The sequence below is a fragment of the Sarcophilus harrisii genome, chromosome 6 (genome assembly GCF_902635505.1).
Source record: "Sarcophilus harrisii chromosome 6, mSarHar1.11, whole genome shotgun sequence".
Classification (NCBI taxonomy): Eukaryota; Metazoa; Chordata; class Mammalia; order Dasyuromorphia; family Dasyuridae; genus Sarcophilus; species Sarcophilus harrisii.
Window position 1 is genome coordinate 211,247,821 of NC_045431.1, and position 1,153,433 is coordinate 212,401,253.

Sequence of the window (1,153,433 nt, forward strand, 5' to 3'; positions counted from 1 at the left end):
AAAATAACTCCAATTCCATTTATCCTTATTCTAGAGCTTCCCAGAATGCCCAAGATTCCCTGCCTGCTCACTCTCATTATCATTCTTCTCTCCTTTTTTTTTTCCAATTGCTCTTCATTAGGGACTGTGCACTGAATCACAGTTACAATCATGCTAAATAATCCTTCACGCATTGACTCCCAAACAATCTCTTTATTAATTCAAAATTACTGTAATCTCAGTGCTAACTCTGGCCTTGTTCTGCCTTCTGCTTTCAATAAACAGCTTTGACACAGAGAAGCTAAACATGTTCAATCACCCAATATCAAAAGAAGGTATTGATACTACCTAAATAACCAGGGAATTTTCCTACAAAACTCACAGCTATGAGCATCTGCCGACCCATGCTGCCTTCCTCAAACAATTGTCTATTTTTCATCCTGGATGTCCCTGGTGTATATCATTGTGTCAGTAGAGACACATAGCACATATGGCTTTGAAGAGACTGCAGGTTTCAAAAAGTTTGGAAGATAGGGCAGGGAGTTAAGACTAAAGTGTGGATAAGATCAAATCAAGCTCAAAAAAAAGTTAATAAGGAAGAAAAAAACAAAGAAGGGAGGGAAGGAAAAAGAAGAAAAAGGCAGAAAGAAAAGAGAAGTAAAGATGAGAGGGAATTATTGTTATTAATATTTTGATTTTGGTCCTAGAAGAAAAGATTTATTTACTGCAGTGGTTGATATATAATTTTGCTGTTTGATTACAACTTCTGGACAACTATCAAAAAAAAAATCTTCCAAGAAAGATTTGGAAAGTTTGTTATTGTTTCTATTGCTGCTTCTGTTTTCTCTTCCTCTTAGGGTTTTTTTTTTTTTTTTTATTTCATTCTTTGTTTGTTTTTGCTGTACTAACTAGAAAAAAAGAAGAGAACAAGGAGATTGGAAGAAGAGCAGAAGGATGGGAGCTAACAAAGGTTGTGTGTACACATGAGCTAAGGATTCTCCAGGGTAGCAAAGAGAATACTTCACTGATCATTAGAGAACTTGCTTTGGTTTCCCTGCACTAATTCAATGAACTCCAGAAAGTTCACCTCTCCAAGTCTCTATTTCTTCCCCTGGAAAATAAAAGGATTCTATTATTTACTTTTTTGGGGAAGTTTTACAATTGTTTTGAACCTATGTCCATATAATTAAATTAACTAAATTGTAATATGAAAAAAAATATAAAGAGGGCCAATATTATATAGACAGTAGGGTACAGATTTGGGGGCACAATAATCCTCTTTAAGCTTCCTAGATTAATTTCAACTTTGTTTTCATTACAAAGGCTCTAAGGGTATGTTGTCCACTGAATCAGCAGCCTGCTGGTTCATGTTTCTACTAGACTGGCAAAAAACACTTCTTGTTTTTTTTTTTTTTTTTTTAACCTTTTCACAACATTCCTTAGGGATTAAAACCATTTTATAATTGAGGAATCAAACTAGTTGGAGAGAAATGAAGAGAATTGCCTAAAATCAGGTAAAGGAGTGAAGTTTCCAATTCTTTCTCTGGATTCTAATCTCTAATTCTAAACTCTCTCTACAACACACAATTTGCAAGAGCATCACATAGCAAAGGACCACTTTTGGGTACTTGGTCCACATTTTGAAAATAAAAAATATTGCTTTGCTTTTTGGATCTAAGAGCTCTTACAAATTAGTGGAGATAGCTTAAAGGCATTTTCCCCCACTTTTAAGAAGTTTTATCTGAGTTCTTGTCCACTTCTATTGTTTTGGCTTGCAAATTTATTTTTTAAACATCTTTTAGAGTTTTTACCATGGTAGAAAGATTCATTTGTGAATGCTAAATACAAATTTATCAAGGATATTGAATAGGAAATCCATTACTATCTTCTGGAAGGAAGGGAAGAAAAAAAAGAAAGGATGGAAGGAGGGAGGAGGGAATGCAGGAAGGAAGGAAGGAAGGAAGGAAGGAAGGAAGGAAGGAATGCAGGAAGGAAGGAAGGAAGGAAGGAAAGAAAGAAAGAAAGAAAGAAAGAAAGAAAGAAAGAAAGAAAGAAAGAAAGAAAGAAAGAAGAAAAGAAAGAAAGAGAAAGAAAGAAAGAAAGAAAGAAAGAAAGAAAGAAAGAAAGAAAGAAAGAAAGAAAGAAAGAAAGAAAAGAAAGAAAGAAAAAAGGAACAAGAGAGGAAAAGGGAGGAGGGAAGGAAGGGAGGGAGGGAAGAAGGAAGAAAGGAAAGAGGGGAGGAAGGAATAATTTCAATCAGAAGGCCAAACTATGAATGTCAACCCCCAAGGTTATTTTTCTCCTATAAATGAACCTGCCTATACCCTGCTTCTTCAGCAACTCCTTTTAGGAACAACCTGCTTACCTTGTGACAGCATGTTCTCTAGGAACTTTGCTGATCTTATGGCATTTTTCCCCTTGTTAACCTCTCCTTTTTGGAACTTAGCCTGCTGCCAATAATAAAATCTTTGCCTCTTGATTTGAAGATGGTCTAATGCTACAAATTCTTTTGAAACACTTCATAACACTGGCCCTGAACTTCAATATATTTTGTGAGTTCAACTCCTACACCCCACCAATAATAATAATCCAATATCCTCAAAGTCTGAAAGATCTAATGCTACCTAATAGTTTTCATTTAACCTTATAATCCCTTGCTCCCTGGTAATATTAACTATTAGTTCAATCAAAAAGCATTTATTAAGATGTTCCTATGTGCCAGACTCTGGGTAAAATGCTTGGAGGATAAAGACAGAAAAAAAAACCCGACAAAAAACAAAAGCTGCCATTAAGGAGCTTAAATTCCCTTGTTATTCCTAAACTTCATGACAAAATGAGAATACTAATTTTGATTAATTTCATAAGGACTTAAATACAATGTATTTTTAGGTTTCTTATTTTCCATAAGATCAATAACAGAAGGGCAAATATTACTAAAGTTTTAGCTGTTTACAATAATGACTCATCTACATACAGTGTTTGAAGGCTGAGAAAACGCTTTCTTTACTTTTCATTTGAGTTTGACCAGCACTTTTGTGAGGTTGATATTCCTGTTATTTCCATATTAAAGATAAGGAAGTAGCATTTTAGACAAATTAAATGACTTGCCCAAGAGCACACAGCTAGTTAAGAGTCTGAGGTAGAATTTCAATACAAGTCTTCTTGAATCCTAGCCCAAAGCTTATCTTCTAGATGCTATTGCTACTTGAAATAAACACAAATCTTTCTATATAAGAAATAGTAACCATGTACCTTTAAAATGAAAATCTAAGTCTAGAGTTATTTAGATCTGGAAACCTTAGAGAGATAAAAATAAAATTAGATCAATTGAAGTTTTTAATTAATATAGCCTTTATGAGCAGAGTAATCAAATGTGTTGCATTAATCTACATTTTGGCTTAGAAAAATGATTAGGATTAGACAAATTAAATATTGTTATCTCCTAGACTGACATTTTAAAAAACACCATTAAGAATTGAAGTAGACTATCACAGCTAAATCTATGCATACAGGTATACAATATTAATATTGATTTAACTTTGTCTTAAATCAAAAGGTCCAAAACCCATGAAAAAAATACAGGATTGTAAATTCAAAGAAAATATGCATAATATCTGTTAGAAAATAGACCATTATTCCACTTAATCAAATGAATAAAGATTGTTCTTTCCCCAATCAAGGCAATTGAGTTGGGAGAAAGGACAAGAAGGCAGAATCATCAGTTGGCAATATCTTTACTGATCAACCCATCAACCAATCAGCAAACTATTATTGAGTACCCACTTACTATATACCAGGTACTATGCCAGGGGTCCTCAAACTTTTTAAATAGGAGGCCAGTTCATTGTCCCTCAGACTGCTGGAGGGCCGGACTATAGTAAAAACAAAAACTTTGTTTTGTGGGCCTTTAAATAAAGAAACTTCATAGCCCTGGGTGAGAGGGATAAACCTCCTCAGCTGCCGCATCTGGCCCACGTGCCATAGTTTTAGGACCCCTGTACTATTCTAAGGACTGTATAATAATGACAAAATAAACAGACAGTGCCTGCCTTCTAGGAGCTTACAATGTAATGCAAATACATATGTACAAATCAAACTTTATACAACTTAAATAGGAAAAATTAAAAGAAGGGAACTTTCTCTACATAGGGCTGCATTGTTGTGTTCTACAAGAATTTTGTAATGATGACATGAGCATAGGAAATGTTAAAGGGATAGATGACCTTAATTATAAACTTGACATCACCTTTTCAAAAAAGTCAGGAGACCATATGAGATGAATGAAGTAAAGTTTGAATATGATAAATTAAAGACAATAAAAATTCACTAGTTGTAAGAAGAAACAGGTTAATTGGAATCAGTAAAGTATGTAAATAATGAAATTTGAGGAGGAAGTTTTTGGCGTAATTTTAACAATACTTAAAATATAAGCCATTAACTATTCTCTTGAAGAGTAATAAAATTTTAAAAATATACTTCTGAGAAATAAAATCATTTATTACAAGAGAGAAACATTGAAAAAATAATTATCTTAGCAAATTTAAATTAGTTAAAATGAAAGGAAAAATTAGTTTTTGAAACTGTGCCCATTTTTGTTTAAAGAATAATCACATAAAAAGATATGAGTTAATTTTAGTATTTACTAATATTCCAATTTTCTCAAAACTACTTAACTCATATAAGAGTCTTTGTGGAAAAGAAAGAAGTAGAGAGTCAAACAACCATAAGCATTGGTAAAATCAACATGGATTTCTCTCTTCCCTTGACCATACACTTCATACCAAGTTGGCTTACTTTACAATACATTAATATCTAAGAGGATGAGCATAATGAATACAAGAAACGCTATTTGATATTTCCTGAAAATAGATAAATCAAATCTTATGATGTTTCTTTCAATCTGTATTTCTTCTAGAACTCTTGGATTCTCCATGAATGTGATGAGGGTCTAGTTAGAGTGAAGAGGGGAAAGAATTTACCTGAAGAATAAAGTCTTGTGTGCATGAGAGAATAATTGTTCTGTGCTCTCTAGTCTTTTACTGCAATAGATTTATATGATCAAAAGAGTTTCTGACCTAAAAAAGGGACCTTCAATGGCCCATTTTCACCTCTCTATTTTATGAACTGGAGTTAACAGGCCAAGAAAAAGTGTAAATAAATACAATAAAATAAACAAAATAAAAGCATCACTTGACTCTCAATTTAGTTCTGTATAGCTGCAGCAATACTAGATTTTAAACAATAACAAAATAATACTTCAACTTTAACTAGAGTTTTTAAGAATAAATTTTGATTTTTTCCTTCACTAAAATTTCTCTCTCTCTCTCTCTCTCTCTCTCTCTCTCTCTCTCTCTCTCTATATATATATATATATATATATATCCCTTGCACATTCATCCTCCCAAAGAACCATCCATTGGCACAAAGGGGGAGATACAAAGGTTTAACAAAATTAATGAGAATGGAAAACATGCCATTATTTTATTTCATAACTTGTTTCATACCTCTAACAGAAACAAAGGCAATGCCTTCTACTCTCATTCCTTTGTGGCCAAGTCTGATCATTATAATTTCACAACATTCACTTTTATTGCTTTCTTGTTTTTTCCATTTATATTATTGTAGGCATAAGATAAATTGTTTTTCTTCTTCAACTTCCTTTATTTGCAATAAATCATACATCTTCCCAAGTTTATCTATAGTCATAATTTCTTACAACCCAGTGATATTCCATTAGATTTAAATACTACAACTTGTTCAGCCAGTCACAAATCAATAGACATGTAAATTAGTTTCTTTAAAAACCTAAATGATTTTATAAATATTATCCTGGCATCATCACTTTATTTGCATTACTTTGGCAATACAAAAAGGAAATTCCTTTTAAAAAAAAATTGAAGAACAAAGGATAGTTTACCTCTCAGATCTGTGGAAAAGGAAGGACTTTGTGGACAAAGAAGAACTTGAGTACACAATTGAATGCAAAATGGACAATTTTGATTATATTAAGTTAAAAAGAGTTTTTTTAAACAGAAAAACATGCAGACAAAATTAGAAGGAAAGCAATAAATGGAAAAAAATTTACATTCAAGGGTTTTGATAAAGGCCTCATTTCTAAACTATATAGAGAACTGACTCAAATTTATAAGAAATCAAATCATTCTCCAATTGATAAGTGGTCAAAGAATATGAACAGGCAGTTTTCAGAGTAAGAAATTAAAACTACTTCTAGTCATAGAAAGGTTGCCCTAAAACATTATTGATCAGAGAAATATAAATTAAGACAACTCTTAGGTATACTTTATACCTCTCATATTGACTAAGATGACAGGAAAAGATAATGATAAATGTTGGAGGGGATGTGAGAAAATTGGGACACTAATACATTGTTGGTGGAATTGTAAACGGATCCAGCCATTCTGGAGAGCTATTTGGAACTATGCTCAAAAAGTTTTCAAACTGTCCATACCTTTGACTCAGCAATGTTTCTACTGGGATTATATCCTAAAGAGATCTCAAAGGAGGATAAGGGACCCACATGTGAAAAAAAAGTTTGTAGCAGCCCTTTTTGTAGTGGCAAGAAACAGGAAACTGAGTGGATGTCCATCAGTTGGAGAATGGCTGAATAAGTTATGGTATATAAATGTTATGGATATTATTGTTCTATAAGAACTGATTAGCCGGATGATTTCAGAGAGACCTGGAGAGAATTTCATGAACTGATGTGAAGTGAAATGAGTAGAACCAGGAGATCATTAAAGATGGCAACAGCAAGATTATACGATGATCAATTCTGATGGACATGGCTCTCATCGAAATGAGTTGATTGAGACCAGTTCCAATGGTCTTGTGATGAAGAAAGACCCAGAGAGAGGACAGTGGAACTGAATATGGACCACAACATACAATTTTAATTCATTTTGTTTTATTTCTCATTTTTTTCTTTCTTTTTTGATATGATTTTTTTTTTTTGTGTGTAGCTTGATAATTGTGGAAATATGTATAGAGGAATTGCTCATTTAACTTGCTGACTGGGGGAGGGGACCAGGGAAGGGAGGGAAAAATTAGAACAGGGTTTTAAAGGGGTGAATATCAAAAACTATCCACATACATATTTTGAAAATAAAAAGCTTTAATGAAAAATAAATAAATAAGTTTAAAAATTACAAAACATATATTATTACTTGTAATGATGTTATCTCCATTTTACAGACATGAAAATTGAAGCACAATGATTTCTCTAGAATTACATGGTTAGTTACTAGAAAATCCTAGACTAGAACTTGGTGTTCTGAGTGACTGATAAACAATTTTTCTATTCTACTACCAAATCTCATAGTCATTCAGATTCTACATTCTCCCTTAATAGTAGAATCATTTTGTGAACTCTTGCGATGTATGTCTTAGTCACATAAATGAACATGGTACAACCACAATTTGATAGACTTTGTGGTTAGGACATACCCACCAAACAATTGGTTATTGTTTTTCTCTTTAAAACTAATTGCCTACATTCTTTTTTTTTTTAAATTAAAACTTTTTATTTTTAAAAATTTAAAAAATGTTTCAATTAAAAAAATTAAATATATGCATGCATAATTTTCAACATCTATCCCTACAAAGTCCCATCTTCTAATTTTTTCCCTCCCTTTCTCCACCCCTTCCCCAAGTTGGCAAGTGATCCAATATGTGTTAAATGTGCAATTCCTCTATACATATTTCCACAAATATCATGCTATACAAGAAAAATCAGATCAAAAAAGGGAAAAATCTAGAAAGAAAACCAAATGCTTATATTCTTGGTGAAAAACTGTTGCATTGCCAATGCTTCCTTGTTTTGACAATGGACTATAGGATACTTGTTTTATTAAATGATCATGGTAAATGGACACGTTTGTTCTTAAGAGGTATTTAATAGGGATTAGTAAGAAAATGGAATCTAAAGAAAATTCTAGTTGATTATAAACGTTCTAGTCTGTCTAACTCACATCTATTGATTGAAAATATAACTGTTACTACATAACCCTAAAGATGTGAGACTTAAATATCTAAATAAGTACACAGGGGGTTGTTTTCACATTTGGGGCCTAGCTTAATAGTAAGTCCTTCAGGCTTCTGAGACTTAAATGGAAGAGAGCAAGATGTTTTGTTGTTTGACAAATATTTAGGTTCTGAAAAAAATGCAATACAGTACTCCTGCAGCCCTCCCCATTGTAACTACCAGAGAGAAACCTCTTAACCCAATGGCAAGGATAATGACATCCTATCTTTTAAGTGAAAAGTTTTGTGCTTTTCTACATGTACATATGTACAAAGCTACAAAGTGAAAAAAAAGCTGAAGATAGAGTGCGTCTAGAAGATATACATGTCTGATAGTCATGACATTGTGTTCTAATTAGACTATTTTAAGTTCATGGTCAAATTTATCTTTGCTATGAGGAAGTTCTCCTCTCTACCTCCAAATATACACTTACAGATTGGAAATAATTGCACACTTTTTGCATTCTATGCTCTGTGCTCTGTGATGTATGTAATGGTTGGTGCTAGTTCCTTTTCAAGATAAAAATGTTGTTTTGAATTACAGAGGATCTGCCATGTTCAGAAGAGAAAACTATTTATAATATTATGAATCGTAGGTCTACTTTCCTCTCATAAACTATAAACTTTTTTTGTGCTTTTGTTTCTTTATCTGAAATACAGAGACTTTTAAATGTTCTGCCTTGAATCAAGCTGGGGAAGAACACATTTTTGCGTATTACTCCTGTTCTGGGATTTCAACAATTGAATGTTTTATAATTATCATATGGTTAAATATGCAGATTCCTAACAGCATGGCAAATTTATCTGTAGAAACTCTGAAATGCCTTGTTTCTCCTACTATTTAAATTAGTAATCCATTTCTGCCTGGAAATGAGAAAGGAATGCTACTAAGTATAGCAAAGAGAAAATCTCTCAAAATCTCTCTCTCTCTCCTCTCTCTCTCTCTCTTGTTCTTTTTCTCTTTTCCAATCCTTCCTGTCCCCTTCTTCCTCCTTTTCCTCCCCCCTCCTTTTCTCTCTTTTTTCTCTTCCTTTGTTCATCCCTTCTCATAATATATTGGCAATCACAATTCCTACCCGGGCCCCAGTGCCAAATCCCTCTTCTGGCAGATATACCTAATCCATACTTGCAGGTGCATTTTAGGCTGTTTCTTCCTTTCCTTTCCCTCAAGATAGGAAGGTAAATTTGGGAAACTCCATGCAGCTGCATTGGTCTGTGTGAAGGTTATCTCCCAGAAAGTCAAGGAGAGGAACTTTGAAGTATTTTAATTCTGATCAGCAGGTGTTCATCTCCAGCATTCATATCTTCTTGCAAACCTAAGTTACCACTACAACTAGAAAAGGAAAGCAAGATTATATGACAGAGTTTGAAAGTAAGCTGAAACTCAAGCTTAAACTCTATTATCTAATATGGTTATTCAATAGAATATTCTGCTTAATCACAAATAACCCCAAACTTAAGAGAGGCCTGTGTTCTAAAAGTTCTGTTATTATTTGTTTTAAACTAAAAATAGTAACTATTTTTTTCTAGATAGATTGAATTAAATCCCCATTACATTTTCTGTTCAGTCCACAAAAGATTTATTTTTTTTTCTTTTTTTTAACTTTTAAAATTATTTTTAAAGCTTTTTATTTATAAAACATATGCATAGGTAATTTTTCAACAATGGCCTCATATTAAAAAATTTTCCCTCCTTCCACCCACCCCCTCTCCTAGATGACATGTAATCTGATACATGTTAAATATGTAATTTTTCAACATTGATCCTTGCAAAAACTTCTATTTCAACTTTTCCCCTCCTTCCCTCCACCCTTTCCCTAGATAAGAGGTAGTCCCATATATGTTAAATATGTTAATGTATATGTTAAATACAATATATGTATATAGATTTATACAGTTATCTTGTTGCACAAGAACGATCGGATTTAGAAAGAAGGTACAAATAACCTGAGAAGAAAAAACAAAAATGCAAGCAAACAATAACAGAAAAAGTGGAAGTGTTATGGTGTGGTCCGTATTCATTTCCCAGTGTTCTTTCTCTGGGTATAGCTGGATATCAGCATTTTTAACAAATTACTTTGTCTTTCCTGTAAACTGTTCTTATATTATATATAAGAAATGTACTTCTGTGGGGAGGGTGGGAAATTGGGAAACTGTGTATACAAGGGAGGATGGACAAGAGTCACTTACGATGAGAAAGTATGGATGGGTCACAGTATACATCACTGGAGAAAACTCTCGAATCAATGAGAGCACAGATTCATTCAAGTATGTGAAGATATATCACCTTCATTATTGTTTTAGTCTAAAGGTCCAATATGATATGATTCTGACTCTGGGTTCTTGAAGCAAGTATTAGTGGAATGTAAGGACTGGTAGGTCCTACCCAGTTGGAAAGGGTGTCATTATAAATCAAGAAACAGGAAACAGGATGTGTTCTTAAATAAAAAATGTCACCAGGTGATGAATTTTTATGGAAAATAATTTACTTAGGTTATATTGAAGTCTACAAGTTATAGGTCATGTATTTAGAACACATTATTTAGTGTGGTATTAATTTCTTCAGAAAAGGATTCAAATTCTCTCCCATGCTAGAGCCCTCCCCTCTAAACTACCTTAGATTTTTCCACTTTGGATATATTTATATTTATATTCTTTATATTTATTCTGCTTATATACATTTAGACCCTTTGGGAATATGAATCATTTCATGGTTAGTTTTTGTATCCCTAGCTCCCAGAATAGTACCTGGCATGCAGAGAGTGTTTAATAAATTTTTGTTGAGTAATTTTGTTCATTTGTTTTAACCTAGTTTTTAGGGAAATGGAAAGGAACATCAGGTGTTACATGGTATTGAAAAGACAAGCAGTTATCCTACTTTTATCTAAAGATCTCTGATCTTGAGAAATTTCCTACCACGCTTGATGCTGTAGTGTTCTTTGTGAAGAAAGGACAAACAACAGCCACCTGAGAAAGCCCATTTCACTCTGAGCCCGTTCACATCATTAGGATGTTCCTGCCTAAATGGCTGCAAAGGCACACTGATCAGCAAGAGTCCAATAAAACCTGGCATTTAGAAAACGTGGGTTGGTGTACAGAGGAAACTGGAAACATCTCAGGATCATTAACCTTTAAAAGGAGGTAAACACTTTTATGACTTGCCATAATGGGAGGTGTGTGAGTAAACAGCCTAGGGAGGAGTGTGTGTTCATTAGCATGACACAACTGACATTTTTTTCCCAGCTCAGGATTAAAAGAAACCAGAAGTTTTCAAGGTTGGGTCTTTCCAAAGATTCAGCCATCATTTACATCCACCTCCCCTGCCCCTAACCTCCTCCTTCACCTCCCCACTTCTCTCATCCTAGTGTTCCTTTGTGCATTTCCTATCATTATGATCCCTTAATGATTTTCCTAACATCTCATGATTAATTTGCATCTTTCAGAAGCAGGTAAAAATAGATGCTATCTCTAAGTATAAACTCAATCTTTCATGCACCTCAAGTTTGTCACTAGTCTTCTTTTCTTGGGCAATAATTATGGCTTCTATTTTAAGTGAAGATTCTAGATTTCTATGTTAGTTCAAGAAAGATGGAGGAGTTAAAAGAGAGAATGATAGAGGAGTGATAATGAATATATTTAGGATGAATGTAGGATGGAACAAACCTATTTTTATTGAAAAGGGGTGTTTTTTAAAGTTTCTGAGCTTTTTCAGTTTTTAAAAATATATATATTTTTAAAAATTGTGACAGAATTACCGGGAACTTTGCTTCCATTAGTTCCTGAAATCAAAAACATCAAGACTTTAGTTGATACCTAATTTAAAGATTTGCCTAACTATTCCTGAGACCTTGGAGACTGACTAAAATAGAATAAAATTCTAAGTAGAAAAAAATCTTCTATATCCACATATCTTCTTTTTATAGTGCTACAAGTCACATGAAAATATAAGCCAATATATATTGGGACTTTGCCCATGATTCTTTCAATTTCTTTACACACACACACAAAAAAAATCACAGGACTAATGAGTTAGTACCAATATGCACACATTTGCAAAGTGCTTTAAATGTATCAATAAAACAAAGAATGTTCCATTATGCATCTATCCAGTTTCATCTACAAAATATGCTCATTTTGATTTGTTCCCTTTTCTCACTGAATATCTCTCTCATTATATTGGTCATTTGTGCATTATCCTTTAGTACTTGGTAATAATCTTATTACTAGCATGACACAGTCAGTAGAGTATTAAAGCTGAAATCTGGAAAATATGGATTTAAATCCAGCCTGTTTCTATTTGCCAAATGTGTGATTCTGGGCAAGTCATTTCATCTTTCTTGACCGCAGATCCACAATTGTAAAATATGAATATTGGACCCAAATGTCATTAGAGTCCTTGGAGCTCTAAATCTATATGAATCTATTCAATGATTCTTTCTTCCGGCAATATCATTTAACTTCATCTATCAATACATGGACTTCGAAACTTACCCAAGAATCACTTAAAAGAATACAGTCAACTTCAAGCGTGCCTTTTCCTTTCATTCCATTCATAAGTCCATCCATCACATGGACTTATTTTCCCCCCACTCTACATTTCAGTTAAATTAGGGTCCCCCAGTGCTTCTAATATACTTACTACTAAACAGTGTTTGTGTCCCATTCACCTTTGGAAATTCTTTGGTCTTGTAATTGTTCTTCAGTAGAATTGCCAAGTAGTTCATTGTTGTCATGGTTCAATTGTTTTAGTTGTATGTGAATCTTTGTTATCCCATTTGGGTTTTTCTTGGCAAAGATACAGGAATGGTTTGCCATTTCCTTCTCCAGTTCATTTTACAGATGAGAAAACTAGGGCAAATAAGGTTAAGTGATTTGCTTAGAGTCATGCAGCTAGTAAGTGTATGATGTTAGATAAAAACTTAGTAAGATGAGTCTTTCTGACTCCAAACCTGGCACTCTATCCACTGGGTCACATAGCTGCCCTAAGGAGTAGATATAATCCTTACTTTTTAACCTGTAAAATGAGTTAGAGAGAGGAGTGACAAACTATTCCAGTATCTTTGCCAAGAAAATCCCACATGGGATCATAGAGAGTTGGACACAATTGGAAAATGGCTCATTATAACAATAACAGTAGAAATGGTAAAATAATCCAAGAGTAGATACTAGAGTGAGCCATTAGTGAAGGGGTCCTAACTAGTGAGTCTTTGAATCTGGCAGTTTTTTTTTATTAACCTCCAAATGAAATTTGGCATTTAAATCCAATTATAAATGTAGGAATCAATCTTTATTTAGAGAAGAGGCCTATAGGTCTCAACTGACTGCCAAAGATTTCCATTACACACACATTACACATACTACTCACAGTTTAAGAATTTCTGTTTTAAGGAATAATGGGGAAAACATAGGTTTAGAACCTCCTGGAACAGAGAGAAACCCAGTTTGTGACACTATATTCATGAAGTGGAAGATTGCGATTTAAGGTTACAAACATAGGTGAGAATAGGATTGTGGCATGCATTTAAAGCTGGGCTAAGTAGTTTTTATTTTATTCACTAGTTAATGGGGATCCAGTAGAGCTGACATAAGGATTGGTGAAGTAGGAATCCTCTTAGGGGGTAACCTAGAAGTAGATTGGGATAAGCATAATAAGGTACATACTTTATCATCTTATAAATAAACCAAATAACATATATATATATATATATATATACACACATATATATGTGGGGGACATATATATATAAATGACAATATAATATTAAAATATTATATATGTATAATATTTTAATATTATATTGTCATTCATGCTGAGTCTTTGTGATACCATTTGGGATTTTCTTGGTAAAAATATTGAAATGATGGCACAGTGGATAGAGCACTGGTCCTAGAGTCAGGAGGAGCTGGGCTCAAATACAATCTCAGCCACAACTCCTCTATACATACATATAGATAGATATAGTTATATAGACATACATATACATAAATACATAAACATATATTAATTCTAGAGAGTACTATTATCTATGACAAAAATAGATTTAGTTTATTATGTCATGGATGTTAGGGTTTGAATCATTTTAGGTATTTGTAAATCTGGGCAAGTATTTAATTTCTCTGTATTTTATCTGTAACACAATAATATTCGATTTGATGCTTTCTAGGGTACCTTTCCAAGGTACCTTCTAATTGCAGATCTATGATCTTAGGAGTTTTGGTGATGATCTCATGCCTCCATGGGGCAGTAATACATGGGAGGTTATAGAATTATCCTACCAGGTTACCCAGAGGCAACTAGGTGATATGGTATATAAAGTACTAGACATGGAATCAGGAATACTTAAACTCAAATCCAGTACCACATATTTAATAGCTGTGTGATCCTGTGCAAGTCACTTAGCTCCTGTTTGCCTCAGTTTCTTCATATGTAAAATAGGGATATTAGCAGCATTTACCTTCGAACATTGCTATGAGAATAAAATTAGATAATATTTAAATTTTTATTGTCATTTTTTATTCATGTCTGAGTTTTTGTGATACCACATGGGTTTCTTGGGAAAATTCTGTAATGGGGGCAGCTAGATAGCACAGTGGATAGAGCATTGGTCCTGGATTCAGGAGGACCCGAGTACAAATCCAGCCTCAGACAACACTTACTAGCTGTGTGACCTTGGGCAAGTCACTTAACCCCAATTGTCTAACAAAAATTAAAATATGCTGGAATGGGTTGCCATTCTTCTCCAACTCATTTTACAGGTGAGTAACTAAGTTATACAAGGTTAAGTGATTTCCTCAGGATTATACAATTAATAAGTATCTGAGATCAAATCTGAACTAAGGAACATGAGTCTCCTCAACTACAGACCAGCCCTTAATTCATTGTACCTCTTAGCTGTCCAACACTTTAAAGTGTCATGCAAACTGCACAATGCTACAGAAATGCTATCAATAAAGATGATGATGTTACTGCTTTTGGGTTCTATTGAAGATTTTTAAGCTGGGAAATAGCATGCTTTTAAAAAGATTAGTCTACTGTGTACCCCAGGGTCTTTATTTCATTGTTTGCCATCTCTATGGGAGATCCATACATCTCTTAAAGCTTTCCAGATATATTGGGAAGGAAATGCAGGAGACATGGCCATTAATTAATCCAGAATAGATTGTAATGAGACAAAAAGGTGGAGTGTGTGGAGAGCTGATATTCTACAGACAGAATCCCTGGGATTTGATAAATGACAAGGTATTGGGAATAAGATAGAGGGAGGGAATCCAGTTGATGGAAGCTTCCAGTCTTGGAGACAGAAAAGTGTGACCAGTCAGGGGAAGGAGACCCATGCTTGGTCTTTGTTGAAAGCTTTTCAGATAAATAAAGAGACAGGAGAAGAGACAGGAGTTCAACAGGGCTACGTCTGGCTTTCCTTTCACTGTCTGCCTAGAGTGCTCCAGGGTAGTTTCACATCAAAACGAGACTTTTACAGTGTTTACAGAAAGCATAATAAATATTCAAAGTTGCATAGTTTAGCACATATTATGCATTATCCTGCTGTCACTGAATTCGTAATATTTATTTAATATGTATAAGTAATTCAGACTATGCCAAAGTATATCGTTTTGTCAAAAGACAAGAAATCCTCAAATCCCTCTTGCCTGGCTGTTTGGTATTCTAGTGATGGATAGCTTTCCCCTGCTTGAAATGCAGGAATTCTTACATATTAAACATTGACAACTAGAGCTCAAAGAATTCATGAAGAGCATGCAAACATAACCTAATTGTGGTTGGTATTTTAACCAGTGGACCCCAAGTTACACATGCAAGAAAAGATTTCTCCCCATCTAACCATATAACCGTTCTACTAAGGGGAGAGTATCTACTCACTTCAGTGATGTTGTCAAGGTTGAGATCATGGAAAATAAAGAACCATTTAAGTAATAATTGATATTTAATTGGGAGATGAGAACATACAGTGGGAATCTGACAGTTAGGAATATTGGTGAATGAAGCTCTCGTGCTTTGGCCACTTTCTCAGTAGATTTCTTCAAAGAGTGTGGTCTTCTTGTCTCCAAAGACAATAATAATGACTTAGTCGTCTGTGGCTCATACAAGATGGATTGTATGACTTCTGAGGACCCTTCCAATTCCAAGATTATGCTTTTGTGAAAATGTTTGGATATTTATTTAGAAATGGATACAGAATCAAATACCAATCATGCAAGAAAGCCTTTCTCATTACTTTATAGTTACACACCCTTCATTTCAGATTCAAATGAATATTTTCTGTCTTAATTATGAAGCTTTTCCCTAGATATGACTCAAAATTAGTTTTTGTTGTCTATAAAATTCTAATTCACCTTGGAAAGGACAGCCTTTAACACCACTGAAGAGATTCAAAAATATGTGCCATAATTGCTAAGATCCAGTTCAATGCCTTTGCTGTTGGAATTACTGCTTCAGTGTGTATAAGCCAGAGTCCTAGAAAAAAGTTAATTAACAATTCATATAAAGAAAAGAGAGAGTATGTTTTTCAACTGTGTGTTCACTCCTGTATAACAGGGATACAGGACAGAAAGCTTTTGCGTGTTGGGAAGTTAGTTTCATTCCCTAAAAATGAGGATCTCATTCTTATCAAGACTAAGCCACTTTTAGGTCTAAGCTACCATATTAATTCACTCTCATTAATTACAACTTGCCTACTTACAAGTACTTAAAACAAGCAATAACAACTAAACAAGTAGCCTCATCTTTAGGAATTAATCCTAGTGTAGGCTGATCCCAGAACTTTTTTTTCCGTCCCCATTCTGCTGGCCCCAATTTCTGCCTGTTAATTGAGGTTCAGTACCGCCTCATCGTTTGATTCCCTTTACTCTGATTTATGATAGAGCCTCTAGCCTGGCTACCAACTGTGTCAGTAAGCAAAAAATGAAAAACAATTTACAGTGACCAAAAGAAATCAAAGGAAAAGAACATTAAAAGACAGAAGAACTCTGATCACGGTAGCCACTAATTTCAACTTCATAGGATAGAATGGGAAACATCTTCCTTCTCTGCAAAGAGAGGAAGTGGACTCAAAAGCAAAATAGCATGTGCATCCTGAGATATAAACAATAATAGTTTTGTTCTGTTTTGTTTTTGCTTAGTTCTATCTCTTTGCAGTAAGGGAAATTTTAATTACTGGCAAGAAAGTTTTATTGTGAAAGGAAAACAATATTTTGTTTTTTAAAAAAATCAGCAAAACATTTATTTAAAAAACAAGCAGATATAAATGTACCTTATACACCAATCCTAATGAGAATTGGAGTTAGTTGATTGGAATTAGTTTTATCTTTACTTACACAAGTAATTTTTATTTGTTCTAACTGGCCACACAAATAAATCTCACCTAAATTCTTATGAGAACCCTACTTTTACCTCAGATTTCATCCCCTCTCTTTTACCTATATGACAATATCATTGCTGGACCATTTGATGTAAGGCAAAGGATTAAATCGCTCATTCCAAAATGAAATAATGTAATCAGAATTTCAAAATTAAACAGGAACCCATAGCTTACCCTGCCCAAGCTATACCTGAAAATTGTCAAATGGTCCATTGGAAACACTCCAGTGACCAGAGGAAACTGAGTATTCCACTTTTACACAGTGTGAATTATCAGGAGACTTTCTAATGAGTGTGTTCAAATCTGTCTCCATTTCTGACTGTTCACTTCTAATTTTGTCTTTTGGTCCATAAAAAAAAAAAAAAAAAAAAAAAAATTGTACTTCATTAACATGACACATCTTTCTATTCTAGTCGTCCACTGGAATCATCCTTTCTTTCTTCAGAATGAGTATCACTTTTGCTTTTAGTCAAACTTCACAAAGCGTTCCACAGTGAGATATGTCCTTTAGCTCTTCAGTGTAAGATTTGGAATTAAGCATCGTTCCAGAAAAAAAAAAAGGTAGAAAGAATTGAAGTTGCAGAGAATATAACCAGAGGACTATTGTCATTTTCTAAATTCTGTGTCTGTATCCAAGGTATATATAAAGTAAGACTAATGGTGAAACATCAGTTTCCAAACAGCCAAGGGTGACATATGAGTCCTTAGCACAGTGTCTGGCAACTAGTTGTTGTTTTTCAGGTATGTCCTATACTTCGTGACCCCATGGACCCCAGCATGTCAGTGAAAGAAATGATTACTTCTCCCACATTAATTAATAGCCTATTATTGAGATTAAAAGTTTTCTTTCTATTTCCTCATTCAGAAATAAACCCCTGTCGGTTATATAGGCAGTCTTTGATGGACATTACTGATCTTGCTCAAAAATGTACCCCACCTAGACCATTTTATCTTGTTATTCCATCCAACATGAAAACCTTACAAAGAGAATCTAATCTAAGTGACTTCAGACTCATTGTGTTAACTCAGTGACTTCAGGTTTATTGTACTTTACTCTGATAGATCTAGGGGGTGAGATGGAATTATATCCTTTTATCTAGATTCCTGAGTCTGAGGGTAGTCTGAGAGTAAGAGTGACAAAATCTTGGCCCCCAACCCCTGGTTAAAACAGATAAACCTTTAATTAAAATACTCATTCACATATTGTTAACTAGAACTGATTGCTATCTATTGGTAACACCCACTCTTCCAATGATATTTATGCACTGAGAGGCCTCCAGGATTCATCTTTGGTTTACCACAAAAAAGCCAAATGGCAATCCTTTTTCTACTTATTTGCTAGCTATAATTAATAAAAATTATTAATTACTCAGAAATGATGAATTTTGAACTTTCAAGGCAAAGAACTATCCATGGTATTTTCTTGGCAAAGATACAAGAGGAATTTATTTACTTCTCCAGTAGATTAAGGCAAATTTAAGTGGTTATACAGCTAGTAAGTATCTGAGTCTGGATTTGAACTCAAGTCTTCTGACTCCAGGCCCATCCCTTTGTTTACTGACCCACCATGTGTCAGCATAATAAGCATTTAATAAATGTTCATTCACTGACTAGTCTGGTGACTTTAAAAGCCTTCATTACTAGAAGCTACACCTTCACCTCTGAAAATCCTGGACTTATATTAATCTTGATGTCTTTGTTCAAAAACAGATCATACCTGGAGGGTTTTTGTTTGATTGTTCCATTTTTTGGTTTTGGGACTGGGTCTCTCTAAGAGATATAATCTGGAAATCCAATATGAATATTTATAAATCCCATCCCATTCCAGGGAAGTTTTGACCTACTCAATTTCTGATCTGGGTCAACTTGCTCCTACTTATAACAGCCTGGAGTCCCTGTCTCCTGGAAACTTGTAGTTCCGTTCTAGCCCTTGTAGGACAGCTCATTTAGTGTTAGCCTTCTCCTGATAAGATATCTTGAGGTCAAGGGATCATCAGCCTCAATCAATCCTAGTGGCAGAGATCACTAGCATAAGCCATCATTATTAGGCTACAGACAATTAATTAAAGAGCTAACTTTGGGTGATGGATAAAGTATAAATGCATAAAGATGAATATAGTATTCTAAAAAAAATCAAATTAACATTTTTTTGAGAATAAATACCTGCCTCAAATTCCTAGCCCACTGAAAGTCTGACCCTTTTGAATAAATATAATGTAAGAAAGGAGAGAGTAATGTGGAGATTGGGGAATCTTTAAAAAAATTTAGTATCTGAGTTAAGTTTTTAAGAAAAACAAGGCTCCTAAATGACTCCCATGATGGGAGATTATCTTCTGTGAAAGTCAGTGCAATTAGTAGAGGTCAGAGATGGAATTTAAACTAAAGTATATGTGGGGGGGAAAAGAGGGGGGATATGTGAACCACATAATAGTTATCCATTTCTAGCTAGTAGAGGCTTTAGATTGCTAGCCCCCCCAAAACCTCAAACCAACCAATAAAAAAACAAACAACAAAAAAGGTCTCTCTCTTTTTTTTTTTTTTTTTTACTGTGGCAATTGGGGTTAAGTGACTTATCCAGGATCACACAGCTAGGAAGTGTGAAGTGTCTAAAGTCAGATTTGAACTCAGGTCCTCCTGACTTCAGGGCTGGAGCTCTATCCACTGTGCCACAAAAAGGTATCTTTTTAAAGAATCTTTGTAATGCTCTATCTTCTCTCCCCACTTAGAATCACCAATATCACTTTAGCACATTTGTGATGGTATGCAAATATAGAGCTTCTGTGGCTTAGCTTGAGGTACTACAGATCATCTTTGACATAGTGGATTAAAGTAATAAACATTACTATTGTGTATTCGACATAGTGGATTAAAATCACAAGCATCAATTGTGTATTTAATTGATCTAGATTGTCTTCTTGTACACACAGATAGGTACTAGCCACCATCCTTCTCAGCCCAAGTCCTCTGCATCTTTCTTGACCAGAGGAACCAACCCCCCTTTTCCCATTTCCATCATGCAAATTGATTTGTCTTAGTTTGTCTTAGTAATTTAAAAATTAAGTAGCAACAGAATCTACCTGCTAAAATTCAACACATTTTGTTGAATAATATAATATTTTACAATGGTGTTCTCTGGTAAGGCACTCCTACCTTGGGGACAAGAAAAAGATTTCAATAATAAGCCACTTTTCCCCCCTCCCATTGGAGGACTGAGTTTTAGATGTAAGGACATTCTTCCCAGAATAGTCACCACTGTCCCAATCAGCAAATGTTATCACGCACATTCTTTGCCAACTACTCAATCCTCAACCTTTTCATATTGTGAGTGTCCATGTTCCTCTGATATTTCACTTCTGTTTTCAATATGGAACAAAGCTACACCTTTATCATGTTGCATTTTCTTGTAGAACACATCATTTGTCAATAAACATAGCTGAAGGAATAAAAAAAAAACATGTAAAGAAATGTTGAAAAAAAATTGACAGCTGCTAACATTCCAGTTATGAATTTTTTAAAAATAGCTTCCCAACTTAGACTACATCTGGAGTTCTATGCTCAATATCAGAAGTTAAATTTTATGAAGAACATTTATAAGATTATGTATCTAAATCAGGAATGAACCATCTAATCCAACTCCATCATTTTATACTTAAGAACAATGAGGATCATCCAGTTTGAAAGTTTTTCTACAGTCACTAGGACTGTAAGATTGGACTGAGGTGGGTGTGGTTGGTAATAGGGCAGTGATAAAGGAGGGATTTGGACATTAGGCTTCTGATTCTAGAATCAGTGTCCTTTATCATTCCCCTGCCCCTAGTGTTTCTATGGTAAAAATATATATTTTTATCATTGGATAAAATGGAATCACTTACATTTGGATTCTTATGCATTGGTCCCAGGTGTACTATTAGAAGTAGAAATGATATGTAAGAAGATCAAGTCACTAATTGTAGAATAAGGCATTTCTTCTCAGACATGGTTAGTGTATTCATTTTGGTTATCTATCCTTGTTATTTTTTTTTTTAATTTGGTTGTTATAAATTTAAACCATGCAGTACATTGACAAACCAGAAATATACAGGGAAAAATGAATAGAATAACTAGAGATCTGGAGACTACAGAATGGAATGTAGGGTATGGTTTTCAAATATTTAATCATCTAGATTTTTTTATTTTTTCATTTAATAGTATTTTATTTTTTTCAACTTACATGTAAAGGTAGCATTCAACATTCATTTTTGTAAGATTTTGAGTTCCAAATTTTTGTCTCTCTCTTTTCCTTCCCCCCTCCCCAAGACAGTAAGCAATCTGATATGTGTTTACATGTAAAGTCATTTTATACTTATTTCCATATTAGTGATGCTAAAAAGACAAATCAGAATAAAAGAGGAAAATCATGAGAAAGAAAAAAAATGAAAATTGTATCCTTCAATCTGCATTCAGTTTCCATAGTTATTTTTCTGAGTATGAATGGCATTTTCCATCATAAATTTAGTAGAATTGTCTCGGATCATTGTAGTGCTGAAAAAAAATTAAATCTAACATAGTTTACTCAAAACTTCTTAAACTATGGGTCTAAACATGGGGATTGTGAAATTATCATTTATTATCAGTGAATGTTTCACTTGCACACTTATTTTATTTAATACTTTCTCCAGTTGCATTTAAAACATCTTTTACATTTGTTTTTAAATTTTTTGAGTTCTTTCCTTTATCCCATCCTTAGCCCTGATTAAGGAATAACACATGAAATTATGTAAAACATTTCCGTGAAATTCATATTTTAAAAGAAAACATAAATCCCCCCCAATTAAAAAAAATCCTCAGGAAAAATAAAATATGTGTGTATGTGTGTGTGTGTGTATGTGAGAGAGAGAGAGAGGGAGAGAAAGAGAGAGAGAGAGAGAGAGAGAGAAAGAGAAAGGGAGGAAAATGGGGGGAGAGAGAGAGAATGATTCAATCTTAATTCAGACCCAATCTTTTTCTTCTCTGGATAGGGATAGGATTTTTCATACATTCAAAATACATACCACAATTTATTCAGCCATTCCCCAATTGATAGACATCCCCTCAATTTCCAATTTTTGCCCTGAGAGCTGCTATATATATATATATATATATATATATATATATATATACACACACACATACATATATATATTTATACATGTGGATCATTTTCCTTTTATAAAATTTTCTTTTGGTATTCATGATGAGTAGTGGTATTGTTAATTTCAAAGAATATGCATGAATTTATAGGCTTTAGGTCATAGATCATATCTTTTGATCACTTATAATTTGGATCATGGTTCTTATTTTTCATACATTTAGCTTCCTCTGTATTTAAGAAATGAGGCCTTATCAGAGAAACTTGCTTCAAAATTCTTTTTACAATTACCATTCTAACTCTATTTACCCTTATTAATTTTCTCTCCTTTCACACTGTCCATCCTCAAAAGTATTTTGCTACTGACTACTCCCTCCCCTGATATTCTCTCTCATTTATCACCCTCCCTTCTTCAGGCTTCTCATTCATCCTCCTATTTCCCTATAGGGAAATAGATTTCTATATCCATATTGAATGTGTATGTTGTTTTCTCTTTGAGCCAATTTTGATGAGAACAAAGTTCATTCTCCTCAATTCTCCCTTTTCTCCTCCACTATAAAAGGTTTTTCTTGACTTTTTTATGGCAGATAATTCACACCAATCTATTTCTCCCTTTTCCTTTTTCCAAGTACATTCCTCTCTCACCTCTTATTTTAATTTTAAAGGAATTATTCCTTCATATTCAAGTCACAATTGTACTCTCTGTTATGTCTTTTGATACACGGATGAGAAAATTCTAATGAGTTACAAGTCATTCTACCATGCAGCAATGTAAATAGATAACCTTATTAAATTCCTTATAATATCTCTTTACTAACTACCTCTTTATGCTTCTCCTGAGTTCTGTTTTTGAAAATCATATTTTCCATTCAGCTCTGATCTTTTATCATGAATGCTTGAAAATTCCCTATTTCATTGAATGTCCATGTTTTCCCTTGAAGGATTATGCTCTTGCTGCTAGATGATTTTGGTTGTAATCCCAGCTCTATTGCTCTCCAGAATATTATATTCCCAGCTCTGTGGTCCTTTAACATAAAAGCTGCTAAATCTTCTGTTATTCTAACTTTGGCTACATTAGACTTGAAATGTTTGTTTCTGGATGCTTGAAATATTTTGTCCTTTACTGGGAGTTCCAAGATTTATCTATAATATTCCTGGGAATTTTCATCTTAGGATCAGTTTTCATCTTAGGATCTCTTTCCAGAAATGATCAGGGGATTCTTTCCATTTCTGTTTTACCTTCTGCTTCTAGAATATCAGGACAATTTTCCTTCATAATCTGTTGAAATATAATGTCCAAGCTCTTTTTTTAAAATCATGACTTTTAAGTAGACCAATAATTTTAAAATTGTCTCTCCAGTATCTTTTTTTGAGGTCAGTTGTTTTTCCCATGAGTTTTTCTTTTTTTTCCAATTTTTTCTTTTTTTTCTTTTGCTTTATTGTATATTGATTTCACATAAAGTCATTAGCTTCCATTTTCTCAATTCTAACTTTTAAGGAATTGTTTTCCTTAGTGTGCTTTTGTAGATTTTTCCCATTTGGCCAATTTTGCTTTTTAAGGTATTTGCACCACTCTCAATTCTTTTCCTACTTTTCCCTCTTTCTCTGTTACATGATTTTCATCATCCACATTTCAATTCTTATATGGCCTAAGGTAAATTCTTATTTTTTTCTGAAAGCTTTGGATGTAGGAGCTTTGACTTTGTTATCATCTTCTGAGTGTGTGTTTTGATCTTCTTTGTCACCATAGTTAACTTTCTTGTCAGAAACTTTTTTATATTTTCTTCTCATTTTCCTACCCTTTTACTAAGTTTTTAACTCTTTATTAAAGCAGTGTTCTGTTTCTAGGATGGGAGATTTACTGTCCCAAGATTTGGGGACAGAGATCCTTTTCAGAGATCTGAGCACAAATCCTATTTTTTTGCCACCGAACTTTTAGGAGTGTTCCCTTACTTTGCTGGCATGGGTCCAGGGCTGGTATTGGGGCTGCACTGGCTTGGCTAGCCCTGGGATTTCATGCTGGACTCCCACTCTGTTGCTACAGATCATTTCTGCTGAACTTCTAAGCTCTCTGTGATGCCTCTGAGCTGAGAGGTCTAGAAACCTGCAGTATTGATGCTGATTCAAGGGTTCTCAGACACCTTCTGCTTTACTGGAATGGGTTAGGGCTGCGGCCAGGCCTGTTCCCAGGGCTTCTCTGGTATGGCCTGTATTGGGACTGCATGCTGAGCTCCAAAAGGGTGAAGTCACCCTTTCCTGCTGACCTTCTAAGTTGTCTTCAGCTGGAAAATGTTCTACTCTGTCTTTGGGGTATTCTGACTCTCTAAAATTTATTTAGAGTCATTATTTAAAAGAATTTGGGGGAGAAGTTGAGTGAATTCTACTTTGTTATCTTGGCTCTGCCTCTTCATATACCTATTTTATATACCTATATATCCAGGGTCACATAAAAATAATCCTCTGTTGAAAAGGGATTTTCAGTGAAAAAATTAAGAACTTAGAACATACTAATTCCCAGATATTATGAGTTTTATCATATATAACAGGTATACCAATGAATTAAATGGGGCACTTTTATTAAAAATCATTGTGAGCCTGTGTTCCATCTTTTTGTTGGTTGGTTTTAAATACTAAAGAAACACACAATTTGACACTTTTTATCTACAGTGAGCCTCAGGTCTTTTTGTAGAATAAGTGCAAGCTGTGAGATAGCAGAATCGATAACGAAGTACTGACCCTATGCTAGAAGTTTTATTTCAGTATTAAAGTATGGATGTGATTCCTCTGTCAATTAAGTGGATGTATTTAGGGGAATTGCAGGCAGGGAACATTTGTGAAGCATGTGATTTGAGGGGATTCCTACTAGGCTGGGCATCTTTATAACACTTTATTTTTGAAAAAGAAGGATTCTCTAGAGAAACAATTTCCCAATGGTGAAACCCCAGGCAGAATTTCTGAAGGTAGTGAATTTTCCTTAGATTTTTTTCTTTTGTTACTGTGACTTCTAATATTTCTCTAGCAATGGAAAGCCCTGTTGATTCACTGGGGACACAAGATGCAGATTTTGCTCCTTTATCTTTCCTATCCCAATTTGTATGCTAAAGATAAAAAATTCACAATTACAGTGAAAGAAACATCATTTCATAGACATCATAAGTTACATAGACATCAAAACATTTATGTAAAAAGGTTAAGTTCATCTTAGCAAAGAGTATAAGCATAGTCTAATTAAATTTAAGTATATATGGACGATGATAATAATATTAAATATTATTGTAATGATGATGATATATATTTCTCTCTCTTTAAGGTGTTAAAAAGCACTTTATATATGATATCATATATGGTTTTCTCAAAACCACTATTGTTATTACCAATTTATAAATGAAGAGACTGATATCTGTCTGACATAGCTGGTAAATATCACAGATGGTATACAAATTCAATCTTTTTCCTGACTCTAAATTTAACAATATCCATTACATTACCTAGCAAATTGTCTTGGGAATAATCTAATCTAGTTTACATATTCTGCATTAATCAATAAGAGCTATGATCACTTTTATTTTTTGGAAAGCCATAATCTAGCTACATCCTGATTATCTAAGTGACCTTCCTCTACACTAGTCTTCCAAAATGCTAGTCTAGATATGTTTAGTCTCCTTACTATACCTTTCATATGTCATTTTTGTTCATCACACTAAGCTTTTGTTGAGTTCTTTTTCCTCTTCCCACCCCTTCCAAATATCCAGGATGACCTTTTTCTTTCCCTTTTATCCAAACCATTTAAGTACTAAGCTTCCCCTCTTTGTTTCCAAATTGGAATAGGTTTTCCTGGATTCATTTACCTTAGAATTAACACCACCATGAATCTCTGTGAATTAATCAAGTTATCTACTGTTCTTTTTCACACCATTTTATCCTATAATTAACACCACATTTTACCAGCTTCATTTAACATAATACTTCTAATAGCTAATCTGCTCATGTAAGAGAGCCAATTTCTGGGCTCATTCTAAAAAAAAATTCTTTTTCAACACACTTTATACAAATTGTGATTTGACTTAGTGACAGAATTGGCCTAGAACTTTTATTCTAGAATAATTAGACCCAATGCCTTATGGATTTGCCAACTATTTCATCTCAGTATGTGTGTGTGTGTGTGTGTGTGTGTGTGTGTGTATTTGTGTGTATATGAGAGAAAGAGAAACATACAGAGACAAGAGAAAGGCATATAGACAGAGACAGACAAAAAGACAGACAGACATAGAAAGAGAGAGAGAGAGGAATAGAGAGAAAGATGAAGAGAGATATAGAGACAGAAAAGAGAGAAAGAAGCAGAAACCAAAGTCATATCAGATAAGCTGGAGTATACCTATTGGTGTGTTGTTTATAGATATTTTTGTGGTCACTGATAATAAATCAATCATTTTAATATGGCATGCAAGAGGAAAAATGTGATAAAACATATTTTCTTTCTAGACTGTGTCATGAAATTGGATAGTCAACCCAGTAAAAGAATAAAATTCTGTGTTGTCCATTGACACAATTATTGCCTCACACATCTCAGTGGGGATGTGAAAATCTTCCTTATTATTTCAATATATTTTTACAACAGCACGTCTAGATTTACAAGGATGAAACATCACTACCACATGATTACTTTCAAATCCCACAGAATCCTAAGCCTAACGCTATACTGTGATAGCGTAAACTTCTTCACCATTCTAGCTCTTAAAAGAATCCCGACTTATATATTCTTATTTATGCAACTATCCATTAATAATGATGATGTTTATAGATTACAGATTTATTCATCTACTTAGCAATAAGGCAAAAAGAAATAATAATATTGCAGGTACTCATAAATTAAAGTAAGTAATAAAATACCTCACAATCTACATATAAATTTTATGCTACCTTATTCCACAGATATAGTCAATTTCTGTGGGGAAAAGAATTCCTACACTTATAAGAAACTGCCAAATAGGGAAACACATCAGCAAAATTCATGTGTTAATTCTACTTTGCAGTTCTAAAATTGTAAATTTCTATTTACTTTTTCTATCTCAGAAAGTGAGTGAAGAAAGATATTTCCATATTGAATATTTTCTTCCATTGTTAAGCTGAGTTAATCCACACTGGACTCGACCAGAACCTCAAAAGGCATGAATTGTCAGCCAATTATTTGATCCACTGAGTGACTTAATTAATTTTCTGCCTCCAAAATGTCAACCTATTTAGATATATTTATTCTTCAATAGCAACTGTAGACTCCATCACTTCTATCTGAAATCTTAGCTGAAACAGTTCTGATAGCTAAACTTTTACTTCTCTATTTTCCTATCATTCTGGGTTCAAGCTCTAAATCATCTTTAGGAATGACCCTGCCTTATTTTTGGATTAGTAATCAGATTCTTACCTTCCCCCTATAATTAAGTAAAATATAGTTATCCAACAAGCATGCAGCATTTCTGGAGTCCATATCTTCCTAGTTTAGGACAAGTTAAAAAATAGCATTAAAATTTAGCAACAACTTGTCTCTATTTTATGAATTTTAGCCCTCTATAAATTTCATTCAGAGTAATTTTAACTATTGGAACTTGGAGCAAGGCTTAGCTTGGGAACATACTTTTAAGGGAAAGTGAATTACTTGTCTTATAGCTCAAATGGACACTGTAACTTGATAGAAATTGGGTTCAGAATTAAATAGGAAGAAAAAAGCATCCTAAATTATATGTGGAAAATTCCATAGTTTTTATTTAGGGTTGGAAGCTTGCTAGTGCTTTTAACTTATATTCTATTTTCTTAAAAGATTTGTTATTCCCCAAGTGTTGGATAGTTGTGAATCTTCTAACACCATAGTTTCAGATGATTTAAAGTTTTATGCATTCTGAATGACAATGGAGTAAGGTACAGTGGCTCAAATAGACTGTATCATATTTCCACAGATAAGTTCAAAAAGAAATAATGCAGTTTTTATAACCAAGGAAATTTGTGATTTAAAAAAGAAGGTACATCAATCATGGGACAAGACATCTGAGGAACAAAGGGTTAATCTTAATGCTGCACAGTTATAAGAATACCTGGGGGCTGGCAGGGAAGCCTCTCCCAATAAATTGGGTGGATTTTCAATGGAGGATCTATGGGAGGTTAGAATATTATTGTAAGAGAAATTTGAGTGAATTGAAATCTTCAGTGATGGAAGCAATATCTACTTATATTAGCTCAAGATCCATTAGTCTTGAAAGAGAGTGTTCTATAATGCACTTGGGATCTGGGAGATATGGATTGAATCAAACCTCATATGTGAATTTGACAAGTCACTAAAATTTTTTTCAGTCTCAGTTTCCGCATTTTCAAAAAGTGAATAGTGATGCTTCTAGGACTTTGTCACAGGATTTTGTTAAATTTGAAATCAAACAAATTGCAGAAAACATTCTGTAAAATTTAAGTCCTATGATAATGTAAGTTATAATTATCAAATTATTCTACTTTGAAGAATGTAATTCTGTTATCAAGCTAATCAAGTAATCTTGCTCTATCCTGTTTCTACTATCACCTTCTATTTGTTATGAGTTCTACAGATTGTTGGCCTATAGTGACCCATTCTATAGACTAGTACTTAACACTGAACACTGTTATTTCATTTCACTAAGAAGTTTTAAAGACTCAGGCAATCTTGATGGGACTGGTTGAAAGTCACATGAAATTCAGTTCTGAAATCTATTTTACTCTCCTTCCACCCTAAAATGAAAAGCTCATTTTTATTACTGTTATACATGTTTATTACTGGGTGTTTGGCTAATAAAGCTACTTTCCTATGGATTTATTAAAATAAAACTATATTTATAATTAAACAAAATAAGTTTTCCAGAAACTTATTATTGGGGTTACACTTTCCATTGATAAAGGTCTGACAATTCTATGCTTTGATTGCTAGTTTCAAGAGATGCTGAAGACAAGAAAATTCACCAGTAGCCTTTAGTTTTCAGCCTCTTCACAAATAACTTTCTAAATGGGCTTTATATATGTCCATACACATTCTCAAAGTCCTTCAAACTTAGACAAACTAGCCAGAATTTGTACTCTGTTGGTATAAATTTGGACACCCAACAGTAACTTATTACAGTAATAAAATATTATGAAAAAATAAGTGGAAAAATAACAAAATTAGGATATTCTGCCTGTATATTAGGATTGATAGCTTTTTGGTATTTTTCTTTTGTTTTTTTCTTATTTGATTCTCACATCCATATTATAATATTGACATTTTTTAGAATAGGTAAGAAAATTAAAGTCCAAAGAGATTAAGTGATTCATTAATAGTTATTGGTTAATTAATGGCAAAGGAAAGTCAAGAATCACAAATCATTATGTCATAGAATCTGAAAATTGTAAGCAATATTTCAGGTCATCTAGTGCAACTCCTATCTGATTCAGAAATTCTATTTATAAAATTCTACTAAGTATTCATGCCCCTCCACTCAAAGCACTCCAAGAATAGAAAACTTTTCAAGTCTTCAAATCTATTACTCTCATTCTGACCATGGCTGACATAGGACAATAAAATAAACTCCCTAGCAATTCATTTGAAAATTAGCATTGTCTTTTAGAGGCTGCATAATACAGTGGGAAAAAGAATATAATTTGCTATCAGACTCCTGAGTTTGAATATAACAATCCACCTCAGTAACTTTGGAGAATTCACTTAACCCTATTCCTAATCTGTAACATGAAATTTAATTAAATGCCCCCTTCCAGTTTTAAATATATAATGTACAACTAGATGTAAAAGAGAATCAATCCACCAATCATATGGATTAATCACATTATTTGATGCCTACTATGTTCCAGGAACTACATTTGGAAGTAGAGATTCAAAAAAAAAAGATGAAAGTTCTTGCTTTTCAAGATATTATAATCTGTATTATTTGATCATTTTCTAATTGTGTCTGATTCTTTGTGATGCCATTTGGGGTTCTCTTGGGAAAGAAATTGGAGGGGGTTGCCATTTCTTTCTCTGACTGGTTTTACAGATGAGGAAACTGAGGAAAACAAGGTTGTTACTTTCCATGAGTCACACATCTTATAAGTTTATGGGACCAGATTTGAACTCAGATTTTCCTGACTCTATATTTCTAGCTAGAAAATAATGACTTCAAATTTTTCATCCTATTTTAAATGGTTCTTTTTTTTTGTAAAATAGCTTTAAAATGTACTCCATACACATTTAGAAATACATTTTCCTCATTTTTTATATGTCTGTCAATTTCAGTCATTTTAAAGGGGCAGTTGCTTTTTCAGGAGGATCCCAAACATTTAATTTTGAAAAGACATTTATCATAGTTACAACCCCTGTCCTTGGTACTTCATGGAGCTGACTGTAAGCCTGAAATAAGTAGACTATTTCTTTTTTTAAAGGGAATTGAGAATATGAAAAGAAAGGTAGTCAAAGCTCTGCCCAGAATGGAGTAAGGAGTTCTGACAAAATTAGAAAAGGCAAGTTAAAGGATTCAAAAGAAGTGGGGAATTCTGGGAAAGCAAGAGATGAAAGGGAGATTGCTGCAAAAGTGATGGTAAGCAGTAAGCAACAAAAGGTCAGCAAGGGAGGCCACCTTCAGGTATTGACTTGTACTTAATTGACATCAGTAGCAGACAGAGGAAAGAAATCAAATAACGTTTTTTTTTTCCTCTATTGCTATAAACAGGTGGAGGTGAGATACTAAAAGAACTGAAGATATGTTCCAGGTTTAAATGAAAGTAACAAATAAAATAAAGATCATTCCAGCCCAGATGATCAAAAGCTTGCTTTCCTGAGGACAACCATGGTCCAGAGCAAGAAGCAGGCCCTAGTTTGTGATGCTCATAGAATCACAGACTCTGAACTTTAACCATATTTTCTTACAGGAGAGAGAGTGGAAGCAATTTAATAGTAATAGCTAATATTCTTATACTAGGTTTGCAAATAAGATATATACAGAATTTATGTATACATATATTCTTGTGTGTATATATATATACAATTTATGTATACATATACATATTATTTTTGTATATATGTATGCATCACAAAGTTCTGTGAAGTAACAGGTATTATTTTCAGTTTTCTATTCGGGACAGATAAAGAGTATAGATGACTTATCCAGAGTCACACAGCTAGTATGTGTTTGAGGCAGGATTTAGGCCATTTTTTCAGAACTAGAAGTAGGGGATAAGTAAGGGGAGGAAATAAATAAAGTGTCTAAGTGCCAGATGCCCTGCTAAATGTTGGAACCTAAGATCCAGACTGAAAGGCCAGTGAGACCTTTCCATTGTAACACATTTAATTGCATAAGAATCTAACTTGAAACTGATTTTTAAAACTTTAGCACTTATTCTCTTACTCCTCTTTTTATTCCTTTCTCCTCTCCCCTTTTCCCTCTTTTCCCATGTCTCTCTTCTACACACACACACACACACACACACACACACACATTACAAGAATGAACCAGATCCATTTAAAATAAAATGAGCAAGTATACTTAAGAAATCAGCCAGCCCTACAAAACAGATTGATGCATTGAAGAAAGACACAGGCAGGAAGATAGACTGAGACACTGTCACCCTGTTAGAATGTAATCTACTAGAAGTTAGGGGGAATGGCTTTTTCCCCCTATTTATTTACATTTCCCCTGGTTGTCAGTGCCTGATATGTGATTTAATGCTTCAAAAATGCCTCTTAATTCATGCTCCCTATTATTACACACTTCAACTATACTGATTGCTGATGGAAAATTTTGAAAATGTTTTGTATCTCAGTGTCATCCCCCATGATGCTCATCCCAGTGAATGAGCTGCACATAAGTGACAGCTAAGCAAAGTCACTTGTTTGCCCAAGCACAGATGCAAGCTTGTAATAATGCATAGGGAATTGATATTATTTTGACACTTTTCAGAGAACTATTTAAGAGAAAGCCTTCATCATTTTCCTTCCAATACTGTCTAGTAATAGAGAAATAAGTAAATTTAATCATTGAAATGCAATGGAAATAAACTAAGGAATGTTTGTGGGAAATTTGGGATTTTCAACTCTACATAATATGTAGTGACTGAAAGCCCTAGGATTAAAGTCAGAGAAATGGAGTTTTGACCTCCTGCTTTGTCACTTTCTACCTATGTCACCTTGGGCAAGGCATTTTCTTCTTCCTGGTCTTTAGTTTAATCTTATAAAAAGTGAGGGTTTGGACTACATCACCTCTATGTTCTCTTCCTAGATCTAATAATATTGGATCATAGATTTAGAACTGGCAGGAAACTGGTGCCGAGCTAATCTTGTCACATTATCGTCATTCTCTTGGATGAAATTATTGCTTATTTCATTGATTCGTTGTTTGATATACTCATTTTAGAATTAGATTATTTAATTTATAATTGGTTTGTAGTCTATCCTTCCCTGGCTTTTTATTGAATTGTGATACGAAAAGGAAGCATTTACTATTTCCTTCTTTATACATTTGATTGTGAATTTTTTTAGGGCCTAATACACTGTCAGTTTTTGTGTAGGTGGCATGTACTGCTGAGAAAAAAAAAAAAAAAAAAAAGCAAGATATATTCTTTTTTGTCCTTATTCAATTTTCTCCAGAGGTCTATCATATCTAAGTTTTCTAGGATCCTATTAATCTCCTTACTTTCTTTGTTGCTTAGTTTCTGGTTAGATTTATATTATTCTGAAGCTTGAAGTCTCCCATTAGTTTGCTGTCTATTTCTCCCTGTAACTGGTTTAACTTCTAAGAATTTGAAGGGTGTACCACTTGGAGCATAGATATTTAGTATAGTTACTACATCATTTAGCGTATCTTTTAAAAAGATATAGTTTCTTTCCTTATCTTTTTAAATTTAATTTAATAATTACTTCCTTATCTCAGTCTTCACAATACAATCATTTTTTACCCCTTATTGTCTTTTTCTTTGATATCATCACATCAGAGTCCATTCATGTCCATATCCTCCATCTGCGTATGTTGCCTCTAACTGAGTCAATAACAGATACAGTTCTCAAGAGTTACAAGTATCATTTTCCCATCTGGGGACATAAATAGTCTAACCTTAAAAGAATTTAGGCATATACATTTTTCCCTCAGTTACCTTTCTATACATGTATCCCTTGGGTATGTTTGAAGATTAAATTTTCTGTTTAGTTCTATTTTTTTTTTCAATAGAAATGAGTGAAAACTTCTTCACTGAATATCCATCTCCTCCTCTGAAAGGTGATTCTCAGTCTCTCTTGATATTTAATTCTTAGTTGTAATCCTAGATCCTTTTCTTTCTGTCATATGATATTTCAGGCCCTCTGACTCTTAAGCTAACAGATCTTGAGTAATCCTGGATGTTGTTCCTAGATATTTGAATTATTTTTGTATAGCAATTTGCAATATGTTTTCCCTTGAGATTATAAATCTCAAATTTTGTAACAATGTTTTCCTTCTGGGCTCTCTTTTAGTAGTGATCAATGGATCCTTTCAATGACTCTTTCCTCTTCTGGCTGTAGTATATTAGAGCAGTTTTCCTTGATGATCTTTTGGGGAATGTTATTCAGGTCTTTTTTTGTTTGTTTGTTTTTGGTCATGGCCTTCAGGTAGATGTATAATTCTTAAATTATCTCTCCTAGAGCTATTTTCCAGATTGACTGTTTTTCCAAAGAGGTATTATTCATTTTCTACCATTTTTCTTTTTCTTTTTTTTTTTTTTTTGTTCTCTGACTGATTCTTGATATCTCATAGAGTCAGTTTCCATTTACCTGATTCTAATTTTTAATGTGTTATTTCTTCACTTGGCTTTTGTAATTCCTTTTCCTTTTGATTTATTCTACTTTTCAAAGTGTTATTTTCATCAGTGGGTTTTTTTTTTGGATTTGGCCAATAATATTTTTTAAAGGAATTATTTTCTTCAGTCAATTTTGGCCTTCCTTTTTCAAGCTGTTGACTTTCTTACATACCTTTAATTTCTTTCTCAAATTTTTCTTCTACCTCCATATTTGCCTTTAAAAGTCTTTTATGAGAACTTCCAAAAAGTCTCTTTGGACTTGAGATCATTTCATATCACTTTTTGGGAATTCACCTGTGAACAATGTGTCCTGATCTGAATTGGTGTTGTGATTATCTTTGTCACCATAGTAGCTTTCTATGATTAAGATTATTTTCTATTTCTTGCTTTTTTTCTTATTTTATGAATTTTATGGTTGAACTCTACTTCCGAGGTACAAAGAATGCTGTACCAAGATTCTTGTGCTTCTCTGAGACTTGGATTTGAGTTCAGGGGTCCCTTGTATTTGGTGTCTTGCTCACAGCAGAGAGCAAGACCCATAGCACAGGGTCACCCTAACTGCTCTTTCCAAACAACAGCTTGGTTGCTCTCACTGGCAATTTGCTTTCTATGCTGGAAGTGGAGGTTTCCTCGCTGATCTTTTCTGCTACTGAGCTAAGACCAAAGATCTCAGTTGCTAATCTATTATGATTAAGACTTTTTTACTGGCTTTCCCAGATACCATCTGAACTAGAATGAGCACCCCTTTCACTCCAGTGAGAATGACCTTCCTTGAAGTTCTTTCAGTCCATCTTGAACTAGAGCATGGTTTCATTCCATCAGACTCTGTTCAGAGACTTAGTTTCCCTTGAAAACCACATGAAACAGAGAGCTCAAGCCACTTCCTGGCTTTACTCCACCAACTTAGCTCTATCCCTGCAACTCTCTGAACTGAACTAATCTAATCTAAACTGCACATTTTACAAAGTGAGAAAACTGTGTTTTGGTGATATTGTGCTTGTCCATGGTCACCTAGATAGTAAGACATAGGGACAGACTTCAAGCCTGAATCCAAAATCAGAGCCCTTTTTGCATAAGACACTGCATGGTGTCTGAGCTTCCTTTCTTCTCTAAATCTCAGAAGCTTTGAATATCATCTGTCAACTAAAGGGACCTAAAAGATGGCTTCCAGATTGAAATAAACAATCCTAAATTTTATTCCTCCATATTTACTGAAAGTGCTATATCTTTAAGAATCAAATCCATGAAAGTCTAAGGTAATGCCTTCTATAACCGTGGGATCTTTCCTACAATAAGTACAGGCTTCTGCATATCATTTAATAAATAGATGTTGAAGTTGAGATTGAAATACACCAGAACATTTCCCATGCTTTAAAATATCTTTTTTTTTTTTTTTTAAGCATCGACATTAACACTGTATTCCTAAGACTATTTAACTCCCAAGGTTTGAGAGTTGTTAGAACTTTGTCTGTAACTTCCTTTGATTTTCATTAATTTATTTTTGTTTGACTTTATATTTTGTTCTTCTAATGAACAATCAAAAATTAAAACCTAGTCTTTTTTCAAAACCCTGTAAGACCTTTTCAAAGGGAAGCTTTTCCATAAAGCAAATTTTCTTTTCGCTCTCATTTTAAAGGAGATATTGCTGTTTTATACTATGGAACTTTTTTCATTTTACCTAGTATTATGTTTATTTTATATCTGCATTATCTTTCCTAAAGATTATAATGGCTTTGAGCACAAGTACTATGTCTTATTCGTTTAGCCAACTCAGAATGTAGCATGGTAGCTTTCATAAATAGAAACTTAGTAAAAATGAATGGTTAGTGTTAACTTAAAAGGAGGTCCCTGTCCCAGGAATTTATGCTTTATCTTATGATATTTGACACTTTTTTTTTTACCATTGATTTGGATCTGAGCATAGACAGGATACATATCCAATTTGGAAATGACACAGTGCTTGGAAGGGAGATACAGGTGACATACCAGATGATGAAATCAGCATTCAGAAAATCTTGGCAAGAGGGGAGGAGGCAAGATGGTGGAGTAGGAATTTAGAGTTAGGGTTAGGAGATTTAGGGTTAGGGTTTAGTAGGAGGTTTAGTAGGTAGGAATTTACCCAACCTCTTCCTCAACTTGCTTTAATTTCTTTTAAATAATGAATCTCTACAAATTTTAAAGCTTCAAAACACCCCAAAAGTTGGAGTAGAACATTTTTCTAAATGTTCAAAAGCTACTTAGAAGCTTAGCACAAAAGGACTGTTACATATAGGAGTGCCACTTCAGGCCCAGATCCAGCCTGGCCTGGGACCCAACTTCTGAATCATCAGCAGTGCTACAGGCTTCTGGAGCTCTCAACCTAGAGACACCAAAAAGGAGCAAGGAAGATCAGAAAAAAAAAAGTCTGTGGAGCCAGAATGGGGCCCCAATCTATAATCCCAGCTCAGGTTGATCCCGCTCCCAGGTCCAGTCCTGATCCCAGCATAGGAACCTCTGAATCAGCAGCAGTGCTGGAGGCTTCTGGACCTCTCATCCCAGGGACACCAGGGAGGACTCAAAAAGTCAATGAAGAGGGTCTGTGGCAATGAGGCAGGAGTCTAGAGTGCAGTCTCAGTGCAACTCCATCTAGCACACTAGTTTTTACAGCTACATTCCTAACATGTAGAAACATTCCTCACAGCTCCAGGGCAAAAAACAATGTTTGTGGTTAGATTCCTAGAAGGATTCCTAAAAACAGCTGCACAAAACCCCTGACATTTGAGACAATGCACCCTATATCCTGAAAACAGAGCCTGCATTAACAAAGAGTTAAAAGCTGAGAACTGGCTAGGAAACAAGAAGAAAACAAACAAAAAAAAGGTTCAGATCAGTGAAAGTTATTATGACAAGGAGGATCAAAACAGACATTCGAGGAGGATCAAAACACACATTCAGAAGATAACAAAGTCAAAGTTCCTACATCCAAAACCTCCAAGAAAAATAAGAATTGAGCTCAGGCCATGGAAGAGCTCAAAAGGGACTTTAAAAATCAAGTAAGAGAGAAAGAGAAAAAAATAGGGAAAGAATTGAGATGCAAAAGGAAAATAAAAAAGGTAATGAGAAGAAGGATGTCTAAAAAAGCAAAATTGGTCAATTAGAAAAGGAGGTATAAAAGCTGAGAAAAATAATTCCTTAAAAAAAATAATTGAGCAAACCGAAACTAATGACTTTAAGATGCAATAAAGTAAAACTACAAAAGAGAGAAAAATAGAAAAAAAATGAAATATCTCATTGGCAAAACAATTGATCTGGAAAATAGATCCAGGAGAGATAATTTTAAAATTATTGGTCTACCTGAAAGTCATGATAAAAAAAAAGAGCCTAAATATCATCTTTCAAAAAATTATCAAGGAAACTGTCCTGCTGTTCTAGAACCAGAGAGTAGAATAGAAATAGAAAGAATCTATTGATCACCTCCTGAAAGAGATCTCCAAATAAAACTCCCAGGAATATTATAGCCAAATTTTGGAAGTCCAAGGTCAAAGAGAAAATATTGTAAGCATTCAGATAAAAGCAATTCAAATATAGTGGAGCCACAGTCAGGATAACACAAGATTTAGCAGCTTCTACATGAAAGTACTGGAGGGCTTAGAATATGATATTTCAGAGAGCAATGGAGCTAAGATTGCAATCAAGAATCATCTACCCAGCAAAATTGAGTATAATCTTTCAGAGGAAAAGATGGTCATTCAATGAAACAGAGGATTTTCACATGTTCATGATGAAAAGACTAGAGCTGATTAGAAAATTTGATTTTCAAATACAGGACTCTGAAGAAGCATAAGGAGTTAATCAGATAAGTGATATAAGGGACTTAAGGTTTATATGTTTACATTTCTACGTGGGAAAATGATACTTATAACTCATTAGAAAGTTCTCATTATTATGGTATTTAGAAGGAGTATATATAAACAGAGAGCATGGATATGAGCTGAATATGAAGAGATAATATCTTTTTTAAAACAATAATGAAATTAAAGAATGAGAGAGTAATGTACTGGGAGAAAGAGAAAGGAAAAAGAGGACTGTTGCTAATTATCTACCATTAAATAGAGGCAAGAAAAAGATTTTACAGTAGAGGGGAAGAGGGGAAAGGAGAGTATAAGTGAGTGAACATTATTCTTATCAGAATTGATTCAAACAGGAAATAACATACAGACTCAATGGGGGTATAGAAATCTATCTTACCCTGCAGGAAAATAAGAGGGGAATAGTATATGGGAGAGGAAGAAGGGTGGTAAAAGAAAGCATATATAGAGGGAGGGAGTTGTCAGTAGCAAAACACTTTTGAAGAAGGATAGATAAAAGAAGAGAGAGAATAAATGTGGGGAAATAAAATTAGCAATAATAATTATAAAAAAGAAATTTATTGAAGCAGGTTTATTTGATAAGTTCTCATTTCTCAAGGAGCGGGAACTGAGTCAAATTTATAAATAATAAGACCCATATCTCAATGGAGAAAGGGAAGGCAGAAGTAGAATGGTGCTAATTAATTGCCATAATAAAAGAGGCAAGAAAAAGTTTTTATAATGGAGGGGAAGAGAAGCAGGTAAGGGTGAATGAGTGAGTGGATCTTTCTCTCAAAAGAATTGACTCAAATAGGAAATAGCATACATACTCAATAGAGATATAGACATCGATCTTATCCTGTGGGAAATTAGAAAGGGAATGGAATATGGCTAAGTGCAGAGGGTGATAAAAGAGAGGTTATATTGGGAGAGGGAGAGCTCAGTAGTAAAACAGTTTTGAGTAGGGACAGAAGAAAAGGAGAGAGAGAATAAATAGGATGGGAAAATATAATTAGCAATTGTAATTGTAAAAACATTTTCCAAGCAAGTTTCCCTGAGAAGGTCCCATTTTTCAAATACAGAGGAAATTGAGTCAAATTTATAAAAAATAAAGAGCCATGGCCCAATTGATAAATGATCAAAAAATATTATCTGTGCCCAAAAGGCTGCAAATTCATGCTTATCCTTTAATCTAACAACAACTTTACTTGGCCAATTTCAGGAAAAAAAACTGATGAAAAGGAAAATGACTTATGTGTACAAAAATATTCATAGCATCTCTTTTCACAGGAAAAAAATAATAATCAAGGGGATGCCCATCAATTGGGGAAAGGCTCAATAAACTGTGGTATGTGTTTGTGATGGATTATTATTGCTCTTTGGGAAATGATGAGCAGGACACTCTCAGGTAAAAACAAAACAAAACAAAACAAAAAAACCTGGAAAGTCCTTCATGGACAAAATGAAATATACTGTTTACAAAGTAATAGCAATGTTCTGGGATGACCAAATGTAAATGGCTTTGTTCTTCTCAGTAGTACAATCATTTATGACTACTCTGAACAATTTATGATGAAAATCTTATCCATACCCAGAGAAGGAACTGAAAGTATTGGAATACAGTCTGAACCATTTTCTATTTCCCTCTCTTTCCATCTTTCTCTTTCTTTGTAAATTACTTTTTCTTGAGGCTTTTTATTGTCATTAGGGTGGTAGATCTATGATTTCTTTCACAACTTGACTTTTATGGAAATGTTTTGCATAACTTCACATGTCGTTTCTTAATTGTGTGTTGGGATAAGGGAGAGAACTTAAAACTCAAAAATCTTAAAAACAAATGTAAATAAAATTGTTTTGAATGTAACTTGGGGAAAATATTAAATAAATTAATTTTAACAAGTATTGGCAAATTAAAATATTGTGTCAAATTAGCAAGAATGAAATCTAATAGTTGTAATAAATGTAATAACTACTTATTAAGGAAGAGGACAAAGGATCTGTGGATTTTAGTGAACTGTCAGTTTTATTAGAGACAGCATTCTGAAATTGCTCCTAGAAATCTAATGTGGCCTTAGCTTTCTATTTGAAGGCATATTGCTTGTCAGTAATGTTGTGAAAGCCTCATTGTACTATTTTCCTTGAAAGAACCTATCTGAAGTATTACATTCAAATATGGTAACTACATTATAAGAAGATCTGTGGTAATATAGAAAGATTACTAGCACTGACATCAGATATATCAAATTCTGCTTCATAAATTAACTATCTTTGTGACCCTGGGCATATTGTATAATATGCCCAAAACTCATTTTCCTTATTTGTTCATTTATTTATTTAATATTTCCTTCAGTTTCATTTAAAAAAGTTTTTTTACATTTGTTTTCAAAACCATTAAGTTCCCAATTCTCTCCATATCTCCACCTCCTATCTCATTAAGAACACCCATGTGAAGGTATACAAAACATTTCTGTAAAAGTTATGTTGTAAAAAATATACATATCTATACCTACTTCTCTCTCTCTCTCTCTTTCTCTGTGTGTGTGTCTCTCTTTCTCTCCTTCCTCCTCCCTCTCTCCCTCCCTAATTTTCCACCCTAAAAAAACAAACCAAAACAAAAAACTCAAGCAAAATAAAATATTTTTTTAAAAAGAGAAAGATAATGCTTCAATCTGTATTCAAACACAATCAGTTCCTTCTCTGACTATAGATAGGATTTTTCATCATAAGTCCTTCAGAGTAGTCATGGATCATTGTACTCCTGAGAATAGCAAAGTCATTTACAGATGATCATCCCAGAACATTGCTATTACTTGTATAGAGTGCATTTCACTTTACTTGAATATATGGAGGACTTTCCAGTTTGCTTTTTTTTTTTGAGAGCATCCTGTGCATCATTCCCCCCCCAAAAAAAATATTAAATCACAAACACATACCAAAATTTATCCAGCTATTCTCTAATTGATGAGCATCCCCTCAATTTCTATTTTTTCCCCTGAGAAGAAAACTGTTACAAATATTTCTGTACATATTGGTTCTTTTTCCTATTTAAAAAAAAAATCTCATTTGGAATTTGGTCAGAAAATAACCAAGAATTTATAACCCTTTGTGCATAAATAATATCTTTTTGTCACTTATCAATTGGGTCATCACCTTTTTAAATAAATTTGACTCAGTTCCCTCTATGTTTGAGAAATGAAGGCTTATTAGAGAAACTTGCATCGAAATTATTTTTACAATTACATAGCAACTGTATATCCTCCCATTTATTCCATTCTTTCTTTTCTTTTACCCTGTCCATTCTCAAAAGTATTTTGCTACTGACCACTCTCTACTTTGATATACCCTCTCTTCTATCACCTTCCCCTCCCCCTTCCCATTTCCCATTCTCTTCCTACTTTCCTGCATGGTAAGATAAATTTCTATACCCATATTGAGTGTGTATGTTTTGTCCTCTTTGAGACAGTTTTGAAGAAAATAAGGTTCACTCACTCACCTTCTCTTCCCTTTCTTCCCTTCTGCTGCAAAAGTTTTTTCATGCCTCTTTTTATGGAAGATAATTCATACTACTCCACTTTTCCCTTTCCCTTTCCCTAGTACATTAGTCTCTCACTTTTAATTTCAGTTTTTTAAAAATATTTTCCCTTCAAATTCAAATCACATTTGTGCCTTCTGTCTGTATATGTGCTCTTTCTAACTGATCTAATAATGCAAAAGTTCTGAGTTATAAGTACCATACTCCCATGTAGGAATGTAAACTCATAAACCTCATTAAGTGCATTATAATATTCCTTTCCTGATTATCTCCTTATGTTTCCCCAGAATCCTGTATTTGAAAATGAAAATTTTCATTCTATCCTGATCTTTTCACCATGAATACATAAAAATCCTCTATTTCATTGAGTTTCACCTTTCCTCTGCATGATTATACTCATTTTTCTGGATAGGTGATTCTTGGTTGTAATCCTAGCTCCATTGCTCTCCATATTGTTGAAACTGCCAAATCTTATGCTATCCTGACTTTGACTCTACTATGATTGAATTGTTTCTTTCTGGATGCTTGCAATATTTTCTCCTTCACATTGGAATTCTAGAATTTGCATATAATATTCCTGGGAATTTTCATCTTGGGATCTCTTTTAGGAGTAATCAATGGGTTCTTTCAATTTATATTTTACCCTTTTATTCTAGAATATCAGGACATTTTTCCAATTCCCTTGGTAATTTCTTGAAAGATGATGTCCAGGTTCTTTTAATTTATCATGACTTTCAGGCAGATCAATAATTGTAATATTATCTCTCCTATATTATTCTAGGTCAGTTGTTTTTCCAGTGAGATATTTCATATGTTTTTCCATTTTTTGTTTTGCTTTACTGTATCTTGATTTCTCATAAAATCATTAGCTTCCCTTAACTAATTTTTAAGGACTTATTTTCCTCAGTGAGCTTTTCTCTCTCTTTTTTTATTTGACCAATTTTGCTTTTTTAAAGGATTCTTCTCATTAGCTTTGTGTATTTTCTTTTACACCACTCTTAATTCTTTTCTGAATTTTTCCTTTATCTCTTTCTTCATTTTCAAATTTCCTTTTGATCTCTTCCACAGCCTGGGACCAATTCTACTTTTTCATGGAAACTTTGGATATAGGAGCTTTGACTTTGTTATCTTCTGAGTGTGTTTTAATCTTCCTTGTCATCATAGTAAATTTCTATTATTGAAATCTTTTTCTGTTGTGTGCACACTTTTCTAGCCTAATACTTAGCTTTTAACTCTGTTAAAGTTGGGCTCTGTTTTCAAGGTGGAGGGTGCTCTTTCCCAAACTTTAGCAGTTTTGTGTAGCTGTTTTTAGAGATCCTTCTAGGGACTTGAGCAGAAGCCTTCTGTTCTTTCCTGGAACAGTTAGGAGTTTCCCCATCCCACTGTAGCTGTAATATTTATTGTGCTAAAGTGACACAGTTCTGCTTTGCTGACCCTGGGGCTGCTTGGGTTGGAACCAAGCTTGTGCTGATGTGACCTGCAGCAGAGCTATACATTGAACTCCCACCCTGGTGCCACAGACCTTTCCTGTTGACCTTCTAAGTTAGCTTCAGCTGAAAAATGTTCTACTCTGTCTTTTGGCTGTGATGCTCTAAAATTTGTATAAAGACATTATTTAAAGGAATTTGGAGACTTTGGGGGAGAGGTTGGAGGAGTTCCTGCTTTACTCTGCCATGTTGACTCCGCCTTGTTTTGTACATATTTTATATACTTATAAATCCAGGATCACATAAAATATTTTTTTCTGACAAAAAAAGGTCATAAGTAATTTTAATTAGGAGTGCTTAAAAGAAAATGGTTTTTCATTCATTGATGGACATCAAGAACAACCTGACTTACTGTTGCATATTTGAGACAATGATTTCTTTTCCAATTTAGTCTAGACTAAATCGTATATTGGGATTCTGTGAAATGTCTATCCAATAATCTGAATGAATGAATATTGAAAGGATATTCTGAATTTGTTCCAGGTTCCTACAAATTACTCAGTCTTAGAAATTAGGTAACCAAACATCCTGTTTTGTTAACATTGGCAAAAGAATCTATTGTAAACTATTAAAAAGATGCAACTCCTCATAGGTTGGAAGTTCAAACTTTATTAATATAAAACCACTTGTCACTAGAACAGTGAAATAGATGCTTAAAAAGCAACACTTTTATTTTTTTTTCTTTAAATAATATACAAGACCTATGCAGCATTTAGAAATAAGAAACTATTTAATTCAAGCAGAAAAATAAAGAATACCTAAATCATCTTTTCATAGTCACACAACCATTTCCCAGGTACACACAGCACTGAACTGAGACAAGCTAAATGAGCTGTAGTTCTGCTTGTAATCATAGATACAGAGCTGAAAGGAATAACAGAGAATTTGCTCCAACTTCCTCATTTCATATGTTTTAGATACTAAAGTTTTGTCTCCAAACTTATAATGGAGCTTAAATGACTTGTCCATGGTTGGACATATAATAGTCAACAGAAATGGGAATTAAGCTTATATCCTCTGAATCCAGATTAAAAATCTATTATATATAATTTACTAGACCTGGAGGAACAAACATTAAATAACACTTGATTGAGGACATCATAGAATTCATAATCAGTTAAGGAATTTGTCACAAATTAAAATACTGTACAAAGTTAACTGCATGAAAACTGTAGGAAAAGCCAAATGTTATATGATATTTGGGAAGGGCAGGATCATCATTGACCTAGAAATATTAGGAAAAATCCTGTTGAAAAGGTTGAGTTTTAACCCAAAACTTAAATAATCAAAAATATTTGAACAGACTAAATGAATTAGGGAAGAGAAAGAGGCTTCTATTTTCTATAACACGAGAACCCTTTGACAAAGAAATACCCTAGTTCTTTATCCCAAAGAGATAAAAAAGAACAAAGAATTATGTGTACAAAAATATGTATAGTAGCTCTTTTAGAGGTGGCAAAGAATTGGACATTGAAGGGATATGCATTAATTGAGGAATGACTGAAAAAGTTGCTGTATATGATTGTGGTGGAATACTATTATGCTTTAAGAAATGATGATCCTGATGCTCTCAGAAGAAACATGGAAAATCTTAGGTAAACTAATGGAAAATGAAATGAACAGAACCAGGAGGTCATTGTATACAGTAATAGCAATGCTATATGATGCTCAATTGTGATGAGCTTAATTATTCTTAGTAAGACACTGATCCAAGACAATTTTGTGGACTTGTGATGAAATGCTCTGTTATCTCCAATGAAGAGCTGGTAGAGCCTGAATGGCGATCAAAAATGCTTTTCCTTTATTTTTCTTTTTTTTTCCTTTTTTCTTTTATTTTTTAATTTCTTTTTTATTCTTTAAAAATAATTATAACTTTTTATTGACAGCACATATATATGGGTAATTTTTTACAACATTATCCCTTGCAGTCACTTCTGTTCCGATTTTTCCCTTCCCTCCCTCTACCCCCTCTCCTAGATGGCAAGTAGTCTTATACATGATAAATATGGTACAGTATATCCTAGATACAATATATGTGTGCAGAACTGAACAGTTCTCTTGTTGCATAGGAAGAACTGGATTCAGAAGGTAAAAATAACCTGGGAAGAAAAATAAAAATGCAAACAGTTCAAACTCATTTCACAGTGTTCCTTCTCTGGAACTAGCTGATTCTGTCCATCATTGATCAATTGGAACTGAATTAGATCTTCTCTTTGTCGAAGATATCCATTTCCATCAGAATACATCCTCATACAGTATTGTTGTTGAAGTGTATAATGATCTCCTGGTTCTGCTCATTTCACTTAGCATCAGTTCATGTAAGTCTCTGCAAGCCTCTCTGTATTCATCCTGCTGGTCATTTCTTTTCTTTTTTTAATTATAATAACTTTTTATTAATAGAACCCATGCCAGGGTAATTTTTTTACATTATCCCTTGCACTCACTTCTGTTCCGATTTTTCCCCTCTCTCCCTCCACCTCCTCCCCTAGATGGAAGGCGCAGTCCTATATATGTTAAATATGTTGCAGTATATCCTAGATACAATATATGTGTGCAGAACCAAACAGTTCTTTTGTTGCATAGGGAGAATTGGATTCAGAAGGTAGAAATAACCCAGGAAGAAAAACAAAAATGCAAACAGTTGACATTCATTTCCCAGTGTTCTTTCTTTTGGTGTAGCTGCTTCTGTCCATCATTGATCAACTGAAACTGAGTTAGGTCTCTTTGTCAAAGAAATCCATTTCCATCAGAATATATCTTCATACAATATCGTTATTGAAGTACATAATGATCTCCTGGTTCTGCTCATTTCACTTAGCATCAGTTCATGTAAGTCTCTTCAAGCCTCTCTGTATTCATCCTGCTGGTCATTTGTTACAGAACAATAATATTCTATAACATTCATATACCAAAATTTACCCAACCATTCTCCAATTGATGGGTAAACATTCATTTTCCAGTTTCTAGCCACTACAAAAAGGATTGCCACAAACATTTTGGCACATACAAGTCCCTTTCCCTTTTTTAATATCTCTTTGGGATATAAGCCCAATAGTAGTACTGCTGGATTAAAGAGTATGCACAATATGATAACTTTTTGGACGTAATTCCAGATTACTCTCCAGAATGGTTGGATTCGTTCGCAACTCCATCAACAATGCATCAGTGTTCCAGTTTTCCCACATCCTCTCCAACATTCATCATTATTTTTCCCTGTCATCTTAGCCAATATGTCAGGTGTGTAGTGGTATCTCAGAATTGTCTTAATTTGCCTTTCTCTGATCAAAAGTGATTTGGAAAACTCTTTCATATAAGTGGAAATAGTTTCAATTTCATCATCTGAAAATTGTCTATTCATATCCTTTGACCATTTATCAATTGGAGAATGGCTTGGTTTCTTATAAATTAGAGTCAATTCTCTATATATTTTGGAAATGAGGCCTTTATCAGAACCTTTAGTGTAAAAATGTTTTCCCAATTTGTTGTTTCCCTTCTAATTTTGTTTGCATTAGTTTTGTTTGTACAAAGGCTTTTTCATTTAATGTAATCAAAATTTTCTAATTTGTGATCAATAATGATCTCCAGTTCTTCTTTGGTCACAAATTCCTTCCTCCTCCACAAGTCTGAGAGGTAAACTATCCTATGTTCCTCTAATTTATTTATGATCTTGTTCTTTATGCCTAAATCATGAACACATTTTGATCTTATCTTGGTATATGGTGTTAAGTGTGGGTCCATGCCTAATTTCTGCCATACTAATTTCCAGTTTTCCCAGCAGTTTTTGTCAAATAATTAATTCTTATCCCAAAAGTTGGTATCTTTGAGTTTGTCAAACAGTAGATTGCTATAGTTATTGACTGTTTTGTCTTGTGAACCTAACCTATTCCACTGATCAACTAATCTATTTCTTAGCCAATGCCAGATGGTTTTGATGACTGCTGCTTTATAATAAGTTTTAGATCAGGTACAACTAGGCCACCTTCATTTGATATTTTTTCATTAATTACCTTGAAATTCTCAACCTTTTGTTCTTCCATATGAATTTTGTTGTTATTTTTTCTAGGTCATTAAAATAGTTTCTTGTGAGTCTGATTTGTATAGCACTAAATAAATAGATTAGTTTAGGGAGTATTGCCATCTTTATTATATTCGCTCAGCCTATCCAAGAGCACTTAATATTTTTCCAACTATTTAAATCTGACTTTATTTGTGTGGAAAGTGTTTTGTAATTTTGCTAATTTAATTCCTGACTTTCCTTTGGTAGATAGATTCCCAAATATTTTATGCTATCGACAGTTATTTTGAATGGAATTTCTCTTTGTATCTCTTGCTGTTGGATTTTGTTAATGTATAAAAATGCTGAGGATTCATGTGGATTTATTTTGTATCCTGCAACTTTACTAAAGTAGTGAATTATTTCTAATAGCTTTTTAGTAGAATCTCTGGGGTTCTCTAAGTATACCATCATATCATCTGCAGAGGGATAATTTGGTTTCCTCATTACCTACTCTAATTCCTTTAATTTCTTTCTCGACTCATTGCCAAGTTGAATATTAATGGTGATAGTGGGCAACCTTGTGTTACTCCTGATCTTACTGAGAAAGGTTCCAGTTTTTCCCCAATACATATGATGCTTACTGATGGCTTTAAATATATGCACTTGGCTATTTTAAGGAAAAGTCCATTTATTCCTATCCTCTCAAGTGTTTTTATTAGGAATGGATGTTGGATTTTATCAAATGCTTTTTCTGCATCTATTGAGATGATCATATGGTTTTTGTTAATTTGGTTATTGATATAGTCAATTATGCTAATAGTTTTCCTAATATTGAACCAGCCCTGCATTCCTGATATAAAGCCTACTTGGTCAAAGTGTATTATCCTAGGGGTGATTTTCTGTAATCTTTTTGCTAAAATCTTATTTAAGATTTTAGCATCAATATTCATTAGGGAGATTGATCTATAATTTTCTTATTCTGTTTTCAACCTACCTGGTTTAGGTATCAGTACCATGTCTGTGTCATAAAAGGAATTTGGTACGACTCCTTCAATCCCTATTTTTTCAAATAATTTACATAGCATTGGAGTTAATTGTTCTTTAAATGTTTGGAAGAATTCACATATAAATCCACCTAGTCCTGGGGATTTTTTCTTAGGGAGTTGGTTAGTAGCTTGTTCTATTTCTTTTTCTAAGATGGAACTGTTTAACCAATTTACTTCTTCCTCTGTTAATCTGGGCAAGCTATATTTTTGAAGATATTCTTCCATTTCATTTAAGATATCTAATTTATTGGCATAAAGTTGGACAAAGTAACTCCTAATTATTGCTCTAATTTCCTCTTCATTAATAGGGAGTTCTCCCTTTTCATTTTTAAGACTAACAATTTGATTTTCCTCTTTTCTTTTTTAATCAGATTTTCTAAGGGTTTGTCTATTTTGTTGTTTTTTTCATAGAGCTAGCTCTTAGTTTTATTAATTCAATGTTTTTTTTTAATTTTCAATTTTATTGATCTCTCCTATTTTTAAAATTTCAAGTTTAGTGTTTGACTGGGGATTTTTAATTCGTTTCTTTTTTAGCATTTTTAGTTGCAAACCCAATTCATTGACCTTCTCTTTCTCTATTTTATGCAAGTAGGCCTCTAGATATATGAAATTTCTCCTTATTACCACTTTGGCTTCATCCCACACATTTTTGTATGACATCTCATTATTGTAATTTTCTTGGGTGAAGTTATTAATTGTGTCTATGATTTACTGTTTCACCCAATCATTCTTTAGGATGAGATTATATAGTTTCCAATTATTTTTTGGTCTATTTTCCCCTGGCTTTTTGTTGAATGTAATTTTCATTGCATCATGGTCTGAAAAGGATGCATTTACTATTCCTGCCTTACTTCATTTGAGTTTGAGGTTTTTATGTCCTAATATATAGTCAATTTTTGTATAGGTTCCATGAACTGCTGAGAAGAAAGTGTACTCCTTTCTGTCTCCATTTAGTTTTCTCCAAAGATCAATCATATCTAACTTTTCTAGTATTCTATTTACCTCTTTGACTTTTTATTTATTTTGTAGTTTGATTTATCTACTTCTGAGAGTGCAAGATTGAGCTCTCCCACTATTATAGATTTGTTGTCTATTTCTTCTTGCAGATCTCTTAATTTCTCTTTTAAGAATTTAGATGCTACACCACTTGGTACATATATGTTTAATATTGATATTGCTTCATTATCTATGCTAACTTTTATCAAGATATAGTGCCCTTCCTTATATCTTTTAATTAGATCAATTTTTGCTTTTGCTTGATCTGAGATGAAGATGGCTACCTCTGCTTTTTTTTTAATTTCATCTGAAGCATAATAGATTCTGCTCCAACCTTTTACCTTTACACTGTATGTATTGCCCTGCTTCAGGTGTGTTTCCCCTTTTCCTCACAATTTCTGTATTCCCTTCCATTTAGCTTACTCTTTCCCTTTTCACTTTTCCCCTTCCACTTTTCAATGAGTTGGAAGAAGTTTCACAATAAATCGAAAATGTATCTATGTTCATCTCCCTCTGTTCTTTCTCTCAGATATAATAGGTTTCCTTTGCCTCTTCGTGAGATGTAGTATCCCCACTTTACCCTTTTTCTGGTACAATTTCCTTTCCACATCTAGTTTCTAGAGCAAATTATACATGTATTCTTTATATATCTTTATAGCAGAAATATAGTTCCCAAGATTTCTTTTTAGCTTTTTTAGGTATCTCTTGAGTATCTATTTGGAGATCAAACTTTTTGTTAGCTCAGGTTTTTTCATTAGAAATAGATGAAAGTCACTTATTTCATTGAATGTCCATCTTCTTCCCTGGAAAAAATGTTCATTTTGTCTGGCTAAGTCATTTTTGGTTGCATACTAATTTCTTTAGCTTTTCGGAATATCAGATTCCAGGCCCTTCGATCCTTTAATATGGACACTGTTAGATCCTGGGTAATACTTATTGTGGCTCCTCTATATTTGAATTGATTTTTTCTAGCAGCTTGTAATATTTTTTCTTTGGTTTGATAGTTCTGGAATTTAGCCACTATATTTCTTGGAGTTTTGATTTTAGGGTCCCTTTCAGTAGGTGATTGATGAATTCTTTCAATTTCTATATTACCCTCTGTTTCTATAACTTCTGGGCAGTTCTATTTGATAATTTCCTGGAAAATAGTGTCCAAGCTCTTTTTTTTTTTCATCATATTTTTCAGGGAGTCCAATAATTCTCAGATTGTCTCTCCTAGATCTATTTTCTAGGTCTGTTGTTTTCCCAAGACAATATTTGATATTTTTTCCATTGTTTCATTTTTTTTGGTTTTGCTTGACTAATTCTTGGTGTCTCCTCAAGTTATTCAATTCCATTTGTTTGATTCTGATTTTCAATGAATTATTTTCTTCACTCACTTTTTTTATATCCTTTTGTAATTGTCCAATTGAGTTTTTAAGTGAGTTGTTTGGTTCTTTGAATTTTTTTTTTCCATTTTGCCAATTTTATTTTTTAGAGAGCTATTTTCTTTTTCCAATTCACTAATTCTGTTTTTCAAGGATTTGATTTCTTTATCCACTCTATCTTTAAATGAGTGGGATGACTTATCCAGACTCTCTTGCCAAACTTCCCTTTCCTTTTCCCATTTTTCTTCTAGCTCTCTTGTGATAGCATTTTTAATTTATTCTATGAGAGTCTTGTGTGTTAAGGACCAGATCACGTCCCCCTTTGGGGATTCATCTAGAGTTTTTAGTCTCCTCAGGCTTTAAAGTCTGCTCTCTATCCATATAGAAGCTATCAATAGTTAGAGTCTGTTTGAATTTTTTGCTCATTTTGTGAGAGAAGAATCAAAGAAAACAAACTAGCAAAAAAATCAACTTCAGTCTGCTTTTTTTGAGGGGAGGGGCTGGATGGTATTACCGAGCTTCCTCTACAGACTGTGGGGGGGGAGCAGTGAGGTACTAGCAGGACAGCAATGGTTGTGCTGCATCTGTGCTCTGAGACTTTGAGACTCTGAGAGCATGCTGAGACACTCCAGTTGGGTGTGGCTAGGTCCTGAGAGACCTTAGCTTTTCGGGGTTATAGTCTTTACCCCCCTGTATTTATAGCTTCTCTGCTCATCTACTGGCTTGCTGCCAAGGCAAAATAGCCACATTGTGGTAAAGTTCTTTCCACAGAAATGGCTGAGATCACACCCCACCCCACTCTAGTCTGCTCAATGTGAGCTGTCTGCTGTGCTCTTGTTGCCGCTGCCTGCTCAGTCTAACCATCCCAGCATTCTAGCAAAAACAGACCTTTTCTTGTGAATTTCATGAATGTCTTCTGTTAGTAATTATTTGTGTGTTTTTTTTTCCAATCAAGCTCTAATTCCAAGGCTTTTCATGAAATAAATTGTGAGAGCAAAGACGGAGATTAAGTAGATGTGTGTGTCATCTCCACTATCTTGGCTGGAAGTTCTCTCCTTTATTTTTCTTAGTTTTCTTTTGCCTATATTTTCTTTCACAGAATGACTTACATGAAAATGTGTTTTGCATCGTTGCACATGTATAACTTATGTCAAGTTGCTTGTCTTCTCAATTAGAAGGAATGAGGATGAAGGGAAAAAATTTGGAACTCAAAATTTAAAAAAATAGTTAAATTGTTTTTACAGGTAGTTGGGAAAAATAAAATATTAAATGTTTTGTAAAAAAAAGAAAATAATATGAGAAAAAAGCACAGAGATTGGAATGTATATAATATGTTTCAGGGTCAAGCTAATTACTATATCTATTATCTTAGACACGCCCCTTAATCTTCTCAGCATATAATTTCTTCAAAATTAGTGTGCTACACTCAGATATTTCTTACAATATTTACAATTCTAATCTCTGTTTTATATCCTAAGATTCTGTAACTGTTTAGAATGTTATAATTCTAAATTTTACATTAATAATAAGAGAAAAAAGTTGGGAAGAATTCTTTACAGATCTCTAATACAGCAGGATGAGACTATGAAGGATCTTATGGATCCTAAAGATTGGTAGAGAAGATGCTTATGTTACAAGTGGCATTTGGACATGATCACATCTACCAAAGCCAAGATAGCTAATATTGGCAACCATGTTTTTTTGTTGTTGTTGTTTTAAACAATATGAAACAAATACCACTGTCACACAATCAAATACATAATCAATTGGACAGTTGATCAATGGGATTGGAAGGCCACAGCTGTTATTAATAACCACCCCCCCAAAAAGGTTTGCAGCCTTTCTTCCAATCTGTGTTGCTCATAGATAGCTGATTTAATAACAGAAGGAGAACCCAAACCTTTAGGCTTGTACTTGAGCCAGGTTATTATAATAGGAATAGAGCTGTGTCTTTTAGGAGTGGAGAGAGCAAGAGAGCCAGTTAAGAGTTTTTCCCAGTCATTCAAGTAGTATTCATTAAACAGTTCTATATGCCAGGAATTATGCTGAAAGCTTGGGATACAAAGGAAGACCAAAAAAAAAAAAAAAAAAAAAAACTGCTCTTCAGCAGCTCACAGAAATAAAGAAAAAAATGATGGAATTTTGGGGATTTTTTTTAAAGCTTTAGTTTGTATATATTTTTCTCTTTCTTTATTCTATTCCTTTCTTTATTCCTTGAGAAAGAATTGTACTTTGCACTAAACTGATCATGCTTTGGCTCTGCATACACCCAAGAACTGGGCTGAAATGTCTCTGGTTCAGGAGATTAGAGGCAGGTGTTTCCATATGAACACCAAAACCTTCTTTTCTATTCTCCAAAGTATGTATGTCAGAGGCCTGGGGACCCTGACACCCAGGGCCTCAGAACCTATAAGAGAATTTTTAAATTGAATGAAGGGAGGTGTGTAAAACTTCTGTCTTCCCATTAATCTTTATTCTCAATCAGGTAATACTTAGGGGAAGATGAATCTCTGCTTCCCAGCAAGCACCAAGTTGAAGTTATAGAACCCCAGCTGACAAATATTCTTCTCTCCACTACTCAATTGGCCAATCACCAGTACATACTAATCTCTGTCAAACAGCCCATTCATTTTGTAGGCAGGGAATGGTTCAGAGCCCATCATCTGCCAGAGCTACTGACAACAGTGGGGAATTTCTATCTGGTCCAAGAACCTATCATCAGAAATAGTAGCTTCTCAGGTAGACAAAGAGTACATGGGGAAGGATCTAAGCATTGTTACCTAACTACTAGAATAGGAGATTCTTGATTAAATGAAGTTGACAGGTGATGTTAACAAAAATTTCTCTGGCAGTTGGAGATATTGGAGATTACTTGGAGGTAAGAGAAAGAGCGAAATTGTCATTAAATGACTTTAGGCAAGTCATTCACCCTGACTCTCTTCATTAATAAAACGAGGAGGTTGGACATGGTAATTGCTTAGGTCCCTTCAAGCTCTAAAGTTTTGTGAGTCTAGGGTTATGCATTAACACTCATTTGTATAAGACAATGATTGTATTATAAAGGACTCCAAATTTATTTCCAGAGAATGGAACAAATAAATCAAATAAATGTTAAAGTCCCTTTATTCCTTTATTTTTCTAGTTTCCTAAACAGTTATGAATTTGTTTTTCTCTGAATATCATTTCAATATATTATATCAATTTTTAATATAAAATATCATAATTACTATATCATTAATATCATATTATAATTAATATGTAATATAGAATCATATAAAATATTATTTTATTGTTATAATATGATTAATTATATTAAATCAAAGCAAGAATAACAAAGAGAATAAAATGGAATTTTCAAAAATATCAAAAAGTTCAATTTACCCCACTGAATTATGAGTCATGGAAATATTATAAGAAGAAGAAAAGATAAGCTTGTTTAGAAATGCTTTTTCCCTTTTCCATTAGTGAACATTGCAGTAATTAGCAGGCTCTCTCAAAAGGCTTGCCAGGTGGGATGGCAGGTGTAGGATAGAGAGCAGAATGAAGCAGGAAATGAAAAAAAATGATAGAAACATGAGTCAACAACGCATATGTTTCTAGAGATAGAATGGTCATTAGTTATCTTTTAAAATAGGTATGAAAAAGTCAGTGATAATTGAGTTCGTTTCCTTGTCCTAATATTTAAGAAAAACAAGAGCATGTTAATAATCCATAAACAATGCTAAGTGATAAAGCATGGTTCAACAGTGTCCTTGTGACACGTGGCAGGAAGAGGTAATCAGAACTGACTTGCTAGAGAGATGCATGAAGAATGAAGGGGAAAAAAGGAGACTTTTTAAAAGGTATAAACCAAATGTGATATCCTGTGCAGGCTGTACATAGCATGCTGAATGATTGTTGATGAATGATTGTTGATTGCAAGAATATAATTATCAGCTAAACAGAAGCAAAAGACAAGAGTGTAGCATGTGACTGGAATGGTACTTTTGGCAAAATGGAAGAGATAAGCTGTAGCCTAGTGATGGAGAAACATTGGGATGGAAATGAGGGTACCTGAATTCTAGTCCTGATTGTTGTAAAACAGCTATGCGAGTGTGCACAAATCAATTCTACCTTTAAAATACTCCAACTGTTGGGAAGTCTTTCTCTAATGCTAAGCCTAAATTTGCCTCTGTGCAGCTTCCAAGCTTTGTCTCCAGTTCTTCTCTCTGGATCCAAGAAGAATATACCCACTCTTCCTTAAGCCTTCCATAAGCCTTAAAATACTTGTGACATCATTTCCTTTGACCCCCAAAGTTCTTTCTTGTCTAGTCTAGCTATTTCCATTTTTTTAAAGTTGTGTATCAAGTCCTTCCAAGATTCCCATTGTCCTCTTTTGCACACTCTAGCTTATTAATATTTCCTTCTAAATATTGTTGCCAGAATAATATTCTATCATTAAGCATTAAATGTTAATTTCATGCAATGGTCTGGACGCTATGCTAGGAATTGAGTATAAATGGAAAACAATGAAATATTAATGGACCTCAAGAGATTCACCTTTTAACAGGGGAGATAATATATACATACATAGATGTGTGTGTGTATATGTGTGTGTGTGTGTGTGTGTGTGTGTATAAACACACAACTATCGGGGAGGACACGTTAGCATCTGGAGCGTTCAGAAGACCTTATTTAGAAAGTGGCACTTAACCTGGAAAGACTCGCATGAACTTATGGTGAGATATGTGAGAAAACCCAGAAGAACATTGTACACAATAATAAGATTATATGATGATCAACTCTGATGGTTTTAGCTATTCTTAGGAATGCAGTGATCTAAGACAATTCCATCAGACTTGAGATGGAAAATGCCATCTGCATTCCGAGAGAGAACTTTGGAAACTGAATATGGATTAAAGCATAGAATTTTCACCTTTTTCTTTTTGTTCATTTTTTTTCCTTTTTGGTCTGACTTTTCTTGCACAACATGACAAATATGGAAATATGTTTAAAAGGTTTGTGTCAGAACCAGGAATGCATTGTACATAATAACAACAAGAATGTGCAATGATAAACTATGAAAGACTTGTTTTTTTTCAATAGTTAGTGATCCAAAACAATTCCAATAAACTTTGGACAGAAAATAGCATCTGCATGCAGAAAAAGAACTAAGGAGACTGAAGTTAAATATCTCTCTCATAGTTTTTTCCCTTTTGTTCTGATTTTTCTCTCCTAATATGATTCATAAAGTTATATATATATATATACATATATATATATGTATACATATATATATATGTATATATATATAAACTTGCTACAATACAAACAAAAGTAAAAGGATTGTGGATATTTAACTTATATCAGATTACCTGCTGTCTTAGGGAGCAGCCAGGTAAGGAAGGTTGGGGAAAAGTCTTAGAAAAATGAATATTGAAAATGATATTTACATGTATTTGGGAAAAAATAAAATAATATTGAGGGAAAAAAAGAAAGTGGTACTTAAGATAAGATTTGAAGGAAACTAGGTATGCTAAGAAGCAGAAATGAGGAGAGAGAGAGTTCCAAGCAAGAGAGCAGCTTGTTTAAAGGCAGAGAAATGGAATAACTTTGATCTCACAATATAATCAAAATGATAGTGCTTGCTTTCTCACGGTGGGGAGAAGAGTAGGAGGAAAAGATAAAATTTGGAACTAAAAATAAAAAAAGAGATTGTTACAATTATTTATATGTAACTGGGATATATGAAACAAATAAAATAGATTTTAAAAATAAAGAAATAGAATCCCATCTATAAGGAGTAGTCAGAAGCCCAATTTGTCTACACCACAAAGGGGGAGTAATCCATAACAATGCTGGAAATGGTTGTAGGAAGACTTCAAAGGGTTTTATCTGATCCTAGAAACAAAAGAGAAATACTGGGACTTATCAAGAGGGCATGGAATGAAGACTAATAGGATTAGATCTAGACTTTAAGAAAATTATTTTGGTAGCTAAATGAATGATGAATAGGAATTGGAAGATATCAGAGATTGGAGAGCCAATCGTGAGCCTGTGGTAATAGAACTAAAAGGGAGATGACCTACTGTTATGCCTGAACTAGTGGAGAGAATGGCATTTATACAAGAATTGTTATGGACATTTAAACACACTTTGTGGATTGAGAGAGCTATTGAGAATAAGAAAGTGAGGCATCAAAGATAGAAGTTGAGAACATGGGTGACCAGAAGAGTGCTGTTTCTTTAAACAAAAATTGGAAAGTTCAAAAGAGGTAAGTTTGGGGGAAGTTATTAAGTTTTGTTTTAGACAAATTGGTAGGATGTTTATGGGGCATTCTTATTTTTCCAAAGTAAATTTATTTTTATATCTTTTAAAATGATATACAAATTGCAGAGTATCTTTGTCAATATTTTGGTTATGATTATGCTACATTCTCCCTACCCCTTCTTTATCACAGAGAATTATTTTTAAAATTAGTTGAGGGAGCTAAACCAAAATATTACCAAAAGTTTGGCAATATATAATATGTGTGTTTATATGTGTGTGTGTGTCTGTGTGTGTGTGTTTGTATGTGAAAACAACATATGTGTTTCACATATATGGGAGTCACCTTAGCAAAGAAGGGAAAGGCATCCCTTTTTATATCTCTTTAAAAATTTCACAACCTTCAGTTTTGATTTTTTGTAATTGTTGATGTACTTTACATTTGCACTACTTTAGTCATTGTGCATATTGTTTACCTGATTCTACTTATTTACTTTTCCTTTAGTTAGAGCCTCCAATAGGAAGTGACCAATAGGGAGTTTATTATTCAAGACTATAATATGATCAGACCAGAGAATATAAAATGAGATAATATCTCCTTAGACTCCACACTATGCTTCCTTTAAAGTAACAATATTATAGTTAGCTTTTTTTTGGAAACTATATTATACGTTGATTAATTTAAGCTTAAAATCCACTCCAATTACCATATTTTTTTTTCGGGTGAACTACTATCTAGGTCCCTGATCTTATACAAACTGAATATGTTTGTTTTTAAACAAAAGGGTAAGACTTTAAATTCATGCCTCTTAAGTTTCATTATATTTTATTTTTCTCAACATCTTAGCTTTTCAAAATCCTTTTTGGATCATGAATATAAAGAAAAATATTAGCTATTTTTCCTAGAATGCTGTCATTTGCAAATCTGGTAGGCATGTATACCTCCCAAGCTGCCTATTCCCACTGCTTATATCCCCTGTGCCAGCCTAGTCCATCTAATTGTTGTTGCTTTCCAGAATTCTGCAGCTGTGCCCCCTCATTGGAAGTCTGGCTTCAGTGTGTCCTTATGTTATAGCCAATTGGTGGGAAGTCATACCACTTACATGTGCCACATTGCACCTGCTTTAGGGTCTGTTCTGAGAGTCAGTTCAGCTTAGCCTCTCTTACATCTACCAAACCTTATTTCTCTGTTAGTGACTGGCTATGTCCCAGAATCTAGTTGATAGTTAGCCTGCCTTGGCCAGCTTACATTTCCATTTTAATTGTTTGTTTGTTTGTTTTGAATTTTATTGATGCATTTGGTTTTTACTTCTTGGCCATTTTCCTTATAACAAAGAAAAAAGAGTTAAATCAAGTAACATATCCAACATCTCTGACAGTTTCTTAATCTGTAAAATGTGGGGATTGAGTAAAATTGTCTCTAAAGTCCTTTCCAACTAAAAATCTCTATTAGATCTGAGTACATAGATTCTATCATAGCTAAAAGGGATTGTAAGATCATAGACCTTGAGGAAGAAGGGACCAAAGAGGTAATTTATTCCAACTTATTCATTGTACTGATAAAGATAGAGGCTCAAGGTGATAAGTGGGTATTTAGCTTGCTCTGGGATTTGATGTGGGTACAGTTTATATGTGATTCTCTTTCCCCTCCTATTTTTCTCAGGCACTGAGAGATTTCCACAAAGAAATAGACAGGTTAGTAATATATAATGCATTACTACCTTCTACTTACATCTAGATTATATAACAAGAATTTTCTTTATACATCACCTTGGAAAAGGTATGGGAGAAAGAAAGAGGAAGAAAAAGAAAGGGAGAGGGGGAGAGGGGGGAGACGAGGGAGGGAGGCAGGGAGGGGCAGGGGAAGGAGGAGAGAAAGAAGGAGAGGGAAAGGGGGAAGGAGGGGGAAGAAGAGAGAGACAGATAGAGATAGACAGAGACAAACAGAGAGACAGAGAGAGATACATACAGAGATTGAAACCGAGATACAGAAAGAAAGAGGAAATCAGAGAAAGACATACAGAGAGAGATGGAGATAGAGAGTCAGAGACAGACAGAGAGAAAGGGAGAGGGAGAAAGATAGATGGAAGCAGAGAGTCAGAAACAGAAAGAGATAGAGAGAGAGAGACAGAAAGACACAGAAACAGATACAACGAAACAGATACACAGAGAGAGATAAACAGAGACACAGAAAGAGAGAAAAATAGAGAGAAACAGAGAAGCAAAGACAGATGTAAAAGGAGAAACAGAGACAGAAATGGAGCCAGAGCCAGAGAGATGGAGGTAAGAGGAGAAATTTAGAACAAAGAGGGCTACAAATTAGTCACCAGAGGATACCTTTATGATAACCTAATGCTTTAGACTCCATTCTACCTGCAGCAAAATTATAAAGATAAAAGTCAGAAATATTTCATTGGCGAGGCTGACCTCAAATTAAGCACAAGCAGGATCTATTTGGTATAATCCAGATTTTCTACTTCTTTCCTTGTAGTATAGCAGCCCCGGATCCTTTGTCTTCTCCAAAATAGATCCCTCAGTGGGCATTGTCTTTTATGTGACAGAAAACTAAAGCCTATCTCTTGTACAATATGCCATCAATCGGCATGAGAAATATGTGGAGTGTGGGGAGGGAAGTGGACACCAAGCCAGAGAACAATAAACGTTAGACTCCCATTTCTGTCTTGCCCAACAGGGAATAATTCCTCATAGATTAACATAAATTATGGAAGGTAATAATTGAAAAAAATTCTACTCTCAAGCATCTATAGAAAGTCAATAAAGTAAGGAGGGACATGGTTGGGTATAAGGTTAGATGGAAGAAGAGTCTAATAATTAGGCAATCTTCTCAATTGATGTAATTCTTCAAACTCTTGTCTCTTGCTCAGACTTGATTTAGCTAATGCCTTCTTACCCTTCTATTTGTGCCTGTATAAATATTATCCATCATTCAACTTCCGTATCTAATACTTACTTCTTTGTGATGATTTCTTTTGTTCTCCTGCTCTCCAAAGTAGATGTGAATTTTCTCTCCATAGCACTACTATAGAAATTGACATGTCTTATAAACTGAAATATGACTTAAGGTAGCATTACATATTTATATTTTTACTATTTGACAATATACTTCTCAATGACAGTTATTATTTTTTCTCATTTATTTCTGAATTTCTTCTAGCTTGAAGCACAATGGGCATAGTGAAAGAATAATGTCTTTTTATTTAAAGATTCAAACCCTTTGGTTAGAATAAGAATATAATTTTATTCTTTTTCATCATATCTATTCTAGGAAAAATTTCTTCAGATGATGAAAGATCTTCAACTCATGTTTTTCATATAAGGAGAAGTTAAAGAAATGAGGAGTGCTTAGCTTGGGAAAAGAATTAGCAGGGTTTTTGTAACTATTATTAAATACTTGAAGGGAGCATACATTCTAGTAGAATTAATCATATTCTATTTAGCCTCAAAGGACAGGAGTATGAGCAATGGGTGGTCTTTTCAGAGACAAATTTATGCTTGATTTAATCAATATAGTTATGTCAAATGTACCACTTTGGGAATTTGTGTCACATTCAGCAAAGGCTAAATGATGTTTACCAGATATACTATGAAAAAAAAAATTAACATATGAGTTGGTCTAGATTAGGGGTTCTTACCATGGAGTTCTTAGATCCTTTTGTAGTCTGTGGGTAAATTTTAAATAGATTAGAAAACCTTAGATGAACTTAGATGTGAAAAAAAAAGATCTTTATTTGCATTTCCCTCCAACTGAAATTTGCTATTTCCTTCAGTTATTTGTAATCATTATTTTGAGATGTACATAAACTTGACCAGACTGTCAAAGAGGCCCATGATATACACACAAATAGGTAAAAACTATTATACTAGATAGTGCCTGAGGACCCCCTCTAATTTTGTGATACTGCAATCCCAGGATTCTTTGATCTGCCAGACCTATTATCAGTTTGACATAGTCTTTCTTAGTTCAGAGTTATCACAATGAGCTGTCAGAAGAGGACTTTAATGGAATGGCTTCTTTAAATTTCTGTGTGCATATATATTTGAATATGTTATAGCTGAACTATACCTTAGGTTGAGTAGCAAAAGGAAGAGATTGATTTAAGTTGCACTGGAAAATTGTATAAAATTTTCAGTAATCAGAATCTTCTTGCAGTTGTAAAAAAGACTTGATATAGTTGATATTATTATTCTGATAAGCTTCTAATTTTATGACATTGAAGTATATTCTCCCACTGATGACCTGTAACTATGGTCTGTGACGCCACCATGATTTCAGAAAAAGTAAAATGATAAGTTGCCCAAAGGACAATAGAAAGAACACAATGGTAAATGTAATCAGGCACAACTTTGTTATCATGCATCAATGAAAATTCTGTGTAAGAAGTTATATGAATCAGGATCTTTACAATAAGGAAAGAGGAGAGCTAGTAATGAGAAAGTGGAAGGCAATAGATTGATGAACTATCTGAGCATCACCCTGGTAAGCCCTATATGTTATTAGAACCAGTAGTCTTCCAATCCACTGGGTAAATGGTTGATGAAACATTTAATTAAAAATGTGGAAAACTGAGACTCAGAGGAAAAAAGTATTTTCAAGTCATTAAACAAAAATAATCAGCATGTCAGTACATATGAAAGACAGTATAGCACAGTAAATAGAAGATTTAGAGGAATAATAATGACTAGGGAAATTCCACAAAGCCTGTCATAGGAGTTCACACAAAAGCTTAGAAAGAGCTAGGAGTGGAGTGAGAAAGGAGAATATTGCAGGCTTGTGGAGAAGATTTTGCAAAGGCAAGAAGACACCATCATGGTGTGGTGGGAAGACTGTTGGATACAGAGGCAGAGAATATATATTTGAAACACAATCTTGTGATTAATTTTCTCTGTGACCCTCAGTAGGAATTAAATTCTGTGGGCCTTAGATTCTCCATGTGTAACATTAGTGGATTAGAATATATGACCTCTCAATTCCTTTCCAGTTCTAAAAGTAGGATCTTGTAATAAATTCAATTTAAAAAGAAAGGAAAATTGGAACTTACAGAGAGAAAGTACTTTTTTCTAGTCATTAAGCAAAAATAATTGCATGGACCTATGATTTTATTGGTGTAAGGAGCTAAGAACATCTTTTTTGAATTTTAGAATATCAAATTTAGGATATCAAAGAATCTGTATGACCTAGAAGTTAAACTTGAAGCCAAACCTTAGAGAGTTGAATCAGATCTCTCTCTCTCTCATTGCTATGATATAATGCCTTTTTTTTTTCTGGTAGGCTACTACCTTAGCATCTGTAATATTTTTGCTATTTTTATTGTTTTATTTTTTCTGGTTATGCACATAGATTAACTTTCTAAAAACACGTTTCTTTATAAATCATGTTGGGAGAAAAAAATCAGAGCCAAAGGAAAAAACTGTGAGAAAAAAATAGAAAAAAATTAACATAGTATATGTTGATTTACATTCAATCTTCATATTTTCTTTCTGGATGCAGATGGTATTTTCTATCCAAAATCTATTGGGATTGCCTTGGATCACTGAACTGCTGAGAAGAATCAAATTTTTCATAGTTGATCATCCCATCTTCTTGTTATTGTGTACAATATATTCCTGGTTCTGCTTGTTTCACTCAGCTTCAATTCAAGCAAATCTTTCCAAGGCTTTCTAAAATTAGATTTTTCATCATTTTTAGAACAATAATATTTCATTACTTTCATATACCACAACTTCATTCATTTTCCAATTTTTTGCTACCACAATGAGTACTGCAAACAATTTTTCAATGTGTGTCTTTTTCCCTCCTTTATGGTTTTCTTGGCATATAAACCCAGTAATGACAGTGCTGGGTCAAAGGATATACACAGTTTTATAGCCTTTTGGGAATAGTTCCAGATTGCTCTCTAAAATGGTCAGATCATTTCACAACTCCACCAAAAGTACAGTAGTGACCCAGTTTTCCCACATCCCCTCCAATATTTATCATTATCTTTTCCTGTCATCTATCTGAAAATTTTTAAAAAGACATTGAATACCTTCATTTCAATATAGCTGGTTTATTTTATAACCCTAGATATATTGTATTATGCATTCTAAAACATTATTCTGAGGCATCCATAAGTTTTACAGGATGCTCAGAGGTCCCATGGGTAAAAAAGTAAAGAATCCCTGATCTCTGGCCGTATAACTGGTAATTGATGGGCACTAGAATTCAATGATATCCCCTCTACCCCATTCTCTTTAGTCACAATCTTTCATCAATATATGAAGAATAAAGATCTTGTTTACCTTGCTTCCTTAGTTCTCTAGCGTTCACAAGGAACTTGTGGCCTGTGCCATTATATTCAAGCTCTTGTCATAAATGTAACTGTCCCACAAATCAGACATCATTGGGAAGTTTCATTTCCTTATTTCTTCTCTGCCTGTTCTCCTTCCTGTCATCCAACAGAATCTGCTTTTGGCAGTCTGGCAACATCCTTTCTCATCAAGTGGTGATGAGCAGAGGCTCAGTACCTCAGAGTGACACAGCTCCTGGATCCCATTATTGCCGACTTTGCCCTAAAGTTTTATGTAAAGAGCAGTTGTCATCGTGTGATCCCGCTGTTTGACAGCTGATGGGATGCTTCGCTCCAGGGATGCATTTTGCCAGTGGGTGGGTAAGCGACATTTTGCATTGCGATGAAATGTGCAAGCTATTTTAGAAACACAAGACATACTATTGATTATTCATGTTACATAAAGGAAAGCCTTGGGAGAGATCTCCTGCTAGAGACCTTTAGGTATCTCCTAACTGGCTCATAAATGCAAAACTGGAGGAGTCCTTAAGGTCATTTAGTACCGCCTTCATTTTTAAAGCTGAGGAAGCAGGGTCAGAGGGGTTAAATGACCAATCTGATATCAGACAGCAGCAGAGCTGGGAGAGTATTGGTGGGATAGGTTTTATTGAAATATAGGAATTTGAGAAATCTATTCAATTATTTTCAGTTCTTAAATTTCATACTTTGTGACATAGGTATGGAAAATATCCAATTTTTATAAGTGGAAAATCAGCTCCCAGCAACAGCAGTGGTGATTTTAACCTAGCCTGCCCTTAGCTGCTACAAAATTGTGGGGCCCAGCATGTTTTTGGCCCAGCAGGATTCTTGGAGGGATTCTCACCAGGAGGGAAATAGGATAGTTCAGGGCATTTTAATTAGCAAAAGAAAAAAAAAAAATGGAACCAGCCTCTTTTGGACAGAAGAAAGCTTTTAATGGATGAGCAGATTGAGCCACCAACTTATTTGAAGAGAAAGGAGACAAAACCAGAGACAATGAAGCAGACAAGAGATTATTCTGGATAAACAGTTAGCAAAGGTGACATAAAATAAGGGGCCAAAATCAAAGACCCGTAACCTTCAAGGAAAAAGCTGAAGTCACAGTGAACTTAATGCAAAAAGTAAATCTTGAGGAAACTGCCATTAGTGATGCTGTATGAAGTGGGAGGAAATATGGAGGCAACCCCGTTTCATCTTTCCATCACTAAAAAGGTGCTTTTGGTTCTAACATTAATGAAATTACATTTTTGGGAAACATTAAAAAGCAACCTTTTCAAAGAAAATAATGATAACTGACATTTATTCAGTGTTAGCATTTGAACTTCATAATAACCCTGCAAGTTAGGTATAGTTAGTGCTTCTTTGATAGATTTGGAAGCTGAAATTCATTTTGTAGATGAGGAAAGAAAAGTGGAAAGGTTATGACTTTTCCAAAATCTCATAACTACTAATTTTCTGAAGCATATTTCACTCAAGATCTTTTAAGCACAGTGCTCTAATCACTACATAATATGGCCTGATACATTTTTTTCTCTGCTGATTTATCTTAATAATAAACATTCTTTAAGATCACCCTCAGGCAAAATCTTCCCTGATATTACCATGAATTTATTGGAAATGGTCATTCCATTCTTCAAATTTCCATAGTACATATGATCAAGATTAGGGGATTTACTTTCTATGCCCGCTTCCTCCTTTCACAGATGATAGAGACAATTATAAAACAAAAGATAGTTGGTCTCTTTGACCCATCCTACTTGAAGTTGTTTTCTTTGTATCAAGATTCATTATTTCTCAAGTTAAATGAAAAAGTAACAACAGCATGATTGTAAAGCCTTATGCATGTTTATTCTCAATAACAGTTGTTATTTATTTTTAAGAATACATATCAAATAATTACAAATTGTCAGAAAGAACTAGGAGATAGATCACTGGCCCTAGATTTAGGAAGAACAAAGTTAAAATTTGGCTTTACATACTAGTTGTAAGACACTGGGAAAGGCATTTAACTTTCTTTCCTTTAAAAATGGAGGTAATAATAGCTCTTAAAACCTAGAATTGTTGTGGAGATAAAATGAAGTCCTATTTATGAGGATTTAGCACTGAGTCCAGCATGTAGCAGTAGACAGTTGATAAATTCTGTTTTCTTTCATCTTTACTTCCTTATTGATCTTATTTTTTTCCTCAGAAAGACCATATTAACAAAAACAAATATTTTACTGTGATAACAGAAGAATATGCTCTCAATTCATTTTTTTGGTTACAATTGGTCTGACCAATGTAGGACCAGCATGATGAAGGAGAAAGACTACTGGTACTGGAGCTGGAGGAATATAGGTTCAAATCTCACTTCTGGCTTTTACAGTCTATATAATCCTTGGCAAGTCAATTAATTGTCCTAGCTTTCATTTCCCTCATTTGTAAAATTAAAGAATTGGTTTCAATAACTTGTAAAATTCCTTCCAGCTTTAAATCTGTGCTGCTTAGAGGAGCAGGATCATAAACTTTTGGAAAAGAAGCTGAGCTCATTTCGTCTGCTTCAGTCATTTTACAGATAAGCATCAGAGAAGTAAAATACTAGAGTCAAAATGATGATGATAATGATGACAATGACACATATAATATTTTAATAGTTACTGTAATTTATATAAAACTTTATAATTTATCACATTTTCATGAATTAGTTGCTATTATATGTCCATTTTACAGATAAAGAAACAGAGGCTGAGAGGTTAATAGACTCAAATAATAAGTGTTTAGGTCAATTTCAAACTCAGGGCTTTCTGATATTAGGTCTAGCACTCTTATGCATATAGTGCTATGGTATGAGTCTCTCTCTCTCTTTCTCTCTCTCTCTCTCTCTCTCTCTCTCTCTCTCTCTCTCTCTCTCTCTTTTCCTCTCTCTCTCTCCCCCCCTCTTTGTGTGTGTGTATATTTATGAAATGGATTTATAGATTTATCTATCTCTATATTGAAAGAGAGAGGTATATATCCATAAAACTTTAGGAGAGAGGCTTAAAGAAATCTCTCCTTGACATCCACAATATCAATATGCATGTTAGAAAATAGATTGCATATTCCAAATCAGAAAATAATATTTTCTCTCCCTTCTATACACAGAGACCTCAATAATAGTTCCCTGTTCTGCAGGTTCATTTACTATAAAGAGAAACTCTCAACAATGGTACATAGGCAAGAATTAAAGGCAGTCAACTTTGTATATGAATTTTTCATTTAATGACCATATTCACTTATGCCCATAAATGATTTTAAAGAAGCCCTTCTATTAGGACATTTGCATTTTAATGATGTGGTCTGAAGAGCTGCCTTGCCTTAGAGTCCTATGAAGTAGAGCCCTGATGGAGACCAATCTGACCCAATATCACCTCTTAGCTGGGATATTGTGCCAGGCCAGAAAATGTTTCTGATCATTTCTGGGACTTTGTTCATGCTTTATCATGTATATATTTTGGCAAGGGAGGGAACTGAAAACAGATGATGGTTTTGTTGTTATTTTGTTTATTTCAAGTTATTTCCAACTCTTTGTAACCCACTTTGGAGTTTTGTCAAAGATAAAGGAATGATTTCCCATTTCCTTCTCCAGTTCATTTTATAGATGAGGAAATTGAAGCAAACAAGGTTAAGTGAGTTATCCAGGGTCACACAGCTAGTAAGCATCTGAGGCCAGATTTGAATTCATGAGGATGAATCTTCCTGGCGCCAAGCATGGCACTCTATCCATTTTGCCACTTAGCTTCCCTGTAGATGATGTAAACATATATTAATAAACAATCATATTTTAATAATTAGTACTTTGTATGTTGATGATGATGAATAAGAGTGGCATTTTACTGGTAGTAAAATAGAAAAAGGAATTTATATACTCTAATCAAAATTTACTTTTAGCTACATCTGAAAATGAAGCTCACAAGAAACACAGGCACATCCCCCCCCACCCCCCACACACACACACACACTTCACAGACTTATTTGCAGTTCTAAGTCTTTGAAACTGTAATATATTATGTAAGATCTGACTTACTACCAAATAAAAGTCAGGTGTGAAGATTTATACTTTTGGGATTTCATTAAAATATGCCTTTATAAATGTGTAAAATAACCCTACCTAGTTAATGACAACCTTCTCTTGATGATACAACATGGTTGTGACTCACTGACTACCATGATCTTAGGAAAATGAAAATTATAAATAAATCTAAGGGCAATATAAAACTTTGGTAAATAGTCAATAGTATATAATTTAAAAAGATTTGCATTCAAGAGGTTCTAGAGAAGATACCAAAATAGGACCCTAACAAGGTGGTGGAATTAAACACCAGTGCTTGAGTCAGAGGGTTTTTATTGAAATTCTGGCTTTCTTTTTCTATTACTTTGCAAAAGTCAGTGCCTTTCTCTGTCTTTTCTTCATGTCTTAAATGAGCAGATTGGAAAAATAGTCTTGAAGGTCTCTTTCTAACTATAAAGGGTTGATTGTTATTAAGGGTCATTTGGGAAAAAAATATGATCCAGAAAGGAGGTGAGAATAAGAAATTATTATTTCATAATATTAACATCGTACTATTATATGATGGACAGAGTTCAGGGTTTTGAGTCATAGGATTTGGTTTCCAAACCTAGCTCTTCTACTTCCTACCTCTATGAGCATGATTAAGCCACTTAAAGTCTCTGGACTACAATGTCCTCATACATAAAAGGAAGGATTAGATTAAATGACCTTTGTGATCTTTCCAACTCTAAATTTATTCTCTTCCTCCTGTAATTTTGTAGTATTGGTACTTTCAGAGTAATTGAAAAAAAAAAGTAGAGGAAAGTCCTTGAGGAGGGAATTATGATGGTAATAATAGACAAAACAATAAATGGATTTGGTGTCAGGAAAATTTGAATTTTTATTCTGCCTCAGATTTTTTTTTGTTTCTGTGACTAGAAACAATTTATTTAAATTATTAAGCAATTACTATGTGCCAGACACTGTGCTAATTGCTCACAATAAAATACAAGCCAAACATAATAGAATAACCCTTACCCTCAAGGAACTTATATTCTAATTGGTAAGTAAGACAGCATATTAAAAGGACTTCAAGAGTCTGAAGGGGAGGGTTTAAAGAGAGCAAAGAGTAAGGTGGAAAAATCTGGATAGTTAGTGGTAAGGATGGATAGTCTGGACTCTAGATAAAATAGTGTCCCCCAGAGAAACTCATTAGAGATGGAAATGTAGATGGAAATATAGATAACAAAGGCAGAAGAAAATGGGGATTCAAAAACAGAAGCAAGGCAAAAGTGAAAGCAATAATAACATCTGTCTCAGAGGGTTGAATGAACTAGTATATAGTATATTAAATATTAAACACATATTAACTTTTGTTATTATTTCATATTTATTTGTTGTGCTCCATGGAACTTTCTTACCTCTGACATGCCCTCCAAATGCTTTGAAAGAAACTCTCTTGTAGTCACAAAGCATTAGGAACACAAAAGAAAAGTGGACTAGATCAGGGGAAGGTCCAACTGAGGATTAGCAAAATAATTGAGGGATGGGAGAATTTTTAAGGGAGGTTTTTGGATGTGGGTGGATGTCTACTTTCAAGAGTGAGTTATGTAATTAAGTCAAAGGAATAGTCAATAGGCAATGGGGGGAAGGATACACAAAATAAAAAGCTTACATTTCCTTACACCCTGGGATATTGCAAGAATGAGTCACAAGGCCCAAGTTGTTTATGTAGGGACTCTGAATTAGGGGCCTCTTGTAGAGGTTTTTGGGTCCATCATTTCTAATTCTGTTCCTTGACTAATTATTTTTCATCAAGGATACAAAGATTGTGTTGAACAACCTTCTTTTCCCTATGCTAATCAAGTTAGAAAGTAAGTAATGGAGCATTTCAGAGATGGTAGGATCCTTAGAGAGCTAGTTCAAATGTTTCATTTCACAGATGAGCAAACTGAGTCACTGGGAGAAGTGACTTATTCAGAAGCACCCAGCTAGGGAGTAGTCTAATACAGACTAAATCCCTGATTTCCTGATTCCCAATCCAGTGTTCCTACTGTAGTTTGCTTATTGACTGTGCCCTTTGTCAGAAGCGATCAAGTCTTCCAAAAGGGACCATGAATCTAAGAGACAATTTTTATTTTTATTTTTAAATGCACTCATTTAATCATTGCAAGACTTTGTTCAGATGCTGCCAAGGAGTTAAAAGTAAAATCTTTATCTAGCACCCTTGTCTCAACTGGGTTAATTGTAGAATGTCTCTGGGCTTTGCAGCTCACTATTTGATTAATAAACCTATGATTGGGGGGGAGGGGGGTTTCTTTCATCAGAAAACTGCATCAGCCTCTGGAGCTGTCTTAATTAGCTAACCCAAACACCTTCCTATCAACACAGAGTCAGATTCAGAAATTCAGATGAGAACATGCTAATCAGACCTGAATGGGGATAAAGGGAAAGGAGAGAGAGAATAAGTCTGCTGGGACATAGATCCACTAAACCTATTTCATTTGTTAATGGATTGTGTTAAAAGATATCTTTAAAGGTAGGAAGTATCAATATTTTACCCAGAATTTGAATGTGTTGATGGATATAGGAAAAAAATAATCTTCCATTTTGTGCCTCAAAAACTAATGGTATAGTTTCTCATACTCTTATCTATTCTACCATCTGACAAAATAATGATTTATTTCTTAACCATTCCTTATCCACTTTTTATTTTATATATTCTCATCTTATCTGAAAAGTTTCCTCTTTCATCATCCTTCCAACAACTCAAATTATCAATCTTTATATGTTCTCTGATTCTTTTCCAACTGTCCATAATTATACTCAGGTGTGCCCATTATTTGAAAAAGCAATAAACAACAACAGCAAAACTACACACACACACACACACATACACACACACACACACACACACACACACACACACACATGCTTATCTCTATACAATTTACATTTGTTTCTTCACTTCCCACTCATTCATTTCTCTATGCTTTGCGTTCAGGCTTCTGATACTACCGATACAGGGAAACTGCTCTCTCACAGATTGCCCATGACTTTGTAATTGCTTATTCAGTACTTAAAACCTTTTGAGTAATTGAGGATTTTATTTCAGAGACCCCTTCCCCTATGTTCTCAAGCCTAATTCAATGAATACAATACCATCTCCCAACAAGACCATCTGGAGAATCTCACTTATTCCATCCAACCATTCACCATATTGTAATTTTTGAATCACTGGAGACCATCCCTTGAAAGAATTGTATTTTTCAGCCTTGGAAGTCTGGTCCTGGGATTAAGCTGTTCTAATTGGTGAGTAAATGAGTAGCAAACTCATATGCTCATTCTAGTCCTTTTCAGATAAAACAATTTAAACCATGCTTTACCTTCCATCCGTTCTGTTAACCCAACCACCTTATTGTCACATTCTTTGCTATATCATGAGAACATTCATCCTCCTATCCATGGCCTTTCCCCTTTGTATCCCACATACTTCTTGCTCTAACAGCTAAATCAAATTAATGCTACATTGCACTACTATATGGCTCCCCTAACTGTTTTTATGTCTTCCTAGGTCAAAACAGTTTTCTATTACCAGAAGTCCGCCCTTCCAATCTATGTTGCTTCTTCTTGTGGGACACAAATTTCCTGAAGGAAGAACCATCTCAAATGTGTATTAGCATTCCCAGTCATTAGCACAGTGCCTGGCATGTAAGTGTTCAATAAACACTATTTTTTTTGCCATTTGTTCCTTTGACCCTCATGCTCGAATTTTTTGATGACCATGGGGAATACCACCATGAGCATAAATTTCACCTTTAAATATGTATTGGACTATTTGCCATCTAGGGCAGTGGAGGGGAGGGAAAATTTGGAAGAGAAGGTTTTGCAAGGGTCTATGTTGAAAAGTTACCCATTCACATGTTTTGTAAATGAAAAGCTTTAATAAAAAATCACCTTTGAAAAGCCTCTCTTGATATTATAACCAGTCATCAAATAATGGTGTCTATTTTTAGATCTTTCAAGGAATCTCATAATTTTATCATATATGTAGGAGATAGGAAGGTGGGGAAATCATTTTCAGATTGACATTTTACTTTAATCAGGTGAATGGGTATCTGAAGGGGGGGAACATACATGCACGCAGATTTTCTAATAGTCAAAACACAATAATTACAGTGAGATTTTGTATTCTCTGTACCTTTCACTCAATGTGACTGTGATGAATTGTGCTATAGGATTTGATTTCTAGAGAAGCCTCACTTATTGCATTGCCTTCTGCCTTTCTTAAATATGCATTCAGAAGCGTATATGTTTTTCATAAAAAATAAAGATGAGAAAAAAGCATATGGGCCAGTAAAGACTGTTATTTTCTGAATCATCTTCTGTGGGAAGAAATAATGGCAGGGTATTCTGCCCTCTCTCAGTTCTCTTAAAAATGTATTACATAATACTCTTAAATTGTGTTGTTACAGATAGAGACCTCCTTTGAATTTATTTCTCTCATCTAGTCACTTGTCCCATATTATGTTTTCCACTTCCTCATGAAGCACATTGGAGCAGCAATCTGAAAAAATAAATTGATAGCCCTATTCTTCCTAATGACAAAAAGAGTTTGCTATATAGATTTTGACAACTTCTTTTTCTTTTTCTCTTTCCATTATTTTATCTGGGTATTTTGTCTGTGTATCCTTAATAATTGATTTTGGGATGAATTATCTTAATTTGGACTTTTACTGAATCTTCTGAAAATTAGCCTTTCCCTCCATTATTTCTCATGATTTTGTGAAATTATATAGGCTCAATCTTCCATTTTTGTCTCTAAGAAATTACAGGGTGGAAAGGCATTTATATCCTAAGACAATGTGTCCATTTCTTTATCTTTTCCCTTAAGAAGGAGACTATATATTTATTGGCTAAAGGGTTTTTATTTAACTTATTTTAATAATTGGTATAGTAATTGATTTATTTTGGTTCAATCTGCAGTTATTTCATGTGTTTATATGAATATGTTTATATGTATGCATATATATATATAAGTAAATATGTATATGTGCTATGTACATAAATTATCAGAGAGAGGGAAAGAGATAATTGTCCTCCATAGATTTCTGGATTTAGAGTCAGGAAAGTGTATGTTTAAATCCTGTTTTAATACTAGTTGAGTGAATCTGATAGATGAATTAACTTCTTAGTACTTCATTCTATCCCTATCTACTGTCATAAATTGGCTATGACCTGCGTTCATAAAAGAATTATCCATATGGACTGTGAAATTTCAGATTCTCCCTGCACATTTATGAGTGGATATGACCAGCTAGAGTGACTTCTGGTGTCGTAATGTCGTCCATAAAGCTTAAAGAGAAAAAGGATCATCCCTTCTCACTGTGGAGAATCTCTCAGTGCTTCTATTTGTAGTTGACTTTTTACCAATAGTACTAAGTCCTTAAACACTAAAAAGACTCTCCAACAAAATCCATAATTATTCAAAAAACAAAGTCTTAACAACGCTTATTAAAAACAAAAGAGATACAAAAGGTCAATTTCCTAAATTATGACATATGCTTGAATAAGATTGATCTCTCGTATCTCATCTTTCCACCTTTTCTTTCTATGTACATAGGTACACATACAAACATATATATACACATATGTGCATGTAGTATATATATACATTTGTATGTGTATATAAAACAATACAATGCACATGTAAAATGCATTTACATATCTCTCTATATTCATCTATGTATACATACGTGTATATACTCACACACACATATATATATATATATACATATAGAGACAAGCATTTGCTCATCTGAGATAAATTTTTATTTAATATTAATTACCCATTATTAACTAGGATCCACGTTTTTATTTCCTCATTAATGGACCAACTCCTGTAGTTTCCTAAATCAGTCTGTGAAAAGGATGGCTGATAGTTGAGATTAGCAAATTCTATGGAAATAGTCTCCTAGATCTTTAGAAGGGCATGAAGGTAAGTTGTGAAGGAAAAAAGGGATTCTGAGTGAAAATGGTAAGGAAGGAGATGCATGGCTAAGCATAAAACTTAAATGTGGCAAGGTACTTAGATAGGAAATGGAACATCAAAGGTTAAAAACTATAAGAATAAGAGTTTGGTTAAACTTATAGATTAAAGGAAAAGAAGTAAAATAAAATTTTGGAAAAATGGATTAGGAAAAGTGTTAAGGGACAGGTTAATTCCCAGGGAGCCTCCACAGCTATGGATCATAACATCTTGAAGGAGTTGCAGGGCAGCCTTTGCTGACACAGGTGTTGTGGATTGGGGATGAGATAAATTGGAGGTAGAGGGAAGAGGAGAGAGGTCAGACAATGCAACGGCCTCTCAGTCAGAGAACAATAACTGCCTCTCAGTCTCCTTGTATCATCCTCTCACAAGAGGAGATCCATTCTGGGTTGGACCTCCAGCAACTGTCGGATGGCTCCCGTGTATTTCAGCAGCTCTTCTGTGTATTCCAACAGAAAAGTTCTAAATATTTAAAAAGGAATTGAAAAGTATGTTGTATGTTATAAAAATGACTTAGATTCAAGTTCTCCCTTTTTAATTACTCTCTGTGTGATCACAGATATCACCTCTCAGCACCCCTATTTCCTCCTCTATAAAAATGTGAGAACTATACATGCATTAATGTCTCTTTCTGTTCTAAATCTATGATTTTCGGGAGAGTACAAAATAGGAACTTAACAAAGTCAGACACATTTTCAAATTTTACCTTAGCATCATGTGAAATTTTGTTGAGCAGGTAGATTTGAGATAAAAGAATAATTAGAAAGCATGCAATAGGCCAGGTGATAGGTGATAAGGACCTGAATCATGAGGGTGATTATGAATAGAAAGAAGGCGATGAGTATGAGAGACATGATGATATGCAGAATTGCTTAAATGATGACAAAAATTGACTGGAGGCATAAAATTGGTAATAATAGATGACCTTAATAATACAGATGGGTGCTAGAATTTTTTTTTTCTGAATGAGCCTCTAGAAATATATTGACTTGTTTCAATGATAATTTCATCTTTCCAAAGGTCTTCTGTCTGGATATATCTTCTTTTTTCTCTGAATTCTCCCACATTTTTGAGTGATATAATTTTCTAATATATGTATTTACATATGCATGTCTAAGTAGATTTAAGATATGAATAAGTCTATATAGGTTTGCATATATATTCACTCACATGTATATACATATATATGTGTGAGTATATGAAGAGAGTGATAAGAAAATAACAAAGCAGAGTTTGAGAAAAGTAGGGGCAGCTTGAGGAGATTATAAGATATTTTAAGTACAGGGAAAGATTGGACATGTTTTAAAAGCATTATGGAAGATAAAGAATGAATTAAAATTAGAGAAAAGGATGAAGGCTAAGATTGTAAGTGGCGAGAAAAGACAGCAAGGGATGAAGAACAAATATAATATCTGGCTTTGGCAAAGAGAAGAGATAATTCATTGCCCCAGACCTTGTGACAATGAAAAAGGGAAAGGATGGTTTGGCTAGGGTGATGTCAAGGGATTTTGCAATGAAGATAATGGGATAAGAGGCAGCTCAAGTGAAAAGTCTGCCTTCAATATTTTTAGTAAAATAAAAGTCCAAATCCTTAGCTGGGTAAAAGGAACACAGAAGAAGGGCATGCAGAAATGAAAGGATTAGAAAAGTTTTAGTGCATAATAAAGAATCTATTAGGGAGAAATAAAAGAATTGCCTTGCCACAGTGAGAGACCACTAGAAATTAGATAATTTAAGTTAATATTACTCAGTTAACAAGGTTATTTGATTTCCTCCATTTCCATTTAGCAGCAAGGGATTAGCAACAGAAAAAGCAAAATGGAGAAAGTAATTCAGGTTGAAGGTTTGACAGAAGATGAGCATAGAGAAGAAAGAAAGAGAAAGGGAATAAGACAATATAGAATGGAATTGGCTGAATATAGAATAAAGGTTCTGAGCTCCTTGAAAGTTTTATTTATGTCTTAACTATCTCTGTATTCCCCATGTAAACTATCAGATTGCTGTGATTATTAGAATATAATCTTGAGGATAGGGGCCATTTCATTTTTGGTCTTTGTATACCTAGTGCCTAGCATATGATAGGTGCTTAATAAACACTTTTTGATTGTCTGATTCTTCATATCTTGATAAATTTATATTTTAGGATATTTTTGTCTTCTCAGTTCCTTCTCATATCCCTCTCAGTTCGCATATGGAGAAACCGAGGCCCAGGAAGACTGAGTGACTTGCCCAACTTTGGAAAAGTAATCACAGGCCTACAGACTTACCCACAGAGCCTCTGACTCCAAGTGTAGTTTGCTTTCCATCTTGTCCTGTTCTCTATTCAATAAATGTCTGTTGACAGAATGAATAAATATGCCCATGGTAACATCTTCTATGCTCCTGGTGACAGCCAGAGCCTCAAATCCCTCTCCTCCTCATAATGCATTCAAATTCCACATGAGAAAATGGCTGGGTACTTATCAGCATCTACCTTAATCACTTTTATTCATTTGCATTCTCTTGTGATCTAGTCTCCAGGCATTCTGTAGGACAGTATAATGCCACTGGGCTCTTGTTCTTCATAAATAATCTTTCATCTCTTAGGACAGGCATTTTATAAAGGGATAGTCACTACAGCCCAGTGAGTCATTCTAATCAAGTTGTCCTCTGCAATTCCTAAGGTGCCAGGGATGCTGAAGCATACACTATGTGGCTGTTCATTGAGTCCCTTTATGCCTCTGCCAATTTCCTACCAAGGCTTTTCTTCAGTGTATTATGTGAGTTTGCCAATGTATCTAAGCAGCACTGCCTGCAAATATTAGATACTATCTCTGGCAATCGCTGCTAATAATTAATAACAATAATGATAATGGCTCACATTTCCCAAGGGCTTTAAGAATGCCTGCTCATAATTCATATTTTTGACAAAAAATAGCTTTTTTATTTTCAAAATACATGCAAAGATAGTTTGCAACATTCACCCTTGCAAAACCTTGTGTTCCATTTTTTTCTCCCTCCTTCCCTTCCTCCCTCCTCTAGAAAGCAAGCAATCCAATATGTTAAGCATGGGCAATTTTTCTGTACATATTTCCATATTTATCATGCTGCACAAGAAAAATCAGATCAAAAGAAATAAAATGAGAAAAAATAAATCAAGTAAACAATAAAAAAAGTGAAAATACAATGTTGTGATCCACATTCAGTTCCCATGATCCTCTTTCTGTCTCCCTCAAAAGTCTATTGGAAGTGGCCTGAATCACCTTATTGTTGAAAAGAGTCACATCCATCAATGTTGATAATCATACAACCTTGTATAATGTTCTGGTTATACTGACTTTACTTAGCATCAGTTCATGTAAATCTTTCCAGGCCTCTCTGAAATCATCCTGATGATTATTTCTTATAAAACAATAATATTTCATAACATTTATATACCATAACTTATTCAGAATCCCCCAACTGATGGGCATCCACTCAGTTTCCAATTCCTTGCTACTATAAAAAGGGCTGCTATAAACATTTTTGAACATATGCAACCCTTATCCCTTTTTTATGGTCTCTTTAGGTTACAGACACAGTAGAGATACTGTTGAATCAAAGAGTATGTACAATTTAATAGTCCTCTGGGCATAGTTCCAAATTGCTTATAGAATGTTTGGATCAGTTCACACCAACAACCAGTTTTCACATACCCCATCCAATATTTATCATCCTGTCATTTTAGCCAATTTGAAAGGTGTGTATTAACTCCTCAAAGTTGTCTTAATTTACATTTCTGTAATCAATAGAATAATTCATATTCCTATAGAATCTTGAAGTTTTCAAAGTGATTTCCCCCCTCCCCCAAGATCCCTAGGAATTAGTTAGTCTAGATATTTCCATCCCTGTTTTACAAATGAGAACACTGAGGCACTATGGTCAAAAGTCTCAGTAAGAGAACTATTAAGTCTGTGAGATGAGAATCCCATATGAATATCTTGATTCCAAATACAACTCTCTTTCCATGCTGCCTTTGTAAGAAGACAGATAAAACTCATACTGACTGGTGTTTATATAGGATCCTAAAATTTGCAAAACACCCTAGAATTTCTTCCTTTAGTATCACTTCAATTTTAGAGAAGATAAGTATAATTTATTCCCTTTAAATATGATTACCTAAGTATGATTACCCTCAGAAAAGGTCAGAGAAATTAAATCATTTGGCAAGGTTTATATACATTAAAAATGTTAGAAGCATTTGAAACCATCTCTTACTGATTCTCTAAAATATCACTCTATTCATTACATCCTATTGTTTCTCATAAGTGTCCAAGGACTTGATATGTAAAATGTTCTCATTTTTATACCAAATGGTGGACCAATTTTCCCCTTCTCCATCCTAAGAGATAGAAGGGTGGATAGACTGATGATAGATAGGTATAGAGATAAATAAAGAACTATAGATAGAGGAGAGATGGATAGAGACTGATGGATGGATAGAGGGAAGGAAGAAAAGAGAGAGAGAAGCAGAGACAGAGAGACAGAGACAGAGAGACAGATTAGAGACAGCTGGTGATACAGTGTGTCAGGGCTTACAGTCAGGAAGATATGAGCTCAATTTTGGATTTAAAGGCTTAATTCACTGAATTTTCTCATCCTAGAATATCTCTCTAATCTCTCTCATAATGGAATATCTTTCCTTCATGCTGACCTTCTTTTTTTCTTTGGGTCTACATTTTGAGAAAGAGCCCAGGCTAGACAGCCTTTATTCCCTTCCCAGGTATGGTTCTAATTTTCTGCACTTTGACCCCATGCACTCTTATCAATACCATCATCTCCCCTCCACCTCTCCCTACCTTTTCTTTCTCCCTTTTGTATATTTTCCTTTAGTAGAACTAAGGTCCTTGAGGATAAGGATTGTCTCTCTTTTAACTTATATTTGCAACCTCATTGTTCTCACTGTAACTGGCACTTAGTAAATATATATTAAATGTTTGTTGACATGATTTCTTAAATGAGATTTTTTTTCTCTGTCCCTTAAACTACTTGTACCTTCCTCTCCAAATTTCCTTATATTTATTTCATGCATATATGTATAAATTCTTTTTTTGTTTCATTTCTTTCATAAATGTTCATTGAAGTTGTGTCCATTTGTTTGTGTATTTTTCCAGTCTTTTCCCTAACACTAGAGTTTCTATTAGGGACACTTTCTGCAAACTTCTATGGGGATTGTATGGGTACATCATAGTGCTGTTTTCTTGGAGATTTGAGAATTGTGTTTTTCTAGGATTTCATGGACAGCCTGGGTACTTCAAGCTTTCAATGCTCCTAATACATCATAAAGTCTTATTTTTCTCTCCTTATTAGCATTTTGTGAGTTTCTGAATTGTGAGCCCATAAGCCCCTGCCTATAGACTTGTCCTTTAAAAAAATAGAATAAATAAACAGAAAATAAATACAAAAAAAAAAAAAGAAAAGAAAAGAGAATATTGTCACATGCCAAGTAGAACATCAGGGAGGATTCAAAATATATTAAAATGAATTACCAGTTCATGAAATTATATTCATGAGTGTCCATTTTCTCTTTACTTTCTGGTAAATTGTTCTTTTGTTCTTTGCTGAGGCCCTTTTTTTACTTTATTCTTTTTTTTCCTCTTTCACTCTCTCCCATTTACCCCAAGCAGGCTATAGTTAAGAAAGGATATAGTTTGTATACATAGGTAGATATATACATACATATGCATACATATACCCTGCCCCTCCATCTTTCCTATCCCTGCTGACTCTTTGCTTTAATTATTCCCCAACTCTTAATTTTCACCAATCTATGTTTTCCCTGAGGAGTAAATTGTTTTTTATCTGGAGAAAATCTGAAAAGCTTGAAATTTGCCAACCTCCTCTACCATCTTTCCAGAATCCTTCCCAATTCTTTTTTTTTCCTACTAATAAAATATAAACTTTCTGAGGGCAGAGACTATTGCATTTTTGTCTTTGTATACTCAGCACCCAAAACAGCACCTGACATATATAGGCATTTTATAAATGCTTGTTGATTAATATAGTGATTGGAAAGACCTAATAAATCCTTGGAACGGTGTTCTGTTTTCCTCTTATAATCAGTGACATGTTGCTTATCAATTAGCTCTGCAGGAAAAAAATAATGTATGCCCCACACATTAATTTTAAAATGCACTATTCAATTTTTCTTCATCAATTTCTTCAGAATAGAAATCAGCAAAACAATAAATCAAGCATTGATTAGTGTCATTTGTGGATTTCTAAGGTCAATTGCTCAGTGGAAACTGGAACAATTAACTCTCATAAATCAGTAAATGCTGGTTCTAGAAAACCCCTATTTATATCACAGTCTTCGTTTGAAAGTTTAATAAATACATATTGGGTCAAGAAGATCAAAGAGTTTTTTACAGTCTGATATTAACAGAGCTGACTTTGGATATCTTATTTTTATTTATTTGTTTGTTTATTTTGTATTTTTCCCTTAGTTGTATTCAAAACAATTTTTTTATATTTGTTTTTAAAATTTTTGAGTTCTACATTCTTTCCTTTATCCCCACCCACAATTAAGAAATCACATGTGAGGTTATGCAAAATATTGCCATCAAAGTCAAGTTATGAAAGAAAACATAGATCTCCCACTAATAAAAATAAAAATCTTATAGAAAAATTAAATTAAAAAGAGAGAAAGAGAGAGAGAGAGAATGCTTCAGTCTGTATTCAAACATAATCAGTTCCTTCTCTGTGTATATATAGGATTTTCTTTACCATAAGTTCTTCAGAGTAGGTGTGGATGATTATACAATAATAGAATAGCAAAGTCATTTACAGTTGCTCATCCCTGAACATTGCTGTTACTTTGTATACAGTATATTTAACTTTATTCATGGAGGACTTTCCAGGTATTTTTTTTTCCTGAGAGCATTCTGCTCATCAATTTCCAGAGAATGATAAAAATTGCATTACACCATTATTTTTATGTCCGATTGATGGGCATTCCATCAATTTTCTTTTTTTTTTGTCCTGAGAACTGATGTGATTTTTTTTTGTGTGCTTATAGGTCATGTTTCTTTCTTTCTTTCTTTCTTTTTTGTTTTCTTTTGCTTTGTTTTTTTTTCTTTTTTTCTGAATGTCTTTTGGTATTCATGCCTAGTAGTGGAGTTATTAGGTAGAAGGCTATGCATGGATTTAACCTTTTGAACAGAGATCATAACTTTTGATCATTTATCATTTGGGGTATGGCTCTTATATTTTATAAATCTGACTCAGTTCTGTTTGAGAAATGAGGCCTTATCAAATTTGCTTTATTTTTTATAATTATTAGTTCTAATTTTATCCCCCCTGCATTTATTCTTTTTCTTTTTACCCTGTTCCTTCTCAAAAGTGTTTTTCTGTTGAGCACTCCGTCCCTCAATATGCTTTCTCTTGTATCACCTTCCCCCTTTTTCATATGCTATTCCCCTCTATACCCTTATTGAGTATATATGTTACTTCCTATTTGAGCCAATTCTAATGAGAGTAATGTTCTTTTGCTTCTTCTCTCCTCTTCCCCTCCACTGTAAAAGCTTTTTCTTTCCTCTTTTTTTATGGCAAGATAATTTGCATCATTCCACTTCACCTTTTCCCTTTGTCTCAATACATTCCTCTCTCATTCCTTAATTTTATTATTTTAAAAAATATATATATTACCCCTTCAACTTCAACTTACACCTGTGCCCTCTATTAATATATATTCCTTCTAACTCCCATGATATTGAGAACTTTCTAATGAATTACAAGTATCATCCACCCATGTAGGAATGTAAGTCCCTTATGATATCACTTTCCTGATTAGCTCCTTATGCTTCTCCAGAGTCCTGTCCTGGAAAAACAAATTTTCCATTCAGCTCTGGTCTTTTCATGATGAACGTTTAAAAACCCTTTGTTTCTTCTTAAGGATTATATTCAGTTTTGCTGAGTAGGTGATTCTTGGTTGCAATACTAGCTCCATTTCTCTCTGCAATGTCATATTCCAAGGTTTCCAGTTGTTTAACATAGAAGCTGTTAAATCTTGTGTTATCCTGACTGAGGCTCCACTATATTTGAATTATTTCTTTCTGGATACTTGCAACATTTTCTTATTGACCCGAGAGTTCTGGAATTTGGCTATAATATACTTGGAATTTTTATTTTGGGATCTCTTTCAGGAGGTGATTGGTAGATTCTTTCAATTTCTATTTTACCCTCTTCTTTCAGAAGATCAAGACAGGTTTTTTTGATAATTTCTTGAAAGATGATGTTCAGGTTCTTTTATTGATCATGACTTTCAGGTAGACAAATAATTTTTAAATGATTTCTTCTGGAACTATTTTCCATTTCACTTGTTTTCCTAACGAGATATTTCACATTTTTTTTACAATTTTTTTTACAATATTTTTGGATTTGCTTTATATTTTAATTTCTCAGAAAGTCATTAGCTTGTATTTACTCAATTCTATTTTTAAGGAATCATTTTCTCAATGAGCTTTTCTAACTTCTTTCCTAGTTGTCCAATTTTGCCTTTTAAAGCATTTTTCTCATTTGCTTTTTGTATTTGATTTTGCATCTTTCTCAATTTTTCCCCTATTTTTTTCATCTATCTCTCTTACTTGATCTTCAAAGTTCCTTTTGAATTCTTCCATGCCCTGAGCCCAATTCTTATTTTTCTTGGAGGCTTTGAATGTAGGAGTTTTGACTTTATCATCATCTGAGTGTGTGTTTTGATCTTCCTTGTCACCATAGTAAGTTTCAATGGTCAGAAACTTTTTGTTGTTTTCTGCTCATTTTCCTAGCCTATTACTCTATTTTTAATTCTTTATTAAAAGTAGGGCTCTGTTTCCAGGGTGGAGGTGTATTGTCTTAAGCTTCAGGTATTTTGTGCAGCTCTGACCATAAGCACTCTTTTCTGTCCTGGAGTTGCCAGGTATGTCCCTGCCCTTCTGTAGCTATAAGATTTAGTGTGCTGGTCCAGACTGAGGCTCTGCTGATCAAGGGTACACTGGAACTGCACAGACTCCTACTTCATTGTCAGAGACCCTCTCCACTGACTTTCTGAGTCTTCCCTGGTGTCCCCAACTGAGAAGTTCAGAAGCCTCCAGCACTGCTGCTGATTCAGAGATCTTGCTTTACTGAAGCTTTACTGAAGGGCCATAGCTGGGGCCTGGTTGGCCTTATATTGGGATAGCGACTGACTTCCCATTCTGGATCCACAGACTTTTTCTGCTGACCTTCCAGCTTCTCTTTGGTGTCCCTTCCTGCCTCCACTTCTTTTATATTGCTAAATTTGTAAGTATTCAGCAGCTATAAATCTCACACATTAAGGTGGGAGAGTAAAACAATGAAAAAAAAACTCCACCTAAAATTAGAAGGATTTATGTTCAAACCTCACCTTTTGTATTTACTATCTGGGTAACTTTAAGTGGTCACTCAGTTCCCTTAAACCTCACTTCTTATATCTCTTAAATAGGGATATTGTCTATGAGTCTATGTGATGAGCTATGTGCTTGGAAAACTACAAGTCACTATGGAAATTCAAGGTGTTATTTCAAGCCAGACAGAGTATATATTGTTTGAGAAATGGCAGAATAGACTTAGATCATAATAAACCTAGCTATAAGCAAGTACATTATTTATTTTCAAGGAGCACCAACCAACAGTGAATCTTCTATATAATTAATTTTCAAAGCAATCTGTCCATAACTGATGATAAATCTTGAAACTCTTTGGGAGGTAGATATGGAGATGGAATCCATGGAGATGTATTTTCTTTAAAACTGTCTTCTATTCACTGAGGACAGAGAAAATACAGTATTCATAGAAATCTGTTATCAGAAATTATGCCCACTAATCTCTCTCCAGCTCTATGAACTAATTACTTTTCATTTAACATGAAGTCTGTCCTGAATATGCTCAGATTCTGGCAGTCCATGGGCTATGAACTATAAAGCCAAAAACATTTTCTTCCTTCCATGTATCTGTCAGGATGTTGGAAAAGGAAATAAATTGTCCTGTGACAATAAAAAATAGTCTTTCCCTTGGTCATTGTTGATAAAATGCTTACCAGAGTTCTCCTTAATAGGTTGATCCTTTACCTGGAAGTTGATTGAGAACAGTTGATATAGTGTTTGCTCCCCAATAACTCCAAGAGAAATACAAGGAGCAGAACAGAGGTCTATATACATTTATTGATCTGACCAAGGCCTTTGATATTCTCAGTCATGAGGGCTTATGGAAGGTCATGGCAAATCTAGCTGCACAAATAATTTAATAGATATTCTACTTCACTTCCATGATGGTGTGTTTACATTGATTTTGGATATTAAATGATTTTTTCATACTTTCCCATTCACCAATGGCTCAAAGCAGGGATATGAACTTATTCCTATGTTTTTTTAACATGAAGTTTTCAACCATGTTGTCAGATGTCTTCAACAAGAACAAAAATTAAATCAACACCCTAATAGCAAATTATTTGGCTTCAAAAGACTGTAAGACAACAATAAAGTGGAGGGAAAATTTGTATCTGAATTTTTGTTCAGAGATGATTTTGCACTTAGTGTGCAAATAACATAAAGAAAAGAAAAAGATGCTTTCTACTACATAACACTGTACCACCAGTATGTATAATCATTGGTTATAGCAAATGGAGAAATATTGAATGCTGTGAATAAGTATACTTATTTTGGTAGCATACTTTGCAGGATGTACACAAAGAACATGAGGTTGATGCCTTCATTGCCAGGACCAACTCAGCATTTGGGAAGCTCAGAAGGAAAGTACTGTAGGGATGACTGCCTGCCAAACTAAGGATCTATAGATCATTTTGTTGTGCTGACTTTATTGGTATATACCCTGTAAAACCTAGACAGCTTATCAGTTCCATGTCACTGAAACTGAAGGACATAATTTTGAATTATTTTGGGAAGATTCTGAAGATTATCTGACAAGTTTTCAAACTCTAGAGCAAAGAGCATAACTCCTATGGGTTGATTACATTATTTGAAAGCCTAATATACATTTGCCTAAAAGACTATTTTACAGAGAATGTATATGAAGCAAGCTCTCACATGAAGGTCAAAAGGAACAACACAATGATACTTTCAAGGATTCACTGAAGAACTGTGGAATCAGTTGTGAAACATCAGAGATTCTAGCACAGAACCACAGAACTGCCCAGGTTAACATGTCCACATCAAAGAAAGTATTTATGCTCTAAGTGCAAAGCAGAATGCCAGTAATTCAAAAACACAGGAAATATACAAATTTAGAAACATTTCCACTCCAAATATTCATATGTGGTAGAACCTTTGAGTTTGAACTGGTCTGATTAGTCATAATTGGATGTACTGTCCCTTGACCCCAACATAGTGAGTCATTTTGATCCTCACTGAGCGAAGGGCAGCAGCCAATCTGTCAGGCATGGAGGCTTAGTGGATAGAGTACTGTACTTGTAGTCAGGAGGAACTGATTTTGAATCCCATGTCAGATACAGTTATGCAAATTGGTTGTCAGTTAATTTCTGTGCTTCAAAAATGATTTTTTTCTCATTTATTAAAAGAGGGGATCAACTCAATCAACTCTAGGGTCTTCAGATTTAAATCTGCTCTTATGAGCTTTTCCTTTAGCCTTCCATTGATACCTGCAGTTCTGTTCTTGCTAACCCTTTACAGGAGACATCTGGGGGCTTGGATTTGATGGCCAATAAGGTCCTTTCCAGATTTAAATATATGATCTGATGAGTTAATATTTCAGCTGAGCTTATTTGAAGGAAATAAAGGATTTTAAGAGAGAGTTAGACAGGAGTTCTTTCTAGTCTTGGGAAAATTGTGCAAAGCAAGATGATGAGAGTGAGCAACAGCTATAAAATTTCCAAGAAAAGGCCCAATGATAGATTGCATTTCTGTCAGTAAATTCATAGAGGCTGATCATTTGAAAATTGGCCATGAGATGATGAATTTTTTGGCCATTGATGAAACTGTCCCCTAAGGTGAGGGGATTTTGAGAAACCAATTTGTTTACATGGTGTTTATTTGCATGTATGTGTGTATATGTTTGACAGAGACAGAAACAGAGAGACAGACAGAGAGAGCTATACACAGAGAGAAAAAGAGAAAAAGAGAAAGACAGAAAGAGGCAGAGGGTAGAGAGAAAAAGAGAAAGATAGAGAAGAGACAGACACACATACACAGAGAGACAAAGAGAGACAGAGAGATAGACTGTGGTTGGTATAACCCTGCAGATAAAAACATGTATTCTTGAAATACTGAAGATAGTAAAACATAAGTTAGCCGGGAAAGAGTAAACTCATAGTTAAGAAAATATAAGAGGGAGGAATTCTTGTTTATGTAATGAAAGATTCTATCAGCACCATCTATCAACTTTCAAGAGGTAGGTGAAAATGAGTTAACAGATAGGTAAAGGTGAATATGGAAGGAAAAAGAGGAAATATTAAAATTGGAAACCATAAGAGTGATAGATCTTTCAAGAAAGTTAAAAGAGGACTTCCAAGATAACAGAACAGAAAGGGGCATTGGCTAAAGATTTCTTTTTCATAAATTTGTTTATTTTTAACAAAAATCAAATTGACTTATTCCAGAAGCCTGAAGTAAAAATTAGGGAAAAGTTTATTACCTAAGAATATAGGAATCTTATCAATTTTCTTCCAAAAAGAAACTTGTGTGGCTAAATCTTTGGACATCTGAGGTCCCTTTGTATGACCCATATAAGAATTTCAGGAAATCATTCTCCTTATCAGAGGTTTAATTTTCTTATCTCCAAAATAACAGGATTGGATTAGACAATCTGATGTTCCTGTGGGTGTGGAAGGATAGCTTGTTGTGAATGGGAAAGCCTCTGAAAACTATGAATCACTATATATGTATAAGGGACATTTATATTAATTCAGTGGAATGCTAGCTTTCTTTTTATGAAAATGAAAAAAAATCAATGATGGATATTTCTCTTAGTAGCCATGGAAATCATTTATTTATTTGCTTTCCTTTCCTTTTCATTGTAAGAAGTACAGGATCCTTTTTTTTTTCTGGCCCTTATGGAAGTCTGTTCCATAAGGCATTTTTATATATATTCTTTGTAGGATTTGTCTTACTGAAGTAGATATAGTACAACAGAGTAGTGACTCTCTGCAAACCTTCTGACTTAATTCTGAGACAATTTTCAAAATGAGAAAGTCAGCCCTCCAACACCATTACATGATTTATTAGTAAATTTTGGGTCAGAAAGTCTTTTTGGTCTAAAATGATAGATAATTACTTCAATTTCCCAATTCACATTTTGTGTGTTGACACAGACCACTTGAAAAATTGTCATTTCCCCCAAAATGCTGGTTGAAGTTAATTCCAGGGAGCTGAACTTGAGATCTGACATTTGAGGAACCAAAATTAGAAATAAGTGAAGGTGACATTGGGGTCAAAAGGTATGTGACTCTCTATTGCAGTCATGTGTTCCACAGCATTCATCTATCTACTTATTTATTTTAATTCATATCCATATATTATGTGAAAGAAACTAGAAATAAATTGACAAGGTCCTGTCTTCAATGAGTTGTTTTTTTTTTTTTTTTTTTTTTTTTTGGGGGGGGGAAGTATCAACATATAATGAGATTAGTAAACATAAAAAATACAAAATATAAATTATCTTTCTTTCTCTTTGCACACACACACAGAGGTTTCCTGTAGGAAGCATCATTAGAATTAATTCTCAAAGGAAGGTGGGGATTTAAAGAAAAAAAGATGAGGCAGGTGTCAATTATAACTGTGAGAAATGCTATATAAACTATTAAGCTGGGAAATAGTATTTTGTATCTAAAGAGAAAAGTACAGAAGTTAGTTTTGCTTAAGGTAGAGTATTAAAAGAAGAGTAATGTTCTGAATCCTGTTCGTGAAGTGTATCCAAATTGATCTATTCTATATGTACATATTGGTAAGCAATACTATATCCATGCTGTTTCACCTATTAAAATTTAAGATCTTGTGGACAGGGACTTCATATCTGCTACATGTAGCACAGCACCTAGAATAAAGTAACCACTTAATGGATTCTTGTTGATACACTGCAAAGATAAAGTGAATCCCAAATGGAAAGGAATTGAAATGGGTAACAGAAGTTTGTTTTTTAATCATAGAAACAAAGGGAACATGGCTAAAGCTCCTTGAGCAGGGGAGGGCCTTGATGAGACCTATATAGTTTTTCAATATCATGTTTGTGAACATGTGTAAGATGGATTGAAAAGATATTTGAAGGAGGGGAATCAAATAAAAGTTTATTTTAATAATTTAGGTGAGAGAGAATGAACCTGACCTCAACTGGTCGCTGTGTGAAATGAGGGGAAAAAAAACGATAAATGTGAAAAGCAAATGTGACTATAATTGGCAAAACTTAGCAACTTCAGTTAGGGAAGGAGTGATACAGAAAATAGAGTAGAAAGGGTCTCATCGATTGTTCATTTAAATAGAAGAATAATTGTGCCTGTAGCAGAATCAAAGACATTAGGGAATGGAGGTATTGTGGAGAATGGATAGAGCTGCTTAGACATGTTGAGTTGGACATACAGTTTGAAATATCCAGTAAGCAGTGAAATAGAACAGGCAAATCACACAGCAAGGTATATAGAATTGAATATTTATATTTGGGAATCTTCTACATAGGGATGATAATCATTCCCATGGGAACTGAGAGATTATAAGAGCAACAGAATTCTGGTATCAACATGTATGAGTTTATTTTTTGGTTTTGACCAACTCACTTAACCTCTGACCAAATAGTTGCTTTTAATTCTTCTACATGTATTTGCATTATCTTCCAGTGATCTCAAACAGTTCCAAGAAATACACATCACAATATTTTATTATCAAAATATATTCATATATTATATATTTGTATAAAAGTTCTATATTATATATCTGTGTATCTCTATATAGATATAGATATAAATGTATACACACAGATATGTGTGTTTTTATAACTATATATACATTTTGTTGTTGGAAAGGCTAGATAGAATCTAGGTGGTACTGAGAGTAAAGCACTGGATCTAGAGCCACAGTGACCCTGAACTAAAAACTTAACTCTTATCAGTCCTAATTTCCTCAACTGTAAAATGGAGATAATAGCAGCACTTACCTCCCAACATGTATGAGTATGAAATGAGATAAGATCTGTAAATCAACCTTAAGGAGCTATATTAATGCTAGCTATTATAATTTATTTAATTATTACAAGTAATTACAATCATATATTGTTTTAGAAGAATTTGTGATTTGTGAAATTTTCTTTGTAGTTATTAATTTGAATATTATAACATTATTTAAAAGCTGTATTACAGGTATTAGACCATTTTATAGATGAGAGTGTTGAGATTTGGAGAGATTAAGTGAAATATAGAAAGTGAAAATAGAAAGAATGCCTTGTCTCTAGGAATACATAAAGAGGAACCGGATGAACCTTGAAGTCTCTTAAAATGCTAGAATTGAAAAGGACCTTAAAAGTTATCTGTTTCAGGGCCTACTTGAAGCAGCAAAATCTTTTACAACATCCACAGCAAGTATTCATTCAAATTGTGCTTTAAGATCTCAAGTTGTGGGGGCTTCAATGCCTTCTGAATCTGCTCCTTCCATCTGTGCAGCGTTGTAATTGTTTAAAAGGTCATTATATTGAGCTGACATTTGTCTCCCTGCTGCTTACTCCCACTGGCCATATTTCTCTCACCTAGGGCTGAGTAGACTAACTCTAATTCCTTTTCCATATAACATAATTTAACATATTTAAAGATGGCTAAAGTTCATGCTCCCAAAGGCTTTTTTTCTTGTTTTAATCTTTGCATCTTTGTGTCATTTGATACATCCTCAATGTCCCTGGTTTCAAGTTCCTTCTGCATTGTATTCTCCTAGTCTCTTGCTTTTCCAAAAATTCCAGTCCAAGAATTGATTACCACATTCTAGACTTTGGTTTACAGTGAAATTTAACAAGAATCTCCCTCTACAATATGCCCACCTCAGTCCTAGATACTATAATTTTATTAATGTAGCTCAAATTAAAGGGATAGCTGGATGGCATAGCGAATAGAGTGCCAGACCTGAAGTCAGGAAGTCTCCACTCTAAGTTCAAATCTGTCCTCAGATACTTATAAACTATGTGATGCTAAGAAAGTTACTTTACCCTGTTTGCCTCAATTTTCTCATCTATAAAGTGATTTGGAGAAGGAAATGGAAAACCGCTCCACTATCTTTGCCAGGAAAACCCCAAAGGGTGTCATGAACCAAAAAAAAAAAAAAAAAAAAAAAAAAAAAAAAAAAAAAAAAAAAGACTAAACAACAACAACAAAAAGCTCCATTTGAAATAACCTTTACTTAGCTATTTTTTCTATAAAATCATCTTGAGCTTGCAATGTAGAAAATATTTGACTTTTTCTTATATAAATTATTTTTAATGATGTAATTATTTATCTATTCATAGCTTTACTAACTTTTGACAGCATTTTTTAAAACCCAAGTGTAGTGATTTACATCCACTCCTATTAAATATCATTTTTATGAGAGGAAGAGTAGTATACTATAGAGAGAGCTGATCAACAAGTCATAAAGACTTGCATTCACGTATCACCTGATACCCATTACGAGAAAATAATGCTCTAGTGTCCCTTCTCCATCTCTAAAACCTTCATTTGTTGAGAAATGTTATTTCCATTGATAAAACCAGTATCTTAATACAAATTAAATCACAAGGTCAGTTCCTTTAAGCCCCAAAAAGCATTTAACTGTTTTTCTCCCTAATGCTACTTTGTCAATAATTTGAAGTTCCTTCTTCTACTATCCTATATATTAATTAACTGTTCTCTCCTAATATAAACTTATATGTGATAATCATCTATGCTATTCTTATTCAGTTTATTGAGAGATAATATAAGTGTAATGTGGTAAACCTGGTTAATGATGGCTCTCATGGGCACCTATGTGTGACAAACCTTTTATTTACAGGATTTATGTCTCAACTCCCATTCCTCCTACCCTATTATACACAAGTATTATTATCCCTGCTTTATAAAGGTTTAAAAAACCCATAGGCTTTGAAAAGTTGAATAACTTATTGTTTAGCCATTACCAACACTTTATTACTCCATTTGGGGTTTTCTTGGCAAATATACTAGAGTGGTTTGATATTTTCTTCTTCAACATTATTGTATTCCAAGAATTATTTGTCTTTTTTGGGAAATATAAATCTCAGAAACATAACTAAATAACTACCATAAGAGATGCATTAAAGATGTAGCTATGATATTAAAGCTCATCCTGTGATTCTTTGATATGAAATGGATTGGGTTATAATTTAAAAATGGAAACTCATGATTGGTGAGACTTACATGAATTGATGTTAAGTGAAATGAGGAGAACCAGGAGATCATTATATACTTCAACAACGATACTGTATGAGGATGTATTCTGATGGAAGTGGATTTCTTCAACAAAGAGAAGATCTAACTCAGTTTCAATTGATCAATGATGGACAGAAGCAGCTACACCCAAAGAAAGAACATTGGGAAATGAATGTAAACTGTTTGCATTTTTGTTTTTCTTCCCAGATTATTTTTACCTTCTGAATCCAATTTTCCCTGTGCAACAAAAGAACTGTTTGGTTCTGCACACATATATTGTATCTAGGATATACTGTAACCTATTTAACATGTATAGGACTGTTTGCCATCTGGAGGAGAGGGTGGAGGGAGGAAGGGGAAAAATCAGAATAGAAGTGAGTGTATGGGTTAATGTTGTGAAAAAATTACCCTGGCATGGGTTCTGTCAATAAAAAGTTATTTAAAAAAAAAGAAAGAAAAGAAAAAATCTCCAGAGTCAGATGGATTTACATGTGAATTCTACCAAACATTTAAAGAACAATTAATTCCAGTATTATACAAAGGGAGGGGAAAATTTGGAACACAAGGTTTTGCAAGGGAGAATATTGAAAATTATCTATGCATATGTTTAGAAAATAAAAAGCTTTAATTAAAAAATCTCAACAGAAAAAATTATAAAATAAAAAATAATTTTATTATGAAAAAAAGGAAACTCATCATTATTTTCTATCATGAATTTCTTGAAATGAGTGGATTTTCTAGAAATAGACAATATATATGATCTCTTCCAATTCTAAGTCTCTAGGAAGCTAGTCAAGAATATTGCCTTCTTTCTAATGATATAATTGCTCTTACCCATTCAATCTTATGTCCAACCACTCACTCACTGGGCTCATAATTCATTAAAGATACCAGGTACATATCCATTTCCTAACATAGATAACATTTGTAACTTACAGATATTCTGGACCTCAGATGAGCCAAGCCAATGATTTAGGTTCCAGTGTTAAAATAAAACAAAACAATAATGATATTTAAAGTTGAAATTTAAAACTGCTTTATTAATTAGGAATTAATACATTTTAAAGGACTGAAAATGAAGTCACCAAGTCCTCTAACTGATATGCAGACAGTTAAAACTCAGGAATATCCTCAATTCAATACCAAGATAAATCGATAAATCTCTTTAATTTAATGGACTGCAAAAATCATGTTCAAGGCCAGCCTACTTCAAAGGATGAGCAAAGTAAAGTTGAGTGGAAAAAAGAAGGAAGAAATAATTTTTCACATAACTATAATTGCCTCATTTGGTGGGGTTTTCTTAGGAAAATCTACCAGAGTCCCAATTATTGCTAGAACCAGCAAAGTTCTTGTCACAATTGGAAACCTTTCTATAAAGACTGAGAATATAATCACAGAAACTAATACTGGGGTAAAGAAGAAAAAAAAACCTGTTCATCATTTAACAGAATTAAAAATGAAAAAATATGTGAAGTGAGGCAAACCCCACCAAATGTACCTGAGATACGCAGTTTGGAAAGTGCCATTATTTTTTAGAAGGGTGCAAAAGAAAGTGAGATCCATATGGATAAGGAGGAAAAGACAATTTATAAAACCACTAACGAGGGCTTCCTGGTATGCTATCTGGAGATTTCTCATTTTAGCTACTATGTTTTGCTAAGTAGGTACCATAGTTACTATGCTGCTAAAGTATTTCAAATGCTATCAACATCCTCTAAATTCGAACTGACTCTAATTTATAAGAAACCAAGCAATTCTCCAATTGACAAATGGCCAAAGGATATGAACAGACAATTTTCAGATGATGAAATTGAAATTATTACCACTCATATGAAAGTGTTCCAAATCATTATTAATCAGAGAAATGCAAATAGATACCACTACACACCTGTCAGATTGGCTAAGATGCCAGGAAAAAATAATGATGATTGTTGGATGCAGGAAAACTGGGACACTGATACATTGTTGGTGGAGTTGTGAACGAATCCAACCATTCTAGACAGCAATCTGGAATTATGCCCAAAAAGTTATCAAACTGTGCATACTCTTTGACCCAGCAGTGCTACTACTGGGCTTATATCCCAAAGAGATACTAAAGAAGGGAAAGGGACCTGTATGTGCCAAAATGTTTGTGACAGCCCTGTTTGTAATGGCTAGAAACTGGAAAATGAATGGATGCTCATCAATTGGAGAATAGTTGGGTAAATTGTGGTATATGAATGTTATGTAAGAAATGACCAGCAGGATGATTTCAGAAAGGCCTGGAGAGACTTACATGAAGTGATGCTAAGTGAAATGAGCAGAACCAAGAGATCATTATATACGTCAACAACGATACTGTATGAAGATGTATTCTGATGGAAGTGGATTTCTTTGACAAAGAGACCTAACTCAGTTTCAGTTGATCAATGATGGACAGAAGCAGCTACACCCAAAGAAAAAACACACTGGGAAATGAATCTAAAAAAATCCTCTAAATTCAATGATTATTAGAGGCTGATAGAAAAGAATATTAGAGAAAATGTGATGTGCCAGGAAAATAATAATTCATCACTGAAATGAATCATTCTTTGGGTACTATCTTGATAATCCAATTATATGGAATATATAGGACCATAGAGTACAGGATTACTCTACTGTATATAATTATTCACAAATGGTGAGGATAAATTATAAAAGGATAACAGATTCAGAGAACTCTACAATGGAAATAGAACAGAGGAGGAAACTAGGCTATTTTATAACCAAAATGAATATACACAATAGCATATGTTAAATTTTAATCCAAATTTCTTGAAGACATCTAAGAAGGGGGGAACTACCTTTCTTACACAGTCTATTCCATTTTCAGTCAGTCCTTATTATTAAAATCTTTCCCCTTGATAATAAATTGAAATTTGCCTCTTTGAAATTCATTCCCTTTGCTGCTTACCTTTCATTTTTGGATCAAACAGAGCAAGTCTAATTTGTCTTTCACGTGCCAAACATTCACATATTTCAAGAGAGTTAACATTTTCCTGGTCTCACCCCTGTATCTTTTCTTCTCCAGGCTAAAGAGCCATGTTTCCTTCTGTTGAACCCCTATGTCAGGAACTCATAGTAATTCATGATGCTCTTCTCTAAAGGTTCTCTAGTTTATCAATGTATTACTATAAAAATATTTTATTAATGTTTTTGTATTGTATATCACTAGACCCCTCTACATCTATCTTTCCAGAGAGCCATCACATAGAATAAATAACATTTTAAAGATGGACAAGAAAAAGGAGAGGAAAAAAATCCCAGCAAAATGAAAAATACATGGAAAAAGTCTGAAAATATATGCAATGAACCATACCCACAGAAAACTTTGCCTTCTAGGAAGAAGGAGAAATTGGATTGTTTTCTCACAGCTCTTCTTTAGAGCAATTCGTGTTCTTAATAATTTTGTGATAATAATTTTTAATTGTTTATATTTGTTCTTTCCATTAACATTTTTGTACTCATTAAATAATATCACATTTTTAGCTTTAAATATTTCACTGCAATAGGTTATGTAAATCCTTTCCTGCTTCTCTATAACCAACATATTTGCCATTTCTTTTCCTATAATAATGGAGGTAATTTGAGTCCAAATCCAGCCTCAGATTACTTACTAGCTATGTAATCCTGATCAAGTCAATTAACCTCTGTTTGCTTTAATTCACTGGAAAAGGAAATGGTAAACCAGTCTACTTCCTTTGCCAAGACAACTGAATGGAAAGCATGGGCATGTTATGATCCATAGGGTCACAAAGAAACCACTGAACAACAAAATGGTATAGAAATATCCCATTTTATTCACATAAATTTATTGGACTGTTCTCCAGCTGACTGCCACCTATTTTCCTTATTATTTCATCTCACAAAAAGCGTAACTACAAATATTTTGGTGTATACAGGAATTTTCTTCTTATCAATGACTTCCTTGGAGTATAAGCTTTGTAATGGAATGTCTAGTGGAAATCTAAATATTGGGGTATTGAGTTTCTTTTTTTTCTGATTCTCTGTTCAGTATTCTTTTATGCTGAACACTATTTTATTGCCTTTTTTTTTTTAACAAATATCAAATGGTTTGATGACTACTTTATTATAAAACAGATTGACAATTAAAAGTGTTATTCCTCTTTCATTTCCATTGACATCCTAAAATTTTTTTGTTTGCTGCTACTAATTTTATTGTTTGTCTGGTATGATAAATATCATTTTGATAGTTTTAACTTCTAATAATTTGCAAATTAACTTTAGTAATGTTATCATTTTTACAATATTGGAATTGCTCAGTCATAAGTTTCTCCACAATTTTTAAAATATTATGTGTTCTATGTGATGGTTCTCTTGAAAAGTAGAGTTAGAGGAGTAATATCAAAAATTCTGGTAATATACAATACAAAAGCATCAACTTTTTTTCTGAGAGCTAAATTGATAAGCTGTCATCAGCAACAGGAATAATACCATTTTCTCTTTAATTATCTTTATACTTCTATTCTTTTTTCTTGTCAAGTGCTATTGGGAATAGTGGGTGCATTTTATTTAACCCTGTATTTATTGATCAAAAATCTAATGTACTTCTAGTGCATATTATGCTTATTTTAGTTTTAAATGTGTTTTATAAATATATAAAGATCAAAAAGTATTTTTGTTTATATTTCATAGACATTTTTATATATTAAAATAATCATAGGATTTTGGATTTTTATTATTCTGAATATGATTATTATTTTGCTAACATTAAACCATCTTTGTATATATGGTTATCATCCAACTAATGCTGAATGATTCTTGGAAGAACTGTGGTTGTCTCTTTGTTAAGATTTTATTTAAAATATTTGGACATATACTCTGTAGTTCTCTTATTGTTTCTTCCTGGCTTTAGTTATTAGGACTGTTTAGTTATTAGGACTTCAGCAAAAAGAGTATAGTGGGATAATTTCTTCCTCTCAGCTCTTGAGAAGAATTTATATATAACTGGAAAGATTTTGACATTAAAAGTCTGATAAAAATTCATCAGTGGATCTTAAATGGAGAAAGACCCAAGATGTGGAATCTCCAAAATGAGGACTCACCTGAGCTATTCCCCTAAATGCCCTCCAAATACCTTTAAATAATGACTCTAAAAAATTCTAGATGGCAAAACCCATGCAAAAATAAAATGAAACTTTTTTAGAGCAAGACAACTTAGAAAATCTGCAGGCAAAGTTTGCCCAAGTGAAGAATAGTCCAAAACAGACTGTGCCAACTGCCCTGCCCCAGCAAACTAGGAGAAACCCTTGGAAGTCACTAAGTGAGCAGCAGTTGCTTCCAGATCTCTCAGTCCACAGATGGTGAGGGGATAAACAATTGATCACTCTTTATTAACGGGAGGCAGGACTCTGTTGCTTTGCCCATATGCATATCTGGGTCACAGTCCCAGGTGACAGTGCCAAATCAAAGAGGAATACTAGTATACAAGAACTTGTAGCTACAGTGGAATTGGGACCCTTCTCATAGTTCTAGAGCAGAAAAAGAGTGTTTGTGATCACCAACAGACCAGAAAACAGGCCACGAGAAGAGTAAACATTTCTCCTTAGACTATATGTCGCCTTGGAGGAAATGAAAATTTACAGGTTCTTGGAAATGTCTCTGCAAACAGATGCACACAAGCCCTGAAGGTTGGGACAAAGCACTCTCCACTCTGGAAGTAGAGCCCAACTTTATTGGAGTTAAAAGTCAAGTAATAGATTAAGAAAAGAAGCAAATAACCAGAAACAATTCTATCATAGAAAGCTACTATAGTGACAAGAAAGATCAAAACACATATGCAGAAAATTACAAAGTCAAAGCTACAACCAAAGCCTTCAAGAAATGTATGAATTGATCTAAGCTAAATATGTTTGATGTTCTCTCTTTGAGCCAAATCATATGTCAGTAAGGTTCAAACAATGCTTATCCCTCTCCCTTCTTTCCCTCAATTGTAATAGGTCTTTATGGGATGGAATTTACCTCATTTTACCTCCATTTTCTCCTTTCAGTATAATACCCTTTCCACCTCTAGTTTCTTCTAGTTCTGTTTTCTAGTTTCTTATTTCTTGATAAAATCAAATTATACCTACCTCTAAGTACACTCATAACAGAAATATAGCTCTTAAGAGTTAAATATGTGTTCCTATACAGGGATGTAAACTTTTTAACTTTTAAAAAGAAAGAGATAATTTTCTTTCCTTTTTACCTTTTTATGCTTGAGTTCTGTATTTTTAGATAAAATTTTCTTTCTGGCTCTTGTTTTGTCATCAGAAATAAACAAAATTCACCTGTTTCATTGAATGTCCATATTTTCCCCTAAAAAATAATGCTTAATTTTGTGGATAGTTGATACTTCGTTGCAATCCAAGTTCCTTTGCTCTTCACAGTATCATAATCCAGGCCTTTCAATCCTTTAAAGTGGAAACTTCCAGGTCCTGGATAATCCTGATTGTGGCTCCTCGATATTTAAATTGTTTTTTTTTTCCTGGCTGCTTGAAAAATTTTCTCCTTGATTAGATAATTCTGAAGTTTAGCTACAATAGTCCTTGTTGTTTTCATTTTGGATCATGTATACCTTGGAAGGTGATTGGGGAATCCTTTCAATGCCTGTTTCATCTCTCTTTTTAGGACATCAAGGAAATTTTCCTTGATGATTTCCTGAAACAAGTTGTCTAGCCTCTTTTTTCATCATGGTTTTCAGGTAGTCCAATAATTCTTAGATTATCTCTCCTGGATCTATTTTACACGTTTTCCAATGTGGTATTTTATAGCCTCTGAACCAAGGCTGCTATATTTTGATTCCCCCAGTGCAAAAGTCACATCTCCCTAAGTCCCTGTTCATCTGCCTCCCCCACATTCTGACTCCTGTATTTGATCAAAATAGACTTTTTCTGAAGTTCTTCCAAAATATCTTCTGCTGGAAATTTGTTACAATATTTGTGTGTTCTATTACTGCTAATCAAGGTGAGAGGCTTGATCTTGTGTTGATCTGAGGGAAGCCAGAAAGAGCTCAAAGACCTGTCTATTCTCTACCCTCTTGGCTATGTCCCCTCTACTATCCTTTTAAAATCAGCAATAACAACAAAAACTAAGACTTTATTATTGTTTCATCAGTAAAGAAAATATTTTGTTCTTTCAATTATTTTTATAAAAGAAATGTTAATTCTTAGTGATCACCTCTTCTTTTTCAATATTCAATAACTGTCTCTTTAATTTGTATGAAAAATTAAATAACATTTTGAAAATGCAATCATGAAATGAATATATTGTTCAAAATCAACCATTAGGGAATGTCCTTTTCAAAAATATAAAGAAATTCTACATAGATAAGCACATGAACCTATTCAAAGTAAAATGACATCCAAATACTAAATCTAAGAAATACAGATCTGTACCATTTTGTGATTCATAATGTTTGAGGCTATGCTCAAACCAAAAGCAAATACAGATATTGCTACTGAATTTTGTATTATGTGTATGTTTCTTCTCTGATATGTACATGTATTTCTCTGACTAGTCAAGATGCATTATATACTAATTTCTTTTTTTCTTCGACAAAGGGTCATCAGTGAATATTTATAAATAAAAGAGAGATAAATGATCTTGGAATTGTGGATGCCAATACATTGATTTGCTACTTTAAATTCTCACTGACAACATAGTATGATATTGTTGAAAGTACACATTCTCCAACCATTCTGGAGAGTAGTTTGGAACTATGCTCAAAAAGTTATCAAACTGTACATACCCTTTGGTCCAGCAGTGTTACTACTGGGCATATATCCCAAGATACTAAAGAAGGGAAAGGGACCTGTGTGTGCACGAATGTTTGTGGCAGCCCTCTTTGTAGTGGCCAGAAACTGGAAACTGAGTGGATGCCCATCAGTTGGAGAATGGCTGAATAAATTGTGGTATATGAATATTATGGAATATTATTGTTCGGTAAGAAATGACCAACAGGATGATTTCAGAAAGGCCTGGAGAGACTTACAAGAACTGATGCTGAGTGAAATGAGCTGGACCAGGAGATCATTATATACTTCAACAACAATACTAGATGATGACCAGTTCTGATGGACCTGGCCATCCTCAGCAATGAGATCAACCAAATCATTTCCAATGGAGCAGTAATGAACTGAACCAGCTACGCCCAGAGAAAGAACTCTGGGAGATGACTAAAAACCATTACATTGAATTCCCAATCCCTATATTTATGCCCACCTGCATTTTTGATTTCCTTCACAAGCTAATTGTACAGTATTTCAGAGTCTGATTCTTTTTGTACAGCAAAATAACAGTTTGGTCATGTATACTTATTGTGTATCTAATTTATATTTTAATATATTTAACATCTACTGGTCATCCTGCCATCTGGGGGAGGGGGTGGGGGGTAAGAGGTGAAAAATTGGAACAAGAGGTTTGGCAATTGTTAATGCTGTAAAGTTACCCATACATATAACCTGTAAATAAAAGGCTATTAAATTAAAAAAAAAAAAAAGAAAGAAAGAAAGTACACATTCAACAAAGATCATAAAGTTCTGGGTTTTAGGCAGAGGGATGGTACAATGGATAAAATTCCAGTTCTTGAGTCAGGACATCTTCCTAAATTCAAATCCAGCCTCAGCTAGCTATTATTTACTATATAAATCCTGGGCAAGTTGCATAACCCTGTTTGCCTCAGTTTCTTTACCTGTCGAATAAGTTGAGAAGGACATGGAAGACCATTCCAATATCATTGCCAAGAAAACCTCCAAATATGGTCATAAAGTGTGAGACAAGTCTGAATAATAATAACAACAAAGTGGTATAATGGTATGTGGATTAGTTTGAGAATAACACATTTATACTTTTGCTTCTTTTCTACCTTTATAAAAATAAATTACTACCTAAATATGAAAAAAGAGAACTTGACTTGGATTATGGAAGAATTAGGTTCTGAAAATTCCTTAGATTCTTATCAACTCCATAATGATGGACAAGTTACTCAATAAGTCACAGATTGTTTTGTCATCCATAAATGGGAATAATAATGCCTGCAGCTCTTGACTACCAAGATATTTGTAAGGAACAAAGAAAATGATAAATGTAAAAATCATTTGTAAAGCTTAAATGGTTATATAAATTCCAATTTTTATTAATTCAATTAATGAATGAGTCAACATGATATCGTGCATAGATATAAACCTCAGAGTGAAGAAATTTTTGGTTTTTGCCACACAATATTTGTTGAATCCCTGGAAAGTCGGTTTAAGTCACAAAGCCTCTTGGCAAGTATTTAAGAGTAAAAATTCCTGAGAAGTTACAGATCTTTTTTGGAAGAGGGCATTTCCTCACCAGGAAGTTATCTATGCCAATCATCTGATTGATTCAGCCAAAAAAATCCTTAATTGATTTGAATCCATCAAACTTTCAACTGCCTGCTTTGTATAACTCAGTGTTCTGGTTCCTGAATGTACAAAAACAAAAACCCACCAGTCCTTTCCCTTAAAGAGCTTTCCTTTCATTACCTATTAAGCAAAAAGCAAATGGTTTATATGATCAGTAAGGTCCCATCAAATTCTGGAAAAATTCCATAATATTTTGAGGCATGCAAATACATCATAAAGAAGGGAAAGGGCCCCACATGTGCAAAAATGTTTGCAGCAGCCCTTTTTGTAGTGGCAAGGAATTGGAAACTGAGTGGATGCCCATCAGTTGGGGAATGGCTGAATGTTATGATATGTGAATGTTAATGGAATATTATTGTTAAATAAGAAAAGATTAGCAGGATGATTTCAGAAAGACCTGGAGAGACTTACACAAATTGATGGTAAATGAAATGAGCAGAACTAGGAGGTCATTATACACGCAACAGCAAGATTAAACAATGGTCAGTTTTGATGTACATAACTTCTTTTCAACAATGAGATGAACTATTCACGTCCAATGGTCTTTATGATGGAGACAGTCATCTACACCCAGAGAGAAGAAAGTGGGAACTGAATATGGATCACAACATAGTATTTTTACTATTTTTGTTGTTTGCTTGTATGTTGTTTTCTTTCTCATTTTTTTCTTTTGATCTTAATTTTTTGTGCAGTGTGATATTTGTGGAAATATGTATAGAAGAATTGTACATGTTTAAAATATAATGAATCGTTTGCCACGTAGGGCATGGGGTTGGGGGAAAGAAGGGAAAAAAATTTAGAGTACAAAATTTTTTAGAGTGAATGTTGAAAATCATCAATTTATATATTTTGAAAATAAAAAGCTTTAATTAAAAAGCTCCTCCTCCCAAAAACAAAATAAAAAAAAAATTTTGGAGGGATGCAGCTGATAGTTATTTACATAGTTGGGTTCAGCCCCTTTAGTTTCTTTATATAAATGATGGGTATACTATTTTTAATAAAGCAATTCTAGACACTTGTATTACAAATGAGACTTTGGATAGGTATATTTCCAAGTGTCTAGACACTATGTCATAAAATGATAAGTAATATGGTATATCTTTCCATTTGACACACATTGAAACTCACTAGGATATAAAAGCTCATTTTAATGACAGACTTCAATCTGCCTACATGGAAACTAATGCATCAAAATATATGTTTAAATAAGTTTGGAGAGGATATTATTCTCTCCAAATATTGAATACGCTCAAAATTTAAAAAAAATCAATCACATTTATAATTGTTACTTTAAAAAGGTAGAAATGGATAAATCTAGAGAAACTGGAATTAATTAAAATATGTCTACAGAGTCTTTTTATAGTCAATAATATAAATATTATATATAAAGTAAAAATGAAAAGAAAAAATAATTATTACCTTTAATCTTGAAATCTCAGAGCTGAAATAGAAATTCAAATTAATTTAATTGAACTCATGTCTGAAACAGGAATCCTTTCTTCAGTATTCCTTCTGCAACATGAATGCAAAGTATAATGTACATTTTTCTGATCCCCAGAAGTACTCAGTATTCTGGGCATGTCAGTAAATAGGCATATGGTTTGGAGATAAACTCTCATGTATGAGGAAAACCCCAGATACCACTGTAGCTAGATTGGAGAGTAGGTGGTGGGGATTATACAAAAATAGGAAAAGTAGGAAGATTCCAGGTTGTGAAGGGTTTTTAAACCAAATATAGTATTTCATATCTGATTTTGGGGAATTGGAATTTATTGAGTAGGGAGTGATATATCTAGGGATGAATTTTAAGGAAGATCATTCTGGCAGCTGAGTGAAGGATGGAATGGAATGGAGACAAACGAGGTAGGGAGACCAATCATTGGGCAATTGCAATAGTCCAAGCATGAGGTAAAGAGTTCCTTTATGCTAAAGCTGTGACATTGTCATTAAGGAAGAAGACATACCAAAGAGATATTGTAAAGGTAGAATCAACTGGATTTTGATAAGATATGGAGGAATGGAGGGAGAGAGAGAAAGATAGACAGACAGAGAGAGACAGAGACAAAGAAACAGAGACAAAGACAGAAATAGAGACAGATATAGAGAAAGAGGGACAGACAGAGACCCAGAGAAAGAGAGGATAAGGAATTGACTTTAACCCCTTGAGTGTAATCCTAATGGCTTGGGGGATGATGGTATTGTGAATAATGGTAAGGAAAAATAAGAAGATTGTACATCAGTATGTTGGGAAGGGGGGAGAAGGATGAATTTTTCAATATATTGCATTTATAATGCTTATGGAACTTCAATTTTGGTATGTCCAATAGGCAGCGAGAGATGCAATGGTAGAGGTCTGGAAGGACATTAGAGATGGATAAATAAGTCTGAGAATTATTATCATAGAGATAATAATTGGGTCTATTGAAAATAATGAGATCAACAAATGTAACAACATAGAGGCAAAAGAGAAGAGCTTGGATCCAGCTAAATCATTCTTAATATTTAGATTATTCTTTGACTAACCCTGCCTCGAAATATTTTTTTTAACCTCAGCTATCTATAACTGGCTATAGTTTGTGATATACTACTGTGAGTTTTAAGAATCTGATAATTTTTTTCTGGGCAAAAGGGGAATCAAAAGAATGGTTTGGTATATAAATGAGGTCAGAAGAGCAAGACTTTCTCTCTGGGCTACTATCCAGTAAGTACCCAACTCTGTAATTACTGTCAGGACTACATTTTTAGTGACTTTCTGTACATGGTATCTGAACTTTTTGATTAACAAGTCCCCACCAAACATTTACCATGTTGTCCTTAGGACTAAAAGTCTGTAGAAAGTGAAAGCCACATGTGGCTGCAGGGGATTGATTAGGGATTCAAAATCATGGAGTTCACCAGAGACCAATGAAATCTATCTAAATCATGCAGGTTATTGGCCAAGACTGCCAGAGCTAGCCAGTCTTCTGAGGCTGATTGCATCTTACATTATTGGTCTGGGGCATCACAAAAGTATTGCATAGAACTCCAAAAAAACACCAGGAAAATCCATAGTTTTCTTATTCATAGACTGAAGCTTTGATAAGATAAATTTCCCTGCATATTGAGATTGGAAAGAAGAAATGGGGGACATGCTCTTTTGGAGAATGGTTAATATTACATTTCTAATATTACTTTGCTTCATTTTGTTATTCAAATTAAATACATTTTTTTTTTTTTGTAATTCTATGTTGTTGCTTTCTTAAGTTTCTGTTAGCATAACAATAATGAATTAACTTCAGTCACCTCTGACACTTTCATTATAAAACTGAACTGTGGGCTAAAGCCACATAGGACATATTTAGAAGAAAATAGCATAACTCTGATCCAGCCCCTAGTGATCCCATGTTAATAAGGAGATGGTCTGGACTGTCCCATTAGTATATACATATATATAAATACATATACATGTAATACATACATATACTTATATGCACATAAATAATATATACCTGTATATATGTGTGTATATATATATATATATATATACTTATGCAGACATATTTTTATGTAGACATTTATACACAAAATATATGTATGTATAATATTTGCTTTGCCTTGTCCTTTAAATATTATCTGTTCTTACTTTTTTTAGGACTTTGTGCTGTGTTGCATTTTTCTAACCGTTGGGAAAGTTAAATAAAATTATTGCCCATAACTCATGATATCTGAAAACAGCAATTTATTAGGCAGCTGCCCTATAAGAAATCTGAACGAATCAATTTTCCCTTAAGGAAAAAATCTTCTACACTTAATATACCATTTTGATAGCTAAGCCCCCTCCATCTTTCATAATTATATATGGAACTTTGGTTTCATGAAAACTTTGACTATTAATGAATTTGTGAATTAGCCAGAATAAGCCCACTCAGTTCTGCAGTCAATTAATAGGTCTGATGAACTAGAGACCTTGGAAAATATTGTTGCTTTTGCCATAGCTATCTACAATTGCCAAGGTATACATAGGAAGTGTGCTTAAATATCAGAGGATTCTTGGTGGGTTGAAGCAGACTTTTTTTTTTTTTAATTTCAGGAAACAATAATGCATTGAAACAGCAGCAAGTTGGCAAATCATCTCTGTGTCTGCTATCTATGGAGCAAATGTTCTACTGTCAGAATTTGAAAGTTCTTAAATGGTACAAGAGAAATGAGGCCATAATAGCTAGAATTCTCATTCACTTTCAGGCCTACTAGATTTTCTGTCAGCCACAGGAGAGTAGGTTAAAGAAAAGCAGAACTGACTGTTTAAAGGAAGTTCCAAAAATAGTGGGAGAATATCACTTTCTGTCCACTGAGGCCATTTGGTGAGAGATATGAAACAGGGTAAAACCTGGCTTTTCTCCTAAACATTGTTCACATCTATCCCAGTATATTTTAGAACTTTTGGTTACTTCATTGGGTTTCATAACAGAGTTAGACTGGCTAATCATATTCAAAACAAGAAAAATATTTCAGATGGGTGACCTCAAAAGGGGAAGCTTTAAGGCTTATGGAGATCTGTAATTGTGAGATCTACAAAGGGAAAAATCAGGGATGGGTACAAAAAGGTCTAGACTTTTAGCACAGTGGTCTTTAAATTGTGGTGTAAGGAAAGAATGTAATGATAGTGCTACAGAAAGGTGATCCATTAGTCTTGACATACCTAGCAGCAATATACTTAATACTAGGACTAAAAATAATTATATTATTGAAATAAATTATAAATCTCAAAACCACTAATCACATCTCTTCTGCTATTTTGGCATTATTGGGACTGGGAGATAATACTTTTAAAACTAGGATTAAAAGCTTCTGAAGCTTCCATTTAGGAACCAGAAGAAGACATATCTCTTAATAAGGTTACATGAGGAGAGTTCCTAAAGAAGTCAGGAGTGAACATCTGCAAACTCTAAGGCAAACTAATCCACAGAACACATATACTACATCCAGACATTGAATCAGCCCAGGACAGCCTACTTTTAGAGGCAGCTATAAAATAGCTGTGTATATTGGTTTTATAAGGAAGGGGAAGCTCCCACTCAGACCTAAAAGATTTCTTATCTTTAATGTACTAGACACAGTAAAGTCCATGATTGTCCATGGCCTAAGAGTAGGAGGTTTTGGTTTGAGGATTTCTGAGCATACAAGACTCCATAATAGGGTAATTATTGTCAGGAGAATAAGCCCACAACAGGGACATACATATAAGTCTTTTGGAACTCAAAGGGTTGGGTGGAGCCTAAAGTTATTAGGACTCCCACACCATTCACTATTTGGATCCTGGAAGAAAGAAGCTTTTCAAAAGCATAAATGAATAGTTAAAAATATGTGTAAGCCTGGATCATTTTTATACAGAAGTTGTCTTAATTTGCATTTCTCTGATCAATAGTGATTTAGAGCATCTTTGCATATGATTAGAAATGGTTTTAATTTTGGAACTATTCTCAAAGAGTTATCAAACTGTGCATATCCTTTGATCCAGCAGTGTTACTACTGGGCTTATATCCCAAAGAGAACTTAAAGAAGGGAAAGGGACCTGTATGTGCAAAAAATGTCTGCAGCAGCCCTTTTTGTAGTGGCTAGAAACTGGAAATTGAATGTATGCCCATCAATTAGAGAATGACTGAATAAAATGTGGTATATGAATGCTATGGAATATTATTGTTCTGTAAGAAATGACTGACAGGATGATTTCAGAAAGGCTTGGAGAGACTTACATGAATTGATGCTGAGTGAAATGAGCAGAATCAGGAGATCATTATACAAAGCAACAACAAGATTATACAATGTTCAACTCTTATGGATGTGGCCCTATTCAACAATGAGATGATTTAAACCAGTTCCAATTGTTTAGTAATGAAGAGAATCAGCTACATCCAGAGAGAGAACTATGGGAAATGAGTGTGGACCACAACATAGCATTTCCACTCTTTCTGTTATGGTTTGCTTGCATTTTTGTTTTCCTTCTCAGGTTTTTTTCTTTCTTTCTAGGTCTGATTTTTCTTGTGCAGCAAGATAACTATATAAATATGTATACATATATTGGATTTAATTTACAGTTTAACATATTTAACATGTATTGGACTACCTGCCATCTAGGGGAGGAGGTGGGGGGGAAGAAGGGGAAAAGTTGGAACAGAAGGTTTTGCAAGGGTTGATGTTGAAAAATTACCCATGCATATGTTTTTTTTTTAAATAAAAAGCTATAATAATAACAAGAAACTAAAAAGCTATTGATAAAAAAATAAAAAAATGTTTTGGTAATTTGGTATGGCACTGAACAAGTAGACCAATTTAGGCAAAATTGTCATTTTTATTATATTAGCTCAACCAAGTCATGAACAATTGATATTTTCCCAATTGTTTAGATCTGACTTTATTTGTGTGAGAAGTACTTTGTGATTGTGTTCATTAAAAAGTTCTTGGGTTTCTTTAAATTTTTCTAAAGCTCCTTTCTCTCCTCTATCTTTCTGTCTCTGTCTTTGTCTTTATCTTTCTAATTCTCTGTATGTTTTTCTGTGTGTGTGTGTGTCTGTATCTTGGACTCTATTTCTCTCTCTCTCTGTCTCCCTTTGTTTTTTCTATCTCTATATCTGTCTCTTTCTGTTTCTGACTCTATGTCTCTCTCTCCCTTTCTTTCAGCATTTAAGAACAGTAGGGTGCATTATTTATTATTCTCAGAAGCACAGATGCCATGGGCAATACTCCTATAATGATAGTTTTAGATTTGCTAATATCTTCACAACCATTCGATTAAATGTACCTTTAGACTATTTTTAGTAGGCTTAAAAGGGTGAACTGTGATTTATAGAGAAACTTGGGTAGGTGTTAAATGGACTCAGTAATAAATTTATCAGATCTATCTGATATAAAATGAAAATATATGCTTCCTTTTCTGTATTTATGAATATGATTTTTTCAGAACTGAGTTTGTTGTTTTTAAATGATTTTTTTGTTTTTAGTTTGTTGTACCTGTTCTGTTTGTTTTGATTTAAATGAGCTTAAGAGAGGGGGGGAAAGCAGTAAAACAATATAGTTCCTAGAAGAAAAGGACTAGGTACTAAATGGCATTGCTCAATTTGAAGAAAATTATGAAGCATAGAAGTTATGTCACAAGATGGGATCTTGATTTTAATCATTATATTAGATTGCCATCAGCATTCTAGAATCAATTTTTAAAAACCAGAATTATAAAAGAAATTGCTGATTAATATTAGTCAGCATGGGTTCATTAAGATGAAATTATTCTAGACAAACCTTTTTGTCCTTTTGGTAACAGAATTACTAGATTTTAAATCATAGAATTTCTTAGACCAGAGATCCATAACCTGTGTGTCTTGGACCTCAGAATATCCTTGAACTGTCAAAAACAGTCTTTAAATTCAAATATGAACTAACAAATAGTCAAATATAACTCCTGTTATCTGAAACAATATGTTTTCAATATATATGCATTACTACTTTCATATATGAATGCTATAACCATTAACAAATACATGTATTTAAAAGCATGGCTGGATTCGTAATGGGAGTTTTTGGAGACAGTTTCTTCCATTTCAATTTATCTATTTTAAACATAAATGAAATCATATGGGCAGCAGTTACTGTCATTTTTGTAACAGAAAAGAGCCCGCATACTTACAAAGTTAAGAACACTGTTATAACACTGATCTTATCAGATTTTAGGGAGACATCTGACAAAATCTTTTGCAACATCTTTCTAGGGAAGATGAGGGTATTTTGACTAACTGATAGAACAAGCAGGTAGATTTGGTACTATTACAATTATGAGGCCCAGTGAGATCTGAATAAGAAACTGATGTTACCCTAGAAGAAAAAAAAATTTTTTTACACATACACACACCATTGAATTTACTAAAAAAAAACCAAAAACAAACAAACAAACAAACAAACAAAAAACACTGCTTTGTGGACTTTATTTCATCAATGTCTCTTCCATCCATGTATCAAAGTGGGGAACAGACATTGGGATGAGAAGGGAAAGATTGCAATGGATGTTAACGTCCTCCAGATTCCTTTTTTTTTTTTTTAAATAGATTTCCATTTACAAGTCACATGCATGGATAATTTTACAGCATTGACAATTGCCAAACCTTTTATTCCAAATTCTCCCCTCCCTCCTCTTACCTCCCCCCCAGATGGCAGGTTGAGCAATACATGTTAAACATGTTAAAGTATAAGTCAAATACAAAATAAGTTTACATGTCCAAACAGTTATTTTAATGTACAAAAACAATCGGAATCTGAAATAGTGTATTAGGCTGTGAAGGAAATCAAAAGTGCAGGTGGACAAAAATAGAGGGATTGGGAATTCTATGTAATGGTTCATAGTCATCTCCCAGAGTTTTTTCACTGGGCATAGCTGGTTCAGTTCATTACTGCTCTATTCGAACTGATTTGGTTCATCTCATTGATGAAGAGAGTCATGTCCATCAGAATTGATCATTATATAGTATTGTTGTTGAAGTATATAATGATCTCCTGGTTCTGCTCATTTCACTCAGCATCAGTTCATGTAAGTCTCTCCAGGCCTTTCTGAAATCATCCTGTTGGTCATTTCTTACAGAACAATAATATCTGGAAGAAAATTTTAATAGAATGACCAGAGTCCCATTTATCAAAGAGTAAGATGAAAACACAGAAGATATGTTTATCAAATTGATAGGCCATATAAAGCTTGGGAGGCTAGTCAAAAATCTTAAATAGCAGAAACCTGGGTCCTTGTCACATAAATCATACTCAGATTTAAAAAGGTTCTCAGAGTTCATCTAGTCGAATCTATGCTTAAACAAGTCTCCTCTACATCCTCTTCTTGACCTTTACTAATTTCTAACATCATAAAGCAGTCATTTCCACTTATAGACAATTAATTATTAAAAATGCCTCTTTAATACTGAGAAGAATTTTTCTACTTATGGATTTATCTTTGATGTGTTTTCTAGATTAAGTCAGCACTATTGATTAAGAAAAAACACACATGTTTACATGTATACACACATACACATATATGTATTATTATACAAACATATTTATGTCATTGTATACACACACACACACACACACTCTCTCCAAAAGAGCTTTGTATATGTGAATAAGCCAAAACATGCTATGAAATAAAATAATCTGGTTATTATTATCCACATTATGGATATTAAGAATGCTAAACTCCAAAAAGCCAAATGACTTATACACAATCATATAACTAACTAGTAAATGGCAGAGGCAAATTCACACCCCATTTCCTCCTAACTTCTGCCCAATGCTCTCTCCATTATAACAAATGCTATTTTTATGAGACTATCACATAGTGTAGTCCACAAGTCAAAAGGAATTTGTGCACTTCTTACCTAAGTAATAAACACTGTATTAGAGGCCTGGGATACAAAGAAAGATTTAAAAAAAGAAACTTTTCTTTTGAAGTGCTTAGAGTATTTGTACCAAATAAAATGCTGGAAATATATAGGACAAGAGGACCTGAATTCAAATATGCCTTTTACTTACTAGCTGTGTAATCCTGAGCAAGTCAGTCTCAAATTTACTTTCCACATTTATAAAATGGGGATTAAAAAGTAGCTTCTAATTCACATGAATATTGTGAGGATCAGATGAAATAATATATTTAAATTACTTGGCATACCTTATAGAGACAGACCAATGTTAACTATCACTGTTGTTATTATTAGTCATATTTTCCCCATTATAGAATTATGCGGTTAAATTTATTTTTAAAAATTTTAATAGCCTTTTATTTACTGGTTATATGTATGGGTAACTTTACAGCATTGACAATTGCCAAACCTCTTCTTCCAATTTTTCCCTTCCTTACCCCCACCCTCTCCCCCAGATGGCAGGATGACCAGTAGATGTTAAATATATTAAAATATAAAATAGATACACAATAAGTATACATGACCAAATCGTTAACAGTTAATTTTAAAAACCCAAATGTAAGACTTAAATTTATCTTGATTACATTTCCTTTTGAACTTGTCATCATTGCATAAAGCACCAAATATAGAAGACATTATAACTATTAAAATCATATGAAAAGTAACTAAAAGATTTTGGGGACAAGTATAATGATTCAACATTGTATCTCTTTCCCTTTCCCCCCCTCCCAACAAATGGTACCATAGTCTTACAATGGTTTGCATTATATTTAAAACAAGAGTGGTTACAACTCCTCAAATTTTCTGCCTGATATTACAGGAAATAATTTCCCTTTATTACTTAAGGAACTCTTAAGGATGAGGAAAACCCCTTTAACAATGGAAATTAGCACATTCTTTTAAAAAGTCTTAGTGAAGGATCTAAGCACTCAGATGTTCACCCATTGATCAAACCTGCTTAATTCAAAGGTAGAAATCCAAAGACCACTTTCTAGCCATCATATTATAATGACTTAGGAAATCACATCATAGACAGATAATGATAATAATCAGAATCACTTGTAGAGAAATCCTACCAGGATGGTGAGGGGATAAAGTCATGTTACTCTGGTTGAAAGACAAGTAAAACTTTGAAAGAATTTATGAATTGAAAGAATTATGGATTAATAGTTTAAATATTTGAGCTCTTTTCCCTTGAAAGAAATATGCTTTATATCTCTTAGAGCATAGTTACAATAAATATGTAAAAAATAGGAGATGAATTGTATGATAAAGAACTTAGAAATTAAAGACATACTATGAGATTTCAGTACAATATACAGAAGGAAGGAATTTCTAGTAATTAGAGCTATATCAAAATACCCTATAAGTGCTATCTGCTTTATATGGCAGTAAACTGTCCATTATTTGAGATCATCAATGGGACACTGACTGTCTATATTTCAGAAATGTCACTTTGGGGATACTTATTTAGGTGTTTGTTAGATTAACGGGCTACTGAAATTCCTATAAATTATAAATTTCCCAATGCTTGTATTTATATTAGTATTTATATGATTTCTTAAAGTTCATTATTTAATTGATTACTCAAAAGAACCATGTGAGATCACCTGATTCCTCTTTAGGTCTCACAGACTATGAGGCTTGTAGAGGATATTATTTTCATTAAATCTATTTTCTTTATTTTACAGATGGTGAAGAATGATAATGAAAATGCGAAGTATTTCTCCAAGGCCACACATTATCCTAGTCCGTTACAGATAAGGACTAATAAACAAGCTTTATTGTTTGCTACTGTATTTGTCTATTCCATTGTCATTACTGAAGCTTCTTATAAAACTGTAAGCCCAGAGAGTTGGATGCATTTCTAGTGATACACAGGGTAGAAAGATTCTCTCTATGTTCTGATCGTTCCATCATGAATATGGAAAGAAATCTTAATGCAGCAAAGCTTGAGAAAGAGTGAGCGAGAATGAATCAGATATAATTAAGCTCCAGATCTGCTCACACTGAATATTCACTGAACACATTCCATAGTATGTCACTATTTCAAGGAGAAGTTAATAGATACAAATTCATATTTAATGTGAAGTGTCATAATTTATTTTATTTTGATGCTCAAATTATTTTTCCTGGCATGTGAGAAGGCAGTAAAACATAAAAAGCAAACACTATAGCTCTCTTGGAATTTCAATAGGCTGGAGCTGTAGTTAGTAAGTTAATAATGCAATGAGAAAATCCAATGAGGGTATAGAACATTAATGAATACATTTTCAAAGCAGGGATATAATTTCAGTGAATTTCACATTCACTTAACCTATGTAAGGTGACTTGTAAGGGTCAAAGTTCAAAAAGAACTTTAGCCAAGTACTACATGGGGAGCATGGTGTGTTTTGTTTTTGCCGTATGGATATTCAGTGATTTCAAGTTTCTGGGATCCATTGGGTCACAATTAATCCCAAACTTGATCTATTGGACCAATAATTGGTTAACTGGAATTAAAATTATATTGGCATATAGCGTGAAAGTATCATTATTTGAACATATGAATAATTTCCCCATGTGGCTCCTGCAGCAGAACTGAATTTCTTATTATCTTATCAAGTGAAAATTTGGGTCACACCTTTTTCCCTTCTCCATTCCAACTGAAAACACTTCTTTTCCAAAGACATGTCAGAAAGAACTACACTGAATTTTGGCAGTAGCCCCACAGGATAGCTTTATGGGGTTTTTTTCACAGCAGAATTGGCAAGACAAAAACAAGCGAGAAATCCTGGAAATATCCAGAATCACAAACCCTCAAGAGTATTTGTGGCAACCCCATTTTCTTTGGTGAAAAAGATGGCTTTTTTGGTACCAAACTTCTTTGAGGGCTTCTTCCCCACACTTGATTACATAAAAAACAGTGGAACTCCCCATCTTTCTTCCTATACTTGAAACAGAATACATTTGTAATGTTGTAAATTAAAGAGATAAGAGATGTATCTGCTGACTCTTTGTCCTTTGGATTTTTGTCAGAGGACCCTGCTAAGTTATCAAAAGCAGCATAATATTAGTGACAAAAACATTTGCCTTGGAGTTAGGTGGACCAGGGTTCAAATCCTATCATTAATGTTTACAATCTCTGTTACCAATCATATCAACTCTTTGAGTCTTAAATTCCTCATCTAGAAAGTAATTATGGCAGCTTCCTCACAGAGCTGATGTGAAGATTCAATGAGATGATGTATTGTAGAATTGTTATATGTATTATAGAACTTTACAAACTTTAAAGTCCTCTATACATTTTAACTTTAAGTGTTCATCCAAGTTATTATTTAAGTGTTCATCCAAGTTGTTATTTGCTCAAGAAGTAAATCATTCAGTCTTTTATTCCATAACTGACAACCATCACCTCTCCATTCTCTTTCTCCTTCTCGCCCTGGCTGTTTCCCCAAATTTTCTCATTTCTTTATATTTCTCTTCTAATCACTAGCTTCCTTTAGGACTCAGTTGAAGCATTACCTTCTGCAGAATACAGATTCTATCAGCTGATAATGCTTCCTCTCAGGTTCCCTTTCATCTATTCTGCAAATATCTGTCATGCAAATTTTATATACATATCATCTCCCTCATTAGATTCTAAGCCCTTTAAGGGCAGGAATTAATATTGTTTATTTTTTCTTTCTATCCCTCATTCTTTTTTTTTTTTTTTTTTTTTTTTTTTTTTTTTTTTTTATTTTTTTTTAATTTTTTTTTATCCCTCATTCTTAATAAAGTATCTGCCATAGAATACGTGCTTAAATAATGTTTGTTAATTAATGGACTGATTAAAGATTTCTATGAGATCAGTATGATCTAATAAAAATAGTTGAATTTAAATTCTGGGGTTTGTGAATCTGTTTTCCTTTTCAATATTATGATAATTGTATTTGAATGTAATTCATTTTCTTTCTAATAAATAATTTATTTTATACATCTAGAATTATAATTCAGATAAAAAGTCCACAGCTTTCACCAAATGGAATGAAAGGTCCATGACACAAATAAGCTTAATTATCTCCCATCTGGCATCAAAATATGGGATTTTAAATGATGGTTTTACCAGTAATTAACTTGATGAACTTGAAAAATGCTTACTGGATTAGGAGACAGGATATGAATTCAGTTCTGATTCTTTTACCTAGTATAGATGGTCTGGTAGGAAGGGTCTTGGGCCATTTTATGTTATATAAATTCTAACTTTGAGTTAAACTATTTAGCCTGAATTCCCTGGTAATGTGTTCATACTGCATTGTAAGCAGAACATGAATTCTCTCTGTCCCAAAGGCATGGATAGAATTAGTCCTGAGGCAGCAGAGTTTAGTGGGAGGCATTGGCAACTCTGAGACTTACTTGGATTTATAATTTGTCTTTGACACTTGATAGCTGTGTGATGTTAACAGAAATACCAGAATTCCTTGAGCCTCACTTTGCTTAACTATAAAATGGGGCTGGTAAGTATAATGACTACTTCACTGGGGGGCCATGAAATTCAAATGACAGAATTAATATAAAGTTCTTTGCACATTTTAAAGCATCATAAATGTATTGGCTAGCCGCAGCAGCAGCATTCAACTTCAACATTTCTTGAAATTACTATGTTCAAACCAAATGGAAAACCCACAAATAATATAATCAAAGGGAAAACCAACAAATAATATAAAATAAAGTAATAAAAATCAAAAGGAAAGCAACAAAACAATAAGCTAGGAGTGGGAGGGCACCACAGTGGAATGTCTAAATAATGTATTGCTGTTGCCCTTGTTGAGTTTATGGTCCAGTAGATCTAATAGGAGACAGACTAGATAAACAGTGGCATTTGAGTCAAGCAACATATCTGGGAAGTAATAAGTAGTTGAGTTTGGATGGTAGTCCTTTTGTGTATTGGGAAGTAGGACATGCTAGCCTTAGACAGCAGAGAGAATCTGGCAGATGTCACATTATGGTGATGAAACACCAACTGAATAATGTCTACATCATTTGGACTCTTCTAATTGATTTGCATAGTGAAAGCTCTGGGTATGTCACCCGTCTGCCCCCACTGATGCTATAAACCATTTCATTAGTCTTTTTGAGCAGTGAAAATGAGTTTCTAAGATACGATAGTTAGACATATGTCATGATTTTAAATGATGAAATCCATTTTTTAAAGAAAATTTAGCTTTGCTATGAGAAGTAGAACTAATGAGACCGATCAGGGATTAGTTCAGCCCTATCCCACTCTTCCCCCTGCATGCACATGCACACACACACACACACACACACACACACACACACACATACACACAAGCACAATCACCCCTTCTACATACCTATCTTATTCTTAAAAAGTTAATCAGGAGGACTATGTAGCAATTATATAATTCAGCTCTTTCCTCCAAAATATTTAATATTTGAATCCTTAAAAAAAGAGAAGACCCACTCTTGAATCTTAACATTTGGCAAATATTGGGGGGAGGGGGGAGGCGCTGTTCTTTATAGCAGAAGAATAAGAATAGACTGAGGTCATTAGAAAGAAAATTGGGAGCGATTAGTGAACTGGGCATCTTTTCCCAGCACTGGACATACACAAATGTGGCACTGATTCTTAGTTCTTCCAAAAATTAAAAAGAAATAATGATTCCTTGTTATATTTCCCACACAGGCTAGACTTGTTGTGATGATACAAAGATATAATGTACATTAAATGACTGAGAAGCAAAGTCTCTCTCTCCATCTTTGCTTTATTCCTTCTCTTCCCCCTCCGCTTTTCCCCAATGTTATTTTCTTCCATCCTCATCCTTCTCCTTTACCTTTCTCCTTCTTCTATTTCTCCTCTTTTACCTCCTCCTTTTCCTCTCTTCTTTTCTCTTCCTCTTCTTCCTGTTCTTTCTGCGTATCTACCTCCTCTGTTTCTCCTCTCCTTTTCTCTCATTCCCCTCCCTCTATCTTCTGTCCTTATCTCTTTTTCTATGTACACATGGCAAAACACTTTTTATAGCATTTTTCAAAGCACTCTATTAAATGAAGTAGTGAATGCATTGTTTATATAATAAAATTTATATATAATAACATATAGTTATATTAAAGATAAGATTGTGCAAAGAAATATATATTCTAAGAGAAAGACTAAAGTTTTTCACTTCTAATGATATAGTTCTTGAGCCCCCACTAGTGTGTTTCATATTAACAATCAGCCTATAAGTTTAATTAGCTTTAACAAAGATTTTTACTAAGATGGTATAATATAAACAGTTTAAAGTATTCTTTCCTGAAGTTTGGGGTGCACAGTCCCATAGACAGAGTTTCCAGATGGTGGAGTGACTCAAAATAGAAGTGCAATCAAGTAAAACATACATGAAAAAGGTGTGGCAAACATTAATTCATAATCCCCGGTATTGGTTGATCTGCAACTTCTTTCTCTCATATAATCTTCATGTGTCTCTCTTTAGTTGTAGTATTTCTTTTAGGGGTAATACACATCCATGCTTCCAGTGTGTATTCTTTTTCCATGATTCCAGACCTTGCACTTATATCTATTTCAGAGGAGTTCCATTCCTTGAAGCTGTTTCCTCCATAATGTGGCCATCTTTTTGTATCAATATATGTCTACAAATAGGTGTCTAGATTCCCAAAGAAGTAATTGTCCCTTATTAATACATTAGTTCTGATGGGTAACATTACCCCATCACAATAGGAGTATCTCCCACAAAACACTCCTATATCTGATCTGGCCCATTCAGTTGAAATCCTAATTTCTAAAACAAATAAAGAAAGAAAGAAAGATCAGTCTATCTAAGCCTTTACAGGCATGGTTTGTTTATTTAATCTGTCAATTGAACTCTTTATTTCTTGATCTCACCCCATTATATAAAAGCATTAATGAGTAGGTGCATCAATTTTATATATTAAGATCTTACTATGTTTGACTGTATCATAAAACTATATCTGCTCTCAGCATAAGAACACTCCCTTGCTCTAACATTTGAATTACAGACAACTTTCTTGGATTATAATGTATGCCACCATCAGATGTACATGGCCAGGAATTTGGATGTTATCTTGTATTTTCTGACGCTACTAAACAACTAATTAATGCAATTAATATAAAATGCACTTATATTACGTTGACTAGAAAATTCTGTCAGACTGTTGTTTCTTCTTTTAGAAAAGATAATAGCATGGCAAGCACAAAATAGAAGTCATGTTTTAAAGTATTAGAAAGGCCCATAAAAATAGTCTGAGATTTAATGGATTTCAGTGGTAAAGTTTGAAAGTGTTTCTAATATGATTAATAATACATTTCAGGGGTACTATGTAATTTATTAACATTTCCTAAGTAAATGGTCACCAGTGATGGGCCTATTTGATGAAGCATGAAAAAACATGGCTGGAAATGACACTCTAGTTTGAAAAAAAATCTAAAAATGTAACTTGCACAGGACATGGGGGGAAACATCTAACATGAAGTGCACTGGAAAGCTTTAAAGCCTAGCTTAATTCTTCAACCATTTCATAGCTGTATGCACATGATAAATTCTTAATATCTTTGCTTCCTCTAATCTTTTATTAGGAACTGTGAAGAACTATTTTTCTCTGATTATATTAAGAAAAGCCCTTTGTCAAAAAACCTGGAGATTAAAATGGGAGAAGCCATAGTGATAGAGTATTTAAACAACATTGTGGTGACAAGTAGAACATTTAAATCTCCCCCAGAAAGACTTACATTTTCAATGTCCAACACAGAAAATCAGGGATATGCTTTTATTTAAATTATGTCAGCATGAATGATGATGTATAAAGAAGTAGTGCTATTTTCAGTAACATGAACTTTTACTATTTGTGCTTCATTTTTATGAAGGTGGGGGATGAGGATGAGCTATTTTGAATAAAAGTGATATACGGAGGAGAAGATGAAAGTAGAACTGGAACCATTTGGCAGGGGTTGAGGTCAAGTGTATTGATGGTTAACTGCCCAACTCTTTTAAGGAAGATTTTATGCTTATGCTTATTCTACTTATGCTATTCCTTCTTCCTGAGTTTTGCTAAAGCAAAGTTGCAGGGCTTTGCTGAATTTATTAGTTAAAAATTCATTTTTAATAAATGTTATAAATTCTATATAATAACAATGGACCCTACAAGACACTCAATAATTCTTTTATTTGTATTACTTTTATATTGTATTACTCCTTTCTCACCAAGCTTCCAAACCCTCAGTTTCTATGTACAATTTATATGTCTAATTGTTGGATAGGGAAAAAGATACTCAGGAGTAGTCTAAATTTTCTCTTTTAATTTTATAGGAAACAGATAAAAATAATTTAAGTGAAGTGTTAGGAAAAAATAATATATATTCTATTCACGTTTTTTGATTCCATACTCACTGCTTTTTCTGCTCTACCACATTGCCCTTCTCTTCATATATAACTTTCAGCAAATAACTTTAGTTCAATATCACTACATCCACACATCTTTTTTTTTTTCCAGAATCTTTCCCACCTGTCTTGGTGGAACAAGTAACTCTCCTTCAGAATCAGTACTTTTATCTCTCTTCTCCATCTTCTTCTTAGATCTCATCCTATTATTTTCTCAATCATCATACAGCTGCCAACCCTGTCTTAATTCCTTAAATCCCAATTATTAATAATAGTTGAGTTAGCTTCCTATTTTTCCAAGAAAATCAATATGATTTTTAATGTTTGAAAAGTTCAAGAGACATAATTTCTGGGTAATTTAATTATTACCAGAATTTTTAATAACAGGCCAGTGGCATTCTTGAAGTGCAAAGACAATCACTTGGCAAGGAGACTCACTGCTCATATGCCCTTTGGAAGAGGTATTTTCCCAAGAGTGGCAACTAACTTTGTCTGGTTAAGCAATTAATGAGAGAATGAATATTACAATGAGGGATTGAGAGTGATGCATGTCATAGACAGACTACCCCTATGCCCTGACTACCCATAGACTTGGACAAGGAATTCAAAGGATGTATTCCTTTTCAAATCTGAGTAGCGTACAATGGCTTTCTCCTCTGGGTAATGTCTAAAAAGATTACTAAGAAAGTCAATCTAATCTCATTATCAGTAATGGCCTTAAAGAGACTGAAGTTTTGAAATCATTACTTTAGAAAAAGATGGAAACTCTGGATCTCCCCAATCATTGGTTATTGATAATTATTTTTCTCAAATTAGAGTGGACATCCTTTGTTTCCCTTCCTAAAACTTATCAAAAATATCACTCTTCTTTCCTTCCCTTCCATGTCTACTCTTGCCAAATCTAATCTGTTTGTGTTCTGGTTACGATCCTTCTTCTTTCTACAATATATCACTCCAAAAATCATTTTCTCATTCTAAAGGATTTTTGATTTTCAGTGACTGCTTTACTTCTGCCTATGATTATTGTTAGAGTGTCACAATCTTTGGAATAACTTTCATTGAATATTCTACCAAGCTACACTACTGGTGAAATCTCTTCCTATTCCTGGAATAACAAACATCTTCAGTATGTTTCCAAATATTTCCAATTTGTCTACTTCTTTATCATCCATTGCCTTCTCAACTCTTGACGATGTGATTTCTATATCCTCTTGTCTACTGAAAGCATTCTGAGTCATCAATTATATCTTCATTGTCAAATTCAGTAACCAATTATCATTCTTCTCCTTCCTTCATCATTTTGCATCATTTGCAATCCAGCAAATCACTGGTTGCCTAGATTCCTTAACCTTTAGTCAAGGTATCCCCAAGAGAATAAGAAGAGATGTTAATAAGGTTACAGCTGTAACATAGTCATCATTGTCCTACTTTTAAGTTTATAGTGTGCCTAGGGCTTCAATAATTTTGAAACAGAAAGGTGTACAAAAGAACTTCTCCTGGGTGGTAGTGGGGAATTTCACAAAAGGAGAAAGACAATTAATATTCAGGGAGAAATCACCTTGGTAACCATACTTCCCAGAATTCAACAAAGAGACCTATTCATCTCCTTCCAAAAAAAAAAAAAAAAAGTACAAAGAGAAATTGCCATAATGTGTTGAGCCTAAATAACTCCAGAATTCTGATCCCTCTCTGGTTTTCCATGCTATATATTTCCATATTATCTTTAGGAAGCCCCTGATTAGAATAAACATTTGGGCCTTCTTCACTGCTAATAGGTATGAGAGTTCTTTTAAACTTTGCAAATATACTAATGGTAGAAATTTTCTTCTGTCATAGTCACATAAATTATTTTCTCATGGTTTTTCAAAAACTGATAACTGTCTAGTTCATTCTCTCTCTGTATCTCTTTGTCTGTCTCTCTGTCTCTCTCCCCCATTTCCTTCTTTTCTTTTCTCTCCCTCTGTCTTCCCTCATTCTCCCTTCCCACCAAAAACTGTTATTTACTGTGTGACTGACTTCCATTAGAAGTTCTTAATTTATGATTTCCAAATCTGTTTCCTATTTGATCTTTACCCAAACGTGAGACTTATTTTTTCTAACCTTCTAAAAACCATTTCCAAATTGCATGTTCCACCAAATATCACAATTCAATCTTTTTGTAACACTTTTGACTTATAACTTATTTCTTCTAATGACTTTCTTATATTTGTCAGTAGTATTATCATTTATCTAGTGTCTAGTATTAAAAACCTTCTGACTTTCCTCCTTGTGCATTCAGTTAGTTGTCAAATCTTATTTATTTTTATTTTGTTTATAGAATTTCTCCAACATCTCACTATCCCATATTGTTACTGAAATCATCTTATCCAAGTCCTTTATTACCCATTAAATTGCTGCATCCTCCTAGGCTTGTTCCCATCTCTGATTGTATCAGTGGTATTAGGTGATTTTATGATCAGTTCATCATAAGGTCAAACTCATAATGGGAGAAAGAAATTTATAGGCTTTTAAGTGGGATAGGGCTAATAATAATTTCTTCTTTCCAGGGTTACTATGTAGGTCAAATGAGAAAATAACTGTAAAGTGTTTAACACAGTGCTTTGAATATAGTACATGTAAAGGCTAGCTACTAAATTGTTTTGAGGAAAGAGCTTTTTTAACCTGTGCATGCCCTTTGATCCAGTAGTGTCTCTACTGGTCTTTACCCCAAAGAGATCATAAAAAAAGGGGGAAAGGATCCATATATGCAAAAATTTGTAGCAGCACTTTTTGTAGTGGCAAGGAACTGGAAACTGAGTGGATGCTCATCAGTTGGGGAATGGCTGAATAAGTTATGGTTTGTGAATATAATGGAATATTACTCTTCTATCAAAAATAATCAACAGAATGATTTCAGAAAATCCTGGAGAGACTTATATGAACTGATGCTAAGTGAAGTGAGTAGAACCAAGAGAACATTGTACACAGCAACAACAAAATTTTATGGTCATGCACCATAACGTACTTTGACTCTTTTAAACAATGAGTTGATTTGGGCCAATTTCAAAAGACTTGTGATGGAGAATGCTATCTGCATCCAGAAGGAGAACTATGGGGACTGAAAGTGGATCATAATAGAGTATTGTCACCTTTGTTGTTGTTGTTTGGGGCTTGCTTGGTTTTTTTTTTTTTTTTCTTTCTCATTTTTTTTCCCTTTTGGATCTGTTTTTTCTCGTGTAGCATGATAAGTTTAGAAATAAGTTTAGAAGAATTTCACATGGTTAACCTATATTTTACTACTTGCTATTTAGGAGAGGAGGGAATAGGAAGGGAGGGAGAAAAAGTCAGAATACAAAGTTTTGTAACTGTGAAGTATATATATATATATATATATATATATATATATGAGACAATTGGGGTTAAGTGACTTGCCCAGAGTCACACACCTAGGAAGTGTTAAATTTCTGAAGCCAGATTTGAACTCAGGTCATCCTGACTTCGGGGCTGGTGTTCTATCCACTGCACCACCTAGCTATTTCATGTAAGAGTGAATGATCACAACAATCTGCATGTATTGTGAAAAGTAAAAAACAAAAACAAAAACAAAAAACTAAGAAGGAGCAATTTATGACCAAAGAAGAATTAAAGAACATTATGAAAAGCAAAATGGACAACTTTGGACAGAAAATGTCATCTGCATCCAGAAAAAGAATCGTGGAGACTGAATGTAAATCAACACATGCTATATGTTAACTTCTTTTTTTTTTTTTTATCTCACCAATGATTTTTCCCTTTTGCTCTGATTTTTGTCTCTCAACATGATTCATAAAGCCATGTATATGAAATACAAATAAATTTACTAGAAAAAAATCAGAATCTGAATCACTGAAAGCATGTAATCAATTTATTTTAGGGTAAACTGGTTTGACATTTCTTCTCTATCATTCAGAATTCCTTGGATAAGCAAGATAGTAGTAATTGGATATTCAATAAATCCTTATGTGAAATGACAAATTTATCCCCTTTGCCCACACACATGCATATGATACAACTAGACTTTGTTCTCTTGAATAAATTTTCTTACATTCTGATTTCATTATACTATCCTTCTGCTTAAGAATTTAAGATTTTTAAAAAGTAGCAAGAGAAAACCAACCTTTCCCACAGCTGACCATTGAATTTTTTAGATAGTTCTGATTATGAGGAAAATCCCCCTCTATGTAGTATAGGTATTTGTCTCTTTTCAATTTTTTAATTTTGACCCATAGTTTATAATTTTTCATAGTAACCATTAAAATACATAGATAATGATAATTTTTTCTCCTCCACTTGTAAACACCATTAGGGAAGGACAAAATGTTTTGTTTTTTGGTGATTTTTTTTCTTCTTGTGGGCTAAATATTACTAAAATCTTTATAGTGTTTGCAAGGTGGTGTCTTTTAAAGTATTTGAAAAGTCTTCTCTTATAAATTCTGATATCAATAATGGAGTTAGGGGACTCCACATTTTCAGAAAGCCTCTGGGATTTGAAGAGGGACTCCCCAAAACATTGGATTTACTCTGAATTCTTGATATATTTCTCTATTTCTTTTTCATTAGGAAAATGTCTTTATAATTTTATTTCTATAGGAATAAATAAAGTTTGTTTTACCTCCCAAAAAAGGAGGGCATGAATTCTATCATGGTTTAGAATTGATTTATTGGTTGGACCCAACAAGGAATCATTAATAATTTGATGTACAACTTGGAAAGTGTTTGGTAAAGTAGCTCAGGAGTTTGCATATAGCTTTATCCTGTTTAATAATTATTCTATAACTTTATATAATTGTGTACATGGTACAAATTTATAGGTGTTGTGTTATTAAAAGGGAAAATCAGCAGGTGGGATGAATTATTCAAAAATATATTTTCACAGTTGAAAATTTGATTGTAAAAATAGAATTAAATAAGGATTAAAATGCTAAAAAATTAAAAGCTATATTATTTTTTTAAAATGTTTTGAGGTAGCTAAATGACACAGAGAATGGAATGCTTAGCCAGGACTCAGGAAGACCTGAGTTCATATTTAGCCACTTATTTGTGTGACTATTTGTCACACTAATTGTGTGACACTGAATAAGTCACTTAACCTCTGTTTGGTTCAATTTCTTTAAACTGTAAAAAATAATAACATATTTATTATTATTATAATTATTATTATTACCCCTACATTGTGGGGTTCTTGTATGGAGCAAATGAAGTAATATTAGTAAAGTGCTTACCCTGGTACTCGGCATAAAGTAGACGCTATATAAATGCTTATTCCTTTCCCTTACTATATGTTCCCACCCTTTCTACAAATAAGGAAACAGAGTCAGAGGTTAAGGTATTTACTCCGGATCACTCAGAGATTTAGGATTTATGACAGCAGGAACTCAAGTCTTCCTGATTCTAAGACTGGTTCCTATGTACTTTATGACACTGCTTTGTTTCACTAGAGAAATGGAATGTGTTTTCCCCAGATGTAATGTAGTTAATAATCATCATAATGATGATATAGCATTGAAGCAATGAAGATTGTCAGAATATTTAATTATATTATCTCATTTGAGCCTCATACATGTTAGAGATTATAGGCCACTAAGGGGCATTATGGTAGACAGAATATGGAGCTTGTGTAAAATCCAAGCTATATGACGCTGTTCTAGTAACCTAACCTTTGTTTCCCTCAATTTTCTCACATATAAAATGTGAGATAAAATCACCTACATAACTGGATTATTGTGAAGGTCAGAAGAGATAAACTTTTAACATGTAGCATCGTGGCAATAAGGACTATATAAATGTTTATTCCTTTCCATCGAAATTGATTTGAAAGTCCTCATCTCTCGAAGATCTTACACTGATTTCTGAGATTTAAGGGGATTTCTGAGGAGCTGATCTTTCTTCCCATTGCCTTTTCTGGATTTACTTGGATACATTAACTCCTTCAATAAATCTTTATAAATATTTCAGAACATTTTTGAGTATGTCATAGATCCTTTGTCCTGTGTGCCCCTTTTCAGAAGAAGCTTTGCTTCTTTGTTCATAATAAAAGGAAATGATAAATTTCAGGTACAGGCAAGCTAAAACAAAAATGTGATTATTTTTCCTTTTCAAGCTCATTAATGCTTTGGAATTTATCATCCAAGTTTACAAACTTTAAATTAATATACCATTCAAGTCTGCTCCTCGTGATCAAGACAATTTTCTAATATCTACCTAATAGATGCAAATCTCAGGAATCTCTCAACTGCCTTGAATTTTCAGGTCTGTTAGCTCATCCAAACTGGCCCATCCAGAGTGTCCTGATTCCCCAACTTTCCTATTACAACATCAGCCTTCTAAAATGTATTTTAATCTTTTATAGGTCAAACTCTGCCTTTTCAGAAACACATCTCCCATTTTGAACATTTTCAGTATGAAAAGTTGCTCCAAACACTGTTTGACTTAAAATCATATTTTAATGGACCACTTAATGACATTTGATGAAATACATACTGCATGACTCTTACCAAAGTCATACCTAGCAACTGTGAGGGGTCAGCCTGAGATATACATTCAAATGAACATTTTAATACTAATTCATCTGAGCAGAAGAGGGTGAGACTCCTAGATACAAGAGTATAGGGTATTGTCTAAGTGATACATTAAGATTCTATCCCTTTGTCAGAAATGTGAGGACCATACAAAGTCCCATTAGGAAACCTGCTTTGGAGGATAATGTGCTGGGACTAGGTCAAGAAGCTCACCTGGAGTACAGAAAATGGGGAGAGTAAGTATGGCCTCTGGTACCATCTTATGATAAATTCTTTAGCTATTTGATTGTAGAATTTGGTTGTTTCTATGTGATTGAGTGAATGCAACTGCTATCAGAGCCTTCTCTATTCTGTTGCTCTGGGGAAAGTTCTAATTGTGCCACCTTAGTTATAGTTCTTTCTTGTAGCTGTTGAATACCTTCTGTGTCCCCAAAACCTTCCAGGGAAATTGGATGGCACAATGGATAGAGTGATAGGCCTGAAGTCAGGAAAATTCATCTTCCTGAGTTCAAATAGAGACTCAGATATTTATTAGCTGTTTAACACTGGGCAAGTCATTCGATCCTGAGTCATCATCTCAGTTTCCTCATCTGTAAAATGAGCTAGAGAAGGAAATGGCAAAACCACTCCAGTATTTCTGCTAGGAAAATTCCAAATGGGGTCAAAAAGAGTTTGCCAAGACTGAAATAACTTAACAATAAACCCAACATCTTCTTAGTTATTTTAAGAGAAACAACACAAGTTATGTTCTATTCTCTCTGGGTCTCTGTGTCCAGAGAAGACAATATCAAATCTGTTCTTCTATATTTGAAAGGATATTATTGAATTTGGGTCTCCCTTATTTATCTCACATTTAGGTAAAATAGTAGGTATATTTCCCTAGCAGTTGGGGTAGAGAAGCAATAATTAATCTCCTGAAAAATTCTTGTGAAAAACAAAGTTTGTATATGTGTGTTTTAAGCATTTAGCCCTACAATGCAGGACTTTGCTTCCAAGAGTAGTGAGTGAAAAACAAAGATGACATTTTCCTAAATGTGAAAATGCACTGGTCAAAATTGCTTTCCACCCCACAGGGGAAATCTCTCATTTATTTTTTTATTTATTCATTTTTCCCCAGAGGTGGTTTACCAGGCCTGCTTGACCCTTGCATTTTTAATAACAGTAATCCTGAATATAATGACAGACCCACACAGGCACTCTCTTACTGCCTAAACAACCTTTTAGAATTGTAATTTCCAGAAAATACATTGAGTAGTAGCCCTTATCTAGGATAGGTCTATGCTGGGACTTTACTTCAGCATGTTGTAATGCTTGGCTTTAATATCAACTATTGGAATAGATACTTTGTGTGTGCACAGGGATCCATACACACATATTTTTGTGCATATATGTATGTTGAAGTGCACATGTGCAATTTGTATATATACAGTGTTCAAATTCAATGTGCATAAGTGTGCATATCTTCCCATCTCATACTGTTAGTATATTATATTACATACACTATTTGGAAGTTGGATGAGATAACATAGTCTGATGGAAAGGGCAGTGGTGTCAAACTGATTCATTATGACCAGGAAATCATTATACCCAAGGACTAACACAGTATAAATAGAAACAACAACCTATTGAAATGAAATGCTGTGAAATTACTATGGACAAGTGGAGTACAACGAAGGGTATGTATTTCACATCTTTTCTTTTAAGGTGAGGGATTTTGAACATGTATCCCTACATAAACTGTTGGAGTTAATTGATGTCTTTCTCTGAGCTGTGTTTTCTTGTTTTTAGATAAAAAAAAAATTCTTAGTTTTAAGGGATCGCTCTGCAGAAAACGAATGGGACAGGATATCCCCATTGGGGGACAGGGGAATGGGGTAGGATGTACCCCAAAGTATAAATTATATAAAAACAAAGGAGATTTAAGAAAATATATGAGAAAGTAAAGATTATTATATTTATAGTCAAGACATACTAGGTTCAAATCTCTTTTTGCCTCAGCTTTTAACTAGTTGTGTGACCCAAAATATATCATTTTTATATCACTTCCCACACTGGCAACAGAGTGGTGATAATTGCACTTCTCACAGATTTGTTTTTCAGCTCAAATGAAATACTGTATGTAAGATATTTTGCAAACTTGAATTTCTATATGAATATCAGCTATAATTATGGTTAGGTTAAAACTAATCCTCTCAAATGGAAATGGAAATAGTTTTTATAAGATGACATTAATATTATTTTTAACTTTTTTTATAATTGTAATAGCATTTTATTTTTCCAAATGCAAGAAAATATAGTTCTCAACATTCACCTTTGCAAAATTTTATGTTCCAAATTTTCTTCCCTTCTTCACTCCCTGCCACCTCCCCAAGACAGCAAGCAATCTGACATAGTTAAACATGTGCAATTCTTTCAAACATATTTCCATCTTTGGCATGCTGCACAAGAAAAATCTGATCAAATGGGGAAAAAAACATGAGAGAGAAACAATAAAACAATTAAACAAACAACAAAAATATTAAAATACTATGTTTCTATCCCTACTCAATCTCCATAGTTCTCTCTGTGGATGCAGATGGCATTTTCCATTTCAAGTTTATTTGAATTGCTTTGAATCACCTTATTATTGAAAAGAGCTTAATCTATACAGTTAATTTTTTTTTTTTTGTTATTTGTTGTTACTGTGTATAATGTTCCTTTGTTTCTGCTAACTTCACTTAACATCAGTTCATAGAAATCTTTCCAGGCTGTTGGAATACATGAGAGCCACCTGACAGTGGCTGCTGGAGATCCAACCCAGAATGGATCTCCTCTTGTGAGAGGATGATACAAGGAGACTGAGAGGCAGTTGCTGTTCTCTGACCTCTTTGACTGAGAGGCTGTTGAATTATCTGATCTCTCTCCTCTTCCCTCTCCCTCCAATTTATCTCACTCCTAGTCCACAACACTTATGTCAGGAAAAGCTGCCCTACAAATCCTTCAGATGTTATGATCCATAGCTGTGGGGGCTCTCGGAAAATTGACCTACTCCTTAACACCAGGCTTTTCTGAAATCAGCCTGCTCATCATTTCTTACCAAACAATAATATATGGAAATAATTTTATAAAAACTAATTTTCTCCTCTGCTTTCTTTTTATACTTTGTAGTATAAACAGAACATCCACTTCAAGAATTCTTAACCTGAAGTCTATGAACTTCCCTTTTCCACATCTCATTATGTATTATTTATCCCACTCTTAGAGGACATGGATAGTCTTTATTTCATTGGTATCCCCAGCTATTAGTGTAATGCCTAACATATAGTAAATGTTTTATCATTCATTCATTAATTCTATAGTCAAAAAGCCAAGGCCAATCTGAGCAGAGATTTCCCATCAGAGAGAAAAGACTAAAGCTTGGATCATATTTACAAGTATTTCTCTCCTAACTAGAGAAATGGGGAAAATAGTTCTTAATATATTCCCTTTAATGAGAAAAAAAATAAAAAAATAAAACTTGTTACCTTGTTCCCATCCATTAAGAAATGAAAATCAAAAGAAAAACAAAACAAAGCAAAGCAAAACAAAGTAAAGTGAAAGGGACATTTAAAAGGCACATCTGGGGAGATCCAAGCACATTTACTCTATGAGAGTTAAAGGAAAAGGGGATAGATAGATAGATGACTATATAAGTAGGTAGATAGACAAGTAGTGATAGATGATAGATTTTAGATGTGTATGTATATAATATTTTTTGTCATTGAAAATTTGAGCTCTAATCTTTAAAATATAACCTTTCTACTAGTCCAAGGGGACCTTGGGTCCATGTGGTTTAGAGGAAATAGCATTGGCCTGGAAGCCTGGATTTTGTTCTCTTAATACAAATTCTATGACCTCGAAAATCACATCTCCTTTAGAGAAATCATTTTCCATATCCCTATCCATGAGAACCTTGGTTAAGAAAATAGTCAAAGTTACTTCCAAACTCTATATGTTTATGGAATATATGTCATTTAGCTCCACAGCCAGAGGAGTAAGGGTCAAACTCTTTCTCTGACTATTTTAAATTCATTGGGCCTCAGTTTCCTCATCTGCAAAATGATGGGAAGGGTCATAATCAATGATCTTACTGATTTTTTCCAGATGTAGAGCTATGATTCCATATTTTTTTATTACCATTGCCTACAGGTTTGTTTATATTTTCCCCACCCATCCTCACTTGGAATGTTTTTCTCCATTAATCTAAAACCTATCCAGACTTCCAGGCCCACTATTTCTGACAAGCCTTTGTTTACTATTGCATCTAATATGATATTTTTTTTTTGGAGCTCCTGTCACACTTGATATAATATGAGTCACAATTCAGTGCCTTATACATAAAATGTGTTTAATAATCATAGACTAAATGTGATTTACCCAGACTCTGACTTTTATTGTTTTCCAGTTCCCTGATTTTTAAGTCTCTCTCTTCCTTGAGGACAGGACTTCTGTCTGAGTCTTCTCCATATTATAAATGGCATCAAACATTAGCTTCAAAATATCTGATTATTATTTTAGTCAGCTATGTGATATAGTGAATACATTGCCAGATTCGAAGTCTGAAAGATTCATCTTCTTAAGTTCAAATCTGGCCTTAGGCACTTAGTAGCTTTGTGACCCTGAGAAAGTTACTCAACCCTGTTTACCTCAGTTTCCTATCTATAAAATGATCTAAAGAATAAAATGGCCAACCACCCCTGTATTTTTCCCAAAATCACCCCAGATGTGGTCACAAAGATTCCGACACGATGGAAAAGAATTTAATAACAATATTATCATATTACTCTTCAAACTATAGTTGTGAATGTAAGCTTTGACTTCAGCACACATTTGCTGACAAAAAGTTGACTAGTCAAAACAAACATTTAAGGTCTTGAGCTACTCTGTTGTTGAGGTCTGTACTTTCCAGGTTCAAAGAAAAATCAGCTCAAAGCGTAGAGAGAGATGGATTTGGAATCAACAGCCAAGCTTCAAATTTTAATTCAGTCACTTATTGAGTACTATTGTGGTAAGAAACTAAATCCGGCCTTCAATTTCTTCAATTACAAAATGAGAGATGTTGGACCAGAAGCTCTTGAAGGTCTTTTTTAGATGACTTTTAAGAAATTTACTTTATAGTTGAAGAAAAAGAATTAAGCACATGAAAAGATATTTCATAAAAGTGTATTACTATACTTCTGATACCTTTTGGGAGCAACTTCCTCTCTAAATACATATCAGCCCTCTCTGTGAGACTTGCTTTCTGCTCAAATGAGAAATCATTGCTCATTATGAAGCATGGACAAAGAGGTGCAACAGAGATGGAGCGAGAGAAATCTTTCTGATTTAAATCAGGAAGGACTTCACTTAGGTAAATATTTATGGTAGACCGTGAAGAATATGTTTGTTTGAGTGGGTAGAACAAAGTATAGAAGTCATTTTATACATGGTGAATGATATAACATGGAAAGTGAATGTGAAAAATGAATTAAGGACACATTATCCCAAATTTTGAAGCCAAGAGTTTTTTGAGGAACATTGGAGAATATAATTTAAAGGGAAAACTAAATCCTGAGATATCTTGAATGTTAGTTTTAAGAGATTGAGTTTTATTGGAGGTGAATAATTTAGGATTTTTTCAAACTATAAGAGATGACTGTGGAATCTAGAATTAAAAAGGGTTGCAAAGGTAATTTTTAATCAAACCATCTATACAACAAATGACTTCTGTCCCTAATATCTCTAATAAGATTTTAATTTGCTTTTACCTGAAAATGTCTTTTGAAAAACAATTTAACATAGCATGAAGCAGTAAATTTCATTTGGGGACGGCTTGAATTGTTAGGGAATTCTTAAATGGATGATGGGGGAATTTCTTCATATTCCTCCATGTCTTTTCTACCTATTGTTTGATGGGGTCCTAGACCTAGATGTCAAAACGTTGTCCAAGAACACCCAGTCCAATCCACTTATTTTACATATGGGAAAACTGAGTCCTAGGGGCATTTTTTTTTTTTTTTTATCCAAGGTCAAATAAGTAGAAAGCAGCAGACTTGGCATTGAGGTTCCTCTGCCAACATTGCCTTTAGTTTTTTGAATGAACTGTTCCTTCCTCCAAAGTACAGCTTGCATCTAATCATGCTACCCCTTGGCAACTCTCAAAAGATATGATGATACTGATCATGATACACCTAAGTCTTTTTGTTTCCATGTTCTGATGAATGTGGTGTTTTAAAATGATTAACCTGGGCAAAACCTGTATTGATAAGTAGAAGAGAGAAGGCACTAGAAATGGAAAGACCAATTAGGGAGTAATAGAGAGAATTCTAATACAAGATGTTGAGTCTAAACCAGGCTTTTGGTGGTAGTAAAGAAGAGGGGAGAAACTTTACAAAGAAGGAACTGAAAAGTTAATATATAGTGGCTTATTATAATGCAGGCTTGAAACAAGCTGTCTTCAAGATGTCAGTTTTACAAACCTATGATTTTAGGTTGTTTTAAGAGGGAAAAGGGAACATCAGAAGAAATGTGAATCCTTTTTATATCAGTAATAAATGGACACTCATTGGACCTGATTTAAGATGTAAGTAGAAATCAAACTGCTCATCCTTCAGAGATGCATTAAGTTGCTAGGGTATCATTTAGCCCCTGGAAGCAGTAATTTACAAACTGGAAGTCTTATTCTGGAGAAAAAATAAAGCTTAAACATTTCCACAGTTAAGTTAGGGTAAAGTACAGCTCAAAGACAAAACAGAAATAAATGCCTTAACCTAGTTGAAAGATTTGCCTGAAAATAGAAAAAATGTTACCTTCCTCTACAGAGATTCATTAACCCTAGCCTACTATATTTCAAATAACAAAAGCATAGAATCTAGGTTGGAAGAGACCTTAAAGGTTATCTATTCCAACTCTAATCTCAGGGGAAGAAATTACTCTAAATACTATCAATAATTTATTTTCTTACTTTTCCTGAAGTTCTCTATTGAGACAGGACCTGATGCCTCCTGAACTTGCCTGTTCCACTTCCAAATGGCTCCAATCATTTAGAGAGCTTTTCCTTCAAACAAACTAAAATCTCCTTCCTCTGCAACTTCCATTCTATTATATTTGGTGACCATTTATTATTCTCCAACTGTATGCAATGAAATACAAAGACAAAAACATGGCTAAAGGAGTTCATATTTTGTTCTAAAGACAGCATGAAATTATTTTTTTATAAAGGACATAATAAGCTCAAATCCATATTTTTTGGAAGATTCATATGGCAGCTTTGAGAATGGTAGATCAGAATGAGAAGAAATTGAAGGTAAGAAATCCAAGATAATAGATCTTAAAAGTCAAAGTGTAAAGGCTACATGAATAGAGAGAAGATAGCTGGGAGAGATGTTGTAAAGGTAGAATCTATGATTTCTAGCAATCGCTTTGTTATATTGGTTGAAGAAGAATGAATGAAGCATTACAGTAAGATTGTGAACTCATTTATCCTTCTTTATAATTCCAAACAGAACAAAAAGTCTAATCTCCTTCACATGACAGCTCTTTAGGTACTTAAAACAAGTGACCATCTCATCTTCTTGGTTTTCTTCTCTGGCCTAAGCAGTCTCAGTTCAATTAACAAAACAATAAGCATTTATTAGCCACCTACTATAGGACTATCATTGTGCTAAGTCTATGCAGATCAACAGGGTGGACCTCTCTAGTTAATCTTGACTCTGGGCTGTCTGGGCAGACTCATGGGTCTTGCCCAAAGTAATATTTTAATTCATCCATTCAACAACTTTTACCAAACTCCTATTATGTAGAAGGCACTTGTGCAAGCTTTCTCTTTACCCATCATGCATCATCTCTAGGTGGAATTCTGTTCACTTTTCCAAGACAGGACATATGCTTTAGCTTTATGGTTCATTTGGTGAAATGTATTCTAGAGACATTTAGGGATTTTTTTTTAATGTTTCAAAGGTATTCCCAGAGATTCAAGGGAAATATCTAATTTTAAGACCTTCCAATCACATGTAAAGACTGAAAAATGCACTTAATTAAATTAAATCCAACAATCATTTATCAAGTGCCAATTATCATAGATAATTTGGGAAGCATAAGGAATACAGAGGATCATTCTAGTTTTGAACAATAAGTGGCAGGGTAAAGGAAAGCATGATTGTAACTCTGAACACTGAAGGACAGGTCCGGTGTTGTGACTGTATACAAGGAACATGGAGGAGAGATGGGAATAACAATCAAAATAGTTCTATTGGTAGATCCCATGTAATCTATTAATTTGTTTAAAATTGGACAGTTCAGAGAAAAAATCCATGCAATAATAGGCTGGAAAGATGCAGAGCTGGATCAGGGGTCAGAGAACTGCTATTCAAATCCTTCCTTTGTCATTTGACTACCCAAGTGAGTATTCTGAGCTTTAACTCCTTTTACCTGTTAAATTCAAGAGTTGAACTAGATTTAAATTTAAAGTTCAAATTTAGCTCTCAGACTTTGATTATAAAAAGCAAACTGAATTCATAGCAAAAAAAGACCTGAATTCTAGTCCAGGCTTTGTCTTTGACTGAATGGCCTTGACATTCAGTGTGAACAATGATTCACTCATCAAAAAAAAAATAATAATTTTATGCAAAATCTGATTATTTAAACAATTTTGTTTCCCTTTTCATTTAACTACAAAATGAGAAAACGTTCCTATCTGACTTACTGTGCATACGATTTAAAAATCAGAAGTGTTTTTACAAATGTCTATTCTGTCTAGCTGCACATATATTTGCATATAGACTAAGTATAATATGTATTATAGATATAAAATATTTGTATTTATAATAGTATTTAATATGCTTGAATACTAGGTATACATTACAATAGCATATTGTATAAATAGTATATATATATATATGCATATATATAGAGACAGTATAAAGAGTATATAGTATATAGAAAAGTATATAGAGATTTTTACAAAGCCCTAAAAGAATGTATTAATCATATATCTACATATATGTGTGTATATATAGATAGATAACATATAGTGTCTACATACAATACTATACCAGCATATGGTATACAAACACATATTAGTATACTATGTATGGAAAACTAGAAGACATAATGGATAGAGCACTGGGGTTAGATTCAGAAAGATTCATCTTCCTGATTTCAAATCTGGCTATAGAAACTCACTGGCTATGTGACCCTAGACAAGTCACATAACAGTTTCCCTTAATTACTCATTTACAAAATAAACTAGTGAAGGAAAAGACAAACCACTTCATTTATCTTTCCTAAGAAAATCTCAGATGGAATCATTAAGAGTCAGAAACAAATAAAAACAATTGGACAACAAATTAAACTCTAATCTGTAGCTAAGTATACTAACTATATCTATCTATCTATCTATCTATCTATCTATCTATCTATCATCTATTTATCCTTATAGATCGAATGAGTTATCTATATCTACATGTGTGTATAAATTTATTTATACATGAAATTTGTGTATTTAAAATGTATCTACATATATACATAGACCTATATATGTATGTTGAGATATGGTTAATACACTTATTAGGCCTTTGAAAAGACTGCTGTAAAACTTATCTATTCTACTTCTTTGCTGTCCTCTTATTAACAACCTAAATAAAAAGATGGGTGTTATATATACAGCTTTTCTTTCTTTCTTTTTCTTTTTTCCTTAGCTGAGTGTGTGTGTGTGTGTGTGTGTGTGTTGAAAAAGAGAAATAAAACTGAAAACCTAATCCCTGTATCTTTTTTCTTCCTCAAATCTTTGCATTCTGGAGTGATTTCTTCCTTCCTCCTGTGCTGTGACATAAGGGGGCCCTCTTTCTTTGATTTCTGGCATAGCCCTTACTGCCAGCAGGCTGACTCCAGGAACCGGCTCTCTAAGACACCAAATAAAAGGGAGCATTAGTAAACCTCTTCATTTGCATTGCTGACAGCTACCCATGGCTTCCCAATTCATTACTACAGTGTTTTAGGACTGAGCTGTCCATGGCGGCCCAGTCCCATCACAGGGAGCAGGAGATTGGACTACAAATCTCCTTGGAAGATCCGGGGTGACTGGAATCTATGCTGACCTAGAGCCCAAAACATCAGGGGTGATGGGATTAGAGAAAAATACTGTAGGAACTCACTCTGTTACTTTGTGTCCTATATTAAGAGATAACACAAAGCAATCACATCTTCCCTGAGTTGCTACAAAGTAGAATAGTGAATCTCAAAATATTGAGAAGACAGAAAGTATGCTTTCTCATTTTATTTATCCAGACGTTTATATAGGCAGCTCTTTAATATACTATACGTAGAGGTGTTGCTCATCCCAAGACCATCTCATTTAGAGCTGAAAAGGCCTTAGAAGCCATGCAATTTAACCTTCTCATTTCATAGATGAGAAAATTGAGACCCAGAGAGGAAAAATGACTTTTACAGAGTGAAAGTGCTGGTAAGTGTCTGTGGTAGAATTTTAATCTGGTCCCCGGGACTCCAAATTCAATGCCTTATCTCTCTACTATGGATTCTCAACCCATCATTTTACAGATGAGCTAAGAATATAGACTCTCCCATTATCACAAGGTAGTAAATGACAGAGCCAGATCTTCCAACTGCGTAGTCAATATGGTTTTCCAAATACTTCTTCTTTCTTATAACTACCTGAGATATATAATACCTGGAATTATATCATGCTTCCTTGTAACTCCATGACACCTCTCACGGGATTTTACTACATATTACATAGTCAGTAAAGCTATGTTGACCAATCCATTGATCTGAAACTAGCATCCTAGATTTACTTTTGTGTAATTGTATATCTGGACAATGTGCAATATAACTTCCCAAATATCTACTACTTTGATTTGTTTATAATCTCAATCCATAGCATTATAGATATTTACCTTCTATCATTTCCTACAAGACTTAAAAAAATTAGAGTTGGAAGAGACGTGAGAGTACACTGACAAAAGCTTTCCACATTAGAATCATCAAATTCATAACCATCATTATTAAATAAAATTGTAAGTTTTTAATAAATATTCAGTAAGTTTCTACTAAATAAAACATTCTAGAAGCATACGGTAACAATAAGACTGTACTGTAATATATTATTATCTTTATCAATACAATCATTCTCATCAGAGATTTATTAGTATGTACATAGCTTCTTGTGTAAAAAGCTCATTAAAGATGTAGTATATTATTGTTCTTCTGAAACTTGCATTTAAAGACTGTAAGAAGCCTATACCACTCAAGGCATTAGAGGAGAAAAGAGTTCTCCTCTCAGTATTTCTTCAGGAAAGCAGGTGTTTGCATTTCTATGGGGTACTTAGGAGCATCAGGAAATAGATGTATGTTGATTGCTAGTTTGGAAGACCACCTGGGAGTGCTGAGTGATGCAGCATGGTAAAAGAGTCAGCAGCTGTGCTGAGAATACATCCCTATGAGATTAGAAAGTGTAAGAGAACATGAAAGGTGTATGTGTGTGTTTGTGGGTTTTTTTTGTGTGTGTGATTGTGTTTATGTGTGTGTGTGTGGGTGTGTGTGTGTGTGTGTGTGTGTGTTTAGCTTGGGAGCTGAGGAAGGGGATCTGGGACTAGGAAAAAGAGCAAACTTGTGAATTAGAATGAGTTTCCTTAGAAAGCTGAAAAGCTATGGTGAGGTTCAGGAGTGTTTGAGGAGATGTTCCATAAATACTGAGGGAGATTCCTTATGACCTGGTATCTGCTGTTCTTTTCCAATTAGCACATGTCAGAATGGAATAAACAATAATGGAGAGGGACAATTTCTATCTAGTATGACATATTTAAATCATGAGCGTTTGAAATAGTCTAGAATATGTTTGGAGGACATATGTCTGAGTGTCATTGAATGACATGAAATGGACATTTTCTGACACTAGGAATGGCAAAATAACTCATCAAAAGCAAACATACAAGGAAATTCTCATTTTGCATAAAATTTGTTTTTTTAAAGCATACCTCCCATATTTTTCTTTTAAAATAGTTTTTATCAGTGTGTTTGTAGTTGTTCTTTCTCTTGCTATTAAGGTTAAATATCATGTGGCTACAGATATGATCATTTCTATGAAAGATTTTTTATTGGTTGTTTCTCCTATTAGTATAAGTTCACTGAGACCAGAGCCTGTTGCATTATTCTCTCTGAATCAGCAGTGCTCCCAGAAAGACCTTGCACATTGTAGACTCTTGAGAAAATGGTTGTTGACTTGAGTTTTCCTTTCCTATGTGTTTTTATATTAGTATGTTTTTTTTTTCAAATTCAATATTGCTAAAAACAAGCTAGTACATCAAAATTTTAAACACCTTGTATTGTCACATAGAATGGTGATAGGAAAGCTTAAGATCAAACTTGGGTCTTCTAAGTTTTAGTTTATTTTTTTCCTTGGATTTGGAAATTCAATTGTGATCAGCTGCTGGAGTTGGGGGATAAACCAAAAATAGGTGTTGTGTCTCATTACTATTTATGCCTTTTTCTTTCAAATGTGACTATGAGCTCAACTTCCTATGCTACCAGCTAATATAGAGATAGATCAAACTGAAATATAAGGAAATCGGGTAATTATGGAACTGTAAGTTTCCCTGAATATATATCCAGAGCATGATAGTCAAGAGAAGTAGCTGTCCAAAATGAAATCGTTATTATTGATGATGATGATTTAGCACTTTAAGGTTTTTAAAGTACTCTCCCTATTGTCTCAGTTATCCCTCATACTGCTGTGAATTATGTTATACCCATTTTACAGATCTGGATACTGAAACTGAGAAAAGTTTGACTTTTCACACTACTGGGAAGTATCTTTGGTTAAAGGAAAGAAAAGACAATAAGCCTTTATATATGAACTTATGCAAAAAACATCTTTTAAAAAATCTTTCCTCAGGCTCACAGCAACTCTATGAGGTTGATGGTATTATTATCAACATTTTGCAGTTGAGGAAATTGAGTGAGACAAAGAACATATAGATTATTTGGCCAGGGTCACACAGTGAATAAGTGTCTGAGGTAAGATTTGATTTCAGATCTTTCTGACATTAGACATAATACTTCATCCACGGGACTATCATGTGTTTCTTTGTCAGGAATTAGACTCAACTCTGAATCTATTTACTGTTCTATGTATTATTTCATCTGTTTTTTAAAATTCTTTACCACCACAAAATTACCCTCCCTGTAGAACTTAGCTATTTATTTTATAATGGAGTCAGTCACATGTATTACAGTGAGGAGTTGGGTATAATAGTATTATGAGCTACATTTAAGCCATATTGGATTCTCTAAGCTAGGCTGACTATATCTTCCCTTCATGGTTCTAAAGGTATCACAGAAGGACCCGGGATAATTAATTCTCTAATTCCATCCACCAGTGTGGAGCAGTATCCTATTCCTATGTTGTGTGTCAATCATCCTTAAGTAGATTTTAAAAGGGGATCTTTTGCCAAGGTGAAACATTATGAACAATTAATAATAAGTATCCTTAGAGAAGTTTATTGCCATATTCTTTTTTCAGGACCTAAAAAATCCAGGGGGAAATAGGCTCAAACTTAAGAAAGCATAGGATTAATTCATAGATTCTGGTTGCTAGAAATTCTTATCTCCTATTTGTGGGGTGCTCAAGACATTCTCCTTAGGAATCATGTAGTCTCGTTGCTGGGGTCCCAGAAGATCTATGAGTTCAGTCTGTCCTTGGCTCCAAATCAAATAGATACTGCTGCTAGCTAACCAAAAGATACCTTTTAAGTATAACAATGGGGAGATGAGAGCTATTGAACCAGTGGTAAGATGTTAGGATCCTGAAGAGAAATGAGAAAGCCAACATTCCCTGTATCTTTAGAAAATAGAAGGCCCTCCTCTGATCAAACGAGAAAAAGGGGAAAAAACCTGGACTGGGTTGAAGCTTAACCAGAGGCCTCTCTTTCCCTCTATCTTCCAGCAAGTTCATTTTTAAGAATATGCTAGAAAATCATTTTCTTGATAAGTTAAAGATAATTCCCAAAGTAATGATTAAATTTCCAAATCTATTGAGTCAGCCTTTCCATCTGATGCCTTTTCATTCTGCCCAGTGATTAAAAAAATACTTAGTCTAAGGTCTATATTGTAACTGATTCATGAAATAAATGCCTAGTAAAGGTATCAGAGCTAAAGCATCATGAAATAGTTTTAATCTCACCCTTTTAGGAAGAAAATATTCAAATGAAGGAAAGAAGAGACATTTTATAACCTTATCCAGGGCACATAGATGTCTTTTTACAGTTTGTGATTTCTTCACATCATAGAACCAATATTAAATATTTGTTGTAAAAAAAAAAACTAACAGAATGCAACCCATCCGGCATTAACTTAGCATTTACTATATACATGGTATTGTGCTTGTTGCTTATGAATTTAAAGGCAAACCAAATCAAAACAAAGCATTTCCTGCCCTCAAAATGCTGCTGGGAGAGGGTATTATTAAGCTGGAAGGATAGTTACTCCCCCCCCCCAAAAAAAAAAAAAAACCTAGGAAATGATTTTTTGGTACTCTAGTTCTGTAAAAAATATGTGATGTTATATTACCCAGAATATAATCACTCAAAGACATTTCTAATTTCTTATTTAATATAGCCCAAGGATTAGAAGACCTTTTTGAAAGTAGATTTCAATTGAAATGAAAAAAAAAAAAAAATCCCACAGTAACCATTTTCTATAAATTCCAATATAACTATGCCTATACCAAAGAAAATTAGTCTGCTAAGTGTAAAAACTAATGATATCACCTGTTACAAGGTTATTGGGAAATTCCTAACAAGAGTTAATGAGGGCCTGTACCTACTGGGTGTCTTAAGACTGGGACTAGAGAGTAAAAGTGAAATAAAGAATTAGCAAATTGATAGATGAAGGAAACCTAAACTGGCTCTGTCTCAGGTATGTACCTTAAAGTCACTGGGGTCAGGACAGATACTCCTTCAAAATATAATATGTTGAACAGAGAAGATCCTGTTTAAATCTGTATAACCTCTTCAACTTTGCCCAATTGTTCCAAGCTTTGCTGATGTGTCCATTCTTCTCTTCCTCTCTTTCAGTCTACTCATCCTGCTAGGCAGCTGGTGAAAAGCACACTTGTTCTGAAATCAAGGTCCTACTCAGAGCCTTTGGGTGTCAGGAAATTAAAATTATGGGGGAAATATACACATATAAATACACATACATATATGTATTTATGTATGTATATGATATCTTCTTTTTATAACATTTGCTTAGTCTTTTACTTAAATCATCTCCTTTGAGTCTCAAAGGAACCTTGGAAACTGATACTCAGAAAATGCAAGTGGCTTGTCTAAAATAAACTATTAAGGGTCAGAGGGAGAATTTGAATTGAGTTCTTCCTGCATCCAATACATAGATCCTTTCTACTGTGTGATGAGGACTTCTAGAAATTGTGAGGGAGGGACAAACATAGATGATCACTAAATGGAAAATGTTGATGATAACAATATAACTGTAGAATTGGAAAGATATTATTTTACAGAAAATGTTTCTTGATGAAAATTTTGTCTAAAGGCATACAGGTAGCTTGTAACAAGCATGCAGACTCAGGTATCCAATTTCAAATCAAAGGTATAATGTTTTCTAATCTGAAGAAATATTTAAAGTCTAGTTAATTGACTTAATTGGGCTTGATCTCCTAATTGTGACTTGAGCGCTTATTTGTTTTAAGGAGCATTTATTTATTTAGTATTACATATGGTAGCGTTTGATGAATATGGTGGTTTTCAAAGAACTACATTGTTATTATAGAGATTGCGATTGTAATAGATGTCTTGCTGGAAATTTTACAGTACTTGATGGGGGCACAAAAGCAAAGCTCCACTACCACCTGGTGGCAGCAATATGTACTTCGCTCAGGGGCTATTAGACTTAGAAACTATTCAATGTCTTTGCCTTGCATTCAACCCTTTTCATTGATGACATGTATTGAATTATAGAATATTAAACTTCTAAAGGACCTAGAAGACCATGTAGTCCAGCACTTTCACTTTATCATCCATACTCCAGGCCATTTAAGCTCCTTCTATCTCCAGCCCTGGAATTGTGTCTCCATCTATGGAATCCTAGGTTTTTATTGTTGAGTTTTCACTTTATCTAGGCTGAAATTAGTCCTAACCCACCACTTCTAAGACATCACCATTTTATACCATTGCATGTTTATATTCTAGACTGCTGAGACATCTCGGCATTATACTATTGTTTGCATTTTATAATTCAGATTCCCTTTTAAAACTCTAGTTATGAGAACAATAATTAAATCAATAGTTTAATCCTAGAAAGAACATGACAATCAATTACCTTCTGCCTATAATTATATTGCCATTTGACTTTTCTGACCAAAAATAAACAAAAAATGAATGAATGAATAAGTAATAAGCAAAAAGTAAATAGATGCATCAGTGAATGGATGAATATCAAACATTTTCCTATAATTAATCATTTGTATTTGTTGTCTTTTCTTGAACTCTCTTACTATATTTTGTATCCCTATTGCAAGCATGATGGCTGGATCTTTGCTTAGCCATTCAGGTATTCATGAATGAATTCATTATCTTGTTGCTAAACTCAAAGCATATTCCCCAATATGGAGGAAATTATATCTGTAGGAATAGAAGTCTAAGAAAATTTTGTTATAATTTATTTTAGACCCATACAATTAGGTCTCAAGTAATATGTATAATAAATCCCTCAAAGTGGTCACATATGTTTGAATTAATAACTATGCAAAAGTTATAGTTATGTAAAATGTAGTAATTGGGTCTAGCCTAATATGCAGTGAAAATTTAAATAATGTAACCACTCCATGGGAGTCATTATTCACACTTTTGGGGGCTTATATTGGAACTACACCTGTATCATGAACAAAAGATTAATGTTACATTCTATTTGGTTATAGCTTTATACAAAAGCAGAATTAGTTGTTTCCTACACAATTTGATGGAGGAACTCTAGGAAGCTTACTTATAATATGCTGCCATGTTTTCTAAAATTCCAGCCTTAGAGAATCATTCCTTTGAATGAGACATTTTTCTCCCTAGAAGCATAGAACTACTGTAAAACTACTGCTGGTCAAAAATTCTGACAAGATAGTGGACATTAACAAAAAGTGTATTGTAATGAAGACAGAAAATATTGCTACAATGATTTAGTGTGTTGTCTCAGGATCAGAGGTAAGTGCCTTGATTCCAATTGTAAAAACTAGTGTGGATCAGGTCAAGTCTTCATGAGTTTAAGTCCACCATTCTGGGGAGCATCCAAATGAAGGTGGATTAAAGAGCTAAGGGTCATGGGTCCATGTGATATAATTTTCAAATGAATAAGTTATATTCATCTTGGAGAAAGGCAGGTGAGGACAGAGAAGACTGGATTTTTATGTACTTGAAGAGTTACCATATAGATGAAGTATTAGTATTATTCTCTTTAATTGCAGAGAATAGAACCAGAAGCAATAGGTAGAAGTTGAAAAGAGTTTATGAAGTAATCAACTTTGATAGAATTACTTCTCAGCAAAGCAATGATTCAAAACAGCTCCAAAAGGATCATGATGGAAAATGCTATCCACATCCAGAGAAAGAACTATGAAATCTGAATGCAGATTGAAGCATACTATTTTTATCTTTTTTGTTTTTTTTTTTCTCATGTTTTTTTTTTCCTTTTGTTCTGATTCTTTCACAACATATTTAATATGGAAATTTGTTTAATGTGATTGTATATTTATAGCCTATGTCAGATTTCTTGCTGTCTTGGGGGAGAAGTGGAGGGAGGAAGAAAAATAGAAATCATAATGTTGTAAAAGCGTATGTTGGATTGTATTTAGATGTAATGGGAAAAATAAAATGCTACTAAGTGGGGAAGGGGAAGAAAAGATTAAGATATGCTTGTTATCAAGGAAAATCTAATGATTGTGGATATCCACAGAAAGTAGATTTTGAAAAGTATAAGCTTTGAAAATTTGTGGGTTTCCTTTGAGTGGAACTCTTAAAGCACGACTGGATAACTAGTTGTTTGTAATTTATAATTTGTATTTCAATGGCTGATAATTTCTCATTTTATGATTCTATGGTTTTGTTTCTATGCCTAAAAAGTTTATTTGAAATTGATTACTGTCCTAAGAACTCTATCTTGGGAATTTTGACCTGGGGCAAGTACTACTCAATAAACCAAGGTCAAGCATCATAGCTAAGAAATAGAATAGAATGGCAAGGAATGAAGCCAACCCAGTGATAGCCATCTGATAGCATAATTTTAAAATAAATATTCTTTCTAACTATACATTAAAACTCTGTTTTTAATAGATTAGATATATTTCTAATATTTTCTATACTTCTAATTTCTAATATTTCTAATAATATATTTCTAATAGGTCTTGCTGTAAAATTAGAAGTCCTAATAGTTTTTAAGTTTGGCAATAAACAATTAATGAATGAGGCTATTTTTGTATAGAAATATAAATTTTATGCACGAGGCAATTAGTGAAAGTGTTGCCATTACATTAATTGTTTCTGAGACATTTCAATCTGGACAGAGATTTAACAAGACAAATGAGCCTGTAACTGAGAGGAAGGGCTTGGTGTGTTTGGTTAACTAATTATATTTCCTACACACAGAAGACTTGCTAACCTCTCTTTAGCCAAAAAAAGTCTTGATATATAGAAAATTAAGAGGTTTTCTCCTCAATTGGTCTCTTGAGTTCTTTTTAGCTATAACCTTTCATGATGCAATGAAATAGAGATTGATCACAAATATGATCCAAAATAGAAATACTAATGTTCCCATATACTTTTCATGCATTCACATTTAGAGTACCAAACTTTATTGGAAGATTTAAAAAGTAACCAAGACACTAACACATTAATGTAAATGGAATTTTCAGTTCTAATTGTTGCCTTAACCCAAGCAAAGAAAGATAGTATGTAATGGTGAGGAGACAATCTACTTCACCATCAAGAAGACTTAGGTTCAAGCTTCTGATACATATTAGCTGTGTGATGCTATCCAAGTTAGAACCAGTGTCTCTCTGTTTAAAGACTACTAACTCCCATTGTTAGTTGGAGAACAATTACTTTGGGTAGGGGGAGATTCCTTGCTGGGTATACCCTGTTTCAGGGCTCAGTAAATTATGGCCTCTGTACAGTCCATGTGCTAAGAATTTTAAAAAATATTTTTATTGTATTGTGATTTTAAAATGTAAAAAAAAAAAAAAAAAACCTCAATTATAAAAACATATGGCTTCATTTGACATGCTGCCTTTATTTTTCTGACTTCTACCCTACACCAATGAAATAATAAATCTGCACACAACATGGACAAACTCTAGGCTCAAGTGAATATATTAAGATGGTATTGATTCATTTTGTATGTGATATTCCATCCCAGTGGGGAGATGGTAAGAAGCACAGAAACTAGAACTGCATTTGTACTTAAGAAATTTAAAATTGAACATACCTTTGTTAGAGGATGTGTGTCTTTGAGTGAATTATATCACTATATTCAGTTTCTCATGTGTAATGTTGAAACTTGAAAGGAACTTGAGAGAACTTGTGTGCAATTACTCCTAAACCAGTTAAACAAGATGCAGAACAGATGTACAAAATATAACATTGGCAGAGGTTTCAGCAGTTGCCAAATATGCCCTCCTTCCAAATATGCAGATATGAATGCACAAGGAGTTATAAAATAATATAGGGCCAAGAACACTATTTTCACTTTGACCCAAAGGAGTAATATCAGTATTAAATAGAATGTGTTATTTTAATACATTTATTTAATATTTTATTTTCCCACAATTACATGCAAAAACAATCTTAACTTTCTTTTTTAAAAATTTTGAGTTTGAAATTCTCTTCCTACCTTTCTTCCCTATTCTTTCATTGAGAAGCTAAGTTCTACATATGCAGTCATGAAAAACATATTTCTATATTAGTCATGTCATAAAAGAATATATAGACTAAAATAAAATAAATAAAGTGTTCTTTGATCTGCATTCACATTCCATCGTTTTTTTTCCCCCACTCTGGAGATGATAGCATTATTCATCTTAAGTTCTTCAAAATTTCTTGAATCCTTGATTCCTGAGAATATCTAAAGCATTCCCAGCTGATCATTGAACAATATTGTTGTTACTGTACACAATGTTCTCCTGATTTTGCTCCATTCATTTTGCATCTGGTCACATAGGTCTTTCCAGTTTTTCTGAAAACATTATGCTTATCATTTCTTATAGTGTAGGAGTATTCTTTCATAATCATAGATCACAATTTCTTAAACCATTTCTCAATTAATGGGCATACCTTCTGTTTTCAATTCTTTGCTACCGCTAAAAGCTTCTAGCTTTTATATAGTTACATTATTTTTTAAAAAATATTTTTAGGATACAAACTTAGTAGTGGTATTGTTGTATAAAGTAGGGGCTAACTCCCTGGAGGGCCTCAGCGTCAGCCAGAGTCAAGATAAATAAAAGTCCTTGATCTTTAGGGGGAAAAGTGAAAAGGAGGCAGGCAAGCTGCCACAAAGATTGCCAAAGATATATCCTGGATTCTGGAGTCCTGAGTCTCCAGCCTCTCTCCTCATCCTGCAGCCAAGTGACTCGGACTTCTCTCCCTCTACCCTCCAATCCTTGCCTACGATTATCTTACTACCAAACATTCAGCAAGCACCAATGGTGAGGAGAGCCATCATCCAAATATATGCTAATAGAGCCATTGTCTCACATCGAATAGGTAGCCTTAAGTGTCTGATTCAGAGTTTCAGCCCTTTACATAATTGGGCATAGTTATAATTTGCTTTCAAATGGTTAAATCCATCGACAAATCATTAATGTCTCTCTTTTCCCAAATTCCAGTTATTGTTATTTTCTTTTTTTGTCTTAATATGAATTTGACAAGTATGAGATAGTACCTCAGAGTTACTTTGATAGAGCATTTCTTTTCAAATGACTCTAGGCAGTTTTAATTACTTCATCAGAAAAAATGCCTATTCATATTCTTTGACCATTTAACAATTTGGGAATGGCTCTTATTTTTATACATTATAAAACTCTCCATATAATTGAGAAATGAGGAAGACAAACCTATTAGGCAAACTTACTAATTTTTTTATAGATATGATTATTTAATGTGCTTTTATCTTCATTCTATCCCCCCTATACTACTTTTGTTCTCTTTTATTGTTCTTTATTTTCCAATCTATTTCTTTACTTTTGGCTCTAAATTAAAATGGGGCTCTGATCCCAGGATGGAGGGCTTCTGTCCCAAGCTTGCAGCTTTCAGAACTAGTTTTGGGAGTATGTAAGTTTTCAAGTCTTCCAAGGTGATATGATCTAAGAAAAGAAGTGGTCATTTTTCTTCTGGCCTATTGTCTGGTCTTTAAGTGACCACAAATGTTTTTCCCAACCTGTGACTAAGATTATGGCCACACTTCCCCTGGACTGCAAATTTTGGTGGACTAATGTTCCACCTGGATAATGCAACAGAGTTCTGTAACCAATGCCAGAACAAGGACTCCTATAATCTGCTTTTGACCAGTTTTCTGACTCCTTGCCATCTGTGACTGAGAGCTCTGGAATTCTACAATGTTGCCAGTGCTGATTCAGTTCCTCTCAAGCCCTGATGCTCTCTTGCCAGAACATTGCCCGAGCTGGACTGTGTTCCCTCTTTACTCCCATGTTTCAGACATTTCCTACCAACTTTCTAAGTTGTCATGGGCTGAAATTTTTTTGTGCTGTCCTTTTGGAGGTTCTGTTACTTCAGAATTCATTTTGAAGCATGCTTGGAGGGAAATTTGGGACAGCTCAAGCAAGTTCCTGACCTTTTATGCCATCTTGATTCCACAATGTATAAGGAGATAGTAAGTTCCATAATTTGAAAAACAGTCATTTTCAAGAGAGACTAAAGTTAATTTGCTTGGCTACAGAGGCAAGCAGTGGGAGCAAAGGAACAATGGGTTCAAGTTACAAACAGGCAAATTGAAGTTTAGGAGGAGAATGTGAGGAAATGATGCAAGGAAAAGCCTCCGAATCATTTATTATACAATACTAGATTGAGCTGCCTCAGGAAGTAATGGGTTCTACTATTACTGTAGATCTTCAAGCAAAGGAAAATGAACACCTGTCATATGTGTTATAGTGGACATTCTTTTTCTAGTGTGGATTGGCTTAGATGGCTGCAGAATTACCTTCTAACTCTGAAGTTCTATGATTCTCTCATCAATCCTCCATTGAGGTTCTGTCCAATGTGCTGAAGATCTTCCTTTAAATCTTTTTAGTCTTTGGCAACCCAATAAAACTATAAACACTACATAAATCTTATCTGTTCTTACTATTACTCTCTCCTGTACTATGATATCTACTGACTTTGATGTATTTCAGTGAGAGTGAGTTACTTATTATTTCCCTAATGAATAAGTTTTTAAAACAGACAGCAGTTCCTAAGTATACTTTACAGAATAGCCCAAACAGAATATAAAATAGTAGTATTAGCAAGAGGTATATGTGTGTGTGTGTGTGTGTGTGTGTGTGTGTGTTAGATGTCTTTAGGTTAAAACTAGTATATTGGTTGGCGGGTCCTACCCAACCATAATAGAAGTAGTTAATATCCCTTACCCACTAAACCCTATTCTTTTGAATAATCCCTTTGAATATTTTTCCCAACCCCATCCTTTTAAAGGCACTCTCTGCCTCAGAGAATGGCAATAACAGGAATCCTTCTACTATTCTTATTCTTACAATCTGAGATCTGCTTCTGGATGTAGTTACCTATCCCAAGTCTTTTGAATCCTCTTTAAAGAGGGCAGCAGAGCCAAAAGCTTATACCCAGCTGAGTAACTTCTTAGTAGAAAGATGGTTAGTCTGTTTTTCTGCTAATCACAAATTAGCTAATTTTCTTCATCTCTAGACCCAAGCCCCCTAGTTTGAGCATAAAAAACATTTACCCATCTCTACTATCTTTTTTTCACATATGCATACTTACCTCTTTCACATGGCATCCTCACAAACTGATTTCTCTCCTTCTTTTCCTCATTTTCTCCTCTCCATCCCATCCTCTTAATACTTATTAAGAATCCTGTTGTATGTATGCATGCATATATGTGTATATGTATTTGAGTAAGTTTATGTTTCAGGGGAGAAATTTTAACAGTTGATCAGTTGTTGACAGATGTATAACATTGCATTTTGTAAATACAAATCTTCTCCCTGGGAATTTCAGCATTAATATATAGTACAGAGTAATAAGACTAAGGTAGGCAAGAGGCCATGGAAATAATATTATTCAATCTCTTCATTTTTTCAGTTTTCATATGAGAAAAGAGAGCTTCAAATTGACCCAATGTTCTTGCTACTATCTGACTACGTAAGGTCAAAAAGAAAAACAAAACTTCAACTATTTTACTTAACTTCACCTATTTTGTAATTATTCTCAGGGGAAAAATGCTTCTTCCTTACTCTTTTGCTACAACCAAAGGCTTAGAAGAAATAATGGAAATCATGGCATAATTTTCTACTAACATATTATTCTCTCTTAAGTATCAAAGAATTGAGTAAATTTGATCTAATAAAATAAAGTAATAACTTTAAGTTATTGGAAGAAATATTATATAAAAAAGGAATCGATTATGATCTTAATTTCTCTGTTTTATATGATGCATTCTAACGTTAATATCATGTTAACATAACATTAAGTGGTTTGGCAAAAATTACACTAATGATAAAGAATTGGAATATTAATTCACCATGATGTCTTTCTTTAAAAATGTATTTTCATCTGATGAGGGAATAGAGTAATGTCTCCTACATCAATGAAATATGAAAAGCTAAGAAAACATGGGTTTTAATCCTAGTTCAATATCCAACTGGTATATGAAGATAAACAAGTCACCTAACCTTGATATGTTTTATTTTCTTTAAACTTGGGACAATAAGAGAATATTTATGACAGGAGGCTGTGGTGAGCTTTGTAAACTCTAAAGCTGTAATATAAAATATAAGCCACTGCAAAAGCTAAGACTCCTGATGTGAGGAAGCCCCTCAGAAGTCATTAAATATGGCCATGTCAGATGAAGAATTTCCTTTGAAATATCCCTGAATAGAAGTCTTTCCCTTTCTTCTTGAAGACTTCCAGTGATGGTGATATACATTGTCAAATCTGCCATCATTACTTTCTTGAGTATATTCAATGTGTGGTCACTCATACCTCATCTTCCTAATCTATAAAATAAAAGAGTTGAACAAGAAGGTATTAAAGCTCTCTACTAGTACTAAATGATTAAGTCCTGTGATCCTATTTTCAATCGAAGTAAATAGGTCATTTTATTGTAATTATTAGAGGAATTTCCCACTTCTTACATTGAGTCAAAATCTATTTCCCTGCAAATTTTTCTCATTACTCTAGGGCAAAGCAGAATATAATTAATGCTTCATACATATTGCAAACCTTCAAACGGCTTACACAATTTCCAGGCCCAACTATGTCTTTTCTTCTTCAGACTCAGTATTTCTTCTAATGTGTCCTCCTAGTACCCTTTCAGTATACTCATCTTCTCGGTCATACTTTAATAAACCTAGTCTTTGTTAATTAATACGTTTACAAAATATGGAATCCAGAACTAAACTTGTGGATGATCAAGCACAGTATGATTTAAGCAAGTTATATTAAGGAACTATCATATTCCTTATTTTTGACATTGTATTTCTGAACTTCAGTCTATAATTTCATTAGCTATTTTGGCTTCCACATAATCCCATATCTTCTTATCAAGCTTGCAGACTGTTAAAACCTTAATTTTTTTTTAAACAATTGCTTTCTAGTCATAGTTTCTTTATCCTATGCTAACTCATCTTTCTCTCTGTGTCTGTCTCTGTGTCTCTGTCTGTCTCTCTGCCTCTCTGTCTCTGTCCCTGTCCCTATCTCTGTCTCTCTGTTTCTCTCTGTGTGTTTCTGTCTCTCACTGTCTCTCTCTAGCTCTCTCTTCATTACTCTTTTTCTAACATTTCCATCTCTCCCTCCCCCATCTCTCTATCTCTCCCTAGTAGAAAGTTTTATATTTATTTTATTTTAAATTTTACCAATAGTTTTACATTTTAACTGTTTTTTTTTGGGGGGGGGGGCGAGTTTCTGATTTTATAAACCAAAATATCATTGATCCCATCATTTTTTGTTTCTGGAATGGTACTGGTTTTATGTTATAATTTCCTTTGCAGATATGGAGTTACCTTTTTTAATGATGACACTGTCATATGCTTTTCACAGGGATGAAACAAACTCCAATGATAACATACTTTAGGAATGGAACTATGGAACATAGAATTGGGAACTGATCCAAAATTCTCATCTTTTACATAGTTAGCTATAAGAAGTCTCCATGTGTTCATTTTCCCCTACAGATTAACTTTGAGAGAATGTCTTTTGTTCATTTGGCATCTTTTATCCAAGAACCTCAGAGGACATTACAAACATTATCTCATTAACTAACTCATCATCTCTTTATCACACAATCTGTCTCTTAAGTAGGTACAAATAATTGAGGCTGGAATGTGTTAAGCAACTTACCCAAGGTCATAGTCCCAAACAGTATCAAGGAGATGGAGCACAATATGATCTTCATTTATTTCCAGTCTTTTGTTAAAATAAGTATATATTTAGGCAGGCTTTTCATTTTCATAAGGAGACAGTGCAATAAGTGGAATGATCCTTGGACTTGGAATTACAAGACTAGTTCACTCCTAGACCTACCATTTCCAAATGAAGTTAATAATACATACATTCCCCTCACCCACAGGATTGTTTATATGACAAAGTGAGATGTTGGATAGAAATAATTTAACCATGGAAACATATATATATGCAATATTATATATATATATATATATATAATTTAATAATACATAATATATATATAAATTAACATGGAATATATATCTATATTTCCATTCCCATATATAATGTATATATATTTTTTCACTTCCATATATGATGTTACACATACATACACACATATACACATACATACACACAAATATGAGAATTATTGCTACTGTTATTTTTGTTATTATTTTGGTAAAAACAAAATGAGAACCTTGAAACTCAGTTCTACTATCATGGGCTAGCCTCTCTTTTTATGGCAACCTTATGAAATAGTCCCAAACTCTGTATCTGCCCATGAAAGTGAAACAGAAATTTCTCAAACCCAATGAAACCATACAATATGTGTTGTCCTGAGTTACCATGATGAACCAATTCTCCATGATGCCTGGATCTGCCAAATATCCCCTGGCACCCAAGCAAGGTTTCATGAAGGGGATAAAAGGCTGTGAGGCAGTTTTCTCCCCTCCCTGGAGCACAGTATTCAAAGACTCTATGGCTGTCTTGGCAGAAACTTTGGACTAGATTCCCTTGGCACTCATTTTCCTCTCTGAATCCAAAGCTCCATTGTCCCATTGAGAGATGAGATCCCAATAGCATAAACAGAGATGCTCAAAACTGCTTACAAAGAGGAATGTAGACATTTCTTAAATAAGAAAAGACAGTGTACTAGATTTATAACAGCAAATGAGACCTAATGAAAATGATGAGCTTTTACATAAATTGTCAGATTGTGCTTTTCCTTATACATGTGCATGAATGTGCTTACATGTGTGTGCAAGATTAGCGCTAAATGAAATATGGCAACAAAAAAGTAAAAGTAGAGTATAAAGCTGGACCTAGACTTAAAAATTAGATTCTGGAATTAGCTTCACCATTTTTAATTGTGTGGAGACTCAGCATCCTGATCTATACGCAAATATATGAAGGATTTGTGATTTCTCGGAGAGTTTTCTAAAGAAGGGAAGGAGAGATCAAAACCCAGCTATAATTTAGCATAAAATCTTAGAAAGTTTTTGAGAGCCATAACTTTTAAGTGCTCTGCTAACTAAAGAGCTAGTGAGCAACAGAACAGAAATTGACTTTGGGTTCCTAATTCAAATCTCAACACTCAAAACCATGATGTTTCTTTTTGTGTACATGTACACCCATACACACACACACACACACACACACACACACCCCAATCACCAACAACCAAACCAAACCAGGAGATATCATTATTTTCACTTCTTGCTGCAAATCCTGCTTTTATCACTTACTGTCTATGATTTTGGGCAAGACAACAACATTATTGGGTTTCATTTTCTTGATTGATAAAATCAAGGGGCTGGACTAAATGATCTTATAATGTATGTGGAAATGCTTTGTAATTTAAAAATATCTGTAGGAGATTATTAAAAGAGATATCTCCATCTGTTTTCCTGAAATACAAGTGCTAATGACACAAGGAAATTCAGGATAGCTGGGGATTGAAAGTTAATGGGAAAGGACATGAATCTAATTGTGAATATTATAACAGAAGAGACATTGCTGATCTACAAATTATGAAGTTTCAAAGAATAAGTGTCCTATCATAATAAAGCTGAAATTTAAATAGAATAAGTTAGGTATAAAATAAATAAATGTCTAGAATAGAAGCCAAATGGAGAATAATGAAAGGGTGAGACAAAATAAACAGGGAAAACTATGTGAGATTGTTTTTAATCACTAAATTTTGCATATTCTTTGAATAAGTGATAATAGTTATATGTCTTATGGAAGTCAAAGACAATGTGGTAAGTCCCATAAGTACAAAAAATAGTTATAGATGCACAGGAAAAAATAACTGAAAGCAAAATTGGTGCTCAACTATTGAAGATCAAAGGACTATAAATCTTGGGGACTTGAGTGATCATCTAGTCCAATTACTTCATTTTAAAGTTAAGGAAAATGAAGCCCAATAAAGTTGTAATAAACTTAAGTTTACAAAGATGGGACCCATTTGATGGTGGATTTAAACCCAGATGCTCTCCTGGACTTGGCTGGAGAAAAAAAAAAAATTAACATATGGATGAAAAAGGAATAAATTTACTGTGTAGGAAGTTACAAATATGAAAAATTCAGAAAGAAAATACTTGGTAAGGATTAACACAACAATAAAGAATGAAGTAAACAAAACCAGGAAAACGATTTAAACAATGACCACAATAACAACACACACACACACACACACACACACACACACACACACAACATTTAAAAAGTCAGTACCCTGATCAATTTGGTGACCAATCATGATTTCAGACAACTCATGGCAAGGTTGACCTCCTGACTTTCAGAAATAGCATCATTGAGTAGACATTCCCATTTTCAGCCTTTATTGATAAATTGATTTTTTTCTCTTGACTGTGCTCAGTTCTCTTATAAGGATGAGCAGGGAAGTCAGTAGAAAAGTCTCTTTTTAAAAAAAAAAAGCATAAAATATATATTTGTAAAATGGATAAAGGTAGTCAAAGAACCAAAACCAGCGAAGAAAGCATATTAAAGAAGAGTATATTAAAAAATGAAATATGGATACCAGTCACACAATTTTGACTCCTATTTCAAGAGAAGTATTGCCAAAATATATTACCCCATTGAGATTCTTTCTGGTAAGTAAATGAATAATTTTGTATTCCTTATTATAATCTGAGCTTTCTGTTTCAAATCCTATGTGACCTTGGAAAAGTCATTTTACTTCCTTACAATTCATTTCTTTATCTATTAAACAGCACATGCTTTTATTTCTGGCATCCTTTGAGAGCTCCTGAGTGCTGTAAAGACCAAGTTTTATTATCCAATTACATTTTTATGCAATTGTAACCAAAACTTGTGCAATAGTTCCCTTTCATAGAGGTACATTCCCTATTTGAAGCTGATTGATTTTGCAGTGAATGGCTTTAGGTCTCTGCATAAATCTATGCGGGGAGCTTAGTGGGCGGCATACCTAGCCTTCATTTCCATAGTCCTGCTTTGGAATTCAGTTTAGTTCATTTCAAGTAAAGATAGATCATCAAATAAAAAAGAGGGCTCAAACCAGATACAGACTTAAATGTTTCTTGAATTTTATAGTCACTTTCTCAGTGAGGAGTTGGAGTGCTATAATACAATAAAGGGAAACGTTTTTGTGATATTTCCAATGAGCCAAGACGTATAAATAATAGAAATCTCAATTCTTTCAGGACTAAATTGAAGGGAAAAAATAATCAAAGTTGTGTAGAAACAGTCAGCTGAGTTTTTTCAATGTTTGGAGTAATGCAAAATGAAAAAAAAAAAAAATGAAGGTATATGAAACTGGTAAGTAGAAAATCTCCCTCCCCACCAATGTACCTAAGGGATTTTTCAAGATAATGGAGATGAGACTATTCCTTCCTAAATCTCTCTTTTTATAAGACCTAGAATTTTCATTAAGCTTCCTTAACTCCCACATCTTTTCTTCATTGGCATGAGATCATATAATAGTCATAGAAACAGAGTATTGGAGCAGAAAATAAAGCCCTAAAGTCAAAGCCCTCATTACACAGATTAAGCCCAAAGAAGTAAATTGATTTGGAGTAAAGTTAAGTTTAAAATCAAGTAGTATGATTCCTCAAAATCTCCTGACTTCTGGTCAATGACACTCAGGGCTTATTATTAACAACAGTGTGTCAAGAGAGCATGGCATTTACTTTACATTTCTGTATCATAGTATAAGCTGACTATTGACTTAAAATAGTCAACTAAAATTAAAATAATGAACTATATCCATTAGACTATTACTATACTGTAAGAAATAATGAATATGGTGAATTAAGAAAATCATAGGAAGATGTATATGAATTGATGCAAAGTGGCATAAGCAGAACCAATCAAATGATATATAAAATGAATGGGCATAGGACAGATGAAAAGTACAACATAATTGAAATGTTAAATTGTGAAATTATAATGACTTAGCCCCTGAGTCCGCCCACCCACCTAATTTCTTTTGCAAGGTGGGGTATTTTAGGCTTGAAATACTGAGTAAAATATCAGAAATTTCTATTATGTTGATTAGTTTGGCTGGTTTGCTCCTCTTCCCCTTTTAAAAATTCTTCATTATAGGAGAATATATTATAGGAGAATTATAGGAGAATATGGAAGAGAGTGCCTCCTGGGAGGGGGATCAAAAGCTATGCAATGAAAAATGTAGGTGGTATAAAAGTAGGAGCTATAAATATATCTATTTGTAAAGTATATTATCATTATTCTAAAGTAAATGACAAAAATGACCTTGTACTCTTTGACCCAGATCTCCAGCTGCTAGTCATATCATGAAAGAAATCAAACACACACACAAAAGAAAAATCCCATATACAACCAAAATATTGAGAGCGGTACTTTGAGTTATAGAAATGAACTGGAATAAAAGAAAATACTCATTATGGTAAATGAATGTACTGAAATAAAATCACTTCTGGGACCATAGAAAAAATTATATGATCTGATTGATACAGAATCAAGTAAGGAGAAGCAGGACAAATACATAATGACTGTGGTGTCCAGTTGTTTTTAAGTGGTGTGTGACTTTTCATTGTTAAGCCTTGAAATTAAAAAAAAAATCATAGCTACCACCTCCTTCCTTGCCATTAGGATTGGAGTTTTTAAAAAAGAGCTCAGGGAAAACCTTGAAGCTCTGATCACCTTTACATACTATAGTGTTATAAACTCCAGATGTTTTATCTCAATCCTTGCTAGGATAAATCTCCCTCCTTTTGAGTATTGCCCCTTGCCTCCCTGTCTCCTGTCTGTGACCTTCTTATCTTGACCCCTATCCTGTCAGGATTAAGTTACCAACCTTTCCTGGAATTATGGCTTGTCCATCCTCCCAGTGACTTTGCTCCCCTTATCTGCTTTTGTTTCCCCTATTAAACCTTAGTTATCTAAAACCCTATATAAGTTTCCTGCCTTGGTTTATCTGTATTGGATGCTTTGGACAAGAATCCCATCAGTCAGCTAGCTTAAACTCCCTGTTAAAAATCAAAGATTAAAAACCAATCTCTTACTTGCCTCAGTTTTTCTGGTATTAGATCATGACCCCATTTGGGGTTTTCTGGAGAAAGATACTGGAATGGTTTGTTATTTTCTTCTCTAGGTCATTGTACAGGTAAAGATATTGAGATAAACAGAGTAAAATGACCAGTCCTGGGGCACACAACTAGAAAGTGTTCTAATTCAGATTTGAATTTAAGATGAATCTTTCTGACTCCAGGTCCAGTGCCCTAACCCATGATATAAGGGAGGTGATGTCATGGTATGGAAGTGAGTTAAATTTTAGTGAGAGAGGAATGTGCAAAGTCACCCACTTCTCTTTTCCTCCAGAGCCATCTGGATGGAGTGGCAAGATATAAACAAGGATGACCAGAGATGACCCTGGTTTTAGTGGAAGACTTATTTTTTAATTTAAAGTCTTTAACAGGTATCTCAGCTTGACTGAGGCAACACCCATTTAGTAATTAAGGCTAGGTAAGAAACAGGCAGAGACAGACTTCTTTTACCTAATAACTTCAATCCAGGAAGGAAAGACCCTGGGGGTTTCTGGTTAAAACAGAAACAATTGCTATTTACATTAACTCTGAGCCAATCAGGCATCAATGACCAAGTATGGTTTAATCTGGGCCCTACTGATAGCTAGAATGATTTGGGTTTATGGAATGGTACTTTAGAATTAAATCTAGCCTTCAAACTCCAAGACATTTTGTTAACTTTTAGGGAACAAAATTTACATTCCTTTGGGCAGGGCACCCACAGGTAAGAGTTTTATACCTTATGGTGACAGAGTGAAGGGAAGAAAAAAAAAAAAGAAAGAAAAAGAAAAAAGATATAAAAAAAGAAAAGAAAGAAAACAAAAGAGCTGTATTTACCAATTGGTCATTTACAATTTGGTATCCAGTGGGTCAGAACTAATTCCTTACAGTATAAATTCAATGAATTTTACACACACACACACACACACACACTCCAGTTATACTAAATATTCAATATTATTATGGCCAAAAATGCATAGGAGAAGAGTTAAGGAAAAAAAAATATTTCCATTCTTGCTTTGTAGAAGTGATGAATATGCTACAGAGTTTTTTATGTGTCGATTTGGTTTGCTCAACTTATTTTTTTCTCTTTCATTTTTAGTGACTCGGTGGATGAGAGGAATATAGGTTTATGTTTAGAAATGCAAGAAAAGTAAATCCTCCCCCCAAAATCAATGAATTAATATTTAATTTAAAAAGGAAATGAAATAAAATAATTTGCTTTTCAAATCTGTCTTTTCCTTCTTTTTTCTTGAAACTTCCACTTAGCTTAGTCCATCTCTGTATCATTTGTTCACTAATAATTCATCCCCACACTTCTAATAAACTCCTCTTCTAATTCAGACTACTCTAATGTACCTTAATTTTCCTAAGAATCATTGTTCATGCATTGCCTAATTGTTCACAAACCCCCATTAGCTATCCATTTTCTATAGAATTAATCCTCAAATCTTTGGTTTGGTGTTGAAGACATTTCAAGGTGTGGTCATTTGATATCTTTATCTTCCACTTAAAATCTATGGTAATCCATTGAACTGTTGTTTCTAATGTGGGAATAAGGATTCCAGAGAGTCCAGGAATTATGACAGAAGGTCCAGACATTACCTTTTTTAGTGTCACTAAATTATTTGACATTATAGTATAATAAATAAGCAAAAAGGCTTTCTGCACTCTGAATGCTGTATAGATATTAGATAGATGATAGATAAATGGAGGGATGGGGTAGATAGATAGATATATAGATAGACACATAATAGCTTATCTCTTTGTGTTGATATTCTATTTAAAAAGTCTATTAGAGATGTCAGGAAAAGAAAAATACAATTTAATATGAAAAACATCAACAAATTAATATTTTATATTGTGTATTTTTTCATATAGATAGTGCTGGGCAGGAAGAATTTAAATCCTGTTTTTCACATGTGAGACTTTGATAAAATTGCCTAATTTCTCTGAGCTTCCGACAATTTCCTGGACTTATCTCTTAAGTCCAAAGTAGCTTATAATATGCATTAGCATAAGAATTAGACTCTTGAAGTTTCAAATGTTGATAAGATCTCAGATACAAATTTAGGCATGATTTACTTAATTGATGGCTACTAGCAGCAGCATAGATGTTGTCTTGGGAGGCAGGGGGAATGGCAGAAATGATTACTTATATTGATAAAATGTACTCCAGTATCCAAATAGATTTATTTACTAGATTTACACACAGGAATTATACCTCCTAACTTGATGGCTCCGTGGATAGCAGATGAAGGGTTAGGCTTTCAAAAGTCAGAAAGAACTGTATTCAAATCCAGTCTCAGATACTTATTGGTTCTATGACCTGGGAAAATCACTTAAATTCTCTTTATTTCAGTTTTCTCATCTCTAAAATGAGAATAATAATACCACTTAATTTTCAAGACTTTTGAAAGAATATGGTACTTACCAAAGTACCTAGCACATGGTAGGCACTATAGAAATACTTATCCCCTTCCCTTCCCTTTCTTTTTGTCTTGTTCAGTTTTCTCAGCAATGTCTAACTCTCTACTCCATTTGGGGATTTCTAGGCTAAGATACTGAAGTGATTTGACATTTTTTTCCAGCTAATTTTATAAATGAGGAAACAGAGACAAACAAGGTTAAGTGACTTGTCCATAATCACACAAATTGGAAGTTTCTGAAGTCAAATTTGAATTCAAGAAGATGAGTCTTTCTACCTCCAGAACTTTATGTACTATGTCACTTAGTTGCCCACTCTTTCCTTTTACAGAAAATATGAAGTCCAGAGAAAAAGGAAGTAGTAGCTGGTGGTAGTAGTAATGGTGGTAGTAGTAGTAGGAGGAGGAGTTATAGTAGTATAGTAGTAGTAGTAGTAGTAGTAGTAGTAGTAGTAGTAGTAGTAGTAGTAGTAGTAGTAATAGTAGTAGTAGTATGGTGGTAGTGGTAGTGATAGCAGCAGGAGCAGCAGCAGCAGTGATGATGAAGGAGATAATCTAGACTTGTGATTTCATTGGTACAAAGAATTCTCAGGGAGAAATTACTATCTATCACTATATATTGTTATCTTTCCTCCAAATAAGTTATAATGTCAGAGTTGCCTAGAGCATTGAGAGGTTAAGTTATTTGCCCAGGATCAATATAGCTAGTAAGAGGCCAAGGTAAGATTAGATCCTGACTACAAGTTCAGAAGTCTATCCACTACAAAAAGCTGTCTGGAGTAATTTACTCAAGATCATATAGCTGGTTTAAAAAAAAAAGTCAAAAATATCCTCTTAGTCCTAAACTGATGTTCTTTTTACCGTGCCCCAAGCTATTTCTACCAAAGTTTTATTTATCTCTATATCTAAGATTTTGTAAGCATAGATGTTTTGGTTATGTGGAATTTTCTCCTTTTCTAATCTTCTTTTCACTTCCTAAATTGACATCATCATCTAAAGCCCAGTTTAAATGCCACTTACTCTATGAGAATTGCCCAATTCCAATCCATAGCTGATGTTTATCACTTATTGTCTATTCCTTTCCAATTGTGCCTCCAGTTTTTACCCTCCTTCCTCCTCTCCCACCACTCTCCCCTTCTCCTCATTCCCCTCCTCTTCCTTTCCTCCCTTCCTCCTCCTCCCTCTTTCTCTTCCTTCTTCCCCCTCCTTTTCCTCTTTTTCCTCCCCCCCTCTCTCTCTTCACCCTCTAACTACTACTATTACTTTCTCCTCCTGCTCCTCCTCTTCCTCCTCCTCCTCCTCCTTCTTCTGTTCTTCCTTCTCCTCCTTCTTTCTTCCTTCTCCTTCTTCCTCCTTTTTCCTTCTCCTTCTCCTTCTTCCTCCTTCTTCTTCCTTCTTCTCTCTGTCTCTCCCTGTGTGTCTTTCTGTCTCCCCTTTCTCTCCCCAACACTTCCCTTCTCTCCTCTCCTTTTTTCTCTCTTTCTCTCTCTCTCTCTATTGTGAAATTCTTGAGGGCTGCGATCAGCTGCTAGGCATTTTCCTTAAGAACTTATTTAGGAACATTAATGTATTAGAGGTGCTAAAATTACTCACAATCACACGCAATATCAATTTCATTCTTAATATTACTCAATGAGGGAGGCAAAGTAGGCACTATTATTCTAATTTTACAGTTGATTCAACTAATGTAAAATGTTTGAGTCATTTTTGCAAAATTCTTGAGACTAGACTTCAGTTTTCTAATTTTGGATCTGATGCTCACTTGCCAGAGATGGAAACAGAAGAAACATTCTCAATATCTATTTTTCTTCCCCCATTAATCAAGGCATCAACTTAGGAAGAAGTATCCCAGGAATCAGAAATGCTTCGTATTTCTCTTCAAAGATGGTAGTCCCTTGATGTTGAATGGATAATCTCGAGGCTGTAACTCTTGTAATTTTAACCTCTGGAAGGAAAAGGTAACCCCATGGTGAGCAATCAGGACAGTAAATTGAGACAATTGCTTCATTCTCTACTCGTTCTATTTTGCAGGAGAGGAAAAAGACACAAGGCTATTATGCTGCAGAACAAAGAACTGGGTAGTCTAATGATGTGAGGATAATTTTCTTTTATTTTGTTTTTTTTTTTGGGGGGGAAAGGTGGTAGAGGAGTCTTGTCAGAAACGCAAATTAATGTTTAAAATTTTAGTTTCCTTATTACTACTCACTGCTGAAGGAATCTCAGGAAGAAGCAGTAGCAGCATTTGGCAATTCATTACAAAAGATTTATAAGCCAGTATCATGACTTAGGAAGGTGTGAATTGGCCCACATCTTAAATGTGAAAAATATGTGACAATGTGACTTTAAGAGGCTTTAAAAATTTTACTGGTAGTGAGGGATGGAGTAGGAGATATGAAGAAGAGTCTTTAAAAATTTAGTGGTAATTCTATAGGCAAAGCAGAGAGCATCTCTCATCAGAGACAGGCAGTCTATAGGTCTCTATCAATTGAAAGGCTGAGGAAACAAAGCCAGACCCTTCTGACCTCTGACAAAAACATGTAGACAAGGAGACTACTTAAAAGGATCCCTACTGTCTTAAGGATTTGAAACATCAAACCATGTCTTCTGGGTTAGAATTCAAGCAGGGCAACCATGGAAGAAAAAAAAAAAAATTCTCGCTTTTAATTGTTTCTCATTTATCCCGCATATAACTTTGTTTGTTTTTGTTTTGTTTTGTTGTTCCTCCATTAGATTGTAAACCCCTTGAGTATAGGGATTGAAATTTGATTGTTGGGTTGTTTATATTGGGGTTTTGGGGGTCTATTTTTGTACCCCCAGTGCTTAGCACATTGCCTGGCATAGAATAGGTACCTAGCTTAATAAACTTTTATTGAATTGAACTGAATACTTACAAGAAAGTAAATAAGGACTATCTGTAAACAGTAGAACAATGTTTTATAGAATGCAGGAAACAAAAAAGGCCTTTATATAAATTATGTAATTTGATCTTTACAGATATGTTCTTAGGTAGGTAGGACAAGTGTTACTAACTCTCATTTTAAAGATGAGTACCAGAATACCAGAAATGTTAAGTGAATTGTTCAGGATCATTCAGTGAGTGGCCCAGGTACTATTTTAAATTGTTTCTGACTGTAAATCCAAGCAATGCTCCTGTACACCATTGTTCTGTTCTACATTTGAAGTTACATCATCGACTTTAAAAATATTCAATGCAGAAAATCAAATCAGCCTACCCTAAAGAGGAACATTACAGCTCTATCAATTTGGCCACTACCTCAGAGTTAACTGGTCTGTTCCTTTTTAGTTAAAGCTTTGAGAAACAGTGATGGGCATGATTTTATTTCTGGGTTTGGTGAAAGGAACAGAAAAGCCTGAGGCAAGTATACCCTTCTCTCTATCTCCAAAGAAAGGAAAGAGCATGTATCAATGCCTTCTTTAGTGCTATTCCCACACCCAGATTGGTTTGGTTTATTTTTGTTTATTTCATTTAGTTGGTTTTTGTTCCCCCAGAGACTGTGTTCGAATAAACCCAGAAAAGGAATTTAAATAAAAATGAGAAATTGGCAGATTTAACCATTGCAAATGACAAAAAAATCTTGTTTGAACATTTTTCATCGGAAAAATTCAAATTTGGAAGGGCTTGAATGAGTTAGAGAATGTCTTGACTATAAAGGTAGTTGTTTATCAGAAGTATTATAATGTTAATACTTGGCACTTAGAAGACTTTGGTAACATTAATCTAATTAGAAATTGTCAAGAAATAGGTTTACACCTGAAAATGTTTACTTGCTTTATAATGGCTGCATACTTAATCAGTGTTGCAGAAAAGGGGAGAAGAAAAATGTTGGCTTTTACAATAAGTCATATAGTCCAAAAAATTATTTGACACAGCATCAGAAAAAAATATAATCAAATCCTGGCTGTGCTTCTTAGTGCACAAGTAACCTTGGGGTATTATTGAATTTTTTGAAACTCAGCATCCCCATCTTTAAAGTATTGGGGTTAGACTCAATGACCACTTATGTGTATATAGCTATTCACCTTATTAAATGTGTTTTATACTCAAAGACAAATAGCTCCTAAAGTGGATCAATAACAGCTCTCATCAAACATGGCTTAGAAGAAGCAGAAGATCATGAAATGATGGATTTAGTCAGTTAATCTAATGGCATTTATTAATCATATGCCACTTACCAGAAAACATGCTAAGTCCTGGAGATACAAAGGGGATCAAGAAAAAAATAGTTCCTTCCCTGAAGGAGCTCACATTCTAACAAGAGAGTCACAATGTAAATAAAAAATGCATGTATGCAAATCCACATACATGTATTCAGAATTTTTATGTATATATGTTCATGTTTTATATATAAATGCATGTATGTATATAAATGTATATGTGTGATCTCAGAGGAAAACATTAGAGAGAGTGAGGAGGTAAGAAATGAACATGGCTTTCTAAAAAAGGATGGAATTTAAGATTAGTCTTGAAGCAGGTAAGAGAATCCAGAGAGGTAGAGATGAAAGAGCACTTCAGGCATTAGGAGACAGTATTGTGAATGAAAAAGAGCAATGAGAAGAGCAATCTAATGTGTGAGGATAATAGAGTAAGAAATATCAGGAAGTATATATAAGAAAATTAGGAATATTGGAAGGGAGTAGGTAGTGAAGGGTTTCAAATGCCAATCGACCACAGTGTGAGACATTATAACTTGACTCTAACATAGAAATGTCACATTGATCCTCTTCAGGAACAAAGTATAACAACCACCCAAAGCCAAACAGAGAGAATATTTTACTTTTAATACTGGAGTTTGAATAGGGAGCCACAGCAATGTGTTTAGTAAAAAGGTAACATAGTTTGATCTGTGCTTTAGGTAGGTCAGCTCAGGTAGCTGAGCAAAAAGTCAATTACAATGGAGTGATTCTTGGGGAATGACTTTAGAAAACTATTCTAACAGTCCAAAAGAGAGATGTTAAAGGCCATACTACTGTGGTAGCTTTGTGAGTGGAAGAAAGGGAATCAAAATGTTCTAAAAATGGATACAATAAGATCTGACAAGAGACTAGACATATAAGACCAGTGAGAGTGAGGAGTTAAGAATGAAAGACGATTTTGTTCCTGTGTGACTTGAAGAATCCTGGTGTCCTCAATAGTAATAGCGAAGTTCAGAAGAGGGGAAAGTTTGTGTGTAAAAGAATGATTTTTGTTTGGGACAAGTTGAGTTTGAGATGCTGACAATGCATCAACCAGTTAGACAAGGGATGAAGGATGATTATATATAAAATAATCAAATTCCAAGGACCTAAAGCTAGTATTGGAGCAAAAAAATGAAGGCTCAGGAGGATCTCTTGGGAAACAACTATAATTACTGTGGGTGACCTTAATGAAGATTTAACAAAAAAGCATCAGAAAAAGTGATGAGAAAGGTACTGAGCCAAGAAAACAATGTTCTGAAAATCTAGGGAAAAGAGAATATTCAGGAGGAGAATGTGATTTAAAGTGTCAAGGCTACAGAAAAGTCAGAAAGGGGAGAATTGAGAAAAAGCTATTACATGTTAACTTTAGTTTCCATTGAATGATATAGACAGAAGCCAGATTTCAGAGGTTTTAGAAGGAAATAAGAAGAGAGTAAATGGTGATACCTACTAGAGGTGACTTGCTGAAGTGAGCCTTTAGAAGACATCTTTTTCAATAGCTTATTTGTTTTTTTTTTCCCACGAGGAAAGGTAAGCATGAAGAAATGGAATAGTTTTCCCAAGGTCTAACTTGTTAAGAATTTATAAGGGATATAACTGAGTTTTCTGACTCCAAGGCCAGTTTTCTTTCCTTGACTTCCACTGTTGGAATTGACAATGTTTTCCCATGGTCCTTTATATGTGGGCAGCAATAGCAGGGCTTTACCTTAAGACTGATTATCTTTTCAACAACTGCCTTGCCAGTCTCCCTAAGGACTCTCCCTTTCCAGTTTAGGAACCATATTGAAATAACTATGGGAAAGAGGATTTCATCTACTTCCCTTTTTGTCTTCCTACCATCACTTTGACTATTCAAAACTGTTATTTCCCTCATTAGAATGTAAGCTCATTTAGTACAGAGACTTTCTACTTTATTTTTTTATATTTGCATCCATAATGCTTAGAACAATGATCGATACTTAGTGACACTTAGCAGCTTTTTTATTTATCTATCAATCCATCCATTCTTTTGTCTGTCCATTCATTTAGTATGTTATGTTGCTCCTCAAAAAAATCACGAAGCTTACATGTAGTTATAAAATGAATATTATTTTATTACAATAGAATTTAGAATGAAATAAAATGGGTTATATTTCACATAGAATCACAGAGCTAGAGATTGTTTCTGTTGTCATTTCAGTCCCGTACAATTCTTCATGATCCAGTTTGGGGGTTTTCTTGGCAATGAGTGGTTTAGCATTTCCTTCTTCAGCTCATTTTTCAGACGAGAAAACTGAGGGAAACAGAGATAAGTGACTTGGCAAAGGTCAAATAGCCAGTAAATCTCTGAAATCAAATATGAACTCATGAAATGAGTCTTCCAAGCCCATTGCTCCATCTATTATGCCACCCAGCTGCCCAGATCTAGAACTACACATGAACAAATTAGGCTTATTTTGTAGGTGTTGAATCTGAGGACTGAAGAATTTAATTGACTTGCCCAAAGACACATAAATAGAAAATATAAAAGGAAAAATCTATAGGCAGTTCTTCTGAATTCAGACCCAATGCTCTTTTTTATAAACAACACCAGCTCCTAAGAGCTTCCTTCATCTTAATTCAATATAAATGATATTTTAAAGAAATGCTACTTTTTCTTTTGTTTCTTTCTTTATTTGTTTGTTTCTTCCTTCCTTCCTTCTTTTCTTTCTTTCTTCCTTTTTTTTTCTTTCTTTCTTCCTTTCTTTTTCTTTTTCTTTTTCTCTTTTTTTGCTGAGGCAATTGGGGTTAAGTGACTTGCCCAGGGTCACGCAGCTTGGAAGTGTTAAGTGTCTGAGATCAGATTTGAACTCAGCTCCTCCTGACTTCAGTGCTCTGTCTACTACACTAATTAGTTGCCCCTTTCTTCTTCTTTTTTTTTATAACAATGGATATCTATCAAAAACAAAAGTTAATTTAAGAATTTAAATCTTGTGTTAAGGATAATGGTAGCAAAAACAACATGATCAGGGTTTAGGATGAATGAAGATATCATTTGTTCTTTGGTTTTCTCTGTAACCCACAATTTAATTAGGGTCAGTGACATCATGCATGATAATCTCATTTGGAAAGGATGTTCAAAATGTATGAGAAAATTCTGTATTGCCCTTCCCTAGAGAGGGGTTAACCTCAGGGGATGCTTTTATCTGTAGTCTTAGAAGGTACATTTAGAATACTGTTTGGAAATGATCTATTAAGGTAAACCAAAATATTGAATATATTTAAACAGCCAAACAAAAAACATGCATACACACAATATACACTCTCAATACATTAAAGGTCATCTCAATGTAATTTTTCATTTAACCAAAAGATTCTCTAGAAAACACTAATAACTCTTCCAGCTGTACTTTAAGTATTAATTTTGTATGGTCACCAATGTTACAATGTCCTTTGCTTCTTAACCATGTAGAAAAAAAGAGGGTCAGGAATGAGTATGGAGCTTCTGGGAACTTTTAGGAGATTTGTACTTCAGAGTGTATGTATTTCCTTGTGTGTTGGGGGTTTGACAAACTTTGGTGTTGAAAACAAATGTTTGACAATATTTTTAACGTAATTCTCTTGCTAGTACTAGTCATTAAGGAGAATCATGAAATATTATTTCCCTATTACTCAGGGTCCAACTTTGAAAATCAGACTCCCCTAGCTACTGTCTTTCCCCTTTTATCCTTCTCTTGCTAAAGGAACCTATGCTAACAAAACAAAACCAACTTCCTTTCAATCTTAAGAAAACTCCTGCCTGTGCCCTACTATCCAAAGTGACTGATCTCTTCACAAAACTTTGGGGTCTGCAGTACAAACTCATGTTTTCTTTCATAAGGGAGATGTTAACCTTTCTAACTATGGTATGTACAAAGTTTTTATTTTGTTTATATGGGTAAGCTGTGACTTATGAAAAGGTCTTTGTTTAGCTTGCACCATCATGTGTTTCTATCTAATTTTCTGCTACTGCATAGGAAGCTGTCTGTTACTTTTCTCATTATAAAAATGTTGCTTGGTTGTAACTGAATTGTAGTAAGTAGAAAAGGTAAAGGAAATGAGACTTGTTCTAAATTTTAGAATTTTTTTTAAAAAAGTGATTAAAATGGGTCAGCTTTTCCAAAGTAAATAAATATTAAATTTGAACAAAATAGTATGCATACAATAACTGCAGAATATGTCTCATATACAAAGGCAAAGCTGCTAATATTATCATGGATTATTCGAGATCTATTTTATATTATTATTATTGTTATTATTATTAATCAATAAGTCACATAAGTGGTAAGGGTCAATCATAAGGGTACCTAGGGGTTGTTTCCAGAATAGCGTCAATGATATATTACCTCTTTTTCTCTCCTAGAAAATTTACATTTATGGTCTTTAACATAAAACCTTGAGTTATAATACAACAAATGTCTTCATCTAAGAAGCAGTTAAATGGGACACTCAATGGCAAAAGACCTAATAATATAGTAGATTTTTGAAGATGAAAATTGACTTTATAAGAGATCATTGGAGCTCATTAGCAAAATTATCTCACTTTAAAACAGCAATAATAACATACACATATTTGGCTATATCAGATGGCTTGAAATAAGTGGTCAAATGATGGAAAAGGCCATTGAATGTGCCATAGTAAGGACTGTGTAGGGAAAAAAAATCCCATAGGCAGCATAAGGGGTTTGGAAAAAATTCCCCCCAATTCCTTCTCACTCTTCCCTAGTACAAATGGGACATATGGATAGATAGGAATTCTAATGAGAAAAAAATGGATGTTTTGAGTAAACTATGATCTCAAAATGAATTAACAATGAAGTGAGACAGCCAAATAAAGGGGAAAGAAAGGAGGAAAGGGGAAAAGAAGAGGAAAGGAAAGGAGAGAAAATGAGAGGAGAGGGGAAGACAGGAGAGAGGAGGAGAAAGGATGATATGTTAATTGTCTTCAAGTATTTGAAAGGCTGTCAAGAAAAACAGAAAAACACTTATTATGCTTGACCCTCTACAGCTGCTACTTGAAGAAGTAACATCTATGATATATAATTACCTTATGATCAACAAACTTTTACCTGAACACCCAGATCTATGATATCATAATTACCATATAATCAACAAACTTCTACCTGAACACAAGATTTCCTAAGCCACATTATTCATCTTCTCTGTGGGTCCAATGTTAGAATTTTTCTTGTACATTAAGATAAAAATCACTTTTGTACAATTTCTTCCCATTATACCAACTTCTTTCTCTGGACAAACAGAGCAATTCTTATCTCTTATCTATATGACAGACTTCGAACATTTGAATATACTTACCATGACTTTCACTAGTCTTTTCTGAAATGAACATGAACAATTCCTTTACCTGTTCCATTTATGCCATGGTCTGTACCACCTTGATTGTTTTTCTCTGGATACTGGCAATGCTTTTCATAAAATTCAATGCACATAATTACTAATCATATAACCCTATAAATCAGTGGTTCTCAAAAGTCTGGTCCAGAGCCTCCTGGGAATCTGTGAAATCCTTTCAGAGAGTCTACAAATTCATAATTAGTTTTTATTTTTAATGTGATCAATATCTATAACTATAAACCACATAAGCAAAACCTCTTTGGACAGATCCTCAATCATTTTTAATAGGATAAAGATACTGAGAACAAAAGTTTGAGGACCACTGCTATAAATGATCTGAACAGAATACAGTGCAACTAGTACATCCCTAAACCTTTCTATTATGCCTCTCCTAAGGCAGGCAAAAATTTCATTGGTTTCTTGCTTGTTTTGTTTTCTTTTGTCTGACATATTTCTCTATGTTTGCAGTTTTATAGGAAAAGAAATCTCATGGTTTTTAACATATTCTGATTGAATCATAAACTTTAAAATACCAAATATATTTAGGAAAAGCCTGATAAGACAGTTTATTTGTCACATGGTTACAAATTATATCCATACAACTCAAATACTGTTCATGAGTTTTATTACCATTGTAACAGCACCTGTTTTCCAGGTATTTTTCCAGGGTGGCATTATATTTTCCTGGGTTAGGAACTATGGTAAGGCAGCAGGGGTTTGAAATAATGCATATGGTGACTACTATCTCCTAAATGTGCACACTAAGTACATGGAGAAAAAAGAGTTTTAAAATTCCAGTATCTATATTCTAAAACTATCAAATTAATTCTAGATTTGAATTTCCCTGTGACAGTGCAGACAGAATGTCATGGGCAATGAAGACTAATGATCATATAATTTCCTGAGAAATAGAGAATTCTCCTTAGAGGCAGAATTGCATCAGAATTCATCATGTAATTCTTTTATTCTCTCAAATTGAAAGTGTTTCCAAACTCTCACTTTTAGCATGTATCCTATGAATAACCATCTTGACACAATAATGCTTTTTGAAATAAGCCTAGAAAAAAACACAATGGACTGATCAAGTTTGGAGATTATTATATTGATATGATTACAGGATGCATGAAATATTGGTGGAGGCAGGGAGTGAGGAGATTTCATTGAGAAATATCAGTTAATTAATAAATGGCATTCATGTAACATGAATACACACACAGTATCTGTAGGGAAGGAGGAAGGGAGAGAGACAGAGAGAAAGGGAGACAATGAGCTTGCAAAACAAATGTTTCTAGTGAGTTCTACTAAGTAGATAATTTTGATATTAGGTCAAAAAGTTTTTGTACACACAAAGCTAATGCAGACAAGGTTAGAAGGAAAGCAATAAATTGGGAGAACATTTTTACATTTAAGGGTTCTGATAAAGGCCTCATTTCTAAAATATATAGAAAATGGACTCAAATTTGTAAGAATCCAAATCATTCTCCAGTTGATAAATGGTCAAAGGATATGATCAGAGAAATGCAAATTAAGACAACTCTGAGACACTACTACACATTTCTGAGACTGGCTAAGATGATAGGAAAAGATAATGATGAATGTTGGAGGGGATGTGGGAAAACTGGGACACATACATTGTGGGTGGAATGGATCCAGCCATTCTGGAGAATTGTTTGGAACTATGATCAAAAACTTATCAAGCTGTGCATACCCTTTGATCCAGGATTGTTTCTATTGGGCTTGTATCCCAAAGAGATCTTAAAGGAGGGAAAAGGACCTACATGTGCAAAAATGTTTGTGGCAGGTCTCTTTATAGTGGCTAGGAACTGGAGACTGAGTGGATATCCATCAGTTGGAGAATGGATGAATGAGTTACAGCATATGAATGCTATGGAATATTATTGTTTTATAAGAAACGATCAGGAGGATGATTTTGGAGAGGCCTGGAGAAAATTATATGAACTGATGTAAAGTGAAATGAGGAGAACCAGGAGATCATTGTACATAGCAACACAATATTATATGATGATAAATTCTGATGAACGTGACTCTTGGTTGTTGCCAGTTCCTATGATCTTGTGATGAAGAGACCCATCTACATCCAGAGAGAGGACTGTGGGAACTAAATGTGAATCACAACATAACATTCTCACTTTTTTGATGTTGTTCATTTGTATTTTGTTTTCTTACTCATTTTCTTTCCCTTTTGATCTTATTTTTCTTGTGCAAAAAGAGAATTGTATAAATATGTTCACACATATTGGATTTGACATATATTTTAACATGTATAATATATATTGGATTGCTTGCCATCTAGGGGAGGGGATGGGGGGAAAGAGGGGAAAATCTGAAACACAAGGCTATGCAAGGGTCGATGCTGAAAAATTATCCATGCATATGTTTTGAAAATTAAAAGCTTTTAAAATATGTATGGTCTTTGATTAATCACAGATGGTATGATAGTGATCACATGATAGTTTTATTATTATCATGGCAATCATTTTTCAGATGAGTAAATGGATTGAGAGACATTACGCAAATTTTTCAGGACCATACACCTATTAAGTGTCTGAAACAAGTTTCAAATCATTATATTCCTCATATTGTAGCCTTAAGCCCTAACTGGGACAGCGGCCTGACTTATTTTGCTTTATATTATTATGCACCACATAGTGCTTATAATTAAAAGCTGTCAGTGATAGCTAATGAAACTCCAAGGATGACTTTCCAAACTGATCCAGAAAGAATGTTAGAAAACATCAGTGAGATGTGAATTGTGATTTATTTTAGATTCAGAACTCTATTTTTGAGATTTTGTGGTTATTTTTCTTCCCAAATGACATGTAGTTCATATCCAAGCACATGTGTATGTGTCTACTCATGTTTTCTATAAATCTAATTGTTGTCCAGGGAGCTGTTCAGTTTGAACAAGATCCTATTCACTGCTATCAGTGTTGTAGGCTGGAGTTCTCCTCCAGCCCCGCTCCATTCTATTTTGTACAAATGTCCGGTGCTTCAATTCTTCCACCTGTGGACTTTGTACAGGATGATTGTCTCTTAAATATCAGACTTGGAATGCATGCCTCACTAATTTTTATTAATAAGTTTGCTAAAAGTTCATGTGTCATCATGAAGTCTTTTCTGATTAGACTATTTTTGTTTTTTTTTTCCTTTCTTTCTCAGATCTAAGTATTTATTGCAAAATATTGCCACCATTCCCTACCTCTTACCAAGTTTTTGTTTGTTCTTTTATTTATCGGTTTGCTTATTTTTTAATCCATCAACACTTATCACTGTATCTTGAATATAACAAATATTTAATGCTTATAGAATCTATATATTTATCTTGAATATAACATATTTAATAAGTTCTTATAGAATTTATATATTTATACTTAGTATAAAACCTATAACTTGTCATTAAAAACAGAAAAACTGGGTCCTAAAAGATTAAATGCACACCTTCATTATCATACTATTTTCTACAATAATTTATGCTTCTGAAGTTCATTGTGAATTAAAGACCTGAGTTTTTTCTTGGCTCTGCAAATTCCTATTCCCATGATATTAGATAACTAATTTAACCTTCCTGAAAATCAGATAAAATCATGGAGGTCTCATTAGATGATCTGTGGTGTTTCTCTCCTTTCTAAATTTTGTACTTTTTATGCTATGGGCATTTGTCTGCAGGCCATTCCGCCTATCAAATTAATAGCTGAAACAATGGATGAGCCACTTCTCTATAAATCTCAGTGTGTTAATCTAGAAGATGGGGATAACATCTATAACACCAACCTGTTGATATAAAGTACTTTGTGAACCTTAAGCAGTATAGAAATGTTCATTGTAATTATTGTAAGGTCCTAGAAGAAGAGGAGTGGGCTACATCATTCTCATCTCTATATCTTCTTTGGTATTTGGCATGTAATAGAACTTTGATTAATGTCTGCTGGATTGAATTGAATCCCATGGAGGGGAAGGTGGTCTGTTACTTCTTTAAATGAAGAATAAAGTGAATTCACTCTTATTGATCTTATTCCAGGAAACCTTCACTGCTTTGCAAGAGAAGCTATTATCAACAAGAATTCTGTCTTGCCAAGGTTCTCTCCTTCTGGAGGAGCCAAAAATCTCTTGGACTGCCGGTTAATGCCCCCTTTCCTCGGCATTTCTGTATTCGGGGGATTATTTTGGAGAAGGGCTCCACTCATTGATGTTTACCTGAAGAGTTTCACCAGATGACAAAGCAGGTGACTAAGCTTGGGCTACCCAACTGCCAGCTGGTGGTTTACAGCTACAAACCCCCAGTGGTGGAGGTGGATAGCTTTAGTGGAGTCTAAGCAAGAATCAGAAAGCTGGGGGACAAAAAAGAACAAGTCTTAAGAGCCTTAAATCTTCTTTCCGGTTTCTTTTCACAAGTGAAAGGCTTTGATATGGCATGATGGGTTATGATGCATCTTTAACAGCGGATATTTTCCCCCAAGTCTTATCTCTTTGATTTCTCCCGAGAATAGCGCTGGAAATCCTAACTCCAAAGCCCCAGCCCATGTCCATGCGGTTTCAATGGGCTGCTTGCAATCCGCCTGTTACTTTAACCAATGCCTACTCCTTCCTCCTTCTCCTCCTCCTCCGTGGGGCTCAGCTCACCTTCTGCCAAGTGATGCTGATTTAATTAGCTGGAGCAATGCTCTGAGCAGAGTTGCAGGCTCGGGACCTCCGTGCCAGGTGCTGCCCATGGTCCTTGCGCTCCATCTCCCTGGTCGCCGCTTAAACTGCTAGTAATAACAAATCCTTCAGGACATCAATAGAGTCGCCGCTTTGCTGGAGGCTGGCAGACTATTCGACAGGAGGCTTGCAGAGGCAGCCTCGTTGCCTGTGACATCACTCCTTGGAGCTCAGCCCCCCATTCGAAGCTCGCTTCCTTAGGCAGTCTGTAGGTCCGTCTGCCTGCCTGCTTTTGAGATCTGAAATCCTTCGTGGAAGGGAATTGCCTCCTTTCGGGAGCCAGGCTTTGCAAATCAGAGAATCAGGAAAAGAGAAAGGGAGGGAGAGAGCGAGAGCGCCTGAGAGAGCAGAGAAGCGGCAAGAAGAAGGGAGAGGGAGAAAGAGAAAGAAGGAAGAACGTAAGACTACAGGATGAAATTCATCACCGCATTCTACTTGTTCCCTCTCTTCCCAGCGCTGGTCTTCAGCACCAGGTGAGTAAAAAGAGATTTGATTCCCTCTCGCACTGCCTGGAATACTGTTTGTCCTGCTAGGAAGGAGGCTGGATATGAGGGTCAAAAGAAAAAGAAAGAAAAAAAGAAAGAATTCCTTCCATGTCCACATCTCTCCCCACCTCCTAAGTTGGGAGAGTCATTTTGTCCATTACAGTTTCCCCAACACTTTAGGGAGACCGTAGCCCTTAACCAGTTATATCAGCCCAAGGGAGAAAGTGTCAAAAGTGCAGAGACAGCGCTTAGAGGACAAAAGAAAATATCTCTAGTCATAAGAGTACTGAGTAGCTAACTGGCAGTTAATCATACACAGGGGGACCCAACTAAAAGGTTAGCATCAAACACTCTAGAGACACACAGAGCATATGGTGTCCTGATAGTATTATTGTGTTAACAGAATCAGCTCTTCCCTATGACAAGAAGTCCATTTTAAGGTGTGTTGTGCCAGATGTGGCTGGTGAACATCTGCCAAAACACTGTGGAAAGATAAGAAAGTTCCTCGAATCCTGGAATCATCCATGCTCTTTTTTAAACCTGGGGCTAGAAGACATGGGGAGGACATCTATGTAGTTTCCTAAAATCTAAGTAAAATCGGAGCTAATTAAATGACACACGAGGTGATTAAAAGTTAGAAGCAGCTCAGCTCTGAACACTCTCACTGGCCCTACTGTTGCAACATGCAGTCAGATACAATTAGACGACACTGCATTCTCATTGGTTATAGACAAGGCATTAAACCTGAGCACAGAGTAGCTATTTTTAGTGGAAGTTTGAAATATTGTTCCTAGAGATGAATGTTGTGATTTCCCACTGTTAGGTTCTCAAACATATTGATTGGCTCTTTGTTTTCTCAAATGGTGAATCAGGAAGATACAAAACTAAATCTCCACCCTTTGGTTCTGGCTTCTGAACCTTTTTAAATATACATATACACTCACATATACATACATATATGTGTGTATGTGTATATATATTATATATAGTATATACATACTATATGTATATATGAAATTCTTTTTTCAAAACTATTCATTTAATATCCCATTTAAAAAAGTAGGTTGGGATTTTCTTGCACAGGAGTCTGAGTTCCCTTTTTTGATGATACATTGGAAGCTTCAGTAGCAGAAGAAAACCATGGTTAAGAAAGAGAAGAGAAATCCCAAGTATTAAACTTGTTGGCTCCCTCTTCTAATTAGACTCTTTTAATATTATGATTCAGCTTTAGACAGTACTGTAGCAATTGTGAATCTCTGGATTCTTCTTTGATGCCTCCTGCCATTCATTCTGAACCTTGGTATTGTCATTTCATTATTACAGAAAGAGCCCTCTAGAGAAAAGTAGAGCTTAAACTGGGTATTTCTTCAAGTTTCTGCCATTGAATATCTTTAATCTGATATGGTCATTTAAACTCATGTGCACAGCCTTGCAATGATATCAGACAGTTATTAAAAAAAAACACAAAAAAAACTCTTCCTCCCTCTGTTTCTATACAGAAGTTTTCTCTTTCAAAAAAAAAAAAAAAACTAATTTAACCATGTCAGAAATCATTAATTTCCATTTTAACTATTGGTTCATATGATACATAAAATTAGTACCACTGGCTATTCTTTTCTTTTTTGAAAAATGATAATGGATTTTTATAAGGATAAAGTATTTAATATTAGAAATGAATATCATTCTCTTCATTAGGAGAGAAATTAGAGCATAAAATCCTTCTTGGATCACTTTGGAAATGAAACTTCTCCTGTATATGTTTGATCCCAAGAGTTTGACTTTTGTTCTCCATCAAGTCTCTGAAAAACCTTCTTCCCAGGATCCCAAATTAGACATATTTGAGATAGTGAGTCTGGGGGTTACAGGAGAAATATCTGGAAGCTGTGACAAATCTGAGTAGGGTGCTATTACATTGGAGTCACTGATCTTATTGACTAATTGAAGTACCTCATAATTTTGCACATGTTGCCTTTTGGAAAATGAAAATCATGCTTTAAATGTCATTGTACAGTAGGAAACAATCATGTTTTAATCACCTCAAATAGAAGACTATCCTTTCAGAGATATTTAAGCATTCTTGGAAATGTATGGTTTCTGTGTATGCTATTGTCTTTAAAGGCATGTGTTTTAGGAAATGAGAGTTCCTCTTTTACATTCAACACAAAGCACACAAATTCTGTCTCTCACACAAGTGAATGGGAAAAAGTTTTCTACCTCAAGGTGTCCTTGGAAGAATACATCTACCATGAACTATTTGAACAGAACTGATCTGATTAGTAAGACAGTACTTTTTCTTCCTTGCGTAGTAGCTAATGTGGTCTTCCTTTGGTCAACTTCTTTAAATGTTGGGAGTGTAGAGAGGAGAATCCTAGTTAGAAATTTATTTTCATCACTACTTACTATGTACACAAGCTGTCAAAACTTAACAACTGTCAATTCTAATAGTTATAAAGTTCTAAAATACACATGTGCATTTTAAAAGGAAATTGTATACTTGCTGAAAAATTAGGTACTGATTTTTAAAAAAAAAAGATTAGTTGTCATTATTATTGTTATAGTTTTCATAAAAAGTCAAAGATTTCTTTTTATCTGCCCCCATTCCTACCCCTCTACCTTTTTCAGTTTCTCTCTTGGTTCTGGAAAACAAATAACACAGGGAGTATTTCTCACTTTTATTCTAAGAAATCGTTTCATTTTCTCTCTTGAAAGTTTTCTTTCTAGTTGTCCTACAGGGAAGTTTTTTTTTTTTTCTTTTCTAGTCTATACTGTCAAGAGTTTGCTCTTTTAATAGAAAGCCCCATGGCAATGAAGAACATGGCTTAATTTGTTGGCAACCAGCTTGTCAGCTCTGGTGCTGGGCTATAAAATTAACAAAATGCAGCTGAATCACATAAATAATGGGGCTAATACAACATCTCATTAGTCTAGGATCCAATAACAGGATAGTAAAAACATCTAAACTTCTCTTTGGGAATTTAATAGCTAAGGCATGGAGGGTGACTGAGTGCACTAATGACATTATTGTAGAGAAATATTCCATAACTATTGCAGAGCAATTGGTATCTAACTCCATATATAAGGTACTGAAGCTCATAGCTGGATCACATATTCTTTAGCTGTCATTGGTGGGAAAAGTTCCCAGCGCTACAGGAGAAGGCTTATTCCATTGTTTTGTAAACTTTCTTTCTCTGACTGACTCTCTGGCTCTAGCTATTTTTCTGTGCCACGTCTCTGCCTGTCTACTCTTCTATTTCTTTGTCTCTACCGCTCTATCCATCTGCTCTTCTGTTTCTTTCTTTATGTATTTTTTTTTTCTGTTTTGGTCTCTCTGTACCTACCCCTTGTTCTCACCATGTCATCTCTCTGTCTCTGTCTCTCTTTGTCTCTCTGTCTATCTGTCTGTCTGTCTCTGTCTCTGTCTCTCCCCCTTCCTCTCTCTGTCTCTTTGTCTTGCTGTTTGTCTCTGTCTCTCTCCATGTGTGTCTCTTTCTCTCTCTCCATTTCTGTCTCTTTCTGTATCTCTCTCTCTCTCTCTCTCTCTCTCTCTCTCTGTCTCTGTCTCTGTCTCTGTCTCTGTCTCTGTCTCCGTCTCTCTCTCTCTGTCTCTGTCTCTCTCCCTCTCCATCTCCCTCTCCACCTCCCTCTCTCTGTCTCTTTGTCTTGCTCTCTCTCTCTCCATGTCTCTCTCTCTCTCTCTCTCTCTCTCTCTCTCTCTCTCTCTCTCTCTCTCTCTCTCTCTCTCTCTCTCTCTCTCTCTCTCTCTCTCTCTCTCTCTCTCTCTCTCTCTCTGTCTTTGTGTATGTTCTGCTCCCCTCTTCCCACCTCTTTCTCTTTGTGGGTGTTTGTCTGTCTCCTGTCTCTGCCTTTTCTGAATCTCTTTTTCTGCTCTCTCTATCTCTCTTTCTTTCAGTCTCTCTTTTTCTTTCTCCCTTTTCCTTTCTCTGTCTCTGCCTCTGTCTGTCTGTTGCTTTCTTTCTCTGTGTCTATGTCTCTCAGTACCTCTGTCCATCCATCCATTGCTCTTTCTTTCTCTCCTCCCTAGCTTTACCTTAGTTTTGATTTTTGGCTGTGGTTCAGCTCCTGCTATCTTTAAGTTCCCCTTTTAATGACTTGCTAGGGAGAATACATTCTACTTTGTTGGGGGAGTGGGGAAGAGTGAAGGTTGACTAACTTTAAATTATTCTGCATCAAGAAAGGCCCCGAGGCAGATGGCCTCTGATAGATCTCCTACTAAGTGTCACCTTGGAGGTCTCACTAGGGTCTGTGAATCTTTAGCAAACACACCACTTGTTTCTTTTGGCATCTATTTTTAGGATGTGCTGTGCTTTACATATACAATACCCTTGGTTACTATTTACTTGGTTCTTCTGTCTGCAGTTTCAAGTTAATATGTATGTTTGGAAGGTCAAATAGTACAGGATCACTTACAGTAGTCATTACGGAATGGGAAGAGTCCTAGACTTGGACAAAGTAAGCCTAGATTCCTATCTCAGCTCTAGCACTTAATGCAACATTGGGCAAGTACCATGCTTTATCTGACCTTTGATTTTCTCTTCTAGAAAATGAAAATAATATTTGATCTATTAGCTTCTTTAAAGGCTTGGTGAATCTCAAAGTGGTGAAGAAATATTCTTTTGTCATCTAGGTGCCATTTTGTAAAAACAAAATGAGTACACCATACATAAAGATAGATAGAACTGATGTTGTCTAAATAGTTTCAGTGGCTCAAAATTTTATAACTATATTTTAATATTATATATTAATTATATTACTAATTAACATTAATATAATAAAGTACTTTGCTTTCTTTGTGCCTCAATTTTTTTCTTCTCAAAAATGAAAACGTAAATTATCTTTGTCCTACTTGCTTCTCAAAGTTCTAAAGACTTTGTGAATCTCACAGTAGTCTAGAAATGACCTTTTGTCATCTAGAGGTTATTTTTTAAAAAATAAAATAAGTACACCACATAGAGATAAATGTAATCTATTTGGTCTGTCACAGTTTTTGTAGTCCAAAAATGTATAACTATATTTTCATTTCAATATGTTAATTATATTTTATATTTCTAATTAATATCAATATATTATTATCATTAACATTTTTAAAATAAGCATTTTTTTCCTAAAGAAAAATTTTGAGCTTGGTTACCATGAAGTTGGTACAAATAATTCACTTAGTTATATCCCATCAAAATGACAATTAATATTTAGTTAGAATCTATTAAAGGGATCCTTCCAGTATCTCCACAATATTTAAACTCTCCCAATGTCCTTCTACCCTGATGTCCCTAAACATGGCTAGATATTTTCTAGCCTTAAAAAAATCAGGCAAAAATTCCATCCCTTTAAATACTATCATATCTTCAAACTATTTTTCTACATTTTTTTTCTTTTCACAGCCAAACTCCAAGAAAATGCTGTTAAACTCCAATTTATCACCTCCTTGGTTCTAATTCCTTCCCAATTTGACTTTCCTACCTCTTGACTGAACTGCAGCCTCCTTCAAGGTGACTGATTTCCTCTTTATTTAAAAGCCTTTTTCCAAGTGTCATTGTTCTTGGCTTCTTTCTAATTGTTGACCATCTTCTCCTTCTGGATATTCTCCCCCTAGGTGTTTATGACACAGATCTCTCCTGGCTTTTTTTTCCAGTATGTCTTAATATTCTCAGTCATCCATGGATTTCCAATGTGTTGGTTTATCTCAGCAATCTGAGCCAAAACTACTATTATTCTTCTCCTTTGCCTCTATTCTTACTTGGTAAGCTAATCAGTTTCTGTGTGTTTAATGATCACCACTATGCTTATCACTCCCAAATTTAGATATCTATTTACTGGAATCATTAACTGCCTGCTGAGTCTCCATCTCTGATTGGTTAATTCATCCATGATTCTCCACTTAAGAAAGTACACACATCCAATCATGCTTATACCTAACCCCATGACTCCCTAAATACCTACTGATTGTTTCCTTCATATGGGTAATCCCTATTCCCATCTCTAACTTTTTATCTTTCTTCTGTGTGTTTTCTACCCTCATTAGGATGTAAGCTTCTTGAGATCAGGAGTCATTTTATTAGATTTGCATTTCTTAGCACTTAGCACAGTGCCAGGCAAATAATGCTTAATAAATGTTCAGTCTATTCTTCTAATCAGTCTGTCATTTGAGCCATCAGTATATTGATCTGCTGGATGAAGCCATCTGGGTGTCCCTTAAGCGTCTGCAAATCAACTTTTCTAAGACAGAGCTCACTATTTGTTACCCTAAATCTTTCTTGTAACTGTTCAAGTATTCACTTCTTTGCAGTCACCCACAGTTAGTGTACCAGAAGTCACTGCTGACTGTTAACTCTCACTTAACCATTGGTTGCTCTTCAATGCATTTAATTTTCTAGTATCTAATATCATCTTCTTTTCCTTCTCCTCCTCCTCCTCTTCTTCCTCCTCTTCCTTCTCCTTTTCTAACCCTTTCTCTTTGTCATCCTCTTCTTCCTTTTTCTTCATCTTCTTCTTCCTCAGCTTCTCCTCCTCCTCCTCCTCTTCCTCCTCTAGATGCCTCCTGCATCTTTGTCTTTGTCTTCCTCTCCATCTCCGTCTCCTCTTCCGTCTTTTCTTTGCAACATCTCTTATATTCATCTCTCTCCTCACACCAGAATCTCTCTAGTCTGAGCCCATATCACTTCTCAATTAAATTATTGAAAAATCTACTTAATTTAACTTCCTGTCTCCAGCCTTTCTCCCCCTCAAGCTGTCAAAGTGATATGCCTAAAGCTCATTTCTGAATATGTTACTTCTCTACTCAAGAAGCTTCACTAGCTCACTATTGCTGTGAGGATAAAATAAAAATAAATTAATATAAATTAAACATTAAACATTAAACATGTTTTCTATAATAATGGGTTTCCAGTCTATTTTTTAAAACTAATTACACATTTTTTCTCTTCTTTCTATCATCTGTTTTAAATTTCCTTTTGTGTGTTGTCTTTACCCATTACCCTACCCTTTGTGGCAGGGATTTTTGCTTATAGTTGTCTTTTCAGCATTTTGCTCTGGGTTTAACTTGTAATCAGTGCTTAATAAAGGCCTGCTGAATTGACCTGTTGATTCCCCTTCCTACCCTGTAAGCTTGAGACAATCTGCTTTACTTCCTGTTTGTTATGCAAAATATTTCATCTCCTGCCAACTTGTCTTTGGACAGAATGTCACATAAACCTGGAATGCTTTTCTTCTTCTTTTCTGCCTTTTAGAATGCATATCTCTTCACATATTTCATAAACCCTAAAAAATACCAGATCTCCTTCCCCTTCAGCAGTCAAATGAAATGACTGATAGCAGAGAATGTCATCCTTTTGAATTGGTAATCTATTTTGCTTAGCGTAGTCCTATTCACATAATAAATATTTATTGTTTGATAATTGATTGAAATGGTTATTTGAAAAGATTATGGGTCCACTTCAAATAGGAATATTACTAATCTGACATAATCAAGGAAATAGTGCGAAAAAAAATACTAATCTTGAAATGTAGAGACCTGAGTCCAAGCTTAGCAATGTGATGATTAATTTGCTTTTTGTCACATTGCTGTTTTCTTCTTTTTTGATCCTCTGTACTCTATCACTAAAATTAATGGGATGACTTATGTGGATTCTAAGAATGTTCCAGGTTTATGATCCTCAAGAACTTAAGAGACTTTTCAGCTTTGCAATGAATTGGCGGTTGAAAATTTTGACATTTTGAAATTTTAATTCCAGACTTCAGATGGTTCCCATTAATAATTTTCAAATGCAATATTTGGGGATTATCTGTGAGTATTAAATTCACCCTGTGGTTGATTCCAGATAAATCTCTAATGGAGTAAGATTTGACTTGTACATCTGAAATTAAAGTTTATATAGTAGAGATGAACCCCTGCAACAACCAAAAAAACTGAGAAAAATGAAGGTTTCTTCTACCTTAAAATGTAATTGTGTATATGTTTTCCTATTGCTAGTTTTAAAGAGGTGTCATAATTCCTTTAAAAGGGAAAAAGATGCCAGGTAGTATTTGAGATATCATAGCATAGTAGCTAAAGAACTGGATTAGAAGTTAGGAGTATTTGGATTGTACCCTTTTTACCACCATGTCAGTAATATCTAAGTGCCTTAGGCTACTGCCAAGATTTATCTTCTACATCAGAGGTATCAAATAGATAGTCCACAAACTCCCCAGTTCTGACTGAACCAGATTAATGGGACATATTTAACACAATAAATCAAAATACAATAAAACACTGCTAAAATTACGTTTGAAAACTTAGTGATAGTCCTGCCATTTCTGTTTCTTAAGGAAATTTTCTATGCTGACAAAATAGACCAGGCATATAAAAAAATGATAAAATATCAATATACGCTAAAGTTTGAAAAGTTCTTGATATTTTCTCATTATGTGCTTATAACCTCCCTGGGAGTTGACTCTACTATTATCCCTGATTTTATGATGAAGAAAGTGGTGTTGAAAATGGTCAAGGGACTTGCTGTATATCATAGAGATAGTCAATTTCTGAGGCAGGATTTGAACTTGGTTCTCCTTGACTCCAAATCTAGAAGTCTACATACTATTTCACCCATCTATCCATGTTTCATGATAACATGCCGGAAAGTACAATGTTTTGGAAATCAAGATGTGAGTTCTATTCCCAACCCTGTCACTCATGATCAGTTTAACTTGACTCATCCAGATGCCATTGGCAACAGTCAAATGCCTAGTGTATTAGATAAATTGTAAAATCCTTTTCAAGTCCCTAAATTCTGTGGATCCATAAGTTAAATATTCAAAATACTGTCTTCTGTGAATTTAGAATGTTTATTGAATTTAAGAGTCTAATTAATACATTGTTGGTGGAGTTGTGAGCAGATGCAACCATTCTGGAGAGAAATTTGGAATTGTGCCCAAAGGGCTATCAAACTGTGCATACCCTTTGATCTTGTTGTTTCTACTGGGTTTATATCCCAAAGAAATTTTAAAGAAGGGAAAGAGATCCAAATGTGCCTTTTTATAGTGGCTAGAAACCGAAAACTGAGTGGATGCCCATCAGTTGGAGAATGGCTGAATAAGTTATGGTATGTGAACGTTATGGAATATTATTGGTCTATAAGAAATAATCAGCAGAATGATTTCAGAGAGACCTGGAGAGACTGATGCTGAGTGAAATGAGCAGAACCAGATCATTGTACACAGCAACAAGATTATGTGATGATCAATCCTGATGAACATGGCTCTTCTTAACAATGAAATGATTCAGTCCAGTCCGATGATTTTGTGATGAGGAGAACCATCTATACCCAGAGAGAAGTCTGTGGGAACTGAGTGTGGATCACAACATAGCATTTTCACTCTTTTGTTGTTGTTTGCTTGCATTTTATTTTCTTTCTCATATTTTTCCTTTTTTATTTGATTTTTCTTGTGCTGCAAGATTATTGTATAAATATGTATGCATATTTTTGATTTCATATCTATTTTTATCCTGTTTAACAAACACATATTGGATCACTTGCCATCTAGGGGAGGGGAGAAAGGGAGTGAAATTGGAACACAAGGTTGTGCAAGGGTTAATGTTGGGAAATTATCCATGTATATGTTTGAAAATAAAAAGCTTTAATAAAAAATTTTAAGAGTCCAGAGTTATGTTTTATGCTTGAAAAGGACATGTCCTAGAACTTGAGACTGTCTCCTTTCTATTCACCAAAGCCAATAATGGAGAATATATGATGTAATTGCTTCCACTAGATGTAAATACCCCCAAAAAATAAATCATCATTTGAATGAAATCTTCAAATGGTCTTGTCCAGGAGCTGGCAGGGAGAGGCAAATTTTTGGATATAGTTCAGCTGGCTGACCCTGAAAGTAGTGAATAAAGGTCTGACAAAGACAGGAAAACTGAAAAGAGGGAAAGGGAATAAATATACATGATCAGGATCAACCTTATGCTTTGACAGATGATTTCCTCTTGTTGTTTACATTTCCCTTTCCTAAGAATCTCCTTCTAATATTGATTGATTGAAATTTTACCACTAGAGATTCATTTCTCTAAAAGTTTGATAGATATCCTTTGTGGCAGTCAATCTTCAATGAAAAGGAAAATATGCCTAGGAAAGTGAAAAGTCAGTCTTTATCACCTAATTCCTTTTTTTGGGAGGAGATAGAGGGGAGTGGAAACACTTTAAAATAATCCTTTTTTTATGAATAGCATCTGGAGAGAGGAAGGAAATGTTGGGCAGCGATAGCTTGGCAAAAAATAGAAGCAAAGAAATGTCCACAACACATGTAAACTACTTAAAAATTTGCTTCTATGTGATTAACAAGGAATAAATCTTGATTAGTGAACTAAAAGGTTTTTAGAGTAAATGAACAGTTTTTGTAAGTCTTAGAATCTTGATATAAATCTCTTATGTCAAACATTCTGAATACTAAGAGGCCAGTTGAGACCTTTCAATCACAGTCTTCTTGTAACTGATCCTTATGTTAAGTAACAATAGGACTGCTGCATGGGAAAATTTATTTAGTTCTCCCCTAAAGACTTGTGTTGATTTTCATTGCTGTGAGCACTGGGACACCTTTCAGTGGAGAGATAGATTTCCTCATATTATTTGTAGAAAAATAAGCAGTTAGATGGCACAGTAGATAGAGTGATAGACCTGAAGTCAGGAATACTCATCTTCCTGAGGTCAAATTAGATACTTTCTAGCTGTGTGACCCTTGACAAATCACTTAATCCCATTTTCCTCAATTTTCTCATTTACAAAATAAGCTGGAGAAGGAAATGGGAAACTGCTCTGGTATCTTTGGCTAGAAAACCCCAAATGGAGTGTCATAGAATTGGATATGACCAAATACAGATTTGTAGAGATTACAGTGGTGGGATTGGAATTAGGGTGACCAAAATATCAAATTCTCTTCAGAAGTTTTTGGTTGCATGACTCTGGCAAATTTAATGTCTGTGAGTCTCAATTTACTTAATATAAAAATGGGGTTAATGAAAGAATCAGGCACCTAGCATTGCTGTGAGGATCAAAGAATTTCATGTATGTTATATGCTTGGAAAAACTTAAAGTACTTTGGAAACTCTGCTGTTATTGATACTATTATTAAATTTAATTTAATGTGCTTTTCTTTAACCACCATCAACAGATAAGGTACTTGATCACATAGGCATTTGTACTATCATAACATTGTATAATTTCTCATGTAGAGGAATGATTAATCTTGGGTCACTTGGGCCTTTAGGGCAGAACCAATAACTATGGGTGGTTGTGATAAAGAAGCAAATGTAGGTTTGATGTAGGAGTGGGGTGATAGAAAGAAAAAAATTCTGAAAATGAGAGCTGTACAAGAGCATGTGCCTTGAGAGGTAGTGATGGACTTATCCATTATTAAAGGTTCTAAAAACAAAACCAAATAAACTTAAAAAATAAGTGCCAGATATTTTAATATTGGTGTTAAATGTTTTATTCAAGGGTCACACAGAGAGTAAATAACAGAAGTAGTATTTGGACCCACCGTTTGAGCTATTTTTCTTTACATTATGTGTCAGTTTCCAAATTGACCTTTCCGTTAGACTTGAAGTTAATATTCTGTGTACATTTTAGACATTAGTGGAAATTTTCTCTGGAAAAGTGGTGGGTAGATTATGCAATGCTTTGTATATGTTGACCTATAAAAATGATTCTGAGTTGTCATGGTGTGGTATCTCCACAACAGGGAATTTGCCAGTTGTCAAGGAATAGGGCTATAAATAATCTCTGGGTTTTATGTGTAGCAATGGATTAAAATTAATTTGGAGTTAATATTTCTTCTGGTTTATTAATTGATTATGTTCAGTATTTATTGTGAAAACCATGTGAAAGTAGCTGTGCTGATCGTAGACTGATCTTGCCAGATGCATTTATATGTAGAAAGCAAAATTGTTCTTTAGAATTGTCCAATGTATGACTGAGTGTACACATTTGCAGTCAAAGAAGATTTTGAGTTTTTATAATACATCTTATTCTGGTGCTACAGGCCTGTATTATGTTCCACTTGGGACACTTCAGCTGCTTCACACTCCCACTGAGAACCATTTGTAGTAAAACATACATGCAAGAAAGAAAATGGGAAAAAAATGAAAAAAAAATCAATAACTAACGCCCAAGTTGAAATTCTGGACTTAACCAAAATACTCATGTAAATATTACTGAAAGCATTTCACTCACTATAATCATTAAGAAGCACAAAGTGAAAGAATTATTCTCAATAATTTTACAGGTGAGGAAACAGAGCTCAAAGAGCCTCAGTGATTTGAGCGTAAGTAAACACCGAGTAAGTCTGAGTCTCTTGACTCCAAGTTGAGTGTTCTTTTCACTGCCCATGTTGCCAATATGTGTTGGTATATGCCCTTGTGGGATGCTGCTAGGTATTGTAGATGGAGTATAAAAGTTAATAATCAATTCTTAAGAGGCAGGAAATAGCCTATATGCTTTTATTTATTGATAGAGTTATGTTTTAGGGAAAAAATATCTTTTGAACTTCAATTATTTTTCTACCTTGAGATTATTATGTCTTACTGTGTTTGATGTAGGATATTTGTGGTAATTGGAGGTGCTCACCAAGAACCCAATATGATATTCCTTTCATCTAGACATGAAACAGTACCTCTCTCTCTCTCTCTCCTTTTTAATAAAGTAGACCCTGGGCTTTGCCAAAATATGTTTTAAAAGACTTCTGAGTAGGAAAATCTCATGAAAACTTTCTTATGGACGAGGAGCCAGATCTGGTGTGCAGGCTTGCTGTACCCTTTTCAGGGCTGCTCATCCACTTTCCATGCCCACCTTTCACCCAACTTAAACCTCTAGCTCCAAAAAGCTATAACATGAACATACCCCAGTAAAACTGTCTTGAAAGAAAGACTAAACTAGGTTGAGAGTTAACTAACAGGCTTCATACCCATCAGTCAATGAGGGGGTATCTACACCAAGTATATGAAAACTTCTCCTATTTAAATAAATGGATGAGAACAATTTGTTCCAAGAACCATGAAGGCAGATGAAGTTGGTTTTGTGAAATGCTTAGAATTTAGTCATGCAAAAAAGATGCCAAGGTCATCAACTGCATTCTAGTCCATCATCAGTCATCTTCACTCCTTTCCTGCCACTGTGAGAGAATAAGGCTGATGGCTTTGTACAACTCTTCTGTTCTTAAATCTAATTCATGCTTGGGTCAACACCCCCCTTGTATTGTTCCTCTTCAAAACTGAAGGACAAGCAATAACAACAACCAAAATGATGATGCTGAAGGAGAAAAAAATGTTAGGAAATAATACACTTTATCTATGTTTACTTCCCTCCCCCTTTCTTTCCCAAGAGCCAAGAATCTAAAGTTGAATTTGTGTATATTGAAGTCTGTTGTCTTACAAATTAGCTCTCTAAATTCAGTCATTGACATATTAGATATAGCTAGATTCTTGAACAAAATTACAAATGGACCAAAATTGTTGTCTCCTGATCTTTCTAAGGTTCTTTGGGAATCACTTCTTCATTCCTACCAACACGTTTGCTCTGAAGTAGTACTGGGTTTGGATTGAGTCACAACCTTGTTTTCTGATACTTCCTTTTTGACACTGTTTAGCTTTCTAATCATAGATGAGTGAATTGACCTGGGTAAACCTATTTCCTCATTGGTAAAATGAGAATAATGCTGGCTACATTTCTTATTTCACAATGTTGTTTTGAAAAACAAATTAAAAAACCATTTAATTTATTTTGAATTCTTCAGAGACAACATGAGTGTCTCTCAGAGGTTGTTGATACCCACTGTTGTCAACTTTTCCTGCTCTCTCTCCCAAAGAATTATTCCATCTTCAAAGCATTTCCTTTCCTGGATCAAAATATTTAGTTTGTAAATGTGCAGTATATTTTGTTGGAGTTGAAAGATAAAAGACTGGTCAAATTCATAAAAGTATAATGATATATAATATAATAACATAATATAATAATATATGATATATCAAAAGTTCATGAAGTGTGAGTTGTGACTCTATATGGCATCTTACTGAATGTGCGAGTCACAAATTTGTAATTTATTATTGGTAAATGTTTGACTTATATATCTATTTTATGTGTCTGTATAACTGGGATTGTGTAAAAATTCCTCAGGCAAAATGGGATGGTGAGTGGAAAACATTTGAGAAGACCTGATTTATATAATAACTTCTATAAGTTAACATACATTTAACACATGGTTCAATCTTTTTGCATAAGGCTTTCTTTAATCATGGAGAATAATTTCTCAGTACTTGGTGCCTGCACAATGGCCAGTCAGTGAGGATTTGAGAGATAGGAAGAAGCTTAGTTTTCTGGTTTCCAGCACTGAGTTACCAGTCTCTACCAAGAAAGACTCTTATGCAAATACATTGATCCTCTAGTTGCATTTGCTAAATATAGCCAATTGAAAGGTAGGGAGCATAGTAGGTAGGGTGCTATAATTCTTTCAACAAAGTTAAGTCTTGCCATTGTCACATATTCTTGTAACCTTAGACTAGTCACTTAATCTTTTAATTTCTCATGCAGCTCTTAAATTGCAGAGTAGGTTATCTTGCTTGATTAAGGGATTGATTGAGGGAATTTCTTCGCAGAATAAATACAATCATAAACCTGTCCTAGTGCTTTTCTTCTTCACCTGTCCTCTGAGAAATTAATAAATGTAAATAAGATATATGAAATGAATTAACCTTAGAAACTTTTCACTCTGATCCTTCCATTACCTTTTCAATTGAAATATAGTGGCCACAGAAGAAAAAGAAAGAAAGTAAAGGAAGAAAGGGAGAAAAAAGAAATAATTTTAATCCTGCTTGGATTGACCAAGCCAAGAATCACAGGGAAATTTGCATTTTCTGGATTTGGAAGTGAGGGGAATCATTTGTAGATTCAATTGTTGTTTGATACATTTCAAGTTTAAGTACTCTTGGGTCTCAGTTTTTTTTAGTTTCCCAGTAGCCGTTTTTTGACATTAACTTTAATACATGGAGATCATAAAGTGTCCTCATCAGTTGAGGACTGTCCCATGTGGAGCTTAGAAAGTATTTCCCTGAATATGTCTTTTGGCATAATATTTGAGCAGAATACGATATGTGGGCAATTAATTTGTGTCTAAATTTAAGGGGCAGCTAGGAAAGGACAGAAACATATAACGTTAGGTAGTTTTCATTTTCTCATTAGGGAAAACAACCAAATTCAACTGTACAAAATATTCTCATGGCATTTAGGCCTAGAATGGATATTAGAACTCATTAACCATTTGTCTTTCCTTTAAATGAATCCTATTAGGTTTCAGCTTTAAAGTTCTCTATCTTTTAAACTTTAAACCTCTTCCACACCTCATCAGTGATAGAAATATTTTTCTATAGAAAACACACATACAAACCAAAACCAAAAACAAATTTGAATTCAAAAGAAACCCTAAATGAAAGAGAGGAAATAAATTTCTTAAGTTTATACAGTGAGTTTGAGGAGAAGATGGGGCTAAAATCATAGGATAACCTTTCAAAGTTTATACAGTACTTTTATCTTACTTGAATTCCACCTCAAGCCAGAATTTACCATAGGTATTATGTCCACTTTATTGATAAGGAAACATCATCAGAATAAGTAACTTCAAACAAGTAACATAAAACTACTAAAGTTGTCCCAAATTCTTATTCTTATTCCCTTTTATATCATACCATCTCTCCTCAACAATAAGAAGTAAACCGAATCCTAAAATGAAACAACAAATGCCTTTAACATTTTGGATGTAATTTAGTTAGGCTATTTTATGCCAGTAATGATAGAAGCAAAAGGATATACATAAGGGCAGCTCATTTTAATGAACAGTGCAGATAACAATGGACATTAGCCTACCTTTTCAATCTTTCACTGTCCTGAGGAAGCTATACAATTCTCCTCCCATCAGCATGTTTTCTTTTAATTCTAAACTGAAAAAAATTAAGGATATATCCCTTGCTTGCTTTACCCCAAAATACTTACTTTCCAATGAGTAAGGGTAAGAAGTATATATCCCAGTCCTCATCTTTTTTTTTTTTTTTTTAAATGAATTTTTTCTCTTCTCACATTTGTGGGAATTTACCTATGATCTTGGCAGCCAATTAGCCTGTAGCAACGTGCAGCCAGAAGAGAGATAAAGCTTCAATGAAATATATAAAAAACAAGGAAATGTGGGGAAAATTTTGAGATAACTCAACTGTAAAAAGCAGATGTGCATGAAGTAGCTTAAGATGGGATGTCAAGAACCAGTAAGTTGTTCCTACTGACTCAGCAAAATAAAACACATTTCATAAGCTTGGAGACAAGAAGGAAAAAGATATTTCTTCCAAATGGCCCTTTTAGTAATGGGATGCACACACACACACACACACACACACACACACGCATACAAGAGGTAAAGGGCTGGTTTTAGAGTAATGAGTACTGGTTTCCAATATATTTATGACAGACTGGTTGTGTGATAAAGGATAATAATCCAACGTCTCAATGTTGTATGTGATTCTCTAAGAATATGCAGCCCATGTTATTTAGTATCAATGGAAGAGTTTTGCATTGAAGTCACCTGTGTCCTTGTATCTCTGCAAAAAAAAAAAAAAATCCATCATTACCACCACCACTACCACCAAAAATTCTCTACATATTATTAGCATATTACTTGGATGTATCATTCATATGTATTGTTTATTCTTCACTATTGAAGGAAAATGTGGACACAAAGAAAAGTGAATTTGGGATTAAGAAAACTGGCTTCAAATCCTATATTAGCTGCTCATCACATGGATAAGAAGCACTGATCTTGTCAATGCCCTCAGTCAACTGCTAAGATTTATGTTTATATACATATAGAGAGATAGCAGCCTCAAATATTCTGATTTGCTGAAGAAAAAAATAGAAAAGGCAGTCATAATATACTTCTCTCATAGTAGAATAATAAATACTTTATTTCTAACTTCTTTTATTATTGTCACTATGAATTATAAATTCCAAGGCCAAAGGTCCTTAGAAGCCTTCTACTATAATATCTTTATTATATAAATGCTAAGTGACTTCACATAATACACCCTTGGCCAACAATGTATGTCTAAATCGAGACTTAAGAATATGTTTTTCTGAGTCACAGGCCAGCTCTCAATTTTATCTTCCAGAATTCTCTATTACTAGCAGGACAATATGATGGTAGAGAAAGAGCAGTAGAATTCTGTGTCTTTGTACAAAAATATGTACTCTCTCTGGGATCCAATTTAAATGGAGCAAATAAGTGTTTACAAAGCTTAAAGTCAGTCCTGGAGATGGCAGATTCAGGGTTTACCTCTAATAAATAGTGACTGTGTTAGCTGAGGCAAATCACTTACTATCTTGGTGTTCCAAAGGATCTTCTAAAACTACAGATATCAGGGAAGTTCAGATGTACACTAGTAAGGGGTTTTTGATCTTCAAAGATTTCCTTAAAACAAAGAAACCCAGATCTAGACTAACCCCATCCCCTAAAGAAAAGCCACACTTTTACTTCTTAGCTCCCAAATTGAGAGGATTCAAGGGATCATGCTAATTTAAACTTAGATAGTGTTGTAAAGTTTGCAAAGTATTTTACCCCTTAATAGCTCTGTGATATGTTATATAAAGATAATTAGGCATCTTTTAGGAGAGAAAACTTGATGCTTAGAGGCATTCACTCGTTTGTCAATGTTCAGAGAACTAATTCCAGTTGAAACCCAGTTATGAATTCAAGGAAACTGACTAAGAAATCAGTGCTATATTTATTGAACTATATTTTCTCTAGAAATCAGTGCTATATTTATTGAACTAGAAGGTTCCCAGTTTTTTAGTTTCTGGATCTCTTCATATTTTCTCCCTCCTTCCCTTCCCTTTCTCTTTCACCCTCCTTCTCTCCCTTACACACACACACACACACACATACACTCTCACACTCTCTCTCTCTCTCTCTCTCTCTCTCTGTCTTCCTCCCTCCCTTCCTCCCTCTCTCCTCCTCCTTCCCTCTCTTTCTCCTCCCTCTCTCTCTCTCTGCCTCTCTGTCTCTCTCCCTTCCTTCTTCCCTCACTCCTTTCTCTCTCTCTCTCTCTCTCTCTTTCTCTCTCTCTCTCTCTGTCTGTCTCACCCTGTCTCTCTCTCTCTGTCTCTGTATCCCTATTTGTCTCTCTCTTTATTTCTCTTTTTATTCATTCATTCTTGTATTACTATGGGCTCTATATACTAGTCCTTAGTCCTTGGGTCAGCTTGAAAAAGGCCAAGGTAGAGAAATAGCTAAATCTAAAAAAATAACAGAAGGTAGGAGCATGACATTGGAACTCTCTCTTCCAGAAGAAAATCTATGTGTAGAAAACTTGTAGAATAAAGGAGACTTAGAGGAGAAATTCATATATTTTTATATGATGCTTTAAAATGTGCAAAACACTTTATTTTTATTTATTTATTTATTTATTTATTTTTAAAAATTTTAATAGCCTTTTATTTATAGGTTATATGTATGGGTAACTTTACAGTATTGACATTTGCCAAACCTCTTGTTCCAATTTTTCCCCTCCTTCCCCCCACCTCCTCCCCCAGATGGCAGGATGACCAGTAGATGTTAAATATATTAAAATATAAATTAGATACACAATAAGTATACATGACCAAAACATTATTTTGCTGTACAAAAAGAATCAGACTCTGAAATATTGTACAATTAGCCTGTGAAGGAAATCCAAAATGCAGGTGGGCAAAAATAGAGGGATTGGGAATTCAATGTAATGGTTTTTAGTAATCTCCCAGAATTCTTTCTCTGGGCGTAGCTGGTTCAGTTCATTACTGCTCCATTGGAACTGATTTGGTTGATCTCATTGCTGAGGATGGCCAGGTCCATCAGAATTGATCAACATTTAGTACTGTTGTTGAAGTGTATGATGATCTCCTGGCCCTGCTCGTTTCACTCAGCATCAGTTCATGTAAGTCTCTCCAGGCCTTTCTGAAATGATCCTATTGGTAATTTCTTACTGAACAATAATATTCCATAATATTCATATACCACAATTTATTCAGCCATTCTCCAACTGATGGACATCCATTCAGTTTCCAGTTTCTAGCCACTACAAAAAGGACTGCCACAAACATTCGTGCACATACAGGTCCCTTTCCCTTCTTTATGATCTCTTTGGGATATAAGCCCAGTAGTAACACTGCTGGATCAAAGGGTATGCACAGTTTGATAACTTTTTGAACATAGTTCCAAACTGCTCTCCAAAATGACTGGATGTATTCACGATTCCACCAACAATGTATCAGTGTCCCTGTTTTCCCACATCCCCTCCACCATTCCGCATTTTCCTGTCCTGTCATTCTAGCCAATCTGACAGGTGTGTAGTGGTATCTCAGAGTTGTCTTAATTGTGCAAAATACTTTAAACATATTCGCAGATTTGAGCCATCAAATTAACTGTGGGAAGTAGGGACTCCCAAGCCTATCTATCTTAGTGTCTGCTTAGCCACCAATCACATTTCTATAGCTAGATGTATCCATATATCTAGATGAAGAAGATGGGAAAACAAAGTTATGATTTATCAGTCTTACCATTCTTTCCTTCCCTCTCTCTTCTCCCTGAATCATCATCCCCTCTCTTTCTATAAATAAAAAAAAAGCACAGAGAGCTTAAATGACTTATTCTTGGCCATGTAGCGAGTAATTGTTGGGTATGGCTAACTAGATAGATAGAGTGGCAGGACTAGAGTCAGGAAGACTCATATTCCTGAGTTTAAATCTGCCCTCAGATACTAGCTGTGTAACCTTGGGAAAGTTACTTGAATCAACTTTTCCTCAGTTTCCTCATTATTAAAAAATGTTCTGGAGGAGAAAATGGCACACCACCCTTGTATCTTTGCCAGAACACCTCAAATGGGGTCACAAAGAGTTGGAATGGATTGAAACTACTGAACAAAAATTACTTAGGTTATAGGATTAGAAGTCAGCTTTTCCTGACCCTGAGCTCAGTACTATATGTTCTATTCTGTGCAAATTCTCCAGGTTTTATTTACAATTAAAATATAAGAAAGTTATGTTTGCCCCATTTTCTCATTATTTCACCAAACTCTCTTGAGAAACTCCAAACCTAAAATAATAATAATTACAATTATGGTAAGGATACAAATTAAGCTCAATAGTCCCTTGGCTGAAGACCTGTCTTCAGTTCCTTGGAGTAAGCCTTTTGGGATATTGACCAAAAAGTGTGTTTTTTGCAATGCATTTAAAAACCAAAGTGCCTAAGCAGCAGGCAAAAGGATAGTTGAAACATTTTTCATCTTCTAATTGGAGCTTGGACTCTGAATTTGCCGACTGTGTGGATTGTCAGAGTCAGCCTCGTAAAAATGAGGTCTACAATGATTTTCTGCTGCTGCCACAGTTGGATGAGTAAAAACAAATTCTCATTTCTAGAGCAGACATGCGGCCCAACAGTCCCAGCTGTCTTAGCTGTCTTGGTATGTTGCTTCTATTGTTTTTCTTCTTATTCTTGATATATTTTCTTTGGAGCAGAAATTACAAAGGGAAGGAATAGAACATGATAAATTTCAAAATCTTGGAGAATTAACTAGTTTTTAAATAAGATTTTCCTCCTTCTGAGACTCCTGTCCCAATTTGTAGTATATGAGAGACAACATTCAATCGACCACCAATGGGTGGTTAGAAGCTCAGAAGGGAAAACTGGATTTATTTTCATCCATTTTCCCTTTTGTCTAAGGAGAAAACCAGAAATAACACCCTTTTTAAGAAGTTTTTCTCTGTAAAATTCAGTTAATCATTTATCACAAGACTTTCCCTGCAAACTCTCTTCTTCCCTTCCCTCCATCCTTTTTCAAAAGATTCTTTTTCCTAGACACCTTTTCTAAAGTCAGATTTGCTTATCATCAGGGGGCAAAATACTTCTCATTGCACTTAAGAACATGTTGGTGTATAGTCCAGCAGAAAGAATTCTGGATTTGTAGGCAGAAGACCCAAGTTTTTTTTTTTTTTTCCACCTACCATTTGTTCCTTTCATAATTTGGCCAAGGGGTTTCACTTCTTTGGGCCCCTTGAGGATCTGGGGAGCAAACCTTTGCAGCTCTCAGTCATACAACTAGATATGTAATCCTTTATTTCAAAGAACTAGGACTTGAGCAGTGGAAGATGGAAATGTGCCTTGAGTGCAGTTCAAGGGATACTTTTTAATATGCCTTTTTTGAAATACATATTTTAATATATATATATGTACAAAATAATATACAAAAATATTTTAATAATCATAGAACAGGATGGTATATAGTTCATCCCATTGTCGAACATAAATTGCTGTTTAAATACAAATGAGAGGTAGCTTGCATTTATAGAGAGCTCTTCTCAATGTTTAAATCCCATCTCTGACACATGGTGACTCTGGCAAAGTCACTTAATCTGTCAATGTTCTCCAGAAACTTAAAGGTAAATAAACTTCTGAGAGCTGTAGGTTACAGACAAGATGAAGATTTGTATTGTTTAAGCTTTTAATTGTTTAATTTTCAATTATTTCAATAAAATTACAGATAGAGTCATCCTTAATAAATAAAAACCAGCCTACATATCATAGAAAAGGCTCAAATGGTTTAGTCACTTATAATTTACAGGGTGTTTAGAGGTTGGGTAGTGATGGTGGCCATGGGAATGGAGGAATCTAATTTCAAATTTGGTCTTGTTCCAAACCTTATGCTCGCAACCCTGTCAGTGTCTGGAGTCAGGAACCTTCTCAAGGAAAGCAACAGTGCAATGTGGAGCTCATAGTTTGGCATAGCAGTACCCATGGATAGCCAGCAGGTGGCATCTAGAAGTGTACATTAATGTTCTACCTCAGAGTGGATCATTTTTCTAACTCTTGCTATGTTTTATCCTATCCCAAACCTGCCCCAAACATATATCTTTCTGTGCCTGTAACCTATATAATACATATGCCTAATAAAAAAGTAAACATTTTCCTCGCATGAAAATTCTTGTTTAGGTGATTTGATAATAGAATTAATTTCAAATTAGAGATTGAAAAGAGAAATTCATTATGTTAAATGTTAGAATTCCATGTAGGGTTGGACACCTATTGTGTGATAATGGCTGGGGAGATGATGCTGAGGGGGTCCGGAATTAATATTTTATTCAGACAAAATCTCATCAGGATTAAGGGCTAATAGGGTACCTCCAACAAAAAGCATAGATAGAATGATGATTTTGTATGATCTAAGGGGTACAGCAACTAATATTACTTCTTAGCTTCTATTCTTTTTCTGGTACTTATTTGATATTGGCCTGGAGGGTTGCTGGCCAACCAATTGTGCCTTTCTAGTTCAGTGTAAAGACAATTGGATTTGGAATGACAAGCCCTGGGTTCAAATTCTGGCCGTGCCATTTTTATCTATATGAACTTGACCAATTCAGTTCACTTTTCTGAACCTCAGTTTCTCCGTTTAGAAAATGAGTAGGTCAAACTTCTCTGGTCTTTTTGAGGTCTTAACCTATAATGGTCTGATTTATAGCAGTGCTGCTCACTGATGATGCCATAAGAGGGGGGTCCCGACCTTAGCAGGGAAATGTGATTCATCTTCCCAACAAAAATTCCTAGTAAGAAATTAGGGTAACACTAAGGGTCATCTACACATTGCAGATGGACGTATGAAGAAGGAGGCCAAAACACACAAACTCAAAGGCATAAAAATAGAAAAGCTAAATTATTTTTTGTGATAGAACCATATTCTTTTTTCTCCAACTAAAATTTTGGAATTTCTTTAACTATAATTTTAAATTATTGATATTTGGAAAAAATTAATTTTACCCTTGCCTCAGAAATAAAGAAATAAATCTAATACATCTCTCTCTTTTTATGTCTGTCTACATATTATATATAACACATATATGTATATATTTGTTTTAACATATATATGTATGTATAAACAGATACAGTTACACACATATAGCACTTTCAATGGAGCACATTGGACTTTGGAATATATGGACAGATTTTACTCCCTAGTGTTGGTTCAGGAGAGTCTGAGGGATTTGGGAATAATTTAAAGAAGACATTCTTTTCAAAGAAATAGGAATTCAGTATATTTCTACACAGAAACAAACTCAACTGTCACTTGGCTTAATTATATTTGATATATAAGTGTACATTTAATAGATAACAGCACTAACTTCAAAAATACTCTTATCAACTCTTTACTTGCTCATAATACTGGGATTTTCACAGAACAGTTTGACACTGAAACAAGAACATCATGGGATTTTATTGACCATAGTAGAATTTACACATCTAATTGGGGTTTTCCCCCTTTAGAGTAGTTAGTTTTGGATCCCAATTTTTCCTAGAAATATGTCCAAATCCTTCTTTAGGAATGACCTTCTGAATAATTCTGATACCATAGAGTAGTAAAGATAGCTTATTTTTTGTAGTTCATTTGACTAACAAAACACTTGCATCAAGACAACCTGTCAGGTTCTTACTAGAAATGTTTTCATTATCATTTTTTTACAAAAGATTCTGGGGTTCTGAGAGGTTGTGAGTTGACCATGACTGTATAGCTAGTAAGTGTACAAGGGTTTCAAACAAAACTTCTAGGGTATAATGACTTTTCAAGGGAATTGTGTTCATTTCAATAATATTTATTTTATGTACCACAATTAATGAGTACGTATATTAAGTTCCTACTCTGTGCCAGGCACTGTTTTTTCGCCCCAAGGATATAAAACAATGAATTGAAACCTGCCAAGGCTTACATATGTACTACATGTGTACATATATCATAGATGGAATAAATGCAAACATGTATCAGGTTAAATAGAAGATAAGCTACAAGTGAGAATATTGGCAGGTGAGGTTAGGAAAAGCTTCTCTCCTTGAACTGGTTACTGTATTTACTGTGATTCAGAGGTAAAGAGGGAGTGCTTTATAGACACAAGGGATGGAGAATCAGAGGCATTGAGGCTGGAGGTGAAATGTTAGGTATGAGGGACAGGGACCATTGTCAGCATTCCTTGAAGTAGGAAATATAATTTGGTATAATTTCTGGGAATCCTAGAGATTTTCATTAATCCTCCTCTTCCTCCTCTTCTTTATTCTCCTCTTCCTCCTCCTGTTCCTTCTTTTTTCTTTTTCTTCTTTTTTCTTTTCTTCTCTTCTCTTTCTGCCTCTCTCTCCCCTCTGTGTGTCTCTGTTTCTCCTTGTCTCTCCATCTCTCTGTCTCTCTATCTCTGTCTCTTTCTTTCTATGTATCTCTGTCTCGTTATCTGTGCCTCCTTCCCTCCTTCCTTCCATCTCTGCCCCCCTCTCTCTCACACACACAAACACGTAAACACACAGAATTATTATACTTAAAGAAATAAAATAATATAGAAAGCAAGGGAAACATATATTAGGGAATAAATTCCATAATCCTACAGGAAGCTGTGGTCCCCTTTATCTGTTGCATTCTTTCTGCTCTGACATTTGGTAGTTTGGGCCTAATGATTATGTGCAATTACAAGATTTAATGAACAGCCTTCCCTTTAAAAGCAGAAGTGGAATAAACAACTTCAAAATCGGCTCAATTTAATAGTATATGAACTACATATTGGCAGTTATATCTATTTCAAAGGTATAAAGGTTTTGTGTTACCTGATATAGAGCCCAGATCAGAAACTGAAGCACAAACAAGAATGACCTATCCAAGGTCAAACAAGTAATAAAAGTTTTGAGATATGATTTTAAGCTAGATCTTCTTTTTTTTTTTTTTTTTTTTTTTTTTTTTTTTTATTTTTTTTTATTTAATAGCCTTTAATTTACAGGATATATATACATGGGTAACTTTACAGCATTAACAATTGCCAAACCTCTTGTTCCAATTTTTCACCTCTTACCCCACCCCTCCACCCCCCCTAAATGGCAGGATGACCAGTAGATGTTAAATATATTAAAATATAACTTAGATACACAATAAATATACATGACCACAACATTATTTTGCTGTACAAAAAGAATCAGACTCTGAATTATTGTACAATTAGCTTGTGAAGGAAATCAAAGATGCAGGTGTGCATAAATATAGGGACTGGGAATTCAATGTAGTGGTTTTTAGTCATCTCCCAGAGTTCTTTTTCTGGGTATAGCTAGTTCAGTTCATTACTGCTCCATTAGAAATGATTTGGTTGATCTCATTGCTGAGGATGGCCTGATCCATCAGGACTGGTCATCATCTAGTATTGTTGTTGAAGTATATAATGATCTCCTGGTCCTGCTCATTTCACTTAGCATCAGTTCAGTGTAAGTCTCTCCAGGCCTTTCTGAAATCATCCTGTTGGTCATTTCTTACAGAACAGTAATATTCCATAATTTTCATATACCACAATTTATTCAGCCATTCTCCAACTGATGGACATCCATTCAGTTTCCAGTTTCTAGCCACTACAAAAGGGCTGCCACAAACATTCGTGCACATACAGGTCCCTTTCCCTTCTTTATAATCTCTTTGGGATATAATCCCAGTAGTAACACTGCTGGATCAAAGGGTATGCACAGTTTGATAACTTTTTGAGCATAGTTCCAAACTACTCCAAAATGGTTGGATTCGTTCACAACTCCACCAACAATGAATCAATGTCCCAGTTTTCCCATCCCCTCCAACAATCATCATTATTTTTCCTGTCATCTTAGCCAATCTGACAGGTGTGTAGTGGTATCTTAGAGTTGTCTTAATTTGCATTTCTCTGATTAATAATGACTTGGAGCATCTTTTCATATGACTAGAAATATTTTCAATTTCTTCATCTGAGAATTGTCTGTTCATATCCTTTGACCATTTTCAATTGGAGAATGGCTTGATTTTTATAAATTAGAGTTAATTCTCTATATATTTGGAAATGAGGCCTTTATCAGAACCTTTGACTGTAAAAATATTTTCCCAGTTTATTGCTTCCTTCTAATCTTGTCTGCATTAGTTTTGTTTGTACAAAAACTTTTCAGTTTAGTATAATCGAAATTTTCTATTTTGTGATCAGTAATGATCTCTAGTTCTGCTTTGGTCATAAAACCTTCCCCTTCCACAGGTTTGAGGGTAAACTATCCTATGTTCCTCTAATTTATTAATAATTTCATTCTTTATGCCTAGGTCATGAACCCATTTTGACCTTATCTTGGTGTCTAGCTTAAGTATGGATCAATGCCTAGTTTCTGCCATATTAGTTTCCAATTTTCCCAGCAATTTTATCAAACAGTAAGTTCTTATCCCAAAAGCTGGGATCTTTGGGTTTTCAAAGACTAGGTTGCTATATTTGTTGACTGTTTTATCCCTTGAACCTAATCTATTCCACTGATCAACTAATCTATTCCTTAGCCAATACCAAATAGTTTTGGTAACTGCTGCTCTATAGTATAGTTTTAGATCTGGTACAGCTAAGCCACCATCATTTGATTTTTTTCATTAATTCCCTTGAAATTCTTGACCTTTTGTTTTCCATATGAACTTTGTTGTTATTTTTCTAGGTCATTAAAATAGTTTTTTGGGAGTCTGATTGGTATAGCGCTAAATAAATAGATTAGTTTAGGTAATATTGTCATCTTTATTATATTTGCTCGCCCTATCCAAGAGCATTTAATATTTTCAATTGGTTAGATCAGACTTAATTTGTGTTAAAAGTGGTCTGTAATTTTGCTCATAAAGTTTCTGATTTTCCCTTGGCAGATAGATTCCTAAATATTTTATATTATCAGTAGTTACTTTAAATGGAATTTCTCTTTGTAACTCTGACTGTTGGATTTTGTTAGTGATATATAAGAATGCTGATGACTTATGTGGGTTTATTTTATAACCACAACTTTGCTAAAGTTGTGGATTATTTCTAATAACTTTTAGCAGAATCTCTGGGGTTCTCTAAGTATACCATCATGTCATCGGCAAAGTGATAATTTGGCTTCCTCATTGCCTATTCTTATTCCTTTAATCTCTTTCTCAGCTCTTATTGCATATAGCTAGCGTTTCTAATACAATATTAAATAGTAGCGTGATAGTGGGCAACCTTGTTTCACTCCAGATCTTATTGGAATGGTTGCAGTTTGTCTCCATTACATATGATGCTTACTGATGGTTTTAAATAGATGCTGCTGATTATTTTAAGGAAAAGTCCATTTATTCCTATACTCTCAAGTGTTTTTAATAGGAATGGATGTTGGATTTTATCAAATGCTTTTCTGCATCTATTGAGATGATCATATGGTTTTGTTAATTTGGTTATTAACATGGCCAATTATATTGATAGTTTTCCTAATATTGAACCAGCCCTGCATTCCTGGTATAAATCCTACTTGATCATAGTGTATTATCTTGGAGATGATTTTCTGTAGTCTTTTGCTAATATCTTATTTAAGATTTTAGCATCAATATTCATAGGAGATTGGTCTATAATTTTCTTTCTCTGTTTTCAGCCTACCTGGTTTAGGTATCAGTACCATGTCTGTGTCATAGAAGGAATTTGGTAGGACTCCTTCATTCCCTATTTTATCAAATAATTTATATAGCATGGGGCCAATTGTTCTTTAAATGTTTGGTAAAATTCACATGTAAATCCATCTGGTCCTGGGGATTTTTTCTTAGGGAGTTGTTTAATTGCCTGTTCTATTTCTTTTTCTGAAATGGGACTATTCAAAGCAATTTACTTCCTCCTCTGTTAATCTGAGGAAGTCTATATTTTTGGAGGTAGTCATCCATTTCACTTAGGTTATCAAATTTATTGGCATAAAGTTGAGCAAAATAACTCCTTATTATTTCTCTAATTTCCTCTTCCTTGGTGGAAATTTCTCCCTTTCATTTTTAAGACTACTAATTTCATTTTCCTCCCTCCTTTTTCTAATCAGATTTACCAAAGGCTTATCTATTTTATTGGCTTTTTCATAGAACCAACTCTTAGTTTTATTAATTAGTTCAATAGATTTTTTACTTTCAATATTTTTAATTTCTCCTTTTAATTTTAGAATTTCCAATTTAGTATTTGATTGGGGGTTTTAATTTGGTCTTTTTAGTTTTTTAGTTGCAAGCCCAATTCATTAATCTTTTCTTTCTCTGTTTTATTCAAGTAAGCCTCTAAGGATATAAAATTCCCTCTTATTACGCTTTGGCTGCATCCACAAATTTTGGTATGATGTCTCATCATTGTCATTATCTTGAGTGAAATTATTAATTGTATCTATAATTTGCTGCTTCACCCAATCATTCTTTAAGATGAGATTGTTTAGTTTCCAATTACTTTTGGTCTATTTCCCCTAATTTTTTGTTGAATGTAGTTTTATTGCATCATGATCTGAAAAGAAAGCATTTACTATTTCTGCTTTCTTGCATTTAATTTTGAGGTCTTTATGTCCTAATATATGGTCAATTTTGAATAGGTTCCATGAACTGCTGAGAAGAAAGTATATTCCTTCTATCTCCATTCAATTTTCTCCAAAGATCCAACATACCTAATTTTTCTAATATTCTGTTTACTTCTTTAATTTCTTTCTTATTTGTTTTGTGGTTTGGATTTGTCTAATTCTGAGAGTGCAAGGTTGAGATCTCCTACTATTACAGTTTTGTTGTCTATTTCTTCTTGCAACTCTCTTAACTTCTCCTTTAGGAAGCTGAGTGCCATACCACTTGGTGCATATATGTTTAATATTGATATTGCTTCGTTGTTTATGCTACCCTTTAGCAGGATGTAGTTTCCTTCCTTATCTCTTTTAATTAGATCAATTTTTACTTTTGCTTGATCTGAGATAAGGATGGCTACCCCTGCTTTTTTGACTTCACCTGAAGCATAATAGATTTTGCTCCAGCCTTTTACCTTTACTCTATATGTATCCCTGCTTTAAATGTGTTTCTTGTAAACAACATATTGTAGGGTTCTGACTTTTGATCCAGTCTGCTATCTGCCTCCTCTTTATGGGGGAGTTCATCCCATTCACATTTACGGTTAGAATTACTAAATCTGTATTTCCTGCCATCCTAATAACCCCAGATTGTGCTTTACTTATTCTTGCCTCCCCCAACCCTCTTTCCCCTTTAAACTTATGTACCCTCTTGTATCACGATACTTATCCTCTTTATAATCCCCCTCCCCCTTTGAGTCTTTCCCCTTCCTTCCCTTATTACTCTTTTCTTTTCCTTTTCCTCTCCCCGTTTTTAATGAGGCGAGAGAATTTTCTCTAAAACAAATGTCAATTATTTTTCCTTTGAGCCAACTCTGATGAGAGTAAGATTCACACAATGTTCCTCCCCTCTCTAAATTCCCTCAGATATGATAAGTTTCCTTAGCCTCTTTGTGGATGTGGTTTCCTCTTTTATCCCTCCTTCCCACCTTATTCTGCCATCATCCTTTTCCATATCTACTTCCCTTTTTATGTTATATCAGTACTATCAAATTTTACATGTATTTTTTGTATATCCACAACAGAAATACAATTCTCAAGAGTTATTTTTACCTTTTCTGCATCTCTTGAGTTCTATTCTTGGAGATCAAATTTTTTGTTTAGTTCTGGTTTTCTTCAGAAACAAATGGAATTCATTTGTTTCATTAAATGCCATCTTCTTCCTGGAAGAAAATGCTCAGCTTAGCTGGGTAGTTTATTCTTGGCTGCATCCCAAGTTCTTGTGCCTTTCGAATATCATATTCCAGGCCCTTCTTTCCTTTAATGTAGAGGCATGCCAGATCTTGGGTGATCCTTATTGTGGCACCTTGGTATTTAAATGGTTTTGGCTGCTTGTAAAATTTTTCCTTACTCTGATAGTTCTGAAATTTTGCCACAATATTCCTTGGGGTTTTTATTTTAGGGTTTCTTTCAGAAGGTGTTCGATGAATTCTTTCAATGCCTATTTTACCTTCTGATTCTATTACATCTGGGCAGTTCTCTTTGATGATTTCTTGTAAAATAGTATCTAGGCTCTTTTTTTCATCATAGTTTTGGAAGTCCAATAATCCTCAGATTATCTCTCCTAGATCTATTTTCCAAGTCTGTCGTTTTAGCAAGTAGATAATTCATGGTTTTTCCAGTTTGTCATTTTTTTGGTTTTGTTGACTGATTCTTGCTGTCTCAATGCATCATTAGTTTCAATTTGTTCAGTTCTAATTTTTAAAGAATTATTTTCTTCATTAGCTTTTTTACTTCTTTCTGTATATGTCAATTGAGTTTTTGAATGTATTGTTTTGGTCTGTGGAATTTTTTTCCATTTCACTAATTTTTTTTTAGTGAATTATTTTCTTTTTCCAATTCACAGATCCTACTTTCTTGCGAGTTCTTTGTCTTTTCCAATTCACAAATCCTACTTTCTAGTGAATTCTTTATTTTTTTCAATTCACAATTCTTACTTTCCTGAGATTTTTTTATTTTTTCCAATTCACCAATTTTGTTTCCTGCACTTCCTGGGAATTTTTAACTTTTCAATTCAGTATTTCAGGAAGTTGTTGCTCTCTTGTAAGGCTTCTCTTTCCTTTCCCCATTTATCTTCTAACTCTCTTTTGAGACTTTTAATGGTCTCTTCTTGAGAGCATTATGTAAAGAGGACAGTCTGATGCATTTTTGCTGTTTGAGGTCTCTTCAGGTTTGCTGACCTGCTCTTTTCTGCATAGAAGCTGTCGAGTCGTTCTTTTCATCTTTTTATTCATGTTTTAAAGCCTTTAGGGTGAGGTCTCTAGGCAAGGGGTTACCAGCTTCCTCTGCAGAGCAGGAGAGATGTAAACCGATTTCCGGCTCAAGGTATGGGAGTGCTCAGGTGAGAGTTTTCCCTTCCCCAACAGGAAGTGGATTCAGCACTGGCCGAGCTATCAAACTGCTTAGTAGGGCTGAGTGGATTATCGATTGCCCTAGGCTAGAGACTAAGTGGTGAAAGTGTCACTGCCCCAGGCGGAGCCTCTTGTGGGACTGTGAGTTTAGCAGCTGAGGCGCGAGACTGCAGACCGCCCGAGACTCTGCCCCAGTGTCTCTGCCCAATGCAATCGGCCCTGGAAAGCTCTTATGGCCTAAGCCGAGGCTCCCCACTCGCAGATTGGAGGCTAACCGGACTGCGTCCTCCTGCTGTGCAGGATCACAACTGCCCCAAGGAAAAGCCCTTACTGCGGGTTGGGGCTGCGGCGCTATGCTGAGATCTGTGCTTTCTCCCTCGGTTTGAGACTCTCCTCGAACCTAATTCTTCTCCCTGTCTGAGCCGATCTCCCCTGGCCCCGGAACCAACCTTTTTTGGTAGACTGCAGATTTTCTTGCGGTGAGTTGTTCTATTTCTTATCTTTCAATTGTAGCAGTCAAGACTATTTTTGAGGCTCGATATAATATTGATAAGAGGGTAAGAGAAGAGCTTAGAAAGTCGCGTGTGTCTTCTCCGCCATCTTGGCTCCGCCCCTAAGCTAGATCTTCTTAACTCAGGTCTACTTCTCCACACATCCTACCATACTACCTCTCACTTGCTTCATATATGAGCATCTTATTTTACTAATATGTTTCAGAGTTCTTTGGACTTTTGTGTTATAGCCCAAAGGCCTCTTGAGTAATCTACTTATGATACATTATGCTTGTTAATTTAGCTGATTGAAATGAATATTTTCCTTCTCCCTGGCCTTTAGTTTTTCTTTATGGCTTTCTATCTCTCATGTTTTTTTTTTTTTTTTACAAATACTTTATTTAAAGGAAAATATGAGAGATTTTTGTTTCTGTTATTTTTTTTTTTTTGCCATAAAGAAGATTCAAAATAATTTTCCTTCAAGGCAATGACTCATCTTCTCTTGAAGATAAAAGAATTAGAATAGGGTTTTATGACCTAATCATGAGTAACCAAAATGGAGGAAGTCTTACTTGTCCTTGAATTTTAGGAAGAATCTGACCTTGTAAGTATCAGATATATCTTAAAATGAAAGAAAAGCATCACACAGGTAGACATAAAAGAACTGTAAAGCCATAGAATGATAAATTAGGATCCATGTTCTTGGCAGGTGGATATCTCTTTTTTATTTTAATTTCCTCTATAGATGAATGAATAAGAAGGTGGACATTTCTTTTGAATAACTCATTGTGACCAAAAGAAGTTTTAGAAGAGTGAGGATTCACTCTATTTCTTGGTGAATGCTGATATTTGATTCCATATTTGCCAGTGGTTTTTCCTCATAGAATGAAAAAAAATAATTTCTCAAAAATATAGAGCTCAGATTTTTATAGTACTCTATCATTATGTAGCTAATTGAATTCAGGAAGACCTGGATTTATATTCTACTTATGTTGCTTAATAGTTTTGTGCCGTTAAAAAATCATCCAAATTCTGTTTTCTTATTTTCCAATTGAAGGGATTCCAACTAAACAGTCTCTGAATCCTTCACAATATTAAATTGATGCTTCTATGATCCTACTTCTGAGGTTTTTTCCCCTTGCCCTCTCTTTAGTTGAAAGTTTCCCAGCTTGCCCATCTTAAGGGGGCAAGGATTGGCAATTAAAATAGATTTGACTGCTTTAGGTAATTTGAATAATCCAGCCTATATGAGGGATTATTAGGGGAAAATAGGATGATTTCTTTAATCCTTAACATTTTGAGAGTTTCCTTAGAAAACCCCATCTTCAATATATAAGAAGAAAACTCTTGAAAAGATTTGTCATAAATATAATTTGAAGAGGTTCTTCCAAAATCATCTTGGTTCATTATTTCATTTATTCCTTACTATATCTGTTATGGGAAAGGCTACTTTCTTTGGATTATTATCTGCAACCTGTCTGCAAATCTGGATGGATTTTTAGGCTCTGTTTTGGGTCTTCTTTGTTGTTTTTTTCCCTCTCTGAATTTTCAGTGACTTCATGAACTCCCATGGGTTCAATGCTTATTTATATGCAAATAACTCTCAAATGTGATCTGTATATCCTTTTCCAATCTCTTTCCTGAATCTTCATCAGACTCTAGGAATCAGCTCACTTAAAAAATAATAACAAAGTGACTCAGTCTATAGTTTATATTTTAATTGAGGCTGGTTCTCATAATGTAGTGGGTTCTAGCTGAGCCTTGTCTTAGGAACTCATTAGTATTCTGTGCTGCAATTTTTCCAAATTGATTCAGGACAGAATAAGCTAACCCAAGAAAACAATATGTACAATAAGAACAGTAATGTAAATTGCCACAACAAGAAAACAGCCCTAAATTATACAATGATAATGACCAAGCAAGCTGCAAAAAAGCTGAAGAACTAATTCCCTCTCTTCCTTCCCACCCCAGGTTGTAGAGCAGAGATTGAGAATGTTGCATATGTCGTCAGACTGTGCTGCTAAGTTGTTTGGTTTTGCTGAATTGCTTCTTTTCTTTATTTTTTTCTTTCTTGTTACCAGGAATGACAAAGCTTTATTCTTTTGCTTGTGTTGTGAGGCAGGGTGGAACATGTTAGGAAAGAAACAATATCAAAATTCAAACTGTTTAAAAAATGATAGAATCCTTATATGAATTTTTAGCTGATTCAGAAGTTAATAAGCAAATGTTCTCCAAATGACAAAATTTCTATTAAGATGGTGTGTCATTTGGGAATGAAGAATTTTTAAAATGTGAATTCTCATTCTTTGTCTTGTTTATCATATTATTAGAGTGACTTCTGATTTTCAAAAGTTGGGGCAGCGGAGCCTAAGGATATGGCTGGTCTTCTTTATCCCAAAAGACTCATGGGAATAGAGTAGTAGATAGAATCTTTATCATCTGGAGACTAACTTTCTCAAGTTCAGAGAGGCTCATTTCTAGGGTCCAGCCATCTGTTTATGAACTATTTTGGCCACTGCAAAATATGAAACCCATCCATAAAGTCATTGGTTAGAAGGGTTAGGAATATATCCTGGTTCCTTTGATGCCACTGATCTTTCAAAAAGATCAACTGATATTTGGTTCTTTATGGCGTCAATAGTTGTGACTGAAGCAAACACTAAATTGCTTCTTGAATTGGACATTAAGTGTCAAAGGGGTTGGAGGAGACGCATCCCAGGTATTAAGGCTGACAGTGACTTTGGATTAGGGAATCCAGCTCCTTCATTTTATATATAAATCACTGACTCCCAGAAGTAAATTGATTTATTCAAGGTCACAAAAGAAGTTAATAGTAGTGAATCTTAACTCAAATCTTTTGATATTCAGTCTAGCTTTTTTGCCTCAAATATACCATAATGTTTCATCACGGTGAATAATTAGAAGAGATTTTTGCTTTTGGTCCTAGAATCTTCCAACTGTCAGGTGATCTTGGAATCACACATTAGAAAATCCTTTGGAGATTGATTAAACTGCCAAATTAAGGTAATGGCATAAAAGCCATTCCTTTCATCTGTCTGCCTGGGCAGTAATTGCCTCCCTATGACAGTTCATTCAGGAGGTTTAATAATTAGAAAACTAAAAATTGTTTATCAGTATTTGATATAGGAGAATAAATAGGATTTTTATCTGATTATGAAAACAGAAGTGAGTGTAGAGTGAGCATAATTTTATGAACTTGATTTTTGATTTAGAATTAATTGGACAAAGAAAATTTAGGTCTGGCTTTGGAATTGAGAAAATCTGGTTTCACATCCAATCACCTACACATGTACTCTGTGTCATCCTGACCAAATTGTTGGCTAAGATTTCTTTATTTAGTCATCATCATTTTGTCATTTGGGTCAAGTGAGGGAGATTCATATGCAGGAATACTATTTCCTATATCTTCTATTTAAAACTGAGAAACAGAAATTTGGATTTAAAAAATGAGTGAAGCAGCAAAACCAAATGAATGCAGAATAAGGTAGCAATCTGGCATAGGAGTGTAATCTTAGTCTGAGGAAACCAGATGAGTTCTAGTGTTAGCATCATGGTTAACTCACAGAGTCACTTGAGCTACTCACTTCCTTTTCAGAGTCTAAGGTTAAATATCTAAAATAGGAGAGTTGAGGCAGTAGATGGTGCAGTGAATAGTTCATTGTCCCTGAAGTCAGGAGAACCTGAGTTCAAATTTGACCTCAAATACTTATCACTTACTAACTGTGTGACCCTGGACAAGTAACTTAACCCAATTGCCTTGCCAAAAAAATAAAAATAAAACAAGAGAGTTGAATTTAGTTTTCTCTAAGGTCAATTCTAGTTCAAAATCTCATGGATTAATTTATAGAGCAATTTTCTGGAAATAACAGACAATATACAATTTACTATATATGCAGCGATTCAGGGAAAGATTGCTCAAGATCATGGACTAGTACATTTGAATGTAATGGTTGTTTCATTTATTCACTGGAGGAAAAAAAGGAAGAGTTAACTGGAAAACAAAACTGACAAGTCAATACTTATGCTATCATCTTATACCTACCCCTTTTCACTTCTGTTCTCACACAGAACTATTGATTTACATTTTCATGTTAACAGTTGGTAGTATTATGGGATCAGATTTAAAAATTAGATCTTTTTTTCTAACTATTTTCAATGATATAGTATTATTTTTGTTGTCATTTTCAATTGTGCCTGACTCTGTGATTACATTTTTGGGTTTTCCTGAGAAAGATGCTGGAGTATTTGCCATTTTCTTCTCCATTTCATTTTACAGATGAGGAGATTGAAGCAAACAAGATTAAATGACTTGCCCAGAGCCACACAGCTAGTATCTTGAGTGTTAGATTTGAACCAGGAAGATGAGTCTTCTTGATTCCAGGCCCAGCACTCTATTTTAATGGATATATGTTTGTGTATGCATGAGTATGTACAATATTCATATGTATGTATATGAATATATACTTAGAATATTACTCAGCTGTTTCTGTATATATATATATATATATATGTTTTCAGAGAAATTCTTCCTATAAGAATGAAACTGGCTATAGTCCTTATCCCTCCTCATTTTTTTCTGTCTTGAACAATATCAAAAGCATATTTTACATCCCTATAAGCATTCTATTACTAAGGCCAATTTAATATCATCTCATGCCTATTTTTTTTCTTTTTCCTCCAATAGATCTTTTATATAGCTAATAAAAGTATATTCCTTGAGGATATATTTTATCATCTCACTACAGCTCAAAACCCAGTGATAGCTCCCCATCGTCTCTTCAGTAAAGTTCAAACTCTTTTAGGCTGGTAATCGAGGCCCTCTGTAACCTTTTAATGTCTTTGTTTTATTAACTATGTTTCCTACTATGTTGTTCTTCATTGGGCTTCACTGGGCTTCAATCAAATCTGATTCCACTAATCTCTTGTAGAGAATCTCACTATGTTCTCTCTTCCATCTTTTTGTCACAATGTTCCTCATAACTAAAAGGTGAAAGTGTTCACCAATTTTTCCCCATCTCAAATGATTTTCCCATATGTGGCTTTACATTTCATGTTTGTCCCTTTTCAACAATTAGGGTCTACACTTTATTTCAGTTATTTCAGTGTCTGTCATATTCCCCTTTTAGATACAATGTGGGTACTAAAAGTGGGTTTTGTCTCGTTATATCAAAACATTAGAATCTCTTAACATGAACCATAGAGTTCTTTTATAAACAACAGAAATAAGAGGAAAATGTGTAAAGCAGGTATACCCCAAAATACAGAATAAACCTGGAACAGGGTGAGGTACTTGAAGAGCAAGACAGGAGATCTGGATTTTAGTGTTGGCTCTAGCATTATGCTACAGTACCACTTTGGATCAAGTTACTTCCTTCCCAGAAATGAGTTTCATCATAAAAAATGGAAGAAAGCTAGCTGGTACAGAGAATGGAATGCCAGTGCTGGAGTTAAGAAGATTCATCATCCTTGATTCAAATCTGATTGCACACATTAGTAATTAAGTGACCCTGAGCAAGTCACTAACCTTGTTTCCCTCAGTGTCCTCATCTGAACATTAAAGTGGAGAAAGGAGATGACAAACTCCTTCAATATCTTTGGCAAGAAAATCCTAAATGGGATCATGAAGAGTTGGAAATTAATTAACAACAATAAAAAGGAAGGATCACAAATCAAAACATGCACCTGTAATGATACTTTTTTTATATTGGAAACAAAGGATGGAATCACTGAAAAATTCCTATAGAAACATTTAATCTTTCTTTTATCTTAAAATAATTCAAGATATCACTCTGAAAAAGAAGGGATAGTAATTCTGAAAATAATCCCCATTCTAATGACAATGTTATATACTAGGAAATTATAGCTATTAATGTAATCTCTTGTACCAATTTCTATAATTCACCTTCAAATGACCATTTCCTTGTAATGATCATGGCATTTAAAGTTGTTAAAATTTGAATTTTGACTTATTTCAAGATGGCATGTTGATATTATATAGGGAAAAAGATCTTGGGCAGGAAGTTTATATGGGAGATTAAAAAAAAAGTTGTTCAAGTGAAAAAATCTTTTGGGTTCTAACTCACAAAAATATTTTAAATAAAAGTGTCTCTTTTAGCCTCTTGAAATATTTTTAAAAAATGTGAGAGAAAAAATTTGAACCCTATGTAATGGTTGAGAAATAAATATCTGAGTTACAGTGGATTTTAGAGACAATTTAGTCTAGGGCTTCTTAAACTTTTGCCATTCACCATACCTTTGCTCTCTAAAAATTTTTATGTGAACCTGGTTAAACAGATATGTAAAATGGGTATACAAATAAAACATTAACTGATAATAAATCATAATTTTATGATCCCCATATTCAGTCATTCAATTCTAGGTGGGAATGTGTTCAGGAAGTTTCTCCTATGTAGGAGATTCTCAATTCTAAATGTGCAGCCCCAAATTTACCCTCTCAGCTTCACTTCTGCCTTTTCAACCAGATATTCTGCAATCAATTCCAACCCAGTATGGCAACATCATGGTGGAAAAGCCAGAATATTGGATTTATATACAGAGTAACCAATATATAACCTGACTTTTTCTTCTTCTGTGACTTTGGGAAAGCTATTTTGCCTCTTATACTCATCTTTACCTGAAGTGTTGGATTGAGATGATGAGGAAGATCCTTTACATACATTTCATAATCTATTTCCCAAATGGGTCTTGTGCTTCCCCTTGAAGCACACTTTGTTTCTCAAAGAATGTAATTTAAAGGTTGAAATTTAGATGACCTTATCTAGCTTACTTTTTTGGAATATTTCCTGAAAAATTTCTTTATCTATTGTAATAAATACACTTTTGAAAATACACTTTAGACTAAGTATACCTAGGTGCTTAATAAATGCTTTTTGACTGAGTTAAGTAATGAGAAAAGATGTTAGATTATAACAGTCTGAGGAATGAGGAAGTAATCAGCCTGGCTGGCCTGGAAATGTCATCATAGTAACTTGATGGCAATGTGCTCCTGAATAAGTTACTTAATCTGTCTTGACCTCCAATTTCTTCATTTATAAAATAAAAAACTAGAAGCAAGGCAGTAACTTCTAATGTCCCTTTTATCTCTAAACTTTTGTTCTCTGGTAAAAAAAAAAATATGGATCCTTTTCTTTAAGGGGGAAAACTGAGAACATCTGAAAGCAGAAGCAGAAAAGTGATTGAAAATGGCGGTAAATGGATGGCATGATTGTGCATGTTAATACAATTTTATTCAAATTTGTCTTAAAATCATTGTACCAACAGACCCAGTAAAAACAATTTCTTCCCAGAAATTTGGTTTTTATTTAAACATGATTGTAGGAATCCAACCAGTTTTTGGTGAATTAAATTAAATTTAAATTAAATTAAACTAAATTAAATTAAATTCAAAACATTCTTTACTTATTTATAGTTATTAATTTTACTATTCCAAAACCATAGTTCCATTGATATATATATATCACACACTGATTAATGCACATAACCATTCATTGTTTCTCACCTTGTGTGATTCCTGTTCATGTTTTCCCAACAATATTCTTAGGATCATTAGTTTTAGGGCAAAATGTGACATTTGATATCTAACTTCTCATTTTACAAAGGAGATAGTAAAGCTCAGAGAAAAGTTTCAATTTGTCAAGTATCACACATGTAGTAATTGAGCTAATATATATTTGAAGACCATTCTCATAACTCCAGGTTATGGGAAACTAAATACCATGTTCTATTCAGAATATCGATCCAAGTACTCGAACCTTATCTTAAATGATTGTAGTGATCTTTAATGATTAGGTGTCTTTATCTCTATGCCTACATGTAAGTCAAGACCACTCTGCTTTAATCATAAACATATTTAAATGAACTGTTTTTAAGAGGTCTTTTAGTTATTTCATTTGCAATGCTTAATCCCCTTTGTACCACTGTCACCATGGAAGTACAAGATGAAGTGTGAATGTGTTTTAATGGAAAGAGCACATTAGCCTTCTAGTCAAAATATCTGGGGTGACATTCTGCATTTGTCATTTATTATCCATGTAAACTTGGGCAAATCACTATTCCTCTCTAAGCTTCAAATTTCTTCATCTTTAAAGTTGGAAATATGGAGCTAAAGTGAAATGATCAGAACCAGGAGATCATTGTTCCCGGCAATAACAAGATTGTAGGATGATCAATTCTGATGGATATAGTTCTTTCTAAAAATGAGACATTTCAGATCAGTTCCAATAATCTTGTGATGAAGAGTCATCTACACCCAGAGAGAGGAATGTAGGAACTGAGCGTGTACCACAACATAGCATTTTCACTCTTTCTGTTGTTGTTTGCTTGCATTTTCTTTTCTTTTTCAGTTTTTTTTCCTCCTTCATCTGATTTTTCAGTAAGATAACTATGTAAATATGTACAGATATACTGGATTTAACATGTATTTTAACGTATTTAACATGCATTAGATTACCTGTCATCTGGGGGATGGTGTGAGGGAAAAGGAGCAGAAAATTTGGAACACAAGATTTTGCAAGGATCAGTATTGAAAAATTACCCATGCCTATATTTAATAAATAAAAAGCTTAATATATATATATATATATATATATATATATATATATATATATATTTTAAAAGGAAATATGGAGCTAGAGGACCTCAATATTCCCTTCTAGCTATTAATCTATGAATCTTTGAGTCATTATTTTTTCCATTTCATGGATTCATGTAATTCGAAAAAAAGGAACAATAAAATATTCATTTCTAGGGACTATATCTTGGTGATGAGGCTCTCAACATCTGATCTTCTGTTGTCTGACCACAGGTATACTATCTATACCCGGACTGTACTTTAGGTTCTTCTAGCTCAGTGTGAGACTTTCCAGAGCTTGTACTCAACTGGCACAACTTCTGAGAATGCAAGTGACCTCCACACCACAAAAAGTCATCAGAGTAGAATTTTAGTGAAGCCAAAGGGTCTGCTTTTAAGTTCAAACTTCAAAAATCCTCCATGAGTTTCCCTTACCGTTTTATCTTCTGCCCTTTTCCCACTGTTATTAAATTTTACAAGTTTCCAGCCATCTCTGTTTTTGGTATGAAATAAAAAGGACACTTACCCAGAGTTAAAATGAAGCTTGAACTCTCTCTGGACTGCTGAAGGATGGACAGTAAAAGACTCAGTAAATCTGTGGTTTTCCCCAAATTATTTGGTGAATTAGTTTTTCAATACCCATTAAGAAACAAAATATGAGGGAAGTATTATAATAACTGACATTATACAAGGCTTTGAGGTTTACAAAGAACTTTGCATGTATTCATTATTCTTTCATTTGCTCTACAGAAAAACCTAATAAGTAGGAAGTATATGGATTCTTTTTACCATTTTCTATATATGGCAAATCAGTTGCTGAGACAGTAAAGTGTTTCTTTATGGCAAAACAGCTACAGAACTAGAAGCATTATTGTGCTTTAAGAACTAATAAAGGAGATGGTTTCAAAAAATTAGGAAAGCATATGGTATGATATAGAATGATATGAGCAAAACTGGGAAATAATGTATATAATAACATTATTGAAAAGTGAAAAAAAATCTTTGAAATATTAGGAACAAAATGCCCAACCATGATTCCAGAGGTCCCATGATGACTCATGCTATGTACCTCCATATATTGATGTACTCAAAGTGCCTGTTGTAATGTGTGTGTGTGTGTGTGTGTGTGTGTGTGTGTATGTTTGTATAAATATCTTTTTTTTATTATTTTAATAGCCTTTTATTTACAGGTTATATGTATGGGTAACTTTACAGCATTGACAATTGCCAAACCTCTTGTTCCAATTTTTCCCCTCCTTCCCCCCACCCCCTCCCCCAGATGGCAGGATGACCAGTAGATGTTAAATATATTAAAATATAAATTAGATACACAATAAGTATATATGACCAAACTGTTATTTTGCGTACAAAAAGAATCAGACTCTGAAATATTGTACAATTAGCCTGTGAAGGAAATCCAAAATGCAGGTGGGCAAAAATAGAGGGATTGGGAATTCAATGTAATGGTTTTTAGTCATCTCCCAGAGTTCTTTCCCTGGGCGTAGCTGGTTCAGTTCATTACTGCTCCATTGGAACTGATTTGGTTGATCTCATTGCTGAGGATGGCCAGGTCCATCAGAATTGGTCATCATCTAGTATTGTTGTTGAAGTATATAATGATCTCCTGGTCCTGCTCATTTCACTCAGCATCAGTTCGTGTAAGTCTCTCCAGGTCTTTCTGAAATCATCCTGCTGGTCATTTCTTACCGAGCAATAATATTACATAATATTCATTTGTATAAATATCGAATGGAGGATTTTTTTTTTTACTTGATTACACAAATCATCGGCCGATTTTATTTGTCTTCATTTCTCAGTGAGAAGATAGAACTGAGGGGAAAGAATTAAGAAACTGATAATAACATCAATTTTTTAAAAGATAATGGTACTAATATCAAAGGCAGTATTCTCACCCCCCTATGCTTCTTTCTCCAAACACTCTTTCAACTTATACCATCATGTTTCATCTTTTCAAGGGCAGCATGAATAGAGATAGGCTCTGTGGGTAGTCTGAGGTTATATTTTTTCCCTTCTGCTTTTTTATGGGGGCAGAGGGTCATAAATAGAGGCTGGAACCCAGGAAGACCTGGTTTCAAGTCCTAGTTCTGAAATAGAGACTAACTCAGAGAAATCAAGTGTCTTACAAGTCAAGCAGAAGTGTTTGAGATAAAAATTGAATGCTGGGCTTCTACCTCCAAAACCAGTTCTACCCAAAATATATACAACTATTATTGTATTATGTATGTAACTATGTATTGTATTATCATTGGGTAACTCTACCTTTCTTTTTTCAGATACCTCTGTGAGACTGTAAGTTGTAGAACTGCCAATACATGTAAATTGAATGAATTTCTATTTTGGTGATTTCTAATACTCATAAAATTGCAGCTCTTAAGTAAAAATTTAATAAAACTATGTGTCTGGAAATGTTCTCTGACTCCTCTCAGGTAATGTATGGTGTTTGCCATCCTTAATTAATCAAAAGCATTTTTAAGTGATATCTATATGCCATGAACTGTGCTAAAAACTGAGGATTAAAAATATTCAAAACTATTCCTTCCCTTAAGAATCTTATTTTGGATTAGGAGAGAAAACATCTGGATGAATAGGTATATATCAGAAAGAGAGAGAAAGAGAGAAAGAGAGAAAGAGAGAAAGAGAGAGAGAGAGAGAGAGAGAGAGAGAGAGAGAGAGAGAGAGAGAAAGAGAGAGAGAGAGGGGGGGGAGGGGGGGAAGGAGAAAGGGAAAGAGGGAGACAATAGAAGATAATCTTAGAAAAGATGGCACAAACATCTGTGTGATAAGGAAAAGGTTCCTGAATAAAGTTTCAATTAGACTTAATTCTTAAGAAAGTCTGGAATTCTGGTGGAAATGCTGGTTAGAAGAGAAAGCATTCTAGGATCAGGGTGCTGAATGAGGCACTGTAGGCAGCCACAGCAAAAGACATAGATGCAGGAGATGAAGCATGGTGAAGAGCACTAAACAAGTCAATATGGCTAGATGGTAGAGTGCAATGAGGAAAGGATTTAGTTGGAAGATTGGAATGGCAGCAAATGTTTAGGTAATGAAGATTTTTAAATACCAAATTGAAGAGTTTATTTCGAAGCTTAGTGGGAATGAGAAATTCCTGTAAATTGTAGAGCAGGGAGTTAATTTCTTGGCTTCCTGCCTCAAGAATTTTTACTCCAGTTCATCCCACACACTGCTACCCAAATTATTTTGATTAAGTGCAAATGGAAACATGTGACTCTCCTACTCAACCGACTCCAGTGGCTTAGTATTCTTTATATGACAAAAATATAAATCCATGTTGAGCTTTTAAAATTGTTCCTGACCTATCCTTCCAGTGTCTTTGGATATTATTTCTTCTTCCATATTATCTGATCCAGTCTAACTGACTTTTTCCTCTATTCCTCCTGAATGGCCACATATATCTATGACTCATCAGTCATCATCTTGCAATTCTAGAATGCTATACCTCAAGCATCAGCCTTAGAGTTTTTCTCTTCTTAAAAGATACATCTCTAGCACCATCTTCTGCTTGAAGCCTTTTCCAATCCTTCAACCTTAATGCCTCTCTTTCAAACTACCCTCGATTTATTAGCACATAAATATTTGTGAACTTTATATTTTGAACTATGAACATATATGTATATATTTACAAATATATGTATGTATATGTATATTTCTTGCTTTCCTATTAGAATGAGGAGGGATTGCTTTGTTCCTTTTTTTTAAATCTAGTACACAGTATGAGCTTAACAAATATTTAAGATAAATTTACCTTTTTTTGTACAGAAATAAATGTATATGAGCTTACTGTGTTGTGAAGGGCATTACATTTGGATTCTAAAGATCCAATTTTTGCATCTGCCACGAGAGAGTTTTGTGGCCTTAGAGAAGTCAATTTATTGTTTTCAGCATCAGCTTACTCGGTTGTAAAATGAGAGGTTATTAGTAGTTAGATCTTCAAGTTTTAATATGCTCTGATTCTATGGAACGAAGAAGTTAACCCTAGTGAATATTGTACATTGTCCATGGAGAGGCACGGTAGAAAATAATAGCTTTTATCTTCTAGTTGGTTATTTTCTCAAAGTTAATTATTAGGGAAGGAAGAGAAAATAGAGGCATTGAGAGATGTAATGATTCGTTAAACTGCTGAATATTTTTAAATAGATTGAATAGAAGAGAATTGTGAGGTTTTTGGTTATGAATTAAACAAACAAAAAAAAAAAGATTTACAGATTTAGCTCTGGGCAAAATCATAAGATTTTTTCTCCCTTTCCCCTGCCTATTGCATAGACATTTAGGATCTTTCTGCTTTCATTGGATGTCAGCACCACCACCCCCTCCACCTTCCCAAACACATATTTTTGACATATTTCCTTGCTTGGTTAACAATCCATGCTTATCTTCCAGGAATAATTTTATTGGTTTTGCCCTTTACCTTGAAGTTTTTTGCTATATTCCTGGCTAGCTACCCTGAAGGACAGGCATTCATTAATCAATACACATCATGTTCCCACTAGGTTTAGAACAGTGTTAAGTTTTCTGTCCAAGTTGCCATCAAGAATCTGGGAGGAATGACTGACTTACTATAAGTATGCTGGTTTTTGTCTGTTTGAAAGCACTAAACCCAACTTTTTGTTTGTTTGTTTGCCTCTTGAAATCAAGTAGAGAGAGGTAACATGTCAGAGTGGATAGAATTTTCTTCAAAATCTGGAATGCCTAGGTTTAAGTCCCATCTTCACACATCTGGCTGGTTATGTAATCCAAAGGAAGCTATTCAAATTCTCTCTATTTTTTTTAATGTTTTTATTTATTTTTAGTTCACATTGCTTTATGAATCATGTTGAGAGAGAAAAATCAAAACAAAAGAGAAAAACCATGGGAGAGAAAACAAACAGAAAAAAAAAATAAGTGAACATAGCAGCTACTCAAATTTTCAATGTTTTAGATCAAAGCTTTGTAAACTATGGGTTGTGGCCCCATGGGGGTCACATAACTGATTGTAGGTAGTTGTGAAGTTATGATTTATTATCAGTAAACATTTGATTTATATATTTGTTTTTTATATCTACACACCTGAAGTTGCATAAAGATTTATCAGATGAAAAAGGCTCACAAGTGGAAAAAGTTTAAGAAACCATGCACCTGGGTTATTCTTTATGATGATAACTTGCAGGAAAAGTGCCAGCCTATATTGTTGAAGGGAATTTCCTTACTTGACAGTTGTCTGTTCCAAAAACAACTTTGTAGATCCAGTCCCTATCTATCCTACCCTGAAATAAAGAAGAAAAGTGAAAGGAAAATAACCAAAATAACTTTGTAAATACTTTTTAATGTCTAGAACAGGAGTATCATATCAAAATATTATTTATTGTCATAATAAAATGACTAGTATTTTTATTTCTAGCATTTTAGATTAGTATTTCTATATATCTATAATATTTTCAAATAAATTTACATATATTAACTAACTCATTGAATCCTCTTAGTAATCCTGGGAGGGTACTAATTTTACCCCCATTTGCATAAAAGGAAATTGCCTAGGATTATAAATATAATAAATTTGAGGCAGTATATGAACTTAAGGCTACCTGATGGCATAGAGCACTCTTTAATTTGTTGTGCCACCTAGCTACTTATTATGTCTAATCTTTACCATCATCACCCTAATTGCTGCTATCATCTTCCTCAGGGATCACTTGGTGGCCATGCATTAGTGACTAGAGTACAGACATACAATCTCCCCTTCAGTCAGGTTTGTCATTGCAGTTAGGTAGGAACATCCAGAGCTTTGTTTCTGTCTACATAGTTTTTGAAAAGCCAAAGAAATGTGTATATACTGAGACATCAAAGTAGGGTATTAGTCAAAGGAAATGGGAAGATGTTTGTTTAATCCCTAGAGGGTTTCTCTGAACATTTAAAGATTCATATATGTGCACAGTGCCATTTTCTGTAATCTTTCATTAAAACTGCTTGTTCTACAAAAAATATAATTAAACACAACAAGAAAGAGAGAGAGACAGACAGACAGTCAGACACAGAGAGAGAAAGAAGGAAGGAGGGAAGGAGGGAGGGAGAGAGAGAGGGAGGGAACGGGAGAGAGAGAAGTAGCTGAGAAATTTCTAGGGTCATTTTCCTCTATTGAGATTTACATACCTTAAAAAAAATAAAGATAGGAAGGTTAAAGAATAACTTGTTCATTTTATCAATCTATAATTCCTACTATATTTCCTGGCTTTGTGAGCAGGTAACCTATGCTGTCAGAGTTGTGACTTAGCTTTATTATATATATTTTTGGAAATACATAAGCTAAATTCTATTTAATTAAAAAGAAATATATTATGAATATAAGGTTTAATAATCTGGTTCTGGTGGAGCAGAACATAATGGAATGCCATACTGTTTTGCATTTCCAGATAGATGGGTACTTTTTAGTTCTATTCTGATTTCCCTCTTGTAAAGGACATATTTCTAGAATACCAGTGGCAGACAGGACTCTGATACTTCTAGCTCCCAGCTTCAAATGAGCAAATGTTAAAAGTGTTTTGTAATGTATTTGTATTTTTCCCTTTCCATTTCTTCTTTCTTTTTTTTTTTTTTTTGCAGTCACAAAGATGTCATACACACACATACACACACACACACACACACACACACACACACACACAAACACACACACACCGCCAATGGAAAAATGGGCTAAAAAACCCAAAAGCTAAGTGAATATTGCCAAAGAATCTGTTTTGAAAAGCCAAGTCTTAAATAATTATCTTATCCTTTGGTTGTTTTTTTTTAAATAAAAAATGAATAGTAGGAGTTATAAAATTAAGTATTTAGGATGATGAAATTTAGATTAGGAAAGGTCATATTCAAAAATGGTCTCCATGTTACAGATGAGGAAACAGAGTTTTTTAGAAGGGAAGTGAATGGCTTGAGGCTATATAGGTAAGACTATCTGAGTGAGATAGTTCAAATATTCACTGAGTGAGATAGAATTCAAATATTCACTGTTCTTTTCAATTTTTTTTATAAAGAATATACACAATCAATTTTTCTTGTCTAATGTCTTGACGATATCAAATTTAAATCATTATTTAGGGTTGGCAAAGTACTATGAACATATTACCTCATTTAATATCTTCATAGATGATAAATACTTTGCAAGATGCATGCCTTGAAGCTTATCCCTAAAGGGATGCATTATGAAATAGAAAATCATACATTTCTGGGAGCTTGTTGTCAAAAAATCAAACAAAGAAAAATGTCTTTCTTGTTGAATGTTGCTGAGCTTTTGAGTATTTTGTTGAAAGCAAGATAATTGAAAACATGAACCAAATTCTGCATAACACAAAGGAATTGTTATTGCCGTGGAGCATCTTAAATTACTTTGCATGGTCTTATCAAGGTTAGTTTAGCTGTAATCTCTTTAGCTTGTGAGCTTCTTTAAAGTAGAGATTGAACCTCTAAACATGTTTTGCTCCCCACTGGCCCATTCCTGAGTTCCCCTGACCCAGCAGGGTCTCAATTATTCTTAATGATTAACAGGATTTAGAATGCCTCACTAAAGAGGTTCTAGTTATACCCAAGGATAACTTTTTGTTGTTGTTTTAAAACATATTTTCATTGATGTTTTTCTATTTCTTACATTATTGTAGTTATTCCAAGGGCCTTACCCCTTCCAAAGGGACATCTCATATAGCAAATAGTATTTTTATAGATGCAGAGAAAAAGAAAATTGATTCAATTAAATTGAAAAAAAAAAGCCTGAAAACATATGCAATATGTATTACCAGTGGTTCTCTTACCTTCAAGGAGGCGTGAGTTGGGAGCATTTTCTCATATAATCTTTCTTCAAATCCCCTTAGATTTTTAAAAATTTTATTCTATTCATCTTTGGGAGTATTCATCTATTCATTATTCTTTTCATTTACATTGTAGATCCTATGTGTATTGTTTTCTTGACTGCTTACTTTATATCACATAGACCTGTCCACACTTTTCTGTAATCATCCTACATATCATTTCTTATAGCATAAGAACATTCCATTCCATATTGTCCATGTGCTTAGTTTGTTTAATCACTTCCCAATCTATGGGGATAACTCAATATTCATCATTATGAATCAGTGTTATGACATGAACTGGGAATCAGATATCCTAACCTTAAATCCTGGCTTTTTGTTTACTACTTGTGGGACTTTCAATAACTCACTCATTTTCTCTCAGTCCTCAGTTTCTTTATTCATAAAAATGTGGTGATTAGACTTTAATACTTTCAGGCTTTGTTTTAAAATCTAAATGGATAATCTTAAGCCTCATTTCCCTATATGACCAAAATTGTCATTATTCCCCCTGTAGTGATAGTCCTGTTGCTTTTTGGCTTTTCTTTTGAGATTCACCAGGCCAGGGCTTTAAACTGTTCTTTATAAGAGGTTCACTGTGCTTTATAAGAGGTCTTAGTTTCCTTTTCATTTAGGATTGTGCAAGGGAGAGGGAGAGTTGGTGAGGAATAGCAATGGGTTTATCTCACTTAGTTTGGAAATTATGTAGCTACTCACAGATCAATTTTACCACTGATAGACATGTACCTTTGACATCCTCTAATTCTGAAGCAATGCACCAGACTCAGCGTCCCTTGCAACAAAGATTACAGCCATTTGCCATGGTGCCTACGGAGAATTGCTTTTTCATATGATGTCATACAAGGCTGTGTATGACATGGTGGATAAAGTGTTGGGTCAAGTCAGGAAGAAATGGGCTCAAGCCCTACCTGTTATCTCTACTGGATCTGTGATATATGAGAAGACACAAAACCTTCCATTACTCTTGTCAACTTTCTAAGAAATGTGCTGCCTTTGGCTTTTTGATATAGCTTTCATTGTGCTTCTCTGTGACCATTTTCACAGTTTTATTGAGTCCCTGTGTATGTGTTTGAATGTGTCATTTTCCCAGATTTAATAAAAAAAATAGAATTCATATTTTATTTTAATTTTTGCAATGAATATTCAGAAAAAGTTCTTAATTATCTTCATATAAAACTTCATGATAGTATATTTGCATGATTTATGAAAGCTACAAGAAGATTTTAATAAAATGTTTCACAAAGGCAAGGGACTGACTTTTTCTTGTTTTTTTTTGTTTTTGTTTTTTTTTGTTGTTGTTGTTGTTTGTTTTCCAGTGCTTGGTACATAATGAGCACTTAATAAATATGTATTGGTGTGCTGATTAAACATAAGGATTAGCCCTTTCTCCTGGTTTGGGGGTTCAGAAAGAAGGCAACTCCATCAAGTATTTTCCCTCTCCAAAGGGAATTTGTGAATTATCTTTTCTTTTAGTTGTATCTTCTTTGTCATCTTTTTATTTTTTTAAATAATGCATTCGTTCGACAAGGATTTATTAACATCTATGTGCAAGACATTAAATGTGCTTTAGTTACAAAGATGGAAATCTAATTGTCTTTGCTGTCAAGGAATCTACATTCTTCTGATGATTTCATATCTGCTTTCTATCATACTTGGAATGCTGTGCCTCTTTACCTTCATTATTTAGTATTCCTTATTTCCTTCCACATTCCCCTCACATCCTATCTTCTTCAGGAATCCTTTCCAGGTTCCCTCCCACTGCTGATGTTTCTCTCTTTCTGATTACTACCCATTTACTTTGAATGTATTTTTTTTAAGAACTTCATTATTTATATATTGTCTCTCTCCCTTTAGGATGTTTTTCTATTTGTTACTATTGTAGTTATTCCAAGGGCCTTACCCCTTCCAAAAAGACATCTCATATAGCAAGGGTAAGGACTATTTTCCTCCATTTTAGTATCATAAGGGTAGATAGCAAAGTTCCTGATATGATATAGCATAAGCATTTAATAAATACTTGTTAACTGACTGTATACAAATTATATTAAATAATTTTCCAGAGATGGGTACTAACAACTGGGAAGATCAGGAGATGGCTTTTATGTATAAGAAGTGAGTCTAAGAAATGCAGGATTCTAAACCAAGGTAATGGAGCTGAATGAATGAGGTTGATAAAGTCCTGATGTTTAACTATTCCGATTCTTAAGGGTCATTGAACTGAGAGGTAATGAGATGTAACAGAATAAGCTGACTTTTAATTTGATGAGACAAGAAATAAGACTCCTGTGAAAGAACACTGGCTCTGTCATGAATGGATCTGTGGTCAAATTCTACCACTTATCTATTACTTTAATGATCCCTTGAAACACAATGTTTCCTCATTGACTGCATATGGCCTCTGAGGTCCCTGCTAAATCTAGATATACAATGTATGGTTCTGATATTTTTTTAGTTGTGAGCATAGGGCAATTCAGTTGATCCATCTCAATATTTTCCCATTTACTTTCTTCCTTTCACTATTGTTTTTTTTTCTTTTTTTTTTTTTCCTTTTTTGTTGAGGCAATTTGGCTTAAGTGACATTGCAAAGATCACACAGCTTGCAAGTGTTAACCGTCTGAGGCCAGATTTGAACTCAGGTGCTCCTTACTTCAGGGCCAATATTCTATCCACTGTACCATCTAGTTGCCCTAGAGTCTCTATTTCTTAAAATGGATCTTGTGAAGATTCAGTGATGCAAAAAAAAAAAAAAAGAGTAAAGTTGTTTGAAAACCCCATCCCTATAAATGTGACCTATTATTTTAATTGTAAGAGGTCTTCATTTTTTATAGAACGGTGCTTTCAAATACAAAGAATCTTAGTTGAAAAACCATGGTATGTGTGGGGAAGTCCACTGAGGCTGGATCTCTAATTCAAATTCTGGCATTCACTATTTATGTTAGATTATTGGTTTTCATTACATCAATTTATTTATCTACAAAATGATGATGTTAGACTTGATGATCTTCTAGAGTGACTCTAGGGGTCCTTAAACTTTTTAAATAGGGGGCCAGTTCAAGTCCCTCAGACAACTGTTGGAGGGCCGGACTATAGTAAAAACAAAAACTTTGTTTTGTGGGCCTTTAAATAAAGAAACTTCATAGCCCTGGGTGAAGGGGATAAACGTCCTCAGCTGTGGGCTGTAGTTTGAGAACCCCTGCTAGACCCTTTTGACTCTAAATCCCTAAGTGCTTTTAGACGGATATCTCTCTATGGCTAATGGTACATATACCTGGATGAAGTATTAATGTTACTCTTTGCACATGTCTGAGGGTTGGGTTGACTAATGCACTTTAATTAAGGTAGAAGAAGGAAGCAATTTATTGTTTATAATTCATTTCCCTCTTTCTTGAATAATTTCTCTATTTCCATTTTATATATTCCTGAACCTGTAAACTTAACCTTTTTTTTTTTTTTTTGACATGTTGTGTATTTATTGGGTTGTATATTTGATAACAAAGAGATGAAAATGGCCCATTTCCAAGTGTGGCTCAAACCAACTTAAAATGTAATTGGAAATATTTATCACAATAAATAAAAACACAATAAAACACAGATAATATTCCATTTTAAAACTGCGTTCCTCAAGGATCCTTAGGTATGATGGAGTAGTTACTATTTCTATTTGACTTAGAGACCTAGATTTACAAGGCAAATGCATATATTGCTTCTTATATGACCCTTGCCACAATCCCTGTGACAATAAGAAGGGAAATACTATCTGCAATTTTATAGGTGAGGCAAACAAGAAGGTTTAGCGCTTTACTCAAGGTCACTTAACTAGCAGTGACATAAATTGGATCAGAACCCAGGTGATCTGCTTCCCAATTCTTTTGTGGCTGCTCATCATAAGTAATGCTTTATAGAGACATATTCGCTCCTACAGAATTCTTCCTTTTTCTCCAAATCGGGTCATTCTGCAGCTAGCTTCTGGGTCATTTCATTTTCTTTGCAAATTCTTTGCTGTGCTCTAAAAGCCTTAAAAAGTTTCCCAAGAAGAATCTTAAAAATCTTTCAAATGCAAAACTCAGCAAAGGAGTCTATCTGAATAGCTTAAACTTCCCTATTTCACAAGTAAAACCACACAGCACTTAGTTTTGTGACCACATAGATCAGCAGCCAGAAATTGCAAATGTGAGGGTCGCACTTATTTTCCAGATTGAAATTCTTTGTATCTTTATCTAGTGGCTGGCAGATGTTAATCTTTGCATACCATATAGCCAAGCAATCTATGTGGACTGATGTGCTCAATAAATAGTCGGTTCAAATGATGAATAGAAAATGGCATCATGGAAATTTTGCGGCTAATAAACTGAAGGAAATGGGAGGAAATGCTATTTACCTCTCCTGGCTATGAATAACTGAAAGTGAATACTTTGACAATGGCTCTGATCTCAAAACATTTCCCTGGAAAGGTGACATCTTAGAAACTTAAGTTCAAATCTCTTAATAATGCCTTCCATGAGAGGGGCTTGAATTCTCCTAATAGCTTGGGTTGGCAGGGCCGGGAATGAACAGGACTCTTTTTGATTTTTACTTTACCATCCCTTTCTCATGTAGATGTAAATGAGTTATATTGACTTTCTGTTCTTCAAGTTTCTCCAGTATAAAATGAGGGAATTAGATCAGATGAGCTCTAACATCCCTTCTAGCTCTGAAATTATGGTGCTAATTTTATTTTTAATTATGACTACCACATTGAATATTTTTTAGCAACATCTGTTGTCAAACAATGTTGTCCTGATATTAATTAAAACCATTCTCTGTTGTTGCTGTTGTTGTTAATCACTTGTTTCAGATGCTTTGCAGATATACAATAATGGTTTATCACTTCCTGCTTCGGTTCATTTTGCAGATAAGGAAACTGAGGCAACCAGAATTAAATCACTTACTGGGGTTCAGATTTGAACTCAAGAAGATAAATCTTTTTGGCTCCTGGCCATTGCTATACCTAGCTGGGCAAACCATATTCTTGAAAGTAAAAATAAATAAATGAACGAATGAATTACTAAAAATCACAAAAAAGAGGGAGTCTATTATTGAAAAGTAGCATTTTCTAGTTAAGCATGATGATTCAAGTCCCAGAATTTCTGGAGCAGTAAAGTTAAAAAAGTCTAGGGAAAATAGTAAAGAATTGTAGGTTAAGGATATATTTCATTTAAAATAAACTCATTGAGTCTTTTGAAGAAGAAAATTGCCTACTTGCAGACATTAACAAAAGAGATTTTTGTTTTTGTAATGGGTGAATGCCCTTTTCTAGGTACCTATAGTATAAGAAGGGTAGCCAGGTGTGCCAGGTAGAGCACTAGGCTTGAAAGCAGGTAGACTCATGTGAATTCAAATATAGCCTCAAATACTCACTAGCTGTTTGATCCTGAGCAAGTCACTTAATCTTATTTGCATCCGTTTCCTCATCTAAAAAAAGAACTGGAAAAGGAAATGGCAAATCATTCCACTATCTTTGCCAAGAGAACCTGAAATGGGGTCATAGAGAGTTGGACATGGCTGAAATGACTCAGTAACAATATTATGAGAAAAGCTGCTTACTGAAAGCACAAGCTGATTAGTATTCTTGAAATCTTATTGAGGAGATGAGATCATACCTAGGAAAAGTATTAGAAAAAAAGGAGTTTAGATTGCTCAAGCTAAGCCTCTTATTTTGTAGTAGAGTAACCTGTGGTCTGGAAAGAATAAAAGAACATCCTAAGGAAATATATCTAGTTGATATTACTAGGAGAAATTACTTGACCCCTGATCTCTTAACTCATAGTACTATATTCTTACTAGTGCACCACAAAACTTCCATCTTAATTTACTTAAAAAGAAAAGAAATTATACTTTTGAACCTTTTCTTTCCATATCAAATATTCTTTCATGGTGTCTGTGAAATTTAAAAAAATGATAACTATATTTCAGGATAATTACATTCCTTTATAATCCTATATTCTATTTTGCATATTTAAAAACCTTCTGGATGTCCATAGGCTTCACCAACTTACCCAAAGTGATTGTAGCAGAAAAAAAAGTCAAGGATTTCTTTTCTACATTCAACCATGAACCCCCATGAACCCACACCTTAATCATTGCTTTCTCTATCAACTATTAAAACCATTTGATGATGGCCATAAATAAGGATACATTAAGTAATGAATGTGAAGTTTTGGGTACTAATGCTTCACCATAGCAACTTCCCCTGGAGTACTTTATTCTTTACTATGATCTCAGCCTTTGAACACAGTGGAAAGAAAGAAGGAAAAATACTATCTTGCATAGCTGAAGTTAAAGTAATTATAGTTCTGCATTGCAGTCGGGAGCCCCACTATCTTTTAAGCCTTTTTGAAGTCTGACTGAGAGATTATCAATTTCTCTATGTATTAAAAATTTCTAGAATGAATATTTAATTGTGAATGTATAAAATGATTAGTTTGGAAGAGTGTTGATAAATGACTTTGTAGCGTCATATATCTAACGTTTTCTGAGTCTGGTTCATCTGAAATATTTTATTTCAGAAAAAAAAAAAGCTTGTTAGCCTTACAATACTGGGTTTTTTTTGGGGGGGGGTCTGCATTTGAGTAGGTTAATTTTTAAATTTTCACCATCTTGGTCAAGATTCTGGACAGAGTATAAAGAAAAAGTCATACATATATGGGAAAATGAACTTAAATAGCATACTCTGCTAGAATTAACTTGTTTTGGAAAAAAATGTAATTGCAACCTGCTAATGATTTCATTTTCTGCTATATGAAAACAAAACAAAACAAACAAACAAACAAAAAACCCTATCCTCAAAAACACAGAAACATATTAAATATGTAAAGTAGAAATTCAGTAAAAAGTTAAATATTGATTCACAAAAAACAAAAAACAAAACAAAAAAAAAACAATGGACCCACCTTTTTATACAATTATCTGTATTTTATTCACTTGTTTTTCAGCCATGTCCAACTCTTTATGACTGGATTTGGGTTTTTTTTTTGACAAAAATGTTAGAGTGCATTACCATTTACTTCTCCGGCTCATTTTATAGATGAGGAAGCTAAGTGACTTGAACAGAGTCACAGGGCCAGTGACTCTCCAAGGTCAAATCTGAACTCAGGAAGATGAGTCTTCAGGTTCAAGACCCAGAATTCTATTTACTGTACTACTTAGTTGTCCCATTCATGTCATTTTCATTGAGCAGATGTCCAGTGATAATGATAGACATTCTATCTCTAGGTGGACCAGGTAGATATGGGCCAGGCCTTTGTTTTCATGGAACAGAGAAGCTCCCTCTGCCAATAGATGTCAGTGGCTTCTATGAAACTTATATCTTTCCTTAGTTGCTGAGGAACTCTAAGGGATCAAATGGCAAAGCTAACGTCAAAAAACGAGTATGAGTCAGAAGCTTGGTTCCTGGCTCCAAGGCTAAAACAACTGCACCACCACAAAGGGTTCAAATAAGACGATATTTGTAAAGTTTTGTAGCACAAGACCCTTAACACATTTTAGACACTGCAAAGTCATTTATCATTTATCCAAACTAATCATTTTATATATTCACAATTAAATATTCATTCTAGAAATTTTTAACACAGAGAAATTGATAATCTCTCAGTCAGACTTCAAAAAGGTTTAAAAGATAGTGGGGCTCCCACTAAACTAAATAATTTATTTATTTCCTTTCCTTTTTTATGAATTATAAGTTTAGTATATGACCATGTAATATTGCTGACTGTTATGAGCTATCCTGTAAAGATGGATTATGAAGGGAATAAGGTATGGATCAACGAAATTATATCTCCATTCCCAAAATAACTAGTAATTAAATCAACAGCATGTCTTTTTTAGCTCAGATTCTTTTTAATTCAACATATATAACTTAAATGTTATTCTTTTAATAATTCAAAAGATCTCTAACTTCATTAGTATGAATATATCTTAGACTAAAAACAATCATGACACTTCAATTTCTTAAGTTTATGATCGTTCCTGACTTTGTATAGGGCACGCTCATTTATACACCAAAAACAGAATAAAAGAAACCATAAGAAAACCAAATTTCCTCCCCCTTCTGGCCGACATTGTTCTAATGAAACTCTTTGCATGACGACTGCCATTAGAGGGCTAACATATCTGCCCTTGGTTCTGTAGACTAACTTCATCCAGCTTAGTATAATACCTCTTTAGACTTGTTTTCTTCTGACATATATCATGTCCTATGGTCTCCTTCTTGCTACAAAGAGGCATCGGATTACCATATCTGTGGAAGATTTTGCTTATTAGGAATATACAATTTACCAAATGATTGTTTAATCCAATTTAACCTAAAATAGATCCTCGATATTCCCAGAGGAAGATTCAGTAGATATAGTACATCTAACTGCTTTGTACTAAGTTTTCATTAGAAAGCTCTTTTGTGGAATAAGGTTGCAGATGAGTTAAAATTGTCTTTGCCTTAAGGTATTGTTTACCTACAATTATCAATCTTCCTTTTTTTTTTTTCTTATGTACTCTTATGCACTGTGGATTATTCAATATAAATGGCCAGTATTTCTAAAGTTAGTCTCCTCGTCTTCATCAAAGTTAAAATTTGAAGATTGCTTTAGAAAAGCCTTGTAACTCAAATAAAGACAGATTCCTACAGCCTGAATTTTGACTTAAAAAAGCAGAAATTAACTTTACATAAGTTGTACTGTATTTTTATGTTTTTGTTTATGGGCAACATCTGCCAGTTACATTTTAATTTGGTTTAAGCCTACTTGGTTTATAATGTAGATTTATTTGCTTTTATCAGATTCTCCCCATCAATGCTTCTGTGAATTATATTTTTGTAATTTCTTGTTGACACATACTGCAGGAAAGTTCAGGGGCAATAGACATAGATTTTCATTTAGAGGGACTCTAATTTCGCTTTTGCTGCTTACTATCTTTGTGATCTTGGGCAGTCCAGTATTTTCTCTCATAATTTCTTTTGCAGCATCCCAAATGCAAACGTAGCTCTGGCAATGTGTGCATATGTATATGTGAATCCATGTATACGTGCATATATACATATGTTATATATACATATATACCAATCTATATATACACTCATTTTATAGATAAATATATAGTAAGATATAATATACACAATACTGTACATATAATTACATACATGTGTGTATCAATATGGCTGTTAATTTTGGGTCCAGCCCTCTATGCATTGTGTTACCTATCTTCTTGAGTTCAAATCTGGTATTTACTGGCTGTCTGATCCTGGGCAAGTCACTTCACCCTCTTTGCCTCAGTTTCCCCATATGTAAAATGAGCTGGAGAAGGAAATAGCAAACTGTTTCAGTATCTCTGCTAAGAAAACAGTGAATGAGGTCATGAAGAGTCAAATATGGCTAAAAAAACAACTGAACAATAACTTGAATAAAATATATGTTCAATATATTCTTTGTATACAAATTGTATCTGTTTTTATAACACATACACACACACATACACTTTAAATACAAATACATCTAGGGCTATTTTTTGTCCTGATCTGTATCTGGCTACTGTATCCAGATGGCTTTGGAAGAGAAAGTGAGTCAGAAGACCTTCACAGCCCTCCTTCATTCAAATCCAATTCATTTGTTTGTCATGGCAGTAACTCCCTAATGCCCTGGTCCTCTTAGAGAACAAAGAACAAAACAACAACACACAAATATACATGTATATCTATCTATGTAGACTTATTTTAAATGTGTATACTTATAATTTAATGTAACACACATCACACAGTCATTTTATATATGTATATATACTTGTAGACACATATTCAGCACATGTGAATATATATGTAATGTGTGTTTATAAACACTTGTATATGTATATAATATTTACATGCATATATATACTCATTTGCTATATTTATATATAATGCACATATCAATATACTATGTATATGTGTTCTACATGTATATTGCACATATAAAATTAGGATATATGTGTATATACACATATGTGTATATAAGTATGTATATTGTGCATGGGACAAGGCACAGTCAGAGAGATCTGCCTCTTAGTTTTAATACCAGTATTTTTATAACTCTAATAGAGGAAAGATTTCTTTTTGCTTTTTTATCTAAAACATCTAAGTGTTCCACAAGCAAAGTACCCCATTCTGAGTTTGCTAAAGGAATGGTTTGTTTTCTATCTTCATTGCTTTCTGCAACCAGAGTAAGCAAAATGTTATTCTCCTGTCTCTTCTATATGGAAATATGACTATTTTGAGAGCATGCCTTTAATAAACACAGCCAATGTTCACCTTTAAAAATGAAAATTTGTACCTCAAGAAAGTGTCACTTGGGATAAATATAGACAGTTCATACAAATTTATATGTTTGTAAAAGTTGCATATTAAAATTGCATTCTTTTTAAAAGTCCTATACCAAACTAAGAAGAAATGTCATCAGGATAATGGCATTCTAAATCTAGATGTTAAGCAAATACAATTCTAAAATTCCATTTTCAAAGTCAAGGAGATAACATTGCCACATAAGGATATTTATTCTTCATTTCCAAGTACAATTTACAGCTCAGAGGATATTGATGTAAATTTCACGCCTTGAAGGAGCTCAAGGATTAGATCACTTTTTAGTTTTGGTTTCCTATGGATCAGAGGAGAAAGACACAAAACCCAAATCTGGATACTAAAGCTACAAAGCAATAAGCCTAAAGGGAGAAATCTGTTTTTTTAAAAGACCATCATCAGGCCAACTGTCCTTGAAATCCATCAAATCCCAAACGAAAACAAAATCCAGCTCTATTAGTCATGATTTTAATTTCCTATGAAGAGTATGAACATATGGGTTTTTCCACATGCTATTTAAAACCTTCTTGATAGTGTAGGATCACAGAGGTTATAGAGTAATGAATTTCAATTTAGAAGATTAGAGGATATCTAATATCCTAATTTTACAAAGAAGGCAGCTGAGACACAGATGTTGACTGACTTATCCAAGGTGACACAATTCAGTACTGTTTCCATTGTAGTCCACATTCTGAATGACCAAATATATGAAGAACATAACTCAAATAACTCTTAATTGAAAAATAGAGATCTCTAAAGGATAACTTTTTTTTTAAATCATTGATTACTTCCATGTTACTCTTCATTGAAGAATAGTGACATTACTTAATGAAAATTCTCTCATCAGAAATTTCTATTTGGCGTCCCCGTCTGCCATTTTTTGAGCCTATTGAGTTCCACAGACAATGGCTGTGTTCTCTCCCAGTGTTTATTTTATCCTTGAAAAAAATGCTTTTGAAATTATATTTCCCTTGCACATGTTTAACCTTTATTGCAATACTTGCTGTGTAAGGGAGAGGGCAGGTGGGAGGAAGAGAGAAAAATTTGGAACACAAGGTTTTGCAAAGGTGAATGTTGAAAGCTATCTTTGAAAAATAAAAGGCTTTTATTATGAAAAAAAATGAAATAAACATTACAAGAAAAAAAAAAGAAATTATATTTCCCAATTATTTTGTGCCAAAAGTCTGACATTTGTGAAAGTCAGAGTTTTGAGTCTTTAGAAATATAAGTGTACTTGAAGATCTTCAGGTCTAATACATGTATTTATTTATTTTGCAGATGGGGAGACTAAAGTTCATAAAGGTAGTATTACTTGCCTTAGGATGATGTAGTTGAGCCATTTGCTTCACTTTGGAAACTTAATATGAATTCTACCTTTAATTATGTGAGAGCAACTATTAAGCTAATTAACTTCTAGGACATTAATTTTGAGATATCTAGGAAAATATTGACCAAAGACTGAAAAGAGAAATTCATCCCCAAGGATATACAATGGATTTCCTTTTTCTTCCAAGGGATGAATGGATGAGAGTTTGAAATTTCCCCTAACACTCTGGAATCTTGTTCATTCTAAGCATTAATTCCTTGTGCAAGATTTTAAAAGCCTTGATGTGTTTTAAATCTTTCTTTATATTAACCCCTATTTCCTTTAAGGAGTTTTAAGAAATGAAGTTATTAATACCATCTGAAGTTCAATGGCCCTCAAAACACTAACATGGGTAATAGATTTCACTTTTTCTGATATAATGCCAAGATTATCTAGATTTGGATTTCTCTGTTACTTGCTATCATGTTTCTGGAAATAGGCATTATTTTTGTCTGGATTTTTCTTTTTTTTCCACCTTTGGCAATGAACTTAAACAAATCCACGAAATAGCATGTATCTATGCTCCTTATGTAAGGAGCTTCAATCTTATGGAAGATTGAGTTCATTTAATTAATATTGAATACTGAAAATGGTCAGTCAAAATAAATTGACCCAAGAGTTTATTTTCCTTTATTTAACTAATGAGTTCAGGATTTCTCACATGGCCTTTCAGATAATTTGTGTATTTATTTTTGTTTTTCTTGCTTGGGGAAAGGAAGTTCAATGTGTCATGTCATAGAGATTTATACTTTTCATCACTAAAGGGAACCCTCATGTAAATTTCCTTACATAGCACTTGTTCTCTCAGAATAACTGTATTATTTTAGATCTTGGCTTCACCACTTACCATCTGAATAACCTTGAACTAGTTCTTTAGCACCTCTAGCCTAGATCCGAATTGCCTCATTTGTGAAATAGAAAGACTTTAGACTAATCTAGTCAGTAGTGTCAAACTCAAATAGAATCTCAAGTCACTTCCACTTGCATGTTGACTTAATAAAGTGCACATTGATATTATCTATGTTCTGTTGCAATTTTATTTTCCTCATTACATGTTTCCCAAATACATTTTATTCTCACTTGGGCAGTAATCTGGAGTGTTTTGGGCCATATTTGATAGCTCTGGACTAAATGATCCTGCCTGAGGGTTCTTTCTACTATAAATTATGATCCTATAATACTTTTAACATATTATATTATCAAGTTATAGCTAGTAACAAAAACCCCATGTAGAATCCTATTAACCACTATATATATGTGTAACTATACATATATGCATATAAAACATTTATATGCATATATACATATTTATGTACAGATGTACATGTGTATATGTATATATACATATATATGTATGTATATACACATATTTGCACATAGAATGCTTTTTTACTTTTAAGCGGTCCTATAAGCATAAGAAGTCTTGAAATGTAGACAAAATTTTTGCATGTGATTTTTCCATTGATATAGGTGGAAGCTTTAATTTATTATCTATTTCTTGTTCTGAAAATGAGGACTGAAACCAAAAAGAACCCTTTCATCCCCTTACTCTTTTTGGTTGCTGTAGCTCAGTCTTTCTCTTACTTAAAGATCCTGAGGGACATTTAATAATTTGAATTATTTCAAGAATAACTTGAATTTTGATATGTTCACTTAATTTTAAAAAAAATTCTTCCCCCAAAAAAATGCTTACCTATTTCATTGATTCATAGATCTAGAGCTGAAAAAAGTGTCAGAAGACCCTTAATCCAACCTGATTTTACAAGTGAGGATAGGTAAGGAAACTGAAGTCTATGCTAGTTAAATGCTTTTCCTAAAGTTATATAGTTAATAATCAGTATAGTTAAGTTTTGAATGTAAGTGCTTCTATTCCAAAGCCATTACCCTTTTGACTCTACCACATATTTGTATTAGAACAGGAATAATGATGACAAAATCTAAAACAAAACCCTTTTTTCTTGCCTTTGTTTCTGTCATCTTTTGCTTATGTATATTCTGTGTCTTCTTAGAATCGGGAGAAATGTTTTAGTGTTATTTTAGTATAGATCTTCATTTTTCTATCCCCTGGGACCTCTTCCTCAATTGAGTTCCAACTCAATACTTTTCTGGGGAACTAGACTTGTTAGCCCAGTTCACCTCTAACTAGACTTTGCCTCTCTCTTAAAGGGGATGTTTTCCCACATTCTTCCCCTACTTTTCCTTACTCACTTTTCATCTGTCTCTCCCTCGTTTTTGTGTGTGCTCATCTAAATTAGAATGCAAACTCCTTAAATGCAGGTAAGTATCTTTCTTGTTGTTTGAATCAATATTCCTAATGTTTTGGACATTTAATTACACTATTAGGCATTCGTTAGTGTAGATCCTGGGACACTATAAACTTCATTTATCCATAATTCAGATTTTTAAAAGTTGGTTTATATAAGACAGAAGTTAGTTTTCCATTTAAACATAGATATTTATGAAATATCTTAAGACACATAGAAGTACCCAGTCTAATAAATATTTATTAAATACCTTCTGTTTACAAAACACTGAAGAAAGACAAAAGTAAAATAGTTATCTGCTTCTACGTATATTGACCTTAGCTGTGTCTGCCCTTTTCAACATGTTGTCCCTGTTATTTGGTTAGACCCCAGTCCTCATCCCCTTGAACTCAATAACCCCTTAACAAATTTAGTGATAGATTATAGGTATTATAAAATTAGATGGCTGGCCTAGATAGTGTCCATAATTCTATCCCCAAGAATTTATCACATTTTTTCAGAGGATTTAAGAGTTTGGGGATCAGGCTGATCTTTTGGCCTTTCTTGGGATTAAAATAACTTAACGTACTGAATTTCCAAAAAAAAAATGCTTTCCAAGATTTTCTTTCACAAATTCCATAAAGATTGACCCTTTTTCTTTTAATTGGTCAGTATGTGCTCTTCAGAAAACAGGCTGATAATATTAACTTGCATAATGCTAACAATTTAGATACAATCATATTGATAAATATATAATAGTATAGTGAAATGCAGAAAAATGACAATGAGAAATGGGATTCTGCCTCTACCCTGATATAATTTTAGTAGTTATAATTTCTGAAAATGATCATTTTTATAAATATAAGTAGTCCTCTCATGATTCATTAATTCAGATATTGAAAGTTCATTTTCTAGATTGTGTTTCCAAAATCATCCTTTAATTTTATAATTCAATTCACTAGATATCTATTTTAATATTTAAATTAAATCTATATATACCTTTAAATTATAGATTCATTCATTTTTAATGAATATCGAATGAGCACTATTAAGTAAGAGAAAATTATTATTGCAGTACCAGTTCATTGATAAGGAAAAAAAAGAGCAATATATACTTATATTTTGTCAAAGTAAATATTTTATAAAAATAAGTTTGAAAATAAAATGGAAATAGGCCATTTGTAGTGTTCAGTTTTGGGTCACAAACTGGGCTACATTCATAGAAGATGGTTAAAACATTGGAAGGACTGGCTAATATACCCTGAAAAGATTGGATGAAGCAAGATAGGACATTTAGATAGGCAAATGATAGAGTTAGTAGGAGGAGACTAGGGACATCAAGGGAGAACAGTATGTTGCCTGTATTCAATGATTTGCAGAACTTTCATGCGGAAGAGAAATTAGAAGGCAAAAATAGGACTTTCAATAAAAAGTTACAAAGACAAAAAAACTCCCAAAGAAAAGTATTCCTACTGTCCAAAACCAAAATAGACTGTATCATGTGCTTCCTTTTGCTAAAGGTTTTCATCTGAGGCTGGATGACCTTTTTTCAAGTACACTAAAGATCAATTTTCAGCTAACTTATGCTTCAGATTCTATGATTTCTAAGGTTCTTTCCAACACTGAGATTCTGAAATTTTCGACTCCTTAAAAATTGACTAATACTCATTTAATGAAATAGTGTCAAGAAATTTGATGTCAATAAAAAGCATAAATTATGAAACATATTTGCTATGTAAATAAAGCTGAATACATGATTTAACTTTCATGCTATATATTTTTATTACATTGAGTTAGTATATTTAGTACATTAAACCAATTTACCTACAAGAAATGGAATACTGAACTTCCTGAACAATTTTTAGTAAGCTGGTAATATTTAGAGAACGCCCTAAGGAGAATGATAAGGAATATTGGAAAGAGCATGACATTAGATCAGAGGATCTGGGTCCAAATCCTATCTTTGATAACTTATACCCAAATCATTTTTTTTGGAAATTCAGAAAAGCGATTGGTTGATCTATGGTATGTACATATGCACACTTATATTTCATAAGCAGCCATAGCCTAAGGACCAGAGCAGTGTCCTAAAAGTTAGGAAGATCAGAATTCAAATTCTACTTCGAAAATTTATTGACTTTGACACCCTGGATGAGTAATTTAAGACTCCTCATCCTCCAACTATAAAATAAGTATACAATTAATAGCTGCCTCACATGACAGATATAGGAATCAAATTAGTTGATGTCTCTTGTAACGTTGTTTGCAAACATTAAAACATTATGTAAAATGTTAGCTGCTGTTGCTATTTCAAAGCCATATATACCTGATTGAGGAGAGGACAAAGCTTGTATTTTATTCATAAAAGTCGTTAGTCCTATTTTTTTTTTTTTTAGCATTTTATACCTTATTCCAAAGGCAACCTGGAATACATTCCAGTCACAACTCACTCCTTTCAGACCTATATTTCTTTCTTCTCAGATCAGAAACATCTCAAAATCAAAGGATACATCAATTTAGTTTTAGAAGGACAGCATGCTCTTATTCCAGTGATTGGGGAAATTGAGAGGAGCCAGAGTTTTCAGTTATTTCCTTACAAATTTGGCATGATATATGTTTATTGAAAAATGTGCCTGCATTTGATTTCAATCTCTTCACCAGCAGATATTATCAAATTTGAGGGAAGAGATCTGTGGTCTCACATCCATTGTGCTTGACTAAGCATTATACTATTCCTCTCTTTTTGGCACTGGAAAGGAAGGTGGGAAGTATGCAGGGTCAAGCAACTTATGTAAGGTCATGATAATAGTTTACTCTCAGAAGCTAGATGAAAACTATGTATATCTTTTCTAAAGTTCAAAGCAGTGAAAACCAATTGATAAAGTAATGCCCCAAAGTATATATAATTGACAAATGAATCAATGATATTGATTCTTGCTGTAGAAACAGGCTATTGGATCTTAGAAATCAATTGGGTTTAATGGCACGTTTCCACTACAAATTGGCACTCTATTATTTATTTTTAAATTTTTAGGAGCTTATAATTCATGACAGCTACACATGTCCTTCTGCTTCCCATTGCCCCAGTTCCAATAGAAATATTTAATACTCTAGACAATGTCATTTATCCACACTCACCCTCCTGCTCACCTACATACTACTACCACCACTAGACATATCAGATGAGACTTAAGTGTTTTTTAATGAAATGTTTTGAAGAGCACAATGAACTTATAAATCAGTTTTTGATATTGTAGCATACATTGAAGAGATACCAGATAGGAATTTGGAATAAGATTTCATGTTTTTTAAAACTCCATTTCAGTGAAAAGTCATACATGGACAAATGTAAAATTAAAGAAGCAGAATCAGGGAAATATATATTTTAACAATGACATTACAATATAGTGAAAAGAATAATAAAATAATCTAACCTCAATGTTCTTGAAAGCACATTTACCAAAATCTACTCCAGAGACAACATATGAGAAGATTTCTACCTCAAATTCTTGAGAGTAGTGGTAGTAATAAAAAATTCACATGTGGGTTAGTTTTGCTGATTTTTACTCTCATCCACCTATACTTGATTGACTCCCTGGAAGAGAGAAAGAATAAGCATACATTGGAATCCATAGGTGATCTAAAAAATGAAAGTTACCAATAAATGTAATTTTCAAATTTTAAAATTAAATAAATGATATAAAAACACCTTTCACTTAGGAACAACTTGATATATATATATATATATATATATATATTTTTTTTTTCCTATTATCAATTCACAACTATTTATTAATAGCCAGTACATTAGGTATCGGTGTCATCAGTACAAAAGAGAAAATACTCAGTTAACTAAATATCAAGGAGCTTACAATCTACTTGAGAGAGATGCATATGAGTACATATATATCATGTATATATATATATATATGTATATATATATATACATATATATAGGTATATATAACTAGGCATAGATTGATTTCATAATGAAAACATCTGCAATTGAAAGCATGAAGAAAAAGTGTTAAATAGACATTTTTACTTGAAAGACAGTATGGGATCTGAGAATGGAAGCAAGTAGAGCATATATCTAATAATAGAGGACAACTAGTACTAATATGTAGATGTAATAAATGGGATGACATGTCAGAAAACCATTAAGAAGACCAGTTTGACTAGACATCTCAGTGTATATGTGTGTGTGGGGGGGAAGGGGTGTGTGTATAGAGGGGTAACATACAATAATACAGGAAAGATACATTGGAAGCAAATAGAAAAGCATTTTGAATATCCCAAGGTGGAAATTATATTCGATACTGGACCTAATGGGGAGTCATCAGAGTTCAATTTATAAACCTACAAATATCCATAAAAAGAAAAATCAGAATTAAGAAATCAGAATCTGATTTCATTTATCTTATAGAAGAATTTCACAAGAGTTTAGTATTTTGAAGCTGGAGATGAGAAAGGTACAAGTATTGCATTGAAGATTTGACTGTTTTCAGCTAAATCAAACCTCTAAGCCAACCATGTTCAATCAGTGATAATTATCTTAAAGTACTGCAGCCACACCCATGACATGACAGAAGCATCTAAGATTGCCTTCAAATAAATATTCTACACTCTAAAGGTGCCAATGTAAGAAAATCCAACTAAGGGCTGGGTAAATTACCTCAAGATTGAATTTTAAGTCCAAAGAGCAATTTTTTTCTAATCACTGTCTACTCAATAAAGAACATGATAATTATAGTGCATCCAAATCACAAATTTTGAGTTAGCTTGAAATAATTAAACCATTACCTGACACTATTCTTCTCTAATAAGTCAGTTATTATCAGAGGGGAAGAACTAACTATATCCTATAGAAGGTCAAGCCAAATAAATGTGTGATGTTGTGTGTGTGTATATATCTATCTACTTATACGCACATATGTGTGCGTATGTATATATATATATATATATATATATACACATATACATATGTGCACATACATACATACACACACATATATAATATATATATTATATATATGTATATATATATATATATAATCACAAGCTCATGCCTACCTGTTCATATGTATCCTTTTCTGCTGTCTTTTGTACCTTTGAGGAGTAAGGATCAAAGTGAGTTGGAAATTTCGTTTATTAATTAATATTCATAGAGACAAAGGCAAGGAAGTTGCTCTTTCTTTCCACCATACACATGCTTAGTGAATCTCATGAGAAACTAATTTCTTCTATTGAATTAAAGTAATATTCAAAATAATTGAATTTAATTACTTCAAATAAATAATCATTTCATAAATGCCTACCAATTACAAAATGCTGAGCTAATATTCCATTACTGATATGACACAACAAGCTCACAGACAATAAAATATAAGAAAGATAAGATATCTAGAGGATAAAAATCATGTATATCAAAAAAGATTTCCTGTTGGAGGTGGTGTGGGAGCTGACTCTAATATAGTGGGTTGAGAGCTGGAATTAAAATCGAGAATTAGATTCAAATGTGGACTCAGATTTCAAATGATACTAGGGAAATCATTCATCCTTTCTAAAACTCAGTTTCTTCATGGAAAATAGAGGTAACATTAGCACCTAATTCTTACCAAAAGCATTTTTCAGATATGCATAATGTATACAAAAGTAGGAGCTGTAGTGATAATCAGGTATGTGGGTGGGGGGGTCTGATTGTGTAGAAGAAGATATAAGTTGAGTTAAAGGCATGAGAGTGACTAAGTACAGTTTCAGAACCATTATTTTGTTCCATATATGGGGGATAAATTATAGTAGTGAGAAAAGAGAAACACAGAGATTAGTCTACTGCAATAGTCTAAGAAGTGTGAAAACATGAACTCTCCATAGGAGTCGAGAGAAAAGGATAGGTGTAATATGTGAATTAGCATCAGAAGCCATAAGAATTGATAACTTTAAATATGGAAGATTGAGAGAGAAGAAAGCTACCAGGATAATTGTATCATAGTGGTAAATATTTGGTGACTGGAAGAACAGTAATGTTCTTTTTTCTTTTTGTTTTTTGTTTGTGTGTTTGTGTGTTTGTTTCCCTGAGGAAATTGGGGTTGAGTGACTTGCTCAGGGTCACACAGCTAGGAAATGTTATGTATCTGAGGCCATATTTGAACTTGGGTCAACCTGATTTCAGGGCCTGTGCTCTATCCACTGTGCCATCTAGCTGGCCCAGAACAGTGATATTCATGACAAAAATAGGGAGATAAAAGGAAGGTAAAGGGTTTAGGAAAATACAGGTTACATTTTGTAAATGTGGGCTCTGAGAGGCCTACAAAATAAATAGATGATGGATTCCAGGAAGCAATGACAAAATGAGATTGGAATTTGGGAAAGATCATTGGTATATCTGTTTTAATTTGATTGTGTTGAAATGACAATCATCTTCTCAATGAGGTGGAAGGGGAAAGAAAAAGGAGAAGAATTTGGATCTCTAATTTTAAAAGTTATTGCTAAAATTTTTATAGATAATTGAAAAAAATAATATATTTGAAATGATAACAAGTTTCTAAGAAGTCAAACGAACACCAGGACAGAATATATCAAGAGAAAAGAATAGGGTCCAGGGAAGAAATTTGGTGGACACCCATGCTTATGAGGCAGAAGATACAGGATATTCAGCAAAGGGGAATGAAAATAATTAATCATTTATGTAGAGAATCAAACAGAACAGTGTCATGGTAACTCAAGGAGAAGAAAATATTGAAGAAGATAGAATAGTCTTTAATCAAAAGCAGTCAAAAGATGCGTCAAGATCAAGTAAAATGACAAAGAAAAGGACATTAGGTATTACAAGATTGTTGGTAATTTTGTAAAAAGTAATCAAAGTAGAGATAGTTAGAAACCACAGGCCAAGGAATTGAAAAGTGAGAAGAAAATAGAGAACAATGTGTTGAGCCCTTGATTTAGAATTTAGCTCTCAAAGAGAAGGAATATAAAGGACAAGAATGGGATGGAATTGCAAAGTTAAGGGAAAATGTCTTTTTTTTTTAACCAATGGGGAAGAGCTGAACTTGTTTCTAGGCACTAGTGAAGTAGCCAGTAAAGGGAGAAGGAAAATGTATCCAGAAATAAAGGGAAAGTGTACAGAAAATGATCAAGGCAGGAACTGCCATGAAAAGATGAAGAATACATGCAGACACGTTAGTCTTTCTCTTTGAGAGCTAAATTCTTTGAGAGAGAGAGAAAGAGAGAGAGACAGACAGACAGAGAGAGAGACAGAGACAGAGAGAGAGAGAGAGACAGAGAGACAGAGACAGAGAGACAGAGGGGGCTAAAACAAGTCTTTTATATTTTTTTATTTTGCTTCTACTTATCTTATTTCCATTTATTATTCAATTTATTTTTTATTTTATTTTCTTTCACGTCTGGATTTCCTTACCATCTAGATTCTAACCATACTTTTTTCCTGAAATTGATCTCTCCACTTATACCAACAATCTCTAAACCACTACGGGGAAAGCTACCTATCCCTCAAGAACTGGAAAGGAGAAGAAAATAGGAGAAACTGTATGATGTTTGTGAGGAACAGAATGGGGAAGTTGGAGCTCATCACAACTGATATCAATTTCCTCCCATAATGAGGAGCAATGGATATTTCAGAGAGCTTGAGAATGGGGAATGTGATTAAAATAAATCAGGGGGAAATAAAATGATTAAAATAATGAAGGTTAAATTAAGATGAGAGAACATCATTAGTGTGGAATGTTCTCTTGGATGTAATTTTTCGTTTTCTTTGCCAGAATTGGTTGGGGAGAGGAATTAAAGAGCAGATCATAACAATAGTAAGTCACATTTAAATATGGATCTAAGCTTTATAAAGTGCTTTATGGTTATTTTCATTTAATCCTCACCAAAACTCTTGGAGATAGGTGTTTTAAACTCCATTTCACAGGTAAAGGAATCAAGGCAGATAAATGTTCAATAAATTGGCCAGGGTCACACAATAAGCAAATTTCAGAGATAGGATTTTAACTCAGATCTTCCTGACCCCAAGTCCATATCTCATCCATTATATCACTTAGTATATTTTCCTGTCCTGGATCTGACTGACCCCAGAGGTAGAGAAGAGTGGAAATGGTGACCCATATTGTAATTTAGTCCACATTGAGATAAAGCTTCTAATATTTGAGCAGTTAGACCCAGATGACACATTCAAATTTATGGAAGTTACAAAAAGAATGTTTGTTCCAGTTGAGTAAAAATGTCAGCAATGTGTCTGTCACAACTGTATTTAGCAAGCATGATCTGGTAAATGGTATATTGCCCTTTTAATATAATTAAGAATTTGACATGATAAAATCATTTATTGATCTTGTACTAATTTTCAAAAATGGGATTTCAGGGATTAATGTGTGACCCTGGAGTTGCAGATAAGAAAATTTAGGTCTACATAGGTAAAGTAACTTGCCTACAGTCATACAGGTAACAAATATTTGTGCCAGAATTTGGGGCTTAATACTTTCTTTTTACAAAGTCCCTGTATCCTCCATTGCATGCTTTCACCACCCAGATATTTTATATCCTGTCTACTTCCCACATCCTTGAGCTCTGGCTCTGGAACCAATCTGATCGCTGATTACCAAGCATTTGCCTTATTTTCCTGAGACTCAGGCCTTCAGTGCACTTACCATACATTTCAAGTTTGTAGAATTGACCTGATAATGAATGTTCTATAACTCTAGGTGTCAAGCTTGCTTTAAAAGGTCATTCAGGTAAAGTGACCTCCCCCCAGTTTCATGACCCTTAACTAGCTTCCTGTGACATATAATACTTTCATAGTAAATGCTTTATAAAACTTCAAGTTGAGACTTAAACCGAAAAAGATTTGGAATTAATAGAAATCTACTCAAAAGTGCATAAATAATTAAAGAAGGTTTAATTACTTTTGTGAATTCCTGACAACTTTTAGAAATAAAATCTGGCAGTTGCTGGGTCTCTATGAAGGAAAATATTGTGGCCCAGATATTTTGTTCAAGGAAAAGGAGTAAACAAATAAATGAATGACTAAATAAATAAACAAGCATAAATATATGTATATATACATATATATGTATAGATATACATTGTTATTGTTCATCTGTGTCCAATTTTGTGATCCCATATGGAGTTTTCTTGACAAAGATACTAGAATAGTCTGGTATTTCCTCCTCCAGTGGATTATAAGGCAAACACAGGTTAAATGACTTGCTCAGGGTCACAAAGCTAGTAAATATTATAGGTGCATTAGAACTCACATCTTCCGGATTTTAGGCCCAGCATTCTATCCATGAAGTCATCTGAAGGCTTCCATAATTATTCATACACATGCAGTATTTAGAATGTTTTAATTCCCCTAAAGGCTCATCATATGCTTCTCAACAAGATTCAATGTTATTTGGGTATAGGATCATTAGATGAAATATAGTAAGAGTTGATCTTTGTGCAGATAAATAAATTTAGAGCTGGAAGGACAATTCAGATCATTTAGTCTTACCCTCTCATTTGACGAAATAGGAAACTGAAGCTCCAACATAAATTGATTTGCTATAGCTCACATAAGTTTTATAGATGTGAACATAGATTTGAATTTAGGCATTCTTACTTTGAATTTAGTGCCCTTTCAACAGAAACAAACCAAATTTCCCAAATACCAAGCATTTATGATTTTGCATACAAATTTGTGAAAGTTGTAGCATATCTCTTTTTCCTTCCCTCCCTCTCTCTCTTTCTGTCTCTCCTCCCCTCCCTCCCGCTTTCTTTTTTTCATTTGTTTCTTTTTTCATGTTCCTCCTAGTATTCCCTGGAGAGTGCCAAAGATGTGGGTTTACTCAAAATTTATTTTTGTCTTACTGGATTTATCTGAATCATGTGATCCTTTTGGAAAGTATGGTTTTTGTGACTAAAATAATCAGAAGCTTTTGTTCGTATTGTGGTTTGCGTTTATAGAAAAATTACAAGACCTTTTTGATACATATAATAGCCCTAAGATAAAAAGTGGCAGATCTATTTTACAGAAAAAGAAACTGAGGATTGGGGTAAATGACAACAGAATATTAGATGCTTCAAAAAGAGGTTGTGCTCAACTTAAATCTTCTGACACTATAGCCAATTTTATTTGCACTCAGTCACCTTGACTGTCTTTTTACATGTTATAGAGGAGACTTAAAATGAGACCAATTTTGCTCTCCTAAATACTAGCAATTCTGAACTAAAACCCATTCAATGTTCCCTTGGTGGCTAATGACAGTTCTGTGGGTACTTGATGGAAAATTCAGTGTGCCATAAAGGGACAAAATTGCAGCTGTACAGAATAGAGGGATTCAGAGGGGCCATCAAATGCCTGTTTGAAAAAGCCCAAAGGGTAAATACTGCTTGTAAGGGAGAAAACTCACCCTCAATGGATCTCCCAAGAGTATAGCTGTGTCCTATGAAACTGATTTTAAGAATGTCACATTGAACGGTCAGGATCAAAACTTACAGTAGAATTTAGAGAACTCTTTTAGGGACTTTTCTTTCTTCCCTTGCAAGATAAAATAAGAAGCATCACAGCATAGTCAATTAAATGCTATACTTGGAGTTAGAAAAACAAAAGTCCAAAATGTAACTATGCAATTTACTAGAAGTTTGACAGAAAAAGTCCTTTAACTCCTTTTAACTTCAGTTTGCTCATCTGTAAAAGGAGCATAATAAAGCTATATGTTCTTTGCCTTTTTGTTATATGGATGCACTGAGATATGTAAATGGATTGCTTTATTTATTATTAGCAATACAATATTTCTTATGTATGTTTTCTGATAGTAATGCTGTTGCTGGTGATAGGAAACAAACAAACAAAAAAACAAGTAGCTATACCTTTGCTAATCTCTCTAAAATCCCTCCATTTAAACAATGAAGACTATTATTCCAATTATATATACATTAATAAATAGAATCCTAAGTGTTAGGATTCTTACAAGGTGCTAAGTCAGTTATCTAATTTAGCATGGTACTTAACAGTTCTCTAGTTCACTAATGTACTCAGTACTTATTAAAGTTCTACAAGATTCACACCTTTAAGAGAGCATATATAAGCTAGGAACCTCAACCAGGATTCAGTCCAGAACATTCAGGAGTCAGGAAGGACACGCCCACTAGAACACAAGCCCACTCTCGGAGGTGGAGACAAATTCATTCCATTTCCCACCCCTATGCTGGCTGGAGACATTCGGAGGGAGCTAGAGACAGAAGCTGGAAGAGACAAAGGACTAGCGTCAAGAGCTCTCAGAACCAAGGAGAGAGATAGACCTCTAAGAAAGCTAAGCAGGCTATTTTGAAGAAGACAATAAAAGATTTTGACTTTAATCCCTGGCTGCATTTGGGGTGATTACACTGAACTGGAACGAAGGCTGACTCCAGAAGCCCCTCAAGAAATCTGCTCCCAGAGAAGATTATATTTTAGAGAAGAACATTATACCTAAGTATAGATGAGAAGGTCATAATTCCCAATTTCTCATAAATTGGCACCATTTTGTACAGGTATAAAAAGAAGATGAATTCTCTAGATTCAGTGATATGAACCACTATTTAAGGTTAGCATCTTGGCAGAAGCCTCGAAGATCATTTTGTCCAGTTGTTTGCCCAATACGGGAATACTCTTCTGAACATACTTTCATTCATTTGACAGGTTCTACTACATGTAGAACCTGGGGTATATCCTTCCTGAACTAAAAAGATAAATGAAAAAGTCACCTATGTTCTCCAGGGGAACATAAAAGATGTCCCTTGTAGACAAGGATTCAAACTTATTTATTGAATCAATCAATAAGTATTTTATTAAACACCTCAAATGTGACATGTAGTATTCTAAATGAAGAGAAAAAGAAAATTAAAAAAGAGTTTCCTCTGTCAAGGAATATATGTCTCTAATGTCAAAAATCTCTAATGAAGAGACGATATAAGCGACTACATGCAAATAAGATAGGTAAATAATGGAGATAATATAGTGAAGATATTAGTAATAAATGAAATGAAGAAAGAATTCTTAGACATTAGTTGAATGTTCAGAGGGATAATTCCAGAAAAGGGATTGTCAATTAAAATATTTACAGATTGGAGAAGGAGTGTCATGTGTGAGAGGAAATAAGAAAGTTAGCATCTATGAATCTATCTAAGAGTATAGTTTTCATTTATTCTTTTTTTTAACAAAAAAGATTGGAAAGATAAAAAGGGGCCAGTTTATTAGAGCTGGGAATATCAAAGCGAATAAGTTAGGTTTGGTACTGAAAGTCATAAGGAACCATGGGAATTTATTGAATAGGGAAGGGGCAAAATCTGGCCTCTACTTTTGGAAGATCAATTCAATAGTTCACAAAAGAATATGAGATGAAGAAGTATGAGTCAGGATAACCCACTTGAAGGATATTGCAATAGTACAAGTATGAAATGAAGAAGATCCATCCTATTGTGCTGTTAGTATAGGGGAACAGAAAAGAAATGTGTATTATAGATGTGTTGAGGGTAGAATTTCAAGACTTCACAACAAGTTGGATATGAATAGTGAGTAATTGGAAATGATACTGAAGTGGTAAACCTGAATAACTGGATGTATGATGATGATTTCAGCAGAATAAGGAATGTAGGAAGTTGGAAGCCTTGGTATAAGAAGAATAATGAGGTCTATTTTGAAAGTGTTAAGTTTAGTATTTTTAGAGGATATCCAGTTTGAGATGTCCCACAGACAGCAGAATTTACAGCACAGGCATTGAGGAGAGACATTAGGACTAGATAAGTGGATCTGGGAATCATCAGCATAGAGATCATAATTGAATCCTTGAAAGTTGATGAAGTTGAAATGTTATAAAGGTAGAAAAGCCATGATTCTAAGAGAGAGCCTTGAGGAACTTAGATAAACATTTCAACTTAGCGGTTTTTGAGCATTCATTCTGTGCTAGTCACTGTGCTAAAGAATAAACAAAAAATGAAAGTTCTGATTTCAAGGGACTCCCAGTCTAATGGGACGACAACATGTTCTCTATTTCAAAGACAATCCATTCTATTACAGAAATACTTTTAACCATTTAGATTTTCTTTTAATATTTAACTTAGGCTTTCCCATATCTCAAACTACCCATCCTATTGCTGTTTTCTGGAGTTTTTCAATCTGATCCCTCCTCTCCTGGAGGATAGTTTTTGAAAACAGCTTTCAAAAGTAAAACTAAAATAATGTGTGTTTTAGGATCAGGAATGGCTAACTTAACAGGTTACCCCTCTTATTAAAGACTATTATTCCCATGGCCTCTTAGAAAAGTCATTTTTCTGCTCTGTGACTTACTTTTTTCACTTGGAAAACAGTCACTAAGTGATCTTTGAAATCCCTACCAAATCTAAATTCTACCATCTCATTTATATTGTGGAACAATACAATAAAACATAATCATGTCTCCTCTTTAAGAATGAATCAAAATAATGTTCACAATATACCATAATGATTTGAATGTAAGATCTGTGGCTAAAATCAAAGCCCTTTAAAAGCAAAACATTATGTTAGCATAAGCTGAAGTTGCACAAATTAAAGACTTAACTCAAATATAAATCAAGTTATATTGTTGGATTTGGAGGTGGGGGAGAGAAGAGGGCAAAATATAGACTCCACACACCATAATAGTCCTTTATGCTATATGGATTTATAAAGTTTATTTCAGGCTTAAGCCAGGTTCCATCTCCTGCATGGAATTTTTTCTTATTTTCTCAACATTAAAATTTTCAATTTCCTTTCCTTCTGGAAATTATTTTCTATAAATTGCATTTATTGTTTACATATATGTTTTATCTCCTGTTAAGATAATGCTCCTGGTGAATGGGGACAGTTCCCTACTGCCTCATACATTCTTAGTATTTAATTCTTTCTTGAGCTGAATTATAATGGGAGAATTCAAATGTGCAGTTAAATGAATAGAAAAAAGCTACCAACATTAAGATGAACTTTCTTTCTTATCATTCCATCTGTTTTGGTATTCTAGGGGCAAACTTTTCTGAAGCTGTAAGAGTAATCTTTGCTATTTTTTAGCAATAGCCTTGGCTGCCCATAATTGTATCCTATGAGATTCAAGGATCTTGTTTTTTCATTTTTTTCTCCCCACAAAACATTACTCTCTTAAAATGGGACTCCAGTCATATCTTCAGTGCACAGATCTGCCTAGTTGTCAAGCTGTCCCTTCATTAAGTACAAGCCTGAGTGTCTTCACAAAGAATATTTCTTCCACCCTCTTTCCCCATATTTCCTGGATGCTACCCAGCCCACAGCCAGTGACAGTAGTTTACCTAAATAAGAGGTTGTGTCTGAACTTTTTCCTGAGCTGAATCAAGGGCAGATGATGTAAGGAATGATTCTGCCAATTGGCGCTATACCAGCCGGTCACTGGGAAGCTTTCTGGACCTAAAGAAGTACACGCCCCTTGGAACCAGTGAATTCTTTGTGTCATTACAGTAATGAAACTGAATGGAGTTCTAAAAAACAAAGGTGGATACTGTAGCAGATACCCCAAGAAGGAAAACAAAATATCCTGGAGAGAAATTCCCTTTCTTGCTAATGCGTCCTTATCCAGCCTCATTCAGGACTTACTGGAGCTTTTTTATACGCAGAGGAAAATTTGTAATCATCCTCTGCCTCCTCTGATTTGGGACATAATGAACTTGCCGAGTATATCCAAACACTGCCTGTTTGGACTTGGACATCTTAGTGGGCTTTTCTTTCTAGGAAAAGTGTTCTATTTAAAATTAAAACATTGCTAGGAAAATATATATATGATTTTCATAGGTGTATCTCTCCCACAATCTGTGCATACGACCAGATATTAGGGTAGCAGAAACACATTAACATCAAGTTCGCTTGGCCAACCAAAATGATATAAATTTGCAGAAAAGACAATGTCCGCACAACGTTGTATATAAGTACCTATGTAGTATGAGGGAGGAAAAAAATACCAAAAGCTCAGTGAACTAATTAGCCGCTTTAATTATGTGGCTATTGAGATCATTAATAAAGCAAAAAAAAAAAAAAAAATAATCCTTTCATAGAACAGGAATATAATTTCAAGGATGTATTTCTGGTCTTCTAGATGTCATTCTACCTCAGGCACAATGAATAGAAAAGGTCAAGTAAAGAAATTGAATTAGATGACCACTTTCCAAAGATCTCCAGAAACTCTGAGTCACTTAAAACACAGCAAGGTCAGGGGAGGAAATGAGACATCTCCCTATTGCCAGATTTCAAGTTTTAAGTTGCTCATTTATTTCAAAATGTTTTCTCTTGATGTCTTTTTCATTGCCCTAGTTGGCACTAGACTCATTCTTATGTTCTGAGGAAATTGTAAGGAATATAAGTTAAATCCCATGCTAATCAATTTCAAGGTCACTGTTGTTGTTGTTTGTGCTGCTTTCTGGAGGAGGGCTAGGACATCAGGGAGGTAATACCATGACATGCAAGTAAGTTGGACTTCAGTGAGGGAGGGTTGTACAAAATCACCAGCCTGACTTTCTCTTCCAGAGCCATCTGGGTTCAGTGACAAGAGAGAGATCAAGAAGCTTAGAGATAACTCTGGATGATGTGGGAGAACTCGGACTTTTTTAAGTTAAAGTCTTTAATAGGTCTCAATTGGACAGAGACAACACCCAAGTTGTGATTAAGGTTTGTTAAGGGCCTTTTTTACCTAATCAAAGAATAAATAAATAGATAGATAGCAGTCTAGGAAGAGAAGACCCTCAGGGTTTCTGGCCAAAACAGAAAGAAGAGCTACTTACATTCACTCTGAGATAATCAGATCCCAAATAATGACCAAGTGGGTCTTGATCTATGACATATTGCTGGACAAAGAGAAACAGATTTGTTTTTGAGGCATTGTCCTTAAGAAAGTAAAATAGCCTGTAAATCCCAAGATATTTGGTGAGGTTTCAGGGATCAAAATTTACATTTTTCTGGCAGAGCACCTGCAGATAAGGTGCCTTTTTTGGACCAAAGGAAAAGAAAGGAAAGAAGAGAAAAAGTAAGGGAAAGGGAAAACAAAAAGATAAGAAAGAGCTGTGTTGCCTAATTGTATAATTCTAATTAGTAGGGGTGGCTTCCATTACTACTCACTGAGGTTGCTCAAGAACATTAGCAGTTTCTTTCTTCTTTTCTTTTCTTTTCTTTTTTTTTTCTTTTCTGATACATGATTACATTCATAGTCTTGAGGGACTGGGGAAGAAATAGAACTCTTTCTTAAACCTTTCTATTTATAATTTTCTTAGTTATTTTTTTTAAGTGTAACAGCTTAAAACAATACAGAAAAGAGCACATCCTATTCATACTCTTTCCATCCCTATTCCCCAAACATCTTTTTATAAGTCTTCTATTCCCATTGTTTCTGTATTAGCAACAGGAAGGGGCCAAACACTAAATGCTTACTATGTTAGCCAATAAAAATTTAATGTCTACTATTTCTCCATATATCATGCTAAACCTTGGAGATGTTTAAAAATAATAATCCATGTGTTCAAAGAATACATAGTCTATTGTGGGAAGAAAATACAGAAGAGGGAGCTGAAAAGAGAAGGGTGTGTGGAAAGGAGAGGTATTCAAGGTGGAGTATGGTAGTGAATAAGCACTGTCAGTAATAGAATGAAACATGGTGGTCGTGGGCCCATTCCCAAAGTAGAGCATCCCAGAAAGAGCTCACTCAGGGGATAAGAGGGCCAGGATAGTGGAGGGGTATTTCAGATCCCAAGTGATATGGGCCAGTTCAGAATGCAAAGGCTTTAGGTAATACCAAGTAGATAGATTGGGATTTAAGGGAAATCCAGAGACATAATTAAACTTACATGATCTGAATTTGGCCCTAACATGCTGACATCTGAAGGAGTGTATTTTTTCTTCACAGTAATATGGAGATTAAGCCCTGGCCCACTACTCCCATGGTTCTGTAATTGTGGCATCCCTTTGCCTTCTCCAAGGACCTAGAAAGTCAGTAGTTATCAGATATGCAATTGAGGCATAGGATTGACTCTATGAGACACTGGGTTTCCCTTCTCCTACATCAGAGATATGGTTAGTCCTCAAATTTTGCCCACTCTGTTTACCACTCAACTGAATTTATGCAATAATTTCTCTTTCTGTTTTTGAGATTACGTGCATCTGGACTTTCCTTTTACCTTTTAGGGATGTTAGGATTGGGTAAATGGAATTAAATATTAAATTAGTTTGACAACAAAAGGATTATGTAGAATTTAGTTGTATTCTTTTCAGCTTAAGTTATAAGTAGTATTTCAGAGGAATTATTGTGCACATGGGCATTTACACAGAAACACTGTATGTGTTCCTAGTTTAATGAATGGTTTCTCAGTGGAAAATTTATGGAGAGGCATGAAGCTGCACAGGATGGAGAAGTATTGTGTGGGACAGGTGCTAGACCCCTTTCCCAAATTAACTAATCAGAGACATCTTCAGGTACAAAGAGAAAGCATTTATTTAGTCCCTGAAGGAAGAGGTCCAGACACACACCAGGGAGCCATCCCAACTCCCGCCATGTACTCATGGAATCTGACCAGCCTCCTGATTCTCAGGGTTTAAAAAGCAAAAGATGCACGCCTTTTCTTTGGATAGACGAAAAGGACATGGACCATCCTTGACTAATGATCACCAATGTTATCTGCTTCCTGTGGGTCATGTCATTTCCTGTAACTTCATTGTCTGACCTTCTGGTTCTGGGACTAGGGATCATGTGACTTGGGCCTAATCTCACAAACTGAGAAAATTTCATCCAATCAGTCCCATTCAGCATGGAAAGATTTTGCTCAATGTCTTTGAAGGGGTCTTTACATTGTCAAGATCACAGATTCATTGAAGTAAATAAGTAGGATTAACAATTTTGAAAATAGTTCACTATTTTTGCTTGCTAATTTTGAATGGACCACATTAAAGGTATAAATTAAAACAAAGTTTGATGTGAGCATTCTTTGTGAATATCTGGTCAGAACATATACTTCAAACAGAAAAAAAAGAAGAACTCTTGTCTATAAGATCCTGTGTACAGATGATAGAGATGAATACTTATTCCAACTTAACCAAAATTTCCTCAGGGATCTGGAAATTATCTGCCTGGTTTGATTCCAACATTTACACATAGAAAATGATTAAAAAAAAAAATACAAACTTCTGTCTTTGTTGTTAACTTGTTAAGTCTGATCTTAGTTGCCAACAAATAAAAAAACCCAAACTTTTATTTATATGAGAAAAACAGATGATTTTACATGAAACTTTAAAATAAAATAGATTTTATTTTTCTTTTTTAATGGAAAATAAAATTAGTATGTAACTCTCAAAACTATCCTTAAGTGTGATGGTTTCTGACTTTCTTTCTCTTCCCTGACTCAGGTGGATAGAGGCAACATCTAATCTGTAATTAAGATTAGTTAAAGGCCTCCTTTATTTAATCAAAGAGTACACAAATAAATAAATGGATGATGAATGGATGAATGAATGAATAAGTAAGTAAGAAAATAACTAGCAATCTACAAAGATAAGACCCTCAGAGTTTCTGGCAAAAACAAAAAGGATAGTTACTTACATTCACTCTTTCTGTCTCTGTCTCTGTCTCTGTCTCTGTCTGTGTCTCTCTGTTTCTCTCTCTCTCTCTCTCACACACACACACACACTCTCTCTCTCTCTTTCTGTAATTGAATACTGTGATTCTGTCATTAGTCTTACTTTTGTAATCCCATAAAATATCTCTTGTTAATGTTCCTTAGAGCAATGTATCCTAAAATATTAAAGTGTATTAAGTTAAATATGGTCATTGGTCATGTCTTTAGTATTAGGTTAAGATTATTCTGGCTTTTTTTCATGTACCAATTATACTTGATTATCTATTAAGAGTGCTAAGCATTATTTTTCATTGGGCAGCTTTTCTCACTGATCAAGTGATTGGCTTTTATCAAGAAATCTTTATTTTTCCTTTCATTTTTGGATTCACTTAAACTCTGAAGATCAGTTCAAAAACTCCCAAAATTTGAGAGTAAGAAAGAACTTAGTGATCATCTATTCCAATTTTTATATAAAGGAAATTTTGATTCTAGCATAACCTGCCAGCCTCTGCCTGAAAACCTTAAAGAGGGGGAGTCTACAACCTCTGCAAGTAGTACTATCTACTTCAATCACCTCCATTTGTTCAGACTTTTTTTTACCTCAAAGTCTAACTGTGGCCTCTCACCATTTCTACCTTTCACTCATTGTTCTATACTCTAGTGCTAAAATGAATGAATTTAATCCCTGCTTCACAGAGAACCCTTTAAATATTTGAAGAAAATTATTATGACCATGCTGAATCTTCCCTTTTCTATGCTAAGCATACTTAGTTCTTTTAACCAATCCTTATGTGACATAGAATCAAGGTCTTTACTATTTTCATTGCCCTTCTTTATATACTTTCCAGCATATCAATGTCTTTTTAAAACTAGGAGCTGACAAATTATGACCTTTTTCTATAGGCTGGGAGTTGAGAATGGTTTTACATTTTTAATATATAAAAATATAATAAAAAATTAATGTAACAAATAAGTATATTTAAAATGTAAAAACCATTCTATTCTTATTGCATATAAAAACAGATAGATTTCTGATAGGATTTGAGTCATGGTTTTCCAATAACTGCTCTAAATTATGGGAACTAAAACTAAATGCATAGGCTTCAGGTGAATTCTGATAATGCAAAGTACAGTAGGATTCTCACTTTCAAATTGGTTGCATGTTTTCATCAAATGAAATCATGTAATCAAAATATTTTGCAAACCTTAAAGTGCCATGTAAATGTCAACTATTATTAGCATTGCTATTTTACAGAATGGAGGAGAAAGACTAATGATGTTTGACATAAATGTAACACATTTAAGTTTTTCCAAGTACTTTTACATACATTAACTCTCTTGAATCTCACACATCCCTCCACTCCACTGAGGTAGAAACTTTTATTTATTCCTTTTTATAGATGAAGAAACTAAGAATTAGAAAGGTTAAATACCCAGAGTGTCATTGTAAAATTTTGACATCAGTTTATGTTTATTTTAATCATAGTTCTAGCACTCTATCCACCCTGGAATCCTGCCAAAAGGAAGAGGATTTCTTTCTTAAGATAATATAAGAAGGTAATAGTGTCAAATGAAGAATCAGAAAATTTGGATTCAAATCCCACTTCTTTTTATTTTACAATTTCATTTTTAATTTATGGAATAAAAATAGTATTTCCATAACATAGTACAAACCAAAAATATATATAATTATATTAAAATACTACCTCTCATACTTTTGATCTTTGTCACTTTTGTGTGACAGATCATTTCATCATCTTGGGCCTGCTTTCTTATCTGTCAAATAAGGAGAAGTCTGAAAACTTTTATAAGCCAAAATCTATAATCTTGGATCAGTTCCCACTGTATGTTTAAACCATTTTTCTTTAACTTGTGTGGATAAAGCCTTGTATTTGTTTTTTTTTTTTTTTTTTTTTTTTTTTTTTATCTGAGAAAAAAATGTACTCTATCTCCTGGCAACTTTTCTCCAAACTAGGAGGGGTGAAAAGAGAATAAAAATATTCTGTGTGTGAAGAACCTTGTGTTCTTTCAAGGGTAGAAAGACCTTGGAAATGTCTTGACTATTTAGAGGAAAGAAAACACCAGCAAGGATAATGGTAAAAGGATGTTCTTCCTTCCAGCACCTTTCTGGAGGAGTGCACAGAAGATTGGGAGTTTGATATTTGTTTTTATTTCTAACTCTGAATTGAATATGCTCATGGCTAAGCTTTAACTCCCACATCAAGCCTAAACTGTGTTTCAGGAAGAAAATGAAAAGCCTAATTTTAAAACTCTACTGCAACTTGCAATAAGATAGGTATGACAGGCTTTTGATTTTCTCTTAAGCAATATTTTTTCTTGCATATTTCTAAAGATGCATAAATGCTATGGTATATATTCCTACACAGTTCAGTTGTTCTGGAATGAAACAATTTGAAACTACTTTTTTTTTTTTTTTTCCCATTGGGAGCTGTAGAACAATTATGGTGTCAGAAAGCAAACTCATTTATAAACATATTCATTCATTGTTATGGTTCAATTAATGTTCTAAAATATTTTAAAAGCAATTTCAAAACTATTTTAAAACTCTGATTGACTTTTTGATGATGTAGTTAATTGTACAGTTGCCTGGTACAGAATAGTTCCTTATTGGGTATAAAAATAATGGCTTGTTGTTGCTGTTGTTGTTGTTGTTTATTTTTATTTATGAACTGTAACTGTGTGATTTCATTGTCCTAATGAACTTAATGTGTGGAAACTACATCCGTTGATATGATCAACATTTTTTCTACTATTTGAAGGATATGAAATGTATCTAGGAAACAGAGCTTAAGTAGGTTTTTTCTATAGTCACAAAGATAATATGGAACTCAAAACAGGATTTGAAGTTAGGTTATTCTGACTTTGGAACTGGACTTTTGTCTGCAATATCATGCTATCATCATTATTTTAAATAACATTCCTGTTTTGCACTACATTTTTCCTCTCTCCATTGATATCACATTTATAATCTATCATGCTATGAAGACGATCCTTTTCAAGTGCTATTGTACTGAGTTCTAAGCTAAACAATATTCAACTGAGCTATGAGACATTAATCTTATCTTTAGTGACATATTATCTATTTGTAGAACTGTAGAATTAATCTAGATTTGAAATTTGCATTCAACAGGCACAGACTTCAAAAGGTGAAATACAGAAGTTTATTACTGCTCAGAATCTTGACTTAAATAAGATGTTAAAAAAAAAACAGGAAACAGCATAAAAGTAATGTGTAATTAATAATTAATAAAAATAATAATAATGTGTACATAATAATAAATGATAAAGTAGTGATCACTAAGACAATGAAAGAAACAGACAACAGACAACATACAATAACATACATCATCACCATTATGAGGAAACACCAACATCTGAATTACAACAGCTGGGAGAGCCGAGGTCATAGCTCTCCAGTGGGAGTCTCCAGTGGAAAGCTTTGTTAGGCAAATGGTACTGTACTTACTGAGTTCTCCAAGTCCATTTCCATTAAGGGGTTTTTAATAGACTGAGAACAAAGAAGGCACTACAATAAGTATTCTTATTTGATACATTATCCTTGAGACAGAACAGCCCCACTTAGTACAGAGATGTTCTATCACAAGAGGCCCATCAAAGAGAACATTTGTTTATTCCCTTAGGAGGATTATGTTTATTCCAGGAACTGGCCAGGTTTCTGGGGTAAACACAGGCCTACCATAAAGAATGTTCATTAATTAAGATACCAGGAAGATGGCCAATCTTCCTAATGCTTCCTGAGATTCTAGTAGATAACTGGGAGCACATTTTCCAAGGTTCTCAGCAAACTAATTTAATACAAAGGCATGCCTGAAACTTACTGGGATTTCTCACTAGGATTCCCCATAAGAACCAAGGCCAATAATAAATATTTATTGATGTTAGTCCTTTCCAAGTACTATATTACTGTTGGTTTATCATTTCTACAATTCCATATTTTGTTTCCAGTATATCTATTTTTCTATTTTTCCTGATGTTATCTTTTATGCTTATTTTGTGTTTGTGTTTCTAATACCTATTGATTTCATTAATCTATTTCTTTGTCTAATGAATGGTGTATGTGTTTGTGTGTGTGTGTGTGTGTGTGTGTGTGCACATGCCCATGTGTATATGTGTATTTTTCCTACAAGGACTGTTTTAAGTGCTTCCTAGAAATCATATCATATTGTCTCATCATTGGGATTATTCATTGCATGATTATTAAAGATCTTTGTTATCCTTTAACTCTGTCATTATCTAGGATTACATTAAGACATTTTCACTTTGGTCTTTGTCTTTTGCATTACCTAAAATATTAGCTTATTATTATTTTGGAATCTTTAAATTATACATTTAGGACTTTTGCTTTTAACATTTGTTCCAAATTTCTATGTGCCCATGTAATTTAGCTTTTGTAAAAATGACATGAAGTACATGTGCAATAAACACATATATACATACATATATATATATATATATATATATATATATATGTAATGCATATGAATGCAAACACATATATGAATATATATATTTATATATGAAATATGAACAAATAATTAACTATATATAGAAATATATGTATAACCTTAATTATATATAAATAGATAGATAATAAATAATAAAATATAGTTAATATAAGATATAGTTAATGCTCTTATTAATATATGTAATTTGTATATGTAATTATATGTATATGTATATACATATGTATATATATATACATATGTATATACATATGTATACACAATAAGTATATGTAATCAATATATGTAAATTAATAAGAACATTAACTATATATAATTATAAGATATGATCTTAATAAAAGCATATATATCTTATTATATATCATCTTAATAAAAACATAAACTATTTAAGTAAGTATATTAATTTATATATTTCAAATATTATATTTAACTATATATGCATGTTTTATGCTCATAATATATAATTTATATATATGTTATAATTTTTCTCATATCCATTCTATTCTGAATATCTTTCTCTTCCTGCTTGAATTATTAGTCATCTGAAAAGATCAAGTTATAAGTTACCTCTTTCAAACCTTCCCCAATACCTCCTGTGCCTACCAAGTGAATCAGCACCTAGCCTCCCTTGTACCTTCATAAGGCGATTTCCTTTTCTTTTAGGGTGGCTTCAATTCTATATGATAAAATTTTATTTTTCTCTCTTTGCTTTTGTCTACCCTAGAGATCTGAGTATGTAGCCCTTAGCTATTGTTGTTGTTAAATTGAATTGAATCACTGAAATGAAAGGGTGTTAATGAGCAAAATACACGTACCATTCTGAGTAGGAAAGACATACATATATTTAAATGTATATTTACAGGACCATATACAAGACACACACCACACATTTAAACATAGGTACACAAACACATGCATATATGATACATATAAACATACTACACACAAGAAATACATATTTTATAACACATATGTTCATGTATATATTGTATCTATATGTGTATGTGTATATGCATGTATAAAATTCATCTATCTGTGATTTGTACTCAAGTTGGAAAAGGGATTAGAGCTGTGATTTCTAGGTGCATCTTTATACTAATTAATGAACATAACAAACTGATTACAGCCAGAATAATTATAAGTAAGTATTTAAACCCTGAATAAGGATTTTAACCTATTTTGTTTTTATTTTCTTCTTGATTACAAAAGACAAGAACTACTACTTAAAACTTCATAGATTTTTAGAATATGTGTCAGGAGAAATATGTAAGAAAATGATTCTATGGTCAGTTCCATATTGATAGCATAGACAAAGTCTGCTGAAATATTCTCACAAAGTTTAAGGTATTATTTAATTGCAAATACTCCTGGAAAACAGAAATGTGACTTGTCTGCTTTGATAATTTAATAATTCGGAGAAAGGTGAAACATGCCTATTATTCTAGGATGTTTCAAAATCATTCATTTGAAAACAGCAGGAAAACAGTAATATGGTGAAGGAAATGATTTGGCTGGCATAACTCTCTCATGAAAAGATCTGGGTGTTGTAATTATATATTCTGAAACAGTAGTATTATGGTAAAAACCCAGTATGATAGTGTCATATTACATGGACTTGTTATAATTGTGATATATAATGACATATTGACAGAACATTTGGGGGGAATGATTGTATCTCTTCATTATACAACTATATAACCCAGCAAACATATATGATATTTCTATTATGTGAAATACATTGTGTTAACCACTGAGTTTTACAAAGATCATCCAAAAAGCTATTTCTGCACTCAAGAAACTTGGATTCCTTTTTGTTTCTCCCTTCCCCTTTATTTATTCATTCATTCAATCACACACACACACACACACACTTACTAGGGATGGGGGATATAAACAATAAAATCACACACACATACACATACACACGTATATTAGGAGGTATACTGGTAAATGCTCTAGGAATAAAAGTATTTTAAGCTTAATCCACATCATTAACAGCTTCTTAAATCCAAACAATCACCAAAACAATGAACTGAGATCTGATTTGTTGTTATTGTTGATTTGTGAGGTGAGAATGTTCATACTGAAAATTAACATTCCATATATCCTTGAGTATATATTTAATAATTGAATAAAGGTAAGAACTTTAAAAAGTGAGGTAAATAGATTTTAATAGGCTAGCATAAAGAGTAAAAATAATATATTAGTTGATACAATAGATTACAGACTACAAAGTTTGGAGATGGAATGGCAAATTCTGAAGCAAGATATCAACTAGTTTCTCTGGTTTACAGAATATGAAAAGGAGAATAATTTGGGACACTAATGTATTGCTGGTGGAGTTGTGAACTGATGCAATCATTCTGGAGAACAATTTGTAACTATGCCTAATGAATACTCAAACTATTCATACCTTTTGATCCAGAAATGCCAGTCTGTGGTGTCCTGCTTTCTAGAGCTCCCAAATTGGGGTGATTAGAATATACTTTCCTAGTGAAGAAGTGATGAGGCAGGATGGTGGGGAAAATGGAGTCCGTTTATTTCAAGGACTATCCCCTTTATATAATGTAACAAAAATAACACTATTCACATGGGACCACATAAACAATTTGTTAATGTACATAGTTTGCCACCTGATATCACTCTTCCAACTGCTATCACTCTGCTTCAATCTCAACACAGGTTGTCACTGCTGTCTGGCTTCTCAGGAAGGCCGAGGGTCATAGGGAGCTGAACTAGACATTGTCAGCAGGTTCCTCTGGGCTGAAGGGTCTTATACCTCACCCAGAGTTTCCCCACTGACTGTGACCCTCTACACCAGTCTGTATCCTAACAATATCATAAAAAGTAGAAAAGATCTACATGTACAAAATGATTTATAGCAGTGCTTTTTTGTGACAGCAATTCATTGGAAATCAAGGGAATGTCCATCAGAACAAAATGTGGTATATGAATGTACTAGAATAATATTTTGTCGTCAGGAATATAAGGTGTGATAGAGAGGAAACTTATTCTCCTAGTAAGACAACTCATTCAGAATTAAAACTGCAATCAAAATCTCCTGAGTCATAGTTTATCAGAAATGTTTCATCCATTAGAAGTTTGTAGCTTGAAGCTATTCCTATATAGCATCTTCTTTCTCAAAGAATTATTTAAGTAAAAGAGTGCATTGTATTCAAGTTACACATTCTTCCAAGACTGTATTCAGGCTTTGTTATACAAATGGCTCACTTCTGAAAATTTGCCTTAACTCTCCTTCAAAAAACTGAAACCAGCACTGAAGGAATATAGGCCTTCCTAAACACTCTGGTTTTTTAGTCTGTTGGCACAATATGCATCTATGAACAAAGACGAGTTTATTCTCCTTGCTACTGAAATTAGGTCTCAGATCTGAAAAATAAGACTTCCATTGATTACCAGGAGAAAGAAAGGACCATAGTGTTTGTGTCCGGGAGAAGCAGGTCTTTTGGGGAAATTGTAATACTTTTTTTTAAGAGGTATTCCTGGGCACTTTTTGATATCAACATTTTTACCACAATATTAGATAAATACTTATACAGAGTAGCAAAATGACATGCCTTAAGCCTGAGATCTGAGTACAGTGAAGAGACTTATACTTTGCCTATGAGTCACATTTATCTAGTAACTGCAGCTGGTCCAGTAGCTGGAGAGTAGCCAGGGGCATGGAATTTAGCCCCAAATAGATCAATAATGTCTTTTATGCCTAGTAGAAAGAAAATTTCTGTTAACTTTTGAAATTCTTTTGATCTTCTTTGCCATTTTAAGAACTGTAGTCTTTATTGGTTTTCCAATTTACTTTAGGCTAGACTTAAGATATTTTTTGTTTTTAAATTGTTCTATTTTTGCTAATACCTATGCTCATTATGGAGCAGCTGGGTGTAAATAGAATACTGAGCCTAGAATCTATCAGCACTCCTATTCCTAGGATATCCAGAGTGAGCCTTGGGAGCCACTGAATCATCAATAGCAGTGGGATTTTTGGAGCTGTCAACCTAAAGATGATAAGAAGTTGAACAATTAATTGGTCAGAAGGAGATTACAGGGTTCTCTTTGGTAGCACTAAGGCAAAACTTTGTTGTTGTTGTTTTTAATACTCAGATCCAAATCACAGTCCTCGGTAAACAATCTCAGGTCAAGGAGGAGCACTAATACACTGGGTCTGCGGCCACAGTGCAATGGGGGACCCTTTTCACAGCATCAGGATAGAAAAGTATTTGTATTCACTGGCAGATCAAGGCACAGGCCAGTAAAGAAGCAAACCCACCTGTCCTTAGGTCATATCCTCTTACAAAAATTGAAAACATACAGATCCATAGAAATATCTCTAAAAACAGCTACACAAAACCCCTAAATCATGGAAGAATGGACTCTTCACTCTGAAAGTAGAGCCCTACTTTAACATAGAGTTCAAAATCAAGTAAGAAGCTAGGGAAATGAGCAAAAACAATAATATTCTCACCTTAAAAAGTTACTATGGTGAAAAGGAAGATCAAAATATATACTTAGAAGATAACAAAGTGAAAGTTTCTATATTGAAAGGCTCCAAAAAACCATGATTTGGCATCAGGCCATGGAAGAGCTCAAGAAGGATTTTGAAAATCAGCTAGGAGAGGTAGAGGGGAAAATTGGAAAGAGAGGTGAGAGTGATGCAAAAGAATAATGAAAAACAACTCAATAGTTTGGTAAAGGAGATACCAAAAATAATGAAAAAATAACACCTTAAAAAACAGACTTAGCCAAATGGTAAAGGAAGTACAAAAAAAGTGAGAAGAATGCTATAAAAAGCAGAAATGACCCAATGGAAAACAAATCCACTTTGAAAGTATAATTGGAAGAAAACTTTAAAAATATTGGATAAATGGGAAAGGAGATATAAAAACTCACTGAAGAAAATCATTCCTAAAAAAAAATTAGAATTGAGCAAATGGAAAGTGATTATTAGAAATCAAGAAACAAAGAAACAAAACCAAACGAATAAAAAAATTGAAGACAATGTGAAATATCTCATTGGAAAAACAACTGACTTTAAAAATAGATCTAGGCAGTTTGATGACATGGCACTGAACAAGTAGAGAAATGTAGGCAAAATTGTCATTTTTATTATATTAATTTAGCCTAGCCATGAACAATTGATATTTTTCCAATTGTTTATATCTGATTTTATTTTCATGAGAAGTGTTTTGTAATTGTATTCATATAGTTCTTGGGTTTGTCTTGGAAAATAAATCTGGGAGAGAGAATTTAAAAATTCTTGGACTGCCTTGGACTTACCCATGTTTGAAAAATATATAGCATAGACATCATCTCTCAAAAAAATTGTTAAGGAACACTGTCCTGCTATTTTAGAACCAAAGAGTAAAATATAAATTAAAAGAATCCGCTGACCACATCCAGAAAGATGCCAAAATGCAAACTTCTAGGTATATTATAACCAAATTCCAGCGCTCCTAGGTTAAGGAGAAAAATATTGCTAGGAGTATTGTGGAGCCACAGTCAAGATAACACAAGATTTAGCAGGTTCTACAATACTTCTACAAAGTATCATGGGGCTTGGAATATAATATCCCAGAGAGTGAAGAAGGAAGCCAGGATTATAACCAAAAAAAATGAATATAGTCCTGAGTATATTTAAGTGAAATTGAGTATAATTGTTTGGGAGGAAAATGAATATTCAGTGAAATAGAGGCTATTCAAGTATTCTTGATGAAAAGACCAGAACTGAATAAAAATTTTGACTTTCAAATACAATATTCTAGAAAAGCATAAAAAAGTAAATTGAAATGGAAATCATAAGGAACTTAATAAAGTTAAACTGTTTATGTTGGATGGTGATGCTTATAACTCATAAGAGCTTTTTATTATTAGAACAGTTAGAAGAAGTGTATTTAGACAGAGGACACAGTTATTAGTTGAATGTGAATGTATAACATCTAAAAAATAATAAAACTAAGATGTGAAAGAAGGATGTACTGAGAAATGGAAAGGGAGAGGTAGAATAGGGTAAATTATCATACATAAAAGAAAAAAGATAAAGGTTTTACAATGGAGGATATAAGGGAAGGGAATCAACCTGACTCTCATCAGAACTGGCTCAAAGAGGAAATAATATACATACTCAATTGGGTATAGAAATCAATTTTGCTCTAAAGGATAATAGTAGAAGGGGTAAGGGTTGAGGATGGTAATAGAATGGAGAGCAGATTGGAGGAGGGGCATGTTGAAAGGAGAGAGAGAATAGAATAAACAGAGAAATATAGTTAGCAAGTATTTTTGTAGGAGAAAAATGAAGCATGTTTCTCTGGTAAAAGCCTCATTTCTCAAACATATAAAAGACTGAATCAAATTTATAAAATATAAGATCCATTCTCCAATTGATAAAGATCAAAAGATGTGAACAGTTTTCAGATGAAGTAATTATAACTATGTATAGACATGTAAAAAAGCATTCCTCTGACTCATTATTGATTGGAGGAGTTAAAAATTAAAATAATTATGAAGTACTACTATATATCTATTATATTGGATAATGGGACAGAAAAGCCAAGTGACAAATGTTGGAGGGGATGTGGGGAAAATGAGATATCGATGCACTGTTGGTAGAATTGTGAACTGATTCAACTATTCTGTAAAGCAGTTTGGCACTATGCCTCCAAAAGCTACAAAACCATACATATTCTTTGATCTAATAAAACTACTCCTAAGCAATCCAAATCAGATTTAAAAAAGGAAAAGGACTTATATGTACAAAAATATGTATAACAGCTTTTACCTTGGAGTAGAGAATAAGAAATAAGAGATATCTATCAATTGGGGAATGGCTGAATAAATTGTGGTATTTAATTATGATGGAATAGTATTGTGTTATAAGAAATAAGGAGCAGGATGGTCTCAGAAAAACCTGGAAAGATTTTCATGAATTGATGCAAAGTAAAATATATGAAGTAATGGCAATATTGTAAGATAATCAGCTATGAATGACATAACTGTTCTCAACAATGCAATGATCAAAGTTGACTCTGAAGACATTAAGATGAACTATTCTATCCATAAACTTACCCAAGTGCATATACCATATACCGAATCTAGACCCAAAAAAAGAACTGATAGTGTCTAATGCAGTTTAAGGCACACTTTTTGGCCTTTTTTTTCTGTTTTCTTTCACAGCATGATTATTATCAAAATGTTTTGTATGACTACACGTGCATAATCTATATTGAATTGCTTGCATTCTCAATAAGGTAATGTGAGGAGGGAGGAAGGGAAAGAAACTGTAACTCAAAAGTTTAAAAAATGATAAAAATTGCTTATACATATAACTGGGGAAAAAATAAAATACTAAAATAAATAAATAAACTTTCTATAACCGATCATCTCCACTAGCTATTTTATGTTTGTTCTCCATTTCTCAACTAAGATTCTTGGGTGGGGAGGGGATGGGAGGGGATTCATATAGATTCATTGCTTATTCTTTTCCTGTTTTCAAAACTCTTTAAAATATGACTTCCAAATTCATCATTCAATAAAAATTTTTCTCTCCAAAGTTATTGGTGGTCTCTTAATTGCCAAATATAGTCTTTTCTTTATTGTCACCCATCTGGACCTCTCAATACCATCTGACATAGCTGGCTTCCCTTTCTTCCTGAATACTTGTCCTAAGAGTTTTCATGCTACTATTCTCTGTATTGTTTCTCCTGCCTGATCATTCCTTCTCAGTCTTCCTTTCTGGATATTCATTTATGACATACTGCTTGTGGGTATAAATGAAGGTTTTGTACCACATCATTTTCTTTTCTTCTCTCTGTGCTTTAGAGATGGTTATCTCATCAACCCCATGTGTTCATTATCTCTCTGTAGACTATTTCTATACTTCTATGCCTTTTCTTTCTTAGGAGCTACCATCCAGCATTATCAAATGCCATTGATTAATTAACAATGCATATTCTATAGATATTTTAATGTCAACTATTACAAAAACAGTCTCCAGCTTCCACATTGGCCTTTCATTATCATCTTCAATTCTTTAAACCTATTTGCTTTTCAGAACTTCCTATTAACTCTAATGTTAATAATTATAATAATAATGTTATTGTTATCTTCTCTGCCATGGATGACTCACAGCTTGAGTGTCCTCTGAGATTTCTGATTCTTACCATATATATCAAATCATTTTCCAAATAATAAAATTTCTTTTTCTACAATGTCTCTCACACACATTCTCCTTCTAAGTATTAGCAAAACTACCTACTTAGTTCAGACCAACATTATCTCTTACCAGAACTATTACAGAAATCACCTAATTTATCTTCCTGCATCAAGTCATTCCCCTTTCTAAGTATCCTTCACACTGCTGCCAAGATGATTTTCATAAAGCCTGAGTGTGTTGATATTAGTACCTATTTAATAAAATAGTATGGTTCCATATTGCTTCTAGGATCAAATATAAATTCCTTTGGCCTTTAAATCACTTTAGAGGCTGTTTACTGAATTTTTTCCAGACCTTAACATGCTCTCTTTACACATTCTGTTTTCTCACCATACTCATCTATTTGGCCTTCCTCATACTTGATTCTCCACTTTCCATCTCAAGGTCTTTTCAGAGGATATCTTCCCCTTAACGCGAATATTCTCCAGCTTTTAGAATTTTTGATTTCCTTTCTGACTAAGGTCAAACACTGATTTTTCAGAAGACTTTTTTTCTGTCCTACCAACTGATGGCATCGGCTTCATTAAGCTGCTTTCCAACTATTCTGCATGTATATGTATATATGTGTATCTGTGTGTATAGATAGATGGATGGATGGATAAATATTTACACCAAGTAACATTTACTTTTTCTTTATACTTAAATTATGTAACATGATGAACAGCATAAAATAAATTTTTTTTTAAAATGCTTGTTGGTATATTACTTGATTCTTATATTTTAGCTTTATATAGGACACAAAGCAACTTCAAAAACTCCTAACAGGTGAAAACTCCATGTAGACTATTCTTGTTGAGCAAAAGCAGATGAGAGAAGACATGTCAAAACTTTGCTTACTTTTGGATGTAATGCGATATTATTGTTCTCTAACAAATGAGGAGTGGGCTGATTTCAGAAAAGCCTAGAAAAACTAAGTGAATTGTTGTTAAGTGAAGTGAGTAGAACCAAGAGAATATTGTACACAGCAACAACAAGATTATATGATGATCAACTATAATGTACATTTCAACAATGAGGTGATTCAAGGCAATTCTAGTAGATCTGTGATGGAGTGAGCTTTCATTATCCAGAGTGAGAACTATGGAGAATGTGGATCAAAGTATATTTTACTTTTTTTGTTGTTTGTTTTCTTTCTCTTTCTGGTGTTTTATTTTTTTCCTTTTACATGATTTGTATTGCATAACATGAAGAATATTAAACTATGTTTAAAAGAATTGCACATATTTAACATATCAGATTGTTTGCTGGTTTTGAGTGAAAAAAACTTGGAAATAAGGCTTTGCAAAGGTGAATGTCGAAAACTTTTTTACATCTATTTGGAAAAAATAAAAAGCTAATATAAAAATAAAAATTTAAAAAGATTTCTTACCAAGATAAACCTTCGGAACTTTTCTTCCCATAATAATTGAATTATATAGTTCTTTAAATTTTTCAAAATGTAATCTTCCCACCAACACTTTGATGTGGGGATGTTTTTAGTCTAACAGGAATCTCTGTTTTGTTGAGTTCGATTATTGATCTTTACATTATAACAATTAGGAGATTGGGTATCAGACATATTAAATGACTCCCCAGTGGTCAATCAAAAATCAAAAGTTTCAAACCTAGAAAGGTATTTCTTCAAACCTCCCCCTTATAAACACTGAGTGGTTATGATTCAAAGAAAAGAAATGACTTCCTGAAGATTATGAATTAAGAAGTGACAGATCCAGGACTCAAAATCCAGTTTCATTCTCCTTGCCTCCTTCAATGCCTCTTCATATTTTACTTCCCCATGAAAATAGAACACTCCCTTACAAGAATAAAGTACTAAGTGTAATTGATGAAAAACACTTTTCTTCTTAAATCTAAAAAACTTCTTTGAAATCTGGACTTGAGAGGACAACTAAATATAAATGATAGAAAATTAGTCTGCTAATAAGTTTTATTGTTTTCCTTCATTTAATTTCCTATTCTTCCATCAATAGTCAAATTGAACACATACATGAACACACACATAGGTACATACAAACCTACACACAGAGGCACATAAACTCTTAAAAAAAACCCAAAAGAATCACATGTTGATCATGATTGATATTCAGGTTTAATACTCATTAGAACTAATAAATGAATTAAGAACATTTACTTCATGAGTTCCTTGTTTTACATTTTTAAGTAAAATTCAGCAGCAAGAGTCTGATCTCATCTCCAAACCAGGTAAATAACTTGACATTTTTTTCCTATTCCTGTTTCAAAATAAGCTCTTACAATTTACATATTGGCAGAGTCTTAGAGCATATTTAAATTAAAATTGTCATTCTAATAAGAATGACTATATCTAAATCCATCACATTGCTACATAATGAACTTAGATTCAGAGATTTGCATTCATACTTTTCCTTTTTATGTATGGAGGAAATGTTGAGCATTGAAAGTGGTAGGTGGATAGGGGAAAATCTCATTCCATCATTCCCTGCATATGATAGGGAATAAAAAGCAAAGATGGGGCAGTTCTAGTTTATTTTTGTGTGGTTATTTGAAAGTGAAAATCAATTTTTAATCAATAATAATTTCATATGTGCCCATTATATGCCAGGCACTGTACTAAGTATTTGGAATTTTCTTAAAAGGTAAAAAAAAAAAAAAATGAAACAGTCCTTCCTTCAGGGAAGACAGGAATATTCTGGTCTATATGACTTTTTCAGCACTTAACAGCTATAAAGGATGCTTTGTGCCTTTTATATAAAGCCAGAATGAATCAATCCACAAGCATTTATTAAAACCTACTATTAGACATGTTTATCCTGCCTTCAAAGATCTAGCTTTTTATTGTGAAAGAATACATAAACAGGAATTAATGTGGAGGAGGGGCTGTTGGCATCTAAGGAATGTGCTGAAAGAAGTCCACTCACAAGTATGGAGTCTGAAGAGCTATATAAGCATAGTTGATAGAATTAAATACTCTGCTTAAACTGGAAGATTGGGAAGAAACAACAAGAGGAAGGGGCTTCAGGAGCTAAAGATACTTCCAATATGATAAGGTCAGAGTGAATTTCTTCTGTACGTGTGGAGGGGTGTGTGTGTGTGTATACTCATAAACATAATGTAATATGCAAGACAATTACAAAATAGACAAAAATCAGCAGAAGGAAAGGGACCAGAAGATGGGCTTTGTGGTGATAGGAATGATTTCCTGAAGGAGGTGGTACCTGAGCTGCTTCAAGAAAGTCTTCTGCCCATAGCATCAATATAAACCCCCAAAACCCTAATAATTTTAAAACATTATCTGTGCTCCTGATAACTATTCCATTGTAGGGAACAAATATTTTTAAGTTACATATCCAGAGGATAAACTCTCTTACCACAAAATGCCAGTTTCACAGTTTATATATAGTAAGAAATATACAGATTTATCTAAAATAAAGATAAAGGTCCATTAACCTGATAGTTGTAGCCCCATAGCATTTTGTGATCTTTTCCAACTTCTCAGTGGCCAGAAAAGGACTATCAACCAGAAAATAAACTAATATATCATTCAGATTACATCAATTTTTTTTATGTAGTATGGATATAGGTATGTATATCTAAGTGAGTTTGAACTATGGGCACAAGTTGTTTTTTTAAGCTATTTTATTTATTATTTTTAATTAAATACTATTTTAGTTTTTTATCCACTTACAAGTAAATTAAATTTTTAGTATTCATTTTATAAGATTTTGAGTTCTAATTATTTCTTCCTCTTTCCCTTCCTCTTTACCCCTCTTCTGAAGGTGGTAGGTAATTTGATAAAATCTATACATGTGCTCTTATATAAAATACATCTCCATATTAGTAAAAATTGTGAAAGAAGAAACAGAAAAAAAATGAGAAAAATAAGTTAAAAAACAATGTTTCAACATGTATCCAGAGTTCATCAGTTCTTTCACTGGTTATGGATGACATTTTCCTTCATGAGCCCTTTGTACTTGTTACTGTACTGCTTAACTTTAAGAATTTGGATGCTATACCACTTGGTGTGGATATGCTTAATATAGCTATTGTTTAATTGTCTGTAGTGCCTTTTAGCAAGATATAGTTTTATTACTAATCTCATTTAATTAGATCTATTTTTGCTTTCTTTTGTCCAAGATCAAAATTGCTACCTCTGCTTTTTTTTTTTTTTTTTTACTTCAGCTAAAGCATAAAAGACTATGTTCCAGCCCTTCTTACCTTTTCTTTATGTATGTCTTTCTGCATATAGTGTGCTTTTTGTAAATAACATATTATAGGATTTTGATATTTGGTCACCTCTGCTATTCTCTTCCTTAGTTTATGGGAATTCATTCCATTTATATTTAACCTAATGATTAATAGCTGTATATTTGCTCCCATTCTATTTTTCCTCCCATTTGTCCTCTTTCCTTTCCATCCTAACCAATGTTTTACTCCTGTCTATCACCTCCTCTGATTTGTCCTCTGTTGGAATCTTTACAAACTGTTACGTCATTAGAGTTGATAGAGACAATAATTATCAAATTTAGCATGGTTCAGTATGATTAATCTGATCCTATGAGGAGATATTATGGGCCAGAACTTGAAATAAAGTACAAAGTACAACTGATAGACAATCCTAGTGTCAACTGTCCCCACTTTTATAAGCCCACACTCCACACCTTTACTTAATCTCCTCTCCTTGTACTTCACTGTAACTTCCCTATATAAGACAGATTTTTATATTTGACTAATTGTGAATATCATTCCTTCTTTGAGCCAGTATTGATGAATGGAATGTTCAAATGATGCTTATTGCCCACTTTCCCATCTTCCCTTGAAGATAATTCATCTTTCATGCTTTTTTATGTGAAATAATTTACCATTTCAACCCTTCCTTACTTAAGCACTAAGTAAACTCCTCTTTCTCATCCTTTGGTTTTTTAATGTCGTTCCCTTGAATTCATCTTATACTTGTACCCACTGTCTGTGTATATTCCTTCCACCTGTATTATTAATGATTCATTTTTAAAAGAATTACAAATATTATTTTCCTATATAGAAATGTAAACAGCTTAGTGATGTTGAATCCTTTATGTTTTGTTTTGTTTTGCTTTGCTTTGTATCTGTTTATGGTTTTCTTGGGTCTTGATATAGGAGGGCAAATTTTTTATAGTTCTGGTCATCCTTTTAAAAGCTTGAAATGCTTCTATTTTGTTGAATAACCATTTTTTCCCTTGAAGTCTTGTGCTTAATTTTTTCAGGTACATGATCCTTGGTTATACTATTAGCTCCTTTGACTTCTGGAATACCATGTTCCATGACCTCTGATCCCTTAGTGTTGTAGCTGTCAAGTCCTGTGTAATTCCTATTGGGAATTCTCTAAATTTCCTGGGTAAAAGATTATTTCACTCTGTCTCTTTACTGGTTCTACTGTTTCAGCAGCTCTCTTGGGGTGCTATTTTATGACTGCCCAGAGATGAACATGGGGAGTCATGGGGATCCACTGTTTATTCCACCATCTTGGCTCGCAGAAGTCTTGGCACATGTTCTTAATTACATTTTGCTTGAGGATGATATAAATGTTTAGCTGATGATTCTTTAAAGTCTATCCACATGTCTGACTCTTCTTCCAAGAATAGCAAATGCTGATCCTTTGATGACTTATAAGAGATTTAAGTGTGAAGGCAAGCCAGAAAACCCCTGGGGCTGTGTCATAAAAGCACCAAAATAGCAGGGTGCAAAGTGAGAATAACAAGAACAATACAGGATAAAAAGAATATAAAACCATATCCATGATAAAAATCCTCAGTAAAGAACATAATTTGGATATAATAATAATAACAATAACTTATGCCACCATAATAGCTGGAATTTATATAATGCATTATTGTTTGCAAAGTGCTTTATGAATATAATTATATGTAATCTTTTCAACAATCCCATGAGATAGGTGCTATATTATTAGCAGTAATAATAATAATTATAATAGCTACCATTTATATAAACTTATTCTGTGTCAGGCACTGTACTAAACACCTGATAAGGAATATCTCATTTGATTCACACAACCTTGTTGAGATAGGTGCTTTTATTATCCCCATTTTACGATGAAGAAATTGTAGACAGATTAAGTGATTAAGCAAGCATTACCCAGCTAGCAAGTGTGTGAAGACAGATTTAGACTCAGATTTTTTCTTATCCTAGGTGTAGTACTTTATTTGTTGTACTACATAATCAATGAATTAATGTATTCCTTTTATTTTAGCAGTAACATATCATGGGAGATATGATTAGGAGAGTATTAAAGTGAGGAACCATAGAAAAGAAAAACAAAACAGGTATTGTCATCAGACCACCTGGTCAGAGGGAAGCAATACATTAAGAATTAGAAAATAAATTATAAGCCTGGCCTTGGTATTACATTTTTTTTGAAGTTTTTTAACTACCTGTATACTTAATGTCACTTTCTATATGCAAAATGCAGCAACTGATAAATTCTCTTAATGATTTAATATTTTAAAAGATTTTAGGAACACAAGGGCATGAATAGCTTTTTTGGATCCTATTTTGATCTCAGTAAAAAAGAAATGGTCAATTTTATATATATGTGTGTGTGTGTGTATGTGTGTATGAAAACATATATGTTATACATATATATGTATATACGGCAGAAAGGAGTTGAAAGGTTAGTTTAATCTAAAACTTTGTGAGATAATTTTTCAAAAAGATATAGAGAAAGGATCAGTAGTATCTGATCATCTAATATTCTATATGTCTATTTGAAAATGCTGAGAATCTGTTCAGAATAAAATTGTGAAGATAGGCTTATATCAACAATCAGTAAACACATATCATCCAATGTACATTTTTAAAATGAAAACAATGGAAGACATATAAAATGATATTTAATATTTCTCATGTATTTGGAGATTAATACTTAATTCATTGTTTCTATACATAACTCTAAGAAAAAAAATTGTTTTTCTGTTTGTTTGTATGTTTTGTTTTGTTTTATTGGTACCAAGTCAAGAGGAGTATTATAGAAGGTAAGAGTGAGGCAGGATGGAAGAATAAAAAAATTATTTGATTTACTTTTTTTTTTGTAATTTGTAATTGTTTGTATTTTACCTCTATACTTGTGTGACCTTGGACAAATTATTTAAACTCTCTGTTCTTAAATTTCTTTTTAAAATGACTGATTAGATTAGATGACCATTAAAACTTTTCCAGTACTTGATACCATGATATGCTGGTAAATGTTAAAACACTGACTCTCAAAAAATTTTGTAAGTACCACAATTATAAGTTTGATCTGCATCAAGCATTTTTTCTATTACTTTCTTAAGTCTAGTCAATCAAGAAAACAATAAATAAATTCCTGCTTTGTAACATTTGTCAAATTCTAAAGTATAAATGTTCATATTGAAATTTTCAAAATTGCTTTCATAAGCCAGTTTCAGCTGGTTTTATCACACCCCTGTCTACAACATCTTTGGACAGAAATGCTTTTTCAGATGAATGAAATTATAACACATTATAAAAAGTAGGCTATACCATTTAACTGTTGCCTTGCTAAAAATAAAATCATAGAATAAAACTAAAGATAAATGAGATGAACATATTTAGTTAGCCTATAAAATTTCAGCTCAGTAGGCTAGCCCAGATTCTTAAACTGTGGTTTACAACTCAATATGTGGTCTTGTAACTCAATATGAGGGGTCATTGAATTTATGATTTTTATCAGTTAATGTTTGATTTGTAGATATATATAACATACTTATATACTCAGAATCATGTAAAAACTTTTTGGGTGAAGAGGAGTTGAGAGTGGAAAAAAATTAAGAAGCCCTGGGTTAAAGAAGCTATATTATAGGTTTTTGAAAGTATTTGCAATTATGAGCTAAGTACCTGTCAGTGACCCTTGAACTATTCCATGAGACTGGAGGAGCATAAATATCTACCTTTTCTCAAAATTCTAGAAAAAAATTAAAAAGATTAAGAAAATTTAGAAAGAGAACCTGATCATCATTACAGGTCACATAGCTATATTGGGATGAAGACATAAAACTAAACTCATTGGCTTTTTGACAGTATATCATACTACTGATAGACTGAGGGAAATATGTAGTTATAATATTTTTTCAGAAAATATAGCAAAAAGATTTCAGCAAAATTCATGATAGAGTCTGTAATGCAAAAGATAAATTCTTGTCAACTGGGTGATAACAATGTCATATAAATTAAAAATAGAATGGATCCAAAGATCCATAAGAGTCAACAGTGACTTCATTTTCCCTGGGATAAATATCACTAGTAGAGTATCACAGGCATTTCTTTTTGCCACCATCCTGTCCAATATTTTGATCAGTGACTTTTATAAAGCCTATGACACAAAGTTGGGAGGTATAGTTAACAGACTGGGTGACAGTCTGGATCCGCAAAAAAAAAACCCCAAAAAAAACAAAAAAAAAACATTTTGACAAGACATATTGATATGCCAAGTCTAATACAATTAAATTTGGTTTGTGATAAATGTCATAGAGACTTGAATAAAGAGTGTCCTTGATCCAGTCAAGGTTTCCTAAAGCTCAATTTTCTCATTTATTCAATAAGCCAAGGATACTTGTAAGGACTAACATATGTGTTTGTTGCCAAGGTTAAATGAGATGATCTTTGTAGCTGTAAACTTCCAATTAAATCTAAATTTCTGTTTCATCAGTAGTTGGATTTCAATTTAACCCACCTTTTCAAGGCAATCATTATCCCTGATCATAGTAGTATTGATAGTCACAGTCCTGGGTCTGTACAATAAAAAGGGTTAGGACCTCTTCCAGTCCCACGTTTGTGCAAATACTTAGGGACAGTGCAAGCAGGTGAACAAAAATGTTAGCAAGAGAGCAACCTCTTAATTAATCTTAGACATTAATCCTTCTTTTTGGAAGACTTCTAAAGCCCTCTACCTCTCAGTTTGTGTTTCCTGAGGAAGTTAATCCTTGTAGTAGGTAGCAATGATTATAAATTTACCCATTCAGAATTAAGGATCAAGCCCCTATATATGACAAACCAGGCCTCTCCCAGAACTGACTGTATATTTCATTGAACACTATGCCTAATATCTAGCCACAATGCAATTACTTCCCTGCAAGAAATAGAGCATTTCTAACATAGATAATAGTATTTTAATCATCTTCAAAACAACAAAAGTCATGAAAAAATTATGCAGATAAAAAATGTGATAATAAGTAATGATGAATCTTCCAATAGATACCTTCCTACCCTTACTCTTTCTTTGGTAAAAGGATAACATAGGCTGGGAAGCCAAATAGGAAAAACAAAACTAAAACAAATAAACAAAAATCCCAGAGAATCACTGATATATCATCGGGGAAATTTGATTAGAAACTATTCTTATCTAAATTTTGGGCTTAGCTTCTGGTGTCCCATTGTCTTCAGGACTGAGAAGAACAAAGTTCAAGATCCATTAGACAATTTCTCTCTCTCAGATTCTTATTTTTGAAATGCTATTTTTTTCTCGACCTTCATTTTCCCTTTCTCACTTTGGAAACATGGAAACTTTGGGCATTTTTTTCCCCTAAAATCTCACTGATCTTGGTCACCTTTTATTCCCCTTCCTTCATACCTTCTTTGCCACATATATACCAAGGAATACAACCTCAGGAATAATTCAAGGTTTTTTCTTATCTTCTGACAGGGAAGAACAAGTTCTTTTCTGAAGGTTCTTTTCAGAATTCTAGACTGTTATTACAGAGAGCAGGATTTGGGGCCAAACAGAATTGCTCTGCTCAGCATGGAGTGAGAGGAGGGGGGGGCGGTATTCTGCTTCAAGACTCTGACAATGTGCAAAGCAGAGAGAGCCATTTTTTTTTCTCTTCACAGTTCATCATCACAGATGAAATCCTACTCTGAGTGTGAAGATGATGCCATGGGATTGCCAAACACAAAATTAAAACATGCAGCATTGATACTGTGCAGCAGCTTGAAATTTCTTCCCCTTCATTGATCTCAAATGAGACTATCCTATTTGCCTGACAGTTAATAATTTTTCCTTTATGACTTTTAGTGGGGTCGAATGAATCTTTTAGATTAACTCTCAACAGAAAAAAAACAAAATTTATTTATTATATTACCTGTTATTATAAAAATTATAATGTTATATATATATATATATATATATATATATATATATATATAAATTTTTGGAATTGTTTTTGCTTTTTAGAATAAAAAAGAAAATGCATGTTTGTCTTCCCTAGGAAACTAATGTCTATGTACATTTTAGATATTGATCCATAATACTCTGGCAAGTATATAAATTCACAAGAGCTCACATTTAGAACTGGAAGAGATATTATATACCAAGTCTAGCACCATCATTTTACACTTGAGGAAACTGAGACATAGGACCATAGATCTATAACTGGAATGGATTTCTGATGTCATCTAATCTAGTCCCATTTATAGACTAGAAATCTCAATTAAAGTTATTTCTCAAGATCATACAGACAGTAAGATAAAGGACTAAACTTGGTCAGATCCTCTGTATACAAATTTAGGGCTTTTTCCATTGTGTCACAGCATTTTAAAAAACATTGCACTAAAAATTAATTTAAAATTATTAAATAGTACCAGTCCTGAAGTCAGAAGGACCTGAGATCAAGGCTTGTCTCAGACACTTAACACTTCTAGTTGTGTGATCTTGGGCAAGTCACTTAACCCCAATTGCCTCAGGAAAACAATTTAAACATTAATATTTGCACTAAAACATTGCATTAAAAACAAACAAACAAAAAACCCCCCACAGGGATCTATTAAGCAGCATAGTAAAGCTGTACTAGATAAGAGTACTAGAAATGGAGTCATTACTTTACACTCAAGTTCCACAGCTTGTTCAACTATTCCCTGAGCAGTATTAAATGACTATGTTTCTAGTTCTTTGCTATTATAAAAAATATGAAAAATATTTTGATTCCTATAGGGCTTAGATTTTATTCTTGATTGATTTGAAACATGTGTTTGTTAGTGAATTCTCTGGCTTGTAAGGGGTTTCTTTACATAATTCCAAATTGCTTTCAAGAATTACTCAGTCAATTTAAAACTCTTCCAAGAGAGTGTTAACGTGTCTCTTTTCACAAAATATCTAATGTTGAATATTAATATAATTGGTCATCTTTTATGGAATTAAAATCAAACCTAAGAACTTTTGACGTCCAATTCCCTTATTACTAGTGATAAGTAACACACTTTAATATTATTGCTTATGGTTTGCAGTTCTTTGCTTTTTTTTTTTAGTTAGTGATCTTTTATTTTTACCATTTATAATACCTTTTTTTATTTTTCCAAATGCATGCAGAGATAGTTTTCAACATTCACTTTTGTAAAACCTTGTGTTCCAAATTTTTTTCCTCCCTTCCTTCCTCCCCATCCCCTAGACAGCAAGCAATGCAATATAGGTTAAATATGTGCAATTCTTCTAAATATATTTCCATATTCATCATGCTGCACCAAAAATAAATCAGATAAAAAGGGTAAAAGGAAACATGAAAAAGAAAAAAATAACAAACAACAATAAAATTGAAAATACTATTTCACATTCAGTCTCCATATTCCTCTCTCTAGATGCAGGTGGCTCTTTCCATCAGAATTCCCTGGAATTGCCTTGACTCACTACATCGTTAAAAAGAGCCATATCCATCATATTTGATCATCACATAATCTTTGTTGCTGTGCCAATGTTCTTTTTCTACTCACTTCACTTACAATCCATTCATATGTCTTTCCAGGCTTTCCAGGCCTGATTCTCATTTCTTAGAGAATAATAATCTTCCATTTACACTCATATACCAGAACTCATTCAACCATTCCACAACTGATGGGCATCCACTCACTTTCCAGTTATTTGCCACTACGAAAAGAGCATCTAAAAATGTTTTTGCACATGTAGATCTTCTCCCCTTTTTGTGATCTCTTTGGTATACAAACCTGGTAGGGACATTGCTGGATGAAAGGGCATGCACAGTCTGATGGGCCTTTGGACATAGCTCCAAATTGCTCTCCAGAATTGTTGGATCAGTTCACAATTCTACCAAGAAAGTATTTGTGTCCCAGTTTTCCTACATCTCCTCCAATATTTATCATTATCTCTTATCATCTTAGCCAACCTGAGAAGTGTGAAGTGGTACCTCAGAACTGTCTTTATTAGCATTTCTCTAATCAGAAGTAATTTAGAGCATTTTTCCTATGACTAAAATGATTTTAATTTCTTCATATGAAAAATTTCTATTCATATCCTTTGGCCCTTTATCAATTGAATAATGTCTTGTATGCTTATAAATTTGAGTCTATTCTCCATATATTTTAGAAATAAGGCCTTTATCAGAAACACTTGATATAATCCCCCAACAATTTTCTGTTTCCCTTCTAATCTTGGCTGTATTGTTTTGTTTGTGCAAACTCTTTTTAACTTAATATAACCAAAATTATCCACTTTGCATTTTATGTTGTTCTCTAGTTCTTTGGTTATAAATTTCTCCCATCTCCATAGATCTGAGAGGTAGATTATTCATTATTCTCCTCATTTGCTTATGGTATCACCCTTTATGTCTAAATTATGAGCCCATTCCAAATTTATCTTGATATAAGGTGTTAGGTGTTTGCAGTTCTTTTCTAAGGACAAAGAATTGGAAATTATTGGGGAATGGCTTAATAAGTTGTTCTCTGTGATTGTGATGGAATATTGTTGCTCTGTAGGAAATAATGGGTGGGATGTTTTCAGAAAAAGAAAAAAAAACTCATGTAGAACTTTCCAGTTTTTTTTAAATTTATATTTTGCTGATGGTTTTAGATAGATGCTACTTATCATTTTAAGGAAAACTCCATTTATTCCTATGATCTCTAGTGTTTTAATAGCAATGAATGTTGAATTTTTTCAAATGCTTTGCCTGCATCTATCAATATAATCATATGATTTCTATTAGTATGCATTATTAGTGTAGTCAATTATGCTGATAGTTTTCCTGATATTGAGTCAGCCCAAGGTTTGCAGTTTTTTTGAAAACTATTTTTTCATATATCCCTTGATCTCTTATTTTATTGTTGAATGACTTTTGTTCTTGAATATTTGTCTTAATTTCTCTTCTCTCTTGACTATCAAACTCTTATTAAAGAAATTTAATATAAATTTTTCCCTAGTACACTACTTCTCCTCTTAGTATGTTTGTCCTAATTGTAATCATTGAAAAGAATTTTAGTGTCATGTAACTGAAATAATCAATATTGTATTTTTGTTCGCTTCTATCCTTTGCTTTTTTAGAAATCATCTTCTAGTTATAATTGTGAAAATTACCTGAAATAATTATTTTTATTGATATGAACTTTAAAAATAAGATCATATAATATTTTAAACATTTTATGATAAAATGGTCATATCAATGTAATTTTTGCCAAATTTCTTTCTATATTTTCAAGCAATTTTTATCAAATAGAAAATTTTAAAATCGTAATTTATGTGTTTTGGTTTATTAGTCAGGGAATAATTGAATTCAGTTATTTCAAAAGATCCCTTAGCTCATCCTACTTTTCTATTAGCAGCATCTATTCATTTTCTGTTAGTAGCATCAACTGCTTTACAGTACAAGTTCAATTCTGCAAATCCTATCCCCCTTTTATTCTTAATTCCCTTTAGAATGAAGGGATTAGATGAGATGATTTTAATGTGCCTTTTTTCTGATGCTATGTTTCTTTTTGAACCCATTGCTAATCCTCCAGGTCACAATATAATTTCTGAAATCCTACCAAATATAATAGCTATCCTACTCATTTATAATTTATTTGACCCTTTAAGATGTTTAATTTTCCCATGTCTTCTCAATCAAACTAGATTTTAAATTATTTGAAGAAATGGATTATGATAGATCTGGGGTCATAGAATCATTGCCTTAGAAATGGAAAGAAACCCAGAAATCATCCAGCCCATTTCTCTTATTTTATAGATGAATAAACTAGGACTCAATAGGTACTACATGGTTTGAAAAGCAGTCCTTTGATATTGAATCTAATACCAGCTTTCTTTGTACCATTTTGCATAATGTCTACCATGTTATACATATATATGACACAAATATTTGGCTTCTTCTCTTTCAGAAGATCTTGCTTCTCTGTTCTCTCTATACATTAAATTATGCCCACTGCAACCAAAAGTTTTGCCACATCTTCACAACATTTTAGGAAAGACTAATGTGCCAAATAATCCATCCCCTTCTCCCTTCATTGATTCCCTGTCAGCTTTGGTAATTTGGGAGTTTTCTCCTTCCTGTGGTGTTTTGTAAGTTTGATGAATGATATGGGTAAATAAAAGTAAAAATTCTTCTTTCTGTACCATCATAAATGAGTACTAGTACTTGAAGTGAAGATGGGAGTTTGGGAGAAGGGAAATAAACAAGTTTTTCCACGCAGAGAATAAGTGTTTCAGCCGGAAAGTAGTTCTCTACTCAAATAGTGATTTGGGCACTATGTGTTCAAACAAATAACATCTGATAGCCGATTGTAAAAATTGCTTTTAGAAAGTAATTGACAATGTAAAAACCTGAAATACAAAAATTATACATGGCAATTTATTGACTTAAATAAGCACAGAATAATTTTCTTTTTCAATGAATCATAAAGAATTAACTTTCTGAGGTTGTCGGGAAGAAAACAAATTATTCAGTTGAAAGAGGAAAATAAAATGGTAACTATAGTTAATCAAATAGATAACTTTTTAAATTTGTATAGAGGGATTATGTGAAGTGTTAAATAGGGGCAACTGAATGGAATTTAGGTTTAGATCGATCTTGATTTATAAGAATTATAGTTAAATCGCTTTTGTTTATAGGAATATTTTAATTTGTACTAAATCATAAGAAATTGATAGCTCCAGGAATTTTTTTCTCTGAATAACAATGGATAAATAATACAAACAAGATATTAATAAGGCAGACTTGAAGCTTATTTGTCTGATTTGAACAATTTCACTAGATACATGACCATCAAAGCTTTGGTAAACATACTATGTTAATTATTTTGTCATTGTTTATTTGAAACTATTCAGCTCCTTTGGAGGCTAATTGCAGCACTTTTGGGTTCTTTATAATATGGTTGGAAAGGAAACATTTTCACATTCATTCATAAGGTTTGGAAACTCATGTTGCTCTTATCATAAAGCTTTCCATCATTACATTGTAACAAAATCTTGAATACATCCTTTTTTTAAAAAGCAAATATTCTTTTCTGCATTTCCCTTGGCCTGATAATACAGTCAAATGACATTTCAAACTTTAGAGAAGGTGATGTAAATGTGGGTATGTAATCTTCCCCTTTAATTATGCATCTGATAGGTTATGCTATAAATTAATCAAGCAAGCAGCAGACATGTTAATACATGTTAATACACTCTGTTCCAGGCAATCAGAAGAAAGAAAATAAGAAATACTGCTAAACGGTTTCTATTTAATAGGGAAGACAAGAAATGCACATAAAAGCATATACAGCACAATTATAAAGTGAATAAACTCAAATATATACAAAGTAAATAAATGCAATCTAGTTTAGGAAAGAGGCCACCAACTGTTGGGAGTTTTAGGAAAGATTGTAGACCATGAGTTCTTCAACTATCATGAAGAAAAAGAAGGATTGTGTGAGACAAAGATAAGGTGGGAATGAAGCAAGTGAGGTCTATATATTTCTTAGTGGGTCTTTGATGTCCAATTCTTTAAAGAGGCTTTATGAAAGAATCTTTGTCAAGCAGTAGCAAAGATCATTAAATTTCTATTTATTCATTATGGATTTTATATTCATTTAAGATTGATGCTTCAAATTCCTTCCATTCTAGTTTTAAAACTTATAGGTCATTTTTGTAGTCAAATCCATTTTGCAGCTGAAATTGAAAATATAAAGCCAAAGTCTGTGACCCAAAGAAATTAAAATTTGCCTAAAGACATGGAAAGGCAGAGCCATAGTCTGAACTTAAATCTTTTGAATCCTAAGCCAATGTTCTTTTCTATGTATCATGTTGAAGTTCAAAAAAAAAAAAATCTTCACAACAGAAAATAAACTCCTTTGGGGGAAGGAGAGTTTTATTGTTGTTGTTATTGCTGCTTTCTCTCTGTATTCTCAGAATTTATCATAGTGTCTGAAATGATACAAGTAGTTAATTGGTGCTGACATATTTATTTAATTGATTGAACCGAACTGGCTTTAAAATCCTGGATGTGTCAATAACCAGCTGGATAGCCTTGAAAATCATGGAGAATTTCAGAATCAGAAAAGGGCAGAACTGGAAGAGTCAATAGTGATTAGCTTTAGTCTGATGTAATTGTAACAAATATGAAAATCAGGCCCAGTAATTTGAGGTGACATTGGCCAGAGGCAAAGGATGGATTTAATGATAGTCAGTTCTGGATTCTAGGGCCTTTGAATTCTGATTCTACACTCTATACCATGCTTCTCACAGGAACACAATTTTTTCCTTTGGTAAAATTTAATAGAGAGAGGGGAAGGGAGGAGAGAGAGAGAGGGAGAGAGAGAGGGAGAGACAGAGAAAGACAAAGACAGGAAGACACACAAAGAGAGACAGAGAGACAGACAGACAGTGATTAGACAGAAACAGAGAGACAGAAAGAGACAGAAACCGAGACAGAGATGGAAAGATGAAGAGATACACATAGAGAGGCAGAGACAGCAAGAATGAGAGACAGAGAAAATGAGACATGGAAATAGAAGCAGAGACAAAGACAGAAAGATAAGAAGAAGGGGGAGGAGGAAAGCAGAGAGAGAAAAAGGAAGGGAGAGAAAAAGAAACCAGAGAGATATTTATTTCTATGCAAGAATTAACTGGGGTCAAGTCTTGCTTCTGACATATATTCTAGGTATCACTCCAAAAATATCCATTTATCAGCATCTCGACTCAAATTAAATAAGATTACAGGTCTGAACTGAGAATGTGAAGATAGAAATTAAATGATATTTGAAAACCCTTCCCTTTCTCAGAGCCAGTCATGGTCTTTTAAAGTTTTATGTCACTCTCAAAGTTAGAGTTTTAGAATCCATGTAATAAAAGGTAAGACAGACAGATAGATATATACCACAGCCTCTAGTAAAGAATTTGTCCAGAAAAGCATATACGATAAATAACATGAAATGTTTTTATCTCTTGAGATTTATAATCTTAGTATATACCTAGAACAATTAGGACCAAGTCTAAGAATAAAGTGAACTATACAAGAAGCTTTCAGACAAGTGCACAAGGAGTCTAAAATCATTGTCTGAGGTAATTATGGTCTTAAGCAATAAAGTGGTTATTTAATGTTTTCACTTATTCCTCCTTTCTCCCCACTCCTATGGAATCCTGATTTAATGGACTGAACCTTGCTCGACCTGAATTTTCAAAGGTAGCCCCAAAATGCTGAGCATCATAGAAATGCACCTCATAGGCATAAGAAGCAACATTACAAAATTCTTGTTTGAAAAGCCTTTACCAAAGGCCTCATTTCCAAAATCTGTAGAGAAATGACTCAAATTTATAAGAATTCAAGCCATTTTCCAATTGATAAATGGCCAAAAGATATGAACAATATTCAAATGAAGAAATTAAAACTATTTCTAATCACATGAAAAGGTGCTCTAAATCACTACTGATCAAAGAAATGCAAATTAAGACAACTCTGAAGGACCACTACATACCTTTCAGATTGGCTAAGATGACAGGAAAAGATAATGATGAATGCTGGAGTGAATGTGGGAAAACTGGGAAACATACATTGTTGGTAGAGCTGTGAAGTGATACAACCATTCTAGCTAGAGAGCAATCTGGAACTATGCCCAAAGAGCTATCAAACTGTGTATACCCTTTAATCCAGCATTGTCTTTACTGGGCTTGTATCCCAAAGAGATCTTTAAAAAGGGAAAGGGACCCACATGTGCAAAAACGTTTGTGGCAGCCCTTTTTGTACTGGCAAGAAACTAAAAACTGAATGGATGCCCATCAGTTGGAGAATGGCTGAATAAGTTATGGTATATAAATGTTATGGAATATTATTGTTTTATAAGAAACAACCACCAGAATGATTTTAGAGAGTCCTGGAAAGACTTACATGAACTGATGCTAAGTGAAATGAGCAAAACTAGGAAATCATCATACATGGCAACAAGAAGATTATACAATGATCAATTTTGATAGATGTGGCTTTTTTCCACAATGAGATGATACAGGTCAGTTCCAATGATCTCATGATAAAGAAAGCTATTTACACCCAGAAAGAACTGTGAGAATTGAGTGTGAATTACAGAATAGCATTTTCACCCTTTTTGTATTTGTTTGCTTGTATTTTATTTTCTTTCCTATTTTTTTTTCCTTTTTGGATTTGCTTTTTCTTGGGCAGCAAGAAAATGTACAAATATATATATATTGGATTTAACATATATATATTTTACAATGTTTAATATATTTTGGATTATTTGCCATCCACCTGGGGGGAAATTAGAACACAAGCTTTTGCAAGGGTTAATGTTGAAAAATTATTCTTGCATATTTTGATAATTAAAAAAAGCTTTAATAAAAAATAAAAAAGAGAATAAAATTGTAGAGGGGGGAAAAACAAACAAACAAACAAAAACAAAGGACTGGGTCATGATCAACTAGTACCCTGAATTACATTTAAAAATAAACTCAGAATAAAAAAAAAGAAGAAAGAAAATACTTTACTAGAATCAATCTGACCTAATCTGTTTATTCAGCACTGTCCCAATTAAATTACTAAAAACTTGTTTTACTGAACAAGAAAAATAAAAGTAATAATGAAGTTCATTTGGAAGAACAAAAGGTCAGGAACTTCAAAAAAACAGGAAAAAAAAACAATTGTAAAGTAATTACAGTCAGTAGGAGATTATAATGGAGAGCATTGTTGAAGATAAAAAGGATGATTTTGGTTATTTAAAATTAATTTTTTCTTGTATGAATAAAACCTATGGCTACAAGAATAGAAAAAAATGTAGAAAATTTGGGGGGAAAACTTTCCTAGATAAGCTCTCAGAAAAGATATGTTTATGATTGGAATATTGCTATGGTATAGAAAAGATAAGCTAGCTGATTTAAAAAAAAATGGAAAGACTTGGCAGATACTATCTATCTCCAGAGAAATAGAAAACAAAGGGAAAAACCATAGCATCATCTCTTACATAAGTGTCTCTCCCTCTCTCCCTTCCTCAGTCCCTCTGTTCACAGATGCTTTTAAAAACATTTTTTTTCTCTTTTATATCTCTGAACCCTCCCAAGATATCTTGGGGTGTATTGGCTAGCTTTCTTTCTTAAGAACTAGGCCTTTAACTAAAATGAATCTGATTCTCATTGTCATCAGTAGATCTTAGGCCCAACTCCAATTGGTCATTTTTTGAGTTATGATTGATATTGAATTTAAATAGCAATTATTACTTCTTTGGGAAACCTGAGGATTTCCCTCAAGATTCATTTATTCATTCATTCTAGATCTTTTTTGGACTACTTGAGGAAATTCTTCCTTCTATTACTACCTAGCATTAATCACTGAATGGCTGTTGCCTCACTTAAGCTGAGACCTGTGGAAGACCTTTGCTTAAAAAGGCCAAAGTTTTCCATTTCCTTCAGAGCCTTCTCCAGTTATCTTGATTTATATCTTGCCACTGGACCCAGATGGATCTGGAAAAGAAAGTGAGGGCCACCTGCCCAGCCCTCCCTGACTTAAATCCAATTAACTTGCCACTCATGGCATCAGCTCCCTGATATCATGGTCCTCTTCCAGAAAGAAGAACCACCATGAGTGTATGGGTTTATATGTGTATACATGTGAATGTTCATTAATATTTATGCATATGTATGTGTATGTGTGTGTCTATGTGAATATTTATAAATAAGTGTATAAATACATATGTATGCATGTATACACACATAGGTCTGTATATATTTAATTTTAGCCTTCTTTGTGGTAGAGGAAGGGAAAAATAAAGTAAAAAGGGCACAGCAAAGAACAAAAGAAAACTAACAAGAAAACAAAGTTGGAAAATTCTGAAAATAATGTGTAGTATTTATTATATACATTTTCTTGAAATGGAAATAGATTGTTTTATATAGAATCCTTTCTTATATTCTGCTTACATGCCTCTGTTTTCTCCTTCTTTATTTTCTCACTTTATATTTGTTTAAATTTTTAAAATATTAAGATGCGTAATTCTCTTATTTTTTGATGTTCATAAAAGCCCAGGCCTGTAGAATTGTACTAAGGAAAAGCATTGTTAAAAACAAACAAACAAAAAAATTCAAATTGCTCCTACTTTTAGCTTTATGACTCTTTTTCCTGATAGCTAGTTCCAGGCACCAGATCTTGGTTGGCTTTTGTAGCATGGAGTAAAGCTTCATGGAGAGGCCATTTGGAGGATTCTCCCTGCAGCTGCATTTTAAAAGACATAGTTAGATAGGTAGGTGATGTACAGTATTGATTCAGCACAATGGGTAGCAACATAGCACTCCGGCTAATTCTTCAGCCCTGAAATAAAACAGATAAAGCAGACTTTTCATATGTGTGTGGAGAAGAGAAACACAAGTCATTGGATTATTATTAGAGAATGGCAGGATTGAAGAGAAAGAATCTTAGAGGTAATCTAGCCTACAGATGAGGAAATTGACACCTAAGAAATAGCTTAATATCGAACTCTTCCTTGAACCATTTGATTCAGAAAATGCTTTAGAGAGCAGTTATCAAAACCTCCATTAAGGTACTATTTGGAGGAGGGCAATTAGGAAAGGAGGAATGGAGAAAGCGGAGGGGTGGGGGGGATGAAAGGGGAGAAGGAGACAAAGAAAGAGACAAATTACACAGAGAGACAGAGATAGACACAGAGAGAATTGGTTGAATATAAATATTTGGTTAAATTGACTAATCAAACTCTTCCACTTAGTATCTCTATGATCTTGGGCAATGAATTCATTTCTCTCTGAGCCACAGTTTAAAGTAAGAGAGAGCTGGGCTATCTCATGTTTCAGTTGCTTCCCACTCTAGATCACATAATTAGTGATCCTAATTATGAGTTCTATTAAAAGTTTTGGTTATTCATCATAAAAGCAGCTTACATTCATTGATCATTTAATATTTGGCAAAGTGCGCATCTCACAACAACTGAGGCAACAAAGTTCTCATTTTACAAATAATAATAATAATAATAATAATAATAATAATAATATGCTTTTGTGTAGCACTTCAAGATATGCAAAGTGATATGCAAAGATTTGATTTTATCCTCACAAGTTGAGAGATGTGCTATTATTTTAAAACGGGGGAAGTGAAACAAACAGAAATTATTTGGCTTCTCTGGGATCTGAGACCAATTATGAACTCAGGTCTTAATGACAGTGAACTATCCACTATGTCACCTACCTGTATTAAACAAAACAAAACAAAACAAATAGTATTATTCCAATGCATCTTTGATGTCATTATTTTGGTATTCTTTCCTTTAAATAAGATTCAGTTCTTCCCTGCCTGTTCTATGAATCTCTCATTTATGTCTTCTCCAAAGTTCCCATAGGGGTCTACCCAACATACAGGAAAGTCCTATGTCTATGATCTGTCAGTCACTGATGATTGTTATTTTATGATCTCCCCATTTGGGGATCATTTGGATGGGGATTTTTCAAAGTGGAATCCTTTAATTAACTTCTGTTTAAGTGATAACAGTATATTTCAACTTGTTCAAATATACCATATATCTCTCCTTTTAATATTAGTTGACCAAGTTAATGTCCCAAACCAGATAGTCTGACCTCATCATCCTTACCTCTGCACAGACCACTCTGAATTTTAAGCAACTATAAAATAGTAATAGGCCATTGAACTAAACTAATAGATAATACCAGACCCTATTTATCTTTCATTAGAAAGTATGGAATCTTGTAAGTTGGTTTGCATCTGAATATAATCTATATGTTTTTTACATTTAGAGCCAGCAAATAGACTGTCTATTCCGAAAGAAGCTATAGTTACTTATAAACCATTTGCTTCAGGTTTTATTGTATCCTGGTTGAGGTTAAGAACAGCATTGTTTAAATCCCCTCTAATTGTTGAGAAACATGTTGAGGAGGTGATTAGAAGTAAAAACAGCTGTGTATCTACTGCATATAATCCTGGAAAGATTCATTTTCTCTCCTCCCTGCCTGTCATAGCGAATAAATAGGCTGTTAGTTTATCTGTGATAAATGCACTCTGTTCAATGCAATGGGACAGTCCCTTAATTTGAGCACTTAGCAGAGTGTCAGGCTAAATCTCCTTCAGCTGATTTAATTAGCAACAGCTCCATGTTAATCAATTTGCAATTAAACTTTTGGAGGCTCCACAATTTGGAGGGGGGGAAAAAGTATATATAATCCTTTCACCAAACAAAAAATTAGAATTAGCTCAGCAATAAAAGTAATTTGCATGTTTTTTTAGTAAATGTGTTAAACAGCTGATGAATTATTCAACACTCAATGTCTGTGGCAGATCTGCAGATTTTAATGAGCTTTCCTAATTTGACTTCCCTACCAAATTATGCTGTTTTCGTGTATGTTTATTAATTGAAAAGTGTTCATTAGTAAAATGTATTCCTCCGTACACCATATCTTACTATTAAGGAGAACTATGTATTCCAGATGCCAGGAGTTCTGGAACCAGAGTTTTAAGAACATTCCTCCCAGGGACAGAAATAGATTTATACCTGCTATTCACTTTGTTGCCACATCCTGTGATGAGGAGTAAAAGATCGGTAGAAATCTCCTTTTGTCTTCTCTCCCTCCATTTATGTCACAAATACCTCCATGTGGAAAGCAATTATAGGGAAGCCAATTAGAAAAACCTTTCTCAAAGCTCTGAGGCTATTTTCATTTGCCTCACCCTTGAGCTGTCTGTCTCAAAGTTATAGCATTAAGTAATGTTGTTGTTGCACAGAACCCTTCTCTTTATTTCCCTGGAAGAACACAAACCAATTATTGTTTCTCAGGTATACAGCCTCATGGTGTTATTGACAGATTGTTCTCTGTTTGGCTACAAGTACAGGGAATGAAAGAATAGTCTCCTTGATGCAGGGAGTAACTCCTTCTACCACTTAAAAGCAGCATCTTCATGGTAACTTATAGTATTAGAAAGTTGCCTACAGTATGTTCAAGCTAAGTGACTTTCATGTCACTTATGTGTCAGGATTAAGTATTGAATTCAAGTCCCACTATCTCTAAGATCAGTTTTCTATCCATAAGATACCATTTCTCTATTTAGCCCGAGTATATCTAATTTTATCTGGTTAATATTGAACCATGTCATTCTTCAAAATCCAAGGTATGTTACGAACTACTGATACTTAAAAAAATTTTTTTTAATCACATTTTGGAATTATTCCCTCTGTAAAATTTGACTACCCATTGACCTTGGATCCATCTCTCCTCTGAGTCCAGTTCTGATACTAGGCAGGGATACAAAGGGTCTCTACTACACAAGATCTTTTAGATCGGTAACCAGTTTGATTTTTCCTTTAGATGCCTATTTATGTTTCTCAGTTCCTCTTGATGATATTTTAATCCTTATTAAGTAAATATTTGAATTATGATTTCTAACCTCATGTTGCTTGATAGTGACTATTACTATCAACACACATTTACATAGGTAAATATAATGTATGTATGTGTTCGTGGCTTGGGGGTAGGCAGATCAGTTGTGTGGTGGATAGAGTGCTGACCTAGAGTCAGGAAGACAAGATCAAATGTGGCCTTAGACACTTAGTAGTTGTATGACTTGTCTGCTTCAGTTACCTCAAGTATAGACTGGGACTAATAGGAGTTCTTACCTTGCACGATTGTTTTGAGGATCAGTGAGATAATTATAAATTACTTAGCAAACATAGTACCTGAAACATAGTAAGTACTATATCAATGATGGGTATTATTGCTAGCTATTATATATGTGTATATAAATATATATATATATATATGTTTGTGTATATATATATATATATAATTTATATATGTATGGATGTGTGTTTGTATGTATATATGTTATATATATGTTTATAGTATACACACATACACACACTTTTTTATGTTTATACAATATTTTCAAATTTCTATAATGATTTCCTAATAGAACTCCTTGAGGTTGGTAGTACAGTTATTATTTCCATTTTATAGATGAGTAAACTCAGGCTTCTTGTGGATAATTGACTTGACTGTGGTTGCCTAGGTAATAAATAGCTAAGATTGGTTTTGAATGCAAGTCTACTAATTTCATGTCTAACTGTTTTTTCCAATTATGACACATCACCTAAACTCAGTGTTTAGAACTTGACCCATTGTTTCTTCTACATTCCTGATTCCTACGAAGTGATCTCTCAGACATCTGGATTATAGACTTTAACTGCTTTAGTTAATTTGAGTTTTCAACTCCTTGCTTTGCTTGACATCTCCAGGCTGACCTCTGTCATCCTGACATGACTTTCAAGGAAATCTCATCTTTTTTTTTTTTTAAACTGTGATAATTTGTTTATTTTTAATACACATTGCTTTATCAATCATGTTGGGAGAGAAAAATCAAAGCAAAAGGGGAAAACTATGGGAGAGATTAAAAAACAGAAAAAATAAGTGAACATAGCATATGTTAATTTACATTCAGTCTCCTTAGATCTTTTTCTGGATGCAGATGGCATTTTCTGTCCAAAGTCTATTGGGATTGCTTTGAATCACTGAACTGTTAAGAAGAACCAAGCCTTTCATAGTTGATCATCACATTCTTGCTATTATTGTATACAATATATTTCTGGTTCTGCTTAAAAGAAACCTTTTCTTGCCCCCAAGTATATGAGAACATGCACTAATGTATCAACACAAACATCCCTTTCTTAAATGAGTACCCCTATCTTTTTTGTTACAGAAGATCTGGTGTGACTTCCACTATTGATAGATCATTTCAGACTTTCAAACAGAAAGTAGCCTTTATAGCCAGCTGTTAAACCTTCTCCTGATTTCTGAACACATTTACTGTAGGTCCAACTTCAGTTAATATGGAAAATAGTTGGTCAGAATCCTCTATGTAATCATGTAACTTACTGCTTGCTATCAACACAGCAGTGATGGATATGTGGCTTAACTTCTCCTTGTAAACAAATGACCTATCGATTATGTTTGGTCAGTGCAGTAACATTTTATCTTCAAGTTTTTTCCCTTCATTTTAAAAATACCTTTGATGATGAAAAGTATTGTATAAAATATATGCCCTTTTCTAATAATTAAATTTTGTTTTTTTTTATTTTAATAAAAAACTCAATAGGAAGATTAGAGAAATGACAAAAATGATTAAAAGGCAGTAACAGTGAACACAACATAAATATCATTAGAGGATATAAATTACAGATTAAAAAACAGGAGATTTCTGGGAGTCAAGATGGCAGAGTAAATAGTAAATAGCTATATCCCTCTGAACAACTATAAAATAGTGCTCCCAAATGAATCCTGGAACAGCAGAACAATCAAAAAAATGAAGCAAAACAGTGTTTTAGGGAAGAATTTTGGAAGACTGGCAAAAAAGATCTGCCTCACTTGGGTAAAGGGAGAATGCACATAAAGCATCCCAATAAGTCAGCAGTAAGCTCCACCTTAGCAAAGAAGGGGTGAAGTCCTCAGCCCCACTGTGGTAGAGCAGACATATGGGAATACCAGGATTCCCTATATGTCTGGATACAGTTAGGGCAATGGGGATATTTTAGAGAACTGCCAAGTGTTTCAGCATAGCCCTGGGCAAACAGACAAACTCCAATGGCTAGGCTGCCACTTGTTTCAGCATAGCCCCTAGAAAATGCAAAAAATAACCCAACAAAACACCCTTAGTCCCCACTGTTCTCTCTCCACGTGCAGAAGGCTCTCTCTATTACAAGTCTATTGGAACTGGCCTGAACTACCTCATCATTTAAAAGATCCACATCTATCAGAATTGATCATCACATAATCTCATTGTTGCTTTTTATAATGTTCTCTTGGTTCTACTCATTTTACTTAGCATCAGTTCATGTAAGTCTCTTCAGGTCTTTCTGAAATCATCCTACTGATCACTTCTTATAGAACAATAATATTTTATAACATTCATATACCATAACTTCTTTAGCCATTTTCCAACTGATGGGCATCCACTCAGTTCCTTGCCACTACAAAAAGGGTGTTGCAAGCATTTTTAGACATGCGGGTCCTTTTTCATTTTTATGATCTCTTTGGGATACAGGCCTAGTAGAGAAACTACTGGATCAAAAGAATATGCACAGTTTTATAGCCCTTTGGGCATAGTTCCATATTGTTGTGCAGAATGTTTGGATAAGTTCACAATTCCATCAACAATATATTAGTATCCCAGTTTTCCCACACCACCTCCAACATTTGTTAAATTCTTTCTCTGCCTCTATTGAGATATTTATAATATTTCAATTAGTTTGGTTATTGATATAGTCAATTATGCTAATAGTATCCCTAACATTGATCCTTCCCTGCATTTTTGGTATAAATTGGTATATAAATTTGGTATAAATTCTAATTGGTCATGGTGTATTTTTATCATGGTGATAACTTGCTGTAATCTCTGCTAATATTTTATTTAAGATTTTTGCATCAATATTCATTAGGGAAATTGGTCTATAATTTTCTTTTTCTGTTTTAATCCTACCTGATTTAGGTATCAGCACCATATCTGGTCATAAAACGAACTTGATAGGACTCCTTCTTTCCCTATTTTAAAAAAATAGTTTGCAAAGTATTGAAATTTTTTAAATTAATTAATTTATTTTTATTTAATAGCCTTTTATTTACAGGTTATATGTATGGGTAACTTTACAGCATTAACAATTGCCAAACCTTTTGTTCCAATTTTTCACCTCTTACCCCCTCCCTCAGATGGCAGGATGACCAATAGATGTTAAATATATTAAAATACAAATTAGATACACAATAAGTATACATGACCAAACTGTTATTTTGCTGTACAAAAAGAATCGGACTCTGAAATATTGTACAATTAGCCTGTGAAGGAAATCAAAAATGCAGGTGGGCAAAAATAGAGGGATTGGGAATTCAATGTAATGGTTCTTAGTCATCACCCAGAGTTGTTTCTCTGAGCGTAGCTGGTTCAGTTCATTACTGCTCCATTGGAAATGATTTGGTTGATCTCATTGCTGAGGATGGCCAGGTCCATCAGAACTGGTCATCATATATTATTCTTGTTGAAGTATATAATGATCTCCTGGTCCTGCTCATTTCACTCAGCATCAGTTCGTGTAAGTCTCTCCAGACCTTTCTGAAATCATCCTGTTGGTCATTTCTTACAGAACAATAATATTTCATAATATTCATATACCACAATTTATTCAGCCATTCTCCAACTGATGGGCATCCACTCAGTTTCCAGTTTCTAGCCACTACAAAGAGGGCTGCCACAAACATTCGTGCACATACAGGTCCCTTTCCCTTCTTTAGTATCTCTTTGGGATATAAGCCCAGTAGTAACACTGCTGGATCAAAGAGTATGCACAGTTTGATAACTTTTTGAGCATAGTTCCAAACTACTCTCCAGAATGGTTGAATTTGTTTACAACTCCACCAACAATGCATCAATGTCCCAGTTTTCCCGCATCCCCTCCAACAATCATCATTATTTTTTTCCTGTCATCTTAGCCAATCTGACAGGTGTGAAGTGGTATCTTAGAGTTGTCTTAATTTGCATTTCTCTGATTAATAATGCAAAGTATTGAAATTAATTGATCTTTAAATGTTTGTGTGTTCACATGTATATCCATCTGGGCCTGGAGATTTTTTTGAGAGAGCTGATTAATTGTTTGTTCAATTGGTTTTTCTAAAATGGTAAACTTTAAGTTTTTTTTAATTTCCTCCTCTGTTAATCTGGTCAATCCATATTTTGTCAGTATTCATCCATTTCATTTGGATTATCATATTTATTGGCATACAATTGAGCAAAATAGCTCCTAATTATTGTTCTAATGTCCTTTTCATTGGTGAAAAGTTACTCCATTTCATTTCTGATATTAGCAGTTTGATTTTTTCTTTCCTTTTCCTAATCAAATTAACTAAGGAAGTTTATGTATTTAGTTAGTTTTATCATAAAACCAATTCTTAGTTTTGTTTATTAGTTTAACAGTTTTCTTACTTTCAATTTTATTAATCTCTCTTTTATTTTCAGAATTTTAATTTTGATATTTAATTGGGGACTTTTTTTTCTTTTTCTAACTTTTAAAATTGCATGCCTAATTTGTTGATCTTATCTTTCTCTATTTTATGCAAATATACATATAGAGATGTAAAATTTCCTCTAAAAATTGCTTTGGCTACATCCCATAAATTTTGGTATATTTGGTATATTGTATCAGTATTATGATTCTCTTGGATGAAATTATCAATTGTGTCTTTGAGTTTGTGTTTCATCTACTTATTCTTTAGAATTAGGTTATTTAGTTTCCATTTCATTTATCTTTCCCTAGTCCTTTATTTCTTGTAATTTTTGTTGCATCATCATCTGAAAAAGAGACATTTCATGTATACTTATTCTGTATCTAATTTATATTTTAATATATTTAACATCTACTGGTCATCCTGCCATCTGGAGGAGGGGGTGGGGGGTAAGAAGTGAAAAATTGGAACAAGAGGTTTGGCAATTGTTAATGCTGTAAAGTTACCCATGCATATAACCTGTAAATAAAAGGCTATTAAATAAAAAAAAAAAAAAAAAGAAAAAGAGACATTTACTATTTCTGCCTTTCAGTATTTGATTTTGAGTTTTTTATGCCCTAATGCATGATAAATTTTTGAGTCAGTACAAGAATAAAAGTACACTCCTTCCTATCCCCATTCAATTTTCTCCAACAGTATATCATACCTAACTTTTTAAAAATTGTATTTACTTCTTTAATTTCTTTCTTATTTATTTTGTGATTCAATTTATCTAATCCTGCTAGAGAAAGGTTAACATCTCCTACTACTATAGTTTTGATATCTATTTCTTCTTTCAGCTCTTTTAACTTCTCTATGCCTATATGTTTAGTACTAATGTTACTTCATTATCTATGGTACCCTTTAGCAAAATGTATTTCCCTTCCTTATCTCTTTTAACTAAATATATTTTTGTTTTTGCTTGATCTGAGATCAACTACTCCTGCTTTTTTCTTTTAGTTCAGCTGAAGCATAACAATTTCTTCTCCAGGCTTTTACCTCCATTCTGTATCACTCTGCTTTAAATGCGTTTCTAGTAAACAAAATATTGTAGGATTCTAGCTCTTTATTCCATCTGCTATTTTCTGTTTTATGGGAGAACTTATACTGTTCACATTCACAATTAAAATTGCCAACTCTGTATTTCCTGCCATCTTCCCCTCCCCCAAGGTATACGTTTCTCTTAACTTTCACCTTTTCCCTACTCCCCCGTATTTTGTTTCTGACTACCACCTCCCTCAATTAGCCTTCTTTATTTATAGCCCTTCCCCTTTTCTTCTTCTATTTCTGTTCTCCTTTCTATTAACCTCCCCTTTTCTTTTCCCTTTCCCCTTCCTATTTCCCTATAGCCTGAGACAGGTTTATCTGTGAAACTAAATATATCTGATATTCACTCATAGAATCAAATCTGATGCAATTAAGATTCACATAATGCTCACTCACTCCCTTCTTTCCCTCAATTGTAATAAGTTTTTTTTTTTTTTTTGGCCTCTTCATGTGATGTAATTTACCCCATTTTACTTATTCTTTCCTCTTCTTCCAGCACAATCCCTTTCTCTCCCAATTATACCTATACCCTCTAAATAATCTTAATATACAATTCTCAAGAGTGAAACATATCATCTTCCCATATAGGGATGTACACTTTTTAACCTTTAAAAAAAGTTTTCTTTTATCCTTTGTTACATTTTATGCTTCTCTTGAGTTCTGTATTTGAAGATCACCTTTTCTGTTCTGTTCTGGTCTTTTCATCAAAAATAAATGAAGTCTTCCCATTTCACTGAATGTCCATCTTTTTTCCCTGAAAGATAATGCTTGATTTTGCTGGATAATTCATTCTTGGCTGTAATCCAAGATCCTTTGCCCTCCAGAATATCATATTTCATACCTTTTGATCCTTTAAAGTGGAAGCTATTAGGTCCTGGGTAATCCCATTGTGGCTCCTCTATATTTGACTTGTTCTTTCTAGTTGCTGGCAGTATTTTCTTCTTATTTTGGTAATTCTGAAATTTAGTTATGGTATTTCTTAGAGTTTTTATTTTGGGGTATTTTTCATGACATGATTACTGGATTTTTTCAATAGCAGATAATTTCTGTTTCCTTTTCCAAACTCTCCTGCAAAGCTATTATTTCCTTTCTCCTTTTTGTTTCAAACTCTTTTAAGATCCTTTTTGTATTCTTCCAGGAGCATCTTTAGAGTTGGGAACCAACTTATTCTTTGAGGCTTCCACATTTTACCTTCAGTGTCCTCAGCTTTTGAGATATGTTCTTCCTTGTCTCCATAATGGCTAACTATGGTCAGATCTCTTTTTGCTTTCTTTGCTCATTTTAAAAAGCTAAAATCTGCTCTTAGAATAAAGGGGAGATTGCCCCAAGCTTCCTCTATAGGCAACAGTGGCTTTATGCTGCCCTGAGGCCAGTGCTGCTGTCTTTCTGTGCTGGGTGGGTGTGGCCAAGTTTAGCATTATGCTGTTGTTCATTAGTTCACTATTTGCTTTCTCTAATTGTGTTGGAGATCTCATAGCTAATCTCCTGATCCACTGGATTCTGAACCAAGACAGTAGCCAGTGCTGTTGGATTTTGAATAAAAGCCTCCCAATTGATGGTCCCTGTTTGTGGAGTCCTCTCTGTTCTTGGTCACTGTACTATGCTTGTGATGGCCCACCTCCCCTACTGCCCTCTTGAAACAGACATTTCCTGAAGTTCTTCCAAAATATCTTCAGCTGGAAATTTGTAACACTCCAAATATTTGTGGGTTCTATCACTCCAAAACCCATTTAAAGCTTTGTTCTGGTGTTAATCTGAGAGAAGCCAAGGAAGAGCTTAGACAAAGACCTATTCTCCATCACTTTGCTTCACCTCCAATTCAAGGAATTATCAAGGAAAATTGCCTTGATGTCAAGGAGCCTAAAAATAGCCACTGAAAGAATCTACAAAAGACCTTAGTAAATTGATCCCAAAATAAAAACTCCAATAACATTATATCCAAATAACAGGACTATCAGGTAAAGGTAAATGTATTGCAAGTGGCCAGAAAGAAACAATTCAAACATCTAGAATCCACAATCAGGATTAGATAGGACTTAGGAGTCACAACCTTAAAGAATCAGATGTCATGGAATATGATATTCTAGAAGGCAAAAAAAGTAGAACTACAACTAAGAATTACCTACCAATGAAATTAGGCATAATATTTTATTATTATATTGACTTGTATATTGAAAAATTAATAAAAAGGAAAAAAATCAAATTTTCATAATGAGAAAACCAGAATTGAACTAATTTTTTTTGATCTCCAAGAATATCAAGGGAATTAATTAAAAAAAAATATAAAGAATGGTGGCTTAGTAGTATGAAACCTAAAACTATATTATAAAGCAGCAATCATCAAAATCATTTGATACTGGTTAAGAAATGGAGTGGTAGATAAGTGGAATAGTTTAAATATCTGTGTCAAAATAATCAAGGCCTATAGCAATCTAGTATTTGATAACCCCCCCAAACATCAGTTTCTTGAATAAGAACTCACTATTTGACAAAAATTGCTCGGAAAACTGGAAAATAATATGTCAGAAACTTAGCATATACCTACAGTTCACAACCCATAGCAAAATTAGCTCAAAATAGATACATGATTTGGTCATAAATGGTCATATCATAAACAAATTAGGAGAATAAGGGATAATTTATCTATCAGATGTTTGGAAAAGGGAGGAATTTATGAACAAAGAAGAACTAGAAAACATTATGAAAGATAAAATGGAGAACTTTGATGACATTAAATTAAAAAAGGTTTTGAACAAACAAAACTTTGATGTCTAATATCAAGATTCAAGAGAAGTATAAAAAGGGGAAAATGAAGGCAAATGACATCCACATCTAGTCAAGGAACTGATAGACTGACAAATCATTCTGTTCTTCAGAGAATCCATTTTCTCAATTCACCAGCTATATGGCTAGATAGTAGAGCTACAAAGACAACAACAAATCTCCCCTTCTTATCACTGAATCTGCAATATGTAGTGGGAAGATAGCAAACATACAGACATGTCAGTATGAAGAAATATAAGCGAATTTCAAATAAGGAAATGATAATAAGTGAAAGAATTAGGAAAGGCTTTCTTTTGGGTAAGTAATCTGCACTATGTTTTTAAGGAAGCTTTAGGTTCTTAAGACTCAGAAATGTGCAGAGATTATATTCCAGACATTGAATGTGGGCGAAAGTCCTAAGGTGTGATATGAATCTCATGGCCTCCTGAAATATCCTGCATAAGTGTGTGGCATTGGACGACAGTTGAAGAGGAATCTTAATCCTTTACTCAACCTCAATATTTCCCACATGAGAAGACTGGGAATTTTGAGAATTGTATTGCATGAAGTCACATAGAGCATGAATTCCTATTCAATATTTCATTAAAATTTGGCTGAAAAAATAATGGATAAACTCATCTTATCTGTTAATGACAATCTTATGCCTGAAAATGGGATGATCAAGCCCTATAGGACCTACCTATAGGACTGTTGTAATGATCATTTGAGAGAACTTTGTAAAATGTTTCATTAATTAACAAGTAGTATATTAATGTCAGTCTTCTTATTCATTAGCCCTTATCTATCTATCCTCCCTTCCTAAATTCATTCTTCATCATCTTGGCCCCAATACCCACAATGACTATGCTATAGGATGGTTATACTTCATATTTAGTGTTTTGATATACAATGCATATATGGCTAGAAGTTAAAAGGCTCATCCAAGGTAACAACCCCTGTATGTGACAGAAACAGAACTCAATCACATGTTTTCTGACTCCAAGTCCTGGTATTCTTAGATAAATAGATGGGATAGAAAGGGAGAAGAAGAAAGAGAGGGAGAAGAAGGAGGGAAGAGGGGGGAGGGAGGGAGGGAGACAGACAGAAATATGCTAGTATTGATTTTACTTGGTTAAAAATGGGGATAGTCAAAAGGATTTGGGACAAAGTGGTACTCATTCCAAGGTATAAACTAATTAGTTTGGATCCTGGTCCCTTTGATTTTGAAAAAAAAAACAACCAAAAAACTAGATGTGACTTTTTGATGATTTTAAAGCCATCTTTTGGTAAAGGAAAAGAAAAAAAAAGAATCTTTCCCAAACAAGTGGGTCTCTCAGGGACTCAACTAGAATTCTATTATCACTATACTGCCCTACTCTTAGAATTTCTTATTTCAGATATCTTCCTGCTTGTGTTTGTTTTTTATCAAAGAGTCATAGCACATGATCAATTTTTCATTCATTAAAATACTTCTCATATCATCTAAATCCAAAAAAATCATTTTATCCCTTTCAAACTGATTAAAAACTGTTTTCCTAATTAGTTTAATGACTTCAAATGAATGAGTCAGAAGAGATATTCTCACCTGATATAAGTAGCAATCCTAGAACATCTTGTTAGTTATTTTTGTTGGGATGGGGATATTGAATCATTAACCCCCCACAGCAACATTCATTTCTATTGTGAAAAAATAGCAATAAATTTATAAGTATATTTAGAATAAATACAAATATATGAATAGTAGTTAAAAATTGAAAAGAAGTATATGAGCATTTGGGGAAATAAACAATGGATTCGGGGATAAGACAATACATGAGCTCTTTCTCAAAGGAAGAAAAATATTTTATGAAGCCAAAATCATGGGAAAGTGGATTTTAAGAATGGGTAATAGACCAGTGTAAACATATAAAGAGAAAAAGTCAGTAGAGTATCTGTGAGGAACAGAGAAAAATCTGAGTTCACATCACAGAATGCCAGGTGGTGGGTAATATTCAATAATACTGGAAAGATATATTTAAGTCACAATTACAAATGACTTAAATAGCTAAATAGAAAGATTTCTATTTTTAACTTAATAAAAGTTAGCTTATTTAACTTTGGAAGAGGGAGCCAGTGAATATGCTTGTCTGGGGAGAGTGAGGGTTATGATCAGATCTCAATTGCTGTGGGAATTTGTGGGAACTTATTTTGGTAGCAGTGTATATGAGGTACTAGAACATGAAGTAAATTGAAGTAGGTGGGAGGTGATAAGGACATGAGCTAAGGTAGAAGTGAGAGTTGAGAGACAAGAATAGAGGCTGAGAGACATTGTAGATGTCAAAACAACAAGATATGAAAAAAGATTGGATGTGGGGGATGACAGGAAAAGAGGAATTAAGGATAATGATGAGATTAGAAATCTGGGAGACTGGGAAGATGGTGGGACCTTCTGACTTATGTAGAAGGGAAGGAGGGAAAAAGTTTTCAGGAAAAGATAATGAGTCTTCAAGTATTTGAAGGCTGCTATCTGGCAGAAGAAATAAACTTATTATATTGATGGAGACAGCATGGTGCAGTGAGAAGAATACTAAGCTTGGCATTTGGAAAATGTGAATGAAATCCTATCTTAAATATTTAATTGTGATCTCATATCTTTATTATTAGTGTTGCTATCATCACCCAGTCAAAGCCATCACATTGTTACTATTTATTTTAGCTCTTTAATGTTAAAATACATATGTATATGCATATATATACATATATGTATATAATAGATATGTATAGATATCTCCCTATCTATACATATTGATATATAATTTATTATTTATATGCTTATTTATTCATTCATTTATATTTTTGATCCCTACAAAAACCCTGGGGAGTTATTACCTCAATTTCACAAGAAAAAAAATGATTATGTCATCATAATCCTTAGTCATTTAATGCCTCAGTAATTTAGCCTTTCTGGGCCTCAGTATTCAGAACAATAAAATAAAAAAAATTGGGTTCAATGAATTCTATGTTTTAGTTCTAAATCTCTGATTCTTTAAACCTTTATTAAATTGGAAGAATGAATTGAAATTTAAAGAGATAAATTATTAAAGAATAATTAATGCTTATTCTATATAAACATTTTGAAACAATAGGTAAATAAGTTCTGCCGAATTCCTTCTATGGCACAAATATGATTTTGATAAATAACCAGGGAGAACAAACTGAAAGGAAACTAAAGACCAATTTCTTTAATGAATATTGATGCAACAATTTAAAATAGAACATTAGCAAGGAGATTACAGTATTATCCTAGAATGATGATATATCATGACAAAATAGGATTTATGCCAGGAATGCTTAAGTAGTTCAATATTTTGATAGTTTTTTTTTATTTTCAAAATATATGCAAAGAAAGTTTTCAACTTGTAAAACCTTGTGTTCCAAAGTTTTCTCATTCCCTTTCTCTACCCCTGCCCTAGACACATATAACTTCTATATATTAAATATGCATAATTCTTCTATATATATATTTCGACATTTATCGTGTTGCACAAGAAAAATCAGATCAAAAAGAAAAAAAATTAGAAAACAAAAAGCAGGCAAACAACAAAAAAAATGAAAAAACTATGTTGTCATCCACATTCAATCCCAACAGTCCTCTCTCTGGATGCAGATGACTCTCTCCATCATGAGTCTATTGGAATTTGCCTGAATCATCTCATTGTTGAAAAGAGCCATGTCCATCAGCGTTGATCAGCACATAATCTTCCTATTCCTCTGTACAATGTTCTCCTGGTTCTTTTCACTTCATTCAGCATCAGTTCATGTAAGTTTCTCCAGGCCTTTCTGAAATCATCCTGCTGGTAGTTTCTTATAGAACAATAATATTCCATAATATTCATATGCCATAACTTATTCAGCCATTCCCCAATTAATGGACATTCACTCAATTTCCACTTCCTTACCACTACAAAAAGGGCTGCTATAAACATTTCTGCACATGTGGGTCCTTTTCTCTTTTTTATGATCTCCTAGTAGAGACACTGTTGGATTGATAGGTATACAAGTTTGACAGACCTTTGGGAATAGTTCCAAATTGCTCTCTAGAATGGTTGGATCATTTCACAACTCCACCAACAATGTATTATAGTTGTTTACCCACATTTCCTCCAACATTTAGTATTATCTTTTCCTATCATTTTAGCCAATCTGAAAGTGGTGAGGTAGTATATGAGAGTTGTTTTAATTTGCATTTCTCTAATCAATAGTGATTTAGAGTATTTTTTTTCATATGACTCTAGATGCCTTTAATTTCAACATCTGCAAATTGTCTGTTAATATCCTTTGAACATTTATCAATTGGGGAGTTACTTGTATTCTTATAAATTTGACATGATTCTTTATATATTTTAGAAATGAGACCTTTATCAGAAGTACTGGCTGTTAAGATTGTTTTCCAAGCTTTATTTGCTTCTATTAGTTTTGTTTGTGCAAAGGTGTAGAAGGCCAGTATTGAATAAGTCTATGTACAGGAAGAATCTGATCAAGATATTACTTGAGACCTGCTCTCTGTAAGGACACGTAGTTCAAACTGAAATGCCAAAATATGGTCTATACATTGACCCTGGAATGTACATAGTGCCATATGAAGATAGGTGATGTTAATACAGCATTAGCTTAATTCTGGTTTTAATGTAACACTAGTTTATAGAGTATATAAACTTTGGCTCTAAAATTAGTAAATGGGACTGTTTGGAAAAATCCTACCTGGCTTGTGCATATTAAATTCATAACCATATTCACAATATTCATTGGGGCTGGACTCCAACACAAAACCTTTTTAATTTAATGTAATCAAAGCTGTCCATTTTGCCTTTCATAATGTTCTCTAGTTCTTCTTTGGTCATAACTTCCTCCCTTTTCCAAAGATCTGAGAGATAAATTATTATTTGCTCTCCTAATTTAAAGTTATTCTTAAAATGATAACTAGTATCTATCTAAAACCAAGAGCAATCATTATCTGTGATTATAATAAAATAGAAACCTTTCCAGTAAGATCGAATGTGAAACAAAGATGTTCATTATCATCTCTATTATTTAACAGTGTACTAGAAATAAAAAGAAACAAGAAAAAGAAATTAAGGAATAAAAATAGGCAATGAAGAAACACAACTTTCACTCTCTGTAAACAATATGATATACATAGAAAGCCCTGAGAATCAACTACAAATAAGGTGAAATAATTAACATCTTTAGCAAGGTTGCAACATGTAAAATAAAGATGAAAATCATCAGCATTTCTACACACTACCAACAAAACTCACCAAGAAGAGATAGGAAAGAAATTCCATTAAAAATTAACTTGAGAGTTATATACTCTCATAATAAAATACTTGAGAGGATATATACCAAGACAAATCTACAGACTAAATGAAAATAATTACAAATCCCTTTTCAGACAAATCAAGGCAGATTCAAATCCCTGGGGAAATAATACCAAAGAGCTGGCTCAGGCAATATAATAATGATGACAATTCTACCTACATTTTTTTTTTTTACTCATTCAGTGTCATAGTAATGAAACTGCTGAAAAATTATTTCATAAAATTAAAACTAAGTTAAAAAATAACAAAGAAATCAGTTTTTAAAATCATAAACAAAAACAAATTATTTCAATTAGTATCACCAAGTAGTAATCACCAGAAAGTATTGGGTAAGAAATAAAGTGGAGATTAGTGAAGTGGTTTAGGTACATTATATATTTTTTAAATAAATGATCATAGTGACCTAGTATTTAATAAACCCAAACATTTTAACTTTTAGAGATTAAAAACTCATTAATTGACAGAAATTGCTGAGAAAAGTAGAAAGAATTATTCAGAAATCAGGCATAGGCCAACATTTCATACCACCTAACAAGATAAAGCCAAAATGAGCATATTATTTATACATAAATGGCTATATCAGTAAGAGAGCCCAAAATGTTACTTTTCTGATCTATGGATAAGGGAATAGTTTATGACCAAGTAAGAGAGATACAGTATTATAGAAGAAAAGTGGATAATTTTGAATACATGAAATTAAGAAGTTTTTTTTTTCACAGATGAAACCCATATTGTCAAAATTAGAGGAAAAAGAAGAAAAGCAAGAAAAAAAGTATGACTTTTTTCTGCTTTTTCTCCTTTCTCAAGTATTTAGGAAATGGAGTCAAATTGAGAAGAATACAAGTCATTCCTCAGTTGATAGATGTCAAGGGATATGAACAGGCATTTTTTTTTTCAGAAGAAATGAAAATCATCAATAGTCAAATAAAATGTTCTAAATAATTATTGATTGGCAAATGTCAGAAGAAATTGTGGTATATGGATGTAATGGAATACTATCTATTATAAGAAATGACAACCAGGGTACTCTTAGAAAATCCTGCAGCGATGAATATGAAGTAGTACAAAGTGAAATGAACAGCACCAGAAGAACAATGAATTCAGTAACAGCAATAGAGTACAATGATTAAATGTAGATGACTTAGGCTTTTGATGAAAAATGCTATTTATCGGAGTAAATAGTTGGTGTAGTGGGTAGAACACTAGCCCTGAAGTCTGGAGGATCTGAGTTCAAATGTGACCTCAGACACTTAACACTTCCTTAATACTTCTATCACCAGAGAATGAACTGGAGTTTGAATGTGGAAAGAAGCAAACTTTATTATTTTTTTTAGATTTTTTGTCATACTTTAAAATTATTATTATGGAACTTTGTTTTGCATGACTGCACATGATATAACCTATATCAAATTGCTTTCCTTCTCAATGAGAAGGGAGAGTCAGAAGGGAGAGAATTTGGACCTCAAAATTCTAATTGGGGAAAATAAACAATTAAAATTTAAAAAAATGAATCTCCCCAAAGAGGCACTAAACAAAGAGTAACTCTCAGTTCTAAAGTCATGGAAACTACAGTTCTCTCCTTAAGTAAGTCTGATTTTTAATACAATAAGGAAAAGATTCTCTCAGTGCTGTTTAATGTCTTACCTTCTGGTTCTGTATCCCTAGGCAATCAGCATAGCAGAGAAGTCATTTTAAGGTCACTATTTTCTGCAGAGTTGCTATCAGCTCCTCCAACTCAAGGCTCAGCAAATCTAGGAATTCATGCTGAGTGCTTTAAGAGTCCCCATTTGAGAGAGCAAATTATTCAAAGAATAGATTTTGGCTGAAGTCAAAAATAAAAAATGGATAAACGATGCCTAATAGAACAAAATATTTTTTAAATAAGAAAACAGCATATCCTTTCATATTTAATGTTCAATGTATGGTTTTTTTCAGCCTACTTAAAATGATATGAAGTTGGATTTTTTTTTTGCTCTTGTCCATTTAAACAGTATTAAAAAATAATCTCTGTTAGCCAAAGAACTGGTAGCATCTTACACCAAGTATAGAGGCAAGAGGACAACCTCAACACTAGTCTGTTATCACCTGTTGGTACAAAATAGTCCTTTGAGCATGTTGTTTAGTCATGTTTAAATCTCCCTGCCTGTGGACCACAGTGTGCTGATACTAGCCACCGGGTATCTTGGCAAAGATATTTTAGTGGTTTATCTCTTCCTTTCTTCTTAATCCATTGGCTTAAGACAAACTGAAAATTAAATGATTAGACGCAGCTAGTACATGTTAAGATCAGATTTGAACTCAGATTTTCCTGAATCAAGTCCCAGTGCTTTATGTACTGAGCTACCTAATTCCATACTTAGAGACTTACATAGAAACAATGTGAAGTTGGATCAAGTGAGTGTTTTAACATGAGGAAAGCTTGAATTTGCATTTTATCTCTGACACTAGCCAAATGGTTCTGAACAAATTATTTGACTTCATTTGTTCCTTGCAAGGGATGCAAGGGATCATAAAAATAAAAGGGAATGCATATTCTGTCTAGCCCATCCTTCTCATTTAGCATTTGAGGAAAATGATGGCTGTTGAAACTAAGTGATTTGCTTGAGTCTATGTCAATCATGACAGGCCTTGGAGCCAAATGTCACAATTACTGCCCTTTTCTTTGAACCATACTGCCTCCCCAAGTATGTGTTCCCATTGTGTTCCATATTGATAAAAGCAGGGAATCTATAAGGTTTGTCTTTCTTCATTGCTACCTCTGACATACATGTATAAGGGTGAAGGAAAAATCTGAGAGAAATAGGGAAATTGATTAATATATTTAAAAAAACAGTATTAATGTTAAGACAATGAGGGCAAGGTTGATTTTGGCAATGAATCCTGAAAAGATCCTACTACTTTGGATTCTTATTTCCCTCTCTCCCAGCAGGGCTGCAATGGGCAGAAAATCTTACCAAGCTACTGTAGAATACAGAAAAATTGAGGGCTTACTGATGAGTATGTGCTTCAAACATCTTCAGAGACAAGATAGCATTCCCAATGTACTACCAGGTAAACTTCCACAAGAGTATAATTTCAGGGAACGTGTAGCTCTGCATTTCCTCATTTACACATTCTCTGATATAATCTGCCCAACTGAAATTGCTCTTTTCCTCTGTGACTTCTCACAATTGACATGCTGATATCCTCAGTTACCACTTGCTTGGGGTAGCCTGATAAGGAAAGATATTTGAGGCCAAATGCAGGAGAAGGCCAGTCCTTGACATAACATACTTAGTATAGCAATTGAGCTATAAAATAAATGATGGATGATCAGGGATTACACAAGCTGCTTGAGTATAAAATATTTGCCTTTAATTTATTTCCGTGGCATGCATATGGTTTTCACTTAAGAATCTATCAAAATATCATCTACTACTTAAAATTTAAATATCTTTTCATATCTGGGGAGATAAAAATCATTTAAGGTTTAACAATCTTTAAAATTTAAAAGATTTAATATTCTTTTCATATATGGGAACATAAAATATTATTTGTCTTGTATTAAGTCCTACTAATTTGCTTTATATTTTCCATTGATATGGACAGAAATAATAATTATCATGATTAAAAATAATAATCCCTATCCTACCAAGATGTTCACACATTTAGTGCTAGTAACAAACAGATACTGGCTTAAAAGAAAATACATATATTTCAGTTATGTCTACTGAGAATAAAATGTGAATTACCTATTGGCTTCATAAAATCTCTCTGATCTGACCCTCTTGTCCAGCCAACAGAGAAATATTTTATGCAATGAGGACTAATTGTTCTACTGGAGTTTCCCCCTCATACACACATACATTTCAATATTAAATATATTATATATGGATCTATTGTGTGGTTTATTCTTGAGGCTTTGGGGACGAGTCACTGAGTAACAAGAGCCACAATAAAAACCACTTATCCTTTATTAACCATAAAAACAAATCAAGTCTTATTTCATGAAAATTTATAAATTTTTATAGTTATTGCTTCTTTGATATTCAGGTCATTGAAACTAAGATAATAAGCTCACTAGGGCTCTAAATCCATCTAAAAATGAGTCCTCTTTTGTCCCAGAAGAAGATCTGATTTTTTAGTGTTTATTAAGGAAAATGAAAACTCTTCAGTTAGATTTCTTTGGAGAAATAAACATCCTGATTGAGTTTCAGAAATAAAGCCCTTTCTAAATGACAACAATGGCAGAATAGTTCTACCAAGTGAAGATATGGCAGAACAAGATCTGGGCTAGTTGATCTCCCTATTCATTGAGGGATTTTGAAACATTCATCTCTGAAATCACTTTTGTTCCCAGATATATGAAATATAACCCCAGATTCTGAGTTGGAAGGGATATTAAAGAAAATCATATCCAACCAGTATATTAAAGCAATACTCATGATAATTTAGCCAACAAAGTGTTCTTTAGTCTCTGCTTGCAGACCTTTAGTCTCTTCCTTGAAGACAAGGAAGGAAAACCCAGAACTTCTTGAGGAAACTGAGTTGCATTTTGCAAAGCTCAAGTCATTAAAATGTTTAGGGTTTCATGGGGTTTTTGTTGTTGTTTGTTTTTTTGTTTTGTGCTGTTTTCTGATATCAAGACTAAATTTACTTCTTATCATTGCTTTTGGTTCAACCTCACAAGGCCAAACAATGTAGTCTGATCTCTCCTCGACATGATAGTACTTCAGATACATATGTCCCATAACCAACATTTACTCTTTTCCAGAACAAATATGTCAAGTTTTATCCTTCAATTGAATGTGAACTCTAAAAACAGGAAATTGTTTTGTCTTTCTTTGTACCTTAGCTACTAGCAAATGTCTATCAAATAGTAGGTTCTTAATCAATGCTTGATGATTTTGATATCATTGAGATAATGGATATGCATTGAGTTCAAATTATAACTTCTTATTCCTATAAGCAAATATTCACGACTATTTTCTTTTTTGTTCATTATTTTCAAAGCATATGGAAAGATTTCAACATTCATCCTTTCAAACTTTGTGTTCCAAAATTTTCTCCCTCCCTTGCCCAACCTCTATCCCTAGATAATAAGTAACCCAATACATGCTAAACATGTCCAATTCTTCTATATGTATTTCCACATTTATCATGCTACACAAGAAAAATCTGACAAAAAAGGAAAAAATCAGAAAGACAAAAACCAAGCAAACAACAACAAAAAAGTTAAAAAAAAAAAAAAGAACTATATTGTAATCCACATTCAGTCCCAATAGTGCCTTTTTCTTGATGCAGATGTCTCTCTCCACCACAAGCCTATTGGAATTGGTCCGAATCACCTCAATATTGAAAATAGCCAGGTCCATCAGAATTGATCATCACATAATATTGTTGTTACTGTGAACAATGTTCTCTTGGTTCTACTCACTTCACTTAACATCAGTTAATATGAGCCTCCTTAAGCCTTTCTGAAATCATTTTGCTGATCATTTCTTATAGATTAATAATAATATAGAATAAAAATAAATTCACATACCATAATTTATGCAGCCATTCCCCAACTGATGGATATCTACTCAGTTTCCAGTTCCTTGCCACTACAAAAAGTGTTTCTACAAACATTTCTGCACATGTAGGTCCTTTTTCCTTTTTTATAATCTCTTTGGGATACAGCCCCAGTAGAGACACTGTTGGATTCAAGGGTATGCATAGTTTTGTAGCCTTTGGGCAAAGTTTCAAATTGCTCTCCAGGATGGTTGGATCAGTTCATAATTCCACAAACAATGTATTACTGTTCCAATTTTCCCACATACCCTCCAATATTTATCATTATCTTTTCCTGCCATTTTAGCCAATCTGAGAAGTTTGAAGTAGTGCCTCAGAGTTTTCTTAATTTGCATTTTTCTGATCAATAGTAATTTAGAGTATTTTTTCATATGACTAAAAATGTTTTAGTGTATTAGTCTAAAAACTGCCTATTCATATCCTTTGACCATTATCAATGTGGGAATGGCTTGTATTTTTATAAAATTGAGTCAATCTCTATATATTTTAAAAATGAGATCTTCACCAGAACCATTGAGTGTAAGGATTTTTTCACATTTTCTGCTTCCCTTCTAATTTTGTCCACATTGGTTTTGTTTGTATAAAACCTTTGTAATTTAATATAACCAAAAATATCCATTTTGTATTTTATAATGTACTCTAGTTCTTTAGTCACAAATTTCTTCCTTCTCAACAGGTCTGGGAGGTAGAGTATCCTATATTCCTCTAATTTGCTTATAGTATCACTATATCTTCATCATGAACTTTTTTGACATTACCTTATTATAGGGTGTTAGATGTTGGTTAATGCCTCATTTCTGCCATACTATCTTTCAATTTTCCCGGCAATTTTTGTCAAATAGTGAATTTTTAACCCACAAGCTAGGAACTTTGGTTTTGTCAAATATTAGATTACTATAGTCATTGATTATTATGTCATGACTATTTTCTATCAAAGATGATTCAGAAATGTTACTTTGTAAAAATAGGAGTTTTACATAATCAATTTCCTATAAAATACTAATACTGAACCTTTCATTTATAGGGGATGATGGATGTCCTTGTGGGTTCTTTTGGTCTATCCTTTCTACTTCTTACTCCTTTGAGAACAAGTTGTCCTCAAATCACAGAAGTCAAAGATATTCTTATCAATACTTACAGTATTATTTATTTTATTTATAGAGACACATTGAAGCTTTTTAAAATTTTCAGTCATTTTTCATATATAATCTCTCTGGTGGATCTTTGTCGTTTGAAGTCTAGAAACAATTCCTTCAAAGAAAAGGATGGGGAATTTTAGCCAGATTTGCTATGAGGAGAGATAGATGGGTAATAGTATTATCAATAGTGGAAAAGCATTAAAAAAAGATTCATTAATTATCTTGTTGTTAATTTGAGGACTTTACTTTTTTTTTCTCCTTATCCTTAATACACTGGTGCAGCTAATTAACATTTTAAAATTTTATATGTGTGATCAAATAATGATTTTGCCTCGAGAAACAAACATGAATTAAGATTTTCTTTCGGGTCATTTGTAACAAGTGTCTTTCTTCTTGGAAGGACTATTCTATTTAAGAAATAACATATTCCAAGCTCCTTTGTGAATATTGTTAGAATCTTGTCATGGTCTGAATTAATTTTTTAAGATATACCAATCAAATCTAAAATAAGATAATTTAATATTTTATTTTAATTGTTTTGAAGGAGGAGTCTAAAATCTTAAGGTGATTCCCCAAAATGCCGTTGACAGAGACAGCATTGCAGTAAACATTCCCTTTCATAGGTTGAAAAGAAGAGCATTAATGCCAGTTTAAAATGAAAGAGCATAGCAAGGAAGTTGGCATATATTCTGTAAGACTGACATGAGACATGAAGCCCTAAGCTAGAAACAAAATGAATTTTAAATCCCTTATCTGTTGATTAAGGGATTTAGTAAAAAAAAATATGATGATATAAGAAACTAATAAAATAAAAATAAATGTGAATCCATCATTGGTTACCAAAACTAAGAACTTCATTCTACATGCTGAAAAAATGATAGCAGGGTAAATATAATTAACTAGAGATCTTTGATTATTTTGATTATTTCCAATCCTAATAAGTGAAACTAACACATTTCCATGTAACTGTATTATATGTTGAAAAGATTCTGGGACTCAGTTAATGAATGTATATATTCAAATTCAGTATTCTAGCGATATCTTTCAATTAGACTTGATTTTCTTATTTATAAAATAAGGATAAATTAAATATATTTAGTATTATTATTGTACAGTATTATACAATTTTTATGAAGATATTGGAATTCCAGGATCATTAACTTAAAATTGGAATGATCTTTAGTTGAAATAAACCCAATTCACTTGTGATACACAGGAGAAAATAGATAACTAGAGAGATAAAATTGATCTATGCAGAGTCACATATTTAGTAAGTTCCAGAAGCAGGATTCAAACCCAGAATGCCAAAATACATGTTCAATACTTAATCAATTATGCCACATATCCTCTTAAATTATTAGAATTGCAAGGTTTTATAAGCTTTAATATACTGGGAAAATATTAGTTGCTATAATCATCATAATCAGGATCTAGTTCATCATAAACCCAGAGAATGAATGAATCAGAATAAAAGAAGTATATTTTCCACCTATGTTGTACTTATTTCTAATTGAATCTTGACAAATCCACGCTCTCTATATGATATTTAAGGATTTACTATAAACAATGCAATTTTCTAAGAGAAAATATTCCTAGTACATAAGAGCATGACTTGCTATCCATTTAGCTATCTAACCAAAAATGTAAAGTTTGTTCTAGTTCCTTGAAAAGCCACTGGGTTCATTAAGTTGTGTGTGTGTGTGTGGGGGGGGGTAACAGATGTTGGTGGTAGTCATAGAGGAAAGATGCAAAAAAAAAAATAGTTATCAATTGTAATGGGCTGAGGCTTGAGTTGATGCACTGAGGTCCCAAGCACGTGAGGCTAAATAGTAATAGGACCATACTCTATTAATATACATGCTTGGAGAAAAAATGGCCCCTGCCCACTCTCTGTGCAAGTCCTGATGTGTTGTATAGAAAATGACGATTTTGGTGGGTGGAGGCAGAGACAGGAAGAGAGGTGGAGAGAGACTGCTGGAGGGGTTCTGGTCTGGCTGGCTTCTGGACTCTTGGCTTCTGGTTTAGCTGGCTTCTTGACTCAGCTGCTAATCTCCCTTTACCTCCAATCCCCCTTTACCTCCAATCCTTCTTCACCTCTACTGAGAATAAAGATTGAAAATTTTCCCTTAACCTGAATTCCTGACTCAGGCTGATTTTAAAATACACGGTCATCACAATCAATCACTTGTGTGACAGACACCATGCTAATATTTGTGGATATAAAGAAAGTTTTGGGGAGCTAGTAGCATAGTTGATAGAACCCTAGGCCTGAGGTCAGGAACACCTGAATTTAAATTTGGCCTCAGACGTTAGTAGTTTTGTGACCCTAGGCAAGTCACTTAACTCTGTCTCAGTTACCGTTTCTCTCTTATGGACAAGGAGAATGCAGCTCGTTGGCACCCAAAATGAAGAAAAAAACAAAATCACAGATTATACTGAATAAATTGGTCCTATTAAAAAGTTGAGAAAATCCCACATACTGCCATTCTTTGGATAAGTGTTTCATTTTTGTATACTGTCAGAAAAGATTGATATGTTGATTGGTTTCCTTAAACTGCCCCTTCAGAAAACCCGCTAATCTGATTTGATTTTCTATTTTCTTTATGTTTTCATCTCCCTTCCTGAGATGTCAGGGAGGGCATGACCACCTTCTTTTTATGGTGTTTTCACTTCTTTTTTGAGCAGTCAGGGAAGGCGTGATCACCTTCTTTTTGGGGTTCTCACCGCCTTGAGAAGTCAGGGAGATCATGACCACCTTATGTTCTAAATCAAAAGAAAGTGGGAGATGTTGGAATCCTTACAAAGTGCTAACTCATTAGAGTTGATAGAGACAATAATTTTCTAATTTAGCATGGTTCAATATGATTGATTTGATCTTACAAGGACATGTTGTTATGGGCCAGAAGAAACAAGGTATTAAGTAGAACTGATAGACAATAATGCTTGTGTTCACACCTTTAGAGAGCTCATATAAGCATGAAGTATTTAAGTACTCATTGGCGTTCACAAGTATGGGAGATTCCACTCAGCATAAATAGAGCTTCAGGAGCCACTCGAGCCAGAGACTTCGGAACATTCCCAGGGGTCTGAGAGGAGCACTCTGGGAGGAAGCCCAGAAGCCTTCTCTCAGAGGCAAGAGAGATTCATTCCATCAGATTTGCTGGCTGGAGGCTGAAGAAAGCAGAAAGCTGAAAGAGCTCTTAGAACCAAGGAGAGAGAGAGGCCTCTAAGAAAAATAACCTGGCTATATTGAAGGACACAATAAAAGATCTGAACTTTTAGCACCTGGCTGCATTTGGGTGATTATTACTTTTAACTGAAACTAAGACTGCCTCAGAAAACCTCCCCAAGAAACCTGCTCCCAAAGAGAACCATTATTATTTTAAAGAAGAAAAACACCACAATTATACTTAACATAGTTTATGGTTTTGTTTACTTCACTCATAATTAAAGCAGATATCTTCTAATACTTCTTTGAATTCTTCATCTTTCCCATTTCTTATGGTAACATGACATTCTGTTATAGTCATGTAACAAAGTTCATTTAATCATTGTCTAAAATGTATCTTTTTTACTTATGCTTTTGTTTAACTTCCTTTGAGAATGATAGGAACATTTCTTTTCTTGATCTAAAAGGAACGTTAAAAATTAGTTATTTTGCAGGGATACCTTAAGTACTGGCATAATAGAAACAAGCAGTAACACAAGAGGGAGACATATTTTTATCTCTGTCCCTGATTTTCTATATGTTCTTGGGGCAAGTCATTAATTCTTTTAGAGAAATGTTTCTTCCTCACTCTTAATTTAGCATTCAGTACTTGCTTAATCATTTCAATTATGTCTAATCCTTTTGTGACTGCATTTGGGGTTTTCTTGGCAAAGGTACTGGAATCATTTCCATTTCCTTTTCAAACTCATTTTTCTGATGAGGAAACTTAGAAGAATATTAAGTGACTTGCCTAGAGTCACACAATTAGTAAATATCTCAGTTTGAACTCAAATCTTCCTGACACCAGGCCCAAAGTTCTATTCAATAAGTCACCTGGCAGTCCATTTTATTACCTAGATAGCTCTAAATCATAGAACCTTAGCTTGTAACAAACTCTGGGTGCCTTACAGTACAATTCTTATTGGAATCATGAAGGTCTTTTGGATGCAGCTCCAAGCAAGTGAAAATCATTCCTAAGATTCATCTTTCACAGATAGCAAATTGATATTCCGAAAGCATGGTTCACACTGTATTACTCCTTTGCTAAAGAAGCTCAAGTGCTACATATTGCTTCTAGAATCAAATATAAAATCCTCTCTTTAGTATTTAAAGCCTTTCACAACCTGGTTTCAGCAAACTTTATCAGTCTTCCTATTGCCCCTAGAAGCAAATACAAAATTTGATGGCTTTCAAAATCCTTCATAATCTAACCCCTTACTACCTTTCCAGTCTTCATATGCCATATTCCCCTTTTTTTGAATTTTTTTTTGCTTCAATGACATAAGTTTCCTGGCTATTCTATGAATAACAAAATCCATTTCTGGACTCTGGAAATTCTTTCTGGCTGCCCTCCATTTAAGGAATACTCTTACTTTTCCAATTGGACTATTGACCTTTCTGACTTCTTTTAGGTTCTAATTGAATTCCTATTTTCTACAGGAAGGCTCCTTCTGCTCCCCTTAAATCCAATAAGTTCCCTCTATTAATTGTTTACTATAAATACTGCATGTAGCTTGTTTTATATATAGGTTTACCTGTTTCTCCTCCAATCGATTGTAAGCCCTTTGAGGTTATGGACTGTCTTTTGCCTCATTTTATATTTCTAGTACTTAGCTCAGTGTCTGGCACATAGTAGGCACTTAAATAAATACTGATTAATTGAGGTTTTTGTGCCAAATGCTAAAAGAAATGACAAGAGTGAGATTGAAGCTGAAGTATGATGTAAAATCCCGGAAAGTCCAAAGGAAAGCTGGGAGGAGAATGAAGTTTGGCTGGCCTGACACTTTCCAGAATGTAGGCACTTAGGAGCCATCCATGGCTTGTGTTGCCATAATTCTGTCTTCCCATAGAAGTAAAACTGGGACACTAATGCCTGTCCTGTGGTCCATAAGATTATTTTGGCCTGTTGTCTGGAGATTTGCTTTAAAAATTCTAAAGCATATTTTTATGACTAATATTAGGGGGCTGAAATAGATGTTTCCATAATTTCCCTTGATTTACAATTTTAATATACTCATATAACTATACTCTGAAGAATTCCTATTTTGTTGCTGACTTTCAACTATGTTTGTATCTTTTTTTGAGAGTAATGGGTTAGGAAGAGGAAAAGGAATAATTTAGTAATAACAGAAAGTTTCCTGAATACTGTTATACATTATTCCCAGGGAAAATTAAGTCCTCTTTAAACTAGCACAATTTTACAAAGTTAATGCTTTGAGGAAATAACGTTTAGAAGTCTCCCTGTTCTCTTCAAACTACATTAAGCAGATGAACAGTTATATTGTCTGAAAAAGTCTAATTGCCAAAGTGGATGGACTGCTGGACCTGGCCAGGAAGATCTGCTTTCACATCCTGCTTCAGAAACTCACAAGTTTTATGACCTTAAGCAAATTAGTTTACCCCTCTCTGCCTTAGTTTCTGCAACTGTAAACTGGAGATAATAATAACACCTTCCATGGTGGTTGTGAGGATTAAATGAGGCAATAAATGTAAAGTGCATACAATGCTAGAAATATATGTTGTACTTAATATCTGTTTATTTCCTTCCTTCTTTCTTAAAGCAAGAATATTTATTAGTCATTTTGTTTGGAAAAAAGCATGGACTGTTTCATGGAGGACTTCGGTTCTAAATTTCACATTTTCCAGTAATTAGACATCATTAGATTTGACCTATATGGATGAACATCTCTTTACAGATCTAAGTTTTCTCATCTGGACAATGAGGGAATTAGACTAGATGCTTTCTCCCAATTCTTTAATTCTGATATTCAAACTAATATTAGGAATCATAGGAGTTTCTGCTTCCCCTTCTCTCTCATCCGAGACTTAATCTGCTGGAATCAAAGGATTTCAGAATTGGAAGGAATCTAAAGTGGCATCTTGCATAGTCATATCTGATTTAAATTTCCTCTGTATATTGCCACAAAAATAGTTATTCAGTCTTTGTTTGGAGCACTTTATTGAAAAGAAATCAGTTACCTTAATAAATTATTGAATTAAATTGATAGAGACTTATTTTAGCCCCAAAGTCCACAAAATAATAAATGAATATTTGATTAAAACTCAAAGCAATATAAAAATAACTCAAGTTATCAAGAGAAGCATCACATTACTGAAAAAATATAGTCAAGGAAAGATGAATATTCAATGAATATTGAATGGAAGAACAGACTCAGAATATTACTGAGCTTAAAAAGCAATTAACACATTTGCATTAAATGAACTGATTTGGAAGATAGAGTAAGACATTGGAATCTTAGAATAATCAGGATTCTGGAGGGCATTAAAATGGATGTGTAAAGGAGAGAGGGAATGGAAACAATATTTGAGAAACTGATATGAAAATTATATTCCAGAGAACAGGTATAAGTAATCCTCTCAAAGTAGTCGAAGTTAATTAAAATCAAAATCACAATTTATTAGTAAGAAAGATTCCCTAAAAGTAATGTGTATATGTATAATCATTGACTTTCAGAAGTATAAAGTCAAAGAAAATTTTTTTCTACGTGTTGAGAGTGAAGAAAGCTATTAATTATTTAGGAGTATGTATAGGGACTATCACTGGAGGTTTCGGAAATGTGGAAAGACCTTAAAAGAATACAAAGATAAACAATGCTTTTTAGGTCAAGCTATCTAGAATATACCCCAGAATTATATTTGGTAAAACCATGTGTACATTTTTGTAGGCAAAAGAAAATATTTAGAATTAAAGAGATAAAATAATTTATCAAAAGAAACCTACTATTGAAAACAAAACAAAACAAAAATCTCTCCACATAAAAAGAGATACCCAGACTTAACAATAGATTTTTAAAAGTGATAAAGTGTTTTAAGTTTATCGCTATTCATGTTAACTTTCTAAGAAATACAAACGTATAAATGTAATGGAACCAATGTATAATTTGAAGTTGAATTGTATATTATGCTTAAACTGAACTACAATGTTAATATATCAATTTTAACAAATAAAATTTCACTTAAAATATAATAACTTTTGGGGAGGAAAGGAGCTGTGAGTCTTAAATAGAAATCTCTTATCTCTAACAAGAAGGGGGATGAATTTTTTGGAGTCATCAGTATCTATTATGTTTAAAGACAGAAAAACATTCAGTTTATGGGAGTAGAAGTAATAGAAAATGAATACTTATACTTCAGAAGACATCAAAAACCTTTGGGAAAAAGAAACTACCAGATGACAGTTGAAATTAAATTTGTAAACTTAAATATGAATAGTCTTAATCCTCCTATTCCAGCAATATAGCATAAAGGATTAAATTTTAATTAAAATTTCTGAAAGGAAACAATTTAATCCAATTTTAATTCAATTTAATTCAATAATTTAATCTAAAAATTTGTAAATAAAATAAAATTATGATATTGGTCTAACTTACATCATGGAACTATAAGCTGAAAACAAAAAAAAAGAGTAAGATTGGTAGCAATGGTATTAAAAAGTCCAGGAATTTGAAGAATGAGAATAAGCAAGGTATTTAATAATTAAGAGATGATTGTTTACAGCAACTTCAGAAGAGGAGTAGAGTCAGAAGGTAAATCAAAAGGGAGAGAAGAGTAAATGAAAGATGAAAAAGAGGAGAAAGAGAATCAGAGAAAATGTATCTCTCTGCAAAATTATCTTAGAAAGTTTTTTTTTAAATAATGAGATATAGAATCTTTAATAACAGCTGACATATACAATATTTTATGCCTTGTAAAGTTATTTACACACATATATATGTGTGCAAATGTATATATGTTTATATATGTATGTATATATACATATGTAAATGAATGCTTATAATAATACTGTGAGGCATATAGAATTTTCAAGATAAAGAAATTGAGATTTGGGGTGATGGTGGTGTTGATTTGTATAGGATCACAGAATAAGAATTTGGAGGCAGGATTTGAATAGATTTGAGTACTGTTCCATACCTGATGCTTTATTCACCTCAATGCCTTTAGCAATACATTGGGAGAGATAGAAGATAAATGGATTAGGGATTATGTTTGGGAGAATTTTTTTTTTTTTTTTAAGGAGAGAAAAAGGGAATAGAATCAAAGGGATAAATAGAGGATTTGTACTTGTAAAGGGAAAAAAACATTCATCTCAGACTTGAAGAGTGGAGAAAAGGAGCAGGAGATGGGGAAAGATACCATGTTTTTGAGATGTATAAAAATTAGATGGCCTCAGTCATCTCTATAAAGTAGAAAGCAAGATCATTTACTAAGAGAAAAGGGAGTGAAGGTAAGATTGAGAACTTGTAAGAGAAAAGATAAAAATTTCAAAGAGAGATGAAGAAATTAATCAGGAATGGGCTAAAAAATCTGGCATGGAGAGGACACTATTATTGCTGGGAAAGCCATTGTGTAATGAATCCAGTTATGATGATTTCACTATTTCCTCTACCAGTAAAAGGGTTGACCTGGGATTGACACTTAGCAGGCACATGGTAATCAAGGGTGGAAGAAAGTATCTCATGGAACAAACTTTAGAATCCATATATTTTATTGTTAAGAGATGAAAGCAAAGTCAGAATAGACCATCAGGAGGAAAATTAGGAAAATAGGTAGGGATTGAGGGAGCAGAGGTCAAGATGAGAAATAATGGGTTTTAGAGAAATGAAGAAGTAGAACAAGTATAGTGATTGAAGACTGGAATGAGAGAAGGAATAATATATTTTAACTAATAAAATAAATAAATATTATAAATAATTTGTGATAATAATGTTTAATATGTGACCACCTCTCTGGGTATTCAGGGTGCAGTGAATCCAAAGGTCAGGGGAAATAAAAAATTTGAGGAATTGGAAGTCAGACTTTTCAAAGGATCATCAGTTCATTTTTGAAGTTACCAGGGAGGATGGAAAGGAATATTGTGAGTCAGATAAGAAGCTTATATTGGAGTGCCTCAATAATTTTTGTCAAGTTTCTTATTGATTCTTTTTTATTATTCATGAGCTAGATTACAATCCAAATATTATGATATCAAAGTTTTAGATGAAAATACCAGGAGAAAGAAAACAAATATAATGGATAAATCAATAAGTATCAAAAAATGACCTTGACTCCTAAAACAGTGTGCTATATCTAATGAGATCACATTTAATATTGGTAAATACTTGGGTCCAAATAATCAATTTCATGAAAAATGGCTCAGGAGGACATAGGCAAATCATAATACATGTAAGAGAGTTCTGCAGATAGAAAAACCAATCAACAGTCACCAAAAAGGCTCATGAGAGCTGAAACTTCATTAAGAGAAACTTTATATGTTATACTAGGTGTTGAATCATCCTACAATTCTGTATTGAATTTGGTCATGACATTTAGAAAAGACAGTGACAAGCAGTGATGGTATTTTCCCAGGAAGGCAATCAAGGTCACACAATGCTGAGCTTATTGAGAAAAGAGAAAGCTTTGTATTGGGCATAAGTAGATTGAAGCAAAAGTGTTCTTGACCATAAGAGGAATAAAGGAAGCACTGATTATGACATAAGATGAAAAAAAAAACATGCATATGAAAGATATTGTTAAAATATATTCATGTGATAAGTTTTTTTTTTTAAAGCTGAATAATACAAGGGAATGACTTTTAATTTGTTGTATATTTGTATATGTATGTAATATATTGATATAAATTCATTAATATATTAATAGTTATGCATCATACTTAAGTTTTATATTTAAAGTAATTATAAATGTATACATATGCATGAAATACAATTAGTATATACATATGCAAATATACATCTATAGAATTCTACTTTAAACATCAAAAGTATTCTTTTTTAAATATATGTTTTTAAAGATAAGAATAGGGACTGAAACTATGTTTTCAATGGGAAAGAGAACTTCCCTCTATCAATATTTCACCACCTTTTTTGTAATTTATAGTTTTAGAAAATTCCCTAGAGCAAAGATTTTTAAACTGTGGGTTGCATAACTGAATGTGGGAGTCACAAAAGATTTGGCAACAGTTAAAAAGATTCCTCTACTCCATATTCTGCAGTGTCAAATATTTGACCAGGATTTAATTTTTCATATAAAAATAATCAGTTCCATCTCATTAGTATGCTAAATTACTTTCATCTTTAATAAATGGGAAATTATATATATATACTAAAGGATTGTTTTAAAACAACTTTTCAGATTTATTATCAGTAATCAGTATCAGTATCAGTATCAGTAAATCAAACATTTATATACCTATTTTATATACCTGTATACTGAGGGACACATAAACATTTCTCAGATGACAAGAGGTCATAATTAGAAAAAATTTAAGAAGCCCTGATCTAACGCTCTGAGACAATAACTGAGTCTGGCAAAGTCAAATAGCCACTTTGTGGTCAAGATGGCTCTTGAACTCAGGTCTTTAGGTATCCAATTCTAATTCTTTATCCAGTATGTGAAGTTGCTTCTATTTTACATTGATTTTATATTACAATTTTCATTTGTTAAGTTTGGTGCGACGTTCTAGACTGTCCAGGATATTTTGGATCTTGAATATTCCTTTTTTATCATATTTTATCATACTCTTTCCAGCCTTATACATTTTCCCCTCTCTGTGACCTTGGACAATTTATTTAGCTTCTCCCTGCCTCAGTTTCTTAACTTCAAATGTGGATAAAAGTAATATAACTCTCAAGTGTTCTGTGAGGAACAAATGAAGTGATTTTGTAAAATAGTTAATACAGTTCCTGGCACGCAGTTGGTCTTTAATAGATACCTGTCCCCTTTCTCTACACATATATAAATAGACAAGTATGCATATATTTACATACAAACATTGAACTTTTTTTTAATGTGTAAATGCTTGAGAGGCAAAGAGGGGCATTTAAGAATAAGCAAGGGTTGTTTTCAAGTTCCAGAGCTGATTGTGACCTTCAGCATGTCACTTGATGTTTAAGAGACATAGGAAAGTCTCTGAGAAAAATATTAGAATATAGGTGCTGATCTACATTGGCAGAAGGACTTCTATTACACTAATTCTCTATATTAATAGAAAGAAAAATGTTTAATTCATATATACATACATGTATACACACATATATGCACATATTTATACATGCATGTATATGTACATATATTTCATAAACATTCACTCATGATGGAATTGGGGAATACACATATTAATTGATATTATCTGAAGGAAGTGGACATCAGAGGGATATCTCACCTTCGAGTATAACTTCTGAACTTCCGAATTTCCATTTGCATGCCATCTTTTAGAAAGCAGAAGCCAAAAGCAGGGCAAGTGGAGAACTAATATAGTCCTTTTTCCATTGCAACACGGACGAGTAGACCATGGGACTACAGTCTCAGTTCTGCTGCCTGACCTTCGCCAATTCACTTAACTTCTCCACGTTTGTGTTGTGCCATCTGTAAAATTGGGATAATAATCCCCGACACCTGCGCTGTGTGCTGTGAAGATGAACGTGATTACATTTGTGACAAATTTGGTGCCCTTGGGAGGAAATGTGCCATATGCAATAAAAACAATAATAATAACAATAACTTGTTATTACTTCCAAGACATTCACTAGGGGGGTTGGCGCACCTCTTGTTCTGACCATATTGGCCTCTAATTAAAGACAGAAAAATCTGCCAGATTTCATTTAAGTCTTTCCCCAGTAAGGATGGCTGTACTGTAATCTGTGTGTGGAATCCCATGAAAATTTCTAAAAGGTTTATGTGAGCTCTGTCTGGAATGGATATCTTGCCAGAAAGTGAAGAAAGTTACAAGGGCAAATTCAATGTCCCTTGACATTTCAGCTTGCAGGACATTTCAGTGTGAATTTTTCCTCCTGTCTCTCGTAAGCAAATTCAAATCACCTTGATGTAGAAATGGTACCCGAATTTTTCCAGTTTGGTTTTGCAGAGTGACTAATCACAGTTGATTTCATGTACAATGCATCATTGTGGTCTGTTCTCATTCATTTTGGCTGTAGTCCTGGTCTTGGTTCTCTTTAATTAATATTTGTTGATCATATTCACATTTAATGAGAGATTGTCATTTTTCAGCCTAGTTTCTTCAGTCAATAAGCATTTGTTAAGTGTTTAGTCCTTATGAGGAATTATACTAAGTACTGGGAACACATAGAGTTACTTGTAATATTGCCTTTCTTTTTAAAGAGCTTTTGCCATCCTTCTTAGCTAGATATGTTTGTTTGTTTTTTAAAATAATCTTAAGTGTTTGTGGAAGAGTTTCCATTAGGCAGATGCTGTGTCCACTGAACATAGAAGAGAATGAGAGTTGGGTGAAGTAGTTTGAGTGTTCAAGCAAGGTTTCTGTAGAGAAAACAGATTTTTGACAGTAGCACTCATATTAGATTAAAAGAGCATTAGAGAAATAAACTCTAAATGTTTTGTCAGTGAAGGTGAAATCTAGGCTAAAGAGACTTAGAGAAAAAAAATCCCTTTATAATGGTAGAACAGTACTCTAGCAGGGGTAGACTAAGGGCACTAAATTAAACAGAAAAACAGACAAGCTTTCTAAAGAGGCTTTGTCCCTTTAAGAAAAGAATCCATTAAGAACATCAGCAATCCATAGAACTCAAACAATGTCCACTTTCCCACATCCTGTTACCCAGGATGAAACTTTTTTTTTTTATTTTTTTATTTTTCGGTAGAATTTGAACAAGAATTGAAAATTATAAAAGCTAAATTGGAGAGTAGAGTTCTCATGTTAAGGGAGACCAAAGGAGAGTGTAGGAAGAAAAAGGGAAGCCTATTTGTAAAATGCTAAGTGGTCTTCCATGGTGTTGAAAGAGCTTTTTGTTTTCATTGGAAACCACTGGCCTGATTTTTTGTAATGTTGGTGAGAACCAAAAGGTATGTCTTTATCCAGCAGTCATGAGGCTTCCTTATTTAGTTCTAATTTGGCTTTCCTTTTGTTAAAGCAATTTCCTCCCAGACTTTTGATTATAATGGGGAAGGTGGAGTACATCCATTGAAGAAAGAGTCTAGGATAACAAACTTAGAGCTAGTAGCCCATATATTGACATCATCTCAGACTTACAGATGTTAAATTACTCCTTCTAGTTATATGGAAAATGATCAGCAGATTTTTGATTCAAACAAAATCAATCAAATAAAAAAAATGAATTTTTTGATTCAAATTTGATTCAGTTCCTCTCAGTTTGGATCTTTTTTTTTTTTTTTAATTTTCCACTGCTCCAAAAAAGAAAAAGGTCCCAAAACAGATTATTCAAAGGCCCGGCATGATGATGGATGATTTAAAAGGTTTTGTTGTTGTTGTTGTTGTTATTTTGAAGGTTAGTGGAGTTCACTTGTAATGGCCAGAATGAGTTATCATTCTATAAACACCAGGAATCAGCAATAGGAAGGGACAGATCAAAGCTGGCAGGGATATGGAGATCAGGCAGTACTACAAGAGCAGGGTGGGCAATGAGGTAAAAATATTTTAAGTATTGACAAGGAGATTCCAAAACAGAAAAAAAGTTAGAGGTCTCAGGAGGCAAAGAATTATACAATATGAACAAGGAATGGTAGTAGATAAGCATTTATGGGGTCTGGAGAGAAATAGTCTTTTTCTATCCTTGGGATTAGATCAACTGGAAGAAAAAGGCAAGACCCCAGATCTGGGGGAAAAGGCAAAGACTAAGTCTCTCTTCCTCATGCCTCTTGTATTATCATCCTTTGGTCCTATCTTTTCAGTGCTTATTAATAACCTAGGCTCATGGGATATCAATAGTCTTCTAAGGCATATTTGTCCTATAGGGAATAAGACAGGATTCAGTTACGGATGTGGCCGCTTGGCCCCTGTGGATTAAAAGTAACATCTAGTTATAGGAACGTGAAGATCCAAAAGGGATCATTCAGAAGACTGAAATCAAGCCAAGTTATCCTGGGAGGAGATAGTCTTAGAATCATAGTTTTAGAGCTGACAGACACACATTAAGACCATATCATCCAAAATCTTTGTTTGACAAATGAGAAAACAAACACAGAGAGGTCAACCAACCGTGTCCATCATCAGACCACTCCAAAGTATCTGAAGTAGGATTTGAATTTTTTCTTCCTGACTGAATCCAGTGTCCATGCTTTTAAGTATTCTTTTGGGACCCAGAAGTTAAGTTAATATAAATAATAATAGCTAGCATTTATATAATACTTTAATATTCACAAAACATTTTAAAAATCTATATTTTTTGATTCTCACAACACCTCTGAGAGATAATTGTTATTATTATCCCTATTATTAGAAAGAAATATCCTCAGGTACCTAAACTGTGACTTTTTTGTGGCAATTAGTAGGAAAGTACTTTCATCTTAAGCCTATCTCTATTTAAAATAACAGGCCAAATGAGTAGGGCCTGCCTCCTATTTCCAAGTTGTAAGAATGTTTAATGTAAAAATATCAGATCTAGCCTTCTCCCAAAAGATAGTGACCAATATATTTTCTGAGTTTCTTCATCTCTGATTCAGTAGCCCACTTCCTTCTCCCTTTGATTTAATGCCAGAATCTATTGACCTCATATTTACACTAATGTCGCATCCTGCCTTTGCCAGCCTTTTCCACCAATGCTTCTTGTTCCAGGATCTCTCTTCCCTTAGCAATCAAAATTGGCTTTCCCTTTATCAAATTCTCTTAGATCCCTGCTCTCTCTGAGGCTTAATTTGCTAAGCTAAATTGGGTTATGGCTGATAATAGCATAACATGTTGCCCTATTGTCTCCCATGCTCAGAATTCAGGTCTTCATTTCTGCCCCTTAGGATCCCCTAGTTTCATTTAAAGTTCAGTTCACATTTTACCTTTTAAATGTAGCTTTTCCCCATGGTTTCTCCTTGAGTTCTTAGTTTGCCCCCCCCCCTCACACACACACACATACAGTTTATAAACTTTATATACATTTAGAATATGCAGGGGCAGCTAGTTGGTGCAGTGGATAGAGCACCAGCCCTGAAATCAGGAGGAACTGAATCTGGCTTCAAACACTTAACATTTCCTAGCTTCGTGACCCTGGGCAAGTCACTTAATCCCAATTGTCCCAACAACAACAACAACAAAAATATGTGACATATGTTTATCTGGCTCTCTCTCCCCAAGCTTCATCCGCTATATTGGCCCCTCAGCAAGGTAGTATAAGCTAAGGGGTATATGATATCTACTACTATCAGCTTCCTACAATAGTTGTATTTTCACGTCCTTCCCACCCACCAAGCCACACTAAGGGATCCTAAGGGCCAGATATTCGGGGCCAGTGACTAATGCTGAATTCCAAATTCCATTTAACTAAATAATTTACACTGATGGAATTTTTCAAAGGAATGTTTCTTTCAAAGTTATAATGTACTCAAAGTAGAAATGTTTTCCTTAGTATCTTAGGTGAATAAATTTCCCTGCATTGTCCATGGGGAGTCCTACATGCACTGTCCTCTCCAAGTTCATTTCAGAGACTTGATACTTACTTGATGAGATTTAGTTTTAGTTACTATTGGACCAACATCCCAAAGTTTAATCTTGAAGGATTATTCTTGCTCCTTGAGGCATCCATACTGCTGGTCTCTGGAACATCTATATGCCAGAGTACTCTCCTGATCTTTTAAACTTGCAAAATCAAATGTTCCATTTTTCTTCAACTAAAATTGGAAAGATCAAACAGCAGAGAAAGCAAAAACTGAAGCCTTTCCTAGATCTCTGTAGCTATTTAGAAGAGGAAAGGTCCATGACCCATTGTCTGTAGACACTGCCTGTGAACGACTCAATAATCATGGAAGTAGCCAGAGCCAATTTAGCTTTTCGAATGCTTTTGAAACGACCAAAGCAAGGGTCTCCTCTTCAACATATGGTCACAAAGGCAGAACCAATTAGAGAATCTCTTTTCTTGTTCCATAATCTTTTCAAGCTATATCCAATCTCTGTCATCATGAAACTTCTTGAAGAGATTTCTCATCTTCTCTGGGTAGGAAACTTACAATGAGCATGAAAACTGATGGGGTATATGCACCTTCCTGACTTGCTATATTATATGTATATCCCATTTCTACTCAATAGAAAATAAGTTATTAAACTTTGGAGTTTCATTAATGCTAATCTGCTGTTTGGTATAGAGTAGGTCCTGAAGATAAAACATAAATTTTCTGTTTGGTGTTTAAAGCTTGTCAAAAATAAGCTCTCTTATTTTTCCAGTTCTCCTACAAAGTTTTGTTTATTGCATACTCCAAGTTCAAACTATAGTGCCTGAGTTGTTGCCCATCATAAAATATGTACTATTTTCCATCTCTGTGCCACTGACTGATATCCATGCATAGAATGCTCACTCTTATAGACTTAACCAATAAAAATCCCTGACTTCCTTTAAGATTCAAATGCTACCATATACAGGAAGCATCCTAGTTCCCTGCTTTCAATGTCTTGTGCTTTTTTAATTTATTAATTAATTGAAATTTTTTATTTACCCTAGTTACATGCAAATAATTTTTTAACATTTGTTTCTAAAACTTTGAGTTCCAGATTCTCTCCCTTCCTCCTCATTTCACCTCCATTTTCATAAAAGGCATATTGCAAAATAAAATTACCTATCCTTGCAAAAAAAAAATCTCAAAGTTTAAAAAGCATGTTTCACTCTGGATTCAGACACAATCAGTTCTTTATCTAGGTGTAGATAACATTTTTTGTCATAACTCCTTCAGAGTAGTCTGACATCATTGTATTGCTATACATAGCAAAATCATTCCCAGTTGATCATCCTACAGCATTGCAATTATTTTGAACATAGTACATTTTATTTTCTTGAATTCATGGAGGACCTTTGGGCTTTTTCTGAGAGCATCCTGCTCATCATTTCTTATAGGACAATAATATTCCACCATGATCATATACCAAAATTTATTCAGCCTTTCTTTAATTTATGGGTATCACTTCCATTCCCTCAATTTCCAATTCTTTACCCTGAAAAAAAAGAGCTTCTATGAATATTTTTGTACACATAGGCCCCTTTTAAATTTTTTTAAATCTTTTGAGATTCAAGCTTACTGGTGGTATTATTAGGTCAAAATATATGTATAACTTTATAGCCCTTTGGGCATAGTTCATCTTTTGAGTATATATATTAATAGGGAAATGACTCTTCTCTTTTTAATAAAATTGACTCCATTCCCTATATATTTTAGGCCTTCATCAGAGAAATTCATTCAAAATTCTTTTCACAATTATTATTGCTAATTGTATTTTCCCCCCATTTATTCTCTCCTGTCACCCTGTCCCTTCTCTCCAGTCCTTTAATGTACAAGCTGCTAAATCTATGGTTCCACTATATTTGAATTTTTTTTCTTTCTGGATGTTTGAAAGTATTTTACTTCTAACTATTTCCTGCTCTAATATGCCCTCCTATCATATACCCACCCTTTCTTAAATTCCCTTTCCCTCCTACTTTCCTTCAAGTTAAGATAAATTCCAATAGCCATCTTGATTATATGTGTTATTTCCCCTTTGAGTCAATTTTGGTGAGAGTAAGGTTTACTTACTCCCCTTCTACCTCCCCTCTTTTTCTCCAATGTAAAAGTTTTTTCTTGCCTCTTTTATGGTAGGCAATTTATGCCATCCCACCTTTTCCTTTATCTTTTTCCCAGTACATTCATCTCTCACCGCTTAATTTTATTTCATTTATTTTATTTTTAGATATTATTCCTTCATACTTACTTATACCTATGTCCTTTGTCTATATATACTTCTTCTGTCATAATAATATAAAAGTTCTTATGTTGCAAGTATTATCCTTCCATGTAGGAATTTAAAAGAGATTAAAACTTATAATTTCCCTTTTCTGATTACCTCCTTATACTTCTTTGGAATCCTGAATTTGAAAACCAAATTGTGTATTCAGCTCTGATCTTTTTATCACAAATATTTGAAACTCCTCTATTTCATTGAATGTCGACCTTTTTCCCCTGAACGATTATACTCAGTGCTGGGTAGGTTATTCTTGGTTGTAACACTAGCTCCATTGCTTTCCACAATATCCTATTCCAACATCTCCAGTCCTTTAACATGAAAACTGTTAAATCTTATGTTATCCTACTATGGCTCCACTATACTTGATTTTTTTTTTCTTTCTGGATTCTTGAAATATTTGATCTTTAATCTGGAAGTTCTGGAATTTGATTATCATATTCCTGGGAGTTTTCATCTTGGAAATTCTTTTGGGAGGTGATTGCTGAATATTTCAATTTCTATTTTACATTCTGGTTCCAGAATATCAGAACAGTTTTCCTTGATAATGTCTTTCAAGATGATGACTAGGTATTATTTTTAAATATGGCTTTCAGATAGACCAATAATTTTTAAATTAGCTTTCCTGGATCTATTTTCCAACTCAGTTGTTTTTCCAATGAGATATTTCACATTGTGTTCTATTTGTCATTCATTTGATTTTGTTTTATTGTTTCTTGATTTCTCATAGAGTTAATGCCCTTTGTACTAAGGTTGTCTTTCATGTATTTTGTATAGAAGTTGTTATTTAATCATTTTTCAATTATATTTGATCTTTTGTGACCCACTTAGGGTTTTCTTAGAAAAGACACAGGAGTGGCTTGCTATTTCTTTCTCCAGGTCATTTTATAGATGAGGAAACTGAGGAAAACAAGATTAAGTGACTTTCCTAGGGTCACACAGTAAGAATGTGAGGTTGGATTTGAACTTAGGAAAATGAGTCCTCCTGATTCTAAGTCTAGCACCCTACAGATTTTATCACCTAGCTGACTTGCACCACCTAGATTTGTATATGCCTAGATCTTATATGTGGCTATATTTAAATATGATGGCTCCATCATTAGAATATAAAGTGGTTAGGGCCAGTAATTTTATTATTTTTTATTCCCAGTGCTTAGTAAAATTTCTAACACCTATTAATCAATTGTTATATTCTTAGTGGTTGATTGCTTGATTGCTCCTCTTTCAGTCAATAAAGACTTTCAGTGTTCAAAGAAATAACTGGCAACATTGAAATTTCTGGCAGGCTGGTAAGACAATTATGAATGAGGACTTTTAGTAGGTCTTGCAGTCCTACCATGTTTCTGGCTTTGTATAATTGTTTTCAGTTTTGGTCTTTTTTGAAAAGAACAAAAGGAAAACATTCTCAGTTTGCATTTGATACCAGTGTTACATTTTGTGGGTGAAAGAATGAAAGCTAAAAATCAGTTGAGTATTGGTAGATGTGTATTTATGTGTGTAAGTGCCTTACAGAAGTAAGCTGCCCTCTAATTGGTTTACTATGTCAAGCACTTTAGGAGTGATCACAGAGGCGAGAAGAATGGCTAATGGAATATGAAGCTTTCTCTAGGTCACTTGGTTGCATTATGCCTAGGTCAATTGTGACTGAAATTTATTCTTATGAAATGTTTGGGAGCGGAGTCCACGCTCTCAGCACAGTTCCTACTAGTGGATATATCACCCTAAATGAAATGTAATTGTCAACTTTATTGGCATTTACAATAGAGATTTGAAGGATTACTCATCCCAAGAAGCTTTAATCCTGATCTCTAAAAGCACATTAGGAAATGAATCAACTTTCCTGGGTGAGCCTGTTAAAAAAGATATGATGACTTAAGTTTTCAGGCACATTATGTAATAAAGAAAATGCTTAAGTGGCATTATGAGTGCCTGTGGCTGGCAAGTCGAATGTCATATTCTTTTGTGTGCCGTTCACTGGGGCAGATTTGACAAATGAACTATGCCTTAATTCACTGAAAGAGGTATTCCAGTTTCTAATGAATATATGTACTCATATAACCATAGATTTTGAACTAAAAAGAAGCATAAATATTATATACGCTTATGCCCTTACCTTTTCAAGTGAGGAAAATGAGAATCAAAGAAGAATCTTTTAAATGAAGTTAAAATAACTGACCGTGATTACACATGTAATCAAGGATAAGGTCAGATTCTTAGAATGCTTTTAAACTCTTTACTATGTTTTTACATTTCAAAAAGCAGAGTTCTAGATTGAACTAACATTTATCACTTCTTTTAAACTCCCACTAATGTTACCTTATTTCAAACTCCTATCACTTTTTGCCTGGAATATTTTACAATACTTGAAACTGACTTGCCCTCCTTAAGCTTTTCTCTTCTAAAAATAAAAAGGACCTTTCTAACATATAAGTCTAATAGCATTACTTCATTTCTCTAAAGATTCCCTTTAGGAGTTCATAGGATCAGATTTAGAATTACAAGGTTGCTGAGAGTCCAATGGGACCACTTACCACTACCACCATTTTTAAAAATGAAATAGTACTAGAGAGATTATCTTGCTTTCTTAGGTCACACATCCAAGAATTTCCTGAGACTGGATTTGCATCTAGGTTGTTGTGACTCTGTCAAGTGTCCTTTACAATTGACATTCTGCCTTCTTTACCTGTTTCTCTCCACTGCCTTCTGGAACAGAAAACTCCTAACCTTGATCTTCACTATAGTCCATCATTATTTTCTTCATCTACAGAATTATTCCATATTTTTTTTTCCCGCATGGTCACTACTTTTTTAACATGCCATTCTCTCATCTTCTTCTTAAGAAAGCTATCTTCTATGCTTATAATAACCATAACTTGGGAACTCTTAGTCATATGTTCACTGGTATTTGAATCATCCTTCATTTCTCACAATAATTATATTTAGGTATCTAATTCACTAAAGCCTGAGTCCATATACCAAAGACTGATTTCTCAACTAAGAAATGGTTAAAGAAAAGTGAAAGAAAGAGTGGGAAATATGTGAATTTGAATCCAATTATGAAAATATAAACAAAAATCTTGATTTAAAAAACAAACAGAGATTATTGTGGAAATTTCCTCCATCAATGGGTCTCTGAGTTATTGGATACACCCCAGGTATTTTACTGTTGTACATCAAGGTTAAAAATCTTTTCTAGATGTATAATATTTCTAAGTCAGAGGTGGAATTTGAATCATGGTCTTCATGACTCCAAGACCTGCCTGAACTTTCTGAAGCATAAAAAATGAGAAAAGTGAACAGAAATCTAATCCTCATCATTCACTTAATAGCCATACTTGATTAAACAGATCACAAAACCTGAACCCATGGATTGAATATTGATTATCCAACTAAGAGATGGCCAAAGAAAAGGGAAAGGATAGAAGGCGATAGTAAATAGTAGGGCTAGCTACATATTACTAAACATTACTTTTCTGTTCAGCGTAGTATAATGGGAGAAAAAAATCAATGCCTTTGGTTTCAGATGATTTAGATTGAAATCCCATCTCTCTCACTTATCACCTATGTGATCTTCAGCACGTTATAAAACAACTTTGAACCTCAGTTTCTTTATATGTCAGATGAAAGGTTTGAACTAAATGCCCTCAGAAGTTTCTTCAAGTTCTAAATCTATGACCCTAATTTAGTACAAAACAAATGCTTATTAAAATCTCCCAATGAAGTATACTTCTTCCCACTGGGAATATCTCTCCTTCTCCCCTTCACTTACTCAGATACTAAGTTTCCTTCATCATTCAACTGAAGTCCCTCACCTGCTATTCTGGCTCACATTGATCTCTCCTTTCTTGGAACTCCTAAAGCACTTATTACCAGTATCAATCATGTTGGCACTTCAACTTTGTCTTACATTCTTAAATCTGTTTTTTACTTATATCTCCTGTCCTCAACTAGGTCAGCACGACAAATCAGTTGAGGACAGTAGTTAGCATGAATTCTTTCTTCATTCCTGCTTGACAAAAGACCCATGGTACATTGTTAGCCCTGAAGAAAGAGAGAGAGAGAGAGACAGAGAAACAGAAAGAGAGAAAGACAGAGAGAGAGAGAGAGAGAGAGAGAGAGAGAGAGAGAGAGAGAGAGAGAAGGAAAAAGAAAAAGAAAAAAGAAAGAAAGGAAAAGAAATTACTAGAGAAGTAAGAAGGAAGAGAGGAAAGGAAGGGAAGAAGAAAGGGAGGAAGGAAGGAAGGAAGGAAGGAAGGAAGGAAGGAAGGAAGGAAGGAAGGAAGGAAGGAAGGAAGGAAAGAAGCTAATAGCGATGCTAGCCCTATAGTTTACCACCTCCTCCTATCCTTTCCCTTTTCTTTGACCATCTCTCAGTTGGGTAATCAATCTTCAATCCATAAGTTCAGGTTTTAGTGAGCTATTTGATCAAGTATGGTTATTAAGTGAAGGATGAAGGATTATGTACAAGAAAAGGATTGGATTTCTGTTCACTTTTCTGAGCTGTTTTTTTTTTATGCTTCAGAGAAGGACAAGTACATAAGAGATGACTCTTTTCTGAATGGTTACTTTCACGTAGAATTGTTGTTTTAATAAATATTTTTAAAATGACTATTGTATTAAGAGGCATTTGTATACACATAAGTGTGATCTTCTCTATTGGGAGAGTATATGTGAAAAGAAAGGTATATTTTATAAATGGAAATAAATACTGAAACTTAATGGCCTTTATAGTAGTTTAAAGGAGCATTAAACAAACAATAAACAAATTTCATTTTTTAAAATTCACTTTGTGAGTCAGCAGAATGTCTATTCCCTGGGAGCTAGTAGTCTTTTATGACCTCTTGTTCTTTGCTTCTAAAAGTATTTTATTGGTTGGGTTTAAATTACTTGAGTCTATCCATCTTTTAGAATCCATTAATTATCTGATTGCAGAGAAGTATACAACCCAATATGCCTCGGTAGATATAGACTATTTTAAATGATAACGAATGCTTTTCCAAGGCTGCATTTCATTGGAGTAGAGATCTCCCTAATGTCTATCATCCCTTTACCCATGAAGCTCAGAAACTGTTTTGCAGTTTATACTTTTAAAGATTTGACTAAGTCACTGCTAGATTAAGTGACCTGCCAATTCAATCCAGTAAACATTTAAGTACCTATTGTGTGACAGATATAGTTGGAAGTGGAACTCTAACCCAAGATTTCTGGACTTTGAAATCATTTATCTACCAATTATGGTTTCTGATATGGAACATAAGATACTTCACACACACAATTATACACACATGTATACATACATATATATGTATGTCTCTGTATGTATACACACACACACACACACACACACATAGAAAACCCCAACAGCAACGAATTTTATTTTTTTTAACTCAGTTTCTGTTAGCAGAAAATCTGTTGCCTGAGAGAAACATTTCATCAAACCCCATCATTTTGCAGATGAAGTTCATTGGAGCCAAAAGTCTTATTCACTTTCATATAGGTAGTAAATATCCTAACAAGGGTTCAACCCCAGATTTATACATTTACAACCCAGTACTTTTCTACATACCATGTTACCCCAATCAATTAATCACAAGCAGTCATAATATGTGATTACTTTGTAACAGGCACTGTTAAAAATGTTACAATGGAGATATAAGGGCAAAAATAAAATAGTCCTTGCTGTTAAGAAGCTTACGTTCTTATAACTTGTAAATAAAAAGCTATTAAAAATTTAAAAAAGAAGCATATGTTCTATCTGTTGGGTGTTGCTATAACTATTATTTTTCTGATTTACTTTCTTTAAGACTAGAAACTTTGAGATTCAAATGAAGGTGTAATTAGAATGAAGGTCTTCTGATATATATATATATATATATATATATATATATATATATAGTCACACCTGGAAGCAAGGGGCAGTGAAAAGTGCTCCACATTTGAAATCAGTTGACTTGGTCTCAGATTTTATGTCTGATGCTCATAAAGGTCATTTTAAATGCTTGAGGAATCAGTTTGATTTGGTAGCAAATGAGAGAATTGGACTATAGAAAATAAAAGCCCCTTTCAAACTCAGATCATATGACGGTTTTAAGTGTTTTGACTGTGTCTACGTAGTTACTATGAAGGTAATGGAAGTCTAATGATGAGCCAAAGATATTTAATATTTAGAGGTAGTCAATAATGTTGGCTATATCTCTTTATGTTTTGGAGTTAGGAAAGCATCAAATCCAAATTTCAAATCCAAAATTCAAATTTCTAATACTCTATAAACCAAAGCAATTCATTTAAATTTAATAAATTGCTATTAGGGATACAATTATAAAGAATGAAACAAGTCCTATATGCAAAGAGCTGAACCTGATATACCACAATAACACTCTAAATTATGGAGAAAAATGTATTCTCTATCAATGATAAACTTTCACACATATCTATGACTAATTAGATTGGCATTAATTATATTGAAATCAGTAGTTTTAGAGTTAAATTTGTATAACTGAAATAGACTAAATATATAACACTAAATTTTATGATGAACCTTGTAAGATGGACAAGGTTAAAATAACCTGGAACCACAAGAAGTCACATAAGTCTGGTGACTCCAAAATAAAAGTGCTTTTTCTTGATGAACTCTTGCTGAAAGGCTAAAAAGCACATTGTGTCCTTCTGGTTGGTGTGAAAAGGGGAAACTTTAGGGCAACAACTTCTATGGTCTTCTTGCATGGTAATGCCCCAAAATGAGTGGAATCTTAGTAAGTCTCCTGAGATAATCATAAACTCCAAATATGATGAAATAAGCTGATGCTGCCACGATTGATTCAGAGGCTATGGAAACTCCAGGGTGGTCTGTAAATATGGCCAAATTCCTCTGAGTCTTTGTAAACCAATTTCTTTGCAAGTTCTCAGCAACGTGAGCAAATAAACTTGGTTTATTATATAACTAAAGGGTTCTGGGGCAGAAGAACTGCCATATGATGAGAAGGAGCACTTAAGACTGAGAAATCTGTAGTCTAGATAAGGAACACAGAGTTTCCAGGTGTTAACTGAGTGGAGAAATAGGCCTTTGTAACTTTTTGGAGATATTCTTAACGTATTCTATAGGTTGTTGCCAGGATCTCTCTTTGCACTACCAAAGGCTATTTCAGGGTGACCTAAATATTACCAACATTTCTCTCATTTTTAAGAGAGTACAGTTTCTAGGTTAAGTTTCAGTTCATTACCTTAGATGTCAGCAGAATCTTTATCTAAGTGTTCCAGATGTTAATGCACTTTTGGAATATTTTGAATATCATCCAAGCAAGGAAAAAAATGGGACACTCTAATGCAAAAGGCAGTCAATTCAAGAGAAACTGCATATGGCTGGCCAAATACGCCATGATTATATGACATGCTTTTAGAAATAAAGAGCTTGTACACATGTGTTTCTCTTGTAACAATGCTATGATTTCACTGACACAGGTGCTTTTTCCATTGATTCAGATCATTACATACCACCACTATCACCAAAAATAACTTTCTTTTATGTACTTCCTATTATAAAATGCAAGTTCTTTAACATGAGAAAATGTCTTCTCATTCTTTTATTTATTTTTTAAAATATCCCTAGGGATTAGCACTGGCAAAATAGTTGCCAAATACTGTCCTAGGTATAGAGATATAAAGACAAAAATAAAGCCATATCATACTCTCAGAAAGTTTACATTTTTACAGTATTCTAAAGTTTCTATAGCATAAAGGCAAAGTTATTGTCATTTTACAGAGAAGGAAACTAAAACCAAAATAGATTTACAAAATTGACTAGGACAACATAGCTAGTTTTTAAAGCTATCAAGATCTTCCTGATTCTAGAGCCATATATGTTATGCTATCTAGATGAATTTGAAAAGACTAGCCTATCCCATATATATTGTCATAAATATATCAACATGTATGTCACATGTGTTCAATATAATATCACATGTTCTATGGATATAAGATCACATATTCACATATATTGAAATTTTGTATATATGAATAACCTTGCACAGGCAGACAACAAGCTTTTATTAAGCAATAACTATGTGCTAGTTATTGTGCTAAATGCTACAGATATAAATATAAGCAAAAAAGTCGTGGATTACAACAATATTTTCACCTTTTTTGGTTGTTTGCTTGCTTTTCTCTCTCTTTTTTTTCCTTTTAGATCTGATTTTTCTTGTGCAATATGATAAATGTGGAAATATGTTTAGAAGAGAAAAAAAAAATTACTGTCCTTAGCCAGTAAAAAAACAAAAACAAAATAACAATAACAACAAAAAACCCTCACATTTTGATGGCAGAAAATAAGATAAGAAAAGAAGCTAAAAATCGGAATTTGTGGCCAATTTAAAGAAGGAGAGAAATATCCAAGGGAGGAAAATAACTATAGACAGTCTGAGCCTACAATCAAATGTTTGTATTAAGTAAGGGAGGGTTGGGCAAAGTCATCAGTATCACTTTCTCCTCTAGAGCCATCTGGGTCCAATGGAAAGGTATAGATCAGGATGACTGGAAGTCTTTGGAAGGAGCTCTCCAATAAGAAATCAGAACTGGCATGGAGAAGAAGAACACTAGAGTGAGAAAGTCCCAGATACTGAAGGGAGTTCTAAATTACATGATGGTAAGGCAATTGAGTAGCAAAGACTCTGTGGACAATCAGAAACTTTAGTTAATATGATTCCTTGCAATGTTGACTAACACTGATGATTTTATTCTGGATGCCTAAGGAATATTAGAATACAGAAATGTGTTTGGTCTGCTGCTTGGAAAAGGGGAGCTTAGAAAGAGAATTTCCTGCCTCAGGGATGAATGGATTCTTGAGACATAGAATCAATGTAACCAAATGATGATTTTGCATTCTTCTTCATTACTTATATCACGGGGTTTTAAGGGAGTATCACTTCGCCATGGTAATTTTGAGAAATTTACAGCATAACCATTAAGCACCCAACCATCACCACCCATGTAATTTGGCAGAAACATTTGTCAAAGAAATTCCCATTCAAATATATGTGCTGTCTTTATGATACTTTGAAAGTTGTCATTTAAAAATTATTTTAAAAATTCTTTTTGAATTTAAAGCTTTGCCTTTTGTATCAAGTCTATTATCAAGTGGAGGTAAAATTTCAACTGGATCAAGATAGAGAGATAGAGACCTGTCAGAAAAGCATTGATTTTCTTACTAACCACTTTTAAAAATTATTAATCATTTTGTATCCCTGACAGAATAGAAATGGCATGGTTCTTCCCTTGGGGTTCCCACACTAAGCTGTGACTAATATTAGTGCCTTTGAAATTATTTCTTATATAGCGTGACATAAATCTGACATGATGTCCACACCAGACAAGTTATGGAGGTTCAGGATGAAGGTGTCAGTATTATAGCATGATCACAAAACAACACATTAGACATTCAGAATGTCTTCTCTGATTTGGCCTGAAGATTTAAATTAAGTCATGTATCATAAGTATGTACAGAAAGATTAAAATTACTAAATTAAATACTTTAAGGAAAATTTAGGCCAGATAATTTATCCTTTTCCTCATTAGCTTATTATTGTTTTATGGTCAAACCTAAAAGTTTTGAAAGTTGTTCTTGGTGGTGGTAGTGATGATAATAATAGTGGTGATGGTGGTGGTATTGTGTGTGTGTGTGTGTGTGTGTGTGTGTGTGTGTTAATGAATATATACTTAATGATGAAGTTGAAGTCCAAGGATTCTCACAATTTGCATTTCCCAACTGATTTTCAAGGATAGACTTTGCATTTGATTAGACTTCTTGTCATAGTCAATGTATCATTTCTGTTATTTTGACCATCAGTTGAAGGCTGTTTTTTTTTTAATTGGGTTTTTCAAGGTGCAGAGTCTTTTTCAATGACATCTACCAGTTATCAAAATATCTAATTAATTCTATTTTTGAAAGGTTAATGAAAGCCGGATTTTCCCCACTGCTTTTCTAGAATGCCTACAGTGCATTTTATTTCCTTCTGTAAAGAAGGATTGCACAGGATAAGCAAGTTTATAAGATTCTGATCTATATTTCAATCCTATAAGTGTTGCCAAACTATTTAAAAAACTAAATTCTATAATTATAACCAAATATTTCTTTAAAGAGATTAAAAAAGTAATGGGAAGTATGGGAAATTAAATCTCTGAAAAGAATTAAACTGAGGTTTAAATCACTGTGTTGATTTAGTCAAGTAAACCCTTTATTATTGAAGGACCAAATTTGTTTTTGAATGTATTGTTATAGTGTGTAATTAAATCTGGTTGCTGAAAGCTATGAAAAATGAAATCTATAGAAGGACCTATTAAATAGGGAAATCTTTAAATATGAGCAAATGATGAAGTTGCCCATTATCCTAGGGCAAGTCAAAACCCAGAACTAATTGTGATGTACAAAGAGTTGTGTGCCAGATGGTAGAGACATACTTTCTCCAGGATAACTCACTACACATGGCTTCATTGAAATCACTTCTTTCAGTTTCCTCTCTCCTCTCACTGGAAGGCTGGAGAGCAGAATAACAAACTTTTCCAAATGACTTTCTTTTTAGAAGACAGAAGCTGGATTCTTAATCCATTTTTCAATTGTGGCTCTGCCTGGTTTTAAGTTCATAGAACAAGATGACCTCTAGTGTCCCATCTACTCTGTGCTCCCCAAATTCACTGCTCAGTTTCTGCATTGTCTTTGTAATCTCTTTGGGGACAATTATTATTTAAAAAAATATTATCTCCAGCACTTAGCATGATGGCTAGAACATAGTAGGCATTAATAAATGTTTATTAGAAAAAATGGGATGGAGAAATAAGGTATTTATTGTGAGGTCATGGTGGAGAAAGCCAAAGGTGAGAATGAAAAGATAAGTAGAATGTGTGTTCTTCAATGGAGATCATAGGAGGTGCTTCCCATTTCCAAATGATATGGGGCCCAGGGCTAGAGGACAATGATAAGGTTTGAGTTTGAGATTAAGAGGATTCTAGGACATAATGAAAAAGTTCAAGAAAAAGTCTAAAGTGCAGATGAATGGGAAGCAATGGGTGGAGTAATGAAGCAGGGAGGTCAATTACCATGGGTTATATTTTTGTTGTTATTTATTTGTTTGTTTTTATGTTTCTATTTACCTCAATCAAAATCCTTTGCTTCTATGCACAAGTTAAGAAGTGATTATTTGCCATATTGCCTTTTATTTTTTTTTTTTTGGCAGGAAAAAAATAATGCTCTTTTTGCCTACTCGAGAAACAATAGCATAATAATTCAAAGAAAATATAAAAGTTCAGAAAGCAGTGAACAAACTAGACTGATAAGAAAACCTGAGTTCAAATCACCTCTGACAATCATTTACAATGTTTAAATTAAAAGAAACTTTACCTCTTAGCCTCCATTTTTTTTTCTGCTGCAAAATGGTCATAATAATGCCCAACTCGATAGGTTTTTTTTTTTTGTATGAGAATAAAATGAGATGATATATGTAAAGCACATAGTAAAAACAGGTTGTAAAATTTAACACTTGTATACACATCAATAATTAATCAAATACATGATATGAAGAACCATCTTTAGACTTACACTCAAGGAAAGACAAGCCTAAAGAATAGATATTTAAAAAAAACCCTTGGGGGGAAAAAAGAGAAATAGGAAGTAAAGAACTATATAGAAACTGAATATGAAATTGCAGAACTACATTTATTCAGGTGCATTTATTCATTATAAAGCTAATTGATGCATATTTAAAAATATGTAGACAAAAACGAAATAGATTTAAAATATTGTAAAAAAATAAATGGCATATAAAGATGATTTTCTCCTTATATATTTAGTCATTGAAATGTTTACAGAGGGAATTATGCTTCTTGGTATCCTTTCTTTTTAGATATTGTTATGTCAAATGTCCTAGTCAACTTCCTTTGGTTCCTGTTTTCAATAGGGAGTGAAAATGCCCAAATATTTATCAGTAGACAGTTTTTATCACAAAAATTACAGAATGCTATATATTTCAGAAACTATAGAGTTCTCTTAGAGAATTCTCTACATAAAACAAATATGATAATATCTCCAAAAAGTGAATTGATTTACCAATTGCCTTCATAGAATAGTTTATTTTTAAGCATGAGAAGTTTTGCTAGCATGGAATAAAAATGCATTCTTTCTGTTTCCAAATGAATAATCTTTTCTTTTTTAGAGAAAAATAAGAAAAATAGCATCAGAATGAAAATTTTAAAGATTTATAACGGTACTAGGGTTTTAGTTTTTAAAGTCATTTATCACAGGCCAATCGATTTCTCAGCATGTTATTTTTAAATGTCTAAAATAATATGTGGAGGATTACAAAGGTAATTATCATATTGATATTCAGTTATCAAAATATCTTTAAAGTAAGTTCATAAACTTTATGTTTAAGAACCTCTACTTAGGTCGGTTTCTGAACTCTACTACATTTTTTACATTATATAGATAAAATTGAATATGAATCAAAATTATGTGTCCCTGAATATTTTAGTCTCTCCTACCTTGAATCATATAGCATTATTTTTCAAGTTATTGTTTGGATAATTATGACATCAGAAAATGTTATAGAGGGTAACAAGATTCACCTATAGTTCTTAAGCAATTTATATGAAGGTTGACATTTCCAATATTCAACCAAAATATCTTTATCATTCTAAAGGAAATGGGTCACATTTCTATTGATATTCTTCCTATAATTGAGTCCAGAGACATAAAGAGATTGTAACTAAATAAATGAAGGATTGGCAGATTTGAAATGATTGAGTTCACAAAGACAAACAAATTTAAAAAACCCCAAAATTTCATGGAACACTTGGTTTCTGTTCTCATAATGATCACATTGCGGTATAAGCAAGCAGATGAACAGGAAAATAATCATAATGTATGTAATAATTTTTGCTGTAGAAGCAGATAAATTATATGAAAACGATGAAATTTTTCCAACTAAAGTCATCATTTATTTTGATAGTGACATTAAAATATAGATAGCCACAGGGATATTTGGTGAAAACTACATTGGAAATTACTCATAATCAAGAAATAAAAAAGGATAAAAATGATTTGGGAAACTTTGCATTTACATCACCTAAATACTTTTTATAAGAAGACAATTTGAAGGTTTGAAATGTAGTGAGCATAGGGAAAAAAGCCTATCTGGCAAAAATAAAATTGAACTTCAGTGAGCAAAAACAAATAAAAAAACTACTTATGTCAGACTCATTATTTAATCAACTTTATGTATTTAATCTGATCATTGATTGTGTAGAGCAAAAATTTAAAAAAGACAAAAGACAGATGAAAAAAAAATTACCTTCATAGGAAATAATAGCTCCTAGAATGATTTACTTTAGATGGATTGAAAGGATAGTCATGACCTAGTATTGAGGAGTACATCCATATTGAGAGTACAACCATCCCCTTAAAAGCTATGCCAGGTTTTTAGCAGAATACCCGTGGTAGCTATGAGTCAAAGATAAAGAAATATAGTATGATAGAGATCCAGACATGGAGTATTGTTTCTGATTAGAATGAAAAATAAAATGACAAAGAGTCTGTTATTTTAAAAACAGCTGTATTCACTCATTTTTATTGTGAGCTAAATATATTTGACTTCAATTCTTTTTTGGTGTTGAAATGCTTTCATAGTTAGGCTGGATATTTCCCCAAATCTTTACCTAGACTTCATATTTATAGGGTCAAAGATACATAGATCTAAACTGGAAGAATGCTCAGAGGCAATATATTATAAAACCATCATTTTACACAATAAGAAATTGAAGGCCATTAAGCTTAACATGTTGTTTTTGGTGCCCGTAGCCATGCCATGACCCCGTTTCTCTCTTAGTCTGTGAGACATTGGACATTGCCCAGTTACTTCAATGAACTAGAGATATTCTTAATCATCATCATCATGTTTTTCCTGCCTGTCATCACTCATTGGTGATAGGAAAGTTTGGAAGATGTCATTTTTAGCTAAGCCGATAATAGTGAATGAAAATAGAATGTCTAGAGAAGGTAGATAGTGGATCCAGCCATTTAGTTACTCATCTTGTTAACCTAGTTGTCATGAAAGGAGCTTAAGATTTATTTTCCTAGCTTCCAAAGATTAACCAAAGAGGAGGTTGTGGAAAGATAGACTTCAGTACTTAAGAAATTATTGAGTAGGTGATGATAAAAAGATAATTAAGTATTTTTTTTCTTTGCTGGTTTCAATACAGCTCTACAAGTCAACTTGAGAATCTAGCTCTCTAATCAAGTCACAAATTTCAGTGTCAATGTGTATGATGCATATAGAAAAATACTATGCGTATAAACAAAATTTATGTAGAAAGATGAAGATTATAAAGTTATTATTTCAGATTAATCAGTCATTCTGTGATATGAAATATGTCAGTATTGATTTTTTCCACTTAATTTTCTTTGTTCTGTCCATCAGACTGGGGTGATAGGTTATGGGAAGGGGAATCTTTATTTGAAAAATCATAAATAAAGCAGTTCAAGTACATAAAACAAGTGTAAAAATGGATATGGTATCTGGGTTCAGGAAGGAAAAGCTGGCTTGAAATCTGTCTTCAGACAATTCTCATCAGTGTCACAATCTCTGTCTTCTTCAGTTTCTTCATCTATAAAATGAGGATACTAATGAGACTGCCCTTCTAGAGATAATAGTAACTGCCATTTATATGTCACTTTAAGTTTTGCAAAGTGCTTTAAAAATATCTTAATCAGCATTTTAAAAGGTGAAATGAGAGGGGAGACTGAAGAGCTGGAAAACATCCAGAAGTAGATAAGTTAAGAAATCCAAGAAAAAGTTAGGAAGTACACCTGTTGCTAACATGAGTCCAGTAGGTCACTAGTTATTCCAATTAAGCAATTGCAAAATTATTGAATCCTAATTACATCAAAAACATCCTGTAATCACAGTCAACCAATCAGTGAACATATATTAAGCATCTACCATGGCCAGACATTGTACTAAAAAGTGAGGAAACAAAAAGAGGTAAAAATCAATCCTTGCCTCTGAGAAATTCACAATCTAATGGAAGAGACAACATTTAAATATATGCTAAGCATAGAAAATGATTAAGGGAGAGGTCGCTAGATTTCAGAGGAGTTGGAAAAAGCATCTTATAAAAAATGGGATTTTTGCTGGGACTTGAAGGATGCTAAGGAAATCAGTAGTGAGAGTTGAAGAGGTAGAACATTCTAGTCATAGGAAACAGGCAGAGAAATGTTAAAGATTGTTTCCATATTTTTATAATGAACAAGAGTAGTGGAAACACCCACACTTAGGCTTCATTACTTCTTACATAATGGAAAGAAATATAAAGACATACTAAGAAGATAAATTCATAAGAAATACATGGATATTATTAACATTTGTTAGCTGACTGAATATGTAAAAGATAAATGTAAAGATTAGAGGTTTTTTCATATTTCTGAGAGAGAGAGAGAGAGGAAGAAAGACAGAGAGACAGAGACACAAAATGAAATCTCCAGAGAATGATTACAGAATTTAAAAAAAAAAGAGATTGAGAAAATATAACTCAGCTCTATGCTTATTTTCTTCATTCCTATACTAATGGTAATGAATTAACTTTGTTGAAAGCATAGAAGAAATAGGCTTTTGCCTATTATTTCTTCTATTCAATTTCATACTTAATGTCTCTGGCTAGAATTGTGTTTACTAGGGTAGATTTCATTGCTTACTGGTAATGAGAAGCACACACACACACACACACACACACACACACGTATATTTGATCTGGCAGAGGAAAATCTGTACTTAAAAACTCCCTTCAAAAATAATGCTTCCCATCTATGTATTGATGAATATATAAGATCCTAGGATTAAGAAAAGCAGTGATTTAGATCCTAGGATTAAGAAAAGAAGTGATTGAGTTATTTATTTATTCATTTGTTCATTTTTATCTAACAATCTTGCTTTTTCCAGTTAAGCAAAATTGAAGTTAAATGCCTTTTTCAGGGTCATGAAAGTCCTTGGTAGGAGGAGGAATTGAACCTGGGTCTTCTGAGTATGTCAGATTTCTTTCTATCACAACTTACACTACTGTGTATGAATTGTGTCATAACTAAAAATAAAAGCATCTTACAAATGCATTTAGGAGAAAATAAATGAATATCATCATTCCTTTTCCAGATTATGTTTTCCTTTCATTGCAACATGTATTGAATTAGTGTGTTAACTATATATTGTAAAGAAGAGAGACTATTCTAGGACAGACAATAATTATTCCAAAATGGAATCATAAGAAGAGAGAAAAGAGTACCATGGTGAGAAAAGAGACATACTTTCTATGATCCTAAATGATTTACTGCCCCCCAAATTTATCTTTTTAGTGTCAATTCTCTGGATGATGCTAGATAGCTAAAAGTCATATAATATCATGTTTTCAGAAAAATAGCTTTAGTAGGAAGAAAGAAAGAACTCATGTAAGGTGCATCAGAGGCTAAAGCAAATTACTCCCTTATATATGATGATTACTGGATAAAAAGTCGTGTAAAAGGACTTTCTAGTGGAAGATTTGTAAGATCTCCTGAAGAATAGTCCAGGAAAAGAGAATCTGTATCATTGATATCTGTAGCAGTGGAAAGAATGTCCTCTCCAATAAGATCATAGTTCCATTGAAGAACAAAAAATATCATTTGGGCAGAAATTTCACAAATATCTAAATTTTAGGGGGTTAATTCAACTACTTATAGAGAATATGCCAATTTTAAATTACTTAGGGAAGTTTAGCTTAAATTAAAAAGTTTTTGTAATTAAAGAGAGCTTACAATCCCTTACAGCTCTTTGCTTTGCCTTTTTTATTTTTTATTTTTAAATGCCAATTTTATTTTCTAATTTTCTGCCAAAGGTTACTTTTCTCTTAAAGAAAGAAATCAACAACCAAAAAAAGATTTCAAAAAAAATAAACCTTGTATATTTAAGATTATAAAGTTAAGGTGTGATCTTTAATATACTGCTAGGTCACACCTTTGAAATACAGTGAAATAAACAATGCTTGACAATCACTTCTCTTCTGAATTTAGTTCTTCAAACATTTATTAGACAACTGCAGCATGAAAGACATTGTACTTAACACAGGTACCTTCCCATCAGGAATTTATATTCTAATTAAGTGAAAAGAAATACAGTATGCATGCTATTAAATCAATGTGAAATTTACACAAATCATATTAAGATAAATTCAGGAGAAAAAGAACACTTACATATTGAGGAATCTGGGAAATGTCCTTATAGGAGACAGTGCCTGACCTAATGTTGAAGAGAAATGGGAATCCTAATATTGGTCTCATAGTTTCCCAGAACTCCTATCCTAGAAGACTCCTGACACATTGCCTTTATGCAGCAGTCTTATGTTTTCTTTTCTTTTACTTTCCTTATTGTAAAAAAAAAGAAAGAAAGAAAGAAAAGAAAAAGAAAGAAAGAAATTAGATAAATGGAGTTCTAAGGAGCCTAGCAAAAAAGAATAGACACTTTTTAGCTCTGTAATCCTGAGCAACTCAATGAACTTTTTAGAGATTGTGTTTTCTCATGTGTAAAATAAAACCTGCCTCACATTTTTCCCTGGGTTGTTGTGAGATGTTAGATGTGAACTTGCATTCATAACTATGAAATGTTCCATAAATATTTAATGGTTTTTTATTATTTTTATTGGCATTTTAAAGACAGTTACCTCCACTGTTGTCCTTCTGACCGACTGTTGTAGAGGTGACCCAAGATTCTTTAGGTAATACTGGAAGAGAGTAAGCTATTATTTCCTGTCAAGTTAGAAAGACTAGCTACCATTTATCTCTTTTCACCCTCAATGGAGGGTAAAGAATGTTCACTGAGAAAAAAATGGATACCAGGATCAAAAACAATCAGTGATCCTTTGCTTTGACTATTGACCTTTCAACGGACCACACATCTGTCCTCTGAAGATCATAATCACCGCTTTGCAAAAGCTTCAAAAGTTGATTATCATATGAAATGTCTTGTATTTTTTTTTTATTTTTAGAGTGTATAGCTTCCCATGAAACTTAGCATATACAAAATGGTTATAATCTATTTGATGGCCAGTAATTTATTTATTTTATTTAATCTTTGTATCCCTGGTGTTTAGTGCAGTCTTGAATCTTATAATTGCTCAATAATTGCTAATTAGATTAGATTAATTTGTGGTCTACATTTGTGGCAGGAATACCCACACCAGTCAGTTTTCACACACTAACAGTCTAATTTGTCTCTACTCCTTAAGTTGTTGCATTTTAAGTGTGAATTCTATATTGAACCAAAAATTAGGATTTCTCTCTCTCTCTCTTTCTCTCTCTCTCTCTGTCTCTCTGTCTCTCTGTCTCTCTCTGTCTCTGTCTCAATCTGTGTGTGTGTGTCTTTCTCCCTTCCAGGGAAAGGGAGCAGCTGATATTATTTTTTCTTCTTTATCATGAGATTTCTTTATCTGCTTCTTTTTAAAATGTAGTTTTAGAAAATTTCTAAGATATTCCTAGATTACCAGAAATTTATGATTTCTAATAATAAAATTTCATACTAAAAGAGATTATGGGATCAGAGATTTAGAGCTAAAAAGGATCTCAGAAATATTTTAATCTTTTAATCCAATACCCTCCTTCTATCTATCTATCCATATATCTATATCTATATCTATATCTATATCTATATATATATATATATATATATTTATATATGTAAGGAAATTGAGGTCCATGGAAAGAAAAGAATTTGTCCACAGTCTCAGTGGCAGTGTTAATTTTTTCCTCGTGTACTCTGATTCTAGGATCGACAATTTTCTACTGGATTATGCTCATCTTTTGCAACTTTTGTGATGCTTAAAATAAGACCACATAAGTATCTTCTTGTAAGAATTAAGCCCAGAAAATAGAAATTAATAGAAGTACTAGCTTGTATCTCAATACAAATTAAATTGCGTTGAGCCCAGTTAAGTCATATCCTGTCTGACCTTAAATTTCCCCATTTATAAAATGAGGATTAAAAAATAGCATTTACTTCTTAGGGTAATTAGTTGTGTGATAACTTAGATAAAACACTTTGTAATTTAAAGTATTATGTAAATATAATGAAAATGTCACTGATTTGGGAAATCTTTCAACTTATACAACTTGTAAAATATGCTTTTCCAAGGTCTTGTTTCTTTTATAAATTTACTAGTGAATTTTATTTTCTATTGCTATATTTTGCTATATATGTGCATATAAATATAGTAAGATTATATGCTTATTATGTTATACTATATGTGACATATGCTTATTATTATATTACTATATTTTATTGCTATTCAGTTGCTCAGTCATGTTGAACTCTTCATGTTGCCATGAACCATTCTGTCCATAGCAAAAATAGTAGTGTGGGAATTGTCATACATAAGTAACTTTGCTCAGAGTCATATAGCTAGTAAGTGTCTGAGCTGGATTTGAACTCAAATCTGCCTGACTCTAGGCTCATCACTCTATTGAACTACCTAGCTAGCTCCATTATATTATGTAGAAATCTGCAAATATCATTATATTTCTTATGTGAAGGGAAAATCAAATAACAAACTTGCACAGGTTAGTCAATTCATCAATAAACATTTATTAAATATTTAATTGTATTATAGGCATTATTCTAAGTGCTAGGGATTCAAAGAAGGGCAAAGGAAAATCCCTATTCTCAAAGTGCTCATAGTTTAATAGGGAAGATAGTATGCAAATAACTATGTATAAACCAACTATATATAAGATAATTAGAAATAACCAACAAAGCCAAACCTCCAGAAATATGGGGGATTAGAAGAGGCTTCCTTTATTTTTTTTTCTGAACATGAAAGAAGCCAGGCAAAACATGAGTTATAAATGAATAAGGAAAGCACTGAAGGCATAGGGGTCAAATAGAAAAAGTGCTCTGAGTTGAGAGTGTCTGACTCTAGAAACAGAAACGAGACCAGTTTTGCCATGTTGGAATAAGACAGTAACCCAGAAAGGTGTGTGGGAGAGGACAATGAATACTAAGAAGTGATAGGAAACTACTGGAGTTTACTGAATAGGGAAGTGACATGATCAGACTTGTATTTGAGGAGATAACTGACAACTTATTGGAGAATGGGATGGAGTGGAGAGAGACTGCTGCCCTTCAGAACCACCAGTGGGTCATATCAGTAATTATGTGTGAGGTGAGATGATAAGGTCTGCACAGGATAAAAGCAGCATCAAGGGGGAGAAGGAAGAATTTACAAGACATGTTTTTAAAGAAGAAATTAAAGTATTTGGTATTGAATAGGATACGAGGAGTGAGAGAGAGTAAAGAGTTGAAGATAATACCTAAGTTTCAAGCTTGGGAAAGGGGAAATGGTGATCTCCTTAACAGTAATGAAGAAATTAGGAAGAAGGGAAGATTTTGGAGGAAAAGTTTTAGAGGAAAGATAATGAATTCAATGGCCATGTAAAATTTCAGTTGGAGTGACTTCCCGTTTAAGATGTACAAAAGACAGTTGGAGATGTGAATCAGCAGGAAGGTAACAGCTAAATAAGTAGATTTGGGAATCATTAACATAAAGATGATAATTACATTCATGTTATCTGATAAGATCAGGAGGGGACAAAACTCTCTGGAACAGCCAGAGGGACAAAAGAAAATCAGTTTCACTGAGTACATAGAGCCCAGAACAAAAAATGATAAAGATGGTTAGAAAGTTAGCAGGTGTGTCCTAGGCAAGGATCCACCAAAGGAGACTAAAAAGTAGTCACATAGGAAGAGAATCAAGAGAGAATAATATCATAAAAACCTAGAGAGAAGGCAGTTATCAAGAAAAAAAAGTGATGATAGTGGGCAAAGCCATAGAAGTTTAAATGAATATTTATAGTAAAAAAAAAAAACTATTAGTAATGACACTTAAAATATCATTAGTACCTTTAGAGAGAGCAATTGTTTTCTCACTTTCCTCATCTGTAAAAATGAGTGACTAAATTGATTCAGAGTTCTCCCATAGCTTTAGATGGTGACCTGTGATTCTGAGGTCAAGAATTTTGCTTATATTTATCAAATAAAGAGAAAGCCTCACATAGAGACACTGGCACAAGTGGTACTTCTGATTCATTCAGGCATGGAAATCCCCAAGTCCTTAGTGGGGCCTTTTTTCTACTGTCAGTAACAAGAAATTTTTTTTAGTTAAATTCTAGGAAATTCATGAATCATAAAACAAGTTGATAAAACTCAGCTTATTCTCAAATTATAATCAGTAATATTAGTATATAGTATAATCAGTATCTATAAATGCTGCTACTGTGATAAATCCCAAACACATCTTCTCAATTTCTCAAAATAGAAAATGTGAAATAAACAAGATTACCCTCTTGCAAAGGGAAGGCATTCTGTCTTCAACTAATAATTGATTGTAGGGAGCACTCATAATATGCAAGATTTACCCTTCTAATTTAAAGCTATGGGGAGAAATGTGTTCTTTTTTGTTTTCATACTGAGTAGCAATTGAAATGAACTCATTGCCTTTTGAAAGAAAAATGAGAATCATATTATTTGCGTAAAGAGTCAGTTTTTAAATGTTTTTCTCATTACACAATTATAAATTGTAATATGCAACTGAGCATTTATACAATATGTTTGCATTATGAGTACATGCAGAATCTTTCCATCCCATGCCCTCACTTGGGTTCTAATTTTGGTAGGAAGATGAATGTTGGTTCTTGAAAGCCAAGTCAATGGATCCAAAATTGTGGAGAACATAGAAAGATTTCAATTTTAGTTTTGAATTATATGGTCTGCTGACCAGGGACCCAGTTGGCTAAGTGTAGAGACACTTATCACTAAAATGTTGGCCACTGGAGAATAAATGATTTGGGCATGGCAACCCACAAAAGAATATAAACACAAAACTTTCTGCCACAGTCAAAATTCAAGGCAATATAAAAGTGGGCATAGATTGCCAGGAAATGTACCATTTAAAACTATAAATATTAATTTAACTTCTGTTTCTCTCGATAAGAAATTTCATTCTAATTGCCACTATGCCAATAGACTGCAGAGGAAATAATCTTTAGCTATAAAATGTCAAAAAGTACCAGAGGAAGACTTCAGATAGATCTTTTTTTTAAGTAGCCTTGGTTAAAAAGAACCAAGTAAAAAGATGTCAACTATGACAAGACCTAGATGAATCACTGAGAGTATCCATACTGATAAAATCATCAACTCATTAAAATATTGGAGCATATGGGTAAAATAAAACTTTAATCCTATTATCCAAACTGTAAATGAACTGGAATACTCAAGAGTTAAGCATTAAAATAATAACTTCATGCTAAGAAATGAGGCACATTGTCCTTAATTTGACCAATAACTTGCATCCAATATCTTTTTCAGTATCTGGAAATGAAGATGATAGGAATGGACAGTATTGATAAGGTTGTATTTGGGTGAAGGTTATAAGGTGGGATGCAGGGAAATTTAACTTATTTCATAGTTATGGAATCCAAATAAGACAAAGCTGTACAATTTTGTTCTAAGACTAGTGATTCCAGGCTGCCAGAGTTGGTGTTGCTTTTTAATACTGGAACTTACCATTCTAAGATTCCAGATCTTTTTTCCCCACACCAGGCCCTTCTTATATCCATTGATGCTAATCTTCTCTGAGCCTCATTTTTCCTGTTACCTGCAAAGTAACAGTTAATAAACTAATCTATTTAAATGATTTATTTGAAAAAAAAATCTGTAAGACTACTGTCCTTATTACCTGGATGATTTGCCAATTTTAACTGTTCTTCTTTGGCAATTCTTTAAGCCTAAAGAAAAAAAAAAAATAGATGTTGTCAGTAAACATTTCAAGCAAAAAGGCAGAATAGCAGGGTATTAGCGCGTGTATTGTCAGGCAAGTTGAGGACCTTTTTGAACTACAATTATACTTTATATTAACCCTTAATCACCTGTGAGTAGAATTGACTATAAAGAAAAAAGTAGTGAGGTAGTTATGTTCCTGGGAAATTATTCAGTAATTATCAAATCACTAGACTTGGAGTTGTCAAGTTTAGAGTCAAAAAGTAGAGTCAAGAAATGAATTTGGATCATGCTGTGTGATCCTGAGAAAATCATGTAAATCTTCATAACCTCAATTTCTGTGTCTGTAAAATTGGGATGATAATTATAGTTCCTATTTTATAGGACCATTATGAGGATCAAATGAGATAATGTATGCAAAGTGTCTTGCAAACTTTAAAGAATTAGCTTTATCATATACAATATAATAAATATAATATGATATTATTAAAATTACAATATATTACATGTTGTTGTTGTTGAGTCATTTCTGTAATATCCAACTCTTTGTGATTCTATTTGGAGTTTTCTTGGCATAGATATTAGAATAGTTTTCTATTTCCTTCTCCAGTTCACTTTACAGATGAGAAAACTGAGGCAAATAGGGTTAAGTGACTTTCCTAGGGTCACAGAACTAGTAAATATCTGAGGTTAGATTTTTAACTCGTCTTCCTGACTCCATACCTAATTCTTTATCCACTGTGCCATCTAGCTGTCCATTTATTATATATTGCATATTTTATATTCACATATTAATAAAATTAATTTCTAATATGCATAATGAACACCTTCCACAAAGTGGAAGAATAAGAAGGGATTGTCAAATTAATTTAGGAAGAACTCTATCAAACAGAAAGTTTGTATAAAGAAAACATGGTCCATCTAACTTTCTAGCAGTGCCTTTCAGAGCTCAGCATTAAGAAGGAGGAGAAGGCCAAGGTGGATGATAGATTTTACTTTGGGTGACAGACCACTGTTGCAGAGAAACTAATTCTGTGGTGCCATCATCCATAATGATACAGCTGTCACTCCTCAGATATCAGTCAGAGCAGTTTCAGGACCTTTAGAGCAAAGGGTAGTTTGCACATGATTGAAGGTAGTTTTCTAGACCAGGAAGACACATTACTTAATGGCACACTGATTAGACCTTAGTGTATGGTGGGCTTGAATTCTATTCTAAGACTAACTCTATTTTTAAAGGCAAATAAAAGGATCCCTAAGAAAAGTCCCAGAGAAAAGAGGCAATCAAGTTTTCTGGCACAATCACTAGTTGAATTTTAGATCTGAAAGTGGTATCAAGACTCTAATAGCTCATTTGTAGTAATAGGAAGATATGTGAAAATTTTAAAATACTTTTTTTTCATGAGATGCTAATGAAGATGATGGTCTCTGTCAAATGAAGATTGAACAAGGAATTTTAAATCAGTAGTAGATTGTGCTGTGATTGGGAAAGATGTAGCCATGATGGTAGTGCTTGGTCCAAATTGTTTTCATCTATTAGTTACTTGTTTTCCAATGCTTTCTTTGAAGTGTTTTATTCTCAGGTATAACACTTGGGTATACAGTTGCTGGAATAGAGATAATTCTTAGCAATTAATGATTTGTTCATTTCAATATATTTTAATCAGATTTTTATTTATTTATATGTTTATTTAGACATTGGATGACTACATTAGACTTAGAAAACTACATTAGAAAACCTTAGTTCTACCTTCAATAGGAAATCCCCCTTATTCTGGAGATGAATCTTTTTCCCTTTCTCTCTCTACCTCTCAACCCTTCTTTTTTCTCTCCCTGTCCATTCCCCCCCCCCTTCCCCACTCCTACTTCCCCCTCTATCCTCTCTCTCTGTCTCTTCCTCTCAATGAGGTTAATCCTCAGTAATAAATTCAGGAGAAAATAATTTGCAAGTTTCATCATTTTTGGCTTTGATGCAAAAATTTTATGGAAAGGTGATTATTTCTATTAGTAGTAATAGTCACAGAGAACATGGGGCTAAACTACCTTGAGATTAAAATTTGTAGAACAAGGAGTCTGGGAAGCTCAAATAGTTACACAATGAAACTTTTCATGATGATATTGGGAGACAAGACTGCTACCCACTCCATAAGCTAATTATGGAAAATTAGTCTTCTCTTGCATGGAGTTAGACTTCAAAGGATATGATTTGACTTGTATATTTGAATTTAGATATACTATATATGCAGTGAAAGAAAATCCCCCCCAATTAATCTTTCTAAATTGAGATCCATGTGCTGCATTTTGATTATGAAACAGTAAAAACCTCCTTTTTCTATGGAAACATAGTCAGTTTCTGCCTTTGAAGATGCATGTTCATATCACTGTGGGAGTATTTATCATCCTATGACAGTTCTTATGCAGTGTTCAGCAACTCTGGTGCTTTTTAAACTATAATACAAGCAGAGGAAATCCTTTAGCATCATAATTTCTATTTTATAGCTTAAAGCTATGGTCTGTATTATAGGTCAACTATATTTTGGCTATTCTGCTAATTATTTTTTCTTTTATTTTTAAAGAAATAATTTTATGGAAGAAACCAAATCTATAAATAAGTATGAGATTTAATTAGTTTCAGCAAGTTACAAGTGTTCCAATGAAATTAGAGTTTTTCCCATCAACTAATCTGTGTACTTTTTGCAGCGTGATGCATTGTTGATTTTTCTCTGTGTAAATCCCTTATCAGGCTATTTCCTAGCTCTCATAACAAAACCATTTTTTTTATTTTATGTTTGTTTTATAGATCTGAATCCTCTCATTTGGTCCCATTTAAAAACAATTTAATTTTCTTTTTTAAGAAAGTTGCTCAATTTGGGATATTTTTACTATTTTCTAAAAATGAATAAAGTTTTCTGTCTCTTTTAGTAATTCTTTAGAGCCCTTCTTTGGCCTGTATCATTGATTTCAAAGGTTAAAAAAAGTTTCAGTAGCAATGGGGACTTCCTAAGTAATGGCATGCCTTCTTAATATCAAGGCAGAAAGTTAAATTCTTGATACCTAAGGGAAATGCTGTAAATGCATTACTCAGTATTTTCCCAAATGATTTTTCATGTGTCATAGAGAATCTTCTCAAATATTTATTAATTGCTTCTTTTCTATAAGGAACGATGTTAAGCCTTTGGGGAAAGAATGACAAATGAAAATAATTCCTATCTTCAAGAACTTTATGTTCTTTTAGAAGTGCACAGCATGTACACAGACAGGCAAGTAGGGAGGTAGTGCAGTGGATAGTCTGTTGGTCTTGGAAAGGATTCAGGAAAGCCTGAGTTCAGGTGTGATCTTAGATCATTCTGCACTAGGGGCCCCTATATATGTCATTTGATCCTGTTCTTCCTTAGTTCTTATCTGTAAAAAAAGGACTAATAAGAGCACCATTATCTTAGCAATAAAGAAATGATCAAATGAGATATTTATAGAGTACTCTACAAAGCATAAATTACAATATAAACATTGATATTATTCTTTCTCTTCTTGTTCTTCTTATTTATCTTTTTCATAAAACTAGGAGAAGCAGAAAAAGTAGAAATAGATATAGGAGGAGGAAAAGAGGGAAGAAGAGGAGGAAGAGGAGAAAGAGAAGGAGGAAGAGGAAGAAGAGGAGGAGAAGGAGTACTACACATATATAGTAGTATGTGTTAAAAGAGTATAGAGATCTGGGCTGTAGTCATCTTCCTTTGTTCCAAGGTGGCCTCAGACTCTCAGTGGCTGTGTGACCCTGACAAGTAACTTGACCATGTTTGCTTCAGTTTCCTTATCTGGGAGTAGAAATGGGGAAGGAAATGCCCAACCACTTTAGTATCTTTGCCAAGAAAACCCTGGTGGTGTCAGAGTCAGATATGACTGAAATGACAGAACAATAAAAATACATTAACATTGGAGGAAGGAGGAAATTTCTAAAAGGTGGGAGAAATGAGTTGAACTATGATGAAAGCCTTGGTTTCTTCAAGATGGGAGCAAGGAAAGAATGAATTTCAATCTGGGGAAAACCTTTGCAAAGAGAGAGATAGAGAAAGTGACAAATTTGAGGTACCAAATTCCACCAAATTGGGAACTCTCAAAGAATATTGGATCTGGGTCAGAAGATTAAGGGGAAGTACCATCAGATCTATCATTGACCAGTACACTTATCATTGACTATAGGCAAATCACTCCTCTGCCCCCAAACTCCCACTCTGGGCTTCATTTGTAAATGAAGAATTTGTACAAGATCATCTCTAAAGTCCCTTTCTGAACTCCAAGTCATTGGTAAGAGTGAGGTGAGGAAATTTATTTTCTGAGTCTTTCTGTCTCCATTTTTGCAGGCATTTCTCACCTTCAGTCACTTTTCTCCTTCTATGACAATACTTTTACCCCCTTGCTTATTTAGATCCCTGGAAGGATAAAATGCTCTAATAGGATACAATAATTTATCAATCTTTTTATCAATTATCTAGCACCCACTGTGTCTCAGCTAGACGCTAATATAATAAAAAGGCAAACCTTTAGGTTAAGCAGTCCTTACTAAAGGGGTTTACAGTGTGATAGGGAAAATATATTTCTCTTTCTAGGTACCTATAAATAATTTAATTTAGAGACAAGGTAATCTTTGTGTGGAAGGCACTAGCAGTTGGGATATCAAAAAAGGCCTGATTTAGAGGAAAATCCTTGAAGTAAACCAGAGAAAAGAACTGAAAGTAAGTTAAAAAGGACATTCCAAAGAGGAGAGCAAACAGTGTAAGTCATGGAGGGAAAAAAAATCTGATTCAGATGATAAAATTCATACATTAAATTAATGTGTAAATAGCAACCTCCACAAAAAATAGTATAGGATAAGATTGTGAAAACCTTTAAATGAGAGATAGATGAATTTATACTGCAGCAGAGAAAAAGCAGGGAGACAATGGCTTTTATGGAGACATGACAAAATCAGACATGTGATTTAAGAAAATCTCCCTGTTTTCTTGTCCTCATGAGCTAAGGTTTACTTTCATATGACTGTGTAATTGCTTAGAATATATTCTGCATTTATTTACCTATTAATATGTTTTTCCCTCAGTAGAGTGTAATGTCTTTGAAGGCAATAACTATCTCATATTTGTGTGTGAATCCTTAATGGTATAGTGCCTAACAGATATTTTGTATTTCCTCCAATATAATCAATTTCTTGCATTTTCATTAACAAAAATGCTTACTACTCCTTCTAATAGTAGTACTACTGCAATAATGCTTAATGTTAAGAAAGTTTTTTTTATACATTCTATTTAAACTCCAAACAATTATGCAAAATAATTATAATTATCAATTATCCTTATCCTACAAGTATAGATGAGGAAACTGAGAATTAGAGAAATGAAATGGCTTCCCATGATTTGTGATCACAAAATTAGTTTCAGTGGTAGAATTTGAACTTGAAGTTTTGAAGATTTCTAGTTTCTCTACTAAAACAGATGACCTATCTTTACTTAAAAGCAACTTACAATCTCTTGTTCTGAACCTCTTGTTCCATAAAGTGAATTAAAGTAATAATATAAAGATAGATTATTTCTTTCTTCCTGAATCCCTTTTCCACCAAAACATACACTATCCCTTAGTAAACAATGAATACCCTTTCCCTAATGCACATACATTTTAAAATTAAGATTCTTGTTAGTCCAAAAATATTTAATATTGCCTATTATGTGCTAGTCACTATAAATAGATAAAATGGCAAAAAATGATAGTTCTTGAGACAATTCTGTTGGGGAGACGATAAGAATTCATATAAGTAAAAAGAGACTATATACAAAGGAGCAGCTAGTTGATACAGTGGCTATAACACTGGGTTTAGAACTAGGAAGACTTCTTTATGAGCTCAAATCTAGCCTTAAGCACATATAACTTTGTGATCTTAGACAAGACACAAAACTCAATTTGCCTCAGTTTCTCAAGTATAAACAAGCTGGAGAAGGAAATGGGAAACCACTTCAGTATCTTTGCAAGAAAACTCACATAAGGTCACGAAGAACAGGACATGGCTGAATAACAGCAATACTAAGTTGATAAAAGGAAATTTTTGAGAGGGAAGTTGTTTCTGGCTGAAGAGAAATGCTTCACATAGAAAATGGTCCTTGAGCTAAATTTCGAAGGAAGCCAGAAATTCTAAGAATTCTAAGCTGAGGAAAGAGGAAAAAAAAATTCTAAGCTGAGGAAAGAGTACAAAATATATTCCAGAAGGGAGGTGGGGGGTGGGTAGTATATAACCCCGAGCAAACTCATGAAGATGAAAATGGAATTTTGTAAGGAAAACACAAAAACTCAGAATCTGTGGAGTGAACTGTATATAAAGAAAAGTAAACAACATAATAAAATTGGAGTATTAATTACAAGAAACAAAATTAGAGAATTTTGGAATTTCTGACGTGTAACTGCAGTGAAGAATTTCAGGAAGTGATAGACAAATGTTGCTTTCCTTTGCCCTTTTCCCTTTCCCCCTTTTCGTTTTCTGATGGCAGTAGGAATCATGCTACACATAATGTCTAAGAAATTTAACTTAAGGGTCACACAGAGCACAATGCATAGTTCCATGATGGGTATGATGGCAGACAATTCTGAAGAGGAATTGCATAAAAATATGTCATCAGAGAGAAGTTCAAGGGTAGACATGAGAGGGTAGATTTTCCAGTAACATGATAAAATAAAAGATAATAGAGCCTTGGTTATGTGTATTTTTAGTCCATGACTGGACATTGGTAAAAGTCACAATATGAATATTTATGGATGGATTGCGATTGACTATATTAGAAAGGATATTCATATTGATGAGATCTCAAATTCTTTTCAATATCAAGGTGGTAGAAAAGGGGAACAATGGAAGAAATGGAGGTATAGGAGACTCACTCTGGGCAGGGTTATATTCTTTTCATTTGTATATATGTATAATCTTTTATATTGTTTTTACATGTTTTACATGGTGAGTAATACTCTAACCATTTAATAGTGATATTTTTAACAGGCAAACAGATGGGATGAGGTGGGATGAAGCCATTATTATTATTTGTTGTTCTTTGGGAGTTTGTCAGCTTTTTCTAAATGTTGGCATTCCTTTGAAGAAATGCATTTTAAAATATGACAGTAATAGCAGTTGATAGTAAGTGAGTGGATACAAAATTGAGAGTAATTGTTCTGAAGAAGGGAGCAAATTTTGAAATAATTGGTGCTGAGAAAATTAATTATTGTCAACCCAACTTTTATCTACTTGTCATTTGGAAAATGGGTCTTTAACTCCTTTTTGAATGAAGGTAACTCAAGTGTGCCCAGTCTCACATGCCATTAAGCACACATGTTTCAAACAATAAAATCTGAGCCAGATTCTGATCCTTGGCAACTCCCTGGAAAATGTTGTGGCATAGAGAAGGCACCAGGGAGAAGACTCTTGTAATAGTATTCTAGATCTAGGATTTTGGGCGGGGGGTGTTTTTACATTAACTCCTCCATTTTAAACTTGAAAAAAATGGGATTCAGGAAATTTAAGTGACTTTTTCAAGGTCACATATTAAAAAAAGATTTTGAACCCACTTATTTTGACTATCCACCAAGAAATCAACAAATATTTATCAATCAGTAATGATATTCCAGGCTTGCACATGGCACTGAAAGTATAAGAAGAAGAAAGCAATGAGAAATTCATGAACTCATAAAAGTGGGGGCAGCTAGGTGGCACAGTGGATAGAGCACCAGCTCTAAAATCAGGAGGACCTGAGTTCAAATGTGACCTCAGACATTTAACACTTCATAGCTGTGTGACCCTGGGCAAGTCACTTAACCCCAATTGCCTCGGGGGGTGGGGAGACTCCTAAGTTACATTCTATTATAGCAAATTTACATTTGCCATATTTCCTTTCCAAATCTACAAGCTTCAGCTTTTAAAGACATCTAGGCATTTCCAAGCCTGCCCTGGATAACATGTATATACCCTTTTAATAATCTGGGTGCTAGAATTTAAATTTGGGAAGAAATGTTTTGGGACAAATATATTTTTGCCATTTTTCCTCCCAGTCCTTTGTATTTTCTGTATAGTTTTTTCAAGGTTTGGTAAATTCATACTAAAGCTATGTTTGCAAAGTACTAAAACAATTATCTGGCCAATTCGGTTAAACACACCAGGAAGAAAATTGAGCTAACCACACCATTCAGTGTCTATATGGAGCTCTCCATATAACTGTAGGGAATGTGAAGGGTTTGTTGTACATATATGACATAGAAACCAGTGAAGAACTTTCTCGAGATGATATTTCAGCAAATATCTCTCCAACTCTGTTCCTAGTGCACAGCTCAACTTGCCAGTTATTTAACTGAGCTGTCTATGGGCACAAAGGCTGAGTCAGACATAGGTTGTCCCTAATTGTTATATCTAAATCTGCCCCATCCAATTAAACATCTGTGTTTGCCCTATATTTATAGCTCCTCAAACAGGGTCGCATTAATCTCTAACTTGGCCTTCTCCACTATAGAGTAGGGAAGTTGGCCGTTCAGCAAATTCCAATGCATATTTTACCCACTCTGGATTTTTGCCATAGCTTTTGTCTACTGGGCCATGCAGTTTAGTTTGGTTTTTGCTGATGTTGGAAAGAAGTTCTATCTCGGGTGATGTTGTCTGAGACTCGTCTGAAATGATTTTAAGACTAAAAGTCTCAGTTTTACTTTTTTTCCCCTCTTTTCTGATTATGAGGCATGTTCCTCTTAAAATAGATTTATTTTGTGAATTTTGTTTATTTTTTATTCACCATTCATTTGATCAGCATTTCTAAGCAACAGCACACCCTAAATATCTTGTATCTAACAATTTCTTTTGGAAAAAATGGAAAGTTTAAGAATCTGATGATTTAAAAGATTTAATAGTTTCTGGGTAATTTAATCATTTTATTAAAAGGCCGCCAGGTTATTAATAAAAGGATGATCATTTGGTCATCTCTCTTAGACCAAAGATCTTTCATGTTGGTGGGCTCATATTTTATATGCCCTTTGAAGAGAAAATGTTCCTAAGGGGTATCTAATTAACTCTGATTGATTAATATAATGGGAAGTGGTTTTGTGACTTAAAGTCTCTCAAATCTTGGTCAGAGAATATGCATTTCCATATCACCTGATTTGATAATAAAGAGAATTAACATTTTTCTAGACCTCTCTGAGCAAACACAGTGAGAAGGAATATACTCATTAACCCAGACTTAAAATTTCTTTTACTGTCTGATTAGTTCTTGACCTAGGTAAACCTCTAAGAGATTTCCCACACTGATTGGTTTCTGGATGAAGAAGTAGAAACAGGGAAAATCCTTGGTCATAATACACTAATTAGTTATTAAATATAAGAGAAAAATATTCATTTATCATAAGAGGAATCACTTACAACATTTTCCTTAAGCAATAAAAATTTAAACTTCTGTCCCTATGTAAGAGACATTTTAAAATATATTTATCGCATTATTTTTATGTTGTATATATTTTATGTACATTGTATTATTTATCTTTATTTTTTTATATTTATACTCCTTTATGTAAATGTTTAGTCTTGTGGAATGCAAACTTCTTGAGGGCAAGCACTATTTAATTTTTTTGTCTTTTTATTAATAATGCTCAGAACAGAATCTACCACTTAGTTTGTGTTGAGTTAATATTTGTTTGCCAGATACTATGGTGGGTTTTAAGTGCATAAAGACAAAATGAAAAACGGATTTTATTTTCAAGCAGTTTATATCCCATTTGCAGAAAAGAATTACATAAAGACATCATATATGCCAAACAAATGTAATAGGTATAATCAGTGAAACACTTGTCATATAAATATCAAGATAGGACATTGCCTTCTGAATGTTAGAGAATGAAAATAATAAGCATTTATATAGTGCCATTATGTTGCAGGCACTGTGCTAAGGATTTTACAAATGTTGTATCACTTTATTCTCCCAACAACCCTGGGAGATAGGTATTACTATCTCCATTTAATAACTGAGGAGACAGGCAAACAGGTTAAGTCACTTGTCCAAGGTCACACAGATAGTAATTGTCTGAGGCTGGATTTGAATTCTGATAGTCTTGACTCCAGAGGTCTATCTATTGGGCTTCGTAGTGCAGAGTTCCCTTGATCTCCCAGGCTATATTCACTTGGTATGTATATTCTGTTTACTTATTTGATACTTCTCTTCCAGTATAAGAGAAGCAATGGCTGTTTTTGTATCTTCAGAGATCCTTAATCTAGCATCTGGCCTTCAAGTGTGTCTTAAATATGGACCAGATAGGATATAAGAAAGGACTCTGATTGTAGGGATTCCATGAGAGAAGCCTTAAGCAAACTCATAATATTAATAGGCAGAAGTGAGGAAGGACTATATTCCAGACTCGATGGATAGCTGGGCCAATTGGTTTGCCTCCATTACAGAAGGGGAAGAGATAAAGGGTTAATTTGACTGTAATGAAGAATATTTGACAATGGATAATACATTAGGCTTGGTGCACAGAAATTCTCTGGACCCCACTGACCACAGTTCAGGGATGTTCCATTTTATCCTTCATTGAGTATTTTTTAGTACTCTCATTAGATTTGGGACATCTGATCTCTTCCATTGACTAGAGATCGCAGCATTTTTATTTCCCCAATTTTATGAATCTACATATCCCTTTTAATTTAACCAATTAAATCATTTTAGCTTTTACAAAGGAATATTAACTTCAAGTATATAGCAAGGAAAAAAATGCTTAACATCTCAGGGGTATAAGCCCTTCTTCCCCATATCTCTTTTATGTCTGGGGAAGAGAAGGGAAATACATTCACAATTTAATTCAGTTCTTATATAGCATCAGTCTTACCAAGCTCCAAATTCAGTGTCCCTCACTCCACCCAATGACTCAAAATCTGTAGTAGGAGCCTAAATTTTCAGAGCTTTTTTTTTTTTTTTCTGAGCTGGCTGTAGCCTCCAATCTGAAAACCTCAGTTCCAGTGTCTTGATACTCGAACTCTTTGGTTGGATTCTCCACTTCCTGAACCTAGACTAAAACATCAATCCTGTTTCCATGAACCCTCTAGGCCCTCCTGCATTTTACTACATCCAGTGATGTCCTTTAGTTCCAGACACCTCAGGAGAAGAGGAGCATCAGGGTACCAATCAGGTTTTTTTAGAGAAGTAGGTAACTCCTGCTAATGGATAATGTCTGTTCCCAACCAAGGAGTAGAGGAAAGTAGAATGTTGATACATGGACCACTCCTCCCACAGCCCTGAAGCAGGTCCCTAGAGTCTCCTATGCTAGTGTCTTGATTTTAGGTGACTTATCATACATGAAATTCTAATATATATATTTATATATATATATATATAACATATATGAATATATGTATATGTTACATATATTATATGTATATGTATATATGTGTATGTTTTATGTTATATATATATAATATAATTTATTATATAGGTTGCATTCAGATTTAGAATGGCAAAGTAATTTGCTTTTATCATAGCTAGAGGGAATAGGGAAGCCTTGGATTTTACAGAGTAAATTTTGAAGAAGAATTAATTCAATGTTTTGCATTTATTTAGTAACAAATATACTAGATAGAAATGATTTATATATACACATGTAGACATGTGAATATACATACATGTGTGTATATTGCATAGATATAGATACATCAATTTATCATGTATCTATAAAAAATCTATTTTACTATTTACTTTATCATACAAGATATAAGTACAATTCAAAGGGGTAGTTTTCACTCCAAATTCATAGTGATCTTTTCACTTTAAGTTGTTGTTTTCATATAGTAATGTCATACAAAGTCACAACTACTTGTAATTTCTCCTAGGGCAAGTTCAGTTATGTTGGTGGTTGATTTTATAGAGTCACTGTAATCAGGGAGTGACTGAGTTCAGGGAAATGTATGGAAGATAGTCCTTTGTGGGGAGGGAATAGGGCTCAGAATTCAGTTCAAGTATAACCAGGAGAAAAATAATCTTTTAGAGAACCCACCAGACAGTTGAGCTCCCATTCGACAGCCAACTGTAGGACTGAAACATTCCCACTCCTTAACAGTGCTCTAGGAAGAAGCCCCTTTCATTGTGTTAGTTAAGATCCTAAGGTTATATGACAGTATGATTCGGTTACTTGCTTTTTCATTTCTTAAATATATTATGTTACTGTTTCTGAAATTCTCTTTTTGAACTTGTCTTAACCTTGAGAACTATCTCTATAGGAAAATAGCAAATAAAATCTGACATTTCTAGTGCTCTCCTGATTTATAATACTCTTCCTTCTCCTTTTTGCTGATGAGATGATCCCCTGTACACTTTCTACAAAAAAAAGACCACAATCGAATTTATCCAAACAACATTCCAGTATGAAAAATAATTAGGAAAGGTTAAAAAACTTTGTATACTTTTTTCTCATGTGATATTTCATAAATATACCATGAAAATGGCCTCAAGAATGGTTAGAGAAAAAAAACAGCATAAAAAGCATTCTGTAATCTATATCCACAATAAAGGCAACATCAGTATCAGATTCCTTTCCATCTTGAACACTTGCAATTGCAGGGGCAGAAACAGAATGGAGAAAATAATGTGATTGAGAATATAGGTTCTTGTCCTTATAATGTACAAATTATTGAAAAGCAATAACATCTGCATTGCCAATGTCAAATGTTTTCCTCTTTTTTCCAAATAGAAATGCAACAAAATGAATTCTGCTTGTCATCCCTTATGATTCTTGCTGCTGTTGCTTTGGGAGTTAGAAATCTGCATTTGTTTTGATGGGAGATAGACAAAGGAACAGAAAAGGTGGAGAGAAAAGAAATGAGTTAAAGAATAGGGGAGACAGATGACTGGCACGCTAATGGTGATCTGATAGGCATATGCACTTTACTTTGTTCATGTATGTATTCCCATGTACAGTATCTTGGTAATGAAGGTTAGATATTGACATGATAACTATTTTAATTAAGACAGAAATTAATATTACTTTCACATCAGACCAATAAAATGATTTATGAAGGATTCTTTAAAAAGTAGCTTGTTAAAACCCATATTGGTAAGAAATGATATATCTATCACTGTCTATCACTAAAACACAGGTTTACAAATTGGAGAAAAAGGGAAAATGGATAGAAACAACAAAATATGTTCTAAATATAAAGCTTTAAAAAGAGTGTCTTGAGTGCAGTTTATTCCATGAATCACAATTTCATTTTTCCCTGTTTTGGACATTTTGTCAATAGTTGATATTGCTTTCCTTCCTGGTTTGGTTACATCAGTGAGAAGGTAACCTTTTCACCAATCATAGGGGAGAGATGGAAGAGGAGCAATCAATGAAGAAGTGAGGCTCTGTAAATGTCATAAAAGTTTGGATAAATTCTACTTCATAATAACCTTTAGACAATTATTTGTAAGCAGAATACAATGGAACTGAGAGCTAAATGATAAAGAAGGGCAGCTTTGGTATGACAAACATTTTAAGTAGGAAAGGAGTGGGGTATTACTCATATTTGATTGGTATTATTCATAGGGATGAAAGTATAGGTATCTCAGAATTTAAGTTTGAAATGATTGACACAATTTGAACTTTAAAAAAAAATACCAAAATGATCCACAATGTAATACCATTGAACCAAAGAAGAAATCATTTTTAGGATTCTGATACCTAAAGAGCAGACATTTCAGGGCCCTGGATTAGAAGCCACAAGATTCATGTATAATATCCACCTCTTCTATTTACAATCTCTGCTACTGAACAGATTGCTTCATCCCTCTGAGATTTTGTTGGATTCAGTGACCTCTAAATTTCCTTCAAGATCAAAATAATGATTCTGTTGACTTTATAGGCTTCCAAGGTATATGGGAAACTCTTAGCTGGTACTTTGTCACTGTTCTGGAAAATGTCATGTGATTCTGAATATACATTTAAGAAATGATATTAATAAACTGGAGGTTAGCCAATATTTTTGTCCAATGGACAAAGTTATGGACAGTGTTGGAATTTGTAGAAACACAGATTGAGATTTGATATAGAGAAAGGGACAGAAAAGATGATCTTTCTAGCATTTGGAAATATACCTAAATGGAATTAGCTACTTCAGGAAGTAGAAGATTCTCCCTCACTGGAGGACTTCAATAGGATGTTAGATGGTCACTCCTCATATCAAACCAAGAAAGCAAAGATTTTTTAAGTACTTATCATGTTGCAGACCATGTGCTGAATTATGGAAATAAAGTAGTAACAAAAAGGAAATCAGTCTTCTCTCTAAGGACCCAACATTGTAATAAAGGAAGAAAATACAGAAAAGGAAGCCAAAAAAATAAGGAAGTGGGAAGGGCAGAAAGAACCCACTTGAAGGCATGAGAGTAAAATCTGCAGAGTCAAGAATAAAGCCAGGAGGGTAGTAGAATTTCAGGGGGCTGGTCTGAGCACTTCCTCAAATTGAAGTTTCTGAAAGAAATTAGCAATCAGAGGAGGAGTGGAGGGATTTTACAATGTGAGAAGATACTAAGATGCATTTTCCAGCAATAAATAAATAAAGGTGGGGTATAGAAGAGTGTGTGAATCAATAGGAGTAGTATAAGTTGTATAATTTAATGGGAAATAGATATAGAGGTAGGGAAAGGGGACATAGGGACTAGGATAAAGTATATAGATTAATAGGAATGCATTAAACAGGGGGGAAAGATAAGGGAGGAATCCATGGTGGGATGCGATGGGGAGGTTAAGTAATAGCAAGACAAGTTAAGAGGTAGAAGCAAAGAAGAATTAGTAGGGATAGGAAATGAGATATATATACACAAACATAATAACAATGATCAGGAGTATAATTTATTAGAAAAATAAGACAAAGTCAAACTTTAAAAAAGATTCAATCAAGAGAGAAATCTGCATTATGTCAACCATATTAATATTGTCTTAGATATGTGTACATATTTTGTTAAGTACATTGCTTAAATACATAGATGTGTTTGTATGCACAGGTGTATATGTATGTGTTTATATATGTATGCATGTATACATAGATATATCTGTGCTTAACTGTAGCCTGCATGGGGCAGGTAGAAAGGCAAAGGAAAAAAGAATAAAGGGAAAAAGTGCACAGCAGAGAACAAAAGAAAACCTACATGGAAGCAAAGAAAAGATAGACAGTTATGAATAAAATGTCTTCTAATATCATGTACACTTTCTTGAAATGGAAATTTTTATGTATTTTGAATCATTGCCATGGATATTCTGCTGGGCATATTACAATAGGTTTGTTTGGGTTTTTTCTGCTTTTTTCTATTTTTTTCTTAAATAAATACATACAATAAAAAATTATAAAGCACTCAGTACAAAACCTCACACACAGCAAGTAAACTATAAAAATGAGCTCTTATTATTAATCTGCTCTGTTGCTTTGTGACCTTAGAATAGTTATTTACTCTCAGGGACTTGATTGCCTCATCAATGAATTGGGGACATATCCTTATCTTTGTAAAAGCAGAGGACTAGACAAAATAATTTCCTGAGATGCTTTTTTGCTTTGAGGTCCATGAAAATTGGTGGACTTTTTGTTTAATGGATGCTGTTTTAACTTAGGAGCAGGATACTTTGTAAAAAAAAAAAAGAACACAAAAATCAATTTTTCATTACGTTGTGATCTGTGGTCATTACTGTTACTGCTTTTTTCATTGATACCAGAGGATGACACTCCAGGGTAACATAAAACCAAAACACCAGGGTTCCACATTCTATTGGAACTATAGGGTAGGTTAATTGTAGAAGCCATTCATTAGAGTCTACATACACCTCATTGATCCACCTCCCATTGTGCTAATTCTGCAAATTCTAGTCATGTAGTCTCACCAGTTTTGATCTAAAGCAGAAGGCCAACATCCACTCTGGCTTTATTTGCTTCCCTACCTAAAGCTGACAACAGTTTTCCATTACTTTCTTTTCACAATTGTTATCTTAAAACACTTTTACCACTTTAGCTTCTATCCATTGTTCCTGATCTGAGAAAATTTATCCTTGACTGCCAGCTGACTTTTAATTCTTTTCATTTTTGTGGGGCAGTAGCTAAAGTCAGGAAATTTAAATCCAGCCTCAGAAACTTCTTTGCTATGTCTCCTTTTCAAGCTCTTAATGTATGTTTCCTCAGTTTCCTCAACTGTAAAATGAGGATAATAAAAAGCACCTACCTCATCTTTATGAGTCTTTTGCAAACTGGATGACTCTGGGCAAGTCACTGAACCCTGTTTGCCTCAGTTCCTTATCTGTAAATCCATCTAGAGAAGGAAATGAACATATATGCATATTAAATAAGAGAAAATCTGTTGGACCTTAGTAGTAACAACAGCAAAAGTTGATTAGTAAACAGATCCTATCGCACCTATACACTTGATGTATCATCTATACAATATAATCTATATGCACAACTTTAAGGAAATATTAAGAGAAAATTAACAGACTTTCATAAGTAATATTCAACAATGAATTATCCATTTCACAATTTATTGAAAGATATACAGGAATATGTTTATATGTTTTTTTTAATTTTTTAAAAAGCAACCGATTTGATAGAACAAAACAATTTTCTTAATACTAGATGATGCCTATCATCCCCTCTTCAAAATCATCATATTTTGGAAAATATGACAATACAAATAATCTAGAAAGGAGGTATTGAGAGATGATATAGTGCTTATTGCACCAATCATAGCACTGCAGATCTTCAAAAGATATTGAATGATTCAATGACCTGTACATCCGTGAGAAAATAATAGTCTGTTTAGGAAGGCGAAAAAAAGCTAGATTGTTTATAGGGGAATGAAAATTTCCCGTAGTAACTGTAAACTTTCTATGAAACCAAACACCCATAGTTTTCATACTATCACCAAGGAATTCTATGGAAAGAAGTCAAGAGGAGCTAATCACATGAAAAGAATGATGATTGATAAGGGGACAGCCAGAATGGTCCAATGGTACCTTAGCAATGTCAGAAAGAAAAGGAAGCCTCCCAAATAATGGGCTGACTTTAGTAAAAAAAAAAAAAAAAAAAAAAAAAAAACCTATGAGACGATGCAGATAAAAACTATAGTGTGGGCAGATGTGGATGAATGAATTGAAGTCTCTATTATCGTAAAGAAATCCTGGATAAATGAGTTTGAGTTTTGTTACTTCATCTATAAAAGGAATTGAATTGACTCTAAGACCCTTTCAAGTCCTAAATTGCTGAGCGTATGGTTATTTTAGTATATCCACATGCACAAAGTACATCACTTATCAAAGAATAGGTGTTGGATATTTGCTGTATTGATATCTCATAGACTGCTAAGTCATTAGGTGATCATATGAATTCTAATCAACCATTCAAAATAAAAGTTATGTAGCATATAGTTATATGTTATATAACATATATACATGTTAAAGCATTTGAATTTTTATTTGTCTCTATTTCTTTCGCCTGGATTGAAAAGGAATAAAAAATAGAGAGTATGGCTTTTATGATGATAGTATGGATGGTCCAAATCTTGCTGTTTCTTGAGCCATTTTCACATAAGGCATTATACTCCAATGGAAATTTAATTAAAAAAGAAAAAAAAAAGCATGAATTATCCATACTATGAGCTTGTCAAACAAATTGGATTTTGTTATCAGAGCCTGCTTATTCAGTAGGCACCTACCTAGTTTGTCCCAGAATTAGCTTAAGAGAATTCTTTTCTGAAACCAAATTGACTTCTCCTAGATTGTTCAAAGATGAAACTAGCCTTCGTGTGCACATGGTGGTTTGCTGAATGCATATAAAACTAGCTCCATTCCCCTGGGCTCATAACATCCTTCGAAGCCTTTTGTCAAAGATTTGGAAATAATACCATGTTGTTTGAGAAGCAATATTTGGTAGACTTGGAGTGAGGACATCTCTCTCTTGAGACCCCTGCCACATGATGCTATGTTGTCCACTCAGAACCTTATACTTCTCATTTGTAAAATAGGGATAATTCCCTGGATTGCTAAAAGGAAAGTCCTTTGTCTTATTTAAAAGATTGTATTTATATGAGGTTTTTCACATTTAGTAATTTATTTATTTTCCCTTGTACTTCCCTTGAGATGTTTCAAATATTTTGACTATGAATCTGACAAGCTCTCTGGATTGTCTTCTAGACTACTTCCAATGCTATAAGGGATGCCATAGAGAATGGAGGGAAAAATTAGGGTTTCTTGGCTCTAATTTCCCCTTTTTCTAATATATATTTCCCACTATTTCTAGATTCATTTTCTTTATGTACTGATCTGGATCAAACCCCATCTAACTAATCTGTTGTCCCTAAATTTTAGCAGACGTTCTGTAAATAAAGCACAATTTTAATATTAACAAGCCATATAAATGTGAGTTATGGCATCCTGAGTACCATTTAAATTTTTTAAAATAAAGTTGAAATAAAAGTTGAAATGAAAATTCTTCCAGAGGCTAACAACAACCTTCCTTGCAATCTTTCCCATGTTTCTATTTATCCAGACATATATATTCACCACCACTTCCTGTCTGCTCACTGTTAAGTGCATCCCATCTGTGCCTCTGTTAATGCCATGTCTTTATTCTTTGTGAGACAGAATGGCTCCCTGAAATGAGAATTAGACTTACAGTCAGAATATATAGATTGAAATCTTATTTCTGACATGTGGAACTTTTAGCTGTGGGCTAGTCACAAAATCTCTCCGAATCTCAATTTCCACATGTTTAAAACAGGGATAATGTTATCTGTTATGCATGCCCTATAATCGTGATGCTCAAATGAAAACAAGGAAACTTTTTTTTTTCATTTTTTTGTGCTATGTGTTAATAAGTGGGTTATTTTTTCAGTTAAATCTGAGTTTTTGTGATTGAATTGGAGGTTTTCTTGTCAAAGATGCTATAGTGATTTATTATTTCTTTCTCCATGTAATTTGGATGAGGAAACTGAGGTAAACAGGTTTAAATAACTTGGATAGGGGCATATAACCAGTAAAGTATCTGAGACTAGATTTGAACTCAGGAAGATGAGGCATCCTGATTCCAGACTGGACATGTTATCCACTGTTCCATCTAGGTACACTTGTGTTATATAAATATAACAGCAATATAGAAATTACAAAAAGAAAGATATTCAAGGAAAAGAGTTTTCATTTAGCCTTAATTGCCTTGGAAATGTCTATGAGACTTAGAAATGGGGATCAGATTGAAAATTTGGTCTCAGCACCATATTATACAAGAGACAGTCTTTTAATATTCAGGAAGCTGATAGAGAAAGGAGTTATATCTATATCAGAGAAATGATATCCACATAATAGCAACATATGAACCAAATCTACACTAAAATCCCACTTCTGCTATTTCTTATCTGTGAGATCTTTGACAAGGTGTTCAGTCTTCTTCAGTCACCTTAATTTTCTCATCTGTAAAAGCAGTAGATTACATCGTAGATCCTTTCCCATTCCAATTCTCTAATCATTGGAAGCTAATTATATATATATATATATATATATATATATATATATATATATTATTACATATTATATTTATATATTTTATATATATACAGAACTTACTATGACATATGGAAAGAACTTTGACAGGTGACTGTTTTATTTCAGTGTCCTTTCTCTATAGTGACATGCTTCTTTCTCAATGGATATGTGTAAAATTACTTCTGAGATTTACTTTGTACTTTTATTTCTAATCAAAAAAAATTACTGCGGGTCATGTATTATGTTCTGTGTCAATTGGAATGAAAGATTGTATTTTGGTAGAAGGGTTTTCTGAATGCTACTATATGGGAATGACAGAATACTCTAGGGTTTTCTCAGTGAGTAGAAATGGACACTGGAGACTTCAGCTCAAGAATCTTGTTTTGTACTGAAAATAAAATAATCCATTCTGTCTTATTGTATACATTTGAATAAGCAAACAATTGAGTTTATCCATCAATATGTCTGTTTCCAGAGAGAAAGAAGCTGCTGCTATGTAATGAACTAAACCTAAAACTGAATGAGAAAGCGAATGGGCAAGTTCACACTTAAGAAACTGTAGCTTGCCCAGATGTGTCAGGCCCAGATGAGAAAATGAGTCTAGGGACTTTGCACAGCCCTTCTTCACATAAATACAATTCATTTGCAAATCATGGCCTCATCTTCCTAAAGTCATGGTCATCTTTAAGAATGAAGGATAAACAACAACTACCTCCAATCATTTGAAGTTGTTCCTTTACATCAAAGCCCATTAAGGACAAAACTGTATTTTATTTTTATAATTCAATTATTCCTAGATATTATTCACACACACACACACCCCAGAAAGAGAAAATTGATTAATCATAAATAAATCAATACACTAATCAAAGCTAACATTCAGTTCCTGTAGTCTTGGGTCCCCCTTTCTCTATTTAGGTTTTATTTGCTCTTCTTCAAGACCATCATTTAATAGAGTATTAATCATTATTCATCTTCTTTTGTTGTTCTCATATAAAATAATTTAGTTATTGAATATATTGTTCTTTGCTTTAAAAATCAATATTTTTTCAATATCAATATCTTTATATCTTTTCATCATCAATACTCTTTCTGAATTGTTTGATATAGCAAAAAATAGTGGTGAAATACAATGCTGGCTTGCCCAAAAATACATGTTGGGGTTCCCTAAGATGTCCTTCGTTCATATGTACTTGGGTAGTGCATCAGATTAGTTCTTGAAAGGCATCTTCAGGAACATATATGTCCCAGGAGTCTGCCTTGTCAGTAAGAGTGAAGGCTACCAAGTACTGGTACTGGAAAATGGTTTCCAGATTTGTGGAAGATATGGATACAAATCAGAAGTGAGAAAAGGGCATAGAAGCTTTCTTTAGAATATTATCTCCTTGAGGGCAGGAGCTTCTTTTTTTTCTTCCTAAGAAAAGTTTCTTTATGTATCCCTGCCATCTTCCTTTGTTTGTTTTCTCTTATTTTGGTTTTTTTAAGAAAATAAATTTTGAAAAAGAAGTATTCCTGCCCTCACTGTTCACTGTTTAGCATAGTGCCTAACCCATAACAAGTACTTAATAAATCTTTGTTGTTAATTGGCAGCAAGAATACTTATGTCAATACCATTATAAATCAATTAAGGTGAGGCTTTTTTTTCAAATGGAAAATATGTTTATATTTATCTTATATCCCAGTCCAAAAGCATTTAACCACAAAGGACATGTGCAAAATCAAAATAAAGAATATGAAAAAAAAATGAAATAAAGTGATGCTGGCACAGAATTCAAACAATCCAAGTCCAAGATAAATGAGTGATCATAAAACAACCCTGAATATATTTTAAAAGGACTTTGTGTACCCTTTTATTCTCAGCTAATAATGTTACCATTCTGCCATCTAAAAACTCTGAAAGAAAAACAGACTCCAAGGTCAAGTTTCCATTTCAATTATCTAGCCATGCTGTTATGAAATCAATCAATCAAAATCCTAACATTTGCTGAAGTTAAATTAAGAGGAAAAGCTCCTGGACAAAAATAAATGATTTTTAAAGTCACATTTTATGGTCATCCATAATGGCAAATTGGAAGTGTGTCAAATATTTGATATGATGTAGTTTTCATGTGGTAGGAATGTAATTCAGTTCCAAAGAGGGAAGAGGAACAAACAAATTTTGGGGGGTAGAAATAACATTCTTATTTTTCCCATAGATAAAACTCATTTTTTTTTTATAATGAATCAATAAATGTCTTAAAACTCTGTTAAATGCTAATTGAGGAAAACTAAAAATCAAGACCATTTCCTTTTGTGCCAGAATATTATCTACCAAACCTCCAAGAAAGACTTGGTCATACAGAAACAATATTATGTTTTATAATCAATACAAGCTGGCAAAGATCAAATTAGACCAAAGTAATATATGGAAATTATGCTTAGTTTTCACTTTTCATCAGAACTGGAAAAAGTATTCATATTTATCCCATTTTTTGGCAACAAACTCAAAATTGGGTTGATTATTCTGTCTGATTTGATTGGTAGATTCAGTCAATGAAAATGGTATAATCTAACTGAATTAAAAAGTGAGCTTTTTTTTTTTAAGGAAAGAATTTAAGATGGCATTGTAAGATGAAAAAGCTTATGTTTTTATTTTCCTTTATAAAATAATAATGATTGTATCATGAAACCTAAGTATTGTTATTTTCATTTTACATATAAGAAAGCTGAGGCATAGAAAGGTTAAATGATGTGCTAAATATGTCACTGGGCTTGGAAACAAGCAGATATCAGTTCAAATCTCAGTTCATGTATTTACTAATCATGTGATCCTAGTCCAGAAAACAGGTGTTTATTATGTGTCTACTATATTATCTATAATATATTATTCTATACACTACATTGTGCATCAACTCTATATCAAAAGCTGGGCAAATAAATTACTCTCTCTGGGTCTCAGTTTCTTTATCTGTAAAATGAAAAGACGGATATAGATGGCCTGTGAGGTGCCTTCTAAATCTAAATCTATGATTCTTTCCAAAGATTTTTATTGTGGTTAAGACATTTTTCAGAGTATCCAACTCTTTATAACCCAATTTAGGATTTTCTTGACTGATATAACAGAGTGTTTTCCCATTTTCTTCTCCAGTTCTTTTTGTTTGTGGCTTTGTTCTCTAAGAGGATCTTGACATCAGGGAGTTGATGTCATGACATACAAATGAATTGGATTTAAGTAAGGGAGGCTCTGCAAATTCACCTGCCTCACTTTCCCCTCCAGAGCCATCTGGGTCCAGTGGCCAGATACAGATCAAGATGACTGGAGATGGCCCTGAATGTATTGGGACTTTGGCTAAGGTCTTTAACAAGTCTCAGCTCAACTGAGGTTATACCCATTTAGTGATTAAAATTAGTTTAAAAATGAGTTTAAAAAAGATGTTCTATTTTACCTAGTCAAAAAAAAATCTATAGAAAAGATACATGGAGTAACAGTTAAGTGACCTTCACAGGATCACACAGATAGTAAGTGTTTGAGGTCAAATTGAAACTTATGGCTCCATTTAAGAACACTATCCATTATCTGCCCCTTGCCAAAGCCTATAGAAAATATTGTCTACTCTACTTTGGGGCAGTAAGGGGATCTCAGTACTTATCTAGACGATGAAGTACTTTATCATTACTATATTTTGATGTAGTTTAAAGTTTTTGATCTGTTGCCCAAATAACTTTTATTTCTACTTTTTGTCCTCATGGTCTATAATATATGTAATGATAGTTCAACTTCTGTTTGTACTTGTGTTTATCTTCAGCCAAATCCCTTATACCCTTAAAAGTTCCATATTCTCTCCTCCCTCCCGTCCTTATACTTCTGTGTGTGTTTTTGTATACACACAATTTTATATATGTTTATATATATATATATATATATATATATATATATATATAAACACACATATATGTATGTACACATACACACATGTGAGTAAAAATAGCATATATAAATATATTCTTTTCATTATAAAATGACTTTACCTTGCTTCACCCCTATTTGCTTTTGCCATTTTTTTATATAAGATATGCCTTTCTAGAACCAAATTTCAGTCATGTTTTTGTTTTAATCAAGAATTTTTAAGGTAAGATCTCTTAATTCATCATCATTGTTACTCATTTTATGTGTTGATGTACTGAGTTATTATGTGGCAAAAAGGACATTTAAACCCAAACTCAAAGTTTTTTTCCCTTACTATATTATGTTTGTTTCTTCTGTTTGGTCATTAATATTGATTGATTTTATATATATATATATATATATATATATATATATATATATATATATATATGTACATATATAATTTTTATTATCAGATGTTATACTAGATAAAAATATAAGGAAAAATTCTTACTGGCTTTAATTCATAAATTCTGTAAATATCTTGAACTGTAACAATAATTGTGGTTAACATCATTTTTTAAAAAGAGCATGGAATAATATACTCTAGATGTTGGCTTTCATCAGAGTTCCAACATATAATATACTATCCCAATAATTCTGCCATTTTTATTTTTATTTTATTTTATTTTATTATTTTTTTTATTTAATAGTCTTTTATTTACAGGTTATATGCATGGGTAACTTTACAGCATTAACAATTGCTCTAAACTAATCTATTTATTTAGCGCTATACCAATCAGACTCCCAAAAAACTATTTTAATGACCTAGAAAAAATAACAACAAAGTTCATATGGAAAAACAAAAGGTCAAGAATTTCAAGGGAATTAATGAAAAAAAATCAAATGATGGTGGCTTAGCTGTACCAGATCTAAAATTATATTATAGAGCAGCAGTTACCAAAACTATTTGGTATTGGCTAAGGAATAGATTAGTTGATCAGTGGAATAGATTAGGTTCAAGGGATAAAACAGTCAACAAATATAGCAACCTAGTCTTTGACAAACCCAAAGATCCCAGCTTTTGGGATAAGAACTTACTGTTTGATAAAAATTGCTGGGAAAATTGGAAACTAATATGGCAGAAACTAGGCATTGATCCATACTTAACGCCGTACACCAAGATAAGGTCAAAATGGGTTCATGACCTAGGCATAAAGAATGAAATTATTAATAAATTAGAGGAACACAGGATAGTTTACCTCTCAGACCTGTGGAAGGGAAGGTCTTTATGACCAAAGCAGAACTAGAGATCATTACTGATCATAAAATAGAAAATTTCGATTATACCAAACTGAAAAGTTTTGTACAAACAAAACTAATGCAGACAAGATTAGAAGGAAGCAATAAACTGGGAAAATATTTTTACAGTCAAAGGTTCTGATAAAGGCCTCATTTCCAAAATATATAGAGAATTAACTGTAATTTATAAAAATCAAGCCATTCTCAATTGAAAAATGGTCAAAAGATATGAACAGACAATTCTCAGATGAAGAAATTGAAACTATTTCTAGTCATATGAAAAGATGCTCCAAGTCATTATTAATCAAAGAAATGCAAATTAAGACAACTCTAAGATACCACTACACACCTGTCAGATTGGCTAAGATGACAGGAAAAATAATGATGATTGTTGGAGGGATGTGGGAAAACTGGGACACTGATGCATTGTTGGTGGAGTTGTGAACGAATCCAACCATTTTGGAGAGTAGTTTGAACTATGCTCAAAAGTTATCAAACTGTCATACCCTTTGATCCAGCAGTGTTACTACTGGGATTATATCCCAAAGAGATTATAAAGAAGGAAAGGGACCTGTATGTGCACGAATGTTTGGGCAGCCCTTTTGTAGTGGCTAAAACTGGAAACTGAATGGATGTCCATCAGTTGGAGAATAGTTGAATAAATTGTGGTATATGAAAATTATGGAATATTACTGTTCTGTAGAAATGACCAACAGGATGATTTCAGAGAGGCCTGGAGAGACTTACACGAACTGATGCTGAGTGAAATAGGCAGGACCAGGAGATCATTATATACTTCAACAACAATACTAGATGATGACCAGTTCTGATGGATCAGGCCATCCTCAGCAACGAGATCAACCAAATCATTTCTAATGGAGCAGTAATGAACTGAACTAGCTATGCCCAGAAAAATAACTCTGGGAGATGACTAAAAACCATTACATTGAATTCCCAATCCCTATATTTATGCACACCTGCATTTTGATTTCCTTCACAAGCTAATTGTACAATATTTCAGAGTCTGATTCTTTTTCTACAGCAAAATAACGTTTTGGTCAGGTATACTTATTGTGTATCTAATTTATATTTTAATATATTTAACATCTACTGGTCATCCTGCCATCTAGGGGAGGGTTGGGGTAAGAGGTGAAAAATTGGAACAAGAGGTTTGGCAATTGTTAATGCTGTAAAATTACCCATGTATATATCATGTAAATAAAAGGCTATTAAAAAAAATTGCCAAACCTCTTGTTCAAATTTTTCACCTCTTACCCCTACCCCCTCCCCCAGATGGCAGGATGACCAGTAGATGTTAAATATATTAAAATATAAATTAGATACACAATAAGTATACATGACAAACTGTTATTTTGCTGTACAAAAGAATCAGACTCTGAAATATTTACAATTACTTGTGAAGAAATCAAAATGCAGGTGGGCATAAATATAGGGATTGGAATTCAATGTAATGGTTTTAGTCATCTCCGAGTTCTTTCTCTGGGCGTAGCTGAGTTCAGTTCATTACTGCTCCATTGAAATGATTTGGTTGATCTCCTTGCTGAGGATGGCCAGGTCCATCAGAACTGGTCATCATATAGTATGTTGTTGAAGATATAATGATCTCCTGGTCCTGCTCATTCACTCAGCATCAGTTCGTTAAGTCTCCAGGCCTTTCGAAATCATCCTGTTGGTCATTTCTTACAGAACAATAATATTCCATAATATTCATATACCACAATTTATCAGCCATTCTCCAACTGATGGACACCACTCAGTTTCCAGTTTCTACCACTACAAAGAGGGCTGCCAAACATTCGTCACATGCAGGTCCTTTCCTTCTTTATGATCTCTTTGAGATATAAGCCCAGTAGTAATACTGCTGGATCAAAGGGTATGCACAGTTTGATAACTTTTTGAGCATAGTTCCAAACTACTCTCCAGAATGGTTGGATTCGTTCACAACTCCACCAACAATAATTCTGCCATTTTTAAAGACATTTTTATAGTACTGTTTTTGAATGATATTGACATTCTGGATCACATATTTGACTACCTTAATAGTGGCAGATTTTTGTCCTTTGACAAGTAGAGTTGATTTGAAACAACTAAAAGAAAGTTGGCACTGAGTATAAAGTACACAGATAGTGTTAGAATACCATTTTAGTAACAGGTAAGATAGGACTTAAAGGGGTGAAATGGATTTGTGGGGCCCATAAATGGACTCTCTCCAATTTCCAAAGAGGTATTCCAACCATTCCCTCAATCAGCAAGTGTTGATTCAACTTTTACTTGATCCCAGAACTGTAGTAAGGATACAAATACAAAGAATAAAAAAAAAAATCCCTACTAGAAAGTAGCTTTTCATTTTAATACATGCATATACACACACATGCACATGTGCCATACTTATATTTACACACATACATAGAGGAGGACTCTACGGGGAAAAAAAAAGGCCTTATTCAAGATACTTGAACTGCATCCCATAGGAAGATAGGGACTCTTTGAGGGAAGGGCAAAGAGGAAGGAAAGGAGAAATTCCAGTTAGGTCACAGGATAGTGGTGACATCACCAGAATATGTAATAAAAGAATTATTTTGAAGAACATGATTTAGGGCTTAGTTGAATATGTGAGTTTCATGGGGGTACATTATGATTACCCGTTCTAATCAATCTCTGAAATGTCAACAGTTTGCTCCATATACATTTAAATTGAACAGTGAGACTGGCTTCTCTCCTATTTGAATTATCTACTTCTTTGGTGTGTGGAGTTCTCACTGATTTGAGCAAGGCTGGCTTTGTAGTGATTTACATCATCCCCCCTTCTGTTGCTAACATCATATGTACAAGCCCTAGCCTTCTTAATCACTGTTTAGAAGGGAAATGATAAACACTAAATAGGTAGATAGATATAGATTCTCCAAGAAGTGAAAGGTTAGTTAATTTGCAATAAATGTATATATGGGTATCTATCTAATTGTATGAATGTATCTATACACGCATACATATAGATAGATGTGTTTGAACATACATATATACATAGATATCTATTCTTTCACTTCTTTGGAGAGATTTGTTACTGTGGATTCGTTTTCTTTTATGCTAAATATTTCTGCTGAACCATATATCATGCCCAATTGTTCTCAACTTCTTTCAAGATTCTTATTTCTCTATTGAAACCTTTCAGGGATATTCTGCTATGGTTTAATTTCTGTCTTAGGAATCTGCAAGGTTCTGTATCTCATCAAATAGTGATTATTTGTTTTGTTTTGTCACATTTACCTAGAGAAAATTGCAATCTTTTAGATGTCCTGACAACCAACTTCCCTTCTAGTTTGGGTATCTTTCCAGTTTCTTTGCTTTTTAACTAGATTTTCTTTCACCTAGACTAGTAATCCTTTTAGTCTTTTCTTCTTCTTCTTCCTGTTCTTTTTCTTGTTGTTGGTGGTGGTGGTCATGATGGCATTGGTGCTGCTACTCTGGCTGTTGTAGTTATTCTTGTTCTTGTTCTTTGTTTTTGTGCTTACTTGCCTTTGATGATGTTCACTTGTAGGGGCTGGAGCTTAAAGCTTCCTCATTCTCTCTTATGTTGGAAAAAAAATGTATTTTTCTCTGCCTTCAATCCCTGTCCCAAATGATTTCTTGGGGAATAGAATAGGTCCCAGGTGGATGTAGCATCCCCTCACACTAGTATACTACCTCCCTTTCCTCCATTCATTCTTTTTTGGAACACTGATAGAATGAGACCATGGTGCTTTCACTCTCTAACATGCACTCTTCTTACAAGTCACTGGGCAGAGTTCTTATCTGTGGGTGGTTGCCACTGAATAGTGGGGTGATGGCAGGGGCAAATGTGAAGGAACAAAGATAGCAACAGGGTTATTCCTAAGTAAGTCCCAGAATGTAAGCCTGGGGCCTGGGCTGTTCATCTTGATAAAGTGTGATAACCACAAGACAGGGATGAAAATTTGGATGCTGAATAAGCTCCTTGTGTTCTTTCCTATTAATTCATAAGGTCATGTCTTGGACTCCGTAGACAGCCATAAAATTGCTCTACCCTTGGTACATAATTTCTCTTTTGAAAGATTTTGAGAGTTAATGGAGACTGGAGAAATGTCTTATTGATTTCATGACCTGGAAGTCTCCTCATCTGTAAAATGTGGGGCTTGATCTAGATGCCCTCTGTAATCTCATCCAGTTTCCAACTTCCAGTCCCAGCTGTAAGTAATCCATCAATTACCAGTTTTTTTCTTCTCCAGAATGGATCTCTTATTCTACTTATCTCACTTATTTATATCTTGGTTACTTGTGCCCATCATCTCCCCTCTTACTCCTACCCCAGGAAATCATAATCTCTCAAAGGCATGATCTTTATTGTCTCTAGATGTGAAACCTAGCATAGTGCCTTGCACAGAATTGACCCCACATCAATATTTGCTGAATTGGACTCACACAAAAAAAGCTTCAAGAGTAGCATTGATCTATTATTTTCAGATCAAGAGGGAAGTGGGAAAATAGGGAAATGTATTTAGATTCATGTAAGAGCTCTTCTTAATTTAGCAGTTTCTCCTGGCCTTGCATAAAGTGATGTCGAATGACTTCTGACACTTGTTTTTCAACTTCAGAGCTGGAAATATTATAAAGGGACTTCAGAGGGGAGGAGAGAGAGCGTCCTGAACTTCGATCACTGACTCAGTCCAATCAAAACCTAAGCTTCTTGGTCTTTTTCCTATCTGTCTTTTTTCTTGCCTTTTTTGTACATTAGACAAGCTTCTTGTATTTCTAGATACTCAGATTAAGGGAAATTGAATGGTTTGTTTGCTTAGAAAAGAAAAAAAAGAGAGAAGAGTTGGGCGGAGAATTTCCATATCAAAGTAGGACTGGGGACAGCTAATACTTTAAAGCCTTGGGCAAGGCCCTTCTAAAGCTCACTGGCTTATATAGAAATAAGCAAGAAAGCAGCTAGAGATGAGATCTTCTGCAGCCCGGATGAGGCTTTGGAGGATCATCTTAAGCAGGTCTTGTTTTCACTTTGCAAAATCCCAAGTTATTTCTACCCAGGCTTGAGAAACAAATGACTCAATAAATGTCTCTAGAACCCAAGGGAGCAGTCACACATCAGGCTGGGAGCAGAGAGAAAGAGAGAGAATTGCTTGGAGAAGTGAGAGATAAGACTGGCATAATTCAAGCTTTGGGGAAAAGCTCTTTTGAAAGACCAGGAATGTTCTAACTCTTAAAAGATTATTGTTGTATTAGAGGAGATAATATTTCCTAGAGTAAAAAAAAAAAAAAAAAAAAAAAAAAAAAGCCTAACTGACTTCTGTCTGTATCTGTTTCCTGCTGAATTTCCTGCTTAAATGATTGACTGATTTTTTTTCAATTGAACAGATATTTGTGTGTGTGTGTGTGGTTACTGTTTGTAAAACCCTGTGCTAGGCACTGTGAGGAATATACAGATGAATATGATATGGTCTCTCACATAAGGAGCTTAATCCAAGAAGGAAGATAAGACTCTGAACAAATAGATATAATAAAGTGCCAGAAGGTCCAGGGGAAGGGCAAGGATTTGGAGGTAGAGTATTTGATGCACTTGCAATCAGCTCTTCAAGATATGAAACTTTGGGAAGATTTTTTTTTTTTTTTTTTGCTTTTCTGGGTTTAAAAGTTTTGTTTTTGTTTGTTTATTGTTTAATTTCATTTTTTAAAATGTTGTGCATGTAAAGGTGGGTGAAAATCACTCTACTCCTGTTTTGGCCCCTTATCTTAACTAGGCAAGAAAACATTTATAACAAAGGTCTTAGGCTAATTTTGGAATATCTTTGAAAAATATTTGGTGAAATCAAATTATGGCAAATATTGTTTATTTTAGTTGGCTGGGGGAACTTCCTTATTCTTTGAGTTCCTGTATAACTAAAGTGAGAAACTGGGGCTTGTGGCTTTCCAGTACAAACCTGAGAAGGAAACACTTGGGCGAAGAAGAAAGGCCTTACTTAGCTTTGGCCAGGTCACCCTACTTCATTCCTTTGACCAGAAAAGGACCTTATAGCTTCAGAGAATTAGGAGGATATTAGATTTCCAGTTGATGGCCTAAATATCTTCCCCTGGCATTTAATAGCAATGTTTGCATCTTCAAAATCTAAGAACAGGACTGAACTCAGCAGCAGTCTAGAGATCTCAGAAAAGAGACTCTAAAATGAAATTCTTGAGAACTCCATGAGTGGTAGAAGCTAATTTACTTCTAGCCTTGTGTTTATTCTCCTCTAGATTATGTATGTATTTGTGGGAAAAACAAGTCCCTAACTTTTAGGGCAGGGTATGTTTTCTACAAACTATTTCATTTTAGTACTGGAAATATCTGTGTGAGATGGGAAGGCCCTTGCCAATAATTCCAGACCCTCACAATAAGTGTATTAAAAAGGAAAATTCATTGGCTATCTAGAGAAAGGACACTCTCTGAACAAAGATAGTGTCAACATAAATGTGCCTGTGCTTTCTGCAAAACAGATTATAGAGACCCAAGCCTCAAACTGCCCCCTCCCTTCTTCTCCTTTAATTCTTCTGATGGGGCTCAGGAGGTACAATCTATTGGTGGAAATCTAACCCATCACAAAAGCAAAAAAAAACAATGTTTTTTGTAACGTCTTACCAAATGGTGAGACAATGATCCCTTTCCTTTATAGTCTGGAGATTTCCATAAATTTAGTTTTGGCTAGAGGAAATATGGTTTCATGGTCAGGATGTATTTTAGCTGACAGGTTATTCTGTGCCCTTCAGAATGAGAGATACTTTTCTAGCATAAACATCTTGTTAATCCTGAGAGGACTTCATCATCTCACTCATACCTTTTACTAAAAGCTCATTGAATATAGTTGTGTGGTTCAGAATGGTGAGTGATCACCATATAATAATTAAAAAAAAAAAAAACTTGGACATATCTCTAGGAGCAAAACAAAGGTTTATTATATGTTCTCGTGAGAAACCGAGTGCCTCCAGTAGAACAAGCAATCAAAAAGAGGAGGCATCTTGGAGGCAAGTTTAACAGTTTAAATAGTCCCTAATGCAAATACATTCCCACCAGTGACCATCATCCTCATTGGCTGAGGGTCTTTGCAGGAACTACCCAGGAAACTGAACTTTGGCCAATAAGTCCGTAGCTGCCCATATTTGATTAAGGTAGGAAGAAAATGATGTCATGGAAGAAGAGCAGGAAGGGGAAGTAGTATATCTTTGGGTGAATGCCCAAGGGCTACCTTCAGACCTACTCCAACTCTGGAGTAGATGAAGCCTTCCTCACTTTTCATAACTGTCTTTTAGAGATCTCACTCCATCTCATTCATAGTCAACTGATTCTCAAGGGCAGCTAAATGGCACAATGCATGGAGTGTCGAACCTGAACTCAAAAAGACTCATCTACCTGAGTTCAAATTTGGCCTCAGACACTTACTAGCTGTATGATTCTGGGCATGTTACTTAATACTGTTTGCCTTAGTTTCTCATGTATAAAATGAGTTGGAAAAGGAAATGATAAACCATTTGAATATCTTTGTTTAGAAAACTGCACATGGATTCATGAAGAATCAGCCACAAATGAAATAGCTGAACAACAAAGATAACTTTCAAATCATAGCTGGAAGAGATAAGTAGGTGGGAGTTTGATTTGATGACTTGAGAACTGCATCTGACTCCTTGAGATTACCCATAGAATTCTAACAGGGAAATGTAGGGAACGTCAATCTGGGGCCCTGAATTATTTTTGAAAGAGTTACAAAAATGATTTCCTAGTAGTTTATTTAATGTACTACCTACTCAATGACCCCAAGGCTTTCCTTGATCTAATGAAGTGAAAGAAAATTTTGAGGAATACCTGGGGCATCAGAGAAGGCTTAATGAAGAAAGTAATATTGACAGACATAGAGTTTCTAGGAATTAAAGTGGGAACTCTGAGAATTGGAATTCATTTCAAAGAAAAGGGATATATAAGTAGGAAAAACACAGAAACAGCATTAATTAGTGTTAATTGGAGCTAAAGCATATTTGAATGTAAATTGTAGAAGAGAAATCTGGAAAAGTAATTCAAAGACAAATATATTGGTAAGCTTTGAATCTCTGAATAAAAATGTTGGGCTTCTTTGAGGAAGCAGTGGGAAATCACAGTGATTAGGGCTGCACCACAGCAAAAAAAAAAAAAAAAAAAAAAAAAAAAAAAAAAAAAAAAAAAAAAAAAAAAAAAAAAAAAAAAAAAAAAAAAAAAATTCCTGATGAGAGCTGTGTTTAATGAAAAATAATCAGGTAATATATGTAGGGGAAGAGCTTACAGAAGGGAGAAACTGGAGGCGGAGAAAGCTTACAGGGGGTTAATCCAATAGTCCAAGACAGAATCAATAAGTTTCTGTTATAAGAGTGAGGAGAGAAGCTTTCAGTGGAGAGAGAAAGACATCAGTGAGATTTTAGGGGTAGAATACATAGCACTCTAGATGAGTAAGGTAAAAAATAAGAGAGATGTTAAAGCTATTAATGAATTATAGGAAACCTAGAAGATACTAGTTCCTTGATGTTTTAAATCTTGACTTTAAAAAATATTCTGGTTGAGTTTTTTGGCAGAAAAATTGTATAAAATTTAAAATGAATATTGGCAATCTGGGGTCTAGAAAAGTGTGCCATAATCATGTCCCTTAACACTTTTGTCTTACCCTAGTCTAGGAAATTTGGTAATGTGATAACATTGGTTCACACAATTCCCATAATACTCTCTACCAAAGTGACTCCATTTTGTAAAACTGACTCCATTTTGAGAATTAAGTTTCATTTTCCTATAAATTCTACATGCTTATTAATCATGAATGAAATCCTGTTTCACACTCTGGAAAGTACATCTGCCTGTTTTCTCTGCTCCCAACTCCCCTAACTTTTCATCCCCCTCTCAAAAAAGAAAGCCTTTAATGTTTTCTCCAGTGAAAAATGACATTACCTGATCTTATATCATGGTTTATATCTTGTTAGTTGCTTTTTTAAAAAAATGCATTAAAATATTTCTCTCCCTATGTTTGTGGACTAGTGTTAATTTAAGGAGATCTAGTCCTGATTAGGTACATCACTTAATAAATCGATATGTTTGGAAACCCAAACATTTGTTTTTTCAGTTATTTCAGATTTCACCCACCATACCCTAAGGTGCAAATGTAATGTGATCATATGATCTTTAGATCTCATGTTAAATTTAAAATCCCAGGTTAGCATTTTTTTTGGTTCTATGGTAGTGTCTTTGAACCACTCTTACTCTAGACTTACTAATATGATTCTTTAGGTTTACATTGATAAATGAAATTTAGGATAGGCTTGACTGAAAGCAGGTTTTCAACATCAAAGAGGGCTAAATTGTTGAAGAGCTTCTCATTCTTAGGCACTTTTTTTTTTTAACCAATAAACTCTTTTGGAGGCAAGAAATATTAAATCTATTAAATCCTCCTAAAGATAAAATCCCTGAATATGTAAATATATCCTATATAACTAAGGATAAAGAATAAAGGACTTATGTCCTTTATTATTGAGTTTGATTCATGTGATTAAAAAAATCTATCATAGGAAATATTTAAAGTTCATAGTCATCCTGATTCCTGAGATGCATAAGATGGCAGACTTCCATTCTTTCCTTAAGAAAACAAGATAAAACAATAAAATGAATTATCAAGTGTATGATAATTTGTTGGCTGAATACATGGATCAATACAGCTTGCTCACCACTTAGATATTTTCAGCAATACAAGGATCCAAGACAATCCCAAAGGACTAATCTACCTCTAAAACAAGAACTGATGCTGTTTGAATACACACTTAAGCAGTCTTAAAAGAAAAGTTTCACTTTCTTTTGTTCTAGTCTTTGAATATAAAATGACTCATAGGAAAAATATTTTGTGTGATTGCACATATATAAGCTATATCTGATTGTTTACCATTTCAAGGTAGGGCAAAAAAGAAGGGTGAGAAGAAAGAAGAAAAAGAGAATTTTGAATAGATAGACATCTGATCTGAAGTCTGTTCCATCTTATATCGAGAAAGATTGCATTGATCTAGCTCCAACAGCACTATTGGGCTAAAATTAGATATGTCTAAAGATTATAAATATTTGTGCTCTAGAGTTATATTTCTTTTGAGGTTCAAGAACAATGCCACTTTTCCTGTTCAGTCTTCATAGAAGGTTACACTTAGCTTACCTGTACCAAATTTGTTCCTTTCCATCAAATGCTTAGTACACAAAAATCAATCTCAATTAGTGAGCAAAAGCAATTATTCAACCAAACAGTAAACAGAAATCAGGAAAACTTTATGGATTAAAGTAAAAAAAAAGAATTCTCTAGAGTAGAATTTTTCAGATGGGAACAAGACAAAACCTAATATCAATCCAAAAGAGAATGATTTTACTGTGTAAGCATACTCTTAGCAATATTTAAGTTTGTAGGTGTTAAAAGGTTTCATGCAAATCTTCCATTAACCATTGAAAAATTCAACCTTCTCTTTTTCACTCTCTCAATTTGGGCAGTCTTCCCATCTTGTGAAGTGTTTTAATTCATGTTTTTTTTCATATAAATCAGAATCATAACCTTTTGTATATGTATTCAAGATCAAAGAACCGTCATTCAGTAAGCTTAATCAGGGTAAAAGGAGTTGAATTAAAAACCTAAGCTTGTTCTGAACTTTAGTTTTCTTGACACCATTCTTATTGGACCATGCTAGCCTTTTATATGTATTCTCAAGTTTCCAATCATATGTTCATCTGTATAGGTCTTTTAAAAAGAATTTGTATATGAATTAATTGTGCAAAGATATCAATCTTTTAGACTCATTTATCCATGTAATTTTTTTTTTCTGCCTCATCAGAATCACTTCCATTTACATTTTTGGAATTTCTTTCTTTGGAGTGTCCTCTCAGTTGACCTCCACAGAGGAATAACAATGAATCCTATCTTGTCTATTTAATGCATATGTATTCCTACCTTGTCTTCTGAGACAATATATAAGGCATTCTATTTATAATAAGTATCGTATAATATACTGAATAGATAGAAGATTGTCTCCAGAAGCAGGATGATCTGGGTTCAAAACCTTAAGAATTCAATGCTACTGAATTCAGCACCATGGACAAGTTCATTAAACTCCATGTTCTAGGCAACTATTTAAGATGTATTTTAGAGATGGTTTGTACAGCTGTAAAAATGGAGAGAGTTTCTATCTCAGGAGTTTTCAGAATTGAGTAGAGCTGAAATCATGGCATGTCTGGACATTCACCCCACCCTCCAGTTTTTTTTTTTTTTTTAACCATAACAATACTATAAAATTATATCTTAATTCTGCATGGAAGCAGTCCCAGAGAATGCTATTTTTTTTTCTTAAATCATGAGTACGTAATATATTTCAAAAGTGACATTTAACATAAGGTGATAAGCAAGGCATCAGATTTTAGTCTTTGTGCAATTGGAAACTGACAAAATGAACCTTCTCTTAAAAAAATACTTTAAGGAAAACACTGACAGATTGTTAAGAGACACAAGTAGTAAGGCAAGTTGCTAATTAGATTTATCAACCACAGAAAGATTCTTTGTTCCTGGAGAGGGTTATTTGCAGACACATTGTGGGGTGGAGAAGAGGGGAGGGCTCTGCAGCTGTTGTATATATATGCTTTGAGTTTGGGGTCTTCTTATTGCCATGTATCATTTCAATTCCTGGCATGTTCTGATGCCCATCTGCATTTCAAAGTCAACATTAGGAAATTCAACTCTGCCAATTCATCCCTCTACAATTATCCAAAGTGCTAATTTGATAATAACGGGGTCTTTATAGAAAGGAACTAATTGAGTTGAAAAGTATTCAGGATAACTATCTAAGGATATTTTCAAAAGGAAGGTGGGAATGGTTTATAACCTAACAATACAGCTGTCAGTTTGCCTCTTTTTCTTTAAAGCATTTCAATCACTTACCTTCCCCCACGTCATTGTCTAATTGACAAGAGACAAAAAATAGCTTCACATATGTTCTGAATTGAGACTACAAACCACTTTGGGTATAATATATGTTAGTTTCATGATGGCAGTGCATACATACACATATACATATACATTTGTGTTTAACCATACACATGTATATATCCATATGTCTGTAACCATACATTATATACACACATAGAACAGTAAAAAAGAAAACAGACCACAGAATAAGTCTTGACTAAAGAACATTGAATAAGATAATTGATACCACCTATATCTTCAGCCAAATCACATTGAATCCTAGTGTCCTGGATCTAGAAGGAATCTAGTCCAAGTTCCTCATTTTGTAGGTGAGATTATTGAAAACTGTCTAAGCTTACACAGGCAACCATATTGGCAGATAGAGCAGTTATTAGGTAATTAATATGTACTGGGTACCATACATGGAATAATACTGCAAGTGAACCAAATCTTTCTGCCCTAAAGAGCTTGCACTCTGACAAGAAGAGACAACTCATAGAGTAGTTCTGGAAAGGAGAGAGCTGTACCTGCCAAGCTGTACCTATATATCCCTAAGGGGATTTTCATATATCATAATCAGGGAAGCCATGATTTTAAAGGTAGAATGTGAAACTAGGACCTTTTACTCAATTTTAAGTAATTGAGTTTGAATCCTACTTTCAACATTTGTTAGATTTGTGACAATGAAGACCCTTAATAACTCTGAGCTTCAGTTTTACCATCTTCCAGATTAATAATAATACATATACCACTTTTGTCATAAGGTTATTTGCATGGACATGCTTTTTTAGTTTCCTTTGTGAAATAAGTAACCATTATCATGAATGCCATCCTCACCTCCAAAACTCTTCCTGGGGCCTTTCTCAGTGCTTTTTGCTGCCTACTTTTATAATCTTAGCTCCTAAATTCCAGTTACTCTGACTATTCAAAAAACTCCCTTCTTTGGATCTCCTTCTCTAATGTTCTCTCTGAGCTGCAATCTTATTGCTCCAGCTTCCTAGTAAATATTTTTAATTTAATATGCCATTTGTATCTCAAACTCAACATGTTGAAAGAAAAAGAAATTTTTATTTCTTTTCCTCCAATCTATTCTTCATCCCAGATTATATTTTTCTGTTAAAGGTATCTTTATCTTTCCAATTATTCTACTTCACAAGCTCAAACTGGGCTGTGACTCTTTCCTATCATTTCTTTATGTCAACTAAATTATAGAGTATCCTGGATTCTATCCCTTTTTTTCTTCACTCCATCATTTTTTTCTATTTGCCTAGTTGAAATCTTAATTCGGGTCACCTTTTTCTATCATCTGAATTATTTCTAATCAGCCTCCCTGCTTTAGATCTCCTATTCTACAATCTATTTTTTTTCAGGGCTAGCAATCTATAATTTCTAAAGCATAGCTTTGATCATGTAACTTACCTATGCCAAAAGAGCTCTAGCAGCTCTCTCTTGTTCTGTGGTAAAATATAAACTATTTAGCTTGTTATTTATAGCTCATTATGACCAGCTCCAACCTATCATCCTGCAGTGATTTTACATCACCTTCCTCATACACTCTACATTTCAGATACATTGGCCTATTTGTTTGTCTCCTTATATAGCATTGAGTCCCCTTCTTCTAAACATAATATTTAACCTTCTTAACCTATTATGTTTTAGAATTCCTAACTTCTTTTATGACTTATCTCAATTTTTTCCTTCTATATTAGTCTTCTCCTCAACATTCAAGTACTTGTTATTCTTTTCCCCTAAAATTATTATTTTTTTATTTACTTTGTGTGTATGTATGTATGTATATATACAAATGCAAAACAATACACTTCATATTTACTTTTATTTACTTTTTTGTATAAATTCCCCCCAACTTCATTCACTGGTAGAATAAGTTTCTCCAGTCAATGATTGGACTAGGTTCCATTTGACACTGACATTCCCTGAACTTTCTCAGAATACATAGGTGAGATTAAAGCTCACTTGGCAATCACCATTAGAAGAGAAGCAAAAAATATTGAAATTTTATCCTGGAGTGTTTCATCCTTTAGATTTGGGGTTCTTTACTATTTTTGTTAATGGCCTCTCCCTACACTTTCAACATTTCATATTTTGGATGCTAATATTGGATTTCTTCCTTTGGGTATTTACTCCAAATTTTCTGGCACTTGTTGCTTTGACTGACAAGAAAACTTTCAAGGTAGTATTGATATTACATACCTGGTACTATGTGTAACATTGCATCAGTGTTGTTGATTTGGGGAATCACTAGGAATATAGTAAAATCCAGTGATCTATTATAATAACATTAGCTCACATATTAGTGATCTATATCATTTGAATAAATGCTCACAAGAGTATATAAGACTGTGAGGGGAAGGAAATGGCACTAGGGGGAGATGTATAGTAGCTAAAATATCATACACATTCCCACTTCAGAACTATGGTGCAACTAAGTAAAATAATAGATAAATCATGGTCTTGGAGTTAACAATGTTTATCCTCTTCACTTCAAATCTAGCCTTAAACATTTACTACTTGTATGACACTAAGAAAGTCTATTTACTGAACTTTATTTACCTCAGTTTCCTCATCTATAAAATGAATCAGAAAAGGAAATGGTAAACTACTCCAGTATCTTTGCCAATAGATTCCCAAATAGGGCCACAAAGAATTGAACTTGATTGAAAAATGACTGCACAAAAAGAAGATGCAGAGCTATAAACATTTGCACTACAGAAAGCTCTTATGCTTAATCAAAAAGAAATGTGAATAAATGATGAATTCTTCACTATTAGTATGGTTATTCAAGTAAAGGCAGAAAAGTAATCAGAGAGTGATATAAAATTGATTTTTATTAGAGAAAAGAGACTTATGATCTTGAAAAAAGTTACTAAACATTTGTGAGCCTCAGTTATACTTTCTGTAAAATGGAAGCAATAATACCTTTGTTACCTAATTCCATAAGCCCTATTATAATGCTTCTTTGTTGTCAATAAATAGTTATTCAAGAGTATTGGATATTTTGCAATGGGATCAGTCAATAAGATTTTATTAAGTGCTAACTACATATGAGGTACTAAATGCTAGGGATGAGGTGGGAAAATAGATAAAAACAGGTCTTTGCACTCAAGGTGCTTATTTCCTAATGGAGCAACATGCAAATTATGTACATACAAGATATAGAAGTAAGTTTTAAGTCAATTTATTCCATATCATTCAATGTTTGTCCTGTCAAGCAACCTTATTGTCCTACATTCTTAAAGAGAACAAAAACGACCTGCTGTCAAGGTGTGGTGTGTTCAACTCTGATTGATTAGCCCAATGTGAGTTTAGAAGGAACAAATCAGTCACAAATTGTCATTATAGGAATTTAGAGTGGAATTGTCTCCAAATTTACACTCTCATATTCCCTTTGAGCTATTCAGTGGTACTAAAAGTTGTACAGAAGCTGCAAAGATCTCTTGTATAAGGTAGGATTTAACTTGAATCATGAAGGAAGACATGAGGCTGAGGCAAGATGATATAGCATTTCAGGAAAGGTAGATGCCCAGTGAAGAAGTATAGTGTCTTAAAACAGAGGCAAAGTAAGGACATTATGAAGCATAACTTCTGGAAATTTTCACAATACTTTAAAAACTTCTAATGCAGATCTGGTAACAGTTTGTTTTTACTTTCTGGTGATCAGCCTAAGTATGGTCAGGCTTATCTTATGTAGAAGGATTAGTAGGTGTTTAATTCTTAGATTCTTATAATCAATGAAGCAGAAAAAAAAAAACTGCCCTTTATCCTATGTGTCCCCTTTTAATTCTGAAGTGATATTGGCAAAGTGGGAAGAAATAATAAACTACTTGCAAAAATTAATTTAATTATAAATATCAGGTTCATGACCTGAAAAGTACCCAGAAAAGTAGAAAATCTGATATATCAATTTATGTTATTGATAGAAAAATATAATAAAAGATGAAAGGAAAACATTTCTAAATGAAGGATGGTTCACAGGTTATGATTGGAAAGTCAGATGAAGAGGAAAGAAAAGGACCCACATGTGCAAGAAAATAGCAGCTCTTTTTGTGGTTGCAAAGACTTGGAAAATGAGTAGAGGCTCATCAATTGAGAAATGGCTGAATAAGTTGTGTACATGAAGATAATGAAATATTTTGGTGCCCCACATTGGGCACCAAAATGTAATGGCTGAGCTAACTCTCTGGAGGAGCTCATCACCAGCCTTGGTCTTAGTGGAGGAGTGAAGTAGGCAGGAGAGGCACCAGGAGGATGTCAAAGAACGAATGGCTCTATTTTCAGTCCTCTCAGCCCTTAAATACCTCACTATGATTACAACATTATAGCATACTAAGTATGTGTGAACTGGAGAACTATCATCTCATTAATCATACTGAGTTAACACCCTTCTGTAAGTATCTTATGCTTCAAGTATACTTTTTCTCAGTTCCCCAATATCTGCAGTTCTCTACAGAATATAATTTTTCCATAAAAAAATTATGAGAAGATGACTTTAGAATGACCTGGAAAAATTTACATGAACTGATGCTGAGCAAAACAAGCAGAACCAGGAATACACTGTACACAGTAACGGCAGTTGATACAACAATCAACTATGATTCTTCTCGTTGTTTCAATGATTCAAGGCAATCCCAATAAACCTTGGATAGAAAATGCCATTGCATCCAGAAAAAGAAGTATGGAGATTGAATGTAAAACAACACATATTATGTTTACTTTTATTTTCTGTTTTTTTCCCCCTCTCCTGTGTTTTTTTTCCTTTCTGTTCCAATCTTTCTCTCAACATGATTCATAAGTAAATGTGTATTAAAAATTTATTATGCATGTATAAGAAGAAAAAATTAAACAATAAAGGGGAAAATCAGATGAAAGATTGGGATTATATCATGTTTCCAAAGGCAATAAGAATGATCTCTTTATTGAACTCTCCATCATTTTGGATTGTAATACAGAACTGACTGAGTGACCTTGACTTAAATTCCACTGCCTCTATGAGCCTCAAATTCTTCACTTCTAAGTTGAAAAAGTAGAGGATCACTAAGAACCTTGCATATCATTCAACACCTTTCATTCCACACAATCTCACCCAGATATCCACTGGCATTCCTTTTTCCTACCTATACACTGAAACCATCTGTGAACTGAAGGTTATATTTTGAGAACTAATGGAAAGCAAACTTGAGAGAACTCAGTACACTTTCAGGGTCCTAATTTTTCAAAATTTATAAAGCAAGTCTTCTGTATTATTTTATTAGAGAATGTAAGTAAATAAATCAATGTGAATAAAAAGAATGAAACAAACCAGAAAAATGATTAGGGAGATCAATTACTGATTTGTCACTAATAAAAAATAAATTTTATTATGAATGAAAGCTCATGGACACTGGATAACATTGATGTTTCTTTCCATTAGAGAATAAGTATGCTTAACCAGTTGATGGCAGCCTGGTGAGGAAAATTTGAGAATAATTTCCTTTGATTAGAAGGAAGGACTGCTTCAGCATGATAAAATGAAATCACTGAATAATAACATAGTATTTCTAAGAATCAGATGAAATTGGAAGTCACTTCTGAGATAATTGGTCTTTGAGAAGTAAAATCAGCAACTTGTATGCATGGCTTAGATAACTACATGATCATTTTATATAACTTGCAAAACCCTGCATATTGATCATATGGGGAAATGGTCACATTTGGTGACATCTACAATATTTTGTTTTATAAAATATAATTTTATTGATTACTTTTTGTTTTTATATTAGTTATATTTTTTACCATGTTCCTCTTACTATGTACCCTTAAAACATTTTTATAATAAAGATTTAAAATAATTAGGAAGAAAAAAATTCTGTAAAAACAACCACACAATTAAAAAGTCAGAAATATTATTACTGTTTTGTATACATACATGCTCATCTTTGCAAAGAAGGTGGTAAAAGAATCTTATATCTTTTCTTGGGATGTATGCTTTGTCATTATAATTTAAAGCCTTCATTTTCAATTGGTGGTTGTTCTTTTAACATGAATAGTTTTAGACATTGTGTACATTATCTTTTCTCATTCTACGTACAATATTTTATACTCATTTTTATCACATATATAATACAAACATCTGTACATATAGATAGATGTGTGTGCATTTCCATGTTTAGACATATGAAACATATCCTACAATAGTAGAATACATGTCCTACTAGCTTCAAGCACCTCAGTTTCTTTAATCATATTCTAATCAATGGATATTTAATGTGGATCCCAAAAAAGTGTTTGGTATATATTATCTGTGTATATAGTGATTTTTTTGTCATTACTCTCCCTAACTTTTGAATGTCTGGGTCAAAGGATAAGGTCATTTTGATACATTATTTGAATAATCCCTACTGCTTTCAAGAATGATTGATCTAATTCATAGTTCTACTTCTGTTGTTGAATTGTTTCAGTTGTTGCAAAATTGAAACTTTTTTTTACCCCATTTAGGCTTGTTTGTTTTTTGCAAAAATACTGAAATATTTGCTAGTTCCTTCACCAGCTCATTTTCCAAATGAGCAAACTCAGACAAACTGACTTTCCCTAGATCACAGAACAAGGGTCTGAGGCTGGATATGAATTCAGGACTCCTGTCTTCTGTGTTATCTCAATGCCTATAGTTACACTACCATAATTATTTCAGGGCAACTTAAACTTCATTTAACCTGTGTCTGCTTCTACCTGCAACTTTTTTCTGCCTTTCTGCTCCAATGATAACAAATCATATGCTCTAACCCCTTTATTTTATAGCCCTCCCAAGGAAGTAACTTTCCTAAGAACTCACAAGAAACAATTATCAGAGCTGTAATTTGAACCCAGTTCTCTGATTATATACCCAGTGCTCTTTCTACTGTAAAACTTTTATGTAGGAGATTTGGAGAAGACAGAAGGCATTTGGAAAATGACAGTATCTTTTTGCCTTTTGAAACAAAGACTTGCAGTTGCTTCTCTAGCAAAGTTGAGTATAATCTTGAATTAACAAAAAAATGGATAATTGATAAACTGAAACAGGTATTTATGAAATAAAGAGCAGAATTACGTGGAAATTTTATATGAAAGATCCAGAAGAAATAAGACAAAATCACTAAATACTAATTATTAGGCAATGATTAAGGTCAAACTTTTTACTGATGATATATGAAAGTGTTATTTATATTAGTAACCATTAATAGTAATAATTATCTGTAAAAATGTTTTCATTAAGATTGCTTAAAAAAAAGGTTATGGCTAATTGTGTGTGTAGGGGTGATTCTAAAAGAAACAAAACTGTGTTGTAAAAGAGAAATAAAAATTATACATTTTAATTCAATTTCATTAAAATGTTTAATTCTTTAATTAAAAATTAAAAGACAAGCCATTTCACGAAAGTGGAGCTTGAAAGGAAGAACTAATATAGAAGAAGCAAGTTGAGGTGGAGTGCTGGTGATATTGAAAACCTACTTTCATCTGATTTGAAGAAACAACACATGTGAAGAGGTTTAGAAGTTTTCTGAATTTGTAGAGAGATAAGAAAACTGGGGGATTGGGTGGGGAAGGTACTTATAAGAGATGTATAGATTAAGATTAGAACAGTAAGGTGAATAAATAAAGGTGAGTAAAATAAGGAATTAGAAGGTAAGAGGAGAAGATGACAGAGAAGAGAAGCACAGAAGAATAGCAAATAGAAACAGTTAGAAATGGAATCATTGTATAGAGTCTCCCCCTCATTTTCTGAGTATCCATAGATTCTTTGAAGTTATTGGCTGGGAAATGAACTGAGTGTGATGAATTACATAGCATGTTGAACATTCAGGGTCTGGTGATGATAACCTCTTTAGATTGGCAGTACTTAAGAGGGTATTAAAGAAAATAATAGCATAAAATACATAAAGTAGAAGGTAAAATATTGGACTTTTAGAGATGTGAAAATATGTGCTGAGTAGAATGAAAAATTGCTCCATTTGTATTTATGCTAGCAATCTAAGGAGAAGAATAGATGAGATTGCTATTCTGTGGGGAGTATTAAAGGCTTGAAATTTGGGAGTTTGTTCATGGTCATAACATTTGCTACAACAAAACAAAATAAATGGAAAAGGACTCTTTAATTATTTTGATTATTATTGTATGCTTTAAATTATGATTCAAATAAGTTTACTTGATGTTGGGTTGTGTCAGGAATATGTTCCAAATGCTAGAGATTTATGAAAGAATTGATATCTTTTTTTCTTCCTCTGTGTCAGAATTTCCAAATTTCTCAATCCTTGTACATATTGTAAATCTCTGATGAATGTTCAGTGATACAAAGGGAAAGAGAAATGGCACAATTATTCATTAAGTGCCTTTGGTGTACCAGGAGCTGTACTAAGTGCTTTACAAATGTTATCTTATTTTTTCCTTTCAAAAATACAGTCTAGACAATACTATCATTCTTATTTTATTGTTGAGGAAATTTGCCTAGTGTCATACAAATAGTAAAAATACGAGGTCAAATTTCTATCAGATCTTCTTGACTCAAGGCCCAGTGCATTGTCGATCATGCCAACTAACTGCAAACTAAAACCTGAATTATTGATGAAATCTTTAAAAATGTATTTTTCAGTTTCCTCTTAAATTTCAAAGTATTAGCAATGTCAAGAAACGTCAATTTACCATCAGATATGTGTATAATAATAGACAAAGCAAAGAAGTTGGTTTCTAAGTACATAAATTAGAAGGCCAGCTTTGCTATTTACCACCTTAATGATTTGGGAATAGTATTTGACTCTTGGAATCTCAGCTTTCTTATTCACAAAATGAGGGAATTAAATTGGATCTCTACTGTCCCTTACTACTTTAGATACCATTCTATGATAAATCTCATGTAAATGGAACAAGGGGTTTTAGCTATGCAACTAAACCTGGAGGATTTGTTTTTGCACATTTCTAGCTGAATATGCTTGTGACACCATAAGCTCAATAGACTTAAAATCAAACCTTTTCTTAAACCAATGTATTTAAAAGTAGTAATTCAAAGGATCTATCAGTTAAAAAGAACATTTGGGATCATCCAATACTTTTTCTTAGAAGTAAAATAATTCCTTCTACTATTATCTCCAATTCATCCCATCCTTTTTTTAAGGAGGGAGGGAATCCCTATTATCCAAAGTAATACATTATATTTTTAGACAGCCCTAATTATTAGTTTCTTTAATTACTTCATATCAAACCCTTGTTGAGGAGGGTTAATAGAATGAACAAAGATGTGTGTGTGTGTGTGTGTGTGTGCGCTTGTGGGCATATGGATATGTGTGTTGTGTGTGGGGTGGGCAGGAGAAAAAGAGAGAAAGAGGGTGGGAGGCAGGGAAAGAGGGAAGGAGAGAGACAGAAAGAGTATGTGTGTGTGTGTGATTTGCAATGACATTGGCTGATTATATCAAACCCTAGAATCCAACAAGGTTATGGTGACAGGTGGAGCCACTGAAGAAATTCACCTCATTATCCACATCGGGAAAAATAGATGAAGAATGCATATTTCTAGGCAAGAAAATACAGTTGAGGGGCTGATCCAATTGTTGCAAAGTCTTGAGCAAACATTGCAGATAACTGGGTCCAATATTGCCTCAGGAGAAAAGCAGACTGGATTGCATTTAGGAAGTTGTTTAGCTCTTTAAGTGACTCACAGAATGCTTCTTGCCACCATTTTTAAAGCATTAATGTTCTCCTGATGACTATGAATAAACAGCACAAGCTCTAAAGAATTGATTGCAAACATCACAAATGACAATTGAAGAAGAAAAATAGGATAAAGCACAATACTAATGATAATATACAAAAGGACTAACACAGCAGATAGTCAAAGATATATATATAAATGATAGTCTATAAGCTCCAAGAAAACTTATATCTCCGTATTCCCCACAAAATGCTCATTAATTGACTATTTGGGATGAAGAATGAACCACACATTTTGATAGAATTTTGTTGTTTAGAAAGTTATTAGTCATGCCCAACTCTTCATGGTCCCTTTTGTTGTTTCCTTGACAAAGATACTGGAGTTGCTTGCCATTTTTTTTCTCCAGCTAATTTTTCAAATGAGGAAACTGAGATAATTGGAGTTAAGTGACTTGCTCAGGTTCATATAGATAATGAGTGTCTGAGGCCAGATTTGAGCTCAGGAAGATGTATCTCCCTGACTTCAAGACAAGTATTTTATACTGTACCATATAAACTGCCCATGGATAGAATGACATAAAAAAAATGAACAATGCAAATATCTCATGGATCATATAATAATAAAGTTAGAGTTCAAAGAAGCCTTAAAGATGATTACATCAACACCTACTATTTTAGAGATAAGGAAACTAAGGTACAGAGAACTTAAATTGCTTTTCTGGGGTCATACAATGAGGAATGTCTGAAACAGGATTGAAGGTATATCCTAGTAACTCAAATGAACTTCTATACCCATTAATCCATGAGTCTTCTTATATTTACGCTATATTCTCCATGAAAGATTTATAGAACTAGATAGTCGAGGAACATAGATGAATAAATAAAGCAATGATAAAATAAAGAATTTATTTTTGCAATGAAATATTTGCTACATGTGAAATGGAAAACTACAGGGGAATAAATATATGTGCTTGCATACATACATATGCATGTGCATGTTTGTTTATATGGATATAGCTATGTGTGTATACTTATGTAGGTTTATATTACATGCACTTATATTAAATGTGTATATACACACCTATATACATAAACACACATGTTCACTTATATCTGTGTTTACATACACATATACCTTTATATGTGATTACTACACACTATCCAACCAATTTCTTTTAAGTAACTAATGAAAATTGAATTAAATCCTAATTAGATCAGGCAATTTATTTGAATATTCCCATTTAACTGACCCTTTCTGACCTTTATTTTAAAGGGAAAGAGTTAAATGCTAACAAAACAATCTGCTTTCCCAGATGCATTCCAAATAAAAACTTCCCAATTATGTATTTGAAATATATAGATAGTCAACCTACTATCCTGCATGTCAACAACTGTCCTGAATGAAGAGAATTTTAAAGTTGAGAATGATGAGCCAAAGACATGATCAAAACCGCTGTCACCACCATGTAGGGGATTACTAAAGCCAGAAAGTAGGCTAGAATATTTTAAAGAGGTTTTCAATTAAAATAGACAAGTCATTTTTATGTATGTCTCTCAACTAACCAGAGCTATTCAATTAACCATGACATCAAACTTTGCACATTCCTGTTAATCTAGTTTTACTTAACCTTCTGATATGACGGGCCAGGGGAGATGATTTTGTTTATTAAACTTTTTACACAGGAATGTTTTTCCTCCACTTGAATTATACTTAAGTTGTTAGCTGGAGGTTTGTACTTTGAAGAGAGCACAGAAATTATTACCACTGAGAGAGGATCATGAATCTCAAGAGCTACATTTATTTCAAATGATTTATAGATACATTTTTAAACAGAAATATTTGAAATCATCCTTTTATACTGTTGAGTGACAGTGCAAAGAGGGAAGCCATGCAATTGCTTTCTAAAAATACAATATACCCAGTAACCTTGGTCCCTTGAATAGGTTCTTCAAAATCTGCAGGCAACATTGAAACACTAGTGGATAGCAACTTGAGCTCCTCTTCATTGTCAAGTGATTGCTAATTGGAAGAGGAATTGCGCTTAGCAAAGTCTTGAGAGCACATTTGTTTATGAGGTTAAAAAATGAATCTTCTTAGAGATCATTCCAACTTCAAAGTATACTTGACACCTGGTACATTTCCAAACAAGCAACTCCATTTGATGTGTCTCTGTAAGGGCTGCTAAGGAGGCTTTCATCTGATATTTACTCCCAGTGCTTCCTTTGCAGAGCTGTCACGAATGCCTTCCTTCATTCCGGCACTCCCTTACATACCTGCTATGTATGAAGTAGTCTTGGTGCTCAGTGTTGGAAAAGCCATTAAGAAAATTAAGAGATAATCTCTACTCTAGGTAACTCACACTATAGTGAATATGAAAGGATATTTGCCTGGAGAAACACAATGCATTGGATCATCCTTAATGTATATTGTAAATACAAAGCATTATAAAGTCAAGTGAAGGAGATGATGGATCATTGCTGGCTGGAACAAAGGAAGTGATTTTTGGAGCTGAGACTTGAACAATGAGTAGGGTTTTAATAGACAAATGTTGAGGAAGAATATATTCTAGGCATGAACCATGTAACATTTGTAAAGGCTAGAGGCTGATTAATTTAGAGTTAGAAAGGACTAAAGAAATTCTCTAGCCTCACCTCTTCATTATGAACATGAAGAAACAAAATGCCAAAGACATTAAATTATTTGTCCAAAGTCCCCTATCAGGAAACTCCAATCCATATTCTCTCAATGAGCATTCTAGCTACTGCACCAATTTTACTATGAGATAAATTTGAAAAACATAGAATATGTTGAAAAGATTGGGAGTATATGCCAAAGGCTTCTCAGAGTGCTGTAGGTTATAATGGATAGAGCACCAGAAACTTAACTCCACTTCTGCCGTTTACTAGGAGTGTGGCAATAAACAAGTCTTATAATCTCTTGGAAATCCAGCTTGTTTAATCTGCAAAATGAATGAGATCATAATTCTGGTAGTACCTACATTGAGGGGGAGTTCTTATAAAGCTTCTACAACAAAATATATATAAAGTACTTTGTAAAATGTAAAGCCCTGGTCAACCATTAGTAAATTTAAAATTGTACTAAGTAAGGGGGCATCTAGCAAAAATGTCAGTTAGTATTCTACCTTGTGTTGTTTTGGAGGACTTCCAGTATCTATTTTTCTATCTATCTATCTATCTATCTATCTATCTATCTATTTATCTTTCTATCTATGTGTTACTATTCTATCTCTGTAGTTACTACACTATCTCTTGTGTAGTTTTGAAGGTAGGTCATCTAATTCAATTCAAACAATTATTTATTAAGTGCCTATTTTCTACAGAACTCTGTGCTAGTCACTCAGAGTGATGAAAAAATTAAATATCCCCTGTCCTTTACTTTTGATTATTAAAATTTAAATGGAAGGTAAGAATACAAAAAATTTATGATAGATGTTTTTACTCAATTTATATAATAATTGCTATAGAAATATGAGACAAAGTGCAGTTTGAGGTCTTATGGGGCAAGGTACATATTAAACACATAGACTTTGAATCCAACTCATCTTTATATTAAAAAGTAGATAATTTCATGCTTGGACATTTAAAACTTACTAATTCCCATTACTTGTGAGTTTGACAGCAATCTAAGTCGATACATTTTCATATGAATTTAGCCCATTCTTCTAACAAAGTTTATCTAAGTGCCTCTACTAAGGAATAATCCCATGAAAGAATTATTGATTAATAGTTATGTTTAAAATTAAAGAAGCAAAGATTGTAGGAGGCACAGCAGACCAAAAAATAATTTAGCTAAAGGGACAAAAAGTTCTCAAATAGAAATGTCTTTGAGAGCAAGAATAAAATTGATAAAAGTGTAATTTCAAACAATCCAAGAGTTTTAATCTGAAGCAAGAGATTAAAGTGGATGTTAATATAATTCTAAGAGGGTTTAATTTCCTGCTTCAAGATGAAAGTTTGTACAAGGAAGAGGAAATGATCTAATGAAAATGATTTTTTTTTAAATCATGGCCAAAATGTTTCCCTCAGAGGTAGATTCACATTGTTATAACTGGAAGAGCAAGGATAGAATAGACTGGATTTTATTATTACTATATCATAGGGACAATTTCTTTGGTATTTTTAAAATAAAGTCAGAATTTAAAAATGAACATAAAGGGACAAAATTGTAGGGAGAATTGTTGGGGCCCCGAAGCCAAAATAAATATGAAATAATCCTTATTCCACATTTTATATTCTGCACTATCATCATTCATCTCTTGACAATCATAAATCTACAGAATACCTGATTTTACTGTCCTATTTACATTCACCATTTCTATCTCTGACCACATATTCAGTCCATTAATTCACATCAACAGTTTTTTCTGAGTCTTTATGAACTATTTTTTGTTTAAGAGGATTCAATGTAATCTTTGATAGTTTAGCTATCGTCTTTCATACTTTCCTAGGACTCATATTTATCAAGGGTGTATAACATGTTATATAAATACAAATTAAATGTGTGTATTTTATATTCATAACATTTGTATATATACAATATGTGGTAAATGTTTATAATATATATATATATAATATGCTACATATTTATTATGTAACTATTAAACGTATATTTTTTGTTTATTTTGTGATGAATATTGAAAACCCAAATTTCCTTTCATTTTAAAGAATATGCAGTATTCATGTATGTTTCCCTTCTAGGATTCCTGTAATCTCTGAAGGTTTACAGAGACTATTGCAATTCAATTCATACATATAATTAATGAAAAACAAAAACCTATATACAAAGTACTATACTTGGCTCTCTGAGGGGGTATGAAAAAAAAAAAAAGATATGGCTGAATATCATCAAGCATTTCAAAAATTTCCAAGTACCTTATACTAGTTATTCTATTACATCATTATAACAAGCCTTTTGGTAGGTACTAATGTTATTAATTTATTATATCCTATTTTTGAATAAACAAATAAGAACTCAAAAAGATGAGTGGATGGTCAAAAAGATAGTATCAAGAAAACTATAAATTCCGTTTTCCTCACTGCAAATTTAGTGATTTATCCACTAGTCCTTGTCTGCCTTCAAAGAGTTTACACTTTAACAACCAAAAAAAAAAAAAAAGATGGACAAAAAATTGAGTACTAAGTACAAAAATAAATTGAGCCATAACTAACCTTCTGCAAAGAAACAGATATAAAGCAATTCAGGATTTGTGAGATAAATGATCTGCTCCAAGAGTCCATTAATTAGCTTTATAATATATGCTTCTAGAGAGTATTGATGACCCATACCAAGAAGCCATAATTAATGGTTATATCACAGACCGTACTTAGAGTGAGACTGTTGAGGAAAAATAGGTTGTAAAGCAAAGAATAGCAGAAAGCTGGCAGTCATCTAGAATATATCTATATATGTCTATACAGGGATACAGTTTCCTGAAAGAATGATAATAAATAAGGAAAGGACTACTTGTCACTGAGAAGGTTAAAAAAAAGGATTCCTGTGTGTTGTATATAGTGAAACTAGATAATTTTTAGTGTTCTTGCCATCTCTGAGATTCTGATCCTGTATATTTGCCAAGATGGCAAAGCTATTGGCAGTTGGCACTAAAGAAAATAAAAATTCTAAAAAGAAAAGATAAAACTATTTTGCTTCCTAATAATATTCCTTTTTTGTAAATAGCAGTACAACTAGGTAGCTTAGTGAATAGAGAATCTGGAGTTAGGAAGATGAGTTCAAAAATGGCTTCAGACACTGACTAAATGTGTGACCATGGGGCAATTCACTTAACCCTGTTTGCCTCAGTTTCTTCTTCTGTAAAATAAGCTACAAAAAGAAATGGTAAAACACTTCAGTGTTTTTGCTAAAATAATCCTAAATGGAGTCATGGAGATTTGGATATGTTTCAAACAACTGAATAATAACAATAACAACATTTGTAAACAGAAGCACATGAGAATGGTTCAATGTCTTGTCTTGTGTCTGGAACATCTTTAGATTTATAACTAAGAATTATTTGATGTGGGGATAGGAGTGGGAGTGAAATGCATTTGGAGAGATTGAAGGAAAATGGTGGTGTCACAGAGTAGAATCTCAGTACATATATAGTAACATCAAGAGAGTCAAGCCCTTGCCTCTATCAGCATTTATCAAATGGTGATTGACTGATTTACTGACAGTATCCAAAACAGTTAGCTCTCTAAGATTGGAGATAGTTTACAAATGAATTAAGGTTTCACATTGTTAGAAAGATTTTTCAAACTGGGAAATCAAATCTCTTCAGTAATGGAGAAATATGAACCCCAATTAAATATACAATTACAGAAGCAACTAAGTGCCCTAATAGATTGAACACTGGGCATGGAAATAGGAAGACTTCTTATTGAGCTCAAAGCCAGTCTCAGCTGTTTGATCCTGAGCAACTATTTAATTGTGTATGCTTCAGTTTCCTCATCTATAAAAAAAAAGCTAACGAGGGAAATGGTAAACCATTATTCTCCAGTATTTTGCCAAAAAAATCCCAAAGGGGTAACAAAGAGTAAGAGACAATTGAAAATGACTGACCAACAACCACAACAAAACAATTTTAAAAGCTGAGAATTTCTACTGTTATTATCTCACCTCTTTAGTACAATTGGGGTAGAAAAAGTGCAGAGGCAGCTCACTATTATGTATCCATTTATATGAAATATTAAGTATACAGTTGCATAAGAAGGTAAAATGTTTTCTTTTTTGTAATCGAATATAAAGAAAGTTAACTGATGACATCTTCAGAACACTTGGCGTAACAGATGGGATGATAGAAAGGGTGTACACAAGATTTCCTCAAAATCTTAGTTCAGGTTTTTAAAGCATTAGTAACTTTAAAATGAACTAAGTCTTTGGGGGCATCCTTTAAGAGATACTAAAATTCTGGAAGCAGATAGAATAATGAGGATGACATATATAGCAAGAATAATTTATGATTCACTAAGACTTTGAGGATACTTTATATTTCATCTTGTTCTCATAAGACTTTGATTTCTGGTGATCCAACCATTCTAGAGAGCAATTTGGAACTTGGCCAAAAAGCTATACAACTGTGATACGCTTTTATCTAGCTATCTCACTACTGGGTCTGTATCCCAAGGAGATCATAAAAGAGGGATTAGGACTTATGTGCAATAAGTGTTTGTAATAGTCCTTTTTGAGGTAGCAAGAAATTAGAAATTGAATGGATGCTCATTAGTTGTGGAATGGCTGAATAAGCTATGTTATATGTATTTAATGGAATATTACTGTGTTATAAGAAAAGATGAGCAGGCTGATTTCAGAAATACCTGGAAAGAGTCATATGAACTGATGCTAAGAAGGAGCAGAAGCAGAAGAACATTGTATGTAGTAACAAGATTATGTAATAAGCAACTGTGATTAACTTGGGATTTTTCAACAATGAGGTGATTCAAGGTAATTCCAATAAACTTGGAATGAAAAGTGTCATCCTCATTGAGAGAGAACTATGGAGACTGCATGTGGACTAAAAAATAGTGGTTTCATTTCCACCCCCTTTGTTTCTTTTTTTCTTGTATTTTTCTCCTTTTATTCTGGTTTTTCTTTAACAACATTAGAAAAATGGAAATATGTTTAAAAGTTTTGCACATATTTAGCCTGTATCAGATTGCTTGATGTCTTGGGGAGGGAGGAGGTAAAGGAGGGAAGGAGAAAACTTTAGAACACAAAATCTTATAAAAATTAATGTTGAAAACTCTCTTTACATGTATTTGAAAAATAAATACTATTTAAAAAGAAAGAAAAAATGTTATTTCTTTGGCTAGATGTTTTTATTTTGAAAGATTTTATCACCCATATTTTGATGATCAAGGGGATTACCATGTGTAATTTTCTAATGGACTGATATTATGTTTGAGCAAATTTGTACCCAAATTTGTGGAAATGTTCCCATTTTAGTATATTAATTGGCTGAATTCTCTAGGACATTCTGATTGCACACACACACACACACACACACACACACACACACACCCCTATAAAATACTTTTGGTTTTTCAGTCATGTTTTCAGTCTTGGTTGATTTTTTGTACCCCACTTAGAATTATTTTTGGGTAAAGATACTGGAGTAGATTGTTGCCCCACCCCCCAGTTCATTTTACTGATTAGCAAACAAGCAAGAGTGTTAAGAAACTTCCTTATATTCAATCTTCCAGTACATGTCTGAGGCAGTATTTGAACTCAAGATTTAGTCTTTCTGACTCCAGGTCTGCCCTTTGATCTACACTGCGACTTAACTGCACTTTTGGTTACACTCAATAAATCCAGGGTTTTTTAGATATTGTTAACCTTTATTTTCACAATAAAATGAAGGATCAGTTTTTTGCAAGACTACAGCTCAGGTTTTTAACATGTATTTTCATGTGTTCTGAATATAGACACATACATATATACATGTATATAGGTATATATGTTTTTATGTCTGTCTGTATATATATACACACACACACACACACGTACATGTGTATATATGCATGTATACCTATCTATTCTCCTTTTTTGAATGAAGAAGGGTTTTTTTTATAGATGTCATTGATCATATTGACTAATGCAAAGATACTTAGAATTTGGGATAGATTTGAATACTAGATCTTCTCCTTACTCTTTGCTTAGCTTTAGCAAATCATTTAACCTCCCTTATTCTGTGTCTTCATCTGGAAAATCTGGCGATTGAACTAGATGATTTCAAAATTCCATTCATTTTCTGATTCTGCTATCCTCTAAAATGAGGACTTTTTTGTAGCAGTTCATTAAATTATTAAGTCCTTTTCCATAAGGCTGAATATGAGCAAATAGACATGAAATGGACCCAGGGCTAGTTAATCTAGAACCAACTAAGGAGATAGGCCACTTTAATATTTAGGAGTAACAGAATATCTTTTGTTATTATAATTTATACAATTCAGAAAAGAAAAAAAAAAAGAGTTGGGAAGGGGAATCTATAGATGTGGAATATGCTAAAAATATAGACATTTTCTACATTAGATTTATTAATTAGGCTACACACCATTTTATTTATCACTTCTTTCTCTGGATGAAGATAAAAGTCTTTTTTTCACATGTCCTCAATTGTTAATTTGGGTATTTCTATTAGAATAACTTTTTCACTCGAAGTCTTTCTTAAAATAATATTGCTCTTACTGTATGCAATGTTCTCTTAGTTGTGTTCATTTCACTTTTAATTATTTCATGTAAGTCTATTCATGTTTTTCTTTTTTTTAATTTTTTTTTTTTTATTTAATAGCCTTTTATTTACAGGTTATATGCATGGGTAACTTTACAGCATTAACAGTTGCCAAACCTCTTGTTCCAATTTTTCACCTCTTACCCCCCACCCCCTCCCCCAGATGGCAGGATGACCAGTAGATGTTAAATAAATTAAAATATAAATTAGATACACAATAAGTATACATGACCAAACCGTTATTTTGCTGTACAAAAAGAATCAGACTCTGAAATATTGTACAATTAGCTTGTGAAGGAAATTAAAAATGCAGGTAGGCATAAATATAGGGATTGGGAATTCAATGTAATGTTTTTTAGTCATCACCCAGAGTTCTTTCTCTGGGCGCAAAAGTAGCTGGTTCAGTTCATTACTGCTCCATTAGAAATGATTTGGTTGATCTCATTGCTGAGGATGGCCAGGTCCATCAGAACTGGTCATCATATAGTATTGTTGTTGAAGTATATAATGATCTCCTGGTCCTGCTCATTTCACTCAGCATCAGTTCGTGTAAGTCTCTCCAGGCCTTTCTGAAATCATCCTGTTGGTCATTTCTTACAGAACAATAATATTCCATAATATTCATATACCACAATTTATTCACCCATTCTCCAACTGATGGGCATCCATTCAGTTTCCAGTTTCTAGCCACTACAAAAAGGGCATGTTTTTCTTTTTTTAATAATATTTTATTTTCCCAAATATATGTAGTTTTTAACATTCATTTTTGTAAGATTGTGTTCCAATTTTTTTCTTCCTCCCTCCTTTAACACCCCCCTTTCCAAGACAGCAAATGATCTGATCCAGCTTATGTATGTACAATACTTTTAAACATGATTCCGTATTTTTCATGTTGTGTAAAAATTAAGACCAAAGAGAGGTAGAAAACATGAAAAAGCAAAAGCAAGAAAACACAAAAAAAAAATGTGAAAAATACTATTTTTCAATTCACATTCAGTCTCCATAATACTCTGTCTGGGTACAGATAGCATTTTCCATTCCAACTCTATGTAAATGTCTTGAATCATTGCATTGCTGAAAAAAGCTAAGTTTATCATAGTTGCTCATTATGTAATCTATCTATTACTGTGTACAATGTTCTCCTGTTTCTGTTCATTTCATTCAACCTCAGTTCATGTAAGTCTCTCTTGCTTTTCTGGAATCAGCCTGTTCATCATTTTTTTGTAGAACAATCATATTCCATTGCATTCATATATCATAATTTATTCTGCCATTTCCCCACATGGTTCCCAAACTCTGAACCATGACTCTCACCCATTTCAATTGGACTTGTTATAAATTTAGAAATAGAAAGGACCATATAAGTCGTCTAGTCTACTTTCCTCTTATTACCTATGAGAAAAGTGAGACAAAGTAATTTATTCCAAGTAATAGAGAGAAATTGTAATGCAGAAGCAACTGAGCAAGACAGAGATTAGAGACTAATTCAATAATTTATTAAATGGAGAGAAATACTGGGACCAATGGATCCATGTTGATCCCAGGTTAGATGAGACTATCATCTCAAAGAGTCTACCCCTGAGCATCAGGGCAGCAAGCCTTTTATGGAATAACAAGAACAATGACATTACTGATATTCTAATGACATCTGAAATAGATAAACCTTTCTCTTGTCAAACATTAAGGAATGTCTATAAAACCTTTATCTCAAACATTAAGAGGGGACAGTTATAACCTAAGGCAGAATAACGAAATACGACAATTGGAGGAACTGGTCACCCCATTAAAAGGGAACTTTGGCATAATAAAATGATCATTTCTCTCATATATTAATGACCAATTACTATTGGAGAAATCCTGGATTTTTTCCCTTAATACTTCCTTATTCTCTACTATGTCTAATGAACCTTTGAAAAATAGAACTAATAATAAGATTGCATTTAACATTCCAGTTAGGGAAGCTCATAGTGTTCTCAAGCTTAGGTGGGTGGGGAGAGGATTTAGATTCTTTATCTAGATCTCCTAGGGGTAGTAGTGAGAGTGATATGATCAAAGTTATCTCTAATCTCTCATTATTATAGGTCCATCTTTCATTATAATTTTGCTTTCATTAATTTTAACCAAACAGAGTTGATTACAGTCTGTAAAATACACTCACTCTTCCTAGCACACATAGGTTATTACCCTGATCTATCTTTTGATTATGAAACAGCCAAAAAATGCATTCTTTTTATTAATTATTTGCTAGCCATAATTAATAAAATGATCATTTACCCAGAAATTATGTCTCTCAAACTTTTTATATGTCACACAATGAATATAGTAAGTGATAGGAGTGGAATAATACATGGATGGAAGTTGCCTCCCAATGAATAATGTTACTTATTAATGAGACCATAAATTTCAAGAGACTATGTAGGTCAGCAAGTTTATCTTACAAGGTTTACTGTGTGTTTTTTTTTTAATAGTAAACAAATGATTTCTGTGAGCAGCCTTTACCTAGAGATAAAAGGATATTCTAATATTCCAACCTATTAGTTTTAGAGGGCAATTTGTTCATAAATTTACCTTTAATCCAAAAAGAAGAGACTTATTAAGTGCTACTCCATGTCAAACATTGTGCTAGGCAGTGGGGAAACAAAGACAAAGATTAAATATTTTGTTTTCCTTCAGGAACATATGTTCACTTGGCAATCTACATAATGAATAAACACAATATATAAAGAAAAAATTCTGGAGAAGGGAAGTAGTCATTGAACTAGTCACGAAACATTTGTGGGAGAATGAAGTTCATGATTCTATAAAGTAGATGTGAAAAGGGAGTTTACTTCAAGAATGGAGATGTAAGATGCAATATTGTATAAGAAAGGAAAGCAAATAGGATCATTGGCTCTTAGAAACATCTTGTAAAGATACACTGGAGTATAAGTGGAAAAGGGCTCTAAATTCCAAACGGATCTTTGCCTCATCCTAGAAACAATAGGACACCATTAAAATTTGATCATATTTGTGTTTCATGAATGTTGATTTGAGTGTAATAAGTGGCCAAGATTGAAAGGGAGAAAGACTTAGAGTTTGGGGAAAAAATTAAAAAGCTATTCATTAGAATTGGTGAAATATCAGAAGGGTTTGAATTAGACTCTTCAGTATCAAGATTTCAAGGTCCATTAGTAGGAGTATTAGTATTAGTAGGAGATCATTTTCTTAATCTTGCGTATGCCCAAGGAGGAGAAAATGAGTTTCTTTATCATTTTTAAAGATGTAAAAACTGAGTTAAAAAATTTGAATAGTAATTTGCACTCAATGGAATAGGAAATCATTAAGTCCCTGATTTTAGAAACAATAATCAATCCCCTTGAGAGGGCTAGAACTTATAACAATACATTGCACATAGAGTATTTAACAATTGCTTGTTTATTATACATTCATTGATTGCAATTATTGGCCTTACCAATGGAAGCTTTTTTCCCCCTTTCTAATAACTTCTAAAATTTATCAGATGTCATGTCATATAAGATAATTGGGACTAAAATCTGGACTTGGAATCAGAATACTTTATTTCTAGTTTTAAGTCAGCTGTTGAATTTCTGAGTGACCTTGAATAAGGTCACAATTTTGGATCTTCCATTTCTTATATGTTAAATGAAAGAATTAGGCCAGATATTTTCTGACTTCCCTTCTACATTAATGAATTTAAATCTGTACTACTTTGTTTCAAGGTAATCTCTTCTTTTTACTGTCATTGGTAGGGGGTGCAATGTTCTTTTGAATATTTTAAAATGTTTTATGATGTGCAGTCAATATGGAGCAATGAGTTTTCTTGAACTTAGAGATATTTAAAAAAATTATTTTATTTACATTTTCACAGATGCATTTATATTTAAAATTTAAAAGTACTAGCAAAATTCTACAAAAAAAAAAAATACTCAGTATCTTGCACTTATTGGATGATGAAAGTATATATTGAAGGAAGAACAACCATTGGGGGGGTTAAAAAGAAATATAGCTGCAAATACTTCTTTTCTGGTATGAAAAAGAGAAATGCTTTTTCACTAAGCAAAACTTCTATTTATCTCACTTGCTGTTGTTAGCTGATTCAGCTATGCCATTCTAAAACACATTGCTTGAAAGGAAATGAAGCAGGATGGGAGAGATAAAAAGGAAAAGTCATTGAGAATTTTTCTGAGAATAATTCTTCTGATAGGAGCTCTATGAAATGTGCTGCTCTCAACTCTCTGTTGGGAAACTCATCTGATGCTTACCATGAGAAAAATAGGCCTATTCCATCAAACTTCCATATGTTACATTTCAACATTTCAAAAGACCTGAGATTTCATCAAAATAGATATTGCTTTCACTAACATAGATCACAACTTTTCCATTCCTTGGCAATGAGTCTTCAAAAAAGAGGCGGGGGGAGAGGGAAGGTAGAAGGGAAGGAGGGGGAGAGAGAGAGAGAGAAAGATGTGTTGTATTCCTAGAGGAGATCAACTGTTTTGGCTTCTTTTTTAAAGTAATATATCAATGATCTAGACTTTGATTCCTAATAAAATTATAGAATGTATTATTAAATGGGTGCTTTATAAAATTTAGAATAAGAAGTTCTGATCATGGAAAACTAACATATTGCATCCATCAAAAATGGGTGATATCAAGCTGACCTTAAAATATTTTTAAATAGAGTTACTGCAATGCTAGATACTAGCAATGCCTTAATAAATTCATACTTTTATCTCAGCAAGGCATTTAACAGAATTTCTGATGGTAGACATGTGAACAAAATGGAAAGATGAGGGTTGGGTGATAGTAATGTAACTGGATTTTCAACTAGTTCCATGAATGGAACCAAAAGGTAACTGCTTGTTTACAATCTAACCTTGGAGCAAGACCTTAAGTGAAGTGCTTCAGGGATAAGCTTTTATATTCTCTTTAATTTCTATAAATAACTTGTATGAAGTCTTAACTTGCAGGTTTATTAAATCTACAGTTGGCACACAGTTGGAAGATGTAGCTTATGTATATTGAATGACTGATTCAGAATGGAAAATAGCCTCAATATGTTTGATTCTAAATCAAGATAAAATTTATCAACAATAATCGTAGAGACTTACATAATTTCTAAAAATAAAATTTTATTTCATAAGAAGGTGGCAGGAGAGATATAATTTGACATAATTTCTGTGAAAAAGAGTTGAGGATTTTAGAAGACTGCAAGGTCAGTATGAGTCAACAACAGGACAATGCTATTCATTCAGTTCAGGAAAGGAATAGTATCATTTTAAGAAGGGTAGTAGCAAACTAAAGAGGTTACAGAAATTTGTTAAGCTCATGCTGTTGGTCAATAATGGTCAATAATATTTATTTCCACTCAACCATTACAAAGTACCTATTATACTTTAAATAGTCTGCTAAGCCCTTTGGGAATTAAAAGAAATGAGAGGAAGTTTCTGTCCTTAATTTCGTCAGGAAGAAGAGAAATATATCTCAGGCTATTATGTGTCATATTAAAAACAATATTAATAGTAATAATCATTGTAGTATAGTATCTTGTGCTAGAATAGGAATTATTGACCAATAACGGTCAATAATGCAAGATTGTTTAGACTGAAAAAGAAAAAGAGTTTAGAGTATACTAGTGATAGTTAGATATGATTTTTTTCCATCATAGTTTTGCACACTTGTTATGTGAAAAAAGTAGTATTTCAACTTGGTCCCGTATGAGAGAATCAGAAACTATAAGTACAAATTTCAAAGAGCAAAATCTTTCATTTAAAACACATTTTCTTTTCTTTATGAATTGTTCTTCATTTCTGGTTATACATGTATATTAACTTTTTAAAATACACATTTCTTTATAAATTATGTTGGGTGAGAAAAAAAAGAAAAAAGGGGAAAACCACAGGAAAGGAAAAAAAACAGAAAAAATAAGTGAATATAGAATGTGTTGTTTTACAGTCAGTCTTCATAGTTTCTCTTTCTGGATACAGATTCTGTTTTCTATCCAAAATTTATTGGAATTGCCTTGGATCACTGAAGCACAGAGAAAAACGCAGTCTTTCATAGCTGATATTTGCACAATCTTGCCATTGCTGTGTACAATGTATTCCTGGGTCAGTTTGTTTTGCCCAGCATCAATTCATGTAAATTTTTCCAGGCCTTTCTAAAATTAATTTGTTCATTATTTTTTATAGAACAATATTATTCCATTACCTCCTTTTACCACAGCTTATTTAGCCATCCCCCAATTGACGGGCATCTATTCATTTTCCAGTTCTTTGTTATCAAAAAAGAGCTGCTACAGACATCTTTGCACATGTAGGTCCTTCTCTCTCCTCTATGATCTCCTTAGGATAAAAACCCAGTAGTAATACTGTAGTAACTTTCTATGATTAAGGTAATTTTCTGTTTCTAGCTCATTTTATTTCCTTTCTCTTTTTGTATTTCTTCTTTTGTGACTTTTAAGGTCAAACTCTGCTCCTGAAGTGCAGTCCCAAGGCTATTTTTTGGTGTGTAGCTCTGAGCCTTGTCTTTGAGTACACAGAGGCCCCTTATATTTGTTTGCTTACCAGAAAGGTAGCTTTATGTGCTCTTTTCAAGAAACGGCCTGACTTCTCAAAATTTTCCTTCTGATCTGTTACTAAGGGATGCCCCATTGGTCTGCTGTGCTACTGAGCCAGGATGGACGATCTAAGTAACTGATCTGCTGTTTTAAGACCCTCTAACTGACTTTTTCCAACTCTGTAAGACCTGAACTGAACATCCCTTTCACCCCAGTGAGACTGACTTTTCTTGAAGTTCTTCTAATACATCTTGAGCTAGAGAGTGGTTTCATTCCATCCGACTCTGTTCAGGTGTTTGGTTTCATGTGGTTTTTGATGAAAACCGGGAGAGCTCAAGCAGCTTTCTGGCTTCAATCTGCCATCTTGTCTCTACCCTGCAGAAGTGGGCAAATTTTCTTAATGAGCAGAGTAAATTGTAAATTGAATACACTGCTTTCTAAATGAATATTTCTGTTTTAGGTCTGACTGAAAGTTTTTTGGAGATGTCACAGATTTGATTTGATTGCTGTGTTAAACAATTAACACAGATTGCTGTGTTAAATGAACTGGTCAATAAGTGCCTCTCAAGTTCCTTCCAATCCCAATATTCCATAATTTCCATTACTTCCCCAACTAGGAGAAAAAGGCTAAACAAGAATTTTTTTTTATATAATGGGTCTCTCTGAACTTTTTGATATTAAAGATCTCAAATGTGCAGTGGACCATATATGGTTCCCAACACTCCTGAATATATATATCTTAATCAGAACTGGAATTTTCTTCTTATAAAAAGATACATTCAGAACTTTCTACAATTATATATATATATATATATATATATATATATATATATATTTATAAGGTTCAGATAAAAATGATTCTATTTCCTATCCTAGCACAAGATAACTATCCTGGTATAATTATTGCCTTTGTTTACTATTATTATTGTTATTAATATGACATATAATAGTATGACATATATTTCTCTTCTTCATGACAAAATTAAGGACAGAAACTTCCTCATTTGTTTCTTTTAATTCCCAATGGGCTTAGCAGAGTACTTAAAGCATAATAGATACTCAGTAATGGTTCAGTAGAAATAAAATGAGTAAGTTGGGACTTGGAGATCTCTTACTGTGCCAGCTCTAAAATGACTTTAAAAACTTAATACCCCATATTTGGATGAAGAAAAAGTTACCTTTATAGATATGATTATGAATCAATAAAGGAAGTTAATGGACATGTAGAAAAGAGATGACATCTTTATACAAAAGTATATAAGAAAATATTTTTTCCTTGTGCATTAAAATCATCTTAATTAGAAATATGGGTGTTTCTCTCTGGAGGATGTTAAAATTTTTAGGTTTTAGAGGTCACTTAATCATTGGAAATTTTGAAGCAAGCCAATATGATTGAGAAGATAAGTTTGTTAGGATTATTTGACTCAATGTGGAAAAAAGATAATAGGCAGTGTTCCCCTTCCTTTTGTACTTGAGCTAACTGAGCTACAGGGAGGGAGATAAAAGACAAAGATTATTAATAGAGCAAGAGGGACATAATGTTGTGAAGGACTGGGTGTTCCAAGAAAATTAATATAATAACAGGCACATTTGTAAGGGAGAGATGTCTCTCATGATTTGTGACATATTCAACGTTGTGTAATTTAGGTTATAAGTCATATTGTGCCTTTCACCCAACTAAGGAAGAGAATTAGATTACTCTGTCTGCTGAGTTAAACAATAAGCCAACCCTTTTCTTGCTTACTGAGTGAAAATTCTCATTGAAGTCTTTGAACCCTTTGGAAATAATTTTTCAATCTAAAGATGAAATGAGACTTTCGAGGAAAAAATGGAATTATGTTCATGAAAACTATAGTTGAAGCTTTTATTTAGAATTTTAAAAATAAATTGGTAGTAATTTCTGGGAAGCCACTACTGGTAATTTGACATTTATCTAAAATATCTAGACACAAAAGGGGCAATAGAATCTTCACATACAATACTACTTTGCCTTTGTGATCAATACATATTTTCATGTTACAATTGTTTTTAACAAAGATCTAATAGAATTTAGACACAAAGAAAAATTACTAACTCTTTTAAAGTAATATTGAGTTATGTGAACCATTATTTTCTAAAATTGTCTGAATGACAAATACTGAACTGATAAGTCACCTTAAAGGTTCTTCATCATGAACAAAGCCATGGTATTAAAAGATAGGCTTTTTTAAATATTTTTATTAACAAGACAATAGAAGGCTTCTTAAACTCATGTAGAGATTGTGTATCACTTTCCTCAAGTACTGGGCACCAAAGACACCTGGTCTCTGGAAAAATCTTAGAATGGTAGAGCTCTTTGTCCTATAAAAAATAGGAGGCCAGAGTTCACATATGAATAGAACATGAATTTTTTAATTCAAAGCCATTCAAGAAATATGTATTACATACTTACTCAATATATAATATTATAGAAGGTCTGGAGAAAAAAAGAAATACTCCTTCCTGACAAGAGCTTTCCATCTGTGATAATAAAGTATGGAGGAGAGGAGAGCAATATGGACATCTGTACACAGTAACACAAGGAAGTTATCAAGAAACCTCCTATTTCTGAAGTGACATGTGACCTATGCCTTTAAGGAATCTAAGAAGTCTAAGAAATGGAAGGAAGGTGTAAATGCATTTCTGGCAAGACATGACAAATGATCTATCAACAGATATGGCAGGTGAAATGAGCTAGAAGGTTAGGTTAACTAGCATACAAATGTCTACAAGGGAGAAATGTGAAATAAGACTTGAAAGGTAGATATAGTATGAGCCTGAATGTGGCTCTAAATGCTTAGAATATTACAGACCATCTTAAGGATTTTTTTAATGTTAAACTTCTCTGTGAATTTAGCATACAACTCAATGGCATACTACTGCCTCATGATATTTTCTCCTTGTAATAATTAAATTTCTCGGTGATTCTAGCCCACCCATCAGTGGTACAATTCCATCTTATGGCATCTTCCCCTTAATGGCTTCTTACTCTTAGTTATTGATAGGAAACTTGTTTTCCACTTTATTAATTACTAAAAACCCTTTTCCTTACTAAAGGCTCTTATGGATTTAGCCTGCTCTTAGCAGCATAATAAAATCTTTTCCACTTGGAGAAAAAATATTATCCTCAAAAATATATTTCATTTTCACTTTGAATATTAGGAAATGTTGGTTCTTTGGTTAATAGCTGAAATGATTTGATCATCCCTATATCCCTATATCATAGTAGTAGTATATGTAGCATAGGATAGTTAGAGTAGTAATAAAAAATATTCATAACAGTAATAGTGATGTTGGCAGAAGTAGCAATAATAATAGTACAAATACTAAGGATAGTAGCACATTCTATGCCTGCAGCTACTACCACTATAATTATTTCTACCATTGCTACTACTCCATGCATGAGGAACTGTGGCAAAGTGTTAAGTAACTTGGCCAAGATCACATAGCTAGAAATTGTATGGGGACAGGATGAAACCTATCATCCCTTTATCTGTTACTGGGGTAATAGCAAAGATAATTTGAATAGAAAACAGAAAATAATCAAGCATTCTAATACTTTTAATTAATTACATACAATTACAATACATACAGTTATTATATCAACTTAAGTAATAGTCTATAGAATATTTCCTATGGAAAAATTTTGACTCCTTATTAGAATATGAATTTTTTAAGGGTGGGTTATGCTTCTTTTATGTCTTTGTTCTTGAATTTCCTACCCAGTGCCTAGTACTTAGTAGAATCTCCTTAATAAATGCTTATTGATTGTAGGACTCTCATAAGAAAGAAATATATCCAGAGGAAAAAATGGTTGATCATAAAGTAAGAACAAAGGATAACCAATGGTCTGTATGTGTACTCTACTGATTTCTATACAGTGTTGGAAAATATGGAAGACCCCAAGTTTGTTGGATAGATATCATTTTTTTAATTATAGCTTTTTATTTACAAGACATATGCATGGGTAATTTTTCAACATTGACCCTTGCAAAACCTTCTGTTCCAACTTTTCCCCCCTTCCCCCCACCCTCTCCCCTAAATTTAACATGTTAAATATGTTAAAGTACATGTTAAATACAATATATGTATACATATTTATATAGTTATCTTGCTGCACAAGAAAAATCAGATTTAGAAATAAAGTAAAAACAACCTGAGAAGGCAAATATAAATGCAAATGGACAAAAAGTTGAGGGATGGATATAGACTTAATATCTACAGGTATGTCTATATGTGTATATATGTACATGTATATATGCATATATATATATATATATATACAGACATGTATATTAGGTACATATACACACATACATACTAACACAGACACGTGTATACACATATATGTATATTTATATACAACATAGACATATATGTGTGTTTATATGTGCATTTCTATATTTCCAGTTGTAATTATTTATTTTTAGGCAGTGTAGATACTTCCTAGTGAAACAAATCTGGGCAAGTCACCTACTCTCTCTGTGCCTCATTTCTTCATTGACCAAATTGACTCAGTGATCTCTAAGGTCTCAAAATCTATAATCCTTTGAATTCTCTCTACCCCCTTTTTTAAAGAAGTAAGGAATCAGTATGGAATATTACATATATTGTCAAACTCAGTTAAAATTTTGCTTAGTTTGCCTGAACAGCCTTTGTTTTCTTATTTCCTGTCTTGGTTTATTTTTTGTTATGAGGATCTCTCATTGGATAGGGGAGGGAAGATATATTTGGAAAGGAAAGTGATGTAAAAATTGAATATGTAAATATATGTTTTTAAAATAGTGATATGAATGAAACACGTTATTTTTTTAAATTTCACCTTATATTCTATTTGTAAATCTGACATTGCCCCCATGGTAGTGTATGTTTCCAGAGGTTTTGGCCAGAGTAAGAAATTGAGTCCTATTACTGGAAAAAAATAAGGCTCAAAGAGAAGTGAGCATTCAATAATTTAGACAAGAAAAAACAGCCCCCAATTAAGATGGATAGGTCAATGAGTATCTTCTGCTGTCACAGAAGTGCAGTCAACTGGTAATATATTCAGTTTTATCCCCAGGGAAAGAACAGAACACATTTTGTGTTAAGCTGTTCTGGTACTGACAGGTAGATAAAAAAGTGGCCCTTGAAATATGGGATGGAAGCTTTTTATTCTCCAATCCTGATATAAACAACAAAGTAGAGAGAAATATTAGACTAGGGAAAAGGGGGGAAAATCTAGGGCTTTGTTGATTTAATTTTGGTCTATTTTTAATTATTTGAACTAAACCTGTGCAGAAGTGGGAAAGTTCATAAAGAACAATTAGTTGATTATACTTATTGCAGAGATTTGAAGATTATCAAGGGATTTTAAGAACTCAAGTTTGCCAAATAAATGAGCTTTCTTAATCAGCTCAGTGGATTCCTGTATACCTCTATATTGATCAGAGACAAGGGTGAACATGGATAATGAAAATTTCTTCCATAACCTCAAAATTCATTCCACCCCTTAGTTTCAACTTTTTCCCCAGGCTTGACCTATAGCACTGATAAATAGAGACATTAGGAAATGTGAGTTTCACTTTTCCCCTTGCTAATTTTAGGCATCTTTACTCAATGAGTAAACATAGAGGTGATGAAAATGATTGCTTTACAGTTGGAGAATGGCTGAATAAATTGTGGTATATGAATATTATGGAATATTATTGTTCTGTAAGAAATGACCAACAGGATGATTTCAGAAAGGCCTGGAGAGACTTACACGAACTGATGCTGAGTGAAATGAGCAGGACCAGGAGATCATTATATACTTCAACAACAATACTATATGATGACCAGTTCTGATGGACCTGGCCATCCTCAGCAAGGAGATCAACCAAATCATTTCCAATGGAGCAGTAATGAACTGAACCAGCTACGCCCAGAGAAAGAACTCTGGGAGATGACTAAAAACCATTACATTGAATTCCCAATCCCTATATTTATGCCCACCTGCATTTTTTATTTCCTTCACAAGATAATTGTACGATATTTCAGAGTCTGATTCTTTTTGTACAGCAAAATAACGGTTTGGTCATGTATACTTACTGTGTATCTAATTTATATTTTAATATATTTAACATCTACTGGTCATCCTGACATCTGGGGGAGGGGATGGGGGGTAAGAGGTGAAAAATTGGAACAAGAGGTTTGGCCATTGTTAATGCTGTAAAGTTACCCATGCATATAACCTGTAAATAAAAGGCTATTAAATAAATTTTAAAAAAAAGAAAAAAAAAGAAAATGATTGCTTTAAGTGGGGGTGAACTCCTGGTTACTAAAAATATTCAAGGGTATGCAAAGCAACATTTGGGGGAGACAATAAAATTCATGTTCACAACAGGCAATTGGACACGGTCACCTCTGAGGCATATTATCTGCTTCTTGGATTCTATGGTTTTATTTCCAAAGATGGGATACTTTACAAAAGTAAATACTCCAAAGAATCTATCAATATTAGTTGCTCCAAATAATGAAAAACTAGATAATAATGTTTCAAAAGATTATGCATAACTTATAGATTGTCAGTTGAAAGCAGTTTGGATGCTTCTGAAACAGGGTAAAATAGGATGCCAGAAATGTAAGATCTAGTCAAACTTTCAGATGCATTTTTTCCTTTCCTCCCTCCCTCTCTCCCTCTCTCCCTCTCTCCCTTCCTTCCTTCCTTCCTTCCTTCCTTCCTTCCTTCCTTCCTTCCTTCCTCTAGGTAATGCTATAGATATAGGGCTGAGTCTGCACTCAGGAACATCTGAGTACAAGGTCTTCCTCAGACAAGAAGCTCTTTGACTTTGTACTCCTCTACCCAGCTATCTTCTCCATCGCTCTCTCCTCCCACATGGTCTTTACTGCTGACAAAGTTGGTCATTTCATGCCCATTGTAGTCTGCAAAAAAATTAGCAATTATACGCTTATTAACTTCACCATGGCTATGATATATTCCATGATAAGTTTAGTAAATTACAATTCTTTCTCCTCAAGAAAAATTAGCCGCATCAATCTTTAGTAGAGTGGGAGATGTTTTGTTAAAAGTCCATGTGGTTTTTAATCCTTTGCATTTTGAAGCAAGATAGATATTAGAATGAGCAGGTAAGTGGTACAATGGGTAGAGTACTAAGCCTAGAGTCAGAAAGCTCTGAGTTTAAATCCAGCCTCAGACACTTACTAGCTATATTATCCTGGGTAAATCATTTAATCCCTATTTGTTTCAGTTCCTCATATGTAAAAGGGAGACATACTTTTTGCCAAGTAAACCTCATGGTCTATTCATGAGGTCACAAAGAGTCAGACAGAACTGAATGATCAACGACATATTAGCACAAATTGACATTTTTCTTGAGGGGAAAAAAAGATTTCTTCATGAGGAAACATACTAGGCAGCTATGGAATTTTTCTGGAAAACTACAAATAGTACATTATGCTATGGGTTAAAATAGAGAATAACCAGTTTTATGTGTGGAAGGGATGGAAACATTCATTATTATGGGTTCAAAAATGTTCTAGGTCCTACCATATTTCTAATATATTAAAAATAGTCTATCATATGAGTGCTATTGAATTAAAAACACTATTTACAGTGTTACAATCCTTATTATATTAATATAGTATGCAACTCACATGTATTTCAGTCAGCTTTATTAAGCCACTCTTTCTACTTGTGGGATAGGATGATATATTCTTTGTCTCAAACTCTTGGCAAGAAAACTCTTTTTAGAGGTAGACAGAGATGCTCATCTATATCAACAAACAGGAGAAAACATAGATGAGGACATATTAATGCAAGGAATTGTGAAAGATGTAACCAGTTAGTCAAGTGCAGGTACAGGTTGTAAAGGAATGTAATGGATGTTGGGTGCATTGTATAAAGCAAAACATGGAAGTAATTCTTTTTTTTTTTATTTAATAGCCTTTTATTTACAGGATATATACATGGGTAACTTTACAGCATTAACAATTGCCAAATCTCTTGTTCCAATTTTTCACCTCTTACCCCCCCATCCCCTCCCCTAGATGGCAGGATGACCAGTAGATGTTAAATATATTAAAATATAAATTAGATACACAATAAGTATACATGACCAAAACGTTATTTTGCTGTAGAAAAAGAATCAGACTCTGAAATATTGTACAATTAGCTTGTGAGGGAAATCAAAAATGCAGGTGTGCATAAATATAGGGATTGGGAATTCAATGTAATGGTTTTTAGTCATCTCCCAGAGTTCTTTTTCTGGGCATAGCTGGTTCAGTTCATTACTGCTCCATTAGAAATGATTTGGTTGATCTCGTTGCTGAGGATGGCCTGATCCATCAGAAGTGGTCATTATATAGTATTGTTGTTGAAGTATATAATGATCTCCTGGTCCTGCTCATTTCACTCAGCATCAGTTCGTGTAAGTCTCTCCAGGCCTTTCTGAAATTATCCTGTTGGTCATTTCTTACAGAACAGTAATATTAACATGGAAGTAATTCTTAAGATTGTTGTTGAGTAAGTTAATTGTCTAGCTTTTTTCAGAGTGGTAGAATGGGCAGCTAGATATATACAGTATATATAGCACTGGCCTTGAAATCAAGAGGACCTGAGTTCAAATCCAAACTAAGACACAACATTTACTACTGGTGTGACCCCAGACAAGTCATTTAATCTAAATTGCCTCACAAAAAAAGAAAGAAATAAAAAGTAAAGATTAAAAAAATGATAGGATCAGTAACTGAAAAATAAGTATCAGTTGGTGTTAATTCTCTGGTTCTGGTAAGCTGGACAACTAACATTGATCCAGAATTATAATTCGCATCTCTATTAGGGAACTATAAGATTTTTATTAGTGTTTCTTATGTTCTTATAGAAAAAGATCCAAAAGAAATCCAGAGTATCCCAAAAGTATAAGTGCTGCCTTAAATTTTAATATCTAAGCTTTAATAGTTAATAACCCGACTTCAGTAAAAAGAAAGATAATCCCTGCAGTAGAAATTTTAATTTTTTAATCTTTTAATAGGCATTTCTTTTTTGTTTTCTATAAGACGCTTCCCAATAGTGAATGAACCTCAAAAATATACAAATTGTTATTGTTTAGTTGTTTTCAGTGGTGTCTGACTCTCTGTGACTCAATTTGGATTTTATTGACAGATATTGGGGTGATTTACCATTTCCTTTTCCATCTCATTTTTACATATGAGGTAACTGAGGCAAATAGGGTTAAGTGACTTGCCCAGGTCACAAAGCTAGTAAGTTTTTGAAGCCATATTTGAATTCACAAAGATGAGTCTTCCTCACTCAAGACCTGGTACTCTATCCACAGCACTACCTGGATATCTCTAAGTCTCTGGGAAGAGGAGATTTCTGAGATGGTCCCTAGATGATTCTAGAATTGCTTTCATAAGCGAGGTATGGAAAAATTGTATAGAATGGTAACCTTGCGGTCAAGCAGAAAGGACCAAATTGACTGGAAATTGAATAAAGCCAAGTTAGAAGTAGAAAAAAAAATCTGTCAATGGACAGTGAGCATTTCCTTGTAAAACACAATTAAATAAATCGTTTTTTGTTTGTTTGTTTTTTACATTTCCTTCTCTCAAAGCAATCACAAGAATTCTAAATAGTGTTTAATATCCTGGGGAAAAACCTGGTGGAAATGATGCTCAGGACAGTAAATTGGGAAACAGGTTAGGGGAGCTCTCTATTTGATCTTGCTTTACTTCAGCTCGGTTCATCTTGTTTTGTCATCTTTAAAAGCCATTTTCTAAAATATGTATCAGCATCAAGAGTTCACCTTAGTCTTCAGGTGGATCCACCCTGAAGAAGCATCTATGAAGGCATTAATAATCTTTCCATCTAGTGAGGAAACTTTCAGGACATCTTAAATATACATATATATATATATATATGTGTGTGTGTGTGTGTGTATTTATAAATCCATATACATATTATTTAAACATATATATCTCTCTATATATAATTTTTGGCTTGAATGGAGCACTTTTACATTTTAAAAACTATACTTTGTAAGGATGACAGGTAGTAGCTTTTTCTAATGAATATGTCAGGATTTTTAAATCTGATTTTTTTCCCTAAAATTGAATAAAATATGTATTATGTAGAATTTTCTTATACAGAAATTCTTAATGTGGACTCTTTGGGAAAAGATTAAAAAAGTCAAACAAAAGAACAATCAAAACAAATCCAACATGTAGTTTAGCAGTAATAAAGGTAAAATGTTAAAGTGGATAGAGAATTAGCCTGGAAGTCAGAAACATCTGAATTCAATCTCTGTTTCTGATGCACACTTCTTTTAACCCCCCAGTGTTCTAAGAAACATTTTTATACTGCGAGTTTCAGGGAAGTTTCTGATGACTTTCATTAGTGGAAGCAATTTTCTTTACTAGGAGTTCATTGTATCATTGTATCAAAACAAAAGGTCTTGTCCCTCTTTAATAGGGGGCAGATAGATGGTGTAGTGGATGCAGGGCATTAGCCCTGAAATCAGGAAAACCTGAGCTCAAATCTAGCCTCAGATACAACACATCCTAGCTGTGTAACCCTAGACAAGTCACTTAACCCTAATTGCCTCGGGGGGGGGGGGGGAAATATATATATCTGTTATGTTGTATTGACACACATATACATACATACCCACACATACATCACATGTGTATATGCACATATATCTATGAGTTGACCTTATAGTCTTAAAAACTATCTAATTTAAATTAACTATTTAAAAAAAGGGAGGAGGAAGCTTTGAGTATTATTGTAACAATGGATTATATTTCTTTTCATTGGACAAGACTATCGATATACAGTGAAGTTCATCATCAGAAAATTGATTACTTAATGAATTATTTGACTATGGGCACTACATTAAACAAATAAAAATCTAAAAATAACCCTCAGTCTTATGGAAACAGAAGAGAATGGAGAAAGGGGAAATCACAGGATGCCAAGATAAGTTTTTAGGTTATCTAGAATATTGGAAATAATAAGCTTTTGGTACTTTACACTGGAGATCCTTGTCTATAACTAAGAAGTGAGAATACATGTGTATAATATAAGGGGGAAAAAGTATCCCTCTTAAGAATAAGGAGGTGGTCCTCCCTTTGTATTCTTTTCTTGTCATCCCTCTGTCGTAGCTCCTTCAGTTTTGTGCATCTGTCTAAAAAGAATTAGAATAAATTAGAGAATTCCAAAAGATTGCCCCCAGAAGTACCTTAGTCCACATTATAGAAGGGAACAATAGAAAGAACTAGGATTTTTATTCTGGAAAAGAAGAGAGGTATATGATAGCTTAAGTTTTAAAATGTGAAATAGGGATTGGATTTGTTCTTTTTATCCCCAGAGGGCAATGGCAGGAACATTGAGTGGAAGTTGTAAAGAAGCACATTTTGGCTTGATATCTGGCAAAATGTCCTGAAAATTAGAGCTGTCATTATATTGAATAGAATGTTTTAAGAGATGCTAAATTTCCCTATATATAACTCCCTACAAAAGCTAGATGAGAACTTGTTGAGTATATGGCAGTTGTAATTTCTTTCTTGTATAGGTTGGACAAGATAGCTGCTGATGACACTTCCAACTAAAATATTCTAGCACACTGTGATACTACTAGAAGAAATTGACTAAATCAACCTTAATCTATTCAGTGGGGATGCTCAACCAAGAATAAAACAAGGAAAACATAATAATAATACAGATCTCTATGGCCTGAAAAGAGAGAGCAAATGAGTACAAAGAATCAAAAGCATATGTGTGCCATTGAAATGCAAGAAAATAAGAAGTCTCCATCATATTGGGGGTACCCGCTGTGAAGCAGAAGATCAAACAAAGTCTGCAGGGCTCGTGAATGTTACCAAACCAAATTAAAATCTAATTATAACATAGATGATATGAACATGCTATTTTCTAAATCAATATGTGGCCCACAGTGATTTTTTTTATAATTTCTGTTTTACTTTGATACCACTTCTTTGAAATTTTAGGGAGGGAACAGGAGAAAAGTCATGTATCATGGATCGTAACACACGTTGATAGAGGAAATATACCTAAAAGAGAAGACAGATTTATAAAAATGCAGCAGTTAGGAAATGGAGACATGATATAGTTAGACCATGAATCTTTCCCCAGAGTTAAGGCTTGGACTAAAGTTATCAATGGAGAAGGCTATGTTTTATATATATATATATATATATATATATATATATATATATATATATATATATATATATATATTTAATTTTCTATAGTTCTTCCAGAGGATATTATCTACAGTAAACTCCACAGGATTTTATCCACTTGAAAAATATTGACTAATAATTCAGCCATTTGATAATGTTATTTTTAAAGAGTGCCAGATGGAGTGAGGTGGAATGAAAGCATTTTTGTTATTTGTATCTCGTAAATGTAATGTCTGGACTAGCTTTCTGGAGGACCTTGGGATCAACTCGAGTCCTTGGTCTTAGTGGAGGAGTGAAGGAGGCAGGAGAGCTATCATGTGGCTGGTCAAAGATAGAGTCCGGATTCTGGAGTCTGGAATCTGGCATCTTCTCTGTGTCTGTGGCTGAAAGCTGTGACTGAGAGAGCCTTCTGTATCTGAGATTCCCTTAAATACCTCAGTATGATTACATCACTACAGCATACTGAGCATGAGCAGCCATTGCATCACCATAAGCACCATGATGTCCTGGATTCAAGTATACCTCTTCAGAGTTCCGGCCCTCTACAATTCTTGGCTGAAGGGTTGACCTTAGCAGGTCATTTTCTAAGCCAAACCTTCCCACTTGATCTGTTTGCATTTTGATCAGAAAAGAAAAAGGAAACATACCCATAAAATATCAAACCACATATTTCAACAAAATCAAATCAAAGAATAAAACATATGTTTGTTCTGCATTTTCTGCCATCTATTTAAAGTCTCTTTCTTTAAAAAAAAAAAAAAAAAGTTACATCAACATATTTATTCTGGTTCAGGTAACCTTTCATCCAAAACTGTATCTCCAAACTTTTTTTTTTAAAGGACTTAACAACCTTGTAAGTTGAGACATTTTAAATAATATCAAGAAAAGTAGGAAAGTAGTGAAATACACACTAAATTCTGTAGCCACATGAAATTGTAGGGCTTTTCATTCATAAATTCAGCCTTTTATTTATCTGCTTTGCTCTTCCTCTCACTTATGCTACGAAAAGGGAAAGTCTTGTCTGGAATGAATCCTAAATATAACTAACAGGAAAACCAAAAATGAAAACAGATCCCCAAGTGACAAGCTGGTTTGAATATTGGTCTGGGAGAGAAAAAGACCTGAACTAAAATATAGCCTCCTATACTTACCAACTGTATATCACTTGGCAAGTCATTTAATCTCCTTCAGCCTCAGTTTACACTTTCATCTATCTCCCAGTTTGCTGTGAGGATCAAGTTATATGATGCGTAAAATGCTTTGTAAACCTTCAAGTGCTGCCAATAATAACTACTACTCTCATCATAGTGTGGTGGTGACGGTAGCAACAGGAGTAATAGGTACTGGTGATAGTAGTAGCGGCAATGATGTAGAAGAAGTAATAGAAATAGTAAAACTACTAGTAGTAGTAGCTTTTGTGGTGATAGTAGTAATTTTGGTGGTGGTTTTAGCAGCACTGAGAGTTGTAGAAGTAAATGGGAGTAGTAGTAGCAGTAGTAGTACTATTAGCAATAGTAGTGGTGATAGTAGCAATAATGGTAGTAGTAGTAGTAGCAGCAATAGTAATAGTAGTAGTTAGTAGTAGTAGTAGTGATGGCAACAGCAACAGTAACAGCTGTAGTAGTAGTAGAATAGTAGTAATAAGGGCAATAGCAGCAACAGCAGCAGCAGCAGCTGTAGTAGTAGTAGTTAATAGTAGTAATGAAGGCAATAGCTGCAGCAGCAGTAGTAATAGTAGTAGTAGTAGTAGTAGTAGTAGTAGTAGTTAGTAGTAGTAGTAGTGATGGCAACAGCAGCAGCAGCAATAGTAATAGTAGTTAGTAATAGTAGTGATGGTAACAGCAGCAGCAGCAGCAGTAGTAGTAGGAGTAGGAATAGTAAGCAGTTGTAATAGTAGTAGTAGTAGTGATGGCAACAGCAGTAGTAGTAGTAGTAGCAGTAGTAATAGTTATAGTAGTAGTAGTGATGGCAACAGCAGCAGTAGTAGTAATAGTAGTAGTAGAAGTAGAAGTAGTTAGTAGTAGTAGTGATGACAAAAGCAGCAATAGTTGTTATTATGTTTAGTACTTGTTTGGAACTGAACTTTAGAAGCCATGATTCCAAGTTTATAAAATGAGACAGAGAAGCGAGTAATTTGCCTAAGGTTACATGACTACCGAGTTAACAAGACTAGAATTTGAACACAGTTTTATTGATACTAGATCTTATACACTTATCACATTTTGCATTGCACCAAGCTGTCTTTTGCTCAAGAAACGTTGAATTGAATATACTTCTGTGGAAAAACAAAAGCATCATGTACTAGAAAAGACAGTGGGCACAAAATGAGTGGGATTTGGTTCAAATGCCTTGCTTATTATAGTCCTTCATATCTCAGTCTATTTCCATCTTTTGAAAAGTATGTGAGAAAGGATCAAATAATCAATCTCATTGAGTCAAACAAGTCTCATAAAGGGATATATTCTTTAGAGGAATAATAGCACCTTATTTGATACAACCCTATATTTACATTATCAATTTTGTTCACATTATTTCATATGACTGACACCATAAACTTGTGAATTTGATTGTACAAATATGATTGTCCCCATTTTACAGATGAAGTAACTGAGGTACAAGGAGACTTTTAAAAAATCTAACCTAAAGTTATATGTAGCTAGAGAGCCCAGACTTAAGCATTAAATGATTATTAGTCTTCTGACATCTCATATTCAGTTGCTAGGCCCTATAAGGTTTATACTTTACCTATTAAAAGTCTAATTTGTTTCTCCAAAAGAGGAAGCTAGTATACAATCACAAGTAATCTTTTATGGATAAGTACCCTTTCATAAACTGTACATAATTCCCATTGCCATAGGGTAGAATTTCTAGCAACTGGACTCTACCAGTATCAATTTTATTTGCTTTTTATCATATTTTCCCTTGGCCCTTCTTGCTAGTCTGCTCATGGTATCTTCTAGTTTCTATTGATTCCTCAAGACTTAAAGAATGTAAAACTATATTTATCTGTTGTCACTATTTATATTGGAGTAGATTCTTTTTAAGGGCTTAAGGTTCGGGTAGAATTTAGAGCTTTATCTCTTTTTTCTGACACCTCTTTATTTATTCATTTATTGTTAATTTTTCACAACTTTTTATCTTTGAGATATGCGCTCAGATCCTGATTTTATAGTTTTCCTCTTTCAAGTTTCTTATTTGGAAATGATCAAGCACTTTCTAACTCTCTCTCATGTTAATATCTTAGTTGTTTTTTTTTTTTTTCTTCCTATCAGAAGTTAACACTCTTTTTTCAATTTTTCAGCAGTATCCTTAGCCATCATCCTGTGATTTGGGGGCCATTTTGATTTCATTTCCTATTTGATCTTAGCTTCTTGTTTCTTTCCAAAGGCCAATACCAGCCACTTGGTGATACATTTATTGACTATATAATAACTTCATGAACTAAGCAAGGAAGAGATTCAATACAACCTTTCCTATTTTATGATCTGCTTTTGTTTCAACAGCACTTGTAGTAGAATAGTGAATATGCAGATTGAGGGGACTAAGAATCCAAATTCCAAATGAGGGAATTTAATCAAAACACTTATAATATTCCCATAAACAGAAGTAAAAGAAAAAAGAATATTGGAAATAAATAAAAATATTGCCCGATATGTCTCTGACTTATTAAAATTAAAAAAATTAAAGTATCAGGAACCATAAATTTATAAGACATTTGTTCACCATTTACCAATGTTACTCCTTTAGGGTGGAGTTGGGGAGCCTACTATTGGTGACATGGTAAATTAAATTTGAAATCAGATATGTATGTATGAATGTGTGCATATTCATATATGTTTTGTGATTCTTACTATACATATGCTTTATATACCTATCAAAAACATGTAAATCTTTCAAATATAATCTTTGTGCCACGGGGAGGGCAAGTATATATTTTTTTATTTAGATTTATTATCTATTTTGAAAACATTTATATGCCTTTGTATGTGTATCTGTCTTTATACAGATATGTGCACATATTATGTAGAAATATCAAACCTATAAATCACAAATACTTTCATTAAGATGAAATTCAAAAATCATAGACATAGCAGCAACCAAATAACATCATAAAAATTGAAACTGATTTATGAGATACGATTTCTTACCTTTTGGGGAGTCTTTCTTAAATCAGATATCTGTACAGTTAAACCATTGATCTGTTAAAGCAAAGACCAAGATCAATACCAAATTTGAACACAGAATAAATTTGAAGACAGTGTGAGAAAGCATACTGTGCAGGTGAAGCAACTTTACCTTGGCTCTTTTATGCTCTAATGCCAGTGGATATAGGATTTCAATTTCTGTTTGCTATAATTGTTACAATGAAAACATCAAGACTATGTAATTTAAGAAAATGATACAGCATCGTAGCAATTCAAATTTATTTATTTTTTGATTATTCATTGTTGTTTTCTATTGGGTCTACGTATTGGCATTTTTAGAATTTCTTTTTCCTAGAGATGTATAAACATATCATTTATGTCTCATTAAATATGGTTCCTGAAGTCATTCCTATTTTTAAAAAAATCTGCACAACTATTCCATAATTAGTAAATAATTCCTAATAATAGTTTTGTTTCTTAAAAAATAACACAAGACCTCGCATCAATATAGATAAATAAAAAGATTTAATATCTTTTGTCTGAATAAATAAGTAAAAATGATGACTCATAAAATGGCCTAGATTTATATTAGGAAAATATATTTGTCTGAATCAAGTAAGTAAAATAATTTACTTCACCAAACACATACTAATATGTTCCCAGTTACTGTGATTTTAGAGGCTTGCCAAAATACAATCAGCTCTCACTTCTGTTAAGTTTTTTATTGGCATGTCCAGTAGCTCTGCTCTCATACAACATTCATAAGAATTTAGAAAGACAAAATTCAATCCATTTAACTCAGGCACCAGAAACAGAAAGCCTGAACCCATTATCATTATACTCCAGATGACCATCCTCCTTCTAAGCCAAGAACTAGAAATAAGCTTATTGGTTCTGTCAAGGTTATATGATTATATAGGATTATGTAGAAAACACAAGTCTATAAAGTTATATACAATTATAAGAAGAAACTCATTTAGGTTCACCTCCCCCCAAAAAAAAAAAAATTGAATTAAGCAAAGTGAAAGTGGGACGGGAAGGAGAAATAACACAGAAAACAAAACATGATATTTTGCCCTCTTTATTTACATTATTTTCTTATTGATGGTCAGATTTGCAACACGTATTTTAAGCCCTGTTCACAATTTGTTTTTAGTATGTCTAAAATATTTACTAAAATTCTATTCCATCTCGCCTCTTAGAATGTAAGTGACTCAGAGATCTTGAAGATGGTATCACAAGAGAACAAACTCTCTCCTGAAATTCTCTTAGACAGGAAAGATGTTCAGAGTGGGCATTATAATAGGCTTTATTTCTGTCAATTAAAAACTGAACACCTTAATTCTTTAAGGTCTTTCCTTAATTGAAGGATTAATTGCTGAACTTAGAATCAGGAAGTCTGGATTCAAATCTTAAGGTACCTGATATTTACAATCTGCATGAGTGTGATCAGATTGTTTTACCTTTCTAAGTTTCCTTATTTATAAAACAGAGATAATAGTTCCTATTGTACCAGATAAGATTGAGATTATAAAAGACATTGTATAACTTAAGCATATTTCACAATAGATAAAATACTGAATTTTGAGACAGAAAGACTTGAAATCAGATTTTTTTCTTAAGATACAATTTGATCTTGGACATGTAACTTAAACTGCTTCAGTCTCAGTTTACTCATTTGTAAATGAGTAGAATAAACACCTACTTTATGAAGTTAATGTGAGGATCAGTAAAAAACAGTAATATGCTGTATCACAAACTCTTAGTTGAGTTTTAAGGTATCAAAGCTCACAATTCTACTAAGAATTTTGGGGTATTCTGGATATGTAAATGGTTTACAACCCTTAGAGGTCATATAAATGCCATCATCATCATCATCATCATCATCTTTGTAAAACTTTGCAAACACTCAAACCTTCTCTGAATTTTGGGGCTTATTTGGGAGTTATTTTCATGGTAACCTATTGTTTCAGTGTGATCCAGTGAAGGAAATGCCATAGAGACCTTGAGTAGTATAATTACTGTCTTAATAATCAAATGTCATTGAGTTGAACACCTGCAGTAAAACCCGATTTATGTAGAATTCAAAGAACTAGAGAAAACCTCTATTAACTAAAATTTTATGAGTTTGGGTTCCTGTATATGTAGGTGTGCATGAGTATACATACAGTGTACATTTGGGAGATCAAATACGACACAATAAGCTAATGCTAGGGAAATGAAAACTGAATCATGAATCATATTATAATTCACTCATATTTATAATTTTATATGGTTTTTATAAATATCTCAAGTATTATGGATAATAAGCGTTTTGTATTAATTGACTAATTCCTTCACATTAATGAAACTTTTTCTAGTTCTTCCATTAACTTCTTTCAACTTTCGTTTGCAAAAGACAAAGCCAGAAAGATTTCCCTTGAGGTTATAAATAGAATGATAGGAGAAATATCTCTTTTGTAGACAAATGGGAATTTCCTTTCTCATCAGTGTCATTATTTCCTTCTATAAATATTCATAACTATTGAAATCAATTCTTTCATGTGTGTGTTTTTATTTGTTTGATCCTCTTCTCCCCCATTTTCATTTTATATTCAGAGAACACATGGCTAGCATGTAACAAATCTTAGAGAAAAAGACAACATATTCTTCATTAAAGAGTGACAATCCATTTTGTGATTTCTTGGTATAACCTTGAGGCAACTGGTTCAAAACTAACGGTTGGAGTCACCTTCAATTGAGTGTATTGTGTTGATTTGTTTAGTTCTGCTTTTCTGGTCTCATTTTCCTGGAGCTACTCCATCCCTATGCTTGTACCTTTCCGAACCACAATGTCTTTTGAAAAAATTCCATGGTCTGTGTACAACCATTGTGTGATTTATTGCCCTATTAGGCTGTTAGGATGACAGTACTTTCTGTGAAGTTTTAATGTAATAGATCATCAGAACAGCTGATCTTTCACATAGGGGCACTGGAGTAATGTGTCTTCCTAGTGCAGTGACTTGATGAAATGTTTTAAAGTTGGCATCTTGAAATCAGGCCGAAGAGGATACAAGGGCAAGGACAACTCAGCCACGAGTATTTCATCTGAATAATTAAAAGGTCTTTGATTATTAGTATTCAATCAAATAATGCAATAATTCTCACATAAAAGGTGTTTTTAAATATTAAATTGAACTAGACAGTAATTTGGGTCTTTCCTCTATCTTTAGAATACTGATGATAAAACAATGTTCACTTATCTATGCATTCTACAATGCTGATGGCCTTCTCTTTCCAATATATGTTGCTAGGCATTCCAGTGCATGCAAAAATGATTATGGGAAGAATGTAATCAGACTTTGATTTCAAGATGCATATGATCTCTTCTTGAAAATAATGCAGGATGAATCCTGGGGATTCTGTGGGATATGAACCATGAATTCACAAAATCTCAGAGACAAAAGAAACTTAAAGCATCATTTAGTTGAATCCATACCTGTGGGGGGAAAATCTACAATGGAATACAACAAAGCACTTCTAAATCTAAAGATTTAAGGTTCTCCAAAAAAAGTGATTCATTCAATATTTGGAGAGCTGTATTTTTTTTTAGCAATCTTTTTATTATACCTAGGTGCAAGTTGCCTCTCTGTGACATTTACCCCTAGTTCCCCACTACAATACTGAGCACTGAGACTAACAAATGCATTCTCTCTACCATACAATAACCCTTCAAAATTGAATAATATGACTCTAAGAACAAAATTCAATCAGGTTGTGACCTGAAGGGCCTCATAATGTGGTTAGGAATATAAGACATAGAACTGTGACAAGGTCACATAACCAAGAGGTTTAAGATCAATACAAAATGAGTGGTAGAAAAAATAAGTGACAGGGAATTTCAGAGGAATGAAAGGCCACTGAGAAATGGTGTTATTGGGGAAGGATTAAAGTATAGATGTAAAATCATCTGGGCTTTGCAAAATATGTAGGTTTTGATAGGCAGAGGTAGGGAGAGAGTTTGGGGCACAGAAGGGGAAATATTAAGACTGTGTAGAGATGAGAAATTGCAAGAGATTTTTTTGAGAAATAATGAGAGTACTTTAGATAGGCTAAAATTATCTGTGGAAATGTGGCTGGAAAGGAAGATGTCGGACTTTGAAAAGCTTTCAATTCAAGTTAAGAAATTGGCACTTTTTCTTACACAAATAAATAAATAAACAGTAAAAAGTGATTTGGGAGACTTCTCTCACAAGTCTTTATGTCCTAAAAGACTTATTATGACTATAATCATGTTTAGTCATCCTTGATTACCAAGTAAACCTTACTATCACATATTTTCTCCATGATTTCATGATGTTTTTGAATCTTGTATTTGGAGGAGCCAGTATTTTTAGAGCAAATGTCACCAGGTGGAGGGAAGTAAAGTTTATTTCTCAGATCTCAGAAAATCTGATTTTATATTATAAAGAAAATAGTGCATTTATGGTGAGAATACATGGCTTCAATCCTTGCTTCACTGCTTTTAACTGATCTTGGTCATGTAACTTGACAATAATGTTTCCCACATATCCCATCTTTAAAATCAGGAAAGTAATTTAGAGGAGCTCACAGTTTCTTTCAATTCTGATATTCTGTAATTTAATTAAAAAAGGATGATCAAGAATTCTATCATACCACTCTGCTAAAACACCTTTGGGGTGTTTTAAGGCTTTGTCAGACTTGGGAAATAAATTAACCCACAAAAATTTAAGTGTCACACTCCATATTCTAATTCATTGTGGGAAATCTGAGAAATTTCCTCTAACCAATTTTCCCCTTACAGTAGAAAAACAGTTACTCCCAGACTTTAGAGTAGAAGCTAAATGACATTCCAGAGAATATAAAATGCTTAACTTAGAGTGAAGAAGTTCTAAATTCAAATCCTGCTTTAGACACTGACTAGCTAACTGCCCAAAGACAAGTCATTTTTCTCTGACTGACATGTTTCTTATCTGAAAAAAAAAAGATACTTATTATATTACATAATGGCAGAAGTGTTTTAAGTTTCAAATGAGTACATTTGTATTTGTGTGTGTGTGTGTGTGTGTGTGTGTGTATGAACTGAAAAAGATGAATCAAAGCATGGGATGATTTTGGTGGAGAAAAGGAAATACAGACTTTTTTCCTTCCTTCCTTCCTTCCTTCCTTTTCATTATTTATTTATTTGACATAAGTTACAATAATACTAAAAAAAATGGAGATGAATTAATTATCTTTTTGTACCATATCTCTGTTGACAAGTTGAGACTGTTTAAATCCAGACTGACTTCAATGATAGTCCATTCTATGATATGTTTATTTGTTTCTGTGCTTCTTTCTTATAAGATTATTAGCTTCTTTCTTCAAGAAGTCATACTTTGGTCATCTTCCTATCGCCCATGAGGTCTGGCAGAATATAATGTCTACAGAAGTGCTCAATGCATGTTCAAAATCCATTTTAAACATATAAATCCTATTAAATATCTTCAGAAACACAGGCAACCCTATGTGGCTCTCTATGTTTACTTTTTCTTCTGCAAATATATAGTTAATATTTATAGGAAGGAAAAAATGAGGATATCATTTATTAGAATGAGCTTTATCAATTCTATCCTTATGTTTAACTTATTGACATTTTCCTAACTTTATTAAAGTCAAGAATACTTGACAGTATATTAAATGAAATAATGTATCCAAATACACTTCGAAGAATACAAAGTATTATATAGTGAAAAATGGAACTAGTATTTCATTCTTATTATTTATTTATACATGTATATGGCATAAGAAATATAAATTTATTTCTTGTATTGCAAAGCAGTGAACCTTTAGTTCACATGTATGTATATTTTTGTGTCTTGAATCTGTGTGCATGGACACAAATATATGTGTGTATTAGATATACATAATTCTGGAACCAGGTATATTATTATTCTCCTTACTTATGCTAAAATAAACTCCTAATTAAGCATTGTAGGGATGTTGGCTGCTCAATGGATGGAACTCTGGGCTTAGAATAAGGAAGACCTGAATTCACATCCAGCATAAACATTATTTGGATATATGATCCTGGACAAGTTACTTAATTCCATTTGCTTCAGTTTCCTCATTTGTAAAGTAAAGTGTAGAAGGAAATGAGAAGCCATTGTACTATCTTTACCATAAAAACCTCAAATGGAATCACAAGGACCAGACAAATTTGAAACTATGAAACAATAGCAGTTAGTGATTATATACATTATTTTTATAATATGGTTATTTGCTCATATTTGCTTGTTACCAACGGTATATGTATATAATTATATACAAAGAGTAAATGTTTTATACTGAAATTTTTGATGTCTGCCATGGTACACTGCATTTGATCTCCTTGCTATTAATTTTTGGGTGGTATTAATAAGCAAATGAAAAGTGAATAGCATCATAGATTTGTTTGGAAGAGATTTTATCCAGCCTAAGTGCTTCATTATATATATATATATATAAAATCCCCCCAAAAAGTTAAGTGCTTTTTTTTTTCAGTCACCTTGCTAATAATTATTTGTGACAGTATTTTCACCCAGTATGTTACTGGGGAAAACAATATGTTGTCCTGCCTTTATTCTTAACATATACTTTTAAGAAGGTAAATATTGAAAGAAACTATGTCTTTTTAGTGTTCCTATAGATACTTCCATTACATTTGGGACTTTTTAAATAGTTATTAGACATATGGAGAAGAAAAGATCAGTTAACACAGAGACTAAATTTTATCAGGATTGTTGTGAAAGAAACAAAACACAGTAGCTTTCTGAAAAAAAAAAAAGAATTAACATCTGAAAATGTAGAATCTGAGAATCAGGAAGCAAAAAAGGATGTAAGAAGATTTCAAGGTGATAAACCCAGGTTCTGCAGGTGCAAAAGTGATTAGGACACAAATCAAGCGAATTTTATCTAATGATAAAGCCATAGAGTCATGAGTCACGGTGGCATTATGTGAAGAAGTGTCATCCCTTTTATATCACTGATTCATGCATGTTTTTGTAATATGAAAGACCAGAAAGCAATTTGAACTCTTTGAAAATATTTAAAGTAGATCCCTTTCCCTAGAGGAGAAATGTTGAAAAGTTTCTCCATTGCTCTGATGTCATTGTAGGTCACCATACTAGATCAGGACTTTGGTTGGTTGACATAATCTTTGGTTTCTCAAAATTGGGTCTAGTCTTGTGGATGAGGTGCCTCCTTATATCTCGTTCACCTGTACTGTTTTAATATTGGCTTTGATTGTATTCCACAGACTTATAGCTATTCCTTTCATATTGGTCTTGGGAGTCTGATTCTAAATGTGACTTCATGTTATATGTTATCAAGGATCAAGGTAACCAGGAATAATATCTCAACAAAAATTGAGTGCTTAAAATGCACCTAAAAAGCTGATTTTTTTCCATTTAATTTAGAATAATTATTTGAATGCATTGTCCATACTCCAACATCCATATCAGAGCTCTTAGAGGTTGTCTTTTAGTGTTCCTATAGATACTTCCATTACCTTTGGGACTTTTTAAATAGTTATTAGACATATGGAGAAAAAAGATCAGTTAACACAGAGACTAAATTTTATCAGAGTTGTTGTGAAAGAAACAAAACATAGTAGCTTTCTGAAAAAAAAAAAAGAATTGACATTTGAAAATGTAGAATCTGAGAATCAAGAAGCAAAAAAGGATGCAAGAAGATTTCAAGGTGATGAACCCAGGTTCTGCAGGTACAAAAGTGATTATGACACAGATCAAGTGAATTTTATCTAATGATAAAGCCATAGAGTCCATGAGTCACAGTGGCATTATGTGAAGAAAGTGTCATCCCTTTTATATCACTTCCTTTGACACAAATATACACAATAGGCTCTTCTCATTCTTCTCGTTCATCCACCCATTCTCAAACTGCTGACATCAGAGTTGAATAAGGGAGGATAAGTTCTAAGATTTTCTTTCTTTCGTTTCCTTTCTTTTAAAGTCTCTTATTGCACTACCATGGAGGAACTTGTGTGAAAAAACAAAGAAAGAACAGCATAACTACATCTTCACAGTCCAATTTGCCATCTCATCTTTGATTAGTCTTAAAATAGTTCCTAGGGTAATGACAGATTGAGTAAATTGGTTATGGTTACGAGCCAGTACGTGTCAGAGCTAAGATGTTCACCCAAGATTTCTCTTCACCATTCCATGTAGGCTGCAATTTATTACTGCTCATTTCAAAGTCATCTCTTCTTTCCTTCCTTCTTTCTTTTTTTTTAAATCTCTGTTCTAGTTCTCAGAGAAACAATTTCTAATCCTTAGAGTGTTGTTTCATCCACATCAACTAAAGGTTGGCAGGGGGATCATTGAACACTCTTCTCATTTTCTCTTTGGTCACCATGTACAGAATGAGGCTTACAACCCTTGAATCTGAGGTCACCCTTGCCCAGTTTACCTCACTTACTGGTTTAATGTTATTTCATTTGTAATGTCATATTGCCCATGTTTTGCATTCAAGTAAAAGTATTTGATGCTGTTACCTTGAACAGAGATTTCTTTGTTCCCCAATTCCTTTTTCTTGTGTGCTGGATCCAGAATTCAAAACTTGATATTTTGAATTGGGTCATATCTTAGGTTCCAATTCTATTTCTCTGCAAGATCTTCCAGTTCAACACTGTTTTTCTTGAACAATTATAACAACCCAATATCTTAATTTTATTTTCTAATTAATGTTTTAGCATAATTTGTTTAGCTAAATAAAGTTTAGCATTTTAGCATTTTGAACAGGTTCTGCTTCCTTTTCACTAGAGAAAGAGAATAAGGAATGAAGGAGGGAGCATTTAGTAAGTGTGTATTTCAGAGACAGACTTTGCTTTCCCTCAGGGTTTCACAACTTAATTTTCCCTTGTTCTTAAACCTTGTATATTATTCAGAGGAAATCACATCTGATTCTGATTTGAGGACTGGAAACCTTGCTCATAAGATTTCAGAAATCACAGTGAGAGCAGACACAGTCTCTTGAGATGAGAACCTGAGTCCAATGTAAGGACTTTCCACCACGTATTGAATATTGCATTCCTCAAAGCATACTTATCATGACACATTGGTAATGAAACACCATACTGCCAGATGGAAACTCCAAAAGAGTTTATCTTAAGATAATGATGTGATATTAGAATCTACCTGAGATCAAATCAGTAGACCATGGGCATAAACTAAGCAAATACAGTTATAATGTTACATTATATGATCCTACACCAACTGGAATGCGACCAAGTACCAAGGTCTTTGATCTTGATAAATATGGATTCTCTATACCACTTGGACTATTACAAAGTGACAGATAATAGTTCCCAACCTGGTCTATTAATATTATCATCACCAAATGGAGATTTACAATCAGCACTGAAAATGCTAATATTTCAATAAGGGAAATGATATATGCAAACTGTGGGAATTTATGTTTTCTACATTCATGAAAGAACTCCACTGATAACTCGTAATTGCTTTTCCTGGGATAGTTAGATGGCGTAGTGGATAGAGCACTGGCTTTTAAGTCAGGCGGATTTCAGTTCAAACCCAGCTTCAGACATTTAACGCTTACTCTCTGGGTGACTCTGGGCTACTCACTGAATCTCTATTGCCTCACCCTCCAAAGAAAACTGAATTTCCCCATTGTGACTTCTATCATTGCTTCTGATTCTACCCTCTGGGCAAAGGAGAATAAATCTAATAGTTCTTCCATATGATTCTCTCATCCAATCCAAACAAAAACTACAGTTCTGACCATATCAATAATCTGATCCTATATTTCCAGTGACTCCCTGCTGCTTCTAAGAAGATGCATAGAATACTTAATCTCAAACTTTAGCCAATTATACAGATTTATATGTATATTATTCATATGATTTATATGATATCATTTGTTTTCACTCATTCTTAGTTCAAGCCACATTGAACTGGTAGGTGTTTTCCCCAATTTGACCATTCAGTCCTCATCACCATACATTCCCACAAGCTTAATCTCATACATGTATTCCTTTCTCCTTTTCTTTCAAAGGACCATTAATTTTCTTAACACTCAACTCAGGTGCAACCTCCTTGATGAATCTTATCCTGATACTTATCCTAAGGGTTTGATGCTAAAATTATTCCTGATTTTTGTGCCTTTTTCTTGACTTCTTCATTCATTATTGTGCATTTCAAGTATCTGTATAAATTTTGTTCCTATTCAGAGGAGTCTAAACTCTTTGAGTTTAGGGCCTGTTTTATTTATGTCTTGATATCCCTATCATGTAATAAATTGTCTTGACAGAAATAATAAGTTTGGTGGGAAATGAATAAGCATTTGGATAGCACCACATGCCTGGCATTATGTCATGTTCTTTCAAACCTTACATTTGATCTTCAAAATAAACCTGAGAAGCAGGTGCTCAGTTGTTGTTGATGATGATGGAAATGAGGGTGCTGGTGCTGACGCTGGTACTGATGGTGGTTGTGTATTTAATTGTTTCAGTCCTGGGCAACTCTTCATGGCCCCATTTAGGATTGTCTTAGCAAATATACTGGAATGATTTGCTAGTATTTCCTTCTCCAGCTCGTTTAACAGATGAACAGTTGAGATAAACAGAGTTAAATTAAACAACATTCACTGAGTCACAGAGATAGTGCCTCAGTCAGATTTGAACTTGGGAAGATGATTCTTCCTCACTCTACATCACTGCATCTATATATCTATATATGTATCTACCTATGTATCTATCTATCTATATCTCTACTGTCTGTAGATCTATCTCGATCTATCTTATCTATCTAAATCTGTCTATCTTGTCTTTCTGTCTATCTATCTTTATATACATCCAAATATATTCTAAGTAGTTAAATATAAGAATACAAGTTAGTTCAGATTGCACAACACTAATTACTGAATGGATCAAGAAAAAGCACCAAACAAAAGAAGATGCTTGAGGAGCATCTTAAAAGAGGAATAAATTATCTGAAATTGAGGAAAGGGTGGAGATGACTCCAAGCACAAGAGATGGTCCATGCAAAACCATGTGGGCAAAAGAATGAGAAGGTAAATTTGGCTGGATCAAATAGAGTGTAACTGCTATAGCAATTTAAATAAATTGGAAAGATAGTTTGAGGATAGGTTGTGTAGGGATTAAACTAAATAGAGAGCAATATCAAAGTTATCAGTAAAGGAGTAATCTGTATTTTAAGCTAGTTTTGGATTACCCAACAAGAGAAAAGTTGTTAATATCAAGGGCAGCCAGCACTTACTTATAATCTCATACATGTTGATAATCTCATTCTTCATGTAGTCACCATGCCTCTTCATACTATATTTTATTATTTTTATTCAGCTAACAATCTTCTAAAAAGAATCAAAATAAAATATTAGACCCCTTCCTCTAGTATGTTTTATCATCCATAGGTATTAGTGAAATATTCAGGATGGCCATCTGTTAACTTTTCCTTTTCCTACATAAACTGCCCATCTCCTTTTATTAGCATGCATGACTTGATTGATATTTCTTTTTTCTACTTCTTATCTTTAGTTTGACTTTGGAAGTATGTTATACTTATGCCATTCAAGCCTATCTTGTCCATCTGTGGTGCTTATCCCAAATATATGTATTATATTCAATAGATGGACTTTGTAACTGTATAGCATCATCTGGTTATCGGTCATTTACGTTGATTTGTTTTTCCTGTATAGATTGTTATGCTGATCCCTTTTGAATAGTCATGGATTATAGTGCAGAAGCCCTTTAATATTCTGGGACTTCATCCAATTTTTCTAGCATCATTCATGAAAAGGAATCTGTGGAGAAGAGTATAATATAATAAGTGATATCCAGTGTAATCTCCCACAATTATTCCTCCTCCTGCTATTTGCAACTCTTTACTGCAGTTCTGCAGAGAAATCTTAAAGATGAATTTTAGCTTTGATAAAAGATGGTTCCCATTCAGCCCAATTCATTGTTTTGGAATTATAAAACATTTTCTTAATCCAAAAATAGTTAAGTTTCCTTGACCAATTGGACAGAAGACTTTTCTCTTTTTTTCTCCTTTTCTTTTTTTTTTTTTTTTTTTTGTTCTTAACAATTCCAAAGAGAAAACTTGGAAAACACTTGGATAGACCTCTGAGGCTAAGGGACTATTGATATCCTGGCTACTTCCTCAAAAGAGCAAAGCTGTCTAAGATGGAAAAAAAAAAAAAAAAAAACAACTAGAATATGTGTTAGTGGGAAGACAGTAAAGAAAAATGCATGTTAGAAAGAAGTCAGTAAACTTGGCAGGTAGGGCAGATTCTAGTGCTTCCTTGAAACAAATGGCTGCAGAGAGACTAAAAGAAGATGGCAAAATATTTCACCAAGAAAAATAAGAAAATATATACCATGCAAAGAACTACCCCAAGTTCCCAGGAATAATAAAGCATTCTACCTTCATCCTAAATCTCACTATTTTTCCCCATTACTATTTATGTTTGATTTCACCAATATACCAAATTTAGTAACAGAAATACAAATACATGAAATCCTCAAATTATACCAACCAATGTTGTTGCAATCTGTGTTGATTCTTAAAAGAAAGAATATATTCTATTCCTATAATTCCATTAGACTACTTAATTTTTAGGCAAAAAAAAGGAAAGAAGTCTTTGGTTTATAAGAATTAAAGTAAATTTTATACAACACATCAGGTGAAACAAATTTTGGACTACTGAAAAAATTATATGTAAGTTCAAAAAATATAATTCTGTCTTATTACTAATCAAATTAGTAACAAAATGACATAAATAAGGGATATTTGGGAACCTGCTTTAATGAAAAAGATAAAAATGAGTTCTTTCAGCTTGGAACTATTAGTATTTGAATATCAGAAAAAAACTGACTCTGCCCCCAAGAACTTTAACTTTTGAAATTTAGTGCCATTATATCTGCATTGAGGGAAGTGCCATCAACTCCTTATTTTGTTTAAAATTATCTGTCTAGATTCTGCTTCCTTCCTTCCTTCCTTCCTTTCTTCCTTCCTTCGTTTCTTTCTTCTTTCCTTCCTTCCTTCCTTCCTTTCTTCCTTCCTTCGTTTCTTTCTTCTTTCCTTCCTTCCTTCCTTCCTTCCTTCCTTCTTTCCTTCCTTCCTTCCTTCCCTCCCTCTTTCCCTCCCTCCCTCCTTTCTTCCTTCTTTCCTTCCTTCCTTCCTTTCTTCCATTTCTTATCTATCTATCTATCTATCTATCTATCTATCTATCTATCTATCACCTATCTTCTCCATCCTATGTACTAGGATAGTAATATAAACTGTTAGATATCAAACTTATTGGTGCACAAGTGCCATCTATTGGCACAGGAGCATAACTGCATAGTGACTCAGTGGGGGGACTATGCTCTAACTCCTAGAGGGGAAATAAAGTATTTTAGAATAACTTGGTGTGCCATTGGGTTAAGACAACATAAAATTCAAAGGTTGCAGATACTGTTTTGTTTGTTTATTTTTAAGAAAACCTATATTTCAAACATAATGAATGGAATTGAACAAAATTTTGAGTTAGAAAACTTGAAGAACATGGATCATAAATTTAGCATTAGAAGGCAAATTAGTTGCTATTTTTCCAGCTCTCTCATTTTCTAAAAGAAAAATAATTCATATTTATAAAGATCTTTCAAATCCAGTTTATTACTGGCTCTCTTTAGTAACTCTGTGTTATGGCAATACATGTATGTGCATACACATGCACACATGCATATACAAACTTATCTATACACATATGCAATACACATGTACATATTCCTATATTCACAATATTCACATATATATACATATATGCATACATACACATATATACACACCCATATATATACATACATACATATAGTGAATGGGGCACTGAGATTTTATTTACCTTTCCATGACCACACACCCAAATAATATCAGAAGATTTGAAGCTGTATTGTTCTGATTCTAAGTCTGGTACTCTCTCCTCCACAGGAGTTGTCACCATCAGTGACAGACAGAAAGAAAAAAGATGGAAGAGAAGTTATGTTGTAGTTCTGATTTCAGCTCTGCTGCTACTTAGTTGCACAGCTTTGGTCAATTCACTGAATTTCTTCAAAAAGCCTTACCTTCCTTATCTGTGAAATAGGAGGAATGATCATTTGAGCCTCTTACCACCAAAACCAGTTGTGAGAAAAGCATTTTGGTAATTGTAAAACAGTTGTGAGAAAAGCATTCTTGAATTTTTATTGTCATTTACAGCTGTCATTGTCATTGATTGTCAGGAAGAAGCATTCTGGGAGGGGCAGCGTTGTGGAGTAACAAGAGTATTAATTTAGGACACCTGAGTTTGAATCCCAATTCTACCTATAACTGAGTGTATGACCTTGAGCAAGTCACCCTGGCTGTAAGCTCTTTAAATATCCTCACGTATAAAATGAGGAGACTTTCCAGAGACTCTTCCAACTCTGTGATATGATGAAAAGTTTGGGTCCGAGTTGTATTCTTTAAATCCACCAGCAAATTAAACTCACTTTTTTTCACTGCCAATCTTGGCTGCTGCTAGTATGTTTGATTCTTGGAACATCACACAATTCAGTAACCATGCCTTAATATCCAATTCCTTTCTTAAATGTTCAAACTTGGGAAGAAATGGAAATGCAAGCATCTGAAAAGGACCGTTTCACCCAGATAACGAGGTTTATCATTTGCTGGAACCCTCCACACTTAACATTTTAATAGGCTCCTGTTCCTGTCTTAGCAGGATATAGTGAGGATAAGTGAGATAGCATATGTGAATCATTTTGCACTCCTGAAACTAAAGGATTTCTGTAAATGCAAGTTGTTGTCTTTTATTATTCTAAAGGTTTCTCTACTGTTTCCTGCTGAAGCATAAGGATCCTGCGGCCCTTATACATTTCTTTCTTATTCTGTTTAAAGCTTTTGCCAATGACTCCAGATACTATTCACAAGATGACAGGGTCTGAAGTCATGGAGCTGAGCAGAGTTGCAAAATCAATAGTACTCTCATCAGTCAGAGTCATCTAGTCCAAGATTCATTTCATGAATCAAGCATAATGCAAAGCCATGGGTCTCTCTCTTTTTCTTCAATTGTGTTTTTGTATGAACGAATTTGGTTAATCAATTTGTTAATCAATTTACTTAACAAATTGATGAGGTATTGGCAGGATCCTTTTTTTTTTTTAATCTGTAAGATTCATTCCATTTAAATCTGTGAGACTCCTTTCAAAAATTCCCATGTTCTGTTTGAAACCAAGTCAGACTTCCTTTTCCATTAGATTCCCTTAAATATGTGACATTTCTACAATAAGGCAGGTTTAAGCTTCTGTCTTTGATCCAGCATTATATGGATGACATTGCATGAGGTGTCACACTTCTTTCTTTCACTAGAATTGACTTTCTGTTACCTGCTAATGGATTTTTATTATTATCCCCTCTTTTATCAATGCCAGATTAACCATTGTTGTCTAGCAGAGAATACAGTATGAGTGGGAAAAGTTAAGAATATAGCAACAGCTGTATAAATGTTACCTAATATCATTATTATCATCATTGTTGTTTTTACTTTTCCTGTTCTCTAAAAGTAATATGGGACATTTTGCATAACATATAAGGAAGTTTAGAATTTATTTTTAAATTTCCCCCTAGATTGCAAAAAAAAAAAAGTGTTTCTAAACTTATATTTCATATAGTTTTGAATTCACAGACTAGACAAATAATGGTTCCTAAATAATTTCATTATTTTTAAATGAGCTGAAAAGCAAAGAAATGAAAAATAAATGAATAAAAGAATATAGATTTTATTATTTTATTTATTTATTATTATTATTGCTATTTATTTTTATTTTTAAAGAGGGGGACACATTACTTGAAATGTTTGAAAGATGAAAGTACAGAAATTCAGACTTTGGGCTAAGCCATCAGAATTCTAACTGTCTTGGGGGATCCTAAGCTAAATAAGGAAGAATCATAAACAACATTATGATATTTCATAATCTTTTCAAAATAGCAATATGTGAATCAAGGATTTCTCCTTGATAAAAAGCTGACTCAGATATAAGAAAATTTGAGTGGCAAAAAAAAAAAAAAAAGTGGATGAGTAAAGAACAGGAAGTGTCTCACCAAGTTTACTTGCTGGCATTTTTCCCTCATTGCCTAATGTGCTCAGGAGTGAGGAGGGGAATTAAGGCCTCGGGAACCCCAAGCTTCTTGGAGATAGCTGAAGGGAGAATTTGGGGAAGAGTGGTGGCTCCTTCCCAATAAAGGTACAAGGAAATTAAAGATAGGGTTATCTAGTTTTTTATTCACCTAACCACCTCCTAATTTCCATATATGTGTACATTAATTTTCTAGTTGTTTTGTTTTAATCCTGTGAATTTTTAGTATTATCCCAATGAATAATGAGATAAGTTTCTCAAAGCTCAACTATAAATGCTGCAGCCTAGAAACTATTACAGGATAGTTATTTTTCTCATACCCTTCCTTTGAGCCATGGCCCTTTTTTTCTGGACTTCATGTCCACTTATATAACAAGGTAGTTTCTAAAAATAGAAATTAGTTCCATAATTTTCATTGGCATAGATAAGTCCTGGATAAGGAAACTTCTCCTTCTTTCCATGTGCTTTGAAACCAATAGTAATTTCTATGCACATGAATAGACTATTACATAAAAAGAAGAGATAATACATTCTTGGGACCACAACAAAAAGTTCATCATGAAAGGAGATGACAATATCATAAAGTCTAGTGACATAGCTTTATAGAACCTAGACTTATTTACCTATAATGCTATATGCACTCCTCTTCCTCCTTATTGTAATCTTCCTCTTCTTCTTCCTTCTCCAAAGGAGAGGACCATTGATACCCTGGAGCCAACTCAAATCAGCAGGGCTGTCTGTTATTTTCAGTATGAACATGAATAACTTGACAATTGGAAAACAGGAAAAATAAAGTTTGTGTTTCTTGTTTTATTGATTGTTTAGAACAAAGAAAATAATGGTGAAAATGTGATTAAAGCAGATTAAACTTAAAATTGTGTGACATATATACTTTCTTTTTTTTTGGTGGGGGGAGATACTTGTAGCACATTTATCATTATGTCATCAAACTAGTCAATCAATAAATCAATAGAGAAACATTTATTAAGCACTTACTGTGTTTCAGACATTGTGCCTAGCACTAGAGATATAAAAGCAGCAGAAGATGGTCCTTACCTTCAGTGAATTTGTAATTTAATGCTAATCTAGGATTAGTAGTCCTATGCTTTTCATTGATACCAGGAATTCTTAAAGAAACTCCATTGAATCATTGTAGTCTTACCATTTAAAGTAGCATTGTAGATTAATGCTTTTTCTGCAATGTTAGTCTTACCGATTGCCTAGAATGCTGAGAGATTTTATGACTTGGAAGAGATCATATAGTCAATATGTTTAAATGGAGGAATTTGAACCTATGTTTTAGTGAATGTAAGGCCAGTAATACATATACTATACCATTCTTCCTACCTTATCTATATCTCCCATCCTCCAAAGTCAGGTTTACATATTTAGAGAAGCAAAGTTCTTGTCCTGTTCTTCCTGGGAGAAGAAGATATCTTTTCTATTTGATGTTATTTATTACTTCTTCATCCTTCTCTTTCTCTCTAGAGGTAACAACTCCTGGAAAAATTCATTCTTTTCCTGTGAAATATTTTCTCAGTTCTCTGCTTGCCTGCCTGAAGGCACTTTACCTGGACAAGATTTCTGTCTGGTTTTGTCCTTTGTGATGCAATTCACTCATCTCATTGCCATTCTGTACTAACATGGAGTGAGTATGTTATCTCTAGGTACAGAGTAGCATCTTACTCCAATGGGGCAATGCTCATCTTCCAGAGAAAATCTCTTCTCCCCCATACTCTAGCACTGGTACACAGAATGGAAACAGCACCATTCCCATTCGGAATCCCTGTGTGAAGGACCTCTTCCCAAACTAGATATCATGAAACTATGTGACATGGTGTCTAGAGTACTAGAATGTACACTCAGGAACACTTGAGGTCAAAACTTGTCTCAGACACCCCCTAGTTGTACAACATTGGGTAAATCATATAACCTATCCCAGATTCAATTTTCTTATATATAAAAGCTGAAAAAAAATATTTAACTCAAAGAACTGTTGTGAGAATAAATTGTGATGTTTGATGGAAATGTAGAAATATTAACAATCATCATCTTCATCCCCATTGTCTTTTTCAGTAACATCATCTGCATTATTCTCATTGTTATTATTGTAATAGTTATTGTACTGTATCATCCTTGTCATTTGTTAATGTATCATTATGGTTATCATTGTTATGATTGGTTCTCTGAAAGTGTAACAAATATGTATGTTTCTGTATATTTAACTTTTAGCTATTCACCAAATTTATAACTGAGGAGCCATGCCCAATAATAGTATGATCATGTCTTTGGTGTTTACAGTGCCATTCCAGAAGATTACAAATTTTGGCAAGTCTTAGACTTGGACAAAAGAGAACTAGGTTGTTTAGAATCTGTCATCTTTTAAGGTTTCCACTGCTTTAGCTTTAAAATTAAAATTTCACTTGCTATGTACCATACTTGAATTTTTTTTCTTTTTCCATCTTTTCCTCCTGGCTTCCCTAGACTTCTTCAAGCCTCAGATTTTGTTTGATATTAGCTCTTTCTCTTTCTTGATCATATCCAACTTATCTTGCATATCTTCTATTACTGCAAGGAAATCTGCATCCTTTCTTTCTTTTAGATACTTCTTGAGAGAAGAGAATGTATTTTACCTTTCTTTGTATTCCAGGCACTTGACATATTTGTTTTTTTGAGCATAGTAGGCACTTAATATGTTTTTGGTTGACTGAATCCTACTAACCAGTCTTTGTAATCTATATTAAGTTTTTGTATATTATTTGTATTTTATTTTGTATTTATTATTTATTTTTGTATTTTATTTTATTATTATTTATGTATATTATTTGTATATTAAGGTTTTGTATATAATTGCCTTTAAGCTTTTCAAATCTGTAAAAAAAAAGATGGCATAGTTTATAGACATTTACAGATGTGGAAACTGAAATTAATAAAAGATAGATAACTTTCCCACAACTATACAGATAGTAAATGTAAGTTTGATTTAAAACCTTAGTCATTTCTGATTTCAGTACTCTTCCTACTTTCCTTATCTGTTACAGGGATAATGGGAAAAACGTATTTCTCTTGGGATGTATGGAGATGAAAGCTTAGTATATTTCTTGGGATAGGTGTATCTGGCCAGTTGTATTTTACATGAAGAGAGCTAGCAAATGTCAAACTGTACCACTCACACGTGGAAAATGATAGGTGGGCTCTTTATAGAAATGAATTTAATGTTAGAGATGCCCTGAGTTTCATTTAGGGTGGATAAACATTGCAAATACTTTTAGTTTAATAGTTCTCTGTGTTTACAGTTGAAATATCCCACTTCCATCCAATATGTAAAAAGTTATCATTGCTAAATTTCTTTGCCTATGAATAAATGAGAGCAATTTGACACTTGGGAAGAACCTGGGCAGGCTGAAGGAGATCTATTTATTCTTTTGCTTCTTTGATTATTTTTTAAAGATGGATATTTTTCTTCTAAAAATCCAAGGCAGTATTTACCCAACTTATTGAGCCTATTTATTGAATACAATTCTGCATAGACAATTCTAGCCAATATCCTATTCAAGATCGCAAGCAACACAATAAATATAAATATCTATTTACCTTGACCTAATATACCTAAGTGTCAAGGCCCATTGACCTGTGTCAAGGAGACATGTAATCTTGTGGTAGAGGAAAAATAATAAAAGTTTCAGGTAATACCCTGAATATAACTTTTGCTCAGCCACCACCAAAGGGCTTTGTTGTCATCTGGCTTCAGCCATGAGGCTACTCAGAAACATGGACTAGCATATGAGATATTTTGTAGGTAACAAACATATTACTGGTAAGTTCATTCATAGGCAGAGAATAGGAAAATCCTGATTATTGGAGCCATGAACTAGTGAGATCCTTTCTTTTTGCCCTTCAACAATATAAATTTCTGTTTTATATGAGATACTAAGGCTAGTCTAAATGTCAATAGGGAAACCCTGCTTTTTCCTATTTATATAAGCACTCCAGAATTCACTTCTCTATGATTTGGGCTGCTCGATCATGCTGATATTTAAGCTGCCCTGCCTTCAGAGTGGGCTAACACAACACTGGAATTTCTCTGAGGGAATCAGCCCATGAATTAAAGTGGAAATGCACTCACATTGTTACTGTAACAGAATTACAAATATGAAAGTTCCTGTTGAACTGTTACTGGTTAAGAAACCTCATTGTTCGAGGTTTCACAATTTTGGTTTATTCTGTACAAAACAGGTCTAGAAAAGAAACTCATAATTCTTTATCTACTTAGAACAGAAGAATAAAGGGGATTGTGTCTTTTCTTTGTCTAACAGTAGTAGGGCTTAAGCTATAGCTCTTTTTTCAGGAACTCAGGCCTGCCAGATATCTCATGGAAGCCTGGATCTACTTAGCTCCTTCTCTCCAAATCTCCTGACTCATAAATACAACTTCAGGGTTAGAAAAATTCAAAAGCTTAGAGAGAAAGTCTAGATATTAGGGAAAATGAAGTCAGAGATTTTCCCAGTAGATGTTATTATAAGGACCTGATGATGATTTTTTATTCAAGAAATGAAGTTAAAGATGTCATTCAGGAAATGTACAAAAGGAAATAAACCAGGTAACTCATAAAAATAAGTTCTGAGAGATGCCTAGATAGTCTACATTCTCTTTTGGCATTCGTAGAATATTAAAAAGAATACCTGGAGAGAACAGGGTAGCTCCTCTTTTGCATTTTATGGGAGGATGGGGCAATCATCAAATAGAAAAAAAAAAAAAAAAGAAGAGGGAGAAGAAGGAAAATGAAGGAAGATAAAGAAGGAAGAAGATGATGATGATGACAAAGATAATGCTGCTAACATTACATTAACATATTTCCTATATGTTAGGCCCTGTGTTAAGCATTTGCAATTATTATCTCCTTTGATCCTCTAGGAGTTACATACTATTTTTAATTCCCATTTTACAGATGAGAAAATTAAGGGAAATATAAATACATCCTCACTGTTATTATGCTGTATCTTTTGAAGAGTGATTTCCTAACTACCCTTGAGATTTAGACAATTATGTACTTCTGGGAATGGATACATCTTTAATCCTTCTTTGCATCTATTGCACTTGTTTAATGGAAAAAGCAAATATTTTTAAGATTTGTAAAGCACATACTCTGGAGTCTTGATTTTTATAGGGTTTAAATCCAGAATCATCTCATATGCTCTTGTGACACATTTTGATAAAACTAGAAACCACAGAAATGAAATGAAAACAATAAACAATTTCCCCAAGATAAGCAACATTGATTTTCAGCAGCCAGAGTTAAAACTTTTACTGTTCCAATTGAGAACCAACATACATTGCTTTTAATGGCAAGAAGGCTTAGTGCACTGAACAATATGATCCCCACCCATTTACAGGTCATATTACACACCTGTTCATCCTGATTTAAAGAATCTTATCCTCTCATTGGAAAGATAGGATGAGTTAACACTCACTTGGATGAAGAGAGATACAAAACCTTCCATAACTGAATTCTAAATTGTATTACAGACTCTGCAGGTTGTGAAAGGTAGGTTTGTTTTGGTTTATTTGGTTTTTGTTTTGGTCCCATCAGTGCTTTCATTCATTTAAAGACTGAAATCACTCCATTAGATTATAAATGTATAATGCACAGTCAATCTTTTGCTTCTTTTTATATCCCTAATGCTTATTACTATATCTGGAACATAGTTGAGGTGTAGTAAATGTTGATTGATATTTATTGATTAATTTAGGGAACTCCCAGTGAATATGTCCCCTCTACCAAGAAAGAACTATACCTACTACAATATTTATAGTCTAAGTAAATTAATTAGAAAATGTAAGCTCCTTGAAGACAGAAATGACTTCATTTTTATCTCTATAGCTTCAGTGCTTTCACAAAAGGACTATGACTTGTTAGATACTTAATAAGCCCTCCTTGAAGGACTATGACTTGTTAGATACTTAATAAGCCCTCCTTGATCCATTGTTGGTTGTTTGTTGTTCTTCGTTCTTAAAGAAAATCAAAATGATATCGTTGCATTGGAGTCAAGGTGCAATGGTGTCTGACTGGCTGATCTGACCAATATGAGCTCAGAAGACTCTACAGCAAGTCAGGCAAAACTATTCCACGTGAACATTTAGAGCTGAGAATCATTGTAAAGTTAAAGAAATCCTGAGGTCCTTTCCTTTCATATTTATTTATCTGCAACTACATGTACTCCAATCTTCCAAGTTACCTATATCTATAACTACATATACATATATTTATATCTATATCTATCTGTCTACCTATCTATCTACCTATCTATCCATTCATTCATACATCCATTCGTTGTCATCATCATCTCTCTCTCTCTCCCTCCCTCCCTCTGTCTCTGTCTCTGTCTCTGTCTCTGTCTCTCTCTCTCTCTTCCTCCTTCTCTCCCTCTCCCTCTCTCTCCTTCTCTCTCTTTCTCTTCCTCTTTCCCTCTCTCTCTGCCTCATTTCTTATCTAGCCTTAATCATTGATTGGGTGTTGCTTCAGTCAAACTGAGACCTGTTAAAAACCTTAAGTTAAAAAGACCAATATCTCCCTCTACAGCCAGAGCTATCTCTAGTTTTCCTGACCTCTATCTTGTCATTGGGTCCAACCTTCTCTCACTTAAATCCAGTTCACTGACATCTCCTGGCACCATCTCCCTGATGTCATGGTTCTCTTTTTAAAACAAAGAGCAAACAACAAAAGATTTGCTCAATGGGATAAAATTAAGTGAAAAGGGAGGATTTGAACCAGCCTTCCCACTCTATCATTAATTCTTATATGTACATTAAAAGTGTGTATATGTGTGTGTATGTGAGTGTGTGTGTGTGTGTGTGTGTGTGTATGTGGAAAATATATATTTAAGATATGGGGACACAAGGAGATGGGACAAGAAGACATTCATAAAAGTGGAATAGTTTCAATAACAAAGAAAAAAGGGAGAAGAGGCAAACTCCCGATTTTGAACCTTTCCCTTGCTTACCTGGTTCAGCCCAGTAAGGATAAGAAGAAACCTGGGGAGATTAATAACAGTCTGATTGTCAGCTAAGGTACTGTTCGGCAGGGTAAATTACAAGGTCAGATAGAAGTGCTATTTTCCTTTGTAGGAAACTATTCTCATTTACCACAAAGAAAGAGAAAGAATGAGGGCAGAAGGCTTTAGCATCCTTCTGCATAAAAAATTGAGGAAGGAAAGAATCATCAAAGAAACTCATTCTGGACAGAAACCATTTCCTAATAATGCTAAAGATGTTGCATGTGGCAAACACAGCTTCTTTACTTTTCTTTGGTCTGGCTCAAAGGCCACTCAAACTTTGTAATTACTCATACTATTCAGATTTATGAAAGTATGACTTTTTTTCTTCCCAGGGAAAGGACTCAATAGGCAAATAATAGGCTCTGTCTGTGAAATAGAGGAACAGAACAATGTATTTGAATGGACAGAGGATCCAAAAGATCACAGCCTGTCAGAAAGAAAAAGATGCAGAAAATGAAACAAAATATATACTTATCTTAGAACATATAATAGACATTTATTTAGAAAAATGGTTAGGAATTTGCTCTTTGATTTACTTTGTATGGAGAATTTCAAGGTGAAGAAATCTTATCAAAGAAGGACCACATCTTCTCTGAAAAAATATCTTAGTTTCCTAGAATACAGGTGTCAGATATGTTGCTCCAGGAGGTTGGGGCACAACATTCCAGAGTGATGCTCAAACCAGAATAAAGTTTAGGAAATATTTAACAAAATTAATAATAAAATATTAATTTCTAAATAAATTCATAATTAATTATATTATATATGATAATGAAATAATAAAAAATAATAATAAAATTAAAAAAAATAATAAATATCCAGTTATGTAGCTGTTTTTGAAATGCTGACTCTGTGTGATCCCATTTGGAGTTTTCTTGATAAAGATACTGGAATAGTTTGCTTTTTCCTTTCCAACTCATTTTAGCTAACATGGTTAAGGCACTTATCCAGGGTGACACAGCTACTAAGTGTCTAAACCTCTATTTGAACTCAAAAACATGAAATTCCTAATTTCAAGCCCAGAACAATATGTACTGTGTCACTTATCTGCTCACAAATGCAATAGACCACAGGTGATAATATCATGTGGTTTTCTAAGTCAATATAAGGTCCACAAGGATCCTTGTGTGTGGTTTAATTCTTTCTATTTGAATTTGATACCACTGGCCCAAAGCACTGAGAAATTATAGTCTTCCAGGTTCAAGCCCAATTTCCTATCCATTATGTCATGTTGCCTCTCTGAAAAAAAAGAAAAAAAAAAAAAGAAATGAATGAATGAACAAAGTCAGTAACAAAAATGAATGGATCAATAAAAGTCTTACTTGTGAACTAGTTTCTTATTTCATTTCCCAGGGTGGAGGAAGACGGAGAAGAGATGTAGAAAGATTATTAACTATGAATCAAGCACTAGTTATTTTATAATTGGGGGAAACCCCTCTAGTAAGATATATTGAAAGCAACAATCACTGATAGTTATAGAGATAGATATCACTGAAAATCTTAGAGAGTTCCCTAAGGTTCTGTGATTTTAACTGATGTGATAAAGATCTCAAAGCTTTTCATTGTCATTTAAATATAGTACTTAAATTTAATTCTTCCCATTGCCAACTCCAGAGCTCACCACACCTCACTGGATCTGTGAGTTGAATACTGGCTTTACCTTCAGAAAAACAGTATGTGAAATCCTACTTTTCCACTTTCAATTTGAATGACATTGAATAGAGCCAGCCTCAGTTTCCTCAGCTGAAAATGTAGGGGTCAGAGTAGGGGATTTCTAAGTTTCCTCACCTTGTCAGAAAATTCTGGATTTTGTTTTACTTTCTTTTTAATGAGGATTTTAGGTTGTTTTCTAGGTTTGTGTGTGTATACTGACACAATAATCATTGATTACAGTTGAATTTAGATGCTTCATTGAAAAGTGATGGAAAATTTGTCAGAACTAAGCCTCTGATTCCAAATCAGCCCAATGCACTGAGGCAGCATTAGGAGAGGACTTCATGCCTGTTCTTTCTGTGTTAAGACAGGGCTATGAAGAGCTGGAGAGACAACTGAAAGAAGTGTTCAAGGAAAGAAGCAATATTCTCCGACAGCTGTCAAAGACTTCCAGGGAACTTGATGGAATTAAAATTAATCTTCAGGTAAGATTAATATTCATATCCTCAATGACAGCATACAATTCACTAAATTAGATGCTATTTATTCTGATAACAATATCGATATTTTTATTTGTTATTTAGTTTTTATATTCCCAGTAGCTTGCATAGAGTATATTTTTGCACATAGTAGGTCACTTAAAAAACTATTGTGGAATCAAATTTATTTAAATTTTACCTATCATTTAAAAAAAAAAATCCCTGTTCTTGGATATAACAAAAGGTTACTTATTAAAGTGTGAGATTTGCAAGGAAATATCATTTGAATAGTCAGGCTGGAATTTGCACTTAGCAAATGGATAGAATGAGAAAATTTTGTGATTTGCAAAACTATCAGTCCCTCACAGCTCCCAAGACAAATTTGACTCCACTGTTTTTCCTATTATAAAATAATCAAAAGCAATAATAAGCAGCAGAGAAAATGAATACAGGAATTATCTAAAAAAGAACATTTTAAATTCCCACTGGCCCAGAGTCTGAAATTTTTCTCAAATCATTGAATCAAGAAAAGGCTGAAGGGAGGAGAATTGCTCTTATGAAACTATCATTTATAACTTGAGAGTCTTTGAATAGGAATCTGTTGAGGATTCTGATGACTCTGTTGAACATCTTCAGGAATAAAATGCCTACAGGTCTCAGAAGGGAGTGCAGACTGCAAAGGAACCTACCATATGGCCTCTCCCCTTCCTGTTCAGTCAAGAATGTAGTTTACACTTTAGAAATTTATATTTTTCAAGGAAAGTGGACTGTGATATCTTCCAGCAGGCCTTTAAGAAAATGTCATAGAGAAAACTGGACTGATATACTCACAATAACATAGTGAGTTCATAGCAGAAACTTCAGAACTCTAGACATCCAATCTAAAATGTATTCATTTGATGATTTTCTTCTGCTAGAACACTTTATTTTATGAGAGGGGAAATATAATTTAATTTAGTGAGTATTTATTAATTGCTGCTTAATAGGTAACAGAGTGCATACATACCTATTAAGCAGCAATTGCTGCTGCTTATGCACTCTGTATTTAAAAAAAGAAGAGAAAAACATTCTTGGATGTACATTCTATTGATTTGCATAAACCAAAGCCTGCTATTATTACATAGCATAAATTAAAATATCAGATTCACTAAATAGAGACCAAGGCCTTAAGGAAATGGAATTCACCACAGGAAATTTTGATTGTTTGAAGCAGAGAGGAAGTAGATGAATTGGCAAGTGGTTGGGGGTGATAGGATAAACACTAGAAGCAGTTGAGGAAAAAAATGAAGGGTTGATGGAGTGGGGATATGGAAACTCTGAAATGAAAATGATCATTCATGATATTGAGTAATATAATTCACTATTTCCCCTCATAGGGAAGCTAGATGGTATAGAGAATAGAGTGTGGGGTCTGGAGTCAGGAAAATTCATCTTTCTGAGTTCAAATCTGGCTTTAGATAACTTAATGGTTTTATTCCTTTGGAAAAATCACTTAATCCTGTTTGCCTCAGTTCCCTCATTTATAAAATGAGCTGGAGAAAGATATGCAAATCATTCTAGTATCCTTTTCAAGAAAATTCCATATAGGGTCATGAAGAATTGTATATGACTAAAATAACTGGACAACAACAACATATCCCTTTGTCATAGCAAAGACTTGATCTGGCCCAGACTTATCCTAAATAGAGATTATCATTATGAATATCAATTAGTACATTGTGTTATAATATAAAGATGAAAGGGATTAGATTACTTCTCAAGTTACTTCTTAATTTAAAGTATTAGAATCTATATCCAGTATGTACTTAGGAGCACATGGCATGCATTGAAATCTTTGCTTCCTTCAATATAAGACCACAACATCATATGGATTTAAGAAAAAAATATCTTTATATTTTTATTTTTTCTTTTTGTTTTTAATCTCCTTTTAGCTGGAAATCATTTTAGCTATCACTTCTCCTCTTTGACTGTGTATCTGTCATCGGTAATAGTTTTGTCTTCCCAATTTTGAATCTATTGCTTCTCCTCCATAGAGAGATAGAAGTTCATAGCCTTAATGATGAAGAAAGAGACATTAGAGAGACTTTAATTAAAGTGGCCACCTAGCCATCCTTTTAAAAGAATAAAGTAAATCCTACAGATGTGAAGTAAATAAATGGGATGTTCAAAGTCACACAGTGTTACAAAGCTTGAATTTGAATCCAGATCCTCACCCTCCAATTCAGTGCCCTATTTAGTGCATTGTGCCACCTCTAATCTTGTTAGAATAATTTCAAATTTTAGAGTGAATGGGCTCAAAATGAAGATCTCTGGAGGTCTCCTGCAAGTTTATGTTCAGTACATGTATTGTGCCCTATCTGTGGTGACATCTCATAAGTATTTTTACTTTTTTCTTGGATTTTGCTTGTATATTAGATGGATGATTTGGCCAATTTCACTCCTATTTGGAAACAGATGGAATATAAATCTTAAATCAAAAGAGGTTTGACAAAGTAGTTGAGTTTCTTGGAAAAGTGACTTTCCTGGAACCCCAAATAATTGGTGACATCCTGCACTTGTCTTTGAAGTATTCAAATAATTTTTCCCTTCATTATACAGTCCCCTTTATAGAGTATGGATCCTTAGAGTTTTATATTCTATGATTCATCGAGATGAATAATGATCTAAGGGGGCCAATATTCTCTTGTTCTTGGCTGCTTTGATTTCAGGATGCTAGTTTTCTGGGACACTATTTGTATTCTTCCCTTCCTTCCCCTCTCTTTTGTAAAGCAAACTGGGTATATACGTTGAGAGCTGTGGACAAAGCAACAGCCTAGGAAAAGAAGAAAGAGACGGCAGTTTGTATTCTTTTATTTTGAGATAACTGAAGTTTTCGGCAGCACTAGTTCTTTCATTCTGATCCATTTGGGTACTCTAGTTTGGAAATCCTTTCTCTTTACTTTATTGTTCTTGTTAGTCATTTTTTCCAGTCATATGCAACTCTTCAATTGGGATTTTGTTTGCAAAGGTACTGGGGTGGTTTTCTATTACTTTTTCAGCATATTTTACAAATGATTAAACTGAGGCAAATAGTATTACATGACTTGTCTAGGATCATACAGTAAGTTTTTGAAGTCACATTTGAATTTATGAAGATGAATCTTCATATCTACTAGAACTACATCACATCTAGCTGCCCTTAACTCACCTACAAGCTAACTTCTTTAATATACTCTTAAAACCATTTAAAACCAGCGTGACTTTATTAGAATCCTTTATTGAAATTTGTGAATTTTAATATGTTCCTATAGATCATTTAATTTTGGAGGAAATGGGCTAAATTCTTTTTGTCCAAATTGGCTAGCTAAATCATTACTATTTGTAGCAAAATTTGGTATTCTATGGAAGGAGGGATCAATCATCATTTTTGTAATCATTTTGTAAACCCTTTGCTTTTCCTTACCAGTCTTTGAAAAATGATGAAGCATCAGCTAAGAGTGATGTTCAGAAGCTTCTGGAATTAGGCAAAAAACAAAGGTAAGTTCCCCCCCTTTTGTTTTCTTTTCTTTTTTTTCTCTTTTGGTCATTCTCTCCTGAATAGCCCAACTCTGAAACTGTGACAATCCATTATGCTAAGGCTTGAGTTGGCAAGGTGAAAGGAGGTAATTCTGTAGAGACACTATCAACAGTGACAGTTAGGGATGGAAGAAGCTGTTTTGTTTCAGCTACACATGAAATGTTAGCTGATAGATGCCATCCTTCATTTAGCAGCTAGAACTTGGCAAGATTAACTAAAGATAAGCATTTAGATTGTGCAGAGTCTATTAAAGTTATTGAATGTGGTTCAACCCCATCATTTAATACATTTTAAAAGCAATTCCATAGCATTTTAGTTAAAGAGACCCTGATAAATGGCCGCAATAAGATGTGAACATGGCAATGGGTTTCTCAAAGCACACTGCACTTAATCATACCCAAATTATCCATTGTGAGGGGGACCTATTGTTATAGGTAACATCCCTAGAGCGAACATTCTGTGTTTTGTTTTCTACCATTCTGTTGTTTAATACTTTAAACTTGTGAACATAAATTAGATGTAAAATCTTTTCAACAGAGCTTGGAGAATAGAAGGTCATTCATTGTGTGAGTCATTCAAACTAGAGACTTTTAGAATGCTTCATAGCAAAATCATTATTGAGAAGGGAAAAGGTATTAATTTGTCTCATTGTTTAACTATGCAACATCAAGCATATCTAGGACAGAATAAGACTTTTCACCAAAGTGCTAAAATGGAGAAAGCATCTATAGTATTTAGAGTTTTTCAGCCAAGAGAAATGAGTTTAATACCTTATTCACAAGAGCAATTCATTAAAAAGGCAAGTTGTCACTCTTTTTCTTTCTATCCTAGTTGACCTCTGTCCCTGTTCTGGCTTTGTGATGGATTGTCTTTTGTCTTCCCATGTCAGAAGCCACCCTAGATGCTACCTCATACTCTCTTCCCACCCAGGCTGCTATTACTGTCCTGATATCTCTGTCTCAGGCAATGAAGCTCAATTTATACATCCCCTCAATCTGTTATATGTATTGTCCAAGGTGCTGGGGATAAAGAGATTTTTTTAAATGAAATACTTTCTTAAAGTGCTTATAATCTAGCTAAGGTGTAGATATGTGCAAGTAAATGCAATATATATATATATATATATATATATATATATACACACATATATGTATATATATATAAAACATTTATATATTACATACAAATGTTACATATATGTTATATATACATATGCAAATTTATATATACAAATAGATAATAGATATATGTTATATATACATATGCAAATTTATATATACAAATAGATTATATATATATATATATTCTAAAAAAAAACCAAGATAATTTGGAAAAATGGCCCTAGAATCTGGAGATTTTGGGAAGTTAAAGGACAAGAGATTTCTCTTCATATAGAGTTTTGTCTATAAATTTCTGCCATCACTTAACATGTTCTAATTACTGCTTATTTACCTAAGGTATTAAAATTGTTAGTTGTAGCTTTGATCATTTGGTCAAAATTATCCACAATGTCTCCCAAAATTATCCACAAATTATGCCATTTGATCACTATCAATTTGCATAATACTTTAACTGGAATTTTAAATGATCACACTAAATGAAAATTTATATCTGCATATTGATGAGGAACTTGGGCTACCTCTAGAAGGAGCTAGGATTAGCCAACTCAAAATTTAAAGTCACTCTTGGAAATTACCAGGATCAGTTTAAACTCCCTTCCCCCTTTGTTTATACAGAACACTCTTTAGTTTACACTTGACCTTCACTAAAAAAGTGACTTTGATGTCACAGGTTTTTATTAAAAAAGCTGACTTTGATGTTAGAAGAGCTATATGTATTGAAGTCCTCCAACTGAACCATCCTCCCTAAGGTATCCCTCAGCCTCTCAGTAGTCCAGGCAGTTTCCTTTGACTCTAAATTACAGAGCAGGACCTTGTCTGCTTAAATAGAAATGGTTTTCTTATCAAGACTAACCTATATTGCTGAAAAACAAACAAACAAACAAAAATTCTGGTTGATGAACCTGGCAAAAAGTGTTTTAAGCGCATTAGCAAAAATCCTACTCAGAACGATCCCCTGTCTCCTTACCATCATCTCTCCTATCCATCTACACATCCATCTGTTCATTCACCCTTCTTCCATCTTACCATAAACTAGACACTGCCTCTTCCTCTCCCTCTTTCAATATACTTTTCCATTCAGTGAGTTAGCTCCCAGCTCCTTCCAGATCAAGCTAGGACTTGAATGCTGACTTCAGGAGAAGACAGCCTAATACAGCATGAAAGAACTGAGCAGTCATATATCAGTAAATTTAAACAACCAAATCTTTTTTTTAAAAAATGTACAAAACATCCTAATTGTTTTTGATCTGCATTATTGATATTTTCTCATGGTAAACATTAATATAACAATTTAAGCCCCAGTTTGTAGCTTTTGATGATTTTCTGGGTGTGAATGTTCACATTGAAAATTTGACAACTGGCTCTTGGGAACTTATATGATTGGCTCCATCACATGCCGAATCCTGATGCTTTGAAGGCATAGGAAGGTAAAACTATATAGAAGTATGTTTGATATAATGTCCTTAATAGAAGGGAGGGATTCAGAAGATCAGCCTTCCACTTTACAGCTCAACCAGCCTTTTTGCCTCTAATAATAATGGAATCGGGTCATATAATCTACCTTTGCTTTTTCTCTTTTATGGATTCTATAGACAACCTGTTCTTTGGGCTTATTTCCAGCAGCTGTAATGAGCAGCAGCACGGGAGTTTGGTTAGGAAACTATTAAGAGGGAATTTTGTCTACTATTTGAAGACTAAACAAAACAAAATAAAAAAGCAATAAATGTAACATGTATTAACATGAACGAGTCTGGTGGGAATTTAGTAAATTGTTTATGCTTATTTTTTCCTCCCAAGTCACTAAGTAACATCTTATCTTGTTAACAACTCAATTGTGAGAAAACATCATTTAAAGTACAGTTTCCCAGGGGATGAATAAATGAAAAAAATATATTTTTAAAAATCCCAAGAAATACAATATTTCCCAGGAATAAATTTGCTTCTGATGTCCCAAAGTTTCATTTAGCTCAGTAATGCTAGCATTTTCTCCATAGTCAGAAGACCAAGCTTTAAGGCTTTCTATATATGTGACTTTGAACAACTCACATAACTTCTCTCAGCCTCAGTTAGCTCATCTGTAAAATGTGTGGGTTGGACTAGAAATCTTCCGAGACACTTTTCAGCTTAGATCTATGTTCATGGAAAGCAGTCATGGAATTAATAAAATGATTATGGATTTACCTATTGGTTCTGTAAAAGCACTAGTAATTCTAATTTGAAAAAGGCATAGATGGAATTGAACTGATAAGCAGAACTTGTTCATAAATGGTGTTTGGGGTGCCAGAAATCAATTGTTATAAATATTTAATAGGTATATGTAGATTCAAAGCCAGAACATTTATGTTAGGTGTTCCAAGAAAAGAATAATACATTTTTGTCGTCATCATCATTACCACATGCATTTCAATAATTTACATAATTCTTTTAATCTTTTTAAAAGGACTAACATCATCAACCTTGAGTTATAGAGAGTACATGTATTCATTTCATTTTAAAGATGAGGAAATAGAAAAACAACGTGGTTAAATGACTAGTCCAAGGTCGTACAGCTTTTTAGTCACTTTATAATTTATTGTTTTTTATTGTTCACTATTAGTAATCATCACGGATATAACTGCCAACATGAAATGTAACAGAAATCTAATATTATTTGACCTTATAAGATTGGCAATGTATTTTTTCTATCTTGCTTTGGGAGGTCAAAAGCATTTGTATAACACATACTATGTGCCAGGCTGTGTTAAGCACTTTTTTTTTTTTTTTTTTTACAAATATTATGTCATTCTATCCCTACAATGTCAATAGTATAAGTGTTAATACCTCCATTTTATAGATGAAAATACTGAAATTTCAAAGGTGTATCTTTTTCTTGATCACATGCCAAGAGTAAGACAAAGAATTTTAATCAGTCAACTCTTGGTTTTAATTTTAGCTTTCTTCCTATATGACACCACATTTCAACAATAATTCAGTTTTTTTTTAAACCAAATCAATCCAATTTAATAAAATTTTATTGAATGTCTTTTGAATGTACAAGGAAGAGGAAATATAAAGGTTAAAAAAACAAATCCTGCCCTCAATTTTTACATTCTACAGAAGTGAGGGCAAAAAGTCAACTCTATTTTAGGTTCATTTGTGGGGTAAATGGAGTCAAGCATTTGAGGACTATGATAGTCTCATTCAGAATGGAAAGACAACATCCAAAGATCTCGATAATGATATCTACCAGGCAGGACAATTTGGGAAATTTCATTATTTTCAGTCTATTGTGGGGATGCGAGTCGATATACTTAATGATATAGCTTTCTTTTACACAGGATGCAAATTATAACCAGTGAGTTATTTGTTGTAAATAGGATGATGTATTGGTGAGATGGGAAGAGTAACTACCTCCAGTCTCCTCAGAATGAGGTGAAGGAAATCTAGACTGAAGGGAACTATTAAACACCCAGTCACACATTTATTGTTTTGTTTTGTTTTGTTTTTTTAAACAATTACTTAGTCCCTATGAGTATCTCTTCCATTTGAAAATCAGTTGTTATTTCTGTTAACTTCTTTTGTCTACTAGAATACCAGAATGATGTGGGAAATTGGCATTGAGAGAAATTTCTCATTTCTCATCTTCTACTGAGGAGGTTTGTTATTTTGGCAAAATTCCTCTCTGAGCCTCATTTTTCTCATCGACAAAGTGAGACAATTAGAAAAGATCTCCTAGATCTCTTTCAGTAGAAACTTCTGTTTAAACTTTTTTATTTTTTGGTGGATAGTAGAAGTGTGTATTGGAGGGAAGTCTAGAAAAATTACTTCCACTGGACAGGAAAATAATTTTTAAAATATGTACAGGAATAATCAGATCTTGTTCTTATAAACATGGCTTAGATGAAAAAACCAAAAATAATTGAAGGATCTAGAAAAATGTATGATTAGAAATCATTTATTTTAAGATGCCAGATAACAAATGCATAAATTCAAGAAGTGGCATTGGCATTTTTGAGAATGTTTTTATTTTCACTAGTTGAAGAATAGTTCTTGTTAAGTACCCAGTGCAATTTGATGGTGAATGTCTGTGTGTGTGTTCCTTTTTGTTTCAAAACAATGAGGCTATCTTTTAGTCCTAAGCACACCCTTCTACTGAAACACACTGTAGAAAAGCTCAGACCTCTGAAGCATTGTAGGTAGCATGATATTAAGCAAGGATAAACCATCTCTTAGGAGATATCGATGGAAGTTGGAAGTACACACACTCATAAAATGTGGAGTCACTTTCTATAACTTGCATATTCCTACCCTACCATAGTTTTAGTGGAATTAGCTTGCTGGTTCATATTATTATATTAATTTGATTTGCTACCCATTATGCAGCTCACAGATGTTTTACACAGTGGGATCCTTTGGTAGACATAATGGCAAGTCAATTTCTTTTAAATACAATTTACTTTTTGCACTTGCATCCAGAGACAAAGACCTTTATTAAAGGGACCCTTAGATGAATGCTGAATGCTTCAGGTTGGCCCTACATGATTTAAGTTGTCTGTTTTCTAAACCCAAGTAAACAATAAACAAAAAACCTCTTTCCTCATGGGCAGAAGGGACTGAAGAAATTGTATTATGTCTTTTTTTTTTTCCTTGTATTAAACTAGGGAAGAAATGAAGTCTCTCCAGGAGGCCTTTCAAAAGCAACTTAATGAGGCAGCTGAGAAAGCAGAAAAGCAGCAGGCTACAGTGAGTGTGTTTTTTGTTTTTCTCCCTTGTCTTGAGGGCTGGGAAATAGTAATTTATTACAAAGTTGCTATGGAATATTTGTGAACAGTCTACCACAAAGTCATTCCAGTATATCTTACTAGAAATAACCATGATTAGGCTCTATTGTGTTATAAATGTTGTGGCAATAACTAATCATCTTCTACCATTACTACTACTAGTACTATTACTATTACTACTACTATTGTTACTATTACTATTACTATTACTACTACTACTACGATTGCTACTAGTATTATTACTACTAGTAGTACTACTACTATCACTATTACTACTACTACTACTGCTACTACTACTACTACTACTACTACTACTACTACTACTATTACTACTACTACTACTGCTACCATAATTACTATCACTATCAACCCTTCTACCACTGCCATTATCTTTCTCACTGTCCCTTCTATCACTCTTAGCACCACAGTCACCACCACCAATATTACTATTGCTATTATCACTTATTATTACTGCCATGCCATCACTCCCACAACTTATTTCTCTTTGGATTCAGAGATGGATATGGTAGGATTTTCAGACCTTATATTCTTTCATGACTCCCTCAGCTATTAATGCTCATTTACTCATCTTTAATTTATTATGAATGTAATCATATATTTATATGGTACATTTTTTCTTTATTTTCAACTAAAACAAATTCTTTTATTGATTATGACCAAAAACAAGGGTCTGTATTTGCATACAGAAGCCATCACCCTCTGTCAGGAGGTTTGTAGCACATTTCATTGGCTGTCTTCTGGAATTATGGTTGATCATTTCACTGATCAGAGTTTTTAAGTCTTTCAAAGTTGTTTGTCTTTATATTGTTGTTAACATATGAATCATTCTCCTGGTTTTGCTCACATCACTTTGCATCTGTTCCCACAAATCTTCCCAAGTTTCTCTGAAATCAGTCCCTTTATGATTTCTTGTAATATCTTTTCTTTAGAAAGTTAGCTCCTTGAAGGGACTGTTTCTTATTTTGCCTTTTTATTTCTAGAAACTGCCAGAGTGTTTTGCATAGATAATAAATAATTGCTTAGATTAGATTGGGTTGGACTTAAAAGGCATTAGAATTGACTTCAGTTAAAATGTTCACTTTTTAACTCAACCTTGGGAATTCATATATTAATTGCATCGTAGATGGTGGTTATTTTTGTTTTTTTTTTAATTTTTTTTACAATTTAATATTGTTTTTTTTTTAAATCATAGTAATTTTCCTCTATGCTCCCTCACCTCCACTGAACCTTACTTATTACAAGGAATATTATTTAGGTAAAACAAGTAGATGAAATCTCTTTTCTGAAAATACATGTGATTTGTTAGCTTAAGTAATTCCTTATCTGTGTGCTAAGGTAAAGTGTTTTATTAACTATTTTCTTGGACAAGGTCATTACTGACCAGCTGAGTTCTGCTGCTTTGTAGTATTTAATTTGCAGGGTTTTAAATGTTATAAATATTGCCCTTATGCTTTTCTTTTATTTTTCTGCATCAATTGACATAAAACTTTCTGTAGTTTTCTCATTTCCTCATAATTTTCATATCTTAAGGATCATTAATAATCTATTACATTCATATGCTATAATTTGCTCAAACATTCTTCAGTTGATAGGGCTTCATTTTCATTTATTTAATTGCTTTGAAGTTGTTATTGTCCTAAGAGTATGATTGTTCTCCTGGGGAGAAACCTGCGATCTGTGTTATGAACTTAATATATAATGTCTCATTTCCAATTAGTTGTATCATTAAAAAAAGAAAAAAAGAAAAAAAAAACACTTGGCAATGCATCTAAAATGTAAATTCTTACAGTTTCTGGTTCACTAAGCGGTTAAATGGCATACTTCTGGCTACCCAGTATATGACAGTGGTAAGACTTAAGTCTCCATCTTTATGTCTCCAAAGGTAATCTTTTAATTGACTATACTGGTCCTTATCTATGATTTCATGTGCTAAAATCAGCAAGAGTTATGACAAGGGCTTATCAGAAGAACTGAACATCTTATGTATATCTCCCTTATGGAAAAGGGATTAGTATGAGAACATCTGAATAACCAGTAATATTTCACTTTATTTCTCCACCTTCCAATGAATAGAGGTCATCAAAGTTAAGTTAATAGATGAAAATATTTTTTGCTCTTTTTGGTTAAAAGGACATTGGTTTTTTTTTGCCTTTCTTACTCAGGATATAAGTTCTTGGAATCTCTGAAAAACTCCATTACTTTCCAAACAATTACAATGGATGGTTTTGAGATCTATAGCTAAAAGTGGATCTTTAATCACTTCTATGTATCCTCATTTAAGCATGCTCTCCAGAGAGCCCTAAAAGCTTCACAGAATTTTATAAAGTTTGACATCAAGAAAAATACTCCCAAAATGCATTTTCTGGGCACATAAAGAATTCCATTAACTTTGAGTCTTCTCCTAAAAAATGAATCCTAAAATCATGTAAAAGGGATTGGAGAGGAGCATGATCATAATGAGCAGATTCTCTCTATTTTACATTTGTGTGTGTGTGTGTGTGTGTGTGTGTGTGTGTGTGTGTGTGTGTATTTCCCCATTTAAATCCTGAAAACCACAATCCATCACCTTGAATGTGAGAAAGAGTTTGCTAGACACTATTGACTTTTTCATTTCCAGTAATTGTTCTGAAATGTTGATTTTAATGTTTAGAGTTCTGTTTTTGTTTCTTACAAAAATTTTGCCCTCTTATTCGGTAACATGAGGTTTTTTGCTTTTTGTTTGTCTCTGGAAATTTCTGAGCTAAATACAGCCTTCTTGTGGCCCCCTTATGACTGATAAGAAATTGGGGATTTGAATGTTTCTCTGGTAATTAGATGCCATTCCCAAGAATTCCCAAGTAGCATGGCAATGTTTGTATTTTCATTTAAAGTCATCAGTGATTGTAAGCATAATGAATCCCTAGGAGGAAAGAAAGATAGCAAATTGAATTTGGACATGACATTTACCAGTATAATATAACAAAAAAGGAAAATTATAGAGAATTGAAAAAGAAAATGAAATATAACCGAGATCTGAAATTAATGATGGTATCTCTATCTAATGTTTTTCAGATTTTCATAAAGGAAGAGAATTAAAAAAAAATATGATTTGATTACCAGGAGTTGTATCAAGCTAGTCTTATTGTGAGAACCTGTTTCATCCTTTTAGTTTTTTTGAGGTTACATTTATTTCTACATAAATTTTTGTCTTTGTTTAGCTTAAGGAATGAATTTCATGCAGGACATTGGACATGCTTTACATTTTTTATATTAGCTGTTTACTAAAACCATGAATCATCTATTAATTGATAACATCTGTGAATATATTTGTCAACTTGGTTTTGTTCTTGACTCTTGGAAAGAACAGAGAATGTGGGAGTCATAACAACTGAGTTGGAAATGTTCATTTGTCTTTATGTGTCTCAGATAATCTCAAATGAGTCAGTTAATCTTTGGAGGGCTTTTTTCTACATCTCTTAAGTTAAGTAAATATCCATTTCAACTTTTGAATCAATGGTGCTACTATGTCTATTTATGTATATATTTGAGAAAAGAGAAATTTTAATTCGAAACATCTTATTGACTTGTTGTCTTCTAGACTTTTCTTTCTTTTCTTTTCTTTCTTCTTTTATTTTTTGTAAGGAGCTAGCCAAATATGGAATGAAGTGTAATCTGATCTTTAATTTCCAATATATTCTACACAAAAGACTTTCCTAATTGAGCAATTTATGTAGATACAGAGCATTAAAAGCAAACCCAGCATGGTCGTACTTTTCCCGTAGAGCTGAGCATAATGCAATCACTTCCCACACTACTCCATATTAGTTGATTGGCAAATTATCCCTGGAATTTGATATGTAGTAAACAAAGAACACCTGCAACATGAAGTGATGATTGCCCATATTAACCTATTTTTATATCTGTGAATTTAAAGCAATTAAGGAAATCAAATTATGTTTTAAAACCCACTCTAGTTTGACCTTCCAAGATAAGGGTAGGTTTGGTGTTAAAATAATTTTAATTATATAAGGTGAATATCCTTTGTCCTTCTTCTTTGGAAAATGGACAAAAGAATATTTAGTTTTATAAAAAAATTCTACGACAAGGTACCATGTGTGTTTTTAAGAATCATGAATTATATGTTTTATTTAGATGTATCATTGGGGATTTCGAACCCTCAGAATAATTACATCTCATTAATCATTCAGAATCTACTGAGAAGCACAGAACATTCAACTTGATGTCATGAGATATGGGATTAGTGTTATTCCTCTCATTTTAGTTTCCATATTTATAAAAATCAGAAGTTGAATTATATATTATAATAAGTGTGGATTGATACTTCCAAGACATAGGACCCTGGGCAAGTCATGTAAGTTTGAGCACATCTATAAACTGAGGATAAAAGAATTTTTATCTCAAGTACCTTACAGTTCGGGGTGTGAATAGATATGACATTTGTACAGTGCTTAGCGTGGTGTAGGAGTGGTGAAAGTTGGATAAATATTGTGGGCTTATAATAAATGGGAAATTAAAATATCAGGGTGTAGTGTATAGACATCTGATCCTGAAACTATGAAATATGGGTTCTTATTTCACCAATAGCATATACTGGTTATGGAACCCTAGATAGATCACAATCTCTTCATGCCCTCGATACATTTCTAAGATTACAAATTATAGAAGAAATGCTCACATGTGTTAATAGAGGGAGCTGATTAGGACCTAATAAATAACAAGCTGATCCTGTTATCCATTAGCACATTTTACCCAGCTGAGGTAATTCTATATTCTGTCCCAGCAGTTCAGTTGTTAAAGTAAAAATTACCTGTGGCTTCTTTTTTCTGAATGGCAAGTTATACATCCTTGATATAACTATGATACTCTCTGATATATAACTTCCCCTAAGAGGGCCACATATGTAAATTCATTATTTTCCTCCTTTCCCCCATGTATAAGGGTGACTGCCCAGTTCCATTCTTGACAAAACACCACTCGTGATAGAGATGTAAGTAGAGGAGTTAGTGAGATAAAATTATAACCAGAACTGGAAGTCTGCTCAATATGATTATTAAAATGACTCTAGATTCAAGAAGGTTGAAGTATGAATACTGCCTCTGATTATTGCCAAGTTTTTTGGTTTTGTTTTTTTGTTTTTTAGGGTTTTTTTGGTTAAGTGACTTGCCCAGGGTCACACAGCTAGGAAGTATTAAGTGTCTTGAGGCCAAATTTGAACTCAGGGCTGAGTGCTCTATCCAATGTTCCCCCTAGCTGCCCCTATTGCTAGCTTTTTAAACATGAGTACATTATTTTCTTAGTCTTAGTTTCCTCATTCATAAAATGAGCACAAAAATATCTTTGATGCTAAATTCATGGGTTTGCTATGAGGATCTCATTAAGAGTCCATACATCAAGCAGCTGGAAAATTTTTGAGTGCTTTGTAAATGTCAGTTATTTATACAGGATAGCTCACTGATATCCATAGTTATCTATAACTCATAATACATGTATATTTTCATTTATTACTTTTGGAAACACTCATTTTCTTAACACATTGATTAGTTCTTATTTGTACAAGAATATATCTTTCAAAAGCTCAATAATGAGATATATTCCTAAGCTATAATTTTTTAAACTGTAAAACTTCAGTTAAATTAATATTAAAATGTTTTAACTAGAACACATGGTTTCATCCCTGATGGATTTATTAAAAATTTTGCTAGAGTAGACCACAGAATTTATATTGACTAGGTCTCTGATCACTATATCTTATACATAAAGGGGAAAAAAGATACATGTTTTCTGCAAGAGGCAATAAATTTTTATGGAAACCTCCAAGGCATTGACTTGAGTCCATAGTAAAATGTATTTTTAAAAATAAAGTCACTTTGAGTTTCAATATCACCCAGAGTGGAAAGGGGAAGGTAAAAAAAAAAAAAAAAAAAAAAAAAAAGACATTAATTTTAGAAGTAGTAATTGCCTTTGGTCTAATTTTGTTTAAAAATATTCTTTTCTAAGATTTGCATTTTTTTCCACCTGAGGCAAATTAGCAGTGTCACAGCTTGTGAAAGCAGAGTTCCTAATGGAGAATCCCGATAGCTTACTAATGCAGGACTGAGCACTCAGGTATGGCACAGTAATTAAAGATATTAATGTGGATTTGATGCATTTCACTACCCTGGTTAATTTTTATGGCTTAACTTGCCCTAAGTGAGACATAATCAGGATAAAGGTAAGAAACAGCTGCAAGTTTTGATTCCGCACCAAGGATTTTGTGCCAGTGGGCTCATCCATCCTTTATATCAGGTAAATAACTAAATGTCACTTGCCGCTTAGAATTAGGTATGGGTTTCTGCTAGGGGCAGCAGTTATTTCAATGGAGACTCCACTTCGGTCATTTCAAGGTCACAGATAGTGGGAGTCTATTGGCATTGGCCTGAATATGTTTGGTTTAATTACTGTCATCACATTAGGAAGGAAACAGCCCAGGCAATCTTCTGTGCGTGCTCTTCATAGCTAAGGTACCACTGCCCTTGTGTGACATTGAAAAGCGTCCAGTCTTTCATTCTAATCTATTTTCGTTATAATTTAATTATAGTTGTTGTTGTTAATTATGAACAACAGATATTAGACAGCAGAGGGATTAAGGAGATGGGGAAAACCATTTGAGCATCATTGACTAAGCAAGTATATCCAGATATGCCTTATTCTTTTCTGTCTTTCAGTAAGTGAAATTCTGGAACAAATTCATAAGAAACACATTTTGGATCAAGATAGAAAGCCATTTGTTCACAATTATTACTTCTCTAGCCAGAATTTGCTGGGATAGGCTCCTAGGAACTGATTGGTGATCATTGTTTTCATCTTATTCTGTTCAGGATCTACTCAATCACTTAGGTAATTCTAAATTATCCTGCATGAATGACAAACCCCCTTCTACCAGTATTTAATCAGCCTTATCTAGAATCATGGAGTCTAGTGGTAATGGCCAATATAAAACTTAATAACTTTTCCAACTATCTCTAACCCAGGCCACCTGCATTCTGACTTCCTGCTTTACCTGAACTATTCTTTGTGACATGCTTGTATTTGCTTATTTTAATTCCCCTCCATATGCTGTCTCCTTTGCTTAGCATGTATCCCATCTCTTTTGGGATATCTGCTTTTTTTTTTAATAAGTACTTAACAAAAGATCTTCATAATGTTTCCTCACTAATTCAAATATCAAAGCATGGCCAACATTGTCAAGTGGCATGTTTCTTTGGAAATTGAATATTCAAGAGCTGTTTATTCACTCTTAGAGGTTATTAGACCTTAGTTAGACAAAAGATGGTACCATAGGCTGAAGTTGCAAAGAGATAGACTCAGGTTTAATGGGAAGAAACTCTGATAATTGGTGCTATTCCAAAGTATCATAGACTATCTTGGAAGGTAGGGGATTTCCAGAACTATAGATCTTCAAGCAAAAATGGTACTTGTTTTAAATTTTTATTTTTATTTATTTATTTTTAAAATTTTGGTAAGTTTATTTTTAATACACATTGCTTTATGAATCATGTTGGGAGAGAAAAGTCAGAGCAAAAGGGGAAAACCATGGGAAAGAGAAAAAAATAGAAAAAAGAAGTGAACAAAACATGTGTTGATTTATATTCAATCTCCTTAGATTTTTTTTGGATGTCATTTTCTGTCCAAAGTTTATTGGGATTGTCTTGGATCACTACACCACTGAAAACCATATGAGAACCATAGTTAATCATCTCACATTCTTGCTATTATCATGTACAATGTATTCCTGATTCTGCTTATTTCACTCAGCATCAGTTCATGTAAATCTTTCCAGGTCTTTCTATGACTAGATTGTTCATTTTTTTTTTAATAAAACAATAATTTTCCATTGCTTTCATATACTACAACTTGTTCAGGCATTCCCTAATTGATAGACATCTACTCCTTTAACAATTCTTTGCTACCACAAAAACCCACCAATAACATTTTTTGCACATAAGGGTTCTTTTCCCTCCTTTATGATTTCTTTGGGATACAGACCCAGTAATGGCACTGCTGGGTCTAAGGGTATGCCCAATCTGATAGCCCTTTGGGCATAGTTCCAGATTGCTATCATTCATAAATCCACCAACAATGCTTTAGTATACCAATTTTCCTAGATCCCCTCCAACATTTATCATTATCTTTTCCTGTCATCTTAATCAATCTGAGAGGTATAAGGTAGTACCTCAGAGTTATTTTAATTTGTATTTCTCTAATCAATAGTGATTTAAAACATTTGTTCATATAACTAAATGAATTTAATTTCATCATCTGAAAATTGTCTGTTTATATCTTTTGACCATTTATCAATTGAAGAATAGCTTATATTCTTGTAAATTTGGCAGTTTTTTATATATTTTAGAAATGAGACCTTTATCATAAATACTGTCTATAAAGATTTTTCCCCAGCTTTGTACTTCCCTTTTAATCTTGTTTCGTTGGTTTTGTTTATGCAAAATTTTTTTAATCAAAGGTGCCCATTTTGCCTTTCATAATGTTCTCTAGTTCTTCTTTGGTCATCAATTCTCCCTTTCTCCAAAAATCCCTTGTTCTCCTATTTTGTTTATGGTACCACCCATTATGCCCAAATCATGTATTCATGTTGACCTTATTTTGGTATAGTGTGTGAGATGTAGGTCTATGCTGATTTTCTGACATATTTTCCAATTTTCCCAGCATTCATCATATGTTATTCCAGAAGTTGGAGTCTGGAGATTTATAAAATACCAGATTACTATAGGTCTTGATTATTGTGCCATGTATATCTAATCTATTATGCTGATCCACTACTCTATTTCTTAGCCAGTATCAAATGGTTTGATTATTGCTGCTTTGTAATATAGTTTTAAGTTTGGTGCTGCTAAGCAACCATCCTTTGTAATTTTTTTTCAATTAATTCTCTTGATGTTCTTGACTTTTTGTTATTACAGATGAATTTTTAAAAAAAATTTTTTAGTTCTATAAAATAATGTTTTGGCATTTTGATTGGTATGGCACTAAGCAAATGGATCAATTTAGGTAGAATCATCATTTTTATTATTTTAGTTCAGCCTATCCATCAATAATTTATATTTTTCCAATAATTTAGATGTGACTGTGTGAGAAGTGTTTGTAATTGTGTTCATATAGTTCTTGAGTGGGTATTGGTGGGTAGACCCCTAAATATTTTATTTTGTCTATAATAATTTTAAATGTAATTGCTCTCTCAATCTCTTGCTGATGAGCTTTGTCAGTAATATATAGAAATGCTGCTAATTTATGTGGATTTATTTCATATCCTGCAACTTTGCTAAAGCTGTGAATTGTTTCCAGTAGGTTTTTGCATGAGTTTCTAGGATTCTCTAAGTATATCATCATTTTATTTGCAAAGAATAACAGTCTTATTTCCTCATTGCCTATGCTAATTCCTTTCATTTCTTTTTCTTTTCTTATTGCTAAAGCCAACATTTCTAGTATAATGTTGAATAATAGTGTTGATAATGGGAATCCTTGTTTCACCCCAGATCTTATTGGGAATGCATACAGTTCTCTCAATTATAAAAAAAAAAAAAAAAAATGCTTGCTAATGGTTTTAGATAGATAGTGCATATTATTTTAAGGAAAGTTCCCTTTATCCCTATGTTTTCTTATGTTTTTAATCAGAATGGATGCTGTGTTTTATCAAAAGCTTTTTCTGAATCTATTGAGATTATCATATGATTTCTGCTGCTTTTGTTATGGTTAGGGTTGATGATGGTAATAGTTTTCCAATACTGAACCAGCCCTGCATTCCTAGTATAAATCCTATTGGGTCATAGTGTATTATCAAGTTGACAAATTGCTGTAATATCTTTGTTATTATTTTATTTAAGATTTTATATCAATATTCATTAGGCAGATTGGTCCATAATTTTCTTTCTCTATTTTAGCCCTTCCTGCATTAGGTACCAGTGCCATATTTGTGTCATAGAAGGAATTTGGCAGTACTCCATTTTTGCATATAGTTTACATAGTATTTGAATAAATTGATCTTTAAATGTTTGATAGAATTCACTTGTGAATCCATCTGGCCCTGGAGGTTTTTTCTTAGGGAGTTCATTAATGACTTGTTCAATTTCTTTTTCTAAAATGGGACTGTTTAAATATTTTATTTCCTCTTTTGTTAACCTGGACAATTTATAATTTTGTAAATATTCATCTATTCCACTTAGATTGTCAGACTTGCTGCTATAGAGTTGAACAAAATAACTTCTAATCATTGCTTTAATTTCTTTTTCATTGTTGGTAGATTTACCCTTTCATTTTTGACACTAGTGGTTTGATTTTTTCTTTCTTTAAAAAAGGCTTATCTATTTTGTTAATTTTTTCATAAAACCCACTCTTCATTTTGGTTATTAAGTCAATAGCTGTCTTTGTCTCTATTTTTTAAATCTCTTTTTTGAGTTTCATAATTTCTAATTTTATTGGGGGATTTTTATTTGTTCTGTCTAGCTTTTTTAGTTATATGTCTAATTCATTGATCTCTTCTTTCTCTATTTTATTCATGAAGCTATTTAAAGATATTAAATTTCCCCTAAGAACTGCTTTAGCTGCATCCCATAGGTTTTAGTATGCTGTTTCATTACTGTCATTCTTTTGGATATAAATATGGCTTCTTTCTTCAATTTGTTATTTGACCCACTCATTCTTTAAAATTTTTTTTCCAGGATTGTAGGATTTGAGCTTCTTGATGTGAAGTAATTGTCCATTATATCTTCCCTTTCCTCTTTTTCTACCACAGACCTTTTCCTACCCCTTATTTTTTTTTCTTTGATGTCAGAGACCATTCACAACCACACCTTCAATCCATGTGATGCCCCCCCTTTGTCTGCCCCAGAGTCAGACACAGTTCTCAAAAATTAGATAATTTTTTCTCATCTAGGGATGTAAACAGTTTAACCTTTAAATATATATTTTTCCCTGTTTAATTTCTATGGTTCTCTTAAGTCCTGTGTTTGTAATTAAATTTTTTTTCTGTTTAGTTCTATTTATTTTTTATTAGAAATGATTGAAAGTCTCTTCATTGAAGCTCCACTGTCTCCCCTGAAAGCTGATATTTAATCTCACTGGGTAGTAAATTCTTGGTTGTAACCATAGGTCCTTTGTCTTCCAAAATATGGTATTCTAAGCCCTCTGATCCTTTATTGTAGAGGTTGCCAGACCATATTTAATTTTTTTTGGTCTGGCAGCTTGCAATATTTTTTCCCTTAGATTACAGTTTTGGAGTTTTGCAACAATGTTCTTTGGTGTTTTGCTTGTGGGATGTTTTTCCAGATGTGATTGATGGATTTTTTTGATGAGTACTTCCCCCTCTTTTTCTAGAACAATGGGGAAGTTTTCTTTAATGGCCTCTTGTAGAATGTTCTCCAGGCTCTTTTTTTTGGTCATGGCCTTCAGGTATGATAGTAATTTTAAAATTGTATCTTATGGATGTATTTTTCAGGTTGACTGTTTTGCCAATGAGATGTTTCACATTTTCTCCCATTTTTTCATTCTTTTTGTTTGTTTGACTGATTCTTGCTGTCTCACAAAGTCATTAGCTTCCATTTGCCCTGTTCTAGTTTTTAATGTGTGATTTTCTTCAGTTATTTTTGTGGCTTTTTTTCCACTTTGTTTATTCTACTGTTTAAGTAATTATTTTCTTCAATTTTTTTCCTTCCTTTTCTACATTGTTGACTCTCTCATGCATACCTCTCATTTCTTTTCTCATGTTTTCTTCTACCTCTCTCTTTTTTTTGCCTTTTGAGGTCTTTTATGAGTATTTTTAAGAAGCCTCTTTAAACTTTTTTTTTTTGCATTTTTTTTTTATTATAGTAACTTTTTATTGACAGAATCCATGCCAGGGTAATTTTTTTACAACATTATCCCTTGCACTCACTTCTGTTCTGATTTTTCCCTCCCACCCTCCACCCCCTCCCTAGATGGCAAGCAGTCCTATATATGTTGAATATGTCCTAGTATATCCTAGATACAATGTATGTGTGCAGATCCAAACAGTTTTCTTGTTGCACAGGGAGAATTGGATTCAAAAGGTAAAAATAACTCAGGAAGAAACACAAGAATGCAAACAGTTTACATTCATTTCCCAGTGTTTTTTCTTTGGGTGTAGCTGCTTCTGTCCAACATTGATCAATTGAAACTGAGTTAGGTCTCTTTGTCAAAGAAATCCACTTCCATCAGATTACATCTTCATACAGTATCGTTGTTGATGTATATAATGATTTCCTGGTTCTGCTCATTTCACTTACATCAGTTCATATAAGTCTCTCCAGGCCTCTCTGTATTCATCCTGCTGGTCATTTCTTACAGAACAATAATATTCCATAACATTCATATACCACAATTTACTCACCATTCTCCAATTGATGGGCATCCATTCATTTTCCAGCTTCTGGCCACTACAAAAAGGGCTGCCACAAACATTCGTGCACATACTGGTCCCTTTCCCTTCTTTAGTATCTCCTTGGGGTATAAGCCCAGTAGAAACACTGCTGGATCAAAGGATATGCACAGTTTGATAACTTTGGGGGCATAATTCCAGATTGCTCTCCAGAAGGGTTGGATTCGTTCACAGCTCCACCAACAATACATCAGTGTCCCAGTTTTCCCACATTCCCTCCAACAATCATCATTATTTTTTCCTGTCATCTTAGCCAATCTGACAGGTGTGTAGTGGTATCTCAGAGTTGTCTTAATTTGCATTTCTATGATTAATAATGATGTGGAACACTCTTTCATATGAGTGGTAATGATTTCAATTTCATCATCTGAAAATTGTCTGTTCATATCCTTTGACCATTTGTCAATTGGAGAATAAGCCTCTTTAAACTTGAGACCAATTTATCTCACTCTTCAAGATGTCTTCTGTGGACATTCTTTCCTCCTCTGAGCTTGTGTTTTGGTCTGCCTTTATCACCATAGGTCAAAGTTCTTTTCTGTTTCTTGCTCATTTTTTCCTTTTCTTGTGGTATTTCCTCTTTTTTTTTTTTTTTTTTAAACTTTTAAGGAGAATCTCTGCTCCTGGAGTAAAGGAGGCGCTGTTCCAAACTTCCCATGCTTCTCTGAGCCTTGCCTTTCAGCACAGCATCCCCTTGGGTTTGCAGGGGCAGCTTTGCCTGCTCTGCTCAGGAAACAGCCTGGTTTCCCAGAGTTTGCCTCCTGAGCTGGCTGGAGGCTGCCCCCTGCTGTGCTCCTTTCCTGAGCCAGGACTGAAGGTCTCAGCTGCTGATTCACAGTGGTTGAGACCCTCTCACTGCTTTCCCAGAGTCTGTGTGACCTGGGCTAAGCAGCCTTTTCATCCTAGTGAAACTGACCTCCCTTGAGCTTTTTCCAGCTCCTTGAGCTACAGAGGGTTTCATTTCCTCAGACTCTGCTCAGATGTTGATTTCATGTGGTTTTGGAGGGAAACTGACAGAGCTCAGGCAGCTTCCTGGCTTACTCCATCATCTTGGCTCCAGCCCCAGACTTGCTACTTGCTTTTCATATATATATAGGAGTATCATGTTCCATTACAATCTGGACTAGGTGGCTTCTGTGGCCACTTCCAGTTCAGAAACTGATTCATCTACTGAAACCCTTTCAACTTTGAGACCTGTGCCTCTGAGAGCTCCACTTAACAAGGAAAATCACATAGGGGGCATTAAGTCAAGATGGGTCTTCCTACTGCAGGAAGGAAACGTTCCACTTTGAATTTCAATGGTAATTATGCTAGATTAGTCTAAGCACTTGGACCTTTAACACCTATAAATAACTTACTATATGTAAGATTCGGGTCAAGGTACTTTATCTCTCTGAACTTCATATGTAAAGTAAAGGAGTAAATTAGGTAATATTTAAGTCTCCAAAGAACTCTAAATCTCTGCTCTTGTTTTTCTCCTACCTGTGGCTATATGGGTGATCAGTGACATTTTTAAGACTTAATTACTTCAGCTTAAAATTCATAAATATACGCATTACTTACTCTGTAAGATGCTAGAATGGAAAATAAATGAGAAAATATATGTAAATCACTTTTTAAATATGTATATGAAATGGTGCTTTGTAAATATGCTATAAAATGCAGCTATTGTTTTTATTTTTAAATAGTGCTTTTAGAATAAGAAATAAAGTCAATAGTGAGACTATATTTATAATACTTGTTACTAGCAAGGCTAAGGGATGACAGATCATTGAAGCTCAGAAGTTCTCAACAGTAATGATAAGCTTCATTAAATATTGCCATATAAATATGTATATATGGATAGATACATATGTGTGTATGTATATATATTATACATATGTAGATATGTGTGTATATGTATATATGTTATACATAGTGTGTGTATACACACATACAAACATACACATACCAAATCCAGAAGTCTTTGGTTGATTCATTAGGCTCTGAGAGCTACCAGGATTTCTAAGAAAGACAAAAGCAGCCCAAATAAGAAAAAGAGTTCCACCCTTTGATTAAAAGCAAAATGAGAAAAAAGAGAGGAAAAGGCAGATAACAGGGGAGATGGAAGGAGGAAAAAGGAAGGATAGAGGAAGAGTCACTGAGACATTTTGAGTGAAGCTCAGATAAAATGACTACATGACTCATAATTCAGATATTCTAAAAATCATTTTGGTCTTAACTTGGTTTTAGTTGATTGATGTGAGTGATATTCTTGATGATACAATTGGAAGTTCTTTTAAATTTCTCTCAGTTCTTGCACCTTAAAATTCATGTATTTCCTTGTAGCCATTACCCGAAAACCTCTCAAAAAGTTATTTCTTCACTGTGTATAAATTTAACTTTATAAAAAGAATGGTTTGTTGAGGCTTTCCAGAAAGAAGACTGAATAAGAATTTGCTTCCAAAAACAGTTCCTTTTTCCTACATCTAAAAGTATAGGAAATTTGAAAAATGGAAAATAACATAAGCAATAAGAGAAAGAAAAAATTTTAAAAGAAAAATATTTAAAAACAAATGGAAAGGAGAAAATTTATCAAAAATCATGATGGCAAATTAAAGGCCAACAACACTAAAACATAAATAAATTTAATAAAAAAAAAATCTCAAGATTAACAAAACAAGAATCAAAGAATTTAAGCAACTCAGCCTGAGGAAAAATTGAGCAATCCAAATGAATTCTCACAGACAAACAGGGGAATAGCTGTCAGAAGAATTTACAAGTCTGGGTTATATTTAACTACTAATCCTATAAAAATTTATGCATATTTTTAACTTAATGTATATATTCAAGATTTTTCTATTATTTTCAAAGTATAAATTTTTTTTTTTAAAAATGATGAAAGTCTTATTGGTAGCATTTGACATTTTTTCAGAGCTATAAATGATCACACTGAAATTTTGATTCCTGAGTTAATTTGATCTAGATTCAGTGCAGCTATGAATTTTTCAAATATTAAAGAGAAAATAGCCTTTATGTTTCACATTTATTTTCCAAAAAGGAGGAAATACATCATACACTTCATAGATTCTTTCGACAAGATAAATGTTGCCTTGATATTCAACTACTGAGAAACAGATTATATATTGAAAACTATAGATGAATACATTATTAGATTTTGATACATTATTAAAACATTTAAAGATGACATAAGTAGATTATTTATGAGATGGCAGATCTCATCTTACAATGATCACAAAATAGTTTCTTTCTTTTTTTTTTAGCTTTTTATTTTCAAAATAGATGCAGTTTTCAACATATACTCTTACAGAACCTTGTGCTCCAATTTTTTTCTCCTCCTTTCCACTTCTTCCCCTAAAAGGCAAGTAATCCAATATATGTTAAACATATGTAATTGTTCTATACATATTTCTACAATTATCATGCTGCATAAAAAGAAAATCAGACCAAAAAGGGAAAAAATGAGAAAGAAAAAAAGCAAATGAACAACAAAACTTATTAAAAATAAGGGGAAAGTATAAAGAAATAACAAAGAAACAAAAATAAATCTAAGTAGAGCTTGGAATTCAAATCTGTGTTTTCTTTTTAGTATAGAAGAAAACTTTACTTTTTTTTCAAGGAACTTTTGTATCTACTATCTCATTTGATCCTAAAGAGAATGCTGTTAATATTCATAGGACAAGAGGTAACCCATATTTTTACAAAGAGAGAAGTAAATTGAATGATTTACCTAGGAGCTTTAAACAAGTACTGTCTGAGTTAGCTTGGTGGTAGAGTAGCTAGAATACTGGACTTAGATTCAGGAAGACTAGAATTCATTTTCAGATATTTACTTTTCATGTTACTTGAATCAATTTCCAAATACTTAAATTATATCAGCCTTAGTTTCCTCATTATTAAAAATGGACAAATTAATTATATCCTTTTCATAAGATTATTATAAAGATCAAATAAATTTGCAAGTAACACATTGGCCAAACGTTTATATAATTCTAGGTATTGTCATCATTATAATTGTCATTATCATCATCAGCAACATCACTATCATCATCAATATTCACTTAGAACTACACCAGACTCTCATATAGGAAAGCAAACTGTTGCAGCCACTGGTACAACTACAACAAATCTTTAATTCAGCCATAAATGGCCTTTTAATTGAGTACATTTATGATCTCCCATTAAATATAAAAAAGAACATTTTCACATTAAGTAGAGGTGTATATGGGTATATTAATGATTTATTTGGTTAATAAAAATTTCAATTCCTTTTGCTTTCTAAGTATTTTATTGATAACTGTGGAGTAATTGCTTAATTATATATTGGAACTTTGAATGGTAAGTTAGGAAAATATGGGGATGAATTTGAAATGTGTCTACTTAATTAATATTCTATTCATTTTCAGATTAATTTTTTAAAGACTGAAATGGAAAGAAAGAGCAAAATGATCCGAGATCTCCAAAATGAGGTAGGAATCACTTTAAGGAAAATGTTATATTAAAACTGAAGAATATATATCCAACAGCATTATGACTGAGGGCATGGATACCATGCCATTTTGCCTCCCATTTATCTTCTTTTAAATAATAACAAATGTATCATGAATAATTCTTTCTGGATAACTGAAAAAATGTGATATGAATTCACTCTTAAGTTACATGGTTTATAGTCTTTCCTTTTAAAGACTGCTTACTTTGTACCATCCTTTTCCATGTCTGTCTTTATGAGTAGCCACTTTACTTTCCACTATGGTCGTATTCTCTGCTCCTTTCTTTTCTTTTCCTTTTTTCATTTATTTTTATTGATTTTGGTCTATGACAACCAGAGGAAAACATAAGTAAGTCTACTGTTTACTTTAGAAGGATCATAGGAGACTCACACAAGCATTGCAGCTACCTCCTAATGAATGAATATGCTATTTATCTGGATTAGATAGTAGCTGTACCTCAGGCACTTATTCTATTTGCTACTTAGATTAAATTAATGAGTGAGCCATTTACTAGGCTAGTATTCCTTGTGTCAATAAATTCAGAATGGATTGCATATTAGCCAGTATATAACCATATGACATTATTTCCCTAATCTAGATCAAGAAAAAATCATATTTTATATATATTTAGCACAATTTAAGAGAGAGGCTGACAGACAGATTGACAGAGATAAAGAGACAGAGAGAATACCTTAAGCACTTTGTTCAAGACTCAAATCAAAATAAATGCATGTGAGGCATAGAGAAAGGGAGAGAGAATTTAAAGAATTTAGAAGGTAGTTCTTTCTTGTATTTCTTCTACTTACTGATTTTCTCTTTGATCCATTTAAAGGATTGGGCTGAACTTGAAAGTTCAGATTTTTCACTGCAATGCTCCTGGTTATTATTGTTATTTTGGAAAACTTTAACAGGAATATATTTGATGGTGAATAATCATGTTGATTCTCTGATAAAGCTATGTTTGGTTATTTTTAGGAATGTATGGAATACAGGACTAATCATATTCTGCACTCTTTATTCTATAATTTTTCATACAAATGGAATCATGTCACATTGGATATCATTTTGCAGCACTGATGTTGAAAACAAATTATAAAAGTGTTACCAATAAGTAGAGAATAGGAATCTTCCAAGCTGATTGCTTATATGGAGAATGCCATTCGATGTCTAAGAATATGGGCTGTTGACTGACGTGGATGTAGATTTAAGAAAGATATATACAGAAGGTGGAAGCAAAGAGAGTTGACAGATGATGACTGCAAATCATGACATATCCTATAAGAATGAGTTTGAGTAGTGCCAAAATTCACCTGAGAAAGGTTTTGAAAAGAAATAACAAAAAAGAATGTCATTGCTATTGGGAAGAGAAGGGGTTAGGGCTCAAAAATAAATAAATAAATAAAGTAGAACTGCTGCACTTTAAGAAAACAAGATGGTGATAACTTGAAGTTGAGGAAAAGCTGCATAATTATTCCTTTCATTCCCTTTCCCCCACCCCACCAAAGAGAGTAATCTTTGGATTAGTGAGGTCAGAGCAAATATGTATGACAAATGGGACATTGATACTTAAGTAGAAGAACACTTAACAGACCTAGGAGTACAAATATATTAGCTTAAATGAACTACATTCTTGCAGGGATGGAAGAAGCATATTAAAAGCAGTAATTATGTTTTAGTAACTGTGCCGAACTCTTTACAAATTTCTTCTTTGATTCTTACAAAAATTCTGTGAAATAGAAGAAATTATTGCCCCCATTTTAAAGCTGGGGAAACTGAGATGGAAAGTTTAATGGGACTTGCCAAGGATCACATGATTATAAAGTGTCAGGAGTCAAATTTGAATTTAAATATTTCCTGGCTCCGGACCTAATGCTCTAATTATTGGCTGCACTGCATAAATACCTTAAATATTGAACAAACTAGGAGGTAGAATTGCTGAATCAATTTGACTTAGTGATTGGTTAAAGATTTTTTAACTATTATGAAAGATTAAAGAAAGGCAGAATGATGGAAGAAATATTTTGGAGAAATTAAAGGACAGATGTCCTGATTTTTTTTAAAGAAAAAGAATAAATTACAAATCTTAGTTTGCAGTCCTTTGTAGGCAAAGGTCCTTGACTTTGGTTCCTGGGAAAATTCTCCAGCTTATGATTTAACATCACAGTGGGTACACATAAAGAAAAGGAAACTTTTAACAAAAGAAAAATCCATTAGAGAGCCTGAGTTGTCTGTGCTTTACTCTGTGCAATTTAACATTTTTATCTGTGTATTTAACCAAAGACAAAAACACTTTCTTAAGTCTTCTTAAGACTTCTTAAGTCTTCTAAATAAGACTTCTCATGAGCTGAGCACTTCACAGATATTGAAGAAGGGACCCCAAAACTCTAAAACTCCTTGAAGGAGAAAATCTTCAGTTCTACCTCAGTGAGGGACTCTGCCTGAGGGAAACAAAACAAACAGTTTCATTCTGTTATCTAGGTGGAGTTGGTTCAGTTCTGAGCAAAAGAATTCTAACCCTATTGAATTAAAGAAACTTATTCAATTCTATTCAAATTCCAGCTCAATCTGAAACCCAACTTGTAGATGAGCTAACTTGAGCTGTTCCAGCCCCCATTGGGTCTGACCTGCTTGGGCTGTCTCAGCCCCCACTATGACCCAATATAATAGTTTCCTGCAAGAAAGGTCTTTTGCAGATGGACTTTGGTAGCTCAATCAGCTACCAGGACTTTCTGCCCACTGAGAACTGCATTCTCAGTGCAAAACTCCATCTTCCATAGATCTGCCACTATAGAAGTCAGTCTCTTGGTAAACTGATTTCTATCTAACAATAAACTTCATTTTGCAACTAATAATTTGGAATTAAGTGAATTCTTTCACTCCTCAAACCTGCAACTGATTTAAAGGGGATTCTTATAACTATCTTATAGCCAGTAATCTAGTCCACTCAAATAGCATCAGTATCTTCTCATTTTATTCTCACAAAAACCTAATGAGGTAGATTTATAGATGACACATAAGTAGGTAGAGTTGGAAAACATGTTGTTAATCACAGAATTAAGAAAAATTCAAAAAGGTGAAATTTAATTTAGATTAATTTACTAAATTCAATTATTCTTGAATTTGCTTTAAAATTTCAAATTGGAGAGGCATAACTGGAAGGAACCTCATTAGAAAATAAACAAACAAACAACAAACAAAAACCCCAACACTGAAGGTCCTAAAGTATTCCAAGCTCATTGTTGATCATTATAGTTATGTGGCAAATAAGAACATTAATACAAGAATTCTTTTTCAGTGCATCGGACTTTATAGTATCTCTTTTTCTTTCCAGTTATGAGATTCTGTGAATTGGTGACAGATTTTCTTTCTTTTAATCTAAGATATAGAACTAAAGAAAGGTAGGTCTCCAGATAATTCATACCATGTGTCATTTTGAGCAAGTCATCATAAGGAAAGTCTCAGATGATCTTGATCAGTTATGGTTTTATTCTTATTTTTGTTCTTTGTCAGCCTGCTATGGTATATTGCTGCAATATAAATTAGCTTCAAAAAACCCTACTCCCCAAAACAAAAGGAATATGCTTGATGTTGGTACCAACAGTATTGATTCATGCTCATTCCAAATGGAGAGTCTGATTTAAAATAAAATTATGGTCAACTTTTTGTTTTGTTGTGTTTTTCAATTTGGCTACAAGGTTCATTGTATTCCTGGATTGTTCATTATTCCTAATATGTTCTTCAGGTTGAATTTTTCTTAGATGTCTCCTACCTTCATGACATAAATATCTGTTGTTGTTATTTTTTATTCCCCACCAAAACAAAATATGAAGGGCGAAGTAAAATTACAGCAGGTATTTAGTAGACTTTATGGTATATCCATCAAAGACTCTTCCTTCCCATACTAACAATCTGGGATTTAGAGTTTCACTTTTTCAGGTAAAATTTGAAAATCATTATTATAGGATCATAGGATTTAGAGCTGGGAATGATCATAAATCTTATCTAGCTTAACACGTACACTTCACAATTGAGGAAATAGGAACACAGAATACACACACACACACACACACACACATATACAAATAGATTTCCTAGTTTCACTGGTGATAAGTAGAAGAGTTCTGACTTGAGCCCAGATTTTTCTTTTTTTCCCCAAATTTATTTTATTTAAAGAAACAGAATAAGAAAAAAAGAAAAACAGAAAAGGATACAAAACAAAATGAAATAAAACAAAAGAGAACATTGTCATGTGCCCAGCAGAACATCAGGAAGGATTCAAAACATATAACAAATATCAGTTCAAGTATATATACATTAGTAAAAGAAATTATATTCATGAGTATCTTATCTTTTCTTTTTTTTTATTATAGTTTTTTTTTATTTACAAGTTATATGCATGGGTAATTTTACAGCATTGACAATTGCCAAACCTTTTGTTCCATTTTTCCCCTCCTTCCCCCCTCTCTCTCCCCCAGATGGCAGGTTGACCAATACATGTTAAATATGTTAAAGTATAAATTAAATACAATATATGTATACATGTCCTCTACAGTTATTTTGCTGTACAAAAAGAATCAGACTTTGAAATAGTGTACTATTAGCCTGTGAAGGAAATCAAAAATGCAGGCGGACAAAAATGTAGGGATTGGGAATTCTATGTAGTGGTTCATAGTCATCTCCCAGAGTTCTTTTGCTGGGCATAGCTGGTTCAGTTCATTACTGCTCTATTGGAACTGATTTGGTTCATCTCATTGCTGAAGATGGCCAGGTCCATCAGAATTGACCATCATATAGTATTGTTGTTGAAGTATATAATGAGTGTCTTATCTTTTCTTTACTTCCTTGTAAATTTCTTTTGTTCTTTAATGCATACTTTTTTTTAAATTTTATTCTTTTTCCCCCTTTTCATCTCTTCTCATCCCTAAGCAGGCTATAATTAAGAAAGGGTATATCTATAGATACATATTTAGATATAGATATAGATATACACATACAAATACACATACCCCCACTCTTAGACACACACATATCTTTCCTATCTCTGCTGACTCTTTGCATTAACCTCTCCCCACCCATGGGTTACTCCCTAGTCTTCTTCACTAACCCTTTGCTTCCCCTATATTCCTCCCTATAGATTTTGGAGGCTGATATACCCTTCATAGTATATATGTAGTGTTGCCTATTTAATCCATTCCCTATGTGGGTAGGTTTTCAGAACTATGAGCCCTCCTCCCCCCTCTAATATCTCTGTGTCTATTCTTTTTTTGTACCTCATTTGTATGATATAATTCTATTTTTACTTCAAGGCTGTCCCAATCTTTCTTTTGAGCTGTTGTATTGCTGATGTAAATCTTAAGCATATGCTATAAATTTCCCATATAAAAAAATAAACAATTTAACCTGTTGAGTTCCTTGAAGTTGCTCTTTTATATTTAATTGTTGGTAGATATGAATTCAAAGCAGTCTTTTATTTTAGCTGCTGCTAAGTCCTGTACAATTTTAATTGTAGCTCCAGCATATTTGAATTGTTTTTTTTTTTCTTATTTCTTTTTTTTTTTTTTCTTATTTCTTGAAAAAAAATTTCCTCTTTGTTTTGGGGGTTTCAAAATTTGCCAATAATGTTCTTATGCATTTTCTGCAAAGAATCTCATTGAGGTGATGATTGATGGATTTTTCTATTTCTACTTTCCCTTCATGTTCTTTCTCTCTAGGACAATTTTCTTGGATTATTTCTTGTATTATTTTATCAAGATCTTTTTTTTTTTATAACAATTTTCAGGCAGTCCAATTATTTTTATATATTTTTTTCTAAGTCTGTTCTCAAGATTTGTCATTTTTGTCATAACATGTTTCACGTTCCCAATGACAAATACTTGGGGAGGTGAAAGTTTCTGTGGCTTCTGCTGAGGCTCTAGCAACACCTAGCTAACCCCAGAGATTCTACACTTGATGTTTCTGTGGAGGTAGCCTGGAGGTGTTTGCATTTAGGTTATAATCCCTACCCAGGTCTTTTTTAGGATCTTCTCAGGGTTTAACAAGGGGAGCCCTGTTCTGCCCCAAGTCTTATTGATTTTTCACCAGTCTATGTTCACCCTGAGCACAATTTGTTCTATTTGTGGCGGGAATTGGGAGAATTTGAAATTTACCAGCCTACTCTGCCATTCTTCCTAAACCCAGACCTTTTAAGAATGAAATAAATTTTATCTCTGAAAGAATATATTTCATGTAACTGATAGTTTTCCTTAAAGAATACCTCTTTGACTGACTTCCTTTTTACACTTTCTCCCTTAGATAGTGCATTCTTTCACCTGACCTGAAATATCACTACTTTGGTTGTAGTAGACACTAAATATCACAAGGGTATCTCCCTTGTGATAGTCTATTCATATTCCAAAATTCTTTGGGAAGTTACACTTCCTCTTCACTTACAAATGTTTGTGGATTTTATTAAAAAAATGTTTGTCGATTTTATTAAAAACCTGAAGGTAACTTTTTATTTTTAGTGTTTTCTCTTATTCCCTGTATCTAATATACTACCAATCTTTGATGACTTGAGGTCATGTTTTATATCCTTGAGTATATATTTTTAAATTTTTTTATAGTTTTGTTGAATTAGGTTGGAAACCCCATCTCCCAATCCATTATGTGGCACATAGTAAATAATTTTAAAATGCTCACTGTTGACTTTTCATTTAAATGCAGAAGAAATAAAGGACTAGGCTAACTTAGCCAAGAAATGTAATTTTTAAAAGTTTCCTTCTTGTCTTATTTTCTTAAATTTTGTCTCTTTTAAATATCGAGTTCAATAGTTACATTAATTGAGTTAAAGGTTATGGTTAATTATCCAGTCAAGTAGCTGAGATTTAACAATGCTGTATTTCAGGTTGAATTTTTCTCATTTAAGAATTTATGCTTTTGAATAGATTAAAAAAAAACTGTATCAAAAGAATAATAAAGAGGGTTTGTTCAGATAAACATTAGACTAACCTGCCATATTTCACATGAACAGTCATCTAATATTCCTTCCTTTGTCTTTCTTTTTTGCCTTTCTTCCTTTTTTTTTCTCCCTTTTCCTTCTTGTTTTAGTTTTCTTTTCTGCCTTCAGTCTTTCTCTTCTCCTTTTCACAAATATTCATTAATATTTCATTAAATAGGAAAGAAATAATATGATTCCTACTCTTTAGGAACTTGTTAGGAGGGCAAAACAGGGAAACAGATAATCAGAACATGAGGATTTGTGTGATAAATCCTGTCAGAGAAGTATGCAGAACAAGTGTAGATAAAAATTTGAAGAGAAATGTGTCAACTATTATGGATATGGAATGATTCACTATTATAACAAACTCCTGTATATAGAAATTTATTTTTTCAACTAAGCTTGAGACTTTACCTGCCACTTAAAAAGTTGCCTGAAATCCAGTGGCAAACCACTTCAGTATCATTGATAAGAAAACCCCATATATGATTGTGAAAAACCAAACACAAATGAAAAACTACTGAATAACTTACTGATTGTGTCTATCAGAAGCAGAATTTGAACTGAAGTGTTCTTGGCTTCAAGTAAGACTATTATATCACCATAGCCCCTTTTCACATCACTCAACAATAATGCCCATCATTTTAATAAGAAGCAACCATTTCGAAATGCACTTTGACTAGCAATGTTCTTTACCATTTCACCAGGCAAAACTAAGCTCTTTAAAGCTAGGGACTGTTTTGCCTTTATAATCCCAATAACTAGTCTAATATCATATATAGTATGAATTCAGTGAATTATTGTTGAACTGAATCTTTCTATCAACTATCTATCTCAGATATTAAACAATTTACTCAATAATAAACAGGTAATATATAAAGATTAAAATTCAGTATTGTGACACAAAGTCACCTTTTCTAACACAAATTTCCTTTCCATTCTGAGTGAGCAGGGAAGTCTCCTCATAGAGAATCATAAATCCATGGATTTAAAGTTAGAACACATTCTAGATATTTTCTAGTCTGACCTTTTCATTTTGTAAATGTAGACATAACAATCTGATAATGAAATAACTTAGCCAAGGTCATACAAGAAGTGAGCATCAAAACTACAATTCAAGTTCAAATATTCCCAGTGTCATTCCAATTTCCTACCCATTTTACTATGCTGTTATTCCACTGTAACTATAAAATGTGATAAACTTACAAACTACCCATTCCTACCTCATAAATCATTTTTGAACTAACAATTATAGATTTAATTTATTCTGAAGATATATGATTTGTCTTTTAAAATGTAGGAGTCAGTAATTTTTAATACTATAAGGCAACAAAACCCAGCCTCTGTTCATCATCCTTGCAGAGACCTTTGAATTTGTGCCAAGTTAGGTTCACAAGTTCCCATTCAGAATAAGAAAGTCATTGAAAAGTCCTTTCTTTCCAGAATAGATTCCATCCAAAGTCATAAACCACAGAACTACTCCCATCCAATATGGCAGCAACAGGTTAAATAAGCTTAGTTTTACAAGGAAAAAATTTTTCTTTGTATTTCAGAAAGTTCTGACAGTTTTAATGGTTTTGAACACTATCAAAGCAAGTCTATTCTGTATCTGCTGCTGAATTTCATTTTTTCAAGTTCAGAAAAAAAGAAAAACTGTTGAGGAAATAGAATCTAATCCTAATTAAGTATATTAAAATCTAACTTCCCTTCTCAGTCACTTTGTTGGCATTGCACAAAGTGTCTCAAAAAGAGTGATATTACTGGAATGATTATTATGAACAGCAGCAGTTTCAGGTGAACATTTCCTATCTTTTTATAATTCAGGAAAATCTATCAATAAGATAGAAAGAATAATGTTGGGACTTCACTTTTATGAAGCTTTTGGCAGTTTTATATTGGTTTTTTTCTCCTAACATCCTTATTAAGTCTGTATTCATACAAGTCTTATTATTCCAGTTTTACAGATGAGATAAATGAGGCTTAGATATGTGAAGCAAGTGGAATTACTTAATAACACTCACTTAATAAGTGAAATTACTTAATAACAATAGACTTGTAGTGGAAAGTGCCATCTGCATTCAGAAAGAGAACTATCGAGATAGAATGTAGATCAAAGCATAGTATTTTCATCTTTTGTTGTTTGTTTGCTTATTTTCTTTTTCATGTTTTTTCTCTTCTGATCAGATTTTTCTTGTGCAGCATGAGAAATATGGAAATAGGTTTATAAAAATTACACATTTTATCTATATCATATTGATTCCTGTCTTGGGAAAGAGGGAGGAGAGGGAAAAAAATTCAAACAAAGTTTTGCAGAGGTAAATGTTGAAAACTATCTTTGCACATATTTGAAAAAAACTAAAATATTATTAAAAATTAACTTACTTGAGTATGTCTACTTGCCTGAGATTACAGTTTCCAAAAGCCAGAGCAAGTACTCAAAAAATCTTCAGATTCTAAAGTCTAGTCATATTATTATGCTTCCTCCTTAAGTGAATATATTCACATTCAGATTGTCACATTGACTTGCTAAAGAAGTTTTGTCTGAAAGAAATTTTCCAACATGTTGCTGAATTGCATACTCTCTGATAAGAATAGGACTATTGCTAATTTATATATCTCTCATATAAGATTTCTGCAAAAAAAATCAGGGTGCATTTATACCCTGTAGGGGTCAAACTAGGTCAAACTCATTTTTTACTTTTTCCTTTTATTTTCTTTCCCCACTTCTGTAATCCATATCCCTATCACTTCCATTGCATTTCTTTAAGATTCAGTTCTAATTCTTCCTTCTTCAACCAGATTTCCTGGACTACTTCCACCCTTCTTGAGCTCCACCTTTTCTGAAATGTCAGAGTTTCATAGATATACCCAGTTATAAAGCCAGAGAGTTAGAAAAAAACATCTAAGATTATCTTGCACAGTCTTTACCTGAAATGTAATATAGCATGATATAAGCTCAAACAATTTAGATTGTGCTAAAATATTTCATTGAAAATAATATATATGTGAAATCAGGAGGACCTGAGTTCAAATCTGACCTCAAACACTTCACACTTCCTACCTTTGTGACCTTGAGCAAGTCACTTAATCCCAGTTGCTTCAGCAAAAAGAAGAAAAGAAAAGAAATCACATACATATAGGAAGTGAAATATTTAAAAAATAGAGAACTGTTCTCAGAGTTATGGAAACCTCATACAATTATCACTTCTGAAACATACTGGTTACATGTCCTCTCAGTGACCCACTGTAACTAAAAGCTAGAAAATAGTGGCTGATAATACATACTTATTGAACACTTATTTTACTTCCTGTGATTAATGAAATGAAGCTTAGAAAAAAGGGGGAGTTTCCCTTGACACATTTCTCAACATTAGAAAAATGGGACATCTCCCAAGGTTTAGTGGCAAGTTGAAAATCATATGGATAACAAGGGGAGCTAAGTTGCACAATGGATGGAGTGCTAGTTCTAGAGCCAGGAAAACTCATCTTGATGAGATGAAATCCTTCTTCAGACATTTATTAACTGTATTACCCTTGGCAAGTCATTTAACTCTGTTTTTCCCAGTTTTCTCAACTGTAAAATGAGATAGAAACGGCAACGGCAGTACCTTTGCCAAGTAAAGTCTGAATTGGCTCATAAAGACTCAGCTACAAGTGAAAGAACTGAACAAAAATGGCTTGATAAGTGACATAACATTTAAAGAAGATTATAGTATGTTACCGAGAATAATGGACAAGAATTCAAAGTCTGTAGGTTTCAATTCTATTGATAATTAGTAGTTGCATCATATTGGGAAGGTAACTTCTCTGGTCTGTGTTTTTCATATGTTAAGTAAAAGAATTGAACTGGATTATCTCAAAAGTCTCTTCAAGCTCTAGGTCTTTGAAATGTTACATTGTACCTCTATTGTTCTCCTTTACCTTTCTGGGCTTTAGAGTTCTCACTATTTAGGCAGGTGTTTGAGACAGGAACAAAATGAGATAGAGATGAGAGGTGAGGTGGCAACTTTATTAAGCAACCTCAATTTTGATTCATGGATGTGTCTGTTGATTTCAGCACTTGAACAGCACTTGAGGATTCTGCCTACCAACAGAACTCCTGGTTTTTGGTCAATGAGTTTTATCAAGATGAATGGTGATAAATATGGAAAAGATACTTTTAACAAATATAAATATTGCCTGATGTCAATATCATATATTCTTTTACTTGCCTACAGAAGAAACCAATCAAAATAGGGAAAATAAATGTGTAACTATATTTAGTAATAGGATCTCATGTCTTCTGCCAAAAAGACCTGGTTATTCAGTCATTTTGAATTGTTATAAAATCATGGAACCCAAAAGACTGGAGGAAAGGCTATTTGAAATGATGCAGAAACAGATTTTCCAATAATTATTTTCTGTTTTCAATTCCTGTATCTTAAGTAATTTTATTCAATTTATGATGTACCTATTAGATTTTAAGTTGCTTTAGTTCAGGGACTGTGTAATTCATCTTCATATCCCTGGTGTCCAATTTAAACTTTGGAGGAACATATTAAGACACATAATTATTGAACTTGTGAATGATTCATTCATTCTATTAGATATTCATGTGTAATCTTATTGCATACATTCAATATAAGAATTCACGAATCATGGTGGTAATTCATGTTTTTTTTTTCTTTTTTCTTTCTTTCAATTTTAAAAGTGGTTTTCTAAGGTTGATAAACAATAAATTGAAATTGATGTCCCTTCCCTTTCTATGGTTTGTCTCATTTTCTTTAGGAGTCTGGTGGTGTCTCTATTTTCCGAACTCTAGGCAAGGAATATGATACCAGTTATTTATACATTTGGGAGGTTCTAAGAAGCAATTTCTCCTAGTGATCAGGTCAGGGTAGCAATTTCTAGTTTTAAATAAATATGACATTCACAATGACCATTCTCTTGGGCAAAAGACAGTATTATTTGAGGGAATAGGTTACAGACAAAAGTAAGAGATAAAATAGGCACCAGCAGTGGCAAATATGAAATGTGGGGGAGCCTATAATTAGTAAGGCAAAGACAAGTTCCCCAGGGTACCTCATGATTAACCAGGAAAAAGGAAATACTCTACGAGGTGGGAGTAAGACACACAGGAAGGTTAGATCCATAGAGGAATTTAGCAGACTAACCAGAGTTACCTATATGTAGTAAAGAGAAAGACACCATTAAAAGGAAGGCACTATGGAGAGGGAGCAAGAGTAACCTCAGATTGAGTTTAGTCCTAGAAAGAATTTAGCAAAGATCTTCATCATGACTAAGATCTTTTATAAGGAAAATACAGCATTGGGGGTAAGGAAATCAGGGAATTAAAGGTGGGACTCAGAAGGAGACATAAAGAAGGAGGGGAAGTGCTAGCTAGCTCAGAGAGAATATCAAAGAGGGAATATCAAAATGGAATGCAGCTAGCAGAGCAGATCCCAGAACAATCTAAAGACATTGCTAGTCAACATTTTAAAAGTTGCTTAAAGATGCACAGATGTTTGAGGGACAGACAAAAGAGTGCTATCCTCACAAGCACTCCATACAAACAAAATAGCCTGGGAATTGCTTATATCTGATAATAGCTAGATAGGCTTCTTCCTAATAGGGGAAGATAGTCCCATATTAATAGTGGCTAGATAGCTGGACTAAAACAAGAAGATCTCAGGTCCAAATCCATTTTCTTAGAATGATTTGCTATCACACCCTGAGGAAGTCATTTTACATTTCTATAACTCAGGATTGAGAAAAAATGCTTTTTGATTTAACTTAATCTCAGCAATTTCCTAAAACTGAATTACTAAATTATAGACAAGTTGTGATCTCCATTAGTATACCAGGAGATTCAATATCTGACACTTTCTTCTAAGATGAAATCATACATTCTTCAAATATTCTTTATACTTTTAAGTGACCAAGCTCCTCTAAATGGCATTTACATGAGAAGCCCCTAATTCATAGTGGAATAGAAGAGTTGGACTCCTAAAAAAAGAATTCTAGTAATTTGCAAATAAAGATTGAGGCAAGATTATGAGGAGGGAGTGTTTTCCTGTTCCCTACAGTAAAGATTATAGATATCTGGACTTCTGCCAAAGCAGAAATGACTACTATTTACATTCAATCTGAGTCGATCAGGAAGGAATGAAGAAGGGAAGGAGCAAGGGAAGAAAGAAAGAATGAAGGGAAGGAGGGAAAGAAGAGAGGAAAGAAAGGGGAAAAGGGAGCAAGGGAGGGAGGGAGGAAGGAAAGAAGGAAGGGAAGGAGGGAAGAAGAAAGAAGGGAAGGAAGGAAAGATGAAAGGAAGGAAAGAGGGGAGGAAGGAAGGGAGGGAGAAAGGAAGGGAAGAGGAAGGAAAGAAACAAGGAAGGAGGGAAGGAGAAAGGTAGGAAAGAAGGCAGGAGGGAAGGGGAAGAAAGAAAGGAGGGGAGGAGGAAGGAAGGAAGGGAGGAAGGAGTGTTCCAACTGATCAATTCCAGGCCAACTCCACTCACACAAGTTGTTTGTCCTTTCTTCTCAAAGAGGACCATGATGCCTCCTCTCAAAGAGGAGAAGATGCCATGAAATGCAAGTGAATTGGATTTCATTGAGGGAGGGCTGTGCAAATTTTCTGCCTCACTTTTCCCTTTAGAGTCATCGGCGTCTAGTGGCCAGATATAGATCAGGATGACTGGAGATGGTGCTAGATGAAATGGGAGACCTTGGCCTTTTTTAAGATAAGGTCTTCCACAGGTCTCAGTTTGACTGAGGTCACCCCATTCAGTAATTAAGGCTAGGTCAACAATAAGTAAAAGAACAGATGTACCCCAAGCTCATACCACTTCTCACACTTCTAAAAGAAAAGCATGATTCTGGCAATTGTAGCCATTGAAACTGTCCCACAGTCCAATATGAACCTTTTAAAGTTTAATTATCCTACATGGAAGAATATTCCTAATCCTTAATAAGAATGTAAAGGCAAATTAAAACAAACCCTGGGAACTTTCTGTAGTTCCTGGAATTTAAGAAAATCTTTCTGAATCTCCCTGAAATACCTGGCAACAGATAGAAACTTGACCCAGCATGACATGAATATTACAAGATGGTAGCATTGGTGGAAATCAGAGGCCCTTGGGAACTATTATCACTTGTACTTGACAGCTTATCTCAACAGTGATTTACCCTACAAGTTGTTATTCATTTTTCTATGGTATTGATGCAGGGTATTTGTCCATTCCAGTTTTCCCCTTTATTTGCCTTGTTAAGCTTCGGTATTTTTTCATCTCATGGCTAGTATAATGGACTCAGCTTGTACTCATACTTGTGTTTCTATCTGTCCCTCTGGTTGCATTTGGTCAGATCTCCTGGAAATGGCAGTAACTTATAAATTATTTTTTTCAAGCAAAAACAAACAAACAAACAAAAAAACCCTAGGATTTTACCTCTTACTCAATAAATTAACAAAAATTATAAAAGAAGGGAAAAATCAATGTTAGTGGAGTTGTGAAATAGGAACAATAAAGCATTGTTTATAGAGTTGTGGATTAGAGAAAAAAAAACATTCTGGAAATCACTTTAGAATTATGCAAATAAAATGGTTAGTATGATCATATATTTTAGTCCAGAGAGTCTACCACTTAAATAACACACCAAAATATTCATAGTAGTGACTTTTATGAAAGGAATAAATTGGGGGGAGATGCCTATCCTTTGGGGGATGACTAACTCTATTGTAGTACATGGAAATAATGTTATATTTTTCCTTGCATTTCTTTTTTTTATTAAAGGTTTCTTATTTTCAAAACATATGCATAATTTTCACCATTCACACTTATAAGATCTTATATTCTAATTTTTTCCCTTCCTTCCCCCCACTTCCTCCCCTAGATGTCAAGTAATTCGCTATCTTAAACATGTGCAATTCTTCTATAAATAGTTCCACGGTTGCATCAGAAAAATCAGATGCAAAAGAGAAAAAATGAGAAAGAAAACAAAATGCAAGCAAAGAATAATAAAATGGTGAAAATTACTATATCATGATCCACACTCAGTCCCCACAGTCCTCTCTCTGGGTATAGATGGCTCACTTCATCACTAGATCATTGGAACTGGCCTGAATCATCTCATGACGAGTACCGTATCAGTCAGAACTGATCATCATATAATCTTGCAGTTACTATAAACACTGTTCTCCTGGTTCTACTGAGTTTACTTAGCATCATTTCATATAAGTCTCTCCAGATCTCTTTGAAATCATTCTGCTTATCATTTCTTATAGAATAATAATATTCTGTAGCGTTCATATACTATAACTTATTCAGCCACTCTCCATTGATGCACAAGGTAATATGCTATTAACTATACTGTAAGAAATCATGAACATGATTAGTACAAAGAAGTACAGAAAGACATGAATTGATATGAAATGAAACTTAAGCACAATCCCAAGAATGATATAAAATGACAAGGAAAACAACCACAATAATAATAATCAGAACAGGAATGATGAAATATTAGAGCACTTAATTTCTTCAAACAAGAAATATTAGATTTGATCCTACTCATTTACAAACCTGGAGGTGATGGAGGGAGAACTTTCAAAGATGTAAAAATTTGCATAAAATGTCAGAATTTTGTGTTATATCAGCTGGCTTTAATTCTTTTTTTTTAACTTCTTTCCCCTTTTTCTTTACTAAAATGTAATTTTGTTTATAAAGGATTGATCTCTAGGAAGGGAAAGAGTATAATAAAAGAGAATATTTAGTCAATGTAGAGCAAAAAGACTCCAATAAAATATATTTAAATATACACTTGTTACCATTATATGATTCCTTTAGGCAACTATGATCTGTAGTAAATCTTTTCTTAGACATAAGCAAGAGAAGATCAATCGATATACTTGTAAAATAATCAAGCATAGCTCTCTTTATTAAAATACCAACATAAATAATACCAACAAGCCTTTATTTTATAAAGTATATAGGATCATACATTTAGAATTCAAAGGAACCTGGGCTCATCTAGTCTAACCCATTCATTTTTACAAATGATTAAATCAAAACATAAAGATGTAAAATGACTTCCTCAACATCACAGAGGCTGCATGGAAAATAGTAAGAGGTTTATTTGGGTTCTCTAATTTTCCTTTGCTGTCAAGGATGTTTATCAGAGAATTGAATGAATAGGGGAGAAAAGCCGTGGAATGGGGAAGGGGACAGGAACATAGCAAGAACAGTGCATAATTAATGGACAGTATATGTGCCCCAACACAAAAGAACATCAAAAGAATGAGCATAAAGTCCCCAGAACATTAGTTAAAACTTTTGTAATAGATGTAAGCCACTGGTGAAGAATGACAGAAGCATTACACATGATAAACATATCAAGAAAGTAAAGAAAAAATTATCTAATCCAATAAAGCATTTCACTGACTCAGATTGAATTTCATAGAACTGGAAGACCTCTCATGCTTTCTTCTGAAGAACTTCAGAAGCTATGAACACTTTGAAATCTTCCAGCCTCTGATAGCTTAAGGTTCAATAAAATTTGTTTTTTTGAGCATCATGTGCTCTCCTGTATCCCCTGACAAATATTAAGGTGCAAAATAAATTGCTCTACAGAAAATAGATGTATCCTATTTGCTGCACAGGACCTTGGCACAGTCCCCAATACATAGTAGGTGCTTAATAAATGTTTTATTCCCGTCTTTAATGCTTACTTGACATGTATCTTTTTGACTCTGCCGTTCTTGCTATAGATATTGGAATAGAAACCTTTAACACTGAAATCATGAGACTTGCTTTTAGTGAGTTGGACTACATAAGTTCATAAGGCACGAGGGGACTATTTAGATACCATCTAGTTTAGTCATCTCATATAACAGAGGAAGGGCAGTAAAGTAACTTGCCCAAGGCAACACAAGTAATAAATCATAGAACCAAACAAGAACACATTCTTTGACACGTTCCCAAATCCACAGCTCTTTTCTCTCTACCTTTAATAAGGACAAAAGATTTTCTTCAATTCAAGATTTAAATTTTATCTCTTTCCATGGTTTATAACTACTGCCTGGATTTTTGGTAACTAGTTCTTACTTTGGGATATTTCACTGAAGTTTAAATTCTTTAGTTATGGTCATTTTAATTAATTTTTTAAAGGGACTTAACTCTTCTTGCAGAACTTTAAGATTTTCTGGAACCTAATTTATAATTTCAAAAAAATAAATAGAAACAAATCATCCACAGTAGAAAGTGCATGAAAAATTACAGTATTTGCAAAGTATTTATTATATGTATATGACACTTGACAAGTGCTTAATAAATACTTCTTCCCATGCTTTTCCTTTATCTTGTTTCTCCTGTGTTTCTTGGTGACACACTATTCTCTGTTATCACATAAAAATCATCTTGTTGATTTTCCTACCTAGATATTAGAGGAGGGAATTACAAAATATAAACCATGCCTTTCCAAAGGAAATTAAAGGTATCATTTTGGAGTGAGGTGCAAAAAATGTACAAAATAACAATTCTGTATTTATGGTTGTGAGAGTCTGTTTTTATCTTCAAAGAAATTACCTGAGCAAGAAGACATTCAACTATTCCTCTGCATTCATGGACAACCCCATCATTATGCAATAATATAGAGATAATCAAGCTCTGCAGTATAAAGCAACTGCTCCTAAGTTTTTATTCTTCTAGCTTCTTAGATTTCATATAAGCAATTGAGTCTTCACTAGAATTGTGTCTTGGTGAATGACAGAAAGTAAACAGTGTTTTGCTAATTTAGCAGTTCTATTGATGAAGGAATGAGGAAGAAAAATTTCCATTTGTGTTTCCATTAGTGAGGACATCTACTTTAAGGGTATCCAGAAATATATGAGCTATTACTTCACTCATGTTTTTACTGTGGGAAGAATTAAATGCTGAAGGATAAACATTTGTTTTTATTATAATAACAAAAGCTAAAGATTGTAAAGCACTTTACAATTTATAAAATGCTTTTCATGTGTAAAGGTAGGGATATATATGCATATACTTGTCTTTATGTATGTCATTGGAATTTATATATTATATGTTTTCATAGACATATATACAGTATATATGTATAGATACACATTCATATATGGATAAAAATATTTCCCTCACTTTGCAGATGAGGAAAGAAGCTCAGAGGGGTTAAATTAAATTACTTGGTCAAAGTGATACAGGAAAAATAATTTTCAGACCTAAGAATTATACTTTGGTCATGCATTATACCATCTTGCATTACAAGAGGTTCTGGCATCTTCATTTTTAAGAGATAAGATTTGAAAACGTTGAATCAGGATTCATCTTTCAACGTACTTGTAAGATTGCATGACATCATAATTATTAGTTTCACAAGTACTATTTTTATTTTCTGATGGAACCTGGTAACAGCAATGGAGGTAGATCAACTTAAATGTATAGAATTTGCAATAATACACAGAGTATCCCAAGTAGCAACTTAATTATTATTGTTATTTAGTAGCGTCCAACTTGTCACCATCCCATTTGGAGTTTTCTTCACAGAGATGCTGGAGTGGTTTGCCATTTCCTTCTCCAGCTCATTTTACAGATGAAACTGATAAAGAGTTGTTACTTGCACAGGATCAGACAGTCAGATATGATGATGAGTCTTCTTGACTCCATCCCTGGCACTCCAGCCATTGCATCTCCTAGTTTTCTAGCACTTAATATACATGGGATGATTTTGCTCATCAATTAATAGCTCTCTATATGAGTGTGCTCTGGATTACTTATCAGATTATGAGATGGGAATGTAATGTAATGAAAAGAACAGTAACTACAGAGACTAAGGATCTAGATTGAAGGTTTTAGTTCTTATTCTTATTACCTGTGTGATATAGGACATGAACTCAAGCTGTTCTCAGACTTTAAATGGGTAAGAAGGTTGGCTCACTGGCATAGAGCTGCATATAGAACGTGAGTGGATCCCGTGTTTAGAGTAGAGTCAGGCAGTCTTCACTTCATATTGTCCATCAGATACTTAATTAGAACTGTGATCCTGGGCATGGCAAACTGAATCTCAAAGGTCTAATTAATTAAATAAAAGTAGTAGATTTAATAGCCTTTAAATTCTCTTGTAACTCTGGTTTTACAATCTTAAATCACTTAATCTCTCCTGGTCTCAGTTTACTCAGTTATTCAATGAGGTTTTAAATTAGATAACTTCTTAGGTCCCTTATACTTCTAAACCTAAAACTCCATATCATCTTTCAAATCCATTCAGTCTTTAACAAGAAAGCTTCATTCTGCTGAATACCTTCACAGAGATTTGATGTTTCACTATGGTCTATTACTTCCCACTTACAAACATGCTTCAGGTTGCAGTACTCCAGATAAAGCAAAGTGCTGTGACCTTTCCCACACCTTCATATTAGTTTGTGTTAACTCAGTGGGAGCATTTTTCATCTCCTGGCACCTAGGAATGGATTTCATTTCTCACCCATACTCTCACAGATCTCCCAGGGCTACTAACAGTTCTTGCTGTGTATCTCTTTGAGACTTGAGCAGCAGAAACATAGTTTTGTTCTTATATGAAAAACAAGGAAAAATAAATTTCAACAATGTTTTTTACTTTAAAAAATGTACCAAACTTAGAGAGTAAATTACTGTCCATTTTCAAACAAACTGTGAACAATATTTGTCAACTGTGTGTATCAATATCACATTTATATAGTAAAGCCTCAATTAAATGAAACACTTGGAGATCAGGCTTTCTAGTTAATTGAATTTTCTTAGGAAGTAGTTGGCAGTAATTCAAAGATAACCAGAAAACTCTCCTTCAGCCTCTACTAGTCAAACTCTTTCCAAAGGGACATTTTATTTCTAAATCTCAATAGTGCACATACCTTTTTCTAAGTTCATAGGATATATATTGGAAGAGAGCTTTAGTCATCTGGTCCAACCCAATCATTTCATAGGAGGAAGTCAAGATTCGAAAGGAAAAAAATAAATATTTGTTCATGGTCACATAAATTAATGAGTAACAAAATTAAAATCTACCCTCCAGTGTCCTACATTTGAAATTCAAAGATTGCCACATGACACTGTGCCCTTGATGATGAAAAGATTTTATAAGACCCCAGCGCTTTTCTATTTTACTTGTTGGGGACTTATGATGTTAAAAAGAAAAGGAACTAATCAGAATGTGTTTTAAGTTTTAATAGCCTCATTTTGTTTTGTAGGGGGGAAAATTTTGCCAATTTATCTTATTGTTACAATTTGTCACTTGTTTTCTTAAAAGCAGGGTGGAAGGGGAATAGATAAATCCACTTAATTGCCTGTTCCAATTGGTCTGATTATGGTTAATGGGTGATGAGAACAATGCTAGGATATTTAACTTCCTCAATTGTCTTCAAAGACTTTTTCTTTATTCATTGCTTGCTTTCAAGGTCACAGCTCATTAAATCAGCTTGCTGCTCTGGAAAAGTTAACCAAAGTTTAATGTCCCAACTATTACACACTCTTTAGATTTTTTATATTGTTGGGGACTTTGTCACCATTCTCATCAGGATTAAAGAACTCATTCCATACTGTGTGTCAGACACTCCTCAGTGAAAAAAAGATCCTTTGGAGACTCCCTGGCTGATTAAACTCAAGAGAAACATTCATTTATTCATCTACTTTTTTTCTCTTTCCTCAAGGTTATTTCTTTAAATCACAAGTAACCCAAGCAAATTAAGTAGAATGATTAGAATTGGTTGATGGCTTATAGAAGACAACATGTTTATATTCTTATAGTCATTTGGAGCAATAGAACTTGGGATAGGTGGAGACAATGTTTAAAGAGGCACCAATGGTAAATATTTTTAGACTTTAAGAGCAATGCAATTTGATCATTATGGGCACCATGTCCACTGAAACAGATTGTTCACTTCCCATGCCTTGGTAAGTGGCTTTAATGTCTGATAGTAGCCAAGAAGCATTCACCACCTACTGGCTAACCTTCTGGAGATGGATCTCTCTAAATTTCACTGGCTGATCCTCAGGCAAAGTCTAGACCATTGGGGGCATACAAATTTAAAGCCTGTCTAGCATGGTAGTTGGTTCAGGGAGATGGTTCCACTGGCACAATTTCAAGAACCTAGGGTCAACTCCATAACACAGTGAGGTACCAGAGTTCTTTAATGGAGAAAGAAAATTATCAATTAAATAGGCACTTCATTAGATCTCTGATTTTTTTTTTTTTTTTAATGTAGGTACCACCTCTTGTGATGCAAATTGTAACCCATCTGTCTGTTTTCTGAAGATAAATAAAACTCTCCTAGAAGAGCTTGCTGGTTGAATTTGGAGATAGTTTAAATCTCAGCCTTAATATTTCCTACCCAGTAAGTCTTGGAAAAATCATTAACCTCAAAGGTTTTCTGAGCTCCCAACCCAAATCTTATGTAAGGGTAAGAATTTCACCCAGACTTTAAGATAACTACCATTATTGTAAGGTATTTGTGCAATTTTGTGTATGTACTCAGAGTCAAATTTTGAGATGGCTTAGGTCAGTTTTATTCACTAGACATTTCTTTAGTTATTATAAAATCACAGAACCAGTTACTACCAGAACTAAAAATTTGGAAATCTTCTGACTTAATTTCCATATCATTTTGATGGATTTTAAAGAAGTCATCGTATTTATCCAAGTTTATTAGTAAGTACAAACTTCTAGCCCATTTGTGACACCATGCAAGGGAGCCTGACTTTGAGATACACTGGAAGGGCTTTGTCCAGGCAGACTCTGGACTTGGAGGATAACAACAGGGAGGCTTTGGAGCCCTGAAAATTTCTCCTTCCTGTAGCTTAGAGCCTATAGTCAATCTCTTTTTGCATATGTTCTATGTGAGAAAGTAGAAGCAAAGCCGAGGTAAGGCTTGCCCCATAACTGCTTGGGCAGTCAGGCAAAGACCTGGGTTAAAACTCTAGTTCTAAATTTTGGCTTTTTGCTTTTCTGCTTCAGTTCTGTAGCAGATGCTAGGAAGCCAGGGACTTAGAAAATCTGGCACTGTGAAAATTGCGTGAAAGCTTCCAGTTCCTCATTAAAATACCTTCAAGGCTGAAATGTGAAGGGAGATTGGTGTGTATGTAGCTCAAGAAATTAAGTGTCCTTCGTGATGCCCCAGTGGCGCTACTTTTGGCCCTCACTGGGAATAAGGGATAGGACTAGCCACCATACTTGTGTTGCTAGTTATAAGAGAATCAGAGATCTTAAAGAAATACATCCACAGCATTCAATCAATGGCAATGTTCCTTCTTAAATCCACTGTTTTCTTTGTTTGTTTGTTTGTTTTTTGTTTTTTTTTTTTTACATTAGTCTTTCCATTTATTTTCCTTTTAATGGGTGATCATTTTTTTAAAGATGCTTCTTATAGTAGGATCTTAAAACTGATCAAGTCCAAATTCTTTACTTGACAGAGAAAGAAACTGAGATCGAGAGATGAAGTGATTTACCTGAGATCACACAACTGTAAAAGAATAAGCTGGTGCAGGATCTCAGTCTTTTATGATTCCTCATCCGGTTCTTTAGCCTCCATATTCAAGTCCTATTAAAAAAGAAAGATGCAGATTTAGGAGTCCTCTCTAGGTATCATGATAAAAGATCAATTTATAAAGAATTTGGTTCCAATTAATTCAATTTAGCCAGCATTTATTAAATGACTGCCCTGCTTTAAGAATCGTGCTTGATGCTGAGGATATAAAGGAACAATAAAAGAACTTTTGCTTTCGAGGAGAACTGTCATGTACAAATAAATCATATACACATGTATCATAACATATTAATATAACATGAAATGTGTTGATATAGAATATATCTATAATTTATCATATATATTATATAATATGTATATAATACAATCTCTATTATAGTAACATCATATATCTATACATAATGTATATATATATGCACATATACTTGATATTATTATACACACATACACGTATATAATGCTTTGAGAGACAGATCTATAGCAATCACTTTAATAGATGTGTGGAAGAAGAATTGAAGAAGGAAGAAACTGGGAAAAGAGAGTTCAGTTTTGTGGTTCATGCAACAGTAAAGGTAAGAACTTGATTAAGCACTTATTGTGACTATGTTAGTAGAGAGGTTGCACAGAGGTATTATGGAGATTAGATCAAGAAGATTTAGCAGCTGACTAGTTGCTGTTCTGTCTCTGATACAGTGGATAGAGTGCCAGAATTGGAGTCTATAAGACCTGAGTTCATCTAGCCTCAGGCATGGCTAGCTGTGTGACTCTCAGCAAGTCACTTAACCCTATGTGCCTCAATTTCCTCATCTGTAAAATAACCTGTAGAAGGACATTGCAAACTACTCCATTATCTTTGGCTGGGTATATATAGTGAGACAAAGTTGAGTTGCAGATAATTACAAGGTGATAAACTTTAATGGCTGCAAGGAGGATTGTGAATTTTCCTAAGGTCATATGGTTAATTAATGGAAGAGACATGAACTCAGGCAATCAATTTAGGACAATGTCTTTATGATTTGTCAATCCCGTCATCTGGTTGTTTGCCTCAAAATGCTGCTGAACAACAGGTCTGTTGGAATTTTTTTTAAAAAAAACTGAATTACTGAATTGACCAGCTGTTCTGACAGCATGCAAACACAGCTTGTGTGGTAATTTCAGCAATTTCAGTCAAATATTGTAGCCATTCCAGCTGTATTGCATTATGTAGACCAAACATCTGGAGGAATGACTGAATCTTTCATTAAAGCAACTGGATTTTAGTTTGGGTGGCAAATTACTGATGGAATAATAAGATTTAAAATTGAAAAGCAATTTAGACGGCCTCCTCTTCAAATAACTTATTTTGCAAATGACCCAATGAAATTAAATGACTTGCCCAAAACTAGAAGTGATAAGAAGTTTATAAGATCTGGGACTGAACCCAGAGTTTTTGATTCCAAGTACACTGTACTTTTTCCTTTGCCACAGTCTTTAACCAATATAGACTAATTAATATATTGAGAAAATGAAATGCTAGTTCTTCATAAGAGCTAAGACTAAGATGAGGAGACAAAGTAATAGATGTTTAGACAGAAAAATGAAGAAATACCCCTTTTATAGCTTTCTTCAATATAAGGGGTATGTCTTCATTTTCCTAAGTGTGTATGTGTGAATCTGTCTGTCTGTGTATCTATCTGTCTGTCTGTTTATCTATTTATCTATATTGATCTATACTGACCTTAACACTGACAAATATTTCATCTTGGACTTCACTGAGAAGAATATCTTTTCACTGTTATTATAGGACTACTAGTTTTACATTGTGAAAAAATAGCCAGCTGGAAACTAAATGATATTGTTTAAAGAACTAGGTGAAGATATAGTTCAAGCACAGTTTGGGGGGGATGTATATGTGTATGTGTGTGTGTGTGCAGCTATAATTCTCTCTCTTTCTATATATATATATATATATATATATATGTGTATGTATATTTATAATGATATAAATGAGACTCATATAGATAAATAGGTATACAGACATATACATGTATCTGTCTCCTTTGAGATGTTTAACAAATGTATCTTAACTGTCTTGAGCTTTAAAACATGACATCAGCATAAGTTTTTATATGATTAAAATGACTATGGTGAAAGAATATTCCATACTTGAAATAATCTACTTTGTGATCTCTGAATTATAAATGAAAGTATAATGAAAGTTCAAAGTAATTTGGAAAATATGAATTTTAACTGTATGCCACATTATGAAACAATTAAAGGTTATACTTTGCCACTCAGGTAAGCTTTTAGGCCACTTATTATTTCCTTAAAACAATTATGTGTCATGTTGCTTAAGCTTCCATGGACACTCTAATCACTAGTAAGGCAACCAGGAGAAGAGTTAGAATGGACTTGTCTCCCACCATCCAAGTTTCCGCAGGATTTCTCATAGCATTGTCCTTCTTTTCTTTTCCTCACTTGTCATACTTAAAAAACAAATTCATTCTCAATTTTACCTTTTTGAGAACACAGATACTGCTCTATAACAAAATGGTCTTTCCTTTATACCATAAAAACTTATGTTTATAACTTTTTTCAGCTTAGAAATAGTGTCTCTTTTAATATCTTTTTCATATATAAATCTGAGGAATGGTTGGGTTAAGGGAACATTTGCTACACTAAAACAGAGGAAAGGTAAAAAAGATAATAATTTCTAGCATTTACAATAACATCTTGGTGTGCAAAGTTTATGTAAATATATTTATAATTTATGTATTTCATGTATAGTTATATATGCAGAATGCCTATATATATATATATATATATATATATATATATTTGCACAAATGCACATAGTTATAATTCATGGGTTTATATGTATACATGCATGGATACACATGTGTGTGATATACATACTAATAAATATATTATATATATTTTGATTATGTATATATATATAAATTGACATGTATACATATAGAAAATATATGTCCATATTTGTGTGCATATATATATATGTTTCTCTGTGTATATACATATATACATCAATGTGAATGTGTATGTTTTTATTAAACAATTTCTGAAATAGATATTGTTATTGTTATTGTTTGGATTAGATGAAATGACTTATCCAAGGTCACATAGCCAGGAAGTATCTGAGTTGGAATATGAGCTAAGATGATTCTGACTCCAAGTTTAGAGCTCTCTTCATTCTGTTACATATATTCATACCTATCTCTATCAAATATTCTTTGTATCTGTTTGTATTATATATAAAATATATGTGTGTATATATATATATATATTTTTTTTTATATATAGAAAATAATTTTAGAAAAAACCCATGAGAATATGCGGTACCTCAGTGTCACTGTAGTTAGCAAAAATACCATTTACCTCAGAGGACTGTAGGGAAGACCATATTTTATCTACATATAAATATGAAATTTCCTCATTTCCCCAAAACCCTACTCTGATACCTAATCATCATAGAAATAATCTTGAATTCTTGAAGCTATGGAAAAGAGCATAATTCTTAATTTTTAAATAATAGTTTTTTATTTATTTTCAAAATGCCTGCAAAGACAGTTTTCAACATTAACCCTTGGAAAATTTTGTGTTCCAAATTTTTCTTCCTCTCTTCCCTTCACTTCTTCCCTACACAGCAATTAATCCAAAGATATGCTAAATTTGTGCAATTCTTTCTATATGTATTTCCACATTAATCATGTTGCAACAAATAAAATCAAATCAAAAAGAGAAAAAAAAATCAGAAACCAAAAAAAGCATGCAAACAACAAAAAGGGTGAAAATGTCATGTTGTGATCTACATCTAGTCCCCTTTGTCCTCTCTGTGGATGCAGATGACTCTCTCCATGACAAGTCTATTGTAATTGTCCTGATTTACCTCACTGTTGATTCACACGTCCATCAGCATTGATCATCTTGTAATCTTGTTCTTACCGTGTTTAATGTTATTTTTCTTCTACTCACTTTACTCAGCATCAGTTTATGTAAGTCTCTCCAACCCTCTCTAAAATCATCCTGCTGATCATTTCTTACAGAACAATAATATTCCATAACATTCACATACAATAATTATTCAGCCATACTCCAACTGATGGGCATCCACTCACTTAATTCTTGATTTTAATAGCTTAACATCACAGTAAGATTTTTGAGACACAATGTACAGATTGATACAGATGATATCAATGTCAATACACAAATGTGTATGTACATATCTATAACATGAAAAATGCCTCAGTCCTTTGAAATCTCTTTGTACTGTTTAAGTGTCATTTCCATGGGTAACCTTGAACAAATTACTATACCTTTCTCTGGATATCAGTTTCTTCATCTTTAAAATGAAGTGGATTGAATAGAATTATCCCCAACTTCTCTTCCAACACTAAATTAATGATCGCATGGTGATAAAATAGAAGGAAAAAAAGTACAAAGGTGCTAAGAGAACACGTTTAGATCTCCTGCAGATAATTAATTTAACTATAGGTATTCTGAACATAAAATTTTTGTCCACTAATCACTTTATCATTATATCATTGGAAGAGATGAACAGAGCGATTTTTAAACTGACATGCTCCTATAAACTCATTCAGAATATAAAGTTTGCTTCATGAAAGAATAACTCACAAGGTTTTGAATAGGCAAAGAAAAAGTAATATTAGTCTCCTCATACATCCCAAATTAACAAAAACTATTCCTGAATAGAACATTTATTCCTTTTGCCTTGAAGAATTGTTGAAAAATGATGCAAATATAAGTCATCACAATAATTGTATCTTATAAGGTAACAGCTATTATTGAAGATGAAACAATAGACTAATTCCGTAAAAGGTAATGTTACAGAAAATACATTTTACTTAGATTCGTAAGAAACTGAAATCAAATCCTGCTTTGCCAATAACATTGTTGTCGTATTGTTCCCCTGTTTCTCCTCCTCTTCTTCCTCTTCCTCCTCCTCCTCTTGTTACTTCTTCTCTTTTTCCTCTTCTGCCTCTTTCTCCTCCTCCTCTTCTTCCTCTTTCTCCTTTTTCTCCTTGTTTTCTTCCTCCTTCTCCTTCATTCTATTATTCTTTATGACCCCATAAAACAAAGAATACCAAACTACTGTAAATTTGGGTAAATCACTTAAATTTTCTAGACCTCACAAGATGTCTAAAATGACTTCCAGATCAAAATCTGTAATCCCATGAAAAATAAGATATTCATTAAAATAAGATATAAATAAATATAAATTCCTAGGCATGGATAGGTGATACTCACAGCAATATTTACTAGTATCAATTTCTGCTTAATTTGTTCCTATTAACCTATAGCCTTAGAATACACCATGAAGCTTTCATGGAATTAGAAAATACACAAAATTTGCCTTTGCTTCAGTGATTCAAGGCAGTTTTTGTTTTGATTTCCTTTGCTGAAAAATATTTTGTTCATACTTCCTCTACACTCTGACAAAGTATGTCTATGTGAGTCTCTCCAATTCATGCTTTCCCACATTGCAAGATTAGAATTGTCCTTGGGCAGGAACTTTTATAGAGAGGCTTTGATTTTCACTATCAAACTAATTCATTTTTTTTTTTTTTACTTTTGTATTTTTTTAGCTTTTTATTTTGAAAATACTTGCATAGTTTTCAACATTCACCCTTGCAAAACCTTGTGTTCCAAATGTTTTTCTCCCTCCCTTTGTCTACCTTTTTATAATATAAACAATAAATAACTGTGAAGACCGAGTTAGCACCTTGGATACCTTAGAATCAACTGAGTCAGGATAAGCAAAAGTCCTTGGTCTTTATTCTTGCTCTGTAGGGGTAGAAGTGAATAGGATGGATGCAGGGCCTTCTTTCTCTTCTTCTACCGCCAAAGTGATTCTGGCTTCTCTTACTCCACCCCCTAATCCTTCCCACAATTCTCTGTATACACTAAAAGGTTGAACCAGCACAGAATAGTGGGAAGGGTCATTTTCCAAGCATATGCTAATAGAGTATTGTCCAATCAGTAATTAACCTTAAGTGCTCTGTTGTCAGACCTCAGTGCATCACCTCAGAGTTTCAACCCTTTGCAAATAACAAAGGATTTCTGTTTATTTTCTTTTTAAGTAGTGTTCTAACATTGTTCCTCTATTAAGGCAAAAAAAAAAATGCTGGTTAGGAAACTATGTAGGATCATTTAAGCTGTATTATAATGTTATTTAAATTTTTATGGCACATAAACCAGCATAAGCTAGAGAACAATTTCAAAGCAAAAATGATGCTTTGATTAATCTCACATTTGTATGACTCTTTAAGGTTAACATAGTGCTTTTCTTACAACAGCACTCTGAGGAACATCAGGCAAATATTGTAAAACTTCCCCAGCAACATCAGAATATCATTTGCCCATTATATGGATAAAGAGAGACTGTGAGAAGTTAAATGATTGTATGGAGTTGAACACTAGTAAAGCACAGATTTGGAATTCAAATCAACTTGACCTTGATAACCAGTTTTAAATTTATGCTACCATACCACTTATCTTTGGAGATGGCTAAAACTGCTGTCTTTATCAAATTAAATGAAACCTCTCAAGTCCTATATACTATAAATGTGTTGTATTTATTATTCTTACAATTGAATACTCAAAGTGTAGAATTTTGATAAGAATATATTAGAAACAAATTATCAATTTAAAAATATAATTTCCCTATCTACACACAATTTAACAATTTATTTGATGTATTTGAAATTGAATATGTCTCTTAATGTGGAAGCAGCAGTGAAGCAATTTAATGTGGATGATTATCAGATGAAATCACAGATTCTAGCAATATTGAATTAATCCATTTAAATATTGGTACAGATACTGATGACCAAAAAAGTTAACTTATTTCCTAATTATATTGAAGATTTCTGAAATAATAGATTTTTACAAACATACATACACACGCATCTCAAGCTACAAGTTCAAAGGTTTCTGTGCAACTATATTCTTTTGAAATCACAACTCATAAGCTTCCACAAATGTTTTTTGAAAACTTTTCTCAGTCATCCAGTTGACAAAATTAATCAAACTAAAGACATCTTATATATAATATGTCAATACAAATAGCAATATAGCATCTTCCCCTGCCTATAAGCCTGAAGTCTGCTTTCTAAGAACTGTATATAACTTTATTAGGAAGAGTACACATTCATAGAAGTTGAGTGAGAATGATACACATAGGGAATACCACAAATGGGAAGTGAAGGAGTCTTATGTTTCTACTGCTGTAGAGTTACCAATGGCAGCAGGTGATATCAAACTGTTCTTGTAAGGCCATTTCATCACCAGACACTTCTTTCTGTTAGACCTATTTATTTCCAGATTTCTGCTTTTGTATATCAGGTTTCAACTAGATCCTGTACTTATTTACCCTTTAGTATAATTAGAGCATTCGATATATCAAGATAAGGTTAAAACAATTTAGATATAAAGTGTGATACATAAGTAAATTTGTAGAAGGAATAGTTTACTTTCAGATCTATGGAGAAGGAAAGAATTTATAATTAAACCAGACAGAGAACTTTATGAAATGCAAAATGAATAATTCTGATCACATTAAAGCATTTTTTTGCAAAAGTAAAATCAATGCATCCAAGATTAGAAGGGAAGCTGAAAGATGAGAAACACTTTTTTTTAAAAAGTCAGTATTTCTAATAAAGGCCTCATTTCTAAAATATATAGAGAGTTGAGTTAAATTTATAAGAATACAAGTGAATACCCAATTGATAAATGGTCAAAGGACATGAATAGGCAGTTTTCAGATGAAGAAATTAAAATTATCTATAGTCACATGAAATAATTGGTTGTTATCCTTCCTTCTCAAAGAAGAACAAAATGACATCACTATATTAGAGTCAAGTTATATCATGTGTAGCTGTGGCTGATCACACCAATAGGAGCTTGGAATGCTTTGTCACAAGTTGGTGACAAATAGTCCCTATAAACATTTGAGGTCGATTCTCTAACTTTGTACATTGCTAATTCAATTCTGCTTTACTCATAGAGCACAGTTCTTTCTATGATGAGGGCATGCCATGCTGGAGAGAGCCTTTTGCCACTGTCTCCTATATTGAATAATAAATTCTAAAGTTCTTAAGAGAGACTTGGGAGAATGTCCTTATATTGCTTTTTTTTTTTTTTTCTGATTACATGAGCACTTGCCTTATTATGAGTTCTCCATGAAATAATATTTTTATGGGGAAATATCATATGAAAACAGTGTTTTAAGCCACTATTAATTAAAGAAATTAAAATTAAAGCAACTCTGAGGTTTCCCTTTATACATATAAGAAAAGAAAAAAATAACAGATTTTGGCGGAAGATGATATGGAAAAATTGGAACACTAATACATTGTTGGTGAAGTTGAGAACTGGTCCAACCATTCTGGAGAGCAATTTGGAATTATGCCAAAAGGGTCATAAAACTGCATACTGTTTAATGCAGCAATACTAGTACTAGGTCTGTGTCCCAAAGAGATCAGAAAAAAGACCCCTTTATCAATTGGGTATTCACTTGTATTCTTATAAATTTAACTCAACTCTCTATATATTTTATAAATGAGGCTTTTATTAGAAATATATATGTACAAAAATATGTATAGCAGCTCTTTTTGTGGTAATAAAGAATGGGAATGTCCATCAATTGGGAAATGGCTAAATAAGTTGTGGTATATGCATGCAAAGGAATACTATTGTGCTATCAAAAAAAATTCTGGCAGACAGATTTGAGGAAAAAAAATACTTGGAAAGAGTTACATGAACTAGTGCTTAGTGAAGTAAGCAGAAATAGGAGTACATTGTATGCAGCATTGTGGGATGATTCAACTATGATAGACTTAGCTTTTCTCAGCCATGTAATGATTCAAGACAATTCCAAAAGACTCAGGATGGACACATTCAAATCCACATCTAGAGAAAGAATTGTGCAATCTAAATACAGATTAAAGCATACTATTTTCACTCGTTTTTGTTTTCTTCCTTATAGTTCTCCTTTTGTTCTGATTCTTTTTTCACAATGTAGAAATATATTTAATATGATTGTCCACCCATAACCTATCAAATTGCTTATCATTTTGGGGAACTCAAAATCCTGTAAAATGAATGTTGAAAACTATCTTTATATATAACTGGGAAAAATAAATACCACTAAGTGGACAGATTTTAAAAAAGAAGAAAAGAAATCTTGGAAAACATAAATCAATGCAAAGTATAGTGAGAAGAACCAGGAGGTCATTGTGTATAGTGGCAGTAATGTTGTAATGAAGATCAACTCAAATAGACTTGACTACTGTGTTCAATGCAACAATCCAAGATTTTTCCAAAGAAATCATAATGAAAAATGCTGTCCATTTCTATGGAGAAAATTAGTGAATTTGAATGCAAATTGAAATATGATTTCACACTTTATTTTTTAGCTTTTTTGTTATATGGCAAATATGGAAATACATTTTGCATGATTTCACAGACACAAAAGTAAGAGCAGCAAATTGTATCATTCTTCTGTTAGCAGCTTTTTTTCAGATGTTATAAAAATCATCTTTTTAAAGATGTATTATATTTTTTCTCCATCTCTTTTAGAAAGATATAACCCTCATATATATCATGATAATAAAGGAAGGGGAAGATTTTTTTCCAGAATTTCAGTTTTCAGGGGCCTAGATCTTTAGAAACATAATATGGTCATATATCTTTGAACAGTAACAGTCTGTCTCTGTGTCTGTGGCTCTGTCTCTGTGTCTTTCTCTTTCTCTAAAATAAAATATATATATATATATATATATATATATATATTATATATATATATACACACTTTGTATATATACATGTATATACTTGCATACTTGTATATATATATTATATTTGTGTTGTATATATGTGTATATATATATAATATATATATTTGTATGTATGTGTGTGTGTATAGTCTGCCTTTTTCTACATTAAATATATTTCTACATCTATATCAACTTCCTTCAGATATAAGAATCCAAATCTTTATCATGTGTCTATCTAAATTATGGTCAGAAATCCTCTTTTATTTCCCATTGCTTTATAGTTGCTAAACCACATTTCTTTTAAGAAAAGAAAATTTGAGGCTGTTTTTGAATAGAATACACATACACACATAAATTAAAAGGATCTGAGGTATCCTAACTTTATTCAGTGTTCCTCATCTCCTAAGATTCTTTGGTTCTAAACATAAAAAAAAAAAAAAAAATGAATGGGGGGGGGAAGCAAGCCAAAGAAGTTCTACAAACTGATTATAATCCTTAGTCCTCCTCTCTCACAGTCTTTTCTTTATTAGCCATATGTGTCTGGCTACAAGATATTGAGCCATTTTCCCCCTCATCTCTTGAATATATAGTTTGTCTTAAGGATTGAATTTCTTGTTTTCTTCTTCTGCAGGGTAGGATTCACCTATTTTAATTTTTCTGACGAGATCATGCTCTTTAGTGAGTTTTGTACCTATTGAAGTATGGTGTTAAAATCAGATTTCTTTGTGTTCTACATTTTAAACTGAAAAACAACAAAGATTAACTGAGAGGAATCTTCAGTTTTATAAATGTCATAAATTTCCCCTTAATGCTTAGGTCACATTGTAAGTTACTGACTTTTCTTCAGTCTAAATGGATATCTGCCTTTTCTTTTTTTCTAACTTTTGATCATTGAGGTGCTTTGAAATGAGGGCTGACTTTTCTAAAGCATCAACTGTTATTACCTATGTCACATCTCTGGCCTGACTGAAAGGAAAAAAAAAAGTTTTTTTTTTAAATCTTTTAAGACCAAGGCAGCTAAGTCCTCCTGTGTTTTCAAGGATTTAAGAATTTGAGGTCATATGGGCCAAATATAGTTGCAGTTCTTTATTTCATTATCTGTCTCTATTTTTCCTCTATTACTCCATTTAGTCAAGTAAACCTGCAAACTGATTTGTTTATAAATAATCAACTGCTTTACAACATGACTAAGATTCCAGCTCCATACCAAGTATTTGGGGATCTTACCAATTAGAAATGCAGATAATTTCAAATGGAACCTTTTCTTGCTGCTCATGCCCTATATTCATTACTCAGTCTACCTGTCCTAGTTTATGACCATTCATGCTCAGATTTTCACTAGGCTGCTAATGTCCTGTGTGCATAATTTAGTCTATTTCTGTCCTTATCTTCTAGATTCTTCATTTGGTTTCCTCATCCTCATCTTTTCTGGATTTGAGGATGAGAGAGGCCTTCTCCCTTCACTTCTTTGCTTGATTCTTGAAGTCTGAATATATTTCCTGAGTCTTGGTTATCATCCCGACTTTGATCATCCACCTTTCCCTGATAGCCCAGAGTGCTTCAATTAAGAATTCTAATGGTGATAAGGTCTATTATACTCTATAGCCAAGTATGGGGGAAGAGGGAACTGCTTATGTTTATTTTACCATCTCTGTTTCCTGTTTGAACTATTAGTCATTGATTTCCAAAAGAAAAGGGCAAAAATCCTTTATTTTTTTTAACAAGAAGAATGAACACAAAGTAAACTCTATTTTCCTTAAGCCAAAGGTTCTCATTTCATATAACTGAAACCTGAAAAATTTCCTTGGAAATGTCAAACTATCCATCTAAGCTAAAGAATAAGCTTAAAACTAGAACTAAAAAGACCAATCTTATTAGGTTTGTCAGATCACTTTAGGAGATATGTGCAGTGCTGGAGAAGAATACATGTCTAAAAACATTGTTCTGTCAAGGGAAGCCAAAAAAACCAAACTAATCAAGTCCAACCATTTCTGTATTATTCTTAATTTCAAAAAATAAGCAAAGACTGCATTGCCGAAGCACTATTAATTGGAAAAAACTGTTTTGAGTTAACTTGCATGAAGGAGAAAGAATGTACTGTGCTTTTTATGTATCTCTTTGGATTACAAAGGGATTGATTTGGATTGAATGCTTTGCATTTTCAGAATGGCTGATGACAATTTGGGGCAGAAGGAGCATTATGTAATCATGGAAATCATAAAGTAGAATGCATGGAAAAATAAACCAAATCCTTGAAGACTCTGTCATGGTGCTTTAATCAACCGAACTACTCAGCTTCAGACATATGTCAATATTCTATTTAAAATCTTAGAAACACTATAGTTTATAAGTATCTCTACTTTGTACTTTTGCTACCTGCAGGACATCAGGTACCTCTCTATTACTCAGTGAATTCCTATAAAACTAAGATAGAGTCACAACAATGTTAAAACCTAGTCGCCCCCCAATGTCTCCCTGCCTCCATTCTTAATTCTCCCCAGTGTTACTTATCATATTCTACTGTCCCCTCCAATGCATTTTCTGTGACATGCCAATTTATTTTTAAATAAAGAAAACTCTTCTTTTATTCAACATCTTTCCCTCTTCTAATTTTCCCCTCTTCTACTGAATAAAGAAATTGAAGTCTCCCAATTCAAAAAGAATTTATTATGTGCTTGTTTTTGTTCAGTTGTATACAATCCTTTGTGATCTCATTTAGAGTTTTCTTGGCAAAACCAGTGGAGTAGCTTGCCATTTTCTTTTCTAGATGAGGAACATGAGGCAAACGGGGCAAGTGATTTTCTTAGGATGCCATGGCTAGTAAGTATATGAATCTGAATTTGAACTCAGGTCTTCCTGATTTCAGGCCTGGTGCTCTATTCACTGTGTCACCTAGCTGACTATTAAGAGACAAACCTAAAATAGCTCCTTACCCTCAAGGACTTTATAATGTAAGGAATAAGTGCGAGAACAATATATTTCTATCACATTTATCAATACCTTATGAAATGCTGGCTGCCCTTCTTCCTCCAAAATATTCAAGCAACCGTTTCTTAATACTCCATTATCATTTTTACAATCATTCTTTACCACATCACTCAGTGATAATAATTGTAATAATATTAATGAGGAAGAAAAAATGCCTATTAAGCTCTTTTTCTATACTTTTTGTGTACCTTCCTTTATTTTCTACTCATATAAGAGGAACTTGCAATGTGGCTTTTGGGAAATTCTTCTCTTAATTCTCTTAAAACTAAATATTACCTCCTAATTACAAAATCAAATGGTTACTTATTCCTCATTGTTGAATTTTCTGCCACACTTATTACTTTCTTCTTTATATTTTCTCTTCCTTTGGTTTCTACAATATTATTCTCTACTATATCTCTTCTAATGTTTTGATCCATTTTAATTTCATCTTCACATTTAATCATTTTCTTCCCCACTCCCAAATATGGGTGTCTCAGAGCTTTCTCCAGTGTTTACTTCCATGGGCTTTTTAAAAGAAATGATCCTTAATTTTCTAATACAAGTCTTCTATACCTCCAAAGATATGCTGGATATAAGATCATATCATGAAAGAGAGGGAGAGAGTTGACCCCCAAATTTTATAGGAGTTTCAGACAACTACTGTGAGGTGTCTCAAAAGAATTTGTAGACTTGGACCATCTCCAAATCAAGAAGCAAAGATTTTTATTATGCTTCTCACAGTGAGCCTAATTTCCAAAAGGGAGTTTTTAGTCATTTATAAGGGGAAAGACACAAGCTAAATTTCCTAGCAGAACTCACTATTAATAAGGGAGAAGGCTCTATAAGGCAGCTGAGTTCCTAATGAACTAATCATTGTGATGCTAACTCTGAAAGGAGTTAATGTATAAGTGAGACTTTTATAGGTTCTTTTATAGACGAAAACCTGGAGAGTTCATATCATAATTTGGCTTTCAATTTATTTAAAAATCTTTTTATTTCATTTAAAGATATTTATTTCATTCTTGCAAAACCTCGTGTTCCAATTTTTTTCTCCCTCCTCCTCCCCTCCTCCAGCCCTCTTCCCCTAGATGGCAAATAATCCAATATATGTTAAACACGTGCAATTCTTCCATACACATTTCCACAATCATGCTACACAAGAAAAATCAGATCAAAAAGGGAAATATGAGAAAGAAAACAAATTGCAAGCAAACAACATCAAAAGAGTGAAAATATTATGCTATGACCCACACTCAATCCCCACCCACTCTTTGGGTGCAGGTGGCTCTCTTCATCATAAGGCCATTGGAACTGTTCTGAATCATCTTGCTACTGAAAAGAGCCAAATCCATCAGAATTAATCATTGCATAATCGTGTTGTTGCTGTTATATTGTTCTCTTGGTTTTATTCACTTTACTTAGCATCAGTTCATGTAAGTCTCTTCAGGTCTTTTTGAAATCTTCTTGCTGATCATAACTTGACCTTCTGATTTAAAAATGTGGGATCATGATAATTTTGTCAGTGCAAGGAATTCCACAAGGAAAAAAAAAGCCTACTTAAGAACAAAAGGTCTACTTTAGGAGTCAGTGCTCCTTCTCAATTGCCTCAGGAATTAACTGTCAGAATTAACTAGGGTCCATAGCAACAAAAGCTCACTTAGAAAAAGATAATCCTGTCAATCTCTTCTTTATGGTCCACCTAGACACTGGGTAGCTAGCAGAGACATGACATTTTGCTGGGATCTTATTCACTGCATCAGTGCCTCCTGTTCGCCAACTATCAAATACATTTTCCTGACAGAGGTAGGTAGCACCCCTGCATCTTATGGATTTGGTAAAAGAGTTTTCCTTCACATCATTGTGCTGGGAAAAGAATGTCCTCACCACTTCCTGATATCTCTTTACCATTTGTTTTTCTGCCCTGTTTGTGCTATGACCATGCCAAACAAGGGTTTTTTAGTTTCATTCTTCAGAGGAAAAAGTAATTCCTTTTGTGAAAGAAACACCTTTGTGGAAAATCAGCAATAGTAAGTAAAGAAAAAAAGAAGGATTCCAAATGCACAAAGATCTGAGCTCCAAGTCACTGCTTTTAATGCATGTGGTGGCATTTCTGGAAACTAAACAAAACAAAAAACAAAGAAACCTTTCTTTCCTGACTTCTTCCAACCCAAGCTCACATTGGGCTTTAAAATAAAACCTTACAAAAATCAGGTTATTCAGTTTGCTCTTTCTTTGAACTAAGGACTCTCTTTTTTATTTCTTGGATTCACAAAATATAATTGACTTTAAAAATAACCCTTACCATTATGTTGAATGGTAGTAAAATCTTTGCTTGGAGATTTTGCTGGAAGCTGCCACCCTATAATTCAGATGCCTTTAGAAAGTGACAAAGGAGGAAATTTATTTTTGTTCAGATGTAGAGAAGCAGGTTTGTTGCTGTTTGCCCTTCAACCAATGACATCAAGAGGGTGATGTCTTGACTTTTAGTGTCTTGACTTTCAGTGAGGTAGAGCCATGCAAAGTCACCAACCTCACTCTTTCCTCCAGAGCCATCTTGGTCCAGTAGCAAGACATGGCTGTAGCAGGCTTTTCCTTTTTTAAACTAAAGTATTTCCCAGGTCTTAATTTGTCTGAGGCAACACCCATTCAGTGATCAAGGGTAAGTTAAAAATGAGCCCCTCCCATTATACAAATAGTTTCTTTTAACTGATCAAAAAAATAAATCTGGGAAGGGAAGACTTAGGATTTCTGACTAGAACAGAAACAGTCATTATTTATAATCAATCACTCAGAAACAACAACAACAACAAAAAACTCAACAATGACCAACAAAAGCTTGGATCGGGACCCATTATAGACGAAATCACTCAGAGAACTAGAGTGATTGGATGAGGGACTAGCTGCATTTGAATCCCAATGATTTTATCAATGCCTGGTTTCCAGAGCTCTTTTTAAGAAATTTATATTCCTTATGAGGTCTTTTCCATGAATTAATTTGTCTGAGGCAACACCTGTTCAGTGATTTAAGGTTGGGTGAGAAATTAAGCAAAAGATGACCTCTATTGCCTATTCAACTAAAAGAAAAAAAAAATCAATTTTGGAGGGAAAGACTCTTAGGGTTTTTGGCCAGAACAGAAACAATTGCTCGCTCTTATTTACAATTTTTATTTGCATTTACGCTTATTATTGGCACTCACTCTGAGCCATCAAAATCCAGACAAAGAATAACAAAGTCTTGGGCTAGGACAATAAGAACTGGGACAGTAAGAACCAAAGTAATTTAAGGTGAAGGCATAGTTAAGTGATAACATGAGAACGCAAATGGACTTTATATAAGTCTGGTTTAGTTTTATCTAGTTTGGTTTAACAAAGCTCTATTTCAACAAATGTATATTCCTTTGGGCAGAACATCAACATATAAGAATAGAAATATTAATAATGTGCTGACATTCATAATTATAAACCTTACTATAACCTGTCTCTGCTCCCACGTTCTGTGATGAGTTGTTAAGATAGGAGCTAGGAGATGACATTGCTGTCAGGATGTTGAGAGATATATTTCTCAGATCCCTGGAGTAAATAAAAAAACAAAACCTACAGAGACATTTTAATTAGGGTTGCAGGTAGTTGACAAGGTGCTATTAAAATGCCAATAGTACATGATGAGGTTTAGGTCTGGTATCATAGATTTGGCACCAAATGATGGAGTTTGGTAACAACTCACATGAGAAGAGTTCCAAATGGCTTTCTCCTTGCCAAAAGGTACTTTTATTTATGAGAAGAGGTTACAGACAAAATAACGAAGTAAAATAAACACCAGTAATTATAAATATCAAATAGATTTGAGAGAGTATAGTTAGCAAGGGAAGGGGTTTTAACAATTAACAATTAGCAATAGAAAAGATAAGTTCCCCAGTGGAACTCACAACTAACCATGAAAAAGGAAATATGCCATGATTGGTAGACTAAATCCATTGAGGAGTTTAGTAGACTAAAAGAGTTAAGTTTGCTATAACAAAGAGAATGACACCATGAGACCTGGGGGAGGGAGTAAGAAGAAAGACACAGGAGGCAGAGCACCATGGTGAGCTAACTCCAATTGGGATTCAGCAAAGCTGACATAGACCATTAGCAAATTTATAGGGGAGATTTAACCTGAGAGTTTGACATCATATCTTAGCTTTTTGATTGGATAGAGTAAGGTGATTTCCCAAGAGCTCCATGGGGTAGGACCATAAGGCTGAGCTGATCCCCATCTGTATCCTTCTCTGCTTGTCTCAGGAAGTATTATAATCTTATCAATAATTCAGGATTTCTCTGCCACCGCCACCTAGACACCCAGGACCTCATCAGTACATATTGCTGATTCAGCATTTTTTTGGAGTTGCTCATGGGAGCTTAATACTAAGTAAAAGATTGATTGCTTCACTGGGAAGGGAAGAAAAATGTATATTCTATGGATTAAATAAGGGGAAGGGAATAATCATTTATATAACAGCTCTTTTGTACTAGATACTTTGCTAGGCACTTAAAAATCATTTATAATTAAACTTTACAACAATCTAGATATCCTATCATCCCATTTTAAAAGATGAAGACATTGATTCAAAAAGAAATTAAGTGACTTGACTAGTATTATATTACTGTTAAAACTCTAGGGCCATATTTGAAATTAGATTTCCCCAAATAACCAAGTTACATTTTCAAATGAATCTTTCTGAAGTAAAGATTATCTTTTTCTGCTGCCTGACAGAGCTAGATTTTGATTTGTTAGTTTGGAACTATGTTCTCAGGATGACATAATTTTATGGTATATCCAAAGACTGACTATAACACATAAAATGATATATATTTATAATCTCATCTATAAAATAATGAGATTAGTTTTGGTTAATAGTTCTTAGACTTGGTTCATGGATGCCTAGGAATCCTAAAACACTTTTGAAGGGTAATCTGAAAGATCCAAATTATTTTCACTATGATAGTATTATTATTTTTGTTGTTTCACAATTATTTTCAGTCATGTCTGTCTTACTCTTGATGAGCATAAACTCACTTTTATAATAAATATTATAATTTAATATATTATAAAATCACTTATCACTTATAAATATTATAAAATCACTTATTTATAATAAATGAACTAAAATATATTTATTATAAACAATAATTTGGGATTTTCTTGGCAATGCTATTGGAATACTTTACTATTTTCTTCTCTAGTTCATTTTACAGATGAAGAAATTAAGGCAAACAGAGTTATGTGACATATCCAGAAGGTGTGAAGTCAGATTTGAAGTTATACAGATGAATCTTCATTCACTAAGCCTAGTATCATATCTATCCTATTTGAATATATGATGATGATGATTGCATTATTTTATTTAATATTGATATTTTTAGTATTATTCTACAGATTAAGAATTCATGTTTTGCTTCTTAAATGTTTTTCCCCTTTGGCAATTATATATTTCTGTGCTTAAGGATTTTCTTCTCAGACTGTAAACAAAATAACACACTAGACAGACTTAATGCTGAAGCAGATATGAGAATGCAACTGTCTTTTAGTAAGCTAAACATTAAAGAGATTTTCAAAAAATATGCAAAATAATGGTATGCTTCTAACATTTAGGGACAAATATAGTTATTTTCATTAAAAGGTTAATCAAGTTTAAATATAATTGGCTCATTGTTTTAAAATTAATGTTTTAAACCATCAATCAGTATCTAATATGGCTAATCTTTATGTATATTTCTGATACAAATTCTGTTTTGGGTGTTCAATAATTTTCAAGGATATAAAGTAATCCTGATGTGAAAATTTTGAGTACCACTGATGATTTAATGACTCTCAATTCAAAAATGATACTCTCTTATAAATTAAGTCCTTATCATATGCAAGGTACTAAAACTGATTCTAGAGATACCAATATTTCAGTCTTTCTTAAGTTTACATTCTCCTTGATAGACTCTATTACTTTAAATGATCACACTGGTAACAAAAAGAATTATTTTTCTTTCAGTTTCCAAAAGCGTTTTTATTCTTAATAAACAGTTCATATGCTTTGGATGGAGTGTTTCTGTAGGAATAGAATCGATTTGTATTTAATCAAAGGGCTTAAAAATGCAAGTTAAAACATCCCTGAGTTATTACCTCACACATATCAGATTGGCAAAATAAGAGAAACTATCCCAAATATTTCTAGGGACTATTTGTGTCCAATGTCTGGCAGAGCATTCTGAGCTTATGTTGGTGTAATCAGCCATAGTTACACACACTGTAACTCAACTCTTAACATAATGATGTCATTTTGGTCCTCTTCAAATATGAAGGACAATAACTAACTAATCAGATTAGCTAATATAACAGAAAAGGAAAATGATAAATGTTGGAGAAGTTGTGGGAAAAGTGGAACACTACTGCATTGTTGGTCGAGTTATGAACTGATCCAACCATTCTGCCGAGCAATTTGGAAATTAGGTCTAAAAGGTTATCAATTTATATATATCCTTTGATCCAGCAAAATCACTAGTAAGTCTGTATCCCAAAGAGATCATAAAAATAGGGAAAGGACTCATACGTACTAAAATGTTTTTAATAGTCCTCTTTGGGCTGACAAATTAAGGAAATGCCCATCAATTGGAGAATAGCTAAACAAATTGTGACATATCTATTTTCTGCAATAATATTGGTCTATAAGAAATGATGAATAGGGAGTTTTCACAACCTGGGCAGAAAAAAACCTAGAAAGAATTATATGAATTCTGTGAAGTGAGAAGAACCAGGAGAACTTTGTATGTAGTAACAACATTATATGATGATCAACTTTGATAGACTTAGTTCTTCTCACCAATACAATACCAAAAAACTTCTGATGGAAAATATCCAGGGAAAGATGTATAGAGTCTGAATGAAGATAAAAAACAAAACAATAAACAAACAAATAAAAGAAAAACTAAAATTCAGTTAAATAAAATAAAAATCTACTGATAAACAAGTCCCCAAAAACATGATAGGGAATAAGAGAGAGAAAAGTGCTCTAATTTTTGTGGGGTGATTCACCAACTTTATTCTCCAACTTCCTCTTCCTTCATTCTTTCCTTTCATTATCTGTCCTCCACCCCCTTTTTTTATATCTTTTCTCACTTTTGTCATAAACCAAAATGCTGCATGATAGTGATGATGGTCTGCCAAAGAATAAGCATAAATGTATATTAACATACCAACTTGCCATAGGTTTCCTTCTGAAATCCACTTAATATAATCTTTTAAAAATAGAATAATGAGAATTATAATTCTGATAACAGTGATGATGGCAACTGTCTATCAATCACAAAACATTTAATGTTTTCACAGTGTTTTAGGCATGTTATTTTATTTGATTGCTTCAGAAAACTTCTGACTTATGTGCTTTAGTTATCCAGATTTAACATATGAGGTGACTGAAGCTTAAAGGTTCCATAAATAATGAGAAGTTGAGGTACACTAAGTAAGATATGACTTATTTAATGAAGAAAAGGATATGAGAGAGAAAGACACACAGAGGCAGAGAGGAAGAAAAGAGAGGAATTGAGAAAGAAAGAGATTGAGAGAGAAAAAGAGAGAGAGATTGAAAGAGACAGACAGACAGACAGACAGAGAGGAAGCAAAGGTGGGGAAAAATAAGGAAAGGAAGGGGAAGAGAAAAAGAGATGGACAGGGAGATCATTTCCATCCTTCCTCCCCCAGCTCCAATTTCATTCCCTCCTACATATATTACCTTGAAGGAATACCGTTTTACAAATGGTCAAGAAAAGATAATTTTAGAAATGAGAATGAAGATTGATGTTTTGATCTCATAATGTAAGAATTCTAGTTAGTTATAACTGTGTCATATTATATAATATTTTCAAAGTGAAAACCTTATCAATTTGATGTCTCACACTATTTTCTTGAAAAAGTGTAGAATGACTAAGGCTCAGACTTGATTGAGAGTGGTGACTTTACCAGTAGATAAAATAAAGCCTTGAAAGTGGAATAAATTTACACTGAAATAGCCTCATGTTACTTTCAGTAGCCTTATAATTCAAGGCATCTTTAGCTACAGGAAAACTAATGTGTCAATTTTTTATCTTACTATAGTTATTGGTCATGTCCAATTCTCTGTCCTGAATAGGAAATTGGATAGCATGTGACAGCAGCAGCTGTTTGCAACTTGACTTTGGAAGGATTGTAAAACAAAACAAAACAAAACAAAACAAAACAAAACAAAATAACAACAACAAAAAAATGCACATTTCTCAGGGTGGTATAGGGTGGTTGCATAATCCATATGTTCCCAAAGCAAAGGGAAAATATTTTTTTCTTCTAAAACATTTCCCATTGTAATTCATTTCAGTCTTCCTGAAAGTTTATTTTCTCTAGATATAAGCAAAATGGAAAGAAGTAGATTTAGACTCAATGTAAGGAGAAACTTCCTTATGTATAAAGCATTTTGTATTGCGCAACTTTTTGGCAGTTTAATACGACTTCTGGACCACTTCTGAGAATAATATTTTAAGATGTTTTTAAAAGCACAAAACACATAAATAATTAAAACCAAAAGAATAGATTTAAAGAAAACCAAAAGTTCATGAAAATAAATAAATATTTCCCCCATCCAACTTCAGAGATCTTCTGAAATCTATTCATAGACACTAATGGTGTTCTCAATTTAGTCTTTGGACTCCAAGTTAAGGACTTACCCTTAACCTGGGATTGCCCTAAAGTAGAATGAGCTGCCTCACTGGGGGTCTTCTCACAGAGCCTAGATACCCATTTGGTTTATTTTAGAGTGGGTTCTTTTGTTCAGTAAGAACTGGACTAGAATATTGCTGAGGTTTCTTCCAATCTTCCATAGTACAAGTCTGAAATTGCATTCTGGTCAAAAATATATAGTGGTTACAATTATATTTTTAGCATCAAACTTATCATCTAGAGGCTTTGATCTGTGATTCCTCCCTGGAAACACAATGACTGAGACTTCAGGACTCACTGTAGTTTCCTCAGGTCCTGCTTTGTAAATGGGGCAGTTATAAAGGAGTGTGTATTTATTTTTGCATTTTAATTGTGTTCTGCTCCCGGATAAACAATTGCTTTAAGGACATTTCTTCCTCACATCTTTTCCAATGAGATTTGAGGCAGCATGGAGAGATTTGATGCTAATGATTCAGTTTTCAGTTAGAAGGACCTAACAGGAATGGTGACATCCACTCATGGAATGGTAACATTGAGTTACTCAGCCTCACATGGACTGGGGCTAAAATGAGCAGCTCTGTTCTGTCCTCTCTGGTTGTCTAGTTCTCACTCATGAACATACTGTGCCTTTTAGGCCACCTGAGATTGGCGATTGAAGGCTTTTCATTTTTAATAAGTTAATTAGGGGAGGATGAAGGGAGGATTTGCTTAGATCTTGATTAAAGAGAAATGAAAAGGACCATGGCAATAAAGCCAGCCAATAATTACCTGGCAAAGAATGTGAACAAATTCTGTGGGTATTTTATTTAATTACTGGTCTTAGCAAGGGTCCCCTTTTCAAAATCTGTATCATTCCAAGCTCTCTCTCTGTCTGTCTCTCTGTCTCTGTCTCTGTCTCTGTCTCTCTCTGTATATATATAATATATGTGTATATATATACACATATATTATATATATATATTAGACCTCTTCCCATGCTCTAAATCTATCTAACGTGAACTACTAGATATTTTTATGCAAAATTCTTCCATCTCCTACTTAGTTCCTATCTCTCCATGCCTGGAATGCATTTTTCTCTTTACTTCCACCTTGGTCAATCATATATTCAATCAATAGAATTTTGTTAAGTGTCTACCATGTGCCAGGCACTGGACAAAGCTCTTTCAAAGAGCAGTCTCTGTTCTCAAGAAGTATAAAACCTAATGGAAGAGAAAACATGAAAACAATTACATAGAAATAAACTTTATATAAGAAAGATAGGAAGCTTTCAACAGAGGGAAGATGCTGGAAATAAAAATGATCAGGAAAATGTTCCTGTTGATGGTGAGATTTTAGCTAAGACTTGAAGGAACCCAGGGAAGCCAGAAGGCAGTAATAAGGAGGAAGAAGGTTTTGGACAAGTGGCTCAGTCAGGGAAAATGCCTAGAGTGGATAGTTTCTTATTTCAGGGATAGTAAGGAGGTAGTTTCACTGAATTGCAGGGCCATATGATGTATGAGGACTGAGTGGTACATGGGGTAAGTTATAAAGGATTTTGAATGCCAAACAATGTATTTTATTTTTTGATCTTGGAAGTTATAGGAAATCATTGAAGTTTATTGAGAAGGAGGAGAGTAGGGGGAACAAGAAGTACAATGATAAAACCTACACTGTAGAAAGATCACTTTGGTAGCTGAATGAAAGATGAACTGGAGTGAAGAAAGAAAATAAAAACAAAAACTTGCATGAGACAAATCAACCATCAAGTTATTGTAATAGTCTATGTGCAAGTTTATGAAAGTATAGATTAGGATGACAGTAGTCTGAGATGAGATCAAAGGGCAGACATAGTCAAGAGATGTTAAGAAGGTAAAAGTGATAAGATTAGACAACAAACAAATTTTAAGGGGGTTGAGAAAGTATGTATTCAAAAACAATACCCAGGTTGCAAAGTTGGATGACTTAAAATATATGGTGCTCTGGACAGAAATAAGTATGAAAAAGGGGAGAATTTGGGGAAATGTAAATGAATTGAGTTTGAGATACATTAAATTTAACATCCCTACTGAGTTTCTAGTTGAGTAGGCAGTTACAGATGCACAATGAAAGATAGCAGATAGATTTTACCTGGATAAGTTGTTCTAATTATCATCATCATAGTGATGATCACAAAATACATGAGAACTGATGAGATAACTAATATATATAAAGGGATATATATATATATATATACATATATATGTATATGTATAAAGGACAAAGAGGGAGCATGTATCTCTATATTCCTTCAAAGTAAGAATCAACAAAAAATAAAATTTAAATAAAATTAAAATTATTTTATATGTATTTAAGAAAAATAAAATTATTCTTTAAAACAAAAGTGAAAGTCTAATATAATCTTATACATGATCTCTTTCCTGATGCTCCTCCTTAGGGGCATATGTTATTATAGGATATGGATATTATGGAATTAATTGAGAATACTACTTTTTCATCCTACTCAAGGGAGAAAGCACACATTTAAAATATATTTCATATATACTTACATGAATACATGCTTTTCCCTCAGCTTAAGCATTTTGAGTGAAGACATTTCCATATTTGTCTTTGGATCCCTACTGCAGGACACTTAGCAATTGCTCAAAGTGTGCTTTGATAACTGACTGATAAATTGATACAGGCAGAGGATGTGCTGTAGAATTGATATTTATTTTGGCTCTGTGTTTATATGATTACATCCATCTTGCTTTAATCTTTTCTTGACATGGTTACTCATATTTATTTTCCTCATCAAAAGTATGCATATAGTATCTTTCCAATGAGTTCTTAACTATTGTGTGTGTATGTATGTGTATGTGTGCCCACACATGTGTGTCCTGTAACTCTTGGCAGTTTGATGAAGCCAAAGAACTTCTAATCAAAATAATGTTTATGAGTATACAATATGAAAGACATAGGATTATAAAGATGGATATTCAAATCCAAGTAAAATCATAAAAAATATTTTTTGAAATAATAAGCACAAAGACTCCTTGTTAAAAAAACCCTTTTCTAGACCCATCTCATTAGAAATAATTAACTGCTGTTCTGCCAATTACAAATAACAATAGAAAAGAATTAAAACAAACAAAAAGGGAAAACTACCATCACAATAAAAATCAAAAGCAAGGACATAGCAGCCAAAGACTCCCACAGTTCTTAAAGTCTCATCTTAAGTGATAGTTTCTCAAATTTTAGAAATAAAAGCATAATAGTGGACTGCACTTAGATTTTATATAAACAAAATTTGAGGGATCCTAGATTCGCTAGGGAAAAAAAATGTGTTCCAATTTTGCAATAATGCAGTGTTGAAGTTTGTAAAGAATTCAAAAAAGCACAAAAAATATTACACTAGACCTCAAGAAACCTGTGTTCTGAGTACAATTTTCACATTGATTTGCTTTATTACTTGGACAAGTCACTTTACCTAAATAAATCTCAGTTTTTTTTTCCTTGCAAAATAAGGTGAACATGATAGCCTCTAATTTTCATTTGAATTTTTTTATTTCATTGAAATCTGAAACTTTAATTTTTCTTGCAATTAGACATAATCTCTATTCATGGAACCCGAAGTAGGAGGGCATATGGATCCTATGTGATGTTTTTCCTATTATCCTTTAGTGATGATGGATCATGGAATTTTAGAGGTAAAAATTGAAAGCATCTAAGAGACTATATATTTCACACTGTACAGATAAGGATATTGAGATCCAGTTAGGTAAAATGGCCTGCCTGTAGTCATGTTGTATTAAGTTCATGATAATTTAATTCATCTGACTCCAAAATCAAAACTTTTCACTTATCGTTTTTGTTTACTCTTTTAAGTCCCATCTGACCTTTTGCAACCCCATTTGAGATTTTCTAGACAAAGATACGGGGTGATTTGCCATTTCTAATTATATCTTAATAAAGAGAAAATAAATTTACAGTATAGTTCAGTGAGAAAAGGGCAGGTAGTAGCATAATGGATAGACCACTGGACCTGGAGTCAAGAAGATCTGAGTTCAAATTCAGCCTCAGATATTTACTAGCTGTGTGATCCTGGACAAGTCATGTAACCCTTTTTGCTTCAGTTTCATCATCTATAATATGAGTTGTAAAAGCAAATGTGGTATCATAGTATGGTATAGGACACTGAATTTATTGTCATGGATCTTGTTCTAAATCTTAACTCTAAAACTTATTAGCTCTATGACACTGTAACAGTTGCTTAAACACCCCTGCTTCATTGTCCTTATCTTCAGTTATTTAATTATATTCAGTTAAATGAGAGAAATTGGACTTGATGTCCTCTAATGGTTCTTTCAGTTCGAACTATGAATCTTTGATTTTTATCTCATTTGTATTAGATGTGAATAAAGTGCTAAGGATATCATGATGCTAGTTTCTCTAGGGAAAGGGATGCTTTATTGAGTACATCTTACCTTTTTATTTTTTTGAGGAAAAAGTTCTTCATTATCTCTTTCCTTTTTGGCCCATCTCCAAGAGAGAGAGAGAAAGAGATTAAGAGAGTGAGAGAGAGAAATGAAATAACTTTTTTTTCTTTGTTTGTTTTTTCCCTAGCAAAAGAAAGTAAGCTGCCAAGTTTTGCCAAATGTGAAATGGTTGGATTTGCCCAGTGGGAAGGTTACTTAAAAGAGAATTATAACAGTGTAGGAAGAGAAAAAAAAAAATAAGAACTTGAATCAATATTTCAAAATCTTGAGTAGATGCTATTGATTCTTTTTTTTTCTTTTTGTATTTCTGAGATGGGGAAAAATAACTGTTTAATTATCATCTTTTCATGAAGCCCCAGAAGTCACATTGAAGCCCAGTGATTTATTTTTCCCTTCTAAAGTCTATATTACTTTTCATTTGCCAGCTTTTAACCTTCATATAATGTATGTATATCCACATGAATATTTTTGTATTTATCTAAATACTCATGAGGCAGCATGGTATCATGTATAAAAGGATGACCTCAAAATTAGGAAGAACAATGTTTAATTCTGTCTCTGACAGGCTATTTATGATTCTAGGTATGTCACTTAAGTTTTCAGTGTTTCAAAACAACAACAAAAGATAGACTAGGTATTGGGAGAGTAAAGAATAAATAACAACTTTGTAAGAGCTATATTTGTATTCTTAATACATCCAAAGAAAGAGAAGAAGGCATATAAGTATCGTTAACCCAAGGAGTACTTGTTAGAAGAGGTATACAAAATTCATAGAAAATGAGCCACTAGTCTGCATTGTAGTCTATCTCATTGGATCGAATCCACATGTCAAAGACACCACCTATCCATTTGTTTATTTAGTATAATGAGAACATGACAGAATTTGAAAAGCAAGAGATGTTGAAAGTCATCTAATAAAATCCCCACATCTCGCAGTTGAAGAAATTGAGACCTTAAGAGCCGAATAATTTATAGAAGGTCATACAAATGTGACCTGGGATTTGAATCCATGCCTTCTGATGACAGAAGCAATACTATTTCACTGCTTTTCATGGATGATTGTAGGTGTTGTATGTTCGAAAGATTCCTAGATTTGGAATGTGAAGAATTGCCTTTGAATTTGCCAGTCTCTTGCCATATGTCTAAAATAGAGAAAAAAAAAATCTCAATATTTACCTCAATACTTGTGAGAACCAAATGAAATTTCATTATTGAATCACAGTTTTAGAATATTATAATTTATTCTGTTAATAAACTCTATATTTATTTAGTCCATTATTTAGTAACATAAGTACTGGGTGGGCAAGGCATTTAAAAGTGTTTTTGTATTGTTTTGCTTTGTTAAATTTGAAGGTCTTATTTATAACACTCAATAATTAAATTAAATAAATATAAATTATCTGAAAAAGCATAGAAATACATATTTAATAGGATGCTAGTCCATAGATTTTCATGGAATTTCTCTACTTTTTGTAATGAGGCAGTATTATAATAATAATAAAGAAGTTACCTCAAAGCCAAGAAGACATAAATTATTGTACTGCCTTAGTGTGTAATGGCAGTGTGACCCTGGAAAAGTCACTTAACCCCTCAAGGTGCTAGACAGTTATCTAAGATTATGAGTTGCATAGAAGGTCTTGACCTGAATTGTTTAAACCAATTCTCTTACTTTGTAGTCTCCTCTATGACAGAATTGATTCATATTCTGCATCTTTGGAGAGAATGCCCAACTGAATGAGATCTTCATGAGCTGTTGGTCTTATGAATGACAGTATGAAGCAAACAAATAATATATGTGCTACAATTATATTGGAACTATAAATACAAAAAATGGAGAGATTTAGTTGCTTATAAGCTTGAATTGAGACAACAGGGAAAATGACTGTTAATATCATATTTTATTTCATTGTTTTTTTTTTTGTTTGTTTTTCCAGACATGATAAATTGCTCCCAATCTCCTGGATCATTTCATTTCTTACTAGTTTGGGTTAGATAAAAAAATGATACATACACATTTTTTCCTGTTTATAACATCAGAAATTAAATGTCCAATTAGGAATATTTCCAAACAGATGGGAATAATTTACTAATATTTAGGCCATTATATTTAAAATATATTAAGAATAATAACATTGATTCGAGAAGCATCCAGGAAACCTAATACATGAAACACTATTTTTGGAGTCAGGAAGATGTTTTGATTCTTGATTCAGTTACTGACTTTGTGAACCTGAACAGATCATAATAATAGTATCTACTTCATTGGGTGCTATAAAGGACAAATGAGACATACATGTGTAAAGCATTTTGTAAACCTTAAAAAGCTAGACTATTATATGCTAAACACATGCTAAGACATTTTCCCAATTTATTCAAATTGAGAGAGTTTTTTATTTGAAGTAGGCAACAGCCTTTTTGTGTCAGTTTCCACTTTGCCTGCCTGATCCTCCTTTCAAACACAATAGGTATTGCATTACTCCTAATGATATATTCCATCACCACAAACACCTATGTTGCCTTGAAAAGCTAATCAAATTCAAGGTGACACACAGAAACCTCCCTATGTAAAACATAATTTATTCAGAAAAATCAATTTGATGTATCATCATTTCATCAATATTTTTTATTTCAAAATGCCTTAATTTGAGACTGATTTGTTGAAATTGTACTTACATCTTAGAATGAATACACAAAAATTAACAAAAATTCACCAAAAGGCAAAAAACCCCACCAAAATGGAAGTATTAGAAGGGAAAGCTTGCATATTTTTGCTTCAGCTCAAGGCCTGACACTTACAAGCTAATGTTGATTCTATCAGCTCAACATGAGTGAAGTCAAGGACCAATATCCTTCAATTTAAACCCCTTTCACAGTGTTGGCTGGCAGTTAATATTATACAGCACTGAGTCAGTAGAGACATAGCTTCTATTTCAAGATCTTCAAATGAGTCATTTAACCTCTATTTACCCTTTTAAAAATAGGAATAACATGTTCTTTGGCCTACCTATAACATGATATGACTTTTGCTGAGATAATGTCTATAAAGCAATTTGAATGTCTCACAACACAGATGCTAAATCTTTAAAACAGAATTCTTTTATTATTTTTTTTCTTCTTTCATAGCCCATCCTGAGGTTTTGGAATGAGCTAATGTAAATAAACTTAGATCTTCCTTTTGCAGGTTTCTATGAGTGGTAGGTGGTGATAGAGGCAGCATACAGAATGGAAAGTAGTTAAAGATCATTTCAAAGAGCTAGGGGTCCTTATAGTTATAGGCATTCTCTCAGGGAAAGAGCAGTAACCTTTTCATTCCCTAAAAGTCACTTTTTTATTCCTTGCTCACAGATTCCCAGTAATTGATTAAATCTAGCAGACATACAAGCTATGAACTTTGGAAAATGATCCTTAGGCTTTCTGAAACATCTCAAAACCTGACAAAGGATTTGTAGGGAAAATGAAAAAAAAAGGGAAATATTCCACTCATTTATTTGATCTTCATCTAGTACCTTTACAATCAGTGAAGGTCCCCCAAAGTCTAAACTAGTCCTGTTCTTCTTGTCCCTCTATAGTATTTCATAAACTTACATTTGCCCAATAATCATGTCTGTGATAATTCATAAATCTATTTTTTTCAGCACCAGCCTGTTTGCTAAACTGCAATATCATTTTCATGAATTGCTTTTTGTTCATTTTGAACCGAATGCCACATAAATACAGCATGTATGAAAAAAATAATTCAAACTCATTTCAAAAAACTCCCCTCTTTTGAGTTTTCCCATTGCTATCTAAGTTAGGGCTTCTTAAATTTTTCCACACATGATCCTATTTCACCAAGAAATTTTTACATGACCCAGAGTATATAGGTATATAAATCAGATTTTTTCTGATAATAAATCATAATTTTGCCATCACCACATTCAGTTATGAGACCCCATATAGGGTTATGGACCATGGTTTAAGGAGTTGCTTTCTTAGGGTACTATTATCTTGGTAGGATGTGTGAGGGTGATAAAGGGGAATATTTCTTGAGTGTCTACTATATCCCAGACACTGAACTGGGCACTATTATTTCTTTTTTTTTTTTTTAATTTAATAGCCTTTTATTTACAGGATATATGCATGGGTAACTTTACAGCATTAACAATTGCCAAACCTCTTGTTCCAATTTTTTACCTCTTACCCCCCACCCCCTCCCCTAGATGGCAGGATGACCAGTAGATGTTAAATATATTAAAATATAAATTAGATACACAATAAGTATACATGACCAAAACGTTATTTTGCTGTACAAAAAGAATCAGACTCTGAAATATTGTACAATTAGCTTGTGAAGGAAATCAAAAATGCAGGTTGGGCACTATTATTTCATTTGATCTGTATAACCCTGAGAGATAGATGTTATTATGATCTTCCTTTTACAGCTGAGAAAATAGAGGCGGATGGGGGTTAAGTAACATCCCAAGGATCATGCAGTCAGTGAATATCTAAGGATAAGATTTGAATTTGGGTCCTTTTAATTCCAGACCTGGCATTCTATCTATTAATCCACTTCATTGTTTCCCAGTTAATCAGACTCACAGCCTCAGTACTATTCTTGATTCCTCACTGGCACTCACCTCACATAGTCAAGCTATTGCCAAGTCTCAATATTTCTACTTTCACAGAATTTCTTATCTACTCACGTTCTTATCTGCCACCACAATGGAGCAAGGCATCAACGGCTCTTGCTTGAAATATTCTACTAGCATTCTGGTTGGTCTCTCTTCTTCATCTCTTCCCACTCTAATCAATTCTCCACTCAGCCACCAAAGTGATTTTCCTGAAATACAGGCCCAATCAGATAGTGCCCTGCACCCATCTTCCCAATTCCAATGCCTCCATATTATTTGGGAGATAAAATACAAAATGCTTTGTTTGGTTTTTAAACAGACTTCTTTATAATCTGTTACCTTCATAACTTTTTCACTGCTTTTCATGTTATTCCCTCTGAGTACCCCTTTGATCCAATATTATTGTCCTTTTTTCTATCCATGGCAGACTATGTGTTTCATGCCCTGTCTCCATGCCTTTTTATTGTCTTTATTTTATTGTCTCTTATAGTTGGGAGACCCTCTCCCTCACCTTTGATTCCTAGCCTCCTTCAGTCATGTTTTCTTCAAAAGATTCTCCCCTCCCCTCTTTTTTTTAACCTCTCATTTGTTCTATATAAGTCTTATAAGTATAATAATTTTAATTGATGTCCCACATTCTAGAGTGTCTCTCACTATAGAATGTGAGTTCATTGAATTCAATAGGGGACTCTATTTTGCCTTTTTAGTATCAACTAGCTCTTGCCATAGAGGCTGGTACAAAGTAAATGCTCATTAAATGTTTGTGGAACATATGGTCTAATGGGGAGAGTCCTGGGATTGAAATCAAGAAAACTTGCATTAAAATCGTGCCTTTGAACCTCACTCTGTATCATTTTACAAGCTATGTGGAGCCATGGGTTATGTCATTCCATTCTAAAATAAGTTAACCAAGAGAAATTAATAACTATTAATTAACAAAAACAACCATTAATTAACTGATAACTATTAGTAACAATTAATTATTAGTAACTAAATATTGAATAAGGGCCAGCATTTTTTCCCTTTTCTACTTTCTCATTCAGAAATCAGCTTCTATAGGTTATTCAGGCAGCCTTTGAAGCGCAGGACTGATACTGAGAGAGAAAACTCAGATCTATTCAAAAGGTAAAAAAATAAAATTAGTTTAGGTGAATTTATGGATTCTAGCCCATTTAACTCAGACAGGCCTGGGAAAATGTGGATTCTCCTTTTTCTAAGACAGTGATATGAATATAGATAAGTCTCTTTGACCAAGATTGAGTGATCAGAATCATATGCCCCAGACTCTCAGTACTATAGGTCCCTTTCTCATTATAATATTCACTCTCTTCTTAATTGTTAACCAAGCAGAATAGATTTGTACCCTTAGGAACACCTATATAGGCATAAAAGCATTAAGTAGGGTTCCATGACAGATCTTTGGCATTTTAGAGTTTCACTGACCCCTTCTATTAATTGTATATGACATAATTAATAAAATGATTAATTGTCCCCAAAGTGTGTCTCTTGAACTTTTTGTTCTTCGTATTAATAAAGTGTTTGATACATTAATCTATAAGCAAACATTTATTAAGTGCCTACTATATCTTTCACTGTCATTTTCCCTGGATATTAAAAAAATAATACAAACAGTCCTTACACTTGAAGAGTGGGAAGGATAGCCTACATACCAAATAGAAACCACTTAGATGATAATTTCATGGGAAAGGCACTAATAGCTGAGGTATAAAGATAAAGGAATGAAATGTACTTGCCCTCAAGGAGCTGTTATTCTATTTGGAAAATACAAGATATAAATATTTAAACAAAAAGGCTAGATAAAAGATAATCTAAAAATAAGAAAAGGGAAAGAAGGCTAAAAACTGGAGGTTTCCTGAAATGGTTTATGTCACAGACAATGCTTAACTAAACTGAAAGAAACTAAGACTTCTAAGAGATGCTGGTGAAAAGAGACTATATTGTAGACTTGGGCAATACTCTAAATCAAGACACAGATCTAGGTGATGAAATAGTCCTTAAAACATTTAGATTGAAGTTGCAATGTTGGAGGGAGAATTGTGAAATAAGATGGGAAAAATTCAGCGGGGTTCAGGGCACTCTCTAAGGTAAGACATTACAATTGGAAGGTCAGCACAGATGTTTGATCTTTTGCCAACAAAGAGAAACAACTTTTCTTCTCTGTATCTAGGGAATATAAGTCTTACTTTCATGGTGCAATTGGGGCAATTTCTTTCATTTGTAATACAAATTATTATTTTTCTCCATCTCTATTCCAAAGTAAGCTTTATGGGGAAACATTTCCTTTCCGTTCAGTCTCACATTTGCAGAAGTATTGCCCCCCCCCCCAACTGAGTTCTTCAATGAACCACCAAGGTAAAATGATTTGCTCAGCAGAAAAACCCAGAGGACTCATAGTGTTTAAAGGTTAACATGCTACAGAAGAGATATTTATGCTGCAATATGTGAAGAGTTTCTGTTGTTGTAGCTACAATATTTGAGTCACATTGATTATTATTAAACAGCCTTTCCAGAATCTTATTGATTTCATAACTGAAAATGGGAAATTGAGCCTTTATTATTTACATGTGCAGGTTTATCGTGACAAGTGGAAATTTACTAGACTTTTCCATGATTATGCCCAGATGCACCCATTTGCCTATAAAAATGTCTGGGTGAATGGATCTGTATCATTATTTCCATAATTTGATTAGAAAATGCAAGCTTCTTTCTAGTTTAAATAACAACCATTTTAAATGATATTATCCCTTTCTGGTTCCCTCAGTCAATGCTGTTGCAGTTGGTTTGGAGGGCATTTTTTTATACCCTTTTTATACCCTTTATACTGAAGGATATAAAAAAAAAGGCATTGAAGGTGATAAGAAAAAGATTTAATCAGAAGTTTAGCTTTAGGCATTTTAGAGAATATTGAATTGGATTTCTTGGGACTTCTCCATTTGTCCTCTATGAACAAGTTAAAAACATCAGTGGTTACAAATTGCTTTTGCCTTAATAACATATATTGGAATAGTTCTTTCATCGAGAAGCCCTTGCTTTTCAACATTTTCATTGTAGTCTTGCATCTTTATATGTGTTCTGGTGGGACTTCCTGAGATCGTCTCTCTGAGAACAAGAAAGTATGCTTTAAGGTCTTCTTTTAGGAAACCAAATTATATATTGTGGGCTGCTGATTACATAATCCTTCCTGTGATATCAATATGATTTGGTCACAAAAAGGAGGGGGGGGTGTTCTTATAACACATGTGTATGTGAGATAATGGAAAATGTAATGCCATTGACATTGCTTGACCTGAGTTCTAAATGTTTTCGATTTAAATTATTTTCTCTTTGGCAAATCACTTGCATTCTTTGAACTTCAGTAATCCTCATCTAAGAGAAAAGTATAAAAATAAAGAGTGTCTTGTCAATTTTACAAGATTTCTATTAAAAGCTAAAAAAATAAGGGAAGTAAAAGTGGTTTGTATACGTAAAAGTACCATATGCAAAATATTATATTATCACTTGCCCATATGGGCCCGCAAATGTAATTACTGACAAGATCATTAATTGAATTAACCAATAATTCCCAGCTCTTTAAAAAGTAAATTGCATCACTGGGAAAGTTCTTAGTATGAAAAATGATATGCTTCAATCTTAGCCCAATGAACTCAGCTATTTTTTCTGTCCTTGCTGCCTCTCCATAATAGGGGGTATATTTATGCTGATTGACTCTTTCTTGTGCCTTGTTCAGTTCAATAAGGATCTAATAAATTGCCTGCTATGATTCAAGCTCTGATTCATGATTTGGGAAAAGAGAGGGGACATTATATCATGGACTATATACATGTCAGTAAACAGAGCCAAGTGCACATAGCACATCACCTTGTATACAGAAAGCACTTAAATGCTTGATGACTTGACTGAATAATGCTACATAGCAATTATATGAAGTACAGGAAATCATTAAAGATAGAGATCAGGAAAATCCTCATGTCATCCATTGTGTTCTGGGAAGTAAACTTCTGAGTCTACAAGGTAGAAATAAAAGGAAAGTGCTTTCAAATAGTGGGGGAAAGGATATGGGAGTGTTTCCTATCACGGTGACTCATTATATTGGTTTCACAGTACATAGACCACTGAGTTCAAATCCTGCCTCATAAATTTGCTGGCTGTGGGTTCATGAACAAGCCATTTAACTTCAGCTTCATTCCTTTCACTTGTAGACCTAGGATCGTATGGACTTATGCAAAGGCACAATGGTAATCTATTCAGTGAATCACTAATAGATCAGTTTGACTCCATCAGAGTCTAAGAAATAGCACAGTTAAAAGTGGAAAGATCTCCAAGGGTCATGGAGGGCAACCCCTTTCTTGGTTTACAAATAGGAGATTGGAACTAAACAATGGCCAGCTCTTACTCTTATGTTGGACTTCAACAAATGCATTCAAATATCTATATCTCTTTAGTTATACATAATCAAGTTTCAATATGGAATTATGGAATTTGTAACCTTTCAGGAATGGAAAGGTAGCAAATCCCATCCTTTTATATATGTAAAATATTCAGAATACTGCATCAAACTTGTGTGTGTCTGTCTGTAAATGTGTTGTGTGCATTTGTAGCCAAGGAGATACATATAATAATTCAGAAATAATTCCTATCCTTATGACATATGCAGCCTAACGTGATATGCCATAATCACAAATAATACTAATAATAAGTAAAATATATAATAATACTATTTAGTACGGTGCTGGGCACTGTACTAAACACTCTAAAATTATTTTCTGTCTTGATCCTTACTACAATCCTGGAAGGTAGATGCTATTATTATTCCTATTTTAAACATGTGGAGACTGAGGTAAACAGAAATTAAGTGGCTTGGCCAGGATCACACATTTGAATTCAGGTCTTCCTGAAAGTCCAAACTTTCCTGATTCTTTCCACTGCACCACCTGGCTATAAATATTAACACAAATTGATGAAGTTACCATTAATGTAATTGTTCCCAAATGAACTCAATGACACCCCCTCTACCAAGCATTCCTAATTCCTTCTGGTAACTAATCACCTTCACCCAAAACCCCCCAAATTATGCAGAGCTCCTTATACAGTTATCTCTCTAATGCAGTTATCACAAAAACATCATGGTATATACTTCTCTCTCTTTATAGTTTATCCCTTCTGGACAACCATACTTTAGGGTGAACCTAAGTCCTTAGGCTCCAACCACAATTCTCTTTCTATAGCACCATCGTTTCTAAAAAAGTAGAATGGGAAGAAGCTGGAAGTTGAGGCTCAGTTTCTTTCAGTAACACAGCCAATGATGGTCTTTTTAGGATCAGTTAAATCCTCCCATATACAGGATGCTCCTGAAAAGCAAGGAGACAAGATAATAAAAGGTATAGAGTTATGTCCACTCAGGCAGGATGCTGTTCAAAGCCTCCCTAATCAGGAAGGGGCTCAGGTCCATGGCCTCTGGGTTGGAAAGTGGTTTCTACAAAAGTCTGATTAAATGCTTCATATTTACGGTGCAGTCAGCCATTGGTTTATATGCACTATTCTTTACTGTTGCCGTGTTGAAAGAGTTAGGAACACTGCCTTTTTGTAGGTGAAGGTATTCAGACACTTAGTAGTAGTGCTTTGTTCAATAGGTGTCAGACCTCCTTGTGCCCATTTTGTAACCATTTATTATTCTGCTGACCCAGTAATCTCCACTGGAACAATCCCTGTTCCATTAGTGAAATGCTCCTTTTTGTTAAGCCTGAATAGATTTTATAGTTTCATAAACAGAGCTGATGCAGAAATCTCTGCATGTTAGAAGTATTGATTATATTCCAGAATGTTAGCTCATTTATGTTGGGTTTTTTTTTAAACAAAGTGTGGCAAAATGTGTATGTTGATATATGCAGACAAATGTTCCAAACAAATTACCAGAGGAAATGAAATCAAATGAAGAGGGACAGAGAAAAGCGAAAGGGAAGGGGGGGGGGAGATATGGAGATATGGAGAAAGAGAGAGAGAGAGAGAAGGGGAAAGAGACAGAGATATACAGAGACAGCAGAGACAAAGAAAGAAAGGAAGAGAAAGAAAAGGATAAATGAAGGGAGGGGGAGAGAGGGAGGGGGAAGAGGTAGGGAGAAAGAAGATAGGGGATAGAGAAATAAAGAAGGAGAGAGAAAAAGAGAAAAGTAGAGGAAGATGTAGAAGGAAAAACAATAAGAAACAGAGACCTAGAAAGATAATAATAATTTATTAATTTAGTAGATACTTGCTATTTACTTTGTTATGTACTTTGTTAAGTGCTAAGTATGCAAATATAAAATAAAAAGTTGTTAAAGTTAAAACAAGTTAAAATGCTCCTGCTCTCAAAGATCTTACATTCTAATGGGAAGGACAATACAAAAAGGGAAACTGCAAAATATGGGGGTGAGATGACTGGCATGGAAGTAGAAGAAGATCCTGGGGATGGATTTTTGAGAGCTATCACAGCTCATGTCTTTCCTACAAAAGTATTTTGAACAAGCTGTCACCGAGTAGTTCTATAAAGCCTCAGGGCGATGATTTCTCTAGGCTGACCAGGTCATTTGTGTCCCAGTAGTTGTGTTCTACATGACCCAAACTTAAGTCCCACTTTATATGGGAACTTAGGCAGGTTATGAAACGTCTCAGAATCTAAGTTTCTTGGTTTGTGAAATGGGCTAAATATGTTCGTCATTCTTAAATCACAGAATTACAGATGTAGAGTGAGCAGGGACATCTAAGTCATCAAAGGTCCATTAATTCATTACACTAACAGCAAGTACAGATGAAGGGGATTTTGACCCATCCAAGGTCACACAGAGATAATTAATAGATCTGGCATATGAACCCAGTTCCATAATCCCTAATCATGGGATCATGTATTAGAGCTAAAAGGATACTTAAATATTGCCTAATCCAAGATCCTTCTTTTTATAAATAGGAAAACTAGGGGCAAGAGCAGTGAAGTGATTTGCTAAGTCTGTTAGGTAGGACTTGAACCCAACACTTCTGACTCCAACTCTACCATCCTTTATACTATTTTCTACCTTGTTTCTTCTCAAGGTCCCAGACCTGAGACTATGGCACACTTATAAACTATTTCCCTTTGTTGTTGTTAATTTGTGTCTGACTCCTCATGGCCTTGGCAAAAATATTGGAGTGTTTCACTATTTCCTTCTTTAGCTCATTTGACAGATGAGGAAACTGAGGCAAACAGGGTGAAGAGACTTGCCCAGAATCACACGGCTAGTAAATGTCTGATGTTAGATTTGAATATAAGTATTTTGACTCCAGTTTGGCCACTACATCTTCTATACCACCCAACTGTCCAATTAGGGAAGAGTTAATTGTTTTACTTATTTAAGATGCATTAGTGGCTTCCTTGTCCAACCTCAGGGATAGCTGATCCTTAGTATCTCCACTAGTAATAACAAGTAGATTGCAATAGGGGTGGAGAAAGAGGGAGATGGCATGAAGGGAATAAGGAAACTCAGAAATTTAAATCAAAATTACATTTAAATCATATTTTTCTGTATACTAGATGTAGCCTTAATAGGTAAATCCCAGGTAATATTCCTTTTTCTGCCTTTTTCCTAATCCAGTGGTAATCTATCAATTACTAAATGCTCACTGGGCACCAGGAATTATGTATGTTGATAAAAATATTTTATATCTGCTGCCCTGTCTGGTTAAAATTCCACAGAACAAGTACCCATTATTGTCTCCTGCTCCTCTGCCCACCCTGACCAGATTTCCTATTTCCTTTTGTGACTCTTTCCCTTTTAGATTGTAAACTCATTGAGAGCAAGGACTGTATTTCTGTTTATTTATTATATCTCCAGCTCTTAGCACAGTACATAGAATATTATTCATCCTTGTTAAATGTTTACTAAATAAAATAAAAAGTGGTATAAGAAGTCAAAATTTGTTCTTTCTCTCAATAAGCTTCTTCTGTACTGTTGGAGAGAGAAGAAAAAAATAATTCCTTTCCCTATCCTCTATTTTGTTAAATATTGGGATTAAGAAAAGTTCTGTCAAAGATGATTTAGTTCTGGGAAATGAAATTTTGAGCTGGCAAGGTAATATAAAAGTCATTTTAATTGATCTATGACACTTTAGAGAAGGAGAAACTGAGTTCCAGAATGATGGCATTATTTCTTCAAGGTCACACATGGAAGAAGTTACAGACTAAGACTTGTCTTCCTTTCCCCTTCCCTTTATTCCACCCCTGCCATGAGCTTCGTGAATAAAAGGGCATTTCATTTTTGTCATTGTATCCCCAGAATCTAGCATAATGGTACTTTGAACAGAGTAGATACTTTTAAAAATAAACATATTGATTTGATTTGAATTTAAAATGCAATACTAAAGACAGATGCTACACAATGAAATTAAAACTTGATCATTGACAGAGTCCTTGCTTTATATCCATATGGGGGCATAGGTATGACCATCAAAAGTAATGTTCACTGCAATGCAGCATCATTTTTTCTTAAGATCAGACTTATTTACTGGAACAGCTGCTCATTAGCTAGATATTTTGGTACTAAGATTTAACCAGTTTTTTTTCTTTTAGCCTTAGTTTTCTCATCTGAAAAATAGAGCTTCATTTTTTACATATACACACCTTAGAAATAGGAATGTAGGGTCATAGATTTGAAGGTGGAGGTCATCTCTGAATAACTGAACTCCTTCATTTTAGAAATATGAAAACAAGCCAAAAGAGATGAAAAAACCTTCGTGTGGTCATACAAGTACTAAGTAGTGACTATGGGACTATGGGATTTTGATTCCAGCTGCTCTCAATACAGATTCATTTTTCTTCCCACCATACCTCTCTGCTGTTATTCTGCAAACTCATACATATATCACACAGGTGAATAAATTGCCTTCACTCTTTGCCTTTCTGGGAAATTGTCTAGTAAACACTTGGTCATGGGGAGGCTTAGACAGGGTGGCTTAGAAAGAGCCAACCTAAGTCTCAATTTCAAGAGAAACTACTAGTTTATTACAGGTTGAGTTGAATCTGCTCTTTAAATAAAAAAAAAATATAGCTGAAAAGCAAAACCTAAAGAGGCACTGTTATGGGAAATGTGAGGTTAAGTCAAATAGAGATTCTTCTGTTCTGTTGCAAGATGCCGGTCAATTTAATTGAATCTGGTGGTCTGGGGGAGAGCCATAAAAGGTGGTAGAGGCTTGTTTTCAGATCTGAAGCAGCCTTGGACTGATCTCTGTTCCAGCCAAGGTTGTTATGTGGCCATGAGAGGAGCAATTCATTATTTATTTGGGGGAGTTAGGGATGATAGTGTAGCTCAATAAATGAGGAGTAGAATATCGTAAAGGTCGTATCTTGCAGATGGAAGTAGCCAAGTAGGACTCTGATTGTCCTTATTTATTTCACTCCAAAGAGACAGCCTGGTATATAGATAGAGTAGGATAGGTATAAGGTATCCTGAATTTTCAGATCATGTTTTATGAAGCTGATGTACTAAAATGCATCAGTGTCATTACATCCTGCTTACCCAGGGGTCCTCTGGCAGCTAGTTCTAAACCTGAATGACACATTTAGACAGTGGTGAATTAGAGTCTTCATTCTGGCTAAGCAATACAATTAAGATGCTGGTCTTTCAGGGAAGTACTTGGAACATTCTAGTTCCTAGTTCTTTGAAAACAGTTTGGGGTTCATTTCTCTACACAGATTGACAGAATGACTGCTTGGAGGATCACCCTGCCAGGAGGATGACAAGGAAGAGTAACCTGTCTTCCAGATGAGTGATGATGTTCACATTTTTGGTTTTTTTCTTTCTTTTTTTCCTTTGAATAACAGATGATAGAATGAATTGCCTGTTAGGTAAACTCAAATAGTAGGATTTTCTTTGGCTGTTTCACAGGTTTAGATAGGGGGTAGAAAGAAATATATCTTTTCCTCAGCAGTAATAACACCTGTACAAAAATTTACAATAAATTTGATCATATGGACTTCACAATCAAATGCAGAAAGGCAAAATTATTAAATATATCCTTTTCAAGAATAAATATTACATGTAATGAAGGTTCTTGGAAAGATAGTTCAAAAAGTAATTTGAAACTAGATAATCTAATCCTAAAAAGTGAATGGTTCAAACAATACAACATAGAAAGAATCAACAATTTCATCCAAGAGAATGACAATCATGATATAACATACCAAAATTTATGGGATGCAGCCAAAGAAGTTCTTTGGGGAAATTTTGTATCTCTAAATCTTTACAGGAATAAAATATAGACCAATGAATTGAGTATGCAAATTAAAAAAAACCTACAAAAAGAACTAATTAAATATCCCAAATTAAATACTAAATTATAAATTCTGAAAATTAAAGGAGAAATTAATAAAATTAATGATAAGAATCCTATTGGAATAATAAATAAAATAAAGGATGAGTTCTATAAAGAAAACTAATAAAATAGATTAAACTTTAGTTAATTTGATTTTAAAAAGAAAGAAAAATAAATAATATCAAAAATTAAAGGGTGAATTTGCTGCAAATGAAGAGAAAATTAAAACAATAATTAGGAGTTATATTGCCCAATTTCTTGCCAATAAATCTATCTTATTGAAATTAATGACTATTTGCAAAAATACAAATTTCCCAGATTAATGGGAAAGAAAATAAAACACTTAAATAACTCCATTTTTTTTTTGAGAAAAGAATTGAACAAGGCATTAAGATGTCAGTATAAGAAAAAATTCCCTGGGCCAGATAATTTTACAAGTAAATTCTATCAAACCTGTTAAGAACAACTCCAATACTATACAAATTATTTGGAAAAATAGTCAAGATGGAATTCTACCAAATTATTTTTATGGCACAGATAAGGTGCTGATACCGAAACTAGGAAGAGCCAAAACAAATAAGATTACAGACAAATCTTCCTAATGAATATGGATGCAAACTTTTTAAATAAAATATTGGGAAAGAAATTATAGTACTTTTTCACCAGGATACTACATAATGAGCAGGTAGGATATGAATCAGGAATGAAGGGTGGTTCAATATTAGGAAAACTATCAGCATAATGGACCACATCAATAATAAAACCAATAGAAGTCATCTGATTATCTCAATAAATGAAGAAAAAGTTTTTGACAAAATACAGCACCATTCCTATTAAAAATACTTAAAGGAATAGGAATAAGACATAGGAATAAATGAAGTTTTCCTTAAAATGATAAGTAGTACACACATATACAATACACACATGTATGTGTATATATTGTGTATGTATACATATATTTATATGTATATATATACACATACATGCATACACATACATATATATATATATATGTAAAACCATTCTGCAGCATGCAGCATTACATGTAATGGGGATAACCTAGAAGCCTTCCAAATAATATCAGGGATAAAACAAGAAATTATAATAGGCTATGAGGAAATAAAAGTGACATTCTTTGCAAATGAGATGATGGTATACTTAGTGAATCCTATCCTGGAGAATCAACTGAAAAACTCCTAGAAATAATTAACAATGTTGGAAAAGTTACGTCATATAGGATAAACCCACATAAATCATTAGAATTTATTAATATAATCAATAAAACCCAATAGCAAGAGATAGAGAAATTATGTTTCAAATAACTGTAGACAATATAAAATATTTGGGATTCTACCTGCCAAGACAAACCCAGGAACTATATAAATGCAATTATAGGACTGATTTGAAGCTGATTTTATTATCCCTTTTAAGCTGAAAAATGTGCAGATTTCATTGTGCAACTACAAACTATTGATAAAAAGATCTGTAGGCATCCAGGATGGTAGGGTATGAGTGGGGAGAGGAGATGCTATTATGAAGTCCTCTTTCATTGATGAAACTGTCATGAAATTACCCTTAGATATGATGTAACTCCCTATAGAGGTCTTTATAAGACTCCTTAAATGACATTTCCCTATTCAGTGTTTCTACTTATCTTAATATTCCAATATTAAGCTACTAGTGTCAGTATTCTAGAAACCAAGCTAGGATTCTGATAAGAACTCCTAAATCTTCTTTTTTGTAATTTACAAGGTTATCTACTAGTTAAAGAATGAGGGAACCTAGAACCTTTTCTTCTCTCCCTCTTCTCAAATAAAATAAAAATGTATTTTCTCTCTGTTCTAAAGGCTGATATGTCATTGGCTACCTCAGTTTCAAATTAGCTTGTTATTTTATCCAAAATCCAGCAAGAATGGCTACGTTTCTTCACTCAATCTCAATACACTTCCTGTGTAATGTTATTTCATTTTATCCAAACACTTTAAGATTTTCCAAATTGATTAAGGACTTTCTACACTTAGTTTAATTCCATTGCCTGGTAGATTAAACAATAACAACAACAGGTATTTTTCACCCTATAAAGACATTAGCAAATTATGATGTAGAGGATAGTTTTGAGTCTGGAGTTAGGGAAGATTTAAGTTCAAATGTGGCTGTGGACACTTAAAGTAGTCAAGTCATATAACCATACACTGTCTAAATCTCATTTATATTATGGGATAAATGTTCAGTATGGTAATGAACTGATTGATGACCAGTCCTTATCTTCTGAGTTCAAATATGGTATCAGATCATTGACATTTTTAGGGTTCTTGAGGGGTAGTAATAATGCTTGTTCACTTGCAAGTTGTGAATAAATTGGGCAAATGTTAGTAGCTTATTCCTATTAATTGACTAAAAATAATTTAGTTGTTAACACATGTGGAAAGAATATCTTTCTGCCTGTGTTTTTTTAATAACTTGACTTAGAAATTATTTTAATTATACATACCCTTTGATCCAGCAGTGTTTCTACTTGCCTATATCCCAAAGAAATCATAAAAAAGGGAAAATTATCCACATGTACAAAAATGTTGGTTAACATACCTTTTGTAGTGGCAAGGAGCTGGAAACTGAATGGATGCTCCTCAGTTGGGGAATGGCTGAAAAAGTTATGACATATGAACGTTAAGGAATATTATTGTTCTATAAGAAATAATCAACAGGATGATTTCAGAAAGGCCTGGAAAGACTTACATAAACTAATGCTAATTGAAGTGAGGAGAACCAAGAGAACATTGTACACAGCAACAGCAAGATTACATGATGATCGCTTCTGATAAAATTGGCACTTTTCAACAGTTCCAATAAGTGATTCAGGATAATTCCAATAGACTTGTGATGGAGAGAGCCGTCTTCATTCAGAGAGAGGACTTTGGAGATTGAATGTGGATCATAACATAGTATTTTCACTTTTTTTGTTATTGCTTGTTTGCTTTTTTACATTCTAATTTTTCTCCTTTTTGATCTGATTTTTCTTGTGCAACATGATAAAAATAGAAATATGTATGGAAGAATTGCACATGTTAAACATATACTTGCTATCTAGGGGAAGAGGGCTGGGGGGAAAGGAGGGAAAATTTGGGACACAAAGTTTTGTAAGAGTAAATGTTGAAAACTATCATTGCATGTATTTTAAAAATAAAAAGCCATTATTAAAAAAATAAATCAATAACGAACCTAAAAATAATGTAAAAAGTTGTTTTATCACATGTAAAAAAAGTGCTTTTAAAAATTATAATGACATTTTTGACAAAATATTTAGACATGGAGTCATTCATTAAGAAAAATGCTTCTCTCTCAAATATCTCTCTCTCTGTCTCTCTCTCTCTCTCTCTCTCTCTCTCTCTCTCTCTCTCTCTCTCTCTTTCTCCCTACGAGTTGTGTGACCCCCAAGTAAGTCATTTGCCTCAGTCTCTTCATCTATAGAACGAAAATGGCAAACTACTTTAGTATTTTTATCAAAAATGTTCCAAATGGCATTACAAAGAATCAGACACTATTAACATGACTCAACAATAACAAAATCAGATAATAATAACATCTACTTCCAGGAGTTTTGTGGTGATAAAAGTGATATTTGTTAAGTACTTTGAAAAGCTAAAGTTTTTATGTAGATGCTAGTTATTTTAGTTACGATTATTACTTAAATAGTAAGAGATGATTGAGTGTACATAAATTATCTCATAATTTATATGATTGTGTTTGTATATACATATATACACACATATACATTATTTACACATGCATAATCCATATACATAAGCACCACAGTATTTAGCATATGTCTACATACAATACATACATGAATATATCTGTACACATGCAAACTAATTTAGGGTACAAAGCATTACATATCTGTGCATGCATATATTTATGTATACCTATACATACTATACATATATGCATGTATATACATATATTACATACATGTATATATATATATGCATGTTAACACATTTTATATATTCATGCACATGTCTCTCTTAGGAAAATATAAATGCTCTTAGGACAGATATTTTTTTTTTATCCATATTATCTACCAGAATGTCAATCATATAATATCCCCTTTATAATTTTTTATTGATTGATAAAGTTGAGCTCTATTATTAGAAGTCTTTTTGAATGTTTCATAAATGACAGTTATTGTATAATTTAAGTAAAATGTGGAATTGAAATATTTCCATAAATAATTCATCTAAAACTAGTATTTTGTCCCCAAGGCTCTACTAGTCAATTTTGCTATATATTTAGGTGCACACACATACACACACACACACACACACACACACACACACATAATTTTACAGAAATACGTAGTCAATAAGTCTAAAGTTTAAATCATGCCTGGGGTTTTTTATTTTAGTTCTATTCAAACTGTTTTATCAATCCATGATTTTGAATTGCTTTTCAACTTTTATAGCTCATAAAAAGTAATGCCATATAGTGGGACTCTATCCATTAGTCTGATTCATATCACCTCTTCAGAAGTCTGCTTTTTCTTTCAAACATTCATCAGGGAGTCTTTTCCCCATAGAAATGCTCATCACATGCGACCTTTTTTGGTAAACAAGATGGTCAGGGAAATTGTACTGCATGATTATTAATAGTGAACTGTTGGTTTTGTTTTTTTTAAGCAGAAATATCCTCAAACATATATTTACATCTGCTACATAAATATGACACCAAGGAATGTTTCTTATTAGGAGATGAGGTCTGCTTACCTGGCTTTTCATAATAGCTTTATACTTGAAAAAGTTGTGTAAAATGATTTTATTTTTAAACATAAATTGAATCACATTCACATTCCCTAAAGAAGATGGCTATTTGAAAGAATCTTAGAATCTTATTGACAGAGATCAAATCACACACTTTCTCAAACATATCAAATTTTAGGTTTGCTTGCTTGTACTTGTTTGTGAAAAACAGTCTCCTTCCTTGATCCGACTCCTTCCCTTCTCTATGTGAATGAAAGAATTAATAAAAATACAATGATTTAATAACCACATTCTATCAGGTACTGAAGATACAAAGACAAATGTGAGCCAGCACCTGCCTTAAATGAAACTTCACTGTAAAATGGAAAAAAAAAAAAAAAAACTCATTTACTGAAAGGAAGTTAGGTAAGGAATTGAGTTTTGGTCTGGGAAGTCATAAGGATTTGGGATGGAGACAAATGACAGTTCTTTATCACACTCTTTCGTGTAGTAATGCTAACATAGATTTAATTATCCCTTAAGAAAATGAAGGAAAGAGGAATGAGGATATTGCCAGGTTGACCATCATTGTTAGACCCTTACTTTTTGCTGGATAGCTACTTAGCATGTGAAAGATCATCTGGCTCCAGGTAGAGATATAGTGGGTTAGATCATTAGTTTGGGGACTCCTGGGAAACTGTGCCATTTAGTTATGTCAGCCTCTCATAGGTGTTCACTTTCCTTGGAATTAGAATTATTCCTTAAGGAACAGCATTAGGAACTAGAGCTGCAAAACTTTTTCTCGCTACAAAGATAACATTTGCTTGCCTCTATCATGCTAATATCAACATTTAGTCACAATTTAGGACTTCTCTAAATTGAAAATTATCTCTAAAAATATTTTATATGGTTATTGCTCCTTCCTCACCTTATCTACCTCATATTCTACCTTGACATTTTGCAAATATTCAGTCATTGTTCTAGATTCTGCCTTTTCTCACATCCCCATTATAGTTCATTTTCTTTATAACTACCTCATTCTCTTGCCACTCTTGCAGGAAACATATAGTAGCCAGATTAAATAATAATAATGTAAACTTTGGGTGTATTAAGACATTAATAGACACATAGCTTCCAGGAATAAGGAAGTAGCAGTATGTCCCAAGATATTTGCTCCCTTCAAACTTTATTTGAGAATATTGATTAGTCTGAATATTATGGTATAAAATGGACATTGAGTAAAGATAAGAAAGTGACCAGAAATTGTCATAAAAAGTTACTCCCTATAGTGGGAATCTATCCATTAGTTTGATTCATATCATGTCTGCAGAAGTCTGCTTTTTCTTTCAAATATTCATTAGCAAGTCTTTTTTTCCCAATGGTAATCCTAGTCATTTAAAAGGAGAGCAATTAGAAATGGAGAAGGACATTGAGTTATTAATGATCAATGAAAGAATTGAAAGCTTAGATTTGAAAATAGATCACTTGAAGAGAAGAGCAAAGGTAGTATAGAGCATGATGCTATATTCAAGCTGTTGAGCACTGTTAAGCACTGTCAAATGGAAAACTGATAAGACTTTCAATTTGGCAGCAGAGAGCATTGCCAGGAACTGTGGGTAAAAATTGCAAATAGGGCAAAATGATGTAAAACCTCTGTACCAATTAGAACTTGAGAGGTAGAATTTTCTTCTGCCTTTTTATTTTCTTGTTCATTCTAATATGTCCAACTCTTTATGATTCTATAAACCATAGCATGTTAGACTATCTCTGCCCTAAAGATCTTTAAATGGAGACTTGATTAGTAATTGAATATATTTTGATGTGTTTGTAGCACATATGGGCTCCTCCTCTTTTCTGTGATTTTGTTTGGTCATGAATTGTTCTCTGTCCCTATATCTTAAAGGTAATTTATTCCTTCTTTTAATTTGTTTATGATCTATGCCATCTATTCATTTGGAATTTATACTGATATATAGGGTGAGGTGTGAGAGTGTTTTTAAGATTTTTCAATGGTTTTTGTAGAATAATGAGTTCTTGTAGCAATAGCTGGAATTTCTTGATTTATGACACACTAAGCAGTTGTGCTTATTTGTATCTATTCTTTCACCTTCATCAGCTTTTATATGTCTAATAAAAATACCAAAGTATTTTGATTACCTCTTAGTTGTGTAGTGTGAAATCAGATTCCCTTCCTTTTTTAATTAATCTATTGAGATACTTGCTCTTTTATTTTCCCAAGTGGATTTCATTGTTATTATTTTTCCTACCTCTATTAAATAAATCTTTAACAGTTTGTTGTGATACCGTATAATGAAATTAATGTAGGTTGTAGTCATTTTTATCATATTGACTTGAACTATTGATAAACAATCCAAATTTCTCAAATTATATTTAATTTTAATTTCTGTACAGAGTATTTTGTAGATTCTATTCCCTATAATTGCTGAGTATGTTTTGGCCTGTAGAGTCCTAAATATTTTATATTGAATTTTTAATGGAATCTCTCTATTTCATTCAGCAGAATTTTGATGGTAATATAAAGAAATGCTAAAGATTTATATGGGTTTATGTTATATCCTGAAATATTGATGAAAGTTTTGCTTTAAGTAGTTTTTTTAATAGATTCTTTAGACCAGAGGTGTGAAACAAATGACCCACAGGCTACATAAAACTCATAACATGACTATAAATGAGCCAAGGCAGTTAAAATGTAATTGGAAATTACAATTCAATACAATAAATACAATAAATACAATACAATACAATACATACAATACAATAAATACAATACAATAAATAAAAATACAATAAAATATCAATGATATCATTGTCTGGTTTTATAAGATAATATGAAGTTTGCTATGATCTTCTGTACAGTTTAATGATTGTTGTTTCTATAAGGAGATTATTATATTTGTTCTAGGGTTCTATGTGTGAATTATTGTGTTATCTGAGAAAAAACAAAAATTTTTCTTCTTTGCCTATGCTTATTTTTCTTTGCTTTATACTTTATCTTCTTTGAAAGGCCTCTAACTTATCTTCTTTATTGATATTCTTTAAGAAAGGGACATATGTTGATTCTTATATTTTTCCCATGAATGGGTAAGTATTTTAGAAAAAGGTTTTGTTGGTAGTTTTTGTTTTTGTTTTCATTTACTGATTTAATCATATACACTTTGTTGTTCTTGTTACTAATGTAAGAAGTTATGGTAAAAAAAAAATCCCAAAATTGAATTAGTTCCTGCATTTAAATTTTAAATTTATCCTGGTCAAATTTTGTTTTACTTCCTCCCCCTTTTACAATAACATTTTATTTTTCCCCAATTACGTCAAGATGGTTTTAGCATTATTTTTTTCTCTATAGCATTTTATTTTTCCAAATACATGTGAAATAGTTTTCAACATTCATTTCTCTGAGATTTTGTGTTCCAAATAGTTTTTCCCTTCTCCCCAAAATATCCTGTCCCCAAGACAGCAAACAATCCAATATAGGTTAAGTCCTTTTAAACATATTTCCATATTTGTCATATTGTGCAAGAAAAAAAAAAAGACTAAAAGGGGAAAAACACAAGAAAAAAAAGCAAACAGACCAAAAAAGTGAAAATTCTATGCTTTGTTTCATATTCATTCTCCATGGTTCTCTCTCTGGATGATGTGAATGACGTTTTCTACCTCATCCCAATGTATTGGAATTGTCATGAATCGCTGCATTGCAGAGAAGAGCTTAGTCTATCTTAATTGATCGTCATATAATCTTGCTTCACTGTGTACAAGGTTCTCCAGGTTCTGCCCACTTCACTTAGGATCAGATCATGTAAGTCTTTTCAGGCTTTTATGAAATCAGCCTGCTCATCATTTTTATAGAACAATAATACTCCATTACATCCATTTGCCATAACTTCTACAGCCATTCCTCAATTGATGTCATCCAAATATTTTCCAATTCCTTAACACTACAAAAAGAGCTACTACAAACATTTGGCTTTTCAACTTCCTTTTCCATTTGTCCAATTATGCTTTTTTTTTTTTTTTTTTGCAACTATTTTCTTTTTCCAAACTGTTCATAATCCTCTTGCATCTCATTCCTTTTCCCAGTTTTACTTTTATCTCTTTTATATGATTATTAATCTCCTTTTTTGAGCTTTTCCATGATTTCTTTCTGGGTTTGAAATCACTTCTTATTTTTCTTTTGTTTAAATGTTACCCATAAGTGTTTTGACATTGTTGTCCTTCTTCTGGATTTTCCCAGTCACCATAACAACTCTCTACGGTCAGATTATTTTTGTTGTTGTTGTTGTTGTTGTTGTTGTTGTTGTTGTTGTTGTTGTTGTTGTTGTTGTTGTTGTTTTTGCTCATTTTAAAACATTTTTTCTTTCTTATGATTTTGAACTCTGGTCCTGAGGTGAAAGGGACCTCGTTGTTTAACTGATGCTGCATTATTTTGCCCTGAAACCCCTGGGGCACCCTAATGTTTAGTGTTGAGGGGGGAATTTTGTGGGAAGTGACTGGCAGAAATTATAGGTATCTGGCAGCTTACCTAATGCTGAGCTTGTATCCTAGTGCTCCTGTCTGTCAAGTACTGATGCATGGGAGTGTTTGTCTGTTTCCCCAAGGCTACAGTGATGAATGTGGAGGTCTGGCCATTGGCAACTGTCTATTTGCTTAGGCACCCCTAAGGTTGTTGGCTGCCTGTTTGCCTAGATCTATGATGAAGTACCTTGATGGTTATTGGAGTTGGAGTCTGTCCATTCTCCTGAGGCTTGGGGGGAGGGAGGGGAGGTTGACTTAGCATTTCTCCACTGTACTGGAGCTCAGGATCTCCTGCTGGTTTGCTGAGGTGGGGCTTGTGGCTGGCTTTCTGAGATGCTTCCCCTCCATACTGAACTCTCCTTTTATTCCAGTAATACAAATCTTCCTTGATGATCTTTCAAGTTCGTTGGGCTAAAAGAATGTTTCACCCTATCTTTTTTTTGCTGATTCTGCTGTTCTAAGAATTGTTTGGGAACACTATTTTAGTTGGTGGTGAATATGGGAGAATTATGGTGATTTCTGCTTACTCCATCATCTTGACTCTCAGAAACTGCAGCTACTCTAGCCATAGCATATCATTTGTGATTTGTTGCTGTAGTCCTTTTGATATAGCTTATTTAAAATGTTTGTTTATTTTCATTATATAAATATTGGTCTATAATTTCCTTTGTTTCCTGTTCTATGTTTTTAATTTATTTACTGAAATTTTTCTTGAATCATAAAAAAGTCAGGACTACTTCTTTCATGATTTTTTCAAACATATTATACAATAATGGAATTTAATTTTCTTTATACATATATATATATTTATAATTTTCTTTTTATATTTGTTGGGATTTGCTTTTAAATCCAACTGGTCCGAAGCTTACCCTTAGTCCTTGGAGTTCACTAAAGATTTCTTCAGTTTCTTAAATATTGGATTAATTGTTCATATTTTATTCTACTACCTGTAGAATTTTGTTTTGTAAACATTTGCTCATTTTGTTTATTTTATCACTTCCTTAGTATACATTTGGACAAAATTTTTCCTACTATTTTCTTTTATTTCTTCTTAATAGGTTGTAAAGTGACCATTTTCATTTTTGATATTGGTAATTTGTATATTTATTTGTTATTATCAAGTTAACTAATGCTTTATTTATGACTTTTTAACCCTCTTCTCAAAGCTCCTGCTTTTATAGATTCATTCAAAGTTTCTTTGGAAGTTTTTTTGGGGGAAAGAGAGAACAATATTTTTATTTTCATCCTGTTGTTTTACTTTTACTGTTCTTTTTGCAAGATTGGTTTTTAATTTTTTTTTTATCAATTACACACACATGTACTCCCTCCTAAGAGAATTGTTTTTGTTGCATCCACAAAAATGTTGGTATTTTGTCTCATTGATGTTATTACATTTAATGAATTATTGCTTGTACACTTTATCTTTGACCCACACAAACTTTAAAGTTAAGTTGTTTAGTAGCCAATTAATTTTTGTTTTTACTTGGGTTTTATAGAATGTTTTTATGTCCAAATTACATGGTAGATTTTTTCCTGTTGTTTCACTACCATCATCTTGATCTGAAAATTATGATTCAATAAAAAATTGATCATTGTCTTTAATATTAATTAACCAATTAACTTAGAGATATTTATTACAGATATATAAGTACATACACATTTATATACATGCATGCAAATATATGTGAATACTGATATATGTACATGCATATATTGTGTACATGCAAATATTTATAGAGATATACATATGTATATGTGTCTATAGTATATATAGTCAAATAAATGTAACTATGTAAGTGCATATTTAAACATATGATACAGATATGAATATATATTGATATTAATATATTTTTATAAATATGGCTATCTATATATAGATATGCATGGAAAATTATAGATATATCTTATATATCAATATTGATATAAATAACATTTATCTGTCAATGTAAATCTATATATAGATAGCCTGTTTCTATCTCTCTGTGCATATATATAATAAATAAATTTATCTATATATAGTTCATATAACTATGTCTATGTGTGTATCCTTCTATATTTACATCTATATATCTATTTCTCTCTTTATGCATCTTTCCATATTTCTACCCCCTCTAAAACCACATATACTTTCTTAGCTATTTATTTATTTGATTGCTGGAAGAGCTGGCTCAAATTTAAAGTAGAAGTTACAAAGCTCCCTTATACCCAAGCAAATACACATATGTGCACACACATGCACACACACATACATGCACACACACACACTCACACACCCAGGGCTGACTTCTCTATGCTACATAGCCAACATTCAGCTTCTGATTGGATTCACTTTTGTGCTCTCTCAGGCAAGGTTTTACAAAAGACAAAGTTTACATTGAGCTCAAGTGTTATAGTTCCAGAAAGAATATCCTATGGATTACAGTTAGCTGATTTTTGGTGGTTTTTCAAACCTTTTGGAACTAGGAAGCCATAATCTGGCTTCTTCCATCTCTGACACATACCTAAAATCAGAAAAGAACATATATAACAGGAAAAGAATACATAAGGACACAATGTGTCCTTAGCCATATGGCAGTTGAAGTTGAGAGATGTAATTCTTTCTTTGTATTCCAAAAGGAAGGGAGAGGATTTTGCGTCTTTTTCATACAAATTCATTTCCAGCTCATCATTCAGTTAAAAGGACATTCTATTTCCTTATAGAAAGGCAACAAGCCACATTAAATAGAAATGCCTTTTGTATTGTTTTAATTGCAGAGAGGACTTTTTAATATCTTTCCATACATAATTCAAGAAAGCAGTATCACAAAGCCTCTTTGTGGGTTCCTAAATTACAGAGTATATTAAAAATGATGTGAAGTCCAGACATTTGACCACTTTCTCTATTAAATATTTTTGGACTGAATAGCAACTGAATTCCCTTCTGGCTCTTAAAATTCTATGCTTCTGTTATTCAATTATTATGCTCCTAGGGTAAATAATCTCAATCTATCCATATCTCTACCCCCTCTAAAACCACATATACTTTCTTAGCTATTTATTTACTTGATTGCTGGAAAAGCTCAAGATATCTTGGTGCCCTTATAAAATACTCTGATAACAGTTGTCATCTCTCATTGTCTTTTATTTACATTGGTCAACTTTAATGTCCAATCTTGATTATCAAGAGTCATAGGATAATAAACATCTTCAAGAAATCTTCAATGAGATTTATTCCAACCCCATTAATTTACAACTTTGGAATCAAATTCCAGAATAATTAAAGTAACTTGGCCAATGTCACATCAATAGACAGTGACATAGCATGATTTGAATCTAGTTCAGCTGACTCGATATCTGGTGCCTTTTCCATTATTTGGAGGGATCTTTGAAATACACCTTCACATCATAAGCAATAATTCCTTCTATAATGAAATTAGCAAATCCTAATTGCTTGGGATTCTATAAAAGGAAAATTAATCCCATTTAATGTAGTTTCAGTGGAAGTTAAGTAGCCTCATCTGAATTTTGTTATTGTTGTTCTTGCTATTGTATTGGTTTTCCTAATCCTGGAATACTGTGATTTCATTAATAGAGTTTACTCGTGATATTCAGACTCCTTCCACATATAAAGATAAGCAAATCCTCAGAAACTTAGTCATTAAGGTTTCTTTGAGTCACTAAGAGATTAAATGACTTCTCTATCTCATAGCCAGTATATGTCAGAGGTAGAAGATGAACCCAGGTCTTCCTCTAACTATTAAGTGATGTTATTTCTATAAATCAATGATACAAAATTATATATTTAACAAGAACAGATACTGGGCAACAGATTTATGTTTCTCCTTGAGAGTTAATCATTAAATTTTCCAACTAGCAAATCCAAGTGTGAAATATATTTGAAAATGCTTTCAAATTATTTATGGGGTTTGTGCTTGAGGGAAAATAATGTGTTAGACCAATGATGGCTCAAAGTGAAGATTATATCCAAACTATATTAAAAAGCAATCACAATAGCAGGGAATTGGTTCTAACCTAGAAACACTCAAGAATGTTTTAGAAATGGGTGGATTGCCTTATAAAGTAGTAAGTTTCCTAATTATGTCATAATATCAAGGGGGTCAGTCTGGGAGTCTGTTCATTAGAGATTTTGAAGAAGGGATTTTTGTTCATTTATGGTATCATATCATTTAAAAACAAAATAAATCCCAGTGAACATCCAGTCTAAGCTTCATTTTACAGAAGAGGAAACTGAAGGGAATAGAATTGTCAAAATTAAAACTCAAGAGTTTCTTTCTGAATCTAAATCCACTATTTTTTGATAGAGTACTATCCAAAATATACCACACTTGCTCTCCAGCAAATGTGGATGGGACTGGATCCCTTCATTGATTCTTCCTGATTCTGTGGTGAAGTGATTCTGTGGTTCCGTCATAAGTTCCTTCTTTTCTGAACTGAACTGAAGGAAAAAGTACAACCTTTTCTGTCTCATTGGCTTTTCAGTACTTAAAACTTGCAGAAGTGGAGTTTGCCTCTTTTTTTAAAGTTTTTTATTTTTCAAAAAGACAGTGTGAACAATTCTTCATCATTCGCCCTTGCAAAACCTTGTGTTCCAATTTTCCCCTTTCCCCCACATCCTCCCCTAGATGGCAAGTAGTCTAATACATGTTAAAGAGGGTAGAAATATAGGATTAATCCAATATATGCATACATATTTATATAATGATTGTGCCACACAATAAAAATCAAATCAAACCAGGAAAAAAAAAGATGCAAAATAAAATGCAAGCAAACAACAACGAGTGAAAATGCTTTGTTGTGAACCACACTCAATTCCCATCTCTGTATGTAGATGGCTCTCTTCATCACTGAACAATTAGAATTGGTCTGAATCATCTCATTGCTGACAAGAGCCACAGATTGATCATCATATAATCTTGTTGTTGACTTAAGTAATGATCTGGTTCTGTTCATTTTACTCAGCATCAGTTCGTGTAAGTCTTTCCAGGCCTTTCTAAAATTCATCCTCCTGATCATTTCTTATAGAGCAATAATATTTCATAATATTTATACACCATAACTTATTCAGCTTATTCTCCAATTGATGGGCATTTACTTAGTTTCCAGTTTTTTGCCACTATAAAAAGAGCTGCATATTTTTTGCACACGTGGGTCCCTTTCTGTGGAGTTTGCCTCTTAATTGCAGTATAAAGACAGGATACTTTTTCATCAATAGGAAATCTCAAGCCATGGTCTATTCAAATGTTGTTTGAACTTAGGCAAGTCACCCTTCTTCTGATTATTTTTTTTTAATTATTATTACATTATACTGAAGTTGAAATGACCCTCATTTCATGTGATATTAATTGTGGGATTGACAAGGATGGTGGAAAGCAGGATATCTTTGTTTAAAGAAAAGAACATCAATAAAGACTATTTACCATTAATAAATCTAATTTTTATTTTTTATTCTGAGGCATTGACATATTCATTTCCTGGAATGAATCTTTTTTTTTTAAGGTGAGATTATATCAATAATAAAAAAAAAGATTTAGTCAGTTGTTCTAATACTTGTGTTATTAGCTTTAATAAAATAATTCCATTTTGGGTTTAAATTAGCAGGATATTGAGGAATAAATCATTAATGGTAAACCTTAGCAATATCAAATATTTATTGTTCCATTAATGAAATAGGCTTCACATGAGTTTTTGACTCACTTCAAATTGAAGTTTTGTAAATTACAAGAATAATTTTACTTAATGAAAATATGGATCCCTACTATGCACTCCCCTCTTATCTGTATAGTAATAGCACATACATGGCACATAGTAGGCATTTAATAAATACATATTTTTGGATAAAACTGTATCTTAATTAAAATCAGAATTAACCTCACCTCTTAGGCAGCCCCAGAAAAAAAATAAATACATAAACTAATAAATTACGTGTTGTCCAGATATGTTTGGGCCTAGAGTAATTTGGTTTAATATGATCTTTGTATAGAATTTCAATGTTCATCAAATTGAAATACAATGTGTTAGTCTTAAATATGTCCTCAGTTCTAGCTTCTCTGATGTACTATTCATGTGATATTTTGTAGTAGAGTTAACTTCTATGTTTCATAAAGATGCTAATAAGCATGGTGGGGCAAAAATTATGTTTTATCTAACCTTTGTATTCTTCCTCTCAAGAACAAAGCATTACAGTTCTGCCAAGAAATGTCTAATAAATATTTGTCAGCAACTCAACTTACATTTTAAGTAAGTACTATATTCCAGAAATACAGAGGTTAAAAACAAACAAAAACAGTCTTTCATCTCAAGGATCTCAGTGGCTAATGAGTGAGACCTATTGTATAATTATGTATATGTATAATTAAGAAAATTATATCCAGATAAATTGAGAGTTGTTTCAGAAAACATTAAGACTGAGAACTGGGAAAGGCTTCTGGCAAAAGGCAGAACTTTAGCTTAAACTGCAAGGAATCCAGAAAAATTTGTTAATATATTTGTTTAATGAAGGAGCATAATTTAGTGTTTCCTTGATGAGTCAGGGAGCATATCAATCATTCTTATAGTCTCAAGATCATTATTTCTGGAATCACTTATAATTGTCTAGAACTAGAGTGTGGCGGATTAGGTATAATTGTTCAAATGTAGCTATTTGGAGGCAATATCATAAAAATGATCATTCAGGAATAATATTCAAAAGACCCAAGTACAAGTCAGCAATTTTTCAATAAGTAAGTAGTTTTGTGTTGGTTTGGTGTGGATAAAAATTATGAAAACTAATATTGTCCTTGACCTCATATAGTTTATAGTCAAGTGGAAACTAATTAGAAAGCTACTTAGAAAGCATGAATGTGAATAGTATAAAATATAGAAAGATGGATTGGAACCTCAAATTGTAGAAGATTTGAATGACAATTTTTCTATATGTTATCTTATAGGCAAAAAAGGGTTCAACTAAAATATTTTATGAAGTCAAATTATATGTCCTGAGCTGTAAATTAAGGTTTTACTCCCTTTAATCAACCGGTCTTGCTATCTATCTCCTTCAATTTCACCTTGAATTTTGGCTTTATTGGTTATCTATTTCCAATAATATTATAAAAACTTTAGCCCAATTAAACATGTTATAAAAGTGAACATTTTTTTTTTAGAAAATTCAAATGAAACACTGGCTAAAAGTAACAGAAAAATAGATGTTACTCTGAATCTAATACTTATTCAATTAACCTATATTAAAAACCTATTGGGGCAGAGAGAATACCAACACTTGATATTGAAGCTTAGTTCTTAGGTACAGATGAATTAAGCCAAAAAACCTTGAAAATATTATCTAATAACAAAGGAAGAAAAAAATATAACTGTCTCTGTTCTCCTTCCCACACAGCATTGAGTCTAAAAACAAATATGTTGTTAAAGATCTATAAGAAGAACTGAATAAAATATTAAACACTGTCAATTTTTGTAAAGCATAGTTTTAATCATGATTTCTCTCTACACAGAATCATTTATTATGTCCCATTGTTTAGCAAGTACAATTCTAACTTTCTGGCCTACTACTTGAAGTATTCCATGCTTTAGTTGCAATCATATCTTGTCCTTAACTTAAACACTTAAACACACACCCTAAACTTTAGTCAATCTCATTATAGTTTTCCTCAACCATATTCTATTCTTTTCTGTCTCTGTACCTGTGATTCAACAGATAGAGTACTGAGCTTGGAGTTAGAAAAACCCGAGTTTCAATCCAGCCTTAGACACTTACTAGTTGTGTGATCTTCAGAAAGTCAGTTAAATGGTTATCTCAGTTTCATCATCTGTAAAATGAGCTGAAGAAGGAAAGTGGCAAACTACTCCAATATCTTTGCTAAGAAAATCTGAGATAGAGTAATGAAAAGTTGGACACAACAGAAATAATCGAACAACAGAAGTTGTTCCAACATATTTTCCTCTTTCTAAAATTGTTTATTCTCTTCTTTCAGTATCTATACCTGTCATCAAAAGCCAACTTTTCATAAATGTCACATCCTTTAAGAAGCCTGCCATGATATTCTCACAAGTATATGCAATTTTCCCCTCTCCCCATTGCACTAGGTCTAGTTCATACATTTATTTTGAGGTTCAATGAAATAATAGGCATAAAATCTCTTTGAAGAATATGATATATTGAATAAACAGAAGGTAGTAAGATTAATCATCTTTGGAACAACTCTTGTCCTTCATGTTGTGTGAACACTCACTGAACATTGAACAAATGGTATCCAAATCCAAATTGTGGCTAATTTATAATAATAATAATAATTATTATTGTTATTTTTAATATTAATTTATTGTAAGATCAAGAATGAAAGTAATTAGATTCCCCACCAGGACCATAAAATGCTAACATTCAAAGCCTCCTAACTTGCACAGATGCAGGTAAATTGATAAGCAACTAAAATTGAACATTCTTACCTCAGTGAAGGATAATATAAAGTATATTTATGAAGTCTATAAAGTTTATTTTAACATTTTTCTCCCCCATCCTTGTTGCCTCTTAAAAACAAACAAATACCCCTGCTTTTGATTTCCCTGAGAAATAGACAGACAGCCATAGAGACTAGGTAGGTTTTGTTCCCACCTCCAGCTTTTGTTCTCTCTTCTTAGGACAAAGTGTGGTTACTTGAAATGTTTAATTAAACTTTTCAAAATTAGTATAATTACATGTTTTGATCATTATTAAGCCTAACCATCTATTTGCATTTTGGAGAAAGAAGAGAATATCCCTCTGCTTTTATAATAAAAGGAGTTCTCATTCTAAAGTAGAATACAGCTTGCCTCTAATTTATTAGGCAAGTCTAAGAGAAGTATATATACAGAGAAGGAATTTGGTTTGTCTACAGACATGTAGTGTAAATAGGAGAAATCAGATCAGAACTCATTTCTTTCTCAATGATCCTTCTATTATGCCTTGGAGAAAACTCATACTAGTTTTAAATTGTAGTGAAATTTATCTTACAAATATAGTTTTAAGCATTTTTCATCTTCTTGTTTTCACTTTTTTAACTATTTATCACTTTATGATTATTATAACTTAAGTAGCTGCCAAAATAATGTGGAAAGAAGCAGAAAGAACAATTAAAGCCTAAAAGATTGCACAATATCCCTATTATTAATCAAAAGGTCTGTGCCAAATATGGAAATGGAAGCTGTGTTTTCTGAGAAGTTGGCCCATGATTCATTAGATGAAGTCTTTCCTGATCTCCCATAGTTATTAATAGAATGCTTTCTCCCCTATTATTTGTCCATATGATGCATTCCTCCCACACCCAGATAATATTAGTTCTTTGGTGGGTAGGGACTTTGGTATCCTAGAGCCCTTTCTCCCTCGTCTCACTCCAAAGGACTGTGTCAAAGAGGCAGTAAACCTTTGATTTCAGTGGTATGGGAAATTCCACTGAGAGTCTTTGAAGTTTAACCACTGAATTCTGAGAATTTTGCCTGGGGTAACTAAAAGAATTTTTGTAACTGCCCAGGTCATATGGCTCAGTTCAAACTCAGATATTCTTCAAGTCCAGCTTTCCATTTACTATCCTCCCAAGTATACAACCATGTAAGATAAAGAATACAATTATTACTATTTCCAGCTGACAAATAAGAAAATCAAGAATTGAGGGTGGCTGGAGGAATTGTTTAACGATCAGTGATAATAATTATTACAGATAAAGTTCAAAGGTTTCCCTACATCTAATGCATTTTATACTATAGCACAGATAATTGTTGACTGTCAATAGTCTTTCTGCCTATTCTAGACCACAAAATCCTTGATTCTCAAAAGCTTTTAACTTTACAATTTGTTCTCTACCACTTAGAATGTATCTCTTCTCTAATGATTTAATGTTTATGAAGTTACTCATAGAATCATAGATTTGGAGCTAAGAGGTAATTCAAAATTCTTCCAGTCAAATCCTTTTTTACAGAAGAAATTAAAGTGCAGAATGGGTCCTTACAATGTCACATAGAAAGTAAGTACATGAAATGAGATATAAACCCAGATTTTCTGACTGTAAACTCAGGATTAATTTTATATGATACTTATTAAATACTTAACATGCACAGATATCATATCAGCCTTTTAAGGAAAATACAGTTTAAATATCATTGTCTCTGCTTTTATTATCAATCCAGTTTAGTAGAATGCTGAAAGATTAATACAGAAAACAACATAGATTATGACCGAAAAGAGAAGCTAAGTGGCACAATGGATTAAATACTGTGTATAGAATCAGGAAGATTCATCATCATGAGTTCAAATCTAGCCTCAGATATTTATTAGCTGTGTGACACTGGACAAGTCATGTAACTCTTTTGTCTCAGTTTCTTCATCTGTAAAACAGACTGGAGAAGGAAATGGCAAACCACTTCAGTATCTCTGTCAAAAAAATCTAAAATAGGGTTACAAAGAGTTGGACATGACTGAGAAGAACAAGAAAAATAAAAAAGATGGTATGTGACATCATAGTACCTATCTCATTGTTGATTGATGGAGTGAGAAAGAGTTTCTGGAGGTAGTGAGGTATGGATCAATTAGGTGAAGAGAAGGCAGATGGACATTCCATAAAGACGCTCTCATGGTATCAGGAATAGAATATTGATCCATAATTAAGAAGACAGGTTTAAACACTGATTCTTTTTTCTAACTTTTTATTAAAGTTTTTAAATTTTTTAAATATATACATAGATAATTTCCAACATTTACCCTTGCAAAACCTTGTAATCCAAAAGTTTTCCCTCCCTTCCCCTCATTCCGTCCCCAATGGCAATTATTAAAAAAAGTTAAACATGTGCAGTATATATATATATATATATATATATATATATATATGTATATATATATATATATACATATATATATACATTTATCATTATCATGCTGCATAAGAAAAATTATATCAAAAAGGATTTAAAAAATGAGAAAGAAAACAAAATTCAAGCAGATAATAACAAAAAAGTAGAAAAAAATATGTTATGATCCATACTCAGTACCCACAGTCTGCTCTCTGAGTATAGATGGCTCTTTCTATAACAAGACCATTGAAACTGGCCTGAATCATTGTAAAGGGCTGAAGCTGTGCACTGGAATCAGACAACCTAGCAATTAAGGCTAATTACTGATTGGACAATACTCTATTAGCATATGCTTGGAAAAATGGCCCTTCCCACTATTCTGTGCTGGCTTGATCTTTTGGTGTATACAGATAATTGTAGGAGGGACTAGGGGGTGGAGCAAGACAAGCCAGAGTCACTTTGGCAGTAGATGAGGAGAAGGGAGGTTGTGGAGAGCTTGTGTCCATTCCCTTCACTTCTCCTCCTAAAGATGAAGAACAAAGACCAAGTACTTTTGCTTATCCTGATTCTGGCTGATTCTAAGGTATCCAGGGTACTAACTCGGTCTTCACAAATGTCCTCATTGTTGAAAGGAGTCACTTCCATCAGAATTGATCATCACATAATTTTGCTGTTGCTGTGTGCAACACATTCAGCTCCTTCTCACTCTATCTACTGTACTATCCAACCATCTTCTGTTATTTGGGCAAAGTCATTTGACTTTTCTTATTCTCATCTTCTTCATCTTTATATGAGGGTATTTGATCCTTCTATGATCATAAGGATCTCACACACCTTAGACAGTGGAAGAAAAATATAGATGATGATTGGATGTCAAGTCTACACCTCTAATTATCCTGCTAGAAACTGAGAGTCTTTTCCATCTTTAGTGTGACTGTTAGACCTAAAACATGGCTAGAAACATAGTAGGAAGTCACTATGTCTTTTTTTAGGAAAAATTTTTTTAAGATTAATTTATTTTTTTAATACACATTGCTTTATGAATCATGTTGGGAAAGAGAAATCAGAGCAAAAAGGAAAAACCATGGGAGAGGAAAAAAAAAAAACAGAAAAAAAGTAAACATAGACTGTTTGATTTATATTTAATCTCAATAGTTCTTTTTCTGAATGCAGATGGCATTTTCTGTCCAAAGTCTATTAGGATTGTTTTGGATCACAGAACCACCAAGAAGAACCAAGTCTTTCATAGTTGATCATCACACATTCTTGATTTTATTGAGTACAATGTTGTCCTGATTCTTCTTGTTTCACTCATCATCAGTTCAGGCATATTTTCCCAGGCCTTTCTAAAATCAGGTAGTTCAATATTTTTTTTAATAGAACAGCAATATTCCATTACCCTCTTATACCACAGCTTGTTCAGCCATCCCCCAATTGATGGGCATCAACTCATTTTCCAATTCTTTGCCACCACAAAAAGAGCTGCTACAAACATTTTTGCGCATGTGGGTCCTTTTCTCCCTTTATTATTTCCTTGGGATACAGACTGGGTCAAAGGCTTTGCACAGTTTTATAACCCTTTGGGCATAATTCCATTTTGCTTTCCAGAATGGTTGGATCATTTCACAACTTCAACAATGTAGCAGTGCCTCAGTTTTCCTATATCCCTCCAATATTTATCATTACTTTTTCTTGTCATCTTAGACAATCTGAGAAGTGTGAGGTGTTACCTCAGAGTTGTTTTTATTTGAATTTCTCTAATCGTTAGTGATTAACAGCATTTTTTTTCACATGACTATAAATGGCTTTAATTTCATCATCTGAAAATTGTCTGTTAATACTCTTTAACTATCAATTGGGAAATTCTTGTATTCTTATAAATTTTACACGGTTCTTTATATATTTTAGAAATGAGATAGTCATCAAGTCTTGCTAAAAATTAACCTTTTTTCCCTGTTTTATTCTCTAACCCAGCAGTACAGAAAACTAAGCACAGTTCAGAAATACCCATAACCCTCGAGCTTGTATTCAAAATGCCACTGTGTTTTAAAAACAACTGTGTTCACAATGGCAGTATGTTTTAAAAATTAATCCTCATGTACAGTATTTGGGAGAAATATACCTCCCATAATAAAGTGCCAAGTCAGTGTCTTGCCATAAAACTTTATTAATATCCTACTTACCAATCTCCTGCTCAGCAGGCAGTTTTCACTATTACCATCTCTGTGGCAGGCAGATATACCTCTTAATATTACCTGCCATTGGACTGTGTGAATTGCTAGCTAGCTTTTTATCTGCTGCCGAGGACTGCGGCTTCAGGAGGCGAGTTCCAAAGGGAAATTTAGAAATATCATGGCTCCATGTCAGGGTAGGATTGATTTTTTTTCTGTGAACTAAAGAACATGAAGAAGCCACCAGCTGAGGCATTCAGACTGAATGGGAAAAAACTACAGGTGGCCAGATGTATCATGGGGGCTTGAGCAGGCGGGATAAGGTTTAGGTCTTTCCTGTTTTAAAGTGTATGTGTTTCCTCTTGGGGTGTATAAAATGTAACAAGGTGAAAAAAATAAAAGCCCCAGGAACTGTTGTGAGTTTAAGGATGAATAATAGCTCCCAGGGATGCTTATCAAAGGCAAAAATGACTTCACCTTTTAAGGGGGGTGTAGGGGAGAGATTACACCTGGCTTGCAGTAAGACATCCTCAGGTATATGGCTGCTGAGAGCACCAGGCAAGTTGGCTCTTATTTCTTCACTGTGAAAGGAGGAACAGAAGGAGAGGAAGATGCAACTGTAGACTTCTCTATGAAATATGACTGCATCAAAAAATAAGAGGTGAAAAACTTATGAGGGGGGGTTAAAGTTAAAAAAATGAAGAGGAAAAGGTACAAAAAAGGAAAGTAGAGAAATATGATGAACTGAGAGATGACTGAACAAGACAAGAAAATGGGAAGAAGAGAGAACCATATGTTCAGAAAAATCAGAAAGGAAATTAGGAATAGCAGGTGAGAGAATTGGAGGTTGTCTTTTTGCAAATATTAGAAGACAAAACTAAATTTGGATAAAGCAACTGTGCTTGATTTGGAAGCAAAACAATATGTAATATTAGCATTAAGAGGATATGTTAAAAAAAGAAAAATTAGTATTGCTGCCTACATTTTGTACAGATTGGGCAACTCACTGAACTTGCAAGCTGTAGACATTTGTCCAGTCAGGAACAATCCTAGCTTGGAATTCTTCCTGAGAAAGGGCATTATCAAAAAGAATTGAAATTTTAATGAATCTCTGGAAAGATATTCACACAAAAAAGTCAGTGTAGTTGTAAAAATTGAAACAATAACCACAAAAAAGACACAGTTGTGGAGGAATATTTCAATTGAATGAGGAAAAGAAAAAGATGGGTGCCACATGAATTATGGCAATCTAAAAATAAAAAAAAAAGGTCTGGTAGGAGAGGGTTATGAGTTTTATTTTTTCTTTTTTACATATGTAAAGATTATAAAAAAGAAAGGAAATAAAAATCTCAAAAATTAGATAGTTATATTAGAACAATATAGAAAGTTTGGGGAAGATAATTTTGAAGTTTCCAAAGAAAAAATGATGGAGTGGTATTTTTAAAAAGTGTGAATTACTATTTATGCCTCCTACATTTTTTTATCAGTCATTTCTCAGTCATGTTTGACTTTTTATGATCTCATTTGGGATTTTCTTAGCAAAGATACAGGTATGATTTGCCATTGTCTTTTCCAACTTATTTTAGATGAGGAAACTGATGAAAACAAGATTGTGACTTGCTCAGTGTCACACACTAACTGAGGTTGGATTTGAATTCATGAAGATGAGTTTTTCTGATCCTAAGTCCAGTAATCTATCTCCTTAACCACCTACCTGCTTAAATGACAAAAATATGAATAGATATTGATATTTTACTTGATAATTTTTACAAAGTGTTTTATATACATTATCTCATTTGAGTCATTTAAGTGGTACAGTGAATACAGTGTGAGACTTGGAATCAGGAAGATCTCAGTGATAGTCTAGATTCATATATATCCTGCCTCTGTGATCTTAGACAAATCACTCACTTGTAAAAAAAAAAAAAAAGGTTAATAATATCCCCTTCTTCCCTGGGGTTATTTTAAGGATCAATAAGAAAATTTATAAATAACTTTACAAACATTAAAAAGATGTTTAAATGCTAGTTATTATTATTATTGTTAACATCATCATTGTATCCTTGTGAGATAAATAATCATATATTGTAATCAAAACTTTTCAAATGAGGAAACTGATATTGATGAAAAATGAGCTTTAAAATAAATACAGCTAGTTGTTATCGAGTCATTATGTGATCTTGTCTTCCTGATGCTGATTACAAAATGCTGAGATTAATAAGGGAAAGAGTTGAAAGTAACGCAAAGATGAGCCATGAATAAAGTCTTGGAAAAAAACCCACACTCACCAAACTTCAGAATTGAAAATACATGAATGTCTGTCCAAACTTTGGCAAGCATTAGTTACATTATACATGCTTGTTTATTGACTCTACTGATGTCAAATAATCAACTTGGCTCTACTTCATTACCCAATAAGAATGACTATTTCATGATTATTTACCTGGTTATAATAGGATCATTCACAGAAAGCAGTCACATGTAACATGCCATAATCTTTGCAGTGAAAACTCCATATTTTCTTATTGGTTTTGATTTTGCTCCTATGTGATTAGAGAATGATTTTTCTTTGGGAAAGAGTGGGACTGAGATTTATAGAAAAAGTTCTTCATCACCATCATCATCATCATCATCATCATCAGTCTTTCTGTGTGATGCTGAAAGATGCAAAGGGTCTTCAGAAGTAGCAAGGTCCTTACACTAAAGGTATTGAAACAGAAAGGAGATTATCACTTTTTGAAGATGTTGTAGAGGAAATTTATCTGTTAGGCACAGGTTTGAACAGATGACCTCCCAAGGTTCATTTCAAGCTTAAGATTCAGTTTTTCCAAGAGTGTGAGTTAATTAAACTATTAGCAGATTATAAAGTAAAAGAGAAAAACAATTAAATCAGCATGAGTACAGTGCCCTAGGAAAGACCAAAAAAAGGGATGTATTTTGTGAGAATAAAAGGGAGGAAAGTGATATTTCTAGTTTGATCTGAGAATATCATTGTTTATAATGTTTATTTGGACTATGTTTGTGCTGATTAAAAGCATCACAAAATTAATTAATTCTAATTTAAATGACGATTATAGACATTATAAAAAAAAAAGGATGCGCATGTGAAGAATATATAATCAATTCTAAAAGTGCTCTTCCTAAGAATAATTGCCCATTTAATTGAGATTGAGGTCTCAGCTGAGGAAGTCTGGGAGCAATTGAAGAAAATAATTTGTAGCAAATTACCAGGACTGGAAGAAGTTATAAAGGTGGGTTTGGGAGCAAGAGCACAATGTGGAATACACTACTTTGAAGAGTTTGTCAAGTTCTGAGGCAGTGGCTAAGTTGCATAATAAGGTAATATTTACATTGATAATTTGGGAGCACAAATCTTCTGAGGAAAGACTGCTATTCTTCAAAACTTTCTTGGAGCTATTTAGAATACCTTTAGGATAATAGTGTCCATGTTGTTTGGATTCAAAGGAAATATGGCTATGAAATGTTGAAATAGCTTCCCCTTCCCTTTCGTTGTATGTTTATAAAGTTGCTCTAAAGACAGTTTTCCAAAGAAGAGATTCAGAAAATGTTTGTAATAGAGGTAGAATGCTTGGGACAAGGAGATTACCTCCCACGTGCTCATATGGATTCATGTGCTCTGGACTATTTAAAAGTGCAGGTTCATTATAGCCATAATTATTGAGTTGTGGAGACTTTCATGGTGCCTGACTGGAGCTCTGATTACATCACTTGCCCAATCAAGAAAATTACTACCAAGTTAGTGCTGTTTTATTTGGCAATAAATAAACCTTATTGAAGTAAATAAACCTTATTGAAGTTTGTGGTGATATTGTCTCTGGACTCCCAATGACATTTGTAAGAGTCATTCTCCATGCTTGGAATGCATCTACCTCATCTGAGCCTTTCCAAGTAATCATTATGTTTCCACGTTCAGGGCAGATACTATTTCCTCCACAATGGCTTTTTATTCTTTTTATAATTCTCCTGGATATCTCTGTCTCTGTCTGTCTGTCTGTCTCTCTCTCTCTCTCTCTCTCTCTCTCTCTCTCTCTCTCTCTCTTTCTCTCTCTCTCCCTCCCTCCTTCCCTCTCTCTTTCTCTCTTCCTCCCTCCCTCTCTGCCTTCCCCTCTCTCTCTCTCTCTCTCTCTCTCTCTCTCTCTCTCTCTCTCTCTCTCTCTCTCTCAATCTCTCTCTCCCCTCCTCTCTCCCTCCCTCCCCCCTCTGCCTTCCCTCCTCCCTCTCATTCTCTCTCTCTCTTTCCTCCCTCTCTCTTCCTCCCTCTGTCTTCCCCTCCTCCCTCTCACTCTCTCTCTCTCTTCCTCTCTCTTCCTCCCTCTGCCTTCCCCCCCTCTCTCTCCCTCCCTCCCTCTCTCTCTTTTTCTCTCTCCCTCCCTCTGCCTTCCGCCCCTCCCTCCCTCTCTCTCTTTCTCTCTCCCTCCCTCCCTCCCTCTGCCTTCCCCCCCTCTCTCTCTTTTTCTGTGTGTGTGAGTGGGAGACATGTCCCTTCCCAAACACAATGTGAATTGCTTGAGGGCAAAGAGTTTTAAATGGGGGAGGAATAAACATTAATTAAGCATTACTATTTGCCACATGCTGCCCTATACTTAAAAATATTATCTCATCTGATCTTCACAGTTATGTGAGAAAGGATTTATTATTATTCTCACTTGCCATTTGAAGCAACTGAGGCCCAATAGTAGTTATGTAGCTTTTTCTGCAGTTATACAACCAGTAATTTTAGCAGGTAAAATTTGAACTCAGGCTTCCTGACCCTAGGGACCAATTTCCTATCCTCTTTACCACTTAGTTGACTCAGTTAGGTAGTTGTATTATCTATTTCAGTCTTTTGCAGATAGATGTTATTATTTCTTTTAAATGATTGATGATGTGACTTGAAAACTATTCCCTACATCTATTTTTGACAAATTTGAGAATGAAGAAAATCTCAGTGCAAATGAAGTTATATTTTAAGTTAAAAATCTACTGATAAAAATAGATAAAATCCATTTATAAGCTTATGAGAAACCACTCATGTTATTAAGTTCAAAGTTCTTGCAATAAATTAATCATTGAACATAATGGAAAGTTCTGAACCAAACATCTTGAAGGAAACACAATAAAGTAGTTAAAACTTAAGGCAAGTAAAATAACAGTAGGGACACACATGGTAGAAATGGAATGCAAACTATTATTCAGCATGAATTGCATGTGAAAGTAGATACCAAAAGTATCATTAAAGTGATGTAAAATTGAGGTGGGTAGATAAAAGTTAAGCATAATGGATGAACAATTTATGATAATGCATTGGCCAACAGATTAAATAAACTAAAGAAAATCTTGTAGTATATTGAGTAGGTTGATTGTGGAGGACTAAGGGAAAACAAAAATACAAAGATCATAGGATGAGATACGTGGACAAGTTACAGATATCATCTGGTGAGAATACCAGAATTAATGTGGTCACAGATCCATTGAAGTATTTATCTGTGTATTTTTTAATCTCTGAGAACTTTTCAGATTAGTAAAAATGGTAAGATGTGTGAAGATAGTGTAATGTAGAACAGCTTTATTTTCTGACACATTATTCCCTAGAATATTTCTCAGAGACTAAATTTTGTGCTGGATGGGTCATGGGATTTTCCTCATCTGAAATTTTTTGATTTTTACTTTTTTGGGGGGGTATAGTTATTATTTGTTTATTTCATTTTGAGGGGGTTATTTATTCTTATTTTTGTAGGAGATAGGGAAGAAAGAGACAGAAGGGCAGACAGGCACAGACAGACAGATACAGAGATACATGGAGAAACAAAGAGACAGAGAGAGAAACACATAGTGACAGAGTGACAGAGAGACACCCAGAGATAAACAGCAAGAGACAGAGTAGACTCAGAGACAAAGACACAGAAACATGGATAGAATTACAGAGACAGAAACAAAGCTAGAGAGAATAAGAGAGTGAGGAGAGAGACAATGAAAGAGAGACAGACAGAGACAGAGAGGAGAAAGAGGCAGAGACAAAGAAAGAGAAAGGGAGAGAGAGATAAAGAGAGACCAAGAGAGATAGAGAGAGGAGAGAAGGCAAGAGAGAATGACACAGAGATAGAAACAGATAGAAGAGAGACAGAGAGATACACAGAGAGAGACAGAGACAATACTTGTGTATTTGGAAATACACAATATTGAAAATATATTCTTATTCCCAGAAGAATAATGCTGGATGTAGAAGGATTATAACACTAGATTTTTCCAAATAACAGAAGCACTCCTGCCTATCAAAAGAAACCTCTTCCTGTACATCAAAGCAGAAGGATTTTACTCTACTGGTTATTGTTTCCCCACCATTCATTTAAAGAAAATAGAGTAGTTGTCAACCTGATACTTTCTCCCCATATTTCAAATGATTATGTCTTAACGACCTCTTTTTTCCCTCATACCAGTTGTACTTCCTTATTGATAGCACCTTTTCCACAGCTGCATGCATGCCTGGATAAATCATGAATACAAATTTCAGCTACATATTTTTGGTTCTTCATTTGGATGACTTAAACTGTCTCCACTCATCTCAGATAACTTCATCTCTTTCCTAAGCAAGTCTTCATGTGTCTTATATTGTCTCATATAGTGTCTCATATTATCAGACATAAATCAATTTCTTAAAATATTGTTTTAATTAGCCAATTAGTTGGCAGTCACCTAATCGACTTAAGGCTTGTACAAAGAGAAAAAAATAAAATGATATGTGAATTATGTTTATAGGACCTCTTAAATCTGTCTGAAATGACAAATTATTGGTGATTTATGTTCAGAGAAAACAGGGATTGGACAAGAGGATAAAAAAATCATTGAATTCTTCCATACTCCTCTTAAAACTCTAAAAGCTTTTTTTTTTCAGCAGATGATATACCTAGATCTGGAAAAGATCTCAAAATACATGTGTTTTACAAGGTTCCTTTTATAGCATAAAAAGATGAAGTTTAGTTACATTGTGTATGGTGTCACACAGATTGAAAGTATATGAATGAGCTTATTATTGTAGGCTTAGAAGTGGAAAAACCTCAGAGATAGAACTCTCCTTGTTTTACAGTTCCAGAAACTGAGGCATAGATAAATTAAGTGTCTGGCTCAAAATTACACAGAGTAATCTTCAAATGTGGAATATGACCCAACTACCTTTGTCCCCATGGCCACTGTGCTGTGATATAGCATGGTTCATTCTGTTCCAGGATTTCTTCACGATAAAGGCTCTTTTAAAATAGTAGATTGTTGGGCTATTTAATTTTTATTTATTCATTGATGCTTTTAATAGTCATAAGATATGAATTATCTTTGTTAACTCATGCAGGTATCACCTCAAATGATACTAAATATTTTCTAACTATCCTCATCAGCATGAAAAGATTTCTGTTTATCTTTCTTCTGGATATTAGAGTGAAAACCTCTTGAATAGCCTAGGGATAACTAATGATGAAACTGTGTGCTCAAAAGAAATTATTAAGGATTGTGGGAGATTTTCTTCCCTCTAAAAAGTTGCCTTTGAAAGCTTGAACAAACACAGGCTTCTTTTGGTGTCAGGCAAACAAGTTCTATAGGCAAGAACTATGACCCCAACATTATTAAAACCAAACTTGTTCTAGTTTCAGAACCTTTGAGCTTTTTGTTTTTCATGAATATGAAATGAGAAGAAACAGCATTAGAATATAGAAAACCCTGAACTGGCTTGGACTGGGAGAGGTGAACTATTTCTTGACTTGATTTATATTTATATACTCTGACCCTAACTAGATACTTGAATCCAAAGATTACCTCACTCCATTATGGTCAATCCATATTGGATACTATGCTTGACATCTGGGAAAACAAACAACAAAAGGACTAAGTTCTTCAATATAGATTATTTCTTTATATTGAAAGCATAGATTATTTCTATGCTTTCCTTTTAAGAGATAGCATTTGATTATATAGTATCAGGGAGACCTGGATTTGAATCTTGCCTCAAAAACTTAATAGCTGTGTAATTCTCGATAAGTCATATCTCCTCTCTAAACATCTTTTCTCATCAGTAAGAAGGAACTTGATTCAATAACTATAATTTACCTTTAGAGACAATTATAGTTCTAAATTTATGATCCTTTGATGATACATCAAATATAATAATGTGGCAGGAACCAAAATCCAATTACCTCTGCCCTCAATTAATTTTTCTCTAACAAGGGTGACAGCAAACACATAGACATAACATTTATTGAAAATAAATGTGAATATTTAACCTACATCAGATTGCTTGCTGTCTTGGGGATTGGCGAGGGAGAGAAAAACAATTTAGAACACAAGGTTTTACAAAGGTGAAAGCTAAAAACTACTTTGCATGTATTTGGAAACATATAATACTGTTTACAAATAAATCTAGATAAAAGTCAATTTCTTGGGGTAAAGACTAGTGTCTCAGCACTATCAGGAAAAATTACTGAAAAGAAAAGACTGCAGTTACCTTAGTTTGAAGTAATATGAATTTGAAGGCTATTATACCTCTGACATTAAAAATAAATAATTAATGGATTATAGAGAATGTTGTTCTTCCTAAAAAGTTACTCTTAGCAGTTTAAAAAAAAAAAGTATTTTTTCTTATTATTATTGTTAACACAACCGTACTAAATGTGTATATGCTTTTCAGTTCAACAAAAACTTAATTGATCCTGAATTATGTGTAAGGAACTATGTCATTTTTCAGTCATTTTTCAGTTGTAATTGACTCTTTCTGATCCGCTTTGGGTTTTTTTTGGCAGAGATACTGAATTGATTTGTCATTTCCTTCTCCAATTCATTTTACAGATGAGGAAACTGAAGCAAACAGGATTAAGTGACTTGTCCAGAGTCATACAACTAGTGAGTGTCTAAGTCACTGCAAGAGAATATGAGCATAAAGAAAGCACTCTAGAAAAAATTTGTCAGGAAAGAGCGGCCCTTGAGGCCACCTGTCAAGAGAGCTAAAGAATCTAACAGGTGGTAATGAAAAAGGAGGGAATCCCATGCCTGTCATAAGCTTTCTGGGCAATTAAGTGATACAGTAGCTAGGATGCTGATCCTAGAGTAAGGAGGACCTCAATTCAAATCCACCCTCAGCTGTGTGATTGTGGGCAAGTCACTTGATACTTTTTGCCTCAGTTTCCTCATCTGCAAAATGATCCGGAGAAGGAAATAACAAACCTCTCCAGTATCTTTGCCAAGAAAACCCCAAATGGGGTCATGAAGAATCTGACATGACTGAAAAATTGATTGAATTATGATAGTAAAATCAGCTTTCTAAGTAATCTCATTTTCCTTAGTAATTCAGTTAAATGTTCTCCTTTGAATTCATCAAAGTCATCATCATATTGTTGTTGTTCTGTAACATGTACTCCTTTGACATCCTGGTGAAATCCTTGGATTTTTTTTTTTAGAAAATTGCATTTAAGTGAATAAAATAAACTATATAGAGTCTCAAAGGAAATCAATTATATGGACATACATTTATGAATGTATCTATTTAAAAATAATAGCCCAGGTTAAGAACTTCAATTTACATGTTCTTTCATCTTTTTTTAAAAATTCTGCTCTATTCCATCAGTTAGTTTAACAAGTTTCATGAATTTACTTTCAATATATAAATGAGTGTTTATTGGGTAGAATTAATATTTCACATCTCTGGAACTCAATTTCATCATCTATAAAGGAAAGAGTTAAGCAACATAATGCTGAAATTTCTATGTAGCTTTGATGCTCTAACTTGTAACCGAATTTTATTTGATTAAAGTCATTTTGTCTTGAACTTCAGGAGTTGTATCCGCATTTCAACCCTGGATTTAACAAACATGGATATGTCAATTTACCTAACTTTAAAAAACAAACAAACAAACAAGCAAAAAACCCTCTTCTACCATGTACAAGTTATTGTGTTTACTTCTGGTGAGATAAGGCCTTGGTAGGAAAATAAACAAGAAATTTTCACTGTGTTTAAAAGGAGTTAACAGTTAAAGTATGATTAAAATGGGCAGATAAGATACATGAACAAATAAATATAAGACCATATCTCTAAGTCAAGAACCACTAGAAAGGGCACCTAAAAATACTCTCTCTATAGTCATTCATCTTCACTGAAAAGATGTTATGTAAGAATTATTCCCACATTGATCTTATGTCTGTTTTCCTAAAAAAATAAAAATAAATAAAAATTCATGTTTTTATTGTCCCTAGATTTTGTCATTAGGCCTAGTCTTTTCTGGTCTTAGCATTCCGATAGTAATTTAATAGCACTTTCCAAACTCTTAGTTTCATTTTTGGTTGTTTGAAGGATTTAATATCAAATTATACCTTTATCACATACAATATATATACAATCAAGGACAGGTCACTTGATTTATATATGCCATATATATTATATAGGGCCTAGTGGTGTCAATCTCAAAAAGAAATAGGGACTGTCAGCTCCTACTGATGGATCCCAGTAGTTGCATATTGACTTAGTTTTAAAATGGAATATCATCTATATTTTATTATATTTTAATTTCTTTTGTTAAATATTTCCTAATTATATTTTAATTTGGTTCAGTCTCCATGTAGGAGAATTGCTCTGCTGCCAGCTGTGTATCTGACACCTCTGCCTTAGGCAAGTTCCATCAGTGGAGTTATAGAAAGTAATAAATTATACAAGTGAAGGAAATCACAAATCTTTAGATCATCATATAAAGTCTTCATATCTTCTCTCAATTGCTATTTTTCAAGAATTACCAGGTCTTTTCCTTTTAGATGGTATCCTAAGGTGACTTCTTGTGTTTTCTAACAGGTTGGTTATCTTCCTGGCGTTTTCTAGTTACATCATACACAAAACAGGATGTATTATGCCAGGAGTAGGTAAATTATGCTTTGATTCAAAAATTATGATGATATTAATAATAACAATAAGAATAATAACTTGCATTTATATAGTACTTATTATATGCTAAACACTATACTGAGCACTTGACAATTATTACTTTTGATCTTCACAATAATACCCAAGAGGTAGGTGCTATTATTATCCCTATTTTACAAATGAGGAAACCAAAGTAAATATCTATTAAGAGAATTGCCCAGAGTCACACAACTAACAAGGATGTGCAACTGACTTTGAACTTGCTTCTTCCTGACTTTTGGTCTTATATTTTATACATTAAAATACTTATCTATCCAGGGTATCCTAATCCAAATAGTAACTTCCTGTTCTCTTTTATATTGCCAGAAACTTTTTCAATGAATAACAATTCCAATGCCCTCTAATAATGTAGATAACCCAGTAGACTGAAGTCTCCAGGGAACAATGAATTCAGATCCAGAAGGTATGAGGTACAGTTTCAGAGCATCATCCTTTGAATAATTTTAGATTTTCTCCCCATTCTATCTTCATTCACTAAAAGTACCCTGAACTTGGATTTCCTATGCCACTAACCTCATAAAATCATCTGAAATTTATCATTATTTATTTGCCTTTTGTTTTTTGAATGAATATAGCATTTTAAGGTAAAATATGCCGGAACACAATGGTTCAATAGAGTTGATTGTTAAATTTCCAGTGCTAGAAATCAGCAAACACTGAAAATCAGGAGTTTGTGGATTATTTTGTTGATTGCCTGGACTTAAGAAAGTGATGAAGAAAATGATAATAACAAAGATTAACCTTTAAAGTGTACTCCCCAACCCAAGTCAGTTATAAAACATTTTCCAGCACACCCATAATTTAAAGCATTATAGAATTTTAGAGGTTACTCTGTAGAAGCTGGATTTTTGTTTTTGGTGCTGGTGGTGCTTCTACCTATGATATCAGGAAAAAAAAGGGGTACTTATTTCCTTTTACAGTATGCTTTTTTTAAATTTTTTTTTATTATTATTATAGCTTTTTATTTACAAAACATATGCATGGGCAATTTTTCAACATTGACCCTTGCAAAACCTGCTGTTCCAATTTTTCCCCTCCTTTCCCCCTACTCCCTGCACTAGATGGCAGGTAGTCCAATGCATGTTAAATATGTTAAAATATATGTTAAATCCAATATATGTATACATATTTATGCAGTTATCTTGCTGCACAAGAAAAATCAGATCTAGAAAGAAAGAAAAAAACCTTAAAAGGAAAACAAAAAATGCAAGCAAACAATAACAGAAAGAATGAAAATGCTATGTTGTGGTCCACACTCATTTCCCATGGTTCTCTCTCTGGGTGTAGCTGACTCTCTTCATTACTGAACAATTATAACTAACCTGAAACACCTCATTGTTGAAGAGGGCCATGTCCATCGGAGCTGATCATTATATAATCTTCTTGTTGCTGTGTATAATGATCTCCGTCCTGCTCATTTCACTCAGCATCAGTTCATGTAAGTCCCTCCAGGCCTTTCTGAAATCATCCTGCTGGTCATTTCTTACAGAACAATAAGATTCTATAACATTCAGATACCACAACTTATTAAGCCATTCTTTAGCTGATGGGCATCCACTCAGTTTCCAGTTTCTTGCCACTACAAAAAGGGCTGCCACAAACATTTCTGCACATGTGGGTCCCTTTCCAAGAGGTATTTATTAAAGATACTTGTCTTACATAATAAATAGGAAACGGCATGTCCATTATCATAAAGTTAATAAATCAATTACTTGGTCAATGGAAGTAGAGGTATTTGTTCAGACTTCAAAGTTTGTCCTTGTGACATGAAATTCATGATTTCTTCCCATTAACCTCATACTTGATGCTCCTGGAAAGTGGGAGATCTCATAGTATATTCTCAACTCCAAATCATGCAAAAAAAAATACTGAACAAGTGGATTCTTGCATAGATTCCAGGGAAAATCCTATAATTTAGAACTCTCCTTTAAGAGGTGTTCCAGTCTGTTCCTTGTCTCAAAGTCTGACACATTGGCAGGTCACTCAGTTTCTCTGGCTTAGTTCCCACATATGATGGCAAGTTAAATATTTCTGCCAAGAGTGATAGATTGTTTTCAATTCCATTTTAATAAGGTTAAGAGAACAGAACCAGAAATAAGAAGTACTATTTTTTGAAGTTGGGTTAATTCCCATGAACTATAGATTTATAAATATTTTAAGAAGTGGTTTAAAATTAAATTTGGCCAAATTAGATGGTCATTCAAAGCAGATATTTTAGGTGCTATTCAATAATAAAAGAGATACAATTCAGTTCAGCAAAGTATAGTGCAGTGCAATTGTTCCTCAATACTATAATAAAATAGGTAACTATATATATATATATATATATATATTTTTTTTTTTTTTCAAATAAGGGAGGATCTTTCTTTGTCTTAATGTCAGAAAACCTACCTACCTCTTTCATTTATTGTCCATGGGAACCAGGCAAGTTGCTTGGCCAATATGATCTTTAGTATTTTCACTTATAAAACTGGAATAATAAACATACCTAGAGTAGTTCACTTCCAGGTCTATTCTGAGTTTCAGGGAAATGATGCATTTTGCAAGTCTTATATAACCTCAATATCCGAATTGAGAGCTGCCCGGAGAACTAGGAACACCTGGGTTTAGGCTATACTTCTGTCATAATTTTGGTAAAGTCCTATAAACTTTTAATGTCTCCAAACAACTCTGAGATTACAGATCATGGGTCTATCAACTTTGGCAAAGGAATTTTTACCAGTGTAAATTATTTGTATGAGTGAAATCATAGGTTTGGTCCCTACCTAAATATGTCACCATGGAAAAGATAATGATGACAATTCTGAAGCTGGATCAATGTTTGATGTGAAAAAATTATATATTTATAAAATATACATACATATATGTGTACTTATATATACACACATGTGCATAAATACATACATATATGTGTTCATATGTGTATATTAGATCCTTATAACTGGATGATTTGCTCCTGAATATGGAATTTAAAACCAGCTCTGCCTCTTACCTAGCAGCATGACCATTGCCTTAGAATTTCTGCAAATGGAACAAAGAGCTGAACACTGGACCAGTGAGTAGCTTTATGTGACACTCATGATGACTGCATTAATGTGATGCTGGGAGGAGAGGGGGATGGTGTCTCAAAGGGGAGCATAGAGCAAAGACTCAATCTGTTCGTGAGTCAGTAAGAAACCAATTTTGAAACATTCAGTCCCTTTCCTTGCTCTGACCTCTAGCCTCCTATTGATGAAACCAGCTCATTGGTGTAATTACTGTGCCTCTAGGCAGGATCTCGCCTTTTTTTCCTTCCTATCTAGATTCTTTGCTAAAGATCCTTATGGGGTGATGCTATAACTGGCATTAGTTGTTGTAATGTGCTTCTGAAAGGAGGGATAGAAAAGGGAAGGGAGAAAAAGGAGGGAAAGAGGAAAAGGGGAAAAGCAAAGAGAGAGACAGAGAGAGAAAGAGACAGAGAAAGACGGACAGAGACAGATAGAGGCAGAGACACAGGCACAGACAGAGATAGACAGAGAAAGAGACAGAGGGGAAGAGAAAGGAAGGAGAAAAATAATGAAGGAAGGAAGAAAAAAGAATTAATTAATTTAAAAAACATTTCATTTATTCTTCACAAAAACCACAGGGTGTGATAATTATCACCATTTTACATTTGGGGAGGCTGAGGCAGAGATTAAAGATTCACCACTACTTTTATGGCTGAGAGTATAAGAAGAAATATTAATTGTCCTATTTTAAGTATTTTCAGTGTCAAGGAGGGCATTTTCTTTTTTTAATGATAGCTTTTTCATTTCAAAATACATGCAAAGGTAGTTTTCACCATTCATTGCAAAACCTTGCATTACAAATTTTTCTCTCTCCCTTGCCCCCACCTCCTCCCCTAGACAGCAAGTAATCCAATATATATTTTAAACACATACAATTCTTCTATATGCATTTCCTCATTTATCAAGACATACAAAAAATCAGATCAAAAAAGGAGAAAAAAAGAAAGAAAACAAAATGCATGCAACAGTAAAAAATATAAAAGCACTATGCATGCTGTGATCCACATTCAAACCCACACGTTCCTATTTCTCCATAACTGATGGTTCTTTCCACAAGTCTATTAGAATTGCCCTGAATCATCTCACTGTTGAAAAGAGCCACATTCATCAGAATTGATTTGCATAATCTTGATGTTGCAGTATACAACATTCTCTCGCTTCTGCTCATTTCATGTAACTTTCACATAACTTTCTCCAGTCCTCTCTAAAATCATCCTGCTGGTCGTTTCTTACACAACAATAATGTTCCATAACATTCATAGTCCACAACTTATTCAGCCATTCTCCAATTGATGGGCATCCACTCAGCTCTACAAAAAGAGCTGCCACAAACGTTTTTGCACATGGGGATCCTTTGCCTTCCTTTAAGATCTCTTGGGGATATAAGCCCAGTAGAAATACTTTTGGACCAAAGGGTATGTACAGCTTGTTAGCCCTTTGGGCATAGTTCCAGATTGCTCTCCAGAATGGTTGGATCAATTCACAACTCCACCAACAATGTATTAATGTCCCAGTTTTCCTACATTCCCTCCAATATTTTTTATTATATTTTCCTGAGATTTTATCCAATATGAAAGGTGTCTAGTGGTATCAATAATTTGTATTTATGCCATGAATAGTGATTTAGAGCATTTTTTATATGACCCCAAATGGTTTTAATTTCTTTGTCTGAAAATGTTTGTGCCTTTTGACCATTTATCAATTGGAGAATGGTTATTATTTTTATAATTTTGAGTCTGATTCTTCTATACATATTTCCACATTTATCAAAATTGGGACACAAGGTTTTGCTAGGGTGAATTTTGAAAATTAAACATATGTTTTGATAATAAAAAGCTTTAATTTAAAAAAGTGAAGACCATCTGAAATATTACTTCATATTCATCAGATTGTCTAAGTTGACAGAAAAAGAAAATGACAAATGCTAGAATGAAAGTGGAAAGTAAAAAATATCAATGTTCCGTTATGAGCTGGTCCAACTATTCTGATGAATAATTTGAAACTATGCCTAAAGGGCTATAAAATTGTGTATACCCTTTTACCCCTGCAATATCATTACTAAGTTAAACAAACACTCGTATAAAATATATTTATAGCATCTTCTGAAGGCAGTTTGAAACTGAGAAGATACTCATTAGAGAATTGCTGTACAGAGTATGGTATCTGAATGTTAGGAAATACTATTATGCTATTTAAAAAATAGGGATGATTTCAGAACAGTTGGAGAATATAGATGCAAAATGACATGAGCAGAACCAAGAAGACAATGTACATTGTAATGGTAATATTATTAAAATAATTAGTTATGCAGTGCTACTACTGGGCTTATACCCCAAAGAGATACTAAAGAAGGGAAAGGGATCTGTATGTGCCAAAATATTTGTGGCAGCCCTGTTTGTAGTGGCTAGAAACTGGAAAATGAGTGGATGCCCATCAGTTGGAGAATGGCTGAATAAACTGTGGCATATGAATGTTATGGAATATTATTGTTCTGTGAGAAATGACCAACAGGATGATTTCAGAAAGGCCTGGAGAGACTTACATGAACTGATGCTGAGTGAAATGAGCAGAACCAGGAGATCATTATATACCTCAACAATGATACTGTATGAGGATGTATTCTGATGGAAGTGGATTTCCTCGACAAAGAGAAGATCTAACTCAGTTTCAATTGATCAATGATCGACAGAAGCAGCCACATCCAAAGAAAGAACACTTGGAAATGAATGTAAACTGTTTGCATTTTTGTTTTTCTTCCCGGGTTATTTTTACCTTCTGAATCCAATGCTTCTTGTGCAACAAGAAAACTGTTTGGTTCTGCACACATATATTGTATCTAGGATATACCGTGACATATTCAACATGTATAGGACTGCTTGCCATGTAGGGGCGGGGGTGGAGGGAGGGAGGGAAAAAGTCAGAACAGAAGTGAGTGCAAGGATAATGCTGTAAAAAATTACCCTGGCATGGGTTCTATCAATAAAAAGTCATAATTATGAAAAATAATAATAATAATAAGCTATGAAAGAGTTGGGAACTGATCAAATCAATGATCTACCACTATTTTAATAGGTTTGTGATGTAAAATATTATCCACCTTTAGATAAAAAATATTCATCTCAGAGCTCAGATTGAAATATATGAGCATGTTTATTTCTCTCCCCTTTTTTAAATTTATTGTCATTGTTTTGTTTTGATTTGATTTGGAACTTGACCAATATGAATATAAGTTTTGTATCACTTCATCTTATAATGAGTATTTTATTTCTTGTCTTTGAAATCATTAGGGAAGGCAATGGATAGGAGAAAACTTGGAACTTGAAGCAAAAATAAATTTTTTAAAAGAAAAAAAATCAGGGGCAACTAGATGGCACAGTAGATAGGGCACCAGCCCTGAAGTCAGGACAAGCTGAGTTCAAATCTGGTCTCAGACACTTAATACTTCCTACCTGTGTGACCCTGGACAAGTCACTTAACACCAATTGCTTCAGCAAAAAAAAAAAAAAAAAAAAAAAATCATATCAAAAAGTAGAAAAAATATGAAAGAAAACAAAAAGCCAGCAAACAATAAAAAAGGTGAAAATACTATATTGTGATCCATATTCATATGGATATAAATTTCCCCTGAATAAGTAGATTAGTGGAACTGTAATTTTTGTTGTATTAGCTCAGCCTACCCATGAATACTTGATATTCTTCCAATTGATTAGATTTGACTTAATTTTGTAATGGTGTTCATATGGTTCCTGTCTGGGCAGGTAGAATCCCAAATATTTTATATTATTTTACAGTTATTTTAAATGGACTTTGCTGCTGGACTTCATTAATAACATATAGAGATGTTAATGATTTATGTGGATTTATTTTGTGTCCTGCAGCTTTGATAAAGTTGTTATTTCTAGTAGTTTCTTAGTTAATTCTCCAGGAATATCTAAGTATACCAACATATCGTGTGCAGAGTGATAATTTTGTTTCCTACAAGGTCATATTCAATTCTTGTAGGGTATTGGCACTGCCTTTGCATAAGAAATCATGACACATTTCAATTCCAGTGTTTAGCACAGTGTCTGACACATAGTAGATATTTAATTAATGTTTTTGTACTGATTTATTTATTGAGAATAAATCCTTGATGGAGTATTAAATTGCACAAGGAAATAAGAAGGCAAGTGATTGATTTCATCATTGTTATCCACGGTGTCTTGTGATTACATATGTCTATTTCTTTCCTTACTTCCTGAGCTTTGAGGATCTCCTCATTATTATACTTAGTGCTCATTAATAAAAATCAATAGTTTACATCTTGTAGGCTTTTTTTTATAGATAAATGAACTAACCTTTGAGATAAGTAACAACAGTGTTGTTGCTTCTTTATAGATGAGATTACAAATATTCAGAAAGCTAAGGAAAGGAAGTAATAGGTCAATCAATATGTAATTATTAAGGGACCACTACCAAACATTGGGTGTACAAAGAACAGTCATATGGTTCCTGTCTTCAAGTAGCTTGTATTCCATAAAGAGAAAATGTATTTTTCTGACAATAGGGGCTTTTTCATTCTATTGATTTTATTCCCAGTTCATAGCAAAGAGCCTGATAAATAGAGGATTGATAAATACTTCTTGATTGAGTGTTACGTAACTTACAAGATGCATATTAAATCAATAGAATTTTTTTTGCCTGTTTGTTTTTTATGAGGTGAGAAATCCGGATCTCACTCACAGTCCCAGTTTTTCCTATTAAAATTAAAATTCTGCTTCTGTCACTTAATAGTTGTGCTCTATTTTTCTTCTCATACCATGGGCTCCTCATAAATAAAATTGGGATAATAATCACAGAATAGCTTACTGCAAAGCATTTTGTGAGGATAGAAAGATCCCATCTGTGACAATGCCCTGTAAAATGTAGGGCACTCTATCAAAGGCACCATTATATTTAACCTGCCCCTAATTCAGTGTAAAGTTTGGCATATTCTCCTGAAGGAACCATATCACAACAGAGTGTGATTTGAAGGGCAAAAAAATTCCTCTTAGAAGCAGAAATCTCCACTCCATCCTCAGCCCTTCATTAGCCTCTCCCTAAATCCAGAGTCATATGTTCTAATGCTATGCAGTATTTCCATCATAATCATTATGTCAACTGGATTTCAGGTAAGGAATATTTGTATTTTGAAAAGAGACCCACCTCCTACCTTAAACCCAAAATGGTTTTAGGAAAAAAACACTGTATTTGAGGTCAGAGAAGCTGACTTAGACTATTGACTGCAATTCAGGTCTCATGTGATTTTAGCCCAGTCACCTAAAGCTTTTGGTTCTCATTTTTCTCTTCTGTTAAATGAAGGGTTTGGGCAACTTGACACCTTCCAGTTCTGTTTCTGATTCTTGAATAAAAAGAGTCCACCTTCCTCCAGAGCTTTACAACTTACAAAGGAACTTATGTTTTGCTTATAACAGCCCTGAAACGTAGAGAGCATTATTTTTGGGGGATGAACAAGGAAACTCAGAGGAAAGGGTAGAAATGACATTAAAGAATTTAAAAGGCAGACATGGAAGTTAGCATTCATTTCTACTATAGAGGGTAAAACAGGAAACAATGAGTAGTAGTTGCATAGAAGAATGTGTAAGCTTATTGTAAGGGACATTTTCATTAAAATGAGAACTATCCAATTCTTAAGTAGATGCCTTTAAAATTAATGGATTCTTCTCTACTAGAAATTTTCTAGCAGAGGCCTAATGATCCCTTGTTTATAATGTTACAGACCAGGGGTTCTTAACCTTTATTTTTAAGACATGATCCCCGTTTATAGTCTTGTGAAGTCTGTTAACTCCTCAGGATGTTTTTAAATGCAAAAAGTACAATAAATAAGATTGCAAAAACAACTGAATATACTGAAACATTTATTGAAATCAAAAAAAAAAAAACTGGTTCATGAAAGTCAGGTTAAGAATCTTATTCTTTCTATTGTTCAAGTATGACTTTGACAAGATGAACTTTAGGTTTTCTTTCAGATCTCAAATTCTGTGATTTTCTCCTTTCCTATAAAACTAAAGTGCAATCTGTTTGACCCAGAGGTCAAATAATGAGCAAATATAAATCCCAGAACAAATATATGCCCCAAAACATGTCTTCTTTAACATTTACTATGAAATCTACCAAACAAACCAAATGCAGATTCATGTGATGAAATTAAGAATTGAAAAAGACCTTACTTAACAAAAGTCTATTCCACTATCTCCTTTTATATATATATATATGTGTGTGTGTGTGTGTGTGTATGTATGCATGTATGTGTGTGTGTGTGTGTGTGTGTGTATGAAGAAAGTAAGCCCCTCAGAGATGAAAAAACTAACTCTAGGTCACAGGAGTAGCTTGTGACAAAGTCACATTTTAGGTACATATCTGGTGCCTCTTATTCTAATGATCCTTCTCTTCCTCAAGACTGAATCTGGTAGGTAGTGAGATTGATCTTAGAATTAATTTCTTGGAAACAGGACATCAAGGAAAACTGAACTTTTAAGTAAGTTGGCTGAAGAAGGCTTTTGAAGAGTTAGGGATGACCTAATTAAATGACAAATTATGAATTATAGACTACATACTTCTTTTTTCTTCAAAGATATAATTAATAAAATGTATTTTAATCAAAGGAAGGAACCAAGGACTTTTTTTTTTTTTAATAAAGATAGGGTTTCCACTTGAGTTTTCATCTTTAAAGCAACTGAATACCTTGGAGGAGAAGAGACCAGAGCATTTGACATGCTTATGTGTGTCCCAGGGAGATGGTTTTGGCTTGTGCTCATAATGGTCCTATTGATCATTCTATGCCTTTGAAACATTTCTCCTGGCTAATTTTCAAAGATGAAATTAGTCTTAATTTGTATATTTCTCTGAAACATCTAATGATCACTCTGTGAGGGAACTGCATAAGTTCTCAAGAATTAACTTCTATATTTTAAAAACCTTCAATTTCCCCTAAAAGTAACATATACTTTTAAAGAAATATCATGGCTAGAATTACATAAGAGCCATAAGGACAAAATGACTTAGGAAATACAGTCAGAATCCTGGAAACTTTAATCCATAAGGAACAAAGACAAATTAGATAAATTAATTAGATTAATAAATTAGATTAAATTAATTAGATAAATTAGATTAATCATTTAAAATTAAATAATATAGTTTTGGGATAGGGAAAGAATTAATGAAGAGAACAAAAGAAAAAAGCAAGTTGTCTCAGAAAAGAAGATGGAAAAACAAAATTAATATATATAGAAAGAAAGAAGGTAGAGGGATTATTGAACTACTAAAGTGAAAAGAGAAAGAAGAGTGAAAGGATCTTAATAAATAAAAGAAAGAAAAATAAATCATTAAGTAACTTAAGTAATGACATATAACTAGGAAATATATGGATAACTGGAAGAGGGTAGGGAAAAGAGAGGAGTCTATGGGAGTATAGTTGATTAAATTAAGAAAAATAAAAGTAGTTACAAGGACAAACAGTTTTGGTTCGAAAGAAAAAAGGGACAAAGCAGAAATCTTATTGTAAAGATACAATTGAAAGAAAACACAAACATAAGTTTTTTTGCCTTTAAATGTAATGAATTAAATTTTATAAAATAAAAGGGGCAGTATTATTTAACAAAAACAGTCAAAATGGAAAAAAAAAGAAATTAAAGGCAAAAATTAAGGGAATGTAGTGACAAAATTATCCCTATTTACTGTTACTAAGATAATTTTTGCAGAATAATTTAAAGAATCAGAAAACTGACTATCAACAGTTGCTAATTGTAAAATAAGCCCACAACAATAAACACTTTTTCTATAAAATGAAAGCAAAAACTAGGAGGAAAACATAAAATCCTCTATTTGGCTTCTAGCTCCCTTAAAACAGGCCTCTTCTTACTTCTTTAGTTTTATCCTCTTCATATAATAATTCCACAGTGCAATGACTTTCACTTCCATGATATTTTTCAAGTAAAACAGTCTTTCCCAAGTCTGCATTTATTTTGGCCTTCCCCCATACCTAGAATGTCATATTAGCTTTTATTTATTTTGTACATAGTTTATTTTTATATAGTTCTTTGTATGTTATCTTATCTTTCTTCTCTATTATGTTGATGATTCTTTATTTTTTTTTTATCCCTAGCATGTATTTACACTATGTAGTACACACTAGGCATTTAATAAATACCTTTTGGGGAGAATTCTGGGAAGATAGCTTGGCAAATTTCAAGCTCTCCTGATATCCCCCAGAAATAGAATAAATTTGTGCCTCAGGGTGAACATAGACTGGTGAAAAATCAAAAAGACTTGGGTATGTACAGAGGTCCTCCTGATATAACTCTGAAGATTCCAAACTGGGATTAACCCCTGGGCTTTTTGAAGTGCAAATATCTATTGGCCAGCTCCTCAGAAACATCTAATGGGGACTCCCTGGGCTGGCTGGCTTTGGCTAGAGCCTCAGCAGGAACCACAAGGACTTGAAGCTCCAGGACTGTTTGTCCGGTGGGATCTGAATCCCTGAGTGAACCTCAGCTGATTGGTATCCCTTAGACCCAGCTGTACTGCTGTGACCTGGCTCTGGGCAAGAAGGAACCAGCACCTGATGAATGCAGAAGCAGTGGGACAAGGAGGCTGCCGGCTGTGGGCACTTGCAGATGGGTGGATTTCTTAGTTTGGGGTTCCTGGTCAGAGGGGAGAGCTGAAGGGAAGCTTGAGGTACCATCCCTCTGTACCAAGATTAGAGATGCTTATACTAAAACCTCTTATTTAAAAAAAAAAAATCAAAGAAGAAAACCCCACCATTGAAACCCCAGGGAAGACTCAGGTTTATCTTTAGAGAAGGACTCTTAAGTTAAAAAAAAAAAAAAAAAAAAAAAGCTTCTACCCCAAAGAGTAATGTGAAATGACTCCCTCCCCAGAGATAATTTATAGAAGAATTTAAAAATCAAATGAGAGGCATGGAAGAAAAACTTTAAAAAAATAAATAAATAAAAATCATCCAAGAAAAACAAGATAATTACGGAAAAAGAGTTAACCAACTAGAAAAGGAGGTACAGAGTTTCATAAGTGAAAATAATGCTTTGAAAATTAGAATTGGGCAAGGGGAAGCCAGTGAAGACATAAGAGACCAAGAAATAATAAAACAGATTATAAAGAATGAGAAGTGAAACATCTTATGAGAAAAATGACAGATTTTGAGAACAGATCAAGAAGAGAAAACAAGAATAATTGGACTGCCAGACAGTTGTGACAAAAAGAGAACCTTAACACAATAATGCAAGAAATAATCCAAAAAATATTGTCCTGGAGTGAGAAATAGAAAAAATCCATCCATTACCACCTCAAAGAAACCTTTTGTGGAAAACACACCAGAATATTATTGCCAAATTTAGAAATCCCCAGATCAAAGAGAAATTTTTTCACAGGTCCTAGAATCATATCTACTGACAATCTAAAGAACTAGGTCTATGGCTAAAAATTTCATATCCAGCAAAATTATCTATAATTTTGAATGAGAAAAAATGGACCTTCAATGAACGAATTCGTAGATTTTCAGGACTTTGTATCACCCAAACCCAAACTTAACAGAAAATGTAACTTATAAGAGTCAATATCAAATACCAATTTTAAGGAACTCAACATGGACAAACGCTTTAAACATGGATGAATTGTTTACATTTTGAGGGTTTTTTTTGGTTTGTTTTTTGTTTTTTACATAGGAAATGTATACTGTATGTTTAAGATTCTCATCAACAATAGGGTAACTTAAAAGAAAGAATGGCAAGTTAAGGTAAAAATAGTAATCATGTTATACAAATGAGATGTAGAGGAAGAACAGACACAGAGGCATTAGAGATGGAGAAGGGCTCTTGGTTCTGAAAACCCACTTACATGGGGAATGGGTTCAATAGGCAACATTACATATATACCATGAAGGGTATAAAACCCTCCAAAATCTATTTTAAAAAAAAGAGAAATGGGGAAGCAAAGGATGAGGGAGGAAGATGAAGGAGGGATTCTTGGGAAGGGGTGAGGTTAAGTAATAGCAAAGCAGCTTAATGGAGCAGAATTTAATTAGAGTCAGCAGAGGTAGGAAAGGGGTGTGTATATACATATATGTGTGTATATTTACATATGTATACACAAATATATTTTTTCTTCATTAGCTTAGTGGGGGTGAAAAGGAGAAAAAAGAGTAAATAAGGTGTACAGCAGAGAACCAATGAACAATTTACAAAGAAGTAAAGAAAAAATGAACATTCATGAATATATTTTCTTCTAGTAATATATATAAATATAAATATATATATACTTTCCTGATCTGGTAATTTGTTCTTATATATTTTGAGCCCTCCCTGATGTACTTCCGTGCACATGACAATGCAATGTTCTCTTGTTTAATTTTATTTTGTTTTGTATTCCTTTTCTGTTTTTCTTTTTTCTTTCTTTGGTTTTTCAAATAAAATAAGTTTTTAAAAATATCAACACATAAAATAAATACTATGATTTCATAAACTAATAATCATCAAAAAGATCAATACCAAATAAAATAAAAACAAACTTTTAAAATATATAAATAAAATCCAGAAACACTCACACTCATGCTTACCTAGGCAGCATACATTCTAAAATTGAAACAACACCACTGTTCAGGATAACATGCAAATTCATGAAACGTTATACAAAAGAAGAAACAATCAAACCCAATGTCAATGTTCAATAAGTCCTAAAACATAAATTACCATATGACAAAAATTGGTAAGGAAAATATTTACTCTAATACTTTTCTAATATTTAAATTATATGATCTTCATTATTTGATGTATCCATTTGTTTGATTTTTATGTTTTTCAATTATATCTGACTCTTCATGACTCCATCTTATTTATTTATTTATTTGTTTATTTTTTAGCAAATGTTCTAGAGTGGTTTGCCATTTCTTTCTCCAGCTCACTTTACACAGAGAAACTGAGATAAACAGAATCAGATGACTGCCTCAGAGTCATATATTCAGTATGTATTTGAGGCTAGATTTAAATTCATGAAAATGAGTCTTCCTCTCTCCAGATTTGGAACTCTATTCACTATACCAACTTGGTCCCTAGTTTTTGCCAGAATTCTCTCTAATTTTCTCAACAATTCTTATTGTGGGTAAGCTTCTAAAACTTAAAGTTTCAAAGAAGTTCTCATCTACTCTGACAGAAGGAGTTTCCTCACCCAGGAGTTCTCTCTCCCAATGAAATCTGAGATCCAAGTTGACTCTACTTATTCTGTGCAAATCACCCCCACTCCCCAGTAGAATGCAACTTTCTGCTTATTCTAGGTTTTGTCTTTGTTTTTGTATTTGGCACCCACTAAGCACAGTGTCTTATGTGGAATGGGCATTTAATAAATGTTTATTGGATTGAGATGAGTTAGATTAGATTGCAAGAGTTGTTGTTTTTTTTTTTTTTTTTTTCTACTTTTTTCTACCTTTGAGACAACTATTGAGTATTGTGCAGAATCATTGGGTTGGCCTTCTTTCATAAAACACTTTGATAACTATTCACATCAGAAATGCAAGAAGAAAATGGAGGTATTTAAGGAGCATGAATTGTGTATATTTCTGTCTGTCTACCTATCTATGTATCTATCTGCCTATTTGTCTCTCTGTCTGTCTGGCTATTTGTCTGTCTACTTGCCTGTCTATTTGTCTATCTGTCTGTCTGTCTACACGTCAGTCTGTCTGTCTGTCTGTTTGTCTACCTATCTGTCTGCCTATTTGTCTATCTGTCTACCTGTCGATCTGCCTGCCTGTCTGTTTGTTTGTCTGCCTGTCTGTCTACCTGTCTGCCTGCCTGTCTGTCTTATCTCTGCCTGTTAATCTGGCTGTCTTCTAGAAGATAGCAGAATAGCTCAGATTACTACCTACCCTAGCCAGCTCAGTCTTCCCCACAGCTTCAATGTTCTTTAAATTATTGGGGCTCTCTAGCACTATCTAGCTACATGTACAGGAGATCTAGCCGGCCCCCAGGGGCTGGGGTGTGCATGGCAACTCATTCCCTTATTTTAATGTGAAACAGTTTAGTCCTTGTGTGCCCTGCAGGAGCAGGTGCAGATGGGATAGAGACATATGTGATGACAGTTCCTACACTGCCTTTAATCCTTTCACATCCAAGTGTTAGGCTAAAAGAACAGATCTCAGCAGGAATACAGTAGAAATAAGTGCATGCAATTGTGGAAAGTCAGGCAAGTCCTAGCTCTGCCTGCCTTTATATATGTTTCTTAAAGTGAGACTCAATTTTGCAGATATTAAAACAAGGTATACCTTTCCTAGACAAAGGTGACATCTGTGTATGGCTCAAGTTCTTCATCTCTATAAAATAGTTATATTCTGCTTTATATTTATTATATTATTGGCTCTTCATGACAACCCTGTGATGTTGGTGCTATTGTTATCCCTCTTTTGCATTTAAAGAAATAAAAGTCGACAGAAAGATGTTAAGTGATAGAGGTGGAATTTGAACTCAGATCTTCCTCCTTCCAATTTTACTTCCTTTCTTCCAACACTCTCCATCTCCATCCTGAATGGTCTTTAGTAAGATCAGCACATTTATGAAACAAATAGACTTAAGTTTATTAGTCCACTCTGGCATTTGCTAAGGAAAAGAAAAAAAAAGGTGGCTTTGGGAAGACATTCTATCTTGTTGGGCTTCAGTTTACACATCTATAAAATGGGAAACATCCAGGGTGAAGATGGAAAGTTGTGAGCATTATGAACATATTTGCTGAAAGCCTTAAAGAATGTAAGCCTAACAAGGATCAGGAGTAGAATAATAAGTATATTAATTATAAGTAATAAGTAAAACTTATTGGGAAAAAAAAGTAGGGCTAGTAATCACTAATCTCGAAGTCAAACTTAAAGATTCTATCAAGAGAGAAATCTACATTATATTTCAACCACATTAATATTGTTTTACATTCTGCTTACATACTTAAAATTGCATATGTATATTATATGCATATATGCTTGTAGATATTGTAGATGTATGTATATTGATATGTGTATAGATGGGTATGAATATAAGTATACATGCATATGTACGTACATCTACAAATACACATACATACATAAGTACACACATACTTAACTGTCGCCTGCTTGGGGCAGGAAAGAGAGATGAAATGGGGGGGGGAAAGAACATAGTAAAAATTGCAGAGCAGAGAACAAAAGAATGATCTAAAAGGAAACAAAGATGGAAAATCATGAATATTTATTATTGAATATCTTTATTATTACATATGTTTTCTTGAAATGGAAATTTGTTGTTACATATTTTGAATCCTTTATAGTCTACTGGACACATAATGTTGTTTTTGTCTTTTTTCTATTTTTTTTTCTTATTTTGTATTTTATTTTGAATACATAAATTTTTTAAAAGAATGTAATTAAATTATCATCTTCCTCTATCTCCAGAGTGGTTTCAAGATAAATAGTAAGGAAGATAAAAAAATATTATCTTCCCTCCTATCAAATCACCTCTGCCAGTATAAAGAATAACCCTAAAATGTGCAGCTCCATTCTATTAAAGCTGAGACTTTAAAATTGATTATTCCAGTCATAAAGAGACAGCATTAGAAGGATGAGGAATCACCTTGATAGGAAGAATCTACTCCTGTGTATTATAAAGCCTTTAAAATGAACTACTGAACACAGGACCTTTAGAGCAGAAACATTAATGGACACTGGATTTGCTATCAGAAACCTGATATGTTTGTAGAGACCAGTAATTGAGAGCCATTGGTTTCTACAGGTCTTAAAAAAAAAATCTAGACTTCATCCTTATGTATGTATCAGTAAGGTGATTAGGGCACAAGAAATGAGGATTATTATTCATAGAGAGGTTACAGTGGCAGCCTTATATTAAAGATTTCTGGAGCTGCATTCTCATCAGCATGATTGATCACCCAGTTTTGATGCAGTAGATACAGAGATTTATGAGAGAGCTCTCTCTCTCCCCTCTAACGCTGAAAGAATTGTAAGGTGGAGATAGTGGAGCAATTTATTAAAATAGCCATATGCCAATCAGACAGCTCATCCTGGAAAATCATTTCTGAAAGGTACTCTCCCCATGAGATAGCAAAGAGATGGCAGAAGCTGGAGGGTTTTACCCTCTGGTGTTTAGAGCTGCCATAGGGAATGGGATAATCATTCTGCTCAGTCAGTGAGCACTTCTATGCCCTCTTGAGAGTTGTTAACATTCTTCTAACACTGACTGCAGGGGGCCAATGACCACTGATTCAAGGACAACAAGGAAATTAGGAAGATCAGTAATTGTAGCCAAGGATGTAACTAGAGTCAGGGAGCAATATAGTCCAGCAGTAAGAATACAGATTTGAGGTTCAAATGCCAAATGCAATATTAGCTATATTACTTACACAAGTCATTTAGGTTTCCAGCCTTGGGCCCTCCACTAAAAACTGAAGGGTTGATTTAGATAATCAATGAGAACCCTTCTAGTTCTATATTCATATCCCTTGACCTTTTGCCAGTCATTATCCAGCTCTCTCATTTTTTGTCTATTTTTAATATCTTGCAAAAAGAAACAAACAAAACAAAACAAAACAAACAACAACAACAACAAAAAAAAACAAAGAAGCAAAGGCATAAGACCTTTCCCAAAAAGATGCAAAGGGGAATATATGTTATAAATTTATTCTCTTAGACTTATATGAACTGATGCTGAGTGAAATGAGCAGGACCAGGAGATCATTATATACTTCAACAACAATACTATATGATGACCGGTTCTGATGAACATGGCCATCCTCAGCAATGAGATGAACCAAATCAGTTCCATTTGTTTAATAATGAATAGAACCAGCTACACCCAGCGGGGGAAAAAATCTCTGGGAAATGAATGTGAACCACTACACAGCATTTCCAATCCCTCTGTTTTTGTTTGATTGCATTTTGGATTTCCTTCACAGACTAATTGTACACCATTTCAAAGTCCGATTCTTTTTGTACAGCAAAATAACTGTATGGACATGTATTTTTATATTGTATATTTAACATGTATTGGTTATCCTGCCATCTGGGGGGAGGAAATAGGGGGGAAGGAGGGGAAAAATTGGAACAAGAGGTTTTGCAATTGTCAATGCTGAAAAATTACCCATGCATATAACTTGTAAATAAAAAGCTATATATATAAAAAGCTATATATATATAAATATATAAAATAAAAAGCTATATATATATAAAAGCTATATATATATATATATATATATATATATATATATATATATATATATAAATCTGCTCTCCTTTGCCACAATATGTATTACATCTTCTCTTTTTTCCCCTCCTTCCCAAACACATATCTCAAGGACCACTATGTAAATGGATCTACGCAAATACCAACCCAAAGAACTGCTTCTTTCTACAGTACCTTTGAAAAACTGGTCAGAGACTGATGCCCTCCTTAGGATTATTCTAGTAGCTACTGCCTGGCTGTTTCACAGATTTTTTTTCCTGACCTTTTGACTATAGTAATAATTTTGAGAATGAGTCAACTTATCCAATATTCTGTTAAACAGAAGAGTCTTACACAATTGGTAGGTTATGGGTAATAATCATTAGTCAGAGGTTTGAAAGGATATTCTAGGGAAATAGTCTTCATAACTCAATTGTCTTATATTAATATAATTTATTGTAGTTAAGAGCACATTTTCATGTACACTGCTATATTAAATCCTCATAACAGCAACAAAAGCCATTAGGGTAGGTACAGTTACTGAATAATAAATGTTTATTGATTGATTGAATGATTGATTATTGATCCTCTCAGTTCTCACAGGCCCATCAATGTAACTTAGCAAATAAATATTAAATAACTACTATGTGGCAGGTACTTAGCTAGATTCTGGGAAAACAACAAAAATGAAGCACTTTCAGAGAACTTCCATTCTTTAGGAGCAAGAGAAGACTGGGACCTTATATATATAAAATCATCATTCAAGGCAAGCAGTGATGAGTGAGGACAAAGAGAGAACCCATGGAAAACAATCTACAACATTTGAAAACAAAGTGAACACTATCTGTTGGTGGGATCTAGAAAATCTAAGGAATCTGGAAGATACTAATGAGGAGAAAGTCCATGGCAAGCTGTGAATCATAACACTTGAGGGAGATGCAAAGCAGCCTTTGACGCAGATGTTCTTTATGGATTGGGAATGAAGTAAAATGGAGGCAGAGGGAAGAGGAGAGAGATCAGAGAACGCAACTGCTTCTCAGTCTCCTTGTATCATCATTATCCTCTCACATGAAGAGATCCATTCTACAGACCTGAGTTAGATCTCCAGCAGCCACTGGCAGTTGGTTTCCCCTATCACAACAATTTGTAAACACAATTTACCCAGAATTAGTGATTTTAGAAGATCAAAGCTTAAAAATAAAATATATTTCTCTCTTAACAATTAAATATTGGGATTTTCATAGTGCCTATTATTAAGTACAATGACAATACTACGCATTACCTAGAGCAGATAGCTGGTCTCTGATCAGTTTTCCCTCAAGTCAAAGTTGATATAATCTCAGGAACAACTGGTCAGATAAAACAATTAATATGATAATATAGTACAAGTGTTAGCAACCTGATATCCTGAAAATATCCTCTAGGGGATTAGAGAGGCATCTGACCTCATCTGTTATCTTGCAATATCTTCAGTTTGAAAGAAACTTTCCTTGGTTAGATTGGAAAGGGAACCTAGCCTTTGGCTAGATGAAGATAAACTCTTAAAGGACCAAGTTGACCTTCCCTTTAATCTTCTCCAGATAATCTAAGAGTCAAGAAAGAACCCAGCCCATGAGAAAGGATTACTTTGTGTTTATCTCTTGGAAGAGAAGGGGATTTTCTCTGTACTCTCAGTGGCAATTCCCAACCTAGATAATCTCTCTTTAGGAAACATTATTTTCCCCAGGGAGTAGACAGACACACACACACACACACACACACACACACACACACACACACACGGTCCAAATTGGCACTGGCATAGGCACAGAAAGGTAATTATTTCAGGTAGGAAATAGCTTTGTGGAAGAGAAAATCTGGTACTTTAAAAGTGAATCACACTTGAGTTTAAGGTAAATGGAAGCTGACCTGTGGATAGGTACAAAGCTAAGGAAATGAACTCAGCAACCTTCCCAGCAAGGACTCAATATAGAAGGCATAGCAGTGTGATGTGTCCCACAAGAGAATCATCAGTTTTCTGCAATGCCTGAAATGTGAGTTTTATTTTTTTTTCTTATTACACCTTTTTTATTTACAAGATATATGCATGGGTAATTTTTCAGCATTGACAGTTCCAACTTTTCCCTTCCTTCCCCCCTCTCCTTCTCCCAGATGGCAGGTAGACCAATACATGTTAAATATTTTAAAGTATATGTTAAATACAATATATGTATACATATCCATACAGTTATTTTGCTGCACAAGAAGAATCGGATTTTGAAATAATATACACTTAATCTGTGAAAGAAATCAAAATGCAGGTGGACAAAAATAGAGGGATTGGGAATGCTATGTAGTGGTTTGAAATGTGAGTTTTCTTAACTGCATATATCCCCTATAATTTCCATATAACTTTAAATTTTATCTACTCTCTCACAAATAACTCTGAGTATTCAGAGAAAAGGAGGTGTAGTTTGTGGGAGGAATATCTTATAGCTACTCTTTTTATTATACAATTCCCTTAATTGTATTAAATCCCTGATGGTAAGGGGAATGTGAATAGAAAGGTTTTATGAGCTATACTTTTAAAAATGGATAACAATAGCATAGTCTGACACTAAAAGTATCACCTGCCCTACTGGGACGCAGAGCTTGAGTTGAGTGCAAATCAGGGCTGGCAAAGTATTTCATAGAGGGTGCTAAACAATAACCATCCCTGATTTTACAGTAATGCTCCCAATGTTCTTTTGCATGCTTTATTTGCTGGTCCCTTGTAATAAACCTTGACATTATCAGAGTATTGTACAATCCTAATTTACAGAAACTAAAACTAGTTCTCCAGGAGTTTGTATTGTGGTTACTTGTGTGTATTATATTCTGCTTCTAGTCTATAAGTTTTAAAAAGGCAAGTATGCAGGTGTCTTACCTTCACCTTGTTGATTTACTTTTACCCAGCAGAGTTGTTCAGTACAAAATAGTAGGTATAATAAATTATTCATTGAATTAAATAGAAGAAATGTGGCAAACTGAAAAGAGCTTCTGACTATGGAGCTGGAGAAAGGGTTTGATCTCAAAACTTGTTCCTACCTACCTAGACAACTTTAGAAGAGTTATTTTTCTTTTCTGAGTCTAAGAATCCTCTTCTCTTACATGAAGTACTAAGAATACATGATGAATCAATCTAGCAACAAGTATTTATTAAATTTTAGGTCTCATGCTAGGTACTAGACACAAAAGAACTACAATGAAATACACTTTACACTCAAGTAGTTTATATTCTATCAAAGGAGTACCATATACATCTAAGAGTGGGCTTATATGTGTATAGAGATATAGACATATATTTCTCTATATGTGTGTGCATATATGTATATATATGCACATATATTATATGTGTGAGTAGAAAGAGATATACATATATTTATGTATATATCTGGGTATGTATATGTAGATACAAATATATATAGAGAGATACATATATATGTGTGTGTATATATTGTATACATGTATATAGAGAGAGCAATACACATATATGTGTGTGTGTATATATATATATATATATATAATTTATCTTAATCTATTTCTATACCATCTATATATTTCTAAATCTACAAATGTATATGAAAATATAAGTGATAAACAACTTATATAAATGAGTGAATACAAATTAAATGCTTTGTATATACAAAGATAAGTGTTGATAATACAAATTGAAATAAAACAGTCCCTGCTATCTAGGAGACCACTATATAGTGGGGGAAGCAACATAGATGAGGATTTCTGCTGCATCAGATAGAAGAGGTCCATAATCACTTGGGCATAGTAGCAAAGCAGATTATAATGACTCTTCTTTAATGTATTTTTCACTGATAAAATAGTATTATTTTCTGAGATTGCACCATTTGACACTAAGCTGGAATTTTGTTGTGCTGGTGATTCTTGGTTTTAGCATCCCAGGCTGTTTCTATCAGGGTCTGAGAAGAGATGGTGATCAGTGCAATTGGAGTCTGTTGGCATATTTTACCTCCTTTCCCTTTCTTTCAGGGGTCCCTGCTGCTTCAAGTAGGCTGGTTTGGTTCTCTGTGGGTGACAGTTGGTAGATATGACTAATTCCTTTTCCTCAGGAGTTGCCTTCTTTGAAAGTGACTTTTGAGGGATGAGCCATAATTAGTGGGTGAGATCCATGGCTCATGTAGTTGGTAGCCATTGGTAGAACTGGGCTAGTGCTTGTTGCTGATGGTGATGTGAAAAAATGGGCTCTTTCTCCACAATGATTTCACTCTTTGGTGATGACTATGTGCATTGGACTAAAAGTAAGTCCAGAAACCTAGAGAAAAAAATACATTTTTTGAGAGAAAAAGGGAAATAGGAAATAGATGGATTCTTAACAATTTTATGTTCTGGATTCCTTTGGCAATCTGATGAAGCCTGGGGATTCTTCACAGTATAATATTTTAAAATACATTAATTTTTTTTAAATTGTAAAAGAAGCCAATTATATTGAAATTCAGCTATTATTTTTTAAATAGTTCATAGATTTACATTACCAAATCCATTATTTAAAAAATAATGCCTAAAGTGACTGGGAAAAGCTTCATTTGGAGGTAGAATTTAGAATGAGATTTGAAAGAAAATAATCAATTACCAATCAATTATTAAGCTGTTAATTTATTCCTGCCATTATCTCAGAAGTACCAAAGTAGAAATGAAACCTTTCTTTCTCTCAAGGAACATATCTTTTGAAGAAAAACATTAAATATAAATATATGCAAAATATATATTAGTAAAGGAATGGAGCAAAATAATATATAGGGAGTTAAGGAAAGATGCATGTAGAAGTTAGGACTTAAGAGGAGCCCTGAATAAAGTAAGAAATATAATGTTATTGTCATACTTCACCTTGTAGTATTGAGTTCAGTTCTGGATACCATGATATATGATGGAGGGCTCTAAGATCATGTTATATATACATCATTGGTAGGACTAATATGTGCTTAACTTGTAGAAGAAAAAAAATGAGGGAGCCATGAGATCTGTGTGCAAATATTTCAAAAGCTGTCATGTGGAGGAGGGCAAAGATTGGCCATTTGGTCCCAGGGGGCAGAGCCAGAATCAATGAGTAGACCGCCAAAAAAGCAAATTCTAACTTTGTTTCAGGAAAATATCTAACTAGTGGAGCTGTCCCGAAGTGGGATGGAGGGCTTTGGCAGGTCATATATTACTTTTCATTGGAGGTCTTCAAGCAAATGCTATATTAATACATGCTATGTGATACATGTTTCAGGTGGTGATTCCTTTCAGATTTTGTCAGGATAACCACTGAAGTAGTGTACATCTCTGATCTAATTACATGATTCCCTGGGGCAGAGTTAAGGATTAAGTGTTTGCTTACCATGTATAAGTGTCTGGTACAAAGGCATAGAGATGAGAGAGCATAGGAGGGGATCAGCAAGTGTTTCCCTTAAATGTAAAATGGAGAAAAAGAGCGAAAGAGGAGAGAGGGGAGAAGGGAAAGAGATACATGCACAAAGAGACACAGAGGCAGAGAGACAAAGACAGAGGGGGGTAGGGCAGGGGGGAGGAGGAGGGAGAGAGGGAGAAGGAGAGAAAAAGGGAAAGGGAGAGGGAAAGAGAAAAAGGAGAAAGGGAGAGGGAGAGGGAAGAAGAGAGAAGAGGATTCAAAATAAAACAGCAATTTTGGGACAAAGTGTAGAAGGCACATAATTATATTTCTTTCCCACCCCCCACAAAAAAAGAAACAACTGGAATATATTGAGCTGGATAATTACAAGTTCAGATTTTTTTTTTCTTTTTCAAGGAATCATGTGAAGTATGTTTTGGAGAAGGGTAAAAAAAAGATCATAAGGGGATCATGGTAAAAAAAAAAAAAAAAAAAAAAGTAAGAGATGATGAAAAAAGTAGCACCCAATTGGAAATTTTGTATGTGGAGAGAATTAGAATAGTCTATGAGATATTGTGCAGGTAAAATCAATGAACTTTGTCAAGTGACAGACAACAGGAGATAAGGGAATTAGAGAGATGAGGATGATTCTGATAGCTTGTAAATGGTTTTGAAACCTATGAAGATCATGGTTCACTCAACAGAGAGACGAGATATGATATTCTCTAAAGTTTATTCTTATACCTATGATATTCTTTCTAAAACCTATGATATTCAAGGCCAAGCTCATTATTGCACAGTTAACAATAGGAACTAAAATATGAAACATCTTGATGTTTACCCTAAATGTCCTCACACAGGCCATATTGTGTAGATAATAGCATCTCAATTTTACAAGAGGTTTATAGGGGATACATAAATTGCCCTGAATCACAAGATTAAAGATGTAGCAAGATATATTTTTGATTCTTGTTTTCTGGCTTAAAATCTCCTTGCTGTGAATTATAGCTTCCTCTTTAATTTGTTAGTGGTAAAGTTTCCAGTGAAAACCAGATCTTCTGATGCCTTTTCTCAGGCTCCTTCCTTTATCTAGCATTATGGGTAAAGTGCTGGAATTTGGAGACAAGAAAACACAAAATAAAAACCTTATTTAGGCACTTTTTAGCTTTTTGACCCTAGGTAAGTCATTTAATCTCTCACATATTTCATCTTTTAATCTATAAAATAAGGATCATAGAATCTAATTCACAGAATTTTTGGAAGGATCAAATAAGAGAATTTAGGTTTCTCAGCTAGGTGATATAGTGGATAAAATGCTGGACCTGGAGTCAGGAAAACTCATTTTTCTGACTTTAAATCTGCCTCAGATTCTTACTGTGTGATCCTGCACTAGTCAATATCCTCTGATTCTTCAACTGTAAAAAGAGCTGGAGAAGGAAATGGAAAACTACTCTGGTATTTTTGCCAAGAAAGCCTCAAAGAAGTCACAAATAGACAGACTTGACTGAAAGGACTAAACACTTACAACAGAGGTAGAACTTTGTAAACCTTAAATTCCATATACCAGCTATAATCACCATTGCCATCACCTTCAACTTTCTTATCATTATGATTACCATACTCTGGTAATAATAGTAGTGGCAATGGTGGTGGTTGTAGTCGTAACAGTGATAAAAGCAGTAAATGCTTATTCCATTCTCACCCTTTATCTCACATATCAACTCTGCCAACACATATTCAGATGCCTATAAAATATAGTATTTGAAATTGCATCCTTTAATTTTAAAAGAATTAGAAAAGATCGCCAGGTAGATTTGACTTTTAATATCCACTTCCCACAGGATAAAAGCCACCGTGACTAGAATATTGGAAGCAGTTGAAGAATTTGAGACTAGATCTAGTCATCAGTTGATTTTGGTACAAAGCTACTGCCAGCCTCCTCCATCGACCCCTCTGAACAGTTTTTGTTTAATAAAAAATAGGAAGTGGTTCATCGCAGAATGAACTGTCAGTTCAATCCAGAGCTGGGGAAGGTTGGAATAGACATCTAGATTAAACTTATTCAAGAAGAATGAGCATCAGCTCAGCTTTATTTGCACGATACATCAAGTCAGTTAAAACACATTTACGGAAGCATGTGGGCTGTAGATTACCTGGATATTGAACAACAACAAAAAAAGTTAGTGGGAGGTGTATCAGCATTGATCATCTGAGCCTACTTTGCCTCAGTCTAATAGTTTTTGTTGTCTTAACAGAAACCTATGGTACAGAACATAGGGAGGTGACAGTCATTTTGTCTTCCTCCATAATCAACCCAAATGTATATGATTTTATTTAGTTTAAATCAATTTGAAACGACCAGTATTTATTAACCCCCTAATACACACCAAAAATTGCACTGGGTATTAGACCTAAGAATATGAACTGGGCCTGTTATGTCACGGGTGTATTCTTACTCAATGTCTTTTGAGCTCAAACAGTTTGACTTAATGTCTGTTTTTTGCTGTGGCTCAGAAAAGAAACCTATTTTCTTGTAATAAAACAAAGTTATATGAAATAAATACTGAAATAATTATAGAGAAAGCAACATTTTGTGTTTTAGTTCTATTTTATGAAAACATTCCTTCATATATACCTATATATGTATGTTATATATATATATACATATACATCTGTGTGTATACACACATATACATATGTGTGTGTAAAATATATGCATTCCTCTATGTCTATATTTGTGCAAATATCTAAAACATATGAATTATATATATATATATATCAGTACACATATATATGCACATACATAGCTATATTTGTACATGTGTATATATGTTGGTGTTTAATGAATATATGTACATTATAGATTTATAACCATGTTAGTTTAAAACCAAACCTTTGGTACTTGTGAACATAAGTTGAATGATTAAGACAAGAATATAAGGAATTCAGAAAACATGATATGTGTGTCAGTGGTGGGGGCTAGGGAAGATGTGGTCATATGGAATAACACAGAGCTGCATAAGTCAGCATAAGATAAGAATGAACCAAATATCTACAATAATGAAAATGCAAAGATTATTGAAAGAAAGTTGAAATTTCAATCATGGAAAAAAGTAGTGAATGTCATAGAAGGGAGAAATGATGAAATGTTTCTATTTCATGACAGAATTGAAGAGATGTTAGAAAACAAGAATGCTTATACTGTTGGTCATAGTTTCTGGAGCAGATGTCTTTCCCCAATTGTTTTTCTTTGTGATAAAGAAGAGTGGGGAATCAGTAAGGTATGAAGACAAAATGTATTACTAAAATGTATTTTTAAAAGATAAGGAAAAGATGAGACATCTTACTTAGGATTTAAAATTTTTCGTCCATATTTTATTTGTAGCTTGTTTATAAAAATGTTAATGAAATCCCCTTTTTCCTGCCCCATGTTAAAACCTTTTCTTTTTTGGAGGGGGGAAAAAGATGAAGAATGGAGAAGGTAGTCCTCTTGGGGAGAGCACTCTAGGAAGAAAAGGGACTCATGGATTTTATCAGGCACTGGTAAGCAAGATGCCCTAGGTTTTGATTTTATAATAGATCTGAGTAAGAATACATGGATTATTTAATTAACTAATTATATGCCCAATAAACCATATAGTAGTGACTTTTCATATATTGCTCAGTCATCCAGTTAATAAACCTTCATTAAGCATAGATTACACAGAACACCACATCAAATGTTCCATCAGATTCTGGTTGTGTTTTGCACTTTTGGGATAGGAGTTTGATCTTTATGAACCTCATTATATAAAAAATTGCCTTAGTCTCAGTTTCCTCTTCCCTGAAATGGACTTGATAATATTCATTCTATTTTCATATGGCATACTTTAATTAAGATATGGAAAAATAGAGATGTGTACCATTAGTAGTAGTAGTAGTAGTAGCAGTAGTAGTAGTGGTGGTGGTAGTAGTAGTAGCAGTAGTAGTGGTGGTGGTAGTAGTAGTGGTGGTGATGGTAGTAGTAGCAGTACTAGCAGCAGTAGCAGCAGTAAAAGTAGTATCAGTAGTATTTATCTTATGAATCATAGAAAAATAATAAAATACAAATGCTAAAAAATCTTATTATTTCTTTTGTAGCCCAAAATATTAAAGTATTTGTTATTAAGAGATTGATATTGACTTAGAAGGAAGTTTAATATAGAGTCTTTGATCTGTATTTGGCCCTGTACTATAGATTATTTTATCAATGACTTGAAAAAAAGCATAGTGGACATTCATTTTAAATTTTCATATAGTGACCTGGGAAGAATAATAACATTCTTTAACTAGAATCAGGGTTGAGAAAGGGCTTAGCAGGTCAAAACAGTGGATCAAGTATGATGACACAAAATATGATCAGTTGTAATGAAATTGAAAAATGCCTTTCACAGTTCCAAAATGGCACCAACCTAACTAGATAGCAGTTTACCCACAAAAAACTTCGTTGATGAGAGGGACTTTCTTAAATTAGTATTTGTATTCTTAGCACCTAACATGGTTTATGCATATAGTAACAATTTAATAAATGTTCTTTGATTGATTACAGATAATTGTTTAGCTGTATAGGTGCTTGATCTGGCTCAGCTGTTTTTCTTTGTCACAAGAAATCGTTCAAGGATAGTAGAAGGGAACATATTTTGAAAAATTAGAAGTATTCTAGAGAGAGGGAGGAAGAGAGGGAGGGAGGAGGGAAGGAAAGGAGGAAAGGAGGGAGGGAGGAAGGAAGGAAGGGAAGAAGAAAAAGAAAGTTAGATATAAAATTGTTTTTGTTGTTTGATGTAGATGTATACGTATGTGTGTTTCCCTATTGCTTAGTATGGTTCCTGGTGTATATTAAATGATTGTTGACTTTACCGTTGAAACTATTTCTTTTATTTGTTTTTTGTCCACTTTACATACAGAGTGGTTTATCCATAGTCATTTAATGAAGTACCCATTTGATTTTAAATGATTGTCTTTTAAAATATCTGGCCACCTACTAAAATTAAAACAACTCACATACATGAATATAATATATCTGTGATGGTAGACCAGGGAGAAATCTGGCCAAACAGTGTACTGATTTTTTAAAATGTGAAATTGGATCTTTTTACATGAGAGATACACACATTTTTGTATGTGCATATGGTTTTACACACACATATGTGTATATGTATATACACATACACACAATCTGTGCACATTTTTCTGTATGTCTGTAATTGTGTGTATCTGTCTGTGCATACATTTTTCAACCTATTTTTCTCATTTGTATATATATATATGTAATATGTGTGTGTTCAATAGATCCTTTCAAGTAACTTCTCAGAATTCTAAAAGAAGGAATAAAAACCCATGCAACTAATATGAATTCGTGAATAATTATGACAGAAGCCAACATAATGAAATGAATCATGCTCTTTTTGTTTCTTGGAAAGAAAGAAGAATTGCTCTCTGTGGGTTCTGAGGCATAAGATCATCAGAACTAATAAATAGAGAAGTAATTGCTTCAAGAAGTCAATATTTGATGAGCTCCTATTAATCCAGGGATACTTAACAATGTGTAAATTTATTCCTTATATAAGTTAACATCTCTGCTCTTTGTGAAGCCTCTTTATTATCTAGTAGCAGTTGAATGAAACATTCAATCCATAAATCAGTAATTCAGAGAACATTTATTAAACTCCTACTATATGTAAATTTAATTTTTAAAAATCCATACTGAAAAAAATATATATGTATTTGTACTAAGGAGACAGGAAAGACAACAAGGAGATTATACTATGTCTTTGAGTGATGTTCCTAAGCCATCCATAGGAAGATCACAAGGGTTACATAGTTCAAATACTAGGTATAATTTATCCCAACTCTATCAGGAGTAAGTGGTCATTTGGACCATTTTCCTTTATATCCACGATGAAATCTCTATATGAGGAATGACTTTCTATTTAGTTGTACCCTTTTCCTCCTTTATCTCACTCACTCCCAGTTCTTTCATCTAAACTCTGTCATTATCGCTTAAAAATACTTCTTACCTCTTTCATGATGCAGTATTAGATTTTTAGTCAGAGAACCTGAGATCAAACCTTGGCTCTGCCATTTATAACCACATAGATTTAGATGCATGGTGCTCTGAGTAACTTCTCTAAAATTCAGTATCCTTAAATAGTAAAAGTAGAGCATTGGTCTAGATGATTTCAAAAGTCAATTCTCTTTTCATTTGGAATCCTCTTATTCTTTTATACACTGTAGGTTATTGTTGTTTAATTGCTTATATGACCCCATTTGGAATTTTCTTGTAAAGATACTGGGAGTGGTTTGCCATTTCCTTCTGCAGTTCTTTTTTACAGATGAGCAAACTGAGGCAGACAGGTTTAAGTGTCTTGTCCAAGGTCACATAGCTTGTAAGTGTCTGAGGCTAGATTTGAACTCAGAAAACTTAGTCTCCATAGCTAGCAAGTGATAAATGAATAGAGTATCTACAATAGGACACCATTAGCCAGATGTAATATATCCATAGAGAGGCTTACATACATACACACACACACACACACACACACACACACACACATACACATTGTGTGTGTATATTATAATACATACACACAAAAATACACATATTCATATCCAATACATATACATACCTGTATCTGTGTGTATAAATATATATGCATATATGTGTGTGCTATATACAATCATTCTAGCGCAAAGAGAGAAATCTGATCAAACTCCAAAGAGAATTCTGCTTTTCTTTGCCAAGTTAAGCAAAGTTCAATTTTTAATCAAACTAGTCACTCAGCCACTGTCCCATGTCGAAATGGCTTTGTTTGCCACTTGGGAATTCCAACAGACCAGCTTATAGATTCTCTCTTCCATCAGAATGGCAGGTGTTCAGTCCTTGATTGTGTAGGTCAGGGCCAGAATGTCCACAACAGCAATTATTGGAGAATTAACCAAGCTTTCCTAATGGCCAAGCAGCAAAGTTACTTTGTATAGTTTATTACTCTAGGGACAAGGTCTTTTTTTTTTTTTTTAACTTAATTTTTGACTCTTATTTCTCGCACTGCCAGGCAGGGTGTTGGATGGGAAATTTGGAGAGGGAAAATGTGTAGGCCCTTGGGACTAAAAATGGTTTTGCCTCATTAAAAGCCTGTTCAGTGTAATGACATATTTCAGCTCCTTTGCTCACAGTCTGCTTCAGAATGTAGTTTAATAAAGCAAATTTAATTCACTAAGTATTATTATGTTTCTGGTATGTATCAGGCAGCATAGCATAGTGGTTAGAAGGCAAGGCTAAGAGTCAGCAAATGGGGTTAAAATGCTGTGTGCCATAGACAATTCCCTAGAAATCCCAGGTAGTTCCATGCCAAGGGTTCCCCACCATGATTTAATCAAGGTATTTTTATATGTATGTGTGTATATATGTATGTATATATATATATATATCATCTAAGTGCTTATACTATCAAGATGAAAGTGACTCAACCCTTGCTCTTATTGAGCTTAGAGCTAAAAGCAATAAATGATGTACATTTAATAAATAAGATATAATTTAGAATGTTATAAGATTACAGGAGAGTCCAAATACAGTTAGAGGCAAGAAATAGAAGGGGAAAGCACTTTTCATTGGGAAAATCAAGAGAATTCCAGGGAAGACCTAAATGAGTAGATCTTTTATTTTTAATTGATTAATTAATTTTTGTTTTAAAATTTTTAATATGTTATTTATATTTATTTTTATTAAAATTTTTATTTTAAAACATATGCATGGATAATTTTTCAAAATTAATCCTTGCAAAACCTTGTATTCCAATTTTCCCCCATTCCTCCACTTCTCACCTAGATGGCAAGTAATCTAATAATAATCCAGTAATGTTAAACATGCTAGAAATATGTTAAATCCATTATGTCTACATGTTTATACGATTATCTTGCCACACAAGAAAAATCAGATCAAACAAGAAAAAAAATGAGAAAGAAAATAAAATGCAAGCAAACAACAACAAAAAGAGTGAAAATGCTACGTTGCAAACCACACTCAGTTCCCACAGTCCTCTCTCTGAGTATAGATGGCTCTCTTCATCACAAGATCATTGGAGCTGGTCTGAATCATCTCACCATTGAAGAGAACTTTGTCCATCACAGATGATTATCACATAATTTTATTGTTGCCGTGTATAATGATCTCCTGGTTCTGCTCATTTCACTCAGCATCAATTCATGTAAGTATCCCCAGGCCTCTCTGAAATCACCCTGCTGATCATTTCTTACAAAACAATAATATTCCATAACATTCATATACCATAATTTATGCAGCCATTCTCCAACTGATGGACATCCATTCAGTTTCCAGTTTCCAGTTTCCAGTTATCCAGGCTGGATAACAAAAAGGGCTGCTACAAACATTTTTGCACATGTGGGTCTCTTTCCCTCCTTATGATCTCTTTCTGATATAGGTTCAGTAGAAACACTGCTGGATCAAAAGGTATGCACATTTTGATAGCCCTTTAGCCATAGTTCCATATTGCTCTCTAGAATGTTTGAATTAGTTCACAACTCTACCAACAATGTATTGGTATCCCAGTTTTCCCACATGCCCTCCAACATTTATCATTATCTTTTCCAGTAATCTTAGTCAATCTGAAAGGTGTATAGTAGTATCAATGAGTAGATCTTTTAACAAAGATGAGTTTTAATAGGTAGAGATGCTAAGCAAGGAAATCTCAGGCAACAGGAGAAAATGAAGGTGCAGAAAAGGGACAGGAGTTGAAAGTCTTAGATTTATTATCTCTATGTAAAGTATACTTTTTCTCTGAGGACTTGTTCCCATGGAGAAGATAATTATAGGAAGGACAAGGAAGAAGATATGTAATTGTTGTTGTTTTTAGTGGGTGTGTATGTACATACATATGTCTTAAGTAAGAAATTTCTTACATAAAGGGTATAAAACATTTCTACTGTTATGGAAGGACATTTGAAAAAACCTAATAAAAGTAGGGGGGGAACCTTTCTTTAACACATAGTAAAAATATGTGTCTGAAGAAACAGATTTCAAATGTGATTTTGGACAATTGTGAAGAGAAAATGATCTTTAATTTGGATTTGTGGACTTGGATTTCTTTGAAACAAAGTAGAGCAGTATCTCATTTGTGTAGAACGATTTATCAAGTATGTAAAAATAATTGTCAAGAAACAACTTTGAGGGCACAGAAGAACAGACTAAATTGTTGTTGACTTAAGTAAGAGGAGAAGCAATGTCTCCCTCACCTAATTTGCATATACATGTTTTCCCACTAAAGAAGTTAAAAGAAAAAAAAAAAACAAAAATAAAAATCATATCGAGGATTGTAGTGTTATGGGAAAAAAATTGGAAAGTGATGGCTCTTTAAATAATAGTGATATACTGAGACTCAAGAGGTTCTCATTTAAAACATTAAACTATAATTACCCCAAGAACAGCAGAAAAAAAAGTGAAAGGAAGAGGAAATAGAAGAGAAGTGAGGATGTCAAGGACAGGGTGAAGAGCAAAGACAGTCAAAGGGAAGCAGCTGAGAAAGGGATGTCTGATGGGTCAGGGCAAATTGGTTTCATTGGCCAAAGACATCAGGGAAAGCTCTTGCTCTGCAATGTTACCAGACTTGCAGAAAGCTGTTACAAAGGATAGTTCTCAGCTGCTACCTATGACTGAAGAAGAAAAAACAGAAGAGATTTTGCATGTGATATCTTAGTGAAATGGCCAACTCTGTCAGTGTATACTCTGTTCTGATGGTTCATGTAGCCTAAAGACTGTCAGTTTGATGAATTTAGCAGTTCTCTGGCTTAAACAGAGCACATTAAGAGCTAAAAACCCATTTTTGGCTGAAATGTATGGTGTAAATAATGTTCTGGAGTGGACCCATAATGTTGAAATCTGAAGTCTAGAATTGTGATTTGCCCTTAAGCACATACATTTTCCTCTCATAGGCTTCCCTGCCAGCTTCCTATATATATATGAGCCCATTCTTCTGTATCTATTCACTGCTTTGGTGGAAGAGTACAATCTGGGTTTACATGTACAGCATGATGTATTTTCACTATTTATTTAGTTGTTCTTTTTTATATTATTTTATTTGCCTTATTACTAATGATGATGTTTGAGATACAAAACTCATTATTACCAAAGGATGATTGTGTAAATTAAAAAAAATCATTGAATAAGGACTTAAGATCAAAATGATAAATAGAAATATGTTTTATCTTAATAATATAACCCCTAGGACCCTGAGGGAGTCTGGAATATAAATAAGTAGTGATGGTCTATCTCTGGGAACCTAAACCTAAATCTACTAGAATGACAACAAATTGGACAATAGAAGTGAAAACAGAGAGTTATGAGTGTAGGGCTAACTCTACCCTCACTGTACTACTTCATTTCAATGATTACACCTTTATTATGTGAATTGATTAGTCAGCATTCAATCCAAACCCTATCTTTCTCACCTTAGTACTTGGTATAGAATTGTGACAAGACAGTAGCTACCTCTGGTAGCTATGTTTAGAATTTGTGGAGGTTTGTGATTTTTAAATGTTTTTTAAATGTTCCTTTTGATGGACTCTGTGATCCTCCAATTTATGGGAACTCTATATTTATTTATCCAAAACTTCTGTACAGAGCAAAATCCTAAATTTCTTGTAGAGTATAGGAGGATTACAAATGATATTCTTAGATGGTAGAGACAGCAAGTGCTGGATCACCATCAGAGGGATTTGCCTCGAATCTTTGCTTTGCCTCTGGTCAGGCGTTTGAGGTTGGCCAAGTCATTTCAATTTTCTAAGCCTCAGTTTAATCATCTGTAAAATGGAGATAATACACATGAGAATGCTGGGTCTCAATTTGCAAGATTTAAAGCACTGTTAAAAGGTCAACTGTTGTTGCAATTGCTGCTGTTACAAACTGGGCTCAGGAGAATCACAGACATAGCCTCATGGAGTCATGCTTCATCACAATATAATTATGGAAAACAGGTTGAGCCATTAAGACATCAGAGGCTGACACCCCAGGCTGGGCAGTTGCTAATACTTTCCCTCTTTGAAAATGAAAGATCAACAATGCTTAATTCCCCTTCATCGCCCCAGCGAATTTGTTAGAAATGCAAGTTTACATGGTGAGTGACTAGAGATTTTATTTATGCTGCAGAAGTTTGGAGGTAGTCTGGCTCATTCAATGATGTGTTTTGTTTGTTATTTTTTGTTGTTTTATTTTTTTTGTTTTTTTCCCCTGGGTCTTTGCTTTTGCACTAAAGCCATGGAAGATTATCACCTATCTAGAAGAGGACTGGGAAAGATGATTCTTTTTTGCAGAAATGGTCCCAAAGATGGGGTTCCATTAGGAAATAAAGGAGAGAACAAGGAAATGAGCTGGAGTTTGGAATAATTCCAATGCAAACACAAGAGTCACCGTGGAATTTACTCTGAAATCTGCTGGTACATTTCTGAGGATCACATTCTCACCTTCTGGGAATGTAACTCCTGCCTACCAAGATATAAAACAGTGTTCTGAAACTCAAATTCTGGCTTCACTTCTGCATTTATGGTACTCATTTAGAGTATTACTATCTGCTACTTTTTTGTTTCTTGTAGAAAACATTTGAGTTAAAATAAATATGGTTTTTGTTATTTTTGTTTTAAGAACAATGGGATGAAAGACTGCATAATATGACTTGGACAGATAGAATATAGATATTCTATAGGTTAGTTGACAGTTGAATTGTTGAAGTTGGTAACATTGCTGAGGAAATACAGGTTTTTGACTACTTAGAAAAAGTTCTTCCAAGGTCAGGTCAAAGTTAGTAGTGAGCTCTTTGGCTAATAATTAGCACTATTTAAAAAAAAAATGTTGTGGCCTTGCAATTTGATGTGGAAAAAGGGAATTATTCAGTTTCCTGGTGTCCAGGTATGGGGATAAGGTGGGGAGGAAGAGGGTATTTTGTTTCTCTGTAATTTTGTATTCTCTTTACTGTTATTTTTCCCCCACAAAGAGTTTTCTGTGATTGAACTACTAAAAAGTGCTTTAGGTTTTGGGCTTGGAGAAATAATGAAGGGTTAAATGGTGATTATTCCTTAGAAAGAAGTCAACAGCTCCTTTGCCTTCACAACCCCTTCATTTCTAGAAATATTTCTGTGTGATTGATGCTGGGTACAAAATTTAGACAATATAGTCTTTGCCTTTAGAGAAAATAAAATCCAATATAGAAATATGACATATAAATTATCCTGCTGAAAAAATGAACCATAAATTCATAAAAGAAATACAAAACAAAAGCCTGATAGTGAAAAGATAATAACAGAAATAGGGTACTGTGGGAAAGTTTGCTTTAGGAAGTGAAACTTTAAAGCTTGAATGTTAATTGTGGTATAAGAAGACAAAAGACATCAAAGACTTTGAAAGCAGATTGAACCCCAGAACTAGTAGGAGGAAAATAGAGGATACATTTAAAACAGTCTTCACAAATTGACTTTTTTTTTTTTTTTGAAAACTCTAGAAACTAGCTAGAAGGCAGAATAATGCATAACAACAGAAAAGGAAGAATCTAATCAGAAATTAGAGCAGGAGTGAGGAACCTTTTCTTCTATCAAGGGCCATTTGTGTGTGTGTGTGTGTGTGTGTGTGTGTATGTGTGAGAGATGACATTGGAGGGCCATGCAAAATTGTCAACTTATAGAACTCAACCAGTGGAAGCTTCTTGTACCTTTTGTACTTTGCAGGCCTTCTATAACCAGCATGCCAGAAGTTCCCCCACCCACTTTTAGAAGATCTTAATCCTAAGAAGATATATTTGAACTTTGCTTGTTAGGCAATGGGAAGCCATTGATGTTTTTTGAACAGGAAAATGAGATGGAAAAATCTGTTCAAGAGAAAGATTAATCTGGAAATGGTATGAAGGAGACTTTAGAGTAGGAAGTGTCTTGGTAGACATACTATTTGGAAGCTGTTATAAATGTCCATATTGATTGAGGTCCTGATTAAGGACCTGACAGCAACAGTCAAATAAATAGATGTTCAGAAAACTTAGAGTTTGGTTAGACACTGAAAATGGCAAAACCATCCACTGCATCCTTGGCCACCACAAGTTATCTTGATTTGTATTCTGCCACCAGAGTTTATTGATACAGAGAGACAGAAAAAGATTTTGCCTCATTTAAAGTCAATTTATACACAAATCAAGAATTATCTGGGATGTTATTGGTCTTCCTCAAAAATGAAGGAAGAATTAAGAACTTCATTAATAGCCAAAGATGAAAGAAGAACATAAACTATCTCTTCTCTCATAGTCTAATGAGAAAGACAGCATGCAAGGAACTATGTACAAACAAGATATATATGTATATGTGTATATATATATATATATCTTTTATATATGTGTGTATATACATCTATATATATATAAATTGGATATAAACTTAAAGATAGTAACTTTAAAGAAGAATGTGGAAGGAACAAATGTGAGAACTACAGAGTAGTATAAATAAGTCTCACTAATATTGAACCTTCAGATACAAGCAATGAATATGGGATTGCCATCTATAGAAAGAGTAAAATCAGAAGATAGTCCGTCCATAAGTATTTGTTTATCATCTACTGTGTACCTTGCAAGTCTTATATCATATTCCTCCCCTGCATTATCTGTCCCCTCCAATGAATCTGCTAAGCATTCCTCTCCCATGACATTCAATTTACCATTTCTGTGTCCTTTGTTCAAGAGGTCTCCCATGTCATCTCTTCACCTGAGCTTTATACAATTCCTAGTTTACCTTAAAGCATGTTCAGCTGTCATCCTCTAACTTAGTACTTTCTCTTTTAATGACTTCGTGTTACATATGCTCATATTTTATCCTTCCAATAGAATAGAAGATCTGTAAGGATAGGGATCACTTTATTTTGTGCATGTTGCCTGGAGCATATCCAACAAAAAGCATTTAGTTAATAAATATTTACTGAATTGGTTTAAAAAAGATAACAAAACTGGTTTTGAACATGATTGGATGCCACTGATTCACTGACATTCTCTTTAAGCAATTGAATGTTACAGAATCTCAAAATTAGAAGGGAACATTGAATCTAGTCCATTTCTGAGCAGATGTAATCTTTATAATAGTTCTCATAAGTGGTGAACTCTTCCTTCCTTAAAGACCTCCAGTAATAAGGAGTTTACTGTGCTGTCATTCAGTGATGGGAATTACAGAAATTAGGAAGTTTGTTTTTATATTAAGTTTATATTTTCATATATCTCTTTAACTCTCTTCATTGTACTTATTTCAGGTTTCTAAAATCAAACAGAGCAAATCTAATGCTTCTTTCACTTGAATGTCTTTTAATTGAATGTCTTGGGCATTCATAAAACTTCCATTTAAGCTTGTCCACATATAACCATTGGTCTTCCTTCATCATATCTCAAAGTCCTTCAAACTGATCATACTCCTCTAGACACTCTCCAATATCTTGCTGAAAATATGGTGCCAAATATGACCTATCTAGTATAGAGAGAGAACTGGGATTTGAACTCCCAGAAAATAGAATATGGCAGAGAGGGGAGACTGATGGATTCAATAAGACTTGGGGGAGAGAGGAATAAACAAAAGATCTGATCACTTTATTATATTTAACATGAATACCAAGTTATACAAATAGAATTGCAGTTTCATGTGCAATCATATTTTATATTATACTATGTTATGGAAATGTGTTTTTATTCCATAAATTAAAAATAAAATAAATAAAAAGCAGCCACGAGGAGTGCCACGAGAAAGAGGAGGAGGGCCATGAGAAAGAGCCACGAGAATGAGACATGAGAATGAGCTATGAGGAGTGCCAATTAAAGTCCACCTAGCTGCCCTAAGAAAATATACATACACATAAACAAATATACTTTACACATATACACATTTTGCCACAAGAAAGGGCTGCGAGGAGTGCCACAAGAAAGGACCACAAGGAGTGCCATGAAAAAGGGCCATGGGGAGGGCCACAAGAAAGGGCCACAAGAGCCATGAGGAGGGCCATGAGAAAGAGCCATGGGGAGGGCCACAAGAAGGGCCATAGGAGTTGTGGTTCTCTTGGCTGCTTGGCTACGAGTAGTTCAATTGATTGAAAGTAGTGGAGTAGTTCAAAGATTAAAAACTACTTAAGGCCAGCAGAGTTGGAAAAGTCCAGTCTTCTTTTCCTTCCTTGCTTTCCTCATGGTCCTCCTCATAGTTCTTTCTCGCGGCCCTCCTTGTGGCTCTTTCTCATGGCCCTCCTTATGGCCCTTTCTTGTGGCACTTCTCATAGCCCTTTCTGGTGGCACTTCTCGTTGCACTTCTCATGGCTTATTTTCATTGCATTTCTCATGGCATATTTTCCTTGCACTTCTCGTGGCTCATTTTCGTTGCACTTCTCGTGGCTCATTTTCATGGCTCATTTTTGTTGTACTTCTTGTGGCTCATTTTTGTGGCACTTCTCGTGGTTCATTTTTGTTGCACTTCTTGTGGCTCATTTTCATGGCTCATTTTTGTTGTATTTCTTGTGGCTCATTTTTGTGGCACTTCTCGTGGCTCGTTTTTGTTGCACTTCTTGTGGCACTTCTTGTGGCTCATTTTTGTTGCACTTCTCATGGCTCATTTTTGTTGCATTTCTCATGGCTCATTTTTGTGGCACTTCTTGTGGCTCATTTTTGTTGCATTTCTCATGGCTCATTTTTGTGGCACTTCTTGTGGCTCATTTTTGTGGCATTTCTCATGCCTCATTTTCGTGGCACTTCTTGTGGCTCATTTTTGTTGCATTTCTTGTGGCACTTCTTGTGGCTCATTTTCATTGCACTTCTTGTGGCTCATTTTCATGGCACTTCTCATGGATTATTTTCATTGCACTTCTAGTCTCTCATTTTTTTTTCATTTCTCGTGGCTCATTTTCTTTACACTTCTCATGGCTCATTTTCATGGCTCATTTTTGTTGCTCTTCTTGTGGCTCATTTTCGTGGCCCTTTCTCATGGCCCTTTCTTATGGAAAAACATATGTATAAGTATATTTGTTTATGAGTATGTATATTTTCTTAGGGCAGCTAGGTGGACTTTTATTGTCACTCCTCGTGGCCCTTCTCGTGGCTCTTTCATGGCCCTTTCTTGTGACCCTTTTTCATGGCTCTTTTTTTGTGGCTCTTTCTCATGGCGCTCCTGCTGGCCCTCCTTGTGGCTCTTTCTTGTGCTCTTCACACAGTAGGCACTGTTTAATGTTTAAACATTTCTTGAATAAAATGAGCTATAAAAATAGAGAGAAGATCGTGTTTGGAAAACTTTAAATGGAACTATGAAATGGCTGTTGCTTTCAGGCTCAGCCTATATAACTGATCTGATAGCTTACTCCCTGCAGAACATTCAAGCTGTCTGATGTTCACACACATTGCCACCTGAAAACTACTGATCAGTAATAGAGACAAAATTTGTTCCCATTCATTCGCCAAGCCCACCAAAGTCTCGTTTTGCTCTGAGCATCTCCAGGCTGTCAAGCAACATTAAGTGCTTTTGGCCACTGATGATTTTGCATGTCACCGAAATGGGAAGCAGCTAGTGAATTAGGGTCATTCTTTTCCATCATTTGTGCCTTCATTTCCCTCAAGTGGTTGTTTTCTTTAGTTTGCTGCAAGGGATTCCATAACTCAGGCCTCTGGGAGAAACTTACCCTGCTTCTGCATAGTTCTCAAGCACCATTAGGCCATCTATGTGACAGTCTGTGTGATTAATCACTGCCTATCTTGGATATCTTTCAGGAGCAGGCAGCATTTGGTCTTCCAAGTTATGGGAAATGCTTTTGACTTAGCTCAATTCAATGATTTTCCAGTTCTTAGAATTACTGACTCCCAGACTCATTTATGAAATTGGGTCTTAATCATTATTTCTTTGTGGTAATACATGTGGCATTAAGAACTTAATAGCTTTTTAGTCATTTATTAATTCTCTCCTCTGAGGCTTAATTTCCTTAACAGCTATACCTTGCTGACAGGATAAATATGAAAATCAAGTGATATGATTGATGTAAACAGGGGTTTGAAAGGGAAGGGAGACACTAGACAATCAAGGTATCATGACTGCATTGATGTTGATATACGTATTCTACTATTTCTATTAAAGATGGTCATATATATATATATATATGTATATACATATATATATATATATAGCTTTACTAATTATATATATGTATGAACATATGGATATACACATATACATATATATAGCTATAGATATAGAACTATATATGCCTATTATATATATATATATATATACCCATATATAACATATATATCACTGCTAAAAATAAATTATATATTATTTTTTTCAAGCAAAATATATTCACACATTTGACATATTGAAAAATGTTTCATTCTACATCAAGTCCATCATCTGTGAATTTATCTGAGAATAAATCTGAGGATTTATATTTGGTATTAACTGAAACTAAGTTCAAGATATAAAATAAGAGATAAAAGATGCAATAAAGTCAAAACTATGCAGTGGTCCTTCCTCAGCCATTTTCCTACCAGCATGACAAGATTCCTTTATACACATTGACAATGCTGTAAATAGAACTCTTAAATGAACATTGAATTGAACACCGAATATCCCCACTCCAAGAAAGCATGGCAACCTTAACATAACAAGTAATAATCAGACTGCTAGGTGTCTAAACCTGGAATCAGGAAGATCTGAGTTTAAGTTCAGTTTCCGACACTTAGTAACTGTGTGACCCAGAGTAAATCACTTAAAACTCTTTTTGATGCAATCTTCTCATTTTAAAAATATGGATAATAGCAGCCCTTCTCTCTGAGTCATAGTGAAGATCAAATGAACTAATTGCAAAATATTTAGCATTGTGTTTACTACTAAGTAAGCTCAATATAGATATCTATTATTATAATCATCCGTTCTAGATGGAATGGAGTGGTTATACACATGGGGATGGGATTAAGATTTCTTTTCCAAAGAGCCTTTCTTTATACTATTTCTTGACTTCCTAAATTCAGGAGTGTAATTAGCAATGCCTGTCTTGCTTATTATTATAATAAAGAGGATCGGTCACTACCTGATACTCAAAAGGTGTGTGGGAGAAAAGAAATCATCTTGGTTACCCTTCAAACCTATGGTTCTCATCTGTTGTACTGGTGTGTCTGACAGTGGTTTGATCAAGGTCTACTACATAGCTGTGAAAATTCATTTTCTAACTCTTATCTGTTGTTTGAACTTTGTTTCTATTAACATTTAATTGGCTAAATGTTTGGCCACTTTGATTGGAATGAAAACTAGGCAAGTGTGAGTAGGGATAAAAGAACAAAAAAGGAAAGTAGAAAACATTTTCTTAACATTTAATTTATAAACATTTATTTAATGTTATATAATATATATAATTATAATATATATATTATAATTATAATTATTATAAATATTTATATTATAATACAATGTGTTATAAATAATATAATGCATTATTTACATATTATATAATATATATGTATATATAAATAATAAAATTTTTATAAACATTTAATTAAATGCCAGGATGAAAATTATATCCTTGTGAGAATAAGAAATAGTTGAAGACTTCAACAAATTCTTCATTAATTTAAATCTCTCTCTTCCTTCAGTTTATATGCTCCCTACTCTAGAAAACTAGTTTCCTGTTTGTTCTACCTCCTATCACATCACTGTCCTCCTCATCAATCTCATTTCTATTGCTTAAAATTGTCATAGTACTTTGTCTTCCTCTCTTTTGCCTCCGTTTCATTATATTTTATGGCATGCTTATTGGTGTATATGTCATCTCCCCACCATTAGTCAGTAACCTCTTTAAGGGCAGGGGCTGTCACTTTTAATCTCAGTGTTTCTAATGTCTGGTACCACAGTGCCAGTACCTTGCATATAATAGGCACTTAGTATAATAATGTTTGTTGCATGGAATTGAATTGCAAATAGATTTTCCCCCTACTGGGACCTAGTAGTAGAACAATGGTTTGAAATAAACCCTTTTAGCAGTTTACTGAGTGAAGAAACAATCAGATTCATATGAGCTGGTTAATGTCTTTGGCAGACATTCAATGACTGTTGAATAGAAACAGCCAGGGAAATAATATTTGCTTCTAGAATCATAGAATGAGAGATATGGAAGGGGCTTGAAGCAATATCTTCTTCATTCTCTTCATTTTATTTATGAGGAAACTTTGGCTCAAAATGGGTACCTCATTTATTTGGAGTCACAAAATGAGCAGAACCATCATACTTGCATCAGTGATAGCTATAGAGCCAAAGCTCATTTTCTCCAATGAAACTTTATAGCCAAGGAAACTGAGACCCAGGGATATAAAAGTGATTTGTCCAGGGTCCACTAGTAAGTATCAAAGCCACAACCAGATTCAACTTCAAATATGACTTTCTTTGAACTGTAAGACTACTTCATAATCTTAGATTTCAGATTTTTCTTGTGATGTGCAGTGGTCATAGGGGACTCTTTCCTTTGTGGATGCAAATAGTCACTCATTGAATCAATCATCATATGGGCTGAAAAGTTGATACTTAGTGACAAAATTAGATTTATTACTCAGATTTCTAAATTTCCAGTTTGCGCATCAACTTGTCCTACCTTAGAAAGAGATGCTTTCCAATTTATTTGCCACTCTGTAAACCCAAGCAATTTTCTAGGGTTGAACAAGAATGAAGAATTGTCTTTGGTCCATCCAAGCAGTGGACTATTGTTCTGATATACTCACTTTGTGAGATAACTGATACACTTGGAGATAATATTTGTCCAATGTAATGTAACTGATATGAAATTGAAAGAGATGTAATGAAATTCAACCCAATGGAATCAGGTTCCATTTATATCAACTCCAGTTCTTTAGACACTTTGAAAATTGTCCCTCAGAAAAATTTTGCATTTAAAGGATTTTCTGATTCAATTTATTATCTGCAGATGCCTAGGCTTTGTAATAAATTGCCCGAGAGATGCTATCAAAGAAACAAAACAATAAAATAGGATAAGGGTTGGGTCAAGCTTTGTTCCCTACCAAGAATTATCTCTAACAATCACTTATATTTTTTCTTAATATTGAAAATATTAAGCTGCTACTTGTTGCTATTATTAAGTTGCTACTGCTGCTACTACTAATACTACTTGACATTTATTTATAATTCTGAGATTTATAAATACTTTTAAAGAAAGAAATAAACATTTATTAAGCACTTAATCTATGATAGGCATTATTCTAAGTGTTAAGTATACAAATTGAAACAACAAAAAAGGTCTCTCTCCTCAAGGGGAAGACAATACTCAAAAGCCAGATGAAAAGATGGGAGTTGGGGGAGACCAGAGAATTAAGAAGCACACTTTTGAAATTCAGAAAGTCAGGAACAGTTGAAGGAGGGGAACGAAGGCAGGCTAACCTGGATCTCCTCAAAATAAAGAGGCTCCAGGAAGCATTCATCAAGGGGAAGCATAACACCACTTCCCTTGATGAATGCTTCCCACAGGATTGGTCATCATGTCCAGGATAAGGGGGCAAAAGCACTGAGAAAAACCCCATGATGAGCAAACAATAGAAGAATGGCAATCCAGAAAGTCCAAAATAGAGTTAGAAGGACAACAATATATTATTTTATTTGAGCTCCATAAAGCATTTGAGGGTAGCTACTATAGGTATTATCCACATTTTTTGAATAAGACTCAGAGAATTTTTAAGAGACAAATCTTTGGTCACTCCAGTGTGCCATCTTGACACAAAATTCAGTATTTTGTATTTCTTTATTTTTTTTTTGATGAGAATGCCATAGCTAGGAGGTATTATTGAATTGCAAGCTCAATATGAGGGAGCCATGAAATGAGGGAAGTAAAAAAAGTTAATATGAAGTTAGGGGACATTAATAGAGCACAATTTTCATGATGAGGAAGATTTAGAACCTGCTGGTTCTTTCCTGGTTGGACACATCTGGGAGATGGTGTTCTATATTTCAGGTGCTTCTCTAGAAGGAACAGTAAAAAGATGGAAAGGGTTGAGCAAGTTAACAGCATCAATTATGAGGACAGGTTATAGGAATTGGGAGTGCTTAGTCTTGAAAAGAGAAGACTATGTATTTTGTCTTTAAGTATTTGAGGGGCTGTTTTTTTCATAGGAATTAAGTGTTTCTAGAAATGATAGGTAGAAGTTAATATAGATAACTGTTAGCTAGATATAAATGGATGGGGAAAAAATGTCTTCTTCACAATTAGAGAACAACCAATCATTTATTATTAGTAAGTGTCAGCATTGAGCAAAATCCAAAATCTGAAATTTTAGAAAGCATTTCATTAGGTTGTTTGGCAAAGGAGAGAGATAGAAAAAAAAGAGAGAGACAGAAAAAAAAACAAGGTCATAAGGACAAAATGTGATTGAATAACCACAGGTAGTTGTCAGGAAAGGGCAGTTTGAGATGTATTATCAAGTATAAACATTTAATTTAATTTGAATAACCTAAAACAAAGGTTTTAGAAGGATTCAAAACAAGCCATAGATGATATCTTTTATAAGATTTGGATAAGATACATTTCTAGCTGAAAACTTGATTTAACCCATATTAATGAATAAAACATAATGAAATATTTTTCCCACAAAGTAATTAAAAAATGTAATAAGACCTCTTTTGTGCTAGATGCTATGCTAAGCACTGAGGATACAAAAAGAGAGTCAAAGGCAGTTCTGGCCCTCAACAAGCCTACACTTTAATGTGAGAAACAATATGCAAACATAAATTCAAACAAGGAGTATACAAAATAAATAGGAAATAATAAATAGTGGTAGGCACTAGAATTAAAATGGATTTTGGGAAAACTCCCTATAGAAAAGGAGAGATTATTTGGGACTTAAATCGATTCAGAAAGATCAATAATTAGAGTGAAGGAGAAAGAGGGGACAATCAAAAAAAAAAAAAAAAGATGCCAGAAATTAAAGATGGAGTACCTTATTTGTTGAACAACCCAGCCCTTTCTTACCTTTGCATCCTTTCATCATATATACCCTTTCATCCAGTATTACTTTTTATTTCTTAAATGAAACACTCCATTGTCTGACCCTATTGATTTTCCTCTGAATCTTAGCTAAAATCACATCTTCTAGGTGAATTTTTTTCCATTCCATTCTATTGCTAGTTCCATCCCTTTGTTGATTATCATCCAATGATCTTGCATATAACCTGTTTGTACACAGTTGTTTACATGTTGTCTCCATCATTAGATTGTTAGCACCATGAGAGCAGGAATCATATTTCATTTTGCTTTGCATTTCCAGGAGTTAATAATGCTAATTAAATGATTAGCTAGGTAGCAATGTACATGCTCTTATTCTATTTACTAATATAATTTATTCCAAATTTTCTAAATTTAGAACTTCTTTGTTTTGTCTAGAAGTCCTAGTGCCTATCACAGTGCCTTGTATATAAAAGCCTTTTTTTCTGCTTAGTATTTTATTTTCTCCCATTAGATATGAAAAAAATTTTCAATATTTTTAAAAAATTGTTTCAAATTCTCTTCTTCTCTCCCTACCTCTCTCATTGAGGAGGCAAATAATTTGACATAAGCTATACATGTGAAGTCATGAAAAGCATATTTCCATATAGGTTTTGTAAAAGAAAACATAGGCCAAAATGAAAATGCAAGAAAAATAAAGCAAAAATTATGCTTCAGTCTTTATTCAGACTTTATCAGCTCTTTTTGTGAGAATTGATGAGATTTTTCATAAAATTTTCATTAAAAGTCCTTCAGAGTTGTCTTGGATCATTGATCATCTGAGCACAACAGAATCAGTTCACTATTGTACCAACAGTTCATTGGTTTTCCTGCATTCTCTCCAACAATTGTTGTTTTCCTTTTCTGTCCTAATTATCATTCTACTATGTGGAGGTACTTCAGAATTGCTTAAATTTGCATTTCTCTAATTAATAGTTGAATTAGAACAGTTTTCCATATGACTATACATAGCTTTGGTTAGTTAATCTGAAAACTGACATCATATTTTTAAATCATTTATCAACTGGGGAATTACTCTTATTTTTATTAATTTGACTCATTTCACTATATTTGAAGGATGAGGCCTTTATCAAAGAAACTTGCTTCATTTTTTTACACTAATGATTGCTAAATATATTTCCCTTAATAATCCATTCCCCATTTCTTCTATTCTCTTTTTTCACCATGTCCTTCCTCAGAAATATTTTACTCTAACTACCACTTCCTCCAATCCATCTCTTCCCTTTTGTCCTTTTGCTCCTACTTTTCTGTAGAGTAAGATAGATTTTTATATCCAGTTGAGTGTGTGTTATTGCTTCTTTTTGCCAATTCCATTGACAGTAAGCCACTTCCCTCATCTTGCCTTCTCCTTTAAAAAACCTTTTTGTTGTCTCTTTTGTGTAAAATAATTTACTCTTTTCTATCTCCCCCTTTATCCAAGTGCATTTTTCTTTCTCGCCCTTTAATGTATTTTTTAAATATCATGCCATCATATTCAACTCACTGCTGTGCTGTCAATGTATACTCCAACTACCTGAATTATGAGAAAATTCTGAGTTACATATATTTCCTTCCCATTTAAAAATGTAAATAATTTAACTTTAATGAGTCCTTATGATTTCCTTTTCCTGTTTACCGTTTTATGCTGCTCTAGAATTTTGTATATGAAGTGAAATTTTCTGTTCAGCTCTGGTCTTTTCATCAAGACTATTTGAAAGTTCTATATTTCATTGATTATCTTTTTTTTCACTTAAAGGATTATACTCAGTTTGCTGAATTAATTAATTCTCGTTTGTAATCCTAGTTCCTTTGCCAACTAGAATATGATATTCTAAGTCCTCTGATCCTTTAATAAAGGAGCTCCTAATTTTTGTGTTATTCTAACTGTGGCTATATAATAATTCAATTGTTTGTTTCTGGCTGCTTGCAATATTTTCTCCTTCACCTAGAAACTCTAAAATTTGTCTATTCCTGGGAATTTTCATTTTGGATTTTTTTTTCAAGAGATAATCAAGGAATTCTTTCATTTTCTAATTTGTTTCTTAGTTCAAAAATATAAGAGCAGTTATCTTTGATAATTTCTTGAAAGTATGATGTCTAGGCTCTTTTGTCTGATAATAGTTTCACATAGTCTAATATTTTAAAAATAATCTCTCCTGGATCTGTTTCCCAACTTTTTTCTCATTGTTTTCTTTTTTCTTTCTTTCTTTTTTTTTTTGGTTTTGCTTTATTGTTTCTTAATATTTGATAGAGTCATTCTTCTGCTTTTTAAAGGAGCTCTTCTCTTCAATGAATTTTTGTTTTTCCCCTTTCCATTTGACAAATTCTGCTTTTCAAGACATCTTTTCCCTCATTGGATGCTTGTACCTCTTTTACTATTTAACCTGTTATGTTTTTTAAAGTGCTATTTTCTTGAGTATTTTTGTGCCTCCTTTACCAATCAGTTGGCTCTTTATCATGATTTTTTTTGTCTTATTCTCATTTCTTTTCCCATTTTTCTACATCTCAACTGATTTTTAAAATTCTTTCTGAGCTCTTCCATGCTCATATTTTTCTTAGATTCTTTGGATGTAGGAATTTTGACATTTTTTGTTTTATAAGTGTATATTTTGATATTCCTTATCATTGTAGAAATTTTCTATATTTATATTTTTCCTATTGTTTGCTGATTTTCCGGTCTATTTTCTGACTTTCTAATTTTCTGACCCTGACTTCCAGGGTGGAAGTGGCATTGTCCGAAGCTTCAAGGATTTTGTACACAAGTTTTCAGAGATACTTCTAGGTACTTGGAACTTTTTAATTTTGCCAAGTTGGTATGATCCAAGGAGAAGTATGTTTACTATTCTCCTGGCCTGTGCACTGGTCTGTGAGCAACCCTAAGCACTCTTTCCTGCCTGGGAAATTTTAGAAAGAATCCTGCTCCACTGTGCTAGTCCTGGGATAGCCACCCAACATCCATCCAGATCTGACTATTAGTGCTAACAAAGAGACCCCTGTTATCTTCTTCTGACCAGTTTTCCCCACTTACCATCTGTGGACTGAGAGCTCCCAAAGCAACCTTTGCCACTACTGATTCCATGGCTCCCAAGGGCTATGCTCTATTTGCTGGGGCTTGATCTGTATTGATCCAATCTTTACTGGATTGCTCTCCACTCTCAGTGGGTATGACAGACCTTTCCTGCAGGCCTTCTAAATGATCATGGACTGGAAAATTGTTTTGACATCTTTTTGTGGGTCCTGCCACTCCAGAATTTGTCTTAAAGTATTATTTTAAGATTTTTGGAAGGGTTTGAAGAGAGCAGGTGAGTCCCTGCCTTTCTCCATCATCTTGCCTTTATCCTCTCTACCACTGGAGATTTTTAATAATTGCTAGATTGAATTTTTAATTTAAAATTCCATGAATATATTAAGCATATTATTTAATCATTTAAATGAAGATTACAATGTTAATTTGCCCAAAGTTTTCAATGAGGAAAGAATAGAATGTCTTTTCTAATTATAGACTTAGAAGCTTCCAATTTATTTATGTTCTACTTGCCATCTTGAGCAACTTATTATCCATGTGCAAAACATAAACCAATGTCTGTGAAATATTTAAAGGAATCCTTAATATTTTATCACTTTTCAGTAATAAAACCATGTTCTTTTCTCAGAATAAAAGCTTGAAAAACAAGCTGCTGTCAGGAAACAAGTTATGTGGAATCCATGCTGAAGAGGTGAGTGGAGCCCTTACCCTCCCAGCTTTAAGAAAAGTCCAGGAATAGAGGTGCCAAATATGTCATTCTGACAATATTCCAGCCCCACTGGGTTTGAGTAGCCTATTATTGCTGAGTACAATATGGGGCCATTGGAGATTTTTCCCACAACAATCTGAAGATGTTCGATGGGTTTGCTGCTAGGTTGCTCTGGTTTCATTCCAACAGATTGAAATATCAAAATCAATTTGAAAAATTCTCCCTGGATTCCTCCCTGGGGAAGTTCAGTGAAAGCAAATGTGAATGGGAAACCTGAGGGTGAAATATTGGAATCCATACTGATAATAATGTTTCTTTATGAACAAGTCCTTAATAGATTGAATTATTTCATTCTGAGAAACTTGTTTCTAAATCATAATGCTATATAAAAGTGGTTCTAAAAAACTCCTCAGCCCAAACCCAGGACCGTCAGAGACCTTCAGAGAGTCTATAAGGTCAAAATATTTTTGATAGTAATACTAAGAAATTTTAATTTCTAATATAGTGAATATTGATAGTATCACCTACATTATCAAATGTTCTCAATAATTAAAAAGAAAAATGTGATCCTAAGACCAAAATTTTGATAACCATATATCAGTAGGAAGCCAAGACATTTGGATAAATAGAAAAAAAAGGAAAATGGTACAATTATTCACCACTGTTTCGTTGTTTCTCCCTCAAGTTGACACAGTGCATTTTCTATATGTGTTTTTCTTTCCCTAGAGCATGATAAAATTACTTGTGTGCAAATAAAATAGCCATTTATTTTTAAATAATATTTTTACTTTTCCCCATTTACATTTAAGACAATTTTAACATTAATTTTATTTTTATTCTGAAATATTTATTTATTGCACTTAACAATATTTTCCTAATTACAAATAAAATATTTGTAAACATTAATTTTTGTAAGATTTTTTAATTACATAATTTTCTCCCTCCCTACATTCTTTCTCCCTCAATGCAGCAAGCAATCTGATATAGGTTTTGAATGTGTCATTTCTACCTTAATCATGTTGTAAAAAAAGAATCCTAGCAGAAGGGAAAAATCATAAGAAAGAAACAAGGACAACAATAAAATCCCCCCCAAAAGGAAATTACTATGTTTTCATCTACATTCAGACTGCATAGTTCTCTTTTTGGGATATGGATAGCATTTTCCATCTATGAGTCTTTTGGAATTGTCTTGGATCATTGTATTACTGAGAAGAGCTAAGTCTATCACAATTGATCATTGCACAAAATATTCACTTTAAAAATTACTTCCACATTTTCGCTCTCCTTCCCTCACCTCCATAAGATAGTAAATAATTTGATATACATTATCCAAGTTCAATGTGTGTAAAACATATTACCATATTAATCATTTTATGAAAGAAAACACAGACCCAAGAGAAAGCCATTCATTTATACTACTTCCATTTAAAACCTTATATTTTTCTTTGAAAACCCTCTTTAATTCAACCATACATTTAAATAAGAAAAAGTTTAGGGACTTATTGTATCTTGCTATTGGACTAAGTGAATGCTTAAGAGTGATTCTGAAATATTAGCTCAGTTTACATTTATGTAGCAGCTGACAGCTCAAATATCTTATTTGATGCCTTCAACAACACTGTTAAGGCAGATATTACAAGAAGTAGTATTCCCATTTTGGAGAAGTAAATTCATCTCTCCAAGGTAACATGCCTAGTAGATAATTGAGCCAATGGTAATTCAGGTCTTCTGACTTAATCCATGAATAGTGTTTTTTCAATGTCTGTGTATTTAAGAATGGTCAAAGTCACTGCTAAGAGATTTTGCACATTAACCCAGAAAATATGCAGGTCATTGTTGACACCTTTCATTATTCCCAATAAGTAGGTAGACACACAAAAACATACATAGTTAAAGGGAAGGATTAAACACTAATTTAAAAGTCCTGAGACTTAAGACTTGCTAAAAGGAGGGCCAAAAGATAATGATTTGGCTAAGCTTCCAGTCTAGATTATAGCACTATTAATTTCTAACTTCTTATAGCATTCTATGGTTTGAAAAATACTTTACATGTTATCTCCTTTGTGTCTCACAAAAACACGAGGTATTATCTCCATTTTACAGAAGAGGAAACAGAGGCTGAGAGAGTTTCAGATTGGCCCAGCTTCACACAGCTAATAAGATTACCCTAACAGCGATTTCTTGCTGCTGGCTTTTGATCTGGGGAGAAGTTAATTGATCCTCTTTATGCTCTCTGCAAAGTTTTAAATAAATTATTTCATCCTCACTATTCTTCTTTGAGAAATGAAGGGATTGGACAATATCGGCTCTTTGGCACCTCCAAATCCTCTGCTTTAGATTCCTTTTTTTAACTGTTTATTTTCAAAATGTATGCATAGTTTTCAGCATCCATCCTTGCAAAACCTTGTGTTCCAAATTTTTTCTTCCTCACTTTTCCCCCTCACCTAGATAGCACACAATCCAATACATATTAAACATATGCAATTCTTCTATATATATTTCTACAATTATCATGCTGCACAAGGCAAGTCTAATTTGGATTCTTATGATTTGTGTGTGTGAGTGAATGTTATAGGACCCTTTAGCAGCATGCTAAAGCCTATGGACCCGAATGTTTTTAAATGCATAAAATAAAATAAGAAGGACACCTATATACTAAATATAAAATGTATATTCTTTTCAATTCAATAAATATTAAGCTCCAATTATGTGCCAGGTCTTGTGCAAAACACTGGGGTTTATAAATAAGAAAAAGAGACAGAACCTGCCTTCAAGGAGTTTACAATTTAAAGGGGGAGGACAATAACAGAATAGAGAGCTTAATTGAAATAGTCAATAGGGTGCGTACACACCACCCGTCACCCTCCTCAGTAAAGTAACTTCAAATACCTAATAAGAATACGCCAAAAAGAGGAAAAAAGTCGTAACATGGTAAGTGTACTGGAAAGTGCACTTGGACAATCAAAATGTAGCTTAAATAAAGCATTTAGCTTACACCTAAAAGATTTCAGCTAATCCTGACCATTTTGAGCTAGATCTCATCGTAGACATACTCAATTAAACTATTTATAACACCCTACAAAACATTTATAAACCCTAGTAACCTGGAAAGGAAGGGATATGGGATGAAGTTCACCATGGGATACCATCTGAGAGATTTCTTGTTCTATAGAGTTGCAACCAGGAAGAGCTGGAAATACCAAATGGAATGAGTAGGAAATTCAATTTCTGCCCTTTACAATGAAAGGCTTTAGGAAGAGTTGGTAGCCCATCCTCCAGCTCTCCATCAAAGGGGAGTGGAAGCTGAAGGAAAAGATGTCAGTCAAAGCTTGAGTTAGCCCTATGGTAATAAGTTTATCCTGGGATTGGGTTTGTGTGTACCCTGGAGATAAAACCAGTAAGAGCTGCAGAAACTAAGTGTAGCATGTGGGCACACACACACATACAAAGTGGAGTGTATATAATTTTTATATTTTATATATATAAAACACATCATATATGTGTGGAAAATTAATGGATCCCATGTTAAGAAAGCTTATATAATAATAATAATTTTTAAAATATAAAGTGCTATGTGCTTGGTGCTATGCTAAGCCCTTCACAACTTTTTAAAATTCCATATAATATTCACAACAGCCTAGGAGGTAATTGCTTTTATTTTTCCCATTTTACATATAAGGAAACAGAGGCAAAGAGAGCTTAAATCACTTTGTCCAGGATCACACAGTTATACAAGTGTTTGAATTTTGATTTGAACTCAGGTCTTCATCATTTTAGACCCAGCAATCTGTTCTCTCAGCTACCTGCTAATTACTATATTCCCCCCCCATCTCCAATTCCCCCCAAATTGATTCTAATGTGAATCAATTAATGCTCAAAAAGCAATTAGCAAATTCATGAATTATCTTAGTCAAATAAACAAGTTAGTCGTTTATTTATTTTCAGCTAACAAGCTGTGCTTTGATTACAAGCCATTGCTGTACCATTAATAAGTCAAATTGTATTTGAAGTTTATAAATGTTTAGATTCTACACCAGGGAGCCTGGATCAGACATGATTGTCATACAGACGTGCTTTTGATGCAGATGGAAGGCTTGATTTAGGTACATGTATATTTAGTCCCAGCATTCAAGCTCAACAGCAATTTTATAAATTTCTTCAATTGCACATCTTTATTCATATTCTTTTTTTTTTATTAGTTATGGCAATATTGCTTTCCTCTGCAATTGAGTCAGAAGAAAAAAAAGCTGTTGAAATTACTTGTCTACTTTAAGGTTGATGTTGAAGAAATTTGCTCTTTTCAGTGTGTAGTAGGCAGAATTCTTTATTGTTCTGTGTGATGGTGGGCGTGATATGTCATGCTTGTAATAAAAAAAAAAGTGAAATTGTTGATAAATTGGAATTTTTTCTTGGATAAGAAATGGCTAGATCACAAGGAAATAACAGAACAACCCTTTTTTTTAAAACCAGATATTTTTTAATTGGAATCAGAACATAGTCAATGTACCCCTTTCACACCTCCATTTTTAGAAATAATATTGGACACAATGATGATTGGTCTTAATGATTATGACGTACAGGCACAAAAATATCCTTTTCCATTTCTCATCTTCCTACCCTAGAATGGACTCCTTCCTCAATTCTACCTTTCAGTTGGTCCTTCAAGGCTCAGCCCAAGCATAACCTTCTTCTGCAGGCTCAACTTTGTTTACTACATTTGCACACAGTGGATAGTTGGCTGAACCTGGAATCATTAATATTTGGTTTCCAATTCTTCTTCAAAGACTTATTATCTAGATAAACTTGCTCAAGTAATTTAATCATTATCTGCCCTCAGTCTCCTCATCTGTAAAATGGCATAATAATAATAATACCTAATTACCAGATTTATTATAAAGTAAAACTAAGTAATATGTAAAATGTTTTCTACGATAATATTACTTACCTCCCAGAGTTGTTGGGAGGATAAAATAAGATTATATTTCTAAAGCTTTTATAACTCTTGAAACTTTTAAAATTTCAAAATGCTATACGAAGAATATACACACATGTGTATGTTTATAGATATGCATGTCTATATTTTCACACATGTATATATTCATATATTGTATTACACACAAGCACATATTGTATTACACACAAGCACATAAACATATATTGTATTACACACAAGCACACGCACACACACATTTAAAAAGCAGCTAAATAGGGGATAGAGCGCTAATCCTGTACTCAGGAAAACATAGTTAAAATCCCAACTCTGATACTTAGAAGATATTTGAATCTGCACAAGTCACTGGAATAGGAAATGGCAAATCATTTCAGTATCTTTACCAAAAAAAAACAAAATTCTGTGGGCTTGCAAAGAGCTTGATACAAATGGACAACAATGACAAATTTCATACACCGATCCATATATATTTATTTAACAATACATATACATATAATTTACATTTCTATTTCTATACATATTATTTGCCTCTAATATGATGGAATAAATTTGAGAGTAAGGACATTAATTTTTTACTTTCAATTTCTAGTTGCACAGCACAATGTCTGACACAGAATTGGCAACATCTAGGTTCAAATTTTGCCTCAGATATTTGCCAAATGTATAACCTTCTGCAAATCACTTGTTTCATATTAAGTTTCCTCATAAAAACAATGCTTCTCTCCTAGGGTTCTTATAAGGGGAAAAATCCTCTCCCTCCCTTCTTCTAGGTACCTAAAATGCTTGTTGATTAAAATATATTCAATTCAAGCATTATATTGTTCTTCTAAGGAATAGGAAAGAATGAAAACCTCATAAGAGATACCTTCCTAGGACTGATATAGAGCTCAGCATGTGGGGAGAGACTTCCTCAAAAAATCCCCATGGTGGGCAGGACTGTACTCAAGGTCAGCTTCCACTCATCTGCCCTCCTTACCCTTGACACTGGGTGGAAAGGACTTCAGAAACCAGATAATCCACCCCCTTATCTGAAACATAAATTCTCTCTACAACATCTCTGCCAAATAGTTAACTACACCCACTATTTCCTGAGCCAGCCCATATCATCCATCGTTGGGCAGCTCTAATGGTAGGACATTCATTTTCATTTTGAGTTAAATTTTATAGAAAAATATTACTCCAAGAAAAAAAACAAAAACAAAAAACTGGAGCACTCTTCATGAACAAAGTGAAATATACTATATACAAAATAATAGCAATGATCTGGGATGACTTTGTAAATGACTTTGTTATTCTCAGTAATACAATCATCCACAGCTACTCTGAAGAACTTATGATGAAAAATTCTATCTATATGCAGAGAAGGAATTGATTGTGTCTGAATACAGTTCGAAGCATTCGCTATTTTCTTTTTCTCTCTCTTTCTCTCTTTATTGAGGATTTTTATTTTTATTAGGGTGGGAGATCTAGGTGGTTTCTTTTTTTCACAATTTGACTCTTATCAAAACATTTTTTATAACTTCACATGTGATTTCATAAGTGCGGGTGGGGATAAGAAAGAATCTAGTATTCAAAAATATTAAAAACAAATATAAAATTGTTTTGATTGTAACTGGGGAAATATTAAATGAATATTTTTAAAAGAAAAAAGTTGAAAAATATTACTCCTAGTTCGGACCTCTGGTTCCAAACAGAGCAATCCTCATCCCTCTTCCATATGAGAAGTATTTAAATATCTGAAGATTGAGATCACGCCACACTAAACCTTTTCTTTAGACTAAACATCCTCAATTTCTGCAACCAGCCATTGTGTAAAGCTGCCTCCCACCCAAAAAAATCTGAAAAATATGTTAATAAAGTGGTTATCACAATTAGTTAAAAAGAAATTGATGACCAGTACCTTGCCTTGATTCGGCTTGAGAGGACTTTTTTTTCTCAATTCTTTTCAGAATACACAAATGCATTATCAGTATTATTAATCTCAGGATGTTTCATATTTTAGTGCTGAGTGCTATTTTTATTTTTGAGTATCATACCTAAGATTCAGAAACTGTTCAAATGTTTTGGATTTAAACAAAAAATTGATATTCCAGTACATGGATTATAGCTATTGGTCTCCATCCCATCTGTCATGTGGGTATCCCTAGCAGTCAGAATCAAATTGTATATCTTTGTCTCTCTGGTTTTCTCTGTGTCTCTGGCTGTCTCTCTTATGAGCGTATTACACAATATAAAATAAGAATCTGATGCTGAAGTTAATCACACTTAGAATTCACATTCAAATCCTAACAGTAATCTCTTACTTTTCTCTTGGTTACCTATCCAGCATTTTACAGCTATACAAAATGTTGGTGAGAATCTGAAAAAAAAGCCAGATACTAAAGGCCTCAAAATGGTTATTGCAAAGACCATATTCGAAAGATCATAAATTTCACTCAGAAAGGTTCCCTATCAATCTGCATTTAGAATCTAGTAATTCTTATTTATATTGCAGTTTTCACAAATTCAACAGTGTGATATCGGAGCCCTTTGGAAAAATCCAAACATTAAATTAGAAAGGAGTAGAGTGATGAGAAGTCATAATCTGATAATTACAAGAAAGAATGAAAATGTATTTGTCAAATTTATGGATTGGACATACCCACACCCCCTAAACCTCCCCAAACACACATATACACATTTGTGTACCTATTCCAGACAAACATAACTCAATGCACACTGGATAGAGTGTTGGGCCTGAAAATGGAATGCTCATCTTCTTCAATTCAAATCTAGACTCATGCCCTGGCAAGTCACTTCATCCCATTTGCCTCAGTTTTCTCATCTGTAAAATGAGCTGGCAAAAGAAATAGCAAGCCCTTCCAGTATTTTTGCTAAGAAAACCCCAAATGAGGTTACGAAGAGTCAGAAATGACAAATTTACTGAACAATATTAACTTAATGGTCCATGATGGCATAGTAGTCTGTCTATGATAATCATCCATAGGACTTATCAGCCAAAAATTAAATGATACATAATATCCTTAGTATTTTTAAAAGTATACATGTATATATATATATTTATATGTATATTTAATTTTGTAAAGTTTTCAGTAACCTGGTAACAATAGTAATAATCAATAATAATAATAATGAGGATAAGGCAGCTAGGGGACACAGTAGAAGAGTCAAAAAGACTTGAATTCCAATCCTAGTCCTTCAGACATTTACTAGTTAGGTGAACCTGGTTAAGTCATGTAATTCTGCCTCAATTTCCTCATCTGTAAAATGAACTGGGAGAAGGAAAAGGCAAACCACTGCAGTATCTTTGCCAAGAAAACTCCAAATGGGGTCACAGAGAAACAGACATGATTAAAATGACTGGACAACAAATAATAATAATAAATAACTTCCCAATAGCTTTATAAAAGCAGAGAAAACAGCTAATTTTTCCTACTTGTGCAATAATACATAAAACATAGAACATCAAAATGCTATCTTGTCCTTGAATTTTTTTTGAACCTTATTGAGAATTAAGAGAAGATCTGTATCCAAAAAGAGAACTATGAAGATTGAATGCAAATCAACACATGCTATGTTCACTTTTTTCTGATTTTTTTTCCTCTCCTATGGTTTTTCCCTTTTGTTCTGATTTTTCTCACCCAACATGAATCATAAAGCAATGTGCATTTAAAAAATTAATAAATAAAATCTTGAAAAATAGAGCATAGGCTTCTAATAAGTATTAATAACACTTATATAGTGATTTAATGTTTTTGTGACCTTTAAATACATTATTTCATTTGTACCTCGGAACAAACTTGATCCAAGTGCATTTTTTTAATTTAATAGCTTTTTATTTTCAAAATATATGCAAAGATAGTTTTTAATATTCATCCATGCAAGCCTTGTATTCCAAATTTTTCTCCCTCCCTTCCCCTAAAAGTACAAATATTTTTAATCTTCTTTCTTTATATGAGGAAACTGAGGCTCAGGGTTGAAATTTTTTATTTAGGATCATGCAACTAGAAAGTATTTGTGGAGAGATTTGAACCCATTTCTTCCTGATTCCAAGTCTATTGCTCTATTTACAATGCCAAAATATTTTATCATAATAATATCAATTAGCTATTAATAACAGATATATGTATATATGCATTGTTTATATATACATGCATATTTGTATATGTATGCATATATATGTTTATAGACGTGTATATATATATACATATATATATATATATAAATATATATACACATATGTGTGCATAACACTTTAAGGTCTAAAACATTTTACACATGTAATTTTATTTGTTCCTCACGACCCTGTTGCTATAATCCATATTTTTTTTAGTGGGAAAACTGAATCTGAAAAAATGTCACAATGATAATGAATATCTGATGTGGGGTTTGAACCCAAGTTTTCCAATTCTAGGTAGTACTTTAGCCAAATTGTCCCAGTGCTTCTCATAAGTAAATAACATTTTGGCACTTAAATTCATAGGTTTATGTTAGAATATTCATTTCTATGGCACAGCTCATTTCCCTAGTGATTCAGAATACATAAGGTGCTAGTGTATACATTTTTTAAGCCAAGTGGAAACAGAAATTCATGTTTACCTAGGAGACTGTTGGCACCAGAGGAATCCTGAACAGCATATTGAAGCAGCAGGAAGAGATTGCAAATCATCTTTCTGGAGCTGGCAACCACGACAATAATGGCCCTGTTGAATTGTCTCTCTCTATCTCTCTCTGTTTCTCTGCCTCTGTCTTTATGTCTCTATGTCTCTCTGTGTCTCTGTCTGTCGGTCTCTCTCTCTCTCTCTCTCTCTCTCTCTTTTTGGGAGAGTTAGGGGTAAGCCTTTCCTTAAAAGGATCTTTAAATTAAGGCATGTACATCTGTGTGTGTATCTATGCCCACTGACTAGGAAAGGCCATCATTCAGCCAGGCAAGTGCAATATGGGTTTCTGGTTTTGTTATCTCTTATATATCACTATTCATACTTGCCAACTACTTCAAGGAAAATAGAAAAACCACACTCAGGGAAACTGCAAAGCATTTAACTAATTTGTCAGAAACAGCAATTACTGACTCGTTGAGGTACAAATCTGGATTGATTTATTCCAAACGTTCAGCAATGTGCCTAGGGTCTCCATTCTTTCTGATGCATCAGAGAATTTCCTGGTGCATTATAATTCATAGTTTTGAAAACCACAGGTAGTTTTCTGAAGCACCCAATTTTGTGATACCTAAGCCTCTAAGTAGTAAATCAGTGATGGTGCCTTTTGTTTTATACTCTATTGGCATCTTTTATCCAATGAAATGATTGCAAAATAATTGTTGTATATCTATAAAATTTCAATTTTCTTTGTTGTTAGGATCTTGGAATCAATGAATTGTAGACCTGCAAAGGATGCCATAGGTTTGGAAACTGAGGATTATAGAGAAGTGACAGAAATATGAAATAACCTGCTATAAAGTCACAAATGTATAAATGGAAAGGATTTCAAGAGACTTAAATTAGTTGAACTAAGAGACCCTTTAATTCAGTAATTATGTTATAGGTGAAAAAGCTAAGGCTGATGGAAGTATCTTATCAAAGTTTTCATAGATAATAAAATATCAAAAGTGGGATTTGAATTCAATTGCTAATTAGGGCAACTAGATTAGAGTCCACTCCAGAGTTAATGGTCTTTCTGCTATACAGAACTGACACCTTAAGTCACAACAATAATGCTTTCTGTGTCTAAAACTCAACAAACATTTCTTTTTTATTCTCTTAAATTCCCTCTGCTAGGTATCATCATTCCTTTTGTACCTTCAAGAGAGATTGCTCTGCCTTTATGACTAGATAATTTAAATTATCATAGACTTATTCCCCTATTTAGGAGAGAACAGTGGACTTCTTAATTTATTCTAGGATTAGGGAGTTCTAAATTCATAAAACAAAACAAAACCAAAAAAAAACCTGCTAAAAATGAAGCATATTCTAAAAAGGATGAAATTACCTTTACAAGGTCATACAGATTATAAGCTCCTAATGTGTGCTTTGAACTCAGGTCTTCCTGACTGAAAGTCCAAGCTTTTCTCTCATTTGTCATTTCCTGCCTCCCACAATCAAGCACTTACTAGGAAGTTAAGGCATTAAATTATCCAAGTTTCTTATCTTTACTTAAATCAGTTATGGATTAATATAATTATGTTTTCCCTCAATTTCTTCCCTTTTGCATTATTCATTCACATATACATAAATGTATGTATTTCACAATCATCTTGTCTCAAGATATAGCCAATCATCTCTTCTGATGTAAGTTCCCTATTAAGTTGTTTAGTCTCCTGCTGAAGCTTTTTAGCTAAATTTCTTCAAAACTTCTATGTTTAGTATCTTCCATTTATAAATATACTTCATTCTCAATTAATCTCCACACAGGGCTTCTTATAGTTACTACTTGGCCTGGATTCAGAAAATGCAGAGTTCAATATGATCTCAGACACTTACTAGCTGTATGACTGTGGGCAAGTCATTTCACTTCTATCTGCTTCATTTTCCTCATCAGTAAAATGGGGTAATAATAGCAACTACCTCCCACGGTGATTGTGGTGATCAAATGAGATAATGTTTACAATGTTTAGCAAAATAGCTGGCACATAGCAAGTGCTATATAAATATGTTTATATATGTGTATATGTAGATATATATGTGCAATAAATATATATATGTGCTCATATACATATATATAATGTAAAACACCTATTTTTAAAATTAGCAAATGCTTGTTTAACATTTCATCTCCTAAAGGAAAAAAAAAAGCCAAGACATCAATCAAATTTCTTATGAGTATTGATCTAAAGCTGCCATAGTTATATCTAGCTCATAAAACTATATAGTCTGTCTGAATAGCTGATTAAGCAAAGCAGAGGGAAAGAATAGAAGTCCTCTAATTATGCAATTCAAGCCAACAAACATTTTTAATGATCTATGATTTATTTGCATCTGTGCTGGGTATGTGCAGAGGAAGGAGGGGGGAGGAGAGAGAGAGAGAGAGAGAGAGAGAGAGAGAGAGAGAGAGAGAGAGAGAGAAGAGAGAGAGAGAGAGAGAGACAGAGAGAGACAGAGACAGAGACAAAGAAAGAAGGAAGGAAGGAGGGAGGGAAGAAAGAATGGAAGAAACGAAATAAGGGAGGAAAGAAGGAAGGAATGAAAGGAAGGAAAAAAGGGAGGGAAAGAAGGAAGAAAAAAAGGAAACAAGCAAGCCAGCAAGGAAGGAAGGAAATATAAACTATAAATACAATGTAAGATTATTTCAAAAAGGAGAGAGTGTTATAACTAAAGGGAATAAGGAAGGTCACTAGGAGCATGTAGCATTTGAATTATGCTGTCTCTCTGGGGCTGCTACTCATCACAATTGAAATGATGTTTCTATGTGTTCTAAATTCATCTGAGATGTCTCTCTCCTTGTCATGTTATATGATTGTCCCTACCCGAATCTGACCCCCACTATTTTTTTTTAACTTAGTTTGATTTTGGCATCTCATTTACTGGGAAACTATTGTTTGAGATGATTGTATTTTTGTCTGTGTGTTCTAAAATGTAAATGATTTAAGGAACAAATCTATTATTCTGCTCTTGCAGTCCAAAAAGATCCAAGCCCAATTGAAGGAGCTGCGCTATGGAAAAAAGGACTTGATTTTCAAGGTGAGTCTCTCTATTTGTCACTGTTTTATTTTTTCAATTTTTTTGTTTTCGTTTTATTGCTGGCACATGTATTTTCATAGAGTAAATGAACCATCAAAGTCATTCAGTGAGATTGTAACTACATTTATAACATAAAGTGGACCATAATTTCCTTGTTAAGATAATTAGAGTTAGGGATATTTAAGGGCAAACATGTTTCCACTGATAATGCTTTCTAAATTCAATTTAGCAAACATTTACAAACATCTAATATACTGTACTAGCTGTGAATATAATGTGCATTTAAAAACATGTATTCTCTCTGTATTGTGTATCCACATAAATGTTTCTGTTCTTAATGCATACGAGTATATACATTGGTACATGTGTGTCTATATATGTATAATTGGAATTAGGAACCATTAAGAGCAAGCATGTTTCCATCAAATATTTTCTAAACCCAATACGATTTACCAAACATTTATAAATATCTACCATATGTTATGCTTGTACACACATAACATATACACACACACACACACACATAAGTGCATGTGCATGTGTGTGTATATGTTTAGGATATGTATATCTACTATATATATTTATATATCTATACATATATATATATATATTTGTATGTACATATATACAGAGATATGTTCATATATATGATATTGTAATATTTTGGGTCTTTAACTATGATTGCAAGAATGACCTTCACAAATATGCATTGTCTGTTCTGTAACTAACAGTCTGAAAATGAGATCTGAGTAATAATTCTACTGTCACATAGTATGAGCATAAAGACAAAAATAAAATTGTCTCTACCCTTGAGTCATTTTCATTCGAATAAACAGATATGGCAGATAGATGACATAGTGGAGAGATCACTGAGCATGGAATCAGAAAGACACATCTTCTTGAGTTCAAATCTGGCCTCAGTTGCCTACTCTAGGTGACAAAATCACTTAACCCTGTTTGCCTCAATTTCCCCACCTGTAAAATGAGCTGTAGAAGGAAATGACAAAACAACTATCCTTTCCTAGAAAATCTTATAAGAGAAAATATCATGTGGCATGTACATTGTTTTGTTCTGGAAAGGGTTTGAGATTACATTAACTACCTACATTTGAGATGTTAAAACCCTTACCCACCTAATCAGGAGAGAGATTTGAATCCAGTTCTTCCTATGTTAGAGTGTAATTCTTTAGAAGCTATGCCCTGTTGTTTCTTTTTATTTGTATTTTGCATTTAAAAGCAAAATATATTCAAGCTAATTTCAAAGTGAGGGGAGGATAACTGGGAGAGAGAATTGGGAAAGGTTTTTAATTGTGTTTCAAAAAAAGCTAAGCGGCCTAAGAGGCAGAGGAACAATCTCTAGGCATTTCCTTCAATCCAGCCTAGTCTCAAATTGTTCTGGTTTATTATTACCCAAACCACTCCAAATGGCCAAATTGATATCTCATCAGGGCTAAGCTTAAAATCATGTTGGGACAGGGCCTTAATTAGTTTCTGCAGAACCTCTTTCTCTCTACCCCCTGAACTTTAAGAAAGATTATTTCATAAATTAGAAGAAACATTGGAAGTGGTGAGGTCCTTCTTGTTGGAGATCTGCAAACTGAAGTTTGCTAATTACATGGAAGGGACATTGCTACAGGGAATACCATTTGAGGCAATCTCTGAAAATCTCCCCAGCTCTGTGATTCTAATAAGTGGTGGTGGAAAGTAGAGAGAATTAACACTCCTTATCTATTATTAATTTCTATTCAAAAATAGCTGACATTTTCCCTCATTATGCTTCATACTTAGTGCTTTAACACATACTGCCTAATCATAAGGTACTTTATGATTGTAATATATATATATATATATATATATATATATATTTCAATTGCACTTTGGAGTAACTTGCCAATAACTTGATATGTATTTTTGTTTTTGATATCCCCATTTCAGAGATGAAGGAAATGAGGATGAGAAAGTTTATAGGATTTGCTTAATGTTACTTGGCCAATTAATTTTGAAAGAAAAGTTCAAATTCTGTTTATCATGTCATACTATTTATCATATTATTTAGCGGGGAATCAAATGCAGGCTAGTTTCTGATAGTAGAAAGATTCATGATTCAATAAATACTGACTAGATGAGGAATGCTTAACTTTTTGGATACCTGACCAAATTCATATCTATTTATGACTAAGGCTTCATCTCAGGAAGCCAAAATATGAAAGAACATACTCATGTCCCTGGATGAACCAAATATCCACTGAGGTCATCACTTAATATTGAATCTTTCTTGCTGCATGCATCTTGTTCTCCCCCTTTGCTCCAGAAGCTAAAATACCTATTATGGATTGTTCTTGATTATTACTCTTTCATATTTAAAATAGATGGCATAAATGTGCAGTGGAATGAGCAAAGAAGTCAAGTAGAAATGGTGAAAGGCAGAAGGGAAATTCTCTGTCTTAGGAATCTAAACAAAAAAATAACAAGAAAGGGCCCAAAAAGTAACAGCGTCTGGGAAGCTGACATCCATAGCATGTAGTAACTTTGATATATCTGCTGCTATAACATTAAACGTAGTCATCGATTCTGGGAGCGAGAATGAGAGCGAGAGAGAGCAAGAGAGAGCGAGAGCGAGAGCGAGAGCGAGAGAGAGAGAGAGAGAGAGAGAGAGAGAGAGAATGTTCCGAGGTCATTGAGTCCATAACCTTTACTTACAGATGAGCAAAATGAGGTAACCAAGTAAAACCCATTCCTCTTATAGAGGAAGGGACTGAAGGTCAAAAACTTTAATTGCCTTGGTCAGGGTCGAAAAGCTGGTAATTATTTGTGGTAGGATTCAACTTAGTTTTATCTGATTGAAGTTCACCACCTTCTACTATGATATATACAGAATATCCCAAACCTTAAACTCTTATATACAGGTTGGCAACTGTTCATTATTATTTTATTTATTGTTTGTGGACCCTTGGATTGAGTCATAAAAGAGAAAATTATAGCCTATTTGGGAATATTTTTTCTTCAGTCTTACCACTGCTGTGACTTGATGCTATCTGGAGTTGATTAACATAGCCAGAAGTAGGATAGATGTCTATGAACTAAGCCCTCTGTGGTTGGAATAAATGGTAGGCTGACAATTGCAAAGCCAGATGATAAATTTGTTTTCTTTATTAATGTTGCTCAGTCCTGGCTCTCTGCTTCAGGGGAGGGACCAACTTTAACACTTGCTCTCTCTGTGCAGTAGTTAGGGGATCATAGTGATTGTTGGCTATAAAACAAGTGGTCTGACTTCCATTATTGTTCACTTAGAAGACAAGGTTAGTTATAATAGGATAGCTATGTTATATACAATAAGACATATATAATATTACATAGTAGATTATGATACAATAAAATATCTCCACACCTGCATATGTATGCATATGTTCAGGAATGCACATAGATGTGTTCACATATTTGTGTATGTATAAAGTATAGCTCAAAACTGACCTAGGACAGTTTGGACAGCCTCTGTAATGGGAACTTGATTCTCTTTGGAGCTAATGTTTTATGTCTTGGATCCTCCCCAACCCCCCTACCCAGTTCTAGCTTTTTAGCATTTCAGAAGGACTCCAAGAAGCACTACCATCATTGGATTCTTAATCCAAGCTTTGGCCAACTCTCTAAGGAAGCCAGGAGATTTTCCTCTGGTGGCCTAGTTCATGGGAGGGAAGCCCAGAGGAATCCAAATTGGAAATTAGCATGGAGTCCAAGTTTGATGTTAAATGTCATCTGGTAGTTCCCATCCAAATGAGAGTCAGAGGCTTTGGGAATAAGTAAGGAAGTTTACACAAATTAGACTTTGCCAAACTAGATTGGCAGAGGAAATAGAACCCTACTCCTTTCTCTGTCAGTTCATTAAGCAGTTGCTATTAGAGGATATTAATACATTTGAATTCAATTTCACAAGTATTGATAAGCTCCTATAAGGTGTTGAGAGCACTGTAGTTAAGTGCTAAAAATACAAAGCTAATAACCTCAAGGAGCTGGCATTCTACAGGGGAAATTGTAACTGCAGATATAACTGAATTTAACAGTATATAAAATAATTTCTGAGAGGAAAACATTTGTAACTTAAGAGATCAGAAAAGGCCTGATACAGAACATGGCACTTGAGAACCCTCAGAAAAATAGGGATTTTTGTAGAGATGGAAGTAAGAAGGGAAAGCAATCTAGACATAAGGATCACCTATGCAAAGACTCAGAAGTATGTGTGGAGGAGGAAATGTGTATGAATATCAAGATATATGTCAATTTTAAATTATTCTTATTATTACTTTTTAATAAAGATTGAAAGTATTGATATTAAGTACTCCTAAAATCTTAGTAAACCTTAGTGTCTGTATTTATAAAATGGGAGTAATGACTTGTTGGTTATAAAAATACTTTGTAAACACATAAAATATCATATACATTTGAGTTATTATTGTTATTGCTATGAGTCAAACAGTATATTTGTAGTCTTTTAAAAAAGTCCCTGACCTCAAGGAACTTGCAATCAAATTGTAGAACAGTAATATTCATTCAACAATTTTTAAATTTGAGGAGAAGGATTGCTGTTGCTGATGTTGAATAAATAGACAAAATGGCACAGGGAATCGAGAGCTAGCCAGAAAAATTTAGGCTCCAAGCCCAGCTGACAGATACCAGCTATGTGACCAAGGAAAACTCACTCCACTTAGCAGTTTTCTGGGCAACTCTCTATATGACTATAAATTAAAGTCTGGAAGAAATTCCCACAGTAGATTTACCCACTATGATAAAATCATAGGAAGAATATAACAAAATTAGTAACGGACAATTATATAGGTTGTACCAAGTGTTCTAGGGTGGTTTTAAGCTATGTTGTATACATACAAGATACATACATGCACAAATGTCTCTCCACATACATGTATCTATATAGAGACATTCTATTGTATCATATTCTGTGCTATTATATGTGATCCTATCTTTTAAACATACTACACCAGAGTGTTCAGCCCACTTATTTTATAGATAATAATATTAATAATTTCATAATAGTTGTAATAATTAGCACATATTGCTTCCTATGTGTCAGTCACTTTGCTAAATACTTTACAGTTGTTATATTATTTGATTCTTACTGTAACCCTTGGAGGTAGGTGCTGTTATTAGTTCCTTTTTATTGATGAATAAAAATGAGAAAAAAATCAGAAATAAAAAAAAAAACTTGCCCACAGTCTCTATATCTGAAGCTAGATTTAACCTCGAGTATTCCTGACTCCAGGCCTGTCCATTGTCCCACTATAACGGATGTAATATACTGTTGCAAAGAAGTAGAATCAATATTATCTTAGTTTTATATATGAGAAAACAGTGGCTGAAAGGAATTAAAAAATTGCCTTTTCCAACAAGACTACTTACTGTTCTGAGAAGGTTGAACTCAATTCTCTCTTGACAAGAAGTGTTCAATTCTACTATATCATGCTTATTTTCAGTTGAAGGGTTCAGTCTCTACTGTTTAATCTCCCTAACCCACCCCTTTTTGTCTTAATAAATAGTCTCCATGAGACATGGAAGAAAGATAGAGGAAGGAAGGCAATGGCTGGGGAAGAGAGAGAGACAGAGACATACAAAGACAGAGACAGAAACAGAGCCAGGGAGAGACAGAGAGTGAGAGAGACAGAGACTGACAGACAGAGTCACACACAGAGACAGAAAGAATAAATAGGAGGGGCTAGCTTTCTGGAGGTCCTCCAGAATGTGTCTTGGTTTCTGTGGGGGAGGCAGGAGGACCACAATAATGGTCTCTGTCTTGAAGTCTCCTTGAGTCCGGGAGCCTGTGCTCTAGCCTCCAGTCCTCTGTCTTCCCCGAGTCTGTTCCAGTCCCCCTCTAGGTCTGACTCTGGCCTCTTAAATACTCTATTATAGTTAAATCCATTCATCATACTGAGTAAAAGCCAATCATTATACCACTAGGGAACCATTATTTGTTGTAAGATTAATTCAATCGTACTGAACTAGAGAACTATTAATCACCATGCTAAACTAGATGACCCTTGTCTTATCAATTCCACTGAGTTAATACCTTGTTTAAATCAATCATACAGAATTTCAGCCCTCTACAACTGGGTACATCCTTAAAGTCTTTCAAGCTTGACACAAACTGCCAGTGTTTCTGCTCTGCTGACATAGGCTTATAGAACCAGGGTAACTTGCTAAAACAGGAAAGAATATATCTCATCTTTCTGCCATCTTTATTTTCTGTTTCATGGATATCAGTATTTGTACTTTCTCAGTATACTGCTGCCTATACACTGGCAAAAGGGAGTCCTTAAAATACTCACATTTCTCCTCATGATGTGCATGGAAATACTTTGGGAAGATTTTTTGTGGTGATGACTTAAGCATCATGAGATTCCTGTTCCTAAAATTATAGGCTTTTAAGACATTTGAAATAAAAAAAAAAAAGTTTCTTAGAGATAATAGTGTATCTTTATTTGAATAGAGAACAGAAGTATGTATTGGTAACCTCCCAAAATCTTAGGTGGTGTACAAGAGGATATTAAACTTTCTGAATTCCATTAAATAAACAACAGTTTTATTTAGAAAGTTAGAGAAATGCATAGTGAGAATTTGCAAAACTGGAATTTTGAAAAAACCTAGTTCAGAAATATGAAAAAACATAAAAATCATTTCTGCAAATTAGGACTATAATTCATAATGATCTCTTTAAATACAAGGACCAACTTGTCTTTCTGAAAAGAAGATATGAATAGAATACTTATCTATATTTTCCTTAGGTCCAGTTGAACCTATGGAAACAAAACAAAGCAAAAAATACTAAAAATGATACAAAAACACTGCTGCTCTTTTTTTTTTTTTGAAAGAATAGAACAGTACTGGTACTTATTGGAATACTGGAGACTCAGAGTCTCCAGAATAAGGGCTAGGATAGAGCTCCAAATACATCACAATCTTCAAAGTTCTCTCCACTATTTCTCATCTAGTCTGATTGCATGCAATTAACCCTTCACCAATATTTCTGTGATCAGATTATTAGCACATCATTTGAATTAGAGGTGCTCTTTCCCTTTCTGCATTCCAAGCTCATTGTCAGACTGGAGTCATCCCTTATCAAAGGTCAAGTCATTTTGAATTAAGATAACAGAAAGCTGTCTCTTCAGTGCTGTCATTTATTGTTGCCTACCATTTCAAGATTTACTCTTTGAGTTGGAGCTGAGAAGAAACAAAATAAATTATTTTTCTCTTCTTCAAATAGTTAGAGGGTTAATAGGTGGTGATTTATAATTATAATTGTCCAAGACAACTAGAAAGGCAAATTCCCAACAAAAATTGCCTACATTGCTAATTAACCTGCAGAGCTGTAACTGTTATTCAATTCTGTTGATTCTTGATCCATCCTCCTTTCCACTATCACTAATTGCCTGCCTTGCCTTTTCACTGGCCATCACCTAACTTCTAAATTTGAATTGAAGACATTGAGAAGACCTTGATGTAAATTTTACTTGGCATTATTAGTCATTGTGTGAATTGGATAATTGTTGCCATTTTGTGTTTCTATAATGTAAACTTATTTCAAGAGATTTAAAATTCTGATCTAATTTGGCATGCTCTTGGGGTGACACACTGGGTACAATTTTCAGGCAGGGGAATCATTTTAAATCATGATCTTTCAAAGTTGACAGCATTATTAAATTTCTCTTGTCATGTTTGAAGATATGGTCTACAATTTATTTTACTTGGTCCCTTTGGATTTCCTTTAATGAAAATTTAAGCATTAAGATCAACAAGTATCAGAATATTTTCTAAGCATTTTGAACTACCATTAAGGGTATTCAACCACACATTTGCCCCTTAATTTTTAAGCCCTTGTGTAATTTAAGGTAATTTAGTGCATCTGTTTCTGATTAATTTGTACTTACCTCATCAGTACATTCCACTGACTTTTTAACGAGCAAAAACATTTTCGGTCCCATTTGTTCATTAGAAGGTATACTTTACTTGATTTAAACGAGTTTCAACCCCAAAGGGCAGGCAATCTTGAAGGATGGAGGCTTGGGAAGTTTCTAAAATTTTCTTATTTTGACTTAATACTTCAAGAAGGTCTTTTTTCTGTTGGATATGATTATTTTGACATTCTTCAATCTGGGGCACTGCTCCCACAAATATGTGTTGTTATGGTGGTTCCTTCTGAGGTTGCTAAACAAAATCTATCCTTGTCTATTCTGTCTCTTTTCCATGAATTCTCCATTATGGTAGAAGGATTCATTTTTTAAAATTGGGATTCGTTTTTATGATTGATACCAAACATGTAATTGAGAACAAACCAGCAAACCAACAAAAAAACAATGACCAATGATCAATGACTTCATGAAAAATGACAGTGAAAAAGAATGGAAGGAAGGGAAAAAGGAAGGAAGAAAGGAAAAGAGAAAGGGAGGGAGGAAGGAATGGAAAGAAGGAAGGAAAGAAGGGAGAAAAATAGAGGAGAGACAACATTCTGAAGTGCCTAATCTTTATATTATATATCATTCTTATAGTAATGCTTTCCTATAACATCATGAAAAAGGGATTATCCTCTGGTGATACTTATCACATATCTTTTTGTGATACCTAAGGCACATGTGAAAAAAAAATCAGTAGCAAGGTGGGTACACTGTTTAGAGCGCTTTCAGAAGAGTTAGCATCAGGAAGACCCCTCTTTCTGAATTAAGCTCTGACCTCAGACACTTATTGGCTATGTGACCCTTCCTTCCTTCCTCCTTCATTCATAAAACAAGCTGGAGAAGGAAATGGCAAAGTACTCCAGAATCTTTGCCAATAAAAACCCAAATGGGGGCACAAAGAGTCAGACACAATTGAAAAACAACTCAACAAGGTAAAAATGAAAATATCATTTCTATCAACATACTTTTCTCCCCAGCATTTACTATTTACTAAAGCTTACTAGCTCTAAAATATGTGTTCTTAGCCTGGGGGAGGCATATATTCCCACTGGGTTTACAAATTGACTTTGTGGGGTTCATGAACCTTTACAGGGAAAAAATCAATAGCCATTGTTTGCCTTTGTAATCCCATATATTTTATATTATGGATTAAACACATTAATCTCAGAATTGGCCCATACATAAAAATGGTTAAATATCTCTGTGTTCAATATTTACTATGTACCACCACACACTGTGGGGATTTAGAAAGAAAAAAGCCAGTCACATCCCAATGGTAAAGACAGCATGCAAATAATTGTACAAATGTGGGAGATATAGAGTAAAAGAAATGTAATCTCAGCAGGAAGGCACTAACAGTGCTATGGGTATCAGAAGACAGAGTGAGCATATGGAAGGTGGGATTTAAGTTGAGCCTAAATGATGCTGGAGATGTAAATGCAAAAGAAAATAACAGGAGATATACACTTTAGGAGAATTGATTAACTGGCCAGGAATCCACAATAAATTCATAAGGAAACAAACACTCCTCCAGAAAGCCCCTGAAATGAGTATATTTGCAGTAATTGGCAAATGACACCCAAGAATAAAATCGACTTTTTTTTTGCCAAAATCACCTTGATCTGTAGTTGGTGGATAGGAGAATTGTCCCAGCAATCATTAGGCTGAGATCACCAAAATTTTTCCACGTCCTTTCCCCCAGACTTCGGTCAAGGAAAGCTAAAAGAAGTAGCTAAAATCAGCTCCAATTGAAGGGAGAAAAAATAAACATCGTCATTTCTTTATGTGATATGACATAATATTTTAAAAAATGGTACCATTGTCTAAAAGAAATTTAGTAAAGTTATGGTGGTTGTTCGGTTATCAAGTTGTGTCTTAACTCCATGGACATTTTTCTTGGCAAAGATACTAGGCTTGTTTGCGATTTCCTTTCTCCAGTGGGTCCCCATTTTATAGAAGAAGGACTGAGGCAAATAGGGGTGGGTTGTGACTTGCTCAGGTTTACACAGCTAGTAATTGTCTGAGGCTCTATTTGAATTTAGAACTTCCTGACTTCAAGCCTACTGCTTTATCCATTGCCTAATGTTATGATATAAACCCATAATCATAGATACAATTTTAAATGGTATATATCCTTCAAAAATCAGATGGAATTGAAAGGCATTTCTTCCGGAGGCAATCTTCAGCCTCCAAAAATCATTTCTGGTAAGCATTGCTCACAATCTGTCATATTCTGACTGTATATCTTACCCAATATGTATGTACTGACCTTGGAGAAGATTCAATCTATAAGAAGAACAAATTCAAAGAACTGAGTCTTTGAGAGAAACTTGGACATAAGAAAAAGAACACAGTTTTAAAGACTGAATTCAGTATGCACCAAACATTTCATTTTGTGCCTTCCAGAGAGTGAAAGTCCTGGCTGGCCTTGGCCAAGGCTTTCCTGTTGTTATGGTCTGGCTATTTGATGGACTCCATTAATTAGAAAACCACTCTTCCAGGAAATTCTCAATTCTAAGACCTAGAATGAAACTCCAGGAGCCATGATATTTAACTCATAGCTGAGCAGCAATTTCTACCACAATAGCCTTGAACAAGTGGTCATTTACATTACTTTTACTGTTTCTAATTGTCTAACCAATTAATCTGGTTCATGATTACTAAAATGGCCCCACATTTCTTATCAGCCACAGACAGTTGTAATGTTAGGCGCCTTAAATAACTCTGAAGGTCTATAAAAAGCAACTTACTCAAATAAATTTAAGTTTATTTAGGCTAAGGAGAGTGATTTTTTTTTTTTTGAAGGAGATAATTATTTTGGGCATTTTGCATGTATAATACTAGAAATACTGGATTTTTAAATTGGCTTTCTTCTTTAATTAAAATATAGATATATTTCAATACAAACCTGCATGTTCAAACTGAATTGTTATTATGAACATAAAATTGAAAGAAGGGACATGGAGAAACTATCCAATCATTTCAGTAATTAAAAGATTTTAAAATAACTCCTTTCCCTGAATCTTTTACCTTAATAGTGATGCTAACTGTAATTTTAATAAAATGAGAGTAGATTATTGTTCTTCCATAAACACTTTTTTGGAAGAATAAGGAGGAGAGGGCAATACACTGAGATACTTAACTTAGCTCTACCAAGAGTTGAATTTAAAATAGATCCATAGATTTATTTAATTCATTCCCCTCAATTTTATCAACAATGATCAGATACAAAGTTGTTTGTTAATCTGGTAATAAAAAAAAGGTGAAACCAATTATCTTTCAATATAATTATATAGCAAATTGCAAGAAACAAACACTTCTCTGAGCAATTTAAATAAAAAAAGCCTCTCTGCCAAATATGTAGGTTGTCAAAGTAAATTTGATGCCTGCAAATTCCAGTGAACATCCATAGACTTTGTGTACAATAGACCTTGTTATTTCTGTCCCAGCATTTAATGGAATGAAAATGTCTCTACAGTAGGCACTGGAACCAGTGGGAATGAGCTGTTGGTAGCAGCTTTAATATCTTGCATCATTATTTTTACAGAGAATGATCATCCCAGCACTTCTCACCTCCTTAAGGTTGTTATAAGGAAAAAACTTTGAATGTTGCAAAGTACTCAAGCAATATAACTTTCATGCTTACTGTCTTTTCTTAGTTTTTAGATAAGAATGTGAATGAATAGAGAAATAGCATTTACTCATCCATCAAGTATTCATTATGTATTGGTCACTGTACTAATTGCTGAAAATGTAAAATAAACAAGTGTGAAAATCTTTGTTCTTAAGGAGATTACTTTCTAATAAGGGAAGAAAATACAAGATATGATCAAGTTTGTCAGACTGATATGTCAACATTGATTCAGATCACAACACCTCTGTGCCTTCTTATCCTTGTAATTCCTTAGGCTTCCATAAATCCTAAAAAAATAACATTCCATTCCAACCATGAAGATAATTCTCTGCTCCTTTTGGAAATAGGGAAAGGAGCAAGCATTTACATAGCACTTACCATGTACCAAGCATTATGCTGGGTTTTGTTGTTTTTGTTTTGTTTTGTTTTGTTTTACAAATGGGACATTTGAGCCTCATAATAGTTTTATTAGGAAGGTGATATCATTATCTCCATGTTAGTATTGAAAAAACTAAGGCTAATGGTTGTAAGTATTTAATGCTGAATTGGAACTTAGGATCTCCTGACTTCAGGTCCAGCAATGTGTGCCATCATCTGACATACTAAGTAATCACTCAGCCTATCAATCAACTTTCTCTTATTATTAACACTAACTTCCATTTCCAGGCATTCATATATTTTTTTTAATTAAAGCTTTCTAAGTACAAAACATATGCATGGGTAATTTTTCCAACACTGATGTCCAACTTTTCCCCTCCTTTCCCCCATCCCTCCCCTAGCTGGCAGGTAGTCCAATATATGTTAAATATGTTAAAATACATGTTAAATTCAATATATGTGTACATATTTATACAGTTATTTTGCTACACAAGAAAAATCACATCAAGAAGAAAGAAAAAGAAAAACTGAGAAAGAAAACCAAATGCAAGCAAATAACAACAGAGACAGTGAAAATGCTATGTTGTGTTCCACACTCTATTCCCACAGTTCTCTCTCTGGGTGTAGATGGCTCTCTTTGTCACTGCACAAATGGAACTGCTCTGAATCATCTCATTATTGAGGAGAGCCACATCCATCAGAATTGATCATTGTATAGTCTTGTTATTGCCATATATAATGATCTCCTGGTTCTGCTCATTTCACTTAGCATCCGTTCATGTCAGTTTCTCCAGGACTCTCTGAAATCATCCTGCTGGTTGTTTTTTACAGAACAATAATATTCCATAATATTCATATACCACAATTTATTCAGCCATTCTCCAATTGATGGGCATCCGCTCAGTTTCCAGTTTCTTGCCACTACAAAGGGGACTGCCACAAACATTTTTGCACATGTGGGTCCCTTTCCCTCCTTTAAGATCTCTTTGGGAAACACTGCTAGATCAAAGATTATGTACAGTTTGATAACTTTTTGAGCCCAGTTCCAAACTGCTCTCCAGAATGGCTGGATCCGTTCACAGGTCCATCATCAATGTATCAGTGTCCCAGTTTCCCAACATCCCCTCCAACATTTATCATTATCTTTCCCTGTCATTCTAGCCAATCTGAGAGGTGTGTAGTGGTATTTCAGAGTTGTCGTAATTTGTATTTCTCTGATCAATAGTGATTTGGAGCAACTTTTCATGTGATTACAAATAGTTTTAATTTCTTCATCTGAAAATTTTCTGTTCATATCCTCTGACCAATTACCAATTAGAGAATGAGTTGAATTATTATAAATTTTAGTCAATTCTCTATATGTTTTAGAAATGAGGCCTTTATCCAATCTTTTGAATGTAAAACATATTTTCCCCAGTTTATTGCTTCCCTTCTAATCTTGTCTGCATTAGTTTTGTTTGTACACAAACTTTTTAACTTAATATAATCAAAATTATCTATTTTGTGATCAATAATGATCTCTAATTTTTCTTTGCTCACAAATTCCTTCCTCCTCCACAAATTTGAGAGATAAATTATCCTATGTTCTTCTAATTTGTTTATAATCTTGTTCTTTATGTCTAGATCATGAACCCATTTTGACCTTATCTTGGTATATGGTTTTAGATGTGGATCTATGCCTACTTTCTGCCACACTAGCTTCCAATTTTCCCAGCAGTTTTAGTCAAATAGTGAATTCTTATTCCAAAAGCTGGGGTCTTTGGGTTTGTCAAATACTAGATTGCTATAGTCATTGGCTATTTTGTTCTGTGAACCTAACCTATTCTACTGATCAACTTCTCTATTTCTTAGTCAGAACCAAATGATTTTGATGACTTCTGCTTTATAATATAGTTTTAGATAGGGTACAGCTACGCCACCTTCATTTGCTTTTCTCTTCATTAATTCCTTTGAAATTTTTGACCTTTTATCCTTCTAAATGAATTTTGTTGTTATTTTTTCTAGGTCAGTAAAATAGTTTCCTGGGAGTTTGATTGGTATAGCATTAAATAAATAGATTAGTTTAGGGAGTATTGTCATCTTTTCGCTCGACCTATCCAAGAGCACTTGATATTTTTCCCATTGCTTAGATCTGACTTTATTTATGTGGAAAATGTTTTGTAGTTTTGCTTATACATTTCCTGACTTTCCCTTAACAGATAGATTCCCAAATATTTTATACTATCAACAGTTTAAGGGGAATTTCTCCTTTCATCTCTTGCTGTTGGATATTATTAGCGATGTATGAGAATGCTGATGATTTAAGTGAATATATTTTCTATGCTGCAACTTTGCTAAAGTTGTGGATTACTTTTAATAGTTTTGTAGTTTATTCTCTAGGGTTTTCTAAGTATATCATCATATCATTTGCAAAGAGTGATAATTTGGTTTCCATATTACCTACTCTAATTCCATTAATTTATTTTTCTTCTCTTATTGCCAAAGCTAGTATTTCTAATATAATATTTTATAGTAATGGTGATAGTGGGCAACCTTGTTTCACCCCTGATCTTATTTGTAATTGTTTCAGTTTATCCCCATTGTATATGATGCTTGCTGATGGTTTTAAATAGATGCTAATGACTGTTTTAAGGAAAAGTCCATTTATTCCTATACTCTCAAATGTTTTTAATAGAAATGGATGTTGTATTTTATCAAATGCTTTTTCTGCATCTATTGAGATAATCATATGTTTTTTTTTGTTAATATGGTTATTGATAGAGTCAGTTATGGCAATAGTTTTTCTAATATTGAACCAGCCCTGCATTCCTGGTATAAATCCTAGTTGGTCATGGTGTATTATCCTGTGGATGATTTTTTGTAATCTCTTTGCTAATATTTTATTTAAGATTTTTGTATCAATATTCATTAGGGAGATTGGTCTATAATTTTCTTCTTCTGTTTTTGTCCTACCTGGTTTAGGTATCAGTACCTTGTCTGTGTCATAAAAGGAATTTGGTAGGAGTCCTTCATTCCCCATTTTTTCAAGTAGTTTATATAGTATTGGAGTTAATTGTTCTTTAAATGTTTGGTAGAATTCACATGTAAATCCAACTGGTCCTAGGGATTTTTTCTTAGAGAGTTGATTAATAGCTTGTTCTATTTCTTTTTTTTTAAATGGGACTATTTAAGTAATTTATTTCCTCTTCTGCTAATCTGGGTGATCTATATTTTTGTAGGTATTCTTCCGTTTCACTTAAGTTTTCAAATTGGTATAAATAATTTCTAATTGGTAAAGTAATTCCTAATTATTGTTCTAATATCCTCTTCATTAGTGGATAGTTCTCCCTTTTCATTTTTGAGACTAACAATTTGATTTTCCTCTTTCCTTTTTCTAATCAAATTAACTAAAGGTTTATCTATTTTGTTGTTTTTTCATAAAACCAACTCTTAATTTTATTTACTAATTCAATAGATTTTTTAGTTTCAGTTTGATTGATCTCTCCTTTTATTTTTAGAATTTCAAATTTGATATTTGATTGGGAATTTTTATTTTGTTCTTTTTCTAGCTTTTTTAGTTACAAGCCCAATTCATTGATCTTTTCTTTCTCTATTTTATGCAAGTAAGCATCTAGAGATCTAAAATTTCTCCTTATTGCCACTTTGGCTGCATCCCACAAATTTTGATATGTCTCATTATTTTCATTCTCTTGGTTGAAATTATTGATTGTGTCTATGATTTGCTGTTTCACCCATTCATTCTTTAGAATGTGATTATTTAGTTTCCAATTACATTTTGTTCTATTTTCCACTGGCCTTTTATTGAATGTAAGTTTTATTGCATCATTATCTGAAAAAATGCATTTACTATTTCTGCCTTTCTGCATTTGATTTTGAGATCTTTATGTCCTAATATATGGCCAATTTTTGTATAGGTTCCATGAACTGCTGAGAAGAAAGTATGCTCCTTTCTGTCTCCCTTAAATTTTCTCCAAAGATCTATCAAATCTAGCTTTTCTAGTATTCTATTTACCTCTTTAACTTCTTTCCTATTTATTTTGTGATTTGATTTATTTAGTTCTGAGAGAGAGCAAGGTTGAGATCTCCCACTATAATAGTTTTGCTATCTATTTCTTATTGTAACTCTCTCAACTTCTCCTTTAGGAATTCAGATGCTACACCACTTGGTGCATCTAATGTTTAATATTGATATTACTTCATTATCTATGTTACCCTTTAGCAAGATATAGTCCCCTCCTGTTTTTCTGGGAGTTGCTTTCTTTTTTCATTTTATCAAATTTATTTTAATGAGTTATATGCTTTTTCTAAACTCTTGCAAAGTTTTCATTTCCTTCCCCATTTTTCTTCTAATTCTTTTTTAAGATCCTTTTAAATTTCTTTTAGGAGAGCCTTGTGTGATGGGGTTATATCACCTTTTGGGGTTTCATCTAGGGACAATATGCCTTCATTGTCTTCAGGGTTTGAAATCTGTTTATTTCTTTCACCATAAAAGCTGCCTATCGTCAGCATTCTCTTTACTTTTTAACTCATTTTTTTTTTTTAAGTTAAGGCCTGCTTTTAGGGCAAGGGAGATTTTTCAAGCTTCCTCTATAAGAAACAGCTTCCTTTATGAGCCGTTGACAGCTGAGCTGGGTCAGTTCTGACTCATTCCTGGTGCTGGGTGGGAGTGGCCAGCTCCTATGAGATTCTGGCATTTTGGGATTCACTATTGACCTTTTATGTTTGTGTTGGATGTTTTATAACTTCTCTGCTGATCTACTGGCTTGCAACCAGGATAGAGTGGCCAACACTGCTCTTGATTCCTGTAGATTTCTTCCCATAGATTTTCTGCCACCAGAAGCCCTCACTGGTATGCAGAGTCTGCACCACCACAGGACTCTGACCTGTCTGTGCTGGTGTTTGTATTCAGTGACTTGCCCTGGCTGCCTCCCTCCCATTTCCAATTGAAACAGACTTTTTCTGGCAATCTTCAAAATTATCTTCTGCTGGTAATTTGTTGCACTTCCAAGATTTGTGGATTCTGCCATTCCAGAGATAATTCATAATCTGGATTTGCTAATTAGTCTGAGAGTTGTAGGAGAAAGTCAGAAAGAAATGTGTGTCCTCTCTGCCATCTTGGCTCCATCCAGTCTTTCATACCTTTAATGATTTGTTTTTTTGCCACTTTACAAACACATGCCATTTCTGATTATATGCTGCAGCTTACTTATGCCCATCATGTATCCATTCTTACTGATTTTTTTGTAATATGTATTCTGCTGAGACTATGGTGTTCCATTATTCATAGCATCCCTGGAGGAATGTAGATTTTTTTTTTTAAATAGGCACTTTGGATTCATTGAAAACATTATAGTGTTATCCAGCTAAGTTCTAGTTAGACCTCTTCCTAATCTAATTTTAGATCAACTTCACTCACACTCAAACCTATGATCCATTAAACTTTCAGATATTTTTCCACTCATAGGTTATAGATTTTTAGATTCAAAGATGACATGCTTTGGTGATCTATTATCAGAGATTTTTGAAGATTGTAGCGTGGTTTTCTCTTGTTTTGTATAACATAATATATTGGTTCTCTCTGGGAGCAGGTTTCTTGGGGAGGTTTTTGGGAGGCAGCTACAGTTTTGGTTTAGATCAATAATTACTCCAAATGCAGGCAGGTGTTAAAGTAGTTCTTTATTGTTTCTTCCAAAATAGCCCAGTAAGCTTTCTTTGCTTCTAAGAGCTCGTGTTGCTAACTTCAGCCTCTCTCTGAATCTTGGTTCTGCCCAACTGCAGATGTTTCTCAATCTCCCAAACTGAACTCTCCCTCTGTCAATCTTCCAAAGTGACTTCTGGCACTAGCTCAACTCCGACTCGTGGCTTCTTCTGAACTGACTCTGACTGACTCACTGAAGCTCTTTTTATGCTGGGAGTAAAAGGTTGACTCCTCCTCTGAGAGTGGGATTATGGGAGGTGTGAATTCACAAAGTTAACTTTGTGAATCTCCCATACTTGTGAACTCCAAGGTGTGAGCTCTAATATGTGACCTCTAATGTGTAAACTCTTAAAGGTACAAACCCAAGCACACAAGCGTTGCTTCCATTAATTCCACTTAGTACCTTGTTTCAGGTTCTGGCCCATAATATCTCCTTATAGTATCAGATAAATCATACTGAACCAGGATAAATTAGATAATTGTCTCTATCAATTCTAATGACTTAACACTTCGTAAGCATTCCAACATTGTAGAAACTGAGAAGTACCTCAGGATTAGATAAGTCAAGTATACCAGTTTTGAAAAAAAAAATGGAAAGGAAATCTGTAAATCATAAACCAGTCATCTTAAATTTGATTCCTAAGAAAACTCTAGCATGTACTCTGAAGAGAACAATTAATGAAAATATACAATCACATGTTTCTTACCTTATGCTTGAAATTCTGAAGTTTTAAAGCTAAATTTGAGACTTTGCATTTATTCAAAATAAATCCCAATTAATCACACATAAAGCTGAATATTTTAACACCTTTGGATCTTTATTCACATTTTAGTGGTCCTCCTAGTTTTGTGTCATCTGTAAATTTGATAAGCATGACATATATGCCTATAACCTATGCAGTGATAAAAATATCAAACAATATAGAACCATGCCCAGGTGCCTAGAATTCTAGAGGCCTCTTTATAAGTTCTTCTTTTAGGTTTCAAGGATATTCTTTGCTTCCAGCCACTCAGTCAGAATGAATCCAATTAAATATATGCTTATCTAGCCAATATAGTTCCATCTTTTCTATAAGATTGTTCCACTAAAAACATGGGTAATTTGATCAGTGAGGCTAATCAACTTATAAAAAAAAAGAAATGAGGTTAGTGGGCCATGATTTTTGCTTGTTGAATTCCTTTTGCGTACAAAGCTTATTTCTTTATATATTAATGAAAATCTTTTTAATAGTACATTCTAGAATTTTTCCAGGAATCCAAATTCAGGGTTACTAGATTATTGCAGGAGGTTCTATTTTCTTCCATTTTTGGAAAATTGTTTCATTTGCCTTCTCCAATTCTATGGTATATTATTATCTATAGCATTTCAAATACTTCATAAAATTGCTGACAGTAACTAAGCAACTACAGCTTCCAACTTTTTTTTTTTTCTGTATCACACGATGTAGTTCATTTGAGATTGGTAATCTAAATTCATTAAAGGTAGCTCAGCAATCTAAGGGATCTTGACTTTGATTCCTAAGAAAATTCTATAATGAATTGTTAAAGATTTAGACAAGCAAATTAGTGATTACAAAGATTAAATAAGTTACGACTTCATTAAGAACAGGTCATAAGAGACTAACTTTAAAAAAAAAGGATTACTAATTTAATAGATGGCAGGGATGTTATTATTAACAGGAAATGGCAGCAAATATAATTTATTTAACTAACTTTTTTTCATAAAGCATTTCATACTCTTATATGAGAGAAGATGGAAAGATATGGGTTATTATATAACTAGATAATTAATTAGATAGACTCAATACCATTCTAATTGTTGAACCCAAAATGTAGTGTTAATGGTTAATGTTCATATGGCAGCAGATCTATAGTGCTATATCCTAAGAAAAAAATATACTAATTTCTATTTCTATGTGGTTTAGGCAGTTTTTTTTTGAGGGGCATTCCTTTAAAAAATATTGACACATGTCTTGGGACTTTGTTGGTTCAGGGGAATAAAGGCCCATTGCATGAGTACAAAGCAGACCTCAAAGAAATCCTCAGATTCTTGTCTTGAAGACTGTGCACAATTCACACACCTATATCAACTCAAGGTGTCCTCAGTGCTTATCCATGTCTACTATCCTTCTCTTTCTATAGCTGAGTAAATCTTATTTTGCTAACTTTTAACTGACCTAGGTCTCCCATTGCATCCTGGTCACCTCCTGGGTCACCTTGCCCAGCCCTCTCTTATTTCAATCCTGTTTACTTGCATATCATGGCACCCCCTCCCTGATGTCATGTTTCTCTTAGAAAATGAAGGAAAAACAACAATAACAACAATTGACCTAGAATTATCTTATTTTGTTGTAGTATTGAATCTAAACTACTAAGGGATTGGTTCTGAGTCAGACTTAGCCCAGAAAGCCAGTCTGTGCTTAAGCCTGAGTTAATTTATATATACATCTACATATATATATATATATATATATATATATATATATATACACACACACACACACACACACACAGAGAAAGAGACAGAGAGACATGCTCACTAAATGCATAAAGAACACCACATTGGATTGCAGACTGAGGACAAGTTATGTCTCCTACCTAGACTTAACCATGGGCTGAAGTTAATAAGATAGAAGTCAAAAGAGATAAATGTCAAGCTTTGCCCCTGAGCAAAAAAAGCAACTTCACTTGATTAGATGGGGTAGATGTGATTTTCTAGTAGCTCTTGAGGGAAAAAAGATGCAGGTGTTTTATTGAATTATAAGATTAATGGAAGTTAGCCATATAATGTGGCAGTTCAAATAGGTAATGTAATATTCCAGCTTTCTTCTACTTTAGGCTACATTTGGTATATTATAATAATCAGTTCTAGATTCTGTTCAAGCAGGATGTCAGTAGACCAGATTTTGCCAGAGGAGTACAACTGGAATTGTGAAGGGTTTGAAGGATTGGCTATATGATATAAAACATAATACATTATTTATTTGTTTGTGTATATGTGTGTATGTATTTTCTCTTTATACAGAGGGAAAAAAGCAATGTATAAAAGGTAAGCTAAAAAATATCCCTCATAAAATCTGACCCTGCTTCCTGTAGATACCGGTATAGAAGTGACCAATCTTTCTATCATGCTACCCTATGCACTATGCAGTTGTTGGATCACTTTACAGAAACCAATTTTAGCATCTTTACTACCAAGAGTTTCTTTCTATAATGACTAATGAGTTGACATTCTACTACAGGAAATGAAACATATTTATATTGACATTATTTCTATAAAAGAAACCAGGTGATACAAAATATTTGTAGCTAAGTGGGAAGATGTCTCACAAGTGCTCCTCAGAAACACAAAATAAAATTGTCGGCAGAGAAGGTTTCATCTTGGAACCTAAAGTGGACACCAAATAAGTGAGAAAATGTCACGGGACATTTGGTCATCTTCCTTTACAGTGCTCCCAGTGAATGCAAGTAAACATGATGCTAGGAAACTAATTGCAATGTGTCAGAATCTATCAAAAAGGAATCTGGATGACAAAGAATAAATACTCTGTAAACAATTTGACAAGACCCCTTCAAATGAAGTCATCATAGAATTGTTATTTGGTGATTTCAGTACAAAAGAAAATAAAGACATTTCAAAGACTATCTTGGAAAAAATATTTATACCATCAAAGAAAAAAATAGCTGCTAGACTATTCGGAGGTTACATCTGTAAACACTGAATATTTTATTTATCAAGAGAGTCATAAGGTGTTGGATATGGCAAGCATCCAATAGAATTCTTAAAATGTTTCTATTTTAATAGACAGGAAATAACTGGATGCAGATGTAGCAGGTATTTGGGAATAAAATGTCTTTATATAGTTGGGGAATTGACAAATTAGAGAAAAGATGCAAGGAGATGTTAAACTAGAAAAAATGAAAAAGATAAGATGAGACCATTTGCAACCTTGAAGGTACACCCTATCACCATTTCTGTAGTGATTTCACATGCGTTCAAAAGTTGATGTGACACAGATGCTGGTAGAGCTCAGAAACTGCCCTGGCCAACAAATGCTTAATCTTACCCTATCAAGAGCCATAATAACCAAAGGCAGTACCCATATAGAGAACAAATTTGTTTGTACATATTACTGAGGAAGAAGAGGGTTGAATATATAACCAATCCTTCCTTACAAGTAGGAAGAATGAGATGTGATGAAGGTAATCCAGCTCATCCCTAGAATGCTTGGAGATGAAGGACAATGACAAGGGAAATGAAATAGAATGAAGGCTTTTTAGAATGAGCTTTAGATCTGCTTCCATTGAACTCATTTGCTGGTTCTGCGTTTTTGGATGGAGGTGACCACAGGTCCTCAACACTATCATTGAGGATGATGGACTATCTGGCAAATTCTAATAAGGTAAACAATAATAACACTTGTAAAGGGCCAGAACTCTGGAAAGGTATACTTGAATCAAGGCCAGCAGGGTTAAGCACTTACTTAGTGTGATATGGTGATGTAGTGATTGCAGTTGGCACATGCTCAGTTGCTATAGTGATGTTATACTGAGGTATTTAAGGGCTGAGAGGACTAGGATCAGAGAGTTTCCATCTCTGACCATCCTGGAGTTGGCTCTCCTGCCTTCATCACTTCTCCATCAAAAGACCAAGGCCCATCCAGAGATGCTCCAGAAAGCTATTCCAGACATTACAATACTTGTCACAGCCTAGTAACACACTGAAAGTTCAATGATCACTTTGGGTAAATTGAGGGAGGTTTATATCAGCCTAGCCACAAGGCCTTGATTTTTCAGTAATAGCTATTTATGCAGACTCTTTGCTAAAATATAGAGACATTGTTATTTGTGTGGAATGAGGACCCATTTTGATAGAATCATAGCCCTGATATACTTAAGCATTTGTTCCATCTTCCATTAAAGGTTTACTCAGTCTCATAGCTAGAGTGGATGTAATCCTGGGTTCTCAAAGTTCATGCCAAAAGATCAAAAGTTGTACTAATTTTGCTGGAAAAACCACAAGTCTATGACCAGTAATAAATTTTATACAGATATTAAGAGGGATACCTTACTTTCTCTGTGGAGGTCAGTAAATAGATATGATTGTTCTTTCATTTACTAAAATATAAAGGAGAGAGTTATAATTAGCATACATGGAGAGTAATGAATAAGTAGCATTTTAATTGTTTTATTTTTTAAGATAATTTGGATTAAGTGACTTGCTAAGGGTTAAACAAGAAGTGTTAAGTGTCTGAGACTGTATTTGAACTCTGGTCCTCCTGAATTATGAGCAGTGCTTTATCTACTATACCATCTGTCTATTTTTAAGTAGCATTCTTTAATTAAGGATAGTAGCAGTTCCATGGAAATACCTCATCTAGACTCCAATAGTAGTTGTTGGTGAAAAGTAGGGAAATAAGATTTAAGAAAATCATACTTTCATGTTTTAGAATTAGAATGGAGGCCATCTCCTATAGTAATTTAGTATTTGATAAATCCCCAAACTCTAGCTTCTTGAATAAGAACTCACTATTTGACAAAAATTGCTGGGAAAACTGGAAAATAATGTCAAAAACTCGACACAGACCTGTATCTCATACCCCATTTCAAAATAAGGTCAAAAATGGATATATGATTTGGTCATAAAAGGATATCATAAACAAATTAGGAGAACAAAGGATAATTCACCTATCAGATCTTTGGAGAAAGGAGGAATTTATGACAAAAGAAAAATTAAAGAATATTATGAAAGGTAAAATGAATATCTTTGAGTATTTTAAAATAAAAATGTTTTGCACAAAGATAACCAACAGAAAGAAGATTAAAAGGGAAGTACAAGGCTAGGAAAAAAATCTTTATACTCAGTATTTCTGATAAAGGTCTCATTTCTAAAATATATAAAGAATTATGTTAAATTTATAAGAATACAAGTCATTCCCCAATTGATATATGGTCAAAGGATATGAACAGACAATATTCAGATGATGACATTAAAGCCATCTATACTTATATAGAAAAAAAAATGGCTCTAAATCACCATTGATTAGAGAAATTCAAATTAAAACAACTCTGAGATACTACCTCAGATTAGCTAAGATGACAGGAAAAGATCATGATAAATGTTGGAGGGGATATAGGAAAACTGGGACACTAATGGATTATTGTTGGAAGTGTGAAATGACTCAATCATTCTGGACAGCAATTTGGAACTATTCCCAAATTATTATCAAACTGGTCATACCCTTTCATCCAACAGTGAAATTACTAGGTCTGTATTCCCAGAAAATCATAAAGAAGAGAAAAGAACCCACATGTGCAAAAATGTTTATAGTAGCTCTTTTTGTGGTAGCAACATATTGGAAAATGAGTAAATACCCATCAATTGAATAAACTATGGTATATGAAAGAAATGGAATATTATTATTCTATAAAAATGATGAACATGATGATTTTAGAAAGACCTGGAAAGATTTACATTAACTGATGCTGAATAAAACAAGTAGAACAAGGAAAATTTGTACTCAGTAACTGCAAGAATATGAGATGATCAGTTATGAAAGACTTTGTTCTTCTAAATGGTTTAGTAATCCAAAGCAATCCCAATGGACTTTGTCAAGAAAATGTCCTCTGCATCCAGAAAAATAACTGAGAAGACTGAATGTAAATCAACAATGCTATGTTCACTTCTTTTTTCTCCTTTTTTTCTCTCTCATGGTTTTTCCCTTTTGCTCTGATTTTCTCTCCCAGCATGATTGATAAAGTAATGTATGTTAAAATAAATAATATAAAAAGTAAAAAGAAAAAAATTAGAATGGAAGCCATATAATCATACACATTTATGAAATTATCCAGAGGTATTATAAAAAGTAAACAAATAAATGGCTTATATTCATTTGGTCAAAGAACTTTCATTTAGTGAAGATGTTCAGAGAGTCATAGTGTTATACAAGGGATCCTACAGTGAGAGGTCTTGGGTTCTAGTCTGAACTCTTAACACTTTCAATGTGACCATATGCATGCAATTGGGCTTGCTTGGACCTCAGATTCTTTATTCTGCAAAAGAAATAGGTTGGATTAGATTATCTTTGAGTTCCCTTCTAACTCTGGTTTAGCACTTCTTAAAGTCTTTTGAACCTTGGACCTTCTGACAATCTGTTAAACAATTCTCAAAATAATATATTTAAATGCATAAAATAACAAGACAAAGATTACAAATGAAAACAATTATATTGAAATATAGCTATAAATATGCATGTGTATATTCATATATAGATATATACACATTCATATATGTATATACATACACATGGATACATGGGCACATATACATGTATATACACACACACACATATACACTATATGTGTGTGTGTATGTGCATGTTTGTTTAGGATTTGGGGTTAAGAACCCTAGCCAACGTCTGATTTTTAATCTGATGACTTTACTATATATCCATTGGCTTGGAAAGAAATTGTAACCTTCCTAAATTCAAAAAGTTAATTATTAGCAAAAAATGAACAAAAAGACTATGTTTTCTTCCAACCCAAGGACAGTTTACTACATTGGTTTTCTTTCCTTTCTCTATTCTATTTTCTTTTGGCTCTAGGACCATGATTTATATACTAGATTTGCATTTGCTTTAAATGCATTAGTTGAATTAGGATGCTAGAAGATGATTTGAGAGTCGAAACTCTGCTTCTAGGCAGCACTAGTTTCTTTTTCTTGTTTTTTTTTCATTATAGTAGAAATAGAACTTTTAATTTTTTTTCTAGTAAATTTATTTTTAAAATACACATTGCTTTATGAATCATGTTGGGAGAGAAAAATCAGAACAAAAGGAAAGACCATGGGAAAGGGGAAAAAAAAAAACAGAAAAAAATGAACACAGCATGTGTTGATTTAACTCAATCCCCATAATTCTTTTTCTAGATGATGACATTTTCTGTACAAAGTTTGTTGGGACTGCTTTGGTGGATTACTGAACCATTGAGAAGAATCAAATCTCCCATAATTGATCATCACATATTTTTGCAGTTACTGAGTACCGTGCATTTCTGGTTCTGCATGTTTCCTTTAGCATCAGTTCATGTAAATCTTTTCAGACCTTTCTAAAATCAGCTTGTTCATCATTTTTATAGAGCAATAATATTACATTATCTTCATATATCCCAACTTGTTCAGCCATTCCCCATTGTTGGGCATGTACTAATTTTCCAATTCCTTGCTACCAAAAAGAGCTGCTACAAAACGTTTTTGCACATGTGGATACTTTTCCCTTGTTTATGATTTCCTTGGGATACAGACCCAGTAATGATTCAGCACTGCTAAGTCAAGGGTATGTACAGTTTTATAGCCCTTTGGGCATAGTTCTAAATTGCTCTCCAGAATGTTTAAATCATTTCACAACTCTACTAACTATACATTGGTATCCCAGTTTTCCCTGATCCCCACCAACATTTTTAATTACCTTATCCTGTCAGGAGCAATAGTCTTAATTCATACCTTTTAAGAAGACATCTATTTTAAGTTTAAAGATTTCCCCAGAATGTATTTGACCACATTCTTCTGATTGTATCCTGGATTCACTGAGCAGACAGAAGTTATCACTATTATCTTATTTAAATCTCATTTTTTTCTGGTTTAGTATTCTTCTCATCTTTGTATTTGTATCCCCAAAGCCTCACATATCACCTGACACATAGTAGGAGCTCAACAAATACTTGTCGTTTGAGCTATTCAGGATAATATTTGCTTTGACCAGTTCGGGTTAGATTTTGTCTTAGCTTTTAATGTTGTCTTTTCCGTGTAAAAAGACACAAAGCTGCCTATTCTATTTTTTAAGGAACAAATGTCCTTTATTCCTATAGCAATTCCTGATCTCATTTTTCAGGCAGTGAAACAATTTTTGTTCTTTCCTCTTGAAAGAGATGCTCTCATACCTTCTCACCCCATAGTTGCTTGCTTTTCTTTCTCTGGGATGAATGTGAGGATCTGAGCTCTTTGGACCTGTAGTGGCCTTGAGACAGGTAGCTACATTTTTGGCTGAGGAGAAAATGAAATTTCTGTTTCACCAGTGGTAAGCCATTTTGTGTTGCTTACTTAAATATAAAACAAGATGTTTCCAGATGAGAGAGAAGGTATGTGAACAGCTTGTATTCTCTAGTCTCTTATCAAACCAGCAGTTCTCAAATTTTTTTGGCCTTAAGATCCCTTTATATGCTTTAAAATTTTTGAAAATTCCAAAGACTTTTTTATGTGAGCTATTTCTATTGTAATTTATCATATTAGATATTAAAACTGATAAAGTTTTGAAAATATTTCACATTATTTTAAAATAATATTAAACTCATTACATGTTAACATGAAATACTTATTTGAAAATTTAGAATAAAGTAGTTTTATGATTTACAGATGTGTTTTCGTATGTGTTTCTGTATGTGTATGTACACACTCATAAATGTCTGACATTGTTTTCAATGTCTGACAAAATAAAAAGCAATTGGATTTTCATATCTGCCACTGCATTTGAACTGCTGTGTTCCATTGTTTTGATTGGAGTATATGAATAAAATCTGGTCATATTCTAAAAGTAATTGGACAACTATTTTAGTTACATGTAGTTGAAGTAGTATTTTCATGGACAAATAATGTCATTATTTTTTTACAAAATAGTTCTGCCCTTATGAATAAAACAAAAGGGTATCAGGAATGCCCCAGACTCTGTGGACCCCACTTTCAGACTGTGCTACATTAGACTATCTATAATTTACAAGGTATTGTAGGTTTCCCAAAATAAATGTGTCACTTGCTGTTTTTTTTCTCTCTACAGTTTTTTACTAAGTGATTTTATTAATGTTGAGAAATAGACATGGATAAAAAGAGCTCTATGCCATTTATTAACTTAATGGTAGGAGGTTTGTGTCTGGAACTGCAGATCTGGAAGATTAATTTTTTTTTCTTTTCAACTACTTTTGGTATATTGTTTGGGAGCAGGTGACTCAAAGAAATTTGCTCTAAACATGGAAGGATGAACAATGAAATTTAGCAGTTCTAATTTGGATTCATGAATGGCCCATCACTTGACAAACTTGATGTGCTGATGTACAGATAATTCATATGCCATCATGGGAGGAGAATCATTGAGGGACAGCAGGTGCTAATCTGTCTTCCTTTCCCAGCTGCCTGATGTTTCCATTCTGTTATATAACTGTCATGTTAACAGGTTAATCAATGGGTTAGTCTACTAGCATTTTTAAGGGATTACTAAAAGCCGGGGATACAAAGAAAGGCAAAATGCTGCCCTTGCTTCTACGTTCTAATAGGAATCTATTTAAGCTTATTTTGAAGAGTTTCATTTTATTTCAAACTCTTGTAAATTTCCATAGGTGAGATGGATTTCTAGAGCTGAAGAGATGTATTCACAGAATACTTGGAATAAAAGTGACATATCTCACATTCAAGGGTTTACTTTAGTGTCAAGAACAAGATGTGAACTCCTGACAGATGAGCTATAGCTCAAACTGAAGATGTCTAAAATACAAATCTTATCTTTCCCCTAAAACCTACTTCTTCTGCTTGACTTTCCTTCTTTCCCATTCACCTTGTCTCCCATGTTAGCAGTCTCAGATTTCTCCTTGACTTTTTCTTCTGTTGCTCTCTCATAGCCATTCATTTACCAAGTCCTGTTGATTGCCCTGCCATATCAACTTCAGTATTCATCTGCCTTATATGACAATTGGTCCCATATTAGCTGTCATTACCAGTCATTTGACCATACCAGCAAGTCTTCCTTTGCCCTTTAAAATCTATCTTTCAAATAACTCTCCCATTAGTTTGCTTTATGCATGTCACTATTCTGTCACTTTGTGGCTATGTTCAAATAGGAGAGTTTACTCTGAGATTATTTTAAAGAGGTTCATTTTATTTCAAACTCTTATAAAGTTCCATAGGTGAGAAGGGTCTTGAGAGCTGGAAAAATGGCACATCTCATAATTTAAAAAAATACCATTCTTCATGTCTTCCCATCATCTACTGAATATAATTCTCTTTTTTTTTAAATAACATTTTATCGACAGAACCCATGCCAGGATAATTTTTTTACAACATTATCCCTTGCACTCACTTCTGTTCTGATTTTTCCCCTCCCTCCCTCCACCCCCTCCCCTAGATGGCAAGCAGCTCTATACACGTTAAATATGTCACGGTATATCCTAGATATATGTGTGCAGAACCGGATAGTTCTCTTGTTGCTCAGGGAGAATTGGATTCAGAAGGTAAAAATAACCCAGGAAGAAAAAAAATCCAAACAGTTTACATTCATTTCCCAGTGTTCTTTCTTTGGGTGTAGCTGCTTCTGTCCATCCGTGATCAATTGAAACTGAGTTAGATCTTGTCTTTGTCAAAGAAATCCACTTCCATCAGATTACACCTTCATACAGTATCGTTGTTGACGTATATAATGATCTCCTGGTTCTGCTCATTTCACTTAGTATCAGTTCATGTAAGTCTCTCCAAGCTTCTCTGTATTCGTCCTGCTGGTTATTTCCTACAGAACAATAATATTCCACAACATTCATATACCACAATTTATTCAACCATTCTCCAGTTGATGGGCATCCTGAATACAATTCTCTTAATCTGGTTGCAAGTCCCTCAGATCTCTGGTGCCAATCAATTTATGCTCTAGCTAGAGTCTCCCATTCACTGTAGCAAACACATGGCCTGAACCACCCAGGGTCTGTAACTTGCTTCATTCTATTCCCTTTCCCCATCCTCTAAATTTTACTCTTTGTCATTTAAATTCTAACCATATTGCCTCCTTCTCTATATTCATCCCCTTAGTCAGTATTATATAATATTATATATATAATAGATTTGTGTATGTCTATATATAGATAGATATATAGATGTCAGCACCTCCCTAAATTGATCTTATAATATGCATTATGTTTTTAACTCCCATATGCTCACTGTTATTTATTTTATTACATTATATCAGCATATATTTTTCATAGAATTTAGAGAATTAGAAAGAGACATTTAGATGTCATTTAATCCGATCTCTTTATTTCAAAATGGTAAAGGGAAAGGGACTTATCCAAAACCATATAGTAATAAGCAGGAACTTCATTTGAACCAAAATCCTCTTATGACAAATCCAGTGTTTCCCCCAGTACCTCAGGATAAAAGTTCTAGATAGACCAAGGTCATGTCATATCTAAATTTCCTATTGCCTCCCAACCCCCAGATCTATTATTGTGGTGGTAAATGGTGGTGGTTGAGTCATTTCAGTAGTGTCCAATTTTTCATGATTTAATTTCTAGTTTTCTTGGCAAAGATACTGGAGTGATTGGCCATTTCCTTCTCCAGTTCATTTTACAGATGAGGAAACTGAGCCAAGCAGAGTGAAGCAACACACCAAGGGGTCGCTGGTCAATAAGTTTCTGAAACCAAAAATGGAATCAGGAAGATAAATCTCTCTAAATCTAAGCCCAGCACTCTGTCCCCTCCACCTCGCTGCTCCCCTGGGCTAATAGGTGCTATCTTCACACAGTTAATTATGTAACATCTAATGAATGAATGAGTGGATGAACCCCATGTGTTTACTTTTATTTCTGATTTCTATGCTTGATTTAATTTGCCAGGCTATTTGACAACAAAGCATTTTACAATTACAGGGGGCAGCTGGGACTTGCTGATTAGTAGGCCTTCTGGATCAACTATTTATGCCTTTCTTCACCCGTCAGTTTTAAATGTTTGACATTCATAAGTGCAACTGGCATGGAAAAAGGCACACACACATACACACATGTATATATATGCAAGTATAAACATATGTATTGAGTTATATATATACATACATTTGTTCAAGATTTAAATACTATCATGATGAAGATTCCATAGAATGTTAGAGCTACAAGAGAACTATTAGATTATGGAGCTCTACCCTCTCATTTTAGTGATGAGGAAATATCTAGACATGCTGAAGAAATTATCCAATGTCACAGCTAGTAAATGATAGAGGTGGGATGTGAAGCCATTGTTTCTGATGGATTGTTCTTTTTCTCCCCCTACACTATATTATCTCTTCATTGTTGCATAATTTTATTAATTAAAAAATCTTAATCAGCATGAAAATAGTCTTGCTGTTTAATGAGCTACTTAAAATGAAATTTACCTCTGCAGTGGAACAAAATGAGGGTTAGTCTCTTTTAGATAATGAGAAGGACCTTCTCAGTTTTAGGTAATGTTGCCAAGCTTGTGTTTCATTCAAGCTAGGTTCATGCTTTATTCTAAGTGATATATAGAACACAAAAGACATAAAGAAAAAAGTCTATTTCCTCCTCCTTGTCTATTTTTAAATACTTTTCTTTTTTTTTCTTTTTTAAACACTTTAAAAAGCAATTTGGATACTTTTAAAATATCAAATCACTTCCAGTTGAATTAATAGATCATAAAATGCTATAGTTGGAAGGATTCTTAGTTCCTAACAATAATATTTAATATTTGAAAAGATAATAAATACTTAGTTAAAATGGGCTTAGGAAGACCTGAATTCAAATGTATTTGGTCAGTTAGTCAGTTATTTAATTTTGACCATGTACTGGGCATTTATTGTCAACTGGGACACAAAAAAGACAAATGAGAGTTCTTGCCTTTAAGAACCTCACAATCACATAGGGAAAGTTGAAGTGGAGGAGGCTGGGGAAATGAGGAAATGACGGGGATGGACCTCTTTTTATCTGGAGATTCTGAGAAGAAATCTCCTATATTCACCCTCTACCTTTTCTACTTAGAAGGATAGGACAAGATTATAGAGTATCAAAGAGGTCTAAATTTTGAAGTTAAAACAATATTACAAAAAATTAATTTCTAGTGATGGTGATGAAGTCCAGAACTGACAAGTAGGAAAACCTACTTTTTTTGTAATTGAAATAAAATGGGCAGATGGGCCGAGAAGGTAACATGAGGCAGGAAAGCGAACACTATATTTGGTGTCATTTGATTTGAGTTTATATCACAGCTCTGGTCTAAAATACCTGACATGCAACAAGTTACTTCATTCTGTCACCCTCTTTCCTCATTAGTAAAAATTGGAGGATAATTTTCTTTTATCTCTTAGCTATCTTCATAATATTCATATGCTATATTTCAACCCTATCATTTTATGAAGAAACCGAATCAGATCAAAATGAAGTGACTTGCTCATCTAATAGTCAATGACAAAGTCAAGACTAGAACTCAGATCCCCTAGCTTCATTGAATTTTCCACTACTTTGGGATGCCTTATTACTTATCACTGAAATGATTATTGAAAAAATGAAGACAATAACATGTTTTTTGTCTGAAACTGGGCTACAAAGTCATATTTTACATTAGTCCAAAATGTTCTATAATGTCTAGACATAGTGGACATTGATTTTAATTCTCCTGATGTCTCAGTAATGGTAGAGTCAAATAACTTTACATTAACACAAAATAAATGTGGGAAAAACTCTGCATAATTGTTTTTTGCTGAGGGTAAGGTGATTGGTTTACAGGATTGTAGAATATAAATTCACTTTACATCGTAACCTTAAAATATGCCAGTCACAGCTTCCCAGGAAGTCATCAATTTTCAGTAGCCTGATAATGTCTTAATTATCTTCTACATTATCTTCTACACACTAATATGTGATCACCCTTTAGCCTCTGAGAGCGGAAGATCTCAAAAGCTAGGACATAGACCCTTTGTAATGACTTTGGCTAAGCTGTATCCTCTTTAAGCCTAAGTGTCCCAATGTCAAATGGTGATAACACTATTTGAACTAATTATTTCAGATGCTTATTAAAGACTGAATAAAAATGGATGGAAAAGATTTGATGATTGGCATATGAACAGAGATTATACTTACTCTGATTTGGTCTCAAAATATGAAATTAGGATCGAGTCACAGAAAGAAAGAGTTAGGCCGTATGAAAGGGAATGATAGAAAGGACAGTACTTCCTAATAATTAGAGTAGTCAGAAATAGAATAGATTGTTTCAAAAATATGGTTTTCTATACTAGGGGTATTTCATACAAATGCTGAGGTATTATTTATCTGTGACATTGGAGAGATTATTTTTCAGGCATAGGTTGGACTCAGTGGCACCTGAGATTTATTATTACTGAGACATTCTGTATTTCTGATTTTAAAGTATTTTTAATGACCCATATTGATAATTTTGGATGATAGTGATGATGATGTTGCACAGAGTGACCCAATCAAAGAAAAAAAATAAAGATGAGTATTCACAGGTTTGGTGAAGAATATAAATATCAGTCTCTTACTTTAAGACATTTATCTTGCATGATATTTCATTTATAGATAGACTTATGGAAAACAAAATTTAGAAGAAACCTAATATATGTTCCACTTGAAGTCCTTCATTTTCTTATTAGCTAAAAATTTAAAAATAAATAAGTATTTTTCTTCTTCTCCCCTACCCCCCAAGAAAAGAAAGAAATAACAAAACCCTTTTAACAAAACAAATGACCACATTGTATAGCTCTTTCTGCACACTGAGATCTCTGCTTCTCTGAAAGGAGGAGGCTAACATTATTCCTTATCTGAAGTGATAGTTTGTCTTTGCACTCATCAAGGATTTTGCAGGTTTTGAAGTGGCTCTTTTATAGCAAGATGGTTATCATTGTATAAATTGGTCTCCTGGTTTTCTGCTCATTTCACTGTGTATCACTTCATACAAGTCTTCCTGTGAAATTATTTTTCCATCATTTCTTATGGTATCTCAGAAGGATTAAAGCAGCCAGGTGGAACAGTGAATGAACACCAGTTTGGAGTCAAGAAACTCTGAGTTCAAATCCAGTCTCCGATACATACTAGCTATGTGATTTTGCACAAATTGCTTAATATCTGTTTACTTCAATTTCTTCAATTAATAATAGTACATATCTCCCAGCATTATTGTGTAGTTCAAAATAGATAATATTTATAAGTATTTGGCATGAAGCCTAGTATATAGTAGATAGATGTAATATAAATGCTTATTATTATTGCCATTATGACTATTATAATTATTGGTATTGTTATAGTTAAATAAAGAGTTATGTTTGTCTGTGGCCAATCAGAAAAAGACAAAGGTAGGTCAGTGATAGATCCCCTGCCTCTCACATATAGAAAAGACATGCCAAAACTCTTCTGCTTTCCTAAGTAGCAGCAGTTGCAAGTAAGGTCAAAAGCATCAGCCCTGGAGTCAGGAGGACCTGATTTCAAAAATTTCTCTTCAGGCATTTGGCATTTACTAACTGTATGACTGTGGGCAAGTCTGTAACCCCAATTGCCTCTCCAATAAATAATGAATAAATGAAAAGCAAAGATATGAACAAATAAACAAGAAAGGTCAAGGGAAGAGTCAAAAAGGACTGTTTTGCTACTACTATTCAAGCCAAGTCATGTTCTTCTACTGTAGTCATGTTAAAATTTAAAGCTCCTCTCCCAAAGGTGAACCATAACATCTCTTAATTTGCTATTCTACTAAATTGCAAAGATAGCTTATATATATATATATGTACATGTATGTATATATATATACATATATACATATTTTTTCTTTTATAGGGAATGAGTATATCTTGAATGAAAAGAGTTTGTGCTGCCTTATCAATAAACAGCCACTTTCTCATTTTAGCTCGCATAAGTCATTGAAAACCATAGCTTTGAATAAGGTAACACCTTTCTCATTCATAATAAAAAACTGTGATCTCAATCCATGAATCCCCAAAGAGCAAACTTCTGGAGACCAGTAATACTAAATAGTAACTTGATGTCACTTTTCAACTAAGATATTAAACAATGGCAGCTTGTTTATTTAGTACTCACTCTGTGATAAGAACTTTGCTAAAGGATGAGTAAAATAGAAAAACAGGAAAACCATCCTTGACCTCAATTATGGCAGCCCCTTCCAATGATGGAAACATGTAAATAATATTCAAGTTACATAGAGAGTACATGTAAAGAAAGCTCTGAAGGGAATACACTAACAACTGGGTGAGGGAAATGGGAGAAGTTCTCTGTAAAAAATAGGATTTAATCTGAGACGTTCAGCAAAGCTACATGTAGGAGTATCATGAGAAGAGAGAGATTTCCCAGTACTGGGCAGAGCCAAGCAAGCCTGACTGTTCAGTTTTGTAACAGATGTGATGCCCAGAATGATCAGAGTAGGAGCCTTTTTTTTAAAATATTACCTTCACAAGTACCTAGCAAGGACACTTAAAAAATAAATTTATGCTGCGAAATCCTGAGCTCTTTGTAAGCTGCAACCTAAATCTCGCCTTAATTGCCAGATGTCCCTGGCAAGCAGTGGGTTTCTCTGAAGAGCTTCTTATTTGCCAGTTTCAGATTCTCGCACATAGTTCAATGTCAAAATACATTCCTTTTGCCCTGTTGCTCCCTGCCAGTTTCATTCTAGGGAAACTTGATGGGCGGGAGCTGATGCCATCATGCCCCGTGATATGATAAAGCCAGCCTCATGTCCTTCATGTTTAGATATACACAAAAGTAAGTGCCCCGGAGAATTAGACTCTGACTACATTCACTGCTGAGTTGGGAGTAGGAAGGATGGGTTTTATGTTTATACTAATGAAGTAAGAAGTCTTGCATAAGCTACTGAATTACAAAACAAATAAAGAGATACATAGACACAAATAAAACAAGTTTTCAAAATCTATTATACATTAATGGAATCAGACTGTTTTCTAAACTACTTACAAATAATTGCAGATCAAATTTTTCTGGCGTTTTAAGATTTTCTAAGTTCTTTTCTTAAAAATAAACCCACATTTGGTAGGCTATAGCACCTACTTTATAGATGGGGAAACTGAGGCAGAGAAGTGAAATCCTGTAGTTCTGTTATTTTCCTGCCATTAAGGGTGGGAGCTACAGTTCAATCAGGTCTTCCTACACTAAGAACAATGTACTTCCCATCATTCCTTGTTAATTCACAGATTCAAGATAATATTCTAATGTGGATTTCTGATTTCACTATTTTTCTATATGTACATTCTATATATTATTCCATCTTATTCTATGTTCAGTCATTAGAATTATTCCTCATTCATTATGCCATTATTATGTCTGAGATTATAAAATGCTGAAGTTAATTAATCATCTGCATGATAGAGGAAGATCCTTTTCTAGGAACTCCTTAAACCAATGAAATCACAAATGAGTATCAGTACTGTATCCTACTCCCACAAATAAAACCACCTGACATTTCTTTGCATTGTATAATTATTCACATCTTGAAAAAAAATATTTTAATTCATTTTAATTTCTAGGCACTTAGGTGATAAGGTAGATAGAGAGCTTATCCTGAAGTCTCTAAGTTATAATTTCAAATCTGATCTTAGATACTCACTAGCTTTGTGACGCTGAACTGGTCATTTTAAAAATAATAATAGCTTTTTATTTTTCAAATATTACATAAAAAGATAGTTTTCAACATTCACCCCTCCAAAATCTTGTGTTCCAAATTTTTCTTTCCCCGTCCCTACCACCTCCACTCCTAAATATCAAGTAGTGCAGTAAAGGTTATACATGTGCAATTCTTCTATACATATTTCCACATTTATCAGGCTGGGCAAGAAAAACCAGATCAAAAAGAAAAAAAAATGAGAAGAGAAAAAATAATTATGGAAACAATAGCAACAACAAAAGTGAAATATATATATTATGTTGCAATCCACGTGTACTCTCCACAGTCCTCTCTCTAAATGCAGATGGCTCTCTCCATCACAAGTCTATTGGAATTGGCCTGAATCAACTCACTGTTGAAAAGAGCCAAGTCCATTAGAGATGATCATCACATAATCTTGTTGCTGTGTACAATGTTCTCTTGGTTCTACTCACTTCACTTACCATCAGTTTATGGAAGTCTCTCCAGGCCTCTTTGAACTCATTCTGCTGATCATTTTTTATATAAAAGTAATATTCCATAACATTCATATAACATATTTAGTCATTCCCCAACTGATGGGCATGCAATCAGTTTCCAGTTTCTTATCACTACAAAAAGGGCTGCTATAAACATTTTTGCACATGTGGGTCCTTTTCCCTTTTCCATGATCTCTCTGGGATTCAGAACGAGTAGACACACAGCAGGATCAAAGGGTATACACAATTTGAAAGTCCTTTGGGCATTGCTCTCTATAATTTCTCTCTGCAATAATTGGATCAGTTCACAACTCCACTAACAATGTATTTGTGTCTCAGTTTCCCCCCCATCACCTCCAATATTTATCCTTATCTTTTCCTGTCATCTTAGCCAATCTGAGAGGTGTGCAGTGATGTTTCAGAGTTGTCTTAATTTGCATTTATCTAATCAATAGTGATTTAGAACATTTTTCATATTATTAGAAATGGCTTTAGTTTCTTCATCTGAAAATTGTCATGTCCTTTGTTCATATCCTTTGACCATTTATCAATTGACTTGTATTCTTATGCATTTGAATCAATTCTCTGCATATTGTAGAAATGAGGACTTTATCAGAGCCCTTGGATGTAAAATTTTCCCCCAATTTTCTGCTTCTCTTATAATCTTGACTGTATTAGTTTTGTTTATATAAAACCTTTTGAATTTAATGTAATCAAAATTATCAATTTTGCATTTCATGATGTTCTCTAGTTCTTCTTTGGCCATAAATTCCTTCTCTCTCCACAGATTTGAGAGGTTGATTAGTCCTTATTCTCCTAATTTGCTTATAATATCATCCTTTATGTCTAAATCATGAACCAATTTCTGTAAGGGGCTGAAACTTTGAATAGGTGCACTTGAATCAGATAAGGGAGCACTTAAGGTTAATTACCTATTGGACAATGACTCTATTAGCATATGTTTGGAATTGCTCTTCTCTCAGTTAATGTTGGCTCAATGTTTTGGGTTAAGAGAATTATAAGTAAGGATTAGAGGGTGGAGTAAGAGAGGCAAGAGAACTTCCACAGGAAGAAGAGGAGGAAAGCATGGAGATTCTGGACTCTAGAATCAAGGAAGGATCCTTGGCAAAACTCCTGGAAGTTTTGTCCACCTCCTTCACTTCTCCCCCTAAAGACCAAGGACTTTTACCTATCCTGACTCTAGCTGTTCCTGAAGCCTGCAGGGAGCTAGCCTGGACTTCACACATTTTGACCTTTAGTTTGGTATAGGATATCAATGCTGGTCAAGGCCTAGTTTCTGCCATACTATTTTCCAATTTTCCATGAGTTCTTATCCCAAATCTGAACTCTTTTAGCCTATCAAACACTAGATTACTATAGTCATTGATGACTATGTTTTGTGAGCCAAACCCACTCCACTGAGTGAATACTCTATTTCTTAGTACCAAATGGTTTTGATGACTGCTGCTTTATAATATAGTTTTAATTCTGATAAGCTAGGTCACTTTCTTTTGCATTTTTTTTCATTAATTTCCTTGAAATTCTTGACCTTTTGCTGAACTAGTCAATTAATCTCTCCGTACTTCAGTTTTTTCTCTTTTATAAAATGAAAATGATAGTTGTTTTTACCTCATAGAACCATTATGAGGATAAAATGAGATCTTCTTCTTCTTCTTTTTTGCTGAGGTAATTGGGGTTAAGTGATTCACCCAGGGTCACACAGATAGGAAGTGTTAAGTGTCTGAGACCAAATTTGAACTCAGATCATCCTGACTTTAAGGCTGATGCTCTTTCCACTGTGCCAACTAACTGCCCTATCTTCCCTTCTTTTACAGAAAAGGAAACTAAGTTTCAGAAATATAAAGTGAATGGACCCAGCTCACACAGTAGAGTATAAATTATAATTCAGTTCTTCTGATCATTCTTCCACCCTTAATATAGCAGCTTCATCTATTTTTTTCATAATTCATTAATAAGGTTTTGGAAGGTCTGGTTAATTTCTTTTTTCTAAATACATCATAAAAATGTGTCAAAACTGTATATCTTTTTAAACTGTTGAATTTTTAAAAGTCAAAAAATGCTTGAAATTGAATGGGTACAAAGCAGATGTTTAATAGGATTTGAAAAAAATATATATATGTATATATATATATATATATATATATATATATATTGCATAGATGTGCATAGGTATGTATATATAGATAAATATAGATATATAGAAACAGAGACAGTGAGAGAGAGACAGAGGAGAGAGATTGAGAGTGGAGTGCCAAGATACAGAGGCAAGTAGAAACTGATTTAATTTTAATTGGAGATTTATTATCAGCCAGAATGATCCCTGGAGTTGCTGTCCAAATCTAGAGATAATGAACAATGGGAGGTGGCAGTTTCTAAAGGCTAAAACCAAAGGGTCTATAACATAGGTAGGAATTACAGAAGCAAGAGATAGAACAAAGGGGACATTCCTCAGTGTTTCACAGAGAGAAAGGAATGGCACAGGTAACCACAAATTTTAGCTAATCTAAGCAGGGCATGCTCAAATCTCAGGGTGCTCTTAAGACTTAATGACGATAACCTTGAGCAAAAGGGGCCCCAGCTTGCAGGTTTTGCTCCAGATTACAGGAATGTTTCAGGGAGCTGCATGTTCCACTAAATACAAATCTTATCACCATGAGAAGTTTCAAGGGGTCCCAGCAGTTTCAAGTGGTCCCTCTCCCAGAAGCACAGGAAGTCGCAGGATTCAGTGTATGAAGGTGGTCTGGGGCCAATACAGTTTTCCCAAACCCAATTTTTCCAAGGGAGAGGGTGCTATGGTCTGTTACCCAGAGTCTAATAAGAGTGAGAGAAAGAGACTGAGAGTGAGAGAGAGATACATACAGTATATGTGTATAAATGAAAAATATATACATATTTGTATGTATATACACATATGTATTAATAGATACATACACACACAATACACATATGTACTTAGAATATATATAAACATATACAGAAAACCCATATATGTATATTATACGTATGCATGTATGGATATTCATGTTTATTGGATACATACCCAAACACTAACGTTTTAGTTCTAAAGTCCCATTATGTTTAACTAGAAAGATACCGCAGGGATAACTTGATGCAAGTTCCTCATTTTATAAGTGAAGCAGCTTGAGTTCTAAAGGACAAGTGCTTTGCCCAAGGTTAAAAAAAGATAAAAACAAGAGCTGTTCAAGTAGCAGTACCAAGAATTGAACTAGGACCCTCAGTTGTCAAATCTGATGCTCTTTTTCAGGATCTTATCACTTTTAACCTGAGTAGCTATTAAAATTTTCCATGGCTTGTTGAGAAGTTCAAAAACTCTAATGGTTTTATAATCTTTGTTGAAGAAAAGCTTCTTTGTTGATGAAATTAACCACTGAATTTTGAAGCCCAGGATGCTGACCTAGTCACTCCCCAAGACTTTCAGGCTGGGCTTGACTTTGGACTGGCCTTCTCTGTTGCTCAGAGACAATTTTATATCCTTTCTGCTTTTGTCTCCTGGTAGGAGGTTTCTGAATGTTTATTGATCAGATAGCTCATTAATCATTTTGATAAATGAGTTGTGAATCTTCTGTTGAACTCGTGCATTTTGATAAATGCAGGGCATGATGGAGGCAAACATGCCTGTAGTATTCATATGTTACTTTATTTCTAAGCAGCCAGCTCAACTGAGAAGAAGGCTCTTGTGTGGCAGAGGTTTTCATGTCATAACCTTCAGAAAAGTGTGTGTGTGTGTGTGTGTGTGTGTGTGTGTGTGTGTATTTGTATTGAGTCTTTAATTAGTGGAGAAATCCAACTGAAAAACTTTTATTTGCTCCAGAGGTGGTCAAGATGGCTAGGGTTTTCATTTGAAGTTAAATTTATCTTCAGTTTTCCAGCTAAGCTATGGGAATATGTGAGGACTTATTAAATACATATACAGGCAATACAACATGTTATAAAATTGACCTATTTCTTTTCTGAATCTTTTTGATGCTTGTTTTTCACTTTCATTGAGACCTCTACCCTTCAATGTATCTTCAAGCTATGAATGCTATTCATACTTCATTTTTCTCCTGTTATAGCCTTTGGGCAAGAATTAGACATTTCAACTCTATACTATCCCCAGGTCTTAAATGACCCTCCCTTTGGTATTATCAAAGATTTCTCTTTCAAACTCCATCCCTACAGGCTATCTTCTGAATGAAGTTGAAGGACATTGTATAACCAAATTGATTGTGTTCATGAGAAATTGCTATTATCCAACTTTGAATGGGTTACCAAAGCAAAAAGGCAGATAATTCTTTTTTTTTTCTTAATTTACTCCTCACACTCCCTTATAGAAGCTGTTTCAAACTGTCTTTTCTCTCCAGCATCTTTCCTCTAACAACCCTCTCTGTCCCCCAGTTAAGGAATTTGTCTATTATTTTTACTGAGAAAAATAGGATATTTAAAGTGAGCTTCTTTTTTCCCTTTCATCTCAAATCATCTTGATAGATTATGTTTTCTCCTTTCCCCCTACCAAAATGGGCCTCTTTGTTAAAGCTAGTCCTAAATGTCTACTTGATTCTGTCATTGTTTTCTCCAGCAGATTGAATTTTCAATTATTTCATCTTCAACATTTCCCTCATATTTTTTTCATACTATCTTCAAATGTTACAAGACTCTTCAAATGAAAAAAATTTAAAAATACTCAAAAACCCTTCTCTGTACTTAACCACTCCTCAAGCTTTACTTCTACATCTCCTTTTCTTTCTTAGCCAAACTCTTTGAAAAGAGTTGTCTACGCATACTGACTTCACATATTGTCATTCATATTTTGTAAGCAGGTTTTAGGCTTCATGATTCAATTGAAAATTACCTCAGCATGAACTGATGTTATGTGAAATGAACAGAACAAAGAAAACACTGTACACAGAAAAAGCAAGATTATATGATGATCAGTTTTGATGTACAGGGCTCTTTACCATAGCGAGGTGATTCAGGTCAGTTCCAATAGCCTTGTGATGGAGAGAGCCATCTGCACCCAGAGAGAGGGTGTGGAAACTGAGTGTGGATCATAACATAGTATTATCATCTTTTTATTGTTGTTTGCTTGAATTTTTTTCTTTCTCATTTTATCCCTTTTTGATCTGATTTTTCTTGTGCAACATGATAATTTTGGAAATATGTATAGAAGAATTGTACATGTTTCATTTATATTGGATTACCTTGCTATCTAGGGGAGAGGTAGAGGAAAGGGAGGGAGAAAAATTAGAACACAAGGTTTTGCAAGGATGAATGTTGAAATTATCTGTGCATATTTTTTGAAAATAAACAGCTTTAATCAATCAGCCAGTCAATCAATCAAAAATCAGTGCAGGCAGTCCCTCAGCAGAGTACCCACTAATTTCTTAATTATCAAATCCAATAGTAGATTCTCAAATCTAATCCTTTCTAGACTATTTTCTTCATTTGACATTGTTGACCACATTCTCCTCCTAAACATACTTTCATCTCTGTTTTATTTGTGTATTTGTGTGTAATTCCTTCTTACTATCACACATTCACATGTATACAAATGAGTGTCTCTGTATGCACACATGTATTTCTATGTGCGTGTATCTCTCTGTCTCTCTCCATATATATATACATATATATGTATATATACATATATATGTATATATAAACACACACAAACACACACATATTGAACATATCCATATGTATTTATTTTTATATGCCCTGTAGATCAATAAATAGATTTGTATGTAGTTGTACAGATATTTATTGGTTTGTATTTAAATATAGATAGATAGCTATAGATGTACATATATACACACACACAATCAGGCCTTGTTTTCCTTCCTTATGAAATAGAACTGTTGGACAGCATGATTCTTTTGGACCTCATCTTGTTCTAAAAAAGTCTATAAATATCAGTTGAAATATATACCAATAAGATTTTAAGATATCTTGACAAATTATAAGTACTCTCAAAATTAACTGACAATAAAAACACATTTATTTTATTTTATTTTTCTTCTTTGATAATTTGTGATTATGCCTGGAAATCTATTGGGATTTAAACATCTCACAGTCATATAGCTTTCCATTTGTTTCTTTTCATAATATATATATATAATTATATATAATATATAATAAATATATATTATATATATATATATATAGAAAGAAAGAAAAAAGAGAATAATTGAATAATTCATCATTACTATTCTTCTTGCTTTTGTGATGCCAAAATGACCACTGGATTATGTGGGAAAATGAGGTAAAACATTTTAACCATCTTATTTATAATGTAATCATAAGGGTTCTTAGAATTACTTCATACAGACATATCCTTGCAAGATAAAGTAGCATGGAAAATGTGCACTCAGAAATGATTCATGTCTTTCACATGTTCCTAAAATACTCCCAAGTAGAAAACTGAGAATATAAGAACTATTTCTTCATATTCTTCATGAATATAGAGCCCAAATAGAGAGTCTGTCTTAAGGTCAGTAAGTACTTTCATATTTTTAATTACTCAAAATGAGAGTGGGGGGAGAAAGAGATAGGAAAAGGGAGAAGGAGAGAGAGATGAAAGGAGAAAGCAATAATATGGAAGGAAAACTCCCTTCTTCACTTTTCCTTTTCCTTTTTTTAATCTCTCCTCTTATGTTTTTCCTTTATTTCTTTCTGTTCTTACCTTCTTTTCCCAATCATTCTTCTTTTCTCCTTCCTTTTCTCTCCTTTTTTCTCTTTCTTATCTTCCTCTTTTCATTTCTTCTTTTTTCCCTCCATCTCTTCCTTTGTTCCTCTCTCTTCTTTACTTTCTCTTTTCCTCCTCTTCCCATCCTTGGCTCACCTTTTATACCTTTCTTGCTTTCTCTCTGCCTCTTTTTTTAATCAGCTTCCCTTATCTTTTTTCACCTCCATCTTCTCTCAACCTCATTGTATCCCTTTCACCTATTTTTTCCCTGTTTTTCTTTCCGTGCCTTCCTCTTAATCTCCCCTTCTTTTGGTAGGATCCTTTATTTAACAGCTAAATACTACCTCTTATTTTTCTTGTTGGTTTGTGTGTTTTTTTTTCTGAATAAGTCTATGATGGTGTGTGTGCACATGTGAGCATATGCATGAACATGTGCATGTATGAGTGTGCATATGTATATTATGACAAAAGAATGGTATTATAGGAAAAACAAAAGAGAGAAGGAAGGTAGGTAGGAAGAAAGGAGGGAGGGAGAGAATTCTGAAACAAACTAAAACAGATATGAAAAAAATTGCATGTGAATGACATTCACACACACAAACACACAAACTAAAAACATCTTTTTTAGCATTATAAGACTATTGACAAACCAGTACGTGAAGGTTGAAATACCTGCTGCCCCTGAACCATGTAATTTACTTCTTTACAGCAGTCTCTGAAAAGGTTTTTGCAGGAAGGATTCAGTTTAACTGCAACACTTTGGCAACAACACATTCCAACAATTGACTCTATATACACTTCAGTCTACAAAAGAATTTGCACAATGGAGAAAACCATTATATTCCATCAGGCTCAAATGCAAAGAAAAAAAAATAACTCACAAGAAATGTTCCGTGCTGACAATAATTCACCTACTCACAAGTTTTTCTCTGATAGATTTTTAACTACTCTGCATTGAAGCAAAGTAGTTTTAATGTTGATGCACCATCATTTCTTGTGCTTGATGGAAGGAAGATAAGTCATGGTCTGTCAAGTCAATCATCTGCCAAACAAGAGAGATTTACATGATGGGCCATTATGGCTCCCACAATTATTTGGGGCTACATTGATCTAAGGATTCCAGCTTTTCTAAGTGTTTAGCTATATAGAGTAAACTCTATCACTGAGAAAGATGCAACTCAGATAGGATCACTTAGCAAAGTGCTTAGGAAGTAAAAAATTATTGTGTCAATTGGAGTTCAGAGTCCAAAAAAGGGGAGATGATCTCCTCATATTTTGGCGTCCTGATCAATGCGTGGACAATTCTTCAACATTAGCCCTTGCAAAATCTTGCATTCCAATGTTCCCTCCCTTCCACCATGCCCTCCCCTAGATGGCAAGTAATTCAATATATGTTAAAAAATGTGAGTATCAAATTTTGAAAGGAGATTAATATACTGCGAAGCATGGAATAATTGGTAAGGGTGACAGGATAGAGGAAAGGAGGTCCAAGGCCATCTAGTCTAACTCACTCATTTTATAGATGAGAAAGAAAAGTCCTAAAGAGGTTAAATCATTTTTCCAAGATTGCACTGGCTTCAACCCTCCAGGGCAGCTTTTAAAGTCAGATTTTCTGGCTCCATTGATACCTTCTTTTCTGTAATAACACACATAACATTCATATGGAGATCAGGTAAAGGAGCTGGGGATGCTAAGTCTGCTGAAGAGATGATTTCCCAAAATTGATGTTCTTCCATTATCTGAAAGGCCATTATGTAAAAGACTGATGGGACTTATTCTGCTGCATCCCAGAGGTCAGGACTAGCAACAGTGTTTTGAACTTAGAGAATGACAGAATTTTGTTCAGTATAGAGGGAAAACCACAAGAACAAACCTTGTCAACAATTAGAGCTGGGCAAAAGTAATTTGTCCCAAAGGGGAATAAGTTGCCCAATCCCTGTGGTTAATAAATAATCACAAAGACCATTTGGCATAATGAATAGAATACTGGATTTTGGGTCAGGAAGACCTAATTTGAATACTCCAAAAAGAGTGACAATTTCTGTGGTTCTGGGAAACTTCCTTGACTTTAATCAGTGTCAGTTTCCTTATTTGTGAAATGGGGCTAATAAGACCTTCTTTCCCCCAGGCCATAGTGTTTTGGAAGTTTAAAATTTACATATGTAAATGATTTACAAATCTTAGAGAGATAGAAAATATTTCCCACTTTTTCTATAATCATTATTGTTTAGACTGATATAGTCAACATCTATGATTTAGGTGGGGAAAATATCCTCCGAGTTTTCTTTTCTATGTTGTTTTGTTTCGTTTCAAAATCTGGCCAAGCTAAATTGAAAATATTTTTCAGTCCTTCCCTACTTGGATAAGCAATTGTCCTATGCTTCCTTTTTTTAAAAGATGGCTTAGACATTTTGGCAGCTAACTGGTCTATGGATAGAGTACTTTTAACTTGAGTAGGGAAATTATGATGTCAAATTCCAACTCAGATGGATGTGCCTGGGAAAGTCACTTATAGACTATCTGCCTCAGTCTCCTCCCCTGTTGGAATATCTGAATGTTCAGCAAAGAAGAGTGCCTCTAGTCTGGGGGATCTTCCCTTTTCAGGACTGTTTTCGACCTTTTTTGTCCACCTGATTCACTTAATTCTCACCTGTGATTCCGAAGAAGCTATAACGTGCACAGTGGCCACCCCAAGGCAAACCATTTGACACATAGGCTAAGCCAGGTTGAAGGAAACTAAGAAGCTTCAGTTTACTCCAGACATGTAAAGATTTAGCTGGGAAAAATGGCCAGATGAGAATAATCTATCTCCTTGGCCACAAAAGCAGTGGAAGCAGGTGCTGTGGAGAACTTTGAGCTTGGTTCCACTTTGAAGATGCCAAAATCATCCACTGTATCCCAAGCCATTGCCAGTCATTCTGCCTTTTGCTTTGCCACTGGACTTTGATGATTCTGGAAGAGGAAGTGAGGTAAACTTTGTACAACTTTTTCACTTAAATCCAATTTATGCACAAGTCAGAAGATATCACTGACCTCAAAGTCCTGTGACAACAACCAGTGACAAAGCAGTGGGCGCAGGTACCCTGGAAGCTACAGTCACAATGTTTTCCATAGGCAGCCCAAGCCGTAGGGTCTTCTCGCTGGGCTGAGGTCACAGTGGAATTCAGCAGCCTCCTGGGTGACTATTGTAAGGACCATATTCTCATCTCATGGTGTGAGAGAGGGACTGGAAGAGGTGTCCCCAAAATATATCTGCTGTGGTCTGCTTACAACAGCAGGTGGGGATTTCATCCTGTTGTCAAAACAGCAAAATACCCAAAAATATACATAATATCTTTTGCAAAAATGAATCTACTCACCATTGGTAGATAGAATGTGCACATACTTACAGACAACACAAAAACCAACAGCTCTTGTTGCAAGAGGAATCAGCAGATATAATATCTAAAAAGCAGCCCTGAGTGAAACAAGGCTGGCAAACGGAGGTCATTCAGAGGTAGATAGGTGTTTTTATGGAGTGACTGAAGTGATGGGGAGTTCCATCAAACTGGAATAGTTTTTTTTTAGATAATATTTTATTTTTTATCCAATTACATGTTAAAACAGTTTTTCACATTTGTGATTCCTAAGTTTTGAATTCTAAAAATCTATCTCTATCTTCAACTCTCCCCTCCCTGAAATGGTAAACAATCTAATATATGTTAGAATATGTGCAATCATGTAAAACACAAGAAGTTTCTATTTTCATGAAGACCTAAAAGAAGTCCAAGAACTTAATTCTGTAATTTCCATAAACACTCTGAACCCTAACTTGGGAAAAGTTTTCTAAAGCCCAAGATATTTAAATATATAAGCTCTGGCCCCCATTCTCCTCTATTCATAGAAGATTTTTTAAAAATCCAAAACAGGCATACATATTTACATGATTGTTTTGCTGCACAAGAAAAATCAGATCAAAAATAAAAAAAAAAAATGAGAAAGAAGATAAAATTCAAACAAACCAAAACAAAAAAAAAAAGTGAAATGATATGTTTTAATCCTCCCTCAGTTCCCACAGTCCTCTCTCTGGATATAGATGGCTTTTCATCACACACTTGTTCTAGAATTTTTTATTCCCATTCATTTCTTGAATCTTTTCTGGATCTTCAATACAAATCAAACCAAGATCATTGGAACTGGTTTGAATCATCTCATCGGTGAAGAGCCACACCCTGAATCAGGCTTTCTCATCGTATAATCTTGTTGTTGCTATATACAATCTTCTCCTGGTTCTGGTCATTTCATTCAGTTCGTGTATGTCTCTCCAGACCTCTCTGAAATCATCTTATTGATCGTTTCTTACAGAACAATAGTGTTCCATAACATTCATATTCCATAACTTACTCAGCCATTCTCCAACTGATGGGCAACCATCCAGTTTCCAGTTTCTTGACACTGTAAAAAGAACTGGCATAGGTTTATAATCAAAACTAATCTAGTCAACAGATTTGTATGCCTCCCAGAATGACAGACTGGTGACAATGAAGTTAACACTTGCAGGAAAATGCTGTACCACATTATCAGTACCTAATCTTTCACCAACAAATCCTGATAAAGTAAAAAATATATATTTTTTGAAAACATGGAGACCTTACCATCAATGTGCTGAAAGAGGGCAACTTTATAATTCTAAGTGATTTTAACTTTATCTGTGTGATAGACCACACTAAAAATTTATCAACTCTTGATTCATAAACAATTCTCTTTAGTTATCTCCAGCCCCAAAGAAAAGACATCATTAATGTCTGATAGCCATTAAAAACTAATATTTTCATGCTTAGATGGCTTGCCAAAAGGGTAAACCCTTTTGTTAGTCATTAAAAATTGATCCATAAAAATGTAAAGTTTAAAGACAATGGGGAGGAAATGAGAAGATACACTGGGACCCCCAAAATAGCTTTTCAGGCTGGAAACCTTTCAATGTATTATGTCATCTCTTCAGGAAATATATAATTACAGTCTCTTAATTTTTGTTCAGGAATATAAAAATTGTGAAAGGGGGACAAGAACAGGACAACTTTTCACTCTGGTGTTCATTTACAGGAGACTTTCATTTGATTTGTCCCTGAAAAATATCAACAAGCAAAACAGAAAGTGAAGACCCAGGGGTCTTGTAGAAATATGATATATTGGCATTGTGGAATGACCTCCTTTCAAATTATACATAAAAGAAGCTGTGATGATCAAAAAGGTTTGAAAGACATATTTTCTGGGTAATTTCATCATTTTATTAATAAGACCAGTGTGTTATTAATAAAAGGAAAGCCATTAGGCTGTCTCTCTCAGACCAAAGATCTTTCATATTGATAGAGTTACAGTATAAATGTCCTCTGAAGAAGAAATGCTCCTGAGGGATATCTAATCACTTCTGATTGGCTAACACAATGGAAGGTAGACTATCTTGGGGTATACAATTTAGGCCACTCAAATCTTGGTCAAAGAGAAATCAATTTCCATATCACCTATCTTGATAATAGGGAGAATCAACATTTTTTCAAGACCTGTTCAAGCAATCGCAATAAGCAGGAATACACCATAGTCCAAAGTTAAAGATTGTTTTTACATTCTGATTAGATCTTGGCCTGGATAAATCTCTAAGAAAAATGTTCCATACAGCTTTGTTTCAGAATGGGAAAGTAAAAAAAGGGGAAATCATGGTCATAATAAAATAATTAGTTATTAAATATAAGAGAAAAATATGCATGTATCATAATACAAAGAATTATAGAATATATATATATACACACAACACACTCATATATACACACATACAATGGCATTATGGAATTTAAATATGAATAATTGAAGATAATTGTATAATTATAAAGATTTATAAATGTATGATTTGCAAAGTGATTTCTATTTCCCATTATCTTATATCCTGACCTATACTTATATTATCCTATATTCTATATCCTGACCTATACCTCTTGTGAAGAAATTGCCATAACTATGCTTGTTTACATAGGGAAATTGAGAGTCAGAGAACTTAAATGATTCAATCAAAATTATGAAATTAACATTAGGAAAAGATATGTAGTATTGAGTTAGATATTCTTTTTTATGAATGTTTTTGTAGAATTGGAGAAACAAGGAAAATAAGAAAATTTGTTTTATAATTTTACAAGTGAGGAATATGGTAGCCTGAAGTAATATGGACAATCGTTAGGGGCAAGATTAGGTACCAGAATTTAGCCCTCTTGATTCCTAGTCCAATTATAATTTTACAATATCCTGGTGCTTTTCAGTATGATTAAGCTTGGATGTTTGGTTATCCCAGAGTGTTTCTCCATAACTTACATTTGTAGCCTAGTACTATCTACAATAAGGCCATCTGAAATGCACATATTAGTTATATGAGTTATCTGAGCTCTTCAAAGTGAACATCATAGGATTTTAGAAATGGAAGAAATCTTAAAGGTCAGTGAGTCTTATCAAATCATTTTAAGGAAATAAAGACTCAGGAAGGAAAGTGAATACTAAAGATCAGCTATAGATAGCAGAAAAGTGATTACTGCACTTTGGGATTCTCTGGTCCCAACTTTTATGATTTTTCCCATTATACCTAATGTTGAGAAGAAAACCCCATTATAAAATATCTTGATGAAAACATACATTTCAAAGCAGTTAATTACTCATAACATCTCAAAGGATCATCATTTCAAGTTTCTTTTTCAATATTTTTATATCATCATGCTGCTAAAATATTAGATCTACAAAATTCAGTTTATTCAGTTTCTCTGCAACACACTAAGCAGAATAACTAAGGTAAGCCTCTTCTGCTTTGGCCAGAAAATGATTTATCCTTAAATTTCATAGCTTTGTCTTATTAAAATTCATTTTTAATAGAGTACAGAACCAGATGTTATGCTAAGCTGTTCTTGCACAATTTGGGAAGTAAATTTGCTCATTCTACATATGCCAATAAGTCAAGGTCAATTCTGTTCATATTGTTCCTGAGAAGTTATCATTGAAAAATATGGAATTTAGGTGGCACAATCTAAGAGCTGAGTTATCCTTTTAAGTTAATAAAGCCCTTTAGAAGAGCAGACCTCCTTATCACAAAGAAGTTTCAAGTTCACCTGTTACTTCCTACCCTGGACATTGAGTTGCTGCTCAATAAATATTCAAATGATCTGAACTTGTTTTCTTTATCAGGCCTGAACACATCACCACCACAGATTGAGGTATTCTTTACCACGTTCTCACTTTTTTTTCTTTTCAAAAGTTTATTGTTATTTATTAACTCAGACCAGAATAAATAAATAACAAAGAAGAGATGAAGGAAGAAAAAACAATTTCATAAAAAATACAGCTGCAAATTGTTAGCCAGTTGGAAATAAGCAATAAATTACAGCTAAGTGATCTCCAGAAATATTTAAGCAAGCACTTAAAATATGTCTTTTATAACTGATGAATTAGAACTTTCCCTTTATTCATATGCATCTAAATTAGACAATGTTTCATTAAAATTTTAGATGGGAAAGATAACCATCTGCTACAAAACTCCTTTCTTTCTTTTTTATTCATGCTTGTACCTAGAAGGTAGCTCCAATCTGTGTAAGCAGGTTTATTAAAGCAAATGAAGATGTACCACATACGTTTTAAATACAGCAAATCCTCTTTTGTTTCCTGCTGATTAGTATTCAATCATCTTGGCCAAAATATATTTTGGATGGCCACTTTATAGAACCAAGAAAACTCTCTAGGTATTATTATCCATATCTTGTCGAGATATTATCTCTTTTCTTACAGGCTGTCATCTAGCAACACTTCTTGTTAGCTTGTTCCTTTAGCTGTTTGGATCCACAGCTAAGATTGCATTTTGCATTACTGCCATAATGAACAGATGCATCTTCAGGATTCATGACCCATTTGAAATATGTTCCATAGAGCCTCAAAGTGGAAAGGTGGTAGAAGTACAGGCAACAAGCAGTGCTGTTGACAAAAGATGTATTTGTTGCTCCTCTTGGAAACCATCCTTCTTGCCAGAACACACACACACATATCTAGGTTTGATATATGGGCTAGGAAGGAAAGTTTGATGGCAGGAATACTACATGTGGACAGAGTGATTAATATGCTGAGATTGGATAATAAGCTACTGTTGTGACATTGAAAAACAAATGAGCAAATGTACGGGTTAGATATTTGATTATACTTCTTTTATGAAGGTCATTCATTGATTAATTTAAGTGATCTCTTGATCAAAGAAAATAAATACAATGAAACAATTATTATTGTAAACATGTATATAAAGTTTTAAGATTTTCAAAACACTTTATAAATATAATTTCTTTGATCCTTACAACACCACTAGGGTATAGATTCAATTATTATCTCCATCACATGTGTTTGGGGGTTCTGGGGGGGAGGGAATAAGCATTTATATCATTTCTATTATGTACCGAGCATCAGGCAAAGCCCCTTATTATTATGGTCTCATTTGATTGTTACAACAACCCTGAGAGATAGGTACTGTTATGATCCCAATTTTATAGTGGAAGAAATTGAGATAGCTTAAGTGATTTTTCCAGGGTGACACAGATAGTAAATGTTTGAGGCAGAATTTGAATTCAAGTTTTACTGACTGCAGGTCTAACATTGTATTTACTGAATGAATTTATTCTCACTTTGACTAATCCCAGATACTCACTGTAATTAAGTACACCTTAGAAGTTCAAATAGATCATCAATTGTTCTAGGGCACTATAACCTCCCCTTTGCTTCATTTGTGTTTACCATTCTAGCAGAAGTGCTCATTGATTCTTACCAGAAACATCTAATTGTCTCTTAATTAGTACTATAATGTTTTCAGCCTCTCTCTTCTTCAGTCTATCTTTTATTGGCTCCAATTTGATACCTTTAAAGCACAGGTCTGAACACATCACTCCTCTTCTTAATCTTTAGCAATTCTCCATGGCTTTTAGGTTAATATACATGACTGTTTGGAATTACAATGAATACTGATTCACATTATTACCCCTCAGATTTCTAAGTTTCAAGTTAGTAAAGCCTATTGGTTGATAGTCACAACATCCCATCTCCAACTCCTTCCTCTTTCTTGCTATATACCTCTTGAAATTACTGACTCGCTTCAGGACTCAGCTAAGATGCTTTAGGCCTTTCTTGATTCCCTTGTTAGTGTTACCCTTTCTGAGGTTACTTTGTATTTATTTAATAAATGACTTCTCTCTCTCTCTCTCTCTCTCTCTCTCTCTCTCTCTCTCTCTCTCTGTTTCTCTCTCTTCTTTCTCTCTCTCTCTCTTCTTTCTCTCTCTCTGTCTCTTTCTCTCTGTATATATACATACACACACATATATATTCACCCAATTTAATACAAGTTTCTTGGTGTTAGGGACTCTATTTCTCTCTGTCTCTTATCTCTGGCTGTTTTTTGGTCCCTGTCTCTATCTCTATCTCTCCTTGTATTTCTGTGTCACTCCATTTTTATTTTGCTTCCTCTTTATATCTGTCTCTATCTGTCTCTCTGTGTCTCCCTTTCTTTCCTTCACCCTTCACTCTTCACTCTTGTGTGTATGTGTATAGTGAAACAGGGGTGGGACGTCTTTGTTTTTCCATAATGAATTTAAAATATTGCATGTACTAATCAATAAATGCTTGTAGGATTTACTGCTTTAAAATTTAAAATTAAGGCTAATCCTCTTAAGGCAATTGTTTCATTTAACAAGATGTATAAACAATTCTGGAAATGCCCAATTATTATTCATAACCATTTGTCCAAATTCTGCTATCCAATATTTTGATGTGATAAAGGTATGTTTATTGCTGTGCATTTGATCTCCCCCATTCCCTGGGCTCTGAGTTTCAGGATTTCCAGTAAATATGGAAGGGTTGTAATTGACTGGCACTCATGTCAATATATAATAAAATAAAAATCAATGATTAGAGACATGAAAGGATTGCAAGTAGATATATGTGTATATACATTATATTAATATAAATTCTATTACATTAACACATTAGCAATGATGATGATACTCTCATACTTTCCCCAATATCATATTTTGATGTCTGAGTATAAAACAACAAAACAAAATTTTAAGAAGTCATTTGCTCTTTACCTATAATGTACAATTTCACATTATGAGTGGACTGAATATCTTGAGGAAGACCTAGATTCAAATCCCATTTCCTTTACTCATTAGCTGGCAGATCATGAATAGGTCATGTATCCTATCTATGTCCTGGTATCCCCATCTGTAAAGTGGGGTAATAATGTCTACAATATTCATTTAATCAGGGTTGGGGCTAAATGAGAGTGTGTATGTAAAGGACTTTGCTTACTTTAATAATTATAAAATAACTGTAATTGTTGCTGTCGTTGTTGTTAATTATCTGAGATGACGAGCTGAAGTTGATAATAACAAAAATGTTAAGCAAAGCGCTTCCCAATTCCAGAAGGCTTAGGAAATAGGAAGGTGAGACATTCACACATGAAATAGTTTACACTTCTAAACAGTAAGTGATTAAATGCCAGACTGAGTGGTCCATACAATAACATAATGTAAGGGTCCTGAGGAGGGAAATCTTATTATGGGTTAGAAGGCATAGTATTAGTCACATCTGCCAGATTCCTAGGAAGAGACAATTTGCAAACCTTTCTAACATAGCACTTCAGATCCTAATGACTAGTGAGTCATTTCTCAACTACCATTCTGCAATCCCACAGACATATATTAAATTCGTTTTGTTTCCCCCTGTTGTGTTGTTCGATACCCATGCTAAGAACAGAATTGGATTTCTGCCTTAGTGGACCACCTGATGTTAAAAGTGTCAGATTTCTAGTGCTCAATTTTTCTATGAAAGATGAAGGACAGATGAATTTTTCTTCATATCTACACTTTGGAGAAGAGTTGTTTCTTTGGGGACAAAACAGCCTGATGGTTAGGGATTATGTTTGCACTTCTTATAGGACTGATACAATTTATGAAGAATATGGGGTCATAGATAAAAAGCCAGAAGGGAATACACTGGCTTTCTTCTTTCTTCTCCTTCATCTCTTCTTCTTGTTTGTTATTTATTTTCTTTAGAGTTTTATTTGTGTCCTCCCTCCTACTTTTTTCAGTTTATGTATATATATTTCCCCTCTTTTTTTCCTTTTAATCACATAGATACCTCTTTCTTCTCCTCCCTATCTATTAGTCCCATTTATTTTGTTTTTTGTTTTGGTTTTTATTTGTCATGTTCTTCTTGGAGACCTATAATCCTTAGGTTATCTCATTGCCTCTTGTATTTGAGAGCATGTTGAATATTTTTAGATTTTGCTTTTCTTCTTCTGAGATATTTCCTTTGTGTCTGTGTATTAATATCCCTAATCTATTGGGTTTTTTTTTTGTTTGTTTGTTTCTTTAGTGTGGCATGAGATGGCATATTTACTTCAATCTGTTCTGCTCATTTTTTTTTTCTGTGTAGAATATATATTATATGCTCATGATTCTCATTTCTCTTTTAAACTACTTAGGAACAGGATGTTGTAATTTCATGTTCTCTTCAAATTCTAGAAGGTTGCCTATCTTACCAAGTGTTGAATCACTTACCTTTATTGTAATGTATTTATTCATAGTTGCCTGAATTCATTTCCCAAGCTGAGGAGGCCATATTTCTCTCTCTTTCTGTTCTCTCTGTTGATTTATTGGTTTGTTTCCAAGATCTTTGAAATTTCTTCTTCTCCAATTCTTTGGTGCTTTCAGTCATTCCCACTTCCCACTTATTTTCCTTATCATTCACTTCTGCCTGCTTCCCCTCCAATAAGGGCTTCCTTGAAGGCTGGATCTCAAATCATCCCAGGCTTTTCCCACACAGGGCAACTCATGGATCACCAAACTAAATCTTTGCCTCACAAGTTGACTTTTGGGTGATCAAAACTGGCCCCAGCTGGATGCTTTGTTCTTTCTTTCAGACTTTGTATAGTTGCACACAGTTTCCCATATGCATTCTGGTCACCTGTCCCATTCTCTCTCTTTTAAGTCCTGGAAATGGGAATTCAGAGTCTGCTTTGACTAGAATGGAAGTTCAGAACTTTGAAGCTATGGTTCTTCTAAACTGCAGGATCCAGCAGACTTTTTTCCTGAAGATATGTGGCCAAGCTGATTGTTTAAGGCCAAGCAAAATTCCAGTCTTGAAGCAGAATCTTTTTTTTTAATATAACAACAAGAGGAACGATTAATACACCTACTTGTTGGGCACTGTTCTAAGTATTTTTACCAATATTAACTCATTTGAGCTTCACCTCTTACACGATTGGTCTGGTATATAACATACACTCTCTTTCCCCTTTGAATCCATCTATTACAATACTTCTGAACTCTTTTTTATGATAGAAAAGTCTAAATGTATTCTCTGTTGCTCAGCAGGTTTATCTTGTAATTCAATGCCTCCACATCTTAATAAATTTTTTTCTTTAAAACTGTATCCCAAATTATTGCCTTTAAAATGCTCCATATTCCAGCTAAATCATTGTTTTTAAAGTATTTGAAAGGTCATTCTGTGGAAGAGGAATCACAGTTTCATAGATTTTGAGATAAGGAGGATTTTAGAGACACTCGGTATCCAAACCATTCACTTTATAAATTGAAGCACAGTGAGTGTATCACTAAATCTGAGTCATACAGCTAGTAAGTTGTCACAAGAAGCACCTGAATTCACATCTTCCCGACTCCAAGTTTGGTAGTTAACTGTTCCAAAATAAATCAAAAATGTTTTTGTTTTTGTTTTGTTTTGTTTTTCATGTAGCCCCAAGTCAGAGCTAGATTTAGGACTGATGTCAGAGAAAAAAGAGATGAATTCCTACACAATTACAGCTTTTGGGGCAGCTGGGTGGCACAATAGAGCCCCAGCCCTGATGTCAGGAGGACCTGAGTTCAAATCTGACTCAGACACTTAACACTTTTTAACTGTATATCCCTGAGCAAGTCACTTAACTCCAATTACCTCAGAGGGGAAAAAGCCAGAAACAATTAGAGCTTTCTCAATATGGAATGGGCTGTTTCAGAAGATAAGTTTTGCTTCATTGGAGTTCTTGAAGAAGAAACAGAATGATTATGTGTCAGGTATCCAAAAAGTAATTTAAATAATAACATGAGGGGCAGCTAGGGAACACAGTAGATAGAACTTTGACCCTAGGTTCAAATTCAACCTCAGACATTTACTTTCTTTGTGACCTGTTCAAGTTACTTAACCTTGATTGCCTCCAAAAATTATAATAAAAACAATCCAGCATTTATATATTGTTTCATAGTTTGCAAATTGCTGGACCAGTATTATTTCATGAACCTTCACAACAACCCTAGGTGACTTAGATCCTACTATTATCCTTCTTTTGTTGTTGTTGTCTTCAGCTGTTTCAGTCCTTTCTGCCTCTTCATAATCCTATTTGGGGTTTCTTGGCAATAGTTTTCCATCATTTCTTTCTCAGTTCATTTTACAGATGAGGAAACTGAGGTAAACAAGATTAAGTGACTTGCTCAGGGTCACACAGCTAGTAATTATTTAAGGCCAGATTTAATCTCTGGTCTTTCTGACTATTCATAGTGCTACCTAGTTGTCCTTAGTAACAATTTTTTATTGACTATGAATTGGCCACTTGTTTATTGATGACCCTTTCATTTTAAATTTCAGCGATTCTCTGATTATACTTTACACTGATTTCCACTCGTCCTTCAACACACACACTTGCATCAGCAAAAACATTGCATGAAATATATTTCTAATGTTCTGATCTTTGTTTATATCATTCCCTAATATCTAAGCATTCTCACTTCTCCTGCTAATTTATTTCCTGTCCATCTCTATTTCCCAACTTTTGTGGTACTTCTTCCAAGATTTCTATAGCCAGGAATGATGTCTCCTTCATCTGGTCTCCTGTCATATCATATTTTTTCTCATCCTTTTAAACATATTTCAAGTTATGGTTATTTGTGCAACTATCTCATTTCCTTCTAATAGAGTCCATTTTGGACCACAGAACACTTCAGAGAGGAGATTACATAATATAGGGGAAAACTCTGGAGTCCTAGGACCTAAGTCCAAATTTGCCTCTAAAACCCATAAGTTGTATGACTTTGGACAAAACAAAGCTGTAAAGTTAAGATGCTAGAAGAGATAATTTCTGGGCTTCTTTACTGTTTTAAATCTTGGACCTGTTGTGTATTATCATTGAAAGGTCTTTAAGTACAAAGACTACATTCATTTGCATATCTCCAGAGCCTAGCACAGGATATTATATATAGTAGCTCTTAACAAGTCTCTATGTGATCTAGTTGAAGGGGAGATTCATAAAAACTAGTGGAAGAGGTGATTAAATATATATACATATTTATCTATTTATTTTACAGGCACAACAGCTAACAGATTTGGAGCAAAAACTAGCAGTTGCTAAAGATGAATTGGAGAAAGCAGCTCTTGATAAGGTAATTTGCTTTTTTTCCCCCCTGAGGCCAGCATAATATATTTCTATTTATTTATTTAGTGCATGCTTATTGACAACATTGACTAATCCTTTCTGTTGCTGATTTACTTAGGCAACTCTGTTTGCTGTGCCCCATGATGGTTATAAAATCTATGATAAAAAGAGTAGAACCTATTCTTAAAAAATATTACTTATCAACTTTTAACATTCATTAAAAAATAGTTCCAAGTTCTTTCCCTTCTGTAGTGCTCCAAGCCCTAGATAAGGCAAAAAAGCAATATGAAAAGCAATTATTGTGAAGTTGTCAAAACATATTTTGTTTTAGTCAAGTTGCATCAAAAAAAAATCATGCCCACAAAACCAAGAAAATAAATTAAATGAAAAAATCTATATATACTTAAATCACGCAAAATTCATCAGTTCTCTCTGTGAAGGTGGATAGCACTTTTCTTCGTGAATCCTTTGGAATTGAGTTGGATCACTGTTTTGATCAGAGTAGATGGTTCCTTAGAGTTGAACATCATATTATATCGCTTTTACTGTACACAAGTTTTCTTGTTTCTGCTCACTTCTCTTAGCATCAATTCATATAAATCATCTCTTAGATCTCTCAATCAAGTAGCTGTGATCCTATGATTTTACTCTATTATAGATGAATCTAATCAGATCTAGAGAAGTAAGGTATCCATGCTCACATAGCTTATAAGTGCCAGGAGCAGAATTATGATCCATGTCTTTTAGACTTTATCTAGTATTCTCCATAAAGTACAATACTTTATCCATGATCTCATGCTGTCAGAGCATAAGATAATCACAAGATCTAAAATGAACTAAGGAATCATGTATCCAATTCCACACAATTTAGATATCCAATTAATCTTACATACACAATTGTTTCTCTTCATTCACAGAAATTTTATTCCATAAAGTCAACACAAAATAATAAGTAAGATAGCTAGATAATATACTGCATAGAGCATTGATCCTGGAGTCAGGAAGAGCTGAATTCAAATCAGACCCCAGACACTTATTAGTTGTGTGACTCTGGGCAAATCCCCTAATCCTATTTATCCCCAGTTTCCCTTATTGCAAATAACAGGGAAGGAAATGGCAAATCACTCTAGTATCTTTGCCAAGAAAACCCCAAATATGGTCATGAAGAATTGGACATGTTTCTCATCATTCCTAGTAGTTATATGTAATTATATAGAACATATTTAAGTTGTATAAAGTGACCACAAAAAGTTATAAGTATATACTGAACCATTGCTCCTAGGTAAATACAAGATTAGGTTTGGGGGAACTTCTGGTGACTTTAACACCACCTGTATTCCTTAAGTATAGGACTTATTTTTTTCTTCCTTTTGCTGGATATACCATATTGTTGATTCATTAACTTTGAACTCAGAGCCAACAAGCACTGTAGTTCATTCCTGAGCAAAACTTAGGTAACATGAATTTCTCTGCAAGACATCTTGCCACCTTTTTGCACTTAAAAATACTAGACAGGACTTTAGTATTGTGCTTGGGGTTCCTTTTGAACTGTGAAATGACCAACAAAAAAAGCATAAAATTGGTAATAATATGGTACTAAAGAGACTTTGAAAAGGACTCATTTAAAACATATAAAAGCTGAAACAAGGTTAAACATTGTCTTATTTAACCTATCTTGTTACCTGTCAGCCAGCTTTAATTTTTCACCGCCTTTCACTTGTCCACCAGTGACTGTGAAATTGTGATTAATATTGATTTTGGAGTTACAGATAAAGTTTAGCATGTTTATGTAATCTTCAAATAATGAAGATTGATGATACTTTGCATAAATATTGTTGTTTGCATGTTATCTCTCACCTCTTAGATTTTGAACTGTTTGAGAATAAGACACTTGAAAGGTGATAGGGAACCTATTGACTGACTAAGTAGGAGGGATATTAAATTTCTTATATACCCTTTATATTTACAGGGGGAAAAGGAGCAATCTAGAATACTGAATGCTGATAGGGGAAAAATATTATTATTAAACAGCACTGAAAAGATGGGAAATAATATAAGTTGAGGTCTAGTAACATAGATTTTCTTTTAGATCAAGAATCTTTTTTGTTTCTTGGTGCTGGCTATTTGTTGATTTTTAATCTTTTTTTTTCTTTCTCTTTGTATTCCTAGCACTTAGCACAGATACATTAGACACATAGTAAGTACTTAAATGATTGCTGTTGACTTTTCTATCACATTTAATATCATGCTAAAGAGGGTCCAGATCCATATTCCCCAGTCAATATTTGTCCCAGATTTGTACATTTCTTAACCTCACTATGTTTAAGATAATCACATTGTTTTCACCATATCTTAAACAAAACTAATGGCAGAAATGGAAAGATTGGAGTTAAAAGGCAGAGTAAATATTAAAATAATGCTTACCATTAAAAATTGGATAGATTTTAGCAGATCTATAGTTAGATAAGAGCTTTGCTATAGGAGACATTTAAAAATTAATTAAGTATTGGAGATGTCCTTCAATGAGAGAGCTTGTTCTCTCATTGTCAGTTAATCATTTCAACAACCTTGCCCCTTTATGATGAACATGCTAAAGAATAATGCAAACAACAATTCATTTACCTGTTTACCACTTCTTTTGTGATAAATTTTCAAAAACAAACAAAATCTTCTTTCCCAGGACCTTGGTGGGTTTCTCAATTATATTTGTTATGTTCAATCATTTTTCAGCATTTCCAAGTCTTTGTGACCCACCCCATTTGGAGTTTTCTTGGCAGAGATGCTGAAGTTGTTTGCCTGTTTCTTCTCCATCTCATTTTACAGATGAGGAAACTGAGGCAAACAAAGTTAAATTTAGTCTTTCCAAGATCACATATCTAACAAGTGTCTGAGTTCAAATTTGAACTCATGAAAATAAGTCTTCCTAACTCTAGGCCAGGTACTCTACCCCCTATGCCATCTAGTTGTCTAGACAATTATGTTATAGTTAATAATTAGTTATTTGGAAGTAGTAGTAAGTGGGTATTTCATCTAAATTGAAGCACAGATGCAAAGTTGATCAGATGATACACATCTATAGATAAAACATTTAAGACAGTATTATTTATGTTATTTCTATTTCATATATTTGACCACATATATTTGTGCATAAGGAAGGGGAAAAGTAAGGGAATAAGCATTTATGTAGTACCTACTATGTTCCAGGTATTTTGCTAAGCGTTTTACAGATATTATTGATTGATAATATTTAATAATAATATCAAATATTATTTATCATTATTATCAGATATGATTCTCATAAAAAACCATGGGAGGAAAATGTTATTATTATCTAATAATATTTAATAACAATGTCAAATATTAATTATCAATATTATTAAATTATAAAAACCCTGGGAGGAAAATGTTATTATTATCTAATAATATTTAATAACAATATCAAGTATTAATTATCAATATTATTAAATTATAAAAACCCTGGGAGGAAAATGCTATTATTATCTGGTTTTGTATAACTAAGAGAACTGAGGGAGATAGAGATTAAGTTTTTTGTCCATGGTCACAAATAGTAAATAACTGAAGGCAAATTTAACTCAAATCTAACTAAAGCCAGGTCCAGAGCACTCTACACTGTGGTGCCGCCTTGCTGCCAAGGGTATTCTAAGACAATAGTTAATGCTTTAGTACTTGGGTGTCCTAGGATAAAATCCTGTAAGTCATCAGGATATTTGGCGATTATGAGGTCAGATTTGCTTTACTGTAAATTCCCATTGAATGTGCTTGTTTATGGAATCCTGTCACAATCTAATTGTATTAAATCATGGACTGATTCTAAGCTTTAAGCAGACTGCTTCTGAAATGGGGAGGTAGCCAAAATCAGTGTTGGTATTTGTAGCACTAGGTTGTGTTCAGTGATGCAGGTGCAATATAAAGAGAAGATTGTTGGAGTCTAGAATATACTTTGCATCTTGCTCATGTATTTAGTAAATGTCCAAAGATTTGAATTAAATGGCAGAAGTTCATCTCTGGTGTTATTTAGCTATGGGGCTTTGGGAAAATGGTTGTTAAGGGAGAAAGGACTTTACCATCCCATGGTCCTAACTCAATCTTTATATATTTTACCCTTTAAAAACACTTTATTTAAATCAAACTCAAAACAATCTTGTGATATAGGTAAAATGGGATTTATTGTTTCCATTTTATAGATAAGGAAACTGAGTCTTGGATATTGACTGGTTACCTTGTCCAGCTCACATTGTTAAGAAGTGAAAAAGATTTGAGGTTGTCATAGAGAGAGATAATATTTATAAGAAATACTTATTATCTTTCCTTCTCTTCCTCCTCTTTCTAAGGTCATAGATTTGGAGCTGGAGGAGACTTTAAAGGTCTTTGAGTTTAGCTGATTCACTCTACAGATAAGACAATTGTCTAATGTGTATATTTGAAGCCCAAAATGTTAAGTGACTTAGCCAGTGTCACTCAGAGAATAAGTGTCTAAGGGAAGATTCAGATTCAAATCTTTCTGACTTGACCCTATGTTCTTACTATTAAATCATATTGACAACAAATCCCATATTCTTTATATGTGAATACATTTTGATATTTTAATAAACACAATTCCAATCTCTAACTGAAGCCTGCCACTCAACTGTAATAAGTCTGTCTCAGTTTCCACATCCGTTGTAAAGGGACAATAAAATGATGAGAATGATTTCTATGCTGAATAATTCCCAAAACTCCTGTGAAGCCAAGGAATAAATGTATGTACAAGTGCTTTGTCAATTTTGAAACATTACAAAAATATAAGGGGCTGCTTTTGATTGTTTATTTTTTGTTTTTTTATTTATCTGTAGTATGCAAAACATGTATTGCAAAACATGTAATATGCAAATACTACAGGTTTGACCTTAATCCTTCATTATGAACTTTTTCTAAAACAGGTGTTCTTAACCTTTTAGATACCTTTGGCTATCAGAAGAGACCTATGAATGCTTTAGCAGAACATTGTTTGAAAATGCCTTAGATAAAGTGAATATGATGACAAAGGAAACAAATTATATAGAAATGCAATGATTGGTATATTTAAAAAAAACATGGACCCCAAGTTATTATCCCCTGGCCTGAATACACTGCTCTCCAGTTTCTTTATAGGGATGAAGAAGAAATGGGATAAATTATATAAGTACAAGACTAGTAGATTTCCTGATATGGCAATCTGTCTTTGGTGTAGACATGATATTTATCCTCCTGACTTCTTCTCTTCTACCCATATTTTGCTATTCATTTATTCCCCTTTATTCCTGTATCACTCTCATAACAAGTGTTAAGTGTTCTTTCTCTTCCCCCTCAATGGAGATTTTGTACATCACTTTGAGTGCCCATGATCCTGACCCATGAAGCTTTTGTTTCTACGTAAAACTTCCTTCTTCTGCGTCTCATTCTTTCCAGATGCTCTTCTTTTTGGGGATTTTCAGTATATATTAGTTGAGCTGATCCAATAATACCCATAACTCTTCATCATGGATTACTTTATTATTTATCCAGTCTAGCAGGTATATTTCATTCACTTAATAAATATCTATTAAGTATTGAGTGTATGCTAATCCCTTTGCTAAGTGCTGGATGTAAAAATATGATTAAAAACAGAAACAAAATTTAAAAAGTCCCTGTTTCCAAGGAACTCACAGTATAATGGAGAAGATACACTACAGCTATATGTGTGTATGTGTGTTTGGTTATACAAAAAATTTAGAAAAGAAAACACAGCTGGAAAGTCATCTCAGAGAAAAGGGATTAGTCTTAGCACAAACAAGGTAATGTTTCTTATGGAAGATGGGATTTTAACTGAGGCTTGAAGGAACCAGGAGGTAAATGTGAGGAGGAAGAGAATGTAAGACTTGGGGAATGGTCAATGGAAATACTATCGTTAAGGAGATGAAAACAGAATATTTAATGCAAAAAATAAATAGGCTAAAGCCATTAGATTGCCCATTATGTAAAAGAATAAAGTGTGAGAAGACTGGAAATGTAGGAATATTAATACTATCTCTTTCCCAGAAGACTTAAAGGCACTTAATTTATTATTTCCTTGAAAATAATGTTGTTTTTAAAAGGGTCAAATGAAAAGACAAATGGAATGACTCTTGCAATGTAAATTGCAGGCCTTGGGATAGACAAATGAATAATCTTGATTTTGTGCCATCATCCCTTAAATCTCAATTCTCATTCAGACTCATAATATCACAAAATCTCAGAACCAAATGAGACTTGTTTAATATTCCTTCCAATACATCGAACTTTCCCAGAGTACATTCAGAAATGGAAGCATTCATAGAGATCATCCAGTCTAGGCCCTTTTCCTCGTGAGGCAGTTTAAGTTGAAGAGCTAATGATTTCAACAGGATGACAAAATAGAAGATAGAAAATAATTCAAAATTCACATTAAATAGGAAGTCATTAAAACTAAAGTGATAACCTATATGATTAGACATGTCATGCCTTAGTGGGTACAAAGCTGACATTGGAATCAGGAAAGATAGACTTAGGTACTGTGTATTATGCCTGCTGACTAAGTGACTCAACCTTTCAGTGCTTATTAAGACTATAAATTCTATAACAATAGCTCATTCTCCATTGGAACACAAAGTTTTCTATTTGAAGAGCTGATAGAAGAGAGAGTGTTCTAGCGCTGAAATCAGAGTTCAAATCTGACCCTCAGTCAGTGGTTTACTAGCAAATCTTTAACATTATACATATATATATATATATATATATATATATATATACATACATACACACATATATATATGTATATATATGCATGCATTATACAATTTTAGATTTAATTTTCTTGATTAATATTTTAACCATGAGTTTCTTAAGTGGAGACAGTTAACAGAAGAATCAATCAAACCCCACAATTTGTAGAGGGTTACCAATTTCCAAGATGTAAATGTTCCTACTGAAGATTTAACAAATAGTTCTCAAGATCCAATTTGAGTATTCTGCCTCACAGCCCTACTTTTCAGGGCTTATTAATTCTGTGACCAATGACAAATTGTTTTACTGCCCTGTTTTTTGCTTTTTTGCGTGTAAAATAAAAGAAGTTAGAATCAGTAGGCTATTTGGGGTCCTTTTCAACTCTCATCTGGGATCTGATGAACATATTTTAATGAATAACAGGTTTACATTTAAAATAAACAAATATATGTACATTGTGGTATTTGACCTCAAGAAAGTGAAGATCAATGATGGGTGGAAGAATCAAAGAAAACTTTCTGGAAGCAATATTACTTTAGCTGGGTTCTAGAGAAGGGTCAAGTGCTAGGTGGATGGTAGAAATAATGGATGCTATTCCAAGGAATGTGGACTACATGTCCCCAAACACAAAGTATAGAAGTCTATAGACGTATAGAAGAATACAAATGGTATAGTGGTTAGAACTCTGGGCCTGTAGTCATCCATGTGAGTTAAAACTAGCCTCAGATATTTATGACCCTAGAGAAGTCTATTAAATTTTTTGGCTTCATTTTCTCATCTGTAAAATGAGTTTGAAAAGGAAATTGCAAACCAATCCAGTATCTTTGCCAAGAAAATTCTAAAGACAGATAGGAAAAGTTGGACATAACTAAAACACCCAAAGACACACACACACACATATATATAAAAGTGTATTTTAGGGAGACTTGGTCCCAGTCACCTTCCCCATGGACTCTTTGTGATGTAGATGGCCCCTCCTAGATCTTCTCCTTCTCCCCCTTTCTGCTCTTGTCCCATTCTTTCCAAATGTAAATAGGGAACACTGGACCTCCCCAAGGAAATATCCAAAATGCATAGTATTTGAAATTCTTTGTCATGATTATTCTTTACAATTCTGTCAATAGACTGTATTTGTTATCTGAAGATCACCTAGATAATTAATTAACTAACATATTTAAGGCCTTAGATGAAGTGGTTCCTAGTTCATCCTAGTCATGGGTCATCAATTCTCTCACCCATCCCTTGGGCTCTATTACTTCCTTTGTAGTCAGAGAGAACCAATGGCTTGTCCACATGAATGATGGATGATTCATGAAGGCCTGTTAACCTGAGACACAGAGAAAAATGAGAATGCTATGCTCACTTTCACAATATAAGTAAGTATAGCTTAATGGCAAATAAAATCACTTCCCCCCATCTTCTTTATATGAGGTTTTTACTCACTTTGAGTGTCTGTCTCCTTAGGTTATTGAATCAGGCCTTCAGATTTCATTAAAACCCTCATAAATATTATGAAAACAGCATCCCTTTTAACATTCCAGCATCCTGGCCCTGGGTTCTATTTTGATAAAGAAAACTGCCATTTACAGTGACTGATATATGCATTAACAGCCTCATCATCTTTGAATCAACCCTGAGTTTTTGAAGAATTTTTATTATTTATTGGATCTGAGACAACATGATGTAGTTTAAAAAGAATTATTATTTGTGGCAGAAAATCAGGATTCAAATTCCATATTTGCCATCATGTGACTTTAGGTAAGTTCTTTTCCCTTTGCAATCCTCAGTTTCTTTCTTGGTCACCATGGTTCAAAGAAATATTGGAGAGATTAAATTAGGCAAGGTACAGAAAATTGTCTAATGTAAAGCACTATATAAATGAGGCAAGGTACAGAAAATTGTCTAATGTAAAGCACTATATAAATGAGGCAAGGTATAAAAAGCTCTTCTAATGTAAAGTACTAAATAAATGTCAGTTATTATTTTGATTGTGTTTAAAACTATGACAGCCTTTAGCTACTGACACAAAGAACTATTAAAATTCAAAAGGCTAGGCTTGGCAGCATAATAAATATAACCTCATTTCTTGCCATCTCTTTACATAAGTTTTTTTTTTTTTTTTTTTTTTTTTTTTTTTTAACTTTCCTCTAGTGTCTACCTTTAAAGGCTACTGTAAAGGATTGCCCTTATTTTTGTGTGATATTTTATGCTACTATATAGTATTTTATATGATCCTCATCACAGCCTAATATACTAAGTAGGATGGGTAGAAGTCATTCATCTTTCTGTTCATTAATTTATTCATCCATTCACACACACACACACACACACACACACACACACACACACAGAAATGCACACATTTAATTATGTCTCACTGAAAGAACTCCCCAGTAAAATATGCAAAATACATAGTATTTGAAGTTCTTTGTCATGATTATTCTCAAGTACAATTCTGTTAATAGACTGAGGTTGTTATCTGGAGATCATGTAGATAATTAGTCAACTAATATTTTTAAGACCTTAAAAGAAGTGGGTTCTAATTCATTGGCTTTAGCTTCTGAAAAACACTATATAGATGATCCTTGGCAAATCACATATCCTCTCAGGGATCTGAGAAACTTTACAGCTCTATGTTGAGATAAAGATTTTGATCTGTAATGGTAGAGGAAGTTTTTTTCATCTAGGGAATTCCTTATTCTAATGCATATATATGTCCAGTTCTTATTAGCTACTCCCAATATGATGGCACTGGAAATACAGATAAAAGGAATGTAATCATTCCTATTTCAGGGAATTTACATTTAAATAAGAGACTCTCCAAACTTAAGTTGCCTGTTAATCTGAAACAAAGAAAAAATTATAAAAAATGATCAATTTGTTTCACGTGGCTCCTTCCTTCTCCCAAAGTGACACTGATAGAGCAGGCAGAAAAGGCTAAGCTTTCAGGAGTTGGTAGAATATCCATAACCATTAACTGAAGGTCCTGCAAATGTAAAATTGTTGTCCAATATCCAATCATTATAATTTTAGAAGATGTGAACCACATCAGTATTGATATTCTAGTGATTTAAAATCTGAAGTCAAAAGGAGGTTATTCCTAAATCAAAGTATGACTCACATGCTCTCCTTGGAGAGGCAAGCAAATGAGCTGGCAGATTTCATTATACTCTCAAAGGCAGAAAGAAACATAATTTCATGGGATAGTTTTGTCTCGCAACTTTTAATTCTTATAGATATAAGTAAAAGACCTCTAAGAAGGTAATTTCACATTAAATGCCAACATCTGTTGTAAAACATGAAAAAGTAGAGACATTTTATTTTTAAAAAGTTGACAGAATCATACAAATCAAATCAACAAGTATTGGTATTCTCAATGAAGTTAACAAAAAATATGATACTGAAACATATTTTGGAATATATTTATGGGGAATATAGTTATATAGTTATGGGGAAAAGCAACCAAAATTTTGGAAACTAATCCAAAAATTTTAACCCTATATATGAGAAATATATTTTTTTAATAATGGGAATTTAAAAAGCACTGAGCAGGGAAATTATTGAACATTACAAAATACTACCTTTGCTATTGTCTGTTGATTGATTAGAAAGAGGTGTTTAACTGAAAATAAATACTTCTCCAACAAAGAGATTCTAAATAATGGCAAGATCATGTAAGTTTACTTTGTAAATGCACTTTAGTTAGTGAAATAACTACTTCAAGTCATTAAAATGAAATAAGAAAATAAAAGCAAAAGTTCACCATTATAACTGATGATGTTCTGAACAAGATTACAATTGAAGAAGAATCTATTAACTGAACATATTTTTGACATTGCATATTTTTGACAGAAAAATATGTAATTGGAACATCTGAAAATTTCAGGTTCACATCTACATGCATGTATATCTAAAATAGTCATTGTAGATACATCATTAGTTGGATCTAATGTGTCCTACATCTACTAAATGGGCTGCTAGATGGCACAGTAGATAGACTTCAGTATTTGGAGTCAGACTGATCTTCCTTATTTCAAATCCGATCTCAGACACTAACCAACTGTGTGATCCTGGGCAAAATCACTTACCCATGTTTTTCTCAGTTGCTGATTTGAAAAATTAACTGAGAAGGAAATGGCAAACTTCTGCTGTGTGTCTGTCAAGAAAATGAGTCAGACAGGATTGAAGAATGACTGAACAACAAAAGCAACACATCTAGTAATTAATTTGTAAGAGTAAATCAGGTATATAGGATGGTTATGATCGACCTATTTAAAGGAGAGGATGAATTTTTATTTGTTTTATATCAGAGTTCAGTTTTCTGGATTTTGAATACTCTCAACAGAAACAAGAAAAAGAAAGGGGTAGTTAGTGGGTATTCTAGCTATGCAAATGAAGATACTTGTTCTAATAATGGTCTATTTATTGTAATAACTATTGATTACGTACTTCCAATTTGCTAAAAATTCTGCCAAATGAAAGACACCCCCCCAAAAAAAAGACAAAAATGACACGTTTTCTGCACCCAGGAAACTTATGGTCTCCTATAGTTGAGAAAGAGTTATATACAAAGTAAGGAAAGTCTAGAAGTAGTCAAAAGAGATAAGAATATCTATGCCCTGATACTGATCTCAGGTAGGAATTTCTTTTTTATTAATTTACAGAAGAGAGAAATAAATTTAAGATTTAAAATAAATATGAACAACTGTTAGACATCTCAATTGAATCAATTAACTAAAGTTCAAATAATTTAACATATTTTGGTAGGATTACATGCTTTTGAACTTTGGGCTAAAAACAGATGGTAAATATATTGGGGTTGATTGAAAGATGAAGCCTGTATGTGGACATTATGTATTTCACAGAAGCAGAATATTTCAATAGAAGTATGGAGATAGTTATTTAGGAGCAAAGCTTTGGAAATGCTTTGGAAAGTCAGACTCATGCCTATAACTAGAGGTCAGGAAGAGATTAACCTAGAAAGAGCATCATATTCATACCTCCTTTAATTGCCCATCTCACACTACCTCATCTTAGGAATTGGACCACTACAAACAAAACTGAAAGAGGACAGCTTAGAGAAGTGGGGGAAAGTGTGGCTTTAGGATTTTACAAATACTTCAACCCTCTGGGTATAGAAAATAACTACAGAGAGCTTACAGGAACTTCATGGGAACTCTATAAAAGGATAAAACAACTTTCCTGGAACCACAAAGTGTAGTTTACTTTATGCTGCATTGTTGTTAATTTTATCCATTTAACTTATTTGGATCTCTGTCTCTTTGTGTCTCTCTCTCTCGTTCTTTGTTTCTATCTTCTCTCTCTCTCTCTCTCTCTCTCTCTATATATATATATATATATATATATATATATTTATATATATATATATTCATATATATAATTATATGTATATATATAAATATGTATGTATAAAAGTTTGAAGAAGTGAGCTTCGCAAACTTTAGGGGAAAAAAGTTTTTTTGTGTTTTTTTTTAACCAGATTTTCTAAGTATACTATCCTATAAAATATTCATATTGAAAAGTTGGATAATTCTGACTAATTGGTATCAAATAATACTCAGTAGGGTTGATAGTGCTTGATGGATGCTTGTGAGTAATAAATTTGGGATTATAAACTCTTGGAGTTACCCCTAGGTCCCTGAGGCAAGTGATAGCAAGCTGCTATCTGGGGACCCAATCTGCAAGTGTGATTAGGAACTGGAATAGTGAGCTTAGAGGAGATTGATAGAAAACTTTATTTGAGTAAGTAGCAAATCCTCAACATTAGGAATTAGAGAAATTCTGAACAAAGAAATTGTTTCTGTACTGTGTCTTGGTAGGTACATTAGCTTCCAGAGTAGAGATTAAGTTGAAGAAAACTTTAGGAATAGTCAAATAGCTCCCAAAGGAAAGCAGAGTGGAGAAATGGAATACAAAGTTCATGATGCTAGTTTGGCTTGAGAATAGATTTTGAAAATGTGACTAATTTGAAGTATGTAATGGTAGATTGGAACCATTTTTGGCAGTTCATAAATGTCATATTGATGAAATGATAGTTAATCATAAAGGCACTGGATAGCAGTTTAACAGAGAAGTGATATGGTCAGGATTTTGGAAGATTATTTTGCACAAATGATTGCCATGAATATTGGGCATTTGGAAGAAAGCAGCTCACTTAAGACAGCTTTTTCTTTTCTTTTCTTTTTTTAGAGCAGTACAGGAAAATTGATAAAGATGCAAGATATGTGTATGAGTATGTGAGTGAAAAAAAGATCATATGTGAGCATTGTCTAGATAATTGAAAAAGCTTGGCATATGATTGAATATAGAGACAAAGAAGAGGAAAAATGATTGATAAGCCCGATATTATGAGCTTGCATGATATAATGGAGTGGTACCCCCAACAGAAATATGAGAGTTTGAAGAAAGAGCAAATTTGAAGTTAGAGCTGGATGTGTCAATAGGATATCTAGATGTAGCAATGTATTAAGCTGAGGGCATTGAAGAATTGTATTTACAGCTTTGTGAGGTATACAAGTAGAAATGATAATTAAATGCACATGAATAATAAGATGATCAAGGAATAGAAAGTAAAGAGGATAAAGGAAAGAGAGCAAGACAAAAAAACTAAGGGATGGTCCTAAAATATATGATAATCCAGGATATGACAATGAAAATGAGAAGTTGTATACACTGGAATGGATCTCTAGGAGAAAGAGAGCATCCAAGAGATGGATGTAGTATCAAAAGATGTAGAGGCATGCAGAAGTATGGGCAGTGGGAAAATAGTATTGAGTTTTATCACTTAATTCATCCATAATCCTCAGTACCATGGAGCCATTGGAGGCAGATGGTAAGTGACTGAAAAGAAAGGAATCACAGATAGAAAATGTTTACCTATAAAAGGGAAAAGAAGGAAAGATAGATAATCTAATAGGATAGCAGAGTTAAGGGAAGGTATATTTAAGAATATATGAGATGATGGCATTTGGCATAGAGAATGGCCAGTAGAAAGGGAGATTGTGGGTAAAGACAAAAAAAAAAAAAAAAAAAAAAAAAAAAGGGAAAAAATTTTAAAGGTGAGGGGAAAGGATCGAAATTATAGGTAAAAGAATTGATTCTGATAATAAAAACTTCCTCAGAGACTACAAACCCCACAAGACAGAGAATGAGACTCGATGTATAGAAAATTCTGGATTGAAGGAGAATAGAAGAAGAAGAAGGAATGAAACACTAACAATGAATAATCCTGATTTTTTTCAGTATAAAAGAACAGTTTCTTCGAGGTCTGCTTGTACCTATTTCACCTCTGAGTGTCCTTAGCTCGAGAGACCCAAGTGCCACTTGTTCCAAAACAATAACGGAAGACATCCTCTCTGGGTATACTCCAGTCAAGTGGCATTGTAGGTGGGAAAGGGGAATTAAATATAAAGGCAGGAACCCAAACTCTCAAGAATAACCATATTGACTGACATGGCAGATACTCAACCTCCCTGTACATAGCAGTCAGCTCACCTGCTACAAGATGGTATTGGCAAGCTTGCTAATGCTAGCATCTTCCCATCTGTAAGGTACTTAGTTAAATTTTATCATGATTAAATTCCTTATTCAGCAGGTGGGATCAGCAGGTACGCCTTTCCAATAGACAGTGTCTGCACACAGTTTCCTCCCCTGGTTTCCTGTCTCTGCAGTATGATACTTTTCACCTAACCTTCCTTACCTGTTCCTAAAATTTCATTCTTTTCTTAAGCAGCAGCATTTTTAGTTTTCTTACATAGAAATGCAGAGTGAAATGTCTGTTATGTTCATTTATAGACTGGGAGCTGAAATGGGCAGAAGGAGAAAACATACAAAAATACATTTAAAAAGCTTCTTTATTACTTGCTATCCATTCAATAAGCTCTCCTTTAAGACAATCATCCTATTTTAGAAAGCTCAACATAGCAAGGGCAGCAGGTCAAGCTAATCTATCTATTCTATTTTCCCCTACATTATTCACAGACTCTGTAACAGCTGCTCTCCTATTATTTCTGCCCTGTCTCCTGGAAGGAAAAAAAAAAAAGATGATTGTGAGATTCTTTGAGCATGATATTCAATTCCTTGTTTTCAATCCAGAAAATATTTATCAAATATGCAGTCTGAGGACCAGGCACTGGGGATAATGCAAGAATATAGGAGAAAGAGTTCCTGTTCTCAAGGAGGGATATACTAAAGAAGGTTACAGCACACATATACACAACATATGTATGTGTACACACACATCTGTAATGGAAAACAGAATCACTGCATGCAATAAATATGAGCCAAGTGCTATTCAGCAAATTTTAAAGAACATAACTATCTAAGACTCCGTGCTGAACACTATAGGGGCTATAAGGGAACCATATAAGATCATTATCATTAAGGACTTGAAGATACAGTTGAGAAATTAAAAATGTAGAAAGTATGAGGGTGTTGGGCATAGGGCTTATCTTATCACATTTTGTGGGTATTTTATGCTTTGTGTGATGATGTGCTAAGTTGTATAATATTCTGTTAGAAATGTATAGCCAAGTTAGAAAGTGAATTAAGTCAAACGCTAAGTGTCATATTAGTCAGACATGGGAGATCTTGTAGCACATGGTCCCTAGATGAAATATGAGCCATGATGTGATTCTTAAGTGAAAGGGAAAGAAAATGTTTCAATGCAGAAATTCCCTGCTAGTTTGTTAAAGAGAAGGAAAAAATGTTTTGTCAGCAAAGTGCGTCATTGGGAAACAAGAGCAAGGATGAATCATAAAATCTAGAAGATTCATGTCTCAAGTAAAAAGTCAGTTTTAAGAATGGTGGAATAAGTTACAGAATTGAACTCCTTCCCTTTATATTATATTATATTCACTAAGTGTTGTCACATATTCTGAATATGGCATTTTGGAGAATTTTAGAGATGGTATCAAAATCATCATTATTAATCAGGAAAATATAATATAAATGATTATTGATTAGAAATTATTTTATTCCTATCAGATTGGCTAAAATGATTGAAGAGGAAAATAGCAAATGTTGCAGGGGATGTCTAACTAAGCTCCTAAATTTTTTTTTTATTTAATAGCCTTTTATTTACAGGTTATATGTATGGGTAACTTTACAGCATTAACAATTGCCAAACCTCTTGTTCCAGTTTTTCACCTCTTAACCCCCACCCCCTCCCCCAGATGGCAGGATGACCAGTAGATGTTAAATATATTAAAATATAAATTAGATACACAATAAGTATACATGACCAAACCGTTATTTTGCTGTACAAAAAGAATCAGACTCTGAAATATTGTACAATTAGCTTGTGAAGGAAATAAAAAATGCAGGTGGGCATAAATATAGGGATTGGGAATTCAATGTAATAGTTTTTAGTCATCACCCAGAGTTCTTTCTCTAGGCGTAGCTGGTTCAGCTCATTATTGCTCCATTGGAAATAATTTGGTTGATATCATTTCTGAGGATGGCCAGGTCCATCAGAACTGGTCATCATATAGTATTGTTGTTGAAGTATATAATGATCACCTGGTCCTGCTCATTTCACTCAGCATCAGTTCGTGTAAACTAAGCTCCTAATTAAGAAAATGTACAACCTTTAAGCAGAGATTTGGTTCCCTGACTAAATTGAAATTTATATCTAATTTCTTTATTATTGGGAATATGGAGAGGAAAAAAATAGAATTCTGGAAATATCTGGGTTAGAAATCAGCATCATATGATTCAGGCCAGTTCCAACGATCTTCTGATGAAGAGACCCATCTGCACCCAGAGAGAGGACTGTGGGGACTGAGTGTGGTTCACAGCATAACATTTTCACACTTTTTTGTTGTTGTTTGCTTGCATTTTGTTTTCTTTCTCATTTTTTCCCTTTTTGTGCAGCAGATAGTTATATAAATACGTATACATATATTGGATTTAACATATATTTTAACATGTTTAACATGTATTGACTTACTTGCTATCTAAGGGAGGAAGGGGAGGAAAATTTGGAACATAAGATTTTGTGAGATTAATTCTTTTAGAAGTTTCTTCAGTCCTTGAAAAGATGGATAGTGTCAACTAAGTCTTCTATTTTTGTTGATTCTCCTTAATATCTCCTTTCTATGTGTTCCTTTTCTATTTGCCTTTGGGCTAGTGCTTCTTTTTGGCTTTGCTATGGTCCCTCCACACAAATTTTTTCCATCTCCATCACCAGAACCTTGAACCAAGTCTGTAATTAGAATTTCTACAACTCCCAGTTTTTTATGGGCCTGCTGTTTTAGTGAAGATTTATCAGATGTTACTGTGTTTTTTTAGCCAATCTGAATCTTCTATTAGTATCTTCACATCAAAACTTCTTATATTTTATCTTGATTGATACAGACTTATTCTCACTTTATTAAGTTGCAAATATTTATTAAGTGATTAATATATGGTAAATACCATTAAAATATCAGAATATCATCATTTTCTTTAAATGGGATGGGGCAACTGGATCAATTTATTTAATCAACAACTACCCCTCTATATAAATATGTATGTGTTTAGAAATATTTATATACACATATCTACATAAACTCATATGTGCATATATTTATATATATATACACATATATATTTGTACACACATGTGTATATATATATATATATATATATTTTATATATATATAAATTATACATCTGAACCTTCAGCAAATCATGATATTTTTGCTGGTGGAGACTTTTGCCTCAGTGTTGATGGCTACTGACTCATCAGGGTAATGATTGCCAAAGATTAGAGTGGCTGTGGCAATTTCTTAAAATAGCACAGTGAGGTTTGCCACATCAATTGGTCCTCCCTTTCATGAAATATTTCTCTGTAACATGCAGTGTTTTTTGATAGCATTTTCTTTACAGTAGAACTTCTTTCAAAATTAAAGTCAATCTTCTAAACCCTTCGCTGCTTTTCAACTAAGTTTATATAATATTTTTTGGTATTGTTGTGTCTCAGGGATAAGGAGACCTGAAGACAGGGACTAAGAAAGGAGACAGCCAGTTCTTGAAGAAGTCAGAATACACACACAGATTTATCATTTACATTTGCCATTTTATGAGTGTGTGGTCGATGACACTTCTAAATAATTCCAATAGTAACAGTAAAGATCATTGATCACAGATCACCACAATAGATATAACAATAATTACAATGATGAAAAAATTTTAAATATTATGAGAGTTACCTAAATGTGGCAGAGACACATAATATGGGCACATGATATAGGAAAATAGTGCCAATAGCTTGGCTTGAGGCAAGGTTATCCCAGACTTTCAGTTTGTAAGAAGACACAATATCTGAAGCATAATAAAATGAAATATGAAAGTACTGAGCCTGGGAGTAGACAGAGCCCAGAATTTAACATCAGAGTGTCTGAATTAGCATTCCACTTCTGATCATTTTTGGTTATGTTTTCATGCACAAGTCACATAATCCTTTTGAACCCTAGTTTTGATATGAATAGAAATGGGACTAATAATATTTGTACGGTCTACCTAATGGCATTGTTGTAAGGAGAACACTCTGTATAAAACACTCTCCAAATGGGAATTCTTATTATCATGTATTTATAGTCTTAGTAAAATCTTGCCCTCGGGGAAAACTTCTGATTATGATATTGGTATATGGACTCAAGCTCATATATATATGAATATAATGAGCACAATTTCCTCCTTTGCCCCTCTTTCCATTGAGAACAGGATATCTTTTAGCTATATATTGCTTACGTAATAAAAGCCTTTTATGTGCTTACACATATTATAATAATTAGCATTTTCCTCCTTCCTTCTGTCTTTTACTCTTCCTCTACCCCCACACAATTATGAGAAAGAAAATAAAAAGACAGGGACTTTCTAGTACTGCTCTCTCTTTCTATGTACCCATGGAGGGGGAAATTAAGACCCTTTTTACTAAGTGCTCTATGTAGGCCCAGGAATCTCACAGAAAGTCTAATAAGGAAATGCAAAGGCTTCTCTCTTCCCATCACTACCTACACATGCTGGTCGATTTTAGATGCTAACATTAATTATCTGGTATCTGAAATGTGAAGTGACTTTGGCCTGTCATTGAGGAGACAGGTAAAAGTCAGCCATTGTCTTTCTTGGCTCAGTTGTTATTGGTCTTCCATTTGTGGTCAAGATTTACCAGGAATTGGATCGGTATTGTCTGAAGTGGGCAATAGAGAGACATAAAGTATGATTAATGCCATCAAACCTCTCTACCTGAGTGTGTTAACTACAACAGATTGTTATTTTCTCTTAGTAAATATTTTTTAAGTGATTATTATGTGCCAGACACTGTGCTAAGTGTTTAGGATATAATTAATGAACAGACAAGTGCTGACCTACAGGCTCATACAGGAAAAGAGAACACCCAATAGAAAGCTGAAAAGGAGAGACTTAGGGGCATGTTGAAGTCTAGTTCAGTGACTTTATTTGAATAGGAAATGAAAGTGATTGTGCCCCTTTAAATATCGGCTTTAGGAGGATTCCATTGCTCTTCCCTCTAGCCCTAGGCAGAAGTTATTGAAAATTGTCATAATATTACTCATTCTCACACAATGATTAGTCTCCTGATACTTTATGCATTTAACCACACATGGTCTACATTAAAATACGTCACTGCTGCAGAACTCTTTGACATGAGGTCCCATTCTCTATTCCTTTGTGTCAAGGAAATCTTTATCAATATTGGGGCTAAAAGGGTGTAATGTTTGCTTGAAAGCCCAATAGGTATAGGTATTTGAAGCACATTACAGATGTGATGATATCTATTGCTATCCAAAGACCAACATCAAATAGAAAGTTCCCATATTTTTTTTTTATTATTATAGTAACTTTTTATTGACAGAATCCATGCCTGGGTAATTTTTTTTTTACAACATTATCCCTTGCACTCACTTCTGTTCCGATTTTTCCCTCCCACCTTCCACCCCCTCCCCTAGATGGCAAGCAGTCCTATATATGTTGAATATGTCATAGTATATCCTAGATACAATGTATGTGGGCAGATCCAAACAGTTTTCTTGTTGCACAGGGAGAATTGGATTCAGAAGGTAGAAGTAACCCGAGAAGAAAAACAAAAATGCAAACAGTTTACATTCATTTCCCATTTTTTTTTTTTTCCTTTGGGTGTAGCTGCTTCTGTCCATCATTGATCAATTGAGACTGAATTAGGTCTCTTTGTCAAAGAAATCCGCTTCCATCAGATTACATCTTCATACGGTATCGTTGTTGACGTACATAATGATCTCTTGGTTCTGCTCATTTCACTTAGCATCAGTTCATGTAATTCTCTCCAAGCTTCTCTGTATTCCTCCTGCTGGTCATTTCTTACAGAACAATAATATTCCATAACATTCATATACCACAATTTACCCAACCATTCTCCAATTGATGGGCAGCCACTCAGTTTCCAGGAAAGTTCCCATATTAACACAGAATGACAAAAAGTAATCATTTTACCATTCAGTGATGTAGATCAAGGTCCCAGGCTCTGTTATTTGCTATTTGTGTGATTTCATGCTTGGGTTTTCATTTCCCTCATCTGTAAAACAAGAATATTCTTTTTTTTTTTAAATACTTCCCTTAAAACATAAAAATACTCTTTAGCCTTTTGTAAATATAAAATTTTTTTATTTAGTTATCTGTTATTAGTATTCTTTCAACTTCATAACTCTATATGTCAGCACAAGAGAAATAAATTATAAATTTTCCAGACTACTTGAGCCCCACAGCATGACCTAAAATTCATGGGGTAGTTATTTAAAAAAGCATGTTTGGTTGGTTCAATTTTAATTAAAAATATATGACTATCATTAAGTATTTAATTTGTAGTCATGGAGTGAATGAGTATAGGATTATTCCAATTGATTAGACTCAGTTTTTAAGTTCTTGCTGCCTCTTTGTTTTCCCTAGGAGTCCCAGTTGAAAGCTTTGAAGGAGACTGTCCAGCTCTGCCTCACATCCGTTTTGCGCAATCAACCTCCAGCTATGAGCCTAATACCATCTAAACTAACTGAGAGGAGACTGCCATCGCCTAGTATAAATGACTCAAAAGTTCCAGTTGCTGTGACAAGTAAAAAGGTACATTTTATTCAGGCTTCTAAAAATGAAATAAGACAAAGTACTACTTTGACAGTTTTTCCTGTGAGACCATCAAAGTGGAACCAAGAAGGATTTCAAATTCATTGAAAGATTAAGGAGAATTTGATCAGGCTAACCCAATCTCTAATATCACCAAAGTTACTTGGAAAAAAAGTTTCAAACAAGCCTTTTTCATCAAGTGAGGCAATTTCTCCCTCACGTGTTACAAATTCAGTGTTCCAGTTTGGTTGGATGCTGAGCCAACATTAATGAAAAGTCAATTACAGATTAAGGAGAGAGAGGGAGGGAGAGAGAGGAAGGGAAAGAGGGAGGGAGGGAGGAAGAGGAAAAGGGAGAAGGAGAGGGATGGGGAGAGGGAGGGAGAGAAGAGAAGAGAAGAAGAGAAGAGAAGAGAAGAGAAGAGAAGAGAAGAGAAGAGAAGAGAAGAGAAGAGAAGAGAAGAGAAGAGAAGAGAAGAGAAGAGAAGAGAAGAGAAGAGAAGAGAAGAGGAGGAAGGAGTGGGAGAAAGACAGAGAGATGGAAAGGGGGAGGTAGGAGGGAGAAAAGAAGGGAGAGAGAAAGGAAGAGAGGGAGGGAGGGAGGAATTGAATTCTGTTGTCTGCAGTCAATTACATCTTGAAAGCAAATTTTCTGAAGCCAAAATCTCCATAGAAGTTTGTAAATCAGACACAACTTGCAATAGTGACGAGTAGGCTGACCTTGGATCCAGGAAGTTGTGGATCAAATCTTGCTTCTGCCACATATTGACACTGTGTTCTACAGTGACTCACTTAATTTCTCATTACTTTCATCAGTACATTCAGTATCACTGGCAGAGAAGGGGTCAATCTGCTTCTGTGGATATGCTAATGACAGATCCAGTCCATGCCCTTAAGAACTACATGGAACCAAGGGTGTCAAATAAACATAGAGATTAATCCTTGCTTTTCACATGGTGATGTAAAACCCTACAAATTAGCATTATCTGTGTTGTGTTTTATTTTAATAAATTTTATTAAACATTCTTCAATTATATTTTAATCTGCTGGTAAAACATTGAGGGCTTATGCTGGCAGCATGTGGCTATATGATGCCCCAGTGACTTGTTTATGCTTAATTTTCTCAGCAAACCCTATTTTTGTTTTGTTTTTTTTTCCTTCCAAAGGGCAAAGATGAATTATGGCTCAGCCATTATCTGACATCACAAATTCCCAATGTCTCATATGTAGAATTAATATTAATGAGGTTCTACTCTAAAATTAAATGATAAATTCATAGGAAGATTAATTGCCTGAATAGGTAGCAAACAGTCATTTGTGATGAAGATGACATATACTAATTAGGATTTCTCTTCTTTTTTGCTATTTTAACCTTTCTTGTTTTCTTCGATGGGCTTATCTATGGGGATAGTGGTAGATGGGAAAGGGGTAGTTATTTTTATGGAAGGGAAATATTTCTCAGATCAGGACAAAATATCCAACTGGCATAAACCTTATATAGTGCATTTCTGTTTGTACACTGGTCAATTATTCTTCTGTGCCCCAAGTCCAGCTTTGAATTTCATTGAGTAATCTGTAAACAGGTTTCTCAGTCAAAAATCGTTTCACAGACAAGTGTTTCCATTTATCTTATCACTCTGTTAAGGCAACATTACATGCTGCAAGTATAAGAACAGAGAGTGCTGGGGTTTAGGCCAGGCTTTAAAATCAGAAATGTTTTTCCTGTGGTGTAAAAGTGTCTGTTCATTTCTATTAACTTCCCTTCTCTTTGAAAAAAGATGCAATCTTCACCCAAATAGCCTATTTCCTGCTACTGATAGGTGTTGAGGCTTTCTGAACTGCACATATTCAAAGAGCTGGGAAGAACTTAAAGTGACTACTTCAGAGAGTAAAGAGAAACTAAAGAATGTTCTTAAAATCTATAATAGAACAGTACATGTAAAAAGTTTATGTTGACAGAATATAATGTTTTTAAAGATAGGGAATGATTGCTTTTTATCATTTTATTCCTAACATCCAGTATAGTGACCTAAATAATTGCTTTATGAATAAGAGTATGTTAATACATATTTTGTTATTATAATTTAGTCATTTTCAGACTCTTGTGACTATATTTGGTTTTCTTTGATTTTGTGGTTGTTGTTGCTGCTGCTGTTTTGTTGTTTTTCTTGGTAAATACTGGAATGGTTTGCTCATTCTTTTTCCAGATAATTTTACAGATAAAGAAACTGAGGCAGAGTTAACCTTACCCAGGATCACCTGGCTACTAAATATCTGAGGTCAGATTGAATTTCAGATCTTCCTGACTCTAGGCTTAGTGCTCTGTCCTACCTGCCACTCATAATGTCTTTAAAGGAATATTATGAAACTTTTTCATAGGAATGCAGATTTTAAAGGGATGCGAAAGGCTATCTAGTTCAAAATAGATCTCATCAAGGACCAATCCATAACATTCTTGGCAAATGGTTATCCAGCTACTTCTTGGAATCTTCCAGTGATTGAGCACTCCCCTATTTCCTTAGGCAGTCCTTGGTCAGTGCTTGTTCTCTTGAAAATTAATTTAATTCAAATTATTAAATGAGAACATATCAGATGATAGTTGTCAGGGAAATCGTAGAAGAGAAGATGTAAAGGGGCATGTCTTAGCCATCTACAAAAAATTTGAAGGACTTGTACATGAAAGTCTTTATACTGATTTTACTAGATTTCAATGACCATTGTGTCAAAGATACAAGGAGCAATTTTTTGACTCATTATTCGAGTCATATATCTAATAAGTATTGTTATTAAAGAGTAAAATAGACTAGTCCAGTTGACTACTAATTGGAGAGATTCTAGGAGGGTTTCCTATTAAGTATGAGTTGAACCAGTTAACCTTGGAGAGCTCTTCCAAACTCTTAAGATTCTATGATTCTCTCACATGCCTACTTTGTGCAAGAAATGTTATACATTTCCTATCACCACACTTTTGCAAATGTTACCTACCAAGTCTTGAATCCTCTCTCTTCTTGCCTTCTCATCTTGGAATCTCTTCTTTCAAAGCTAAACTCAAGTTAAAGCCAAAACAAGAAAATTTTCTCAATGACTCAAGTTGTTAATGTTCTACATGTCCCAAATTATTATTATTTTATTTCATTTTGTATTTCAGTTTTTTTACTTTCAGTAAGTTGCTAGTTACTTAGGGCAGGGACTATATTGTCTTTGTCATTATACCTCCAACATCTGGTACATTACAACTTATAGTAGCTTCATATATGCTTAATGACTTGAATTGAAGGAATTAACTGAAACTAAGCAATCCAGAACATATCCAGAATCATTTATTAAATATTTACTATTTTTCAAGCACTATAATAAAAGCAAATATAAATCAGTCTGTCTTCTTTCAAGGAAGACAACATGCTCAATGTGTATTAATGTGCAGGAATACATATTTGTAAATGTATGCATCTAAAACACACACATGCATATACATGTATTCTTACATTTGTGCATGTATGCATAATCTATATGCACTCTATTGTATATTAAAATATATTGTTTATGCATACACAGATAGAATTATACACACAAAATGCATAGTATATTCACAAACACATGTGTGTACATATACAGATATTGTTATTACATATGTATACTGAAGGTATAAAAAGTTGATAAAAGGTTACTTGTGGAGAAGATAATAACAACAGGGCCCAGGGCTCAGGGAGAGCTTTGGAGATATTGCAGATGCTTGAGTTGAGTTATAACTCCCAAGAGTAAGAAAGGAATAGGGAGCATGTTTCTTCAATGGCACAGAGGGAGCAGAAATGTGTTATCAGGTATGTGTCCTCTGAAAGAATTTAGGCTCAGATAGTCTCTAACCCATTCAAAGACACTTTAATGAGATTTGCAAACTCAGTGGTCAGATTAAATCCCAGAGTCAAAAGCACAAGTATATTTATAGAGTTAATGTTCTGGTTACATCACAAGATATGTACATTTTAACCTTAAATTTTAAGCTTGCTATCGTGGGAAGGTCCTAAAGCCTTAGTGGAACTGTGCATGTGGTTACCCGGAATCATATAGAAAAACCCATTAGAAGATATTAATGTATGATAATGAAATTATCATTCATCGATATTAATATTAATTTATATTAATTGCATTATTTTAACGATAATAATTCATTGGATTAATTGATAACATGATATTATCAGTTCACCCAAGAAGAGGGGAAATGCACAGGAATTGTCATGTCAAGGGAAAGATTTATTGGGTTTGTTGTCCAGTGTCCTGTTCTGTATCCTGTTGATTCTACTTTCTTAATGACGGATTTCTATGTTGTGTTTTATGGTAACTATCATGTGGTGACCTGATGATATGGTTACAGAATTTGCTGACCTGTTCATTGTTTCAGTAAGACCCATGATTAATGATTCCATGGGGTTCAGGGCTAGGTTCGAGGTTTGGGCTAGGGTCTACAATCAGAATCCCATCAGAAGCAATCGTCTCAAGGACCAAGTCCAGCAAGTCAGTCAGTATGATTGAATAATGGAAGTGAAAGTGAGGAGTAATTTGTAGGCAAACTGGAAAAGAAGAAGAAGAGGTTTAAATGCCCAAGTGAGAAGTTTTTGTTTGGTCCTAAAGGTAAAAGGGAGTGACTACAATTCCTTGTGTTTTGAAATCATGGAATAAGTCAGACCTTTAAGTATAACTTTACATACTTTTGACAACTTTGGTGAAAAATAGATTGGAAAGGGGAGAGACTTGAGACAAGATGACTCATTAGGAGGTGACTGAGCCAGTTTGAGATGATTTGAAATGAGTGCTTATTATCTAATAAAGAGGAGAATTTATGCCATATAATGTAGAGTGAATAAGAACAAAAAAGTAAAAATGACAGTGTCTTCGGGAGCCTGGGTGACAGAGAGGAATGAATGGTAGTGTCCTCAGCAATTAATAGAAGCTTGGAAGAAGAGTAGGTTGCAGAGAAAGTACAGAAATAATGAATATCAGTGCATACATATTATATATGAGAGAATATGTTTAAATGGATAAACAATATAGATAAAATGATATAGGAAATATGAAGAGATGATGTTGATTTGATATAATTTTTTCCAATATTTTTTACTCTTTAACCCATAGTGAGAAATGGTCAATGTTCAAAGTTGGTTTTGATTTATTTTCTGTATGTTTGCTTCTGGTTTTTGTCCAAATACTTCTTTGATTCCTATACACGCATTCAACTAATTGTCTGATCGAAAGTATCTTTTTCTCTCTCCAGTATGATGAACACAGCATAATATCCAAAAATGCTAAGATAAAACAAGTTTTTTTGGAACACATCCATACTTTAAAATCCATGAAAATATTCATTTCAGAGCTGAGAGGGGGAAAGGTTACGTCTTAACCATGTGGAAAAAATGGCATGAGGTCATCCAATTAGTTAACTAATGAGGTTTATGAAACAGATCGCTGTGAGACAGTACATTTCATCTCATTCCAAATTGTTTTAACGTGTTTATAAAGATACTAATGCATATTCAGGAGTCACTTTGCCCTCTGCTCTAACACTGCAAAGTTGAGCTGTGTTGAATGTGCCAGCTGTTCACTGAAGAGAGAGAACATTTGCTACCTTTGATTATACTGATCCTCTACCACAAATTTCTCTTTCTTCTTTTTAGCTTGTTTAGATTTTGCCATCCCTCAAGACTCACTTCCTCTATAACAACTTTGCTGATTTTTCTAACTCCCACTTATCTGTCCTATTTCTTTCTACACAATCTTTATCTCATTTTCACAAAATCCTTTGTTCAATTATCCTCCAGTTATTTATCTTGGATACCAACTAGGCTGCAGCCAGAGACCTTGGTTGAAATTTTGCCTCTAATATCCATTACCAGTGTGGTCTTAGGCTATTTATTTAACTTATCTGAACTTCATTTTGCTCATTTATAAAATGAGGGATGATTTGAGTCTTCAATCCTATGGTTTTAGTTGAGTTCAAAATCTACTTGGAAGTTAATAGGATACTAGTTTGGGCCAATAATTCTCTTGGTTCTTATTTCACTCTGCATTAGATGGTTGAGGTTTTCCTAGTTTCTTTGATTTTTGTAAATTATTCAGTCATTTTTATGGTCTTTTATTAGAAGATTATGCTTATATTTGTTTATCCATTCCCAAGATGACTGAGGTTTAGGCAGGGACTCAATGTTGTCTAATCAATAAGAGTCAGAGTGATTTGGGTTAAGAAATGGCCCATTAAAAAAAAATATAGCCTGTAAACAAGACATTTTCTTATAGAGTAAATAAAAGACTTTACCTCAAAACTAGAAAGATCTGTTATATCTTGGATATATTCCCAACCATAATTAATTCAAAATGATAGGGTCTACTTCAGAAAATAGTAGATTTTTCTCTCATTCAAGATTTTCAAGAAAAGGATGGTTGATCCCTACCACACGGGAATGTTTTGTTCCTACACATGTTGAACTTGCGGATTTGTGAAGTCTCTTGCAATTCTTAGCTATAGTATTTGATGATTCCTCGAGAGTAATGATTGTGCTATTTTTTTGTTATCTTCACATCTGCAGAGACTAGTACAGTACAACATACCTGTTACTTGTACTGTCCTTTTAGCCATGTGTCCAACTCTTTGTGAGCTCATTTGGGTTTTCTTGGAAAAGATGCTGGAGTGATTGGCTGTTTCCTTCTCCAACTCATTTTACATATGAGGAAACTGAAGTAAACAAGATTAAGTGATTTGCCCAAGGCCACAAGGCTTGTGTCTAAGTGTCTAAGGCTGGATTTGAACTCAAGAAAATCAATCTTCTTAACATCAGGCCTGGTACTCTATCCAGTGTCCTACCTAGTTGTCCTACAATGTACCTGGCAAAGGCTTAATAAGTATTTAATAGAATGGATATCATGTTCCTCACAACTATTTAAGAACAGAGCTTATGGCATTAAATCTATCATTAATAATTGGTCTTATCATGACTCAAAAATGTGTGGGAATTTCCTGATTTAATCTTTAGTAATTCCTTATGAATAATTCATGCTATGTCAATGAAATAAATAGCATATAATTATTGTTTTTCCTGCCATGTCACATATGACAATAATAATATTTGGTATGTCTTTATGGAAGAGATCACTTTTTCCCCCCAGGCAATATCAGAGAAATCCAATTGGGTCATTAAATTCATTATATTTAGATTAATATAATGCAGAAAATCTTCTTTTGTATAATAGTATTGAAATTTTCCATGTTTTTTTCTCCTGTGACCATAATCTTCATACTCCAATTAGATTGTTAAGCTTCTTTAAGAAACAGACTGTTTGCTTTTACACATATCTTTTGTGCTTATTCAAGTACCTGACTAATACTAATTGTTTTATGAATGTGCTCTCATTTTTCTGTCTTTTTCCTTCTTTTTTTCTTTGCTTCCTTCTTTTCTTTCATATCTTCATGCTTACCCAAGTGCTTAATACTAACTATTTAACAAATGCTCTCTCTCTCTTTCTGTCTCTTTCCTTCCACCCTTGCTCCCTTTCTCCCTCCCTCCCTCCCTTCTTACCTTCCTTCCTTCCTTCCTTGTTTCTATCCTTTCTTCCTTGTTTCTATCCTTCCTTTCTTCCTTTCTGCCTTCCTGCCTGCCTTCCTGTTTTCCATTTAACAACGTCCTGCATATCTTTTGAACTTCATGATTCAAGTGTCTCTAATACACTTAAATTCAAAAAGCTATATGAATGGGAGATACATAGTCAGCCACATTTCCCTGTAAATGAAATACGTAATCAAAATAATATTTAATAAAAATTTTAATGAATTATTAAAATATTTATTGAATGCCCTATGTGTTTAAATAAAAATTTCTCTGGGCAGTTTCCTGAACTGACTGATATTAGCAATCATGATCCTACATAGTAAGGAGATGTCCAACTTTACAGTTGAAGCAGGAAACAAAAAGACAACAGAACAAATCCTGAGTTACAGTGTAGTGTAAATAGTCAATGCTCTGCCATGTACACTTCCGGCATGCAACCTTCCTATCTTTAAATTTCTGTTTCTTGATGATTACTTGCATCTTCCCTAACATTACCTCCAGCTGTAAAATTCCATGGTCGGGGACAGCTAGTTGGTATAGTGGATAGAGCACCATTCCTGAAGTCAGGAGGACCTGAGTTCAAATCCAGATACTTAACACTTCCTAGCTGTGTGACCCTGGGCAAGTCACTTAACCCCAATTGCCTTCACAAAAAAACAAAAACAAAAAAAAAACTCCATGGTCTCTGGATAGACCTAAGGATTTTGTTCTTTCACACTCAGGTGAATTTCATTCCTGTCTTCACTAGATGGGTATTTAATTGTTTTTTTTTTTTTTTTTTTTCTGATCTATAAGTATGGAAAGCTAACTGAATTTTTAACTGATTAAGCAAATTTGTTAGAAAGGTTTTCTATTTCATTGGGGGGCAGGGCAGTGGAGGGAGAGAAAATAAATGATCCTGTTAATTGGAAAAATTAATTTTTAATTACAAGTTTCTAGTAGAATTACAAATTTTAGGTACCATAATGTCTTCAGGTAAAAAGAAGTATTTCAACAAAGAGAAAATTCAGCAAAGATAGATAAACAGTGATAATGATGAAGAGAAGCATCCCTGGAAGGGCAGGGGCAGCCATATCAGAAGAACTCCAAGGTCAAAAAGGGGAAAGAGTAATTCATTGTCTCTTATCTACCTTTTGTTTACATAGTTGATCTGTTTTGTGATGATAAGTACATTCTTGGAAGATCATCCCAGTGGATTCCTTCTCCTCACCCCCAACTTCAGAGCTTAGAATTCTCTCTACATGCTTGACATACTTCATAAGGCAGTGGAGAGGTGATAGAGTAATAGGATGAGATTTGCCATCCAAAAATCAAATAAACAAAAACACTTCCTATCAATACACAAAAATGAAGTAGACTAGTTTTCTCTCAAAAGCAGTCTTCAGGCTATGTAAGATCTGATTGCTTATCAGGTCTCTCAAAGAGAAAATTGTGGTTATCTTTGTTTGATATCTGCTGATATCTCTTTCAATACAAATTCTATGATCAAATGGACTGATTTTCCCAATATCACATTGTTAGTTTTTGTTGTTTGTTTGTTTTCTTGATCAGTCATTTCAGTCATATACAACTCTTCATGGCCTTGTTTTCAGTTTTCTTTGCAAAGTTACTGGAGTAGCTTGCCATTTACTTCAGTTCATTTTACAGATTAGGAAATGTTACATTATTTCCCCAGGGCTATCCAGCCAGTAAGTATCTGAGGCCAGATTTGAATTCAGAAAGATGAGTCTTCCTGTTCTCCTTTCTATTTATTATCTCCCAATTTTCCTTTCCCCTTTCTCCTCCTCCTTTCCTATAGGATGAGACAAGTTTGTCTGTTAAACTAAATATGTCTGACATTCTCTCTTTGAGTCAAATCCAATGAGATTAAAGTTCACACAATGCTTATCCCCCTCCCATCTTTCCCTTAACTGTAATAGATCTTTTTTTTTGCTATTTCATGATGTAACTTACCCCATTTTACCTCCTTTCCCCTTTTCTCCCAGTACAAGTCCTTTTCCAACCCTCATTTCCTTTTTATATCATCACAGTAAAGTCAAATTAAAGTTCCATCCTCTAACTATACCCTAACAAAAATATAGTTCTCAAGAGTTGCCCCATATAGGGATGGATAGACATTTTAATCTTTAAAAAAACAGAGGGTTTTTTTTTTTCTTCTCTTTTTACCTTTTTATTCTTTTTTTTTGAGTTTCGTATTTGAAGATCAACTTTTCTGTTCAACTCTGTTTTTTTTTTTTTTTTTTTTTTTTTTTTTGTTTCATCAAAATAAATGGAAATCCCCTATTTCATTGAATATTCATCTTTTTCACTGAAAGATAATGCTTAATTTTAATGGATAGTTGATTCTTGGCTGCAGGCCAAATTCCTTTGCCCTCCAGAATATCATATTCTAACACCCTTGATCCTTTAACATGGAAGCTGGTAGAAGATGTCCTGGGAAATCCTGAGTGTGGATTCTCAATATTTGAATTGTTTTTTTCTGTTGCCTGTAATATTTTCTCTTTAATCTGATAATTCTGGGATTTAGCTACAATATTCCTTGGAGTCTTCATTTTGGGATCTCTTTTAGGGAGGTAATTGGTATATTCTTTCAATGGCTATTTTATCCCCTGGTTCTAGGACATCAGGGTAGTTTTTCTTGATGATTTCTTGAAAGATATTGTCTAGGCCATTTTTGTCATCATGCTTTTCAGGTAGTCCAATGATTCTTAGATTGTATCTCCTATTTTGCAGGTTAGTTGTTTTTTATGATGAGTTTTAAATTCTCTTCTATTTTTTTTCTTTTCTGCTGACTGATTCTTGATGTCTCATTGAGTCATTCATGTCTATATTCGCTAATTTTAGCGAATTATTTTCTTCAGCTAGCTTTTTATCTCCTTTTGCATTTGGCCTATTGAACCTTTAAATGAATTGCTTTGTTTGTTGGATTTTTTCTCATTTCACAAGTTGTTTTTCAAGGAGTTATTTTCTTTTCCCATTTCACCAAAACTAATTTTAAGGATTGTTTTTCTTCAGACAGTTTTTGTGTTTTCTTTTCCAGCTCTCATTCCTTTCCCCATTTTTTCTAACTCTCTTTTAAGATCATTTCTGAATTCTTTCAAGAGAGTCTTGTTAGATGGAGGCCAACTTATATCACCCTTTGAGGCTTCAAATGGAGATAATTTTGCCTTTAGCATTCTCAGAGTCTGAAATCTTTTCTTCCCTGTCTCCATAAAAGTTATCCATGGATCAGAGCTCTTTTTGCTTTTTTGCTCATTTTTAAAGGTTACGTTCCATTCTTAGGGCAAAGTGGAGATTATCCTAAGCTTCCTGTATAGGTGACAGCAGCTTTTGCTTAATAACCAGTGTTGCCTGTTTCCTTTTCCTGCTAGGTGAGTGTGGCCAACTTCCACTTAATGTGCTGAGGTTCAGAGGCTTCTGTAGTTATGTTGGAAGTCTCATAGCTAGTCTGCTGATCCACTGGCTTCTGAACCAGAATAGAGTAACAAACATTGCTGTATTTTGGCCATGACCCTCCCAGTAGATTCTTCCAGCACACAGAAGCTTCTCTGTTCCTGCTTTCCCTGCTCTGCATTGTGCTGCACCTGCACTGGCTTCAAAGTGCTCCCCTCTCTACTTCTGCCCCCCCCCCCCCCCCTAATTGAGACAGACCATCCCTGAGGTTCTTCCAAATATCTTTTGCTGGAAATTTATTACATTCCAAAAATTTGTAGATTCTCTAACTCCAAAACCCCTACAGAGCTTAGTCTGGTGTTGATCTGAGGGAAGCCAGGAAGAGCTCACACAAAGATCTATCTACTCTCTGCCATCTTGGCTCCTGACCTCCGGCCTATACTTTTATCCACTCTACCACCTCACATAGTAAGTATATTGCAGAGTTGAGCTATCCCAAAATCCAATGCCCTTTCTTTTGAATTCTACTGTGGTCTCCATTTGGAGATTCTAATAGGTTCCCCTTCTTCCCCCTCAGTCACATAGTGACAACTATCCATCCAACATCACCCTGGGCAATGGTATGGTATATCCATGTATGCCCTGATTAGGGAAGCAGACCTCTAGCTTTGTAAGAAATCATCACAGTAGCTTCAGCATCATGCAACTGCCAAGCTATGTCAGTCAATCAGTCTACAAATAGATTAAGCTCTGTGTTCTAGATACTGTGCTAAATGCTGAGGAACAAATGAAGGCAAAATCAAAACAAAACAAAATTAAATTAAATACAATTTTAAAAAGAAAACCAACAACAATGAAAAATTGTTTCTTTCACAAAGGAGCTTGAATTCTAAAACAATTGAATGAGTATATATACAATATTTAGTAAACAGAGAAAAATTGAGCTTTTTTGATTCAAATGGCTATAGGAGTATTTTCCAAAGCAGTTAGGGGCACCATGGTACACAGAGTGATGGGGCTAAAGTTAAGAATACTCATCTTCCTGAATTCACAACTAACATCAGATACTTATTAGCTGTACAACCCTGTGCAGGTCACTTAACCCTTTTTGCCTCAATTTTTCTCACCCCATCCTGATTCCCTGGCAAGTATACATTCTTATTTCTCTAAAGCCCAGCTTCTTATACTGGCTCTAAATGGAGTCTTGTTAACAATGAATGGGTTGCAAAATTGTGATTTATTATTGGTAAGTGTTTAATTTAAATACCTCTTTTATCTACCTATTTATCTGAGGTCAGATGAAAATTTCTTGGGTGAAAATGGGTCATGAGTGATAAAATATAGGACTCAAGTTAATATTAGGAATATCCCATGTTCATAAGTGTTAGAGATAAACATCAATCCTATCCTAACTTAGTGAAGAGACCACTCTTATGACCATGATCATGATAATTTCATAATATTTCTACAATTCCTCTCTCTGTTTTTTATTCCTTTTTGGTCTTCCACACTCCATTAAATGCCTCAGTGCCAAAAATTAAACCAAACTTTGCTTTACTGGTATTAATATCAACTAGATAGTATTGCCATTCTAATAAGTCCAGTGGAAACTATCCCAACAAATCTATCAGTTATACAGCCTATATTTGTAGACATAACTAGTTACTTTGTACTTTTTTCAAATTAAAAAAAAATCCAGTCTGAACTGAAATAATAACCATGGGACATGATGTGCAGAATAGGCCATTCTATGACAATAAGCTCTAAAGAAGACGAGGCTTTAAAAAAATACAGCACTTTACTTGTTTTATTGGTTTAAAGCTAGAATATAATACATCTCCCAAATTAAGTATTAATACAATCTTATAGCATGACAGTACCCAACAGTTCTGACAATGCATTTCACTTCAGGGATTATAATAGCAAATGCCATGAAGAGAGAGAAGATTGAAAGACCCTGGGAATGGAAAACAATTCACAGCAGAGACGCAGATAAGAAAGCAATGAAATTGTATTATTAAACACTGAATTCCATTTCCCTCCAAAGGTAATTAGTATTCTCTCCCCAGCTTTGACATCTTTTCTGGCCTACTTGGTTGCAGGCCCTTGCTCAGTTGCAGATTGCATTAATAAAGGCCATGGCTGAAGTGTCTGCCTAATTGGACAAGCATGGATTGTTCATCTTGTCAAATTGTAAAAAACTCTCAAGTCCTGCAACCTAGTAGTCAAGGAGAGCACCATCTGGAAGGCTGGGGAAACCCATACATAATGGTTGACTTGTTCCCCACCTCAAAAGGTTTCTGGTAAGTTAGTCAGATATGCCCCTATCTCCTACTAAACTCTTTAACTACTAAGTCCTTTCCAAAATTTTTGGATGATATCAACCTGGAACCTTTTCATATATGGTATAGTAAAAAGGTATTGGGTTTGAAGTTAGAGAATGAAGTGAATCATTAGCTCTGCTAACCTTTGAATTCTAATCAGAGCTGGGATGGACCCCAGAATTCATCTAATCAAATCTATTTTACAAATGGACAACTGAGAGTCATAGAAGTTGCCACCTCCAATATCACAAGACTACAGATTTAGAGAGAAGGGGGATTTGATAAACTAACTTATGCAAACTTTTCATATTGCAGATAAGGAAACTGAGGCCTAGGGAAGGGGTAAGTGGATTTCCTAAAGTCAAACAGGTTATAAGTAGCTGATCAAGGATTGGATTCAGGTTTTCTGACTTCCTAGTCTTTCTTTCTATCCTAACCTCCCTGGATCTGAGCTTCCTCACCTGTAAAATGAGAAGTTGGATTCAATGAGCTGTAAGATCTTTGCCAGCTTGCAACATAATTGTGTATTTCTTATTTTGAAAGTGAGGGTAAATGCATTTTGTTAGTCTCAGTCCCTAGAAAGAGCTGGAAAATATCTTCAGCACCATTTTTGCCATATTCCTGCTTCTTTTTAAGATATCCCTAAAAGCAGCTTAGATGCTGACAGGTCCTAAAGAATTTTCTGTCCTCTGAGTTGAAATGTAAACAAATTGCATTTAAGTTTTTATTGTTGTCAAACTAAAAGCAGCATCTAACCTTCCAACTTTTTTTCAAACAGATGAATTCCTTTAACTTTTCTGAACCTCACTTTCCTCATTTTTAACGGGAGTTTTTTAGCCTTATGTAACTGTTTCAAAGGGCTATTGCAGAGAAAAAAAATGTAAGGATTGATTGGAGGGTGGGTGGATAAGTCCTTTAGTAGATTAAATCCTGAAGCTCCTTCTGACTTAGTTATAAACAAAAATAAAACTCATACCAGAAGTGAAAAAGGATTTTCTATTGTTGATGTTTTTGAATTTTTTTTTTTAATCTGTGAAATTGTATAGATAATGTAGTTGTTGGCTAAAGACAAGTTCTACTTTCTTTGTTTTAATCACTGAATGACTTGAAGGACACTGACATTAAAATAAATCACATGACTTAATACTGGATGACTTTCAAAAAGAATCTGAAAATGTATCATAGGCATCTTTGTCAATAAATATCAATTGATGATATTATTTATAGAACGAGTTGTTTGGATATAAAGCTTTGGATTATCTTCAGAGACATTAATTAGGAACATGAGTATATACATCATTTAATCCTCCAACAAATTTATTACACATTGTCTTCAGTAGTGACAGTATTTTTGTAGTGAGATATTTATTCTTATCATAATTTTAATAAGATATTCACATTTAGTGAGTAAATGGATAGTAAAATGAGATCTGGGATTCACTGTGATCTTAAGAAATGCAAACATCATGTAACAACTTTTACCCCTTTAAATATGCTATATTTCTTTAAATTATGTATTTAATAGATCGGTAATCTCCTCATTGTGTACATTCCCAGTTACACAGTTTAGAATCATTCATTCCTTCCCATCCTGAGGTCTTCTAATACATGTATATCTATATGTTCTAAGATCCTTCCTCCAACACTGATAACACCTTGAAGTCACCAGTCAGTTAAAAAGCTGTCATCAATTCTTTTCATTATAGGATAGGTTTACTTTGCTTCTGATCATATTTCTTCTTAATGCTATTCTTGCTCAATTCTTGGTTGCTAATATGATAAGTAGCATGTACTTAGATAAAAATCTTGCAGTCATAAGAACCTAGGTTCAAGTTTCATCTCGGATGTATATTCTCTGTGTGATTCTCAAGAAATCACATATCCTTTTAGTTCCCTCAGTTGTAAGTTACTAAGTGGATACAGATCTTCAAGGGAAGAAGGAGTTACTGGGAACTCAAGAAATATATGAAAGGATTAATATATATATATGTTACGATATATTTATGCTTCCAACTTATCTTTTCATTGAACTTTAGATAAAGTCAAGAAACAGATTAATAAGCATTTATTAAGCACTATAAGTGCCAAAAAATATAGATATAAGCAGAAAGTCCATGTTGTCAAAGAACTTATACTCTAATGGGGAAGACGATGCATAAAAGGACAACGAAAAGGAGTCAGGGAAAGAAGAGATTTGGCAACTCAATATCAGGCATTATAGAAAAGATCCAGGACACCTTGAATAGGAATGAAGACATGATTATCTTGAATATTCTTAAAATGAATGCTCTGGAGGGAGCCAGTAAATCATAGGATCAAACAGAGTAGAAGATACATGTAATGTGTGAGGTCTAGAGTAGAATGAATTCCCAAAGCAAAGAGACTTCTAAGATATTGTTAGAAAGTTCTGGGAAAGTCAGAATTAAAGCCTGGCAAGGTATGACACTCATAGAGTGAATCCCACCTTTACTTCTTACGATATTTTAGTATTGCATGGTTTGCAAGCATAAAATATCTCTAGACGATTGTTGGTATTGTGTGGGCTTTTACTTTTGAGGGATGAGATCATCAAAAGCAATTTTCAATTTTCCAAGGGTAATTTCTTCCTCTCACCTTTTATCCTATGTAGTTAAATGAAACTTAAAAGGACATTTAACTACTTTGGTATTAATATTTTGATGGTCATATGAGAGCCAGGAATAATCTCTTGTGTCCTTAGGCACACTCGTTAAATCTCTTATTAAAAGAAATAATCAATATTTCTATTAGTATTAACAGCAGTACTAACAATGTGAAAAGTTTGTCTTTGAAGAACAGAAGTTGAAAAGACATTATAAAAGTACACATGTAGAGTGGAAAGGAAGATGGGCATAAAGTCCAATATCTTGGATTCAAATTATCTTTAGTAAGTCACTTAGTCTAAGACACAATTTTCTTCTGTCTCAGAATATATTCACTAAGTTCTTCACAGGATGGATATGAGATGGGATAGAATGTAGTACACTGTGAAGATTCAAATTATAATTAATAAATTCTATGAAATCAGATATTGCATGAATATGATTAATGTGCAATTGTTCATTGTACGTTACAAATCTAGCATAGGGTAGCATTCTAAAAATAGAAAAAATGGAATAATTAAATAAAACTCAACTTCCCACAGAGATATAATTTCATTATGTTATGTCCCTCAAAAGTTACCAAGTTAGAAAATATATACATCTAATGAAAAGACTTTTGTTAAATTCACTAGTTGTTTGAAAAATTAAGAGTCCATTTGCAGATTCTTCAAGGTTGCGGGTGGAGGTAAGAAAACAGACAATTCTTTCCATCACTTGTCTTTAGGTAACCCCATCCTACTCAATGGACCTTAATTCTAAGCCAGTTAATATTGTCTCATTTCTTACCTTGCAACTTCTGTTCAGAAGTCAGATTCCTGACTGTGTCTGATTCTGTTGGTTCAAAGAAGCAGAGTTAAGTAAGTGATTTTGATTTTGATTGACAATGATTTCCAAGTGTCTTACCTCAGAGACAGATAGAGCCCAGTAACATACTGTCATGTGATTTATTTTAATGTCAGTGTCCTTCAAACCTAATTTAATGTTGTATCTTGAAATCCCATCTCACCTTTTTCCTTTGATAGACTAAGGAAAGGGAAGCTTCAATGACTGATGTCTGAAGACTCCTAAATAGAAAAGGCTTAGAGAGATTTCTGTTGGAAAAGTGGTATAGATCCTAAATGTGAGGTTATGAAATATTATCACTGGAGAAAATAATCTATAGCTAATAATTTCTTTACCGAATATCTCAGATCCTGTGCATTAATGAATAATTTGTTCTCTTATAAATGTGGAAATCTTTTAATGCAGGAATCCTATCCTCTAAATTATATATTATGTTGTTTATTAGTAGATAAATCCTTGGAAGTTTCTTGAGAAATTTCATGATTGTCTTGTCTAAAGTTAGACAGCTAATAAATGTCAGAAAAAGCATGTATCCCAGCTCTTTCTGACTTTACACATAGCATGACACCACACTGGTTGTAGCATTCTTGTTGCCTATTTGTTATTCTAAATTTCCTTTTATCTAAACTGCATGTCATGGTGGAGAATATGCTGAAGAACACCTTCATTCCATAATTTAAATACTTAATCTCTATTTTCTTCAAGCAAATCCCCAGTACTTATCTTGAGATGCTACAAGGAGCTGTGGGAAAGCAGAACAGACAAAGCAATATCAATTCATTTGCAATTAGGTGATCTGTGTTAAAATTGAATTCTGCCACTTGTAACTTTTGTAACTGTGGGCAAATAGTTTTAATTTCCTGAAACTTCTGTTTGCTTGAGAATGAAGGGGGTAGACTGGTTGACCACCTTCCATTTGTATGGCCATGATCCGATAACTGTTTGATCTATAGATGAGTTGCAATCTACATTGATAGGGAGTGTTCCGCATTCTCATGAAATCACAGAAGCTTCATACATCATAAACTTAGCACTCTTAAGAATGCTAATATGAAACAAAAATGATATGTAACAAATCTTTAAATAAAACCCTAATATTGGGAATATGCAAAATAGGTTGCTACCTGTGAAGAACTCCCTTTATGAAGTCATCTTCTTATATTCCTCTATTGCTATGTTTTTGATGATTATATTTATGATTTTGTATAGATGCCTGAAAGTACTGACAAGCAAGTGACATTCCCAGGGTCACACAACCAATATGTAAATTATTACAGTACATCCCAGTGTCAGGACTTAAATCCAATTTCTCCTAACCTTAAGATCAATTATCCTAAGATTCCTCATTATCTCACTACATTTTGCTGAAACATAAATAGACCAAAATGATAGTCTAAAATTTAACAAAATAAGGTTAATACATTTAAAACACATTGATATTTTGTTCCACATTTTCTGTGAAGTCTAAAAAAATTGATAGACAGGTAGCTAGATCATAGGTAGGTAGACAAATATGGTAGACAGACAATTATGGTAGATAGAGAAGAAAGAAAGAAAAAATGAGGGAGTCAGGAAGTATGGAGGTGATAAGAAAAAAAGGAAAGTAGGAAAAGAAACAGAAAAATGAAGAGAAGGAAAAAGTGAAAGATGAGGGTTATCACAAATCTTCCAAAATATCTGAAAGAATTTTTTCAACTTTTCTTTTAATGAGAAATCATTATTATCCCAGTTAGACAGCTTCCTCACTGGTTTTGAAATCTGGTATATACCAGAAACTGTCAGAGAAAATATTGAGTCTCATTCCTCTGTTTTGATACTTTGATATCACCTCATTGTGAATTTACACATTATCTCCGATTATAAAACCACCGAAATCTGCCCCCTGTGAAATAGGCTGTCAAGGAATCACAGCCTAGTCTAGAATTATACATGCTGCATCAGCACCTGTTATGTGAATCTTTCCTTCATGCCATCCGTGGATAATAACTAGTCCTTGACACTATTTCCCTATTGCTATCTTCAAGTAAAAATACGAAAGATTTTATCCTTGTCATTCATTTAAGTTGACTACCTTCAACTAGAAATGTAAGGGATTTTCTCCTTGTCAATCTTATAAGCATAAATATATTAGTCTATAAACATTCATACATGTTGCATATTTTTCATACCCTAAACTTGTAACTCTTAGAGCAATACGTGTCAATCCTATTTCTTTAGATAAGTTTAACTCAGAAGAGTTTGGAGGCAAGCCATAAATTTGTCTGGTTTGGAAAGTCATTCCTTTAGGAATTCGTAAATTTTATTCATGGTTCAGTTTCCGTTCTGTGTTTATAGTTAAACTATATATCATGGCAACTTACTATTAGTAGGGCCATGACTGAAGTAAGTGGAGTGATATGGGGAATAACAGCAGAGTTGGGCAGAGTGGGACAAAGCAGAGACTTCCAAAAAATGTTGATCTACTTATTCCTTTCATCAATGTCTATTTTCTCCTGGTATGACCAATTAATGTTAACAGTTTATTGAATCATGGAAATATTTGTTTTGTATGTATTAATCTCAGGAGCTTATAATTCAAAAGCAAAAAGGGACCTTGATGGCCATCTGAAGCCAAATCTTCATCTTGAAGATAAGAAAGGTAAAGCTAACATAATTTAATCAATTGATGAAGATAAAACCATGGCTATAAACCCTATTGTTTTCCATTAGGATTCTTACAAAGTGATGTCAGTTGTCTAATTTTAGCATCTTGCTTAGCAGTTCTCTAGTTCAGCATTCACACCTTTCACACCTTTAAGAGTTCACACATTAGTGTTCGAGATTCACAAGTCAGGATTCAGGATGAGATTCACAAGTTCAGTGGAGGAGATTCATAAGTCACAGCTCCCATAATCCCACTCTCAGAGGAGGAGTCAACTTTTGAGTTCACACCTTTTAGAGATCATATATAAGAAGCTCTTGGAGCCTCAGCCAGGAGTCAATTGGGGAGATTCGGAGCCAGGATTCAGAGAGAGCTGGAGGCTGAAGCTGGCAGAGGCAAAGGACTAGCAACAAGAGCTCTTGGAACCAAGGAAAACTAACCAGGCTATTTTGGAAGAGACAATAAAGGACTGGACTTTAACTCCTGGCTGCATTTGAGGTGATTATTACTCTGAACTGAAACTAAGGCTGCCTCCAGATGCTCCCCAAGAAACCTGCTCCCAGAGAACGATTATATTTGAGAAAAGAAGAACACTACGGTTTTCCAGTCTGTCATTGGTAATATTATTTCTGGATACCATGATGGATCAGTGATCTCCAGTAGTACAGATCATAGACTATCTGTGTCATGCCTTCTTCTTTGACTCCCATCCATTTTTCCCCCTGTCATCATCAGTCCTGATTGCTTTAGTGCTGGATACCACTAAACTCTATGGGCTGTTAGGCAGTCAAACATTTATTAAATGGTTGCTACTATCTCTCAGGCCCTATCCTTCAGTTATCTCAATTATCTCTCGTACATCTTTAAATGAATAGCTTAACTCCTTTCTTCTAGAAATACATTTGTCAGATGACATCTTTTATACATCTTCTGCAGAATTCCTCATATGAGATGTGTTTCAGCCTGATTATATCCATCACACATCTCTCTAGTCACATTGTGTAATTCTGAAATTATGATATATCATGACCCCCGGTACTTTGGGACCATACACAGAATAATCATGAATAAAGCTGGGTTTTGATTTAGGGAGAAGCTTAAGGTCATTTAAAAAGAAACGTACACTTTCCCAAGGGCTAACTAGACAACTTTAGTTCAATTCTTGATACAGCTATTGCTCTTTCTATAATAGCTTCCAAAGATATATGTCCTGATGAGCAGCTCTATGAATTTTTCCTAAAACTGCATATCATAGTATAATATATTATGTTAAACCTTCGATGCCCTAAGGAGAAAAATGTTATAACCTTTTTTTTTTTTTTCCCCCAGGGGGTTAGATAATCAAGTTGTCTTTATCTACATTACAAGCCTACTATTGATTAATATCTAAAGCAGTTCATGTATTCAAATATTTTGAATTATTCTCTATAGGAGGTAACATGAGCTGAACTTTGAAGAGATCTAGCTGTTCTCCAAGAAGTAAAGATGAGAAAAAAAAAAAAAAAAAAGAAGTAGAGATGAGGAAGCAGAACATTCTGAGTATGAAGGACAGCCCTGAATGATGTGGCAACAATATTGAGTCTGCTAGGCCAGGTTGAATTGAAGAAAGAGTTTGGGAGAAGGAGGAATATATATGTGACAACAGCCTAGATGTGATTTTGCAAGAAATGCACACACACACACACACACACACACACACACACATATGAATTTATTTTTATATATTTTATCTTAGAGGCAATGGGAAGCAGGGGCATTGCATTGTTAGACCTATACAAAATTCCTGAAGAACCAAGTGTTCTAGCAATTTCAGGCCAATATTTTTCAAAGTTTAGTGCTTCTAGCAATGGGTTTTAAATAGATTAGTTTTAACATTTTAGTGAGGCCTTGGATTTTTGTTGAAAATACATTAAAAAGCATATTCTTTTATTAATAGAACTCTTTTTGAAAACAAGAATTGCTTGTTAAAATTGTCTTTTCCACTTTATTCATATTTAGATAAACTTGAAATATTCAATATTATACTCCATTAATAATAATAGAAATAATCCTTTGGGGCTTTTAACAAATGTCTCCAACTATTCTTGAAATGGTTAAATCAATTGTCAACTGATAGACTAACACATTGTATCTGTGGAGACTTAAAACTCAAATTATTATCCACAAAAGAGAAAGATTGTTTCTGGTGATTGCATGTTTTATAAAGATCAGTTATTTTTATTTGGAAATTAGACTCCTTTGCTTTTCAATTCATTTCTTCTAATACAAATAGATGGAAGTATCTGAAAGTGGCTCTTTAGGATTGAGACATGATTTACTATATTAGTTCTCAAATTTTTGAGCTAGAAAGGACTTTAGAGAATATCTGGCTCCACTTATTCATTTTATAAGTGAAGAATCCCAAGGCCTCAAGTGGTTAAATGAGTAATAGGTTATATATGACTTTAATATTGCTATTCAGAAAACATATTAATTATACCTGCATCTTAGCATGTTTTTTCCATTCTCCCATGATTTCTTTATAAGATCGTAGAATGACAGCCTGGAGTTAGACAGTACTTCATTTCATATAATTTAGCCCCCTCTTTTATAGATCAGCATACTGGAATCCACAGATTTGAAAAGGCTTTCCCCAAAGTCACATAGAGCTCCCCATATCCTAAAAAAAACAGTGGATTTTCCCCCTACGGCACCATTTTAACCAGTAATAAAACTAGCAACATAAGCTAGGTGACTTTCAATGGAAAAAACTCACATTCAAGATGGAAATGAGCCTTCCTAAAATTGCTGTCATAGTGCCTTCAGGATTATAGATGGAATTGTGCTTTGTTACCTTCAGTAGTTAATGCTGCTTAGATCCCCCAGCCCCATATGGAAGTACTGAGTCAAATTGCTTATACTTGTGATTGTATATCTCTTGATGCTGCTGGGAGTGGCAAAATCTAAAAGTTTTGTTTTGTTTTTTTTTTCTAAGCTGGCAGATGCTAAAATAATTATTCACCATCTAAGGGATTACATTACTCTATTTGCATGTACTAACCAAACTGTACAGTAATTAGACTACTGCTTTGTTGTGTCTTAATTCCTTTAAGTGAGAAATGTCATTAGGAAATGTGAGCAGGGGCAGCTTACAAATAATGCTAATTGAATCAAGATAGAATTAGAAAGAGTGTATTCAGAGGCAGAATTAGTTGCATCTTCTGAAGGAAATTATGAATCTTGAGTTTCTAAAAAAAAGCCCTGGGAATGTGAGTGGTTTAATATGATGTCATTATAAGTCAACAGTGTATACCTGATTTATAAGTCAATGTCATCATGGTTTAGCCTGCAAACAAAAGTGGAACGCTTACTCTGGGCCACCTGCCAAACTGCAGTCATAGATTAAAGTCCCCAGAGGATGGCCAAGTCCTCATAAAGGTTTAGTTAGATCTCATGTGTGTACATTCGTAGGGTTGCTTTTTCATGTTTTATTTATTTTGCTCCACAAATGCCAGAGACTGGGCCCCTTCTTTTTGAGTTTAATAGAGTTGAGTACATAAGGGGAAGTAAAGGAAGCACCCACTTTCCAAGGTGTATCATTTTAACAGCAGGTTTAATAAGAACAGGTTGATATGTAAGAAGGATAGCTAAGGAACTTAGTGATATAGTAAGTACTGTGCTGGTCTCAAGAAAACTCTTCCTGCATTCAAATTTGACCTCAGATACTTCCCTACCTGTGGGAGTCTGGGTAAGTTCATTTAACCTTGTATGCATTGGTTTCTTCAATTGTAAAATTATCTGGAGAAGAAAATGACAAAGTTTTCTAGCATCTTTGCCAAGAAAACTCCAAATGGGGTCAATGAAGAGTTGGACATGGCTGAAATGATTGAACAACCACATGTAAGAACCAAAGAAGAATCCAAAGGTCACCCATCTGTCAGATATTCATATGTGGCCAAAATGTTAACTCACAAATTTATAACTAGAAGTTTTGTTGTGTTTTTATTTTTTAAAACTTTCAAGGATTCTTCTTCATGTTATCACTATGTTCCTACTATTACACATTCCTAAATTAATTTTCTAATGAACTCCAAGGATCTATATATTCTGATAATATGCAGCTAATTCTTTAATAATAGTTAACATTTATATAGATGCTAATGTGTGCCAGGCACTGTTACAATTATTATTTTGTTTGACTGTCACCACAATACTGGAAGGTAGGTGTTAATATTACCAATATTACAGGTGAGGAAACTGAGGCAGAGATTACAAATCTAGTAAGGTTCATGCAGCTAGTAAGTGGCTCAAGTTGAATTTGAACTCAGGTCTTCCTTAGACTAGGCCCTGTACTCTATCCACTGTGCTACCTGATGGCCCCCTGAAGATAGCAACCTTTTAATCCACTGCTATTCTGGTGACTTTAAAACTGATCTATAGCTATTTTCTCTGTTATTCACCACTATCACTTCTGTTAGATACTACTTCTAACTTAATATAACTAATAGAAATCTTGATTCATGACTTTTTAATAAATCATTTAAATTTTTTTTCTACCATACTTTTGAAAAGCATAGAAGCATATAAAGAAATAAATGATGGTAGGGATATTATTGCATTGCATAATACTATAGAATTGGTAGAAAAATAAATCATTCAAAATAACTATTTGTCATTCTGTCACAACTAGCTTTGAATTCATTTCTACCCCCTATCTGCACACCTACAAAAAAAATCCATTTGTTTTGCTAAATTTGAACACCATATAAAAAATATCATGCAACTTATCACTTGAGAATAAGTATTTCCAAAAACTCTTATAATTATGGTGAAGAACTTCCCATTTCTTTATCTTTACTTTTCTCCAAGAGAAATAATCAGAATTATCTTTCTCTCACAACTTCAATAATAAACAGTGCCTTTTCCATGTTATAAAATATTTAATATTACTTGTTTTTTAAAGAGAGTTTCTCACTGAGTGGATGCCCATCAGTTGGAGAATGGCTGAATAAATTGTGGTATATGAATATTATGGAATATTATTGTTCTGTAAGAAATGACCAACAGGATGATTTCAGAAAGGCCTGGAGAGACTTACACGAACTGATGCTGAGTGAAATGAGCAGGACCAGGAGATCATTATATACTTCAACAACAATACTAGATGATGACCAGTTCTGATGGATCAGGCCATCCTCAGCAACGAGATCAACCAAAATCAGTTCCAATGGAGCAGTAATGAACTGAACCAGCTACGCCCAGAGAAAGAACTCTGGGTGATGACTAAAAACCATTACATTGAACTCCCAATCCCTATATTTATGCCCACCTGCATTTTTGATTTCCTTCACAAGCTAATTGTACAATATTTCAGAGTCTCATTCTTTTTGTACAGCAAAATAACAGTTTGGTCATGTATACTTATTGTGTATCTAATTTATATTTTAATATATTTAACATCTACTGGTCATCCTGCCATCTGGGGGAGGGGGTGGGGGGTAAGAGGTGAAAAATTGGAACAAGAGGTTTGGCAATTGTTAATGCTGTAAAGTTACCCATACATATAATCTGTGAATAAAAGGCTATTAAATAAAATAAAAAATAAATAAATAAAGAGAGTTTCTCCCCAGATTTCTTCAGGGTATAGTAGCAGCTCATAAACCAAATTCCATGGCTGATTGCCATAGAAGCTTTGACCTGCATCATTCCTAATTTGGGAATTATTCAGCCCTTATCAAGTGTCTTGATGGCCCCAATCTCCCAGAGGCTTACCATATTGGCTCCAGGACTCAGTTCTACTGAAGCTGAGGATTCCCAAACTCAAGCAATCCATGCTTGCAGGATCCCAGTAGCAGGAACTACAAGCATGGCCCACCACGCCCTGTCCATGTCAGTTCTTAATATCAGTGATAGCTTTGTCCCATTCTTATATGATTCATGATTTACATGTTAACTTGATAGTTCTATAGTTTTATATAATTTTTATATCTAACCATGACCTGCTAAATTTGAAATGAAAATAGCTGACATGTGTGTAATTACATATTTAACCATGCCATTCCCACGTGTTTCTTAAGTGAAATCCTTTATCTCCTGGGTAGTCTAAATCAAGCTGAAGTATATAACTCCTGTGCAAGTACTTACTATCATTCTTCCCTTCTGGGCATCCATTTTGTTTTCCATATTATACTTATTGAACTCATTGGGGTAGTTCACAATCCATCTTCCCTCTCTTTCTAGCAACATCTTGTAGAAGATGAACCCAGATGCTAGAGGTATGCTGCTTCTAATATTGGGTTTCTCTTAACAAAACCTGCTCCAGGGGACTTCCTAGAGGGACTTCCAGGGTGTCGCACAATGACAGAATTGATCCTGGGTTTCAAAATCTATGCAGTAGAGAGCAGATCTTCTTCAACAGAATATTCTTTCTAATTTAGATTTTTTTTGTGAGAGCAAGATGTTAGAGCATTGGATAGAGTTCTGGAGCTGAAGTCAGAAAGGCCTGGATTCATATATAATTTCAGATACAGCTGTGTGATTCTGGGCAAATCACTTCAACTTTATTTACCTTAATTCACTCAAGTATAAAATGAGACTATTAATCACACTTACCTTGCAACTTTGTTGAAAGGGTCAAATGAAATAACATTTGTTTAAAAAAAAACTTACATTGTCAAAGGAAATGAAATATATAAGCATAAAGAATTTACAATCAATGTATTGTAGAGGAAATAGGAAACTATTGGAAAGTTTTGAACAGACAAGTAGAATGCACTTTAGCTAAAACACTTCTGGCATCTAAGAGAGTGTTATTTGGAAAAAGGAAAGTCTTGACACAACAAGATCTACTCAGAGGCTATTAGGAAGTTTTCCAATACTGTAGGCAAGAGCTGATGAAAGACTGACCTTGGCTGGTGGGAAAAAAGAAAAAAAAAAGATTTATGTGAGAGATGTGAAGGTAGAATCAAGAAGACAAGGCAAATGATTGGATGGAGAGGAATGAGGAAAAATGGAGAGGCAAGGAAGAGTACAAAGTTACAAAGCTGGATAACTGCAAGGGTAAATTTTTTTCCTGAACAGATATGGGGCTAGATTTAGAGAGGTGCAGTAAATTCTCATATTGACACAATTCCAGGTCTCTGAAAATTTTCTGCCTTAATTCAGCACTCAAGCTATTATATTACCCTCCCTCCCCCCCAATAATTACTTTTTGTAATTGCTTTCTGGATGAATAATACAAAGGTAACCATGAAGCAAAGCAAATCCAGGAAATCACTATTGTCTGTTGTAGATATTAAAGTATGTTTAAAGTTACACTTGAAAAGTAAAGTGGAAAATGAATGAAACTTCATAGGAAATTTCAGCTAAGAATCTGATGGTTAAGGATACCTGTGATTTCATTATCAGAGAGTATTCACATGTAAAAATTCTTTCCCCCATTGCAAATGCCTTCTTTTTATTGCAATCTATTGTCTCCAAGAACTGCCTAGAGCACTAGTATTTGAGAGGAGAAGTGATTTGTCTAGCATCCCACAAGCAGTATGTCAGTGGGAGAACTTAAAACCTGGTCTTTATGACTTTGAGGCGATCTCTGCATCCACACATTACATCCCTTCAGCCAAATATGCTTTCATCTGAATGTTAAGCACAAAAACACACTAAATAAGTAAAACTCAGCTGAAATGCTATATATGATTGCCTCAATTCTTACCTTGATAATTATTTGTGTAAAGTAAGCCCACCTAGTTGAATGAATGTCCTCTATTTTGAAAGTCAAAGTAGATCATTTCATCACAAGACTGATTAGTATTCATTTGTTTTTCTGCTCTTTGCTAGCTGCATGACCTCAGGCAACTCAACCTGAGTTTGTTTCCTCAGCTATAGAACAATTATATTGAAATAGATGGCCTCTTCTATCTCTTCCATCCTACAAATGGGGTGATTCTGACATGTGTAACTGATATATTTATTGATTTGATGGAATGTAAGAGCTATGAGGTAAGGTGAAGTGGATGTAGTCATGCAGGAGATGGAGAGATTGAAAATCAATATTTTGGATGTTAGTGAACTTAAATTAAAGGAAATAGGTGAATTTAATTCAGATTATCATTAAATATAGTATTGTGGGCAAGAATTCCTTAGAAGAAATAGAGTATCCTTTGTAGTCAATAAAAGGATGAGAAAAACAGGACTGGATATAATTTCCAAAATGGCCAAATGATCCCTATTAGAATCCAAGGCAAACCACGCAAAAATCAGTAATATAAATTATGCTCCAAAAAATGATGCTGAAAAGACCAAGGATGTTCAATTGTATGAAGATTTAATGTGTGTGTGTGTGTGTGTGTGTGTATACATATATGTAGAGAGAGAGAAATAATGGGGGCAATGCCATATTCATCACGAGATTGGACTTCTAATTCAGGAAATCAAAAGATCATTCATTTGAATAACAGGCAAGGTTTGCCTTGGAGTACAGAATAAAGCAAGGCAGGGAATAATAGAATTTTTTCAAGATAACTTGTTTATTATAGCAAACAATCTTTTCCAACACTGCAAAAGGCGCCCCTAATAAGAAAATCACCAAATGACCAATATAGAAAAGCCATTGATTATAAACTTTACAACCAAAGGTATTGAAGCTATTCCTAGTCAGTTAAAACAAGAACCAACTGTGACACAGCTCATAAGGTTCTTTACTGCAATATTTAGACTTAAATTGAAGAAAATAGGGGAAACCATCAGACCTCAGAGAAATGATCTAAGTAACATCCCTTCTGAATATGAAATAGAAGTGATAAATAGATTCACGATATTAGATCTGGTAGAGTACTATGGGAAGGGCAATAGGAAGAGGATTCTGGGAAGATGACAGAATAGGTCAAAAAATCCAGTCTCTTCAGAGTTCCCTCACAAAGACAGAATTAAATTTAGGGCAAACATAGAGTAGTAAATACAAATAAGAATTAAGGTAGAGCAATAATCCTCATGGAAAACTGGGGTTCATCTTCTGAAGAAGATACTAAAATTAAAGAAGACACTTCTCTGCCCAAAGAATTCTACTAAGTGGTCAAAGAATTCATAAAAGACAAGACTTTTAAAATAAAATGAGAAAGATTGAGGAACATTTTTTTAAAAAGAATAATTCATGAAAAGCAAGGATTATTGAAAAAAAAGTTAACCAACTTGAAAAAGAGGTCCAGAATCTTAAGAAAAAGCATTATACTATGACAACTTGAAATAGAAAAGGAAAATACAGTGATGTTATATGAGAACAAGAAATAATAAAATAAAATGTAAAGAATAATAAAATAGGAGAGAATGTGAAATATAGAAGTGCCAGTTCATCTTTCTTGTCTCCTGAGGAACCTGTATGTGGATCAAGAAGCAAGAGTTAGAACCAAACATGGATAGTTTGAACATTGAGGAGAGTTGCAGATAAGTTCCTCATTAAGACAACTTCAGAAAACTTGGTGTGAATTTGGAAACTCGCTCTCAAAGGGGTGCTACATTTTCTTAAAGTGACAACAAAGACCTATTATAGACCTATATATGGTTTCCTTTACTACATATTTCTATTTTTTTTCCTCTGTCATAAGGAACTTTCCAATAGATGAAGAATATAGTTGAAAAAACTGACTATCATAAAAATATCAATACAACTTTTTAAAAGTGTATGTACATGAAAATAAAAATATACTATATATAAATATATATTTATATATAAAAATATACTATATATATAAATATTAGATTATATATGTTGATACATATTTTGAAAGTTGAATCAATATGTATCCTATATATATGTAATTGTATGTATTGATTGGATATACATGTGTGTGTAATATTTATACATATCTATATGAACCTATGGTATATATAAAGTTTTTTTAAAGTTGTATTGATATATCTATGTGATTTTTCAAAGTTGTATTGGTAAATGTTAATCATATGAAACATCATGCCTTTTAAAAATTTCACTATCTCATATTGATATGGGACATGAAACATAGACATAGCTATAGTTCCATTTTGAGTTGAAAATACTGAGGGGTAAAAAAGAGGCCATACTTGGAGAGACTTACATGAACTGATGCTAAGTGAAATGAGCAGAACCAGGAGATCATTATATACCTCAAAAATGATACGGTATGAGGATGTATTTTGATGGAAATAGATTTCTTTGACAAAGAGAAGATCTAACTCAGTTTCAATTGATCAATGATGGACAGAAGCAGCTACACCCAAAGAAAGAACACTGGGAAATGAATGTAAACTGCATTTTTGTTTTTCTTCCTGGGTTACTTTTACCTTCTGAATCCAATTCTCCCTGTGCAACAAGAGAACTGTTTGGTTCTGCACACATGTATTTATCTAGGATATACTGCGACATATTTAACATATATAGGGCTGCTTGCCATCTATTGGAGAGGGTGGAGGGAGAGAGGGGAAAAATCAGAACAGAAGTGAGTGCAAGAGATAATGTTGTAAAAAATTACCCTGGCATGGGTTCTGTCAATAAAAAAGTTATTATAATAACTAAATAAATAAAAGGAAAAAAAAAAAAGAGGCCATAGATTTTTGCTTTCTGGAAGAGTCAGAAAGAATTCTTTTCCTTTTGTCATGTAAATATGGGGTGGGAGATAGGGAGATTCTTATGTTCTATTTTTTTCAATTTATTTTATTTTTGGGGGGCGGGTCATCTTTGTTAGCAGAGATTTTATCCTGTAAGCATTACTGAAACCATTAATTGACTTCAATAAATCAAAACATCTTGACCTTTACAATGCAACCGAAGTCTACACCTTGTCTGCTAATGATAATGGTAAAATGTTGCATTGAATCATCAGTCACAAACATAAAATAGGGGGTAAAAAGGAAAAATACTTAGCACCTTCCCCATCAATGTGGAAATTCAATTTGCCCTTGTCTGAAACGATTTAAGCAACAATTGACAGACAGGATCTGAAGTCCAAGCAGTAACTTAGTCTTCCAGCTGTACTCTTGGTTCTAATTTTAGACCTGAAAATACCTATGCATGATCATTCTGCTCTGCTCTTCAAATAGAGGTTAATTTGATATCTCTACAATTTGAAAGAGTTTCACTAATCAATGAAATAATACATTGTTTGTGGTAAATTGTTAATCTTTAGATCTGATAAATCCTGATGACAAAGACAAATCCCTGAATAAACATCTCATTGTGAATCTATCAATTACATGTAATACAATCCCCTTTTAATAGTGAGTAAAGGCTGAGGGGAGGCAGTCAGTTAACCATCCAATATGCTTTCATTAAAAAAAAAACCAAATAAAAAAAAAAAAAAACTACTCTATGGTAGAAATTGTACTAAATGATGGGAATACAAAAAAGTACAAAAAAGGCCCTTGCATATATTAATCTTTTAAAAAGATGTATGGGATTCAATTGGTGATGGTCTCAGAGAGAAAGCACTAAAATTAATGAGGACTGGGAAAGCTTTCTTTCAGAAAGTAAGACTAACTGAGAATTGAAGGAAGCTAGGAAAGCCCAGGAGACAGAGATGATAAAGGAGAAAGTTCCAGGAATAGGAAAGGGCCAATAAAAATGCTCAGATATGGGATATGCAAATTTACTGCAAGTTACAGCAAAGATACCAGAATTACTTTTTCACAGAATATGTGGAAGGGGGGAGGGTATTTTAAGAAGATTGGAAAAGTAGGAAGGGATCAGGTTTTGAAGGCCTTAAAAGCCAAACAGGATTTTCTAACTGATCTTACAAGCAATAAGGAGACATTAGAATTAATTATTTACAATAGCAATAAGGAGACACTAAAGTTAATTATTTACAATAACACTAAAAATAACAATAGAAACCATTTATATACACTAGTATGTGTCATCAATTTGTCCAAAGGCTCAAGGAACCAATATTTGTGCTATTTACCTTACGCTGACTGATCCAAATAATATAATTATTAGCATTGGTCTTTCTGGTTGTTCTTCAGAGGATTATAAATTATGTAAAAAGTCACACTGAAATTAAATAAAAAAAAAACAATACTGTGTTAATTAAATTTTATGGTACTTGGCAAAGTACTTTTGAGCAGGTACAATCAATCATGATGTGGCTAGTTGTCATGTCATTGATATAAAAATAATGCTAAGAATTATACATTTGCCAAGTTTTGTTTTCCTCTCACTGCCTGTTTAATTTGGTTTGAGCTATAATATTCCTATCATAGAATTAAGGCCTATGAATTAACCATTTATGCTGACAAGCAAGATATTATTAGGATTATAATAATAGGATTGTAATAATTTTATTGTTCTCTAAAGCAAGAAAGGTGCCTTACATGTAATTTCTCATCAGAACTTCAAACAACCAAGCTAGGTAAATACTGCAAATATTATTACTATTAGTCCTATTTTACAAAAAAAGAAAGGGAAGATCAGAGAAATTAAATAACTCACCAGGGATGACAAAGTTTGTAAATATTTGATGCAGGATTTTCATTCAGATCTTTGGCCACGCTCTTGCGTCTATGGCATCCATGACTTCTTTGATATCCTCAGCACTAGACTCCTTATAAATCCATTATTTAAGTCAGTCCAAAAACATTTTCTTGCATCATAAATTATTATATTTGATACCTGAAAAAGGTCAAAGTTTTAGAAGCAGAAAAGGATCTTTGTGGCCATTTAGACTAAATCTTTCATTTCCAAATGAAGAAATTAAGATTTAAAGTCAGTTGTCCAAGATTATACAAGGAACAATATAGAACTGGGATTTAAATCTGGATTCTTTGATTTTAAATTCTGTGTTTTTCACCATTCTACCAAACTAGCTCCCATCCCTATATGAAATAAAAATTCTTTTCATCCCATCCTTTACCAGTATTTATCACCATTTTTATGAAATACATTTAGTGAATTAACTAAATATGAACTCACTGGCTACAAGATAGTCCATTGCTCCGTTAATAGCTCTATTTGTTAATAAATTGTTATTTATACTTAACTGACCATATGTGTCCCTGGACTCTATGTTCTTTAGCCTCTAGAATCAATCATATTGAATCTAATAAATTCTTATGACTTAAAGAGTGGCTTCCAAAAATTTGAACACAGGAAATATATTCTTCAACCTTTTTTTTTTTAGGATCTTGAGGCTAAATATAATCAATTCCCTTAACTGATATCCTTCAGTCATGGTTGTCATTATTTTCATCAAACAGATAATTCTCTTTTCAATGTATTCCAATCTATCAATGTTCTTGGGTGACATAATACAGAGCGCTTAGAAACCAATAAAAATGTTAAAATACAAAAATTTAGTAAATCTATGTGGAAGGCATGGAGTTCAGAGAGAAGAGGGACTACTAGTAGAGAGAGGAAAGATGTTCTTAAATCTTCACATAGGATTGGGGATCCCCACATAGGGGACCCCCCCACCCCACTCAGACCAGGTAAGGTCTGAGACTCATACCATGAGTTTTCAATAAAACAACTCATTGTAGACTTGCTGATGAAGTCTGAGAATATCCTGGTTTATAAAGTTGAAAGGTTAAGCTTGGACCAAGTTTTTGCATTTCTGTGAAGACACCACAATCTCTTAGTTCACAGCCTGCTTATCCATTAATTGTATGTAGGATTCAGGGCAAAATGCTTAATATCTCTATTCCCTAACTTACTCCTTTGTAAAATGAAAGAGGAAGGTATACTTGATAGTTTCCATAGTCCCTTCCTTCTCTAGACTCTTGATTTTATGACCTTTCTGCCTCAGTTTTCTCATTTTAAAATCAATGCATTGACCCCAGTGACATTTAAGGGCCTCCTCAGTTTTAAATCTATGATCGCATGACTCTAGATGTGGCCTGAACAGGCCAAAAGGCAACAGAACTAGCTTTGATTGACCTGATTATTCTGTCTTTTGACTTTAGTTTGTTTCTAAAGTCCTTATATTAGTTTCCTGGACTCTTTTCTCCAGCAAACAGTTCACCCTCCACCTTGATTTGGGGATCTGTTTCTTTCTGGCCTTCATATTAACTCAACTGGCCTCAGCACTTAAGCAGAGCCAAATGAGAGAAAAATCAATGAAGATCCATCTGTGTTACTTTTCCTTCCAATTATGCTGAAGCCTAGAGCTTCTGAATAGAGAGAAAAGAACAGCACAAAGTCGGAATTTAAAAGCTCAATATCAAAAAACTTCCAATGTGATTGGGATAGTTTTTGCTATTTCTCTAGAAAATCAGTGTTTCAAGAAGAAAAATAAAAAGACAACTTCAAATCAGACTTTTTTCCAATAAACATACATATATCCTCATATGTCTTCCATACTCTCAGTCTGAGAAATAATAACCACAGATACAGCTTTTCTGTCAGCCTTTATGGAGCCACATTACCTCAGTCATTTTGTCTATATCTCCTTCTGCTATACTTGGAATTAATGATGGTTTGGATAGAATCTCTAATCAGATCAGGAAATGTCTACAACTGGCAAAGAGCTTTGCATGTGAACATTTAGCTGTGATTGTCAGGAACCCTCTTTGTCTTTGTGCAGAGAAGCAGAGTATTCAAAGTCAAATTGCAGCAAGGAAAGAATGCATTAGATGCACAAAAAGGAACTCCACAGTCTGACTTTAATCAGTTTTTTAGTGTATTATCTCATATTGTTGTTTCCTTCATAAAGTCCTTGGATTCTTCTAACCTTCTTTGTAATAAATGTGTGTATGTACAAATGACATATTTATGTATATGTTTTGTATAAATGGCCTTCCTTCTCACATTATAATCTTCCTTGTATTAGGTTTATCTATCAAATAAACAAGTAATTAAATGAAATGGATGAATACATACATACAGCATATATATCTATACATATGAGTATGTATAGTCATGTGTATATATGTATATTCATATACATATGTGTATATTTATAAATACACATGTATGTGTATATTTATATACACAGTATATATATCTGTACACACACACAGGTATATATGTATATGAATATTTATATGCATGTAACCTATAAACAGGAGATACTGTATCTGTAATAAATTAAAAGTCCAACCTTGTAATAGAGAATTTTCAGAGAATAAGAGTGGTACAGGTTCTCAAGTTCATGAATGTCATATATGAATAGTTAAAAGGAACTCAATATAATTATTAAAGAGATGAGATAATTTAGGGCAGACAGGAAGATTCTTCATGTAATTGAAAATGTATCACATGGAATTCTGTTTGGGTGAAATGGGCTCAAATAGAAATAATGAGTAGCTATTGCAAAGGAGTACATATAAGCTTGATATCAGGATGGAGAATGAGGGGATTTTCTTTATCGTAAGGGCAATCTGTATGTTTAATTAGGCTGCCTTAGAAAATACTGTCCTCTTCCTTACATGTGTATATACAGATATACATGCATATCTATATTTATCTATACACATACATACACATACACAAATTCTCTCATGGTACCCTACCTATTTCTCTTTCTTTATTCTTTGGGACGTAATATTTTTTCAATTACTCAATGTTTAACTTTCTTTTTATAATCTTTTTGTTTACATTTGCCATGATTGTGTACATAGAAGAACATGTTATATCCTCTTAGATGAAAGAAGGAGTTTTATTAGGCAAAATTAAAGAGGGAAGATGCTCTCAGCATGAGGTCAACCAGTGCAAAGGAGTAGAGATGGAAGCTGGAATGGTGTGATTGGAAGCACAAAAAAAGACCTGTTTGATTAGATCATAGAACATTGAAGGGATTGTAATGACCAATAAAGTTAAAAAATAAATTAGGGAAATTTTGCCAAATTATTTTCATAATTAAATAGGAAAGTTGGTAATTGATTTGAAAGTCAATAGAAATCCAGTGAAGTTTATTGAACAATGCAATAACATAGTTGAATCATTAAACTATAATTTTCATCATCATGTCAGTATTAAATAAAGTAGGGAGTAATTTGAAGCAAAGAAATCTCAGTGTTGTCAATGTGAAGCAATCATTTGTGAAAGATATTGTGGGAGTAGAAATGACAAGACTTAGCAAGTGATGAGATATGTCAGCTGAAGGAGGATTAGGAGTCAAAGGGAGAATCTAGGTTATGAACCTAGTAGATTGGTAGACTGGTGATGCTTTTGGGAAAAAAAAAAAATTCCAAAAAAGGAATCTTTTTTTTTTGGGGGGGGGGAGGAGAATAGATAATGAACTCTGTTTTGGGCATATTTTCAAATAATTAAGAATGAATACATCAGCTCATCAAAAGTAAATTAACATTGCTATCTTCCCACATCTGTGCTCATTTTTGATAATTGTAAAATTATTTCACCATTATTATAAAATGTTGGATTCCCACTTCTCTCTCTTCCTCCAGACATATAAAACCATAGTGTGTGTGTGTGTGTGTGTGTGTGTGTGTGTGTGTGTGTGTTTTTCCTCCTGGATTTGATGGCTCCTCTGTAAAGTCTAGGCTAGCTCTCTGGAGGGCCTCAGGGTCAGTCAGAGCCAGAGTCAGGATCCGTCAAAGTCCTTGGTCTTTAGGGGGAGAAGTGAAGGGGACAGGCAAGATTCCACATGGCTAGTCAAAGATGGATCCTGGACTCTGAAGTCTGGAGCCTGAAATCTTCCCTGCTGAGGTCTCTGACTCTCTCCCTCAGCCCTCCAATCCTTCCCTACAGTTACCTCACCACAATGCATTCAGCAAGAGCCAATCTTGAGGAGAGCCATCACATCACCATATCATCTAAGGACATGTTTATAGAACCATTATCTCACATTGAGTAGGTACTTAGCCTTAGGTACTTTGCTGTCTAGATTCAAGTACACCTTTTCAGAGTTCTAACTCTCTAGTGTCCCCGTTTTCCTACATTATCTTCCATATTTGTCACATTCCAGTTCTGTTAGGTTTGCTGATCTGATGGGTATGAGGTAGTACCTCAGAGTTATTTTAATTTACATTTGTCTAAATAAGAATGACTTAGCACATTTTTTTCATATGAGTTGATAGCTTTAATTCAACTTCTCAAAAATGCCTATTCATATCTTTTGACCATTTATTAATTGGGGAATGGTTCTTATTTTTATACATTCAGCTTAGTTACTTATATAATTGAGAAATGAGTCTTTATCAGAGAAACTTACTGCAATATTTTTCCTCTTTCCTGTTTTTTTTTTTCTGTTTTGCTATATTAGTTTTCTTTGTACAAAGAATTATATTTCATGTATAAAATTATCCATTTTACTTTATGTGATCCTTTCTATCTTATGTTTAGTCATACACTATGCCTTTATCCATAGTTCTGAGAGATGCATTTTTCCATGATGCTTTAATTTACTTCTGATATCATATTTTGTGTAAATCATTTGTTTATTTTTACCTCATCTTAATAATGCGGTGTGAGATGTTGGTATGTGTTTAATTTCCCCTCCCCCCCCCCCCAGATTTCTTTCTAGTTTTCCTTGCAATTTGGTCATGTTGTCAGTTCTTATGTTCCAAAACTGGGATATTTTGGTTTGTCAAACACTAGATAATTATGCTCACTTACTCTTGTATATTTTGTACCTATCCAAGGCAATCCTAATAAATTTTGGATAGAAAATATCATCTGCATTCAGAAAAGGAACTATGGAGATTGACTGTAAATCAATACATGCTATGTTCACTTCTTTTTTCTTTTTCTGTACACTCATGTTCCCTTTTGTTATGATATTTCTCTTCTAACATGATTCATAAAGCAATGTATATTTAAAATTAAAATATATTATATACCTAATCTATTACAGTGATCTATGCTGTTATATTTTACCACTTACCAGATTCTTTTCACAATTACTGCATTGTAGTATACTATGCTTGGGGAAATGATGCTTCTAGGCTGCTTTGAACATTTTTTTCTTTGATTCCTTGATATTCTTGATCTTTTGTTTATCCAGATGAATTTTGCTATTATGTTTTCTAGCTCTTTAAAGTAATTATTTAATAGCTTGAAATGGCAGATGGTCTACTCATAAGTAACTAATAATTCTCTAGTTTTGCATCTGTCTTAATTTGTGTGAAAAGAGTTTTATAGTTTTATTCATATAATCCCTGGTTGTGTCTTGGCAGGTAGATTTCCAAGAATTTTATGTTGCTTGCAACTTTTTATTAATTGGAATTTCTCTATCTCTTTCTGCCAGGTTTTTTTTTTTTTTTTTTTTTTTTTTTTTTTTTTTTTGCAGTATATGGCAATGACGATTTATGGGGGGTTATTTTACATCCTGTAACTGCTGAAATTGTTCATTGTTTCAACTTGTTTTTAATTAATTATATAGGATTCTCTAAATATGCATTACCTGCAAAGAGAGTTTATTTTTTTTAATCTATTTTAGTCCTTCAGTGTTTTTTGTTATTTTAGTCAGCATTTCTATTATAATACTAAATATTAGTGGTGATAATGGACATCATTTTACTCTTGACCTTAGTAGAAAAATTTCAGGTTTATCCCCATTAATCCCCATCCCCAAATAATACTCGCTCTTGGTTTTAGATAAAGGTTACTTTTCATTTAAAGAAAAGCTCCATTTATGCCTACACAGCCTAGTAACCTTAATTTTGTTAAAAGTTTTTTTTCTGTGTTTGATAACACATTTTTTAAAAATTTCTTTTGGCTATTGCTATGGTCAATTAAGTTTATAGCTTTTTAAAAATATTTCACCATTCTAATATTGATGGTATACATCCCATGTGGTCTTAGTGTATGATTTTTGTTATATAAGCTTGTAATCTAGCTAATATTTTATCTATATTTTTATAATATTCATAAAAGAAAGAAGTCTATAATTTTCTTTCTCTGTTTTTGTTCTGCTTCACTTAGTATTAAATGATAATTAATCTTTTACCTCCTTCACCTTTTTTTTTTTTTTTTTTTTTTTTTACAAATATTTTACATAGTATTGCCATTAATTGTTCCTTAATGGTATGGTAGAATTTCCTTGTTAATCTATCTAGTATAGGAGGGTTTTTTGGGGGGAGGTGGTAAATTCATTAATGGTGTGTTCAATTTCTTTTCTAAAATAGGGTTGTTTAAGTATTATATTTCCTTTTTTGTTAATCGAATTAATCTGTTGATTTATTTTTGATAAATATTCATCTATTTCATAGATTATCAGTTTTATTGGAATATAATTTGTCAAAATAACTTCCAATCATTTCTTTAATTTCACCTTCATTGGTGGTACAATCACCATTTTCATTGTTGATATTGGGAATTTGGTTTTCTTTTTAATCAAATTAACCAATTTTTATTTTCTTTTTTTTTCCATAAAACTATCTTCTGCTTTTATTTGTTAGTTCATTTAATTTAATTTAATTTTTATTTATTTATTTATTTTTTGCCAAGGAAATTGGGGTTAAGTGACTTACCCAGGATCAAAAACTTAGGAAATGTTAAGTATTTGAGACCATATTTGAACTCAGGTCCTCCTGACTTCAGGGATGGTGCTGTATCCACTGTGCCACTTAGCTAATCCAGTCCATTTCCTTTTTTACATTAAATTTTGTTATTCATCACTTTGGTTTTTAGAATCTTGCTTTTATTATTTAATTGGGGATTTTTAATTTGGTCTTTTTCTAATCTTTAGTTAAAGGCCCATTTAAATGATCAGTTCATTCTCTCTTTATTGATGTAAACATTTATTCATGTGAGTCTAGTTTTATTTTATTTTAATCATATTTTTTTCTTTTCCCACAGTTATTTATTGAGATTTTAGCATTCATTTTTATAAGATTTTGAGTTCCAAAATTTCCTCCCACTTTCCCTCTCTCCCCTACCCCTCCTCCAGATGGTAGGGCAATTTGTGACTATACCATAAATTTTGGAATATTTTACACACACACACACACACACACACACACACACATACACACACTTATTTGATTATTGATACAATTCTGGTGAGAGGGAAGTTTAAGCATTGCCTGCCACACATACCTTTTTCTCCCTTCATTGTACATGATTTTATTTGTTTGCCTCTTCCAAATGAAATAATTTTCCCCATTATTACTTTTTCCAGTAATTCCTTCTTTATCATGCTCCTTCATTTGTTTTTGAGAGCACCCCAACATAATTAGTTCACATTCATATTCTTTGCCTACATTAAGCACCCTAATAATTATGGAATTTTTGGAGTTGCATGTATTTTCTTCTCATCTAGGAAAGTAAACCCCTCATGATTTCTCTTTCCTGTTTGTCTTTTTAAAATATTTTTCTTATATGTTTTAGTTGAATGTGTATTTTTCTATTCAGGTATAGTGTTTCATCAGAAAAGATTGAAAACCCTTCATTTCATTAAATACTTACTACATTCTCCAATAAAAGGATTATATTCAGTTTTCTAGGCATTTTAAGTTTGGTTGTAATTCTAGATCTTTTGCTTCCAGAGTACCATTTCCCAAGCCTTCTTTGCCTTTCCATGAAAATGAGTCTAATCTGTCTAATCTCATGTGATCCTAACTTGACTCCATGATATCTGAATTGTTTCTTTCTGCTGCTTGTGACATTTTTTCCTTGAACTAGAAGCTCACAAATATAATCATAATGTTTCTAGAAATTTTCATTTTGGATCTTTTTTAGGAGGTGTTTGAGAAATTCTTTCAATTTCTTTTTTATCTCCAGGGTCTAAGATATCAGGGAAAGTATCTTTAGTATTTTCTTAAATATGACATCTAATCCATTTTAAATCATAGCTTTCAGAGAATACAATAATTCTTAAATTATCTTTTCTCAATCTGTTTTCAAATCAAATTTTTTTTGGTTGTTTTTTTTTTTTATTTTTTATTTTGGGAGCGGGTGGAAAAGAGATATTTTCTTCTCTTTCTAATTCTTTTGACTTTGCTCTGTTTCCTAATATTTCATTATCTTGCCTAACGTAATTTGGAAGGAATTATTATTTTCACTGAGATTTTGTGCATCTTTCCCCACTCAACCAATTCTGCTTTTAACAAATTTTTTCAGTGAATTTTTAAAATATCTTTTTTAATTTCACTAATTTATCACCAATAAAAAAGAAATAATGCAAACTCTTATAAAGAGATTACAGAAAATGCACAGAAAATAATTATCTATTGTAAAGGGCTGAACCTCTGAATAGGTGCACTAGAATCAGACAACGGAGCACTTGAGGCTAATTATCTATTGGACAATAACGCTAGTAGCATATGCTTGGAAAAATGGCCCTTTCCACTGTTCTGTGCTGGCTCGATCTTTTGGTGTATACAGATAATTGTTGGAGGGTTATACTTTTTAAGGAGTTCTTTTCTTCATTGAATTTTTGTGTCTATTTTACCATTTTACCAATTCTATTTTTAGTGCTCTATTTATTCACAATTTTTATGCCTCTTCCAGTCTGTTCATTTTCTTCTTTTATCTTTCTTGCATAAATCTCATTTATTTTTCCTAATTTTTCCTCTTCCAAGCTTCTTTCTTTTTTTTTTTTTCATTCTTTTAAACTGAGCTTGTGTCCTACATACATTTTTTTTCCTCTGAGTTTTTACATGTACTTTTTTCACAATGCTCTCTTATTCTGAGATTGGGACTTGGTCTTCAATTCCACTGTAATCATTTTTATGATCAAGTTATTTTTGATTATTTGCTCATTTTTCTTGCCTATTTCTTGACTTTGAACTTTATGTTAAATTTGGGATCTGACAGTCTGGGATTGGGAAGGAAGTTTCAGACTTTTTCATGCTATTTTGTTCAGAGTCAGTTTTGGGGAAGTGGTTGGAAGTTTTCAGTAATTCCAAATTGATTTGATTGGCAAAGATCAATAGTCACTGTTCTCTTCAGCAGAGTCCTGATCTTTACACAGGAAGGATTCCTGTTGGTCATAGCCAGTGGTGCTAAGTGCTCTTTTTGTCCTTTAAACTATGAGTAGGTCTGCTGTTCTCCTGAACTTAAAAGAACTAGTGCTCCCATGCCAAGGAAGTGGGACTAGTATCTCTATATTAACAAGATAACAGTGGTCTGTCCCCTAAGGTCAGAATCTTGTTCTATAGAGTTGAGACCAAGGTGACCTATAAATAGAGGGTAGGATAAGTTACGTAGTCCAGATTATGTTCTCTATGAATGAAAACTTCAGTAGGAGTTTTTTTTTTCCCACTAATTTGGAACTTATTTCCATATGCTTATTTATATTTAATGCCTTCTTATGTAATTTATTTATGTGGCCAATTAATTGTTGGTGAATAGCTCTTGCTCTTATACATTTGCTTCAGTTTGCCAATGATATTTGATGAAATTTACTTCATGTATCTGAAAATTTCACCTTTTTTCCCATCTTTCTTCAGGCAAAAGCTTTTTAATGCTGAATGATTAAAATATCCTATTTTGACTTGTATAATTACCTCAATCCCTTCTTTCGAGGGAAAAATTCTTTACTCAATTATATATATATATATATATATATATATATATATATATATACTGATATATATCACTATATATATATCATATGGAATAATAATCTATAAATATATGATACGTAACTTAAAACAAAAGAAATTTTAAAGGGCACTATCTCAGCAAAGTACAGAGAGGGACCCAATTACCACTGGGAGAAGCATAATTCCTGAATTAGAAAAGATGTCTTTTAGCCCTCAAATAAATAACAATTAATATCTACTCTTAAAATATAACCTTAAAATTTAAAAAAAATTATATATATCATATATATATATATATATATATATATATATACTGAACTTTTGTTCAGTACCTTTGAAAAATGTGTGATTTTTTTATATTGAGTTTACAAGTATATTAAGAACTTATTGTATAATTTTGCATAAAATAGTAGTCTAAGATTAAATTCTGCTAAACTACTTTGATGGTCTGCCAAAAGAATCCTTCCCTCCTTAATTTATATACTAGGTTTATCAAACATTGATCTGTTTCATTTAAGCCTTATGATTCCTTTTTATGGAATCTCTTCCACTAATCTATATTAACTGGTACCAGAGAATTTTGTTGTCTGTTGGTTTTTATATGTTGAGATAAAATCATGCTATATCTGTCTTCTTATATATATTTTTTTCATTACTTCTAGTTCTATAAAGTATCCACTTAGTAACTTAACTGACCCATAATTAAATCTATAAATTAAATAGATATGGTTATTATTGTGGCATGGGCTCAGTCATAAGTACTCTTTAGTTACTGATTTCTTCTATTTCCATTATAGATTGTTTTGTAGTCATATTTATATCTTTACATGTTATAACCCCATTTGCATTAAATGAAAATAAGACAGTCTATGGATTTTTAATATATGCTTTTGATCATACTAAAAAGAGTTCTTCTTTGACTTTGATGTTTAACATCAATGAGTACTTGAGTTTCTCGAAAACTCATTCTCCATTTAATCATATAACTGAATTTTGTTTGTATTGTTTGTGTGGTTGAAAACTTCATTCTCACAGTGTTGAATAATCTTTATTTGTTAATATAAATTCAATGTAGTCATAGATTGTAAGTTCTGTGCTGGCTGCCTAGAGACCTCAGAATCAGCCAAAGTGAAGATAAGCAAAAGTCCTTGGTGTTTAGGGGGAGAAAAAAGGGAGTTGGACAAAACTGCCACAAGCTCTCCACTAACCTCCCTTCTCCTCCTCCTCCTCCAAAGTGACTCTGGCTTGTCTCATTCCACCCTTTAATTCCTCCTACCATTATCTATATTCACCAAAAGATCCAGCCAGCACAGAATAGTGGGAAGGATCATTTTTCCAAGCATATGCTAATAGCGTTATTGTCCAATAGGTAATTAGCCTTAAGTGCTCCATTGTCTGATTCCAGTGCACTTATTTAGAGTTTCAGTCCTTTACAATAGATAATTATTTTCTGTGCATATTTCTGTAATCTCTTTATAAGAGTTTGCATTATTTTTTTTCTTTGCATTTCTTTTTTAATGGTAAAGTTGTCCTGTATTTCTCTTTTCTCAGTTTTCTTTCTGCTTTTGGTAGCAGCATGATAGTGTGATATTTATCCTAGAAAAGTACTTTTTTTTTCTACTTTAAGGTTATATTTTAAGAGTAGATATTAATTGTTATTTATTTGAGGGCTAAAAGACATCTTTTCTAATTCAGGAATTATGCTTCTCCCAGTGGTAATTGGGTCCCTCTCTGTACTTTGCTGAGATAGTGCACTTTAAAATTTCTTTTTGTTTTAAGTTACATATCGTATATTTATAGATTATTATTCCATATGAATTGGAATTATCTTAACATATACTTTGGTTCTGATTTTTTTAATTTAATTTTAATTTAATCGCTTTTGGAAATTCACTGTATTTCTTAAAATATGATGTTTTTGTTTCCCTTTAATTGTTGAATTATATTAGCCAATCATCTGTTTATTTTATTAGCTCTTAAATTATTTCTTAATTTTGTTTGTTAGGTCCATGTTATTTTACTTTCTAATTTGTCTATTTTCTCATACTTTCAAAATATTTTAATTTATACTTTTTTAAGGTTATTACTTCTATTGCTTTTAGTATTTTAAATTTTATCTTTAGTTAATTCAGCCGTTCTTATTATCTTTTTTGATAAAAGTTTCTACAGATATAAATTTTGCAACATAAATATTTTATCTGTATATTTGAGGTTTTAATGCAATAATTAATTGTTATTTTCCTTTTAATCTATTTATTCATCTTATCTATAATGGTTCAATTATTTTGAATGCCATTGTTTAGTCTTTAACTGGTCATTATCTTTTTTCATGTCTCCTTAATAATTACTTTTTTAAGTTTTGATATTCATATATTTACTATATCTGCATATTCATATATTATATATATACACATTTAGGTCGATAGATATATTATAATAAGAATTTTGCTTTTCACTTTTTTTCTAATTAGACTGTTAAATAATTTAGAAAATGATGGTGATAAAGTACTCCCTAAAAAAAAGAAATGAAAACTAAGGAAAAAAAAAAAGGAAAGAAAAGCAGTTGATGGAAATATTTTTACATGTTTACAAAACTGTAGAAGAAGGTGCTGGAAGAAACATAGAGAAACTCCAAAAGCAAAATGTTAAAGGTACTGAGAAAATGTACAATGGCAAAAAGGTTCTATGAATATTTGGTGAACAACATATGTGATCACCCTTATTTCAAAAACACTAACAAGAATCTTTTTTATTACTTATTGATAATTCTTTTTTCCTAGCAAGACTTTGAACTTAATAGTAAATATAATTTGTCATTTCAATCTCCCTAAACTACTATAAATAGACATGAAGTTATATTTTGTAAATTATAATATTCCCTAAATCCATCTGAAAAAAATATATATACATTTATATGGATGATATATTATTTATTCATTCCACAGAAGACATGTTTGATTATATATAATAGTACATATGGTTGCATATGTTGTTTAAGGTAAGTAAGTTAGAAGTGGCCTGGTGCAATTCGAAATGTGCAGAATTTAGTCAAAAGGTGTATACTGGAATATCACTTGACTATGAACTACTTGTGTGAAATTGGACACGTGCTTTTTTTCCCCTAAATCATATTTTCCTTATAAAAAAGATGGTTAGAATAGATAAACTTTAAGGTATTTTAAGTTTTAAAGCTATGATTTTTACCAAAATGATAATTTTACCACAAATGATAATACCAAATGACATGCACTTGAATTTGTAATCCCATCAGAATAGCTTGTCTACACAATAGAGATCCATAGACTATGGGTAGGGAAACACTGATCTATAATGTAACTTATTAAATGCTTTAATTCAACTTAAACACACACATACACAAATTTAAAAAAAAAAAAGAACAGAGTTGTTGATATTGGGAATGTGGAAATGGAGTGAGTTGAGATAAAGAATTTCTCATGTTATTGTTTTATTTGATATCCATGCTTACTTTTTAAAAGCAAGTAAAAATAATTTAAAAACTATCATGTTTATTGATATATTAGAATAGAAGCTAAGCTCAGAAATATGAGTAAATTGCAAAAATAGAAATGTGATTATTTTAGATTGTTACATAAATGTCATTAGCAATTGATTTCTGATTCTTTGTAATCTTTTCATTTTGGGAGCTCTACTATTGCCCAATAATTTACGTTCTAAATGTTTTGTGATCTCATGTTTACATTATCGTATGTCAGATGTTTTTTCTTTGGCCTTGCCAATAAAAGTCATTATGTTTTCAGAATCTTTCACACTCTGCTAGAATCTTTCATCAACAAATTATAAGAATACTTGGATCTGTTAATTAAATTATTATTGGATTTAAAAAAATTTTGTTTCACATATATAAAGAAGGAACACATTGTCTAGAGATGCTCAAATAATCTTGAAATAACTATATTTTTGTGGGTTTTGACTTTGAGAATTTTGTGAAAAGCACATTATTCATATTTTCTTGATCATTTTTCATTCAGTTTTGCACCTTTGTGACTGCAGTAGTTGAAAATTTTGTAATGAAATGGAGGATGAAAATTAGTATCAAAAAAAGTTACTTAATGCTATACTCATACAAGAAGGCTTACTTTAGAACTTCATTATGACTCTGGAGGCAATGGAAATCAAGTTCATAGAAATGTGAGATGAACCTTTGACCCATGTTTCCAAAAAAAAGTCCTAAATCCAGTTTCTGGGAAAAACAAAAACAAACAAACAAAAATCTTTCTCTAACCTAAATTTTTCCAGATCAACCACAAGATATTTATTTTGATATACCATTATTGACCTTCCTTGTATATTATATCTAATTTTATCAAATTAGTTTTATATGTCCTACCACAATTGAAATTGTCTGAAAGTAAGAAATCTTATTCAGGGCAATGATTTTTAACATGGCATCATATTTCAAAATATGAATATTTAGAAAATTCAATAATTCCATTCACTGACCTCAACATCACTTTTGTTCAGCATCAATGAGCCATTTCTTTAAACATCATACTGAATCATCCTTTTTTGGTCATCACCTAAGACTAATGTTTAAGATCCTGATATCTATGAAAGTGATGTCTATTTCACCAATATAAAACACTTTAGCTTTGGTTCATTCTTTTTAATATCCATAGATGATATTTATTGCCTCACATAGTCTTTTTTTTAAAATTTGTTTATCTTAACACACATTGCTTTATAAATCTTGTTGGGAGAGAAAAATCAATGCAAAAGGGAAAAAAAAAAAATTTGGGAGAGATAAAAAAACCAGAAAAAATAAGTGAACATAGTTTGTATGGATTTATATTCCATCTTCTTAGTTCTTTTCTGTATGCAGATGGCATTTTTTGCACAAAGAAGATTTGTGTGGGATTGCTTTGAATCACTGAATCACTGAAGAGAATCAAGTCTTTTATAATTGATCATCATACATTTTTGCTATTATGTGTATAATGTATTTCTGGTTTTATGTTTTTTACTCAGCTTCAGTTCATGTAAATCTTTCCAGGTCTTTCTATAATCAGCTTGTTCATCACTTATAATAGAATAATAATATTGCTTTATCTTCATATATTACAACTTATTCAGCAATTACTAGTTGATGGACATCTACTCATTTTCCAGTTTTATGCTACCACAAACAAGAGCTGCTACAAACATTTTTACACAAACAGGGTCCTTTTCCACCCTTTATGATTTCCTTGGGATACAAACCCAATAATGGCAGCTTTTTGGGCATAGTTACATATTGCTTTCCAACATGGTTGAATCATTTCACACTCAACCAACAATGTATTAGTGTTCCATTTTCCCCACCTCCTCTCCAACATTTATCATTATCTTTTCCTCTCATCTTAGCCAATCTGAGAGGTATGAGGTGGTATCTTAGCATTGTTTTAATTTGCATTTCTCTAATTAATAGTGATTTAGAGCATTTTTCATATGATTATAGATGGCTTTAATTTCATCAACTGAAAATTGTTTTCATATTCTTTTGACCCTTTATCCATTGAGGAATGACTTGTGTTGTTATAAATTAGACACAATTCCTTATATGTTTTAGAGATGAGACCTTTTTCAGAAATACTGAGTATAAAGATTTTTTCCCAACTTTGTTTTTTTTATCTTGTTTCTGTGGTTTTGTTTGCACAAAACCTTTTTAATTTAATGTAATTAAATTTGTCTGTTTTATCTTTCATAATATTCACTAATTCTTTGGGGGTTATAAATTCCACCCTTCTCCAAATCTGATACGTAAATTACCCTTGTTCTCCTAATTTGCTCATGGTATCATCTATCATGCCAAAATCATGTGTCCATTTTGATCTTATTTTGTGAGACGCAGGTCTATGCTGAGTTTCTGACATTATTTTTCAATTTTTCCAACATTTTTTTTTTTTTTTTGTCAAATAGGGAGTTCTTATTCCAGAAGCTGGAGTTTGGGGTTCATCAAATACTAGATTGCTATAGGTCTTGATTTTTGTGCTATGCATGTTTAATTTATTCTACTGATCTACCACTCTGGTTCTTAGACAATAATAAATGATTTTAATGACTGCTGCTTTATAATATAGTTTTAGGTTTGGTGCTGCTAAGATACTATCCTTTGTTTTTCAATAATTCCCTTAATAGTCCTGACCTTTTTTTCTTCTAGATCAATTTTGTTATTATTTTCTCTAGTTCTATGAAATAATGTTTTGGCAGTTTGAATTGTATGGTACTGAACAAGTAGATCGATTTAGGCAGAATTGTCATTTTTATTACATTAGCTTGATCTAGCCATGAACAATTTATATTTTTCCAGTTGTTTAGATGTGACTTAGTGTGACAGGTGTTCTGTAATTGTGTTCATATAGTTTCTTGGGTTTCTCTTGGCAGGTAGACCCTCCAAGTATTTTGTTTTGTCTGCACTAATTTTAAAAGGAATTTATCTCTTTATTTCTTGCTGATGGGCTTTGTCAGTAATATACAGAAAGACTGATGATTTGTGTGGGTTTATTTTATATCCTGAAACTTTGCTAAAGCTGTTGGTTGTTTCCAGTAGGTTTTTGGATGATTTTCTAGAATTCTCTAAATATAGCATCATATCATCTGCAGTGAGTGATAGATTTATTTTCTCATTGTCTATTCTAATTCCTTTAATTTCTTTTTCATTTTTATTGCTAAAGTCAACATTTCTAGTACAATGTGAAATAATACTATTACAATAGTAGTGGAATAAAAGATGATAATAGGCATTTTTGTTTCAACTCGCTCTTATTGAGAATGCTCCCAGCTACTCTCCATTACAAATAATGCTTGTTGTAGGTTTTAGATAGATACTACTTATTATTTTAAGGAAAGCTCTATCTCTATGTTTTCTAATATTTCTAATAGAAATGGCTGCTGTATTTTGTTAAAAGCTTTTTATGCATCTATTGAAATGATTATATGATTTCTGATGTGGTCGCTTAAGTTAATAGTTTTCCTGATATTCATCCCACTCTGCATTCCTGTTATAAATACCACTTGGTCATATTATATTATCCTGCTGATAAGTTTCTGTAATCTCTTTATTAATATTTTATTTAAAATTTTTGCTTAAATATTTATTAGGGAGATTGCTCTGATATTTTCTTTCTCTCTTTTGGATCTTCCTGGTTTAGATATCAGGACAATATTATTGTCATAGAAGGAATGTGGCAGTACTCCTTTACTGATTTTTCCAAATTTTTTACATAGTATTGGAATTAATTGTTCTTTAAATGTTTGGTAAAATTCACTTTTGAATCCATGTGGCCCTGAAGTTTTTTTAGGGAGTTAATTAATGACTTGTTCAATTTCTTTTTCTAAAATGAGACTGCTTAAGTAATTTATTTCCTCTTCTATTCACATTGTCAATTTATATTTGTGTAAATTTTCATCCATTTCAGTTAGACTGTCAGATTTTCTGGAATACAGTTGGGCAAAATAGCTCCTGATTATTGCTTTAATTTATTTTTTAATTTTCTAACTTTTTTAGTTGTATAGCCAATTCATTGATCTCTTAATACTCTATTTTATTCATATAGCTATTTTGAGATACACAATTTCACCTAAAAGCTGCTTTGGCTTTTTTTTTTTTCTTTTTTTTTTTTTGGCAAAATCATGGGTTTTTATATGTTTCCTCATTATCTTTCCCTTGAAAGAAATTATGCATTGTTTCTGTGATTTGATGTTTGACCCAGTAATTCTTTAGAATTAGATTATTTCCAGTTGGTTTTTAGTCTATCTTTCCTTGGCCCTTTGTAGAATTTAATTTTTATTTCCTTATGCTTTGAAAAGGAAGCATTTACTATTTCTGTCTTTTTGTATTTGATTGTGAGATTTTTATGCCTTAATACTGGGTCAATTTTTGTGTGACTGGCATATATTGCTGAGAAAAAGGTGTATTCTTTCCTGAGTCTTTTTAATCTTTTCCAGAAGTCTATCATACCTAAGTTTTCTAGAATTCTATTAACTTCCCAATTTTCTTTCTTGTTTATTTTGTAGTTAGATTTGTCTGATTCTGAGAGGGGAAGGTTGAGGTCCCCCACTAGAATAGTTCTGCTGTTTCGTCTTGTAAATTCTTCTCTAAGAATTTACCTTTTCTACCACTTAGTGCACATACATTTAGTATTGTTAGTACTTGGTTATTTGCAGTAGCCTTTATCAAGATGAGCTTTCCTTCCTTATCTCTTCTAACAAGATCTATTTTTACTTTTGCTTTAGCTGAGATCAGAATTGCTACCCCTACTTTTTTTTTTTTTTTACTTCAACTGATATATAATTAATTCTGTTCCAGCCTTTTATGTTTACTCTATATGTGTCTCTCTGTGTCAAGTGTGTTTCTTGTAAACAACATATTGTAGGATTCTGTTTTTAGTCTACTCTGCTGTTTGCATCCATTTTATGGGAGAGTTCACCCCACAGACATTCACATTATGATTAACAGTTCTGTATTTCCTTCCATCCTATTTTCTCCCTTATATATACCTTTGTTCTCTCATTCCACACTGTCCTCAGGTTGTGCATTTTCACCCACTTCACACTTTTAACTTATCTCCCTAACACCCCTTCTTTTCTTATCTTTTCCCCTAATGTTTCTGCCTTCCCTTTCTTTTCTTTCCTCTTTCTGCTCCTACTTTTTTGTTTTGTTTTTTTTCTTTATTATAGCTTTTTATTTACAAGATATATGCATGAGTAATTTTTCAGCACTAAGAACTGCAAAACCTTTTGTTCCAATTTTTCCCCTCTTTCGCCCCAGTCCCTCCTCCAAATGGCAGGGTGACCAATGCATGTTAAATGTTAAAGTATAAGTTAAATACAATATATTTATATAGGTCCAAACAGTTATTTTGATGCACAAGAAGAATTGGACTTTGAAATAATGTACAATTAACCTGTGAAGGAAATAAAAAATGCAGGCAGACAAAAATATAGGGATTGGAAATTCTATGTAGTGGTTCATAATCATCTCCCATAGTTCGTTCACTGGATATAGCTGGTTCAGTTCATTACTGCTCCATTGGAAATGATTTGGTTGATCTCATTGCTGAGGATGGCCAGGTCCATCAGAATTGATCATCAATAGTATTGTTGTTGAAGTATATAATGATCTGGCCCTGCTCGTTTCACTCAGCATCAGTTCATGTAAGTCTCTCCAGGCCTTTCTGAAGTCATTCTGCTGGTCGTTTCTTACTGAACAATAATATTCCATAATGTTCATATACCACAATTTATTCAGCCATTCTCCAACTGATGGGCATCCACTCAGTTTCCAATTTCTGGCCACTACAAACAGACCTGCCACAAACATTCTTGCACTTACAGGCCCCTTTCCCTTCTTTAAGATTTCTTTGGGATATAATCTCTGCTCCTACTTCTTTACAGGACTAGATAAATTTCTATATCCAACTTATTGATTAAATTTTTTTCTCTTAGAGTCAAAGCTGATATGATCAAGTTTAAGACACTGCTCATCTTCTCTTCTTTCCCTGGATTGTAATAGGTCTTTTGTATCTCTTCCTGTGAACTTTTTTTTCCAGTATATCTTCTCTTTCCTTTTTTTCCAGTACAGACTTTTTCCCACCTTTAATGTCTTTTTCTTTGATGTCATCACATTAGAAACCATTCACAACCACACCCTCTGTCCTTGTGATGCCCTCCTCTGTCTGCCCCCAGTGACACAGTTCTCAAGAGTTACAGATATCATTAAATTGTGTAAACAGTTGAATCTTTAAATGATATCTTTTCTCCCTGTTTATCTCTCTATGTTTCTTTAGAGTCCAGTGATTATAGATTAAATTTTCTGTTTCATTCTTTTTTTTTTTTTTTTTCAATAGAAATGATTGAAAGTTTCTTACTTCCTCAAAGCTCCATCACCTCCCTGAAAGGTGATGCTGAATCTCACTGGGTAGTTAATTCTGGTAGTAACACTAGGTATGTCTTTTGCCTTTTACAATATGATCTAGACCCTCTAATCCTTTATTGTAGAAGCTGCCAGATCCTAAGTAATTCTAAATGTTGCAAATTGATATTTGAACTGCTTTTGTCTGGCACCTTGCAGTACTTTTTCCTTGAGATTAGATTTGGAGTTTCACAATAATGTACCTAGGGGTTTTTCTTGTGGGATCTCTTTCTAAATTGATACATGGACTTTTTTCAATCAGTATTTCTCCTTCTGTTTCTGGAATATTGGACAATGTTCCTTAATGATCTCTGATAGATTGCTATCCAGGCTCTTTTTTGGTCATGTCCTTCAGATAGGCCAATAATTTTTAAATGGTCTCTTCTGGATCTTTTTTTCCAGATTGGCTGCTTTTCTAATTAACTATTTCTCATTTCTTTCCATTTTTGTCATTCTTTTTAGTCTGAAATTCTTGCTGTCTTCCATTAGCCCTGTTCTAGTTTTTAATGTGTGATTTTCTTCGATTAGCTTTTGTATATCATTTTGCATTTGGTTAATTCTAGGTAAGGGAGTTGTTTTCTTCAGATAATTTTTTTCTTTCCTTTTCCAAGTAGTTGACTCTCTCTTGAATTATTCCAATTTCCTTCCTCATAATTTCTTCTATCTTTTTCATTTGCCTTTTAAAATCTTTTATGAGCACTTCCAAGAAGCTTCTCTGGGCTTTAGACCAATTTATCTTGCTCTGAGATTTCTTCTGTGAACATTCTGTCTTTGTTTGAATTCATGTTTTGGTCTGCTCTGTCACCATAATACCTTTCTATGGTCAGGGTTCTTTTCTGTTTTCTGCTCATGTTCTTTCCTTTTCTTTTGGTATTTCCTTTTTTTTTTTTTTTTTTAAACTCTTAAGGCAGGGTACTGCTCCTGGGATAAAAAGGACGCTGTCCCAAGCTTTCTGTCCAGCTCTAAGTCTTTGCTTTGAGAACAGGGGCTCCTTGTGTTTGCAGAGGATGGCTTTGTCTGCTCTGTTCAGGAAACAGACTGGTTTCCCAAAATGTGATTCTGTGCTGGGGCTGGAGACTGCCCCACTGATCTGCTTCTCTACTAAGCTAGGTCTGAGGGTCATAGATGCAGACTTGCTGAGATTAAGACCCTCAGCTTTCACAGAATCTGTCTGAGCTGGGGTGAACACCCTTGTCACCCCTGTGAGCCTGAATTTTTAAAAAGTTTTTTCAATCTATCCTGAGCTGGAGAGTGGTTTTATTTTGTCAGACTCTGTTCAGAGGTTTGATTTCATGTGGTTTTCACAGGACACTCCCTCACATAGTCTTGTTCTGCAAACATTATAATAAATAAAATTTGAGCTTGTGGGCATTTCAAGCTCCTTCTGAGCCACAAGGATGATTTTGCACTTTTTGATCCTTTATTTCCACTAGAGTTCATATGATCCTGTATTAGTCTAATTCATTTACAAATAGTTGCACCAGTAGAGATTTTGTTTTGTTTTCTTGTAATAAAAGTTCTATGTGCATATTTATTCTGTTTATTCTCAGCTATATTCCACTTCACTAGTTCTCAGAGCTTTTGAGCAATAACATTTGTCTAGTTGGACTTAAATTATACTTTATTGTTCAATCATTTCAAACATGTTCAACTCTCCCTGACCTCATTGGGAGTTTTCTTGGTAAAGGTAATGGAGCAGTTTTCCATTTCTTTCTCCAGATCATTTTACAGATGAGGAAACTGCAGCAAATGGGGTTAAGTGACTTGCTCAGGGTCACATAGCTAGTAAGTGTCTAACGTCACATTTGAATTCAGAATGATGAGTCTTCCTGACTCTAAGCCTGGAACTTTATTCTGTGTATCACCTAGCTGCCCCGACATACTTATCCTACCTTAAATGTATACATTACTCAAATGACCTACTGTATGGGCCACACTTTTCCCATAGAAAGAGAACAATGCTGAAAATATGTGCAGCTGGGTTTTTTTGTTGTTTTGAAGTATGGAAGAAAAAGATAAGGGAAATCCAGAGGGGCCATGCAGTGGCATTTAGAAAAGAAAAGAAACAAACAAAGAGATTAAGTATTAAATAAACATCCCCTAAAGAGGTAATAAGGAATCTGACTTGGTTTCACTGTCAAAAAGCTAAAATGGGCCTTACTTACAGTTAATATAGGTCTAAGACAATATGCCTGAGTAATGACTCAGTTCCTCTGAAAGATCTAATGTAATTGAAGAGACTGGAAAATGAAATCAAAGGAACTCGATTAAGTATTTGAAAGAATTGTCTGGCTGATGAGTTTGTGAGAAAATGGAAAACTAAACCAGCATTCTCTCTTGTGGATATTTGCAAATACTGAAAATGGCTACCATTACAGGTAGTTTGGAAATGATCTTCTTTGGAGCCAATGATAGAAATAATTAAGTTAATTTTTAAAAAACCTTCTTTTTTAGATGAACAAACTGAGTTTAAAGAAATTAAATTTAAAATAGACAACTTTCATTATGTAATAAACAAAATGAAGCACAATTTGCTTTCAAATGCCTGTTTTTAATCTAATACCAACTTTAAACCTGATTTGACATTTACTCAGCATTTGGGATGTTCTTGTTAGCCTATTTAACATGGAATTTAAGATAAGCAGTGAAACATCAGGAAGCTATTATTTGATTGGTGTTAGAATTCCTCCCATTAAACTATTTTATATCTCTGTAATATAGTATTTAAATTCTAGGATGGTACTTACACACCTAATAAGAAGAGATTTAAACCTGAGTTTACCAGACTTTGGATTCCAAAGCTAGCATTCTGTCAAACCATTTCATACTGCAGGCAGATGCTATAATGTAAACATTGACAAAATGTATAATCTTCCTATATTTTCCAAAGCTCAAAAATCTAAAAAGAGTTTCCCTAATAAGAAATGACAATTTAGGGGGAAATCTGTATAAATTTGATCTTTATTTTGAAATGAATAAAATGGAAATAACCAAAAATACATGCCAAATATCTCATACTGATGTATACCAGATATCCTACTCTAGTAAATTATTAATAAACATGTATACATAATACATAAATTAGTGAGTACATGTCATGCAGTTGTGTACATCTTCACAATACTTTGGAAACATCCATCACATGCTTCTCATTTTTAATTTAGAATTGATTCTCCTCTTTAATAAATAATAAGCTTATCATATATTGCCATATCTTTTGGGCAGGAACAGCCACTAAATCTTCTTTTCTATATGCTCATAAAATTATTTTTATTCTTCTTTGTTTTCTGACTTATTTTTTGGTAAGTTTTTACAGTATCACAAACACTAACTAGATTCATTTTACCAGTGAATATAATCTCCCTTAAAGAAGTCAGACATTCAAATCATATGATCAGCTAAGCAGTATGTTGTTGTACAATTCTCTCTAACCATAAAGATTGCAATAATTCTGTAAATAGATAAATGCTAATTGCTAAAAACATTCAGAGGTTAAATGAATTACCTAGACCTACACAGCTATCAGATGTCATGTGATCTCAGATCTTTCTTATCCCAAGTCCAACTTTCTAATTGCTGTTCCCCCACAGTCTCTTTTGATGATGTCTCCATTATAAATCTTATATATATGTAGGTTAATTTTCCTGCCTATCATTTGAGAAATTAATCTTTGATGATTAGAGCTGGTACTGAAAAGAATAAGATTTAGACCTGGAATGTACCTTACGAGTCATTAAACTCAAGCCTTCCACTTTACAGTGGTTCAGAAGAGATAACTGACTTAACAATGGGCATACATTTAGTTGGGATAGCATTCAAGCACAGGTCCCCTGGTTCTAATTATATCTTATTCCAGTGTACTACAACGCTTCCCAATCATTATCAAAAACATAAACTCTCTCCATAACATGCCTTAAAGTGCTTAACAATCTTGAATATATCTACCCAATTTCTGCTTCTTAGCATTTTTGGAACAAAATAATTAAAGATCATAGATTTAGTGATAAGAGCAAATGTGAAAGTTACATAGTCTGAGACCCACCAATATTATAGCTAATGAGAGTATAAGGATTCAAACATAGGGCTTCTAATTATAATGTCAATGGGATTTTCATTGTACCACAATTCCTCCATTCATGATGACTCTCAGATTCTACAAGAAGAGGCATCAAAAGGTTTATAAACCTCTAGAACAATTATTTGTGTCAACTAGAAAGATATAAAGAAATAGTTGCTTTGTTTCTATATCAAATAACATTTTATGAAAAACTAGTTAGTAAGCAGATTCAGGCTTTGAACCATTGATCCACATGTAGAAGAGTAACAGTAACAGAACAGGTGACCAGTAAATATTTATCTTATCCATGGACCTCTCTTATATAATAAAAAGTACTAGCTTTGTAGTAAGAGAAATTAAGTTTAAATTCTGACATTATTTTATGACCTAGGGTAAACAAACATTCTATAATTTCCTTATTTGTAAAATGAACAAACCCGAGTAGATGGCCTCTAAGGTTCCTCCAAGTTCTAATGCAAACAAACAAGTTAAACAATATTTTTCCTGAATAAATATTTATGTGTAGGTATGTACACAAATATATATTCACTATATATGTGTGTGTGTAAATAAATTCAATCATATCATTCATGGTAAAGTCTTTGGGGTTTTCTCGGCAAAGATACCAGAGTAGCTGACCATTTCCTTGTCCAGTTGATATCTGTAAATGTTACAATTGAAGAAACTGAGGCAAACAGTATTAAGTGACAGAGTCACTCAGCTAGTAAATGTCTGAGGGTGGATTTAAACTCTGATCTTCCTGACTCCAAGTTCTATATTCTACCCACTGTTCCACTTAGCTGCCCCATGTTTTATTTACATCTCTATTTATATCTAAGTATGTATATATGTGTATATGTGTGTGTTGTGTGAGTTGTGTGTGGATGTGCATTTTAACCAACAACAGCAATATCTTGGATTCTTCTGTTGGGTACCTAGATTGCTTTAGCTTTACAGGGACTTGCAGAATTTCATCTCATGATCATGAGATTAAAAACTCACCTTGGTTTTAATCTCAGCTTTGCCACCTATCAATTTCTATGACTCTAAGCAAGCTCTAAGGTTCCTTTCATTGCTGAATCTATGCTATGAATGCCCCTCCTATGTTAATATCTTGTGAAGAATAAAATGTCTAAAAATGGAAATTGCTGTGAATCTGTCTCTCTTTTCTTCCTCACAAATGAAAAACATGAAAGAACCTGGTGTGAAATCATCACATGACATATGCTGAGCCTATAACTCAGCCATGATATAGAATTTGCTGATTTTGGACACAGGCTCCAGAGAGAAAATTAGCCTTTTTTTTTCTTCTGGTAATTCTTTTCTGTTTGATGTGTCCAAGCAAAAATATTTCTAAAGAGGCAAGTTTTCCACTCCATCCTTGTGGGAGTTGGCCATTAAAACCTATGAAGTTTAAAATTAAGTTGTAATAGTGCTCTGGGTAAACCATCCCCAGCTGTTATTAATTAAAAGATGGCAAATTCTGCAAGTAATGACTTGTAGCTCTCAAAATTCCTGAGGACAATTACCTTCAGGTTCTCAATGCAATTCTGATTATTGTTAGAAAAAGAGGTGAGATTCTGTTTCATTTTCCCATCCTCATTTTCTTTATCTGTTAAATGAAATAGGAGGGCTAAAAGTTCCCTTCAGTTTAAAAATACTATGACTACTTTGTAAGAAAGAATAATAACAATAAAATAACAAAAATGATGATGATGTTAACTTTGGGCATTTGAAGATGTGACTTAATACATATGGGAAACATGAAATGTTGAAACCTTAACAAGAGAACAGAATGAAAACATTTAAATCTTTAAGGGCTGAGCAAGATGCCTCTGGCAATCATGAGTTACTTAACTTGCCTCAGGTCAGACAGATAATATATGTACTAGGAAGTGCTTAAACTTAGGAGTCTTGACTCTAAAACTACCATGAAGTTTCTATCAGCATTATCCTCATCATTTTTCATATCATCATCACTTACCTATATTAATTTTAAGATTTGCAAATTAATAGACTCTCTTGCTAGAGTTTCTCAGGAACACTAGAATTAGGTATTAACATAATTGATGATGCTACTTTTTATGAAGAATTAAAGTTCAACTACCGTGTATGCTTTGTCATGAATAATACAACTAATAAATATCCTAAATAATATTTGTGACTGATGCAAAGGCTAAAGTTCTGTCCCTATCTGCTTAAAAAGTCCTTGGTTTTCTGACAATATGAACTAATATGATATCTAAATAGTCAATTAATTGGTCACTTTTAAGTATATGCTATGTAGACATTATGCTAAATGTTAGTGATTAAAAGAAAAGCAAAAATCTTGAAGTCTAATAAGTTATAATCAAGTGACTAGTCAGATATGAATTAGAACAACATATAATTTCAGAATGAAGGGCATGGGAGGACAGAGAAAATGGAAGAGAAAGACTTCCACCTAAAGATTGGATCTGAGCTGAATCTTGAGGGAAGTTCGAAGCTAGAATTAAGAAACAAGAAGACAGAGCATTCAAGCATAGGGGATAAATCATGAAATAAGAGAAATATCAGTTGAAATCTTGTGATTAAGGAACTACATGCTGACCATTTTTGGTTGTTGGAGCAGTTATGCATATCTTATCCTTAATGCACCAAAGAGCCATGAGAGTTTATTGAGTTTGGAGATGACTTCAGTCTTAAACTCTAGAAAAATCATCTTGACATTTAAAAAACGATTGTTGTTGGTAGAAATCTGAAGCAGAGAGACTATTCAAGAAGCTATTTCACTGGTCCATATGGAGGATGTTAAGAACATGAATTAAGATGGTATTTGTGAGAACAGAGAGAAGCATTCATATTTAAGAGATGATGTGAAGATGGGGGGAAAGAATTGGCAATGGACTATACAGGTGGAATGAGTAAGAGTGAGAAATTGAGAATGGCACCACAATTGTAAATCTGGATGCTTGGGAGAATGGTGGTAGAAGAAGAAATACTAGGGAAGATCAAGATGTTTTGAGGGGGAGAAGAGTAAATTCTGTTTTGGACATTTTGAGTTTGAAATATCCAGCTTTAGATATTGAGTAAGTTGCTAACATAGATTCTCAGTAGACAGATTGAGACAAGATATGTAAAACCAGGGATTATCTTCATAAAGGTGATAATCAAATTCACTGGAGCTGATGAGATCAGAGTAAGAGAATATAGAGAAAAAAGACCAAAACTCCAAGAGGAGATCTTAAGAGATAACTTTGTTGAATGGCTCTAACATGGATAAACAGGCAACAAGGATTTTGACAAGGACTTGAACATACAGGACAAGAAATAGGAGAGACCAGTATCAAAAAAATTCTCAAAATTTAGACAATCAAAGAGCAGTAAGATAGTAACAGTGTGGAATGCTGCAGAAAAGTCAAGAAAGGTGTACTTGTCCATTCACGGCTATTTATCCGATGCAAAAGCAAATAGACTTGAATTTGAAATATGAATTGTAATTTTAAAATTTTATGAGAAAATATGTGTTATGTGTTTATACATGTGAATATATATATATATATATATATATATATATATATATATATACACACACACATATAGTGTTGTCAGATAAATTTCCATAACCATTGTGATTATGGAAAGTTATCTGACAGTATAAATATGCATACGTATAAATGTATGTTCATATATAGAGACACAGAACATACATAAACATACAAATATGACATAGAAATTCATAAAGGGTTATATATTTTTACTTGCATGAAATAATGGAGAGTGAATCCAAACAATCTACAAAGGACCTGTGAAGGAAGATGCAATCTGCAGCCAGAGAAACAACTGATAAACACAAGCATGCATAGAATAATTTCATATGTGGATGTGGATGTGTATATATACATAAAGACATATTTGTGACACATTGTAGCCATTTCTAGTGCAAGAGGGAAGAAAGAAAAAAAGATTTGTATGATAGCATATATTTTTTTTAAAATGTTGTTATACATACTATATTTGTAGTTTCATATAAAATTTCCTTTGATTAGATCGTGCTATTCAATTTTTGTTTTATTATAGAAATTTAAAAGCTAAATAAAATTTAAAAATATATATATATATATAGTGTGTGTGTGTGCGCACACATTATTGTCAGATACATTTCAATAATCACAGTATTTATACCAAAAAAAAAAAAAAAAAAAAAAAAAAGAAAAGAAAGTTACCTGGAATTATTTCTAGTTATCTACTAACATACATAAAATTAAAAAAAAATCAGTTGCGGAAAAGGAGACTGGGGATGAAAACTAGAGCCAAAAAATAAACTTTTGACTCCGTCATTTATAATGAAGAAGAGCCTGTAATTTATTGGGAATTGTAGAGTGTAGAGAATTAGTGAAAATATAAAAATAAAAAGAAGAAATAAAAGAATGTAAAAGAAATGTAAAGAATGCCCTGAACTCCGAAATAAATTCAAAAGTAAGTATGGACAAGCAAGACACATTTGGCACTGTCATACTAAACATGATATACCCTTGATCAAAAAAGAAACACGCAAACCACCAGCTAGAAGTTAGAGATCCATAATTTCCTTTCAATTCTGATTTTTTCTGTTTCCATTGCCTATAAGTACATTAGAGCAAATCTTTGCTAATTTCATTTCTTGGAAGATTCTTTAAAAGCCTGAGGATGAGAACTTTAGTAGACAAGAATCATCATTGTGACAGGATAATTTAGAAAAACAAATCCACCCATCTTTGGCTCTTAAGTACCATTGTCCAAGATTAGAAAGGACATGACACCACTGGTCAGGCCATGTTGAAATGAATATGTTTTGAGCTTATCATCATATTTACTTTAAACTTTTCAATAATATTTTATTTTTTCTAAATGCCTGTAGTTTCCTTTTTCCAATTTTAATTTAATTTAATTTTTATTTGATTTAGTTATTTAATAATTTCCCAATAAATTTTTAAAAATTACATTCGTTTCTAATATTTTTGAGTTCTAGAGTCTCTTCCTTATCCCTACCCACAATTAAGACAATGTACGTGAAGCTATGCAAAACATTTCCGTAAAAGTCATGTGGTGAAAGAAAACATGGATCTCCTGCCCTAATGAAAATAAAAATCCTCAAGCACAATAAAGTTTTTAAAAGAAAGATAGAGAAAGAGAGAATATTTCAATCTGTATTCAGACATAATCAGTTCCTTCTCTGGATATGGATAGGATTTTTCATCACAAATCCTTCTGAGTAGTTGTGGATGATTATACTACTGAGAATAGCAAAGTCATTCACAGCTGGTCATCCCAGAACATTGCTATTACTTTGTATATAATACATTCACTTTACTTGACTTCATATGGGACTTTCCAGGTTTGTTTTTCTAAGAGTGACCTGCTCATCGTTTCCCATAAAACAATAATATTCCATCACAAGCATATCAATTTCCAGTTGTTTTGCTCTGAGAAGAGGGCTGCTGTGAATATTTTTTGAACACATAAGACATATTACTTAAAAAAAAAAAAAAAAACTCTTTTGGTATTCATGCCTAGTAGTGGTATTATTAGGTCAAAGAACATGCAAAATTTATAATCCTTAAGGCACAAATCATATTTTTTGATCATTTAACAATTGGATCATGGCTCGTGTTTGTTTGTTTGTTTTTAAATTTATAAATTTGACTCAATTCCCTCTATGTTTGAGAAAAAAGGCTCTATCAGAGAAAATTGCTTCAAAACTCTTTTTATAATTATTATTGCTAATTGTATTTCCCTCCTTTATTTTTTCTCCTTTCACCCTGTCCCTCCTCAAAAGTGTTTTGCTACTGACCACTCCCTCCCCCAATAAGCGCTCTCTTTTATCACCCTCCCCTACTTTCCATTTCCCATTCCTCTTCTATTTTCCTGCAGAATTAGGTAGATTTCTATACCCCTATTGAGTAAGTTATTTCCATTTTTAGCCAATTCTGATGAGAATATTTCACTCAATTCTCATATTTCCCCCCTCTTTTTCTCTATTGTAAAAACTTTTTCTTACCTCTTTTTTAATGTCAGATAATTTGCACCATTCAACTTCTCCTATTCCCTTTTTCCTAGTACATTCTTCTCTTACTCCTGAATTTCACCTTAAAAAAAACATGTTTCTTTATATTCAATTCATATATGAATCTTCTGTCTATTTATACTTCTTCTAAGTTCCATAATAATGAGAAAGTTCTAATGATGTACAAGTATCATCCTCCCATATGAGAATGTAAACAGATTAAGTCTTATTAAATCCCTTATGATATCAGTTTCCTGATACTTTCCTTATACATTTTACATTCAGTTCTGGTCTTTTCTTCATGAATACTTGAAAATTCTCTATATCATTGAATGACCATCTTTTCCTCTGAAGGATTATGCTCAGTTTTGCTGGGCAGATGATTCTTGGTTGTAATGCAAGGTTCATTATTCACCAGAATATCATATTCCAAGCCCTCTGGTACTTTCCCATAGAAGCTGCTAAATCTTGCATTATCCTGACCATGGTTCCACTGTACTTGAAATTTTTCTTCTGGATGCTTGCAATATTGTTTCTTTGAGTTCTAGAATTTGACTATAATATTCCTGAGAGTTTTCATTTGGGATTTCTTTCAGGAAGTGATTGGTAAATTCTTTTTTTTTTTTTTAACCCTCTTGTTCTAGAATATTAGACAGTTTTCCTTTAAAATTTCTTGAAATATGCTCTCCAGGCTCCTTTTTGGATTGTGACTTTCAGGTAGACCAATAATATTAAAATTATTTATCCTGGATTTATTTTCCAGGTCAATTGTTTTTTTTTCCCCCAATAAAATATTTCACTGTGTTTTCTATTTCATTTTTTTTTTTTGGTTTTGATTTAGTGTATCTTGATTTTTCATATATTCATTAGCTTTCACTTGGTGAATTTTAATTTTGAAGGAATTATTTTCTTCAGTGAGCTTTTGTACCTCCTTTCCCAATTGTCCAATTTTGCTTTTTAAGGCATTCTTCTCCTCATTAGCTTTTTTTAAAATTTCCTTTCATAACACTTAATCATCTTCTTTATTTTTTCCTCTATCTCTCTTACTTGATTTTCAAAATCCCTATTGAGCTCTTTCATAGCCTGAGCCCAATTCTTATTTTTCCTGGACGCTTTGAGGTGTTTTGACTTTGTTATTTTCTAAGTGTGTGTTTTGATCTTCCTTGTCACCATAATAACTTTCATTGATTAGAATTTTTGTTTTGTTTTGTTTTCTGCTCATTTTCCTAGTTTATTACTCTACTTTTTAACTCTTTGTTAAAGTAGGGCTTTGTTTTCAGGGTGGAGAGTGCACTATCCTAAGCTTTAGGGATTTTGTGCAGCTGTTTTCAGAGACCTTTCTAGGATCATCACCACAAGCACTCCCCCTTCCCCCCAAAAAAACTATTAGGAGCATCCCTGCCACTGAAGCTGTAAGATCTAGTGTGCTAAATCAACAGTCCCACTGTGCTGACACCAGGGGCAGCCCAAGGCTTCACTGATGCTTTCTGCACCAAACTGCATGCTAGATCCCACTTTTCTGCTGAACTTCAAATTTGCATTTGGGAAACTTTCTACTCTTTTTCTTTGGCTGTTCTGATGCTTTAAAATTTGTTTAGAGTCATTAATTTGGAGCACTTTGGGGAAAGATTGGGTGAATTCCTGCTTGTCCTCCTTGACTCCACCTCCAAAGATAGTTTTCAAAATTCATTTTCCTAAAACTTTGTATTCCAATTTTTTCTTTCTCCTTCCCTCTTTCTCAAGACATCAAGCAATGTGATATAGGTTAAACATGAATAATCTTTCTAAGCATACTTCCGTATTTGTTATATTGTGCAAAACCATGAGAAAGGATAAAAATAAACCAAAAAAGTAAAGCAAAAAAGCAAAAATAAAATACCTTGATCTACATTTAGTCTCCATAGTACTCTCTCTGGATGTCGATTTTCCATTATATTTTAAGAGTTATGTGGGAATAAATAAAACAAACAATAACAACACAAACAAAAATTTGAAAGCATTCAGATGACAACACCTGGAATATATTTGAGTATTCTTAATAATACTCATAGAAAGTCTTAGGTGATGGAACTGAGGATGTTTAGTCTGTAGATTCAGAAAGGATTTAGAGCACATACTACATACCATCAAGTATTTGAAAAACAATCATGTAAAAACAGGTTAAGCTCATTCTTCTCAGTTCCTGAGGGAAAAACTAGAAAGAGTAAATGTAAATGACAGAAAGTCAGATTAAATTTACAAAGAAAAAAAAATAAATGAATGATTAAAGCTAAGTAAGATTAGAGTGAGCTGCCTAGAGAAGTGTTGATTTCCTACACTTTAGGTTTAAAGTCTAAAGTTGGATGTTTCCTAATCAGAGAAATTCTGAAGGAATTTTTAATCAATTATTGGTTGGAGCAGATGGTATCTGCAGTCCCTTTCTACTAGAAGTTGTCTGGCTTGAATATTCTGTATGATGCTAGGGTCCTGGAATTCCTCTGAGTCATATGTACAAGAAGCTGATGATACTTAGCTTTGTGGTATCTTCAACCCCTCTGAATGACACTGTTTATGTGCAAAGTTCTCATTAAAATATCCTGGTGGGTTTGTTAATAGAGAAATTGATGTGCTGTGTAAAATGATGCATTCTACAGTTCCTTGAAAACGATTGTATTGATCACTGAGAACCAATGGAGTGTATTGAAGGCACAGGGAATGATAGCTAGGTTGGCTGCCCTATGGTGGGAGGACTTCTACAAACCCTCAGTGGGAAGCTCATGTTGCTGGTAAATATATTGGGCTGCTACATGCTCAAGAGCACATTTCTAGTGATGTCAGTAGTCTCACAGGAAGCCTCACAGCAGCAGGATGATTAAGTGGGAAGTGAAAAATGAAGTCAAATGGAGTCTTTGCTTTCATGAAAACAAACACAACCTTTAGTATCTGATCTGTTGAATTAAATTGTATAGGGGCCAAAACATTATTTAAGAAATAGTGAATTATTTGAGAAATTATAGAAAATACATTTACACTTAGGGATATGTGTATATATGTGTATTTCTAGTTAGTACACACACACACATGAACACATTCTTCAGTCTTATTAAGTAAGTCCATGATCTACTTGATGGGATGTTAGTATTCTTTGTACTTGTATTTAATACAATTTTTCTGCCCATTCCTATTATGATCTGATTTTTATTTATGTTTCTCCAGAGATCTTATAGATGATCTACTGAACAGGAAAAAGGCTTTCTGCCTTTTTATATTGTAATAGAAAGAGAAAGGAAGAAGGCAGGGGGAAGGGAATGATAGAGAGAAGAGGAAGAAGAGATAAAGAGAAGAATGAGAGAGAGAAGAAAAGGGAGGTGAGGAGTAGGAGAGAGAGAGTAGGGTAGGGGAGTGAGAAAGAAAGGGATGTGAGATAGAGAGACAGAAAGAAAGACAGAGACAGAGGAATAGACAGAGAGAGAGAGAGAGAGAGAGAGAGAGAGAGAGAGAGAGAGAGAGAGAAGAATAGATAGAAACAGGGGAAGAAAGAGAAAAACAGTCAGAGAGAGAAAGACAGAGGCAGAGAGAAAGAGACAGAGAAGAAGAGACAGAGACAGAGGAATAGACAGCGACAGAGACAAAGGAAGAGAGAGAGACAGGCAAAGAAACAGAGAGAGACAGAGACACAAAGACAGAGGAATAGATAGAGTCAGAGAGAGACAGAGACAGAGAGACACAGAGAGAATAAGGGTTACTTCCTGGGGAAATGAGAGGTTAAATTCCTTGGCCATATCTTCCATAAATACAACTTGAATTTTTAACCTTGTCTCAAGGTAAATGTGGTTTCTAGAAGGCTATGCCTCTAGAGAATAAACTCTAGTGGGCTTTAACAAGGTTGCAAGTCTTGAAATTCAGACTCATGTTTCTCTGAATATGTCACAGCTATCATTTTTATGGCACAATAAAAGATCAGTACATTTCTGTTATAATTTGACCAGATATCCTTCAGCTGATAGGCATCTATGTTGTTTCCTGTTTCCTGTTCTCATAATAAAAAAAAAATCATGTTATAAATATTCTGTTTCACGGGTCTCTGTCCTTTACTTCCTAAGGTTATATGCATAATAACATTACCACTGCAAAGGAATAGAACTATCTAATCATATTTGGAGTCTAATTCCATTTTTTTTCTTCCAGAATGGTAGTTTGCTAATCTAATGGGTGCCAGATGAATTCTTACCTGTTTTAGTTTATTATTTCCCCTGTATTTGATAATTTCCCATATGTTTTCTTTATTTTTTTTATTTACAATTCTTCATTTCACACCTTCCTGCACAAGTAATTTGACTATTTTATCTTTTGGGGATGTCTTATTCTCATATATTTGTATCAATACTTTTCTTACCTTGGATAATAGACCTTCATCAGAGAACACTTCTATGACAATATTTTATTTTTGTTTTTTTATGATTTTACTACTACAATGTTTTCTTGTGCAGAACCTTTTTTTGCCCTTTTGGGGACAGTAATGGTGGAGAAAAAATCCAGTGATTCAGTACCAAAATTATTTACTTCTAATTCAATTTCAAATACCTCCTCCCATGACCAATGAATAGACAAGGGGAAAAAATTATAAATACATATAGGTATGCAAAACAAATTTTCCATATTACATGTGTCAAGAGAGGAAAAAGAAAGCAAAGAACATATGTATCGATTTTCTGATCAGAATTCACTCAGCTACATTCTCTGGATCTGTATTAAAGAAATATGGAGTGATAACTGGATTTTTATACTTCCTGTCAATCACTAACTTGACTCCATTCCAGATTGATACTTTTAAATTTTGTGAAATTGAAACTGACTCTTTTGTCTTTTATGATCATTTCTAGACTATTCCTTATTGGGTATACTTTCTCTCTCTTTTCATTGTTATTATTTATTATTATTCCTCTTTTTTTTCTTTTACTCTTTCTTGATTCTTTTTCTAAATGTCTTACCATTCCTTTTCAGTCTTTTTTGCTAGATCTTTATCTATTTCAGACCTGTATCTGCCAGTGTTCCCCAAGGTATTGTCTTGAATCTTTAATTCTCCCTCTAAACTATTACATTTGGCAATCACATCAGTTCTCATCATTTCAATTATCCTTTGTATAAAGATGATACTCAAATGAATCTATCTAGCCTTGATCTCTCCTGAAACTACCTATTAAAAATTTTGAAATTGAGTTCCAAACACCTTAATCTGAACATTTCTAAAATTTAGCTATTTATATTCCCCTCAAAGTTCTCTTTTCTTCCTAATTTCCTTAATGCTGTTGAGAATACCATCATCCTTTCAGTCAGGCTTACATTTTGGATGTTTTCTTTGACTTCTGACTTTCATCCACATTTCCAGTTATTGGTTAAATCCTATCATTTCTACTTTTCAGGAACTTTCTCCTTTTTAACTCTGTCTCCAAGGTTCCCTGATTTCCTTCAAGTCTCAGCACAAATCACTTTTTAAACAGCTGTTTTTTCCATTCCTTCTTAGTTTTACTATCTTCCCTATGAGCTTATTTCCAATTTACACTGTATATAACTTGTTTGTATATAATTGTTTGCAGGTTGTAATCTCCCTCTTGAGTGTATAATTTCCTCAAAGAAAGGAATGATTTTTTTTTAACTTTCTTTGCATCCCATCTCTTGACACAGTATAGCTATGCTTAATAAATAGTACATTTTTAAATAATTGCTTACTTATTTGACTTTCTTGATCTTATTCTTCCATTGGTGTTTTTTGTTTTGTTACGTTTTGTCTTTTACCTTTCTTTCCCCTCTCATCCTTTGTACAGGATTATATTATTTGTACAGGATTGTATTATTGTCTGATTGTTTGTCTCTTGGGGATCTTGTAAAGTTGTGAAAGAAGCTAGTAATCTTACTTCCTTGAGCAGTTTTTAACTTCCCTTTAGTGTGGCAATAAGTTGCTTATTATTGTACTCCATTCCTTTCTCAAATTTAATTTTTTAATCCCCCCTTTTTTTTTTCCTCCTACAAAAGACCAGGTTGTTTTTATTGAATATAGAATGTAGTAGGAACTCAACAATCTTGAGTTATGACATCACTATCTTAATCCCTTCATTTTCCATATAAGGAAATGGGATTCTGTAGACCTTAAATGTAAAATGGACTCAAATTCAGAATAAATTTTGAATGTGAGTCCATTTTACAATCCTTAAAACTTCTTTACACAGAATTTTGGGGACTAGATTGCACAAAATGGATATTTTAGCAAAGTCTAGGCTATCTTGTTGATGAGAATTGGCTGGAGCTCTTTTTTTATTTTTTATTTTTTTTTACTAAGAGATAATTCCTTTGATCATACGGAAGACTATTATTATAAGAAATTCCACAAAAGAACCATTCTAGTTATCAGTGAGCTGAGAGAGAGAAAGAGAATAACTCCAAATAAAGAGCTATGTACTATCAAAAAAAAAAACAAGCCAAACATCTTTGAACCTTGAGTTTCCTTCATGATACACATTTATTCTGCAATAATATAGGTGGAAGAGGCCTAATAAAGCCAAAGAATTATATGTCAGAGCTCTACAAAAATGAATATTTTCAAACTTATTTATTCTCCAGAAAGTATTTTCTAAGTTTTAAAATTTATTTAAACTTAAATAAAAAATAATAAAAGAAAAAATTTCTATGTTCATACAATATAAAAGAATTCAGTATAAAATAATAAATTTCCATTTTGAGAAAACCAATATAATAAATACTATAAATTGTTTTCAAAACTGTTTCACCTGTTCTTTGGCTCCTTGTAGGTATGATTTTGTTCTATGGTGTGCACTTTTTATTTTATTTTCCCTTCCTCCTATCCCCAAAAAAGCCTACCTTGAAGATGAAGTGCAGCTATATACCTATATCTTCTCTCCCTCTCCCTTTCCCTCTCTCTGTCTCTGTCTCTCTCTGTCTCTGTCTCTCTCTGTCTCTCTCTCTCTCCCCCCTCCCTCAATCTCTCTCTCTCTCTCTCTTTCTCCCCTATTCCCTCTCTCCATACATGCACACACATATATTTATAAACACACAACACACATACACATATATATATATATATTATACATATGCACAAACATATACTCAAACATATATGTATAAAACTACACTATGCTTATTTTGGACTTTATTTCCCTTTGTAAGTCCAGCTCTTTCCATGTTTTCTTCCTAAATCGACCAGCTCATTTCATATATCCCGGCAAAATTCAAACCCAATCATATTCTGTTCAAGAGATTGTCTGTGAAAGCCTCACCTCTCCAACTGTCCGCATTTCTTTTATTATTACCTGCATAGGTTTTATATATATTAAAAAATTTGAACTTAAAATAATCAAAATTATCCATTCTACACTTTGATGATGCTCTCACCTTACAATATATGTTAAGATCTTATCCTACTGAATCTTCTTATTTTACATCTTTAAAGTTCCTGACCTTTTTTTGTTTCACATGAAATTTGTTATTACTTTTTTCCTAAATCAATAAGCTTTTTTAAAATCAACTGAGATATCATTACATAAATAACCTATTTATATAAAATTGTATTTTTTCTTATTATATTGGCTTTACCCATAAAAACTAAATATCACTTCAATTAGTTAGGTCTGACTTTATTCGTATAAAAAGATATTTACGTTCATATTGTTTCTGTCTGTTTTGGCAGGTATACTCTCAGGTACTTTATATTGCCTGTTTATTTTAAATGGTCTAAAAATAGTGAATAATATGGTTGCAACATATTGTGGTTTCCCTATTTTTCTCTTTTATTAAATCTTTTTTTGCTTTGTCTGAGATCATGATTACTTTCCCTACTTTTTAATAATAAATTCTACTCTTGACCTTTATTATGTGTTTGTATATATCTCTCATTTTTATAGCATTTCCTGAAGGTAGCATATTGTTGAATTCAATTTTAATCTATCAGTTCCTTTTTATTTTTTTTCCACTATCTTTCTCACACTATTCCTTTTATTCCTTATATCTCTGTTTTATTTCTACCATCTGTCTTGTCTTCCTATTCCTTGACCTGTCTACAAATCCAACAGTCCTTCATTTATCGTTGGCCCTATCTCCTTGCTCTTTTATTTCTTTCTGAAATAATCATTCTTGATGAGAGTAAGATTTCAATACTACCTACCTTCTGTCCTACTAGCTTCTTTTTTATATTTTTTCCCTTAGTCCTCAATTATATGAGATAATTTCTCCTTTTCATCCCTCCCTGCATTGTTTTATTTATTTTTTGAATCATCTCATCATTCTCAATTCAGTCCAGACCTTTTTTTCAAACTAATCAAATAAAAATGGCATTCATAAAAGAACTGAGAATATTGTCATGTATTAAAAATAAACAATTTGATGCTATTAAGTGCAATTGATTCTTAATGCTCCCCTTATATTTCTCCTGGAAATTATATGTTAAAATTCCCTTAAATTTTGCTAGGTTTTTTTTTTTCCCCATAAATATCTGAAACTCTGTCAGTCAGTTCATTAAGTATCTTTTTTAAAAAATTAGGATAATACTTAACTTTGCTGGATAACTTAGCCTTTCTTTTAGCCCACCTCTTTTTGGTTTATGAAATATACTATTCCAAGACCTATAGTTCTTCAATATAGTGACTGTTAGGTCTTGTAATCATTATTATAGCTCCACAATATTTAATTTTTTCTTGTTGCTCAGTGTTTTATTTTTAATCTGGAAGCTTTGAAACTTGAGTATCATATTCCTATAAGTTTTCTGCCTGAGATCTCTTTCAGGAGGGGGTTTAGTAGATTTTTTTTTTCTATTTTTGCTCTGCCTTCTTGTTTTAGCATTTCAGTATTTAGTATTCCTTTAAAATTTTTTTATGATATTTTATCTATATTCTTCTTTTAACATAGTTTTCAGGTAGTTCATATATTCTTATATTGTTTCTTCTCAGTCTGTAACCCAGAATGGTGGTTTTTTTTAATGAGATATTTAACATCCTCTTCTATTTATTTTCATTTATTTGATTTTGTTTTATGATTTCTTTGTGTCTTAGAATGTTGTTCCTTTCCTTTGCCCAGTTCTAGTTTTTAAATAATTATTTTCTTCCTTAAGTTTTTGATTCTCAGTTTCAAATTGGATGACTCTCTTTTCATAATTTTCTTAAATTACACTTTTTTCCCCTCTAGGTTTTCCTTGATCTCTCTTATCTGATTTTCAAAGTCCTTTGTGAGGTCTTCTTTTATGCTTGGAATCACTTGATGTTTTTCATTGAAAAAGGAGCAGGTTTTTTAGCTTCATTGTCTTTCTGTGAATATGGAGCCAGATCTTTTCTTTCTAGTAGCTATCTTAAGTTGGGTCTTTTCTCCTTTACTTACTTATTTTGATTTTATTTTGTTTTTAGCAGCTATTACTGTAATCTGGTTCTAATCCAGAGGTATAGGGAATCATGACCCAAGCTTCAGGTTCTTTTTACTGTTATTTACTGAGATTTGTCTCAGAGCTCAACCTTGGACTCTTCTCTCCAGTCCTGCTAGATCTCTTGCTTATACTATCCCACAAATAACCTCATTCCTTGTTGTCCCTCCTATGACTACAAATTGCAAGTGTCTTCTCTACCTTAAAGCTGAAACAGGAATTCTCCTCTCCTGCAAGTGCCCACAGTCAGCTGGGTTCCCACCTCTGTCTTGTTGTGCCCACTGTGTGCCAACCCCTTCTTCCCAACAGAAGCCCAGTACAAGAAAAGTCTGGGCAGCAGAGCTCTGTATAGTATTCCTCAATAATGACCCTTCAGTCTTCTACTTAGCCATCAGAACCTGACATTGCTCTGTGCGATGAAAGTTTCTAGGTTGTAGGCTATCCCAGATTCTTGTTGTTTGTTAATTCTGCAGAGATGCTCTGGAGGTGTTACACTTCACACTGGCCTCTGGAAGTCAGTTCTTTCCTGGATTCTTATTGTTTTAAAATAATTGCTTTACCTGATTTTTAATTTTTGCTGTTCCATATTCTCTTTGAGGCAATGTTCTATATTTTTCTGTGGAGAAAATTTGGAGAGCTGAATGTTTTCTGACCTATTCCACCATCTTGCCAGAATTCTTTCCCCTGGAGGGTGTTTTAAAAGAAAATGTAAGTGAATTATAAACAGCATTCTCCATTTAGTATAGTGAACTAGAGGAGGCAATATTAATCTGGACTGGATTTTATTTAAGTACAATGAGAGAAAAAAGATAAATTTGTTGACAAAGGATCTGGATTAGAATCTTGGCTCTGCCACTTATAATTTCTCTGATTAATACAAGTCATTTTAATTCTTTGTACTTTAAATCCTTATCTGTAAAAATGAATGTATGGAACAAGTGACCTTTGAAATTTCATAGTACTAATATTCTGGATCATAAATGCTTGTTTTTCTCCCTCATTAATTCACTCATTCACTCTGTTATCCTCATTGGCAAATGCTATTTCTATTGTCATGTTAATGTTCATTAATAAGCTTACTGAATTGTATCCAAGAGGACCAGCCTCTGAATATATAGGATCATGAGTAAAGTTTGTCTTTGAGGACCTCATTTCCCTCTAGCCCTTCTCAGTATGAAGTGCAAATTGTCTTCTTACTACCTGGAATAGGCAAGCACTTCCCAATTCCAAGATGCTCATGCTTTTATCTTTTTCCATATCTTCTTGTTAAATATTACTTCCTATCAGCAGCTAATTTCAAAAGATGAAGAAGGAAATGGAAGTCATGTTACTAGGCATTTATTAAGTGCTTAATATAATTCAGGCTTTGTGCTGTTAACAAAGATACAAGGAAAATAAAACCAGCCCTTTCACTTAAGGAAATCACATTTAAATGACATGAGAAGGGGGCATTCAGTTATTGGGAACAACCTAGTGTTTTAGGATGGGGCATTGTGTGTGGGAGGACTTAATACTAAATAAGGCTGGAAAGGATGAATGGTAGCAGTAGATGTAATCCTGGTCCCAGTCAGAAGACTTTAAATTTCAATCTTGTCTCTGATACTTCCTCTTAATCTTTGTGGAAATCAATTAAATTCTGATTACCTCAGTTATCTTCATAGATTTTATCTACTAAATCATAGATGGCTTGTAATGTAAGGATAAAAGATAATCTAAGATATTTGCTGAAGTTTTCCAGAGATCACCCTGAGAGTGAAAACACAGGTCCTTTGTATATTAGTAAAAATTGGAAATAATATGCTTGTTCTAAAATATTGACAGTGTCAAGGGCAGTAGGTAGTGTAATGCCGGAGAAACTGAGGCAGGAGAGAGATTAGAGAGTTTTTAATAGTTTATTAATTGGAGAGTATAATTGACTGGACAGGACTCTTGTCTCAAATTATCCAGTACTGAATGGGTGTATCTCAGGAGTTTAAATATTCTTTAGAGACAAAGAAGGTGGAAAAGGCACGAGATGGGGTAGGCCATAAATCCCAAAAGCCCAGAGACAGGATGTCTTAATACCCAGAGATAAAGATGTCAGTGAGGTATCTTGGAATATTTTAGAGGGATATTGTAAATTCTTGAGGACAGGAGTTCTGCTCTCTTGTTTATCTTGCTAGTAATATATAACCTTAGAGTAAACGGTTCCCAGTCTTAATGGACTAGAGTGGGTTTTAAGACTAAGGAGATGGTTAGGGAGACTAAGATAAGGGAAACTCGTGCAGGGAAACCGAGTCAGGACAGTAAGAGAGAACCATGGCACAACAGTAGTACAGTGGTAAGAGTATTAGGCTGAAGTCAGAAAGACTCACCTTCCTGGCCTTGGACACTTATAACCTGCGTGACTCTGGGTAAGTCATTAAACTCTATCTGCCTCAGGTCATCATCTGTAAAATGAGCTGGAGAAAAAATGATGAACCCCTCCAGAATCTTAGCAAAGAAAACCCCCAAAGAGTGAAAAATAACCAGAAATGAAGCCTCTCAACATCAATAATGACAACCACCAGCTTGTTGGTTTGGAAACACTGGGTAGCAAAGATGGTATCACTACACATCCTCCATAGGAAAGGATCATATACTGATCTCTATGTGAAGAATGAGATAATAGGAATAGGTCAGAATATTGATTTCATCACTATTATATAATCACTATTATGATGGAAAAGTTATGCTCTATATGAATTCAGCAGAGACCTTGCCATCCATAAAACAAGGGAGAACTAGGCAATACCCATTAAACAATAGATATAACTAAAATACTGGATGAGTTCTTTAAAAGAGCTATGTTTAACATAGAAAAATCAGGGAAATAATTTTAAAAACTGGGGGAGGGGGGAAGTAGGAGAGCAATGGCTTAGAATTAATTCCAATACTCCTATATGCTTAGAAAAAATTTTTTTGTCCATTTACAAATTTTGGTGTCCTGGAATTCTCTTTGCCAACCAAACATATTCCCATGGTTACCTTTGCCATGACCATATGAATTATATTGGTTTAAGTTACCTGATTTAATTCAAATAGCTGAAGCATTAAACTTGAATTTTCCATTCAGTCTAGAAAAACTTTATCTACTTTCACTGCTAAAACATATATGGCAAATGCTTGAAAAAAACAGCATGAAAAACTTTAGAATGAGCCCCTTGTGTGTTTCCAAATCATTATAAGAAGCCTTCTCTCTTTTTCTTCTGACACACCATTTCCCAGAGTACCCAGCAGAATGTCCATTTATTCAAGTAAACATTCAGTCTTCAACCATCTATTTCACTCTTTTGATTGTGCATAGAACTTAATCTGTGTGTTTTAAAAAGAATCATCACACTTTTTCAAAGGGCCTATTATGAAGAATTCATTTATCACTTCAAGAAATAAATCAACCTTCAATAATCATATAATAAGCTCCAAAACCCAAAGAAGTTTAATTTTTCATGGTTCAATACTTTCATTTAATGAAGTGATGTATAATTCTTTCTCATTTTTTGAATTACCCTATGATTGAACTGTTTTCTTGAAATAAAACGTATAATAATAAATAAAAGCTATACAAAGAATATTAAGAAGAAACTTTCCTCTAAGTTACTTGCTATTATATCATTTCATGATATTCAATTCTGTCTTTATATATTTCCCTGTGAAATCCTCTGTCCCTGGAATGAATTCATCTCTCCTCTTACCCCTTTGCTGACTATCACAGTGCTTCTCTTTAAATACCTAGCTCCATAGCCATTTCCTCCATTGTTTTCCTTGGAAAACATTTCCCACCAAAATGTAATCTTTTTCTTTGAATCGTTTATAAGATTAGACTTAGAGTTGAAACAAACATAAATGATCATCTACTCTAATAATACTTTATTTTTCAGATGATGAAATTGAGGTTTTGAAGAATTGAGTAATTTGTCTCAGTTCACACATTACAAGGGTGGAATTTTGCAATAGGTCCCCTCCAGAGTCATTATGTTGGTGGTGGTGTTTTCAGGAAATCATGAAAGCCATTCCATAACAAATAAGTGACAAAAGGTTGTGAGCATAGAAAAAAATTAACTAATGAAATGAAAATATCTAAACTATCAGTAGTATAAAATGTGCATTAAAAACATGATATTTCATCTCACCAAATTGTCAAAAATGCTAAAAAATGAAAATAATATTTTGGACTTTGGGGCAGGTGAGGCACAATAATACAGCGTTGTAAAACTACTAATTTCTTCCAATATTTCAAAACAACAATTTGGAATAAAGCAAGAAAATTTGCCTCAGTTATTCATACTTTTTGTCACTGTGAAGGCATTGTAAAGCCCGTACCCTAAAAAGGTCTAAAACAAAAAAATTCTAATGTAAAGCTAAATATTCAAAGAAGTCCCAAAACCAGAAATAAAATTGGTGTTTATCAATGATGAATGGTTGAATGGATTTCTATAGGGATAGAATAGGAAATGATTGCATTGTAATAAAAGTAAAATATGAATACTTTAAAAAACATGGACTGAACTTATGCATTGAATAATATTGAAAGGCTACTGAAATTAGAATAAATGCAATGACCAATATTGGCAACAAGGAGAAAAGATGAAACAGAACTCCCTTTTATTTCTGAAGGGAATTTACACATCCTGATGAGGATGGAAAGGAAAAAAAGAGAAACCAAATAATGCATTAGTTGGACAGACCTAATTTTTCTTTACTTGGTTTGATTTAATTGTATCTCTTTTTTAAAGAAAACAATCTATCAAGACCTGGTAGTGGTGAGATAGGGAAAAATTGATAAAATACAAATTTATTATTATGCGATTTCTGAGGGTGGAACCAAGATAGCTGAATAGACTAAAAAAAATTTTTAAAAAACTACACTCAGCTGAGTTCTCTCAGCATCTCCTCCTCTCCCCCTCCAAACTTTAAAAATAAGTTGCAAATCGAATTTTGGAGCAGCAGAGCCACAAAAGGGAAACAAAAACAAGAGGACATTCTTTCAACCAGGATTACTTAGAATATTGGAAAAAGAGATCTATCACAATGAAATGAAAAAATGATTTGGAGCCCATGTTAAAAACTGGTGAATTAGATTATGGTAATAGATAGCAATTTTAATCTCAGGTGATCCCAAACCAAAGAAAATGAGACAAAGCAAATGGTCAGAAAAATTAGAGGGGCCCCTTGTGCTAGAACTGGATGCAAGATTAGATGCTGTTTGGCAACCTGACTGCCAATACTCATTTCTGGATCGTAGTTCAAGTATGGAGAGGAATATTTTTAATTAAAAGGGACCAGGAATGCTGAGGACCAGTATCACTTCTGGTTTCAGGTGAGTAAGATCTTAGGGAATAGTAGTATTTCTAGTTCCAAGACAGCTGATATAAGAACTAGTATCAATTTCAATCCCAATAGATCAGGGACCTTCCCAGGGTAAGGACCCTTGTGTAGTCCAATGAATACCTTCACCCAGGTTGCACCATCTTGAAAGTAAAGAAAACTTGCCAACCCACAGAACTAGCTCTGAAAACAGCAGTGAAAAAAGCCTGAAGCTTGAGATAGTGCCTCAGGCCCATGCCAGAAACCGAAACCAACTTTGACTTAAAGTTTAAAAATTAGAAATAGTGTGGGAAAATGAGCAAATAATATACCAAGCTACTGTGATAGTAGGGAAGAAAAAAAGAAAACCTAGAACAAAACATACAGAAGGGGAAGCAAAAAACAAAAACAAACTAACAAAAATCAGCTATAAGAGCAGTCCCAAATGGGGAAAAATGTAAATTGGGGTACAAAACTAAAAAGAATTCCTGTAAGAGCTAAAAAGTGATTTTCAAAATTAAATGAGAGTGATAGAAAAAATATATAAAGAAATGAAAAAATATATAAAGAAATGAGATGAAAGAAACAAATTATGGAAAAAATGCAGATTGGTAAAAGAGGCAGAAAATTACTTATTAAAGTAATCTTATAAAAGATAATTGGTCAAATGAAAAACAGGAAGAAAATATCACAGATGAATCTAACACCTAAAAACAGAATTGGTTGAATGGAGGTGCAAAATATAATTAATGAAAATAACTTCTTACAAGAAGAATTGGTCCAATGGAAAAAAAATACAAAAACTCACTGAAGAACATATTTCCTTAACATTAGAATTGGACAAGGGAAAAGTAATAATTCCATGAGATACCAAGAAACAATAGAAACAAAGCCAAAAGATTGTAAAATAATAGAAAATGTGCAATACCTCATTGAAAAATTAAATCACCTGGAAAATAGATCAAAAAGAACTATATATATATATATATATATATATATATATATATATATATATATGATATAGTTAATTATTTTTTATTTTCCCCAATTACATGTGAAAACAATTTTAGCATTCATTTTAAAAATATTTTTGAATTCCAAATTCTTTTCTATCCCCTTATTGAGAAGATAAGCTATTTTACTATGTTATAAATGTACAGTCATACAAAACATATCACTGTTAGTAATGTTGTTAAAAAAAAAAAGACCAAAAAAACCCCAAGAAAAGTAAAGAAAAAAACATGTTTTGACCTTCATTTACAACCCATCAGTTCTTAAAGGCCTCATTTCTAAAATATATAAAGAAAATTTTATCTCAAATTTATAAGAATTCAATTCATTCTCCTATTGATAAATGGTCCAAGGATATGAACAGCTAAATATTCAAAGAAATCCTTTTGTGATATCCCAAAACCAGAAATAAAGTTGATGTTTATCAATGATGAATGGTTGAATGGATTTCTATAGGGATGGAATAGGAAATGATTGCATTGTAATAAAAGTAAAATATGAATACTTTAAAAAACATGGACTGAACTTATGTATTGAATAATATTGGCTACAAAATGGTTTTAATTTCTTCATCTGAAATTAAAACCATTTTGTAGCCATATTAAAGGTGCTCTAAATCACTATTGATTAGAGAAATGCAAATTAAGACAATTCTGAGGTACCACTACACACATCTCAGATTGGCTAAGATGACAGGAAAAGATAATGACAGATGTTGGAGGGGATGTAGGAAAACTGTGACAGTAATACATTGTTGGTAGAATTGTGAACTGATCTCACCATTCTGGAGTGTAATATGGAACTATGCCCAAAGATTTATCAAACTGTGCATACTTAGCAATAACAATATTATAAGATGATCATTTCTGATGGATGTGACTCTTTTCAACAATGAGATGGTTCAGGCCAGTTCCAATGGTCTTGTAATGAAGAGATACATTTGCACTCACAGAGTGGACTATGGGAACTGAGGGTGCATTGCAACATAGCATTTTCACTCTTGTTTTCTTACATTTTGTTTTCTTTCTCATTTTTTATCTGATTTTTCTTGTGCAGCAAGATAATTGTGGAAATATTTATACAAGTATTCATATATTTAACCTATATTTAATTACTAGCTGTCTAGGAGTAGAGGTGTAGGGAAGGGAGGGAAAAAATTGGAACACAAGGATTTGCAAGGGTACATGTTGAAAATTATCCATGCATATGCTTTGGAAATAAAAAGTTTTAATATAATCCATCAGTTCGTTCTCAGAAGATGGATAGCATTTTTCATTGTAATTACTTCAGAAATATCTTAGATCATTATATTGCTGAGAATAACTGTCAGTCATAGTTGATCATCATACTGTTACTGTTACTGTATACAGTGTTCTCTTTGTTTTGATTATTTCACTTTGCATCAGTTCATGCAATTATTTCCAGGTTTATCTGAGAGCATCCTGATTGTCATGTCTTTTAGCAAAATAACTATATCATCATAATCATAAACAAAAATTTGTTCTTTAATCATTTATCAATTGAGGAATGGTTCTTATGTCTAAAATTTGAACCCAGTTTCTATTTATTTGATAAATGAAGTATTTTTCAGAGAAATTTGTTGTGTATTTTTTCACTTTTATGATTTTTAACTATATATTTCCATCTATTCTAATTACCTTCTTTTTTCTTACTGTCTTTCCCCTTTCATACTGGTCATTTCTAAAAATGTTTTGTACCTATTACCTCCAATAATTTATCCTTCTGTCACAACCACTACTCATGCTACTTCTCTTAGCCACTTTCCCTCCTGCAGAGGGCTGAAACTCTTAAGTAGTTGCACTGAGGTCGGTTCAAGCACTTAGGGCTAATTACTGATTGGACAATACTCTATGGGCATATGCTTGGAAAATGGTCCTTCCCACTCTCCTGTGCTGGCTCAATGATTGGTGTATACAGGGGATTGTAGAAGGGACTAGGGAGTGGAGTAAAATGAGCCAGAGTCACTTTTTGTGGTAAATGAGGAAGAAGGCTGTTGTGGAGATTCTACTTCCATCCTGTTCACTTCTACCCCTAAAGACCAAGAATAAAGACTAAGGACTTTCGTTTATTCTGACTCAGGCTGATTCTGGAGTGCTAGCACGGTCATCACACCCTCCTATTTCCTATATGGAATTCTAGTTTCAAGAAATTATTTTTTCAATGAATTTTTGTACTTTTCCCCCCAATTTGGCAAATTCTGATTTTTTTTGCACTTCCTTTGCCATTTGTCTTACTCTACTTCTAAAGTATTATTTTCTTTTTGTTCCTCCTTTACCAAGCTGTTGAATCTTTTTCATGATTTTCTTGCATACTCTCATTTTTCCCAATGTTTCCTCTACCTTTATTGATTGATTTTGTAAAATCCTTTTTGAGATCTTCTATGGCCACCTTTTTTAAAAGCTTCAGTTATAGAACTTTTGACTTTCCTTCCTTCTGACTTTGTATTTTGATCTTATTTGTCATCATAGTAACTTTATATAGTTATATCTTTTTTTCTATTGTTTGTTAATTTTCCCAGTGTACTTCTTGACTTTTAACTTTATGATACAGGGGATGTGTTTCCACACTATCCTAAGCTTCAAAAATGTTGGGCAGTTTTGTTCAGAGATACTTCTAGGAACCTGTAATTTTCCAGCATTTCCAAAGTGGTAAATTCTAGAGAGAGGTATGTTTACTATTTTCCTAGCCTGTGATCGTGTCTATGAGCAATCACAGGCACTCTTTTCCACCCTGGAAATGTGACCAGGGTGCCAGCTCTCTTGAAGCTGCAAGCACTGGTGCCAGTTCTCCTTACCCTGGCACTGAGACATAAAACTATGACTGAAATCCAAGTATGGGAAATGCAATAGAATCCTACCCATGGTGCTAGTAAAAGAACCCCCATAATCTCTTTCTAACCACTTGTCTGATCTCCTTACCATCTGTGGGTTAAGGTCCAGAGATCATCACTGACACCACTGATTCAATTATTCCCAAGGCCTACTGCTAGCTTGCTGGGGTATGATCTGAATTGTCCTTTATTCCACTTTCATTCTGGTATAACAGAACTAACATCTAACCTTCTAAATTGTCTTGGGTTAAAACATCATTTCCCCTGTCCTCCTACTATAGGATTCGTTTTGAGACACTAGGAAAATTGTTTGAAGGAGTTTGTAATAGACATCAGGTGAGTCCCTGTGCATACATTCTTTCCAATATGATCTTCTGCAAGGTTCTCTGAGGGAATGAATACATGGGTCATTTCATTAACATGGAAGCAGAGGAGCCAACAAATTAACTGTTTTGGAGGTACAATACACAGCAGCAATATAAGCACAGATAGAGAAATAGCATTACCATAATAAGAAATTTACCACAAATATTAAATTCTTTCTTCCATCATGACAACCACTGCAAAGGAATAATCAATGGGCATTTGGTGATTAGTAGGAGAACTAGATTTCTCAACTACTTATTTCAGGTTAACTGAATTTCTAAACTAAATTCAGAAACTGAGAAACATGGCTTGGTTAAGTTAACAACACTTTTTGTGTGGTACAGGACAAAATCAATTACAAAAAGCATTAATTTTTCCTTAATTCTCCCTTTTTTTCTGATGGCAGACCTGTCAACATTTTTACTGATTGTTCAATATAAAAGCAACAAGTAATCATAGTTTAAACCATAATAAGAATAACATGGACTAATTTAGAAGGAAAGTTTGCAGGACACCAAAATAACTCAGGATACAAATACAGTGGAAGAAAAAGAAAGTATTACAATAATGATCATCAACATTAATATGAAGTATCTTTTCATTTTAATAATCTATTCCCAATGTCCATTTAATCTGCAACAAATAAATAAGGGGGGAAATTAAAAAAAATTATGCAAGTATCATCTTCCCACATAGGAATATAAAGTTTAGCTCTTTTGAATTCCTTGTTTTCTTTTCTCACTTTAACCTGTTTATTCTTCTCTGGTATTTTGATATTGAAAGTCATTTTTTATTTAGCTCTGGTCTTTTCATTATAAAATATTGAAATCTTTCTGTTTCATTGACTGACCATTAAATAGTTACCATATAAAATCATTTTTATTAATGAGATTTTAAAAACATGAATATTCAAATACACTTAAAAATTTTGTTTATGCATTTAAATAATGTGATAGTATATTAGTGATTTTTATATGTGTCTTTTCCAGTATGCTATATTTCAATCTCTTTAAAAGTAAGGACCATCAAAGAATATGAACAATTTTCAGATGATGAAACTGAAACTATTTCTACTTATATGAAAAGGTGTTCCAATTCATTATTGATCAGAGAAATGCAAATTAAGACAACTTGGAGATACCACTACATACCTGTCAGATTGGCTAAGAAAACAGAAAAAGATAATGATGAATGTTGGAGGGGATGTGGGAAAACTAGGACACTGATGCATTGTTGGTGAAGTTGTGAACATATCCAACCATCTGGAGAGCAATTTAGAACTATACTCAAAAAGTTATCAAACTGTGCATACCCTTTGATCCAGCAGTGTTACTACTGGGATTATATCCCAAAGAGATCATAAAGAAGGGAAAGGGACTTGTATGTGCACGAATGTTTGTGGCAGCCCTTTTTGTAGTGGCTAGAAAGGGAAACTGAATGGATGTCCATCAGTTGGAGAATGGCTGAATAAATTGTGGTATATGAATATTATGGAATATTACTGTTCTGTAAGAAATGACCAGCAGGATGATTTCAGAAAGGCCTGGAGAGACTTAAAGCAACTGATGCTGAGTGACATGAGCAGAACCAGGAGATCATTATATACTTCAACAACAATACTATATGAGCATCAATTCTGAAGGACATGGCCCTCTTCGGCAATGGGAGGATCCAATTCAATTCTAATTGATCAGTGATGAACAGAACCAGCTACACCCAGTGAAAAAACACTGGGAAATGAGTGTGGACCACAACATAGCATTTGTACTATTTCTGTTGTTGTTTATTTGCATTTTTGTTTTTCTTCCCAAGTTAATTTAACTTTCTTTCTAAGTCCAATTTTTCTTGTGCAACAACAGAACTGTATAAATATGTACACATATATTGTATTTAACATGTTTAACATGTACAGGACTACCTGCCATCTAGGGGAGGAGGTGGAGGGAAGGAGGGGAAAATCTGGAACAGAAGTGTTTGCAAAAGTCAGTGTTGAAAAATTACCCATGCATAAAGCTACAATAATAATAATAATAATAATAAAATTAAGGACCATGCCATTTTTAGTTCTTTGTCTCCCCAAGTGGATGCTTAATTTTTTTGTTGAATTGTAGCATTAAGCACAAAGCACACAAGATTCCTATGAAAGATATTTAGACAACAGTGATGCTAAATTGAACTAATTATAGAGATTTGTCAGTGTAATTGAGGAGTTGAAGTTTCTATAAGGTCTAGAACATTTTTTTTAGGAAATGGGAGATGACATTTAAATTTGTTTGTGTATGAATATATGTATATTTCCTCAATGATGTCCTTTGTTGCTACATAACCAATTATTAATTACATTTTAAATATTTTGGGTGAAATTTATTTTCATTTTCAATTTCATGTCTTCTCCCTCTCTCTGCTGCCTTTTCAACAAATTTAGAAGGCAAAAAAATCTGATAGCTATTATGAATATAAAATTATGTAAATGTATTTCCATATCCAATATGTTTTGGGGTGGGAACAAGAAAAATAAAGGAAGGGAAAAATGCTTCAGGGTCCAATTTTTGTCTAACATTTCTGTCTAGAGGTGGGGCATGATGAAACATGCATTCTTTGGAATTGTCATAAATGAATGTATTGATAAGAATTGCTAAGACTTTTACATTTGATTGTTAATAGAATATTGCTTTTACTATACATAATATATAGGTACAAGTATACATATATATGTGTATACATATATATATATATATATATGTATAAATATTGTTCTATTTCTCTTCACTTGCCTTCGCATCAGTTCAAAAGTCTACTGAGTTTCTGATTTTGAGCTTTTTTTTTTTTCCTGTTTTCTAGGCTGAACCTACTGTCCTGGGAAATAAAAGAACACTTCAAGTTGAATCACCAAAAGAAGAGCCAAGTACCAAGTGTGATTCTCCAGATGTAAGATTAATTTATATAGTATAATCAGAAACAGTGCGCAAATCTATTTTATTGAAATACACATATTTAAATAATTTTCCATTTGTAGCCCTATAGAAAATCTAAGCATTTTTCTGTTTGGATTCTGAAAGGCAAATGTTTTCATGACTTAAAATATGTTGGCATTTCCACCAGGAATTTGTAAGCAGAGTTTACAAAGCTTTCGTAGAATAATCTAGTCCAAGAGATGTAACTTCATGATTAGCAGGTTCAGCAATCTGTTTTTTCCCCTCAGAAATTTAGTTGGAATGCTGCTGATATATAATGAAGGTCCAAGCTTAGTTATATAATACTCCCAACAGGCAGCCGGCAAAACTCCATGGCAGAACTACTTCATTGGAATGGAAAGGAAGCGGATTAACTTGAAATGATAACAGGAGTGAATTTTAAAAGCATGGAGTTGTGCATTCTGCTATATAATGACCAAGAAATAGAGTGAATTCTGAGACTCAGATGAAGTTAGCAGGATATCAGAGAGTATTAAGGAGCCTTAGATAATGAGTTAGAAAGTGATATGCTGCTATAGTGTGATAGAAACAAATATTCAGAAATTAAGATATTTTGATAGCAGCCAATGGTCTTCCATTTAATATATATGAAACCTTAAGGACCTCTCTTACCCATTTTCTTTAGCTTTCAGAACTGTCAAGCTTATGCCACAGGGTTACTATAATGATTAAATGAACATGGAGACACTCCAAAGCTATCAAGAGTAATACGCAGGTAAAGAATGACCAATTTACAGAAAAATAAAATGACAGTTACACAAGGATATAAACTATGGCTTAAAAACATATTAAAGTTAAGTACTCTTCACCCAATAAAAGGGACCCTAAAAGCAGTCATATTGATTTTAATGGAAATAAGACAAAATTTATTAAACAGATTAATATAACCAATAGTCTCCCTCATATTAATATTGAACATTTATGTTAGGCAGATACTTATATTATTTCTGAATGGAGATTAGAAGAGATAGTCAAGGCTGTGTCTTAGATAAGGATATGACTGTTTTTAAAATATTGTTGTAGTTGTAATTGTACATATTAAGAGTAGCTAACATTTATATTGCATCCACGATGTGCCAGGCCCTAAATGCAAAGCGTTTTATGATTATGAGCTCCTTTTATTCTCACAATTGTAGGAGATAGGTGCTGTTCTCATACCTATTATACCAATGAGAAAACCAGGGTGAGCAAAGGTTCTGCCTGATCCAGAGTCCTGATCCAATGCTCTATCCACTGAACTCCTGACTGCCCATATTCTGAATCTCCTACTAAATTACTACATTATATAAACTAATTATGTTAACTTTTTAATATATTTTTATTCATTCCATTAAATATTTCACAATTGCATTTTAATTTAAAAAATAAAAATGTTTTTCAAATTCTCTCCCATTCCTTGAAAAAGCAAACACTATTTTTATTTTTTTAAACTGCCTGGAAAATGAAGCAAATGATGTTGTAGAGTGACCTGAATTTACATACAATCTCTCTTATTTATTGTGACTTGGTCAAATAACAATCATTCCAAACCTGATTGTTTAGTTCTCAAATGAAGATAATTATGCATTCTTCCCACTTAAGATTTTAAAAATAAAATGAGATCACAGATGTGAAAGTACTTTGTAACCCTAGAGTGCTATTACTGATATGAATTAAGCAAAAATGTCTGAAGTGTTTAATATATTCAAGGCATATAAATACAATTTATGATATTGGCTATGTCAGGAAGCTGTAAGTTCCCATTACTGGATATTTTCAAGATGAGCTTGAGGAATTAGGGTTTGGAGATAGGCTTTATGTTTCAGGTGCAAATTGGAATATTTTATGATTTTCAAAGTCCCTTCCAACACTGTTCTTTTTTTCAATATCATGGCAGAGGGTAAGCCAGCTAAAAGCAACTAATACAATCAACATCGAGGCCATGATGACAGCAAGTAGGGAGAGATTTCAGAAGGAAGAATGAATGTTTCACATTAGTAGTTACTAAACTATTGTGGAACTGTTGGACAATTTTGCTATTCATTGAAAGGGAATGAACTAATTTTCTAAGGCACAAGAAATTTATGACTGTGCTTTTGTTGTAACTTAGGAAAGTATTTTGCTTTGCTAACATTTCAGTATGTCTCCTTCAATCCATTAGTCAATGAGGAGATAGTCTTCAGGTCTATGTGTTCTGATGCCCTTTTTACTCCTCTTAGGCATCTGTATTCTGTAGCTATGCTTAGTACCTTCTAATTGGCTAATTATCAACTTTCTGGTATAGTTAAATCAGGGAAAATAAAACTTCACAATGTTTGAGCTGCATTTTTAAAAATAAGATAATTCTATAAAATTCAACCCCAGAGGTGTCAAACATGGCCTACAGTTGATAATTCAGCTTACAACAATCTCAAGTGTGATTTAATGTATTTAGGACCTGAAAAATATTTAACAAAATAAATTTTAAAAAATAAAAATATAATAGCACATAGTTAATGTAATTATCTGGTTTCTAAGTCAATATGCAACCCAAAGAGATCCTTAAATATGTTTTCTATTTAAAATGGCACAATAATTGTATTGAGAGTTAGCTCTGAAATTAGAAAGGTCCAAGTTCAATTATTTATCAGATATATCCTAGCTGGAGGATTTTGAAGATGTACTTTCCACTCTATAACAGAACAATATTACCTAATTTAATACTTGCAATAGCCACTGCTCCATTTCACCAAACTTAATGATTGTTTGGGAATCCCAAATATTCATCTGTAATTCTATAATAATTCAAAAAGATGTCATGTTGGAGAATAATGGAATTTAAATTACTAAATATAGACAAGCAGAGATTTTTTCCAGTGGATGAGTCTTTCTTAGTGCCCCTCAAATCATCATTTTGTTTATATATGACATCTTAATTTTCAAATGGAAATGTGAAATCTTAAATATTTTTATCTTTTGATATTTTATTAGTGGTAATGGCAATATTCCATTACTCAATTTAATATTTAATAATTTCTGACAACACTGGAAAAAACCATTTCTAACTTGACAGTAGGTTGGCCCATAGTACCGTCTGTGGATTCTCAGTTTACTTTGAATCCTCATTAAGTATCAGTGTGATGGTGAGGTGGTGATCATAGTGGTGAGATGACATGTAAGAACTAAACTTAGTTTGAAATTAAGAATATAGGACCAGAATGATTAGCATTGAATTATTGTAAATATGAATGAGAAGCATTCTGAAGGTATGGCCTTAAATTCTTTAACAAGGCAGCATATTTTAAATGTAAATAGTTACAATGAATACAGGTTACAAAGACTCGTGAATAAGAGATGATAAATTCCCAATTACAAGTAGTAATTTCACTTGCCTTACACTGACCCCAAGTGGTTTCTCACATAATATTATTGCTCTTTTTAATCTAAAAAACAATCTAACAGCCCACACTTCTAGCGATGTTGATCTCACCCCAGTTGGAAACATAGTGCTGTCTAGCAGTATTTTCCTGTCTGTTATCCTATTTCTGCTCTGAAAGGAACAGTTAAACTAGTCTTAGTGGAATTTTTCTGGCTTCTTATTACTGCCTTTCCTATGAGTGTATCACCTTAATAATGCAGTGGTCACATAATACTTAAACAACCTTCCAAAACACCATCATGAAAAAGAGAAAAAAGTTAACTCCCACTTCTGTATGCATTCATTCATTTTTAAAAGGCCAACAAATATTAATGATATTCAGATTCTAGTGTCTGCCATCTAACCTCCCAGAAGAATGGAAATATTTCAGTTTTACCTAAAAAAGAGAAACAGAAACTATGTTGGACTATTTTACCTTCCCCACAGATTTATAGCAGCTTCCGTAATATTTAGCCACACTTATGAGACACACTGAGGAATAACCAATATGTTGGATGACAGAAGCTGGATCCATGAAGATCTCAGCAGGCTCAAATGATGGCCTGAATTTAATGAGATGCAATTTAATAGGGACAGGATGCTGAGCTGTTAACATGAGGAACATAATTAAAGCTTGTGGGTATTGCAAGAGAATGACATAGTCCTGTAAGAATAGTCTAATTCCCAGAAACAGCTGAGGCTTGCTTAAAATATTGAGGCCTAAATTAAAAAATCAAGGATAAAGCTTCTTAGATATGGTGCAAGCAAGAGGGAGAAAGATATCATCTCTGTGCTTATACAAGATAAAATAATATTATGTTAGAATAATGTGATAAAAAATTTCTACCTCTCAGCTCCATTTTATATTGTTTAATTTTTCTGGAAAACCAATCTTTAGATTGATAAAAGTTACTAACAAATAAATAACAAGAAATTACACCTCAGAATAAAATGGGAATATAGTGATCTAGAAAGATGAAAGTTATTAAGACTAAATTCAAAGTCCTGCAGTTGGGTTCAAAAGATTGATTGCACATATGTAGTGTTTCAAGATAGAGCTCTTAATAAAGTTTATGTGAAAAGGGTATGAAGATTATATTGGGGTAAAAATCTCTATAAACCAAGAGAGTGATATAGCCCTCAAAAACAAAATAAAACTATACAAACACATACACATACATCTCTCATATGGTCTCAAGTTATGTTAATAATAGTTATAACACTTAGAACAAGAGGAGAAATCATCTTCATGTACTACCTGCATTCAGATCACATCTACAGTGTTATGCTTCATTTAGGAAGGAAGAAAAGAAAGGAAGGAAAGAAGGAAGAAGGAAGGAAGTAGGTGGAAGGAAAAGGGGAGGAAGAAGGAATCAAGAAAAGAAGGAAAGGGGAGGGAATAAAGGAAGGAAGGAAGAAAAGGAGGCAGGGCAAGTCCATTGGTATAAGAAATTTCTAATATGGACACTGCCTAGAAGATTAATATCTTATCTGTTATGTTACAGTTTTAGAGCATTTCCTAGAAGCAAGGGTAATGATTATTATTATTAGTAGTAGTAGTATTTATTAGTATTAGTCTTTTGAAAACTAACTCACTTTTTTGTGTCATAGAAATTTTTCAGTCCAATAATCTAGATTGATCTTGGGGCTATAGAACATGGTCAGCCATTTATGAAATATCTGATAAAAGAATTTATCCCAGATCTTTCTGGTTCCAGAGCTGACTCTCATGATCAGTGTCAGGAAGAACTTGCACATATTAAGGCAAGCACAAAGGGAAGGGGAAAGGGAGTAAGTATTTTATAGTATCTATTATGTACCAGGCAATCTGCTAAGTATTTTACAAATATCATCTCCTTTGATCCATGCAGTAAAATTGGGAAGTAGATACTGTCATTATTTGTACCTTATGCTTTAGGAAACTGAGGCAGACAGAAGACTTTCCCAAAGTGAGTGTTTTAGACTGGACATAAACTCAGTTGTTCCTGATTCCAGGTCCAGTTCTCTATCCAACGGACCAGCTAGTTGCCTCTACAAAATAGAATGAACTACCTTTGGTGGTAGCAAAAGCCTCCACCAGAACTCGTGAAACAGATACAGGAAGGATACCTGTTAGGGAAGTTTTAAAGGGTTCCCTACTTGTACCAGAGAATGGGAGCTGTCCTTGTAAATATTCTTTCCAACTCAAAAATGCTATGCTTTTTGTGATTACTAAAAATGACAAATTGCTCTCTGTGGAAGATCATTTGCCCTCGCCCAAAAAACCCATTTGTACTTGGTTTCATCGTGTTGTCAAGTCCTTGTCTCTCCTAGCAGCCCATCAAAATGTTACTATTTTTTTCAATATAACTATTTTTTAAAATGTATTCTTAGGTTCCTTTCTAATGGACTTCTAAAAGTTGAAATGGATCATCAAGTGCTTGGGGCCATATTAAATGTTCTATTCGGGGTGTTTTAAAATTGCTTTGAAATGGCTAGTTATTGCTTCAATAACTGTGCTTAGAAGGAGAGGAGGTACCTGTGCACTTTTCATTCCCTCCCCCACCATGTAAATGTTCACTATATTGTTTAATAGCATAGCAGGAATTAAAGAAATTGTGCATTTCATTATAACTTTCACCCGGGGATTAAGACTGAATGTTTAAAGTAAATGGGTTCTGTTATGTTTCTAACTGGCAGGCTTAGAGAGTTAGTGAATATTTAATTTTTGTTAATGTGCTGAGAAAATGAAGAGCTGGGTTCCGAACAATGGCTTTTGATGAGCCTGGGGACCTTTCTGGTGGTTTCATATGGTTACGCTTGCTTGCACTGCCTACACTCAGACAGGTTTATTCAGCAACAGAATAGCATTTAGGGACAGCGAGAGAGCAGAAATTTAAGACCTGAGGTAAAGGAAGAAGGATCAGCAGACTTTTTAAGTCAGAATTGAATGTTGGCAGACATAGCTAAAGCCTCCCTTTACTCGGATTTCCAGTGTTCACTTTCTGCTATTTGTCAGATATTAATGAGTTTGGGACATAAGCATTCCATCAAGATGGCAGTGGGTCAGTCTTTACCCAATGTCCTTAAACTCATGGCATAAGCTTTTCATCCTGACCTATAATTAACAGCTCATGGATTAACAATGATAAAGCCAGATAGGAAGGACTTTGACTTACTTGGGTTTGTCAGACCTGATACCTTGAAATAATGAAAGCATTTTGAATCCCATTATTTTTGCACTGATCAAGACATAAAACTAGACTTGGGCAAGGAGGATATAGGTTCAAATTTTCTTGCCTGGCATAACCTGCCTAGGTGATTTGGGGCATGTTCCATCTCATCTTGTTCCTTCATTTGTCAAAATGAAACAGTTGAACTAGGTTGTCTGTATGGATGCTTCCAGCTCCAAAGATCTAATTCTGTGCTCCTATTAAGACCTTCTATTTCTGTCATGCTTTATGAATACAAAATGCTTTTCTTGTGTGGAGTAGGAAACATAACTTGTTATCTCTATTGATAAGCAAGAGAATAATACTGAGATAGGTTAACAGGGTTTGCCCACCAGCATACTGATATATGCTGAAGATAGCATGAGTCTCCTAACTCCAGGTCCAAATCATTGATACACATGTCATTAAGAGCACTGTTCCCTACACTAGTATCACTGGCAGGGACCTTAAAGATCATTTAATTCTTATAGCAAGAAAAATTGGTAATCAGAGTGAATAGAAAATTTTGTGCAGTTCTGAGTGCCTTATTTTTAGGAAGGATGATAGGCCAGAGTATATCCAGAGAAGGTTACCTGGTATGGTGGCATGCTATGACTCAAGCCATGGCCAGACTGCTTGAACCAAATGTGGATGTTGATACTGAACGGAATTTAGGAATGAGAATGAACATGATAGTCATCTTCAAGTATTCAAAGGTTTGGTCCACCAAAGTGTTAGGATATTGATTGTAATTGATCCTAGGGGAAGAACTGGAAGCAGTGAAAAGAGGCTACAATTGCAGATATAGACTCATTGTAAGGGAAAATAAAAAATGATTAAAAATAAATGTTTTCTCAAAACAAAATCGGCTGCCTCAAGAAATAATGGAATCTTCCTCATTAACAATGTTCAGGTGAAGACTAGATGATCACTTTTAGAGGAATTGTAGAACAGATTTGATTCTGGTAGAGGTTGATCTAGATGGAAAGAGGTCCCTTATTACTAAGATTTTATGAAATTAGACTCTATTAAGTGACACAGGAGCTAATGAAGAAAGCACGACTAAAACTCAGATGTCTTGCCCTCATTTTTCTCATTTCAATAATCAGCTCAAGCTATTCTTGGTTTCAGTGTCTTATTATCCAACCCTCTTCATTATTTCCTTTTTATTTTAATTTTTTAAAATTTTGTTTTCAGGCTCTTCTGAAAAGAAAAAAACAACTCTGGTTGATTAACTGCCTTTACCATCCTGATAATTATTCTTTTAGTAAATAAGACAAAATTCATCCAGTTCACATTGACAAGGGAGGGAGAAATATTGGCCCGAACATACATACATTTCTGAACAAGACTGCATTGAGCCACAGCTTTTTTTTTAGCATGCTGTCATAGAGTTTAGAGTCTTTAAACCCCTCCCAAATATACTTTCAAACCATGGCTTCAAAGGGTCAGAAAGATTATAGTTGCTAGAATTGTACATTTGATTATAATCATTCCATGTTTTTCAAATATTTATGGTGGGGCTTCAGAGGCTAATTCCACTTTGCTTAGGTAGTTGTGGACAGCATAATTAATACCAAAAAGAGAGTAAGATCCACTAGTGTGGAAAAAGGAAAGTCAATCTCCAGCCATGCTTGACAATGATTGACAGTTACAACCCAACATTAGCTTTATTCTTTTTGAGTTTATTGAGAGCCACACAAGTTCAAAGTGGAAAGAAAGTCAATATTGTTTTTGGAGAAGCAGCAGCATCTGTTTAATGGGCTGTTAATTCTGAAATATTTCCTCCTTGGTCTGTGTCCTTCTTCATACTTAGTTTTGCTCTTGAAACTGCTCATGTCATGTTCAGATCCAAACCAACAATATAACTTTTAAAGCATTGAAAAACTTTTAAGTTGCACCAGAAGCCTTAAGGTAAATTTGACGGACAGGTTTGATGAACAGAATCTTTAAGAATGAAGATGTGGGAGATGACAGCAAAGGTACCATCTGAAGTGAAGGTCACTTTAGGAGGCTGGGAGACTGATGTGAGAGAGTTTTTTTTTTCCTCTGTTGAAACCTAAGCAGAGAAAGACAGAGCAGAAAGCAGACAAAAAGGCTTCTAAGAAACACAACAACAAAAACAGCAAATCACTTGACATTGTCAGAATGTTGTCAAGAGCAGAACTAGTGTGTTCAAACCAAAATCAATATAATGATGATGATCACATATTAGAAACAATTAAGCTACCTTAATTTCCAAGTTAAATTTTAGAAGGATGGGGCAAAAGCCAGTAAAAGATGGGGAGAGATCAGTGAAAAATAAAAAAATCTGTAGTGCTCACCTAGTAAATACTCATTTCCCTTACTTGACAATTCTGCTAAATCACATTACTGTGGATTTGTGATATTTCCATACCCTGTGGTTAGTAATTAGTATAATTCGGCCAACTCACACAGTATTACTATTTACCCTGCATGCTTTTGTAACTATTGTGGCTTTTTGACAGATTGAGTGACATTTTCAAAGAGTTGTGATATTCCCTGAGTTTCTTTGGCTATCCTGTGTATGTGTCTGTAATCATTTTAATGAAGATGCATTCTTGGCTCATCTAGTCTCATAATTTATGGGCCCAGCTGCACACTTTTCTTGTTCTGTATTATTTAAAGGGTGAGCTGCATGCTGTAACTGCCACATGTTTGCATGCTTTCTTGATCACTATATGTTTTTCATTTGCTAAATATTCAGATACAGGTACTTTGCCAATCAGACTGCATATTTAACTCATCGAGATGATGGAAGTAATCTTTAGACTTGTGCCCGGTCTTTGATTGTACTATATTCTTTATCCTAATTTATATTTTAGCTTTTATATTATTCTTGGAGCAGAAGAAAGGGAGCTGTTTTAAATAATCAACCATCCACTACAAATAGGCATGTTAAAATCTCTATAGATTCTTTCAAAAGCACAATTACTTCATTTTTTTTATTCATGTGAAAGAAATAAAATAAGATCTAAATGTGTGTAATTTTCATTTTCTTGAATGAGGAACAATTTTGGTTCTGACTGATGATGAAGAAAGAAACTAGCGCTCTTTTGTTCAGACATTTTATTTGAAAAATTCATAAGCATCTCTGTGGTTGTGTATGTTTATATATGCATATATGTTTATACACAATTGTGTGGATAGATAGATATAGTATACATATAGCTATATTGCCTTTGTGCACATATTTCTATGATTTCATTATTTTAGAGAAATCACAGTAAGGAAACTCCATCTACCAATACCAATCAATTATTCCTATGTAATTATCAATATTACAGAGTTTATTGGTACATTAAAAGCCAAAAGTGACATGTTTTGATTTAGACAGCGAAGACTTCCTAAGTCAGTCACTATCCTATCCCACCTGTTTAATGTGTAGTAGATACCTCATCTCAGGAATAGAAATTAAGAAAGTTAATTAGGTTTAAAAATTAAGTTCTGACTCCAAATCCCTTATTTTTTTAACACAACACTATATTGTTTCAGTAGAGGCACATGAGCATTTTTAAACTTAAAAAAGACATAGTTCTAGGAAACTAAAGAAGGGAAGCAGTTCATTATATCTGACCTTAAGTTTTTGAAAGGCTATCATGGAAAAGAGGGATTAGATTTATTCTACTTGGTCTTGGACAAGAACTATCAGAACTAGGAAAAACATAGAGAATTTCCATTAAGGCATACATAAGCTTCATAGATGGAAAAAGAAAAAAAAATACAATCAGAGCTTTCCAGAGATAACATGTGTTGTCTCTCAATGAGTGCCTACTCCTAATTAGAGTTCTCTTTTCAGAGATTAGATAGAGATTTCCTATTTGGTATGTGTTAGAAATGTTTCTTCTTAACCAATTAGAGGAGAGTTCCTTTAAGGTTCCCTCCAATTTTGAGATTGATTCAATGATGGTGATTATACAGAAAATGGTATAAAGATTATTTGATACAATGTATGGATATTTAACTATCAGGAGGATCAAAAAGAAATTTCAGTGCAGATTGACACCTGCTTTGCAAATGGTCATCATCATTATCATTCTCAACATCAGGAACATTTATATAAAACTAACTGTTGGTATTTAGCTAAATGATTTACAATAATTATTTCATTTTACAACAACCATGATATGTAGGTTATATTATATCATATTACTATTATATTATATTATATTATTACTCTCCTTTCATAGATGAAGAAACGAGGCAAATGGAGTAGTGAGCTACCTAGCATCATACATATAATGATGTTGTGAGTCAGTATTTGAACTCGGGTCTTCCTGATTCCAGATTGGCTATGATATTTATAATAATAAATATCTCACCCAGAATCACAATCATTATGTTTTAAACTTCATAATTTCACAAGTGCAAATGGGTTCTTTATACAGTAGTAGAAAACGTTGCCTTCCACAGAAACTATAGACAAATCTATTAATATTACCACTGTGATTTTATTGGTATTAAGAATTCTCCTTACTGATACACTTTTACCACTTCCCTTCAGCTGAGAGTGTCAGAGAGTTGCCTAAGAAGAAGGTTATTCAGCCATATATTGGAATAAGATCAGAACCCAATTATTTTCTGACTTTGAATCTATTTCTCTATCCACATTTTTCCATATTATTTTTGTGTAATTCTCTATTTTTAAAAGAGGGAGGGTCTTTGTGAAGTAGGATATAGACCAACATAAGAGACAAATAATATACACCTATTAAAAGTTTTCACACTGAGTAAGCATAGACCTTTGAGGGTTTTTTGTTTGTTGTCTATTTATTTTGTTTGTTTTATTGATTTTGCTTAGTTTTATTTTTTCTCAAATTACAAATAGTAAAAATTTTAGCATTCATTTTTTAAAATTTTAAATTCCAAATCATTTTCATCTTTCTCACCCTTCCTTGAGAAGGGAAACAATTTGATATAAATTATACATTTACAGTCATGTAAAACCTTTCCACATTAGCCACATTGCAATCAAAAATGAAGAGCAAAACCCCAAGAATATTAAAATTATATACTTCAATATACCCTCAGACTCCATGCATTCTTTGACTGGAGATAGCATTCTTCATCCTAACCTCATTAGATCATTACACTACTGAGATTAGCAAAGTCATTCACAGTTCATCTTTGTACAACATTGGTGGTACTGTGTACAATATTCTCCTGATTCTGCTTATTTCATTTTGCAGCAATTCCTGTAAGGCTTTCCAGATTTTTCTGAAGGCATAATTCTTTTTTTTTTGGGGGGGTCACACAGCTGGGACTTGTTAAGTGTCTGAGACCAGAATTGAACTCAGGTCCTCCTGACTTCAGGGCTGGTGCTCTACCCACTGTGCCCCTTAGCTGCCCCCTGAAAGCATCATCATTATAATTTCTTTTGACACAATTCTATTCCATCATAATCATGTATTGCAACTTGTTCAACCAATTTCCAAATGGATGAACATTCCTTCAACATCAAGTTCTTTGCCAATACAAATAAACACTTTTATATTTATAGGTTCTTTTTTTTTCTATGATCTCTTTGGAATACAGACCTACTAGTGGTATTGCCAATAGTGGGTAAGCATAGTTTTATATTCTTTTGGGCAGATTTCTAGAGAAGTTAGATCAGTCCAAAACTGTCATTGGGGCATTATTGCTATCATTAAGGTATTCCAGATGTATCCCATTCTTTGTGACCTAATTTAAGTTTCTCTTGTCAAAGATACTGCTATGGTTTGCTATTTCCTTTTCTAGTTCATTTTACAAATGAGCAATTGAGGCAAACAGGGTTAATTACTTTCCCAGGATCACACAGTTAGTAAATTTCTCATTTATGATTTGAATTCAGGATGAATCTTCCTGACTTCAGGCCTGCTACTCTACCCAAGGTAGAGTACAAGTGCTTTAGTGTTGCTATTTTTCCACATCTCAAACATTTGTAATTTTCTTTTTTCTATTATCTTAGCCAATCTAATAGATGGAAGATGATACTTTACTTGCTTTAATTTTTGTTTCTTTACTTAATAGAGACTTAAGGCCCTTATTTTTTTTTAACATGACTACAGATAGCTTTGATTACTTTGACTAAGTGCCTGTTCATAGCCCTTGGTCTATATTGGAGTTGCAGAATGATTTATAATCTTATAAATTTCACTCAGTTCTCTTTCTCTCTATATAAGGCCTTTATTAGAGAAAATTGCTAAGATTCCAATCCCTTCTCCCTAGTTTCCTATTTTCCTTCTAATCTTAGCAACATTGGTTTTGTTTGCTTCATAGTTCTTTTTAACAAAATTAGGTACAAGTGGATCTATTGCCTCATGGTTCTTTGACCATGTATTCCATCTCTGTATTCCATAAGGTTCCAGATTTTAGTGAACCTGTGTCTTTTGTAGGAAGAAGGAAAGAAAGAAGTTGTAAAACTTCTTCAACTGTAGTAATTATAAAGGGGAGATGGATTTTCATGTAGAATAGTAATTAGAATTTGTCCTATTGGGTATCTGTAGGCAAGAGTATATAGAAATTACATTAAGATGGATTAAGTTTCATAGGGGGAAAAAAACAAACAAAAATAAAAATTTCCTGCCAGTTAATGGTAGAATGTCCTAATGGATAATGCAGAGTTTCCTGTTGCCATAGATCTTAAGTTGAAAGCTAACTGCCTGTTGGGAAAATTATTGAAGGGTTTTATGGCTCTGAGGTAGTTTAAGATACTTTACTCTAAGATACTTTTCAGTTCAGACTCTTTGCTCCCATAATATCATTTAATTCAAGGATCATGACCCCAGAAGAGTACCATTTTGCCCATAATCTCTCTCATTTATTCCAGGGCATAATGAACTTTCTCTTTTCTCAATTTCTTTTTTTTTTTTTTCAATTTTAATTAATGTTTTCCATTAATATCACCTTAATTTTCAAATTAATTTTTAAACATACCTGCACATTCCATGTCAATAAGCCATTGCCACCAAGAACTTATAGAAGACTTGTTTAAAAATATATATAGGGCAACTAGGTGGTGCAGTGAATAGAGTACCAGCCCTGAAGTCAGGAGGACCTGAATTCAAATTTGGCTTTAGACAGTTAACACTTCCTAGCTGTATGACCCTGGACAAGTCATTTAACCCCAATTGCCTCAGCAAGAAAGTAGATAGATAGATAGATAAATAATAACAATAAAAAGATAGGAAAAAAAAAACAATTGAGCAAAACAAACCAAGACAATTAGCAGTAATATATTATGTAATACATAATAATAATCGTTATACTTTTCTCCAATGAAGGAGGAGGTAAGAGTCTTTTTCTCTTCTCTTTATCAACACTGAACTTAATCTTTTTAAATGAACAAGTCTCTCTCTCTCTCTCTCTCTATATATATATATATATGTATATATATATATATATATACATATATTTTTATATATCCATACATATACAAACACAGTATTTTTTTGTTCTTTTCATTTCTTGAAATACTTGTATATTTTATTTCCCTGGGTTTCCTTAGTTAAGTTTTCATCGTTCCTTGTTTTCTGAAACTTCTCTATATTCTTCGGAGTTATAATGATTTGTACAATTATTACATTTATATGGCATTTTGTATTGTCATTTTAGTATTTCATGTATATAAATATTGTACTATCCTTGAATGCAGGAGCCACCTCATTCTTTCATTGTATCCCTTTGATGCTGTATATAGTTGTATCTATTCTTAGGTAGATAGAATTGGCATGGCAGCCTACTGGTGAAAAGCTGAATGCAGAATCATAAAAACTGAGTTCCATTGTAAACTTGAGAATTACTTTGCTTCTCAAAAAAATCATGGTAACCCTCTTCCTAATTGTTTACTTTCAAGTGCCAATTATATCCTATAATTCTTCAAATGGTAGAGATATGTAAATATGAATTTCATTGATAATGATAGGATCATAGATTTAGAACTGAAATTGGTCATCTAATCTAATCTATTGCTAATCCATTTTATACAGAAAGACACTGAGACAGAGAGTAGCTAAATCATCCATCTATTAGCATAGAGAGAGTTTGAGCAAGGATTAGAGTTTGAATTTGAACTTAGATCTTCTGACTTTAAATACCATACTCTTTCCAATGTAACATTTATTCAATAACCAAAAGACTTTAAAGCGAGCAGTTATATGTATGTCAACATATAATGTATATAACGTAGTTTAAATGTATTTGACTAGTCTCAGCTAATTTTTGCAAGTAAAATTACTTCATTTTTTTCTTTCCCCCACATGAACCATTACTTCTGTATAGGGAAAAATGGTCGGAAAAGACAGCATGTTAACAAAATTGTCTTTAAGTGTTGTCTGTCTATGGGTAATGTTTTCTACTTGGAAAATGAAATCATGAATAAGCAGGAATGTATTGACAGGAACTTGAATCTCAGCACTGATTCCAAAACATGATCTTGGGCAAGTCATTTAATATCTCTGAAACTCAGTTTCCTCATCTGGAAAATGAGCTGATCCTAATGGATTAAATCATCCCCCATGCACATTCCAGCTCTTATCTAAACTTATTTTAGCTTTTCTTTACCATGTACCAGAATTTTGTCTAGCATGAAAGTTTTGAACCCTGGCACTTTTTCCATCAGTCTGGGGCTGTCATTTAAAGAAGTACATTTCTGTTTCTGGTGTGTGTGTGTGTGTGTGTGTGTGTGTGTGTGTGTGTGTGTGTGTGTATCCTATGCCCTTAAACTGTCAGGGTCCAGTCTTTACTGATAAAAGTTTATCACAGAAAATGAAAAAAAGCCTCGAAAGGTAGGAAAGCTGCAGCTATATCTAGATAACTAACACAAAGTTGTCATCGTTCACACCCTTAACTATTTTCGGTTCTTAGTCTGCTATGCAGCTTGTGGCACAAGACTTCTTTAGGGATATCCACAATACAGGAAAACATAAAATAGGCATATAGGGAAGGTTGATGCCCTAGAAAGTCTCCAGAAACAACACTGTTCTGCTCTAGAGTTTCTATGTCTTTCTCTTATTCTCCCTACAAAATTTATAGACACACTTTAAAAACTTGTTTAAGCACAGTACCTCAGTGGATGCTCCCTGATAATATTAGTATGAAAACCCTTGGGGGAAGGAATTTTTCATTGTGTTTGTATTCATGGTAGCTACTGTACTACCTGGTACATAGTGGGTGCTTAATAAATGCTTATAGGTTGCTTGATCAATGTGCCAACAGCTTCAGGCTCTACTGAGTACTTCTGCTACCTTACTGTACCATGCAGTTCCACTGCCCTGCTTTCTTGATTGCAGTAGCATTGTTCTGGAGTTTATCAAGGGAAATACATAATGTTTCGTTATGAAAGCAGGTTTTCATGTGACTTAATTAATTTGCTAATGTTTCTCAAGGTCTTTGAATGCTGGAAGGAGCATTCAAGGTGCTAAAAGTTCTGACACTCTCAAGGTTATAAAAGCTCAGCAAATCCTAATCAGCTATGCAGGTCAGTGTGGGAACTGCAGTGCTGATTGGGGAAGTGAGAGGCTTGCAGTAAATGAAAAGATGTTCAGAATCTGGATAAAGCCCAGCCTGCTCAGTGAATTATTCAGGAATCTACATTCTGCAAGAAATGTGAAAGGTAGCTCCACGGAGCTTCATCCCCTGTAGAAAATGGCACAATAGAGAAAATGTGAGTGGGGAGGGCATTTAGAGGTCATCTAGTCTATCTCTTGACTTTAGAGACTGAGAAACAGAGCTAGAAAAAAAGATATCTTTCTTAAAATAAATGAAGGTAATAAATGGTAGAACTAAGATTACAGGCCAGAGTTCCTGAATCCGAGCACTTTCTTCTCTACCTCATTAATACCTTATGATATGTGTCTCATGGCCAAAACCACTTGTGCAATCTTAAAGCAAATTAAGAAAGACAATATCAAGTACTGACACGAGGGTTCCACTGAGCCTTCCTTTGGTCAGAATATAGCTGGAATATTATATTCTGACTGTGGCATTTGGGGAAAGGCATGATAAGCACCAGAGAATTGAGGAAGACAGGTAGGATAGTAAAGGGCCTCAAGATTATGCCACGGAAGGAAAACAGAATAGGGAACAGATATCGAAATTATACAAAAAGAAAATTATAGCTTGCTATTCGGAGCAAGAGCATGAGACTTTCCCCTACGTAGATCATTTATAGAGCCAATTAAATTTGATCATTAAGGTAATATGTAAGATTGGATCTCTTTTTTTAGCTTAGTGATATAGGAAAACCCTAAAATTAATCAATAAGTTTATTTATTGCAAGTGGTGCAAACTCTTCTATTTGACATTGTCTCACTATGATCCATATTTTCTTCATCAACCCTTCTTTAGTCTACCTTTGATGGTTTTTTTTCCCCTCTGTCTGGCTAATGGAGTGGGTCTCTCCACTTTTTAAAGTGGATTTTTAAAAACATTTTAAGGTAAAATATTTTATTTTTGAAAGATGTTTGAAATAATCCATTCCTTCTCCTAATAACTAGGTTGATTCTGCTTGGTAGCACAGTGCATGAAGCACTGAGTCTGGAGTTTGAATAAGGCCTCAGATACTAACTGTGTGCTTCTAAGAAAGTCACTTAATCTTAGTTTCTTCAACTGTAAAATGAGGGTAATAGTAACACTTACCTTCTAGTGTTATGGTGAGGATGAAATGAGATGATATTTGTAAAACATTTAGCAATGTGTCTGACCCATAGTAGTTATTTAATAAATGCTTATTTACTTCCTCCCTTCCCCTACAGTTTACGTTGGAACCACTTATTAATCTTCTTCTTGAATACCTCCAATGACAAAGAAGTCACAGACTCACAAGGCACTTCATTCTATTGGCACATAATTCTAAATATTTGTCATACTGAACTGTAATCAATTTCCTCATAATTTCTCTTCATTGGTATCCTGTCTAATGGATCAACCAAGAGGGAATAAGCCTACTTTGTCCTCATCTACATTTGAAATATTTGAAAGCCTATAATTTTCCCCAAAACTTTTGCCTTCTCTAAATCTATTGCATCTATTTCTCTTTTATGGATCATCTCACCCTCCTAATAGCCCTATTCTGAACACATTCCAATTTATCAATGCTCTCTGAAAATGAGATAGCACAATATGAATACATTATTCTCTAAACACTCTGGTGGTGATAACAGATAATGAAGAGAGGGTGGGACTGGCTAAAATCTCATTTTACTTTTACCTTTTTTATTATTGAAAATTCTGTTTATTAGGCTGACAGGTATGGAGGAAATGCTTAAAAGGGAGTCATTCTTTTAGAGATGCAGAACAACAACAAAGAACCCTCGGTATTTTTGATAAATTATTAAAGAGAAACAAATTAGATTAGATTATGAGCTTCTTGATGGGTATATTTTGATTTTTTTTTGTATCCCTAGCAATTAGGACAGTGATTGGCACATAGTTGGCTTTTAATAAATATTTATTGATTAAAGTCTGTGGAAGAACAGTAGAGAACTTGTGAAGACATTTTCAGTAATCTTTGAAGAACTGAACAGATGTATCACAGGAGTGCAGGGAAAAAAATGTTATCTTTATTGTTGAATAAAGAAGAAAGGAAGAAAAGGAATGGCCATTTTTATATCCATCTTTTTTTTTTTTTTTTTGGCCAGGCTCTATTCTAAGCACTTTACAATATTATTTTATTTTATCTTTAGGCAGAATCTTTGTTTTAAATAATTGAGGAAATTGAGGCAGAGTTAAGCAGCTTGCCTAGCATTACAAAGATAGTAAATACATGAAGCTGAATTTGAACTCAAATTTTCCCTGTCTTCATTCCAAATTCTCTATCAATGAGTAATATATTCCATTAAAGACCAACTATTCTTCTGACACATTATTAACAGGGTGGTTCACAAACATCTAGAAAGAAAACAGTGATTACAGTTAATTTGTTTTCTTTTCTTACCAAGTTTTTATGCTTTATCATCAGAGTAGTACCGTAGATATTATTGATTTGTATTTTTTTCAAATTTTCATGATTAAAAATACCAAAATGTGACATAAGATACATAATAAAAAGTAATTTCATAACTAGTAAAATATCTAGATCAAAAATCAGCAATTAATGATTTTATTTATTGGAGTAAGTTTATTTTTAATACATATCATTTTATGAATCATGTTGAGAGAGAAAAATCAGAGCAAAGGGGAAAAAAACACATGGGAGAGATAAAAAAAACACAGAAAAAAAAAAAGAAGTGAACATACCATGTGTTGATTTACATTTCGTCTACTTAGTTCTTTTTCTGGATGCAGTTGGCATTTTCTGTCCAAAGTCTATTGGGATTACTTTAGATCACTGAACTACTGAGAAGAACCATGCCTTTCAAACTGATTATCACACATTCTTACTATTATTCTGTACATTGTATTTCTGGTTCTGCTTGTTTTGCTTAGCATCAGTTAGTGTAAATCTTTCCACAATCAGATTTTTCATCATTTCTTTTTTTATAAAACAATAATATCCCATTACCTTCCTGTATTACAATTTGTTCAGACATTCCCCAATTGATGGACATTCACTCTTTTTCCAATTCTTTGCTATCACAAAAGGAGCTGCTACAAACATTTTTGCACATATAAGTCCTTCCTTCTCTCTCCTTTATGATTTGTTTGGGATACAGGACCCAGCAAAGGCAATTCTGGATCAAAGGGTATGCACAGTTTTATAGCTTTGAGCATAGTTTCAGATTATTCTCAAGAATGGTTGGATCATTTCACAACTCCACCAACAATGCATTAGTGTCCCTGTTTTCCAAAATCCTCTCCAACATTTTTCATTATCCTTTCCTGTCATCTTAGAAAATCTTACAGGTATGAGATAATACATCAGAGTTGGATTAATTTGCATTTCTCTAATTACTAGTAAGTTAGAGCATTTTTTCATATAAATATTAACTGCTTTAATTTCATCATCTGAATATTGTCCATATTCTTTGACCCTTATCAATTGGGGACTGATTCTTATAAATTTGACACGGTTCTTTATATATTTTAGAAATGAGAATTTTGTCAGAAATAATGGCTGCAAAGATTTTTTTCCAGCTTATACCTCCCTTTTAATTTTGTTTCTCTTGGTTTTGTTTGTGTAAACCCTTTTAAATTAATGTAATCAAAGATGTCAATTTTGCTTTTCATAATATTCTCTAGTTCTTTGATCATAAATTCCTCCCTTCATAACTAGTAATGTTATGTTGATCTAATCTGATGGATAAATTATGCTTTGTTTTCCTAATTTATTTATGGTACCATCCTTTAAACCCAAATCATGTGCTCACTTTGATCTTATTTTGGTATAGGCTGTGAGATGTAGTTCTATGCCAAGTTTCAGATGTATTTTCCAGTTTTCCTAGCAATTTTTGTGAAATAGTGAGTCCTTATTCCAGGAGCAGAAGTTTAGGGGTTTACCAAATACTATATTGCAGTAGGCCTTGATTATTCTGCTGTGTGCAACTAATCTGTTCCATTGATCTACCACTTTATTTCTTAGTACCAAATGGTTTTGATTACTGCTGCTTTATAATATAGCTTTAGATTTGGTACTGCTAAGTTATCATCGTTTGTACTTTTTTTTCATTAATTACTTTAATATTCTTGACCTTTTATTCTTCCAGATAAATTTTGTTGTTATTTTTCTAGTTCTATAAAATAACGTTTTGGCAGGTTGATTGGTAAGGTACTGAATAAGTAGACCAATTAGGACAGAATTGTCATTTTTATTATTTTACCTCAAGCTATCCATGAGCAATTGATATTATTTCAATTGTTTAGATCTAATTTATTTGTGTGAGAAGTGTTTTGAAATTGTTTTCATATAGTTCTTGGGTTTGTCTTCGCAGGTAGACTCCCAAGTATTTTATTTTGTTTATAGTAATTTAAATGAAATTTCTCTTTATATCTCTTGCCAATGGGTTTTGTCAGTAATATATAGAAATGCTGATGTTTGTATGGGGTTTATTTTATATGCTGCAACTTTGCTAAAGCTGTGAATTGTTTCCAGTAGGTTTTTGGATGATTTTCTAGGATTTTTTAAGTTTATCACCATATCATCTGCAAAGAGTGATAGTTTTTTTTTTTTTTCCCTCATTGCCTATTTTAATTCCTTTAATTTCTTTTTCTTTTCTTCTTTCTAAAGCCAATATTTTAAGAACAATGTTGAATGATAGTGGTGATAATGGTCATCTTTATTTCACCACTGATTTTATTGGGAATTCATCCAACTTTTCTCCATCACAAAGAGTGCTTGCTATTAGTTTTAGATAGATACTGCTTATTATTTTAAGGAAAGCTCCCTTTATCTCTATGCTCTCTGGAGTTCATAATAGGAATGGGTACTATATTTTGTCAAAAGCTTTTTCTGAATCTGTTTATATTATCATATGATTTCTGTTGGTTTTGTTAGTGATATGTCGATTGTGGTAATAGTTTTTCTGATACTAATCTAACCCTGCAATCCTACATAAATCTCACTTGGTCATAATGTATTATCCTGCTGATAAGTTGCTAATATTTTATTTAACAATTTTGCATCAATATTCATTAGGTAGATTGGTCTGTAATTTTCTTTCTCTGTTTTGGCCCTTCTTGGTTTAGGTAGTGCTATATTTGTTTCCCAGAAGAAATTTGTCAGTTCTTCTTTAACTATCTTTTCCAAATAGTTAACATAGCATTAGAATTAATTGTTTAAATGTTTGGTAGAATTCACTTGTATATTCATCTATCCCTGGAGATTTTTTCTTAGAGAGTTCATGAATGACTTGTTCAATTTCTTTTTCTAAACTGGAATTGTTTAAGTATTTTATTTTTTCTGTTAACCTGGGCAATTTATATTTTGGTGAATATTCATCCATTTTGGATAGATTGTAAGACTTGCTGCTATAGAGTTGTGAAAAATAGCTCCTAATTATTGCTTTTCTTGCTTTTTTATTGGTGATAAGTTCATCCCTTTCATTTTTTATGCTGGTGATTTTTTTTTCTTTCTTTTTTCTGATCAAAGTAAACAAAGGTTTATCTATTTTGTTGGATTTTTCATAAAACCAATTCTTAGTTGCATTTATTAGTTCAATAGTTTTCTTAGTTTAATTTTTTTTTAAATCTCTCCTTTGAGTTTCAGAATTTTTAATTTGGTGTTTAATTAGGGTTTTGAATGTGTTCTTTTTCTAGGTTTTTTAGGTGCATTCATAATTTATTGATCTCTTCTTTCTCTATTTTTGATGTAGCTATTTAGAGAGATAATATTTCCTCTTAGAACTAGTTTGGCTTTGTCCCTTAGGTTTTGATATGTTATCTCATTATTGTAATTTTCTTGGATGAAATATTGGATTGTTTCTGTTATTTCTTGTTTGAATGACTTATTGTTTAGATTTAGATTATTTAATTTATGATTTATTTTTAGTCTATATTTCCCTGGCCATTTTCTATTTCTGTCTTTTTGTATTTAACTGTAAGGTTTTATGCCATAATTTATTATCAGATTTTGTGTAGGTACTATGTATTGCCAATAAAAAGGTATGTTCCTTTCTGTCCCTATTCAGTTTTCTCCTAAAGTCTACCTTATCTAGATTTTCTACAATGATCATATTAATTTTCCTAGTTTCTTTCTTGTTTATTTTGTGATTAGATATTTCTGCTTCTTAGAGGGGAATTTTGAGAGTCCCCCCCCTGGAATAGTTTTGTTATCTATTTCTTCCTGTAATTGGCTTAAAAACTTTTCTAGAAATTCGCCTACTCTACCACTTGGTGCATACATATTTAGTACTGTTACTACTTCATTATTTAAGGTACCCTTTATCAAAATATATTTCCCCTTCTTATCTCTTCTAATAATATCTATTTTTACTTTTGCTTTATCTGAGATCAGAATTGCTACCCCTCCCCCCCTTTTTTTTTTCTTTAGATGAAGCCTAATAAATTCTGTTCCGGATTTTTACTTTTACTCTGTGTCTCTATGTGTCAAATGCGTTTCTTGTAAAAACAATATATTGTAGAATTCTGTATTTTAATCCACTTTACTATTTGTTTCCATTTTATGGGAAAGTTCATCCCATTTATATTCACAGTAATGATTACCAGATCTCTATTTCCTTCCATCCTATTTTATCTCCTTTATATACTTCTGTTCTCACTTTCCACCCTGTCTTCAATGGTGCATTTTTTTAAACCACCTTACCCATTATCTTATATTCTATCAACCCTCCCCCCTTCTCATAGTACTGTTTTTTAATCCATTTCACCCTTCTAGATTATCTTCTATCTCTTCCCCTCTTCTCTTACCCTTTTCCCCTAGTATTTCTGCCCTCTCACCTATTGTGCCCCTCCCTTTCTTCTCTTCTTTCTCCTCCTACTTCTTTATAGGATCAGATAAATTTATTTACCAAATTGAATGATTGTTATTCCTTCTTAGAGCCAAAACTGATAAGATCAATCTTTCAACAAGTCTCATCCCTTGCCTTTATTCCCCTTGATTGTAATGTCTTTTGAGCTTATTGGTGTTAACTAATTATCTCAGTAAATCTCCATCCCTTAATTTCTTTTTCTTTGATGTCACATCAGAATCACATCAGAATTTATCTGCAATCTGATGTCACATCAGAATTCATCTGCAATCACACCCTCAGTCTATATGATGCCCTTCTTTGCTTGCCCTAGGGACAGATACAGTTCTCAAGAATTACAGATAGTGTTTTCCCCTCTAAGAATGCAAAAAGTTTAACCTTTAAGTATGTATTTTTCCCATTTACCTTTCAATGGTTCTCTTGAGTCCTGTGTTTGTAGAAATTTTCAATTCTGTTTTTTTTTTTTCCCTATAGAAAGGATTGTAAGTCTCTTACTTCATGGAAACTCTATGTATGGCCTCCCCTGAAAAATGATGTTGACTCTTGCTGGGTAGTTAATTCTTGGTTGTAACCCCAGGTCCTTTGACTTTTGGAATATGGTATTCTAGGCCCTCTAATTCTTTACTGTTGAAGCTGCCAGATAATCCTGAATATTGCTTCTTATTATTTTAATTGTTTTTGTCTGGCAGCTTGCACTATTTTTTGCTTGAGATTATAGTTTTGGAGTTTCACAACAATGTTCCTTGGGGTTTTCCTTGTGATATCTCTTTCTAGAGCTCATTGACGAATTATTTCAATGACTATTCTCCCCCAGTTTCTAGAATATTGGAGCAGTTCTACTTAATGTCCTCTTGAAGAATGCTATTTAGGCTTTTTTTTTTTTTTTCTTTTTTTTTTTTTTTTTGTTTTTTTTTTTTTTTTTTTTTTTTTATTTTTTTTTTTTGTTTTTTTGTTTTTTTTTTAAAGATATTTTAAAAATTTTGGGTCATGGCTTTCAGATAGACCAATAATTTTTAAATTGTCTTTTCTGGATCTGTTTTCCAAGTTGACTGTTTGGACAATGAGGTATTTCAGATTTTCTTCCATTCTTTTCATTCTATTTAGTTTGTTTGACTGATTGTTACTGTCTTAGAAAGTCATTAATTTCCATTAACCCTGTTCTAGTTTTTAATGTTTGATTTTTTAAAAAATTATCTTTTATATCTTTTTATTTCAATTTGGTTTATTTTTTTTTATGTTTAAGGAGTTGTTTTCTTCAGACAATTTTTTTCCTTTCCTTTTCTAAGCAGTTGATCTCTCATACCTATCTCTGATTTCCTTTCACATTTTTTCTTCTATCTCTCTTATTTGCCATTTGAACTCTTTTATGAGCATTTCCAAGAAGCCTCTTTGGTCCTGAGACCGATTTAAATCACTCTTTGAAATTTCTTCTGTGAACATTCTGTCCTCATCTGAGTTTATATTTTTATCTGCACTGTCACCACAGTAGGTTTCTATGATCAAGGTCCTTTTTTGTTTCTTGTTTATTTTCTTTCCTTTTCTTTGGATATTTCCTTTTTTTTTAACTTTTAAGGTAGAACTCTGCTCCTGGGGTAAATGGGATTCTGTCTCAAGTTTCCTGTGAAGCTCTGAACCTTGGTTTTGAGCATAGGGCCCCTTGTGTTCTCAGTGGGTAGCTTTGCCTGGTCTTTTTAGTAAACAGCCTGATTTCTCAGAGTTTGTCTTCTGAGCTGAGATTGGAAGCTATCCCACTCATTTGCTCCTCTACTAAGACAGGGCTCAAGCCTTAGCTGCTGAATTGCTGTGATTAAGATCCTCTCACTAGGATTCCCAGAGTCTATCTGATATGGGCTGAACACCCATTTCACCCTAGTGAGACTGACCTTTCTTGAAGTTTTTACAACTTATCTTGAGCTGCAGAATGGTTTCTTTCCATCAGACTCTGGTCAGAGGCTTGGTTTCATGTGATTTTCGAGGGAAACTGGGATAGTTCGAGCACCTTCCTGAATTTACTTGGCCATCTTGGCTCCACCATGATTAATGATTCAATATAAACATAGAGGACAGTTTCAAGCAGAATTATCATGAAAGAAAGAAGAAAGGAAGGAAGAAATATGAAATTGGGATTCCTTAAGAAAGACAACACTATCCAAAATCCAACATGTAGTAGCCTCAGTGTATGTTGCTTTGGTCTGATTATAGCAGGATTTTAATATTAAAGTCTGACAGTCACATGTCAGGAAGGAAACTAATTACTAAGCTAAAAAACTGTCCGACAAAATGTGGCCAGGTTGTTTCTAAATATCCCCAAGATAATTCCAATTTAATAACTATGAAAGTAATTGGGAGTATTTATATTGGAGAAGAGAAGGCTTAGGGAAAGCATAATAATCATTATATGTTAAATATATTTTTAAAATTTTTTCATAGCAATTTGTTTTCCAAAAATGAAATAGACTCCTTTGGAAGTCAGCTGTCTTTCATTAAAGTCTAATTATGGCTTACTGTTCATTTCTTCTATATTATAAGAAGCAAGTCTTAGATAAAAATCTCACCTAGGTGACCTTGAGAAATTTCCTTCAACTTGATGATTATAAATTTCTCTTTTGTGATTCTTTCTCAGTACTTCCAAAAATCTCAGTGGTAGTGATCTCTCATTAGTGCATATAACAGCATTCTATTTTTCCTTTAGTAAACCATAATCATGGGGTTCCATAGCCAAAATAAATAAACATAACCAGCTGTAACAAACACACACACACACACACACACAGAAAGAGAGGGAGGGAGGGAAGGAGAAAGGGAGGGGGAGAGAGAGAGAGAGAGAGAGAGAGAGAGAGTGTGTATGTGTTTTATTTTTCAGAAAGTGATTCTTTGCAAATGCTATTCTATCCATACAACAACACTGGGAGGTATGTGCTATATTATTACCCTAATTTGCAGGAAAAGAAACTGAGGCAGATAGATATTAAATGAATTGCCCAAAGTCAACTACATAATAAGTTTCTGAGGCCAAATTTGAATTTCTGAAGACCTATAAAGGTCTTCCTTATACACAGTTTATTGCTATATACAATGCACTACATAGTTCCATGCTGAAATGGCTTCCTAATACTCCTGTTCATCTATTATCTTGTAAATCTCTCTTATTAAGATTTGAGCTTATGCTAAATTAACATTATTGAAGAACCTAGAGGCTTAATCTTGGCTCTGAATCTAATCCTATGACCTCAAATATCAGAATGAAGAAATAGTGTTTGCAATTTAACAAGTTAACATTTATAATTTAACTGAATTATTTCATGATGTAATGAAGCAAAACTCAAGTGATTTCATTACTGTCCAGATAGTGCCCCACTCCTGATTTTTTCCCCTAAAAACCAACTTGGAATCAGAAAAAAAAAAAAAAAAAAAAAAAAAAAAACAATTAAATAGGCCTTTAATGTGGAATAGCTCTGGTAAAATTTTATTACAGGAAAATCAGTCAACATTTCATGATATTGAGTAGACATACACATGAACACACAACATACCATGTATCTTGTTTGGCAGACTATCCTAGACTTTTATGTCAGTGCTTCAAGCATCCACCATAGCATTAATATGGGTCTTAATGATTCTACTGATGCAGAAAAAGGCAAATATCCAGTCTACAAAATGGTATCCACAAATTTGGGAGTGAAAAAATTCATTACTCACATGTGGAAAAATGTTTGTGGCAATCCTTTTTGTAGTGGCCAGAAAGTAGAAACTGAGAGGATGCCCATCAGTTGGGGAATGGCTGAATAAGTTATAGTCTATGAATGTTATGGAATATTATTGTTCTATAAGAAATGATCAGGAGGATGATTTTAGAGGGACCTGGAGAGACTCGTATGAATTGAAGTAAATACAATTAGGAAATTATTGTACACAGCAACATCAAGATTATAAAATGATCAGTTCTGATGGACAGGGACTCTTTCCAACAATAAGATGATTTAAGCCAGCTCCAATAATCTTGTGATGAAGAGAACCATCTACACCCAGAGAGAGGATTGTGGGAACTGAATGTGGATCACAACATAGCATTCTCATTCTTTTCGTTTTGTTTGCTTGCATTTTGTTTTCTTACTCATTTATTTTACTTTTTTGATCTGATTTTTCTTGTGCAGCAAGAGAATTTTTAAATATGTTTACACATATTGGATTTAACATATATTAACATATATAATATATATTGCATTGCTTGTCATCTAGGGGAGAAGAAGGAGAAAATCTGAAATGCAAGGTATGCAAGGGCCAATGTTGAAAAATAATCTGTGCATATATTTTTAAAATAAAAAGCTTTTAAAAAAAGAAAAAAATTCATCACCCTATCCCTAACCTGGTAATAAATCTTTCATAATGCATTTAGTGTAAGAAGTCAATGGAAAATAACCTGTCTAGGGAACTGGAGAAGAGCATTCTTAAAGAAATAGGAGGAACAAAGATAAACAAGTAGGAAAGCCAGGACGTCTTGAAGAAATAGTGAATTTGAGGATGAAAATATAGAACACTTTTGAGATTCAAGGACATGAGATCATACTAATCTTTTCTCTGCAATTGTTGAAGCTTATTTGCTTAACATTCCAATTCTTGGCAATTTTATAGTATTTTAAAGCAGCGTAATTTAAAGATAATCAGTATAAGGAATGGGGTTTAATGGGGGATTCAGAAAGGCTTCTGGAGAACATAAGATTTTAGTTAGTTGACAGTCATTAGAAAACAATCCCTCAGACTTCATACTGTTAAATAATAATCTTTCAAATTCCATAATTCAGAATTATTTCCACATCAGAATAAGTTTTCAAAGTATCATCTATAGCCTTCATCTCACTCGGTGTTTTATAGTATAATTTCACAATTGTATCATTTCATTTATTCTCTTTCAATCATGAATAAAACAGTACATTTTCAAAATACAGTTGTTAATAAAAAATAAAATCCACACAGAGATAGACACACACACACACACACACACACACACACACACACACATGTTCATTGGGCATTTATAGGGTTCTTTGTATATATTATATTATTTGATCTTCACAATAGTCTGGAAATAAAATACTAATGATATTGTTACATTATTTAAGAAAAAAATAAGAGACTCAGAACTTGTTTCATACCATAGAATGAACTTTACAGTTTATCTAGTCCAAACCCTTTATTTTTATAGCTGAGAAGACTAGGTCCATACAAATTATTGACTTACCTAAAGGCACACAGAGAGGATGTAACAAAGAGAATCTTTTCAGATTTATTCCCTGTCTCTTAATCTAGTGATCTTTCTTTAAAAAAAAAAATATAGGTAAAGAATATGTACTTGGTATGTTTCTGTGAGCAAGTATTCAATCTTTTTATAATTCAGACAATTCCTTAGGATTTATCCACTAAAGGAATATCCCACCTAAAGATATCAAAAGGCATTTCCTTTGATCTAAGTAATGTATAAAAATGTTGATTAGAACAATGTACAAAAAAATGCTATTTTGTAAAAAAAACAAACAAAAAACAAAGAAATAGTAAATGTAGAATGTAAAATTTTGAGATTCTTCCAATAGTATTTTTAGTGCACTATATTCTTTTCATTACACCATGTGTTTTAATATAATCACATAACTTCTTCACCTCCCCTTTTATAAAACCCATGTCTATGAAATAAAATAAGCCTTATAGGGGAGACAGAGCCAAGATGGTAGAGAAAAACCAGGAAATTTCCTGAACTTTCCTAGGACAACATCAAATAAACCTCCAAAGTGATTCTGAAGTGACAGAATTTATAAAAAAGATGAAGTGAAACAATTTTCTAGCTTAAGATAACTTAGATGGATATCAAGAAAGGTCTGTCAAACTTCCATAAAGGAAGGGAATGGCCCAGAACATGTGACATGCTAGCAAGCCAGTGAAAGTGTCTTAACAATTGCACAAATCAACAATCCTTCAGTTCCTGCTCGGGAAGCTGGTAGCACAGCAGCCCAGCTGTAAGGCCTCCAGCACCAGTGTAAAAGGCAAACTTCTAGGCCTGGAAATCCCCAGCACAAAAGGAATGAGTATGCCAGGACACCCCTCCATGGTTGGTGAGCTGTGTACTTGAGTCCAGCACAGAATGCCAATGACCATGACCATATACCTGGATCCTAGCATAAGGAACTTGGGAGTGTCCCCTGTGCCCCAGGGGCAGAGCTCAACTTTAAAAGTCACATAATAAGCTAAAAAGTGAACAAACAAACCAAAAACAAACAAACAACAACAACAACAAAAAAAAAAAAAAAACCAGAAAAGGATTCTGACTATAGAAAGCTAATATGGTGACAGGGAAGATTAAAACACAAACTCAGAAGAATGCAACAATATTAAAACAATTACATGTGAAATCTCAAAAGGAAACATAAATTGATATCAAGACCAAAAAGCTTTCTTAGTAAAGTGCAAATAGAATATAGAAAATGAAATAAGAAAAATAGAAAAAAATTCGGAAAGAAATGAGAGTTATGCAAGAAAAAGTCATTGACTTAGGAAAGTAAGGGCAAAAATTGACTGAAAAAAGCATTTTATTTTAAAAATGGGGTACAAAAGCTAATTGAAGAAACATACTAAAATTATATAAAAGAAATAGAAGAAAGATTGTGAAAAGAACAAGAGTGATGCAAGAGAATTATGGGGAAGGGGAATTCAATTGCTTAAAAAAGTAGAATTGACCAAATAGAAAAGGAAATGCAAAAATCAACTTAACAAAACAGCTTTTAAAAGAGTATTATCAACCAAATAGGAAAGAAAATGCAAATGCCAGTTGAGGAAAATAACTCTTTAAAATTTATAATTGAGCAAGAGGAAGCTAAAGACTCTCTAAGGCATCAAGAAACATATTTTTAAAAAGATGAAAAGATCATGAAAAAATGTAAAATAAAGCATGGGTAAAACAACTGATATAGAAAATAGATCCAGGAGAGACAACACTAACAAACAGCATTGCAACACATAAAAGCCATAATCAAAAGAAGGACCTAGACATCATCTTCAAAGATATTATCAAGAAAAACTGCCCTGATGTCCTAGATCCAGAAGAAAAAATAGATATTTAAAAAAAAACCCAGGGATTACTTCAGGAAATATATCTTAAAATGAAAACTCCAAGGAACATTACAGCAAAATTTCAGAAATATCAGGTCAGGAACAAGCTACTAAAACAGGCCATAAAAATTCAAATATTGGGAAGCTATAATCCATAAAACAGTAGCAGATAATAGAATGGATCAAAAAACAGAATCCTACAATATGTTGAATACAAGAAATACACTTGAAGCAGAGAGACACACAGAGAGTAAAGGTAAGGGACCATAACAAACACTTGTCCTTCAACTGAAATTAAAAAAAAAAAGAGCAGGGGTTTCAATATTGATTTCAAACAAAGTGATGCAAAAAATAACTAACTAGAATAATGAAGGAAACTAAATCTTGCTAAAAGGTACCATAAAGAGTGAAGCAATATCAATATTAAACATATATGTACCAAGTGGTAGAACATATAAATTATTTTATGCTTTTGTTTACAACTTACGTGCAAAAGAAGAAGCAAAAAAGGAAAAAAAAAACCAGAAAAATAAAAATAAAAAGAACCAAACACTGGGGAGCATTTAAAACATGTAACAAATTCTTATTTCAAAAAAGCATATATAATAGCAGATAGCATTGTATTCTTGAATGTCCATCATTTCTTTGCTTTTGTTCTCTGCTATACTTTTAACTTTTTTCCCTTTTCCTTTCCCCCCACTTTTCCTGAACAAGTTGCAGTTAAGCATGTATATATTTAAGTATACATACAGACACATGCATGCATACACACATACATGCATATGCTATATGTATATATATATATGTATATACATATAAGTGTTTGTAAATATACACAGAGGGAGATACACACACCCTTACATTTATACATATATGTACCCACATACATACATCTAAATCACCTAAATTTTAATATGAAAAAAAAACAGATTTCTCTCTTTATTGAATCTTTTTTAATTTTGAAATTCTCTAAGAAATGATTAGGGATGATTATCCTTCTTCTTTTCCAATAAAATATACTCCTGTTCATTGTTATTATGTTTATTTATATCTCTTATTTCCAATCCCTGCTAATTCTTCTACTTTGCTTCTACTTATAAAATTAGCATCCCAATTCTCAAAAGAGAAGTAAAGAGAATTACAGGAAGAAACAGACAGAAAAACTATATTAAGGGGGGACTTCAACTGTGCCCTCTCAAAACTTAATTAATATAACCGAGAAATAAACACACACAAAAGCAACTAAAAAGAAAATAAACAAAATATTTAAAAATTTAGATATAATAGAATTCTGGAGAAAATTGAATGGCAAGAGAAAATAATATACTCTTTCCCCCTCAGAATCATATGGTATTCATGCGGGAAAGATTCCAATCTTTGATTCCCAACCCCCCCTAGTTAATGTAAATTACCCTTTGACTCACAAATCCAGGTCCCTTTGAATTCCAATAGAAGATCCGGACCTGTTCCAGCCCCACCCGGATCTGAGCCAACTTTGGGGCTACACTCCAAAGCCCCTCGAGCTAAGTCTCCGACTTAAAAGGACCACACTGGGAACCTCTCTTTGCAGAGATTCCAAACATGGCCGCCATGTGAGGACCCTCTGTCCACTGGACCCGCTGTCCAGTGCCCTCCTTATCTCTACCTTCACCTATTTCCTACTTCTAAACTCAGTAATAAACCTCTTTTATCAATCTAGCTCTCTGGGCCAATAAATGCTTTTATTGGAAATTCCGTGCCCCTATACCGCCGTATCCTTGCACCGAATCCAAGGGGGTTGCAGGGAAACTCTATTTGACTCCCTGTACCCCAAACCTGCCACTAGACCTAACTAAACCCTAATTTCATTTAAGTACCCCAAATCTAGACATTTGATCTACACCTCAACATTATATACACAAAAATAGACCTTACAGTAGAGTATAATAAGCTCAAAACCAAATGCAAAATGGAAGAAATATTAAAGTTATTCCTTGCAAATCAAAATGCAATAAAATTTTCATTCAATGGAATGACAGATTACAATTAATTGGAAACTAAATCATCTAATCTCAAAGGATAAGTAGGTCAAAGAACATATTATAGAAACAATCAATAATTTCATTAAAGAAAATGTCCACAATGAGAAATTATAACAAAATTTATGGGACACAACCAAAGCAGTACTTAGGGAAAATTTTATTTCTATAAGTTGTTATATCAACAAAGGGGGAAAAGAACAGATCAATGAATCATTCACACAATTAAAATAAATTGAAAAAGAACGAACGTAAAAACTCCCAGTTGAGCACAAAATAGAAAATCCTGAAAAATCAAAGCTAAGATTAATGAGATTGAAAGTAAAATATCTTTTGAGCTAATATATAAATTTTGGAGATTTTTTTATGAAAAAAAAAGAATAAATAAGCAATTGGTTAATTTGATTTTTTTTTTAAAAATAAGAAATGAAAATATCCAATATTAAAAATTCAAAGCATAAAATCACTACCAATAAAGAAAATATGAAAGCTATCATTAAAAAATATTTTCCCAAATATATGCCAACAAATAAAAAAAAACAATTACACCTATGAAAATGTTATTAAAATATAAATTATTTAGATTAATAGAACAGGAGATAGAAAGCCTAAATAATCCTGTGTTAGGACAAGAAATTTAACATGGCACTAATTAATTCCCTAAAATACAATCCCCAGGGCCAGATGGCATTACCAGAGAATTAATTAATTAATTGAAACATTCTCCCTAGTTACATTTATAACAATTTTTTTACATTTATTTTTAAATTGTTTTGAGTCCCAGATTCTATTCCATATCCTGTCCTCAGATCCCATTAAGAAACCATATGTGAAGTTATGCAAAACATTTCCATAATCATGTTGTGAAAGAAAACATAGAACTCCCACCCTCAAAAATGAAAGAAAGAAAACATCTCAAGAAAAATAAAGTAAAAAATAAAAGACAGAGATAGAAAGACAGAGAAAAAGGGAGAGAATGCTTCAATCTATATTCATGAATCATTGTATTGCTGAGTATAGCAAAGTCATTCACAGCAGATTATCCCAGTGTATTGTTATTACTTTGTGCATAGTACGTTTCACTTTACTTGAGTTCATAGAAGACTTTCCAGGTTTGTCTGAGAGCATTCTTCCCATCATTTCACACAGAACAATAATATTCTATCATGATCAATGGTCCATAATAATGCCACAATTTAATTATCCATTCCCTAATTGATGGACATCTCCTAAATTTCCAATTCTTCCCCTGAGAAGACAGTTCCTAGAAATATTTTTGTAGATATAGGATCTTTTAATTTTTTTAATATCCCTTTTTGGATTCATGCCTGGTAGTAGTATTGTGAGGTCAAGGGATATCCATGAATTTATGGCCATTTTTTTTATCATTAATCAATTGGGGCATGAATTTAATCTTTTTTTAAAAAATAAACTTGATTCAGTTTTCTCTAGATTATGAGGCCTTATCAGAGACCCCTGATTCAAATTTCTTTTTATAAATACTGTTGCAAAATGCATTTCCCCTCATTTATGCTACTCTCTCATTTCATCTTTTCCTTCCTCAAAAGTGTTTTGCTGCTTACCATTTCTTCCCTTTATTTTCCCTTTCTTTTTATCATCCTTCCCCTTCTAATATCCCACTTTCCAGCAGTTTAGAACAATTTTCATACCTCCTATTGAGTGTGTATAATATTTCTTCCTTAAGCCAATTCTGATGAGAATAAGGTTCACCCACTCACCCTCTTTTTCCATTCTTGCCCCCACTGTAAGAGTTTTTTTTTCCTTTCCTTCTTTATGGCAGATAATTTACACCATTCTACTTCCCCCCTTCCCTTTCTCCCAGTACTTTCCTCTTTCACCCCTTAATTTCATCATTTTTATATATCAAACCTTCATATTAAACTCATACCTCTATTTTCTGTCTCAACATATTGCTTCTAACTGTCCTAATAATGAGAATAATAATATTGAGTTAGTAATATCATGCTACTATGTAGGAATGTCAACAAATAAACTTTAAGTCCCTTACAATATCATTTTCCTGATTATCTCCTTATGCTTTTTTGAGTCCCATATTTGAAAAATTAAATTTTCCATTCATTTCTGGTCTTTTCTTCACAAATGCTTGAAAATCCTCTACTTTCAATATCACCCTTTTTCCTTGAAGGATTATACTCAGATTTGTTGGGAAGATGATTCTTAGTTGTAATCCTAGATCCACTGCTCTCTGGAATATCATATTCCAGTTCATCTGATCCTTTATTATATAAGCTGCTAAATTTTGTATTATATTTACTCTGGATCCACCATACTTGAATTATTTCTTTATGGATGGTTAAACTATTTTCTCCTTGATCTAGAAATTCCAGAATTTGGTGATAATATTTCATTTGGAGATCTCTTTCAGGAGATGATTGGTGGATTCTTCCAATGTCTATTTTACCTCTGATTCTAGAATATCAGGATTATTTTCCTTGATAATTTCTTGAAAAATGATCACCCAGGCTCTTTTTTTGATCATTGCTTTCAGATAGATCAATTCATTTTAAATTATCTTTCTCAGATCTCTTTTACCAGTTGTTTTTTTCCTTTATTTTCTACTAAATGTCTTTATTTTTAATATGCATTGCTTATGAATCATACTGGGAATGAAAAATCAGAACAAAAAGGATACACTGTGGGAGCCATTCAAAGCAGAAACAAGAAGTGAATATAGCATGTGTTGATTTACATTCAGTCTACTTAATTCTTTTCCTGGATGCAAATGGTATTTTATGATCAAAGTCTATCGAGATTCTTGGTATCACTGAACCACAGAGAAGAACCAAGTCTTTTACTTTTAATCACACATTCTTGCTGTTATTGTGTTCAATATATACCTGGTTCTGCTTTTTTATTTTGTTCAGCATCAGTTCATGTAAATCTTTGCAGGCCTTTCTATAATCACCTTCTTCATTTTTACAAAATAATACTCCATTACCTTCATGTACCACAACTTATTCAGCCATCCCCCATTTGATGGCCATTTACTCCTTTTCCAATTCTTTGCTTCCACAAAAAGAGGTGCCATAAACTTTTTGCACACTTGGGTCCTTTTCCCTTCTTTATGATTTACTTCAGATACAGATCCAATAATGGCACTGCTGGGTCAAAGGTTATGCACAGTTGATAGCCCTATGGGCATAGTTCCAATGGTTGGATCATTTCACAACTCCACCAACTATGCATTAATGTCCCAGTTTTCTCATATCCCCTCCAACATTTATCATTATATTTTTCTGTCATCTTAGACAATCTGACAGGTATGAGGTGGTACCTCAAGAGTTTTTTTTTAATTTGCATTTGTCTAATCAATAGTGATTTAGAGCATTTTTTTCATATAACTAGATATGGCTTTAATTTTTTTATCTGAAAATTGTTCATATCCTTTGACCATTTATCAATTGGGGAATGACATAAATTTGTCATAATTCTTTATATATTTTAAAAATGACACCTTTATTGGAAATACTGGATGTAAAATTTTTACCAGCTTTGTACTTTCTTTTTAATCTTATTTCCATTGATTTTATTTGTGCAAAAACTTTTTTATTGACTATTGTCAGAGTTGTCCATTTCAGCTATTATAATGTTCTCTAGTTCTTTTTTTTTTTTTTTATTTTTTTTTTTTTAATAGCCTTTTATTTACAGGATATATACATGGGTAACTTTACAGCATTAACAATTGCCAAACCTCTTGTTCCAATTTTTCTTACCCCCCACCCCTCCCCTAAATGGGGATGACCAGTAGATGTTAAAATATTAAAATATAACAGATACATAATAAGTATACATGACCAAAACATTATTTTGCTGTACAAAAAAATCAGACTCTGAATTTTGCAATTAGCTTTGAAAAATCAAAAATGCAGGTGTGCATAAATATGGGATTAGAATTCAATGTAATGGTTTTAGTCATCCCCCAGAGTTCTTTTCTGGGATAGCTGGTTCAGTTCATTACTGCTCCATTAGAAATGATTTGGTTGATCTTGTTCAGGATGGCCTGATCCATCAGAACTGGTCATCATCTATATTGTTGAAGTATATAATGATCTCTGGTCCTGCTCATTTCACTCAGCATCAGTTCGTATAATCTCCCAGGCCTTTCTGAAATCATCCTGTTGGTCATTTCTTCAAACGTAATATTCCATAATTTTCATATACCACAATTTTTCAGCCATTCTCAACTGATGGACATCCATTCAGTTTCAGTTTCTACCACTACAAAAGGGCTGCCACAAACATTCGTGCCAATACAGGTCCCTTTCCTTCTTTTAAATCTCTTTGGGATATAATCCCAGTAGTAACACTCTGGATAAAGGTTTAACAGTTTGATAACTTTTTGAGCATATTAAATACTCTCCAAAATGGTTGGATTGTTCCAAACTCCACCAACAATGAATCAATGCCCGTTTTCCCCATCCTCAACAATCATCATTATTTTTCCTGTCATTTTAAATCACGGTGTGTATAGTATCTTAAGTTGTCTTAATTTGCATTTCTCTGATTAATAATGACTTGGAGCATCTTTCATATATAGAAATAGTTTCAATTTCTTCATCTGAGGTTTCATATCCTTTGACCATTTTCAATTGGAAATGGCGATTTTTATAAATTAGAGTTAATTCTCTATATATTTTGGAAATGGGCCTTTATCAGAACCTTTGACTGTAAAATATTTTCCCGTTTTTGCTTCCCTTCTAATCTTGTCTGCATTAGATTTGTTTTGTACAAAAACTTTCAGTTTGGTATAAAATTTTTCTATTTTTGGTCAGTAATGGTTCTGCTTTGGTCAAACCCCCCTTCCACAGGTCAATTAAACTTCCTATGTTCCTCTAATTTATTTTTTCTTCTTTTGCCTAGGTCTGAACCCTTTGACCTTATCTTGGTTCCTTAAGTATGGATCAATGCCTGTTTCTATATTATTCCAATTTTCCCCAGCAATTTTATCAAGCATGTTCTTATCCCAAAAGCTGGGATCTTTGGGTTTTGTCAAAGACTAGGTTGCTATATTTGTTGACTGTTTTTCCTTGAACCTACTTATTCCACTGATCCTAATCTTTCCTTGCCAATCCAAATGTTTGGTAACTGCTGCTCTATAATATAATTTTAGTCTTATAAGCCACCTTCATTTGATTTTTTTCATTAATTCCTTGAAATTCTTGATTTTGTTTTTCCTATGAACTTTGTTTTTTTTCTAGGTCATTAAAATAGTTTTGGGGGTCTGATTGGTATGGCGCTAAATAAATAGATTAGTTTAGGTAATATTGTCATCTTTATTATTTTGCCGCCTATCCAAAGCATTTAATATTTTCAATTGGTTAGATCGAACAATTTGTGTGAAAAGTGGTCTGTAATTTTGCTCATAAAAGTTTCTGTTTTCCTTGGGAAGATTCCTAAATATTTTATATTATCAGTAGTTACTTTAAATGGAATTTCTCTTTGAACTCTGACTGTTGGATTTTTTGTGATATATAAGAATGCTGATGACTTTGTGGGTTTTTATTTTATAACCAACAACTTTGCTAAAGTTTGGATTATTTCTAATCTTTTGCGAATCTCTGGGGTTCTCTAAGTAACCATCTGTCATCGGCAAAAAGTGATAATTTGGCTTCCTTTTATTCTTATTCCTTTAATCTCTTTCTCAAATTTATTCTATATACGTTTCTAATACAATATTAAATATGGTGATGTGGGCAACCTTGTTTCCTCAGATCTTTTGGGAATGGTTGCATTGTCTCCTTTAATATGATGTTACTGATGGTTTAAATGATGCTGCTGATTATTTTGGAAAAGTCCATTTTCCTATCTCTCAAGTGTTTTTAAAGGAATGGATGTTGGATTTTATCAAATTTTCCTGCCTATTGAGATGATCATATGGGTTTTTTAATTTGGTTATTAACATTTAATTATTTGATAGTTTTCCTAATTAACCAGCCCCATTTCTGGTATAAATCCTTTGATCATAGTGTATTATCTTGGAGATGTTTTCTGTATCTTTTGCTAATATCTTTTTAAGATTTTAGCATCCAATATTCATTAGGGAGATTGGTCTATAATTTTCTTTCTCTGTTTCAACCACCTGGTTTGGTATCAGTAATTTGTGTCATAGAAGGGTGGTAGGATCCTTCATTCCCTATTTTATCAAATAATTTATAAGCATTGGGAATTTTCTTTAAATGTTTGGTAAAATTCAATAAAATCCATCTGGTCCTGGGTTTTTCTTAGGGAGTTGTTTAACCTGTTCTTTTCTTTTTTTTCTGAAATGGGACTATTCAAAATTCTTCCTCCCTTTAGTCTGGGGAAGTCTATATTTTTTGGAGGTGTATCCATTTCATGGTTATCAAATTTATTGGCATAAAGTTGAGCAAAATAACTTATTATTTCTCTAATTTCCTTTCCTTGGTGAAAGTTCTCCCATTTTAAGACTACTAATTTCATTTCCTCCTCCTTTTTCTAATCAGATTTCCAAAACTTTCTATTTTTTGGCTTTTCATGAACCAACCCTTAGTTTTATTACTTAGTTCAATAGTTTTTTTACTTTCAATATTTTAATTTCTCCTTTTAATTTTAAATTTCCAATTTGTATTTGATTGGGTGTTTTTTAATTTGGTCTTTTTTTTAGTTTTTTTTAGTTCAAGCCCAATTCATTTCTTTTCTTTCTTGTTTTATTCAAGTAAGCCTCTAAGGATTAAAATTCCCCATTACCGCTTTGGCTGCATCCCACAAATTTTGGTATGATGTCTCATCATTGTCATTATCTTGTGAAATTATTAATTGTATCTATAATTTCCTTCCCAATCATTCTTAAGATAGTTTTTATTTCCAATTACTTTTGGTCTTTTCCCCCTAATTTTTTGTTGAATTAGTTTTATTGCATCTGATCTGGAAAGCATTACTATTTCTGCTTTCTTGCATTTAATTTGGGTCTTTATGTCCTAAATATGGTCAATTTTGAATAGGTTCCATGAACTGCTGAGGAAGAAAGTATATTCCTTTATCTCCCATTCAATTTTTCCAAGATCCAACATATAATTTTTCTAATTTCTGTTTACTTCTTTAATTTCTTTCTTTTTGTTTTGTGGTTTGTTTGTCTAATTTAGGTGAAGGTTGGTCCTACTATTAATTTTGTTGTCTATTTTTCTTGCAACTCTCTTAACTTTCCTTTGGAAGCTGGTGCCCCACTTGGTGCAATATGTTTAATTTGATATTGCCGTTGTTTATCTCCCTTTGCAGGATGTGTTTCCTTCCCTTTCTCTTTTAATTAGATCTTTTCTTTTTGCTTGATCTGAGATAAGGATGGCTACCCCTTTTTTGATTACCTGAACATAATTTTCTCCACCTTTACCTTTACTCTATGTATCCCCCTGCTTTAAATTGTTCTTGTAAACAACATATTGTAGGGTTCTGACTTTTGATCAGTCTGCTATCTGCCTCCTCTTTATGGGGAGTTCATCCCCATTCACATTTACGTTAAATTACTAAATCTGTATTTCCTGCCATCCTTAACAGTTGTGCTTTTTATTCTTGCCTCCCCCAACCCTCTTTCCCTCTTTAAACATTACCCCTCTTGTATCACGATACTTATCCTCTTTATCCCTCCTCCCCCCTTTGGTCTTTCCCCCTTCCTTCCCTTTTCTCTTTTCTTTCCTTTTCCTCTCCCCCCGTTTTTAATGAGGCGAGAGAATTTTCTCTAAAACAAATTCAATTATTTTCCTTTGAGCCCTCTGATGAAGATTCACTTTCCTCCCCCTCTCTAAATTCCCTCAGATATGATAAGTTTCCTTACCTCTTTTGGGATTGGTTTCCCTCTTTTATCCCTCCTTCCCACCTTATTCTGCCATGATCCCTTTTCCATATATACTTCCCTTTTTTTATGTTATATCATCTATCAAATTTTTAATTATTTTTTTGTATATCCACAACAAATACAATTCTCAAAAATTTTCCCTTTTCTGCATCTCTTGAGTTCTATTCTTGGAATCAAATTTTTTTTTAATTCGGTTTTTTCTTCGAAACAAATGGAATTCATTTGTTTCATTAAATGTCCATCTTCTTCCCTGGAAGAAAATGTCCCACTTAGCTGGGTAGTTTATTCTTGGCTGCATCCCAAGTTTTGTGCCTTTCGAATTTATTCAGGCCCTTCTTTCCTTTAATGTAGAGGCAGCCAGATCCTGGGTGATCCTTGTTCCCTCGGTATTTAAATGGTTTTTGGCTGCTTGTAAAATTTTTCCTTTATCTGATAGTTCTGAAATTTTTTCAAATTCCTGGTGTTTTTTTATTTTAGGGTTTTTCTTTCAGAAGGTGTTCGATGAATTCTTTTGCCTATTTTCCTTCTGATTCTAACATCTGGGCAGTTCCCTTTTGATGATTTCTTGTAAAATAGTATCTAGGCTCTTTTTTTCATCTAGTTTGGGAAAGTCAATAATCCTCAGATTATTCTCCTAATCTATTTTCCAAGTCTGTTTTGAATGAAATTCATGGTTTTTTTCCAGTTTGTCATTTTTTGGTTTGTTGACTGATTTTGCTGTCTCAATGCATCATTAGTTTCAATTTTTCAGTTCTAATTTTTAAAAAAATTATTTTCTTCATTAGCTTTTTCTTCTTTCTTATATGTCCAATTGGTTTTGAATGTATTGTTTTTTGGTCTGTGGAATTTTTTTCCATTTCCTAATTTTTTTAGTAATTTTTCTTTCAATTCACGATTCTACTTTCTTGGTGTTCTTTGTCTTTTCCAATTCCGGATCCACTTTCTGAATTCTTTATTTTTCAATTCCAAATTCTTCTTTCCTTGATTTTTATTTTTCCAATTCAAATTTACTTCCTGGGAATTTTTTAACTTTTCAATTTATTTCAGGAAGTTGTTGCTCTCTTTTAAAACTTCTCTTTCCTTTCCCCATTTATCTTCTAACTCTCTTTTGAGACTTTTAATGGTCTCTTCTTAAGATTAGAAGGACAGTCTGATCATTTTGCTGTTTGGGTCTCTTCAGGTTTGCTGACCTGCTCTTTTTTCTCATAGAAGCTGTCATTGTTCTTTTCATCTTTTATTCATGTTTTAAAGCCTTTGGGTGGTCTCCTGGCAAGGGGTTACCAGCTTCCTCCAGAGCAGGAAGATTTAAAGTGATTTCGGCTCCCGGGTATGGGAGTGCTCTGGGTGAGGTTTTCCCTTCCCCCAACGGAGTGGTTCAGCACTGGCCAGTATCAAACGGCATAGGGCTGGGTGGTTATCGATTGCCCTAGGCTAAGACTAAGTGGTGAAAGTGTCACTGCCCCAGGCCGGAGCCTCTTGTGGGACTGTGGTTTAGCACTGGGCGCGGGCCGAACCCCAAAACTCTGCCCATGTCTCTAAGAAATCGGCCCTGGAAAAGCTCTATGGCCCCGCCGGGCTCCCACTGTGGATTAGGCTAACCCGGGCTCTCCTCCTGCCGTGGGTCACACCCCGGAAAAGCCCTTACTGCGGGTTGGGGCTGGGGATGCTGAGATCTTGCTTTCACCCTCGGTTTGAGACTCTCCTGAAACCTAATTTCTCTCCCGTCTCCCGGATCTCCCCCCCCCGTTTAACCTTTTTTGAGACCAGATTTTCTTTGGCAGGTGGTTTTCTACTTCTTATCTTTCAATTAGGTCAAATTTTTAGGCTCGATTAATATTGAGAGGGTGAAAACTTAGAAAAGGCCGTGTCTTCTCCGCCATCTTGGCTCCGCCCCCCCCTCTAGTTCTTTTTGATCATAAATTCCTCCCTTCTCCAAAAATCTGATAGTTAAATTATTCCTTGCTCTCCTAATTTGTTTATGGTAGTTCAATTTCTTTTTTTTTAAATGAGCCTATTTTTTTTTTTTTTTATTATTTTTTATACCAAAACATTGTATGGTAATTTTTCAACACTATTTGAAAACCTTCTGTTCCAACTTTCCTCTTTTCTCCCCCGCCCCCCTCATGGGTTGGTCCCATACATGTTAAATATGTTAAAGAATATGCTAAATACAATATATGTATACATATTTATATAGTTATCTTGTTGCATAGGAAAGATCAGATTTAGAAAGAAGAAAAAATAACCTGAGAAGAAAAAAAAATGTAAGCAAACATTAACAGAAAGTGGAAATGTTATGTTGTGGTCCATCTCTTGTCAGTGTTCTTTTCTGGGGTTACTGGTTCTTTCTTAAATCAATTGGAACTATTTGGATCCTCTCATTGTTGAATAGAGCCCGTCCATCAGAATTGATCATCATGTATATTGTTAATTATAATGATCTCCTGGTTCTGCTCATTTCATTAGCATCAGTTCATGTAAGTCTCTCCAAGCCTCTTTGTATTCATCCTGTTGGTCATTTCTTATAGAACAATAACATTCCATAACATTCATGTATCACAATTTATTCAGCCATTCTCCAATTGGTGGACCTCCCTTCAATTTCCAGTTTCTAGCCTAAAGTGAGACTAAGTAATTTATTCCCTCTTCTCTTAACTTCAGCAATTTATATTTTTGTAAATATTCATCCATTTTGATTAGATTGTCAGACTTGCTACTATACAGAACTATTATTGTTTTAATTTCCTTTTCACTGGAGGCAAGTTCATCCTTTTCATTTTTGATGCTGGAGACTTTTTTCCTTTCTTTTTTCTGATCAAATTAACCAAAGTTAAACCAATAGTTTATCTATTTTGTTTCTTTTTTCATAAAAATCAATTCTTAGTTTTGTTTATTAATTCAATAGTTTTCTTAGTTTCAATTTCATTAATCTCTCCTTTGAGTTTCAGAATTTCTAATTTGTTATGTAAATAGGGGGATTTTAATTTGTTTTATTTTTTTTTTTTTAGCTTTTTCAGTTGCATGCATACCTAATTTATTGATCTCCTTTTTCTCTATTTTATTTGTATAGCTATTTAAAGATGTAAAATTTCCCCTAAGAACTGCTTTGGCTGCATCATCTAAGTTTTGGTGTATTCAGTTGTTTTTCCAATGAGATTTCAATTTTTTCTTTTTTCTTTTTTTTTTTTTTTGCTTCATTGTATCTTGATTTTTCATAATGTCATTAGTTTCTATGCTCAATTCTAATTTTGAAGGAATTATTTTCCTTATTGAGCTTTTTTTTTAACCTCCTTTTGCCATTTGGCCAATTTTGTTTTTTAAGCTAGAAGGCTTCCTAATAGGATCAGAGGCAAATCAAGGATGTCAATTATCACCACTATTATGCAGTATAAAGCTGAAAGGTTAGGTATACCAATAAGAAAAGAAAAATCAAAGCCATTACACTAGGCAATGAGTAAAGAAAGCTAATATTCTTTTCATATGATATGACAATATATCTAGGGAACCCTAAAGCATCAACTTAAATAATTGACAACTTTTGCAAATTTGCAGGGTATAGGATAAACCCATATAAATCATTAGTATTTCTTTATATGACCAACAAAATCCAACCACAAGAGATAAAAAAGGACTTTTATTTATAAATGTAAACAATATAAAATAGCTGAATTTTTTAAGTCAAGACATACCCAGGAAGTATATGAACTATAAAATACCCTGTAGAAAGATTCCCACTGCTGTGAGATTTTTACTTGACTTTGGGATTGACAAAATTTGCTACCTTATATCACACATTAGATAATTCCTCCAATAGAAAGATAGACACAGTAAATACTGTATGTCAGGGGAAGATGCACTCCAGTATTTTAGATTGTCTAAAGGCTAAACAAAAGTTTATTAAATGAATAACTGAATGAAATTAATCCCCAAAGGACTTAAAAAGGAATTGTATATGAGCCCCAGGTCATCCATTTGGAGTACAAGTTGAACTATTTTCTGTGATCACTTAATACATCATTCCTATTTCACTGGAGACTTGAAGGAATGAATTCTTCAAGACAACCTAAGCTTCCATTTATTTCTCCTAGTTAAAGTTTGCTAATGTGGTAACACTTTTTCAGGCAGCACTATTTATGTCAGCTCTTTTCAGATGAAATACAAGCATATTTTAATTATCTAATATGAGTACAAAATGGTAGGTTATAATTCACAAAAAATTTTGATTGACATACATATATGCATATATGTGTGTATGCATATTTATGAACAGTGTGATATCTGATATATATATTTATGTATTATATAAATATATTCATTTGTGTGTATGTGTATGTATATAATTCTAGCAATAGCTGTCTTTTGGGGGAAATTATCAGGTGAAAATTAAATTACATAGCTTAAACCTATATGTCCCCATTCCCATATCCCATGTGTTCCATCTCTTTATTCCCTATTCCCTTAGCTTTTCCTTCTTCCTTTTATTTTTCCTCTCCTTTTCTCTATTGCCCCTTCCCATACTCCTCATCCTCTTTCATCCTTCCCTCCCTCCCTTCCACCAATTGTGGTATTTATATTCCTTTTAATTCTACATATTTCTTTCTTAGTTGCAATGTTTCTGCTTCTCATCATATTTAGTTGTCAATAACGTGTGCTGGAGAGTTTGTATTCTTTTAATCATTTGAACAACTCCATTCTGTCATTACAGGAAAAAGAATGGCTTCCAGTTACCCTGAATATAGAATAGGGCATGGATAATTCCTTTTTTATACTTCCTATCCACCCATTAGATGTGGGGAAAGCACTAAAACTGACAGATACAAGAAAAGTTGCCTTCCAAGCAATTGTAATTTTTTTCTCATTTTTATACTAGATTTATTACTTAGGATATTTAAGAATATTTATATTATATTTAAGTTAAGGATATTAAAATAGCTTATTTAGTATTTTGATTACATTCTGGATTTGTCATAATGCTAGATCCTCTACTTTCATTAAGATTATCAGAAAAACCAGAAAAATCTTTGAGAGATTTCAGCACTCTGGACAGAGCAATTCTAACTTGGGTCTGTCTCCCATCTCCCTATAACCACAATCGTCATTGCATTGTTCCTATGCTTGGTTTTCACCCCAGTAGGTTAGGAGTCAATTGTCCAGAAAATCAAGTTTGTCCCAGCAGGGTAGTTATGATAAAGCCTAGGCTATGCATCTGACAAAGTGAAGGGAGTCTCTGCCCAGTCCCTCTGGGAGCATGTCTGAGGCAGCACTGGGCTTACAGAGTCTCCTATGACATTTTCAGGGGTCATCATTTTCACCAAGGCTTGCTTAGAATGCTGCAATATTCTCTCATCAGGGACTTTATAAAGTAGGTAATAAGGCATACAGATTTCATGGGTCCATTGTTTTCATACAAAGGGAAAGTTTGCTCCAACAATAGCTACAAGGTTGATAAGATACTTATTAAGACAAGATGCTTACAACTTATAATTACTTTGGTCTTATCTCGTATTGCCTTCCTGAGAAGCTCAAAGGGCTTTATGAATGCTATCTCATTAAGCTTCTTCCTGAAACACAGAGAGAAAAAAAGTTGAAAGGTTTTTAACATGGAGCATGGTAGGAGAAAGGCTATTTACAGGGTTTTATATTTTTTATTAATATTGAAATTAATTAACAAGACTTGACTTTTCAATGAAATTTATGTTAACTAACTTATGCTCAGACACTACCATATTTGAAGCATTGTTCTAGGAGATGTGATTTGGAGATGGCCATGTCAAAGGGTCAATCATGAAAAAAATGAAAGAAGGGCAGTCAGAGAGCACTCTAGAACAGGTTTAAGTTTAATATATTTAGAACTCAAAGGGACAGTAAATAAATATGATCTAGCCTAAATCATATGTTTTCACAGAGGAGAACACTGATAAATACAAAAGAAAATCACAAGCAAATACCTATAAGATACATAAGGAGGGATGATATTCTTGTGATGAATAGATTTTATCTTTTTAATTTTTTTTTTCAAATTTTTAGAGCATTTTGTTTTTCCAAATACATGAAAAGATAGTATTTAACATTCAGCTTTACAAAACCTTGTGTTCTAAATTTGTCTCCCTCTCTGTCTTCCTCCCTTCTCCCCAAGACAGGAAAAAATCCAGTATAGGTAAAATATGTGCAATTCTTCTAAATGTATTTTCTTATTTATCATTCAGCACAAGAAAAATCAGATCAAAAGGTTAAAAAAATGAGAAAGGAAAAGCTCAAGCAAACAAAGAACAACAAGTGAAAAATATGTTTTGATCCACATTAAATCTTCATAATTCTCTCTTGAATGGAAATGGTATTTTCCATCACAAGTTATTAGAATTGCCTCGAATCACCTCCTTGTTGAAAAGAGGCAATTCTAGAACTTATGGGGACCAAGATGGCAGAGTAAAAGACAGGAACCTGGCCAACCACTCCCCCAAACTTCTCCAAATTCCTTTAAATAATGACTCTTAACAAGTTCTAGAGCATCAAAACACCCAGAAAACTGAAGTAGAACATTTTCCAGCTGAAGGCAACTTAGAAGCTCAGCAGAAAAGGTCTGTGACACAGGATGAGAGTCCCAGTGAAGGGTGTGCATGCAAAGCCCCAGAACCAGACCCAGGCCCAGCCCTGCCAGACCTCTAACTCAGCAACAGTATTGGTGGATTCCAGATCTCTCAGCCCAGAGACATTAAAGAAGACCTGAAAAGGTCTGCCAGAGTGGGAGCCTGCCACACAATTTCAGCACAGGCTCGGGCGAGTCCCAGATCCAGCCCTGCCCCCAACATCTGGGAGGAGGACCTCTAAGCAACAGCAGTGCTGGAGGCTTCTGGACCTCTCAGCCCAGGGACACCAGGCAAGAGTCAGAACGTCTGTGGGGAGGGTCTGTGGTAATGAGGTGGGAGTCTGTGCAGTCCCAGTGCAGCCCCAACCAGTGGAGCCCCAGTCCCAGCCAGCACCCTGGAACTTACAACCTACAGTATTGGGGAGATGGGGGGAGATGCAGCTGACAGCTCCAAGGCAAAAAAAGAATGCTTGTGGTCAGATTTCTAGAAGGATTTCTGAAAACAGCTGTACAAAACCCTTGAAGCTTGCACCTCCACCCTGAAAACAGAGCCCTACTTTAACAAAGAGTTAAAATCAGTGTAATAGGCTAGGAAAATGAGCAGACAACAAAAACAATTCTGATCATTGAAAGTCATTATGATGGATGTCCATCAGTTGGAGAATGGCTGAATAAATTGTGGTATATGAATATTATGGAATATTACTGTTCTGTAAGAAATGACCAACAGGATGATTTCAGAAAAGCCTGGAGAGACTTACACGAACTGATGCTGAGTGAAATGAGCAGGACCAGGAGATCATTATATACTTCAACAACAATACTATATGATGACCAGTTCTGATGGACCAGGCCATCCTCAGCAACGAGATCAACCAAATCATTTCTAATGGAGCAGTAATGAACTGAACTAGCTATGCCCAGAAAAAGAACTCTGGGAGATGACTGAAAACCATTACATTGAATTCCCAATCCCTATATTTATGCACACCTGCATTTTTGATTTCCTTCACAAGCTAATTGTACAATATTTCAGAGTCTGATTCTTTTTGTAGAGCAAAATAACGTTTTGGTCATGTATACTTATTGTGTATCTAATTTATATTTTAATATATTTAACATCTACTGGTCATCCTGCTATCTAGGGGAGGGGGTGGGGGGGGGGTAAGAGGTGAAAAATTGGAACAAGAGGTTTGGCAATTGTCAATGCTGTAAAGTTACCCATGTATATATCCTGTAAATAAAAGGCTATTAAATAAATTAAAAAAAAAAAAAGAAAGTCATTATGGTTATACGGAGGATCAAAACACACACCCAGAAGATGATCAAAGCTACTACATCCAAAGCTTCCAAGAAAAATAAGAAGTGTGCTCAGACCATGCAAGAGCTCAAAAAGGACTTTGAAAATCAAATAAAAGAGATAGAAAAAAATGGGGAAAGAATTGAGAGAGGTGCAAAAGAAAATACAAAAATTAATGAGGAAAATAATGTCTTAAAAAACAAAATTGACCAGTTAGGAAAGGAAGTACTAAAGCTCAGTGAGGAAAATAAATACTTAATAAACAGAATTAAGCAAATGGAAGCTGATGACTTTGTGAGAAATCAAGATACAATAAAATTATGGGATGATCAACTATGATGGACTTGGTTCTTTACCTTCTCTGGGTATAGGTAGGATTTTTCATCATAAATCCTTTAGAGTAGTTGTAGGTGATCGTACTACTGCGTATAACAAAGTCAGTTGTAGTTGGTCATCCTAGAACATTGCTGTTACTTTGTATACAGTGTATTTCAAAATTGGAAAAAAGTTAAATATCTCATTAGGAAAACAACTAACCTGAAAAATAGATCCAGGAAAGACATTTTTAACATTATTGATTGTTCTTCCTGAAAATCATGATCAAATAAAAGATCCTGGACATCATCTTTCAAGAAATTATCAAGTAAAACTTTCCTTCTGTTCTAGAATCAGAAGGTAAAATAAAAATGGAAAGAATCCACCAATCACATCCTAAAAGAGATCCCCAAATAAAAACTCCCAGGAATATCATGGCCAAATTTTGGAACCCCCTGTTTGAAGAGAAAATATTGCAAGCATCCAGAAAGAAAGAATTCAAGTATAGTGGAGCTATAATCAATATAACACCAGATTTAGCAGTTTTATATTAAAGGACTAGATGGCTTGGTATATGATATTCCAAGAGCAATAGAGCTAGAATTGCAACCAAGAATCACCAATCCAGCAAAACTGACAATAATCCTCAAGAGGAAAAAGTGATCATTCAATGATACAGAGGATTTTCAAATACTTTTTATGAAAAGACTAGAAATCAATAGATGATGTGATTTTTAAGTACAAGACTCTGAGCAAGCATAAGGAGATAATCAGGAAAGTGATATAAAGGACTTAATAAGGATTATCTGTTTACATTCCTACATAGGAGGGTAATACTTGTAATTCATTAGAACTTTCTAATTATTATGGCAGTTAGATCAAGTATATATGTGCACAAAGGGCATGGATATAAGTTGAATATGAAGGGATAATATCTTTTATTTAAATGATGAAATTAAGGGGTGAGAGAGGAATGTACTGGGAGAAAGAAAAAGAGAGAAGTGGAATGACACAAATTATCTGCCATAAAAAAGAGGCAAAAATGTTTTTAGAATAGAAGAAAAGAGGGGGAGAGATGGGGAGCAGATGTATCTAACTCTCATCAGAATTGACTCAAATAGGAAATAACATACCTACTCAATAGGGATAGAGAAATCTAGTTTACATGAAGGAAAATAGAAGAGGAATAGTATATAGGAAGGGGGGGTGATAAAAGAGAGGTAATAATGGGAGAGGGAAAAGTCTGTAGCAAAATACTTTTGAGGAGGAATAGGTTGAAAGGAAAGAAAAAATAAGTGGGAGGAAATACAATTAGCAATAGTAATTGTAAAAAAAAAATCCAAAGCAAGTTTCTCTGATGGAATATTATTGTTCTCTGTGAAGTGATGAGCAGGATGCTGTCAGAAAAAAAAGAAAATCTGCAAAATCCTCCATGAACAAAGTGAAATATACTATATATAAAGTAACAGCAATGTTCTGGGATGACCAGCTGTAAATGACTTTGTTATTCTCAGTAGTACAATTACCTACAACTACAGTAAAGGATTTATGATGAAAACTCCTATCCATTCCAGCAATTCTGGACAGCAATTTGGAACTATGCTCAAAGGGCTATCAAACTGTGCATACGCTTTTATCGAGCAATGCTACTACTCTTTTTGTTGTTGTTCACTTGCATTTTGTTTTCTTATTCATTTATTTTCCTTTTTGATTTGATTTTTCTTCTGCAGCAAGAGAATTGTATAAATATGTTTACATATATTGGATTTAACATATATTTTAACATGTATAACATATATTGGATTGCTTGTAATCTAGGGGAGGGTGGTAAGAAGGAGAGGAAAATCTGATACACAAGGCTGTGCAAGGATCAATGATGAAAAATTATCCATGCATATGAGAAAATAATAGTAATTTTTTTTTTTACAAATCGTATCATACCCAGAGAGGGAAAAGAACCAAGTCCATCACAGTTGATCATCACACAATTTTATTGTTACTATGGACAATGTTCTCTGGGTTCTGCTCACTTCATTTAAGCCTTCATCTAAGCCTTTCCAAGCTTTTTTTTTAAATCAGCCTGCTCATCATTTCTTAAAGATCAATTATATTTCATTACTTTCATGTACTATAATGATAATTTATTCAGCCATTTCCCAGTTAATGAGCATCCACTCAATTTCCAGTTCCTTGCCACTATTAAAAAAAACTGCTATAAACATGTTTGCATTTGTAGTCTTTTTTCCTCTTTTTGATCTCTTGGGGAAAGAGACCCAGTTAAAGAGAGACTCTGTTGGATCAAAGTCTATGTACAAAGAATGTGCAATGATCATCTATGAAAGGTTTGGTTCTTCTAAGAACTTCAGAAATCCAAAGCAGACCCAGTAGATTTTGGACAGAAAATTCCACCTGTATCCAGAAAAAAAAAAAAAAAAAAAAAAAAAAAAACTAAGGAGATTGAATGTAAATCAACATATGCTATGTTCACTTCTTTTTTCTATTTTTTAATCACTCGCAAGGTTTTTCCTTTTGCTCCAATTTTTCTCTCCCAACATGACTTATAAAGCAATGTGTGTGTTAAAAATAAGTAGACTTACTACAATAAAAAAAAAGTCTACATACATTTTGATAGCCCTTTGGTCATACTTCCAAATTACTCTCCAAAATGGTAGGATGAATTCACAGCTCCACCAATAATGCATTAGTGTCCCAATTTTCCCACATTCCCTCCAACATTTATCATTGTCTTTTCCTATCATCCTAGCCATAAATTTTATTTTGCAATTCATCTTTTTATTAACAAAAAGAGCCATTATGAAGAGAAACTATTTTAATTGTGTGTATGTATACAGATAAAGATATACTTAGTGTGTGAGTGCGTATTTTTACTAAGAATAAAAGGGAAAGCAGAAATAATTTAGATGTACACAAAAGAAAATATTATAATTCTTACTAAACAATGAACTTGGAGTTGCACAAAATATAAGGCCCTCTTTTCCACTCTGTACAGTGGTTCAAGGACACCACAAAGTTTGAAATTATCATGGAACTAGAGACTTTCTTTGATGTATGTATGTATGTGTCCTTTCTCTTGTGTCACATGATATATGAAGCTCAGAACTCTTCACTACTCTGCCTTTGGTTCCTTCACATTGTTTAGTCATAAGACTTTATAGTTAATAGAAGCTTTCAACTGGCCTAATGCCATCATGTTACCAAAGAGCAATTGCTCCAGAAAAAAATGAGTTGCTTAAGTTCAGATATTGGCTGATAGACTCAGATTCTTGTCTTGATAGTCATTGGCAGAATAACTAGGGCCATACCAGGGGAGGGGGAGGAGGAAGATTAGTAAATATAAATTTCATATCCATCTAAAACATTAAAATATCTCAGATTGGCATATTTTATTGTTCTGAAGAGTACCATACAAGAAAAAAATGAAAAACCATTAATTCACCTAAAATGTTTTTGCCTATAGATGCTTTCATTTTTATTAGCAATAAAGTTTAATAAATAAATTCTTTTGTTCTGATTACCCAATGATTGTGAATTAGTTTTCCAAAGTTCTGTCTTTTGCAGGGATTGAGAAATTTTAGTAAAGCAGTTCATGTTTTTTTTGAAAAACACTATTACTAGTTTCTGATGTTTATCTAGCTAGATAATTACATGGGGCTTTCTGCTGTTATATGCACACATATCATAAACACACATATGTACACCTTAGGCAAGTCATTTAACTATACTCTAAGCATCAGGTTCTTTATTACTAAAGTGAGAAGGTTGGATAAGATGAACTGCTGAGTTCTTTGCAAATTTGGTCTGTGATCCTATGGGCCTGAGACATCAGTACATCCATATATATGTTTATATATATATATATATATATATATATATATATTGTAAGATACAGTTTATTTGTATGTTAGTTTGTGTATATGAATACATACACACATGCAAAATTGGGAGAAAAGAGAATAAGAATGTATGTATGTATGTACATTCACACAGAGAAATATATGGAGAGTAGCATAATATATATAGGGAGATTTTATACATACATGCATATATGTGTATATATATAGAGAGATATATATTCATACTCTATGAACAGTATATAAGTGCAGATTATATAATATATCTGAATGTACTGTGCATCTATGCATATAAAACATACACTATACATAAAAAAGGAGGAAGGGGAAGGGAAAAGAAAAAAAGAAGAGAGGCATCTAATAACAAAATCCTTTGCAGCATTCCATTTTTAGGGATAATACTGATAAGTACTACAGGGCCTCGATGGTTTTGTTTATTATTCCTTACTTAGAATTATTTTTCTTTTTATGAGGACATTTCTCCTTCTCTTGCCCTCTTTTGCAGCAGCTGAATACCAAAATCAATATGTAAGCCCACTGTCTTATCTTTTTCTAGTGCCTTCCCATTAATGATGATTATCTTTCCTATTTGGGATTGTAGTATGGCCTTTCCAGGAAAGGCAGTCTGCTGAAACTTTCTCAGGATCTGAACAGCCTAGGGAGTTTATTCTTTCATCCCGTTCTTCTTTGATGACTATCATGATATGTTCTTCTTGCTTATTTTTATAGGGTGGAAAGATCTGTGCAGTTAACCACAATTCTACTAATGTGAACAAGACCACGGAATTGGATCCCGTCCTGCAGGTATTCTTGTCCTTGAGCAGAATTAAGCACATTATAAAACTCAGATGGCTTGGTTCTGGTCTTTCTTTTTGTATGTTTCCCCACCTTCAAGGCTAGGTATTAGATAGCTTTTCAGACTAACTTTCAGTAAGGCAACTTTGGGGCTTCCTTAGAGAAACTCCTCTTTTTGAACTCAATGCTATCCCATACTTGGGATTGAATGGGATCCATTCCTGAATATTATGTTTTAAAAGGATTTGTCCTTATCATCCATTTTACAAAATTGATTTAAGTTAAAAACATATTTAATTAAGAAACATTCATTAGTAACCCTGGTTATAAAACCCTGGGGATTATAAAAATTTTTAATTAGCCTTTAAAAAATCAGAAGACTCATAGATATCACATAAGACTTTGGAGATACTCATTGCAAATGGCATTATCATTTAATGTAAATATATATATATATATATATATATATATATATATTTTAAATTCAATTTCCATGGCTATTCCTTAAAGGCCTAATGGGTTCAAGGCAAGATACCATACATTGGGATAAACAAGAAGACCAAACAATTCTGTTCCTCAAGCAATTTATATTCCAATGTTGTGGGAGGTCCTGGGTGGAGAAAAGGTAGGAAGTATTTAAAGATCAAATTAACTGGAAGTTTGCATTGATACAATGCAGTTTATTGTTCCATCATTTCACATGGACCTGAGCTGTCTTGTTTGATTTTAAGTTATAGTCAAAATGATGCTGGAAAGAAACTTCTTTTCCTAAACAAAGACTCTTTGTATGGATTATAACACAAATTGAACTATCCAAAGTACTGTTTTTTTTAATCAAATGTTGCTTTTACATGTAACTTATATGTTGTGTCTCCTGGTTTCTAGTGTTTTTCATGCCAAATTCTAGTCATCACCAATATGTTTGCTTGTTAAATGGTATTTGTCTCAGACTTGACTAACTCTCCTTTCTTTGTTGGTTGACAGAAGCTGCACACGCCTCCTCAGTCTAAGCTGGAGATCCCACAATCAGAAGAGAAAAACCAGAAGATTTCCAAAGGCATTGCAAATACAGAAGAAAAAACACTGTAGGCTTCTTCAAGAAGCTGTGCTGCAAATTTCCATTTGCTAGTGTCTTCACATTATTTTTAGTCCAGAGGCATGACAAACGTACTAAGTTTCTAGAGCATGCATCTTTTCCACTATTTTATGTATGTTTGTAAAGTAGCCGAAAAAATTTCCAAAATCCAACATGCCATTTACTATCCTTTAGCAATAATCTATTTGAAATCGATATTCACAGAAATGCTTTTGTAATAGAGTCCAGTTTTTTAAAACATTATGCTGTCTGGATCAGTAACTTGCTTATTATAAAATAGTCAGTTTTGTACACTAACACCATTTCAAAGTTTGTTTTGTTGCCTGATTTTTTTCTCTATCATTATCCTTTTCTGGAATAGGATTTGATGACTACATGGAAATAAAGAACACTCTTTTCATTAGCACCATCATTAGTACTAACCTGGCAAAAAGAATCTAAATCTTGCTATCCATAAAGCAATGTCCAGATCTTGACTGTCTGCCATCCCAATTATGCTTTCCAATGTTATAGGATTTTAAGGAGCATAATATGAGAGGCAGAGTGGCTTCAGGGATACAATACTGGGCTTAAAGTCAGGAAATATGTTTAAAATCCACTTCAGGTATATCCAGGACAATTATTTAATCCTTCTTTGCCTCTTTGACTAGGTTATGGAGTCATGAACAAGTTGAGTTCTGGGAAAATAGAGTTTCTATCTTCTATCTGATCTAACCCAACCCATATATGTTTATGACTATTTGCCCTCTTGGATAAATCTGTATAACCTCAGAGTAACTGAGCCAGAGAATGTGAATTATTGAAAAAAATTTTCCCAGATAATTGGCTTTATGTAGGCAGAAAGAGAAGAAAATGCCTTCATGATTAGTGCCATTTTTGATTGACTTGAGATCTCTTGCCATATTATAAGTCAAAGTCCCTGAGAGTGTGTGTGTGTGTGTGTGTGTGTGTGTGTGTGCGTGTGTGTATGTGCATGCACATGTGTGTGTGTGTGAATTTCTTCTAATTTAAGGAAGAATTAATTATTAAATTAAAAATAGGCTGCTAAGTAGGGTGGTATAGTGCTAGGCTTGGTGTTCCTTACTTGCCTCAGTTAATTACTATATGTGTCACTTTGGGTAAGTCATTTGACATCTATCTGCCTCACTTTTTTATCTATAAATTGGTAAATAATCCCTGGTATTATTGTGAGGATAAAATGTAATAATATCTGTGAAACACTTGACAGACCTTGACAATAGTATAAAATGCTTTCTATGTTATTCTATTTCCATCAGTAATAGGGAAATTTAGGAGGCAGTGTCATGACTACAATACATATTGGAATCAATAATTCCAATTCTTGCCTCCTACAAATAAAAATATGTGAATCTGGGTAAATCACTCAATCTCTTACTCTAGGTAGTTCTCTATGTGTAAATTACAGATTATAGAGAACAGTGGCTGAACACTGTTGGTAGGGAAGACTTCCTCACCTGCAAGTAATTTGATCCATGAAATCATAGGTCCAAGAAGAAGGAGGAGGAAGAATAAATAGAAGACTTTCATTTTGAATCATAACACTTTAATAATAGATCAGACATGAAAAATCATCTAATTCAACACTTTTTTAAGTTGAAAAGAAAGTCCTAAAAAGATAAAGTGGCAGAACTGAGGTGAGGATATATTGGTCCAGTGCTCTTTCTATTACCTTGTGGTTGTTATACTTTTTGTTCACTTTGATGACTTCTCAAATTGCAAGCATTTATATTTTAATGAAAATATCAGCGTCAGAGTTTATAGAAGAATCCCAAATAATCTAAGCCACTCCAAAATAGAATGGAATGTCTTGGGAATTATTGGGTTCCCCATCAATTGACACTCTTATCAGGACATCTGGATGCCATATTGCCAAGATACTATTGCAAAGGGAGTTCTTCTCAGGTAGGAATTGGAGTACCTTACCGCTCAGCCAACTCACAGCTTTGCAATTCTTTAAAAAATGGACCCTTATGAAAAGAAGAAAAGAAAAAAGAAGGGGATGAGGGAAGGGAAGAAGAAAAGAGAGGGGAAAAAAGCAAAGGAAAAGTGAAAAGAAAGGGGAAGAAGAGGGAAAGAAAGAAAAAAAATAAAGGGATGAAACTTGTCAACTTGACTTTGACTTAATAGTGGCTATATATACAAAGTAAAGTAGAAACATAATAATCAATTATTCAATGTGACCAGTGGGAAGCAGCCAAAATGGAAAATTAAGTTCCAAATATGACTCTTTGGGGATTAATTAGCTTGTATCATTATCTAGATTGATTATTTTCCTTTGTAAACACAATCTACCAAAATGATACTAATATTTGTCTTCATCAGGAGAGGAAATAACTTGCGATTGAACATATCCACAAGATTTCCTGAAAAATAAAGGGCTGGACACCTGACTAGAAGATTTATGATTAAAATGACTTAAACCATAAGCCTTAAACACATGATCTACCTTTTCTTTTGGAATACCCTGTCATACCATTGGTCACCCTGATATTCCAGAAGTTATGTGAGCCAGGAGATGGTAATGGGGATCCAAAATTATATTTTAATAGATGTAGGATATTTTGGGAAATAGTGATCAACTTACTTCAGCCATTCCAAAAGAAAATCATATTTCCTTTATAGAATACAAGTAAACATATTTATTAAACACATATAAGAAAATGTACCATTCTTGGTGCTACCAATGAAAAAGAAACCAGAAAAGGAGTCTTACCCATTAAAGAGTTCATATTCTACTTGAAGGACAAATAAAAGGGGTAACCAAATGACTTTTCCAGAATGAAATAGGAACAGAATCTCAGAGGTGGAAGACACTTCAAAACTGGGTTTGACATAAAGTTGAACAATGGACAAGAAGTCATTTAACCCTAGCTTAAGGGTTTCTTAAAATGGAGAACTCTCTGAAGCAGCTCATTATACTCTGGTTATCTCTAATGGTGAATAATGGTGAATAAGATGTAACTTATTCACATCTAACTCAGATTGGCTTCTTTGAAATTTTTTACCAATTGATTCTGTTCTGTAGATCATGGCTACATAAAAATATAATACCTCAACCACACACTAGCCTTCTAAATAATAGAAGACATTTCCCCACAACTTTAATGTTCCAAGAATTGGTGAGAATGGGCAGGGGGCAGAGAAAGAGAATGCCCGTTTTCTTCAATGAGATGAACTCATTGTTATCTACTCAGTCATGTATTTTTAAAAATTTGGACCCAAAATTGAACACAATGCTCTAGTTCAGAGGTATCAAATGAAGTTTACATTTCACCTATAACACTCCTAAAAACTGCCCAAACCCAATTAAAATGTAATTGATACATATTTAACAAAATGAACTATAAGATAACATTTTAAATCCAAGTGAATATGCAGCCTGTGGGCATATATTTGAGCACATTCTATTTGTGTTTCACAGCACTGTTGTAGATGTCATATGACCAAAGTAGAGTACAGCAGGGCGAAAGTCTCCTTGGTCTTGGACCCAAAGATTCTTCATGCAAATTAAGGTTATATCTATTTTAATATTTGCTATATCACACAGCTGATTCACATTGAGTTTGCAATCTAGAATGAATTCTTGATCTCCTAATATCTCTGAATATTTTGAAAATTAATTTGATAACTATTTTCATCTAATTGATTTTAGATCATTTCATTTTACTTTATGCAATAAAATATTGTCTTGAGAAGATTTCCCTAGGAGTTACCAGATGGCAAAGAGGGGGCCATGACAAAATATGGGTGAAGAGTTCTTACATTAAAACTCCAAGAAATATGAGATTGTTTCCTTCTAGTTCTGAAATTGTATATTTCGGTGACAATGAATATATTTAGCCTCCTGAATTTTGCCCTTTGCCTTTTTACCACACTCTGAGTCATGGTTAAGGACCAATCGAATGAAATTCCCTGTGGGCTTTCAGGAATGACAAAAAGTATTTTCCCATTAAACTTTATTCCAATAAAAGCTTTCTCTTTAGTGTCTAGAAAGTGTGCTATCCTGTGACAATGGAGGGTAAGAATCAATTAATTCTTATATAGTATAGTCAAGATAATGAAATTCTGTATCAGTAGTGACTGATAGTAGAATACTGCTATCAAACTCAGAAACAGTAATCACTAAATCCTTTATAAGGATCCCTTTGGACTGCATATTGATTTAGGAAAGTGATATCAACATTTTCTCTGTCTACTGTATTTTTATTTATATTTTCCAATTTCATTTTAATCTGGTTCATGTGTCTGGGTTACAATGCAGCCTGAGGGCCATGTTTGACACTTACAGTCTAGATTGAATCAAATTTGATCCCGATGATGCTTCAACAATTCTCTTTACCTCTGCTCTAAATGTCTGCTCAGAAATTTGACCAAGCAGTAGATCTGATTTCCATGTTCTTGGGGATGTTTCAGGGTACTCCAGTGACCAATGAATCAATGAACTACAATGGTCTAAGTGCAATTTTCTTTACAAAATTGCATGATGTTTGACACATTTTTATAGCAATTTTTTAAAGAACTATTTTTGGTATGACTTTTGATCATCAAGCATTAGACACTATTTCATTGTGTTCTATAACTGGACCTTTATTAAACTGAATGCTCTCCTGTCTTTCATTGTTTGAAAGTAGAACCAGATTAGTTAAAAATCTTATGTTACTTCCAACTATAATAGTAGAAAGGCCTTTAGCTGATTTTTGATAAAAAAAAACAGATGGTATCATTTTGTTTTTACTTAACATCTTTTAAAATGCATATTAGTTTCCAGAAATTCACAAGGATATCATAAATCTCCATACTGGGAAAAGCATTATAATATCTGTCATCAAGCATAGAATAATATTATTTTATATCCACATTAAATAGAAGGGATTTATCCAAATTATTTTAGCTAGAAATTACATTCCCTGAGAACAAAATGACTTATGTTGTGTAAGTTTCTATTTACATCTGTTACTAAAACTAACAAAAATAATATGCAGTCATTTTAAAATATAGCCATTGTCACACATTTTATATAGATTGATTTTTCTATAGAGCTGCCTTAAATCCTATTTTCTTTGAAATAATTACATCTGTAAATTGAATTAGTACCTTTTTTGTGACATATTTACATAGATTGGACATATATACATTTGTATTTTTAAATAGAAGAATAGATAAAGATCATATACCGAATCCTGTGCTTGGTATTCACAATCTTCTATAAACTAATCGTGTTCTACTTCTCCAGTCTTCATCCATAATATTCCCCACCACACACTCTGCTATTCCATGATCAAGATTTTCCAACTTTGAGCTCCAGCCAGCTTTCTGATAACTCATGCTTGGAATGTTCTTCCTCCTTATCTCCACCTATGGGCGCTACTGGCTTTCTTTCAGTGCTTTCCCCAATCCCTGATTATAATGCCTTCATTCTCTTAATAATTTCCTATTTATTCTGTGGATAGCTTTTTTGTATATATTTGTTGGAGGAGAGGAGAGAAGGGACAGAAGCAGACAGAAAGGGACAGAGAAATAACAGAAGTGAAGGAGAGAGACAGAGAGAGAGACAGAGAGGGAGAGGGAGAGGGAGAGGGAGACAGAGACAGAAAGACAGACAAAAAAAAACAGAGATCACAGAAGAGAAGGAGAGAGAGAGAGGGGAGGGAAGAGGGAGGGAGGGGGAGAGGAGGAGAGGGAGAAAAGGAAGAAGGGACCATGGAGCTAAGATTCTTTTAGCATAGGAACATCCCAGATAGCTAAACATAGTCTTGGAGGCGTTGAGGCACTTAATTAAGGGGTTAAGTAGCTAACCCAGAGAAATACCTTCACTATGAGTCAATGGCTGGATTTGAATCCACATTTTCCTGGTTTGGAGAAATTGTTCTCTCTCTAGTACAACAGTAGTAATCAAACTTTTTGATTTCAACATCTCTTTATACTCTTAAAAAATTATTGATCCTCCCAAGAAAAGAGCTTTTGTTTATGTGGGATATAGCTACTGGTATTTACCAAAAATGTATAAATATTATGAGGAAAACAGTTTTGACTTCATGGACCTCCTAAAAGAGTGTTAAAAGAGTCCCAAATGTACCCAGACCATGGTTAAGGAGCAGTGCACCACACTACTAGGTATGTATTTGTATATATGTGAATGAGTGTACCTATGTGTATATATATACTCTTTTACTGCTAAAAAGCTAATATAGTTCAATGAAAGCAAAACTGAAACTAAAAAAGATGGGATGAAAGAAAGCATCTAACATGTATTAATTTTGTAATCACAGGTAAATCAGTTAAATAAGTCTTGTCAAATACTGTATAGTATGCAGTTGTAGTATGAGAACCAAAGATCCCTTTACCAACAAATTAATATCTCCTATATATTCAAATGTATGCACAGGGGCAACTATTAGAGTACCAGCCTGGAGTCAGGAAGACTTATCTTCTTTCTTTCAAATTTGGCTCCAGTCACTAGCTATGTGACCTTGGACAAGTCACATAAGCCTATTTGCCTCAGTTTCCTCATGTGAATGGAAAGTCATTCCGATATCTCTGCCAAGAAAATCTCAAAAAGTTGAATACAACTGAAATCACACACACACACACACACACACACACACACATACTACATGTGCCATAAGTAAGTAGCAAGAACACCTGATTACAATGAAGTGATCATTATATCTAGTCCTTCCCTATAAGTTAGTAGCACCCCTTGCCACAGAAGGGTATATAAGAAAAATTAAAACAACTTTTCTATCTATATATTTATGATGTATATATACATATATTCTATGAGCAGATATGCACTCATGCTCAGTCATATGTAGGCTGTACATACAATATTACCATATTCAAAGGAAACAATATGTTGCTATTTTTCCTGTGTGAATCAAAGCAAACATCTTACTGATTGAGAACACTGAATGAGTTACTGGAATTTTCAATGGGTTGTTGCCATTGCAAAGGAATATTTTTTTTTTTTTCTGAAAAAGTCTTATTTCTACAGTTCCCCACACTTCAACTTGTGAGCCATTTTGTATGCAAGATTAAATATTTTATGATTAATCTGTAGATAACTGTGCTCAAAAATGCCTAAGAAGTTTATCTTAATGAATATTTCATTTTTATAGGCTCAGGTACTGTAACTAACTCTAATTGCAATCAAGACAAGAATTATTGATTGGCGTCTTGGGACAAGGTGCGCCAGAAAAGTGGAATGCAAACAAGAGTAGCTATTGTTCAAAAGGTATTCAATTACATGAAAAACATTTCCCCTCCAATATGCACAGTTGCAACCTGTTAAGATAAATAGATAGATGTGTTCATATAGATGGGCTTCTTTTCATTTAATATTAACCATCAAATGTAAAAAAGCATTAAAAAATGAATGAAAAAATATTGTTTTCCTTGGACAGGTTTTCCCCCCAAGATTAAAACAGATTTTAAATAGCATTCCGTCAATCTATATGTTAATTTGGAAACCCTATATTTAATTTTAAATATAACAACTTTCAATTTATCAGGTCTTAAGAAATATTAAAAAAAATGATTTTGGAACTTTTTTTTTTCTATTCTCCATCAGTGTAACAGAAATATTTTGATTGATCAAGCAAACCAAGAGAGGATGTAAGATTATTCCATTTGATCCATTTCCATGATATTTTCTTTCTTTTTTCATCTTTAAAAGCTGTCTATGAGACTTGATTTTAAAGTGAAGTGAAGGTTTGGCTGCAAGTCACACTTATTTTGCAGCTTACTATTACATAAAGCCTCATCTCCATCCATTTATTTGAAATTCATGACAACAATGAAAAATTAAATTCATGGATCTTAGGATAATACATGTAAAGCTAGAATAGACCTCGATAGTCACTGAATGTAATTTCCTCATTTTACAGAAAAAGAAACTGAGGCAAAGAGAATTAGAATGATCTTCCCAAATTCTAACTCTTATTTTATAAATGAAGCAATAGTTCACACACCAGAAAAAAATCCTTATAAATTTGAGTCAGTTTTGTCAGAAATAGGCCTTTATTAGAAACAATGACTTTAAAAATTGTTTCCCAGCTTTCTGCTTCTTTTCTAACCTTGGCTTTATTGGTTTTATCTGTGCAAAACATTTTTCACTTGAATGTCATCAAAATTATTAATTTTGAATTTTATAAATTTCTCTATTTCTCGTTTGGTAATAAATACTTTCCTTTTTCAAAGATCAGATAGGTAAACTATCCCTTGCTCTCCTCATTTGTTTATAATAGCACTTTTTTCCTTTTCTGTTAATATTTTATTTTTCCAAATACTTGCAAAGATAGTTTTCAATATTCACCTTTGCCAGACCTAATGTTCCAAATTTTCTCCCTCTCTCCCACCAATTCCCCTCCCCAAGACAACAAGGTTAAACATGTTCAGTTCTTTAAAAAACATTCACACTTTCAACATAGTGGACAAGAAGAACCATATGTAATGAGGGAAAAGATAAAGGGAAAAACAGCAAACAAACAAAAAAGGGGAAAATACTATGCTTTGATTCACATTCAGTTTCCTTAGTTTTCTCTGTGCATTTCAAGGGTACTTTTCATCACAAGTCTATTTAAATTGCTTTGAATCACATCATTATTAAAAAGAGATGTCTATCATAGCTGATCATTACATAATCTTTCTGTCGCTGTGTACAATGTTGTCTTCAATCTGTTCACTTCACTTAGCATAAATTCCTGTAAATCCAGGCTTTTCTGAAATCAGCTTGTTCATTATTTCTTATAAAACAATAACATTCCATTATATTCATATACCATAACTTATTTAGCCATTCCCCATTTGATGGATATCACATATTGTATCATTCTTTATGTCTAATTCATGAACCCATCTTGATTTTATCTTGGTGAAATGTTGGTTTATGCCATAATGTTTTCCAATTTTCCCAACAATTTTTGTCAAATAGTGAGTTCTTATCTCAGAAGCTGGAGTCTATGGCTTTATCAAACAATAGATTATATAGTCATTGAATATTGTGCCTTATGCATCTAAGTTATTCGATTGATCCCCCACAATATTTCTTAGCCAGTAACAAATGGTTTTGATAATGACCACTTTATGGCACAATTTTAGGTTTAGTACTGATAGGCTATCTCCCTTTGCATTTTTTCCCTCTAATTCCCTTCATATTCTTGATCTTTTCTTCTTCTAGATGAATTTTGTTACTATTTTTCCTAGTTTTATAAATTAATTTTTGGCAGTTTGATTAATATAGCACTGAATAAGTGCATTAATCTTGATAGAATTGCCATTTTTATTATATTCAGCTTCCATATACAGAAAATGAAAGCATTTGACAAGATGAACTCTAAGGAAAGGACTCTAGCAGCTCCAAAGACCCATTTCTTGTTTTTATTTCTTGGATGTCTGTAAGTCTAAGAATATCACAACATATGAGGGGACTGGTCACTATTTCCTACTTAACCTTGAAAAGATTAGCAACTAATAGACATGTTCTCTCTCTGACAATTACTTTTATTTAATTTGATTTAGATACAGTTCTCTTTATTTCCAATGTATAAGTAGAATGGGATGGTTTCCCCCCTAGTTGGCCAAATTTTGATCGGTACTACCAAAATTATCTTGGAGTGCATTTCTTTCCCCTGGCTCCCCAGTAATGCCCACTACACACTATTTCTCTCTCTCCCTCCCTTCCCCTTCCTTCTCTCTCTCTCTCCCTCTCTCTCTCTCTCTCTCTCGCTCTGTTTTTCTCCTTTCTCTCTCTCTCTCTCTCTCTCTCTCTCTCTCTCTCTCTCTCTCTCTTACCTGCTATGTCTCTCTCATACCCATGGAATTACATACACACAAAGCTGGACCTCTCTCTTTTTTTTAATTCCATGGAATAATAGCAAATATTCACATTGCTATTTTCCCTTTGTGCTTTTTATCACATTGACATTGTGTGTTCAGGTTTACAAATATGATTATCCCCATTTTACAATTGTGTAAACTGAATTTCAAAGAACTGGAGTCACTTGCCCTCTGTAACAACACACAGCTAATTATTTTAGAATATTATTTATGATGTGTAATATTATTACAGACTGCTTAGCCAGATCTTCTGATAATACTTGTGTCCTTGATCCAAGTCAAAAGCCTGAGTATTCATTTGGCCAACACACCACATACAAGGGAGTTTTCGGAAGGTTAAGGTCATTTTACCTTTTGGATACTTGGGTTCTCTTCCGCAGGGCAGTGATATTGATCACACTTAGGTGACTCTGGCTCCCAATGATAGATGAGCAATAGAGACTTTAGAGAAGGACAGTATCAGAAAACATTGGGACTCTCCAGCCTTTTTGTCCAAGATACTGTGATGGATGGTATCAATGAAGCGCATAGACAAGATCCATTTGCCAAAAAAAGCATAAGTTGCGGGCACTTTTTCAAACTCCTTTGAGCTTCAGTGCACATTGATAAAAACTTTAATGGTTACAAATTCTGATAACGTCCCTATGATTTGGAGGGAACAAAACAAACAAAATTGCTGGAAGATTTGGCAATTTCAGCAACACCCTCACTCCTTATCAACTGTTTGTGTTGGAGCAAACACTGTACTTTCTGAGCTTTCCACTGAACAAGGGGAGTTTGGAACTGGTAATACAAGGGGTTCTAAAGAACGGGGCTGAAGCATGAGATGAATGCCTGTTCTCCCGAGTAAAAAGAATGATTTTTCTCTGCTCACAATAACCGAGCTTCCTGATTAGTGAGCGTGATCTGTAGTTTTGGGGATTTTTTGTTCACTTAATTGTTTAATATAAGGAAACATTTTTTTTAATTTGTTTGTTTTACAAAAAATACTAAATATAGGAAGAATGAGATCCATATTCTGTCTCTTGGGGAACGGACATGTGGCAGATTCCACATCCTTTAAACCTAAAAAAAAAAAAAAAAAAAAAAAAAAAAAAAAAAAAAAAAAAAAACTACCCTTCGGTTTTTCTGCAGCTTTAGTTTACTTCTTGGTTCTAAAGGCTTTTTGCTATTCAATGGCGTCTTTTTAAAATGTCAATATCCCTAACAGAATTTCAGCCTCCTGTGGGAACCGACACTTTAGTGATTTGGTTGACAATCCACTGATAGCAAAACTCTGGGAGTTATACTAAGGACAGGCCTAAGGGCAGCCGTGAGCCCCTGATTATCAGACTAGGGCTTTGGTGGGAAAGAGCCGATAACAGCCCCCATCCATGCAGTACCTAAAGTCTATAGAGAACATTGCATGGAATATCTTATGCGTCTTCCTGAAAGTCAGTCATGGATTTTATTCTCCCCGTTTCACAGAGGAAACTCAGACCAAACCGCTTGCTCATATTCACACTGAAAATAAATATTCAGTTGATGATTAAGATTCTCTATCAGAATTCTTTGTATTACAAACTGTAGTGATACCAGAAGAGCACTCAGGGAAAAAATGATATTTTTGTAAAACTTCACACATTTGTCTGTGAATGGGACCAGGTGAAGATTTCTCAAAAAGTCTATGAGGTCAGACCCTCTCCCTTTCCCTCTTCTTCTTCCCCCCCCCCTCCTCCCTCCCTCTCTCTCTCTCTCTCCCTCTCTTTCTCCCTCTCCCTCTCTCTCTCTCTCTTCCCCTCTCTATCTTTCTCCCTCTCCTTCTCCTTCTCCCTCTCCCTCTCTCTCTTCCTCTTCCCTCCCTCCTCCCTCTCTCCCTCCCCCCTTCCCTTCTCCTCTCTGTCTCTGTCTCCCTCTCCTTCTCTCCCTCCCACCTCACACACACATTCCAAGGCTCTGACATTTTTATGAATACCTGCCACCTCAAGGTTATTCATCAATTTGTAACGGCAACTTGGGCTCTATTTCTAATTTTTGATCAAATAAATAGCCTACCGCTTTCAGGACATCGCTACCGTTAACAAACCTGGTTGAAAGTATTTGTTCTATGACACAGGGAAGGTGTCACATTACCAGTGATAGGACTAAAAATTCCCTTAGCCATCTGTCAGTTGTGTTGAATTATTCTAGGAGAAAATCTAACAGCTGGCATTAGAAGGAAAGACTAAAGGAAAAAAAAGAGATCTCCAAAAACTCTGAACTCGCTCTAGGGTGGTTGGGAACCTACATTTTAGTTGCAGATGCAAACATCATCACAGGCAGATAATGATTGTTTTATTGTCCCCCCCCCCCCCCCGCCTTATATCATCTCCATTAGCCTCATCCACTGTTTTTAATCTTGGATACATTTAATGCAATTAAGATGACTCTGAGGTACCATTTCACTCCTCTCAGATTGGCTAAGATGACAGGAAAAATTAATAATAAATCTTGGAGGGGATGTAAGAAAACTGGGACGTTAATGCCTTGTTGGTGCAGTTGTAAACTGATCCAGTCATTCTGGAGAGCAATTTGGAACTATGACCAAAGGGATATCAAAGTCAATGACCTTTGATCCAGAAGTACTTCCACTGGGCCTGTATCCCGAAGAAGAGATCGTAAAAGAGGGGAAAGGACCCACATGTGCAAAAAAGTTGATAGCAGCTCTTTTTGTGCTAGCAAGGAATTTGAAATTAACTGTATGTCCATTAAATGTACAATGACTGAATAAGTTATGTTATGCTATAATGAATGTAATGGACTATGATTGTTCTGGAAGAAATGATGAATAAGCTTGATTTCAGAAAAGCCTGGAAAGATTTACATGAATTGATGCTGATGAAGTGAACAGAACCAGAATAACATTGTATACAGTAACAGCAAGGATATGTGATGATGACAGACTCATCTCTTTTCAACAATACATCAATCTAAGATAATACCAGTAGAGTTTGAGTGGAAAATGCCATCTGCATCCAGAGAAAGAACCCTAGGAACTGAATGTAAATTGAAGTATATACTATTTGCACCTTTTTTGTTCATGTTTTTTTTCTTTTGTACTGATTGTTCTTATAAAATGTAACAAATATGGAAACATGTTTAAAAAGATTAAACATGTGTAATCTATATCACATTGCTGTTTTGGGTAGGGAAAGATAAAGGAAGGAAGAAGAACCAAATTAGAACATAAAATTTTATAAAAATAGATGTGGAAAACTATCTTTATATGCATTAGCATAGATAAAATACTATTGAGGGGAAAAATAGAGGAAATAAAGGCTGAACTAATAGAATATCTTTTTAATGTTCATATATTTTAGTTTTAATTTATAGAATAAAACAAGCAGTTTCACAACAGTATAATAAAAATTATGATTGCATTTAAAACCTTAAGAAAAAATTTAAGACATTTCAGGGTTCTAGTAGTTGATAAAGAGGAAGCTTTTGTTCCTACAATTTTAATCACCATCATATATATATCTCGAAACTTTTTCTCAATATGTCGGTCACACCAGTCAGAACCACAGGTTTGAATCTTCTTCATGGATTCAGTACTATGCCTACATGTACTGGGATTGTCAATGTTTTGTTTTCATATCATCTCACTGTGAGCTGGAAGTTGTCCCATTTACTGGATGGGAACATTGGAAGTATGTTAGAATGGTCCTGCGTACCTACGGCCAGCTGATGACTTCAAAATTAAACTTTTGCTTCTTTTGCTTTTCTTGTGATTAAAAGAAATTGAGAGACATTGTGACATATATATATATGTGTGTGTGTGTGTATATATATATATATATATATATATATATATATATAGAGAGAGAGAGAGAGAGAGAGAGAGAGAGAGAGAGAGAGGGAGAATTGATTTTGAGTCAGGAAGACTTGGATTGAATTTCTCCCTTTGCCAAAAACTGGGTGTGACCCATAGCATTTCAGTTAACCTCTCAGGTCACTCTTAAGACTAGAAATTAAAAAAAAAATGTAATGTGGCATTGATAGGTGGAAATAATTTCCTTTGGCTTCTCACTCAATGAAAACACAAGGTATAATTAAAAGAGAAAGAGGGAGGGGCGAAGAGAGAGAGAAACACAGAGAGAGACAGCAAGAGACAGAGACAGCAAGGGGTGGGGGGAGAAAAAATTAACAACAGGAGTATGAATTGTGAATATAAAGTTGGTCATGGACTCAGAATTGATTGGTTGACAACCTGACTCTAATATGTATTAAATAATAGGACTTTGGGCAAGTCACCAAATGTCTTAGTTCCCCATAGTAAATATTTAATACTGTAAATGGCAGAGAACTTGACCATCTGCAATATTAGAATATATTTCCATGCCCAAAATGCTCTCCACCAAAGAAATGAAAGTTCTATGAAAGAAAAAGTACTACACTAGCATGTAGAATCCTGAACTCTACTCCCTGTATCCCATCTCCATGATTTAGGAGCCATGTGGACTCAACCAAGTCACTCCTCCTCTGTGATACACAGTTGCCTGATCTGTGAATCTAACAGCTAGATTAGATCACTGATGGCAGCATGGGTTAGTGGAAATTAGTACTGCATTTGGGAACTTGGTTTCCAATCCTTGTTTTCCTACTGATTAGTATGTGCTAGTCACTTAATCTCTGTAAATCTTCAGTCTGAATCAAGAGAAACATAGTGCTAAGGATGAGGGGAAACATTTCCATGGTCAGACCACATTGTTATATTGTGTTGAGTGCTAAATATTACATTTTTAGGAAAGGCACCGATAACCTGATGACCATCTAAATAGAAATGAAACCCCAATGAAAATGATCTCAAAACTGTACTATTCAAGGTGTAGTGAAAGAAACATGCACTAAAAAGAGAAGGCTTGAGCATTATTATTATATATAAGACACAGTTGACTTTTTCAGTAGAAAACTCAAATAGGAATAGTATTAGCAGATGCAGAGAAGCAAATTCTAAGGTAAAGAATTTTACAATTAGAGTTATTTAAAATGAGATGGGTTGACTTGAAGGGTACTATGTTCCCCTCTTTGAAGTTCCACAAGTAAACACTGGTTTTCCACTTGATGGGAACACTAAAGATATGATACTGGCCCAGAACTGATTTAGACAAATTGGCACTGGGGTCATATTAAATTCTAAGAATTTTTGATTCTTTTGTAACCTAGGATAATTGTTAGGATTTGATCAGTTAAAATGTAAAGTGGTTTTGTAAAAGTTAAAGCACTATATAAATGTTAATTGTCCTCTTCATACTCATCATTAATTATATTCCATTACATTAATAGACCCCAATCTATTTAGCCATGCACCAATTGATGAGCATCTGTTTTCAGTTCTTTTATTCCTCAAAAAGCACAGATAAAAATATGTTGGTTTCTATGGGGTATTTTTATTTATCAGTTATGTCCTTGGGATATGTGCTTTGAAGTGGAATTTGTGAGTCCTAAGATAATGAACAAGGACATTTCAGCAACATTACATGATTCTCAATTGCTTTCCTGAATGGTCATCATCTACTAACTATGTATTAATATAAAAATTTCTCTACACTGCTTCCACCATTGGCAAAATCCATCTTTTGATGAATTTAATTAATTATATGGATATGAGATAAAACCTCAGAATTATTTTATTTGAATTTATCTGATTACTAATGATTTTTAGTATTATTTCATGAAGTTAATAGTTTTCAATACTTTTCATAACTGATAATATACTTTGGCCACGTATTCATTGGGAAATGACTTAAGTATTGAGGAAATAATTAAATATATCTCTTAGTTGTCCAGATATATTAGAAATTAAGCATTTATACCATTTTCCCCATTCATACATTTCCCTTCCCATCCTTTATGCAGTAATTTTGTTTGAATATTTCTATTTCACTTAATCAAAGTTATCTATTCTATCTTTTGGAATTGTCTTTATGTTCTGTTTGATTGAGGATAAGTATAAGAGCTATATAATATCCTCTTTTAATACTGATGATATAATTCTTAACCTTCAGATCAACTATCCATTTTGAATTGTGAGATATGATAAAATATTTTATACAAGCCTAAATTCTGTAAGACTGCTTCCTAGTGTTTTTTTTTCCTGTTTCTTAATGAATGGAAACTTCTTTCATTAGTGATTTATAGTTTAGAGTTTATAAAATACTAGGTTATTGAACTATTATTTCTGAATCCTTCTCAACTAATATGTTCCATTAATCTATTTTTGTAATTTTAATCTATACTAAATGATTTTGCTGTTTGTTGCTTTATAACATAGATCAAAACTAAAAGTTCTATTCCCTTCAATTGCTACCATTTTTATTCTCTTCTCAAATACTTAAGATTAAGAGTTACTAATTCCTTTTCCATAACATTGACCCTTTGGTAATCTGGTAAAGTCCATGGGCATCTTCCAAAAATAAAACATAAGATTACCAAGGAAACTAATTATATTGAAACATTTGTGTGTATGTATGTAAATGCACACATAAACATGTATAGATATATATATAGATTTATGTCTTATCTATGTATCTATCTACCTGTCTGTGTGTACATACCTAAAATTGGCATATTTTCCCCTATTTTAACTCTCTTTCTTTTTTTTTCTCTCTCTCTCTCTCATTAATATTCATAGATCTACCAAATACCAGTAGAAATAATCAATATCCTTACTTTATTCCCATATTTATTAAGAAAGTTTTTAATTATTTCCATTTAGCATGATCTTTGTTTGAGGTTTGGAGAGATACCTTTTTAGAATATTAAAAATATTCTTTTGTTTTTACACTTTCTAAGATTAAAGAGATTTCACAACAATTAAATATGTATAGATATAATAGATTACTTCATCAAACACCATTCCTGAAGTGTCAAAGTATAAGCTGCAGGGTTACCTGTTGAATATAACAGACTAATAGTTGGAAAATATAAAAATGTCATGAGGAAATGAAGATTATCAGGAATCATAGAGATTAAACAATCTGTTCAAATGAGCATATAATGAACATCAGAGTTTGGATTCAAATTGTTGTACTCTGATTCCAAACCAGTGCTCTTTTCACTATATTTTAAATATATTGAGGATTACTATCAATATCATTGGGCTAGATGGTCTTTGTTGTTTCATCTGTTATTAAGATTCAGATCCTTTTCTGAATCCACTAAGAACTAACTGAGAGTTTATCCTCTCCCCTTTCCTTTAATACCTTTCAAAGAAAAATATCTCTAGGGAACATGTTCAAATCATTATCCCATCTCTTAAAGGATCATATGAGTAAATATCATTGCATTTGCTCTTTCATTCTCTCTGTTGTAATCTGTGTTGGACTGATTCACTTTAGATAATTTATTTTACCTCAGTTTACTGAGCATCTTTTTCTCCCCTTTTATTTGCAAAAACTACTATCTTGTTTAGCTTTAAAGACCTGAAACTAGATTGCTAGAGTTGGAATCAAGAAGACTTGACTTTAAATCCTATTTCACAGACTTATAGCTGTGAGCATCCAATAATTCACTTAAACTGTCATATCAGCTTTCTTCTCTATAAACCAGGGAAAATAATTATACCATATTTACAGAATCCTTGTAAATACCAAGTGAGAGAACATATACAAAGCACTCTGTAATAAAATTTCATTGTATCAGTACTAATCATCATCATTATCATCATTGTCATCATCATGATTTTATTTACTTGGCCACAGTCTTCCTTTCTTGTTTAAATATTGTCCTTTGGAAGAGTGGAGGATGGCATACAGATTAAGTCCCAAGAATGTGCCTGGGTATCCCAAATTCATTCAGGGCAAATAAGAAAATAAACATCTTATTATGACCTTGAAACATACATACATGTATAGACACACATATACTTAGATATATATATATATATATATATATATATATACTTAGATATATATATATATATATACATATTTACACATGTATGCATATATACATACACATGTGCATATACTTACACATAGATGTACATATACATACATAAATGCGAATAAATTCTTCAGTATTGACATGCCCTCCATGAATACAGATATTTACATTGGCACCTTCTTGAATGTAGAGTATTAGAAAGTTGCTTAGATCACTAATTGATTAAGTGACTTATTCAGGTTAACATACCTAGTATATATCAGAACAAATTTCGAACCCACATGTAACATCTTTCTGGCTCCAAGATCAGCTTTACCATCTTATCCTGCTTCTTAGTATTTGGCATCTGGCATTTGTTTTTCTTGAATTAATTTGTGTTTAAGAGATAATTTAATTCATCTTGAAATCCATTTTTTAAGCATCTTCTATATCTAAGACACCCGAATCTTGGCAACAAGTTGTCTAGTAAAAAGAAATTTTGCAATCTTTTAAATTCTCATTCCTGTCATTTGATATCCTCGATTTGATAAATTTTTAAAAAGAGTAAAGTGAAAATGCCCTTTTGTTTTCAATCTTCTTTAATTCTTGTAAAGATCTCCACACAAGAGTCACTGAGACTTTCAGGTAAGCTTCCTGAGGGCAGGAACAATTTTAAATATTTTTACTTTGGAATTCCAATGTTTTTTTTCCCAGATACTTCAGAAAATCTAGTCAAAATGTTATACAAATGACATATTTTGATATTCCAATGCATTCTTAAAGCTCTCCATCTGCTTTCACTGAATGATTCCTGCCATCTTTTTAGTATCAAAGGAGCCTAGTTAATGTTCTAAATGCACTAGTCTATTGAATTAGGGAACTCTCAGCAAGGAAATTCCCTCTATTAAATCAGTTGAGCTACTATTCAACAACTTACAGACTTAAAGAGCTACTTGAGAGAAGAAGTAATTTGTCTAGGATTAGATGATTAATGTGTGTCATAGGCAATCCTGGAATAAAGACTTTCCTGATTTAGGATGATTTGTTAGGTATTATCTCTTACGTGATGGCTATGTATGCACAAGTATTTGTGCAGGTGTGCACATGTGTATATACACATATACGCTTGATTTACATGTAAGTTCACACATATGTGTGTATACATATTAATATATGTGAATATCTGATATTACCACACTTTAAAAACAGTTATGTATGTAATGACATGTAACATTTCTCCATATAGGCATGTGTTTATACCTTATTGTTTTCCCCTGTACAATATCTTCCCACCCATGAATGTAAATATAAAATTAAAAATGTATGCACATGCATATATATGTATATGTACATATATGCCTATGTTCACATAGTTAAGGGTCACAGTGGATGGAGCCATCTTTCTGAATTCAAACCTGGTCTTACATCCTTAGTGCCTATGTGACCCTGGACAAGTCACTTAATCCTATTTGCCTCAGTTTCCTCATTTGTAAAATGAAGTGGGGGAGAAAATAGCAAATCACCAAAGTATCATTGCCAAGAAATCCCTGAATAGAGTCATGAAATTTGGACATGACTGAAAAAAACAAAACACATACATTCATATATATGGGCACATATGCAAACATATGTACCTGTGCTATTTCCCATGTTTAAGAGAAGAATGAAGTTTTTAGAAAACTCTTTCTACTTTTGCCTGTTTTTTCCTCCTACATCTATTACTGTGTAACAAAAGCGGAAAACAGGACAAAATGCTTTGTGCTAAAACTAAGATGTAAAAATATCATTCTGTCTTTGCAAGTAGAAACAATTGTTTCCCAGATGAAAGGAAGAAATGTAACCCAGCTTCATTTCTCAATGACACTCTTGATTTGATACATCTTAAAAAAAGAGTATAGTATAAATGTCCTCTTGCTTTCAATCTTCTTTAATTCTTGTAAAGATACCCATATAAGAGTCACTGAGACCTTAAAAAGAACCAATAAAACATTCATCAAAACAGCCACATTTCATATGTGATAGAAGAAATGGTTAGACTCATATTTCTATTTTTAATGAAATTTTTATGCTCATTTGAGAGATTGAAGAATCTTCTTCTCCCATCAGTTTGCCTTTGAACCTTCAAAGTCTGGATTTTCTTTAATTCTTGTTTACTCCTTGTTAAAGGTACATATGTGAACAAAATTCTTCTTTTTATCAAACAGCATTGCAATATGATTTCTGTTAAGAGGGGAAAAAGAAAAAGCCATCTTGTAAATGGGAAAATGGTGAAAAATACATATTTCATAAAATTCAGTAGCTATATAAACATGCACATATATATATATATATATATAGCATGTATACATTCATGTACATATGCAGATATGCAAGTGTACATTGAGAACATGTTTTGTATTGTATTTTACATATATGTGTAAATATTTTATATATATTTAGACACATATGTAAGTGTATATATATATATATATATGTATGTATATATTTATGCACATATAGCACGCCTTTTTTGCTGGAAATTTGTGTGTGTGCTAATATTATATATTTTTTAAATATTAGCAAGTTTTCCCTCCATCACAATCTCCTTTCCCTGCACTTAAGTAAACATAACAAAAGAATTAGAGGAAAATAGGGATATCAGTTTTAATATTATGATCATTTTCATGTGAATATAGTGCTAGAGCTATATCTAATAGGAGCAGGATTTTGTACTAGGATATCAACACTTAAAAAACCAAAAACAAAAAACATGTAGTCCAGACATATAGAAGCTTCTAAAGAAATGTATTTCTTTATTCAAATAAAATTTCCTTAATTAATTCTCATATCATTCTTCCATGATAAATAATGTCATATAGTTGATCTAGAATTAACATCTGAGCCACAAAGTCTTGTGTTCAGCTCCAGCCTTAAGTTCTTAGACAAATCATCTCCCAACTCTTCCTACAATTCAACTAAGCCCTACTTTTTGGGGGGTATCTTCTCCTTTCTGGGTCACACCACCATCAATTCACAGCAATAACACACATACTGCAGTGGAAAACTACACCAATGTAAATCTTTTAATTATCTACCTTGGTTAATGGACCTCACTATTATTCTACATGGACTCATTTCCCAAAGATTAATAAATTTCAGTGTTTGGTTTTCCTCATCCATGTGATAGTGAAACTTGAATGCTAAAGAATAACCTCTTCCCCTAAACTAAGCTGCTTATTTCATAATTTTCATCTCCTTTAAATTCAACTCAGCATCACCATTTTCCAAAGTTCCATTCCAGATATACCTGCCCCTTCTCATTGTGCCCTCAGGAATGTCTGCTCCATAATTAACTTTTTTTTTTCTTTATCCTAAACTACTTCCTTCCTTATTCCTTTTCTCTTTTGACACTCACTGAGCCCCGAATTCTTCCTAACTACAAATTTCCCCTCACATTATTTTCACTGGTTCTTGATTATTATTAAGAAGTCTATGCTCTTCTTTTACAAACTTCTTCCTTTGAGGCTCATTTAATCCAAAATTATAATCCATGCAGATTCTAGTATTTGTGACCAACTGTTCTCCAGGATATTTTCCTTCAATTTCCAATCAGTTCACAACCTAGCTTATACTCTTGTGCCCTATTCTGTATTTACTTCCTCCATTCTAAGGGACTCCAGCAGGAATAAGAATCTTTCTAGCTTCTTCATCTATTTAATTCTCAGGACTTTTTCTTCTATTTCAATTAAGTTCCATCCAGGAATGGTTATATTCCTTGATCATACTTTCACCCATAAATCTTCCACTTCCATGTTCACTAACTTTGATTATTCTTTACCTGATCACAAACTTTTTATCTTTCTATATATTCCTATGACTTATTTCCAAACCGATTTTTAATGTTACCATAAGGTCACTCCCTCTCTCCCCAAGTAATCTCCCAAACCATCATCCCTTATCTTAATCTTATTCTTAATCTCTCAGCAAATGAATCAAACTTTACAATATGCTCATTTGTGATAAAGGTTTGAACCACTGCTCTGATAATGAACCTCAGTATCTTCATCTGTGAAATAGGGATAATAACATTTCTCCTATCTGTCTGCCAGGGATATCAGACTTTCTGAATTTTAAAATCACCTATAAAGTAGTAAAAATCAGTAGATATGAGTTTTTATTATTAATCATAAAACCTTTAAAATTTCTTTCTCCCCTCCTCCCAACCTAACAAATATTTACCTGTCCTTTAAAGTTAAAAAAAGTATGTGTCATAAAGAGCCACAATAGATTAATCAAAAAGAAGTGATGGCACTGTCTCTTGTGTTGAAGGTACACAAAAAGCTGTCATGGAGCTGCTGACTTTTTCCTCTTACAGAGAAGAACAAAATATAAATTTATTTAGAAAGAGGAGGAACAAAATATAAATTTACTTAGAAAGACACAATAAAATAATCAGAGGAAAGACAGAAAGATAAGGAAGCAAGAAGAGAAATAGAAAGACAGAGACAGAAAGACAAAGAGAAAAACAGAGACAGAAACTGAAATGTATAGAAAAGAGAGAAAGAGATAAACACACACACACACACACACACACACACACAGATAGAAAAAGAGAGAGACAGAGAGACACACAAAGACCTACAGAGAAAGAGACAGAGAGAGACAGAGAGAGAAATAGAGAAAGAGAATAAAATATCTTTTCCTTTACTTTGAGATGATTCTAGTCACATAGGCACATTATATTTTGTTTGTAGGGTCTTTCATTTCTCATGTGTTCTCATTTGTGGGAGATAGAGGAATGGACTTTAAATAAGGAGAGACTTGAATTCTATTTTTTTTAGGAACTAGCATACAAGCCAATCTTAAACATAAAGTAAAAATAATGTGAAATATATAGTTATTACATAAAATTACCATTATAATGATATGAACATGTTGAGCGGCCTTGCTTTTGCAGATCAAAACTTCTAAAAATGCTTTATCTTTTATGACACTAGAGCTCACATTTTTTTGAGAACTCTATTATTGTACTATAAAGAATAAGAAATGTACAGTTTCAGAGAAAACAAGAAAGACCTCTGCAAACTTTTATAAACTAAAGGGAAGATGACCTTAAAAAATCTCTGTAATAATATCATAGAGATAAAAAGAACTTTGAAAGAATTTAGAATAATGATCAATGTAATCATAAGCCAACAGTCCCAAAGAATGATGATGAAAATCACTAACTTCCTGCTATAAAAGTGATTAATAAAATGCAGAAAGTGCCATATATTTTCAGATATGGTCAGTGTGGGGATTTTTTTTTCTGGACTTTGCATGTATGTATGCATTGAGGACTTTCATTTTATTCTCTCTCTCTCTCTTTCTCTCTCTTTCTTTCTCTCTCTCTCTCTCTCTCTCTCTCTCTCTCTCTCTCTCTCTCTCCTTCTCTCTTGGCTTGTAATAAGCCAAGAGAGCTTACAAGCTTATTACAAGCCAACTCTGCCTCCCTCATTTCACACTCAGTGAGATGAAGGTCCCTACCTGAGGTCACTCCATTAATGAGTGACACTAAGTGAAAGAGAATCTTTATTCCTAATGAGTTATTTCTTCCACCACTACACCATATTGTCCCCCTAATTTTTCTGAAACCAACCTATTGATCTTTTTCTTATGCAATTGTTTTTTTTTTCTTTTTTCTGTGCATCAGCCACAAAAAATACTTTCAAGTTTTATCTTCTTTGACCCTACATGGAAAGTATGATGGATCATAGGAACTTATTTTTTTTTCTTTCTAGTATATTGTTTTCAAGCTGGCATAAAGCAAATCTTCTCCTCTCCTGACTCCCTGGTATATTTCCCTGGTATATTTCTGGCACTGCAATCAGTAAGGGGGCACATCACTGACTTTTAACAATAGCAGCTTAATGGGCTTATTTCCTCATCCAGTCTGAATTTATAACAATATTGAAGGATGGAACTGATGGCTGATAATGTTAATAATAATTCCCATAATAAGCATCTAATCGGCTGCCATGCAAGATAGATGTGACTCGGTCTCCATGGTAACGAGCCACTCTGGAAGATTCTGCTTTTGGTCTTTCAGTGTCCTTTTAAATCTTTAGGAACTGATTTTGATTTCTCTTCTCCCACCCCCTTTCTTTGTACATACTGAATTTTGCATTTGTTACTTTATTGGGAAAGAGCTATTTGGTACACTCTCTGTCATTTCCTCTCACTGAGGACTGCTCATGGATGTGCAACAAAATTTAAAAGTCATGGTTTGGATGTTCCATGTTCTGACTAAATTGCCCCTGCTTGTTATGTTGCTAGAAAAGAATATGTGATATTTTGGTAAGGAAGGTCACTAGCTGATAACCAATGCTAAGGATCAGAAAATTCAAGTAAAAGGTTGCAGGTGTTGCCATTTAGATGATTGGTCCAATTGTTATGAATTCCTAAATTCATTTTTCTTTTGCCTTATTTAGTTAATTAGTGGACATAAGGGAAGTACATTGAAATAAAGGCTGGGTGGTTCAGTGGACAGAATGTGGGAATGAACTCTGTCTTCAGTTCTGCCTTTTGGTAATTCTGGTTTTCTTCAAGACTAGGCTTGAGTGCAACCTTTTACTTGAATTTTCTGATCCTTAGCATTGGTTATCAGCTAGTGACCTTCCTTACCAAAATATCACATATTCTTTTAGTAACCTTTGTGTAGATACTTCAATATTTCCATGTTGACTTCCCTATTAGAGTGGAAACTCCTTGAGGTCAGGGTTTTTTTGTTTTGTTTTGTTTTGTTTTGCTTTGCTATTTCTCCACTTTTTGCCTAGCATAATGTTTGGAACATAGTAAATGCTTAGTAAATGTCAGCTTCTTATATCTTCAGTCCAAGGACTCCAATGCCAGCTTTCCTACGTCTTTGACCTTCAACAAATCATATCATTGTTCTTACCCTCATTTTCTTACCATTACAATAGTTTAATCTCTGTTTTGTTTTTTTTATTTTGTGTGAGTGTGTGAGGGCGTCCTTTTCCCTTTTTTATTAAAGTTTTTTATTTTCAAAACATATGCATGGATAATTTTTCAACACTGACCCTTACAAAATCTTGTGTTCCAAATTTCCCCCTTCTTCTCCCCACCTCCTCCTCTACATGGCAAGTAATCCAAAATGCATTACAATCATTTAGATAAAATTATCTCTAAGGTCCTTTCTAGCTCTAAATATATATCCCTCTTAAGTGACTTGCTCAAGGTCACAGAAGTACTAAAGGATTCAAACCCAGAGAAGTGGTCCTACTCTATGATTTTAGTAATTTAATGAAAATGTTAACTTCTTTAGGAGAAAGAACTCTTTGACAAGTAGCAGGATACAGAGGAAATTACACTAAATTAGAATTCAAGGATGTGGGTTCAAAACTTGCCTCTGTTATTAGTTGAGTGGTCTTGATTTCCATTTCTTCAGTTGTGAAATAAATGGGTTGACATCCAGGTGGCTTCTCATCCATGTCCCAGCTCTTGATCTAGGATTCTGAGATTGTTTTTGTTTTGTTTTTCTCTCCCCTATTCAGTTCTTAGAGTAGTATTTTGCACATGGTAGGTAGCTAATAAATATCTGGTGTCTCATTGAAAACAAAGAAGAAATATAGTGTAGCTCAATATTAAAAATAAAGAACAATCCTGCACTTTTCAAACTTTAGAGTAGTGGGAATAACTGTGTAAAATGAACTAAAGCAATAACTGACTACAATGTAATGCAACGTAATATGATACAAAATGATGCAAAACATATAATATAATACACATTTGTTAAATATTTGCTACATAATAGGCACTTTATGTATCAAAGAAAAGAAAAAAAAAAGATAAATAATAAATCTCTCTCAAGTAGCTTACAATCTAATAGGGAAAAGTAGCAACCAAAAAGGAAGCAATAAAGTACATATAACATGTGACTTTGATACCAATTAGTTTAATTTAAAACATATAACTTCCATTTCTTTCTAACATGGTAAATTATGAAAGTTCCCTGCGGTATATCTGAGTCATAAAGATCTCTTAATCTTGCTATGCTTAACTATATTGGGGTGGGTGGGTAAACCTCATGATTTGGTTCCATATTTGCTTACAATTCATCTGCTTTTTAAAGCCAATCTGCCAGTGATCAAGCATTGATTTGGCACTTAGATGTACCAGGGAGGTCCTGAATCAGGCTTGAGAGATACAAAATAGGGTGTGTATAGCTCTATTAGTTTATTTGCATGTCTATAAAGTTGTCTAAATGTAGCTTGCAAAGGAACATTCTTAGATGTATCAAGAAAATTGTCAAAGGAGACCATGATTCCTACCTGGAAAAAGAGCAGAAAGAGCCATGATGATGACCAAATTGTCCTCTCCTGAGAAAGGGAATAGGGACTGATGGACAGACAAAATAAAACCAAGATTTTTTTTTTTTCAGTCTTCCTCCTAATTCTTATATATTTAGAGTAGGAGAATGTTTTTTGTTTGTTTGTTTGTTTTGTTTTGTTTTTTGTTGTTGTTTTGTTTTAAATTTGGGAGTTTTGTTTGTTTATTTTTTAGGTACAAACCATTTTCCTTGTCCCTATCCTTTAAAGAGAAAAGAATAACCTAAATTTCAAAACGTAGGTTGACTTTTTGCCACCAAATGTGTATTACAAAAAGAACAACACAAATAGTGAATAGCAAATAAACCCATCTATCCAGGCACATAGCAAATCAAAATTAAAGGTCTTCAGATTTGATTGTAATAAAAAAAATACATCGTGAATGAATTCTCTCACTGGGAATAAGAATTCCCCCGGTTTTTTTAGAGTTGCAATCCAGAGATGTATAAGAACCAGCTTTCCCCCATGCATTTGCTTTCCAAAATCTGTTCTTTTCTCCTTGTATCTCTCACTAACAAGAATCCACATGCATCCATGTCTTCTTTTGAAACAGTAAAAAAAAGAATGTCTCTCCCTTTCAAACCTGTATTCATAATTTTCTTCACCTCAAATGAAGGAGTAAATCTTTCATGTTTGGAGTCAGGGTTACACAAAGAAAGGTAAAATCATGGTCTCTGATATTAAAGAGCTTTCATTCTAAATGCAGATACACGGGATCCATCATGCAAATAAGTATACCTGCACAATATGCAAAGTGTTAAATAGAAGCTTATCTCAAAGGGAAATGATTAGCATGGAGCAGAGGGAGGAGGAGGAGGAGAGAAAGAAAGATACAGAGACAAGAGACAGAGAGAGCAGGGAGAGCCCAGGAAAGGCCTCCAATAATAGGTATGTTTGATTTGAATCTTGAAAAAACCCACTAAAAGGTAGAAGTAGGGAGGTAGATCATTCCTGATGTTGTGACAACCAGTGAAAATTCAGCATCAAAGAAGGAATGGAATGTGGGGGAACCAACAAGTAGATAAATGTAGCTGAATCATTGCAGTCAAAAAAGGCATTAAAGATTATGAAAACTAGGAAAGTAGGTGGAAGTCAAGTTCTGAATGGTTATAAATATTCAAAAGAGAATGTTACATTTGAGCCTAGAGGTAATAGAACCCAGTTGGAATGTAGTGTGTATGAGGGTGTGTTAAAATTCATATTTAAGTAAAATCACTGGCAGCTAAGTGGAAAATACATTGCAGTGGGAAGAGATTTGAGTTAGTGTTTCTAATTAGAAGGCAATTATAGTAATGCTTTTTTCATAATGACAAAAATTTTCAACAACATTATATAGAATTGAAGCATTTATAGTAACAAGATCACTAAGCCAGTTAATAGCAGAACCAGGACTAAAAACTAGACTTTCTAGTTTTTATTCCTTAATATTCTTTAAAAACTTTTTTGTAAAAATGAGAATATAATAACACAATAGACCTAACTTGGATTTCTGTATTCAAACTTAAGTTATCCTTAAGAAAAGCTGAAAATTGAAAAGCAATAAAAAAGGATGAATAGTTCCATTTATTAAAAATTAGGGTATTGAAGAATGCAGCCACCTTTGTACAAGGTACAAAAACATATATAGAGAATTTTATATCTTCACTACCACTTCCTGGGATTATTTTGAATCCTAATTGAGACAATGCATGGAAAAGTGATTTTTAAAAATATCATCCAGTCATTCAGGTACCCAATTAGGTCTAAATTGCTTAAGCTTTCAAATATCTCCTCCTTCAGGAAGCCTTTCCCACGCATTAACTCAATTAGGATTCAAAATATCCCCATGAAATAGCAGTGGAGATATAAAGTTCAACATATTTTCTCTGCTGGTTTTCAAAACAATCAGCATTTCAGTGTGGTGAACTAGATCTACATCTCTTCAGAAGGAAGCACTCATTGATTATGTTTATTGCTTTTTCTTGAACAGTATAGCTAAGGAAGCTTTCTTTTTTCTTCCTAGTAAATATTTTCATTCTAGAATCTATCTGGTCTTATCTCAATCTTGAATGATCTTGGGAATTATAAGATTTTCTAGCATTATTTGTTGGCCATTTTGCTTTTTCCCTTCAGCAGTTCTGAATATTTGTACTCAGAAGTCATAGAAATTCCCTGGTACATATAAACTGTCTGCAATCCAAGAAATATATTCCATGACAACATTCCCTGTGATTAATATGAACTCCTTCTGATTCAAGAAATGTTTATCGAAAAAAAAAAAACTACTATGCACAAAGCTCTGTGCTTAATGCTGAGAATTTGAAGACATCCTCAGAAAATTCCTATTCTACATTGTAAATACAATTACATATCCAATTTCTATGTTCCTTTTTTTTCTTTTTTCATCTTAAGAAAGCACAGTTTTAAATACAGCTAAGGATCCTGATGTCTAGGTTACTTAATTTTTTTAATTTCATATTTCATAGTTGTGTGACCTTGGGACAAGTCACTTAACCCCAATTGCCTCAGCAAAAAAAAATCATATTTCATATTTTATTTTCCTTAGTTATGTGTAAAACAATTTTAACATTAAAAAACTTTGAGTTTCAAGCTCTTTTCCTTTTTCCTTCCCTCACCCCACATAGAGAAGTTATGCAAAATATTTCCATAAACTTATATTGTAAAAGAAAACATAGATGTTCCCTTCTCAAAAAAAAACACCCAGGAAAAATAAAATTGAGGAAAAAAAGGTATATTTCAATATGTATTCAGATACAATTAGTTCTTTCTCTGACTGTGGATAATCAATATAATACATCAGAGTTGTCTTGGATCATTTTGTTGCTGAGAATGCTAGTAGTCATTCACATCAAAACATCTACATTATTGCTGCTATTTTGTACATAGTACATATCACTTTGTATGAAGTCATGGAAGGCTTTCTAGATTTTTCCAAGAGCATCCTATTCATCATTTCTTCTGGTCCAATAGTATTCCATCATAATCACATATCACAATTTGCTCAGTCATCCCCCAATTGATAGACATCCACTCAATTTCCAACTCTTTGTCCTGAGAAAAGAACTATATAAATATTTTTGTACATTTAGGTCCTTTTCCTTCAAAAAAATCTTTTGAGATACATGCCTAGTAGTGATATTATTAAGTCAAAGGGTATAAATAGTTTGGATGCAATTGGGTAACTTTACAGAATGGTTGAATCTGTTCACAATTCCACCAAAAATTTATCAATGTCTCATTTTCCCCCACATTCCCTCCAACATTTGTCATTTTCCTTTTCTAAACTATTAGCCAACTTAATGTGTATAAAGTAATACATCAGAATTGTTTTAATTTACCTTTCTCCAATCAATGGTAATTTGTAGTATTTTTATAAGGATTTAGATAACTTTGATTACTTCATCAGAAAATTGTTGATAAATAAAATTGACTCAGTATGCTTGAGAAATGATGCCTTTATTAGAAAATCTTGCTTTAAAATTCATTTCACAATTACTATTGCTAGTATTTCCCCCATATGTTGTATTTTCTCTCTCCTTCCCACTTTGTCCCTCACCAAGAGCACAATCCCCATCCCCAATATTCTTCCCTTCTATCAGCCTCTCCCCTTCTCAAATTTTCTTCCCCTCCTATTTTCCTGCAGGATAAAATAAATATCTATACCCAATTGAGTGTGTATTTTATTCCCTTTTTGAGCTGATTCTGATAAGAGTAAGGTTTAGTCATTTTCCCTTTCCTTCTCTTCTTTCCCTCCATTATAAAAGCTTTTTCTTGCTTATTTTTATGGCAGACAACAGTCTTTTATATCTTCATTTTCCTTTCTTCCAGTATATTCCCTCCCCCCCACCTTTTAATCTTACTTTTTTAGATATTATCCCTTAATATTCAATTCATACCAGTGCCCTCTGTCTGTATATAAATTTCTTACTGCTCCCAAATGGGAAAGTTCTTTTGACCTATAAGTGTCATCCTATCATGTAAAAAGGTAAACAGATTAACCATATTAAGTCCTTTATGTTTTCTCTTTCCTGATTACCTACTTATGCTTCTCTTTTCATATTTTGAAAGTTGAGTTTTCTATTCAGCTCTAATCTTTTTATCATGAATGCTTGAAAATATTCTATTTAATGAAATATTCTGTTTTTGTTAAATATCTACCTTTTCCTCAGAAAGATTATATTCAGTTTTTTGAGTAGGCGATTCTTGGCTATAATCCTAGCTCTGTTGGTCTCTGGAATATCATAATCCAAACCCTCCAGTCCTTTAATGTGGAAGCTACTAAATGTTGTGTGTTCCTGATTGTTGATCCACTACACTTGAATTGTTGTTGTTGTTTAGATATTTGTACTGTTTTCTCCTTGACCTGGAAATTCCAGAATTTGGCTATAATATTCCTGGAAGTTTTCATTTTGGGATGTCTTTTAGGAGGTGATTGGCAGATTCTTTTAGTGTCTATCTTACTCTTTAGTTCTAGAATATCAAGAGAGTTTTCCTTGATAATTTCTTGAAAGATGATGGGTAGGTTCTTTTTTTGATCATGGCTTTCAGGAAGTCTAATGATTTTTAAATTTATTAAATTAAATATTTCTCTTGGGTCTGTTTTTGTCAGTTTTTCCAGTGATACATTTCACATTTTCCCTATTTTTCATTTTATTTGTTTTGGTTTATTTTTTCTTGAGATGTCATATGTTCATTAGCTTCCATTTGTTCAATTCTAATTTTTAAGGAATTATTTTCTTTAGTGAGTTTTCATACCCCCTCCTCTATATGGCCAATTTTGCTTTTTAAGGCATTCTTTTCCTTGTTGGCTTTTAATAGTTCCTTTTCCTTTAATAGTTCCTTATTTTTCTTCCCAATTTTTCCTCCAACTCTCTTACCTGATTTTCCCTACCAGTTCTTCCATAGTTTGATACCAATCCTTATTTTTCTAAGAGGCTTTGGATGCAGTAGCTTTGACTTTTTATCTTCTAAGTATTTGTTTTGATATTCCTTGTCACCATAGTAACTTTCTAGGGTCAGAATCTTTTGTTGTTGTTGTTTGTTCATTTTGCCAGACTAGCACTTCACATTTAAACCTTTAATAAATAGGGTTCGATTTCCAGGGAAAAGTGTTCTATATTCCAAGCTTCAAGGATTTTTTCCAGCTGTTTTTAAGAGATCCTTCTAGTGACCTGTAAGTTTTCAGTTCTTCCAAGGTAGTATGATGCAAAGAGAAATGTGTTTACTACTCTCCTGGCCTGTGCTCTAGTCTATGAGCAACCACAAGGAGTCTTTTCTGCTCTGGAATTTTGAGAGTAGTCCCTGTGCTACTGTAGCTATAAATTCTAGTGTTCTGTTGGGTCCCTTTATACTGAGGACTGTAAAATCAGGACTTCATCCTGGCCCTGAGAGCACACAAAGCAACAGAGTCCTACCTCAGTGCTAGCAAGAAGACCTCCTATTCAGGAGCTGTTCTACCTCTTTATTGTATGTGGGCTGAGACCTTTACTGCTGCTGCTGCTGCTGGTGTTGCTGCTGCTGCTGGTGTTGCTGCTGCTGCTGGTGTTGCTGCTGCTGGTGATGTAGCTGCTGCTGGTGTTGCTGCTGCTGCTGCTTCTGGTGGTGGTGGTATTGCTGCTGCTGCTGGTGTTGCTGCTGCTGCTGCTGCTGGTGGTGATGGTGGTGGTGGTGGTGGTGTTGCTGCTGCTGCTGCTGCTCATTTAGCATTTTCCAAGGTCTGGTCCTGATATGTTTGGGCTGGGACTGTGCTTGCCTCTTATCCTAGTTGAAGAAACCTTTCTTATCAACCTTCCAAGTAATTTTTGGTGTCTGTGGACTGAAAGGTATGGGAACCACCATTGTACAGCTGATGCAGAGATTTTGATTGACTTCTGAAGATTTGGTGGGGCTGGGGCTGGGACTGTGCTGGGGTAACCTGGTCTGGAATAAGTTTTATTCTCACCCTTGCATGATAAACTTTTCCTTCTAACTTGTCTTCAGATGAAGAACTATTTTTGCTCCTTTTTTGGGGTTCTGATCATCTAAAATTTATTTAGTGTCATTTTTTAAGGTATTTAGAGGGATTTGGGGGGAAATTCAGGAGAGTCCCAGCCTTTACTTCACCATCTTAGCTCTGCCTACTCCCTCACCTCTGTTCCTTAGAATTAACTCATTTCTTATCTTTGGGAAAAAAAGAAAAATACGACATAAAGATAGAAGGCTGGAATTGGAGCCAGGAAGACCCAAGTTCAAGTCCTTCTACATCACTTACCAAATATGTAATCAGAGATAAGAAGTTTAACTTCTCTAAGACTTAGTTTTCTCAACGTTAAAATAAGAATACTATTACTCAACAGAGATGCTGTAAAAGTTTAAAAGAAATATTGGTCAAGGCTGTGCAAATTAAATCTCTATATTGATATTAATTATAATCTCTGTTTCTTTAAATTCTTATTTTTTAAGGTCAGTTTTAAGTACCACTTCTTTAATGAAACTATTTCTCATCCCTAATCACCGAAATTTAGTTATTGTCATCATGTTGACTTACCTTGTATTTATTTAAATATATACCTCTTCATCCCCTGTGGAATGTATTTTTTTTGAAGATCATGACTGAATTTTTTATTTATTATCTTTAAATTTCCCAACCCTGTGCATAGTAAGCCCTTAGAACACAATTCACTTGTGTTGAATTACTAGCCATTTATCTGTTTTTTGTTTTTTTTTAAATTAGGAAAGTTAAAAACTAAACATTTTGCAACACTATGAACTCAGAGATGTTTCCTCTTAAGAATTCTTCTGGTTAATCACTTCAGACTCCCATTTATTTTATTCTTTGCCTTTGAACATTTTCCTGGTGCATCTTTATTGATTTCCTCCTCAAAATTGAGACTCCATGAAATCCTAGGGCCTTCAGGGATTTAATATCTGAGAAAATGTAAACAGCATGTAAATATATCTGAGACAGGGATTTGCTCCCATCTGCTCTACCACCCACCCTTTATCAGCAAATAAGAAATTAATCCAACAACATCTAACTAAGCCTGGCAGCTTCCTTCCTTTGAGTTCACTTGCCCTTTGGATTTTGTTAAAATCTCATTTCTTTTGTTAATAATAATAGCTAGCTCTAATATAGCCTTTTAACTTTTGCAAATATATCTCTCTAACTTTCTATCTATTCCTCCATCTATCTATCTAACATCTCAGTTTATACTCAGAACAACCTTGTTGTATAGGAGTTATAATTATCCCCATTTTACTGAAAGGAAATTAGGCTCAGAGAAACTAAGAGATGCCTAATGCCACAAAGTTAGTATCTGAGGGAGGATTTGTGTTTAAGTTATTCTAATTTCAAATCTGGTAGTCTGTGTATTATGTCACCCAAATGATTATAATCAATCCTTTCAAAAGATTCTCCAAAATTAACTTTCAACTTTTAAATGTTTAGAGTCTTTAAACTCTTCTTTTAAAAATATAAATGCATGGTTAAAATAATAATATAATTTTAATAATTAAATTGAGCTTTGTAATCAATTGAGGATTGGAGATGACAGAGACCTGTCTTCAGAGAAAAATCGCTGGGTGTGTATGGAGGTGTGGGTGTAGGCACACCTCATTGAAGTCTCCAAAACTGGTGAATTAAGAGGGAGACAGGAAAAGAGAGAGAAAAAAAGGGGAAAGAGGAAGAGAGAGAGAGAAAGACACACACACACACAGACATAGAGAGAGAGATTGTATATGTTTTGTACATAGAACAAGACACATATATTTTCATTGTCAGAATGACACCTAACAAACAATTTAATGTCTTTTCATGATTATCAGTGTATTTTCCTCAACACTTCAAGAGGAGACTCATTTCAAGTAATGAAATTATATTACTTTTACCTTTGCCAATGGAGATGAGATGACTGCCATCTGCATAGAAATTCCCACAAGTCACAGTGTGCGACTAAATTTAGTGATTCCAGCTGGAACTTGTTCTTAGGGCATAATAATCTTAATATCATAATACTTCTTTTGATGGGCAAATGATGCTATACCAGCCATCAACCTTCCCCTGGTGGTCTGAGACCTGACAATATATCTACTTCCTTGCCCATTGCTGGATAAACAAATTACCAGAATGAAAATTCCTGGCCACTGCTGCCAATGTTGAACACCAATTTACCCCAACAAAGTGTAGGATTATGGGTACTATTCATTAATCATTGGTCCCAAATGCTTTACCCTTTGAACCAGAACTGGAATGTTGCAATAAGATGAGCAGGAGAGGAGTTTTTCGTTAAGGTTTATTTCATGAATAATACAGGAGAGGTGATTTCTTCTTTGGCAAATACTTTCAGGAAAGGATTTTACTGCTAAGAAAGCAGAAGAATCAAAGAGATAAGTTAATTCTAAGTCTTCTCTTTAAATGGTTTCAAATAACTCTTGAGGGTCTAGGTGTGAAACATCCCAGTGAATCTTCAATGTGTTTCTGCTTCACCTTTTGCAGCTGAAAATAGGAAGGCATAAACTGAAATTTCTCCTAAATTATTTATTACCTGTATTCACTGGGCAAATTATTAAACTGCTCTAAACCTTAGTTTTCCAATCATGTATATAAAATAGCAACAATGGCTATATTCATATAACACTCACTCTGTGCCAGGTATTTGCTAGATGCTTTAAATTCTCTCATTTGATTCTCTTAGCAACTCTGTGAGGTACATGCTATCATTTTTTACAATTTGATGCTTGAGGAAACTGAGGCAAACAGAAAATAAATAGCCCAAGATCACACTGCTTGAGTCTAAAGCCATATTTAAAATCAGGTTTTGCTGACTCTAGGCCTGATGCTTTACCCATTGTGTCATCTAACTCAAGAAGATGTATTGAGTTTCACTAGAAAAAAATGTAGAAAACTCTTTGTAAACTTTCAAATATTGTATAATAAACTGGGTGCCTGACCATCAGTCTTTGCAGTATGTTAATTCACCATTTGCCATTGGCAGGTCTGCTTGGGTTCAATTCCACTGACACATTGTGTACCCCCTCCACTGTCATTCTCTCCACCCATACTTTCCAGCTTTGTGTGTGTGTGTGTGTGTGTGTGTGTGTAAGACCTTCCAGTTAGATTGTAAGCTTTTGTAAGCTTCTTGAGGGCAGGAATTATCTTTTTTTATTCACTAATACTAGGTGTCTGACAGATGGTATTAGGTACTTAATAACTAGTGTTTTGTACATCATGCATGCTTAGTGAGACTGCTTCTGGAAATGCCCAACGACATGAACTAAAACCTTCTCTCTACTTCACAGTATTTATTTCTACTTCTTCTCAACTTTCTGTGCCTTTTCAACTGCCAGCTGAGACAGAAATGGGTGTATACACAAGACATAAGCCTCTTTCTTGGCTGGAGATGTTTTTGTGAAAAGGCAAGGAACTTGCCTTGATATAAGCTTCTATTGTAAAAAGAGAAAAATATCTTAATATCCTACTTTCCCCATTCCTATTCTGCTTCAATCCCTCTATGTCTATGCTTTCCTGCCTATATAAATGGAATTTCAATGAAGTTTGGGATAGGTCTAGTACAAGGAAACATGGAATAAAACTAAACAGAATCAATAGACAGATAGAAAAGAACATTTTTTTTTAAACAGGAAATATTCAAAATAAGAAGAGATTGTAGAAAAAAGGTTGATTGGGATTTCCTGTAAAGAATTGGGAAAGTTAAAGCTGATAAAAACTGCTATATATGTGTTATATGATTATTTCATACACAAACACACACACACACATATGTGCATATGCATAGATATGTATATGTGTATATGTGTACATGCATTTATATATGTATGTGTGTATATGTGCACATGTGTGTATATGTACATGCATGTACATGTATGTATGTATGTATGTGTATATGTGCATATGTGTGTGTATTTAATCTCTGATTACGCTGAGCCTGACATTAAATGAGGAGAAGAAATAAAGAGCCTGGAACCGATGGCTTGTGCTTATTCATGCCAAGAGGATATGATGACTGGCTTATATTCAAAACCCCAATAATGAGAAAGGGGCTTTAATCTATTATTTCTTGCTTTACTTTGAGACCAATTGATTCAAGGGATTTGAGCTACTCTATCATTTATTTTCTAATAAAATGGGAAGACATCTGAAGCCTTTACACTGCCTTAGATGGAAAGGAGTATTTTAGATGGAATAAAGCTATCACCTTGGACAGTATGAAATGTGGAAAGACACACCAGAGGTTAGGGACTGAATTCATCCCCAAATTTCCCACCAGTGTTTACTTGTGGAGAAAGTAACCTGAGTGATCCAGTGCAGCAGGAAAGAGTCTACTTTCAGGGAGCCACTTGTTCATTGTTAATGCCATTTTTCAATTGTTCAGTCATGTCTGACGCTTCATAGCTCTGGATCATAGCACAACAGGAACTTCTATTCTCACTATCTCCTAAAGTCAGTCCAAGTCCATGTTTGTTGTTTCCCTGACATTATCTATCCTTCTCATCCTCTGCTGTCTTTCCCTCCTCTTTTATCTTAACCTTTTCTAACATCAGAATTGTTTGCAATGATTTCTATCTTCTCATTATGTGGCCAAACTATTTTTGTTAGAGTTTAAGGATTTGACCTTCTAGTGAATAGCTGGAATTAATTTTTTAAAGTATGAACTGATTTGATCTCCTTGCCATTTAAGGGGCTAAAAGTCTTCAGTTCCATAATTTGAAATGCTCTATTTTGAGGTGCTCTACTTTCTTTATAATCCAACTCTCGTAGTCATGCATTGCTACTGGGAGAAAAAAAACAAAAACCAACAAACAAAACCATATCTTTGTCTCCACAGACCTTTGTTAGTAAGATGATGTCTCTGCTTTTGAGTAGCATTTCAGATTTATCCTAGCTTGCCTTCCAAATATCATGCATCTTTCAATTTCATGCCTACAGTTGTAATCTACAATAATCTTTGAATTCAATAATGTAAAATCTGACACTACTTTCATTTTTTTCTCCCTGTGTTTGCCAAGAAGTGACAGGGCCAGGTGACGAAATATTAGGTTTTATGATGTTAAGCTCTAAAACAGATTTTACACTCTCCTCTTTGACCCTCATCAAGACATTTCTTAATTTCTCTTCATTTTCTTGCAGCAGAGTACTATCATCTGCATATCTGAGTTTGTTGGTATTTTCCCAGCAGCCTTGATTCTGCTTTTGATTTTTACAACTTGTCATTTTGTATGATGCACTCTACATATAGTTAAATAAATAAGATGACAATATATAACTTGCTTGTTTTCATTTTCCCATCTTAAACCATTCCATCATTCTATATTCAGTTTCAATTATTTTTGTTAGTCCACATACAGGTTCCTCAGGAGAAAAGTAACATGATCTGATATTCTCCTTTCTCTGAATTCTTCCTACATTTTGTTGTGATCTACTCAAAGGTAGTTAATGAAACAAGTAGATTTTTTTTCTAGAACTCACTCGAATTCTCCATAATACAGCAAATATTGGCAATTCGGTCTCTAATTCCTCTGCCTCTTGAAAAACCAACCTGCTTGTCTGGTAATTCTTTGCTCACATATTGCTGTAGCCTAGCTCACAGAATCTTAAGAATAAACTTCTTGGAAAAAAATAGGAAGTAGAATCTATGATCTATGAACCAAGGCAAGCTAGATGTGGTCAAGTTGGAGATAGAAAGATTGGTGTGAGTGAACTTAAAATGATAGGAATAAGTGATATATATATATATATATATATATATATATATATATATATACATATATATATAATAGTGATCAGGAATCCTTTAGAAGTACTTCTTTCAGAGTTAATAAAAGGGTGAGGAAAAAAATCGCTGATATAATCTTTTAAAAAATGACAATGATATCTGTTTGAATCCAAGTCAAACTATTCAACATCACAATGATATGTCTATGCTCCTAATCTGAACTTCTTTTAAATTTGTTTCCTTACCTATAAAATAAAGAAAATAATGTCACCCACCTCTACTTGAATGATTATGAGGATAAAATAAGGTAATATGTGTAATCCAATTGACTCAGTGCCTAGCACATAGTAGACTCTAATCCTTTCCCCTACTGTTGAATGAAGCAGTAAAAGAGATTGTGTGCCTCCAGGTTTGGAGGATTTTTTTTTTAATTTCTTACCATATCTTCACCAAAAATATCCCTTTGTAAAAGCTAAATGTTTTTTAATTAGATAAATGAATCTGAAGCATTAATCATTACAGGACATTGATGATATAAGGGAAATACTGACTGCAATGGACAATTGATATTGAGGAAAACACAATGGAAGAAAAGAAAGAGATTTTGCATTTCATCCCTGCATTTCCCAAGAGCATTTCAGTATCAGAGCTTGAGTTAATTGAAATTCCCTCTATTCTTCCTACAATTCATAAATCATTGTCTTTTGCTTTGGGAATTCGTAAAAGATTTTGTAAAGCATATTCAGGGGCTGGAATGATGTGATTGTGTTCAAGGAAGTGTGGTGTTGAGAAATAAAAAACTACTCCATCTCAGGAGACTATTTCTAGTATTAATTCTGCCACTAGTTATTGGGAGACCCTGGTAAGTCATTTGGTCTCTCAAGCTTCATTTTCCTCATAACAAAATTGAGTAGGTCAGGGGCACTTTAATTAAGATCCATGAAGGTATAAAATTAAAGGGTGAGAAAGGAATGTACTGAGGAAGAGGGACAGGGAATAATTATCTGCCATAAAAAAGACAAGAAAAAAACTTTTACAGTGGAGGGGAAGAGGGGGAGTAAGTGAAGCTTAATCTCATTAGAATTGTATCAAAAGGGAAATAACATACACACTCAATATAGGTATAGAAATGTGTTTCACCTACAGGAAAGGAGGAGGAAAAGGAGATACCAAAAAGGGTAGGGTGATAGAAGAGAGGGTACATTGGAAGAGGGGTGGTCAAAAGCAAAATATTTTTGAGGAGACTCAGGCTGAAAGGAGAGAATATATAGAATAAACAAGATAGGGTCTCATTTCTCAAATGTATAGGGAAATGAGTCAATGTTATAAAAAGGGGAGCATCCCCCAAATGATAAATGATCAAAAGATATGAATTATGCCCAAAGGGTTATAACAGCATGGCTATGTTTGACCTAATAATACAACTGCTAGGCATGAATGCCAAAAGATATTTTATAAAAGTAAAAGTACTTATATGTAACAAAATATTTATAGCAGCTTTTTTTTTCTCAGAGTAAAGAATTGGAAATTGAGGGAATGACCAACAATTGAGAAATGGCTAAATAAATTATGGTATGTGATTATACTGAAATATTACTGTTCTATAAGAATTGAAGAGCAGGATACTCTCTAAAAACCTTGGAGAATCCCCCATGAGTTCAAGCAAAGTGAAATGTCATGTGTACAAAGTAATAGTAATGTTGTGGGATTTACTGTGGATGACTTTGCTATTCCCAGACAACTCTGAAAAACATGATGAATTGGTATTCATACCCAGTAAGGGACTGATTATGTGTGAAAACAGGTTGAAGTATACTATTTTTTACTTTATTTTTTTATTGAGAATGGGGAATTCCCATCAAACAAGAAATAGAGAACAATAAAAATAAAAAAATAGATAATTTTGATTATATTAATTTTTTTAAAAATGCTTTTGTATAAATAAATCCAATGTGACCAAGATTAAAAGGAAAACAGAAAACTGGAAAACAAATCTTTTATAGCAAATGTCTCTGATCAAGACCTTATTTCTCAAATATTTAGAGAACTAAATAAATTTTCTTAAAATACAAGCCATTCCTCAAATGATAAATTGTCAAAAGATATAAACAGACAGTTTTCAGATGAAGAAATCAAAGTTATCTATAGATTCATAAAGAATTGTTCTAAGTCACTATTGATTAGAGAAATGCAAATCAAAACAATTCTGAGATACCACCTCATTCCTATCAAATTGGCCAATATGATAAAAAAGGAAAGTGAGATATGCTCCAAGAATTTGAGAAAATTGGAACACTAATGTACTATTAGTGGATTTGTAAACTAGTCCAATCATTCTAGAAAGCAATTGGAATTATGCAACCTGTGACTCAGCTATACTATTATTGACTCTGTATCCCAATGAGATTTTAAAAAAGGGAAACGATCCATTTGGGCAAATATGTACATATAACAGCCTTTTTCATGGTGGCAAAATCTTAGAAACTGATGGGATGCCTGATGGGCTGAACAGGCTGTGTTATATGATGGTAGAATATTATTGTGCAATTAAGAAAAGATGAACAGGCAGATTTCAGAAAAACCTGTAGAGATGGGTACTAACTAAAGCAAAATGAAATGAACAAAACCAAAAAAATGTACACAAGATCAACAACATTGTGTGATGAACAAATATGAATGATTTTGCTTTCCTAAGCAACACAATGATCTAAGACAAGCACAAAGAAATCACCAAAGAAAATACTATTAATATTCTGATCAATATCTGATGGACTCTGAATGCAGATCAAAACATATTGTTTTCACTCTATTCTTTCTCATGTCTCCTCCCACCTTTTGTTTTGTTTTTTCTTTCACAACTGTGACTACTATGGAAATACGTTTTACATAACAGCATCTGTGTATAAACTATATAAAATTAGCCATCATCTTCAGAAGTAGGGTGATGAGGAAGGGGGAAATTTGAAACTCAAAATCTTGTAAAAAACAAATGCTAATTATTTTTCTTGGCATGTGAGAGAAAATAATATACTATTTTAAAAATAGGATGGATCATTCTACATTGTATGACAAATAAGAGGGTGAATGAGATTGTCTTTCCTCCGAAATTCTTCTTTATTTTTCACCTACTACTCTTCTTGGTTTCAAATCTATGAAAAAAGATGGTCTTGTCAATTAATTTCCTGCCAACTTTTTTGTTTTGATTCTATTCAGTTTATTGTAAACTTCTTAAGGGCAGGGACTGGTTTTGTTCTCTTATTGCTGTAGCTAATAATACTCAAAATGTATTGAATAATAAGTGTTGAGAATGGGTATATCTTTAGAGGCTTCTAGCTATCCCTAATATAGATAATACTTGATGGTGGTTTTAGGTAGATACTGTTTATCATTTCAAGGAATGTTTCCTTTATTCCTCTGTTCTGCAGTATTTTTAATAGGAGTGGGAACTATTTTTTCAAAGGCTTTTTCAGCATTTATTGAGATATCCTATTCTTGGTTTTCTTAATGATCTGGTCAATTATGATTTTCCTAATGCTAAACCAACCCTACATTCTCAGTATATATCCCATCTGATGATAATACATAAGACTTGTGATATTATAACTGCTTTTCTAGTATTTTATTCAAAATTGTTGTATTTATATTCATTAGGGAAATTGTTCTATATCTTCTTTCTCTGTTTTAGGTCTTCTTGGTTTAGGCATCAGCTCCATATTTGTGTTATAAAAGGAGCTTAATAAGGTTTCTTTTCCATCTATTTTTTTCAAATAGTTTGTATAGTATTGGAATTAATTTTTCTTTAAATATTTGGTAGAATTCACTGGTAAACCCATCTGGCCCTCAAGATTATTTCCTAAGGAATTAATTAATGGCTTGTTCAATTTCTTTGTTTATGATGGGGTTATTTATGATTTCTTTTTCCCAATCTGTTCATCTTAGTAATTTATATTTTTAAATATTCATCAATTTTGCTTAGGTTGTCAGATTTATTGGCATATAATTGGGAAAATATTTTCTAATTAGCATTTAATTTCTTAAACATTAGTGGTAATTTCACCCTTTTCATTTTTGATACTGTAAATTTAGGGTTTTTTTCCCTTACTTTTTAATCAGATTAACCAATGACATCTATCTTATTTTTGTTGTGTTTTTTTCCCATAAAACCAGCTACTAGACTTATTTATGAGCTCAAAAAGTATGTTGTTATTTATGTGTTTGTTCCTTTCAGTCATGAATCTCACCTACGATTTTCAGTGCTCATTTTAGTGCTCAACTAGGAGTTTTAATTTTTTACTTTTTAAATTTTTTAATTGCATGCCTAATTTGTTGATATGTTCTGTTTCATTTTGATGATGTAAAAATTTAGAGAAATAAATTTACTCCTTTGTTCTGCTTTGGGTGTATCCCATAAGGCTTCCTATGTTGTTTCATCGTTTTAATTCTCATTATGAAATCATTCATTGTTTCTATGATTTTTTTGACCTACTCATTCTTTAGGGTTAGATTATTTGGTTTCCAATTAACTTTTAATCTATCTTTCTGTTTCCCTTTGTTGAAGGTAGTTTTTAATTGCCTTATGATATGAAAAAATTACATTTAATATTTCTTCCTTATTATTTTGGATTTTGAGGTTCATATGTCCTATTGCCTGGTCTATTTTTGTGTATATGTGATTGCTGTTAAATCAAATGTATATTCTCTTCTGTTCCTACTCAGTTTTCTTGAAAAGACTGTCATATCTAACTTATTGAAAACATTTGATTGATTTCTTTAGTTTGTTTTCTTGCTTATTTTTATTGGCTTTATCAAGTTCTGAGAGCAAATAGTTGATATCCCCCACTAGTATAGTTTTGTTGTCTATTTCTTCCTATAATTCTTTTCTTTTATGGATTACTTTTCTTTTATGGATTTGGATGCTATATATAAATAGGTATACATATATTTAGTATTGGTATTGCTTCAATGTCTATGATACTTTTAGAAAGATGTAAATTTCCTTACTTATCTCATTTAATTCAAATTTTGCTTTTGCTTTGTTTGAGATTAGAATTAAAAACTCTACTTTTTTTAGTGTTGTTATTCTATCTCTATTCTATTCTATCAGAATAGATTCTGCTCCAGACTCTCACCTTTAATCTGTATTTGTCTCTCAGCTTCAAGTAAGTTTCATTGAAACAACATACTATAGAATTCTGGGTTTTGATCCACTCTGCTATCTACTTCTTTTTTATGGGAAAATTCATCCCATTCACATCCATTATTCTGATTACTACTTAGTATCTCACTCCATTCTTTTCTTCCTCCTCTTGCTACTTTTATTCTTTCCCTCATCCCCACTGTTTTGCTTCTTTCTACCACTTATTCTGATCTTCCCTCCTTTCAGTCCCTATCCCATCAGCTTTACTTAATCTCCTACCTTCCTACTTCTCTGTTGAGTAGACCGATATCTATATTCAATTGATTATGTATATTCTTTCATCTTCAAGACAATTCAGATGAGAGTTAGGTTCAAGTGAATATCATTGACCACACTCTCATCTTCTCTGATACTGTAACAGGTCTATCTCATCTCTTCATATAAAATAATTTATATCACATCATTCTAACTCTTTCTTCCTTCTGCACTCAGTGTACTCTTTCTCATTCCATAATTTTTATATCATTCCTTTTAATTCAGCTTATACATGTGCTCTATGTATATTCTTTATAGCTATGTTATTAGTGATACCATTATTAAAAATTATAAGTATTATTTTCCTGTGTAGGAATGTAAAGAGTTTAGCTCTATTGAATCCCTTATTCTTTCTTTTCTCATTTTTACTATTTATGCTTCTCTTGGTTCTCGATATTAGAAGTCAAATTTTGACTTTGGCCTTTTCCTTATGAAAGATTGAAATTTTTCTATTTCATCAAATGATCATTCTTCCCTCTAAACTGTTATGCTTAATTTTGCTGGTGAGGTGATCCTTGCTTGTATTCTCAGCTCCTTTGTCTTCCAAAATATCCATGACCTTCAGTCATCTAATTTTTATGTAACATTGGATTTAATTTAACCTTCAGGTTCTGTACAATCTTGATTGTAACTCCACAACATTAAATTATCTCTTTCTGGCCACTTGTAACTTTTGTCCTTGACCTCATAGTTCTGTAATGTGGTTGCAATGTTTCTTCAAATTTTTATTTTGGGATCATGTTCCTGAGGTAGTTGGTGAATTCATTCAATATCTATTCCAGTTCTAGGACATCAGAGAAGTTTTCTTTGATGATTTCTTGAAAAATACTGTCCAAATCCTTCATTTGATTATGGTTTTCAGGTAGTCTAATGATTGTGATATTATCTTTCTTCAAACTATTTTTTAAATCAGTTGTTTTGTTCCATGAGCTATTTTACATTTCCTTCCATCTTTTTTTTTTTTAACTTTCTGGATTGATTCTTGATGTCTAATAAAATCATTAGCTTTCACTTGGGTTATTCTAACTTTTAAGGTGTTCATTTTCTCAATTAGCTTTTTGTACTTTCTTTTCCCTTTAACAAATATATTCTTTAAACTCTATACTTCAATTGATTTTTGTGTCTCGTTTTCCATTTGGTCAATTCTACTTTTAAAGCAATTTTCCAAGCTCTTGATTCTTTCTTTTTTCCATAATTTTCTTCCTTCACGCTTATTTTCCCATATCTTTCTTTTACCTCTCTTATATCACTTTTAAGTACTTTTTTGAACTCTTCATGTTTCTTTCTAGGTTTGAGACTACTTACCATTCATTTATCTTTGGCATTTTGCCCATAGGCATTTTGATACTGTTGTCTTCTGAGTTTGTGTCTTAGTTTACCCTGTTATCACGAGAATTTCATGATCAGATTCTTCTTCTTGTTTTGGTCATTTCTCTCTCTCCTTCCCTCCCTCTATTCTTCCCTTTCTCTCTCTCTCTCTCTCTCTCTCTCTCTCTCTCTCTCTCTCTCTCTCTCTTTCTCTCTCTCTCTTCCTCTTTCCCCCTTTCTTCCTCCCCCTATATTTTTTTCTTTCTTTTCAATTTGAGTTCTATTCCAACTGGGAGTACCATCTCAGACTTCTTATGCTAATGGCTGCAGGCTCTGGCTGTTTACCTGGTGCTACACTGATGTTACCCTGAGGTCCAAAGGGGCCCTCCTGTTTGGTGCTATGTTGATGAATTAAGTGGGGGAGATTGGTGTTTCTGCAGGTCCTAGGAGTCTATCACCTTGCCCGGTGCTGATTTAGGATCCTATGGTGGTGTCTGGTGCATGCTGAGGTCCACTGGAGTATTTCTGTGTTTCCTTGGAGATACACTGAAGTGTGTGATAGTCTGGACACTAGAGCTTGACTGTTTGTCAGAAGCTCTACTGAAACACAGGGTGTCTTGCTGCTGATAGATGCCTGTTTGTCTGGGGCTGTGCTGAAGCACATAGAGGTCTAGCCAGGGGAAGATAGCTGTTTATCTAGGTCTACACAAAAGCATACAGTAGTTCCTAGAGCTGGAGTCATTCAAGTTGTCTGGCTATGTTTAGGGATAGAGGATGCTGGGACTGCCCCACTAGGCTCAGGATCACCTAAAGTTTTGGTGCAGTAGGACTTGCTGTCAGCTTTCTGAGAGGCTTCCTGTCCTGAACTATGTCCCACCCTCTACCTGAGTGAGATGGACTGCTCCTGCAGATCTTCCACGTTGTGGGGACTAGCAGATTGTTTCATCTATTCTCCTTGCTAGATGTGTTATTGCAGGACCTGTCTCGGGATGCTATTTTATGGTTGCCAGAGGTGAACTTGGGAGAGTTACATTGATTCCCTACTTACTCTGCCATCTTGTCTCCTGGAAGTAGTATATAATCCATCTGAAATTTTGAGACTCAGTACAGTGTAGGCAAACTGGAAAAGTACTTGAAGAAATAAAAAAGACCTGAATCTGAACTATACTTCTCATGCAAACTCACATTTTGACCTATTTGAACATCCTTTTACTTTTTACAAAATGGGGAGAAAAAAATAGTTGCGCTATTATCAAATTCAGTTATGTATGTAGAGTACATTAGAAACCTTAAAGATGACATAAATATCAGCTATATCTATTCAGCACTTAATTATTTCTTGATTTTTCCCAGTACTTTAGTCTTTCTTCTCTTGACCTTAAGCTCCTAGGACCTGTAAGTTCCTAAAGGGTATCAAGTCTTGTACAATTCTTCGTGTCTGGCCTGCTACTACTTGTACTTTATTTTGGCTTATTTGTTTTGTTTTAGACTAGCTTTTGTTTGTTTTTTAAGAAGCTTTGACACTGTCCTCCTTTCAGGAACTGCAAGGATAAGGCATCAGGCTTATTTTCCTGATATTTGTCTTTTCTTGTCTGGATGAAAGATGAAGGCCATTTTCTTAAAATTGTATTGACCATATTAATCTACCAGTACACAGAAGTACCTCTTTATAAGGGTCATGGATTTAAGGAAATGTCCAGATGAGAATGATGATGATAACATAATATCAATAATTCATATTTATGTAGCTGTTATAGGAACTCCGACCCTTATCCCAATTTCCACTATATTTAACATGTTATAATGTAGACTTGTGTCAGCTTCAGTTAACTTTGCCCCCAGGAAGATTGATGTGAAACTAGCTATGGGTCCTTTAGTCAAGAAGATTATAGAAGTAAACTTTAAGAATTTCAGGAAGAGATTTTGATATCCACAAGGAATCTAATAATCAGTTGCTTTTTACTTCCTTATCCTCTAGATTTTGTTTGATGTGACCTGTCTGAATTACTTTTTAACTACCATAAGACCCACTTTTACTTGAGGGAATTGAAATATGTTCTAGTACAACAATAAGGCTATGAATGATAGATTGTACCAGATGTAAAATCATTACTAGACTATCCTCCAAGGTGATATCTTAGGGTCTGATTTTTGAGGGACCCAATAAACTTGAATAGAGACTTGGTACACATAAATACCCTTACCTCAAAGAGGTCGCAATTGAAAAAAACACACCAAAAAAACAAAAAAAAAACATAGCTAGACTATTTTTGAAACCAGGAGATGCTTGAGTGACTATCCAAAGCCCCATAGTGCATGACAACTGACTGCCAAAGGAAATTCCATGTGAAAAAAAATCCCATGCCTCAAATTTGAGGCAACTTTAGAATGACTTCTGCATTATTTTTTAATTCAGCAATAACCAAAGTAATACCTTGAATTACTAACTTCTCAAAACCCTTATGAATATAATATGCTATTTTATGAGAAGGATTATATCATTAAAACATAAAAATACTTCAAGTTTTCCCTCGATTGATTTTTTTTCTTCTCAGAATCAAACTGACAGACTTTGCTCTTTCCTTTCCTATGGTTATTCCTCTGCATTGCTTGATGTGCTGTGTGATTTCATGGTCCTTAGCTCCTAGTGGGTCTGTCTTACTTCACCATTCCATGGTTAGCTTTTCATGAAAACTCCAGGCCCTGCTTAGTGACAAGTGCCCACAAAGACTTTATAGAAACAATATAATCGAAGAAAATTCTCTAATAGTATTGTTTCATTATCTTTTTTGAGTGGGTATTTCCAGTCAGAAAATGTGTACTTGTAAGCTGCCTTCTAAATTCTTCACTCATATGTCAATTGACATTTATTTAAGGATTTACCATATGTTGACCATGGTACACCTGCTGGGAATTCAGAGACCCAAATGGAGGTGTTCCTTCCCTATGGTGTTTACTTTCTAAAAGGAAAAGCAGCATGCAAAATTATGATTATAAGCAAGATACAAAACAGACAGCAAATCAAATGAGGTAAGAAGGCACGAGTAGCTCAAGACACCAGGACAGGGTCTCTTGAAGAAGAGAATGCTTCTGAGCTGAGCCTTGAAGGAAATTAGAAATTCTAAGAAATCAAGAAGGAGAACATTAAAAGCGTGAAGGACAGACAGGACTAAGTTTTGGAAAAGGGAGATAAAGCATTGTATTATATAAATAGCAAATAGACTCATATGGCTTAGTAGATCGGGTATGTAGAAACAAATAATGTCGAATAAAATGGCACAGGTAGGAATAGTGTGATAGTAAAGAGTTTTCATGTGAAACAGAATAAATTGCAAATTTGTCCCTCAAAGTAATAGGGAATCCCCAGAGTTTCAGAGGGGTGGTAAGGTGGCTCAAAGTCATGGTTCAGCTTACTTAAGTAGTAGAGATAGCAAAGCCATGATTGAAACCTACTGCCTTTCATCTTCAGAACGAAGACTATTTTAGATTCACCATGCCACCTTTCAAAATGAGAAACATCCCTAGTTGTCAAGATTCAAACTTGAATGTTGTGAATAATAAATTTTGAATCTGCTACCAGAACCACTTAGCCATGACTGCTGAGTCTTTAAAAGATGAAGTTTTAAAAGATTTCTTGATAAGTAGAAAGGATTATGAAGGGCATTCCAAAAGAAAAAAACTATCTGAGCAAATGTAGGGAAGTGAGAAAGTAAAAGGTATGTTTAGGAGAAGGTAGAATGGCTTGTAGAAAATAGAAAAAGCAATTTTTTAGCTCTAGATATGAGATAAAGAAATAAGCTTCTTCCTCACTGCAAAGAGGGAATGAACTATTTTGGGCCATAATATTGTTAGATATAACTCCCTTTTTCCATTATTTTCCCCTTCTTTTTTATGAGAGTTAATTGTGAGATAAAGTGGATAGTGTCTATAAGTGAAAAAATATGAACAAAAGGTATCAATATAAGTAACTTAAAGTAAATTGTTTTAAAGTAAAATTGATAATTCATGTAGTGAAGTAGCCCAAGGCAAGATCAGCAGAATGATTTAAATGGTTTATTCGTTTTAAGTATCACAACAAAGTGTGGCTATTATCCCCATTTTACAGTTGAAGAACCTGAGACAAATTCAGTGACTTGCCCAGAGCAACACAGCAAGTATGTAAGTTTCTCTTTCAGTATATGGAAGGTTTTTTATGCAGATCCAGCATCCCAACCATTTTATATCTTGCTTCTTCAGAATTGGAAAGAGCCTAGCTCTAGAGTAGCAGCTGTGAGAATAGTCAGAAATAAGAACACTCCTGCCCTTTCTATTGTTCCCTTCCTGGGATGAAGCAGAGAATTGACGTTGACTTTCTTAGCTCTGCCCATGTTTTTACCTGAGGCCTTTCACAGCAAATGACAAGATGGGCCCCAAAATAGAAATCAAAAAAGAGGCCTCCAGAGCAAGCAGGGTCTTTCATTTTTAATTGTATCTTCCTGAAAATAGTGACTGAGGACTTGTCAAAAGTTGTAGGAAGAAAAGAAGGGAGTACGTAAATGTGTGTGTTTTTTTTAAAAAGAACAAGAATGAAGATTATTTCAAAACATGTCATTTCCCCTATTGACATGACATGTTGCATGTAAATCAGAATATTTCAAGATGTGGCAGCTCCAGTGGGGAGTAGAAGCTGTCTTGTCCAATGATGACATAGGGAAATGACAATTTGTACGTTACTTTTTTTCCCCAGTGGGCTGCCAAGACTTTATGTTAACTTCAGGGTTCAGAGAATGGGAATGTTAGAAGTTTGAAAAATAATAAGTCTGAGGGCTTATGGAGAGGGGTAGAGAGGCAGCAGCAATAATTGTTCTCAACAATAGTGGCAAGTTGTAATGCATCACATTTAATATAAGTTGGGTATAACTGGAAATTTTTCAGTGTCATTTCATTCATGGCAGGGCAAGGACAAATCCTTCCCTGTAAAACTAGGAACAACTACTGCTTGTGAATAAAGAATATGACATTGAAACATGAAAGCAAAATGCTTATGCTTCAAGGATCTGTGATTTTGTCTTGAGGGGCCTCTCTGCACTGATGGAGATCATGACCCTTTCCTCAAGAAATAGTCTCTTAGTGTTGCTGTGGCTGAACCAATTCACCTCCTTGTGGCCAGACATAGTTAGATGAATCCTAGAACATACTGAGCTTATTTTCTCAAAACCTTAACCTTTTAGTTCCTAGTTTTGTCAATTCTAATATGAACTAGATAACATTTCATGGCCCTTCCAGTGAGTGCTTTTTTGGTTATGGACATTTCCAAGGATTTTTCTGCATTGCAATAGCATTAAAACTACTTACCTCACCTCTATAGGGTATTACTTGGAATTGTTGGAATCTGGGTCAAATCTAGTTGTCAAACAGAAATGAAATAAAGGCCTTTCTGAAATTATCCTGCTGATTGTTTCTTACACAACAATAATATTCCATCACATTCATATCTGATAAATGATTCAGCCATTCTCCAACTGACAGCCCTAGTTTCAGTTTCCACTTTCTTGCCACTACAAAAAGGGCTGCCACAAACATTTTTACACATGTGGGACCTTTTCCCACTTTATGATCTCTTTGGAATACAGGTCCAGTAAGAACACTGTTGGAACAAAGGACATGCACAGTTTGATAGCTTTTTGGATGTAGTTTCAAATTGCTCTCCAGAATGGTTGGATCAGTTCACAGTTCCATCAACGATGTATTAGTGTCCCAGTTTTATAATATCCACTCCAACATTCATTATCTTTTTGTGTCTTATAAGTCATTTAGAGCATTTATTCATATGACAATAAATGGTTTAAATTTCTTCATCTGAAAGTTTTTTGTTCATATTCTTTGACCATTTATCAATTGGAGAAGGTTTGAATTTTTATAAATTTGAGTTAATTATTTACATATTTTAGAAAATATGAAAAGAGGCCTTTATCAGAACCCTTGGATGCAAATTTCTCCCAGTTTATTGCTTCTTTTCTAATCTTGTCTGCATTAGTTTTGTTTGTATAAAATTTTATTGCTAATTTAATCAAAATTATTCATTTTGCATTCTATGATGTACTCTAGTTCTTCTTTGGTCACAAATTCCTTCCTTCTCCACAGGTCTGAGAAGTAGATTCTCCTTTATTCTTCTGATTTGCTTATATTATTTCTCTATTTGTCTAAATCATGAACCCATTTCTTGGTACAATGTTAGACATTACTTAGTGCCTAATTTCTGCCATACTAATTTCCAATTTTCCCAGAATTTTTTGTCAAATACTGAGTTCTTATCCCAGAAGTCAGGGTCTTTGGGTTTATTTTGATAAAGCCAAACACTACAGTCCTGTAATCATTGACTATTGTGTCTTCTGAATCTAACCTATTCCATTGATCAAGTACTCTATTTCTTAGCCAGTGCCAAATGGTTTTGATCATCGCTGAATTATAATATAATTTTAGGTCTGGTTCAACTAGGCCACCTTCATTTGCATTTTTTCATTAATTTCCTCGAAATTCTTGATCTTTTGTTCTTCCAAATGAAAGTTCCTATTATTTTTTCTGCTCCATAAAATAATTTCTTGAGAATTTGATTGATGGGGCAATGAATAAGTAGATTACTTTAGGTAATATTGTCATTTTAATTATATTATCTCTGCCTACCCATCAGCACTTGCTATCTTTCCAATTGATTAGATCTGACTTTATGTGTAGAAAGTGTTTTGTAATAGTTTTCATACAGTTTCTGACTTTGCCTTAGCAGGTGGACTCCCAAATATTTTAAATTGTCTAGAGATCTTTTTTAATGGAATTTTTCTTTTGTATCTCTTGCTGCTGGTCTTTGTTGGGTAGCATATAAAAATGCTGATGATTTATGTGGATTTATTTTGTATCCTGCAATTTTGCTGAAGTTGTGAATTGTTTCTAGGAGTTTTGTTTTAATAGATTCTTTAGCATTCTCCAAATATACCATCATATCATCTGCAAGAGTGATGATTTAGTTTCCTCATTAACTACTCTGATTCCTTTAAATTATTTTTCTTCTTTCATTGTTAAAGCTAACATTTCTAATACAATATTTAATAGTAATGGTGATAGTGGGCAACCTTGCTTCACTCCTCATCTTATTTATTGGAAATGGTTTTAGTTTATCCCCATTACATATGATTCTCGCTGAGGATTTGAAAATAGATGTAAGAAAAACTCCATTTATTCTTCTATTCTCTAGTATTTTTAATAGCAATGGGGGTTGGATTTTATCAACTGCCTTTTCTGCATTTATTAGATAATCATATGATTTCTGTTAGTTTGATTATTTATATACTTAATTATGCTAGAAATTTTCCTAATATTGAACCAGCCCTGAATTCCTGATATAAATCCTACTTGATCATGCTGTATTATCCTGGGGAGAACTTACTGTAATCTCTTTGCTAATATTTTATTTAAGATTTTTGTATTAATATTCATTAGGGATATTGGTCTATAAATTTATTTCTCTGTTTTGGATTTACCTTATTTAGGTATCAGCACCATATCTGAGTTGTAAAAAGAATTTGGTAGGACTCCTTCATTCCTTAGTTGTCCAAATAATTTGCATAGTATTGGAATTAATTGTTTTTAAAATTTTTGACAGAATTTACACATAAATCCATCTTGCCCTGAAGATTTTTTTTCTTAGGGAGTTGATTAATAAATTCAGCTTATTTTTTTCTAAAATGGGAGTATTTAAGTAATTTATTTCCTCCTCTGTTAATCTGGGGAATCTATATTTTTGTAAATATTCTTCCATTTCACTTAAATTATCAGATTTATTGGGACAGAATAGCTCGTAATTATTGTTTTAATTTCCCTTTGGTGGAAACTTCATCCTTTTCATTTTTAATACTAACACTTTGATTTTCTTCTTTCCTTTTTCTAATCAAATTAAGTAAAGTTTTTATCTATTTTGTTGATTTTATCACAAAATCAACTTAGTTTTATTTATTATTTCAATAATTTTCTTACTTCCAGTTTTATTAATCTCCCCTATTATTTTCAGAATTTCAAATTTGATATTTAATTGGGGGGGAGTTAATTTGTTCTTTTTATAGTTTTTTTTTTAAACTTGCATGCTAATTCATTGATTTCTTCCTCTATTCTCTGCAAGTAAGCATCTAGAGATATAAAACATGCCCTAAAAACTGCTTTGGTGCATCCCATAAATTTTGGTATGTTGTCTCATTATTGTCATTCTTGTGGGTGAAATTATCAATTGTGTTTAAGATTTGTTGTTTCATGTACTCATTCTTAAGGATTAGATTATTTAGTTTCCAATTAATTTTAGTTTGTTTTCCCTGGTCTTTTATTGTCTGTAATTTTTATTGCATCATGATCTGAAAAAAGATGCAATTACTATTTCTGTCTTTCTGAATTTGATTTTGAGGTTTTTAAGCCCTAATATAGTACATGGTCAGTTTTTGTATAGGTTCCATTCACCACCAAGGAAAAAAAGTTTATTTCTTTCTGTCTCCATTCAATTTTCTTCCGAGATCTATCATACCTAACTTTTCTAATATTCTATTTATCTTCTTAACTGCTTTCTAATTTATTTTGTGGTTAAATTTATCTAATTCTGAGAGAGCAAAGTTCAGATCTCTCATTTTTATAGTTTTGCTGTCTGTTTCCTCTTGCAGCTCTCTTAACTTCTTTAGGAACTTAGATGCAGGGGGCGGAGCCAAGATGGGGGAGAAGACACACGCGTCTTTCTAAGCTCTTCTCTTACCCTCTTTATCAATATTATATCGAGCCTCAAAAATAGTCTTGACTGCTACAATTCGTAAAGATAAGAAGTAGAACAACTCACCGGCCGAAGAAAATCTGCAGTCTCGCCAAAAAAGGTTGGTTCCGGGGCCAGGGGGGAGATCTGCGCAGACTGGGAGAGAAATTAGGTTCCGAGGAGAGTCTCAAACCCAGGGTGAAGGCACAGATCTCAGCACAAGCAGGCAGTCCCAACCCGCAGTAAGGGGCTTTTCCTTGGGGCAGTTGTGATCCTGCACGGCAGGAGGACTCAGCCCGGGTTAGCCTCCAATCTGCGCAGAGGGGAGCTCGGCTTGGGGCCATAGAGCTTTTCCAGAGCCGATTTGCATCAGGCAGAGACACTGGGCAGAGTTTGTGGCTGTCTGCGTTCAGCGGTCTGCGCTCAGCTGCTAATACTCACAGTCCCACAAGAGGCTCCGGCCTGGGCGGTGACACTTTCACCACTTAGTCTCTAGCCGAGGGCAATCGATAATCCACTCAGCCCTACTAAGCAGTTTGATAGCTCCGCCAGTGCTGAATCCACTTCCTGTTGGGGGAAGGGAAAACTCTCACTCAGAGCACTCCCATACCTCGGAGCCGGAAATCGGTTTACATCTTTCCCTGCTCTGCAGAGGAAGCTGGTAACCCCCTTGCCTAGGAGACCTACCCTAAAGGCTTTAAAACATGAATAAAAAGATGAAAAGAACGATCGACAGCTTCTATGCAGAAAAAGAGCAGGTCAGCAAACCTGAAGAGACCTCAAACAGCAAAAATGCATCAGACTGTCCTCCTTTACATGATGCTCTCATAGAAGAGACCATTAAAAGTCTCAAAAGAGAGTTAGAAGATAAATGGGGAAAGGAAAGAGAAGCCTTACAAGAGAGCAACAACTTCCTGAAATATGAATTGGAAAAAGTAAAAAAATCTCAGGAAAGTAAGAATTGTGAATTGGAAAAAATAAAGAATTCACTAGAAAGTAGGATTTGTGAATTGGAAAAGACAAAGAACTCGCAAGAAAGTAGGATCCGTGAATTGGAAAAGACAAAGAACACGCAAGAAAGTAGGATCTGTGAATTGGAAAAAGAAAATAATTCACTAAAAAAAAAAATTAGTGAAATGGAAAAAAATTCCACAGACCAAAACAATACATTCAAAAACTCAATTGGACATATACAGAAAGAAGTAAAAAAAGCTAATGAAGAAAATAATTCTTTAAAAATTAGAACTGAACAAATAGAAACTAATGATTCATTGAGACAGCAAGAATCAGTCAAGCAAAAAGAAAAAAATGACAAACTGGAAAAAACCATGAATTATCTACTTGCAAAAACGACAGACTTGGAAAATAGATCTAGGAGAGATAATCTGAGGATTATTGGACTTTCTGAAAACTATGATGAAAAAAAGAGCCTAGATACTATTTTACAAGAAATCATCAAAGAGAACTGCCCAGATGTAATAGAATCAGAAGGTAAAATAGGCATTGAAAGAATTCATCGAACACCTTCTGAAAGAAACCCTAAAATAAAAACCCCAAGGAATATTGTGGCAAAATTTCAGAACTATCAGATTAAGGAAAAAATTTTACAAGCAGCCAAAAAAAAACCATTTAAATACCGAGGTGCCACAATAAGGATCACCCAAGATCTGGCTGCCTCTACATTAAAGGAAAGAAGGGCCTGGAATATGATATTCCGAAAGGCACAAGAACTTGGGATGCAGCCAAGAATAAACTACCCAGCTAAGCTGAGCATTTTCTTCCAGGGAAGAAGATGGACATTTAATGAAACAAATGAATTCCATTTGTTTCTGAAGAAAAAACCAGAACTAAACAAAAAATTTGATCTCCAAGAATAGAACTCAAGAGATGCAGAAAAGGTAAAAATAACTCTTGAGAATTGTATTTCTGTTGTGGATATACAAAAAGAATACATGTATAATTTGATTGTACTGATATAACATAAAAAAGGGAAGTAGATATGGAAAAGGGATGATGGCAGAATAAGGTGGGAAGGAGGGATAAAAAGAGGGAAACCACATCCCACAAAGAGGCTAAGGAAACTTATCATATCTGAGGGAATTTAGAGAGGGGGAGGAACATTGTGTGAATCTTACTCTCATCAGAGTTGGCTCAAAGAAAAAATAATTGACATTTGTTTTAGAGAAAATTCTCTCTCGCCTCATTAAAAACGGGGGAGAGGAAAAGGGAAAAGAAAAAGAGTAATAAGGGAAGGAAGGGGGAAAGACTCAAAGGGGGGGAGGGAGGGATTATAAAGAGGATAAGTATCGTGATACAAGAGGGGTACATAAGTTTAAAAGGGGGAAAGAGGGTTGGGGGAGGCAAGAATAAGTAAAGCACAATCTGGGGTTATTAGGATGGCAGGAAATACAGATTTAGTAATTCTAACCGTAAATGTGAATGGGATGAACTCCCCCATAAAGAGGAGGCAGATAGCAGACTGGATCAAAAGTCAGAACCCTACAATATGTTGTTTACAAGAAACACATTTAAAGCAGGGGGATACATATAGAGTAAAGGTAAAAGGCTGGAGCAAAATCTATTATGCTTCAGGTGAAGTCAAAAAAGCAGGGGTAGCCATCCTTATCTCAGATCAAGCAAAAGTAAAAATTGATCTAATTAAAAGAGATAAGGAAGGAAACTACATCCTGCTAAAGGGTAGCATAAACAACGAAGCAATATCAATATTAAACATATATGCACCAAGTGGTATGGCACTCAACTTCCTAAAGGAGAAGTTAAGAGAGTTGCAAGAAGAAATAGACAACAAAACTGTAATAGTAGGAGATCTCAACCTTGCACTCTCAGAATTAGACAAATCAAACCACAAAACAAATAAGAAAGAAATTAAAGAAGTAAATAGAATATTAGAAAAATTAGGTATGTTGGATCTTTGGAGAAAATTGAATGGAGATAGAAGGGAATATACTTTCTTCTCAGCAGTTCATGGAACCTATTCAAAAATTGACCATATATTAGGACATAAAGACCTCAAAATTAAATGCAAGAAAGCAGAAATAGTAAATGCTTTCTTTTCAGATCATGATGCAATAAAAACTACATTCAACAAAAAGTTAGGGGGAAATAGACCAAAAAGTAATTGGAAACTAAACAATCTCATCTTAAAGAATGATTGGGTGAAGCAGCAAATTATAGATACAATTAATAATTTCACTCAAGATAATGACAATGATGAGACATCATACCAAAATTTGTGGGATGCAGCCAAAGCGGTAATAAGAGGGAATTTTATATCCTTAGAGGCTTACTTGAATAAAACAGAGAAAGAAAAGATTAATGAATTGGGCTTGCAACTAAAAAAACTAAAAAAAGACCAAATTAAAAACCCCCAATCAAATACTAAATTGGAAATTCTAAAATTAAAAGGAGAAATTAAAAATATTGAAAGTAAAAAAACTATTGAACTAATTAATAAAACTAAGAGTTGGTTCTATGAAAAAGCCAATAAAATAGATAAGCCTTTGGTAAATCTGATTAGAAAAAGGAGGGAGGAAAATGAAATTAGTAGTCTTAAAAATGAAAAGGGAGAACTTTCCACCAATGAAGAGGAAATTAGAGAAATAATAAGGAGTTATTTTGCTCAACTTTATGCCAATAAATTTGATAACCTAAGTGAAATGGATGACTACCTCCAAAAATATAGACTTCCCAGACTAACAGAGGAGGAAGTAAATTGCTTGAATAGTCCCATTTCAGAAAAAGAAATAGAACAGGCAATTAAACAACTCCCTAAGAAAAAATCCCCAGGACCAGATGGATTTACATGTGAATTTTACCAAACATTTAAAGAACAATTGGCCCCAATGCTATATAAATTATTTGATAAAATAGGGAATGAAGGAGTCCTACCAAATTCCTTCTATGACACAGACATGGTACTGATACCTAAACCAGGTAGGCTGAAAACAGAGAAAGAAAATTATAGACCAATCTCCCTAATGAATATTGATGCTAAAATCTTAAATAAGATATTAGCAAAAAGACTACAGAAAATCATCTCCAAGATAATACACTATGATCAAGTAGGATTTATACCAGGAATGCAGGGCTGGTTCAATATTAGGAAAACTATCAATATAATTGGCCATGTTAATAACCAAATTAACAAAAACCATATGATCATCTCAATAGATGCAGAAAAAGCATTTGATAAAATCCAACATCCATTCCTATTAAAAACACTTGAGAGTATAGGAATAAATGGACTTTTCCTTAAAATAATCAGCAGCATCTATTTAAAACCATCAGTAAGCATCATATGTAATGGAGACAAACTGCAACCATTCCCAATAAGATCTGGAGTGAAACAAGGTTGCCCACTATCACCGTTACTATTTAATATTGTATTAGAAACGCTAGCTATAGCAATAAGAGCTGAGAAAGAGATTAAAGGAATAAGAATAGGCAATGAGGAAGCCAAATTATCACTCTTTGCCGATGACATGATGGTATACTTAGAGAACCCCAGAGATTCTGCTAAAAAGTTATTAGAAATAATCCACAACTTTAGCAAAGTTGCTGGTTATAAAATAAACCCACATAAGTCATCAGCATTCTTATATATCACTAACAAAATCCAACAGTCAGAGTTACAAAGAGAAATTCCATTTAAAGTAACTACTGATAATATAAAATATTTAGGAATCTATCTGCCAAGGGAAAATCAGAAACTTTATGAGCAAAATTACAGACCACTTTTCACACAAATTAAGTCTGATCTAACCAATTGGAAAAATATTAAATGCTCTTGGATAGGGCGAGCAAATATAATAAAGATGACAATATTACCTAAACTAATCTATTTATTTAGCGCTATACCAATCAGACTCCCAAAAAACTATTTTAATGACCTAGAAAAAATAACAACAAAGTTCATATGGAAAAACAAAAGGTCAAGAATTTCAAGGGAATTAATGAAAAAAAAATCAAATGATGGTGGCTTAGCTGTACCAGATCTAAAATTATATTATAGAGCAGCAGTTACCAAAACTATTTGGTATTGGCTAAGGAATAGATTAGTTGATCAGTGGAATAGATTAGGTTCAAGGGATAAAACAGTCAACAAATATAGCAACCTAGTCTTTGACAAACCCAAAGATCCCAGCTTTTGGGATAAGAACTTACTGTTTGATAAAAATTGCTGGGAAAATTGGAAACTAATATGGCAGAAACTAGGCATTGATCCATACTTAACGCCGTACACCAAGATAAGGTCAAAATGGGTTCATGACCTAGGCATAAAGAATGAAATTATTAATAAATTAGAGGAACATAGGATAGTTTACCTCTCAGACCTGTGGAAGGGGAAGGTCTTTATGACCAAAGCAGAACTAGAGATCATTACTGATCACAAAATAGAAAATTTCGATTATACCAAACTGAAAAGTTTTTGTACAAACAAAACTAATGCAGACAAGATTAGAAGGGAAGCAATAAACTGGGAAAATATTTTTACAGTCAAAGGTTCTGATAAAGGCCTCATTTCCAAAATATATAGAGAATTAACTCTAATTTATAAAAAATCAAGCCATTCTCCAATTGAAAAATGGTCAAAGGATATGAACAGACAATTCTCAGATGAAGAAATTGAAACTATTTCTAGTCATATGAAAAGATGCTCCAAGTCATTATTAATCAGAGAAATGCAAATTAAGACAACTCTAAGATACCACTACACACCTGTCAGATTGGCTAAGATGACAGGAAAAAATAATGATGATTGTTGGAGGGGATGCGGGAAAACTGGGACATTGATGCATTGTTGGTGGAGTTGTGAACGAATCCAACCATTTTGGAGAGTAGTTTGGAACTATGCTCAAAAAGTTATCAAACTGTGCATACCCTTTGATCCAGCAGTGTTACTACTGGGATTATATCCCAAAGAGATTATAAAGAAGGGAAAGGGACCTGTATGTGCACGAATGTTTGTGGCAGCCCTTTTTGTAGTGGCTAGAAACTGGAAACTGAATGGATGTCCATCAGTTGGAGAATGGCTGAATAAATTGTGGTATATGAAAATTATGGAATATTACTGTTCTGTAAGAAATGACCAACAGGATGATTTCAGAAAGGCCTGGAGAGACTTACACGAACTGATGCTGAGTGAAATGAGCAGGACCAGGAGATCATTATATACTTCAACAACAATACTAGATGATGACCAGTTCTGATGGATCAGGCCATCCTCAGCAACGAGATCAACCAAATCATTTCTAATGGAGCAGTAATGAACTGAACTAGCTATGCCCAGAAAAAGAACTCTGGGAGATGACTAAAAACCATTACATTGAATTCCCAGTCCCTATATTTATGCACACCTGCATCTTTGATTTCCTTCACAAGCTAATTGTACAATAATTCAGAGTCTGATTCTTTTTGTACAGCAAAATAATGTTTTGGTCATGTATACTTATTGTGTATCTAAGTTATATTTTAATATATTTAACATCTACTGGTCATCCTGCCATTTAGGGGAGGGGGTGGGGGGGGGTAAGAGGTGAAAAATTGGAACAAGAGGTTTGGCAATTGTTAATGCTGTAAAGTTACCCATGTATATATTCTGTAAATTAAAGGCTATTAAATAAAAAAAAAAAAAAAAAAAAAAGGAACTTAGATGCAATACCACTTGGTGCATATATGTTAAGTATGGATATTACTTCATTACCTATGGTACCCTTTAGCAAGATATAGTTTCGTTCCTTATCTCTCTTAATTAGATCTTTTTTTTTTTTTTTGTTTTAACTTCACCTGAAGCCTAATAGATTCTGCTCCAATCTTTAACCTTTACTGGATAGGTATCATTCTGCTTTAAATGTGTTTCTTGTAAACAATGTATTGAAGGATTCTGGCTTCTAATCTAGTCTAATCCAGTCTTATCTGCTTCCATTTTCTGAGAGAATTCATCCCATTAATATGGACAGTTACATTAGTAACTCTGTATTTCATGCCATCTTGTTTTCTACCAAGTTATACTTTTCTCTTTCCTTTACCCCTTTCATTCCTCCTCATTGTTTTGCTTCTGCCCACTATCTCTCTCAATCTGCCTTCCCCTTTTACAACCTCTCTTCCTTTCTTAATTCCCCCTTTTCTTCTGTTCTCCCTTCTATTAGCCTCTGCCCTTTTCTTTCCCCTTTCCTATCCAACTTCCCTATAGAAAGAGACAAGTTTCTCATTGAAGGTAAATATGTTTTATATTCTTTCTTTAAGCTAAAAACAATGAGAGTAAGATTCACACAATGTTCATCTTCCTCTCTTTTTTCTTAATTGTAAAAGGTCTCTTTTGTCTCTTCATGAGATATAATTTACTTCATTTTAACTCCATTTCTCTCTTCTTCCAGTACAATGCCCTTTCCATCTCTAATTTCTTTTTTTTATGTCATCACAATAAAATAAAATTATATTTATATACTCTAACTATATCCATAATAGAAATACAGTTCTTGAGAGTTAAACATATAGAGATGTAAACTTTTTAACTTTTAAAAGAAATAGTAATTGATTCTTTCATTTTTTGCCTTTTTATGCTTCTCAAGTTCTATATTTGAATATCAAATTTTCTGTTCAGCTCTTATCTCTCCATCATAAATAAATGATATTCATCTTTTTCATTGAATGCCCATCTTTTCCCCTGAAAGATAATGTTTAATTTTGCTGGATAGTTGATTTTTGGCTGCAGTTCATGTTCCTTTGCTTTTCTGAATATCATATTCCAGACCCTTCCATACTTTAAAGTTAAAGCTGCTAGGTATTGCATAATTCTGATTGTGGCTCTTTGTTTCTTTCTGACTGCTTGCAATATTTTCTCCTTGATCTGATAATTTTGAAATTTAGCTATTATATCACTTGGATATTTCATTTTGGAGTCTCTTTCAGGGGGCGATTGATGAATCCTTTATATGGCTAGTTTACCTTCTGGTTTTAGGATATCAGAGGATTTGTCCTTGATGATTTCCTGAAAGGTATGGCCTAGGCTCTTTTTTTCATCATGCTTTTCAGGCAGTCTAATAACTCGTCTTTTCTGGATCTATTTTCCAGGTCACTTACTTTTCCAAATAGGTATTTTACATTTTCTTCTATTCTTTTTTCTTTTTCCTTTTTCTTTTTGATTTTGTTTCACTGATTCTTTATGTCTCATTGAGTCATTCACTTCCATTTATTCAATTCTAATTTTTAATGAATTATTTCTTCAGTTAACTTTTTTATCTCCTTTTGCATTTGGCCAATTGAACTTTTAAATGACTTGTTTTGCTCATTGTTTGTCTGTTTTCCATTCTGTTTTTCCACAAGTTTGTTTCTTTTTCCATTTCATCAAGTCTGTTTTATATGGAGTCATATACTTTTTTTTCCATTTCATCAAATTTATTTTTTAAGCAATTATGTGCTTTTTCCATTTCTCTAAATCTATTTTTGAAGAAGTTTTCTTCAGATAATTTCTGTGTTTCCTTTTTCAAATTCTCCTGCAAAATTTTCATTTCCTTTGCCATTTTTCTTCTAACTCTCTTTTAAGATGTTTTTTGAATTCTTCCAAGAGAACATTGTGAGATGGAGATCAACTCATATCACTCGTTGAGGCTTCATTTGGAGATGATTTGCCTTTAGTGTCCTTAGAATTTGAGATTTGTTCTTAGTATCCATAAAATTTATCTATAATCAGTGCTCTTTTTTCTTTTTTGCTCTTTTCAAAGGTTCAAAGTCAAAGGGGAAATTGTCCCTAGCTTCCTCTATAGATGACAGCGACTTCATGGTGTCCTGTGGCCAGTGCTACAAACTTCCTTCCCATACTGGGTGGGTATGGAAAAGTTCCACCTTATTGAGGGGTTCAGGAGCTCACTATTTGTCTTTTGTGTTGGAGGTCTCACCACTAGCCTGCTGATCCACTGGCTTTTGAACCAGCACAGAGTAACAAACACTGTTGTATTTTAGCTAAGACCCTCCTGGGAGATTTCCCCTTGCATATGAATAGCACACTTCCCTGGGTCTCTGCACTGTCCCTGCTCTTGGTCGCTTCCCTTCCATCTGCACTCTCCCAATGCCCGATTAAAACAGATCTTTTCTGAAGTTCTTACAAAATATCCTCTTCTGGAAATTTGTTACATTCTAAATATTTGTGAATTCTGTCACTCCAAAGCCAGTTCAGAGCCTTGATCTGGTGTGAAGCTAGGAAGAACTCAGAAAAGAATTGTCTCCTCTCTTCCATCTTGGCTCCACCCCACCTTTCCTAACTTTTGATGGCTAAAATCTGTCCATAAAAGTCTGTTCCTAGATTTCTAATCTAGACAGCCTAGTCCCTATAGACACAAAATCATGATTCCAGGATTTCTTTCCAGCTTGCCATTCCCCTTGGTAATTTTGGTTATAGACAAAAATCTTTATTTTTCCATGAACAGTAAACATAATGTCTACCATTTGTTCTAAAGCTGCTCAGCGGGTACACTGCTGAGCCTTCTGGACCCTATCAGGATCCAAAAACCAGTATCATCTTAGAATCTTGCTCCTTTTTCTGGTATAACCTGTCAGTAGATCTGTAAGTTGCATCTCTAAGACAGAGAAGTGAAAGAGAGTTCACTCCTCTAATATCCCCGATTAAGTGAAAATGACCAGTATCTTATTCTTCTCTTTGGCCCCATTATGCACACATACACACACACATGCATACTTGCATAGAATTTATGATTCTTTTAATGGTTTATTTTTGACAATGTGATGAAGCATCATATTATGACTTCAGTGGGTGGGGGGAGCAAAATATGGAGAAAATTGGGTTCCTGGAACTTGGGATGGAAGAACATCTTTAAAGGAAAGAGGAACATGATTACTACTGAATCAAAATATACAGCTAGAAAGGCCATTTCTAGCTAAAAAGTATAGAGGTAATGTAATTGACTATGCTAGTTTTGCAGGTAAAACAACTGAAGACTAGAGGTCCAAATTCACCTAGATCTTTTGAGTTAAGATGGCTTTTCTGTAGTGAAGCAAAGTGAAAATAGCAGTGCATTTGTAATTAGAATATTCAAATCCCCATTCTGTATGAGTCCTCATCTGAAAAATCAAGGATTCACACAGAGGAGCAGTGTCAAATCTTTTACCTTGAGGCTACATTGCAGATTTCAACAATCCCATGACTGTGAAATCAGATGAAAATTAACTGGGAAATAATTAAGAAAAATAAACAATAGAACATAAATAATATTAATGTGATTTTATAAGTTAACATGCAGTCCACGAAGATCCTTCTGTATTGAACAAAACAAATTTATATTTGTATCTAATATCTCTGATTTAGATGTTTTCAAAGGTCACTTCCAGCTAAAAAAATTTTGACCATATAAGTCTCCTAGATTCTCCCTTACTATCACAGACAATGAATGTGGGAGGTAGGATGGAGAGTGATATATTTAGAAACAAAAGGCTTGTATTTAAATGCTAACTCTTCTATTTAATGACTGTATAAATGTGACTAAAACATTTAACCTCTTTGGGTTTCAGTTTCCTCCTCTGTAAAATGAATGAGTTTGAGTAGATACCTCTAAGTTCCCTTCTATTTCTATCTCCTTGAATTCAAGGCCCAAAAGTCTGGGTCAAACTACATATATCTTTTTTTTCTTTTTCTTTTTTTAATTTAATAGCCTTTTATTTACAGGTTATATGTATGGATAACTTTACAGCATTAACAATTGCCAAACCTCTTGTTCCAATTTTTCACCTTTTACCCCCCCCACCCTCTCCCCCAGATGGCAGGATGACCAGTAGATATTAAATATATTAAAATATAAATTAGATACACAATAAGTATACATGACCAAACCGTTATTTTGTTGTACAAAAAGAATCAGACTCTGAAATATTGTACAATTAGCTTGTGAAGGAAATCAAAAATGCAGGTGGGCATAAATATAGGGATTGGGAATTCAATGTAATGGTTTTTAGTCATCCCCCAGAGTTCTTTCTCTGGGCGTAGTGGTTCAGTTCATTACTGCTCCATTGGAAATGATTTGGTTGATCTCATTGCTGAGGATGGCCAGGTCCATCAGAACTGGTCATCATATAGTATTGTTGTTGAAGTATATAATGATCTCCTGGTCCTGCTCATTTCACTTAGCATCAGTTCATGTAGGTCTCTCCAGGCCTTTCTGAAATCATCCTGTTGGTCATTTCTTACAGAACAATAATATTCCATAATATTCATATACCACAATTTATTCAGCCATTCTCCAACTGATGGGCGGATGCCTCAGTTTTCAGTTTCTAGCCACTACAAAAAGGGCTGCCACAAACATTCGTGCACATACAGGTCCCTTTCCCTTCTTTAGTATCTCTTTGGGATATAAGCCCAGTAGTAACACTGCTGGATCAAAGGGTATGCGCAGTTTGATAACTTTTTGAGCATAGTTCCAAACTACTCTCCAGAATGGTTAGATTCGTTCACAACTCCACCAACAATGCATCAATGTCCCAGTTTTCCCGCATCCCCTCCAACAATCATCATTATTTTTTCCTGTCATCTTAGCCAGTCTGACAGGTGTAAACTTCATATATCTCTATAAATGGTCACAGTGAAGGGCACCAATATAAGAGCTTGGTAATTTAGCAAAATAAGAGTAATGGAAGAAAATAGTATCATAGAAAAAGCTATGTTGTCCTGACAACATGGGTTCAAGTACTACTGTAAGCACATACTGGTTATGGGACAACAATAATATCACTCGATTTCCATTTCACAGAAAATTCTCTAAGACTCCCCTTCACAACTTATTTTACTCCATATAAAAAAAATCTAGTTATGGCTCTGTAGATTGCTACCTGGCAGCTTAAGGTATGAAATAAAGAAGTAAGATCTATTTATGTCCATGGAAAGTTTAAATCTATGATGAGGCTTTGGCGCAGCATAATTAGATAGAAATTGATATATGATCTGCCCCTTTCCAGAAGATACTCTGATTTCTACCTCAAAGAGTGCAGGGAAAGGACCATTGTTTCATTTCTTTCCCTAATTATCTCCAAGAGGGATATTGGTTAGAATTATATCTATCTGGCTTCTTTAAGCATTACTTGCAGTGCAATTTTAAGTATTTAAAAGAAAAGTCACTTCCCTAATCACTCAGTATCAATGTTATTAATCTTACCTTTAATTTTTAAGGATTTCCAATTTAGTATTTAATTGGAAATCTTTAACTTGTTCTTTTTCTGGTTTTTAGTCACATACCCAATTCATTAATCTGTTCTTTCTCTATTTTATTGCTGTAAGCACTTAGAGATATAAATTTCCCTTTAATCAGTGCTTTGCTGTATTCCATAGTTGTTTTTTTTATCCTGTATCTTGATTATTAAAATAAAAATTTCTAGGCCATAATTATATAAATCAAATTTTAGGTTCTATTCATTTTCTTCTTGTTTTATTTTAAGAAGTATATTACTTTAAAAATTACATATATAGATGTTTTTCAACATTCATTTTTATAAAATTTTCAGTTCCATGTTTTTTTCTCTTCCTCCCTTATGCTCCCCCCTTCATCAAGACAGAAAGCAATCTGCTATAGTTTATACATGTATAATCATTTTTAGCATGTTATCATATGAATGATGTTGCACAAGAAAAATCAGTACAAAAGGAGAAAATCATGAGTTAAAAAAAAGGGGGAAATAGTATGCTTCATTCTGCATTTAGTCTCTATTGAGCTTTCTTCGGATGCAGATGGTATTTTCAATCCCAAATCTATTGTGATTTGTAGAGGGCCACAGATAGTGGGGAACCCTGGGTGTGAAGTATAAAACCCTTTAGTCCTGTAACAGGAACACTGCTGACAGTGTCCAATTCTGCTCCCCATCTACCCCTAAGGGCTCTTGGCCTTCTTGAGTAGTCAGGGGCTGGGACAATCTGTATATTTTGATGTTATTTTTATCAAGGAGTGTAAAGTATTGTGTTGGTTTATTGCTTGGCATTTCAACTATTCAAGTTGTTTGTTATTTCTTTAATATATACTTTGTAATTTAATCTATATCTCTCTATATATTATATATATATATATATACAATAATTTATATTTTCTTCCCTAATCTCTTGATAAGAGAGATGTTTTTAGTTCAGGTTTTATTTTTATTTATTTTATTTTATTTTTTTTGCTTTTCTTTATGTCCTGAGTGTTTGACTTAATGCCTGGCAGTTAGTGACTGCATAATGAATGCTTTTTGACAAACTCCTTTTAGTTAGGTGTACCAATATGGCAGCCCCACTTAATGCAATATCCACAGCCCAAGTATTTAAATTGACTGTTCATCTGTGAATAAAATTTATATGTACTAAAACTTCAAATGCAAATAAAAACTTTATCAAAAGATACTAGAAGCCTATTGACTTTTTAAAAGACTTCTATCAAACCCTTTAGACTAATGAACTTTGTAACTAGGTGATTGAGAGTTATGTCAAAATGAGGGTTTTAATCACCATAAATCTCTAAAGAAAAACCTAAAATTATTTTAAAGTGAAGGTTTAACGAGCAGGAGAAGCTCAATGAGGGAGAATAAGGCTATAAATGTTATTGTAAGTACAAAGCCATGAAACAGTATGTGATGACTTAATGCTACAGTTTTAAAAATTCTATCTAGACCAATTTGTTAAAGAATTACAACATGCAGCCTAAGGACAATTTTCTTTGAAGAAGATTTTTTTTGGAAGATTACTGACCTTAGAATGGCCTATGTATAATGATGCTTTTTCCAACTTTTATCAAAAATTGTAAGAATGTAAAAAGATATTAGAGGAAAAGAGAAGTTTTTTTTTTAAATCTTCAAAATTTATCAGGGTCTATGTTTCTAGTACATTTGGAGAGGAGTATCCCTGACAGTTGAGTAATTTACCAATAAAAAAGATATCAGGTATCTGCATCCAGAGAGAGAACTATGGAGAATGAATGTAAATCAACACATGATATGTTCACATTTGTCCTTTTTATTTCTGCTTTTTTTTCCTCTTGAGTTTTCCCTTTTGTTCTGATTTTTCTCCCAACATGATACATAAAGAAATATGTAGTTCAAAAAATAATGTATGTATATAACCAAAAAAAAAATAAAGAAAACAACAAAAAAAGAAGTAGAAATCAGGCCTGTAATTTCATTATTTTAAGGAACTTCTGGATTAGCAAATTCATTCTACCAAAGCAGATTTGAAAATTCGTTGCAACCTCCAAATCATTATTAATCAGAGAAATGCAAATTAAGACAACTCTGAGATACCACTACATACCTGTCAGACTGGCTACAATGACAGGGAAAGATAATGATGAATGTGGGAAAACAGGGACACTAATACAAACAGGGACACTAATACATTGTTGGTGGAATTGTGAATACATCCAACTATTCTGGAGAGCAATTTGGAACTGTGCTCAAAAAGTTATCAAACTGTGCATACCCTTTGATCCAGCAGTGTTTCTACTGGGCTTATATCCCAAAGAGATCATAAAGAAGGGAAAGGGACCTGTATGTGCAAGAATGTTTGTGGTAGCCCTCTTTGTAGTGACCAGAAACTGGAAACTGGATGGATGGCCATCCATTAGAGAATGGTTGAATAAATTGTGGTATATGAATGTTATGGAATATTATTGTTCTATAAGAAATGACCAGCAGGATGAATACAGAGAGGCTTGGAGAGACTTACATGAACTGATGCTGAGTGAAATGAGCAGAACCAGGAGATCATTATATACGTCAACAACGATACTGTATGAGGATGTATTCTGACGGACCTGGCCATCTTCAGCAATGAGATGAACCAAATCAGTTCTAATAGAGCAGTAATGAACTGAACCAGGTACACCCAGCGAAAGAACTCTGGAAGATGACTAAAAACCCTACATAGAATTCCCAATCCCTATATTTTTGTCCATCTGCATTTTTGATTTCCTTCACAGACTAATGGTACACTATTTCAGAGTCCGATTCTTTTTGTACAGCAAAATAACTGTTTGGACATGTACACTTATATTGTATTTAATTTATACTATAACATATTTAACATGTATTGGTCAACCTGCCATCTGGGGGAAGGGGTGGGGGGAAGAAGGGGAAAAGTCGGAACAAAAAGTTTGGCAATTGTCAGTGCTGTAAAATTGCTCATACATATAACTTGTAAATAAAAAGCTATTTTTTAAAAAAAAGAAATAAAGGAAATTCTTTGCAACTCAGAGCTATAGAGAATAATTCTAAAACAATGAAAAGTTACATGACTTTCCTACATAGTATTTTTGAGAAGCAAGATTAAAACTCAGGTTTTTTGGGTGAAATGTTGGTATACCATAATATATTGACATATGTGTATTTGTCATATGTAATTTTGACAAATGTATATTTGCAATCATTTCCTAATATCCATGTTTCCATAGTGTGTTTTCTTTTATTTTCTTGGTTATATGAACTGTAATATGAACTCATAAATATAATGCTGTAAAATTTACGCAATACTTTATATCTGTTATTGCCTTTGTTATTTCCATGATCCCATGAAAGGTATCTAGTGTAACAAGTGACACATAGTAGCATTTAGTAGACATTTTTTGATTGTCACCAGTTTTACTGTGATACAAATCAGGAAACTAAGACTCAGTTTAAAATCTGTGTTTTTTGAGGTGGGCCTAAAATCGGACTTTTCCCCCCAAATTAGTGTTCTGTCCAAGGCACCAAGATGCCTCTGAAATTAGAATTTGTTTAGTGCAGAAGAGAATTATAAAGCACTTGGAGAGTTTGGAGCAAATATTCTTATTATTTTCTATGTATGACTTGGACCCTTTTGGTAGTCTAGTGAAGCCTTTTGACTACTTTGTTTGTTTGTTTGTTTGTTTGCTGAGGAATTTGGGGTTGAGTGACTTGCCCAGGGTCACACAGCCAGGAGGTGTTAAGTATCTGAGGTCACATTTGAACTCAGGTCCTCTTGACTTCAGGGCTGATGCTCTATCCACTAAGCCACCTAGCTGCCCCCTATTGACTTCTTCTAAAGAAAAAAAGTTTTAAATGTATAAAATCTATTATACAAGAAGGATTTTTAAAATTCAACATAAATATATTGAAATACAAAGAAAACAAATTACATTAAAATCTAGCTTCCTATCTATCCATCTCTCTATTTACCTATCCAGTTTTCCCCTCTGTCCCCCTATCACCTGGAGTTCATGAACTGATTAAGAATACCTAATTTAGGGGAAAGGAGATGACATTTCTATGTGACTATGGGAAAGTCACAACTTCATTTGCCTTTTTTCCTCATATGTAGAAAATAATGGCAAAAAATAGAAAATGAAGAAAAGAATAGCAAACTATTTCCAGTATCTTCGACACCAAAAAGGTGTTGCAAAGAGTTGGACACAATTAAAATGACTAAAGGACACCTAAGACTCTATCAGTTCAAACCTCCCCCACCCCATTTTGAATGAGACACAAAAGGGTTTTTCTTGTTTAGGATCACATACTGTCTGAGACAGGATTTGAACTCAGGTTTTCCTGCCTCCAAGTCCAGTTCTAGATTCATTACCATCTTTGGTCTCATTATTTCTGTCCTGAAGAAACTCAGGTTTCCTTCAGGATCTTAACACAATCTGGTTTCCTTCAGGATCTTACACGTGAAACCCTTCATTGTCTTCCCGATCCTAGCACCTGTTCCCTAAGACTCCTCCAAGACTACAGTATATCTCTTCTTATATATGTATACATTGTTGCCCTGGTGGAATATGAGCTCTCTAATCACAGTCATTATTGACTGTTTATGTTTATATTTCAAGTATCTAGCACTGTGTCTTTCATATAGAAGGCACTTAGGAAATGTTTGTAATTCATTCAGTCATCAACATATATTTATTGAGCACCAATCATGTCCCAAGAGCACACCTAAAAATCATGAAAATATATCTGTGAATTCACACTCATATTTGGGTGTTTTTGATGGCCATTTTTGATTCCATTCTTTATTTCTGTATGCCATTACCTTGAAAATCAGGTGTTTCAATATTTTTAGCTAAATTATTGGGAACAATTAACCTTAAGAGTTCGCCTGCCTCTTACAGAGACATCTATCAGTCTCTTCACAATGTCATAAATTTTAGTATAAACTCCCTATTCTGGGGGTTCCTAAACTACAACCCCAAGAAAAAAATCTTTGAAAATAAGATGTGATTAAATTTGTTTTGTATTGCCACTGCCTTGTAGCAGGGAAGCCTGCTACTAGTGCCCAGAAGTAGTCTAAATACTTGGTGTATAGTATGGTATCTTATTGATTTCCTCATCTTCCTTTAAGTTTAAGGACTGATGTTATTTCTTTATTAAAGCTTGTGTGGTTCATCTGCCATATTCGTGTGTGTTTGTATGTCATGTGTGTTTGTGTGTATGAGAGTGAGGGGGGAAGGAAAGGGGGAGAAGGGAAGGAGGTTTGAATTGGGAAAGAAGAGAAAGATAGAGGAAAGGAGGGGCAGAGAGAACAAAGAGAGGGAAGGAAAGAGAGGCAGGGAGATTTAAATTTTACCTTGTATTTATACAAAAAGAATACAAGAATATCTATTATTTCCCCTAGTAGTGTGTGACCATCTGGGGTTACTTTTAGTTATCTTTTCATTCTCAATACCTGGCTTGAACATAGGAGGTATTTAAAAAGTATTTGCGTATTATTTTTTTTTTTTTTTTTTTTTTTGTTTTTAGTGCTGGGTCTAGAGTCAGGCGGTCCTGCCAATCTCAATAACTTTCAATTTGTATTAAACCACCTTTTCCTCAGTTTCTTTCTTTTTTTTTTTAATTTAGCCTTTATTTAAGGATATATAATATAACTTTGCATTAACAATTCCAAACCTCTTGTTCCAATTTTACCTCTTACCCCTCCCTAAATGTCAGGATGACCAGTAGATTTAAAATATATTAAAATTAATAACAATAAGTATACATGACCAAAATTTATTTTGTGTACAAAAGAATCAGACTTGAATTTTGTAAATTACGTAAGGAAATCAAAATGCAGGTGATAACTATAGGGATTGGGAATTCAATGTAATGGTTTTTAGTCATCTCCCAGAGTTCTTTTTCTGGTAAGCTAGTTCAGTTCATTACTGCTCTATTAGAAATGGTTTGGTTGATCTCGTTCGAGGATGGCCTGATCCACCAGAAGGTCATCATCTAGTATTTTTAAAGTATATAATGATCTCCTGGTCCCTTTCATTTCCCAGCATCAGTTCTAAGTCTCCAGGCCTTTCGAAATCATCCTGTTGGTTTTCCAGAACAGTAATTTCCAATTTTCATTACCACAATTTATTCAGCCATTCTCCACCGTGGACATCCTTCAGTTTCAGTTTCTAGCCACTACAAAAGGGCTGCCACAAACATTCTGCACAACAGGTGCCTTTCCTCTTTATAACTTTTGGGATATAATCCCAGTATCCTTGGTCGGGTATACGTTTGATAACTTTTTGACATAGATCCAAACTACTCCCAAAATGGTTGGATTCGTTCCAAACTCCAAACAATGAATCAATGTCCCAGTTTTCCCCTCAACAATATCATTTTTTGTCATCTTAGCTAATCTGACGGTGTGTATGTATCTTAAGTTGTCTTAATTTGCATTTCTGATTAATAATGACTTGGAGCATCTTTTCATATGACTAGAAATAGTTTCAATTTTTCATTAAATTGTTGTTCATATCCTTTGACCATTTTTCAATTGGAGAATGGGATTTTATAAATTAGAGTTAATTCTCTATATATTTTGGAAAAGGCCTTCGAACCTTTGACTTAAAAATATTTTCCCAGTTTTTCTTCCCTTCTAATCTTGTCTGCTTGTTTTGTTTGTACAAAACTTTTCAGTTTGTATAATCGAAATTTTCTATTTTGTGATCAGTAATGATCTTAGTTCTCTTTTCATAAGACCTTCCCCACAGGTCTGAAGGTAAACTATCCTATTTCCTCTAATTTATTAATAATTTCATTCTTTATGTGGTCATGAACCCATTTGACCTTATCTTGGTTTTGGCTTAAGTATGGATCTTAGTTTCTCCATATTGTTTCCCAATTTTTTTTATCAAACAGTAGTTCTTTCCCAAAAGCTGGGATCTTTGGGTTTTCAAAGACTAGGTTGCTATATTTGTTGGCTGTTTTCCCTTGAACCTAATCTATTCCACTGATCAACTATTCCTTAAATCCAAATAGTTTGGTAACTGCTGCTCATAATATAATTTTAGATCTGGTAAGCAACACCATCATTTGATTTTTTTCATTAATTCCCTTGAAATTTTGACCTTTTGTTTTTCCAAGTTTGTTGTTTTTTTTCTAGGTCATTAAAATAGTTTTGGGAGCTGATTGGTATAACCTAAATAAATAGATTAGTTTAGGTATTTATCTTTATTATTTTCTCGCCCTATCCAAGGCATTTAATATTTTTCAATTGGTTAGATCAGACTTAATTTGTGTGAAAAGTGGTCTGTTTTTGCTCATAAAGTTTCAATTTCCCTTGGCAGATGGATTCCTAAATATTTTATATTAATGTTACTTTAAATGGAATTTCTTTTCTAACTCTGTGTTGGATTTTGTTAGTGTATATAAGAATGTAGCTTATTGGGTTTATTTTATAACCACCTTTGCTAAAGTTGTGGATTATTTCTAATAACTTTTTCCAGAATCTCTGGGGTTCTCTAAGTATAATCATGTCATCGGCAAGGTGATAATTTGCTTCCTCATTGCCTTTCTTTTCCTTTAATCTCTTTCTCACTCTTATTGCTATGCTATGTTTTAATACAATATTAAATAGTAACGGGTGATAGTGGGCAACCTTGTTTCCTCAGATCTTATTGGGAATGGTTGGTTTGTCTCCATTACATATGATGTTACTATGGTTTTAAATAGATGCTGCTGATTATTTTAAGGAAAGTCCATTTTATTCCTATCCTCAAGTGTTTTTAATAGGAATGGATGTTGGATTTTATCAATGCTTTTTCTGCATCTATTGAGATGATCATATGGTTTTTGTTAATTTTGGTTTTCTGGTTTATTGATAGTTTTCCTAATATTGACCCTGCATTCCGGGAAAATCCACTTGATCATAGTGTTATTATCTTGGAGATGATTTTTTGGGTCTTTTGCTTATTTAAAGTTTTGCTAAATTCTTGGGAGTTGGTCTAAATTTTCTTTTCTGTTTTCAGCCTACCTGGTTTAGGTACCCATGTTCGTGTCATGAAGGAAGGGGGATTTCATTCCCTATTTTATCAAATAATTTATATACTTGGGGAAATTGTTCTTTAAATGTTTGGTAAAATTCAATTAAATCCCGGTCCTGGTTTTTCTTAGGGGTTGTTTAATTTTTTCTTTTTTTTTCTGAAATGGGACATTCAAACAATTTACTTCTTCCTCTGTTAGTCAAGTCTGTATTTTAGGTAGTTCCATTTCCTTAGGTTATCAAATTTATTATAAAGTTGAGTAAAATAACCTTATTATTTCTTAATTTCCTCTTCATTGGTGGAAAGCTCCCTTTTCATTTTTTAAGACTACTAATTTCTTTCCTCCCTCCTTTTTTAATCAGATTTCCAAAGGCATCTATTTTATTGGCTTTTCATAGAAAACTCTTAGTTTTTTAATTAGTTCAATAGTTTTTTACTTTAATATTTTTAATTTCTCCTTTTAATTTTAAATTTCCAATTTAGTATTTATTGGGGTTTTTAATTTGGTCTTTTTATTTTTTTAATTTTAAAAACATTAATCTTTTCTTTCTTTTTATTCAAGTAAGCCCTAAGGATATAAAATTCCCTCTTATTACCCTTTGGCTGCATCCCAAAATTTTTATGTGTTCATCATTTCATTATCTTGAGTGAAATTATTAATTGTATCTATAATTTCTCTTAAATCATTTTTAAGATGAGATTTTTAGTTTCCAATTACTTTTTTTCTAATTTCCCAACTTTTTTTAAGTAGTTTTTTATTCATCATGATTGAAAAGGCATTTACTATTTCTGCTTTCTTGCATTTAATTTTTAGGGTCTTTATGTCCTAATATATTCAATTTTTGAATAGGTTCCATGAATGCTGAGAAAAAGTATATTCCCTTTATCCATTAATTTTCCAAAGATCCAATATACCTAAATTTTCAATATTTTATTTACTTCTTTTCTTTCTTATTTGTTTTCTGGTTTGTTTGTCTAATTCTGGATAAGGTTGAGATCTCCTACTATTGTTTTGTTTCCCTTTTCTTCTTGCAACTCTCTTTCTTCTCCTTTAGGAAGTTGAGTGCCATAAATTGGATTATTTTAATATTGATTTCTTGTTTTTATGTTTTGGAGGATTAGTTACCTTCCTTATCTCTTTTAATTAGACAATTTTTCTTTGCTTGATCGAATGGTGGCTACCCCTCTTTTTGCTTCCCTGAAGAAATAGATTTTCTCCAGCCTTTTTCTTTTACTCTTATGCATCCCCCTGTTTAGATGTGTTTCTTGTAAACAAAATTGTGGGTTCTGACTTTTGATCCAGTCTTATCCCTCCTTTGGGGGAGTTCATCCCATTTTCATTTCGGTTAAATTCTAAATTTATTTCCTGCCATCCTAATTCAGATTGGCTTTACTTATTCTTCCCCCCCCCCCTTTCCCCCTTTTAAACTTATTTCCCTCTTGTATAACGATCTTTCCCTTTTATAATCCCTCCCTCCCTTTGGTCTTTCCCCTTCCTTCCCTTATTATCTTTTTCTTTTTCCCTTTCCTCCCCGTTTTAATGGGCGAGAAATTTTCTCTAAAACAAATGTTTTTTTTCTTTGGAAACTCTGTGGATAAGATTCACAATGTTCCTCCCCCCTCTCTAAACCCCTCAGATATGATGTTTCCTTAACTCTTTGTGGAATTGGTTTCCCCTTTTATCCCTCCTTCCCACCTTTTCTGCCATCATCCCCATATCTCTTCCCCTTTTTATGTTATATCAGTACAATAAATTATACATGTATTATTTTGTTATCCACAACAGAAATACAATTCTCAAGGTTATTTTTACCTTTTCTGCATCTCTTGAGTTCTATTCTTGGAGATCAATTTTTTTTTAGTTCTGTTTTTTCTTCAAAACAAATGGAATTCATTTTTCATTAAATTCCATCTTCTTCCCTGGAAAATGTAAACATGGGTGTTTATTCTTGGCACTCAAGTTCTTGTGCCTTTCGGAATATCAATTCCAGGCCTTCTTTCCTTTAATTAGAGGCAGCCAGATCTTGGGTGATCCTTATTGTCACTGGTATTTAAATGGTTTTTGGCTGCTTGTAAAATTTTTCCTTAATCTTATGTTTAAATTTTGCCACTTTCCTTGGGTTTTATTTTAGGGTTTCTTTCAGAAGGTGTTCGGATTTTTCAATGCCTATTTTCCTTCTGTTCTATTACATCTGGGCAGTTCTCTTTGATGATTTCTTGTAAAATAGTATCTAGGTTTTTTTTCATAGTTTTCGAAAGTCCAATAACCTCAATTTCTCTAATCTATTTTAAATCTGTCGTTTTTGTGGTAGATAATTGTGGTTTTCCAGTTTGTCATTTTTTTGTTTTTTTATGATTCTTGCTGTCTCAATAAATCATTGTTTCAATTTTCAGTTCTAATTTTTAAAAAATTATTTTCTTTAGCTTTTTACTTCTTTCTGTTATGTCCAATTGGTTTTGAATGTATTGTTTTGGTCTGTGGAATTTTTTTCCATTTCACTAATTTTTTTTTAAATTATTTTCTTTTCAACGATCTATTTCACTTTCCCACCAATCCTATTTTTTCCCGTTTTTCCCCTTACTTTCTGGAATTTTTTACTTCCAAATTTCCGGTTTTTATTTCCAAGGAAGTTGTTGCTCTTTTAACCTTTCTTTCCTTTCCCCATTTATCTTCTAACTCTCTTTTGAGACTTTTAATGGTCTCTTCTTGAGCATTATGTAAAGGAGGAAGTCTGATGTTTTTGTGTTTGGGGTCTCTTCAGGTTTTTATGCTCTTTTTCTGCATAGAAGCTGTCGATTGTTCTTTCATCTTTTTATTCATGTTTGAAAGCCTTTGGGTGGTCTCCTAGGCAAGGGGGTTCCAGCTTCCCCGAGCGGAAGATGTAAACCAATTTCTGGCTGGGTTGGGATGCTCTGGGGAGTTTTCCCTTCCCCAACAGGAAGTGGTTCGAGGCCGAGCTATTAAACTTTTAGTAGGGCTGAGTGGTTATCGTTCCCCAGCAGAGACTAAGGGGGTGAATGTCACCCCCAGGCCGGGTCTTTGGGACTGTGGTTTAGGGCTGACCGAAGCAGACCGCCACAAACCGCCTAGAGTCTCTGCCGATGCTCGGCCCTGGAAAAGCTCTTGGCCCCAAGCTAGCTCCCACTGCAGATTGGGGCCCGGCCGCCCCTGCCGTGAGGATACAACTGCCCAAAGAAGCCCGATGCGGTTGGGGCTGTTTGGTGCGGATCTGTGCCTTCACCCTCGTTTGAGACCTCCTCAGAACCTAACTCTCCCAGTCTGCGCCCATCCCCCCTGGCCCCGAAACCTTTTTTGGCGAGACTGCAGATTTTTTCGGGGTGAGTTGTTCTACTTTTATCTTTAAAATTGTAGCAGTCAGACTATTTTTGAGGCTCGATATAATATTGATAAAGAGGGTAAGAGAAGAGCTTAGAAAGTCGGGTGTGACTTCTCCGCCATCTTGGCTCCGCCCCCCCCCTCAGTTTCTGTATCGTAGAATGGGGGTAATAATAGCACCTATCTCCCAGGGATGTTCTGAGGATCAAATAATTATGAAGTATCTAGCATAGCCTAACATGGTAAGGGCTATAAAAATGTTAACTATATAAATAACAGTTAATATTTATATAATGCTTTAAAATTTTCAAAGTGTTTTGCATTTATTATCTCATTTGATCCTGATGACAACTCTGGGTAGTAAGTGCTATTTTTATTAGCAATTTACAAGTGAGGAAATTGAGGTTGACAGAGGGTAAGTGATGTGTCTGGGGTCACACAATTTTTAAGTATATGAGCTTGGCTTCAAACTTGATTCTCTTAGACTTCAAATTTAGCACTCACCCACCTAGATGCCTTAAAGGAATTGAATTAAAACTGGAATATATCAAGAAGAAGCAGAAATGGCTAGGAGAGATATTGAATATACTATATGTATTTAATTGAGAGAAAAGAATTCTTATGGGAAACTATAATTCTAGTTTTCCAATATATAAGTAACATGGAAAAGAAATTAGACTTATTTTACTTGGGATCATAAGGTAAAACTGTGATTTACTGGTGATCATCAAGGGAAGTACATTTTGATTCATTCTAAGGAAACATGTATAAGCAATTAAAACTTTCAAGCAAAGAAATAGAAATCCTAAAAAGTACTCAGTTCCCCATCACTGGAGGGTTTCATATGAAGTCTGGGTAATCACCTGTTGTAGAGTTAATTTCCATACAAGTGGGGGTTTCCATAGAGGTCCTCAGTGGTCTCTTCTAACTTGACAATTTATAATTCAAAACACTATACTCAGTGCAAAAGACATAAATGAAAAAAAAAAAAATAGCATAGTGCAGTGGGGGGTGGGCGGGAGTAAGAATAGAGGATCCAGGTCTCCCATTTGCCAAGCATGTTGATTTGGATAAGCTACTTTATTCTCTCAGCTTTGGTTTCTTTATCTGTATGTTGCAGGTATTGCCATACCCTCAGGGGGGGAAGTGTTTATATTCCCATTCATTTCCATATCCCTATGTCCCAAGAAGAATTGAAGATGCTGGGAAAAGGTTAAAGGATAACATAAAGGGAAGTGGCCAGAAGGTCCCGGGAGGGTGAGGGCTTTATCAGGATCATTGAAAATGTTAGGCCAAGTGTACTTTGTTGGCTATACCAGGGATCCTATTTCATATTCAGCTCAAGTCTCAGCTGGATCTGTGTGCTTGTCACATTATCCCTATGGAACTCTGATCATCAGCACCACTTAGAGAAGATGGCAAGAAGATATGAGACTGTGTATTCACCTGTCTAATGGCCAGCTTTAAACAAAATTCTACAGTAGCATAAGAATGGAAGAGAAACATGGTGAGCAGAGATATTCTATCTTGACCTCTTAAAATTGAAATAAGATTTTTTGGAAGCCCTATGTCTGTATGTGTGTATATACATATACACAACACACACACATATATGCATTGTACATACAAAAATATATTTATAGATGGATGCACAAACATATGCTATAAATACCATATATTAATATTTATAAACTACATATAAACTACATAATAATTATGTGATTACTGTATATTAATATGATTAATATATTATATTCATATTGTCTTATATTAAGATATTTACAGTATAAAAGTTATAAACAAATGAGTAAATATGTGTATAACATATACCAAATATATTAATATTTATAAACTATTTCTGTTATATTTCTAATATGCAATCATATAAAATTGTGATATATAAAATTAACATGTGTTTATTACATATATGCTGTTTTATAACATTATCTTATAATAAATATTTATATCAAAATATAAATCTGTTTCTGGGGCAACAGTGAAATAAATACACAATAGGAAGCCAGGTAGCTAGTATGTTTAAATGAAACATTAATTAAGCCCTTATTGTATGGCCAGCACTGTGCTATTCTAAGATTTTGGAATACAAATATAACCAAAAAAACATCCGGTATACTCGTGAACTTAAATTCTAATGTAGAGAAGACAACATCCCTAAAAATTTGAAAAATTTGGGTAGGAGATAGATCAGTTTTTTGGAGGACCAAAAGATGAGTTATAAGTGAGATGACTGATGTGAGAGGCTCTTCAAATGGAAGATCTAAGGAAGAATTACAAATCAAAGGAGGATAGCCCAGGGACTAAGGAATCTCCAGAGTGAGAAGGTGAAGGACAAGGAGAATTGATGGTGTAGATTTTAACTAGAACAGCAGCTCACCACTTGGGACCCTAAAACTTAGGTTGTGGTTATTTTAATTCTCATTGACCTAAAATTCCATTTAATCTTGTTGCATGGTAGTACCCCACTTGGGGTAATTTTCATTATAGAGAAGAGGTTAAGAATAAATAAGAAGGAAAAAGAAAAATAAGCAAGTGAATTATGAATTAGCATATAAAACTTTGGCCCTATATTTGTTAATCAATAAATTGAAACAAGTAGAGAGCTACAGACATTGGGAGGGCCAAAGGTGACCAAGAAACTTGAAGCTCAAGGTTGAAAAACTACTGGAAGTTCTGCTCCCATGTACACTGTTACTCAAGCTCATGACTAGGTTTAGAGTAAGGCTTCTGAAGCTTTTTCTACTTGTCACTTCTTTTTGCCAGAGAAAATATTTACTGATATTTACTGATAATAAATCATAAACAAATTTATTTTAAAAACAATTCTTTGACATACATATCATTTTACCATTGACTAAACATGAAAGCATATTTCCATGCTAATGAGATGGATGGACTTATTTATTTTTACATAAAGACTTAAGTCTTGGCAGAATATTTAATATGTTTTACTATTGCTGAATGTTCATGTCCCCACATTCAGTTATGGGATCAGGACTCACAGTTCAAGAAGTTTGAGTTTACAGTATCATCAAGTAATTGGCAAAGTCATAGCATTTTCAGTCTTTAGTTCATCCTCATCATCAGTGTCACATGAAGGAATGTCACCTGCTTTTAGAGTAGGAGACATTCAACGTGTAAATAATGATGACATCTTGACGCCATGACAATAACTTGGTCTCTGTAAATGAATAGAAAGAGAAATTTTATGAAGTTTGATATAAAATGGGAATCGGACTATGGGAGCTGTCATAGATGCAGAGAATCGTATCAAATCAAAGATTGAGAGGGAAAAGGGACGTTAGAGCTCAACGAACATAGTTTCCTCATTTTACTGAAGAGATGAATGTGCTCTACACAGTTTGTGACACATGAGAAGACAGACAAATATTAAGTGAAAGGCTTTAAAATTTGACCCTTTTTACTGAGGCTCCAGCTTTTGTTCAAGGATTATTTTTACAGTCTTTAAAATGTCTATGGAATATATACCAGTAGTCATGTTTACTGTTTTCCTAAAAATAACTTTTTTTGGTTGAGTTTTGGTATAGGATTGGTATAAAGAGGGATATACACACACACACACACACACACACACACATATACAGACACACACATATGTATATATATATATATATATATATATATACACACACACATATATAGACACACACCCATATATATACACACATACACACACGCACACACACACACACACACACACATATATATATATTTATAGTAACTAACAATTTCCAAACAACATAAAACTGTTGGATATACTAGATGGTGGATAAGTTTTATGGAAAGATTAGTTATTAAAAAATCCTTACCTTGGGACTAAAGAACATAGTGAATTTAGTCAAAATATTTGCCAGGCTTGTGAGCTTGAAATCATGTGTAAACCTTCTTTTTCTCTAACCCTACCAATCTATTCTTTCAAATTCCAAACTCCTAGTATTAAAGATGAAGCTCAGCACAGGTAACCTTTTCCTTTTTTACATGAACAATGTAAGATTAAAAGAGGTTGAAACTGGCAGACATAGTAATTGACAAAAGCAGAATCCAATATCCTTTTTTTAATTCTATCAAACTACCCATCACTTTTTCCTCCAAAAGTGATTTTATACTTGACCCCTCTTCTGCTTTCTCTCAGCAGTCAATCTAGTCCAGGTTTAAGCTATTGCAGTAGTCTTGTCTCGCTGTCTCTAGTCTATCCCTTCTCTCAATCGTCATTCACATCACTGATCAAATAATAATCAATCACTAAACATTTATAAACTCCCTACCATATACCCAGCAGTATGCTAAGCCTGAGCATACAAAAAGAGGCAAAACAAGGTCTTTTGTTCTCAAGAAGCCTAGAGTTTGGTGGGGGAGACAACCTATAAACAAATATATACAACACAAACCATATACAGGATGAAAAGCAAATCATTAATATAACAAAGATTACTAGAATTAAAGACATTGGTGAAAACTTCCAGTAAAAAAAGAAATTGTATTTAGGACTTGGAGAAAGTTAGGGTGATCAGTGGATGAAGGGAATAAAGGCAAGAATTCCAGGGAATAGTCAGGAAAAAATGCCTGGAATGAGATGGAATGTGTTACTCATGGGCTAGGAGACCAGTGTACAGGGTTGAAAAGTATCTGCCAGGGAGCAAAGTATAACAAGACTGGAAAGGCAACCAGGGGTTAGTTTATGAAGGGCTTTAAAAGCCAAAGAGAGCAATTTATATATTTATCTTGGAGACATTAGATTTTATTGAGTGGAAAGAGTAACATGATAGGACCTGGGCTTTAGGAAAATCTCTTTAGAATGGAGTGGATTATAGGATGAATTGGAAGGGGAGAGATTTGAGGAAGGCAATGGTTTAGGTGTGAGGGGATGAGGATTGGCGATGGTCATCTCAAAGGTTGGAAGGAGTGGGAGAAGAAAAGATTTACTATGAAATGAATTATGTTGCCTTTGGATTAAGCATCCCAGAGACCATAATAGAAGGACTGTGATATATTTGGTCAAAACTTTGGGTGGGAGGATAGAGGAGGATTGGAATGAGGAATCAGCTGTTAGGAATTGAGGAATGATTGTTTAAAGGAGTAGAGAGTCACTGTAATATAAAGCGGATGTCCTAGTGTGAGAATTCATCATTGAGTGGAAGGACCACTCCTCTTCCCAAAAGAAGCTCAGGCTGGGGACAGGTGCAATATGACATGGGAGGTTCAGCATCACATCTTCTTCATTCAAAAGGCTAGAGATTAGCTAGGAAAAGGTTGAAGTTTGAATTGGAAGTTGACGCTTCTCAGAGAAAAAAACCTATTCTCTACCAAATTTCTTCTTTCACTTCCTAGTATTACTGTGATCATGACAATCTTCTCATCCATAAACTCACTGTCTGTTAATGTATAAAGTCTTACTCTTGTTGTTTGCTACCCTGAAAAGTGGCTTAAGGCTACCATTCGACTTAGATCATTCTACTATATTTCCTATGTATTCCAGGAAACTGGTTTTTTGACATATTTGGCAAAAAAGACAAGAGAAGATAGTGATAAATTTTGGAGGGGATGGGACACTAATGCATTGTTGGTGGAGTTGTGAGCTAATCTTGTCATTCTGGAGGGCAAATTGGAACTATATCTAATGGGCTATAAAACTGTGCATACGCTTTGATCCAGCAGTGCTATTACTGGGTCTGTATCCCAAAGAGATTTTTAAAAAGAAGAAAAAGGAAAGGACCCCAATATACAAAAATGTTTGTAGCAGTTTTTTTTTTTTTTATGGTGGCAAAGAATTGGCAAATGAGCAGGTATGCCTCAATTTGGGAATGGCTGAATAAGTTATTATATTAGAATATTACATTATTCTAAATGTAATAGAATATCATTGTTTTATAACAAATGACGAGCAGGCTAATTTCAGAAAAGCTTAGAAAGACTTACATGAACTGAAGCTGAGTGAAGTGAGCTAAACCAGATAAACATCATGCACAGCAACAGTTAGATTGTGTGATGATAGACTAGGACAGGCTTAGCTTTTTTCAGCAATTTAGTGATCCAAGGCAATTTCAATAAACTTAGGATGTAAAATGCCATCCAAATCTAGAGACAGACTAGGGAGACTGAATATGGATCAAAGCATTCTATTTTCACTTTTTTTTCTTTCTTGTGTTTTTTTCTCATTTGTTCTTATTTTTCTTTCCCAACATGACTCATATGGAAATATGTTCAAAATGAATGTACATGAATAACCTATATCAAATTGCTTGCTAGCATGGGGAAGTGGAAGATAAGAGAGAAAGGAAGAAAAATGAGGAACTCAAAATCTTACAAAAATGAATGTTGAAAACTATCTTTACATGAAATTGAAAAAATAATATACTATTAAAATTAAGGGGAAAAAAACAAAAGAAACAACAATGTACAAAAAGACTGGGACTAAAGGAAAATACTAATTTTGGAAGGAGAAGACCTGGCTCTGTCCTTTATTACTTGTATGAAAACTTGGGTAAGTCATTCAACCCACTGAGTCTTAGATACCTTTTCTGTAAAATGAGAGCATTTAACTAAATGATCTCAAAGTTCCCTTCCAGCTATAAATCTACTTTTTTATGCATTGTTTTATTAGACAAAATCATAAACAAACCTGCTACATAACTCATTTGATAATGCCTCAACCACCTAAAATTTACCTTTAAGAATGGGAAATTATTCCCTTCTCTCCAAACATTCTCATATGAATCAAACATTCCAGACTTAACCACATTTATGAAATGGAAATGATTTCAGGACTCCAATAGGAAGAATTTCTCTGTGAGAAGTTATTATCAATAGATTCCTTTGAGTTTCTGTTTTAAAGCATTTAAAAGATTCCCAATTATATGAAGTTTTTCATACTTATAATGAGAAATTCTTTGATTGCTAAAAGCTGCTTTTAATGTTAGAATTGAAAAGGCTAATTTAATGTATTTTGATTTAAAAGCCGGAGAGGCACAGTGTCTCTATTTCCCTTTTTCAAATAAGTGTTTCAGAGTCTACTTTCTGAATTGAATATGTCAGTTTGATTTAATGAACATAAGTCTTTCTTGAGGAGTTTAGTCAGATAAATGTAGGACTTCTAAAAGTTTTATCTTAGTCAACTGAGATTTATGTTTACGTACTGTTTCTGGGAGAATTGGGATCTCAAAATCTATCATTCTCTTATTATTAGGTATCAGATTCATATTTCATTTTGTGATAAACATTTTCTTCAACTAAGTCTGAAGCCTGTGACTTGTCTAAGTTTGGGAAAATTTCTTTTGTATAAAATCTTGTAATATATATATATATATATATATATATATATATTCATTTTGTATATTTTTTGTATAAAACAAATATATCAAACATTTATTATGTATCGAGTTCATACTTTGTGCCAGCTATAGATAGATAGCTAGATAGCTAGCTATCCAGCTAGCTAGGTAGGGATGTGTGTGTGTGTGTGTGTGTGTGTGTGTGTGTGTAGAATAGAAACAAAGAGAGAGACAACAGATAAAGATGGAGACAGAAATAGACAAAAAACAAGCAAATAGATAGTTAGAAACTAGTTAGAACATGGTACTGAACACAGGAAAACCTCAGTTCAAACATTGTCCTTATTACATCCAAATTATGTGAACTTGAGTAAATGATTTGATCTCTTCATGTTCCAGATCGCTCTCTAAATCTACAGAGAATTTGCCATTCTGTATTAAAAGAAGGTGCTTCTGAAGCTCAACACATTGTTGGAAATATGACATTGGATTATATATACATTTTTAAAGTATATGCAATTTAGGCCCCCAAGCTAAGCCCCTAACCCCCAACAGTCATGTAAATGAATCCTTTCATTTTGAAGGATTAGGGGAAGGTGTCTTTCTAATGCTCTCTCTCACAAGGTCCCCATTTGTTTGCTTTCTGTGATTATCGGCTGATAATAATTATTTGAAAATATTAAATTATTTTTTTAAAAAGAGAAAGACAAGGTAGAAAAATCTTTAGGAAGACTAATTTTGTGACTTTGAATAAATCACTCACTCTCTGAAAGGTTCGGTTTTTTCCTCTGTAAAACAGGAATATTATAGTACCTACCTTCCAGTGCTGTTGTAAGGATCAAATGTGATAATATTTGTAAAGGGATGTGTAAAGGGATTTGTAAAGGGTACAATGCCTAACAAATATTGTTGTTATTTAGTCCTTTTCAATCATGTCCAATTCTTCATGACCACATTTGGATTTTTTTTTTTTTGTCAAAGATACTGGGAATGGTCTACCATTTCCTTTTCCAGCTCATTTGACAGATGAGGAAATTGAGACAAACAGGGTGAAGTTACTTGCCCAGGGTCACCCAGATAGTAAAAGTCTCAGATCAGATTTGAATTCAGGTCCTCCTAATTACAGATCAGGAAATTTATCAACTGTGCCATCTAGCTGTCCTGTCTGGTATATAATAATCACTACATAAAGTCTAATATTATTATAATTAACAATAATTTTACATGTAAATATTATTTATATACCATTAATAATGTTATTATTAATAAGAAAACTAATTTTTGATATAATAATATAATAATAAAAACATGCCCCAAATACTCTGTGATATATTTTCTTATCAATACATGAAGACTCGAGGGAAAATGAGCTCAAGCTTGGAAACCCATTGGTCAAGAAATAACTAGCATTTCTGATTGCTAGACTTCAACAATTTCCCTTTTTTGGTGAAACTTGGGAAGTTTCCTGTAGCCACAGTTTATTTCTCTGTTATAATTCCTGTAGAGCCTCATTATCACTAGTCTGTTCTCATCTGTTCCCATCAAGTGTTCTGAGAACACTGATTAAACATCAAATTCCACTTATCTTACAAAACTCACTGAGTGAGTGAAGGGATAGGAGGTGATCAGAACAAGAGTTATTATTCCATTCTCCACCAACCATGGCTTATTTCTCCTCCCCAGTAATACTGTAAGGCAGTAGAATGCTGAATGTTAATTCTTGGGTTCTGAACTGGTATACTATTTTATAGAAGGGTATTTCTAAGGACAGCTGCCACCAGCCCAGATCCTGGGCAACTTCTATGCAATTTAAGAGTTTTTACTGAACTGTCAAAAGTTTTAGACTTTGATTGATCCAATAGAGGAGTTCTCAGTTAAGATAGCTTCCTTCAGTGGAGAGTGGTGGTTAATGAATCCTATTAGTCTAGTGGAATAGGAATAGCCAGTAGGCTAGTCTTTATTTATACCTAATTCAGTACTCTGAATGATTTCATTAATCCAAGAAACCAAGGTGACTCCCAAATACTTACTCACATACATATAAACAATCAGGAAAGGCTTCAGATACCATCATCAATTTCCTCAGGAGTTTCAAGTTCAAGTGTGACCCAAACCAAATTAAAGCATAATTGGAAGATATTCAAAATCTATATAAAATAGAATAAAACAAGCATAACATTAATAATAGTGTTATTCTGTAACCTACAGAATCTTTATCCAAAATTAATGGTTCCCCTCCTCCCAATGCAATTGGACTTAGAAATCCCTGCTTTTCATGAAAACTTTTCTGCTCCTTCCCTCAAAATTTAGTGACTCCCACTATTCCTTGTCCCCCAAAAGGACACATTTTAATTTTCTGTATATTTTCTACAGATATATGTGATGACTATGTTAGCACCCTGCATACCTTAGAATCAGCTGGAGACAGGATAAGCAAAAGTCCTTGACCTTTATTCTTGGTCTTTAGGGCAGGAGTGAATTAGATGGAAGCAGAATTGCCACAACCATCTTCTTCCTCATCTACTGCCAAAGTAACCTTGACTAGTCTCACTCTACCCCCTAGTCCCTCCTACAATTCTCTGTATACACCAAAAGATCAAGCCAGCACAGGATAGTGGGAAGGGCCATTCCCCAAGCACATGCCCATAGAGTATTATCCAATTGGTAGTTAGCCTCAAGTGCTCCAACTGACCTCAGTGCATCAACTCAAGAGTTTCAGCCCTCTACAGATATATCTTTTCTTTCCTCAATATAATGTATGATAATGAATCTTCCTTGATTTCTTCTTAATCAAGTGACAAGAGTAGTAGAGAAACAAATAAGAGTTGGTCAAAGGTGGTTACTGAATTATAAATTAATTTTTAAAATCCTAGCAATCTGTATTTTTCTCCCTGTCTTCTCATAAATGTTATAAAGCTAGAGGCAATAGTGATTCAAAAAAATCTGGGAGACAGCTTACAATAGGAATGAATTTAGAATTCAGGATTTCAGGGATTTTCAGGGAAATAGAATAAGTGGCTAGAGATCAGATATTTGCATAATGTCTGTGCTAAAGCCTCCGAGTGCTTTGAATCCCATTTAGTTCAACAAACATTTATTCACATTAAGAAAAATCTTTTGGACAGTCTTATGAAGTGGGTGAAGGTCAATTTCTAACCCCATTTTTTTTAAATAAGTAAAAAATATTTTCCCTCTTCTAAGCCACAGGGATCTTGCTTTTTACATAACACTGAATAGATAAATGTTCCCACATGTGATTTCAAAGGCAGCCCAGGGGAATGTCAGGCATGTTTCTGCTACCAGCTAAGCAGATGGAATATAGTCCTGGCTGATGAAAAGAATGTGATAGAGGTTGTACTGAAATTGGTTTTTTCAAAAGTTCTATCTGAAAAGAAAAGTAAGTAGTGTTTTTCTGTGCTGTGAAAGTCCAGCTTGGCTCTTTTGTAACTGTTGAAAACAGTTTGCCCTTTGGTGAAATTCTTCTGAATTGTTAATGGAAGGATAGAGGGGAAATTTGGCCCAGGCAAAATGTAAGTCAAAGCTACTTCTCTATTGTTGTTATTATTTTTTTCTTAGAGTTATGTATAGTACAGGTATATGAGTTAGGAGATTATAGGACAATGACCTTGACTTCATCCCTCAGATTTGCTTCTTGTTCAACTTTATTTATTTCTACCAATCAAGAAGTTATTGTGGTCAAGATTGTTTTTTAATAATATTTCTCTATATCACTATGATCATGTCATCCTTCTCATTTGAAAGTCTACTGCTTGTTGAATAAAATATAAACTCCTTAAGCTGTCCTGTTGTGCCCTGAAAAATTTGGCTTAAGTCTATCTTTCTAGACTTAAATCACTTGACAATATTTTCAATATGTTCCAGGAAATCTCTTTTACTAACATTTCTAAGCTTTCTTCTTTCTTTTCTCCAAACTCTTTACTTTTGCTCATGGCATCCCCCATATCTGGTATGTACCCCAAAACCCATCTCCTTCTTTCAAAGTTTTCTTCCTTCTGATAGAAGGACCATCCTCCATGAAGATATTGTGAATTTTAGCTTGTGGAGTATCAGAGCCCCTGAAATGGGGTTTAGGGCTGGGGATGTTTGTAGGGAGTAAATAGGAGTTATAAATAATCTTCAATCTTAAATTACTGAGAAACAAAAGGATCCTTGGGAGAGAGAGCTGCTATTGTCCGAGAAGGGATACAGGTTTTGTATGAGACACATATTGGCTTTGTAGCTCTAGGCAAATCATTTGATCTTTCAGTACTCCTGAAAAATTTGTACTACTCCAAGTTGTACCACACTTGCTAATTTGAAACAGTAATGAGAATTTCCTCACTGAGAATTCCTGAATCAATGATATGTCAAAAAAACATTGAAGGGCTCTAAATGCCAAATAGAGAAATTTATATTTTATCTTAGAGTCAATAGGTAGCCTTTCAATTTTCTTGAGCAGGGCAGCAACAGGGTCAGATCAGTGTGAGGAATATCAATTTAGCAGATTTGTATAAGATGGTCTAGTGAGAGGAAGATTTGAGAAAAGGAAAATATTTTTCCTCAATAGTATTTTAATTTCCCAAACACACATAAAGATAATTTGTTACATTCACTTTGTAGAATTTTGTGTTCCAATTTTTTCTCCCACCTTCCTTACCCTCCATCACCAAAAAAAGCAAGGAATCTGATATAGAGTAAACATGTACAGTCCTTCTAAACATATTTTTCATGTTGTACAAAAAAATTACCAAAAGTGAGAAGGAAAGATGAGAAAGAAAAAGCAAACAAAGATAAAAATACTATGCTTTGATTCACTTTCATTCTCCATAGTTCTCACTCTAGATGTAGATGGCGTTTTCTATCTCAAGTCTATTGGAATTATTTTGAAGAAACTAAGAAGAATCATATTACTGAGAAAAACCAAGTCCTTCATAGTTCATCATCACATAATTTTGCTGGTTGTGCTCACTTCAGTCAGCATCTGTTTATGCAAATGAAAGGGAAAATAATTGAAAAAAGATAGGTAATATAATGAAAGATTTAACTGTGTGGATTGTGATTGGATATATTGAGAAATGGGACATATTTTAGAAATATTTGAGATAAATTCTATAAAACATGGCAACTGATTAATTATCAGCTTTTTTATAGCCTTCATTTTCTATCATTGGAAACCTCTTTTCACTAGTTTATCCTAGCACAAGATAATGACCAACGTACTAATTGTTGCCTCAATCCTTACCAAGCAAGGGTTGAAAGTAGGGTGGAAAAATACTTCTCACAGAAGATAATGGGTAGCAAGATCATATAAATACATATTAATTGAAACAACTACTCCCAGATCTCAACAAAATTCGAGACTAAGCTGTCACTGGGCAATCCAAGAAAAATAATCCCAGGAAACATGTTTGTTTATTTCTAGTCCAAATTGGCACAGGCAGACAGTTTAGATCTGTTAACACTGAAGATGATTGTAGCCAAGAATAAGTGATCCTTTTCTAATGAGGTGACTGAACAAGGTTTGCCTCAATGTAAGAGATGGACCTCCTGATGTATAGAGAATAGGAATAGGTGACTCTGTTGCTCATTGTCCAGTTTTGAGTCACACAGCAGAGTAAAATAAGGGAGAAATCTGAGTAGCAGAGTGATGCTACAAAGTAATTAATGACCACAGGCTTTATATGAACTGCTAACAAAGTACAGCAAGAAGTAGCAGTTGTGTGTCTCCAAGCCAAGAGTAGAGGAAAATTCTCAGTTACAAATTCCAGTCTAGTCTGAATCAGCCTTAAGAGAAAAAAATGAAGCAACAATTCAAGAGCAAAATAGAGAATATACTACCTCTGTCACTTAACCTGAACATTTGATTAGAACTTTAACCAGAGGCAAGCTCATAGGTATATTTCTAAGATGGAAAACTGAGTCAGGAATTTGAAGAGTTCATAACACAAGATCTTTGAAAATTTTGCCTTAGATCTAACCATTTTGAAAACTTTCAGTTCCAAAACCTGAACTGTCCCTAAGGAAAAGGGAAGGGGACAAACATTTGTAAAGTATCTACTGTGTGTTAAGCATTTTCTAAATTTTATCTCAAAAATAAACAGAACATTTTAAACATTTAATAAATCTTATCTCATTTAATTTTGGACTAATGCAACACTCAAGGAACAGCAATAGGACCATCCTAGACCTTCTTTAAGAAATATGGAAAGTAAAGTCTGAAGAGAGAAAATAAAGTAAATTATTTTTTAAAAAGAAAAGAAAATGATTCTCAATATAAAAATATATAATGACAAGGAAGATAAAAATAATCCAACAAAAGAAAATGAATCCAAAAAATCTAAAGCAGAACTTCAAAGATAATCATAGCATGAAGACAAGTTAAACTACAATTGCTTAAAGAGGTAGAACAAACAAAATTTTAAAAGAAAAATTATTTTATAAAAATTTATATATTTATATATAAATTGATAAAAATTATCACAAGACTTGAGAAAGAGAAGAAATAAGAATTGTTTGGCAATTAGATGTATAAAACTTTATCCAGTATATGTATGTATATGTGTGTATACACACACACAAACACATACACACACACATTGAGAGAAAAAGAGTGAGAGAGCCTTGCTATCTATCTACTGTTTAGACAAAGTAGATAGTCCCCCTCCCTCTTTTCCTCCTGACCTTTCTCCTCACACTCTTTCTTAGCCTCTATGTCATAAAGCCTACAAATAATTTGGACTTTCATAGTCCACTCACTTCCTGGGATCCCTTAAGAACACTGATGAATTTTCAATCTAAGAATTTAGAATTTCCTCATCATGCTGCATTTCCCAGAAACATTGTTAACAACAAATATGCATTGTACCTTTATTTTTTTCCAAACTCCTTTACACTTGTGATATCATTTCATTCTTTTCATTTGTAGTAAGCTGTACATGATAGGTTATATGTATTAAAAGCACTTGCAACTAGAGAAAGAGAGTGACAGAATTGAAGAGAGAGAGAGAGAGAGAGAGAGAGAGAGAGAGAGAGAGAGAGAGAGAATGGTCTGACCAGTTCAAAGCAATTATTAGGCTGTGACATTAGACCCATTTTTCATGAAATAGTCTTTCTTTTTAAAAATTATATTTCTAAAAGTTTTCAAATATTTGTTTTGGATGTTTGAAATTCAAATATTTTTATTTTTGCATATTATATAGAATATATGTGCATATATATAGATATAGATATATAGATATATAGAAACATTGCATATTTCTGTAGCCTGTTTTGCAGACTATAGAAATAAGCTTAAGTATGTTTCTGTTTTTTTATTTCTTTCTTGGTCATTTTTGTGAAAACAATTGACTGCCTCTTACCATGTATAAGTATTCGATTTGCTTTGTTTTCTAAAAGAAACTTTCTATTAATACTAAAATTTTAACAATCAAGCTTTTCCCTATTATTCATACTAAACTATTTCCCTTGAGATAAAAGCAGTGTTATTCAATGGAAAAATATTTAAATTAATCATCAGATCTAGATTCAAATCCTAGCTTCGGTAGCTATTACCCATGTAACAGTAGATAAATCAACCTTTCTCATTCTCAGATTTTGCTTGTACAGAAGAAGAGTGTTGGGACTAAATAGCAACTACAATCTTCACCCCATCTTGGGCCTATGATATAAAATTCAATTCTTTGTTCTTCACACCATACATAAAATTGTTATTCTACTAAAACTATTATACACAAATACAAGAAAAACCAGGGATAATATCAGCATAGGAAACTCGATGTGGAGACTGCTTCTTCCAGATAAATGAAGGAAAGAGGGAATTTTGTTTCTGAAAATTACTAGGGTAATAAGTGTAGCAAATAGAAGACTAAACTGGATTAAAATCCTCATCTGATTTACAAAATAACCCCTGTATAATTTCATTTCCAAATGAATACCCTCTGACTCATTTTGTTCTAAAAACCAAAGCTGAAGGAGACAAGATTATTGAGTAAAAGGAGTGTCTCAACCAAACTCTCTACTAAACCCATCCAAATTCCTTTAAATAATGCCTCTAGAGCATAGAGCATCAAAACCCAAAAAAGAGAAAATGGAAACATTTTCCAGCTGAAGACAATTTGGAAGGTCAGCTAGAAAGGTCTGTGCTGCCATAGCTCCCACAAAAACTGAGTCAGCACAGTCCTGGGCCAGACCTAGTGCTAGCAAAGCAGGAGGAGATGCTGGAACCTCTGAATCAGTGATAGTCCTGGTGGTTTCCAGATCTCTCGATCCAAAGACACCAAAAAGACTTGGAATGTTGATGGGAAAATTTATTTATGAGAGGGCCTTGGGAAATGAGCAAAACAGCACTAGGTAGCAGTACTCTTGGTTTGCAGAGGTCTCAGTCCACAAGAGTTCTCTTTACTAGCTCTGAGAAAGGACTCTAACACTTTAGCACATTCGAACTTATGGTGATGGAGCAGAGACTCTCCTCACAGTTGCAGGGTAGAAAAGGGTGTTTGTGGTCAGATCCCTATAAAAGTCTCTATCTTAAGCAGCTGTACAAAATCAGTGAAGCTTGGGATGTTATGCCCTCCATCCTAGAAACAAAATTCTATTTTTAAAAAGAGTTAAAAGCAGAGTAATAGAATGGGAATATGAGCAATTAACAGAAAAAGATTCCATCTATAGAAAGTTACTGTGATGACAAGGAAAGTCAAAATACACACTAGAAGAAAGATAAAAAAGTCAAAGGTCCTCCATCCAAAATCTCCAAGAAAACTCAAAATTACTTTCAAGCTGTGGAAAAGCTCAAAAGGGATTTTGAAATTCAAATAAGAGAGGTAGAGGAAAAATTGGGAAGAGGAATGAGAGTGATGCAAGAGGAAATACAAAAAGCCAATGAGGAGAAGAATGACTTAAACAGCAAAATTGGCCAAATGGAAAAGGCGCAACAGAAGTTCATTGAGGAAAATAATCTATTAACAATTATAATTGAAGAAATAGGATCTAATGAACTAATGAGGCATCAAGAAACAAAACAAACAAAAAGAATGAAAAAAATAGAAGAAAGTGTGAAAACTTAATGAAAAAAAAAAAAACAACTGATTTGAAAAATATATCCAGGAGAGATACTTTAAAACTTATTAGACTACCTGAAAGCCATGATCAAGAAAAAAGCCTGGACATTACATTTCAAAAAATTATCAAGGAAATCTTCCCTGATATTCCAGAGAGCAGTGGAGCTAGGATTACAATCTAGAATCACCTACCCAGCAAAACTGAGGATATTCTTTCAAGGAGAAAAGGTGGCTATTCAATGAAATAGAAGAATTTCAAGGATTCATGATAAAAAAGACCAGAGCTAAACAGGACATTTGATTTTCAAATACAGGATTTAGAAGAAGCATAAGGAGATAACCAGGGAAAGAAAATCCTAAGGGACTTCATATGTTTTATCTATTTTCATTCCTACAGGGGAGGATGATACTTGTAACTTATAAGAAGTCATTATTGTAGCAGTTAGAAAGAGTATGTATAGACGTAGGACACAAGTGTTAATTGGATATTAAGGGATAATATCTTTTAAAAAATTAGTTAAAGGGTGAGAGAAGAATATACTGGGAGAAAGAGAAAGGGAAAGTACAGTGAATTATCTGCCATAAACGTGGTTAAAAAAAAAAAGCTTTTACAGTGAAGTGGAAAAGCAAGAGGAGGAAAGGGAGTAAACTAACCTTACTTTCATTAGAATTGATCCAGAGAGGAAATAACATAGAGATCTATCTTACCCTGAAGAAAAGTAGGAGGGAAAGGGACTACTAGAAGGGGAGAGGATGATGAATGAAATGAATATCGGGAAGGAGGTAGTCAGAAACAAAAAGTCTTTTGAAGAGGGACAGGGTAAAAAGAAAGAGAATAGAATAAATGGGGAAGGAGAAATCCAGTCAACAATAGTAATTGTAAAAAGAAATTTAAAACAAGTTTCTCTGACGAGGGCCTTTTTTTGCATATGTGAAACGAACTGAGTCAAATTTATTAAAAAAAGTCATTCCCCAACTGGTAAATTATATCAATTTATAAATTCATATCAAAAGATATGAACTATGCTCAAAAAGCTATAAAATCATGGTTATCCTTTGACCTAACTATATTACTATTAGGCATTAATCCCACTAGAGATTAAAAAGGGGGGGAAGACTTTTATGAACAAAAAAAATACTTATAACAGCTCTTTTTTCAGGACACACGAATTGGAGATTGAGGGGATGCCCATCAAGTGGGGAATGGCTGAATAAACTATGGTATGCAATTATAACGGAATACTATTATTCCATAAGAAATGATGAGCACTGATGAAAGTAAAATATACTGTGTACAAAGTTAACAGCAATATTGTGAGATGATCAGTTGTGCATAAAATCATTATTCTCAGCAATACAGTGATCTAAGACAACTCTGAAGGACTTAAGATGAAAAGTCTAAACACATCCAGACAAAGAACCAATTATGTCTGAATGCAAATTGAAGCATACTTTTTAATTTTTTTAAAATTTTTCTTGAGGATATTTTTGTTTTGTTTTGTTTTCTGTGTGGAGACGTAGTATGTTTTCTTTCTCAATTTGACTATTTCAGAAATCTTTTTCATGACTACACATGTATAATCTATATTGGAATTACTTGCATTCTCAATGCAGGGGGGGGGAGGGAAGAAGGGAAATGATCTGGAACTCAAAGTTTTAAAATGAATGTTAATTGTTTTTACATGTAATAGGTGAAAAATAAAATACTAAATAAATTTAATAAGATATAAAATTTAAAACAAACCCTTCCTAACCTAACAAGGTATTAACAATGGGGACTAGCCTGAGAGGGCCCCATTCCTAATTCAGGATATTTTGAATGAGTTCACATGCTTTTAGACACTGTTCTTCCTAGGTACTGGATTCAGCTTATGCTGAATGCCCAGAATACAGACATGAAATAGAATAAAATAAAACATTGAAATGGAAAGCTAAAAAAAGCCTCTTTTTGCATACCTACTTTTAAAAATGTATTGAATATTCCTACCCAAGTAACATCATCAAAATTAGATGAGGTCCATTGTCCTCTAGTTTAAATTCTAAAGCTAAAAAGGATCAAATTAATACTTTCTTTCAATGTCACCTTTGATGACCATCATTCTCTATCATGTATTATTTATGTGATAATAATTGTCATATTGCATGTGACAATCAGTATGCTGAAGTACAGAAAGAAGGCTCTTGGAATTTAAAACACATTGCTTTAGACATGCTCTAACACATATTGTATGTCTTAGATAAGTCACTTGACCTCAGTGTACAGACAATTTTAAAACTATAAATTGTAGATGAAAAAGTGATTCAGTAATTTAAGTTTTAACCACCTCTTTGACTACTAAAAGTTTTCTAATTAAGCCTTGTCTCAAGGTTCTCCCCATTCCAATCCATACTCCATGTTGCACCAAAGTGATTTTCTAAAAGCAAAGTTTTGACCATGTCATTTCCCTGATCAATAATCTCTACTGGATCTCAGGATTCAACAATGTCATTCCTTTAGCATTTAGAGCTCTCTACAATCTGGTCTCTTCCTATCTTTCCATTTTTTTTCTCCTATTTCCATACATCTGATTTAGTCATCTTGTTTCTTGTGCCTAGAATTTTGTTTCCAGTCTTTGCACTGACTATCCACTAAACAGGAATGAAGAAATTTTGAATGTTGTGGGTAAGTTCCCTTACCTTGACACTATATTTTCCAGGTATGTACACATAGATGATGGGGTTGATGCACATATTCCCAGAACTACATCAGCATCTGGATGGGGGGGCTAATATGTAGGAGAGAAGTGGTATTACACACATTCCAATCTGAGGGTCTATAAGGCCATTGTGCTGAGTTCATCAGCTCAATTATATACTTGTGCAATATGGACAGTACCATGTCAGAAAATTGTAGTACTTTCATTTGAATTGCATCTTCATAAGATTCTGAAAGTCATCTGGCAAGATAAGGTACCAGACACCTGAGGTGCTTTCTCAAACTAAACTGTCAAGCATTCAAACTTTACTGAATATTGTTCAAATGCTAAATTTATATTTGCCTAAAGGGCTTTTTTACAGGAATTCACACTAGGCAGACCCTCACATGGTGCTCAGAAGAAGTGATATAAGGATATTCTCAAGATCTTGCTAAAAAAATTAATATCGATTGTCAAACATGGAAAACACTGGCACAGAACTGCCTAGCAAACTGCCTGCATCAAAGGAGGTGATGTGCTTTATGAGCAAAACAGAATTGCCATATCTCAAAAGAAATGTGAAAGGAACAAATTTAGATACATCTCTTTCCTAACAGATCATATAGATTATTTGTAACCTGACCTGTGGTAGAACCTTTTGAATTTGTATTGGCGGATCAACACAGCTGGACACACTGTACATTGACCCTGACATCATGATGTGAGTTTGCTCCTCTTTTAGCACAAAGGACAAACAAGTTATTCTTTCCCATGCCTTCAAGCTCTTCAAAACTTTGAACTCTCCAGGTCTTTTAGGAATCATATTAAGTTTTAAGTTCTATCTTCAAAAAAAGTTTTCTTCTTCCTCTAAGCTTTTGTTTCTATTGATTTTAAGGCAGCTTTCCATCTACTCTGTAGTTATCATTTATGTTCTGATGTATATATGTTGTTTTTCCCATTAGGAAAGTAAATTATTTGAGGGAAGGGATTGATTTTGTTTGTTCTTTATATCCTCAGTAAATACTTAATAAATGCATTTATTGATTTGCATCAGTGGAAGGACTTTTCACAAGTGGAATTTGCTATACTGTTGAAATCACAGCTTAAGATAAAAAAGACGTTATGTCTATAGACATATTATACTTATCATGAATAGCCAGTAATCTTTACAAATTCCTTAGTGCTGGAGATCATTTTATTTTTTTAACCTTTGGAACTCCAGAATATAGCACAGTTATTTTTATATAATAGGTATATATGCTTTCTGGAGAATTGCTCAAAAGTAACCCCATGATGTTTAGTTCAAACTATATGTTCCTACATCTGTAATGAAGCTCCTGTGTTGGGACCACTTTTAATCTGTTTTAAGTTTTTGCTGTCATGATTAAATGTTTTTGAAAATTGTGGTCTGCTTATAGTTTGAGCTTTAGAAATTTCAAGGTCTTTCTAGGAATAGTTCAAAGCAATGGTCATGAGTTAAAGTTTCAGGATAGGAAGTAGTAGATAGCAAGCAAATTGTATGTGTTGAAGAAGTGTTGAATAAGTATTGATTAAAAAGGGACAAAAAGAAAAAAAAATTTCCAAGTGAGAAAGTGAGCTCACAAAGAATCAAGCATGATGGAATACAAAAATGTAACAGTACCCTTTGTGAGGTCCTTACTGGGATTATATGAGACTTAAAAATAGTAGATGATGTAGCACTTCAAGGTATGCACGTTATGCATATTATCTCATTTGATTCTTTAGACAACTCTCTAATATAGATGGTATTACCACCACATTGTACAAATGAAGAAACTGAACCAGAGAGGTATTAACTGACAGTAAGTAGCTGAGGCAGGATCTGAATTCAAGTTTTCTGATGACAAATCCAATGCTCCATCCATCATTTAAATAGAAACAAATAGCTATGTCAGCTTCATATTGAGGATGGCTATTTATCAATATATCAGTGAATATATCTGTCTAAGTAAGATATGGATATATATATATATATATATATATATATATAATATCTATACAGACACATCCAATACACACATTCATTTGTACATACATAAACAGAAACATTGTCTCATTGTCAGAAACATTAGTTTAAAAATATTCTAGTACAGTGTTTGGTATATATTAAGGGCCTTACAAGTTATTGTAAAATGTTTTATTGGCTAATGTAGAATGTTGCTTTTTCTTTTTTTTATCTTACTATACTTTTCACTTTTTACCAAATGTTCCAAGTTGACAGACTGCTGTTTCATAAGTGGCTTCCAAATATTTGTCCAATGTTTTATTTCACTTAGATTGTAGGTTTTTGTGTATTCTTGGCTATAAACCAACCTACTTACTTATTGCTATTCTTCTTGCCCACATTTTGCCTTAACTCTCCTAATCCTGTCTTTAAGGTCTGTGTCCTTTATCCCACTAAATTCTGAACCTATCTGGTGAAAAAAAAAGCTTTGGGTATTTAGCTTTCCTGAGACTAAAAAAGCCAATAAATATAGTCCAAGAAGCTAAAGATTCATATTTTGGTGAATCCCAAGGAGCAAAGTGTTGAGCAGTGATTGAAAATAATAACTATTTTCATTAATAGGAGAAGACAAATTGAAATCTTTCTTCAGTTGCGAAAGAATTCAAGATGGCCATTTTATCATACAGTTTCAAGCTTCCAAGAAACTCAAGCACACAGAAATGGAGAAATTTCTGTTTAAAATTTTTGATCTTCAACACTTGACTTATTGGAATCTTTATGTTATGTGCATATATATACATCATATGCATATAAATATATATTTGTGTGTCTGTGTATATACACATAAATCAGTTCTCAGTCAAAATGCATTTTATTCTGAAAAGAAAAATGGACTTAGTCCTTAATGGACTAGCAGTAAGCTAGAGAAAGGGTCTTATATTTATACAAAATTCTGGTTCAGGAATAATGGACTGAGTCAATTCCCATGGATGCAGCCAACCATATAGAACAAAGAAAGAGAATGTGACTGTCTACCTAGCCAGGTGCAGGGGTTGGGGTCATGCTGTATGTTTCAAAGATCTTGGAAAACAAGGTCAGTCATGTTTGTCCCCAAAACAGCTTTTGCTACTAGATAGTTTCTATAAATATACATATATATAGTCACATGTAAAAAGTAGATAAAATTTCTTACACAATCTACTTCTCAGGATTAGTTTGAGTCAAGACTTTTCTAAAAGTTAACATGGTATAAAAATATGAGTCAATACTATTTCAATAGTGATAAATAATTCTTTTTACTTAATTAATTTATTTAATAGTTTAACTTTCCCCAGTTATATTTAATTGTTTTCTAGTAAATTTGTTTATTTTAATATACATTGCTTTACGAATCATATTGGGAAAGAAAAATCAGAGCAATAGGAAAAAAATGGGGACAAAAACAGAAAAAAAGGAAGTGAATATAGCATATATTGATTTATATTTAGTCTCCTTAGTTCTTTTTCAAGATGCAGATGGCATTTTCTCTCCAAAGTCTGTTGGGATTGTTTTGAATCATAGAACCACTGAGAAGAATTAAATCTTTCATTGCTGATCATTTCACATTTTTGCTGTTATTGTGTACAATGTATTCCTGGTTCTGCTTTTTCACTCAGCATCAATTCATGTAAATCTTTCCAGGTATTTCTATAATCAGCTTCTTAATCATTTTATATAAAACAATAATATTCTACTACTTTCATATACCAACTTTTTCAGGTATAACCTAATTGATGGACATACATATTGTCATTTTCCAATTCTTTGCTAATGCAAAAAGAGCTGTTACAAACATTTTTGCACAAATGGTTCCTTTTCCCTCCTGTATGATTTCGTTGGAATACAGACCCAGTAATGGCACTGCTGGGTCAAAGGGTATGCATAGTTTTATAACTAACTCTTTGGGCAAAGTTCCAAATATTCTCTAGAATGGCTGGATAATTTCACAATTCCATCAACAGTGCATAAGTGTCTCAGTTTTCCCACATCCCCTCCAAAATTTATCATAATCTTTTCCTGTCATGTTAGCCAATCTGAGGTGTGAAGTGGTTTCTCAGAGTAGTTTTAATTTGCATTTCTCTAATCAATAGCAATTTAGAGCATTTTTTCATATAACTATTGAGGGACTGGATTCTGTCATCTAAAAATTGTCTTTTCATATCTTTTGACCACTTATCAATTGAAGAATGGCTTGTATTGATATAAATTTCATACAGTTCTTTAAATATTTTTAAAATGGGACCTTTATCAGAAATTCTAGTTATAAATATTTTATCCCAGCTTTGTATTTCCCTTTTAACTTTGTTTCTGTTGATTTTGTTTGTGCAAAAACCTTTAATTTTAATGTGATTTAAGTTGCCAATTTTGTCCTTTAAAATGTTCTCTGTTTCTTCCTTGGTCAAAAATTCCTCCCTTTTCCAAAGATGTCATAGATAAATTATCCCTTGCTCCCTTAATATCATGCTTCAAACCTAAATCACATAAACATTTTTACCTTATTTTGGTATGAATTAAGAGATATAAATCTATGCCAAGTTTCTGGCATGATTTTCTAATTTTCCCAGCAATTTTTGTCAAATTGCTAGTTCTTATTCCATAAACTGGAGTTTGGGGGATTATCAAATACTAGATTGTTGTAGATTTTGATTATTTTGTCATGTGTATCTAATCTATTCCTCATATACCACTCTATTTCTTAGCCATTAACAAATGATTTTGATGATAGATTCGCAATAATATAGTTTTAGGTTTGATACTGTTAAGCCATCCTTTACTGGCATTTTTTTTCCAATAGATTCTTTGATATTCTTGAACTTTTGTTTTTACAGATGCATTTTCTTATTATTTTTCTAGTTCTATAAAATAATTTTTGGCAGTTTGATTGGGAAGACACTGAACAAGTAGATCAACTTAGGCAGAGTTGTCATTTTTATTATATTAGCTCAGCCTAGCCATGAACAATTCGTATTTTTCCAATTGTTATGAGCTGATTTTATTTGTATGAGAAATGTTTTATAATTGTCTTTATATAGGTCTTGGGTTTGCCTTGGCAGTTAGATGCCCTAGTATTTTATTTTGTCTACAGTTATTTTAAGTAGAATTTCTCTTTCTATCTCTTGCTGATGGGCTTTGTCAGTAATATATAGAAATGCGGATGATTTGTATGGGTTTATTTCATATCCTGTAATTTTGCTAAACCTATGAATTGTTTGCAGTAGGTTTTTGGATGATTTCCTAGGATTCTTTAAGTATATGAGCATATCATTTGCAAAAAAATGATAGTTTTATTTTCTCATTGCCTGTTCTATTTCCTTTAATTTTTTTTTCTTGTCGCTAAAGCCAACATTTCTAATAAAATGTTGAATAATAATGGGGATAATGGGCATCTTTGTATCACCCTTGATCTTATTGGGAATGCCTCCAGCTTCTCTCCATTACAAATAATGCTTACTCTGGTTTTAGATAGATATTGTTTATTACTTTTAGAAAAAATCATTTTATCTCTATGCTCGCTAGTCCTTTTAATAGGAATGGGTGCTGTATTTTGTCAAAAAGTTTTTCTGCATTTCTTGAGATTATCATGTGATTTCCGTTGTTTATGTTATTGATATGGTCGGTTATGCTAATAGTTTTCCTGATATTGAACCAGCTTGGAATTCAGAGTATGAATTACACTTGGTCATAGTATACTATCCTGGTGATAAGTTGCTGTAATTTTTTTGCCAATATTTTATTTATTTTTTTGTGTCATGTTCACTATGAAGATTGGTCTGTAATTTTCTTTCTGTTTTGGTTCTTCCTGGTTTTGGTATTAGCACCGTATTTGTGTCAGAGAAGCAATTTGGCAATACTCCTTCTTTACCTAATTTTTCCAAATAGTTTACATAGCATTGGAATTATTGTACTTTAAATGTTTGGTAGAATTCACTTTTAAATCCATTCGGCCCTGGCAAGTTTTTTCTTAAGGAGTTCATTAATGGTGGTTCAATTTCTTTCTTTTTAAATTATAACTTTTTATTTACAAAATATATGCATTGGTATTAATTCAATTTAATTAATCTCTCCTTTGAGTTTCAGAATTTCTACTTTGGCATTTAATTGGGAGTTTTAATTTGTTCTTTTTCTAGTTTTTTTTAGTTGTATGCCCAATTTATTGATCTTCTCTTTCTCATTTTATTTATGTAGCTATTTAAAGTTATAAAATATCCCCTAAGAACTGCTTTGGTCTCATCTGTTGGTTTTGGCATGTTGTGACATTATTGTCATTCTCATGAATTAAATTATGGATTTTGTCTGTGTTTTTTTGTCTTGTGTTTTTGTTGTTTGACCCTCTCATTCTTTAAAATTACATTATTTAATTTCCACTTGGTTTTAGCCTATCTTTCCTTGGCCCTTTATTAAATATAATTTTTATTGAAAAGGAAGCATTTGCTATTTCTGCCTTTATGTATTTGATTGTGAGGTTTTCATGCCCTAATATCTGGTCAATTTTTATGTAGGTGCCATGAAATGCCAAGAACAAAGTGTATTCCTTTCTGTTCCTATTCAGTTTTCTTCAGAGGTCTATCTCATCTAGGTTTTCTAGGATACTATTAACCTCCCTAGTTTCTTTCTTGTTTATGTTGTGTTTAGATTTGTCTGCTTCTGAGTAGGGAAAGTAATATAATATAATCTTGCTCTATTTCTTCCTGTAGCTGGCTTAAAATCTTCTCTAGGAATTTGGCTACTGTACCACTTGGTGCATACATACTTAATATCCTTACTACTTTATCGTTTATGGTACTTTTACCAAGATGTACTTTCCATCCTTATCTATTTGAATAAGATCTATTTTTACTTTTACTTTATCTGAGATTAGAATTGTTACCTGCGTTTTTGTTTTGTTTTGTTTTGTTTTGTTTTACTTCACCTCTCATAGGCTTTCCCAGAGTCTATCTGAGCTAGGCTGAACAACCTTTTCACTCCAGTGAAAATTACCTTTCTTGAAGTTTTTCCAGTCTATATTGAGGTAGAAGATAGTTTTATTCGTCAGACTCTATTCAGAGGCTTGCTTTCATGTGATTTTTCAAGGGAAACTGGGAAATCTTGAGAAGCTTCCTTGCTTCACTTCACCATCGTGGCTCCACTGCCACAGTTATATTTGAAATATTTCTCTCTATTTATTTTTTAAAACTTTGAGTTTAGTTTCTTTTCTTTATCTCTCTTACCCTGAGAAGAGAGCTACTACATACATTTTTGTACATATACGTCCTTTTCCATTTATTAAAAATCCACTTTGAGATTCATTTCTAGTGCAGTATTGTTAGTTCAAAGGATATGCATGATTTTATAGCTTTTTGGGCATTTATTGACCATTTATCAATTGGGGATAGTTCTTATTTTTTATAAATTTGGCACACTTCTCTCTACATTTGGGAAAGGAAGCCTTATCAGAGAAATTTGCTTCAAAATTATTTTTACAATTACTATTGCTAACTTTATTTCCCCCATTTATACCATTATCTTTCTTCTTTCAGCCTGTCCCTCTTCAAAAGTGTTTTGCTACTGATTAGCCACTGCCCAATATTCCCTTTTTTTCTTTAACCCTCTTCCCTTCCAATATTTCTTTTCCCTCCTATTTCCCTGCAGGGTAAGATAAATTTCTATACTCATACTGAGTGTGTATGTTATTTCCTCTTTGATCCAATTTCAATGAGAATAAAGTTTGCTCAGTCATTCTCTCCATCCCCTCTTCCACTCCACTGTAAAAACTTTTTCTTCCCTCTTTTCATAACAGATAATTTACACCATTCCACATTTCCCTTCATCTTTCTCCCAATACATTCCTCTCTCACTCTTTAATTTCATCATTTTAGATGCCATACCTTCATATTTCAACTCACACCCATATCCTCTCTATATATATTTTGCTTCTCACGGCCATAATTATGAGTAAAATCTAAGGTATTAGTTACATGGATCATCCTCCCTTATGGGAATGTAAACAGATAAACCTTATTAAGTTCTTTATGCTATCACTTTACTGATTACCTCCTTATGCTTCTCCTGGGTCCTGTATTTGAAAGGGACAGAATAGAAGGGATGGCAGAAAGATTAGCGAAAAATTGAAGAGAAGAGGGGAGGAGTGATAGAAGATAAAGTAGTGAGTGGGGTGAGTAAAAAAAATACATGATGACAGTTTGGAAAGAAAGAACAAAAGTATATATAGGGGAAAAAATAGGATGGAGGGAAATACAGAGCTGATAATCATAACTGTCCATGTGAGTGGTATGAACTCTTCCATAAAATGTAAACACATAGCAGAGTGGATTAAAAAACAGAATTCTACAATATACGGTTTATAAGAAATACATGTGACACAGAAAGACATATATTGAGTAAAGGTAAAAGGCTGGAACAGAAATTATTATCCTTTGGCTAAAGTTAAAAAAAAAAAAAAAGCAGGGGTGGCCATTCTGATCTTAGATAAAGCAAAAGTAAAAATAGATCTTTCTAAAAGAGATAAAGAGGGAAAGTACATCTTGATAAAGGGTACCATAAATAATGAAGTAATGATGATATTAAATGTAGTAAATTCAGCAAATAGTAGGGCAATCAGATTCTGAGAGATTTTAAGGCAGTCCCAGGAAGAAATGATCAGAAAAACTATTCTATGGGGGACCTCAACCTTCCCTTTTTAGAATCAGACACACACAAAATAAACAAAAACAAAAGTAGGGAGATTTATCAGATCCTAGAAAACCTAGATATGATAGAACTCTGGAGAAAATTGAATGGGGAGAGAAAGGAATACACCTTTTTGTAGGCACTATAAGGCACACAAAAATTTACTATGTATTAGGACATAAGAACTTCACAGTCAATATAAAAAGACAGAAATAGTAAATGCTTCCTTTTCAGACTGCAGTACAATAAAAAGTATATTCAATAATGGGCCAAAGAAAGATACACAAAAACCAAATGGAAATTAAATAATCTAATTCTAAAGAATGAGTGGATCAAACAACAAATCACAGAAACAATCCATAATTTCATCCAAGAAAATGACAATAATGAGACAATATAATACAATCTATGGGACACAGCCAAAGCAGTTCTTAGGGGAAATTTTATATCACTAAATAGGTACATGAATAAAATAGAGAAAGAGATCAATAAATTAGGCATGCAACTAAAAAAGCTAGAAAAAGAACAAATTAAAAACCCTCAATTAAACACTAAATTCAAAATTTTGAAACTCAAAAGAGAGATTAATAAAATAGAAACTAAGAAAATTGTTGAATTAATAAACAAAACTAAGAGTTTGTTTATGAAAAACCTAACAAAATAGGTAAAACTTTGGTTCATTTGATCAGAAAAAGGAAAGGAAAAAAACAAATAACAACTTCAAAAATAAAAGGGATGAATTTATCACCAATGGAAAAGAAATTAAAGAAATAATTAGGAGCTATTTTGCACAACTTTATGGCAGCAAGTCTGACAATATAATTGAAATGGTTGAATATTTACAAAAAATATAAATTGCTTAGGTTAACAGAAGAGGAAATAAAATATTTAAATAGTCCCATTTTACTTCACAAAACAAACTCTTAGTTTTGTTTATTAGTTCAGTCAAACTGTCAAAGCATTATTTTATAGAACTAGAAAAAAGAATAACAAAATTCATCTGGAAGACAAAAGTTCAAGAATATCAAGGGAATTAATGAAAAAAAAAAACCCACAAAGGATGGTGGCTTAGCAGTACCAAACTTAAAACAATATTATAAAGCAGAAATGATCAAAACCATTTGGTAATGGCTGAGAAATAGAACTGTGAATCAGTTGAATAGATTAAATACAAATGGCACAATAATCAAGACCTATAGCAATCTAATATTTGATAAACCCCCAAACTCCAGCTTCTAGAATAAGAATTCACAATTTGACAAAAATTGCTAGGAAATTTGGAAAATAATATGTTAGAAACTTGCCATAGTCTTCTATCTCACAGCCTATACAAAAGTAAGGTTAAAAATGGATGCATGATTTGGGCATAAAGGTTGATACCATAAACAATTAGGAGAACAAGGCATAATTTATCCATCAGGTCTTTGGAGAAGGGAGAAATTTATGACTAAAGAAAACTAGAGAACATTATGAAAAGCAAAATTGACAAGTTTGATCATATTAAATTAAAAATGTTTTGCAAAAACAAACCCAGCAGAAACAAGATTAAAAGGGAAATACAAAGCTGGGGGGAAAATTTTTAGTCAGAATTTCTGATAAAATCTCATTTCTAAGGAACTATGCCAAATTTATTAGATTACAAGTCATTCCTTAGTTGGTAAATAATCAAAGGATAAGAACAGACAATTTTCAGATCATGAAATTAAAGCCATTTATATTTATATGAAAAATGCTCTAACTCACTATTGACTAAAGAAAAGCACTTTAAAAAAAAACTCTGAGGTACCACTTCACTCCTCTCAGATTGGCTAAGATGACAGGAAAAGATAATGATCAATTTTGGAAGTGATGTGGGAAAACTGGGACACTGATACATTGTTGCTGGAGTTGTGAAATGATCCAACCATTCTGAGAACAGTTTGGAACCATGCCCAAGGGGTTATTAAACTGTGCAGTGACCCAGCAGTGCCATTACTGGGTCTGTATCCTAAGGAAATAATAAAGGAGGGAAAAGGACTCATATGTGCAAAAATGTTTGTAGCAGCTCTTTTTGTGATGGGAAAGAATTGGAAAATGAGTAGATGTCCATCAATTGGAGAATGACTGAACAAGTTGTGGTATATGAGAGTAATGGAATTTTTTTGTAAAAAATGATGAAAAGCTGATTTGAGAAGGACCATGAAAGATTTACATGAACTAATTCTGAGCTCAACAAGCAGAACCAGGAATACACAATAACAGCAAGAATGTACGAAGATCAACTATGAAGGGTTTCGTTCTTCTCAATGGTTCAATGATCCAAAGCAATCCCAATAGACTTTGGATGGAGAATGCCATCTGCATTCAGGAAAAGAACTAGAGACAGAATATAAATCAACACATGCTTTGTTCACTTCTTTTTTTCTGTTTTTTTTCTCTCTCCCCTGGTTTTTCCCTTTGCTCTGATTTTTCTTTCCAAATATGATTCATAAAGGAATGTGTATTAAAAATAAATATACTACAACAAATACAAATAAAAAGAGAAATACAAGAATAAAATAAAAAAGATTTTAATAAATGTTGTTTTGTTAAAACATCTTTGATAGTTAAAGCATGCTGATTTCTTTTAGGTAATAGTAATAGCTAATACATTAGGTGACTCAATGGATAGAGTTCTGGGTCTGGAATCAGGAAGATTGAATTCAAATCTGGCTTCAAATATTCTCTAGCTGTGTGACCAGGGCTATTAAAATCTCTATATGCTTGAACCTACTAGAGAAACAAATGTCAAAGCATTTCAGTATCTTTGTCAAGAAAACCTCATAAGATAGGATGATATATGGGGTCATAAAGAGCTAGTATGAATGAAATAATAAAATATGCATGTATGTATAGATGCATGTATATGTGAACACGTATGCATATACACACAAACACATGTGTGTATCATATTGATATTGTGGTGCTTTATGTTTTGGAATGTGCTTTACATATATTTTTATTTAATATTAAAACAACCTTGTGAAGAAAGGGCTATTATTGTTTCCATTTTTACTCATTGAGAAACTGAGGCTGAGAGCATCAATTTTGCCAGGGTGACAAAGCTAATAAATGTCTGCAGAAATATTAAAGCTTATCTTCCTGTGCTCTATCCTCTCCATGATCTGATTACCTCATATCATCTGGTTTGTCTTCTACATGATAAATCTAACAGATCAGGTCTTGAGGTCACAGCCAAGCTAGATCATATTCTTCCTCCTTCCTTTCCTCCTCCCTCCCTCCCTCCCTCCCCTTTCTCTCTCTCTCTCTCTCTCTCTCTCTCTCTCTCTCTCTCTCTCTCTCTTTCTTTCTCTCTCTCTCTCTCAGCAAGATATATAAGTTCCAAGTAAAGGAATGAAAGGGAAATGAGTAATCTCTTGAGTATGGCCTTTAAAGTCATACTTATAAAGCAGTTGATTTAGCTAGTGAAAATTGAGCAAATTAAGAGAAGGAAAATATATAAGAATTTTCCTTTGCTTGAGGTTTTCTGAAACATATTGGGAGGTGTGAAATGTATTCAATTGGTTTTTTTTTCCCTTTTAGCTGGGAAGCATGGAGAACTCACTAGCTTCAACTTTTTGTGACATCCTGGGATTTTGAGGATAAAACTTGTATAGAAGATGGATCTTAGCAATTATCATTTGAGTGCTATATTCCTCCTTTCTTCATCCGCATAATTAGAAATTGTTACTTTGACCTATTCAAAGGGGTTGAGAAAAATAATACCATTTTTGTCTTATGCTTCATAAAACTTTAATTTTTTGTTATAACACATTTGGTTAATATGTTTACAACATCAGGGAAGTTGAGATTATGCTTGTATAATTTCTTCTCATTTGAAATCCATATTAAAAGTGAAGATTTGTGGACATTCAAGAGATTTAAAAATGGTCTCACACTTTGTTTTTAAGCACAATCCAGCAAAATGAAGTTTTTGTAAGATGATTAGAGATAGCCTTCTTTGCTTTTTCAAGAATCCATTTGAGAGATTCTTTATTCACTTATTGTAATGAAGTAAGTTGGTAATGAGTGCAGTCAGACAAGGGAGAGATGACAATACAGTCCTTTGAGACAAAATGAAATAGCAGCTCCTCATTTTTGAAAATGTTATCAAGATAAATCAAAATCTCTAGGGGGGAAGTAACTAGTTTGCAATGAATTCATATTTTTCTCTTTTGTAATTTTTCTAACTTTAATAATCTAAAAAAATTAAAGTTTCCATTTACTGCAGATATTCTGCCCATAAAGGGGTCAAGTGGCTATTGGACCATCTCAATCCTTGGACATTGATGCATTGTTGGTGGAGTTGTGAACGAATCCAACCATTTTGGAGAGTAGTTTGGAACTATGCTCAAAAAGTTATCAAACTGTGCATACCCTTTGATCCAGCAGTGTTACTACTGGGATTATATCCCAAAGAGATTATAAAGAAGGGAAAGGGACCTGTATGTGCACGAATGTTTGTGGCAGCCCTTTTTGTAGTGGCTAGAAACTGGAAACTGAATGGATGTCCATCAGTTGGAGAATGGCTGAATAAATTGTGGTATATGAAAATTATGGAATATTACTGTTCTGTAAGAAATGACCAACAGGATGATTTCAGAAAGGCCTGGAGAGACTTACACGAACTGATGCTGAGTGAAATGAGCAGGACCAGGAGATCATTATATACTTCAACAACAATGCTAGATGATGACCAGTCCTGATGGATCAGGCCATCCTCAGCAACGAGATCAACCAAATCATTTCTAATGGAGCAGTAATGAACTGAACTAGCTATACCCAGAAAAAGAACTCTGGGAGATGACTAAAAACCATTACATTGAATTCCCAGTCCCTATATTTATGCACACCTGCATCTTTGATTTCCTTCACAAGCTAATTGTACAATAATTCAGAGTCTGATTCTTTTTGTACAGCAAAATAATGTTTTGGTCATGTATACTTATTGTGTATCTAAGTTATATTTTAATATATTTAACATCTACTGGTCATCCTGCCATTTAGGGGAGGGGGTGGGGGGGGTAAGAGGTGAAAAATTGGAACAAGAGGTTTGGCAATTGTTAATGCTGTAAAGTTACCCATGTATATATCCTGTAAATTAAAGGCTATTAAATAAATAAATAAATAAATAAATAAATTAAAAAAAAAAAAAGGAAAAAAAAAAAAAAAAGGAAGATGTTAAAGTCAAATACAGGGAAGATTTTAGATATGGGGGACAAGTGGATAATGATTCCTTAATTAACACAATTTAGGCCTTTTATTTTCACCTACCTACTTCGATGAATTTGTAATATAGCTAAGCTGCATTTTGTCACGTGATAGAAGGAATATTTTCCTCAGATCAACACAGAATATGGAGGACAGAATATCAGGGAAATAACTAAGTGAAAATTATGGCCTTAGATGGGAAACTGAGACAGTGATTATGGAAAAAAGGCCACAATCAGATACTTCCCTAGTTGACCAGTTTGTGCTAGATTTTGTAATAGCTGAGTAATACAAGGTCCTAAAAGCATCACTGGGATGGTTTGTGAGTTATATACTCAAGTTAAGGGTGAGCATCCTTGGACCTAGAAACAGTGGGATCACAACTTCCCCACGTGTTAACATGTCAAGGTTTTGGGGGGACAATATCAGATGTGGGGACTGCATTTCACACTGGAAATCCACGTGTAGGTTGTGTTGTTTTTAGTCTGGTTTGATTGCTGCCATTCATATTCAGACTTAAACAGCACAGTTTGTAAATGACCTAAAATGAAATGCAATGAGTGTAAGACTTAGTTTTCCTAAGTAGGAGGGGATCTTGAACCTTGAGATTTGAATGAATGATGTAGACAGAACTGAATGGCTAATATAAGACTAGTGACATCATTCAAAATGGGGAAGAACCAAAGGCAGCAAGTTTCACAGAGAATCAAAGAGAACAGCCCTGTGTAGTTCAGTCTGAGTAGTTCAAACATCATGAGTACATAAGTATCACATGCTGAGGGATCTTAATGTTAGTTCTGCTTGGAGAATTAGCATCAGTCCACAGTGGTCTATTTTTATAGAATATTAAATGAAAATATGAACAAATCTGTAGACTTGGTTCTCCAAATATCTAGATATTCTGTATACAGAAATATTTTATCTTTCCCCTTTTAATCTACTTTTTTTTTGTGGAGCAAATCTAATAATAAAATTTAAAATCCCTCCAAAAACCCCTAAAATTATCTAAATTAACTGTGGAATACCAATGACAGGCCAGCTGCAGTGACTCACAGAGATCATGAAAACTAAAGAAAGACAGACAGACACTTGTGCTTCAAAATGAAGAAGATTAAGATTTTTTATTATTACCAATTATACTCATATATGCTTTCTAACCACAAATTTACTAAGGAAACAAAAAGGAAAACAAAAAGTAAATAAATCAGTCAGGATATGAAGGGACTAGATGAATATTGGGATCAAGGAGAAATTTTAACATTCTCAGACAAACTGTGACTCCTCCTATCTAGCCTGATATCATTATCATTCCTGCAAATCCATTCCCATCTACTTCAAGCACATCTGTTCCTAAAATTCCCTGGCCTCCACCAGCCTGTGGACAGATTCTAGTGGGGGTACAGTGCCAGATCAGAATGACATGAGTTCCTGCAAACTATGCACAGACTAAGCAAGTGTAAATGCCTGGGAAAGCACACCTTGGGATCTTGCAAACTATGCACAGACTGAGTAGATGTGATTACCTGTGAAGGCACTAATAACTACCTCAAAATTAGCATGGAATCCCACAGGTTTTTCATTCTATATGATCCCATTTGATTTTTTTAAATAGTTGTTTTTTATTTTAAATGTTTTTGAAATTACATATAAAAACAATTTTTAACATTTAAGAAAATATTTCTAAATGTTCTCTTTTCCTTCTAACCCTTAACTTTCATTCAGAAGACAAGCAAATTGATACAGGTTATACATGTGTGGTTAAGCAAAAAAAATTGGTGCGATATTAGTAATATTATAAAAGAAAAAATGACCAAAAATTACAAAAATAAAATAAGTTTTAAAAAGTATGATTTGATCTGTATCCTGGCTCCATCATTTCTTTTTCTATAGGTAGATAGCATTGTTCATCATAAGTCCTTTGGAATTTTTTTAGATCATTGCATTACTAAAAATAGTTAAATTATTCACAGTTGATCATCATCATGATATTGTTTTTAGTCTGGAACATTCTCCTTGTTCTTATGACTTTGTTTTGCATAAGTTCATGTAAGGTTTGCAGGTTTTTATTTTCTTGAAAACATCCTGCTCATCATTTCTTATTGCACATAGTATTCCATTATAATCATATACCACGGATTGTTCAACCTTTCCCCAATTGATGGGAATTCCCTCAATTTTCAATGTTGCCACCATAAAAAGACTCCCAAATATTTTATAGTTTATAATTATTTTAAATGGAATTTTTATTTCTATCTCTTGCTGTTGAGCTTTGTTAGTAATATGCAGAAATGATGATTTATGAGAGTTTATTTTATATCATGAAACTTTACTAAAGTTAATTGTTTCAAAAGGTCTTTTAGTTAATTCTCTAGCACTCTCTAGTATATGTTCACACCATCTGCAAAGAGTAAGTATTTTCTTTCCTTATTGCTTATTCTAATTTCTTCAATTACTTTTTCTTCTGTTATTGCTATATCTAACATTTCTAATACAATACTGAGTGGTAATGGTGATGATGGGCATCCTTGCGTCACCCTGATTTTCTTGGTAAAATTGGTAAAATAAAATAAAAATAAAAATAAATAAAATTAAAAATTAAAAAAAAAGGTCTTATTGGTAAGACCTCTAGCTTATTCCCATTACAGATAAAGTTTTCTGCTAGTTTTAGATAGATGCTACTTATCATTTATGGAAAGCTCCATTTGATCATACTTTTTAATGTTTTTAATAGGAATGGGTGTTGTATTTTGTCAAGCTTTTTCTTTGGCATCTACTGAAATACTCAAAAGACTTCTATTGGCTTTGTTATCAGTATGGTCAATTATACTTATTGTTTTCCTAATATTAAACCAATCTTGAATTTCTGGCATAAATCCCACCTGGTCATAGTGTTATATTGCTGCAGTCCCTTTGCTAATATTTTATTTAAAAGTTTTGCTTTAGTATTCAGTAGGAAAAGTGGTCTGTAGTTTTATTTCTCTATTTTTGTTCTTCTTGGTTTAGGTATCAGCACCATGTTTATAGCATAAAAGGAATTTGGTAGGTTTCTTTCTTTGACTATTTTTCCAACTACTTTATATAGTATCAGAAATAATTATTTGTAATAACATTTGTTCAGCAGAATTCACTTGTGAACCCATCTAGCCCTGGTAATGTTTCCTAGGGACATCATTGATGGCTTGTTCAATTTCTTTTTCTAAGAGAAGATTAATCTGGGCATTTAAAAAATTCATTTTCAGTGATAGTGACTGTTCCTGACTCTTTTAAGGTATTTTTGGCAAACATACTTGGATGGTTTTCTATTTCCCATTCCATATATTTTTATAAGTGAAAAAACTGACAAAATCAGTATTAGTTGATTTGCCCAAGATCACCCAGCTATTGAGTACCAGAGGCCAGATTTGAACTCATGAAGATGAGTATTATTGAATTTAAGCCCCGCACTCTATATATTGCATCTATACATTTATAATTTGGATTATATTCATCCATATAGCTTAGCTTATCAGATGTATTGGCATATAATTAAGCAAAATAGCCTCTAATGATTGCTTTAATTTCTTCTTATTGGTGCTGAAATCACCCTTTTCATTTTTGATACTGGTACATTGGTTTTCTTTTGAAAATTAAATTAACTAATGATTTTTGTATTTTATTGCTTTATTCACATACCACCTGCTAGTTTAATTTATTAGTTCAATGCTTTTATTACTTTCAATTTTAATAATATCTTCTTTGATTTTGGGGGACTTCCAATTTGATATTTAATTGAAAATTTTAAATTTGTTATTTTTTTCTAGATTATTTTAGTTACATGCCAAATTCAATATTCTGCTCTTTCTCCTAAGTACTACTTTAATTGCATCCCATAAATTTTTGTATGTTTTCTCTTTGTTATCATTCTCTTTAATGGAATTATTGATATTACTTTGATTTATTTGATCACACTTTCTTTAGGAATAGATTATTTTGTTTAAGTGAATTTTAAATTAATGTTCTCATGATCCTTTATTGAATGTCATCTTGCATTATTATGAAAAAAAGAATGCATTTAACATTTCTGGGTTTTGACTTTTTTGCATTTGGTTGTAAAGGTTTTAATGCCTTAATACATGGAATTTGGGGTTATATGTGTGAGTGCCACATAATGCTGAGAAAAGGTGTTTTCCTTTCTATTCCTATTCACTTTTCTACACTTGTTAATAATAACTCACTTTCCAAAATTTTATTCATCTCCTTAATATTTTATTATTTTAGCTAGTTCTAGAGGGAAAAATTAAGGTACCTCATTAGTATAGTTTTACTGTTTATTTCCTCCTATAACATTTTTTTTAAGAATTTGGATGCAACATCATTTGGTGCATATATATTTAATGCTGATATTGCTTCATTTTCTATAGTGTCATTTAGAAAAATGCAATTTCCCTGTTTTCTCTTTTATTAGATTTATTTTTGCTTTCTCTTTGAGATGGATTTTCATATTTTTTTTATTTTTTAAATTTTGTTTAAATTGTAGCTGAAACATTAGAGATTCACCTATGCCACAAAACATCTTAAACTGTGGGTCACAACTCCATATGGGGTTATATAACTGAATGTAAGAGTCGTGAAGAATTTGACAACAGTAAAATGTTTTTGAATGCCCTATGCCCAAGAAAATAATTCAAAATCAAAAGTGTGGTGAATCCAAGGTGTTTCTGGGCAGCATTTGCCTATGTTACATCCAGTGACTTCACTGCAGGCTTGGTTTTGAACACACAAATGCATTTTGCACTGTACATAAAATGCTAATGACTACTGCCAGAAACACTTTGGCTCATATTCAAGACTATCATATATTATGAATTGCAGTGTTTTTCTTTCTGTATATAACAAAGTTTTCTTTTCTTGTAGAAATACAATAGTTTAATTATGAGGGAAAATGCTTGTAATATTTTCCTACTATCATTTGTCAGTATGCAAGTATCCAACTAGTATATCTCTGGATTGTATTGTGTTAGAAGGCTTTTAAATTTCTGTTATCACCTTCTTTTATAGAAACATAAGTGTTTAATTGCAGCAAATAAAGACAAAAATCTTGTAATAATATTTCTTCACCACCCTTCTATATGTGTGAACATCATTTAAAAATTAAGCAAAACAATTACAATTTCATAAACTAAAGCTAGTATTTATTTGAGAAATTATTAGCAATTTTATATCTATTTTAGGACAAAATATTTTTGATTGTGGTTGAGTCTAAATTGAGATAGAAGAGATGAAAATAGGGAATACAATGTGGCAGAATCTTCGTTACCAGATTGTAGTACACTAACATTGACAAGAAAAAAAATATTTCAAATTATTTTTGCAAATTGGATTTATTTTTGATAATGATGATGATGTGGAAAAATATTTTTGCTTAATTTGTAATGAATTTTTGCTGCAGAGAGCATAAAACCAGTCAAATTAAAATAGATATCTTAATACCCAACATGCAGTGTCTTGCAATAAACCAAAAAAAAATTTTAATGACTTTTAAAATCTTTAAATTTTGAGAAATTAGTTACTGTCCCTAAAAATATTTGATTACATCTTATGAAACTTCTTATTTAATTACAAAAATTAAAAAAAATATGTAACAAGAGAAGCTCTTATGTTACCTGGTGCTATTTTATTGTCAGAAATGGTTCATGAGAAAATGTATGAGAAATAAATGTGTAAATTTTTATTCAAATGATACTGTTTCCAAAAGAATTTCTGAAATTAGTGATGACCAATTACAGCTGCTTATTATCAGCCTTAAAGGCTGCCTGAAGCTGGCCGTTCAGTTAGATGAAACAACAGATATTTCTAACATGGCACAGTTGTTGCATTATGTGAGATATGTTTATGAAGGAAGTATACATGAGGAATTATTGCTTTGTTGCCATTTGAAAAAGCACAAAAGGCAGGATGATAGATATCTTAAAGCTAATTAATTTTTCACAAATTAAGTTTTACAGTGGGAAAATTGCATTGGAATCTGTATAGAACCTGCTAGAGCAATGATGAATAAGAATGCTTTGGATTTGTAACAGAAATTAAAGATAGTGGCAATGAACATAAATTTTTTTTTTATTTTAATAGCCCTTTATTTACAGGTTATATGTATGGGTAACTTTACAGCGTTGACAATTGCCAAATCTCTTGTTCCAATTTTTCCCCTACTTCTCCCCACCCCCTTCCCCAAATGGCAGGATGACCAGTAGATGTTAAATATATTAAAATATAAATAAGATACATAATAAGCATACATGACCAAACCGTTATTTTGCTTGAACATAAACTTTTACTCACTGCACGATCCATCAGCATGCACTTGTAGCTGAAACAAACAACAACAACAACAACAACATCTCCAGCTTCTGGATACTATCAAAATCATTAATTTCATTAAAAGTACTACCCTTAAAGTTGTTTGTTTAAAAATGGTTACTGATGACAGAAGCTTATTACAGGCAGAGGTAAGGTGGTCCCCAAAAGAGGAAAGTTTAAATAGATTACTGAAAATGTAACACTTTTCACTGAGTAAAAATCTGATGCGCTGATTATTTTAATAATGACTTTCGGCTTTCAAAACTGTTATTTGCCAGATATTTTCAAAAAATCAATTATTTAAACATGCTGTTTCAAGGGAGAATGTAACATGTTTATTTTAAAAGATAACATTCAAAGTTTTACTAGAAAAGTTAACTTCTGGAAGAAAAGGGTGAGAAAATGTTCTTAAGAAATGTTTGCAGCTATAAATGATTTAATAATTGAAAATAATATTCCTAAAGATTTAATTGTAAAAGTTATAATTGACTATCTGAAGTTCCTGAAGACAGTTTAGGATATACTTCCCTTCAAAATTTGATTTTAAAAAATTAAAATTTAATCATTCCTAAACTATATTAAATTAATTTTTAAGTCGGCCATCTGACATTAAAAGTACAAGAAGAATTTGCCACCTTATTAAGCAACGCAAGTTTAAAACTTGTTTCCTAAAAGAATATCATGAAGTGAATTTTGGAATGAGATTAAGACAAATTTTCCAACAATTTCTGAAATAGCCTTAAACATACTTCTGCCATTTTGTACTACAAATTTATGTAAAATGGCATTCTCAGCATTGACAATTATAAAATAAAAAATATCAGTCAATTCTGAAAAACAATGAAGATGCTGCATATTCTGCAGAATTAAATATTAGGCCAAGATTTAATTCTTTATGTAAAAATACACAAGGACATCAATTTCATCAGTATGTAAATTTGCTTTCATCTTTAATAAATGATAAAATTATATGTGCACCAAATAATTGTTTTAAAACAAATTCCTTTGCGATTTAACATAAATAGATATTTGGTTGCCATACTTATTTTATATACCCATATATCTGCAGTCATGTAAAAATTTCTCAAGCAAAACAGAGTCAAGCAGAAAAAGGTTAAGAAGCCCTTCTTTAGCATCTTACATTTACATTTGCTCTCTATATATCTGTCTGCTTCAGGTGTTTCTTGTAAACAACATCTTGTAGAATTCTTATTTTTAATTCATTCTGCTTTCCCTTTCTATTTTATGGGCAAGTTCAGAGCATTCACATTCACAATATGATTCCTAACTGTGTATTTCCCGCCACCCACTTTCCCTGTGTATCATTTTCTCTCTCTTCTGTCACCGAGTCTCTCACCAGTATTTTTTTCTGACTGCTGCCTCCCTAGTCTGCTCTCCCTTTTCTCATCCCCACTCTTGCCTCCTTTTTTCATATATGATAAGGTAGATGACTATATCCAAATGAATTTGTATATAATTCTTTCTTTAAACCAATTCTGATGCAAGTAGAATTCAAACATTGTCTGCCAATGCCCCCACCCCTGCATCTTCCCCTACAGTCTAAATAATCTTTCATGACTCTTTTATGTGAGATAATTTAGCCCATTCTATCTTTCTCGTCTCCTACTGGATCCTTCCTTCTTACCCATTAATTTTATTTTTTACATCACCCCATCACAGTCAACTGACAACCATGTACTCTGTTATCTTCCCATGCACATAGTTAAAGCTTATTGAACCCAGTGTGATTTCTATTTCCTCTTTACCTTTTATTTTTCTTGAGTCTTGTATTTGAAAGCCAAATTTCTTTTTACCTTGGGTCTTTTCATCAGGAATATTTGAGATTCCATAATTTAATGAAATATCCATTTCCCCTGAAGGATTATACTCAATTTTTTGGGTAAGTGATTCTTGGTTGTAATCCTAGTGTCTTTTCTCATCAGAATACCATTTCCTAAGCACGCACACATTTAATAGAAAAGCTGCTAAATCTTAGGTAATTCTGATTATGGCTTCAAAATATTTGAATTGTTTTCTTTTTTGGTATCTCTGGAATTTCTGGAATATTCCTGGGAGTTTTTTATTTGGGTATTTTTTTCAAGAGCTGGTCATTAGATTCTTTCCATTTTTATTTTACCCTCTGTTTGATTCTAAGATACCAGGGAAATTTTCCTTGATCATTTCTTGAAATATGGTATATGGATTCTTTTTTTAATCATGATTTTTCAAGTAGTCTGATAATTCTAAAATTATCTCTATTAGATCTATTTTCCAGGTCAGTTATTTTTCAAATGATATATTTCACATTTTCTCTTATTTTTTTCATCCTTTTCATTATATTTGACTACTTCTTTATGCCTTCTGGAGTCCTTAGCTTCCAGCCACCTAGTTCTAAAATTTAAGGAGTTAAGTCACTAAAATATTCGGTGAGCATTAGTGCTTCTTTTGTACCTCCTTTTTCCATTTGGCCAATTCCAATTTTAAGATTTTTTTTTTTCTTTTGTAGGTGTTTTTTTTTTTTTTTTTTCTATTTGGCCATTTGTGTTTTTAAGGAGTTCTCTTCACAGAATTTTTGTGCCTCTTTCACCATTTGGCCTATTATATTTTAATGTCATTTTCTTCAATATTTTTAATGTTTTTATTATTTTATTTTTCTGTTTACATGTATATTAACTTTTTAATACACATTTCCTTATAAATCATGTCAAGAGGAAAAGTCAGAACAAAAAAATCATTAAGGGAAAAAAAACAGAAAAAAGAAGTAAACATAGCATGTGTTGATTTATGTCTAGTCCCCTTAGTTCTCTTTCTGGATGCAGATAGCATTTTTTTTCTCACAATCCATTGGCCTTGCCTTGGATCACTGAACCACTGAGAAGAACCAAGTCTTCCATAGTTGATCATCACACACTCTTGCTGTTATTATGTACAATATATTCCTGGTTCTATTTGTTTTGCTCAACATCAGTTCATGTAAGTCTTTCCCAACCTTTCTAAAATCAGCTTGTTCATCATTTTTTATTTTGTTTTGTCTACAGTTATTTTAAATGGAATTTCTGTTTTGATATATTGATGTCTTACTTCATATTATTCCTTGACACTTTACATGTAGCTGTTTTGTTATGATAATTTTTCTGAGTTTGGGCTTGGCACTTCCCCGTCATCACTGTAACTTTGTGTAATCAGATTTTTTTTTTCATTGTTTGCTCATTTCCCAAACCTAATTTTTTTTCCATTTTCACTTCATGTTAAAAATGTGGGTTCTGCTCTTGGGATGGAGGGGTCACTGTCTCAGCTTCAAGGTTCTCATGGTACTATTTAAATGTATTTACATTTCAGTCAACTCAGACAAGTGTGTGTAGTAGAAAGTATTGAAAATAGTGAGAGAAGATGATTTAGGGTCAACTAATAGCTCACTGTATAGATTGCTGGTGCTGTAGTTAGGAATATCTAAGAACAAATTCAGCCTCTGGCATTGCTCTGAGCAAGTCGCTTAACTGCTATTTGCCTCAGTTTCCTCAAATATAAAATCAGAGTTGTAAGGGGAAAAATGGCACACATTTTTACATGCCATATGTATATGCATATCTCTTATGCATGTATGTGTGTATGTGTACATATATATTAACATACATATTACACAGTGCTTGCAATAGAGTAAAAACTTTATCAGTGTTTTATTTCCTTCCTTCCCTCTTACTTCCTGGTTATAATTCCTCAATTTACTTATTATCAGGTTTATTACACTGGAAATTTATTTTTACTTTTCTGAGCCTTACTTATATCATCCTTAAAACAAGAAATTAGGGCTAAGATTATTTCCAGTTCTAAATCTATGATCCTAAATATTTCAAACTTAATTGGTTAAAAAAAGTTTTGCTCCATAAAGGGGAAAGCTTTTGTGCCAGGAAAAATATATACATTTTAAACATATGTGTACTAGTTCATTTTTCATGCATACTGATAGATATGTGAAGTGACCCTGTAAATTCATTTCTAAATGGGTTCTTTGCAAAAGAGTAGCACTCGATTTCCTCTCTGATCCCTGACTTGTACAACGAGTCTAGCATAACAACCTTCTTGGAAATAACAGTACTTACTCTAAAGGAATAAGTACAGTAATCTGTCAAGATTAATGTTGCCTTTTAAAACAAAGACAGGACAATTCCCAGGATGGTTAATGGTGGCATTGATGTGAAATGAAGTAGATGAGAGGACTCTTAAGATTTCTAATGGAATTCTGGTTGATTATTTTCTTCTAGAACAAGAGATCTTAATCTATTTATTTATTTTATTTTATGCCATTAACTTTTGTGGCAATCTGGTGAAGTGTATGGACACCACCTTAGAAAAAAAATTGGTTTTAAATGCTTAAAATGAAATACCTAGGATTAAAAAGCAAACCAATTTAATGAAATACTCATATATAAATAAATGTAGATGTTTAGATAGATAAAATAAAGATAAATAGGTAGATAGATAGACAACAGATGCATAGATAGATAGGCACATATAGATGGATGGATGGATGAATAGATAGAAAGATAGATAGATGGATAGATAGAAAGACAAATAACTGATATACATATAGGAATATATAGGTAGATGGATGGATGGATGAATAAAAAGAAAAATAGAAAGAGAGAGAGATGGATAGATGGATAGATGATGAATAGATGGATGGATGAATGGTTAGATAGATAGATAATTCCAAGTTAATGAATACCAGATAATGACTCATCATCTGAAATGAAAGATGAGTTTAGAACTTGAGACTGATTGTAGCACAGATCCAGTAGACTTCACAATTTCACCTTGAAAATATTTGTCATGTAGCACAGTTCTATTCAGGTGAGACCATATATCAGAGACTTTTTTTTATTTTAGTCAGTCAAGTGCCCCTCCTGTTTCCTATGCTGTTCAATATGGGATTAGAATTGTTGCTGTCCATTTCTTTCAAACCATTAAGACAGCATCTGTGGAGGATACTAAGAGCAGTTAATTTTCAAGATGCCTAGTGATCACTCTCTACTTTTCTTCAGCAAATGCTTGTCTCTCTTAACAAGCGGCAAAGCATGACATCAGCATCTGTTGTTGAGTGAGATCCGGAAGCTCACTGGCCCGACTCTAGTTCTGCTCTCACTGACCTGAAGGTTGAGTGAGTTTTAATTTCAAGATGTCACTTAACCTGCACTGAAGTCTTACTACAGTGCTTGCCCTGGCAGGGATGTAATAGAGAAGTGCACTCTTCAGGGTCCTTAAGGGAGAAAGACTTTCAGTTCAAATTCGATAACAATCATCTGAGATACACACATGCACATACACATATATACACACATACTTGAACATAAGTAAATGTGTGTCTGTTTATGCATTTTTCTATAGATTCACATAGATACTACAACACAGATATCTCAGTGATAATGAAAAGGCCTCAAAGCCAGGAAAATTTTGATTCAAGTCCCACATCTGACACATACTCACTCTGTGATTCTGGACAAATTAATTAATCTTTCAGTGCCCTATAAAACTTGCAAAAATAAAAAAGCAATTACAGAGAAAGAACTGCCCTTCATAGAAAGAAGAAGTTTCCTCATCAGTGTTCCATGTATTAATGATATCACATGATGAATTACTTATATAATGGGAGAAGGAAGCTAAATTTTGTTGCCTCTAAAAAATTTAGCCTTTTTTACATCAGGGATTCTTATTCTGTCTTTATAACCTCAGGATCTAGCAAAATTTCTGGCATATAGCAACTACTTAATAATGATTGCTAAATTGAAATGAAATGAACCGAATCTTTGATCATTGTCTCATTACAGACTCCTTCCACATTCTTATGAACTTGCTTGGATCAGCCCAATCTCTTAAAGAAACAAGATTTATTTATTTCTAGCCCCTTAGCTTATAATTGTACATCTCTTTCTTCACCAACCTACTAAAAAGAATTGTTTATACATCCTCATGCATGTTCTCCCCTTTCTTAATTCTCTTATAATCTGATTTATGAACCCACTATTTGACTAAAATGGTTCTCTCCAACATTACTATAAATGTTGCCCCTTAGAGATTTGAAGATTTTCTTACTTCATCCTTCACATCTCAGCAGTTTTTCACACAGCTGACCATTTTATCCACATGGAGCCTCTCACTTCTTTAAGGTTCCATGGCAAAGCTTTCTCACAATTTTTCTCCTTCTTCCTTTTGTAAGAAACATTTCCCAATTCTTCCTAATGCTACTGATTTCCCTGTTATCTCAGTTGTAGCCTGTACATTTCTTGTTTGTACATTAAACAAGCTCTCCACCATTGAAATAAAATGTCTGAGAACAAAGATTTTCTTTGACTTTCTTTGTATTTTTAACATTTAGCACAGTGCACAGGAAATAGTAGGTACTTAATTGATGCTTATTTATTGACTGGCTAGATTACTGATTTTCATTTCTTGCTATTGCTGGATTTTCACCCAAATCCTATCTCCTCTTCTCTATTGTAAAATTCAACCTATTGATTTTATCTATTCTCATGCATTTGATTATCCCTTCTGTTCCTGTAAGTCTAAATTTTCTATTTGAACTCCAGTCACTTTCCTGAACTCAAGTCCTGAATGGTCATGTCATTTGTATATTTCCTTGAGACTCCATCTTTTCAAGTTTAGTGTAGGAAATGAGACATATCTCTTTTCTCTATACCTTAATTTTATCTATGCTTCTTTGTTTATGTATCCCAGTGTCCCATTCACTGAGATTCACAATCCCAGAGTTCTCCTTTACTTTTTTCCCCCTCAGCCTACTCTTATAATTAATGAATTTCCTTATCATTTCTGACTTTGTAACTTTTCTGACATTATTTCCTCTTTTCAGCATAAGTCTATCTACCTAGTTTACAATGGACATAATTGACAGTGTAGGCAGAGCAATGGGCTTGGAGTCAGAGGAAACATGAGTTCAAATCTTCTAATATTTAATCTAATACTTAATGGAAGGAGGGGAGAAAGGGAGTTAGTGTTTATTAAATGTCTCCTCTTACCAGGTACTGCCCTAATTGCTTTCCAAATATTGTCTCATTTAATCATAGGTCAAAATATTTAGCCTTTCTGAACTTTGGCTTTACCATCTTTGACATAAGATTACCAGGAGGGCTTTTAGGTGGCGCATGGATAGAGCACCAGTCTGAAGTCAGGAGGACCTGAATTCAAATCTGATCTCAGACACTTAACACTTCCTAGCTGTGTGACTTTGGGTAAGTCACTTAACCCCAATTGCCTCAGTAAAACACACACACAAAAAAAGAAAGATTACCAGTGGTAAATTCTATTGTATATTTGGATCAAATGAAGCAATATGTATAAAGTGTTTTACAAAATTGCAAATACTATGTAAATGTCAATTATTATTCTTTTTTTTTTCTTATCACCCATGGTCTAGATAACTCTAATAGTTTTCTAATAATTCACCTTGCTTCTAGTCTGTTCCCTGTTGAATCTCTTTTTTAAAACAGGTATCAAATTATTTCCACAGTAGCAAGACTCCGAGTCTTTAGTAATCACTCACTGAGCTTAGGCTCATGAGAATAATTGGTTCAAATATATGTATATAGAGTCATGTCATTCCCTAGCTTCAAAATATTTTGCCATGTCCTATATCTAAAGGATAAAATACAAAATATTGAATTAGGCATTAAATCTTCTATATTTAACTCTACAATATTTATATGCATTTTTATGGCCATTTCACAAAATTCCTCTTCAGGAATTTTATGCCTTGGAGATCTATAGATATAGCTAAGCTAGACAACCACCTATCCCCTGAATTTAACACTTCATTTCCCTTTTCCTGTATTTGCATAAATGATTTCCTCACACCTGGAATGTTCTCCTCTCTTCTCCTTTGAGAGTGTAAGCTTTCCTTAGCGATTGTTAGGAGTTATTTCCATTGTAAACATATCCCTAATTCCAAAAACTGTTAGTGCTTCTCTCCCTCAACTTCCTTTTATGATATTTATAAGAGAGGCATTGGGGCAGAATCCATAGGGAAATCATCTCAGAGTCATGAAGACTTCAGTTCAAATTCTGCCTCTGATCATTTTTAACTGTGTGGTCTTGGGAAAGCCATTAAATTTTCAATGTCCTACATTTTCTTCTAATGTGAGAATATGCAAAAGAGTCACCAATCTCTATTAGTCGATGCAAACTCATTGAACCAATGAAATCATAAATTCAGAAGCCTCTCTTCAAGTTTTAATAAATGTTATGCTACTAGTAATAAAATGTCAATTTCTTGAGAAGGAACTCATTTTTATCTTTTTATTATTAGATCTTAGCATATTGCTTACTCAAGTGTAAATGTAATAAATATTTCTTGAATATATGGAATATTTTATATGTTTATATAGCATATGTAGTATATATGTGTTTATATACTTGAGTATATAAACTTTAATATACATGGTGAAAATATAGATTATATGTAGATTAGGTATATGTATTTATGGGTATGAATATTTATATATGTTTGGTTATGTATCTATACATTTTCAAACCATACACATGTATATATGTTCATCTTATGTCTAAGATATAGATATATTTCACACAGATGTAAGGTGAACAGATTGGTAAATTACTCCTTGTTTGACACTCCCCGTTCTTAATGTGATGTTTCTCCTTTAATCAATGACTATTGTCCTGTTTAAGGGATATAAGCACATCATTAACTGCTTTAGTCCCTGGGGAGCCACTTACCACAACCAAGTAAGAAAGTATAAATGTTCCCTAATGATCTGAAAGAATTAATGAACATCTCAATGTGCTCAACTACACTCAATCAATAAGATGCATTCCAGTCAACATGAAATACTTTGAAGTCTAAGTTGCATAAGTCCCAGCTCAGTCAATAATGACCTGAATGACTTAAGTAAGTCATACCACCTATATGGGCTTCCAAATCCTTTTAACACTAAGATTTTCTGATTCTTTGCTTCTAAGATCATTGATTTTGTTTCTAATTGAACCATATTTTAGATTAGGGAAAAAAAGCCTTTCTTCTGCCTTTCTTCATATTGTTAAGCACTGGAATTTACTGAGATTTCTGATTATTTTGTCTATGTCCCTTGATGCACACATTTATTTCTTTCTTGAATGTTAATGAAAAACTCAAGAATATGATCAGATGTTAGTAGGTCAGTTGCTGCCTCAGAGACATTTGCTAAATAGAACAAGAGTAGGGAAAGGATGGAGAAAAGAAGGAATAGTTCTAACCTCAAAATCAGGAGAGAATAAAGGAATGAATGAGCAGTTATTAAGCACTTATCACTTGCAAAGCTCGGTGTTAAATACACAAATTAAAACAAGACCACCCATGAACTTGACAAGCTCTTTCTAAGAAAACACACAAGGGAGTTTCAGCTTCAAGTCAGATGAAAAAGCTCCGTGGTCCTTAGGGTACGCGGCAAAGCATCTGGTAACTAATGCATCTTCATTAACTTGTTTCCATTTATGAAACCATGTTGGTTGCTGATGTTGATATGACAGTTGCAAAGATTTGGGTGGGAAGAGCTTTCTTTTTCCATCTCAGTAGTATGGCTATGGAGGACTTGGAGGTTGCAGCATCTACAAGGAAAATTGTCAGGTCTCATCAGAGTTGCTTCCCTGAGCTGTGGCTGAGGAGGTCTTGAGATGCTGCTCTTTCAGGATATCAGGACACGTCTCTTCTCAGCAGCTGTTTGTCAGTGATTACTTTTGATGGTGGCAAGCCCTTTGTCTTCAAGACTTGCTTCCCCTAGGAATGACTGCAGGTGCATAATAGTTGTTCATCCTTTGTTCTCAAAGAGATGAGAATGATGTCTTCACTTGCAAGTGGAACTGAGCTGTGCAACGTCATCAGTTCAACTCTTTCCTCCAGGATTCTCAGAGTCCAATAGCAAGACATAGGTCAGGGTTACTGGTAGTGGTCCAGAATGCAGGGAGATTTCTTGAAGCTAAGATCTTTCACAAGTCGTGATAATGTCAGGCAACAATTGTTCAAGAGCCTAGATAAATCAGAGCAGATGGAAATACAAGTCTTCTTTTAATGCTAATTAGTTCTATGCTCAGGGAAGTTTCTTGGGTTGAATTTACTCCTCTAGGTGATTTTTTGGCAATTGTTTTAGTCTCATTTCCCTTTTTTGTAAAACAGAAATAACAACACTAGCATCTAACTATATGGTTATGGTGAGATTCTGAAATTTGTGTGTGTATATTATATATATATATATATATATATATGATGTGTGTATAAATGAGAGTATGTATATGAATCTACACACATGTCAGAACTTTCTCACAAGCCTGAAGGTAGATATGATAGGTATTAACTATCTGATCAATCTATATAGATGTATGTATTTGTATGATTATATAAATGTATAGAAATTGATATATATGTATTGTTTTATATATATATATATGTATTCATGTATGTCTCTGAATATGTATGAATGCGAATATATATATACACAGACCAACACATTTTCATAAAGTATTAAATTATAATAGAGTTAATATTAGACTAAATACTTTAAACAAGAGTTTATATACTACATCAAATTCAATAACTTAAAAATATTAAATATCTTTAGTTTTACATATGCACATGAATAAAACATAGACACAGGTGTGTAAACCTGCATGGGCACTGATGTCCATGTGAATTTAAATGATAACAAAGTACAGTAGTGTAATATATAGTTATGTGTGTTTATGCTACATACACACATGTGAATATACATATACTTATGTGCATGAATATTGTGCACATGTGGATTTATGCACATGTATTTACATAAGATTACACAATTATACCTCCGTGTATTTACATAAATATGTAGAGGCATATGAATGTATACTTACATAAACATAAATATATTGATATATTTGCATTGCAAGCATATACATGTATATATATATATATGTACTCTCTGTTCATCCAAATGGGCATTAGCTCAATTTTAAAAAACCTACTTTCACCAAAGGCAAATCCCTTTACCCCTCAATATTTCAACTTGCTCTTCCATAGATGGTGGGATTTGGTTCTTCATTATCTAAGGTCCCCTCCAACTCTAGATGCCATACTTTTAAATGGGAAAAAAATATATTTTGTTTTGTTTTTTTAGGAGTTTTCTGTTATTTTGTTTTCTTTGCTGCTCAAATATTCTATCTTTTATTCTAGACACTGGGTAAAATAATAATAAGTTAATGCTTTGTTTTATTGATGGTTTCTCTTATTTTTAATAAAAATAATATCTTGATTTTTATAAATGATTCCTGGAAAATTCACTATATTTGTATTTTTCAGTGGTTGATTTATTTTTCATTCCCCTTACGTTGGTAACAGGGAGTTAATATAGTGAAAATAATCGTATTTTCATATATTTAAAAATGAAAATCTATCTATTTATATATATATATATATATATATATATATATATATATATATATATGAGAGAGAGAGAGAGAGAGAGAGAGAGAGAGAGAGAGAGAGAGAGAGATAAACAGAGAGAGACAGAGAGAGAGACAGAGAGACAGAGAGAGAGAGAGAGAGAGAGAGAGAGAGAGACAGAGAGAGTGAGACAGAGAGAGAGAGACAGAGAGAGAGAGAGAGAGAGAGAGATCTTCTCTCCCTTTCTCTGTCTCTGCATCTCTCAGTCTCCGTCTTGGTCTCTGTCTCTGTCTCTGTTCTGGAATTCATTGAAATTATACCTTAAACAGAATGAATAAAAGAATCCCTGAGCTTTCTCATCATCAGAAAAAGAAAGAGCTAGCAAAAAGAATCAGAGAATATTTCTTCTAAGGAAAACTCAAGAGAGTAAGCTTCCCAAGAGGCCACAACTAAGTCACCTTCAGTGAGAATGAGAAAGTAAATGTTTTCTGAGAACTTCTCCACCTTAGACAGCTTTAAAAATTGGATTACTCCTATTAAGCCCAGTCTTTTTTCCAACTGCAAAATCTATATTCTCTACTTTTCCATGATATGTAAATAGAACAACATTCACACAATCATATTTTGTCCTTCTAAATATCTGTCTTTTCTTTATAAAGAAATGTGCTAGTGTGGGACAGCTAGGTGGCACAGTGGATAGAGCACCAGCCCTGAAGTCAGGAAGATCTGAGTTCAAATCTGGTCTCAGACATTTAACATTTCCTGTGTGACCCTGGGCAAGTCACTTAACCCCAATTGCCTAAGCAAACAAGATAGCAAGCAAGATAAGAAGGAAGTAAGAAAAAGAGAGTTTGTAAACTAATCTAAATTAAAAGCTGGCTTACATAATTTTTCTATTGCTATTGTTCATTCATTTTTGGTCATATCTTATTCTTTGCAACCCCATTTGGAGTTTTCTTGGCAAAGATATTGAAGTAGTTTGACTTTTCCTTCTCCAGAATAATTTTTCTAGGGGCATTTTATTTTAATTCTTTTTCGGTCCCATGTAGGGTTTAATTTTATGTCAGTACCAACAGGATATCTTCAAGCTATCCAAAGGGTTTAATACTCAGGACTATTTATTAGCAGACAGTCCTCATAAGAAAGGAAATAGCTGATTTTCAGATAAATCCAGCTTTCATATTCCCCTTTCCCATCCCAACTGCATTGCTTTTAACGACCTACCTAGGACTGATTTCAGTTAAAATATTTGGGTCCAAGATATAGGCATGGATCATAGATAAAGAAATATCATCCAAACTTTTTATTTTACAAATGAGAAAATATACAAGTAATGTCCGTTAGGATTCAAGATTTAAAGAGTTCCTATTATTCCAGAACTTGAAAACTTTACCTAGTATTATCCTTAGAACCATTATCATCTTTATAATGTTTTATATGATGTGTCCCAGGAAACTCTATGAGAGTACATACACTCTATGAGAATGTAAATTCCAGATTGTCTGCCATTCTGAATTTTGTCATGGACCTTCAATATTGGAAGATCCCAATATCAGTGACATAAGAGGTCCAGGGATGAGATTTGGTGGAGTAAAGTCATGAGCACCTCAGGAAACATTCTACCCCATTCTTTGTAGAAACAATAGAAGGAATATTACTTATACCACAATGCTACGTTAAAATCTGTTTTGCTTGACTTTTTCTTTGTTAATAGAGATGGTTCAGTGGGGACAAAAGGAAAGGCAGGGGAAAAAACAGGCTATGATATTAAAAGAAATCAAATATAAAAGAGTCAATAAGTAAACTATTGGATCCTTTACTCAATATTCAAGTCCTCTAAAAATTGCATTTATTAAAATTTGCTAAGACAAGGCAGAAAGATTACTATGAATATAAAGGAAAGCAAAAATGTGATTTTTGTATGATGTGAGATTAAATAACATAGCTCAGATTGGTCCAAATTACCAATTAGAGCACTGGGTGAAAAAAAATAGAAGGTATATGTATGCTTTACATTGGCAACACAAATATGGTTCCAATTAATATGATGAATTGATTCTATTTTTAAAATATTTCACTTGGGGGGAAAAAGCATTAATGTGTGAATACACACCACATACACATAGACATATATTTCTCTATATATATGTACATGGATATAAGCAAACACAGATATACATGAAAACTCAACCTCATTATTTTTGCATGGAATTGCAAAAACTTGTCAAGTACAATCCATCTATGCTATGTTCCCCGGCAATGACAGAATCATAAAAATTCATATATTATCATAGAAATTTGAGCAGATAGATTCACTTAAATTAGGGAAAATAAGCTGATTTGTGCAATGGTTTTTCATTGTATCTGTTATTACATGACCTGGATATTCCATTAGACATCAGTTACAGATGCCTGACCTCAATGCCTACTGCAAATCTATCAACTTTTACTTTCTCAAGACTTAGCAGCCAATGTTCTTACATCTTGAAACTGTTTGCTGAGAAATTCCCAATCGTGCAAATTTTATGACTGAATTGAATTTGATTCCTTAATACCCCTTGAAATCAATCTTCCAAATAAGCTGTAACAATCGCCCAAGCTACTCAATCATTATTATTTTTACAATGTTATTTTCCTGGTAGTTTCCCTTTACCCAGGGAGGAACACAAATGAGTTAGCCCAGCAATCTTTTTCTCCCTCAGATTTCATCTCCATAGTTTGTTTGCCTCAAATGATGGACAAGGGGCTATTACCACAGTTGTGGCAATATTAATTTTCAATGGATACATTACACATTTCCACCAAATTTCATATGCACAGAAATTTAGATTTGGAAGGGAGCTTAGAAGTAAATCTGGTGCAATTCATAACTGAAAGAGAAGTCTATTTAGAATATACACGATGAATAGTCATTTAGTCATTTTTAGGTAAGAGCTCAAACCCTGTTTCTTTGAGACTACTGCCATGGACAACTTTATTCTTTCTCATCTAGAAATTTTCAGATGATGAGCCTATTAGTCTTGAGGGGATCTTTTGGATGGAACAAAGAGATAAGAGAATGAAAGCAAACAGGGACTTCAGAAATGATGTGGGCAATCTTTTCTTTTAATATATGAGAAAACTAAGACCCCAAGAAATTGTTACTTGTCCAAGGTCCCATATCCATCCCCTTGAGTGTATGAGAAAGGAAACTAAAGCATGGAGAGGTATTGTATGGTAGTAGATAGAACAGTTAACATGGAGTTAGGTCTTACCATAGTTCCAGTCCTTCCTCCAGTTCTTGGATCTGTAGATGAATGGGAGCCTCAATTTCTTCTGAAAGGACAATACATAAAAAGAATTCTAGGAGGATGGAAAGGCCAGGGACTCCTAAATGTATAGCCACAGGACAAATGTTAAGAATTTTGGGTCCTACAATTTCAGCGTTAAGTCCCATAACAAAGTCCAGGGTTGCTGATGGTGGGGGCAGGAGGGAAGAGAAGTATATATTACAGTGCAGTATAGTGGACTTTAGTTTATATTGGTAAAGGAGTCAATAAGGACTGGTTAGCCTTCATCTCCCAGAAAGGGAGTTGTTCAGTCATTCAGTCATGTATGATGATTGTTTGTAACTCCATGGACTTTAGCATACCAGACCCTTCTATCTTCAACTATCTCCCAAAGTACATCCATGTTCATGTTCTTTGTTCCCATGACTGAATGACTGAACCCTAAATGCGCCTCAGTTTCCTCATCTGTAAAATGTGTAGAAGAAGGAAATGGCAAACCATGCCAGTATCTTTGCCAAGAAAACCCCAAATAAGATCACAAAACATCAGGCATTCCTGAAAAAATGAACAACAAAAAGTTCACTTGAAGAAAACATTGGCAGATTTGTGGCCCTGACATTCTTTGCACCACTCCATGCTGCTAGCCTTGATTTACCGTGAACATTTTTCCAAACATAGACTGATTTCTCTCACCTGTGAGGTTCTGATTCAGAGAATTATAATGAAGGGTAACATCAATATTGCATCTGCTGTTGACAAGTCATCATACAAAATTGATGAGTCCTGGTGATCCTTTTAGAGGTTTCGAGACTCTGGAAAACAAATGTGCTACCTCTCCACAGTAGATTACAAATGCATGCTCCTGATTTAGTTGAAATATATGTGGCTACGTCTATGACTCGACAGCCAATGACTCCCTGTTGGTTGCATTTCTGAATAAGGCTCAAGGCAATACCCCGAGTTTTTCTTTTCTGATGTCAATGGCAATTTGTGCTCATCAAAAAACACAGTTCCTCTCAGATCTGCTTTCTGGATTTCTAGTCCAAATTCTAAATTAGGCATGGGAATGGCTGTCAACACTGATGAGAAGTTCTTTCCTTTTTCCTGGCAAATCCTTACCAGCTTGCTTGGTCTGGGTTTCTGATGCCAGATTCCTCAGGGTATAGTCTGAGCTGTTTGATCTCCAAAGGAAGGGCTCTCTCCCAAGTTATGAAATATCTCTTGCCCTTTTCCATTTGGTTATAGAGCTACAGTAATTCAAGAAGAATAAGTATGTTCCATTGTCTTATAAGTTGTAATAGCTAGTATTGAATGGACAGGCAACCTGGAAGATTCCTAAGGTATATTCTACTCTGGACCAAGAGGGTTCCATAGGTGTTTGGGATACTGATGAGGACTTCAGGAATTCAACTCATCCCATAGAGCAGGGGTCCTCAAACTTTTTAAATAGGGGGCCAGTTCACTGTCCCTCAGACTGTTGGAGGGCCAGACTATAGTAAAAACAAAAACTTTGTTTTGTGGGCTTTTAAATAAAGAAACTTCATAGCCCTGGGTGAGGGGGATAATCATCCTCAGCTGCTGCATCTGGCCCACAGACCATAGTTTGAGGACCCCTGCTTAGAGTATCATTAGAACTAATATAAGTTACATCCTTATTATGTGTTATATTGCATTCCTACTATGTTTTTTACATAAAATTTATGTAAAATTTATATTAGTACATTATCTAATTTATGTTAGTTCTATTAATTATATTACTGAAGAAAAAGCCCAAGTAGGTGAGGCAAAGTGTCCAACATAGTCCTTTCCAATATAACTCTAACCTACTTCTACAGGAAAATGGGGCATAATTCTCATCCACTTCTTGCTGCAAATAAAGTAGTCTAAACTATCTTATATCCAACATTCCATCATTTTATATCTTTAAGAGCCTTTGAACATTAACATTAAATTTTAATTAATTTTATCTAGGTTCCCATTAACAGATAGGATTTCAGAGGCAAGAAAACATGGATTCAAATCCTTTCTCTTACATAGGCTACTCGTGGGACCCTTGAGTAGTCAAGTAACCAGCCAATGGTCTGGGAAATCCTTGAAGATCATAAATAGCAGAGTCAAAGAAAATATAGCCTTCTATGAATTTCTGTTGGCTTAGACCATGTCATAAGTAGCAAAAAAGTCAATAATTTCTTTGACATGTGATTTATAAAGTGCATTTATACCTCAAATATCTACCTAATCTTGGACATTTCTACCCTAAAATTAAATTGTTTGGAAGAAGGAGTTAATTCTGTTAAATAACATTGGCCAGATACTCTCAGAGGTAAATCTGTGACAGCATCCCCCTCCAATGACTTCCTGTTATCTAAAAGATCAACTAGAAAATCCTCTGGCTTTTAAAGCTCTTTATTACTTGGCCCCTTTCTATCTTTCTATTCTTACACCTCACTCCCCTTAATCCAATGTAACTGTTCAGCTAACAAGTCAATCCATCTCCAAACTCCTTGCATTTTCAATAACTGTCCCGCATTTCTAAAATGGAAAGTTTAGCCTAGTATTAGTATTAGTAATTAAGGTATTAGTAAAAACAGTAGGGAGTTCACTGTAGTGGTAAAAAAGGGAATTACCCCAGATGTGACCTTTCTTTCCACACTTATTCACTTTATGACCAATAGATAATTCCTAGTTTTATTTTTAGTTACCTCAAATTGACCAGTATGTTACTGCCATTGTAGATGGAGCTTTAAAAGGATAATGTGAAAAATGGGAGTAGATAGAATGTTTGGGAACAATTTCTGATCACTTTTGTTTAGCTGCTGTATTTTACTTCAAGAAAGACACAAAGTCAAGAGCACATTAATTTTATTTGTACCAGCCTTTTCAGATTCATTTTATTTAAGACTATCTTGTGTGTGTGAGAGTCTCTAAGGCTGTCAGAAAACAAAAGACAGTTACTGAAAAAAAAAGACATCATGTTGAAAAGAAGAATGGACAGGAGCTTCAAAAGATGTCTGGAAAAAATTTACTTGGATTGGGAATTGGTATCATTGTCTTATCTCAAATGTAAGTTGCATTTGCATTCAGTAAAGATGCATATTTTACAGCCTGTAACTCTATGTCATACAGATATCCCAAAATTTGATAGAATATTGTTGAATATAACCATGGTGGAATACATATTCAAGGGCATAATAATAATAATAATATTCTCCTACTTCCCAGAGAACATTATCTCTGCATGTTTGTATACAAATAGGTACCAGACATCAAAGGTCATGAACAGACCCTGTGCTCTTTAGCCTACAATTGTGTTTAGCCATTGCAAATAATAGAGATTGATCTAAGGGAATTGATTTATGAAGACATAACATCTATCTCAGCTTCCCCTGAGAGTTGCATGTATGAATATGTTTGCTAAGTATACTTCTCAAGTTTAAATAATATACCCAGTGATGGGGTTAGGGAGGAGCCCCTGTCTATGACAGAACTTGAGGAAATGGAAGCAAAGATAAAGAATAGCAAATAATGACATAGAACCCTCCAGGTAAGCTGTTCTAATGACCTAGGAGCCATCTAGTTGCTCTCACATTGAGATTTGAGGTTCCTTGCAGGACAACACCATTGGGTTCAAATGGCTGTTGGTTTTCATTAACTATCCTTTGTTGAGACAGCTCATGTTCTGTGCAGTAGCTTGTAAATCAAAATTAGTTAGGGTTCCTCTCATTAATTCTATGCATATCTGGAGAGGATTGAATTAGAATATTATAACTTAAAGGGTATAAATTAAGATTAAAATAACATTAGCTACAACAATTACACAGCATTTGAGATTTTTGTACGTATTTTGTTTATTTTTTGTGGTGATAGAAGGTAATACTTTGGTGACCTGAAAGCTATAGGAGTTGCTCTTATGCTAGAAATAGAAAACTTAGACATTTCTGACTCTGCCACATACAATCCCAGGGGACATGTTCCTTAACCATGGGAAATGGGAAAGGCCATTTCAAGTAGTTCACTCTATAAAAGTTGTGTTAATCACATTTCGGTTTCATTGGGGTTTTACAAACATAGATGACTAGCTCTTCATTGGAAATCTTTAGTAAGGAATTATCTATGATGATAGCCAATGGCAATGATATCAATGAAAAAGGATAAAGAAAACACAGTTGGGTTATCAACATAAAAGATTGCTGGTTTTTGTAGAGAAGTTTTATGAAACAAACTATTATTTATCATCACCTATACATCTTCGTTTGTAGTGAATTCTACATCTTATTTCACTTAGACTTCCATTCTGGCTCTTTACCTATTGCTCTAGGTTTTGTTTGATTCTTGTAGATAAGTTACAAAGGGGTTTCAGTGTCACAAAGAAATTTGATTTACACATTGAGATTACATTTGTCCTATCCTGGAGGATACTGTAGGTCATGTTAGTATCTCCTAATTACCAACACATTTTGGCTTTCCAGAGGGATTGGGGATTTTCTTTATCAATGGAACAAAAGCAACCTCCTCTAATTAATAGCTAAGGTTATATCTGAATTTCTTGCTGCTTTGTAGGCTTTCTATTTGAAGTACTAGAATTAGGAGTCCACATGGAGTCACTCTAAGAGTATTTGGAACAAACCTCTTTAGACTTGGCTATGCTCCTGGATGCTTCAGGAAATCCGTACCACGGATGTATACACATAACCAGAAGTCAAACATCCCCAGGATTGTTTCAGAAGAGTGGATGATTATATCATGGTAGGACTTATGATTCATTTTGAATCATTTTGATTCAATTCAAGAAAAATCCAGTACTATCACCACCATAGATGTCAAAGGAAAAGGAGGAAATGTTCTATATTCTCAAAAATGGAAATAGCAAGTTTTTATTTAAACCAAAAAAAAAAAAAATCAGAGGTCGTCCATTTATTTTTGCAAGACTGAACAAACTGATATGTAAATGTCATGTCTGAAGGAATTCCCAAATAATTTCTTATTATCAAGCTTCATTATTCATAGCCCTAAACATAAAAACCTATCTTTCCCTTAATATTACTCCAAAGCTCTAAATCATTATTGACTAGAGAAATACAGACCAAAAAAACTTTTGAGACATTTTATACCCATTGACTAAAATGATAGAAGAAGAAAGTAACAAACGTTAAAGAAGATGTATAAAAATTGGGACACTAATTCATTGTTTGTGGAATTGTAAAATGATTGAAACATTTTGGAGCACAATCTGGAATTATGTCCAATGAGTTATTAAACTACCTATACCCTTTGACCCAGAAATACCACTATTTCGCCTATTTAGAAAGATAATTAGGGGGAAAAGGTAAAGAGCATATATGTTATTAAATGTGTATAACAGCTCTCTTTGTGGTGGCAAAGGACTGGAAATTCTAGGGTTGTCCATCAAATAGGGAATGGCTGAACAAGTTGTTATCTGTGATTGTGATGGGATACTACTGAACTAAGAACATTGTACATAGTAACAGCAATCTTGTTTTAAGAACACCTTTGACTAAATTATTTTGTCTGTTATAAATAATCAAATTAACTACAAAGGAATAAAGAATAAGAATAATGTTATCTAAATCCAGAAAAAGAACTGATAAATAGAAGTATCAATAGAAAAAATTTATATATGTATGTGTGTGTGTCTGTCTGTCTGTTTATCTGGAGGAAGGAAGGAAGACTATACGTGATAATTTTGTGTATTTGAAAGCAATAGCAAGTTGTTCCTGATATATTTTCAGTTTCATGTCTAATCATGTTTTCTTTTATTGTGCTACTTTATGAAAATGCTTGTTTTATCCCATGAATTAAAAAAAATAAATTAAAAAAGAATTCCCAGGAAATCTCACCTTGCTGCCAGTCAAGTGGAGATTCTGAAAATATGTAAAGATTAGTCCTTGGTCATACAGTCTATTGCTAATTTTATATAAAAGTCTTTATCTTGGTAGGATATCTTCTATTTTTTTCAATTTTTTGGTTTGGCTTGATTCATTCTTGATGTCTCATTGAGTAATTCATTTCCATTTGTTCAGTTTTGATTTTTAGTGAATTATTTTATTCAGGGCAGTTATCTTTTTTGGTTCTTCTTGTGTTTGGCCAATTAAATTTTTATATGAATTTGTTTCTTCCTATGGATTTTTCTCCATTTCACAAATTCTGGGTTTTTTCACATTTTTATTAAAGCTGTTTATTTTTCAAAACATGCATGGATAGTTCTGCAACATTAACCCTTGCAGAATTTTATGTTCCAATCCCCCCCCCTCACCCACCTCCTCCTCTAGATGGCAAGTACTCCAATATATGTTAAACATGGCAGAAATATATGTTAAATCCAATATATGCATACATATCTATATAGTTATTTTGCTTCACAAGAAAAATCAAATCAGACTAAAAAAAAATAAAAAATAAAATAAAATGTGAGCAAACAAACAAACAAAATAAAAAAGAGTGAAGATGCTATGTTGTGAACCACACTCAGTAACTCTATTTGTCTCTCTAGGTGCAAATAGCTCTCTTCATCACAAGATCCTTGGTACTGGTCCAAATCATCTCATGGTTGAAGAGATCCATGTCCATCAGAATTGATCACTGTGGAGCAGCTAGATGGCACAGTGGATAGAGAATCAACGCTGAAGTCAAGAGGCCTGGAGTTCAAATCTGGCCTCAGATACTTAACACTTCCTAGCTGTGTGACCCCGGGCAAGTCACTTAACCCCAATTACCTCAGCAAAAAAAAAAAAAAAAAAAAAAAAAAAGATCATTGTATAATCTTATTGTTGCCATATACAATGATCTCTTAGTCTGCTCACTTCACTTAGCATCAGTTCATATAAGTCTTTCTAGGCCTCTCTGAAATCATTCTGCTGAATGTTTTTAATAGAACAATAATATTCTATAACATTCATATACCGTGGTTTATTCAGCCATTCTCCAAATGATGGGCATCCACTCAGTTTCCAGTTTCTTGCTACTACAAAAAGGGCTGCCACAAACATTTTTGCACATGTGGGTCCCTCTCCCTCTTTTTAAGATCTCTTTGGGATATAATCCCAGTAGTAACACTGTTAGATCAAAGGGTATGCACAGTTTGATAACTTTCTGGGCATATTTCCAAATTGCTCTCCAGAATGCATCAGTGTCCCAGTTTTCCCACATCTCCTCCAACATCTGTCATTATCTTTTACTGTTATCTTAGCCACTCTTAGAACTATGTAGTGGTATCTCAGAGTTGTCTTAATTTGCATTTCTGTAATCAATAATGATTTAGAACACCTTTTCATATGACTAAAAATGGTTTCAATTTCTTCATCTGAAATTTATCTGTTCATATCCTTTGACTATTTATCAATAAATTCTCCTTTTAGGAGTTATTTTCTTTTTCCATTTCACAAATTCTGTTTTTCAGGGAGTTGTTTTCATCATTTTGACAAATCTATTTTGTAAGGAACTATATGATTTTTTTCCATTTTAATAAATCTATTTGTATGCAGTTTTCTTTCAATAATTTCTGTGTTTTCTTTTCCAAACCCTCTTGCAAAGTTCACATTTCCTTTCCCTATTTTTCTACAGGCTTTTTTTTTTTATTTAATAGCCTTTTATTTACAGGATATATACATGGGTAACTTTACAGCATTAACAATTGCCAAACCTCTTGTTCCAATTTTTCACCTCTTACCCCCCACCTCTCCCTAGATGGCAGGATGACCAGTGGATGTTAAATATATTAAAATATAAATTAGATACAAATAAGTATACTGACCAAAAGTTATTTTACTGTAGAAAAGAATCAGACTCTGAAATATTGTACAATTAGCTTGTGAAGGAAATCAAAAATGCAGGTGTGCATAAATATAGGGATTAATTATATGAATGATTTTAGTCATCTCCCAGAGTTCTTTTCTGGGCAAAGCTAGTTCAGTTCATTACTGCTCCATTAGAAATGATTTGGTTGATCTCGTTGCTGGGATGGCCTGATCCATCAGGACTGGTCATCATCTAGTATTGTTGTTGAAGTATAATGATCTCCTGGTCCTGCTCATTTCACTCAGCATCAGTTCGTGTAAGTCTCTCAGGCCTTTCTGAAATTATCCTGTTGGTCATTTCTTACAGAACAGTAATATTCCATAATTTTCAATACCACAATTTATTCAGCCATTCTCCAACTGATGGACATCCATTCAGTTTCAGTTTTAGCCACTACAAAGGCTGCCACAAGACATTCCATCAGGTCCTTTCCTTCTTTATAATCTCTTTGGGATATAATCCCAGTAGTAACACTGTACTGGATCAAAGGGTATGCACAGTTTGATAACTTTTGAGCTAGTTCCAAACTACTCTCCAAAATGGTTGGACCGTTCACAACTCCACAACAATGCATCAATGTCCCGTTTTCCGCATCCCTCAAGAATCATCATTATTTTTCCTGTCATCTTAGCCAATCAACAGGTGTGTAGTGGTATCTTAGAGTTGTCTTAATTTGCATTTCTCTGATTAATAATGACTTGGAGCATCTTTTCATATGACTAGAATAGTTTCAATTTCTTCATCTGAGAATTGTCTGTTCATATCTTGACCATTTTCAATTGGAGAATGGCTGATTTTTATAAATTAGGTTAATTCTCTATATATTTTGGAAATGGGCTTTATCAGAACCTTGACTTAAAATATTTCCCAGTTTATTGCTTCCTTCTAATCTTGTCTGCATTAGTTTTGTTTGTACAAAACTTTTCAGTTTGGTATAATCGAAATTTTCTATTTTGTGATCAGTAATGATCTCTAGTTCTGCTTTGGTCATAAAGACCTTCCCTTCCACAGGTCTGAGGTAAACTATCCTATGTTCCTCTAATTTATTAATAATTCATTCTTTATGCCTAGGTCATGAACCCATTTTACTTATCTTGGTCAGTTAAGTATGGATCAATGCCTAGTTTCTGCCATATTAGTTTCCAATTTTCCCACAATTTTTATCAAACAGTAGTTCTATCCCAAAAGCTGGGATCTTTGGGTTTGTCAAAGACTAAGGTTGCTATATTTGTTGACTGTTTGTCCTTGAGACATAATCTATTCCACTGATCAACTAATCTTTCCTAGCCAATACCAAATAGTTTTGGTAACTGCTGCTCTATAATATAATTTTAGATCTGTACAGCTAAGCCACCATCATTTGATTTTTTTTCATTAATTCCTTGAAATTCTTGACCTTTTGTTTTCCATATAACTTTGTTGTTATTTTTCTAGGTCATTAAAATAGTTTTTTGGGAGTCTGATTGGTATAGCTCTAAATAAATAGATTAGTTTAGGTAATATTGTCATCTTTATTATTTTGCTCGCCCTATCCAAGGCATTTAATATTTTCAATTGGTTAGATCGGACTTAATTTTGTGAAAAGTGGTCTGTAATTTTGCTCATAAAGTTTCTGATTTTCCCTTGGCAGATGATTCTAAATAATTTATAGTATCAGTAGTTCTTATAAATGATTTCTCTTTGTAACTCTGACTGTTGGATTTTGTTAGTGATATATAAGAATGCTGATGACTTATGTGGGTTTATTTTATAACCAGCAACTTTGCTAAAGTTGTGATTATTTCTAATAACTTTTGCTAGAATCTCTGGGTTCTCTAGATATCCATCATGTCATCAGCAAAGAGTGATAATTTGGCTTCCTCATTGCCTATTCTTATTCCTTTAATCTCTTTCTCAGCTCTTATTGCTTAGCTAGTGTTTCTAATCAATATTAAATAGTACTGGTGATGAGTGGGCAACCTTGTTTCCTCCAGATCTTATTGGGAATGGTTGCAGTTTGTCTCCATTACATATGATGCTTACTGATGGTTTTAAATAGATGCTGCTGATTATTTAAGGAAAAGTCTATTTATTCCTATACTCTCAAGTGTTTTTAATAGGAATGGATGTTGGATTTTATCAAATGCTTTTTCTGTATCTATTGAGATGATCATATGGTTTTTGTTAATGTGGTTATTAACATAGCCAATTATATTGATAGTTTTCCTAATATTGAACCAGCCCTGCATTCCTGGTATAAATCCTACTTGATCATAGTGTATTATCTTGGAGATGATTTTTCTTTAGTCTTTTTGCTAATATCTTATTTAAGATTTTAGCATCAATATCATTAGGGAGATTGGTCTATAATTTTCTTTCTCTGTTTTCAGCCTACCTGGTTTAGGTATCAGTACCATGTCTGTGTCATAGAAGGAATTTGGTAGGACTCCTTCATTCCTATTTTATCAAATAATTTATATAGCATTGGGGCCAATTGTTCTTTAAATGTTTGGTAAAATTCGATGTAATCCATCTGGTCCTGGGATTTTTTCTTAGGGTTGTTTAATTGCCTGTTCTATTTCTTTTTCTGAAATGGGACTATTCAAGCAATACTTCCTCCTCTGTTAGTCTGGGAAGTCTGTGTTTTTTGAGGTAGTCATCCATTTCACTTAGGTTATCAAATTTATTGGCATAAAGTTGAGCAAAATAACTCTTATTATTTCTCTAATTTCCTCTTCATTTGGTGGAAAGTTCTCCTTTCATTTTAAGACTACTAATTTCATTTTCCTCCCTCCTTTTTCTAATCAGATTTATCAAGGCTTATCTATTTTATTGGCTTTTTTTCATAGAACCAACTCTTAGTTTTATTAATTAGTTCAATAGTTTTTTTACTTTCAATATTTTAGAATTTCTCCTTTTAATTTTAGAATTTCCAATTTAGTATTTGATTGGGTTTTAATTTGGTCTTTTTGTTTTTTAGTTGCAAGCCAATTCATTAATCTTTTCTTTCTCTGTTTTATTCAAGTAAGCCTCTGGATATAAAATTCCCTCTTATTACCGCTTTGGCTGCATCCCACAAATTTTGGTATGATGTCTCATCATTGTCATTATCTTGAGTGAAATTATTAATTGTATCTATAATTTGCTGCTTCACCAATCATTCTTTAAGATGAGATTGTTTTAGTTTCCAATTACTTTTTGGTCTATTTCCCTAACTTTTTGTTGAATGTGTTTTATTGCATCATGATCTGAAAAGAATCATTTTACTATTTCTGCTTTCTTGCATTTTAATTTTGAGGTCTTTATGTCCTAATATGGGTCAATTTTGAATAGGTTCCATGAACTTGAGAAGAAAGTATATTCCTTCTATCTCCATTCAATTTTCTCAAGATCCAACATACTAATTTTTCTAATATTCTATTTACTTCTTTAATTTCTTTCTTATTTGTTTTGTGGTTTGATTTGTCTAATCTAGAGTCAAGGTTGAGATCTCCTACTATTACAGTTTTGTGTCTATTTCTTCTTGCAATCTCTTAACTTTCCTTTAGGAAGTTGAGTGCCATACCACTTGGTGCATATATGTTTAATATTGATATTGCTTCGTTGTTTATGCTACCCTTTGAGGATGTAGTTCCTTCCTATCTCTTTTAATTAATTCAATTTTCTTTTGCTTGATCTGATAAGGTTGGCTACCCCTACTTTTTGACTTCACCTGAAGCATTAGATTTTCTCCAGCCTTTACCTTTACTCTATATGTATCCCCCTGCTTTAATGTGTTTCTTGTAAACAACATATTGTAGTTCTGACTTTGATCCAGTCTCTATCTTCCTCCTCTTTATGGGGAGTTCATCCCTTCACATTTACGGTAGGAATTACTAAATCTGTATTTTCCTGCATCCTACAACCAGATTGTGCTTTACTTATTCTTGCCTCCCCAACCTCTCTTTCACCTTTAAACTTGTCCCTCTTGTATCACGATACTTATCCTCTTTATAATCCCTCCCTCCCCTTTGAGTCTTTTCCCTTCCTTCCCTTATTACTCTTTTCTTTTCCTTTCCTCTCCCATTTTTAATGAGGCAGAGAAATTTCTCAAAACAAATGTCAATTTTGGTTTTCTTTGAGCAACTCTGATGAGAGTAATTCAAACAATGTTCCTCCCTCTCTAAATTCCCTCAGATATGATAAGTTTCTTGCTCTTTGTGAATGTGGTTTCCCTCTTTTTATCCTTCCTTCCCACCTTATTCTGCCTTATCACCTCTTTTCCATATCTGCTTCCCTTTTTATGTTATATCAGTACAATTTTCAAATTATACAGTATTCTTTTGTTATCCACAAAATACAATTCTCAAGAGTTATTTTACCTTTTCTGCATCTCTTGAGTTTTATGACTTCGAATCAAATTTTTTTTGTTTAGTTCTGGGTTTTTCTTTAAAACAAATGAATTCATTTGTTATTAAATTCATCTTTTCCTGTTCAGAAATGCTCAAGCTAGACTGGAGTTTATTCTTGTGCATCCAAGTTCTTGTGCCTTTCGATATCATATTCCAGTGCTTCTTTCCTTTAATGTAGAGGCATGATCTTGGTGATCTTATTGTGGCACCTAGTATTTAATGGTTTTGACTGCTTTAAAATTTTTTCTTAATCTGATAGTTTGAAATTTTGCCTCATATTCCTTGGGTTTTTATTTTAGGTTTTCATTCAGAATTGTTCGATTGAATTTTTTCAGTGACCTATTTTTCTTCTAGTTCTATTACATCTGGGCAGTTTCTTTGATGATTTCTTGTAAATAGATCTAGGCTCTTTTTTACATCTTGTAGTTTTCAGAAGTCCAATAATCCTCAGATTATCTCTCTAGATTATTTTCCAAGTCTGTCGTTTTGAAGTAGATAATTCTATGGTTTTCCAGTTTGTCATTTTTCTTTTTGTTGACTGATTCTTGCTGTCTCAGTGATCATTAGTTTCTATTTGTTCAGTTCTAATTTTAAAGAATTATTTTCTTCATTTGCTTTTTTACTTCTTTCTGTATATGTCAATTGAGTTTTGAATGTATTCTTTTGGTCTGTGGAATTTTTCCATTTCACTAATTTTTAGTAGATTATTTCTTTTCAATTCACAGATCCTACTTTTTGGTGTTCTTTGTCTTTTCAATTCGACGGATCTCACTTTCTTGTGAGTTCTTTGTCTTTTCAATTCATCAAATCCTACTTTCTAGTGAATTCTTTATTTTCAATTCAATTCTCTACTTTCTGAGATTTTTACTTTTCAATCACTGAATTTGTTTCCTGCACTTCCTGGAATTTTACTTTTCAATTCGATTTGAGGAGTTGTTGCTCTCTTGTATTCTCTTACTTTTCCATTTATCTTCTAACTCTCTTTTGAGACTTTTAATGGTCTTCTATGAGCATCTAAGGAGGACAGTCTGATGCATTTTTGTTTGAGGTCTCTTCGGTTTGTGACCTGCTCTTTTTCTGCTAGAAGTGTCGATTCTTTTCATCTTTTTATTCATGTTTAAAGCCTTAGGGTAAGCCTAGGCAGGGGTTACAGCTTCCTCTGCAGGCGGGAAGGTCCATTCGCTCAGATGAGTGCTTGTGGGAGTTTTCCTTCCAACAGGAAGTGGATTAGCACTGGGACTATCAAACTCTAGGCTGAGTGGGTTGCGTGCCTCGCGGACTAAGGTGAGTGTCACTGCCCCAGGCCGGGCTCTTGTGGACTGTGGTTTAGCAGCTGACTGAAACGTGACGCAGACCGAGACCACAGACCGCAGACGCAACGTGAACTCTGCCCCAATGTCTCTGCCCAATGCAAATCGCCCTGGAAAGCTCTTATGGCCCAAGCGAGCTCCCCACTGCAGATTGGAGGCTAACCCGGGCTGCGTGGTGCAGGATCACAACTCCCAAGGAAGAAGCCCGTGCATCTGGGGTTGGGGCTGCAGCGTTGTGCTGAGATCTGTGCTTTCACTTTCGGTTTGAGGCTCTCCTCGGAACCTAATTCTCTCCGTCTGCTGATCTCCCGGCCCCGGAACCAACCTTTTTTTTGGCGAGACTGCAGATTTTCTTTGGCCGGTGAGTTGTTCTACTTCTTATCTTTACGAATTGTAGCAGTCAAGACTATTTTTGAGGCTTGATATAATATTGATAAAGAGGGTAAGAGAAGAGCTTAGAAAGTTGCGTGTGTCTTCTCCACCATCTTGGCTCCGCCCCCTACTGGCTTTCTTTTAATATTCTTTTTAATTTCTTCCAAGAGAGCCTTATGAGATGGGGACCAATTTATATCACCCCTTGGGAATTCATCTGGATATAATCTACTTTTAGTGACATTAGGGTTTGAAATCTGTTCTCTTTCACTGTAAAAACTATCTATGATCCAAGTTCTTTTTGATTTTTTTTTGTTCATATTTTTTTTAATTGAGGTCTGCTTTTAGGACAAGGCATAGTTTGTCCAAGCTTCTTCTACAAGAGGTAGTGTCTGCTGCTGCGTCCGTGCTGACTGACTTCCAGTGCTGAGTGGGTGAGGCCAGATCCAGAGAGATTCTGGCATTTATGGGTTCACTCTTTACCTTTTTGGGTTTGTGGTGGATGTTTTATAACTTCTCTGCTTATCTACTGGCTTGCAACGAGGGCAAAGCAACTAACACTGCTGTAGATTCTTCCCCACAGTTTGAGCCCCAGGACCATGCACTACCTGCACTCTGTTTTTGCACTCACCTGCTTGAGCTTGGCCCACCTCCCTCCCTGCACAGTTGAAAAAGACCTTTCTTGGAGATCTTTAAAACTATCTTCTGCTGGTAATTTGTTACATACCCAATATTCATGGGTTCTGTTGCTCCAAAACCAGTTCTGGATTTGCTGTTAGTATGAGGGTCATGGGGAGAAAAAGATGTGTCTCCTCTCCCCAATCTTGACTCTGTCCCCTTGATGATTCAGTGGATGGAAGGATGGATGGATGGATGGATTAGTGGATAGATGAATGGATAAATGAATGGATAGATGGATGAATGAGTGATGAATGGATACATTAATGGATGTATGACTTGTCACATTTGGAGCATGGGTGACTTCATTTGCTAGAACCCAGAGCCACTTCTAATCAAAAAGATGTCTTGATATAGGGCTTGAATGGGGGGATATATGAATGGATGAAGAGATGAGAGGATTATGACTGGAAAGGCTATCCAAGGTCATCTGGTTGAATCTCTTTATTTTAGATGTGAGAAAACTGAGAGCCAGATAAATTAAAAGACATGTTGAAGATCACATGATTAGTTCATAGAAAAACTAAGATTCGAATGCAACATTTCTGGTTCTAAACCTACATTCTTTCCACTGTACTAATGTTTATCTTGAATTTAGACTGCCTCCCTGCCCATGAATTTTTTCAATGAAACTGTCTCAGATAGCTTTCATTCTTGCAGATATGTTGTCAATTTGCTCTCCTAAGTCTTCATTCCAGTCACTACATCCTGATTTATCATTAATATTTTACATTACAACTTTAATTTACAATGACAAATAATAGCATACTTTTTATATAACTCTGTATAAATAGTTTTGTTTCTTCCTAAAAAGGCAAATAAAGTTCTCTTATCTCCACAGAACAGATGGAGTTATAGAAGAGTAGATAGAGGAAAAATCTCAAAGTTGGATTTAGAAAAATCTGGATTCCAGTCATACTTTTGCCAGTTATCAGTAGTTTTACCCTAGACAAGTCTCTTAATTTCTTGGCACACCTAAACATAATTCCATATTCTTCTTTCTTTCCTGAAGTCATCTATTTTTGAGCAGTTCTACACCACAGGAATGGGTTCTCCAGTCCATCTCCAGGGATTTAGGGGATTGGGACTTTGATCATTTCACTGAATAAAAATGGAGAATCATGTGACCATTTAAGATTTAACAAGTAGCTCAAATAATCCCCTGATAATTGGCAGTTTATTAAATTTTAATTCTGCCCAAACTCTGCTTTGTAGGCTTTCTATTTGAAGAAACTTGATTTCCTCAGCTATTCAGGACCTAAATTGTTTCTGCTAAAAAAAAAATCTGCTTTTGACAGACCATCTCACCCTTCTCAGACATCTCCTTATATAGGGGTTGCTTTTCTCAACCATATTTGTGACAAGTCTCCTCCAGGAACAGATGAAGAGATAGATAAGATAACAAGACTCCATTTATTTACAAGAATATTTTTTGCAGTGATTGACATCTAAACCCAGAGGAAATATGGTTTCATTTCCCCCAAAACAGGTGAATCGAGTCTTGCTGTCAACCTCTATTCCCTTTATCAACCATTTATTCTCACATTCTAGAAGGGGAAATGGAAGAGTTCATTTTACTACTAGCTCTAGCATAAGACTTGAAACTTAAACTCATTTTTCCCATTCATCATGATTTGCTATGTAATTTGGAACAAGCCAATTAATTTGTTTTTCTTCATTGGCTTGGTACTAATTAGCAGACCCATTGGTAACCTCTGTCAAAGACTGCAAATGTTACTCACTTGCACTTTCCCTTTCTGCTTTCTTGAGCTGATCATTATAAAGACCTCTTTTAACTTGATCTGAACTCTTTACCAGGATTTTAGCATTATATGCTCAAAATGAATAACATAATTATATACATACACATAGTATATATATATATATATATATATATATATATATATATATATATATATATATAATATTCCCATCACCATTCATTTTTACAGCTTTACAGTAATAAGAAGTTTCATTTTTTGTTTTATACTTCTAAGACATTTTCACAAATATTACTTACTATAAACTCTGAAATTAACATTTAAAGTGTCTATATCACAATCTTACAGAAAAATAGGGTTTGAAGAATAAAATGGCTTTGCTAAAGTCACGCATGTAGAAAGTGGCAAAATCTTGATTTAAGTTTAACTCATTCTAAACTAACAGATGCAATAAGGTGTGAGCATTATGCCTGAACTGTGAGTAGTTTTTACAATGTTTTAACATGTATAATTCTCCCTCTTCAACAAACACAAATTAACCTAAAAGAGATTTTTTTTAGAAGTCTTTTAAAAAAGGAAATTAATTTTCACCATCCTGTAGCCAAAGCATTTCATCTTTACAGACAGGATTTAATTGTGGTCCAACTATATAAGACTAAGAATATCCCATATGTTAAAGAAGATATATAGCGAAGGCATTATAGTCCAGATTTATACATTGGAGTCCCCATCCTTCTATTTTATAGCCCACTAACTGAAGGATTAATTGCTTTCCATTACAGTGAGATCATAAAAGGAATAAAATCACAACAAAAGTCTTCTGATGCTTGGTAGTGTTTCAGCTTTGTACCTGCCACATTTAATTTGCCAGGATCCATACAGCAATTAAACATGACACTGCTGCAAGCATCAGATAAAATCAGTCCGTTTCAAATTGAAGAAAGTAATGATGTAAAATAACAAAACAAAATATGATGCTGATATGTTGATATTTCTGGGCACACCTCCTGCTCCACGATGCCCCTTTCTATATACAGAAGGTTTAATTTTACAATTAATTTTAATCTTTACAGAAACTCTGACCTACAAAGCAAGGTAATATTGGTGAAGGAGCTATTGAAAAACATCAGCCAGACAAAGGGCCTATGTGCAGTCAAAGATCAGGCAAAATTAATATCTGGGAGCTATTAAGTCAGAAAGGAGTCTCATTACTTAACACAGTCTTATTCCTTCATAGCAGCATATTTATTGTTGGTCAATCATTTCAGTTGTATCTGTCTGACTTCCAATTTCATTTGGGTCTTTTTTTTTTTTTTGCCAAAGATACTAGAGTGGTTTGTAATTTCCTTCTCCACCTCAACTTACAGATGAGGAAACTGAGGCAACCAGGATTAAGTGACATACCCTGAGTCACACAGCTAATAAGTCTGAGAATATATTTGAATTTAGGAAGATGGCCAGTACTATATCCCTTGGCCCAGCATATAATTCACTCCCATTCAATTAGCATTTGGGCAGCTAGGTGGTACAGTGGGTAGAGTCTGGGCACTAAGAAAGTTCCAAGATCTGAGGAAACCCCCCAAAAGGGGATCACAAAGAACTGAACATGACTGAAATGACTTGATAACAATAAAGCACCTACTATGTGTCAGGTACTGTGTTAATTGCTGGGAGTGCATATAAGAATGAGATAGTCCCTGCTTCAAGAAGCTTACAGTTTAATGAGGAAAGACCATTAATAGGCACAGTGAGGTAATGGTGATCTGGCTTCTGTTCATTGGAGGCAAATAGCTATTGAGAAAAAAAATTGATAAACATCCCATCAAAGTGCTTGAACAAAGGATGTCATCGTCACCTGCAATATTGGAGAACTCCTTAAGCTCTCACTATCTACTATACAAATTTGTGCATCTCTGTCACAATCTGGATATCTGTAATCATGTCATATCTCCTAGTAGAGCAAATTTTTCATCTTTTCTGATCTCACAGGTAGCAGGAGAAAATTGGAACTTTGCCCTCAGATGGTAAGAAGGGAATTTTCTCACAATAAGAATAGTCACTCAGCCAGACAGCTTCTCTTTTGTCTAAGAAACCCCAATGGCTAATATAACAGTAAAAATCCCAGAGAAGAAATAATGTCTTGCTGCAATAATTGTCTTAATTTTTAAAAATGTTCTAATAACTAAGTAGCCAGAAGTTTCAGTAGAGCTAGAAACAAGATAGATGAGTTAGATACAAATGCTACAGTATGGATTTATTCTTTATGAAACACTGCATTTCCTGGCTCTCCCCCAGATGAGGCAGTCTGAAAATCCTGGCTTTCTCTAACTAGGTTGAAGAGTGATTTAGGGCTGGGCCAAAGCCATCTCATACCAGCTCATGAGACCAGATTTTGAAATTTCCATTTTGAGCATGGACCTTCACAAATTGATATATGCTAAAAAGCAGGGCTGCAGCTACTATTTTGATTGTCTCGTCTTTGAAAGTGAGAGAGAAAATGTTAAGAATACAGATCCAGCTAAAAAACTGTATCCTGGGGACATGCTCCACCCAAAACCAAGCATTAAGTATTTAAAAATATATCCCTGAGAGTGCTTCTGCCTGTCTTTGTTTGACCCGTGAATATTAGCAATTACAGTATTGATACACAGGTTGAAAGGGCAAGGGCCAAATTAAGATCAAACATTGCATTAGGAGCCAGGAAAATGTAAATTGAAAAGCACCTTCAGACATATATTAAATGCAATATATGTGGACAATATAATATGTAATTATATATAATGTGTAAATATATAATATAAGTGGACAAGCCCCTTTTGAGGTTTTGGGGTTTTTTTGAGTCTTGGTTTCTTAAACTATAAAGCAAGAGGGTTAGACTCATTGGTCTCTAACTTCCATTCTACTTGAAATCTATGATTATCTGATCCACAGACCATAGTTACCACACCTGTGCCTAATTTCTCTCTAATTCTTTCCCCATGGTACACATTCTGCACACTTTTCTGACATTTCTACTACTAGTATAGGTCAGTTTGATAGCTTTATTTTATTGCATATGTTTACTATCTGATTATTTTAAGTAGTATGTTGGATATTTTAGTACAATCAGGCACCTGTAAACCCAGTCATTTCCTGCATTCCTTGCAGAAGCAAACTTTGCAGAAGCAAATTTTTTATACCTTACACACTGTACAATAAAACAAAAAAAAAAATTAGCAAGCATTTATATGTGTGTGTGTTGAAAAAGAGAGACAGAGAGACAGACATAGAAGAGAGAGAGACAGAGACAGAGACAGAGAGAAGAGAGAGACACGAGAGAGAGAGAGAGAGAGAGACAGAGAGACAGAGACAGAGACAGAGAGACAGAGACAGAGAGAAAGAGAGAGAGAGAGAGAGAGAGAGAGAGAGAGAGAGAGAGAGAGAGAGAGAGAGACAAGACAGAGAGAGAGAGAGAGAGAGAGAGAGAGAGAGAGAGAGAGAGAGAATGCAGAGAGTATGAGAGAGAATGCAGAGAGTGTATTCTTTAGTAGCTTGGGGGGCTAGGATAGTGCCATACCTGAAAAAAAAATGTAACTTAATAAATTAAAATGAAACGTGAATTAAGTCAGGTGTTTTTCGAGGTAGAGGTAAGGAAGGAAAACATTCCAGACCCAAAAGAAAGCCAGTGTTAAGGTATAAAGACATCTTGTGCAAGGAATAGCAGTGGGGCCAATAAGATTGGGCCATTGACAGCACCTTGAAGATTCAAGTATAAAAAGATAGAAAAGTAGGAAAGGGCGGTAACAATGTCCTACAGCCCCACATCTGCCCTAAACTATTGACATTTACTTTGTCTATCTCCTAGCAAAAGGAGTGTTTTCTATGTGCTTGTGGCAAAGTAGTGTTCCCTCCTGTAGAAGATAGTCACCTGCTTTGTGAGAACATCGCCAAGATTAATATAAGAAGCTCACCATCTCTTGACTCTTTTCTCTTTTTTTCATTTTCTTTGTAATTATTCTATAGCCAACAGGCATCAGAATCCCAGGAAAGATTCTAACCAGCATAAATCTGTGATGATCCATTTCTCTTTTCAGCCTGTCACTGCTGTAAGTCATGCTCCAATTGTCCCTGTTGGTTGATAAATGAGAGGATTCAGAAGTAGAGAAGGGGAAAAATGCAGCCTTGTATTTGAGGGAAGAGGAAGGGGAGGGCAGAATTGACAAATGCTGATACAATAGCATTGGATGTCACATGCACAAAATAATGTTCAGTATTGGAATGGAAGCTGAGATATCTGAGGTCAAAACTCATTTGTGACACAAACACTGTTCTGTTGAGCAAAGCCCTTAGACTTTGAATCTTAGCTTTTCTATCCATAAAATAGGGATAATGACGCTGACCTCACCTGCCCACTAGGTTATTAGAAAAGCACCATCAAACTGAACCCGAACCATGATACAAGTTATATGAGCTGTGACTCAAGATGGATTGATTCAGGTTTCATTAATGAGCCTCTCATATTTCTTTCAGTTATCAGGATCACTGATTTTAACAATGCCCAACTAGTTTTACAGCTGAGGAAAACAGGGCCCCAAACAGCTAACAAATTACTTGGCTCAAACAACTAAAAAGCCTCTGGAATGAGAGTTAAGTCCAAGTATTTTTTTTTTTATTAAAGCTTTTTTATCTACAAAACCTATGCATGGGTAATTTTCTAACAATGACCCTTGCAAAACCTTCTGTTCCAAATTTTCCCCCCTTCCTCTCTCCCCCTCCTCTAGATGGCAGGTAATCCAATACATGATAAATATGTTAAAATATATGTTACATCTCATATATGTATACATATTTATGTAATGATCTTGCTGCACAAGAAGAATCGGATCAAGAGGGAAAAAACTGAGAAAGAGAACAAAATGCAAGGAAACAACAACAGAAAGAGTGAGAATGATGTATTATGGTCCACACTCAGCTCCTACAGGCCTCTCTCTGGGTCATAGATGGCTCTTTTCATCACTGAATAACTGGAACTGGTTTGAATCATCTCACTGTTGAAGAGAACCATATCCATCAGAACTGATCATCTTATAGTCTTGTTGTTGTCGTATATAATGATCTCCTGGTTCTGCTCGTTTCACTCAGCATCAGTTCATGTAAGTCTCTCCAGGCCTTTCTGAAATCATCCTGTTGGTCATTTCTTACAAAACAATAATATTCCATAACATTCCATAACGTATTAAGCCATTCTCCAATTGATGGGCATCTACTCAGTTTCTTGCCACTACAAAAGGAAGCCCAAATATTTTTAATTCTAGGTAGAAAGCTCTATCATTCCTCCATCCCAGCACACACACACACACACACACACACACACACAGAGCTAATGTTCTCAATGCTGTATTAAAATTAGGATTCTCTTTTAAGAAAATAGTAAAATAGTTTTATATCAATGGATTGAAAAAAAGGCTCATAGAGCTCATTGCAGAAGGATTCTCAAAGGCTACTTACTTTTATAAGTGAAGAATCGGAGCCACAATATTACAAGGTATTTGGGATAAAAGGTAGGAATTAAATCCTACTTCTCCAAACCAAGAATCAATATTTTATCTATTATACTACAGGCTTGTGTCTAGCCAGGATTGGATGCAATATGTCACTGGATATGAATAGACCTCCCTATCCTTTTCCCTCTTAGAATTCTTAGCTTCTGTCAAGGTGTGGCTCAGATTCTGATCTGAAAGAAAGTTCTTCAGATTTTCATTGATGTCTATACCCTCCCTCTTTTCCAAAATATCCTGCATTCACTTATCAGTTAGCTTATTCTATTCTTGAGGAATAACGCAGGCTCCTTGAGCCTTTTTATTCCCAGCATAGTACTTGATAAATCATCGGTCAGAATGCCACAAATTTGTGCAATTATGGAGCTAGAATCATCAGGCGACCCTCAAGGCAATCCATACCTTATCCATTACTTAGTGAATAATTCTTAAAGACTGGCCTAGATGTCTAAGAAATGTCAAATATAGGACATAATCTGAAATCTTCCTTGCATCATCTGGCATATAGAATGGGCTATATACATACACATACACACTCCTACATTATACATGAACACACATATACATGTATATCTGTACATACATATACTTATGAGTATATATACCCATGTATATATGTATAATATGTGTATGTATGTGTAACAACATGCAAGTGTATATGTATACATGGACATGCATATATATGTGTATTTTAATGTTTACTTCCTAACTGCAGAAAATCCATGATGATTTTTATTATCCCAGACCATTTGTGTATATAAATTTGTGTGTATGTATATATAGAGAGATTCTTTCAACAAAAGTAGACACTTAAAACTCTTACTGAACTGAATTTCATTCAAATTCTGCTTGTAATTATCAATCACTGTGGTCTCATGGGCAAGCCAAGAAGCTTTATAATCCTTTCTTCCCTCACAGGTAAATGATGATAAAAATGATAGGAATGACTTGAGGATTTTGGGAATGTGGCAGAGTAAGTTAGTAAATTTCAAGTTCTTCAGATTTCCCTCACAAAGAGAATAAATTTGTACCTCTGGGCAAAAGTAGGCAGGTGAAATACAAAGAAAATTTGGGGCAGAATATCAGTTCTCCTGGGACAACTAAAAAAACAAACAAAAAAAAAACAAAGAAAATCCCCTGGCTGAGGATTAACCAGTGTGAAGTACAAACACCTCCAGGCTAGCTCCACAGAAACACCAAGAGGGGTGGTGCCACCATCCCTGGGCTAGCTGGGTTTGGCTAGAGCTTCAGCAGGTACCATGGGAATTTTCACCTCCTAGACAGCTTTGCAAGTCTGGGTCAGATTTTGGGGAGACTGAGGGAACCTCTGCTGATCAGGAATGCCAGGCCCAGAGAGATACAGCTCTGGATCAGAAGAAACCAGAACAAAGGGAGTGCAGAGGCAACGGGGCAGGGATGCTGCTGACTTGGGAATACTTACAGGTTTGGGGTTCCAGGTTGAAGTGGAGAGATAAAGTGAAGCTAGAAGCACTACCCCCAATTAAAGATACTTACACTATTAAGTTCTCAACTAAAAAAAAAAGATCAGACAAAGGAGAAAGAATCTAACCATATAAATTATTGTAGGAACAGGGAAGACCAGAGTTCATTTTCAGAAGAGGACATTGAAGTAAAAACAAAAAGCCTTTCCTATAACAAAGGGTAACATTAAATGACTCTCTGCCCAGGAAGAATTTATAGAACTCAAAAAAGACTTTTAAAATCAAATGAGAGAGATTGAGGGGGAAGCAAAAAGAAGAGCTATTCAAGAAAATGAAGATTATGAAAAGGAAGTCAATCAACTAGAAAAAGAGATCCAGAATGCTGTAAAGTTACCCATACATATAACCTGTAAATAAAAGGCTATTAAATAAAAAAATAAAAAAATTAGAAAAAAAAAAAGAAAAAGAGATCCAGAATCCTAAAAAAGAAAAGGATTATTTAAAAATTAGAATTGAGCAAGAGGAAGCCAGTGAAGTTATGAGACCAAGAAATAACAAAACAGAATATAAAGAATTTAAAAATAGAACAGAATGTGAAACATTTTGATGTGGTATAGTTCCTGGGAAGGATGTAACAATAACCCTAAGACCCCTGTCTTGGGAGTAATGCAGTTAGAAATGATACAATTCTTCCCTTGAGATATCCTGCTCCAGTTTATTCTATCTGACCAGAATATGCCACAAATATTGCTGATGGTCAGGTAACAGCCTGTTGGGCTGTAATAACGGGTTTCTGAAACTAAAGAGCAACAATAATGAGATGCTTAAAGTTAACACAAAGAAAAAAATTGGGTGTCTGAAAGCTGATTCAGTGACGTTTCTAGTATAAAAACGCACCTCTGGAAGATTCAGTGGTATTATAATAAACTCTGTCCATTGGCTTGTGGAAGGGTGATAGCCTGAAAATTCTTTTGAGTCACTTCATAATGCTGGTCTGAAACTCCAACATTTTAGGGTCCCCATTGGGTCCCAACAATCTTATTAGAAAAACAAGAGATCTGGAGGACAGATCAGGAAGAGAAAACATAACAACAGTTGGACTAGCTGAAATCTGTGACCAAAATAAGAACCTTGACACAATAATTTAAGAAATATCCAAGAAAATAATAGAATGATAGAGCATGAGGAAAAAGTAGAAACAAGAAAAAATCCACTGCTCACTACTTCAAAAAGATCCTCTGTGGAAAACATTAAGAATTTTATTGCCAAATTTTGAAACTCCAGACCAAAGAGAAAATTTTGCAAGAAGCAAGGAAAAAAAATTCAAATATGCTGGAGCTATAATTAGAATTGTACAGGATTTAGCAGCCACAATAAAAGACCACATGTCCTGGAATTATATATATACTGGCAGTCAAAAGAATGGGCCTTTGTCCAGAAATATATTATCCAGGAAAATTATCCATGATATTGAATAAAAAAAAAAAACCTGGACATTGCATGAACTTACAGATTTTCAGGATTTTCTCTTAAACAAACCCAAACTTAATAGAAAATTTGACACATAAACAATATCAAAGATTATTTTCAAAGCATTTAAAAATTATTTAAGGTTTTTATATGGAAATGTATACCAAATGTTCTTTGATATCAGTAATTGTATAGCTCAGAAAAAAAGATTGGGGCAGAGTTGAGTATGAGCCAACTCTAAAAAAGCAGAACTGTCTAGGAAAAGGTAAAATTAGTAATTGTTATACAAATGAAGTTCAGAAGAAGAATAGACACAGAGTCATTAGAAGGAAGGAAGGCTTATAGTTTTGAAAACTTACTCACATTCGGAATGAATTAAGTAGGCAACATTATATATATATATATATATATATATATATATATATATCTGTATATATGTATGAAGAAATAAGAGGGAAGGGAAGGAGGAAGTCAATAGGATAAGGAGAGGAATATCCCTTTTTATATTCATTTGTATAACACAATTACTAATGAATTAAATAGGCAACATCATATATATATATATATATATATATATATATATATGTGTGTGTGTCTGTGTGTGTATGTATATATGTATGTATGTATGTATAAAGAAATAACCCATCAATATAATTTCTTTTATTATGTTTCTTGAAATGTAAATTTATTGTTACATATTTGAATCCTCCCTGATGTTCTGCTGAGCACAATGTTGTTGTTATTGGTTTTTGCCCCATTTTCTGGCTTTCTTTTCTTTTTTTTTATTCTGTTTTATTCTTATCTTATATTTAGTTCAATTTAAAAAAAAAAAGAATTATAGTAATGTCCATCACATTGACCTCCTAGTGTTGATTGAAATGCCAAATGAGATAATGTATCTAAATTGCTTTAAGCCTTCAAATGTTTTTTTAAATATCAACTGTTATTAACATAGTATTTAGAGTGAGAAGGACCTCAAAGATCATTTAGTCCAACCCCCTAACTTAAAGATGCAAAGTCTGAGGCCCCCAAAAAGCTGAAGTTAACCTCACCACTCAATATGAGTTTGTAGCAATTTTTAAGTGGCACAATGGGATGAGTATTGCATTGGACACTAAAAGCCTTGGTGTCAAATCCTGGTCCTTCTCCTTTTGATATTCAGCAAGTCCCTTCAACCCTGGGCCAGGTTCCTCATTTGTAGAATGAAGGTGTTCGACTAGATGCCCTCAGAAGCAAGTTCTCTTGTTCTTATCATCCTATGACCAGATGAGATATAAAATCCCTTTGTTTTCTCAGGTAAAGCCAAATCGTGTTCTGTGAAGACATTCTTTTCATTGGATAACTCTATGGTTGAAATTTGGTCCCAAATCACTCCCTGCCAATTCCCTTCTGGAAAGGAAGCCAAGGGCAGAAGCCTCCTGTTTAACAATTGGCCACAGGCCAACCCAATTAAAACTTTCAATGCATTAAGTTAAATAGTGGCAGCATTCATTCCCAAGGTGCCTAAGATGTCTTATCTTCCTAGAAAGGATGCTCAGAGAAATTATAGGAGAAAATGCTGTGCTGGATAAGCAGCCCCCAATGGCTACTGTCAGATGACAGCCAGGGGCAATGCTTCTTGGCTGTTGGATTTCATTTAAAAGAAAGGGATTATCTGATCTTTGCCAGAAATTGGAAACTTTATGAATATATATTTGAGGAAGTTTATGTCTGTAAAGATAGACTGATGTTGGGAAATATATTGAAAAGGAAGATGCTTTTTAATAGCAGACTTTTTTTTCTTGCTGTTCTTGGGAATATTATTACCAGGTGTAGAAATGAGAAAGGATGCTTTAATTTTCTTCCAGCAATGTGTAGCTTCTCTCTCCCTAAGTTTCCTCTAACCATACATCCCTGAAAGTATCGGACAGAGGAAGATACAACCTTATCCAGGAGAAGAAAGTCATGTCCTCTACGTCATGATGCAATTGGAGGTAACTGTGCAAAGAAGACTTTTGAATTCTGCCTGGTTTTTAATCTTGTTTGAAGTCATTGGCACTTTCTGCAATGTCACCCCCACTTATTTCATCCATTATACGAAAACCAGCTTATATTGACAAAGTGAAAAGAATGAAAAGAGAGTTGCTTTTGGAGTTAAAGGAAGCTTATTCAAATTCTAGTCCTGTCATGGCATATGTGACTTTAAAAAAGTCCCTTAATCTCTCTGGGGGTTAGTTTCCTACTTTAAAAAATGAACATATTAGAATGAGATGGCCTTTAAGGTCACATCCAGTATTATGTCTGTGTTCTTGTGCCACTTAGGGTCTTGTTCAGGAAATAAAATTTTTAAAAAAAGCTATATTAATATACTTAAAAACTAGTCTCTGGCTAATAGTCAAGGCTTCCTCTTGAGAGTATATAGCTTATTAGCCTAGGATATGTATACATGGCTTTGTTGGAGAGAAGGGGATCATTGCAAAGTAAAGGAGGGAGATGGAGGAAATTTGGGTCAAAAATTTAGACAATCACTAAAACAGAAGGAAACCCCTTCTAGAAACCAGGAGCTGAAGTTTTTCATTTAAACTACAGTTCAAGACTCTGAAGAGAAAGTGGGAAAGCAAAGAATAATAAGGATTTTTCAAACCAGGAAAGTTTAAAGAGATTGAGAACGCAGAGAGCCATCATACCAATAATGCTGGTTATCATTTGTGAAATATAAGGTGCCTTCCAAACAATTTGACCTTTAATAGAAACAGAATTTGTTCTCCTCCCCCAACGGTCCTTTTCTGATACAAACATATTAACAAATAAAATCTACTCTGCCCCATCTTGACTCGGCCATGCTTAGAAGTTTGGTGAACTTAGACTATAGGGAAACACCATTTATCTGCTTCCTCAATCAACAAATGTTGGTTAAGTAGCCTTTGTGTGCCCAAAATGAATCATCCCCTACTTTTTATGGTTGTTGAGTTATTTCTGATTTCCTTTTCTTGGAAGCTTTTTCTACCCATACTGGAATGGGTTGCCATTTCCCTCTCCACTTGATTTAGGCTTAAGTTACTTAGTTAAGTGACTTGTTGAAGGCCACAACTAGTAAGCTCAATTTTGAATTCAGGTCTTTCTAACTGCAGACTTTCCCTCCAATGAGCCTCTTAGTTGTCAATTGAATTGGTCCTGACTATTTGGTGGATATAAATCAATAATGGGGCAGATAGAGTCACTACAGCCTTACTTATTATTGTAACCTTCTGATTTCTGGACTCTCTGACATTTTATCCAGAAGCCACTAGTTCTGAGATTCCCATATAAGCTTTTTGTCTTCTGCCTCATCTCTGAAATAGCTTCAGCAGGTATTAATTTTTAAGTGTCAGAGCTGAAAGTGAATCTGGTAACAATCAGGTTATGTAGTTTACAAGAGTTTTAGCACAGGGGATAGGGGAAGTAGGTACAGCACTGGGCCTAGAGTCAGGAAGATGGGAGTTCAAATTCACTGTCAGAAACTACTGAATTGGGTAACTCTGGGCAAGTCATTTAATCAGTTTGTCTTAGTTTCCTCATATGTAAAATGAGGATAGTAATAATGATGTGGCCAGGGTAACAATTGTGAGTTCTAAATAAACATGGGGCAAAAATCACAATGACTGTTTTCTTTGGCAAAAGGCAGATTTATTTAGGAGAATACGTTTCAGACAAAATGAAGGGATATGATGGACAACAGGAATGGTAAGTATGAAATAGAATGGGAGAGCATGTGAAAGACAAGTACTCCAGGGAGACTCACAATTAGCTGGGAGAAAAGAAATACTTAGAAAGGTGGAACTAAGCTATTGACTTAGCTAGAGTAAGGAGAAAGATGCCATTAAAAGGAAGGCACTATGAAGAGAGACAGACAGAAAGAGACAGAGAGAGAGAGAGAGAAAGAGAGAGACAGAGAAAGTGAAAGAGAAAGAGAGACAGAGAAAGTGAAAGAGAAAGAGAGACAGAGAAAGTGAAAGAGAAAGAGAGAAAGAGAGACAGAGAGACAGAGACAGTGAGAGAGAGAGAGAGAGAGAGAGTGAGAGAGAGACAGTGAGAGAGAAAGAGAAAGAGAGAAAGAGAGAGAGAGAGAGACAGAGAGACAGAGACAGTGAGAGAGAGAGAGAGAGAGAGAATAACATAACCTTATAGTGGGTTTAGTTCTGCAAAGAACTTAGCAGAGATCTTCATCATAACCAAATCTTTCATAGAGGAAACACAGCCTTGGGGGGGTGGTTTCTCAGGAAAACTAAGAAAGTGAAGGCAGGACTCAGAGGGAGGATCAAGAAGCCAGATGGAATGCACCTGTCTAAATCTATTGCTAATCAGTATCTTAAAGTGTGTTTATAGAAGCCTAGAGTTCCAGGGATAGACAAGAGCTCCATCCTCACAATCCCTCTCTATCAACAGGATTGACTGGGAATTAGTTATGCCTGATAATGACCCACTGGGCTTTTTTTCTTGTCAGGGGAAGAGTCACATTCACGGCAATGGCCTCCATCTCCCAGGGCTGTGGTGAGGATTAAAGGAGATAATACTTGTAATTTGTTTAGCCTGGGACCCGTAAAGCCATACAAATGTTAGCTGCTGCTGCTTGTTGTTGCCATAGAAAAATACACTGGTTTGGGAGTCAAAGGACTTCAGATCAAAGATCCTTACCAGCTCATAGTGTGATCTTGGGCTAGTCACTGAACTCCATTGAGGATTGGATATCCCCATCAATATTAGTGTTGGTGGGGCTCTAGAGTCTCTGAAGTCCCTTCCAGCTATAATCCATGATCTGAATAATTGGATTTCTTACCTCTAACATCAAGCTCTTTTGGAGATAAGATTTCCTGTGAGCTATCCAGAGGGAGGATTCTTTATAGATTGTCACTTATATTAATACTCAGAAATAGAAATTGGGGAGGATTCTGGGAAGATGACAGGCAGGTCAGAAAATCCCAAACTCTCCAGATTTCTCCTAAAACAAAACAAAATTGTACCTTGGGGCAAATGTAGACCTGTGAAAAACAGATAAGACTAGAAGCAGAGCAGGAGTCCTCCTCAGGACAACCTGAGAGAAGTGATAAGGTCTCAGAACTCAAATTCAACTGATGTGAAGTGCAAACACTTCTGGGCTAGCTCCACAGAAACAGCCAGCTGAACTCCTGAGCCCATGTGGTTCTGAGAGAGCCTCAGGACAAACCACCAGAACTTTCACCTCCTGCTCATCTTGTGGAGTTGGGGATCTCAAGCCTAAGGGTACCTCTGCTCATCAGGAATGCAAGCCCAGCTGTGCTAGGGAGATGCAGCCCTGGGCAAGAGGGAACCAGCACATCTGATGTGTGCTGGGGAAGGGATGCTGCTGACTGCAGACACTCGCAGAAGTGGGAAGCATTTGGTTTGAGGTTCCAGGTCAGAAGGGAGAGCTGAAATAAAGTCAGAGACAGTATCCTCCCACCTCATAATTAGAGGTGTTTATACTAACAAGTTCTCATATTTTAAAAATGAGCAAGTAAAGAAGAAGGAATATCATAGAAAGTTACTGTGGGGATAAGAAAAACTGTTAATCTTCGGAGGATGGTAAAATGAAAAAAAAGCCTTTTCTACCCAAAGAATAACATTAAATGGCTGCCTGTCCAGAAAGAATTCATAGAAGAAGAACAATAAAAATATCTATTATAAATCTATTGAAGAAAAATAAAAAGAAATATAATATCTATAAAATAGTGATAAATAATGATAATAACCATGTGAAAAACATGAAATTTATGAAAAAAGGTCAACCAACTAGAAAAGGATATCCAGAGTCTTAAAGAAGAAAATGATTTTTTGAAAATTAGAATAGGGTAGGGACAAACCAATGAAGTTAAAAGAGACTAAGAAATACCAAAAATAAATAAATAAAATAAAAAACAGAAGAAAATGTGAAACATCATATTTAAAAAAAAATTAAACAGGTCTTCAGGCAAATCAAGAAGAGAAAACATAAGAACTGGACTATCTGAAAGCAAAATAATTTTGACATAGCAATACAAGAAATAATAATAATAAAAAAAACTGTTTTGAAGTGATAGAACAAGAGGGGAAAATAGAAACAGAAAAAATCTATCGATCATCATATCAAAGAAATCCTACATTAAAAATATAGGTTATCACTGCTAAATGTTGACATCCTCAGGTCAAGAGAAAATTTTAATAGCAAAAACAACAGATAAAGAAACAAAAATTCATATAAGTTGGAGCTACAATTAGAATTTTACCGAATTTATGAGCAGCAACAGTAAAAGAATGCAGGTCCTGGAATATTGTGTATTGATAATCAAAAGTAGTAGAGTTGTGGCCAAAAATATTATATCCAGAAAAATTACGTTTCATATAGAAGGGGGAAGGAAATTGGATAAAATCTCAGGATTTTGTCTCGCCCGAACTAAATAGAAAATTTAACATATAAGAGCCAAACTCAAAAACTAATTATAAGGGACTCAATAAACAAACTACAAACAAAACAAAATTGTACCCTAAGGTACAAGGAAGACCTGTGAAAAACAGATAAGGCTTGAAGCAGAGCAGGAGTCCTCCTTAGGACAACCTGAGAAGAATTGAAAAGACCTCAGAATCCAGATTCAACTGGTGTGAAGTGCAAATACTTCCAGGCTAGCTCCACAGAAACAGTTTTATGTTTTATACATGGAAATATAAACACTATTTTTATTGCTTTATGTTTTATACATGGAAACTGTTTTATGTTTTATACATATAAACAATATGTCTAAGATTGACATAAGAGGGGAAGGAATAGAATAAAGAGGGCTACAGAAAGGTGTGTGTGTATTAATTGAAGTAGGATAAAGTGTATAGATTAATGGGAAAAGGATAAAGAGAGAGGAAAAGGGTGGCCCAAGATAAACTGAGATACAGTAGGATATTTAGATAAATTGAAGTGGGATAAAGTATTTAATTAATGGGACAAAGAGGGAAGGGAAAAATGAGTAGAGAACATAAGGAAGGTGTCCGTGGTGGGGGAGGGACGGGACGTTAAGCAATAACAAGGCAAGTTAAGGAGTAGAACTAAACTAAAAGAGTTATCAGAAATGATAAGAAATTGTTTTCTAGAAAATTTATTTATTTTAATTCACATCACTTTATGAATCATGTTGAGAGAGAAAAGTAAGAGCAAAAGGGAAAAACTTTGGGAGAGATTAAAAAACAAACAAACAAAAAAAGAAGTGAATATAGCATATGTTGATTTACGTCTAGTTTCCTTAGTTCTTTTTCTGGATGCAGATGGCATTTTCTCTCCAAAGTCTATTGGAATTGCTTTGGATCACTAAACCACTGAGAAGAACCAAGTCAATCATAGTTGATCATCGCACATTCTTGCTGTTACTGTGTACAGTATATTCTTGGTTCTGCTTGTTTTGCTCAGCATCAGTTCTTGTAAATCTTTCCAGACCAGGGATAAGAAATAAGAGATACATACAAACACAATAATGATCAGAAGAATTTATTAGAAAAAAAAAAAGTAGAGGTAATAGTCAATGATCTCAGACAAAATCAAAGATATATCAATCATATTAATATTGTTTTAGCTGTATATGCTTGTATGTGCATATGCCTACATATGTGTGTATGTATATGTAGATATATGTGTGTTTATGTGTGTGAGCACACATGGATGTACATGTGTATATATAGATATGTGCATGTATATATGCATATATATATAAATACATCCATGAGTAACTGTAGCCTGCTTGGAGAAGGAAAGGAGAGAAAAGGATAAAGTAAAAAAAGATGTAGCAGAGAATAAAAGCAAACCTATAAGGAAACAAAGAAAAGATGAACAATCATAAATACAATGTCTTGTATGATTTTATATGCTTTTTTTTAAATAGAAATCTATAGTTACATATTTTGAGTCCTCCCTTATGTGCTGCTGAGCACATAACAATGTTTTTGTTGTTATTGTTTGGTTGGTTTTGTTTTTATTTGTCTTTTTGTATTTTGCTTTTTTCTTATTTTGCATTTGTTTTTAATAAATACATTTGTTAAAAAAAAAGAAAAAGAAATATAAGCTTGTTTATTCACATTACTGTAGAGTTCAAATAACTCTGCTATTCACCAAGGTTTATTTTTGCTTTTGTTTCTTTAAGGGACTTCATATGTATCTGCCCTTTTTGATCTATATTATCTCATGGAGGAGTTCCTCATGCAGGTAAATGTATACTGATCTTTTCAATAGAACTCATTCTTTGAAGCTAATGAGAGGGGGGAGGGAGAGAGACAGAGACAGAAACAGAGACAGAGAGATAGAGACAGAGGAAGAAGAAAAGGAGAATGGGAGAAAGGGAGTGTTGTGCCATGGAAGAAAAGAAGGAAGGAAGGAAGGATGGAAGGAAGGAACGAACGAAGGAAGGAAGGAAAGAAGGAAGGAAGGAAGGAAGGAAGGAAGGAAGGAAGGAAGGAAGGAAGGAAAGAATGGAGAGAAGGAAGGAAGGGAGAGAAGGAAGGAAGGAAGGAAGGGAGAGAAGGAAGGAAGGAAGAGAGAGAGAGGGGGACTCTTAGTATGTATAATGTGTTTATATATATATGTGTATATGTAATGTTTCATGACTATATAACATGTGTGTATATTATTTTATGAAGTGTTTAAAACATCACTCTGTGGCAAGAAATACAGATATTATTCCCATTATAAGGCTAAGGAACCTGAGTCTCCAGGAGATTAAGTGACTTTCTCATCACAAAGCTGCTCAGTGTCAGGGTCAGATCACTAAGCTAGATCATTTTTCATTTACTACAGTGTTCTTCATATTGTGATATAGTGCTCCTTATTAAAAAAAAAAAAACACAATAATGCTATTAGCAAACATTCCCTACTTCATTTACAAACTTCTTTACAACTCAACTCCATTTATCCTAACAATTCTGAGTTGTAGGTGTTTTAACTATCCCCATGTTTTTCACATGAAGAAACTGAGTCTAAAAGTTAAGTGACTTGGCCACAATCACACATTTAGTGTTTGCGGTTGTATTCCACATCCAAGGCTCTTATCTGTTGTGCTCATGAGCTGCTAACCTCGTCTAGACAAAGACTTCCTAAGATTTTAGAACTTTCAAGAAAGCACTGTGTGGTTTTGTTTTCAGAATGGTCCAAATATGAGATTGAAGGCTACATATAATATGTATCAAGTTGACATCAAGTATACCAAGACATCTTCATGTCTTGATCATCTAGGGTCTTGTCCTCTCTCATATTAAAAAATTTTAAAAAACATATAAAATTATGATTATCACTAAATGTATTTTATTTTTCAAAATAAAGAAGTCAAATAATTTTTTGTCAGAAACTGCATCAGAATTAAGAGATGGAAACAGGATATTATTTGTACTACTCACAGATGGGTAATATGTTTCTTGAACATTTAATCAGATAACTTGATGTATTTGAAATTTAGGATATATGGGAAACTTTACAAATGAATGGAGTTTCCATAGAGATTGTAATCTGGAAAATGAGTAACCTTCATACAGAGCTTTCCCCCCTTTTTTTTTCCCAAGACAATATCTTGGGGAGAGTGGATAGATTTTAAACTCATTTTTTTTAATTCCAGAAAAACAAGAGACATTATACTATCCTAACCAGAGTGAAGGTAGAACTGTATCAAGTGGATTTGTACAGATTAGAAGCACTCCAAAGCAGAGCCTTAAAGAAAGATTAAAGCCATTCTTAGAGATCAGCTAATTCTCCTTGTATAGCAACTCTCAGCTAGCTTAACCAGAAAAATTACTTGTGAGAGTATATTTGTTTGATATGAAGGATTTTGAAAATCAGATTATAAACACAAATCTTCTCTTCATGCTTCCTTGTATAACAGCCATATGTGTTTTTCATCTCTAGTTCCTATTTTAAAAAAAAGATTTTGGGAAAAGGGAAGGGAGGGTAATGATTACATCTGCTCCTAGTGATTTGTCACCTGTGTGTGTGTGTATGTGTGTGTGTAACCCTAGATTTCCTGTGTGACTGCAAACAAGTTATTTCATTACTCTAGATCTTAGGTTCCACACTTATTAAAAATGAATAACACTACAATCTTTCTAAGTTGAATGCTATCATTCCATGACTTCCAAATCTTTTTTGTGAATTCTCATTTTTTCACCAGAATTCAAAATTGATATTCCAAACCATATCTTCAGTTCAAGTTGTACAAAATGTAAATCATTGATTTTTTTCTTAAAACAGTCATTCCTTCAAGTTTCCATATATATACATATATATATATATATATATATATATATATATATATATATATAAAATACAGTATTATTAAGGTAATCACTCAAATTCCTGACTCTTAAATCCTACTAGGCTCTTCTGTTTCATTGTACCATCACTTAATCCTAACAATGGCTAGATCTTCTCAATTCTACCAAGAGAACATTTACCATCTATCCCTTTTCTTGTTAAGATCCTTAATTTACCTCTCAAACTGACTTTTTAAGAGCATAATTTTATATATGTTCCCAATTGTAAAGCTGTCATTTTCTTCTTCCTCTTTATCTTTTCTGACACAAATGAAGGAAATAAGAACTCTTTTCACATAAATAAAATCAAGCAAAACAAATTTCTACAGTGGTTATAGCCAAAAATGAATTTTAAAAAAGTCTTTATGTAACCCATCATCTTTGTTTATGAAGTCGCAACTTTCTTTTTTATCAGTGCTCTGGAATCATGTTTGAGTATGTAAGCTGAACAGAATTTTTAAGTCTTACAGTTTTTATTTTTATTTTTATAATATTATTGCTTCTATCTATTGTACATAGATAGATACAAATATATGTAGGACCTTTTGCTCTTTTGGGGTTAGGGTTAGAAATAGATAGAGATGGAGATCTGGGTCTAAAGTCAGAAAGACATGTTCAAATCCAGCTTCAAACTCTGACTGTGACTGGACAAATAATGTAAACTTCATTTGCCTCAAGGTGTCTCATCTATAAAATGGAGATGATAATGGTATTTATCTCCCAGAGTTGTAAGGATAAAATAAAATAGGATCTGTAAAGCACTTGGCACAATGCCTGGCACATAGGTGCTTGATAAGTGCTTGTTTCTTTACTTTTTGTTCCATTGTTTACTTCCTTCCTTCCTTCCTTCCTTCCTTCCTTCCTTCCTTCCTTCCTTCCTTCCTTCCTTCCTTTCTTCCTTCCTTCCTTCCTTCCTTCCTTCCCTAGGTCTAGCTATGGTATTGTTGGATCAAAAGTATGCACTATTTAGTATTGTAATATGTATCTTCCTAATTACACTCTAGTCTCTAACTCTGTTCCCACTCCAGATTCTCTTCTCTCTGATGTATCCTTCACAAAGCTACCCAAAGTATCTCCCAAAATGTTTTGGACAGATAAGAGTCCATTCTTTCTCAAAAGCCTTTATTGATTTTCCCATTGCTTCTAAATCAGGGAGTGAACCTTTTGTTGCATAGATACCTTTAACTATCACTCGGGAAGCATGCTATAGCCAGATTTTTTATTTTCAAGCATGGATCTGTTGAAGTTCTTATATCCCTTCTTAGAATATTTTTTAATCCAGTCTCTACCACTCACTTACATCTTAAACAAGTAATTTCATTTGTCTGGCCTTCACAAACAAATATAAAGATTTTGACTAGGTGGCTTTACAGGTCCCTTCCAGCACTAAAACTGACAATCTAACTTAAATAAAATTTATGGTTTTCAGCTGAAAAAGAGAGGCCTAGAGTAGAGTGGCAATATGAATGTAGTTCACTATGTATTTGAAGGTTTGTTCAATGAAAGAGGAATAGTATTTGCCTCACATTGCTTTGGGAAAAACTGTTGGAGAAAACTTGCATGAAAGCCCAGTTCAGCTAAAAAAAATATTCATTTGTAGGACCTTTTATATCAATATTATGCAATGACAAGGGTATAGAATTTGGGATAGAAAAAACTAGGTTGGAAGACCAGCTTATCTACTTACTGTGTAATTTCAGATAGTTAAACTCTCTGGATATTAATTTTCTCATCTATAAATTGAATGAGTTAAGGTAAATAATGTCTAATGTCCATCGGAAGTCTCTTTCTACTAAGAGATTATATTACAAATAATTTCATCCTTCAAAAGGAGAAAGAAATGACTAGGAAACTACTATTTTGGACTTGATTCTAATCCCACTGACAGGAACTAATTGCTGAAGAAGAAAGGACTTGGGAGAAAGGACTACTGAATATTAAAATTTGTGAGAGATCACAGAAAACCTTGGTGTTAGCTGTGAATCCTGAACTTTGGAAGGACAGATTTCAAAGGAGGAAAAGAAAGGAAGAATATGTGTATTGAAATTTCACCGAAGCAGAGAGGAGAGCTCTGAAGTGTGAATTCCTGAAGATATAAACAGAAGCTATTCTTAAAATTTGGCTTCTGACAAATCCTTGAACTAACACTCCTCTAAATTCTCCAATTATCTCTTAATTGTTAATTCTACCGGACTTTTCTTGTTCATTGTCTTCTTGATCTCTCTGAAGCATTTGACATTACCTTCCTCTCAGATATTCTCTTCTTCTTTGGCTTTCAAGTCATTACACTCCAGTCGCTCTTCCTTTACTTGTCTGAGAATTCCTTTCCAGCCTTCTCTGCTGATCAATTTTTTTTCCTACTATACATCTAAAGCCAATGCCTCTCAAATTAAACTAATTATGCTTTCCCTAAACCCATTCTCTTTCCCTATCTTCGCTATTTATTTTGAGAGCTCCATTATCCTTTTATTATTAATCTAGGTTTTCAACCTATGAATAATTATTGCATATTTTCCATCAATCCTTTTATTCAATTAGTTACCATGTCTAGTTGAATTTACCTCCATAATCCCTTCTGATTCTCTCCCAGCTGCAACCTCCTCCCAAGATTTGTCCTGTACCCAACTGTTTCAAAATGTTTCCATCACCTATTACAGATCCCCATCCCCATCCCCTATCTCATCATCATTTCCTGGAACAACCATAGAATCAGGACAGACATTCTCCTGTGAGAGTCTCCTTTCTAATTTCCTTTTTCCCATTTTTTGTTTTCCATCATAAGCTGTGTAAAGGTATTGTACTGCAACCAATTGAAAAGATTGAATTTACCTCCAAGTACCAAAATTCTGATCTGTAACTCTGAGTATCATCTTCACTATTTTATTATCGAAAATTCTTTCCACCCTACAAACTTGAATTTATTAAGACAAGTATATGTACTACAAAATAAAAGAAGGACCTTTTCCCAAGCAAGGAAAACATTTCAAATAATACAATCAATTTCTATTGTTTGTTCATTAGTTAAGGCTGTTGTTCAGTTATTTTAGTCATGTCTGACTTTTTGTGATTTCTTTTGGGGGTATTCGTGAAAAAAAAAGGAAATAGTTTGCCTTTACTTTCTGTATCTTATTTTATAAATGGAAGAACTGAGGCAAATTAGGTTAAGTATCTTGCCCAGAGTCACATAGCTAATAAATGTCTGAGGTTGCATTTGAAATCAAGAAGAACCATTTTCTTGACTCCAGGTGCAGCACGTTTACCACTGTGACAACTAGCTGTCCCCATTAAGAGTGTAGGATAATAGATTTTGAACTGTAATGGACCTTTCCAGTCATCTGGACCAACATCTTCACTAGAGATAAGCTCTAATTAAAACAAGTCCAAAATTGAATGTGATGCCTTTAGAGAAAATGGGTTCTTATTTGTGGTTTTCATGTGAAACTTGTTGGAGGTTATATAGAGGAGTTTCATGTTTAAATACATGGTTTCTGAGATTTTGCTTAACTATAACACAATATTCCTTCATGGTGCTTATAATCCCTATTATCTATCATATCATATCATATATGTGTGTGTGTATTAATTTCATTTTTAACATCAACCTTATAAGGCACAAAGGTTAAGTGGACTGCCCAAGTCCATATAGCCATTGATTTTCTATATGAGGTTGGACAAATCACAATACTATAATAAATGAATTACTTAGTTTCAAAAAAATGCCTTAAATTATCTGTTCCTTAGACTCACCATTTACAAATGTATGTTAAAATTTACATTTCCAATGTTCTTTTCCTTCTTCCACTTCAGGAATCGCATTAAGGTAAAATGCAGCTATTTGAGTGAAACAGAGGTCCTGTTTATATAGAAAAGCACTCATCTGCCTTGAGTAAATGCATTTTTTTTTCTGCCATGGGAGACAATCTTCCTTCTTGCCCCACAACATGGAGTGTCATAAATCCCATTTTGGTTGTACCTGCCTTATGCATATAAGGCATATATGATGATTTCATACTCATTGTTTGATTAACTGTAATAACCTTCTATACATGGATGATTTTATCACTAAGAAAAATGAATTCTTCTTGATTAGTTTTTATAATTGACTATCAGCTCTGAAACAGAAATTAGGCACCTGCCAGGATGCCTCTCAGTTGCAGTGTCCAATATGTGCTCAAATATATTTTGTATATATAACACGTGTGCAAATGTAGTGTACTTGCACAACATGTGCACAAAAATATTATAAATATTGTATATGTAACACAATGTTTTCTACACAATATTTTCAAAGCTCAGAATCAGTTCAGTTTTTATTTTCTTGAAGCTCATTTACATTTCAGGTCCCCGTGGATTCCATAAGCCACCCAGCCAGTTGGCCCAAGTGATCTCCTCATTTAGGCCATCACTTTCATATCCTGAGAGCAAACGAATGTTGTCTTTCTTTTTTATGTGCAACTGGAAATGGAAGGAAGAGAAAATTGCCAAATTAATTGAAAGATGTGTCTGTCTAACCTTGAATGTCATGGGACATGCTGAAAGCTAGTACAGTCCTTTTGAAATACTTCCAAGAATCCCAAGCCAGATCATCAAAAAGTCGTTTCAGATTTGGGCACAAAAAAAGTTTCTTGGTAAATAGAAAGGCAGAAATATTATTTTCTACTAATCCTTGGGTCAAATGACAGTTTGAGTTCATCTTTATCCTTTTTTTAAACTTTAAGAATCTGAATATCCTTCTCATTTATATCTTAAATGCATAGATAACTTGTCCACTGGTAAATCCTTTTAATGTAATCCCATGTTGATATTCTGTTTCAAAGTCAGTCACAGGAGGGATAATCATGGATGATTAATTACTGAATCTAGAAGGCCATAGGGCATTAAGTGACTAGCTCACAATGGCCTACTTTGGATTATTCTCAGTAATGTAATGAAAGCAATTTACATAGTAGCTGTAACTAGAAATAATATTATTGAGAGATTAGATATGATACTCTCCAACAAAAGAAAACAAACCAGTATTTATTTGAGAAGTCATACAGGACAAGCATTAAGGATCCATATTTTTACTCTATAAAAATAAACATAATTTAGTTAATAAATATCACCCATCATGACAGAAGATAGCTTCTTTGTCATGGAATAAATTCCTCTAGGAAATGGCCTTTCAGTTGGAGCACACGTTTTCATTTTCTTTCCACATTATTTAGTTCCTAACCAATGAAGATAATTTAGTAGGCTCTCCCACTCTCTAGCTTTGTTGCTGAAAATAAATCAGGTCTCTGAGGCTCAGTCTTCTCATCTGTGAAATGTGGTCAATGTGACTTGTATTCTCTGTGTCACAGAGTTATTATTAAATGAGCTGTAACTTTTGGTCCAGGACCGAAATTCTGGGTTTCTACAGCCCAAGTACAATCTTGGGGCCTTCTTGCAAAATGATTGGCTCATGTCTCCACTAAAAAATTCTCCTTATAGTATTAATATTTGACTCATTTTGTCTTTTCCCCAAGTTTTGACTGTGAGTATTAGAACTCATGTCCACATATCCATGTAAGTTAAAAAACAAGAGTCCCTGTGACAGGAGTGAACTCTGTAAAATTTATGTAAAATCACAAAAACCATGTCCCCTTTGATTTACAAAGACCTAGGCTCCAAATAGTCTCACATCCTCTCAGAGGTAGATAAGCAGTGCCATTGAAGAGAAAATCAAACTCCCATTGATCTTTTAGGAAGTCACATCCTAAGAAAAACTTCACATTCAATTGAGAAATCCTGGTCTGATTATCAAACCTCCCCCAGAATTTCTTATAAAATAAGTCTTTTGCCAACCATTCCTTGCAGATTTTCTCCATTAAGAGAATAAGCCCACTAACAGAAAAACCTCTTAGTGTAAAATAAACCTACTTTTGCCACAGAATTTGGGGTTGGTGAATTCTTTGGCTTCTGAACCTGCACATTCCAGCAGAGGGGATCTCATTCATTCATTCATACACCTCATCACCTGTTCCCATGTAAGTAGTACCCAGGTTCATATTTTAATAAATACAGAACAGCATTTATTGTGCTCAACTGAAAGCATAAAATAGGACTTAGATCCCAGTCCATAAGCAGTATAAATGACTGCTGAACATACTAAAGTTTATATATAATCTTGTACAATCCACTCATTTCTCTGCACTTCATATGTGAAAATGTTGATTTTATTTGGTGTTTAAGTTCAAAAGAAAAAAAAAAAACTGATGTTTAAAAATTTTATTTATTCAAATTTTGTATTTATTAAATATTACAACCTTTTAAAATATTTATTCAATTCACAGTAAGATCCTCTCAAGAGAGAAAATGAGACAAAATTCTTGTGTCAGACCAAGGACTAAGAAATGACCCCCCAAACCACACAAGGCAGCTTGGCCTTTGAAGGGACTTTAGAGAAGACTAAAAGAAGGCTGGCACTTCAGTGAAGATTGTTGGGTTTTGTTTTTTGTATTTAAAATCATTCTTTTTCCTACTCAGCACCATTTTCTTGGCAGAAGCTAGGGAGGGACAGAAGTAGCCAGTATCACATCAATGCACTGCTGCTCAGAAGTTTCAGCGGAGACCTCCCCAAATGCACTGGTTCTTAGAGAGAACTTTCATTCCCAGCTGGTAAATTTTATTTTAAAAAACTAATTATCAGGTGAGTTTCTACCTCAAACAGCAATAAATATGCTCAAAAGAGTATTCACAGCTAAGCTCTAAGCAATCAGCCTGCCTAGTGACCACGGCTTCAGGCACTACCTAAGAACCTCAAGACTGGGGAAAGTCCAGCAACCCTGCAATCTCAGAGGGTCTCAGCAAGCAAGGATTTGGCAGTCAGAGATCCGCAAGGGATTTCGTGGGACCAGCCTCTGCAGATTTAAGACAAAGCCACCATTGAGACAGGAATGGAATAAGTAATATTAATCTGACATTTATGGAATGCTTTGAGGCCTTTAAAGCACTTTCATAAATATTATGTCATCTGATCCTTACAAGCCTATGAGGTAGATACTTTGGAGTATTATTAACCCCATCAAATCACACCAAGAGAAATTAGATGACTCTCCTTCCTAGAGTCACATAGCTATTAACTGTCAGAGGTGATTGAATTCCCAATCCCTATATTTATGCCCACCTGCATTTTTGATTTCCTTCACAAGCTAATTGTACAATATTTCAGAGTCTGATTCTTTTTATACAGCAAAAGAACAGTTTGGTCATGTATACTTATTGTGTATCTAATTTATATTTTAATATATTTAACATCTACTGGTCATCCTGCCATCTGGGGGAGGGGGTGGGGGGGTAAGAGGGGAAAAATTGGAACAAGAGGTTTGGCAATTGTTAATGCTGTAAAGTTACCCATGTATATATGCTATAAATAAAAGGCTATTAAATAAAAAAAGAAAAAAAAAAAGTAAAGTGAAAAAAAAAAGTGTGTGTGTGTGGGGGGAAGCACTCCCGAGTTTTTCAGCATATGGGCATAAGAACTAGGAAAAGTGGAGATTTTTCCACTGCTCTTCTCAGTCAAGTAAAAGGCTCCGATCCAGGAGACCAGGAATCCACAGGACCAGCCTCCGTTACCTTCAGAACACCTCAGTGGCCGTGACCCACAGCACTTTCCATAAGGGACCCGATCAGGGCACGAAGTTCGGGGGAGGGGAGCGCTCAGAGCTGGTCACTGTGTCCTTTCCTCTCCTGACTGACCGCGGCGGCCCCAGCGGGACTTGGGAGCGGACGGGATCTCCTCCACCCCCCATTCACCCTTGGCAGGAGCCCCGAGCGCCCGGGGGGACCGGGGACAAGGGGCGGAAGCTCAGAGGCCTTTGTTGAAGTAGACGAAGGCAATGTCTCCGTACTGGGCTCTGAGGGACGCTTGGAGCTCCTCCTCCAGGCGCGAGACGGGCATCTCGCATCTCTGCGGGAAGAGGGCGCAGGCCGTGGGCACCATGACGACGAGGAAGGCCCCGGCCAGCAGCACCTGCAGGGGGGCGTGCAGCACGCGGATCTTCTTCATGAAGGCCAGCCTCTCCAGCCTCTGCATGAGAATCGGGAGCAGGATCATGCCGGGCGCCGCCATGGTGATGCGCGAGACGACCACCTGGGAGATGCCCAGGGCCGCGGCCCGGCGGGACTGGCCCAGCTCCCGGGAAGCGGCGTCCGTCACCACGAGGCCGTGCAGGAGCTCCTGCTGCCTCATCATGGGGATGTTCACGCAGTTGGCGGCGGCCACGGCCGCGAAGGGGATCCACCGGGCCACCAGCTTCGGGGCCCCCTTGGTGCCCAGGGTCAGGCCCAGGGCGGTGCCCAGGGCGGCCCCGGTGGCCGTCACGTAGGCCACCGCCATCTGCCGGCCCGAGAGGGGGCTGGCCGCGTTGCGGTTGGTGTAATTCACCAGCGCGTTGAAGGACTGGTTGACCCACTGCCAGAAAACCACGGCGGGCAGCGTCCTGTGGAAGTGCAGCAGGCAGCCCGTGAGGGCCATGCCTCCCGGCAGCTGGAAGGACATCCGCCCGATCACGTTCATCTTCTCCCCGGTGTCCGGGTGGAAGGCCGAGTCGTAGAGCTTCTTGGCGTACAGCAGCTGCTCCCGGTCCGTGCCCGGGGGCACGGTCCCGCGCCGGCTGTTTTCAACCATTATCTTGGCCCAGTCGAGCATCTGCTCCGAAACGAAAATCGTGCGGGGGTCCGTGATGTTGAAGAAATGTTTCAGGCGGCCTATGAAGGTGGCCTGGTCCCATCGCGGAGCGTCAATGTCGAAGCTGCTCAAATCTGACTCCATCTTCCGCTCATCTCGGATACAGGAGTGCGCCTGCGCACTGCGGGGCTTGGCCACGTGATCAGGCTGGGGCCCATCGCGGAGCGTCAATGTCGAAGCTGCTCAAATCTGACTCCATCTTCGGATACAGGAGTACGCCTGCGCACTGGAGGGCGTGGCCACATGATCAGGCTGGGGCCCATTGCAGAGCGTCAATGTCGAAACTTCAAATTTGACTCCATCTTCGGATACAGGAGTAGGCCTGCGCACTGGAGGGCTTGGCCACGTGATCAGGCTGGGGCCCATCGCAGAGCATCAATGTCGAAACTGTTCAAATCTGACTCCATCTTCGGATACAGGAGTACGCCTGCGCACTGGAAGCATGGCCACATGATCAGGCTGGGGCCCATTGCAGAGCGTCAATGTGGAAACTTCAAATTTGACTCCATCTTTGGATACAGGCGTACGCCTGCGCACTGGAGGTCGTGGCCACGTGATCAGGCTGGGGCCCATTTCTGCGCTTGCGCTCTTTGGGGAACGGACCCACTGGAAGCCATACTCTTTTCTCTTCTTCCTCCTTGTCAATGTCCCAGCCAAGAAAAACTTTTTATTGTATAGAAAACACTTTCTCACCAAAATATGACAAAATAACCCAAAATTCTCAATAATTTAACACTGCTATCTTTCCTTACCAATGAATCATCATTTCCCTGGCTGGGACTTTGATCAAGGCCCTTTACCCTCTTCCCTTTCTTTTTCTTACCAGCTAATTGAGATTAATAAAGGATTTCATGGGAAATCACTTTGATAAACCAGGTTCAAAATCTGCCCGAGAATAGGGGACTTTTTACATCTCAGATGGATGTGTGCTTAGTTTCTGTACTCGTTCCATTCCATTTCATCAAATCTTCCTTTATCCCTTGTTAGACTGGATCGTCTAGAACACTCAAAACAAAGTGGATGGCATTTTGCATGTGCAGCAGAAGGGCTAGAATTCAAATCCCCTATCCTAGCTTTGTTTTTATTTTTATTTTTTTTTTTATTTCAAGCAATTTTACTTCTAGAAGCCACAACTAAGAATCCTTTAAGTCATTTTTGGTTTCTCAATCTCAGTTGATGAAATTTTAAATCTTTGGTGTGTTCATCATATTCTTGGGACAGGAGTATGACATGATTTGAATTGATGACCAAGTTTGATGCGTTCTTAGAAGCATCAATGGTCATATAGAATTTGTGAAAACTCCCCAGCTGCTAACATGTCAGTGTTAGGAAGAATGATGGAAAGGCAAGAGAAATGCCCCAGAGCTCAGGAGACCAGAATTATAACTCTTATTTCTTTCACCGGCTTCCTGGATGCTTCTGTAAAATTTCTGTGAAGTTCTCTTTCCTTCTCCCAGCTTTATTCTTTTAACTTGTACAATTAAAGGGTTAGATCAGATGATCTCCAAGATTGGTCCCTCCCTAAGAATCTAAAATGAAAACAAAACAAAACAAAATTAAGAAGTCTCCATGGCTAGGTGGTGCCCTAATAGAGCACTGGGCTTGGAATTAGAAAGACTCATCTTCATGAGTTCAAATCTGGCTTTACAAGCTACTAGCTGTGTGACCATGGGCAAATCATTAAAAAAAAGTTTAGGCTTCCTGTTATATGATCTATATCTGGCCACTGGACCCAGATGGCTCTGGAGGGAAAGTGAGGCAGGTGCCCGTGCACAGCCCTCCCTCACTTAAATCCAACTCACTTGCATGTCATGGCATGGTCCTCTTTGAGAAGGACAAAAACCAACAACATTGGACTCCATTTGCCTCAGTTTCCTCATCTGTAAAATAAGCTGAAGATATAAATTGCAAATCCCTCCAGTATCTTTGGCAAGAAAACCTCAAATGGGATCACAAAGGATTGGATAGGATGCACCAATGACAGAAAGCCTCTGAAGGACCACACCAACCTTTTATGTGTACTTGGAGAGCTCTTGTTTGATTAGGGGAATAACAGGAATTGAGGGATATCTTTACCAAAAAGAAGGGGATCTTAAAACCAGGAAAAGGTAAGTGCTCCTTGGACTTTTATGTCCTGTAAAGACTCTCACATATTGTCCCCAATCCCTTGGTTCTGACTCTAGTCTCTCCCTGTTCTTCCCTGTCTGCGTTAAACCCTGGATAACACTCATACTCCAACTTAGACTGCATTATATTGTCATATTGTTATGTTGGATATCTGGGCAATTCTTTTATCATGGTAAAAATTTTTGTATTTTCACCTTAGCTTTCTTGGTTGTTATGTATGTCAATCATCTTGGGCAAATTCCCCTATTATTTCTGAATCTGTATCTTCATCTGTATGAAGGAAATAATGCATTTTATAAAGGCTTAAACACATGGTTCCTACACACTGGGAGCTTACATTCTAGTTGGGTAAAATATCACAAAAAAGTGAGTTAGAGGGGGGAAGAATAAACAAGGGCAAGACAGGTAACTAGTGTAAATAGGAAATGCTAGAGATTTGGGAGTCACCCAAAGGCAGAAATGAGTATAGATGCCTGAGACCTCATGAAATGATGGTCCTATGCAGGTACCCACCAGCCAGAAAAGCGGACTTCAGGGATAGCTGCTTTATTTACTGGGTTAGAATTTCATGGTGATAAAATGAAACAGAAGCATTTTGAAGACTCCCAAGTACTATACACATGGAAGACACCATTTAAAAAATAGTTTGTTTCAACCTGACCAAGATACAGAATAACTTCTATTTATATTACCTCTCTGTGTGTGGAGGCCTCATATTTTGACTTAAAATTTGCGTACTTGGGATTCAGATGCTTCCTTTTTTTTTCTCCCTGGAATGAACTCATTTCCTCAGTAGTAAAACATTACAATTGACTCCCAGTTGTCAATCTGTCCTGCCTTTGATTGGTTTCTATTCTAGGCATCTGAGCCTGTTCTCTTTGAGTCATTATGATAGCTCTGTGAATCGGGCAATTGTCTCTTATTCCAAATTCTGTGTATTTGACACATCACCCACCTTTGCACTCCAATTAGTGTTACCTTCTAGGGCAACACTTTGGAAGTTGGTGATTCTTCAGATTACATACTCTGTATTGTTAATCTTATTAAATTATAGTCTATTCATTCTGCTGGACATGATTTCTTTCTCTGACATTTTGAATCAAAACCAGAGTTCTCTTCTTGTGTGTGTGTGTGTGTATGAGAGAGAGAGAGACAGAGAGAGAGAGAGAGAGAAAGAGAGAGACAGAGAGACAGACAGAAAGACAGAGAGACAGAGAGAGAGACAGACAGAAAGACAGAGAGAGAGAGAGAGAGAGAGAGAGAGAGAGAGAAACAGAGAGAGAGAGACAGACAGAAAGACAGAGACAGAGAGAGAGAGACAGAGAGAGAGAGACAGAGACACAGAGAGAGACACAGAGAGAGAGACAGAGAGACAGAGACAGAGACAGAGAGAGAGAGAGACAGAGACAGAGAGAGACAGAGAGAGAGAGACACAGAGAGAGACAGAGAGAGACACAGAGAGAGAGAGAGACAGAGAGAGAGAGACAGAGAGAGAGAGAGAGAGAGAGAGAGAGAGAGAGAGAGAGAGAGATCTCCTGACAATTTGGTGAGGCCTATGGACTATTTCTCAAAATATATTTTTTATTAACAACTTCCATAATTAAAAAAATACCAAATTTCAATTAAGAGTTAATGAAACAGAAATCTTTTTTTTTTTCCCATTTGAATTCATAAACTCACTGAAATCTCTCCATGGAATATACTTTGAGAACTCTTACCATTACCTAATATATTTTTCCAGAGTTGCTTTCTAAAGTATTTTGAGTTGCAAGGATTGATGAAGGCAGCCAGCATTTTAGGAAATTGCTGCTGCTGGAAAGATTTAGTCATTCTTTTTTGCTTTTCTGTATCATAATATAATCTGTATGCATGTGTGTGAGTGTGTGTATGTTTCCCCACATGGGTATTGTAAATTCTCTGAGCCCTTTGGAGAAAAGATATCATCTCAATTACTATCCTCATCCAGAGAATTAATGCTGTGCCTATCAGTCCATGTGGTGCATATATAGCAGTAGTGCAATGGGCTAAGAATGTTGGATGTTCTACAAGGCATATTAACTTTCTAGCTCCTAGGGAGTTTAGTCTGATGGAAAAGACTGATAGAGAAAAATACCATGGAGCAGAATTTAAACAAGCACTGAGCTAGAACATGAACTACTATAAAGCATGCTGTACCAGTCAAGGGAAGCTATATATCCAGAGAATAACCAAATCCCATAGTTGGAAGAGTCCTCAGAGACCATCTAGCTTGACCTGTACTGGAATAAGGTATATCCTCTCCAGCAGGGGTTCTTTATCTAGGATACATGATATCCAAAAAGTCCATGAATAAATTTCATGTAGCCTGTAAATTCAAATTAGGAAATTGTGGATAGATACAGATATAAATATATATAAATAAGATATCTTTATTTTCGCTAAACTCTTACTAAAATAAAACTTTCAGTTATGATTTTGAAAAAAAAAGTTTAAGACGTGATTGTTAGCCGTATTTCAGTATAATTGGTTTATTTCTTAAATAACTCTCTGTAGGTGTGTATATATATAAATATAATGTCTATGCGCACATGCTTATTATATGGTAAGCTTCTTGAAGGTAGAAACTGTCTTTTTCTTAATTGTTTCCCTAGCTCTTACCATGGTGCCTGTCATGTAATAGGTAATAAATGTTGATTGGATTAGATTGGCTATCTTTATGCATTTTAAACCTTATTTTGAGAAAATATTCATAGGCAATACCATATTGTTGTGAACAAGGTCAAGAATATAGAGGCTAAATATTTATTTTGTTGTATCATCAACAGCTCACATTCCAATCAGCATTTGATAGGGAACACTTCAGGAAGGTTGATCCTCCAGTCCTACATTCTATAGATATTCCCAGGACAGCTTGAACAGGCTCATAACACTCAATTGTTAAGTTGTTAATGTGATCATTTAAACCTTGGAGATCTAGCAACAGTGCAAAGCAAGGCTTGCTTTACTGTTTTGTTGGTTACCGAGACTTTAGAAAATGACTGAGAAAATGTTCATACTATAGATTAAATATAAAAGTGTATAATGAGTATATTTTTTTCAAAGAACTCACCATACCCCTACAGCCATATCTTTGACCAACTGATACTTGTCCTTCCTTCTAAAGATAAGCAGAACCAATCTAAACCCATTTCCACATAAGAGATATTTTAAAATACCCATCCACCCTATGTTTTTACTTTTCTGTCAAAACATCCCTAGTTCTTCCAGGCAAATGTTGAAGAATTTGGAACTCTGCAAAAGGCAAATTCAAACAAAATTTTGTACTTGTATATTTGGGTGGAAAAGAAGCAAATATTGTGATATAGGTTCAGGATCATTGCTTCTTTTAGACAGGTACCATTAAGAACTTACTGAGCCTCATATCAACTTATATATTAGTAGCTCAGGTGTATTTCAGAATCAGTTTAAAATTGGGGAAAATTCTAATGGTTATTTACATATTTTAATTCAGTTAACCCCATCCAATTAAAATTATTAATGTATAAATTTAGTTCAGGGACAATGAGAACACCAACAAAAACAACAACAATAATTGCCAGCATCCATGTAGCATTTTAAAGTGTGCTAATTATTTTACAAATATTGGTATGGAGATTCTTAACTTTTCATATAGATGAAGTCTATATATGTTCTTTCCCTACTTTTATTTCATAAAGATACATGCAGTTAAAAAAAGAAGCCAATTACACTGAAATAAAATTAGCAAATATTTTAAATGCTCTTAGACCCTCTGAAATCAAGCATACCCACTAGATCAAGAATCATTGATTTCATGGGGCTAGAAATCATCAGTAAAACAATGAAAGCAACATGCACAAATGAGTACAATACCTTTCTTTTATTCCCACTAAGTAGTATGAGAAATGAGCTCCCTAATGGCCCCAATATGGGGAGATAGTCTCAGAGTGCAATAGTGTTCTTTCCAGTTGGCCCTGGGTCTGAAGGTTGAAGTGAAGGGCCATTTGTATCTTACATTTCTGGCTTGTGCTGTTCATATTTTCTAAACATCCCATATGCCTTTCCATCTATCAGCCACCTCAGCCTGCCTCAGGTACTTTTTGTGATTGTTGTTGTGGCATCTTCTTGAAAGAGACTGATCTTGAAGATCATGAAGCCAGTTGCCTCCATTTCTACTTACAACTGAATTAAGGAGAAAACAAGTTCCTTCTCTACATGGTCATCTAATCAAGCAGAGGCTCAAGAATGGTTTATCTTATCCCAAGAAGGAAATTCTTTTTCTCCCCCAAATATGTGCCAGCAATCTCTCTTTTTTTATTATAGTAACTTTTTATTGACAGAATCCATGCCAGAGTAATTTTTTTTTTACAACATTATCCCTTGCACTCACTTCTGTTCCGATTTTTCCCTCCCACTCTCCACCCCCTCCCCTAGAGGGCAAGCAGCCAGCAATCTCTTTACTTGTATGGGAAGAGCAGGGTAGGAAGGAAGAAAGACTACAGAGGAAAAGGACATATCGGCCATTCCAGTGCTTTGCTTCTTATTCTTAAAACTCTACTTTCATTTGAGACATGAAGTGAAGGCCTAATATCTTTTGATCCCGCAGTGTTTCTACTGGATCTATATCCCAAAGAGATTATAAAAAGAAAGAAAAGAACCCGCATATGCAAAATGTTTGTAGCAACTCTTTTTTTTTTGGTGACAAGGAACTGGAAACTGAGTGTATGCCCATCAGTTGGAGAATGGCTAGGGGAGGATTCTGGGAAGATGGAGTAGGTCATTATATTTCAAGCTCTCCAGATTTCCCCCACAAATAGAATAAATTTACTACTCAGAGCAAACATAGATTGGTGAAAAATCAATATAGGGAAGAATAAGGGTCCTCCTGATACAACCCAAAAACCTGGAGAAAGACCCTGAACTAAGGATTAACCTGTCTGAAGAGCAAATATCTCTGGGCTAGCTATATAGAAGCACCAAATGGGGAGCGCTGGGGCTAGTTAGGTATGGCTGGAGCTTCAGCAGGAACCACAGAAACTTTTACCTCCTGGACATTTTGTGGAATCAGGTTCCGAGTCCTGGAAGACTGAGGGAACCTAGGCTGATCGGGAACATCAAGCCCAGCTGTGCTGCAGGGATTCAGCACTGGGCAAAAAGGAATCAGCACCTGGTGAGTGCAGAAGATGCTGGCTGTGGGCACTTGCAGGAGCCAGCAGCTCTCAGTTTGGTCTTGCAGGTGAGAATGGAGAGCTAAAGTGAGGCTATAGAGCCACCATCCCTCATCATCATGGTTAGTGATGCTTACACAAATACCTCTTATTAAAACACACAAAGAAAAAAATTAACTGTCAAAGAAAACTAACAGGCAAAGAAGAAGGAACCCCATTATATAAACTTACTATGGGAACAGGGAAGGCCTGGGTTCAGAGGAGTTCACTGAAGCAAAAAGAGCTTCTAATGTGAAATGTCCTTTTACTAAGAGAGAATTTATAGAGGATCTCAAAAAAAGAATTTAAAAATCAAATGAGAGACATTGAGGAAAAATAACAAATAAAAATAAAAACAAGAAAATAAGATGATTATGAAAAAAATTAGCTAACTAGAAAAGGATATCAAAAGTCAAAGATAAAAATAACTCTTTTAAAACTAAAATTGGTTAAGGAAAATCACTAAAGCTATGAGAGGCCAAGAAATGACAAAATAGATTCTAAAGAATAAAAAAATAGAACAGAATGTGATACATAAGAAAAACAACAGAGCTGAAGAACAGATCAAGAAGATAAAATATAAAAATACTTGGACTGCCTGAAATTTTTGACCAAAAAAAGAACCTTGACATAATAATGCAAGAAAATTAATTTAAAAAAAAAGTCCTATAGTGATAGAACAAGTAGAATTAGAAAAAAAATCCACTGATCACCACCTCAATGAGATCCTTTGTGGAAAACACATAGGAACATTATTGCCAAATTTCAAAACCCCCAGATCAAAGAAAAAATTCTGCACAAAACAAATAAATAAAAAACAATTCAAATATGCTAGAGCTACAATTAGAATCATACAGAAATTATCAGCAGCCACAATAAAAGAACATACATCCTATCTACTAACAATCAAAAGAACTAGAATCTGTGGCCAAAAATATAACATCTAGCAGAATTGTCTATAATATTGAATGAGAAAAAATGGACATTCAATGAACTTGCAGATTTTTCAGGACTTTCTACAAACTAAACCTGAAAATAGAAAATTTAACACATAAGAACCAATATCAAATATTAATTTTAAAGAACTCAACATGGACAAAGAGTTGCTGTTTGTATGTTTGTTTGTTTTAAACATGGGAAATGTATACCATATGTTTAAGATGAACATCAAAATGTGGTAGCTCAAAAGTAAAATTGGGGCACAGGTAATGTAAAAGTAGTTATTATACAAATGGTGTACAGAGAAAGAATAGACACAAAGGGTGGAGAAAGGCTCATAATTCTGAAAACTTACTCACATCAGGAATGGGTTAAATAGGTAAGACTACATATATAATAAATAAATAAAAAATAAATAAATTTGCTTGAGGGCGGGACAGTTTTACATTGGGCACAGGCTGAGGGCAGTGGCAGCAAGAGCTTGGCAGGCAGCACATAGCCAAGCAGACCGAAGGGGGGTGGGGTGTGATCTCAGCTGTCTCTGCGGGGAGAGCTTCCCTACAGGATTGGATACTTTACCCTGGCAGCAGTCAGTAGCCCAGCAGAGAAGCTAAAAACACCGGGGCTGAAGAATACAACCCCAAACAGCTGGAGTTTCTTGGGACCTGGCCACCCCTCCCCCACAGTGTCTCAGCACGCTCTCAGTCTCAGAGCGCAGGCCCAGCACAGTCCTGCTAGTGCCTCGCTGCTGCCCCCGCAGTCTGTAGAGGAGGTTCGGTAACACCACCCAGCCCCTCCCCCCCCAAAAAAACAGATTCCATTTGGGGTTTTTTCTTTTTTTCTTTGCTAGTTTGTCTCTGATTCTTCTCTGACAAAATGAGCAAAAAATTGAAAAGGACTGATTGACAGCTTTTATACAGACAGACAGCAGACTCTAAACCCTGAGGAGACTAAAAGCAGACTGTCTCCAGGTGAATCCCCAAAGGAGGAGATCATCTGTTCCTCAGCACACATGAATCTCATAGAAGAAATTAAAAAGGCTCTCACAAGAGAGCTAGAAAAATGGGAAAAGCAGAGGGAGGCTTGGCAAGAGAGTCTGAGAAGCCATCCCACCCATTTAAAGACAGAGGATAAAGAAATCAAATCCTTTAAAAATAGGATTAGTGAACTGGAAACAGAAAATAGCTCTCTAAAGAATAAAATTGGGGAAATGGAAAAACATTCCATAGAACAAATTGGACAATTAGAAAAATATATTAAAAAAGTGAATGAAGAAAATACTTCATTGAAAATCAGAATCGAGCAAATGGAATTGCATGACTCGAGGAGACAAGAAGAATCAGTCAAGCAAAACCAAAAAAAATCAAACAATGGAGAAAAATGTGAAATACCTTCCAGGAAAAACAACAGACCTGGAAAAATAGGTCTAGGAGAGATAATCTGAGAATTATTGGACTCCCAGAAAAATATGATGAAAAAAAGAGCTTGGACACTATTTTCCAGAAAATTATCAAAGAGAACTGCCCAGAAGTCATAGAAACAGAGGGTAAAATAGACATTGAAAGGACTCATCGATCACCACTGAAAGGGATCCAAAATCAAAACACCAAGAAATATAGTGGCCAAATACCAGAACCCCTCAAACGAATGGAAAAATACCCAAGGCTAGAAAACCCAATTCAAATATAGAGGAGCCACAATAAGGATCACCCAAGATCTAGCAGCATCCACATTAAAAGATCAAAGGGCCTGGAATATGATATTCAAAAGGTTAAGGAACTCGGTATGCAAACAAAAATAACTTACCCAGCCAGAACAAGCATCTTTTTCCAGGGAAGAAGATGGTCATTCAACGAAATAAGTAAATTTCACCTATTTTTGATGAAAAAACCAGAACTTAACAAGAAGTTTGATCTACAAATATAGAACTCAAGAGAAACCTAAAAAGGTAAAAAGAAAACTTGGGAACTATATTTGCTGTAAAGATGTATAAAAAATACATGTATACCTTGTTCTAGAAATTAGAGGTGGAAAGGACATTGTACCAGAAAAAAGGTGAAGTGGGGGTACTACATCTCACAAAGAGGCAAAGGAAACCTATTATATCTGAGAGAAAGAATGGAGGGGGATGAATATAGTGGGCATTTTACTGCCATCAGAATTGGCTTTAAGAGAAAAAATTTTAGGCATATCAGTTTATGAGAAATCCTCCCATCTCATTGAAAAGTAAGAAGGAAAAGTGAAAAGGGAAGGAATAAACTAAGCAGAAGGGAATATGGAAACTGTGAGGGAGGGGGCGGAGCCAAGATGGCGGAGAAGGCACATGCGACTTTCTAAGCTCTTCTCTTACCCTCTCTATCAATATTATATCGAGCCTCAAAAATAGTCTTGACTGCTACAATTCATAAAGATAAGAAGAGACAACTCCACCAGCCGAAGAAAATCTGCAGTCCTGCCAAAAAGGTTGGTTCCGGGGCCAGGGGGGAGATCAGTGCAGACTGGGATAGAAATTAGGTTCCAAGGAGAGCCTCAAACTGAAAGTGAAAGCACAGATCTCAGCACAAGCACTCAGCCCCAACCCGCAGTACGGGGCTTTTCCTTGGGGCAGCTGTGATTCTGCATGGCAGGAGGACACAGCCCGGGTTAGCCTACAATCTGCGCAGTGGGGGGCTCAGCTTGGGGCCATAGAGCTTTTCCAGGGCCGATTTGCATCAGGCAGAGACGCTGGGGCAGAGTTCACTAGAATCGGCAGTCTGTGGTCAGCTGCTAATATTCACAGTCCCACAAGAAGCTCCGGCCTGGGGCAGTGACACTTTCACCCCTTAGTTTCTAGCCTAGGGCAATCGCTAACCCACACAGCCCAACTGGGCACTTTGATAGCTTGGCCAGTACTGAATCCACTTCCTGTTGGGGGGAAAACCTCACCAGAGCACCCCATACCTCGGAGCTGGAAATCGGATTACATCTCCCTGCTCTGCAGAGGAAGCTGGTAACCCCTTTGCCTAGGAGACAAACCCCAAAGGCTTTAAACATGAATAAAAAGATGAAAAGAACGATTGACAGCTTCTATGCAGAAAAAGAGCAGGTCAAACCTGAAGAGACCTCAAAACAGCAAAAATGCATCAGACTGTCCTCCTTACATGATGCTCCACAGAAGAGACCATTAAAAGTCCAAAGAGAGTTAGAAGATAAATGGGGAAAGGAAAGATAAGCCTTTAAAAGAGAGCAACAACTTCCTGAAATACGAATTGAAAAGCAAAAATTCCCAGGAAGTGAGGAAACAAAATTGGTGAATTGAAAAAATAAAGTATCTACTGAAAGTAGGATTTGCAAATTGAAAAGACAAAGAACTTGCAAGAAAGTAGGATCTGTGAATTGAAAAGAAAATAATTCATACAAAAAAAAAATTAGTGAAATGGAAAAAATTCCACAGACCAAAACAAATACATTTAAAAACTCAATTGACATATACAGAAAGAAGTAAAAAAAGCAAAATGAAGAAAATAATTTTTAAAAATTAGAACTGAACAATAGAAACTAATGATTCATTGAGACAGCAAGAATCAGTCACAAAACAAAAATGACAAACTGAAAAAACATGAATTATCTATTTGCAAAACGACAGACTTGGAAAAATAGATCTAAGAGAGATAATCTGAGGATTATTGACTCTTCCGAAACATGATGAAAAAAAGAGCCTAGATACAATTTTGCAAGAAATCATCAAAGAGAACTGCCCAGATGTAATAGAACTCAGAAGGTAAAATAGGCATCGAAAGAATCTATCAACACCTTCTGAAAGAAACCCTAAAATAAAAACCCTAAAGAATATTGTACAAATTTCAGAACCACTGATTAGAAAAATTTTACAAGCAGCCAAAAAAAACAATTTAAATACTGAGGAAGCACAATAAGGATTACCCAAGGTCTGGCTGCTCCACATTAAAGGACCAAGGGCCTGAATCTGATATCTCGAAAGGCAAAGAACTTGGGATGCAGCTAAGAATAAACTACCCAGCTAGCTGAGCATTTCTTCCAGGGAAGAAGATGGACATTTAATGAAACAAATGAATTCATTTGTTTCTAAGGAAAAAAAACCAGAACTAAACACAAAATTTGATCTCCAACCACAGAACTCAAGAGATGCAGAAAAGGTAAAAATAACTCTTGAGAATTGTATTTCTGTTGTGGATATACAAAAACAATACATGTATAATTTGATTTTACTGATATAACATAAAAAAGGGAAGTAGATATGGAAAAGGGATGATGGCAGAACAAGGTGGGAAGGAGGGATAAAAGAGGGAAACCACATCCCACAAAGAGGCAAAGGAAACTTATCATATCTGAGGGAATTTAGAGAGGGGAGGAACATTGTGTGAATCTTACTCTTATCAGAGTTGGCTCAAAGAAAAAAATAATTGACATTTGTTTTAGAGAAAATTTCTCTCTCGCCTCATTAAAAACAGGGAGAGGAAAAGGGAAAAGAAAAGAGTAATAAGGAAGAAAGGGAAAAGACCTAAAGGGGGAGGGAGGGATTATAAAGAGGGTACAACGTGACACAAGAGGGGTACTTAAGTTTAAAAGGGGAAAGAGGGTTGGGGAAGGCAAGAATAAGTAAAGCATAATCTGGGGTTATTAGGATGGCAGGAAATCAGATTTAGTAATTCTAACTGTAAATGTGAATGGGATGAACTCCCCATACAAAGAGGAGGCAGATAGCAGACTGGATCAAAAGTCAGAACCCTACAATATGTTGTTTACAAGAAACACATTTAAAGCAGGAGATAAGCATAGAGTAAAGGTAAAAGGCTGGAGCAAAATCTATTATGCTTCAGGTGAAGTCAAAAGCAGGGTAGCCATCCTTAGATCAAGCAAAAGCAAAAATTGATCTAATTAAAGAGATAAGAAGGAAACTACATCCTGCTAAAGGGTAGCATAAACAACTAAGCAATATCAATATTAAACATATATGCACCAAGTGGTATGGCATCCAACTTCCTAAAGGAGAACTTAAGAGAGTTGCAAGAAGAAATAGACAACAAACTGTAATAGTGGAGATCCTCAACTCAATTTCTAGAATTAGACAAATCAAACCACAAAACAAATAAGAAAGAAATTAAAGAAGTAAATAGAATATTAGAAAAATTAGGTATGTTAGATCTTTTGATAAAATTGAATGGAGATAGAAAGGAATATACTTTCTTCTCAGCAGTTCATGGAACCTATTCAAAATCATAATATTAGGACATAAAGACCTAAATTAAATGCAAGAAAGCAGAAATAGTAAATGCTTTCTTTCAGATCATGATGCAATAAAACTACATTCAACAAAAAGTTAGGGGAAATAGACCAAAAGTAATTGAAACTAAATAATCTCATCTTAAAGAATGATTGGGTGAAGAGCAATTATAGATACAATTAAATTCTCACTCAAGATAATGACAATGATGAGACGTCATACCAAAATTTGTGGATGCAGCCAAAGGGTAATAAGAGGGAATTTTATATCCTTAGAGGCTTACTTGAATAAAAACATAGAAACAAAAGATTAATGAATTGGGCTTGCAACTAAAAAACTAAAAAGACCAAATTAAAAACCCCAATCAAATACTAAATTGGAAATTCTAAAATTAAAAGGAGAAATTAAAAATTTTGAAAGTAAAAAAACTATTGAAGTAATTAATAATAAAACTAAAAGTTGGTTCTATGAAAAAGCCAATAAAATAGATAAGCCTTTGGTAAATCTGATTAGAAAAAGTTGGGAGGAAAATGAAATTAGTAGTCTTAAAAATGAAACGGGAGAACTTTCCACCAATGAAGAGGAAATTAGAGAAATAATAAGGAGTTATTTTAATCAACTTTATGCCAATAAATTTGATAACCTAAGTGAAATGGATGACTACCTCCAAAAATATAGACTTCCCAGACTAACAGAGGAGGAAGAAATTGTTTTGAATAGTCCCATTTCAGAAAAAGAAATAGAACCGCAATTAAACAACTCCCTAAGAAAAAATCCCCAGGACCAGATGGATTTAATGTGAATTTACCAAACATTTAAAGAACAATTGGCCCCAATGCTATAAAAATTATTTGATAAAATAGGGAAATGAAGAAGTCCTACCAAATTCCCTTCTATGACACAGACATGATACTGATACCTAAACCAGGTAGATTGAAACAGAGAAAGAAAATTATAGACCAGTCTCCCTAATGAAATTGATGCTAAAATCTTAAATAAGATATTAAAGCAAAAAAGACTACAGAAAATCATCCCAGGATAATACACTATGATCAAGTAGGATTTAAACCAGAATGCAGGCTTTCAAATTAGGAAAACTATCAATATAATTGCCATGTTAATAACCAAATTAACAAAACCATATGATCATCCTCAATAGATGCAGAAAAGCATTTGATAAAATCAAACATCCATTCCTATTAAAAAACTTGAGAGTATAGGAATAAATGGACTTTTCCTTAAAATAATCAGCAGCATCTATTTAAAACCATCAGTAAGCATCATATGTAATGGAGACAAACCTAACCATCTCTAATAAGATCTGTAGTGAAACAAGGTTGCCCACTATCACCGTTACTATTTAATATTGTATTAGAAACACTAGCTTTGGCAATAAGAGCTGAGAAAGAGATTAAAGGAATAAGAATAGGCAATGAGGAAACCAAATTATCACTCTTTGCCGATGACATGATGGTAACTTAGAGAACCCCAGAGATTCTACTAAAAGTTAAAATAATCTGCAACTTTAGAAAGTTGGTTATAAAATAAACCTACATAAGTCATCAGCATTCTTATATATCACTAATAAAATCCAAAAGTCAGAGTTACAAAGACAAATTCCATTTAAAGTAACTACTATAATATAAAATATTTAGGAATCCATCTGCCAAGGGAAAACAGAAACTTTATGAGCAAAAATTACAGACCACTTTTCACACAAATTAAGTCTGATCTAACCAATTGAAAATATTAAATGCCTTGGATAGGGCGAAATATAATAAAGATGACAATATTACCTAAACTAATCTATTTATTTAGCGCTATACCAATCAGACCCAAAAACTATTTTAATGACCTAGAAAAATAACAAATATAATCTATAAGAAAACAAAAGATCAAGAATTTCAAGGAAATTAATGAAAAAATCAAATAAATATTAGCTGTACCAGATCTAAAATTATATTATAGGAGAGCAGTTACCAAAACCATTTGATTGGCTAAGAATAGATTATTGATCAGTGGAACAAGTTAGGTTATGGATAAAACAGTCAACAACTATAGCAACCTAGTCTTTTGACAAACCCAAAGACCCCATTTTGAGATAAGAACTTACTGTTTGATAAAAAATTGCTGGGAAAATTGGAAACTAATATAGCAGAAACTAGGCATTGATTCACACTTAACACCGTACACCAAGATAAGGTCAAAATGGGTTCATGACGTAGGCATAAAGAATGAAATTATTAATAAATTAGAGAAACACAGGATAGTTACCTCCTCAGACCTGTGGAAGGGAAGGTCTTTATGACCAAAGAAGAACTAGAGATCATTACTGATCACAAACTAGAAAATTTGATTATACCAAACTGAAAAGTTTTTGTACAAACAAAACTAATGCAGACAAGATTAGAAGGGAAGCAATAAACTGGGAAAATATTTTTACAGTCAAAGGTTCTGATAAAGGCTCATTTCAAAATATAGAGAATTAACCTAATTCATAAAAAAATCAAGCCATTCTCCATTGAAAAAATGCAAAGGATATGAACAGACAATTCTTAGATGAAGAAATTGAAACTATTTTAGTCATATGAAAAGATGCTCCAAGTCATTATTAATCAGAGAAATGCAAATTAAGACAACTCTAAGATAACTACACACCCTGTCAAGTTGGCTAAGATGACAGGAAAAATAATAATGATTGTTGGAGGGATGGGGAAAACTGGGACACTGATGCATTGTTTGGAGTTGTGAACGAATCCAACCATTTTGAGTAGTTTGAACCATGCTCAAAAGTTATCAAACTGTGCATACCCTTGATCCAGCAGTGTTACTACTGGGATTATATCCCAAAGAGATTTAAAGAAGGAAAGGGACCTGTATGTGCACGAATGTTTGTGGCAGCCCTTTTGTAGTGGCTAAAACTGAAACTGAATGGATGTCCATCAGTGGAGAATGGCTGAATAAATTGTGGTATATGAATATTATGGAATATTACTGTTCTGTAAGAAATGACCAACAGGATGATTTCCAGAAGGCCTGAGGGACTTACACGAACTGATGCTGGAGGAAATGAGCAGGACCAGGAGATCATTATATACTTCAACAATACTAGATGATGACAGTTCTGATGGACCTGGCCATCCTCAGCAACAGATCAACCAAACCATTTCCAATGGAGCAGTAATGAACTGAACTAGCCACACCCAGAGAAAGAACCTGGTGATGACTAAAACCATTACATTGAATTCTAATCCTCTATTTATGCCCACCTGCATTTTTATTTCCTTCACAAGCTAATTATACAATATTTCAGAGTCTGATCTTTTTGTACAGCAAATAACGTTTTGGTCATGTATACTTATTGTGTATCTAATTTATATTTTAATGTACTTAACATCTACTGGTCATCCTGCCATCTGGGGGAGGGGTGGGGGTAAGAGGGAAAATTGAACAAGAGGTTTGGCAATTGTTAATGCTGTAAAGTTACCCATGCAATATCCTGTAAATAAAGGCTATTAAATAAAAAAGAAAAAAGAAACTGGAGGGAAAGGAGTAAGATAGGGGAGGAACTCATGGGGAGCAGGGATACTGGGGGAGGACTTAGAAGAAGTGGTTCCTCAGCAAATTTAATACTGGAAGGAGGTAAGGGGGGAAAAGAAGGAGAAAAGCAAAACAGGGTTAACAAGATGGGAAGTAATACAGAATTGGCAATTTAACCATAAATGTGAACGGGGTAAACTCCCCCATAAAGAGGAAGCAGTTAGTAGAATGGATTAAAAGCCAGAATCCTACAATATGTTGTTTACAGGAAACACACCTGAAGGACGGAGATACATGCAGAATAAAGGTAAAAGGCTGGAGCAAAATCTACTATGCTTCAGGTGAAGTCAAAAAACCATCCTGATCTCAGATCAAGCAATAACAAAAATTGATCTAATTAAAAGAGATAAGGAAGGGCACTATATCTTGCTAAAGGGTAGCATAGATAATGAAGCAATATCAATATTAAACATATATGCACCAAGTGGTGTAGCATCTAAATTCTTAAAAGAGAAATTAAGAGAGCTACAAGAAGAAATAGACAGCAAAACTATAATAGTGGGGCATCTCAAACTTGCACTCTCAGAATTAGATAAATCAAACCACAAAATAAATAAGAAAGAAGTCAAAGAGGTAAATTGAATACTAGAAAAGTTAGATATGATAGATCTCTGGAGAAAACAAAATGGAGACAGAAAGGAGTACACGTTCTTTTCAGCAGTTCATGGAACCTTTACAAAAATAGACCACATATTAGGACATAAAAACCTCAAACTCAAATGCAGTAAGGCAGAAATAGTAAATGCATCCTTTTCAGACCATGATGAAATAAAAATTACACTCAACAAAAAGCTAGGGGAAAGTACACCAAAAAATAATTGGAAACTAAATAATCTCATACAAAAGAATGATTGGGTAATACAGCAAATCATAGACATAATTAATAACTTCACTCAAGAAAATGAGAATAATGACATATCATACCAAAATGTGTGGGATGCAGCCAAAGCGGTAATAAGGGGAAATTTCATATCTCTAGAGGCTTATTTGCATAAAAAGAAAGAGAAACAACAAATTGGGCTTCAAAAAAAATGCTAGAAAAGGAACAAATTAAAAACCCCTAGTCAAACACTAAACTTGAAATTCTAAAAGTAAAAACATAATAAAATTGAAAGTATAAAAACTATTGAATTAATTAATAAAACTAAGAGTTGATTCTATGAAAACCAAAAAATAGACAAACCCTTAGTAACATTTAAAAAGGAAAGAGGGAAAACAAATTGTTAGTCTTAAAAAATGAAAACTTGCCATAACGAAGAGGAAATTAGAGAATAATTAGAATTACGCCCAACTTTATGGCAATAAATTAAACTTAAAATGAAAATGGAAGAATATTCAAAATATAGCTTCCCAGATTAACAGAGGAAGAAGTCAATATCCTAAAAGTCCCATCTAGAAAAAAAAAGAAGATTAACCAACTCCCCAAGAAAAACCCCAGGACCGATGGATTTAATGGAATTTACCAAACATTTAAAGAACAATTAACCCAATGCTATATAAACTATTTGAAAAATAGGGATTGAAGAAGTCCCCACCAAACCCTTTTTACAACACAGACATGGTACTGATATTAAACCAGGTAGACGAAAAGAGAAAAAAATTATAGACCAATCTCCTAATGAATATCGATGCTAAAATCTTAAAAATAAAATACAGCAAAAAGATTAAGAAAATCATTCCCAGGATAATAATTATGTCCAAGTAGGATTTATACCAGGAATGCAGGGTTTGGTCAATATTAGGAAAATATTAGATAATTGACTATATAATAACTAAACTAAAAAAAATAGATCATCCAATAGATGCAGAAAAACATTTGATAAAATCCAACACCCATTCCTTTAATAAAAACATTTGAGAATATAGGAACAAATTTTTCTTAAAAAGTAGGGCATATATTTAAACCACGTAATCATCATATTCAATGGGAAAACTGAACCTTTCCCAGTAAAATCTGGAGGAAACAAGGTTCCCACTATCACCATTATTATTCAAATCGTATTAGAAACACTAGCCTTGGAATAAGAGGAGAAAGAGATTAAAGGAATAGAATAAAATGAGGAAAACCAAATTCACCGTTTGGATATAGATGGTAAATTTGAGAACCCCGAGATTCTACTTAAAAGTATTAGAAATAATTTATAACTTTAGCAAAGTTGCAGGTTATAAAAAAACCCCAAAATACCCAGCATTTTTATACAAATCCAAAAAAAGATACAAAGAGAAATTCCATTCAAAATAAATGTCGACAGCATAAAAATTAATCTATCTACCAAAGGAAAGTCAGGAATTATATAAAATTAAAAAACTTTACACAAATAAAGTCAGATTTAAATAATTGAAAAAAATTAAGGCTCCTGGATAGGCTGAGGAATATAATAAAGATTAACAAACTCCCAAATAATCTATTTATTTATGCTTACCAATCAGATTCCAAGAAAATATTTTAATGATCTAGAAAAATAACAAAAAATTCATATGGAATAATAAAAGGTCGAGAATCTCAAAAGAATTAATGAAAAATCAAATGAAGGTGGTTAGCTGTACCCGGATCTAAAACTATTTTAAACAGCAGCCCCAGAACCATTTGGTATTGGCTAAGAAATAGATTAGTTGATCAGTGGAACAAGTTAGGGTTCATAAGGAAAAAGTCAACTATAGCGATCATGTTTGCAAACCCAAAGATCCTAACTTTGGGATAAGAATTCATTATTTGAAAAAAACGCTGGGATAACGGAAATTAGTATCAGAAATCGGATGGACCCAATTAACATATACCAAGATAAGATTAAAATTTTGATCTAGACATAAAGAATAGATTAAAATAAATTGGAGGAAAAGGGATAGTTTATTCTCAGATTTGTGGAGGAGGAAGAAATTTGTGACCAAAGAAGAACTAGAGACCATTATTGATCACAAAATAGAAACTTTTGATTACATCTAATTAAAAAGCTTTGACCAAAACTAATGCAAACAAGATTAGAAGGGAAGCAAAAACTAGGAAAACATCTTCCAAAAGGTTCAAAATTATTTCCAAAATATATAGAGAAGTGATTTAACTTATAAGAAACCAAGTCATTCTCCAATTGGCAAATGGTCAAAGGATAGAAAGACAATTTCAGATGATGAAATTGAAATTATTACCACTCATATGAAAAGAGGTTCCAATCAATTAACGAGAAATGCAAATTAAACAATTTGAGATACCACTACACACCTGACAGATTCTAAGATGACAGGAAAATAATGGATGATTGTTGGAGGGGGATGCGGGAAAACGGGACATTGATACATTTTTTGGTGGAGTTTGGAACAAAACCATTCTGAGAGAAGTTTGAATTATGCTCGACAAACTGATACCTTTGATCCAGGGTTACTATTGGGCTTATATAAAAGAGACTAAAAGAAGGAAAGGGACCTGTATGTGCACGAATGTTTGGGGCAGCCCCCCTTTGTAGTGGCTAAAATGAAATGAATGGGATAAACCCAATTGGAGAAAAGGGGTAAATTATGGTATATGAATGTTATGGAATCTTATTGTTCTGTTAGAAATGACCAGCAGGATGAATACAGAGAGACTTGGAGAGACTTACATGAACTGATGCTAAGTGAAATGAGCAGAACCAAGAGATCATCAACAACGATACTGTATGAGGATGTAATCTGATGGAAGTAGATTTCTTTGACAAAGAGACCTAGAAGCAGCCACAACCAAAGAAAAATCACTGGGAAATGAATGTAAACTGTTTGCATTTTTGTTTTTCTTCCTGGGTTATTTTTACCTTTTGAATCCAATTCTTCCTGTGCAATAAGAAAACTGTTTGGTTCTGCACACATACATTGTATCTAGGATATACTATGACATATTCAACATATATAGGACTGCTTGCCATCTAGAGGAGGAGGTGGAGGGTGGCAGCGAAAATCAGAACAGAAGTGAGTGCAAGGGATAATGTTATTAAAAAAATTACCCTGGCATGAGTTCTGTCAATAAAAAAGTTGTTATAATAAAAAAATTTTAAAAAACCATTGGATAAAAAAAGGAAGAAAAGATGGACTATCTTGAATATATTTTCTTTTCTTATGTTAATGTGAAATTCTTCTATACATATTTGTACAATTATGCTGCACAAGAAAAATCAGATCAAAAAAGAAAAAAAAGAAATTAAAATAAAACAGGCAAACAACAAAAAAGTTGACTATGCTATGTTGTGATCTAATTGGAACTGGCTTGAATCACTTCATTGTTGACAAAAGCTACTTCTATCAGAATTGATCATCAAATTATCTTGTTGCTGTGCACAATGTTTTCTTGTTTCAATTCACTTCACTTAGCATCAGTTCATGCAAGTCTCACCAGGCCTTACTAAAATCATCCTGCTGATCATTCCTTATAGAACAATAATAATGAATATAATTTCTTCTACTAACACACACACGCTTTCTTGAATTTGTGATTTGCTGATATATATTTTGTATCCTCCTTGAAGTTTTGCAGTCTTTTGGGCACATGACAATGTGCTCTTTTCTTTTGTTTTATTTTGTTTTGTATTCCTTTTCTAATTTATTTTTTTCCTATTCTGTTTTATAATGAAATAAATTAAATATAAAAATTAAGGAATGACTGAATAAAATTATAGTATATCAATATATTTGAAGAATATTGTTCCTTAAGAAATGAAGAACAGGCTAATTTCAGAAACCATGGAAAGACTTATATGAACTGATAATGAATGATCAAATATGATAGACTTAGCTCTTCTCAGTAATACAGTGATATAAGACAATTTCAATTAATTTGGGATGGAAAATATCATCCACATCCATAGTGAGAACTATAGAGTTTGAATGTATCAAAGCATAGTACTTTCACCTTTTTTATTTGCTTTTTCTTTCTCATGCTTTTCCCCTTTGTTCTGATATTTTTCTTTTACAACATGACAAAAATGGGACTATTTTTAAAATTATTGTACATATATAATCCATATCAGATTTCTTGATGATTTAGGGAGGGAGTAGGAAAGGGAGGGAGGGAGAGAAAAATTTGAACTCAAATTCTTACAAAAATGCATGTTGGTGGGGTGGAGCCTAGATGGCAGAGAGAACACATATATCTTTCTTAGCTCTCCTCTATTCTCAAACAATTTTTATAAAACTCAGTCTCTGAATTAGTGCTTAACTGTCCAGAATCCACAAATATTGGGAGAACAACATATTATCAAGAGAAGATAATCTCAAAATTCCCCAGAATAAGTCTGTTTTTGCTTGCAGGTGGGAACGGAATGGGGCTAGGCCAGGCACAGACTCAGGCAGATAAGCAGTGAGAGCACAAAAAACAGCTCATGCTAAGCAGACTGGAGGCGGGCTGGTCTTCGCCAGTGGAAAATCTGTGGGGAGAACTCTATCACAGTATTGGCTACTCTTCCCTAGCAACAAGCCAGTAGATCAGCAGAGAGCCTACAAATTCAGAGGTGACCCCAGAATGCTATTCTCTCAGGAGAGGACCACACTCACCCAGCGCCCAGAGGGATCTCAGCAAGCAACTGCTAATCCAAGCGCAGCTGCTGATCCCAGCACAGCTGCTTCGCTGCCTCTTCCTGTTGTCTGTTGAGAAAGCTTGGTAACCCCTCATTGACCCAAAGTAGACTGCAGCTTTTTGGGGGGGCAGGAGGGTTAAAATGAGTAAAAAGACAAAGTGGGCTTTAACTACAGATAGCTTCTATACTGAAGGAGAGCAGATTTAAAACCCAGAGGAGACTAAAAACAGTTTGTCTCTAGATGAAAGCCCAAAGGTGGATATGAGCTGTCCCTTCCACATAAGGCTCTCATAGAAGAAATTTAAAAGGCTCTTAAAAGAGAGCTAGAAGAAAAATGGGGAAAGGAAAGGGAAGCTTTGCAAGAGGGTCTGGATAAGGCATAAAATTCATTAAAAGATAGAGTGGAAAAAGAAAACAACTCCCTGAAAAACAGAATTTCTGAAATGGAAAAAACAAAATGGCTTCTTAAAAAATAAAATTGGCAAAATGGAAAAAAATCCCATAGAACAAAACAACTCATTTAAAAACTCAATTGCACAATTACAAAAAGAAATAAAAAAGTAAATGAAAAAAATAATTAAAAATCAGATTTGAACAAATGGAAATGAATGACTCGAGGATACACTAAGAATCAGTCAAGCAAAATCAAAAAAATGAAAAAATAGAAAAAAAAAGTTAAACACTAATTAGGAAAACAACAGACCTGGAAAATAGACCTAGGAGAGATAATAATAAGGATTATTGGACTCCCTGAAAATCATGATTAGAAAAAGAGCCTAGACACCATTTTTCAGAAAATCATCAGAGAGAACTGCCCAGATATCATAGAATCAGAAAGTAAAATAGACATTGAAAGAAGTCATCAATCACCTACTGAAAGAGATCCCAAAATTAAAACTCCAAGAAATATTGTGGCTAAATTCCAAAACTATCAGACCAAGGCAAAAATACTACAAGCAGGCGGAAAAGAAAAAAAAAAAAAATTCAAATACCAAGGAACCACAATAAGGATTACTTAGGATCTAGCAGTGTCCACATTAAAGGATAGAAGGGCCTGGAATCTGATATTCCAAAAGGCAAAATAACTTGATATACAGCCAAGAATAACTTACCCAGCCAAACTGAGCATTTTCTTCCAGGGAAGAAGATGGATATTAAATGAAATAGGTGAATTCCATTTATTTCTGACAAAAAAAACAAATCTAAACAAAAAGTTTGACCTTCAAATAGAGAACTCAAGAGAAGTATAAAAAGGTAAACAGAACACTTGAGAACTGTATTTCTGTTATAGATATACATAAAGAGTACATGTATAATTTGGTTTTACTATTATAATATAAAAAAAGGATCTAGAGGTGAAAAGGCAATTGTACCAGAAAAAGGAAAAATTGGAGGTACTACATCTCACCAAGAAGCAAAGGAAACCTATTATATCTGAGGAAAAGAAGGGAGAGGGATGAACATAGTATGAATCTTACTCTCATTGGCTCAGAGAAAAAATATTAGACAATGAGAGGATCCAAATCAGTTCCAATTGATAAATAATAAACAGAATTGTTATGGACCAGAACTTGAACTTGAAACAAGGTGCTAAGTCACTGGAGTTGATAGAGACAATGCTTATGTACTTAGCTCACACATTAGAGTTCACACCTTTAAGAGAGTTCAATTAGACTCTGGGAGATTCACAAGTCAGAAGCCCACAATCCCACTCTCAGAGGAGGAGTCAAAATTCATTCCAACTTCCACCTTTGTGCTGGCTGGAGGCTTTGGATTCGAGGGAGCTAGAGGCTGAAACTGGAAGAGACAAAGGACTAGCAGCAAGAGCTCTCAGAACCAAGGATAGATATAGGCCTCTAAGAAAGCTAACCGGGCTATTTTGAAGGAGACAATAAAAGATCCTGGCTTTAACTCCTGGCTGCATTTGAGGTGATTATTGCACAGAACTGAAACTAAGGCTGCCTCCAGCAGCCCCCCAAGAAACCTGCTCCCAGAGAACCATTATATTTTAGAGAAGAGAACACTACACAGAACCAACTACACCCAGCAAAAGAACACTGTGAAATGAGTGTGGACCACAACATAACATTTAAACTCTTTCTGTTATTGTTTGCTTGCATTTTTGTTTTTCTTCCCAGGTTATTTTTACGTTCTTTGTAAATCAGATTTTTCTTGTGCAGCAAGATAACTGTATAAATATGTATACATATATTGTATTTAACATATACTTTAAATATTTAACATGTGTGGGACTACCTACCATTTAGGGGAAGGGGTAAAGGTAAGGATGGAAAAAGTTGAAACAGAAGTTTTTGCAAGGGTCAATGTTGAAAAATTATCCATGTATATGTTTTGTCAATAAAAAGCTATAAGTAAAAAAAAGAAAAGGATAAAAAAATATAAAAACCTTAATGTTGAAAACTATCTTTACATGTAATTGTAAAAATAAAATACTATTAAGAAAAAATGGTTAAAAAGAAAATGAAGTTTTATCTCACATGGATTGATAAAACTCTTCTGAAATCTCATCATGATAATCTTTTAAAATCTTACAATCATAAGATCTTAAGATCATAAATCTTAAAATTGTAAGATCTGGGTTTGATTTCTAATGCCAAAAATCACTAGCAATGTGACCTAAGACAAGCAATTTTTTTGAATATCCTTTTCTTCATTATTAAAGTGGAAGTTGTTTTACTATGACTGTTTATACCACACATGGTATCAGAAAGTGAATTGAGGCATGGTCATTTGTTAGAATGGGGCTTCTGATTCTAGATTTCTGTGGTTGCTCAGCTGGCTTAAGCACATCCTTTAGGAAATACCTTTAGCTCAGCATCTATGAGTATTTCTCACAGAATAATTTCCAGCAACTTATAATTCCAGTCTAAGGAAGAACCAACTGGTCCATCATCTGATATTTAACATTAAATCACTAGAGATCCCCTACTTAGCTAAGACTCATAGGGAATTTACTCTTTTTTCCCCCTTTGGAAAGAGTTACAACACTCTGGCAGATATAATCAGTTGATTAATTAGTATTTATTAATTAGTTACCTAGAACATTAACCTTTTACCTAGATAAATGCTGATTATCAGCAATTACTTAAGTTTAATTGCTTAAGTTTAATGATTGGCAAATATGGAGAGTGTTTATTCTGCACACAAATGTGGTTTTGTATTTGGCAGTTATCCCAGAGGCTTCAGAGCATCCATCTAAGTGTTCAAACAATTGACACATTATTTGGGAGACTGAAGAACTGCATTTATTACTCACTAGAAATGGATGCTTCACTTAGTCTTTAGTTTTTCTAAGTTGTTTATATATTTTTGATTGGGAGGAATGAGAGGAAGATGTTTCAAGCTTACCAATTCCTTCCTTTTTCTAGAATTTCCTTCATACTCTATATTTTACTGGTAAAAAATATAATAATTTTCTCTCTTTTCCATTCTTGGGACCTCTTCCCATTTTATGTGGAATCACAAATAAAAACCATCTTAGGTCTTCTATATTTCATTAAATTTGTCTTAAGGGATGCTAACTTTTCCCAAAAGAATATTATTTTAACATGAGGTCAAAAGGAAAATGCATGCATAACTGTACACAAGTTTAGGTGAAAAGAGATCTGGGCTTATTAGTATACCAAGGTTAATATGGGTCAGAGGAATGAAATAGTCATCATAAAATTAAATAAACAAACAAACAAGCAAATTCAGTTTAAGGTTCTGTAAATAGGGGCAAAATATGAGATCCCATATTACTACTGTATAAAAAAATATTAATTTTTTTCAATACATTTTGTTTCCATGAATATTTCCCATTTACATGTAAAAATTAACATTTAAAAAATTGAGGTCCAAATTCTCTTCCTTCCTCCTACCCCTTTAGAAGGCAATCTGCTATTAATTATATATATAAATGTGAAGTCATACAAAACATATTTTCATCTTACCCATGTTGTACAAGAAAACACACACCCTAAAACAATAACAACAAGAACATAAATAAAGTTCTAAAATATGCTTCCAATCTATATTTAGAATTCATCAGTTCTCTCTTCTGGAAGTAGACAGCATTTTTCAAAGTGAATTCTTTGGAATTTTCTTATTTTGACCAGAGTAGATAAGTTTTCACAACTGATCATTGCACAATGTTATTGTTACTGTGTACATTGTTCTTTGATTCTATTCTTTGATTCTGCTCTATTTCCTTGGCATCATTTCATATAAATCTTCCCAAGTTTTTCTGAAATCTTTGTGGTCATCCTTTCTTATATGACAGTAGTCTTCTATCACATTTATATACTATGATGTATATTCCCCAGTTGATAAATATTTATATACCATAATACCATTCCCCAGTTGATGGGCATGCTCTCAATTTCCAGTTCTTTCTTTACACTAAAAGAGATGCTATAAATACTTTGTATAAATATATCATTTTCCATTGTCTTTGATCACTTTGGGATACAAACCTAGAACTGATATTGCTAGGTAAAAGGGAATGAAATTTTATAGACGTTGGGGCACAGTTCCAAAACATTTTCCAAGATGATTGAACTAGTTCATCAACATGCGTTTGTCAATTTTTCCACATATCGCCCTCTATTTCTCATTTTCCCTCTCATTATGTTAGCCAATCTGTTATGTGTGAGGTAGTAAAAGATAATATTTGCAAAGCACTTAGAACAACATCTGAAGTTAGGTCCTTAATAAATATTTTCTCCCTTCCTCCCACCCCATTATACTGTCCTCTCAATAGGGCACATTTGGCCTTTTCAGTTCATGTTTGACTGCCTCATTTTAGGAAAGTCACCAACTAATACTGTAGAGTTTGTCCAAAGGAGAGAGTCTAGGATGCTGAGAGGACTGGGAACTGTGACAAAACTTGTTCAGTTAATGAAGGAAGTGGGAATAGTTCATAGAGAAAAGAGTACAAATAGGGTCAAGATGGAGATTTTCAAGTATCTGGAGGAATGAATATCTTGAAGAATTGAAATTCAACTGATTTTTCTTATCTCCCAAAAGGTATATTATTATTATCCACATAAGGCAATATCCATGATAGATGAGCTTTTATTGGTTCTTTTTTTAGTTGAATTAAATACAAAATGAGAAAAAATAAATAGAAAAAGAAAGTAAAAACTTCTGAAATTTCATTATGATAATCTCTTAAATCTTACAATCATAAGATCTTAAGATCATAAATCTTAAAATTGTAAGATCTGGGTTCGATTTCTAATGCCCAAAATCACTAGCAATATGACCTAAGACAAACAATTGTTAGTTCCACTGAGGAACTTGTCCTGTGTATGCTGTCCCACTCTATTTCATATTTACCATTTCTGGTGTCTATTCTATCCCTTCATTTTGACTGTAACTTCTTCCCGTACATAAGCATGCCTTTTGCCAAAGAGAATGGTCATTGTGAATTCTTCACATGACCACACCCCAATTTTTGGTGCTTCTCCTAAAACACATCATTTGGTGCCTAAAAAACAACATTTGGTGCTACATCAACCACATCATCAGGAGGGGCTTCCTAACATTGAGGGTTCTCCAATTGAATGACCTGCCTAGACAAATAGTGGATTCTTCTTCTTGGATGTCTTAAAATGAAAGTTGGATGACCATAGGTTTGAGATATTGTACAAGTGATTCCTGTACTTTCTAACTCTGAAATTATGTAAATTTGCTATATTTGATTATTCAGTTGATTCCCTAATACTAACCCAGTCATTAAGATTTTGTCAAACCAAGTAGTGTAGAAGCACATAATTGAGTTGATTAAGCAGCTGTTTTTTCTTATTAAATAAAGAATTGAATTCTTCATTGAATTCTAACTGAATTGTAAATAGAATCTTAGGAATGCTGCAGATATTACTGAAAAGGCTTCAGTCTCAATAGATCTTCTCATCTACTGAGTGAGTTTTCAAGCTACCATGGACAAAAAAAGAGATAATCATGCTTCTGTACTGGTCACAATTCTGTGGGAAAATAATTTGGAAGATATTGCTTTGAGAGAAAATAGGATGTTATATGAAAGATTTTTGAACTTGGAAGTCTTAGCCATTTGATGAATGTAACTTTTGATATGTCATTTTATTTCTCTGAGATGGAGTTTCCTCTAAATGGAGAGGCAAGATTGGCAGAATCTGTTACTGTTGTTTAGCTTTCATTTTTGAAGAGGACCATTGCTATCTTGGGGGATTTCCGTGAGGCAGAATTGTACAAGATTTTCAGCTTCAATCTTTCTTCCAGGAACAAAAGTCAAAAACAATTGTCGAATACTCACAATACAATGGGGATGTTGGCATTTTTGGTGTCTAACCAAGTTCTAAGATATTTCACAGCATCTGCCTCAACTACTTTCATGAGTGTTGCATCAAATTGATTTCATCACCTATTCCACTGAGAAAAGTCTTCACATGCTTGGGGTAGATATAACCCTTAATATACTGACAGGTTTGAGGTTGGTTATTCTCCTTCTAGTTTAGCCCATCTTCCTAAATAATTTTATCTGGTTATGGTTATGGTAAATGCTATAACTTCTTGGAATGATTAATGAGAGTTGAATGTCAGGGGGACACCATAGGTGGATTAGCAGTCCTGCAAAAAGCTAGGCAAGTCCTCCCACAAGAGATGCTAGTTTTCATTGAACATGCCATATTGCTAAGCTAGATGGCATACTAGATAAAGTACCGCGTCTGGGGTCAAGAAGACCTGAATTCAAATCCATCTTCAGATGGACAAGTCACCATTCACCTGACTTTCCTCATATGTAAAAGTAAGGTAGGGAATGAAATGGCAAACCATTCCAGCATCTTTGCCAAGAAAACCTCATAAGGGGTCAGGAAGAGTTAGACACAAGTAAAAAGGATTAAACAATAACAAGTTAAACAAGTAGCATAAACAACAAGGAAGTTAGGGCAATGAGTACTTAGACCAGGAAGGCAACAGCTGTTGCCAATATGTCTGAGGTGATCAGCAGTCTTTCTCCCATGCTGAGGCTTCCTGTAGTTTGTAGTTAAAATTCAGACTAGGCAGACCTCTGGGCTGGTGATCCTTAAATTATTTTTCAGTGTTATCAGAGAGCTGAATGTATTAAACAGAAGGAGATCAAAAGGACAAGGTAAGGCAGTGTGGTGAAGCTTCCTACATGTTAGGGAGCTTTTCTTATTTACGTGTGCTGTGTATGTCCTTGAAGAAGTCTTTTCTGAGCAAGCCTGTACAACAATCAGCCTAAGTTTTAGCACAGAAAACAAAAAGATTCTGTCAGAAATTCTTAAGTAAAGCTACATAGGTTGTTTTGACCCCTCCTGCTTTTCCTACTCTCTTGGAAGCCTGAGAGGTGATAGATACAAGTAATAAAACATTAACATTAAGATAATGTAGAAATGAAGAAATTGTAAAATTACAAATGGGAAGGATGTTCATTATATAACAAGAACAGGACTTTTGTTGAGACAAATTTCATAAACAAATTCATCGTTATGAGCCACAATCAGAAAAAAAATAGGAAAGTTTTTTGGTGTTTTTTAATAGCTTTCTAGATAATTTGGAAAGAAATATGAGGAAATACTCTCTCTTCCATACATCTATTTTAACTTTTTTAATATATTGCCTTCCCCCATTTTAATCTAAGCCCCTTGAGGGAAGGGACTATATTTCTTTCTACTTTGGATTCCCAGTGCACAATACCAGGCCTATATTAAGCAATTAATCAATAGTTGTTTACTGTTGTCTGAAATAGCAGATAATCCTATAAACCTATTGACCCACCTTTCCCAAAGTTACCATCCTTGAAACTTGGAAAATATCAGTTTTCATCAACATTTTCTTATATGTTCAATAAGAGGCTTCCTTCAATCTTCTGATTCAGTCAGACCTCTTGAATGGCAAAGGCTATCTTACTGACAGCTCTGCATGCATTTTTAGAGACTGCCTATAGATTTCTCAGCTCTCTAACACTTAAGCAATAAGAAAAGGCCACCAGAATCCCAGCCATGGTGCATTGTTGACAAGCTGTATGGCTTGGTGTGATTATACTTTACGAGGGTAATTTTGGCTTGTCTTCTCAAATGATTTGACATTAAAACCAGATGGGCCAGTATACTATAAAGCAGAATAGAGAACAATTGTGCACCAGCTGAGAAATGGACTGGCTGACCTGTAGGTCATTCCCATCTCAAATTTATGTGATTCTTCTATTCTTCTTTGGGCCCAAATAAGCCAGGAAGGTATAACTGCTTGGAATCTCATTTCACTTGAGTCACTTTCTCAGAGGGTTGGAGGCCTTTTTCTTCCTTATTTTTCCATAATAGAAATGTTCCTTTTCCTTTTCCCGCACTATTATTTTCATGAAGTTGACAGTGAATTGTTTTATTTTGGGTTTTGATTTTTTAAATCTTCTATTCATATTCAAGGAAATAGTGCAACTTCATCCCATTTCTAAACACGCAGCATTTTTCATTGCCTGGTCCTTGAGCTACTAAAGAGTGGACATTATGGATGACTGAGTATACCTGGATAGGCTTGCTGGTGTATCATTTCTAAACAGCTGATCTAAAGATAGAGTTGTGTCAGTATATCAAGCTAGTTCTGGTATAGTGTTGAAAAATAAAATTTTCTTCCCTACCATGAAGAAAGTTTAGTAATGATTTGTCGAAACTGTCTTTATACTTCCTGATGAGTGTTTATCGGTATATAAAAGATATCCCTTCCGACTGCCTTAAATTCATTGTAGAAAAATATGATTCTAGATAAATCTAGGTGAAGCTAGTTCTGTAGGAACAATATTTTTAAAAATATTATAAAAGTATAATTGTACATGTCTAGAGTGGGGGGAAAGGAAGCAAAAGAAGAAATGTACATGACAGTTTTATTGTATATTTGAAAGGAATAGTAAGTTATGCATAATAGATTTGCAGTTTCATGTATGTTCATCTTTTTAATATATTATGTTTATGGATATGTTTGTTTTATTCCATAAATTGAAAAGGAAAGTAAAGTTAAAAAAAGATGATTGCCATTACCTCCACAAATGGGGAAAAAAATCTTTGCAACAAAATGAGTTTTAATCCACTTACTAATTACAAAAACTGATCTTATTCATAATATTCTTGTGTGATAGATAATCCCAAATCAAGAACACAAGCACTGTGATGAATGTGTGGATTACAGAATCTTGGAATAAAACATGAGACTTAAAACAGACCTCAGAGATTATATAACTTCTTTTTTCCATTGTCAAAAATATTCATTAAGCATCTCATTATTTTATATTCTTCACAAAATTTTAAGCAGCAGTAAGTCTTCCTTCACCGTACACAAAGGATTATAAAACTGTGCATACCCTTTGATCCAGCAATGCTACCACTAGATCTGTATTCCAAAGATACAAGGAAAAAGGTGAGGAAAAAGACTATAGTATAACTTCTTACACAAGTGTAGAGAACTTCTCTATGTTTTCTCAGAAATATGGATATCAATTATACTTTAATTTTTTTCTTGTTTAAGCTTTGCTTGAAAACATTTAGCAATGTGGTGCTCATTACTATATCAAGCAATATATTCCTCTTCTAGTCAACAGTCTGTTAATAATGTGTTAGTACATTATATATATATATGTATATATATACATATATATATATATATATATATTATATGTGCATATACACATATACATTTTCTAATTTATAGCTTTACTATGCCCTGCCCAGAAACCATTCTCTTAAATTAAGAAAGAAAGAGAGAAAAAGAAGGAAGGAAGGAAGGGAAGGAGGGAAGGGAGAGAAGAGAGAGAGGAAGGAAGGAAGGAGGGGAAAAATCATTATAGCAAATCTGTCTACACAAATCAAATTCAATACTTTATGGAATGTTCCATGATACTTCATCTCTACCAAAGAGGAAGGGGGTAATTTGTCATGTCTTGTTCTTCAGGAATAAATGTAGGTCATTAGAATTGTACAATATTCATTGGACTTGTTACTGAACTAGTTCTTTTGATTTATGTTTCTTTAGTCATAACTGAATAGTTTGTCTGATTTCTCTTATTTTATGTCACATCAGTTCATATACATCTTTTGATGTGCCTCTGGATTAATTTTTTTCATTATTTCTTACAGGGAATATATTCATACACATAATTTGTTCAGTCATTCCCTTTATCAAATAGCATCTACTTTGTTTCCAATTCTTTGCTTCTATAAACAGTATTGCTCTAAATTGGCAATTAAACCAATATATTGTAATTTTTTTAATGAAATGAAGTAGGAATTGTGGGAATTGACTAATCTTGGTCTTGTCCTGGGAGTGTGAAGTCTACAGATAGAATAGATGTCTGAAAGAAACTCATTTGAATGCTTCCCTACTCTAAAATGATTAAAAAATGAAATGGTAGGCCCTATCTTCCATTTTGGAATATATGTAGGTGGTATTCTGTGACTATTTCTGATGCTTACTTCATGGTAACAGAGCTCCATTTAATCCCTTAAACCTCATGGCCAACAGGAAGGAAAAAATTTGGTACATTGGTGCTTTTTATATTCAAATTCTATTTTGATTCTGCAGTTAATTAAAAGGATTTTGATTATCACACTGAGAGGAAACAGTGGTAGATTGCCTACAAATAGTCAGGGCCCTCAATACACATGTCTTGAAACAGGGTCCCCCCCCAAGCATCCATATGGGTTGTTACCAAAGATTTTGCATGCTTCCAAAACTATGGATTTATTGATTTTCCCCCATGCCCTAATTATACTATTCTTTGAATTTTACACATAAGAGCAGAATCTTTCATGAAAGGAAAGAAAGTTCTCCCATATCCTGAGCAGAAAGAAGCCTTCCTCTCATTGGCAAAAAGAAACAACTAATCCTTTCTCCAAGTTATTAACAATTGGGCTGAGGGAACACAAAATAACACAGAGGAAATAGCCAGAGAATAATTTAGATATTAAATTGTATAACCCTGCTTGGGAATCTAAAGAAAAAAGAGAGAAATGTGGGCTAGAGTCAGAGCTATATGCAATAATTTTGTGTTAGGGACAATAAAGACTAGAACAAGTCATTTGAGAATTCAGTAAAAGATGGAGAGAATTCCAAAACATAAATGGTTGCATGGGGAAGATAATTTAAATGGTACTGCATAGTGGAAAGACATAAGTATCAAGGCTCTTTTCAACTTCAGCATTACTGACTCTGGATTTCTCTTTACAGCACTGGATATATCACCCATCTAGATCCAGTCTTCTTACTGCTGAGTCTCTAGCCTGTACCACTGTTCTGTAAGGTTACCTTCCTATGCTCATTTTTCTCTAGATCTTTACCCCCTTGCTATCAGCCTGCTGTTCTCTGGTTCCTCTTTAGGTAGTTTTCTCCTGTAACTATAGAAGTTCTTAAAGGGAAGAAACTGCCTTTGGGCTTGTATTTTTGTCTGGAGCACTTTGTATGATGCCTGCCCCAAATAAGAATTGCACAAGTTCCCTGGCTATCAATGTAGCTTTCCAGAGGGGCACGTTAGAAAACAAAGCACTTAAGGAGAAAAGAGAGAAATAGCTAAGGGTGGGAAAGATGAGTAGCAAAGGAGGAAGCAGTAAAAAGGAACTTCCTTACTTTTCTGTTTAGCTATAGGTCTTATCTGAGGTAACAGAATCAAAGGTTTAGCTGAGGTATCAATCAAAAGACAAGAAATGATAAGGAGTGGAGTGGGGAGCTAAAATTGACAATCACTGACAGCTTTTAGACATAACCTTGGTTTCTGGCTAAACCTGCAGTGTTTTGCAGGACACTCACTTAATTCGTAGAGAGAAGGCTGACTTGATACTGCTTGTGTGTGTGTGTGTGTGTGTGTGTGTCCGTGCTTTTGTGAGAAGTACAAGAATTTTTGGAGAAGGGACACAACTTTTTATTTGAGTTGTTCATAATTCCAGATACTTCAGGGCAGAAACTAGGAAGGAGAAAAAGACTCTCTTGAAGACAAGTGGGCTTCTCAACATGTCCATTTTGCCTACTTAGTTAGACACTTTTGGAAATTATCCTTTGAAGAAATTGAGGCCCCTGCCATGGCTGAGTGAGATATCATATTGATCTCATAGAGGTGGCTCATTTATTTTTATTTATTTTTGGTATATGCTAATTTTTATAACTGTTCTCATTTCTGTTTGATATCTTTTTTGATAAAAGATTTTACTTACAATTCACTCTTTTAGATTAGGGATGTGTGTGTGTGTGTGTGTGTGTGTGTGTGTGTGTAAAATCAATTTTTAACATGAAGCTTCCAAGACAAATGTATAATGTTTGAATATCTTCCCTTGCTGATGATTTAATTTTGGCTTGGTTTGAGTTGTATTGCTGTTGGTGTTATGAAACAATTACTTGGTTCTAACAATTTTTGATGAGGTAGGTTGAAATAGATATAATTTACATTAATACAAAGAAGAATAAAGTGTCTTGCTTCATAGTCCCTTCAACTGCTTTCTTCAAAGCACATATCACACTCTTTCTTTGAGAGGGACAGCCAAAATTCCAATAACATATCAATACCTCTCCCTTGAGCCATCTCTCTATATATTTAAGCATACCATGTGATCTATGCATCTTACATGGGCAACATATACCATATTTTCATATCCATGACGAAATATTTGATCAAGTGCCTTGCTCTGATCAAAGTATTAGATTAGGTGGTGCAAGCAATGTATGTTCTATTGGGATTGGGGTGTGGTTATTAGAAAACTAACTACTAACATATTTTTAATCAAAGACTGTGACATATGAGTGTAAAGGGAGAACATAGAAAATAATTTTAAGGGAAAAAAGCTTTTAAGACTATTTGAAAAGTGAAAGAATACTTTCAGCTGGGGAAATTTGGAGGGTTACACTTCAAATAGAAGGTGGCATCTTGTAGGAAGATAAGGATTCTGGATGTTTTCTTTGGAGGCTTGGCCTTCCAGGAATAGAAAATAAATGTAAAAATACTTAAAAATAGTGAGAAAATAGTTTGCTTTTGGAGAAGAGTTATTGTTCAGTCAATGAACCTTTATTAAGTATACTATTATATGTCAAGCACTGTACTTGGGCCTCTGTTCAAAGAAAAGGGGAAAGTAATCCCTACTCTCAAGATGCTAGCAATTTATAGGGGAAACAGCATGCAAATAACTAGATAAAAATAAGCTTTATACAGAAGGTACTAGTATTAAATGATGTCATAAATAATAAAAGACTTCTTGAAGAAGATGGGATTTTATCTGAGACTTTAAAGAAAATAGAAAAAATCAGCTAAAATGTTTGAAATCAGGAGATTAGAGTATCTTGTTCAAGGAGCAGGGAGGTTAATATCAACTGGATCACAAAGTATATGGGAAGAATATGTGTAGGAAAAATGGAAAGAGAGGAGTTGGCCAGAATATGAAGGATTCTGAATACCAGATTTTTTTTCATTTTATGCTGATCTGATTAAATCCTAATCCAATTTGAACAAACTAGAAAGTAATTTAGACTATCTCTAATCGGAATAAGAAATATATAGTCTCATTCCAAAAAAAAAAAAAAAAAAGAATGAAGGAAAAAATCATTCTAGTAATTGCATGACTTCATATAATCGATGTAATGTCCCAGAAGCTTCTGTTCCTTTAAAACTGTGTTACATAGTAACTGAACATAAGCAGTTATTTCCCATTGGAACAGATTTAATTAAAGTGACTATCGCTTGAGAATTGTCTGGTCCTTTGCAAAATCCTGAAATGTAATGTCTGTTACTCTGCTAGCTTGAGGTCCTGGGACTTTTCCTGACCATTTATCCTTTTTTTCCTTGCCTTGATCAATACTCTATTAGATGCAACAGTTCCATAGCAGTCATCCATGAAATGATATGACCAGGTTTCCCATCCTCTGGCTTTATTATAGAATGAGTGGCCCCTCTGTGAGTGCCATGGCTAGCAAACCATGGCCAATGGCACAGTTTAATGAAGACAGTTGATGAAGCTAATATTGTAACATATCCAAAGTAATGAAAAGCAATCCTTGTAGTCATTCATAGATCACTTGGGATCTGTTACTGGTTAAGTAACAGGAGGGGCTCTCAGCTATTGCAGGAGGGGCTCTCAGCATAGAATAAATGGTTGAATTGGGGAAGAAGGTGGAATTGAAGCAAACAAATTATATGCTAAAATTCAGAGATGTATAACCTGCCCACAGTGCATGAAGAAAGGTAGGCAATGTATTGCCAAAGGAGGCTGAACAAGAAAATCCCAACAAGTTGTCCTTGATTTTATGAGAAATACACAGTAGGGTTTTATATGGTCCACAGAGTTATGAAGGCTACCGTAACACTATGTGTACATTTATATCTTAAGCATATAAAAAGCTCCAAAAAATCTTGAGTAATGGAAATGCCATATTCATGAGACAGTATGACACAGGAAGATGAAGGCAAGACTAGTAAGTAATTGGATAATTAGTAATTAGTAATTTTAGCTATTTCTTCACCACCTTCACATTGTTTATGACTTTAGTGAAAAATGTGCAGTCTCTTTGGATCTGCAATTGTTCATCTTAAACATTGGAAGATGTTTCTCTTGTGTTGAAATGACAATAGGTTTAGAATCAGGATATATGACTACAAATCTTGATTCTGACCCATACTAACTGGGTCACTTTGGACAAATTACTCAATTTTTCTGGATCTAACTTTAATCACCTAGACTGAAAATGGTACTAATGTGGCAATCTCCTTGTGAAGATCCAACATCGTAATGCGAATAAGAGTTTTTTAAAATCTTAAATTCTAAATGTGTACAGTTGTTTTTTTTTTTTTTTTACAGGGATTGAGGTTGGACTAAATGAACTAACCTGATCTTTAAAGCTCAAAATGCAAAAATTACATGATTCCTTAACCTAAACCTATGTTACAAGGAAGATCAAAAATATCAGGAATCAAATTTTCAATAAGGAATCCATTGTTATACTAAAATTACTTATGTATCAATGTGGCTGATGAATGGGATAGTGAAAAAGAAGGAAATCTTCAATGAGTAACCAAGACTTTCATGTATCAGGCAAAATTTGAAGAAAGTGACTTGTCAATGTATCTTCCCTTTAAGTAATAATTTTTATATGTTATGGAAGCACATGACCTGCAGTGGTATCACAGCAAGTAATCTGGACAGCTCAGCAAAACATAAGGAAAGATTTTGGTATTAGAAACATTGACTTCTGAGGGAGGGAAATGTATTTCCATAAATTTCTGTGACTGCTGGTTAATGGCATTGTTTCCCCTCCCTACACCATCTGTCTGGCCCCATGCAAATCAATCTGTGTTAAGTTATGTTGCATAGCAGGATTAAAATGAGAAAAGGAAAAGTCCAAATGAAAGCCATTCTCTACTTTACCCTCCTTTGGCTCATTCTATTATGATTATAATTTTTTCAAGTGTTTAGAATCTGTTCCAAATTAAACCAGTAGATTCTGGTAAAGCTGATTAAGCAGATTCTCTTTTGGGGACATTGGACTAGGTGATAAGAAAGATACATACATTCATAAGATACAGTTCTTATACTCATGGAATTTGTACACTTGTGGATTAAATGTAGAAGATAAGCAAATAAGCATAGGATAAAAAGGAATATATGTTTACTTCTTAACATAAATATCAGTATGGTGTTATGGAAAGTCTGAAAAAAAGGGGGCTTTCCAATCAGAGAAGCAATGGAAGAACTCATTAAGACGTCATTTGGGGTGAGCTCAAAAGACAGGCAATAAAGTGGCACAAAAATCTAGCACTGAACTTGAAGCAGAAAGACCAAAGTTCCAATCCCACCTTAGAATCTGTCTGTGTGACCTGGACAAATAACTTGATCTTTGTCTGTAATAATTTCTTTATCTGTAAAATGGGTATAATAAAAGTATGTGACAGGATTGATGTGAATATAAAATAAAATTATATTTGTACAAAGTGTTTTACAAAGCTTAACATTTTATAAATATTATTTCTTGTTGTTGAATTGCATATGATACTATAAGATGATAATAGAATGATGGGGTATAATGACCTTTCGGTAATAGAAAGTAATATCTTGAAATGTGGGAAAATATATAGGAAATATTGAGTAATACAGTTTGACTAGAATATAGAGTATATAATAAGAAGTAATAAAATAAAATGTTTTAAATCCCAATTTAAATCCCTAAATCCCAATTTCAAAGGAAAAGCCGTCCCCCAACCCCTTTTAATTACAATAGTTTTCCTCTTTTAATGTCACTACCTTTGTATATACATATCTGCAAGTTGTTTCCCTAAAGAAATTGCTAATTCCTTGAGGACAAGGACTGTATTTTGCTTCTTTTTATATCACCAACATTTAGCACTATATTTGGCACATTATAGACATTTAATAAATGTTTAGAAATGAAGAATACAGAAATAAGGTTACAAAAACACAAGTAATCATTTACATTTTCGGGGTCTCATTTTCATATTAAAAATCAGAAACTTGACTCAGTGATCTCTAAAGTCTCTTTCAACTATAAAGAGATGTCTATGTGATCCTGTGATCCATTCCCCAGCTTATTAAACTGTGGATTGCACCCTATATGGGCTTTCATAACTGGAAATGAGAATCACAAAATTCTGGTTTATTATCAGTAAGTTTTTCATTTTCTTACCTATTTTGAACACTTATATGCCCAAGGTAATGTAAACAAAAGAAAAGTTATAAGTGGAAAAAGTTTAAGAAACCCTAATTTAGACCATACCAGAATCAGAATCCCCTGTACAATATCTCTGGCAAGAGGTCATGTCAATTTTACTTCATCTCTCTCCAAGATCGGTAAATTAGCCATCACATAAGGTAAACCATCGATGATTCTAAGTGTTAGGGAAGCTTATCCTTATATCAAATCTAAATCTTACTTCTCCTAGTTCTGCCCCTGGAGCCAAATAGAGCCAAAACTAATCTCCTTTCCCCTTGGCTTCAAATAACAAAGTTAATATGAAGAAATTTCAAAGAGATGTCATTTTGAATTTGAAATTGATTATTTCAATCATGATTCCTTGCCATGTTTTTGAAGGAAGACACTTTTATGTTTCAAAGTTCAAAAGTGAATAAGGAACTTCTTTTGGAAGTATTGACACTTGTAAAACAGCATGGGGTACCCCAAGAAGGGAAATCAAAGAGTTGAGGTTTAGAACATCTTAGATTTGATTTTATTGCTAAAAACTTTCCTTTGGGACCTTTTGCTTCTTGAAATTGAAGAAACTGCATAAGGCAGAGATATCGCGAGTATACTTTGGTCTGGGGTGGTGTAGAGCAGGCTTCTAAAACTTTTCCCACACACAGCTTTTATGCCTGAGAAATTTTTATGTGATATGTAGATGTCTAAAAAATAAAAAAATATATAGACATCTAAAATATAAATCCAATATTTATTGGTAATAAATTCTAATTTCATGACGCCCACATTCAGTTCCATGATCCCATATAGAGTCATGACCCACAGTATAAGAAGCTGCAGTGTAGAAGCAAATGTCACTAAGCAACTCAGGAACTCTAGCAGATAGCACCATTTCATAGCACAGTATCAGCATTGATGGTTATGTGTTGGAGCCATCCATTCTTAGTTGATTGTGATGAACCATAGGGGTCATGTGTATTCCTGTACACAAGGGGGGGGGGGGAATTGTTGATTAGAAATAAGATATTAAATGCAAATTCCTGAAAAATTATCATTGTTCAATGCGGATTCCAAGGGAAGTTAGGATAATTAATTTTACCCAGTAGTATGCCCTTGCTTTATCACTTAAAAAATAGTATGTTTTGCAGACCTCATTATTTCATTGATCATTCTCCCTCATGGACTGATTGTCATGTATAAGTCAGAAATACATAATTGTGGAGTAGAAGGAAGGATATTTTGGGCTTATTGTCTTAGTGACCTCTTTTGAAAATATTTGCTGACTTAACAGAAAAATGATTATGTTATGCAAAGGATTATTTTTTTCTATGGATAAAAAAAAAAGAAATCCTTTGGTGGAGGTCATCTGAAGCGTGCGTGCGTGTGTGTGTGTGTGTGTGTGTGTGTGCCCCTGCATGCATATATGCCAAAAGATGTTCCTTTCACCAATTCTAAATCACTAGACTCTTAAGTTTTAACCTCTCCACCCCCATAACAAAAGTTGTATGGGAGTTGCTCTTTCCCTCCAAGTCCTGTATTCTAAAGTTCCTCCATTTCTGTTTCCATCTTTCCTATTTTAATCTACTCTTTGGTCTTTCATTTGCCATAAAGTTTGAAAATTGTGCTCTTTCCCTAAGAGGTGAAAATTTTAAAGAACAAGAGCTCTGCCTCGAGGTTTAAGTATAGCAGGCAGATGGGAGAAGACTTTCAAGACCATCAAGCCTTGCATTGTACACAGAAAAGAAGGCTGAATCTTGAATCAGGGGGACCTGCAATGGAATCCAGACTCAACTTCCTACAATGTGGGTAAGGTTGAGCAAAGATTTTCCATTTAATCAACAGGAAGACAACAGGAACTTCCATGAGAGCTCTCTAATCACCTGCCTAGGAACTGTGTGGTATAGTGGATAGAGAGCCAGACCTCGACTTAGAAAGACCCGAGTTCAAATGTGAATTTAAGATACTAACTGGGATTCCAGGAAACTCTCTTTCCTTCAATTTGCTTCAGTTTTTTCAACTGTAAATAGCAATAGTAACTACATTTACCTTCGAGGGAGGCTATAAATGCTCAAATGAGACCAAAATTTGTAAAGCACCATGTTTGGTAGATATTTGGCACTATATAAATGCCTGCTTCCTTCCCCTCTCCCAATCTTGCTATAAATCTATGATTCTATGTTCAGCTATGTATTTGTGTTTATGTGCTCAGAAACATTAGGAGAGGAATGGCCCCTTCAAAAATTTTTGTTTCTGAGGGACATATTTTCTTGCTTTTTATGTCTTCATTGGTATCATTCCCAGTCATGACCAGTATAAGTCACTTCACAATCTAAACTTTCTTTTGGTGCTCACATTCTTTCAAAGTGAGGCAATATGAGTGCTATCTCTCAATTCAAATCAGCCAATATTCATAAAGCATTGACAATGTTCAGAAATCCATGCTAAGTACTTGGTAAGGCAAGATGATATTTTGATAAAATGAATGTACTTGGAGTCAGAAAGACTTGAGTTTGAACTGTGCTGTATACCCTTAGGATCAAAGATTTTACATTAGGAGGCTCCATAGAGGCATTGAGTTCAACCCTATTATTATTTAATTGAAGGAACTGAAGCACAAAAAATTTATATTCATTATTCTAGTAAGTATCTGAGGTCACATTTGAATACAAAATTTCATGACTTTCTATACTGTGTTTCATATTTACTAGTCATGTGATCCTGAACAAGGGAGTAAACCAGTCTATTTACTGATCTTTAAAATGAGACTTTTAATAGCACCTATCTTAGAAGATTTTCATGAGGTTCTAATATAGTATATGTAAAGCGTTTTGTAGCCTTTAAGTGTTATATGCATTTACTATTATTACTATTCACTTCAAAAGTGAATGAATGTAGAACTTACTTCATTTGGAAGTACTGTTATTTGTAAAACAGCATGGAGAACTTGAGAAGAAAAATCAGAGAATTGGGATTATGATCATCTCAGATTTGTTCTGATTGCTAAAAAACTTTACCCTAAAGTTTTGCTTCATGATTCTAGAGACTGCATTATAGTATTATTGTTGTTATTATTATTATTATTATTAATGGTTTTCCTTCTGTGAAGGTAATCAGAGCAGATTCCCTTGAACTCAGGAAATTTATATGGAGGAGGGAGTGTTGGACAGAATAGATCATGTACACACATGTATACAGGGTGTGATTGTGGTAAGAGATTTAAAGTAGTCTGATAAAAAAAATAAAACAGTGGACTTCCCACATACTTTCACCTAAGGTGAGGGAGGGAACACATTTTAGTATACATTATACCTCAGCTAGGCTCTGTAGGAAGAGAGAGATTCTGAAAAGCAGATGAGAAACAAGAGCATTTGGGTCTAGGCATACCAATTAATCTGGGTAAAGGTCCTGAGGCAGGAGACTTTCTATAAAGTTTAAGAAGTAGATAATAATCCAGCTAGGTTTTTACAATGTATCATTGCCAAAGTGCCTAGGGGTAAACAATCTCAACAGGGACCATTCACAGGGAATGAGTTGAAGAGTTCTATCCATACCTATTCCCAAAGAGATAGATATTTAATTTGCACTGCCTACAGGGCAGCTGAGTCCTAGCCAAATCAGCCCTTCTTGTGCAGGCATTATACTTCATTTAGTATGTGTGAGAAAATGGGGGAACATATAATGGGATAAGTTCTGAAAAATTCCCAGTGGCTCATTTATGGTGTCCAGCTTTCCCTTCAATCATTTTTGTTGGATTTTTTTTTGACCTATGTTATTATTTTTTTTTTGTATTCTGTGTTTCTAACTTATCTACCTTAAGAGAAAATACTAAGTACCTTAAGTGCTTCTGTTTTGCAAAGGGTGTAACATGTACCCATGCTCTATACTATAGGTATAGGTGGTACAGGAAAGGGCAATGAAAATATACCACTCCAGATACTCATCTGTTAATTTTAGACTTGTAAAATATAAACTTTTATCCTTTATGAATTCTTCAAGAGTAAATACAGCACAAATATCCATCACTCTGATAATTGGTTTAAACTAGTCCTTGGTGCTTGTGTTCAAAAAGCACCTGTGAAATATTGATGGATAACACCAGGTAAGTTATTAGCCCAAGAGTTATCCAGTTAGCTCTCTAAGATCAACAGATGAATATCTGGAATACTCACAATCTAAGGAAATAGAGAATCCTCAAAATATCCTACTTCAGTTTTCTGACTCCTACTTTAGTTTTTTATTGACAATGATGCAAATGCTTCTCTGTTTGCACTTTACAAAAAAAGAAACTGGGATATAGGTTAATAAAGTTTCCTGATGTTAAAAGGGTAATATATGGCAGAGAAGGAACTTAAATTAAAATGTTCTTAAGTCCTAAACTCCCTTAAAAATCCATCTCTCTAGGTCACAATTTTTTAGCTTTCAACCATCATATCCACCTAGATTTTTTAATCCTTTGTATTAGGTGTGTGTGGTGAAGTACTTGAAAAATCTAGCCCTCCATTAATTGAATCAGTCAAAGTCTTCTTAAGTAATATTTTGTTAGTCTCTTGTCTTACCTTAGAGGATATTTTCCAGTATTAAATTCTACCATCTGTAGCTTGATATTTCGAGGATTCTCGATTTCCTTGGATTGTGAGTACTTTATGCTCACTAGAAAATTATGAAAGGTTTATATTTTACAAATTCTTCAAGGGTGAATACAGAAATGATATCCACCGATATGCTAATTTATTTAAACTGGTGCTTGTCTGGCAGAAGTATGATCTGTTGCCTCATCTGTATTCAAATCCTTTTGAACGTGGTAGGCATAGGATTTGGCAGAATTTATGCTCCACTGGAATTCAGGTATAGTAAAGCCAAATTGAGGAACTTGACTGGAATGCTGCTCTATCTTAGGTGTTTGAAAGTCTCATCTGAAGTCACCTTAATGTTGACCTACAGGTTTTTTTCACTTGAGCAGCATACCTTTAAGTTATTTGAAAATGGTCCCTTAGGATAAAGAAGGCAAGTGAGAGTAACAGTGGCTTATATATTAGAGAAAGAATACTGGCAGACTCCATCCAGATCACTGGAATCCCGACCTTTCAAGAAGTCTTTCATGATTCCTCCAGTTGTCAGTACCCTTTCCTAATTCACCAAGTCATGTAAATACTTAAATGTATTTGATTATGGACACACTGTATTCCTCAGAAAGGACCATAAGCAGCTTGATTTTTTTTCTTTGTCAATTCCTAAAATAATGTTTGATATAATGTGACCTAGAGAGTAATTGGAACCCTGAATGAATTAATATAAAGAAATCTTTGTGAGGCAACTTTTTTTTTTTTTTTTTTTTTTTTTTTTGCCAGTGAAGATTGACAGGCTCTCTGATGGCTTAGTGATTTAACTAGAGCAGTGGTATCATATAGGCAGGTATGACTGGCCAGTAACCTCTTGACTCCAACCCAAATCAGATTTAAATGCCATTTGGAAATACTTAACAAGATATATAAAAGTAATGTCCAGAAGGCAACAAAACCGTGAATACCTTTTGATCCATCAATACCACTATTAGGTCTGTATTCCAAAGAGATCATAAAAGAGGGAAAAGGAAAAACAAATCTTTATAGCTTCTCTTCTTGTAGTATCATAAAACTGGAAATTAAGGAGATGCCCATCCATTGGGGAATGTTTGAATAAGTAATGATATACAAATATCATTGTTCTATAAGAAATGATGAACAGCCTTATTTCAAAAAAGCTTGAAAGACTTATCGGAATAGATGTTGAGTAAAGTGATCAAAATCAGGAAAACATTGAACACAGCAACAACAAGATCGTGTGATGATCAACTATGATAAACTTAGCTCTTTCTGGTAATTCAATGATCCAAGGCAATTTCAATAAATTGGATGGAAAATGCCATCCACAATACGAGAAACAATTATGGACATTAAATGTCTATTAAAGCCATATCATTTTCACCTTTTTCTTTCTTTCTTTTTTTATTCTCATGTATTTCCCCATTTGTTCTGATTTTTTTTTCCCAATGGGACTCAAATGGAAATATGTTAAAATGTATATCCACACATAACGTATATCAAATTGCTTACTAATATAGGGAAGAGGAAAAAAAGGAGAAAAAAATGGAAATCAAAATATTACAAAGCTGATAGTTGAAAACCATTTTACATGTAATTGGGAAAATAATATATTGTTAAAATAAAATTTAAAGAATTGAAAAAATGAAATAATGAACAGATTTTTGGGAAAACATGTAAATTCTTACATGGGCAGAGGCAGAGTGAAGTGAGCAAAACTGGGAGAAAAATGGTATGATCATTATCTATGACAGTCTTAGCTATTCTCATCATTGTAATGATCCAAAACAGTTCCAAAGGACTTGTGTTGAAAAATGCTGACTGTATCCAAAGAAAGAACTATGGAGTCTGAATGCAGATTAAAGAATACTATAATCCCTTTGTTTTTTCTTTCTCAAGGTTTTTTCCATTTCATTTTGAGTCTTCTTTCTTAGTATGACTAATGTGGAAATACATTTAACATGATTATTCATTTATAACTTATATCAGATTGTTTATTTTCTAGTGATGGGCAGGAAGAGAAGGGAAAGAGGGAGAAAGATTTGGAGCTCAAAATCTTACAAAGATGAATGTTTAAAATTATCTTTACATGTAATTGGAAAAATTAAAATGCTACTAAGTTAGTGTATACACAAAAATATATAAATATAGTAGATACCATTATGTGTGTATACACATATGTATACACATAATATATACATACACACATAATGGTATCTACTCTTTAAAAATAATTCATACTTCTTTAGTACTTTGTGACTTGTGAAGCACTTTTCTAGCTACTACTTTTTGTGAAGTTGTTAAAGTGAGTATGAATCACAGTTTATAAGAGGAATAGTGTATCGAGCATTAAATGATGTATCTTAGATCACCCAGTACTTTTGGACTTATAAAGCTTTGTCTATTTCATGAAAATTAGGAGTAAATACAGTGTTAAGGAAAAGACCCAGTAATCTAGGGTCAGATCATCCTCATTCCAATCTGATCTTTTCTACTAATTGATTTTAGGCAGTTCACTTCATTGGACTAATATTTAAATGAATTGTTTTTCATTAGGGGATATTCCAGTTTTTTTTTTATTGTATCCCTGATATTTAGCATGGTACTTGATACAAAATAAATGGACTTAATGAATACTTTTTTTCTTTTCACATTAAATTCACTTATTTCCCAGAATTCAGTTTTATCTTCTGTAAAATAAGGATCTTTCACTGGATGATCTTTAGAACCTATTCCTACCTTTATCATTTTATACATTACTCTGTGATTTTATGTCACTTGCTCAAGTACCTCAAATAGTTTTCTACTGTTTATCATCCTTCCTAATTCTATGACCCTATTATTCTTGAGCCTAGAATTTGATGATGTCTTTAATATATTCCTCACCTTTCTTTTCTGCCATATCATTGACTTATGTTGTAGCACAGTGAGCCTATCAATTAACTCCTAAGCATCCAGTGTCAGTGCTGTACTACCTTTCAGTCTGCTGTGTCCTCTCCCAAATTATCCTGTTGAAATATTATTTGGCCTCCAAAGCCAAGGTTAGACATGATCTCTTAAGCCTTATCTGATCCCAGGAATTAAGCATGACCTCTCCCTCCTCTGATTTTCCCTTCTCCTATGGCATTGGTCACATTCTATCTGATATGCCTAATTATTTTTCTTCTTGTCTTCTCACATTTTGTAGCTCATTCTGACCAAAAAGCATGACTCACTTAGTTTTCTATTCTCCACAGGAAACCCAGTAGCTTTCATGGAAATGCCAGATGAATATTAGCTGAATTGCATTGAATTAGTTGTTTCATTCCCTAATAGAGAAAAAAGAAGAAAGCAGTGAATAAATCCCATTAAATAAAAAGTCACATTCAAATGAAAACAGCAAAGACTTGAAATTTTCACAAGATAGTTAGCAGTTTTCTTGTATAAAATGTGTAGATTAAGCAAAAGAATTCTGATGCCAAATGAAGAATCATAGTCTTCCTTAGGCTACTTGTTGTTCTTATGTTCTGGAGTTGGAATCCACTATAAGTAGAATGGTTTCCCTTTAGTTTTATAAGACAGGGTAATAAAAAATAACAATCCTTTATGCTTTATGTTTCTATATCTACAGCATTTTAACATATATTCTTCAACTTAGTATAGTCTTTCTGGAAAGTAGGTTAATCCAAGAATTAATATTCTTAGTCTGTAAATAAAAACAGAGAAACATCCAAATTTATGTACCTTTTGAATCATAATCACTTAATATCATACCCAAGAAGTACCTTAGAGTCATCTAGGCTGGACGGTCTCTAAACATGAATTCATTCTACAAGAACTCCTTCTAATGTTACTCATTCTTATTATTTAATTCTATATGTTAAATTTATAGAAAATCCCCCTTTTTTCTCTCTCCTTACTGCTTTAGTTCTGGCCATTAGAATCAAAATGAAGAAATCTGATTTATCTCATAAAAGACCACCTTTCAAATACTAAAACACAACTATCATACTTCCAAATTAGTCTTCTCTTTTCCAGGATAAGCATCTCTCAATCAGTACAATGCAAAGCAAAATGTATTTGGATACAGAGGATTTGGATTCAGAACCTGCCTCAGTCATTTTTACATTCTCTAACTTTTTAAGCAAGTCATTTAATTTCTCTGGGCCTTAGTTTTCTTTTATGTAAATTGTGGGAGTTGGAGTAAAGTAGCCTTTAAGATATTTCTAGCTATAAATCTATGATTCTGTGGACATACCCTAATATTTTTGATAGCTAACACTATTGCTATTTTGATTGATATTTGATATTGATGCTTTACTATGCCAATCAATTTCTTCTAGATAATCTGTAGCCTATCATTGACATTACTATGATCTAATGAATAGAATTGAGCAAAGTGATTTTTGGAATTTAGAACCCAAACGAGAAGTCAATATCCTGACTCAGCTAACCATCCTATCCTTTATACCACATTGCTTCATTAAAGTGGCCTTTTTTGTTTATACCTTCTCAATCCACCTTATTAAAGAAAAAATGTTCAGCTGCCTAGTAATGTAATTAGTTACCTCTTTTTAAGTATATTGCAAATTATTGACAATGACATGTTTGGAAAACATTTTATTAAATTTAGAGGTGGTGATTAAGTCATATTGAATTAAATCATTTTGCTTTGTTCAAATCAATTTCCTATTTTATTAATAAACTTTTTCAAGTTAATGGCATACTGCTGAAATTCATTTGATGTGATTATAGCCATTCACAAAATGTTCATAATTTTGCTGTAAAAGCATAAAAATGAGTATCAAGTTTAGATTCCTTCATATTCTGCAATAAATGCAAGGTGACATAATTAGTCAGCTATGTTAAAAGTCGAGTCAAAAGGCTAAGAGAGCCAAGGAGTTAGTTTTAAAACAGGTGTTTTTATTCTTAACACAATTCGGTTTTGAATAATTAAAGCTACATTTACCCTGAATTTTAAATTATTTTTTAAAAGATCCCTTGCCTTTAAAACTGAAAATTTTCATCTAGTCACAGAAAGCCATCTTCAAGTTTAGAAGTGTTCATAGAGAGCTGCCAAAGTCCCAAGGTATTCGGACAGTGGCTGAGAGATCCCTATGGCTCTATATGTATCTGTACTATTTGTAAATTAAGTGCACACCTTTCCTATAGGAAAACCATAGTTATAAATTAGTGTACAGGATCAAAGGCATGCACAAGCGGTAAAAGAATACAAACTAGCATGTGTAAAAACTTTATAAAGATTATTTTTCCTGAGCTTAAAAATGTTAATTTTAATCATCTGTGGCTACCATGGAGGACCTCTTAAGTTCACTGACTCCTCTTTAATGTAAGAACAGAAATATTCTTCATAAAAGTGAATTTGGGCATATACCATGCAATTGAATTACAGTCCTATATCTTTTCACAAGGAAATTTCTCTCTCAACATCGGCTAGCCATTCTTTTTCTTTTCTGATTTTGTTCTTCCAAGACTTCAGCTATTTATTAGAACATTTGTTTAACTTGTGAAAATAAAAAGTTTTGCATCGATCTCATTGAGTGGCAAAATGGATACAGCATCAAGTCTAGAGTCAGAAAGATTTGATTGCAAATCCAGACTCAGACACTTTTTTGTTGTGTGACCCTGGGCAAATCACTTAATTCTGTTTGCTTCCCTTTCCTCATCTGCAAAAGGAGCTGGGAAAGAAAATGGCAAATTATTCCACTATCTTTTTAAAGGCAACCCCAAATGGATTCACAAAAGGATTATGGCAAAAGAAACTAAGGAAAAAAATGTCTGCAAAGTTGAAGATAGGACTGGAGCTTCTCTAGATACTAGGATTCATACCTTACTAATAGTAACTGAGGAATCCACCTACAACTAACAATGGAGAAAGCAATTTGAGATATTTAAGATTTTTTAAAAATATATTTAATTTTGGCATATCAAAACCAGAAGTGGGATTAAAATCACCTTTGTTGAAAGCAATCACTTATTCAAATTTTCAAATGTTATTGTTCTTTAATGGGGTTTGTTATTTTTTGTTTTTGTTTTTTGTTGTATGGGGGTTTTTGCTTGTTTGTTTTGTTGGTACTCTTGTGCCATGGCTATTAGCTTTCACCTTGTTAACTACTTCCTTCATTAAGTCTTACTTTCAGGGCTATAGATCTAGTAATAAAATCAGCAATAAATTTATTCTAGGCCAGGACCCTCACTTTGCATAAAAATAAGGAACTGGAGGCCTAGGAAGGATGTTACTGTCCAAATGACTCATGGACAGTATGCTCCCTAGTTGGAATTTTAACTCGGGTCCTCAGATTCCAGAATTAGGTGCTTAGATAGCTATGAATCAATATCATACATTTAATAAGCAAATAATTATGCAAAGTCAATTAATATCAATGCCACAATCACACCTGATGTTTTCTTCAGTGGATAACCCCCTTTCTCACACCCATTTTTTCACTTATCTTCCATCTCTCTCATTTTAATTATTGCATCCCTGCAGAGTACAAGCACTTGATCCATTCATCACAATCATCTTTAGTCATATATCACATCTCCCTTTTGTGACTCTATTCTAGAGAAAATTGTCTAAAATTGATATCTCTATTTTCTTTCCTCTTGCTCTCTTAGAAATCTGTTGTCTGTTTACCAATCTTGTTATTTAGCTGAAAATACCCTCTCCAAAGTTACCAGTGATATTTTTAATTGACAAATCTAATGACCTTTTCTCTGTCTTTGTTCTTCTGGAACTCTCAGTGACATTTTATACTGTAGTTTAGACCAACTTCTCCTGGGGTACTTATTCTTGTTTCTTTAGGGTTTTTGTGATTTTTCTTTTCTGATCTAGGCGATCTTCAATCTTCTTTGTTGGATAGTCACCCAGATCATTTCTACTAGCCATTAGTGATCCTCAAAGTTCTGTCCTGGACCCTCTTTCTTTTTATACTATCTCATAGGATAATCTCATTATGTTTTATGGTTCAATTTACATCTCTATGCAAATGATTGCCAGATCTTTGTATCCTGTCCTAAACTTGTTACTTACTAGAAGTTTTGTCTATTGGACATTTAAAACTGAATATCCTATAAACTTTTAAAATGGTGATATCATAAATTGATCATTGTGAAAGTATGTTGACTTAGAAAATGGCAAAATAACATTGTTATTTTATGCTTTTTTTGTTAAAATTCAGATATAATTGGTAAATGTTTATGTGACCACTCACAGTTTTGTAGTTGTCATGTTTGCCAATTTTGTTTTTTTTTAACTCAACATGTCCAAAACAGAACTCATCTTTCTCCTTCAAGTTTTCCCATATTCCCAACTTTTCTATTATTTTCAAGCACACCAATATTCTCTTAAACATCCTGAATCACAAATTAATGTAATCCTCAATTCCTCACTTATATTCATTCCATGCGTTTAGTCTTTTGTCAAGTCCCTTTGTTATATCTCTTCTTTGTATCTCCTCTCACTTCACTATTCTACCACCCTGGTATAAATTCTTATCACCTCATTCCTGGAATACTTAAATACTTTCTTGATTGGTCTTCTTATTTCAAGTCTCTCCCTCAAAACATCTTGTATTCCATTGTTAAAGTGACTTGCTTATACCACATCACTCCCCTTCTCAATAAATATCAGTGGCTTTCTATTATATATAGGTTCTAATATGAAACCCTATGTTAAGTCGGTGAAAATATGTCTCCTTTCCACTTTTCTCGTTTTCTAATACTTTACTTCCCTCTGTGTACTCTGAGAAGTCCCTGAAAATTGATGCACCATCTCCCCACTCTACACAGTTTGATTGACTGTGCCCCTTTCTGGTATACCTGCCTTCATATATGGTCCTCAAATCTAACCTTATCCAAGAGAAATTTTTGTGGCTTCTGCCTCTACTACTACTATCTTCCTTCTGAGATTGCAACCAGTTAGAATTCCATATTTTCTGGTATGAAAATAATTGTTTATATATTGTCTACCCCATTAAAATGAAATTATGGTAGCAAGGCCTGTTTTCTCTCTTTTAAAAATCTCTTCTGTTTAGAACAAAAATCAAATCACAATGAATGCTTAATGAATATTTCTTGACTTGACTTGATGATATATTTCATTCTACATCTATAGTCTTCCTCTCCCTTGTTAAGAAGAGGGATTTCTTATATACTTTGTGCTTCAGAGATCAATTCTTTTAGTTTATCAAAGTCAGGCTGTTTTTTGGTAATGCTAATAACACCCTACCTTCATCATATAAACTTATGAATATTATTTTTTCACTTTATAACTTATCATTGTTATTCTGTTTTTTTCTGAATTCGGTGTATCTCATCATGCCATAACATCACTCCTAAGATTTGTTTGGCCATTCTCCAGTCAGGGGCACTAATGTTTCTTAAATATTTTTATTTGCTCAGTCCTACTCTGAATATTGTATCTGACCCTCTTATAAAAACACTTAAGCTGGGAGAATATGACTGATCAGGAAAGAACATAAGTCTCCTTATTCAAACCCCAGTTTACTTTCTATCATACTATAGCATCTTTTTCCATATATGTGTGTCCTTTCTCATCAGGGAGACTGTTTATCATAATGGGTAAAAAAATGAACTAGCATTCAAGAAGACATGAATTTGGATAATGCTTCATAGTAGATGTGTGAACCTGGAAAAATAACTTAACAACTCTATTTCAATTGCCTCATCAATACAGATAATAAAAACTTTAGCAACTGTTACCACAGGGCTGTTGTAATGAACAATTGAAATAAATATATATAAACCACTTTTTAAGCTTTAAGGTATTACTTAAATTATAGGAGTTATTATTGTTGTTATTATTTTGATAGTTAAAAATTATGTGAGAGAGGTATATTTGAGATCTAAAAGAAAAATGAGGAGGGAAGCTTCCTCTCACTTGGCATTTCTCTTGCAAAAGGTGTTCATCCATTAAAAAATGCTAACCTATGACAGGCTACTGTGATATTTGCCAGGGGACTGAGAATTTGAGAACCAAACTCTGGAAAACATTGACAGTTATCATGTATACCAGATGTTCTTGTCCTAAAGTTGCTGAGAGGTTAGGTTTAACATGACTAAAAGGCAAAAATTAAAAAGAAAAGGGGGGGGGGAGATATTAGCATTAGCATTTGAAAGGCAAAGTTGGGGAACTAAATAGGTTACATTCCCCTTGAAATAGCATTATAGAAGACAGACTATAATTCTCCTGATGTATATAGTGAAAATAGCTTAGACATTTCTAAAGTATAATTGATGGTATTATTTATGGGAAAATATAAATCAGGCAGCTAGAAAAACCCTAGGGAAAACTCTGAAGAAATAAAAAGCAAGAGATCCTGATGGGAGGATAATGAAAAGGAAATATCAGCTGTGGTGGAAATTATGGACCATTTTTTGAAATTTCCTGATTGTTCTATCATGAAAAGTGATTGCTCAGGTGATTAAATGCTAGGCCTGGTATTGATGAATGGCCTATTTAAACAGGGCTCTCCTGCATTTTTTAACAACCTCCAAACATTTATTTGGTTCTATTCAGACATACCTTTCTACTGTTTAAAATGTTAAGGGGCTATTATTTCTGCCTTTGGCAGAGACTGGGGAAGTGTTGGGAGGAGAGTACAAATATCACAGGGTTGGTATTGCAGGAGATATAATTTCAAAATGCAGACAGTGGTATGACTGTCAAAGTCACAGTTAGTAAGTACTCAAACAACAATTATAGTGTTAATTACTATGGCTACAAAGAAAAAAACAAGTATAGTCTGCCTAAAGGAGCTGATATTTTAGAAAAGAAAAACAGATACAAAAATGAATACATACAAGACAAAGAATTCAAGAAAGTTGATCTTGAAGGGAAGGCACTAACAGTATGAGTTAGCAGATGGAGGAAAGACCAGGAAGACCCTTCTGCAGAATGTGATCTTGATAGATCCTTTAGTTTAAGACTTTTTTTAAAATTGAGAAAAATACTTAATTTTTTCTTTCAAAAACAGTTTTACTTATATAAGCTTCTATAATTTGTTTTTCTCACTGCTCATTCAAATAAGCAAAAGTAAAAAAAAGAAAATGACATGCTATACATGGATAGTTCCTCAAAAGAAATGCCCACTTTGATAACTGACAAAATTGAATATATATCCTTCTGTATTTTATTTTTATTTTTTTCTTGCATATGTGACAGGAGTATTTCATTTTTACTTTTATTATGATTTCATCATTTCTTATTGCACAGTAAAATAGCATTATATTTTGCATATCATTTTTAGTCAGTTCTGGAAAAGTCTTAATTTCTCTGTATCAATTTCCTCATCTATACAAATGGGATAATAAAAATAATAATATTCTTATTACAGAATTGTTACGATGATTAAATGGTAATGATAGAGATAAAGCACTTTTTAAACTTTCATCATTACTTAAATATTAATTGCAATCATTAATTTTATAGTTAATTACTTCAGAAAGGTATATTTGAGATCTAGAGAAACAATATTAGGATATGCTTCTTCTCCTTCTCTCTTATAAAGTAACACATCTCTATTAGTTCCTATTTTGGGGCTATTACTAAAAATAATAGATCCTACATGTACTTTTTTTTTGTATTGTTCCCTTTTCTTTTTTTCTTTAATCTCTTTGGGGACAAGATTAATAGTGAGTTAATTGAATCTATGATTACACCAATTGGTGACTTTAAAAAAAGTTCAAACTGCTACTCAGAATATCTACAGAGAGTAAATTTCCTAGTATGGGAGAAGAAAGATAAATCTTTGAGGCTTAGCCCCTGGGAGATCATCAAAGGTAAAAAAGTCAAAAAGTGAGCAAAAAGGAGGAGATAAAGGAAAAAAAAGTGAAATGATCTAAGATCATGAAAGAAAATTCAATTAAAATCTTAGAGCAAGAGGAAATAAATCAACAAGGAATATATTAAAATAGAAGGGCAGATAGCCACAAAGATGTCTAAATGACTCCATACATTTTAAAATAAACTTTGCAAATGGTAGGAAATTAAGCCAACAGCTAACAATGCAAAGGGCCCTGAGCATTCCCAAGAGAGCCCAGACTCACAATTGGGATGTGCCTTAATGGTTCAAAAGAGAAATAATTATTTGAAAGCAGAAATTAACTAAGGAAAAATGGCAGAATTTATGGCCTACGTAGCATTAATAATATGTGACACTTTTCTGCAAAGGAGCAAATAAAAGAAGTGATTTGTTAATATAAACATACTAAAGGAAAGAATAATCTGGAAGAAATAAAACAACATTAGTAAAAACAAATAAATATGATCTCTACAAAAACATATTAGTTTCAAAAACAAAAGCTTCAGAAAGGCAATTTAAAGATCATAAGTCTCTCAAAAGAAAATGCCTCTCTAAAATAAGAAAAGAAAAAAATCTAAACATTATATCATAAAAATAATTCCAAAAGAAGGAAAAGAAAAAGAAAACTGCATAAAATTTTGAGCATAAAAAGAGCATCAATATTAAGTATATGAAAAAGATTGTCTCTATTAGGAAAAAATTGATCTCAAGCTACAAATTACTTACAGTTTTTCATGGAGGATGATTTTTAAAATTTCAATAAAAACACATTTTGCAAGTGACCAAGAATAAAGAATATAACTATATATAGTTATATAAGTTTATATAACTATAAAGGAATATTTGAAAGGAAGTCTCTTAAGCACCTACCAGAAACTATAGAAAAGAATGGAATGCTGCATTCTAAAAAGCCAAATATTTCAAAATGAAATCCAAAATGACATACTTTCAAAAAACTGAATTTAATTATCTAAAGATGAAGTATGAACATTTGATAAGAGGCATTTGAAAGATCTCTACCCTCCCCTCAAAAAAATAGGTCAATTATTCCATTTGCAAATATCCTAGAAAATATAAATATAAGCAAGGAAACATAGCCCACCCACTGAATAAAGAAAAATATGCCCCTGTTGAGTCCATTAAAAAAGAGGAGGAGAGAGGGAGAAAGATAAGTATAAGTACAAAATAATAGATGGATAACTGAGAAATTCCTTTCTGAAAATAAAAATTGAGTATAAGCAGTAAAAAAGTTAGTGATGAAAAAAGCCCAAAACAGCTAGTCTTAATTCTACCCTCTCACTGACAAGTGTATCAATAATTGGGTGAAGAGAGTACAGAATGAAAATGTGCATAAGAGGAAGGAAGAGAGAGGGACATGTATCTCTAATTGAGTCACTAGTTTGGAAGAGAATCACGATGTATTAAGAGTAAGAATTAAAGTATGAGGAAAGAAAGATGAAATCTCACCTAGGTGAAAGAAGGAAGTCCCAGTGAAAAGTATTATCAAGGTCAGATTAATACATGTGCTTGTGCATGTGTGTGAATGTCTAAAATGTCCAAAAATGGAGATGTGGAGATTTTTGTTGGCAAATATCTGCAGGGACTATTATATATGATGGGTTGCAAATAATGGTGTTTGGATAACAATCCCTAGTTCAGAATATGAGGTGTAAGGTGTAAGGCATCTGTAAAAAATTAAGAAGGGCATTTTCTTTGCCACAGGATACCTTTATTTGTAAGAAAAGGCTATGGACAAAATGAAGAGATAAAAAAGACATCAAGAATGGTAAATATGAAACAATTGGGAGAACGTACAATTAGCAAGGAAAGGGATTTTAACAGTTAGCAAGGGGAAAAGACAAGTTCTCTAGTAGTACTCACAATTAACCAGGAAAAAGGGAATGGAGGGAGTACTTAATGACCGGCAGGATAAATCCATAGAGCAGTTTTGCACCTTAAAAGAGTTAGCTATAACAAAGAAAAAGATATCATGAACATGGGAGAGGGAATGAGAAGAAAGACACCAGGAGGCAAAGCATGGTGCACTAAAAAGGGATTTTACCAAAGATGGCTTAGGCCTTGGTCAGATTTATGAGGGAAATTTAACCTCGGAGGTTTAACACTATAACTTGGCTTTCTGAGTGGATACAGTAAGGCAGGGTTTTCCAAGAATTTCACTGAAGTGAGATTGTAAGATTGAGCTGACCCAAACCTCATTGTCACTAGTGTAAATAACAATTAAAAGGTTGGAAATGCCATGAATCCCAGTGACAGGATTTCCTGGCAAAGGAGAAAGCAAATGATAGTAGGGTGGGTAGGGATAGAATTGTACTGCACAGACCTAAGTAAATTCACTATAGTGAAAAAGGATGAGGGCAAGAATGTGGGGGAATAGATTACTTTAAAATAGATTAAGCATAATTAAATAAATCAAGAAAGTGCTATTTTTAGAGAAATAATTTTGGGAGAACAAAAAAGCAATATTAGTCACAAAGTGAGGAAAATATCAGCCTATACTTTGTGCTTCAAATTTGAGTGAATTAAACGATTCAGTAAAAATGAATGAGAGTGACAGGTCAGATAAGGAAAGAATTCCATAAGGTATTGCTTACAAAAAACGTGCTTAAAAAACAATGAGATTTGTAGAATAAAAATAAGAGGCTGTACCAAATTGACAACGTATTTGGTGATTCCAAGAAAGTAAGAATAGTAATCATGTAAAAAACAAAGCAAAAACAAAACTTCAAAATATAAGTAGAGAAAAAAAAGAAATGAATATGATCATGAAAGAAATTATGCATAACAAATAAGTATCCATATTCAGTTTAAACTCATTTACATTCCAAATGTCATAGGATCTAAATTCACAAAGGAAAATTTAATTAAATTTATAAAGAAAAGTTCAATCTTTGTATTTTGTTTAAATATTCCTTTTCGTCTTTTTGATTTTTTGTTTTCTATTTGTTCTGCTCCAGGTTTTAGGATAATCTCTTTTTGAGTGAAGATTTCTATCATTTTTTTTCTAATTTCTCTTTTCTAATACTTTTTTGAAATTCTTTCCTCCCTAGATATTCTATTTTGTTCCTGTTTGCCTGCAGTCTTGTGATCCTTTTAACTAGGATCCATTTTTTCTCTGGCTTTACATGACTGCTTTTGAGTCATGATCTTCCTCAGATGGTACTCCCTGGATGTCTACCAAACTAACACATTTCCCTATTGTGCTTGAACTTTTCCATAGTTTGTTTACCTCATTAATCATATTATCTAGGTTGGGGGACTTATAAATCAAGCTCACCTGTATAAGTGGCTTTGTATGGCATTTTAGACCAAGCATCATCTTCCAAGAGATGTTAAGTTTACTCTGATACTATGCTCTGGCCAAATACTTCTTTTTTGACTGAGCTTAGTGACTTTTCCTATATTTGGCTTTTCCTGAGGGCCTTCCCAAACTACTTCTATGTTCTGGCATCCAAAAGCTACTGCTTCAGGGATGACTTGACTTGGTTCTTCTCTAGGATTGCAAGTACGGAGCTTGAGGAAATTGGTGCTAAACTGACTCTAGCCAGGAATCCTCAAAGATTGCCCTCTGGTCTATTTACCATGTTCCATAACTTGTCTGCAGAATTCCTTGTGAATTCTCTGAATGCTGATTTAGTAAAAAAAAAAAAAAAAAAAAAAAAAAAAGGCTTTGAAAAAGTTCATTCATATTCATTCTTTACAGACTGCTACCTTTCCTAAGCCCATTGGAGTATTTTTAGGGGATCTGAGCATCTGTCTTTCTTGACATGACATCATCTTGTCACCCCATTATACAGGGATTCTTAACTCTGTTAATCAGGCAATCTGATGAAGCCTCTGGACCCATTCTTAGAGAAAAAATATTAAATGCATAAAATAAAATTAAATATACAAGTTTAAAAAGGAAAATTAAGCTGAAATAATTATAAAAAATATTTTAATAAGTAAGTTCACAAGAATTGCTCATGTTTAACATACTTTAGATTACTTGGTGTCTAGGGGAGGGGAATGGGAGAAGGAAGGGAGAAAAATTTGGAACACCAGATTTTGCAAAGTTGAATGTTGAAAACTATCTTTGCATATGTTTTGAAAGGAAAAAGAAAAAAGTTCATAGGGCCCAATTAAATCTTGCTCTGGTCAAACCTATTCATTGTAATCTTTTTACAGTCATACATAGTAATAAGAACTACACCTTTATTACTACATCTTCTGAGACCCAGTCTACTTGTTATATATTTTTAAAAACCTAATCGTATAGTTTCCTTAATTACCTCCTAGGATTGTTACAAGGAAAATGCTTCTTTGAAAACTAGAATAATTTAACAATGTAATCTGTTGTTATTCTTTTCCCCAGACTATTTTAACACTCCTTTACATTTAGGATTTTCTGGGTAGAAAGAGCTTTTGGAGGGAAAGAAAGTCTTTCTGCCAATGCAGATAAGAAATTGTTCTACAATTCACAGTTTTAGGACCACTGACTGGTGTCCTGTGAGGTTTGACTAGTCCAGGGTCACTCAGCCACTATGTATATTCTGGAAGCATTACTTAAATGAGACTTCTTCAGTGTGCCACACAGCCTCTCAATCATCTTTATCTTAATATTGTTTAAAAAGTATTGCCTGGGGGTGTTGGACAGAGGAAAACTATTTCAGGACATTTATCTCAACCCAACTGGGTCAGGATCCCATTCATAGTCTTTTCCTGATCAATATCAAATCACATTGCTGGGACTGTGAAACAACTTCAATTGTCCTTAATCCTGCTATATATTTTGGGTGATATAGATCTCTTGCCTTTCTCTTCCTTGGTCTGATCAGTACTTTTTAATGATTTTCCTTCTTAATTTGTTATTCATTTGAATAGAACAAAAACAAAGAAAGTTGTGAATATCCAAAGACTAATTATGACCAACTATGCTTGGAAAGGCAGCTGTGATGATAAATCAATGGTTTCCATAGAGGAGAAAATACTCAGTTAAGAGAAGTGCTGAAGGAATTGTGGGTGAATTACAGAATTTTAGAGTTAGTAGGGACATTAGATACTAATTAGCCTAACCTGTATCTGTATAAGAATTTCCTCCCCGCTGTACTCAACCATTGAATTGTATTTGCTTGAAAAACTTTAACTGAGTGGAAAGATCTTTCTTTTTTTAATTAAAGCTTTTTTTATTTTCAAAACATATGCATGGGGGCAGCTAGTATAGATGCACCAACCCTCAAGTCAGGAGGACCTGCGTTCAAATCTGGTCTCAGACACTTAACCCTTTCTAGGTATGTGGTCCTGGAGAAATCACTTAACCCCAATTGCCTAAGGGGAAGAAAAAGCATTAGAGGTTGCCTATTGTCTTTGGTATAAAATATAAACTCTTCTAAAAAAAAACAAAACAAAACATATGCATGGATAATTTTTCAACATTAACCCTTGCAAAACTTTGTGTTTCAGTTTTTCCCCCTTCCCCTCACTCCCTCCTCTAGATGGTAAGTAATTCAATATATGTTAAACATAGTAAAAATACATGTTAAATCCAATATATGCATTCATATTTATACAATTAGCTTGCTACACAAGAAAAACCAAATCAAAAAGGAAAAAAATTAAAAGAAAATAAAATGTAAGCAAACAACAAAAAGAGTGAAAATGCAATGTTGTAATCCACACTCAGTTCCCATAATCCTCTCTCTCTGGGTGCAGATGGCTCTCTTCATCGCCAAGATTATTGGAACTGATCTGAATCATCTCATTATTGGAAAGAGCCAAGTCCATCAGAATTCACCATAATATAATCTGGCTTTTTGCCATGTACAGTAATCTCCTGGTTCTGCTCATTTCACTTAGTATCAGTTCATGTAAGTCTCTCCAGGACTCTCTGAAATCATCCTGCTGATCATTTCTTACAGAACAATAATATTCCATAACATTCATATACCACTATTTACTTAGCCATTCTCCAATTGATGGGCATCCACCCAGTTTCCAGTTTCTTGCCACTACAAAAAGGGCTGCCACAAACATCTTACACATACAGGTCCCTTTCTCTCCTTTATGATCTCTTTGGGATACAATCCCAGTAGAGACACCCAGCAGTGTCTCTATACTTTTGACACTGCCGGGTCAAAGGGTATTCACATTTTGATAGCTCTTTGGGCATAGCATAGAAAGATCTTTCTTCCTGTAACAATCCATTCTATTTTTAGGCAGTCCTAAGCATTTAGAAGTGTTTTTTCCCCTTTCATTTAGTTTGATTGTACCTCTTTTCACTTCCATAAAATCACTGACTTCAAGTAGGAAAGAATTTTGGAAGTCATTCAATCCTTAATTTTTTATGGTAGAAAAATGAGGCCAGTATCACACAGATATTAAGGGTTGGAGGAAGAATTTGAATCCAAGCCTTTTTATGACTTCAGTCCCATTACAGGATCCATTCTATACATTCATTCTTACTTCTGAGGCTAAGAAGGATTTGAATGTTTCCTCTTTATGACATTAAAAAAAAAAAAACACAGTTGAAGACAAATGTTTACTCTAAAGGAAGGGTAAATAAGTTCAGATGAGAATCAGAGAGGGTAAAACTCTTTGTTCAAACCAGCAGTGGGGCCAGTTGTGTGAGTGGCCACTGTACTTCCAACCTGAATGAGATAAGACCTAGTCTCAAAATAAAACAAAACAGAGCAAAACAACCGCTCTTGTAGAAAAGCCCTTTTCAATACTTATCAAGCTGTGAAGATCCTAAGCCTCTAATCACTTTATAAACAGAATTTTCTCCAAATAAACTTGTAGTATTTGTTCCTATAACCACTGTTGAATGAATGGGGATAAGCAAGAAAGTTCAGACCCAAAAGGTTAAAGAAATTTCAGTAATATTTTGTAAAGGACAATGAATCCTAACTGCTAAAGAAATGAGTAAGCATGGGAAATATAGAGTGAAAAACAGAGCAAGAATATATCTTAATGGTCTTGAATTCTGGTCTTGGTTTCAGAAAATGCTGCATCTAAATCCTGGCTTTTTTCTTTATTTGGTGTCCTCACATGAGGCTTGGAATCTCTGAGCCCCAATAAAATGAGGACATAGTACCAGTAGTGCTTATTTTATATGATGCTTGTGAGACTCTGATGAGATAAGGTATGTGAAGCAATTTGTAAATTTTAAAGAGCAACATAAGCCAGTTATTAGGAAAATGAAAATTCCTATTCATTGTAGATTGAGCAGATACCACCTTAGATTGCCTCTTTGTCTCTCACAGGTATGGAAACATTTGATGGTAGAGTTCTAAAACCATGTGAATCTATTTTATTCTTGGCAAGTTGTATTATTGGATTAACTCATTTATTTTTGTTCATTGGAGAGAACTTCAGTGAGAAACACTTAAATTGATAGCAAAGATGGAAGCAAGCCATAGAACATCTCCAAATATCTATAGGGCTGTCACAGGAAAGAGAAATTAGCCATTTTCTACTTAGCCCTGGAGGAGAAAAACTAGAAAGAATGAGAAGAAACAACAGAAATTTAGATTTTATCCAGGTATAAAGAAAAATGTATGTAAAAAGTTAGAACTGTCCAGAAAGTATAACACAGTGCCGGAAGAGGAAGTTAATTAATTCCTCATTATTGGAAAACTAGATGATTAACTATCAGGAATGAAGTAATAGTATCCTTGGCCAGAAATGAAATGCAGATGACTACTGAGGTCCCTTCCATCTCTGAAATTATTATGACTCTATATCAGGATTTGGTCATCATCAATAAAAGCAATGCTCTACCTTCTTTAATTCTCAAAAACATTTCAGTGATAAGTAAAACAGAATAGAAAGTGATCATAAGAACAAATTAAGAATATAACATATTGAAGCAAATGACCCCAATCACCTGGTTTAAAAAAAAATTAAAGATCCCAACTACTGGAATTGGTTCTCAACTTTTCATTACTGCTAGATAGCACTGAGGCAGAATTTAGAATTCAACTAAGACCTCATACTGTATACCAAGATAAGCTACTATTTGATATGTGCATTAGATATAAAAGATCATATCATAAACAAATTAGAACAAGGGGAAATTACTTCTCTGCCAATATTTGTTGTGAGACTCTTGGGAGACATAAAATAAGTGGTATATATGAATGTGTGTATATGTGTGAGAGAGGTGGTGGAAAAGCAAGAAAAAGGGGTTGTATATAATCCCTATATAGGTTCACTGTATATCTATCTCTTTCACACTCTGTCTGTGTTGGTCAATCATTATTGCATTTCTCTATCTCATTCAGGCCAGAAGGTCAGTGTTTCCTCAAACAGTGACATGCTATTCAGATTGGATTAAGTTTGGATGTTTTCTATTTCTTAGATTGGCAGGAAGTGCAGGTTTTATACCTTATTCATTATTTAACAGTGTTGTCAATTTCTTTTTTATATAATAGTAGCTTTTTATTTTTCAAAAATACATGCAAAGATAGTTTTCATCATCCACCTTTGCAAAATCTTATATTCCAAAATTTTCTCCCTCCCTCTCTCCCTCTTTTCCACCTTCCCTAGATAGCAAGTAATCCAGTATAAGTTAAACATGGGAAAATTTTTCTAAACATATTTCCACATTTATCATGCTGGACAAGAAAAGTCAAATCAAAAGGGAAAAAATAAGAAAGAAGAAAAAGGAGTAAGCAAATAGCAACCAAAACAAGTGAAAATACTATTTTGTGATCCACATTTAGTCCCCATGGTCCTCCTTCTGGAAATGGACACCTCTTTCCATCACAAGACTATTTGAATTGCCCTGAATCATCTCATTGTTGAAAGTGCTGTCGATTTCAAAATCAATTATTTCTGCAGTATAGGGAACTCCTCATTCTAACTAATTTCATGCATTATTATATCTTACTGAACAATAATGTCCCATCACATTCATGTAGCACTCTCCAAAGTCTTCTTGTATAACATGGTGGCTTCCAAAGCCCAAAAGTTCATCCACTGCCTAACTGAGTACAAGCACCTGATTCACTGCAGCTCAGAACTTTCAAATTCCAGACATCCATCAACCTCATCATCCCAAATGGGTGGGATCACTGCAGTGTGCCACAATGTCTTGCTAGGTACACAAATGTATCACAGGATACATATTGATCTTCCTTGCTTATAGACTAATTTAAAAGCAAAAGCATAAAGATAATTAGAGAACAAACATCAAAAAGCCTCATGAATACAAACACTGCAACATATTCACACATTTGTTGTAATAGCACCACAAAGGAAATTTGCCATTTTACACATCTATCCAGGCCCACCATCTGTCTTCTAAAAAGCTGCTATTTCACTATAATTTTGAATCAACAGATTCTTCTTATATAACTATAATTGCTAGAGCTTTTGGAATGAGAAAGTTCCATAATTGGAATTTAATTCAGACTATTTTCTGCCATATTTTATTCATTATCTATTTGAATAATATCTATTTTATTTATGATATCTATGGCTTCAGACTAGAGAATATATCTCCCATTTCTATAGAACTTGAAGATTAATAAAGAGCAGTCCTCATGAGAGTCTGAGTTAGGTATTACAAGTATTATTTTTTTCTACTTTGCAAATGAAGAAACTAGGACAAAGAGATCAGCTCCCGTGGGTTTAACCTCTATGCAGATGACTCCCACTTCTATATATTCAGCTCCATTTTCCCTTATGAAGTTTAATCCTGATCAGTAATTGCCTATTGTATATTTCATGCTGAATGTCCTAGAAACATCCTAAATTCAGCTCAATTGAAACTGAACTCATTATTTTTTTTTCCTTCTGCCTAAACTCTCTCCTGGTCCAAATTTACCTCTTTCTGTCAAATGCACTGAAATACCATGTTTGTAATCTTGGCATTATCCTGGACTCAGTTTCCATATCCAATTGGTTACCAAAACTAGCCATTTCTAACATTTCTCCCATTTGATCCCTACTTGACATTCATTCAGCTACCACATTGGTTTGTATTATCTTCACTTATTATACAGATTATTATAGCAGCTTCTTAATTATTCTCCCTTGTCTCATATCTTTTACTACTTCAGTCCATTCTATGCATGGCTGATAAACTAATTTTCCATAAGTTCAAATTTTAACATGGGACTGTCCCAATTAATCTACTCTACAAGCTCCCTCTTATCTCTAGAATAAAATATGAACTCTTCTGTTTAGATTTTAAAGCCCTGCACAACATGTCCACACCCAATATTCTAGTCTTATGGGATGTTACCCTGTCACTCACTCTATGCCCAGTGTTCCTTCTCTCAGTTCCTCATTCACAGCAGAGCCAATCCTTCAAGCCTGGTATGCTTTCCCTCCTTACTGTGACCTAATAGAAACCATCTGCTTCTTTCAGATGAGACTCCCACAACATGCAGAAATCTTTTCCTTTTCCCCATAAATGGTAATGTTCTCCTTCCTAAATTCCCAATATGAGTACAGATTTTATATTTATATTGCCATTATTTTAAATTATGAAAAAGTGGAAAGAATTTTTGCTTCTGACTTTTTCTTATCTATTCAATTGATCTACATTTTTAAAGCTAATACCAGTTTTAGTAATTTTTGTTTTATAATATACTATGTCTGGCTTTGGAATCATTGTGATCTGCTCCAAGTCTGTCCTCTGCCCTATAACAACTATATAATATTGAGCAAATTATTTAACCCCTAAGTGTTATAGGCAACCCTGTAAGACTACAAATTACACAGAAACTGTTAGTCTTCATTGGAAGAGGGAATTTCTTCATTTGACTGTCCCTTTTCCCAATAAAATCAAAGGTCCAAACCTTTGGGAAATACTTTATCTGGAAATGTATCTGGAAATATTGACTTGGACCAGGTTGAAGGGGGATTTGAATACCAGACAGCAAGCTTGTTCTTGAATATAATGTGCATCACAGTTGTTGCTATTTTATTGTGACTTCCAGCTCAAAGTCTTAATGGTACTATTAAAATAAATGTAATTCTTATTTGCCTTTGTGGATGAAAAGTTGCTCAGATCAGAATGTTCAACTAGAAAAAGGTAAGAGTATAGAAATAGAATAACAGCATACTGGGTTAACCCATCTGTACCTATATTGTGGGTAGGTACACAGATATACAATTAGCTAATCCCAAACTGCTCAGGGAGATGAGATTATTGGTCCGAATCCCATTTAGGAAATTGTATAGTACTTGCAAAAGATCCTAGGCTGTTCACTATTAGAAAAGCTCAAATTTTACAATATTCATATTCTCTCAATATTACTTACTACATACCTTCAAGTTATGAAATGGCAGTATCCTGGGGGGATTCATAGTACAAATGCCTCAAGGGAAATGAGGGAAAATATGGTGGCTATAGGAGAGCTATGACAAAAAGATGTGCCCAAGACATGTATGATTAAATAATAATAATAATAAAGGAAATTGGCCAGTCATGATAATAAGATAGTAGATGAATAATTCAAGTAGCAAAAGTGGAAATCACTAGCTTCCAAATCCTAACATCCAGTTTTGTGGAAGAAAGATGTTTTCAAAATATTCTCAAAGGATTTCCAGCACTCAGGTTCTCTTCATTTGTTTTAGTAATAATGGTAAATCCAATCAATGTATTACTCTGGATCCAGGGAGTCATCCACCACCTTCACCACCATCACCACTACATATATACCCAAACATAGGAAAAGTAGTAAAATAGATCAAACATTCATGAAAGTTTCTGAATAAGCAGAGAGTAAGTAGTATTATCAGTATATATTCCATCAAGGGAAACCTAACATAGCAAGACTCATCACTGGCCTTTATCTTTTCTCAATTCAAAATCTGATTATGTTTGGGCAGAAAAGGTCAAGAAATTCAATTTCTCTAGGGGAAGTTATGCAAAGTAATAGGATTTGTGTAAACACAGGCAGATTTAATTTTATCCTGTTATTGCTCCTAATATTTGCTTGCATTTGCTAAGTTTTGACTAGACTACAGGAGCTTTAAACAATATGAGGAAGCTGTCTACATTTTGTCTTGACTATGTTAATGCCTTTCATTACGCAAGAAATGAATTTCCCAAGCTTACTTGATTTCTTGAAGCCACAGAAGAGTTCAAGATGCCAATTGTCATTTTCCAAAGAAAACCAAACGCATGAGAATGGGCCTATAGGGACAAAAACAAAAATAATGGTTTTACTTTGTGTTTTATCACACAATATATAACATTATCATTTGGTATATAGTAGCATTCCTTCATTCATTAGTAATATTTTATAAATGTTATTTGACTTGATGTATTAATTCATTCATCCGGGAGACATTCATTAAGTGTCTACTATTAGGTGGAGACACAAAGGTAGTAAATCCCAGCAAATTTATGGCAATGGAAAACAGAAGGAATCCAAATGAATATTGAACATCAATAGGAAATCTTTATGAAGTCAATAGAAAGTAATTTTGTGTAAGAGAGCCCTGGTATAAGACACATTAACGTAGCTTTCATGTAATAGGTAGTATTTGACCTAATCTTTCAAGGATGTGGTTGCCACATGGTTCTCATTTCAATATGTGGCAAATTCTTCTACATTAACCTTTGTTTGCTGTTATATTTCTGTCTGTCTTTCTGTCTATGCCCTCCAGAAATGGAGTCCATAGAATCATCAATAAAGAGCTGGAAGAGACCACAGTGGAGACTTCTTATCTAGCTCAGCAACTGATTACAAAGATTATTTGTCCAACTCCAAGCCATCAGGTTTCTCACATTGGTGTTGTCTCTATTTCCAGTTGAGGAGATATCATTCCAGCCAAGCTTATTTCATATGTGGTTTAGCTGCTGATTTTCTGGGCTATTTTTTATATTGCTCCCACCATTTCCCCTACCTTCTCCTTACCAGTTTCCTTTTATATGTTGTCCTTTCCCCCATTATAATGTAAACTTGAAAGTAAAAAAATATTTTTTCTTTTCACTCATATTTTGCTCTCAGTGTTTAAGTACAAATATATAGGAAACACTTGATGCTTTAACTATGTTATCAATCTGTTTAATTTTACTGATAAGAGAACTGAGGTTGATTTACCAAATATCACATAGGAAGTAATCATCATAAGATGAATGTTTAAATCTTGAGCTTCAGTGTTCTTTCCATTATTCCAAAATTTGATTTTCAGCTTCATATCTTTACTTTAAAATTACCTTGTTTTTGTAAATAATTAATAAATACATATTATTTTAATTATTTTTAAAAAATTTTAATTGTCAAATACTTTGTCCCTCCCTCACATTCTTCTCCTAAAAAAGAAAAAAAGAAAACAAAGTCATTTTAACAAATAAATATAAGCAAGCCAAACAAATTGCCTAATTGGTCATATTCTAAAATTCATTCATCACTCTGTAGAAGTCCATCATCTTTCTATTAGAAGGTTGGGAGAATTCTTCAGTATCTTTTTGATACTTTGTTCTTAACAGCTTTCAAATTTCTTTGTTTTGATGATGCAGTTGTTAAGTTATAAATTGTTTTCCTGATTCTGAAGTAGTAAAACAAAAAAGGATATTATGAAAATAGTATAATAGTGATTCAATTCACAACATAAAGTCCCAAAACAGGGTAGAAGGAGTTGCTATTTTATTCTACATGTATAGTACATAAGACTCAAACAAATAAAACTACACAAGGCAGTCATACTGAATGAGTGATTTGCATTTCAAGGAACACAATTTTAAAGTCTCAGGGGAGCAGAGACAGAATCTAAAGAATTAAGGGAAGGAAATAGGGAGGAATTTAGGAAGAAAAGGTGGGATGAAGGAATAGCCAGGTAGAACCACCTAGCTGACCTGGTCCCAGACTGTCTAAACATATTCCAGTTAAAATCTCAAAGGTTGTTTGACTGTCTTTAAGGATGTTAACTATACTGTTTCAGAAGCTGGAGTTCTAGACTATGGATAGACTAAGAGTTTCAAACTCACATATGAAGGGCTTTGGTCTCACATTATTCTATACAAACAAGATAGTCTGGGAGAATTAGCTTTCCTTTGTTTATCTTTCTATATAGTTGATTGGTTCATAATAGCAGGACAATCTCCTTTTATCATTTATTGATAAGAGAAGAGAATAAGCTAGTTTTAGAGTTTCCATCAATTCAGCTCAATGCATTCTGAATCAATTTTTTTAGTCTTCTCAGTTTTCTTTGGCTTATTTCATTATTTTTGTTGTTCTTATTGTATTTTAATATTATTATAATACGGGAGTATTTCATTATATTCATAGATTATAATTTGTTCAGCAATTGTCCAAATGGTCCGCAACCTCTTAGTTTCTGGTTCTTTGCAATTACAAAAAGAGCTGTATTCCCTTGACACATTGACATGGTGTACATTGTTCTTTGAATTCCTTTCACTTCCCTTTGCTTCAATGCATATATGTCTTCCTAGGTTGTTCTGAAACTATTCTGCTCATAATACTTTTTCATAAAAATTCCCCAGTATTCTATCACAATCATAAATCGCAACTTGTGCAGCCATTTAATGGCATCCCCTCAATTTCCAATTCTTTGCAAGCAGAAAAGTGCTTTTATAAATTTTTGTATTTTATAATAGCTTCATATTTTGTATTTTGTAAAGTAAGTATGTTCAATTGTCTTTAATTTCTTTGGGATATAGACCTAGTAGTGGCATGCCCAGGGTTATAGCCCTTTTGGACATAGTTCCAAATTGTTGCCCAGAATGATTGGACAGGTTGTCATCTCCGCCAATAATGCATTTGCTTATCTATTTTTTTCTCAAATCCTCTCAGTATTTATCATTTTCTTTTTTTTTTAAATGCTAACTAGTATAAGGGGTATCAGTTGACAACTCAAAATTGTTTTAATTTCAATTTCTCTACTCCATATAGATTAAGAACATTTTTCCCCAAGTTATTCCTAATGCCTTTGAATTCTTCTGAAAACTATCTGTTCATGTCCTTTGTTGTTGTTGTTTTTGTTGTTGGGATAGCTAAGTGATGCAGTGAATAGAGAACTGGGCCCTAAATCTTTTTTTATTGTATATATCAAATACTGGATTACTATAGTTATTTACTACTGCATATTCTGTACTTAATAAATCTCACTGATCCACATTATTTTTTTGGTCAGTACAAGATTGCTTCAATGATTACTATTTATTAATATAATTTGGAAAACAGTACTGTAAGATTGGTTTTTCTTCACAGGTTTTTTCAGGAATTGCATTGATATTCTTGATCTCTTGTTCATTCAGATGAAATTTTTTTCTAGATCTATAGAATAATAGTTTGGTAGTCTGATAGATATGTCATTGAGTAAGTAAGTTAATTTAGGTAGAATTGTCATTTTTGTTATATTAGAAATGCCTGACAATTAGCAATTAATATTTTCTAAATTATTTAGATGCCTTTTTTTGTATAGTGTAATGTCCAGGGTAGCTTTCTCTGGAATCTGGAATCAGGAGTCTTGAGCCTCAAGCATATTCTCACTCCAGTCTCTCTCAAGTCTGCTTATTCAAGTCCTCTCAGTCCTTATATACCTTAGTACAATTACATCTTACACCACACTATGTATATGTGAACTAGAGAACCAATACATCACCATGCTAAGTATATGTATACTAAAGAACCATCAGCTCATCAATTCTACTAAGTTAACACTTTGTTATAAGTATCCTTGTTTCAAGTATACTTCTCCAGAGTTCTGGCCCTCTACGGTATGGAAATGTTTTTGTGTTCATATAGTCCCTGAGTTTGTCTTGGTAGGTAGAATCCCAAGAATTTCATATTATTTGTTGTTATTTTAAATGGAATTTTTCCTTCTGTCTCTTTGTGATGGTTTTTATTGTTAATATAAATAAATACTGGATATTTATATTGGTATTTTATATCCTACAACTTTGCTATAGATGCTAACAATTTTAACTAGTTAGTTTTTTATTCTCTAGGGTTTTCTAAGTATAGCACCATATCAACTGCAAAGAATAATTATTTTATTTCCTCATTCCTATTTTTATTGCTTCAATTTATTTTTCTTATTTTATTATCATACCTAGAATTTCTTTTTTCCCCCCTTAGTTTATCTTTATTTTTCTTTCATGGAAAATGTCTAAAAGGAGAGATATGAGTATTGTTCTACAATATTGACTTTTACAGAAACCAAACTTGAGGCAATGGAAATGTTATCAAATATGGATTATGCTACAAGTATTTTGTCTTTTCAGTTTTCTGGGAATAGATGTATTTCCATAGCAAGCAACAATGTAATAATGGGAGTGTTCTCAAAAGAGAGGGTCTCCTGCTGCACGTATACTCTGAGTGTTCTCAGATGCATTTTATAGAGAAAAAATGAGTAATAACTGGAATGTTCTTGGAGCTTGTGTGTCCAACCACAAATATCTTGACCCTTGTTGATGTAGTTATGCTGATACTTTCCCCTCCTCCTTCCTGAAGTGATAAATCTATAAGACATATATATATTGCAGAATTTTTTCAAATCACTTAAACCACATTTAATCTTAAAATGCATTTTTCTCCCTCCCATCTCTCTCTCTCTCACACACACACACACACACACACACACACACACGATCTTCAGGGATGAGAAAAGGGAGGGGATTAAAAAAAAGGACAGGGTGGGAAAAACTGAGAATCAAATAGGTCTGAAGTTGACTGTGGTCCCCTTTCCTGAATCCATGTAACTTCTTTCAGAGGCAAACATAGGTACCATTTCTTTTTTTTTTTTTTTCTTTATTCATTTTTCACACTTTCGCCACCTTCCTCATCCCCTAGACAGCAAGTAATCCAACATAGGTTGAACATATGCAAACTTTTAAAGCATATTTCTATATTTATCATACTGCACAAGAAAAAATCAGATGGAGGAAAAACATGGGAAAGAAAAAACAACAAAATGTGAAAATATTGTGTTGGGATTCACATTCAGTTCCTGTAGTCCTCACTCTGAATGTGAATGGCTTGTTCCATGACAAGACTATTAGAATTGCCCAGGATCACCTCATTGTTGTAAAGAGCCAAGTTCATCACAACTGGTTATCACATAATCTTGTTGCTGTGTACAATGTTTTCCTGGTTCTACTCAGGTCACTTAGCATCAGTTCCTGTTAGTGTCTCCAGGCCCTAATCAGCCTGCCTATCATTTCTTATGGAACAATAATATTCCATTACATTCATATGCCATAAACTATTCAATCATTTCCCCAACTAATGGGAATCCACTCAGTTTCTAGTTCCTTGCCACCACATAAAAGCATTACAAATATTTTTGCTCATATACGTTCTTTTCCTTTTTTTATCATCTCTGGGATACAGACTCAGTAAAGATATTGCTGGATCAAATGATATGCACAGTTTGATAGCTTTTTGGTATAGTTCCAAATTGTTCTCCAGAATGGTTGGTTCAGTTCACAACTCCACCAAAATAATATTAGTGTCCCAGTTTTCCCACTTTCTTTCCAACATTTATCATGATCTTTTATTGTCATTTTAGCCAATCAAAGAGCTAACCTTGAATAATAATGGGAATAATTTTACCTCTGATCTTATTGGAAAGCTTCTTATTTACTCTCATTACAGATAATAACTATTCTTAATTTTAGATAGATACTATGTATCATTTTAAGGTTTCTATCGATTCCTATTCTTTCTGTTGTTGTTGTTGTTGTTTAATTAGGAATGGTGGTGTATTTTGTACAAACTAAGTTTTTTTTTTAATATCTATTTGAGAGCATTTTGATTTAATCCATTAATATAAATATAAATATTGATATAATGATTTCTGTTGCTTCTGCTGTTGATATGGTTAATTATGCTACTAGCTTACTATGCTAGTAGCATAATAGCTTTTTTTAATGTTGAACCGGTCCTGCATTCCTAGTTTAAATCCTGTATTCCTGGTATAAATCCCACCAAGTCTTTCATAAAAATAATACACTATCTTTGAAATATTGTTGTAATTTTTTTGCTAATATTGTATTCAAAATGTTTGTATCAACATTTATTAGAAAAATTTGGCCTGTAGTTTTCTTTCCCTTTTTTTACTCCATGATTTAGATATCAGCACAGATATGGGATCATAAAAAAAATTTGGTAGTATTCTTTTCTTTACCTTTTTTAAAATAGTTTCTTTATAATATTGAGATTAATAATTCCTCGATTTGATACAATTCACTGGTAGATCCATCTGGTCTGTGACGTCCAGTTAGCTCCCTGGAAGCCTCAGGATCAGCCAGAGTCAGGACCAGCAAAAATCTTTGGCCTTTAGGGGGAGAAATAAAGGACATAGACAAACCTCCACAAGGCTCACCACCAACCTCCTCTTTCCTCCTCGTCCTCATCCAAAGTGACTCTGGCTTGTCTTACTTCACCCCCTAATCCCTCCTACAATTATCTGTATACACCAGAAGATTGAGCCAGCACAGACTAGTGAGAAGGGCTATTTTCCAAGCATATGCTAAAAGAGTATTGTCCAATAAGTAATTAGCCTTAAGTGCTCGGTTATCTGATTCCAGTGCACCTACTCAGAGTTTCAGCTCTTTACATGGTCCTAGAGATGTTTTTTCTTATGAAATTCATTTATGGCTTGTTCAACTTCTTTTTTAACATAGGGTTGCAGCATTCTATTTCCTCTTCTGTTAATTTAGGCAATTTATATGTTTTTCAATATTCATCCATTTCACCTGAGTGTCAATTTTTATTACTTTTTAAATCTCTACTTCTGTTATCTTTTGTTGAATATAATTTTATTTTATTTTGATTTGAAAAGAATGCATTTAATATTTATGTTTTTCTGTATTTGGTTGTAAGGTTTTTAGGTTCTAATACATGGCAAATTTTTTGTGAAGGTGCCACATAGATTAAGAAAAAAGGGCATAGTCCTTTCTGTTCCCATTCACTTTTCTCCAGAGGTCTTTCATTTCTTATTTTCTAAGATCCTATTAATCTCCTTAATGTCTTTCTTATTTATTATATATTTATATTTATCCATCTCTGAGAGGGAAAATTAAGTTCCCCCACTAGCTTAATTTTTTTTTTCTATTTCCTCCTGCTTCTCATTTAATTTCCTTTAAGAATTTGGCTTCTAAAACAAATAATTTTGATTACATTAAATTATTTTTTCATAAACAAAATTAAATGCAGTCAAGATGAGAAGAAAAGCAGAAAATTGGTAGGAAAATTACAGCAATTTTCTCTGATTAAGGCCTGTACTTTTTTTAACTTCAGCTGAACTATAATGGATTTTACTTCTGAATGTTTCTCTCAATTTCAAGAGTTTTTCTTGTTAAAAAACAAAACAAAACAAAACAAAAACAAAAGCATTTTGTTAGTCTGTTTTCTAAAACATGCAGTTATTTATGAGTGAATCCATGCCATTCAAAACCAGTTTTGATAAATGTGTGTGCATTTCTCTTCATTCTGTTTTCTTCTGTTTATCCTTCTCCCTCTCTTTTTACTCTTTATTTCCTTAAAATTATGTTTTGCTTCTTACCCCTATCTCCCTTAATTTTTTTTTATCACTCCATCTTTCTTTTGTCCACTTCTCTTACTTCTGATATATAGATTGCTATACCTAATTGAATGTATATGTATATATGTATGCATATATTCTTGCCTTTTTAAATTAATTCAGATGTCAGATTCAATTGTTGCTCAGTTACCCATTCCCTACCACTTCCTCCTGCATTGTAAAATCTTTCTTGTATGATGAGCTAAATTTCTCTATTATCCCTTTCTTCTTCCCTCTTTCTTCCAGTTAACCCCTTTATTTCATTTATCCATTTTTTGAAATCATCCCAAAATTATCAACTCATTTACATGGCTTCTCTCTATAGACTTTCTAACTGCCATAATAATAATAATAATAATAAAATGCTTAGGAGTTAGATACATTTCTCGTCTTACCATGTGGGGATATAAAGAGTTCAATCTTTTTAAGTTCCTTATAATTTCTCTTTCATATTTACTTTTGTCAGCTTTCAGTTTTGTTTTTTTTTGCAAGGAACTTTTCCATTAATTTTTGTTTTATCAAAACTGTTTGAAGGTCCACTATTTCTTGAAATTGACATTATTTTTTCCTAAAGGATTATACTTAGATAACAAAGAGGTTATTCCTGGTATTATGCATAGTCCTTTTGCCTTCCAGAATACCATATTCCAAGCCCTGTACTTCTTTATAGTGATGCTGTTAAATCTTCTATGATATTGACTGTGATATTGGAATTTCTATCTACTTAAAATCTTTTTTTAATTTTGGAGCTTTGAAATTTGCCTCATTTTTTTGATCTTTTACCAAGCTACTCACTTATTATCTTTTGATAATTTTCTTTCATTGGAGCAATTCCATTTCTTTTCTCAATTTTCTTCTTACTACTCTTAATTGATTTTTAAAATTTTTTTTTGACTTTTCCAGGGATCCTTGTTTAATGTGTTTGAGGCTTTGTTTATAGGTCTTTTACCATTATTCTATTCTTTTAAGTTTGTAGCTTGATCTTTTATGTCACCACAATAGCTATTTATTGTCAGATCCTTTTTTGTTATTGTTTTCTCATTTTCTCAATCTATTTCTTTTTATTTTGAATTTTTATATTTAAATTGGGTTCTGTTCCCTGACTGTAGATGAGGGTGGAGGCATTATCCCAAGGTTAGAATTTTTTCCTGTTACTGTTTTTATAGCTAATTATCAGGTTTTAGATGTTTTTAGTGTTTGTAAGATCTGGGTAGAGATGTAGTTACTGCTTCATGGTCTTTGCTTTGGACCTTATCCAGTAAGGACCCCTGGTCCCTTGTGACTGCAAAGGGTATTGCTCCTCTTCATCTCTGCTCCCTTAGGACAGCAAATGCTCCTTCCAGACTTGGAATCTCTATTTGGAAGTGGGTAGGGTCAAGAGAGTTGCAAAATAACACCAGTTCTTTCTCCTAGCACAGGGTTCCCTTATGGTCTCTTTCTGACCATTATTTAATGTCCTGTACATTTTGTGGCCTAAAAGTTCCTGAAGTTGCTGGTGGTGGTAGTGTTGCTGTCTCTGAAGCTCATAGCTGGTATAATGCTCTAAGTCAGTTGCCACCACAGTGTGACAACCTTTCTTTCCTATGTTTTAACTTGTTTCAGGCTGAGAAACTTATGTTTTATTCTAACCTTTTGTTAGCTCTTTTTCCCCAGAATTTGATTTTAGGCCTTATTTTAAAGTTGTTTGGAAGGAAATGTTGGAAGAACTTGGATGAAGTGATTCCTCTGCTCTGATTTATTGACTCTGCCACAGAAAATCTGACTGTGCATATTTGTTACCAAAATATTATTTCTCTTTATTTTCAATTTTGGGGAGTGGAGATAAAATACATTTTATAGTTGAAAAACATTTTTAAAAAGAAAAAAAAAAAATGAGACTTAAGTGATTAAGTGATTGGCCTAGAATTTCATAGTATTAAATGAAGAACTGTAATTCTAGTTACCTGATTCTTTGTACTTTTCCCCACCCCTCCTCCCATGCCCACTACATTAAGATAACAGTACTTTGTAGTCATTAGATTTGGAATCAGGAAAATCAGTGTTAATCAGGCCTTAGATATAAAGTAATTGTGAATTGTGTTTGGACAATTCACTAAATCCCTCTGTGCCCCAGTTTGCTCATCTACAAAATAAAGGAGGAAGGCTGGGTTGATGATTTTTAGTATTACTTCAAGTTTCCAAATTTATGATTCTATCATTTATAATTTTTTCTTACTCCTTCTTTGCTATGAAACTGCCAACTTTCTTATCTGGTGCTGTCTCTCATCCATCTCTCCTTCTAATGTGTAATTCAAATGCGTTTTTGGCTAGGGAACCGAGCTGTTCAATAGCTATACTGAAAAATATGAACTGATGTAGAGTGATGTAGAGTAAGATAAGGCAAATCAAGCAAAGCAATATACATAGACTACAATCATGAAAACAGAGCTTCAGTTCTATGTAGTTATAAAGGTGAAGTTTGACCCTTCTATTCCTTTATAGAGAGGTATAGGATCCTGATGAGGAATATTGTGTGTACATTAGTTTCAAGCACAGATGATATGTTCCTTATTTTTGCTGACTTTTTTGTCTCATTTTATTTTAAATGAAGAACAACTCTCTGAATAGAAGGATATATTTTTAATTTAATGCTATTTAAGAGAAAACAACATATTTTTTTAAAAAGCAAAAAGTGTTTCCACATGTAATTCTCAAAGACTAGCCCCATGAAATTCATTAGTATTATTACATTACCTTTATGATATCCGTCCTGCTTATTCATTGTGCTTCCTTACTTGGCTGTCTTCCCACATATGTGATATAGCTTTGACCTCTGGATGAGCAATTATAAATGCAATCATTATTCCATCCTCAGTTTAGATCTGAAAGAGCCTCAAAGACCATCTTGTCCAAAGCACTCATTTTACAAATGAAGATGAGAGCTAAAAAGGTTTGGGATTTGACCAAAGTTTTCTAGGAAGTTAGTGGCATTAAGTGGGATTAGAGGCCAAGGCCTCTGCCTCCAGAGTAAGACACCTATCCTTTCTACTATTCAACTACCTCTAGTTGAATATTACTATCTTTATTCCAGTGAACTTTTATTCACATTTTAAATGGTTTTCACACCTTTGTGGAGAAAGAAGGCTGCACCAGAATATATCTTCAAAGACATACCAGTGAACCATATTGCACTATGGATCACACAAAATTTTATAAGATAGACATGTTTCCTGTTATAGAATACATACATACAGGAGACATACATAGCATGGTCTAATAAAAACACATATGAGATATGTAATTAGGAGATAGGTTCAAATGATATCACTCTCCGCATCTTTCTTTTGTTGTCATTTTGTTGTTTAAATTATGAATAACTTTTCATGACCCCATTTGGGATTTTCTTGGAAAAGATACTGACTGGGGTGGATTGCCATTTCCTTTCCCAGCTTATTTTATAAATGAGGAAACTGAGGCAAGCAGGGTTAAGTGATTTATCCAGGATCATACAGCTAATAAGTATCTAAGGATGTATATAAATTCAGCATGAGAAGTCTTACAGTTTCCAGGCTAGGCCTTCTGTCTAGGGTATCACCTGGATTGCTACAGAACTCATTTTCCATGCTTTCTCCCAAGTGAAACCTTTGAAATCTTATTTCCCTCCTGGAATTATTCTCTATTCTCTTTTTCAATATATCTGGCATATTCCCCACCTGATAGAATGTACATTCTTTGAGGAAAAGAATGGTTTTGCATTTTTGTCTTACTATATCCAACACTGAAAATGGCAGCTTTGAAATTCAATTCAAATATTTGCTGAATTGAATTATATAAATGCATGAAATTAGTAATAGCTCAGAATAAAAAAAAAGTTATCTTTTTCCCCATATGTTTGAAGTGTGGGTATCTGGTTCCTGTAAATATATTTAATCATCAAAATGTATTGCAAACATTTCTTTAATTGAAGGTGTGTTTAGCCATTTTAATTTGGAACTGTTTACCCATGCAAGTAATTACAGGGGCAAAAATTTTAATTAGAAAGAAGGAAGCAAGAGGAGGAGCAAAGAAAAAAAGATTAGAATGAGAAACAAAAAGGGTTGGAAGAAGACAGAGGGAAAGAAATCTTGGCTTAAGAGAAATGTAGTTTGAGAAATGTAGTTGAAGGCCTCTGAGCCTGATTAAATTTGAACATGAGAATAAAACCTCTTGGGGTTCAGGGTCATGTGAAATGTCATTGAAGGAAGACACTGTTATACTCTGCTGTGGCTTAGAGTACATTTTCCTGTTTCCACAGAGTCTTCTTATTTCAAGAGGGGAAAAAAGGGTGGGGGGATTAAGACTCTTTACTCTTTTGGGTACCACAGTGATGACTTAAAAATAATTTGTCATTCCCACTAGGGAAGGCTGGTACGAAAATGTCTGCATTCCAAGCAGCTCTTGCCATGTATAAATAGTGAATTATTCTCACTGGGCTTAGATGGCAAGCTGCTGCAGCATATCCTGGACATGATAAATTATAGCACTAATGAGTCCATGAATAGGAAATTTGGCTCATTGTGGGAAACGATTTCCCATCCTATGCCCCCAATTCTGGAAATTTTCTTTGCTAGCTTTGGAATTAGAACTTGAGGTTATTTTAGTGTCTTCTTCAACAGCGAATGATTACCTGATCCTGGCAAGCTGTGGGACCAGAAATGGCTTTTTAAATAGATATACAGTGTTTGCTCCATTATTTTCTGCCCTAGATACAAAACATCTGAAGCTCTGGGTTCTGTTTTGAGGGCCATGTTTAAGGAAGGCTATTAGCATAGTAGACTAGCATGTTTAGAAGAGTCAGGCAAGAAATATTTATTAAGTACCTGCTGTATATATCACTGTATGTCAGACATTGTGCTGTGTTGGAGATACAAAAAGAAAAAGAAGACAATCTTCAACCCCAAGAAGTTTGCAACAAAGAATGAATAAAATATATGTTTAAGCAAGCTTTTTATAGGATAAATAGAAAATAATTAAAAGATGGAAATTCTAGAATTAAGAAGGATTAGAAAAGGCTTCCTGTAGTAGATGGGATTTTAGTTGGAACTGAAAGAAAGCCAGAGAATCTAGGGCATAATTTGTGATGACAGGCATTGGCATTCATGTCATTTGGTGAACAGTTTGAAAAATTGGAATGTTTTGCCTACAGAAGGAAAAAAATATAGAGAGGATGTATGACAATCATGTTCAGTCATTTGAAGAATGGGCAAGTAGAAGAGAATTTGGACTTAGTCACTGATATGCAGTGAGTAGAACTCTGGACTTAGCATGAAAATGCTCTGCATTCAAAGGCTGCCTTAGATATTAGCTAGCTGTATAAACCTGAGCAACTTCTTAACTTCTCTGTGATTGTTTCCTCATATGTAGTAGGATAGTACCTATATCACAGAGTTATTGGGAGTTTCAGATGAGAACAGCTATGAAAAAGTGATTAGCAAGCTTTAGAATATTCTATAAATGTGAAATATCATTATAATAACTGCAAAGAAGAGAACAAGAATCAATGATTGAAGTTCCAGAAAAAGGAATAGTTTAATTCAAAATTTTCTTAATAATTAGAAGTATCTGAAAGTGGAATGGGCAACCTTTTGAGATGGTTAATTTCCTATCACTGGAGTTATTTACATAAATGCTAGATAAATGCTAGATTCATCAGGCATTCTATAGAAAAAAAATGAGTTGGGCAAGAAATGCAGTTAGTTATCCTCTATGACCCCTTCAAAGTCTAAAAATCTATTATTTCATGATTGTGTAAATGTTTCAACAAAGTAATCCACTTTTTGTCTATTCTCATTTCCAAAATGGACTTCTCTATGCTGTAAAATAATTAATAAATTAATTATTTTTAAAAATCTATTGTTCCATCCAGAAATTTCTCTTTTATTTTTCCAACTCATTCATTCATCTAACTCTAACTCCCAACTTCAGGCTAGAAATTATAGAATGAAGTTCTGTAAATTATTGATTGCTTTATACAATATCCTAACAGAGCTATCCAAAAAGTGAAATTATTTGTCTGGGAGGCAATGATTTCCCCCTCAGTAGAGGATTTCAATGAAGATTAGATGATGATTTGTCTGGGATATTATAGAGGGAATTCCCAACAAGTCAATCCAGATGACCTCTTTTCTAATTCTACTATTCTTTTTGTTGCTCATAGGTTTACTTACAAAGTACTGTGGATGAGGAAAGCCTTCACAAGTTCCATGAAGTAGAGCCCTGAATTTCAGAGACTGTGCTACAAACTCTAAAGCTAATGGTTCTATGCCATATTTCAATTACTTTCCTCCTAACTTCTAAGCTTGACAAAGCCCTAATTTGGAATTCAAGGTGATTGATGACTTGCCTTCAGCACAATATATCACTGGTCTTCTAGGACATTGATTGTGATGAGCAAAAAGTGGAAACCCTGTTGTGTGCATGTCAACATGGAAAACTGATAGAACCTTTTGATAGAAGCAGGGAAATGTAGAGACATTCCAAAAGTAATAGAAAGTGAAGAGAATGCTCATGTCACTTCAAGAAAAGAAACATGAATTAGATAACCTTTCAATTAAATAAACCTTTTTAGCTGAGAAGTCACTGAGCTTAAAAGAGGTATGTTTTCTTTTGTTAGATCATTGTTCTTTTTTGAGCCTCTACAGTTTGGGGAACACCTTTGCATATATACATTCACATACACTCACACTCCTTACATTTCAATTGTTAAGTACTTGCTGTTCTGTGGTGGATACTGGAAATAAAAACAAACAAACAAAAAACCAAATGCATGAACTCTTACTTTTTTTCTTCTTTTTCCTCTTCTTCTCCCTTCCTCTTTTTTTCCTCTCCTCTCCTCTTCTTTCTGATCCTCTCCCTTTTTTCCCCTCTTCTCTCCTGTTTGTTCTGTCATGTATTCTGTCATACATTCTATGTATGTTTCTCTCTCTGTCTCTGCCTCTCTTTGTCTCTATGGGTATGAATGTATGTCTCTCTGTCTCTCTGCCTGTTTTTTTTTCTTTGTATTTGTGTCTTTCTGTCTTTGTCTCACTCTGTCTCTCAAAATAAACATGAGAATGTGTCCCTTTATTGAGCATGGCATAGTAATTTAAAAATTAGTGTTGGGGTACAAAAGATCTGGATTCAAGCACATTCTGACACAAATGTTATTGGATGATATTGGGCTATCACTTAACTTCTGATTAATTCCCCCAGGGTACTCGGTTTCTAACCGTATAGTTTCAAAATATTTAATGATCTACTTTGGTGATGGAAGTCTCCCCCTTGGAAGTCCTTATACCAATAAAATCATACATTCTTTCAAAAATTGTTTATCCACTTAACACAGCAAATTGGTATGAAGATTCCTTGCACTTAAAGTGGTATATCAATGCTAGGTAATAAAATTATGGTTATTATCTCTCATGTGCATATGTATTCTCAAGTCATAGACATTCTACTTTCTAACATCTCTTACAGCTAGCACCTTCTCCACCACACACACAACAATTCTTCTTCAAGCACTCATTATATTAATGGTCTCTTCATTGCTCTCTTACTAAGATTCTTCACTCTCTCCAAGTCCATTCATTTGCCAAAAGAACTATCCAGAGCATAGCTCTGATTTTCTAATTCCTTTGTTCTAAACCTTCAATGAAGTTCTAGTGTTTGTAAGATGTAATCTAACAGCTTCTATTTGACATTACATTCTTTTCATTTATTTATTTATTTTTAACACACATTGTTTTATGGCTCATTTTGGGACAGAAAAATCAGAACAAAATGGAAAATGCTGTTATTGTATACAATGTATTCCTGGTCTTGCTTGTTTTACTCAGCACCAGTCTAGGTAAATCTTTCCAGATCTTCTAAAATCCAGCTTATTAATCATTTTTTTGAACAATAATATTCCAATATCTTCATGTACCATAACTTGTTCAACCATTCCCTAATTCTTGGTCATTTACTCTTTTCCATTTCTTTTCTACCACAAAAAGAACTGCTACAAACATTTTTTGTTCATCTGGGTGCTTTTCCCTCTTATGATTTCCTTGGGATATAGACCCAGTAATGGCATTGCAGGGTCAGAGTATGCAATTTTATAGTGCTTTGGGCAAAATTCCAAATTGTTCTCTTCAGAATAGTTGGATCATTTCACAGCTCCACCAAGAATGCATTAGTGACCCAGTTTTCCCACATCCCTTCCAACATTTACCATTATTTTTTTTGTTTTCTTACTCAATCTGAGAGGCATGAGGTAGACTCTCAGAGTTGTTTTAATTTGCATCTCTCCAATCAATAATGATTTAGAGAATTTTTCTTCATATAACTATAGATGGCTTTAATTTCATCATTTGAAAATTATCTGTTCATATTTTTTGACCATTTATCAATTGGGGAATGACTTGTATTCTTATAAATTTGAAACTTTGCTTTATATATTTTAGAAATGCAATTTTTATGTGAAATATTGGCTGTAAAGATTTTTCCCAGCTTTGTACTTCCTTTTTAATATTGTTTCTGTTGATTTTGTTTGAGCTAAAACTTTTTAATTTAACTCATTCAAAGTTGTCCATTTTGCTTTTCATAATTTTCTCTAGTTCTTCTTTGATCATAAATTCCTCCCTTTCTCCAAAGATCTAATAGGTAAATTATCCCTTGCTTTTCTAATTTGCTTATATCACCCTTTATGTCTAAATCATGCACCCATTTTGACCTTTGGTATGAAGTGTGAGATGTAAGTCTATTCTGAGTTTCTAACATTATTTTCCAGTTTTTCCAGCAGTTTTTTGTCAAATAGTGAGTTCTTATCCCCAAAGCTAGAATTTGGGAGATTATCAAATGCTAGATTACTATAGAAATCATTATTGTGTTGTCAGTATTTAACCTATTGCACTGAACCACTACTGTATTGTTTAGACTGTACTAAATAGTTTTGATGACTGCTGTTTTATACTGTAGTTTTAAATCTGGTACTACTAAGCCATCATCCTTTGTATTTTTTTTTCATTAATTCCCTTGATAGTCTTTATTTTTTTATTCCAGACAAATTTTATTATTTTATCTAGATTTATAAAACATTTTTTGGCAGTTTGGTATGGTATAGAACAAGTAGACCAATTTAGGCATTAAAATGGACTCCAACATACTACATAGAAATGGCATCTTATTCCCAAAAGTTGACATTTCATGTTGGGTTTCCATTTTCTCCCCACATGTTTAGAATGTACCATTTTTTAAAAATTTCTAACTTATAAAACATTCAGCTTCTTTCAAGATCCAGCTTGTATGCTACCCCAATGCTAAATATTTCTAATTGTCCTACTTATAAATTTCTATCTTTTTTTTACCTGCCATATGCCTTCTGATGAAATATCAATACAGTGAAGATAAGAAACTGTTTTTCCTTTTCATATTTTCATCCCCAGCACCTTGTATAGTATCTTATACACAATATATAAAATGTTTGTTTGATTGGAGTGGATGAAACCTATCTAACATGAAAATGTCTTTATTACTTTTAAAGAAACCCAATTGACTCATCATATCTAAGCTGTAAGATTAATCACTTCTTTTGCCTTTACTTCTATGATTTGCTCTAATCCTCTGAACAGAATTGTCTTCTTCATATGGATATTCATCTTGCTTGTCGCTTGAGGGTAACCCTATTCATCTTTGGCATACTTATCATGAATTAGGACCTCAATTTTTATTCTTTATGAAGCAAGTATCCTTGAAAGATAAAGGTAGTGAACCAAAACATCCAGTTTAAGGGCTTACCCAAGGCCATAGAATCACCTAGCAAAGAGTATGATTAGAGCCATCCAGAGTGAAATTAGCCTAACTGCCAGCCTCCTTAGTTATTCTTTATCTCTGGTGAAAATCCCTTAAATGTTTGAATGAGATCATACCTTCTGAACAACTGATATAAGGCTCTCATTACTTTATTTTTTATGATCTCCATTAGACTAAAATAATAGATCTCTCTTTGTAGGGAGAAATTCTATATTTTAATGATCTGCTTTTGTGCACTGTGGTACTTTTCTTACTTTACATTATCTGCCTGCATGTGTGGGAAGCCATAAATATAAATCTATATAAGCATAATTTCATCAAGTTGGTGGAATGAATACTTTACTTCACAAATCAACTCTCAAAAAAAAAAATGAAGTGGAAATGAAGTGGAAATCTACAAATTTACTTTTTTTCATTTATTTTAAATTTATATTAATCTTTTGCCTTTATATAATCTTTATTTTGTCCTGAAATTCTCAGTATTTGTTAATATCTTTAGTTCAGCAATCTTATTTACCCCCCATGGAATGAAAAAACATGGAGGAGTAGGAGTTCAACAAAGTTGACCAACTCATCAAATAATTGTGTTCCTGGATAGCACTCTACCTCAGTTAAAAAAAAAAAAGAGAGAGAGAGAGAGAGATAATACGTTTTCTTTTTCTTTTTCTTTTTTATAACTTTTTATTGACAGAACATATGCCTACGTAATTTTTTTTACAACATTATCTCTTTCACTTCTGTTTTGACTTTTCCCCCCTCCCTCCCTGCCCCACTTCCCTAGATGGCAAGCAGTCCTATATATGTTGAATATGTTGCAGTACATATATCCTAGATACAATATATGTGTGCAGAACCAAACAGTTCTCTTGTTGCACAGGGAGAATTGGATTCAGAGGGTAAAAATAACCTGGGAAGAAAAACGAAAATGCAAACAGTTTACATTCATTTCCTAGTATTCTTTCTTTGGGTATAGCTGCTTCTGTCCATAATTGATCAATTGAAACTGAATTAGGTCTCTTTGTCAAAGAAATCCACTTCCATCAGAATACATCTTCATACAGTATCATTGTTGAAGTATATAATGATCTCCTGGTTCTGCTCATTTCACTTAGCATCAGTTCATGTAAGTCTATTCAAACCTCTCTGTATTCATCCTACTGGTCATTTCTTACAGAACAATAATATTCCATAACATTCATATACCACAACTTACCCAACCATGTTCCAATTGATGGGCATTCATTCATTTTCCAGTTTCTAGCCACTACAAAAAGGGCTGCCACAAACATTTTGGCATATACAGGTCCTTTTCTCTTCTTTAGTATTTCTTTGGGATATAAGACCAGTAGTAGCACTGCTGGATTAAAGGATATGCACAGTATGATAACTTTTTGGGCATAATTCAAGATTGCACTCCAGAATGGTTGGACTCATTCACAACTTCACCAACAATGCATTGGTGTCCCAGTTTTCCCTCATCCCCTCCAACATTCATCATTATTTTTTCCTGTCATTTTACCAATCTGACAGGTATGTAGTGGTATCTCAGAGTTCTCTTAATTTGCATTTCTCTGATCAATAGTGATTTGGAACACTCTTTCATATGAGTGGAAATAGTTTCAATTCCATCATCTGAAAATTGTCTGTTCATATCCTTTGACCATTTATCAACTGCAGAATGGCTTGATTTCTTATAAATTAGAGTCAGTTCTCTATATATTTTGGAAATGAGGCCTTTATCAGAACCTTTACTGTAAAAATGTTTTCCCAGTTTGTTGTTTCCCTTCTAATTTTGTTTGCATTAGTTTTGTTTGTACAAAGGCATTTTAATTTGATGTAATCAAAATTTTCTATTTTGTGATCAATAATGATTTCTAGTTGTTCTTTGGTCACAAATTCCTTCCTCCTCCACAAGTCTGAGAGGTAAACTACCTTATGTTCCTCTAATTTATTTATAATCTTGTTCTTTATGCCTAAATCATGGACCCATTTTGTTCTTATCTTGGTGTATAGTGTTAAGTGTGGGCCAATGCCTAATTTCTGCCATACTAATTTCCAGTTTTCCCAGCAGTTTTTGTCAAATAATGAATTCTTATGCCAAAAGTTGGGATCTTTGGGTTTGTCAAACACTAGATTGTTATAGTTATTGACTATTTTGTCTTGTGAACCTAACCTATTCCACTGATCAGCTAATCTGTTTCTTAGCCTATACCAAATGGTTTTGGTGACTGCTGCTTTATAATATAGTTTTAAATCAGGTACAGCTAGGCCACCTTCATTTGATTTTTTTTTCCATTAATTCCCTTGAAATTCTTGACCTTTGTTCTTCCATATGAATTTTGTTGTTATTTTTTCTAGGTTATTAAAATAGTTTCTTGGGAGTCTGATTGGTATGGCACTAAATAAATAGACTAGTTTAGGGAGTATTGTCATCTTTATTATATTCTCTCGGCCTATCCAAGAGCACTTAATATTTTTCCAATTATTTAAATCTGACTTTATTTGTATGGAAAATGTTTTGTAATTTTGCTCATATAATTCCTGACTTTCCTTTGGTAGAGAGATTCCCAAATATTTTATGCTATTGACAGTTATTTTGAATGGAATTTCTCTTTGTATCTCTTGCTGTTGAATTTTATTGATGATGTATAAAAATACTGAGCATTTATGTGGATTTATTTTGTATCCTGCAATTTTGCTAAAGTTATGAATTATTTCTAATAGCTTTTTAGTAGAATCTCTGGGGTTCTCTAAGTATACCATCATATCATCTGCAAAGAGTGATAATTTGGTTTCCTCATTACCTATTCTAATTCCTTAAATGTCTTTATTGACTCTTATTGCTGAGGCTAGCATTTCTAATACAATATTGAATAATAATGGTGATAGTGGGCAACCTTCTTTCACTCCTGATCTTACTGGGAAAGGTTCCAGTTTTTCCCCATTGCATTGATGTTACTGTGGTTTTAAATATATGCTCTTGACTATTTAAGGAAAAGTCCATTTATTCCTATCCTCTCAAGTGTTTTTATTAGGAATGGATGTTGGATTTTATGAAATGCTTTTTCTGCATCTATTGAGATGATCATATGGTTTTTGTTAATTTGGTTATTGATACAGTTAATTATGCCAATAGTTTTCCTAATATTGAATCAGCCCTGCATTCCTGGTGTAAATCCTACTTGGTCATGGTGTATTATCCTGGGGATGATTTTCTGTAATCTCTTTGCTAATATTTTATTTAAAATTCTAGCATCAATATTCATTAGGGAGATTGATCTATAATTTTCTTTCTCTGTTTTCAACCTACCTGGTTCAGGTATCAGTACCATGGCTATGTCATAAAAGGAATTTGGTAGGACTCCTTCGGTCCCTATTTTTTCAAATAGTTTATATAGCATTGGAGTTAATTGTTCTTTAAATGTTTGGTAGAATTCACATGTAAATCCATTTGGTCCTGGGGATTTTTTCTTAGGGAGTTGGTTAATATATTGTTCTATTTCTTTTTTTAAAATGGGACTATTTAGACTATTTACTTCTTCCTCTGTTAATTTGGGCAAGCTATATTTTTGAAGATATTCCTCCATTTCATTTAAGTTATCGAATTTATTGGCATAAGGTTGGGCAAAGTAACTCTAATTATTGCTCTAATTTCCTCTTCATTAGTGGCAAGTTCTCCCTTTTCATTTTTAAGACTAACAATTTGATTTTCCTCTTTCCTTTTTTAAATCAGATTTACTAAAGCTTTGTCTATTTTGTTGGTTTTTTCACAGAACCAACTCTTAGTTTTATTAATTAATTCAATAGTTTTTTTACTTTCAATTTTATTGATCTCTCCTTTTATTTTTATAATTTCAAGTGTAGTGTTTGACTGGGGGTTTTTAATTTGTTCCTTTTCCAACATTTTTAGTTGCAAGCCCAATTCATTAACCTTTTCTTTCTCTATTTTATGCAAGTAAGCCTCTAGAGATATGAAATTTCCCCTTATTACCACCTTAACTGTATCACACACATTTTGGTATGATGTCTCATTATTGTCATTTTCTTGGGTGAAGTTATTAATTATGTCTATTGTAATGGCAAAGAAACTGAGCAAGATAAGAGATTAGAGACCAATTCAATAGTTTATTAAATGGAGAGAAATACTGGGACCAGTGGATCCATCGTTGATCCCAGGGCTAGACAAGACTATCATCTCAAAGAACTAGCCCCGAGTTTCAGGACAGCAAGCTTTTTATAGAATAACTAGAACAATGACATAATGGAGGTACCTAGGTGGGGATAACTTAATGGAGGGAGGTTACTGATACTCTAATGACATCTAAAATGGATAAACCTTTATCTTGTCAAACATTAAGAAGGAATGTCCATAAAACCTTTATCTCAAACATTAAGAGGGAAAGATTATAACCTAAGGCAGAATAACTAAATAGGACAATTGGAGAAACTGGGTCATGACATCAAAAAGGGAATTTTGGCACAACATCTATGATTTGTTGTTTCACCCAGTCTTTCCTTAGTATGTGATTATTTAGTTTGCAATTATTTTTTGGTCTATTTTCCTCTTGCTTTTTGTTGAATGTAATTTTCATTGCATCATGGTCTGAAAAGGATGCATTTATTATTTCTGCCTTACTGCATTTGAGTTTGAAGTTTATGTCCTAATATATGGTCAGTTTTTGTATAGGTTCTATGAACTGCTGAGAAGAAAGTGTACTCCTTTCTGTCTCTATTTAGTTTTCTCCAGAGATCTGTCATATCTAACTTTTCTAGTATTCTATACTCTTTGACTTCTTTCTTACTTATTTTGTGGTTTGATTTATCTAATTCTGAGAGTGCAAGGTTGGGATCTCCCACTATTATAATTTTGCTGTCTATTTCTTCTTGCAGCTCTCTTAATTTCTCTTTTAAGAATTTAAATGCTACACCACTTGGTGCATATATGTTTAATATTGATATTGCTTCATTACCTATGCTACCCTTTAGCAAGATATAGTGCCCTTCCTTATCTCTTTTAATTAGATCAAGTTTTGCTTTGCTTGATCTGAGATGAGGATGACTACCCCCTGCTTTTTTTACTTCACCTGAAGCATAATAGATTCTGCTCCAATCTTTTACCTTTACTCTAATACATATATTGTTTTGCTTCAAGTGTGTTTCCTTTAAACAACATATTGTAGGATTCTGGCTTTTAATCCAGTCTGCTAACCACTTCCTCTTTATGGGGGAGTTTACCCCATTCACATTTATGGTTAAAATTACCAATTCTGTATTACTTGCCATCTTGTTAACCCCTGCTTATGCTTTTCTCCTTTCCTTCCCCCTTAACCCCTCCCCAGTATTAAATTTGTGAGCACCATTTGCTTGGCACAGCCCTCCCTTTATAGTATCCTTCCCCCTACCTTAAAGTTCCTCCCCCTATCTTACCCCTTTCCCTCACAATTTCTGTATTCCCTTCTGCTTAGCTTACTCCTTTCCTTTTCATTTTTCCCCTCCCACCTTTCAATGAGGTGGGAGAAGTTTCACCATAAATCGAATATGTCTAATATTTTTCTCTTTAAGCCAATTCTGATGGCAATAAGATACACACTATGTTCATCACCCTTCCATTCTTTCTCTCAGATATAATAGGTTTCCTTTGCCTCTTCTTAAGATATAGCACCCCCATTTTACTCTTTTCTGAGTACAATTTCCTTTCCAACTATAATTTCTAGAACAAAGTATACATGTGTTCTTTATATATCTTTATAGCAGAAATATAGTTCCCAAGATTCCTTTTTACCTTTTTTAGATTTCTCTTGAGTTCTATATTTGTAGATCAAACTTTTTGTTTAGTTCTATTTTTTTCATTAAAAATAGATGAAATTCACTTATTTTGTTGAATATTCATCTTCTTCCTTGGCAAAAGATGCTCATTTTAGCTGAGTAAGTTATTTTGGGCTGCATACCAAGTTCCTTAGCTTTTCAGAATATCGTATTCCAGTCCCTTCGATCCTTTAGTGTGGGTGCTGCTAGATCCTGGGTAATCCTTATTGTGGCTCCTCTGTATTTGAAATGATTATTTCTAGCAGCTTGCAGTATTTTTTCCTTCGTCTGATAGTTCTGGAATTTGGCCACTATATTTCTTGGTGTTTTGATTTTACGGTCCCTTTCAGTAGGTCAATGATGAATTCTTTCAGTTTCTTTTTACCCTCTATTTCTATAACCTCTGGGCAATTCTCTTTGATAATTTCCTGGAAAATAGTGTCCAGGATCTTTTTTTCATCATATTTTTCAGGGAGCCCAATAATTCTCAGATTGCCTCTCCTAGATCTATTTTCTAGTCTGTTGTTTTCCCAAGAAATATTTGACATTTTTTCCCCATTGTTTCATTTTTTTGGTTTTGCTTGACTGATTCTTGGTGTTTCCTCAAGTCATTCAATTCCATTTGTTTGATTCTGATTTTCAATGAAGTATTTTCTTCACTCACTTTTCTTATATCTTTTTTTAATTGTCCAATTGAGTTTTTAAGTGAGTTGTTTTCTTCTATGGAATTTTTTTCCATTTTGCCAATTTTATTTTTTAGAGAGCTATTATTTTCTTTTTCCAACTCATTAATTCTGTTTTTCAAGGATTTGATTTCTTTATCCACCCTGTCTTTAAATGAGTGTGATGACATATCCAGACTCTCTTGTCAAGCTTCCCTTTCCTTTTCCCATTTTTCTTCTAGCTCTCTTGTGAGAGCCTTTTTAATTTCTTCTGTGAGAGTCTTATGTGTTGAGCACCAGATCATATCCCCCTTTGGGTATTCATCTGGAGACAGTCTGTTTTTAGTCTCCTCAGGGTTTAATGTTTGCTCTCTATCCATATAGAAGCTATCAATAGTTAGAGTGCACTTTAATTTTTTGCTCATTTTGTTAAAGAAGAGTCAAAGAAAACAAACTAATAAGAAAAACAAATGGTCTGCTTTTTTGCTGGGGAGGGGGGACTTGATGGTGTTACCGAGCTTCCTCTACAGACTGCAGGGAGAAGCAGCGAGGCACTAGCAGGACAGCAATGGCTGTGCTGTGCCTATGTTCTGAGAGTCTGAGAGCATGCTCAGACACTGTGTGTGTGTGGGGGGGTGGCCAGGTCCTGAGAGACCCTAGCTTTTTGAGGTTATAGTCTTCAGGCCCTGTGTTTTTAGTTTCTCTGCTTGTCTACTGGCTTGCTGCCAGTGCAAAGTATCCAATACTGTAGTAAAGCTCACCCCACAGAGACAGCTGAGATCACACCCCAACCCCCCTCCAGTCTGCTCAGCTGTGAGCTGTCTGCCTTACTCTGTATGCTGTGCTGCCTTTGCCTGCCTTCAGTTTGTGCCTGATCTATCCATCCCCATCCACAAGCAAGAACAGACTTTTTCTGGCGAGTTTCGAACATATCTTCTCTTGGTAATTACTTGTGTTTTTTTTCAGTCAAGCAGTAATTCTGAGGCTTGTATGAAATAAATTGTTCTGAGAGAAAACATGGAGCTTAAGTAGATGTGTGTGTCCTCTCCACCATCTTGGTTGGAAACCTAATCAATGCTTCTTTTACTAGATCAAACCAGATTGGTAGAAAATTTTCTTAAGCCTTCTTTGTAAAAATCTTGGTCAACATAATTATCTATTATTCATGTGATCATGTTTTGTTGCTTTCTTTTAAACTTTTGAAGTCATTTTATATATTGTTTCATGGTTCTGCTCGCTTTATTATATATCAATTCATATATATCTTCAGTTTTTCTGAATTTTTCATTCTAATTGTTTCTTCTAGTAAAGTAATATGCAATTACATATACATTTCCCCTAAATTAATTTTCTTTAACAATTCTTTTTGCTCAATTTTCCCTATTAAAACAAAATTTGTTTTCTATCCCCACCTCCCCCCCCAAAATAGTGTCTATGTTGTGTGTAAAGTGTCATTTCATCAGATTTTTCTCAAACCAATGTCAGGTCAATAGGACAACTTCTAAGGTCTCTCTCCACTTCCCCAAGTGCAGGACGCTCAGCTGGAGGAATTATCCATGTTTGAAAGACTGATGTTTTTAAGCTTTTCACCTTTAATAGGATAGCTTTTTCCTCCCATTTTCAAAGCCCACATCAGGGCTCAGATATGCTTTGACATTTTGAGGACTCTGAGTCACCTTTTCCCTCTCAGATACTAGGGCACCAAGAGTATCTGTTAGATTCTTTAATCTATTGATTCAGAAGAAAAGAAGAAAGTAGGACTCTGGATTCCTCTTTTAGATAAAAGCAAGAATACCTTCACCTTTGCTCAGAAGAAGTGACTTCCTAGAGTGCACAGGTCATATCTTTAGTTAATCTCTACCCTGTGATGTGGAAAATGAATAAATAGTGAGCATGAACATAAACATAAAATTCAACTTAATTGACTCCATTATGTTTGGATTACAAACTCTAAGCTACTTAGTCTGCATTTAATGAATCTGACTTCATCTTACTAATTATGTCACCTTACCTTTACTGGTCCTCAACATATGAAGTTCTTTTTAGTCAAACCAATCATTTAAAAGATAGATATGTATGTTCATTTCTATGGCCAAATCATACCCCCTACTGTTTACCTCTGACTGGTATGACTTTATCTAATTTTTTAGCTCTTTAAATCCTATCCATTCTTTAAGACCCAGCTCAGCTCAGCTTTTTTGACCATTATCTCTCTTTTTATAGTTGATTTGGCTCCTTTGGGCCCTTTATCCTGATGATCAGTACTCAACATTCAGTATGTACAAAGTAAACATAGTCCAATGTATGAATTAATAGACAATATAGTCAAATGTACTTTGTATATATTTTGCATTCACTTTTTTGTGTAAGCTGAATTGCTTAGAAGGAAAAAATTGCATAATTGAAGTTGGATATTAAAGGATAACTCTGAATATGATTATAAAAATGATCAAGGTATATGGGGGTATGGCATATTAATGAAGTGAGATAGTTTCTTCAGAGATTTGGAAGAGCAGCACAATGAGATACAGAGTTAAAAAAGCAACATAAGACATTGAAAAAGAGAGATACAGAAGAACAATAGCAGGTGTTTAATGATGCCAGTCCAGAACCTTGAGAATGGACATTGCCCCTTATTGTTTTATGCACCAGCTTATTGAAACCCCTATGAAAGAATGTCACAAGTACATAACAGAAGGTCATTGAATGTTTTTGAAGTTGTATTGAATTAATATGAAGTAAATTTGTAACAATGTCTGGCTTTTATTAGCACCTTAAGGTTTGCAAATAAATTTATACATATTTTCTTCTTTGAGCTTTACAACTCTGATTTTGGTACTGTAAAGCTTATTTCCATTTTATAAAAAAAGGAAACTGAGATTCACTTGAGCGTCAGCAGTAATATTTTCATCTACCATTCTTTTAATTCTAAACCGAGTGTTATTTCTATTAAACAATACTAAGTTTCATCAAAAGCATTAACTTGTATCAAGTTAGATGAAAATGTGATTGATACCAGTAACAATCAGGACTTCACCAACTCCCTGTATTTTGTGGAAACAATTACTCCAAGGATAGGAAATAGAGACTAACAGGCTCATAGATTTAAGACTGCAAGGGATTTTAGAGGTCATTTGGTTCAATCCACTTGTTTTCCAGAGGAGAAATTTGATACCAATAGAGATCAAATGATTCTTCTAAGGCCAAAAAAAGAGGTAAGTAAAAAAAAAAATAATTTGACCCCAACTTTTCATGCTCCAAATTGAATACTTTTTATCTTGTACCAAACTGCCTCTGGAAAAGAAAAAAAAAGCAAACAAACAATTTGGAATTCTCAAATAGAGATACTAATTGTGGAAGAAGTGAAAGATGTAAATGGGTAGAGGACATAGCTCCAAGGAATTGAACTCATAAAGCTAGAGTGAACAAGCACATGAAACCAGCCGTAGCCTTCTTTGTCGATTGTTGATTGTTATTTTATCAACAGTTGTCTACAACTCACAATTTAGGATAGAAAAATAATCTTCCTATGTCAAAAGAGCTCAATCTATATACCACAAGATGGAAATTTCAAAATATCAATAATAATAATAAAATAAAACATGGAATCAGTGTGTTTGTGTGTGTGTGTGTGTGTGTGTGTGTGTGTGTGTGTGTTTTTCTGGATCTTAGCTGACAGAAATTATTCCATGTTTGACTATCAGTGGAATCATTTATATACAGGAAAGTTTCTACCTACCCAAGAATGGTTTGGCTGGTACCATTGAGGCAAGGAATACAAAACTCTTCTGATAATCAGCTTAAAAAATTTCATTTAATTTAATATGAAAATTAAATCATTTCCTAATAACAATGCCCTTGTCCTCAATAAGAGTGAGCATGGTCTAGGGTACTTATAGATTGACTTCCCCTAAGGTCTCCCTTCCACTGGGTCCCAGTGAATCCCAATGAAATATAAATAAATAAACCCATAAATGTATTGGAGTGATTTCTTTAGGACTGTGGCCTGGAAGCCTGGACAGTTACAGACTTGGATAACTTTGAGTAAAAAACTACCTGACTTGCAATTACCCTTTGAACTTGTGTTCCCTCTCAGTAATTGGCCCACAATTGCACAGTGTAGAAATTTTGTGGTCAATGTAATTGTCTCTTTTCATAAACAAAGACTGATCCATGTAATGCATTTTTGCTGCATTGTCTATTTAAAATTGAACACATTGAAAGAGAAAAAATTGCTCATGCACATAGTTACATATCAGTGCATATCTAGAGCCAGACATAATTTCTTCTCTGAAGAGCTCTTTCTCTAGAAGAAAACCCCTCTTTGAGAAAAAATCAGTGCTTATTCTACCTGGGGCACCCCAAAAGTCTGTGTTTTGTCAAGATATGTATTAGAATCTAGAATCTAGATTTTCACTTTGTCATTATAACATTAAGGCTGTTACCCTGCTAATATATCTACAAGGTATGTGTGTGCGTGCACATGTGTGTGTGTGTGCCTGCGCGCATGTGTGCATCAAACAGAAACATTGATAATAACAAACAACACTATGTGGCAATTACTGGGTGAAAGTTTGGGAGTATATAGTCCCTCCCAAAAGGGAAACAATCCTTATATTAAAACAATTTGTACTTGATCAAGAAATAGAATACACATAGATAAGAGCATATTAAAAATATAAAAAAGTGTAGGGAAAGGACATAAATAACCAAGTGTTCTTCAAAAGTTTCATATGGAATCTGGGTCTTGAAAAGAAGTAGGAAGTCTAAAAGAGAAGTATAGTGGGCAGGAAAAGTATAGTAATCATTACACATATAAAAACATTTATCTACATGTGTATGTATACATGCATATACATATATATGAATATGTATATATATATGATATATATTATGTATGTGTATCCAGGGTATTTGGGCAACATTAAACATCAGAACACTGGATTAGGAGCCAGAAGTATATGGATTATATGGTCTGGGGTTTTTTGTTTTGTTTTGTTTATGTTTATAAACTCCTGGAATTTAGTATAGTGTTTGCACATAGTAAGCACTTAACTCTCATTGATTTACTCAGACAAATATTTGCCCTTTTTTTGGGGGGGAGGGCCTATATCAACTATAAGATATTATCCAAATGGTTACTAACTTCTCCATGATCTGATAAACCCAAGGTCAATTCATCTGTTCTCTATCGCATATCTTGACAAGTGGTCTTCCAACATTTGCTTGAAGCTTGAAGACTTTCAATGATGGGCATCCACTACTAGAGCTTGAAGTTTGGTTTGATTTGGTTTGGTTCCCTTACTTAAATACAAAATTTGGTAGCTTTGTACTATCCCTGGTTTTCTTCCAGGGACCAAGCAAAACTAATCCCATTTCTCTTTTCTATGACAATTAAAAATAAATAAATAAAAGGACAACCATTTACTTCTCTTTAGTCTTCCTTTTGACTGAACAAGACAAAACAAAAACCACCCTGTTTTTTCAACTTATCCTTGAATGGAAGGATCTTCAGGCCCTTAACCAGCCTGGTCATCTTCCACTGAATGTATAAATTAATAAAATAAAAAACATTTTCCCCCAACTCATCAATATCTTTACTAAAGTGTGGTGTCCAACATCAAACACAGTACTGCAAATATGTTATAATCAGGGTTAAGGGACATGGGACTATCATCTCATTCATGTATGTATTGCCTTCGTCAATGAAGTTTCAAATTCCATTGCATTTTTTGGTTTTATAATAAAGATGAAGAGAAAGGATGATTCATTAGCTATGCTCTAGAGAACTGAAGACACCTTATCATGGTGTGTAGGTTTTAGACTATAAGAAAAGTTTCAAATCTTGGACAAGTATGTTAGCCCTGATTGCCTAGCCAAAGTGTATTTATATTTTAAAAAATGAATAAAGAGGAAAATTTTCCAGAATCATTTTCTTTTCTGAGCTAAATCCTTACTTTTCTGAGTGTCCTTGGTTAAATCAGCCTTTACCCCTACTTCAGTATCCTTATGATGAAAAGAATATATCCTGTCTCATATTGTCTATAGGATGAGATGAAGTAATTTATGTAAGACACTTAAGAAAAATCAAGGACTGTATATGGGAGCTATAGAAATCTGGATTAGAAATCAGAGGTCCTAAATTCAAATCCTACCTCTTTCTGTCTTTACAAATGTGACACAGCTAGCAAATAGTAGGCCCAGATGGAAATTGAAATTGTCTGCCACAAAATTCAGTATTTTTTGTTTTATATCACACTTCAGTCATTGTTATATCTTTTGTCATGTCAGAGGATATCTCTGATTATCCATTTGTTCACCTGTAAAATAGCTAGGTTGCAATAGATAGACTCTATGATCACTTTTTTAGTTTTAGCCAACATCATATGGTATATAAGAGATAATTTAGGCAGAGATTCTGTCACAGAATCATCCAGTAATATCAGTGAATCTATCTTAATGAACCTTAGAATACTTTCTTTTTTTCTTTTTAAGGGCAGGAGAGAGGTTATTCATTCACAAAGCTCATATTCTACTGGGAAAAAATGTATTTTACTTGGGAAGGGAAGGCCATTGTTTGTTAAAATACTGAAACATAATTTGGAAATTTTAGTATTTAATTAAAGTTGAATAACTTCATTTAGAAGACATACATAGTGGCATTCACAGAAGCAAATGTTAGAAGAAAATTAAACTAAGGTCTATATAAGCAAAGGGAAATAGATGTTTTTATTAAAAATCAGCTTGTTTAAAATATCTACGTAGTTTAATCAAAAGTTGAACTTTCTGGATTGAAATATCTAAATGACTTCCTCCCAACATTCCCTTTTATTTGCTTGGTTTGGGGGGCTATTTATAAATTTTAATACAACTATAAATTAAAGAATTTAAATTATAGAATGATTTATTAATAATTTGATAATAAATATTAGGATAATCGGAATCCAACTGCAGTGAATACTGAGAGTGTGAATCTGAATTGAATAACTGTGGCTAGGTGGAAGATATGCTTTGCAATATTCCTTTTTAATCTGAGAGCCAAAGTTTATCAACTCTTTAAACTAGTGTTTCATTAACACCAGCTGATGCCATATGTATTCCTGGGTAAATGCATAGACCATACTTTAACATTTCAGTTCCACCTTAACTAGCAATAACATGATTTGTATCCTGACAGAGTCATAAATACAAGTAACTATTAATAACAAAGTATTTGTCAAAACAGTCGTAAATAATAGAAACTATCAACAACAAGGTATTTGTCAAAAAAAGTTATAAATAGCATAGTTGTGATGCTTTGTTCCTGTCATATGCATTCTCCATCAATACTATTCTAAATTTATCTCCAATATGTCTTTTGTTCATTGTTAAGGGAGGTGGTGAGCCAATGCTTTGAATTGTTCTTCTTTACAGAGAGTAGATCTCAGGTAATATCTGAACCGGACTCTTCCTGTACATGGACTTATTCAATACTGGTCCTCTACAGAATAGCTATTTGCATTGGTTGAAAGACTTTTTTTTTCATTCTGAGCTCTCAACAAAGATAAAATGATAAATCTAATTTTAAAATTTGTTTGTGATTTTTTTTCATAGCAACTCTGTGAGGAAATGATGCAAATGACATTTTACATACTTCTTAAATGATTAAAAGGACTCAGAGAGGTTCAATAACTATGGTCAGCTTAGGTTCTATGTTTCCAAATGGAGTATATTTTTTTCCACTCTATCACAGAAAAGGCAATGACTGTGTTTAGAAAATCAATTATCAAATCATCATTGGATATAGATTGTTGTACAATATTTTGTGTTGAAGTTTTAAGAATCCCTCTCCTCCATGACTTTCATTATATTTGATGAAATAGTGTAGACACTTGCAAATAGAACTAACAAACTTGTCAGCAAACATTTAAGTACTTTATGAAAAATGCAATGAGAAGTATCCTAGCCTTTCAAAGGAGGAAAAACTTCCTAGTCAAGGAATGGTTGTCATTCTTGTGATTGAGGTTAAGGGAAACCCACTGCATATAATTTAAGATACTAGTAATTAAAAATTTTAATTGAATTTGTATTTATAAGATATGACATGGAAGAAACAACCACCACCACCAAAATCAACAACAACAACAACAACAACAAAACATTGGTTACCCTATAGATAGAGGAAGTCACTGTAGAGTAAGCATACTACTAATATGAACATTTTATTATCAAAGATAATTTGTTTTATTATTATTATTTACAGTGAATTGTCCATAGTGGACACTAGGAGAATATTTATTAGATTAGAAAAAGTGTTTGACTCTTATGTTGCTTTTGGACCATGCCCAACTCTGAAATTAACTGGAGATTCTTCCATGGGATGAACAATTTTTCAAATGTATTTTATAGCATTTGAAAAAGTCTAGTTATGTTGGGCTCACAAAAGAATACCTATTGACCCTGGGAGCATATGGTACAAAAGGGATTTTCTCACAAGGTTTCTTTAATTTTGGTAATGTATCATTATTTCCATTTCATTGAAAAAGGACTAAGACTGAAAGTAGGGAAGTGATTTACCCAGAGTCTCACAATAACTACTAAGTGATTGAAGCATGTTACAAACCTAATTCTTATCCTTCAAGCACTGCTTTCAGCACAGGGGAAGGCACACACACACACACACACACACACACACACACACACATTTAAAGGAATGCATGTAGATAGTTGGAATGATCATTGTAAGAGAGATATGCTTTTCTGACTTGTGTTATGTAGAAATAATCTAAGTAGATAATTAGAATATATGAAAAATTCAAAATCTAAAGTTTCAAAAATTCCCATTCCTAAGGAAAAGAATTTTCTTTGCTTATTTTTCCTTTCTCATTTTCTCTAGCCACGATTCTGTAGTTGGGCTAATTTTTTTTTTTGAGTTGCCTTATAAAAATTAATTAAATATACACTATAGAATATCAGAACTGGAATGTACCTAGGAGGTCATGTAGTCCATCCCTTTCATTTTATACATTAGGAAACAAGTTTCAGGCGTGAAAAGACATGCCCACTATCATGTAAGTTGATTAATCAGTCCATAAACATAAAATAGATATCCACTATTGACAAAAGTCTGATCTATAAAAAGTAGAAAATCTCCCTTCTCTCAAAAATTTGTATTCTAAGTGGAAAGACAAGATATATGCACATGAAAAGTAAAATATACAAAAGTGCCAAAGTGAATATAAATGCCAAATTGTACCCCATAATGGTCTTCTGTAGTCCTAAAGGACTGGAGGAGGAAAGCCTTGAAAAAGAGGGCCCTGAAAAATGGCTGATCATTAGATAGGTAAGCTGAATTAACCATACCTGGTATTATATAGCTCCTCAAGTCTATGAAGCCTATTTCATACCTTATTATTGCTTATCTTCACAAAAACTTAGTAAATACACAGTAGCATGGTTATTATCTCCATATTATAGATGAGAATAATGAGACAGAGACTTTTTCCATAGTATTAGAATCTAGATTTATTTTAAATACTATGTCTTCTTACTGAAAAGGTACTGATTAGACATTGTTTTATTCTATGCACAGTACCTATTGCATAGTAGGTACATAGTATATTCTTATTTAATTAATAGTATTCTATCCTCTTTACCATGTTGCCTTTTTAAATTCAGAATTAAATTAATGGAATAAAGTGGGCAGAAGAGTAATGATTCTTAATCAAAGAAAAATTAAAACTCTTACTTTTTTCCTATTATATCAATGGATTGGAAAACTTTACTTGCCCAAGCTTTCCAGGGATTAGCAAAAGAAGTCTACTCAATTCTTACTTATGCATATTTGTTTTAATATTTACAACCACTAATCACAATGGGGAAAGTGGATTGCATGCATTTGAAGCATTTGGCTCTTTCTCTTGATCATTCCATCTGGGGAAGTCTCCTAAGGATGGAAATAACCTGAGAGAAAAGCAGGCCTTTTGGCCTCTTTTTACAAAGGTAAAATAAAATGCATTTATCCTCTCTAGCCAAATACATAAAGCCTCATTTCAGGGCTGGAAGAATCCATCATTGTGTCAGGTCAGCTGCATCTCTCCACACAGTACAGAACTGTGTGTACAATGCTGATAGAATTGTCGGTAGAGAAGCCCAAGGAACAACTGAGATTAATGAGTAGTGCAGGGGCTTGTCCATAAAATACAGTTGCAATACGTGGAAATAGATAAACAATAAAAACAGTCTAGGAAAGACGCAAAATAATAAAGCTTTAGAATCCTAATTCTGACATTTGATGTTCCATTAATAACCCAATAGCTGTTTGCACAAATACTCCAGTCATGAAGCATTACTTAGAAGCATCAGTTCTTATCACCATTCAGTTTATTAACAACTGAATAAAAACTCTTGTATCCTTCTCAGAATAGGAATGTTTCTTTATTTCTTTCCATACAACAGAGATGAAGGTTGTATTGTGATTAATTATCTGAAGCAATGGGAAAACCAACAGGCTTATTAGAACTATTGTTTTCTGAATATTTTTCTGAGGATGTTGAAATTCATTATTCCAGAGAATGAGTAGTCCTGGCTTCATCCTCACCTCCATCAAATAATTCCAGGGGATTGAAAATGGGACCGTTTATGACAAGATAGTAGATTAGTAAAGAGTACTATCATTTTATTTCGAGTTGGTAGACCTAGGTATGAATGCAGCCCCTGCCATTTATAAGCTCTGTGACTTTGGACTGGTGACAAATTCTCTTGGCCTCAGTAACTCGTCTATAAAATTACTTCTTCAGACTAAGCTTCTAAAGCTTGTTCTAGCTCCAGAATTACAAACCTGTTCTGGTATTTTTTTTAATTTCATTTTTACAATATTTTTATTTCACCCAGTTACATGTAAAACAACATTGGTTATGTATGTACATTCGTTTTTTACATGTTTCCATATGTTGGGAGAGGAAAAATCAGAAGAAAATGTGAAAATCTCAAAGGGGAAAAAAATATAAGGAAAAAAAACTGAATATAGTATGTGTTGATTTACATTCAGTCTCCATAGTTCTCTTTCTGAATATAGGCTTTTTTCCATCCAAAGTTTGCCTTGGATCATGGAGAAGAATCAAGTATATCATACTTGTTCATCTAATAATCTTGCTATTGCTTTGTGTAATACTATCCTGGTTCTGCTTGTTTCACTTATCAGCCAATGTAAATTTTCCCAAGCCTTTCTAAAACCTGCCTGTTCATCATTTTTACAGAACACTAATATTCCATTATTTTCACATAGCAGAATTTATTCAGCCATTTCCCAATTGATAGGCATCTATTATTTTCCAATTCTTTGCCACCACAAAAAGAGCTGCTATAAATAATTTTTGTACATGTGGGTCCCTTCCCCCTTTTATGATCTCTTTGGGATACAGATCTAGTATGGTATTGCTGAATCAAAGACTTTGCATTTTTATAGTACTTTGGGCATAGTTCCTAATTGCCCTCTAGAATGGTAGGATCATTTCATAACTCTATCAGCAATACATTAATTTTCCCACATTCCCTCCAACTTTTGTTATTATATTTTCCTGTCGTCTTATGAGCTGGTATTTTTAACAGTAAAGGGTAAATTTTTCAAAATGAGAGATATTTTATCATTGCATTTACATTCTGGTTCCTACGATGGAGTTTGTCATATAATAGGGATTTAATAAATGTTTGTTGCATTGACATAGTCATAAAATTCTGCTATGTTAATATAGAAGTGAAGCAGAAAAAATTTTTATTTTTCTGATTGAATCTTAATGATATAGGCTAGCTATTGAATGTAGTGAAGTTTCATGGTAGTCTTTCTGACCTCTTGCATTTTCTAGAAGTCACTGAAAATTAAATAAGGGGATTTCCTAACTGAATTTGTGCCTTTCAAGCAGCTCCACTTTCTAGCCCCAACTTTCCTATTGCTCTTTTAGACCAAGATGATTTTATATTTTCAGGCCACATTACTTGGTGGCCAGGAACATATTTACGTGCTCTGCACCTTCATTTTGCTTGACTCTAAGCTCAATTCCTCCATGAAAAATGAAGCTACCTGTCTTACACTTCTTCTTTCCAAAATTCAAATATTTGTTTGTTCTGGGCCAATTATAAATCAGTGATTCTAGAACTATATTAGCTGGAAGGAAAAGATGATAAGGTCTAAAGCTTTCTTTTTCCAAATGAATATACTGAAAGCTAGAGTCTTAAACTAGTAAAAGATCAACAAAACCTATAGGTTTTACCTCTTAGTCCAGTAGAGCAGATAATACGATAAGCAGATAATTTGTGTGTATTTTATCCCAGATGCTTATAGTGTTGTAGTGCAAGCACTTATCTATTTCTTCTGCCTCTAAATGATTGATCTATGTTATTAATGTTAATAACTTTGTGTTATATCCTGTTAATGTACAGAAACATTTGCGTCTTATTGTAGATCCATAAAAAGAATTCATTTGGATAATCTTCCTTGGAGTACATCTTATTTTCCATAATGGTAAATATTTTTTATTCCTTTCACTTGAAGAGTTTTTCCAACTGTTGCCTAAATTTTTGGTGACCCTGATACTAGGTTTATTATTCTTTAAGAAACAGGAAAATGGATGCTATTAAAAATGCAAATAAAAACAAACTTTATAATGAGCTTTTAAGCTCAAAGGAATTTTACTTGTTTTCAAATAAATAGTGATTATAGAGAATATTTTCCATGGAACTATAGATAACTTTGGTTTCTCCTAAAAATTTCTAGGATAATTATTTCTATTCCAATAAATTTGGCTCAGTTCTCTATATATTTAAGAAATGAGAAACTTGCTTATTTTTCTCTAATTTTATGCTTTTTGTTTTGTCTCAGCTTCATTGGTTTTGTTTTTACAAAACATTTATTTTTAAATTTAATATAAACAAAATTACTTATTTTATATACCAGAGTGCTCTGTACCTTTTTTTGGCCATAAATTTTGCCCATATCCATAAATATGACAGATAAACTATTCCCTGCACCCCTAATTTACTTATAGTATCACAATTTATGTGTATAGCATGTACCAATTTTTAACTTATCTTGGGTATACAGTATGAGATTTTATCTATGCCTAGTTTCTATCAAACTGCTTTCCAGTTTTCCTAGCAAGTTTTGTCAAGTACTGAATTGTTGTCCTGAAGATTGGATCTATAAGTTACTTAAATACTAGATTACTAAAAGCATTTATTACTGTGTTTTGTGTTCTTAATCTATTTCACTGATCTGCCATTTTATTTCTTGCTACTTTGTAATACAATTTGAAAATTAGTACTTCTAGGTCATCTTCTTTCACATTTTTTTCTACTGATTCTCTTCATATTATTTATCTTTTGATTTTTCAGTTAAATTTATATTTTTGGTTATCTCAATAAAATATTTTATTTTATTTTTTATTTGTTTTAATCCACATTGCTTTATGAAATACATTGGGAGAGAAAAATCAGAAAAAAAGGAAAAAACCATGTGAGAAATAAAAAGAAAACTGAAAAAAATAGAGTACATAGCATATGTTGATTTACATTCACTCTACTTAGCTCTTTTTTTTTGATGCAGATGGCATTTTGTGTCAAAAGTCTATAGAGATTGCTTTAGATCACTGAACCACTGAGAAGAACCAAGTATCTCATAGTTAATCATCACATGTGCTTGCTGTTATTGAATACAATGTATTCCTGGTTTGTCTGTTTAGCTCAGCATTAGTTCATATAAATCTTTTCAGGCCTTTCTAAAATCACCTTGTTCATCATTTTTTATAAAACAATAATATTCCACTACCTTCATGTACCACAACTTGTTTAGCTATTCCCCAATTAATAGGCATCTACTCATTTTCCAATTCTTTGCTACCACAAAACATTTTTACACATATGGATACTTTCCCCTCCTTTATGATTTCCTTGTTAATGACACGGCTGGGTCAGAGTTTGTAGTTCCATATTTACACCTGCAGTTTGCTCTCCAGAATGGTTAAATCGTTTTACAATCCCACCAACAATGCATTAGTATCCTAGTTTTTCATATCCCCTCCAACATTTATCATTATCTTTTCTTGTCATCTTAGCCAATCTGAGAGGTGTAAGGTGATACCTTGCATCTCTCTAATAAATAGTGATTTAGAGCATTTTTCATATAACTATAAATGGATTATTTTGTCATATGAAAATTGTCTATTCATATCCTTGGAACATTTATCAATTGGGGAATGAATTGTATTCTTATAGATTTGACACAGTTCTTTATATATTTTAGAAATGAGACCTTTATCAGAAATACTGAATATAAAGATTTTTCCCCAACTTTGTACTTCTCTTTTAATTTTGTTTCTCTTGGTTTTGTTTGTGCAAAAAGTTTTTAATTTAATGTAATCAAAGTTCTCCATTTTATCTTTCATAATGTTCTCTAGTTCTTTGGTTATAAATTCCTCCCTTTTCCAAAGATCTGATAGGTAAATTATCCCTTCTTCTCCTAATTTGTTTATGGTATCATTCTTTATGCCCAAATCTCTATACCAAGTTTCTAATGTGTTATTTTCCAGTTTTCTCAGCAATTTTTTGTCAAATGAATTCTTATTGTAGTAGTTGGTATTTGGGAGGTTATCAAATGCTAGAATGCTATGGGCCTTGCTTATTCTGTCATGTGTATCTATCTATTGCACTGATCCACCACTCTATTTTTTAGCCAGTACCAAAATGGTGACTGTTGCTTTATAATGTATTTTTAGGTTTGGTACTGCTAAGCCACCATTCTTTGTATTTTTTAATATTAATTCCCTTAATATTCTTGACTTTTTGTCCTTCCAGATGAATGTGGTTATTATTTTTTCTAGTTCTATAACAATGTTTGGTAGTTTGATTGGTATGGCACTGAACAAGTAGACCAATTTAGGCAGAATTGTCATTTTTATTATATTAGTGTGGCCTAGCCATGAACAATTGATATGTTTAAATTTGATTTTATTTGTATGACATGTATTTTATAATAGCAGATAGACCCCCAAGTATTTTATTTTGTCAACAATAATTTCAAATGGAATTTCTCTTTCTATCTCTTGCTGATGGGCTTTGTCAGTAATATATAGAAATGCTGATGATTTGTGTGGGTTTACTTTATATCTAGCAATTTTGCTAAAACTATGAATTTTTTCTAGTAGGTTTTTGGATGATTTTCTAAAATTATCTCAAGTATATCATCATATCATCTACAAAGAGTAATAATTTTATTTCCTCATTGCTTATTCAAATTCCTTTAATTTCTTTTTCTTTTCTTATTGCTAAAACCAACACTTGTAGTACAATGTTGAATAATAGTGATAATGATGGGCATTCTTGTTTCAACCCAATCTTATTGGGAAATCATCCAGCTTTTCTCCATTACAACAAATGTTTGCTATAATTTTTAAAATAAATACTGCTTATTATTTTAAGGAAAACTCTCTTTATTTCTTTGCTATCTAGTGATTTCAATAGGAATGGGTGCTGTATTTTCTCAAAAGCTTTTCTGGGCATCTATTGAAATTATCATATGATTTCTGTTGGTTTTGTTGTTGATATGGTCGATGATGGTGAGAGTTTTCTTGATTTTTAAAAAAAAATAATTTAATTATTTTTGTTCATTTAGTTTTTATTGAATTCACAGGTACTCTTGTCATTGTAAATATCCACATAAATATTGGATCAAACTTTTTTCATATTTAGTGCAGAAAATTATTTTTCTAGTGTTAGCTGGACTCACTTTAAACTTCTGACTGTATGTTGTTTTTTGTTATTTTTCTTTTTTTATTAAATCTTTTTAATTTTCAAAAAATATGCATGGATACTTTTTCAACATTAACCCTTGCAAAATCTTGTTCCAATTCTCCCCACTTATCCTCACCCTCTTCCCTAGATGGCAAATAATCCCATATATGTTAAACATGGTAAAATATATGTTAAATCCAATATATTCTTATATATTTATACAACTATCTTGCTACACAAGAAAGATCAAATCAAAAAGGGAAAATGATAAAGTAAAATGCAAGCAAACAACAAAAAGAGTGAAAATGATATGTTGTGATCAACACTCAGTTCTCATAGTCCTCTTTCTGGGTAAAAATGGCTTTCTTCATCACAAGATCTTTGGAATTGGCCTGGATCATCTCCTTGTTGAAAAAAAGCGACGTCCATCAGAATTCATCATATTATCTGGCTGTTGCTGTATATAATGATCTCCTGGATTTGTTCATTTCACTTAGCCTCAGTTTATGTAAATCTCTCCAGGCCTCTCTGAAATCATCCTGTTGATTGTTTGTTATAGAACAATAATATTCCATGACATGCATATGCCATAAACTATTCAGCCATTCTCCAACTGATGGGTATCCACTCAGTTTCCAGTTTCTTGCTACTACAAAAAGGGCTGCCACAAGCATTTTTGTACATTTTGGTCCCTTTCCCTCCTTTAAGATTCTTTGGGATATAAGCCCAGTAGAAACAGTGCTGGATCAAAGGGTATGCACATTTTGATAGCCCTTTGGGCATAGTTCCAAATTGCTCTCCTGAGTGGTTGGATCATTTCACATCACCACCAACAATGTATTGATGTCCCAGTTGTCCCACATCCCTTCCAACAATCGTCATTATCTTTTTCTCTCATTTTAGACAATCCGAGAGGTGTGTAGTGGTACCTCAGAGTTGTCTAAAATAAATAAATAAATAAAATAATAAACAAATATTTTACATAACATTAGAATTAATTGTTCTTTAAATGTGTGGCAGAATTCACTTGCAAATCCATCTGGCCTGGGGATTTTTTCCTTAGGACTTGATTAATGACTTGTTCAATTTCTTTTTCTAAAATGGGACTGTTTAAATAATTTATTTCCTCTTCTGTTAATATGGGCCATTTATATTTTTATTAATATTCATCCATTTCAGTTACATTGGCAGACTTGCTGACACACATTTAGGCAAAATAGCTCCTAATTCTTCCTTTAATTTTTTTGTCATTGGTGGTAAGTTCATTCTTTTTATTTTTGATGCTGGTGATTTAGATTTTTTTCTGATCAAATTAAGCAAAGTTTTATCTATTTTGTTGTTTTTTTCATAAACCAACTCTTAGTTTTATTTATTATTTCAATAGTTTTCTTAATTCCTATTTTATTTAAATTCTCCTTTGAGTTTCAGAATTTCTAATTTGGTATTTAATTGGATTTTTCAAATTTGTTCTTTTTTTAGCTTTTTTAGTTGCATGCTTAATTCGTTGATCTCTTCTTTTTCTATTTTATTCATGTAGCTATTTTGAGATATTAAATTTCCTCTTAAAAACTGCTTTAACTACATCCCATAGGTTTTGGTATGTAGTCTCATTATTGTCATTCTCTTGAATGACATTATGGATTCTTTCGGTGATTTGTTTTACCCACTTATGCTTAGAATTAGATTATTTAATTTCATTGGTATTTAGTCTGTCTTACCCTAACCCTTTATTGAATATAATTTTTATTACATTGTGGTCTGAAAAGGAAGCATTTATTATTTTTGCCTTTCTGCATTTAATTGTGAGGTGTTTATATCCTGATATATGGTCAATTTTTGTGTAAGTGCCATGTATTACCAAGAAAAAGATGTATGTTTTTTTTCTGTCCCTATTTACTTTTCTCCAGAGGTCTATCATATTGTATGGAATAAAGAAAGATAAGGTGAAGAATTTACAGGAATGTATGAATTCTTTTTCTGTATTTTATTTTCATTATTTCTGTGTTTCACATATGACCTGTATAATATGTGCAGGCTCATATTTACTTGAGCCTTGGCCAGCTATAAACATATTTACTGAACCTGAGCTGATGATATTTATCAGTATTTGACATTTATTGATATTTAGTCTATTAGCTGGATCACTATCTGCTTGATTAAGCCTGAAGGCCTGATTTTCTGTTTCCTAGAAATCAGGAGATATCGGGAAAACAGAAATCTTCTATTCCAATCTCCCCAAATAACAACAACCAATTAAATGCCTCCCTCTTCCTTTCTCAATGCTCTCTTTCTTGTGATGTAATTTCTTGTATAAAAGCTATGTATCTTTACTACTTCTTTAGCCCTCCTACTATGAGCTTTCTCTTTCTTGTTTCCTAATGGGATGGCTCATCCTCCAGAGGTTTTCAATAAACAACTTTTCTGCCTTCTACTGAGTGATCTCTGAGTAGTCATTTTGGGTAAGAGTCTTCTACATCCCTCACAATATCTAGGTTTTTTAAGATCTTATTAACCTTCCTAGTTTCATTCTTGTTTATTTTATGGTTAGATTTTTTCTGATTCTGAGAGGAGAAAGTTTGTCCACTAGAATGGTTTCACTATTTCTTCCCATCACTGGCTTAAAATCTTCTCTAGGAATTTGGCCACTCTACCAGTTGCTACATATACCTTTAGAATCATCACAACTTCATTATTTACAGTACTCTTTATCAAAATGTACCTTTGTTGAAATGTAGATCAAATGTCTAGATTTGGGGTACCTAAATGAAATTAGGGTTTAGTTAAGGTCTAGTGGCAGGTTTGGGGTACAGGGAGTCAAGCAGAGTTCCCCTACAACCCCCTTGGATTCGGCGCAAGGATACAGTGGTATATGTGGTCTAGTAGTGGTGCGGTATTCCCAATAAAAGCATTTATTGGCCTGGAGAGCTAGATTGATAAAAGAGGTTTATTATTGAGTTTAGAAGTAGGAGATAGGTGAAGGTAGAGATAAGGAGGGCACTGGACAGAGAGTCCAGTAGACAGAGGATCCTCACATGGCTATCATGTTTGGAATCTCTGCAAAGAGGGGTTCCCAGTGTGGCCCTTTTAAGTCGGAGACTTAGCTCGAGGGGCTTTGGGGTGTAGCCCCAAAGCTGGCTTAGATCCGGGTGGGGCTGGGACAGGTCCGGACCTTCTATTGGAATTCAAAGGGACCAGGATTTGTGAGTCAAAGGGTAATTTACATTAACTAGAGGGGGTTGGGAATCAAAGATTGGAATCTTTCCTGCATCACCTTCCTTCCTAATCTCTTTTAATGATTTATTTTTACTTTTGCTTTATTTCAGGTAAGAATTGCCACCCCTATTTTTTCTTTTTTATTTCAGCTGAATCATAGGAAATTCTGTTCCAGCCTTTTATCTTAACTCTATATGTGTATCTGTGTCAAATGTGTTTCTTGTAAACAACATATGTAGGATTCTGTTTTTTAATCTACTCTGCTATTTCCTTCTGTTTTATGGGAAAGTTCATCCAAATCACATTAACAGTTATGATTACCGCCTCTATATCTTCCTCGATGCTATTTTCTCCCCTGTATATATTTCTGTTCTCTTTCTATCCAGTTTTTAGTCTTGTGTTTTTTTTTTACTCACTCCACCCAGTACCCTATCTCCTATCATCCCTCCCCCTTCTTTTAATGGTGTTTTTTTTTAATTTATTCCACCCAGTACCTTGTCTTCTATCAACCCTTCCCCTTTTCTCTTACGTTTTCCCTAGTGTATTTGCCCTTCCATCTATCCTGTCCCTCATTTTTCTTTTCCTCTTTCTCCTCCTTCTTTATAAGGTTAGATAATCATTCAGATGAGTATAGAAATTTAAATTATTCTTATAGACAAAAGTGATGAGATCAACCTTCAGATGATGTTCATCACCCTCCCTTCTTTTCATTATAGTAAGTTTTTTGTACCTCTTTATGTGAACTAATTTTCACATTATATCTCCCTTTTCCTCTTTTTCCAATACAGATCTTTTCCCACTCCTTAATGTCTTTTTCTTTGATATTAGTTCATCAGAGTCCATTCATAATCACACCCTAGTCCATGTGATGTGCCCCCCTCCTGTTTGCCCCCAGTGACTGAGAGAGTTCTCAAGAGTTACAGTTATAATTTTACCATCAAGGGATATAAGTAGTTTAAACATTAAATATATATTTCCCCCCTGCTTACCTTTCTAAGCTTCTATTGAGTCCTTTTTTTGGGTAGGTTAAATTTTCTGTTTAGTTCTGTTTTTTTTTTTTTTTTCCCAATAGAAAGATTGAATAGATTGAAATAGATAATTAAATTATCTATTAGATCTATTAGATAATAGATAGATTAGATAATAGATAATTAGATAATAATAAAACTCCATCATCTCCCCTAAAAAATGATGCTGAATTTCCTTGGATAGTTAATTCTTGGTTGTAACCCTAGGTCCTTTGCCTACCAGGATATGCTATTCCAGGCTTTTCATTCCTTTTTTTTTTTTTTTTTTAAACCTGCAAATTTTGGGTAATTCTGACTTGATATTTGAATTATTTTTGTCTGGCAGCTTGTAGTATCTTTAACTGGAGATTGTAGTTTTGCAGTTTTACAACAATGTTCCTTGGTGTTTTCCTTGTGGGATTTCTTTACTGAAGGTGATAGATGGATTCCTTCAATTACTATTTCCCCCTCTGTTTCTAGAATATTGGGGATATTTTCCTTAATTGTCTCTTGTAGAATGCTATCCAGGCACTTTTTTAGGTTGTGGCCTTCAGGTAGGCCTATAATCTTTAAATTATTGTAAGTACTTGGAAAACTAAAGCATTGTTGATAGAGTTAACTGATTTAACCCTTCTGGAGAGCAATTTGGCTCATTGCCCAGAGGGCAACAACTTGTGTATACATTTTAACCCAGAAATGCCACTATGTCTGTATTCCAAAGGGATCATAAAAAAGAGAAAAAGAAACCGTGTGTTTAATGATATTTGTATTATCCATTTTCATGGTGGGAAAATATTGAAAACTAAAGTGATATCCATCAATTGGAGAGTGCCTCAACAAGCTGTATGTTATGAAATACTATTGTACAGTAATAAACGAACAAACACACTTCAGCTAAACCTGGAAAAGCTTATATGAACTGATACAAATTGAAATGAGCAGAACCAGGAAAATATTGTATCAGCAACATTGTATGATGATCATTGTATCAGCAACATTGTATGATGATCAGATATGATTGGCTCAGTTCTCAGCAACACAAGGATCCAAGATAACTACAAAATACTAATGAAGGAAAAGGCTATCCATAACCAGATAAAGAAATTGTGAACTCAGAATGTAGATCAAGGCAGATTTTTTTCATTTACTTTAATCTTTCTTATGCTTCCTTAGATCTGTTTCTTTCAAAATTGTGACTAATATAGAAATATTTCTCACATAATAGTACAGGTGTAAAACATAAAATTGCTTGCCATCTTAGAAAGAAGAGGGTATGGTGGCAAGAAGGGAGAAAAATTTGAAACTCAAAATCTTGAAAAAAATGAATGCTTTTTTGACATGTAGCTGGGCAGTAAAATAAAATGTTATTTAAAAATCTGACTTTGTATGAAAAGTGTTGGAAATGTGTTTTGTAATTATGTCTATTTAGTAAGAGTCTATCTCTTTATCTGTCTAACCATCCCTGAAACTTTGCAAAAAAGCTCTTTATCACCATCACTATCACTCACTTCTAGATAATTAGAGTGATTTACAGATATATAGTGTTTTGATTTTTGTAATCTGTTTACTCTTCAATAATGCTATGAATAAAGCATTAAAAGTATTATCATTTTCATTTTCTGGATGAGTAAACTGAGACTCAGAAAGGTAAATTGATTTTAACTTTTAAGCATGTAACTTGTGTCAGAGCCAAAATTCAGATAGATAATATTTTAAATTCAATATTCTATTTTTTCTCTAAACTATGCTTCCTTTCCATTTGCCACTTTAATTTTTTAGTGTCTTTCCTTGATTAGGAAATCTGGAACTCTACCTAGTACCTTGGATAGTAATCTCTCTGGTTATGACAGTAAAAACTGAAGTTGAATTAATAGAGCAAGAGGTAGTACTATTTTTACCACCATATCATTATTTCTCCACAATAGCATCTATGTATCTATGTATGTTTATATGTAATGTGTGTATGCATACATATGTGCATATATAATCACTTTCAAATTTGCACATATATGCACACACACGTACACACAAACTATAAATTATATATTATCTCACTTGTCCCTCACTTATTGTAAGTACTATTATGACCATTTAACAAAGTAACTGATACTTATTAAGATTATGTAATTTAGTGGTATGCATTTGATTTTTGGAAGTTCTTGTCACATGGTAAAATGTTGAGTAAGTGATTTTTATATTCTTTTGATTCATTCATATATCTAAAAATTTAAAAGAGAAAAAGTAAAGATCATCTATTCTAACACTTGCATTTTACAGATAAGGAAATTAAAACTGAAAGAAGTTAAGTAAGCTCCTGAGTTGCACACCAAAGTGAAGCTAGAAATTAAGTACCAATCTTCACTCAACAGATATAACATTCTTCACATGCTGACCTTTGCCTCATATTGAACTTACGGAATAATCCATTTATATTATCAATTCTTTTCACTGGAACATTTAGAAAGATATCACTTATAGCTCACATTTGTATAGTTGATTTTCTGAACCTAAGAGTAAAAATATATTATTATTATTAAATTTAATTTTTGTTTATATTTAGTCTTATTGATTAGGGGGTGGATTTGATTCTGTCATTTGATGTGATATTTAATCGTCCCATAATTGTGTTATTGGCAAAGTTGATAAACATGACATCTATACTTTTATTCAGTTATTGATTTAGAAATTTTAAAGCAAATATTACAGTATCATGGGTCTTTCAATTCCTCCACTGGTTTGGATTATATAGAAAATGTGGATATTTCAATCTATCTTTATAATCATTGCAATGACCCTGTTATTCATCACCAGAGATTTATTGAATACTGCTATATAAAATGAATCATTGACATATGGAATAGTTTGAGAATTGGATTCTAGTTGTAATAAGATGAGAGAATTCAAGAATTGAAAGAATATTAGAGATAATCTAGTTCTTTTCTGTCAGGAATATACAAAGAAAACATTCTTCTGCAGAAAATGCCATTTGTCAGTAAAAACTGCCTTCCTTTAATCAAATATTGTATTAATGCACCTTTTGAATATAAAGCCAGGTCTTAATTATTCCAGACAGTACTCAGTAACATGTACCACCTCAAACCATAAGCAATCCACTGAACATGTAAAAGCACATTACATCACTAATTTTATTTACATTTTTTCATATAATTTATTTTAAAAAACGTAGCAACATAGGACATAATGTTGAATTTCAGGTATTTTCAGTGCAAAATCATTCAGATAATAAAAAATTTTTAATTTAGTCATTTATCCATATTTTAAGCTATAAAATTATAGATATATGGTGGTTCTTTACCATATAGTCCACACTCATTGCAAACTTCTAACTGATATGGAAAGTGATATTTAATTTCTCTTTTGCTGAACAAATTGAGCATTATCTAATTATTTTATATGTTGATGTCTTGTCTAAATAGACTAAAAGCTTCTGATGGGCAAATTCAAAATTTCCTTCAAATTTCCTTTGTATTCTTACAATGCCAAGTGTAGGGTAAGATGAAAAGCAGATGATCAGTATATTACTTTTGAATGATTTATATAATCAACATTAAAATTTTTGATTGTTTTTTTCTTTTAAATTATTTATTTCAATAATGTAAAGCATTAAAACGTATTAAACATAACATAACTTTTTTTTTTTCCCCAAAGGGAAGTTCCTGTGGGAAATTTCAGCATAGTTGAGAATTATGGTTGTGAACAGTCTTTCCACTAACAATGAGTGAGTAATTATAAATTAGTCATAGCCTATTGCCTATGCTACTAGGAGTTATTAGAAGTTATTATTAGAAGTCAAAAGCAAGTCTTTAACCCAGGTTTTCTATATTCCAATATCATCCCAATATCAACTATCCTATATTCCAGTTTACTTTGTAGTTATTTACTTCTACAATTACTGTAAATATTAAGAAAATGTTTAATAATTTTAAGTCACGTTCTCAGTCTCCTGCAGAATTCATTGCCCAGTTCCCTGATAATAGCGATCTTTAAGTTATTTTATGTTTTTTTTTTTTCATTTTCCAGGAATAGATAAAAGCTTTCTCATATTATTTTTAAAAATTATTTCTTTATATTAAGCTGACATTATTCTAATCACATTTGTAATTTTTAATTAAACAGAAGCTGATTTTCTCTCCCTCACATTTATCTCACCATTAGAAAAAAATAAAATCCTTTAATTATTCATAAGTTGAAAAATAAATTTCTATGTTGGAAATGTCTGTGATCTGAGTCCATCCCCTCTTTAGTAGGAGGTAGGTAACATGCTTAAAGCTTGGTCTTCCAGGGGTCATTTTGTTGTCATTTTGTTGAACAAAGTTTTAAGAGTTTCCATTTGGTACTAGCTAAGAAATAAGAGTAATTGAGAGAGAACCATCTGTGTCCAGGGATAGGACTGTGGAGACTGGGTGTGGATCATTGTAATGGGCTGAGGTTTGAGTTGATGCACTGAGGTCCCAACCACGTGAGGCTAAATAGTAATTGGACTACATCCTATTAATATACATGCTTGGATAAAGAATGGCCCCTGCCCACTCTCTGTGCAAGTCCTGATGTGTTGTATAGGAAATGACGATTTTGGTGGGTGGAGGCAGAGAGACAGGAAGAGAGGCTGGGAGAGATTGGCCTGGGTTCTATGCTCATAGCTGCTGGTCGTGTGGCTGCTGGTCTAGCTAGCTTCTTGACTCAGCTGCACACATTGCTATTGCCCATTCTCTTCCACCTCCGATCTTTCTTCACTGAGAATAAAGATTGATGATTTTCCCCTAACCTGAATTCCTGACTCCGGCTGATTTTAAAATACACGGTCTTCACAGATCATATTATAGTATTTTCACCATTTTTTGTTGTTGTTTCCTTGCTTTTTCATTTCTCTTTCTCATTTTTTTTCTGTTTTTTTTTTTTTTTCTTGTGCAACATGATAAATGTGGAGATATTGATGGTGGAATTTCACATGTTTAGTATATATTGGATTGCTTGCTGTCTGAGGGAGGGGAAGGGAGGGAGAAAAATTTGAAATGGTTCTATAGGGATAAATGTTGAAAACTATCTTTGCATGTATTTTACAAATGAAAAGCTATTAAAAAAGATTGAAAAAAACCAGAGTAGCTGATTGTTGGAACAGATTAGGTTCACAAGACACAATAGTCAATGACTATGGTAATCTAATGTTTGATAAGCCCAAAGAATATAGCTTCTGGGATAAGAACTCACTATTTGGCAAAAATTGTTGGGGAAAATTGGAAAATGGTGTGGCAGAAACTAAGCCTTGACAACACTTAACACCTTATCAAGATAAGGTTGACATGGCTTCATGATTTAGACATAAAGAGTGATATTATAAGCAACTTAGGAGAACAAGGGATAGTCTGTCTCTCAGATTTGTAGTGAAAGAAGAAATTTATGGCCAAAGAAGAACAAAAAGACATTATGAAATGCAAAATAGATAATTTTGATATTAAATTTAAAAGTCTTTGTACAAACAAAATGCATAGAAGAATAGAAAGGAAGCATAAAAATGGAGAAAATTTCACATCCAAGGATTCTGATAAAGGCATCATTTCTAAAATATATAGGGAATTGACTTAAGTTAAGAATACAATTGATCAAATAATATGAACAGCCAATTTTCATGTGAGGAAATTAAAACCCTTTCTAGTCATATGAAAAAAATACTCTAGATTATTATTGACTAGAGAAATAAAAATTAAAACAACTCTGGGGTACCACTACACACCTTTTATACTGGCTAAGATGACAGAAAAAGATAATAGAGGGGATATGAGAAAAGTGGGATACTAATACATTGTCAGTGAAGTTGTGAATTGATCCAAACATTTTAATTGGAACCATGCTCAAAGGAATATCAAACTGTGCATCCCCTTTGATCCAGCAGTATCTATAACTGAAATGGATCTTGGAAAAGGTAGGGGGACCCACGTGAGCAAAAATGTTTTTAGCAACTCTTTTTGTAGTGGCAGGAACTGGAAACTAAATGGATGCCCTTTGAGAAATGGCTGAATGAGTTATGGGATAGTATATGTTATGGAATGCTATTGTTCTATATGAAATGATCAGCAGGATTTCAAAAAAGCCTGGAGAAACTTACATGAATTGATGTTAAGTGAAGTGACTAGAACCAAGAGAATATTGTACACAGCATCAACAAGATCATATGATAACCAATTGTGATGGAGTGATTCTTTTCAACAATGAGGTGATTCAGCCCAATCCTAGTTGACTTGGGAAAGTCATCAGCATTCAAAAAGAGGACTATGGGGGCTGAATGTGGACCACAACATAGTATTTTTACCTTACCTTTTTATTTTCTTTTCCTTTATTTTTTTCCTTTTTGATCTGATTTTTCTTGTGCAGCATTATAAATGTAGAAATATGTATAGAAGAACTGCACATATTAAGAAAGGGAGGTGGGGGAAAAGGAGGGAGAAAAATTTGGGATTTAAGGTTGAATGTTGAAAACTCTTTGTATTTTGAAAATAAGAAAAACTGTTTTAAAAAAGTCTTAAAAGTTTCAAAAATTGTTTTTATGTAACTACTTTAGTATATTTAATAATACTTCTTTTGCTGGGCATTGAAAACAGTTCAGTTATTGTCAAATCCCCCCAAAATAATTAATTGAAATCTTTTGAGAAGATAACTTTTTATTTTATTTTTCAGAATACTTCAGAGTGTATTTACAACAATGACTAAGTGTTTTGAGTTTTTCTGGATAATGTTTACTATGTATTTCCATTTTGCTCTCTAAAAATGTTTATATCTTAATCTCCATAAACAATTAATTTTTGTGTCTGTTCATCTAAAACCCAACCAACACTAACTTGAAATTCTCTTTCATTATTTTGACAGTTCAATGAATGTGAAATAAAAGTTTTTCTAATATCCATATTTTTGTTAATAGTATAGTCAAACATATCTCAAGAGATTAATAACATTTCAATAATTTAATAAAATATATATATATGTATGTACACTCATCTGATTGACTAATAATCAAGCCCTTCTACCCCATGCCTAATAATTCTATTTTACTAATTAATATAATTTTTTAAAAATTGACAAAATAGAATATTTACTTTATTTTGTCTTTTTCATAATTAAAATTGGTATATAATCCAATTGGAATCAATTAAAATGCATGTCATAAGGTATGGTTGAAAATCCATTTACTGTCAAATTTTTAGTCAATTTCCCAGAGGACATTTCTTACATTGATATTTCTTTTTCCTATTTAAAAAAAAAATCTTTTGGTTTAGCAAATGCTAACATTTTGTGTGCATATGGATGGACATCTGGAGAACTATTTCATGGTACTATTTTTTTCTTTATTTTTGACCAGGACCAAATATATTTTGATCATAAAAATGTTCTGACATGTTCATAATCTGATCAAGGAAGTTCAATTTTATCACTTTAACATCCCTTTGACATTCTTGCTCTTTGTTTTTGTTTTGTTTTGTTTAATCCATATTTACATGTGCCTTTTATAAAGAAACTACTTCATTCTTGTGTTGCTGAGAAGAGCTGAATCAATCATAGCGTATAATCACATTGCTGACTGATAATATGTACAGTGTTTTCCTGGTTCTACTCATTTCACTTTGTATCAGTTCATATAAGTCTTTCCTGGTTTCTGAAGTTTGCCTGTTCATTATTTCTTATTGCACAAGATTCTATTACATTCTCCAATTGATGGGTATCCCCTCAGTTCCCAGTATTTTGCCCCCATGAAAGGGAATGTTATAAATATTTTGCATTTTATAATGCTTTTTATTTCTTTTTTGGTCACATATGTTTTCCATCCCCATAGTTCTGACAGGTAGTTTATCTTTTGCTTTTCTAATTTGCTTATGGTATTTAATATATTTACCTCCTTAATTTCTTTCCTCTTCATTTTACGATTTGACTTATGAAGTTCTAAGAAAAGATAGTCGTGGTCCCCAACTAATATAGTTTTTGCTATTTATTTCTTCCTGTAACTCATTTAACTTCCTAAAAAATGTGAATGCTATAACATTTGGTACATATATTGTTAGTTTTGATAGTACTTCATTATCTATAGGGGCCATTTAACAAGATGTAGTTTCCTTCCTTGTCTCTTTTAATTCAGTCTGTTTCTGCTTTTGCTTTGTCTTAGATCAGGATTGCTACCTTGTTTCTTTTTTCCTTCAGCTGAACCATGATAGATTCTGCCACAGCCCCTTATTTTTGTTCTTGATATCTCTCTCTCTCTTTCAAGTGTGTTTCTTGTAAACATATATTGTAGGATTTTGTTTTTTGATCCACTATGCTATCCACTTCCATTTTATGGGAAAGTTCATCCTATTAATCTTCACAGTTATTATCACTACCTGTGTATTCCCTCAATTCAAATCTTCTTCATGTTTTTCCCCTTTCTCTTTTCCCCTCCTCACTAGTTTTCTTTCTTTTTTTTCTTTTGCTTTTATCTACCACTTCTCCTGATCTTCCCTCCCTTCTGTAAGTTCTTTCACTCCCTTTTCCATCTTCTCTTCCTTTGTATTGGTCTTTTGCATTTCTTCATATGAAATAATTTACACCATTCTACCTCTTCCCTCTATGTCTAGTGTATTACTTTCTCATCCTTTAATTTTTTTAAGTGTATTCTCTCAATTTCACTTTATGCCCATACCATCTCTCCATGTATATTTCTTCTAACTGTACTGTTAATAATACATTTTTAAAAGAATTACAAATATCATCTTCTGTGTATGTGTGTAAACAGTTGAGCTCTGTTGAATCCATTATGTTTTCTTTCCCCCTTTTTATTTGTTTATGATTCTCTTAGGTCTTGATCTTGGAGGTCAAATATCTGATTTAGTTTTGCTCTTCTTTTGAAGCTTGAAATCCTTGTATTTCTTTAAATGACCCTTGAAGTAGTATGCTTAATTATGCTTGGTAGGTGATGCTTGTTGTAATCCTACCTTCTTTGCTTTCTAGAATATTACATTCCATGATCTTCACTCAACTAATATTGCAGTTGCCAAGTCCTTTATAAGTCTGAAATGATCCTCTGATATTTGAATTGTTTCTTTCTGGCTACTTACAGCTCTAAATTTTGGCTATAATCTTTCTTGGAGATTTTATTTAGAGACTTTTTTTCTGAGGTGATTGACAGATTCTTTTGATGCCTATTTTTGTAATGGGCTGAGGCTTGAGTTGATACACTGAGGTCCCAAGCACGTGAGGCTAAATAGTAATTGGACCATACTCTATTAATATATATGCTTGGAGAAAGAATGGGCCCCGCCCACTCTCTGTGCAAGTCCTGATGTGTTGTATAGGAAATGATGATTTTGGTGGGTGGAGGCAGAGGGGCAGGAAGAGAGGCGGGGAAAGAAGGCTGGCTGGCTTCTGGTCTGGTTGGCTTCTTGATGCAGCTGCTAACATTGCTAATATCCCTTTACCTCCGATCCCCCTTTACCTCTGATCCTTCTTCACCTCTACTGAGAATAAAGATTGAAGATTTTCCCTTAACCTGAATTCCTGATTCAGGCTGATTTTAAAATACACAGTCATCACATATGTTATCCTCTGGATCAGGATAAAATCAGGACAATTATCAGGACATTATCAGGACAATTCTCTTTAATAATTTAATGAAAGATATTGCCTAAGTTTTTGTACCAAAAAACTCAACGTATACAAGATTAGAAGGGAAGCAATAAACTGTGGAATTTTTTTTTTCCATTCAAGGATTCTGATAAAGTATTAATTTCTAAAATATATAAGGGAATTGACTCAAATTTGTAAGAATTCAAACCACTGATAAATGATCAAAGGATATGAACAATTTTCAGATGAAGAAATTGAAACAATTTTTAGTCATATGAAAAAATGCTCTAAATCACTATTGATCAGAGAAATGCAAATTAAGACAACTCTGAGGCACCACTGTACACCTCTCAGAGTGACTAAGATGATAGAAAAAGATAATGATGAATATTGGAGGGGATGTGGGAAAACTAGGACACTAATGCATTGTTGGTGGAGTTGTGAACTGATTCAACCATTCTGGAGAGCAATTTAAAATATACCCAAAGGGCTATCAAACTATGCAAATCCTTTGATCTGACAATCTTCCTATTGAGCTTGTATGTAAAGAGATTATAAAGGCTGGAAAGAGACCCATGTATGCAAAAATGTTTACAGCAGTCCCTTTTATAGTGTCAGGAAACTGGAAACTGAGTGGATGTCCATCAGTTGGAGAATGTCTGAATAATTTATGGTATATGAATGCTATGGAATATTATTGTTTTATAAGAAATGATCAGCAGGATGATTTTAGAGAGACTTGAACAGACTTCTATCAATTGATGCTAAGTGAAATGAGCAGCACTAGGATAACATTATACATGGCAACAGCAAGATTATATGATGATCAATTCTGATGGACATGATTCTTGTCAACAATGAGATGATTTGGACCAGTTGCAATGGTCTTGTGATGAAAAGCACTATCTAAACCTAGAGAGGGGATACTGGGTACTGAATGTGGACCACAGAATAGCATTTTCACTTTTTTGTTGTTGTTTGCTTGCATTTTGTTTTCTTTCTCATTTTTTTCCCTTTTTGATATGATTTTTCTTGTGCAATATATTTGTGGAAATATGTATAGAAGAATTACATGTTTTAACATATATTGGATCATATGCTGTCTAGGAAAAAGGATGGAGGGAATGGAGGGAAAAATTAGAACTCAAGATTTTGTAAGGGTGCATGTTGAAAATTATCCATGTATATCTTTTGAAAATAAAAAGCTTTATTTAAAAATAATAGCAAAAAAGAAAGATACTGCCTAGTTTCTTTTGGATTCTGATATTATATCTGTTGGATCTATTATCCAAATGAGATTATTTACCCTGAGATATTTTATGTTTTCTTCCATTGTTTTCATTCTTTTGGATTTCTTTGATTCTTGCTGTCTCATAGTCATTGGCTACCACTTGCCCAATTCTTACTTTTAAAGTGTTATTTTCCTCAATTAGTTTTTGTTCTTTCTTTTTCATTTGGCAATTGTATTCTATAAGGAGATGTTTTCTTCAATAGATTTTTGTTTCTCCTTTACAAATATTTGGGCAATTTTTCTTTTGAAGCTATTTTCCAAGCTGTTGATTCTTTTTTCGTATTTCTCTTGTATCACTCTCACTTATTTCCCCTTTTTTTCTCCTTCTAGCTCTCTCAAGTTATTTTAAAGCTATTTTTCAAGCTCTTCCAGAAGTTACTACTTCCTATTGTTCGTTGGCATTTTGTCTGTAGATATCTTGACATAGTTGTTTACTTCTGAATTTGTGTTTTGGTCTACCCTATCATCATAAGAACTTTCTTTGGTTAGATTTCTTTTTCATTGTTTTGTTCTTTTTTTACCTTTTTAAAAATTTTGAATTTCACTCCCAGAGTGGAATGAATACCATCTCAGGCTTCTTGTTTACCTGTTATTGTTCTGATATTACCCTGGAGTCCACAGTTGATCTTTGTATTTAATCCTGTGTTGAGGGGGTAGGGTACAGGTTTTTGGTGCTCCTGGAGAATGTAGAGGTCTGCCAGTTTACCTGGTGCTAAGCTGGAATCTTAGTGGTGGTGACTGGCATGTGCTGAAACCTGTCGGGACAAAACTAAGGCATCTAGTGGTCTGACCTCAGAAGGAGTTCCTCCTACCTTTTAAGTGAGCAAATTAATTAAACTTTCTTCTGTGAGCTAATTAATTAAATCTCCTCCTCCCCCTCCTCATATTATTTTCTAATAATAATTTTTTTTTCATTTTCAGTATCAGTTATTTTTTCTTTCCTACCATCTTGGCAATTGCTAGTTTTTTTATACCATGACATATAAGGAAAAGTAGATTTACTTGTTTTGCCCCAGTTTTTTTTTTCTTGTGAAAATACAAGTTTTTCATTTTGTTGGCTACTGAATAACCATAGACATTTTTTTAAATGTTGAGGAAGCACTTTTTTTCTCAATCCCTCCTCCTCCCCCAAATATGTATATATACACATATATTTACTAATATATATATATATATACATATATATATATATTGTGTGTGTGTATTATTTTAGTTCTTTTGTCATGGGTGGATATTTCACTTTTTTCTCAATTGGTATTTTGGTATCTATTGATGAAATTATATGGTTTTTAAAAGGACTTTTTGCACACATGCTGAATTATAATCAAAGGTTTCCAATGTTGAACAAACGTTAAAAGGTTGTTTGCAATGATGAACGAATGTATATTGTGATTTTATAATAACTAATGCTTCATCTAGAAATATTGAATTGCTATTAAGAAAATTAGTCTATAATTTGCTTTCAAGATATTATTTTTTACCAGGTTTTAATAGCCACACCATAACTGCCTCATAACAAGTGTTGGAAATTACCATCTTTACCTAAGCTTTTTAAAAAATAATTTATATAAAGTATGGCTTATTTGTTCTTGAAAAAATTAAAAGAATTAAGCTGAAAATCTTTCTAGTACGAGTTGTTTTTTTTTTTTTCCTACTGAGATAAATCTGATAAACTTTTGAAACCTTTCTTTAAGGTTAGACTGTTTAAATTATGCATTTTCTTTTGTATCCACTTGAGTAATTTATATTTTTATAAATCATCTATTTCTATTATATTTCCCAAGGTGTGGAAATATATGTGTGTAATAATTACTAGTAATTTTCTTAGCTTTTTTTATATCTTATAGTTTAACTGATTTCCCCCCTTTCTATCCAGATATCTTGGTATCCTGTGGACTTATCCTACTTTGAAGCAGAAATTTGGCAGTCACAGGAGAATGCATTTTTCTTGTTTTTGGTAGTACAGAAAAG

At 33.7% G+C, this 1,153,433-nt stretch overlaps 1 protein-coding gene and 1 pseudogene across 2 annotated transcripts; one reads left to right on the forward strand and one right to left on the reverse strand.

Annotated features, from left to right (window-relative positions):
- The first annotated feature begins 171,908 nt into the window (after positions 1-171,908).
- On the forward strand, positions 171,909-855,922 carry LUZP2 (leucine zipper protein 2). 2 transcript variants are annotated; one of them, XM_031941821.1, is made up of 12 exons: positions 171,909-172,447; positions 454,168-454,285; positions 457,725-457,795; positions 463,597-463,678; positions 480,586-480,648; positions 626,579-626,641; positions 639,224-639,286; positions 696,963-697,037; positions 717,734-717,901; positions 801,517-801,603; positions 854,352-854,426; positions 855,402-855,922. In XM_031941821.1, exons 1-12 carry the CDS (start codon positions 172,386-172,388, stop codon positions 855,504-855,506), a joined length of 1,032 nt encoding a protein of 343 aa, XP_031797681.1. In that variant the 5' UTR covers positions 171,909-172,385; the 3' UTR covers positions 855,507-855,922. The 2 variants fall into 2 exon arrangements, with proteins under 2 accessions (XP_031797681.1, XP_031797682.1); XM_031941822.1 differs by having other exon boundaries at positions 172,212-172,447; positions 454,172-454,285.
- A 172,871-nt stretch (positions 855,923-1,028,793) lies between these two features.
- LOC100931954 lies at positions 1,028,794-1,030,189 on the reverse strand (annotated as a pseudogene).
- Between the last annotated feature and the right edge of the window lie 123,244 nt (positions 1,030,190-1,153,433).

What these genes read in the sequence shown, in the direction of transcription:
- LUZP2 (XM_031941821.1), top strand. Translation starts at nt 172,386, where the DNA reads ATGAAATTCATCACCGCATTCTACTTGTTCCCTCTCTTCCCAGCGCTG. An exon ending in GAATTAGGCAAAAAACAAAG is followed by an intron (nt 457,796 to 463,596) that starts GTAAGTTCCCCC and finishes GTATTAAACTAG; the next exon opens with GGAAGAAATGAAGTCTCTCC. An exon ending in CCAAGTGTGATTCTCCAGAT is followed by an intron (nt 801,604 to 854,351) that starts GTAAGATTAATT and finishes TTATTTTTATAG; the next exon opens with GGTGGAAAGATCTGTGCAGT.